Here is a 1153433-nt window from a genome sequence, read left to right on the forward strand (position 1 = left end):
CAGGTTTGGGGAAGAACAGAAGCTCTGTGTCCAAACCTGAAAGTGTAGCTGCGGCAAATGTGTTTCTCAGAAAAGTTGCTTTGCTACTGTCACCGTTGGTCTTGTTCTCATTGCCGGTCATTAATTGTTCTGAAAAGCAGGTGGCTTCATCCTGAGGTAGACAATCAAATCTGTTTGGATACTTAAAAGGTGTGAAGAAGACCTCTTGCTTAGTCCGCTTGCTGAGAGGAGCTGAGCCTTCCTCCTCAAACCGATAGGCTCTTTTGATCGCCATAACTAAAAATCAATACTCTTAACTCTTTTTTTTGTCAGCTTCAAGGCCATTTGTAGGTTGCCCAGACAGCACACCTATTTTGGCTAGTGATCCACTCAGTTCTCAGAGATTTGTGACAGAAACTAGGCCTTAGCATCAAAACATTCACCCTAGTAAGATAAAAGTTTGCCTCCTACCATAAGCAAAACACATTTAAAACTTCTGCAGTAAACACACTCAAAGTTCTGTAATAAATCACTCAAGATAAGAGGCCAATAACTGATCTTGTAAAATAAACAAAGACAGAGCCCGCCAACCATCTACCTCAGCCCCATAGCAGAGTCGTTGTCTTGTTCTCATTAACAGCCAATGAGTTGCTCAACATATGTCTAGGCTATAGCACTTATCACTGGGGTGAGGTGTGTGTGACATGACTCAACTCTCCTCCAAGATACAGCCTTGAACGTGGAAAGCAAGCATGTGAGCCTAGGTTTTTTTCCACACAAAGATGGGCTTGTCTCTTTCCATGTTGTTGTTGTGACTGACAGCACCACCACATGACAGCTTTCCTTCTTCGTTTTCCTGTCCCAGCCCCCCATCTTTGTGCTACGGGGGGGGGGGCTTTCCAGTAAGTGACATATTGTTATAGAAATAATGTCAAAACAATCTCCAAATTCCAAGCTTTTTAAAATTTAGTCTCTAGCTCCTTTTGTTGTGGAGATAAAGGGGAAAGGCACATCTCCACAATGAAAGAGTCTAGAGACCCAGTTTTCTTAGTCTGCTGATTGTGAGAACTAGGCCATTATCAGTATACCATCACTGATTCTTGCAATTATCCAACTATGTTCCCATATGGAAATGGGAGAGGGAGAAGAAACAAATAGGAAGAGCAAATGGAATCAGGGTTGCCAAGAGTTTCCCTATTGGAATCCATGTGGGTGTCTTTGACAAAACATTCAGTTGGGATTGAACATGGTGCTAAGCCCACAGGAGAAAAAAAGGAGAATGTCCATTTGCAATATGTTTTAATGAATGAAACTGAGGATTTATACTCAGCAGAGTAAAGTAGAAAGTTTGCCTTAATACACAGACATTGGTGCAGGAACTAGATACAAGGGCAAACAAAGCATTGAACAAGGGTGAGGAAGGAGTTTTCTCTGGTTCAGCTTGGAATGCTTGCAGGAATTAGGGAGAAACCATCTATTTCTGTTTCTGCAGGACTGTTAAAAAGAAAGGAACAGTCATCCTTTTATACTGGTCATACCTTTTCCTGATATTAGGCATCACATTATATATGTGGATCAATTTGAACAGGATGGGGGGGGGGACTGTGGCTCAGTGGTAGAACATTGGCTTGGTGTGTAAAGTCCCAGGTTCAATCCCCAGCATTTCTGGTTAAAGCAATCGGATAAGAAGTGAGGTAAAAGGCCTTGCCCTGAGACCCTGGAAACCTGCTGCCCGTCTGAGTAGACAATGCTGGTCCTAATTGACCTGGGATATGCAGATGATACCACTCTAATGGCAGAAAGTGAAGAGGAACTAAAGAGCCTGTTGATGCGGGTGAAGGAGGAGAGTGCAAAAGTTGGCTTGAAACTCAACATCAAGAAAACAAAGATCATGGCATCCGGCCCTCTCAATTCATGGCAAATAGATGGGGAAGAAATGGAGATAGTGAGAGATTTTATTTTCCTCGGCTCCAAGATCACTGCAGATGGGGACTGCAGCAAAGAAATTAAAAGACGCTTGCTCCTGGGGAGGAAAGCTATGGCAAATCTGGACAGCATCCTAAAAAGCAGAGACATCACCCTGCCAACAAAAGTGCGTTTAGTCAAGGCTATGGTATTCTCAGTTGCAATGTATGGCTGCGAAAGTTGGACCATAAGGAAGGCCGAGCGTCAAAGAATTGAGGCTTTTGAACTCTGGTGCTGGAGAAGACTCTTGCGAGTCCCTTGGACTGCAAGGCGAACAAACTGGTCAGTCCTAGAGGAGATCAACCCTGACTGCTCTTTAGAAGGCCAGATCCTGAAGATGAAACTCAAATACTTTGGCCACCTCATGAGAAGGAAGGACTCCCTGGAGAAGAGCCTAATGCTGGGAGCGATCGAGGGCAAAAGAAGAAGGGGACGACAGAGAATGAGGTGGCTGGATGGAGTCACTGAAGCAGTAGGTGCAAACTTAAATGGACTCCGGGGAATGGTAGAGGACAGGAAGGCCTGGAGGATCGTTGTCCATGGGGTCGCAATGGGTCGGACACGACTTCGCACATAACAACAACAAATTGACCTGGGTCAATATAAGGCCACGTCTTGTGTAATCTGGACAGAGAGGATGTCCCTGCCACACTAGTTGCTGCAGGGAACTATCCAGGGTGCTGCTGCAGAGTTGCCTGAAGTCCAAAAGAACCTCCTAAAGCACCTCAACTGCATTTTAAACATTATTTTCTATGTATGTGCAATTTCATCTTCTATCTAAACCATCCTCTTGGGGGGGACTTGCATCTGGAGTATATTTCTCTGTGTGTATGAAAGGCTCTGGCTTATGGCAACTGGAGAGCCAGCTTGATGTAGGGGCTAAAAGTGGCAGCCTCTTATCTGGAGAACTGTGTCTGATGCCACAATTCTCCACATACAGCCAGCTGGGTGATCTTGAGCCAGTCACAGTTCAACTCCACCCACCTCACAGGGTGTCTGTTGTGGGGAGAGGAAGGCAAGACAATTGTAAGCCATTTTGAGACTTCTTCACATAGTAAAAAGCAGAGTACAAAAACTGTTCTTCTTCTTCAACTGTTCTCCTTCTCCCTCTCCTCCTCTTCCTTTTCCACCTTCATCTGCTTCTTCTATGAACTGATTACTTTGACCTGGATAACTCAGGCTACTACCCAGGTGACAACCTTTCTCTGCTTTCTTCCCCTCAAAGTACAACTGGTAGAGATAGCTTACCCCAAGAGGAACTTTGAGATTCTTCCTACTTCAATCCAGCTCTCTCAAGTGTCTCTTCCATTTTTACCAAATTTCCCATGCCCCCATAACTCTTTCTGAGCTAGACTACGGCACAGCATTCTATATATGTCTCATTGGTAGATCCCTGTCTAGAAACTGAGTAAAAGTGCAAGTGGCAAAGGAATGCAGAGCCTTCTTCTCCCAAACCACTACAAGAAGATTAAGCCCTGCAATACCATTCAGGACCTTTCCTTTCTCTGTCAATGGTGCACATGAGACAAGCCTCCCTTGATATCTTAGTTAGATTTCTGGGAGACTCATCACCTTTGAAGGTGGTGAAAGGTGCCACTTAGCCAAGTGCCACAACAGCCAAGTTATGGAGTTTTGAAGGATAGACATGTTTGAGGTGGTTTGCCCTTGCCTCTCTCTGCATAGTGACCCTGGACTTCCTTGGTGGCCTCCCATCCATGTTCTCACCAGGGCTTACCCTGCTTAGCTTCCACAATTCAACAAGATTGCGCTAAACTGGACCATCCAGGTTAGAGCCTTCCCAACCTCAGAAGTCCACAAATTATTAAGTCCATCAATTAAAGCTCTTTGATACGTTACTTCAGAATATGAACATATACCTGTCCAAATAGCCCCCATGTGGTTAACTGGGCAATAAATACTCCAGAAAGTTAGACAAGTGACAGGGAATTCTTTTTACAATTTTGGGGGGTAATTTTATTGGGGATTTTACGTATCTATATTTTGTAACATGAGCCTTTTGGGAGTGGCGGGCTAGAAATCTAATTATTAATAATAACGATAATGTTTATTATTATTATTATTATTATTATTATTATTATTATTATTATTATTATTATTATTATTATTCCAGTTAAGACTGTCTTCCACCCTAATCAATTTTTTTGAGTATGCCCCAAGATGGAAACGAAGGCAGCATAATATAGCACGTACCCATCAGATCTCAGAAGATAAGGAGACTCAGAACTTGGAGATCCCCAAGGAAGACTCTACAGAGGAAGGCAATGGCCAACCACCTCTGCTTCTCATTTGCTTTGCAAGCTCTTGATGGTAATACGCACATACATACACATCAGGAAGCAAGGTTCAATTGGATGTTATGGAGAGGGGACTTGACACATTTTGGTGGGCAGTTGTATGTTTAGCATAGCTTCTGTTTTGGACCAGCAATGTGAACAAAGGATGACCTGACTAGGAAGCAATTTTTAGAGGTGCTGCTCAGAGGTAAATCCCATTGTACTTGATGGGGCTTTCTTCAAGGAAAGTGTTCTTAGGATGACATCCTGAGTTGCTCTCTTAAAATATTAGATCGCTAGCTGAAGTAAGAGCCTCTTGTGGTGCAGAGTGGTAAGGCAGCAGACATGCAGTCTGAAATCTCTGCCCATGAGGCTGGGAGTTCAATCCCAGCAGCCGGCTCAGGGTTGACTCAGCCTTCCATCCTTCCGAGGTCAGTAAAATGAGTACCCAGCTTGCTTGCTGGGGGGTAAATGGTAATGACTGGGGAAGGCACTGGCAAACCACTCCGTATTGAGTCTGCCATGAAAATGCTAGAGGGCGTCACCCCAAGGGTCAGACGTGACTTGGTGCTTGCACAGGGGATACCTTTACCTTTAGCTGAAGTAGAAGGCATGATTTCTGCAGCACATCTATTTGAGGGGGGGGGGGAATCCTGACCCCAGTGCTCTGCTTCTAATCTCCAGCAGTTTTAATGACAAAATGAAAGCAAATTGGACAAATTTGGGGAAAGCAACCAGAGATGCCTGCTTTGATGTCTCTAAGGCAGTGCCAAAAGGAAAAAAAAACCCTAAATACCCCTGCTTTTAATATACATCAAAGTAGATCAATCATGCATATAAAATCAGGCCTGTAGAGTTTGTGATCTACTAAGCTGATAGAAATGTTGAAGGATTTCCACAGGATTTGTTTACAAGAGACTTGGGCTAAAATCCCAATTAAACCAGATGGCTTTGAAACTTTTAATCTATGAGCGTTTTAGCATGATCTACTAAGCAAAACACAGCCCACCAGCAAAGGGTTTGGCAGAAAACAGATAAAGCTCCTACTACCTGCTCGACTCAAAGCATAAGCAAGTTATTTTGTTTGCTTTCATTTGTGTTTCATTTGCGGTTCTGGTTTGGTTTCATTTGTGCGTGTATTTCATTTCAGTAGTTATTACTCAGGAGAGAAGGCAGCAGGCTATAACCCAATCTTATCAGATCTCAGAAGCTAAGCAGGGTCGGATAGCCATGTGACAGAAAGGCTGATTCTGTGAATTTAGGCAGATTATGAGTAGGTGGGCAGAAGCGACTGTGTCGGTGCTTGGCTCATGTGGCCCTTTCTCATATGTCCCGGGAAATGGCGATTGCCACTTTGGGATTGGGAAGCAAATTTCTCCCAGGCCAGATTGGCCATGGATTCTGGTTGGAGAGGACATAATCTGGGCATAGAACTGGGGTCACTTTGGGTGGGCAGGTAGTTGTGAATTTCCTGCATTCTGCAGGGGGTTGCACTAGATGACCCTGGAGGTTCCTTCCAACTCTATAATTCTACTAGAAATATAGCCCATTGCAGTTTGAAATGCAATGGGCGCTAGCAGTGAGAGTGGGTATGGGGGGGGACCTACCTTCAGTCTTTTGGTGGGTCTTTCGGCGGCGGCGAGCGGCTGGCGAGCGACTGCATGTGTCGCAGGAGTCCTGGGGTTGCGGTGGCGGCGTCCTGACGGGGAGCGGCTGGCGAGCGGCTGCTTATCTTGTTGGAGTTCTGGAGTTGCGGCCTCTCGGTCGCCCATGGGTATTGTGCGCCGGCGGAGGCCCCTCTCGGCGCGCCGTGGGTGGAGGAGGAGGAGCGTGACCGAGGAGGGCGGGCAGCAGGGAGGAGATGCGGCCCCGTAGAGGCGGCTGCTGGCCAGGCCGTTCCCCGAGGCTTTTTGTGGCTTTTGTTCGTCTGTTGGCTGGCTTGGGGGATGGCGCTGCTGGTGCTGCTGCTGCTGCTTGGGCTTGGGGGTCCGGCTGCGGGAAGGCAGCTCGGACTTCGTCGCGGGCGGCCTCTCTGCGCGCTGCGGATGGAGGTGGAGGTCCGTGGCCGAGGAGGCCGGGCAGCACAGAGGAGACACCAGCCAGGCCCTTCCCCAGACACTGGCCAGCCCCTTCCCCGAGGCTTTTCCGTGGAGTTTTTTTGGCCGTAGGCTGCCTTGTGGGATGCGGCGGTGTGTCCTTCGGCGGCGGGGACTCCCTGCTCGGCGGCTTGATGCAGCGAGAGGTGCTTTGCGCCTCTCGCCGCGTCAAGCCGCCGGGCAGGGAGTCTCCGGCAGCCGCGCTCCGCGCGACTGCTGGGGGCTCCCTTGAGCGGAGGCAGGCGGCCCAGAGCGATGTCTTCTCGGCGGTGGCCATCTTCTTGTTGTGGCGGGGGCTCCCTCAGGCGGCGGCCTGATGCGGCGAGAGGTGCTTTGTGCCTCTCGCCGCATCAGGCCGGGAGCAACTGCGAGCCGCGCTGTGCGCGGCTCGCAGTTGCTGGGGCTGGGAATCAGAGGGACCAATCGGCAGGCGCAAAGCGCCTGCCGATTGGTCCCTCTGATTGTCTGTCATGAGGAAGGGTCCAATCCGGACCCTTCCTCATCCCGGACACGTCCCGCCCCAGAACCCCTTACTGTTTTATTTAGTCCGTGGCGTCCGCAGCGCCACGGGCGGTGTACAGATGATCCCGGTACTTGGATGGGAAACTACCAACAAAGGCTGTGCAGGAGAAGGCAATCGCCAACCACCTCTGCTTCTCACTTGCCTTGAAAGACCCTTGCTGGGGTGACCATAAGTCAGTTGTAGCTTGACAGCACTTAAGTAATACAGTGTTATCTCACATCTTCATTTGCATTGTTTTTGTTGCTACCTAGGAATTGCTAAGGTCACAGTCCAAGCAGGTGGAAATAGTCTTCAGGCAACCATCAAGAGACTGGGAATCTTCCTCTCTAGCACCTCCCTCATGACCTCTGGTGTTTCCTGGTGCCTAGGGGAATGAAGTCACAGCCATCATGTTCTGCGTAAACAAATGAAAGGGACAGAATTGTTTCCCTCCGGTTTCATAATAAATGCATATCCCTACTTGGTACTGCAATGGACAGGGAGTCTCAAGATACGTGCATTGTTTTTGCCTTGGTGGGTGACACAAATTGTGCAGGCTGATACAGATTCAAGTGAATGGTGGTTTTGTTTTTAAAAGTACTTTTGAGCAATTAACCTATCAAGGACAATATATGGAATGTTGCAGGCTTCTCCAGTGGCACTTAAATTTATTGGGAGCATCTAGTTTAGGGAGACTGACGTTTTGATAGTCACACCGAAAGGGCATTTCTTGTCTCAACCTTTGGCTTTGCTCTGCGTGGGCTAACACTGTTGAAAGATTTATCCTTTGGTTTGGCTCAGTCTCTCTGTTGCAGACAGGGCACTGCAGAATGGTTGGGGAAAGGCTGGATGTGCAGTAGGAAGTATAACCCCTGTACAAATAAGGGGGAGATAATCTATGACAGGGGTAGTCAACCTGTGGTCCTCCATATGTCCATGAACTACAATTCCCATGAGCCCCTGCCAGCGTTTGGTGGCAGGGGTTCATGGGAATTGTAGTCCATGGGCATCTGGAGGACCACAGGTTGACTACCCCTGATCTATGAGACACAATGAACCCAAGAAATGTAAATGCTTGTCTACTTATACAGTAGAGTCCTGTGGTGGTAGAGTGGACTGAACCCTTCCAGAATGGCACTGCCTTCCTAGGCAGATGGCTTCAGGTCTGGAGCCATCTTGGTTCATAAAAGATGGGCAAAATTCGGATGCCATAACATCTTAAAGATTCATAGGATGTTGAGGGTATAACCCAGGCTTTCTCAGCCAAGGTTTCATGAAACATTCAGGTTTCTCGATGGCCCTGGAAGGGTTTCCTGAATGGGTAGGAGTTAATTAGAGGGGAAAAAACAAAGGGGTGCATCAGCAGGGAACCGTCTAGCCAACCAGCTCATCATACGAATTTGTTTTGAACGTGTAGGGAGATTATTGTTCTCCTCCGGACCCTGCCCCTTCATTCCAGTCCTGTGCTGTTTTGCAGGTAGATTTTGGGAGCAGTCATGAGCTGTAGAAGGTCAGGGTGAAATTTGCATGCAGAAGGATAAGAATGGCCATTCTCCATTGGATTGGTCCGGTAACAGTTTAAAAAGTTGAAATAGCAATACTTGAAAGGATGCCCTATTCCCCTTTTGTTCACTACCCATCTTTGATCTTTTAAAATATTCAGGACTCCTACGCAAAGTCCTCTGGATTGTCTCAGATTTCTGGATAATTGCCTTTTCAAGCCAGGACACTCAGGGATGTCTATCTGAAACCTAGAATATGTCATCTTGGCAGGTTTGGGAAGGATGGAAACGTAATGTTCATTGCCAAGTTGAATTGGGTGCTTAGCAGCCAAAAGGCTTGTAGGGGAGAAGCATCCCCTAGAGTTCACCATCTTATGTTCCATAGCTAGAGTACACTTCATTCCATTCTTTTTATATCAGCTTGGAATGTGCAGTCCAACATTCACTGATCATAAACAACACTCTGCTTTGCAATGTGGTGAATGCACCGGGTCCAAACAAAACTATTGCCAACCTTCATCAACAGCCAGATGCCTTCTGGGACAGCTGTCACTCTGATGCCTGGTTGTCTGACTTCCTTGCCCATAGCAAGAGGGGCAATAAGAGAAGCAAGTGACTAAAGAGATATTCTGAGTTGTCCAACAATTACCCCATTGGCCTAACACACTGGACTGTCCTGACTGGCATTTCTGTGCATAGTATTAGGCCCTTTGGCCAATGATTGCACTGATTTTGGTAGTGCTTTCTGATTCTGGATGGACGTTCTTTTACCTCTACGCATGTCAGACAACCCGAAGAAAGATTTTTTTCTTGTATCTATTGGAAATAAAGATGGGGAGCATAGAAACAAAAGCTCAGATGCTTCAGCAAGTATTAGAAGCAGTAACATGGGGGTGCCAGTCCCCAGGTGGGACCTGGGGATCCCCCAGTTTGACAAGTGATCTCCAGGCAATGGAGTTCAGTTCCCTTGGAGAAAATGGCTGCTTTGTAAGGTGGACTCCATAGCTTTATACTCCATTGTGGTCCCTCCCCACCAGTTTACATGGAAAGAATGCAGTATGTACTGAGCATACCAATCCTTAGAAAGGTAAGGATAGAAGCAGCGCTTAGCTCCTCTAACCTACATCCCCTCTATTTGTTTCAAGAAAGGACCCATTGCTCCCCTGCTTGAGGATCCCGTGAGCAGAGAAAAAGCTCATTCCCTCAACAACTCTTGTGTTCACTGTAAAACAGGAAATGTTAATGGTCAGGGATAAGCAGATGCTTTCTCTCATTGGCCAAAAGTTTAGGAGGGAGGAGACTATCTGAGAATAGTGTCTCATCTGGATGTGGAGAGGGGAGCTATATCCAGAAATATGTTTTCCACGGAAGCCAGTGGTGTTGCCGAACATGTTGGGCTTTCCGTTGTGAAAGAATCCAACTTCATTTTTTTGTGCAACATCTAACCCTACTCCAAATGCAAAGGTTTGTGTCACACCACCTCATGTCCATATGCTCATTTCCAGTCCGCTCCTTTTCTCACCTGAAAGGATGTTGCATGTTGATGTCTTAAATATCACTTAAGGCAGAATGGGGAGATACTCAGAAGAAGCACACACTGGTGCTGTGAAAATGTTTCATAACTAAATAAATAACAATAGCGTGTTCATGCTCGAGTACAAACTGTGGATAGAAACACGTTTACGTGGACCGTGTGCATGCATAACGTGTTCTGGTGGAGAACCCACTCTCTTTCTCCAATTCTGAGAACATTCAGTGCACTTCAGTTCCTTCCTTCAAATAAGAGCCAAGAGAGCATTTATTCCACCCACTCCATTTAGCAATGATGTCATCTGTAACAACTTTGCCACACATCCATTAGTTGCCAAGAGTTGAGTGAAGATCAAGGGGTGCCAGAGCTGGTCCCCTGAACAGACAGCATCATATGGTGCCAAATGGAAGCTGATCTAACTTTTCATTTTGACAGTTTAGGTAAACAAAACAAGGCTTGAAACCCTGTGATGTATTAGAACTTTTCCTTTGCTGCATTGGCGGACACACCCACACGCACACAAGAAGGACTGCACTAGTGAAATTTTCCAACAAAGATACGGTGACTGGAAACACAAATAAATTCGGTTGAATTCGACGCAGACAGCTCAACTTTTCTGAGTAGCCGTCATCCAGTTTTCACAACTCTTACAGATGTTATGCATCCAGATCCCACAGATAGCTTTGAATCTCCCAAGTATCTTCCATCCGTAATTTCTAGAATGGACAGGATTATATCGTATACAGGGGTAGTCAAACTGTGGTCCTCCAGATATCCACATCTGTGGCCCTCTGTGGCACATCTGAGGACATCTGTGGATATCTGTGGCCCTCCAGATGTCCACATCTGGAGGGCCGCAGTTTGACTACCTCTGAGTTAAACTGACACTGTTCTTTAAACATTTGCCTTTGACAGTATAGCTGCCATTGTTCCAGAAAAAGCACAAAAAAACCTTCATGTCATGTTTACCAGAGAATGTACAAATATCAAAGATGTTCTGCTCCCAAAGTGAAAATTGCAATTTTGCTCTAGCAATGTAAGTATCAAGCTGGAGATGCAGTGTTTTTTCATTATTTATAGAAAATTCTGAACAAAGCATCATGTATGCAAAATTCTGAACAAAACATGTAATGGCTTAATTTCACACATGGGTGCACAGTTAAACCAAATGTCCTGCGACGCCTGTTTGAATGGGGGAACATGATGCGCAATTAAGACAACTTTGAATATGGTGGGAAATAATGTCCTCTTGTGCAATGTATTGCTAAAAGGCTTCAGTTGTGCACCATGAAGAACCTAGTTCAAATCTCACCTTGTCCCGAGTGCCTTAGTTGGCCATGAAATTTTAATACAATCATAGATTTGGAAGACTGCTGGACATGCAGTCCAGCCCCTGCTCAATGCAGGCTCAGCCTAAAGCATCCATGTAGTATCTGTCCAGCCACTGCTTGAGTACTTCTAGTGAGGGGGAGCTCACCACCTCCTTAGGCAGCCTGTCCCACTGCAGAAGTACTCTGTGAAAAAAAATTTCTGATAACTAGCCAGTATCAATTTAAATGTAGTTTAAACTCATTACTGCAGGTCCTATCCTCTGCTGTCAACATGAACTTTTCCCTGCCCTCCTCCAAGTGACAACCTTTCAGATACTTCAGGAGAGCAAGCATGTCCCCTCTCAACCTCCTCTTCTTCAGGCTGAACATTCCCAAGTCCCTCAGCCTTTCCTCATAGGGCTTGGTCCTCAGCCCAGCACAAAATGGAGTTTATAATCCCCCTGCTGCACTCCACCACCAGCATATACTTTCTCTTTCAGTCACAAACAAAAATAAACAGAAGCCACACTCTAACAAGTCACAATAACACCCACTCCCCCACAAATACTGTCCTCACTCTCACACAGCAGCCTAAGTTTGAAGAGGCAAAAAAGAGAAAGGAAAACCTCACACTTTACCAGCAACCCCCCATGTGCTCCTCCCCTTCTCCACAGCTGCAATATTTGATCAGCTTGGCCTGAAATTGTAGCCTCACTTCTCTTGCATCCTCACTTCTTCATCTATAATGATGATTTTATCTGTTCAGTTGTGTCCGACCCTCAGAGATTCTATAGGAAAGCTTCCGCCACACGTCTCTGTCAATGACCTCTTCTTTCAGTTGGTTCATGGTCATCCCTGTGTCGGCTTTGATCGTGTCGAGCCAGCAGATCCTTTGGCAACCACATTTTATTTTGCTGCTGACCATGCCGAGCATTAATGATTTCTCCAATGAGTTTGATCGCATGTCATCTATAATAGCATCTAATAATCCTCTTTTACCTTACAGTTATTCTATGAAGTACTGAGGAAGCGTCAAAGAGGCATTGAACACTCTTGCAGTGAATCCTAAGGAGAGTTACGCTCTTCTACATTCCAAGTGGGTAGCCATGTTCTACTCTTCTACATTCATTGTCTTCAAGGGACTTAGATGGGCTTCGCTCTGCTTAGGAGTCCATTGCTGAATTGTTCCATAAATACCATTCTTATGTACAGCAGTATGTGATTTGTATTGTTTAAAGATACTACTTCTCTGTAGTTACTTAGTGGTAGCTTATTCTGTACAGCACTTCAGCCAGGTAAAATTTGTAAACAGATATTAAGTGGAAGAAAATTCAAAATAAAATACGATATGAACATTTCGCTGTATGCTAGGGCATTACAGCAGAAAATAGGTTTCACAGTTTTAAAATTGTATAGCTAGAAAATAGGTTAAAACAAGCTTCCTCAACCAGGGTTTTGTGAAATCCTGGGGTTTCTTGATTGTCCTGGAAGGGTTTCCTGAATGGGTGGGAATAAATTAATTTTTAAGATTTTTTTTTAATTACTTCAACATTTATTGAGTGATATGACCATATTTGGTCATGTCAACCTGCCCCCTCCCAAAATGGCCAATGATGGGCCTGGAGGGGGTGGGGAGGGGAAGGGCCCTGGGTAGGTGGGTACACAGCTATGTTTTCCAACAATATTCTTCATCATTGTGCCACTTCTGGGGTTTCCCAAAGCCTGAAGAATGTTTCTCAATAGTAAAAAGGTTGAGAAGGGCTTGGTTATAACAATGTTAAAATTAAACAATATGTACACAATTTTTAAAATGCTCTTGTAAGTCACCTTTTATAGCTTCTTAACTGAGCATTTTGAACATTATATAATTGAGCACAATATTTGGCGACTTGTGTAACAGTTGAGGCTTTACCTTTCTGTAGGAGAAGTTAAAATTTTTTCCTCTTCTCTACTACTGACAGTGTTTTCAAGTAAAGGTAGAATTTGCCTAGTTCTGGCAGCTATATAGAGGGGGCACCTTAGGATTATATGTGCAAGGAACTCTACCTCTCCAGAGTTGCAAGGGCATTAGCACCTATCTAAAATTTCTCCAACCTTTTAAAACTAGGCTTTACACCTCAGCTCTGTTTAACTCTAGTGAAAACTGTGTACTGAAGAAAAAGACATCTCCAGGCAATTCAAAGAAGTCAGCATGAATATATCCCAGAATATTACCTTTCCTGTTTGTTTATTTCATTTATACCCTACTCTTGCCCCCAAGAGGGAGCCCAAGTGGCTTACAACATTCTCCTCTTCTCCATTTTACCCCCACAACAAATCTGTGAGAATAAAGTTACTGTGTGTATGTTACAGACCCAAGATTATTCTTCCTGCTCTCTGTAATGATCATTCCGCTGCTTTTAAGTTTCAGTCTTCAAGCAAATTCTAGAAAATCAGTACCATCACCTCTGCAAATGCATAAAAAAAAAGTTTAAGGCCCCTTATTATGTAGCACTAATGATAATTTATTTCTAAGATCTCCAAGTAGTGATTAATTACTTGGAGGCAAAGCTGCTTCTTTTTAATAAGCTTCTTTAAATGACCTTCTGCTGATCGACTTAATTTAAGCTCTGGCAACAAGGATTTCCACTCAAGAACTGAGTTGTTATGACTACTGATGAACCATAGCAAGGGGAACATTCTCTCGCACGGTTAAATGACCCTTCACCCTCGATGGCCCACAGGGTGTCAGAACGCTCACACAACTGTTATGCCCCCTGACAACACATTCAATATTCCTCTCCCAGTTGCTGCCACCTGCAGTTCGGGCAGTAGCTGTTTTGTATCAGATTGTTTTGGTTGATTGTTGCTTGGAAGATGGCAGGTTTCAAACAAATTAACATCACCACTTCATCTTGTCTGTTGCAAGGTGAACAGGAAGGAGTGTTCAAGGTGCCCACAACATATTGCACAATGTATGATAGTTCAAGGACTTACAATGGTTAGAGTGGCGCGAAAAGGCTGTGGAGACCCAAGTTGGAATCCCTGCTCAGTCAGGAAGCTTGCTGGAAGATCTTGAGTCAGTCATATACAGTTGTTGTGAGGATAAAATTGGTGGGGGAAGAATTATGCATATAGATTATCCCTACTGTTATGATGGTCAGTTCTTAGTCTGACGAAGAGTGCTTGCATTCGAAAGCTCACGCCTTGAATAACTCTTTGTTGGTCTTAAAGGTGCTACAGGACTCTGATTTTATTATGCATATAGCTCAGAGCTCCTCGAGAAAGAAGAGTGGAGTACGAATAAGACAGAGACAGATAGCTAGGGGAGAGTTATATCTGGCCATAGTCAAAGGACCTTTCTTCCAACCTAAGTGCCTTCCTCCAATGGAGAAAGAGTCATTTAAGTTTCTGGAAGTCTCCCTACGCTGGAGGAAGGCTTCAAAATTTGCTTTGTGGGGTGGAGTGATCTTCTTCATCCGAGTTTTCATACTGGTTTCATAAGCACTTCACTTGTTGATTAGTTTCCAGATTCAATCCAATGTGCTGGTTCTTACCTATAAAGTCACATGGCCTGAGACCTTCATCTCTATGGCCCATCTCGTACAAAATGGTCCAATGAGATTCCTCTGCCCAGAGGATCAAGTGTTGCTAAAATTTCACTTGGTTGTCAAATTAGATCTATATTGGCTAGGCATACATATTTTGTGTGGTGAACCCTATGTTCACAGACCACCTGACATGTCAGAAAAACTTCTACCTGATGATTTCTCCAGGGCAATTGAAGACTCTTATTTCAGTGTGTGTTTTGCTGATGGGTTATGTCCCAGAGAGCTTATAAGAATTCTGGGCTTGGTCTGACATTAATATTTGAACTGTGCTGTTATATTCTGTTTGCAGCTGGGTGTTTTTCACTGAATTTTTATACAACATGGTAAGCCACCTTGAGAAAAGGGGTGTGTTTAAAATGTCATAAATTAGAAAGCAAATGTGCATGTTCATTGCTCAATAATTGCAGCATAAGGTGATTTGAGAATCAGCCATAATTCATAATATACAGCAGGATTTTCATTTTATCCACCTTCTGTGTGATAAATTTCAATACAGCTTGTTTGTACATTCATTTGAGAGTCACTGAATGTAGACAAAAGACCAACGTGTGTGCATGGCTCAACGTGCCCAAAGCACAATGGCACTTTATGACATGTGTTGATTGATTTGGTGGTGCAGTGGTATCCATAAGCCAGTGCTGTGTACTGATTAGAGCAGGGGTAGTCAAACTGCGGCCCTCCAGATGTCCATGGACTACAATTCCCAGAAGCCCCTGCCAGCATTCGCTGGCAGGGGCTCCTTGGAATTGTAGTCCATGGACATCTGGAGGGCCGCAGTTTGACTACCCCTGGATTAGAGCATCAAACAAGTATGAGGGCAAGTCAACAAATGTAACTTTTAGGGTCCCACGCTTGGGTTTATTCCAAACAAAACATGTTTAAACAGGGCTCTGTGATCAGTAGATAGCTGATCTCTTCTTAATACACTTGTCTTAGTCTCATGAGGGTGCCTTGAATAAAAATTGGAAACTGCATTGGTAAGAAAAAGGCCAGAAAAGTTGTGCCAAGGAATTGTTTCCATCTCGTGCTCATTTTTTCAAGGGTAGCAAGGGCAGTACTATGATAATTTCATTGGGAAACCTTACCGCTATCCACTCTACAGCCCTGATCCTGCCCTTTCAGACTTCCTTTTGTTCCCCAACCTTGAAGAACATCTAAAAGGAACACGATTAGAGTCCCTCAAGGGTGCCCAAACTGCCATTTTGATGTGCTATAAATCAAAGGTCACATAATTCTTTGGGTGAAAGGTTAGAGAGATGGAAACACCACCCTCAGAAGTGTATAGATCTAGATGGAGAAACAATAGGTTCACTTTTTGATATTTTTCTATGATTTCGTACCAATAGTTTTTGGCTTACCTTCATATCTCAGAGACCCAAGTTGGAATGTCCACTTTGTCATGGAAGGTTGATAGGTGATCTTGGACCAGTCATTCTGTCAGCCTAACCTTCCTCACAGGGTTGTTGTAGGGATAATATAGAGAACAGGAGGAGGGCTTAAGTTGCTTAGCATTCCCATTGAGGAGAAAGGTGTGGTGTACTTAATAACAACAATAACAATACCCTGCTGAGCAGGGACCAAGAGGAAGGGGCCCTCGTGACATTGGGAGTGGTTTCTACTTTGCATTGGTGAACATAGTGCATGGGACAACTTAGAGGCTGTTTTACATTAAAGTGGGTTTTGAATCACCACTAACACCCTGCAAGGCTAGTTCTGTGGTTGCCAGTCATTCATTAGTCATACAATTGCACATTACCACCCAAGACATCTGTCTGTATCACCAGTAAGGTTGTGGGTCTCCCTCCTTCAGTTACCCACTCATCAGTGGTGCCTGCTTGCTGCCTTCCTTCCTACCTCACCTGCCACCAAGGAGGAACCAGGGGTCAGTGGTAGAGCATCTGCTCTACATGCAGAAGGTTGAAAGTTCAGCCTCTGGCATCTCCAGCTAAAAGGACCAGGAAACAGAGGGTGCAAAAGAAAAAAATCTCTTTACCTGGGACCCTGGAGAGCTTCTGCCAGACTGATTAAACAGTAGTGACCCATAGTGTTCATATGCTTCCTAATGGGGATTTGGGGAGGAGTTAGCCTGAAAAGTAAATGGATAATCTGTTCCACTTAATATTTCTGGTAAGGCCTTGAAGGAGGAACATGGCTTAAGTGCCACTCAGTGCTTAACACCCACTCACTTAACACCCACCCCTGAGTGCCTCCTCCTCCAACCGGCTGGTCTGCCTGTCCAATTGCCTTCCGTCCCCCACCCCTGACTACCCCCTCCTCCTTCCACTTCCCTCCAAGGATCAGAGGCTTCAGATCCTGCTGCATGAGAGCTTCCCCTGCTGGTGAGTTCCCAGCCTTTCCAGACCCTGGGGGGGGGGGGGGAGGGAGAGGTCATCCACAGAGTTCTTCCACTCAACCCCACCATCTAGTGCCCATTGTATACCCTAGTCTGATGTCAGCATGGATTTGTTTCCATCAGGTCCTGTCAGACCAACCTGGTTTCCTTTTTTGACCAAGTAACAGGTTTGCTGGATTGTGGAAATTCGGTTGATGTCATTTACTTGGATTTTAGTAAAGCTTTCGATAAGGTTCCCCATGATGTTCTGATGGATAAATTGAAGGACTGCAATCTGGATTTTCAGATAGTTAGGTGGATAGGGAATTGGTTAGAGAACCGCACTCAAAGAGTTGTTGTCAGTGGTGTTTCATCAGACTGGAGGGAGGTGAATAGCGGGGTACCTCAGGGCTCGGTGCTCAGTCCGGTACTTTTTAACATATTTATTAATGATCTAGATGAGGGGGTGGAGGGACTACTCATCATGTTTGCAGATGACACCAAATTAGGAGGACTGGCAAATACTCCGGAAGATAGAGACAGAGTTCAACGAGATCTGAACACAATGAAAAAATGGGCAAATGAGAACAAGATGCAATTTAATAAAGATAAGTGTAAAGTTCTGCATCTGGGTCAGAAAAATTAAAAGCATGCCTACTGGATGGGGGATACGCTTCTAGGTAACACTGTATGTGAACGAGACCTTGGGGTACTTGTGGATTGTAAACTAAACATGAGCAGGCAGTGTGATGCAGCAGTAAAAAAGGCAAATGCCATTTTGGGCTGTATCAACAGAGGCATCACATCAAAATCACAAGATGTCATAGTCCCATTGTATACAGCACTGGTCAGACCACACCTGGAGTACTGTGTGCGGTTCTGGAGGACTCACTTCAAGAAGGACGTAGATAAAATTGAAAGGGTACAGAGGAGAGCGACGAGGATGATCTGGGGCCAAGGGACCAAGCCCTATGAAGATAGGTTGAGGGACTTGGGAATGTTCAGCCTGGAGAAAAGGAGGTTGAGAGGGGACATGATAGCCCTCTTTAAGTATTTGAAAGGTTGTCATTTGGAGGAGGGCAGGATGCTGTTCCCATTGGCTGCAGAGGAAAGGACATGCAGTAATGGGTTTAAACTACAAGTACAACGATATAGGCTAGATATCAGGAAAAAAAATTCACAGTCAGAGTAGTTCAGCAGTGGAATAGGCTGCCTAAGGAGCTGGTGAGCTCCCCTTCACTGGCAGTCTTCAAGCAAAGGTTGGATACACACTTTTCTTGGATGCTTTAGGATGCTTAGGGCTGATCCTGCGTTGAGCAGTGGGTTGGACTAGATGGCCTGTATGGCCCCTTCCAACTCTATGATCCTTAATTCTGTGGCTAGCAAAATACCAAGAGAACAAGATTGATCCTATAGAAAACATATGGGCTGTTCATTATTCCAATTCTAATCCCCCCCCCCATACACACAGACCTTTCTTGGTATCATCTGAATTTGAGACATTATTCCTTTTGCTGGCCTTTTTATTACTTCCCATGACTAACTAAGCAGCCTGCAGTTGTTGGGTGCATGTTTGTAAGTTCAATTTATTCCCATCTAATGCAGATAGAATTTTAATAGGGCTAATCCATGAATATATTTATATTCTCGTCACTTTTGTGCTTTATGAATAGCTGTAGGGAAATGATGTTGCGTTGTAATTATTTTCCCATAGGACAAGTGGAGGAAAGGGGTAAATTGAAAGGGATAATGCCTTGGGAACACAGCTCCAATAAGCAACCCATTTTTCAAAAAAAAAAATTAAGGTGGAAATTATTAGCTCCAGGGTCGAGAGGGAAAGTTGTGCTCTAGCACAGGAGAAGAGGGAATTCAGAAATTTGGGATCAATGTAGGAACTATTCACCAAAGTGGAAAAGGAGCAGCAGAGGCCCAGGGGAGAAGGTTGGGAAGAGGCCACTGATTGCTGAGTACAACTGGGCTGACTTTGTCTCATCCTCTCCTTGAAGATATTTTTTTTCCTATCCAGCCTTATGAGGACTCAAAACAGCTTACAGTTTTCTCCTGTTCTCTATTGCATCTTTGCAACAACCCTCTAAGGTAGGTCAAACTGATTGGGAGTGACTAGCCTAAGATCAGCTAGAAAACTTCTATGGCACAGTAGAGACACAAACTTGGGTCTCCCAAATCCTGGTAGGGCCTTCTGCTATGCCACAATGGGGTTGATTCTGCACGGGTTGGAAAGGCCGGGGCAGTATTAGAATGGACGTGGGGCTAATCCCCATGTCCACATGATATTGTTGCCATTCCAGCCCTCTCCAGGGCCTGCGGTGGATCAGGCCCTCATTTGCCCAAGGCCAAGGGAACATGGGAGATTCGCATGCAATCCCACCTTACTGCAAATTTTTTAAAAACCGGGACTCCCACATGGCGGAATCTCTCCACCATAGCTGTGTCCCCCAGGGGGACACATTTTAGAGGGGCACTGGGTGCCCCCTACAGGAATACATTTCAGCACGCCGGGGACACATTTTGGTGCTGGAGCAGGTCTGGCACTGAAATGTGTCTTCTGTGGGGACACAGAAAACTTCAGAGCATGCAGCTTCAGAGCATGTGGCCCTGCTAGTGCAGAGTTGACCTGGGTCTTACTTACCAAGCCCAGGTGTAGCCAGATGGGTGTGAGTCCTTGGGCAAAAGCCAAAGGGCTTGTGGCTCTGGATTTTAGTCTATGGCTCACAGTCTGGGGCCTATGTGGGGTAAAGTAGTAAATGAAGAGCATCCACAGGTGTGTTTGTTTCCTTTTATTTAAATTATATGGGTGGTAAGTAGGGAAACCCGTCCCCAAGTGGGACCTGGGGATCCCCCGGAAATACAGGTCATCTCCAGACTAAAGCAATCAGCTCCCCTGGAGAAAATGGCTTTGTACAAGTTACCTCCCCACCCAAAATCCTCCCCACTCCTAGCTTCACCCCTAAAGTCTCCAGAGTTGGTAACTCAGCTGGGAAGTGTCCTCAAGTCATAGCTGAATTACAGGGCCTCCATAGCATATTCAGAGGTAGTTTGCCATTGGCTGCCTCTGTGTCTTGGCCCTGGTATTCTTTGGAGGTCTCCCATCCAAATACTAGCTAAGGGTGACCCTGATAAGTTCAGGCTAGTTCAGGCTAGTCTGGGTTATTCAGGCCAGGGTGATTTAAATTATAGAGTTTTGGGAATTTCTGGAACGGCTTCTGGTCTCTTTTTTTGAGAAAAGAAACACAGAAGTGTCCAAATGACCAGATAATTAGGCTGGGAGTTCGATCCCAACAGCCGGCTCAAGGTTGACTCAGCCTCCCATCCTTCCGAGGTCGGTAAAATAAGTACCCAGCTTGCCGGGGGGTAAAACAGTAATGACTGGGGAAGGGAATGGCAAACCGCCCCATATTGAGTCTGCCAAGAAAACGCTAGAGGGCGTCACTCCAAGGGTCAGACATGACTCGGTGCTTACACAGGGGATACCTTTACCATTATTATTATTATTATTATTATTATTATTATTATTACCAGCATGGCAAGAACAGCAGCTCAACTCCCCCCCCTCCCTTTATCCCAAAATAACCATAATAATGGCCATTATTTAAAGATCTGCCCACATTTTGCCTATCCAGTTTTGGGAAGGAGAACTCCAATTCTGGAATTCTAAGTTGCCTTTCTGAATGTTTTTGGTGTGATGTGCCATTTTTAGGTTTGTTTTGATTTTGGCAAGCATCAAAGGTGAAATGTCATGCATGTTCTGCTGTCCAATGCTAAACAGTGCTGTTTGTTGTATCTCTTGAATAGTCTCAGACTCTGAATACTGTTGTCATAAGTACAAGGGCTGTGTATTTGGAAAGTTCACTAACCGAAAGCTGAGCAGAGCAGCCAGTTCATTAACCTAGCTAATCCAAATGAAATTTCCTCCACGTTTTAGGTGTAAACCAGTTGGCTCAGTTCCAACCATTATTATTATTATCATTTGTATTCAAATGACCCTATGAATTGTCTTTTCTCCCAGCAGTACTACTGGCTTTGACTTGCAGTTTTGATTTCCTTGTGCTGTTTTCAAGCATTTCTTTCCCAGGGGCAAAATTTTTGGTCTTTCTAAGGAAAAGAGGTAACATGACTTTAAATTCTGCAGCAACCCTGGTGACATGATTGGGTAGTGCAAATACAGACACATAGATTTGATCTTTCTGCACGGATGGGGCCAATTTAATAAGGCATTTGCCTGCCTGATGAATTCAAGATGTTTCAAGAAAGCATCTTGAAATCAGGAAAGTGACAAAACAATACATGTTTTGTGATGTCTATGATTAACATGCAGTTTACAAGTGTTGGGGGAGGGGAACAGCAGGCTCTTTTTAATTTTTAACGCCTTGGAGCATGCAAAATTGCTAGTGCTTATATAATTACATATTCTAATAGAATAAACGTTTTCACATCTCTGCAGTTAACGTTGTGGTTAGCATAACTCCCTGACTGAACTCCCACAGTTCCGCAGGGCCTGCAAAAGGGAACTCCTCCCCCAATTCGTCATTTTTCTTCTCTTTTTGGCACTCTCTCTCAGGCATGTCACAAAATAACAAGCATGATCTGTAATCCTTGTTCAGGAATCGCAGTATGTGCTCAAGGACACCCTGTTTCCTTTTGGTGTCTTTTCTGGATCTTAGTTCCTTAGTTTGGGGCATAAAGGTCATAGGATCTTGAATGGAACAAAATCTGGTTCACTACCAACTCAGCAAAATGCTGAGCTCTTTCCACTCATGTGCATCACAACTGTGTCCCTTGAGGCTTGGTCATGGACACAGATTTTCTGATATGTCTGGGTTTGGCCTTTTTTAGGAATTGGAACCACACAATATCTCTTCTTGTGGCTTTCCTCTACTACCTTGAAGTAAGAGGTACTTCTGAAGAGCCTGGAGAGTATCATCTTTACATCCATAAGGAACAGCCATTCAGAAGGAAGTTGGCTGGGACCTCTCAACATCCTGTGGAATCTCTCCATGTTTGTGATTGGCCCTGCCCCTAGGATGGCCATTTTGTTGTCCCATCATCCAGTTTAAAATGCTATGACTCCCACCCCATGCATCCATTTTAATATGACCTCCAGTTCCTATTCTGAATATTTGCAAAGTGGTTGCAGGCTCAACAAAGTTGGGGACCCTGCTACAGCTGATCTTGTCTGCTCATTAAATAATGTTCATAGTTAGATCCAAGTGGCATATTTTGGAGGGATGTGTGAACTGTTGATTGCCACATATAATTAATTACAACATGAGACTCAAAATACATGTAATAGTGAAGGACCAAGAGTTGTTTTTTATACCCTGCTTTTCACTACCCAAAGGAGTCTCAAAACAGCTTACAGTCACCTTCCCTTCCTCTCCCCACAATAGACACCCTGTGAGGTAGGTGGGGCTGAGAGAGTGCTCTGAGAGAACTGTAACTGGCCCAAGGTCACTCAGCTGGCTTCATGAGGAGGAGGAGCACCTTAAATACTAACAGGTTTATGAGGGTATGCCCTTCCAAGTGTCAAAGCTCCCTTCATTCCTGCTAGTATCTGACCTAGTATCTAGTATTGACCCTCAAAAGCATATGCCCTGGAAATCTTCCTGGTCTTTAAAGTGCTACTGTGCTTAAATCTTGATTTATATAAGGAGGGGGAGGGTAGTCAACCTGTGGTCCTCCAGATGTTCATGGCCTACAATTCCCTCATGGGAATTGTAGGCCATGAACATCTGGAGGACCACAGGTTGACTACCCCTGCATGATCTCAAGAGTTTGTACTATATGATGTTCATGTGAGCATCTTAGTTATCATATTACATCTGGCAAGAGATGTTTGGAGGTGGTTCGCCATTGCCTGCCCCCACATCATGATATTCCTTAGAAGTGCTAGCCAGGGCTGACCCTGCTTAGCATCTGGGATCTGACAGAATCAGGCTGGCCTCAGCTATCCAGGATGGCTATGAGCCTCTGAAGCGAAAGAACCCCAGTGGAAAATAAAAACATCCTGGTTTATGAAGAAAGCCTGACAAAGCTATACCCTGAAAACAAGTAGAAACATAATGGTGATGTTTGGGTATTTAGAATGAATCCCCTCTTTGCCCTTTTTAGTTAGCTGCATGAGCACTTATGCTGCCAGTTAATGTCTGTAGGGTTGGAAATCCAGAACACATGTAGGATGGGAGCAGCCTCTAGCATCACAGCTCATTGCTGAAGGAGTGGAGGAATGGGGAAGTATTTGAAAGTGTTGTAATCTGCAAGATCTGCTGTATGCATAATTGAGCAGAATATGAGGGGTGTCCTGCAGAGGGCATTGGAGTACATGTATATTTATCATACATATAGTAGGAACTTCCTGATGATTTTCGAATTATCTCCTTCAGTGTCCTGATTGGCTTAACAGGAGACTTCCTGCTTTTTGAGCCCACTTCCTCCCTGCTTGCCTACAGAACAGCAGCTTAACAACAGAAGAATGACTGCAGACAATAGCTTGAACTGTTAGTTAGATTTCTCTCATTCTATATGTAGTTGTTTATTTTCTGAATAAAAACCATTTTATTCTTTAAGCATCTAGTGCTCATCTCTCTCTTGCTCTCTCTTCATATTCATACTCTGCTAACAGAAAGAAACTAAATAATTAAGCACTCTCAAGCTGCAGCTGGCTTACAGCAACCCTTCATGGGGTTTTCAAGGCAGAGGTGAGCTGTTTTCCCATTGAGCAGAGGTGGTTTACCATTGCTTGCTTTTGCATAGCAGCCCTGGTTTTCTTTGGTAGTCCCCCTTCGAAGTACTGACCATGGTCAATTCTGCTTAGCAGCCAACCCCTGACAAGCCTACTCTATGCTATTTAAGTTGCTACTTGAATGTAGTTTGCGAAAGAAAAGCAAATCCAAAGGCTCACGGAAATACCTGACTCAGGGGAGGGGTAGAACCTGCATCTACGGCTTTGAAGGACACCCATTTAAAGACTAGTACTCCCTACTCCTTGTTTGGTGTGGTTTCATGAGCAAAGTGTTAGACTTCAATGATATAGACCAGGGTGGCCAAAGTGTGGCTTTCCATATGTTCATGGACTACAATTCCTATGATCCCCTGCCAACACATGCTGGCAAGGGCTCATGAGAATTGCAGTCCATGGACATCTGGAGAGCCACAGTTAGGCTACCTCTGGACCCAGGCTCAAATTCCTATTCAGGTCGTGGAACTCACTGGGTGACCTCGGGCCAATTACTCTTTCTCAGTCTATTATATCTGAAGGGGGTGATTGGTAAAGATAAAGATGGAAGAGGAGGAGCATATGAGCTGCCCTGATCTCCTTGGGAAAAGGGGAATGGGGGGGGGGATTACTGCATATACTCATGGTTGGACTGTTGTTGCCCCTTCGAAAACCTCAACTTCCTGAATTGTCTCATCCGCACTGGAACATCCAGTTGCCCAGGAGTCCTACAGTGCCACAATAATGTGATAACCAGTAGTCTGCAGGTGCCATCAATATGTTGTAAATAAACACAGTATAAAAATACCATAAGAGCCTCTTGTGGCGCAGAGTGGTAAGGCAGCAGACATGCTCTGCCCATGAGCCTGGGAGTTCAATCCCAGCAGCCATCTTAAGGTTGACTCAGCCTTCCATCCTTCCGAGGTCGGTAAAATGAGTACCCAGCTTGCTGGGGGGTAAACGGTAATGACTGGGGAAGGCACTGGCAAACCACCCCGTATTGAGTCTGCCATGAAAACGCTGGAGGGCGTCACCCCAAGGGTCAGACATGCTTGCACAAGGGATACCTTTACCTTTACCTTTAAAAATACCATATGCCTCCAGGGGGAGAAGTCTTGAGCCTCCACAAACTGACCTTGATATGGCTTCTCCCTGGTACCACTCAGTGAAGTCAGAGCCTAAAGTGATCATTTAAAACCATGGCTTAATTTTTCTAAGAAACACTTAAAGGCAAAGCTGGAGTCACTCAGCATGCAAGCTCCCAGGGACCGCAGAGGATCCACGCTTGATGAAGAAAAGTGGAGCGCGCCACTGCCCAAATTAGCCAAGGATGTCTCCGCGCACAGCTGCCGTCACTGCACGGCTTCTGCAGCCAAATCTTTGTGACAACCAATAGAGTAGCCGTCAAGCTTTAACAACAAGAAAAAAAGTCTCCAGTGAGCAGTTTATACCCTTATCATTATGTAAACACAGTGCTTGGCTGAGATGCTAGCTCTCGGGAAATGCATTTGGAACGGAGCAGATCAGCATCGGCCTACATGTGAAAAAGAAAGAAACAAAAACCACACACAGATCTAAACTGTTTGCCTTCTGGATGCATTCAGAAAGCAGCTGCGTCTTCTGCATGGCACAAAGTCTATCATATCCATACAACAGTGCCAAGAAATGCTTGAGTTCACTGATGTGTGATTGTGGTGGAGGGGAGAGATGTTTCCCATGCGCCTGTAACACGCTATGAAAATGGAAACTCCCACTGACTCACTCGAATTTCAGTGGGATTAATCTCAGCCAAATTGTTCTCCTGAAGCTCCATTTTCTTATAAAAGGCACATGTGGATCCCACAGCTCATCATAAAAGAAATGTTTTCATCAGTCAATAAGATTACTTCTCTTCTTCTTGTATCATAAGATTGGTTGGTAACATATGCAGACATTTTGTCTCCTCTTTGCCTGTTACTGTGCCACTATTGCTGTGCTAAACTGCAGTACCTAGAAATAAGAGCTATGGTACATCATCAAAAGCATGCATAGTTCAGGGGATTGAGCTGCATTTCTCAAACCTTTGATATCAGGAGCATTATAGGGCAGGGTTTGGATTCCAGTGACAGTTAACCTTATCTATTGTACTTGAGAAATGCATTGTCAGGGCTCAGAGCCCCCACCCTGGGTCAGGCATAACATAATCACATGTCAATTGTGTGTTCTCAATTCCTGTGCAGAACCGGATTAGGGACATGGTACTTGTGGAGAAGGGGTTCAGCTTTCCCCCCTATACCTGAACCTGAAACAACTCCGGGGGCACTATTGGCCCTGTTGGAGAAACCCATAGGTAACTCAGGGAACATGGATTTACCCCCAAAATAAAATATGATTCCACAAGCATAGCTCACAGTAAATGCAGTAGATGATTAAAGGAGGAGGAACTAGATCAAAGGGGTTACATTCCATCATGTTTGAATCAGATTCATATATCTGTTCCAGTATATGTTTATGTGGCAGGGAAATGCAATCAGACAGTTTTAAAAACATATATCTCAAGGAGCCAATTCATGAGTTTGTATGAAGTACATGAAGCCAGGTTAATCTTATAGAGCCAATAAAAGATTGCATAGCTTAATCTGGAGAGCCACAATTTACTTAACATTTCTGTTCTGCTTGTCTGTAGCCATTTTCATCCCCAAATTTCCGTGTTCTGAACAGTAAAGTTATGTTTATATTGTGTTCTACGCAGTAAACACCAAAAGAGGGAACAATATAACCCACCTTGTCTATACAAATTATGAACCTTAGAGGTTGAGCAGCAGAATATACTAAATGTTAAAATACAAATACTTATTACTATTCATGTACATATTTATACACAGTACTGATATGGATACATGCCTACTCTTCTGAAGTTGAACAGATAGAAGATGGATTCAAGTGGGTAGCCATGTTGGTCTGAAGCAGCACAACAAAACAAAATCAGAGTCCAGTATCACCTTTAAGACCAACAAAGTTTTATTCAAGGCATGAGCTGAGTGCTTGCACTTGAAAGCCTTGAATAAATCTTTGTTGGGATACAAGATGGATTCCTTCAGCGACTTCTAGAATTACCAAACTGCATTTCCTACCTTACCATATACTCTGGAGTAAACCAACAGGTACTGGAAACCAGAGCTTGGTGTATCACTATCAAGTTCTGGCTAAGGATCCATTTCCAAGTAGGGGATTTAACCCTTATAAAATATTTACATGAAGATCCCTGTTGGACTCCCCAATATGAATGATCAACCAAGATCAGAGAGAACGTTGCCCAGATTGGCTTTGATTTAGATGTCTTGCTTCCTCTAGGTGAGAGTTATTTCTTAAAAACAATCCAAGGCTTAATGATCATGAGTTTCAGCGTAAATTTCTGTTATTTCCACCAATTGGCTCACCTCAATATCTTGGAAATCCACTTCATTTCCACTTGAACTATCTAGACTCAGGAAAACATTCATGCAAGCAAGAACCAACTCCTTGCCCTTAGTGATCTTATAGCACTGATTCGAGAGGATACTTTATCAAGAAAGGTTATGAAAGTGTGTAGCAGATTGTCCTGTCTCCCTATCTAACATACTTTGCCACCTTTATAATAATTTATGGGAACACCTCATAGAAGCTATAATTCCAACACCTTGTCCAAATAATCAGAAACTGATTTATAAATTGCCAGCTGATCAAGATTCCAAGTTACAGAAAAGGTGGCAACCTTCTTGCAGGGTAGTATCTAAACAATGGAATTTTAGTTTGAAAAAGGACAATTATACTGACACGTGCTGGGATTGTTCATAATATTGGGGCTGTATTCATCATTATTTTAAAAACTGAACTATGCCAATATTGTTATTCTGTCAAAAAAAAGATTTAAAAAAATTAAAAACATCATTATTAATCATACACTATTGCAGAGATCCAACATATATTTACAGATGGATAAAGTGCTTTGTATTTGATAACTTTATACATGGGTCAGTGTGTACTGGATGTCTCCATGGCTAGGAGTGAATATGGGTGATGCCAGGAAAGAAGTCCGCATTAAGCCAAGATGTCTGCATTTATACAACCAAAGATGATGATGATGACTTAAATTTATTTCCTGCCACTCCCAAAACCAGCTCATGGTGGGGTACAGGTTTTCTATACTTAAGACTAAATGGGGTCAATAAAATACCTTCAGATGCTAGTTTTAGAATCTGGTGTACTGGAACTTATCGAACCATAATTCAGCCAGTTACAATAGCCATAGTTCATGTCATGGTCTCACCTTATATCAGGACAGAGCCAAAGTGTGAAACAACCCTTGGCTACCCTTTCTAGTCAGTTGAAGGTCATGTAGACTCAACCATCTATTTGAGAGTACAGCTAAACCAAATTATACTCTTCTTATTTCCTCCAATGGACTTAGAAATTGCATTGATAGGCAGAGAGACAACGATGTCTGTTCAGTGCTTTGGTCACTATAAACTGTCATGTAATCTTAGGTATTATTTGTCATGACAGCATGGAATGGGGAAGCTTAGCAGGAGGTAGGGGAAGACCACTGTCTAGACTGGCTCTGTAAAAGGTTCCCCTTTGTTTTCATAAGGGATATACTTTTGCATGGGCACACACACACACAGGAAAAATAGTCTGTTCTCTCTCTCCCCCACCCCCAGGCAATTGCCACAGGCCCCTAGGGAAACTGCTTTCACACTTGAAAGGCCATGGCTGAGAATTGCTCATTGAGGCAATACCTCTTGATTTCCACCAGCACTCCCATCTAGTTAAACGAACAAATGTTCTTAAGTGAATGTTTGCAAAATCATGGCTGGAATGAGTTTGCCTTTTCAATTTATATGTTTAAGTTCTTTCTTTCAGGGCTGGGGGGGGAAGGGGGAGCAGGCTTCATCAGAGGCTAACCAACACAAGCCACCTGTTTTCTCACCAATCTGCAGCTTTTGATTCAGTGGAAAGGATTAACCATCATGTAGAAGCCTGAAGCTAAAGGACTGAATGGTTAATTCTAAATAATATGTGAAATACAGCCTGCCTCCACAGAAGCTTCCACACTCCCCCCTCCAAGAGATTCTCAGGCCACTATGCTATGCAATTTCTTTTAAATACAACAATCATAGATTGTGGAATACTTTATACCTAGTAGACAAATAGCCCACTTGGTCCCTTGGGTCTCCTTCTCCTACTCTCAAAACCTTCCTGGGAGAAATGGGGGCTGGGGCTACTTACTAGCCATAGGGCTTTTCAGAGAGGCTGGTACCTCTTCCACCTGGCAAGCAGCAAGAGGAAGAGGACAGATAAGTCCCATGATTGGCCCTCATTCTCTCCCTAGTGGTGGCACACCCCAGGGAGAGCCAATCATGCAGGGAGCAAGTTGTCTCCATGCAATTTGGATTGATTGGCCTTCATTGGGAAATTGCTCTGTTCCTATTTGTGCCACAACGAGGGAGGGCCAATAAGATAGGGAATGAATTGTCTACAGCAGTGGTCCTCAACCCCCGGTCCGGGGACCGGTACCGGTTCATGGATCAGTCGGCACAGGGCCGCAGTTCCTCCTCATCCTCCTCCCCAGCTGCTGCCTCGGGGGCTGCCCTGCCACTCTGTCGCTGGCTCACCATTGGTGCTCTCCAGTGGCTGCCATGGCTGGGGCTTCCTCTTGGCATGGCACTGCACAGCTGCTGCTGGCAGCGCCCCCCAGCGGGTGGTAGGAAGTCAGGGGCACCGGCAGGAAAGCAAGTGCAGCAGGGGCTCAAGTGGCAATGACGACATCCCTCGGCAAAAGACTACCCCCCCCCCAGGCCTCAGTAAAATTGTCAAGCATTGACTGGTCCCCAGTGATAAAAAGGTTGGGAACCACTGGTCTACAGTGTAGCAATCTCCCAATGAGGGACAATCAATTCAAATTGTGTGTGGACTCTACACACAATTTGAATTGATTGTCCCTCATTGGGAGATTGCTTTCTCCCTATTGGTGGCACACCCTCAGGGAGGGCCAATCAGGTGGGGAATGAGTTGTCAACTTTAGCTTTATGTGTTTAGTGATAGTGACAATAGGAGAACACCAAGACAGTGCATGGCTGCTGCACAGAGGCTGCCAATGGCAAACCACCTCTGAATGGCTCTTGCCTTGAAAATCCTACAGAGGCATCATAAATTGGCTGTGACTTGATGACATTTTCCATCACCTCAAGTTTGCCATCTGTCAGTGGGGAAGCAAGGAGAGAGTAACATCTGTGGCTTTTAAACACAAACCTTTCAAGCTTGGCATAGAGTCCATAGTCTGTGTATATTCACAGGGGGATATTTTGAGGGACTGCTTGGGGAGAGTTGCCCTTAATTTTAACAAGATTTAACCTGTCATAAAAACAGAGAAGTGGAAGGAAAAACCAAGAAGCAAGTGCAATAAAATACACTGAAACATGATAGACAACTGACAAATCACACAAATCAGGAAATGGAGTTGGGAAATGAAAAAAAATCATTTAGTTTCTAATGGAAGGAGGCATGTTAAGACAGATGTGTCCACCCACAGCTAGTCTCAGCAGTACCCACGCATGGATGTGTTTGCTATGTCCTCAGAGAAAAACAGAGAGAGAGAGAAGAGTGCAAAGGAAGAACTGCTGTTGTAGTTTTGGAATGTGGGGGTTGAACTTTTAAACAGGGGTTTGAGTAGAGGGCACATGGGGAGATGCAGAATGGGAGTTTTGAGGCTCAGTCAAGAGGGAAGAGATGGATTGTTGAGGCCAGGATCAAACTAGGTCAAACAGGTTGTTGGCAGCATAAAAGGAAAAGGGGTTAGGCTCTTGGAGTACAAAGATAAGGATGACAAAGTTCAGAAATATGGAAGAACTACGCTGAGATCAAAAGGAGGTGGGTGAGGGCAAGGGAGAAGGGCAGAATTATGCTTGTTACCTGTACTCAAGAGATGTGGAGGGAAAGTCCTGAACTTCTCATGGTAGAGGAGCAGCTTGGATAGGGCCTGAACTTGCTGAACTTTATCTCATGTACCAATAATGGGGAAACAATCTAAAAGAAAACCGATTGAGCATAACATTCCTTTTATACATAACAATCTCTACCCTTTTCTGATAGTGGCAGGAACCAGAGTTTAAGGGTACTGGAGTGACTCCAAGGAGGCTGCTAACGGGACAGGTCTGCTTGCTAGACTTGGTCTGCCTAATCATCAGGTCTGTATCACAGAAGAAGAAGAGGTGGTTTTTATACCCCACTTTTCACAGCCTGAAGGAGTCTCAAAGCGGCTGACAATTGCCTTCCCTTCCTCTCCCCACAACAGACACCCTGGGAGGTAGGTGAGGCTGAGAGAGCCCTGACAGGACCGCTCTGTCTTAAAAGGCATCATTGAGGAGAATGATGGGCAAGGCTGATTACGTGGCCAGCCCTATTCCTTCACTTTGGCTTGGTGTGGGGAGATACCACGAGGTCACAAGACAATCCCTTGATTAAGTAGTTTGCCCATTTATCATGGAGACCCAGCTGTCTCGTTGAGAAGTGACATTTTATTTCACTTGATTCCCACTATGATTCTCTAACATGATCCAAGATGGAATCTCCCAGGACTTCTGGCCAAGTGTAAAGAGAAGGGAAGCTATTAGTTCCGTATTTCTTTGTAGGGGGTTTCAGCAATAACACATGAATCGAGCTGGCCTCAAAAAACAAATAGCACGGCTGCAGTTCTGCTGTTCTGCTGTTCTGCTGTAAACCGAGATTAAAATAGCAGCTGCAACTATCATTAGCTGCAGAATGAAAATGTCATTATTTAATACAAGCCTTTCTTGAAGCCATTTTTTTAAACCCAAATCTTTACAGCACTGAAAGGCAAAAATATGGTGAAACATAAAAGTGTTACAATATAGCATAGTCTGAAGGCATAAAGGATGATTAATGATTAAGATTCATGTTCAAATATTGCATTTCTATCCATATTGATTTTTCTTCTTTTCAACCTTTGTGGAAATATCTTTCTTTTCCTCCTGCAGAAGCAATTTAAATGCCTGTCCAATATCTTATCAATTCACTTTTGCGTATCAAGAAAAAAAAAATACTTCTCATCCAGATGATATCTTCAGCATCTGTACTTAATTTCTTTTTTAAAATGTCAGGGTGACGCAGCAGCACTATAAGAGAGACCAATTTTCCAGTTAACATTCTCTGCAAAGCAAAGTACAACTAGTACTACAAACAAATGCAAATTTTTCTCAGTCCTTCCTGTAGGAAATGTCTGCATTTGAACAATGTATTATGGTATGCAGCTGATATGCGGCAAGCTAGCTCATGCTGGTGGGAGAAACACTGAATATAAAACCATGTTTAATAAGCATGATAAGTAATTTTTTTAATTGGGCAGATGCTAGTAAGGCAGTGTGTTCTCATTAATGTCTTTGATTCCAACATGTTAGCAATTGTTACTTCCCATTTGCCTGTGCTGCATTTACTCTGATACAAATATGGCAATGTTCAAGATAAATAATTTGCACATCTGAGAGCAGATCATAAGCCAGAAAGCCACAGTCCAAATTTCTGGAGCGCCTTGATTGATGATTCACATGAAAATGGCATTTTCTGTGTTCACTGTTGTTTTGATTCATCAGAAAAAGAATTATTCATTCGCATTAGGAAAACATGACAGAGAATAACTGGCTTTTATTTATTTTTTTAGCTGAAGATCTGGAAATGGCATGTCAACTAAAGAGACATTGTGCAAAAAATCATGTTCTACAAAATAATTGCAGGTATGGTATAATGCTATCTAAGGATCAAAGCATTAGCATTAGCTGGTTCAGGTGTCGTATCTAACAGGAAGCGCGGCAATTGACATAGCATTCAATTAAAGGCGTATTTTTAATGCGTGCTTCGGAAAAGCCAGCTTTCATCCTGTATCCTGGGGCACTTTTTAACCATTCTTCTGAGCTGAAGTGCAAACACGCTGCTTTAAAATTCAAGAGGAAGGCCTTGATTCAGCACAGCACTCAAACACTGTGCTGCTAACATTCCATAGAACTTATAAGTCTGGCTTATAATTGCACTGAATGGAATAGAGGCGGAATGGCAGCTTTGATTTCATTATTGACTCCAAGGCTTATGATGGGGATCCCTAGAAAACAGGGGGGGAGCATCCTTCTGAATAATGGATGACATGGATTCAACAAATTGTTTTGTGAGTACATAGGATCATATGCATTGAGGCAATCCTGCAAGTACTGGATGCAAACAATTAAAGGCCTTACAATATCCTTTGCTTGGTGTGCCCAATCTTGCTGTACTGGTTAAGAGCAGTGGTCGCTAATCTAGAGAACCAAGTTTGGTTCCCCACTCCTCCAGATGCAGCCAGCTGTGTGATCTGGGGACAGTCACAGTTCTCTCAGAGCTCTCTCAGCTTCACCTATCACACAGGGTGTCTATTGTGGGGAGGGGAAGGGAAGGCAATTGTAAGCTGCTTTGAAACTCCTTCAGGTAGTAAAAAGCAGGGTACAAAAAAAACAGCTCTTCTTCTTCTCTCTCCATATCTGATTCGATTTTGAGAAGCTCCTGGAAGCTGGCTGTTCACCTTGATAATATATTCTTTACCTCATATTGCTTATGGTGGTTCCCCCCTCCCACACTGTTTCTGAGATTTGCCTCTTGATAAACATAGGGCAGTTACATGCTTAGGCTTATGTTCAAACTTTTTTTTTCAATAGTGTTAAAGGAAATGAGGCAATCAGCTGTCTTACTGCTGCAGGATGAAGAGTGAATAGAGTAATAATGGTTATTGGGTCAACTGCAGGTTCCAAAAGGCACAAAAGACAGGCAGTGAGGTGTAGCAGGAGGAAAAATACGGAAAGAAATAGAATGCAGCAGCCTCTCCTGGCCCTAGCCCTGTGCTTTATTTTTTAGACCACTTCCACCCCCCCCCCCCCGAGGATCCTAGGAAAGGAGGGGGAAAGCTCATTCATATATCAACCAACACCTCTCTCTATCTTCTCTGTGAGTGGCTTATTCACCTTTGGAACTGCCTAGAATTAGGGATGGAGGCTCCCTTGAGTAGGGAATTATACTTCTGATGTTTGCATGTTCCATTTGTGTTCCAAAATGCATAACCCATCCAGCTATATGGGTTTCTTGGGACCCTACTACTCAGCTTAGCTAAGTGCGGAGCTCTCTTCCAACTCAAGGAGTCTTCCACCAGACTAAGAGCCTTTTCCACTGGAAGACTGATGGAGAAAGATCTTGCACTGATCCCCTGTACTGGAGAAAGATCTTGCACTGATCGGAACAGAGTGCTGGCATCCAGCCCATGGAAATAATACAATAGACTTCCTAATACAATTGGCTGTAATTTCAGGGTCAAAGAACCTCTCTCAAGTTTGTAAAACCACCTCGGGACCAAATCTGACTAGGAGTTTTGTTTGTTGTTGGAAGGGGGTGGTTGCACATCCCTAGTGGGAAGATGCAGGTCAGCAGCGCCAGTTAAACATGGACTAAGGCAGGGGTAGTCAATCTATGGTCCTCCAGATGTCCATGGACTACAATTCCCATGAGCCCCTGCCAGCAAACATTGGAAGAGGCTCCTGGGAATTGTAGTCCATGAATATCTGGAGGACCACAGGTTGACTACCCCTGGACTAAGTGAGTCCTGGTGAGGGGAACTATAACTCTTCAAAGCTCATATCCCCAAAATCTTATTGGGCTTTAAGGCATCTCTGGACTGGAATCTAGCTTTCTACCACAGAGCAACATGGCTGCACTTCATAAGGCATCCCATTGAGTTGCACAGAGTAGGGATCCATTGAGCTCTGAGGATGGGAATGTCAACTTTCAAGAGCTCATGACCTGAACATCTTGTTGGTCTCCAAGGGTGCTCCTGGATGTGAATCCAGTTCAGATTAATTCAGATTTATTTGTAATACAGTTCCAATCCAGCTGTAAAACCTGAACAGCTTTTAAAATTATAACCTAATAAAATGCTTAACAGCAAATAAATGCTTGTAAATTGAACGATTAAAGAAGAATTAAACTAAAAACATATCAGGGTTAGTAGTGTATCTAAGGCATGACAGATTTCCAGTAACATGCTTTTGGCATAATTTGCATGTTATGGCACAGGATTTGGCTGTTTGGAAGCCTCAATGTTTCCTCTGGAAAGGAGGCTCTAAATTTTTCCTTCCTCAGAGTCCCTGGGAATCTAGAGCAAGAGGGGGGCGATGATCTTATTGCAAACTCCCACATACAGTGAATATCTGAAAAGGATATGCCCAATGGATTCCAGTTCCCCGCCTCCACATATAGAGATTCTCTCTTTGGGGATCTTTTTATAGCGCCCCTCAAGCAATGCAGTTGTGAATCTTTCTAATGCAGACCAACATGGCTGCCCTCTGCAACTATTTTTAGGGAAGGTGCCACAGTCAGCCACATGGAGAGGAATCTGTCAGCCTCTGACAAAGGCAGCTTTGACTCTCAAAATCTCATACTCGGAACATCTTGTAGGTCTCTGAGGTCCCATTAGATTAAAATCTAAGTGAAACATTGAGCGTGTGCCTCTGCTTGATTACAGCACAGAATGTCTTGGGATTTTTCATAGGGCCTTGCTGGAATTGTTTCCTATAAGTTTATTTTTGAAATTATATATATTTTTTATTATAAGCCTCTATCAAGGCCAGGCAGTTTGCAATCCAGTTAATAAAGCATCTGTTCAGACTTTGCAGCCTTTCTTTTAAAGAGTATCCCATGTGGCTAAACTAGCAACGGCTTCTTTCCCCACGTTCTCCTTTGTTTCTCAAACATGAATTGGTCTTGATCTTTATTCTGTTAAAGCAGTTACTGACCCTGTTATTATAAAGTGTCCTAGACCAAAAGACCTCCTGTATCTTTAATACTCCAGAAGTAGCAGGAATCTCAATTGGTACAGGTTTCCTTTGCCCCTGAAAACCTGCATGCACCAAAATTTCTACACTCAGCTATTACTTTATAAAACGCATGAGATGCCTCTCCAGAGATCCACTCAAGGTGGCTTAAAACTAAAACCATCAAACAAAGCCAGTGAAAAAAACTATGAGAAGCAAAGCCATTAGATCTAACCACTAAAAAACCACACGAATACATGAACCTGCCTTATGCTGAATTAGATCATAGGTCCATGACAGTCAATACTGCTTACAGACTGGAAGTGGCTCTTCAGGGTTTCAGGCAGAAGTCTTTCACATCTCCTGTTACCAGATTATTTACCTGGAGATGCCAGGGTTTGAACATGAGACCTGCATGCCATGCAGATGCTCTATCAAACCACAGCCTCTCCCCAGCTGAAGCCCATGTACAATAGCAAAATATGCACATTGAACAATGTAAATGATGCAGATAAGATGATCCTCAGGCCAGAGTCTGATCACTACCTGTTGCATTTTCACATTTAAAAACAAACGGGAGACACAACTAACAAGGAATATGGCGATCAGCAGAACACGTGTTACGATGGGGGGATAACACAGTATTATTTTTCAGCAGAATCATAAGTGCACTTCTTTTTAAAGAAATGGAAAGTGAAGTGATTGGAGAGGTTATTGAACTATCAAAAGCGATGGTATTTATCCAGGGTGCTGAATCAGGGACAATTTCAGTTACTTCAGACAATCAGTACTTAAACTGTTGGGGCAGTATATTTGCCTTTGGAAAGCGAAAGATGCATGAAGGGAAACTTTTGGATTCACATTCAAAATAATTGGCAAGCTGTGCAGAATTGGAGCTGGGGATGTCACTGTGAATCAGACCTCATTGTAGTAATGCTGCTGAAAATTACCGAGCTATTTAACAAATCAGAATCCTTGGTAGATTGTTGCAAATTATCCATTCCTTTTATGCAATTGCCAGGGGCTTGACCCCCAATTTACAGAAAGAGGAAAATAGTTTTTGTGGGTCTGCTGTTCCTTTCCACCATGCAGGGTAGGCCAGAAGGAGGGAGCAGAGAATGAACAGGCAAGGGAAAAGACTGGACAGGAGAGCATCAGAAGCCCCCTCCAGTGCTGAGCCAGAATAAAGGAGGAGACAGGCAAGAATTTGCTTCTTATGTGGAAATGAAGACGTGACATCAAGTCCAATACAGCTGTTTGTTTCCCACTGAGCTCCAATATTCACCTGCCAGTCTCCTGAATCAAATTCTTCCATGGATTTTTAAGTTCCAAATTACCAGGTTATTTATAGAGGAGAACCAGTGCATTAGAAATGTCCTTTGTTGTCCCAATATTTATTCCTAAGTTCATCTCTGAATTAAAGCAAATATGTGAAGTTGCCTCCACAGGTGAACTCAGCCTCACCCTCATTTTCATTGCCTCCCAAAATATGGATTCTCATTGTGATCAGCAGTTTTCAACTTTTAATCTCCCTTGTCTAAAGGACAACCTGGTCAGCCAAATCTAACTAATTCGTTTTCAGTAAAGATTGAAACATCATCATCGATGCTTTAATGATAGCTTTTCCTGAGACCTTCGGACTGTAAGTACATAGTTGGGGGCCAAGGTTTGCTGAGCTTGCTTGGTTTTCTAGTTCTGACTAATCTCTTCATTTTGACAGAATATGCAGATAAAGACACTACTATTTCTTATTTTGAGGCAACATTTTGCTATATAGTCTTCAGGGTGTCAAGATCCCTGACTGGCTGAGGCAAGTATATCTGGTCTACAGAATTCATCTTCCAAATCATGTAATTATGAAAATTTGGTGTCATCGTGGGCCCAATGGACCATGATCTAAATCACATAAATACCACAATCTATAATTCAAGCCCATTGGGAAGTGGTTCTATGTAGCAAGCTGATGGAGTGGAGCAGATCCTGGAGGGTTCCTCTAAAACAGCTCCTGCTTGTAGTTGCAGTTTGGCATAGCAAGGATGAGATACATTCTATCACTTAATTTCAGGTAGGGAAGGTCTGTTAGTCTGTGAGGCTACCAGAAGCCCGTGAAAATGTATCAGAAGTCAAAGCTTCACTTATGTATCTGACAATATGAATTTTGAGTCATACATCTACTAGGAAAACTGTATTGGTCCAGGAGGTACTGGACTCAAATCAACCATTCCTATGCTTAATTCTTGCAGCAGCTGTTTCCTGCAAAGGATTTGCCACCTAGAAAGACAATGTACAATAGCTTTACAGGAGGCATCTCAGAATCAGGCTTCGGGCTTGGAGGCAGAAGAATAATTGGAGAAAGGCCAGCGATGCCAGGACTACAGAAATGGTCCTTCTTCTTTTGCATAAGCAGATGGGATGAATAAAGCTGCAGGCTGACAAATAATTCAGTCCCAGAGGCTGTTCTAAGCCTTCTGTTTCTGGTGGCAGTTTTTGGGTTAGCAAAAGAGAGAACTTTTTCACTTGACAATTACCTTGCAATACACATTACCAAGGAATATTAGTAATATTAGTAAGTGAAAGCAAAGGGTGCATCTAGGTTCGAAATACTATTTACTGTAAACCCATCCTATGCTTGTGGATGAAATATGCATCGTTCAAAGTACCAAAAGATACCAACATATCTGTAAAAATAGATTCTGGGAGATTTGGCAGCTTTGTGAGTCTCTGTGGACACACATTATACTTGAATGCTCACAGATTGTTCCGAGCAGAAATTGAAAAATAATGACGGAACGTTTTTCAGTTTGTGAGAAGTGGAGATTGTATTGCTACGGTGCAGTTAAATGACATCACCATTCTTAGCTGGAATATTACATACCACCCAGGATGCTGAAATCAATAACTGATTGCCATCCAAAACAACTGTGTTTCAGTTCTTGGTTAACTGCAGGTGTGGAGGTTCTGTAGTCATGATGTATTGATATGATTAATGTTGGATTGAGCAGAACATCTGAGTTGATCGTCAAACTCCATTCACAATTTTAGAGCTAGTCTGGTCACATTTCTGTTGTGATTACACAGAGCCCTTATTGGTTGCTCATTGGCCCACATTAGGAACACAGTCCTAAACAGAGGTGGACATTTCCAGGTGCTTTGAGATCAATAGGTTTGGGAGGGTATAACTCTGTTAGTACTTGAAATGGCTGGCACAACACCATGAACTATCAGACAACCATGTTCATTTCAGCCACAACGTGTTAAATCTCTCAAGAAATGTCCAAAGGTATTCACAGGGAGGACTCACTTTGTCCATTTATTCCATAGTCCCTTTTATTCTGTAGGCCGGTAAATTACAAGGTATCTAAGCATAAATAAATGTTAACTGGGAACATCATCTGCTTGAATGAACTTTCCTCTCATTATGAGGAACAAAGCCAATCAGTAACTGCAGTGTTAGTATTATGCAACTGAGCTTTGTGCTGTACTTTTTTTTTTTTTGAAATGCACATGTTAAAAATCTTCAACGTAGAAAAAATGGTTTGTTCTGCATTTTGTTGGTTAAATCAGCTGTTCCAAAGATTTCTTTGTAAAAAGCGTCATAGACGAAATGATACATAAGGAAAGTGATCCTTATCAGGTCAACTCAGAATCCAACTAGTCTATTCAATGCGGCTTACTCCCAGGAAAGTGTTTTTAGGATTGCGTCCTAACACCTGGCTATAAATTGTTTAGGATGACTAAGTTCTAAGTTAGCAGATTTATACCAGTATTTTCCCACCTTTTGATTGTGGAAGAACCCCTGAAATATTTTTCAGGCTTCAAGAAATCCCAAAAGTGGTGACATGCCACTTCAGAGAAGTGGGCACAGAAATAAGATGCAGGAGCCAGCCAATCTATCAATCAGTCATTTACCACTTCCATTGTGGAGAAAGAGACCAGGTCTTTCTGGGCTGCAGGGGAAGTGGGCTCTAGTGACCTTCCAAACTTCTGGGAAAGGCTGGTTAATCCATGGGGACCTCTCACATAATCCAAGGGTTCCCCATAATCTTGATTGAGAATCTCTGAGTTACCCTGTAATATCCCTGAGTTATGCTGGCGGCATACTCAAGCAACCCTTATGCCAGTGCAGATCTTTGGCAGTGCTGGGGGGCATGACATGGACAATAGCCCATTCAGCCTCCCTTTAAAGCTGCCCTCAATGCTGGTATGCCAGCAAAAACCATGATGCAGCCCATGGAGAGAGATACAATGGGATAAAGAAAGTGCCCCCCTTCCCTCTGTATTGCCAGATTTGGATGAGTCTGCAGCCAATCAAATCCTCCTCAAGAGCCATTCATACTGCCCATAGACCACCTGTCACCATAGAAACTCCAGGCCAGACACTCAGAGCTCAGATGCTAGGGCAAGTTGATGGGAGCCCCGTCACTCTATACACATTGAGAGCCAAACTAAGCATTGCATTGAACTGGCATCCACTATGAGGACTTGCAGTTAGGCAGCCACTGCAAGAGGTTTCCAGAAGTGGGAAAATCTGTGCCTACAAGTCTACAAGTGAGGATTAGGAGGATTTCTGCCCCAGAATGGAGAGAAGGGATACCTTGACCAAAGATTGCAGTCCCCAAGAATTCTATCCCAGTTGGGGGGAGGAGTTACACTCATGAGTGAGCCAATAGGGAAGGGCAGTCTATAAGAATAAAGTTATTACTATTTATTATTATAAATCTTTCCCAGTGAAATCAATGTAAACAACAATCAGATTAAAGAATCCAACTTAAAAAAAATAACTTGAGAATCAGCTCTATTTTGGGGGGTACAAGATTGGGTGGTCTTTGTAAGCTAGTCCCATGACCCCATCTGCTTTGTAGCTGCATTTCCTCATTTTTTAGATATAAAAGGCTAAAGCATGCTGTTGACTCATAACCAATCACCGTCTTCAAGGCAAGAGGTGATTTGCCATTGCCTTCCTGTGTACAGCAACCCCCTTCTTCCTTGGAGGTCTGATCTCTGGAGGTCTTCCTTGGAGGTATCAATCCTGCTTAGCTTCCAATTCCTGAAGAGATCTGACTAGTCTCAGCCATTAGGGCTCCTACCAGTTTGGATATTCTGCTGCGAAATTACCTGGTTATCCTCCAGTAGAACTATGCGCAATCGAACACATGCATGCACATCTCAGATAGATTGACAGATGGATACCACCTCCTGTGACAGTGGTAGATGCTGCTCTCACTTTAGCCAGCAGCCCTTGGATCTTCCCAGCACTTGGATTTGGGAGCCCAAAGAGTCCTGAGTGGGCATCTCGCTAGTCTGAAAGAAAAAGAAAGCAGCTTGCAGCAGCCAGGTAACTACAGGACAGAATCCACACATCACCTGTAGGTCAACCTTGGCAGCTTACTGACAGGGCTTCAGTGATAGCGTGAGCATCTTGGAGCAATGGGGGCATCCAGCCGAGAGCCGCTCCGCACCCCCCGCAGGGCTGACATCTGGCACAAATGTCTTGCTTGCCTTTGGGGCAGTTTGGCTGCATATGCATCTTAATTCAGTTTGTGCTCTTAAAATGTCCTCAATTATGTCAAATTGAGCCTTGTAAAAACAGTGGGGGATTAATGAGATTGTGGAAATAAGACTGACATTATTATCTTCCATGCATTAAAATGGAAACATGGGGGCTTAGATTTTTGTTGTTGTTGTGGGTTTTGCTATTACAGCCTCTAGGTTTACCTTCTAACATATATATATATGCTGTTACTTTGAGTGCTTAGCATACTTTTCAAAATCTGCATGAAGGGTCCAATTGCTAAGGGAGGGAAAGTGGTCAAAATCCACTGAGTATTACATGAGCTAGTTGATGTGCTTAACATTTTGCAATTAAGATGCTAGATACCTAAAAACGCCTAGAATAAATGCACCTGTATAAATGAGTAATCTGTGCTCTGTAGAAAGCTGTGCATAAGATGCACCCCAATTATGCCTGCCGAAAGAGGTCATTTATTCAGTGTATTTTTATCATGCCTTTTCTCTTGGGATGGTATTCATCAGTCTCTCCTTACAACAACCTTGTGAGGTGGGTTAAGATCAGCAAAAATGACCACTCTATGCCTGGTCACCCAGCCAGCTTTGATGCCAGAGTGGGGATTTGAACCTGGATCTCCCAACATCTGGGTTTCCATCACCCTAACAACCATGCCATACCTGTTTTACATAAATTCTTTTGATTGGCACGGTTTTGCACTAGACAGACAGAGAATATGGTCAAAGACCAGCAAATCATAAGGTCCAACAATCAAAGATTTAAAGTACAGTGTTAGAAAAATATAACTCTTTTTATTATAAGAACCATATAATTATTAGGGAAGTTTAAAGTTATATAATTTTTATCCTAGCCCTGGATTCCTTATCAGTAGGCGGGCTTTACAAGCTATAGCCAGAAACTTTGCTACTGCTACTGCAAATTGCAGGTTTTCAGTCTTGCACTAATAGGGAATGATAAAATATAATACTGAGCTTCTGGGTACTTCTCCCAGTCTCTGCACAAGTGCACAGCAAATACCATTTGAGACAGATCTTCAATTGTAGACACAGTGGTGGAGGAGAGAGAAGAACAGGGGAAATGCGACATTCACCTTAAAGGTGCTCGTCCTGTTTCGTGAGATAACTGGTTATCAATGAAGGCTATGAGGACATATTTATGCTATGGCAGGGATGAGCAGACTCTCCCTCGCTTCTGCCCAGCTGGTATCGATTGGATGCTTATGCTCATTAAATGGCTGAGAGATGCCGCTACAGTCACTTGTCAGCACTTGCTTTACAGCCCTAGAGGAAAGGTAGCTCTAGCTATGTCTCTTCATAAGCTTTCTTCCCTGATTAAAATATCCTGTGCATGATGTACAACTTTTAGAATGGGCGTCCTGCTTTCCATTTCTTCTCAGCCTCATTGTTGGATGCAGTGGTACCTCCTAAACATCAGACAATGGAGAGAAATGCATTTTAATCCAATACTCCTGCTGACATTCGAAGTATCTAGTGGCATTAGGCCCCACAGGTCAATTGTGCACAGGGTGAAGGACTAAGTCTTTTTGTCAAACTGGGTGAAAACAGGCCAGATGAAGTATTAGGCATTTCTTCTGACTGACCTATGTTACAACCAGCATCCAGATCACTGTGTTTTTGTGATATTTTATCAGCAAAAAGCATTGTAAAAGTATCAGAACTAAATGTCTGTTCCTGAAATAATAAAGGCTCAGATTTAGGAGTAAGCAGATGCTGAGTTACCTAAAACAACTGGGATAGTTGTGAACTAGTTGATGCAACAGTAGTAAAGTAACAGTTCTTTGTGGATGCCTCCATCACTTCATAGTTCTTAGCATGATCTGTCAGAATCAGTTTTCCACCAGCAGTGTTCAAGACATCTTCCAGCTTTCTTGAGGTATCTAATTAGCTTTAGTGCATGATCCATCTGTTCTCCAGTAACCGTGTTCAAGACATCTCCCAGTTTTGTTGAGGAACCAAGCTACATGCTAAACCTCTGGATCAATGAAGGGTAACCTTGTCAATAGCTTCAAGGAGCTTCATGTTCCAAGTTCCCACTGCAACCTCAGCATAAAACTTTTTTCAGAATCCTAGAATTGCCCAGAATATATTAGAATCTGGAAGATTCCATGTGCCTTTGTGGGAGGCCCATTTTACCAGGCAACCTTTCCTGCTGGGACTTGAGGCTGCATTCCCCCCTTTCCTTAAATAGATAATGGTTCAGACTGAATCTCCTGAAGGCTCAGTGCAAGGATTAAGGTCATGGCGCTACCTCTTTCTAGTGTTGGGCCTGTCACAGTTTGAGAGAGGTCCAAGATAGAGAAGCTATAAAATCCTCAGCCAGTTCTGGCGAAGTATCCTTGGCATGATCAATCTGTTTCCAGCACCACACTCAAGAGCACCTCTGCCAACGCAGACATGATGTCCACTGGGGAAATTGGTGGCTGGTAAATGAACAGTGGCCTATTCCACACATGTTGGATAATAAACTTTAGAAATTGATTTTCCTGTTTTGCACAGGATATTCCAAATGAAAAAGTAAATTGAAAGTGCCCTGTTCAATGTGTCCAAAATGGGTCAGTATGACTAAACTGTTCCTCAGTGCAAGGAGCATACAGCCAAATTCACACTGGGAAGTCAATAGAAGTTGAGGAACTCACAGAGGATGATAGCCCCCTTTCCTCCCCTGGTGAGAAGAAAAGGAACATGCAGGGAGAGGCAGTCATTTAAGTGTGAGGGCTCCTGGCGGTAAAGGTAAGCTCCAAGACCTTCAGATGGACTCCTAGAAATTAATCAACATCCATAGAAGAAAATTCAGAATATGATTGACACTATCCCATTAGCTAACTCCAGATAACAGATGAGCTGCCACTTTTTGCATCCGCTGAAGCTTCTGAATCATCTTCAATGGCAGTCCCATGTAGACCGTGTTATAGTAATGTAGCCTTGGGGTTACTGAAGCATGGATCAGCATAGCCAGATCAAATATTTGCAAACAGTGAGCCAGCTTCCTAACTAGATGTAGCTGGAATGGGGGGGGGGGGTGATGAGGCTTTTTGTGGTGGTGGTGGTGGTGGTGGTGGTGGTGTTGCTGGCATGGACATTTTTCTTCCAGATCAGGATCCAGCAAGATTCCAAAGTTCTTACCAGGGCATTTCATATATTATAACTTTTTTTTTGCTAAATTGAGAGGCTATATGTTAACCTGCATAACTGCAGGTGAATTCTCCAAGCTGTCTCTCCTCTACTACTCTGTACAAGCACTTCCATATGCATAGGGATTGAGAAGACTTGATTCATGTTTGCACATCTATTCCCATCAAAGAGGTCTGTGTTGTGCCTCCTACAAAGCTCACACTGTGCAATGCTGTTTCAGAACTGAAGGAGTGCTCAGTATTAGAAAAGGTAAATCTAGCCGAAGTCTCTTCTAGTTCTACAACGATGTGCAGCTGAAGGAGAAAGAGGTAGATGAAAAGACAGGCATGCTGAATTACAATGAGAAATATACAGCGGCTTCATTTCATCTCACTTAGAAACTCAGAACAATATTGCCAAACAGATTCCTATGCAATTTCTCAAGAGGCAGCTGGCTGTGTGACCAGGGCAACAAGGACCCAAACCCTAAGGGCTAGTTCACACTTGTATGCATGTCATTTGTCCCGACGACACATGATTCAGCAGTGAATATGCAGGTCTTCCCCTCACATAGTGTGTGACAGGACACCATGGTCCAAAGGCACGTGACAGCTTTGATGGGTGAAATGAAGCAGCTTTGGGCCTCTGGGGAGCTTTATGAAAAGGAGCTGTGAGCTGTTTGGAGGAAGAACAGCATAACAGACATCTTTTAAAATAGGTGATATTAAAAGATTATCATGGCTTAGCAGTAGGGCATATGCTTTGCTTGCAGGAAATCCCAGTTCCAGCATCTCCTGCATGGAGATCACCAATCTCAATGTCAGGTGAAAGGCCTCATTCTGAAACTCTTGAAAGCTCCTGCCAGTCAGAGAGGACAGTACTAACCTTGATAAAGCAAAGGTGACTTGCTGTAAGGTGTGCATGGCATGTGTGCAAAATATATTTTTAGGAAGAGATCATAGATCATAGCACATGCAGAAGGTCTCAGCTGCAATCCCTGGCACCTCAGACTAAATGAATCATGACTCAAGACTATAGAGAGCTGTGGTCAATCACAGTAGACAATACTAACTTTGGAAGAATAATGGTCTGACTCATCATAAAGCTGCTTTGTGTTTGATCATGTGATGAACAATTGCATCATGGAATCATCGTTTTATCATCCACATATGGATGCCCACCATTAATCAGATCTTAAGCATGGGTTTAATTTTCAGCCTAAATTCTTACTTCATTTGTGCCCTTCCAACTAGAAGGTCTGGATTTTGGTACCTTGCTTTTCACTACCTGAAAGAGTCTCAAAATGGCTTACAAACACCTTTCCTTTTCTCTCCCTGTGAAGTAGGTGGGGCTGAGAGAGCTCTGACAGAACTGCTCGGTGTGATCAGCTGGCTGCATGTGGAGAAGTGGGGGATCAAACGTGGTTCTCCTAATCAGAGGCTGCTGCTCTTAACCACAACATGGATATGCTTACACATCAATGTGATGTGTGAAGGGCATTTCTTTCAAGAGACACACACATGAAGATGCAACCCAAAAGAACACTGAATTTGAGAGGGTGAAAAGTAGCATGGCCTGATAATCACTTTTTTATAATAACATGGCCTGTCGTCTTGTCTCATATGGTTATGGCAATAAAACAGAGGGAGGAAGAAATAATATAGAATCCTGGAATGGGGGGGGCAGGTATAAATATCAAAAATAAACAATTTTGGCCAGACCTCCCCCCCCCCACAGGTGGTGAGATTAAACAAAAAACAGGCTAGTAGTGATAGTGAGGTGCTGGCCCAAGCACCACCAGCAGAGGACAATGTGGGGAAGGAGCCTGACACAACTCTGAACCAGGCTGGGCAGACAAGCTAAGCCTGATGTCAAGGTGGAGACTGGAAAATGACCCAGAGTCATTCCCAACCGACTCATGGGGAGCCCTCAAGACGGTTTCAAGGCCAGAGAATTTCAGAGGCGATGTGCCATAGTCTGCCTTCACAGCAGCCCTGGGCTTTTGGGGTGGCCTCCCCTCCAAGCCCAAGGCCCAGCCTGCCGAGCTTCTGAAGAGACGTCCACCCAGGGCCCATTAGGCACAAGTTGAATAATGCATTTTCGCCACTCGATTTTCCTGCGTGGCACAGGAATGTCTACTTCGAAAGTGCACTGAAAGTGCATTATCCGACGCGTGCCTCGCCTGAGGGGGAAGCGCGCGCCAAAGAGGGCTCCCGCAGAGCTCGCGCCGAAGGAAAACAGACCGAGGGGGAGCGACCACATGGCCCCTGCTGGCCGTGGCCGCGCGCCTCCTTAGCTCGCCGAGTCCGCCTCCTCCCGGCCTCCGGCTGTCCCTCCGTCAGTCAGGCTAAGCCGCTGCCGGCGCAGCAGGGACCAGCCAGGGGAGTGCTAACAGTTGGGCGCTCTTTCGCCGCCGCCGCCGCCGCCGCCTCAGGCAGCAGCAGGAGCCTGGAGCGCAGCGGCCCCTTCCCGCCTCCGGCGCTTTCCCGCCTTCCTAACTCCCTCCCGGCCAGGAGGCGCGCAGGTGGCGGCGGCTGAGGGGCAGCGGGACGAGCAGGAGAGCACGGGTCTGCCCTCACCCGCCGGCCGGCCATGACTCCCTGCTGGGCGCTGCGCTTCTTGCTGCTGCTGCTGCTGCTGCCGGGCGCCTGGGCCCTGGCGGAGGCGGCGCCGCTGTGCTCCTCGTCGCCGCCCGGCGTGGAGTCGGTGCAGGGGCTGGCCCGGCGCGCCTCGGTGGTGCTCGAAGGCAAGGTGCTGCCTCACAGCGTGGCCGAGCCGGCGGCAGCGGCAGCGCCAGGAGGAGGAGGAGGGGAAGGAGCGACGTCGCCGCCGCCGCCGGAGCAACCCTCCGCCGCCGCCGCCGCCGCCGCCGACTCCTCCTTCTCAGGGAGCAGCCTCTCGCCGGCCGCCCGAGCCCCGAGCCCGCTCCCCCGCCTCGCCCGCCCGGCGCCCGCCCCCTCTTCCTCCTCCCCCTCCGCGGCCGCTTCGGCGCCGCCGCCGTCTTCGGAGGCTCGGGTGCGCGTGCACCAGGTGTGGCCGAGGAAAAGCGGCGGGCTGCGGAAGGACGCGTTGCTCCGGGTGCTGCTGGCCGCCGACCCGGGCACCGCCTGCGGGAGCCGCGTGAAGGAGGGCAGCCGCTACATCTTCTTCCTGGAGCCCGCCGGCATGAGCAACGCCAGCAGCAGCAGCAGTGGCGGTGGAGGCTCGCCTTCGCTCCTACCGCCGCTCTTCCAGGCGTCTTCGGCGCCCCTGGAGACGGGCAAGGAGCTCCAGCAGGAGGTCGGCCGGACGCTGTGCGCCAGGGGATGTGGTAAGTGCGGCCGCCGCCGGCGGGACCTCGGGAGGGGGGGGGGGAGGCGGGCTCCTCTCCTCGAGGCGGCGCGGGACTTCCTCGCCCGCCCGCGTGGGGCTCTCGGGCCGCTGCCCGGCGCCGATCGCGCGCGCGCGCTGCTTTTGACGCAGGTGCCTTCAGGGGAACGCCGGCGGAGGGTGGAAACTTCGGCCAAGCGCTCGCCCGCCCGCCCGCCAGCAACAAGCAGGCGGCGGCTTTGGGGCGAGGTGCGCGAGGGGGTGTGTTTGGGGAAGAGGGAGGGGGTCTTCTGGCGTGCATGTGCTGGGGGCGGGAGGCGACCCGATTCCCTCCTGCCCGCTCCGGGGAGCGGGGGAGGGGGTGGCGGGGGGGGGCGAGTGCATCCCTAGTCTGCAAGGAGGCTGTCAGGAGGGCAGGGAGTGCCGGCGGGGCTGTTTGGGAGCTTTCTGGAGTCCCCTTGAGTCAAAGGCCTTAGCTGCTGAGCAGAAAGGAGGCGTTGGGTGGAAATAGTTTCTGGGGCTTCGTAAAGGCGGCGTGGCCGGGGTTGGCAACTTCAGCGCAGCTTGTTTCGATCCCGGCTTCCCTGGAGAGGGATGAAAGAGGCTTCCTTGTGTTACCTCGAAGACGCTGCCCTTGGCTCGCGGGGGTGCTTTCCTTGTCTGGTCTTTGGCATCAGGCAGTGTTTGGGTATTCCGCTCAGCGGCGGGTCCAAGAAGGCCCGGCCGGTTTTCATCTGCTCAAGGCGCGTCCGTCCTTCCACGCTTCCGATCCCGCCACATTTGCTTTCAGCTGCCGGAAGCATCCCTGCTCCCCAGCGCCTGCAGTTTGGGCGACTGGGAAGATAGCAGTCCTTTAGATGCGGCTTCACACTCTCCCTCCCCTCTTCTATATGCGTTAGTCTCCTTGCAAGTCACTGTGAGATGCTGGGCTTCACTGGATAGTCCGCGAACCCAACGCCCTGCCATGTTGTATGACACCAGGAATCCACAGCCCGTCAATCAGAGAGCGTGAGATGATAATAGTGTTTGGAGGGGAAACGGAATAGTTGCGAGAAGCTGGGCTGGTTGCCGAAATGGTGCCTACCCAGTAACATCCAGGAATCTTCCCATTCTTTTCCTTTGCTGTTCTTTAGCCCTAAGTCAAATCAATGTGCTTTGACTTGACTTTTTCTTTCTATCTAATTTTTGATGGTTGTTTCGGCCCCCTTAGGGCCGCCCTTTGTCAAATGGCTCCAAAATGACTGCAGGAGAGGGAGCTGTCCACACTCGGTGGTGCTGATGTTGAATGAATGACGTCGGGATTCCCCTGGACTGGCTGATAGATGTCAGTGTGAAACTAGGGAATTACTCTGCGGGGACCTAACATATTGGCTGATATAAACGCTGACATCTCTACAGCAGGGTGTTTCCCCCCCTTCTCCTGGTGGTGCAGTGAGAAAAGAGCATGCCTTTTCAATCCTCTGTAGACCTCTAGTATGATTAAGCCAGATAGAAGAGTGGTTTTTGCCTTAGTTACAAAACAGAACTGAGCACTGACGTATAACAGTGTGGAATGGACGCAGGAAAAGAACTGTGGTACTGTCCGAGATCCTTTTAAAAACTGACATTGGTAAACATTATCATAGGTTTCATAAGAGCATTGATGCCCGTAAAGCTTTAGATTTTAGTGTCAATTGCCTTCATATGTTCTGGGACCTATTGTAATGTACAAAGCATCTCGAAACATGTATTGAACACAGTTTTGCCTCTTCACTTAATAGAGAAAAATATTTTAGCTGAGACATGTTCTGTATATAGACACAACATCCACACATCATGGGGAGATCAAACACAAATCCTTTATTTCATATTCAGATCGTGTTGGGTCAGGATTGAAAACTGCTACCTTTCTGATACTTTATGGAAAAGCCACTGTGAAATCCACAAAATAATTATTATCAAGGAACTAGAGTTATTCAGATAGATGTTGACTTTGATATATATAAATTTAAAACCCTGCATACTTAAATAGTTGTAGAGTGCTGGTGGAAGAGGGAGAGAACACACACAAAACAAAGGAGATTAGCAGAGTTGTTGGTTTATCCTCCCTGCTGTGTACCTGGGATACATTTACTGTATTATTGAATTATTATTATTTTTCAACCTGAAAACTGGAACTGTAAATATGTCTGGTTCTTCTTCTTGCTGAATCTGAACCTTCAGGATTTGTTGTTGTGGTATTTACTCTACTGTATCTACTGTGGTGGAAATCATGGAATATGAATAATCCTACAATTTGCAGACTGCAAAACACAATAAGCCTTCAACATATTGAGTTTCCTTGTTCCCAGGATTGAAAAGGAAAGGGAATTGTATGTTTGCTGTATTTTTGCTGTATATTTGCAATATTTATTAGTTATCTGGTCACTCTTACATAGAGAGAATTGACGGCTGGGTTTCAAAGTGCAGGTCCTGTCTTAGAATATGATTCTGCTCCGTTTAGTCAATAATACATTCGATGGTACTCATTGTTTTGTGTCTAGCAGTAGGCAAGGAAAGTCTTCTCAGCATCCGGCAATCTCTTTGACGTCCATAAAAGCCAAACATACTAAACTCAAAAAGCATCAGACATTGCAGTGTCAGGGCCCAAACATTATTTATGTAAATTGATGGGGGGAAATGATTTGTTTTAACAGTGCTTAGTAAATGGCATAGACTGTTAAAGACTATACTTGGGGGTGGGGAATTAAGTTATCTGGCTCCAGTTACTCTAGGCTAAACCCATTGATTTGAATGAATTGAAAGACTAGACACATCTCATAAACTGTTATCTTACTTGAAGTGAAATTCCAGCAGAGTTGGTTCTTGGCACATCAGTGCATCACTGAAGCTTCAGTGCAATAAGCCATAACAATGTGATTAATCCTTATGCAAAAGCAGTTCCATTGACATCAAGGGCAATACTTATACACAAGTATGTACTAGAGTAGGGTAAAACTTATTCTATCAGTCTAATGATGGGGGACTATGACTCCCAAGACATAATCTTGTAGCTTTTTGCCTTGCATTTCTCAAATAATCGCAGTGCTAACAGAAGCATACTCATGAGTAATCATTTCAAAAATGCAAGGCAAAACATTTCTGTGCTGTTGCTGCTCATAGAAGCATACTCATGAGTAGAGTCAACAGTACACAACTTGTTCTGATTCTTGGATAATGGGAGAAATGATGACTCCAGCACTGCCTGTGAGGGCAGAGTTTCAACTACCATGCTTTCTCTGAGTAGTATATGCTTTATGATATCTAGCATCAACCTGAACAGAGATCTTTGACATGTAAGAGCCGTTATTTAGAAGAAGGGGGCAGTCTCTGGAATGCTGGAATTCTGCATTTTACTACTTCAAACCACAGGAGATATGTGTCTATCATATCACTAAATGCTCCTCCTTATAAGAATTTCCCCCCCTAGTTGCGTGTGGAAGAACCAATGCTAAACCCTTTTCTTTCTACAATGCAAGGATATATATGAGGAAGCTTTCAAGAGGGAAAATTATCTACTATCCGCAGTCTGAAGTCTATAAACACTTAATTCCACATCTCGTAGAATACTGATCATGGCCATATACTGCTGACATAAATTCCCCCTGATAATGTATTTCATTGGGATGGTGTAGGCATTGGTGCTTCTTGGGTAATTCCTGTGGCTTTCTTGTATTCCATTACTCTACATATAATTCCAGTACCATCTACTTGTGGGATGGGACAATGGCCCATCTGGGCCAGAATCATTATGATTGTATACTAAATGAGTTAAGATACATCTGTGTTCCCCCTCCCCCCAGAATACATCTAAAGACCTGCCAAAATTAAACTTAGAATCTTCTGTTTGTACCATACAGCTTGCTCTTTTTTCCTTTACATAGGGTTTGACATACTAAAGATGATTTTCAGTATACTATTTCTATGATGCATGAGCATCGTTTGTGTTCAGATAGATCAGGTCTTTATACAGCTGTTCTCTCATGCCTGCTGAATTGCTGTATTTGAAGTATCTGATAATTTGTGTACTCAATGGCATTTAATGCGTGTTGACCATATGCATCCATTTACACTGCATGTTCCCTTGAAGGATTTTTTTCTGTCCAGCATTAGACAGATTTCTTATTAAGCGTTACCAAATGGGGAAGCTTTCAAAGTAGCAATCACTTAGTCCCAGTATTGTATATAAGAATGCATTAGCATAATTTGACAAAGTAACATGTTTGTGTATATTAACCAGTATTTATGTTCAGACTTATAGATCAAGTTAGCTGAAATCCATCAGGTAAATGAGATACCTTAACAATGCAGAGCTACCCCCATTAAAACTCATTGGCCTAAATGGAACGAGAAAGGCATAACTCTGTTTAGGATTGTACTGCAATTTAATAATAACTTCATTTGTTCTTATGTTGTCTGGTATCCCGTGTCTCTCAAAATAGTTATTCTGTACCCACCCACCCCCCTTCCAAAATCAGTTGTCTCATCTAGTAGAGTAAATCTGAAATATTTTGTCTCATCTAGTAGAGTAAGTCTGGGAATATTTTCTTAAATACAATCAATTTAGAAATTCAGTTCAAATGCTGAGTGAAAAATAGCTGGCTTCCTATTTACTCACACTGGGGAGTGTATTTTTATCACTCTATATTAGGTTAGAAAGACAGAGTACTAATGGATTCAAATGGGTAGCCATGTTGGTCTGAAGCAGCAGAACAAAGTTTGAGTCCAATGGTACTTTTAAGACCAACTAAGTTTTACTCAAGGTGTAAGCTTTTGTCAGATAATGAAATGGGAGTTACAAGATACAGTGGGTCATGGATTAGTACGTAGCATAATGAAGTTTACTAGATACAAAGATCTTACAGAAATAACAAGCTAAATTGATCAGGTCATCCCCACTCTGGGTGGGGAAACACCATAAAGGAAATTAAAATGTCAAGATTAATGGACAGATGCATCACAACTGTGGAACCTGAGAGTAATTGAAAAAGATCAAAGTGACATACATACCTCATATCCACATGGGTGTTAGATACAGTTCCTCAGAGGTTTGTGCTTCTAAAAAACAAAACACTCAAAATAATACACTGTAAATAGACCTGGCCTATATCTGTTTATAATCCCTAGCCCACAGGAAGTTTGCCTGGCCTTTTCAGTCCTGGCCCCAACCTGGTGGAATGAGCTCCCGGAAGAGCTGAGGGGCCTGTTGGAACTTTTACAGTTTTGCAAGGCGTGTGAGATAGAGCTCTTCCACCAGACATTTGCTGGAATAGCTGGAACATCAGGCTAACTCCCCATTAACACACATACCCGGAGGCACAGGTTGGGGGGTTTGCTGAGCTGAGGGATACAGGGAGGAGGGAAGTTATAGTATATTTTTGCTGCCGGCGGGATTGTAAGGTTGGGATTAATGTGGATTTTATTGTGGGGGTTTTATCTTGTAACCCGCCACAATCCAGCCAGTCTTGGAGTGGTAGGCAATAAATTAATTTAATAAATATATGATGATGATGATGATGATGATAATGATAGTTTCTGACCCTCCCCAAGTAAATAAGAATGCAATTAACCTGCTTTTAAAATATATTATCTCTGGGCTCCCAAGCTTTAATCACTAGATTAATCAACTAAACTTTAAGTTGATAAATCAGTGGGGACCATGCTGAGTCATTAAGGGTAGGTTTAAATTGATGGGGACATTTTTTTTTACCATGTTATGATTCTACTGTGCTACTGTAAAAGGGAATAAATCAGGAAAATATAATGAATTGTGTTTGTAATAATTAGTAAAAAATGCGGTTCATTAGACTATTGTGTACTTGAAAAATAAAATCACCTATAATGCATTTGTGGTAACTTGCAGATTAATTTAGAATCACAGAATCATAGAGATGGAAGGGACCATCCAGGCCATCTATTCCAATCCCCTGTTAATGCAGGTTCAGATAAATATCTGTCCATCTGCTGCTTGAAGACTGCCAGAGAGTGAAGCTCACCACCTCCTTAGGCAGTCGATTCCACTGCAGTTAAATGGCAGATAACAGTTAAATGGCATATCTGCCCTGAGGCTTTATGCTGTGCTGAGTCTGTTGAGTTGACTTTGAATTTTTTTTTGGGGGGGGGGTTAGTTTTGGAAATTATTATCTTTTAAATATGTTTTTTTTACTGTTTTTACCTTGTTGTAAACCTCCGTGAGGCATCTGGCCTGAGAGCAGCAGTGGCAGCAAATGAATGAATGAATAGTACTCAATCAACGAAGACAGTTGTAGTTATACATCAAGTTCTCATTTTACTGAATCTGCTTCAGTAAAGGCATGTTGTATGTTGGTAGTTTGTGCTTTGAACTGGGAAGTCTTGCACACTGCCAACATGTGGGAAATGTCCCCTTAAAAGCAAGATACCTTTTATTTCATCTGAGACACCTTCACACTTGTTCAGTAGGAATCATAGAAGCAGCAGGTTAGCAGTATCACGGACTTCAGAATCAAGCTATATAATCAGCAGTTCATAAGACATCACTATTGCAAGGTTGTTCTATGGCAGACTACAAGGCGTAGCATTTGAATGATCCTCACCTTTAAAACCCCCAAACCTAGTGCTCACATTAACAGAATTAGCATGTTACAGAGAATGTTCTAGCTAGTAGCCTCACAGGATTTATCTATTGCAGGGCTGTATCACTTGTGAGGTACAATAGACCAGCAACGGATATACCACACAATGTGCACTTTGTCTCTTATTGTGTTGTGGACTGTGGATCTGAAAATGCCGTGGGAGGACATACTGATCCTCGAAATAAACACCATATGGCTATACTCTGGGTAGCAGCATTGTGAGATTGCACAAGGTATGTGTCCTGAAGTCACTTTTTAAGAATGTAAATTCAACTTCTGATTAAATGAGTGGATTTCCATGACTAATGCACGTTGCATGTGCATCAATCTATGAAATCAACCCATTTTTTTTCAGTTGGTCTAATTTTCTGGATAGAATCAGATAAAGGTTGCATTTTTGTGTGTGTGCCATGATTGTAGAGAAAATATGGTTAGTGTTTCTGTGACTTTAATGAGCAATGTTAATAGGGTTCTTCCATTAGTAGAAGTTTCCAAAAGTAGTAGCTGGTTATATCATACAAACAGTGCTTATTAATAAAAATATCTGCTTTATTTGATGCTGTCACTATTCATTATATGTCCAAAATGGGGCCATTAGAAAGGGACTTTGGGGTAAATCCATTGTTTGTGTAAAGATTTGCTATTTAGTTCCTGTTGAAAAGGTGCACGTAGGACTTTCTGATAATAGGTGGAATTATTTCCTTAAGTTTGTGGATGTTTATTCTGTGCCTTCTGACAGATATGTCATATTTTATTATTGTGTAATGAACTGGAACTGCACTGCCACATTCCTACTTGTGCCAAGGTTATTTCCAAAAAGGCAACAAAAGTCTAAATTGCATTGTACTATGATGATTTTTATCTCAGCGAAAAGGGAATCACTGTCAACAAAAGCAACTCTTAAAACACCACAAATGTAGTTAGAACACGTTGATCTCCCACTTTTGGAATTGGAATCAGTAAGTAATTTGGTGAAGTCAGCCGTGAAGGGCTGTTGTTACACTATTTAAGCAGCTGAGCTGCATCTGTGTGCTCATAAGTGCACCTAATGCACTTCCTCTACTTCCTCTTTCTTCAGGAAGAGCAGTTCAGTGTGTGTCTTCTGAAGCAAGGAGCACCATCCTCCATTAAGGGTCTCTGCTGATATGTAGGCATGTAGTCTGCTTGAGCCAGCAGTGGGGGCTTGCAATGTGTTTTCTTTGTAACTATATTTTAAGATTTTGTACTCTGCTTCAGTAGGAGACTGAAGCAGATGAATAAATCTGTCTGTAAATAATCTTTCCCAGTAAAGATGTATTCTCTCTTTTAAAACTCAAAACGCTGTGAGTCTGGATCTGTGCCTCATCCACAAAGGTAATTAATAACTGCATACTTTCAAAATGCTGTTACTCTGCAGCTCTAATTTTCTGGAGGGACCTAGGACTGAGTCTAGTCCAAAAGTCCCAACATCCGCCTTCTTAATGCTTAATTTATCACTCTGAGTGGCTTGGACCAGTATGCAAACCTCACTGTTTACTACTTGTGGCCTTGCTAAATAACAGACGTCCACTTAGCTGATGGGATTTTATCCTTACAAACTTTGAGATGATGGTCTGGTACTTGAGACTGATTTTAGAACAGGACATTGGTTTGTTGCTGAGGATGAGATGCACTTAACATCAAAAATTATGTACAAAGAAAAGCTTAACAGCCTCTTATAGGGAGAAAACAACACAGCCCACCAAGACTAAAATCCTGCTCAAGCAACTTATAACTATTAAAACTAAACAATCAATTTTTTTCCGAATAAAACAAGCAAAAGCAAATGTAGTGATAGTGCACTAGAATAGAAACTAGTGCTATTCATTAGCATTGCACCGAGGGAAAGTTTCTAAGGAGGAATAAAGGGGAAAATGCAGAGATGAAGTCTCTTTCAGCTTCCAATAGCAGAAACAAAATAAATTGTCTTTCACCTGTGTGTCATTTTGAAACAACAAATGTTACGGAAATTTACATATAGAACACTCTATGCATTCAGTGCGCTTTTAAAGATCAAATTCTCACAGATGTGGTGATGCTTATATAAGTGCCATCCACTGGCAGCCAAGTTATGGTGACAGTAGCAAGGGGCTTTCAAGGTTGGTGGGAAGCACAGGTGGTTTGCCCTTGCTTTTCTTTGAAGAGCCTCCCTAGGTGGTCCACCCACCCGAGGTCCAGTGCTGCTGACAATGGGCTATGCTGTGTCACCTTCCCTTCCCGGATGTGTCAGTGAATCCCTTTTATGTACTGTGAATGCCCTGAATTCTGAACACTGCATTATGCCATCTGTTGGACAGCCAGGTTCTATGGTGCCTTCCTGAGAAGAGCTTCTCTGAGGCAGGGGTCCACACGAACAAAATTCCACGAGTTTCAGGAACCTGCAACCTATGTGTAGACATAAATTATTCAGACTGTTTATTGATGGGGAGAGGTATGGTTTTGAGGCTATTGTGCTCTCTGTCAGTTTAACCTAGCTCATGGAGTTGCTTTGAGGATAAAAGGAAGGGAAGGGAAAGCATGCCCACTGCCACGAGCTCCTTGAAAGAAGGGAATAGAAACGTGAGATTTCCTAAGCCCTAGTCCAGCTATTTGCCCATTCTGGCACACTAAGTGTTAGCAGGGGTGTGGGATGGCATAGTGTAGCCCAATTTATCAGATCTCAGAAGGTAAGCAGGTCCAGTACTTGGATGGGAGACCACTAATGAGGACTTGGCAGAAGAAGACAGTAGCAAACCACAGCTGCTTAATCACCTGCCTTGAATACCTTATGGCAGCCTTTTTCAATCTTCTGACCATGGCGGAGCTGCTGAAATATTGCTCAGGGTTTGAAGAGCCACGGAACCATGCTGGAAGTGTAGCTGAGTCCATTTAGGCAGGATGTAGGGGAAAGGCCTGAGAGCTCTCACTGAGCCCTGGTGGCCCTGTGGGTTAGCCATAAATCAGCTGTGATATGATGGCACTTCACAAACACACACAAAAACAGCTGTTATCAGTCCTTGGGACAATTTTGCTCAATTGCTTTTCAAAGCCTTTAAAATTTGTTATTTAAACAACACAAAGCCCGGCTGGAGCTAGGGAGGTTGACGCTGCAAACAATCCAGCATTCTACCTGGGAACTCGCTTGCTCAAAAAAGACAGCTGAATGAAACAGCTGCAGTCTGCTGCCACAGCCCTGATGCAGCACTGGTTGCTGGAGACACTGTGGAGTAAAGGAAAGTATTCGTTTATTGTTACAGCAAATTCTGAGGATGTTTCATATTCATGTGCCTTGCCATCTTCTTCATAATCACCGTGTAGATTTTCAGTAGCTCAAACACAGCTGCTGTGGCTGGGATGCCAGTCTGAAGTGCAGGTGCCGAGTAAATCCTGCTCCTTTACATTACTATCTTGGCTGGAATAGATCCTTATACCCAGCAGAAATTATAACGAGGAACTGAAATTTCATAGTTATCTCTTCCAGTTTTCGATTTCTGGCATAAGTTTTCTTGCAAATTCTCAGAATTCTTTGTCTTCAAGTCCCACAGCTATTTGAACAAAGCCTTTGTTGAAAGGGTTTGCACTCTGAAACCAAGCCATCTCTATCACATTTTAAAATGACTGTTACATAATATATGCTTATAGCAATTGTGTATTGAAATTGCATTCTATGGGAATGGTTAATGGAAAATGGCTGAAATGAAATCCCTCCAAGATGGAGGTCCTGTGGCTGGGAAGAATTGAGATGCTACCTGGATGGTCATTTCCAAGACTCAATGGTGTCTAGCTCACTGCTGTAGACTCTGTGAAAAATCTTGGGCTATGATAGGATTCTGTACTGTCAAACCTTGCCACACTGATCCATGCAACAGTCACCTCTAGATTGGGCTACTGCAATTCTCTTTACACTGAGCTACCCTTGAGAATGCTTCAGAATGGAACATCATGGTCAACTCATATAACCCCAGTTTTGGAACAACTGCACTAGCTACCAATTAGCTTCTGGATCCAATCAAAGGTATTAGTGTAATCTTTTAGCACCCTTTATGAATATTTGGCAAGCCACAGTTTGGCTACCCCTGCTTTATGGTCTGGGCCCCTCATGCCTATAGGATTGCCTTTCCCCCTCTCCCCCTTGTTTCGTCTTCTCAGGGCCTCTTGCAGGTGCTCAGCCCAAGGATGGTTGGCCAACTGTTACCAGAGGGAGGGCTTTTTCACTTGTGACCCCTTCCCTGTGGAATGTACTTTCAGATAATACCCATCTTTTGCAGGGCTTGCAAGGCTGAATTGTTGAGGTTGGCCTTTGGAGGTTCAACAGATGTTTTGGGGCTGGTTTGATAGGGGCATGGTGCTAAGTTATAATTATATTTTATATTACTATATGAATATGATATGATTTTGTTAGTTTCATTCATTCATTCATTCATTCATTCATATACCACCCTCCCTTGTGGCTCAGGGTGGTTTACAATGGAACTTTAATGAAAAACAGAACATTTTAAATAAATGTATTGGTTTGAATATATATAACATTTTTAAACAATAGGAACTTATGTCAAATAGAAATGGTTTACAGAAAAATCAACATTCACAGATAGGACAGTTTACTCCATTTTTCTGCACTGTGGTTTCTGTTCTTTCCTGTGAGTGCAGATTGATGATGGGAGGGGCCTCTGTCTCGACCAAAAGCCTGGTGGAAGAGTTCTTGTTTGCAGGCCCTGCAAAATTGTTTTAGCTTCAGTGGGGCCTTGATGTTGCAAGAGATGTTGACTAAGTGTCTAAGAATCATCACCCTTTGGGTGAGTGATTACTAAAAAACTGAATAGATAAAAATAAACAAATTCCTTCCTGGAATCAACATGTGGCTAAATAAGGTCAGGGATTTCACTGTTATGGCCGTACTAACTAATCTTGTAAATAGAAGGCCATTGGAAGAATTTAATGAAACTGGAATTTTGTCTTAGAATTTGTTGATAAGTATCATTTGAATATGTCCTATTATAGTGATTGTGATAACATAATAGATGTGTATATTTCTAATAGAGGAAGATGCTGTGGAGTGATACTTAATGTATTCTTTTTTTCCTATTAAACTTAAAATAAAAATCTGTTCCACATAATATATTTCTGGTAAGGGCTTAGAGGAGGAGCATGGCTTAAGTGCCACTCAGTGCTTAACACCCAATCAGGGTGGCTGTCCTGCCCCTGAGTACCTCCTCCTCCAACCAGTTTGCCTGTCTGTCCAGCGGCCAGCCAATCGCCTTCTGTCCCCCACCCTGACCATGCCCTCCTCCTTCCACTTCCCTCTGAGGCTCGGAAGCTGCAGATCCCTGCCATGTGAGAGCTGCCCCTGCCAGTGAGTTCCATAATGGCTGCCTGCAGCCTTTCCAGGTCCTGGGGGGAGGGGAGGCCATTTGCAGAGTTGTTCCACCCCTCCCTCCCAATCTAGTGCCCATTGTATTCCTGAATGCAATGGGCTTGACCCCTAGTTAGTAAATAAATCCCATCTACTTTTAACTCTGCCCATGTATGTACCGTTTGCCATACTTCTCTATGGCAAATATTGATTTGGTTATAACTGGCCTGCTTTTAAATGGTTGGGACCTGTCATATATTTGTTTTCCGGGGAGCTCTAGGTGATTTCCTCCCTCTCCATTTTACTTTTGGAACACCCCGTGAGGTTGGTTCTGTTGGGAGTGGCAGAACCATCCTATGAGCTTCATGTCTGAGCAGGGATTCGAACCTGCCTTTTCCCAATGTGACACTCTAACTGTTTCAACTCACTGGCCTTCTAGAGTCTGTAATGTCTTTTATCATTTTGTGTGAGGGTGCATTTCACTGCAGAGTGGAAGAGGAGAATTAGAATCATAACAAGGCCACAGAAACATAATAACCATCTGTAATTGACCATTTCTAAACATTCTGCCTTTTTCCTGTGCTGTATTGTTGAGATGATTGCTTACAGAACATAAGCGGGAGCTAGACAACAGGCAGTTGGATGGGAGAAGAGCATTCGAACCAACTTAAGATCTGAGAAAGCAATCAGCATAAATGATGAGTTTTTTGTAAGAGGGCTTTCTTGTTTAAAATTGAGTTCATATGCTTACTATAAAACGTGTGGAGTTCTTTCTTGACTTCCACGGCTGACATAAGCTGAGTTTTGTTAAGGAATCTAGCTTCACAGCACTGAGAACTGTCAGCTGCATTTACTAGCAAAGCACAATGTCTGGGAGAGCTTGCTTTGTATATTGCATTACAGTGTAGTTTACATCACCTGCCTCCTGCCCTTTTGCCAAAAAAATAAAACGTGAGCGGGGGTGTGAGCCCGAAACCTAGAACTGTGTCCTGATCAAACACATCAGTTTTCATTCCGGAAGCTTTCAAGTCCATTTTGTATTACAGTATTGTCTTACCCCTTTGAAAATGAGTGTCAGGGTTGAAGTCTGGGATGCAGACTTGAAAAGCCAAGTTGCATCTTGAATAGTGCATCCCATTTCATTCTTTTACCATTGTGTTCAAGGGAGGTAAACTGCTTATGAGAGCAACTGAGATTTATATTGCCATACTTCTGATACATGCTGGACATCTAGAGGTATGCCAGCTCAGTGTCCAACTGATGCCATACTGGGGTAAATATGGCGCTGGCAAAGCAGTGTTAAATCAGCTCATTCAGGCAGAGGTTGATGGCCAGAAATGGATACTACCTGGGGTCTACCCAGAGAAGAGCAGCGTTTATTTAGTATTCTAAGTCATGTCAGCCAATGCTGGCATCAACTTATATTGGCATAAGTATAAATGATCCTATTGAATTCCATGGGAGAGGGAAAATGTCCTGCCTGCCTACGTCCTGCCAGGCTTACCCTGCAACGGTGCATTTTAAGATACCAGCTAAATCTGCAGTTCCAAGTTCTATCTACACCCTTGTCAACAAGCCCATATTTTAGATTACGGGGTATGTAGCATAGAGCCACTTCTCCTTGGCTTCGTCTTGTATAAAAGCATACACGCAGCAGGGGGAACTTTAGACACTTGCTTGTGAGGACTCTAGAGAAAGAACCCTTTGCATAAACAGCCAAAGGGTAAGAACAAACATTGTTACAGCATATTGCTAACCGTTCTGTTCAACACTCTTTACAGACAGAGGGTTAAGAACAAACATTGCTACAGCAGGTTGCTAACACTACTCTATTCAGAAGCCTTTACAAGTGCTTCACCTCAGGATGCGAACGCCTACTTGTACCTTCCTTCTGCAACTGGGGATGCTAGGAAAATTCATTCTGTTCAGGTAAACAATGCCAAGGGTCTCCTCTTTCAAACTTGGACTGCTGCACATGTACTTTTCCATGCAACATATATGGCGCTGTGTACTGGTACAACAATATCTTCTTTCTCAGTGAAAGATAATAGTGTCTTCCATGTGACAGGCACAGGATAAGTATCCACAGTACAATAATGGGGGCCTCCTTGGTAATAGGCTGGCAGAACGTATGCTTAATGTTGGTGCAATGGCATATTTGTGTAATTCTGCATTCAAGTTGGGGAAATGGTAGACAAATATTGTGGAATTCCAAACAGTACAACTATACTTTGCCTTGAAAGAATGGGGTTCCCATGGAGCAAACCATGCAGAAGCGTCACAATTCCCCTGCAGCTCTTTACAAGGGATGGGGAAGTTTGCTCTGTTCCCACAAAGCTAAATCATATCATTTGGGAAACTCCAAAGGAGGGATATAAGACAGGAACTGAAAGAGTGGTTAGATTGTTCCGCACTCTCAGATCTGTAACTCATGCTGTATGCTGAGTGCTTAAGCCCACATAGCATTTGCTTGTCCTTCTAAATATTATTAATTACTTCTGTCTTTTTTAGCTTCCTCCAGCAGGTAGAGGCCAGGATGGACTGCATTCATAGTGCAATGCCAGCCATCTCCTGAATTTGTAACAAAACCTATGGTGACCAGTGTGCATCTAGTTTCTCCTCTGTGTCATTGCCAGTTTCCTTGTTGTAGCCTGGCTCCTGCATCCATGTGAACTGCTTAGCAGGTGGTTATTTGACCAGCACAGATGTATCTGTCATGGGAATGAAACAATAGTGACAGCTCTACATCCCCCTTGCCCAGCAAGCTCTTAATGGTCACTTGTATGTTCTCTTGTTGCTGTCTTAGTGTTTCTGTTCCTCTGCAGCTCGGAATGAGCCGCTCCTTGGGGCATTATTTCCCTCTTCTGTGACCTGAACATTTGAGTGAGAGTGGCCATTGCAGGCTATTCTACCATGCGGACTCTAAAGATATTTGGATGATAAGAGTTGGTGTTGCCATGCTTCCTTGTATCTCAATCTGTTTTGAACAGCCTTTTTACCTTGTGACCATGGTGGAACCCCTGAAATATTTTGAGGAACCCCCAAAGTGGTGACATGTCCCTTCAGACAATTGGGTGCAGAAGTAATATTATTATTATTATTATTATTATCTTTCGATTTATTGCCCGCCACTCCCTTACGGCTCGTGGCGGGTTACAACATTTTAAAACCCCCAATAAAATCCATTAAAAACCCTCAGCAACAATTACAATAAAACATTATCGGTTAGCAAGCTAACCTGGCAAGATAGGCTAATCAACCTCCCCCTCCTACTACAAGCAGGTGGAGAGGGGATACTGATGGTACTAATCCCCAATCTCAATCCCAGGTCCTGGGTCCCGGGTCCCTGGGGGGGGGCATAGATGTTAGCCTCGTCCTCAACCGTAAACCTGGCGGAAGAGCTCCGTCTTGCAGGCCCTGCGGAATGATGGAAGATCTTGCAGGGCCCGCAGCTCTCCCGGGAGCTCATTCCACCAGGTAGGGGCCAGGACCGAAAAGGCCCTGGCCCTGGTCGAGGCCAGGCGTGCTTCCCTGGGGCCGGGAATGACCAGCAGATTTTCTCCCGCAGAACGTAAGGCTCTGCGGGGGGCATAGGGTGATAGGCGGTCCCTCAGGTATGTGGGTCCCAACTTGCGTAAAGCCTTGAAGGTTAAAACCAAAACCTTGAACCGGATCCGGGCAGCAATTGGCAACCAGTGCAGCTGCCTCAGCACTGGCTGAATGTGAGCCCTCCAAGGTGTACCAGTGAGGACCCTGGCAGCTGCGTTTTGCACTAGCTGGAGTTTCCGGACCAAGGACAAGGGAAGGCCCGCGTAGAGCGAGTTACAGAAATCTATTCTGGAGGTGACCGTTGCATGGATCACTGTGGCTAGGTGTTCGGGGGACAGGTAGGGTGCTAGTAGTCGGGCCTGGCGAAGCTGGAAAAATGCCTGGCCCGCTACTCTTTTGACCTGCGCCTCCAAGGTCAGGGAGGCGTCAATGATCACACCCAAATTCCTGGCCTGGGACGCGATGGTAAGGTGCGTCCCTCCCAGGGTGGGTAAACGCGCTTCCTGTTCCCGACCCCTACGTCCCAACCACAGGACCTCCGTCTTGGAGGGGTTGAGTTTCAGGCGACTCTGCTCGAACCATTCTGTCACCGCTTCCAAACATCTGGCAAATGGTTCCGGGGGAGAGTCCGGGCAGCCGTCCATGAGGAGATAGAGCTGGGTGTCATCAGCGTACTGGTGGCAACCCAGCCCAAAACTCCGCACCAGCTGGGCCAGAGGGCGCATAAAGACGTTGAACAATGTGGGAGAGAGGACTGCGCCCTGTGGGACTCCACAAGGAAGTCTGTAGGGGCACGAGAGCTCATCTCCCACTGCTACCCTCTGGGTCCGGTCCTGGAGAAAGGAGCGTATCCAGCGTAAAGCTGTGCCCCGTATCCCCGTTTCGGCGAGGCGGTGGACCAGTAGTTCGTGGTCCACGGTGTCAAAAGCGGCCGACAGGTCCAGAAGAACCAGCACTGCCGACCCGCCTCTATCCAGCTGGCGACGGAGGTCATCCAACAGGGCGACCAACACCGTCTCCACCCCGTGGCCAGGTCGGAAGCCAGACTGATATGGATCGAGTGCCGAAGTTTCTTCCAAGAATGCCAGGAGCTGGTCTGCCACGGCCCTTTCAACCACCTTGCCCAGGAATGCCAAATGCGACACCGGGCGGTAGCTGTCTGGGTCCCGTGGGTCCAGCGTGGATCTTTTCAGGAGAGGGTGAACCACTGCCCCCTTCAGCTGCCCAGGGAACTCCCCGGAATCCAGGGAGAGATTGATGATATCCCTGAGCTGGCCTCCTATCCTCTGGCCACCTCCCTTGAGGAGCCAGGATGGACAGGGATCAAGGGGGCAAGTGGTCGCCCTAACCGAACCTAGCAACTTGTCCACTTCGGGTAAAGAGAGCCGTCTGAAGCCATCGAACGTCACCTCCAAAGGCGGCCAACGGGTCTCCAGTTCATTTACTGTATTAACTGTGGCGGGAAGAGCGCGGCGGAGTAACGAGACTTTGTCCGCAAAATGGCTCGCTAAAGCCTCGCAGCCTAGTTCCAATTTACTACTATTTTGGCGCCCCTCAAGGGCGGTAAGAGTTCTAACTGTCCTAAATAGTTGGGCCGGGCGAGAGCTTGCGCACGCGATTTCCGCGGCAAAATACTCCCGTTTTGCCACTTTCACCGCCATCTCATACGCCCTCATAAGCGTGCGATGAGATGTTCTCGTAGCTTCGTCGCGAGTCTTCCGCCACACTCGCTCCAGTCGTCTCACTTCCCTTTTCCTCTCCCGGAGCTCCCTGGTATACCAGGGAGCCCGTTTGAGTCGAGGGCAGAGAGGACGTTTAGGGGCGATCTCATCTATAGCAGCCGATAGGCGTGACTGCCAGTCCGCCACCAAGGCCGCTAGTGAGTCGCCAGGAGGCATCGGGTCCCGCAGAGCATTCCGGAATCCAATTGGATCCATGAGTCTCCGCGGGCGGGCTAAAATACGCCCGCCGCCCAACTGGGGAGGGGGTGGCATCTTGAGCCGGGCCCGCAGGGCGTAGTGGTCTGACCACGGCACAGCTAATGCTGTATCCAGCTCCACTTCTATCCCAGCGCCGAAAATCAAGTCGAGTGTGTGGCCGGCGTGATGGGTGGGCCCAGCAACAAATTGCGAGAGTCCTAGTGTCGCCATGGATGACACCAAGTCTCCGCCATGGACTGGAGAGGGCGCGTCCGCGTGAACGTTGAAGTCACCCAGGATCAGAAGCCTGGGGTACTGCAACGCCCAGGCGGCCGCCGCCTCCAGCAGGCGGGGCAGGACATCTGGCGGCGCGTTGGGCGGACGGTATACCAACCAGATAGCCACACTCTCGACCGAGTCCCAACCAATACCGACACACTCCACCCCCTCGATTTCCGGCGCCGGGAGAGCCCTGTGGGTGAGGACCTCCCGGACCACAATAGCCACCCCCCCTCCCCTCTTGTGGGTCCGAGATTGGTGAAGGACCGAGTAACCTGGTGGGGCCAGTTCTTTCAAGGCCGCTGTCTCGCCTTCCCTCACCCAGGTCTCGGTCATATGTGGGAGCCAGCCTGTCCGCCCGCCCGCCCGCCCATCCATCCATCCATCCATCCATCCATCCATCCATCACTTTTTCCATTGTGGAGAAAGAGAGTAGGCCTCTCAGGGGAAGTGGTTTCCAGTGATTTCATTGGAACCCTGGTTGGAAATCCCTGGTTTAGAAGGATTGCATTTGCAGAAGGGGATTTTCCGGAGCTGGGCATCCACACTTGTGCACTTACCAGTGGAGAAGGGGACTGGATGGCCACTGGAGGAAGAAGGGGCAGTGAAACTCCAGGGAACGGGCTGTATGCCAACCTTGCCTGGCCATCCCTTAGTTGGGGAAGAAGGAAGGCAGGCATACCCCTCCTCTTGTGAGCTGTGGCAGAGTGCATCAGAAGCCAATGATGGTGGAGGGAGAAAGGAAGCAGCAAACAGGAGCACCAACAGTGGCTGGCGTGCCAGTAGGGAAGGGAGGCCAGAAGCCCCACCCCAAGGATAAGGCAGGAGGGTTGGGCCAGAGAGAATGTGCCTCATTGGGTGTGAGGGATGCCAATTACATGAATCTTGCTGGCAGAGCCCAGTGGCAACTCAGCCTAAAGGGTGTGGGTGTGAGCAGTGTCATTATGGAAAGTTGCTATCCTTCAAAGCTGGGTCTCTCTGGCATTCCTTTTCTTTGCTGAGAGAGCATAGGATACCACCTAGCTATGCTGGTGTCACACAAGCATTGGGGATACATAAATCATTCCCTGGGGTTTAAGAATGGGCTGTTACACAGTGTGACCATTCCAAAACCAGATGAGTTAGACCAGTGGTTCTCAACCTTCCTAATGCCCGCGACCCTTTAATACAGTTCCTCATGTTGTGGTGACCCCCAACCATTAAATTATGCAAGTGTTCTTTCAGAGAAATTAAACGAAAACCGACCAATGGTGTGAAGATCCAGTGTTCATGATTGTATATAAATTGTTTTTTTCCGGGGTTTCTCAGTTGAGTTCTACCTGTTGTTCCACCATGCCGATCTCACTCTTTTCTGCTGCTCCAGACAGATGAAAGCTCCATCTCGATCTACCCCGCAAAGCTGGTGTGTGGATGGTGCCCCCACTGGCCAAGCTGCTTGCTCTGTCGTGACCCCTGTGAAAGGGTAATCTAACCCCTAAAAGGGTCCCGACCCCCAGGTTGAGAATCACTGAGTTAGACTGAGAGGTCACTTTTCTTAGCTGAATACTGTATGGTTCTTTTTATTCTGGCATTTATTCCATGAATGGCCCAGGCTAGCTTGATCTCATCAGATCCCAGAAGCTAAGCAGGGTAATCCCTGGTTAGTATTTGAATGGGAGACAATCAAGGAATTCCAGTAGAGCTCTGCAAAGGAGGAGAATGGCAAACCACCTCTGCTTCTCACTCGCCTTGAAAACCCCTTGCTGGGATTGCTGTAAATTGGCTGCAGTTAGATGGCACTTCACCCCCCCCCCCACTCTTATGCCAGACTCCTCCTGGTGAAAAGAAACACAGTATTAGTCTTTTTAATCCTTTGGGAATGTTTATTTATTTACAGCATTTGTGGTATTGCAGGAGAAAAGCAGGGTGGCTGTCAAGATTCCTGTCAAGTCGCCATAGTGAGGATGAAAGGAATGGGGTGGGACAGCATCAACCATGAGTGGGGTGTGGATGGAACATCTAGCCACCATCCCTATATGCCTCCACCTTGCTTGCTACTAGAGTTGAGTGCTTTGGTGCGGTTTGGCCGCCTTGGTGATCACCAAAGCCCGAGGTGGTGCGTAGGAGGCTAGTGGGGGGAGGGGTGAGAATTTTAGCTGTCATGTTAGTAGATTGATGTTTTAATAGGAATTTTAATGGGGTTAGTTGTTGTGACCCACCTCGAGCCTGTCGGGAGAGGCGGGAAATAAATCTAAAAAAAAAATAATAACAGTGCCGTGGCACAGAGAGGAGGGGCGGTTGTGGTGCACCAGCCGATGGCCCTCCTCTCCACGCCGCAGCGCTGGCCACCTCGGGCTTCAGTGATCACCAAGGTGGCTGAACCACACCGAAGCATTCAACCCTACTTACTACTGTTCGCAAAGCGGGTATGGCTGCCCCTTCCCATAAGGAATCAACCTATGTGTCCCGTGTCCTGGCTAGCTGATTATAACCTGCATTCGTTGAGGTCAGACAACATATGTTTATTATCTGGACTACAGAACGAAGTTTGAGTCCAGTGGCACCTTTAAGACCAACAAAGTTTTATTCAAGGTGTGGGCTTTCATGTGCATGCACACGTCTTCAGACAGTGAAATGGGAAACACTAGACTATATATAAGGTGAGCACATTATCAGTAAATTAAACTTCATTCTGCTACTTCAGACCAACAGGGCTACCCATCTGAATTTAACTGGACTATAGTTCTTTTGTCCCTTCTCCTGACAGATGCTGAAAGTACATGCTACAGTAGTAATGATGTATAACTATAGTATAAACCCAAATGGGATATAACCTCGAAATGCAACATTTCCAGATCATATTCAGTTTGAGTTCCACATAACTCTTGTGAGATGAAGGAAAGAAGAGTCCCAGTTTAGTGTCAGAATTGTTTGTAGCTGAAGCCAAATGTCACAAAATAATGTCTCCCTAATCTGGCCCAGAGCCAGGTTTTGTCTCAATGAAACATTGATTCTCATTAGTTGGGGTTGGGAATTTCATGCAGGATTTATTCTACTAGATTACTCAAAAATTATCATGGCTGATTTTATTTCCAGTATTTTTTCAATTCTTATTTTGGTACTATGAATTCTATAAATGTCCTGTGAATGAAATGAAGGTGGAAGTTCTCTAGATCTTTATCAAAAACCAGTAGGCTATATGAAAGTCTCTTGGGTGCCACGTGCTCTCTGCTTGCATATTCTGTCCACCCAAGACAACAAAAAGGGTAAAAAAGGGTTAAATTTGTTTAATTGGACTTGACTTGTAAAGTGCACTTAACACCAGATCAAGCCAGTGCAGTTTTGATCCTATTATTCCTTTTTTTTGTGTGTGTGTGTGTGTGTGTGTATGGGGGGGGGGTGAATTTTAAGCTCCCATAGATTGTCCCATATATTAGACTTGTGAATTTCATTTTATTCTTCTATAAAATCCCATCGGGATGCTAAAATGAGATGTCATCCATAGTAAATTTATGTATTTATTATTTCTACTTATAGCTGAATGTCTCCACATTTAGTTTCTAGAGTGGATAACAATAAATTAAAATGAGAAGAACATCAATTAAAGAGCTGCATCCAACTGCTGTACGAAACCCAACAATAAAATCATCAACAATAATAAAATACTGTATACCCATCAGGAAACAAAAAAACCTAGAAGGCCAGGGAGACAAATCAGTGCTTTTCTTCTTTCCTTCTTAAAGGGCTAAGGGCAGAGACCTTGGAGGTTCTCGTGAGGGGACTGGAATTGCAGAAATAATGGACTGTGGAATTCACTGTAGGGCATCACAGTTCTTGGGAGGGAAGGAGAATCCTATGAAAACATTCAAACCTTTCAGGTCCAGGCCACTTAAGGTTTTTTAAGCTCAGAACTAGTTGCTGAATTTTACTTGGAAACTGGCTGTAAGTCATTGATCTGCGGATTTTGTAGTTTTCTCCCTGAGGAAGACCAGACAATAATTGAGCCATTGTTTTCCAGATCTTCAGTGGTAAACCCAGACAAAGCAAAACCCTAATATATGTGAGGTCTTTTTTCTGCAGGCAACGTCACAGCTAGTAAGCCAGCTGAGGCAGGTATGTTGGATCTAGCAAGAACAAAGTTGGGCCTAGGAGCATTCCCAAGATGCAAGTTGTCTGTCCAGGACAGGTGAGTCTTCAGTGACATGGATCCTCTGGCCTGCACAGACCTGAAATGGAGCACTGCCTTTGTCTTCTTTCTACCAAAAAAGTCAGGGTATTTCTTTTCAGAACACCGCGCATTCTGAAAGAACACAGCCTCTTTTTCTATTGATTGTGAGGAAACATGGATGTGAAAAAAATCCTTTTCACAATTTTTAAATTATGTACTCCACATATTTTGGGCTATTTGCTATCTGTCATTTTTGGCTCCAGGCCATCTTTATAGAAGCACAAATACATGTAATCACAGTACTTATGACATTACTGCTTTGTTACACTTCCTCCCTTTGTTGCAAGAATAAACAGGAGCCTTGTGGGGTCCTAAAAACTAACCGAATGTTCATTCCAACATAGGAATTTGTGGAGTAGGATCCACTTCTTCATATGCACTGATCTTCACTGTGCATTCGTTTTATGGAATAGGTAGAAGGTAAAATGTAGTTAATCCCTGAACTGAGTAGGAGTCGAAGGTTTTTGCGAGCTAGTTAACACCTGAACCCCCATTCTTGTCATCTTCACTGTCAAAATGCAGACTGTAAGCTGGAGGAGGGATTTCAAATGCCCGGGGGGGGGGGGGGCGTGGCTAATATTAAATATCCATCTAGCTATGAAAATGATGGTGTAATCGTTTTCTTGGTTAAATCAAAGCTGCCTGGAGAAAGCAATGCTGTTTGAAAGCAAAAGTGGTTTTAAAGTGAGGGCAGGGAAAGATAAAGGGCAGAATCCAGTCCCTCAAGGACCATTTATACACTGGAGGTTTCATGCCGGGCTGCAGGCTGGGGTTTTAGTTGTGGCAGGTTGCCCACCTCTTCCTGCACCCACACGGGGGAGCATTTAGCCCAGAGTGCCTCATCCGCCCCCGATTTGTGCTCCTACATGGGAGCTGGAGCAGTGAAGTTCCCAGTGCGTAAACGGTCATGGTGATTTCCCCTTTTTCCTCCTTTCAAGAGAAATCTCCTCTAGGCACACATTGGTTGCAGAGAGCATACAGTTCTGCAATATGGACACAGCCACATTTAAGCCCCACTGAACACAGGATGAAATATGTCTGTGTTTAGTTTCAGTGTGACAGCTTCACAGTCGTACTGCTGTCCACGTTCTTTCGAAAGGCAAAATGACCATTGGTTTTCACCAGCCAGAAGGGTCTGTATACTTAGCCATACAAGCTTAATGGTAATTGATATCATACTGATTAACATTATGTTAATCATTTTTAGCAAATGTCAGGTTGTAATAGTATTCTACCATTACTAATTAATTGCTGTTTATTTATTTAGTCTGCTATATTTATCCTCTGCCTTGCTCACTGAGACTATGCAGTCCACATGAAAGTACATTTAATAAGCAGTGTACTAAGACTGGGTCTACAGAAATCCAAACATGCACTGCAATATTAGACATCGTACAGAATGGGAATCGTGGTAGATCAGTAGAAAATAATGTAGTGACTCGAGAATAACATGTACAGCAAATGACTAATACATCCTATACACAGTGGTTTGGTCCACAGTTCTTTTTGCTTTATAGAGCACCTTCCTGAACACATTACATACAATGCATTATGTATGTAATCCAAGTTGTGCTAATACAGTCCACCATGCAAATGAAGGGTTGTAAAATAACCAGTCAGAGACGCTAGTTAAGGAAACCTTATGGACCAATGAACTGTGCCCATTAAGGACTAATCAGGCCCTTTGGCAGGCAAACCAAACTGTATATAACTTCGTGGTTTCCCCTTCTTCCTTGTTTGGTGTTTGGTTGGTATTCAGATTCAATTCAAGAGCTGTTGTTTCGAAGAACATCCAGTCTACGTCTACAGAAACCACAGACTTTACAGTATGACAATCTTACCTTTATAGTAATAACCTTCTGAACAATTCTGTTTGCATAGTTCATGAAATGACAGAGTGGGAGCCTTCCTGACCTCCTTAAGCAGGCCATCAAACAAGGTCATTGGGGGTCATTGCAGTGAATGCATGTGTATGAACTATTCTTGATCTTGCCACCCTAGATAGGGTGGCACCCACAAAAAGTCCAGAACAGATGGGCAGAGCTGCCATGGTGGAGCATAGAAGTTAAGGCAGTCCTACAGATACAAGTGTTCATGGATGGGCATTTCTATTGCTTTAATAAATGTGATCATTTTTTTAAAGTGGGGGGAGTAGGTTGGATACACACTGTTCTTGGATGCTTTAGGATGCTTTGGGCTGATCCTGCGTTGAGCAGGGGGTTGGACTAGATGGCCTGCATGGCCCCTTCCAACTCTATGATTCTATGAGTAGACAGACTTTGATAAAATATATTCAGAGGATAGAGTAGGATGCACTAGAACCCTCTCCCCCTCCCAGCTGTAAACAGAACAGTTTTAAAGGTTAGTGAAAGTCATCAGTTACTTACCCTGCTACCTTTCCTCCAGTGAGGTTGTGAAATCTTTTGTCTGCAGCCTCCTTTTATTATCAGCTCCAATAAAAGACACAGGCAACAATGACAGGTCAAAAAGGGAGTTTTTTTCTTTTCTTTTGTCAGCAGCATAGAATGGTTCTGACAAAGTTAGTGAATCAGTGGAGGTGACACACAGGGTTCTCTCAACTTGATTGATATTTTCCGAAAGAATGATTAAATAGGAAGAGGGGTGCCTTGTCAAATACTGAAGAGCTTTCCGGCTACAGGTATTTGATTATCACACTGATAGATGAATGCTTTGAAAGACCTTACCTGGTTGTCATATTTAAGGGCACCTCAGTCTTATCAAAATTGCTAACCCTGTTTTCCTGCTTCATTTTACCCAACTCCCTCTAGATGCAAAAAAAGTAGAAATAGTTTTAAAACAATGTAGGCAACTGTGATGTAGGTTTGTAAAAACGGAGGCTGTAGAAGCCTTCTCAGGGATTACAATGCATCAGCTGAATTTCTGTCAGGGAGAAATGGAAGTTTCTTAAGCTGGTGCTAACTTTAAAAATCCAAAGAGTGTGCATTAGAATGGCATTTTGATGGGTTAGGTTCAAATTCCAGCACACTGTTCTGAAAACTTATAATTAAAAAAAATTGTGTGTAGTATATTATAGCAAATGTCAGAAATTAGAATCATAGAGTTGGAAGGGGCCATACAGGCCATCTAGTCCAACCCCCTGCTCAACGCAGGATCAGCCCAAAGCATCCTAAAGCATCCAAGAAAAGTGTGTATCCAACCTTTGCTTGAAGACTGCCAGTGAGGGTGAGTTCACCACCTCCTTAGGCAGCCTATTCCACTGCTGAACTACTCTGACTGTGAAAATTTTTCCCTGATATCTAGCCTATATCGTTGTACTTGTAGTTTAAACCCATTACTGCGTGTCCTTTCCTCTGGCTCGCTGTTTGCAAATATTTGATCTGGCTATGCTGATCCATGCTTCAGTAACCCCAAGGCTACATTACTATAACACGGTCTACAGGGGATTGCCCTTGAAGATGATTCAGAAGCTTCAGCAGATGCAAAAAGTGGCAGCTCATCTGTTATCTGGAGTTAGCTAATGGGATAGTGTCAATCATATTCTGAATTCTCTTCTATGGATGTTGATTCATAGAATCATAGAATCATAGAGTTCGAAGGGGCCATACAGGCCATCTAGTCCAACCCCCTGCTCAACGCAGGATTAGCCCTAAGCATCCTAAAGCATCCAAGAACAGTGTGTATCCAACCTTTGCTTGAAGACTTCCAGTGAGGGGGCACTCACCACCTCCTTAGGCAGCCTATTCCACTGCTGAACTACTCTGACTGTGAAAAGCTTTTTCCTGATATCTAGCCTATATCGTTGTACTTGAAGTTTAAACCCATTACTGCGTGTCCTTTCCTCTGCAGCCAGCAGAAACAGCATCCTGCCCTCCTCCAAGTGACAACCTTTCAAATACTTAGAGGGCTATCATGTCCCCTCTCAACCTCCTTTTCTCCAGGCTGAACATTCCCAAGTCCCTCAACCTATCTTCATAGGGCTTGGTCCCTTGGCCCCAGATCATCTTCATCGCTCTCCTCTGTACCCTTTCAATTTTATCTACGTCCTTCTTGAAGTGAGGCCTCCAGAACTGCACACAGTACTCCAGGGTGTAAACTGCACGGAGCTTTTATTCCAACCCCAGGTCGATTCAGTCCCTGCCCTCTACACAGAATGCAATTTCTGTTTGGATTTGGGGCAATTTAAATTTTCCTTCTGCAGCAAGAAGGATTGATCCGGAGTGACCTTACCTTTATTGTGGGATATCTCAGACTGCTGCTAATCCTGAATATATTCAGAAAATCGCATTGTTTTGAATCTGGGCTCTCCTCTGTGGTAGAGGACCCGTGATTGGCTACAGGTGGTCATGTGACAAGCCTGCCTCAAAGGAGAAGCCCCTAATTTCTCTCAATTTCTGTCTGCCTTGGATTTTTTTGTGTCTTCTTCGTCCCCCCCCCCCTTCAAGAAAAGAAAGGATTTTTTCCCTCCCTCCTCTGATTTCTTGGATCCTCCCCCCCTTCAAGAAAACAAAGAAAGAGTCTCCATTTGCCTCCCCCCCCTCTTCTGAGCCTCCCTAACCACGTGCAGAAGACTTTCCTGTCTCAATGGGGAGGGGGCGGAAGAGGAAGACCCGAGTTCAAAGCGATCTGAATTCAACAGGATTGACAGTAGAATAAAAAAAGTAAGTGCAGACTCTGCCCAGGTGTAGTCTGACCAGTGCCGTATACAATGGGACTATGACATCTTGTGATTTTGATGTGATGCCCCTGTTGATACAGCCCAAAATGGCATTTGCCTTTTTTACCGCTGCATCACACTGCCTGCTCATGTTTAGTTTACAATCCACAAGTACCCCAAGGTCTCATTCTCATACAGTGTTACCTAGAAGCGTATCCCCCATCCAGTAGGCATGCTTTTCATTTTTCTGACCCAGATGCAGAACTTCATCTTTATTAAATTGCATCTTGTTCTCATTTGAGCCTCCGGGGAGGGCGGTATAGAAGTATGATAAATAATAATAAATAATAATAATAATTTGCCCATTTTTCCATTGTGTTCAGATCTCGTTGAACTCTGTGTCTATCTTCTGGAGTATTTGCCAGTCCTCCCAATTTGGTGTCATCTGCAAACTTGATAAGTAGTCCTTCCCTCCCAATTTGGTGTCATCTGCAAACTTGATGAGTAGTCCTTCCACCCCCTCATCTAGATCATTAATAAATATGTTAAAAAGTACCGGACCGAGCCCCGAGCCCTGAGGTACCCCGCTACTCACCTCCTTCCTGTCTGATGAAACACCATTGACAACAACTCTTTGAGTGCGGTTCTCTATCCAATTCCCTATCCACCTGACTATCTGAAAATCCAGCCTCTCAATTTATCCATCAGAACATCATGGGGAATTAGATGAATGTTGATAGGTACCAGTAGGAAATATGTAGTATTCCTGATGAGCCTGTTCAGATCTTATGACCTAAAAGTTCCCCTGGTCTCTGACATTTGCCGTAATATATATGTGCAGAAAAGAGAAAGAGATTCTCATTCTGCACACATTGCATAATGTACTTTCTATGTGCTTTTGCAGATGGATTTTCCTGTTCAAAACAGGAAAATCTACTTCTGAAGTACATTGAAAGTGTATTATCGAATATGTATGGAATTACTCAGAGAGAGAGAGAGAGAGAGAGAGAGAGAGAGAGAGAGAGAGAGAGAGAGAGAGAGAGGTCGTTGTCTATATTCTGCTGAAGGGCAGTGCAACAGCCCAATCAATCTGCCCTGTTGAGTCAATCAGAAGCCTGTGGCCTAGCTGTAAAGGGCTGTCAGGTTGCAGTCAATTTATGGGGTTTTCAAGTAAGAGATGAAGATAGGTGATTTGCAATTGCCTACCTTTGAATAGCAACCCTGGACTTCTTTGGTGGTCACCCACCCAAGTACTAACCAGGGCCAATCCTGCATATCTGCTGAGATCTGAGGAAATGGGCTAGCCTGGGCCATCTGTAGCTATGGCTTATTTAAGTCAGCAAATGTAGCACATGAACTTTCATAATTTTTCCTAAAGAAGTCAGGTCTTTGGCAGTAGGCTTGCAAACCCTTCTGTGACATCACAGCAGGCAGGCACAGCAGGCCCCACCTACGTGAGAAATAATTGTGAAAGGTAATATTGGCCACTGTGAGACCAGGCCAGACAATGGTATAAAAGAAAGCAGGGTGGGCATAAGGAAGTGAAGGATCATCAGGATGGAAGTTCACCAGCACACATAGAGTTTGTGGTCCAATGAAATCCTAAGGCTGACAGGAGCCACACAGAACTCTCTTCCCTGCCTTCCCTGCCATTGGCTTGGCTCTTCTTCGTGTTCTTTTTATATCAGTCCAGCTATCTCCTTTGCACCTTTGCTTTTATATAAGCTGCAAAAGGACTTCTATCAAGGCTGCCGGGAGACATGAAATCCCTCTTTATTGCATTGGGTATGTTTTCAGAATTGCAGCCCCTGCACAGCATTACCCTGCCTTGTGCGTCAAAAGGGTGTCTTTTCTAAGGTTCTTTTAATGCACCACATCTCCAGCATGCAGGCACATCTGGTCTCCTAGTGCTGTTAGCAGCCAGAATTCCTTTTTTCAGTCTGCAGACTTAAACAGCATAGAATACTGAGAATACACAAGAGAGTTACCAGCTTGTGAAAAGCTGTATGATTCTCCGAGGCTCTCCTCTTCGTCTTCCTGTCTTTCATTCTCTTGGTTATCTCAATATTTGTATTACTAATGCAGAATAACCCCTCCTGACTGCTGTGGGGAAGGTATTGATCTGAGAAATCCCTTTGAAGTGGCAGAGTAATCTATTTAACTTTCAGACATAGCTCAGGAAGATTGAAAAATGTCTCTTGATCATTCTTGGAGATGTGTTCACCTTTATTCTCTCTTAATTAGAACCTCCCAGTTTTCTGTATGATCTTGGAGGAATTAGGGTATAGTCAGGATTTCAGTTGGGGTATTGAATTAAGCATTTCTTCATGTGCTTATATATATATATATATATATATATATATATATATATATATATATATATATATATATATATATATATATATATATATATATATATATATATATATATATATATATATATATATATATATATATATATATATATATATATATATATATATATATATATATATATATATATATATATATATATATATATATATATATATATATATATAAAGAGACATTGTCCCAGAATATATTTTTGGGATCATCTTTTATACAGGCACAAATCCAGACAGAGCAAGAAGAGCATCATTAATTCTTATGTGGAAATGTTTTAGCTTAATTCTAATTCCGTACTGAGCTGTAAAATATGCAACTGTAAAGCACAAACTGGTTGTTTCAGGTGTTGGATCCTTTGTGTGGTTATAGTAAATTCATACAATTTGTGATTGATCAAGGTGAGTGTAGCCCATTGTGTATTTTGGCCTTATGCTGCAATGTTACCCAGAGGTAAGTCCCATTTATGTTCATTTGAATTTCCTTCTAAGTAAACATGGTTCTGACTCACCATGAGTCTGAAATGACTTGATGGAACCTAACAACAACAAAAACATAGTTATATCAATTTTTGCAAGTGTTTATCTGTAAAATGGGAGCAATATGGTGGGCTCACAGGGATGTTACCAACATGAAGTCAATAGTGGCTGCAAAGCATTTTGTAAATTAAAAAATTGTTATATAAGACTTTATTATTCATCTTCATGGCTTCTGTGCAGTCCCACATGGGACTGCAATTCTGCAGACCTGCCACGAAGAAGAGATAGTGAGACTTCTGGATTGTTTATTTATTGTATTTATTTACCACCCTCCCTGAAGTCTCAGGGCAGTATACATGAAACAGGAAACGATGCAGGCAACTCCATTTATAGTAATAACAAGGTGATAACAACAAGAACATTAAAGAACGGGGGGTGTGGCTAAAGATGTCGTCCTGAGAGGGTGGCAGGGCATCTGCTCTGCTATCTCTGAAGCCTGACAGGGGTCAATTGTGCAAGCAATTGGCAGAAAAGAGGAGGGGTACGCAAACCCCACCTCACCTTTCTACCCAGGAAGTTCTTGGGGCCGTCTCCAATCCTTTAGGGAGTATATCTCCCTGGATTATAGGCTGTCAGCGTTCCAGGTCCAGAGGACGACTGCCATTTTCTACCTCGGACTTTCCTTTCTTTCTTTAGTCTTAAAGTATCTGCTTCAACCCTACATGATGATTTACCACAAATGAACGCTTTGAACTGAGGGGAGGACATCGGCTGAGTTCCAAAACATCATTTACTGCAAGTATCTCTCGTTTTTTTTTCTTCGTCTTTCTTCCTGCATCAAAGCCCTTTGTTCCCCCCCTCCTCTTACTCTGCTCTGCCTGAAGCCACCTCGTTAAGAGGCAGGCTAATTCTCCTAACTAAGCAGAAGAAGGACTCAAATCAACTCGAATTAATTGGCAAAAGCTCTTATTGTAATTGTTTTGGTTTTCGAAGATAAGAAGATAAGAGCTGTGAATGGGAAAATCTCACGAGAACTCTGTGCCTTAACTGACTTTAATACGTCACATGCCTGTGCCGGAACATTAGAGGATAAAACAGAGGACCTCTACTGGCCACTTGTAAAATTGTTTGAGGCCGGGTTTTTTTAAAGTCAAAATCATGTCTATGTTAAAAAGATTGGCTCATCTAATAGAGATACAAACCCAAGATTACAAAGTATTCTTAGATGGATTGATCAAAAATATCTCCAAGGAGATTCAAGATGGTAAGGAAGAAGTCCTCAATAGGAATGATGGATTAATAACAGTGACTGATGACAGCTTTAAACAAGGTGGAAAACCAACAGCAGAAGAGAAATCTGAAATTCATATCTTCAAGGAGATCCAAGATGCCAAGGAAGACGTCTTTAACAGGAATAATGGATCAATAACAGTGGCTGATGACAGCTTTAAACAAGGTGGAAAACCAACAGTAGAAGAGAAATCTGAAATTCTGGAGACGGAAAATGGGATGCTGGAGTTCTGCAGCCCAGATAAGGACACCCTTTTTAAAAAGACATACAGCCATCTCAAAGCAACAGTGTACAAAAATCAATCAAAAGAAATATGGATCTGCAGTGAAAGTAACCGATTTAAAGGATCTCTCTGGGGAAAAAATTGTATTGATACTGGAGTCCAGGAGGTGCAACGGCCTCAAGATTTATCGATGCATACTCTGCGGGAAAGAGTACAACTGCACTTTCTACGCCAAAGGCCTATGGGACAGAATATAATTTTACGGGAACGACAAGATGTAGCAAGCCTCGAGATGAGACCCCCTTAAGAAGACCGAAAGCTCATATTGTTTTATGTTTAATGTTATACTGTATTCTATATTTCCATTTTTATGAAAAAGGGGAAGCAGTGTCTCTTTCTCTCTTGTTTTTTTTGTCTCTTTTCTTTTGTAGGCATATAGGTAATATAATCATTAGTGCTGAAAATGTAAAATGGGGTTCTCCCCCCTTATTTTTTCTTTCTTCTATTAGTGTATTGTCCTAGGACTAAAGCCTACACTGACTTGTAGAAAATGTTTAATGTTAAGCTTTCAACTTAAATCTGAAAATATATCTGTTAGGATGGTTCTTAGAATGGGTCAAGCATAAATTGTTTTGTAGATATATCAGAACCAAGGATAAGGAGAAGCTATAGAAGACTGAAAGCTTATATTGTTTTATGTTTAATGTTAAGCATTTAATCTAAACCTGGAAATCTTATTATTCTCTGTATTAACAACATATACTGTATTCTACATTGCTACTTTTATGAAAAAGGGGAAGCAGTGCCTTTTTTCTCTCTTGTTTCTTTTTCTTAGTAGGCATATAGGTAATATAATCGTTAGCGTTGGAAATATAAAATGGGGCTTTCCCCCCTTATTATTTTTTTTTATTATTGGTGTATTGTTATAGGGCCAAAGCCCATATTGATCTGTAGAAAATGCAAAGCTCTCAACTTATACCTGTCAGGATGGCTCTTAGAATGGGTCAAGTATAAATGGTTTGTAGATGTATCTGTATTAAGGATAAGGAGAAATTATGAAATCCTTTTGTAATTTTTTTTCTTTGTACATCTTTAAGGCAAAGCCCTACTTTCCTCTCCCTTCATCAGGGTATTGATACAGGGCCAAAACTCATACTGTGCTATAAGAAATGTTTAATGTTAAGCATCTAACTCAAACCTAGAAATATCTGCTAGGATAGCTCTTAGATTGTATCAAGCAGTTAATGTGAGGTCTACGATCTCTCAAGTAAGTTGACTAATAATAACTTTTCTTTTGTATATCTAAACAGGCCTTTTTTTTTTTTTTAATGTAGTGGAAATGTGGACGGCTCTTAGACTCATGGCTCTTAGAGTTTTGGGCAAAAGTTTATATCACTGTGGAGTCAATGTGGGGTCGTATATTCTCAAATGATGATTATATTTCTATCTTTATGAAAATAAAAAAAAATCATTATACAAAAAAAAAAAAAAAAAAGAACATTAAAGAACGGTGGAAACTGCAAAGAACATCAGCTCAACTCATACTGAGGCCCAGTGGGTTGAGCAGATTAGCGTTGAGTCCCGTGGTACCTGATCTAGCACTTGGGTTCCAGTGCAACTCCCAGACTGGCATCATTCTGATTATGACCGTTTATGCACTGGAGGTTTCATGCCGGGCTGCAGGCTGGAGTTCTAGTCATAGCAGGTTGCCCCACCACTTCCTGCACCCACATGGGAAAGCATTTGGCCTGGTGCATGTCCAACCCATCGCAACCCCATGGACAATGATCCTCCAGGACATCCTGTCCTCTACCATTCCCCAGAGTCCATTTAAGTTTGCACCGACTGCTTCAGTGACTCCATCCAGCCGCCTCATTCTCTGTCGTCCCCTTCTTCTTTTGCTCTCAATCGCTCTCAGCATTAGGCTCTTCTCCAGGGAGTCCTTCCTTCTCATGAGGTGGCCAAAGTATAACACACAATCACACACAATCACAAATGGTCCCTGCATACTATGTACCTAGGTCCTATTTTCAGTCTCTGGGATTATCCCAACATAGATTTATTTGCATCCCAACTCAAATATCAAAGGTTTTGCTCCTGAGGAACCAAAGATGCGACATCTATGGGGGATGCTTCCAATTCCAAAATTGCAGTCCCCACATGAGCCTGCACAGAAGACCACTGGATGAACAAATGTTACAAGTAAGTGCAACCTTGTTTTTCTTATAATAGTTTTTCCCTGACCTGGCAAGTCCAGGCTAGCTCAGTCTCATCAGATCCTGGAAGCTAAGCAGGGTCAGTCCTGGGTGGGTGACCACCCTGGAAGTCTAGGGTTGCTATGCAGAGGTAGGCAATGGCAAAACATTTCTTTAAAAAAAATCTGTTGCCTTGACAACCCTAAGGGGTCGACATAAGTCAGCCATGACTCGACAGCACAGAAAACCATAAACAAATAAGAGTTTTAAATACCAGTCATTTTGACTGGTATTGGCTGTCTATGGAATGAAACAGGGATCTGTAATGCTTATTTAAGTTATAATTTTCTGTACATGGCTGCAGCTTTTGACTTCTCTGAGCTTTAGCTTCTATTAAACAGAGCTTCTAAACCAATTGCTGATTTTGTAGAATTGAAATATTTAAGAAATTCTTTGATGTGCATTTGAAGGGAAGGAAGGTATTCCGCAGAGATAATTATTTGCACACATTGGAAACACCAGTACTATAACTGTTAACATGGTATTTCAGCACCAAGTATATATTATTGGTATATTATTATTGTACATAAATTAAGATGGCAAATGCTGAACACAGAATGATCTCCACCGAAGGCTTTTTTAAAAAGTAAATAGTTATGATCAGTCAGACTGAAATTTTTAAATATTTTTAACAGAAAGGAAGTTCCAGTCAACAGTGGGAATTTCTTCTGAATAAATATATTTGGGATTGATTTATGAATAATTATCATTGATCAGTATCCATTGCAGTCCTTGTCCTATTTGTTGTGTGTGAAGGGAGATGTGAGCTTACTGAAACGTAGGTAATGTCTCTGGGTACCTTCAGTATTTGCCCATGAACTTCGCTGTCAGTTCTTGTGAACACCTCACAGACAGATGACTTGGACTGTATAGGCGCAAGCAGTAGACAGCATAATTTGTCTGTTGTCAGTCATTTAAGGATGAATCTGGGGACTGAACTGTAAGTCATTCTGTGCAAACAATTTAGTTGTTGGGCTGGGTGAAAGTAGCCATAAGCTGATCCTAGCACAAGCCATTACTGCTCAGGTGTGAGGCTGCCTAATCCAATGTAATGCTCAAGAGAAACCTTGCCTGGCATATCAAGGTGATCCAGTGAGGAGATTGCCCTTGCGTGTAATAGAGGGAGTCGAAGAAAGGTTTGACTAGAAATCAAAGTTTCTGTGTGGAAGTAGTTAAAATGTGTCCTGGTTTTAATATATTGGTAATTGACAGTATGAGACAAGAGGAAAAACGAAAACTGTGATCACATTTGCACTAGTTGGGAAAACTATGGTTTCACTTATGCAGAACAATATGTGGCTTGCAGTTCCTATATATGTATTGGAAACAGCTAGGTGTTTTTTTTTTTTCCATGCCCAGTTTTGAAAGCCAGGCCTATGGTGCTCTTGATTCGATTCTAGCAGAGTGGTACAAATGCTGCCCTCCAAACTTCTTGTGAGCCTCACAGCCCTCACTGTCCCAAGGAATCATTTTTGAAAGTAGGGATGCTTGAACACTTGCTGGTTTGACTTGAATTTTGTTCACCAATGGATTTTTCATCAAACAACTCAACTGTGCACAAAAAGTTTGGACCTGTTTTGGTTACTTCATACATATTGAAAAAAACATGTGCAACCAACAGGATTTCTCTCTCTCTCTCTCTCTCTCTCTCTCTCTCTCTCTCTCTCTCTCTCTCTCTCTCTCACACACACACACACACACACACACACACACACACACACTCTTTCTCAATCTGATGGGATTTGAGATGACGATATATGAATGCATTTTTTAAAAATATAAAACCATACTTGGAAGAAACATTAAACAAGGAGCTGCAAGGAGTTACTTTCTGGAACCAAATGTTGTTTTTTAAAGTCCCTTAGTGTCACTCAGAGAAGTTCAATGCACCATTTTGCTGAATGGGGACCAAAAGAACAAGCAAGGGAAATAAAAAGAATACGCTTTTACAACACCTTATGTTTCTCTGTTAGTAATCTGAGACTGGCAACATTGTAGTGTGGCAAAATTGTATTGCAAAATTTGCCATAAAAACTGCTGTTACAGCATATACTACAAAGAGCCATAAAAAGGATGAAATTCAGCACCAGGGGTGTATTCTCAGCCAAATACAGTTTATTAAATATGGCATGTGTAACTCTGCTTTAACTTCATGGCACAGCCCTGTGAGCTGCAATTGCTGATGTAATCCAGTATAAGGGCTAGATGACAATGGTTTTGCCATCACAGGATTTATCTGCACTTGGTTACTGCTAAGTCTGCAGGATCAGTAGACACAGGCCACAAAGTTCTTTGAAACAATCAGCTCTTAATTCAATCCGATACCAATTCCAAGCACCGAACAGGGAACACAGGAGCAACACGAACTTATATACATTTTAGCTTGTCTGCCAAAGAACCTGATTGGCCCTTAATGGCAGCAGTTCATTGGTCCCATTTCAGAGTCTCTAAACAGATATTGATTGGTTGGCACTTGTCTAGCTTTCAGGCTTTCATTTGCATACTGTCTCATGCAACAGAATTTCTACAGACGTAATAGTTACTCCATTGGAGAAGCACTGGTTTGACTGTGGTATTAATCAACGATGGCTCATCAATAGAGCTGTCTCTTGAAGATTGATTCCTCTAATAGTGAATATGCATATGGGACTGGTTAATGCATGATTACTGAATGTTTGTCAGATTGTGAATTTGTTACATTGGGGAAAGTACCATTTATTTATTTAGTGAAATATTTATACCTTGCTTTCCCCTTGCGGTTCAAGGCAGCTTAAAAAAAAAACACTATGTAAGAAACAGTACTGCCCTATTAATGCTACTCTCCAAGAAAATGCCTTCAGATTAAACCATGTTAAAACCCTAATAAACAAATTAATCTTTAAGACACCTCCTAAAGACTGGGTCCCTAAAAGTGGCATCCTTCTCACCTGTTCAGGGGTTGTATTCCACAAGATGGGAGCTATTAAATCCATGGTTCATTAACACTCAGCTCCAACAACCAAACAACTTTACTGGAACCAGAAATACTGAGCACCAACAATCATAACTGTGGAAGTTGTACACATTTGTGGCTCCCACCAAGATGTGGTTTGGCCATTAGAGGCCTGTGATTGGTCCTTAAGTCTCTTCACTGATCAGCTGTGCCTAGAAACCGGCAAATGCCTAACCACAGTTTGAGCTCTCAGGCTCAGCTTTCAAGCTCTTAGTCTCTAAATGTTCACAGACACAACAGGAGACACTATAAAAATGGAATGGACTCTAGTACATGGCCAATATTCTGAGTTTGGTGTGGGGGCAACTACAAGGTGGCAACCAGCACACCTTAGTTAGTCTATGGAACTATATGGGAAAAGATGGTTCAGTGTGGGTTAATATGGAAGTTTTCTGTGTCAGACCATCTGGAAAGGGATTTGGCTTCCTGCTTCTTCTTTTCCATCATGCCTTCTTGGCTGACTTCAGGTAGGCCTGGAGTAGGACTTCCCCAGACTCCCACCAATGTATCCCAGCCCCTTTTAGTGACTGGCCTCCCAACCAATGGGCTGCTGTCCCTCTACCCTCCCCAACCTGCTGTCTCTCCTCCAAGTCTTTAACAGCCCCTCCTAGCCCCTCCTCCTCAGGGCTAAGACTCAGCCCATATTTTCATGGATTGGTTTCAGCCTGCTGGGCTTCCTTCCTGCTCCATGGAGTGTCCGGAGGTTGCTCTTCCTGCTCCTTATCTACCATTATTGTCCAGTCCAGCCATGCTTGGCTGGCCTTGCCTCACCTTTCCTCCCCTGATGTTGGCCAGAGATGGTCACTGAAAGCTCCTTTGTCTCAGGTGGGGCTAGCCAGTGGTGGGGGCTGAAGGAAGCTGCCTTGTACCACCATGGCAAACTTACTGGGCTTCTTAGAAGGAGGTTAGTGCAGGGGGAACTCTGTCTCTGGACACTGTAGTGACTTGCTTACGCATGCAGCCATGACATGATTACTATTATTTATTATTATTATTTATTACATTTCTTACTTGCCTCTCCCTGAAGGCTTGAGGTGAGTTACAATATTAAATACCCCAATAAAAACCCTATGCATATTACAAACACAATACAAATTACAAAACACAAAGATCATACAACCTAAACTATACTAGAGGGGAGGGAGAAAGAGGGCGCTGTTGGCATTTGCTACTGCTACTTGTAGAAGGGGGGGCCCTGCTCTCCCTTGACACCCAGCCTCAACCATAGATCTGGCAGAAGAACTCCATTTTACAAGCCCTGTGAAAAGATGAGAGCTCCTCCGGGAGCTCATTCCACCAGGTTGGGGCCAGGACCAAAAAGGCCCTGGCCCTGGCCCTGGTTGAGGCCAGGCATACCTCCCTGGGACCAGGAACATTATGTATAATGCACATACATGTGTTATGCACATGCATTTGAACTAGCATTAGTAAAACTTGAATATTAACCAGAGACCCTTTGTAATTGCATTACTCACTTATTTTGATAAGCAAAGCTATATCACACTGTTCATTTTATTGCCTTTTTGTGGTGGGAGTTAATTTTGTAGCTTTCCATTTCTTTGGTAATAATGTTTGTACAAAAACATTAGAGATTTCTTTAGGGACCTCTGTCTGAATATCACAGACAGAATGTTGTCTGTGGGAAGCAGTGGGGAATTAGGTCTGGGCCTATCTTGTTCGTGATATTTTTTAATGGATTATTTTAATCAAGAACCATATCTCAAGTACACAGATGTGATTAGCAGGTCTACTGATGTGCTTGTGAAGATGTTTAACATATGCTGTGGCTTTTACCCATAGCTACCTTCTCCCTTCCCCCTTTGTACATATCAAGACCAGCAGTAACATGGCAAGCAATACATTTTTCTCCTAAATATGTAGTTGCTCAGGAACAAATTAGGGGCTTTGTAGGGTCAAGTGAAGGTCCCATTGCCTCCTTTAGGACAGACCAAAGGAAGTACTTCTTCACACAATATGTAATTAATGTATGGAACTCACTGGCACAAGGTGTTGAGATGACCAGTAGAGAATTATTTCATGGGTAGGTCAGTAGCCATTAACAGTGATAGCTACAATGGAGCCTCAGGTCTCAGAGATGGAGTGCTTCTGTGTTCTCGTTTTTGGGGAGGAGCTAAGTTGCTTTCATCCTGGGAGGCTGGAACTGTTGTTCTCATGCCCTTTACAATGGGTTTTCTGGGAGCTCTGTTTGGCAATACTAGAATACAGGATGTCTAAATAGGATATGTTTTAAATAAGGGCTATTCTCAGTCTTTGTCATGGGTCCTTCCATATAGTACTGATTCCATATGTTTAGGGGAGCCAGGAGATTTGGCAGCCAAAATGTCCAGCTCTTTAGCATTATCCAGGGTGCACCATGAGGAGGCATGGCTTCCCTGCATGTCTGAAGGCAAGATGCTCTTCTTTATGTATGTAGAAAGATCACTGAAAACAGATAGTTGTCCATCCACAAAGTCATGGCTGATGCGGGCCTATCCACCCTAAAGTCCTGACACTGAGAGCCAGCTTGGTGTAGTGGTTAGGAGCGCAGACTTCTAATCTGGTGAGCCAGATTTGATTCCGTGTTCCCCCACATGCAGCCAGCTAGCTGACCTTGGGCTCGCCACAGCACTGATAAAGCTGTTCTTGACCGAGCAGTAACATCAGAGCTCTCTCAGCCTCACCTACCTCACAGGGTGTCTGTTGTGGGAAGAGGAAAGGGAAGGTGATTGTAAGCCACTTTGAGACTCCTTCAAGAAGAGAAAAGCACCATATAGGAACCAACTACTTCTACTACTACTTGGCAATAAGATCTACCCAAATCCTGCAATCACAACATTTCAAAAATAGGCAATAATTGGTGGCAAACTTGGATAAATCAGTTCCAACCGAAATCCATGACCTGAAACATCAGTGTGAGATCTGCAGGATTTGACTTGCCATGTAAAGTATGGAAGGTGGCTAATAGAATACCAACAGGAAGTTGTTGAGACCTATTATTTAATTGGAGCAAAATGCCAGGTTCTGGGATTATGGTACAGTCCATCAAACTATTTTCCATCTGTCATGGGAATGTGAGCATTGTGCTTTCCAGGGAGATGTAACATAGCTCTTTATACTCTCCCCACCTGCAACTGAATGATTGAAAACTTAGATATTAATATTTATGGGGATTGTCCAATCGACATAATCATTGCACCTACATGGCTATGTATTTTATATTATTATATACATGCTTCCTCTATGTAACCATGGCATACAATAAATATACAGATAAATAGTATATGATACTATTGAATTTCCTTCTGTTATGCACAAATATAACTATAAAGCATATTTGTACATTCCTAAAACTGGGGTAGGGGTGGGGTTTTGTACACTCCTATGAGACAAGGAGGGAAGAAGTGGGAAGTAGTGGAAAGACCTAGTCATTTTATTTATTTACTTCATTAATAACCACCTTTTCTCACTGAGACAGAAGACAAATTATCAGACAATATAATTAAACAAAGCTTGCAGACTAGGCTTGCAGAACTGGAAAACAGTGCAAGCAAACAGACAACCACACCCTCCTTCCCTGGCTCATGCAAGATATACCATAACGCCAAAAGTGATTTCAATCATGAAGAGTCACTGAAATCGAAATGCAAAGTGGAGCAATCCCTACCTTCATTGAACAGCACGTGAGGATGGAATAGGCATCAACTGTTTTTCTCTATGTCTGTCCAATTTCGTGAAGAAACTGGACAGGGAGCATTGCTTCAGTACACTGGTACATTTCTCAGATCTATTAATTTGCCACTAATAAACCATTCTGATTTTGTGTACAAAAGGGTTAACTGATCTGGGCCAAATGTTCATGTTTGTTTGCCCTCTGATTCTATGATAATTCTTCACATACATACATCAATAGAGGTAACAAAAAAAGTCCAAATTACAGGAAACATCTTTGAGGTTGGCATACAGGTAATTATTTGCTGCATGTTTTGCAATTACAGGGTACTCAACCATTAAAATGCCAACCAAATCTTTTATTAAACAGGTTTTGTTTTTTGCAAAAAGGCTTTTTAGAAAAGCGGTCGACATGTTTGTTTAGCTGGAAGAGAAGCTTTTAAAATGTAAGCTCTGTTGAAAAGCTGAATGTGAGCATCAACAATAATTAACCATGTCCCAGTTTCATTAATTAAGGGAAAAGGAACTGCAGGGGAACTAAATGAAGGTTTTCACAGGGTCTTACATACTTATGAATATATTAAACTCTCTTTTGCGGAGTCAGATTCTTGGGCCATGCAGTTTGATATCCCTGTTCTGTCCAGTGGTAGCTTTCCAGTGCTTTGAATTGAGTGCTTTCCTGGCCTTGGGATTTTGGGAGGCATGGAGTGAGAAGGGATTGAACCTAATGGGGAACTGTAGAGCCTTATCTCCTATAATTGTTGCTTGACAAATGAAGTAATGATATTCCTTATGAAGTAATGATATTCCTTATTTCAAACATTCTTTTGTATCTATGTCAGGAGTATACCATTGCAAGATCAATCAATTCTTCCCGTGGTGAAATCTCTTGCACAGTTCTAATATCCTTCTCCATATTGTTTTCTCTTTGGGTCATTTTCCAGTAAGTCTTCTCAGTAGTGGTCCTTAGATCTTGGGAATGGCTGCCCTTAAATATTTATTTCAGCCACAAGACCCAGGCCTTCTGGACATTTTTTTTTGTTTGAAAGATCTTTTAAGAGGATTATTTCAAGTTACAGGAGTGTTTTCATAGTACAGCTTTAGGGAATCATTAGACTGAGTTTTATATTTTAAATGTTATGAAATATGTTTTTGTGTGTGATTTATTTTTTTAAAATGTAGTCTGCCTGTAGAGAATGTGAGATTTGGCAATATAGAAATAAAGTAGAAATGTGTTGGTTTAGATTTGGGTTCTTTTTTTTCCCCCTTACTTCTAGCAATTTCCAGGAGATGATATATCAAACCTAGGAATGAGAGCTGCCCATGCTGCTGGGAAGCTGCTGGCAGAGAATATTTAAATTTATGCCCTCGGAGTTTGGCGCTAGGCAGCACACAGTTTAGTAACTCATGTCCTTCTAGTGCTATTAATTGAAAGTTTGCATATACCAATGAAGATATCACAACACAATTTGAGTCCAATGGCACCTTTAAGACCAACAAAGATTTATTCCAGGTGTAAGCTTTCGTGTGCATGCACACTTCCTCAGACAGTGAAATAGGAATCATCACAGTGCAGATATTAGGACAAAGTAAATGAGTAGCAAATTAGTAAACTGCATCACAACATCCAAAATATGTACTTTATGCTACTCATTTACTCCTCTCCTTATATCTGTTCTCTTATGATCCCTGTTCCATGGTGCATGCACACAAAACATCATGCCTTGAATAAATCTTTGTTGGTCTTAAAGGTGCTATTGGACTAAAATTTTGTTGTGTTACTTCAGACCAACACGGCTAACCCCCTTAAATCTATGAGGATGTCATTACATATTACATGTGAATCCATGTACCGAAGCCTCCATGGAAAGTTTTAGGGAAAAAGTTGCTCTTTGGAGGGGGGGGGGAGGAGGTGAGTGAGCAGAGGAAATAGAAGGGAGGGGAGAGGTAACTTGATATTTCTTCAGTACCAGCCTTCCCTTTTGGAATATCTCCTACAAACTTCCAGATATAAATATCTATACATTTTTTAACACTTCTTATTTTCAAGAAACTCAGGGCAGAATATTCTGTCCAGTTCTTACATGCATATTTTGTCTTCACAACAGCCTGATGAGACAGGTTAAGCTGGAAAGAGTAATCAGCCCAAGGTAAAAATTCAGGGCCTGGGTGAGCCAAAAATCAGTAAGAAGCATGGCAAAATTTACCATGAAAGCATTTTTTTTTAATTTTTGAACTCTGGCCAGATTATGCTCCTTTACCAGAAGACTCTTTTTGTCACAATTCATACTGAATCAATCAATCATCTTGATGTTATTCATCAGAAAGTTGAGGCCTAGAAAAAGGTAGAATACTGAAAAAACACTTTGAAAATGGTACCATATGACCCTACTGCAGATCTGATGAGTTATAGGAATTTTGGAGGGAGCAAGCTCAATGAGGACAATTTATCTGCCAATGATCATCCATCAACCTGAATTCACATATAAAATCTTATCCATCAAATTTACACGGAACAGCTGACTGACTGTTGAGGTTCTGTTACATACATTCACATATAACGTGAAGTTCGGTCTTTAAGCAGCCTGAAATATTGGCATAAATTAAGATTTAAATCAGATGATTAAACTAAAGTTGATGTCTAGTGGAGATTCAGCCACAAATTTTTAACAAAGATATATGGCACCAAATAAAATATCCAACGCATATATCTGTCGTATCAACCAAACAAATAGAGGCATGCCTCTTGGAAGGCACCCAGCTTGGTGTAGTGGTTAAGAGGGGCTGCTTCTAATCTGGTGAGCCGGGTTTGATTCTGTGCTGCTCTACACATAGCCATCTGGGTGACCTTGGGCTCGCCACAGCACTCCTAGAGCTGTTTTGACTGAGCATATCAGGGCTCTCTCAGCCTCACCTACCTCACAGGGTGTCTGTTGTGGGGAGAGGAAAGGCAAGGTATGCTGGTTTGAGACTCCTGGTAAAGAAAAGAAGCATAAAAAAAACTGCTGCTGCTGCTCTTTCTCCTTCTCCTCCTCCCTTGGTTTGGGGAAGGCTATGATATTGCTCATTTCCTTATCTTTCATTTGATTGACATTCAGATAAGGTAAATCAGAGGCTGGGTGTAGCTTCATGCATGAACAGAACCTTCCTTTTCTCATTCTATCCTATATTATCCAGATGCTGAAACCTTCAGCAGTTCAGAAAAATTTCCACCATTGTGTTGAACTGGTTAGCACAGGGGTAGTCAAACTGCGGCCCTCCAGATGTCCATGGACTACAATTCCCAAGAGCCCCTGCCAGCGAATTGTAGTCCATGGACATCTGGAGGGCCGCAGTTTGACTACCCCTGGCAGAACTAGAGCTGCCCACTAAGCTGGTGGCAATGTTTGATGAGAGACCAGCCATAACTTTCCTGCTTTAGGCAATTTGAAAAACATCCCAACAGCTTCTTTTCCAATGGGGAAATTCTAGGTTATTATGAAACAGATGGTGCTCCATGTTAGCTTGGCCCATTCTCTGTGCCTGGTGTAGCAAAAAGGCTGATTAATCAGATACATTATATTAACTATATTCAGTTAGTTAGTCCCCGATCTGATCAATTATGTAGTTTTTCACTCATTTGTTTATGGAAATATTTATTGTATTATTTTGGGGATGATAATACTGGAGTTTGGGGGGAGGGCTGGTTAATCATAGGTTACAACACTAAACATTAATCTGTCTCTGTAAAAAAGGAAAAGATGTCTGTTATTGACTTTAATTTCCCCTGAACCATTAAACTTCAATAGATGTTTAAGAGCATTTTTGTATGAACAACATCTGAGAGTTTTCCTTCTTAGGTTCTTTCTATGCTTCTATGTTTCTAGACACTGTCCTTTCTATGAACAGAAATTTCATTTTCTAATTAAAAAAAACACTTTCCTAAGTATTGTCTTCTGCCTCTTAATGTATTTTTTCTGCTAGTGGCCCTTGAGTTCAGTTCCAATTGCCTTGCCCAACCTCCCATAGTTCTACCGGTTATGGTGAAAAGCCATCGGGAAATCCAGCTAACTCATCCTGGGGATAAAAGAGAAGTTTAGGTTAAAAAGTTCATAAGAAACATTTAAAAGAATTGACTGATACAAGTAAAGGAAAGATGAAACAGAATGCTGCTTGGTCAAATAATCCAGTGACCACGTAGCTTGCAGCTATCCATAGTTTTATTACGAGTAAGGGCGAATGTTGAATAAATTCTTCACAATGTGCTTGAAAAGCTGCCTGGTTTGGGCTCCTTGTTTCCATTGAAGAATTTGCTTAAGCTTGCCGTCTGACAAAGCTATTGATAGGGCATTACATTTTGCTAGAGTAAAACCCACCAATATGTCTACAGAAAGCTGACTGTTTAGGCACATGATATCATAGGATGTAATTTCGTGTTCCAGACCAGAGAGGAACTTTAAATTGTACTCAATTATGGTACTCAGCTGCACAGTATTGTTAGTACAATGCAACACTTCTCATCATGAATTCTTTAATATAATATTGCTTATTGTTATTAGGATTAGTGAATTGCTCAATAGATTTGGTATTCTTTGCAAAAGAGCAATGTACAGAATTGTAATTATATTGGCAAGACAACCAGGCCTCTTAAATTAAGACTCTCTGAACATAAAAGCAACACAAGCCATAAAATAACTTGTGCTCCTCTGATAAAACATTTCTTAGAACACAATCATAAACCCACAAACCTTTTGTTATATTTATATTTAAATTGGACAGACAGGATGATAGAATTCTGTTGGTGGAAAAAGGCTAGATGGGTTCTGAAACTGAAAACTTGGTACCCTAATGGGTAAAATGAGAACATCTCTTGGCAGACAGTCATGTAGTTACGAGCCAGGATTTGTCTGGACAGCTCATTCTGTTTCTAGTGTTGTATGGAAAGGAACTGAAAAAGTATCAAAGAGACTGGTATGGTTTTCTAACACCTATTTAACCAATACTCTAAATATTATAATTTAATTTATAAGCTGCCCCTCCTTGCATATAATATATGTTAATACTGGCTTATTTTTGTATATTGTCTTGTATTTTGGCAATTTTTAAAATACGATGTATATATTATATTTTATGTTTTATATTGTTTCAATAAGTTACCACTGACAAAGCTGAACGCGAAACTCATAGGGGTTATTAAACCATTAAATATCCTTTTTTCTTTTGCAGTATTTGTTTCTTTCCCTTCACTTTAGCACTGACTACATTAGAACTGGTATTTTCTAAAATCATCCTTGTGAAAAAATTCTGACCTTCTACACAGCTTAGCTGCTATTAGTGGTACGAAGAACAACTTAGATTAGTCCTAAAAAGAAGGCGTGTTTTTAATGTGAAAGTGTCTTATATGGTATCCATAGAGGGAAATGCAATGGAAATACATTATGGATGTTCCACATGCTGGGGGTGGCTTCAACTGTTCAGCTGTGGAGCAGGTGATGGATGTTGCTACCTTTTGTGGTCTGTGATTGAGGAAAGTGGGTCATACCTTTCCTTTGCTACCTTTTGTGGTCCGTGATTGAAGAAAGTGGGTCATAGCTGGATGGGGAGAAGAGACTCTCCACCCACCCCACTGGGCTCTCCCCAGCCACAGCTGAGTGCCAAAAGGGAAGCAGTCCTTGCCCATTTTCTTGCCAGCCTCTCCGCTGCTCCCTCAGCCACCCCAGAGCCCTCTGCCCTCCCCACCTTGTCCCTTGATCCTCCCTTCCTCTTCTACCCGTACCTGCAGCCCCTCATATGTAGTAATAACTATAGAATGGCACCAGTCAAACAATCTGTTTCCCTGAAGCTTCCAACTAATACAGATGAGGTCAAGAAACAACCAGCTGCCAGCTCACAATCCCCAGAAGAATGTTTGCAGTCCATGGTGTAATTTGTGGTAAGTTGAAGGGTGCAGAACGCCTTCAGCCTGGAAAGTTGAAAGAGCAGTGTGTGGGGGAAACTGTGACAAAATATTCTGTCTTCGAAATAAATGCTTTTTAAGATAAAGCATCACTCCTTCATAATGTGTAGCATGATGACTTCTACATAAAACAATCTACAGCATTCAATGATTAACATTCACTGTAGATATGTCACACACCATCCCTCCCAGAGGAGGAGGAGGTCAAGGATGGACACTTCCCCCACCCACCCACCCACCAACCCACCCATCCATAGAACCACCATTCAGAATGTCTACCTTCCTGACAACCTTAAGGAACTGGGTGGACCTGCCTGGGGCTATGTGACAGCTCTGGAGAAGCTGAGGTGTCTTGGGGAGGCGGAGGGATGCTCCATTATCCTTTCCCTTATTCCACCCCCCCCATCCAAGAGTTATTGGTATGCTCCGTTCCTCCTCCTTCCCCTTCCCCAAGTGTAAGGAGGGGATTGAGTCAAGGCTGCTTACTCTGTCAAACTTCAAAAACTCTGGAGTTTTAACGTTTAATGTTTTCACATACATCTTCCTTGACTATCTGGTTCTCACAACTTTTTATGAATAATATATGTAATTTTGATTTCCACATGACGTTTTGTAAAACGGAAGCAGTGGTGCAGCAAGAGAGGGTAGAAGACTTCATTTGGGGTGTGTCAGAATACACATGCTGGTCATGCTGTACTATGCTAAGGAAATAATTTGGTCAAGCAATCTGCTGAACAATTTGATAAAAATGTCCATTAAAAAAAAACTGCTTCCTTTTTGTCACTGGGTATGAGTAGAACTGGTGCTCAAGCATCTCTAGTTTTAAGACCTGTGATCAAAATAATTCAGATTTAACTTGGAGTTAGGTAATCAAGACCAACTGTTTTTGTGTTGAATTTTATATCCAAAAGTATGGCTTGTAGAAAGGCAAAAACATGATTTGGGAAAGTTTTTTACACTAAAAAAATAAGAATTCTTTTATTTAGAGCAGGGGTAGTCAAACTGCGGCCCTCCAGATGTCCATGGACTACAATTCCCAGGAGCCCCTGCCAGCGAATGCCCGCAGTTTGGGGGCCGCAGTTTGACTACCCCTGATTTAGAGCCTCCAAAAACTACTCTCATAAGGTAACATGGGAGTAGGATTTTACATTTAATTCCAAATAGAGAGTTGTATATTGATCTCAATTCTGTGTTTGAATTAGGTCATTACTAATCCCTGAGGCACATGTCTGTCTTTCTAGCAATTCGTATTTATGCACATTTTGTTCCTCTGTTTCTTCCCCTCCATTCAGTTAGGGGGTTTTCAGTTTATCTGATTAGCCTGGTTTGTCCATCACGAGTTCATAGCTACAAAATTTAACGTTACAAAAGAAGGAACCCTTTTTTAAAAACAGAAACAAAACCTTCCCCATAAAGAAACAAAAACTAAACACAGCAGTGAAAAACCCAAAGAGATAGAGTTGGGAAGAAGAGAATGGCTGGACAGGAACAAAACAACAGAAATGAGAGTACAACAGGCAAGTTAAAATAATACTTGTTGGGAAGTAAGTCCCGTTGAGCTCATTGCGAGTTCATTCTGGTTATGCATGTGCAGAACTGCATGGTGGCAATTCAGATGCTTAACTGAATTGGGCTGGAAAGCAGGATAGCAATCAGGCACCTCTGAACAAGAAAGCAAAACAATTGAAAGACAAACTGCAACCCAGCAGCAAGTAATCAACCAGCTCACCTGCCCCTCTTTGCAGCAGTAGCATCAACGATCAGGGTGTATTATGCATCAGGGAAAACTCGCAAAAAGACCACCAAAAACAATGTCTTATTTCTCGATTCTTAACATGGCACCATTTTTGCAGCACAGAATCCATCATATTATTTTCAGTTTTGCATTGCAAACACTGCCCACTGTTCCAGCAGCATTTTATCAGCGAGGCTTCTGAAACTTGCTTTGCACTGACTTTTCGTGTGTAACAGCATTGAGGGCATTCTTTTTTTGATGCCTAACTGTTAGCGTGATTTTGGTCTCCTCTCCTTCCATTTTCTGCTCACAGTTCCTCTTATACCAATGGGAGCTCGAGTGCCTGCTGCTGATATTCTGCCTTTGTCAGCAATCACATGCACATGCCAATTGCCCTGGCAACCCAGCCAAATGTATTACTAGGTAAATTAGCAGAAATTACCCTTCCACAGCCTTCTGCGAATGCCCCTGAGACTACAAAGCTCTACCTGTGATTAGTGACCGTGGGTGAGTGGGGGGCTTGAGGTGCCTGCTGCTGGTTTCTTTTTCCTCAGTGTCAGCAATCAGGTGAACATGCAATTTGATTCAGTCTCCCATTGCCCATAGTAGCCCGAGGACAACCTGGGTATTCTGCATGGTTTTTTCTTAGGAAGGGCCTTTGCCTTAACTGCATGTGTGTCAGGAACCAACTGGTTGAACCTTAGCAAACTTACTCCACAGACATAACTCTCGGGCTTCCAGAGAAAGTCTTTATTTGGAGAAGTCAGCAAAGTAAAGTCTATATGCAGCAGAGACACCATGGTGGGGGTGGCCAAACCTATATGCCTGGACCGTGGGAAACGGGGCAAGGCAAGAGACAAGCCTAGGTAGGAAGTGGGCATTCACACAGGAAAGCAGGAACAGAGTGTCCTCTGATATGGAGCGGTGTTAGAGCAATTTCCCCGCCTGTTGTTTTGAGTTCCGAGAGGAACAGCCTCGAAGAAAGATAGCAAGGCACCGTGGACTTGGGATGAATCCTTTGAAATGCAAGCAGGGGCAAAGGGAGGGGTGGCGCTCCTGATCTCAGCTGAGATGCCAGAACCAAACGGGAGTTCCGGGAAACTCTAGGGGGAGAATAAGAACACATGTGCGTAAATTGGAGCAGGAACCAAGGGTTCATGACAGTGTGGCTCTCTGGTAGCCAATTTAGAGCGATTTCCCCCAGAAATCAGTCCTTCATAGCTTGATTTCCTCAGACCAAGGCTCTCTGTCTTAAAGATACTGGCTACAATTAAAATGCTACTTGTGGACAGTATTCGTTGGAATGTGAATGACGTTGCCTAGCAATGGAATCCCCACCTCAGACTCTCATCCCCTTAACGTAGGAACTTTTTGAGGTGCATAATCACTGTGGGGGGAAACAATGCAATATCACAGCTGATGCATAAATGGGAATGTTTTTAAAATATTTTTAAAAAGAGGTAGCAATTTAACAATTTAAAAGAGGTGGCAAACTGACTGCATTGAAAACTGATACATGCATGATAGGCCCAGGGTTCTCAGTGCGACAAAAAGCTTCTTCAGTTGCTTGTGTGGGCTAGAACGTCTTGTTTGGAGCCCTCAGTCATCCAATCAGATGATTAAGGGACAACTGCTAATTTGCATGAGAGCATTCCTTAGAAACAGAGAACATTCCTGGAGACAAAGGTGCTCTAAGCCAGGGGTAGTCAACCTGTGGTCCTCCAGATGTTCATGGACTACAATTCCCATGAGACCCTACCAGCATTTGCTGGCAGAGGCTCATGGGAATTGTAGTCCATGGACATCTGGAGGACCACAGGTTGACTACCCCTCCTCTAAGCCATCCATAGAACTTTAGGTTCCATCTTGGAATGCTACACATATGTCTAGGAGGGAACCACAGATTTCACAGTTTGGAAATATTTGGGCATTTTTTGGGGGTGCAGTTGGAGCCTGAGGAAGATGGGGTTGGGGGGGAGTGGCCATTTTCTCCAGGTAATCTGATCTCTGGCACCTGGAGATCAGTTGTGAAAACAGAAGATCTCTAGCCATTACCTAGAGGTGGCAGCCCCACTCAGGGGAGTGACCTTTATAAATTCGGTCATAACTATAAAGAAAACACATTAACTGAAAAGTAGGAGACTGGGTGAGAAAAGGTAGGTGTGGTTACCTGGAAAGCTGTCCACCAGATTACAGGCAAGAAGGGGATGTCTGCGGTTTCTGTCCAGCCAAGTTAGATAGTGTAGGAGAGAAGAAGCATTTTTAGTTTGTCAGGCTGGCTCCAGTGCCACAGAGTTCCCTCTATATTATCCCTCATCCACATTTGCAGTCCAACTGCTAGAGTCTGTCTTAAAAGTGTCTATGGGGATCAGGTGCTTGGAACCTTGCACTCTTTATTCTTATTTATATTCTAGTATGTTCAAATTATGCATGGCTCTCTGTGAAGTGTGAACTTGTCAGTTTGGCTGTGATTCAGGCTTCCCTGTGGGTTTCCCTGGGGCGAACTAGAGAGTATGAAGAAGAAGAAGTGTTGGTTTTTATACTCTACTTTTCACTGCCCAAAGGAGCCTCAAATGGCTTACCATCTCCTTCCCTTCCTCTTCCCAGGTACGTGGGGCTGAGAGACCTCTGAGGGAACTGTTACTAACCCAAAGTCACTGGCTGCATGTGGAGGAGGAGTGGGGAATGAAACACCAAACTGGCTCCCAAAGCTAAAGATTTTCTTAATGACTGCAGATTGCTTCCTTAGTGGAAGATGGCCCTGGTCAGGGTAGGAAGACTTAAGCCCCTCCCCCTCTGCCCTGCCCTAGTTGAAGGGAGGCAGCAGAAGACTGTCTATGTGAAAAGAAAACACAAGTTTAAATTATGGAAGAGGTGAAAAGAAAAGCAGACAAATACTGTCTGAAGCTGATTAAAACAGATTAGGGCCACAGGATCTCTTTCTTTCTGTGATTCAGTGTGGGATAGCAGATCTGCTGTGTTGTAGGAGTGCCTCTTTGACTGTTTCTGCATTTCAAATAATACCTTGTTTTAGCTTAGCTTTGGCTATCCTTTGGATACTTTGAGTTGACTCTAGGCTTTCTGTGTTTGGGCTTTCCTCCCTTCATTTCCCAGGCTGAAATTCATAATATGGTTTCTGCATCTGAGTCAGATGGAGGCAGGTTCCCATCATGCTTTGCTCCCTTTCCCGTCTCCAAATCTTTTTGAAAAATGGTGTCTGCTTGCACCTAATTCTGCCATTCTGTGCCCTCAGTCACCTCCCATCTCCCCCCAGGAAGTGATTAAAGAAAACCCATAGTTTATCACATTACAATGCTGCTGCAGCATAACCACTATTTCTTTACAGTTGGAAACAGCATTGTAATGTGATGACCCCCTTTAAAAAAAAGAAAAACGAAGTCAAATGTTTTGGGAGGGAGGGGAAGAAGGGCGGGGGAGGGAGAATGGCGACAAGAAAGAGGCTGTGCACAAATGACTCAAAATGGCAGCTGTGGGGAAAAAACCTGAATGCAAACATTTCCCAATTTGGCAGCTGTGAATTAGATTCCACCTTGAAAAACAAACTCGCTTTAAATTGGAATTTCCTTGCTGTGGGGTAAGTGAGAGGGCAATTCAAGTCTAGAGCTGGAAAGTTGGGTTTTAATGCAGAAACAGACAAAGGACAAATCCGAATGGAATCACTAATGCGGAAATGGCCTTTGTGTCCGTCTTTGTTCTGCTTATACAATTGTAGACATAGCGAATGCTACAAAAATGCCAGAAACTAACCAGATAAGCTCTACCCCTCAAGCTTCTCAGTTTAGGGAAGCAGGATGCAGTTAACAGTATAATTTGATAACAGTGGTCATTGTTTTCTGACATTGATGTCTTGATTGTTGCTTTCTCATGTATTGGCACATTGTTCAGAATGCTTGTTGAAATCTATTCTCCTACAGCATGTAAATGCAGCCTATCTATATGAATATTATTGAATGATGTTTGGTACAGCTGAGAGCCTATGGGTGTCAACGTGTAATGGAACGTGTCATGGGAGATTGTGTGGAGCAGAAAGACTGGATGGAGAAAAATATTTGCTAATTTAATGACCTTACCACAACATATGCTACTATGTTATAAAAACAAGTGCATGCTCAGAGTGAAATTATTTGAATCACATCTGGTGCCACCCTAAGAATGTTTTTCTGGGGTCTAAGCACAACTGAGTAGACTTCAATAGGATTACACTATTTTGGATACAAATGTTTATCACTTAACTTTACTGGAGGAGTGCCTAGTTTTGCATTCAGTTAGCATTCTAGCACAGGGTGATGGTCCCTGTGGTCCCCCAACTGCTTGGAAGGCATTTTTCCAAGACCCCATAAGTGAGAGTCATAGCAGTCGGTACAAGATCACACAGTTTACACAACTTGTTCTACTTAAACAATGTCACAATGAAAGCCAGCTCCAGGGCAACATGCTGCAAAAGCATTAAATGAAAGGATCCAGAAATGGAAGAGATACAGATTTTGCTTTTGGCAATAGCTAAAGCCACTATTTGAGTGGGCCAGACAGCTGCCAACACCAGATGATCCCAATTGCTACCCAGTTGTTTTCATCTGCACTTCTGGTATCACATTGAGCCGGGTTCTGTTCTGATTGCCAAGCCCATCGAGTTGGTTTCACCATAAATATGCAAGAAAAAAATATTCAGGTAGGTGCCGTCAATGGCAAATTTCGGCCTCTTGCTGGAAATTTAGTCTGTGTCATTCCGGTAGTTTTCTTATCTCTGTGGCTTGCACTAACAAGGAGCTTGTGGTGACTTTGTGCCCCTTGTCCTTTATTCATTTCCTTTGCTCAAGAAGGACATTGATTTCCTAAATCCTTTATTATCCCCCCTTACTGCCTGCTTCTTGATTTCGACTCTGATCACAACAATTTGTGCTGCATCAGAGGTCGGAGGGTTCATGTTGATCCCAGAAGGAACTTTGTATTCAGTGCAAATCGTTTATCCAAGAAGAAATATGTGCACTGTAATTTTGGATCAGATAGTGATGTTGCTGCCGCCGCCTTTTGAACAATCTGAAGTTTCTGAACTGTCCAAGAGCAGCCTCCGTAGAACACATTGTAGTAGTCTAGCTTAAATATGACTGGAACATGGATAACTGTGGCTAAGTCACAAAAATGGCTCTAGACTGACTGGGTCTGTGTGTGAAGTTTGGCTGTGCTTGGTTAAGCTGCAAAAAGTACTGCAGTGAGAGGGGAAAAAAGGAGAACCTGATATTTCATTTCAGCTCTGTCCTAAACTATATACCTATTCCCATTAGGCTATATACCTATTCCCATTACCTTTACTATTAATTCCCCAATGTTTCCATCTTGTCTGGATTTAATTTGCTCACCAAATCCAGCCCTTTATTGACTCCAGTCATTCATTCAGAGTCATCTTGGAGTGGTGGTTAAGAATGGTGGCTTCTAATCTGGCCAACCAGGTTTGATTCCCCAACTCTTGTCCCAAAGGCAGATTAGACATTGGCTGGTAGTAGCTTAGTTCTCTAAGGAGAAATATCAACAACCTCAGATATGCAGATGATACCACTCTAATGGCAGAAAGTGAAGAGGAACTAAAGAGCCTGTTGATGCGGGTGAAGGAGGAGAGTGCAAAAGTTGGCTTGAAACTCAACATCAAGAAAACAAAGATCATGGCATCCGGCCCTCTCAATTCCTGGCGAATAGATGGGGAAGAAATGGAGATAGTGACAGATTTTATTTTCCTGGGCTCCAAGATCACTGCAGATGGGGACTGCAGCAAAGAAATTAAAAGACGCTTGCTCCTGGGGAGGAAAGCTATGGCAAATCTAGACAGCATCCTAAAAAGCAGAGACATCACCCTGCCAACAAAAGTGCGTTTAGTCAAGGCTATGGTATTTCCAGTTGCAATGTATGGCTGCGAAAGTTGGACCATAAGGAAGGCCGAGCGTCAAAGAATTGAGGCTTTTGAACTCTGGTGCTGGAGAAGACTCTTGCAAGTCCCTTGGACTGCAAGGCGAACAAACCGGTCAGTCCTAGAGGAGATAAACCCTGACTGCTCTTTAGAAGGCCAGATCCTGAAGATGAAACTCAAATACTTTGGCCACCTCATGAGAAGGAAGGACTCCCTGGAGAAGAGCCTAATGCTGGGAGCGATCGAGGGCAAAAGAAGAAGGGGACGACAGAGAATGAGGTGGCTGGATGGAGTCACTGAAGCAGTAGGTGCAAACTTAAATGGACTCCGGGGAATGGTAGAGGACAGGAAGGCCTGGAGGATCATTGTCCATGGGGTCGCGATGGGTCGGACACGACTTCGCACATAACAACAATAACAACAACAGCTTAGTTCTCTGGTCATGGTGGGAAGGGCCAGCAAGTCACAGCTGAATTATTGCAACTGTTTCAAGGCAACAGACATTCGGATATGGTTTGTCACTGACTGCCTCCATGTCTTGACCCTGGTATTCTTTGGAAGTACTAGCTAAGGCTGTCAGTGTTTAACTTCCAAGATCTGATGAGACCCACTTAAAAAAAAAACACCTTACAATGCCCTTCTTTTAATTCTGTAGGTGTAGTGATTAAGAGTGAGCTGGGGTCGATTCCCTGATCCTCCACATGCAGCCAGTTGGGAAACCTTGGGCTTATCACAGTCCTGATAGTGCTGTTCTCACACAGCAGTGCTGTCAGGGCTCTCTCAGCCTCACCTACCTCACAGGGTGTCTGTTGTGGGGAGAGGAAGGGGGGCGATTGTAAGCCACTTTGACGCCCTTTTGGGTAGTGAAAAGCAGGTTATAAAAACCACTCTTATTTTTCTTCTTCTCTGACTGAAGCATTGATTATCTGCTCCTTGACCTTGGATTTGTCCTCCTCTAACAGTTTTCTCAGCTAAGGCTGGCAAGAGTCAAGTAAATAAGTGGTAGGTCTCATGTCTTCCATATTCCCTTCAGTAGCCATATGAACATTACAAGCACATTGCTCATGTCTAAATCACTTGTAAATAAAGCAGAGTCTGGATTAATCTTATCTGCAAAGTTCTTTACAAATTGGTCTTGTCAAATTGTTGAGGGATCCACTAATCTCTCCAGGGGGTGTAGAAATTTATCAGACTCGGTAGTGGTAGAAAAGGATAGTTCATTGCTATCACCACCAGAGAGAGGGCTCTAAAATGGGCTCTAACTCATGTTTTATTGGAACAATCCTTCTTCTGCCATTGTTCTGCCTTCTGTCATCTCCATCTCCTCAGAGGAGCTGAATGGGTTGGTAAGGTTTGCGAGCAAAGGTGTGTATTGCCTAATGACCCATTCCACACATCAGCCGGGGCTTTGGTAGAATTGCCAGCTGTATCAGTAAGGAAACACCCTCAGAGCTATCATGAAACTATTTTTACCACTCATTTCACAAAGGCACAGCTACCAATCAGTTTTTGTTAATAACACATTCCTGTGGAATCTAAGCACCATCAAGAAGTTAGCTTAGAAAACTTTCTTTTACCTCTTGCCAAGATCACCATTCTGTCCTGCACAGAGCACCAAGTTGAAGATATGACTCACTACCTATAGAAAGCATGATGTTAACCGAAGACCGTCCTGTGAGTGAGCTATTCCAGATAATGTGGTCTCAGCATCTTCTAGAGCAGTGTTCCCCAACCCCTGGGCTGCTGCCCGGTACCAGACCATGGAGCCCTCGGTACTGGGCTGCAGTGAGGGGGAGGGAGGCACAGGTGTGGCATTCCCCCCGCGATGTAGCACTCCCTGCGCCGGGAGCAATTGGCTGCTTCTGCGGCCAAATTGCTCAAGCCTAGCCACGCTGCAGGGGAGGGAGGCGCAGGCGCAAATGCGCAGGTGCAGCAGCTCTACGGCTGCGCGTTTGTGCCTGCCAGCAAGCGCTGCTCTCTCTCTCTCCCCATCCCTGTTCCCGGGCCTCCCACCCCCCCCCCCCTCCGTCCCCGGCCTGAAAAAGGTTGGGGACCACTGTAGAGCATGTCTTCCAGAACTTCAAACCCTAGGGATCTCCAACTCCAATGCAAGACCAGCTCTTCCAACTGAGGCGGGAAGACTGATAGGTATTATAGTGGTCTGTACACCTACAGAAACCTTAATTTGTTCTGTGAGCCCATATGAGTAGATACTTTTGAAATTTTGGAACACTTAGACAAAGGATATATAAACCTAAAGCACGAACCATTGATAAATTCACTGATGCATTCCTTGGAGTACAGTTTTGTGCTGCTTCAGCAAGCCCTGAGTGTGCCACTGAAAAACACTAGAGTTGAAACAGACAACAGTTCTTAACAGAGATGATAGTAGACGGACAGAAGCATCATTTCCTTAGGTGTACATGCATTCATTTCTTTTATCTTACTGATCAAGCAGGTTAGCATGTTTTTTGACGTTATCAGTCGTCATAACAGAGATTAGGATTTGATGTTTCTGCATCTTGTTTTTTGTATTTACCACAGAATGGAAATGTTCATTGTACATGTTTTCAATTACGTTTAGTGAATTTCCACAATTTCATCTGGAATTGGGACATGTACAGTTTGCTCGTGCTGCAACTTTCCTTCTCTTTTGTTTGTTCTTGTGATTTTTTTTCTTTCCTTCCTGGTAAGATTCCTATCTCCATCTGTTTCATATTCCCTTATCATCTAAGCAGCGTTTAATGGTGGTGGTGGGGGGGAGAATCTTTGTTTTGGTTTATACACAGAAAAGGATGAAGAAACAAAGATTACTTTTGAAAAAAAAATTAACATTGAACTGTGGTCGAGTTTCATCCCCTTCCAGAAAGCATATATGTGCAAGACGGGAAAAAGGGAACAGCAATTCTGCAAGCCCAAATACTTGGCAATAATTTTCTTAAGATCACAGCTGGTTTGCAGATTATTAACCAAAATTACCTAAATTTGCCTGTTTGTATATACTGAAATTAATACACAGTGGGTTCCCCTTCTTAAATTTTTGGGGCCACCAGTCCCTTAAATATCAAAGTAACATTTTTATTGTTTAAAGTACATTAGAAAAGTTTGAGCTAATAATTAACAAAAGACCATGAAACAAATAATAGGACAGAGTGCACTGAAAGAAAGGAAGGCGAGACAGATATTTATCTATACACTAGGGGCCAAGCCTGTTGCATTAAGGAATACAATGGGCACTAGATTGGGAGGGAGGGGTGTAGTGGAAGAACTCTGTGGACAGCCTCCGACTCTCCCCAGGACCTGGAAAGGCTGCAGGCAGCTGTTATGGAACTCACTGGCAGGGGCAGCTCTTACGCAACAGGGATCTGCAGCCTCCGAGCCTCAGAGGGAAGTGGAAGGAGGAGGGCGTGGCCAGGGGTGAGGGACAGAAGGTTATTGGCTGGCCACTGGACAGACAGGCATGTAGGTTGGAGGAGGAGGAGGCATTCGGGCAGGATAGCTGCCCTGAGTGGTTGTTAAACACTGAGTGGCGCTTAAGCTATGAGACATGCTCCTCCTCCGAGGCCTTACAAGAAATATTAAGTGGAACAGATTAGTGCAAGCTATGAATGAGAGGCTAGTTCTACACTTATAAAGGAAAAGAAAGCATGGGTTCCTGTGATTTCCTTTGCCACAGCGCATTGGCAAATTTGGAGCAGTACTGTGAAATCACTGCCATCTCTTCACCAAAACAGTCCTACCAGATCGTCTCTTTGTAAAGGCAGCGTAAGTTGCTGTGTGCGGTTTGTTGCATTTTGCTGGCTTGGTCAGAGATGCTGCTAAAAGTTTAAGCCTTATTTCTGCTAGGGGAAAAAAAGAGATAATGCCTGTCAACTTTCTTATCCATTCTGAAATCATTAGTGTTGACTAGTGTAAATTGTTCAGAGAGCTGTTGCAGCTCCCCCACCAATTTGGAATGCAATGCTTTGGCATTCCTTTCCAATTACACAATTGTTTGGCTGGAAAAACCTAAAATAGCCCGACATATCTATCTATAGCAATTAAAATAATGAACAAAGACGTCCTGCTTACCTTATTGCAGATGCATCCTGAATCGAATGAGGGCAATTGCAGCAGGAGGGAAAAGCCATCAGGGAGGCATATTTTGCTTAAAGGCTGAATGCATTTCAATTTTAACTTTAATAAGGTAATATCAGTATATCTGGGCATACAAAGAAATGGCACTCAGTCAAAATATATCTTCAAGTATGAAGCACAGGGAAAATTGTTCTTAAAATACATGCCTCTGAAAGAGCCAGTGGCAGCTTAGGGACCTGCTATTCACCCTCATCATTTATCCTCATTTATTGGGATTGTCAAATCCTTCTAGGAGGTGCATGCTTCTTGGTCTGACTGCTTTATTGCTGTACGTGTCACTCAGCATTTATATAACCAAACTAATTTCCAAACGCTGCGAATTCTTCCTTCAGTTTTCTGGGTCTTGTGCTCATTGACACTCTAGGCCACTTGTTCTCTTTTAACAGTTAAAAATAAAATGGAAACAAACAAACTGAAGGCTGTGCATTTCCAAAGAGAAGCCAGCAGCCTTATGTTTATAGCAGAAACCGTGATTCGAACTCGCTATGCTGTAGGGGCATAAAGGCACCTTGTAAATCGGACGGTAGTAGTACACAGCCTGACATGTGCGTCTGTGTGTAAAGTGCCAAGCTGCAGCTAATTTACAGGGATGCCGACTGGGAGCTTTCTAGGACATTGTTAGAGACAGAGTTAGAGAAAGCCACTGGTTTCCTCTGCAGAGGCTTCCTTGGTGCTCTCCCTCTGTCCCTTTTTAGCTTTTGAGATTTGATGAGATCACACTATACCCTGGTGCCTTCTCGCCCACATACTCTTACACAGAAATATTTAATTTTAGAAGTTTGTTCTTATATGCTGCTTTTCTCTACTCAAAGAAGTGGCTTATATTTGCCTTCCCTTTCCTCTCCCCATAAAAGACACCCTGTGAGGGAGGTGAGGCTGAGAGAGCCCTGATATTACTGAAGAAAAAGAAGAGTCGGTTCTTATATGCTGCTTTTCTCTACCCGAAGGAGGCTCAAAGCGGCTTACAGTTGCCTTCCCTTTCCTCTCCCCACAACAGACACCCTGTGAGGTGGGTGAGGCTGAGAGAGCCCTGATATCACTGCTCAATCAGAAAAGCTTTATCAGTGCTCTGGTGAGCCCAAGGTCACCCAGCTGGCTGCATGTGGCGGAGTGCAGAATCAAACCCAAATTGCCAGATTAGAAGTCCACATTCCTAACCACTACACCAAGCTGGCTCTCTCTTTGGTTTTGTTTCAGTAGCCAAAGAAAGCAATACATAACGATTTTACAAAACTGCTGCATTTTGTACCAGGGCCATACCTACTCCCATTTCATGCACATCTTATTACAGACTTGATCTCAGCCAAAGGCTGAGAAGTGATATACATCTTATTTTGATTGGGGCTGGGGTTGCCAACCTGCATTCCAGAAATGCAACTGATTTCCTGAGTACAAAGATGGGTTCCCTTGGAGAAATGGCTCCTTTGGATTGGATGACATTATACCCTGTTGAGGTCCCTCCCATTCCCAAATGCTGTCAACCTCCGGCCACACTCTCCAAATCTCCAGGAACTTCCCAACCCAGAGATGGCAACATCACTCAGATAGAACCGTTCCTTCATTATCAAATCTTCTGCCACACATGAGGCACAATAGAAGTGGCAGTCCATGACTGATTATGCACGACAGTGGCTGCACCGGGCTGCTGCTGGGTCCTTGTGGTGGGTCCCTGCAACAGCCCAAGAATGCACAGAGGATGAAATTCCCCAGTGTGCTGCTTGAAGAGCCCAGTGTGCTGTGTGGTGGCAGAAGGGAGTGAGGGGCATGGGGGCCCTACCGCATGCTGGCGGGAGAGTGGTATGCCGCTCTCCCACCAGCGTGGGGGTGGGAGAATGCCCCATCCAGCTCCATGGCTCTGCAAACCTGACAGGGGCATTTGGTGTCCTCTCCGTTATGCACAGGGCTGGCCTGGCAGGGCCGCGGATGGTGCCCGCAGCAGCAAACAAAATCGGTCCATGTGAAGCCCATTAATAAGCATATTTTACTGTTAAGGCAGGCATTTTTGAAGTCACAAAAGGCCCCTGTCCCCACCACCCAAGGCCTGGAGCTCACTTGGGTGGGTGCTAGGCCACAGAAGACCCCTATTTGGGACTACACAAGGACTGTATATGTTTGATGGGAGTTTTGTTCTTCCCACTTTGCATGTGGTCTTTTTTCTGTTTGCAGCCAATCCCCACTCTGCTTTACATCTGCAGACCACCTCACTGGCTGTGTTACTTACATTGCTGCAAGTAAAACGTTACTTACATGGTTCCATGTGCATTCCCTGTGGAGCCAATAGCAGATCCATAGGGTGGTTTGAAGCCATGAAAACAGTGTGTGTGAGGGAAGGCCGAAGCAACTTCTCCCTATGTGCTGTGGAGGTAAACATAAAAGAGCTGGTGCGCATCTGGAAGGTGCAATACAAAGTTCTTGTTCCCCAGCAAACCTGAAAGAGTTGGAAGTAGATGGAGCCTGAAATGGCAAATAACCAAATATTCCCTTTATTTCTCACAATTCTTTGTTTTTGGTATTGCTGATACAGTGTGGTGGTATCAAATGAGATAGAAATATCTTACATGCTGCAAGAGTATTTTAAGAATCATCCATTTGGGTGGCTCCTACAGGTGATTTATAATAAAACTATATGTAGCAAATCCCGGTAGTTAGAGAATTTGCTTCTTATTTGTTGCACAGGTTTCAAAGATGTGAGCTTAAGACTCCTACTGTAGCAGAAGACATCCTGGTTTGGGCCTCCAGTTCCCCATCACTGCTGGACAAACCAGAATGAGAAAAATGGGAAGGGGATCTTTGGTGTTCTGCAGCTTGGTATAATGGTTAAGAATGGAAGCCTCTAATCTGGAGAGCCAGATTTGATCTCCTACTCCTCTACATGCAGCCAGCTAGGTGACTTTGGGCCAGTCTCAGTTCCCTCAAGAACTCTCGCAGCCCCACCTACCTCACAGGGTGTATGTGGTGAGGATAGGAAGGGTAGGCCATTATAAGCTGCTTTGAGATTCCTTTGGGTAGTGAAAAGTGGGAGTACCAAAAAACAGCTCCTCTCTCTCTCTCTCAATGTCATTTCCCATGAGAACCTAGAAGCATATCAGCGTAAAGTTCAGGATTCACCCAAACTCTTATGGTTTTAAATTCCCCTATGATATTATAGACTTTGTTCGAAGGCTGTGGCTCAGACCAGCCTAGTATTCAGCAGGTCCTAGGTTCAATCCCCACCATCTCCAGTTAAAAGGATCAGGTAGGTGATATGAAAGACTTCTACCCCCAGAGAGCTGTGGCCGTCCTCAGTAGACAATTTTGAACTTGATGCACCAATGGCAGACAAATTCCTATATGTCAGTTCTGATTAAGTATAATGCAACATGTATTTATATGTTCATAGTTGTCCCACTGAGGTACCAACTGCGGCTGGCAAACCTATTCAAAGACCATAAATTGACAGTTGGACGATATCCATCCTTCCAGTGACTGGGGCCTCTTGATTTGAAAATTAATGGATCAATCCTTCAATCGAGAGTTTTCTGTTTAAGTTCTCGAGCTATCTGCAATCGTTGTCAAGGCTTAAGTTCATTCATTGAACTTTAATCATCTCTCTTTAGAAGCAGATATATATTATGTGCTTTTTTCACATGTGATTCCTCTACTGAGTAGTCAAGTGTTTCCCTGTCAAATTGGGCTTATTATTCTTGTATTAATTCCAATTACAAATTGAGGGTAATTCTACTGAAAATACTGAAGTTCCAGCGATGCTAATCAAATAATAATAAGCCATCATCATTCAAAAAAGGGCATTGCAGAACCAAGTCTGCTCTACCGTATCCACTGTTTTCCAGGAAGAGAACAATGGCTAGGGTATAAAATTAATGACTAGTAAATTTAAAACAAATCTCATGAAATACTGCATCATAAACCAACTTGTAAATCTGAGAAATTTATTACAGTAGGAGCATAAAGTCAAACTCCCTGTCTTAAACTAGTGTGAAGAAAGAGACAAGAAAATTTTATGGCTACAAGTAATATATTAATTGTCTAACTGAAATCTAATATTTTGTTCGGGGATTTTAAAGGAGAAGACTGGGAAAGGATTCTGCAGATACATTATATTTTTAGGTGTGCACATAATGTAGCTTTAAGTTTATATCTACAAATGTAATATATGAAATAGTCTTTATGTTACAGTCTATCTCATGGAAGGAGAGGAAGACTTCATATCTAGTGGTACAGTCCTATGCGGATTTCCTCAAGTCTAAGCTAGGTTCAGTCTGCATAGGATTGCATTTTAAACATCCATCATTTTTAGGACTTCTAGTTTTCACAGGAAACACACGGTAATTGAGATGAATATATTCTCCTTTGAAAATAATTTCTCAGAGCTAATTTTAGCCCAGTTTATGCTAGCACTGCTGGCATAATGCACTGCTGTGGACAAAATGCACTGCTGTGGACAAAAAAGTTAGCCTAGAATATGCTTTTAGTTGTTCTTTCATCATGCAATAGTTGCTGCTTGCCCAAGTTTCCAGGACCACCACAGAGCAACACAAATGATAAAAAGATGCTACATCTTTGGACACCTCTTTCCCTGTTTTCCACTGCTGCCACTCACTTGAAACTTCTTAAATCATTTTACTAATTTGTTTAGAAAATATCCAAGTACTCCAGGTTCTTGTTCGAGTAGGCACACAAGAGAAAAAGAGAGAGAATAAAATAATAAAACAGCAGCATTAAAAAATCCCAGATAAACCACAGTGCGGTTGTATTTTTTCCTCAGCTGGAGTTCATCCGCATGACAACTTGATACGATGGTCTTTATGAGGTGAAGGGGATGCATAAGGCATGAAGGTGATCTTGTCTGCTTTGATACATCCTACATTCAGTCCCTTGGACTGCAAGGCAAACAAACCCGTCAGTCCTAGAGGAGATCAGCCCTGACTGTTCCTTAGAAGGCCAGATCCTGAAGATGAAACTCAAATACTTTGGCCACCTCATGAGAAGGAAGGACTCCCTGGAGAAGAGCCTAATGCTGGGAGCGATCGAGGGCAAAAGAAGAAGGGGATGACAGAGAATGAGGTGGCTGGATGGAGTCACTGAAGCAGTTGGTGCAAACTTAAATGGACTCTGTTGAATGGTAGAGGATCATTGGCCATGGGGTCGCGATGGTTGGACACGACTTTGCACCTAACAACAACACATTCAGTATCCTCTACGAAAATGTGTTCCCAAACAGGAAAGGACAAGGAATATCACAGATGCTCTACCACTGGGCTGCAACTTAGTAACAGAGCATCTGCTTTGCCTTTCAGAAGGTGCTAAATTCAGTCCCCAGCCTCTCCAGGATCTGGTAGCAGGCGATGGGAAAGAGCTCTCCCTGGGATGCTGGAGAGTCACTTCCAGCCAGAGAAGATAATACTGACCTAGATAGATCGAGGGTCTGACTCCATATAAGACAGCTTGGGCGGTTTCTAATTGAGAAGAGTGATTCACTGTAAGCCCTATCAGAAGATACCTACAGTGTTAAGCTTCTTAGGCTTAGGAGCCGCCAGTGGCTGCAGAAGTGCAGATTCTAAACTGTGAGTCTGGAATTTTATGCTTGGTAACATCGTCACTGAAGCGGTCTAAAAGATGGCCCTTGTCAGGGCTCATGGCCATTAGCCACAAGCTGCTGCAGATTGGTTGTGAGCTCAGAATTTGTGCTTCGTGTGTCAGCACAGGGAGCAGCCTCAGAGACAGTGTTTGTTGGCTCCTCACTGAGATAAATACTAGGCAGTAAAGAAGCAGAGTGCAAAAGATAAAGCTGTGCAGCAAGCCTCCTCAGGCTCCTCCAAGACCAGCAAAATGTACATCCAAAACGAAACCATCTGCTCCAGTGCCTTCTACATTAACGTCATCCTGAAAGCTTCTTATGTGAGCGTAACTGATTATTTTTGACCCCCTTACCTATGTAGGCATAGTGCTTGCATCCAAATTGTCTCTGTTTTTGTCTGCATAAATCCTACCAGTTCACAAAAATCCTCTTCAATGGATTAACTGGTTAATTTGAAACGACATGATTTCAAATGTATGTTTAAAGCAGATCCTAAAGGATGCCCCCTTCCTGGGAGTGGATTCCATTTTGCTCTTGGTGGCTCACTGAGGAGATTAATCTTTTTTTCTCCTTTAAGGTGACCTTGACTGTAATAAGGTGACCTTATATTACAGATAACAAGCTCTGTGGAAACGGAAGCCCGTTTTTCCTAAGAGAAATCCCACATAACTGGGAAATCCTGTAGGCTGATACACTGATAAAAATGAATAATCCTTTGTGGAATTCATATGCAAACACTTCTAAATACTACACATTACGGGGAATATAATAAGAGTACAACATGTGAACTTAGAATAAAACACACCAGTGAACTGAATATGGCATGCTTTTAAGATGCTGCTTTACCAGAGACAGCCAGTGGATAGTGAAAGAACTACAGCCGTAACACAGAGTTCCAGGTAGGGAATGAAACCTGATTGACTCATTGAAAGCAGCAGTAGATGTTATGGCTGACGTAGCCACCAAACTTTCCCATGTGGGCTATGAAGTTCCCCAGATAGTTAATTATTTTGAAGTTTCAATATTTTAACCTTTGTATACATCTTAAAGTTTTTTCCTGCCCTGAACGCTGGAAGGGCAGAATATAAATAAAACATCTATGATGATGATGCCATCTCAAGGCAGATTTATCTTCTGAAAGAGCACAGGATACTGACCGATGCCATCCTGGTATCATATAAGTAGTTCACCAGCACATATACCCTTTTAAATAATCATTTTTAATGGTTTGGTTTCCCACAAGGGTTATGCATTTGAAAGATGGACTTACAATGGCTAATAGTGGGGGTATAATTCCTCCATTGTGCTAGATGCTCATGGGCAGGCCAGTGTCAGCTGCAACATCACATGACTGCCAATGTGGCATATACTACTGGCAGGGCCTTATGGGAATTGTAGTTCATGGATATGGTGACCTCAACAAGAAATTTCCATGGGGTCACACAGCCTTTTGAAAATAATACAACCTTTCCCCCATAGAGGTATGTGGTTCCTTGTAGAGAGTGGATTGAAATGCTTGCAAATGCCTCTGAAGGAATGAATAAATTAATTTCTGCTGGAGTAATGTTGTCATAGCAGAGGTGGGAGGGTCTGAACTGAACAAGGGGCACCTCAAGCTCCCATTGGTGGGCAAGGGACCAGAGGCTGTCTGTTTCCCCCATTGGTGTACGGTGGCACAGGGGAGGAGATAAAAAATACACTAGTGTTTATTCATGCAAAAAACAGGTGTTTTCATGACCATTGTAAAAGAGGTAGTTTAAAATACTGCAATGAAAAGACGCAGTGGCTGCTATGAGGGGGGAATGCCATGCATAATAAAAAATACTGCGGTGGCTTTTCCATGGCGAAACCAGCTCCACATGCAGAAATTTAAAAAAAAAGTCTTTTGGGCAGTCTTTTTGTGAGGTTTCCTGCCATGCATAATACACCCAGAATCTGGTCCTCAGAATGGAGATTTAAATCTCTGCAGTTCAAAACGTTAAGCGCTGGAACAATAACCGTAATAAAGTCTGTCTCTCTCAAGTTTTTCAGGAATGACATAGCAATGAACAAGCAGCCATTTATATGTATAGCTCTCGTCTTTATTATATGTGACAAAGAAAATCTTCTAGTTTGCTCAGAGCCTGTTTAATCCCATAACATTAAAAAAAGAACAGAGCAAAGTTGTTTCTGATCTTGTAGATATATGCTGGCACTATAATTTTGACTGGGTCTCTTTCAAACATATGCCAAGGGAGAGTTTTTAAAGGCAGCCAAATAGATTGTAAGAATAAATGCCATTTTCAAGACAGCAACAATGCGAATCTTACGTTATTGTTTTCGGTGGGAGGGGGGAGGTTACCTGGAAAAAAACAGCTTTGCTAATTATCTAGTCAGTGTTATGAGTGATGTATTTATAGTAGTGTCAGTATAGAGACTAGAATGGAAATGTAAAAGAAAGCTGTGAAGTTTATGTATAAAAAGGCACCACGTCTATATTTGATTATAATGGACTGTAGAAAGAAACCACGATTGGAATTTGATCTGCAACCTGTCACCCTGCAGCTAACTGGTTTTGTATTGCTGTGCATATTTTTTTCGTTACACCTCTCAGCACTTCCAATCAATATTGAATAAAAGAGAAGAAACTAATCTTTGGTTCTTTTTCATTTTCCCTAAGACTGACTATTTCTACATGAACTGGAACAAAGCTTTGGAATATTGGAAGATAGCATCCTTAGAGCATTTCTTTGAAAATAGAATTTTTGAGGCATTTTTACCTGAGGCAGAAAAATGTAATGGAAATACTCTTTCAGGTACATAAAGTGTTCAAAGTTCGTTATTATTGCACGTTTCTAACAAAAAAGCGACGGCATGAGTTTGGCACTGGGAACTTCACTGCCCCAGGTCCCATGCAGGAGCACAAATCAGAGGAAGATGAGGCGCACCGGGACAAATGCTCCTCAGTGTGGCTGCAGGAAGAGGTGGGGCAACCTGCCATGACTAAAACTCCAGCCTGCAGCCCGGCATGAAACCTCCAGTGCGTAAATGGTCCAAGAGAGGAAGCAGAAGCTTCTGTTGATCACTGAAAAGGCTATTTTAGGAGCCTCACCGGGACCAAAGCAATGCAGGACAGCGACTGCCTTAAGTAAGGGGATCAGGTGAGGTTGGGCACAAAAGTCCACAGGAATTGTAAGGTGTACCAATTAGGCAAAGGTGGAAGAATGACATTCCTAAGACTATAGCTATTCCAAAAGGATTCTTCATTTCAGGTGCCCTTTGAGTCCCATGATTCTGAGAGACGTTCAGATAATGTGCTTTTTGCTCCATTCCCCAAATTATCTGTAAAATATAAGTGAACAAAGGACAGTCCAAGAACAAAATCCAGAAATGAGATCTCATGATTCGTCTATACTCACTACCAAGAAAGGGGAAGGAACACATAAGCTATGGGCTTACAATTGCCTCAAACAGACCTTCAAGAATGATATAGCAAGTGAACAAGCCAGAGCAAAGCAACAGAATAACTAACATGTAAAGTCCTGTAATGTCGGAAGTTCTGCTGTTTTTATGCGCTCACACTCTAGAATTACAGTGATCTGAATAATTTTCGTGGAGCCTGGAAATCCTCTAGAATTACAACTGATTTCCATACTAGAGCCAGCATGGTGTAGTGGTTAAGAGCAGCAGTCTCTAATCTGGAGAACTACCCACTCCTCCACATGAAGCCTGCTGACTGAACTTGGGCCAGTCACAATTCTCTCAGAACTCACAAGGTGCCTATTGTGGGGAGAGGAAGGGAAGGAGATCGTAAGCCACTTTGAGACTCTTTCAGGTAGAGAAAAGCGGGGTATAAAATGCAACTCCTCTTCTTTTTCCTCAACAGAGACTAGTTCTTCTGAATAAAATGGCTACTTTGGAGGGTGGACTCTGTGGCATTATAGCTTGAGATCCCTCCCTAAACCCTAGGCTTGTACCCCCAAATCACTAGGAATTTCCCACCTCGGAATTTGCGATCTTAATGTCTCAGAAGGTCTGCCACGCTCATTAACAAAAAAAAAACAAGTCATAGAAATGATTCCAGATTTGCATTGTGTAAATAAAACCATGTAACTTCTTTTGTTCAAAAAGGGAATTTAGAATATAGATTTCTTAACGATATGCTAGACGAAGGAAAGTTATCCAAAGATATTTTAAGAGAAACAGCAAAAATCAAAGCCGCTTGTGCTGTTGGGAAGGAAAAATCAGGCCCGGATAATGGGTACAAATTATATCATTTTCCCCTTTCCACAGAGCTTAGAATAGTGTACATATGGCTCCCAGATGCTTCCATCGCTAGACAGGATCATAGTGAGACATGCCACCCCCTGCATCTCTTTAGCTTTAGCAACTGAATAGTATCCTATGCCACCAGATCATTTGCAGTACCTAACTAGGAAAAGGGTATTAATGTGTCTGATGCTGTATGAGGGTGAGGGAAGAGATAGTGAAACAGATTCCATTGGTAAATCCTTAAATGGAATTCATAGGGGTTAGAGCTGGGACTTCAAGAGGAAGATAGCTGATGAGGACAGGGGACAGTGGTTTGTTGAAAGGAAAACTGGGGGGGGGGGAATCTTAGGAATATTACTTAAGGGAGGTTGAATTTCAGCCCACCGAGAAGCACTTATGCACATATTGAGAGAATTAGGTTCATTATCTATTGCATTTTGTGCAGAATTAAAACCATGGATTGTAAGATAGGAAAACGTCAACGTTATATTATTTAGAGTTCCTTCTCCCCACCCGCATTGGGAGAACAGTTGTCTGTGGTTGCATAGTTAATTGTTATCTCTTGGGGAGGGGTGGTTGATAATCCTCACTTTTTAAATCTAATTATTTCTGCAAATCTAGGTGTCCTGCCAGGTTTGTAGAAATGTGTATTTTATGTATACACTAGGGGCATAGCCCGTTGCATTCAGGAATGCAACGGATGCTAGATTGTGGGGATGGGAGAAGGTAGTGGAGAGGTGTTCTGTGTGCAAGGGCATGTGGGTGGAGGGGCCTGTACTGTGGATTGTTGTGGAGTGGGATGGTGGGGAGGGCTGCTGCGCCCCCCCCCCCAGGGTAGTTGCACAGGCTGGGGCAGGGTTCGGCAGGGTGGGGCAGAGAGCAGGCTGCAGCTAGCGGGGGTTGTTGTGGGAGGGCACTAGCTGGGTCGCGGGCCAAGCTGGTGAGCATGGCTGGAGGGACTGTGGCCAGGCTGGAGGAGCATGCCCATTGGGGATGGAGGTCCCCCCTCCCCAGGACCTTGAGAGATGGCTGGTAGCGCAGCAAGGTTGGCCATGTCCCGTCCCTGAGATCACGGCTGGCTAGCTCTGCCATCTAGGGGCCAAGCGCCCTCTCAGGGAGCCCCAACCTCCAGGGGCTGCAGCCCTCCCGGGCAGGAAACTCACATACAGTTGCAGTTCTCATGGGGCAGGGACCTGGAGCCTCAGAGGGAAGTACAAGGAGGCAGTGGTCAGGAGTGAGGGATAAAATGTGATTGGCTGCCCGTTGGATGGACAGGCAATCCAGTTGGAGGAGGGGGCATACAGGGGCAGGACAGCCACCCTGAGTGGCATTTAAGCAATGAGACCAAACTTCTTCCACCACTCCTTACCAGAAATATTAGTGGTACAGATGGCTACGACCTACAGATTTAAGTATCCATAGACGGGACTTTACTGACTGATACTTCCTGGCTAGATTTTTCAGCAGTTTTGTGTTTGTGTGTGTGTGTGAGTGAATAGGCATGTGATAACTTGACAGCAGGCCCATTTGATGCCATGACTGAGTCAAAGCTTTCCATACCTTTTTGAAATCATTGAAACTAGTTCATACAATACATATATTTCCATACAAACAACAACCCTAACATTGCAATCCTAAGTGTCCATTGAGGTAGACTTTCTGCTTAGAATTGCCCTGTAAATGTTTGTAATTCTGAACTCATGCATTTCATGTATTGCATGGAAGCAAACCCGGGAGCTAAGCCAACTATAGTTAGCTAGTAGATTTATTGACTGCTTTTCTCCCTAATGGGGCCCAGAGCTTTATAACAAATAGACATGGAATCAAATACTAAAATTTAAATATACCCCAGAACAGGATTGACAAAGTCAAGCTGTGTCTTGGAGCCTGTCTGGAATCTGATAGGCCAGTTGTCCAAAAGTCAAGGGCTAGGATTCAAGTGTCCTTTAGCTCTCTTGCCCCTCAGAGTATGCCCAAGGACTTGCCTCTCCTGACCATGTGCAAGATATATACTTGAGTCAAGAGGAGTGTACTAAAAGCTCAGCTAAGATGTATCAACTGGCACCAATATTTACCCACCAATATTTACATACACAATAGCAGGGGTAGTCAAACTGTGGCCCTCCAGATGTCCATGAACCACAATTCCATGAGCCCCTGCCAGCGTTTGGGAATTGTAGTCCATGGACATCTGGAGGGCCGCAGTTTGACTACCCCTGCACAATAGTTTTGCTGGTCATTTGTGTAGGTTTCAATACTGTGATCATGGTTTTCATTCTTATTTTATTTATTTATTTATCATACTTATATACCGCCCTCCCCGGAGGCTCAGGGCAGTTTACATCATAACAAGGAACAATACATAAAACGGTCTATATTCTGCTTTTACCACAATCATGGCTATAACTGTGGCTTCCCCCACCTCCTGTTCCCTGTTTCTAATCATTTTGAATTGGCTGCTTGAAAAGGCAAATTCTGTTTATCTCTGATTTAGATTGCATTTAGGCAGCTAAGCCACTACTGTGAAATAGGATTAGTTGCACTTTTCCCATTGTGGGTTCTCTTATTGCGAATTAATATTAGGTGAAATGATTATTTTAATAGGCAAATGAACCTTCTACCAATGATTTCCTTGAATCCATGCGACTGGAGTCACTATTAAAGCTTTTTTCCCATTTGAGCAAAACACACATACAGACACACACACATGAACACATTCTGCAGGTGCTACACTGTGAGTTTGTATTGACTAAACTGTATAATTGTGTCTGGGACTGCAGTTCAGGATTCAATATTTGTACATATCAGTATAGCTTCCCTTACAACTGGCAATCCATCTCTTAAAGATGAAAGAGGATAGCAGTATTGATCTCATTTACTGAAAAATGAACTCACATCAGTGGATCATGTACCTGCCTAAGGTCCTGAGATGCTCAAGAGAAAGGTGGGCATATAAATGTTTGAAATAAATATACAAAACTTTTTGTTCTAACCATTTGCGACAGTGGTAATTTTTTATTATATTTATTTGGATAGCCATCTTTTAAATAAATAATTTATTTTTTAATAAACATTAGAAAAGGAAACAGAAAAACAGAAATAAGAAAGGAGTGCAGTAATAATTCAATTTTCAGTTTCCCCACTGAGCTAATCCTTACCACAGGTCCTCCTAATTTTTCGGAAAGGGCCATCTGCTTGACGCTGTCTGGTACAGGAACCCACGGTCTGGCCTGGGTTTCTGCCGCTTCAGTGGGCCAACCCAGATGCGCCCAGCAAAGCTGGGCGCGTCAGGATTGGGCTGGCCCCTACAGCACCCACCTCTGCATGCCACAGGTGCCAGACGGTTCCTGGATGGCGAAGGTGGCACTTCCACGGCTCACGCCCTTCCTCCACGCTAGACCCGGCCACCATGGCCGCCACTCCATCCGCTCACCAGAAGCCTGCCCGCCAGCGAGGCGCTTGCCCGGCCTCACCACCAGAGACTTGCTGGCCGCCGTGGCTGCGCCGCCAAGCCAAGCGCCCGGCCAACCTGCGCGGCCGTCGCTTCTGAGCCCACGCCTCCCATCCAGCTGCCCAGCAGCACTCAGCCCGCCCCATGTGGCACAGTCGCCCTGTGCAGCCACTTCCCAGTGGCCACCGACACTGTGCGTTGGCCCAGCAAACATCACGGATGTCCCACTACTGCTGCAACGCCCCGGATGCCACCATTGACTTGGGTACATCACCCCCCCCCCATGCTCCCACTGATTGCTAGGGACTGCTAGCGCCCAATGTATACAATGGGCTTTTTGGCTAGTATATATATATTATAAATCTACTTATCCATATATTCCATATAGAAATGCCAATAACCTTGAAATTCTTCCGGCGGTCTTCTATTTAGTAAACTCATCAGGTTCGCCAATTTACAGAGTTCTTCCAGCTTGTCAAGCCAGTTTATCATCTTGGATAATTCCATGTGCCTCCAATTGGAAAGCCATCTTTGATAGCCATCTTTGATTTGGATAGCCATCTGAGATGTAGTGTGGTGTAGTAGTTAAAGAGCAGTGGACTCTAATCTGGAAGAACCTGGTTTGATTCCCCACTCCTCCACAAGCAGCCACCTGGAAGATCTTGGGCTAATTACAGTTCTCTTAGAGCTTTTCTCACAAACCAGTGAGCTCTCCCACCTCGCATACCTCACAGGGTGCCTGTTGAGGGGAGAGGAAGGGGCAATGGTCTTTGTAAGCTGTTTGCAACTTGTTTGCGTAGTGAAAAGCAGGTTAGGAAAACAGCTCTTCTTCTTGTTTCCTGGAAAGCAAAAAATACAGAGAGTTTCTTTAAATGTTAGTTAAAGCTATGTAAAGCTACAGAACTATAAGGATATAAATTTTGCTTTTGAACATTCAGCTCAGTCTTCATAACAGCAGGCTACTCAAGCAAGATATGGTATGTGAACAAAATAGCCTGTACGGCTTTGGTGAAATATTAATATCACGATTTCCATTTGACAGTGCAGCGCAGTGATCACTGTTAAAATTGCCAGGGTTGCTCCCTGATATTCCTTGTGATTCAGAAATATACGAGGCTGAACAAGATATTGGATTTTGCAGTTCTGCTCATCTTCAGGATCTGTGATATCAGAATACCTAGGCTACTTGTACACAGTGAGGATTTTCTGTGTAGTTCTCACTGCAACAGTGAATCCAGCAGAGCAAACACAAGGTAGTGTCCTACCTCAGCCCCCCACGATTGCCATTCCCACCCCACATCATCAGAGGGCTTTTCCTGGCTTAAAAAAAAAATTAGCAAGTGCTAGATTGGTAGAGCAAAAGAACATTATAGCACTCTATTGTCATGATCTGTTTACTCCTCTGCTTTCCATCTCTAGGTATTTTCCATCTCTAGGTATTTTCCATCTCTCGGGATTTTCATTACAGAGATATAAGGAGAAAGCTCCACCACTAATACCTCTACAATACCTCTCTTAAAAAAAAAAAGAATGATGGGAATTTCATGGAGCTAATAGACCATGACACTATATTGCTATAACATGACTGCGCTGTAACAAACCAGCATTGCTACTTTTTAATAAAGCTTTCTGGGGGCACAAAGATGGTGGCCATAGGGGAGTGATGCAAGGGCACCAATATGGGTGGGGTCTTAAAAATTGCGTCAAAACATGGAAAACTTGAACATGGATACTTAAGGGATGATGTCACATGGATACCCCAAAATGCCCTGTTTGAATGCAAAGAATTCCTCACATCTGTGTGAAAGGAATCATAAAAGACCACAGGGTACATTTCAGAAGGGTAGCAATCTCATAGTGCAATCCTAAATAGAGTTATACCCTTCTAATCTCAGTGAATGCAATGGACTTAAAGCCATTTGTTTAGGGTTGCATGGTTTGTCTATTCCATTCCAAATAACAGTGTTGTGGTACCTTAAAGACCGAGACATTTATTGAGGCTGAGCCTGCTTTTTCAGATATATGAAGCTGATGCATTTACCAAAGCAGGCTGTGACACATGAAAACGTACGCTGAAAAACATTTATTAGTCTTTAAGATGCCCCAAGACTCTTTGTGATTGTAACATTCATATTATTGCTAATGTATATAGCATTGGAGAGAGAGGGATGTAAAGCCTTTTTAGCCCACTGTTAAATAACCCACAATTGCTAACGGGACATAAAGCCATTAAGATATTCCACATATTTAGTCTGGCCTGTACCCTGAACTCTGTCTGTCTGCGACTGTCCCATGACAAGAAAATTATAGGGTTTGTGAAGCATTCTGATAGTCAAATGTCTCAATCTTGTTACCTTTGGTTAATTTACCTGCCACTGTTCATTGAATTATGTCACAGCAGTTTCCATCCATCTTCCCTTTTGTAATTGCTATGAATTAAATATTTTAAAATGCTTTATGGAAATCAACTGTGAAAAGAATGCCTGGGGTTTTTACCGGTAGGGTCCCCCTTCCCCCACAGTTAATATAAATGAATAACTAAGGCCCAGTCTGCACAAACAGCTACTAACACAAATCCTTTTTCAGAAAATATATCCACTTGTACGGGGAAACTGACAACCACTTGATTCTGGGCCATGAACTACCCATGGACCTTCTTATCTGTGCTGTCACCATCGGCAACACATATTTTGTATGTGTCTACAGCTTTGCTGTATGTAAACTGACCACAGGATTTTTCAGGGTTCTGGTATGCATGTAAGCAACAAGCAGAATACATACCCTGTTCAGGCCAACATTGTGCCTGCACATAAGGGGAGCATTACAGGTAGTGCATGTTCCCAATGCACATGGATGTGACCTGTGAAAAGGGCTATGCTGCTCTTGGAATGTAACTTATGGAATGCATCTTCATGTGGAGGACTACATCACTGAGGAACGAATCCTAAAGCCATTCCAGATCAGCTGAATCAACCCTGGCCGATCAATAGGGTGACAAATGTCACAACCAGATTGTCCTCACATTCCAGAAATTGCTTAGCACAGCAATTAAATCACTACGCAAGTGTAATTCAAAAGTATGAATGGCTAGATAATTATTGATCTAGTATGTTCACTGGCAGAGGTGAGATTTCAAGGAGAGATTTCCTTGTTCACAGCTCTGCCCTGCTAGCACTAGATTTTATAGGCATAAAATGCACCTCTTTGAAATGAGATCAAATTCCTAGCCCTGAGAGGAAGCAAAATATGTTTCCTTTCCTTGCTAACATATAAATTATCATCCATCACTCTCTATCAAGTGCACTTTAACACTGGTAAGAAACTTGGCAGCACAGAAACCCATGAAAACACCTTTGATAATTTACTTTGCATAGAGTGTGATATCCCTAAAAACCTGAAGTGCTGCAAAGGCAGTTTCTATACTAAGATGGTTGTCTGAGATAGAGGCTTCTGCCATCTCAAGAACTGTGGAGGACAATACAAGAGTTGCATATTTCTAGAGTTGGTAATGTTGGCAAAATAACACCAACTGGCTATCCCCACATAGGCTTTCAAGGGGTTGTGGCAGCTTCATCAACTCTCCCCTTCCAAGAACACAAAAGCTCATTATGACCGTTTATGCACTGGAGGTTTCATGCTGGGCTGCAGGCTGGAATTTTACTCATGGCAGGTTGCCCCACCTCTTCCTGCACCCACATGGGGGAGCATTTGGCCTGGTGCACCTCATCAGCCCCCGATCTGTGCTCCTGACAGGGGGGTGGGGCAGTGAAGTTCCCAGTGCATAAACGGTCTATGTGGCACAGTGGTATCAAACAAGTGTTTATCTCCAAACAACTCAGAGAATGGTCACAGTGGTAAATTAAGGAAATGAGCCATTCATTTGCACCAGTAAGGGACCCAGGTTGAAGAGGGACCACAGTTGGGCACCACAGTTGAAGAGGGATGTAGACAAACTGGAGCATGTCCAAAGGAGAGCAACAAAGATGGTGAGGGGTTCGGAGACCAAGACGTATGAGGAAATGTTGGGGGAGCTTGGTCTGTTTAGCCTGGAGAGGAGGCGACTGAGAGGGGATCTGATAACCATCTTAAAGTATTTAAAAGGGTGCCATATGGAGGATGGAGCAGAGTTGTTCTCTCTGACTACAAGAAACACTTATAAACAGCCATTTTCATCATGGAACAATATTTGGCTTGGAACAACCGAATATTTGGAGACTGGACCCAGTTCCCACAGCATAAATTTACTGGTTGACTGTGCCCACAATGGTAGTCATTTGGCGATAGCTTTCACTCAATGTTCTAAGAATTCCAAGTCTCAGTAGGGTTGGGGACCCTTGTTTGCATAATAAGAGGACTATAAGAGGCTTGGATCCAGTGACATGCAAATTAAATTGGAAACCTGTTTAGCTCTGTTCCACTTGAACATGATATTGTGCAATACTTGTACTGTCCTTCCTATATCTCACAGGGCCCAGAAATTATTCACTTAATCTTGCACAAGCAAAGCAGTTTGGGATGCTCTATATTTAACTTTGTGCGGAAGGTGCTACTTTTCTCATCCCATTTTATGTATACCATTGTGCAGTGTGCTTCTTTGGAGTAAGAAAAAAACAAAGCAAAACCGTTTGTTCTCATTATGACAAGTCAAAATGTGATCAGGCAGCTTCATCTAGGGAAAAAAAACATTTGCAGAAGCTTATGAGAAATAAATTCAAAATGAAATACATTTCAGGGAGATATTTGCTTTACTTTACTTTAGATGGACATCTAATTTAATACATTAATATTCTGTAAGATAATTTAAAAAGAAATTAATTCCAGTGTCTGTTTAGAAGGTAATTTATTTTCAGACTAGAAACAAAGCCCATTTATAAAAATGGGCCAGAGGGAGAGGTTTGGGGAGGTTGCGCGGTGGCGCTTGGGCAGCGTGGGTGGAGGGCGGAGTGTGGAAATGGGCCAGTGTGGCATCAGGCAGTGGGAGTCGACCGGGTGGTCGGGGTTGGGGTTGGGGGGGAGGGGGAGGGGGAGGGGCAGGAGAGCGACGCATGTCCGGAAGTCTGGACATGTGTGGTCTGGCTGTGTTGGGTGGGCGGGGATAGGGTGGGGGAACGGAGCAACGCATGCGCGGGACAGCGCACATGCGTGGATCAGTCTGTTGGTGTTGTCCCAGCCGCGTGGGTGGCGCGGCCTGGGAGCGGCGTCCGAACGGTTCGGAGTCGGCGTGGGAGAAGGCAGCTGGCGGCAACGCGGCAAGTAGGGGCATGTCAGAGGGTGGGTGGGTGGGTTGGGGGAAAAGGTTCGTGTGGGGGGTGTAGGGTGTTGTTTGGGAAGCGCGGCAGAGTTGGGGCGGCTTGTTGGGGGGTGGGTGTTGGCGCGGGCAGCGACGGAGGCGGTGTGGGGCGTGGGGATGGGGCTGAATGGGGAGGGTGGTAAGCGTAGGGGTGTAGCGGCGTTGGGTGGCTTGCCTGGGTCGGTGGGGGCAGTGGTGGGGTTCCGGAGGCCGGCGGCATCGGGACGTTCATCGGGGAAAGGGCGAGCGGGAGCCGTGGGCTTGCTGCGCACGTTTGGGCTGAAGTTGGGAGGGTGTGCGGCTGGAAAGGAACAGGGCTGCCACGTCTTCACCATTGCCTGCTTGGGGCAGGAGTGACAGTCAGAGGGGTGAATCAGGAACCGCTTCGCGGCTCCTGATTCGCCCTGCCGAGTTTTTATCACGGACAGTGCCCACCCTAACTCCTCCCAACTTGCCCTTAGGCTTTTATTTTAACCGTGGAGCGGTTTACAGATTTCCTTCTTTTCAAGCTTCTCCCTTCAGTTTGTCCTTTCTTCGCTTTCTCTCCTTTTGAGTAACTGTTAGCAAGTTGAATTTGGATCTGGGAGGTCCAGATAAGAATTTCCACTCCACCATGTAAGTGACTTTGGGCCAGTCATTGTCTCTCAGACTAACTTACATCAGAGGGTTCTTGTGAGGGTAAAATGGTGAAGGGAAGAAAGCTATTTTGGATCCCCATTGGGGACAAAATCAGGATATAAAAGTTTTAATTAATAATGGAACATAAAACTAGGTGTAATGTTCTTATAATGGTAACGCTTAAAATCTTTTGCTCTGTTTGATGACCTCATTGAAGAATGCGTATCCCAAGCGCATTGTAAAAAGTTCTTTTTCTTTTTCTCTTGGGTCTTTACTAACAGGAGCATGAGTAAATGCTGTACCCTTCAAAATGTGTAGGCTGATGGACACAGTTAATTGCCATTTACTTTAGCCTGTAAAGTATTAGCTGCCTTTATTTTACTGATACGTTTAAACAAAATCAACTGCAAAGTACATATTATCACAGTAAGGTATATTGTCAAGGTAATTAACTTTCACCATTTAATATTATAGTTTAAAGTTTTCATAAGGAGTAATATGTTTTCCACGTCGGCCAGTGATTGAATGCTAGCCCTTTCCCTTGCATTGAGAGGGCAACAGTCATTGGTAATGTCATATTAGCTTCAAAGAAAAGCCTTCCCACATCTCAGAAAAGTTGTACAACATTCTGTTAAGAGTAGATGGGAAACCAGAACCTTCTGAACACTTTGGTTGGACAGGTTTCCCTTCCCTTCCCACCCCCCCTGCCCCCCATCCACCAGTGGGGGACAAAGGGTAGTGTTGTTAAATTCAGGTTGGGAAACTCTATAGTCTGGCAATGAGCTGTAATTCAGGGGGATCCCTAGGTCCCACCTGGTGAGGGGCTTCCCTACTGGCACTCTACACCAGTGTTTCCCAGCTTGTGTGTCCTGAACTGAAAGTCAGCTGCAAACTTTAGCAACTTGATTGGTTAGTGTGCGCTTTGTTATTTTGAAGGGGGCCATCATACCAAGTAAATTTGGACTTGTAAGCTTTGTTTGCACACTTTAAGATAAATATCATAGGTGTACCTATTAAAATCATAATGTGCATGAAGCTGTTGCAAATAGATCATCAAAGCCGATACAGGGATGACCATGAACCAACTAAAAGAAGCAGTCGTTGACAGAGATGTAAGGAGAAAACTTTCCTATAGAATCACCGAAGGTCGGACACGGCTGTATGGATAACATCATCATCAGTGTGAGCATGTGCGGTGCTCAAAACACGCATTGAGAGCTGGGAAAGTTGTGATTTTCAAACACGGTGAAAATTACAACATCACTGTGGTGGAGGGGGTCCCAGGAGCTGGACGATCAAGGTGGTGATGTTAAAACATGTGGAATGATCTGCCCAATACTCCCCCTAGCCAGTCTATTATAACATTACAATATATTTCCTCCATGGATTTGTTTACGAGACAAATAGATTGCCTACTGCACTGATAATCCTTGTTACAAAGGCTCTTGTCAAGCCAGCTACATTCATAACACTCAAGAGGAGCACATTGGTGGGCATACAACATAATTTCAAGCCAAGTGACATGCTTCTAAACTCATGGGAGTCGCTGGGCTTAGAAGGATGTGACTCTGCTTAGGATGGCATGGTTAAAGCATCAGCACCTCTCCTTCCCAGCAAATAGCCATTGTGACAGAACAAGGCCCTGAGGTTTAGCAGAGCACATCTTTGGCTTAAGACATGTAATGGCTTTCCTTTTCCAAGGTTTGGCAGCACCATCCCTACTGACAGTCCTTTGCAGTTTAACATGAAACTCTTATCGCAAGCATCAAAGCCTTTGCCCTTGTGTCTGAAATGGATGACCAAACCAAAGCATTAGCAATAGGTCAAGAAGCTGCTGTCTATTTGTCTTCATCCAGCATCCCTATTAATTGCAAAAGCAGTCCTCTTCATCATTGCTACCCGCAATATAACGTATGTTATTTTGGAGGCTCAGACGTGGAACAACAAGGATTTAAAAATGGATAGGCTGTAATAATGTATGTTGTTGCACACATACACACACACCGCCAAATTTTATTTTTGTTTCTTTCCGTTTTCCCTTGATTTTTAGTTTTGTTGCCTTCTAGGCAGTTTCTTCCCCTGTCTGTCTCTGACTTACCCCAGGCATAATTTCGTTACTGACTGAAAGCTTTGTGAGAGGGAAGTTTCCCTCTTTGCCATAGTTCTATAAATATTAATTGTGTGCAGTTGTACCACAGTGTGTGCCGAGACATTAAAGTGGTTTACACTGTGCATTTTTATAATTTTGCCCAGAACAAGAGCATTGGAAAGGAAATAAACAGCCATGGGGGTTTCAAGCATAATGGTTCAGTGATAACACTGAAGAGCGGAGAATAAATTTCATAAGCCACCGGCTCTGGAACTGGGGAGCTTTCTCTCTTGATGGAGAAATTGCATTGCAGCCTTGGTTGGTTGCAATTATTGGGTTGCTGCAAAGAAATGTGACAGATCTATTCTGCTCTCTGCATTTCATAGTTCCTTGGTGTCCACTTTTTACAAATCTTTTATCTGTGTCTGTATTCCTACCCACTTAGGGCACCCCATTGTGCATCTCTTTCTATGCATTGAACCTGCTGCCCATGAAAATTTGGGCCATGGTGAAATCCTCCTTAAGTGAGCCACACGCAGCTATATCACCGGCGTCTAGTTTTAAGCTCTGAGTAAAAATATTTCCCCCCTAGGACTCAGTTGGGATTGTTTTATCGAATTATTATTCTTACTTGTGTTTTCTTGCCCTCCCCCCACCACTGCCACTTTTTTTGCAGCTTGATTTTAAAAATGGTTGTGTGATGATAATATTTTGGTTTTAAAACCATATTAGTGTCTCTTGTCGGTTAATAGTTGGAATTTGGAATTTGTGGCTAAGAGAGAAGGATGTATATTCCAAAAATAAATAAATAAACCGTGCTGGGCTTTAAGGAGCAGCGCGATTCTTTATTGATCAGAGAAGACTCAGTAATTCAGATAGGATGCTCATTGGGCATCCCATAAACATGGGATTCTTAAGGCTTGGGAGGTGGTGGCCCTGCCCAGGGCCCACCCCCAAAAGAACAAGTTGGTATAGCAAAGGGCCTGCAGAAGTGTATCATCTTTGGGGAATATGTGTGTGAATCCAACCATCTGTGGACTTTGCAGAATGGGACTATCTTGCTGCCCCCTCCTTCTGCAGTTTACTGAATTTCTCCAGAAATGTGTCCAGGGTGGGGGCTGGTGGACCCTCAGAAATAGCATGGGGGGGGGAAGCTGAGGCCTGCAGTCTACCTGCTCAACAAACATTCTGGCAGAGACACTGTATTGCTTGTTACAGGGTCTCCATTCTTCATATATGGAACAAAAGCAAACGTTTGCCAGTACCATATAAATGCACCTATGTGTTGCAAAAGTGTTAAGAGACAGAAGACCAAAACAACTTGTCTAGTATTACTAGGGGCCAAGCCTGTTTCATTCAGGAATGCAATGGGTGCTGGATTAGGGGAGTGGGGTGGAAGAACTCTGCGGACGGCCTCCCCTTCCCCCCAGGACCTGGAAAGGCTGCAGGCAGCACACCGGTAGGGGCAGCTCTCATGCAGCAGGGATCTGCAGCCTCCAAGCCTCAGAAGAAAGAGGAAGGAGGAGGGGGTGGTCAGGTGGGGGGACAGAAGGCAATTGGTTGGCTGCTGGACAGACAGGCAAGCTGGTTGGAGGAGGAGGCCCTCAGGGGTAGGACAGCTGCCCTGAGTGGGTGTTAAGTGCTGTGGCACTTAAGCCATGAGACACGCTCCTCCTCCAAGGCCTTACCAGAAATATTAAGTGGAACAGATACTCATGACTGGGTTGGGTTCAAGTGATGCAGAAATTCTGGATCAAGGAATTTCTATCCACTTCCAAAATGGAAGTACTCCACAATTATATAAAGCAAAAAAAAATACATTCTTGCATGTATTATATATTCTAGCACATAGTATAATATAACATAGACTATATTCTTGCACATATTATGATATAGAATTGCATCATGTTTTGCTCGCTAGTCTTGTGTGGCACCCTGCCAGAAGTTTAGCAAATCCTTTCCTCCGTCTGGTTTACCAGGACATTTATTGAGACTTTGATAGGATTCTGTACATGGTAGGTGAACTGTAGTTAATGCAGATTCAAGTGCAGGGGTAGTCAAACTGCGGCCCTCCAGATGTCCATGGACTACAATTCCCAGGAGCCCCTGCCAGCATTCGCTGGCAGGGGCTCCTAGGAACTGTAGTCCATGGACATCTGGAGGGCCGCAGTTTGACTATCCCTGTTCAAGTGGGTAGCCATGTTGGTCTGAAGCAGCACAACAAAACAAAATCAGAGTCCAGTGGCACCTTTAAGACCAACAAAGCTTTTGAGTGCAAGCACTCTTCTGCAAACTGTGAACCGACCATCGTGAAAGTGGGAATGTAAGTGGGAATATATAGCTAATGCAGTGGTTCAAAAGTAATGTGAATTTGTTTTAACAAACCGTAACATCTGAGTACAGAAGCAAAGTTTTATATATTATTTACTTGTGCTACTCTCATAAAGCTTAATAAAAAATGGATGTTAAAAAAAACGCAACCCAGAATAAAATAAATGAGTGTTTACTATACTCAGGTCACATGATGCTCTTGTTTCTTAAAGGATGGATTGGGCCTTTCTAGTAACACTGCATCAATTATTCAAGAAGTAAGTCATACATTTTTAAGGCAGCTTCAGCTAAGATTCATTTCCGACAAGTGTGCTTGTCAGAAACTGTCACGGCAGCGAATACAGGGAGAGGTGGTCTCACAGCTATGAGGGTCCAAGGCCACTAAGGCATTGGCTGTAGAATAGACCATAACTTTAACCGAACCCAGTAATAGATGGGTGGCCAGTGGAGTGACTTGATAATAGCTGAGCTTGTGCATTCTGCACCCACTGGAGTTTCTGAACTGATTTTGAGGGAGGACCAATATGCAGTGCATTACAGTAGTCTAGTCTGGATGACCCCGTGGCATTGATCCAGGTATTCAGATCAGCCATATTAAACTAAGGAACCATCTTGTTGGACAGGCTAAGTTGGGAGAAAGTCTTTTTATTTGCCTTGTGGATCAAGGCAGCTTACAATAATAGTTTAAAACATTTTTAAAAATTAAAATCAAAATAAAATAGCAAACTTCCCAGCAGCTTATTTTCACTGCAGTGAACTTTTTTTTTGGGGGGGGGGGGAGAGAGAGAGAGAGAGAGAGATTTTTAGGGCGTCATCCCAAGGGTCAGACATGATGCGGTGCTTGCACAGGAGATACCTTTACCTTTTTTACAGCAGCCTGCCAGGTGCTTTACAGCAGGGGTAGTCAACTTGTGGTCCTCCAGATGTTCATGGACTACAATTCCCATGAGCCAGTGTTTGCTGGCAGGGGTTCATGGGAATTGTAGTCCACAAACATCTGGAGGACCACAGGTTGAATACCCCTGCTCTACAGCCTTCTTCTGTTTGTATTTTCAAGTAGTACATGACCAGGGGATAGCTTTCAGCTTTAGTGGATCAAAAGTTGTGGAAGCTGGACGTATTGGAAGAGTTTAAATATGCAAAGAATCCGAGCGCCGGCTGCTTAAAGAATAAAGAGCTTTATTAAGAAGAGAAACTACTTCTGTTTACAAAGACCTAAGAGTCTAACTAACTAACCGTGTTCTTTGGAGGGAAGCAGGCGGGTTGCATACTCAAAGAGAAAAATAAGAGGTTTTTTATACCCTGCTTTTCACTTTCTGAAGGAATGCCTCAAAGTGATTTACAATTGTCTTCCCTTCCTTTCCCCACAACAGACACCCTTTAAGGTAGGTGGGTCAGAGAGAGCTCTGAGAGAACTGTGGATGGCCCAAGGTCACCCAGCTGGCTGAATCAAACCCAGTTCTCCAGATTAGAGATTGCCACTCTAAACCATTAAACCATGCTGCAGGGAGCAGCAACTGAGCCAATCAGGACATAAGAGAATAATATTTAAAAGTTTAAGGAAGTTCCTAATCTCCTCTCCCATAGGTTATTCTTCTAATGCTTTTAAATCATGCACACTATAGAGCTTGCGTATTCCAACAGGATGTGTGTAAATAAAGATGCCTGGAGACATCTTGTGGATTCTATTCTAGCTTAAGTTTCCAGCAGATCTCTCTTCTTTGGGGCTCTTATCAGAGTTCTCCAGCCTGTGTTCTTGGAGATGCCGTCAACTGCAGCATAGGCAGTTCCTTGGGACTATTCCACTTCTGCAGGCACCTGAAGGCGTTACAGATGAGGCCTCCTGCCCCCGCCCCCTGGGAGTAATTGCGAACCGACTTCCTAACCGTCCTAGCACGGCCAGATGGAATTGCAGCGTGATGTTCGTGCTGCAGTGGAGAAGTGAGTTGGCAGCCCAATGTGATCCTGTTGAGACTTGTACAGCTGCCGTCTGCATTTAGAAGCAAACTGTATCGGCTCAGGGTAAGTCCTTCTGTCAGTGAGGGACACTGACGAACTGCCCACTTCATGCTGCGATAAATCAACAGCAGCAGGAAGTGCCACTGCATAGATGTGTTATAACATTCTTGATTCTGTAACAAGGCAAGGATATGACAAAAATGGATTTTTATTGGTGCCGAGAGTTTAAATCCACATTTTAATGTGCAGGTACTACTGTAATAATTCCATTTTGACACAAAGAAGAAGAGTTGGTTTTATACCCCGCTTTTTACTACTCAAAAGCATCTCAAAGCGGCTTACATTCGCCTTCCCTTCCTTTCCCCAACAGACACCCTGTGAGGTAGGTGAGGCTGAGAGAGCTCTGAGAGAACTGCTCTGTGAGAACCATGACTAGCCCAAGGTCACCCAACTGGCTGCATGTGGAGCAGTGGGGAATCAAGCCCAGTTCTCCAGTTTAGAGGCTGCTGTTCTTAACTAGTACAGCAATATGGTCCTTGTTTTTTGCTTTTCTTTTATTCCTCTCTGTCTTTTTCTTTAAAGGACTAATAACAAATGAATAAGTAACCCAGCATAAACCTATCTCCATAGATCTCTCTCCTAAATTACTTTTCCCAGTTGGAGAATAGGGGAGAGGGGATTCGAATCAATAAATGACAGACCCTTGTGGCTTGGCAAGCAAATATGAAATTGCTCCCAAAGGGGGGGGGGTGGAAGCATTCAAGGTGTTATGGTTTTCAAGGTAACAAACATTTATCATAAACCCAACAACTTTACAACTAGCAGTAAAGCTGAATCATAATGGCTGTGAACAGGGCGACATTTGGAGAAACAGGATCTTCAGTGCCCTTCAGAAAGGGCACTCAGAACAGAGGTAATTCCTAGCAAACATCTCACAGTAATGATAGGGAAAGTGAAAGCCCCAAACGGTAACTTCACAAAGGGGAGGGTGCTTCTTCCTTGTAAGCTCTTCAGTTGCCTTAGCCTCTGTCCCTACTCTGGATGCCTCCCTTCTCTGAGAAATTAGGAGTTCCTTCAGTTCAGCTCTAGGCTTTCTTTCTCTCGTGCTGCAGTCCAGTCTGACATGGAAGAACGTTTAAAAAATATCTAACATTTGACAAATCCTTCCTTTATAATATCTAAAAGGGAAAATCTAACATATGTTTCCCCCCTGGTTCGGTTGGGGTTGCCAGCTCCAGGTTGAGAAATACCTGATTATTTTTGAGTGGCAGCTAAGGAGAGTGGTGCTTGGGGAGGGGAGAGACTTCAATGGGGTATAATGCCCCGTTGAGTCCAGCTTCCAAAGTGGCCCTTTTCTTCAACTGAATTGATCTCTGTTTCCTGGAGGTTGGTTGTAATCCCATGAGATTTCCAGCCACCACCTGAAGGTTGGTAACCAAAGGTTTAGCCCCTCCTATACCGGTAAAGAAATTAGCAGTTTCCTTAAGACGATTATAGACCTTCTCTCTCCTGCTACAGGCCAGACTGATTGAGGGGGTGGGACTCTTGCTGTGGGTCATAGAGGAACACCTTAACTAATTGCCAGTGCCCCTGTAACTTTTTGCTCCCTAGCCCCAAGCAGAATTAAAATAATATGTTAAAGAGAAAATGAGTTATACATGCATAGTCTTAGGTTAACAAAAACACACGAAGTTACAAAGGCTTCCCTCGCTTCACACAGCCCTGATCAATATTGAGCCTCACATAGCCTCATTTATTGCTTAAGGTTGAATGGAGATCTGTGTCTTTTATAGTCTGGCTCACTATCTGTACAGTCCTTAGCAGAGTTACACCCTTCTAAGCCCATTGACCCATTATGCATGGAGTGGAATGCCCTGGCTGGTGGCGACAGGGCTGCGGGGCTAATCTCCGATTATGCCTGACGTCGCCACGATCCTGGGCGCCTCCCAGCCCTGGCCCAACTCAGGCCCTCAGATGGCCCGAGATCCTGCGGGTGCCTTCGGGGGTTAGATCGGGCCAGTGCTTTGCATAATTCTCCCCTGACCTACGGTGTCCCAGCAAGCACACCGCACACCCCTGTTAGCTCCACGGAGCCACGGAGCTAGCCGGGGCATTCCCCCACCCCCATCTTGGTGGGAGAGTGGCATGCCACTCCCCGCGATCATGCAGTGGGGGCCCTATGCCTCTGCTCCTCCCCCGTTGCCACTGCCACCAGGCAGCGCACCAGGCTTTCCAGCCCTGGTGTAGTGCACTTGTGCACGCTAAAACCAGAGTAGTCCATGTATGCCAGGGGATTCCATTTGGAGTGGTGGGGCATTCCACCCAGGTGTCAGGACCCGGCAGCAGCCCAGTGTGGCTGCTGCTGTGCATAATGGGCCATTGACTTCTGTTGACTTAGAAAGCTGTAACTCTTCTCAGTACTGCTCCATTAATTACTTCCACAGAAAGGCCAAAATCCAAATAACAAACTCAAAAATTCAGTATGCCCCACAGAACTTCCCTCTTGTGTTTCCAACAGCTCTTCACACTATATGCTAAAATACATTTTGAGGTAGGAATGTGTAAAAAGCCCCCCCTAAGTTAGTGGTTTAACAATGCTATTTTCTGAAGCTGCCCAAAATCCCAGAACTATTTGTTGGGGCAAACTGGTGCACCAACGACAGAACCACAAGCTCTTCTGAGTGTAAAAATCCTCGGTGGATTACGTCCTATGAGGATGAATAATTTTGTCTTTGCATTTGATGTGATCAGAGATGCAACAGAATTCTAGTGCAGAGTTATACCCTTTGAAGCCATGGACTTAAATGAACTTTAAAAGAATTTCACTGTGTTTAAGATCACAAAGCCACATGCCTTCCAGGGAGGTTGTCCATTGTGCCTCTGTATAAGGCAAGATTCCGAGCTGGATTATTTGCTTTCAGATAGTAGATATAATCAGGACAGGGCCTCATACAGAATCACAGGGTAATTTTCACTCTTCTGTACTTTAAACCTCTTTTAGAAGTTGGAATAAAATGTGCCTTCAGTTTGGATTCAAGGCGGGGGGTGGGGGGTGGGAATGGTTGCTTCAATAATCAGAAGTTTGGGGAGAACCAGAATAAAATAACAAAGAAGAAGAGATGGAAGAATGTCACGCCGTTTGTGATGGAGCTTGCATTTAATGCTTCACCAGCTAGCACTGATTAAGCTACCTGCTGGAGACTCTATCAAACTTCATATTGTCTTAAAAACTGCACCATCAGGCAGCTGAATTAGATCTGACAGCCTTTTAACAGTGTGACATTCTAGCAACAGATTGTCAACGTATTTTCTGTCTTTTATTTTGTTTTGTTTTTTTGTAATAGCATCCCAAAGCCAACAGTTGTGTTTGACGCAATGAACATAAAACAAATGTCTCTCTTCACCACCCCCTTTTTACTTTAGTGCCATGGAAATTTGGCAGAGCTCACCTATGCTAGTTTAATACTCAATCATATGAGGATGTAGAAAGGCTGCAGATAGCTGCAATCATGTTAAATATTGCAATCTGCTTGGAACAATAACTGTTACCCTACATTTAGCAGGGATTTGGTTGGACATAGTGTTGATATTTATACAATACTGAATTGTTGGTTAAGTGCAACCCTATGCTTGTTGAAGAAGGTTCAATTATTATTGAAGGAGCCTTTCTTCAACCATGCATTAATTCAATAGCTTATACAATGTGGCCTTCTGCAGAGTTGCCACGCCTTGCCTAAAGGGGTAGAGGTGGAGACAAGGTGAGGACATGTGACTGTAAATGATAATGGGTAGCTCTAGGAGTCACCAGAAACTCTATAGCAAGTTTTCTGAACCAGGGTTTCATGACATCATTGGAAGGGTTTCCTAAATGGTGGAAGTGAATTCTCTCTCTCTCTTTCTAATTTGTTAAACTTTTATTAGGTGATAAGACCATATATGGTCATGTTAACCTTCCCTCTATCTCAAAATGATGGATCTGGAGGGAGTGGGAAGGGAGAGGCCCTGGGTGGGAGTGTACACAGCTATGCTTCCCGACCATATTCTGCATGATCGCCCCACTTCCGGGGTTTCTCGAAGCCTGCAGAATTTTTCAGGGGTTTCTCAGGGGTAAAAAAGTTGAGAAAGGCTGATCTATAGTAAAACTTTATAGTCAAACCATAGTATTTTCAGCAATTCTTGGAGCTACTCTATATCACTTCTGGGTTTTACCCAGAAGCGATGTAATAACATCAGCAGCATCACTTTCTGAATTTGTTTATTCTCTTCACATTGCTCATAGCAGTGTTGGATAATAGGGCTTCCCATAAAGAAGCTTCTCAGCATAGTGGAAAATCTGGCAAGCCTAACCTTTTGAAACTTTATCTATCTCTTGAAAAAGCCTTGAGGCATACAGGCATGGTGCACACCGCCTACCAGGAGTTTGATTGACCTCATGTTCTTGAACAATTCCAGAGTCTGCAAAAATAATGGCAGATTGAAATGCAGGGCTGGTAGGCTCACATGTTTATTTAAAACATAGCTCTGCCAGCTTTCCACCCAAACAGGGTCCCCAAGGCTACAAATTTTAAACAAACCTGCTCTGAGTATGTTTGTGTACCATCAAGTCACAGCTGAAGGGTTGTCAAACTAGATATGTTCAAAGCTGGTTTGCCTGTGCATAGTGGCCTTTGGCTTGCTTGGTGGATCTCCCTCCCAAGTACAGACCAATGATGACCCTGCTTTGTTTGCAGGATCTGATGAGATCAAATGAGCCTGGCCTAGTTTGCAGGATCTGATGAGATCAGGTGAGCCTGGCCTAGTTTGCAGGATCTGATGAGCCTGTTCAAGCTTTTATTATTTTATGAATGCTCAGTAGTAGAGTGCCTGCTACTAAGACATAGGTCATGTACCTCAAGCAAACCTTGTGCTAAGTAATTCAAGGAGAGAATCTAAATCTCTTATAGAATTTTCACCCTTCTTTAGCCACCGGATTTTATGTAAGTAGAATTTAAAGCAAATCAAAAGGGTCTTCAGTGTATTTAAGGCAATTTTAAAAAGAAAATTGAAAGGATTCTGATTTTGAAAGCCACTGATCCTGTAAGCAATACAATAAAATCAACTACTGTTTTTACAAACTAGGATCAATGTGTCCCATATTGCACTGTCAAATTAGACTGGGAATGTTTTACATCATTTAGCAGTGTTGTATATTACTATGCAACACAGCAAAATATCATCAGGTGCCTGAATTTAGAGGTTTTCAGTTCTGTTTTTGCTAATTGGCAATATAAGGGTTGCTTAGCTGCATTATTTCCCCTATCTGACAAGTGATCTTTACTAACAAGCAGAGGAGTCTACAATTCTAGAATAATTATCCCTCCTACTCCCATCAGGCTTGTTTCAATCACTGTAATAATATCTGGTCCAGGTCCATATCGCTTCGTGGTATCCAGAGCTTAAATTTGAGTGCACAAAAGCTGTGCTCTTAATTGTATTGCTTTCCTTTCTTATTACTTACTTTCCCCCTTTTTGGAAATGTTTCTTCTTGCCTAGGATTTGGGATTGAATGGATGGCTGTCAGCACAATGCTAGAAAAAGCTGGAGGCAGGAGGAAAAGGGGAAAACTCAACAAGAGATGGATTGACACAATAAAGGAAGTCATGACCATCAGTTTGCAAGACCCTAGCCAAGCTGCTAATGGTAGGGTGTTCTGGGGGTCTTTAATTTATAGGGCCACAGGACGAAGTTGGAAGCAACTTTATGACACAAAAACATACATGGTGACATCTTAAGCACACTTACATCATACTTAACCTATTGGCTTTAATGGCTTTAGAAAGGTGTAAGTCTGCATTGGATTGCACTATATTTGTTGTTGTTGTTGTGTCCGATCCATTGCAACCCCATGGACAATGATCCTCCAGGCCTTCCTGTCTTTTACCATTCCCCAAAGTCTATTTGGAGAGAGCCAGTTTGGTGTAGTGGTTAGGAGTGCAGACTTCTAATCTGGCATGCCAGGTTTGATTCTGTGCTCCCCCACATGCAGCCAGCTGGGTGAACTTGGGCTCGCCACGGCACTGATAAAACTGTTCTGACCGGGCAGTGATATCAGGGCTCTCTCAGCTTCACCCACCCCACAGGGGAGAGGAATGGGAAGGCGACTGTAAGCCACTTTGAGCCTCCTTCGGGTAGGGAAAAGCAGCATATAAGAACCAACTCTTCTTCTTCTTCTTCTTCTTCTTCTTCTTCTTCTTCTTCTTCTTCTTCTTCTTCTTCTTCTTCTTCTTCTTCTTCTTCTTCTATTTAAGTTCACACCAACTGCTTCAGTTACTCCATCCAGCTACCTCATTCTCTGTTGTCCCCTTCTTCTTTTGCTCTCAATCGCTCCCAGCATTAGGCTCTTCTCCAGGGAGTCATGAGGTGGCCAAAGTATTTCAGTTTCATCTTCAGGATCTGGCCTTCTAAGGAGCAGTCAGGGCTGATCTCCTCTAGGACTGACCGGTTTGTTCATCTTGCAGTCCAAGGGACTCGCAAGAGTCTTCTCCAGCACCAGAGTTCAAAAGCCTCAATTTTTTGACGCTCGGCCTTCCTTATGGTCCAACTTCACAGCCATACATTGCAACTGGGAAGACCATTGCCTTAACTAGATGCATTTTTGTTGGCAGGGTGATGTCTCTGCATTTTAGGATGCTGTCTAGATTTGCCATAGATTTCCTCCCCAGGAGCAAGCATCTTTTAATTTCTTTGCTGCAGTCCCCATCTGCAGTGATCTTGGAGCCCAGGAAAATTTTATTTATTTATTTATTTATTTATTTATTTATTTATTTATTTATTTATTTATTTATTTATTTATTTATTTATTTATTTATTTATTTATTTATTTATTTATTTATTTATTTATTTATTTATTTATTTATTTATTTATCATACTTCTATACCGCCCTCCCCAGAGGCTCAGGGCGGTTTACATTATAACAGAGAACCATACATAAAACAGTATGTATGTTTTATATATAAAAAAAATATATATAAAATATATATATATAAAATATATATAAAATATATAAATTATATATATATATATATATAATCAGATATAAAATCTGTCACTACCTCTATTTGCCAGGAACTGAGAGGGCCAGATGCCATAATCTTCGTTTTCTTGATGTTGAGTTTCAAGCCAACTTTTGCACTCTCCTCCTTCACTCGCATCAAGAGGCTCTAGTTCCTCTTCACTTTCTGCCATTAGAGTGATATCATCTGCATATCTGAGGTTGTTGATATTTCTCCCTGCAATCTTGATCCCAATTTGTGACTCATCTAACCCCACCTTTCTAATGACATGCTCTGCCTTGCCAAACTCCTTTCTCAATTTTGAACCAGTCACTGATTCCATGCCCGGTTCTCACTGTTGCTTCTTGACCTGCATATAGGTTTCACAAGAGACAGATAAGATGCTCTGGTATTCCCATCTCTTTAAGAACTTGCCACAAATTGTTGTGCTCCACACAATCAAAGGCTTTAGCATAGTCAATGAAGCAGAAGTAGATGTCTTTCTGGAACTCCCTAGCTTTCTCCATGATCCAGCATATGTTGGCAATTTGATCTCTAGTTCCTCTGCCTCTTTGAAATCCTACCTGTACTTCTGGATGTTCTTCGTCCACATATTGCTGGAGCCTAGCTTGTAGGATTTTGAGCATAACTTTGCTAGCATGAGAAATGGGTGCAATGGTGTGGTAGTTTGAACATTCTTTGGCATTGCCCTTTTTTTGGGATTGGAATGTAAACTGACCTTTTCCAATCCTGTGGCGACTGTTGAGTTTTCCAAATTTGCTGGCATATTGAATGTAGCACTTTTATTGCATCGTCTTTTAAGATTTTGAGTTGCACTATATAGCATCCCTAAAGATTGCTCTCATAGATGTCAAGAGTTTCTTATGCACTTCCTTGCACTTCTTCCTTGTACACAGTCTACCTAATTGATGTGCATGTTGAGACTAAGGCTACCCGCCAGTGAGGAAGAATGGCCTTGTACGTTTTCTCAAGATGATGTCACTAGAGCAATGCATTTCAGTAGCAGAGCCATGTTTTATTAGGCATGTGTCAGCTTGGGTATTAATCTCCTTAGCACCCCTGAACACATGCTAGGAGTTAGTGATGCTTATGTCCATTTCCTTGGAACTTTCAGAGCTTGTTTCCTTGGGACCTTTAGAGTCAGTCATAAGCCCGATTCACCGAGTTGAAAGGGACGCTCTGCTGTATGATGTGCCATAAAGGCATACGAATATAGTGACCTTTCATTAAATCAGCCCCCTTAAGCATGAAGCCCCCATTCTTACCGGTTCCAAATGAATATTTTTTAGATGGAATAACACCAAATAGAGCAGGAGTAAACATTATAAGGCAAGGGTAATCCCTTCTTCCATGACATCAAAAGAAAATAATTAACAAGAAGACAATCTTTATGACCACATTTCCATACATATATCCACAGTCTGGTCGGCATCTCTCTAGCAATTCATAACATTGGTTATAATAATTAGTCTCCCAGCCACAGTAGATAATTTTGGTTTGTCACATTCATTACCGCGTGCTATGCACAAATCACTTTCCCCAAGAATATTTGTGGGGGAAATGCTTTGTGTGATTCCTAACACAGAACAAATGGTTTTATAGACTGTAGAGAATTTGTTACAGTCATTTCAGACTGTAATGCGTTAAGCAAGTGGATCAAAAATCACCTGGCACAGCTAGAGACGCTTTTAAATAATAATAATAAAAAACTCTTAAAAGGTCTCCTGTGCTAAAACAATTCAGGCACTTAGTAAGTTTGGCAAAATAAATAGCTTAGTGATCTGCTTCTGCCTCAGTTTGTTCGAATGCAGGAAGTGGGAGAAAGGCTGCATCACACTGGGAAAGGTAGTTATCATTCATGATTAGTGTTATTTTAAGCTTGGGATACAGGTTACATGCATCCATTTATTTGTGGGCAGTTAAGAAATTTAGGGGTATGGAAATACATTTGAGCTAGGGCGTCTGTGCAATCAGCTATCCTACCATGTATTTTAGTACACGTTGTAAGGTACAGTCTTTATGGGCTAGTATGATCATGAGTTTCTTGTGCACTTGGCTCAGGAATTCATTCCCAATAGTTAAAGTGACACTGTTCCAGTTTATGCTTGTGAAAGTTTACTGTATTAAGACATATATATGTGGTTAAATAAACATTTCCATGCATTTATATCTCTGTCTGAATAGTGAACTCTGTTTCAGATTTCAGCTCTTTACTAGAAATAAACAAGCTGACAGGCAAAAGTCACGGTCCAAGGTGGAAGGTCAGATAGAATTCAAGGTCAGGCACTCTGGTGGGTTAGTATTTAGGCAGTTCAGGAGCACTGGCAAAAAGGGGGTTCATGAGTAACATTGTGAAGGTATAGGCAGCCAGCCTCTCAATCCTCATCTTGTTATGACTCACAGCCTGATGCAGTCAGCAGCCATCTTGCTAATGTGGCATGGTGCCTTTTAGACTGACTCTCTCTTCAGACACATAGCCTTGCTAGTTAATTGGCTCTGGTAAGCCAGGTGTGCTGACAAGGTGTGCTGGGAGCTGCAGCTGGAGATTGGGCAGAGGAATGAGGGGTTTCTGCAACTACTTTGGAGTCTACCTTGGTGTGTCTGCAGCTCTGTTTCCTCTTGCTGGTCAGAGCTTACTGACTTTTGAACATCTGGCTGAGCTAAGCTCTCATCCAACTGAGGCTCAAGCTGGAGCTCTTGGCTAGACTCTTCCTCTGAGAAGATCTCACTAGCAGGACCTGGCCTCACACCACTGTCCAGTCAAAAGCAGTGAGTTATGCTCTTCTGAGTCCATTGATCTCAATGGTCTCAGAAGTGGGGTAGCTCTATTAGCAGCAGTTCTAAAGGGTCCTACATGTACAGTGATTTTAAAGGTAGATGGGAGAAGAAGCAGCTGAGGATCACAACATTTCCCAGGATCATTGAGAAGCAGTAGGGGTAAAGAGGGAAATCAGTTAGGTATACTTTAAATAACAAAGAAAGTAGACTACAAAGGTAGCTTTGGAATTTAGCTGAAACTTTCTTGTGTCTCAATTTTTCCTGAAGTCCTTATACAGTATGACTGTGGGATGACTCATATTGTCTCAGCACCCCACCTTCCACTGTGTCTTGTCATTCAAGACTCATGGATAGGGCTGTGTTTTCAGGCATGTGTTGGTACTTCAGGGAATCACCCATGCTGTCACAGGCTAGTATGGGCTGCACCCAGGAATCCTGGCGTATTATTGCTCCTTCCATTGGAATGATATCAGTATCCCTATATTGACAAAGGAAGAATGTCATTCGACTCTTCCGGACTCCCAGGTTGCATTGCGATAGATGCGCCCAACAAAAGTGACTTTGTTTTTCAAAGCCCTCTTCAGATACAGTGGTAGTGTGCCCTGGCACGCATTTTCAGAATCAAAGTCTTCATTTAAAAATATATCCTTTGCACTAGACGATTCAACTTGTCTTTTCCAGTTTATCAGTTTGCGAGTGATCTGTTTCAAAAGGAGCACATTCTCTGAGGCAGGGTGAGGGTTCAAAACATTTTTGTGGATTGCTCATCTATTCGGTACATATGCTTTTATTTTCACAAAATGGGGAAATGGCACTCCCCCAGGGTCGTTGTTTAAATTAAGAAAATGGCATGGGGAAGAAGGGTCAAAGGCCTCACAGTTTGAACTGGGCTTCAGCATGCATGGTAAGGAAGTTTTAAAAAATCTTGGGAGCTGCATACACTGAACTCCTAAGATAACAGCTAGGTAAGAGGGAGTAATACTCTTAAAGAAGGCAGTGTATGTGGCAAGATTTCATTATTTGTCCTATGCACACATATGTCACTTATTGGATAAATGTATACTTGTGTACTACATTAAACCATCAAAAGACTGCTGTGCAGAAGTGGATTACTTGTCTATCTAGGCCTATGTCTTCTCAATAGCAGAATATCTGTAGAAGCTTATAGGGACTCTATGAAGCTGCATCCACTAGGATCTTCCTGGTTAATACCCATTGATGGACTTTCCTTTCATGTGTATATTTTATTCTTCATCAGCTTCACTTTGAGATGAGTGATTAAAGTTATAAGGATTTTGTAAGGTTTGACTTTCTCTGTAAAAGCAAGCATTTGAAAGGTGTGAAAAGCCCTCTAAAATGTTCTGCTTTTCCTATCTTTACATTTCTTAGTGGTTGTGAAAATATAATGGACCCATGTGGCTTATCTGATCTAAAAATATGATGAGATCATTCAGTGCATTTCCCACGATATTCAGTGCATTCCCCTTGGATATGTAGGACAGGTGGTACAATGGAAGTCTCATTGGCTGCTAACACTTCCACTCTTGATACAGTGCCAAAACTCACGAGGTATAATGGTTAGAGGATTCAGCCAGAAAACTCATTGGACCAGTTGTGAAGTCTCATCTTAACATGCTTCACAGAGTTCTTGCAATATGAGACTGTGACAACATCCAGTCTCAGGAAATAGGGACTTAAATTTTATACCATAAGAACTTAATTTTTCCATTCCATACCTTTATAATGGAGGCTATGGGGACCACTTAGTCTTCTGGTCCTCAATTAGGGCAGTGCTTGGATTCTATGTGTCCCCCAGCATTTGCTTGGCCTGTTATGAGGGGGTTATAGGCTTAAAGAACCACAGAATGAGCTTCATGAAGACAAGTAAGAGACAGGTTTATTTCTGTAGTATGTGTGCATGCTTGTGCCTATTTAGCCATGCATGGTTCCCTCGATGCAATAAACTTTCACAAGTAGAAACTGGAACAGTGTTGCTTTAATTACTGGGAGAGTATTTCCCCTAGCCTTTCAGAATAATGGTAACTCAATAACTGGCGAGCTGGGACATGAGAGAACCTAGCAGGGCAAAGCAGGTTTCTTTTCTGACTGAGTCAGGTGTATAACATGAAGCAGAGAGGATTTAATCATGTGACTGTTTGTGACAGGAACAGCACCCAAACCATTCCTGTCTTCAAAAACATTTGAAGTCCTAATGGACTCCCTACCTGACACATTGGCAGCACTGTGCTGGGCTGCTGCCAGGTGTTTGGGCCAGGGCAGGTTGGCCTGCTTCTTCCTGGGTCCAGTTAGGGGAGCATTTCCCCTCCTGCACTTGGTCTGTACCAGACTTGCGCCTCTGGATGAGGCAACTGGGACGATGAGATTCTGCTGCACTGGGGGGTGGCCTATTACTTCGTTTGAAAAATGTGGTATTGCATAACAAAGCAATTGTTCTGCAAACAAACAAAAAATGTCCCAGGTGACACCGTAGTCACAGCCGTGGGTGGGAGGAGTTGGACCAGGACGCCCCGACTCTTCCCTTCCTGATGGCTCAGGCTCAACATAGGACCCTTCGGTGCCCAGGGCAAAAAGGGGAACGAGGATACATCCTTGTTCCTTTGCCGCAGGGTAAATGAAGGCCTGAGGTGGGCCAGGCCTGGAATAGTCCCAGCTGGGCCATGACATCATGTGTTACTGGGAATTTGCCCTGCCACCTGACGAGTGGTTGATCGGGACAAATTCTTGGTGTGGAAAAGGTACCTGACCGGCAGACCTCCTAACCCTCCTCCTATCAAAATAACAACAAACCACCAATTCTGTCAGTTGGCCAGGTGTTAAACTGCCACATTTCTCTCCCCCTCCCCTTTCAACATTCTGATGAACAATTTGAAAGTGATTTGATGAGGCTCCTGGGTGGCAGAACTTGAAACCAACCATCATAGAAATATCCTATGCTCTTTGGGAAAAGTGTGATGTAATGTCACAGACAGGTACTTATGCCTGATCGGCAATAGTCATCTATATTAGGCATTACTCCAGCTAGCCAACTATGTGTGACTAGATCATGAGAGGGAACATCATCTCAGTTTTCTCAGCAATGGGGACACATTCCCTCTTCTCCCCAACATTTCACTTGCAGATGCATTTCTTCTTCTCCCCAACGTATTTTGCAGTATTGCAGTTTCCCACATAGGATGTGAAACATCAAAGTAAAAGGGAAGGGAATATTTGTTATCTATGCTCTGCATGTCAGCATCACACTTGCCCTGAATTTGAGATTAAAAATTGCTTATTTGCCACTATGAATTAAAGCAGCAAGTTTCTAAGCACTTATGACAGTCCATGGTGCTGACAAGGGCTCATGGTAATTGTAGTCCATGGACATATGGAGAGCCACAGTTTGGCCATCCCTGTCATAAAGTCATAAGACCAAGAAAAAAAAGTAGGGAAAGATGTAAAATCATCTGGTGATCTCTTGAGCGCCCGCTCTGCGAGCACATAGAAACAGGCCAGTCAACAGTTAGACAAGGTCCAACAATAATCAATGATGAAGCCACTCAACATTTTGAAAGGGAATGATGTACTAGAATGCCAACTAATTTCTGAACTAACATGCAAATTAAACACTTGGGGAAATTTATACACATCTGCTTTTGCAGATTGGTGTCTCAAACACATGACATTGCAATTCGGTAAGGCATAAATAACTGCGGAAACGTGGAAGATTTCAGACTTCCCTACTTTACAAAAACATCTGCTTAAAAATGACTTCTGCCCTCAAGTGAGCCATGAAGTACCAAATGTTCCTCTCTCTCTCTCTCTCTCTCTCTCTCTCTCTCTCTCTCTCTCTCTCTCTCTCTCTCTCTCTCTCTCTCTCTCTCTCTCTCTCTCTCTCTCTCTCTCTCTCTCTCTCTCTCTCTCTCTATATATATATATATATATATATATATATATATATATATATATATATATATATATATATATATATATATATATATATATATATATATATATATATATATATATATATATATATATATATATATATATATCTTAGTTTAAATCTGTTTGCAAAAAAATCTCTATTAAAATTAAATCTCTATTAAAATCTCTATTAAAATTAAATCTCTATTAAAATGTTATCCACTTTAGTGAGGAAAGAACTGCCAACCAGCCAGGCTATTTTTGTGAGTTCTTGAAGAAATTGATCCTTTGTTCCTGGAGACCATGACTGTAAAAGTAAGAGGAGTGCATGGTTGTGACCCTGGTAGTGCAACTAAAATAAGGAGGGCCTCTGGCAGAGTGATACTTGGTATCAAGTATCTACTTGCTATGCAGAAGGTCCCCAGTTCAATCCCTAGTGTATCAAGTTAAAAGGATCAGGTGATAGGTGGCATAAAAGACCTCAGCCTGATGTCATAGAATCATAGAGTGGGAAGGGGGCTCTTGGGTCATCTAGTGCAACCTCCTGCACAGTGCAGGACACTCACAAACTTGTCGCTCATCCAATGGAACCTGCCACCCCCCTGAACCTTCACAAAATCAGTCTCTCTGCCAGATGGCTATCCAGCCTCTGTTTAAAAATTTCCAAAAATGGAGAACTCACCACCTCCTGAGGAAGCCTGTTCCACTAAGAAACTACTTTAATTGTCAGAACTTCTTTTGGATGTTTCGATGGAATTTCTTTTGAATTAATCTCATCCCATTGGAACTGGTCGATCCCTTTGGGGAAAGAGAGAACTCTGCTCCATCCTCTATATGTTGTTGTTGTTGTTATCCATTCAGTCGTGTCTGACCCCCGGCGATTCTATAGGAAAGTCCCCACCATACATCTCTGTCAATGACCGCCTCTTTTAGGTGGTTCATGGTCATCCCTGTATCGGCTTTGATTGTGTTGAGCCAGCGGATCCTTTGGCAACCACATTTCCTTTTGCCGCTGAGCATGAATGATTTTCTAGTGAGTTTGATCCCATGATGTGTCCAAAGTAAGTGAGTTTTAGCTGTAATATCTTGCCTTCTAACGACATAGTTGGTTTGCTCCTCTCTAAAACTATCTTGTTGGCTGTCCATGGTTTACCATTCACAGCATTCGTCTCCAACACCATAATTTGAAAGCATCTGTTCTCCTTCTGTCTTCTTTCTTCAGGGTCCAGCTTTCACATCCATAGCTTGTTAATCCTCTATATGGCAGTCTTTTAAATACTTGAAGATGGTTATCTTCTCCTCTCAGTCATCTCTTCTCCAGGCTAAATAGACCAAGGTCCCCCAACCTTTCTTCATACATCTTGGTCTCCAAACCCCTCAGCATCTTTGTTGCCCTTCTCTGGACATAATCCAATTTGTCTACATCCCCCTTCAGCTGGGGTGCCCAAAACTGAACACAGTAGTCCAAGTGAGACTGAACCAGAGCAGAGTAAAGTGGTACCTGGAGAGTTATGGCCAGTCCAAATAGGCAGTACTATGATAGACCAAGGGTTTGATTCAGCATAAAGGAAGCTACATGTGTCCAAGAAGAGAACAGCTGATGCCAGAATAATGGTGCAGTCTTATGCAGAATTACTCCAGCCTTAAACCCTTTGAAACAATGCATAGAATTGCACTGTGAATGTGCTGTTGTCATCAAAGCTGTGGGTGTCTCTGTGTTTAAGCTTGTGAAGAGCTAAAGGTAGAGGCTGTCCTGCAAAACCCTGCTCTTACCTCTGTCTACTCATTCTGGCCATTGGGGAAAAGTAGGTCTGTGTACAGTAGTGGAAAGCTTTTTGAAGTGAGAAATAGCTGATTTGAGATGTGTAATTGAAAATTGTGAAGTTGTAGGAGTTGCCAGAATTGAGAACTGACAAGTAAATCGCAGTGCAATTCCTATGCAGCAGTCTAAATGTACTGTTTTAGACTGGAATAACTCTGCACAGGATTACACTGTCAGTTTCTTGAGCCCTAATCTTTCTTTCAGGTGAACAGGTAACTCACTATGTGATAGACAAATGGAACATGGATCTTTCACTCAGGATTCTCAAAGGAGAGGCTGCAGCTTCCATACTGCAGCTTCCATAGCCTCTTGATTCAGACATGTTGTTTGTTTTCTTCCAAGCAGGGCTTCATATTATTTAAGAACAGCAGTGTATGCCAGTCAATCAGTATATTTGCATGTAGCTATAGGCCCTTGCAAAATAGATAAAAAAAATTAAAACATTTTGAATATAATACAAATTACATTAACCGATCAAGTTAAAATTCTGTATATACTCGCATATAAGCCGAGGCACCTAAATGCTGGAAAACCTTATTGACTCACATATAAGCCAAGCTGGTGTTTGGATAGTGGCTTTCCCCCCTTCCCTGCCCCTTTGGGCAGGATCTTTCTTTTTCCTTTTCTTCCCACCCCCCTCCTCCCTCTTCTCCCTCCTCCTCCCTCTTTCTCTTTGACTCCTCCTGCCTTTTTATATGCAATCCTTCTTCTTATCCCATTCCCTTCTTCTTAGCCGCGTGTTCTGTTTCCTCCACTTTCCATTCCTTCCTCTAGGGGCGTTTCCTCCTTCTGCTCTATGCTCTTCCTCTGAGACAGAGGCTTCAGAGCTTCCTGCAGCAGCAGCATGTGCTAGCCTCGTGCTAGCCTTGTGCTAGCCTCGTTAAGGCAGTGAGGGGGAGAGGCAGAGATTGCTCTTCCCTCCCCTTCCACTGTCCCTCCCGGGCTTGCTGCGTCTCTTCCTGCCACTGCTTCTTCAGTTCAGTATACTTGTCTTCCACCCTCACCCTCAGTCTGGCAGCTTTTTTTAAAAACCCACTTATAAGCCGAGGGAGACTTTTTCAGCTTTAAAAAAGGGCTGAAAAACTTGGATTATATGCGAGTATATATGGTATTTCCAGATTTCATACATCATCCCACAAAATTAGGTATTTGCTCTCTTTAGAACCTCTTTAGCCCTTATTTTCTTGGCCACAATGGGACACAGTTATGTTATACCACTGTTTCTCAGGTTTTAGAGAACTGGGGCAGGAACTTTTTTTTCCGGATCAAAATTGCAAAAGATACGTCAAAAACTGTTGCTACAAATTCATAGAAACATTTATTAAACAAAAATATCAAAATGACATATCCTCCATCTTCTAGAGCTATACATTTCTGGAGGTGGTGTTTCCTAACTCTTCCTTGAAGAGTTTTATACTCTTTGAGTTACACTACATCAAAATGGTAGTTTTGGTATCCTCAAGGGACTCAAATTGTGTTTCTTTTAGGTGTTCTTTGAGTTTTGGGAATGAAAAGAAGTCTGAAGGGACAATCAAGACTGTAGTATTGATGGAGTAAGTTTTCCCAGTGACATTCTTTCAGTACAGCCCTTGCTACCCTCAAAGAATTCTCAACCCTCCTGCCATTGCGGTGGCAGGGATGGTGGGGGTCAAGGCAGTGGTAGGGGTCATGGCGGCAGGAGGGTTGAGAATCACTGCTCTAGATACAAGAATGATACCTGTCCATCATTCTGCATGCTGATATACACTCTTTTTGGAGAATCTTTTAATTGTAAGAGATTAATCCAACGACCTATTATATCTATAAGTCCATAGTTCTGGCTAAATTCATTATATGGAATGGAGGAATGCTTTAAAATGAATTACTACCAGTACAAAGTGGAAACCAATAAAAGGACTTGGGAAATGGCTTTTCAGAAGACACTGAGAGTTGTTCGTTGTTTTTATTGTATATATTTCTCATGTGTACTTTGATGCTTACCATGACTTAGCAGGACATTAATGAATGCTTTTCTTTGGAAGTGTCACTAGTAATAGGTATTTACCCTGTTGGAGCTTGGATTGGAACTGTTGAGCATGTATACAACTTCAAATGTTTAATGTTACAGTTTATCATTCACATATTTCATATTTCCTACAGGAGACGCTGCCTTATCAGTACTGTATCTTCAGTGATACAATTGTGAGTACTTATAGGGCATATGAGCAATGGTCACAGCAGGTTGTTCATCCACGGTATGAGTCTATCAGTGAAGTGAATGCAGGATCCGCTGTCAGTCTAGGCTTGTCCCTTATGACTCAGGAGTGATGCTCGCATTTTATTATTTCTGGCATGTATATTATCTCATTACCTTCACCATATCGCAAAAAATAACATTTAATGAACTCCGGAAGTTTTAAATGTACCCCAATACATTATGTGGGCTGTGGTGAAAAAACTACCCCAGTGGCAATATGCATGGATTTCAGGAACTGTTTTTCTTTTATTGGGGTACTTTTCCGTTTACAGAAGGCAAAATGTAAGTAGTAACTGGCTAAACTTTGGAGACATTCTTTATTTCTGTACATGTGACAATGTCCGAGAAGGAAAGAAGTTCTAGAGCTACTTTTCTGTACATTTTGTCAAAAACAGGACAACTGGTATATGGAAATACCCCACAATTGTTTTTTTTTTAAAGACAGTTGGGCTGGGGGACCTGAGTTGGCAATAACAGAGGCATGGGTTAACTGATGCTGCTCACAGCTGGCTTTCCTTCATGCCAGCTGAAACTCTCCAAATATGCTGCAGAATGGTTTTGTCAGAGAAGCAAGAGACAGAAAGGGAAGATTAGGACTGAAAGCAGGGAGAGCTCCTGCAAAGTAGCAGCCTCTTTTTACAGATGTTGTTTCTGCCTTCTCCATTAAATTCATTAGCCCAGAAAGCCTCCAGAAAAACACAAGGGTGTATGTAGAAAAGAGCAAGAATCCAATACCATCTTAAAAGACTAACACAATTTGCGGCAGGGCTTTCATGAGTCACTGCTCACTTCTTCAGAGGGAATATTATGCCACAATCCAGTTTGCAGCAAACTTTGTTGCATGGCTACAGACTGCCTCCACACATACCTGAGTGATATCCATTTTTTAAAAAAACAAGCAGGAATGGGATTCACACAGAACAAGGTCCACAGAGCAAAACCCAGAGCATTTTGAGCCACAGAATACTGATCCGGTTGATAATTCTGAAAGGGAGAGCACATTTATTTATTAGTATTTATCATATGGCAGAGTTATACACAGGAAGCTTATGATAATATAAAACACGTAACCATGGACACCACGGAGAACACAGACACATATATATCCACAGTTGCATATTATTAGCGGGTATTGTACCACAATAAGATTGCCTTATGGCAAAGCTGGTCTTCTAAAGAAGATTGATGGAAAAGCATTTAAAAGCAGGAACATTATTTCATTACCATTGCACATCTGTTGTTATTGTGTGATGATTTGAGCTTAACAAACAAGAGATTAGAAATGTTGAGGTTTTTTCCCCCTCCATTTGTTGGTAGAGTTTCAAGTAGCTGTTGGGGTTTTATTTTGATTTCCTGAAGCTTGCTGTGTGTTTCACTATTTTTTGTTTGTATTGAGTATTGCTATGTTTTTTCAGTCAAGATATGGGAGTATTTTTACAGGTCTTGGTAGCCAGCCAGAACCTGTGATAGACTCCAGCTTTGCCCCCACCATCCCTTCAGGAAGGGTTGCTTGTATCAGCCCTGTCTGCCCTCATCTTCAGAAGCCTTCAGAGAAAAAAGAGTTTCAACTCCAAAGCCTAATAAAATATCAGAGAGTGCTCTGTTCTCTCAAATTAGGCTCAAGAGAAACTCAAGAAATGAGCCTTTTGTATCCCTTTGCTTACTTCTACAGTCCAGGCATAATTTTTTTTTATTTGCATCTTTTGTAATCCAGCACCCCAGTTTTGTCTCTGGATGCAGGAATTTTAAGAAAATAGAATGGTATTCAGAAAGACATTTCTGTGGGGGAGTTTCTTATCTCTTCAGATAGTTTCTCTATTTCCTTGAAACAGAAGCAGTAAAAAAATAATACTTCTCTCAGTACCATGGACAGAGGCAGACTCACAACCATCCCCTGGTGCCGTGAGTTAAACAATGTTGTTCCAAGACTCTTGCAGTTAATTGCACATTATAAGTAAGGCTAAGGATAGAGTATTCATATTCGGGAAAGTATTTTCACTCCTCATCACTCACACATTGAAAGAGGAATTGCCCTGAGACGTCATAGTGAGAGTGGCATATAAATTGGATGAATAAAAATAAAATAAATAAAACTAGAAGACTTTGAGGACTGGGATTTTGTATTTTATTGGTCTATGACCGTGAAATATATTATATATGTATGTATGAGGACTGGGTAGTGGATACTGAAGTTCTTCACCAATTGTGTGTCTGTGTTCTAACATGTGTTTTAATGAATTTAGAAAGACATCTTAAGTGCCATATATCAGTGGTCCCCAACCTTTTTTCGGCTGGGGACCGGCAAGGCAACTGCCCCACCTGCGCAGCTCGCATTTGCGGCCGCGGCTGGGCCGCGCATGCGCACATGCGCTCTGCACGGCCGAAATTGCGCATGCGTGGCACTTTCGCGCATGCGCGATTTCAGCCGCGCAGTGCGCATGCGTGCGTGGCCCGGCCGCGCATGCGCAATGCACGACGCACCCTGATTCCCCCCCACAGTAAGAAGCTTCCCAGGCCGCAAGCTTGCGGTCTGGGAAGTTTTTTACTGCGGGGGTGCGGGGAGAGGGAACCGCGGCCCGGCGCCCTGGCCTTGGCGGCCCGGCACCGGGCCACGGACCGCAGGTTGGAGACCACTGCCATATATGGTAGAACAATCTTCCAAAGGCAAAAACACTTTAAAATAAACCAGTGGAATGGCAACCCTGAATTGTAATTAAAAACTTCAACTTAAGAATCACTGAATGGCATACTCATGTCTTCTGATTTTCTCTTCTCAAGGAGCAATTGAGCAACACTCTAAACAAAAATGTAAAAGGCTGGAAGATGCTGTACCTAATGCCTCTCTCTTGAACAATGATACTTTAGATCACATAGGTTGCATGCTCTCTGATGTTTGTTTTGTTTAACAGCACCCCTCAGGTGTACTCAAAGTTACATCTGGGCTATGGCCAAGGAAGTGTGCATGCACATGAAAGCTCACACCTTGAATCTTAAAGGTGCCTTTGTTCTCAAATTTTATCCCGGCTATATGTTACTCTCACTACGTAAGTACAACTCAGATCTATCTGTTAAGAATTCTGATTGATTCCCCTCTTGTATGTAGAGAAAGCCAGAGGGAAATCAGATACATGCAGGGATAAACACCGGCTGCCTTTCTTTTTGGCTTTTATGGCTAATTGTCATGCCTCCTCCTTCTAGCTCCAAGATCCATGAAAGGAAAGGAGATATGTGAAGGAACAAAGCCAGCCAGCAGCTTCCCTTCTTCTGATTCCAATCTCCTCTGGATATCTTTTCTTATTGGCAAGGGAGCAATCAGAATTCTCAAGGGACAGAGCTAGAATGTGGAGAATATAATGTGTAGATTAATTCTTACATAGCTCATTTGTATTGCTGAAGCTAAGGAGATTATATGAACTATGTTCTGAGTGGTATGGGCGAAGATCAGTATCTGTGTATGATAAATGGAGTAAACAGAATTTATTTTAGCTGAGATTTGAGCTATGAGCTAGGTTAGCCTGAGGAACAGTGCAACCCCATGTTTGAAGCCTGATAAGTGCTGCTTAGAGTACCCAAACCCAACCATTCTTGCCATTACTATGCATTGGCATTTATCTAGGTGCATGCCTCTTCCCTGCCCAGTAATTCTGTGATATGCCCCATGCTCAACAAATGGATGCTGGTCTAATTGCAGATATCAGTCTTTCTTTGTAGCTCACATTTCCCCAGGATCAACATAATACCCACAGCCTTCTAATATGATAGGTAGTTATGGCCTTTTAAGAGGCAATTGAGTGTTTAAGAGTTTACTTAGAATAATACTTCTGGAATATTCAAAGTACACAGTTGATTAATTGCTGTTGTGGTTTCAATTTGCCTGGCATACCAAATTTTAATGGCAGGTTGATGGCAAGTGTGTAAGTTATGGTTCATTTTGAGCAGCTGTAGTTTGATTTTTATCACTGGTTTATTTCCCCTAAAAACCTACTAACTCAATTGCTTTATTCTAGAGGGGGAAAGAATCTTGCACGCATGATCTTGGAGGGCTAAGATCTTTATATTAAATAGATTTGATTTTCCAGTTCAAGCCACTTGTGTCCATTGATGCCTTACAGTTTTAGAACATTAGATGATCTTCAAGGAAGAATATTACAAAAAATGATATAGACTCTTGTGGAAATAAATGTTTAGTTCAATGCAATTCAAATAATAACGTTCTTTATATAGGCTCCTTATATCTAGGTTTATAAGGTTATGAGGTATAGGATGCATTTATTAGAGAAATGTGCAATATTCGACTTGCTGTTGAGTCCCGCCTGACAGGCTGCTGCTGGAGTATTAACCCAATCATCTTCTCCAACTACCTGAAATTCCTCCTGTCTAGTTATCTTCATACCATGTAGACATAGAAATGGGCCCTATGCATCAGCAGTTCAAGGTAATGCCAAAGTGGATTCTTCCTACTCGCCACTTTTTCCAGGAGCCATCCATGACCTTTGAGGGTTAAAGACTCACATGGATGGGTAGCCCAAATGCAGGCACTTGCATTGCCTCTTCTGACCTGCATTGAAAAGGTTGGTGCAAGAAGTCTGCTGACATAACTGGCAGGGAAGGGTATTTTGCTCAGTTTCCCCTTTTCAGTGCTTCCTACCATGCTGGCATGCCTTCCAACCCATGTGGGTTCTCTAGCCCTTTTTGAGGTTCACTTTGTTTGTTGGAGGAAGAGGAAGGTGTTGCTAGTTCTGCATAGGGTCCAACTCATGTTAAGATACTTGCAACACAATCCTATGCGTGCTGATTGAGAAATAAGTTCTGCTGTGTTTGGGGGGGGAGTTCAAGTGAGTGGAAATACACACATATTTTGAAGGCATCAAATAAGATATAAGAATCTTCCAGTTTGTTATTCTAGTCTATGACTGTCCCTAAAGGAACGAACTCCAGCCAAAGTCAATCAAAGTTCATCTTGTTTATCAGCCATTCAAATGCATGTCTAAATATAGCTGAGATCTGATTCCATCTCCCAAATTTATGTTCATTTGTCTTCTTGAAATGCATCAAGAATTATGTTTTATAAACCACAAATAAGAAAATCTCAAGTGATTAACTGCATAAAAATTCAAATGCATCCAGATTATGCAGTTCCTCTTAAATTGCTTTTAGGAGCTAAATTACTTCTAGAAATAAAATTCCTCCAGTAGCCTGACATAACCACATTCACACAAACCTAATGACACAAAATTTAGGAAGTGAGATTTCATGGCCTGATCTAGATGGCCCTATTGCTCTTGCGCCCATAAAAAAGTAATGGTTGTTTTTAACTAGATTATAAGATCTCTTCAGTAGACTGCAGGAATTATAAATCATAGATTAATAGGATGAATTTTAGAAAATCATAGGACACAAAGTCAAAAGGGTTCAGTGAAATTCAATTAACTTTAAGCTGGAATGCACTTGCAGTATTCTCTCCCCCCCCCCCCCCGGCCAAAGGACCAAAGAATTATAGCAACCACTGTAGAATCACATGTAATAATATGGTTCAGTCATGATGTCCACTGAGTGTCTTTGGTCTGATGCAGTTTAGTTGTTTGTGGGGGTTAGATGAAGAATTCTCCCCCAGAAGCAGAAGACATCTTGGGTGTTTTCATCCCTTGGTTCAGGGAGGCAGGCTCACTTTTTTTCCTCTTCCTGTTTTCTGCCTAATTTCTCATGTCCGCTTAAACAACACCCACCAAGTAATTACATACAACCAATTAAACAACAATTAAACCCTAACTCCCAACATTATTTCAGAATTTGTGCATAAAATTACTCAACCCTTGAGTGGCAGTGTCATTTGCAGCCTAATGTTCTTTAAAACAGGGGTATTTGCTGGCAGGGGCTCATGGGAATTGTAGTCCATGGACATCTGGAGGACTACAGGTTGACTACCTCTGCTTTAAAAAGCTCACCCCCAGCAGAAACCCAGTAACTGTCCTCTTTACAAACCCTGAGAAAAATTCCAGAGTGACATCATAGCTATGGCTATGGAACTGGGTTCTAATGTTCATTTTCACTAATTGGGGATACTGAAAAATGATATTTAAAGTTATAAAGTTCACCTTATATATGATGACTGTGGGAAGGAACAAATTTGTAATTTGTTTGGTCCTGGCCCCGACCTGGTGGAATGAGCTCCCGGGCAAGCTGCAAGCCTTGCAGGAATCCTTGGTGTTCTGCAGGGCCTGCAAAATGGAGCTCTTCTGCCAGGTCTACGGTTGAGGCTGGGAGCAGTGAGGAAGATCATTCCCCCCCCCCCCCGGTGCCAAGCTTCAACTGGCATTATGCTGACCCTCCTTCCACCTTCTCCTTGAGGTAAGAGGGGTGGTGGGTATTTTTCCATGTTGCCTGTGTTATTTGTGTTTTTTGGAGGTGGAAAAGGGGTGTGTGTGTGCTCAGACTTCCTTCTCCCAATCATACAAGAGTCTGAGCTCTCTGTTTTAAAGCCAACCATTAGCACAAAATATATTTTTGGGCTCCAGAGACCATGTTCAGTTTCTTAGAAATCCACACAGACAGGAATAAACTGCAAAAGAGCATGAATTCCAAAGGGGGGGGGTACTGTATAATACTGGCATTTCTCCATAGCAACACAACAATGTTCATTTTGATTAAAAATTCATCTGTGTTGTGGCATTACCGAATAGCAACATGAAAGTGCCTTAAAAAAAAAAATTAATTTCGGAGCTGAGAAAGTTTCAGTCCAGGAGAGAACTGCTGTGCTATGATTAGTGGCTTGCTATGATTGACAAGCCAAGTTGTGAAGGGTGAAGTTCATTTTGCTTTCCCTTGCAGCCCTGTCAGGAGACAAAAAGCTGCAATGGGGCAGAGGGAAAACGCAGGAGGGGCATCCTGTGAAAAGGACTGCAAACATTATTGTTGTTGTTGTTGTTGTTGTTGTTGTTGTTGTTGTTGTTAGATTTATTTCCCGCCACTCCCTGGGTAGGCTCATGGTGGGTAACAGTTTTCTTAAAAATCCCAATTAAAACCCCATTAAAAGACATTAAAGGTAAAGGTAAAGGTATCCCCTGTGCAAGCATGGCAGACTCAATACGGGGTGGTTTGCCAGTGCCTTCCCCAGTCATTACCGTTTACCCCCCAGCATGCTGGGTACTCATTTTACCGACCTCGGAAGGATGGAAGGCTGAGTCAACCTTGAGCCGGCTGCTGGGATTGAACTCCCAGCCTTATGGGCAAAGCTTTCAGACGGCTGCCTTACCACTCTGCGCCACAAGAGGCTCATGTAAAAGACATTAAAAGACTTTAAAAGACATTAAAAGACATTAAAAATCAAATTAGATTTACCATCCCATGTTTGCAAGCAGGAAGCCACTCACGTTTTGCCCCTCTGGGTGGAAATGGTCAGTGTTTCTGTATGCCTTCAGAGAAAGTGTCTGATATATTACAACTTGTTTTATCTACTGTTACTGGAAATCTTCCCATTTGGGGCTTTGCTGGCTGTGAGCCAGTGAATCGGATTCCTGGAATCCAAATAATTCATGTATTTCTTCTCAAAAAGCTGTTACAGAACATAGGGTCGTCACCAGCTTAGAAGTGATATGTTTGCAGTGGATTGGTGTGTGCTGGGAAGGACAAATGGAAATACCAATCCTACAGTTTGACTTTTGCTGTATAAGTGGCTGGAATGGATGAGAGATCAGAGCACCCCTTGCATATTTTTCAGGGCAGGAGTTTTCCTTATCCACATTGCTATGAAATATGAATATCCAGGATTTCATGGTCTGATCTAGATGGCCCAGTCTTGTCACATCCCATAAGCTAAGTAGGTTCAGTCCTAGTTGGTCCTTGGATGGGAGACCACCAAGGAAGTCCAGGGTTGTTATCCAGAAGCAGGCAGTGACAAAATACCACTGTTCATCTCTTGCTTTGAAAACCCTACAAAGTCACTGTAAGTCAGCTGTGACTTGATAGCATTTCCAACCACTAGGTTTTGAACCCTTAGAAAATGCCATGTGCTACTGAGCAGTATAGTCATGGGAACCCTGGTCTCTGCCAACATCTACCCTGTGGATAAATCTATTCTACATATTATACTTCTGTTAAGAGCTTGGAGGAGGAGCATGTCTTATGGCTTAAGCGCCAACACCCACTCAAGGCAGCTGTCCCGCCCCTCCTCCAACTGGCTTGCCTGTCTGTCCAGCAGCCAGCCAATCGCCTTCTGCCTCCCACCCCTAACCACACCCTCCTCCTTCCACTTCCCTCCGAGGCTCAGAGGCTGAAGATCCCTGCCCCTGCTGGTGAATTCACTAATAGCTGCCTGCAGCCTTTCCAGGTCCTGGGGAAAGGGGGAGGTCATCTGCAGAGTTCTTCCACCCCACCCCAATCTAGCACCTGTTGTATTCCTGAATGCAATGGGCTTGGCCCCTGGTTACATGCCTAGCCTGCCACCAGTTCTCTTCTTTCCAAACAGAAAATCTGGGTCAAATTGGAACCTGACTCCATGAGGTATAGCTGTTTGTGTGTGTGTGTGTGTGTGAGAGAGAGAGAGAGAGAGAGAGAGAGAGAGAGAATTGCAGAAAGCAGTATGCGAACTGCCTGGCTGCCATGTTTGTCATAATTGTCCAGATTCAGTCTTCTGCCCCCATTCCTCCCCCCCCCAACACTTACAATAAGTGCGGTAGGTTAAGACTGCAAGCTATACTTTTTCTGTTTCTGGTAGGTGTGATAAATTTACAAAATGATCTTTGGGAAAGAATGAGGAACTCTGCTAATGAAAAGAAAAAAATCTGCCCACATAAATAATATTTTCTACTGTCATTGTTTCAGTTTTGTCATCTTCCTTTGTGTTTGTTTGTCTGTATTATTCTGGCAGCATAGTAATAACTAACCTATGAGGTTCAGAGGTGAAATAATAAATGGTTGACCCAGGGCAGACAAATAATATAGTCAAGTGTGGGGATTTCAGGTATCCTTTTTCCTAAACTCCCATGTCCTGTGATTGGTTGTGGAAGGTGATGAACAATTAAGTCAATTGTTACTAATTGTGTGCATGAAAGACACATCACAGTTGTTGATAATGGCATGCATTATGTTGTACACTAATGATTCGAATCCATTCTTTTGGATAATAATACAAAATGTAATGTGCAAAAATGATTTGAAGTCACATGAAAAAAACCTCTTGCTGGTTTTTAGACATTAATGCTATGAAAATGTGATGCAGACATGTTAGAAGGTAGGAATGTCTGTGACAATGAAAGAGCAGATTTATAACTCCCTTGCTTCTTGCTTTGAAACACTACAAAGATATGTTCTTAAATACTTTGAACAAGGATGGGTTATTTAAATGGTGCTTAAGAAAGATGCATCACATTTGTCTGCAGTGAGGGTACATATGTGTGTTTGATTTAAGGCACGTAAAATCTCTTTATACAGCTATCGCTGTATAAACATAAAAGGCTAAGGCCTAAGTGGACGGAGATTGGGTGGGGCTGGTCTAGGTGAGGGCCCAGTCGGAAGGCACTTCGCGCCTTCCGATTGGGCCCTCACCAGGACAGACCAGAGTTCCAGCCAGTTGGGCGGCGCGAAGCCAAAGTTCTGCCAGAGCCCGCCCACCCAGGAGCAATCTGGAGACATTGCTGCCAGTCTGCCCCTGACCACCACATGGAGAGGAGGGCAGTAGGGCTGCCAAGGAGGATGAGAATGGAGGTTTGGACAGGCTGTGACAACCCTTTTCACCCCAAGGCTGTCCTAACTTTTGTGTCCAACTGTAACGTCCTTCACTTTGCCTCAGAACCCTGACAGAGCTGCCAGGAGGCAGTGCTCACCCTCCTTCCCCTTCCCTTCAGGCCTGCTATGATGGAGCCTCTGACAGCCCCTGACTGAGGGGAGTGAGGCATTTCCAAGGGCAATGCAGGAGAGTCTGAGGGCATGGGTGTGGGCCTTCCTTTTGAGCGGGGGGGGGGAACTTTCCCCTTCTGCCAAACAGTTGGCTGACAGGGAGGCCACAGAAAAGCCCCTTCTCACTTAAAATACTACTCTGGCTGGGGGTTAGACACAGCCAAGCCATGTGTATTTCTTCTTTGCAACTCCCTGCAAGGTCAAGAATGCTGTGCACATAGAGACTTCCTCTTAGGGTTGCCAGCTTCCATGTGAGGCTCTCTACCCCACCTCCCTCAAGGGGAGTCTGCTATGGGGAGAGGAAGGGAAGATGGTTGGAAAATGCTTTGAGGCCTTCTGGGTCACTGCGGCCCATTCCCAGTTCTTTCAGACCTCTCACAGCCCCACATCCCTCACAGGTTGTCTATTGTGGGAAGATGAAGGGAAAGCTGTTTGTATACCGCTTTGAGACTCCTTTGGGCAGTAAACAACAAGGTACAAAAATCCAATTATTCTTCTAAGGAGCAACCATGAAAGAAGCATGTGGGCACATAACATTTTATCAACAGTGACAAAATTGGAGACAGAAGGAACAGGGTGGACACCTGTGTACTGTGACTACTCCATGTGCATTAGGGCAGGGGGACATTTCGGTGTCTGTAGCCTAATTCACACAAGAAGGGAAATGACGCAGAACTGGGAGGAATTGTTTGCCATGCAATCTCTCCCTAAGAAGAGTCTCCAGTCTGGTTTTACCTTCACATATCTGAAGACATGGCTGTGGAAAGCTCATCTGTAACCACTATGCCACAATTCCCAAAGGTCAGTCCTCTCCCACACTCAACGAACATTCCAAACCACAGGTCCTTTACACCAATATCTCCACACCCATGCCCTCATTTGCCACCACGCTACCACAACCTCCCACACAACACACACATTCAACCCCATGCCCTTACAGACTGGACAACTCCTCCCCTTCCTCTTCCCACTGCCAAGCTCTACCGCCCGTTGTATTCTTGGATACAATGGGCTTTACCCCTAGTCACACCATAAAATTCTTCATTTACACCTATTGCTTTCTGTACTTAGTGAACATTAAAAGAAAAATATGTTCCCTGAGGTATCTGTTGCTCTTTTGCTATACTAAGAGCAGTACGTTGCCGATACAATAGCCAGAAACAAAATCTTTCTAAATATAGGATGGCCCCAAAGCTATATTTCTTGATGAACCCCTCATCATTTAGCATTGAATGAAGGCATTCTTTTGCAAAAGAGAGCGCATATACTGTTCCTATTTTTTTTATAGAGACTATACTAATTACAGTACAGGTCAGAATAAAGAATGGTGTGCTGTTGGTTAATTAGAACGTTAAAGCTTTGCAGCAAGAGAAGCCAAATGTATTTTTAATGTTATAGTTCAGGAGAAATTGAGATAATTTTAAAAAGCTAAGTGTATTTAAAGGACCATTTCTGCACTACAAAAAGGAGGTTATAATGTTTTCAATTTGTTATCCAGCTGGGTTAAAGATAAAGTCATCAGAAAGAGGTAACAGATAAAATACTAATATATGGAAGGGCAGAAGGCGTCATTATAGCAATACAAGTTTGAATGGATTGGCACATGTCTTACTGCTGGATTGAGATGTGCTGTGATTCTTCACACAGAAAGGGAGCAAAAAGAACAGACATTCCAATGACCACTTGGTCCATGACCATGCCTTGGCTTCTCAGACTGGCAGTGGCTTGCCTAGGTTTGAAGCAGGGTTTTTTTTACATCTACTGTTTCCTGATCCTTTTAAATGGACTTGCCAGGGATTTAATTTTCCAACCCTTATTGTTAAAGAAAGGCATTAAATTATGCAAAAAGATGTGCAGCCCTGGCATGTGCATTTTCTATAATAATTTGAGCTTGCTGCAGATTTAAATCTTACTTCTTACTGAATTCAGAGTGTTTTAGGTTAGGTACTGCACTTTTAAATTTATTTATGTATTTATTTTTGGTGTTCTGCACATTTGGCCCTACTCACGCTGGAGAGTGCTGAAGCCCACTTATTTATTTAATTACTTTTTAGGTCACCCCTTGCTGCATGGCAGGCTCAGGGCAGTTTACATCAAAGATTTAATACACAGTTAAACATAAAACATAAAAATACAGTTTAAAACAATTCAGATAACTAATTATACTAATAAGGGTAGCAACTTCCTTAAATAAGTTAGTCGGGCTGTTAAGTTTTTAAAGATCTAATATTTCTCCTGATGGGAAGGGGAGAAATATTTCGGCCTGGTGGAAGAGCACTGTTTATATATGCTGTGTATAAACTGTGTGTGTGTGTGTGTATACACACATACACACACATGCAAGCAGCAGAAAATCACTAAAGCTGGCACAAAAAGAGACCATGCCAAAACCACAGAATCACTGTCTATGCCTGTGACCATAACCTTACCTTGCAGACATTGCATGATCAAATGTTAGGTGTAGTATTACTCTACACGTTTCTATTCTTGGACTTTTTTGGAGACCACAGTTTTCTTGTAGGGTGACCAGGCAGTTCCCCAGAAATGTATGTAGCTAGGTCCTTTTAATTTTGCCTGGTCTTTCAGATGTGAAAATCTTATTTGAATAAATTCCTTTTGAATAAATTGTGTGATCAAATCACAGAATATATTATAAATTAGATAAAGGGAGTATAGTGTACATCCCCACAATGACGTTAGGGCAAAACTCCGGGCATTTCTGCACCCATTAAATGTAGTGTAATGTTTGCCAAAAGAAGTTGCCATATTCTGGCCCCTCCATATGACATCCCTCCATATGACATCACCCAACATCTAGTGTCTGGCATTAACCTGCTGGCTACATTTTAAATTTTAAAGCGCTAGTTGGGGAATCGCATAAAGTAGATTCCCCAACCAATTTAGTGCTAGCGAAGTGAGAGCAACCATCAGAGGGAAGGTATGGAGGCTTCAACGCGCAAAATGCACCTGCCTCATCCCACCCTCGCACTTGCCTCCCTCTCCCTTCCTCCCAGGGACATGAATTTCTTTCTTTCCTGGAGCAACAAATAGGAGGACAAGCGTGCAGGTGATGCCAGAAATAAAATAATGTTTTTTTTTTGCAAAGTTGTAACACCAAGTGTGCCTCTCTAAAGTTTTCTCCCCCCTCCCAAAAAAATCAAGAATGAGATTAATTTTTAAAGTATCAGAGGACTCAGGATCCCACAAGGGATGGCGTTCAAAAAGCACTATGCATCTATGATTCTATGCATAGGCATTTCAACGGAGAAGTACGATTAAAAAAAAATTAGCGGGCATCGCGAGACATTTCGAATATGAAGAAAGGTTGCCTGGATTGATTGACATGCAGAAGTGTGATGTGTATAAGTCGCGTTGCTCTGTTTCCACCATTTCCAGCAGCAGATGTGGAGAGTGAGATGCACAAAAGGTTGGCAGACAAAGGCGAGACAGCAGAAAAGGTGAGGAGGGTCTGGGAAGGGCGATAAAATTTAGTGCTTTGCCATTGAGCTGGCATAACTCTATTTTTACTGATATGTGGAAATTGCCTTCATTTTCTGTCAACCAAATGTTGTTTAAAGTTGTATAATTCCCCTGTTGTAATTATTCTTGTCTTCTTGATGTTCAACCTTAATCCTACTTTGGCACTTTCAGCTTTAACCTTCAGCAGTAGTAAAGGTATCCCCTGTGCATGCACCGAGTCATGTCTGACCCTTGGGGTGACGCCCTCTAGGGTTTTCATGGCAGACTCAATACGGGGTGGTTTGCCAGTGCCTTCCCCAGTCATTACCATTTACCCCCCAGCAAGCTGGGTACTCATTTTACCAACCTCAGAAGGATGGAAGGCTGAGTCAACCTTGAGCCGGCTGCTGGGATTGAGCTCCCAGCCTCATGGGCAGAGCTTTCAGACGGCTGCCTTACCACTCTGCGCCACAAGAGGCTCTTAGCAGTAGTAGTTGGTCACTATTTTCACTGTTTTCTGTCAGTAATCTGATCTCATCTACATATCTCAATCTACTAATGTTCCTTCTACCAATTTTCACTCCATCTTCATCACTTGGTTACTGATTTTAGCAGTAAAATGATTTAGCTGAAGGACCATAATGCCCAGTCCGTGAATTATGTCCTGCTTCTCAAATTCTGTTCTCTTTACCCTCACTGGCAGTGACTGGAGACCATGACTAGAGATGAGACTTTTTCAGTGGTGGCACCTCAGCATTTCAATGCCCTTTTTGAAGCCTGCCTTGCTGTCTTTTACAGCTAGACTAAAAAAGTTTCAACTAAGTGTTTTAGTAAATTTTGTTTATTTTGAGTTTTTTTAATGGCCTGCTTCTAGCCTGGGGATATTTTTTTAAAGATATCTCTAGTCTTTTTAGTGTTTACCTTACACTGTCTAAATATTTCTGGCTTGTTTTAAATGGCCTTTTAAATTCTGTAGTTGATGTTTTTATGATTACATGGTGCTGCTTTTCCTTGTGAACCACTTTGAGCAGGTCTCTGGAGAGGCAGCATATAAATTCTCCAAACAAAGAAATGTCTTTCCCATAGATATTAGGTTTTCTAGTGTTTCACGGAAGAAACCCTGAAAAACAAAAACAACAAAAAAAGAGAAAGAGTAGGCCCAAGTCAAATCAAATTAATAAAGCTTGTTACAATTGTACTGTTGAGAATTATAAATAGCCAAAAAGCATGTTTTCTTGGGGGAATAACAGATTTATTAGCGATTTGTACAATTCACTGTTCAAAAAACCTAAATTCAGTTGCTTTCCTTTTCTGTCTATAAAGACACTGCTGATCTAGTTTATTCATTTCTCTTGTCTACTCAATGGATTGCTGAGATGCGTCCTAACTGGTTGTTAAAGAGTGGAATCCTCAACCCCATGGGTTCCCAGAGCAAGAAAATGATCCTTGTAATATATATATATATATACATACATATACATATATATACAAATTAATTTATTTAAATAATATTTCAGAAATAGATTCTTTAGTCAACATACAACTCTAAAATCATACTGCAAGGAAAACAAGAAAATCTCTTAACTATCTAACACATTTGAAACCTGCATCAGATGGCACTCAGCATATCAGACCTTTAGTTCAGTCAAATCCAAGCTTTTTCCAGGTTCTGAGCCCAATTCTATCTTTTTGCCCAACTGGCCTCAGATGATGATAACAATCCAATCAGGATGTTTTCTTGCTGGAACATTCTGGAAAATTAACTCATCACTCCTGATTTTCATTCTCCCATTATGTAGACTGCAGGTTTTCCGGAAGAACCAATTACCCCATTCCTAACTCTGGCCTTGAAAATGATAAGAGCCAAGTAGGCAGAGAGGCCCAATTAATGACACCTTCAAGATGGAATGAACAAGTTACTATACACATTAACTCTTGGGAGGAATCAGGAGTGCCTCGCCTCATACCAGTTGTTCACACAGTTGCACAAATTCTACGTGAGATGTGCAACCTCTGTGAACAGCTTCATTCATGGTACAGAAGCCAGTTTTGTCCTCAGCTTGAATGATAATGTGGATTGAACTATTTTAAGAACTAGCCTGACATATTCCATTAATTTGGAGGTGCTTTTTTGGTTGGTGAGTGATTTTTGTGACAACACAATAGCAGCAGAAGAAGAAAAGATTGGAATGGATTAGATTATGCCATGGTGAAAGGTTATACACATAAATAGGGTAGTTTTTTAAAAAAAATGAAAATGATGCCGTTTCTCACATAGAATTACTGTGATTTTAGCTTCAAATATCTAAAATGGAGGGAAGCAAATGATGTTATAGTATTGGCAGCTTTTGTTTTACAAGTATGCCCTTGTCTCTTTCTAATTTGCATCTGAAATCAACATCTGAAATCTGAACATTTCAACACTTGAATTATCTTTTAAGCCACAGTAATTGTAGTGACTATTCCTAAAGGATGCTGGAAATTGTGGAAATGCTGGAAATTGTGGAAATGCTGGAAATTGTGGTTTAGTAACAACTAATCCCAGTGTCATTTTTAATTAGGCATGGTAGTTAATTTGGCTTATATTGCATATACTGTATATACTCACATATAAGCTGACCCGCATATAAGCCGAGGCGCTAAATTTTACCACAAAATCTGGGCAAACTTATTGACTCGCATTTAAGCAGAGGGTGGGAAATGCAGCAGGCTACTGGTAAATTTACAAGGTGGCCTAAGTGCTCAATCCATGCTCAATCATCACAGGCTTTCCCATCCAGCCTCCCTCCCAACAAATACAGAAAAGTCAAGAGGATAAATAGCTGTGGGGGGGATGGAGAGAGGGGGCCGCAGCGGGCCGGGGACCGGTGGTTGGGGACCACTGATTTATGTGACTCAGAATGTCTACTTCTGAGTTATATGTCATGTTATATGGGATTAACATTTTTGGCTCTAAGTGGAAAAGTATGGACATTAGCAGGATCCATTCTAGGAAAGAAATTATCTCATGTTGATAGTCCACTGCATAGCCAATACTATATGGTAATCTTCTGTTTCAGTGCTCCAACATTGGCAGGGGTGGTCTTAGACACAGATCATTTAGGGCAGATTGCCCCTTCCCCTCAGGTGCTTGGAGCTCTCGAACTGTCTCTGGAACTGTATAGGGTTGTTACATGCTGCCATTCCCTGTGTTTCTTTCCCCCCTCTGAAATGTTTATGTGGGAGTCTACTTAAGTTTCTAACGTAACTTTAGTGACAAGGTGACAAATCAGCCTTGACACAGACATCAGGAAAATTACCACAGGAGCTTATAGAAAGAGAAAGAAAACTGCAACGTAAAAGATTCAATTTTCTGGCTCCTGAAGGATCTTGGTAGGTTGAAACCAATCTATTTTTCTTGAATTGTGTGTATTCCCAAAGCCTGCCAGATACTGGAATGAACAAGCAAGCAAGAGGCCGCCCCCTGAGATAAGTTCTTAATACGGAAGGGAGGAATACGCCAGCAGTAAATACTGAAGAAAATAGAAGTTGATACTTCAGCTGTGACGCACGCACACGTGTGTGTTTGCCTCTTAGATACATGCACCAACAAGAGTACTGTGCAAAGAAAGATTTACTTGCATATGCTTAGTTAGCAAATTCTAAGAGCCAGTTTGGTGTAGTGGTTAGGAGTGCGGACTTCTAATCTGGCATGCCGGGTTCGATTCTGCACTCCCCCACATGCAGCCAGCTGGGTGGCCTTGGGCTCGCCACGGCACTGATAAAACTGTTCTGACCGAGGAGTGATATCAGGGCTCTCTCAGCCTCACCTACCCCACAGGGTGACTGTTGTGGGGAGAGGACAGGGAAGGCGACTGTAAGCCGCTTTGAGCCTCCTTCGGGTAGGGAAAAGCGGCATATAAGAACCAACTCTTCTTCTTCTTCTTAAGCACATTAGTGGCTAAAAATCGGAACGACACAAAATGTTATTTTTTTCTGGCCTCTGCATCAGTTTTGAGTTAAAGTAACTGACTAATAGAACTGAGTTTTAAAATAACAACAATAATGTCCGCTAGCTCAGTCTCTCAATCAATTGACCAAAGATGTGCTTACCCAGCTCTTGTTCTGTGCCAACCCCTTGCTCCTCTTCTGCTAACTGCCCTGCAATCTGGATATGAGAAGTTGATGTAGGGAGAATATTGGGAGTACAGTTTGGCTGTTCTGAATCTTTGAGGGAGGGCAGTTGCTCCTGCTCACTTCAGGCAAACTAGTGAATAGCATATTACATGAGTGCATTAAGGCAGTGGTCCCCAACCTTTTTTACGCTGGGGACCGGCAGGGCAACTGCCCCGCCCGCGCATCGTGCATGTGCGGCCGAAATTGTGCGCGCGCGGCAAAGTGCCGCGCACGCACGATTTCGGCTGCACATGGCGCATGTGCGCATACGCGGCCTGGCCGTGCATGCGCAATGCGTGGGCGGCCCTGATTCCCTCTCCCCCCTCCCACAGTAAGAAGCTTCCCGGGCCGCAAGCTTGCGGCCTGGAAAGTTTTTTACTGCGGGGGGGGGCGGGGAGAGGGAACCGCGGCCCAGCACCATAGCCTTCGCGGCCCGCAGGTTGGGGACCACTGCATTAAGGTGTCTTCACTAAAGTCCGCTGTTGAAATTTTTAAATCATTACTAGCGGTGCAATTCTGTATAGCTACGCCAGTCCATTAACTTTGGACTTAGACTGGAGGAACTCAGCAAAGGATCACACTGATAACCTGAAAATGAATCTGTGGATCTGTTTAACCTATTTGTGGGAACTCGTTTATTATTTTTAAATGTTAGGATAAGGAGACATGAAATGAGGCCATGCATATCACAGCATCCCTTCATGTAATATTCATATCAGAATACCACAACAATACCCAGCTTCCAGCTATTATACCTCCAATTTCTCACGATTACAATTGATCTCCGTATGACCCAAATCAGTTTCCCTAGAAAATATGCCTGCTTTGTAGATTGGATTCTGTAGCATTATATCCTGATGAAGCCCCTCCTGAAATCCTGCCCTCTCCAGGCCCCACCCCAAAATATGCAGGCATTTTCCAATTCAGAGCTGGCAGCCCAATAAAAGGTACCAATATAAAACCATAGAGATCACACATGCAACATAAAAAAAAATATTAGCAGTTTTCATCATACTTCACAGAAGGAATAACCATTAAAAAAAGACATGAAGAAGGTTGGCTTTTTGCACCTGTTTCAACTGTTCCTTTCAGTGCCATTAATTATTTCCTGAAATATTCTTTCTCAAGGGTGAATATGTACAATCTCGCCACTGAGTATAATCAATTTAGAATGGAAACCTTATCAATAATTAATCTTTTTGTCTATTGCCATGTAGAAGTGACCCACTTTCACAACTTGTGCTGTCTTAAAGGCTCAGAGTATTTCTCCATTGATATTTCAACTTATGACCTGATTTTCTATGATGTGGTCCTCAAAGCAGTTCACAAATATTGAATAAAAGTGCGTGAAAATCATTTCTCTCTGCCCATCCAGACTAGTAGAAGTTACATCAGACAATGGACTTTGTGTAAACCTCCTTGTGTCTCCGTGAATCCTTTTTGATTATTTGTTGCGTAAATTACTCCATGGCATCTTTTGTGGTTCTTCTCATCCCCTTCTTCTCGCTTTCCTTGGGTATTTCAGGACAGATTGAAGGAACAAACTCTGACAACCTTGACTGTTTCAAAGGCAGTACTCTCTCTCTCTCTCTCTCTCTCTCTCTCTCTCTCTCTCTCTCTTTCTCTCTTTCTCTCATATTTCTGTCTAGATTGAGACAAGAATCCATAATAAGGGAATTTGACTGGTGTGGCTGTGGAGCAAATAAGGGGTCTCTGCCCTTTTCTCTTCTCTAGAGCAGCGGTCCGCAACCTTTTTCAGGTTGCGGCCTGTTGCCAAGGGGTGGGGGTGATCCGCCCCCCCATGCTTCTGCGGCAGGCCCGCGCAAATGTGCATGCTTGGACCCGCCGCGCATGCACGGACCTGTGTTTGCGCCCGGGGGGGGGCTGCCGTGCATGTGTGTTTGCACTCTCGCTGGGGGCTGCGCTTTCCTCTCTCCTCTCTACCGCAGCAAGAAGCTTGCCAGGCTACAAGCTAATTGGCTGCTTTGGCGGCTGATTTGCTCGCAGCCTAGCAAGCTTCTCGCTGCGGGGGAGTAGGGAGAGGGAGTCGCGGTCCACTGCCGAAGCTCTTGCGGCCTGACACCAGGCCGCAGACCGGGGGTTGGGGACCACTGCTCTAGAGTATCTGAAATAAGAATTAACAGATCACCAAATTAGTCCTGTACCATTTGATATGGTGAATCAGCTTTATTAAATTCTTATGAATACATCTTATAACTATGTCTGTTACTGGGATGTTTACCTGGGCCTAGTCTGCACACAATGGATAATGCACTTTCAATGCACTTTTGAAGTAGATTTTCTTGTTCCGCATAGGAAAATCCAGCTGCCAAAGCATATTGAAAGTGCATTATCCCGTGTGTGCAGACTAGGCCCTGGATCACTATAATGGAATTTCAGTCAAACCTTGAATCTAGTCTAACTCCTTCTGCTTGCAGGTCTAATAATGACCAAATCCAAGTTTCTATGATGATAATAACCAATTCCCCTCCCCCATCACCTCAGGGAGCCATGGCATCGTCAAATTGTTTCTGCTGGTTTTATTTGCCAAAGAAATGTAATAATCTAATTTTCTAGAGCACCCAATTTATTTTTCAATTTTCTCACTCTGTCTTCACCTTGCTTATCTGATATCTCAGTCTTTTTATCAGTATGGCTTTCTGACCTGCTGATTTCAGATTAAAATGCTTTTTAGCCCTTTTAGTATAAATGTAGATGTGACATCTTTGCCTTTCTTTGTTTTTGTTTTGAGTCAGACTTCTAATCAAAATGAACAGCTATTTTACTGGAAAAAATGAGCTGGGATTTCATTTAAGCATCCATATTTCTCCCTACCATTAGTAGATTTAAATGCAGTTAAACAAAACAATCTAACACAATTCATAATGCAATCTATCAATCATCTACAACACTTGAATTACTGTTCAGTCAACACAAAAGTTGCCAATTAATTCAGATCATGCTTAATTACTCAGATTTAACAAACACAGCAATTGTCAATTTATGCATAATTCCAAAAAACATATTTTATACGCAGAAAAATAGCTACAGAGAAAGATATTCTATTGCTACTAATCCATGGCTGAAAAGCAGCCAAACCAAATGAACCAGTTTGGTGTGGTGGTTAGGAGTGCGGACTTCTAATCTGGCGAGCCAGGTTTGATTCTACACTCCCCTATATACAGCCAGATGGGTGACCTTGGGCTCGCCATGGCGCTGATAAAACTGTTCTGACTGAGAAGTGATATCAGGGCTCTCTCAGCCTCACCCACCTCACAGGATATCTGTGGTGGGGGGAGGAAAGGCGAATGTTAGCTGCTTCAGGTAGAGAAAAAGTGGTATATAAGAGCCAAATCTTCTTCTTCTTCTTCTTCTTCTTCTTCTTCTTCTTCTTCTTCTTCTTCTTCTTCTTCTTCTTCTTCTTCTTCTTCTTCTTCTTCTAAAACCCAGTGTTGCAATATATCCCTGCCAGGACCATGCTTTAGTGTGCTGCTGCTGCCTCTCTGCCCTTCCTCAGTTTTGGGTAAGTGAGGGGCATTTCCTAACAACCCGGTCATTCTAAATGTGGCTATTAGCTGAAAAACAGAAGGTTTGTTGTCAAGAGCAAAGGCAAGATAATCCCTAATATAGTTACGGAATGGAGACTTAGGTATATCCCTCAAAGGAAACCCATGGCTTTTCTTTCTTTGTTTTCTCCTCGATTAACTTAAGGGGCTTCCCTTGTCTTTACTGCAGTGGATAGGAGGTCGATGGGCTATTATTGCTATTATTGCTTGCAGAATTCAACTAGGATTAGACTAGGAGACAAAGCACTCAAGAGCCTTTTATTGTCTTTCAGGAAAGATGTGGAAAAACTCAGTGAGACACTTTTGGAAGGGTCAATATATGTTACATGACAGTGTATCCAACCCTTTAAAAAAACATTCCAGTGTGCAAATTCTACTATGCTGTGACAATAGCTCAAGATAACTAGTCCTCATTGTGGCTTGGCCATTTTGGTAGTTAGAAAAATGTATGTGGGGGTGGGGAGGGGAAATCCAGCTGAATTAATGTTCAAAAATTACCTGTAAGGTATTTTGGGGGTATTTTTTCAGCTTGGATTAGCTGAATGTACACCTGTAATACAAAGTTAAATAAAATATCTTTTTTGTCTGCATCCCCCCCCCCCCCCCGGCCAGTGGCGTCTTGAAGACCATACTTTGTTTGGCTGCTTCAGACCAACATGTCTACCCACCTGAATCTATTTTCTGGCCATTATTATTGCTTTGTTTCATGCTTATTACTGAAAATAATTTTGTTGTAGAGAGGAGGGACCCTTACTTGAATAGCCCGGCCTGGCCTGATAGTTACGGACCTCAGAAGCTAATGATGGCCAATGCCAAGGTTGGCATTGGCCAACCACCTCCAAATATCTCTTGCCTTGAAAGCCATATTAGGTTGTCATAAGTGAACTGTAACTTGATAGCCACAAAGAGAAAGGAAGGGGGTGTTTAAAAATTATCCACCATAGGTTCCAAATTGGCTATGTATGCCATTGGGTAGCAATTCTTTCCTAGGTCTTGGATGGTGAGTAGAATCAAAATAGCCATTATTATTTTTTTAATTGCAAGATGGTTTTTGTTTTCCTTGAGAGTTCCCAATGAAGGAAGACATCAGAAGGAGCCCAACAGGCCATGAATCCCACAGACTGACATGGTTTGGATTGGGGCAGGCAATCCTTGGCATATGTGATCATATGTGATCATCAGATCATTTTGCTTGGCACCTCAGACTAAATATCTGTTGAAGGAGCTGAAAAGGTAAATCCCTGAGATGCTGGCAGAACCTATGAAGATTGGCTTATTCCACGTATGTCTAGCCAAGAACAGCCTGTATCTTCTCTCACCCCTATTACGTTTTTTTGACACAGCAGAGTCTTCACAAGTAGACATTGCATTTGTCAGTACTTCATCCAAAATGGTTGCCTAACCCTTATTTAGGGAAACTACAAAAACCTGACTTCCTGAAAATGTACTTGTTGCAAAAGTCCACTGCATGCCTTCAGACATATCAATCAGCTGGGACCCTAATACACTCTAGAGCAGTGGTCCCCAACCTTTTTATCACCGGGGACCGGTCAATGCTTGACAATTTTACTGAGGCCCGGGGGGGGGGGTAGCAATTGGAGCCCCTGCTCCACTTGCTTTCCCACCGGTGCCCCTGACTTCCCGCTGACCACTGAGGGGCGCTGCCAGCAGCAGCTGTGCAGTGCCATGCCGAGGAGGGAGCCCCAGCCATAGCATCCGCTCGAGAGCACCAAAGGTGAGCCAGCGGCAGAGTGGCAGGGCAGCCCCCGAGATAGCAGCCAGGGTGGAGGACGAAGAGGAGCCACGGCCCAGTACCGACTGATCCACGAACCGGTCCTGGTCTCTGGAGCGGGGGTTGGGGACCGCTGCTCTAGAGTATTTGAAACAGTTTTTCTTCACATATTTGTTCATCCCATGTAGAAAGATTACAAGTAATGTTAATATAGAATTGTAAATTTTCACTGTTGTCTGTTAATGACAGTTAAGCAAAAATACTGGTTATGTAGGTTTGCTTTTAAATATGACATATTTTGCTTTTCAACAAGAGGTTCATTTGTCATCTATTTTGCTTGGTGCTATGCAACTGAACTGCAAATTCTTGGCCTTTGTTATTAGAATGATAACGAATGTGAGAGTAGAGAGTAAAATTGATGTATGTATATATTAGATGGCATATAAATCTTAAAACTGTGCATCTGGCATGTCTACCATGATGGATATCATCTTGTACTGGATTAGGAGAATCATTGTTATTTATTTCTGCTGTCCAGATTCTGTGATTTTTGTCTCCATTTCTTATTTAATGCTATTTATAGGCCAAGGGATCACAATTACACCACATTTGTCTATTTTTTCCATACAAACCATCTGGATCTTTTAAGACCCAATTAGTTTTTTCTCTTTTGAGGAGTTTTCTGTATGAATAGCTTGCCTTGGTACATATCAGTATGGAAGGGTGTCTGGCAACATCCACTTGATAAAGAGTAGTATGTGATGAAAAGCTCCATAAATTCATGCTTCACACTTAGATAAAATTGATGTTTGTATTGTTTTGGCAAGTGCACAAGGAAAGATAAGCTCATCAAGCCATGTGCTATCATTCCTGAATCAAGAGCTTATCTAATGAACATACAGCCTAAGACCTCTTTCCTAGATGGGTGTTTTGATGATCTATTCACAGTAGTGTTTCCCACAGACCAAGTTGTGAAGAGGAGAATTATTTATCACTTCCTACAGTTATCCCATTTGGTCATGAAAATTCCAGTCTACCATTAATTACCTAATCCTGGACAAGATTTCTGGTTTGCACCACTGGATGGATACCTGATTGCATGAAATATCTGCACCATCAGCATGTACCTCAGTTGATGCCAAGGGGTCTTAGGGTAGCAGAGGGAGGAAATTGGGAATAACTTGCTAGCAGGAGCTGATTAAGAGCTGGTCTGAGTTGGTTCAGAGTGGTTTGTTAAACTATACTCTAAGGTAGTACAGTGATCACTTCAAGTATTCTGAGAAAATTTTGCCATACATGTCAAGGTTGGGTATTTAGAATGAGTGAAAGACTACCATGGGTATTTCCTAAAGAGCAGGTCATACCCTGGACATGCATTGGATGTGACATTTTGCACTGACCTGGATACAAATGGTACAGTTATTGAGGATGCTGAGAGGACCTCATTTGTCATGGTTGGACTCATTTTCTTCTGAAGACATAGATACCTGACATTCTTTGCTCTTTTGATCTAGTGCTCCATTTTGAGGGATATTAAGCATTGGTAAGGTCTTACTATCCAGAAAGTTAGCAGAGTGCCTTAGTATGGCAAGTAGTACAGCCTGGGGCAGAGTTCATGCAGTCAGAAAACAACAAAGAAAGAAAGACTTTCACCAATGCGATACTTAACTAATATAAGAACTATTTATTAGAGAACATAACTCTGCATACTTAGAGGTGAAGATAAGTTTCCTATTCTAATCTAACTAGCTGGATGGAGAGAGATGTTTGAGGCATCTCCCATCAGGCTGCAGGTTTGAGAGATGGAGGAGAAGAGGGAGGAAGAGACTGGGGAAACAGGAAATTACCCCCTAGGGACAGGTCAGTGAGATCAAAGGTGAGCGGTCAGTGTCTGTATCGATCTCACTATGGTGAAGAGAATTCCTGTTTACAGCCTCACAATTCAGGAGACATAGCAGAGAGCTGTTTCTAACACATTTAGGAGGGTTCACTGAAGAGACTTACCATACAATTCTAACTAGAACTATAGCCTTCTAAGTCCATTGAATTATTATTATTATTTTCATTCATTCATTCATTCATTCATTCATTCATTCATTCATTCATTCATTCATTCATTCATTCATATTTCTTCCCTGCCACTCTCCAAATGCTGGTTCATGGTGGGTTACAATACAAAAAGTTCCATAACAATAAATAAAATAAAAACCCATTAAAACCACACAAAAATACACAACCCCCCCCCCCCCAATATGGTGGGAAAATAGTCCTACTCCCCACGGAATGCCTGCCACCCAGGCAGCAGGGGGCGGTGTCATGAAAATCATCACCCAAGATAGTCAAGGGTGGTATACATCTCAGTGTGTGTGGGGGCAACTAGATCCTCCTCCTACACTGGCCTCAGCCATAAACCTGGTGGAAGAGCTCTGTCTTACAGGTCCTGCAGAAAGCTGACAAATCCTGCAGGGCCCATAGCTCTCCCGGGAGCTCATTCCACCAGGTAGGGGCCAGGACTGAAAAGACCCTGGTCGAGGCCAGTGGGTTTGAAAAAGAATAAGTATGTTTAGGATTGCAATGTTATGGAACTATGTCTTTCAAAAATCCATTATAAATAAGGTAAGTTCAGATTTCTAATGCCTGATTTGGCAAAATTGTATCACTGCTTATGTGGTTGATTTAAAGGAATAGAGAAAATTATATGAATGAAAGCTTTGGCAAAAATAAGGTGTGCACAATGATCTTTAGTTTGAAAATCCAATGATATACTGATGTATCAATAACAGAAATGCCATGAAATATTTTAGTTAGGGCCAGGTAATTCAGAATTGTAAAATTCAGGGAGAAATTTGGAGAGGAGCAATCCATACTTTGGACTGGTGAATCAAATTGCCATAATTCATAGGATTGATTTGGCTTGCGGGTAACCACTTGGTTGTCTGCCAACAGCTGTAGTTAAGGGATACTTTTATAGCTATATATTGTATAAGCGAATAATAAATGCAACCAGTATCACAGGAAGGCTTATTGGATTAATCAGGGTACCTTATTTGCTCTGTAAAAAAACCCTCAGTTTTACAGACTGGTTCTTCTACATTCTCATCTGTAAACTGCTGGAAGTGGTATAAATAAACGGTTAAGGCCTAAGGGCGGGGCCAGTCTGGGATGGAGGCCAAGGGGGATTGGCCCCTCACCTGGACTGACAAGAATTCCAGCCAGTCAGGTGAGTGGCCAGTCGGAAGGCGCGAAGTGCCTTCCGATTGGCCCAATACCCAAATGCCTGGAGTTTGCTGTAGGCCAGGGACTCGCTAGGTAGCTGGCCGGGAGAGGCTTCCCTGCGGGCCTCGGAGCAGGCCTGCCACATCCCCGACGAGGCGGGCCTGCTCCAAGGCCCGCAGGAAAACTGGGGAATCGGCGGGGAGGGGGGCGGCCGGAGGAGGCTTCCATGTGGGCCTTGGAGCAGGCCTGTCGTGTCGCCGATGTGGGGAGGGGGACTCAGCAGGGAGGGGGGGGCGGGTGGCCGGGGGGGGTCCCGTGCGGGGGGTGAGGCGGCTGCTACCGCAGGCTACCCCTTTCAAAGCCCGCTCTTATCAGTGGGCTTTGAAGCCTAGTAGATGAATAATAAACAAAGTATCTGCAGGACTGAAGGTGCTCATTTTTTTTTAAAAAATCTACAATGCCATTACTCTTTTGTTGGGAATCCTACTTTAAAAAGATATCTTGCAGATTTCAATTTGTAAGGGCCTGGCTGACGTTTAACAGAAGGTAAATAAAGGGTTAAATGGGCCTTAGGGCACGTACAACAAGTGAGGTAGGAACCACCGCTTCAGTTTTGGCTCAATCAGAAATGAGCTTGCTTATAAAATCACCAGCCCACTATGCACCACAGGAGTAGCAATTCTCAGCCCTGTTCCACCACAAACTGGAAAACCTTGTCCTCTGCTAAGACTCATGCCTTACAGGGTGGTGCCCCTGGAAGCGGAAACCTTTCCAAACCTTCTCCTAAGCCACTTTGCCCATCTGAGCTATTCCCTTTACTTTTTGAGACATGAGGTCAGTCTCTATCTCACAGGACCAGTCCTCGAAGTTGGTGTTTGCATCAAAGCCACTGCTGTTTGGGTGTGCCATGAACATTGCAAAGCAGTTATTGACAGTCTGGGAGATTTTTGGGACATGCTCTGACATTATACAGTTGGAGGGCACCCGCCGGCATGCATCGGTTGTGCCTGTGTGATGACAGACGTGCACTTATGAGTGTGACTGAACTTGACATCGTTATATTAAAGGGTCAAAGTAATTGCCTCACAGAGCTAAGGTCACAACACAGCCAAATAGTGGTGGGCATAATGCCTTCCTTTCATGCTCTGCTGGGCTCAGTAATTCCCTGAGGTTGAGGATTCCGATTGCATTTCCAGATGGTCTGCTTTGGTCCGAAGGCCAGGCATGATGTGTCCAGCGGCGTCATTCATGCTGGCAAAGAGCAATGCACAGAGGTCGTGGATAGCACATATATTGCTGATTGGATGCCAGCTGCTGTGTTTTTTGATGGCTCTCGGGGCAGGAGATACATGCTTGTTCGTTTCCTATAGGCAATGCGGTCGTTAGCCAAACCGGTCCTCAGATTTTCATTGTTCCGATCCCTTCATTCTGGCATATGTCGTGGTGTGGGAAAGAAGTGTTAAGTCACTAAAATGTGAGGAAAGTATCAGCAAAACATCACTTGGTTTCTTGATCGAGCAAGGATACTTGTAATTATTTGATTTGCCTTTGGGGCATACTTTCCTATTCTGTTGTAGTGATGAAAGCAGACTAACTACAAGCATAACGTTTGGAATTCTGGATATTTTACATACACTTTTGTTACATATTCTAACAGAGGCATCAGTCAGTGGGCTATAAGAATCTTATGCAGCATTCCATTTGTTTTAGAGGACTTTGGATTGGTGTTTCTCAAATAGCAGCTCCCCTATGTATCATAACATTAGCTGCCAACTGGCTAAAGAAAAAAAAATAACTTGGTCTTGTTTCTTCTGTTTTTCACAACAGCTTGATATATAGGAATTAGCAGGTGAATAATTTTCATGCCATGTGTATAGTTTATTAATTATGTATTTATTATCCTGAGTTCCTCTAAGGAGTTCAGGATGGTGCACATTCTTCCTTTTTCCCCTTCGCAGTAACCATATGGGTTAGGATAAATTGAGACATTATATTCGTAAAGCATTAAATACATTTCTGTTATATTTGTAAAGCATTACATAAATAAATGATGTACTAATCATGAATATATAAATATCAGTGTAAGAATGCAGACCTAATTTTTAAAAATGTCACAACTGCTTATCAGAAACATGCATACAGATGCATTTCCAATATAATGTGAAACCACGTCTTATCTTAACCAAGGTTAGTTCATGAAACCAGGATTCAGCTCACAGACAATTTCTGAAATCCTGTTTTGTCTCAACCAAATGCTGGTTTCATTTCATTCTGTCGGTAGCCTGGTAAGGTATTGCCAATGAATGTCAGGGTTAAACAAGGAAACTCTGCATTTTGACATTGTTAAAACTAAAGGAATGAAAACAGTTACACAAGGCCTGAAAAAGGGAGGCCCTCCGCCAGAATTTTGTTGAGGTCAGCCAAAACTAAACAGCATCTAGTGGGCCCCAAATCTCCCTTCCGAACCCATATCACTGATCTGACCAGCTGTAGGTCTGTTAGAATGGTAGTTTTCACCCTACTATGGCAATATCAGAAGTAGAGTTGGAAAATCCGTGGAGACTTTGAGGGTGGACTTTGGAGGCTCCACCCTCCAATGCAGCCATTTTCTCCAGGGGAACTGATCTCTTTAGTCGAAGATAACTTATAATTCCTGGGGATTCTCAGGTCCTGAATTCAGATATTCAAAATCCACCCAAAAGATCAAGAATTTGTAATTTGGAATCTCTTGAGCTTTATCAAAAGATCTTCGAAAGTATAGGGCCAGGGGTGTTCTTCCATTTCCAGTAATCTTATACTTAAACATATAGTCCTCTATTAGTCATTTTATCAGACACAGTCTTTGTAGTGATTGAACTATTGATTTTATGTATGTCTTTTTTGCAAGACCTTCTTCTTCTTGGGTTGTACACATGCTTAGGCTTATGTGCCTATAAAACATAAAACCTTCACATTCTCTTCAAAGGAAATTAGTTAAACAACCAAGTATCACCTTACCTATTTTGTCCCTCTTGCTTTCTGGGAGAGCAATAATGTTTTAAGCAGCTGTAGAAACTATCACCGCTAATAAAGTGGTTTTATATAATGGGTCTTAGGGGGCAGATTTTACCGTACATCGAAAACAGTACTTTTTTTTTTTACCATAATGATTACAATCAAGCTGAAGAGACAGAGGGTGGCATAAAACAACAGGACAAAGATCACAACAAAGGGAACAAAAATAATCTCATAACGAGTAACAAGATATTACTTTTCTTTTCCATTTTATTTAATTGTTTGCAGATTAAATGCTCTCCAGGGACGCAGTTTAAAAACGGAGCTTGAAGGCAAGCTTTTCCTTCAGACTATTTGTGACTCAGGGGAAGTGACTGGAATTTATAATTGGAATGCAAGAAAGGAAACTGTCCCTTGGTGGCTCAATCTGGATGTAGAGGAAATATTTTTGGTTTCCTTACCATTCTGAGTTGAAAGTCACAGAATTTTTAAATGCTTGAGGAGCATTGCTATAATAATAAATGAAAATAACTGGCAGGTTGTTAGGGGAAGGAAGGTCGAGGTATAAAAAGCTGAATGTTGATTTCGTTGGGAGTAGTATGCAGTGCCTAATTCAGGAACAATTTTTAATTAAGGATTAAACATTACAGGTGCAATATCTAGTAATGGTAACATCTAGTAATTTTTTTTTCAAAATTCTTTGCCAAGAAAACCTGTGATTGACACCCTTTTCTCTGACCACTGGAAATACTGCTCTCAGCTTATGAGATTTCACTAGGCTTTGCTGTTTTGAAAAATATAAGTTATCACATTTATTATTCTTTGTGGCAAGTTGGCTTGGGATGAGCTTGTAGCATTAGCCTAACAGCTGAAAAAGGAAGTTCTAGATTCATGTTACCGAGATGGCTATATATATTTAGACTTTATTTGTTGGCATGAAAGTTTGTATATCATGCCTCAATAGGCTTGTGTCACAGAAAATCTTGCACAGTTTTATTAATAGTAGAATCATATTTTTTGCTGCAGCAGAGATTGTTTGAACAGTATCATATACTACATCCACTTTGGACTCTTTCACTGAAGACAGTTACATTTCTGATGATATTACCCAGTATTATGATATCATAATGTTACTCCATGTATCTGATTTTTAACATGGCCCTGTCTGTGGATGCCTAAATTTATGAACTGGAGCCATGTAAAGAGAAGTGTGCTTCTTCTACAAACTTGGGGGATCCTTCACAGATGTGTATAAACAATGATGTAGTGGACCAGCTAAGATTGTAACATTCATGATCTGAATCTCAGTTCTGCCCTAAATTCTTTTGGTTACCTTAGCAAAGCGACCCTTACTCCCCATTTACAGTATGCTGATGAGCAATACCTACCTTGGCAAGCTGTTTTAAGGATCAATTAATGTTGTATGTAAAACTGTGGAAGACTCAACAATTGTACTATGATACCAAATACTAGTTATTGGATTTATTTCTGAAAGTACCCTTAGATTGATTTAGTTGTTTTAAGAATTTCTGATCATTACCTAGGACATCTCTTTGCTTTGTTGTTCCGATAGCTACTGAAATCACCAGTCTGTGATGTTTCCTATTATGGGAATGAATGTTGCATCCCTTTGGGGTATAGCATGTTGTAGCATTAAAAAAAACCCAACAAATTCTCTTGTGGTTCAGTCTCCATGTCCCTGCAATCTCTGTGCAGTCCAGCAGTTTCTTGTCCTTTCCTTCCGTCTTTTTACCAGATTCACACAGAACATTATATTTGTGATTTTAACATAATCTGTGTTGAATAAATCATCAGAAGGGGGCAATGCCAGTGGCAAGTAATCTGAGTGTTTAGCACAAATTGCAAACATTAATGTTTTGTCTAATGTATAGAAAATAACTCTTAAACACCTTTCAGTTTTTCTTTCTAGAAAGTATTAGAATAAACACCATCTGGATGCTGATCAGCCTCTGGGAGCTACTTATCCTGGATGGATTTATTCTAAACTCTTCTGGCAGTGCAGTGTTACAGACAGACAAGCTGCATGTATAACAGAGACCATTTCTGCATGGAGAGATAAAACGCAAGTTGCTTCCTGTTTGCAAACGTGGGGTGGTATATATCGCATTTGCAGCCCTCCTCATGGGAGACCCCTCCCATGTTTTCTCTCTGTTCCATTGTGTAGCTTTCTGACAAAGCCACAAAGGAAAACAAGCCGAACTTCTGCCTCCACTCCTTGGCTTGTCAATCACAGCCAGCTAGCAATCACAGCACAGCTGTTCTCTCCTGGAGTGAAACTCCCCCCCCCCCAGCCCCCAAATTATTTTTTTAAAGGCACTTCTATGTTGCTATGCAGTAATGCCACAGCACAAATGCGTTTTAAATAGAAATTAACACTGCCCCATTGCTATGGAGAAATGCCAGAATGATGCAGCATTCCCCCATCCCTATTTTGGAATTCATGTTCGTTTGGAGTTTATTTGGTGGATTTCTGAGACACTGAACATGGTCCCTGGAGCCCAAAAAGACATTTTGTGCTAATGGTTGGCTTTAAAACAAGGTGCTTAGATCCCTGTATGATCAGGAGAAGGCAGCCTGATCACCTGCCCCTCTTTCCCAGCTCATCCCCCACCTACAGAAAACAGAAAAGTGGTTGTGTTTTGCCTGTCTGATGCCAAAAAGAGTGTGGACACCTTAAAGAAGATTTTATTTCACCTCTGACAATGTAGGTTTGTAGTCACACTGCAACATTGATTGTACCATTAAAAAAAATTACTCGGAGCAGGAAATGGAGAGGGGCGAGCAGGTGCAAGGGTGGGACTAAGCTGCCGAGACTATCATGCATTTCCCCCTCCACTCAGTCTTATCCATGGTTGCTTACAGGTTGCTCACCAATGGGATGTGCAATTTAGGGTGGTAAATGCAGGTGATGTCCACACCCGTTAAAATTGTGAAATTCTTACCTTTCATTGTTATTATATTCCGGCCCCTCCATATGACATTGCCAACATACAGTGTCTGGGCAGTAAATGGCAGTAACTAGCATTTCCAAGTGCTAGTTGATGAATCTAAAAAAGTGGATTCACCAACCTATGTAGTGCTACCTAATGAGGAGCAACCAGCAGCCTACCAACCAAAGAAAGGTATGGAGCCAAAGAATCACTATCTACACCTCCAATGCCCTATCCTTTCACCCACCTCCCTCTCCCTTTTCCCGTGGATGGGTGTTTTTTTTTTTTTTTAAGAGAACCACCTGGAGCAACAAATAGGCATAAAAGTGTGCAGGCAAAGCCAAAAATTATTTTTCCTAAAAGTTGTCACACAAAGCATTCCTCTCTAAAGTTCTCCTCCCAAAAACAGGAACGAGATTTTTTTTTAAGTATCAAGACTTGTTATTCCATAAGGGGTGACAATGGAGAAGTATTTAATTAATTATTTTTAATTAGTGGGCCCTTTAAAATGGTGAGAAAGGGGATTGGTTCCCTGGCTTGATTGACAGGTGAAAGAGAGTCATGTGTAAAGTGCGTTGCTCTCTTCTGCCATTTCAAGCGGGCATATGGAGGGTGAGAAGCGTGAAAGGGTGGCAGAGGAGAGCGAGACAGGAAAAAGGTGAGGAGGGGACAGGAGGCACAATTATATTTAACCATTTGGGTAATATAACGCTATTTTAACAGATGTGTGGAAATCACCTCAGTTTTGGCAATTCCCATTATCGTGAGTTAAAAATCGCCAAATCGTGACCTGGCTACTGGACAGCCTCGGGATTCAAAAATCAAATCCTCATTCCTATTCTTTTCTTCTATTATTGAAACAAATTAGTTGACCATTAAAGAATTTTATCACACTGGAATTTTGATCTCTTTTTCTTCCACGCTGCATTCAAGGCCATTGATTTCTAGTATCCAGTTTCTTATGTTTGGCTTCAGATATCAGGCATCTAATACCAATAATGGCTGTTGGCTAAAGTATTGAGATATCAGCTCACTCCACATCTTGCCAAGTTAGGATAACTTCATCATAAAATCCAAATGAACTGTCCATTTACTACGACTATCTTAAATGTTTAGATACCCGTTTTATCAGTTTAAACGATCAGCATTGTAATAGCCAATGTGGTATAGTGGTTAAGATGGCAGACTGTAATCTGAAGAGCTGGGCTTGATTCCCCACTCCTCCACATGAAACCTACTGGGTGACCTTGAGCCAGTCACAGCTCTTTCAGAACTTTATCAGGCCCACTTATCTCATAAGGTGCCTGTTGTGGGGAGAGGAAGGGAAGGTGATTATATGCTTTGACGTCCTTTGGGCTAGAGAAAAGCAGGGTATAAAAAACAACTCTTCTTCTAATATTGGTATCGAGCTGGGAATCATGTGCATATGGGAGATAAGTAAAGCAAAGAAACCAGACCAGGTGTTCAAAATTTTTTCAGTCTTAAGCATTTGGAGACTCATAAAAATGTTCTCTCTGTGTGTGCATACATCAGCTATCAGTAATAATACTTAGCATTGAGATAGGATATTCATCATGCCGGTAATCCATATACCAGTACTAAAATAGGCCTGTGTTATCTGACCCATATCACAATGAAGAAAAGAGACCCAGAGAGCAGATGATTTTCCTAAAGCCACCTAGTGAGCCCATAACAGAATCCTCCTCATTTCTTTAGCATCTATGCTATGCTAGCTCGCAGAAGTAGGTTAATATTATCGGATAAATGTTAAAGCTTAAAAACAGTTTATAAGTACATTTGGAGTATGCAAGCAAATGGTCAGAAGCATTAGGCTTGATAGTATTGCTTAGAAACCATGGCATAGCATCTAGACAAACATTTCTGCAGGAGCAAGGATTTCTGCTCATGGAGTATCATTCCACCTTACCCTCTCTTGTGTCAGCTTGAGATCCCTCCTGAAATCTTGTTCCTGGGATCCCCAAGAACAATTGGGGGGGGGGCATTTGAGGCTTCCCTACCCACAGGAGTAAGGGAAATCATGCTCCATGAGTCGAAATCCTTGTACCCACAGAAACTTCTAGTCTAGATCCAAGTCCACTGTGTATATTGATTTAGAGTAATTAGATGTAATGGGAACAGACTGATGCATAAAGGAACATGGAAAGACATAAACCAGTCATAATTATTAGGGCTGGTTCCAGCATCTCATGGTCTTTTATCCTGAGACAGGTATAGAAATTTAACTAAATAAAATAAAATAAATAGCTTTACATGTAAGAACAAGGGTGGAATGTATGAACTGTTCTCGTTGAAAAGTATTGTACTTGGGGTGTTATAAAACTCCTGAATTCTCCATAAAATATCTTTCAAGAAAACTTGTCAGTAACAATGAGTTTCATCTTGCCAAAAAAAATTCTTGCATGCAAGGAGGGTGCATTTTTTGCCGATCTCCCTCTCCTTGTGAAGCCCTTCAATTCCTCCTTCCCCTCCTCCATTTTGGCATCTCCCCCATCCTCCAGGAGCAGTATTTCACTAGGTAGTTTGGACTTCACTGGGAGTAGCGGGGTGAGGAAGTTGCTCTTCCATGCACAGAAGTACTTTTCTGTATGGAAATTTCAGGTGGAATCCAACCCAATTGTTATGTCTGTGGATTCAGTAGACAAAGACGCAGATATCTTCAAATAATCAGCTCTTGATTAACTCCAACAGCAACAAGAAACACTGAACAGCAAACACTAGAAACATTGAACTTATGTATATTTTAGGCAGCCCGCCAAGTAACCTTAACAGAGCCCCCAATTGGTCCATTCATTGTGAGAATCTTTTGGCTATAAACAATTGGCTTCTTTACAATCCTTCATTTGTATATCACTTTAGCAAGTGTCAGTGCCTGCATACACAACACCAATGGCCCGTTCCAGCATCGCCCATTCTTCCAGTTTTAGGAAGGGGGGGGGGTGGAAATCCAGTTTATGTTGTGGTCATTGTCATGTACTTGGCAGCCTTTGATAAACCAGAGTGCCTGCTTAGATTTCAGCTGCCTGGACTACAATCCTAAAACAGAGCCACATGAAGCCATCCTAGAACCATCTGGGAAATCCCTTTTCGAGATACCTTATGCTGCCAGGTTGCACACGAGGTCAGTGACCTTCTACTAAATTGGATTATGGATAATTAAATGGCAAATAATTTGTATGCTCCTGGAGGGCCCTTCTCAAACACACTGAAAAAACAATGGTTTGGGAGAGCTTAATATTATTGGGCACAAGAGGGAAAGGAATTAGAAACATTTTAGGGGGATATTAAAAAGGCTTTTACATCCATTCCTGTCATTTATCATCTCTCTTGAGCTTTGACAAGCTGCCAGGTTAGCATGTGGTCACTGTTGTTTTGTTTTTAACATAATTTGCTTCATTGCATTATCTTTTAAAAATTAGATTCTTATAGGCCTCCTTAGAGTGCAACCCATTTAAGTGTCTTTTCTGGGGCTCAGTAAGAAAAGGTGATATTAAGGGGAATGGATAATCAGCGTAATTATCCTAAATATAGAGAAACAACTTGGGCAAGTGACGATCTTTTGCTCTCCTTCCTCCACTAGTGCAGTTCTGTTATTTATCCATCCTCATTAGAAAACATAGTCATGCCTGCAACAGAAGTTGGCCTTTATTTTATTCTTTTCTGTTTAGCATCTTTTCAAGATATGCAGATAGTGGCAAAGAGAAGCTCTTGTTTAATAAAATGCTTTTCCTTACATATTTTATTACCAAAGCTGTGATGCTCATAAAGGAAAGAAGGTACTTAGCTTTTCAGAAACTCTGAATCCAGATATATGGTGCACATAGCACCTCTCAGAAAATCAGCCATTGCACTGGCTAGTTGTTTACACTGAAGTGTTGAAGTAGTTGTTTGAGTAATCTAGAAAGATAATCTCAGAGGGGCAGCTGTATGAGCGTGGGGTGGGGGTGGAAAATCACAGCCACCTTATGGCAACCTTATAGGATCTTCTTCATGGCAATGGACATCCAGAGCTTGCTTGCCACTGCCTGTCTCTGCACTGCAACCCTTCTAACTTCTGATATCTGACAAGACCAGATTAGCTTGGGCCATCCAGGTCAAGACTAGCTGTATTCATTTCTTGTAACAAAATTAAACAGAGCTCCAGTGACGTTCATAAGTCACAGTTCACTTCTTCAGATGCGACCGGAAGTGTGGTCTGACTTCCTAAAGTGTATTCTGGAATAAATATTCAAGGTGCCACTGGACTAATTTTATTTTCGTTCATTATGACTCTGCTAGACCCCCAATTCAGTATTTATATTAAGTTATATCTCAGTTTTCTGTTTGCTTGTGTTTAAAAGGTGGCTAAGAAAGAGATTCTGATATGGATCCTATCACCACCATACCACTTCACTGAGCAAAGCTTAGAGATGCTGGCAACCTACATCTTTGGAAATTTTTAAACAGAGGCTGGATAGCCATCTGATGGAGAGGCTGATTCTGAGAAGGTTCAAGGGGGTGGCAGGTTACAGTGGATGAGCGATAGGGATGTGAGTTTCCACTCTGTTATTATATGATTCTAGGTGGAACCTGGGGATTCCCTGGAATTACAGTTCTTCTCCAGACTACAAAGATTAGTTCCCCTGGAGAAAACAGATGCTTTGGAAGATGAGCTCCATGGCATAGTACCCCACTAAGGCCTCTGTCCTTCCCAGGTTCTATCCCCAAATCTCCAGGAGTGTCCCAACCTGGAGCTGGCAACCTTACTTGCCATGGCCACCAGTGGCCAAGGAGGACCTGACAACTCTAGCAAAGTTTGAAATCTTCTTCCAACATAAGAAGTCTTCCTAAGGTAGAAGAACCACTTGCAGGCAGGAATCGCAGGCTAGAGAAAAGTTCCTTACACTAAGGTTGGATCCGCAGCAACAGATCCAAGTAGATAAAAGAAAAGTCTGTTTTTAATTACCCCCTTTCTACTTTAAAGCGGCTCAAAGAGGCTTACAATTGCCTTGCCTTCCTCTCCCCACAACAGGCACCTTGTGAGGTAGGTGAGGCTGAGAGAGTTCTGAGAGAACTGTGACTGGCCCAAGGTCACCCAGCTAGGTTCATGTGGAGGAGTGGGGTATCCAACCTGGTTCAGATTAGAGTCTTTAATTCTTAACCACTGCATTGTGCTGGCTGCGTGAAAGGGTCATGCTCTTTCTCCCAGCCTCAGCAGCAGAATGAAGGAAGGAAGAGTAGTGCCTGGGCCAGACAGACCAATGGAAGGAGTTTCACTCCTTCTCCTTCTGCTTGGTGGCAAAATATCCTTGGTCTCCCCCCTTTTCTTCTGCAGGATAGCTACAGATAGGAGTCCACAAAGAGACAGGCCGTTTGAGAGTTACACCAGATTCAGGCAGGCTGACAGAAGGGGCTTTTGGCTTTCTTCCCCTTGGCTGGATGTTTCAGATTGTGTTCAGAAACATGGTAAATTTGGATGTGGTGAAGAATAGTAGGAAAACACTGGGAGAGGAGTGGGAAATAACCCAAGCATGATTATGTGACTCCATCTGATGATACCTGCATAACTGTTCCTGAATATACACATCAGAAATTCTGCAGAGTGGTGCTATATAGATATACGTCATTTTTTCCACCCTACAAACCTAAGGGAACCCCAGGATTTCAGGAAAATCCAAAATATTTTCCTTAAGATAGAAGCTAGAGGAAGACTGTCTGCAATTGCATGGATATCATCATGTGTAAAATTGTAAATGGCTTCAGCTGGAGTCATCTTAGACAACAGTGCCCTGGGCTAGGGGAGCAACCACCCATGTGCCTCTCCAATGAAGGGCAGAAAGAGCAATAAAGAATGCTCCTGCCATAGCCACTTGCATCTTCCCCATCTGTAGCTCAGGCAGCCACCACAGACTGCTTGTTGCCTCTGCATATGAGACTTGGGTAGCTGGTTTCCCCTGAGGGCTCCGACCTGCTTCATACAGGGTGAGAGATAGATACCCTTTGCTTGGCCCTACCTGGGGTTACCCTGTGCAGCTGGCAATGATCATATAATCATAGAGTTGGAAGGGGCCATACAGGCCATCTAGTCCAACCCCCTGCTCAATGCAGGATCAGCCCAAAGCATCCAAGAAAAGTGTGTATCCAACCTTTGCTTGAAGACTGCCAGTGAGCGGGAGTTCACCACCCCCTTAGGCAGCCTATTCCATTGCTGAGCTACTCTGACTGTGAAATTTCCCCCCCTGATATCTAGCCTATATCGTTGTATTCCGGGGCCTCATACTGTACTTTTTCCCAGGGCCCCAGAATTAGAAAGGCAACCCCTAGGCCTCAACTGAAGATGACCTGAAATCTGTTCAAATGGGAAAGAAGAGCCCACAGTAGCGGAAGCTCCATCACTACTTCATACTGCTTTCTGCCATGTATGGTTGAGCCCTTTAAGTAAGGTGACCAGATTTCAACATTGGGAAAGCGGGACACCATTGACTGGGGGGGGGGTCTTGATTAAAAATGTGGTCTATATGGAGCAACAAAAAAATTCATAGAACACATAGAACACAAAAATAGTATTGCAAAAATAGTACAATTTGCCAGGTGCCCCCTGATGTCCCTCCGGAAGTGGGGCAATCTGGTCACCTTACTTTAAGAAGGCAACTGGAGGACAGAGAATTCCTGGTTCTAGGGATGCCAACCTCCAGAATTACCACTCACTTCCAGACTACAGAGAGCAATTCCCCTGGAGAACATTTACTGCTTTGGAAGGTGGGCTGGATGGCATTGCACTCCACTGAGGTCCCTGAGACTCCATCACCAAATCTCTAGGTGTTTCCCAACCTGGATCTGGCTCCATACACCCCCATCCCCTGCTGGCAACCCTACTGGGTTCCCTTTGTTGGTGGGACCAAGAAGCTGCTTCCTTGCACAGCCCTGCTCTGTGTAAATTCTGCGGGAGAATGGCAAATGAGCCTTTTTATTTGTATTTATCCTCCTGCCTGTCAATTTCCTTGTGTGTCTCCTTGTTCTTGCGTTATGAGGAAAATATAACTTAAGGTTTCCCTGGTTGATATTTTTACATTGTCCATATGGTTTATAAAATGCATACTCTGCCACATATATATATATAAATTACAGCAGTACAACAGCAGTTATAGGTGAACTGGGGATGAGAAGGATTATTATTCAGAGTAAATGGGAACATCGTAAACAGACCTGGGCCTCACAAGCATTTTCTTTGTGCTTTTTCCATGCCTTTTGGTGGCTGGGTAGTTTGCGGTGGAGGGGGGGGGGGGAGGTTGTTTTGGGTTGCCGGGAAGTAGAATAAGCACAAGATAATCAGTTATATATTAACAGAAAGGAAAATGAAAGGCATTTGTATGGCGATCCATATGCCAGAGAAGGAAATAAGCATGTAAGAAAGTGTGACAGAGTTTTTACTTTTGCTGCTATTTATTTGCTTTAGGAACAGTAGGATCCGAGTTGACATTTCCTAAAAGGTCTCTTTGTACGTACCGAGAAAGTGTCAAAAGACATTTCCAGCAAACAAGACACTTCCTACAGGCTTGGTCATTTAGAACCCATTAGGTTTGGCCATTGCTATTAAGAAAAGGATACCCAAAAGAGACGCATCAGTGGAGGACCAATAATCACGCTGCAGGAGCTGAGGTGGCCGTTAGACCTTTTTGTGGTGAGTTCTTTCTGCTGAAGGATGGATAGCTGACCTATAAGAACATGGCAGCCGTTGAATTGCAGTATATTAAATTGCTTAGCGGACTATATTTAGCGAACTGGAGCCATTTAAATTCTGGGAGTAAGTGAAAAGGGTATTTGTGAGAGCAATGCAAAAGGCTATACCTGAATTCTGAAGTAACTTGTAAGGGCCTGAAGTAAGGGGGGGAGAAGGGAAAATACTGTATTTAGGTAAGAATAATGAGGTATGCACCATCAACACCCATGTACCAGCTTAGTGTAAAGGTTAGGAGGAGCAGCCGGGTTTGATTCCCCGTGCCTCCACCTGCAGCCAGCTGGGGGACCTTGCACTAGTCACAGTCCTGTTAGAGCTGTTGTCACAGAGCAGTTCTGTCAGAGCTCCCTTAGCACCACCTAGTAGTCACAAGGTATCTGTTGCAGGGACAGGAAGGTGATTGATCACTTCTCAGCCTTTGGCTGAGAATAAGTGAGTAATAAGATGTGTATGAAATGGGAGTAGGTATGGCCCTGGTACAAAATGCAGCAGTTTTGTAAAATCGTTATGTATTGCTTTCTTTGGCTACTGAAACAAAACCAACAGCTAAAGAGAGAGCCAGTTTGGTGTAGTGGTTAGGAGTGAGGACTTCTAATCTGGAGAGCCGAGTTTGATTCCACGCTCCCCCACATGCAGCCAGCTGGGTGACCTTGGGCTCGCCACAGCACTGATAAAGCTGTTCTGACCGAGCAGTAATATCAGGGCTCTCTCAGCCTCACCCACCTCACAGGGTGTGTGTTGTGGGGAGAGGAAAGGGAAGGCGACTGTAAGCTACTTTGAGCCTCCTTCAGGTAGAGAAATGTACATATAAGAACCAACTCTCCTTCTCCTTCTCCTTCTCCTTCTCCTTCTCCTTCTCCTTCTCCTTCTCCTTCTCCTTCTCCTTCTCCTTCTCCTTCTCCTTCTCCTTCTCCTTCCTTCTCCTTCTTCTTCTTCTTCTTCTGCTGCTGCTGCTGCTGCTGCTGCTCCAGTCCCTCCCCTCCTCAGACCTTCCCTTTCCCAGGCAAAAAACACAATATCCATGTATTTCCTAACCCAGCGCTGGCAACCCTAGTCATTCATGTTTCTCATGTTTTCTGCAGAGAATATCAACACACCGATTGCCACAAAGAGTTCGAAGCAGGCCTCGTCTCTGCAAGGATATCCCATCTTTTGAATGACATGATTGGTCTTTGCTACGCTGCCAGCACTAAGTGGAGCAAGCTCTGACCTCTCCCCTCCTTCCCCTTCTGTCTTTTCCTGAAGAACTGCTCTGTAATGCTACAGCACACTTTGGCAGGGAAACAGGAAAAGGCTTGAGAAGGCTAAAAGGGGTGGTGCTCCTGTGTGGCAGCAAGCTGTCCCGTGCCACTTTGAATGTGCAACTGAGCTCTGACTGCTTGCCCCCATAGTGCTGGTGGGTAGAATAGCCAAACAATCAATGCACCCACAACCAGCCTGAGGATCCTGCTTTAAAACAGGGGAGAATAGATTTTTGTGTCTGTGGATTAAAGGAGAAGCGCTGGGAACAGCACGAGTTATACCTGGAAAGAACACAATGCCATATGGTGAGCTCCCCCTCATTGGCAGTCTTCAAACAGTGGCTGGACAGGTACTTATCCTGGATGCTTTAGGCTGAGCCTGCATTGAGCAGGGGGTTGGACCAGATGGCCTCTGTGGCCCCTTCCAAATCTATGGTTTTATTATATGATTCTGTTTTGGACTTCCTCTGAAATCCAGGGGCTTCCTATATTCCCTGCAGTGAAAATCTCTCTCTGTGGAAGCAGCCATACAGAGCAACACAACTCAGGCCTCTGTGTTTTCAGGGAGATCACAAGGGGGGGGGGAGATGCTCTGTTATTTGCCTGTTTCTTACCCTTGGCAGAAAACAGGCCATGTCTGGGATTGGGGTGTCTGGCAGGTGCTCCTCTATATGGGGTACACCATCTTGCCATGCAACCCATTAACTCATGTCCTTGCACAGTGCTTCGGACAGCAGGTGCAGGTGCCAGCAATCCATCAGCACCAGCACAAGATAGGTGAGGGCAATTCGGGTGGTACCATCATGTGCCTCAATTGGGGCTTGTGGCAAAGCTCCCCCCTTCAGGACAACATCCATTGCTGAAACTGGCATGGACTCCTGGCCAGTTGCCATGGCTGAAAGTATCTCTGTTGTACTCTGTTGTCTGCAGGTGGAGGTAAAACAGGGAGACTTGTGGGTGTGGCAAGTCCTCCCCCCCCCCCTCTGCTCAGTCTGCTCTTCCAGCCCTCCTCTTGCACTGGAGCATGGCACCCTTCCAAGCTCCACCTGCAATGCCATCCCACTAAGATGCATGCCATTACGGGGATCCTCAGTCATCTCCCCTGTGGCCGATGGAGTCCTGACACCTCACCATGGTTTGCCGTTCAAGAGAGTCTGTGTTGTGCCACAACAGTGTCTCTGTTTGGTTTGGCAGGAGTTCCACACCTCACTGTCCGACTCCCTTCCCAGCCCATCTGCGACTCCCCCTTAAGGCTTCCCAAGGACATGTCTAAGAGGGAGGGCTCTCGAGTTCCTTGGGTGACTGTGAATGGTTGCACTGGTTCCATTGGTCATAGTCACCTGCTAAACATGGTTCCCTCCCTAACTTTGCAGGCTTCTGTGGAGAAGGACCAGAGCATAGAGAATAAGGCTAGATCTGGGAAACCCAGGTTCTGTTCCCCACTTGTACCATGGAAGCCAGGCAGGTGGTCTTGGGCTATCCACCTGGTACACTCTCGGTCTAATGCACTTCACAGGGTTGTTGGGAGCATAAAACAGAGGAGAAGGGAATGATGTAAGCCACTTTGGGGGAAATAAAATTTGGGGATCAAGGTTAGGTTGAAAAGCTTCTCATTTTATGTAACTACCATGTTTGAATTCTATGACTGACATTTTTTTATTATTCTACCACGGATTTCATACTCCCTGCTTATAAAAGTAATTTTATGAATTTTTGACATTATTGTATGTAACAAAGCGGGTGGGAGCGGGACTCGAGTAGCATGATGAAATATTTTTGCAGTAATGAAACATCTGTCTTACTTTGGGGAAACATCTGTCTTAGCCCAATTCTAGGCCTTTCTGAGGAAATCCTCCCTCTTCCACCTCATTGACTGTTGCTTGAGGGGTGAACACAGTGAAGTACTGTCATGCATTTTTGGATAGCCAGATGTTGCCATGAAGAAGGAGAGAACAAAGATGGGGCTACTATTTCTGACAAAGCCCCAATATCAGGGATAGTCAAACTGCAGCCCTGCAGATGTCCATGGACTACAGTTCCCGTGAGTTTGCTGGCAGGGGGCTCATGGAAATTGTAGTCCATGGACATCTGGAGGGCCACAGTTTGACTACCCCTGTCCTAGATCCTCAACAATGCTGAGCTCCAGTTTTAGCTTCAGTATGTGTGTGTGTGTGTACATACATACATACATACATACATACATACATACATACATACATACATACATACACAAATAGATGCTCTAACTGGCACCCTTAAGAAGATGCATACACTGCATAAGAGCTAAAGTCCATTAAAATCAGAGTTGGTTGATTGTTGTTGTAAAGGATTGTAAATTACTCCATAGGGATCAGTACTGGGACAAGTACTAGTTAATTTGTCAATAAATCGATCGGAATTGGGGAAGAGCAGCAAAAATGTCTCCATTTGCAGATACCCCCCAGTTATTCAGAATGCTCAGAAGCAAAGTGGATTACGAAAAATGTCAGACTGATTGCTGCAAATTGGCCAAGTAGTTGACACTGAGTTTCAACGTAAGTTTATGCACATAACTTTAAATGTAAACTGGTGCGGGTGTGAACTGGCAGTGATTGACCAGACATGAGATCTTAGAAAGCTTAACTGAGGATTTGGCGGCAGTTAAAAATCTGTGCTACAAATGATTGGCAAGAGGACCAAAACACAAAGGCTAACAATGCCCTTGTTTAGTTCTTTATGTGTCCACTTTTGGAACATTATGTGCAGCTCTTACCATTGTATGTGAAAAAAGGATACTGTAGCTCTAGAAAAGAGCAACCAAGCTGATTAAAGTGTTGTCACATCTTCCCAAGCATGAACGGCTAACGTCCCATCAGCAGAATGGTACGTTCTGGCTTCTCTCCCCTCTCACAGTCACCCAGTGATTGGCACCAAATGCTTCAGAATGGGAGACCAGATGAACAGTGTTGGGGGATGGGGACGGAGGGGCAGTCTGCAGCAGTAATGTGGAATCAGTGGAAATTGCCAGTTTAGACTGGAGATAGCCCAAGGGGTTTGTGGCATTGTTGAGAGAAAAGGCAATGGAGTGGCTGCATGATAAGAGCTTTATAAAAAAAACTAATGGGGTGGAGAATGTGGACAGGGAGAAAAAGTCCTCCCTATCCCATAATAATAAAATTTGCAAGTTGATGAGAAATAAAATGGGGATTGACAATAGAAAACTCTTCTATACTCAACAAGTGATTAAATTGTAGAATTTGCTGCTGGTGGTCAATAGTGATGACTATAAGCATAGTAGACTTTAAGAGGGAATTAGATTTGTGGGTAGGTTCAACCATAACTATTGGCCATAGTGACTGAGAGGTACCTCCAAGCACAGAGGCTTTAACCCTCTGAATGCCAGTGCAGAGGATACAACATCAGAGGGAGCTTTTTGCCACTTTGTCCTGCTTGTTGTCCTAGATAATTGCTGTGTGAAACAAGATGCTTGAACATCTTGGTCAATACATTGTTCAACATCTTGCTCAACATCTTGTTCTTATGGGCACGTTTCTGTTCTTTAGAAGTCTGGTTTGTTTGAAAAGCAAAGAAGTGGGGTCCCAAATAGTTTTCTATCCAAATCAATTTTCATTTTGTAATTTTGACATAGAAGTAGATAATTCATTATTCATTCTGTGTACTCCACTGGTCTCTAGTGTCTAAAATCAAGCTACAGGGAGAGGAAGAGGAAGAAGAGTTGGTTCTTATATGCTGCATTTCTCTACCTGAAGGAGTCTCAAATTGGCTTACATTCACCTTCCCTTTCGTCTCCCCACAACAGATACCCTGTGAGGGAGGTGAGGCTGAGAGAGCCCTGATATTATTGCCCAGCCACAACAGCTTTATCAGTGCTGTGGCGAGCCCAAGGTCACCCAGCTGGCTGCATGTGGGGGAGTGCAGAATCAAATTCGGCTCGCCAGATTAGAAATCTGCACTCCTAACCACTACACCAAGCTGGCTCTCTTGGCTCACAGTATATCTGACAAATGGGGAACAGGCCCCTATTTGTCATGGAACATCCTGTTTTGGAATGAATGTTTGTTTACTTAATTCAAAAATACCCCTCCACTCTTTCAATGGGGACCCAAAGAAACTTACATTGTTCTATCTGCCATTTTATCTTCACAATAATCCCATTAAACTTGAGAAGGGTAGCTGAGCTGGTCTGCAATAGAAGGGCTAGTTTGGGGGCCAGTGGGGCCTTTAGAACTCTTGAAGTGAAAGCCATGGAAATAGCTCTCTCTCAAACTTCTTTGGTCAATGGGGCATTCAAGAGGGTCTCTCCCTATTGTTAGAAGTACCTTTTTTGTAGTGATATGGGGGTGGAGAGAACGGATTGCGGTCTCCTCTTCTCTCATCCAAGGTTTGTATTTAAGCCACAGGTATTGCTAGAAGAAACAGATGGGACCAAAGTGTGCACAGACCTGGAATAAATCCTTATTGATTACAGAGGAGCTTTAACACACACTCACATGTACTCCCAACAGCCAGCCAGGTGGTGACACCAAATACTGATAAATCAGGACAAACCTTTCAGAGCAGTTTTCTGATTTTCTTTCAGGCTGGCACAGATTTTATAGTCTTTTCCTTTAGAGCCCATCCCCAGGGTGATTTTCCCTACATGGCAGGCCCAAGTCCCTTATTGTTACATTCCTGCCCTTACCTTCCTGTCCACAGAGCATTCTTCCCTTTTCTTACTTCACTGTTTTTCTCTGAGACCATCTGGACCCTTTCAGTTCAGTGGCACTGAGCCAAAACAGACCCCCATTCTGGATCTGGTATGATTTTTCCCCATCTTTTTTCTATCCTATCCTTCACTGTCATTTCCCCTAATTTTTCTGAAAGGCATAGTTCAATGATTACAAATTTCTCTTTTTTAACAGGCTGGCAGCTGTCTGTCAACCTGTGGTTAGCTCATATCTGACATTCCTCTAGGCATGAAAACTTGCTTTCATTGTACAAACATTAAAAGTTTTTCTACCTTTTAGAAACATATGTTCTGTCTGGTTTGCTAAATATACCTGACTTTCCCTTTTCCTGGACATTTTGGTGTGGCTAAACTGGCACTGATCTTGACATGGCTCAGCCATGTTAGTTAAAAACTCTAGCCAAGTGTCAACAGAAAGAGTCTGGGTACTGGGAAGAGTGTACCAGCCTTCTGGAAACCAAAAAAGTCAGGGAATATTCAAAGAAAGTGTGCTAGTTTGGGAAAACACTGAAACAAAAGCCTCTTGACAAAGATTTTAAGTAATTGTGAATAGCTTAAGAAACTTTCATAAGCCCTAACTATAAGAACTAACGTGGACATTGAGGTAGACAGGGCTTTGAGTAGTTGAGTGCTTTGGTGAACAAAATGCATTGGATTATAAGAGTCCTCAAAAATCCATTTACCAAAGATTTTCAAGGATCTTCTTCTGATTTGACCAAGGCCTGTTCACCTTCAGTGCTCCTGCTTCAGATATCTCATTCAGAGTGTTCTCTGATAATGGCTGGATCTCTTTTCTTTTCTGAACAAAAGTACTATTTTTTAAAGCTGACATCATATATCAGCTTTCCGCACTTTTGGGATTTATAAGTTCTCTCTTTTATTATTTAAAAAGTAACAACCTTCAAAAACCATTTTGTTCAGAGAATGTTTGGATCTGAAGTAAGCCACTTATTAACTTTAGATAGATAGTAGGCCCAATAGTTCTCAATATTTTATTAATTCATTCCCCCCAAGCATCTCCAGATGGAGAAATAAACAACAGTTATATGTAATAAATTGCACCATATTTCTGATGGTCCAGGGCCGTACAATCTGGCAATAATTAACCATGTACGTCTGCTGCACTATGAAGCACATGATGTTCTAGTCTGTGTATGTTGTAGCCTTGATCATGTGGACTTTGATATGTGCTCAGTTAGAGGCTTCCATGTACCAATCTCCCCAGTCATTTATAGAGATCTTTTGGGGAGAGGGAGGTATCCACATGCAAAGCTCAGATCTTGGAAACTAAGCAGGTTGGCCTTGGCTAGTTTTTGGAAGGAGAGCTCTAAGGAATGCCAGGGTTGTAACATGGAAGCAGGAAATGGCCAACCACCTCTGCATTTCTTTTACTTTGGAAACCCCAAAGGTTGCCATAAGTCAGCTGAGATTCAACAGCACTTTCCACCACCAACATCACACCCACAAGCATACACCGGGATTTCATATATGGTATTCATCCCCATCTGTGGTGGCCAAGTCAGGAATCCTCCCATTGAAGAGAAATATGTGTTGCAGTCAAAGGTCTAGGATAGTGGTCCCAACAGGCACCATAATCTCCAATGACACTTTTCCTGGTGCCTGCTTTGTAGAAAGTAGGTGGAGCAAGATGGGGTAGTTGCTCTGCTGGGCTTCCTATTGGAAATCTGACCATCTGGGCAGATTGTTTTAAACAGCTGCTTCAGCGGTAGCTGCCACTACAGCACACAAAGATCTTCATTGCACTGGAGAGGGTGTATGCAAGACGATATCCTCAAACACGACATTCATTTTAAAAGGCTTCTTATTGCACAGAATTTATGCCTGAAATGTTGAAGAGTTAGTACTTTATTATCAGATTTATAATCCATCTCTCCTGCATTTGACTCAGTGGCATCCATATGGAAAGTGGCTGCTTTGAAGTGTGGACTCCCATAGCATTATCCAACACTGAGGTCCCTCCCCAACCCAAATCCTGGCCACTCCCAGTTTCACCCCCAAAGTGGCCAGGTATTTCCCAACTCAGAGCTGGCAAGTCTAGATATGCATGAGGTTTATATGACCTGCCTCATAGAACTTGTTAGAAGACTTTTTTGCTCCTAAAGAGGAGTGCTTTGTGGGGGTATCGTAAAAGGGCAACCAGCTAACTCCACAGAACTTTTAAAAGTTTTAACTTTTAAAAAAATGCTAGTTGTTTTAATGTTGAATGTGTTACAATGAGTTAATTTTGTTGCTGCTACCTTGAATCCCAGTATTGTTGGTAGAAAAGTTGAGCCTATGAATGTTTAACTCAATAAATTGAGTTCTTTACAGCCCGAGAAAGGCAACAAAAGCTGGGCTTGTTGTATTGAGCTGCTGTCACCCTGCTGTATGTGGCTGGCGAATAATAGGACACAAGCTGTGCAGACCAACTCTTCCCGAACAACTTATCTCATGCTTTGTTAACCCAAAGGCTGATCAGGAACGGAGAAAGCCTTCCATTTTTATTCTCAAATAGTTTATGCCAGACTCTGGTTGTGAGCAGTTGCAAGAAGAGAAAAAAGAAAGAAATGTACCTGAAACATAGTGAGAAAGAGAAGTTGGCCTTTGATTCAGTCCACAGAAAAGCCAATGGAGTTGAAGTGCATGTAGGTGAAGTTGCTTATTAAGGTTCCTTGTTCCACTTAACAGTGTGAAAGCAAATGGACTTTGCATTAGACCTTCAACACAGTGTTTGCAGGAGAGGGGGGTGGGAAAAGAATGAATTGAAATTCACTGAGGAGAGGGAAATGAACCCACAGGAGGCAGTTTTAAAATATACACTGATGCCTATTGCCCAGAAACAACAAGTGGTCTATCTTTCTAGCAGTAGGTACTGAGCCAAATTCTCCTCTCATTTACTCCCCTGTAGCTTCATTAAGACAGATGGGTGCAGAAGCGGACAGAACCAGACTTCTTAAGGAAGCATTTTTTAAAAATCCCCAGTATTCTATGGTAATGAAATTCGAGTAGAGTCTGCTGTGTTTCTTTTTACAGTTTGTTGTGCGCTTTGCAATGTGGCCGAGAGTCAAGTTGCTTTTATGAGTTGACTCCAGTGATCCATTTTCCTCAGCAGAGTCGCATCTGTGCGTAGGTGGGCTGTAGGAAGTGCTGGTGGTTGCTGCAGTTTTGGAAAAGGTGATACGGTCCATGCAAGTAGTGCTTCAAATAGTTGTCACACACTAATGGGTGATATAGGATTGCCACTCTCCCAGTGGCACCTGGAGATCTCACATTATTAAAATTGAACTCAAGATGGCCAAAATCAGGTCCCCAAGGGAAAATGGCTGATTTGGAAGGTGGACTTTATGGCATTATACCATGCTGTGGTCCTTCCCCTTCCCCAGGCTCCCCCACTAGGGCTGCCAGCTCTGTATTGGGAAATATGTGGAGATTTGGGGGGTGGAACTTTGTGAGGGGAGGGACTTCATAGAGTCCACCCTCCAAAGCAGCCATTTAATCCAGGGGAACTGATTTTGGTAACCTGGAGATCAATTGTAACAGTGAACACTGGGAACCCTATCCACTCCACAATCAATCTCAAGTTATTTCCCAACCTAGAGTGGCAACCCTGCAGTGAGATGAGGATCAGTGGCTGAGAGCCACTGATTAACCAAAGGTGGGCAAGACCAGTCAAATCAGGTTAAGATCAGGGAAACACTGGATTCTGCCTCCAACCTGTGTAGGGTGTGAGGCCATGACTCAGTGGAAGAGTTCCTAGTTTATGTGTCCAGGATTCCTAGTTCAGTTCCTGCCATGTCTAATTAGAAGGAAGAAAGTCATGACCCCTGATATGTGCCTGTGAAGACTCCAAAGCTGACTGAGAGCTCTTTGTAGAGATGAGTAAAAAGTAGCTTTATTGGGAGTCTTGGGGAGCATCTACAGCTGTGTTCCCCAACTATCGGGCCGTGGCCCGGTACCAGCCGTGGAGGCCTTGGTACAGGCCCACAGCGGGAGTGGTGGTGGAGGGAGGCATAGGCGCCAGCACACCAGCAGGTACACCTCCCTCCCCCCACGGTGTGCGCTCGGTGCTCCAGGAGCGATCGCCTCCCGGTGCAGCAAGTGCTGTGGGGGGCAGACGCTGGCGCCTCCCCCTTGCAGCGCGGCACTCGCTGCGCCGGGAGGCAGCCAATCACTCCCGTCACAGTGAGTACTGCGCTGTGGAGGGGAGGGAGGTGTGCCTGCTGGTTTGCTGGTGCCGGCATGCCGGCGCCTCCCTTTCCCCCCCGGTCCCCGTGCCTCCCTTTGGAATCCTGACCCAGATAGACTGAGGTCCTTTTTGAGAATGACAGATTTAAATTCATAGAAGGCAGCTCCATTATTGTCAATGAAGCACAGTTCTTAAATGGAACCTTCTTGCTCAGTTGCTGGATGGTCATGACAAAAGAATATTTTGGGTCTCAGGTCCCTCTTGGCCACTGGCAGGGAGGTGAGAGGCTAGGGTTTCCAGTTCCAAACTGGGGGAACTCCTGGAGATTTTAAGATGGAGCCTGGGTAGGACAGGGTATAATGTCCACTCTCCAAAGCATCCACTTTCTCTAGAGGAATTGATCCCTGTAGTCTAGAGATGAGTTATAATTCTGGCCACCTGGAGGCTGACATCCCTATTTCGACTCCATGCTTGTAGTCCTCCTGGCCTGGGTTTATCTGGTTGGCCACAGTAGGAAGTATGTTGGGTTAGGTGAACTACCAGGCTAATCCAGAGCTCTTAAATTCTGTTATGTTGTTAGGCCTTTAGTATGCTTTGACACTCATCTGTGTTTAATGTCCAGTGTCCCTCCATTGCCCCTGATCACCTCTATTTGGTTTGAAAGTCCTTTTTGAGCGTCTGAATCTCAGAACTGGAATAAAATTGCATGAAGTAATGTAGTGAAAGGTCTTTTATTCTGACTGTACAATAGTTTATTTCTGTCCACCCTTGTTACATAGAGCGTGTTCCACCCTAGATACCATTTTTGTCATTACCGCTTTTATTGTTTTGCATCCCTCTTTGACTTCATCTTCTTTTTAGCACAAAGGCATGCCTGATACATAAGGTAATGTGTCAATAGGATCTTAGGGTGTTTGGTTTTTATTCATTTCGCTGTTTGATAAATCTCCACGGGGGGGGGGGGGATTGCACACAGTGCAGTTGGCAGGGGAACTCGAACACATTGCCTTGGATATCATGGGAATTTGCCCTGCTTGGCCTCCACGGTAACTAGAGATCATGGAGTTCTATTGCTTGGTGGTGTCAAGATTCAGACTGTGATGAGATGGGTGAAAGACCAAAGCAGGAAAAAGTATAAACCTTTCCCCCATTGTGCAGCAGAATGACAAGAAAGCATCCTCCTGAGTTTAAAATGAAGGTCTCCAACTGGTCTCTTTCCTCTACAAGTAAACAAACTGCTCATCTATCACCAAAGTAACTAAGAGGAAGTGTAGCTTAGCTGGGTACTGTTCATTTGGAGACAGGCAAGTCAGACAGAAAAGAAAGTGTTTGAATTAGCTACTCTCAGTGGGGACCATATGACCCCCCAAGGGGTCCCTGGCACATTTGAAAGGGGCCACAGACTGACAAATCTGAGAAGGGGAGCCCAAAGGGTTTATGGGGGGCCCTAGTAACTGAACCGATGAAACACTGTTTTTATCATGGATTCAGGTGGGTAGCTATGTTGGTCTGAAGTGGCAGAACAAAATTTGAGTCCAATGGCATCTTTAAAACCAACACAGTTTTGTTCAAGGTGTGAGATTTCATGTGCATGCACACTTCCTCCGACAATGAAACAGGAATCATCTGATGTCATAAATGACAAAAAGGAGAAGAGAATTTGAGTTCAATGGCATCTTTAAGACCTACAAAGTTTTATTCAAGGTGTGATTACTCTGTTGATCCCTATATCATTGAGGAAGTGTGCATGCACACGAAAGCTCATTGCACAGCCGGGAGCCCTAAAACCTGAGAAGACCTCTTGAAAGGACTGTGGTCAAAAAAAGGTTGAGAGCTGATTTAAGCTATGCTTATAATTATACTTAGTACTTATACAGCATCAAAGCTCTGCACACACATTGTCTCATTAATAACCCTGTAAGGTAGGAAACTCCTGGATAGCCAAGCTAGCCTGGAGGTATTCTGCATGGAGCCAAATAAAACAGTTTAAAAAACAACCAGTTTAGACCGCTTAATTATATTACAATCATTGTTCTGCATTGAATAATCTGTTGAAAAACTACGTTGCAATGCTCTCTGCATGAAACAGTTCATAGCCCTGCCCCCTGTAGTTTTGCCAACTCCGTTTTGTTCTCTAATGCAGTCACTAATCTGCATAACTAAAGATCTTCTCTGCATGGCTAATGGATCCTCTCAGGAAGGCAGGAGAGAAATGAATCGGTGTTTTAACATCTTTCAGAAACAACGCTTAATAGACACTTAAAGCACCAAAGAGGCAGTTCACCATGCAGAGCAAAATCAGTTTTGTGGAGTAAATTAACTTCTGTGCAGAGATCAGAAAACCAACGGCGTATTTAGTGAGTTTTCATCAGCTTATCCATCATGCAGAAGAGGCCCTGATCTTGACAGATCTCAGAAGCGAAGCAGGGTCAACATTGACTTGTATTTGGATAGGAGACCTCCTATGGAATGGCAGGGTTATGACCCAGAAACTGGCAATGACAAACCACTGCTATAAGTCAGCTGTGACTTGGGGCAAAAAGAAAAAAATAGGAAAGGATATGGAATCGTTTAGCATAGATCAGCCTCCTCAGATCTTGGAAGCTTAGCAGGGTTAATACTAGGATAGGAGACCACCAAAGAAAACTCTGCAGAGGAAGGCAATGGCAAAACACCTTGCCTTCTCACTTACTTTGCAAATCCCTTGCTGAGGGGTCGCCATAATCCAACCGCAACTTGATAGCACCTACAAACATAAGGTAGGAAAGTATAAAGTAGAGTTGGTGGTAGAGGAGCAAGACAGACCTGATATACCCTTCTTTCCACCTAATATGCTAGTGACCATGGTGAGACTTGAAACAGGGCTGTTTGCATCTGACGTGTGCAGTGCTGTCCAAAGCAGCGTGGGTGTAACTCTGCTTAGGATGGCACCATTAATCATTTGGGCACTCTGCTGTGACTGTCCTTCTGGCTCCTTTGCAATTTTCTTCTGCTCACCAAGCAGGGTCGATTCTACACATGTTGGATACTGCACTTTCACTGCAGTTTAGAAGTAGATTATCCTGTTCTGCACAGGACAATTCAGCAGCAAAAGCACACTGAAAGTTAATTATCCAACATGTGCAGAATCAGCCCAGGTTTAGCACTGTGCTTGCATCTGACTCTGGTGAAACTGATGGAAAGTAAGGTGCAGGAGGCAAAGACACAGCTGAATTATGCCTTTGACTTTCATTCTTCAAACACTGAGTTGGGTCCAGAGATGCATGAGCAGAAAGGCAAATATACTTAGTACAAGGAGTTGTGCAGTGGCTGAAGCCACATATAATGTTGTGGCATAATTGTAAATGAGATAACAGTATGCTTTGGGGGTAGTGGAATGTATAACAGGTGGTACACATGATTTCCTGTCATTTGGTTTTGAAGAGGTACTTCGTGCTATGCCCCATGCATGAAGAAAAGTTAGCGGGTATAGAATTGCTTTCCCTTAGCACACAGAGAGAAGCACTTTCTATCTATGCAATGACTGTTGTGCAAGTGGAAATCTTTCATGGGATGGGATCCATTACTTAAAGGAAAGACCCACCTGAGTTGGTTTGGAGAGCCATCCTTTAAGCTTTCAACTTCAAGGGGTGATGTCAGTATGGTGGCTCATAAATCAAAAGAATTAGCAGTAGTTGCATCTGAGAAATCTCCCTGCCAAACAATATGGATCCTTTTTCTTTTCTTTTTTCTTGCCTTTTTTAGTGTGCATACTTGTCTTTGCCGTATGACCTGTGACTTACCACCAAAGGTTATGGTGACTGCATTGCAGAAGAGCAGGAATGGGTGAAGCTCAAATTCAAACAAAATTGCAGAGAGCTTCAGGACATGTTTTGATACAAAGAGAAAAGTGCCCTTCAGAGACAGCTCTTAATCCATCAGCATAAAAGAAGCTTCACTTTTTTTTCTAACACCCCACCATCACCACACATTAACCTTGTTATTGACAACGAGGAAAAACTCGCTGGAAAAGCAAAAAAAGTGGACTAAACACACTGCATGTATTTAAAAGCATGAACTTGGCTGTGCCACAGAGCCAGGTTTAGGATACAGACAATATACAGGATATGACACAAGGCACATCATTCATCTCAAGACTTCATTTTTCAAAAAGTATCCAGTCCTTATGGATATAGAAATATTCCTATATGTGTTAGTGTCCTATAATTTTTTTTGAACTGGGAAGGAGCTATGGCTCAGTGGTAGAGCATCTACTTGGCATGCAGAAAGTCCCAAGTTCAATGCCCGGCATCTCCAGTTGAAAGGACCAGGTAGTAAGGAGTAGGATCTGTTTTTTGGTTTTTTTTGTACTATGCTTTTTACTATCTAAAGAAGTCTCAAATTGGCTTACAGTCTTCTTCCCCTTCTCTCCCTACAGTAGGCACCTTGTGAGGTAGGTGAAGAAGAAGAGTTGGTTTATATATGCTGCTATTCTCTACCAGATGGTGTCTCAAAGTGGCTTACCACCACCTTCCCTTTCCCCTCTCCACAACAGGCACCCTGTGAGGTAGGTGAATCTGAGAGAGAGACCTGGGCTAGTTCTGCACTTACATTTTTTCCCCATTGTCAATCCTGCTGAGATCAGATCAATCTGAACCCAGTTTGTTCTGCCTTCATTTTTTCTGAATTGAAACAAATGTTGCCTTCTACACTAAATTGTGTGGCTGCTTTCTCCTTCCTGCTTGATTGGGGAAGCTAAGAAGGGGGAGGGGAGCAGTGGTTGTGAAGCTCCAGCTGGTACTGAAGGAACACGAGAGTGGAGAAGGGTTTATTTCCTGCTGTTTGTCTCCTCTACAGCCAAAGCAAGGGGAGGGGGGAATGGAGCATGAGGCTGCTCGATTTTTTTTTTCCTGAGTGAGCGGTGGAGACAATCTGAAAGGCAAATCCTGGCACATAAAAGTATGGCTTAGAGTGCCATCATTTTATAAATGAGGGCAAAAATAAGTCTTGCGAGATAATGGCAAGAGGGAACCACAGTTTTTCCTATAGTCTTTGAAGCTGGAGAGACTCCCCTTCTTCCTCCTAGTCCTACTCTTTTCCTTCCACCCCTAAATTACACATGATGTAGTAAAGGTATCTGCTATCATTTCTAGCTGCCCCCAGCTAGTGGCAGTGCCAGTGTGACAGATGACCCGAAAGACAGCTGCTGCATTGGTGGAGGAGGGAGGAGTGGAATCTCTGCCAAGTAGCCTGAGATCTATATTTCTGACATGTGGCATTCTGGGAACATTCCAAAGCATTACTGAGGTGCTGGTAGGGAGCTTCTCTTCTTTATCCACTTGGCTCCCTGATTGGCTGGCTAGCCAGCTGCATTTCCACCTTCCTGCTTCAACCTCAAGCAGGCCAGAGCTCCCTGCAATGGCTGCAGCAAAATAAGTACAGTATTGGGGGCAAGATAAGGAAGAGCAGGATAACGAAGAGGGGGATCTCGTCACTTACATTCTGTCATAGGGAATGAAAATGTATGCAGTCTGGGGGAGGGCACACATGTAATAAGGAATTACAAAGACAAATACAATGCAAACAAACAAGCTACTGCACATAATTACTTCAGAGTAGTCATTGATAAATATTAATGGAGTGCTGTCTATAGATCTCTTCCCAAGAGGCTCTGTGTTTTTAACAGCAGCACATGCTGAACAAAGAAGATCTAAAGGAGAAGCAGGGAGTTGTAGAAGGTTCCAGATAAGGTGGAGTAAAAAAGAAGGGAAGGGAAACCAAGAAACCATGTATATTCACATCACCAGAAGACGTGTGTGTAGAAATGTTTGTTAAAACACACCAGTTTAGATTCAGTGGAAGAGGAAATGGAAGCAGTTGGCATTGAGGATTCCCCCCCCCCTTCCTTCTTCAGGCAGTCTGCCCTAAAACCCTCTCAGAGTATCTGGAGAATCTTCTCAGCAAAATGCACCACATTTTCAAGTGCTGCAGCAACAAGGGAGGGAGAGGGGGAGAGAAAATCCTCTCCTGCTACAGTTTTGCAAAAGGGAAGGTGATCGTAAGCCGTTTTGAGACTCCTCTGGGTAGTGAAAAGTAGGGTATAAAAACTAACTGCTCTTCTTTACTGTATGTATTTGATTTATTGGAGCACTGCTGAGTTACTTAAGGAAAAAAAGCAGAAAGTTATCAAAGAGGTTGAAACATACTGGGTAATTTGAAGGTGGGCACTGCCACTTGCAATTTACAAGGTGAGCTGACAACTGATTTTTCTTTTTTGTCCAAGATGCATTTTGCAACTTGTAGAACAGTTTCTAGTTATCAGTGGGCTAAAAGGAAGACCAGGCATTTTCTGGGAGTTGGGAAGAATTCTGCTGATTGTCCCTCATGTATGAAACAATGTAAATGTAAGAAAAAGCAAAATAGAGCTTGGTCAGCAAGAGATTTTCAATTGCTCCTCTAGTAATCAAGGTTTTACTGTCAGAGTACCTTCCTGCTTATCTCAGATGCTGGAAAGTTTGTGCTTGTTCAGCAGATTAAAGATAAGTCGGACTGTGCGCACGCAAACGTCCTCTGAGAATCCTTGTTAAACATGCACACAAGAAACCTTTCCAACAGTTTAAGCTTTCATTTCATTTCAAAACGAAAAATATACAGAATGTTAAAACTCAAACAACAAAAATATAGATATGGCAGGGAGCTCTAAATAGAATGGGCTCCATCCTCAGCATTTAACCCAGGCCAAAGGTCTTCTGGAAAAGAAGTTCTCAGTCCAGATTGGAATTCCTATCGAGATAACACACTTCTTGGAGTAAGAGATTCCATAAACTAAGTGCAGCAGCCAAAAAGCCACCCAGCCTTCCAGCCAAAAGTTGAAGATTGTACCCTCAAGAGGGCACTGTGCATAATTTTGGTCCTAGGCCAGGCCTTCTCAATCAGAGTTTCATGGACCCTTGGTATTTCTTGATGGCCCTCGAAGGGTTTCCTGTATGGATGGGAGTTAATTAATTTTGTATATATATATTTTAAATTTATTAAATATTTCTTAGGTGATATGACCATATATGGTCATGTCGAACTGCCCTCCCCCTCTCAAAATAGCCCATGATGAGCCTGGAGGGGATGGGAAAGGAAGGGGCCTTGAGTGGGTGTGTACACAGCTCTGCTTCCCAACCATATTCTGCATGATTGCACCATTTCTGGGGTTTCCCAAAGCCTGAAGAATGTTTCAGGGGTTTCTCAGCAGTAAAAAAAGTTGAGAAAGGCTGTCCTGGGCTCTTAAGAGCATTAAATGCACCCTCAGGCATGAGAGGGGAAAATGCTCTCATGTCATATACTGCCTTTAAGTTGCATTACGCAGTCAAAAAGCTTTTAAAATATACTGGTATAAATGTAAAACACCACTAAAACATCACAGCCAATAAATGGATCGTTGCCCAGCAATAACAGCATAAAATATAATTTCTCTGAAAACATCCTGTCTTGGTAAGGAAAACTGCCAGTGAAGATGCTTTCTGGATCTTCTCCAGCAATCTAGTCTGTAAAATTAGAGCTATAACAGGAAAAAAAATGGTGAGGCTTTAGTGTGGAGCTGCATAGTTGAAGAATTGAGAGCTTTGTGAAGCCCCCAAAGCAAAAAGGAGAAGTCATTTGAATCCTAGGCTGTGCATGGTTTTAAAAGTAAGAGCCAGCACTTTAATTAAACTTTGAAGCAAATAGGCAGTCTGTTTGAAGCTGCATGAAACAGGTGCATGCTGACTTAATGGGTTAATGGCTTTTGATCAGTTGATGCTGGCACAAAGGCCCTTTCTGCACTCACAGCTTACTTTCAATTATCAGAGAAGTTGCATTGGTATTCCTTTAATTCAAATCCTCTGCCTGTGTGCTCCAATGTTTTTTTTTTAAATCCTATTTTCTCTTGGGAATCACAGAGTATGTGTTCTGTACCCCAATGAGAAAGAGCAAATACTGAAGCAGCACTGTTTTTTTCTTCTTCTTCTTCTTCTTTGTGCAGTGTGGTTGGTCTCTCCTTATTGGCCAATTCCAGGCACGGTGTGCTTTCGAAATTATAAAGAGAGATTCTTTCAACTGCATTTACAGTCAGGTAGCCATCTCGTTGAACGTTTATTGCTTCTCACCCCTTCATTACTGCATGACATTTAAAGTTTTTTCTTTTCATACAAGCTCAGGTGAAGTCTATCAACCTAGCACTGCATTGTTAATGTATCCCACAAAAAATAGCATAGGAGAGAGCCGCCAGCCTTATGTTGATGATGTTGGGGCCAGGTGCTTTGCCAAGGAGGTGAAGCAGAGATCTGTGTTGTCAGCCCCTACAGACCAAAGCTCCCCCAACCTATCCTCATATGTCTTGGTCTCCAAACCCCTCACCATCTTTGTTGCTATCCGCTGGACATGCTCCAGTTTGTCTACATCCCTCTTCAACTGGGGTGCCCAAAACTGAACACAGTACTCCAAGTGAGGCCAAACCAAAGCAGAGTAAAGTGTTACCATCACCTCCCGTGATCTGGACATGATACTGTTTGATACAGCCCCAAATCCCATTTGCCTTTTTAGCCACCGAGTCACACTGCTGACTTATGTTCAATATATGTTCTACTAAGTCTCCTTGACCTTTTCGCACATGCTACTGCCAAGACAAGTCTTCCCCATCCTATATTGATGTATTTGATTTTTCCTACCTAAATGCAGAACTTTACATTTTTCCCTATTGAATTTCATTTTATTCAGATTAGCCCAATTCTCAAGCCTATCCTTAACACGCCCGTGGCGCCACAAAGCACCTCTCACTGCGTCAGGCCCCCGACAAAGGGGCCTGACGCGCGACCGCTGGGGGCTCCCTGGTCTAGCGCCCGCTGTATTTAGCTTACAGCAGGCTTGATTACTAGTCAAGGAATAAAGAGTATACAATTCAGAAGGGGCAAGTGAGGGGTGATGTCAAAATACCTTTGAAAGATTGCATTTGGTAGCAAACTTGTTACTGATAATACAACAAAGAGAGATCAGCGAGTTTTGTGTTCAAAATCACTGCTGCTTTTATTCTCTGATCTGCTTTTATGCAATTGTACTGCGCTGCATTTTATATTGATTTAAAATTATGTATATATGATTTCCCTGCCAACAAAAGTGCGTTTAGTCAAGACTATGGTATTCCCAGTTGCAATGTATGGCTGCGAAAGTTGGACCATAAGGAAGGCCGAGCGTCAAAGAATTGAGGCTTTTGAACTCTGGTGCTGGAGAAGACTCTTGCAAGTCCCTTGGACTGCAAGGCGAACAAACCGGTCAGTCCTAGAGGAGATCAGCCCTGACTGCTCTTTAGAAGGCCAGATCCTGAAGATGAAACTCAAATACTTTAGCCACCTCATGAGAAGGAAGGACTCCCTGGAGAAGAGCCTAATGCTGGGAGTGATCGAGGGCAAAAGAAGAAGGGGACGACAGAGAATGAGGTGGATGGATGGAGTCACTGAAGCAGTAGGTGCAAACTTAAATGGACTCCGGGGAATGGTAGAGGACAGGAAGGCCTGGAGGATCATTGTCCATGGGGTTGCGATGGGTCGGACACGACTTCGCACATAGCAACAACAAATATATGATTTCATCACACAGGTAATCTCTGCATAACAAGAAAATGGGATTCTCTGTAGGCAGAAGCATCTGCATTCACACAGTACAGCTGAAGTGCGCTTTCCCCGAATCTTGTTCTTGAGGACAGGGGACTCTCTGGAGCAGGTTTTCTGGGGACATTTCAGGCTGCAGCAGTGGAAGAGGGGAAGCAAGAAAGTTGTGCTCCATGATCCCATATCCCTCTGCCTGCAGAAATACTCTGGGAGTCTGAAGCCATAATAAATAAATAGATTGCTCTTAAAAATAATAATGCTGCTCTCACTGTAGCACTGTGGACTGAACGGCAAAACTGCACATTATATCTTTTTCTGTGGTTATATTGTCCAGGGTTTATTTTTCAAAATAATGGATCATGGCAGTGGGGACTGCAATTTAAAGGGACAGACTGGCATGGAAAGAAAGAGGCAATTTAATTCTTTTGTCTTGTGTCTTTTTCTTGCTGAAAATCACCTACCCCAAATAACTTGCATCCTGCCAGGGGAAAATGTATGGTTGCAGTAACCCACAATGGCACGGTAGTTTTCTAGCTCTCATTATTTCCAGCCTTAGAAACATAATCCTCCTGATGTCTAAAAGCCAAAGAGAAAAAACAGAGCTGATATTGGGGGAGGGGGGAGTTTTAGAGAATGTTGCTTGAGATTTTGGCATAAGAGTAATGGGCAATGATGTCCATAGAGGAAATAAAATTATGCAACTAATCTCAGGTTACTAAGAGTAAATGTGGTAGAGCAGGGCTTCCCAATCCTTATACCCCTGCAAGAACCTTTGGAGTTATAACACATAAGTGCAAATCCCCACAACAGTGTTGTTAAAGAATAGAACAATGAAAAACTTTCTTCACAAAATTTTGCCGATACAAATTTCACGCCCACTTACCCCACATTTTCGGAATCCTCCTTTACAGTGTGATCCTTCCCCCTCAACTCTTAGCTCACAGCTTTCTGGTGAGGGATTCCTAAATTCAAATTTGGTTTCCCATCACATCACCATTTATCTGTCATCATTGATATGTGTTCACCCCTTGTACTGGCTCATGACTTTAAATCCATCATGAATTTGGCCAATTTATGCCCTTCCCCATGAATTCAGATCTGGAGGTGGCACCTCCCCTGAACATTTCTTGGACCTTTTTATCAAGCTTGGTTTGAGATTCAGGCCATTTAAAGCCTCTGTTTCATTCCCCCCCCCCCTTTCCAAATGGAGGGAAACAAAACGGAGGTTTTAAATGGCTGCCATTTGGAAGTGAGGGAAGCAAAACAGCCCAGCCATTTGAACCTCACACTGTGACTGGTCTGCTTTTCAGCTGTGAGGCTTAAATGGCTGGCAGCTACTTAAAAACTTATTGTTGTTGTTTTTGCTTCCCCCTCTAATTAGAGGGAGTGAAGTGGAGGTTTTAAATGGCTGGCAACCATTTCAGCCTCACAGGGGACAGGCATGTACACCCTGTGAGGCTGAAATAGCCACATCAGGGATGCTGAAATGGCTGGGAGCTATTTCAGCACTCTGTTTTGCTTCCCCCTGCTTCTAAGTGAGGAAAAGTTAAATGAACTGGCCTAAATCCAGCTGGTTCATTTCAGGGCTTCAGGAGGGGGTTTCAATTTGGAGAACACCAGAATCCCTATTCAAGACATTCAAGGAGCCGAGCAGCACAGTTTAACAGACATACCGTAGAAGAGAAAAAATATTGGTGACGGAGCTATAATTTTGCAGCAAGAAATGTTAACACAGGCACAGGTTATGCCCCACCATATTGAAGCCATGCCATCTAAGCCCATCATAGCAGATAAGCAACTTTCTGAGCCAGCAGTAGCAGCTGAAAGAGGGAGTTATACCTACTGCCCACCTGCGAGCACTCCTGAGAACAAACACAGTCAGATAGGAACAACACCAAAGGCACCTTGGTACATTGCTGCATAGAGTTTCCAACCTCCTGGCACCATGTGATCTCCCACTCTTACAACCTGTCTCCAACCAATGAAGATGAATTCCTCTGGCAAAAATAGATGCTTTGGAGGTTGTGGCCTTGTACCCTCTCCTTCTCAAATCCTCCCCTCCTCAATCGTCAACCTAAAATCTCCAGGTATTTAGCAACCCAGAGCTGGAAAAACCCAGAGCGGGTTGCATGCCCGGCATCTGAGGTCCTGAGTATTTTGCAGTTTTAGGCAAGCAGCAAAACCAGGAAGTTCGTTGAGCCTCTGTGGGCTGCCCTGTATGGCTGTGGCATTGCTTGGTTGGGCTTGCAGTAGCTTAAAGGTTGATTGCCCGTTACTATATTTACATTTACATTTACATTTACATTTACATTTACATTTACATTTACATTTACATTTACATTTACATTTACATTTACATTTACATTTACATTTACATTACAGTATTTGCTGGCGTATAAGACTACTTTCCCCCCCTGAAAAACATGCCTCCAAGTGGGGGGATCGTCCTGTACACCGGGTGCACTTCAGTTGGGATAGACATAGCTGCCCATAGTGGTCCATATGTAATGTAATGTAACAAACTCTATATTTTGAGTGGAAATTTTGGGGGGGTCGTCTTATACGCCGGCAAATACGGTATATTATTATAATATTATATATTTATAATATTAAAAGTTATGACTTAAGTCATAACTAACTCACGGTGACCCTTCATGGATTTTTCAAGGTAGTTTGACATTGCCTTCCTCTTTATAGAGAATCTGGTCTTGGTTGTCTCTCATCCAAAAACTAACCCAGGCCCAGTCTTCATAGCTTCTGAGATCTGATGATATCAGATTAGCCTGAGCTGTGTAGGCTGATATATACAACAAGTGGACTGTTTCAACCTGTTCCAGTGGTTGCAGTTCTGTAGGCACTTTGGTTCCCTGCTGTCCAGTGTGAGGTTGTCCCGTCTAGGCCTACTGAACTCAATAGGATGGATCCAGTTGATGGAAAGGAAGTGGATTCTAATTCCTACCACTGCAGATCTCCAAAGGACCCCTAGTGCTACTCCTGGAGTCTACCAGGAGTAGCATTTGGGTGGGGTGTGTGTTTTGGGCCGCAGGGGTAGGGATGTAGATAAATTTGGGCCTTGCTGATAGGAATTCCATTATCAGTCATTTTCAGCAGAATCCAAAGCAATGGTTTAAATCTGGAATAACTCTACATAGGAATGAAGAAAAGCAGTGTGGTGTAGCAGTTAAAGAACAGTGGTCTCTAATCTGGAGAACCAGGTTTGATCCTCCACTTTCTCCACACGAAGCCTGCCTGGGTGATCTTGAGACAGTCATGGAACTCCCTCTGGCCCACCTTCCCCCAAGGTGCCTGTTGTGGGGAAAGGAAAGGAAGGTGATTGTAATCTGTTTTGAGAGGGGTATAAAAGCCAGCTCTTTTTCTAAATCACATAGACTTCGGTGGGAAGGAAGCTGTGTTTAAAATTGTATTTTGTGATGAACATACAAGATCCTCAACAAAGCCAACATTGTTATTGTGTTCTGTAAACATTGTATTTCTCCACAATTCTTTATACTACAAGGAATGCTAATGATCTCAACAAATGTCGGAAGACTCAGGGTCTTCTGTATTTGTTACTAGGGAAATAAACCTCCTACCAGATGCTATGCAACATTATGCAATATTTCACCTTGTGCACTGAACAGCTGCTATAGACTCAGTAATCAGCAGGGCTTTGAGGGGGGGGGGAAGCTGTTTTTCAGAGACTTAACAATGACCACAAAACTGCAAGCTTAAATTAATATTAGCACATCTCAAGGAAACAGACTTTTGTCATCTGCAGTTCAATTACTTTCTTTTCACCACAAATGCTATGTAGATCTATTGGGTAAGTCTGCTAAATAATGGATGAAGAATGAGCACCCTTGGAGCTCTTCCCTGTGTTCCAAAGGGAAATCACCTGCACTAAGCTTTATTATTCTTGTGATTTATATAGATAAGGAAATATCTTTACATCGGACTGACAGATGAGAGACAGCAAAGTCTCCCGACAGCAGAAGCAATATTAATGTCATTCCTCTGAAGGAAACCAATGAAGAATTATAGCTAGGGAGCTGGTATGTTTTAAAATACCGAAGTGATGATTTGTAAGCCGCCTTTCTCATGGAAAATCAAGGTGGATTACACAATATAAAACAAAGCAATCAAATAGCATGTGGCATCCAATAAACAGTGCTGTAGAATTAGACTCACAAAAATTGGGAACAATGCAAAAAAAAGAAAAGAACTGGACATGGGATGGCACAATACATAAAGGAAAGGAATCACAAAAGTAGAAAGTAATTAAGTCATAGCAAGACAATAGTTACTTATTCCTTGATAGTTACTTATTTTTATTTGAGAGTTGGGGTACAGGCCTCAACTCCTCCCTGCCTCCCGATGAAATATGTAAACAATAATTGTGGTTTACTTTACGACAGAGAATGAGGTGGCTGGATGGAGTCACTGAAGCAGTCGGTGCAAACTTAAATGGACTCCGGGGAATGGTAGAAGACAGGAAGGCCTGGAGGATCATTGTCCATGAGGTCGCAATGGGTCGGACACAACTTCGCACCTAACAAAAACAGCAGTTTTCAGAACTACTTTGTAAAACACAGTACAGTTATTTGAGGACTTTTATGTTATACTAGGGACAAAGACCAGTGCATTCAGGAATACAATGGGTACTAATTGGAGGGGGGGGGGTGGAAGAACTCTGCAGATGGCTTCTCCCTAGCCCCAGGACCTGGAAAGGCTGCAGGCTGCAGGGAACTCACCAGCATGGGCAGCTCTGTTGCGGCAGGGATCTGCAGCCTCCAAGTATCGGAGGGAAGTAGTAGTAGGAGGGGGTGGTCAGGGGTAAGGAATGGAAGGTGATTGGCTGGCTGCTGGACAGACAGGCAAGCAGGTTGGAGGAGGAGGCACTCAGGTGTGGGACAGCTGCCCTGACTGGGTGTTAAATGCTGAGTGGCACTTAAGCCATGAGACCAGCTCCTCCTCCAAGGCCTTACCGGCAATATATAGTGGAACAGATTATGTATTGGTGCTTACAGCTAGCCATTCTATAAAACAGGGGTTACCAATCTTGTTGGAGCTTTGGGGAATAAGGAGAGGTTGCCACCACAAAATGGCTCCCCAGGCCTCCATGTTCTGCAGGTCCAATGAAGTGAAGAATTGGCTCTTTGCTCTAGGAAGTGGTGCTTTTCCCAAGAAGCCAGTGGGTACAAGGAAACCCAACTTGATAAGTACCACCATCTGTGAGACTGAGGTTCACATCCCCACTCTGCCATGGAAGCTTGCTGGGTGATCTTAGCTTAGTGTACCTCTCAGGGATGTTACTGTAATAGTAAGATTGAAGAAGGCAGAATGATGATGCTATCAGCTTTAGGGAGAAAAGCAGGGTATAAATAGCTAATTAAATAAGATGCATGAATAGGGAAGAAACAGCACCCATTAGATGGCATATCATGGGCACCTAATGGCATAATCCTAAACAGAGTTACACCCTTGTAATCCCAGTGACTTCAATAAGTTCATTTTGGATTCAGGTACACAGCCATATTGGTCTGAAGTAGCAGAACAAAATTTGAGTTCTGCAGCACCTTTAAGACCAACAAAATTAACTGAAAAGATTGATTCTAGCAAGATATTATGCTGCATATTTGCGGGATATAAACATGATGCAGTTTACTAATTTCTGCTAATTAACTCTTTCCTTACATGTGTCCTGTGATGATTCCTATTTCATTGTCTGAGGAAGACTGAATGCACACGAAAACTCATGCTTAGAATAAAACTTTGTTGGTCTTAAAGTGCCACTGGACTCAAATTTTGTTCATTTGGAATTATGATAGTTCTCTTTAGGATGTCACTGAGAGCATTGCACTGGGAGTCTAGTATATGACATCTCAGCTCTATTTCTAATTTCCTTTTTTGTGCCCACCCTTTTTGGGCTGTGAAGCACCCAATATTGCTAGAACCATGCATCGAGACCCCAAGCGATTTAAAACATGTTAGTTATGCATTGCTCGCGAAGCAGCATTGACAGCACGCCAGTTTGATCTCATCACGTTAAAAACAAGCATTACTTGTGTTGACAGTCTGGCTGTGTGAGCGGCATCAATAAACGATGGCGCTTCAGACATGTTGACACAGCTTCCCGAGCCGCGTTAAGAGAGAGTACCGCTTCGCCTGCTGAGCAATGCCACCAGTCATACAATGCAGCAAGCGTGCGGGCATGACAGCCATGATCGCTGGCAGCTGGCTAGGAATAAAGGTAGGCAGGATGGCTTTCCTCCCAAGGCTGCCCTGTTTTGTCATCGCCACATGCTTTTGAGGAACGCGAGCTTCAGGACCGACTCCCTGCTGCCTTCTTATTCAATATGTTGGAAGGGAGAAGAGAGAGTTTTGCACACCATGCGGTGTGGAGCACGGGCTGATGGCATTAGCGGTATCTGCTACAGCCCTGACAGAGAGGGTTTGAATGAGCATACTCCATGCATGCTTAGTCTGCGTTCCGGTCTCCAGTCTGTTGCTGTCTTAGCTGCATATTTAAGTAATTACTACCATTTGGGGCTCAGTGTTTTATTTATTTAGGCAATCAAAAAGATTTCTACCCAGCCTGTCAGCTGTAGGTTTCCAAGGCAGTTTCCAGATAAAATGCATAAGAATCGCAGTTTAATAAATCCATGAAATATTAAAAGGGAAAGAAAATCAATACAGAATATATATGAACAACAGTAAATGCTAGCTCATAGAAGCAGAACATAATAAAGCAAAGATCTGGGTAAATGAGAACAGTGTTAACTTCACAACTGAATTGGAAATGTTCAGGTGACAAGTCAACAGCTGCCGGGTGAGGGCTTTTCCACAGATGGGGTGGCAGGGAAAGGCTGTTTCTTGGGTGGCCTCCAAGGTGGTGTAGTGGTTAAGAGTGGTGTATTCTGGAAAACCGGGTTTGATTCCCCACTCCTCCACATGTTGCCAGCTTGTGCCAGTCACAGTTCTCTTGGAGCCAGCTTGGTGTAGTGGTTAAGAATGGCAGCTTCTTGTCTAGTGAGCCAAATTTGATTCCCCACTCCTCCACATACAGCCACCTAGGTGATCATGGGCTTGTCGCAGCTCTGATAGTGCTATTCCCACAGAGCAGTAATATCAGGGCTCTCTCAGCCTCTCACCTACCTCACATGGTGTCTGTTGTGGGGAGAGGAAGGGAAGGTGATTTTAAGCCGCTCTGAGACTCCTTTGGGTAGTGAAAAGTTGGGATATAAGAAACAACTCTTCTTTTGTTCTTGCAGACCAGTTTTCTCAGAGCTCTCTCAGCCTCACCTACTTCACAGAGTGTCCATTTTAGGGAAAGGAAGGGAAAGGTGTTGGTAAGCTGCTTTGGGACTCTTTTGGGTTGTGAAAAGCAGTTGTGCTTTTGCACAGTTTGTGCACAGTTGGGCTGTGAAAAGCTTTTCATCATTATCCTCATCATCTGAATATAAGAAGAGCCCTGCTGGATCACAACTACATCCCTTTCAATGGAGGTCCAGATCATGATCATTGCCCACCTGGCATTTTTCCATTGGTGAGGCATGACAATTTGCACCCTTATTCTCAGCAGCAAACCTGGCCAGGGAGATCCATGCAATGGTCACCTCTAGATTAGACTTCTGCAACTTACTCTGTATAGGGCTTCCATTGAGACTGCTCCAGAAGCTCCAACTCTTTTTAAATTGTGGTAGCTAGGGTCCTCATGGGGACCCAGTGGAGAACACATATAAGACCAGCACTCTCTCCAATGCATTGGTTCCAGATTGGAGACCAGATCGAGTTCAAGGTTTTGTATTAACCTTTAAAGCCCTAAACAGTGAGGGACCAGCATATCTGTGGGACCACCTCTTCCATCACGCTCCCTCAAAGAGCATTGAGTTGCCAAAACATGCTTAGGATCCCTCGCCCAAACGAGGTGAGGCTGGCCTTTCTGGCCTTGGCCCTGACCTGGCAGAATGCTCTGCCAAAGGGAACCGGGGACATGCAGGACCTTAATCAGTTCCACAGGGCCCGGAAGACAGAGCTGTTCCACTAGGCCTATGGTTGAGGCCAGACCAAAAAAAAAAAGATCATATGAAACACCAGATACAACAAGAAGAGCTCGCCTCATTGCCAAAAAATATAAGGAAGACCAGTTCCTCAAGAAAGAGCTGGAATTCTCTAAATTTTATCAAAACGAGCCTGCATGTAACTACAAAAAATAATAGTAATATTTCTATTGGTTTTTAGAATTTATTGTTTTAAAATATTGTAACCTACCCTGAGCAACCAGGGCTGAATCTGCACTTACTTTGTTTATTCCATTGTCAATCCTGTTGAATTCAGATCGATTTGAACTTGGGTCTTCCCCCCCCCCATTGAAACAGAAAACTGTTCTGCACATGCTTAGGGAGGTTCAGAAGGGGAGGGGGGAGGCAAACACAGCCTCTTTCTTTGTTTTCTTGAAAGGGTGGGGGGAGGATTGGAGGAGCCAAGCACAGCCAAGCCTCTTTCTTTCTTTTCTTGAAGTGTGTGAGTGTGTGGGGGATAGGTTTCAAGACAGCAGAGAAGGGAGAAAAAAAATCCAAGATGCAAATCTCTACGCTTCTGCTGAGAAATTAGGGGCTTCCCCTTTAAAGCAAGCTTGTCACCTGGGCAGCCTTGGCCAATCAGGGCTTCTCTACCTTGGAGCTCATTGTTTCTCAATCCGATTCTTAAAATATTGAGGGTTAAAAGCAGGATAAAGGTAGGCTCACTCCAGATCAATCCTGTTTGTTGCAGAGGGAAATTTTAAATCAGACAAAATCAAAATGGGCATCGCATTCAGTGGAGATGGGAGGGACTGAATCGACTTGGGATTGGAATAAAAGCTCTGCGCAGCTTACACCCAGGGGAGGTGTAGAATAAGAATAAAGATTAGTAGTAGTAGTAGTATAACATACTGTGGTCAAATAGTTGTCCTGGAGGTCTAGTGTGTAGGGCGGAGAGGCCAAGGCTTTTCCAGGATGTAGCCTGCATTGCTGGTATTCAGGGGCTCACTGCCTCCGAGGCTTCCCTCAGTCACTTTATCTAGTAGACCACTGATCCACGAATCTGTCTTGTGTGCTTTTTAAAGCCATACTGGTGGTCATCATTATATACAAAGGCAGTGAATTCAGTACCTCAGTTTTGGCAGTGTGGGAACCTAAATTAGGTTATCCAGAAACATCCTCAGCCTAATTTTGCTTATTTAGTGAATCATCCATAGACACCTATTATCATGAAGGGATTTCTAATCAATTTTGAAAAAGAAAAGGCAAATTGACGACCAGTCTTAAGCTTGGATCCTATACTTCCTTTCCATTAGCATAGCTCTTTGTTTATGGTGGAATGCATTCCTCTTGAATGAAAGAAGCTACTCTTGAGTGAGCAGAAGAGCCTAGCTTCAGTGGAATGTGCTTCAAAGCAGAGGAGTGCCTCTGTCATGGAGGACAGTGGGGTGGTCTACACGGTCCTTCTTCTGGATCCTGGTGTTGATTCATTAGGTATCAAATGTATGAGTTTTGCCATTGTTCCATATTCCATCAGTTTATTTACCCAGTCCATATTATCCATATTTTTCCATCTTGATGCATAACGGATCCTAGCAGCTGTTGCCATGTATTTAACAAGCTCATTGTACACTTTAATATTATTTGGTACCATATTTAATAACAAACATTTTGGATCCAGTGCAAATTTAACTTTCAATATATTGTGCATGTTATCAGGGTTCATAATCCAATATTTCCCCATCACAGATGATTGAACGATGCATTCACATTCTGACACTTCCAACATATACCAGTATAACTCCTAGTAAATTATACCAATTTTCTGTTAACATTTGAACAGAAGACATCATAGTTCCTGTACCAGAACTTTGCCTGTCACCATTAGTACCTGCATTTTGTCAGGATTACAATTAGGTGCATTTATTGGCTTGCACATAAGTGTTTCTAGTGAAATCACTGTCAGTGGTTTTGTTCAGAAGACTTACAGATGAAAACTCTAATGCTCAGCATTGTATCCCTAGAGACTTTGGTCCTTAAAAGTCTGTGCTTTTATAGTCAGTTGACATCACTAGGGATTTGCACCAAAAGACATATCTGATGCCTGGAAGTGAAGGAAGGGTGAGTTGGGGGAACTTGACTAATTTCTTCTTTGGCACGGATTAAAGGAAAATTTGTGCTTTCGTGATGGAAGATTTCCTTGCTGTTTGAAGCCTTATTCAAACAGCCCTTGGCCTTACTTCTTGCAGCTTTAATCATACATGGGGGAAAAATAGTTTCTGAAATCTAAAAATATTGGATTAACTGTTGGTTTGTTTTTAGCATGCTGTGAAAAAAAATGTATACACAGACATTAACACTGCCAAGGAATTGCATAAATGGCTGTATATTGAAAGATGAAGGGTGTTATGCTCAGTATTGTATGGCTTGATGCGGCATGCAACTGGGAAAATGGTGGTGGTTTCATTCAATGAAGAAACATGATTAACAACAATGAAATCCATACTGCATAGTGAGCTTGTTCTTTTATATGCTTCTAATAACCCATCAGCTTAAACAGGCTTGAACCAAGGAACAGGGCTGAATGAAGCTCTGAATTAGGAGGTTGGAGCCAGGCTGAATTTTGTGCTAACAGAAGGCACACCAAATCCCCCTTCCTTCTGTGGCACTCTGGTTTGTTTATCTATTAGAAGAAGAAGAGTTAGCTCTTATATGCCGCTTTTCTCTACCTGAAGGAGTCTCAAAGCAGCTTACATTCGCCTTCCCTTTCCTCTCCCCACAACAGACACCCTGTGAGGTGGGTGAGGTTGAGAGAGCCCTGATATTACTGAGGAAGAAGAAGAGTTGGTTCTTATATGCCGCTTTTCTCTACCAGAAGGAGTCTCAAAGCACCTTCCCTTTCTTCTCCCCACAACAGACACCCGGTGAGGCAGGTGGAGCTGATATTTCTCATATGGTACAACCAAACATGGTGTAATTGTGGTTGGTCCTAATTTTTTAAGAGGCTGTTGCATTGCTTTCGACTATTGTTGTTCTCCCCCCCCCCAAAAAAAACATTCCAAATCTGCTTTGAATTTCTAGTCTAAGTGAAATTTGATGGCAGCTATAAATGTTTTCCATGCTTGAACAAGAGGATACTTGAACATATGTCAACAGTGAAGGAATGTCTTATTTATATCTGGAGATATTAAATTTCCAGTGGAGAATCAATGGAGGAAGATACTTCCAATCGTTTATTTATCCTTCTGACTTGTTATCTTTCAGCAGCGCCCTGTGATGTGATCAGTTTCCAGAGTTAACTAGCTATACTTGTTCACTCTAATATTAAATAAGAATCCACGGCAGGGAAATAACAATTTCCGTAGCTGTCGGATATAGTGGTTCTAAAAAACTCTGTGGTTCATAGTGAGGATGGGCATCTTTCCCCACCACCACCCCCAAGACTAGATTCAGATACCAGAGTGATTTCAACTTCCTCTCTCACTATCTCTACTTCATTTCTATCAAGATATAATGTTAACTCCCACACAGACCAAGTCCTATTTGTAAAGGAACTACATCTGTATCCAATGCTTATAAAAGAAAGAGAGGTGTTTAAAAATAAAACTTGTTTGTGTTGTTTAAACATGGGAGCCCAAAATTGGCTTTTCCAGTAGCCTGGTGTCCTGGGTCAGCCAGGTCTCTTTAATGTTGAGAAGTCCTCAGATGAGGAAGGGGCCAGCGTGGCCAGGTCCAAGGCAGCAGGACCAAGAGGAGGGGGAGGAGAAGGTGCAAGCATTCACAGAAAAGCCTGTGGACAATTCAAAAGCCTGAAATTAAGCTGTGAAACAACTGATTTTGTACAAAGAAAAGTGATTCCTTTGTATCAATAAAATCTTTACTTTGTTTGTAAAAACACCCCAGTGCCATTCTGACAAGAGGTTTTCAAATAAAGTTGGTTATATCCCTTCCCAGAAACTCCCAGGACTGGGTAAAGCCAACGAGATCAAACAGTGACTTTGTGGGACAGTGAGCTTCATTTTGGAGAGAAATTTTTCCTCACAATGGGGAAAGGTGTAGAGAGGTCTCTGTCATACTTCAGTCTAGAGGGCTACCCAGGAAGAATTCAGAATTATCTAACTACTCAGGAAGAATTCAGTTTGTGGAGTAAAATGTAGTTCTAGCCCCTGGATTGCTGTCTAAATAATTAAGCAGCTCCCAAGAATATGAAATTTAGTCATCCCATGTTTAAACCAGGATTGTAGAGGAAAATCTGTGAGTATGGAAATCCTAACGGGGTAATGACAGAAAGTGTGTGTGGGAGGGGGGGATTAACTCTCAGAAGGCCCATTATATAAAGCTTTCTGAGTTGGGAACCGTACAGTGGTGTTCCCAAAAGCAGATGAGCAATTCTGCTCATATCATTTGCTCCGTTGCTCTCATGAATGCTTGGGTAGTGCTCTGAATACTTTATCACTCTCAATGACTCTGTGCAGTAAATGTTGTTAAGTGCAGAGGCATTCCTCTAAAATTCAGCCTGAGAAAACAAGTCAGCAGTTGCCAGAGCTGTCATTCTAAGTTATTAGGGCAAGCCGGAGGGGGTGGGGGGAATCCTAAGAGTAAACTATGAAACTGCTGCACAGCACTGAATCCAACTTGACAGGGAATACTGTCATCCATTCTCTATCATGTTCCAAGACAGCAAATAGAAGTTCTACAAGCTTTGAGTGGCTGGGTGTCCTTTGAGGAGATAAACATTGTCAGGGGAGAGAGTTGTAACCCTTTGTGAAGTGCTCCCACATTTCAGAGGGCGTGCAGACTGTTTTCCTAAGCATTTCTTGGGGAAAAAACATCCATGGTTCATTCTAAAAGCCTGTAAATGTGCACAACTGAATGTCATGGTTAAAGTGTCAAGCTAGGATCTGGGAGAACAGAGATATTCCTGGGCTCAGTGTGTGATTTCTGACTGAGTTAGAGGCTTGTATCCCACAAGACTTGCTCATGGAATTGATGTCTTTCTTCCTCCTCATGCTGCAGTCAGCTGAGGCCCTCGAAATATTGTTCCTCCGAGGCAAAGTGGAGATCAGCAGTGGGAAAGGAGAACTGCCAGAAATCTCCATTCCCTCTTCCAAAGACAGAAGTGACTTTAAGTCTTTGAGCTTTTGTGGTTGGGTACAGATCAGCTGCTTGGATCCAGCAGGAAAAAAGAATGGGGAGAAAAAGAAATACAACTGTTTGGTCACGAGCACTTAAGAAGAGGCAACAAATGGATCCATGTACAAGTGGACATATAAACAGAGTCCTCACAGTTCCATGTACTTGCCCATCTTGTGCAATACCTAGTGCCTATGTATGTCATCTTATATCTCCCCATCTCCCCATGTATATTACAGTGTACCCAAAATTAGTTGCATAGGATCTTGTCCAAGCAGGGAACTGTAAGTTTAACAGTTCATCTGACTGCTGTGATTTTTCCCCGTGTGTTTCTGCTTTTGTCAAAGATCTAGTGCAAGTCAAATTTTGCATGGGATCCGGTCCTGTACATGGAGCACTTTTTTGTACATGCTATAATACGATATATCTAAAATACCATATAAAAGCTTAATGCACCCTTACAAATAATTAGTCAAGAAGAGCTCATATTTGCATCAGCTAGCCTGCCTGTGTATGTATGTAAGTGCAGCTAACATGGCAAGCCTATTGGGTTTTCATGGGAAGTGATTAAGCAGAGGTGGTTCACCATTGACTTCTTCTGCAGGGTCTGCCTTGGTGGTCTCCCATCCAAGTATAAGGTGACTAGATTATCCCACTTTTGGAGGGGCATCTGGGGGTATCTGGAAAATTATACTTATGTTGAAATTTTAAAAAAACATATTACAATACTATTTTTGCGTTCTATGCGTTCTATTAAACTTTTTGTTGTTCCATATAGACCAAATTTTTAATCAAGAACCCCTCTGGTCAATGGTGTCCCGCTTTACCAATGTTGAAATCTGGTCACCTTATCTAAGTACCAACCCTACAATCATAGAATCATAGAATAATAGAATAATTGGTTGGAAGGGACCTCATGGGTCATCTAGTCCAACCCCCTGCACTATGCAGGACACTCACATCCCAATTGCTCATCTACTATAACCTGCCACCCCTTTGCCTTCACAGAATCAGCCATCAGATGGCTATCTAGCCTCTGTTTAAAAGTTTCCAAAGATGGAGAACCCACCACCTCCCGAGGAAGCCTGTTCCACTGAGAAACCACTCTAACTGTCAGGAACTTCTTCCGGATGTTTAGATGGAATTTCTTTTGAATTAATTTCATCCTATTTGTTTTGTCACCTGCCACTCTCCTCTGTGTCCACACACATTTTTAGCAACTTAATCTATAAAGCATTATAACACGAAGAAATAATATGAACAGTTTAACAGTTAACTTCTTAACAACTGAGGCAAAATTTCACTCAGATACCAGCACACACTGCTGGATTCTTAATATCGACCCAGCAGCTTCTTCCAAGAAAACATATTCAGGATTATCTGAAAATGTTGGGGGAAGATTCTACACTCCTCCCTTACCCGAAATCTGCACATTCTGGAATACGTTTGGAATGCTTTACAGTTAATCCGGACTGCCTGCTCTGATGTTTCAGCTTTGCAGATATAACTGCTGTTGAATGATTCTCCACCACCGTTGCATAACCACGTGTTCAGAAATAAGGATCAAAAGGAGCAAGCACTCCTCCTACAAGGAAATGTGGGCAATTTTAAGGCCTATATAATCAGCTGTCTATCATCTTTGTAATGATGGCAATTGTAACCAAGAAATTTCAGCAGATAAATACACATGGAAAGGCCCTCTGTGGAATGCAGAATGCCAGATTGTTACCACTTGCTGCAACCGTTTTGTGACTTGAGGATTCAGACCATGTCCAGTGGTCTCAGACTTCTAGAAATGACTCATTTTGTCTGAGGTAAACCATCTGTGCATGGTTGTTGCAGCAGTCTGTGCCCCAAACAGGCAGGGCAGAGCTGAGATTAAGTAACTGAATTTGGCAGCCAGAGGAAGACAGTCACATCATCAAACCCTGCCTGGGGGTGAGAACAAGCCAGAAGGCAATTGCGACTGAGAATGACCTCCAGGACCCTTTTGGTTGGGTGAAAAGGTAGAAGGAATGAGCAAGCCATGGGAGGGGATTGGAAGGGTGCCCATTAAAGGCAGATGGGGGATGGAGTATCCTTGCTCAGGTAGCATCTGAGCACTGAGGACATGCAAAGGTAGAGGAACAGGGTGATGAAACCCCATCGCCTCTCCAGTCTGAGGCTTTGCAGGTCCTCCACTGCAGGGAAGGTCATGGCAGAGCAAGGATGAAGCAGCTTTGTGTCATAAACATCCTAGATCCTGGCCTGACTAGTCTCCTCAAAAGGGAGGGTGAGACAAAACTGAGAGGGTGCAGAGGAGAGCAATGAGACCAAGCCCTGTGAGACTAAGGGACTTAGGAATGTTCAGCCTGGAGAAAAGGAGGTTGAGAGGGGACACAATTGCTGTCTTTAAGTATTTGAAAGGTTGTCACTTGGAGGAGGGCAGGGAGAGGTTCTCGCTGGCAGCAGAGGGCAGGACCTGCAGTAATGGATTTAAACTCAACGTGTAGAATGGTAGCAGCTAGATATCAGGGGAAAATTTTTCACAGTCAGAATAGTTCAGCAGTGGATTTGGCTGCCTAAGGAAGTTGTGAGCTCCCATTCGCTGGCAGTATCTGAATAGCAGCTGGCCAGATACTTATCCTTGGTGCTTTAGGCTGATCCTGCATTGAGCAAGGGGTCGGACTTAATGGCCTTTATGGGCCCTTCCAACTCTATGGTTCTATGACAGAATTGGCAAGCATGAAGGGACAGTGACTGCCAGAAACTCCACAGTCTTTTTTAAAGATGCTAAGGAAGGCTGTCACATTTCTTTGCCATCAGTGCATTCTTGGCCAATTTAATTGAATACCTATGAGTTCCAATGTTTTGGAAGAATGAAAAAAAAAATCCTCCCTATCCACTGTCCCTGCACTATGCTTGCTTTCATAAATCTTTGGCATGTCCCCGGTGGTAGTCTTTTCCCCCCCCCTTTTAAAAATTGAAAGTCCCCCAATGCCTTAGTGTTTCTTCACAGGGAATGTGTTCTATTTGATAATTTTGGCTGTTCTTTCCTGTACTGTTTACAACTTTTGAGAAGGGGCAATGAGACCTATACTTAGTATTCAAAATGCCGCCACATCGTAGATTATAGTAGAACATCATAATACTGGCTGTTTTATTTTCAGAATAAACCCTGGCATAGAACTCACATTTTTCATTTCTGCTACATACTGAATTGGCATTTTATGTGAGCTATCTAAGATTTCTTTCCTGGTGAGTCACAGCTGGTTCAGACCCCTTCAGTGTGCACATAAACATACCAATTTCTGCCCAAATGCACCTGAATTTATATACTTGCATAGAATCTCACTTGCCACACTGTTGTCCACTCACCAATTCAGAGATTGTCTGAGCTGATTTTTACCATCCTGAATAGTTTAATACTTCCACGGTTAAGTAAAATGAATGAAATTCACTCAGTGTCTCAGAAATCTTCATGTTTTAGCCTGAAGAGCCAGATTGGTGTAGTGGTTAAGAGTGGTGGCCTCTAATTTGGAGAGTCAGGTTTGATTCTCCACTTCTCCAAATGCAGCCAGCTGGGTGACCTTGCACTAGTCACAGTCCTGTCAGAGCTGTCCTCACTGAGCAGTTTCTCTGAGAGTTCTCTCAGCCCCACCTACCTCACAGGTTGTCTGTTGTGGGGAGAAGAAGGGAAGGCGATTGTAAGCCACTTTGAGATTCCTTTGGGCAGTGAAGAGACAAGAACCAACCCTTCTTCAATCTTTTTTTTTTAATTGTCAGCTATTGGCCCAACTGCACTAGTTAACTGATTCTGATATATTTAGAGACATTATTGTCTTAATATATTTATCAACATGCTTCTCACTGTTTTGTTTTGCTTGTCTTATTTTCAACAGACATTGGTTTTGACAAAATAAAATCAGAATCCAATAGCACCTTTAAGACCAACAAAGATTTATGCAACTCTTCCTCAGACTATGAACTGTATACTTTTACTTATATATTCCCACTGTCATGATAGTCCGTTCATGGTCTTAAAGGTGCTTCTGGATTCTGATTTTATTGTGCTACCTCAGACCAACACGGCTACTCATTTGAATCTATGGTTTTGAAAAAGTTCATGTTCCTGTTTTCATTTTGACAAGGCTTCTCCTTTTTTACAGGAATTTGTCTATGGCTCTCTTTACCCTGCTGATCTTCTTCAGTTTGAATAATACTTTTATGAATCAGATAGATATGTTTTATCAGAGCTTCAATAACTGCAGGTTTAAATAACTTTGCAGCATTCTCGAGAGGTTGGATTTTTAATTTTACTCTATTTCAACGGCTTATAGACTAACCCTTATTTTCAGTAGTTTCTTCTTCTGAAATCAACTAGGGAAGTGTCGGGACTTTTAAGGCAACTTTGTCTTAGGATATAGTTTTGTCCAGCCAGGCCCTAGTCTTATATGTATAGGACTGCCAGCCTCTAAGTGGGGCCTGGGGATCCTCTGAAATTACAGCTCATCTCCAGAGTTTCCCTGGAGAAAATGGTTACTTTGGAGGGGGGAATCTTTTTGATTGTACCCTACTGAGGTCCCTGTCCTCTCCGGGCTCCATCCCAAAATCTCTAAGAGTTTTTCAACCTGGATGTGGCAACCCTACACCCCATCTCCATCACCCACCAATGGCAAGAGGGGACTGGCAGAAAGTGGCTTGGGAATTTTGGATGAAGGCAGAATCATGCACACAATTTTAAGCACCTTGGAAGACAGGTGAGATTACAATAAAGTAGGTAGATCCATCTTAGAAGTTTCACATAAACGATTTGAACTATTCTGTCAGAAAAAGAGACACGAGGTTGCGAAACACTAGACTGAAACAATAGAAGGCGTTTATCGTGAAATAATAGATTGGCTCTTATTGAGATCCCTGAGTTTCTTACTGATTTGTATTCAGATTCCACACTGAAGCTCTCCCGCCCCCCCCCTCCCCAGCTATAATTGTGCACATTGTGCACATTCTTATTCTTCCTGAGGGTTTTATGGCCTGTGTATTTCCCCTCTTCCACCATCTCATCTTTGCTTTTGCTTTTTTATCTTCAATGGAGTGACCTCATAGACTATGGTGTCATTAATCAAGCAAATGCTACTGAAACACAGCATCTCTGTAGCCTATTGCATCTTTATCAAGTGTGCTACCTGAGATGATGGAAGAAGATAACATTTTTTGCTGTAGACCATGAAACTGTGGTTTTATTTCTAGGAAGGAGGGACTGCTCTGGCATAAATAGCTTCCATTATCTAGGCACAGAGGAAAGGCATTCCTCTACTGTACATGTTCAGAAGATACAATTACTGCTGAATATCTTTGGTAGGAATGTGCATAAGCAGCTTTGTGCTATTATCATTGTGATCTCTGTGCAGACATCTGCATTCCCCACAATTACAAAGATGAGATTGTTTTTTAAAAAAATGTTAAGTGGTCAGGAACAACTTCATTTTGGGTGGCTGATCTGCTTTTGATTTTGGACGGTAGTTTTTAGAAGATGCTATGCTTGTTTTTACTGCTGCTTTCTTTTTTATGTTTTCAGTGCGTTTATCTACCTTTATTCCACATTGTAATTGTGATAAATGTATGATGTAATTGTAGTTTTATTACTGTAATATAAGTTGGTTTAAATTTTTTATGTAAACATAAATTATATATGAACAGAGGGAGGAAGAGAGAGAAGCAAGTTACAACTTCTATATTAAATGAACAACAGCAAACAAAAATTGCATTGGTGGTGAAAACCTGTTTTCAGATTCCATGTTTTTAGAAGATGTCATTGCCTGAATTTTGCCTCCTATGCACATACGCATCAATGTTGGTATCTCAGGGAGGTGGGTTCACGCATGCATGCATGTCATTTTATTCAACTCTTGATAACTAGCAGATAAATATGTTGACTGACTTCATGGAATTTTATTTATTTATTCATTAAGATGAGGGGATTGCAAGTGGTTTGTATCATTCTTCCCTCCTCCATCTGATTGTTAGAGCAACAACTCAGTGAGGTAGGTAAGGCTAGGTTAGGTTAAGAGAAAGTGACTGGTGCAAAGTCATGCAGAAAATTGCCCGGGGAGAGTGCAGATTAGAAGCACCTCTTCTCTCTACCTGTTCCTCCTTTCCTCCCAGGTTGGTCTCTCTGGCCATTTGCCATCATTGAGTGGCTACCCAGGCAGTGTGTAGTTCTGGAACATGGCCACTGCCACCACCTTGAAGCAGCACTGCAAATACAGTGGAGATGTGGAAAGCACAGAGGAAGAGCCAAAGGAGGAGCCACTCCGCAGCTGGCTTGGAGTGAAGGATATTCCACCAATAGGAAAAAGGCAATGTGGTTTCATCAGCAGTTGTTGGGAAAATCCCTTGAACTGTTTTTTTCCTATTGGTCGAATATCCCCCAATCACCTTCAGTTTTAAGAAGTGTCTGCCACCATGGTACACATTTTATTATATGGAAATATAGTATAATCTGAAAATATGTGCAACAGAAGCTCAGTGGCACAGATCCAGACACCAAGTTCCTCCAGTGGAATGACATTTCCAATCGGTGGAAGAAGGGATGGTAATTTCAGCATTGCAATCTCCCATTTTGCCCCTATTCTGTTCCTGAGAATCAGCTGATTTCCTTAAACATCATTTCAGAAGGTTTCACAGGCTGCAGCAGGACAGGAAAGCGAAAAAGTCCCAGTTTTCAAAGTCTTCCAAGTGATTGGATCACCCACAGGGCTACTGGTTCTGCCTAACTTTAGTAACATCTTTGGATTACTTTACGCGTATACATGCTCATCACCTGATGACTGTAACATTAAGTGATAACTTGTTCATATCTGCACTGTATCATTTCAAATGCAATTTCAGCTACCATGGTGTAGTAGTTAAAGTACTGGAATGGGATCTGGGAAACCCAGGTTCTCCTTTCTCCCTTCCTTGGGGAGGCGAGGGGGAAAGGTGACTGACTGGCTGAGGTGATTGGTACACGCTATGCTTTGCCACACAAGAGGTTTTCAAAAACATTACAGATACCCTAGAAATGTCTTTTGTCTGTCTTTCTGTACTGTCCCTCTCCCCACAAGCCTGGTGGCCCTTCTGGCGGTTTCCATCTCTGCCTTGTATTCTGTTTCCCTTTTCCTGTTTGCTTGACAGACCCAAACGTGACCCCCTATTGGCCAGTCATGTAGGAAAAAAGTCTTCACCATTGGATGAGTAAAAGGTGTGGCTGGGGACTCCTAGATCCCACCTGGAGGCTGGCCCCCTAAACCTCAGTGGGGTGCAATGCCCCCTCCAAAGCAGCCATTTTTGCTAGGGAAGCTGATCTTCATAGTGCTTAGAAAAGCTGTGATTTTGGGAAATCTCCATGCATCACCTGGAGGTTGCCAATCCCAGGGTTGGAAATATACCTTGAGATTTGGCAGTGTGACCTCAAAAGGGCACACTGCATCAGAGATTACTTCCAAAGCAGCCATAAGTCTGGAGCTGAGCAATAGTGACAAAGGGTGGCCTGTGGGCAGAGTGGCTCAGCTGTGCCTCATATGGCTGATAGGCCAGCCCTCTACACCAGGGGTAGTCAAACTGTGGCCCTTCAGATGTCCATGGACTACAATTCCCAGGAGCCCCTGCCAGCATTTGCTGGCAGGGCCTCTTGGGAATTGTAGTCCATGGACATTTGGAGGGCCGCAGTTTGACTACCCCTGCTCTACACCAACCACTCCCTACAGCCCATTGCATTTCATACACCACCAAACCACTAGCTAGCACCCATTGCATTTCAGCATGTAATGGGCTTTACTACTAGTACTAGTAATAAAACCTGGGGTTGTTTTTTTTTTTTTTGCGGGGGAGAATACAACAGACTTTAGAAAAGGCTGGAGAGTTTGCAACAGGCTGTAGTAAAAGGGGGGTAGCAGGCTTACTGGCTCACTCTCCCCAGGCAGCCTCCAGCCTCTCCCCCCTACATGCCCAAGCAACCTTGAGCCTCAACCTCGGATCCCAGTAAGCAGTTGATCCTGAGGCTCAGCTGTTTAACAGGGTCTTTAACTGCTTCCTCCAAAGACCTGAGGCGACCTCATGACCTAGCGCAACTGCTGCTACCCAAAGCAGTGCTTCTTGGCCAGGGGACCATACAGGTATGGGAGGAGCAGGTGTGAAGTATGGCATCCTTCAACATATTGATGTCACGCAGACCCTGTTCCTGTTCCTGGCAGCTGCTGCTTTAAGAGGTGGCAACATGGCTTGCCTCTTATATAGTAGAGAATGAGCCACTCCATCTAGTTTAAATGAAGTATAGGATTATGCTGCAAGTTACTGGAGAGAATGACAAGTCATTGTTGTTTTACAGGAATAAAAAAGTGGCATTATATAAATAAAGAGGGAGGTGTGATACCGTGACAAGGACTGTAGCATCTAATTAAGGACAAGCTTTCATTGTTTCAGTGATGAAGCCACATCCATCTTGTGGGCATAAAAATTCACATCCTTGTTTGTCATTATGATATATTTCCATATATGAGCACATAAATACTGAAGGTATACAAGAAGGTGTCCTAGAGTGTATCTGGCATCCATCCCAGCATAAACTTCTGATTTAAAATACTAGGGACATAAAGAAGAAGAAGAAGAGTTGGTTCTTATATGCCGCTTTTCCCTACCCGAAGGAGGCTCAAAGCAGCCTTCCCATTCCTCTCCCCACAACAGACACCCTGTGGGGTGGGTGAGGCTGAGAGAGCCCTGATATCACTGCCCGGTCAGAGCAGTTTTATCAGTGCCGTGGCGAGCCCAAGGTCACCCAGCTGGTTGCATGTGGGGGAGCGCAGAATCAAACCTGGCATGCCAGATTAGAAGTCTGCACTCCTAACCACTACACTAAACTGGCTCTCAGGGGATGTCAGAACAGAATACTCTTGTTCCTAGACTTGTAGCTGGAATGGTTAGAGTCAACTAAATGATATCGCTAAAAGTAAAATGCTTATTAAGACCTTAAGTCTTAAGGATTGTTTTTAATTGGCTAGTGTGGGTTTTGAATGCATTGCAGACTATTGGTTTTTGGTACTCAACAGAGCTGTATTAACACTTGGGCATGCTGGGCAGTTGCCTGGGCTCCCCACAAGCATAGGGGCCCATGCTAATCTATGCTTGTATTGATAGTTTGTGATATGTTGAATAGACAACCTATTTATTTATATATAATAAATAATAAAGTAATTTATAAAGCGATTCTCTGCAAAGACATTTTGCAAATGTTTGTTTGGAACACTTGCTTAATAGCAAATAAGTCATAGTAATTTCATACTGTGTCTTCTCTGCCTGTATGATTTACCAGTTGAGTGCCATTTATTTGTTGAAATTTTTGTTTCACAAGTTCAGAGCTCATGGCACAGTGTCCAAACAGTTGTGTTGATCAATCTTTTTTAAACATTGATTCTGTTGGAGGTACTGATAAATGTGTTTAATTTTATTGATCATTTATATTTTTATTCCTGTGAGTGGTTGTGTAGGTTGGGTCCCAGTGCTCTGCTTTGCCCAGGGGCCTGTGATGTTGTTAAGATGTCCCTGGTAATATGAGGCAAGTAGCTCTTCCACAAGAGATTTCCCTCTCCTTTTTCAACTGTCCCCCACCCAGTATTTTCAAAAATTGTGGTCAGCTGTGCCATGAAAAGGCCAAAATACAATCCTCTCCCCCAATGCTCTGTGAGAGTCTCAATCATCACATCTTTGTAGAGTTTCTGTTTCCTTTTAGAGAACTGGATTTCTCTAATCCTAGCCTGTGAATTGGCAAGAACCTAGAGATTTTTTTTTTGCTAAGCCCTATTAAGATTTCTTGAAATGTGGAGAGAGGAGCAGGACATATGTAGGAGAGGATCCAGGTAGTATGGTTCACCCCAGATGTCCATGCATAGATTCAGCCTTCTGCATCAATTCTGCATGCCTTCTGGCTCATATAACTACCTAGTGTATAGACAGATCATGTACATATTTATTGGCAGTGTATGTAGTTCTATATACTATGTGAAATCAACACATGTATGGGGTCTACAGTCCTATTCTCCCCCTCCCTGAGTTGATTGTCTCCTTTTTACAAGTGGGGGCTCCATTTGGATTTGTGGGAGGCATCTCATTTTCCCCTTCCCCCCACAATTTCTTCTTTTCCTCTTTCTGGCAACCCCCATCCTCACTTCCCTGCTTCCTTATCTCCTTTTCACCCACCTACCATTCAACCTAACTGTTATCTGCCCTTCATTTTCTGCTATATGTTATACCCCAACGAACTTCACAATAGGGACCCAAAGCAATTCACATCATTCTCCTCTCCTCTATTTTATCATCATAAAAACACTTTGAAGTAGGTCAAGATGGTATTGTGTAATTTGCTCTTGGTCACCCAGTAAGCTTCTAGGCAGAGTGAAGATTTGTACCTGGGACACCCAGTCATTAATCTGAAACTCTAACTGCTATACTCCACTGGCTTTTGTGAGGTGGCCAGTCACTCTGAGGTTCCTGCTGACCGTAACCCTGATAAGACCCCCTTCAAAGGTCAAAACAGCACTGGAAATGGCTGGAGGAAGTTTTAATGTTTGCTTTTATTACTTTTATTTTGTAAGCCACCTTGGGCAGGTTCATGGAGAAATGGCATAAAAATGGTATAAATAAAGCAAATGAAGGCCATCTCCCAAGAGGTGGACTTTAAACATTGGGGGAGGGCTCAAATAACACCCCGAAACTTTTTTAAAAACCAGCATGATGCCCCTCCTAAAGGTAAAGGTATCCCCTGTGCAGGTACCGGGTCATGTCTGACCCTTGGGTTGACACCCTCTAGTGTTTTCATGGCAGACTCAATATGGGATGATTTGCCATTCCCTTCCCCAAATGAGTACCCCCCAGCAAATTGGGTACTCATTTTACCGACCTCGGGAGGATGGAAGGCTGAGTCAACCTTGAGCCGGCTGCTGGGATTGAACTCCCAACCTCATGGTCAGAGCTTCAGACAGCATGTCAGCTGCCTTACCGCCCTGCAGCACAAGAGGCTTTTGATGCCCCTCCTAGAGGAGCTTATTACACAGGTTCTGAACGGTAATGGAAAACCTTCTGCAGCTGAGCATGTGTCATTGAAAGAAGGTATTGCAATAAATGCTCTGACCTGGATAGCTAGTCTGATCTTGCCAGATCTCAGAAGCTAAGCAGGGTCACCTCTGTCTAGTATTGGCATGGGAGACCTCCAAGGAATACCAGTGTGATGATGAGTGGGTCCACAATGGCTAAGCGCCCCAGAACATCTCTAGCCTTGAAAACCCTACAGGGACTTGGCAGAAAAAGAGAAAAAATGCAATCGAGGTTCCAGCAAAGCCGAGTGTGGTGGTTTACATGAGGAGAGGAACTTGTCTTTGCATCACAGACGTTCCGTTGGAGTGATATCAGTTTGTAAGGAGGTTGAAGAGTAAAAATCAGAAGGCCTGTGACTGTGTGCTCTTAATTTGTGCAGTCAATGGTTGTTTAGGAAAGATCAGATGTTGAAAGAAGGAGTTTGGTGGATGGGAAGGCCTTGGAGTTCATGGGTGGAAGGGGAAAGTACTGACCATTGCACATAGGAGGAATGCCCTACTGAGGGATGATTGCCTTGCAGTTATTATTGCAGTTTGGCCATAATGGGGAAATCCTGCTCTTCCTTTGGGTCTTTAGCATGATGGTGTTCATTCAATGTGAGTCTGGCTGAAGTTTATATTCTTTGCTTTGTTGTGTCTTTATGCACAGTATATTTGTTGTAATTTATTTTTAAAAATCTTTGTGCATGACACTTTTAATGGAAGAATAGGATATAGATATACTTTTAATAAAAACACACATAAATGAAATTCCATTCTCCTCAATGGAAGGAAATGGGAACTTTGGGGGAAGCTGGATATAGGAGACTTAGAGTTGTCCCTGATAAATTGCTGAACAAATTATTCAGGAATGAAAATATGCAAGAGTGATTAGTGTAATATAACGAAGGTGATAACTGATAAATTGATCCCTTGGGATAGTTAATGGAGGACATAAAGGGCAAGGTTGTTCCACTGCTGAGAAGGAGATTGTTCTAAAAAAAAATCCTGAAAAATAATTGCTCAGCTGTCATTCTGCAAAATATTTAATGTAAATGACCACTGGAGAGATTAGAAGATCTGGTACTGAACTACTGTAGATGTGCCTGTAATTATAGGGTCTGAAAAACTGAAAACCCATTGGGAAAAGACTTAATAGGTTAAATCACAGGGAAAAAAAATAGATGGAGGTTATTCAACAGTATGTACTTAGGCTAATAAATTGATGTTGTTTTGAATACAACTGTATCTACTGCAGGAACTTAAGAGCAGGAACCCAATTATTTCATTTGCAAGCAGAAGGGAATATTACCTTTCCATTAATGTATTCATAACCCTAAAATGTCTGCCTATAGTCCCCAATCCACCAGAACAAATCATTCCAATGTAATTTGCAATCTGTATTTATCATGGGATCTATCCCCAAAACATTTCCAAGGAGCAAAGCATGCATATTGTAAACTTAATGGCTGATCGCAAACAATGCATTTTCTGCAGTGATTCAGAGCTCTCCTGCATGTAGTTATAGCTAATATTAAAATAGTTCTTACCATTACTCAGTGGAATAAGAAAACATCAACTGTTCTGTGTTGTGAAAGCCTCTTGAAAATATGAGGAGCACTAAAAGATCTAGCCAGGATATTTGAAGAAGGGGGGACATCAAAAGAAGAGTCAGGACTCTGTTTCAGATTTTGATGAGGATGAGAGAGAGGCAAGATTCATAGTGAGGATCAAAGGTCTACTGTTAGATGTTTTAAAGATTTGATTGCAAAAAAAAAGAAGTAGAAGAGAGGATTTAATGCTGCAGAAGAGTTTATAGCCTTGAGCCCCTATCCTACTCTCCTCTCCTTATATCAGGCTTTCTCAACTTGGGTTTCATGAAACAGGGGTTTCTAGAATGGATGGGAGTTAATTAATTTTAATTTTTTTTAAATTTATTAAACATTTATCAGGTGATATGGCCATATATAGAGCCTCTTGTGGCACAGACTGGTATGCGGCAGAAATGCTGTCTGCCCATGAGGCTGGGAGTTCGATCCCAGCAGCCAGCTCAAGGTTGACTCAGCCTTCCATCCTTCTGAGGTCGGTAAAATGAGTACCCAGCTTGCTGGGTGGTAAACGGTAATGACTGGGGAAGGCACTGGCAAACCACCCCATATTGAGTCTGCCATGAAAATGCTAGAGGGCTTCACCTCAAGGGTCAGACATGCCCCAGTGCTTGCACAGGGGATACCTTTACCTTATGGCCATATATAGTCATGTTGACCTCCCCCACAGTGGCCAGTGATGAGCCTGGAGGAGGTGGGAAGGGAAGCGGCTCTCTATGAACATGTACACAGCTATGCTTCCCAACCATATTCTACATGATCATGCCACTTCTGGGGTTTCTTGAATGTTTCAGGGATTTCTCAACTTTAAGAAATTTTGCAGTAACATTTCTTACTTATATGCAGTAACATTTCAAGTGCTGGAGTGTGGTGGAGAAAGATGAGGAGTCTGGTCTGGTGAGGTTACATGAAGAATGCATTTTTACAGGCTGCTAAGTGATATGGTTACAGTTAGGAAGGGCTGGTATTTAAGAGTGGAGCATTTGCTTCACATACTGAAGGACCTCGTTTCAGTCTTCGGCATCTGCATTTATGGTATGTTTAAGACCTCTGTTGGAGCTTCTGCCAATTAGAGGAAACAATAGTGACCTCAGGAGTCCTTTTCAGATGTTACTGTTACACTAAACAGAAGTCTACCAACCATGTTTCCCAATATGTGTGGCTATCATGTTGTGTGACCTGGGGCCACGTGCATATTTGCTGGGCACATAGAGCATTGGTTCACCGGAATGAGCACCCATTGGTCAGTTCACATTTATGGAGGACGTATTAAGAACTTGCATTGCCCCTGTTTATACAACACCATGCATATTGGCAGAATCATGAGTAGTATACACTTGCATTACTCATGGTATAGGCTCCTGGTATGTGCAATTCTAATGCTTAAAATGGTCTAGATAAAGCAGATTCAGATAGTTGTCTTTGACATAATTGCTTTCCTTCCCTGCTTTTTCTCCTTAGGTTTCAGATTTAATAAATAAATACTATGTCTTTTGAAGGATTAAGTTACAATTTTGTTTTTCGTAAAGAAATGTGTTTGAAGATGTATTTATTTACGCCGTTTAGCAGCTCACCTCATTCTTGTCTCCTCCTTTATCCTCCTAGCAGCCTCATGAGTTGGGTTAGGCTAATCGTTTGTGACTGATTCAGGATCACCTAGCAATCTTCCACAGCAGACTGTGGATCTGAACCTGGGCCTCTCATTTCCTAGTCCAGCCACTTTTCCTTTGCCAAGGAAGTTTAACCTGATACTTAATGTTTGTTTATACCTTGTGCGATATCCGCAATGGCTCTGTGGCACAAAGGTAGCTATGGAGTTGAAAGGCAGTCAATGCTCCAGGGCATGGCAGGGCATCTCACAAGAAGACAGTAGCAGCCTTATGCATACCAGCTGCAGTGGGAAAGGCAAGGAAGGAGTTAAGGGAGCAACAAGTCTCTGAGAGGAAAGAGGTACTGCTGGGATTGACCGGTATGGACAGAGCTCCAGGAATAAAAAGGGCAGTGTCAGAAGAACTGGGGAAGGTCAGGAATGTTAGCTGGCTGACCAAAAATGAGGAGGTGCAAAGGAGGAGGAAACCTAAAAGAGGGGCTGGAGTCCAGGGCAGGATAAGGCTTCCCGACCAGGACAGGCCTGGTAGAATTGCTGGAAGATACAGCTCATCCTCTTGTAGTTTGAAGGACAGAAATGGATGGGTAAAAGGTACTATTTTGTATTTTTAATGCCTCTTCTTGATCAGAGATTAATCTTCCTAAGGAATTATCATATGGGGCAGTGTAGGTGGATGTCCTGTCTCTTTTCCAGCATAAAAAGGATCACCTTGTGGGCATAGTATGTGCTAGAATAAAAAGCAGACTGCATGCTAACAAATCAGAACAAATGTGTTCTGTTAAACAGAGACCGTGTTCTTGGAAGAGGCTGTATTCTTGGTGAGGGAGTGATCTACCATTTGGGCTATTCCCTTAGTAGAAATTGTCTTACTTACAGACTGTTCTGACTCAAAATTGGAACAACAATGACATTTGAATTCCTGCCAAAATAACTCTTGTTGCTTTCTAGCAGTCTCTCTTTCTCTCTCTCTGCTTCAATGGAAGTCCACTTAAATTTCAGCCCCATTCATATAATCCCCCCCCTTCATATAAATGTCAGTTTTGCAAGCTTCCAATCTGGTTGAGAATCTCAACAGCCTTAGCCTTAAAAACTAACTGAGAAGGAAAGGTGATCTTCCCCTTTCGTTTTTCTTCCAAGTATTTCATTATTTTTGCTGTGAGTCTCGTTAGCAAAGATCCAGAAAAGCTATTGAGCACTGAAACTGAAGCTTACAGGGCTTTGGACGTTTTTTGACTGACATTCCCCACAATACTTTACAGAGCTGGTGGTCTATCTATATATATATATATAAATGTTTGATAAGAGTATAAGGAATCAACCACTGAAGAAAAATTGTGAAAATGGAGTATACCTAGAAACTGTTTTAGTTGGTCCTTAAAAATTATCAATATATAAAATGTATTGTACCAATTGCCTTGGAAAGGTTCTGCTTTTCTCTGTTTAGGTTTTGCTAGGTAAACAGACACTTCTTCCACTAGCTATTTGGAGGCCAGTCTGGATATTCTTCTCCTTATCTCAAACTGTGCTGTAAATCAGGCCTGGCCAAAGGATGACCCACCCAGTAGGACACAACTCAGCACCCATGTCTCTTGACCTCTGCAAAGCTTGATAACCCTTTTGTTTTTGCGGGACTTGGCAAACAGCAAAACCAAAACATTTAATCCATCCCTGGTTGGCCACCCTGTATGCTTGGTGGCCTGCATTTGGTTTGGATGGTCACAGGACTTGGGGACCTGTTGTAAATCTTGTATTCTTCCTCATTATGAGGACAGGAGATAAATCAACTGCAGTGCCATAAATGTGATGGGTAACATAAGCAAAAGAGGACAGCTCCTAGTTCCAAGAACAAATAAAAGTAAGAAAAGAGAGCGGGAAGGAATGGGAGGGGCAAATACAGCATGGGATGAATGTAACAGAGTGTAGTTGCCCATACAGGCAGTCTGATCCTATGCATGTTTACTTAGAAGTAAATCAGGAGACTCAGTGATAAAGATACAGAGAATTGCAGCCTGAAGCTTTGCTTCGTCTGGGAAGGAGGTTGGAAGGGTTAAGCCAAAAGGCAGTGGACTTTCTTGTTTCTCACTTGACCTTGCTGACAAGTTTAGACAGATGAATTGCAGCCCTACAATGCCTGAAAACATAGTTACCAGCTTTATGTGTGCTCTGCAAAAGTCACTGGGTGCCCCATGGAAAATGCCTTTGCTAAACTCTTGTGGGAATAATTAATTTGCACATTTGGTCTACAACAATAAAGCATTTCCTGAAGTGCCATTGTAAACTTTTACTGAATTGCCTGCTCTCTGCCTGTCTTGTAATCCATCCTTTTATTATACAATTAACACACTTAAAAATCCATTTCCCTGTAATTTTATTACAATAACCCTTTGCCTAAGGATTCACCACTTCTATTTAAGGAAGCTTATATGGCTCATGTTTATTCAAGAACTTGCTACATGTGCTAGCTTGCTGGGATCTGAGTCACTTCTGTATACTATGGGTTAGCATGTATGTTGAGACTTCACATGTAATCGACCCATAACCAGAACAGCCTAGTTTGGTCTTTCAGAAGAAGAAAGTCAAGTTGCATTCAACCCATGGCAAACTCACCATGGGACATTCCAGAAAAGACAGAGACAGTGGTGGTTTGCTAGTTCTGATGAGCTGGGACAGGCCTGGTAGGCTGATAGTGGATGGAGAATAAACTGGAAAAGTTAATTGCAAATGAGGAATTTTCCAAGGAGACTCACTATCACCAGTGCTCCTTGTCATTACCCCAATACCATCATTCTTCACAGCACAGGCCTAGGATACCAGCTTTCCATGGCAGGGCCAAAGATTTCACACTTATTGTATATGGATGACTTGAAAATGTATGGGAAGTCATCATGAGATATTGATTCTTTACTAAATGCAGTTCAAATATTCAGCAAAGATATAGCAATGGAATTGGTCCTTGACAAATGTGTAGCATTAGCATTGCAGAGGAAAGATAGTCGAACAAGAAGAAATGAAGATGGCAAACAGTGACATCAAAATACTGGGCTTTGAAGTAAACTACAAATATCTTGGAATTTTGGAAGTTGACCACATCAAACATAACATTGTTAAGAAAAATACAATTAAGTATTACCAAAGATTTAAAAAGATATTGTGAGAAAAATTAAACAGAGGCAAGATAGCAGCAGGAAAAGAGGAAGATCCAACACGAGATGGATTGAATAAAGGAAGTCACAGTTTGTAAGATACAAAAATGGCTGACAACGATAGGACATTTTGGAGAATGTTAATTCATAAGGTTGCCATATGTTGGGAGCAACTTGTTGGCACTTTACACACACACACACACACACACACACAATGCAAGCAACATGTGGGCAGTCCCAGTTCTAAAATACATGGCTGGCATTATTTATTGGAAATAAACCAAATGAGAAGCGATAAATCTTAAAACTCACAAGATAATTGTGGTGTATCACACTACATTAGGGGTAGTCAACCTGTGGTCTTCCAGATGTTCATGGACTACAATTCCCATAAGTCCCTGCAATTTTGCTGGCAGGGGGCTCATGGGAATTGTAGTCCATGAACATCTGGAGGACCACAGGTTGACTACCCCTGCACTACATCATAGAAGTGATGTTGATCATCTTTACTTACCAAGGAAATTATGTGGAAGAGATCTCCTGAATGTTAAGCAAGCAGTTGAAAAAGAAAAACAAGCACTGAATTACTACAACTAGAAAAGAGACGCTTGTAGTTGAAGTGTATAATGCAGAGTTATTTAAAGTTACATAAACCAAAAAAGATTGCAATCAAAACTCACTTTGATAACTGGAAGGAAAAGTACTTATTTAGACAATATTTTAAAGACGTAGAGAATAAAGTGGACACTTGAAGAAAGAGATGGAAGGATTTTGTCTGCCTGCACAAGAGCAGGAACTTGAAATGAATAACGTGACAGCCAAGATTCAGAAGACCAGTGGTAATAGGAATTGTTGACTTTGCAAAACAAAGGATGAAACAGTTGATCACATGCTCAGTGCCTGTAGAACCATTGCTCAAATTGTCTATCATGATAGCGTTGCAGCTACGTCACACTGGAATCTTTGCAAGAAGTATGACTTACCATCAGCCAGAAATTCATGGGAGTACAAACCACACCAGCTGGGAATGCTGAAACAAAGATTCCTTGAGACTTCTGATTGAAAACAGATTCCAATTGCAAAAGATAAACACCTGGAGCATATCACCCCTGATATGATAATTGTAGGGAGGAAATGGGAAATAGGGATTTGCATCACTGACACTCTCATCCCAGAAGAGAGCAAAATAGAAAAGAAAGAACAGGAGAAATTAAGGAAATAGAATTATGAATAGAGTTAGATCACCTCTAGGAGAAGGAGGTTACCATTGTGCCAATGGTCACTGGAGACTGTGGAGCAGTGTTGAGAAGTCTTAAGAAGCACCTGGACATTCTGGGCACTGAAGCTGAGCTCCAGAAGTCAGTGTTGCTTGGAATAGCAAGAATCCTGTGAAAATATATTCTGTAATTCCCAAGAATCTGGCTACATCTCAAATTGTAGACCATCTACCAGTCAAATATTTAATTATGACTAATGATGATGATGATAATAATAATAATAATTATTATTATTATTTCTGAAAGCAGACAGGACAGAGGCTTCTATCTGTTTAGAATATTTCTGTGCTGCCTCTTCAGGGTCTTACTTGAGGCAACTTGCAATTACGTATCTATTTTTTTTTTTACACTATGCTTTTAGGTTAAGGTTCAATTCTAAGCAAAGTTTTGTCACCTAGTAAAAATGCTTAATTAGCTTAGAAGGATCCCAAGCATTGAAGTCAAAGGCCTTAGAAAGGTGTGACTCCGTGACCGTTTCCGCACTGGGAACTTGGCTGCCCCAGCTCCCATGTGGGAACACAAATCTGGGGCAAATGAGGTGCACCGGGCCAAATGGTCCCCTGTGCGGGAACAGGAAGAGACAGGGCAACCTACCCCAACTCAAACTACACCCTGCAGCCCAGCATGAAGCCTTTGGTATGGAAACGGTCTGCTATTTATTTTTGGGATTGTACTAATAATAGAATTATAATTATGCTAATTTATGAACCTGGACAAAAGCTTTGGGGAAACTGTTTTAGCTAATTAAGACATTGAGAAGATCTTTATACACAGTAAAAATTGCTGGATTTTATACTGAAATAATAGATTTTCACTGTAGCTGTTAGATCAGGTTCCCCAGTGTATTTTCTTTTAAGCTGTTTTTCCTCCTTGTAGAATATCATGCTTTCTGACCAGAGGAGTGCTCTGATTCCCAGAAAGACTGGGGGAAAGACATAAAAATCCAGTTTCCTGAAAAGTGAAAGGAATTTTGATTCCCTCCCCCATAATTCCCATATGCCGGCAAAAGAATAGTACTTCTTGTCTTCTCATGTATGCTTCTTCAGCAACACCATAATGAGGGGGAAATGTAATTTAAAGCAGTGATCCCCAACCCCCGGTCCAGTGACCGATATCGGTCCATCAGTCAGTACCAGGCCACATCAGTCAGTCAGTACCGGGCTGCGGCTCTATCTAAGAAGTTAGGTGCTTCAGCCCACCAACGTCAACCCAACTTTGCAGAAGTCCAGGTCACAAAGCTCCCCTTCTCCATTCCTGCTCTGACTAGCACTCCCTCATCTCATGTCCAGGAGCGCCTTATTCCAGGGGCAGCCCACACAACTCCATTGCAACGAGGTTCCTGCCCACTGCCTTCAGCAATCATGGTGAAAAGAAACAGAGGCTAGCTTGCTCCCCCATCCTTCTTGTCCATTTGTCCAATCAGAGGAGCCGTAGTGGCCACCAGCTAAGCCTGCCCCTTCAGCTCCATCCAATGACGGGTCCTCTAGTACAGTGGTCCCTAACCTTTTTATCACCGGGGACCACTGAACGCTTGGGACCACTCAATGCCTTTTACTGAGGCCCGGTGGGGGGGGGGGTAGTTTACTCCTCTACTCTCAACCACTGCCCTAGCTCTCTCTTATCGCTATGGTAATGTTTAAACATCCCTTCAAAATAAGATACAGACACGCCACAACAATGAACATAAGGAACATTTTATTTTCACTCATGAAAATATTCACTATTTTAACTCATGACAATGACAAATCAATGGGAACCCTGAGCTTGTTTCTCTGCAACGAGATAGTCCCATCTGGGAGTGATGGGAGACAATGACACCCGAAGTGTGTTGTAAAGGGCCAGGGAGGATAAAGTAAAGGGCCGGGGGGGGGAGGCGTCCTTCGGGCCCCACCTCCAATTAGTCGAAGGACCACATGTGGTCCGCGGTCCACAGGTTGGGGATCGCTACTCTAGTAGACTACCCCCCCCGGGCCTCAGTAAAATTGTCAAGCGTTGACAGGTCCCTGGTGATAAAAAGTTTGGGGATTTGGATTACTAATATCATTTTTAAACCTGAACCTGAGCTCAGACCATAAAGTCTAGGCCCTGATTAATAGTTCTGCTCTGCAGTGTTCAAGGCAGTGGTTTGTTGGATATTAAGCATTTCCTTCTCTGTGTACTTTTGGTCACTAAGCATGAAGGTTATTCCCCGACATCTTGTGCCGTAAGCACATTAATTTCTAGAACTGTAGATTCTTACTGCTCTGTCAGCTTTTCAGCAGTGAAATTAGGTGTTAAAAATGCAGTTGTAGTAGAGGTCATTTCATGTTGAGAAAAGAGTTGTCATTTCTCCTCAGTGAAAAGGTGTCAAGGGAAAGGAGGTGTTTGACATGGCACTGCTTGATAATGTCTTTTAAAAATTCCAGTCCAACAAACCCCATTGGGTTCTGAGGCAGTTTCGTAATCTATGCCCCTCGAGATCCAGGCATTCTTGTAGAGAGAAGCCCTGTACATGGAAAAGATGAAGGGTTTTGCTGATACTGGGATTGTTAAAATAAATACAAAAACCCAAGCTTAGCTGTCCGTTTCCTTTTTTAGACAACTGTGCTATTTTCAAGTCAATTCTAATCAATATGGATTATAAAATTTATCAAGTTTGTTCATCTTATTTAGAATTAATGCTGTGGTTGGGCATTCTGGACTTCTGACAAGGAAGTCAGAAGAGGAATCGAGAGCATTTGACAGTTTAACATGGCCTTTTGTATTGAATGTTCTACAAAAATATGGGCTGTGTTCCTGAATTCTGGAACAGGATGCATGTAATATACTAGAAACAACAAGCAAATATTTTAATTAACAGGAAATTAACCGAAACAATTTCATTTGAAAAAGGAACTCATCAGGGATGTCCCTTTTCCTCTATTTTATTAATATATAATATAAAATATCAATAGAAAGTAGCTATAGCTATAAAGATCAGACAAGACAACCAAATTAAATGAATAAAAATGAGTAATGGATGGTGATGTCTGTCCTTCTGAGGCCTGAGGCCTACTGCTGGCAATGGCAGTTCCTGTTGTTCTCTGCAAAACAAAATTGTTGCCTAATAAAACTGGAAAATCTAGTTCCCCCCAAAGTCTCACTGTCTACTTTTCTGTAAACCCTTTGTATGCGAACTCCCAAGCTAACTCCTCTTGAAATTCTGGGCTACTCATGGAAAATACTGATGTTTATTTATCAGGCCAGGCTTGAGCAAAGTCACTTCAGCCCCTATGTCTCTCCAGCCAGTGGCTTGTTCACAATTTACAAGATCTAAATATTCCTTTTTTAGGTCTTCCTACACTTTCCAGACTTGCAGAACCCTTGCTGGTCTGTCTGTCTGTTTGTGCCCAAAAATAAAAATGCTGGTACGGGCTGGCCAGAGCCTACAGCCCAGGTAGAACATACCTGTGTCCCTCCACCCCAACCTCAGCCTGTGAGCCTATGTCATTGGCTCTACTATCCAGTTTATCTGTCTGTCTGTGCCAAAAAATAAAAACAGTTGCTGGTAAGGGCTGGCCAGAGCCCACAGCCCAGGTGGGACATACCTGTGCCACTCCACCCCAACCTCAGCCTCCAAGTCTCTTCCATTGTCATTACTATAACTGCTCATCGCTATACTATAAAGATCAGCTCTGCAGGCAAAAATTGCTGCTCAGGAGGATGGACTCAGGCATTGTATCATTCTGAGGCCCCACCCCCAAACCTCAAGAAATATTTCCATCCCAGGAATAGCCAACCTCCAGGTGGGGCCTGGGGATCTCCTGGAATTACAGCTCATCTCCAGACTATAAAGATAAGCTCTCCAGGCAGAAATGGCTGCTTTGGAGAGCAGACAGGGTTGTTGTGCAAAATAAACATTTGAGGCCTCCCACACAGGTTGTTGTGGAGATAAAACACTCGAGGCCTACTGCACATGGTTCTTGTGCAGATGAAACAGGAGGCAAAAGAACCCCTGCAACAGCATCCTGTTTCATCAGCAACCTTGCACAGTGAAAGCCCTACATGGCCCCTCCTACTTCCTTAAAAGGGAAGGATGTTGGACACCATGTGGGCAGACACTTGGATTAGCTGCTCTTCATATACAGAAAAGCAATTTGACAGACATGTTATTCCATTGTGACCATCGGGAAGATGTTCTTCTATCAATCAACCCAGGCTTTGCTTTGGCATTCAGGCACCTCCCCCCCCCCCCCCCCCGGCATTTGACCATAGAAGATATGAGGAATCACGCTTCTGTGATTTTTAAGCCAAGATTGTGTACTTCATTTCTCTTATCTGCCTGCTTCTTGCCAAGTTGTTGTCACTGTGATTTTCCTGCAGGGTGATACAGTACTACTCATTTCCATTTGCCACCAAGTTTCTACAGTCAGCAAGGGATGCTGTGAGGAATACTGTGAAAGCCCAGTGTCAGTTTGACATTTTTTTTTTGCAGATCAATGTAAACCCCTTTTGTCAGATCATTGCTAGTCTTCTCACGTACACAGGCATGCTTTCCGTGTCCTGTCCAGAAGGCTGAGTCATGGGATCTGCATCGCTGGAGCTGCTGAATCCCACGGTCCGCTTGTAGCCACCTCTGTCATGATTTTACTTGACAAATAATATGTATACGGCTGCTTTTCAGGACCAGAAAGCTTGAGTTTTGATCCAAAAATGGTCTCTGGTCTGTATTTACTGCAATTCCCCCCCCCCCAAGATGGAAACAGATATTAGGAAGAAAGAAGGAACCCCCAAGAGATGGTAAGAAATTGTGCAGCCTAGGGCTATTGAGGAAACACAAATGGATCTAGAAAGGAGCCATGTAGAGGCATGCAGGCACACCAGGCCAAGGAGACCCAGGTTCAGATCTCCACTCGACCATGGAAACATACTCGGTGACCCTGGGCAAGTCAAAGTGAGGGAAAAATGGAAGAGGAGGAAATGTAAGCTGGGTTGGGTTACCATTAGGGAAAAAACAGGGTTTAAATATCTAAATCCGCGTTTCTCAACATTTTTACCATTGAGAACCTCCTGAAACAATCCTCAGGCTTCGAGAAACCTCTAAAGTGTCACAATCATGCAGAATATGGTTGGGAAGCATAGCTGTGTACACCTCCTCCTGGGGCCCCTCCCCTTCCCACCCCCTCCAGGCCCATCGGCCATTGGGAGAGGTTAACATGAGCATATATGGTCATATCACCCCACAAATGTTTAATAAAAATTTAAAAACATATACAAAATTAACTGAATTCCTGAATTCAAATTTGGTTTCCCACCATGCTGCCATTTAGTTTCATTTGTGTTGCATGTTCACCTTGCCTACCACATTCCCAACCACCCCTCAGGTTGTCCCCTGAGCAATCTACATTGAAGGCTGGTTGAATGGTGTTGTCCACAATAACCCCAAGTTCCCACTGCCTGTCCCATTTATTACACATTGGCCAGTTGTGGTTCTGAATGATCCACCAAGCCCAACTTGGCCCACCAGCCGTGTGTCATGGAACACTATCAATTTCCTGTTTTAGCTGCTTATCAGGAACTGCAGGAAAACAATGGTAGGGTTCAAGCATCATGATAAATGGCTGGTGTACTGCACTTAACATGGAAGTCCATTTTATGCAGGTCTGGTCTAAATGGAAGGAGGGGTTTCCTACTGATTCAAACCAATTGTTTCTTATTTGTGCATGACATTTATGTTGCATTGATGAAGATCATAGTTCTGTAGCTGACTTTAATGCCAGTGATCTAGGCTTGCTCCGGACATGCTGAAAAGGAGCAATAATACAGCTGTTGGTGCTGATTTACTGTTGTCACCTTGAGACACCTAATTATTCTGCAGGATGGACTCATTAATGTACTTTGTCCTGACATGTCATTTGTTGCTCCACAGAGGTAGATAGCTAATCTTGCAGATCCCCCCCCCCTTTCCCTGTAGAGTTTCCTCTACTGGTTTACTCCAGTCCAACATAACCAAGCATATATTTTGGTCAGCAGGTGGCACTAGAAGAAAAGAAAGTTTATAAAGAGGGATGGTCTTGGGAAACCCATTGTGGTTTTGTTGTTGGTTTCTTTTTTGTTGAAATTCTTGAGGTAGGCTGTGACGTTTTTTTCCTAAAAGAACCAGAGGATTATATATGGGGGGGGCAGGAAACATCAAGGCAATGATTGAGCAACCATGTGATCAACATGGGTCAAGTTTCCAACGAAGACGTACATCGTGGTTTTGGATTAAACCATGTGAAGCTTTTGCAGCTTGCTGTGACTTGATCAAAGCACAAAAACCTGCATTCATTGTGTGACGAAGATGCTTATTTAAGCCTAAAATAAAGAACAAAATGTTATGGATGACTGCAAAGGCACGTTAACATGGAATCTAAGAAAACAGCTGTGTAATAATCACATCCTTGTCACCCTCTTTCCATCCATAATAGCTTCCTCACCCTTATCTTTAAGGTATCCCAAAGGCACCATATCTTCACAGTGGGGTGAGCAGAAGGATAATGAGGGCTGTTTAACATGAAATGAAAGCCATTATATCTGTAAATAAATTGTCATAGTTTGGTGGACATGAAGTATTTGTAGGAATTTGGAATTTCCTGGGTAGTTTTGTCTAACATATAGGCAGCCAGTAGTTAGTAGTTAATTTTAGTTCTTAAGGAGCTTGATTGCCCTTTCCGTCTGATTACTATTGTGAGGTACTAATTACCAATACTGATAACACTCATAAAGTATCTCCCAGATGCCTCATGGCAAAATGTAATCATTCAAGCGATTAGGTGAATTATTTCACATGCTCCCGCTTTGGTTTGATGGAAGTTTTTCTTTTTTCTTTTTGTCTTCTCCAACTCTTTCCCGTACATATGCGAAAGCCTGTGACCAATCTTTAGTGTTGCTAGGAGACAGAACCCAAAGGAAAAAGGGATGGGGCAGGGAGTCCTCACCCCTGTGGCATCACATATTACAATGAGTACTGTTCTGAATGCCATTGTGAGTGACTCCTTTCCTTCAGCTCCATTGTGTGTTAAAATAGCTTGTTTTTCTTCTGTAGTGATGTTGTACGTGGCATAGGATGAGACTGCTTAGCCCAGCCTTTCTCAACTTTTTTACCTTTATTTCACCCCTGAAACATTTTTCAGGTTTTGGGAAGCCCCGGAAGTGGAGTGATCATGCAGATTATGGTTGGGAAGCATAGCTTTGTACACACTCACCCATGGCCTCTCCCCTTCCCACTCCCTCCAGGCCCATCAGAGCCAGCTTGGTGTAGTGGTTAGGAGTGCGGACTTCTGATCTGGCGAGCCAGGTCTGATTCTGCACTCCCCCACATGCAACCAGCTGGGTGACCTTGGGCTTGCAACAACATTGATAAAGCTGTTCTAGCAGTAATATCAGGGCTCTCTCAGCTTCACCTCCCTCACAGGGTGTCTGTTGTGGGGAGAGGAAAGGGAAGGCAACTGTAAGCCGCTTTGAGACTCCTTTGGGTAGAGAAAGGAGAGAAGGAACTCTGTGTCTTCCATAAAGATAACTGAAGGGACAGAAAGGAGATAGGACAGCATTCCTTCAGCCCACTTGTTACAAGTGAGAATCCCCTAAAAGGAGGTGACAGTCTAGCAGGAAGAGGAAAACCACCCAGCAAGATGACCTCTTATACTCCAGGAGAGAAGGACCCTTCTAAGTATGTATTCAGTGGTCATTCTCAGCCTCAGTTCTGATCATTGCACATGGGCAGCTGAATCAGGCTGTTTTCTTCAAGTATTTTTTTTCCTCCTCTGCCTAATGTTTTCATTATAAAACAGAATTATTTTAAGGCTGCAAATTGATGTTTTTCAGTTTTTAAGGAATATGAAGTTCCCCGCCAGAAGAAGCAAACAGACCCTTTCTGAGCACCCCATCATTTCCTCTGTGCTTTATCGTTCCAAACTTGCCATGGATGTTTCCCAGCAGGGCTTTTATTTGCGTTTGCTTTTCACAAGGGATTGCTTGCTAACACTTGCCTAAAAAATATTGGATGGAAAAATATTACAAATAACAGTCTTTATTTCCTCAAAGCAGAATAAAAATACATCTTCGGTCTTCTAGACTCCAACACAGTTGCAGCATTTCAGGGCTTTTCCTCCCTGCTGTTCTCTCTTTGAACTTTTTCACGAAATTACTATTTTCAGATCTCTGGAGAAAAGATCTGGCGAGCTAGGCTGACATCTCTTGGCAAGGGCTGTCTTCAGAAGCGTGTACCTGTCAAAATATGTGATGAATTCAAATGGCCTCAATGGAAGGAAGTGTCATTCATTTGTCATCATGACAAATGATATCTCTGTGCATAATGAATGAAAACTTTACCCCAAGAATCAAGAAAGTTCCCTTTAAAATGAAGTTGGACCGCCACTGGTATTTTTACCCACACACTGGCCCTTCAGGATGGGATACACCCTTGTCTCCTCCTTCATTCTACCACTCTCCTCCTGTTCTTAGCTTTATTTTGTTCTTTTCTTCCCCTAAGTTGTTTTCTTTCCTCCTATTAAAGTGTACAACTGGTCTTGTGAAAGCTATGTTTCCTTACTCAGTGTAGTTCACAGGAAACATAGAAATAAATTTAAAATGCCATTTTAAAACTCCAGTTGGATTTGAGGCCTCCTTGTCAGATTAAGACAGATTAAGAGCCTCTTGTGGCGCAGAGTGGTAAGGCAGCGACATGCTGTCTGAAGCTGTCTGCCCATGAGGTTGGGAGTTCGATCCCAGCAGCCAGCTCAAGGTTGACTCAGCCTTCCATCTTTCCGAGGTCGGTAAAATGAGTACCCAGCTTGTAAACGGTAATGACTGGGGAAGATACTGGCAAACCACCCCGTATTGAGTCTGCCATGAAAACGCTAGAGGGCATCACCCCAAGAGTCAGACATGACCCAGTGCTTGCACAGGGGATACCTTTACCTTTACTGTCAGATTAAAATCCTTGATTTCACAGAAGGAAACTCCTTTATCTAGTCTCTCCTGCCACCCCTCAACACTGATGAAGATAAAATCATTCTTCCATCAACTATTGGTTTGGAATGGCTGTATGACAAGCCACAGCAATTTAGAGGAATTTGGCTATGGTATTTGCTTACCTCTCAGAAGCCATGTCACCCTTGCAGGGGTTGACACATAGAGGGCAAACCCTCAAGAGGGATAATCAACTCATTTCTGTACTTTGAATGGATAAAGCAATCAAGTAGGAAATGATCTATAGCAGTGGTCCCTGACCTTTTTATCACCTGGGACCACTCAACGCTTGACAATTTTACTGAGGCCCGGGGGGAGGGGAGTAGTTTACTCCTCTACTCTCAACCACTGCCCTAATGCTCTCTGATCGCTATGGTAATGTTTAAACATCCCTTCAAAATAAGATACAGACACGCCTCAACAATTAACATAAGGAGCATTTTATTTTCATGGAAATTTTAATTCATGACAATGACAAATCAATGGGAACTCTGAGCTTGTTTCTCTGCAATGGGAGTGATGGGAGACAATGACACTCGAAGTGTGTTGTAAAGGGCCGGGGGGAATGAAGTAAAGGGCCAGGGGGGGGGAGAAGGCATCCTTTGGGGCCCACCTCCAATTAGTCGAAGGACCACACTTGGTCCGTGGCCCACAGGTTGGGGATCCCTAATCTATAGTCTCTATTGACCCACTGCCACACAGGCATAACCTTTCTAAGTATGGTTGCTTTTCATAGTGCCCCCTGGTAACCACTGGGGGCAGTAAAATATAGAGGTCCAAGGGTAAAAGCTCCTCTATATTTTGGAACAGTTAGATTTTTCATGTAATCTGGCATCCTTTTGGGAGGTGGAATTCCAACCACAGCTAAGGAACATGTGTGCCTGGACCTCGGAGTGATACTTAAATAGTCAAGTTTCTCAATGCGTCTTTTCATTGTGTAGAATAGTTCTTTGATGTCCCAGTAATAGATAATATCTTGAGATAATGTAATTTGGAGTCCAGCAATTTGTCCCAGATTTATTCCCCTTTAAGACTAACAAAGCTAGGAGGTCAGAATATATACAGCACCCGAACCCCTCTGGCTTCTGAATAATTATTCTCAAGCCTGAGGGAGGTTCTTAGAATTATGTTTGCCAACCAAATGCGTCACTTGGCTTTAAAATGGCCTTTTGCAGATTCCATAAGCACCTATGTTATTGGGAGGAGGCTTGTTTCATTTCAGCCAAACTTTAAAATACTCCTGGGCCTAACTTTTGGAAATCAGGGTTTCAGAGATAATGAAAAAGCTGATCTTCAGGAAATGCAATTGAGGGGCGTGTGTGTGTGTGTGTGCCCCGGCGCTAAACTATTTGCAAGAGTTTGAGTGGTGGCAGCAGATTGCACAAGTAAAAAGGGTCAAGAGTTTACACCAAGAATGGAATTGCAGCCGTGAACTTATATCATCCTTCCTTCCCGCTAAACCATTTTTCAGCAATTCACTGAAGAATTCCAGGAATACGATACAGCTTCACTACCAAGTGTCAGCATTTCGTACTCTCTATCAGCAGCTGTGGCCATTATACAGTTAAATGTAACCATAAGTAGAACTCATTGAGTATTACCATTTCCTATGTTTGATTGAGTTACTCAACCCGAGAAAAAGGTGTGTCTAGCTGTGTGGCAAGGGACAATTGATTTAAACAACTGGTTCTTTACCTTTGAGCCCATACTTGGCTATTTTTAGTGTGTATTTATACTATGTTTAAAACAGACCACATGTATTCTGTTGCTGAGTTCTTTTGGAAAACATAAGATCATGGCCTCCAAAACTTTTTGTTTTCTATTCTATTCTATTCTATTCTATTCTATTCTATTCTATTCTATTCTAACTTGCCAAGCCCACAGAAAGGCCATTTTGCACTGGGTTTCTTTGAGTCAGGGCAGCTAGAGAAATGTTTGTTTTCTTTGTAGCGTAGTTAATATTTGTTAAGATATTTATACGGTGTGTTTCAAGGTTTTCTTTTTCTTGCTTTGCCCATCCCACAAAGCCAGAAAACACTGGTGACCCCTTGATTGAAGATTCTTTCATCCTTGTTCAACTACTGCCCATTTCATTTTTTCCTGCACATTTCTTTGATTGCCTCAATCTTCGGTAATTTGAACTGGCTTCTCCTGCCCTCTTGCAGTCAATGTTCTCTTTAAGCACTTCCATTATTTTGCTCATTCCTATATACCTTCTTTTTTGCATTTGCCTCTCATTCACTTTGCTTACCTGCCTTCATCACCATTTACGTTTTCCATCTTTATCTCCCAGCTGCATGTATTTTCCTTAGCCATCCTTTTGAATCAGAATGCCCCTTTCCTTGCATCGTTTCTGTTTCCAAAAAGCCTTTCAGGAACCATATTTCTTCTCAGTACTTTGGTTGCCAACTTCTAGGTGGGGGCCTGAGCTGTGACAAGTTTATGAAATATTTAATTTGATGTTTATACTACCACACAGCATTTCTCTGGTTCTCACCTAGGACCTGGGATCCGTGCACCACGATGGAATCCAAAGCCAGAGGATCTCCCTCCCTCCCAGGTAGCCCTTTTTTCCAGGGGAATGATCTGGAAATGACCTGCTATTCCAGTAAATCTCCACAGCCCAGCTGGAGATTGGCATCCTGCAACCTCTCTGGGGCACAGTGCCACAAAGTCTCTCCCTCTCCCTTTCATCTCCAGAAGCCTGGAGATGAGTCATTATTGCAGAGTCCCCCCTCCAAAACAGCCATTTCCCCCTGGGGAGCTGATCTCTGTAATCTGCAAATGACCTCCAATTCCAGGACATACCTCGAGGTTGGAGACCCCTAGGTCAGGAATGTTCTGTGAGGTTGGAGGGCCTTAAGAGTCCAGGAGTGAGCAGGAGCTTTTGCCATATACCCAGCCTCCAGTAAGGCTGCAGTGTATATGTGCATCATAGCACCATTGTTTTCCTTGGGCCTTGCCTCCAGTTACTAAACATTATAATGTTGAAGCTGCTTGCAGCCAACTTACTCCCTACCTGATTTGCCCTTCCTGGAGCTGTGTTGCCTATAAGGAGAGAGCACTTGGCCGATGAGGGCAAATCAATTCAAATTGCATTTTGCCAATGAAGGCCAATCAGTTCAAACTGCACTCTGTCAATGAGGGCCAATCAGTTCAAATTGCATGCAGACAACTGATTCCGTATCTGATCAGCCCTCCCTGGGGGTGAGCTACCAATAGGGAGCGAGCACTCTGTCAATGAGGGCCAATCAGTTCAAATTGCACTCTGCTGCTGAGGGACAAGCAGTTCAAATTGCATGCAGACAACTGACTCCCTACCTGATTGGTCCTTCATGGGGGTATGCCATCAATAAGGAGAGAGCACTCTTCCAGTGAGAGCCAATCATGAGGCTTATCTGTGCTCTTCTTGCTACTTGCTGGGTGGAAGAGGCCCTAGCCAACATGTAAGGCACTGCTGCTGGTAAGGTGTTCCATCCTCAGCCTCCTCCCACTCTCTATTTCCCTTGTCTCTTCTGTGTTGGTTTCAGGTTTCAACTCTCAGCTAGAAGGAAGCACAGATCAACTGCCAGGGAGGTAGAGAGAATCATTATTTCAAAAATAAAATGTCACGGGGCACACAGAATGTAATGGATATCTTAACTCAGTCCAGTGAGTCAAGGGTTCCTTCAGCAGAAGGAGCTGGTCACAGCTTTTATCTACCCAGCCCTCCCAACATCAAGTTTACAGGCTGTAAGTAGCCTCTCAGTCCTCACTCTATGATGACTCACCATCTTCTGCAGTCAGCAGCTGTCTTGCTAGCATTGTGTGATGCCTTTTAGACTGGGGTTCTCTTCCATCACATAGGTGCAGTTCCTTAATTGGCTCACAAGAGCCAGGTTTGTTGACCAAGCAGGGAGCTGCAGCTGGAGGCTGGTCAGAGGAAGGAGGAGCTCCTGCAACAACTTTGGAATCTAAACTCTGGTTTCTCTGCAGCCCCATTCCCTCTTGCTGGTTTTCCCCAAGCAGTTTGGCCTTTGGGAGCTGTGATTAAGAGGCAGCCTATCCACCCCCTGTGGCTTTCCCCACCAAACTTTGGCTATGGGAGATGAGGGGGAGGGAAAGCCCCCCCATGGCCTTTCCTGGCTGGCCCAGCCTTTGGGAGATGTGCAGTGAGTGGGAAGGAGGCAGCCCATCCCTTATGGCCTTCCCCATCCAGACTGACCTCTGGGAGAAGTGGAGGAAGGAGGCAGCCCCCTTATGTCCTTCCCTGGCTGGCCCAGGCTTTAAGAAATGGGGAGGGTTAGGGTTAGGAGGGCCAGTGCCCCTCCAAAGCAGCTGTTTTCTCCTGGACAATTGATGCTTTCCTTCCCTCCTCCCTTCCCTCTTCTTTCTCTGTCTCCTTTTCTCTCTTTCATCCTGTCTTTCTCCCTTTCATCTTCCTGAAGGTTTCCAGGCCCCCATCTAGATGTTGGCAACCCAGCTCAGTACTGAGGAAAGAGTTGCTTGGGATTGGGCTGGTGCTGTGTAGCATTTCCCTCCTCCCCACACACATGAAGAGAACACAGAAGACAAAAGGATTCCTTCCTTCTCAAATTGCAAACCTTATTAACCATATAATAACCTCTTCATGTGGGAAATACCTGAGTGTCTCCCTCCTTGGATTGCTCTGAGAAGCCATTGGCCAGGTCCAAATTTAAAGGAAAAGAATCCCATGATGGTCAGTGAACAAGTCAAAAAAGGCTTACACCATCCTCCTGCAACAGCTGCTTTGGTTTGTGCTCTAGCTACTTCTCTTTAAGGCAATGGCTATTTGTGCAACTTGATGTAGTGGTTAAGAGAAGCGGCTTCTACTGTGGCAAGCTTGATTGGATTCCCTGCTCCTCCATAGGTTACAGGTGGAAGTTCTAATCTGATTGGGCAGCCAGTGGGTGGATAGCCAATCAGAGGTGTACAGGCACTAATTATGGACTTGATTGGCCCATAACCCTTAACACCAACTCCTCCTGGGACCCCTTACCCCTTTTATTTAGACGCTCATGGTTACAGATAATGATAATGATGACATCGCTGATGCTTGTAAAAGAAATCACAAGGGTCATCATAGCCAGTCAGCTCTAATGGCAACATGGACAAGCCATTTAGGCCGAAGAAGAGAAATGGTGCTGAGAGGAAGCAGCAACAGTGGAATAAAGGGGTTACCAAACTGTATGGGAACAATGTTCCTACTCAGTTTGGTAAGTGGGGTATAGTTTTTGTTTGGCAAACTTTTTTAGCTGCAGTGTATTTTATACTTTTAAAGTAATGATCAAAATCCTGCTGGGCAACTCACATTTGACCTTTTCTTCTTCTTTTTTTTTTTTAGGTAAGAATGTATTTGTATCTGACAAAAGCCCCTAAGGCTGATACTTTAGAATTAATAGACCAATTACAAAGTTGCATCCTTTTGTCATAGTGACATTTAGGTTTAAGTGAGTAGACGTGTTGATTTGAAGCAGCAGAACAAATTTAGAGTCCACTGGCACACTTCCTCAGATACAATATGTTGTATCATATTGTACCGGAGGAAGCGTGCATGCACACAAAAGCTCATCGCTTGAATAAAAAATTGTAGGTTTTAAAGGTGCCACTGGACTCTAAGTTTATTCTGGTATTTAGGGATCTTAAAAACATAGCGCTTTTGGACTGTTCAAAGTGCCACATTTTATTATCTCTGTAATTTTGCAAGATGGGCTCATATGAACTTGGTATTATAGATGAAGTGGGGTGAGACGCAGTTTGTAGCTTACGCACTTTGCCACTCGGGTTCTTTAAATGGTTGTTGAGCGGTCAAATAAAATGTAGCTTTTCACTAAAACTCAGCTGCCGTACCGGTTAGCTGGAATTTGCCGGAGTAGTGTCATTAATAAAAAGAGGGATACAAGCAGAGTTATCTGCAGAAAAATTACAGACAAATCAGCCTGACTTCTGGGCACAATAAAAGTGGTGAAAAACATTAAAGCTTACTTTATCAATGGGAGGAATCAGCATAGAGTACAACTGGTGTGCAGAATGTGGTTGCCCAGGTCCTCACCAAGACCTCAGGGAGAGCACACCAGCTGCACAGGCTGCAGATCAAGTTCCGCATCAGGTTTAAGGTGTTGGTTTTAACTTTTAAGGGTGTACACCAGGGGTAGTCGACCTGTGGCAGGGGCTCATGGGAATTGTAGTCCATGGACATCTGGAGGACCACAGGCTGACTAACCCTGGCTTACACAATGGTCTGGGATTTGAGGGACTGCCTCTCTGAATATGCCCTCCCAAAGAGCTCTTTGCTCAGCTAACTCCAACTTGCTGGTGATGTCCGGTCCCAGAGAGGCACACTTGGCCTTGAGCAGATCCAGGGTCTTTTCAGCCCTTGCTCCAGTCTGATGGAATGAGCTGCTGGCTGAAACATGGGCTCTTATGGAACTTCCTAAGTTCTGAAGGGCCTGCAAGACAGCACTCTTCTACCAGAGGTGTAGTGGTAGAGACTGTACTCTAATGTTACTAAGAAATGTCCGCACAGAGGCATTTCCTGTTTTGAAATCCATGCTCTGCTAACGTGCGGTTGCTCGTTTCCAGACAGGAATATTTTCCCGTGTTTGACAACTACCTTGTCCTGGGTTTTTGCTTCCTGACAAGTCAGGTGGCTGAGTGGAAGTCAGGACAATCCGCTTCCCCCCCCCTCCCAGTTTGGCTTGTCAGTCACTGTGATGGGGCGTTAGCCACCAATCACCTTTTAGCACCTTGCCAATTCCATATGACAAAAATTATTTTGAAATGCTAGTTCAAGTGTTCTCAACCAGGGTTTCGTTAAACCCTGGGGTTTCTTATAAGGGTTTCCCAAATGGGTAGGAGTTAATTATTTTAAATATATTTTTTAAATTTGTCAAACATTTATTGAGTGATATGACCATATATGGTCATGTTGACCCACCCCTCTTCCCAAAGCAGCCAATGAAGGACCTGGAGGGGGTGGGAAGGGGATGGACCCCGGGTGAGCGTGCATACAGCTATGCTTCCCAACCATACTCTATACCAGGGGTAGTCAAACTGCGGCCCTCCAGATGTCCATGGACTACAATTCCCAGGAGCCCCTGCCAGCATTCGCTGGCAGGGGGTCCTGGGAATTGTAGTCCACGGACATCTGGAGGGCCACAGTTTGATTACCCCTGCTCTATACAATTGTGCCACTTCTGAGATTTCATGATACCTGAAGAATGTTTCATCAGTGAAAAAGTTGATAAAGGCTCTGCTAAGTCTTTTACTGGTTCTGAAAGGCATGATATCGCTGCAGCATGATGTCATTAGCTACAGCATGATAAACACTGTAATATTACATGCCAATATTATCTTAAATGTCAAGGTATAATAGCAGGCATCCGTTTGTAACAGGCTGCCTTGTTTACTCCCTCCCCAGCCACGCATGCATGCTCCTTCCCTTGTCAAACATTTCTCCGATGCATCTCTTTCCTGACAGCTAAGCGATAAAGTTGTAATAAACTCAAATTATGTACGTAAGTAATGGGCCTTCTTTACAGACTCACTACGGTAGGTGTCAAGTGCTGCGGTAGTTTTGATTTAGCAGGCTATTAATGGCTGCATGTGGCATGACATAATCAAAACATTAGAGCACCGTTGGGCTCGCGGAAGGCTGCTTGGCAAAAGGCATCGTTATGTGTGTGGAAGTCTGTGTGGTAGAAAGGAATGTTGCAGGACGCAGATGATGGAGACACACTGTGGCAGCTCATCGCTTGATTTGCAAACGCCATTGCTTCCTTCTGCATAAAACATGAGACTGCCTAGAAAGGATCTGGTGGGCATTATAGAAATCAGCACGCCATACTTGCTGAGGAGGAAGTTAACCCATTTACAAAGACGCATTAGCGAACAAGAAGGCTCATGGGAGTGGGACTAGTTCTTGGCAGCAATAGAATCATGCTTAAATGATTGCCTATCAGAGAGAGAGTCCTGTAGCATTTTAGTGCATACAGCAGCACAGTTGGGGATATTTTACATGGCAGTTTAAATAGAATATTCTCCAGCCTGGGAGCTTTAGGCAGAAAGTAGCAATTGCATGTGTTTCTACAGTCCTTTTTCTCAGTTGTATTTGCCATCACTGTTTTCCCTATGTTTTGGTGTCACCTCACCTCCTTCCTCCATATATTCCTTTTTCCATTCCAGCTTTTGTCTCATCCACGTAGGGAAGACTTTCTCAACTTTTTTACCATTGAGAAAGCCCTGAAACGTTCTTTAGGATTTGAGAAACCCCAGAAGTAGAGCAATCGTGCAGAATATGGCTGGGAAGCAGAGCTGTGTACACACCCACCTGGGGCCCCTCCCATCCCCACTCCCTCCACACCCATCATTGGCCATATAGTGAGGGGGTCAACATGACCATATATGGTTATATCACCCAATTAAAAATATATATATTCAGAATTAATTAACTCCCACCCATTCAGAAAATCCTTCCAGGGCCACCAAGAAACCCCAGGCTATCAAAAAATCTCTCGTTGAGAAGGTCTGTCCTAGGGAGACACATATGAATGATATGATGTCACAATGCTTATCAGCCTATCAGATTTAACTAGGTGATAACGTCACATAGGAAGCTGAGTGTGGTCAGATGAGTAATAGAACTGAATAAGGGGATATTTTCTCAGAGTACTGAAAAACAGTTGAAAAGAAGTTACACTTTTGAACTATCCTGAGTCTTGAGGGGGGGATTGTTTCAGCTCATTGTTGAATTTTAGTTTGAACAGATATCCTAAAGAGGAAAAGTTCATTGTCATAAGAGTTATAATGTTTCATAAAGACACTTATGAGCCTTTCAGAGTCCATGGGAGAGAACCTGTCTGGTGTGAGAATCATGACCAAGCCTGTGCATACCATCATAGTCCTACATTATATGTTCTCTTCCCTGTTCCTGCTGTGGATCAGTACATACAAGACCCAGCTTCCTCCTATCCCACAAACTGATACTTGGAACTGAAATTGATTGGGGGAAGAAACTATTTAGCCCATTGTAGAATACCATAGCATGCTACTCCAGGACCATCCATGGAGTAGAAGACTTGGAATGTCTTCACTAGAAAATTATTCCAAAAATCCAAAATAATCCAAGGATCCAATTCGAAGCCCAGAAATTTTACAAAGCAACTAGAAACAGAGTGAGTGCAGATTCTGGAAGCTATGAGTGATACTGGCCAGGATCAGAGTGCAATTAACATAAATAAAGGTAAGTGAAGATAGTTAGGGAAGAAATATGAAGGAGCAAGTCAGGTGAAAGGAGCATGAAAGGATTATGGATTAGTTTGTCAAATGTTTAGAAAAGAAAGTGGAAAGTAGGAAGATTCAGGGCTGTATGTGTTATGTCAGAGTGTCCATGTTCATTTGGAAAAGTTGCAGCCTCAACTTGAAGACTGACAATGTTAAATATAAATTTACACATGCATTCCTAACTTTTCAAGCAAAACTGAAGATTAGTAGCTGCATTTAGCATCCATTGGTTGGCAGAAGAGTGGGCTGTAAACAAAATGTATTTCATTAATCTGGTTTGTTCATTATTGCATGTTGCAAAAGACTAGTTTTCATGGGAAGAAATGAAGTAAGAAAGAAAAGATAAAACACAGTTAGTGAGAGTTGATCAGCAAGAGCTGGGCTGAGAAACTGTAGAAACAGTTATAGGAAATTTAGTAACCTGTTGTGTAATATAATTGCAGTTCATGTATGGTCAAAGAAAGCTGGAATAGCATGACAGATGTTTTGCAGAGAATTAAGCAATTCCCCTTTCCATATTTCTCAAAATAAACTGTGGCTTGTAACTGCCATATCTGCTGAAGTGACTAACAAGAAATTTCAGTGGCATGACCTTTGTAGGAACACCAAAGGATGATCTTTCTTAATTGGCTGCTCAGAGTTCGTCCTCCTAAGTAGCTGTTCTAATTACTACTTGAATTGCTGGTATCAGTCAAAGGGAATTCCAGCAGGGTACTTTTCTACACATCTTTTCCAGGGAAGATGGCATCACATTTCTCTAAAAATTATTTGTTTTTGTAGAAACCTCTGTGACAGTTGCAGTCTCTAGGAAGCAAGGGCAGCTTATGAATCATCCACAATTATTTCTGATTTATTTTTGCTTTCAAGAGAAAAGTTAGGAACGTTTTTGCACCTGGCTGTGGACAAACAATGACAAAGAAATATAAGGTCATTCCTGCAAATTTAACATCCTTTTTCCATTAAAAAAATATGTATGACTGCTATGCTATCATGTTTAAACCCACATTCCAGCTCTGCTCATCCCATATTTTGTACCTGGAATGTTTCCCTTTTAGAAGCTTAATTTCTTCTCAGTGAGGTACTCAGCCCACTTTCCATGGAGAAATCCTGCACATTGGGCAAGATGGTTTTATTTGAGCAGGCATTTGCACCTTGATTTCTGACAAAAAGTTGCCCTGCAAGATTTATATTTTTCTTTGGCTGGTGCTTGATGTTTCATCCTCTTCTTTTAACCTCATTGTAGTGTTGATCTTTGATGCAAGCCTATGTATGTTTCCTGGTGCCCACAGTTGCTTCTTTCCTGAAGCACCTCCTACCCAAAGCGGAGAACACATTCGAACAGGAGACTCCAGAAGGCATCATCTTTTGGTTTTTCAGGAATTAAGTCAATTTTGAAATAGATGCCCCCCCCCTGTCATCGGAGGACACTTGGGTTGGGAATGGGAACTCAGTGGCAGCTGATTCATGACCAATCTTGCCTGTCATGGCGGCCATTTTAGACTGATGCCACTACCTTTCTTCAGAACTCCAAAAGTGATCACCAGATGAGCATGATTCAAAGACATATGAAGAATATCCAACGTGGGCATTGGAGGTGTGTATTTAGCATAGTTAGATATTCCGGATATTTTTCAAATAATCTTCTCCAGTTCTTGGCTCATTTGGAGACTTTCTGCCCCTTTGAGTATGCTTCCTCCCTGCTTACCTCCAGAACAGACAGAATGAATGCAGAACAGAACAGTTACACAGTTAGAAGTCTTCTCTCCTCTCTTTCTCTACAAAGTTGCTTCTCTTCTAAATACAATTTATTGTATCATTCAAAGTATCCTGGTGTTTCGATCCTCTTTGCATATTTAAACTCTGTCAACAATATGCAAGCTCCTGAATAAAGTGGTTCATGATGTTTACCAACTAGAGAAAAAAACCCCAGGTGGAAATAGCCAAGGTTATGAGACTTCTAACCTATTTCAGGACCAGTATGCAGCGATTTCTAATAACATATTTTATTATTTTTATTGCTATGAATATGACAGCCTTTAAAAAGTGTTTAAATTTATTTTTAAATATCATGACAGTTCATAGTTGTTGCAGCATGGTTTTCATGCAGAAAAGCAACAGCTCTATAAAATATGTTCAGTGTGTGCATCAAACAGGTGTTTTTACTTGTGGCGGATGACAAACTTTGCCAAAGCCTTTAAAATACTTTAAAGAAACTCCTAGTACATTTCACACAAAATGTCGTGAGTGAGCCTCCTATGGGAATTTCTACAGCTCAGTAAGTCCCCCCCTTTTTTTTCACCCCTTCAAAACCTTTCCTGCGTGTGTTCTTGTTTGCCTTAAAAAAAAAAAAAACACCCTGAAAAGTGTACTCTCTCTTATTTTCTCCCAGTTAGCTTTAGGATGAAACATCTATCTTAAGCAACAGTATACAACTGCAAATAAAAACTTATAGCAGCAAACTAAAATTGGATAAATAATATATTTTGTACGGCACATGTGCTGACAGGTGAGCTATAATATACCTCAAAGAGTTATGTTTGCAGTGGTTTATCCAGCAAAACAAAATTGTAGGCAGGAGAAACTCTTACCTGCAGTATAATGTAGGTCCATTGTTTTGGTATAGCATACATGAGATTTTTTTATTAGATCTAAATGTATCTAGATATACTAATAGCAAAGTTGGCCAAATCTTTGGATACTCATATCAACTGACTGGAGCTGTGAACAAGCAAGACAGATACTTCTGCAAACCTTAGAATGGTCCCAGTTTACAGAAAAATGAAATCTAAAAAAACCACAAATATGTCTAGGATTTTAAAAAGTTTCAAAATGGTAAAAAGAGTGCCTGTGGTTTTAAAAAACTGATTCCCTGACTGGCTGTTGCTTGGCAACCATTCTAGGCTTCAGTTTCTGTGAATAAAAGGCAGGGGGGGCAGGTCACTTTCCAGACCTATTTTAGCCTTCGAGGGAGAAGCACCGGTACAGCTGTTCTCACAGAGCTCTCCCAGTCCCACCTACCTCACAGAGTGTCTGTTGAGGGGAGAGGAAAGGGAAGGTGATTTTCTTGACAGATTCAATACAGAGTGGTTTGCCATTCCCTTCCCCAGTCATTACCATTTTACCCCCCAGCAAGCTGGGTACTCATTTTACTGACCTCGGAAGGATGGAAGGCTGAGTCAACCTTGAGCCGGCTGCTGGGATTGAACTCCCAGCCTCATGACCAGAGCTTCAGACAGCATGCCTGCTGCCTTACCACCCTGCACCACAAGAGGCTCATTTGCTTCTATATGTTGTTGTTAGGTGCGAAGTCATGTCTGACCCATCACGACCCCATGGACAATGATCCTCCAGGCCTTTCTGTCCTCTACCATTCCCCGGAGTCCATTTAAGTTTGCACCTACTGCTTCAGTGACTCCATCCAGCCTCCTCATTCTCTGTCGTCCCCTTCTTCTTTTGCCCTCATGCTTTCATATATCCATCCATTTAAAAAGATATGTGCTTCCTCAGTGGCCCCTAGCGGAGCATCCAGCACTCTCGTATTTTTATCTTCAATTATCTCTATGAGCTAGGTTTAGCAGAATGTATACCTCAAAGCAGAGTGGGTCTGTGATCCTTGGGTCTTAGTAGAATCCTTTAAGTGCTGCTCTGCAGTGATTAAGGTATTAGCATGAGAGCATTTATTTGTTTACTTCGCTTATCCCCTGCCTTTCTTCCGACTGGGGACCCAAAGCAGCCAACATAATTATTCTCTTTTGTCCTCACAACCACCCTGTGAAGTAGGTTACACTGAGAGCGAGTGACTGGCCCACGGTCGCCCGGCAAGTTTCCATGACAGTGTGGGGATTTGAACCTGGGTCTTCAAGATCCTAGTCTCACCCTCTCACCACTGTACCACATTAACTCAGTGTGCTGATCCTTTCGTTTTTGAAACATATGTTCTTGAGACTAGTTTGGCCTGCTAGACAGAAACCACACAAGGTTTGGTCAGCCTTAAGAATTGTTTTTAAATATACATTAATAACCTGGAAAATTGTGCGGACATTGCAAAATGTGCATATTATATAAAGTTAGCTCAGGTGAAAACATCCAGTGAAGAATTATAAAAAGGGTCTTATAAAACTGGGTAGCCAGATTTTTGGTCAAGTTGCTTGCAATGGTATCATGAAGCTTACTGAAATTTATGTGGCATATACCCCAGAAAGCCCTGTGATATATTTAATAACATAAATTTAGCAACATAAATCTTGGGAAAACTCATTATTAGAAGAGAGAGGTTGGCGGCAGATGCCCATTTTAACAAGATGTTATAACCGTGTTATAAATTGTGCGGAAATTGCTTCTCAAACTGCTGACCACTTTTCCTCCAGCCATGGATGACAGTCTGCCTAATTCTTCACACAGCCCCAAGGAAGAAGGGGCCTTTTAAAAAGTTAACCAGAAGAAAGTTCATTGCACACTTGATAGGCCACTCTTTGTAGCCAGTAGCCTGTATTTGTCTTGAGGTGTTCAAATTCATGCACAACTTGTATGCCAATAAATAGCATGAACATGTTTTGGACATATGCACACTGTGTTTCTGTAACATCTCAATGCAAATTTGGAAAAGCACAGGGAAAAGCAGTTTTTAAAAATTATTTCATTGATATTGTGCTTTTCTCCCCAATGGGAACCTTAACTGACTTATATCACTCTCTTCTTCTCCACTCTGTTCTCACAACAACCCTGTCAGGTAAGATAGGCTAAGAGTCTGATTGAAGGTCACTCAGTAAGTTGCATGGTAGAGTAGAGATTTGAACCTCGATCTCCTAGATCAGGGGTAGTCAAACTGCGGCCCTCCAGATGCCCATGGACTACAGTTCCCATGAGCCCCTGCCAGGGCTCTTGGGAATTGTAGTCCATGGACATCTGGAGGGCCACAGTTTGACTACCCCTGGTCTAGAGCAGCAGCCCCTGCCTCCATGGACATCTGGAGGGCCACAGTTTGACTACCCCTGGTCTAGAGCAGCAGCCCCTGCCTCCATGGACATCTGGAGGGCCGCAGTTTGACTACCCCTGTCCTAGATCCTAATCCAATGTTCTAACCACCACATCACATCACACTGCTTCATGCATGTTATGAGAAAGAAGCCTGCTGAGCTGCTTTGGCTATTAGAAAGAAGACAGGGAATATGATTAAAGAGGATCTGTTGCTCAGTGCAAAGTAGGTAAAGAACCTACTTTGGATGCAGAAGACCTCAGGTTCAATTGCCAACATCTCCACTTAAAAGCATCAGGTAAGAGGTAATGTGAAAAACCTCTGCCTGACACCCTGGAGGAGCACTGCCTGTCAGAGTAGCATTGCACACATACTGGATAATGCACTTTCAGTGTGCAATTTTTGCGCAATGTACAAAACAGGAATATCTACTAAAGTGCATCGAAAGTGCATTTTCCAATGTGGGTGGAATGAGCAGGCCAAGGTTTCAAAGTCAGCTTCATGTGTTTTCTCTCTGGGTGCATATGTCTCTTTTCTACCGGGAAGAACATATATATCTGCTTCTTAGGGAGATGTGTGTATATTCAGGGAGAGAATGCCTGGGCAAGAAAAAGTTCTATTAAAGTTGGGGGGAAATCCCTAATCTGGAAAAAAAATTATTTCTCACACTACAAGAACAAGCACTGGAAACGTTCACAGTTTGGTGGATGAGTACCCTTTGTGCAAGCACAGCCTGTATTAATGGTCTATCTTCTTTGCCTGCAAAAATTGGGAGCATTTGTGAAAGGTATAGATTCTTGCCCAAATGGCTGCATGCATAGTGAAAAAAAACCAACAACAATGGTGATCTTTGAGACCTTCTAAATATGGAAGTGTATCCTGCCTTTGCATCTGTTATCTCCATTCTCATGTCCCTATGCCTTCAGATCTGTCATCGGGATGTTCAGTATTAGCACAATTTTCGTAAGAAAGATGACACTTCACCATAAGCAAAGTTATTTTGCATTATAGATTTCTGGGTTGCCTGAAAGTTTAAACTGTTCACAGTCTTGTTGTTTTTTAAAAACACTGAATACTAATAGCTTATTGATTGCGTGAAAATTTAGTTGGCAAAGAAAATGCTTAGCAATGGGGGCCAGGATAAGTTCATCTTCATATAAAAAAGGACAAAGTATTCAACTTTAGTATAATTCAGAGTGGGCAGCAATCAATGGCTAGTCTCCTGCCATTACTCTCAGTAAAGGTTGGAGATTTCCATCAACAAAATATAAGCAGTTGCCTAGTGATAATGATATTGCAGGTTTTGGCGTCTGCATATAAAACATCACATATCATCCCCCAGCCTGACTTTCAGCACCTTTAGTTAGAACTGGCCCACAGATTTCAGTGGGACGTTCTTGCAAGTAAGGACTACTTGACAACATGATAGTTTTTCTATGTTCTCATATTTCGATGAGCTATGGATCTCTTGGGAACCTGTGAGCTCTCTTGTTCCGCATATGTGTGTGCGCATATGTGTGTATGTCTCACCAAACGACAACCAACCATGGTGGCCCCAGGATCATGGGGTGTTCAAGGCAAGTATGATGGACAGGTTAGGTTCTGTCTCTCCCTAAGAGCAGCCAAAGGGAGCTGATGGAATGCTGATGAGCCAGGCTGTGACAGGCGATCCCTCAAATATGTGAGTTCCAGACTGCGAGGGGCCTTAAAGGTCAGAACAAGAACGTTGAACCTGATCCAAGGTGCAACCAGCAACCAGTGTGGCTGCCTTAGCTGAGAACAGTTTAAAACAGACAGGAGAACTGGAGGGGAGGAAGTTGGCTAGGAAGTTTGGAAAGTAAGTGAAGATTTCTATTCAGGGCAACGAAAGGGGATAGATCTCATAGACAGAGAAAAAATTCAGTCAAACAGGGGGTTAGCTCTGAAGGGTACAGAAATCCCTTGTCTATTGTTATTAGACACGTTAAGAGCCAGTTAAGAACTGAAGATGATTTCTTGTGTTTCAAGAGAAGGGGTTTGGGTACTGGAAAGAGTATACCACCCTTTTGGAAACCAAAAGGAGAATACTGAAAGGAATTCTAATCTTTGGGAAACACTGTAACAAAAGCCTCTCAACATAAAGATTTTAAGAAGTTGTAAAACTCTCATTAGCCTGAAATATAAGAACTAAAATCTCTGCGTGTGCTGATTTTACCTCAGAGATTATCTATATTGAGTTATTTCAGGAATTTTACCCCGATTTCACTTGACCTTTCCTCTCTGTGTTGAATAAAATATTTTGTTGATTTAAAATATAAAAACTTCTCTCAAGCTGTTGTATAAATTAAAAGGGACACCCATCCCTTCCCTAAAGTTCCTGGGCTGAAGAAACAGCCAAAGTATTATTCTGTGACAAGGTGGGGCAGCCAGAATTTTTTTCATAAAAGATGAGAACAGATAACGAGGGCAACTCAGCCACAGAAGGGAAAGAAAAATGGAGGGAAAATCTTGCCTCCAAGGGAGAGAAGTGAATGGGGGCTGTCATAGTGACCATTGAATCTAGGCATAATGTGGATGATTTTGATAGCTGCAGGAAGTCTGATTTCATTTCCCAGTAACCACAGTATAATTTTGCGTTTCTTTTAAAATCAGGTTTGGAGTTGCTTGCCAATTACATTTGAGATCGGTTGTGTTCAACCACCTGTGGTATAATTATTGGATACTTTGATGACTAATAGGCAGAGCAATAAGCTCAAACTTTAGAATCATAGATTCGGAAGGGACCTCATGGGTCATCTAGTCCAGCCCCCTGTACTATGCAGGACACTCACAACCCTATCGCTCATCCACTGTAACCTGCCACCCCGTTGAGCTTCACAGAATCAGCCTCTCCGCCAGATGGCTATCCAGCCTCTGTTTAAAAATTTCCAAAGATGGAGAACCCACCACCTCCCGAGGAAGCCTGTTCCACTAATGTTCAAGTAACTTTATGCCTTCACTAGTTGAGTAAACCATTTAGAGCCGCTCCCAGTTATTGTTCTTCTGTCGGTGCTTGTTGTTGTTGCAAGATCAGTTTTATGCATGCAGGCATGTGAGGTGTGTAAGCTCCTTCGACAGGCAGCATAAGAGAGGCTTATGCAGATATGATCAAAGTGCCCCTGCGACTCAGTTATAAGAAACTTTTTATCTGTGTATTTCAAAGGCATCTTTCCTGCAAGCATGGTAAGCTCCTTTGTAAAGTGCTCAAGACTCAATGGATATACAAATTTTATGTTACAGTCACGGTTTGTATGTATGTCCTCAGTCATGTCAATCAGTTGAAAGATACTCTCCTAGCAGGGGTTTAGGAGATTCCATATAGTTTTTTTTTTTTTTTTTAAAAGGCTTCATAGCATCCTGGTGTTTTGTAAACACAGCAGGCTCCTGCAAAAAGTTCCTTGTGTTTATACGGCAACACTTGCCTACACCCAGCTTCATAAATCCTGATCAATGTAAATAGTGAAAATTCCTTGATTGTACTATCCACAAAACTGCTCACTGGCTAACAACTGTATTGTGTAGCTCTGTTCAACTTACAGTGGGAAAGTTACATTGAGGTGTATGAGCGGGCTGATATCTTGCAGGAGCCAAAACAGCAATTCTTTTACAGCAGATATATCTGTTCAGTATTGCAGAAAGCAAGAGTTTCTGGCTCTCATTAGAGCCCCCTTTTGGCCAGTACGCTCCTACCTTAAAAATCATGGTTGCTTAGGAAAAGGTATGTTTCAAAGGTCTCTCAGCTGGCATGTGAGAAAGCTTACAGTCGCCTTCCCTTTCCTCTCCCCACAACAGACACCCTGCGAGGTGGGTGAGGCTGAGAGAGCCCTGATATCACTGCTCTTCGTCTTTAACAGCATGAGTACGTAGGTGCTATCGCAAACCAGGCAGTGCCTTGCAGAGCCGCAGATGTAATACTTTACAAGATAATGAATTCTTCTTCACAGCATGTGAATGCACTGTTGCAGTTTAAACACCACATCACATCGTCGCGAACACTTTTCAGCAGAAGGAATTCACATGTGAGTCTTGAAGTGCGAAAAAGGATGCACAGGCCATAAGCTAATTAGAACAAGGCGAGGCATACAAGGGGATGATACTGACATGCACGATGTTCCGATCAATTGGGTTGATTGACACATTACGACCTACGGAGGCTGCGTCTGGTTTTTTTTTTCATTTGGCTTCCAGCCAGGTGTGAGATGCAGGTTCCCCTCACTTGCTATGCAAGAAAGGCCTGATTAGGATTAAAAGCATAGGGCAAAGGAAGAAGGGACTTCAGTCTCTCCGCCTCCCTCCCTGCATTGTTTTCCTGAACTTAGAGGGTGGCCCTGTTTGCCCATTGGGGAAGCTCATGTGGACCCCACAGTTCCACAGTGGCAATCATGGTAGACTGGTCGGTTTATTGTTTCTTATTTTTTCCCTTTTGGTAAAAAAAGTACGCTTTCTTCCCCGACCTAGAGCATAGCATCTCCGCTGTTCAACATGCCACTTTGTTCCTTCCTTGTTGCCTCCGAACAGCTAAAACAGACAGCAGCAAGAGAGATTAGTGCCTCTCTGAACTCTAATTGCTGCTTTATGACTAGAGTGTCGGAGGCAAAATTAATACACTTGACTACGTCTGTTCCTTTCACTTCCATCATGACAGTGGAATTATGATTTCTCACTGACATCCTGCACCAACCGTGGGGAAAGGCATAAAAAAATTAAAATCAGAGGACAGAGCCGGTTCTGTGGTTATTGATTATGCCGTATTGTGTTTACGTTTTGGTCTACCCTCCGGAAAATGGAATCATCTATATGACGTTAATAGCCATTTCCCCCACATTCGGTTGTTATCACACTGCATCAGAACACAGCAAGCAGACAGCTGGCCGGCTGGAGGGAAAAGGCAGAAAGAATCGGAAAGATGATGAGTTCTCGGTGCACCCCCTCCCTTTCCTCCCCAGCATACCACAAAGCCAGCCTCTGGGCTGGAAGCAAAAGCATTAGAAATGCATTGCTTCCACCCTCAGAAACCCAGGGCAGCCTCTTTAGATGACTTATTTATTAGCTGCTTCTATTTATACCTGGAAGAGTCAGGGTGTGATAGAGAGCAGGGTGAGCGGAGGTTGGGGTCTCCCTTTCCCTCCCCCCACACTCCAGAGAGTCCGGTCTTTGCAGCATAAATGTGCTGTTTAGGGGGACACCAGAGGACATAGATGGTGAATAGGGAAAAGGCAGAGAATAGGGATGGGGAGGCTGCAGAGGCCGAAGCAAGGGAATGGGAGGGAAAGATCCAGAGACCCTTCCCCCTCCCCAATCCCCTTCCCTGTCCTTGGGCTAGTCACATTTCTCTCAGAGATCTCCCAGCCCCACCTACCTCACAGGGTGTTTGTTGTGTGGAGAGGAAGGGAAAGGTGTTTGTAAGCCACTTTGGGTAGTGAAAAGTAGGGTATAATAAACCAGTTCTAGTTATTATGAAGCCAGTCATCAAATACCTAACCAAAAACGTCCTTTCTGTGGTCGTGTGACAAAGCCAGGGTCACAGAGGGGTGTAACAACAGGAACAAGAAAATCAATAGTTGGCGCTGGCACTTGGGCCATGTACATTCCCATATTTGCTTGCTGGTGTGGATGCAGCTGTGCAACACCAAAGCCTAAACTGCTCCTTTAAAAGCTTTAGCTTGTGCGCAGTCGTGTTTGCATCCATTTGTTTATGTCCGCGCATGTCTGAATCAGTGGTTCCTTTCAGCACTTGTTCTGAGTCATCCTCTGCTGCAGCTGGTTTGCGAAACCATTCAAGGCATCATCATTAATCTTTAGAGGTGAATGCTAAATCGAGAGCTGTTTCTTCAGGACCCAGGGGTACAAAAAGGCCTCATGCAGAAACTTGCTGTATTATTTCTGCTGCAGCGAGAGAGAAGAAAACGAAAGGGGAGCATGTTGAAGTTAAATCGTTACTAGAAAGAGCTCAGGCCAACCTTTTATCCTAATACTGGTTTAGTGACATCTCACACTGCCAGACCTTTGTCAGTTTTTGACTGCATTTCTGGTTTCCAAGAAATCCCAGTAATAGTAATGCTGTGATTTAGCTTAACGCACCATCAGGATATTTAAGTGATGTGCAACTTTCTGATGAGTCCTTAGGAATAAATGACAACCAATGGTACAAGGCTTAATACTTGGGGGAAAGTATCTGCTGTGTTTGTGGATGACCAAGCTTGAGGTCCGAGGCAGGATCCAAGCAGATGTGTAACCAACCAATGCATCACTAGATCCTGTCTGCCGGATCCAATCTGTTTGAACCTGAAACTGAGCAATAGCACACACTAGTGGGAAGATCCATTGTCTGCCCTGCCTATATATGTTAGTTTTTTTTTGTTTTTTTTTGGGGGGGGGGGTTCGATTCAGTTTGTTTTTGAACCAACATGCTAAGGTCCTATTAAACAGCTGATTGAACCCCTAGCTTTCTTTGATCCCAAGGAATTTTTAAAAATTATTTATTATTGGATTTCTATCCCGCCACTCTCCAAGAACTCATGGTGGGTTACAATACATAAAACCAATAAAACCCCGTTAACTATAAACCCCCATAACAATGCACAAACAAGATTAGTGGCATAAATCTATCCCCCCCCTCAATCCCACAGCAAGCCAATTTTGACATGACTGACATCCATTTGTGCGTTTCAGTCAGGCAATTGATTGCAGAGCAGTGTGTAGATGATCTTGGTGAAGGGTGTTTGCAAGCAAGCTTCCCTGAGAAAATTATTTAGTCATAGAATCATAGAATCATAGATTCATAGAGTTGGAAGGGACTTCATGGGTCATCTAGTCCAACCCCCTGTACTATGCAGGACACTCACATCCCTATCGCTCATCCACTGTAACCCTTTGCCTTCACAGAATCAGCCTCTCTGTCAGATGGCTCTCCAGCCTCTGTTTAAAAATCTCCAAAGATGGAGAACCCACCATATCCGAGGAAGCCTGTTCCACTGAGAAACCGCTCTAACTGTCAGGAACTTCTCCCAGATGTTTAGATGGAGTTTCTTTTGAATTAATTTCATCCCATTCATCATATGGCATGTGTGTAATGTAGCCATGAGATTCAAGGATTGCCTGGAAGGTGGGCAAGGAGCATTCAGAGGTGGCTTGCTGCTTCCTGCCTCTTAGTCATGACCTCTAGTGTTCCTTGGAGAAACTATTACCTGCATGCTTGGAGGTCTTCTATCCAAATACTAGCCAGGGTCGGTCCCACTTAGCTTCTGAATTTGGACATCAAAGTAATGAGGGGTCTGGCCACTAATATCACCAGACTGGAACTGATTTGCAGATTGTGTGTTACCTAACCGTCCTCGATAAATTTTAGCAATCCAGGATTTAGGAGACAATTGGCATAAAAGTCATGTGTCGTATAATGGACTGGAATGGATAACTTATGGATTTTTCAAGCCCTTTGATGTAGGTGGGGTGTAGTGGTTAAGAGCAGCAGTTTCTAATATGGCGAGCTGGGTTTGATTCCCCGCTCCTCCACATGCAGCCAATCACAGCCCTGCTGGAAGCTGTTCTCACAGAGCAGTCCCTCAGGGCTCACTCAGTATCACCTACCTCACAGGGCTCCTGTTGTGGGGAGAGGAAAGGAACGTGATTGTAAGCTACTTTGAGACTCCTTTGAGCAGTGAAAAGCGGGGTATAAAAACCAGCTCTTCTTTTGCTGCTGCTGCTTTTATGATGAAAAAAATATTGTCAAGAATTCTGGCAAATCATTTTGTGCTCAATGCATTTAGAGCAAGGGGCTCCATGAGTATTTAATATTAATGCACTCATTTAACAGAGGAAGTGTTCATTTTTCTGTGTTACTGGTGGTATTTCTTCTGCACGGTATCATACCATTTGTGCATGAATTTATTTCAGACAATGTCATTCTAATTAGAATAATAAGCCCAGGTTAATATTTGTCTCCATCATCGTTTTAATGCTCAAAACTAATTTTATCCCTGCCGTAACTCGTGGGATGACAGGGATGCCTTTTAATATTCCTATCAATTATTTGTTAAAGTGCTGCTTAGAGGCCCCAAGTGACAGCTTGGTGATTAGCTCTGCCCTGCATACACGGCATCAGAACACACACTGACTCTGAGTAGACCGCGAGGCTGTTACTTAGACCAGGGGTAGTCAACCTGTGGTCTTCCAGATGTCCATGGACTACAATTCCCATGAGCCCCTGCCAGCAAATGCTGGCAGGGGCTCATGGGAATTGTAGTCCATGAACATCTGGAGGACCACAGGTTGACTACCCCTGACTTAGACCGCCTAAAGAGAAGATAGCCATGATCCTCGCCATAACTTGAAATTCACAATGGTTGCCAACTGCTTGATTAATTTTACTAGTTCTGTCATCTGCCTTTTAAATGCATTTGTCAATTCATTTGAAATACATCTGCATATCAACAAAGCCACAATGCAGAAGTCTTTTTTTCCAGACAGTGAACTAAATTAACATTTGAATCAGCAAAAATCTGCCATTTGTTATTCAGAAGGGGAAGACAGCTTTTGAAGATTTAAGTCTTCCATTTCCTGTGGTGGTAACACAGCAGAACTAAAATAACCTCAAGAAGTAAGCAAGTCACCTTAGCTCTCTGACCCACCTATTGTGAAATTAGTTCCTGCCAGTTAATCAACTGAAGGCTAAGTTCTTCAGTCTGTTGATCAAACCTTGCAGCCCTACGCAAAAGTCTTTGCGGGGCATGTTCACAGAGTTCACACACATGCACTTTGCCAGAAGAGCGATGCACCAAGCATTTGAAGTAGAAAACTTGGGTTGCTGCCAGTTGTTGAGCAAAATTACTGTGCCTCAGAGAAGCTGCTGTATCGTCTTGAACTACCTTTTTGCAAGGCAACATTGAGTTACTTTAATAACTAATACTGGGGAGCCATTCGCACAGGCTGTTGGCCCTCCGCCCTCATTAAGAGTTGTTGATCAGGACGTCTTCCAAAGTATGATGAACTTGGCAGTTTTCACTGGGCGTTGGACACTGTAACCTTGCAAACAAGTCAACACAAGCTCTACAGCCCAGATATCATTGGACTAACAACATACTGACCATAAATACCTACATCAGTCTATATTTTAAAGGACAAAAAGAAAAAAGAACGAACCTTTTTCCTCCATCCCCATTTGGAGGCAGTTTTTATTTCCCACAGGTGAACAGGTAAGCCGTTGCTCACAAGCTGGCAGTGCACCAAGGTGCTTTTTGACCTCCGTGGCTCACTGCCTGACTCCCGACTAGACCAAGCTTCTGTGCTCTTAAATGATTGCATCAAGGGGAGAAAGAACATCGGCAGCCCCACCAATTCCTGACGCTGCAGCATCTGCCAGTATTCTCCCTGCCAAGCAACTGTTAAAACGCATGGAAGCCCTGACCTGTATTGAATTTGGCAAATCCTGCTTCACTGCCTCATTGTTCCCATTACGAACTGTGTGAGCTTGAAAATAATAGCCTTCTGTCTTCCCCCCCCCCTTTTGTGACCTGTGTATTTGTTTTTTACCAGACAAGGCATCTCTTATTTTTGTTGACTGAGTAAACAGGCTCATTCTTTCCCTAAGCAATTCTCAAGCTCCTCATTTCCCCTTATTATTGGTAATAATAACAACCGTAATGCACAGTCCAGTCATGCATAAGCATTTTTAGCTCGTTTTCATATAAGTGAGAAAGATTTTAGTGTGGGCTTAATTCGTCCAATGAAATCAGTAGGGCTTACGAGTGCTTTAAGGCAGTTCACGTTACCTCATTGAACAGATATGTACTCATGAAGCAGCCTTATACTGAAGCAGATCACTGGTCCATCAAGGCCAGTTCTGTCTACTCAGATTGGCCTTGGCTTTCCAGGGTCTCAAGCTGAGGTCTTTCACATCTCCTATTTTCTGTTCCTTTAACTGGAGATGCCAGGGATTGAACTTGGGACATTCTGCATGCCAACCTGATGCTCTACCACTTAATAGAAGGAGGAGGGTGGGGATGAGCACTTGCAGGGGCTCCCTCCCTACCCCACCTCCACCCCCACCAGTCCACAATCCCAGGCCCTCCATCCTACCTCCCAGCTCCCGCTTACTGGGCTGGCACTTCTTCCATATGGAAGAAGTTGAAGGAGGATGCAGCCAGGGGGCGGATCATCCTTCCTGATTGGTCGTTTGTGGGATAGATGGCCATTCAGGAATGGGACAGCCAGAACATCTGATTGGTGGTTAGGCGGTGAGTCCCAACTCCTCCCAGGGCCCTCTTCCCCTTTTATTTAGAGGTTCAAATGGTTAGAACTTTATACCTTGACAGAAATCTCACTAAGGTGTCACTATTATATGAGGATAGAGATTAATATTTAGATCTAACATCCCATGCTGGGCTTTTGTGGTGCTTTTATTGTGCATGCTTTTGCTTTTTGACTTACTTCCCCTCCCTCTGGCAAGGTTTCCACCAGTGACAGATTGTGCCTCTTCACTGGTTTCCCAGACCCACCTATTAAAATTTGCCCTTCCTTTACAATACAGTAATTCCCTGGTCTCAGAATTGTTCTCAGTTCACTCTGCTAGATAGGATGTCAAGCGAGATGGAGAACAAAGGTTCTGTGACTTCACAATTCTGTCTCTTGGTTAAATTGGCTTGCTTAAGTGCAGCTGGACCATGTGGAGTACCTGGTCATGTTTATCTTTCTCTTGACATTTTTAGCAGGAAAGCAGCCTTGGAGCAGGAATGTGCCATCTTTCCCTCTCCTGGCATTTTTTCCCTACCAAAATTGCCCCTCCAGGATTATTTCTTACCTCCAGGAATTTATTCTCTTCCATATGAAGAAAAAAGTATTGCATGGGCAGTTTTTGAGAAAGCAAATGGAAAGAATTAAAGCAGAACGTCTCACTCTTGCTAATTCCTTAAGGGCTTTTTAAAAAAGGGAACAAGGGAAAAGATACATGCCGTTGCGCTATGTCAAGTTTAGGCCTCAGAACAATCACCAGTCGTTTGGCCTTGGATCTTCCACTGTGCCAGCTAGTTAAGCTTTTTCCTGGCTCATCAGGATGGTGACAGATGTCAACCAGTCATACACTTCCAACACGGCCCAAGCAACTAAATTGTTTATTGACTACTTGACATATATGTATAAAACAAGTTTCATTTTGCAGCAGCGAGATTTTGGGTTGCTGCCACATTTTAACAGTGGCAGAATCTGGTTTCAAGTCGGCAGTTCCATCAAACTGGAATATTTGTTTCAAAAGCACAGGTGACCATACCCAAATGCTTCATGTCCAGCCAGGAATGTTATGATTTCAATAAGTATTCTGTATTTGCACCATATTCTCATGACAGTTTTGTAAACCACTTCACAAATTTATGTCCAGTTCTGTTTTTCAGGCAAAGAAGATGCCTTTAAAACTGCTTTCCATTTCATTTCTGTTCCACTCCAGGGTACAGTACAACTCCAAGTGAAATACATATGTGAGAAAAACTAAGGTTGCACAATATTGCACAAAACTTTTAATAAACAGGTAGTTAAAAGATTGCACCATCCACTATATATTGGAACTGTTTTTCCCCTTTTACATGTGTAGTAGAGATATATGGTCCCTCACTCCCAAATCACTAAGTTCTCTATCTGTCAGTTATAAATGCTTCTGTTGTGGATCAGCCAGCTCCAGCAGAGCCCTGTGATGCAGAGGACTCCTCTGAGGAAAAGGCAGCCAGCTGACCTGATCACAGCCAGTGATGGAGACACTGCAGGAGGAGGCAGTCTCTGAGAAGCCAGACATAAATCCATAGCCAAGTACCTGTACAATGGCACGTCACCCTGAGTTGGCAACAGAGAGGCATCTGCCAGTCAGTTCACCTCCCCTGTCACCAGAGCCTTAGGAACAGCATGGAAGGAAGATGAGGGAACTGCAAGCTCATTTGTCAGCATAACACCAGCTCCACAGCAAATATAAGGATGAGTCTTTGCAGGAGCAGGGCTGAAGTGACTAGCAGGCTTATGGCATAATCTGTATTTGCTACTAGTAAAGTGGCTGTGTAAAAGCAACTTGTCTGTTTGCCACTGACATTTCCTTGTATCTCACCCTAGCCTGTATCTTAAGACACGTCCACATACTGATAAACTCTAATATTGAGAAACTACCTCTGTCTATCTGCAATCAGGACAACCTCATTTAAATCCACAGTAGGGACTTAGAGTGGCTTACATTGTTCTATTTGCCTCCATTTCATACTCACAACAACCCTGTGAGGTAGGTTAGGTGGAGAATGTGTGACTACCCCAAGGTCATCCAATAATAATAATGGTGATGGCCAAAATCACCCAATAATAATAACAGTGATAACCACAGGTCTAGCCAGCTTTAAAAGTAGATTAGACATATTCATAGAGGATGGGTTTATCATTGGCTACTAGACACTACGGGTGGCCTAAAAAAAAATGCAGTGTTTGCAAAAATCCTGCGTCCAAACTGAATTATGCAAGGGGTTGGACTAGATGACCCTGGAGATCCCTTCCAACTCTATAATTCTATGAAAGGTGCAAGCAGATGCCATTTGAGGCTTGGGCCCAAGCTATCTGAGCTCTGCAGGTACTAATCTGCTGGTGATTCCTGGCCCTAAGGAAGTATGCCTGGCCTCAACAGGGCTTTTTCAGTCCTCTCCCCAGCCTGATGGAATGAGCTCCCAGGAGAACTGAGGGCCCTGATGGAGCTATCCCAGTTCCGCAGGGCCTTTAAAATGGAGCTCTTCCACCAAGTCCTTGAGGCCAGAGCTAAAATCCTTAGGCATTTTACATCTTTGCATCCCACCCCTCGGTTAGTCTGCTCAGGAGGGTATTTTTTGGCTGCCGTTCTTGGAGGGTTAGTTTGCGGAGTCTTACTGGGGTTTTATTAATCCACGAAGTGTTATTACTGTAAGCCGCCACGAGTCTCTGGAGAAGTGGTGGGACATAAATCCAAAAATAAATCAATAAAAATTGCTGCAAGAAGCAGAAAACTGCTCTTTAGAAACACGAAAGGTAAAAACTGGGACTTAATTTGGACATCATTAACAGTTCTCAATGCCTGATTGTGAATATACTCCCTCCGCTTTTATGAAGTGCGCTAAAACTGAAGAGAGGCATTTTCAATCTAATTCTAATTTGTCCAAACATGTTTGCCCTCATTTTCTGAGCTTTGTGCAGAGAGGGTGTGGCTCAGTGGAAGAGATTCTGCCTTGCATGCAGAAGGTTCCAGGTTCTATCCCCAGCATCTCCAGTTAAAAAGGACTAGGCAGTAGGTGATGGGGAAAATCTCTACCTGAATTCCTAAAGAGCTGCAAGCAGTCTGAGCAGATAATACTGACCTTGATGGTAAGGCAGCTTTGTGTGTGTTCGTGGGCATTTCTGTCAAAGTAATTGGGATTTTTAACCAGGATTAGCCAATGGTTAAGAATCTCTATTAGTAGGTTATAAATGAATCGTAGCTAATGAAGGCACCTACCTTTTGATGTCCTGACTATTCAGTTGTCTTATCAGGGGAGAGAGTAGTGTGCAGGTATGACAGCTGTCCACCATGAACAAAGTAGGAGGTTACATCTGAAGAAGTGTGCATGCACACAAAAGCTTGTGCCTTGAATGAAATTTTGTAGGTCTTTAAAATGCTGTGGACTCTAATGAGTGTTGTTCATGACATCTGAGTTGCACCTGAGATTCTCATAAAGCTGAGTTCTTGTGTATGACGGCGTTCTTCACATGGCAGTGAATGGAGCCTGAACTGAATTTTAAAAGCCCTTAAAACATACTAGGGCTTCCTGAAAATAGATCATGTTTCCAAAATCATTTTTACGTGCCTGGAAGGGGAACGATTTCTTTTCTTTGACATGGCAGGAGATATTATTGTGACTGATGGTGGAGTCTAAGCTGCCACTGTATAACTTATAGCTTATAGTTTTATCAGCGGATTTGTACTTTGTCTTGTTACAGAATGAGCCGGGGTTTTTTTCCAAATGATTTTGTTCTTCTCTGTCATCTCCTGCTTGCAAACTTTACATATATGCCCAGAGAAGTAGGGAATAGGCTATAGTTCATAGGTAGAGCATCTGCTTTGCAAACAAAATGGCCCAGATTCAATCCACAGGCAACAGATGATGTAAAAAAAAAAAACTTCTGCCTGATACCCTGGAGAGCAACTGCCAATCAGAAGAGATGATAGTGACTTTGATCAAGCAGAGGTCTGATTCAGCACATGGAAGCATCATGTGCTCAAAGAGAATATGCAATTAAATCTGAGATTTAGGATTGTTGCCTATGAAGTTCATATTGCATTTATGGGCCACTTTTGCTAACTAAATTATAAACCTGCTGATTCCAGGGCAAACAGGAAGGCACATTTGAAGTCTTTTTTTGGTGAACAATATGTTTGAAAAACAATGGAAGCCACTCTTTCATAGACAACTGCTCTTGATAGGCAGTCTGAGCAGGACTACACATGATATAAATGTGTTTTTATGTTATATATAGGAGAAAAATGGCTCCCCCTGTTGATTGTTTCCTTTATGGTATTTCTTCGCTAATGAGCAGATCAGCATATCTTGAGTTCTTGAGCTCATATATTTCGGCATTATTCTAATTTAAAAGACAAACAACCTGACGGATGAAGAAATAAATGCATCCTGCAAACCTGAAGAAGCTGAGAGGATTAATTCCAGCAAGGTGTCAGATGGTGGTTTGATTACGTGTCAAAAATAGAGCAGGAATCAGAAAGTACTGTGTTCACTTTCATCATCCTGTTTAAAAGGGCGGGGAAGGGAAAAAAGCAAAAGTTTTGCCTGGCGCTGATGCTTTTTGAGTTGGCTATTGAATTTTCAGCAGGCGAAGAAGATATGGAGAAGTTCATTTATCAGGAAAGGGCAGGGTTAGGAAATCAAGCGCATGGGCTTATTTCCAAGTAAAGGATTATAGGAAGATAGAATAATTTACTCAACCTGGGATAGGTGCATAACGTCCTTTCCTGATAAATTCAGCCCACCGATCATGGGGTTGTTCTGCATGCTCAGTTTTTCACAGATTGTCATGGTAGTCAAGCTGTGAAACTGAATTCTATGTTTGCATCTCACACCATTTTTTTCCCTCTGGATTTTATTTCCTGAATTCTGCTCCTATAAAAAAGAATCATGCTTTTCCTAAGTGGAGTGGAAATGTTACTCATGAGATGGTAGTGGGTGGTAGCAAAAGGTTTTGCGTTTTTGCAAGGGCTCTTTTGCAGTTGCACAGCAAGGTCAGCTTTCTGCCCTCCCTTGCCAATTCATGCAGTTTTCTGTTTGTGTATGCCCGGTAGTGCTAATGTGCTGAGCAGAGCACAGCTGCACTCTGACACAAAATTTAAAAGTTCACTGATTGGCCCCTTTAGCTGTAAGCCTCTCTTTGAAAACAGGTTTTCCATTTCTCTGGGAGATTCTCTCGTTCTCCATTAAAGAATCGCAGCATGTCAATTGCATTTCTTCCTCCAAATGGATCCCGGGATATCCTCTGTTCAGTGATCTGCAGAAAAGCCATGTGTCTCAAGTGTCATTTGGATGTAGGTGTCCAGAAACTGCCAAAATGCCCCCTCCAAAAAAAAACTTTGAGATGCCGTTTGCTGTAGGAAAAGGAAAATGTGAGGCAAGAGGGTTTTTAAAAAAAAAATCCCCACCCCGTCACATGAAATTAAACTGTGCAGAACAACTGTCTGATAGAACAATGCTCTGGAAATCCCCAGTGCCCAATAGGTAATGAAAAGAGATACAGTGATATTCATGCATTTCCTTAGCATACTATTGCTAGTTTAACTACATTGCATTTTTTAAATGGGAAGTAAAATGTGAGGGGAAAGCAGGGGAAAGCTTGAGGGAGAGTACTCCATGACAGTCCATACAGTTCAGAGAAATTTATGTACCTAGTGACACAAACAGGGAAATTACTCATATTAAGGGTTTTTCCCCCTTTTGGTTCTCATTAATTTGCTTTGTTTTCCCCTATGAAACACCTGGAGAGCACATAGTATAGGAACAAAAATAGTTTATTGGATCTTCTCCATCATCCTACACTCATTGCACCATTGGAGGTGGTTAATCTTCAGCATTTTAATGCTAACGTTTAATTCAGCAAATTGTCACTAGTGCTTCCATTAAAAAGTGGTGGCCAGCAAAAGGTAGGGAAGGTGAAAAAGGAAAGGAAAGGGCATGCATAAAGGAATAAGTCTAGGTGCAGAGAGGGGGAAAGTGGATGGAACATTTTTCACGTGGAGTGAAAGATGACAGCTTGGGGAAAAAAAACATTGTCATAAAAGCACTCCCAGAAACTTCAGAGAAAAGGTGAGGAGATATCGAAGCAAGCACCAAATAGAAGAAAGCACAGGCAAAATAAAAAAATCAAGGCATTTGGTGATATGTAATGATGAAAACCAGTGGTGCAGAAAAGCTCATCTATTGTGCCCTGTTAGATCCTTGTCACAAGCAATCAGTAAAAATAGGATGCTCATGGAGTCTGCTGCATTTGGCCATTGGGTTCTGTTGATCATGGTGGGTCACTAGTAATGTAGTCCTTGATTAAAGGACGTGTAGCATGAGGATCTGAGCTCCTCCTTTTGCATACATCAGCAAATTTTGCTGAAGCTTTGGGATGCTTTAGGATGCTAATCGCTTTAGGATGCTTTGGGCTGATCCTGCGTTGAGCAGGGGGTTGGACTAGATGGCCTGCATGGACCCTTCCAACTCTATGATTGTGTGATTCTGTGAAATCAAATATAATACAAAGGAAAAAAAACCCTGGCTATCCAATTAGAAAGATTAACTTGAGTTTTCAACTGCAAGAGGTGATTTAGACTTTGCACCTGGGTGGAGGCAGTTGGCTTTTCCTCTTCCATGCAGAATAATTCTCTTGCTCCCTCTTAGGAACTGGGGATGCTACACAAGGAGGTGGGATCAGATACTGCCTCCTCCGTCTTAAGGTCGCACCAGAGCCATGCATGTTTTGAGCTCTCCTGGACTGTGCTCTGCTGTATTCAGACTCACCTTGGCCTCTTATGCTGCTCCTGAGGGTCTGCTGACACCCAGGAAAGATCCTGTGTGTGAAAGATCCTGGGCTGTGACAGGAGAGGGAAGTGAGGAAGTTCCATTCTGCAAATTCCACAGGCGCAAGTTTTGAAGTGAACAGTTGCTCTGCCCATTTTCTGGATTGCTGGACATGCCATGCCTGATACTTTTTGGCATTGTTTCTAGTTTTTGTACTCCTGGCCCCAGTGTATTGCAGATTCTTTCTCTCAGGCTATTTGATTTCATGATGTTCCTTGGTCCTGACCTGAATGGCCTAGGCTTGCCTGATCTCATCAGTCTTCGGAAGCTAAGCAGGGTTGACCCTGGTTGATGCTTAGATGGGAGACCACCAAGGATGCCCAGAGTTCCTACAAAGAGATGGCAATGGAAACCCACATCCGACTGTCTCTGGCCTTGAAATCCCTGTGTGGCCGCTATAAACCGGTTGTGGCTGAAATCACTTTCTACCACCACAAATCTGCCTTGAGCCTCAGTGAGGAAGAAGAGCAATTTAAGTGGCAAGAAGTGGGGAAATCCATAACCCTCCTGCAGAACTGGAAGGGTCTTTCACTCATGCATCAGGATCTTTCTATTCAAGCCAAAAGCCAACATCTAATGTAGGTACTTTTGAGCTAATTTTAAACCTGCTTCACTGTCAGTTGGCTTGTAGTGATTATGTATTTCCAGTCTGCCTTGGGTTATTTCTGTTTGGGTAGTAATACTTCATATTTATATAGTGTTTTGAATGAAATACCTTATAAACATTGTGTTGTATTCAAGCCCCAGAGCCCTGTTGTAGTTATTCTATATTCCAGTATAAGGGCAGATAGAGACTAAGAGCAGATGGCTTAAAGCCAACTGGTAAGGCCAATGAAGAGGCAAAATTGGGATGATGAACTTGATCTAAGCTCTCTAGAGCAGGAGTAGTCAAACTGTGGCCCTCCAGATGTTCATGGATTACAATTCCCATGAGCCCCTGCCAGCATTTGCTGGCAGGGGCTCATAGAAATTGTAGTCCATGGACATCTGGAGGGCCACATGGACATCTGGAGGGCCACATCTGGAGGGCCGCAGTTTGACTACCCTTGCTCTAGACTTTCAGCCTAGCAACTAGCAACCTCTCTCCTCTTCCCTCACTAATTTTATCAGTGGGAGAGGGAAAGGGGGGGATAACAGCATTGATTATGATACTCTAGGAATTTCTTCCAATCTCTATAGTTGTCAATAGAGATTGGGGAAATTTGTAGATCATCATCTAGAAGTGACTTCATGTCAAGAGATACCAGTTCCGAGTTAGGACTACCCAGGTACAATCCCAAAAATGTCCTGGTATTTGCTGGAGTGGAGATGGCCACCCTAGCTCAGCCTCATAGAGCTTGCCCACTTGCTTTGCAGTTTGTTAGTATCCTTCCTAGCAATCACGACGGTAGCATTGTTGCTATTATTATTATTATCATTATTATTATTATCATTTACCTGTTTTTTCTCTACATACTCAGGACAGGTTACATCAAACAACATATCACGATAAAAATATTAAAAAATACAAAAATATAGTGTAGAGTAGATGATTAAAATTATAACAGCTACAATAGTTCTGCCCTTCAGTGCCTATTTCTTCTCTTTCAGCAGTAGGAGGGGAAAAGAGCACAGAGAGTTTAGCAGCCCCAGAGTGTGTTAGCTCCAGCTTCTGTTAAAAATAACTAAAACTGGGCTTTTTTGTATAAAGTATTATATTGTGCTGCATCACAAGCTTTTAATAAAATTCTTCAGAAGCCTCAACCACTAGCTTCCAGCTTTGATCTGCCCCCCCCCATAGCAGCAGCAGCAGCAGAACAGTAGATGAGTGCTTATCTGTCATTCAGATTCCCATGCACAGAATATACATGAAAACTGGTGTTAAGTGCGTTGGCTAAAGGTGTTGAGCTGGAAAACGTGTGAGCAGAAGAGTCAAAGTGGTTTGATTATGCTCTTAAGCACAAAGACATTAAGCAGCCTTGAGCAAGAGTCACTGTTCTCTTGGCTTCAGAGAGCTGCCCACCCACGCAGCCACCCACACTCCTGGTGCGATATGGCTGCAGTGATACTGGCTGTTATGTTACGAGTCTATTATAAGAACTGCTGTGCAATGCTGTGGATCAACACTGATGCAAGGAAAATTATCGATTGATTAAGACATTTATACCCTGCCTTTCTCTGTAGAGCCAGGGGGTCTTACAAGTACAAACAGTTTGCAAACAGAACTGTAATGTAAAATAACCTCGATAGTCTATGTACTGTATAAATGCTATGTTTTACTAAGAAGTTCATTAAAATGTAAATAATGCATATACGATGCAATCCTGAGAGCCCATTTCTGGGAGTAATCCCAGCTGAATAGAAGGAAATATGGATCTGAGTAGACTTGTCTGTTAGACAGTAAATTGTTAGTGCTTTAACCCTGTCTGAGAACCTTGAGTGACGGGATTCAAATGGCATTCTGCACTTAAGAGTGTTAGTTAGGAGTGGCAGCTAAGAATGATAGTTGAGCATGAAGGAGAGTTAAGCAGAGTGGGAAGATCAAGAAGAATCCTGCATTAGGAAAGTGGGGAAAATGGCCCTTTCTTAAGGGAAATAGTTCCTAGTAAAGGGGTCTGATTCCAATCAGGCCTAAGGGACAGGCCTGTAAAAGGAGTGTTTGTGATCCCTATCAAGTGGTTAAGCAGGGATATTGGAACTTCTGTGAATTTCCTGCCTTCACCAGTTTATGTATCTTTGAGACAGGGAAGCTTGTAGAATCATAGAATCACAGAATCATAGAATCATAGAGTTGGAAGGGACCTCATGGGTCAAACCTCATTGTGCTTATTTATTTAAGCAGAGACTGCTAAGAAAACTCTCTCCTCAATTTTAAAGACCTGTCTGTATAACTAAACAGTTACACCAGAATCTATAAACAGCTACTTGTTGTGACAAACTATCTATTGATTATATTTATACAAAATCACCTAATTCCCATTGCCAGTTAACTTTCAAAGTTCTAAACCTGATTCCATCCTGACCATTTCTCCTCAAAAGGGAAATGAAGTGGTTAATTTGAATTACTATTAGACTGTTGTGTGCTAATATCAAAAAAAGACAAATGAAGGGTTTTAGTCAGTTCCCTTAGCTGGGTCAACTTCATCTTTATACATTTAAACAACTGGGTGGAAAAGTCAGAGGAAAAAAAGGGGGGGCTGCACAGTCATGGAAAAGAACAAAGGAACCAGAAGGGGTATCATTGTAACCTTTTTAAAGTTGTCTCCCTGTTTTAGACATTCCAACTCTAGGAATCTGGATTATTTTACTCTGCTCTAGAATCTGGATTATTCATACCACCGTCACCTTCACGCTCATTTTTTAAAAGGGTATGAAGGAACAGAAGTTCAGAAATGAACACATTTTGACCAAAAAGCAGTGACTCACTTGAATCCTACTCTTGGTTTTAAAAACTCAAAGGGTGTTACATGGCACTGATTCTCAGAGGCCTTCCATCTCCACATCTTCTGGGTCCGAAGTGACCTGTTTAGTCTGAACAGAATGTCACCACCAGGTGTTATCAGATCACTCAATGACCTCAAGAAATTCTAGTGAGACTTCCAGCTCATGCATACAGTCATAGAACTCACAGGATAAAAGTTTTATTTAGTTTCTAAAGGACGCAGAGGCTAGGGATTATTGTAAAATCCCAGTATAAGAACTTTCTATAGCTTTAGTCTATCAAATGGAATCTCATTCCAAGAGACTTCTTATCAGAAGTCCAGCAACATTTGAACCTGAGACCTGACTTAGATAAAGCTCTCTAAAGTATCAAACTTTAATCCCCAAGCTCCAAAGGGGATACTTTTGTGGCTTCTTTAAGGCCCAGAAAAGCAATCCCGTTACTTAAAATGTCAACTTTAGCTGCCTGGATCCAGATCCTTGGCCCTTGCAGAACTATCTCTGTGTACTCTGTCCAGAAGTGTGCACTCTTTGAGTTCTGAAAATAGTCCTAGGGTGAAGTTTTGTGCTCCGAGAAGCAACCCATGCACTCACAGAACCACCTCTAGGTGCCTGGAACCTGTCTATGAGCCCACAATTGTACTTATGTTTTATTTCTTTAAATGTTTATGCCCTGCCTTTCCTTGTTGTTGAAGTCAGCTTGCAATAATAGTTGAAAAAACATTTCCCGTTAAAACCAGAATAAAATAACAAACCCAACATTTCCCTCTGCCTCCCTCCCCTGTTAAAAGATAGCTGCCATTCAAGCCCTCTCAGAAGTCCTAGCAAACAAACAAGCCTTGCAGTGCCTCCTGAAGAACTCCAGGAGGAGGCTCCCCTCACCCGTGAGCCCATTCCACAAAGCCAGAGCCACAATGGAAAAGGCCCAGGCTTCAGTTGATGACCAATGGGCCACTCTTTATGGTGGGATAACCGACATATTGCTGCCTGAAGATCATAGTTGGCTCACAGGGACATACAGAAAGACACATGATACATTTCTGGGCTCAGACAAGCCATCTTAATACCTAGAGAATACTTAAGATAAGGCAAGATGAACTAGTAATCCAGCTCTGCACCTATCCAACTCTGCACATGTTTTCGGTCATTTAAAAAGCAAGCTTAAACATTTACGATAAAGTATTTTGCCTGAAAGATTACACAAACCTTGCTTTGCTATCTGCTGGACCTAAATGAAATGTAAACTAGCCACTCAGGAAACATGCATAATACAAAATGCCACTAACTACCCTTAAACACAATTGAGATGTAAAAAGAAAAGATGCAAAATGTATATTTGCACAAAACAGACACGGTTTGTTGTATGTGCAGCACCCAAGGACCATGGCATGTCAAATGCCTCTCTGGCAAGTACAGAATACAAAGAAACACTCAGTTCATCTGCTTCTGAAATATGTCAGGAAGGAAGTACAGCATGCAAGATTAGACAGGCTTATTGTACATTGTTAAGTGACCTTTTTCAAACTAAAATCCCACTCCGAGGTATTTCGTGTCCAATCATGCACTTGGCTTGGCATTCAAATGAAAGGAGAGAGCCAGCTTGGCATTGCTAGTAACTCTCCCCCCCCCCCCCACGCATGAAATGTAATCTATCCACATGCATGGTATGCCTACTTGCCTTTCAGATTTTGACAAAAATTACTGACCGGTAAATAAACACATTGATAGTTCAGGTCATTTTGTTTATGGCATACAGAATTAAAAGAGTGTAAAGGAGAATGCCATTGTTTTGGTGTCAAAAAAGAAGAGATGTGACCTCTACTTTAACCCTTTATTTAGTTAATAGATGAGAATGCTTCCCAGATGGGCAGTCTTCTGCAGGCTGGGACCTGAGCCCTGCTTCCTAGATGAGTCTGTGAATGGCAGGAAAGAAAGCACTTCTCATCTGGAATAGAACTCACCAGGAGAGATTGGTATGACTTTTGCAGCTGAGAGCCTGTTGATGCGGGTGAAGGAGGAGAGTGCAAAATTGGCTTGAAACTCAACATCAAGAAAACAAAGATCATGGCATCCAGCCCTCTCAATTCCTGGCAAATGGATGGGGAAGAAATTGAGGTAGTGACAGATTTTCTTTTCCTGGGCTCCAAGATCACTGCAGATGGGGACTGCAGCAAAGAAATTAAAAGACGCTTGCTCCTGGGGAGGACAGCTATGGCAACTCTAGACAGCATCCTAAAAAGCAGAGACATCACCCTGCCAACATAAGTGCATCTAGTCAAGGCTATGGTATTCCCCATTGCAATGTATTGCTGTGAAAGTTGGTCCATAAGGAAGGCCAAGCGTCAAAGAATTGAGGCTTTTGAACTCTGGTGCTGGAGAAGACTCTTGCGAGTCCCTTGGACTGCAAGGTGAACAAACCGGTCAGTCCTAGAGGAGATCAGCCCTGACTGCTCCTTAGAAGGCCAGATCCTGAAGATGAAACTCAAATACTTTGGCCACCTCATGAGAAGGAAGGACTCCCTGGAGAAGAGCCTAATGCTGGGAGCGATTGAGGGCAAAAGAAGAAGGGGACGACAGAGAATGAGGTGGCTAGATGGAGTCACTGAAGCAGTAGGTGCAAACTTAAATGGACTCCGGGGAATGGTAGAGGACAGGAAAGCCTGGAGGATCATTGTCCATGAGGTCGCGATGGGTCGGACACAACTTCGCACCTAACAACAACAAGTGGGGGAACAGGAACAGGATGCTCCATGATCCCTAGAAGCTGCCTGATGCTGAAAAAGAAAGCCCTTGATCTAACAGGGATGGCCAAAGTATGGCTCTCCATATGTCCATGAACTACAATTACCATGAACCCTCTCCTCCACATGCAGCCAGCTGAATGACCTTGGACCGATCACAGTTCTCTTAGAGCTGTTCTCACAAATCAGTTCTCTTAGAGTTTTCTCAGCCCCATATACCTCAGAGGATGTCATAGAATCATAGAATCATAGAATCATAGAGTTGGAAGGGGCCATACAGGCCATTCAGTCCAACCCCCTGCTCTATGCAGGATCAGCCCTAAGCATCCCAAAGCATCCAAGAAAAGTGTGTATCCAACCTTTGCTTGAAGACTGCCAGTGAGGGGGAGCTCACCACCTCCTTAGGTGGTGTCTGGTGAGGGAAGATGAAAGGAAAGCTGTTTGTAAGCCTCTTCGGGACTCCTTTGACCAGTGAAAAGTGGGGTATAAAAAAAAAACAGCTTGTCTTTGTCTTCACAGTGGGGGCATGATGGGTGCTGATGGGTGTACCATTAGCCTGAAGGTGTAAGTTGTTTCCAAAGCTGAAGCATAGCACTAAAGTGTACTGTGGCATTACCAGTGATATTGTGATGCGGAAGTGCTGCTCTGTACAGCTTCAGCATCTGTAATGTCCATGGCAGGAACCCAAAGACAGCCATGATTTTTCATTTTAAACAAACTAGTCCTGGGCCCATTCCACCCATGTCGGATAATGCACTTTCAATGTGCTTTTGCAGTGGGATTTCTCTGTGCAGAACAGGAAAATCCACTTCTAAACTGCATTGAAAGTGCGTGGTCTGATGTGTGGACCCATCGTCGTGCCTCTGCAATAGGCTAGTTCGCCCCTTCGTCACGTCAAGGAATGCGTTGTTGTCTAATGTGTGTGGAATGTTTATAGTGGATTGTTTATTTGCAAAATGCCTTAGGTATTTTAGAAGAAATGTCATCAGTGCTGTCTTTATTTTGAAAGAAATAGAAACATATATTTCTATATACATATACAGAGAGAGAGAGAGAGAGAGAGAGAGAGAATATGGTGGACCTGTTTAAGGCTTCACGTATGTGGGGCATTTGAATACATGGTAAGCAAGAGCATATTACCATAGATTTGGAAGGGGCTGTAAAGTCCATCTAGTCCAACCCCCTGCTCAGTGCAGGATTAGCCTCAAGCATCCAGGATAAGGATGTGTCCAGCTGCTGCTTAAAGACTATCGGTAAGGAAGAGCTCACCACCTCCTTAGGCAGCCGATTCCGCATATAGTACTTCAGTTGCAAATTGGCCCCTGAGAAGTAAGTCTTACTGATTTTAATGGGGCTTATTTCCAAGGGGCTTGAGTTGACAGGCTTAATCCAAGGCTGCTAAATATCCTTCAGTGAGGAATGAAAAATTCATCTATCCTAACAAACAGTTGACAACTCATTATCTCTTCCCCCACCCCTTGCGATAAAACAACATGACATTAAGCTTTTCTTTGTGTGCCTATTTGTACTTTTTTTTTTTTAAGTGTCAGTGCTTTTAAAGTTCAGTCATCTGACTGTCTGGGTCTCTTGTGCTTTAGAACCGTCCCTAGAGAGGTAATTCAAAATATGTGAAAATTGCTAAGGCGGTGGATAAAAGCTAGTGGTTGCAGTCATACTTTTTGTTTTGTTACTGTAATGTCTCAGCCAACTTACAGCAATTCTTTTAAGTTTTCATGGGAACAGACGTTCAGAGGTGGTTTGCCATTGCATGTCTTTGCATAGCTGCCTTGGACTTCGCATCCAAAACCTAACCAGGGCCAACTTTGCTTAGCTTCTGATATCTGATGAGATCAGGGTAGCCTGGGCTCTCCAAGTCAAGACACAACCATACTTACATGGAAATAGCTCCTACGGAAACAAGAGTTGACAAGTCTCAGGTTGCCTTGCAAAAGGACTAACCGAGTACTTCAAAATGAAGCCAAGTTAGTTTACAGAAGGATTTCGAATGTATTGCAAATAGAGGCATCCTCAAAGCACTATAAAGCAATAGTCAAAACTGTGCCAGCAATGTAGTTTGTATCCTTGGAGCATCTAACTCAGCCTTCCTCAACTTTTTTTACCATTGAGGAACCCCTGAAATATTCTCCAGGCTTTGAGAAACCCCAGAAGTGATGCGATTGTGCAGAATATGGTTGGGAAGCAGAGCTGTGGACACCCCCACCCAGGGCCTCTCCCCTTCCCACCCCCTCCAGGCCCATCATCAACCATTTTGGCCAATCTTTTAGCATTTCTCATTAATGAGAGGCAGTAAGTGATATGAAGGACCTCTGTTCGAGACCCAGAGGAACTGTTGTCAGTCTGAGTAGGTACTACTGATCTTCATGGACTGATCGGCTGATTTAGTATAAAGCAGATGCCTGTTTTCATGTGATCAGGCTCCCTCGAACATAAGGTGTGTTCTTGATTGGATCCTCTCAACATTTACATTTGTCTCAAACCCCATGCCAAGCTCCTCTGCCCCTTTACAGTAAGTAGTCTCTTGTGCCACAGGTCATGCCTCAGTAATGCGTAACAAATAACATGGCTTGTTTTTATAAGCCACTTGTGCCCTTATGCAATCTAGGAACTAGATTGCCATTCTTGCCATGCCGTTCTTGCCATGCCGGTAATATTGGCAATGTTATTATTGTTTTTATGGGGTTTTAACGGGGATTGTGATATTGTTACCCGCCACGAGCCACAAGGGAGTGGCGGGATATAAATATAATAATAATAATAATAAAAAATCTTCCCCATTACCAGAGAAGAAGCAGGTATACAGTTAGGTCATTCAGTTTAGCTACATCAAGCAGGAATCCCTTATCCTTAAATTTGTTGCACATTCAACTTGGTGGTTCTCAAATTTTAGCAGCCCAAGGACCCTCATTTTGAATTTTTTTAAAAAGCGAAAACCCCGAGTCTCTAAATGCCAGTGAATATTCAAGGAGGAAAAAAAACCCTGTGTTCATTTAAATCCTTCTGTTGAAACAAAAATTATAAACAGGGATTATTTGGGACAGCTTAGTCTTATTCGTAATTCTTCTTAATACTAAAGTATAGAAAATGTTTAGCTACTGTTTGTGTACTGGACCCAACCTCTGTGCAAATTAAGCAAAGTAGCACTATCTTTTTGTTTTGTATGTATTTTAACACTAGTTTTAATTGTTTTAGTCATGACTTGAGGGAGGTTACTGGTTTGAAAATATGATTTTATTGTGTATGTTTTAACTTGATAGCTGTCTTGTAAAGGCCGAAAGGTGAGATATAAATTCTGTAAAATAAACAAAGAGTTGGCCAAACACCTGACTCAGCTCCTTATAGAAGTGATACAGAGGCAGCAAGAGATGCAGATGAGTTCAAACAGAGCTTAGCAATGTTGCAGATGGCCAAGAGGCTGGGGGCACCAGAGCTGCTGGAACGGGAGGCAACCCTGATTGGCCTTCCTGGTTCATCCTGACCCCAGATGATGACTTAGAAGCCTTTCTTGAAACATTTGAGTGAACCGCTGAGGCAGCTCAGTGGCCACATCCACAGTGGTCTTTTATTCTGGGTCCTTACTTAACTGGGAGAGAGGAGTTTGCTGGACGGCAGAAGTCAGTCCAATCCCAGAGGTACCTGAAGGACCCGACAGTGGGGAACAGTAGCGATGAGAAGGCAGTGTCATCATGCAACTGGAAATGTTCAAATTACTTTGGCTGCATTCGAATGGCTTGGCAAACAACTGGTCCCATGATCAAGGCCAGTCAGCAAAACAGTGGGTGACGGAGAACCCAGGTTATTCATGTAGCCATCGGACAGTGTACTGCCCATTCTTTCCCTCCTCTGTCCCCATATCTAAACCGATATTCTAAATATCCTTTGGTATTATACTTGTTAAATCATCAATTTAAAACTTTTAGTACTATACCATTTCTACAACCTGATTTTGGAACACCAAACACCTTGGTCTCTGCTTTACAATAATGCTCACACTGAGGTCTCAGTCCCGCTGTTCTGCTAAACCTCAGCATATCCTGGACAGACATTGGTAGGAGTTCCGTTTTGTTTTTTAAACTTTTGGTCTTCAGTTCACTCATTCTTCATTCCAAGCCTGCTTTAATGGAGTGGGAAAAGATCCAGACACCCTTCTATAAAAGATGTGCATATATGTCTGTGTGTTTTAGAAAAAGAAAAGTTTTATTTCCTCTGTGGAGATGTTCATTTGTTATTAAATTTCCTTTGAAAAGCAACAGGAATGCATGTTGTCATCCAGAGACAAGGAATAAATAACCCATGAAGGGGTGGATTGTTACTAATTCCAAATTTCCTCCCAACTTTACTGAAGTGAGGGCTACAATATCTATAAATGCATAGAACCAGATGTTAGTAACTTGCAGGGGAGAGAAAATGAAATACTTCTTTACTCAGTGAGTAATTAAATTGTGGGATTTTCTGCCAGTGGGTGAGTGATGGCCATGAGCATGCCATAAATGTTTTTAAATGGAGTTAGAGTGATGGAGCTACTGCCAATGGCTACTATGATGAGTAAAGGGAAACTCCATATTTAGAGGCAGCCAATCTCAGAAGTCCAAAGCTAGGAGGAAGCATCAGTGGAGGTCCTTGTCCTCTGTGCCAGATTTCTTGGCTCTCCGAGGCAATTGGTTTGCCACTGTTTGAAACAGAATCCAGGTTTGATCTAGCAGGATTGTTTTTATGGTCAGGTGTAACTTTCTAACAGAAGTTGCCCTGTTCTCTGCCATAAATGGCAATCATTCAGACCAGGATCTGACTAGCCCCCTCATATGTTCAACAACTCCATGTAATGTTCTCAGTGCTGGGCTCCACCACTGCAGATTGGGCGTCAAATATATGAATGATCCCTCCAATCCTGTGGAATAGTAATATTTTAAGGAGAATAGGGTAGGACTCCACATTTATGTGCTAGTTATGTATGTACAGTTAGGTGATTTCTTTTTTTAAGAGGGAGCATTCAAATATTAGACCCCCTAACTTGCAAGCCACAGTGGCCTCGTATATCATAGGGCTCCTTGTTAGTGAGTTTTGCAGGTCTGGAATTATGCCACTGTTACTTAGTACCAGAACAAAATGGCTGTCATTGGTATGGAGTCAATTGCAATATGGCCGCCATGGAGGATCGCCGCCCACTAAACATTGGGAGGTTCCAAACTTATTATCATTCTAAGGCAGAGAGAGCTATTTCTGCCCCTGCACCAAGAGATGCCAGCCTTCAGGTGGGACCTGGGAATCCCCCCAAATTATTGCTCATATCCAGACAACAGAGACCAGTTTCCCTGGAGAAAATGGCCACTTAGAAGGTGGTTTGTATTGTATTATACTCTATTGAAGTCCCTCCCCTCCCCAATGCCCACCCCCAAAGTCTCCAAGTTTTTCACAACCCAGAACTAGCAACCCCAATAAATTCTGAGGTCTTCTGAAGGACTTCCTGATCCCAGGTGTTGGTGGTGGTATCACCTGATTGGTTTCACTTTCGCAGAAAGAAGCTGCCAAGGCCAGAAGCATAAGAAAGTCTGTGTCTACACTTAAGCCAAAAGTACATTGTTATGATGCCTTCGCCCAGAATTATCTCAGTACTTTGACAGTCTGTCAGTTAATAGGTATACATCTTAATCTACATGTTTCTTTTCTGACTCAAAGCCTTTAGGCTTTTTATCCTGAAGTCTCAAGAAGAAAAAGTGTCAGAAAACAAATCCATGGGTGCCTGATCACCCAGGGACACCACAATGGAAATTACCGAAGTTGCAATAGATGAACTGCATTGTACTATTTATCCTATAACTTGGCTCATATGAGATGTGGAGGGAAAGAGGTAAACCACTTTCCCCAAAATAACAGGGAGTTGGATGTACTAATGGTAACTCTATTTTTTTTCATTTTCCATTGTTGTGAACTGCTGTGAGTGGCTAGCAGGGGGGGTGGCATATCTATTTCACATAATATATTTCTGGTAAGGGCTTGGAGGAGGATCGTGTCTCATGGCTTAAGTGCCAATCAGTGTGGCTGTCCCACCCCTGAGTGCCTCCTCCCCCAACCGGCTTGCCTGTCTGTCCAGCAGCCAGCCAATTGCCTTCTGTCCCCCCCCCCCTGACCACCTCCTCCTCCTTCCACTTCGGCTGCAGATCCCTGCCCTGTGAGAGCTGCCCCTGCTCGTGAGTTCCCTAACAGCTGCCTGCAGCCTTTCCAGGACCTGGGGGGAGGGGGAGGCCATCCGCAGAGTTCTTCCACTCCACCCCCCTAATCTAGCGCCCATTGTATTCCTGAATGCAACCGGCTTGGCCCCCAGTAAATATAATAAAATAAGTAAATAAATAAAACAGTCAGTTCACTTCTTGGCCGTGTAGCAAAACTTTTCTTGGAAAACAAAACAGAGAAAAAAAGGCAAACCTCAACACGGCATTATACTGGAAGATTTATTCTTGCAGAGTAAAAAATCATTAAGAGCCCCATGTGTTTCAATTAAAATCTTCTTTGGGGGAAATGGGATTTATTATTCTTCACCTACAAAGAAGATCCTTTAGGAACATTTCTTTGAAACAACTTCTCTCTACTTACTCAAATTTGCAGTCACATTTATTTATTTACTCCCCTGTTTATAGATGTGGTGTTACCTACATAGCATTCAGACTAATTTCTGCCAGTTCCCAGTAAAAACATGGAATTTAAAGAAAAACTCATCGAACAATAAGATTAATAAGAGGTACAGAATCAAATTCTTGGCCTGTGGAAGTCACTACTGTCTACTCAGACTGGCCGTGGCCTTCCAGGGTGTCAGGTAGTCTTCTTTTACATAATCTACTGCCAGATTCCTTTTAACTAGAAATGCTTGGGATTGAACCTGGGACTTCTTGCACACACCAAGCAGATACTCCACCTCTGAGCCACAGCCCCTCCATTTCTCACCAGCTCACTAAAACCGCCACCACTACCGCTGCAGTGCTTTTAGCTAACTTTTAAAATAATAATAGGTATATTGCTATACCGTAATGCTGTTAGAATCATAGATCTGGAAGGGCCCATAAAGGCTATCTAGTCCAACCCCTGCTCAATGCAGGATCTGCCTCAAGCATCCAGGATAGGTGTCTGTCCAGACCCTGCTTAAAGACCACCAGTGAGGGGGAGCTCACCACCTCCTAAGCCAGTTGATTCCACTGTTGAACTGCTCTGTGAAAATATCCCCCCTGATATCTAGCCAGTACTGTTCTACACATAGTTTAAACCCATTACTGCGGGTCCTATTCTCTGCTGCCAACAGGAACCTCTCCCTGCCCTCCTCCAAGTGACAACCTTTCAAATACTTAAAGTCAGCAATAGGGCTATATACATAGCTATAAAGAGAGCCTCTTGTGGCGCAGAGTGGTAAGGCAGCAACATGCTGTCTGAATCTGTCTGCCCATGAGGTTGGGAGTTCGATCCCAGCAGCCGGCTCAAGGTGGAATCAGCCTTCCATCCTTCCGAGGTCAGTAAAATGCGTACCCAGCTTGCTGGGGGGTAAAACGGTAATGACTGGGGAAGGGAATGGCAAACCACCCTGTATTGAGTCTGCCATGAAAACGCTAGAGGGCGTCACTCCAAGGGTCAGACATGACTCGGTGCTTGCACAGGGGATACCTTTACCTTTTTACATAGCTATAAATCTACCAACAATAACAAAAAGTAATGAAAAATGGCCAGTGTAAAGGGTGGAGGGCAAATGAAAAAGTGGAAGTGTCTGGTGTAGCGCAAAAGAACCGTGACAGAATTGGTGGAGAAGACCTGGAAAGTTGGCCATTGCACAATGATGTGAGAAAGCCACAACAGAACTGAACAAACCCTCTGCTACTATTTGTGGATTCAATAGAGAGTTGGGATATCCCTAGACCAGGGGTGGGCAAACTGTGGCCCTCCAGATGTCCATGGACTACAATTCCCATGAGCCTCTACCAGCAAATGCTGGCAGGAGCTCATGGGAATTGTAGTCCATGGACATCTGGAGAGCCATAGTTTACCCACCCATGCCCTAATAGTCTATTTTTGTACCAACGTTATCGTCACCTCTTGTGCTAAAGTTTCACAGCGCTTTCTTGTTGGAAAGGATTGTTTCCCGGTACTCCTTTGCAACATCGTTTGCTGCACTCATTAAGGCTAGCAAAGAGGAAGCCAAGTTGTAAATTATTTATGTGAGCCCAATAATAAGAGCTGCCAAGCCTGGAAAACAAGAGAGAGAGAGAGAGAGAGAGAGAGAGAGAGAGAGAGAATGTTTTAAGATGGCTTTTCTAGAAGTGTAAAACAGATTTTTATATTAATATAAATGAGGAAAACAAAGACTCCTCATTTTAATGCAACCTGTTTAATTCTGGGACGTTGAATACTTTAGGTCCAGTCCCCCCCTCAAAAAAACAACATTAACCCAGAAATGAACTTTTGTGCATTCGGAAGTACAGGAATGGTCACACATAGAACTGATAATTTGCATTCATGGCCAATTTATTGTCTCAGGAGGCACCAATGATATCAGTCGTGCAGGAAACGTGGGCACACGGTGGATGAAGCCAAACTTTGTACTGCAAGAGGAAGAATGATGCAGGCTGTCTTCTGGATCTTTGAAGGAAATTATCACTCCTGGAGGAATTGATTAGAAATTGATTAGAAATGAGTGTTGCATCTTTTCTGTGCAAGTCCATATGGGGTCTCTCTTGCATACTTGTGACTCATGATTAATGTATAATTCCAAAATAGCTGCATCAGCCCACCTGCGGTAGAGTTAAAGAGTGGTGAAGGGGCTTGATGCACATACAAACGATTTGTGCTTGGACTCTGTGATACCAAAACACACAAATTTGACATAATGGTATTTAATATGCTTATGTTCATTTGCACCTAGTATATTTGATATGTTTTGCAGATGCAAGATTCTCAACACCTCAATTCTACCAGTAACAGAATAGTAATTGAAAGACCTCCAGCAAATCCACATGCTAAGATCTGTGAGAGCAAACTATCAGGAGTAGGGGGAAGAAAGCAAAAATGTGTCATTAAGCAGACTACTTCTTTTCCAAGCTTTTGCTTCTTAGATCCAAGACATAACAAGAGGAGGGAGGGAGGCATTACAAGGGAAATGAAAGAATGAAAGAGCATGAGCAATAAACATAAGCAGGGAAATTAAGAGAATGGCGGGGGGAAAGTGATTGCAATTCAAATAAGATGAAACGCTTTAATGTGGCAAACAGAATGCTTTAAAAGCGCAAGCTGATTTTCCTTTGCCATCAGACTTCCTAAAAATAACCCATGGCGGCGTATCTTTTTGTTCCATCTTGTTAAGAGGCTGATGTCAGGATACCTGCTTATGTCAGTGGCTCTGTGCCTTCCATTTGAGCAGGTGGGCGTTTTGCTCCACATGACAACATCGGCTGTTATCAGCGCTAAACAGAACGGAAGGCCTTGCAGGGAAAGGTGGCTGGGCGGGGCAAGGACGGGGGGGGGGGGGGGAAGAGGGCGATGAGAAGCAGGCAGTCACTTATCTGATCCAGCAGGGCAAAGGCTTGGCTTTTAGAGCACAAAACAGGGATGCGTGTGCAAGCATTCCTTTCAAGTTGAGCCCCCTTACAACCAGAGTCCAAAAAGAAAATAAGTCCATGACTATCTTATAAACGAGGTCCCTTTCTACATTAGGGAGCAGTTTCTGTGATTTTGGCTAGTGTGCCAATAAAAGAAGGTCTCCTTATTGCCTGCTTTCATGTAACATGAATGGGTTATTTCTTCAGCTGAGGGCAGGTAACAATTCCCAGCATTAGGCTCTTGTCCAGGGAGTCCTTCCTTCTTTGGCCACCTCATGAGAAGGAAGGATTCCCTGGAGAAGAGCCTAATGCTGGGAGTGATTGAGGGCAAAAGAAGAAGGGGACGACAGAGAATGAGGTGGCTGGATGGAACACTGAAGCAGTTGGTGCGAACTTAAAAAGACTCTGGGGAACGGTAGAGGACAGGAAGGCCTGGAGGATCATTGTCCGTGGGGTCGCGAGGGGTCGGATATGACTTCGCACCTAACAACAACAATTCCAGGTGGCATCCACACCTCTGTTTGCAAAGAGGGTTGCTTCCACAGAGGAGTTTTGCTCTGCCTTGGGTAGTGCTCTTTTAAGGAGCATCATCATCCATCCAACCTACACTGTCAAGCCATCCAATTTGGCTGCGATCCCAAACCTGATTTGATCCGGTCTTTTTGGAAACATTGCAGTCACAGCACCTACATATCATATGGACAGGAAAGCACTAATTTCTGTGGGACATACACACATCAGGGCCATTTCCCTTCCTTCTGGCTCCTTCACAATCCCTGTTCCCCCACTCTTGATACCAGAGGGCTGTTTTTTTTAAAATCACAATAGTGTTTTAATGCTGCAACAAAAGTGCAGGAAAGTCCTCTGGGGGCATGGAAGGGGTGTGACTCTGGTGTGGACAGGGAAAGTTGAGATAAGGAAAGTGCCAAGAAAAATGCTGTTGTGAATGCCCCAGCATTCATTCGGACAGTGAGAGCTGCATGGACAATAGTGTTTAAAATAGGCAGAAGCTAGAGTAGGTCTAAGAGCCTCTTGTGGCGCAGAGTGGTAAAGCAGCAGACATGCAGTCTGAAAGCTCTTCCCATGAGGCTGGGAGTTCGATCCCAGCAGCCGGCTCAGGGTTGACTCAGCCTTCCATCCTTCCGAGGTCGGTAAAATGAGTACCCAGCTTGCTGGGGGGTAAACGCTAATGACTGGGGAAGGCACTGGCAAACCACCCTGTATTGAGTCTGCCATGAAAACGCTGGAGGGCATCACCCCAAGGGTCAGACATGACTCGGTGCTTGCACAGGGGATACCTTTACCTTTACCATTACAGTTGTGGGTAAAGCATCTTTTCTTAAAACAGTAAAGCTCTCTCAAGGTCTGGATTTTCTAGGTTTTTTTAGATAAGACATTGGAATAAGCCTATTAAGATTATACTGGCCAAATTACTGGCTCTTAACCCCATTTAGATTGTGTTGCCTTTCAATATCGAAGATTCTTTATTTAACAAAGACCTTGAATTGGTTATATTTCATGCTTGTCAGAAATTGATGAGAAAAACCATAATGGCCCAATTTATTCTTTCCCAATCTCGCCCATCGGGGCACATGGGAAACCTTCAAAATTGAGCCAAACAGATCCTTGGGGCAGATGTCCAGTTTCGATCAATGGGATATAGCAGCAATCTAAAAACGTGCTTCCACAGTAACTATTTCTGTTTTCATGCCCATAGCCACATTTCCATAACATTCCTACTTATCCTTAGGATGATCAGATTTGGTACTCTTTTTAACGGGGCTCCAGTAATTTATTAAAGAAGCTCTGCATTCGCTTTTCTTTTTTTAAGGATAAAGATGTCTCCTTAATTTAGATTGAACAAAAGTGCTTGTCTCTATCACAGAATGCAGCCAAGCCTAATTAACAAGTGCAGGCAAAACAAATTGAACTTCTTTTTGAAGAAGACTCAAAGCATGATATTTATTCTTCTTTAAGGATGCCGCTTTCATGTATCCAAAGAGAAATAATTGCTGGTGAGGGTAAAAATTGTTTATCCCCCCATGTAGATATTTAGCTATTTTTAAAGTTACTGATTTCTATGTGAAAAGAAGAATAAAGTTCTGGTGGTTTATCTTTCTGTCTTTTCATCCTGTGCACCAATAGAGATGCTTCAAGTCTCTTCCACGCCAGGTAAACGGAACACACTGAGGAGCACACGTCGTAGAAAGATACGTGTTCTATTAAGGATCTGGTTCCTAAGCTCCTTACTATGGGGAGGGGGTCAGTTTTTTTTTTTTTTTTTAAGTTTGGCTAAGACCCAGTCCTCTGTTAGATACCAGCTGGCAAGCCACAGCCTGAGGAAATGCCAAGACTGACCTTCCAGCAATAATGCAGCGGCATGTTTAAAATACATGCTAAAATCGGAGTTTAGGCAAAGCACTGTGAAACATATTTTCAGAAATCAAGGCCAGAGACTTCTTAGGACAGGCAACTAGGCAGAGCTGGGTCCAGAGAACAGCAAGAAAAGGGGCAGAGAACCCAACACCAACAGAAAGTAGCACAAGCAGGAAGCAGCTGGTTTCTTTCTCCCCCCCCCCCCCTTTATCAGAAGGTATTGTTTGAGAACCCAGTGAGTCTCCATCCCTGGTAGTTGTCAGCAACCAGGAAGGAAACCAACAGCCAAATCTCATGCAAGTATGTGCACAGCACCCCCACCCCACAGCCCAGTGCAGGAAACTTCAAGGTTAGAGCCTGGACTAGTCATGTCATGACCCAATCCTACCTTCCAATATTGTTGTGTGCTGTGTGTGTGAAGTACTGTTAAGTTGCAGTTGACTGATGGTGACCCCAGCAAGGGACTTCATGGCAAGTGAGGAGTGGGGGTGCTTGGCCATTGCATTCTTCTGCAAAATCTTTCTTGGTTATTTCCTTTCCAAGTACCAACCCTGCTTAGCTTTGGAGATCTGATGAAATCGGGTTGTCATGCTGCCACCTGCATTGTCTACATCTTATGCATATTGGAATGGGAGTCCTGAAATGCTATTTGGTAAATTGCTGCTTTAGTCTGTAGAGGCCCTTCATAGTCTGGGACCCACATATCTGAGGGACTATCTGTCTCCCTATGCCCCCTGCAGGGCCTTATGCTCTTCGAGGTCTGATTTGTTGGTTGTTCCTGGCCCTAGAAAAGCTCGCTTGACCAGGGCCAGGGCCTTTTTGGTCCTGGCCCCCATCTGGTGGGATGAGCTTCTGGGAGAGCTGTGGCCCCAACAGGAGCTTTCTGCGTTCTGCAGGGCCTGCAAGACGGAGCTCTTCTGCCAGGTTTATGGTTGAGGCCATGGTTCGAGAGGAAGATCTGGTGCCTTCCCCCCACCAGAGTTAAAGGCAGCAGTATGCTGGGGTCACCTATTTGCATCAGGTTATGGCTCCCTCTCACTACCCCCCTTTTTTGGGATGTTCATGGGGAGGGGGGCGATGGTTGTTTTATACCACCATGTTTCTCATGTACTGTTTTAATTTTTTAATGGGGTTTTCTTGGAGGTTTTAATGGACTGTTGTAACCTGTCACGAGTTGGTTCCAGAAATGGTGGGGAATAATAATAATAATAACAACAATAATAACAATGACAATAATAATAATAATAACAATGACAATAATAATAATAATAACAATGACAATAATAATAATAATAATGATAATAATAATAATAATAATAATAATAATAATAATAATAATAATAATAATAATAATAATAATAATAATAATACAGACCAACTAAGAGAGCTTCAGGAGCCTCTTGTGGCGCAGAGTGGTAAGGCAGCAGACATGCAGTCTGAAGCTCTGCCCATGAGGCTGGGAGTTCAATCCCAGCAACCAGCTCAAGGTTGACTCAGCCTTCCATCCTTCCGAGGTCAGTAAAATGAGTACCCAGTTTGCTGGGGGGTAAAACGGTAATGACTGAGGAAGACACTAGCAAACCATCCCATACTGAATCTGCCATGAAAACTCTAGAGGGCATCACCCCAGGGTTCAGACATGATCCGGTGCTTGCACAGGGGATACCTTTACTTTTAAGAAAGCTTCAGGGTTTCTGTGGTGTGAAGCAAGTAAGGGTCAATGGTGAGACTTATCCTAATGAGCTTCCATATATTGTGGGCTCTGGCTTCAAAACCCTCTTCAGCTACAGAAAAGAATAAGAGTAACAACTTCAGTTTCTGCATTAGGCAGGCAGTATTTAGCTTTTGGACTGGAAAAAAGATTTCCTCTGAGTCCCAGTCCCAGAAGGCAACACTGAGGGAAGGCCTTAGTCACTATGCTCTGTTGTTGGCCTTCTGGAGTCCCTGGCTGGCCAACGTGTGAGGCAGGATGCTGGACTAGATGAACCATTGGCCTGATCCAGCAGGGCTCTTCTTCTGTTCTTATGCTTTCCCCCCTGTTCAACGATCATTTTATGCTTCTTGCAATTCAGGTTCCTATACCACCAACTCAGAACCTTGACTTCAGGGACATAGGTAGGTGCCATTTGTACAATCATACCTTTGGTCCATTTCTTACTGTATTGTCTTCTGAACCTAGACACCTTGGAATCTGTAATATTCATTTAATGTGAAAAGCCAGTGAAATCTGATCTATGCCTTTCTTTCTAACATTGTTTGGAACTCCCATATTCAGAAAATCATCTTCACACTGCTACAGTGCTTATTTGATTGTTTTTCTTTTAGTTATTGTAGCTCTGTGTTTATGGAAGGAAGGTGGCATGGTATAGCCTGATTTCATCAAATCTTGGAAGCTAAGCAGGGTCCATACTTGGATAGGAGATGACCAAGTAGATCTTTGCAGAGGACAGCAAGTGTCAGACCACCTCTTCTTCTCACTTGCCATGAAAACTCCTTGCTGGGGACACCATAAGTTGGTTGCACCTTTCAGTGAAGTTCTGTTTTTTCCCCAGTGACAGATAACAAACCTATACTTTGTTTACAGTCATTTAGATCGGAACGTCTAGTGACAGATAATTCTAAAGGGCTGCTGTAGAATGCTTTGGAAGCCTGTAGGATCATTTGAGTGGATGTCAGTATAAAGAGAGCCTTAGGGGCCTGGTGTTTCAGTCTGTTGTGTTTGCTTGTGCTGTCTAGAAGTTCCTCTGGGCAAAATAAGCCTCTTCCATGGCATAAGGATCCACTCCTATCCAAGAATCAGGCATCAGCTTTACATCAGTTCTTTCATGTTTCTGCAGTTAGTTATGATTCTGATTAAGTTTTGTCCGTGCATCATTACATCGTGAATGTGTCTCCTTACAAAACAGTCCAGTGACTTGCTCCAAGCAAATCTGGAAAGGCAACCAGTTAACACAAATGACAAGTGGTAATAAATAATGCACATTTCTTCATGTGACTAATGGTTGGAGAGGAAGAGAAAGATAGGGGCTGAGAGGGAAAAGGTTAGCAGGGATGGAGGAAAGGATCCAAGGGCATTGTGGGCAGAGTTCTGAATATTTCAATCGTTTTTTTTGTTTGTTTTTTTGTGACAAGGCTATCCAAATTCTGAGATCACAAGAAGTGAAACTCTGTGGCTTATATAAATTATGCAGGGTTGCATAACCTCTCTTATTCTGTACACATTTGTTCTGCATAATTTTCTCTCTCTCATTATTTTGCATAATTTCGGTTTTGCTATGTGTACGGGGGCACAAAGAGTCATGCAAGATGCTGAAGAACAATGATAGAAATTCAACTTCTCATCTTAGATTCTAGGCATTGGCTATACTGATTTGAACATGATCAAAATGGCTAGTGCCCTGACCTGACAGCCCAGGCCAGCCCAATCCAATCAGATCTCAGAAGCTAAGCAGGGCTGACCCTGGCTAGTATTTGGATGAGAGTCCTCCAAGAATTTCCTTCCCTGGCTGCCGGATAATCCTCAGATCTCCTGGCTATATGACACACAGTATGCAGTTATTATCATCATCATTAGAAGAAGAAGAAGAAGTAGAGTTGGTTCTTATATGCTGCTTTTCTCTACCCAAAGGAGTCTCAAAGCGGCTTACAGTCGCCTTCCCTTTCCTCTCCCCACAACAGACACCCTGTGAGGGAGGTGGGGCTGAGAGAGCCCTGATATCACTGCTCGGTCAGAACAGTTTTATCAGCACCATGGTGAGCCCAAGGTCACCCAGCTGGCTGCATGTGGGGGAGGGCAGAATCGAATCCGGCATGCCAGATTAAAAGTCCGCACTCCTAACCACTACACCAAACTGAAATTATTATTTCAATTTATTGTCCACCTCTCCCCAAAGTCTTGAGGTGGGTTACAACCCCCAATAAAACCCCTAAAACATACATAAGATCAGAATAAATCATCCCTAGAGATTTGCTTTAAACCACTGAAGGCCATTCAAGTGTGTTTACTACCCATTTTTCTCTACCAGGGAAAATGTGTTTAGGGTGATCCATCAAATTTATTGTACTTGCATGAAGATTGCAAAGATGTGCAATACATCTATCAATTGTTGGTTTTGTCATCACCAGTTGACATGCGTTTTTAACCAATCTGATGATATTGTCCACATGCTATGGATGTTTGAAATAACATGTGAGAAATTGAGATAAGAATGTAGAAGTATCTTGAATTTTTGACAAGATGCATTGTCAGACAATGTATCCATCCAACAGGAGTGTTTACTGTCAAAAGTTCATACCCCAGAAAACTTGCTGGGCCTGTAAGATGCTACTGGACTCAGATCTAGTCATTGTCAGACATGATTTGCAGCCTTTTGCTAGTAGTCTTCTCAAAGCAACAGAAATATAAATCTTGGACCCATCTACCACGTCTCTGTAATGGTGGCTGGCCATGTTTCACCACTGCTGCTGAGTCTCCCAGTGACACAATGACAGTGATTCTGGGGCACGGCACTTGGTTGATGGACTGATTAGATGGATCACATTAAAGATGCCATTTGATCAATTTAGATTTTTTTGGAGGTAATTTTTTCTTTCTTTCTTGTAAGCACTAACAAATCCATTTAAGTGCCATTCCTTTTTCTACAGTCTCGTTCCTCCTCTCTCACACTTTTAAGGAAAATGACAATGCTTTAGAGGCCTGCTTTTGGTTCTTCTCCCCACAAGTCCAGCATCTGCACATCACATACCATGACAGATGGATAAATGACAACAAGAAAGCTTGAAGCAAGCCTGCCTATGAAGCAGGCTTTCTCAGCCAGGGTTCTGTGATATCCTGGGGTTACATGATGGCCCTAGAAGAGTTTCTCAAATGGATGGGAGTGAATTAATTTTTATATATTTAAAAAAATTTTTAAACATTTATTGGGTGATAGATAGATATAGATATAGATATAGATATAGATATAGATAGCTAGATAGCTAGATAGCTAGATAGCTAGATAGCTAGATAGCTAGATAGATACACACACACACACATATATGTGCTTCCCAACCATATTCTGCACAATGGTACCACTTCTGGGGTTTCTCGAAGCCTGGAGAATGTTTCAGGGGTTTCTCAATGGTAAAAAAAGTTGAAAATGGCTGCTATAAGGTGTTCCTGAAAGGTGATTGGTCAGTGTAGAGCACTGTTTGTATGCAGCTTTTGCCCACATGTTCCTAAAATTAGCTCTTACATTAATATCTTTCTTAAAAGAGCTTGACTTTATGCACCACTGCCAAGCCAGTGGGTGTGAAACGCAGCATGACGCAGTAGAGACAATTTCCCATATCTTATTACACCGTGCTTTGCATGAGGAAGAGAGAAAACGATTAATTATGCCTCTCCTCATGCGCTTTAATCCTCTAAAAAGTTTCCTGAATCATGCAGAGGATTTATTGCTGAAATATTCACTGGACGATAGGTGTAATATGATTTTGTGCGCAGTATCAAAGTATTGTTACATAGTGACTTGCAAATGGAAAACTTTGTTAAACAACCTGGTTAGTAGCTAATGACGTAGCAGTTCTCATAGCCATGATATAATTTTTATACTTATGTTATGCTGGGTATTTTATATCTGTTCTTATAATTATCATGTAATTCTTTTATATATGTTGCTGGGTATTTCGTATTCCTTGTAATTTTGAATGGCCGATCTTGTTTGAATTAAGGTAACATTTGCATGGAATTAATTTTGAGTAGGAATGGTGTCATTCTCAACTGCTAATCAGATTTTTAATTTGCCCATTTTTATCATGATGTGTTGGATATTTTACTGGTCATTGACCGTATCAATAAATTGATTGCCAATTGTATGTATTTAGACATGTATTCCTTGCCTAAATCCCATTGAAAGCTGTGGATCTGAATGAAGCATTTAAGTGCTCTACACCCCATTGGTTTTAAAGTAGGATTCCCACCCTGGATTGGGAAATTCCTGGACATCTGGGGGCAGAACCTGAGGAGGGCAGATTGAGGAGGAGAAGGAGCTCAGCTGCCACAGAGTCCTCCCTCCGAGGAACTGAACTGTGTACTCTCAACATCATCCAGAACTCCAGCCTGAAAGTTGGCAACCATATCTTACAGGCAGTAACATCTCGGTCATGCCCATGTTTTCTTGGCTGTTAATCCCACAATGTTCCATATTGCCAAGTAAGTCTTGGATGCTTTAGTATGCTTAGGGCTGATCCTGCGTTGAGCAGGGGGTTGGACTAGATGGCCTGTATGGCCCCTTCCAACTCTATGATTCTATGATTCTAAGTCAACTTGGCGCTGCAGCATTTATTGTAGGCTAGTCACTATTTTAACCAATTGCATCCGTTGGGTTGGATCCTGTGAACTGAATGGAATGAGTTCCTAGAATGGATCTCTTCCCCCTTTGATTGGCAGCTTCTGTTTTCAGCATAGGGGTGACTTCAGCTAATTTTCTCTTGCGAGCCAGTGTGGTGCGGTAGTTAAGAGCAGCGGACTCTAATATGGAGAAACGGGTTTGATTCCCCACTCCTCCACATGAAGTGGCATTTTGCCCATGGCCGTTCCCTCAGAACACTTTCAGCCGCATCTGCCTCACCAGTTACCTGTTGTGGGGAGAGGAAGGGAAACACAATTGTAAGCCCCTTTGAGACTCCTTAAGGTAGAGAAAAGCAGGGTATAAAAACCTAATCTTCTAAATTGCATCCATAAAGTAGATGGAATGAGTTCACAGAATGGATCTGCTTTCATCTGCAGCTTCTGTCTGCTGGGAAAGGGCAGTTCCTTTGAACTTTCCTTTAAGCCTCAGCATCTTGTGCAGCAGCACCCACTTCTGTTTTCAGGGGACTACAACTCTGGAGGGCAGGGGAGAGGGGGCGCAAAGGGAGGTGGGAAAAGGGAGAGCTCCATTACAAGAACTCCTCTGTTCATGCTTCATAGGATCCTTCCGATGGTGTTTGCTTCAACACGGGCAGGTAGCAGTTTAGCACTAGATCATTTCATTGGATTCCGAATTGGAACATCGTAAAACGGCATACACAGTTACCCACATCAGTTTTTAGCTTCTACATTCAAGGCTGCTGCGCAGGCTTGCAACTGATAGTATGCAAATCTGAGCAAGCGCTGTACACTTGAGGCGTAATATTTCCTTGCCTTTACAAGTTTGTTACAGCTCAAAATGAATTTCAGTTATAAATCATTCACAGGCCCTTCCAAAAGGCCAAACAAACAAGGTTGTATTGTTAATGTTCAGTTCACCCTAACTTGATCTCCATCTAAAGTGGACCTGCTGCCTGGTCTTACATTCAGAAAAAAGCTCAATGGAATTGAGATTTCAGTAAGAGTTGGAACCTTAACCTTACAATGTTTTAGATTCAAGTGGGTAGCCGTGTTGGTCTGAAGTAGCAGGACAAAGTTTGAGTCCCATGGCACCTTTGAGACCGACAAAGTTTTATTCAAGGTTATGTGTGCGTGCACACACGATGAAATTGGACTTCCCGTTCCAAATCTATAGCTAGAAGGTGAGCATTAAAATCACTCGACTTCCAAGACGAAGATGCCGTTAAGATGCCTCTATGTTTGAGAGGAGGTGAATGGAGCACAATGGCAGGATCTCAGTTAATTACTCTCAGCATCCCACAATTAAAGCTGCATCTGGCATTAATCTCCATTGTGGATGTATTTATGGTAACTTTATACCCTAAGCTTGTTATTCCTATTTGGTCCTTGCATCAGTTGAACATCTTCACTAAGCTGTATGCTGATTTATTGCTCACCCTTTAACTATGTACATTTGGACTGGTAATTCCCGTTTCATTGAGCCTGCGGAAATGTGCAGGCTCATAAAAGTTTATACCTTGAATAAAACTTTGTTGGTCTTAAAGGTGCCATTGGACTCAAAATTTGATCTTACATTATTTTGATAGACATTCTACATGGGGAGTGTACAGGGTGACCCTGGGCCAGTCAAGAGCCAGTTTCGTGTAGTAGTTAGGAGTGCGGACTTCTAATCTGGCACACCGGGTTTGATTCTGCACTCCCCCACATGCAGCCAGCTGGGTCACCTTGGAACTGATAAAACTGTTCTGACTGAGCAGTGATATCAGGGCTCTCTTAGCCTCACCCACCTCACAGGGTGTCTGTTGTGGGGAGAGGAAAGGGAAGGCGACTGTAAGCCGCTTTGAGCTTCCTTCGGGTAGAGAAAAGTAGCATATAAAAATCAACTTTTCTTCTTCTTCTTCTTCTTCTTCTTCTTCTTCTTCTTCTTCTTCTTCTTCTTCTTCTTCTTCTTCTTCTTCTTCTTCTTCTTCTTCTTCTTCTTGTCTCAATCTAGCCTACATCACAGGGTGGGGAGGATTCTATCTACTGGCTGATGCTACACGCATCCAGAGCTATTGCAAATTCCACAACAGATCAAAGTTGCGTGACTATAGCAATTATGAGAAACCAATGGCCTTATATATAAGAAATTATTTTCCTAACCCAGCCTTTTTAAACCTTTTGACTGTGCATGAGCCCTTGAAATTAAGTTTCAGGCTACAAGGACCTGAAAGTGATGTCATCTGGCCACACCTCTTTGCCACACCCCCGGAAATGACATGCCACCAGAAGGGATATCACCACCTGCAGCCTTTGCTCTCCTTTCACTCCCTCCCCCCACCTTTACTACTACTATGGTGGCTCCACCTCATGTAGGTTGGAAAGGGAAGGAGCTAAGCTAGCCTAGATGCTCCCAAACCATACCACAACCCTTCTGATTTTCACATCCACAGCCTACCCACTGAGCCCTCTGGGCTGTGGCAGCCAGTTCCTTAGTTTGTGGTCAAGGGCATTATGATAGGAAGAGAAAAACTGCAGACCTCCTCCTGAGTTCTCGTGGATTCCCAGAGTTCCCTGTACCCCTGGTTGGGATTCTCTAGCCTAACCACATAGCAGAAGAGAAAACAAAACCTGGTTGGGAAAGATATATAATGCGGTCTGAATGCATGTCACGTATATTCCATGTATCCCACAAGGAAGGAATTCCTTTTTCTTTGGTATCCCTTATGGAGATTTCTAACTCAACTTTATTCCAGCCCTCCAGTGCTTGCCGTGTGGCACCTTTGTGGCCCATTTTCATTTGCTCTGGAGAGTCATTTGCATCCATCTGAATAATGGAGCATAATCCCAGCTGTTTCTCCAAACTGATCACCTCAGAGTCAGCACAGCATGTCAAAGACCACAACTGGAAAGGAGTTTTTCAATGAGGGGGGAAAAAAATAACTTGCCCAGTCCTTAACGGATGAATTGATTCCTGGCAACAGCTGCCAGGAAGCTATTAGGAAGCGGAGTTAATCATTCTCGATTGTTATTGTCAGTCAGTTCCCATATTCACGACACCGAACAATATCAATACTGCAGACAGTAGGTTTATTTATAGCCCTATCCACTGACATTATAATAAGTGCTGCAAAGGGATTTCCCCCAGGACATCACTCTGGAGCTCTAGGCAAAGTCCCAGTGACTTAAGGATGTGGCAGAGCCCTCTTAGGAGCATGCCAAGGCTGCAGGTGAGATTGTTGCATCTCTGGAGGCTCCCCATCACTGGCAGCACCATAAATTGCTTCTGGCAACTCCTGCCTAACTTAATGAAATGAATGTTGTTTACACAATGAATGTTGTACATGTTCCCTAAGAGCAAAAATGTCTTGGCTGCAGCTTTGTTTGTTTGTTTTTCTAATTCTGGCAACCAGTCCCAAAAGGTGGAATTCTCACCATGTCCGTGACATTCTACATGGTCAGAAATATTATGCAGGGCACCAGGGATCAATTCAGGGATTTTACTAGTAGGGACAAAGCTTTCTTGCACTGCCCTCCACTCTGGTGGCTTGTCACCAGAAGGAGCTGTCAGTCTGCTCTCTGTATGCTCCAATACCACCTCTGCAGATGATCGGAGGATTATATTGGAGCTAATAATTCAGAGGACAGAGGGAAGGCAGCATGGGTACAGCCCAGGGGTGGCTCTCCAGATGTGTGACTCTAGATGTCCATGGACTACTATTCCCTTGAGCCCCTGCTTGGACATGCTGGCAGAGGCTCATGGGAATTGTAGTCCATTGACATCTGGAGAGCCACAGCTTGGTCACCCCTAGGCCCATTTGGTCATATTTTGGAAGCTTCGTTGGGTTGGTACTTGGATGGAAGTCAGAAAGAAAGGAAACGGAAAACCACTTCTGCTTCTCACTTGCCTTGCAAGTTCCCAGTGCTGGGCTCACCATAAGTCAGTTGTGCCTTGATGGCACTTATGTACATGTGTTTTTCAGTGACTCACAAATTCAGAACAAAGGACCCTTCCCCCCCCCCATAGATGAATAGGGACATCTTTTCTCACTACAGATGCTAATGTCCTGCCCCTAAACATTTCTCCTTGACTCTAATCAAGCTGATTACATTTTCATTGTACTTTTGCATCCTAACTCGCTCCCATCTTCTGACTGGCATATAAGGGTCCAGAGATCTCCAATGCTACTTGTACTTCTAAAAGGAAGCCTTAACTCTTGTAAGCTTATTCCCTGGGACTCTTGTTGGCCCTTAAAGTGTTACTGGACTCAAGTCTCCCTGGTTTAGAGAAGTCCCCCTACAGCAACCTTTTGAGAAATTATTGGAATCAGTATATTATTAAGGACAAAGTGGTATGCATGATTCTTCCATTTCCTATTGCATTCCTCACAATAACCTTGTGAAGTAAGTCAGGCTGCAAGATAGACACTGGCCCAAGGTCACCTAGTGTGTTTCAAGGTTGTTTGGGGATCGGATATAGGGTTGCCAGCCTCCAGGTGGGACCTGGGGATCCCCTGGGATTACAGCTCACCCCAAGACTACAGAGATTAACTTCCCTGGAGAAAATGGCTGCTTCGGAGGGCGGACTCTACGACATTGTATCCCACTGAGGTCCCTATCTTCCCCAGGTCCCATCCACAAATCTCTAGGAGTTTCCCAATCTGGATCTGACAACCCTACCCCCTCCATCCCACCCCCCGAGGCCTGCAGGGACCTGGCAACCCTAATTTGAACCCATATCTTCTAGTCCAACACTGTAACTACTATACCAAAGCCCCTATCTTAACGCATTTTGAAATTACAGTGTGTCTTACTGGGAGTGCAGTGAGCGTTTCTTTCTGCAGTTATGCTGTAAGTGAAGTGTTTTGTTTTGGCTTTTTGCTTTCCTACCATTTGTCCTCTGTGCTGTTTACCATAATCCATCACCGCTCTGCATGCGAGATGAGATCAGTAGCCCCCAGGCTCCCCTTAACACCACATCTTTTTATCCAGCAAAATATTGAATAGACTTTATTGGGCTCCTTAGGTTGGTCTGGCAAACCACAGTCAACATTTACAGCACAGAAAACAATGTAAAAGTAAAGACGGGGTCAGCACAAAAGAACTCAGCCCAGTCCCCTTTCACTGTGTAGTCAGAGTTAGCTTTGTTTCCCTCCTCCGGCTTCCCTTCGTGCGAAGGTCAGACAAACACATCATTTAATTATCCTTACATTAGTAAGACCATGTTGAGTTAATGTTTCAGTCCCAAAGGTTTCCCAACATGGGATTGTGAGCCAAAAAGGAACAAAAGTTATGAGGTTTAAAAGAAATTTAAAAGACGGTGGGTAAGGTCAGCTTGGCACACAAAGGTCATCTCGGCAAGCAAAAGCCTCCTGGTTTCAATCCTCATAGCTCAGAAAGTTAAAAGAGGGGGTCCCCACATACATGTCAGTTCAGTTCAGGAAGAGTGTGAATGCATAAGATTAGTTGGGGATGCCAGCCTCCAGATGGGACATGGGGATCCCCTGGAATTAAAGTTCATCTCCAGACTACAGAGATTAGTTTCCCTGGGGAAAATGGCTGCTTTGGAGGGTGGACTTTATGGCATTGTACCCCACGATGTCCCTGTCTTCCTCAGGCTCCATCCTCAAATCTCCAGGAATTCCCCAACCTGGATCTGGCCATCCTAAACCTCTGCCTCCCTTCCTCATCTTGAATAGAAGGTTTGGAATGTCTGAAACAACCTGAAGTGTTATTTATTGAAATCATACCCCGTGCCTAATTCTAGGCACCAAAACATCCTCATTTTGAAGGATCACAGAGCTTGGGAAGAGGTCCTGGCAATTCACCAGCAGTCCAAACAGGCAGTATCTGGCTAGATGGGCCAGATGTTGTGTTTCCCTTCTGAAGAGAGTTAGGGCAGGGGTAGTCAACCTGTGGTCCTCCAGATGTCCATGGACTACAATTCCTAGTAGGAACAAAGTAGGAATGGTAGGAATGGTAGTAGGAATGGTAGTCCATGGACATCTGGAGGACCACAGGTTGACTACCCCGTGAATTATTGCACAAGCTCTTTTTGTTTTCAGATCTAGCTGTAGCTGCTCTTGCCAGCAGTTGAGAGGAAGACCATGATGACGGAGCCACCATTAAAAAAAAAGAAAGAACCCATGCAGTGATTCCCTTATTCTGAGGGTCGGTGGTTTTACAAAGATTGGGGCAGTGTTCTTTTCTAGCATTCTCCCACCGAAACAAGGGTTGAGCCTGGGGGCTTTTACATGCAAAATATTCATCTTGGCCCTTACTCCAAATAGATTCATGCATCATTTTGCTTATGGTGTAGGAACTTCACTGTTCATTAAAAGTTTGAACTATCTAGTATTTACTTTCTGAGAAGAAATATGCTACTCAGCCTGCTCAGCAGCTCAAACCCTGTACCTTCTCCTTCCTACCTCCAAGACTTTAGACAGGGTGCAGTTACCCAGTGGCACAGAAAAAAAAAACCCTCTGTACAAGCTCAGAGATACCCTCTTAATAATTATATAATGTGTTGCAATGATGCACCCTGATTTTGAAGTAGATGTTCTGTAGATACAAATTTGTACCAACGCATTTAATATCACATTTAAACAAGCTTAGTTGTTTAGATTAATGGACAATACTTAAAGTCAAGCAGAACTCTATGAGCAGCTTGTATATAAAGGTGTCTTATGGAATACTGGATCTCCAGAATAATATTAGCAGCCCATTTTTTACAATTTTGTATGATAAATATTGTTTTCCTTGTGGCCCAAAATGCATTGCAACGGGGCTGTCTTTCAAAATAAATCTTCCTGTACCTTCTGTAATTTGTCACTCTTAACTGTTCTAGGTTGTTAAACTTCTATTACTGCCCAGCTCAATAAACTAGTGGCAAGGCCAACCGGGAAGAGCTGTATATATCAGGAGCATGCACTAGAGTAACACTGCCCTATACTTCGGACAGCCCATTAAATGGTTGCAGAAAGATGGGCCACTGCCACTTTCCTCTGCAGTGAGCTTTCTGTGAAGCTTTTGTAATGTTAAATGTGATGGACTTTGGCTCGGATTGTGCCTCTAGGCACTGATAAAGCTGTTCTCACCGAGCAGTGATATCAGGGCTCTCTCAGCCTCACCCACCCCACAGGGAGTCTGTTGTGGGGAGAGGAAGGGAAGGTGAATGTAAGATGCTTTGAGCCTCCTTCGGGTAGAGAAAAGCAACATATAAGAACCAACTCTTCTTCTTCTTCTTCTTCTTCTTCTTCTTCTTCTTCTTCTTCTTCTTCTTCTTCTTCTTCTTTGGCATACAAACCTCAGTGCCTATGGATTTCTGCATGAGACTCACATCTTTACTCAAGGACAGAGTTGGGACCCAGTTGAACCTTTGACTTCCAGGGTCTCTGAAAGGCTCAGTCTCCTGAATAAAGATTATGCAGCCACGTACTTGCATAAGAGCAGCATGCCAGGGTGAGAATGACTCCTCGGGGCATCTGTTCAGTTATTTTTCTCTTTGGTGTAGAAATCCTCCTTGGATCAGTTTGCAGAGGCAGCAGGTTTGGGCTTCTATTTTGGAAAACAGAAAGGGGGGGAGGAGAGGTCTGTTTTTGTAGATGGAAATCTCTAGGGCACCCTGGGATGATTTCTTTGCTAGCTTTCAGAAGGCTGAATGGCCCTAATCTATCAGTGTTTAAAATCTCTGCTCTGGATGTCATTTAAAATATTTAGACGCTTCATGGATTGGCTGTGGACCCATTTATCCTTGAAATGCGGCATGGGATTCAAGTTTTGATACGGGACAAGAATGATGTGACATTTGTTATCTTTAAATACATATTTGTGGGTGTGTAGATTACATGCATGTGGTGTGCTACACTTCAGCGGTAGATCTTATATTAAATGTATATTCCTATAAGTTCATACATCAGGATCCAATCTCTTTCTGTATACTAGCGTACCTTTCTAAAGATTGGTCTCTTTATATCTACTGTGCGACAGTCTTGGGCTTTCACCCTATGCCCCCCGCAGCTTCCTGGTGATTTTGGGCCCCGTGGAAGTTCAGTTGGCCTTGACCAGGGCCAAGGCTTTTTTGGTCCTGGCCCGGACCTGGTGGAATGAGCTCCCAGATGAACTGAGGCCCCTGTGGGAGCATTGGACGTTCCAGAGGGCCTGTAAGATGGAGCTCTTCCGCCTGGTCTATGGCTGAGGCCAGCCCAGGAAGATTTGATACCTTCCTGAATGAGAGAAGAATGCAGTGTGAGATTGGATGCCCCACTAGCCGGCCATCGCTGAGCTCAGGGCTCCACCTGTGACCAGTTTTAAGCCTTTATTTAGCGCCACGGGATTGATTTGTTGCCACCATAGGGTTTTTTAATGGGTGTTTTAATGGGTTAATACTGTATTTTATTGGGGGTTTAGTGTGACCTGCCATGAGCCAGTTTACTGAGAGCAGCGGGATATAAATCACAACATAAATAAATACATAAAACTTCAATAATTTCTGTGCAGTGCAAGTGTAGTGCAGTGGTTTGGAGGCTGAACTAGTGTCTGGGCATGCCTAGTTCACATTCCTGTTCTGCTATGGGGGTGTTGGCAGAGTTTAAATATGCAAAGAGGATAGCAGAATCAGGGGGCTTAAAAGAATAAAACAGTTGTATTTAGAAGAGAAATAAGTTTGTAGAGAGAGAGAGAGAGAGAGAGAGAGAGAGAGAGAGATTGAGTGAGATGGCATGAATGCAAAACAACTACCTAACTGTTGTTTTGCATTCATGCCGTCTGTTGTGGAGGCAAACAGGGAGGAAGTATACTCCAAGAAGCTGAGTCAACTGAGTCCATCAGGACATTAGAGAACAATATGTGAAAAACATCAGGATGTTCCTATTCTAACTATGCTAAATACACAGTTCCTCCAATGCCCCCTGTAGGTCATTCTTCATATGCTTTTAAATCATGCACAGAACAGATCTTGCATATTTCAACCGGAGGCATGCTGGGCAATCTTGGGCCAATCACATGCTCTCTCAGCCTAATCTCCCTTATAGCACTGGAGTGAAGCTAAACCAGAGAAGGGAACAATGTAAGCAAGTTTGGTTCTCTTTGGGGGGAAAGGCAAGGTGCAAATGAAGTAAATAAACAATCTGATGTGGGTATGTACAGTTGTCATCTTTAAAAAAAAAATTGACCCTACTTCTGTACCCATGACAATTAAGGAGATTACTGTTTCCAACATCACTTGACTAACGCAGCCGGGAAGAAAAAGATTACCTGCTGAATTGCTGTGTTTTAGGCTTCGTTTTCAAGGGCAAATAATCCGGGGCTGTTTATTTTGCCTGGCTGGTTTTTGATAGGATAAAAGTGGGAATTTACACCAAACCATGCACTCTCCTGTGACCAATTCAGGAGGGAGCAATTGTTTCAGCAGCCCGCTGAAAACATATTGTGAGCCAGAGGGCTCCTGTGTTTTCCATGTAATTGACATTGGCCTCTCATTCAGAGCAAAGTGGTGGCATGCCAAAGCAGTCTGCCAGGTAGAGATGCCGTGCTTATTTTGTGATTTAGAATTGCTGGCCTCTCCTCGGATATGGGCAAGATCCAAATATGTGCCTTTCGATGCTGTCCGTTTCAACTGGAGGAAGCTTACACGCGTGCTTAAAACTTCCCTGCTGAAACCAATAGAATGTAAAGGTGCTTAACAGTGTCCGTATACACCTGGTATTTCCGAGTGTTCATTACTAAGACGGTGTGCCCAGGAGTCTCCTGCTTTTGGATGTAGACTAAGTGACCTCGTGCCAACCTCATCAGCACAAAGTTTAGGGAAAATGTGCTTCTCTGCATATGTGTGCCTGCACACAATGACAGCCCATCTATCATCATAATAGGTACCCATTTATTTCTGAGCACCTGATTTTCCCCTTCTTTGAGACTGACAGAAATGCAACGGCAGCTCTTAGAACTGGGGCCAGGAGAGCATTAAATGGAGAAGAGTTTCCTTTGCAGCAATTGGACGTGAATTGCATCTTCGCATTCGGCATCAACCCTAGCCTAAGTTTTCGGTTTTATCAGGCTGGAGTCATAAGGCACTGCAAACTTGTACAGTGATGGTTCATAGGGCTTGGCCCAATTTATCTCTTGCTGCTGACATTTAAAACTGCTGCTTGAATTATAAGCAGGCACTATTTACAAAGCAGTGTACGGTCTTAATCTTGCCGCTATTCCAGATTTATTGTTGTCATTTCTTTCACAACTGCATCGATTTAGTACATTTAAATTCCACCCCTTCCTCTAAGAGCTTGGGGCAGTCATAGTAGGATTGGATCTTGCCTAAAAATTTCACACACACTAAGGGAAGCAATGTCCACCTCCTGTGGCAGTCCTCTACTCCCCCTGTCCGGCTCCCTCTGTTTGGATTTGTTAGGCAGGATCCAACCTTCTGAACACAGGACCCAACTCTCAGGCTTGCTGATCAACACTTTGGGCTGTAGAAAGAGGGGGGAGGTTGCACTCCTCAGACAAGAAGTCCTGTTTTCCATGGAAATGTTAGGTAACATCCAAGCCAGGTTCCTTTCTTCCTCCATTTTACCCTCATATCCTCCTTGCAATGTAGGTTCAGCTCATAGTGAATGACAGGTCCAAGGACATCCAACAAGCCTGGGGAGTTTAACTCAGGCCATAGCCCAGCCACTTCATGGCAATGAGTGCGCCATCATGGGCAATGTGGACAAGCCACAAAATTAATAAGCACTTGTCACCCATTCCAGTATCAAAGAAATGTGCATGTACACAGGCATACAAAACAAGGAAATCATATAAGCTGAAGTTGCTCAAGATAACTAACACATCTCCCCCCTGACATACATGTACACACACCAAAATGAATGAAAACAGTCTTGTTTCTGACCTTCCTTAATGCCCAGTGGAGCAGACAAAATACTGATGGGGAAAAAGCCAGGAGAGGAATAACTTGGTGTATAATATTCACAACACCCAAGTGCAGAATTTTTAACTCAATATATCCTTTGCCAGGGACTTCTGAACTGTATACCAAAATAAGGTTCACTTTTGATGTGTGGCATGCACCTTCAGAGATTCCATATATTGGGGATATTGACGCAGAAGGTCACTTGCTGGTTAAATTGAATTCCATTTGGAACCACCTGCAATAAACTCATGATGTAGCTATGCCCTTCAGTTGAAGATAGCCTGAAAGAAATTGGGTGAACTCAGATTACCATTTGCTAAGTGGTAATTTTCTGTGATATGCAGGCAAACTGGCTGACCCATGTCACATGCATATGTAGCAAAACAGGAATGGGTTCTCAGTGATATGACCCTATATGGCTACAGTGAACAATTAACAGAATCACAGATATACTTCATGGGTTTGGAGGGAGAATGGCAGTCAGTTGGCCAAGACCCACATATTAGACCCTTCTCAGATGGTTGTCTAATATGCTCAGGCATGCCACATCCTCACCTCTGGATGTAGTACAATCTGAACCATCCTGCCAAGAAGCAAGGGAAATTTTTTCACAGGTAAAATCTTCAGTTGATTGTGTCTACCCTGAGTGAGATAGAAATGTGTTATAATTTTTCCCCCAAGAACTCATTTTGTAATTTTATTGGTTTATTTACCAGATTTCTGAACCGCCTCTTAAGCACCGAAGCAGGCTAAAAATGCAAGAGTATTTCTGAGGTTATCTTACTAAAACAGCGCATGCCGTCTCAGCGGAAATGTGCCGTCCTCTGGAACCAAATGCATTTGCAAGACACAAGAAAATGTCGACATATCATTCTTGAATAAAAACAGAAGTTATTTACATTGCTGTTTAAGAAACAATCGCACCCTCCTTAGCTAATTGACGCCAACAGTGATGTAACTCTGCTTACGATTGCACTGTTAGTGAAAGGAAATGCAACTCTTTGATTTTTCTGTTTGTAGAAATATGGGATCCGGGGTATGATCATGAAGTTTTGCAGCTCACAGGCAAACTGGGACCTGAAAATAAGGGACCTGAAAATAGCTGTTTTATTGCAAAGGAACTTCAAGAAGAGGCTAGAAATGGAGGTTGCAGAAATGCAAGTTATTACAACACTCAAAACTATGACATACCCCGGACTCAACAAGGACATAGGTTTTTATCTCACTATACATGCTCACCTTGTTTAACTCCTGTATCCACATTCTTCACAATTTATTTTATTTGGGACAATATGACTGTAAGGTGATGGTAGTGATATGTAATGGGATTTTGAGTTTAACTCCCTGTTCTTGTGATGAGATTGCTGCCAGCACAGCAATTCACTTTCAGGAATGTTTCACACCTGTATGGAGACAGATAGGGCCAGCAGCAAATGGTGGGGTGGGAGCTGTTGATCACTGACATTGAGAGTTTTATTTCTCTTAAGTTTTGGTGAACTACAACTGAATTCGAGAGGACTGATTGGCTGTTATGGCAAAGAATTAGTACATTATACAGTGTCAACACAACCAACTGGCTGCTTTTGAATAAATCTATGGTATTAAGTAGTGGGTACAAATAAGGTACGGAGTCACTCATGGAGTAAAGCCACAACTCTTAATTTAGATCACACCAGAGAACTGGAAACCAGCCTACCACCCGAACTTATATACAGTCCAGGGTTCCCACCAAAGCCTTTGCTTGGTTCCATGTGATACCCCAGGTTTAAACTCATTGGACCAGTTCAACGATCCAGTGGCAGGACAGATCCTATGTGTTAACTAATGGCATAAAATGTCCCCACTGTTTGAATCACAGTTCCCACTCTGCGGGTTCACTTCACAGCGTATCCAACATATGGTATGTCTACAGCTTTGAATGCTCTAAGTTAAAGATGACTCTTTACAGAATTATAGAACTGGTCATCAAAATGATTGTGTAGTTGAAGCACTTGGCGAATGGGGAAGTACTAAAGTGTTTGTGTGACTTTATAGTATGGGGGAGGAAAAAACAATGACAAAGGAGAAAGATGATCGAAATGTATAAACAATTCTGCCTTTTGGGGAGACTGTGCATAGAATCTTTGTCTACCTCTTTCATCATCTTAGTGGTCATGATCACAGAAGAAAATTGATGGCCGGTAGATTTAGGGCTGGCTTCTTTACATAAGAATAATGAAAATACAGAATTCACTACCACAAGATATGGTGGTGGGCAGCACTTTACATGGTTGCAAAAGGGGATTATGTGGAAACTGGTTCTAGCTGCCAAATTCAGTCCAGGTGGACCACTGTAGCTGAGTATGTTGTTGGACTGAGTATAAAAAGATTAGAATTATTCATGAAGAATACATTTACCAATTGACCCTTCATGTTCAGAGGAAGTTTCCTTCTCAATTTTGATGACAGGATGACAGACCACAGAGGAAGGCGGTTGCTGCCTTCATATCTTCAGTTCACTGCTTGTCCTTGGTTATATTTTTAGATGATAATCTCAGTTAATCTGTAAACTATTCTAGTTTGGCCCAGAGACAGGTTAGCAAAGAATCCGTCAAGGACCAGCGAGCACTAGTCATTCCATGATCCTCAGTCGAATTCAGAGGGCAAATTTAAAGTCTTGCTAATGATACAAGCCAATAAGTATTACAGCGAATAAAATATGACAAACGAGGCCCTCTCATAAGGTAGAGTGAGGCTGCCTATCTTAAACAGATCCGGGGGGAAATACTGGGGGTACATCATTGACCAACATTGCATAGTCAATGGGTGTTTTTATCATTCTGTTTCACCACCCTCCGAGTCCCCATTTAGATCTTCTCTCTCAAAAACTGGCTCTGTGGCAAAGTGGCAAGACACGCAGATCTGTATGTGACATCTCATGTTGTGACTCCAGCACTCTGGTGTGTGGATGAGTTGTCAAAGCAGAGCTCAATGTTGAAAGAGTCACATTACTGAAGTGTCTTGGAATGTGTTCAAGTGAAAATTATCTAAATATCCCTTTTCCGATCTTTTCTCTCTTTCCTCTCCCTTCTTCCCCTCTCCTTTCCCACTTACTGTCAGGAAGGGCCACTTCTGAAGGGCCAAGTCAACCAAGCCTGGTATCAGCGGAGGTCAATGGCAGCAGCCCCTACAACAGTGAGTAGATTTTGGTGCGTTGGTGGGTGGGGTGAGGGTGCCAATTGGAATGTTGAATTCCTGATGTGTGTCATGATAACTCGTGCTGGGGAACAAGAGGATGCATCTTCCATCTCTACCAGGCCAAGACAAGGCTGTCATGATGGGGGCTCACGATTTTCCGGGTGTTTTTCAGCTCTCACAGCTGAAATAGATCCATCTGTTTGTTCCGGTGTTGTTCATAAAGACAGAGCAGAGGCATAAGCTGATGCAGGAAAACAGAGGCTCCGAGCCAGCCGTACTGTTAGTGGATCATCAGCTAAATGAGCCCCATCCTTGGCAATGTGCTAATGGGTCCCTGCCAATCTCAGTTGAATGGTGAGTGGGAGCCCTGATTTATGATGCTGTGTACACTTCTCCTGCTCTCCTCTTTGAACGATCCTGCCTTCTGCACAGTGCGCCATCGGTCCTCAGAAAAATCTAAGTGGTCTGTGCCATCATAAGGAAATGTGAAAATCAACTCCAGTAGTCATTTTGGCCAAATTTGACTTGGTTTTACTGATAACAAAAGATCCCAGTCTGCTTACCGGATCTGGAACAGGAGGGAGGCGAAAAAATTCTCACTAGCTCTTCCAGATCTCTTCCACAGAAAATCCAGTTTTTCTCTGATTCGGAGGAAAATAGGCTATGATCATCAATGTGAATGCTTTCTTCTTGCCATGAGATTCTGAAGTCTTCAGCTTCATCCATTGCAGCTCAGGGAAAGATGGAATTGAGTGGCTAGGTTGATAGAGAACCGAATAATAGGGAACATGAACAGCTGTGGAGTAGGATGTATGTTTTATGTGAGAGGCAGTAGGGATGTGAATGATCTGGGAAAATTACCTACATGATCCTGTTCTCTTAGAGTCATAGAATCATAGAGTGAAATGTGCCAGTTAGACTGTTAGGATATTCTATGAGGAGGGAGGGAAATGCCCAGACCACACTGGCGTATTAGCAAACCCCAGTTCACTAGCTGGATGTAAATTAATTTTGTTTTGTGGATGTTGTGTTAGAGGATCCAGCAGAACTCAACCTTCCATCTTTTTTTTTTGATGCTAAAATTACAGAGGGATAGGAAATTGCTTAAATTTTAGGTTGAAATGGCTGCCAGCAATTTCAGTAGTTGGCTTCATTTACCCCTGCTTGGAAGTGGGGGAGGGGGAACCAGTGAAATGGGAGCCAGCCATTTAAACCTAAAAGCTTGGCAGGTCCACACAACACCTGTTAAGTGTAAATGCCTGCAAGTCATTAAACCTGTCTCCCCCCCCCCCACTTTAAAGTGGGGTAAAGGTAAAAGGATAAATTAAATGGCTGCAGGACACTTAACCTTTCCCACGTGACACCCCCAGAGATAATCCTGTGCTATTACTTAATCAACATTATGAACCTGGAATATAGAAGATCTTTTACCTTCCTCTGGCATTATGCTCTAATTTCAGTTTATCTGGTGTGATCTGAGAGGAAAATATAGCAGGCTACTAACTGCAGACCATGAATTTATATGAAAAGAGAGCCAAATAGAGACTTTAGAGCTCGTCTTGTGCGGGTGTAATTTATATAGCCAAATGCAAAGAGGGGTATTAGTAACAATGCTTTCTAAGAGTCCTTGTGGCTTGAGGAAACAACACGTTCAACTTTTACTATAAGATATGAATAAATACCTTATACGTTAAATACTGCTAGATTTGCCTGGCTAGCTCCTGTAATCAGGAAGAAATGGGTTATTAATTTGCAAGCGCTGAAACAAGAAATGTCTGTAACAACTAAAAATAGATCCTGCTACCAATTTTATTGTCTTTAGCCTATGATAGGTAAAATTGAAAGATGTTATTTTATAAAAAAAACTTCTTTTAGTAATTCTTATTAATACTATATAAATGTTATATTTCTTGGTGATATGATTAGATCAGGTATAGTCAAACTGCGGCCCTCCAGATGTTCATGGACTACAATTCCCATGAGCCCCTGCCAGCGTCCATGGACATATGGAGGCCTGCAATTTTACTACCCCTGGATTAGATTGTTCCCATGTGTAAATTTTATCTGCTTCTTATCCGTATTAAGTCTGTTCTGTACTATGACTATTGGTCTATGACCACTAATAAAGAATTTTTTTAAAAACCTTTCCCAGGTGACACCCCCCTTTCTCCTAGTCATGGGATACCACAATTGGGAGAAAAAGGGGGGTCTGAAGTGGCAGGCTGAAAGAAATTCCAGCTTAATTTGGTTTGGAGGTCAGGGGCTGCTCCAAACCCTGAATTGAACTGGCATTTTTAAGGTTTGTGCCCATCCCTAATCTCTGTAGTTTGAAGATCAGTTGTAATTCCAGAAGAATTTAAGTGACAGTGAAAATTACTTCTCAGGTATCTCAAGTATCTTTTGACTGTCATGGCTGTCCTCCAAAAAACCCTAAGAAATATAGTTTTGTGAGCATGATGGAGGATTCTCTGTTGGACCCATTATGCACGGGGGTTTTAGCGCACATTCGGGGTGGAATGACGGCGACTAAAATCACTGATAATGCACGGAGCCGGCTGCAACCGGCCGCAGCTTCGGTGCATGCCGCCGAAAAAGCCGCGTCAGTGAAACACGGAAGAAAGCGCAGCTTCCGGGTGACCGGGGCGCAACCAGAAGCGGCGCCCGGATCAACGCGTGCATAATCGGTTACTCTGGGTTTTGCTGCCGTCGCGCCCCGCCCCGTACATAACCGGTATGCATCGCATCTTCCCCCTCCGCGTTTTCCATGTGACCCGAAATCGCCGTTTCGGCGGCCGTGCATAATGGGCCTTGGAGATCAGTAACTTCCCCTCCCCATCCTTTTAGAACTATAGTTCCTTTATGCCAATAAAGGTACTCTGAATCTGAATCTGAACTACAGTTCCCAGAATTCTATAGGAAGAAGGAACCAGTTGATGTCTGGGTTGTCCATACGAGCTTGGAAAGCTAAAATTATGTTTCCCTCTGCATCAGGGTCTTTTTTCCTTCTCTGACCTCATGATGTATACAAAAATATGTTCATAGGTCCTAGGAAATTAAAATATTGGGGAAAGACAGGCTATTATAAAACATTTCCGCCAGAGAGCTGAGTTATCGTCGCTGCAGCCTTGGCCAGGAAAAATAGAGAGAGCTATCCTCATTATCCTCTTTGTACTAAGAACAGCAGTCATTTATCAGTGTAGTAGATTATCTGTATCGAATAGGTAAGGTAAGTTTAACTGCCATTAAAATGAGAGTTAAATCCAGAGCTATTAACTTTAATAGCTTATGGAATAATAAGTTAGGCCTTTGCAAAATATCAGAGGATGAGTTGTTACAGAACGGATGAAGGTGTATGCAAGGCAGAGAGGAGAAATAGGTTGCTTTAAAAGAAAATGTTTTCGGCGCTGCTTTCCCCTTGCTGGCGGTAGAGTGCTACATCGAAGACAGAACAAATCCTCACTGTTGCAAAAGTGTAAATGATCTCTATAATCAAACTCAGTTAAAATAACTGTAACACCTAAGTACAATATTCATATGTCCACCCTGGGGTTGCCAGCCCTGGGTTAGGAATTACCTGGAGATTTGGGGAGGTAGAGCTGGGGGAGGTTTAGGGAGGGGGGGACCATCACAGCAGGTTCTGGTGCCATACAGTTCGCCCTCCACAACTGCTGTTTTCTTTAGGGGAACTGATCTTGTTTGTCTGGAGATTGGCAGGTACCATCGGAAGGGGACAACCCTAAACTTATCCTGGTTGCTTTAGGCTGATCCTGCACTGAGCAGGGAGTTCGACTGGATGGCCTGTATGGCCCCATCCAACTCTGTGATTCTGTACCCCGCCACACATGAATGTGACATACCAAAGAATGTAATGATTTAAACCGAATGTCTTTCGCTGTACCCACATGGTTTTTTCCACTCCTTGGTTGCCAGGATCTGTCCAACCCTCCCTCCTCCCCCCCCCCCCAGCCACCAGGGTGGTAGGGTTGCCAAATTCAGACTGGGAAACTCTTGGAGATTTGGGGGATGGAGCCTGAGAGGACAGATACCTCAGCTTCAAGGGGAAACGGAATACTAGCTGCTGGCAGAACGTCCATTTCAAAACTCTTCCAGCAGCCATTCGAAGGGGAATAAGAGCTTAGGCCTTCCTTCTTCAAAATGTCTCTTTTAGGCGTTTACCAGTTTTAAAAAATACTACTCAACCAAGCCTCAGTTGTTGATGTGGGGTGCCAGGATATGGCAGGGGAAATTTGCTGTCAGGTCAGCACTTCTCCTCTAACATGATGAGTGGGAGGGGGGGGTGAGGTCCCACCAAGGGCACAGCATCCCTGTCCCCAGCCACCACCATTCGTGCCACCAGTCAGCTGGTCAGCCAGGAGGGATAGTGGGGGAAAGACCTAGCTCAGTATGGCAGTGATGTTTCTAGCAAAGCAGTACACACTGGAAGTGACATCATTACATCGCTGCCACACAGGATGCTCTTATATTTGGGCAAAAACAGTATGGTCAAAACAGCTTCTACCCTACAAGGTTTGCCAAAATACTTCAGTGTCCAGTGTCACTGCCAAGTCGATGATGCCAGTTCAACTGTGTGCTGAATGTGATGTTGCCTCATCACAGGTGAGGTTGCTGCGATACCAGACTAGACCTTCCCCCAACGGACAATCAGTCCCTCTCACCCCTGCTGAGGGAACCCGACAGCCATAGGAAGGGGGAAGGGTGGTAGAAGTAGCAAGATGGGGGCATGCAAATGCAATTGATGTATGTCTCAATCCCAGTCACTTACAGGAGTATGCACAAGAAGAAGAAAAAATCAGTTTTTTCAGGTTTGGGTCAATTTGACCCGAATGAATTTGGTATATGCTAAATCACCCCAATACCAGGATTGGTATAGGGATTTGGATTCGGCAAGATTCGGGATTCCCTCATCGATTCGGTACAGGCACCACATTCACAGCATAACCCTTAAGCTTCAAAAAGATTGAACTAGGGGGGCCAATCCTATGGGTATCCAAAGAAGGTTACACCCTCCTCCATTGTTTCTGAAGAGGGAAAATAGCTAGGCAGCAGAACTAGCCCAGCAGAACATCCCAGAGAATCTGCAATGAAAGTGGTGGGGGGGGCACTTTTGAAAGGCCAGCCTAGCAGCAGAACCAGTGCCACAGTGGCATGCCAATCCAACAGGACCAAGTTCAATCAGAGAATCTTTGAAGTAGAAACTGAGGGGGAGAGGGCATTTCTGCAAGGACAGCAGAACCACTGCAGTCAATGAATTTACTAGTGCCCGCTGTCCAGCAGCAAAGCCCAGTGCCCCCCACTCCAACTAGTGCCCAGCAGCAGAGCCCAGTGCCCCATTGTGGCAAAAACTAGCTCAACAGAACAGAATCACAAACCTAGGGAGAATTGCACTCGTTATGCTGTCCTTGCACACCCATCCTCCCCCTTGCTGGGATTGTGATTCTGTGCTGTCGCTCTGTTGAGCTGGCATTTGCCACAAGGAGGCATTGGGCTTTGCTGCTGGGCACTAGCAGGTGGACTCTGAGTTTTGCTGCTGAGCGCTGTTAGGGTGGCACGAGGTTCTTTTGCTGGGCTCTAGTACATTGCACTGGCTCTGCTGTCCCTGCAATGAAACAGCTACTTTGAGGTCACCCACTGAATGTCCTAGAAGGGTGAAGTGTTCTCCTACAGGTTTCTCAGTCCGGGGTCCTGACTTCCCCAGAGACACAGGAAGGACCAACCAGGAAACCAAGACAAAAGCCAGGTAAGGGGAATGACCCCAGAAGACACTCCCCTCAGCCCCAAATAGGGTTGCGTGCTCCGGCCAAAGCGCACAATTCTAGTCCCAAGATGGCCACATGAAGGCTCAGACAGGCAGGGAACAGCCACTGCCACACAATTGCCCAGGCCCAACAAGTGCACATAAGGTGAAGCCATTTCCTAACCTCCTGGGCCTGGAACAATGGCCTCCAAGCCACAGCCTTCCCACAGCCATGGGAGATTCACTTGAGGTAAACTCAACACTGTATTTTGCTTCAGCAAAGCTAAGAAGAACTCTAATGCTCATGCTTCTATCAATATTGTAGTCTGTAAGAGTCCTTATTGTTTTCCACAAGAGTCCTTATTGTTTTCACTGTGGCAGGCTGACCTAGGTGCCCTCTTAGAACCCTCAAGTGAGAAACCAGTTGGCCAATTTCAGCTTCATTTAGGTATGTGTGCGTGGGAGGGAGAAACCTCCCTGGAAATTCCATTAGCTCACAATGTATTGTATATCCACACAGTTGCATGTCTCCTAAGATTACATTCAACCTTTCTATCTGTTGACCTATCATGGTACCCCATTACCAGTTCTCTGATTATATGGATGTTGCGATAAGAGAAAGAATAATGCTATACAAAGACAAATGTGGAGAAAGGGTTCCTGTTGTTACCTTCTCTTCTTTTGTTCCCAGTTTTGCAGTGGTCAGTGGAAAGACTATCTCTTTCTTTTGTCACATCTTTTATTCTTAACCTCCATCGTGTGTACTGGTTTAACCTGAACTCTTTCTCAGTCTCTCTGTGGTCACTTTTCTCAGCCACATCTCTTCTGTGCCAATTTCAGTTCCAGCCCATGCTCTCTTTTATATTCCCTAAATATAAAGTGCCTTCATATTTGCACACTTAAAAACAAAATGTGAATCATGTGTGTGGTTCTTTCAAGTGGTTCCAAGTGGTTACAAACAGAATCTGTACTACTATGATAATCCCATGGAAAGGAAAAGGAATATGTGACTGTGCCATAATGATGCTAAAGAGTCCCATAATGATGCTAAAGAGTCCCACCCTCCTGTCCCTTCCTTGGTAATACACACTGGCTTGAATCATCTGGACCAGTTAGTTTTGCAGTAGCCTTTGCTGTAGGGCTTCTACTTCTGGCATTTCTGAAGTCTGGATTACTCATAATAAATCTTCATAGAACTAATGTTTTCTTCTCTGTGAGGCTGTGTTATTCAAACTTGATGTGCTCGAGAAGTGGGCTAATCTGAATAAAATGAAATTCGATAGGGACAAATGTAAAGTCCTGCATTTAGGTAGGAAAAACCATGTACACCAATATAGGATGGGGGAGACTAGTCTTGGCAGTAGCATGTGCAGAAAGGATCTAGGAGTCTTAGTAGACCATAAATTGAACGTGAGTCAGCAGTGTGACTTGGTGGCTAAAAAGGCAAATGGGATTTTGGGCTGTATCAAACGGAATATCATGTCCAGATCAAGGGAGGTGATGGTACCGCTTTACTCTGCTCTGGTTCAGACTTACTTGGAGTACTGTGTTCAGTTTTGGGCACCCCAGTTGAAGAGGGATGTAGACAAACTGGAGCATGTCTAGAGGAGGGCAACAAAGATGGTGAGGGGTTTGGAGACCAAGACCTATGAGGAATTTGGGGGAGATTGGTCTGTTTAGTCTGGAGAGGAGAAGATTGAGAGGGGATCTGATAACTATCTTCAAGTATTTAAAAGGCTGCCAATTATAGAGGATGGAGCAGAGTTGTTCTCTCTTGCCGGAGGGCCGGACTAGAACCAAAGGGATAAAATTAATTCAAAAGAAATTCCATGTAAACATCTGGAACAAGTTCCTGACAGAGCGGTTTCTCAGTGGAACAGGCTTCCTCGGGAGGTGGTGGGTTCTCCATCTTTGGAAATTTTTAAACAGAGGCTGGATGGCCATCTGATGGAGAGGCTGATTCTGTGAAGGTGGAAAAGTGATGGGTTGTGAGTGTCCTGCATAGTGCAGGGGGTTTGACTAGATGACCCATGAGGTCCCTTCCAACTCTATTATTCTATGATTCTATGATTCTATAATTCTATGCTCTATTGGAACTTCGGAATATAAGTTCTAGGAGGTAAAAATTATATTACAAATTCCAAGCCGTGATTTAGTGGTTAGAATGTCAAAGTGCAGCTGTATTCCAACATCCTGAACAAATTCTGGCTTAGAATCCAAGTTTATAGACAAGATCTATTTTTTTTGAAGGACACAGATTCTGACTTGACAGCAAATTATTGCTAGATTTAAGCCTTCTGGAACCAAGAAGTCTTCAGTCTTGGCTCTGTGCACGAGAAGGGGAGAGGTGCTATAAACCAGGATTATTCAAACTAAAGTTCATAGTGTCTGAATACCTCTTAGGACTGAATCATAGAATCATAGAGTTGGAAGGGGCCATACAGGCCATCTAGTCCAACCTACTGCTCAACGCAGGATCAGCCCTAAGCATCCTGAAGCTTCCAAGAAAAGTGTGTATCCAACCTTTGCTTGAAGACTGCCAGTGAGGGGGAGCTTACCACCTCCTTAGGCAGCCTATTCCACCACTGAACTACTCTGACTGTGAAAATTCTTTTCCTGATATCTAGCCTATATCGTTGTACTTGTAGTTTAAACCCAGTTTAAACCCATTACTACGTGTCCTTTCCTCTGCAGCCAAAGGGAACAACATCCTGCCCTCCTCCAAATGACAACCTTTCAAATACTTAAAGAGGGCTATCATGTCCCCTCTCAACCTCCTTTTCTCCAGGCTGAACATTCCCAAGTCCCTCAACCTATCTTCATAGGGCTTGGTCCCTTGGCCCCAGATCATCCTCGTCGCTCTCCTCTGTACCCTTTCAATTTTATCTACGTCCTTCTTGAAGTGAGGCCTCCAGAACTACAGTACTCCAGGTGTGATCTGACCAGTGCCGTATACATAGGACTATGACATCTTGTGATTTTGATGTGATGCCCCTATTGATACAGCCGAAAATGGCATTCGCCTTTTTTACCGCTGCATCACACTGCCTGCTCATGTTTAGTTTACAATCCACAAGTACCCCAAGGTCTCGTTCACACACAGTGTTACCTAGAAGCGCATCCCCCATCCAGTAGGTATGCTTTTCATTTTTCTGACCCAGATGCAGAACCAAGTTCAGAGACTGGAGAGAACCAAGTTCAGATTACAATTTGGGTACTGAGCTCATTGCCTGACTTTGGGCAATCACCATTTTTCAGCCTATGAGATTTTTAAAAAAATCAAATAAATGAATCTGATCAATTTTTAAGTAAACCATTCATGCCACCAAGAGAATATGTAATAAGAACTATTAGAATCTCTAGTTGAAGACAGACCTTGCTGACAAAATTATCTTTGAAGAAAAGACACACAACAAAAAAAGCTGAAGAAGCTTTTGCAAAGTCAGTTTCTTTTATTAAAAATCAAAATACAAAAGCTTCTCGCTCATCTTCTGTAATAAAGTTTGCCCCGAATAGAGAGCATCTGATTTAATTTAGTCGTCTTCTCCACTGGCCTTAATTGAGCCTCATCACATTACCTAATAACTTTTAATTAATTAAAATTATGTTGACATTCCACTGAGTTGCAATGCTTTATCAGCAGTTTTTAGCAGAAAACAGGTTTCCTGGCACTTAAATAGTGACTCCAACGTTCTCAGGTTCACTCAGTTGGGAACAATTTGATTCAATTAAACATTCATGAGATATTAGCGCTGAGAAATTGAAATGTGCTGTCTTCCTGCAGCTCTTACAATAAGTAAACATGTTGTCTTCAGTGGAAAAGCTTTGCATTAAAGTTTTGGGAGGCTCAAGTGTATCTTTCTTAGCTTCAGAATTTCTAGAGCATCTTTCCTGGGGTTCTGTATTAATCCAACACAGAATACAAGGTGCATACAAAAATTCACTCTTTACTGTTGGTGTCAGTAACTATCAAGACATACAGAAGTTCCCCTGTTCAATACCTGGCATTTACAGTTAAATGCTCCTGAGTAACACATATTGGGAAAGGCTTTGAGGCTCTGGAGGGCTCCACCAGTAACAGGTTTTTCCATGCCAGGTTTTTGCTCCCAGCTTGACTTCTTGACTACATCAGGTTTTCTTTTCCTTTACAGGCAATATCATTTGCCTAGTGGTACTCCCCCACTTCAAGTTTTTCTTACCTCCGGAGTAGCATGTGCCGCCGGAGCCCCTGCTCCACTTGCTTTCCTGCTGGCACCCCTGACTTCCCGCTGCCCACTGGGGGGTGCTGACAGTAGCTGCTGCGCAGTGCCAGGCCGAGGGGGAGCCCCAGCCATGGCAGCCGCTGGAGAGCACCAAAGGTGAGCCGGTGGCAGAGTGGCAGAGCAGCCCCCGAGGCAGCAGCCGGGGAGGAGGACGAGGAGGAGCTGCGGCCTGGTACCGACTGGTCAACGGACCAGTACCGGTCTCTGGCCTGAACTAAAAAACATAGAGGAAACTTGGGGGGGGGGGCAGACTATAGTTTCTGGTGGATAATTGTGATGGCCTGCAGGCCATTAAGTTCAGTCACACCTTTCTTTATTTACTTTTAGATATTTACCCTGCCATTCCCCTTAGGGTTCAAGGTGGCTTACAGAATAAAAATTTTAAATTCACCAGAAAAATAAAATACACAAGAATACCTTAAAGACCCAACAAGATTTCCAGGGTATAAGCTTTTGAGGATCAAAACTCCCTTTGACAAATTTGACATTAAACATCACAACATTGAAAAGCCACTGGGAGAGCATCTTAATCTTCCAGGACCTGCCTTCGATGACCTAAGTGTGACTGCCCTCAAACAGAGAAGCTTAGAGATCGCAGCACACGTTTGCTGACTTCAGTCGCAAATTCAGAACAATGTACCCTGCAGGGATACACACAGACCTCTGCATATATGGGGGCAGGCATGAATAGGGAAACAGGATTTTTATCTCACTAGAAATGCTAATCTTCTGCCCCTAAGCATTTCTTCCCAGCTCTAATCAAGCTGATGACATTTTGCATTGTACGTTAGCATCCTGACTCCCTTCTTTTTAACACCCTTCCACCTTCCTTCTGGGATATGTGGGCTCAGAGATTTCCTTTCCTGTGTGTATTTGATAGTGGCAGCTTTCACCCTTGAAATTTTATCCCCGGAAAATCTTGTTGGTCTTTTAAGGTGCTACTGGACTTGAATCTGCCAAATATAAGGGAGCAGAAGGCAACTATGAACTGCATCAAAAGCCTAGTGTGGAAAAACACACAGTAGAGTAGATCGTACCAAGTTAAATAGGCCAGATTTTTAGATTCAGCAATGATAAAGAGCCCTGATCCAGGATGACCAAGGATAGACCAATCTCAGAAGCTAAGCAGAATTGGACCTGCTTAGTTTTTGGATAGGAAACCACCAAGGAAGTCCAAGATTGCACACCGAAGCAAGCAATGGTGAATCACCTCTGGACGTTTCTTGCCTTGAAAACACTTTGTAGTCATGGTGTGTTGGCTGCAGTCTACACCAGGGGTAGTCAACCTGTGGTCCTCCAGATGTTCATGGACTACAATCCCCATGAGCCCCTGCCAGCATTTGCTGTCAGGGGCTCATGGGAACTGTAGTCCATGGACATCTGGAGGACCACAGGTTGACTACCCCTGGTCTACACCATCATTGCAATGAAGAAGTGGAAGTTTCCTCTTGGACATATAGCTGGGGGCTGGAGAATGTTTATTAAGCTTCTGTTTTAAAGTCTTCCACTGAAAAACTCTAATCTTGCCGGATATTGGGACTATATTTGTCTGCATCTGTGGCATTATCAACTCTCATGAGTATTCGGGATTTTTACTGTTGTATTGAGCAACTTCAGCACCCGACCTGGGTGGCCCAGGCTAGCTCAATCTCATAAATTCTCAGAAGTATTTGACAGGGACACTACCAAGGGAGTCAAGGTTCGCTATGCAGAGATGGACAATGGTAACCACTTCTGAAAGTCTCTTGCCTTGAAAACCTCACAACAGGTGACTGTAAGTGACTGGACAGGACCTTGCACCACCATTGAGGAACAGGTTCTGGTAGGCACAAAATGTGTACACTATTTTAACAGCCAGAGTTTTAGACAGCTCTTTATACAACTTTTTAGGTACAAAAAATCAGTGTCCTTGAGTGGACTAGAAGATATGCTCTAAAACCAAGAACTAGACATCTTGGCTTGGTGGGAACGTAATAGCAATGGCCATGACCTGGGGATGTGCACATTTCTTTAAGCAAAATGTAACCAGCATTCATCCATCGGAAGCATTGGCTGTCATTCAGTGTGTGCTCCATCAGCACATGAATCATGGTTCTCTCAGCTTCTCCTCAAATACTCAACAGTAGTTTAAAAAAATCTTTGATGGGCAGGTGCCAGAAATTCTAACTGATGCATCCTGCTGATATACAACCCCAGGGAGTCTAGAACACACTTAAATTATTCAAATCAATGAGTGTAAGCATGCTTTACTATATGTGAAACCATGAACTAGTGTTTTTATTATCTCTAGAACTGTACATGACAGGCAGACTGAAGTCAGAGCAACCTTTTAACCATGGAGGAGCCCTTGATATAATTTTTCAGGCTTCAAGGAGCCCTAAAAGTGGTGTCATCTGGCTATGCCTCCCTGCCAGGCCCCCTGGAAGTGCCATGTCACTAGAAGTGACATCCCCATCCATGTTAATAGGCAAGCTTCAGGAGGACCGAGGGCAGAGAGACAGGAGGTATAGTAGGAATAGGCATGCAGGCTCCACACCCTCCCAGGTGTAAAAACCATGAGATAATTCACTCACGCTTGAGGGGGGAGCAATGGAAGCAGCTGGCTTCCTAGCTTATGGCCGAGTCCATGCAGGGGTTGTCAACCTGTGGTCCTCCAGATGTTCATGGACTACAATTCCCATGAGCCCCTGCCAGCGTTTGCTGGCAGGGGCTCATGGGAATTGTAGTCCATGGACAACTGGAGGACCACAGGTTGACTACCCCTGCATTAAAGCATGAGGGGAAAGGCTGTGGACAGCCTCCGAGGCTCACATGAACCCTAGGGGGTCCACAGACCCCCAGTTGGAAATCTTTGGGTCAGAGCAACATATTTGACCCTGCATGTCTGCTTTTTATTGTAGCCAAGCCCTCCCTTCTACCTAAGTAAATGATAGGAGATTGTTTTCTGAATTGTCAGTGTGTTTGCTCTTCTTTAGTATTGCATTAGTTAACACATGGGGATTGAGAGAGGCTGTAAAGTCAGTGGTGGAGCCTGCAGTCATAAATACATAAGACCATTATTGGCATTGAAGGTCTCCGGTTCAATCCCTCACGTCTCCAGTAAACAGGACTGGTGATGCCAAAAATGTGAAGGATTGGATAGTCCCTGCCAGTTACACTAAACCTGGCACCAGGCTGCGGCTCCCTCTCCCCCCCCCCCCCCCCCGCAGTAAGAAACTTCCCAGGCCACAAGCATATTGCCTGCAAAAGCGGCCAATTAGCTTGCGGCCCAGCAAGCTTCTTTTTTTGGGGGGGGGAGAGGGAAGCAGGGCCGTGCATGCGCATTGAGCATTTGTGGCCACGCATGCACGGCATGTGCAGCTGGGCGATCGCCCTCCCCACCGCCGCCGGTCCACTGCCTTAAAAAGGTTGCGGATCACTGCACTAAACCATGGGTGTTCATTGTGGTATCCATGGGCACCGTGACATTTGCCCACTCCTTTTTTGATGCCTACCAATTGTTTTTGGAAAGTGGGTGGGACCAAGGGGGGCTTTTGCCCTCCTGGGCTTCTGACTGGCAACTAGAGATCTGACTGGCTGAGCAGATTTTTGTTTTAATTGCTTTCAGAATCTGCTGCCACCACAACATGGAGAACTTCACTGGGTGACAGAAGATAAGCTATATGTATGCAAGGATTTACTTTTAAACATTTTAAAACATTTTAAAAGGACACCTGATAAGCTTGGTGCAGTGGTTAAGAGCAGCAGCTTCTAATCTGGAGAGGAGGGTTTGATTCCCCGCTCTTCCACATGCAGCCAGCTGGGTGATCTTGGACTAGTCACAGCCCTGTTAGAGGTTTTTTCACAGAGCAGTCCTGTCAGAGCTTTCTCACCCTCACCTACCTCACAGGTTGTCTGTTGTGGGGAGAGGAAAGAAAGAAATAAGTACCTATTAATCATGCAATTTTATATATTTTTAATTTTTGTTTTGGTTCCCAGTGTTTTTTGCTATCTGTTTTATCTGGCCGTAGTGCTGTATTAAAAAAATTTGATTTGATTTGAGGTGGATATAAGCCACTTTGAGACTCCTTTGGACAGCGAAAAGCAGGGTAAAAAAAACACAACTCTTCTTCAAAAGCACAGCTTTGGTCTGAAATGGTGAAATTTTACTTTTGTTGGTGTTGTTAGGTGCGAATTCGTGTCCGACCCATCGCAACCCCATGGACCATGATCCTCCAGGCCTTCCTGTCCTCTACCATTCCCCGGAGTCCATTTAAATTCACACCAACTGCTTCAGTGATTCCATCCAGCCACCTCATTCTCTGTCATCCCCTTTTTCTTTTGCCCTCAATCGCTCCCATTATTAGGCTCTTCTCCAGGGAGTCCTTCCTTCTCATGAGGTGGCCAAAGTATTTGAGTTCCATCTTCAGGATCTGGCCTTCTAAGGAGCAGTCAGGGCTGATCTCCTCTAGGACTGACCGGTTTGTTCGCCTTGCAGTCCAAGGGACTCACAAGAGTCTTCACCAGCACCAAAGTTAAAAAGCCTCAATTCTTTGATGCTCAGCCTTCCTTATGGTCCAACTTTCACAGCCGTACATTGCAACTGGGAATACCATAGCCTTTACTAGATGCACTTTTGTTGGCAGGGTGATGTCTCTGCTTTTTAGGATGCTGTCTAGATTTGCCATAGCTTTCCTCTCCAGGAGCAAACGTCTTTTAATTTCTTTGCTGCGTCCCCATCTACAGTGATCTTGGAGCCCAGGAAAATAAAATCTGTCACTACCTCCATTTCTTCCCCATCTATTTGCCAAGAACTGAGAGGGCCGGATACCATGATCTTAGTTTTCTTGATATTGAGTTTCAAGCCAACTTTTGCACTCTCCTCCTTCACCTGCATCAAGAGGCTCTTTAGTTCCTCTTCGCTTTCTGCCATTAGAGTGGTATCATCTGCATATCTGAGGTTGTTTATATTTCTCCCTGCAATCTTGATCCCAATTTGTGACTCATCTAACCCCGCCTTTCTCATGATGTGCTCTGCATACAAGTTAAATAGGCAAGGTGACAGTATACAGACTTGCCGAACTCCTTTCTCAGTTTTGAACCAATCAGTGATTCCATGCCCGGTTCTCACTGTTGCTTCTTGACCTGCATATAGGTTTCTCTAGAGACAGATAAGATGCTCTGGTATTCCCATCTCTTTAAGAACTTGCCACAATTTGTTGTGTGCCACACAATCAAAGGCTTTAGCATAGTCAATGAAGCAGAAGTAGATGTTCTTCTGGAACTCCCTAGCTTTCTCCATGATTGAGCATATGTTGGCAATTGGATCTCTAGTTCCTCTGCCTCTTCGAAATCCTGCCTGTACTTCTGGAAGTTTTCGGTCCACATATTGCTGGAACCTAGCCTGTAGGATTTTGAGCATAACTTTGCTAGCATGAGAAATGAGTGCAATGGTGTGGTAGTTTTGACATTCTTTGGCGTTGCCCTTTTTTGGAATTGGAATGTAAACTGACCTTTTCCAATCCTGTGGCCACTGTTGAGTTTCCCAAATTTGCTGGCATACTGAATGTAGCACTCTCTTCCTTGCCTTTTCTTGTTGCCTTCCTCTCCTGTGGAAGTAATTTTTTGGTTTACTTCTTTAAATCTTTTATACTCTGCCTTTCTCTCCAGTGGAACTTAAACAATTTACTTCATTCTCCTCCATTTTTATCCTCACAACAAAACTGTGAGGTAATTTAGACTGAGAGCATGTGACTGGCCCAAGCTTCTATGGCAGGAATGGAGTTTCAAACCTGGGTCTCCCAGATACTAGTCCAACACTCTTAACCGCATTCCAATGTTGGCAGCTTTTAGAGTCCCCTCCACATGACGTTGCATGCATCCTGAGGCTGTCCAATAGCTGGGTTGAGCTCTGGCCATTTTTAAATTGTGACTGGGGGAATTGCCAAAACTGGATTCACCACCCTAAATTGTGCGTACGATCATTGAGCAACCAGTGGTAAGTCCATAGGGCAGGGGAAAGGTGTGATAGTCTTTTCAGCATTGTCCCGCCCTCGTACCTGCCCTCCCCTCTCCATTTCCTGCTTTGAGTCTCCCATGAGGAGGGCTGCAAACATAAGGCTTACCATCCCGTGTTTGCAAGCAGGAGGCTACTCACGTTTTTGCCCTCCATGCAGAAATGGTATCAGTGTCACATCTAGCTTAATCCTAAGGGATTTTGTTTGTTTGGTTGCAGTAGGAATATGAATGTTTCCTTGCAACGTTACTTTAAAACATAAGAAAAATCGTGTTAATGTGCAGTTATTGTGGCACTGCAACAACCACTCTCAACACTGGCAAAAGTGGTTGTGGTTTTTGTGGTTTTTTAAACTGTGACCTGGATGGTGACTTTCTGGTTTGGCTTGTACTGCTTGGCTTTCTTGTAGGATTATTTGAGGGATTTATGGGATTGTTTATGGGGCTATTTATCAGTAAATGTATAACATGAAGTATGTAAAGGTCACAGTGTGATCTGTCTCAATAGCAAACACTGACAGAGAATCTACATTCCCATCAAAACCTGAAAGATGTTCTCTTAGTCACATGGGAATGGGTTGTGATTCGCTGGTGTGAGTTACACTGCATATTGCTTCACAGCTCCCAGAAGTGAGCCTGGCATAAAAAATTCATCCTTCTGGGACTAAGTTTTAGTGTTGCCTTTCCAAAACCTCTTATTATGGAGACCCAATATTTATTCACTATGGAGACCCACTTTTTAAAAGTGGCTTGGTTTTGAGTTGTTTACTGGGATTTTTTTTAAAAAGAAAAACATCCACCTGTTATTCGTTGGTTATGGTTGTAGCCATTGGCTTTGAAAAAAATTGATAAATTCAGGAGCTAAATGAGAGGTGCTGGGGTTCCAGTTTCCCCATGAACCATTTTGTGCTGTCTCACATAGAATCAGTGCCCCCTACCACAAGGGTGTGTAGAGAATTGTTGGTGTTTCTAAGTATGAGTTATCTTTAGGTATCTAAAGGATAGATTCAAATGAGCAGCCGTGTTGGTCTGAAGTAGCACAATAAAATCAGAGTCCAGTAGCACCTTTAAGACCAACAAAGATTTATTCAAGGCGTGAATAACAAAGGGTCTGACTCGAAAGCTCGCGCCTTGAATAACTCTTTGTTGGTCTTAAAGGTGCTACTGGACTCTGATTTTATTTAGGTATCTAAAGACACTCTTTGTTTTGGTGTGCTATCACTGAGTGGGGAAGGGAGGGTGTAAAAACTGCAGCCTCATCAACTGCAAAAAAGTCACCAGTTGCTACTGTTGCCAGCATTCTGCTGCAATAAGAAACACAACATGTCTCTTTCACTTAAGTAAATAAAAGGAAATTAAGGGCTTGCAGGATATATATATATATATATATATATATATATATATATATATATATATATATATATATATATATATATATATATATATATATATATATATATATATATATATATATATATATATATATATATATATATATATATATATATATATATATATATATATAGTTTGAGTGAGAGTCTATCATATGGAATGACACCCTTTACTTCTTTTAACAAGATTGATATGGCTTTGTTTTTAGTCCCAGTGACAGATAGCTAAATCATTGATTAGCCTCTGATTCTTATTGTAATTCTGTCAGAGAACCAGGATGGAATGTGACTTGTCCGTCTCAGTGTGTAGCTATGGTAACAACATCCTGAAGGGTGCTTGCCAAAAGGTGGATTGGAGGGCAAAAAAAAAAAACTTGACAATGCACTGAAATTGAGGGACACTCTGGAGGTTTACCCACACTGTTCTGCAAAGCACGTTGCATGTACATTTTTCCTCTGCACAATCTATGTGCTGGGCTCGCAGTGCACTCTAGCCCACCTTGCTGGGAGGACACATTTCGGAAATATAAGCATACAGTCGTGTTCCCTAAAAGCTGGGCTAAGTCTGCGATGGAATTCTGTGGTCATGCAGGGAAGAAAATGTTGGATCTGTTTCTGGATAAAGCATTTACCTTCCTCAGACTCTCAGTATTTTGTTTTTTTTTAATAGCAATTTTTTATTTTGTTTAACACAAGATAGAAGGATACAAATACAGTAAAACAAATCAAGTTGCTATAATTTGAAAATAAGGGCCCCATTGTTCTCGGAAAACATCTTCTGTTTTTCCATTAACTATCAGTGTTAATTTTGCCATTTCTCAGACTCTCAGCCTTGAATCTTACAAGAACAAATTCTTGGCCAGTCTTTTCAGGCTATGAAAATATGTTCCTAAATGTATAGTTTACCACTAATGGCGATTCAGACGCTGGCCAATCGTTCCCCACACCACAGAACTTGCAGGACTTACCCTGGACATTCTGCCTGAAATAAAAATGGCATTTTGCCTAAAATCAAAATAAGGCCACTAATTGCTCAATAATGTGATTTCCTTGTATTAATGAGAAAATAATTGAATAATAACCAGGCAGTAAAAAAGGATAACACTGAAGGACTGATCTTGGCAGATTATGTTTGCACAGGGCATACTTGTGCTTCGGTTTGAAGGCTGTGGGGATACAGGACTCCTCATCTCATTAAATTATAACAGATGAACCAGGGAACTGTGCTTCCTTCTCAGACGCCAAACAAGCTAACAACACTCCCTTTTACCACATCAGAACAGAACCTTTAACCTAACCCTAACCCCTTTCTTATCTTGAATCCCAAGGCAGGAGTCCGCATCTCTTGGTCACCCTTACTAGCTTGCATTTACTCTTCACCCTCTCCTGATTCATAGATTCTGGCACAGATCTGTTAAATAATTCTTATGTCCTGGAAAGCCCCATTTAATTAGGGTCTCCCTCCTGGCATCACTTGTGGGGGAAGCCACCTGTTACTCCCTTCCATAACACTCTGTCAACAGCTGCAGGGTCCAGATTCCTCGTCACGATTTATGTCAAGGAGAAAGCTACTACTATGATCTGTGTGAATTTTTTTTTTAACTTACTGCCAGTATTAAGTTACGGACTATGCCAGGTGCAGAGCAATGGAGACTCTGATTTTACTTCCCCCCCATCTTTTGTTCCACAGCAGCTGTAAGCCCTGAACGAATGGCTTGTTCCTGCCACCTTCCAAAGCAGTGGGGGGCAGTGTTGGCTTGTAATACGAAAAACGATGTGCGAACATTTTCAGTGGCAGAATTTCAGCAATTTGTAACGTTTGCTCTAGCGTCGCACCCATCCTTTCCCAACCTTTTGGCCATGGAGGAACCCCTGGAATATTTTTCAGGCTTTGAGGAACCCCAGGAGTGGTGACATGTCCCTTGAGGGACGTTGGTGTGGAGAAAGAGACTAGCCCTGTGGGGCAATAGGAGAAGTGGGCTCCAGTGATGTCAAGTGGTGTCAGTGGCCCCTGGGGAGCTCTCATGTAACCCCAGGGTTCACTGGAACCCTGGTTGGGAATCCCTGGTTGTACCATTAGGAATTCATAATACTGTAACATAAAGATGCACAGAGAGCTTGGCCAGGTGAATCCTGAGATAGACACAACAGTGTTGTTGTGTCCTAGAAGGCTCAGTATTTTACCTTATATTTCGATATCTGAGCATTTATTGTACGGGTCTAAATGACTGTAAATAACAAAAGTAGAGTCCAATCGCACCTTTAAGACCAACAAAGATTGAGTCAAGTCGTGAGCTTTCGAGTGCAAGCACGTGCCTTGAATAAATCTTTGTTGGTCTTAAAGCTGCGATTGGACTCCATTTTTATTGTGCTATTTCAGACCAACACGGCAACCCACTTGAATCTGACTGTAAATAGTTGTTGTTGTTGGGTCCTGGGAATATAGTATTTGCCATGGTGGCTATGGAAGAACTGCCAGTTTGCTTCCTGAAGAACTGTGCAGTGTGGATACCAGCCTACTTGGTGCATACCTGATGTCAGTTTGGATATGGGAATTTGATAGTTTTAAGGTGGGGAAGGGAAGCTATTTACAATGCAACACATGATTTTCATGCCAAAGTTCCTACATTCAATACCTGGCATCTCTGGTCAAGGGATCTCAGGTAGAAGATGCTGGAAAAGAGCTTTTTGTGCCTGAGACTCTGCCTGAGACTCTAGAGAAGCATTGCAGTTGGAGAAGATATTACTGAGAAAGACTGACCAAGCCCTGGCCTGGATGGCTTAGGCTAACCCAGTCCCACCAGATCTTGGAAGCTAAGCAGTGTTGGTTGTAGTTAGTATCTTTAAGAGGAGGCACAGGGCTGCTCCACAGAGGGAGGCAGTGGCCAACCATCTCTGTTCATCTCTTGCCATGAAAACCCTACAGAAGCCTTTCTCAACCTTTTTACCATTGAGAAACCCCTAAAACATTCATCAGGCTTTGAGAAATCCCAGAAATGATGGCACCAGGCAACACCTCCCTGCCAGTCTCCTGGAAGTCACATGTCACCAGGTGACATCACCCAGACACGCCCACTGGATGTGACATCACACTCTGTCACACGCCCCCATCCCTCCAACACCAGAAACAGCCCAGCAGCCTACTCCTGCCGGGCTAGAGACATGGCTGGGCTAGAAACATGGCATCCGCTACTCCGTCATCCCCTGCCACTCCTCCCCCCCCCTGCAGTTCAGTTAAAATAACAGCACTTGCCTTTCTGGACTCCAGTTGCTACCATGTGTGACAAGCCTCAGCCAACAAGGATTTTGATGACCAGGGCCCTTCCCCCTTTCCACCCCTCCAGGCCCATAACTCACCATTTTGGGAAGGGGGGTTGACATTAAATATAGTCATATCACCCAATATTTAAAATTAATTAACTCCCACCTAATTGGCGAAGCCATGGAGAAACCCTTGTTGAGAAAGACTGCCCTACAGGGTCGCCATAATTCAGATGTAATTTGATGGCATTTTCCCACTGACCAATGGTTGGATTTATTGTAGTGGCTTTGTATGTCTTATTGCAGGCCCCCACACCCCTTCTGGTCTTTTAGCTGTGCGTCTCATGCCAGTCTGGCATGTAGAAATTAATCAAAGGAAGCTTTTCCTCAGCATCCAGGTAAAAGGCATGCAAAAAAAAAAAGAAAGCTTCCATTTCTAACTTACCTCCATGCCAGGAAGAGATTCACTGAGTATTTCCCCCCCTGTTAACAGGATAGGAACAAAGAGACAGTCAATAAAGGGGGCCGTTCTATATGTGCCAGCCAAGCAACAGCAAGTTCCTGGTGAATTACTGTGACACCATGACATGTTTACAAGCACTTCAGCAAGGAAAATAAGTGTGCTGTTGAAAGTTTAGCCGCTCCGCAATTTACAGCCATTCAGTGGCAATTGAGATTCTTTTGACCGAGCTGTGAGCAGACAGATGTAGCTGTCCAAAAGAAAACAGCAGGAGAGGTGGAAAAAGAGTCCCCCTCCATCATTTCCAAAACCAGAACAGGGTTGCGGATTTGTGAATGGGGACATGATCATTTCGTAAAGGCATAGTCACCCTTAAACCCCAATCTGTCTTGAAATTACATTGGGATTGCAGTTCTGACATTTGTTAATTGCAGCACATTTCCTTGTATGTTAAACACAAAGAGACCGAAATTGATTTTTTAGCAGAAGAATATCTTGCTGCTGATATGGTTAGCCTTCACTTTCAAACTACACTATCATTCCTAATATTCTCCTTCCTTTAAAAATTTGGATATACATTTATTAATGTGGGTCCTGTATTTTAACTGTCTCCAATTCAGTTGCCCTTCCCAGTGCTCTTTACGCGGTTAATTTCTTTGTTATTATTGTTATTACTATCAATTGCTCGTCTGTGGGAATTGAACTCTTCGCTTCTGGCAGGTATAGGAAGGGCACAAAAAGCAGAAACATTCCCCACATCTCTTCTTAAGCGGATTGTGAGGTTTGCAGCCAGCGTTGCCTATTGTGAGAGAATCTGTGTTGTGACAAAGTCAATTCCGCTCGTGTTTTGTTATTTCTGTGGTTGCAGTCATGCACAGATCATTCGAAGGAAAGCAAAGTTAATTTCTTGGGTTACAAAGAGAGCAACTCGGCGCCGTTCTCGTTTCCCTGACAACACTTGCTGTGCTGTGTTCCACACTGTCCTAATATTTTGGATGGTATAGGTGCAGGGAGATGAAAAGCATGCAAGCGGATGATTTCAGCAGCATTGTGTGTTGAGGGGGAGCGATTTTCTTGTGCTGTCGGGAACACAGCTTCACCTTTTCATAGAAGCCAAAAGAAACTGAGGGGTGTGTGTGTGGAGGGGTGGTGGTAGGCAGAATAAAAAGTAAGCAAGCCTTGGTGATCAGAGATTTCCAAAAATATCCCTCCCGCCAATCAGCCTGCCGATGCATGGCTATTTCTCAGAAGACCATCTGCTGTAGTGTTTCCCTGGAAAATCCCAGCACAACCCCTCCCTCTGTCTTTGCCAGCCTTCCCTTGTTGTCCACGACTGCCCTCCTATGCACAGACGGTGTAAGTTGAAAGAGAGAATTTCCTGATGATGTCAGTGCTGGTCGCTGGCAGGGAATCCCTGAGCCGAAAAATCAGCTTTGAGAAAAGCCAGTCTCTCCCAAAGAAGGAGGGAAGCCTCCGGCCATGCGGAATTATTAAGGCGCCAGAGATGGGGTATTGCTACATCCCTGACAGCATAATTCTTAATGGAGTCTTCTGAAAATTGTTCTGTTCTGCTTCCCCCGCACGCACACACACACACACACACACGCACGCACCAACCACCAAATCCTGATGTATTTTTCTGTAAAAGATTGTCAGCCAGCCATGGCATCTCTGCAGCAGATTCTCATAATCCACATGCTATTAGAGAATCAAAGCGGGTATAATAGAAAAGGAAGATCTCCTCGGCCCTCAGATAACAGGCCTACGCCCCTCTATCAATCTAACTGAGATTTCCCCCCCCCCCCAGCTTTGTTCCAAAAAAAATAGTGGCCTGATCCAAGAGGAAGGAGGAACTGAGTGTGCCTTGGCAGAGATGTGATCTTTTTCTCTATTGTTAAACTGCATTTGTAGGTAAATTTCTTTTCCTTTGTAGGAAAGCGTACATTGTGGCATTTTCCACTCCTGAATGGAAGAAGTCTAAAGGATGTGTACACGTGTTAGAGAGAGAGAGAGAGAGAGAGAGAGAGAGAGAGAGAGAGAGCACTTATGTGAATTCATGTGATGGTCTCTAAGGTGTAGCCAGACTTGGAAATCTGTTCTGCAGCAGACCAAGAAAGCTACCCACTGAAGCTGAGTTTATGAAACGACAAGGCTGACCACGTCCGTGTGTCTCACAGAACTCTGTAATAGTCAGATAGACCTATGCTGGTGTCTTCACAGTAAAGACAGTATTCAGAAACCTCCCCCTGGCAAAGCAAGGCACCTTCTACTGCTCCTTAGTTAGCAGAGGAGAATAATTGAAATGAGAACATAAAGAACTTGTCTGTACAGGCCAGCAGGCAGGCAGGATCTATGTTCTAAAAATTTATGTGTCGGATACCCAACAGAGCGTATGTGAGAAAAGGGGGGAAGAACACCTCTCCTAATATAATAAATAGATCAATAAGCTTTGTTGTTGTTTGTCTAAGGCTCATTTTACTTACAAATGAATGCCTGGACCCACAGCCCGGTTTGCATTCCATCTAGTTATTGTCCTGGCAGACCTCCACCACAATGGGGGGAGGGATTAATCTGGTGTGAGATGCTTTTTGAACCATAGAGATGCCTGAGGAAAAGTGCTTAACCTTAGAGGGGCATCAGGGCTAATTCCACAACAGAAGGCAGTGCTGCTGGAGCCGGGAAAAAGGCACAAGATCCAAGCCGCAGTAAAAGCTGCAACAAAGGAGGCAGGATTTTTTTTTAATGCAGCAGTTTCTCTTTCTCTTTCCAAGTTTGCCCTGGCACAGAACTGAGATTAAAGATTGGTGGCCCCCAGTCGAGTGATGTGGATTCTTATAACATGAGGAATAATTTCAAGACAACATCCAAAGGCTTTGCTGGACCAGGGTTCCCAAACAGGGTCTCTTGGTTTCCCTTGCTATTGGTATTCAGAGGAAGAACTCTGTCGTTTTTGTCTGATGTGTCACTTTCAAATATTGCACAATATGGTTTGGAAGGTAATCCTTGATTCTAGCATTTTAGGGAGCAAGAACATGTCACTGCATGGCAACTAAACAGCAGCCTTTGAATGTAAGATTCATACTCTCTGGTGTGTGTGTGTGTGTTTGTGTGTGTGTGGGGAGAGAGAGAGAGAGAGAGAGATCAGGCAGGTCACCAGGAGTTCAGAAAGTCCCCTCACTTGCAGAAAGTTCAGCATTGGGAGGGAAAAATGAATAACAGAAGGAAAGGTCCTTCAAGTAATCAATTTTCTGCTGATTAGCCCAGAACTTTACTACATGGGCTGAGGCCCAGAAATTATAAAATATGGTGATCAGGCAGTTTCTTTGCACCCTTATCTCAGTTAGCGCTGATGTTTCCATTGTTGTTCTTAGAGCGCTTTTCACTGTAGAATGTGTATCTGTTCCAATTTAGTACATTCACAGATTTAATATTGTTGTTGGCAGCTGTGAAGATTCTGACATCAGCCCTTTATCTTATCTGCATAAGTAATGTGTAGAAGATGAAGTGTCACCAGAACCTATGGTTGTCAGAAGTAGCTTTTGGTGTGCAATCAACAATAATCAAATATTTTTTTTGTGTGCTCTCGCTCCCTCTTTATGAACAAGCTACAACACAGCTCTTGAATAAGCTCTTTTGAAATTCCACAAGGAAATTTTTACTGCAAACATCCCTTTGCTAGTCTACCAAATTTCATTTGCGCACAAGCTGTACATATGGATTCATTCAGCCACTTGAGCATAAAATACAAATGTGGAGTGAGCATATGCCCACACAAAGGGAACTATTAATTACTCAGTGCCACTTCTGGGGGGGGGGGGGAAGAGGAACAGATTGATCTACTGGTTAAGGATTTAATGTTCTCTTCTGGAGCTATGGTGCCAAGAATATTCAATGATCTTTTGACAACTGTATTATATTTTTTCCCCAGACCAAGTCATGGATTTTGATAGCATATAGATTGGCCAACGTAACATCTGTCCAGTTTCATACATACTCCTCACATGAAATTGCTTTATGTTGAATTAGCTCATCCAGGTCAGAATTGTCAACTCAGATGGGCAGCAGCTCTTGGGGTCACAGGTAGAGCTCTTTCACATCATCTATCAGCTGATACTTCCCAAAGGAGATGCCAGGGATTGAACCTGGGACCTTCTGCATGCAAAGCAGGGGCTTTTCTACTGAGCCACAGAACCTTCTATCATTCACTGATATTTTTCAAGTTACTCCTGTTACCAGATTGTTGTTGCCCCTGTTTTTCTTCATATTTAGTGTTGCTGCTTCAGAGCTTCTTGTGTTTCTTATTTGAGTCAAGGTTGCTCTGTACTGCATATTTGGATTGAGTCTGTAGGTGCACCGAAAACTATATCCTACAGGCTCAGCTGTCTAGGTACACACGTATGCAACCTCTAATCCAGGGGTAGTCAAACTGCGGCCCTCCAGATGTCCATGCGAATGCTGGCAGGGGCTCCTGGGAATTGTAGTCCATGGACATCTGGAGGGCTGCAGTTTGACTACCCCTGCTCTAATCAATGAGGGGATGTAGCCAACTGCTAAGCAAACCCAAGTAGAGAATTCTCTTAACCCAGAATTGTTGAACTCATTTGCTGCAAGGGCTAGATCTGACATAAACATCAGTTTGTCAGGCTGGGCTATGTGTGCCATCAAACGTAACACCTGGTACTAGAGATACAAACTTTATAAATTAGGCAGGAAAACCAAATAAACAACACAATTTTTCACTTGTGAAAGCAATTGATGGGCAAGGCAGTCCCTCAGATGCATCATACAAAAGCAGGTATTGAGTATCTTAACACATAGCCATAAAACAGACCTCGGATTAGAATCAGACTGCAGAATAGCGGAAACAGATTTTTAAAGAAACAAACTTAATCAGCACCTTCTCTTAATAAAACTGCAAGCTCGATATAAGCCAATACCAGTCAGCATCCCATCTCAGGATGCACAGAACAGATGCCATGTGGCGCACAAAGTTCTGGAAGGATGGAGCAGAACTTTCCCTGCTCAGATTCAAGTGGATAGCCATGTTGGTCTGAAGTAGCACAATAAAATCAGAGTCCAGTGGCACCTTTAAGACCAACAAAGATTTATTCAGGGCGTGAGCTTTCGAGTGCAAGCACTCTTCCTCAGACTATGAATTCCTTGCATGACAATGGGAATATATAGCACAAATTAATTCTGTTACATTAGTAAGCTGTGCCACACGTAACAGAATTAATTTTTGCTATGTATTCCCACTATCATGTAAGGAATTCATAGTCTGAGGAAGAGTGCTTGCACTCGAAAGAAGAAGAAGAGTTGGATCTTATATGCCACTTTTCTCTACCTGAAGGAGGCTCAAAGCGGCTTACACTCACCTTCCTTTTCCTCATGCCCTGAATACATTTTTGTTGGTCTTAAAGGTGCCACTGGACTCTTATTTTATTGTTCCCCCTGCCTAGTTAGGCTTCAATTGCAGGGCTTTATGCTATGATCTTCCCTGGCTTTAAAAAGAATTAGAGGGGTATTAAGGAGAGAAAGAGGTTTCAGAAGAAACCTCAGCAACCAAACTTTCTCTTCTGAGTAAAGTCTTCCCAAGTCAAACACCACCCAGTACTCATATTTCTGTAGCTTACAGTATACTTACACATGCTCCTGTGTGTGTGTGTGTGTTTTCACAGGGAAGCAAGAGAAAAACAAAAAGTGTGGTGAACCTCAGGTGGGCTTGTCCTACAACATCTGGTTTGGTATGGTGACTTACAAGTGGCACAGGCCATGATAGGCCCTCGTAAGACATTTCGACATCCTTTAAGCCCATGATTTTATTCCGAAGTAAACTAAAATGTGGTGTGCGTGAGAATGAGACGGCAGAACACTGATGCGGTTGAGTGGGCCGTACAACTTCACAGACTGCAGGGGGAGGACCACCTTGCGGAACGGTAAAGGTGGGATCCACCAATCTAGAGTGGCACAGTGCCTTTTGCCATGTCAGAGCACTAGCACCTCATTTCCCCCACATTCTTCTGCCTGTGTGAACCCGTCCTAGGATTCATAGAATCATAGAACAGAATCATAGAATCATAGAGTTGGAAGGGGCCATATAGGCCATCTGGTCCAACCCCCTGCTCAACGCAGGATCAGCCCTAAGCATCCTAAAGCATCCAAGAAAAGTGTGTATCCAACCTTTGCTTGAAGACTGCCAGTGAGGGGGAGCTCACCACCCCCTTAGGCAGCCTACTCCACTGCTGATGGAAACAGTTAACCTGACTTGTGTGAGAAGATGTGTTGAAGTTCCAACCCATCACAACACTGCCACTCATTATTACTGAGACTCCACCCTAAAGAATAGCAGCAAACTGATATTCCCCTTCCTTTAAGAGCTCAGGCCCTCCTAAGAATTGCCATGGAAGCAGCTCCCCGAGAAGAAGCCCTGGAAGCAGGTTTTCCTCTGTCCTTTGGAATGCCTTTCCCCGCTCCTCCAGGCTGTTATTTTCTTAATCTCCACGTCAATACCCATTTGGATCACTGAAATCTTGACTCATTAACATTCCTCCTCTCTCAGAATGACTCAGGCTAAATACACTGGAAACCGTACATGCCAGGGCCCTGTCTTTTGCAGTGCTTTGTTCCAGCTCCATATTGTGTGCTCAGGAATGGCATGCCAACCCACACATTCCTTAGGAGTAAAAATTTAATTTGGTTGTCTCGTTAGGTGTTTCGACAAATGAGTTTTGTAGTGTCATAGGTCACTGCCAAAGTGGGACCTGGGACTGACTCGCAGTGTGTGTCAGAGTGACATAATAGCACGATTTGCACTATCAAATACAAAAGACATGAAAAGATTTTTTAAAAACCTTAGCAAATGCATCACATGTCATTTTCAAATTGCCTTTTGGTTTCTTTCTGTCGTCAGAGACTGGCTATCATCCCAAGACGTTTTATAGCTTTTGGTGCAATAAATGAATAACTTTGTGCATTGAACTCGACAGCTCCTGGATGTCCAAGAGAACGGTCAGCAATCAATGACCCACAAATTAAGATCCAGCCCTTTGAAAAAGGCCCTCTGATTCCTCTGGCTCCCCAAATCAGGAAATGACACAGACTGGCTTTGACAAAGTAAGCTTCATAAAGAGACCACACAACATGGTGATTTCATCAGTAGGGAGGGAAATAATTTTTTATGATTTAATATAAAAAATACTGAACCGTCATGCAAGCCATCTATCAGATGCAGCCATCTATAGACTGGTGCTGTCAGTGGTCAGATGCTGTGGCTGGATGATGCTGTCAAATGGTGACAACTACTGGATGCCAGCTGGAGGAGGAGGAGGAGCTCTTGAATCATGATCAATTTATGGCAATCTGAGGACCATGGGATGTTCTAGGTAAGCAATGAGCAGTAATGGCTTGGCATTGCCTTCCTCTGCATAGCTACTCCAGTGTTCTTTGGCTCTTCTGTAAAGCACACTCACTGTGGAAGTGGGTAAATGGTCTGCCCTGAGGCCAGAGAGATGCAGCCAGAAGGAGATCTTCAAAACCTTCTGTAATGCACAGAACACCAAGGTGAGGAACAACTTAGACTCAACAATGGCTGGAGTCCTAACTCCCAACCACCCGGTTCCAGCTAGTAAATTCCAGAAGACACACCCATTCATGTGAAGAGATGGAGTTCCATTGAGGGCCTAAGGAGCCCTTCAAGAGATGGGCTCCATATAGTACAATCCTGGTTTTCCTTAATGGTCTCCCATCCAAGTACTAACTGTGTCTCCCAAGCCTTGTTGAGGTTGAGTGAAATTGATCTATTTAGCTGCTCATGTCAGCCCTTAGATCAGGGGTAGTCAAACTGCGGCCCTCCAGATGTCCATGGACTACAATTCCCATGAGCGAATGCTGGCAGGGGCTCCTGGGAATTGTAGTCCATGGACATCTGGAGGACCACAGTTTGACTACCCCTGCCTTAGATGCTGGCAAATGTGGACAGAAGGGGCTGTGCTTCAGTGGTAGAGCAACTGCTGGGCATGCAGGAAGACCTAGGTTCAGTCCTCAGTACCAGTTAAAGGAATCAGGAAGTAGGTGATGTGAAAGATCTCAACTTGCGACTTTTGAGAGCCAGGACAAGCCAATACTGGCCTTGATAGACCAATGGTGTAGCTTGGTGTAGTGGTTAGGAGCACCGACTTCTAATCTGATGAGCAGGGTTTGGTTCCCCGCTTCTCCTCCACATGGAGCCAACTGGGGGACCTTGGGCTCGCCACAGCACTGATAAAGCTGTTCTGACTGAGCAGTGATATCAGGGCTCTCTCAGCCTCACCCACCTCACAGGGTGTCTGTTGTGGGGAGAGGAAAGGGAAGGCAAATGTTAGCTGCTTTGAGACTCCTGGTAGAGAAAATTGGCATATAAGAACCAGCTCTTCTGCTTAGCATGTAGAAGGTCCCTCACTCAGTCCTTGGCGTCTCTAGTGAATTGGATCAGGTAGAAAGTGTTGTGAAATGCCTCTACCTCAATCCCTGGAGCGCTGCTGTCAGTTAACAGAGATCTTGACAGTCGGATTCAATAGGAAGCCATGTTACGTGTCCCTGTTCATGCCAGCCATCAGCTACTGGCAACTGTCAGTTGCCACAACGGCCCATTGGATGCCAGATACCGAATGTCAAATATTTGCTGATCATTCACCCACCTGGAAAAGAATTGCCACCAGAATTCTTTGAAGGTGATTTTGTGGAGCGTATTTGTTTTAGCTCCAGTGGAGTGTCACAGAGGAAGCCAGGAAGATGAACCCACAAGTTTTAAGGCTAAAATTCTGCCCCATCCATAGTCATGGTTTAGCCTTCTGGAAATCTGTGCCAACTGACCCTGGCACCAGACACCATCCTGTACTAAACCAATTATTGTGTTCCTTTTTTCCCTGGGTCTTGGCTGTAAGTTAGTTCCTGAACTTCAGAGGGAATTGCTAACTGCAGAGCATGTTACAACAGTCATTTGGGCTCAATTTCCAGTTCTCTGCCCTGACTTGATATAATAAGTGATGCTGGACTTCATTGTAATGGATTGAGTCTCTCTACTAAGGTGTGTCTCCCTTGTCTGCCTGAACTTGCTAAAGGGAAGTCTATGCTACTTACAACTCCAAGACTACCTCTGCATGCTCGTTTTGCCTTAAAGGGAGCGGTAGGCTGAGAGGGGGTGGGAAGCATACTTATGAAGCATGGGCTAGCAAATATCTTTACAAGGTAGCAGCTGCTATTCTGTGTTCCATTCCTAAAATCAGATATTGATCAGAAGGCCAGGCATTGTGTCTTGGAGGAGAGTGATTGCAACAGCAGCCTCTGCCAACTATGTATCGGCTGAGCTAATTACTGTAATTGTGCTTCACATGGTAACCAATGTGCAGACAGGTATTCAAGAGTATGACTCCTTGCTGCTCATTATTCTTGGATTGCTTTAAACTGGTGGTTTAAGTGTATCCACTTTGGATTAAATAGTGGTGTGAACGAGATCAGGTTTAAATCCCAATCCCGGCCCTTGGGTACTCGCCGTCTCGAATAGGACAGTTTAGGTGAAGGAAAACTCAGGTAAGACCAGTACCTAGGAAGCACATGCAGCTACGGATGCAAAGAAGAGATGGATTTCCCACTGGTAGAATAGTCACACACACACACACAATACATTTATTGGCATAAAGCAGATTAGCAAAATAAACAGAGATAGTCAAGATACATCCATCAGTTTATGTTTAAAAACTGAAGACAAAAATTCAGCCATAATGAAAGTGGCATTGGCGTCCTTATCACTCAATAAAAATTGGCAGATTAGGTCTTTTGAGTAGTTTCTCCATTTCGATATAAAAGGTATAATATGCCTTCGCTGGACAATAAACAAGGGACAATCCAGTAAGATATGTTGGTAGAATAATATTTCTGAGATCAGAAGGTTAAAGTCCAAAGGGGACTCTGTCAGTGAGACAGGAACGTCTTAGCAGAAAAGGGATCTACTGATCCAATTAATTAATTAATTAATTCAAAAGAAATTCCGTCTAAATTTCCGGAAGAAGTTCCTGAGAGTTAGAGCGGTTTCTCAGTGGAACAGGCTTCCTTGGGAGGTGGTGGTTTCTCCATCTTTGGAAATTTTTAAACAGAGGCTGGATATTCACCTGGCAGACAGGCTGATTCTGTGAATGTTCAAGGGGGTGGCAGGTTACAGTGGATGAGCAACAGGGTTGTGAGTGTCCTGCATAGTGCAGGGGGTTGGACTAGATGACCCATTAGGTCCCTTCCAACTCTATGATTCTATGATATACTCTGTGGTATTATGTTGTGGAATTGTAGCTCAGAGAGTGGAATCATAGCTCAGCCTGAATGTTCTTCATGAGCAGCCTGTCACTTACCTGCTTGACACAAAGAAAGGTGCTATGGCTCAGGGGTTTGCCTGCAGAAGTGCTCTCAGTTCAACCCCCAGTTAAAAGGACCAATGGTAGGTGGCATGAAGGAAAGATGGGCTCATGAAGCAGCCTTAGACTGAATCAGAACGGCAGTCTATCAAGATTGTCATTATCTATTCAAACTGGCAGCAGCTCTCCAGGGTCTTAGACTGGGGTCTTTCACATTCCTTGATCCCTACAGCCAGTGTGGTGTAGTGGTTAGGAGTGCTGACTTCAAATCTGGCGAGCCGGGCTTGATTCCCCGCTCCTCCTCCACATGCAGCCAGCTGGGTGATCTTGGCCTCATCACAGGCCTGATAGTGCTGTTCTCACAGAGCAATCCTGTCACAGCTCTCTCAGCCCCACCTCCCTCACAGGGTGTCTGTGGTGGGGAGAGGAAAGGTGATTGTGAGCTGCTTTGAGAATCCTTCTGGTAGATAAAAGCGGCATATAAGAACCAACTCTTCTTTTTCTTCTTCTTAACTGGAGATGCAAGGGATTGAACCTGGGACCTTCTGTCTACCAAGCAGATAGCCCACCACTGAGCCACAGCTCCTTACCAGAGGCCTTGAGCTATGAGCATTCAGAGCTGCTGCCAGACTGAGAAGACAATGCTGTTCTCGAATGAATAATGTGCTGAATGAGTTGAAGGCAAGGACTTGTGTTCAAATCACTATTCCCACTTACCAAACACGGGATATCTGTTCAGTATGTCTGTGTGTGGAGGTACAAGGTCAGGTCAAGAACACAGTGGTTATAGCCTGATTTTCTTCTGGGGACGTATATATTGTAGATGTAGACATTTCTTATGTCTGGGCTATGTTGCGTGAACCATTATGATTGTCACACGAGGAAAAAATCCTCACGGAAATGAATCTTTGCTTCCAAGACTGATAAGAGCAAACCACATGTTACATTTAGCTCCATGATCATTTCTCCCTATGCAGTTTTTTCTGTTCTTTTGCAAATGCAGCCAACAGACCTGCTTTGAGAGCCAGCGTGGCGTAGTGGTTAAGAGCGGCAGTCTCTAATCCGGAGACCCGGGTTTGATTCCCCACTCCTCTATATGCAGCCAGCTGGGTGACCTTGGGACAGTCACAGTTCTCTCAGGGCTTGCTCAGCCTCACCTACTCACAGGCTGTCTGCTGTTCGGGAGAGAAAGGGAGTGATCGTAAGCCGCTTTGAAACTCCTTCAGGCAGTGAAAACCAGGGTACCAACCAGCTGATAAAGATCAGAGGGGAGAACAACTCAGGTAGATGTGGTATTTTTAACCTTTTCGCCCCTGCTACATTCCTTATGCACAGCACCACTCCTGATCTGTTTTTAACCTCTCTGGCTGCCCTGTGTCATTTTCCCTCTTGATAAAGGAGCTCCACTGACTGCAATATGGGAAGCTGGGGGGAGTCTTAAAAATGATTGCAAAATGAAACAATGTGTATCTCCCTCCTAAATTATTATAAAACTGTAAGTTGCTTGAGCCCCCAACAAGCATTTATTCCAACAGGCTTCAGTGTATGAGAAGCAGAGAGGTAGTTTGCCGTAACAGGCTACAGTATCAAGGAGCTATAGTATCTTCCACTAATGCCTGCCATTAATTTGCAGGAGCAGTTGCACAAAAATGCTTTTTAATGTGGCTGAATGTGGTTGTATCCAATGTTACTGAGTTTGGTCTGTTTAGCCTTGAGAGGAGGCGACTGAGAGGGGATCTGATAACCATCTTCAAGTATTTAAAAGGGTGCCATATAGAGGATGGAGCACAGTTGTTCTCTCTTGCCCCGGAGGGATGGACCAGAACCAATGGGATGAAATTGATTCAAAAGAAATTCCGTCTCAACATCCGGAAGGTTCCTGACAGAGAGCGGTTTCTCAGTGGAACAGGCTTCCTCGGGAGGTGGTGGGTTCTCCATCTTTGGAAATTTTTAAACAGAGGCTGGATATCCACCTGGCAGAGAGGCTGATTCTGTGAAGGCTTAAGGGGATGGCAGGTTACAGTGGATGAGCGATAGAGTTGTGAGTGTCCTGCATAGTGCAGAGGGTTGGACTAGATGACCCATGAGGTCCCTTCCAACTCTATGATTCTATGATTCTAGTGTTGTATTTTTTACTCCATAGAGAGAGAAACCTTTCGACCTCTGTTTGTTAGCTAGGGCATCCTTGCACCCTGTCCACTGCAGAAGACTCTGGAGTGTCTGAGTCTAGTCTTGATTCCAAGCTGATTGAAAGAGCAACAGGGGTATGTGAACCCTCTTCCTCTGTTTCAGCAGACAAACAGTCTTTTGGGAATTTAATCTGCCAGTACTGATCTTCTCACAGAGAGCCTTAAAGGTGATTTTTACAGCAGTGAATCCCAGTATGGTACCCACAAGTGTCAGAGTGCCAACTGATGCTTACAAGCAGGATGTAGAAATATATCAATACTATCAAAGCTGCAAGCCTTAAAACAGAGGTAGTCAAACTGCAGCAGTCCAGATGTCCATGGACTACAATTCCCATGAGCCCCTGCCAGCATTTGCTGGCAGGGGCTCTTGGGAATTGTAGTCCATGGACGTCTGGAGGGCCGCAGTTTGACTACCCCTGCCTTCAAACTTCAAGATCAATGTTGAAAGTTCCAAACACATTTTAACACTAATTAGACGTTTTAAAATGCCATCCCGAATCAATAAGTCTTCACGTTCCTTCGTAGGGCCTACAAGAACAACACATTTTGGGGGATGAATGTTCCAGGGTTCCTCACTAAGCAAACATTTAAAGGTCCTGGTTCCCTCAAGAACCCGGCTATTTCAAATGATTATTCCAGATATTATGGATCCAAGCCAATTTAGGGCTTTAAAGGTAAAGAGCAGCACTTTGTGTTAGACTTTAAAACAAATGAGAACAAACTCGTCATTCTCAACCATGAAACCTGGAATGCAATTCATTTAACTTATTTAAATTATGTTGAACTCCATAATTATGATTATTCTGTTTTGGAATTCTTCAGCCTTTGAGCTCACCGTTCAGACACAAACAAATGTGTATGCATTGAACCCAATTTAATTAAATTTAATGTTTTTATTACAGCAGATGAAATAGTTATGGCCAGTTACTCACCATGAGTAGGGATTTAAGAGTAGAACAATAGACCCTCTTACTCAACATAAATTGCACAACCACTGTAACATTTGTAGAGCACAGAAGTCAAGCAGACTACTTAATTGCTTCTGAAATTTCTATCCATAACTGTGGATGACCAGTTTTATTGGCATAAGACAGTAGTGGGACGTAATATAGTCTGGTGGCAGGCATGTTTTGCTGTGTAGTCACAATTCTACAGTCCTTCACATCTTTTGAAAAAGCTAAAGTCTTTTCAAGTTACACCATAGCCAAATTTCAACCAAGCCAAGACCTACCAGGGCTAGAATGGCATGGCTCACTTCTGGAATATGTGAAACAGCAAACAGAGACATGTTGTTGAAGAGTGGGACCATTAAAAGGAAAATATCATAATTACTAAACATGCCAATTCCATATCAGAAGAAGGGACCTTTGACTATCAAAAGCTTATTCTCTCCCCCCCCCCTCCGTCCCAATCTTACTGTTCTCTAAGGCAGAGGTAGTCAACCTGTGATCCTGCGTTTGCTGGCAGGGGCTCATGGGAATTGTAGTCCATGAACATCTGACTCAAGCTTAGCTGTTCTAGTGCAGACTAGAATCCTCCTAAATCCTATGTCCAGTTTTTCCATCGTGATGTGCATTTCCCACACCAGCTGTGATGAGGTGGCAAGGAAATGCATATCCCTGTGACATCAGAATACAAGGTAAATACAATAGATATTGAGGTTGGAAGGAGAAATAATGGCAAAGAGCAACCATGCTCAGTGGCAACTCTGTGTTCTTTGAACAGTATTACTTTTCATATACCTGCTGCAGCTACGCCTGATGGCAAGATTGGGACCGATTCCACAAAACTTACACTGCTGCTTGCAAACGCATCGTTGTAAGCCGTGCTTTTGCAAGCTTCCTCAGCCAGGGACCTCATTGTGGTAGCATTCCATGGATTCCACCCTCCTAAGCATCCATTTTCTCCAAGAGAACTGATATCTCTTGTCTATAAATGAGGTGTCATTCTGGGGGTTTCCCAGGTGCCACCTGCAGGCTGGAAACCCTAATTAATTTGAAGTCCCTCCACATTTACGGTGTTAAATCTGCCTTTGTGTAATACTGAACACTCAGAACACTTTTCTGTGTTGTCTATTGTAGCATATGATTCAGTCATTGCACATGAGTTCCAAGAGACATTTAACTGAGGCATGGACTGGGGTTGAACCAAGCCTGGTTTTTCTCTTCATGGAAGGGCATTCAGTTGAACTGGCCCAGTTTAGCCAAGCTCCAAATAGGTTTTCTCCCACTGTGCAGTGCCACTTTCCTGGCATCTCTAGGCCAATAAAGAATAATTAAAACACCATCTTTAAAAAAAAAGAAAGAAAAGCTTGTAGGGGCAGTTCTTTGCAGTAGTGATTTGGCCCTGAAGAAAGGCCCGGGACGTTGCTCCTCTTCCATATGGACTCAGAATTCTTATTAGTGACAATGGCTATTTGTCAGTAGATGAGCAGAAAGCAGCCAAGTTAAGAATATTTTATGAGGCAGCAGGGAAATAAGTTTTGTAAAGAACAAACACCAAGTTCCATTTGGCTGCAGGCCTCTTTATTAACAGTAACTGTAGAGCAGGTGATTTGGAATATCGGAATAAGGAATGGCAATACATAACTAAGGTGCTTCTAGAACTCTAAACTAGGGTTCTGCTGATTCTTAGTGGACCAGGCACCCCTGCAGGCTGCTAGCAGGGAGATTGAGGAGAGAAACACTGAGACCATTTCTGCATTAGGAGACGCACCTCATTTTAGCCTTACTTTAGACTTCGATTGGATGATGCGAGATGGCACTCCGCTTTCTGCATTTGAGTTTTCCTCCTCTGTTTTTCCAGGCTGTAATTCACCATATGTTTTCCACATTTCAGTCAGAAGGAGGCAGCCTCCCATAATGCTTTGTTCTCTTCCCCATTCCAAAAGGGTGTTGTCGTTTTTCAAAATGGTGTCTGCTTGCACCTTTCTTTTAATTGTGACCCTTTATTCTCATGTGGAAATTAAGGAAAAATGATTTTCCCTGAATTTGTTACAGAGTCAAATGGTTATTCACCCAAGCTAGGTCTAATCTGTAGGCACCATTAGGCAGTGTGAAAGTCCATAGGATTTTTGCAGAGTAGACTGGTTCCATCCATGCAGAATTCAATATGTGGATGTTGTTGACGCATGCATATGCGTGGTGGAAAATACTGTCAAGTCCCAGCTGACTTATGGCAACCCTGTAAGATTTTCAAGGCAAGAGACTAATTGGATGATTTGCAATTCCCTACCTCTGTATAGCAGCTTTGGTAGACTTTGTAAGATTTGAAGTGGCTTCATATTGATAATGTGTTGCTGGGGATTGCCTGCATCCATATAGAAGAATGTTCAGGTGAAGGTTCTGTTCAAGCAACCGCCTGTGGATGGAAATCTCCATTTGTGGATGGTAATCTCCACCTAAGCTGCTTGTGTGAGCCTAAATGTGTATTTGTATGTACATTTCCATATGCATGGTAATGTTCACCTTAGCTCAAGTGCAGTGACTGGATGTTATCTTTGATCTGGAAAGGTATATGTATACCTTTCTGGGAACAATTGAGTGTTATAATGTGTATGTCTAGAACAGCCATTCTCAACCTTTTTTTTTTTGGCCATGTCCCTTTCAGGAGATTTCTCAGGTTCTAGGGCCCCCTTCAGTAGGCTGGCTGCTTGTGCAATGAGCTAGGCTTAAAAAAGAGTGAACTAAATCTACTTGACATAGCTTGTCTTTCTTTCTGTAGGTAGGTAGGTATATGGTAGGTAGGTAGGTAGGTAGGTAGGTAGGTAGATAGATAGATAGATAGATAGATAGATAGATAGATAGATAGATAGATAGATAGATAGATAGATAGATAGATAGATAGATAGATAGATAGATAGATAGATAGATAGATAGATAGATAATTCAACCAAGAGAAGCATGTACGTTCATTTTTTTTCTTGAATGCATTAATTTCAGCATGCACAAAGGAATGGATTACATGATTTCTTTTCCTTTTCTTTTATTTCCCTTGTCAAAGGTCAAACTTTCTAGCAATTAATAACGTCATACATAACAAAATGGGTATTCCGTTGGCTCAGTTCCCAGGGTTCCCATAAACTCTTTGGACTCCCCCACTCACATTTTTCCAACTGTGGCCCCATTCAAAAGTGAAAGAAGCCCCCAGGGAGCCATATGGTCCCTGTTGAAAATGGCTGGTCTAGAGCATAAGCTTCAGAATCCATGCCTATTGGATTCTTCTTCATATACTATAACAGTGGCCCCCATCATGACACTGAGGGGAAACATGGTGTTACTTTCCTGTAAACTCCCCTCCCCCCTTTGTTTCCCCCATAGCAAACAGCTGGTCCTTGCTTTCCTCTGTCTCATGGGAGCAGAGGATACTTTAGAGCAGGGGTAGTCAACCTGTGGTCCTCCAAACGCTAGCAGGGGCTCATGGGAATTGTAGTCCATGAACATCTGGAGGACCACAGGTTGACTACCCGTGCTTTAAAGGGACCCAGGAGGCATCACTTGTGTGTCTACAGGGAACTCCCATTTGAAGCCAGCTGCTTTAATTTTGGCTTGGAACCTCCTACCATTTCCTGAAAATTCAGTGTGTGTTGTTGTTCTTTAATTGGATGGTTCCCCTGTGGCAGCCATCATGCTGTGCAACTCATTGACCGTTCTCAAAATTCCAAGAGTGCCTAGAAGTTCAACAGAGTTGGGGCTGCTGTGTAGCTGTTCTGAATGCATTATGAGACTCGTGTTAGTTGTTTTACAGAGGGCTTTCTGACATGTACACTTTCTCACTGCAAGGTAATTTCCTGTTCACATTTATAATAAACTGCCCATCAAGAGGTATGATTGTATTAATTCTGTACGTTTTACATTCCGGTAATCTGGAAAATGCGTTCAGCTAAACCACAGAATTACCAGCTGACCTTGGATAAATTCCTCTGTTCCCTTACCTGCAAAATGTGGAATAAAAATTATCCAGTGTTGATTTCCATGTTTTCTTGGCCCTGAACCCAAGAGACAGGATAGACAATTAAACAACTAAACTTGCCACATGCTGATGTTCCTAAACACAATTTTAAATTTGTAAAGGTCACGGAAAGCCAACATGCAAATCCTATAGATTGCTAACAAGATCCCCAGTGCAGAGGAGGCCTGTCATGTGGCTTCACTGGAGTGCCTTGAAAAACCAGCTTCTTAATAATAGAAGTTAATTATGAATTTGCTTCTTTTCAGTTTCCACTGAATTCATTTGGAATATTATAACATGCACAGCTGTGTTATTTCCTGCATCTTGCTGTAGTTCTGGAAGCATTGGCTCACAGGGTTCTTGAAATTTGGCTACTTAGCCCTCCATTTAGAAAGGGTTCAGGTACACATGAACAGATGCATGAAGATGCCTTATACTAAATTAGACCACTGGACTATCTTGCCTATTCTGACTGGTCAGGCACTCAAGGGTCTTTGGTGGAATTCTTTCACATCATCAGCAACCTGATTCTTTGACCAGGAGATGCTTGGAATTGAACCTGGGACTTCCCTCATGCCAAGCAGATGCCCTGCCGCTGAGCCAGAGCCCCTTCCCCAATCCTAAAGCAACTGTACCCAAAAGCGCATAGAAAAGTCATAGCTTGGTGTAGCAGATAGGAGGGCTCACTTGGTGTAGTGGTTAGGAGTGTGGAATTCTAATCTGGTGAGCTGGGTTTGATTCCCCGCTTCCCCGCATGCAGCCGGCTGGGTGACCTTGGGCTCACCACATCACCAATAAAGGGATATCAGGGCTCTCTCAGCCGCACCCACCTCACAGGGTGTCTGTTGTGGGGAGAGGAAAGGGAAGGTGACTGTAAGCCGCTTTGAGACTCCTTTGGGTAGAGAAAAATCAACATAGTATTGGAAATGACCTCATTTACCTGCGGGACATGGAATATTGCTAGGGTGTCCTCACCCACCCAGACTTTTTAGCCTGCCACCTTGGGGACCCTCAGTTCGGTAAAAAGGCAGCAGACAACAAGATTGGACGTGTTTAGGGTGGTATGGCCATAGGCAAAAAGGCAGCATAGATTCACTTTTGATAAATACATACAGAACACAAAATATCTATAGAACATGAAGCTGTCTTATACTGAATTAGGTCATGGGTCCATGCAGGGGTAGTCAACCTGTGGTCCTCCAGATGTCCATGGACTACAATTCCCATGAGCCCCTGCCAGCATTTGCTGGCAGGGGCCCATGGGAATTGTAGTCCATGAACATTTGGAGGACCACAGGTTGACTACCCCTGCATTAAGGTCTGTGTTTTCTCCGCAGACTGGCAGCTGCTCTCTGGCGTGTCAGAAAAAGAAGAGTTGATTTTTATACCCTGCTTTTCGCTTCCTGAAGGAGTCTCAAAGCATCCTACAATCACCTTCCCTCCCTCTCCCCACAACAGATACCCTGTGAGGGAGGTGAGGCTGAGAGAGTTCGGTGAGAACAGCTTCTAACAGGACTGCAACTGGCCCAAGGTCACCCAGCTGCTGTATGTGGAGGAGTGGGGAATCAAACCAAGATTGCCAGATTAGAAACAGCTGCTCTTAACCACTGCACCAAACTGACTCTTGTCAGATGGAGGTCTTTTACATCAGCTCCTACTTGGAAATGCCATGGAGTAGAGCTGGGACCTTCTGCATGCCAAGCAGATGCTCTTCCACAGAGCAACAGCCTCTCCCCCAAAACACATGAGAGTTAACTGTCTGATGAATGTATTTGTAAGATACAAGCATTAAACATACCCATCATATTAAACTAGGGAGACTGCCAGACATTTACTCTATTTCAGCCGCTTTCTGCACACACACAAAAGATTCCTTCACAGCCCACAAGGTGTCACTGTGCAAAAAAGTAAAACTTCAAAAGAAGCAAAAACATCATAATAAATATTTTCTTGTCATTTTTTTTTGTCCTCCTCACCCCGCAAGAGAGCCCTAGAGATTTTAACACCATAGTCAGGGGAAGAGGAAGGGAGAGTCAGATGCGAAGTAATCTGGAAATCAGGCATACTGGATTAAGGCAGACATTGCCTGTTCTTGACATTTAATTGTGTTTAGTTTGCATATACAGATAATTGCATATATTTAGTGTTAAAAGCCTAAGAGAAAATATTATAATAAGGAGTATTTCAGGATTCTGTTATTCCTTTTCTGGGGTGGGGATTTGTGGGTAAGAACATGAGACTTGCTGTGAATTGGGTTTGATAGGAACAACATAACATTGATTCATTTAAAACATAATAGTTTAATTGTGTTGTAAGCAAGAAGTTGTCAGAGAAACGCATACAACTACAAGGAGCAATTAACCACATATGCTGTAATTAGAACAAGCAGAATTTTGTACCACATATTTTTAATGCATCTGTTACATAAAGTGCGTCATATGTTCTCTGATTATTTAAAATATATATTATTTCCCAGCCACAATCAAAGCTAGCTTGGTGTAGTAGTTAGGAGTGTGGGCTTCTAATCTGGCGAGCCAGGTTTGATTCCCCGCTCCTCCACGTGCAGACAGCTGTGTGACCTTGGGCTCACCACAACACTGAGAAAGCTGTTCTGACCAAGCAGTAATATCAGGGCTCTCTCAGCCTCACCCACCTCACAGGGTGTCTGTTGTGGGGGAGAGGAAAGGGAAGGCAAATGTAAACCACTTTGAGCCTCCTTTGGGTAGAGAAAAGTAGCATATAATAACCAACTCTTCTTCTTCAAAGCATGTGTGCATATTATATAAACCTAGACTAGTTAGCAAGCCTTGCGTTAAATAATACAATTCTATACAAAAGAGCATAACTCGAGTCCAGTAGCACCTTCCTTGACATTAGGTCAAAGTATGAATGGAGAGGCATCTTTCCCCATCAGAAGGTAGGAGGGGTATTGCAAAGAAGGAAGTTATGGTGCAGAGGTACGATGTGAAATGAATACAGAAGAGAACCACGCTATATGGTGGAGGTGTCTTAAAGACTACTTATGCTCTGACATAAACTTAAATCCCAGTTATGAAAGTTCTGGGCTGGACCCACACGGGAGATTCAAAATGGCTCCCTCCAGGAAACAGATTACTGATCAAAGCCGTGAATGGGCCTGCCTTGTACCTAATTCACACAAGAGAGAAAGCAACAGAGAACAGCTATTGTTGTGGCTGATGGTGTTATGAGAGGGCACAGGGGATTGCTCTACTTTCCGTGTTTCCTTGAGGACCTCCAAGAATGCCTGCTGGAGGCTGCACGAACTTGCATTCCCCATTTCATTTTGACCCCATTCTGCCAGGCCCTGTTGATAAAACAAACATGAGCTCCTCCAGCTGAAGTTCCTTTTTCTGTTACGTTCCAGAGTTACTTTTACGATCCATTGATTTGCTAGCAAGGCTCTCATGAGTGGATGGGGTCCCCTGGCCCATATACTTCTCGGGGACAGCCTTGCCTGAGTTTTGTTGCCCCATGAAATGAATGAGAAGCCTCATCTACTCAGGAGCTCCCTGTAGGTGGTCAAAGCACTTGTGGAACTTGGGCCTCAGGAAACTGAGCTTTTGGCTGTTTGTTGGCATCATCGTGACAGACCATATTTGCTTTGTTTATTAAGAGAGAGAGAGACACACACACACACATCTACAACAGGCTTTATTACCTGGATGACATGCATATAATCAGTAGCAGTTTAAGGATTTGTGGGGCCCCAGCAGAGTACAATTGTGGTGGGGGCAGCCAGACTGGGGGTGCAAGGGCCTCCCACAGTCAAAACAGATGTAGCATCATAGAATCATAGAATTGGAAGGGGCCATACAGGCCATCTAGTCCAACCCCCTACTCAACCCCCAAGTGTCATTCCAAGTGTCCTTAAGGAGGGAAGAGGGGGGAGGAGAGAGGCTAGGGCCATGGGGGGGAAGGCACTATGTGGGGCCCCTGGAAATGCGGAGCCCAGAACACATGCTACATGAATAAACCAGTCCTGCATATCATTCCTCAGTCCACCTCCCTCCAGAAACCCAATTTCTCTATAGCTGTATCAACCCACAGGGAGCCACAGTACTACAGCAGTTAAGAGTATTGAACTATGACCTAGGAGACTCAGGTTCAAATCCTCACTCTGCCAAAGAAGCTGTCGGGGTGACCTTGAGTCACCCTCAGCTGAAACTACCTCATAGGGTTGTTATTGTGAGGATAAACTGGAGAAGGAGAGAATGGTGCTGTAAGCTACTTCAGGTTCCCCATTGGGGAGGAAAGTGCAATATAATTATCTAAATCAAAGAAGAAAAGAAGAGTTGTTTATCAGGCTATGACGAGCCCAGGATCACCCAGCTGGCTTCATGTGGAGGAGCGAGAAATGAAGCCTGGCTCTTCAAATTAGAGGCCGCCACTCTTAACCACTACACCAACCTGGCTCTAGACCAGGGGTAGTCAACCTATGGTCCTCCAGATGTCCATGGACTACAATTCCCATGAATCCCTGCAGGGGCTCATGGGAATTGTAGTCCATGAACATGTGGAGGACCACAGGTTGACTACCCCTACTCCAGACAACCCCAGCAAATAGGAGTTACCTTTTAACCTCTGTTGACAGCTGCTACACCCTAGAAAGGTAGGGGCTCCCCATCACCCTTGGCTTCTCCAGCTGCTTTTCATGCCCCCTTCATGGTAGAGGTGGAAAGTGCCCAAGTGACCTGATAGGGCTTTCAAGGCAAGAGATGTTCAGAGGTCATCTACCATTGCCTGCCTCTGCATAACAACTCTGGAGTTTCTTGGGGGTCAGCCAACCCTGCTTAGCTTTCAAGGTCTGAATAAGGTCAGATAACTCGGCCTTCCTGGTCAAGGCAATTTCCCCCATCATGGTGCCTTTTATTTTTTGCTTCTTCCCTAAGTGTTCGACCCTCCCTGATTTCCTTTTTATCCTCTGGTGCATCCATTGTGGCCATGGTATGTTGGGATTTTTTGGGGAGTGGGGTCTACATGCTTGGCATTTGTTCAAGCCCTTTCCAGTTGCTTCTTCACACCCCACTTCCCCTGTCTCTGTAACCCATGTGGAAGGAGCACTGTGGTGGTATCACTAGAAAAAGGTGAAGAAAAGAAGGGGCAAAAGCTGAGACTTATCTGACATCTTGAGGGGAGCAACTGCTACAAACCCCGGGCGATTCTAAATTCGCCCTGCGCCCTTCACGCAGAGTTCCTAATTGTGAAATTATGTGGCTTAGTCATTTTTGCTGATTAATAATTCCTGCTACTGAACACAAGTGCTCGTTTCATAACTTAGGAGGCTGTTCTCAGTCTGCCATTTTAATCTCTGCCTGCCAGAAGAAATAAATATTGCAGAGGAAGAAAATTATATAGCCGTGTCAAAACTAAAAAAGAAATCATAAAGCAGAAACTATTGTAAGCCCCAGTGCAACAATACTCTTACTGGATCAGGGCCTAGATGTGTTTTGGCAGAAGGGGCAATATAATTCTTGATTAAATTACTTAAGTGCTATTGTCAGGAAAAGCTCGGGCTGTGTTTGAAAAGCAAATTCTGCCCTTCTTTTGAGTGCAGAAGTTTTATAAGGGATATGGTGCTTGGCTGTTCTGAATTAGACTCTGAAGCCAAATATAAAAGATTCGAATATCAGTATAGGAAGCAAAGTGATATTTAGCTGGCAGAAATCCAGCCCGTTTATTTGAATCACTAACCAAAAAGGGAACAGTAACTCAAACATTACAACATTGCAACTCAATCAGGTAGGAGGACAAGTGGGAAGGAAAACGTGCCTTGCACGTGGGAACCTTGCAAGGGAGAAATAGCAGTCTCTGCCCAGTCTGCAAGACGAAGAAATCAGTAATAGATGCAGAATATGATTTATTTGCTAAGCAGGTGGGAAACCCAGCACATTTTGAGCTATGGTGAGGACTTCAGTGAGGAAAGAAAGTGCTGGCAAGCCCTAGCAAGGAGCTTTCAAGGCCAGTGAGAAGCAGAGGAGGTTTGCCCTTGCCTTCTTCTGAAGAGCCTTCCTAGGTGGTCTCCCATCCAAGTACTAAGCAGAGCTGACCCTGCTTAACTTCTGAGATCTGATGAGATCTGACAAGGCTTCGCTTCTTGAGGCAAAATAGACTTACACCCCCCAAAAAATGGCATAGACAATCTACAGAAAACCAGTTACATCCACTGTCAGGTTTTCAGCATGCCTCACTGCTGACCAGCATGAGTTAATATAAACAATCAGTGCCCATACAAATTGTCCATGCACAGTAGGATTGCCAGCATCCAGGTGAAGCCAAAAGAGCTCCCAGTATCGCAGTTCATCTCCAGGCCATCTCCAGATTAGTTCCCCTAGGAGGAGTGTGGACCAGGGGTAGTCAACCTGTGGTCCTCCAGATGTTCATGGACTACAATTCCCATAAGCCCCTGCCAGCGTTTGCAACCCCCTGGCATTTTCACCTCTGAGGTCCTGCCCCTCCCCAAACACCACTTTCCTCCAAGATCTCCGGATATTTCCCCTGCCCAGATCTAACAACCCCAATGTACAGGCTTAGCCATTTGCTCAGAGTTCCCAGGGATATAGCCAGAGTTTATGAATTTGTTCACAATCAGGCTACTGGACATAGGTTGGTCAGGGCAAGAGCTTCTATCACAATCCTGCCCCCTTCACACACATGCATGCCTTCACTCATTCACACTAGGTGTGCTAAAAGACGATATTCTGTAATTATGTGGGTCCTCTCGGAAGAGTTCAGTTCAGTGCAGGAGACTGAAGCCGGTCCCCTCTAGCGGTTATGAGTCTTCCTTTCTATTATCATCCATCATCATCCATAATTATGAAAGTAATTATCAAAAGTGACTAATTATCTTGTGTGCCTAAAGCGAGGTGCTTAGGAAGGGGATCTGATTTTGAAGAGTGAGAATAAATACGTTTTCTAAAAGTTAACTGATTGACTGGAAAGATTCTAAGCCAGAGACTCAAAAATTGGGGGGTGGGGGGGGTACCATTGTTTACTAAGGAGAACAAAAATACTGGTTTGGCATTCACTTGTACCTCCGAAAGAAACTCACTCTGCGGAATCAGCAGGTGAAAACATTAGCAGTACATAAACATTACCTCCTAATAATGTGCCTTTACAGATGATACATCCATGCAAACAGAGAGTCCCGTATCCACGCATATTGGGAGCATGAGCTGCCAGAGATGCTCCCAATATGCTCACTGTTTCTTATGAAGAGAATAACATGCTCTGTATAGCTATGGCACATGAAACCCTGATAAATCTGGTTTGTCAATCCCTGTGTACCAAAGCTGTACACACATGCAAAACATGTGCATTATCTCTGTTTACACAACAGGGCAATGGCAAATATCAGGTAGGCTCTTGGTCCATGTGGATATGACCTCTGGGAAGGCCTAATGCCTGAAGAACAGGCTGTTGTTAAAATTACAGGAGGTCCTTAAAAATGAAGGTACTGTAACCGCTAAGCACTTTTTACATGACGCATATTTTAAAATACTCCCAGAAGCATCTTTTCAGTGTTTTCAGAAACTCCTTTCCTTTTGGTGTTAGTAATCTGGTGTTATGGTGTTGTTGATCTGTCTGTGATCAGACAGAGGGCATCCTAGCTTAAATCTTGCCTCATCCACTTAGCCAGTACCTTTCTGTCCCTTCCTTCATCCAAGGAGGTCAGGGCAGTATATTTCATTCTCTCTTCCTTTGTCCACCCCACAACCCTATGAGATAAGTTAGGCAGAGTGGGTGATCGATCAATGGTCGCCCAGTTTGTGTCATGGTGATGAAGATATCCAGTCCTCAGTGTACCACACCATGCCCTATTCTAACCATAAGCTGACTGACTATAGCCCTTTTCACAATATATGACTTCAGTGTACCAACCACATGTAAAGGGAGGGTGCATCACCCGCAATATCAGGGTGGCCTTTCACAGGGAGCTTACCCAATGTGGTCTTAGAATGGTACTGTGCTGTTAAGTGAACATTTGACAAAGGGCTGAAAACAAAAGGCAGGAGGGACAGCAGAAACAGGGCTACTAATAATAGGTGCTCTATGTTTTGGGTGCTGTAAAGAAGATTGATTTTTCAGTGCTGTCATTTGCAGCTGTTCACCCACATTTTCTACACAGAGAAAGAGACGCTTGTCATTCTGCCTTAAATTCCTTGTTTGCGCCTTCTTTGACTTCCTAAAGCTATCCAGGTTTCCTGGGAAAGCATTCAGTTTTTCAGTTCACCTGCATTAAGTATGACCCAAAACAGGAGGAACTCTGTTGTCAAACAAAGATCACTTCTTGAGGACCCTGCCTGGATAAGCCCGAAAAAACTCAAATCAATACTGGTTCAGGGTTTGTTCCAGCTTATCTGAGCCGAATCACAATCCTCATTAGTTTAAATGGATCAGCTGTTTAGTGGGAACTTCTCTCTAGCAGACCCAGTCTGAGGCTGCAGAGAGATGTTTATTGGGCTCTAAAGGAGCCAAATTGATTTGGATAATTCCAGTCACTGAAAACTCAAATCACTGAACTGAATCAGTGATTCGGTTGATTGAGGTATACCTGATTCAATTCAGGCTGACTCAGCCCAAATTTATATAGTTTTGATTTTGTGTTTATGTGCACATCCCTAGGCCTTCCCATTAGCAATAACTGGAGAAGGGCTGTGTGTATGTTGGGGGGGGGGGGGAGGACACATCCCTGTCATTTGGATTTAGTTCATGGTGGTGTCATGTAGTCTGAGCTGATTGGCTGTTTGCCACCCTGATGGTATAATCCAGGGGTAGTCAAACTGCGGCCCTCCAGATGTCCATGGACTACAATTCCCAGAAGCCCCTGCCAGCGAATGCTGGGAATTGTAGTCCATGGACTTCTGGAGGGCCGCAGTTTGACTACCCCTGGTATAATCCCTTGACTGCAAGAGGAACACTTTAAAAAAGAGAGAGACACCAAAGCATCTTCTGAGTGAAACCTGTAAATACAATGCAACAAAGCAAGAACAAATAGTATTTTCAAGTGCTTTTCAGAGCACTCTAACCCATCAAAACTCCCCCCCCCCCAATGATACTTGTTCACTGAATTTCTGCTTGCTTTGTCACATATAACTCCAGCACTAGACAGCCAGAGCTAGAGTTACCAACCAGCCTGGAGCAAAAGGTCCTGTCCATTTAATAGAGGCTTAATGGATAGTTATTTACTGGGTGATGTTATGCCAATGCCATGCCATGCCACGCCACGTTCCAGCTGCCCATGTTCACACATGAAGCCTCAATTGCCATTTAGCAACGATAGCCTATTTGTGATGTGGTGTAGTGTTTAAGAGTGGCAGACACTGATCTGGAGAACAGAGTTTGATTCCCCACTCCTCTACATGCAGCCAACTGGGGGACCTTAGTCTAGTCACAGTTTTCTTAGAGTTGTTCTTGCAGAGCAGTTCTCTTAGAGCTCTCTCAGCCCTCACCTCACAGGGTGTCTGTTGTGAGAAGAGGAAGGCAATAAAAATTAGGATATAAATAAACAGCTCATCTCCCTCTTCTTTCGAAGTGCATGAACACAAAAGGAGAATGGAACTTTGCTGGCAAGCACTTCCTAATTTATGCATGTTCATTAAAGTGCCCAAAATAGAGATGGGCAATTGTCCATCTGTATGGCTCTTTCCATGCAGGGAACTACAGTGCTTTCCCCCCAGAAATCCCAACTGTGTGAAAAGGGAGCCAAATCTTCAAAGTATAGTTGGGGAGGGAAACATTGGTACCAAGTGAATCTCAAAGGGGAGGTGCCACCACTGAAAAAGCCCTGTTTCTATTGGCTGCTTGCCTCATCTCTGAAGCAGAGGCACAGAGAGCAGGGCTTGAGAGGCTGATCTCAATGATGTGCTGGATAGTATGGCCCTATCAACTATTGCTATGGGTATGAGGCTTCAAGTAAGACCCGAGAATCCCCCAGAATTGCAGCTGATCTGCAAACTACAGTGATCAGTTTCCCTAGAGAAAATGGTTGGCTCTATGGTATGGTACCCCATTGAGATTCGTGTCCGAAGAAGAAAAAGAAGAGTTGGTTCTTATATGCCGCTTTTCTCTACCCGCAGGAGGCTCAAAGCGGCTTACAATCACCTTCCCTTACCTCTCCCCACAACAGACACCCTGTGAGGTGGGTGAGGCTGAGAGAGCCCTGATATTACTGCTCGGTCAGAACAGCTTTATCAGTGCTGTGGTGAGCCCAAGGTCACCCAGCTGGCTGCATGTGAGGGAGTGAAGAATTGAACCTGGCATGCTAGATTAGAAGTCCGTACCCCTTACCACTACACCAAACTAGGCCCCATCCCCAAATCTCCATGAGTTTCCCAACTTGGATCCAGTGACCCAATGGCCCCTATATCCCACTGATGGTGGGGAGACCTGGCAACACTAACTAGCCCCCAAGCATTTTCAGTTTGTGCTCCCCTCTTCTGGAACAACCTCCTGGAGAAGGTAAACAAAGCTTTCTTCTTGATGGCCTTCCAACAAGGCTGTATACCAAACTGTTTTAAGAGTGTTTTAGGGAAGGCAACTTGACTTTTGTCCTTTGTGTTTAAATGCATTCAGGTTTATAGCTGCTGGCTATAATTTGTCTTTTCATTGTACGGACAGAACTCAACAGTAGCCCTTGAAACGAATAACAAAGTAAGGAGTGCCTCTGAGTATGTATCAACGACATGATATCTCCTTCTGAGGTACGGGAAATTAAGAGAAGGTTTCCAGTCAGAAGGTTCTAGGAAATAATAACCTGCTGTTCAAATCTATCAGAATGATGTGAGCTGCTTACATCCTAAGATCTTCACTCTCTAGTACTGGAGGGTGTGTGTGTGTTTTTAAAGAAAAGAGATGTGACCCCTACACCAATTCTTTACATTCCTTAGGAAGATTAAGGGCCAGGTTATACAATCGGCAGTACAACAAGGTGTAGCTTTTCCTGGAATGTCCCACTTTAAACAAATAGTGTGAGGTGTGTATATTTTAAGTGTTTCTTCCCCTTCTCCCCCACCCACCAGAAAAAGAGGTATATAACCATAGAAAAGCTATAGAGGAACATTCGTCAAGCAGCAGACCTAGGCGTTCTTTAGCAAAACACAGGAGTCCCATTTCAGTGTTTATCTCCACTGCACAAAACACAGATGGGGAATTTGCAGAGGAGAAGCAGGCAAGAGAGAGTGCTGTGGGCAGATGCCATAGCTCAGTAGTAGATAATGTCCCAGGTTCAATCCCTGGTGCCCCCAGTTAAAGAACAGGCCAGTAGGTGATGTGGAAGACCTCTACTTCACACCCAGGAATGCCACTGTCAGGGGTTTTCCGGATTTGTTATTTCCTCACTTGAGTGCCCGTATTGCTCATAAATAAGCCGGCGATACAGCAGTGACTTATTAAAGGGTCCACTAGAGGGAGCAAAACACATGCAGAAAAGCAAATAAATAAATAAATAATCCATGAGTAGACAATATGGACCAAAGGCATAATTCAGTATATGGCAGCTTCATGGGTTTACATGAACATAAAGTTGTATTATAGAGAGGCAGCATCACTCTTTCTCTGCCTGCCACACTTTGACTGCATCTCCCCTTTCCTTTTCTCCACTCATTTGGGAAATCCAGCGAGATTGGAAGGAATGCAGGAGGTAGAATCACAGAGTTGGAAGGGGCCTCCTGGGTCATCGAGTCCAGTCCCCTGCAGAATGCAGGAAATTCACAACTACCTGCCCACCCGCTGTGACTCCAGTTACAAGCCCAGATGATGCCCCCCAACAAAAAAAAAAAGCCCAGAATCCCTGGCCAGATTGGCCTGGAAGAAATTTGCCTCCTGATCCCAAAGTGGTGACTGGCATTTCCCTGGGTGTGCAAAAAAGGGCCACAAGAGCCAAGCACAGAAAAAGTCCCTTCTGCCCACCCTCTTACAATCTTCCTAAGTTCACAGAAGAAGGTGTAAGAAGGCTTTGGTTTCCTTCCTTCAGCTTCACATGCCACCCTCCCCTTCCCCACCCTGCTCTGCTCACTGCAGTCATTCCTAGTCTTGGGCTAGCTGCTAACATCTTTCGTTCCACTCTGCATGTGCCATTCAGGGCAAGTTGTATACCTCTGTGTGCTGCTTGCTCCCTTTTTTGCTGTTGTAGCTGCACTTTGTGCACGAGCCTCAGATAAAATTAATGGGCTGCCCTGCCTTGGCCAGCCAGGTGCCTAGCAAGTGTGCCACTCCTATTGTGCCATCAGTCAACATGGTACAGTTATGTAAGTGCCCAAATGGAGCAACTGCTATGCTGAGTATCTACCGCCTCGGGCCAACAATTTGTGACTCCCATTTGTGTGTCACAGCAGAACGATCAACCACAGCCCCACCCTTTGAGGTACTCATGTATTTCCAAGAACAATAGAAACATGTATACACATTCACCACAAACTGGTATATAGATGTCATCATGATCCTTAGGTGAAGACCCAGCCTACACTGCAACTACTGTATACCTGTCATTGCATCCACCCACCCAGGATCCCATAATAGTAACTTCCAAGGGGGTGCCAATTCTGGAAAACCAAGGAGCAAATGCAAGATAAGCTAAGCAGTGGAACAGGCTGCCTAAGGAGGTGGTGAGCTCCCCCTCACTGGCAGTCTTCAAGCAAAGGTTGGATACACACTTTTCTTGGATGCTTTAGGATGCTTAGGGCTGATCCTGCGTTGAGCAGGGGGTTGGACCAGATGGCCTGTATGGCCCCTTCCAACTCTATGATTCTATGATTCTACGATTCTAAATCATCACTAAGACTGAAAAGAAAGCTAAATCTTTATTCCCTATCCTAAACTCATTCCTAAATACCTCTGATACAATTCTTCTGTAAATTGTCCCACACTTTATCTCAAGGTACTGTCCACATACTACACACACATTTTACAGCCTGTAAAGAAATGCAGTCACTCATCTGCTATTCTGAGAAGATTCCACACTATAAAACATGGAGCTGGAATAGGAGATTTCATTTTGCAAAACCCTTCATCTCTATGACAAAGGATGCTTCCGCTCCTTCTCCTAAAGTTGCCAGATCCAGTCTGAGAAATGCCTGAAAATTGGGGGTGGAGCATGGGGAGGATAGTTTAGGAAGGGGAGGGACTTGTGTGGTTTATAAGGCCATGGAATCCACATTCCAAAGCAGCAATATTCTCTAGGGGAACTGATCTCTAGGGTATCTTCAGCCAACACCTGGAGGTTGGCAACCCTATCCTCTACCCCTCCCCCCCCCAAAAAAAAACAACCACTTGATCATTCCCAGTAGGGCTTATAGACAGGGTTTAAAAAGTTGGCCACTTTTTAAGATAGGGTTGTTGTTGCTGTGCATTTTATTTGCAGTTACTTCCTTCAGGGCAGGTATCACAGGTTTTTATAGCGGAAATACTTGCATTGGTGACTTCTCTCCATTCCTCTTGATAAAGCCTTTGACAAGGCACTTCACTCCTCCTGAAGTGTGACCTTTCCCTGCAAGGAAAACTGAAATAGACCAACCATTTACTTACTTATGATTTATTAAAATACTAGCAAGAAAGCCCATTGCAACCAGGAATGCAATGGGCGCTAGGACCCAGGGGACACCAGGAGGTGCTTTTTTTTTCTGCTGCGTGGAGCTGTGAAAGACTCCTACAGGGTTTTTTTTTTCTGCTGCTTGGAGCTGGGAAAGGCTCCTACAGGGTTTTGTTTTCTGCTGCGTGGAGCTGTGAAAGGCTCCTACAGGGTTTTTTTTTTCTGCTGCTTGGAGCTGGGAAAGGCTCCTACAGGGTTTTGTTTTCTGCTGCTTGGATCTGCGAAAGGCTCCTACAGGGTTTTTTTTTCTGCTGCTTGGAGCTGTGAAAGGCTCCTGCAGGGTTTTTTTTTTCTGCTAGCTCTTGTGGGCGTGCCGGCTTGGAGCTCCTACAGGGGTTTTTTTTCCTGCTGCTTGGAGCTGGGAAAGGCTCCTTCAGGGTTTTGTTTTCTGCTGCTTGGATCTGCGAAAGGCTCCTACAGGGTTTTTTTTTCTGCTGCTTGGATCTGCGAAAGGCTCCTACAGGGTTTCTTTTTCTGCTGCTTGGAGCTGGGAAAGGCTCCTTCAGGGTTTTGTTTTCTGCTGCGTGGATCTGCGAAAGGCTCCTACAGGGTTAATTTTTTTCTGCTGCCTCTCGTCGGCGCGGCGGCTTGGAGCTCCTACAGGGTTTTTTTTTTTCTGCTGCCTCTCGTCGCGCTAGCGGCGAAAGGCTCCTCCGGGGGTGTTTCTTTTTTTTCTGCAGCTTCTCGGCGGCTGGAGTCTTGTGTTGTGTTTGCGGCGGGGGCTTCCTTGGGGCCGGCCTGACGCGGTGAGAGACGCTTCGCGCCTCTCACCACGTCAGGCCGGGAGCAACTGCGAGCCGCGCTGAGCGCGGCTCGCAGTTGCTGGGGCTGGGAATCGGAGGGACCAATCGGCAGGCGCTTCGCGCCTGCCGTTTGGTCCCTCCGGTTGTCTGTCATGAGGAAGGGTCCAATCCGGACCCTTCCTCATCCCGGACACATCCCGCCCCAGAACCCCTTACTGTTTTATTTAGTCCGTGGCGCCCGCGGCGCCACGGGCGGTGTACAGATTTGTATCCACCGTTCCTTTTGGCTCATGTTTCAAGCCTTCCTTCAGTCTAAGGGGCCTTCTTCTGATTTGCATGACTCCTCCATTTGAGAAAAGACACTTAAATTTGACCAAGCCAGCCCACTGTAAGCAGGACTTGTTTTATTTCTGTACTCTGGTCTACTCGACGAGACCCTCTTCATCTCCTACCACCTTGCAAATAAATATATTCCAGAGCTTAGTGTTTAATTTAAAACTACTGCATATGTTCTTTAAATTTTCAGTTTTATGTAGCTTCTTGCTTCACCAGATAATTTAAAGAAATACCAATTTTCCATATTATACCTCACACTATGCTTCATTTTGTCGTCTCTTTTGATTATTCATTAAAGTTCCTGTTTTAATTTCTCATGATTCTCATCGGCCTTAACCTCACAGTATATACATTTTCCCTCATAAAATAGTTAAAACTCAAATATATTCGGCACCATTTAATATTTTGCAAATAGCGGTGAAAGTAAAAAAGTCCAGTGACTTTTTCCCTCCAAATAATGTGTTGGCATTTTCATGTTTTCATGTTTTTCCATATTAGTCAAAATGCATGTGCCTTCAGCTCAGAGATTTAGCGTCTAGAGACTTAAAAAAGAGGCTGAGATGTGAATAATTAGGATGCGCATCTGTGCATGCTAACAAAGCAACCCCAAAAGCTGTGGTTCCCAGAGGGTGCAGCTGCAAAGAGGTGGATGGGGGAAGGTTTAACTTGCTGTTTAATTTGCAGTGGGAGGGAGGAGAAGGGATGTGTGGATGCATGTCAATTGGCTCAAGCAGTTGACTTGGTGCTTGGGGGGGGGGGGGAGGGTTGTGTGGGGAAGCTGTCAGATAGAAGCTGCAATTCTTCCAAGCTGGGCTTTTAAGATTGGAACACAATGCAAAAAAGTTTGTTTTGTTTATAATGTGAATCTTCCAAGGAACAAGGAAGTTTAATGCAAATGCACCTTCTCCAAAAATATTACTGGCTGTATTTTATGCCTTATACCTATTTTGTAATGTGCCAATCCATATGTGGGATGCTGAGGGATAAGCCAGAGTTCTGGACTGAATATTTCTGCTGAATGCTTTTGCACATGCTTCGTCAGATCCTGCACTTCCTCCCTCCTCCCATCCCCTGCATGTTTCTTCCCAGAATTCTGCAGAAAGCGAGACAAGCTTCTTTCGTGACAGAGAAGCTGTTCTCTAGTCTCCAAGCCCATATGTTATTTTTAATTTTTAATTAATAGATCTTGTTGTGCTTGCATAGAAGAGGGGGTAGAGCAAAGGGGGAAGGGATGAAGGAAAAGAAATGCAATGAAAGAGGATGGTGAATCTTTTCCATTTTTCACAGTGGCTGATAACAGAGAGTCCACTAGAACTTGGCAATAAGGCAGCTTTGCAGCTGCTCTACTCAATTTTTAAAATAGTTTGGTCAATTTCAGGTTTTTTAACAAACCTTGCCTGCTTTCCTTTGTGTTCCCTTTCATTCAAGGAACGGATTCATGAGGATTTAAATAAAAAGCACTTAGTTGATGCTAGTGTGCATTCCAATAGGGTGGTGGTTTTAAAAACCCTTTGGACACTACCTTCCACAAGTGACATTCCTACCCTGCAGAAAAACTGCAGTTTTTGGTTGTAGCTGCAGAATGACTACACCGAAGAAAACATAATGGTGTGTATAGCCGGCATAAAATGCAAAGTCAAGATTGAGTGCTTGAATCTTCTACAGTAAGCTGTGAGTGTGTAATAGGCCAGAGACTGAGAACCTTTGAATGACAGGCTGTTCAAACAGAATTCTCTGGGGAAGATCTGTTAAGAAATGACAGTTGAAGAACAATTAAGCACCGAATGTGGTCTGGGAAGGAGGCAAAAGGAATGAGAGGACCAAAGAGGATCCCCATTCAAGCTGAAAAGGGAAATTGTTTCTAGTCAAAAGAAGTAATTCCTGCCCAGTGAAAAGAGAGGAGTTATCCTGAGTTATTTCCCAGCTGAGGACTGGCAACCCTAGATGGATTAGATGGCTTATACGTTCACTCCTACCTCTCGGACTATATGTTAGAATGTAGTTAGAGGTTGAGTTGTATATTAATACAGAATTTCAGTTCTCACTTCCTCAACATCATAAGGCCAAGAAACATCCAATGAAATTTGTTCTGTGCTGATACCTTTCAGTCTATTCAGTCACCACTTGGCAACCTTTCAGCTTCCCAGCCATCATTTGGTATTACTTTGAGTGCTGCTTTGCTCTTCCTCTTCCAATTTGTGACCCATCAACACAGTTTACCAGCTTGAACAACACCTTGCCTAGCGCTTACCTGGCAGCAATACTCAGGAAGTGGCCTGGCATCCCCGGCTGGTGGGAGGTATGCCGTTCAGTGGGTCATAAGGTTTGCCGTCCTGCCATGAACAAGTTTTCCAACAAGTCAGAACATATTGGGGCACAATGTACTTCCTGAGGCAATTGAATGTGGATAAATATTGATGGGCAAGGTCTGTTGATAGTTATGGCCGAGAGAACTGAGCTGTCATTAAAGCTCTTTAGGATTTACTAGCAGAGCGTCTTTGATTCTAGAGAGAGAGAATGAACTTTGTTGTATAATCTTTAGGGGGTGGGGGTTTGACTTACACCCTTTCTTTAAAATATTCACTTTTTAAGCAACTGGGATTTTAACAAATACAGAGAGAAAATGCCAGTGCTGTTCTAGTTCTGTCCAGACAAGTAGAAAAGGAGAGGCGTGTTGAACTTCCTGATGGGCTTGCCCACCCTTTCCCTGTTCAATGTACTCATTTGACTTCTGAAGACAATATTGTCAAAAGGCTGCAAAGCTATGCCAAGATAGGTGGGCCCATTGTGGCAGCTGCCCATTGTGGCATAGCTTCAGGATGAGTCACGCTACTCATGAATGAGCGTCAAAGATGGGAGGGAAAAGGGCACGGGGCTCGTTGGTGGTGCTTGCGACTGTGAAGATATTTCATGAATGATTTCTGGAAAAAACATCCCATTGTTTTGGCATGTTCAAAGAAAAAGGGACTTTCTGGGATCAGATATTTAATTCAAATGCCTCATCTTTTACTAGTTGCCAACATGTATGTTTCTGAGCCAGCTGCTCCTCAGCCTACCAAGTGGTGAATATGAAGGTTGTCAGGCAACTAATAACATTCTTCGGCCCTCTTTTTTAAAAACAAAATGCCATATTATTGACAACAAGAAAATAACAAAAACTAAAAGAAGAAACTTTTTTGAAGGAGAAAAATAGAAGGAATATAAAGAACTTATCACTTACTCTAAAATTACAAGCTACTACATTTTTCTATTTTCTAGTATATTTCTCTAAATCATAATATCCATCTACTATCTTAAAAAAATATTTCCTGCTTATAGTTTTTGTTAGATTTTATCTTTGTCATTATGTTGGACCCTCACATACCTCCCTACTCTCCAAAATCAAATGTTGTTTCCTCACAGACGGAGAAGCCTTTGTAGCATGGTTTCTTAATCCTTATCTATCATTCAATATTTGTGAAACAGCCCTGGGGGTGGAGAGTGTCCTGGCTATCCAAGTTGGAATAGAGCCAATCCGGGTGCGGCCAGGTGGCCGCACCCAGATTGGCCCTGCACCTACAGCTCCCGCCCTCCCTCCTTGGACGCTAGCCACTTTGCTCTCAGATGCTGCAGGAGGCAACATATGAGAGAGAGACACAGAGGCACAGAGAGGCCTGCCAAACCGCAAACCAGCCCTGATTACGTGCTAAGGCTCCTGCTGCGAGAGAGAGCACCAGCCCAACGAGCCCTCATTCCCTGCTACAAAAGCCCTGATTACTTCCTCTGGCTCCTTCTGAGATAGAGAGAGAGAGAGAGAGAGAGAGAGAGAGAGAGAGATTTGCGCCTGCTGGTGTCCTCTGGGTCCTAGCACCCATTGCATTCCTGGTTGCAGTGGACTTTCTTGCTAGTTATAAAATAAGGCTGACTGCCTCACCCTGTCACTGGCAACTTCTTGGCTTTACTCAGCCCTGGAATTTTTGGGAAATTGTCTTAGCCCAGTTTTCTTAAACCCTTTGTCAGAATGTCTCTGGGACATTGGAAAATGACCTACATAGTGACACTCTGGGAATTTCCCCGTATCTCTTTAGTCTTTATCATAGAGAATAGGGGGAAATCCTACACTGGCACCTGGATGTGACATCACATCCCTCCCCAAACTCCACCTTCCCCAGGCACCATGCTCAGAATCTGGTCTCATTTGCCAAGGTAGTGTTGGCAATCCTAAATGAACTACAATTCATACTAGCTAGTGCTCTGGTCACATGACAAACCTCAGTTTCTACTTTCCTTAAGATTCAATGAATAGGAAATGGTCTTCAATACCAGACTGTTAAAATATATATATTCTAGACAAATTTAACTGAGAGGCCACATAATCTGAAACTTATTGGAATCTAAGGTGTTTTTACAAAGCAGCCTGTGATGAAGCACTAAAAGTAGGGGTGGGTGTATAGGTCTACAGTTCCATGCAGATCCGCATGGGTTCCACCATTCCATGCAATCACAGAGTGCGATCACTGGGCAGAAAAGGGATCCTGCAAACTATCTCCATTTCTTCCCCATCTATTTGCCAGGAATTGAGAGGGCCGGATGCCATGATCTTTGTTTTCTTGATGTTGAGTTTCAAGCCAACTTTTGCACTCTCCTCCTTCACCCACATCAAGAGACTCTTTAGTTCCTCTTCGCTATGACAGGCCATCATCTGGTTGTGATTCTCCCCGCATCATAGGGTTAATCCTTCCCTGCCCACTAATTCTTTCTTGTACATGCCCCCATTTTTTGTCTTTTTCTTTCAGTAGCAGAGATCCAACAAGCTGGTCTTGGAAAGATAAATCTATAAGTCATTTACATGGGACAATCAATCGACCCAGGAAGAATTAAGCAGCTGCTCCTCTCATTTCCCCTGCAAATACCTTCTCCCTGTTCAGCTAATGAAGTTTAGAAACAAGGTCACACTATAGGCCTCCCCTGAACCATGAATTTGTTGAATTTTCCATCTTGCCCTTAAGTACAACATGCTGTTAATGCTGAGGACTGCGCTAGAGGAATCCTCCCCCCTCCCCCACAGCCAATATTGCAGAAACTCCATGTTTTGTTTTTTGGAATTTAGCTCTATCATTCCTGTCTGGTACAAATCTTGAGGGGTTTGATCCTCTGCCTTTTCTTCGAAGACTTGAACTTCATCCCCGTTTCTCCCATATACGACCGGGGACACCAGCCCTTCTCTGCTGTCCCTTCTCGTTGCAGGCCTCTTTCCCACCACCTTGCTTGCCATTGTTTAGTCTGTGCAATGTGATGTGGTTTCCTACTAAAGGACTAAACTGGCACCCCTCCAGCAATTAGTTCTGTGCTGTCATATATTGGAAATGCCCACCCACCCCTCCCTACTGTAGAAATGTGTTAAGCTGTGCCTTAGCCCCCAATTCTTTTAAAGTGGCAGAGAATCCCCCCCAGTGCAGCCGGATCCTCCTGCATCTGCTCCTAATCCCTGGGATAGGACAGTTTGTTTCAAGGACTTGCAGACGCCCAGAGAGTAACCTTAAGAGTAAAGCTCTGTCACTTCCTTTCCTTGTCGGCAACAGCTGCTGCTGCCCTTCACTTGAAAGGACATTCTTCAACCCTCAGCCACTGCCTGGAGCAATGGGAAATTTGGGAGTAATCCTTTGTAATGTATTTTTTTAATTATTTGTTAAGTGGCTAAATAAGTAGGCATGGGGCAACAGCCAATAACCATTGGGGCACATGATCTGAAGTCTGAAAGAAGTTTAAAAGGCAGGCAACATTTCAAATTCAGAAAAATCCCTAAGATTAAAAAAAAATAAAGAAAAGAATTAACACTGGGGAAAAAGTGATTAAAAGTACAACCCGAGAGGGAGGATCAGAATGCAAGCTAAGCTGCAAAATAAATTAATTGTGGAGTAGCATTATATGTTTTTCTGATCTGTAATATTTTTTTGCAGTAGGGAAGTGGAGTAGTAGTCTGAATTTTCAACTAATAATGCATTCCATCGTTACAATGCAGCCAAAGATAAACAATATGTTCGGCAGTGTGGCTTCTGAGATTTCAAATAATTTAAATTCAATATTTGGTTCATCTTCTGTTATGAAATTAAGGGGGAATGATTAGGAGGCATGTAAACTTTTCTTTTCTCATTCGTTTTGGGTACAGTATGAGCCCTCCATCAGTCCATTCATTTTATTTACGTTGGTTTCAATGGGGAAAGCATTTCCAGCTGTAATTCCTGGTTTGCTGTCCAGGGGGAGCTACATTCTCCTTCACCCTGCCAAATTGCAGTCCGATAGGAGAAAAGTCCTTATTTTGTAGCCCGTTTAAAATTCTGCCTTGCAGAGCAGACACAGGCAGGCATTTGGTAACCCAAGAAAGGCAGGTCATAAAAGTATGGGGTGTGGCAGACTTTTATCTACCGGGAGTCTCAAAGCCTCCTGTTTCTTCTCCCCACAGCAGACACCCTGTGAGGGAGGTGAGGCTGAGAGAGCTCTGACACAGAACTGCTTGGTCAGAAGAACAGCTTCATCAGTGCTGTGGCGAGCCCAAGGTCACCCAGCTGGCCGCATGTGAGGGAGCGGGGAATCAAACCCTGCTCACCACATTAGAAGCCGCCGCTTTTAACCACTACACCAAGCTGCCTCCCAGGGCAACCCAGGGCAATGATCCCAGTAACATATGCATGGACACATGAAAAAATACCAAGTACAAACTTCAAACCCAGTCTAAAGAGGGATTCTGCGTAGGTGCAGGGACATATTCCCTGGCTGAAAGAGTCTGGACGAGGGGACACAGTGAGCCAATTGCCAAGGGAGGAGACTTATTGTGTTGGGGCAGATTGGTCCCCCAGCACCAGGCTTTCTCGACTTTTTTACCATTTTACCATTTCTTACCATTGCAGACTTCAAGAAACCCAGAAGTGGTACAATCAAGCAAAATATGGTTGGGAAGCATAGCTGTGGACACACCTACCCAGAGACCCTCCCCTTCCCACCCCTGCCAGGCCTATGGGGAGGGGGGGGAGGTTGGCATGATCAACCCTTCCAGGGCCATGAAGAAGCCCCAGGTTTTCACAAAACCCTGGTTGAGAAAGCCTGCCCTTTTAGAGGCTGGAACCAGGCGCTCATCAGACATTAGTCTTCACTTGCCAATGCTTTGAAGGAAAAGAAGATTTTTGTACCCCACTTTTCTCTGTCTTAGACTGTTTATGCACTGGGAACTTCACTGCCCCAGCTCCCATGCAGGAGCACTAATTGGGGGCAGATGAGTTACACCAGGCCACAAGCTCCCCTGTGTGGATGCAGGAAGAAGTGAGCCAACCTGCCACGACTAAAACTCCAGCCTGCAGTCCGGCATGAAACCTCCAGTGCATAAATGGTCTTATAGAGACCCAAAGTGGTACCTTGTGAAGTCAGTGGGACTGAGAGAGCTCTGCGAGAACTGTGACTGGCCCAAGGTCACCAAGCAGGCTTCATGTGGAGAAGGAATGGAGAATCAAGCCTGGTTCTCCAGATCACCACACCATGCTGGCATCATGTGACTGGTCCAGCCAGAGGTGGGAGCCACATTGCCAGGCGCATACATCTTCAGCCAGGATAAGGTGATATATAAAGAGAAGGAAATCAGACAGACAAGAGAAGGAAGCAGAGCCAAAGGCCCCAGGGGGGAGTGGAGACAGGAAACTAGGATGTATAAAAGGAAGAGTGGGCAGCCTGAGATGGGGGAGGGGAGGGGAAGAATTGTTTGGAAGAGAAAGAGGAAAGAGTAAGAAAAGCTGGTCATTTAGAAGGAAAGGAGCAAATTTGGTAGAAAGAGCATAAGGGGAGCTGGAGGAGGAAGAAAGATGCCAGTGCCTTGAAGTGCTCAGGTGAGGCTGTATCTCTACACCTGCAGTAAACCTTTTGGCTAAGGGAACAGTTCCCTGCCATCCTCCATTCACCTGAGAAGGAGTGGGGGAGGTTTTCAACGTGCCTGTCCCCCTCAACCCCATGACCTCCTGATTCACCTTTTTCCTCCCTTCCGGGGTCTCATTGTTTCCCACTCCCTCGGCCACCTCCAGCGACATACAAACATACAAAGCAAGTGTTAAGAAGTTACAACAAAAAATTCCCAAGGTTTCCAGAGCTAAACTGTTGTTGTTTTTAAGAATCAGTGGCATTACGCTATCACCCATCAGTCAAATGGGGCCCTGTTTACGTCATTGGTTAATACCCATGTACGTGTGTCCCTTGTGATTCAGAGTTCAGTAGTGGAGCCTGCGTAGCAATTTTGAAGGCTTCCAGTTGAGGTCAGCAGGGCTAGAAAAGAATGTGGAGAGCAGCTGCCCCATCAAAGTAGATATAATCTGACTCAGTAACAGAAGCCAGCTCCCCATCCCACCCCCAAGCCGTTCACCTCTCTTCTTCTCAGTTTGGTCTAGATCAGGGTTGGCCAAACTGTGGCTTTCCAGATGTCCATAGGCCACAATTCCCATGAGCCCCTGCAAGCACATGGGAGTTGTAGGTCATGAACATCTGGAGAGCCATAGCATGTGCTGGCAGGGACTCATGGGAACTGTAGTCCATAGACATTGGGAGAGCTTCAGTTTAACCAACCCTGATCTAGATGCTAAGAAGGGAGCCAAGGGCCTACTTTTGGGGAGAACATAGAAGGTCCATTTTTCTCAACCTTTTCTTCCAGGTCATGCTTGGGGCATTATAGCTGAGTGAGATTTCAAGCTGAGTCTTCCTAAGTCTGAGCTTAGCACTGTGTCTCCTGTGCCACAATGGCTCTCAAGATCCTTTATATATAGCAGGACACATAAAGTGAACATATACAGCGGTGGGGGGAGTCAAGATCATGTCTACTGACTCTGGGCCACTACCTGTGTTGACTAAATTGCAGGTCAGAACAGAGCCTAGCTAGGTGCATGCCTAGGTCACCCAAAACCCCTGCTTTTTAGATTATTATTTTTATTTGGAACATTTCTTCCAAGGAGTTCAGGGCAGGGTCCATCATTCTTCTTCCATTCTGTACTCACAACCCCTTATGAGGTCGTTTGGGCTAAGAGAGAGTGACTGGCCCAGGATCACCCAGTCTGCTTCAATGTCAAGGCAGGGATTCCAAACCTGGGTCTTTGAGCCCCGAGTCTGACAGCCTAACCCAGTTTTTTGACCATGGTTTTGAGGAACCCTGGAAGAGGTGGCATGCCCCAGCAGAGAAATCGGCATGGAAGTAAGATGCAGGAGCCAGCCAATCAATCAACTGATCATTTACCATTTCCATTGTGGAGAAAGAGCCTCTACAGCAACAGGGGGGAGTGGGCTCCATTGATGCCTGGTGATGTCAAGCAGCCATCTGAACTTCTAGGAAAGACTCTGTAACCCCTGGGGAGTTCTCGTATAACCCCAGGGTTCCCTGAAACCATTGTTGGGAATCTCTGCCATCACCAGTAAAATACACTCATAGTCTTTCCCACAATTCCTACTTGCATTAAGAAGCTTCCATAGGCATATAGTTCCACATGCACTGTCTCTGTTCTAAGTTCCAGTTGAGCATGTCTTGGTGAAGACAGAAGTGCCCTCATATTATCCCAGTTCCTCCCACCAACACACATTTAGTCTCCATACTCTCTTCTCTGAAAAAAAAAATAGCTGCCTCAATGGCCCAGCATATCCCGGCCTTGTCATATCTTGGAAGCTAAGCAGGGCCAGCTATGTTTAGTACTTGGAGAGGAGGTCACCAAGGAAGACCAGGGTTGTTATGCAGAGGAGGTCAATGGCAAACTACTTCTGCTCATCTCTTGCACTGAAAACTCCATTGGGGTAGCTGTGAGTTGGTTGCAATTTGAGGGCACATTATTATTAAGAGAACAGTAGAAATATGAGCCAAATATGAGCAGCAGAAGAGGTGAAAAAGGGGAAGAAGGAGGGAGGGGCATGGAGGAGGTAAAAGTGGCAGCAGTAGAATGGTACTAAGAAGACATAAATGGGCACATGCATTCCAGGGATTTATTGGCCTCTCTGCTTTGAGAATACATGGCTCTCTCTAGCTGCTGGATTCCTTTGGGCATTTGAGACCTTACCAAGTTTTTTTTCCCCCCAAACGGTTCACTGCTGTCTTAGCTGAATAGCACTTTTTTGGGTAAACGTTGCCAGACATAAGATTCAAAATAAGTGGAATAAAACTTATTACGTCAAGTGAGCTGAAGTAGGTCTGTCTTGTCATGAAGAAACACTGTGGAGAAAATCAATATAAAATGATGTGTAATGTCACTTTTATAGAACTCAGCCATGAAATCTGAACAAGTCGCCCATTCTTGGGCATAAGTTATGGACTGCACGTTCTGTTGTCTGCCGTTATTTTATTTTGGGAAGCAAATTGTTTTGGCCAAAGCAGCACATATGTAATGTAATGCATTTAAGGGGGGGGGGTTCAAGATAAAGGCCCTCCCAGATGCTCTGTTCCCCCATCATAAGTTTTTCACGAATGTTATCATTGAAGCCTGTTCTCAACCCATTCAGATTTTAGAATGGTGAATTAACCAGAGAAATCAGTAAAAGCTGCTATGCTGAAGTTCTATTTGGCTAGCCACTGGATGGGTATAATGGAGCCATTGTGGTCAAATCTTTCCATGCATCTACTTTAATTGTGTTTCATCCAGACCATATCTGTTCTTATATATATTAGAAATGCCTAACTGCTTAGGGAAATGAGGTAATGGAAGCCCAGTGCAGAAGGTCAGAAGAGAGGTAATCCAGAGAGTACGAAAACTTCCTTAGAGACCACTCTGTGCATCTGTTAAGGATGTATACAGGTTTGTTCATCCACAAGAGGTTTCTTCCCTTCCTTTTGATGAACTAGGGACATTCAGGATATGTTTGCACCAGCTGTTTATCATGAAATATATCCCAGGATGTAACATCAGCTGCTGAGGTCATTTTTCTGAGGGAAGGGGTGTCTCTTGTTAAGGCTTCACTTCCGGGGTTTTACTGTTGTACATTTCAGTATCTCCATAATAAGGTTGCCTCTAGAAGATCAACTATCTTTCTCCTCATAATATTTTAGGATTTCTGGGCACTAAGCAGATTCTTTGAGGACCACTGACCTGTTATGACCTCACAGTTCACTCAGCAAACCAAACTTAGTCCATCAGCCTTAGGATCAAAACTTAGTGGCTGGTGGCCAGTCTAGTATGGTGGGTTACAAGTTGTGCATATCTGCTTTAAGGCCTGTACTAGCCTTAGTAAATTTATCTGTTGGTAGATATGCCAGCCTGCTTTTTCAATTTGTGTTTCCATGGAATATCAGGGGCCATTCCGCGTGCAAAAATTTACCCGTACAGCCTCCAAATGTCGGCAGCATATTCGTGCCCTCATCCTCATGAAGTCACCTCATCCAGAGGCTGGCCAACAGCTGGCTCATGATATCACCTTTTTAAACATGCGATTCTGGGAATTGAGAAAAGTGGATTCACAACTCTAAGGGCCATTCCGCACCGGGATCCATGTTGCAAATTTTTTGCGGGATGAAAAATCGCCATTTTAAATAGTGGAATTCGTCGTTATGCATACCTGCCTTTGTAGTGGAATCCAGTTGCATTTCTATCGTTTCCCACAGGGTTCCGGTCTCAGCAAAAATCGCTAGCCAGGAAGCGCTATTGCCGAGCTCGTCCCGCCCCTGGCCGTCAAGCAGCCAATGGGCACCCGTTATCATGCTCCCAAACAGCCCCTTTCCCTTAAAGGAAGGTTTAAAAAAAAAAACACCAGTTGCAACGAAGGGCAGCATGGAGGCTGTAGGAGTGGTGGCAGCGCCCCGCTAAAGAGGTGCTCGGGGAGGGAAGGAGTGCTGGGCGATTGTGGCATGGAATGGAATGCCTGAGCAGCACACAGGTGGACCAGCAGAGTGAGAGCGAGGGGGGAGAGAGGAGAAGAAAGGACCGGGCTCTGAGCACTGAAGAGGAAGGGAAGGAGGCAGTTAGTTAAAAACACTAAAGAGAGATTTAACTATGTTTGAATTGATGGGGAAGGTGATCTGCCTCCCTCGCCATGCTTTCTGCTGGCCGGCTGTGTTTTTTTTTTGGGGGGGGGGCATTAACTAACATGGCAATGCATTTACTTAGGACTGAATATGCATCGCTATGTATAAGTTTCAATTTAAGAAAAAATTTAAGAAAAAGGGGGCTAGACCAACAAACCTCCAATTGGTTGGCCCTATTGATTGACAGGCCAAAGAACGAAGAGTGAAAAAGCACATCGCGCTCTCTTTTGGTTTTGCACAGCATGTGAGAAGGGGAAAACACGAGATGAGGCGGCAGGAAGGCTTTAAAGCCACGCTGTTGCAGTTAGGAGGCATCTCCTTTGTTTGAATTCTGTGCGGAAATGCCCCCAGATGTTCCCAGTTTAGTGCAAACAATGTGATTTGCATTAAAGGTGGTAAATGTTTTACAAATATATTTTTAAGTGCGTAAAGGGGAAACCCAGCCAGAAATGACTGGATGCTATTACAAGACTTGTGAATAATTTGATTCCACTTTAGCAACAGTGTAACAGAGAGCCAGTTTGGTGTAGTGATTAGGAGTGCAGACTTCTAATCTGGCATGCCAGGTTCGATTCTGCACTCCCCCACATGCAACCAGCTGGGTGACCTTGGGCTCGCCACGGCACTAATAAAACTGTTCTGACCGAGCAGTGATATCAGGGTTCTCTCAGCCTCACCCACCCCACAGGGTGTCTGTTGTGGGGAGAGGAATGGGAAGGCGACTGTAAGCCGCTTTGAGCCTCCTTCGGGTAGGGAAAAGTGGCATATAAGAACCAACTCTTGTTCTTCTTCTTCTAATAAAATAAGAGCGTGTGTCCCATATACATTCAATATTTGCCAGTCAGAATTTGGGCCATGTTGAACTTCTGTGTCACAGCACTGTTTCTATGTGGGTGACGCATCTGTGTATTTCAGCGGCTGGTTAGGTACATCAGGGAACTCTAACCCAGCCAGGATTCACAGGCCTATGACCACAGTGTTATCTTATCCATAGGATAACTGGGTGTGTGCATTTGATTCACCTGAACTGAAACAAATACCAAATAAATCCCATATCTGTGTTTTTTAATATTTTCTAAGCCAAATACAAATGAGAGAATCTGTTTTGGCTACCAGCATAGATGACCTAAATAAAAACAAGTTTTTTCAGCTTTTGTTTTGGGATATTCAGCTGTCCTGATCAGTTGGGGAACTGATCAGCTGTACTGATCAGCTTTCGTGGCCCCAGCTGATCCTATGAGGTCTGCATGCTGTGGCGAGAGAGAGCTCCACCCACCCGACAGGCAGATCCTAGGGAATTAAACCCAAATTGCTCACAGCCATTTTAGCCTACCAGCTGTACATTTCTGCCTTCTCCATTTTATCATCACAACAATTCTGTAAGGCAGGTCAGTGGGCCAAGGCCATTCAGCAAGCCTCCATGACAGAGTAGAGTTTCATGTACATGGCCGCAATTCTTGTGAACATGTTTTCAAGGGCCACTCTCACCTGAGCTCTGTCAAGGAGCAGCAGGCATACCTGAGGATAACCCAAGTTAGTTGTTACTTCCCTCCTCAGAACAAGTGGACCAATCAGTGCAAAGCAGTCTGAAACTGCCCTTAATAGTAAAATATGATCTCACTTTGTATTAGTGAAATTCTAAATGCTTCGAAGCAAAAGTACCAGGTCTAGATAAATAGCAGATCACATGGTAAAACAGCTTTCTGGATGCTACCACATCAGACTGTGCAGGAGGACACATACTCAAACATCCACTCATGGTGAAAATACCCTTGTATATAAATTAGTAGCACAGGGAGTGGTGAAGGCTAAAACTCTTCTCTCTGACTTGCCAGTTTTCCATGTGTGTGGATTTCTAGGGGGAACTATTCATTCATGTGCTTCTTCTTCCCTCAATATCATGATGGTACAGCCCAGGAAAGGAATTCTGCATAAGCAACCAGACCAAATCTGAATTATGTATTCTTGTTTTCAAAAAATGCTTGTGAAAAACTGAAGGAGTAAATGGTAAATTACCAAGAACTGTTACTGTGAGCACACAAAATAATTCTGGATTTGAAAAATGACATTTATTTTGGAAGCATGCAAATGATCACAGAGTATTAAGCATTCAAATGTTCAGGGACATTAAGTGTTCTTTGTTTCAGGTAGATATCAACATTGGTCTGTCGTAGGTGTGCAATATTCGAATCCAGTAGCGACAAAAAGATTTCGAACGAAAGAAGCCTTGATTCCTGGAAGTTTATACTCTGAATTCTGTGGGTCTTTCAGGTATCCTTGGCCCTGAATCTTCATCTTTTAAGTCTTGTTCATAATTCATTTATTCAGTTGCTCTCTCCCCTCTCTCTCTCTCTCTCTCTTTATATAACTGCAGCCAAAACTTATTGTTGCTGCTGTTATGACATCCATTTGAACTAGACAAGTTAATGCCATGAATCCTAGACACAGAACTGATTTTTCAGGTCCTTGGTGTTCCCCAAAAAAGAAAGAAAAGCTGGTCTGGGGCTATTTTGGATTGACCATAAATAAATTTTTGAGTTCCTTTTGTTTTTCCTCCTTACAGACAGGAGGCGTGAACAGTAGGAAGGGGTGGGGGGTGGGGCAGGAAGAGTGCAAATACCCATTACAAAATTGCAGGTTGTTCTGCACTTGAGAGCAATGTTTGAACCTGACAATCTCCAAGCTGTCTGTCACTACTCTCTTAGAAATTCTTGTAAAACTGCAGTTTTATTAGGTTATGGAAAGCATTTTGAGCTCTTTCAAAGATCTATTCGGTTTTAGCGATGAATTTACTGCATCAAACAAAAACTGTTCTGTCCAGTAGCACCTTTAAGACCAACAAAGATTGTTCTGGTGGCATTTGGCATGTGCAGCCAGGTGCCAATGCTGTACTGATCTATTGCAGCAGAAGTGTGAATTTTCCAAGAACTCTTAGGAAAGGTTCCATCAAAGTCCAACTCTGTCCTTCCCCCAAACAAGGAGTCACATGACTAGTAAGTAGTGTCTGTGTGTGTGTGGGGTGGGGATCGCCACCATTTTGAAAGACATTTCGGACAATCAAGGGTTCAAACATTCCATTGGGTAAACAATTGTGGGATTTATGCCTCTAAGCATTTCTCCCCTGCTTTAAGTTAATTGCATTTCACATTGTACCTCTACATCCTGACTTCTTTCTTTGCACCATCACTGGGATATAAGCACAAATGGATCTTCATTCCTACTGGTATCTGATGAAGGGAGCTTTGACTCTTGAAAGGTCACCCCCGGGGAGGAGGGGCAAAACATTCTTGTTGGTCTCTAAAGAGCTACTGGATGGGAATCTCGCCGTTCAACATGACTACCCTCTGAAACTCATTGTGGGATTAATCACTGTGTGAGGTTGTGTATAGGCCGAGGATGTAGCATATGTGATGACACACTGCAAAGCTTTTAAGAAACTGTAAGAAGTATCATATTAATATGTCATCAGACATCTGGTTATGATGGAGGTGGTTGTTGAGTGCTCTACCACATTAGAAAATACTTGGATATTTTGGGAGTGGAATATATGTTTGGATTCCTTACTGTTTACTCAGGTTGGGTTTTTGTTTGGTGTAGTGGTTAGGAGCCAGTTTGGTGTACTGGTTAGGAGTGTGGGCTTCCAATCTGGCAAGCCGAGTTCAATTCTGTACTCCCTCACATGCAGCTAGCTGGGTGACCTTGGGTTCACCACAGCACTGATAAAACTATAAGAACCAATTCTTCTTCTTCTTCCTTTTTTGTTTTTCACCATAGAACAGGATTCGGAATAATGGTTGAGATCATGTCATGCAAGAAGTCAGAGGGGGTGATTTTTTTTTGGGGGGGGGGAATCTGTGGCTATAGTAGTGATTATGAATCAGGGGCTCTTTATGAGAAAACCTCTAACATCACCTATGAAGGATTTATTTGCAGATTGTTAAAAAGACATGCAAGACTCAAGTTTTATTAGGCATAATGGTTTATTTTGGGCAACCACCAGACAGTTAGGCGACACCATTTTTGCATATGTAAGTAAAATGTTTTATTAAAAGGTTTTGGCTTCTGCTGCTATATAAGCATATATAGTCACAGGCTGCCCTCTTTTGAGACCGCACAGGACAGACCACAATTACCTTCCTTTTCTGTCTATTCTTTAAAAGGCCTTTTCAATCGGTTTGCAAGATTACCCACTTCTACCCTGATTGAAAACTGTGTTGTAGACAAAGGTCTATCTCATTCCACAAGATGTAATAATAGTGAATCGGACATTTAAAAGAAGCCATTGGTGATACCAGTAGAATATGTGACTAACCAATGAAACTGCTGCCTTGTCACCAAGCCCTGCTCACTCAACTGCCCCAGGCCCCAAATAGGCTGGGTCTGGATCAGGTGAAATTCTGGGAGATCTCTAGGCCAGGGGTAGTCAACCTGTGGTCCTCCAGATGTCCATGGACTACAATTCCTATGAGCTCTTGCCAGCAAACACTGGCAGGGGCTCATGGGAATTGTAGTCCATGAACATCTGGAGGACCACAGGTTGACTACCCCTGCCATAGTCCACACTCCTCCTAGGGGAACTAATCTTCTTGGTTGCCTGGAGATGAACTGCGATAGTGGGAGCTCTTTTGGATGCTGGATGCTGGCAATCCTACTGTGCATGGACAATTTGTATGGGCACTGACTGTTTATATTAACTCATACTGGTCAGCAATGAGGCATGCTGAAAACTTGACTGTGGATGTAACTGGTTTTCTGTAGATTGTCTATGCCATTTTGGGGGGATGTAGAATCATAGAATCATAGAATCATAGAGTTGGAAGGGGCCATACAGGCCATCTAGTCCAACCCCCTGCTCAACGCAGGATCAGCCCTAAGCATCCTAAAGCAGGATCCTAAAGTATCCTAAAGTGTAAGTCTATTTTGCCTCAAGAAGGGAAGCCTTGTCAGATCTCATCAGATCTCGGAAGTTAAGCAGGGTCAGCTCTGCTTAGTACTTGGATGGGAGACCACCTAGGAAGGCTCTTCAGAAGAAGGCAAGGGCAAACCTCCTCTGCTGGCAAATGCTGGCAGGGGTTCCTGGGAATTGTAGTCCATGAACATCTGGAGGACCACAGGTTGAATACCCCTGCTCTCGGCCAAAACTGGCCGTTGGTAAGCCTCATCAGATCTCAGAACTGCAGTAGCTAAACTGGCTGAAGTCCCAAGCAAAAGAGGAAGCAAGAAAGGAAACGAAAGAGAAACAAGAGAGATGGATGGAAAGGTGGGAATTTTGGAGAGTGTACCCGGGTGGTGCTGCACGGACAGGCTTTAAAGGCAGGCTAGGTGAGGAAACCAGCTGGACTCCACTGACTCACCGCCGAGGACCTCAGAACAGTTGTGGTTTGTGTAGGTCATTTGTGCATCTGTCCACACGCCGTGTAAACCCAGCCCATGATGTTGTGCAGACACTGCCATGCACATGTGAGGCCTCCCAGCTCAACACAACTTTAGGAACGATTTAACAGTTCGATCCTGGTGCTGGGTTTCATCATAAATCCTCAAAAGGCCCATAAAAGAGCACAGTATTATGAACCGGGGGGTGGGGGTGGGGCAGCAATGTGAAAATAGCTGCAGGATAAAGTCAAGTCATGTCGTTGTAGGCAAGGCAACGTGTCGGGAAAAGACAGAAAGGAGCAGAATCCATAATGAACACTTCTGGCAGTGGTGCTATCCTAAGGAGAGTCGCCTTGCTATCGAAATGTGCCGAGCTGCTTCAAGAGACCCGGCAAGAGTTTATTTGCAGTGATTACTTTAAGCATCTCCTTCAACTGGGGAGGGTATTATGGAGCATCATGTTGCATAACATCGCGGCTGAAGTGCCAGACATACCGGGACCAGCACTGTGTTCTCGTCTCAAGGCCTTTCCCCACCCCTTCCCCTTTTTAAAGAAAAAGTCTACATTTCTCACATTGTTTTTCACAAATCAATGTAGGTGTAATTTTTCTCATGAGCACATTACATATTTGCCAAAACTATTTTTATGTGGCTCTTGGGCGCTTATGTTGCCTGTAAGTTACATGCGGAGCAAGAGAATGATTGTGCTTCACTTGGAAGGGTTTTCAGCAAGACCTGTGCCTGGAAGAGCAATTACGCAGCACGAAACGATAACTTTCTCAGAGGCATGCGGCAGTAATAGGAACTCTTAAGGGCAGCACTTTATACTCCTGCTGCTCAGTGCTCAGCCTCATGGGCAGCAACTTGTGCGCATTTTGAAATTCAATATCACGAAAGGAGCGAGGGTGTCTTCCGAACCGTTTTTGTTTTGCTTTGCTTTTGAGTTTCTGCTTCTGGAGGACTCCTGTGGCCCAGGTGCCTGATCGTTTCAGAGAGTAGATACCTTTCCCACAATGCTTCGGGGACCTCTCCTCTGCGAGGTTTGTTGAAATAAAATGTTGGATATGACAAGTACAGGTTGTGACCGCCGTGTGCTTTGAAAACCCAGGTGGAGTTCCAGAGTCTCATGTTTACGTTCCTTATAACTCACTTTAGGCTGCAGGCCTGTCCAGACTTTCTTAGTTCCATGGACTGACTTCAAAACAAATGTCTGTAGGACCAGGCTGCTTGCAACGAATTTGCCATGTGCCATGAACACCATCACAACAATCATGGCTAAATATTTTGTGGGGATTTCTGCCATAGCTTTCAACGTCCAGGGTTAAGTATGCATGCATGGGGCTTTTTATCCACTCCCAGCCCAAATAAATCCCTCCCGTCTGCATTGAATTCATTTTCCATTTTGATTTGGGGCTCTTTACATTTTCCCTCTGTAATATGCATGATTGGTCCGCTGTGAGTGGATATAAGCTGTGATATTTGAAAAACCACCACCAGAATAAGATTTCTGCTTTTTGTGAATTAACTTACTGCTCCGTGCCTGCAACACTGACATAGCAAAGCAATCTTCACCGATTGGCCTGGGCGTCAGTTCAAAGACTTCCTTGTTCTGGATTGCAAGGCTTCCCTCCCTGTTTTAAAGTGACTGCGCTTCAGAAACCCACACCTGTCAGCAGAGATTTGCCTCATTCTCTGAGACTCTGCTTCTGGCTTGGGAGTCAAAAGAGAAGAAATAAAGCACTAGTACTGGTTGGACTTCACCTGAACCCAACCCCCCCCCCCAGTTCAGGAAAGGTAGTTCAGCTTTGTGACCACTGCTCCCCTCCCCCCTCTGTGCTTCCCCAAACAAATGCAGAAGGCTTTCTGTTTCAATCCGTGTGGGGGAGGGGTGAGGATGGAGAAAGACCGTGGTTCAAATCGAATTGAATTCAGCAGGATTGACAATGGGACAAAGTATAGAATCAGTCCAGGTTTCTTAAAGGACAACTTAGTGCATTATTAAAGAAGATAAATGCAGTTTGTCTGAACAGAAGCTTTTCATCATGCTTTTGAAGGCATTGGTGCTAGCAGATACATGAGCACAGTTAAACTGAAGAGTGAATTTGAGAGATTCTTGGAGGATAGAAACAGCACGGAGTACTTGAATTGTGACCAAAGGGAGCCTGTCTGTTTAGAGACAGCAGACGTCTGAATACTAAGGTTAGGAGGTAACTTCAGCAGAAGTCCTTGGCCTCTGTGCCCTGTTTCTTTGACCTTCAATGGCAAATAGTTGACCACTGCGTTAAACGGGATGCTGGACTGAATGGTCTACTGGCATGATCCACCAGGACTCTTCTTTCATCCTGCAACATCTAAGTTAAAATACTCCATAGAAGTAAAAATACTCTGTATCATGAAGTCCTCAATGGGCAGGATGCACAGTCTGCAGGGGTAAGAGAACTACCTTTGGAGTGAAGTGCAGAACACATCTTGCCCGTAGGCCATTATGTTTTCCTGAGGGGTAGCCAGCAATGAACAGACAAGAGAGGTGGTTACTAGTGGAGGGAAACAAATCTGATAAGATTCAGACAAAACCTCATTTTGAAGCATGCCCTTTGGTCGTAATGACAGCAAAGAAACAACACTTTGCAATCACATTTGCATCTGAGGAGATCTTCTGGGTGGTCATAGGCCTGTAGGGATCTGCCCTGCAGGAAAAGATGGACTACTAGGTGGCCCTCGGTGACTGATTTGCAGATAAAATCTGTTACATCAATTCCAACATAGACTCTGTTTTGGCAGTGATAAGGTCAGAAGGTGCCAGGATGCTAACTTTTCCAATTCTTTGGGATACTTTTCAGTTTATTCAGTCTGATGATGTGGACAGGATCCTTGGAAGTTTGAATCCTATCACCTGCTTGAATGATCCTTACACTTTCTGGTTACTTAAACCTGCCAAAGGGGTGGGTAGACTGACCACTTCTGAAAGGTAGTTAATGCTTCCTTAAGAAATGGGATGGCCAACACAGCCCTGAATCAGGCAGTGGTGTTTTCACTTCTGAAGAAGCCAACCCTGAACTCAGAGATCTCAATTACTAATGAACAGTCTCAAATGTTCTATTCTTGAGTAAAGTGATTGAACAGGTGGGGGCTGGACAAGTCCAAACTTCCCTGGATAAGACATCCTTTCCAGTTCATCACTTGCCTCTAATTCTCACAGCATCAACCCTGTGAGTATCCTGCATAGTGCAGGGGGTTGGACTAGATGACCCAGAGGTCCCTTCCATGATTCTATGATTCTAAGTAGTCTAACTTTGGTGTCAGATCCCTGTCAACGGGCTCAATGAACACACTTGGCATTAGCAGCAGAAGCAGTTTATTGAGGTGGTGATGCAAAGCTCATAATTATTCTTTCTGAAACTAAATTGATAAGCAATACAATGAACAATATAACACCAGAAGTCCTAGCCCCAAGGCACCCAGGATAACACTCCATAATCGGTCAGTGACAATACAGTGAGAATGGTTGATACATCATTGATACCTGGCAAAGGACCATGGGAGGAGGCTGACAAATAGGTCCTACTGGGGGAAAGGGACTGGCTCAAGGTCACCCGTTGAGCTTCCATGGGAGATGGGCATTAAAAGCCTTGTAGTCTGACCCTCGGAGCTCTGTATGACCCTGCCTAGGGGGTAACCGATTGCATAGTCAGATCGACTGCATAGTCAGGCGACCGATTGCATAGTCAGATCCTAGTTCTTTCTCCTTTCCTTCTCTGCATGTTGTAGCCAGCAAACACATTTTAAGAAGCACTAAAGCCTTGCCCCATTTTATCAAACACAAACAATTTTTGTGTAACTTCCATTACCTGATTTGAAACTCTTTCTAATACATCCAAAGCAGTGAGTGTGTATCTTCATGGCTTCAAGGGCTGATTAGATCCACGGCTATTGTAAAACTAAATAAAACTTCAGTAGGAAGTGACTCTTTCCAAAATTTCTGCCCTTGGGGGATATATAATGTACTGTGATTAGTCATTCGGTGATGACTAAGTTTGATAGAGATCTTCGCCAGCGACAGGCAAGCAAGCAGTCATCTCTTGCTCAGGGACGAGCCCCTCCTAAATGTTGCATGCGTTTACATTTACCTGTACTTTAGCCCTAATTTTTTAGAGTGGTCCTAATGAGCAAGAGCATGACTCAGGCCATTGTATGTTTTCAGAATCCCACAAATGATGCCTCTTCTCATTAGCCTTTGTTACTCATCAGCGACATTAAAATTGTGTCACAGTTTTCCTAGTTCATTACAACTGACGAGAAAAGGAGTCCAGGTGAGCCATACGGATCCACTTCCCTTTCCAAGAAACAAAAGAAATTTTGGTTTACTCTTCTCTGAAATGGTTATTATACTAAATGTGGCACCTGACTGACTGGCTGCATATGGCCCCTGTGGGGCACCCCTGAGACTATGAATAGAGTCAAACTTACTCTGCCACAAACACAGGTATTGGCTAGCTGTCCAATATCCCTTTTCAAGGTGGATCCTTGAACAAAGGAGTTACCTGTCTGAGGAAGGTAGAGTCTGCCAGCCTGAGCAGTACAGAATGGTTTTGATTTCAGAGAAATACCTCTGAGGAATGTCATCCAAAAAGTTAAAAAAAATAAAACCGGCAATTTTTTTTTTAGGAGGATTCACTGTCCCCTAATTCACTCATTCCTGTAAAGCAGGGATCTGTAACAAGCAGGTCATGAGTTACCAGCACCTCACCAGCTTATGCAGGGGGATAGGTGTGTTCCTTGGCAGAACAAGAACAGATTGTGAAAAGGTATGCTCCAGTTTATTGGTGGGTAGCAATAGAAGAGAAGAGAAAGAGCTGGGGGTGGGGGTTTGTACCCGGCTTTTCACTCCTGAAGGAGTCTCAAAGCAGCTCATAATCACCTTCCCTTCCTCTCCCCACAATAGACACCCTGTGAGGTAGGTGAGGCTGGGAGTACTCTGAGAGACCTGCTCGACAATAACAGCCCTAAGAGAACTGTGACTGGCTCAAGGCCTCCTAGCTGGCTACAGGGGGAGGAGTTGGGAATCAGTTCTGTTTCTCCAGATTAGAGGTCGCTGCTCCTAACCACTACATCAAACTGGCCCCATCTGAATCCAATGGGTTTAATTCTGGGTTTAAGCTTTTGTGTGCATGCACACCTCTTCAGATCTGGAAAAGTGAGCATGCACATGAACCCAGAATTAAACTTTGTGGGTCTCAAAGGTGCCACTGAGTGCAAACTTTGTTCCAGACTACTGGTGTTGTTCTTGTTGCTGCCGCCGTTGTTATTACCTTCACTTACATCCCACATTTCTCACTTCCTCAAGGCAGATTTTGAAAGATGACAATTTAATCAGAAAACAAAGATTTCTGATAAGCTATGCAGTAAGACTAGGATTACAAAACTAGCAAACAATGCAATTAAAAAAAAGGCATGACATATCTTAAGGAAGGATGTGGAATTCCAAAGGTAGAGAACACTGCAGTTTCGAAAAAGGAGTTGATACAAGCAATGCAAAGCATTTATTTCATAGGATTTTCCTCTGTGCTGCAGGATTCATTTGTGTTTATCATCCTACTCCATATTCTAGGTCAGTGACAAATGCTGGCAGGGGCTCCTGGGAATTGTAGTTCACGGACATCTGGAGGGCCGCAGTTTGACTACCCCTGGAATAGAGTCATAGAATTGGAAGGGAGCATACAAGCCTAGATGGCCAGGCTTTCTCCACCAGGGTTTCATGAAACCCTGGGCTTTCTTGACAGCCCTGGGTTTCCTGAATGGGTGGGAGTTAATTAATTGTTCGTATATTTTTAAAATTTGTTAAACATTTATTGGGTGATATGACCATATATGGCCATGTTGACCCACCTTCCCCTCCCAAAATGGCCAGTGATGGGCCTAGAGGGGTGGGAAGGGGAGGCACCCTGGGTGGACATTTACATGGCTTTAGTTCCCAACCATATCCTGCACTATCCTGCCACTTCTAGGGTTTCTTGAAGCCTGAAGAATGTTTCAGGGGGTTCTCACCGGTAAAAAAGTTGAGAAAGTCTGATCTAGTCCAACCTCCTGCTCAGTGCAGGATCAGGCTAAAGCATCTATGATAAGTATCCGTCCATCTGCTGCTTGAAGACCGCCAGTGAGGGGAAGCTCACCACCTCCTTAGGCAGCCTCTTCCCCCAATGAACTACTCTGACTGTGAATTTTTACCCCCTGATAACTAGCTGGTATCGTTCTTATTGCTTATATATATAGCTTTCATTGAATATAAGATTAGCAACCCCTTTGGCCATGAATATGCCCTAACTGGTTCACATATTACGGCCTCCATGTGGAAGCCATGTAGAAGACAGCCCCCCACACATAATTAACTGTTTGTGGGCAGCTTCTTAGCAGAACGTGGATGGGGTTTTTCTCCATCCCACATGTTCCATGCAAGAACAACAACAAAAATGGTTTGGGGGTAGGAATTGGTAGTCTCTGTACACATTCATGTGGAAGCCTCACCACACGTGACGATTTCCAAATTCAGCGCACTAAAATGACCTCCCTGCGACAGCAGCCACAATGCCGCAGGGCAAAATGTTTGATTAAAAACATAATAGAACAATGTTGAAGGGGGAGGGGGAGGCGAACACTTATGAGAAGTTTAATGATTACCACCTGGACGATTCTACGTCTGCAGGTGTTTGTTTCTGGATTTAGCTTTCCGAAGCAGACAAAGACATTGAACATTGCACTTGCATCTTCAGCTGGTGTGAATCAACACACTTTCTGTTGACTTCAAAGGTGGAACACTTCAGCTGAACCTCTGTTGACTTAACCCAGTGCAAGAATTGGCTCCAATCCGCAGCTTTGATTGCTCAAGTGTCTTCTCCAGCAAGGACTGAATCATGTCTCAGTTCTACTGGGGGTGGGGTGGAAGTATTATGGCAGCTCAGAAGGTCAGCCTTGTTACAACAGTCTTGGAGGGGCTCCCAAAATGTTTTCAATGCATTTCAAGAAAATAAATATGCTTCACCTGACTTTTCAGACCATGAGCTCATCCAGGCAACGAGCTTGTTTCCTCTTCGTAAGGATTACAAATGTCAGAAAACAGATTGTTTTAAAAAGGAAAGAAATCAAAGAAACCACTTGGCTTTTAAAAAATTTGATTCCTGAAGTATCTTCTCTGGCAGGGTTTGAAACATGCATTATTCTAGCTGGAAAGAGCATCGATTCCAGGCTGATACTGATAGCGTGTATGTGCTGAAATAACGTATCAAAAACGTATCCTGTTCCCTACTTAGAACGCAACTGAATGTCTCCATTTCTGGTGCCAAGCAAAGTTAAGGTGGCCAGCTCTAGGTTGGACAATACCTGGAGACTTTGGGGGTGGAGTCAGGAATGGGTGGGATTCCTGATAGGAAGGAATCTCAATGAAGTATAATGTTATGAAGTCCACCCCCCAAAGCAGCCACTTTCTCTGGGGGAACTGATCTCTGTCACCTGGAGATGAGCTATAAAACTAAAGGGATCCCCAAGTCCCACCTGGAGACTGGCATCCCTAAGCAAAATGACTTTCATTTGTTCATCTCTTTGGCTTGCTGTGTTGGCTTCTGGCATTGGTAGCTTTTGAGGCGCTAGGGTGGGGTCAGGGCAGTCCTCCCTTTTCTCCCCCGTCCTTGACAATAAAAGAATTCCATCACTGCTAATTATTAAAAGGGCAAAATGGATTTGCTTGTTACTGTGCTTTATATTGTTTTGATACCTGTTATAGAATTTGGTATTTTGGTTTCCTACCCCAGGAAACCGATGGTTGAGGGGAGAGATATATAAATAATATATTTAAGACATATAAACTAACAGGGTAATTCTTGGACTGTAGGCTTCTAGTGTGATTTCAGATCTCTTTGGTGTTTCAAAATGCTACTGCTCTGCTGTGAAGCATCTTCCTTCCTTGCAGGTAGTCTCGGGAATTGCTGTGGAATTAGTATAAACATAATAGCGCATTCTGTGGGAATATCTCAGCAGCGTATTAATTTTGTCTGCATTGGATATCAATAACAAGCCGCAATATTTAGTGGCCTTTTATTGGTATTTGGATATTTCTGTTGTTAGAATTTTGTCTTTTAATAGCAGAGGGCAGTCATCCACATAGCAGATTAAGTGCTTGAAAAATTAAGCTAATGTTTTGCTAGAAGTAGCAAAAAAAAAAAAAAGTAGGCTCTTTCTAAGTATAGCTTGAATGAATTGTGTTCCCCGGGGGGAGGGGGGGGGGAATTGCACAGACATATACATCAGCACCAGCTTTTAGAAAACTAAATGCCCCTTAAAGTACATATATGGGGAAAGGAACTGATACTTGACCTATTTGATAGCACATCCAAATAAAGTAATAAAGTAATTCAATCACGTCTATAGATAGCACAGTTCTACATAAAGGTACATTTTAAATCGGCACACCTAAATCACGGCCATAATGTTCAATTATATTCTCATTTGTTTTCACATATACTTGGGTTAGGCTGCCACTTGGCTACCTATTATTTGATGTTGGCTAAATCACATTAAGGAGCCTCTTGTGGTGCAGAGTGGTAAGGTAGCAGACATGCTGTCTGAAGCTCTGCCCATGAGGCTGGGAGTTCGATCCCAGCAGCCAGCTCAAGGTTGACTCAGCCTTCCATCCTTCTGAGGTCGGAAAAACGAGTACCCAGCTTGCTGGGGGGTAAACGGTAATGACTGGGGAAGGCACTGGCAAACCACCCCGTATTGAGTCTGCCATGAAAACGCTAGAGGGCGTCACCCCAAGGGTCAGACATGACCTGGTGCTTGCATAGGGGATACCTTTACCTTTAAATCACATTAAATATGTCACCAGTTCGAGAATTGGGGTAGCCTGTTAGTAGCAACCATATTTTATGGCATCAAAACGTATTCTGGTCGCAGTGGCAGGACCTTTGCAAGGGATGGGACATTAATTTCTCTCCAAGCTATGCCCACTGCCCTGCGATTTGGACAATTCTCATGTATCCCAAGATTCCAGTGTCTATGTATATGTGGAAGCCTGTAAGTTGAGGATCTCACCTATTACATCTTAGCATGGCCATTATATGGTATAGGTGAGTAATGGAAGAAGTTTATTTTGAAGTTAATTCCAGTTTTGCTAATAATAATATGGTTGCTAATAACCCACAATGTCTTAGCAGGATAAATTAATATTTTCATTGTCTGACACTGATCCATGCATTTCCAACAGATAAGCTCTTTAGCCCATTTGGTGTAGTGGTTAGGACTTCTAATCTGCCATCCCAGGATTGATTCTGCATTCCCCCACATGCAACCAGCTGGGTGACCTTGGGCTGGCCACAGCACTGATAAAACTGTTCTGACCAAGCAGTGATATCAGGGCTCTCTCAGCCTCACTCACCCCACAGGGTGTCTGTTGTGGGAAGAGGAAAGGGAAGGCGATTGTAAGCCGCTTTGAGCCTCCTTTGGGTAGAGAAAAGCAGCATATAAGAACCAACTCTTCTTCTTCTTCTTCTTCTTCTGCCCTTGCAGCCAGGTAAATTAGAGCTATAATAACCATGGAAAAATGGTACCTTGAGACTTTTAAACCCAAAATATTGTACCTAAGTTGCTAACAGAATTTTATCTGTTATTATCTTTTTAGCTGAATTATATGTGAGTGTCACAATAAAATCAGAGTCGAGTAGCACCTTTAAGACCAACAAAGATTTATTCAGGGTGTGAGCTTTCGAGTGCAAGCACCCTTCGTCTCCTTACATGACAGGAAATATGTAGCAAAAATCAATTCTGTTACATCAGTAGACTGTGTCACAGCCAGATATAGCCAATGATAATCCTTTATCAAAACAGCCAATCAATCTTCTGAATTCAGTGTAGTTTACAAAAACACAAGGAGAGATCAAACTGCCTGTTATATCAAAGGATATAACAGGCAGATTGATCTCTCCTTGTGGCATAGGGTTTGCCCTGTTTGCCCTATGTAGAGAACAGAGGGGTATTGTTGGCACTTGATGGCATATACTAAGTTGGAAGATGAGCAGGTGTATAGGCCTTTGATGGTATAGGTGATGTTGCTTGGTCCTGTAATTGGGTCACTGGAATGTATATGGCTACAAAGTTAGCATCTAGGTTTGTTGCAAGCTCTAGAACCAGTGTCTATGTACACATGAGATGCTGCATTGTAATGGGTGAGGAGTTATTTGAGATTGGAAGGCTGTCTGTGTGAAAGAAAAGGTTTACCCCCCCCCCAATACTTGGGAAAGAGAACTGTCATTATCCAGTCAAGATTGTAAGTCACTGATGATGTGTTGTACTGTCTTGAGCTGAGAGCTATGTGTAACCGCTAGTTGTGTTCTGTTGTTTTCTCTTTTGGGTCTGTCTTCTAACAGGTTTTCTCTTGGTATCCTTCTGGCTTTGTTAATCTGTTCCCTGACCTCACTGGCTGGGTACTTTAGTTCCAAAAAGGTTTGTTGTAGATCATTTAGGTGGGAATCTCTGTCCGTGGGATTGGAGCAGATGCGATTGTAACGTAGGGCCTGGCTGTATACAATGGATTGTTTAGTATGTTTAGGACGGTAACTGGAGGCATGCAGGTATGTTTGTTGGACAGTAGGCTTTTGGTATAACGTAGTTTATTTTTACAGTAGTATCCAGAAAATGTATTTCTTGCGTAGATTGGTCCATTGTCAGGTTGATAGTGGGTTGAAAGTCGTTGTATGCCTGGTGGAAAGTATCCAGGGCTTCTTTACCATATGTCCAGACAATAAAAATACCATCAATGAATCGCAGGTACACGAGACGTGTGAGTGAGTGAGTGAGTATTCAGGAAACGTTGCTCCAGGTCTGCCATGAAGATGTTCGCATATTGAGGCGCCACGTGGGTGCCCATGGCTGTATCATAGATCTGAAGGAACAAGTCATCACCAAATCTGAAGTGCTTATGGGTGAGAACAAATTGGCACAGTTTGGTGGCTGGGTCACCTATGGTGTTGTTAGAAATTGTTTTCCGAATGGCTTGTAATCCATCTTTGTGTGGGATGTTGGTATATAGGGACTCCACATCCATGGTGGCTAAAATGGCATTCTCTGGAAGGTTGTTCAAAGATTATAGTGTATATTTGTTTGTGTCTTTATTGCACTGTGAAGGTCTTTGGCCAATACAATAAAATCTATCTTCTTATATGCTAATCAGTGAAGGATAGTGTATCTGCAGTTCTGATGGGTTTTGAAAGCAGCCGTGCTGGTGGAACTCATGCCCCTGTCCTCCACTCTGCTGCACTTGTCCGTGGAGAATCAGGAGAAAAATGGCGGAGGGGGTGGGGAGAGCACTGGGTGATGCAGTGACTTTGCTTATGAGTGATGGCCTAGAAGTGATGTCATCACATTGAGTTGCTGTCTAGGAACTCCCCCAATAGCTGTACTGTTTTTCCATAGAGACCGAATGATTCCTAGAGCATTGCTCAATGCAGTGATGAGAAGACTATGCTACATGCTGCTCCCCCCCTCCATGTCCCACCACCCAGAGCTCCCAAGATTGCCAGGCATGGGCCTGGCAATCCTATTTGAACTACAGCAGCCAACATTTTCTATTGGCACTGCTCCTGTGCTTGTAGCAGCTATCTGGCTGCATAAAAACTAACCAAGCTGGCATTTGTCCATCACTTCTGAGTTCTCAGCACTTTGTAGTCATCTTTTAAAGTTGGCTTTTAAAGAGGCTGAAGGTGCAAGGATCTCCTTTGACTGATGCGATGCTAAAAAAGAAAAGTCTTGACCAGTTGGCTGTAAATTTCCTTCCTTGTACTTGCTACGCTGATGCAAATGATTTCCTGTCCTTCCAGGCAATCCTCAGCTACAACCTTTACTAGCAGCATGTACAATTGTAAAAGATTTCCTGTCCGTTTGAGCAGTAGCTCCAGTGGACAGTTTGTCAATGAGGAATCCGGAAACAGCCATTTAAGGCAATAATTTCTTGGGTATCCTGAGAAGCTTGACTTGCCTGGCAAGGGTTCTCTTCTTGGCTAAACAAACAGCATATAGATCACTTTACATACCCATTTGTGTTCACTGTGGCCTCACTGCCAGAGCTGCTTCAATCTACCCTCCTACCTTATCTTCCATCTTAGAAGTATTCTTTCTCAATTTTCAGAAATATAATATACATTGACAGGCTTTTAAAAAGCGTATAGGCTAACCGTGTTATGAACTTCCTAAGAAACTCATTCTGGCATCTTGTGTTTATTTTGAAGTCATTTTCGTTGGATTCTTGTTTGTTAAAATTCTCTGGAACTTGTTTCCCATTAAGTAGAGTATCCTCATGCCCTTGATGGCACAAAGCCCTTTGTAAGGAACTCTGAACTCATTTTGCTTGCAGACTAGTATGTGTTATTACTAGCAAATAGGCAAAGGAATCTCACGCTGGAAATAGAAACCTGGGTTGGATGGCTACTGAAAGCATGTGCTGCTCTAACCAATGAGTTGCACCTTTTAACATCTTCTTAGCTTCTGGTCTGGGGTTTGTTTCATTGTCTCTTTGTGCTGCTGTTATAGTCTCTTTATGCTGCTTGCCTTTCCTGCCTTGTTTCATTTTATACATTGACTAGGTTTAAGGCCCGCTGTAACCCAAATACAGCAGGCGCTAGCGGGCAGGCGGCTGAGTGCAGGAGAGCCCCCCGGCCCCCTCCCCTGGGCTGGGCCCATATAGAGAGGGAAACACATGGTAGTCTTGACTTTGTCCCACCCTTGCACCTGCCCTCCCCTCTCCATTTCCTGCTCTGAATAATTTTTTTTGTATGGTGTTGCAGGGCGACCACAAAACTACATTGTCAAAGATTAAATAAAATCTTCATTAAAGTGTCCACGGTCTTTTTGGGATCAGGCAGGCAAAACACAGCCCCTTTTCTGTTTTCTGCAGGTGGGGAATAAGCTGGGAAAGGGGTGGGGGGTCATCAAGCATCCTTCTCTTTATCATACAGGGGTTTGAGCATCTCATTTTAAAGCCAATCATTAACACAAAATGTCTTTTTTGGGCACTGGGGACTATGTACAGCTTTCTCACAACTTTCTACATATCCATAGACTTCAGTTACCATGAGTCCCTTCCAGCATGACCATGCTGCAATCCAAAATGGAGACTGTGGCAGGGGCTTATGATGATTGTTGTCCATGGATATTAGGAGAGTTACAATTTGGCCACCCCTGCTCTAGCCTAACCTTGGAATTGAACTTGCATAAATCAAGCTATTTGCCTTTATTAATCATCCATCCTATTAGCAGATAGATTTATGCGATCTGAAGAGAAACCAGAGTATGTCCTATTAGCAGATAGTTGAGTTCAACCTTTCACATTCTTGCGCTGTCAACACACAATGCAGGTTGTGGGAAAGCAGAAAAGGAGCCGGCGTTTCCCTCCTCGATTGATTATCCTCCTACAGATGTTTATGATTTAGTATTTAGTAGTGAATTTGGTCTATCTGCTAAATTGTTATTAGTGTTAGAATACAACATGCTAAACAGCCTGTTAAACACATACCAACATCACAGTTATCAAAGGCCTAAACATTTTTTTAAAAAATTCCCCAGTTAGCCTAAGCAAAGTAAAAGGCCAACTGAGTCAAAAGCATTTTTCTTTCTCCAAGGCTGTCTCGGGACAGTTGTGAAAGTTGACCTTTGTGTGCCTGGTGGGATGAAGCAGCTGTTGATTTAGCGCCCCACAGTATGCACTTTGACACTTGTCCTGCTAATATGAGACCCCCTGGGAAATGCTCTAGGAATCAGAAGGAGGACAACATGGCAGGCACAACCCATTGGGTCATTTTCCTGCTCAAGCCCCAGTGGAAGATGTGCAACAGCATGTGTTTGGATTTGGTTATGTTTGGGAGGGGGAGGGTCGGGAGGAGATGGGATTGTTTGGTTTTGGAAAAGCATGTTCCTGGCCAGTTCTTACTCATTGCAACGAGACTGGTGTAGGGAAACTGCCCAGGGGCTTGTGCTAAGGCCAGTCCAGCCATACAGGCCGACTAAGTAGGCTTCCAATGCAAGAATCTGCACGTGAACCAAGAAATCATTGCAGAACCCTCAGTGGCATGGCAGGAGGCTCTCCAGGCTCCACCTGTGTGGGGTCACAAAAACAAATGGAACCTTTTTTAGATGATCCTGGCCTATGTCCAGCACTTGGGTTGCTTGCATCTGTAACCAGTGGCCCTTGACGTTAAAGCTTAACCAAAATAAGAAATCTGGCACCTGATATTTTCTGCTACCCTGTGATGTACCTCATGAGGCTGTTTTTCAAAGATGAGCTTTTGATGACAAAATGTCCAAACTTATAATCGAGTGCTGTACAGAAATGGTAGAAAATGCAATTCTTCCATTAGATCAGCCTTTCTCCACTTTTTACCATTTACAAATCCATTTTAAAATCCCTACCTTCCTTTCTGTGATATGGGGAGGGGAGCAAAGCAAGAAGCAGATCACCAAGGGTCTGATCATGCCTGGAATGGATGTTCCAGATCTTTTTAACTGTGAGCGAAAAAACAGAACGATTCCTTTTCTTTAATTAAATAATGATGAGCACCAACATCCATTATTCCTAATGCTCACAAAAAGAAAATTAAACTGCTGCCATTTGAATGAAACTTTAAGCTCATTACCTTGAATGGAGAAGTTCTTTTTATTTTACACTGGAGCTCCCATAATAGGTTTGCCATCTTTCTTTTTCTATACCTTAAACAATTAGATGGCAGGCAGGTTCACAGTAGTTGTGGCTTTTCTAGCAGAGAAATGCTCTAGAAATAAATAAGTTGGATATTTAATCCACTTTTCTCCCCAGTAGCTGTCCTAATGGCCCAGCTGACCCCAGGCTCATCAGAGCTTAGGAACTGAGCAAGGTTGGCCATGCCAATACTTGGATGAGAGACCACCAAGAAGACTGGGGTTGCTGTGCAGAGGAAGGCAACCTCCAAACCTCTCTCACCAGGACAGGTCACCATGAGTCAATTAGGACTCAGTGGCATCTTCTTCTTTCTCCTTGACATGATCTTCTCTCCCTTCTGCTTCTCTCCTTCTCTCTGTCTCCAACATCAGTCTCCCCTCTTCCATAGGGAGTTATACTAACTGAAATAAGGAGAGGGACATATAGAATGTTATTTATTAATTTATGTTTATATTTATTAACTGCCACTCCCGGACCCTGCTGGCTCATGGCGGTTCACAATAAAATTTAAAACTCACATAAAATACATAACAAAACTTTAAAACCATACTGTCAGCAAAAACCACTCTATGAACCTCCCCCCTCCCACCCATCCAGACCCTATAATAGCAGCCATCAGCATACCCACACCCCGGGGGGATCTTCTGGTGATGTCTGGCCCATGGGGGCCTATACCAGGAGGGACCCACTCTTCCTAGACTGGACTCAACTAAATTCCTGGTGGAAGAGCTCCATCTTACAGGCCCTGCGGAGTGATAGCTCTAAATTCTTGGAGAGTCTGATTAATGGGTGGATTTTTATGCAGGGAGGCCAGCAGACTCTGAGATTATTTCTAGGCCTTAACCATAGGCCTGGCTGAGCAGCTGTATCTTACAGGCCTTGTGGAACTGATTAGGGTCGCACAGGGCCCTGGTCTCATTAGACAGACTGTTCCACCAGGGTAGGACCAAGGCTGAAAAGACCCTGGCCTTGGTTGAGGCCAGGCTTACTTCTTTGGGGCCAGGGACCCTGAGCTAATTCTGATCACTAGATCTTAGAGCTCTTTGGGGGACATAGTGGAAGGGAGAGTCCCACAGATATGAAGGTCCCAGACCATTTAGGGCTTTAACACCAAAACTTTGAACCTGATCTAGAGCCAGTGCAACTGGAGGCACAGGTCAAATATGTGCTTTCCATGGGGTCTCAGTAAGGCCCCTAACAGCTGCATTTCTGGACCAGTTGAAGTTTCCAGAACAGTTAAGGGCAGCCCTGCATAGAGCAAGTTACAGTAGTCCAGTCTGGCGGTGACCATTGCATGGATCACGGTAGCCTGGTTTGATGCCAACAGGTAGGGTACAAGTCAGGTTACAGGAGGAGTATTTGAAAAATATCAGGAGTTCCTATCTAAATATGTTAACTGTGTTAACTATGCAACTCCTCTGGTGCCCCCTGTAGGATATTCTTCTTATGCTGTTGAATCATGCACACTACAGATTTTGTATATTCCAACAATATAACCCTACCTTTCTACACAGTGGGGACTCAAAGTGGTTTACATCCTCCTCCTCCTCTCCTCCATTTTATCCTCACAACAACCCTGGAAGGGAGGTTAGGCTGATGTGGATTTGAACCTGTGTCTCCCATATCCTAGCCTAGCCCCGTAGCCCACTGCACTACACCACACTGACTTTCTCTGAATGCTGGTGATCTCATAGTCTTGTTCTATGATTTTGTTGTTCTGTTGTTTATCCTTTTTTCGAGCCACCTTGAGTAGGGTCCCTGGAAAGGAAGCCTTTACATTTTCTAAATAAATAGACCCTAAATAAATAAATACATTTTAAAATCTAAGCAGCAGACTTCACCGTGGAAATATGCCTTCACATGAACAGACTGTACATCGCATTAGTCGGACAAAACCTCATTGCTTACGGTATCTGGAATGCTACAGGATTTTCAGTCACCAGGTATGTTTTTCATTTGCTTTGATTTTTGTTACATAATGGGGGGAGCAGAGCTGAAAGAACAAGCAAACGACTCAAGGAAATGTTTTGTTCTTAGATAAACATGGGCATGAGATACACTAAAAAGACTTCTTCTTTCATCTTGTCCTCCCCTGAAGGGTGTGCATGTATTTAATGTTCTGATTAGAACTGGGCTCTACTTGTCTCAGATAACAGAGGAGAACCATTTAATCCTTAAAAGCTTTACACATGTATCTAATTAAAGACACTTTTTTCAACTCGCTTCTAGTTGCTTATTCTTACGCAACTGGCATCCAAATCTCCAAATCTCTGCCTTAAAACAAAGTTCTATTACTTTGGGCATAAATCTTCAGCAGGATGGTTATGAGTACTTTACAATAAATTCTGGGCACTTTGCAAATGTAGATGTTTACCTTTGACTTGTGACCTGCTTTCCTCCCCATCTGCATCATTTGCTGGTAAATGATAGCATTTACCATCACCAATTTGGGAAATGTCCAACACAAGACATGTGACACAGGACTAGTCCATCAAGTGTTTTATCCCATCCTTTCACCAAAGAGATCGGGGGGTGGTCTATGTGATTGTGCCTCCCTCCCTCATTTTATTCCAGAACAACCCAGTGCAGAGGTTTGGCTGAGAGAGTGTCGGGTGCGAGTTCACACTGGAAACTTCCCATCAGTGTGGGGATCTGAATCCAGGACCCTATCAGATCCCACTTTGACATTCTGACTATTAGCACCACCATGGTTAATCAGGTTCCACTCCCGAGAGACCAGGTTTTACGTTCACCTGTTGTAAATGCTGGACTCCCCTTGCGTTTATATGGTATTTTTTGATTGCTCTGAGCTTGTCATCTCTCCGGCAGCAAACATTGGCAGGGGAAAACACACGTCTGAGATGTCAGGGGCTTAACTGGGGCCATCTAGTCAAATTTGGAGCCTTCAAGCCAGAGCTTTCCTGGTTCCCAAAACTCAAAGCCTTAGTCATTGTAGTCCTCCCCCCTACCACCACCATCGCCACAATCCCTCAATTTCGTTTCAGCATTACCACCATGGTATTTTCGACAGCTGCTTGGAAAAGATAGCAATTCCGTCAGGCTCCTCAGTGCTGCCCATAATCTGTCCCTCAGTTTGATAGGAAGAAACAGGCTGGACGGTTCTGCATCCTTGATAAAGATCGTCTGCAGTTTCCTGTGCTGGGGATGAAAAGTTGAGCAAACTGAAAGGTCATCTGCGTTTATGTTAACAATAAGGAGGTTGCACTATGTTTTGTAACAAAGTTGGGTCATTATTTATCCACTTATCCTTTCTCTCTTTCTTTTTTCTTTGCTTTGCGCTGGATGGGTTTGCTTATCGTGATATTTCCAACTGTAAACAGCCCAAGAGAAGGAGCTGGACTTCCCTAAATAGAGTGTTAGCTCACTTTTTATCATCAGCACAATAGAGAGCTGCCCATCTGTTGCTCTTTAACATCTGGACCTGCAGATGCTCCCTCTTTACCGTCATTAATTATTGCAAGGAAATTACTACAGTATGTTTACCATCTATGCACCCCTCTTGCCTCTTCATCTTGCACTGTCTTGCATTTGATTTAAAGGCTGCATTTTTAGGAGGAGTTCAAGAAACCAATGACATAGTCGTTCGTCAGTATAATGGATTCTTGGAGATATGTTCCATGGACACTGACACATAATTAGTACTCGGTTTATTGGTACCTGTGCAGAGTCCTCCGTTGCTGAAGAAACAGTTTTATCCAATGTGAACATCTTCAAGCTATCAACAAGAGCAAATGAGAAACAAGCTCATTTTAGATGAAACGTGCACATGTAGCAGAATCTGGACAACAGCACATATTGGGTGTGTGTTATACCCACACCATGTCCCTGATATGCTCAGCTGTCCTGTTGTCTTGGCAAAGTTCATATTCTGTTGTGGTAGTTGTAAACCAGAACCTTGGAAGATCCAGTTCTTGATTTGCACATGTGTGTATGTGTTTATCTAACAAGACAACTGCTTATATTGGGAGGATCTATGCACAGTTTACAGCTTTCAGATACAAGTTGACATGACATCTGAAAAGGCCTGTGGCTGAAAATATATTTGAGCTGGTGCTAATGTCACTGAACATTTATTTGTTTAGGAAAGAACAAAAATTTGGTGGGTTTGGAGTACAGGGCTAGTTTCTAATCTAGGAAATATTTAAGAATATTTACTTTTTTACTTCATTTATCCCCTACTTGTCTCCCCACTGGGGTCCCAATGTAGCTTATATCATTTCCCCCTTCTCCATTTTATCCTCACAACAACCCTGTGAGGCAGAGAGGGCTGAGAGAGCATTACTGGGTGTTTCCATGACAGAGATGGGACTCAAACTCAAGTTTCCCATATCCCATATCCAGCACTCTGTCTGCTACACACCACAGCAGTGTAGCCTGCTGGATCAGACCAAAGTTCCATCTTTTGAAGCACTGGTCTGGTTGAACCATGACTATTCAGCAGCTTGCAGTACCATGTTGACCCTATCTTTTTCCTGTGCACTTAATATCAGTTCATGTGAAGCTGTCCTATACTGATCTGATCCATCAGGGTTGATATAGTCTATTCAGGCTGGGAGCAGCTCTCCAGGCTCTCAGTCTTTTCACATCATCTGCCATCCCATCCTTTTAGCTGGAGATGTCAAAGACTGAACCTGGGGGAGGTCTGAATACCAAGCAGATGCCATGCCACTGAGTCACAGCCAGTGTGGTGTGGTGGATAAGAGCAACAGCTTCTAATCTGGCAAGTTTGGTTTGATTCCCCGCTCCTTCACATGAAGCCAGCTGGTGGACCTTGGGCTCGTCACAGTCCTTGGGCTCGTCACAGTTGTCACAGTCCTGTTAGAGCTGTTCTCACAGAGCTGTCAGAGCTCTCTCAGCCTCACCTACCTCACAAGGTGTCTGTTGTGGGGAGAGGAAGGGGAGGTGATTGTAAGCCACTCTGAGACTCCTTCGGACAGTGAAAAGCAGGGTATAAAAACCAGCTCTTCTTCTTCTGCATCAAAGTCCATATTCTCCATGCATTTGTCTAAAATACTTTCATATGCTTTCTGATGGTAGTCATATCCTTCTGCTGTCCTTACAGGGACCTTCAAAAGTAACTACCGTTTTCTTATAGACATATAAACAAAAAACACAACAGAACAAAACCATCTGATGACACATAGGGAAATTAACCATCATAATACGTTATTGTTCTGACCAATAAAGAAAGACAAAAATGGCAAAATAATATATAAGACGAACCAGAAACCAAAGCAAAAGCAAAAGGAACTAAGGGAGTGGGGAGCTTTCATCCATGCTGGCATTCTTTCTGTATAGAATTATTTAACCCCAAACAATATTATGTACATCACCTTAAGCCAATATAAAAAACAACAACAACAACAACAACAAAAGGCTTCCATCCAATTAAAGGAGATTCTTAAATGAGATATATTTGGGAAATTCCATCAGATACTTTATAAACCAGTCCAAATTATTACAAAGTTATTCTCCTTTTTTATTCCCTTGAATTAATCTAATTTCATTAGTGATCTTCTCAAGCTTTTATTGTTGCACGCCGCCTGTCTAAGGAGATCCCTATAGCATTTTTCCAGCATCGGGTTATGATGTTTTCATAGGCAACCTCTCTTTCCTCTGATGCATGAAGCAAATACTAAAATGTGAACTCTCTCATACACACAAGTACCTGTCCAATGCGTGTGAGAGCCGAGACAAGATTAAAAGATAAAGGGGCAGGTGCTGAAATACACAAGTCCGTCAGCGGAAGCTTAGCAAGATTCAATCAGAATAAGGCTGTAAATAGGGTTGTGTGCTCCTATTTAAAGATGAACTTGCAAAGTGTGTCCTTACAATGATGAAAGCATCTGCTGAAGTAAAGAGACTGGCTGTGAGGGAATGGCCTCAGGTAATCTTCATCGGTTTTAATTCCGGATTACAGGTGCACTTCGAAGTAAACTGTACCCTCAAGTTACAACCAACCCATGGCGACTGCATGAATTCATGAGGTCTTGAAGACATGAGAAGAGCAGAGGTCATCTGCCGTGGTCCTCCTCTGATAGCAGCCCCTATTTTCCTTGGTGGTCTCCCTTCCAAATACCAACCGTGGTTAGCTCTGAGAAGATCAGGCTGATCTGCTTTTGGGGCAGATAATGGGCTTTTAGGGCTGCTAGCAGGCATGCCAAGAGGGCTGTAGCTGCACAACAACTAGTGCCCCCAGAAAATCCTCCAGGGCCTGCAATCAAGCATAGTCAGGGGCCCTCCTCCTGCACCCCCAGATGTTGTCGGTATGTAACACAGAGGGCAATCCTAAACAGGCCTACCCAGAAGTAAGTTCCATTTTATTCCAAGAAAGCTGTTTTTAGGATTGCAACCATAGCCTACTTAAATATCTGGAATAACTGGGCATCATTCCTATGTGGCAGGGATCCCAAACCAGGCGTCCATAGATCCCTGAGGAGCTCCAAAGGGGGTTCGCAGCCTTTCCCCTCTTGCCTAAATGGCCACAAGCTAGGACTGGCTGCTTCCACCCAGAGGGCTGCAGTTGTAAAAATCAAGGAAGGGGAGAATCGTGGCATGGTATAGGCGTCCAGGCTGTCTTCTCAGCTCCTGCCCTTATTTCCAGCTTACGTGAGACAAAGCCTCACTTACCAAGGGCAATATAAACCAAAGCTGGGACACTGGGGGACCTCATCCTAGAGGGATTGTTGGGAATTGGCCCCTTGGCCACCCTTCTCTGTACCCCAGCCTTGAATGGATGAAGCATGTTCTGATGTACGCTGAAAGGTTTTTCTGCAAGGTGGTTTTTCCATCCGTTTTGGCCCATACTGTTTCAGGTTATCCCCTGATTTCTGCAGACATTTTTGTTCCTCTAGTTTTCCCTTCAGGTTTTTTATTCTTTGAAGATGACTTTTACCCTGATGTTTTTCTGGAAGTTCATTCTGAGCTGGCCTTTTCTTCATGTGTAATGTTTCTGTCATTTTTCTTTGTCCCACCCACCCACACCCCCTCCCTTGCCTCAAGCCCACTATTTGATGACTGTACTGTCCTGACCTAATGACTTCCTCACCTCCTCCCCACCCTGAAGACCAGTGTTTTCTTTCCTTTATTTTTAAATCACTGAAATATCAACCTATCTCCTGGAATTGTAGCAGTAGGCTTAGGAAGTTCTCTGAATTCTCAGCTTTCCTTGAAAAGGGCATATCACCATGAGGGAGGGGAATAGAGCCTTACACTTTTTCCTAAAAGAAAGCTGGTAATTAAAAGGCCTTCCTAAATCTATTGTTCCTAGAGGAGATCAGCCCTGACTGCTGTTTAGAAAGCCAGATCCTGAAGATGAAACTCAAATACTTTGGCCACATCACGAGAAGGAAGGACTCCCTGGAGAAGAGCCTAATGCTGGGAGCGATCGAGGGCAAAAGAAGAAGGGGACGACAGATAATGAGGTGGCTGGATGGAGTCACTGAAGCAGTCGGTGCGAGCTTAAATGGACTCCAGGGAATGGTCGAGGACAGGAAGGCCTGGAGGATCATTGTCGCGATGGGTCGGACATGACTTTGCAACTAACAACAACCAAAGATGCATCAATATTTTAGTGCCTTTTTAAAGAGGGGGGATTCTTTGACACCACCTTCCTTTAAAAATCCTCAGTACCGAAGGCATATGTTGCAGAAAAGAAACTGACTCCACACCTGTGAAAATGTCCAGAGATAACAGACATGTGGAAGAACCGTATCCAAATTTTTCTGGTGCTTATAGACTGACTGCCAAGAAAATCAGGCGTAAGTCATAACTGGTAGCTAATAAAGGGAGTTTTGCCTTTTGAAAGTATGCATCCCAAAAAGCTTGCCAGTCTATAAGGTGCTACTGGAATCAAATCTAGGAGCAAGTCGAGTGTACAGAAAGGCCTATGGGCCGAAAAGAATAATTGTTCTGAAGAATAATTAACTAGTTTAAAACAAAATCCAGCAGTTGTGCTGTTTCTTCTTCAGTAAGGTGACCAGATTGTCCCACGTTTGGAGGGACATCTGGGGGCACCTGGCAAATTGTACTTATGTTGGAATTAAAAATATATATATTAAAATACTACTTTTGCGTTCTATGCATTCTATGAAACTTTTTGTTGCTCCATATAGGCCAAATTTTTAATCAAGAACCCCCCTGGTCAATGATGTCCCACTTTACCAATGTTAAAATCTGGTCACCTTATTCTTCAGGCACAAGAAGAAACTGCTTGTGCAGACTGTGTCCTGGCCAAGCCAGGTAATACTGTTGTTGTATTTTTTTACAGGCTTAAAATAAAGCAGATTTTTGGGGACATGTGGAAAGAACAGATGGTTGATGGTCTGTGCACAAACAGAGGACATAATGTGGAAACATTAAAAAAATGGCAAGCCCACCAGTTGAATGCTGAAATGATGTGGCAATAGCCAGGATTGTTGTTGTGAGGATAAAACAGATGAGAGGAGAATGCTTCATACCACTCTAACCTTGGGAAAAGGGCAGGATAAAATGTATTTGATAACAATCACTAAAAGTCCTGTCTTTACATTCAGATAAGAACATAAGATGATGTTAGCAGCGTGTTAACTGTATGTTTAATACCACTATTTACAAGGGTGGGTTGTGATAATAGCGAAAAGAGGTGGCCTGATGCGCTTTCCTCCCCCTCCTCAGTGTGAATGTGCATCTGTTTGTGTTTACGCACTGAGAGTCGTAATTCCCATTTTATGTGGTGAAGTTTAATCTCACTAACCTGAAAACTCCCCGTTTATATGACTACAGCCACTATTTACATAAAGTGCAGACAGCAACAACTGCTTGCGTAAATTGTTGTCTGCTACGTAGCCAATGTCATCAGATCCATTTGCGTAAATTGCTTCAGGCGGAACGCACAATATGGCTCTGCTTCTTGGGAACCCATATCCGTCAGAGGATATTCCTTCGCATGCAAATCCTATGCAGATTTCAGGACAAAGTCTAGAGGCTGTTGGCTCAGCTGCGGAACCTCGAATGCTAATTGAACATGTTGAATGCAGCTTGCTTGTGTGGTTCTCTTCTGCTTCGGGGCATACAACGCGCACAGGGATCCCCTCCAGTGCTCCAAATCGTTCATTTCATTCTTTCTTTGGGAGTCTTGCTTGCTTCTCCAGGTTTATTATTACTGAAGTAGAGAAAACATAGGACATCCATCCATCCACCCAACCACCCAACCACTCACCCATCCATTTATTTATTCTTTGATTTATATACCATCGCTCTCAAAGACTCGCGGCAGTTTACAATAAAATAGTAAAAAGACAGAACCCTTAAAATCCCCAACACATTAAAACACACTAAACAATGGCTATTAATTGGAGTTGAATCCCCATCTCCTCCTGCCCTGTCCAGCTAGCAGTGCGGAGCTCTAGCCTTAGGAGCGGGGGTCCTAATCTCACCTGCTCTAGGGGATCCCCCTGATGGTAATTCTAGGATCTCAACCTGGCCTCAACCATACGCCTAAAATCACCAATTATGCACACTGCAGGCGACAACCGGGCGCAGAGTCAACATATGCCGCTGAAAAATCCGCGTTAGCGAGATGCGGAAGAAAGTGGAGCTTCCCAGGACCAGGGCGCAACCAGAAGCAGCTCCGGAGTAGCTGCGTGCATAATCGGATACTCTGGGTTTTGCCGCCGTTGCGTTCTGTCTTGTGCATAAGGGGTTTGCTTCGCTTCTTCCTCCACATTCTCCATGCCGCCATTTCAGCGGCCGTGCATAATAGGCCTATGACATGTTCATCCTCTTCCTGGTATGAACCTTCCTGCAGCCAATAGAAATCTGGTACTTTTGGGGAGGGGGATTGGTATTGTCCATGAGTATAGAAAAGTTGCCAAGAGAGAGTGCACCAGACTTCATCTCTGCTGTACTACAAGGAATTTATAAGATTATCTAATTTCAAGAGGCATTCTGCTGAAGTACTTGGAAGGGCTGATCTCCTATTGTTGAAATGGTTGCATTCATTATGATTGCTACTATTTAGTTTTTAAACTTTTTGTAGAAGCTGCCTGGAGCTCAAGCACAGTCGAGACAGTTCTTTAAAACTAAATTAATAGGTAGCTGTTCCACTGAATTCCTTGATGAGTGTTTGCTTAGAGTATTTGAGTTGAGATTGGGAAATTCCTTCTTCATTTTGGGATTTACGTGGTTTGTTCCATTCTTACGTCTCTCTATGAATTTGTTACTCCATCCTTCCTCCTAGACGTTCAGAGTGGGATATGTGTTTCTTCTTAAACTTCCATTACATCCCCTCAGGTCAGGCTGAGAGAGACTGATTGGCACAAGGTGACTTATCAGGTTTCCCTACCCAAGCGAGGATTTGAATCCAACAGTGTGATTCTATGCCGAATGGCTCCAATGGAAGTTATCTGAAATCAGCTTGTCTGAAATGGGTAAATGGGCATGGAATTGCACTGTAAGACGGTCATCCTCAGAACACTTACTTGGTATGAGCCCTATGGAATAAAATGGAACTTAGTTCTGAGTAAATATGCAGAAGATCCCACCATTAGTCTCCCAAGACCCAGACCAACATCCTAATAACTATCCCCAACTAGCTAGCCCATCATGAACGAGATAGCCCAATCTCATCAGATCTTGGAAGCTAAGTAGGGTTGGCCCTGGTTAGTTCCTGAAAAGAGACCACCAAGGACTATCAGGGCTGCCACACAGAGGCAGGTAATAGCAAAGCACCTCTGTCTCTTGCCTTGAAAACTCTACGGAGTAAATATAACTGAGCTCTGACTTGATGCCAAAACAAACGGTTATCCCACATTCTGGCCTCTTATCTGTTGCTGATGTCTTGCGCAGTGAACTTGTTATCTTTAAAGTGTCCAGCCTTTCCTTACCAGCTTGGTGTAGTGGTTAGCCGTGTGGACCTCTAATCTGGCAAGCCAGGTTTGATTCCGCACTCCCCTACATGCAACCAGCTGGGTGACCTTGGGCTCTCCACAGCACTGATTAAGCTGTTCTGACTGAGAACAGAGAGAATAATATCAGGGCTCTCTCAGCCTCACCTCCCTCACAGGGTGTCTGTCGTGGAGAGAGGAAAGGGAAGGCGACTATAAGCCGCTTTGAGGCTCCTTCGGGTAGAGAAAAGCGGCATACAACAACCAACTCTTCTGCTTCTGCTTCTGCTTCCTCTTCTTCTTCTTTCTATCAGTCCTTTATATCATTCAGCTGTTCATTCATACTTCAGTTTGGTGTAGTGGTTAGAGTGCGGACTTCTGATCTGGCATGCCAGATTTGATTCTGCACTCCCCCACATGCAGCCAGCTGGGTGACCTTGGGCTCGCCACGGCACTGATAAAACTGTTCTGATCGAGCAATGATATCAGCGCTCTCTCAGCCTCACCCACCCCACAGGGCGTCTGTTGTGGGGAGAGGAATGGGAAGGCGACTGTAAGCCGCTTTGAGCCTCCTTCGGGTAGGGAAAAGCGGCATATAAGAACCAACTCTTCTTCTTCTTCTTCTCCTCCTTTGGAGTTGTCATAATTTTAATATATTCTTAGAGTTAATCTACAAATTACCAGTTTCTTAGCACTATAAGGTATAATGGAATTTCTATGAATTATGAATTGAATCACAACAATAACTTTTAACCTTGGGTACCATTTAAATGCTTTTCAGTTTTGGTTTCTTATGCTCAGGGTCTGGTCGCCTCTCAAATATGATGATGTCATTATTTTATTGGTTTCTTTTTCACTGGCCCTTTCTGGATTCAGTTAGCATTTTATTACTTAATTTGTATGTTCTTCTTTTTGGCTCTATCTAATCTTTCTACTCTGCTTTCATTTTATTGTAATGCTTACTTTGTAATGCTTCTTCCAGTTTTTTCTTTCTCTTTTTTAAAAACCTCAACTTTCTTCTTTCCCAATTTATTTGAGTGCTTTTTCCTTAGCTCCTCAGACAAGGTTTGCCAGCTCTGAGTCGGGAAGTAGCTGGACATCCTGGGGATGGAGTCTGGGAAGGGGAGAGGAGGGACTTCAATGAGATATAATGCCACATAGTTCACCTTTGAAAATGGCCATTTTATCCCATGGAAATAATCTCTATGGCTTGGAGATCATTTGTAATCCCAGGAAATCCCCGGCCACCATCTGGAAGTTGGCAACTCTAACTGCTCCCCATACATTAAATTTACCTATATAGAACATTATGATGCCACCTTTCCAGAGGCTCACGTATGTCTCACAATTCTATAAGGAGACATTTAAAAACAACATAAAATCATTAATAACAAACAAGCTATTAAAATACCTTTAAAAGCAAGAGCATAAAAACAGTCTAAAACACTAGCCTAAAAACAATATTAAAAAGTCTTCATAGATGACCTCCTGAGATCCAGTCCATCATGCCGTCATTTTTTAAAGCCTCTCCCCTCCCCCTCTTCCAAATTCCCTTTGGTAGTTTCCTAATCCCATTGTAAGTGAATCCTCTGCCACTGTTTCATCTTTCTTGTTATAATTACTTCTTTTCAGTTTGCATTAATTTGCATCGAAATCCATCCTCTGGAATACTGCACCAAGGAGACATGGGCCCAGATCCACGCTCAGCTTGTACTTACTGATTTTACTTCATTTTTATCCCACCTTTCTCCCCAATGGATATCCAAAGCAACCTACATTGTCCCCGTTAGGGTGAGAGAAATTGACTTATCCAAGGTCACCCAAGAGAGTAAAGATCTGAATCTGGCTCACCCAGATGTTAGTCCCAACACTTTGTTCGTTGTACCACACAATCATTGTGAGATCTAAAACAGTCATGGCTCTTCAACCCACACAGATTTGTTGCGAGAATAAAATGGAGAATGGGTAGTTTCCATGTAAACGTTTGGCCAGGAACATTTGTTGTTTAATTATCTTCAGTTCCTAGTTACTACAAATACTTCCCACTTCTCTGGAAGTTCATGCCCAGTGGAATAGACTGCCTAAGAAGGTGGGGAGCTCCCCCTCACTGGTGGTCTTCAAGTAGTGGCTGGACAGATACTTATAATGGATAATTTAGGCTGGTCCTGAACTGAACAGACAGTTGGACTAGATGGCCTGTAGTGCCTCTTCCAACTCTGTGATTCTATATACTCCTTGTTTCTCTGAATGTAATGACATTCCAGGTACAACACTTATCTGGGTCAATTCTATTTGGACTGAAGACTTTCAATGCTATAGTATAACCCAGGTGGGGGCAAACAGACTCTTCTACGAGTCTTCTTACTCTTCATTACATGTATTTATTGACTTCATTTAAATGAGGACCCAAAGGGGCCTACAGTATTCTGCCTTCCTCTCTGTTGTCTTCTCAATTACCCTAGGTGTTAAACTTCTCAAAAGCATGGGCTGTGGCTTGAGCTAATCATGCTAAATGTAATCCACCTTTTATGTGTTTTTTTTTATAGCCTCATTTAAAATTAAAATAACAAAAAGTCCCCATGGCTTCTTAAATGCTAACATATGAATTGTGGAAACAATTTTTGTGGGCTTTAGCCTACTTTGTCAGACATGTGCTCTAATGGACACATGTTCTCAGTTTTCCCGTACAATTTGGGTTTTTTAAAAGTGAGGTGGATGAACATCATCAATATATCCAAATCTGTGGATATTTAAATCCAGAAACTGGAGCCATGAACAGACAAGACAGACTTTTTTACAGTCCTGGGAAAAGCACCAGGTTAGCAAAAAACCCTGAAATCTAAGAACAAATCCATTGGGGACTAACTCTCCCCCTCCCAATAATAGAAGCACAGCTTATAGCTTTGAAAAGAAAATGCCCACTGTGGCCTTTGCTAAGCATCCCATAACAGTTTAGCCTTCGAGGGAGGAATCATTGGGGCAGGAACCACAAGGGAAGAGGCTCGAGGGGGTCTCATGGAAGAGGAAATAATCAGGGAGGGAAAATGAGATGGACCCCAGAAGCCCTTTTAGGTCCCCTAACTTGCAGTAAATAATGGTTAGTGCTGGCCACATTCATACTCCATTGGGTGTTGTGTTATTGTTACACTACAGCAATCATTTGCAACAGGGTAATCTTGTCCATAGAGGAAATTCCAGTTGCAAAGGGTTACCTTTGTACAGTGATGGCCTGGTAAAATGGGTGTTTACCAAATGACACAGGACTTGTTGTAGAGATAGGAGACAACCGGAGCACTCTGTGTTCTGTCCAAGTTGCCCCTTTTGAACCTGCAAAATATGTTGTCTAACGGCAGGAAAATATGTGTCAGACAGACACACACAAATGTGCCTGTTGTGGGAGTGCCCTTGTAAAGTTGGCATTTTGGAAAAAGTTGATAATAGGCCAAAAGAGGCAGCAAAGATACCATAACAGCCCGGGCATTCCTGGGGTGTTCGTGGACCGAGGAAAACAGACACTTTCAAAAACAAGAATGCATGGAAAATTCGAGCTGCCCTGCTAATTTGAGTGATGGAGTAGGAGGGAGGAAATGGGAAGTGACTTCCCTGCAGCTTGCACTTTGTTAATCTTGCCGGTTGCTGGGCAAAGTGATAAGTGACGCTTATGGGTCCCTGTTCCTCCACTCTCTGTTGCCCTTTGCAGCCACAATCTGACTGTCCATGAACGGCGTCACCGCAGCGTGTAAACACCGTGTTTGAAATTGGAAAGGTATTTCAATAAATTTTTTTTTTTGCAAAGTTTTGGGCCAAAATACATATGGTGTTAAGAGCCTCTTGTGGTGCAGAGTGGTAAGGCAGCAGTCATGCAGTCTGAAAGCTCTGCCCATGAGGCTGGGAGTTCAATCCCAGCAGCCGGCTCAAGGTTGACTCAGCCTTCCATCCTTCCGAGGTCGGTAAAATGAGTACCCAGCTTGCTGGGGGGTAAACGGTCATGACTGGGGAAGGCACTGGCAAACCACCCTGTATTGAGTCTGCCATGAAAACGCTAGAGGGCGTCACCCCAAGGGTCAGACATGACCCGGTGCTTGCCCAGGGGATACCTTTACCTTTACGTATGGTATTACAGGAAATATTTAAAATGTGATACCCAATGAAGCCTGAATCTATGTAGCTAAGTTTTCATCCAAGGGCTTTACCAAGTTCTTCTAGAAGCCTCTTCTTCCATGCAACTACGGTGGCACAGTTGGTGTGGGCGAAGCACTGGAAGGTGACTGAGACCCCAACTATTTCTACATGGCTAGACAAATTAGCGGACTTAGCAAAAATGGCAAGACTCACTAACATGGTTAATAAGAAACCACCGGAAGAATATGACGAACAGTGGAGCAATTACCTGGACTTTCTTAATAAAGACAGCAGTAACTGCTAGGGTAGGGTTAATATGCAATGGGAACTGATTACATTTTTCCTGAGATAATATCAGACTATACTAAATATGTATTAATAATTACTTACTAGCTAGTCGCTTTTTTATTTTTTACATTTCTGTAAACGCTTTATATAACAATAAATAATAAACCTTAAAAATAAATAAATAAATATTTTTTGCAATCCACAGCTGCTAGGGCTGCGTTTGGAGAAAGTTTTTTTGGGGTACGGACCTACTTGACCAGTGTTCCCAGCACTGTTACATCACTTCTTGGCATGAAATGGCAGTGATGTCAGAGTTTCAAGATAACACTCTAGCATTCGCCCCAAACACTGTGGTCTATCCCAGTGTGTTGACATCACTTCCCGGGACAGCCAGCTTGGTATAGTGGAGAGACCCAACTTTGGATGTGTTTGTATGTTGATCTTGGATCATAATAAAGCAATGGAATTGAATGCTAGAAGACAGAACCAGCTTGGTGTACTAGTTAAAAGCAGCACCTTCTAATTTGGAGAGCCAGGTTTGATTCGCCGCTCCAGCACGTGCAGCCAGCTGGGTGACCTTAACCCAGTCACAGCACTAATAGTGCTGTTCTCACATAGCAGACTCTCTCAGAGCTCCCAGGTGGGCGTGTCCACAGCTGTGCTTCCCAACCATATTCTGCATGGTCACGCCTCTTCTGAGGTTTCTCAAAGCCTGAAGAATGTTTCAGTGGTTTCTTAAAAAATTGAAAAAGGCTGCATTATGCTATTATGCATCACCTTGGACACATAACGAAAAGGCAACCACAACGCCTCTGTCTGTTCCCATGCTAGGTCAGATATCAATCTCAGCCAGTTCTGTTAGGTTAACTCCCAGGTAACTGGGCATAAGCTTGCTGCTCAAGAATTTTAGAAATGAAAATGCTTATCATAAAATGTAATTTACTTTGTTAGTTAATTACTTCATTTCTTCCCAGCGGGGCCCAAAGCAGTCTGCATTGTTTTATTCTCCTCTGTTTTCTCCTCATCACCTGCGAGGTACGTTAGATTGAGGCCAACCAACAAGCTTCTGTGGCAAAGTGGGGATTCAAACCTGGGTTTCCTAAATCTAACCACTGCACCAAAGTATGTACCTAGGAGGCCCAGGTGATAGATGGTGGGTGGACATTCATACACAGCTTGTCACTTCTTTTTCGGTGCTCCCATCATCTTCTTGCCATGAGTAACCGCATTCGTCCTCATGCAGTAGCACCTTAAACACTGACAGCATTTTATTTCGGCATGAAGTTTCACAGGTTGCAGCTCACTCCTAAGACATGCTTGAAGGGAAACAAGTGCTCCAGAAAGTGAGGCGATGGGTCCCGTCTAAAACACCATGCCTTCTTTTGTGAACTGATAAAACGTCTTCTACACAGAAGCCCTCCCAAGGCTGTGTGGGTAAAGAAAGCATGACCCAGGCTCAAGCTCAGTGTAAACTGGCTATTTGTCAGGGCACAAGAGGGACATGCTGAGGGGTTTCTATATAAACTGACTTGGCTGGAGTCAGTAAACATCGCTGCATTGTCCCGAATCATCAACAAGAGTGTAACGAATTCAAGTTTAGCTTTAGGCCTGTCTGTTTATCGTTATGTTTTAAACTGTTTATAAGAAGGCAAGCACACGGCGAGTCCCCTGGGGAGGTGGATAGAGCCATATGGGGTTTCTTTCTGGGGGGAAAGTTCGGAGGCACATGTGACCTCTTGCTTCTGCACCCATTTTTCATTTTGAAATGCATCTGACCATGATGTTAAGTTGCAGGGTCCGTGATACTGCAAGCCACCCAAGTGCATGAAGAGCCGCTGGGCAGAAAGGGCCATCCTAGGCAGAGTTATACCCTTCTGCACCGATGGACTTCAATGGGCTAAGAAAGGTGTAATTCTGTTTAGGATTGCACTGAGATGGGCCCAAAGCTTAAACTTGCATTTGTTCCAAGAGCCTGGTGGATTATTTGCCAGGATGCAGAAATGTTTACCAACTCCAGCTGAGTCAGTTTACGTAGGAAACCCACACACACATACCTCTTGTGCCCTGACAAATGGCCAGTTTACATAGCAAATGAACACAGATAATGCTTGCTTATCCCACACAACGGTGTGCATGTGAAGCTCTAACTGTTTGCAGGGGGAATCGTCCTGTTGGGAATTGGACCCGTCGCTCTACCTGTTGGGTCCCTGTTCTTCATGAAAAATTAAAATAGTCTTGAGTTGCAAACAGTTAAATAACGTGGGGCACAGTAAGGAAGTCATTGATGGAGGACTACTCTTTCTTATTTTAATGTACTTCAGGGTTTTTGTCTCTTGAGGATAACATCTGTATATCTTGTTTTAGGGAGGCGATAAAACATGGCCAGTCCGTGTCCTGAAAACAAAAAACCTAACTGGAATTAGCTAGGACCTGAAAGGTTGGGTGTCTGTGCAAACTGGACAACAGATTACAAAAATATCTAAGCATTTATTGTGCGTAGCTTTTTAAAAAATCCTTTAAGATTAAAAACACACACAAAGCCCATAGGCCATTATTGAAAAATTATCATATAAGCTGTACAGTCCTAGGTCTTAGTCCTGATACCTTTTGACCCTCACTGGGTCTTCCTCAGAGGTCTAATTTTGACACACATGCATCGATAAAATATAAAATGCATAAAGCAGCCAGTAAAATAAAGAACTTTTATTTAGGGTGACAAAATCAATTGGATCAGATGGAACATGTCTATTTATCAGATAATAATCCCCTTTCTTTCAGGCTGCCAAGAAATTCTGATGTGTGCTCATGAAATCAGGGCATGTACAGAGGCAGGTGAGGTCCTGACCTGAATAGCCCAGGCTAGCCTGAGTTCCTCAGATCTCAAAAGCTATGCAGGGCTGGCCCCAGCTAGCATTTGAATGGGAGACCTCCAAGGGATACCAGGGCTGTAACGCAGAGAAAGGCAGCAGCAAACCACCTCTGAACATCCCTTGCCTTGAAAACTGCTTGAAGGGTCACCCTAAGTCAGCTGTGACTTGGTGGCACCGCAAAAAAGTCTAGGATTAGTTGTTCTTGTCTGCAATAATTCATACTGTGTTGGGTGCTTCATTTTCTTCTCCTTGAGTTGTTAACTCATTTATATTCAGTGGTGAGCAGAGCAACAGAGAAAGAGAGAATTCCGCACCACCTGGTGGAGTTACGAATGTAAATGCAAACAGATTCCATAGGAAACTGCCAGAAGTGTTCAGCATCAGTCTTAACAGCCTATGCCTTGCCATTCCACCATAAAAAAACAACTGAAGGATTGGTTGAGGATGTTCGAGAGAAGCAGGGAAGACAGGAAGCCGGGCCATAGGCTAAGAGAGTGGCAAGCAAGGGAATATAATCTTGATATGGGCTTGGGGGGAAATCCAACAGGCATGACGGTGAAAACGTAAAAGTCAGTCAGGTAAGAAACAATGCTAAAGGCCCAGTCCTGAAACAGAAGCATTTTTGGTTCTGCTTAGTCAGGGAATATCAGTGAGCTGTTTACATAAGTGGGTTCATTTTGGAATATCAGAGGATATCATAGCCCTGGGAAACATCCATTCTGAGGCCCTGAATAACTCTCCACAAGGGACAGTAGAGGCTCTAGAGCAGGGGTAGTCAACCTGTGGTCCTCCAGATGTCCATGGACTACAATTCCCATGAGCCCCTGCCAGCAAACACTGTAGTTCATGAACATCTGGAGGACCACAGGTTGACTACCCCTGCTCTAGAGGTTCCAGCTTCTAACCACGATGGGACTTTTTAACCCATCAGGCTTTCCCATCCATTACAAACAGCCAGGTGTTTCCCCTTCCCCCCCATGCTGTTTTCAGACCACATCAAAGTTGGTTTAGAGGGAAATCGCAGGGGAAACTTCATGAAAAACCAGGAGACCAACCACCAGGAAATGAGGGGGGAACTCAGTAAAGTTTAGACACTGATCTAAATTGAAAGCCCACTATAGAAATGACCGCTACTGTGGGTGTGTTTTGGAATGCTTCCTGATCCTGCACTTCCTGTGTGACACAGGAAGGGCATATCAGAATGCACGATGTTCTCTGTAGGAAAGAAAGCTGTGCTTTGAAAAAAGGCTCTGCTGGCTATAATATGTCCTTCACTGGTCACTAGGATTGCCACTTGCCCAAAGGTTCTTTGCAAGGAAAATGAGATGTCCTGAGATTTATTATTGTAAAAGAAATATGCTGCATCGTCCGATCCTGTTATTTTTAGCATTAGCCATATCACCGTGGACAGCACAATGCAACTCAGTTTTTGGAACCATATTTTAAGGGCCTCACAGCAGTTCAAAAGAGCACCAAATCACTGTTTAAAATCTATTTTAAACACAAAAAGACATCTCTGGCAGTCGAACAATCCAGAGGAAGAGAAACAACATATAGCTAAACATTTCAAAACTTCTCAAAATATGAATGGATTAAATGAAACAGATGTGGGGAGAGAAGAGGTCGTCTGGCTCTCTGGAGACCCTGTTTTGGATCACTTGTAGCCCGGATTCCTTATATGACCTTGGATAAAGACCAGAGTTCTGACATAACCTTCTGCCATTTTCATTTCCATAGAAGTGGCCATTGTTGCATGCTTGAAATGTACTTTGCAAGAGCTCCGTCAGATGGACGCGGTCCCTAAGAGCAAGGTTGCAACAGCATCTTGTTGGTGGTAAACTACTTAGGATGAAGAAGCACTTTGAAGGCTGTTGATCACAACTGTTTACCTTGTGGCTTCTAGAGACTCAAAGACTTAGAACAGAACTGCAAAGCCAAAGGTCCCCAGCCTCTTTCCGCCAGGAGCCATGTGTCAATCTCAGACAACCTATTTAATCCGCACAGCTGTTGGCAACTGGAGCCTACCCATCCCCGCTGCCTGGATGTTCTGTCTGGAACATCCTCTGTTTTATTCCACCCTCCTGTATTATGCCTTCTGTAAATAATCTTCCAAGTTAGGGAACAACAAAGAAAGGACACTCCAAGAAGGTATGCTAGAGAAAAGAGTCAAAGATGCATTTGAAAAGGGAAAATGATGGCAGGGGCTCATGGGAATTGTAGTTCATGGACATCTGGAGGGCCACAGTTTGACTACCCCTGATTTAAACAGTAAGAGATAGTGTTCTGCCTCCCCGCCCCCAATGTAGCCACTGGGGCTATGAATATGAGATAGATGCAGTCTATTCCCCACCACTCAGATGTTCAGGGGGTATTGTGCAATCCCTTAAAGGGACTGCATAAGACAGACCAACAAGCCTCCTTGTTCACAAACAGACTTCCTGTTTTGGTTTCTGGTTCAGCCATATTTTTCCAGTTCATGCCCATCCCTATTAATGATGCTCACTTTTTCCAAAACTATTTTTTTGACATGTTGGGGGGGAAACATAAATACAAGGCTCCCCCCCCCCAAGGAAGTAGCAATAACTTGGTTGTGATGATTTTTCAAAGAAAAACAAAGCAAAGATAAAGAGTAACTTATTTATTTTTAAAATGTTTTTACTCTGTTTTTACTTTTATTTTTTAATACACAAAAGACAAAGGCCAGAACAAGAAAGCACAACAAAAAGTAATTTAATAACATTATATCCAATTTTGGATAAGATTTTGAAAAATTGGCAATTAAAATTTAATCAGTGTAGTTTTAACACTAAAACTCTTAAGAATGGCAAAATTTTGACTCTATTCGAGAAGGAAGGTGGGGCATCCCAAATATCTCTCTTTACTATGATTCAAGTCTATTGAGACATTTAACCCCTTGTTTTTCCTTTTCTAAGGAAACTGGCTAGAGTTAAAGAGAGTCAGTGTTAAGGAGATGGAGGGAATTTAAATTTTCATATGGTAATGCTTTTTGTAAAAAAATAAAGTTTAATTCACAGTCAGCAGTCCATGGCCCTGTTTTGGTATGGAGGAAATGGGAAAAGCGATTTCTCCACTGACCCTGATTCTGTATCACCCCAAAAATTGTTTCAGTTCAGAATTATGGTTCATAGTATAGAGACCCCATTCTTAATCAAATAACTTTAATAGATATAAATATACAATAGTCAATTCTGGACCAAATGAAGGGTTCTGGAAGGGACAAAAATGGTTCTTAAAATGTCAGATTTTTAGTTTTCTCAAAAAGAAAGAAATCATATATATGATTGGTCGGTAAAATGAGTACCCAGCTTGCTGGGGAGTTAAAACGGTAATGACTGGGGAAGGCACTGGCAAGGCCACCCTGTATTGAGTCTGCCATGAAAACACTGGAGGGCATCACCCCAAGGGTCAGACATGACCTGGTGCTTGCACAGGGGATACCTTTACATCCAATGATGCTATACATAGGTATACCACACCCCATGTGAGGAACTTCTTAGGTTTATGTGTGCTTTATTAGTCTCAAAACTTTATTTCTGCATTATGCACTTATTTATTAAGGAATCTCGAACAAGATTGCCAGGTAGTTATCCAGGCCCCTTTGTAGTGGTCATATTTTGCCAGAACTCAAAGATTATCAATGGCTAGTGGCTTGTTTCTGGGCACAATTCAAATTGCTGGTATTCATCTATAAATTTATCTGATAGACAGCCTTCTCATATGTGAACCAATCTTTTGATATCCCCAGTTTTGCTGGTGCCTGGGACAGAAAGGGCTTGCTCTGTGGTTCTGCTCCAACTTGAGGAATAGTCATCTTGTAGGTTGATAGATGAATTCTGCCCTCTTTATTCAAGTTGAACATAGTATTCGTGATGCATTCTTGCTTGTTGTATATGGTCATGCAGCTGGAATTTGGGGGGTTGCCTGATGGGCACTTGTTTCTTTTATTGTAATGGCTTTATCGTTCCTTTTATAATGTTGTTTTTTTGTTTGCTTTTTATGGATTTATAACCTAAAACTATATTGAGGGATTTTTTTTAAGGAAATTGTTATCAATCTAACAATGTCCATAATGGCTTTTGGAAATGGTGATTGTAACCTTCCAGAAGCAAGTATGGACAATGATCAAAGACGTTGCAGGATATGATTTTGCTATGGAATCTAAATCACTTTCGGTTGGATTTATATTGAGGAACTGATGATGCAGTATTAGTCATTGTCTTGATCATTACTGCAAGGATATCACAAAAGCATGGAGATTGAAGAATCCTCCCTTCATAAGTAACTGCAAACAAAGATGGTGACTCTTCTAGATAGCTTGACTTACTACAAAGGAGAAACAGAATAACCTTGGTCAAAACCACATTTCATTCTTTAAAAGCTAGCTTTTGTTTATTGAACAATGGAATCAAAACTTTTTTGACTATGAGCTACAATATGTGATGTTTGACTTTATGTGATAACTAGCTTCAAAGCCCATTTGTAAGAACGGGCTTTGAAAGGCCCTTTACCTCGGCCGCACTTCTGAATGTCTTGTGAAGGGACCTCAGCCAAAGAAGCCTCGCGCTCGCTTATTTGTTGCTTTCGGCGGTTTACGGGGGGGAAATGGCAATCCTGTCTCCGCAAGCTCGGGGGCGGGAGCTAGGGAGGGACATTCTTTCTACCACTATTTTGAGAACGCACTTGTCTTTCAATGATGTGTTGCGGATTGTGCTCAAAAGTCAAGCGCTTCTTTTGGGGGGAATCCACTTTTTACAATTCTCCCCGAAGTGCTATAAAATTCCGAATGTTGGTGGAATTTGACTGGAGTTTGGCGGTTTGTTGGCGACGTCATGCGGAACGCTAAAATTATAGTGTTTACAAACTGTACAACTTCAGCTACAGTTAAGTTGTGCGGAATGGACCCCAGATTCTATGATTCTGTGACCCAATAGCTATGGAATGGTACAGCATAGATCAATCTCATCAGATCTCAGAAGCTAAGCAGGGTCATTACTTGGATGGGAGACCACCAAGGAAGGCTTTGCAGAGTCCACCAATGGCAATGCCACCTCTGCTTAATCACTTGCCTTGAAAACTTTGTGGGGTCGCCATAACTCTGTGGGATCCATGAAGTGGTCACTTTCAGATTAGACTTCTGTAACTCACTCTACATGGATCTGCCCTTGCCTTTGATCCGGAAATTACAGCTGGTGCAAAATGTGGCTGCGAGGGTCCTCACCAGGTCATCTTGGAGGGCCCATATTCAGCTAAGTACTTAGATAAGTACTTACAGCAGGCTTTCTCAGCCTTGGTTTCATTAAAGAAGGCGATTGTAAGCTGCTTTGGGACTCCTTTGGGTAGTGAAAAGCAGGGTATGAAAAGCCATCTCCGCACTTCAAAAGCCACAGAATCCTCCCTTTCTCCAGGCCAAAGTCTTCACAGTCACTGAGCTGTCTCCCCCTTTCTGGTTGCCCTCAAGTTCTGGTGGCTCATGTACAGACTGGGCCAAACAATGCCACTCGCTCTACATGGGCCTGCCCTTGACTCTGATCCAGAAGTTACAGCTGGTACAAAATGCAACTGCCAGGGTCCTCACTAGGACACCCTGGAGGGGCCCATATTCAACTGGTGCTTTGCCACCTACAGTGGTTATCAGTCTGTTTCCGGGTCAAGTTCAAGGTACTTAACCTTTAAGGCCATATGTAGCCTGGGTCCTACCTACCTGCAGGACCGCTTGGTTGCTTATGCCCCCACAGAGCTCTTCACTCTGTGGGTATGAATTTACTGGTAGTCCCGGGCCCCCAGACGTTCACCTGGCCTCGACCCAGGCCAGGGCCTTTTCATCTTGGCCTCAACCTGGTGGAATGAGCTCCTGGAAGAACTAAGGGCCCTGACAGAACTCTCTGGGTTCTGGAGGGCCTGTAAGATGGAGATCTTCTGCCGGGCATTTGGTTGAGGTTGGGATGGGGAATCGGAGTTGCCATGTGCGGATCCCACCCTCCCAGCTCCCAGCATTTTTGGATACCAGCATAGGCCTATGGGCTACCCGACAAGGCTGAGCATTAAGGGGGTTTCAAGAAGGCCAGAGACTCAGATGATGACACCATCTGTCTGTTTGTTTTAGGGGCGTTTATATTGTAATTTTACTGTTATATTGTAAACTGCCATGAGATGGTCATCCCATGAGTGGTGGTATATAATTTAAAATATAAATAAATAAGTTGGCTGTGACTTGACAGCACCACACACACACACACACACACACACACACAATCCTACAATGCAAGATGCATGCAACAAAGTTGGACTTCCAGACTGAAGACAGTGCCAACTTGAACATTTTGAAATATACAGCCAATATGGGCCAATTATATTACTATCTTAATGGGTTTTGCTATTCAAATAATAACAAAAAGTATGCTTGAGCTGCTTTGCAATTCAATTGTGAGTGGCAATTAATCATCAATTGACAAACTCAACTCATGGGATTAGATTTTGCCTCTTTAGCCAGAACAAAGTTCAAATTAATTAGCCACGGTAGATGAACTATATGTGTTTCAGACAAATGGCATTCCCAGGGCCATTTCCCACGGCTTAAAAATAGCACAATGGTTGCTAATTGAAAACGCTACTAATTTGGCATTACCCACGACGTCGTAGACAATCTGCAACACTCCTGAAACCGATCAGCAATAAGCGCTTCGTTTTAGCGCTTTCAGGGAAATCCAGAAAAGTGGATTCACCCTCCGGATAGCGATACACTCCTGCAACCAATCTGCAACACTAGCGCTAAAGACCTGTGCGTTACCATTGTTGCTGGTTCTTCAAAGCCCCTCCCCCTGGCTCTCTTCTCCAAACTTCCGGCGAAGCGATCGCCATTTTTTTTTCTCGGAGCGAGCGGGGATAAACGCACCGGCGAGCCTCTTTCTGTTTAGAGGCTTCCCTGGCTTCATTCCTTCACCTTTAGTCACTAAGCACAAACCACTTAAAAGCCCGTTTGCTGGAATAAAGTCCCTTTATTTTTTACACATAAATTCAGCCGAAAATCGAGCCCGTGAGAAGGGGGGGGGGGAATTTTTTTTTATCACTCGAGCCAGCGTGCAAACGATCATACAATCAAACGACAGCTCACATTAGGCAGCTGGATGGGTCTCTCCGTAGCAAAGAATCTACACAGATTCGTTGCTATGGGTCTGTTTTTTTTTTTAAACCTTTCTTAAAGGGAAAGGAGCTGTTTGGGAGCATGCTAACGGCTGCCCATTGGCTGCTTGACGGCCAGGGGCGGGACGAGCTTGGCAATAGCGCTTCCTTTCTAGCGATTTCTGCCGAGACCGGAAGCCTGTGGGAAACGCTAAAAAACGCAACTGATTCCACTACAAAGCCAGGTGTGCAAAACGACGAATTCCACTATTTTAAATGGCGATTTTTCATTCCGCAAACAATTTGCAACAAAGATCCCCGTGCGAAAAGGCCCCCACACTTGCTTTCTGTATTTCAAAGCCTCTGTGTCCATCCACATAGAAATATAACCAAACATTCTTCAGGTGTTCTTGGGTATTATCAGTCCTTACGTAGCAATCCTCTTCTTGAGTATGTCTGGCTGGCAGAATGGATTTTGTGTAAATCCCCAATTAGGGTTGCCAGTATCCAGGAGAGGCCTTGAGATCTCTCAGAATTATAGCTGGTTTCCAGATTACAGAGATCAGCTCCCCAGGTGAAAATGGTTACTTTGGAGGGTAGACTCTATGGCTGGGGTCCTTTACTTCCCCAAACGGAACCATCCCTGGGCCCACCGTTAGACTTTCAGGCATTTCCAAACCATGAGTTGACAATCCTACAATTGGGGACTATATTATGCAAGTGGGGTAAATTCAGGCTGAGTTAGGGGCAAAAGAGGATAACCATGAGCATGCACATATTTTTAATTCTCACAATGGGAGATTTGGTGAAAGAAACTAAAGAATAAAATAATCTTCTGGCCTTAAGAATGTGGATCAAGAACAAGCTTATAGATTGTACCCAAAGGGTGCTTGTAAATGGTTTGTCATCTTTTTGGAGAGGATTGATGAGTGGAGTGCTTCAGGGATCTGTTCTGGACCCTGTGTTGGTCAACATATTCATAAATGATTTGGATAAAGGAATAGAGGGGTTGCTGATTAAATTTGCAAATGATACTAAAATGGGAGGAGTAGCAAACAAACCAGAAGACAGAATAAGGATACAAGATGCTAAAAAGGCAAATGGAATTTGGGGAAGTATTAAAAGAAGTATAGTGTCCAGATCATGCAAGGTGATGTTACCACTATACTCCACTGTGGTTGGACCTCACTTGGAGTACCACGTTCAGTTTTGGGAACCACAACTGAAGAAAGATGTAGAGATATAGGAGCATGTCCAGAGGAGGCCTATGAAGATGGTGAGGAGTTTGGAGACCTAGTCATATGAGGAAAGATAGAGGGAGCTTGATCTGTTCAGCCTGGAGAGAAGACGACTAAGATGTGATAAGATAACAATATTCAAATTCCTGAAGGGTTGTCATATAGAAGATGGATCAGATTGATTTTCTGTTCAACCCCAGAGAGTAGGACCAGAACCAATGGGTTTAAATTAATTCAAAATAAATTTTGGCTAAACAGCCAGAAGTTCCTGACAGAGCAGTTTCTCAGAAGGTGATGGGTTCTCCTTGTTTGGAAGTTTTTAAGCAGAGGTTATTCATCTGACAGAAATGCTGATTTTATGAGCTTAGGAAGAATGTCAGCGGGTGGGCAGGAAGGGATGTGCCAGTGTTTGTCTCTTGTGGCCCTTCTTTGCATACCCAGAGAATTGCTAATTGCTGTTGTGGGTAGGTAAATTCCTTCCAGGTGTTCTAGAAATTTTTGGTGGGGGGAATCACTTGGGCATGAAATTGGGGTCACCATGGGTGGGCAGGTCATTGTGAGTTCCTGCACTGTGCGTGTTCCCCAACCCCCCTGGCTCGGTACCGGGCCACGGCGGACAGGAAGGAGGTACGGGCACCAGTGCACCAGTGGGCACATCTCCTTCTTCCCCCCCAGTTCCCGGGCCTCCCTCCCCTCCCCCAGTCCCCGGCTTGAAATTGCTGGGGACCACTGGGGACTAGATCACCCTTGAGGTCCCTTCCAACTCTATAATTTTATTATTATATTATTCTAAACGATGATTGTACATAGGAAAAAAGAAATGATAAAGTCTAAAATGTATGGATAGCATAAACTTGTTTATAGTAGACCACTGGCAGGCACTTATTCAAAATATTTGTAACTTGCCATTTCATGACACCAACAGTAAATGTATACATAATTATAAAATGCAGTGAAAAATGGATTGAGTTAGAGCATTGTTACTTACCAGCTGCCTGAGACATTCATTAGATAATACTACTGGAGACTCATTAAAATAATGCCACTTGTTGTTTTACAAAAATAAGGGAATGGAGGAATTTTCTGTACCATGTCTGGCAGGTTATTCTAATGTACAAGTGTAGCCACTGACAGTGACCATAGACAGGCTGTGGGTGAACAAACTTCCCAAATACAGGGGGCTATCAGAAGTGACATGCCTAATTTATTTGTTTATTATTTGATTTGATTTGTATACCACCCCTCTCGGACTAGCCATCTTGGGGTGATAAACATTAATAAAATACTAACGTTTCAGTTAAAAACATATGTAGTACATCCTTAATACTATTTCACTCCCTTATATATTTGGGAAACAGCCTCCTGGGAGGAGACTGTCCCTGTCCGTCCAGGTCCACCCTGATTGGCCCTCCACCTCCAGCTCCCACCCTCCCCCCTTGCCTGCTAGAAGCCTTGTGGCTGCAGCCTCCATTGTTGCCCACGAGGAGAGAGGCAGCGACAGGGCTTTGCGGCCCACAGGTATATGACTGCTGGCAGGGAGTGGGGGGGGGAGTTTGGAGCCTCCCTGTAGGCCGTGGGGGGGGGCTTTCCACTCCCCCACTTTGTGGGCAAAAGGGATCCGCAGCTACCCTCTCACGCCCTCCTGCCGCCCCTTTCAAAGCCCAGTTTTATAGTGGGCTTTGATACTAGTCATTATATAATTAAAGTTAACATTGAGATTAAAAGAGCTGGCTGCTGTCAGGCGGTTGTTGTTATGCTATAAGCAACTAAGTTGGAAGGAGTCCAGAGGAGGGGAAGAACGGATGGGGGGGAGGGGCGCCTGGTTAATGCATGATGTAATTTCAGGTTTTTGGTTGGGCTCAACCATCTGCCATGTGGAAGAGCTCCATCTTACAGGCCCCATGGACCTGAGACATCGTGTGGGAAAAGGTAGTTTATCTGTTATTTGGTCCTCGGTCGTGAAAGATTAAACCGCATCAAAAGACAGATCCTCATCTCATGACTCGGCCAGGCATTCTCAGGCTAACCCAATTTGTAGTGCTGTTGTGAGGATACCACATACCGTTCACACTAGGGCTGCCAATCTTCAAATGGCAGCTGGAGATCTCCTACTATTACATGACAGATCACTTCACCTGGATAAAGTGGCTGATTTGGAAGGCTTCTAATGGCACTATACCCCATTGAAGTCCCTCCTCTCCCCAAACCCCAGCCTCCTCAAGCTCCACCCAGAAAATCTCCAGGTATGTCCCCCAACATGGAGCTGGGGATAATCGAAATATATGTGACCCCTAAGCTCCTTGAAAGAAGGGCCAGAATTAAAATATGGTCATTATAACAATAGGCTTTGTTTCAGATGAGAACTGAGAACTGAGTTCTGGTGAGAACTCAGTTTTGGCTTCAAGGAAGATCTTGGCTTGGAGGGGAGGTCTGGGGGAAGAAAGGGTATCCACACAGAAGAGCTTGTGGGAGGAGACTCCAGGGGACTTGGGATGCCAAAGGAGACTGTGCAGAATTCTTAAGCCTTTTAATGAGCTGTGGAAAGTTTGAACTGAAGAGCTAGGACATGCCTAGATGACTCATGTGTGTGATTCGAAACAGGCCTGGACAGACCTGTGGCACATCACCCACATTTCCCATACACCACATATATAAATCCCTAAAATAATTGGCAGCCATAGCAAATAACTGTGCTTACTTTTCACAGGGTGAGCAAAAAGGTTACTATGATTGGAATGAGCAAACCGAATAAGTGACCTGTGTTCATGATATCTGACAGTATCTTTAAAATAACAGCTTCCGTATAAAGAAATAGGTTTTAAAACTTTGTTCTAAATGTCATAAATGCATACATTTGATCGCTGCACAATAAGCACTCATTTCTTTTGTAGTCAGTCTCACTCTTGTATACCTGGCCATTCAGCAGATGTGGGAAATATTGTATGATTTGGTGCATTGGACTGGTCTAAAAGTGGACCATTATATTTCATAAGCCACCTCGAGCAGCTGTCCAAAGAGGGAGAATATGCTTCTTTCTAACAAATGAAATACTATCTGTAGGTGATAGCAAAGTTCAGTTTTACTACAGCCTGGTCCATGAAGAACAAGATCATCTGCTGGACTGGAGAACTTGCAAGTACAGTTAAGTAATAATAAATAAACAGTTCCTTCCACTAGACTCTTGCAACTAGCATATGGTTCCAAACAATGCCTCAGCAAATGCTTGGAGATTATATGGGCAGTCCCCGGGGGGAGCAGAGTTTGGGAAGGATGTGATGTCACTTCAGGGCAATTCTCTGGATTGACTGCCTTCCCTAGTCTCTGTGGTCTTTACCATAGAGAATTGGGGAAACTCCTAGAATGTCACTATGCGGAAGCTATTTTTTTTCCTCCTGCTCCTTAGTTCCTCAAGGGTGGTCACCTGGGGCTGGGGGCTGGGGGCAGGTAATTCCCAGCCCTGGCTCAATAAATGGGAGGTATAAACCACCACAGCTAACATAGGCCCCATTGCTGGGTCACAGCTGCCTATATAGTGTGGAATACATGAGTGGCAGCAGCATCTTTGATGTCACTACCCACCTGTTTGGGGCCCTCCTGCCTCCTTCTAAGAAGCAAAGTCCGAACAGATCTGTTGGTTTGCGTGTGCAAGAAGCCACGGCAGCAGCACTTGCACTCTGACTTGTGACTCTTACAGGAAAATGAGGTCGATACTCCTCAGGGAAATGACTTTCATTATTATTCCCCTAATTATATTTTGGACCCATGCTGCTTTATTGTTCAAAGCCTCCCTTTAGCTTTGGCATGGTTGATGCATGGCAACTGAAGTTGCAAACCTCACTAGTCACCTAGGTCAGCTGGTAGCCCCTCTGTAGGAGGGAAATGGAGCTGTTTGTTTGTTTGTTTATATATTTTTCATTGTATATATCACTGTTCCCCAACTGGTCTCGCGGTGGTTCACACAATAAAACATTGAAATACAACAAAACCCAATGAAACTACCCAATTAAACAATTCAACAACAAAGGCAGCCGTGGTCGCATCCTCTTTACCCAAACCTATCCCACCTCGTTCAGCCAGAGGCCACGTCCTCTTCCAGTGAGGGTGGGAGCCCTTCTGATGGACCTTGGGGGATCCTTAGTTGGAATGTCGAGACTCTGCCCTGGCCTCGACCATAAGCCTGGCAGAAGAGCTCCGTCTTGCAGGCCCTGCGGAAAGCTGACAACTCCAGCAGGGCCCTCAGCTCTTCCAGGAGCTCATTCCACCAGGTTGGGGCCAGGCAAACATCCCCAGGGGCTTGGGACAAGCAGTAAATTCATACCCACAGAGCGAAGAGCTCTGCGGGGGGCATAAGCAACCAAGCGGTCCCGCAGGTACATAGGACCCAGGTCACGTATGGCCTTAAAGTTTAATACCAGTACCTTGAACTTGACCCAAAAACAGACTGGTAACCAGTGCAGGTGGTGAAACACCGGCTGAATATGGGCCCTGCAAGGTATTCTAGTGAGGACCCTGGCAGCTGCATTTTGTACCAGCTGTAACTTCCGGATCAGAATCGACGGCAGGCCCGCGTAGAGCGAGTGGGATTGGTTGGCCCAGTCTGTACATGAGCCACCAGAACATGAGGGCAACCAGAAAGGGGGAGACAGCGCAGTGACTGTGAAGACTTTGGCCTGGAGAAAGGGAGGATTCTGTGGCTTTTGAAGAGCAGAGATGGCTTTTCATACCCTGCTTTTCACTACCCAAAGGAAGCAGCTTACAATCGTCTTCTTTAATGAAACCCTGGCTGAGAAAGCCGGCTCTAAGTACTTATCTATTAGTATTATGCCTTTTGGGTTCAAGCTGCTACTCTCCCAGATTTCATACCCCAATTAAGCACGTTCCTATAGACACTGAACGTTTAAAACCGATGGGGTGTTCTAAACGCAGCATGTGCCTCATTCTTTGGCTGACCAGACAACCCATTAAATTAATTGTTGCTTCAAAGGTGCTGATGATGATCCATAGTTGGGCACCATCATTAATGATCTCTGTCTACCCAATTTAGGAAGGGATCAAGGATTCTTAGCAGTTTATAAACATATCACTCAGCAGAAAAAAAGCAATGCAGACCTCAGTGTTTTTCATTTTGTGCTTTAAGTAGGCTTTTTAAAGGGAAATACTTCTTTGTGGCCTTTATTAAATAATGAAGTCTACTGAAAGAACAGTTAATTCCATTTTTACATGATTAAATGGAATGGGCACAGGGGAGCACATGTGGATGTCTGTGCATCTAGAATAAGTAGACCAGGGGTAGTCAAACTGCGGCCCTCCAGATGTCCATGTACTACAATTCCCAAGGGCCCCTGCCAGCGTTCGCCACAGTTTGACTACCCCTGAAGTAGACCAAGAGCCAGTGAATGCAGAAGAAATATACTGTGCAGACAGTGGACAGTCTGCTTGTATACATAGCGCCTGAGTGAGTAGTGTAAAACGGCAGGGGAAATTGCTCATAAAGGAGTTGTGGAATTGTGCAAGATTTCCTATCCATGGAGGAAAACACTCATTGAAAGAAAATGGATTAATCATACTTTTATATCAACAGGTTGACAATATTCTAAAACATTTTTTTAAGCTCACAGACGTTGAAAACTCAACGTTTGTTACCGCTCTCTCTTTGTGTCTCTCTCTGTGTGTCTCTCTCTTCCTCTTTGCCAGCTTTATTCCCTCCCAAAAAAGCCAAATGCTTCTGTGAGATCTTCAGGTTCTTATTTTCAAAGGAAATGTATGTACAACTTCCAGGGCATACTCTATATATCCCCCAGAAGCTGTACATTGTGACTCTTGTGGTCATGGATACCTCTCTGAAATTACGCTTGTGTCAGAAATTTTAATACCCCACTTTTCTCCAGAATAGACAACATATAGACCATGAATCCTCAACCTTTTTAAGCCTGTAGGTGCCTTTGGTATCTTGATACAGGGTGGTGGGTGCAACCACAAAATGGCTACCACAGGAAGGAGAGCCATACCCACACCTAGAGAAAGTCCAAGTGCAGGGGAGAAGAAAATTCCACTGAGAATGAGAAATGAGAGGCTAGAACTAGTGGCAGCTGCCACTGGACCAATGATGATGTCATCTGCACAGCCAATCAGATCTCTAGTGGCCTATCAAAGTCTGTGCAGGCTCCACCCACTTTCTCAAAATACTTGGTGGGCATCAGAATTGGTGTCCATGAGTGCCACGGTGCCCATGAGCACCAGATTGGAGACCCCTGGCAGAGTCATATACATTGAAATAATTTTTTTTTATAAAACAAGCACCACGACCAAAGGCACCCTCATCTATAGCAGCTTGCCAAAGAAACTATGACCAATCATGGGATGAACTCCATGGCCAATCATTATCATTCCCATGCAACAAAAAGCCCTCTCAAAAAGAATTTCTTGGCAACTTCATGATCAACTTCATGATCAACAAAGACAACAGGCCTCATCTTCTGTGATAAGCTGTTTCAGAAGGATGGTAAATCAACTGGGAAGGTCTGCATCTGGACCAAGGATAATCTTAATGTGATGGGAAATGAGACACCTATGTCAATCATCTATTTATTTTGTAAAAGGTGTTGTGATAGGTGGACAAGGCAATCTCTGACTTGTTTAAAATGCCAAAAGCTAAACGTAACCCCCTTAAAAACACTTTTGGGGGATGTACTTTCTCCTAAGATATTTGGCAAATAAAGATTCTCACTACAGCCTAAAGGCATAGCAATATTAGAACAAGTCTTCCGCTAGCTCCAGACATAGGTTTAATACTTCTACAGCCTGTCTGCATTTTGCTGGAAAAGATAGAACTCCAGATGTTCTGTTCAGGAGTTCCTAACCTAGTTGAGCCTCTGGTGCTTCTGAAATTTTGAAAACTGATTTTAAAAAATGGCAATCATGGGGAGTTGATCCAGTCACAAAACACTAGAAGGCTCCACAAAACATTGGACGGTATCTCCTGTGGTGGAGGTAACAGTTTCCAAATGGATACTCCCTGGAGATGCAAAGGTTCCTGGACTCTATCAAGCAGAACCTATTCCAGTGAAGTGTAAGAAAGCCAAGATTAGGCACTTGATTGGGGAAAGAAGCAGGTGGGGGACATGAAATACACTAGATGGTGCCATGATATTTTACAGGGAATATATTTGAAGTCACTGGCCCAGATGATCTCTTCCACTGGTTTCATGCATATGTTTCAGTAGCCTAATACAGTGGTCCCCAACCTTTTTATCACCGGGGACTGGTCAACACTTGACAATTTTACTGAGGACCGGGGAGGGGGTAGTCTTTTGTTGAGGGACGTCGCCACTGCCACCTGAGCCCCTGCTCCGCTTGCTTTCCCACTGGCACCCCTGACGTCCCGTTGCCCACTGGGGGGCGCTGCCAGCAGCAGCTGCGCTGTGCCATACCGAGGGGGAGCCCCAGCCGTGGCGGCCGCCGGAGAGCACCAAAGGTAAGCCGGCAGCAGGGTGGCAGGGCAGCCCCCGAGGCAGCAGCTGGGGAGGAGGATGAGGAGGAGCCGCAGCCTGGTACCAACTAATCTACCGGCCGGGACCGGTCCTCGGGCCGGGACCGGTCCTCGGACCGGGCGTTGGGGACCACTGCCCTAGTATACCAGATGTCAAGTAAAGTCCCCAACTTCACTGTCTGGAAAGAGCAAAATCAAAACCTCAAAGGTCCACCTTGGCCAGATGATATAGAAAGGTACCTAGCTGATGATATCAAAGGTTTCAGGGACGTCACCCTGTTGATTGGGTGGTGTATATGACAATAACTGTATCCACTGTTATAAATCTGAATAATTATGGTTTGTGATAAATACCTGCCTCATTATAAAATAATATGTGAGATGTAGCAGCTATGCAGTACTTTTCAACTTTTTGAGAGCTAATCCCAACATGCTTTTATGGTTTATTAATCGACCCATAAGATTCAAGACATGGTGCAGAAGTCATGATTGACAGGAACACAGAGAACAGTGTTCAGTGGTACTATTTTGGCAGCTGTTCAGCAACCCACAAAGCCTGGATCTAAAGCAGAAGGTTCTGCTGCTGGGGGTTAAGTACAGCTGGCAGATCAAAGCTGGAAAAATGCCGTTTTGGAGCTGAGGGACTTTTGGTGTGTTGTGAAACTGCTATTTTTTATATTGTCGAATTATGGTGTTTAAATTCCATAGAATTCTGCACCCAGTTTCATTCAGAATGAAATAGGCCAACCTGTGAAATCTGAAGACTGTTGATCTTGTGGACAGCTTTTCCAAAATATGTTGTGCTGTCTGCTTGTCTTCAGGGTGAAAAGTCAGCATGTTGATGTATTATGGAGTTCAGGAGTAATATGGGCAAACTGTGGCTGTTGCTGCTGACATAATTCAGTGTGCCATTAAGAGAAAATAGAAGGTATGAGAATTAGTCAGTGATTTTGCAGGTTTAAGATTAGCATTACCATAGTATACTGTCACAGAGGAATGCATGTCGAAGATAATTAAACTTTCTACAGATTCAAGTGGATAGCCATGTTGGTATGAAGTAGCACGACACAATGTGAGGCCAATGGAACCTTGAGTCTTAAAGGTGCTATTGGACTCAAATTTTGTTGTAAACTTTCTACAGTAAGACAACATAAAACCAAGATAATGTGATTAAGAAACAGTTCATATGCAACAGTAGCCATATAAGGCTCATTCTGCACATGTTGAATAATGCGCTTTCCGTGTGCTTTGCAGCTGGATTTTCCTGCATGAAACAGGAAAATCAACTTCTAAAGAGCCAGTTTGGTGTCGTGGCTAGGAGCACCAACTTCTGATCTGGCGAGCCAGGTTTGATTCCCTGTTCCTCCTCCACGTGCAGCCAGCTGGGTGACCTTGGGCTCGCCACAGCATTGATAAAGCTGTTCTGATTGAGCAGTGATATAAGCCTCACCTACCTCACAGGGTATCTGCTGTGGGGAGAGGAAAGGAAAGATGCTTTGAGACTCCTTCGGGTAGAGAAAAGCGGCATATAAGAACCAACTCTTCTTCTTCTTCTGAACTGCATTAGAAGTGCATTATCCAATGTGTGCAGAACATTAATATAACACTGGATTCCTATTCAGAGTTATTCCAGTCTAGGCCACTGAAAAGTATTCATTTAGAAAGGAGTAAATCTGCACAGGACTGCACTGTGAGAGAAACAACAGGGTTTTTTCATGGGAAAAACTGAAATCTGTTACTTGGCATAGGAACACTTGAATTAACTATAGAATTCCAGGAAGGAGGGTGTTTGTTGGTTGGGCTTTTGTTTTTTGGTTGGTTTTTGTTTTGTTTTGCATGAGCAAAGTGTTACCATATTGTATAGAATCCTATGGAGGCAGGGGTGCAACAGAATGCCAAATAGCCATGGGCAGAGTATCCTGCTAATTAAAATTTGCATTCATAGTGTGTGAACCAAGGCCTCAGTGGATACAGCCACAGACTCCTGGCAGGGTTTCTTGAGATTAGAGGCTGGGAGAAAAATTATTATGATCACAGGAATTCCTGTTGGGAACCTGTTGTATAAGATGACGGGAAGACAATGGAGTACATTCATTTGCACGACTGGACCACTATTGTTTAACCCAGTTAAATGGTAACCCTAATGTCAAAGGAGGACACACGGTTATTTAATTATGACCAGTACATCTTGTCAGTCCAGCGCAGTATTTGTTCTTTTAATACTCCTGGACAATTACCAAAGGATGTCTGTGGCTTCCAGATGGCATGAGAAAAAGGGTTGGATCTCATCAACAGTTTCCCTCAATCTCACCCAGTTCCTTTTTCTAGTGTTTTTTAACTTATACATCCCATAGTCATCAGTATAGGATGGTTTGGGGGTGGGGGGGTTGGTGGTGGTGGTCAGAGGAAACCCCTGCTTTTTCACTGAAAAAAAGCTGGTGGGATCCAACCCATAAATTGCACACTAGCTGTCTTGCACAGCATATAATAAATGTCCTAAGATCTACAAAAGTTCCTTCAAATCATATCTTAACTTTTCAAGATAAGGGAGAAGAACCGTGAAGCGATAGCCCCTCTGCTATCAAACTACGCTCTCAAATGGTTACACAGGATTGCCCCCAAACACCTTAAATGGGTTGTAAAAATCTACAGTGTTGATGTCGGATAGGATAGTACTCCCCCCCACCACCACCACCAGGACATCAGCGGCTATTTGAAGGAGATAATGGATTGGACAGCTGACTAAGCAGTCTGTTGACCTCTCCAGCAGCCCAATAGATTGATGGTCCTTTCCTTCTCTCCTGGGGAACTGAAGCATGCAAACCTATCTTTTGTTATTTTGGAAATACTGAGTTCTTCTGTAACACTTTACTGAGCAGGACTCTATAAGATAACCGGCGGAAGGAGGGGAAAGCACCACTACAATAGATGTACATCAAAGCAAACGAGAAATGAGGAGTTCATAAAAATGTGGAAGTGAATACAGTGGAGGATTGATGGTCACGGGAGCAGAAAACCAATTAAGTTAAATATTCAGCCAGTGGTGAATGTCCTCCTGACAGACAGGAGGGGAGAAAAGTGCTGGGGGATTCACTCTCTCATACATACTAAGTGCTTGCGTTGTAGAAACTTAATGAAACAGGCTATAAATCAGGTGTCATTTTAGTGAAAAGATTACTTTGAATTGTAACATGTCACATATTTACTTTCTCCTCTGGGAAGAGAGCAGTTGCAGGGGCCTTCCCCTTCAGGGAACTATCAAATGAGTCTCTGGCTCCTTTACTTGTAGACACATTCAGGCCAATGACTTCCACCTTTCCTGCAAGGGCAGGATGTATGAAAGCAAACTCCTAGCAGTTGCTCCTTGTAAAGAAGGGGATATTCAGAGCAGGGAAGTGGGAAGAGAGAAGCACTGATTCCTTCCTTATGGCCGATACTGCACGGGCGGAAAAAGGCCGAGAGGGCAGTCATATGGATAGGGGGGCTAATCTCCACTTCCACATGATGCAGCCTTCTGGGCCTGCCGCAGATCGGGCCCTCAGTTGGCCCGGGCTAAGGGAACACAGATTTTTCCATGTTCCCTTAGGGCCTATCCATCAGCAGGCCCGTGTGGACAGGGTGGCCCAGAAGGGGCAAGAAATGCCCCTGTCGGCTTCACGATGCTTTGCAATCCCGCTTTCCTGCAAAATAAACCCCCCACTGCTCCCCCATGTGGCGGAACTATTCTACCACTGATGTTTTTGCCGGGGGGACACATTTCAGTGCCAGAGACGATCCGGCACTGAAATGCGTCCCCTGTGGGGACACATCACATTGCAGAGTATACCACTCCACAGCAATGCACCAGCGGCAGCCTGGAGTGGCTCTGCTGGTGCGGAATTGGCCAATGCCTTCTTTCCCCTAAGAGGCTTTTCCCACACAGGCACAAGATAAACATGTCAAAAAACATTTTTCTGGAGGATGGTGAAAAAGCAGCTTCCTTTTCAGCAGGAAATCAGAGTGGAGGAGGGCTTAGCCTCCAGTGTGAGGGCCAGCATGATGTAGTGGCTAAGAGTGGAGGCCTCTGATCTGGAGAGCCAGGTTTAATTTCCCACTCTGCCACATACAGCCAACTGGGTGGCCTTGGGTCATCACAGGGCTGTTCTCACAGAGCAGTTCTTATAGAGCTTTCTCAGCCCCACCTACCTCTCAGGGTGTTTGTTCTGAGGAGAATGAGGGAAATGTGTTTGTAAACCGCTTTGCGACTCCTTGAGGGAGGGAAAAGCAGCGTATAAGAACCAACTCTTCTTCATCATCCTCCCTTTGGACGGCTTTTTCAATCGAAATTTTCTCCCCACCCTAGATTTCCCCTACAAGAACTGATTATTGGGATTTAGTCGAATGCATGGTCAGTTCCACTCTTATTCTTCTAGCCAAGGAGGTCAAGGACACAGGGGATGATTAACAAGGAACAATTGGGAGCTATTTTTTAACATTATTAAGTCAACCATTACTGCATTTGAAAGTTTTCATACATTGATGGTGAAAAGTGTCATTGAGGCACAGCCGACTTACGGTGACCCTGAGGGGTTTTCAAGGTGAGGCATTCGGAAGCAGCTTGCCATCTCCTGCCTTTGTGTCACAACCGTGCTATTCCTTGGTCTCACATCCAAACACTAGCCAGGGTCAACCCTTCTTATCTTCAAAGATCTGATGAGATCAGGCTAGCCTGGGCTTTCCAGGTCTGGGTTTTTTCATACATTAACCTACTTTTGTCATACTGGAACCACTTGTACTTGGGGTTGTTGCCTCACTATGATTATGCCCTCTTCCATGCTCAATCTACATTCCGTGCCCATTGTACATTCAAAATTCCACTCCTGGGCCTCCTTCCAATGTCATATCTTGGCCCATCAGTATAATAACATCAGCTACATAGTTTAGCCTTTCTCAACTTTTTTTCCCATTGAAAAAACCCTGAAACATTCTTCAGACCTTGAGAAAGCCCAGAAGTGGAGCTATCATGCAGAACACGGTTGGGAAGCATAACTGTGGACATGCCCACCCGGGTCCCTCCCCTCCCCTCCCCACCCCCTCCAGACCCATTATGTGACATTCTGGCAGGAGGGGTGGATCAACATGACTATGTATGGTCATGTTTAACAAATTTTTAAAATATATCAAAAATTAATTAACCCCCATTCATTCAGGAAACCCTTCGAGGGCCATCAAGAAACCCCAGGGTTTCGTGACAGCCTGGTTAAGAAAACCTGTAGCGAATCACCTTGAGATATGGGCTGTGGTAATACCAGCATTTTTTTAAGCTTTTAAAAATATATGTAAGGCTTGGGGGTTGGGACACTAATCTGTCAGGACTGGGGCACAAACAGAATATCAGTATTCAGAGACTGGGATTGGATTTCTTAGAAGAAGAAAAAGTAGAGTTGCTTCTTATACTCTGCTTTTCTGTACCCGAAGGAGTCTCAAAGCAGCTTCCATTCGCCTTCCCTTTCCTTTCCCCACAACAGACACCCTGTGAGGTAGATGAGGCTGAGAGAGCCCTGATATTACTGCTCGGTCAGAATAGCACTATCAGGGCTGTGACAAGCCCAAGGTCACCCAAATGGCTACATGTGGAGGAGCAGGGAGTCAAACCCGGCTCGTCAGATTAGAAGCTGCCGGTCTTAACCACTACACCAAGCCGGTTCATAAGAATAGCCAGAGTGGAGCACAAGAGAGGACTTGCTGTGCCCAAAACTTTCCCATATTCTTTGCCTTTCCACAATTCCTATGGTTAGCCTACGTTTTCTGGCTGCAGCTCTACATCTTTGCAGCTGGAAGATCAGTTCCTTTGACTCTTCCTGCTGCAAGATCTTCTCCCTCCCTGGTACTTCATTCCTCTACCCAGTGTCCAACAACCAAACCATGGACTCCCCACAAACATCCCTCCATTTGTGAACCTGTGGGCCTGAGGGAATAAGAACTGCCAGGAGTCTTAGGCTGAAACTGCAAGTCCAAGGTCCTAGAGCAAGCCAAGCAGTAAGATCCTTGTGGCAGTAGCCAGTGGGGCAGCAGGGGCACTCCCCTCAACAGCACCAGCACTGGGCATTGGCTCACCCATGGCCTTCTTCCGCAAGATGAAAGGAGGCATGGGTGAGCTGAGATCAACCACCATCACAGTGAAATGGTCCAAGCCCCTGAGGCCCCTGAAACACTGGCTGAGCTCTGCCTGTCCCTGGCTGCCAGAAACCCTCTAGGGTCCACCTGGAGGTTTCTCCTCAAGTCACATGAGCTGAACTTCGTTCAGCTCTTTTTGTACACGAACTATTTTTGTACGCAACGAACGCTGCAATCACAACAGCCTCAATGTCCTAGTGTGGAGTAGATGCTCTTAAAATCAGTTCCAACTCCAAAATTCTATGAGTCACAGGAGTATTAAAAATGAAACCTTTGGGGGAAAAGTTAAGTAATCAATAACACGCTCTGAAAATAGTTATTAGCCTTCCTGCGGTTGCTTCGCAATCTACTGAAAGGTAACAAAACTGTATGCGTAACCCTGTTTCTCCAGATTTCCTGTTCTGTGGTTCTTTTCTGGATGCAACGGGATTTGTAAAAAGTATCATAATATTTAGACGGACTCCCGATGACACAGCTGTTTCTCTTCAGCTCCTTCCCAGGCTTGTAATGTTTGCCCGTTGTGTGGCTCAAGATATTTATAATTTCTATATTTGATTTTTCCCCCCACTGGTGATGAAAATTATATCCAGGCCTCCCGTACTTATTCTGTCCTCAGCTGTTTAAGAAGTGGTAATGTGCTATTCCACAGTGATGAATTTTTGCAGCGGAGGAGGTAATCGGGAAATACAGAAATGGGATATATGCCCTGGGGTAGTGGTTAAGATTGGTTTCCCCTAAACTGGAGAGCTTGGGTTGATTCCCCACTCCTCCAGCTGGGTGGTCTTGGGAGCTGTTCTCACAGAGTAGTTCTGTCAGAGCTCTCTCGGCTCCACCTACCTCACAGAGTGTCTATTGTGGGGAGAGGAAGGGGAGGCGATTGGAAGCTGCTTTGAGATTCCTTTGAGTAGTAAAATGTGGGGTATAGCCCCCCCCCCCAGCTATTCTTCTTCAATGACATTCTACATCAGGGGTAGCATTTGCTGGCAGGGGTTCATGGGAATTGTAGTCCATGAACATCTGGAGGACCACAGGTTGACTATCCCTGTTCTACATTACACCCTTCTAAGTCCATCGAAGCCAATGGGTTTAGAGGGGTGTCGCTATTCTGAAGACAACACAGTTACTAGCCCTCTCTTTCTGTATTAATTTTTTAATCACCTTGGGAAAGGACCTGTCAGAACCTGAGACCCAGACACATCTCAACAGATATCTTAGGTGAGGGATTCAGCCTAGTTGCCCACACAGCACGCCAGCGAAGAGAAGAAACTACAGCATGACAAGTTCCACCTGGAACCTTGTGAACATCATTCAGTCAAGTCAGGTCATGTGATGGCCTTGATAGACCAATTGTCTGTCTTATTACAAAACAGCTTCATGTGTTCATTTAATAAGCCAGTGAGGTGATGTAGAATCCATGTCCATAGAACTTGGTGGCCTTGAGAGCTTTCTCCAGTGTATGCTGTACTGATTTCTGTGTTCATTTCTCATACAGACCTCTGCCTCCACTGCCTTTAGCTTTTGAAGAATGAGGATAGTTACAACTCTTTATGATGGCAACCTAAACACTGTGTCTTGTGGCCATGAGTGGCTTCTTACATTGCAGTAAGTGCTGAGAAGAGGATTTACCCTCCACAAGGGAGATGCCTAGACACTCTCCCTTTAGACCAGCCTTTCTCGGTTTTTTTACCATTGAGAAACCTCTGAAGCATTCTTCAGGCTTCGAGAAACCCCAGAAGTGGTGCAATCATGCAGAATATGGTTGGGAAGCATAGCTGTGGACACGCCCACCCAGGGCCCCTCCTCTTCCCAGCCCCTCCAGGCCCATCATTGGCCATTGGGGGGGTGACATGACCATATATGGTCATATCACCTGTTAAATGTTTAACAAATTTTTAAAAATATATTAAAAATTAATTAATTCCCATCCATTCAGGAAACCCTTCCAGGGCCATCAAGAAACCCCAGGGTTTTGTGAAAGCTTGTATTAGACTTTAGGCTCGAAGAATGAAATAAAATGCATTAATGACTCAGGATTAGCCTAGACGAAATTGTAGGATATCAGACTGTGGATCTCCTGCTGTCTTTTGTTTTTTTTACGCCTTCTCTGCCTGGCTGTTAACCACTTCCTGTAAAACATAGACCTGCCCTGAATAAAATCAAGGCTCCTTACAACTGTATGTTCTGTACAGGCAAGACCATACAGATGGAAAGGCAGCCCCAAACGGGAGAGAATGATCCACTGAACAGATGCAATTAGCAGGAATATATCTGGAAGATGAGCAATATGTTAGAAGAATGAGTTCATGGAAGGGCGAGGTGCTAGGCGGCTCCCGTGTACATGGGTTGGTGGTTATGTGTCTGTTGAATGTCTTCCTGCCCCAGGAAAGGCACTCCCCAAAAAGGGTGCTGGGCAAGATCATTCCCTTCTTCTTAGCATGGGCCCATGGCACCTCAGGGATGCCCACTTCACAGGAACCGGGGTTTTCCCAGAACTTCCCTGCCGCACCCCATGGAGGCAATTATGCATCCATCACCCCAGTGGAGCAGCTGCCAGTTTTATCAGCACGTCTCCAGCAAAACATTGCTACAACTCAGAGATCTGATGATGTGATGATGCCAAATAGTGAGGAAGTGTAGCAATCTCCCCCTTTGGAAGGAAAGAGTAGGTGGAAATATCTTAAAACAGCTGGTCCCTCGTTGAAGTCACCATATTATCCAAACTGTTTGCACAGTCAGGTTGTAAAGATAACAAAGTACAACTCGGTCATCCTCCGTGCACTCTTATGTATCATCTAACGCCCACAGGCTGCAGCTACTGGGGGTGTACAGTTGAACTTGGAGAATTGTGCTACAAGCCAAGCAACTGCCTGGAGTTGTAGCAGCTTTTTAATCAGTGCAATGATTTGGTCTCTGCGTAGCAGAAGTGTACAATTACATCAACATGTACTTATTCCTGGTTCCAAGGAAACCAGGGTTATATAAGAATTCTCCTTTACGGGGTTCTTTGGGTACACATCACATCCCTGTTGTTTAATTAGCCACTCTTTTGGAAATGGTTCACATTGAATGGTTCACATAACTGAAGCATCAAAACCAATGTTTGGGTTTTATTTTTTTTATTTATTTATGGTTACAAGCAGCATAGTGGAAGACTGTAAGTGACATTTATTTGGGGGTTAATCAGTTCTATGTAGACCAAAGATTTATTTTGCACAACTACAGAAACGGATGGTGCTCCTCTGATCCAGCAATAGTAGCAAGCTTTCATTACATATATCTTGTACTTTTATCCGTGCTTCTATCAAGGAATTAAGAGTCAAATCTAATTTGGCCATGAAGTTCACTAGGTGACCATGAGCAAGTGACTTTCTCTCAGCCAACCGAGGGTAAAATGGAGACAGAGCGAGCTGTGTATGACACTCTGATAAAAATGTCTACTAGCATAAATTCTGGCTTCTGCTCTTCCCTCAGCACCTCAATTTGGTGTATGTTCACTAGTCTATGAAAACCCTTAAAGTGCTTTTAGTCTGAAATGTATCCCATGAGAACCTTCTCAGTATAGTATAAAAATCAGAAGACATTTGAAAATCAAATATATCAAATATATACATTCTAGTCAGTACTTTCTCATTTGATAAACCATCAAAATAGGTTGGGGAGGGAGCCTAGTTATAGTAAAATTCTCTTTTTCCCTTTACATTTTATTTGTTGTTTTGCTTGAACATGAGCCTCCAAATTTTCCTCAGTAATTTCTTAAAGTGAAATTCAGGGGCAGTTTTAGTTTTGCAAAAGTGCAATCGCTTAAGCATCACTTATAAAAATTTATTTTTGTGAATTAATCGTATTTCTGCTGGGATTACTATCTATGATTCTGTTAACACACCACAATACACTTACTTCATTGTTAGGTGTATGAAAAGCCAGGTCTGAAAGAAATAAAGATAATCAGGCTGACAATTCATTTATGTCAGGATAGTGATTGGGTGATGGCAGCTGGAGAAGGCTCTCTAGCCCCCAGTACTTGTAACAGCTGTTGGAAGTGATAGCTGCTACAGGCCCTTGAGCCTTTTCACATCTGGCACCTTGTTAAAAGTTAACATGTGAATCAGACCCGGCTCTGTATAACATGTGAACAGCCTTTTCTCTTGCTGCCTTTTAATTCTCATTCTAGATTTTCCTGTAAATAATGGATTTACCTATAAGTAAGATTGAAATTCCCCCTTCAAGGATCGCTGCCTTGTTGTGGCAAGGGGGCTTGCGTAGTTCAGTGAAGCTATGAGCTATGCCGTGCAGGGCCACCCAAGACGGACAGGTCATAGCTGAGAGCTCTGACAAAAGGTGATCCACTGGAGAAGGAAATGGCAAACCACTCCAGTATCTTTGCCATGAAAACTCTATGGACAGTTCCAAAAGGCATAACGATATGACGCTGGAAGATGAGCCCCTCAGGTCGGAAGGTGTCCAATATGCTACTGGGGATGAGCAGACGGCTAGTACGAGTAGCGCCAGAATGAATGAAGCGGCTGGGCCAAAGCCGAAAGGACGCTCAGTTGTGGAAGTAACTGGTGGCGAAAAGACAGTCCGATGCTGTAAAGATTTTTATTCCATAGGAACCTGGAACGTCAGATCCATGAATCAAGGCAAGCTGGACGTGATTAAACAAGAAATGAGAAGACTGAACATCGACATTTTAGGAATCAGTGAACTAAAATGGACAGGAATGGGTGAATTTAATTCAGATGACCATCAGGTATACTACTGTGGACAAGAATCTCGCAGAAGAAATGGAGTAGCCTTCATAATCAATAAGAGAGTAGGAAAAGCAGTCTTGGGATACAATCCCCAAAATGACAGAATGATCTCAGTTCGAATCCAAGGTAAACCATTCAACATCACAGTGATCCAGGTCTACGCCCCAACCACTGCTGCTGAAGAGGATGAAGTTGACCAATTCTATGAAGCCCTACAACACCTTCTAGAAGCGACGCCAAAAAATGATGTGCTTATCATCATGGGGGATTGGAATGCTAAAGTAGGAAGCCAAAAGATAACCGGGATAACAGGCAAGTTTGGCCTTGGAGTACAAAATGAAGCAGGGCACAGGCTGGTAGAATTTTGTCAAGAGAATACAATGGTCATAGCAAACACTCTTTTCCAGCAACCCAAGAGACGACTCTACACATGGACATCACCAGACGGTCAACACAGAAATCAGATTGACTATGTGCTCTGCAGCCAAAGATGGAAAAGTTCTATCCAGTCAATAAAAACAAGACCAGGAGCTGATTGTGGTTCAGATCATGAGCTTCTTGTTGCAAAATTTAGGCTTAAATTGAAGAAAGTAGGGAAAAGCACTAGGCCACTCAGGTATGAACTAAATCATATCCCCGACGAATACACAGTGGAGGTGACAAATAGATTTAAGGAATTAGATCTGATAGACAGAGTGCCTGAAGAACTATGGACGGAGGTTCGCAACATTGTACAAGAGGTAGCAACTAAAACCATCCCAAAGAAAAAGAAATGCAAGAAATCAAAATGGCTGTCTGAGGAAGCTTTACAAATAGCTAAGGAGAGAAGGGAAGTGAAAGGCAAGGGAGAAAGAGAAAGATACACCCAATTGAATGCAGAATTCCAGAGAAAAGCTAGAAGAGATAAGAATGCCTTCTTAAATGAACAGTGCAAACAAATAGAAGAAAACAATAGAATGGGGAAGACCAGAGATCTTTTCAAGAAAATTGGAGATATGAAGAGAACGTTTCATGCAAAGATGGGTATGATAAGGGACCAAAATGGTAGGGACCTCACAGAAGCAGAAGAGATCAAACAAAGGTGGCAAAATTATACAGAAGAACTATACAAGAGCGAGCTTAACATCCCTGATGACCACAATGGGGTAGTTACTGACCTGGAGCCAGACATCCTGGAATGTGAAGTCAAATGGGCCTTAGGAAGTCTGAGCAACAATAAAGCTAGTGGTAGTGACAGCATTCCAGTTGAACTATTCAAAATCTTAAAGGACGATGCAGTAAAAGTGCTACACTCAATATGCCAGCAAATTTGGAAAACTCAACAATGGCCACAGGATTGGAAAAGGTCAGTTTACATTCCAATCCCAAAGAAGGGCAATGCCAAAGAATGTTCAAACTACCGCACCATTGCACTAATTTCTCATGCTAGCAAAGTTATGCTCAAAATCCTACAAGCTAGGCTCCAGCAATATGTGGACCGAGAACTTCCAGAAGTACAGGCAGGATTTCGAAGAGGCAAATTGCCAACATACGCTGGATCATGGAGAAAGCTAGGGAGTACCAGAAGAACGTCTACTTCTGCTTCATTGACTATGCTAAAGCCTTTGATTGTGTGGAGCACAACAAATTGTGGCAAGTTCTTAAAGAGATGGGAATACCAGAGCATCTTATTTGTCTCTTGAGAAATTTATATGCAGGTCAAGAAGCAACAGTGAGAACTGAACATGGAATCACTGACTGGTTCAAAATTGAGAAAGGAGTGCGGCAAGGCTGTATACTGTCGCCTTGCCTATTTAACTTGTATGCAGAGCACATCATGAGAAATGCAGGATTAGAGGAGTCACAAATTGGGATCAAGATTGCAGGGAGAAATATCAACAACCTCAGATATGCAGATGATACCACTCTAATGGCAGAAAGTGAAGAGGAACTAAAGAGCCTGTTGATGGGGGTGAAGGAGGAGAGTGCAAAAGTTGGCTTGAAACTCAACATCAAGAAAACAAAGATCATGGCATCCGGCCCTCTCAATTCCTGGCAAATAGAAGGGGAAGAAATGGAGATAGTGACAGATTTTATTTTCCTGGGCTCCAAGATCACTGCAGATGGGGACTGCAGCAAAGAAATTAAAAGACACTTGCTCCTGGGGAGGAAAGCTATGGCAAATCTAGACAGCATCCTAAAAAGCAGAGACATCACCCTGCCAACAAAAGTGCGTTTAGTCAAGGCTATGGTCTTCCCAGTTGCAATGTATGGCTGCGAAAGTTGGACCATAAGGAAGGCCGAGCGTCAAAGAATTGAGGCTTTTGAACTCTGGTGCTGGAGAAGACTCTTGCGAGTCCCTTGGACTGCAAGGCGAACAAACCGGTCAGTCCTTGAGGAGATCAGCCCTGACTGCTCTTTAGAAGGCCAGATCCTGAAGATGAAACTCAAATATTTTGGCCACCTCATGAGAAGGAAGGACTCCCTGGAGAAGAGCCTAATGCTGGGAGAGATCGAGGGCAAAAGAAGAAGGGGACGACAGAGAATGAGGTGGATGGATGGAGTCACTGAAGCAGTCGGTGCAGACTTAAATGGACTCCGGGGAATGGTAGAGGACAGGAAGGCCTGGAGGATCGTTGTCCATGGGGTCGCGATGGGTCGGACACGACTTCGCACATAACAACAACAACAAGATTGAAATTGGTAGACAAAATACACATTAGTTCAGTAATTCATTAACAAACGTGTGTAGCTCTGTTCAAAACTCCTTTCCTTGTTTACTCTTAAGGAGCATTCTGGCACAGAATAATTAATTCTTCAAGCAACATAACCCCCTCTAGCTCAACTTAGTTTTCTTATTATCATTCCTTTACTTAACTGTGTTCATTCAGTCCTTAGAGATAAGCCATACAAAGCTCACAACGGCAGGTCAGTGCAGATTTGTTTGTTTGGCCGGCGACCTAAGATAATGGGTAGAAATGTGTTATTAAAATAAAAGATACAAATTATTTCAAGATTGTTCTACCCAGTTTCCCAGTCTACTTTATTGTCCAATTTTTCACATTAACCTTTGTCACTTGTTAAAAAGAGCTGTCATCCTCAAAACTATTTCATTTTAAAATCTATAATTGGAAGGCAAGGTTGTCAGTCTCTAACTAATGTGAGGAAAAGTTCTTTTATTAAGCTGTAAATGTAACTGGCATAATGGCAAGGGGGCATAATGAAAAGGTGCGCTAATTGGCTGGGGAAGGCAGTTATTCCTATCAAGGTCCGAGGGTGTAGCTGCACAGCATGAATGACACAGGACCGCTGCCAGAAACAGCATCTTCATGTTCAGTCCCCACACACACTTCCACCCGCCACATCAACTGCCCATGCGTTTATGTTGCCGGGTGTGTTCGCCTGCTGTCACCCTTGGCAGCCAATGACAGCACTGGAAAACAACACACGTTGTGAAATCATGACATAGGATATGTGGGATAATGGGCTGGATCAAATCGAAATTACTGCTGGAGAAAAGGTGGAGAGAGGTCCCTCTGATCACTCAAAGAAGCTGTGTCAGGGATCACAGGACCTGCATGGATAAAACAGCATATCGGACAGGAGAACTGCTAGTAAGAGAGCCAGTTTGGTGTAGTGGTTAGGAGTGCGGACTTCTAATCTGGCATGCCAAGTTTATCTCTGCATAACGTGTGGACTGAGCCTTAAAATGTAGACTGCTAAACAAAAAAATCCCCTCTTGTGAGTACCTGAAATGTTTAAAGTTCTTTCTAGTCCAGGGATTTAGTCATTCACATAAGCAGAAGATATGTTATATCTAAATGAAGCCACCGAACAATCTCATTCTATAATACAGAACGCTGAATTTAATTTCACACTTCACAGAAGGTAAGCTTCTGTCCCTTTCATTCATGTTTCCTTTTTTAAAACATGGGTTTTGTTCAATCCATGGAATGGAATCATACAGTTCCACAAAGGAGCATGGTGCCATTTTGGATCATGGCACGATAAGCTATTCCTGCAACTTAAGGGAGCCAAAAATGGTTCCAGAAGAAGCCACGGAGAACTGTCTCCTCAGTCTGCCATCACTGTGCTGGGCACAGCCCATCCACAGACAGGTACAACACTGCGGATCCATGCTGTCGTGGCGGCTGGTCACGTTCCAAACACAACAGTCCCACATGTGGAGTCACCATGGCCTTTCAGTCTGCCTGCTGACAACACAATTTCAGAGCAAGGCCAAATCATCCTGAGATGTTGGGGCTCAGGACACTTCATTTTGCTCAGGCTGTGTCAGGGCTCCTCACACAGTATGGTCCTTTGGCGCTTGGTCCTTTGGAGTATGGTCCTTTCTCAGCATGAGCAGGGAGACAGGGTGGCTCATCAGACAGCCTAAGTCCAGGTTCCTCACTGCGTCCAAGACTTGTGCAATGGGCTGGCCATTCGTTCCAGTCCAGACAGAGACGTTCCCTCCCACTCTTCCCACTAGCAGGGTGTTTGCTGGGCAGGGCCCCAAAAACCAAGCCCACCCTCCCTCAAGAAAGGAAGGAAGGAAGGAAGGACGGAAGGGGGGAGAGAGAGAGAGAGAGAGAGAGAGAGAGAGAGAGAGAGAGAGACTGAAGGGTGGGGGTCAAAGTTCTGTAGGGCCTGTAAATGGTTGAGACCATGAGAGCTTAAAAGTTCCAGTTGGGCCTCCCTCTTTCCCCTTTCTCTCTCTCTTCCTCCCCCTTTCAGGTTAGACCATGCTCTCCTCCCCCCTTCAAGGGAATCACCATTGACTGATTAACCTAACGATGGATAGTGAATGGATAAGGGAATGGGTAGGAGGCAAGCATAAGGGATGCTTACAATTTTATGATGGTTTTGATTGTTGATGATGTTTTATGTTGACAACTGTCCCCAACCTGTTTGTGGGAAGGGGCAGTATATAAGTGAAATAATAATAGCAATGATAGTAATAGTTATAATAAATATCAGCACAAACACAGACACCCTTCCCTGGAACAGGAAGTTGTAGGTAGCAGGTTCGAGCTAAAGCCACCCCTTACCCTTGGGACCTGTTCTGCCAATGATAGCCACAGGTAGCCACTTGTAAACAAACATAAGGTAGGAAGGAAGATATAGACACATTCTGCATAAGCTTCCTCAGCAGATGGACCCATTGTGCGGGTGGCTCCTGGGCCCTGGACAGGGCAGGCATGTTGTGTGCCTTGCAGGCATGTTGTCTATCCATGGACAGAGAGTATGCCCAGGGAGATGCAGGGTCGGAAGGCTGTACCTGCCCTATAATCATGTTGTAATCATGTGGGCCCAGAACATGCAGCCACCTGCAATCATGTGAGTGGCTTCTGGGCTCCGGGCAGGGCAAGATGATTGAATGATCCTTCAGTCATTTTGTCTGCAGAGGGAGGGAGGACTTGGGAAGACACAGCCACCTGCAACTGTGCAGGTGGCTTGTGTGCCCTGGGGCAACGGGAAGGTTGGCTCTGCTGTGCAGCCATGTTGGTGGGCTCAAGGAATAAGCCTCCGACCTTGAATCCTAGGGCTGAGCAGAACACTGTAGTCAACTCGCTTATTGAGGAAGGGTGGGCCCAGCAAGTCAGCCATCTGCCATGTGGGTTGCTTCTGGGCTTGGGCAGGGCAGGAGGGTTGTCACTCCCTTCCCTGCCTTGCAATGCAATGCAATGAACTACAGCCATTTACAGTGCAAGTGCCCCCCTGTGTTTGTCTGGCCATTGGAGATTGGATGGGTCCAGCCAGAACATGTCCATTCACAACAGTGCTGGCAACAGTTTTCTCCCACACACATCTGGGCAAGAGCTAGTGTCCATTACAGAGAGGTCCACTGAAAGTTTGATCCCTCCCCTCGACTAGTTCAGATTGTCTATTCCGTAGTCCAGAATCCACATTGGAAAATATTTTCTCAGAAAATACTTTCCTGGGAGTGCATTCTTTAGCTGGCTAGAAAAAGAGGAGGAGGAGGAGTTGGTTTTTATACCTCCCTTTTTACTGCTCGAAGGAGTCTCAAAGCGTATTACTATTGCCTTCCCTTCCTTTCCCCACAACAGACACCCTGTGCGGTAGGTGAGGCTGGGAGAGCTCTGACAGGACTGCTGTATGAGAACAGAACTATCAGAGCTGTGATGGTCACCCCGCTGGCTGCATGTGGAGGAGCGAGAAATTAAACCTGGCTCAGCAGAATAGAAGCCACCACTCTTAACCATTACACCAAGCTTTGCTGTCTTGGACCTCCCAAGTTAGGGCATGTAGGGGTGCGTTCCACAGAGGTCCAATGTGAGTTTGATGCCTGTGGCTCACACAGAGTCTGTTCTGTACAGTGCATAATCTGTGCTTGACATCTCCACAAAAAGCATTTTCCTGAGGGCATATTGTTTGAAGGTCCATAACTTGGATTCCCCAAGTCCAATAGGCATGTAATTTGTAGGGCAGCATCCCTCGGAGGTCTGCCATGAATTTGATGCCTCTGACTTGCATAAAATTTGTTCTATGAATTTCAGAACCTGCCCCTGACATTTCCATGAAAAGCACTTGGCTGAGGGCACCTTGTTTGGGTGTTTGTAACTCAGAACCCCCAAATTCAATCTGTGCATAAGTTGAAGGGCATCCCAGGTCCAGTTCACACAGGATCCATTTATACACTCCAGAACCCATACTTTCCTCAGTGCATATTGTTTGGGGGAGGGGTCTGTAACGCAGACATCCCCCCCCCCCCCCAGTCAAATCTACACCAAACTTGGAGGGCAGGTAGAAAAAAGTCAGATGAGCTGCCCTGCAATTTTGGAGTTTCTAGGACCCGGGGGGAGGGGGCACGCCTCTGCATCCTAAACTAGTTTAGTTTGCCAGAGCAGATGGGTCCAGGACATGTCCCAAACCCGAACTTGAACCGGGTTATTTCCGTTTGTGTCCATCCCTTCTTATAATTGACAGTAGTCTTTCTTGAGTTAGGACTGCTTCTTGTTTACCTGAACTTTCCCCCTAAGGTTGTGAATCAGAGAGTGGAGTCATAGCACTGCTGGGTATATGAGGGAAAAGCTTGATGGAAGTGTCAGCTTAGGGCAAAGTTAACAGAGATCCTCAAAGGTTGGAAATTGAATGAGAGTAACACTGGGCATGTGAGGGGAAGAGATGGGGCAGAATCTGGAAGGTGATGGGAGGGCAACCAGACAGAGGCTTGCCCCTCAAAGCCAAAAGAAGCACAGGCAAAATCAGTATGTATAAGAGTAGGATTATTCTTTGAACAGCAATGCTCTTCTTCACCAAGGCAAACTGCTCAATATGGAAATGTAATTCAATGACACGTTAGATTTCTTAATCTTCTCAGGTTGACTCCAGAGTTAATGAATAATTCTACAACCACTTAGTAAGTGTGTTTGCAAGTTCCTTTCAGGTTTCCTAAGGTCAGAGGATCTGGCCTCTTCTCATTAGGTCAGCACATCTGATGTTTGAAATGTGTTGGCAAATTAGCAGTACTGTCTGTATGTCCGTCTAACTCAGGCTTTCTCAGCCAGGGTTTCCTGAAGCCCTGGGGTTTCTTGACGGCCCTGGAAGGGTTTCCTGAATGGGAGGGAGTTAATTAGTTTTCGATAGGGTTTAAAAATTTGTTAAATATTTATCGTGATATGACCATATATGGTCATGACAACCCACCCAATCCCTCTCAAAATGGCCAGTGATAGGCCTGGAGGGGGTGGAAGGGGAGGGGCCTCAGGTGGGCATGTGCACAGCCATGCTTCCCAGTCATATTCTGCACAATCATGCTACTTCTGGGGGGGGCGGGGTTTGAAGCCTGAAGAGTTTCAGGGGTTTCTGAATGGTTAAAAAGTTGAGAAAGGCTGTAGTAGAGTGAGACCAATATGCAAGACAGACTCAGGTAAAATTGCTAACCAACCAATGAAATTCCAGCTAGGCACGCTGCAGACTTTGATATGAACAAATCTGTTTAGCCAACTTGCTTGACTTCTGTTATCGGGTGCAAAGCCTGATCAAACAGCCATTTCCCCTGCCTAGTGGAATGAGCCCCCGGAAGAGCTGAGGGCCCTGCTGGAGCTTCTTCAATTCCACAAGGCCTGTAAGACAGAGCTCTTCCACCAGTCATTTTTTTTTGAACTAGGATTGGCTGCTGTGAAAAATCATTCATCCCACTGATGGCACGTACCTCTGTAACTTTTTAAAGTTTGAGCTGATGAATGCTATTGTGCCACAACTCCAGAAATATTACATAGTGGTAGAAACGTGCAATGGTGTTAGCTGTGGTCCCCAATCCCCGGTCCGTGGATCAGTCGGTACTGGGCCACAGCTCCTCCTTGTCCTTCTCCCCAGCTGCTGCCTCGGGGGCTGCCCTGCCACTCTGCGGCCGCCACGGCTGGGGCTCCCCCTCGGCGTGGCACTGCGCAGCTGCTGCTGTCAGCACCCCCAGCGGGCGGTGAGAAGTCAGTGGTGCCAGCGAGAAAGCAAGAGGAGCAGGGGCTCAGGCAGCGGCAGTGTCCCTCGGCAAAAGACTACCCCCTCCCTGGGCCTTAGTAAAATTGTCAAGCGTTGATCCCCGATGATAAAAAACTTGGGGACCACTGTGTTAGAGCACGTACTTCCATTTCTTTTAATGGTGACTATAGCAAGTGGTTCAGACAGAGGCCAGCAATGGGTACTCTGCTTCTCATCATGTTGAAGAAACCATGCATAATGAACACATCAGCACTACTTTGGACAGTTCTGAGCAGCTCGCTATCCCAGCCTTGCTTGGCTTTTTACCTTTGAGAAACCTGTGAAACATTCTTCGGGCTTCAGGATATCCCAGAAGTGGGGCAATAGTGCAGAATATAGATAGGAAGCATAGCCATGTAAACCCCGACCTACTTCCCTTCCCATCCCCTCTAGGCCCATTGGAAGGAAGCCATTTTGGAAGGGAGGTCAATATGACCTTATATGCTCACATCACCCAATAAATGTTTAACAAATTGAAAAAAAATATTTATTAAAAATTAGTGAGCTCCCACCCATTTGGGAAACCCTTCCAGGGCCCTCAGGAAACCCAGGGCTTATGAAACCCTAGTTGAGAAAGCCTGCTCTAATATTTGGTGCTTTTTTCTCCCGCCCACCACTCATATCATTCAGCAATTTCCATAATTTCCTTCTCCTTGCACGGTGCTGAAAACCACTGCATGATAACTGCTATTATACAATATTTGTGGAAAGAATGACAGATCCCCGTTGCTCTTCCTGCATCACAGCCCCTCTGCTATGAAAGCACAAGGAATCGTGAATGCTGAAGGAGATGCTCAAGGAGATCTATTGGGTGGAGTTTGATTCCCTTTTGGCATAACATAGTTGGCTGCCCTAGAACTGCATGGCCTTCAGCACCAGCAAATGAGCTCGGCAAGCATCCATCCTTCAACAAGAGCCCACAGGGTGATCTGCCGCTAAACAGCTGTACTTATAAATCTTCCACCTTCCTGAAGCGAGCATCTCCTTGATCCTGAGGCCGTGCACAGTCGACAGCCTCCCGCTGCCAAAGGAGTCTCCAGATTTGCAGACTGGGGCTCGTTAACTCACCACAAGCCCTTGGAAATAGCTGCAGCTCCAGGCCTGTACTGTTTATGGCTTCTCATTAGCAGTGGGGCTGGGTTCGGTTAACCCTATAGCCACTTGTTGCTAGTGATGAGTGACAGGATGAGCCTCCAACGTTAGACCCACACAATACCCCGTCTACATAGTTTGATTTTGTTCAGGAGTACTAAAAAAGAAGAAGAAGTAGAGCTGTTTCAAAATAACACAAGGTCCCCAAATACTATGCACAGCTAAGTTATTTCTATTGGGTTTGAAAGTTTCCATAGTTCTTGATACCAACTAGATTTTTTTTTAAATCACAAAAGGGGATTCCACGGGATACGATCTAATTATTTTAAAACCAGGTCTTTAGGTTTTAATTGGTTAGATAAGGTTATTTGTTTATTTAGGGTGTTTACAATCCACGAGAGGGAAGGAGGCGTGGCCTAGCCCGATATCGTTGGATCTTGGAAGCTGAGCAGGGTCAGTGTTTGGATGGGAAACCAATAAGGACATTTCTGCAGAGGAAGGCAATGGCAAGCCACCTTTGCTTCTCGCCTGTCTTAGAAGCCCCTTGCTCGAGTTGCCATAAATTATCTTCAACGTGACGGCATTTAGAGTCCACCATTCTCATAGAGACTCAAGAAGAAGACGAAGAGCTTGTTTTTGCCCCCCGCTTTTTACTACCCGAAGGAGTCTCAAAGCAGCTTACAACCATCTTCCTTTCCTTTTCCCACCACAGGCACCGTGTGAGGTAGGTGAGGCTGAGAGAGCTCTAAGAGAACTGCAGCTGGCTCATGGTCACCCAGCTGGCTGCACACGGAGGAGGAGTGGGGAGTCAAACACGGTTCTCCAGTCTAGAGACCACGGCTCTTTGACCACTACACCAAGCTGGCTTTCAAAGCAGATTATACAGTTTAAGTTGACACCAGTCCATATGAAGAGACATCTAATAAGCACAGTGTAGTTCGATGTCATCTATATTTGTTCGTTTATTACATTTGTACACTGCCCTCCCAAAGGCTCAGAGCAGTTCACATAGAATGTAAACAAGAACACATAAAAGCACCTTCTTGAACTATTCGGTTGTGGTATAGCCCTCTTACCTTTATAGAAAAGCTCTCCATTTGCAGAATGGCAGGAGAATGGGAGCTTTCTTGACGTCTTCAGGCAGGCCATTCCACAAGGTGGAGGCCAGAATGGAGAAAGCACATGTATAGAAGGTTACTATGTTGCCCATTTGTAAGATGGCACCTGCAGAAAGCTCTGAACAGATAAGCAGTACTGTTGTGACAGTGATGCAGATAGGAGGGTCCATGGCCATGCAGGGCTTTGTACATGATAGTCAGTACTTACCTTGAACTGAACCTGGTAGACATTGGGTACCCTGACCTAGATAGCTCAGGCTAGCCTGATCTTGTCAGATCTCGGAAGCTAAGTAAAGTCGGCACTGGTCAATATTGTAATGGGAGATCACCAAGGAATACCAGGTTTGCTACACAGAGGCAAGCAATGGCAAGCCACCTCTGAATGTTTCTTGCCTTGAACACCCCACCAGAGGTTGCCATAAGTCAGCTGCAACCTGTGGAAAAGGTGTATTGTGCATGCCTGTCTAGCTCCTGAATAATGAAGCCTTTAGGTCATTGATTGACCATTTTGAATTGTTGGTATGGCAAGGTAATTTCTGAGAGTATTTTGTTTCCACTATTTTAGTTTCAGAGGGAAGAAAATAGAAAATGGTATAAACAGATTTCCTCACCAGCAATACATGGATTTTCCCCTTTATTAACGTTACCTGACATGGAATTGATTTTTAAAAGTAGGTATTTCACACTAAAACATCTTGCCTGACAAAACTGAATAAAATTGAAATGGCAAACCTCCCCCCACCCCAACAACTAGCTTGTTACATTTTTGAAAAATATTGAAGTTATAAAATTGACATTTCCTGTACCTGATGTCTTCTGTCATTTATAATATTACAACCATAAGCTCTTCGATTGGACCAGCCTGGTATGAGCATAAAATGTGATCTCCACAGTCTGTAGATTATATATTTGTTTCCCCAGAGAAAATCTCAAGTCTTACCATTTGCTTTTGAAGTACTAAATTTACTGACGCACGTGCATCTCAGACATTTCACCACTGTGGATTTACCTCTAGGTGTAAATATTTAAGTTTGTTCCAGCCTCCGGGGGGACTACATAAACTCTACCTGAGTAAATTCTAACATAAAACGTAAGGCAAGGGGGGTGAGGAGTAAATCCCTTCGTGTAAAAATGGCTTTGTTTAGCTGAGCCATTGGGAAGCAGTAAATTTTCTTTGTACTGTTCATAGATTTATCATTTCAGTGTATCACTGCATCTTAATCTTTTGTTGTTCCATGTGTTCATGATTGGGTGCTCTAGATCTCCAACCTTTTTTAGGCCACAGTCCTTTTGAGAACTTTCTCAGGTCTCTGTCAGTCAAGGATACAACACCAATAAAAAATGTGCATTCATCCCCCCCCCCCCCCGGAATGCATTAATTCAAGCAAACACAAAGGAATAGATTACCTATTTTCTTTTATTTTTCCTTTGACCAAGGCCAAACTTTCTAGCAATTAATGGTGTTATATGTGGCAAAAAGAACATTCCATTGCTTCAGTTACCACAAGCCTTTTGGACTCCCCTTCTCACATTTTTAAGTCTGTGGCCCCCTACAGATGTGCCAGGGAGGGGCCATACCCCCCCTCCATTGAGAATATCTGCTCTAGATCCCTTTGCTGAAGAGTGAAATACAAGATATTAAATAAGTATGCCCTTATCTCTGGAATAAACTAAAAGATCCATCAGAAACGTGCTACCTAAGGCTTACTCATCTCTTTGGGTATTTTCATGATAGAACTTGAAGCTGGAAGAGATGCAGGGCTGCTGCCAAAAACAGCACCCTCTTGGCTCCTCCCCATCCCAAAATATCTGTTAAATGATACCATCTAACATGAAGTTTCCCATCCCTGTTTCACTTTACAGGCTGCTCCTTGCAGGGATGGGGAAGCTAAGAGCACAGTCAAGTCATAACACTTTGACTTACGAAAATTGTGTGCGGAGAGGAGGAGAAAGACACAAGAGACTTCTTGTTGTTGCAGGGACCACATGAACTACCTTATACTGAATCAGACCCTTAGTCCATCAAGGTGAGCAAATGCTATTGCTGGCAAGGGGTCAAGGCCGAGGCTCAGGCAAGGTTGCTCCCAGCTACCCACCAGGAAATTTCCTGATACATTAAGTGATCAGCCCATCTCTGGTCCTCTCTTACCTGTGGCTTCTTCACAAGTATATAAAGTGCTGTCAAGTCACAGCTGACTGATAGCAACATCATAGACCAGCCTTTCTCAACTTTTTACCATTGAGAAACCCCTGAAACATTCTTCAAGCTTCAAGAAACCCCAGAAGTGGTACGATGGTGCAGAATATAGTTGGGAAACATAGCTTCCCCACCTGGGTCCCTCCAGGTCAATCATTGATCATTTTGGGAGGGGGTGAGAAGGTCAACGTGACCATATATGGTCATATCACCCAATAAATGTTTAACAAATTTAAAATATATACTGAGAAATTAATTAACTCCTACCCATTCGGGAAACCCTTGCAAGGCCATCAAGAAACCCCAAGGTTTCCTGAAAGTCTGCTATAGACTTTCAAGGCAAAGAGCGTTCAAAGATTGTTTATTGGTACCTGCTCTGCATAGCATTTCTAAACTTCCTTGCTACCGTCTCATCCAAATGCTAACCAGGGCTGAGTCCGAATTCACATGTTTTTTTGGGGCTCAGTCCTGCTGATTTCTGTTCAAATCAGACTCGGATCTTGCCAGAGATCTACCACAATCATTTTCCCCCGACTGGAAAGAGCATTAATCCACCTGCTGTAATCTATATCCAAATAGACTCTTCTCCCCGGAAATGGGAAAAACCTGATTATTGAGACTTTTTTCTTCCCCCTCCCTTTGATTGGTCTGTTGATTGGTCTCTGCTGATTGGCTGGTTTCCAGCAGGGCCAGCCCCTTTAACTTCTGGTGGTTTCATTGCAGTGCTTCCCCCTTAAGTGAACTGATAAGCATTAATATCAGAAGTAAAGAAGAGCTGTAGTTCCTTCATGGGCTTCATGGGGGAAGTGAAGAGCAACGCTCCCCAGGGCTGGCCTCTTTCTGGTCTTTTTTTAAGAAGCGAAGGAGACGTTTTACACTGGGATTTCTTTGTTTAAAAAACAACTGTGTGGAGGTACTTTGTGCCTTCTCCCAATCTGCTGCATGTGTTTGAGGGGAGAATGCTTGCAAAAAGTCAGTGAATGTTATGAATAGGGCCACAGGCAGCCAGCTCCAATGCAGCCAAGATAGCTCAGTTAGTAAGCTATTTTCCTTGCAACCACAACATTATGAGTTCAAGGCTGATTGTGGGTCTTTTTTCCCCATGCAAGACTTTTATTTAATATTTTTTTTACCTTTGAAAATCACATGTTTTAAAAATAATGTATTTTTAAAATATGAGCTGTTCAAAAGCAAAATAAATAAATAAAAACTCCTGCATGGGGAAAAAAGACCTACAGCCAACCTTGAATTCATAAAGCTACGAATTCAGGACAAGTGCTTTATTCACTGAGCTATCTTGGCTTTGTTGGAATTTGCTACCTGTGGCCCTATTCAGAACATTCACTGATTTTTGCAAGCATTTCCCCCACCCAAACACATGGAGAGGCTTGGGAGACATCATGGCAGCTGAAGGCAACCATAGGTTCATCTGTAACTCGTCTTTAACTCCGTATCAAGTGTAGAAGGCTTTTGTTTATCTGAACCCAACCAGCTTTAAAAGCCCAGTGCAGATAAATCCCAGGGCTGACCCTGCATAACTACTGAGAGCTGATGAAAGTTTTGGCAGAGTTTGAATATGCAGAGAGAACTAGAAGAAGAAGAAGAAGAAGAAGAAGAAGAAGAAGAAGAAGAAGAAGAAGAAGAAGAAGAAGAAGAAGAAGAAGAGTTGGTTCTTATATGCCGCTTTTCCCTACCCGAAGGAGGCTCAAAGCGGCTTACAGTCGCCTTCCCATTCCTCTAAGTACCAGTCTCCTTAAAAAAATAAAATAATTTTATTTGGAAGAGAAACGACTTTGTATGAAAAGACTGAGAGACCTAACTAACTGTTCTAGCTGTTGTCTGCAGTTATTCTTCTGTTCAACAACTATCCTGGAGGCAAACAGGGAGGAAGTGAACTCAAAAAGCAAGGCGTCTCCTGTTGAGCCAATCAGGACCCAAGCTTCGTATAGTGATTGAGAATGGCAGTTTCTAATCTGGAGAGCCAGGTTTGGTTCCCTGCTCCTCCACATGCAGCCAGCTGGATGCTCTTGGGCTTGTCCCAGCCCTGTTCTGACCAAACAATCCTGTCAGAGCTCTCTCAGCCTCACCTACCTCACAGGGTATTTGTTATAAGGAGAAGAAGGGAAGGTGACTGGAAGCTGCTTTGAGACTCCTTAGAGTTGTGAAAAGCGGATTATAAAAACCAACTCTTCATCTTACTGGAAAAAATAATTTGAAATTCATCAGGAAGTTCCTATCCTATCTATGCTAAATAGACCTCTGTTGCCCCTACAGGCTGCCCTTTATATTCTGCTCAATTATGCACACTGCAGAAACCAGACTAGAGCAGGGCATCCAGGTTAGGGCACATTTGTGTGTGTGAACTGCTGTCAAAGCCAACTTTTGGAGACCCCATGGGGTTTTCAAGGCAAGTGATTAAACAGAGGTGGTTTGCCAGGGCCTTCCTCTGCAGAGTCTTTCTTGGTGGCCTCGATCCAAGTACCGACCTTGCTTACCTTCTGAGCTCAGATGTGACTGGGCTATATCACACTATTTCACATCCCATGGTGTCTTTCCCATGAAAAAAGATAAACCAAATAGCACCATACAGTATGAAATGTAGTAAAACAGAATGCAGTGGTACCAGAGAAGAATGAGTCAAAGCATTTCCCACCAATGTTACACAATGCTGCATCTCCGAGACACTGAGGTACGCCTTCTGTGCACTTCCCTTCATCTAGACAGGATTCACTTCCCTATTGTCATTCTCAGGGCTTTTCACTGAATCATGCCCATTTATGCTATCAGAACTCAGCGAACAGCCTAAATATCTCAAGGAAGGTGACAGGGAAAGTGGTAGTTGTATGAATTCTGAAGGATTCAAATATCGGTAGTCTGAACTCAGATTCAGAAAACCTTTATTGGCATAAAATTGGATGTGTGTAGACCACAAAAGGTAAAACTTCCACTCAGAGGCATATGAAAAACAATGAAAATGTCTTATAACACAACCAGTCTACATTAGGGAGAGGAGTGTCCTTGAAATAATCAGCAAAATGTTTGCAATGTCCACTATTGTTGAAAGCTCGTTCTCACTCGGCATCTTCTGATCTCTTTGTAAAAAGTAAAATAGTAGCTCTACTTGGGCTGCACAGTAATTCAGGAGCATCAGGATACACCATGATATATTCTCAAGTGCCCCATGAAAGCCATAGTCACTGGGGAGAATAAGAAATGGCTGTGTAAAAGAAACACCCACTATTGCTATTGCTCTCAGTGTGTTTTCAGGAACTACTGTTTCTCCAGGTATACAAGTAATGCAGCCGTAATTCCATCCTTCTAAGTCCCCTGAAGGATATAATACTGTTTGGCAGTGCTGGTCACAGAAGTCAACAAATGCAACCAGCAGTGGCCAGCAGAGACCCACAACGCTGTTCTTTCTACGGCTCTTCCACACTAAATCTTACCTGCATTTCATCTTCCTAACTGCATGGGTTCTTCTCCTCAGAATTGCAGAATTGAGCAGAATATAAAGTATCATTTGCAGAAAATAAAAATGAGATCAACAACCAGCCAGTGATACTGTGTATAATATGGGTGTGTGTGTGCGTGTGTGTGTGATGATATTAAGAAGCTGCACTGCAGCAAAATTTCAGTGTGGAAAAGCCCCTAGTGATCATTTGCTCCTGATTGCTCCGCATAAGGAAGCAAAGCCCTTTCCTTTCCTAAATTTTCCAGGCAACATATGAGAATTCAAGGAGAAATTCTCTCTTTGCAGTGAACCTGTTCTTCCTTCAAGTCCTCTGGCATAGCAGGGTTCAGTCTCTCTGAGGCTTTGGAGAGAGCCAGAAGCAGCCACAGAAATTGTTGCTCTTAACATATGATAATTTCTGACCTTTGGCAAGTTTGGTTTTTGTTCTATCTTGACTTGGGATGCAGTCCAGGCCGGTTGAAACCTGTGGGAGTTTTGCCAGCTTGGTGTAGTGGTTAAGAGTGGCGGCTTCTAATCTGGCAAGCTGGGTTCGATTCTGCACTCCCCCACATGCAGCCAGCTGGGCGACCTTGGGCTCGTCACAGCACTGATAGTGCTATTCTTAGTGAGCAGTCTTGTCAGAGCTCCCTCAGCCCCACCTACCTCACAGGGTGTCTGTTGTGGGGAGAGGAAGGGAAAGTGATTGTAAGCTGCTTTGAGATTCCTTTGGACAGTGAAAATCAGGGTATAAAAACCAACTCTTCTTCTTCTTTACTGAGACATGAATATTATCATTCAGGGATCAGGGATGGCCAAGGGTGATCTCCAAAATGCATGTGCCTCCCCACTGGTATTTTCTAATCCACACTTTCCCTCTCTATGCTTACGAATCTCCCTCTCTATGCTTAGGAATCTCTCACATCTTTTGCCTGAGCCTTTACCAGTCCTTGGGCACCCAGTCCATTACTGATATAGCCAAATGTAAATTACATTTGGCTTCCAACCCCAAGGTCCCCCTTTTCTCCAGGACATGAGACATTCCCTTAGATGTTTCTGCTTCATCCAGGGATGCCTGACCATATATGTGAGCTGGGGAGCCAACCTTTAAGGGTCATCAAATTAGATTTGATTTCTGTTTTTAAAAATATTAACATGAGATCTCTACATTTCTCATTTGTCCGATAGCTCTAGCATATCAGATTCTCTGGGCCTGACCTGAGCCTCATCACCAAGATGTCAAGCCTCAAGACCCCACATTTTAACAGCATACATTATTTTACTTGGGGTAAGCCAGAACTGTCCAGTAGTGTCTATTAAGACAGCAAGACACAGACACTCTGCTCCAACAACCAACAACATTACTAGAACTAGAGGAAAGTGAAGACAGATAGCCAGCACTGGGTAACTTACATACAAATTCACAAATCTTGCTAAGACGCGCAATTGGCCATTAACAGAGGCCTGTGATTGGACCTTAAGTCTGTTCACTCATTGGCTGCAAGCTAAGAACCAGCGAATCCTGGACACAAGTTTAGGATCTCCATCTCTGTTATCAAGCTCATGGCGTCTATATGTCCACAGACACAACAGTGTCATGGGTTGGGAAACCCCTCCCTCAACATGGCTTAGTGAGGCTGGCCTGTTATTATTGACCAGTCGTAGATAATAGCTGTCATATCACAGGATGAAGTGCCCTTCCCCAGCCACAGATCGAGAAGGGAGAAGTTGTCTTTTTAAATTTAACAAGGTTTTTTTTCCCTGCCTTTCTGCCCACATAGGGCCACTCACAAGGCTAACAAATTAAAACACATGAATTAAAACCTCATCCTAAAAGCCATTAAAGCCAACACCCAAATACATCATAAAATCTATTTTAAAGTAGAGCTCAAAATCAAAAGATAAATACAGCAGTAAAGCACTGAGGAAAGAGGAGGGGTCACTGAGCTCCACCCACCTCCTCTCTCCTAGCTCTGTTCCTTCCTGTGCTGGGAGCCAGAGCTGTGTGTTGTAACAGTTGGGCAGGTGCTGATGTCAAGCTACAGCATCGTCCCCGTGTTTTCCAAAGCAAAGCCAAAGGGGATTCCAAGATGCAGAGGTCATTCCAGTCCAAGGTTCAGGAGTTCAGAGATCAGGCAAGCACAGGTCCAATCCAGAAGGTCAAGGTTTCCAGGCAAAGGGGTGACATCTCAGTATATAGCTATGTGGTGTCTATGCCCCCCAGTGCCCCTTGTGATGTTTTATTGCTAAACACCAGCTGCTAACCTCATCCTGCTAGAGCTCATCTCCATCTTCAGCAGGCACGTGCTGTTTAGCCATAAAGCAAGCACTTATCCAATGGAATAGGTGAACCCGGAGGGCTGGAAGCAGACAGCTGGCTCTCATCAGCTGGATAGGGGCTGAAATTATTCTGGGCAAACGTTAAGCTGGCATGCTTGTACCCCCTTCTTTTGTGAGTTGGCCTCTGCCACCTCTGATCAGGCTATGCTGGCCCCTTCCTCCTCCTCCTCTGAGTCCTCACAGACTGCCTCGTGACATGTATCCTCCTCAGCCTTCTCCCATAGCCCTGTTAAAGGGCCTAGCAATGCCCAGTGCTCTCCTTCTACCCAGAGTTCCACGGGGTACAGACAAACCACTAGCAGCCTCACACTAATCTCTCCCCTTCAGCTCCCTTTCCCCTACTGAGGGCAAAGCTGCCAGGAACCTGATTGCCTGGTGGCCAGCTGCTGTGATCAGCTAAAAGGTATATCTGTGTGTGGCCTCACTGGGCTTGGTGGGCATTGAGCTTGGCGCCATGGAAAGAGGAAAGAGGACCCTGATAGCAGCCACTTGCTAAAAACGTTGGCCAGCCAGGGCCAGTTGATCTAATCCAAATGACAAGTCACAAGCAATAATTATTCCAGCCCCATGATATAGTTCATTGTTTTGGTTCAGCAATAGCTCTTAATATGATGTAGGCACATCAAAACATCAAAAGTGTTTTCAGCAGTCAATGCACCAAAAATAAAATTCTGAAGATTGAATATTCACAAGTAGCTGAAGAGAACATTTGAGTCGAATGTTTTACATTTCGGTGACATCCCGTTGCAAGCAGATCTATTAGCGTTTGATGTAAACCCCAGTTCCTAAATTCATATTAAGTTCTGAGATACTTCCAGCTAACTTGTATATCTTACACGGACATGTGCTTTCATTTGCCCAAGGAATAATGTGAAAAAATTAAGCTGCAATACTATTAAGAAAAATCTGACATTTATTACTTTTAAAGTGCACTTGATGATTTTCAAGAGCCTGGCTAACATTTCATTTTTAAATGTAGAAGCCAAGCAGAGCACCCCAAACAAGTTTTTAAAACCCTAATGAATTCATGACAAAATAAAATGTATAGCTCTAATTTAAAACCAAAAGCTCTCCTGAACGGCCAATTAAGTTTTTATCCCCTCTTTTTAACCCAGTGAGGCAGGTCAGTGACTTCTAGTGATTAACTGACATGGAGAGTAATCAAAAATCTTACTTCTATTTTGAATGTTTTACAGTCCAATTTAAGCCACTTGATAAAGATTAGAGATAGAGACAGTGCCACACATTATGGCCTCTGACAGCCCAGTTAGAATTGTTTTGCCAGTGCTCAGATTAATGGCCACATTCAGCAATCTTTGTCGTTAATAAAATATGCTCCCGGTTATAAATTAATGGCTGAATGGGGATAAAAATAGCCACTCATCTAGTTTTTTTTCCCCCTTTTCAATCTGGATTTCGAGACCAGCCTTTTAAGACTGCTTCCATTGCTAAGTGAGGTATAAACTTTTTTTAAAAAATGTATATCTGCTACTGAGAAAATAGTAGTGTATTTGGGAGTATGTATAAGGGGGGGGACCCTCTGTGCATCCATTACTATATTTAGGCCATTTCTATGGAGTCATTATTTGAGGCATGACATGACCAAGCTTTTATGAGTTTAATTTAACACATGAGTGGTTTCCTGGGTAAACTTTCACTTAAATCCCCATTTTACGGCATATAATAATATGATCTCCTCAGACAGCATATTTCCCATTACAAGGAAAGCTTGGGACCATTCTCATTTGCCCACATGCCTCAGATTCTGCATGAAACTTCTCCAGAAATCCAATTGCACTGTTAAAAAAGAACTCTTGAAATACAGTATTGAAACAAATTTGTGACCCTTGTGAAGAACCGTAGAGAAAATGTGCATTGGTGGGTTTTGCCCAGCATTTCTCTGATTACTGAACGACAAACTATCCATCCAGCATATTCCATGCATATTTTACTCTCATAACCACTAATACAATACATGAGTTGGCACCATCATGCCATCATTGGCTGGTAAGGATGAGGCAAGCAGAGAATTATGGCTTCACTGCTTGCATTGTTTGCTTCTTAATTAAATATATTATTGATTTTTTAGCCCACCGCTCCCTGAAGACTCGTGGCACGTTACACATAGGCAGGAAAAACCCCATAAAACCAGCCAAGCCTTTATAAACAGACATAAGATAGGTGACATAATCCCTCCTACCCAACTCCCAACCAACCGACCGCCTCAGGGTATGGAGTTTGCATGATGTTACAGCATAGCCCAAGGAGGGGCTAACCATGGCCTCAACCAAAGACCTGGCGGAGGAGCTCTGTTTTGCGGGTTCTGATGAACTTTGACAGCTCTGTTAAGGCTCTCAGCTATTCCAGGAGCTCGTTCCACCAGGTTGGGGCCAGGATCAAAAAGGCCCTGGCCCGGATCGAGGCTAGGCACACTTCCCTAGGGACACCTCTGACAGATTAGCACCCTCAGAGCAGAGAGCCCTGTGGGGGGCAGAAGGACATAAGGTACGTGTTACAGGAAAGAGAAAGAGAGAAGGAATACAGAGTAGAAGAAGAAGAAGAAGAGTTGGTTCTTATATGCCGCTTTTCCCTTCCCGAAGGAGGCTCAAAGCGGCTTACAGTCGCCTTCCCATTCCTCTCCCCCCCCCCCCAACACCACTTCACTCCTACCTTCAGTTTGTCATATGGATAGCATTGCCAACACCAGATAGCGCCTGGAGATCTTTCGCTATTGCAACTGATCTTCAGGAAACACAGATCATTTGCTGTTGTGCAAGGTGGACCCTATGGCATTATACCCCATTCAAGTCGAGTGGCGTGCAAAGAAGAAGAGATGGTTTTTATACTCTATTTTTCACTATCCAAAGGAGTCTCAAAGTGGTTTATAATCACCTTCCCTTTCCTCTCCCCGCAACAGGCACCCTGTCAGGTTGCTGGAGCTGAGAGAGCTCTGCAGAATTGATCTGAGAGAACTGTGACTGGCCCATGGACACCCAGCCGGATTCATTGGAGAATATGGAATCAAACCCTGTTCTCCAGAGTCTGCCACCCTTTGTTAATATTAACACTAGGAAATGTGCTAATACTTCCATTAGAGATCCCTTGACACCTCAAAAAGACTACATTTCCTTGGAGGAAAGAGTCCTGTTTTATCTCTGTGTTATCCCCGCAAGAAAATAAGAACAGCCTCCCTTTATTCCAAAGTCTACCTAGTTTAGCTTCATGTTTTATGCAGTATCCAACCAGCTGATTGGGAGAACTCCCCAAGCAGAGGGTGAGCTGTTGGAATACATATAGATAATTATGGTCAGGGAAGGACCTCAGCAGAGCATAACATCATAGAATCCACCCTCCAAAGCAGCCATTTGCTCCAGGAGAGCTGGTCTCCATAGTCTGGAGATCAGCTGGAATTCTGTGGAGTTCCAGGCCCCAGATGAAAGATGACAGACTGGCCAAGTTGAAGTATGAAGTAGAAGAGTAGTTTGGTGTAGTGGTTAGGAGTGCGGACTTCTAATCTAGCCAGCTGGGTTTGATTCTGCACTCCCCCATATGCAGCCAGCTGGGTGACCTTGGGCTCACTATGGTGCTGATAAAACTGTTCTGACCGAGCAGTAATCTCAGGGCTCTCTCAGCCTCACCCACCTCACAGGGTGTCTGTTGTGTAAAGAGGAAAGGGAAGGTGACTATAAGCCGCTTTGAGCCTCCTTTGGGTAGAGAAAAGCGGCATAAAGGAATCAACTGTTCTTCTCTTAATTTAGATCAGTACATAAAGCCAAAACATGAACCGGTTAAAAGACACTTTTTCACAGGCTCCCTCAGTGGCTTAGTAAAAATAATAAGTTTTACATGCAACATTGATGCCGATTCGCACAATGACTCAATCTATGTTGAAGCAGAATAATGTGAACAAGCAGAAAATTACTTGCAGAATAGATCTTTAATGGGGGATGGAGTGCTGATGGCTTAGTCTACAAATTTCATAAATCCTCCCTTTTAACAAACCCATGTTTTGGCTTTATGTACAGATCTGAATTAAAAACTACTCTTCAATTTCATACTTTATCATGGCCAGTCTGTCAGCTCCTTCACTTATTTGCCCTGCAGCTCCTGACAGATCACTTTTGTTTTGTATTCCCCACCTGGAAAATGGCAACCCTATAATACAGTTCTAATGTGTCCAGATCATTGGTTATTCAGGCCTTTCAAATGTTTTCCATGCTATACAGATAGTTGAAGCTACCTCTTTAAAGGCCCAGAACCTATTTCCAATAAATCTCTTTAATGATCAGAAATTTATCCTCAGCCTTTCACTGTGGTGTGCCAATTGCCTGCTTGTTAACACAACCCATGGTTCCTGATTTTAAGAGCCCGAGAGCTTAGAAATAATAAATATAAAAACTTTTCTCCCGCATTGTGACATTTTCCTGAACTTCAGCAGATCTGTTCCATAAAACCGGTGATAAATCAGATGGTGTTAGATCTGTATATATAAAAACATATATACAAACAGTTCCCGAATCTGCCACGGCTGGAGAAAAGACACTTTAAAAATGTTGTTCTTTGCCACAAGGGTTAGCACTGCTAAGGCACTGGTTTGCATCTGGCCCAATTCTCTGCCCCCTTAGACCACTGCCTGGACATCATATGGAATCCGAATCTGAAACTTCATAAATGTCAACAGAATAAAAGCCATTGTTAAAGTGATTCAGCTGAGTAGGTGTAAAACAGATCTTTATTAAGCTTGCAAATGTTTAGCTGCTGACAACACAGTGAGCCTACAGGGAGGGAAAAACTGTTTTGCAAAGAACCAGTCTTTGAAAACCATCAACATTTTCACTCGTCATGATTTAAATGAATGCTTCTTTTCACCTACAAAGTGCCCTTTTCCACCAGGTTGGGCTTGTGAGCCAACACACGTGGCAAGACTGGTTTTTCAGATTCTGATAAACTCCTAAAAATGCCAAATCCCATTAAGTATTGAGATCTGAGCCTCTAAATGGGCCCATGTGGAACTCAACTATGAAAGGATTTTGAGGGGAGATATTCACTGTGATTGCTCTGTCATCTGGTTGGAGGAGACCCTGGTTCAGATCTTACCTTCTGTGTGAATTGGTTCAGTGGCCTTAAACAAGCTATCTTTCTCTCAAGTGGCACGGAATCGTTTACAGCATGGAGGTTTACATAATATTCTGTTTTAAAGGGATGTTGTAAAGCAGGGGTAGTCAAACTGCGGCCCTCCAGATGTCCATGGACCACAATTCCCAGAAGCCCCTGCCAGCATGGAGGGCCGCAGTTTGACTACCCCTGTTGTAAAGCATGTGTGAGTAATATACATGAAGGACGCGCAGAAAGCAATAATCAACTAGAACAATGATTTCTCGTTGGTGTTTGAAATTCTCTGAAAAACTGTTTGTGAGGCAATTTCCTTATATAGTGTTTATGTAACCGTACCTCCTCCATCAGTTCTCTGAGCTTAAAGGTTCTTCTCCTGTAGCTCTCTTGTTTTTACAGCCTTTACACAGTTATGTGGTTTGTAACGCAATCCTAAACTGAGATGTGTCATTCTAATCCCACTGACATAAATGGATTTTAGAAGGGCATTGCTCTGCTTTGGATAGCATTGCTGGGATATAAATTGTATTCAACTCTCTGCCTTTTACAGATGCTAGGCTATTGATTTCACGCTGTTTCTCTAGGAAAGGTTGTTGTATTTTGCTGGTCCAAGCAGTAAAATCATGTTCCATAAGGTAAATTTTATTTTGGTCTGAAAAGTCTGTTCTCCAGATTCTACCAGCCTCTGCCACCCACCCACCCACAAGATTTCACCCTGGCTGTACTCTGACTCATCACTGACAGCCCTAATTCTCTCTGGTCCTAGGATATGGACCAGTATTTTTTAATGTCAAAAGTTGGCAGTCTCATGTACATCTAGTAAGACACTGCAGGGAAACAACTTCTAGAAACACGCACCAATACATGCATTAGTGGTTTTTAAAAAGATGTTATCTAAAATCGCTTCTGACATAGAGTTGCGTATGAATTTTATGTGCCCTAGTGCCCACTGCAAAAGTGAAGCGTGCAACTGATGCTGCAAAAAACAGAAAAAACAAAAACTACTATTTCATATCAGCATCATAGCTGACTCTGTCTTGCAGATCTGTAAAAGTCATAGGCAGACATTATAATGAGGTACCAAAAAATTCTAAGAGTTAATGGGGTCCTCTTAAGTTTGAGATAGCAATGGTCCCATTAGAATCATAGAATTATATATATACCCATTATATATACCTATCATATATACCTCTTTCCACCACCCAAAGGACTCTCAAAGCAGCTCACAATTGCCAGCCCTTCCTCTCCCAATGACACCCTTTGAAGTAGGTAGGGCTATTATTTATTTGTTTGTTTATTTGTTTGCTTGTTTATTTCCTGCCGCTATCGGTCAAGCCATCTCAAGACAGCTCTGAGAACCGTAGGCCGAAGTCACCCAGCTGGCTGCATGTGGAGAAGCAGGACATCAGACTCAGTTCTCCAGATTAGAGGCCACTGCTCTTAACCACTACACCCAGCTGGCTTACAATATAAGTTTTAAAAAATGTAAAAGTTTTTAAAATACCTTCTCCATCCCAAAACACGTTGCCACCAATAGCACATGGCAGTACCCAAACTATCAGGCTTAGAGTATGCATCACTGATGGCCCCGCTGACCATATTATGCCTGCTGTTTCCCTGCTGAGTTCTGGGGCAGACCTCTCCTTGCAGGAAGAAACGTATGGAAACCAAGAGCCATGCATAATTGTAACTAGAGATGTGTGTTTCAGATTGGTGCTGCTCCTCCTCTCTGTGCTGTGGTGCTGGCCTCCTATACGCCACCTCGGGCTTCGGTGATTGCTGAGGAGGCCGGGCCAAGCCGAAGCACACATCCCTAATTGTAATGTTTCTGTCCCTTGTCCACGTTATGCCCCCAAAGCCTTCCCTGTTTTTTGAAAGTGGTCAGACTAAGAGCTGGGAGACCATGGCCTTCATATTGCCACTCTTTGCTGGGTGACTTTGGGCCCGTCATTCTTCCTCAGCCTAACTTCCCTCACAGGAAGCTTGTTGTGATAACAGAACTGAGAAAGGAAGAATGTTGTAAGCCACGCTGAGTCCCCATTGAGGAGAAAGGAGAGCTAAAAATAGACTTTTAAAAATTAGGGTCAGCCAAGTCGGTGGAAGGGAAGGGGGCATGCAACAGCCTGATCTCATAATATCTCAGGAGCTACGCAGGTTGTGTTCTTGGATGGGAGACCACCAAGAAAGACTGTGCAGAGGAAGGCAATGGTAAACTATTTCTGCTTCTCATCTGACTTGAAACCCCCTTCCTGGGGTTGGTTGCAATTTGACAGCACACACACATAAGGTTCATGACCCTTTCGTTGTACTGTACTACACAGATTTCACTGTAAAGTGCCCTGAGCCACAAGACAGAGCAGTGTATATATATGGACAAACGGACAGACAGATCAGAAGTTGTGGACAATGGCACCTCAATGCATCTGAAAGTTTTCTGATACATCAGGAACATAAGCTAGATAAAAGATGTGAGCATGGGGACGGTCATATTGAGACTCCGAAACACATTGTTTTCCGGAGGGTTCGTTGAAGAAATATTTGGAACAGTTTTCTCTTATACATTTTATCTTTGCAGAGTCTAATTTAGAAATTAGGATTCGATATTAACATCACGTTATTAGTGGCAATTTTTTTGTTAGCAGTAATTCAGTGTAAATGGGGATAATTTATGGAGATATTTCAATGTTATGCTGCTTGGGGCCAGTTGGACATTAAAGCAGTATCATTTAAGTAAGTAAATAGTTTAAAACATTGCTGTACTCTGTGAAGGGCTTCTCTCTCCTTACTGTTTTTTTTAAGTTTTTTTTCTCTTTAACTGGACATCATACACAGATACTGAGCTGGTGACAAATTCTAGCTATAAAAATCCTCAGATCACATCTCTGCAAAGAACCTCCTTGGGGTTTGGTGCTTACTGAGCACTGACCCCTTAAGGAAAAGGTGAGGTACTGCATCCCAGGACGTCCTACTCAGGAAAGAAAATTGTTATGTTATGGATCTGTTTCCCATTCTGTAAATGATTTGGTATTTTGGCAGCTGAGAATAGGCTGTCGCAGCATTATGTCTGTCATGCCCTGTCAAAGCAGCGTGCATTGCAAAACGGAGCCTTATGTCGTAACGTGTGACTCCTTTAGAGTATGCAGCAATCTTGTTCCTAGTTCCTACTTTCGTGAAACACTGTATGTAATGTAAACAGGATTCACACAACTTCCAGTTTGATGAGCTTAGTTTTGATTGCTGCTTCCTTTTTCTTTTCTTGCATCATACCTGGCACATAGGTGAAATGCAGCAGTTTCTAAAAGAAAAGAGATGCAGTGGGGGGGGGGATTGTTGTTGCTGTTCATTGATTATTGATTGATGTCAAGGTGAAAGGGCAGGAAAGCTAATTCTGGGCTTTCAGTAACCAGAATTAGTTCACACAGACCTTTTAATGACCTGTGCAATGCCATGACATATAAATGGCTTCTAAATGCTAAACTTCCCCCCCCCCAATTATAAAGAGTTTGTAAGTAAATTGGATACTTTTAGTGGCCCTTTAAGGACACGTGGTATCCAGCCTTTAACGGGTAGCCTCCTTTACATTTTATTTATTATTTAGGTAGGTTTGTATTATTTAGATTAGATAGATTAGAAGATTAGATTAGATATATTAGAAAATGTCTACACTTCCTCTCCAGGGAACCTGGCCAAGTTGGCTTACAAACAAAACATAATAAAAACAAATCACAACATTGACTGAAACACAGCATTCAAAACACAGCCAGAACATAAAACTAAAAACATGAATCTGTCTTAAATGGACTTAAAACACTTTGCAGGCTAAAACAGGCTATAAAATATTTTTAGTAAAGGTAAAGGTATCCCCTGTGCAAGCACCGAGTCATGTCTGACCCTTGGGGTGACGCCCTCTAGCGTTTTCATGGCAGACTCAATACGGGGTGGTTTGCCAGTGCCTTCCCCAGTCATTACCGTTTACCCCCCAGCAAGCTGGGTACTCATTTTACCGACCTCGGAAGGATGGAAGGCTGAGTCAACCTTGAGCCGGCTGCTGGGATTGAACTCCCAACCTTATGGGCAGAAAGCTTCAGATAGCATATCGCTGCCTTACCACTCTGCGCCACAAGAGGCTCTTTAAAATATTTTTAAAACATCCCAAATTAAAAGCCTGGGCAAACCGAAACGCTTTGGCCCCCATGGCCCAGCAGGTTGCAGAGTAAATCCCAAGGCATTCCACAAGTTAAGGTACCACCACTGAAAATGTTCTACCTCTGGTGGCCACTTTCCTAACCTCTGAATGTGAGGATATGGGGCTTGTGAACTTTCCTAGAGGAAAGGACAATATGCGAAGAGGCAGTCATCTTCAAGGTATTGTGCAATCTTGCTCTTGAGATATCTCCTACTTTAAGATGTTTAAGTGATGGGTAACTGAGAGGAATGGTATATAAATCATGAAATAAATAAATAACAGCTGGTTTTTTATACCCTGCTTTTTACTACCTGGAGGAGTCCCAATGTGGCTTACAAACACCTTTTCCTTCATCTCCCCACAAGAGACACCCTGTGAGGTAGGTGGGGCTGAGAGACACTAGGCAGACCTGGCCATTCTGTGGTTCTTTTTAAAGCAGGGAGAAGACTTGACATCTTTGCATATTAGCAACAAGTTCTTAAAAAAAAAAAACAACTGCATATCAGTGGTCACTCTGGGGTTCACAACCTTACATGTAAGACTCCACAACCCACCTGAATCCATGAGTTGAAGATGTAATCAATCCATGTTTTTGTAAAATTGAATTAATTAATCCATGTTGTATCCTTAAAAATTGGTTCTTGCTCAATAACATGAGAAGTGCTTTTCTAGATTGAACCAAAGTCCACTAATCCAGCATCCTTTGCAAGAATCCCATAAAATTCTAGATGGTCCGTAAGAAATTTACCAATGCTCTACTGGCAGCCTGTTGTCTGCCTGCTGCCTACACCTCCCATGGCAAAACATTTCTATGTCAAGGAAGTGTTGTAGATATGTACTTGATTATGTGCTATCACTATGTCTGAGGTACAGAGAGGATTCAAAGAGGGTGAATATTGCCACAGTGGGCCTGGTAGACCTACTAGCTGTACTGCCTAGAACTGTATCAGGGGGCACTTTAGTTCAGAGGGAGGGCAAACACTTTATAGGTAGAAGGGTGCCACACTGAGTCCCTGACATCTTCAGAAAAAATGGTCTTCGGAAATGAGCTGGGGAAACCTGTGACCACCAAGCAGGCTTCCTCTACATGGGGGGGTTGTGAAACCCTGGGGTTTCTCGATGGCCCTGGAAGGGTTTTGTTGATTGGGTAGCTAGCTAGCTAGCTATCTACCTACCTACCTACCTATCATTATAATTTATCAGGTTATAGCTATGTCAACCCATCCACCTCCCAAATTGGCCAGTGATGGTCTAGGAAGGGGTGGAACGGGGAGAGGTCCTGGTCATACAAATCCTTGCTGGCTGAGGTTCATTAAACATGGTAGTAACTGTAGTCCAGAGAGATAAGTACTCTCATTTTAACTTGACTGCATGGGGACAATGAGGGACAATGAGGCAGCGAATGCCTACCTCGGCCCTGTTCTCGGCTCAGTTCTTGGGAGTAGGCCACTGGGCCATTTCTGGCATGGGCGGGGCCAGGGATGATGGAGCATGATGTCATACCCTGTGGGAGTGTCTGAGATATGTCACTCCCAGTGACATGTGATTTCTTGGGTTGTGGCAGGGAGGTGTGGCCTGTTGACATCACTTCTGGGGTTTCTCAAAACCTGAAGACCGTTTCAGGGTTTTTTAAAACAGTTGAGAAAAGCTGCCTTAGAGCCTTGTGTAATCAGTACAGGGAACTGAGCTGACCACTGAGGAATACAAGAGAAGGAGAATTTCTTTATTCTGCTTCCTTTTTACTCCTTCTTTCCCACATATCAAACAACACTTATTTCAGAAGGGATGCTTGACTCTTCCACTGCGAAAGGTAAGTTTAAAGCTTTAGGACTTTTAGTGTGGACATATGTAATCTGGAAATGTTTTTATGATGTTAAGTAATTATTATCTGAGATTGCACATTCTCTTATTTACTTTTTGATTACTGATTTGAAATGTTTTAAATCTTTTTATATTTTCCTTTTGTATTGGTAATGGCCTATGGCTACATGCAATAAAATCTGACTTGACTTTTAATGAGACTTTAAAACCAAAAGCTCCTGTATATGGGGAAGCTCCAACATACCAAGTTTTGTTTTGTTTGTTTGTTTGTTTAAATTAGATAGATACCAAGTTAAGTTTTGGAAACATTATTACTTCAGATTTTATTCCTCTATTTAGTCAAATTGTTTAGTGGTTTAATCAAGCAACCAGCATGTAGGTAAGCTGCAGTGTTTTTAAAACACTTTGCAGAGGTTGGAACATCATTATTTTATTATTATATTATATAAAACATTGATTATGCATTGCATCGAAAAGGTAAACACCACTGTAAACATGTAACAAAAATTAAACTGCTAACTTATCTTATACTATACTTCTGTCTACAGCAGCATGCTGTTAAAGGTGTCTTGGAAAATAACTGTTTGTTTATTTACTTCATTTATACCTCTCCTCTTCTTCATTTTATCCTCAAATCAACCCTGAATTAAATTAGGCCAAGGTCACCCAAAAAGCTTCCATGGCAGAGTGGGAATTCAACCTACACCTCTCAGATCTTATTATGGCACTCTAACCAATAAACAACCTGTGTTGAATGCAGCCCTTGTTCCCTGCCCATTGTGTGAAGATACCCTCCCTTTATCTTTGCCAACTAAGGTTGCCAGCTCTGGGTTAGGAAATACCTGGAGACTTTGGGGTAGAGCTGGGAGTGGGTAGGATTTTCATGTTTTTTTTTTAAAGATCTACCCTTTAGATCAATAAAATCAGAGTCCAGTAGCACCTTTAAGACAAAGATTTATTCAAGGTGTCCGCTGAGCAGACGCCTTGAATAAATCTTTGTTGGTCTTAAAGGTGCTACTGGACTCTGATTTTATTGTGCTACTTCAGACCAACACGGCTACTCATTTGAATCTACTCTTTAGATCAGCCATTCTCAACTTTATTGCCATTGAGAAACCCCTGCAATATTCTTCAGACTTCAAGAAACCCCAGAAGTGGCGCAATCATGCAGAATAGGGTTGGGAAGCAGAGCTGTGGACACGCCCACCTAGGGCCCCTCCTCTTCCCACCCCCTCCAGGCCCATCACTGGCTATTGGGGGGAGGCAAGTCAACATGACCATATGTGGTCATATCACCTGATAAATGTTTAACAAATTTTTAAAAATGCATTAAAAATGAATTAACTCCCACCCATTCAAGAAACCCTTCCAGGGCTGTCAAGAAACCCCAGGGTTTCGTTGAGAAAATCCTATTTTAGATACATTGGTTGAAGCACTCTGATAGAAAGTCAGATTCGGCGTCTTGATGAAGACGATACTTCTATGAGACTTCAGCATCAGTGCAGGAGAAAATCCACATTGGAACATGAACATGAACTGAATCTCATAAACTGAGATTTTGAAATCTGGGACTGTTTTGTTCCTATGATAGCAGGGAACCGGTAAAAAGGTTAGCTGTGTCTTTCCTTTTTTAAGACCCCTTAGAATTAATTAGATGAAGGCATGAAAGGGCTGGGGCTACACTTAATACACCCTCCTGCTAGAAAGTAGTCTGGCACAACCCCCCTCTTCAAAGTGCTGTTGATCTCTTTCACAGTGTCCTTAACTAAGGAGGAGGGAAACAAAAGCTCTTCAAATGGGGATGTTGAGGTCTTGGATGGGTTAAGAACTGCTAACGTGTGTTAATCTGTATTTGTAACACCAGGTTAGTGGCTGACCCTGCTTCCAAGTTGTGCCTCGATCAGGCCACTGAGGGCTATTGAGGCTGGTAAGGATTCACAAATCTGTCTAAAAATATCACTTCTACCCCTGTGGTCCTTGTATAATATATAGTTAATAAGCTTAATGCTTTAAAAAAAAAAGTTCTGTCTCGTTTTTCTCCTGAATAGGGGCCCAAAAGGGGGTTTCCACATTGTTCTCCCGTCTCCCACTTTATCCTCACAACAAAAACCTTGTGAGGTGCATTTGATAGATTGTACTAGGGTGGGCAGCTTCAAGGTGGGAAACACTGGGAGACTGGGGGAGGGGGGAAGGAGCCTGCAGAGGGCAAGAACCTCAGTGGGTTACAATGCCACATCTCTCTGTAGTCCAAGGATGATTCCAGGAGATTTCCCAGGCCTCTCTGGAGACTGATGCCCCAATTGCAACAGGCCCAGAGTCACCTGGCGAGTTTCCCATGGCAGAGCAGGAATTCAAACCTAGTTGTCCAGGTCCTAATCTAACAGTCTAACCACTACACCAAGCTTTCTCAACCAGGGTTTCGGGAAACCCTGGTGTTTCCTGATGGCCCTGGAAGGGTTTTCTGAATGGGGGAGTTAATTCATTTTTAATATGTTTTTTTAAATGTTAAACATTTATCAGGTGATATGAGCATATATGTTCTTGTCACACCCCCTCCCAAAGTGGCCAATGATGTGCCTAGAGAGGTTGAGAAGGGGAGGGGCCCTGGGTGGGCATGCACACAGCTATGCTTCCCAACCATATTTTGCATAATCGTTCCACTTCTGGGGCTTCTGAAACCCTGAAGAATATTTCAGGGGTTTCTCAATAGCAGAAAAAGGTCAGAAGGGTTGCACTAGTCATGGGACTCCCATGCTGGCTCATGAGAATTGTAGTCTTCTGTAGGGCCGCAGTTTGACTACCCCTGCACTAGACCATGCCAGCTCTCTGTTTGCAAAAGTTATTCTATAATGGGCAGTATACTAAACTCACTACGGGCCTCTTGTGGCGCAGAGTGGTAAGGCAGCAGACATCCAGTCTGAAAGCTCTGCCCATGAGGCTGGGAGTTCAATCCCAGCAGCCGGCTCAAGGTTGACTCAGCCTTCCATCCTTCCGAGGTTAGTGAAATGAGTACCCAGCTTGCTGGGGGGTAAATGGTAATGACTGGGGAAGGCACTGGCAAACCACCCCGTATTGAGTCTGCCAAGAAAACGCTAGAGGGCGTCACCCCAAGGGTCAGACATGACTCGGTGCTTGCACAGGGGCTACCTTTACCTTATGCTAAACTCAGGAGGGGACCATAAGATCTGATTTGGTTTCTCATACAGCCCAGTTCATAAGATGGGGGTTGGACTAGATGACCCATGAGGTCCTTTCCAACTCTATTATTCTATGATTCTATGTTTAGCGAGATTCAGTCTATTTTGGCTAGCAATAGCAGTTCACAAAACAAATATAGATGTACAATATGGCTGTGCATGATATGACTTGCTTCAGCAAGACCTTAGAACCCAAACCTGCTAATATTTAGGCATGACATACAAATAAATAATAATAATAATAATAAATTTCAGATATAAGGAAATGGTTGCCATTGTACAAAGCATTCAAACTTTCATCTGATCGCTTGTAAGCGCCCCATCTCATTTTTCTTGAATATTTCTGACTCCTCAGTTCTGCACACACCACCTTAATTTTGCAGTTCGCTGGACTTTTACATTAAGTCTGCAAATCTGAAATGTTTTTGACCTTGAAATGAATTTGATTGAAGTGGATGTAGGAGGGTAGAGCCATGATGCCGTGTAAGACTTCTTTGGAGCAGAAGGATAAAAGAGAAAGAGAAACGTAATCTGATGGGCAGCTCAAGACCTCAAGTAAATACAGAAGAAGCCAAACAGAAAAAATACTTCCAGTTTTAAAATAATTGTATTAATGCAGGATGGATGGCTGTCTAGGTGACTCATCAGTCAGTTTGCTGGTACCTTTTCTCTTCTTGGGGTCGGCAGAGAACAGGGGACACTGAAGGAGGGCCTGTAGCTCAGGGGCATACAGAAGGCCATCGATTCAGTCTCTGCCATCTCCATCTAAAATTATCCTAGACCGTACTAAGCATTGGTGGGCGAGCTCTGTATACAGTCATTTCAGGTGCTTATTCCTTTCAAAGTGCCATGAATGAGGGTCAGTGATGTGATCAGACTATGGAAGTTAAGAGGCGGAATTCACAAGGCAAGGACAGATGGTGGAGGGAAGGCAGGAAGAGAGATGGCAGTGTATTTAGGTAACATAATCATAGCTCTCCTATTGTTTTGGTAAGTGCTCAAGCGACTTTGGTCGTACAACAGTCCTTTAAAGTAGGACTGTACTGATACACTGGTGTGACAGGGGGAAGGAGAGCAAATAAGGCTAAGAGAGAATGGTTTGCAATAAGGCCACCTAGTGAATTCAAGGCTGAGCTGAAATTTGAAGCCGAGAATTTCTGCTTCACCGTTTGGTGTCTAAAGCACTCTCCAGTTTGCACCGAGGAATCTAATCTTGTTATCCTAATCCTGTTTATCCATTTGGGCCTTGCCCTAAATGGAAGCACCAACAGCTGACCTTTGAGAGACGAGGCCCTGGCCTGACTGCTTCCGAGCTACCCCGAAGCCACCTTTCTTCTTCCTGAGGCTACGGCATGCCCGTGCCTGGGCCGTGCCACTTCAGGCTGCCCAGAGGACTAACACAGCTGAGCCAGCTTTCTCTTAAGGTCTTGCATTGCAGTAGGCCTGCAAAGGATTCCGCCAGCAGAAAGGTGATGGTCTGAGGGGCTGGACTGAAACCTTTTTGTGTGCCGCTGAAATCTTATTTTTCTCTGTGGAGGGATCCTGCCGAGGCCGAGGCATGGAGCAACACCCGGCCAGGCTCAGTCCGTGCGCACGCATACCACCCCCAGGCAAGTGTGACCACCTCAGTGCAATCTCCTTTCCCGCTGCCTCAGGCCTGGCCGGCGCTCCAGCCCCTCACTGAAGCCGCCTCCCGCCCCCCTGGGGGATTCCCATGGGAAAGGAGCCCATGCAGAGGTGCCCGGTGCCTTCCGGGGTGGAGGGCTGGCTACCTCGCAGCTGCCCGGGGCCAGGTGTTGTCTTCCGCCCGCCAGCCCCCTCCTCTTTTCCCCGCGCTCGCTCGCCCGCCCCCCAACTTTTCCCAGGCGCGGCCGAGGCGACCCCTGTTGGGCTCGGGCGGCCTCCGCCTGCGGCCCGCCGCCGCTCCGCTTCGCCCGCCCACATTCCCACACCCCGGCGCCCCTGGGGGGCCGCCGAGGCTCCTCCCGTGTGTGCGAGCGCGAGTGCGTGTGTCTGTGCGTGCCTGGGGCGGGCAGAAAGGAATCCCCCCTCCCTTTCGCGGCACTCACTCCCCCCGGAGGAGGCAAGGGGGAGAAAAGCCTGGCAGGAACTCCCTGGCCCGACTCGGCTCGCTCGCTCCGGCTGCAGCAGGAGGGATGGGAGCCAGGGCACAGTGAGAGCCGCAGGCAGGCAGGCAGGCAGGCAGGCAGGCAGGCAGGCAGCTGTGCGGGGCCGAGAGGCGAGGAGCGGAGCCAGGCGAAACTTTGCTCCGCTCTCGCGCGCTCTCCTCGCTCGGCCGGCGGGAGGGGAAGTTTCCCCGGAGCCCGGAGAAGGGAAGCGACGGGAAGGTCCGCGCGGGGCGCAGCAGCGCTGGACATGAGCAAGCCGCGGCGCGCAGCGGCCAGAGAGCAGGGGGCAGCCGCCTCCGCCGCGTCGCCTCCGCAGGGTCCCGAGAAGAAGCGGCGAGGCAAGAAGGGCAAAGCGGGCGCCGGCAAGAAAGGCGCCGCCGCCGCCGCCGCCCGGGAGGAAGGCGGCCCAGGTAAGGGAGCCCGGACGGCGTCGCGCGGCCGTGAGACTTGGGGGGGGGGGGGGAAGAGAGGGCGCACAGGTGGCCGCCGGGCTGCCTCTCGGGCGGCGGGGCGTCGCTTCGTCACTTTTGCGGCTGCCTTTCCCAGTGCGCGGAAAGTGCCTTCTGCGCCGTGTGCGGGATGAGAGCGGCGCTTCGGGGCTTCCCAAGAGCCCGCTGCCCCCTGGCGAGCGCCTTCTGGCGGGCTCCTCCTCTCCAGGCGGCGAGCCCTCGCCGAGCAGCGCGGCCGGGTCGCCTCTCGAAGGCAGGTGGGCGAGAAGGGCCGCTGGTGCACCTGAGCGGGAATCCCGGCAAGCCGCGGGCAGGGCAGACAAACCTCCAGGGGCAAGCCCGAGACTCGCGTCTGCTCCCGCAACAGCTTTTGGCGCCCGCTGCTTCGGAGGCAGCCGGGTTCGTGCGCATCTCTCTAAACCAGGGGTAGTCAACCTGTGGCCCTCCAGATGTTCACGGACTACAATCCCCATGAGCCCCTGCCAGCGGTTGCTGGCAGGGGCTCATGGGGATTGTAGTCCGTGAACATCTGGAGGGCCACAGGTTGACTACCCCTGCCCTAAACGTCAAAACCCAATACCGAGCGATACTTTTGGTGAAGACCAACCAAAGTGACACAAGCTCTCCGGAACTCTTCATCTCGATGGGATATGTTTAAAAAATTAAAGGAGAGGGCATTTCCCTCCCCTTTCAAGGAACTTTCCTCTCCCCCACCCAACCCCAACCCTTTTTAACATCCAGCCTGATCAAGAGTTCTGGAGAAGCTCCAGGCTTGTATGTTGTGATTTGGATTGGTCTGAATAAATGGTATTACGTGACTTTTGTTTTTTTGGAATTTGCTCTGGGCAAACACTGCTGCCTCGTTTATTTTGCTCTGGAAATGGTCATTTGTATTTCCTATTTGCCAGTTGCTCTTTGCACTTTGGTTGCAAGATCAGTGCTGTCCTTGTAACGCCCCCCCTTCTCTATTAACCCTAATAATTTCACCTAGAGGGAGCAAGTCTAGACTTGTCCCTTTACATTTAATCCTGCAACCCTAGGCCCTTGTACAGAAGTTGCTTGCACCTGGTAGAAATGACTTTTTAGCACATGTGCTCAGGATCATGCTGCACAGGGATAAGTGGTAGAATCTGGCTCTTCTTGCTGGGGTTTGCTTTAGAAAGTGTTGGATGCTCTCATTTGCCCCCATGACAATCCAGTGAGGGAGAACAGTTTGAAAGGAGATGACTTGCCCATTCATAAGTAAGTTGGTACTTGAATCCCGAACATACTCATGACTAATCAAAGACTTACTACCACTATCCACTGACTACACCACACTAAGTTGGCTCCAACTCCCATGTACACTTTTATGTGCTTCTGTGTATTTTGATGAAATGCAGTGTTTGGGATCTGAGTATTGAAATAGACCAGGGGTAGGGAAGCTGCTCTGGATTCATTAATACAAGGATAAAAAAAAATAACTTGTGTGTAGTTTACATTGTACCAGCCTACACAGTTAAGTAGCGAAAGAAATGGATATTAACAGTCCTTGAAGTTTGGATTTAACAGCCATGGATAAAGATCTGACCAGATAAAGATTCTCAGACAAATACTACAGATAAGAGGTTTTCTTAGGCTTCAGTGTGTGGTGTAGGGCTTTTTCATGTCAATGACCATTTATGCACTGGAGGTTTCATGCTGGGCTGCAGGCTGGAGTTTTAGTCATGGCAGGTTGCCCCACCTCTTCCTGCACCCACACAGGGGAGAATTTGGCCCCGTGCGCCTCATCCATCCCAGATTTGTGCTCCTGCACGGGAGCAGTGAAGTTCCCAGTGCATAAACGGTCAATGTGATACTTTCTTTGCTTCTGGAATACCTATACATCAGGGCTCTATATTCTGTTAAGACTGACCTGTTGAGGTTTTCCTTTGGCATTCATGCTTAGAGTTCCTTCCTTATGAAAAAAGTAGCATATAACCCCTAGCAATTAATGAGGTATGAGGAATGCTACACCTGAGAAAGGTACTGTGCCCAGCTGTTTGTCTTCAGAAGGCCGGAAGAAGTCACTGTAAGGCCATCCCCATTTGCACTCAGGTATCCGTAAGGAACATTGCATCTGCTAGTGATAGGCATTTGGGTTTAACACCAGCTTCTTACTAGAGGAGTGAAAATGGTACTTGGATGGAACTCTTCTAGGTATCTTCTTAGCTTTATAGCACTGCAAACTCACATGCCAGTGTAAGCATTGCTAGTTTAAGCAGCCTGTGATCCTAATCCTAAAGAATACATATTTGCATGGGGATATAAATAACCCCTTCCAAATGAAATGGGCAGTCTTAATGCTGAAAAACACTTGCCAGTCAGTCCTTTTAATTTCAGCAGGAATTACTTTCAAGGAATTGTATTTCACATTGCGGCCCAATTCCCCCCCCCCCATGTAATTTCTAGTAAAGTGCAAAAATGGGGAATGTCTTTTTAATCAGGTTTACTTCTGTATAACCTTAAGCTTTGAAAAGATTGGTCTGCTGATAGAGGCCTCTAGAGTAGTGCAAAGATTGGGACTTCCACCAAAAAGGAACTCATTAAGTGGACGTAGAACCAAACTAAATATGAAAGCAGAAGATCAGAGCCCACTTAAAAATAAATACAAGTAGCCAGAGAGAGATCCCGGTTGAGCTACTGGGTGAGGATCTATCCTTTCCCAATTTTAAAGAAGAAGAAGAGTAGATTCTTATATACCGCTTTTCTCTATCCAAAGGAGTCTCAAAGTAGCTTCCAATCACCTTCCCTTTCCTCTCCCTGTGAGGTAGGTGAGGCTGAGAGACCTCTGATATTACTGCTTTGTCAGAACAGCTCTAACAGGGCTATGACTAGCCCAAGGTCACCCAGCTGGCTGCGGAATCAAACCCAGCTTGCCAGATTAGAAGTCTGCGCTCCTAACCACTGCACCAAGGCCCCTTCATGTTGTCCTTTGCCCATTACAGGGAAATATATAGGTACTGGAGCGAAAAAGAACAATTTTATGAAGAGAGCAGCTTTACACTGGGGAAATAGCATAGATAAAAGGTTTAACTCCCCCCGCCCTCCATCCCTAAGAACTGCACTACATCATTTCAGTAGCTCAATGTTAGCTTCCCCTTCAACTAATTGATGTGTGTGTTTTTTTTAAGTAGGAGATTCAATTACAGATGTCCGCTGGTTTGGTGCTGAATCCAGCTACAAACAAACCACTGTTTGATATCTGAATATGTCCCCCAGAGCCATGGCTAATCAACTGAGTAGTCCCCAGCCCCAAAGAATTGCCACTGGCCTCAACCAGGGTCAGGGCATTTTCTGCCCTGGCCCTCACCTGATAAAATGAGCCCCCAGAGAACATCAGGGCCCTGAAAGAGCTAGCACAGTTCTGCGGGGCCTGTGAGAGAGAGCTCTTCTGCCAGGCTTATGATCAAGGCCAGTACTCCTTGTTAAAACTAGAACATTAGGGGACTCCCCTGCTGGCTTAGGGTTTTCCTCCTACATCCTTCGTCTCATAGAACAGGCATAGTCAACCTGTGGTCCTCCAGATGTCCATGGACTACAATCCCCATGAGCCCCTGCCAGTGTTTGCTGGCAGGGGCTCATGGGAATTGTAGTCCATGGACATCTGGAGGACCACAGGTTGACAACCCCTGTCATAGAAGATCATCAGACAACCACTCAGCTACTAACTCCATATTGTTAAATTTTGGTAGCTTTTAACTCTGTAGATGTGTTTATGGTTTATTTTCCTGTACGCCACCCCAAGATGACTGGTTCAAGAAGGGCGGCCTATAAAAGTAAATATACATCAATAAACAAAGAGGAGGGGGATGCACAACACAATTATGCACAATAAAACAACTTGTGTTGTGCATTCCCTCTCCTCTTCTCCCCATGTGCAGAACCGTAGCTGAAGAGTGCCTGATTAGGAAACCTGCAGTCTAATCTTAGTTTATGGCTAAATGCCAAGCCTCGGTTTGGTCCCAGTTTATGGACATCTCCCCATGATTTGTCAAAGCTCTCAAATGCAGACATCATGTCAAATTGTGGTTAGATTGAAGACTCCCTAAACCAGTCTCTGCACAAGGAGGAAGAGGGAAGAGGCAGTGAGGAGGCCAAGGATTTCAATCTTGTTCACAAATAAACCGTGATTTGTTTGTGACATCTGAATACAAGTTCAGTTCCTCATCTACAATACAGGGGGAAATGTTTTGGTCTGCCCTGCAGGGCTCTTTTAACAAATACTAAGACTGCTTTGATCCCATGAAATTTGCTGCATATATGTTGTGTTATTAATACTGTTTTGCTACCTCGTATTCTTTGAAATCAGTAAAGCAGTTGCCATTTCTTTGGGTAAACGCTTAATTGCATGAGCTACAATGTTACATAGTTTCAAATTAGGAAGGCAGATGGGCATATTCGCTTTCCATTGGAGATTACTTTGGTTTTTAAAGTCTCAGTTGGTTTCAGTCAGTGTTCACCTGTTATCAGATAATGTACACTGGAAAATCTCTTATTTCCTTTTGCTTCAAAACCTCTGTGGTTGGTAACAAAGAATTCTGAACTGGTAGTCATCAGTGCTTTCTGAGTGGGTTAAGACAGTCCCGTGGAGAATAAACATTGTGTATAGATGCTATCCGAGTGTCCAGTTTTGATACCAGAAGTTATCAGCATAGGAAGACACTAGGGAACACTTTTTGATAGGATTTCGTGTACAGAGGAGGTTTAGAAGATAATGTTGTAAAACACTGCCCTCCCCTGTTGTTTTTACAAAACTGTATTGGTATAAATGCCAAAATCGTGAAAGTCAAGATGTCATCATGCTTAGCAATAGGGAAATCCATGGGGACAAGTGACGCTTGAGCCTGAAAACTGCATGCTTCTATAATCTCGCTTATTTTGGTGGAATTGTATATTCCTCCAATGGGTTGCAGTGGTGCCATCCTTCTTTCTCTAGAAGCTGGTTTGAGGTTTTAAATTCTCTTGGCTTTTTAAAAGTTGTTACAAGGCACCGGAGTTCAAATGTAAATGTATAGCAATAGGAACCCACTACATTTTTGCTGAGAGGCAATTAAGCAGTGGAAATAAAATCTCATGTGAAGTCAGATACGTTTTGCTTGAAACTAAGGAAGCAGGTTTGCAGTTTATGTTTTAGAAGACGCCAGACGATTAAAAAAAAGAACATCTGAAAATGGATTGGATGCTTAGTTAGGGTTGGGTAGGGTGAAGGGCAAAAAAGGACATCCCACAAGGAGACTAACTTTGAAAAAACTGCATTGCCAGAAAGCTTTAAAAATAAGAAAAATGGACTTTTGAGATTACCTGTACAGAAAAGATTTGCAATATAATCCTAAATAGAGTAACACCTGAGGTCAGTGAGATCAGAAGGGTGTAATCCAGTAGGATGATACTATTAGTAACATAGTGTTTCCATTCATAAAAATGAAGACTAAAACATCTGTTCTCTGCTAAAATCTGGACACAATATATAGAAATAAATCTTGATTTTCAGTGGGATTTCCTTTCAAACAATGGATTGGATCCCATGGATCCATTCTAATGGTGGCTACTTCCCCCATTACAGGAAGATCCACCAGATGAGAATCATGTGCATTAGGTAGGCACCTTGCACTGGTAGAATGCGTCTGCAGGGTCCAGTCACTTATTTGAAAGGAAATCTCACTGAAAAGAAGACTTATTTCAGCATGATTTTTAAGCATGATTTTATGTTAAAAACTGGCATGCAAAAGACAGATTTTTAAAAAGCTAATTTTGCAAAGGAGTTTGCTAATTTTGCAAAGGAGTCCAAGAGACCAAGCCCTATGAAGATAGGTTGAGGGACTTGGGAATGTTCAGCCTGGAGAAAAGGGGGTTGAGAGGGGACATGATAGCCCTCTTTAAGTATTTGAAAGGTTGTCACTTGGAGGAGGGCAGGATGCTGTTTCCATTGGCTGCAGAGGAAAGGACACGCAGTAATGGATTTAAACTACAAGTACAACGATATAGGCTAGATATCAGGAAAAAAGTTTTTCACAGTCAGAGTAGTTCAGCAGTGGAATAGGCTGCCTAAGGAGGTGGTGAGCTCCCCCTCACTGGCAGTCTTCAAGCAAAGGCTGGATACACACTTTTCTTGGATGCTTTAGGATGGTTAGGGCTGATCCTGCGTTGAGCAGGGGGTTGGACTAGATGGCCTGTATGGCCCCTTCCAACTCTATGATTCTATGAATGACTTGATAGCCGTGCTTCTCATTTCTTCACTAGCCATGGACACATGCGTCATCTAAGGAGGCTTAGCATTTTGAAGGCTGATCACTTGAACAGTATCACCAGTCATGATTTGAATTAACTTCCCAGTTATCTCTTTGTTCCATGAAAATAATGCTTCACTTTTTATTTAGATCTTGGGGGGGGGGGGTACGGAGGGCTCCAGCTAAAGGTGGTGTGTCATTATGTGTTGAGGAAGTACCTTGCAGGCATGCAGAGTTGTCAGATCTTGCCAGGACTTGATGTCAGGTGAGTGGTCAAGAGGCCTGCCAGCGAGGAAATGAACCAAAGAGTTTGTTTTTCTTTCTTTCTGTATAGTCTTTCTGTACATAATTATGGAGGGTCCAAAGGGTCAGTTTAATACACATGTATCAAAAAACCTAAACAAGGATCACACGAGTCCAGCAAGAAGTACTGATGAAAAAGGCTTGTTCCATGTTCATAAGAAGGATGCTTTTTCACCACCAAAGAGGCGTTGCAGTCTAAATGTGCATTCCTAATGCCAAAATAGAGTCCTCTCAGTTTTTTACAAAAGTGGCCAGGGGCTTTCAGAGAAAGACTAATCGACTTTCACCTCTTCTGAAGAGCAGGAGCTCATAGATTAGCAACTTCCCACAGTTATCCATCTCCTAGAACAGCCATTCTCAATGGGGCCGTATGGCCCCCTGGGGGACCCTGCCACATTTGAAAGGGGCCACAGACTGAAAACGGTGAGAAGGGGGGACCCATGGGGTGTATCGAGGGCCCTGGTAACCAAACTAGTATCACACATGATGTCATTAATTGCTAGAAAGTTCAACCTTTGTCAAGGGATAGAAAAAGACATCATTCTATCTGTTCCTTTGAGTGTGCTTGAAGTAATGCATTCAAGGGAAAAACGAATGCACATGCTTCTTTTGGTCAAATGTTCTAGAAGTCTCTCGCATATATATAAGGCAAGGTACATTGAATAGCATTCTTTCACTCTTAGCTTAGGCCTTTTATAGCCTAGCTCATAGCAAAAGCAGCCAGCCTACTGTAGGGGGCCCTGGAGCTTGCGAAGAGCTCCTAAAAGGCCCATGGCCAAAAAAGGGTTGGGAATGGCTGTTCTAGATCATTAGCTAGAAAATTCACCAGGCTAAAGTGGCTCTGCCTGGGAACTCTTAACTGGCTGAGTGGTACCAACAAATGTAATGCAGTGCAGAGACTAATGCAGTTCTTGTAGTTTTTTTAGGTATAACATTGAACTGGTTTTCACTCAGTTTTCTAATGCATGAAGATAGTGAGATGTCACTCTGCATGCACATACAATAATAACCAATGACAGTCTTATTAAATAATAATTATGATTTATTGTTAATAATAATAATAATAATAATTTATTGTTTGTATACCGCCCCTCCCCATGGATGGGCTCGGGGCGGTTCGCAGCATAAAGCAAGCGTCAATAAAAACATCATCATCATCCAAAGCCAATAAAACACTCCTAAAAACTAGGTTTCTTCTGATGTTATTCCATTTCCATGAGCAGCTGTATAAGTTTATCCAAGCCCCTTTGTTATATCAGTTCAGCTGATCTCCAGTTATTTTATTTCATTTATTGCTTGCCTTTCTCCCCAATGGGGACTTGAAGTGGCTTACCTCATTCTCCTCTCCTCCCTTTTATTCTCATGCCAAACCTGTACAGTAAGTTAGGCTGGGGGCAGTGTTCCCTCTAATTCTTTTCCCCTCCTGAGCAGAGCAGGTCGCATCCTGAGCAAAACAGAACCGTTGTAACCTTAAAATTGATACCTGGCCCCAAAGAAGCACATCAATGAGGGCCAGTGCTTTTTCCATCCTGGCCCCCACCTGGTGGAACAAGCTCCCTGAAGAGATCAGGGCCCTGCCTGAACTCCCACAATTCCTCAGGGCCTGCAAAAGGGAGCTCCTCCACCAGGCATTCGTCCGAGACTGACCACAGGTCCCCCTGTGACTTCCCCTCCATGGCCTGAACCAGTCTGACCTCTCTAAGGGCCATAGCTAAGTTCCTGGTATATTGTTGCTTAAGATCACTGAAATTATGTTATTTAGAACCACTGTTAGATTATTGTTGTTGTTGTATTTATTTATGTTATATATTCATTCCATGTACCCCCCATGATGTTGTAACTCGTCCTGAGCCATATGGAAGGGTGGTATAGAAATCGAATCAATCAATCAATAAAATGGACAGTGGGCAAAGCAAGGCCCTGTGCATCTTCAGATTGCTGCTGAGCTGGGTTTCCGGTGTTAATGAGCAGCTGCCTGTGCACACAGCTTTGAAGGAAACACTGGCTGAGAGGCCATGGTTCCCTAGCAAGCTTCTATGACAGACTGGGGATCTGAACTTGGGTCTCTTGGATCCTAGTCTGACACACTAACCATTTAAGTTATGAACTAATAAGGATGTTTTTCGCTGCATCCAACAACAATCCCTTCCAAACAAAGAGTGAGATCGATTTAGAATTTGAGTCAAGGTCTGCTGTGTTGTGGCCCTGTAGAATCGGGTACAGGCAATACAGACTTTAAAAAAAATTGAACTTGCCTTAAATTGACGTGGGAGGATGGAGAATTTAATGGGGAAAACCTGGCATGCCCTGCATTTTGGAAGGGGGTTGTCTTGGCACTCACCGAGGTGTAGAGGACCTCGGGGATCCACAAAGGTTTTAAACTCAGTGGGAGCCTCTGGGATGCTGAAGTGTGAAAAACGCTGGCATGGGTTCAAAGAAACTCTTATATGATGCTTACATGGCCAATTGCACTCGACTGCTTAAGCAGGGCCCCCCCCCCCCATCCCAATGCCTGTTTTAACTTTAAAAACACTTCTTTTTCTTTTGAGGGAAGAGGAAAGATTAGGTATATGTTGCTGTTAACCAAAACATCTGATATTCTAATGCACTGAAGAGGAAAATCAGATGGACCAAATATTGCATCCATTAGGCTTTGGCTGCACAGTACAAAGTGTGTGTTTGAAGTTGTGAACCGTCGCATCAGTCTGGCCATGTAGCGTGTTTGATAGAGTTTGCAATATGGAGAGCCCCTTTTAGGCGCGGACAGAGAATATTTTTCTTCCCTTCTACCCATTGTTCACAAATGCATGCACGGCATCATAGTTGAATGTTTCCAGCATTGTTGGAGTGGGAGAAGAAGAACTGTGGTGCCTTTAAACACACACACAATGCAAAACGCAGCCATATCTAGTTATGGTTCTTTCCTTTTTTCAATGTTATTATTACTTTGTGCATAGAGGAAGTTCTTAAAAACTGAAGCCATTGACTTCCGTTTTCCTCTCGTCGTTGTTCTGACTCTTGCCTGTCCCTGTCTCCCGAAAACAAAATGTAGTAGCATGGGAGGTTACACAATTTTTGTTCTGCCATAAGGGATGGATGTTATTAGTACTTAATCCTCATTTATGGATGTAGTCCTGCAGAATAACATATTCCATACATGATAGAACATTATGTAAAAGATGGGGAGGGGTACCGAATCAAACCATTATATCTGATTTAGAGGTAATACAAAGTCATAGTTTACAATTACATCTGAACTAGAGTTCACACAAACCAAACCTAGAAACTCTGTTATGCTGCTAATAGGAGAAAGACAAAGGGAATTGCAACACAGACCAAATTCTTCTTCAAGTATAACCAAACTGTGATTTAGCTAGGAGCAGGGCTGTTTTTGTGATGTACTCAGTACTAGCACCTATTTGAGGGGTTCTCCCAAGTCCTGAGGGACAATTGGTGGGAAATCTTTGTGTACTAGCTCCTTTAAGAACAACAACCAAATCCCTGGTCATTATTTGTTGTGTCATTTGTGCCATTGCGAGAATCCTTTCTAGATAAGGTCGCCAGCTCCAGGTTGGGAATTACCTGGAGGTTTTGGGGGTGCAGCCTGGGGAAGGATCTTGGCAGGGTATAATGCCAAAGAATCTGCCTGGAAGATGTAGTAAACAATAGCAGGATGTCTCCAGGTGCCACCTGGAGGTTGGCAATGCTGCTTCTAAACAATTCTCAGCAGAGCTACATCCTTTTAAACTCACTGGCTTCAATATAATGGTGAGATTCCACTTAGTATTGCCTGTTTTGAAATTCTGAAATTAGAAGAGAATAACTAGAAATCAGAAATATGCATGGGCCTCTCTCTCTCTCTTTCTCTCTCACACACACACACTCACACTCACACACACAGAATGTGGCTTTCTGAAAAGGTCCAAAGAGAACAGTCCCAGAGAGCAAAGTCTGTTTTGGCCTTTTTAGATGACCAAGTTCCCCTTGGCTCTCTCCACAGCTGACTGCCCAACTGGAGAAGTTAGTCATGGGAATCCATCCTTATAACTTCTATAAAAATTTAACGTATGAATCAAAGTTGATGGTTAATAAAATTATTTTGGTCCTCATTTAAGTTGTCTGGTCATTTATAGGAAAGCAACACAAGCAGCGAGCAGTTAAGCTTGGTTTCCATTGAGACCCGTGAAGCCTTTAGTACCTTTGTACTAAAATATATATGTTATGTTTGCAAAACCTTGTGCTTACATAACTGCAAATTCCTCAAGCAGAAGTGCCTGTTGTCATTAACAAGACTCTCTGTGCATTCAGTGTGGGATATGTCATCTTTCCAGCACCACATGGCAGGGCAGGTATTAGGGTTTTGGGGTACTGTGGCCTATTCATGTGGCTGGAGACTTCTGTTCCCTTCCCCTCCTAAGCTACTGAGTAGGGGAAATGGAAGGAGAATGTGGAAGCAATTTCCTTATCATTTCAGCACTTCAAATATGTACCTTGACAGCCCTTGAAGACAGGAGATGAAACCCTGTCTGTTTCCATGTTAGCCGCTACATTGCTGTAGACTCCATTTGTTCTGTTGACTAGCACTAAGAATTGACTTACAAACTGATTCCAAACATCTGGCAAACTTATCTGGGGGGAATTCGGGTGGTCATCCATGAGGAGATAGAGCTGGGTGTCATCTGTGTATTGGTGACAAGCCAGGCCATATAGCTCTGGACCAGCTGTGGCAGAAGGTGAATAAAGATGTTAAACAGTGTGGGGGAGAGGACCTCCCCTTGTGGGTCCCCACAAGGAGTCAATAGGGACGCAACAATTCCTCCCTGACTGCCACCCTCTGCGTCCGGTTCCCAAGGAAGGAACACAGCCATTGAAGGGCTGTCCCTCTAATTCCGGCCCTGGCAAGCTGGTGGGCCAGAAACTCATGCTTGTCCACGTCAAACACAGCCAACAGATTGAGCATCACAAGGATGGCCGAACCAACCCGATCCAGCTGGTGCCGGAGATCATCCACCAAGACCACCAACACCGTCTCCACCCCATGGCCAGGGCAGAAACCAGACTGGTATAAGTCGAGTGCCATACCAGTCTTCAAGGGGCTACTGGACTTGAATTTTGTTCAGGAGTGCCATGATTAGAGTACTCCGGGAGATCCAGATTCAAATCCCCACTTAGCCACAAAGCTCACGAGGGCTGAGTCCAAGCTCCTTAGCGAAAGGTTAGGCTGGAAATAGGGTAGGCTAGCCTGAAAGCTCTCTTTATCTGATTGTGTACTGAGATCATGTTCTCCAGGGCTTCTACATGCTTTTGTGTACAAGACAGATAACAAGAGGTCCAGTGTAATTAAATCTTAATGCTAATTGCTACAACATGGGGGAGGGGGGCTAATCAGAGGCATGGGGGTGCAAGCCTGAAGGAGAGAGCTGTCACTGTTTGCTTCCCGGTTAAAGCTGTTTTCACAGGGCTGGTAACTCATTTTTACTTCGCTGTTCTTACCCTAAGCACTGGATGCTAGCAAGCAGGACCAGCACAGTTCTTCTCAGACTATAGCAGAAACCCTTCATCCTCACAGCGTATGCAGCACTTGCTACGGGCCCCACAGTGCTGTATGGCAGGAGTAGTCAACCTGTGGTCCTCCAGATGTCCATGGACTACAATTCCCATGAGCCCCTGCCAGCGTTTGCTGGCAGGGCTCATGGGAATTGTAGTCCATGGACATCTGGAGGACCGCAGGTTGACTACCCCTGCTGTATGGTTATTTTTAGAAGCAAGAAGCAGAGTTTTCATACTCTGTTTTTTTACCAAAGTGGCTCCTAATCACCTTCCCTTCCTCCCCCCCCCACAAACAGTCACCCTGTGAGGTAGGTGGGGCTGAGAGAGCTGTAACAGAACTGCTTTTCAAAACAGCCCTAAGAGAACTGTGCAGTGCCCAAGGTCACCCAGCTGGCTGCATGTGGAGAAGTGGGGAAGCCAACCCTGTTCTCCAGATTAGAGGCCACCCCTCTTAACCACTACGCTTCGCTGGCTTGGGTTGTTTTTATGCTAAGGAGGTTTAAGTTCAGGGTAATACGACTAAGTATTTTCAGCAAAGTGAAGCTGTTAGTTGCTTCCAAAGTTTCAGCCACCCCTGGGAAGGATGCCTCGCCGTTACTTGTGCAGCACAAGCCATAGTACCAGTTGTGTTCTGCTCTGTTGTTGTTGTTAGGTGCGAAGTTGTGCTCGACTGCTTCAGTGACTCCATCCAGCCACCTCATTCTCTGTCGTCCCCTTCTTCTTTTGCCCTCGATCGCTTCCAGCATTAGGCTCTATTCCAGGGAGTCCTTCCTTCTCATGAGGTGGCCAAAGTATTTGAGTTTCATCTTCAGGATCTGGCCTTCTAAAGAGCAGTCAGGGTTGATCTCTAGGACTGACCGGTTTGTTCGCCTTGCAGTCCAAGGGACTCGCAAGAGTCTTCTCCAGCACCAGAGTTCAAAAGCCTCAATTCTTTGACTAAGGCCCCGCAAATCCTTAAACCTGACCTGGACTATGGGCTGATATAAAATAGCCTGACTTCGTAAGCTGATACGCATGTTCTTAGCGAGTTTTAGAAGTCAAAATGTATTAACTTTTTTTTTTTTACATTACCGATAGTGAATGGAAAAGCGTCCGTCTTTAGAACGCAGAAGTTTGGGGGCAGAGAGCAGGTCACCAAGGTTTCTTTGTTGCTAGCTTTTTGAATGTTCTTGAACAAATGGATTTGTTTGGCCTGTTCTCTAAATCTGGAACAATTGTGTCCTCATTCAGCAGGGCACATGAGGCACTTGTAAGTACAGGTGGTGGAAAAACTGAGCAGCTTTTCTTGTAGAAAGTGACTCTCTCCCAATGAGATCATCAGACCACTTTGCTTCCTGAGTTTGTAAATAAACCCCACAGTGTTACACCTAGGAAGGCCGTGGAGAGTCACAATAACCACAGCTCCAGACTCACTTTCTCTAGAGCAGTCCCGTTCAGAGCAATGAAAATATTAACCAGTCAGTGATTTGTGGATGCAGCCCAGCTTTATAGCCTTCTTTACACTTAAGCTTGTCTAGAGACTTTTCCAAATATTTTACGCAGAAGAAGAAGCCATTTGAAACAGTAACTACACTTCAGCATCCACATTGTGTAAGTAGAATGTAGTGCAATCTACTTACACCATAAATAGCATTTACTTGTATAGGTGTTTCTAATGAACAACAATTGATATGCTAAGCTGAGAAGAGCCAAAACAGGTGACAAAACAAGCTACAGGGACCGTGAGGTCTGTCCTTTCTCATTATTTTTTTTTCAGTGACATTAGAATCAGAATAGCGCAAAGCTGGAACAGACCACAGAGGGCCATGCAGTCCAGCCCCCCCCCCCTCCCCACACACACACCTTCTCAGGGACTTAAGAAACACACCCTCCTGACAGGTGCTCCTCTAATCTCCACCTACAAAACTTCCAAGGAAGGAGACTCCCCCACCCTCTGAGACAACATATGCCATCTGTAAACAGCCCTCACTGCCAGAAAAGGCTTTCTAATATTTAAGTGGAACCTCCTTTCCCGTAATTTGAACCCACTGCTCCTGGTCCTTGTCTCTAAAGCTGCAGTAAACAACATGTCTACCTTTTACGTAAATAAACACAGCTAATTGTGTCACCCCTTGTCCTTCTCTTCTCCATGTTACACATGCCCAACTCTCACAACCTCTCCTCGCAAGGCATGGATCCCAACCCCTCAACCATCCTGGTCACCCTTCTCTGAACATGTTCCAACTTGTCAATATCTTATTTGGACTTCAGCACCCAGAAGAGCGAATACAGTGCTGGGCAATTTTTCTCCTCACGGACCGGAAGCAGACCACAATGGTATACCTACTTGAAAAACTACAAAAGCAGAGTTTTCAAGTCACAAATGTTTTAAGGCTCTTTGTCAAAACCCTCTTACTGGGATCTAGGGCAGTGCAGTCCCAAGCAGAGTTATGCCCTTGTAATGAAGTCTTAATGAACTTAAGAGGAGTGTAACTTTTTAAAGGGTTGCTCTGTGCATCGGAGTGGAAATTCCAAGTAAACGAATTGGGATAACCGTGTTGCAGTCAGTGGCCTTTGATGGATATGCCTTTGCTTAGGATTGTGGTGCACAGCTTCACAACTAAGATGTTTTATTTAAAATTATTATGGTAAAGCCAGGGGTAGCCAAACTGTGCCTCTCCAGGTGTCCATGGACTACAATTGCTGGCCGGGGCTCATGGCATTTGTACTCCGTGGACATCTGGAGAGTCACAGTTTGGCCACCCCTGTAGCAAAGGTTTGAAGGAAGCACTTTAAAGGAGATTAAATGGCACCATAACCTTATCTGGCATAATAAGTGTAGGCTGTCAGACAAATGAAATGGAGCCATTTTGAACTGAGCAAGGGCTGACAAGGCAATGACTTCTTTCAGAAGTTAGATGCGGGCAAAGGGTTCTTTAACCCTCCGCTCCCAGTTTAAACAGAAACAGAGGTTCTTAATTTCACACATGTCAGCTGTTTACTGACTTGGCTTGTGCATGGGAACAAGCAGCTGAGATCTAGAGGGAAAGCCTCCAACAGGGCAGTGGAGTAGAGAGTAATAAAGGATTCCTTTGCCTGATTGTCAGCTTTAGCGACCATGGATGATGTGCATAATGGGAAAGAAAGGGACAGGATCAAGGGCCATGCTGCCTCTGTTCATGAGCCTGGATTATTCCTTTGGGAGAGTCCTGTCCCTGCCACAGGAGGTGGAAACAGCCACAAAATGATTGCACAGCTTCGTGCCAGTAACACGGTGAAAATCCTTGTGCTGTGGGGGCAGCTGCTGCCAGAGCAACATTCTAATGAAATCTGCACAGCCAATCCAGTAGTCAATCAGAAGTCAGTAAAGACATCTGTATCAAAATGCTCTTGCTCTTCATTGTACAGAAGTGCAAAGGCTGTGGTTACTCCTTTGAATGTGGCATGAGGGGATGACAAAAATGAAGAAGAGCTGGTTTTTATACCCCACTTTTCACTACCCAAAGGAGTCTGTAAGTGGCTTACAATTGTTGTTTCTTAATTTCCCCACAACTGGTACCCAGTGAGGTAAGTGGGGATGAGAGAGCTCTGAGAGAACTGCTCTGTGAGAACATCTCTAACAGGACTGTGACTGGCCCACGGTCACCCAGCTGGCTGCATGTGGAGGAGTGGGAAATCAAACCCAGCTCTCCAGATTAGAAGCCGCCGCTCTTAACCACTACGCCAAGTTGCCTTGGTGTAAGAAACTGAAGAGGCTGCCTTCTGTAAATCATATAGGCCTGGTCAGTTATAATGGAGCCATTGGGAAGCGGTTAATATATTTCATATAGATAGATTTTTTTTTTTTTTACTGATATAGGGCTAGCAACATGAGGCCTCTTCCAAAGAAGCAAGAGTCATCAAAACCAGGTTGCTAATGCAAGAGAATAGCCATACATCCTCCCCTGTTATAGGCCAACGGATGAGTGGAATGGGTTGACAATTATAAAAAGCAAGGTACCATAGATAAATTATTATATGATCATCTGGAAGTGCTTCCTAAAAAGGGCAAAGTAGTAGTAAGTTAACATCAGCCAGTTCAAAAGACGTAGGACAATCAAAGTAGTATGAGGCAGAGGAGGAAGGGGCATCCTATGTAATTATCTAATTATAAATAGATAAACATAATTTTATGATAATGTGTATGTTGAAATTGCCTATAATTGTGGCAAAGTATTGGTAAAGGTATCCCCTGTGCAAGCATCGAGTCATGTCTGACCCTTGGGGTGACGCCCTCTAGCGTTTTCATGGCAGACTCAATACGGGGTGGTTTGCCAGTGCCTTCCCCAGTCATTACCGTTTACCCCCCAGCAAGCTGAGTACTCAAAGTATAGCTGATGTATAAATCATTTACAACCACTATACTGTGGGTATCACACAGAAAGCTTACAGTGGACAGCTATATCAGGGGTGGCCAAACCGTGGCAGTAGGGGCTCATGGTAATTGTGGTCCATGGACAACTGGAGAGCCAGGATTTGGCCACCCCTGGGCTATATACAGGCATAGGGAAATGATCCAGAGGAACGAGACACAATTATCTCTGAGAAATTTAGGGCCTGCAAGCATTATGTAAGTAAGAAGCCCAGAACAATTGGTTGTCCCCTTGGTGTTAGCTCTGAGCATCACAGAGGTTGTGTTGACCAGAACAGAAAGTGAGAAAGTTGTACGGGCTAGATTAGAAATGACCTCCCCCAACCCACTTTATCATATTGATCGAGACTAGTGAATGGGCATTTACATAAGTTAGACAAGGGAAGATGCTGGGTGACATAGAGAAAACATGCTCTAACTTAGAGAGGAAGAGTGGGGAATTATCACAGATAACTGTGATCATATTTTTCAAATGAGATATAGCTAATGGTGAGGAGAATTAATCTCTTGAATGGAATCGACTTATCCCTGTTGTTGTTTTTCCCTAGTAAAAATGTTTGCATACTTGTAGGCATTCCTTTTCTATTTTGTTGGAAGGTGGAAAATAAAACCCTTTAACCTGGATGTAGCACATGAATGACTTCAAACATGTTATGACATTTTAAAAGAACAATTTGACAATTAATCTTTGTGAAAGTATTTGAGGGCAGTCCACTTTTGTGGACGAACCGGAGTCTCTGCTCAATCATCTTTTGCCTGGAAAGGACAAGAGCTGTTCTGCTATAGCCAGAGGAATGCAAATAAAGTCCTAAGGACATACCACTACTCCTGCAGCCCAGTTGTACAGTCAATAGTATCTGTGTACAGAAAGATAGTTCCTATGAAATAGGCGCAGAAACTATTCTGGACATTGTGCAAATATTGATAGGAGAGAAAGGTTAAGCATATTTTGTGTCTGGTGTAGGAAAAGTTGAGGTTTGTTAGCTATGCAAGGACTTTAAAACACTAATAACTAACAGAGTTTGCAGGCTAACGTCGTATGCATGATTTCCCCTTCTGGGGCCAATGAATAAGGAGGAAGAGATTCCTTATAAAAACTCAGAAGCATCTGATTTTCTTCTACAAGATGGCGGGGGCGGGGGAGGCTGACTTCTACAGATTTCCCCAGAGTTCTACACATGCCATTAAAGACCACTTTCCAAAAAAATTCCCCCCAAAAAAGAGTTAAATTTAAAGGGGTTAAAGACACCCCAGATCCTGAGTATTTGCGCAAGGGAGTGTCATAGAATCTCAGCTTCTTTTAAAAACTTGGCCCGATCCCAATTGGTATTTCTATGGCAAGGTGGTTACAAGAAGCGTTAGAACCCTGAGGTTGGAAATGGCAGGAATTCTTAGCAAATCATTGTATTGTTAGCATTCCAAAAGTAACAGGGCTGGATGCAGCCTTAAGAGTGCTGATAGTTTCTCATGTTCCGTTACGATACAAGAAAGTAAACTAAGTGTCAGTAGTTTATCTGGGTCATTCAGGCAGCAACTGCATGAGTGCCATGATATGTTTTCGCTTTTCCCTAAGGTATTTTCTACATTATTATGTTATATAAATAACACATAGGGAAAATCAGAAGCCTTGCTTTCTTAACTCTCTTTCTTCTGTTGCAGTCATATAAAACAGCACGGTTATTTAATCAGTTTATTCATCCTATGGAATATCCGGTGAAGGGAACTTCAGTTTAGCTTTCTCCGTATTTAGCTTTCATCCCAGTTTAAAACTGTTTTTGTTCTCCATGCTATTTTCTATTGAGATTCTTTCATTTGGTGCTTTCATAACTTCATTTTAATTCGACCCACCCGGAGAAAATAAAATTTCCATTAAACAAAAGAATTTACAGACCCAGGAATCTTTACTGTGCTACCCTGTTGGGACCAGGATGTTGTTGTTTTTTTTCTATTTGTAATTTTTTTTCCAAACAGAGACTCTTTTCTCATTGAACACAGCTGTGTGTGTGTATGCGTACACCCACTATCATAGATTGTTTGCATATTCAGCTTTCTGTGTGAATAGAGTGTGTGCAAGTCTCTATATCCTCATGAAATATTCTCCTACAACTTTAATCAAAGAGACGGCAGCAGAATAGGAATTCCATTTACACTTGATTAAAAACACAAACCTAAACATGAAATTATAAAATAAATAAATTGCCAGTGAAAAGTATTTTGGCACAGTCTTGTAAAAAGCTGCCACCTGGTCACTCTGTAACTGGTGACAATCCCCTTGAAGTGGGAAATAGGGGGTTCTCTTCCCCTTGTTATACAAAGGACTGACTCTAGTATAATTGAGCAGGTGGTCTAGTAAAATAGTTATTGGCTACTAATAAACTTCTGGAGGCTTATTTGTAAGGTTGCATTAGCATTTCAGTAGCAAAAAAATAATTGACCCCTATTACAATGAGTGTGCCTAGCTCCCAACAATATTCCAGGGTTATTGCTGGTTCCGAGGGGTTGGTCTTGGAGCATTCGGTGTCAAGAAAGCTGTTAGTGGGCAGATACAATGGTAAACATAGATTCAGATTGGTCACTATGATCGTCTGAGGCAACAAACAGAGTTTGATTCCAGGGGCACCTTTAAGACCAACAAAATTTAATTCTGGGTATAAAAGCTTTTGTGTTCTTTTCATTTCTTCAGGCATCTCTTCAAATACGTCTTTGAAGAAGTATGCATGCATACAAAAGCATATGCCCAAAATAAAATTTTGTTGGTCTTAAAGGTGCCACCAGGCTCAAACTTTGTTCAGTGGTAAACATGTTGAGCTTGAATTTTTGATGGAGGAGGAAAGGAGAATGAAGTCGGGGTGTAGGCAAATCACCAGGTTAAAATGAATCATGGACTGTTAAAAGGCTTTTCCCTGAAGACTCTGGGAAGCTGAAACAGGACTTTCTTGCAGTCTGCCAATTGCATAATCTTAACGTAGCTAATCCCCTGGCACATTTTTCTGACCACCAGAGGGTGCTCCAAGAGTAGCACATACCAAAATGCAAACTATGTGCAATAGTCCTTTTCCTCACATTGGACTGAAGCAGTTTTCCGCACTGCTTGCTACACATTTATTGGTGGTGGTGGGGCATTAATGCCTTGTAATCAGTTGCCACTCACTAGTTTATAAGAAGTCAGATGTAATTTTTATTCAAGATTAGTTTTCAGACCACCTTTCTTGCAGGCTCTGTCTCTTGCATTATGCGCTTCTCTAGTCCTTCATAGCTCACCTGCATTTACTCAAATCTCCATCTTGGAAGGGATTAGGAAATGCCTGCATAATTGCCCTTCTGTATACTGTGGGAAAAGACATGCTCTTTTTCTTGCAGCAATTATTACCTGCAAGGTAATTTAATTAGGTTTTAGAACGGTTACCTGCGGTTAGAACTGGATTGTGAAGTAGTCGCCCCCTCCCCCTGACTGGAATTGCAGAGCAAATTAACATGTATCCTTTTAACAGATCAAATGCAGGAGGGAAATGCTTTAAGTGACTCAGAGGCTAAAGCAAACCTTCTAAAGGTGGCTTGTTTGTTTGTTTAAATTAACCTAGGGTATCCTTGGGTAATTTTAACACTTGGTGCCTTGTCATGTAGAATGACTAAGGAACTCACTGCAGGACTGTCTTTATTCTTTAAAACCCGATGCCCTTTGGGATCGTTTGCTCATTACATGGGGAAGTGGCTAAGTAAACATTTTAAAGCAGGCAGTGTATACAACGGCAGGATTTCGGCCCTGATCACATTGCCAGGACATGCCAGGCCTTTCAGCTCACAGCTACAGCAAGGAAGCAGCTGCTTTCTCAAACAGATGTTCAGTTTTAGAGTTAGCCTTGCTAGGAAAAGGAGCGTTGTTTTATTAGCATTGCGTTGGTTTGGTGTTTTGTGAGTGCGTCAGAAAAGATGGTTAAAAATGGCAATTTATAAAAGCAGTCTTTAAAGCGTAGGGCAACGGAGTGGATCTGGGTTTACATGTTCTGTGCATGTAAACACATAAGCACAAGTGGAGTGGGACTCAGAATCTGGCCTATTTGTCTGATCTCATACAATGCGATTGTTGCAGAAGTTCAGTGAGAGGCCAAAGGGATGCACGTAACCATCTCCCCCCCCCCTTTCAAATCCATTTTCCAGATCTTTAGTAAATGAGTCATGTGGAGAAATGGTTCCTCATCTCATTTGTATAGTACAGATATCACCCTTGATAGGTGGTTGGTTCATAATTGCTAGAAAAGATTTCCAAGTCTTGTCCCTTGTGACTTGGACGGTTTCTTAGCTGATGCTGACCCTGGGATGGTGAACATTTGAACTACCCTGCAAACTGGACTCATGCCCGTTCTCACAGGTCAAAACCAGTTGTGAGAGGCAGGTTATCATCTTTGATGGCATAACACTAGACATCTTTCTGCTTGACCCCTGTTTTGTTTTTGTTTTGTTTTTAAAATCAGGACTGTGGTCATTACTCTGCATCCAGTTTCTGCCTTGAATCATTCAGTTTTGCAGGCTTGTTCCTGATTCTAGAACTGTATACCTCCATATCCAAGTTAGGAGTGTTTTCTACCAAGAGCACCCAGTAAAACTTTGTAGTCTTTTCTTAGAGATTTGGATCCAGCTTCATTAAGCTTCATGTTTCTGAAACATTTTCTGAATATTCTCTGAAACTTCAGGTGGCAATGAAACAGCCACCCAATTCTTGATAGCAGTAGATGGTTGTTTTACACCACAGTGATCTTTATGCATAGATTTTGGCTGGGACATCCATACAGCATACAGTAGGTTATACCTACTAACCTTCAGTTAGTAGGTATAAGTGCACAATTTAGAACTGGCTCGGGGAGCCCTCATCACTAGGGATGGACACAGGCCACATTTTTCAACAAAGGGAGCAGAAACCAGGGGGTTTCAAACTGAGAGCCAGTTTGGTGTAGTTATTAGGAGTGCGGACTTCTAATCTGTTGAGCCAGGTTTGATTCCCTGGTCCTCCTCCACATGCAGCCAGCTGGGTGACCTTGGGCTCCCCGCAGCACTGATAAAGCACTGACCACAGCACTGATAAAGACTGAGCAGAAATATCAGGGCTCTCTCAGCCCCACCTCCCTCACAGGGTGTCTGTTGTGGCGAGACGAAAGGGAAGGCGAATGTAAGCCGCTTTGAGACTCCTTCTGGTAGAGAAAAGCGGCATATAAGAACCAGCTCTTCTTCTTCAGTAATATCAGGGCTCTCTCAGCTTCACCTCCCTCACAGGGTGTCTGTTGTGGGGAGAGGAAAGGGAAGGCGATTGTAAGCTGCTTTGAGACTTCTTCGAATAGGGAAAAGTAGCATATAAGAACCAACTCTTCTTCTTTTGCTGTGCCTTTGGGCAGTGATCAGAAAGCAGGGGTTGAAATGGCTGTGAGGCACTTTGCTACCTGCTTTCTGCTCACTATGACTTTTCACAGCTATTTCTCAGGAAGAACAGGAAACAGAAGTTTAAATGGCTCAAAACCCTTTAAAACCCTGTTTTCTGCTCTTCACAAACTGCCACAAATTGCACCAAAATGTGTGCAAGTTCGTGGGAGCTCTTCAGTTCGCAGACATCACTTTGCAAACTGCGAACTAGGCAAAATTCGGGACGAACTTTCGTTTGTAAGCTGGTTCGTACCCATCCCTGCCCAGCACAGTGATCCGTGGCTGCCTGCTTCTTGTGCCTCTGCTTTCTTCCTTCACCTGACTGTACAAGCAGCCTCCCCCCAGAGGGAAGTAGTAGTAGCAGCCACCACTCAATTGCCCTTAACTCTCTGTTTGGTAGACGTTGCTCCTTGTAGCAGCCAGTCAGTTGAACAGTGAGCGGTGGTCCTCTCTTACAAAAAAGGAGCCACTACCACCAGCAGCTGTGATCATAATGTGTACAGTAAGAGGAGAAGGGGCTCAGGGCCGCAAGTGACACCACACAGGGAGAGTGGGCTGGCTGCAATCAGCACTCCTATAGAATAGCAGTCCCTCTCAAAACCAAGATGTCTTAGCAGCTGCCCAAAAGTGCAGCTCTTTATGGTGGCCCTATTGTCAGTGGCTTGTATCCAAACGAAATTTCTCAGTAGCAGAGTGGTATTTTCCTACTTCTCCCCTCTGACTGTGACCCACTTGGTCCTGCTGTGCATGAGGTCTTGGGCCTGGTGACTGCCCCCCTTCTCAAGGCATGGGGTTAGTTCAAGGGGTCTTCCCAGTCCTCTTCCATTGTGGCTCAGGGGAGCTCATCGGACTCAGCCCCTTAACATTTTTACCCTGAGGCCCAGACAGTAATCATTGGCAGGGGGAGTGAGTAGGGAAAGGGATTTGCCCCCCCCCCGCTCCAAGCAGCATGGGAGCATCTGCCCAGCACTGCATTGTTGGTTCTCCAGCCTGCCCATGTGGGTTTTCCTCTGCACCCCATCCTGCCCGTGGGACCTTGCAAGGAGGACATGGCAACTCTGACTTCATCAGCTGCTGTCATTTATATCCCAGGTACATGGCATTTAATTTTTGGTTGCACATGGCCTGGCCTGACAACATGTTTATGTCACATCTGGGCCTCATAACAAATGTGTTCGACACCACTGTTCTATATTTACTTGTGATGCATGATGAGGAACTCATCAGTAGAATAAGAAAGTGGAATTTGAGCAGTCATTGCTTCTCCTTAGTTACAGTACAGATTCCCCCTCCCCGCTATGATTGTTCTTTAAATGTATGGGCTTCCTTTGTGTCCCAACTCCATATCTCAAAGGTCAACACTGACAAGCAAATACCTCTGCATAAAAAACCTTCAGTTTATATTGGTGTTTAGAGATAGAGAAGATTAAATGGAAGAAAATCTGTAAGGTAAAGGTAAAGGTATCCCCTGTGCAAGCACCAGGTCATGTCTGACCCTTGGGGTGACGCCCTCTAGCGTTTTCATGGCAGACTCAATATGGGGTGGTTTGCCAGTGCCTTCCCCAGTCATTACCTGATTCAAATATTTTTATACAGAACAAAATCTAAATTGATTTGGGGAATTTCACTAATTGAATTGATGAGATTTGTATTTTGTATTGCACATCATGACACTAAGACAGGATTACCTTGTGGAAACAAGAAAGTAGCAGGCACAATTCATTTCGAAATAGATTATAAGGGAAGTTATTAATATAAATTTTTAACAAGTTCTGCATTTAAAACTTCTGAGTGTCAAAAAAATTGCTGTGTGTAGGTTGGTGTATTTGCAGGGCAGCCAGCCCAGCAAGAGCATCCAGTGGAGATTGCTGGCAGATTAGTTCCCAACTTATAACCAGAGTAACATCACTTCCATTGCAAACTTTGTCTGTATTAGTTTTATTTCTGCATTTTCAAATAAAAAATAAACTAGGAGGGGGGAAGTATGGCAGAACAATTTCAATTTCACATGTGGCAGAGCAGCAATGAACCTCCATGTGCCTTTCCGAAATTAAACTTATTAAACCTATAAAGCCACAGAACGTTTACTAGCATGCTAACCCATGCGTACATTTTTCATTTGTGGCCTGCAATAACCAACTTCATAAACTGTTTTTTACTCACTTCAGGCAAATTACTGTTACCAGTTTGGTGTGTCTTATAGTTTTCACTCCTTTTGTTTTCTCATGAATGTCTAGCAGTGTTAGGATTTTTTTGTCTTTCTCTTGGATGGGTTTTCAGAAGGACATTTATTGATTCCTCAGTTCCCTTTACTCCCCCCATGTCACTGTACGCAGGCCTACCCTTAACTCTGATCCGGAAACTGAAACTGATCCAGAATGCAGGGGCCAAGGTCCTCACAGCAATACCATGGAGGTCCCATATCCGACCCATACTGCAACAATTGTGCTGGCTATCAGTCGAATTCCTGATCAGACTTAAGGTCTTGGTTACTACCTTCAAGGCCATACGTGGTCTGGGCCCAGTGTACCCGAAGGACCGCCTCTCTGCCTACACCCCTCAAAGAGCTCTACACTCTGCACCTCCAACCAGCTGGAAATTCCTGGTCCCAAGGAAGTCCACTTGACCTCAACCAGGGCCAGAGCTTTTTCTGTCCTGGCTCCCATCTGGTGGAACAAGCTCCCAGAGAAGATCAGAGCCCTGATGGAGCTAAAACAGTTTCACAGGTCCTGCAACAGGGAGCTCCTCCACCAGGCATTTGGTTGAGGATGACCAAAACTAAATAACAGCTACTAGGCCCCAATCTTCCCTCCCTGAATCCATGTGATTGATCATACCAACCATGGATCTGTCAGATTGTTTATATGCTGAAGGTTTTCTCTGTTAATTGTTGTTATTATTGTTACCATTCATCATATCCATGGTTACTCTTAATATTTGTGATACGATCTGAGCCTTTTTGTTGTATATCTGAAATATCTTCTAGGGAGAGTCACTTTTTAAAGGCACTTTTGGCTCCTAGATAATTTTTGGAGAGTAGAGTAGTCCAAGAAAACAGAAGGTGGCTAACCTCCAACTCAAATCATGTTTTCCTTCTAGGGTTCAGGAAACATAAAGAGTGATGTCTAATTTCATTAAAAAATCAAAAGATCCTTCCAGATTACGTGTGGCATGTTCACAGAATAAGCTAATTTGAATTTTTTCTCAGGACCGTGGCATATAATTTCATTACCGCATAGAATTCTGTCACAAGGCATGTGCAAATGAAATGAAGCAAAGCCTGCTTTTAAATCCATATTTAATTTAATATTCCACTGAACCCCTGGCATTCAAATGTGCTAGGCTCCCGATGGAAATTCTGTGAAATTTGTCAACAGCTGAATCACATAGATGTGGAAAATGTTCTTGACAAAGAAAAATAAAATCAACCAAGGAAATTGATAGCATTACTAAATAATTTGTAAGTATGCTTTATTTGAAGAGAACGATGCCCTTCCTGGTGCTTTCTAGCACGGTAAAAAGTAACAAGAAAATAAATACAGCCCCAAACAGAGCAATGTCCTAATTCAAGAAATGGCTAGCTTCCTTTCCGTCCCCCTTTGAACTGCAATTGATTCATAGTTCCCTTGACAAATTAGATGTCAGGCATCATTAGAATTGCCTAGTTTCATGGCAAATTTGTGACTAATGATTCCCACTCTGAGTAGTGACTATTAGTTTCATGGGGAAAAAATGTGAAACAGGAGCAGTGCAACGCTTTAAAGTTGCTTGCTATTGTGTATGAGAGAGAGAATTTTGTGATGTGCTATGTATTAGAACCAATCTTCTTTGTTGGTGCTGGCTCTGTAAATTCAAGATAGATAAGATAAAGTATTAAAGCTGACAGTGGTAGTAAGACAAATAAAGCTACGGGTATTGTTATATTGATAAACAAAACTTACCTCTGTTAGCTAATTGTAGCACTAATAAGGCCACTTTTACTTCTGCTCCAAAAGTTTAGATTTCTCTTCCCGTCTTGCATAGGGCGACTTGGACCTGGCTCATACTAGTTTCATGAGAGCTGGGAAGTACCGACGGTTTACATGGAGTAAATTTACATGGAGTTATGGAGTTGGCTAGTTCTGCTAAATTAACTAACTATCTTGAAGAAAATTGGACCTCAGATTTTGACACCAAGTGGTTTATAGGCCTCCCCTCTGCTCACAGTCTTGCGGTGGCTTACACAATAAATTAAGATGAGTGCACTAGATTTAGGCTTTAAAATATACTTAAAACAATCTGTATACATCGCTCCTGTACTTCCTGTGTACCTAGGGATAAGATGGTTACAGTTAATCTATCCGCACAAAAAGGAGGATAGTAGAGGGTTTGGTTGGGAGCCTTATTTGATGGAAACAATAATTAAAAACCCATTAAAACCCACCCTTGATGGTGACAACCCCCTTTCCCCGTTCACAGACTTCACACAGTTGCCTCGGGAGGAGTACACCATGGACAGGCTAGCACTGGGAGGGACCCAGATCTTACCCACCCGGAGTTTTAAATCCTATTTATTAATGAGATATACTTAATTTTTTGTAAGCCTCTCTGAGCTTCTAGGGAGGGGTAGAGTATAAATCTTAAAATAATTAAAAATACATAAATGTTGCCATGAATGGCAAGCAAGGCATATGCACATTTATGTCATCTGGCTAATGCCAAATTTCTGGGATTGTTCTAGCAAGGATTTCTTATGGTTTCATCGAACGAAAGTCTATAGAATGAAAGTCCTTCCAGTGAGCCAGCAGCAGTATGAATAAGGGAGGTCGAGTGGGCTGAACTACCAGCCAAGGAATGTGCTGTTCAGCATAGGCATAACCTAAGTGTTCTAATTAGGGTGCCTGTTGAACATGTACATCTGGGCGACTTTCTCCTTTTGCCATCCTGGGAAAACAGAGAATTAAGGACAGCACAAATAAATCCATACTGAATGCAGGGTGTAATAGCACCATCATGGCAGCCACCAGAAAACTGGCTGGAACTGGTATAGGTCTGATGGGACAGTTAGAGGAAATGTCCTTTAAGTGAGACCCTTCCAACAATAAGAAAAAGAGCAAGTTTAGTTCTGATGCTGATGATTTGCTTTCAGAATGCATGACACTAGAGTGGAGCGGTGATCAATCTGATAGTGAGCGAGGATGATGGAAGAGAATCAGTAGGCATCAGTAGGCATCACATGGCATGGCTTCCGTAATCCTACTAGCAGCTGCAGTTTGGGTCAGAGTGCATTTGTTTTGTTTTACCCTATATAAACCTAGTTTTTCAGCACCTCTTAGCTCTGATCTTTTTTTCCCCTTTTGCTTGCACTTCTTCCTCTTCTTAATCACGTCTTACAAACTATTCTTTTGGTTTCCGTAGGTGAAAAGTGGGGTACAAAAACCAGCAGCTATTCATCCTCTTGACTTTTCTGTATTCATCCTCTTGACTTTTCTGTATTTGTTGGGGGCGGGGGGAGGCTGGATGGGAGAGCCTGTGATGATGGAACATTTTCCACCCTTGGCTTATATGCGAGTCAATAAGTTTGTCCAGATTTTGTGGTAAAATTGGGTGGTCTGAATACTTTTTACTATAGCATAAGATAATTCCAAAAGATCGGTGAATTGAATTTAACACCTCAAAACTGAGTCATGTAGCATCTCTCCATATATCCAATGTCTTAATCATTCTGTTGAGTAATGCAAGCTTTAGACTAGAATAAATCCGTTTTTTTTCAGAAAAAAAATATTCATATTGAGGGTGCTACGGGATGTGGCTGAAGCTTATTCTGGTCAGAATAGGGAAATATCTGGATATTTTGAGGGTGGCGTCTGAGAAGGGTGGGGTTTGGGGGGGGCTTCAGTACAGTGGAGTCCACTTTTCATAGTTGCCAAATTCTTCAGTTGAACTGATCTCTGTCACGTGGAGATCAGGTGTAATCCAGCCCAGGGCTAGATATACATGAAAAAAGGCCCTAGGCTATTCCACTTACGTGACCCTTTCACCTCCCATTTTTAAGTTTGTAAATTACATGAGAGATAATAAAATACATCATTACTGTGATATATATCAATATGTTAAATGAAACATGTTCTGATTGGTACTAACCTTTATAAAAATGTGGAATATAGGCCCCTCTTGATCTTGAGGCCCTAGACTGAAGCCTAGTTAGCCTATAGGAAAATCTGGCCCTGTCCAGGACAGAGTACTCCAGCCACCACTTGGAGGGTGGCAACCGTTAGTCAGTGAAAGGTTCAAGCACCAAAGCTGACATAGTATGAAGTCAGTATTTCTTTGAGTAACACCCTTCAAAAGTTATTTTTTGAAAAATTGGTATGCTGCAGTGGTAATTAATTGTACACAAAATTAATTTGAGACGTCTTGAAAAATAACACAAATCCCTGACCGTACCTCATGTAATATATTTAAAAGTTATGTTTGACCTGACAGAAATTGAGAGATGAGCATCTATGTGTGATTCAGCCTCTAAAAAGTGGCATGATTTTTCATGTGAGAAGAAAGAAAGAAAGAAAGAAAGAAAGAAAGAAAGAAAGAAAGAAAGAAAGAAAGAAAGAAAGAAAGAAAGAAAGAAAGAAAGAAAGAAAGAAAGAAAGAAAGAAAGAAAGAAAGAAAGAAAGGACAATTTTCGGCAGCACTGTCTTCGAAGACTGCTGCATACCACAAGAATTAATCTGTATTTCATAATGTTGGGGAGGAGACAAGTATGTCCCAACCACCAAGTACAAAGTTTACTTTTCTCCTTTTGTTTTGTGTTTAGGTTCTGAACTCATGGGAAGGAAGCTGTTTACTTTTGTCTATGTACAGTGTGCATTATCCTTTAGGTGCCTTTACAAATATCAAGTGAAGCAGGAAATGAAACCGCAAGCCAAGTTGTTCTTAAACTGGGGAGGGTGATAGGTTTGAAGTACATTATGGATCAGTTGATAGGGTAGGGATTGCTGGTTTGTGGAGGGGAACGTGGATGGCAAAATAGAATAATGACCCATGGCCAGTGGACATTAGTGACAAGTTGTTAATGAGGGTAGGCCGTATAGCTATCAAAGAGAAGCTGGAGGAGAGTGTGTATCTTACATGTTTGTATAGTTAACACAAGTACAAGGAGATGAATAATAGCTGTTGACCCTGCCTTGGCTTCTGTATATATTTGTCATACAATGGGCATGCCTTTAGGTTCGGTATAAGAGATCTGGGAACCTTTATTCCAGACTACCAATCGCTACCATACCACGTCAATTATAAGCACTTTAAATGCATGCACATTCTTTAAAATAGAAATGAAAAAAATGTGACGGAGAGTGCAGCAGGAAGAACCATTCTTTTTTTAAATTAACAAGGGTAAGTGATGTATGTTGGTATTTAATTTAATTTATTTACATTATTGATGATAGCCGGCCTTTCTCAGACTCGAGGCGGATTACATAGAGTGAGTCAATACAATAAACAGGATTGAACATTCGGTAAAGAGTCCAATATGCTTACGGTTGCAGAGCCAACGAGAAATCTAAAACCAGCAAAGCATTCGTATTAACATGACATATTAGTAGGTGTCATAGCCTAAGGCTACTCTCTCAAAGGGGACAAGACGACTGAGACATTCTTCATAGAGTTCAGAGTTGCTTGTTAGGTCCAAAAGGGTATATCTGGAGTGTCATGAAGATATTATTGCTGACTGGCTTGGTCAGTCTTAGGGAACGTCTAGACCAGTGGTCCGCAACCTTTTATAGGCTGCGGACCGGTGGCAGCAGGGAGGGCGATTGCCCGGCTGCGCATGCCGCGCATGCACCATGTGCAACTGAAAATGCGCATGCGCGGCACTCTCCAGAGGGCAGGAGCGGCCTTGGAAGACTGGCAGCCGCAGCGCCAGAGCAGCAAGCCCCAGCACTGAGGCCCACTGGTTGCTCTAGTGCTGCAGCCATTGCGAGGGTCTTCCGAAGCTGCCCCTGCTCTCCAGACTTGGAAGACTGGCAGCAGCGGCAGCAGCAGAGCAACAAGTGGGCCTCAGTGCTGGGCCTCGCTGCTTTGGTGCTGCTGCGGGCAATCTACTGGCACGCTCCTTAAGGCAGGACAATGGACACCGCATCCGTTATCATTTCCATTATAGGGACTGCACCAGTAGATGTTCCACATCAATAAATAAATCACAACCTTAAAATCTCAACATCTCAGTACCACCAAGCAGTTTTCCAATGCGACCTATCAGAGGACATTCTCCATTGGTGATTGTCTGTGGGAGGCCCATTTGATGTTATCAGGATCTCTGACCTCAATGAAACGCTTGGCGGAAGGGCTTTGTCTTGCAGGCCCTGTGGCTTCTGCAGTTCAGGATTTGTAATTAAAGCTCTAAGCAGAGGCATGCATGGTGGTGGTGAAATAGCACAACACTGGGAACACGAGGGCAAAGAGAAGGGCGTGATGAAAGATGTGTGCGGGAGAGTAGGAAGTGGGAAAGTAGCAGCCCTAGGGGGAGATGTCCATGCCGTTGGCAGCCTGTGTGGGGCAGATGGGGCTGAAATTGTATCAGGAGACCTTGTCTGTTCTCCCCCACAGCACTGAAGCCAAAATTCTTCTGCTGGACCTCATCATCAATTTACTTTGTCTGCATAGCCAAGAAGTCTGCACGGTGGCTATGGCAACGAGGACTCTCTTTGCTTGTTTCCTCCCAAAGCCAGTAGGAGCATGGCAGCTCTAAGGTCTGTCTGCCTGACTATGGGGGGGAGCAGCTGTGGAGCACAAGGAAGCTGCTTGACTGTAGTAATCGTGTTTGGCAGGTCAAGGGTGATCCTTGGCCTGCAGGGATTTGTACAATGCCGTGGGCTAGCAAAGTGGCGTTATAATAAACCCCAGATGTTTCCGCTGCTTTCAGTGTATATGTTCTCCTTAAGCCTTAAAATGAATCCTAGTAAAGGAGCAGTACAGGGTGGGGAGTGTATGTGTGTGGGGGGGAATGCTGTTAGGAATTGCTTTGCCGTGCTGTATGAATTCCCCATCAGCGCTAATGGTTGCCTGTTTAAACTAGAAATCTTCCAATGTGTACTTTAATGGAAACAGTTCTCCAGAATAAGCCGTTCAGTTGTGATTCCTTGTTAGCACTAGCATTGTTGAAAAACTGAAGAATTTGCAGATCAAGGTTTGTAATTAATGCTGTAGTATTAATAATACTTAGTAGTGGTCCATTTGAGGAAGTGCCACTCGGCACAACAAGAAACTAGTCATGTGATCCGGAGGGGGGGGAGGTATTTTTAACATTTGTTTAGAGCCCTCTGAAATCAGGATCCCTACACTGTATGGTGAATACATAGAAAGAGAAGTTTATTTTTCCCAAAGACTTACTTATTTGAGAAGCAACCGGCATTGTACTTAGATGTCTCAAACCTGGATAGCTCAAACTCTAGTTGATTGTAATATCTGGAGGCAAATGGTTCAGCAGACTAGGGTTTGTAGCTGGTTAGGAATGTCTGAACTCACAAACCGGAGTTCATTGAAAGGTGCTGCCTCTTGTGGTCACCTGGCCACAGAGATAGCAGCATTAGGAGATCAAGCTTGCTGGTGGGAGGCAGGAGAGAAGCATATAATACAGGGTTTGTTACACATCTGTAGAAAAACCAGCAATAGTTGCACAGCATAAGTTAATATTATGATACATGTAGGCATGTGTGTGAGAAACAGTGAAAGAGTGTTAAAGGGTAATAAATTCACCTCAAGTTATCTTATATGAACCTAAATGCACATAGAATATAATGAACATTTCATACTTATTTAGACAAGTGTTATTGATTGATTCACAAGTAGCCCTTCTATGCTATGCAGCCATTTTCTGTTCTTCCCATTGCTCACTGCATCTTCCTAAGACATCTATATCCAGAAAGATATTGGGTATGCTCCCCACAGTGGGTAGTGGGATCTTTCTCCAGATTGCCTCTACCCATTTCTTCCCTCTCCTTCCTTCCTCTAGAGCAGGGGTGGCTAAACTGTGGCTCTCCAGATGTCCATGGACTACAATTACCATGAGCCCCTGCCAGCATAGCCATTTGGCAGAGGCTTATGGTAATTGTAGTCCATGGACATCAGGAGAACCACATTTTGTCCACCTCTGCTCTAGAGCATGGCAAGCAGTGTTGATAAATGTTCCTATATGAAAAAGTGTGATGCAGAACTTGTTTTATCACTGCATGCCCATAATGTGAATGCCATCAGGTGTTTCAGGTTTTAATGTTTGGCATTCCCTAAGATTGTTAATCAGTGCTTCAAACTGAAATTTGAGCAGGCAGTGTGATGCAGCGGTAAAAAAGGTGAATGCCATTTTGGGCTGTATCAACAGGGGCATCACATCAAAATCACAAGATGTCATAGTCCCATTGTATACGGCACTGGTCAGACCACACCTGGAGTACTGTGTGCAGTTCTGGAGGCCTCACTTCAAGAAGGACATAGATAAAATTGAAAGGGTACAGAGGAGAGCGACAAAGATGATCTGGGGCCAAGGGACCAAGCCCTATGAAGATAGGTTGAGGGACTTGGGAATGTTTGGCCTGGAGAATAGGAGGTTGAAAGGGGACATGATAGCCCTCTTTAAGTATTTGAAAGGTTGTCACTTGGAGGAGGGCAGGATGCTTTTTCTGTTGGCTGCAATGGGTTTAAACTACAAGTACAGTAATATAGACTAGATATCAGGAAAAAAAATTCACAGTCAGAGTAGTTCAGCAATGGAATAGGCTGCCTAAGGAGGTGGTGAGTTCCCCCTCACTGGCAGTCTTCAAGCAAAGGTTGGATACACACTTTTCTTGGATGCTTTAGGATGCTCTGGGCTGATCCTGCATTGAGCAGAGGGTTGGACTAGATGGCCTGTGTGGCCCCTTCCAACTCCATGATTCTATGATTCTAAGTGGTATTAAGGACCTGTAGATATCTGGACTCTTTGGTCTACATCTGTGCATGGTTCATGACATATATTAATATTAATGTCTTGCCACCTCTACCCCACTGTATCACCTGACCACCTATTTCCTGGGCTCCGTTTTGAGCTTGTCAGTTGGCCCTTGGCAGCATAATATCCAAACTGACCTGTCCTTGTTCCCAACAACCACTCATGTGTTAAAAAGAAAAATTCTTGTTTAATCTCTGCATCTTTGCTGGGGTGCCATGTTTTGGAATGAATCTTTTGAAAGGTGCCAGATAGTTGCAAGACTTGTGCTGCTTGTGGATTAGAGCCAGTGATGTATGAGCAGGAAGGAAAATGGACTTGCACCGTGCTGCTTGCAGAGGCAGTAGCGCAAAGCTGCAGAGTCCCCTTATCATCTTTTAACGACATGGCAGCGTGCACATGGTGCCATGGAATGTACAACATATGGTTCTTCTCATTGCATTTAATTTGGCTGTGAAATTGAAAATTCAGCCCTGCATTTTGAGCAGAACCCAAGACAACTTATTCCTTGTGCCTCACATCAGTTGATAGTTATTTAAGGAAAAATCCAAAACGCCAAAGCAAACTGTTTTGTATTAATCTGCAAGACACTAGGATATATGTTTGAGATCTGGAGTATTGTGTAGAAATTATTAATGCAAAATTAGTTCTAGCTGATACGCTACTAAAACAGTGTTCCTTTTTTTATGCCCAGCTGGTGTAAAGGGAGGTTTTAAGATTCTTCATCCCCTTTATTATACTACAAAGAAATAAAAATACTGATGGAAAATGCGGGATCTAGAGGACCTGTTTCAAAACTAGGTTACTTACACAAACTCCAAGAGAGAGATACTTTTGTTAGTCTCCTAAAGAAAAATCTGACCAAGTGGAAAGTGGGATTTTGTATACCTCACGATCCTTATTACCTTCTCCATCTTTTGACTTTATTGTACGTCACCCACTTTTACTCATTATGTGGCTTCCTGTCAGATTTATCAGTAATATGCCAATATATGCCTTAAGATGAGCCTCTTGTGGCGCAGAATGGTAAGGCAGCAGACATGCAGTCTGAAGCTCTGTCCATGAGGCTGGGAGATCAATCCCAGCAGCCGGCTCAGGGTTGACTCAGCCTTCCATCGTTCCGAGGTCGGTAAAATGAGTACCCAGCTTGCTGGGGGGTAAACGGTAATGCCTGGGGAAGGCACTGGCAAACCACCCCGTATTGAGTCTGCCATGAAAACGCTGGAGGGCATCACCCCAAGGGTCAGACATGACTCGGTGCTTGCACAGGGGATACCTTTACCTTTATATGCCTTAAATCAGAGTTTCCCAATTTCAGCTATTAAAAAAAATATCTGGTTTTCGGGGGGGGGGGGCTGTTTGAAAAATTAGAAGGTTTAATGTGGAAATGCAGTGATCTATAGCTTTCCTGTTGATGGAGAACATCCCTGACAATAATCATCTTTAGGAGCCCCTATCTCACCGCTGTTTCTTGTAAATCCCATCCATTTCTTTCTTTGCCATGACAAACTGCAGGATTTCCCTTTCCATCTTTGGCCCTGCAAACCAGATTTCATACTGGTTTCCTTTATTCTTTATTGTCCTTGCACAGTACAGGACCACTGGGTATTCTGTAACACTGATAAGGGGAGGGGGAGGAACACTTTGTAAAGAAAGACATCTGCTTGGGCAGAACAATTCTCTCAATGTACTTTTGAATTTCTTACTGAAGCATTAAAGCTGAAATGTTATATTGTTTGGATTCAGTTTAATCCTGTCATTATTCTTTCCCCCCCCCCCTGCTGCTTTTATTATGTCCTCTTCAGGTTCCATAGAAAGCCAAATCCTGAGTAAGGGCTTGGTCGGTATATGGCAATAAATATTCCTTCCTTGTTTCATTTCCCTGGAACAACTAGTGTGACCTTTTTCTGTTTCTGCCTCTGGGTGAATTCATCATGCCACCAGCAGAGGGACTGAGGATGGAAGATATCAGCAGAGCTGATTATCTTTATTTCTTATCATCATCTTCATCTTCTGTCTCTGCCTTTTGTTTCCTAATCACTTTCTTTTTAACCATCTATATCAACCTTTCTCAACTTTTTTACCATTGAGAAACCCCTGAAACATTCTTCAGGCTTCAAGACACACAGGAAGGGGCACGATTGTGCAGAATAGGGCTCGGAAACATAGCTGGGTCCACGGCTGCTCTCCTTCCCACCCCCTCCAGGCCCATTCTTGGCCATTTTGGGAGGGGGAGGATTGACATGACCATATTTGGTCATATCACCTGATAAACATTTAACAAATTTGAAAATTCTTATACATTGTTGTTCCTCTATGTATTTGTGAAACGGCCTAGGGGGTGGGATGTGAATGGCTGTCCAAGTTGGGCCAATCAGGGTGCAGCCAGCTTTGCTCTGATTGGCCCTGCCCCTGCAGCGCCCGCACTCCGTCCCTGGACTCTAGCCTCTTTGCTCTCAGACACCACAGTGCCTAGAGCCAGCAGCAGATAAGGGAAAAGGGCCCTTGGCAAAGGATCATGATGGAGGGCTTGCTAACGAGGGCCTCTTGGCCTGCTAAGCACAGTGTGCTAACGAGGGCCTCTTGGCCTGCTAGTCTGGGCCTGCTGACGAGGGCCTCCCGGCCTGCTGACTGCCTGCTAAGAAGCTTTGTCCTGGCCCTGCTAATGAGCTGCCCAGCCCCTGCCCGCCCCACGATCTGGCTGTGAGCTGCCGCCCAAAGCCACCTTAAGCTCGGGTTATATATATAATCTATCTCCCCAGCTTGTTAGCATATTGGGAAGAAAAGCAAGCATTTTTTTAAGTCATTGTTTGCAAAAAGACCTCATTATATGATATCTGGAATGCACCATGAAGATTAGTAGTATAATTTCATGACTTGGTACATGCCTTTAAGTATTGGATTCCTTTAATTTTACAAACAGAAACCATAGCTCTGTGCAAAGCACAGGGATTTACGTCTACTTGATGACCGTATAAATTAAAGCTATAATTGTAGTTGTGATACTGTGGAAGACTAAGGCCTATTCTGCACACAATAGATAATGCTCTGCATAGGAAAATCCAGCTGCCAAAGCACACTGAAAGTGCATTATCCTACGTATGCAGAATGAGCCTAAGTTGCCTGGTCTTATCTCACTTATTTATTTATTTATTTATTATATTTATATACCGCCCTCCCGGGGGCTCAGGGCGGTTTACATAATAACATAAGAACAATACATGGAACAGAATAAATATATTCTTGCATCCTTGTTTTATGTTTTTTACATACGTCTGGGATTACAAGCATGTTGGAGGGCCAAAGTCCTGGGATCACTCCTGTAGTTTTCTAACAGTGAGATCAATACCCTTTTCTATAAAAAGACTCTTCTTCAAGTCTGTGCTTCATGGTCAGTGCAGGGGGCAGTGGGTAAAGCGCTAGGGGCAGCTTGCTCCCTCGTCCACCACCCCCAAAAGACCTGCAGAGGCCTCAGCAGGCTTTTAAGGTCAGGGGGTAGGTGCTGGGGGGCAGTCCCCCCCCACCTGCCTCTGTGTGAGTGGCCAAGGACTTTGATGAAGAGGCAGAACTGTGAAGAGATTATTAGGAGCGTTATGTCTGAGCCATTCCCCCACCACCACCCAAGGCTGATCCCCACCCCAGGCACTATGATTTCTTCCAGTTTCATTTAGCCCACAAGGTGGTCCCTACCTTAGAATCATCGAATCATAGAGTTGGATGGGGCGTCTGGTCCAACCCCTCGCGCAATGCAGGATCAGCCTAAAGCACCCTTGATAAGTATCTGTCCAGCCGCTGCTTAAGGATTATCAGCGAGGGAGAGATCCCCACCACCTTAGGCAGTTGATTCCACTGTCAAATTGCTCTGACCATGACATTTTTCCCCCTGATATCCCGGTATTGTTGTACACATAGTTTAAACCCATTACCCTTGATTAAGCTGATCTGGCCAGATGGATCCATGCTCTGTCTACCTCAAAGCTAGGCTGTTATAATGCACTCTACATAGGCTTGCCTGTAAATTTAATTCAGAAACTGCATGTAATACAGATCAGCACAGCCAGTTACTACTGGATGCTAGGCAGAACATGTGTGTTACACCCATTCTGTGGTCACTCCATTCTTTAGTGATCAGTTATCAGGTTCAGTTTCTGTTTATCACTGCCAAAGCTCTTAACAGCCTTGGATTAACGTATCTGCAGGACCATGTGACCAGCTATGCTCCACAGTGACCACTCTGCAATTGGGTAAGATCAGTAAGATCCATTCACTTGCATGGTGACCCTCACCTTGTGTAATGGCTGCTTGAGGAGCTTACAGAGGCCACCATACTGCAAAACAGGAGGGCATTTTTATGAAATGATGAGGACTGCTGAATAAAGGAGCAGCTAAGGAGGATGCGTCTTTAAGGAAAACTGGGCAGTAGTCCCATGCAATGTGCACTGTATGTATTGCCTTGTTTTGTGATGTTTTTGCCTTGATAATTCACTGTCTGCATTTCGGTATGTCATCCCTCAGATAGGTTTTTGTTTGCTTGCTTGTTTGAATTGTTTTCCAGTTCTATAATCCTAGCCCTGCTCCATTGTTGTTTGGATGTCTTTTGTTGTTTGAACAATTTTAAAAAATTGTAATCCTCCACATGTGAGAAAGGCCGCAGGCTATACATCAATAAATATTCATATTTGCATATTGAAAGGGAATAGTTGAAGGGCTAATGAGGCCATAGCTCAGTAGTCTGGCTTATGCTTCATATGGATAAGGCTTCTGGTTTAATCCCCACTGTCTCAAGCTGAAAGGATCTCTGGCAGGAGTGCCAGAAACCTGCCTGAGACTCTGAAGACATTCTGCTCCTGAGGGCCAGCAGTATTAGGCTTCCGTATAAGGCCTCAAAGGAGCCTCTTGTGGCACAGGGTGGTAAGGCAGCCAGCATGCTGTCTGAAGCTCTGACCATGAAGCTGGGAGTTCAATCCCAGCAGCCGGCTCAAAGGTTGACTCAGCCTTCCATTCTTCCGAGATCGGTAAAATGAGTACCCAGCTTGCTGGGGAGTAAAACGATAATGACTGGGGAAGGGAATAGCAAACCACCCTGTATTGAGTCTGCCAAGAAAATGCTAGAGGGCGTCACCCCAAGGGTCAGACATGACTCAGTGCTTACACAGGGGATACCTTTACCTTTTTAAGGTCTCAAAGTACCTGATAGGGTTCTTAGGTAGGGATATCCAATGATATCCAGACTACAACATCAGTTCCCCTGGAGCAGATGGATACCTTGGAGAGTGGACTCTATGGCATTGTACTCCACTGAGGTCCCTGTCATCCCTAGGCTCTACCCTCAATCACCAGGATTTTCCTGACCTGGATCTGGTACCCCAACCCCGCATCCCCGCCAGTGGCCAGGGGGGACCTGGGAACCTTATCCTAAGAAGTATCGTTGACTCCCCGTTCTCTGAGAGACTAAAAAGTTAGTTTCTGTTATCCTGGGACCAGTTCACGCCGTCAATTATTTGGGATAATAATTCTTGATTTTGTTGTGTCCCTTGAATTGGTATCATTTTCGGTTGAAAATTGATGTTAGCTGAGGATCAATAGTCTTTAGTAAGTTCAGAGCACTTTACTGACATCTGATGTTGAGAATGGGTGGTATTCAGGGGAGCAAAATAAATGCAGGGGGTGCCATTTGCTGATCCCTAGCACACTGTGGTTTACTGCTCCAGTAGACTAAATAAGATTGTGTTTTGAAACAGCTCTAGCAGCAGGTGTTAACCACCAGTTTGCGTAAGCCTTCGGGTTAGCAATGGGGCTCTTATTGATTTACTAATAAATGGTGTTCTGAAGATGGATAAATAGCGTTTCCAGTAATTGCTTCGGCTGCCTTTGAAAACATTCTTTTTTGAGCATGAGCTCCCAGTGATGTGTTACTGCAGCAGCAACATCCAGTTCTGAAGACAATGCATATTCCTGTAGAAAAACTTCTATACATATTCATCTTCAATACTTGTTGGGAATTAATGGAAAGTGTCTTTTCTCTGATCACTGTGAACTGTTCCACCAAAGGGCGGTAAACTGGGCCCAGAACCCAATTTGGCATCTTTCTAGCACATATTTCATGTAAGGTTTTTCTGCCGTGAATCTGTACTTGCTTAACTGACGTGGATTCCCAAACCAATTTAGCTAAAACGGCACAAAATCCTGTGTGAGTACTTTAAAATTGATTAAAAGTTGGCCTTTATCCATTTAACTTGAATCAGTGATCGAAATGTGAGTCGATATTTCTATTTTAATGTGATTTACGTGTCCTTACAGGGCTTTTTGCTGTTTCAGTTAAACTGGCAAAAAAAAACCCGTGTCAACACGGGCCGATTGCTTTTTCTAGAAGGTGCTTTGACATGTTTTTGTGGCCTACTAGAGACTGCTTGAGCTTCCTGAACCTGACAGCGTAACACAGAAAGGGCCTAGGTGGGGTTATGCTTCAGGACATCCATTTTGTGCCTGCAGCTTTTCCAACCGAACCACCGACACAAACAAACCTTTCAGCAAAAGAAATTTCAGTTTAGCATTTAACAGCCCAGTCGTAAAACAGAGAAGTAAAGTTGATTTGTTGTGAGAACTGAGAAAGCCTTGTGCCACTATTCCCTGTTTTGCCAATAATCTGAAGGGCCGGAAGCCATTGATTCTCCTCTGCGATCTTCTTGTCCACAATAAAACTTCTGTTTACTAAAATGCCAATGTTGACATGGATCTGGCACTGCTAATCAAAAATCCTGAGCATAGTTTGCATAGGGTAAATATGTGGCAGAAGCAGGGCTGGTTTATCTATGTAGCCGATGTAGCATGTGTTATGAGTCCCATAAAGTGCTTTTCCCCCCATGGGTCAGGGCCATAGCCACTCTCTTCCTCCCCCCTTCCCTCTTTAAGGGCACTCAGAGTGACCTCCCTTTCCTCTATGGGGGACCCCTCCACCTTTGGTCTGTACTCTACTAGGGCCCCATGAATCCTTAAACTGGTGCTACAGGCCCCGCAAATCTTTAAACTACTTCTGGACAGAAGCATCCCCAACAAGGTGAAAAAAACATAGTCATTTTATTGGATTTCATATCAGCTTCTCCAACACACACACAAGCATGTCACCAATCACAAAGCAGCATCCCCTTGACAGGCAGATAGAAACAGCCATTCATCTGGCTCAGACTGATGTGGCCACACCCTTCTGACATCATTCATTGAACAACAAAGGAACTGCAGGGAATGGGAACAGATTCTTATTACATTAAGTCTCACAGGCAACTGTATATCAATGCACATTTTTGAACTGCATAAGGAATACTGGAAATAAATGGAGTTTCCAGCTCTCTGGTTTCATCAGGCTCTGCAAATTGGAATCAAAGGCCACAAGAGCACAGACAGAGCTGTCCCTCGTATGTCCAGGACAGGGGAGAGAGAAGAGGAAGAGGAAGAAGAAAAAAGTCTTGATTGTTGAAGCTGTGTAAGGATGGAAGAGTTAAGCTCTCCCCCACACACAGACCCACAGGACTGCCAGGTACCCCAGATTAGCAGGAGTCCTCCTGCTGGCATCCCTCTTTCCTCACATTCATGCAGGGCCAGAATGGCTCAGAAGTGACGTCATCTGATCTGAGTGAAGCTGTAGCATTTGCCCTAAACTCTTCAGTTATAGGTGTGGGAAATTGCTAGAGCATCATCTCTATGCAGTGATGTCACTTCTGCCAGTAGCCACCTTCAGGTGACCTTGGTAGAAGTAGGGATCATGTATGATTGCTATTTTGATTTTAAAACTTCTGGGAAAATCTTAACATAAAACTCCCAGTGTCTTATCTGGCTAAACTACATGTCTAACTTTTTTTCCCTTCTTTTTTAAGAGCTCAGCAATTCATTGATCTTTGTCATTTTTGTTTGTTTCCCCCCCCCCCCCCGTCTTTGTGTGGTTGCCATGAAATATAAACTTTTAAAACTTTCTGGTTTTTTTTTTTAAACTGTTTTATATAATACCATGTTGGATGGTTTTCTCAAATTACTCTGTAACCTTTCCTACCACCTGTATTAGGTTCTTCTAAAGAAACCACTGGAGTTTATTGATCCTGTACTATGGATTTTTGTGGGTATATTTCATGTAATAGTTCACCTTGGGGAGAGTAAATCTGTCTAGGAAATCATACTGGAATGTGTTTGGAAATCAAACGCTCAGTTAGTGATATTCATTAAATATAACATAATTAAGTTTAAAGATTGTGAAGCCTGAATCTTGAGATGATGAAATAAATACAATGTATATCTTCGAATTATACAGGTATAAAATTATTTACTTCATCTATACCCCCATCTTTCACCTCTCCTCCGTTTTATCATCACAATTAATGCTTTTTTCACCATCCCAGAATGATTAAAGACCTCCCTTCTTTGATTTGCAGGATATTCTAAATGTAACATTTTGTTGTACAAAAATGCATATGTGAGAGTGCATTCATGGGGAATGACATGGCCCAGAGACTTCTCTTTCAAAAATCATAGAATCATAGAGTTGGAAGGGGCCATACAGGCCATCTAGTCCAACCCCCTGCTCAAATCAAACGCATTATGATCTCTGAGGAGGCACTCTGCTTCTGTCCAAAGTTTTTGAGTGGCGGGTGGGAACATTAGATCTAAGGAATGAGGAAATGAGCGAGTGGCATGCTTTCGATGGGTGAGGTACACTGTCCATGTGGCTCTAAGGAAACTCTACAGGAAGGGCATAAATGTGTGAAGCTGGCCTTAGGAGTTCTTAAGTCATGATGTGAGAATTTAAGTGAATTGGATAGTGAATGACAAAAAAATTAAAATTCAATTTGATATTTAGCTTCCCAGAATGTTCAGCTTTTGATACCTTTTGCTGCATTTTGTGGCACTTCCCTGAGCAGCAGTTTCAAATGTAAAAAGTATCCTTTGGGGCGGGCAACCCAAAATTAGTTGCCCCATCTTAATATGTTACAATAAGAACATTTATTTTTGCAGAAGCACATCTTGAGTTGTTGTTCAGTTTATTCTTCAGTTTATAAGCATGGACGGTACTGTGACGATCCCAACTGTATTGTTTCACCTGGATTTGTACAGATGTTTTTACCCCTTTCTTCAAGTAGTTTTTGCACACAAGATAGAGAGCAAAGTATTCAGGGGAGGTTCAGTCGCTCCCTTGAAAAGCACTGCAAAGAATTAACAGGAGAAAGATACAGAAAATGTATACTGAGAAAACTTATCATTTCCATAACAAAAATCCCTTGGTGTGTTCAAAGCTGCAAATATTTTATGCAACCTATGATATAATGAGTACTTAGCCTTTTGACCCTTAAATTAATTTTTAAATTGCCAAATTGGTTTTCATTTCTCAACCTTAATCCTGCTAATGTTAAAAATGAATGGTCTTGCAAATTCAGATTTAGACCCTGGGTAGGATTTAAGGTCTCCCTTTGATCAGGAGCAAATACAAGTGGGATGAAGCTGTGATGTTAGATAAGTGAAATGACTCCATTGTCTTTCCTCTGGGCAACGTTAAGGCCAAAAAGAAGCCGTTCCTAACACTTTGGATAAGGAGCATTTTCTCATTGGCTTCTAGAGGGTCTCTTGGTACCTGTCTGGGTACTTGTCCTGGCACCTTGAATAGCCCGGGCTAGCAAGTTTGTCAGGGTTTAGAACAGGGGTAGTCAAACTGTGGCCCTGCAGATGTCCATGGACTACAATTCCCATGAGTCCCTGCCAGCATTTGCTGGCAGGGGCTCATGGGAATTGTAGTCCACGTACATCTGTAGGGCCGCAGTTTGACCACCCCTGGTTTAGAAACTAATCTGGGTTGGCCGTGGTTAGTGTTTGAACGGGAAAGTACTTGGAAGGAAGCTTAGGGTGGCTAGTTAGAGGAGGGCAATGGCAAACCACCTTTGCTTATTGAAAACCCCATGTGGGGTTGCCATGTCTGCTGTGACTAATTATTACTAGAACATGGCCTGAGGCCTGCAGCCTTACCCCCCACCAAAGACTTCTGTAGAATAAGAGTATGCCATAGTTTGGATTACAGTGATTATTAAGAATGCATTCTGATTCGGAAAATGAGTGTTCCATACACATAGGCTGATTTAATTGTGGGCCTCCCTCTTTTTCTTAAAATGCCATAGCTTTTGTTGTACACTGTTGCTGAATAGCGCCTTTACTAGGCAAAGTACAGGACAGTTAAATATCCTAGAGACCTCATGAGTGAAATCAGCAAGAGTGGTGGGCAGTTGCTGAAGAAACAAGGACCCGGTAGTTCATGCTTTCAGAGTATTTATTCTGGCATGAACCGTATTGCCTTGAGTATTTGAGCCTTACAATTTAAGGAGCACGAAGAATTTAAGGAACACGAAGGTAGATGAACAAGGAACAATTCAGGTAAAGGTCATTTAAAAATATTACCCAGTGGTCCGGTAGAACTCCTTGAACGAAACTGCAGAGGTACAGTCTCCTGGGATTACATCTTGATTTGAAGATATGTTCCTGCATAAATGCTGTATATGATGTCAAGAAATGTAATATATATATGCAGCTCACAGTAGGAAATGAGTTGCATGCTTGGTTTGCATTTCTTAACATTTGGTAAATTGTTCATGTTTTAGATATGGATTTAGGAGACCGGCATCGGGTCCTTAGGTCTGCAAGTTTCGGGCCTCAAGAGTTTTTTTTTTAATCGATTTAGGTGAGCTGTAGTGCTTGCGCTATTTGCTTGAAGATTAAATACGACGTAAGGAACACAATTTATATCTGAAGCTGTTTGTGATTTGTGGTGGTGGTAGATAATAATATCTCTAAAAAGTCCAATAAAAGCAATTGTCTTACTTGCTTTTGATATCTCAGAGCATCAATAGAGAAACATGAGCTTTTGGCAGCTAAGTTGTTTGGTAGAAGTGTGCAAAAATAATGATATTTGGGTGTGGGGGGGTATGTTGATACCAGGAAATATTTCTATTTCCTAATATACCCTAATCCAGGGGTAGTCAACCTGTGGTCCTCCAGATGTTCATGGACTACAATTCCCATGGGCCCCTACCAGCAAATGCTGGCAGGGGCTCATGGGAGTTGTAGTCCATGGACATCTGGAGGACCACAGGTTGACTACCCCTGCTCTAATCCCAATGCTGGCTTGGTATGTGGAGTCAGTAAATAATTAGAACCACAGTTGTCAATGTTTCTATTGGGTATCATGGAGAATCAATCCAGGAGTATTTGGGGCTCAAGGGCCTCTTTTTTCAGGTAGAGGCACCATATTTGCAGCATAGAACTAGACCTTTTCTGACATAACTCTGCATAGAATTGCATTGTCAGTATCTAACACAGGAGTGGGCAAACTATGGTCTTCCAGATGTCCATGGACCAAAAGTCCCATGAGCCCCTGCCAGCATCTGGAGGGCCACAGTTTGCCCACCCCTGATCTAACACATGCTCCGGAAGAGACTTGGAGATGTTAGAAATCTGATTAACCTTTCTGCTTTCTCAGTTAACGCCACTCCACCTAGCTCGTAAGCCCAAATAACTCTTTTCAGTTATTATTGTATATACGTTTTTTGTCATCTCAAAACAGATTCAGAAAATACAGTTTTCAATTTACATAAATTGTCTACTTTTAAAATCGTTTGTTGAGGACTTGTGAATTATTGAGGACTTGTGTGCTAGTGGCTAGCTGCCACCTCTCAGCTAACCTACCTCACATGGTTATCATCAGAATAATATGCAGGGTGAGGTGTACACTGAATTCTTTGGAGGAAGGGTGATGTTTTTAAAAATTAGCCAAATAACAAGCTAACTATTATCCAAGCATTTTCTCATAGATTGTATTGCTGGATTCTAAACTTCCCTGAACATCTGCAGGCTATTACAGTTCCTTGGCTTCAAATATCTGGCCTGAAATGGCCTAATGTATTTAACACCTATTTGTTGTTGTTGGTTTGGAATAAAGATTTGTGTTTTTTCATTTTAGAAAAGTACCCTGACTAATTCAGTTTCAATTTCAGTTTTATTAAGGTTTAATAGCCCGTAAGCCATACACCGATAAATTCAAGAATAAAAAAAACCCCATAAAACAGAAGTTTGCTACATTGACAACACAATTTTGACATATTCTTCCATTATCGGGAAAGGATGAGTATTTTAAAATCCATTTTCTCAGAAATTTATCTCTTTCTGCTTCATATTTTGGACAAAAAAAAGAACATGGGATAATGAATCAAGTTCCACCATCTGGCGGTCACAGTAGCATTGGCTTGACTAATGTTATTTTAGTGCTACTGTTCTGCTGTCCATCATGTTTTTGCATAGCTAGTACGTGCTTACATAATGGCCAGCATATTTAAGACTTCCTAATATTTAACCTGGGAAGGGGTGGGGGGATGTAGGGGGAGGAATGACTGACAGAAGCTGATTTCGGATGTGATTATGATCTGATAATGCCAGGGACTCCCCCCCACCCCCACCCCCCACCTAGGTGGGAGAGTGGCATGCTGCTCCCCACCATTGTGTGGTAGGGCCCCCATTCCCCCCACCCCAATGCTGCTGCCCTCAGGCAGCGTGCCGGGCTTTCCAGCCCCAGCAGTTTTGCACGTGTGCTCGCACTATGCTGGGGCAGCTGTATACGCCGGGGGATTCCCTCCCCCCATGAGTACACAGGAAGCGCCAGGGCATGCTGCCCCAGCACAATGCCCAACAGTAGCCCGCCATGGCTGTTGCCCTGCATAATGGATCTATGACAGCTTTATAACATTTCCAGATTAATAAGATTCTTTTAAAATGCCAATTTAGATAGGTTTCATGGAGAGGTGGGCATAAACATTTTCTAAATAAATATATAATATAAAAATGGACAAAAATCTGGGGAAAATGTGAAACTACATCCATTAGCTGAAGGAGGTTTTAGATTTGTCTTCCTTCCCTCTTGTCCCCACTGCTTTCCAACTCCTTATGAAACTCAGGGGAATTTAAAAAACGATTGTTGACATGGCATGGGAATGACGTATCCAAAAGAAGGATTAGATTTGGAGAAATTGATCTACTCAGCAATAAATTTTTTTCAGTCCCCCCCCCCCAAAAGGCAACATTACATGTTTTTAGCTTTCTGCTGTCTGTGCATGTAATCTGTACCATAATTTCTTTCCACGGCCCTTCCTTTGAAGTGACTGGACTATTCTGGCAATGTATTAAAACCACCGCAGCAAAGTAAGTAGTGCAAGGTCAGTCAATGACTCAGGATGAGCAGGGAATAGAACAACAGTCTGCCAAGCTCCGTGCTGATTTCTGCAGGATCATTTCTCTTTTATTCCTTCCCGGGCAACTCTGGGCTGCTTGTATTCTTTTCGAAATTAATCATGCTAAAGGAGGGCCACCGAGGATCAAACAGAGGGGGAAGTAAGAAATCCCCAAGGTAGACTTGGATGTCTTTCTGTCTGCCGATTTTCATCTTAAAAGAGTCAGACTGTGTAATATTTCAGTGAATTTTCAGGCCATGGAATGCATATAAAGCATAGGCCAGTTCACCTTAATGGGATCACTGCTGCTTTGAGGATAACCCTTTAGAAGTTCTTGGCAAAAGCTTTCCTTGGTGTTTTCTTCATTTTCTTTCTATCTGCCATTGCTTGTGGGTGCTTTTCTGAAATCTCACATAAAAGTTATGGGCCAAACAGATCCAATGTATAGAAAACAATAGATCTTTTCAATTGTTATGTTTGGGAATGTTCAACTGCAGCTACCAGCAGCACATTAGGGATGCCGGTCCCTAGGTGGGACCTGGGGATCGCCCAGGATTACAGCTCATCTTCAGACTAAAGCAATCAGTTCCCCTGGAGAAAATGGCTGCATTTGGAGGGTTATATAACACTGAAGTCCCTCCCTGCCCCAAATCCTGCCCACTCCCAGCTCCACCCCTGAAGTCTCCAGGTATTTCCCAACTCAGATTTGGCAATCCTTGGGCACGTCCTATCAATGCTCCTCCCAATACACATAGTTTGTCATGACCCTCGGTTGCATACCGCACTGAGCCTCATGGGAGGGCGGTATAGAAATATAATACCTACCTACCTACCTACCTGTGAAGGCCCAAAGCAGGGTCTCTGCAGTGTGGACTCCAAAACTAGCTCTATTTGGAAGGGGAGCCTCCACAGGTACTTGCCATTACAGAGGAACATGGTTGAAGACACCTCATAGAGTTTTCCAGGAACAGATATACCCTCCTCCCCTGAGATCTGCATGCCAAAAGGCGTTCCCACAGAAAGGCTGTTTTATCTAAACTACACAGTGAAAACATTCTTCAAATGCCTTAACACCCAGACTGAACAGCCAGGCAATGTCATTTGCAGTCCTTACAACATAATTACCAATCGTAAAAGATAGCAGGTGAAATTTCAGAGGGCAGAGGGAACAAGGGAGTGGGGAAGGGAAAGTAGGTCCCATTGAAGGCCCCTTGGCTGAAGGCATGTGCCCGAGCTATGGGTACATGATATAGTTGCCATTTCATCTGAATAGGCACCCCATGTATCTTCCAGCTTCAGTATATGCTGTGCAAAATCCTGATATTTGAGGGTTCACATTGGTGTGTACCAGTGCTGGAAAATACACACAAAGCCTTATTCAGACAAAATGGCAACTGTGTATTTTTAGAGGATCTTAGGGTGCTCTCCTAGTACATGCAGTTGGATGCACCCAGATGGGACATCTGAAAAGGACTACAATGTCTCTAAATATGAGTTGCTATAGGGCAATAGCAGGAAGAAACATGGCGACCGTGCTCTGCTTGCAGGCCTTCTGAGATTAACTAGTTGGCCACTGAACAGTGGGCTAGGTGGACATTTGGTCAAATTCTTATCTGTAGGAATTCTTTCTCGGCGCGGTATTTACATTGTAAGCCAATTGGTTTGTCAACAACAGTTGCTTTAACAGCAGCTATTTTTCTAGAAGCCGAAGAAAGTGTTTCTGTTGGCAGCATTTTGCCTGGTGTTGGCCAGTTGTCATTTTAGTCCTTGGAAAATATCACCTATGTCATCAGACATTAATTGGCAGAAGAGAGAGTTTTAAGAACAGAAACAACCTTTGCTTCAGCTCTTCTAAGGAATATTGATAAAGCCTAGCATTTATATGTGTGGAATTGGAATAAAAATTACTGGAAATTATTTTTTTTATTTATTTATTTAGATTTATATACCGCCCTCCCCGAAAGCTCAGGGCGGTTTACATTAAAACTAGTCAACGATACATGAAACAGTCTTCGTTAAAACATACAGTAATTAATAACAGTGGTTGTAACCATATAACAGAATAATGTAACAGTATAACAATATAATAAAATAATATAACAATGGAACGGTGCAATACCACAACAGGTACAACAGGTACATTGTGTAATGTAATACCACAACATTGTACTTAAAAAAAAAGAAAACAGTTCAGTGTGTTGTAGTAATTGAGGTAACCTATTACCCTATTGAGGTAATTGAGGTAGTAGAGACTATGCTATGGGAAAACTGGGTTCAAATCCATGATGCATCTGGGGACCCTTCATCCATTAACTCCAGGGCCCATTCTGCACACATAGGATAATGCACTTTCAATGTGTTTTGGATTTTCTAGTGTAGAACAGGAAAATCTACTTCTAAAGTGCATTGAAAGTGTGCAGAATAGGGCCAGCTGAGCCTCGCCTACCTCACTGGAACGTTCTGAGACGAAAACAGGGATCAACACTGGATAAAATTATACTATATTGATAGATCAAGGCTTGCAAATATTACTGTTCTCAGTGTGCAATGCTAGGATGCAGTACTGGAACGCAAAACTTAGAGGTTGGGTTTTTTCCTTCATAAATAAATGAGCTGTTCAAGCAGCTTTCAGGGAGGGTTATCTAGCGTCTGCTAAGAACCAAGTTTGCTATATTATCATATCACAAAATATAAAGTAGTTTCAGTAGGAAATCAGCGGGGTCAAATAGATTAAAAGAAACAAGTCTGCTGTCAGTGAAAGTGGCAAAACAACTCTGAAGAAAAAAATTATGAGGATTTTGTGTTACTTGGGATGTTGCATGGGATGTTAGGGAAGCCAACCTCCTTACAGCTCATCCCCAGACTACAGAGATCAATTCCTCTGGATAAGATGGATGCTTTGGAGGGTGGCCTCTGTGTCATTGTACCCCACTGAGGTACCTGTCCTCACCAGGCTGCATCCCTAAATCTCCAGGAGTTCCCCAGCTTGGATCTGGCAAGCCTGTTATTAAATTTCTAAACCACCCTCCTGAGACCAGCTCAGGGCGGTGTACATACATAGATTATAAATAACAGCAACCACAACCATTAAAACTAACAATAAAACATGAATACAACCCAGCAATCGAAAACCTATTAACAGTTTAGCAGCATCTGATTAACAGCATTGATTGTCTTTCCATCCTGAAAACTGGTTACTGCTGGTGGAGCTTCCCAGGGTAGGTGTCTGTCGCGTATTTTGTAATTAAAAGTAGCTGAGTTAATATAAGTAATGAGACTAGGCATGGCAGTGTAAAAGTATAATAATAAAGTACCAGGGTAGGGGAACTGGGAAATAAAACAAGAAAATGCATACCTTCCTATAGCTCATGACGGAGCTCTTAACCCTAGCTTGTACATGGTGGAACTCCAAGATGGATCTCTGTGTGTGTGTGTGTGTGTGTGTGTGTGTGTGTGTGTGTGTGTGTGTGCCTAAAGCAGTTTAGAGCAGGGGTAGTCAACCTGCGGTCCTCCAGATGTTCGTGGACTACGATTACCATGAGCCCCTGCCAGCGTTTGCTGACAGGGGCTCATGGGAATTGTAGTCCATGAACATCTGGAGGACCGCAGGTTGACTACCTTTGGTTTAGAGAACAGAGGGAGGAAGGCGAATTCCTTCTCTTCCATTTACAGTTGCTTACGTGAGAACAAACATGTACACAGTGTCGTAAACACAACATACCGATAAATAAATCACATGACTGGCTTTGTCTGACCCACTAGCAACAGGTGTCAACAAACCGTTAACCCTTTTTCTGACTCTTGCTAAAAGACAAAGGCTAACAGTGTCTCTATGGGGGAGGGGTTGTCAGGGGGTCCCTTAGATGTATTATACCCTACCCTTCCATCCCCCTCTGTTGGCCTTAGGGGAACTGTCAACTAGAGTTAGGCATGAACCTGAAAATGGAAATTCGTTGGATTTGTGGGTGGTCACAGGTCAGGAGGAAGTCACAAACCCCAAATTTGCATGGACCTCCCCCTGTGTTGACGAACCTTTGGGTTTACTTGAGTTCATTAACTGTTTAGCTGTTTCCTGGGGTACTTTTCATGTGAAATTCACTGTGGAGGCCCCTGACTGTATTGCCTCATTGTGGACATGGTTTCTTGGTCTTGTCCAGTGTCCACCCTTCTCCTTTTTGGCCCTAGGAGGTGGTCATCCACCCATCTATCTTCCCATGTCATAGTTTTAGTGAGGAGCAAGGTTTCCTATGAACTTAATGGATGATGACTGAAATGGGAATCGGGAGCTCCCACGGGGGCCAAGTGTGACCATATGTGGGTCCACAAGCTTGGAGGGGCCTGAATGGGGCGTAGCCCCCAACACACCCCTACTCGCAACCCTCAGAACTAAGCTTAGACCTGGAAAAGCAGAAATAAATATGAAAAAGACACTGGTGAGTGAACCTACTCGGATAGTCATTATTATGACCCACAAGCTTTATAGAAGCAGAAAACAACAACCCCACTGCTATCAAATTAATTACATCCATAAAATCCCTGTGTACTTCATTCATCCTAGTGGATCTTGACAGTTTTAGGGATATAAAATGAGTAAATTATACACAGGACATTATCTCTGCCTGTATTTTCATTGCAGAGAACAGAAACCCATCTCCAGATGCAGTAGTTCTTTGATCAATCCCTGCCAATAAAATTTTGAGTTTTCTGCTCAGAGAACGGTCTTATCAACTGACACGGTTTATCAACAGCAAATGTGCCTGTACATATAATCTACCATGAAATAACACATGAACCAGTGACTCGAGCAAGTTTATCCAAGCAGGGACAAACTCTACAGTTATGCAGAACATTTTCAAATCCTGCAGAGTGAAACCACTCTTGTTTCTAAGTACGTGCTTCACTTAAAACCTCATCTTGGAGGAGCCTCGACTTCAAATTGGCTTGCATGTATATTTCCTGGTAATTTATGCTGTGGAGGGAATTAAATGGGATGCAGAAATTAATTTCATAATAATAATGAAATTGTTCTTTCCAGTATGTATTCAGAGGCCTTTTGGCTTTTAAGCACTTTGCAGGACTAATGTTTTTTTATGTGAGCCATCAGTGAAGCAAGCAACACTTGCCTTTACAAATGAGAAGTAAAGTTCAAAGAAAATTTAAGCTGATATGTATAGAGCCTCTTGTGGCGCAGAGTGGTAAGGCAGCAGAAATGCTGTCTGAAGCGATGTCCATGAGGTTGGGAGTTCGATCCCAGCAGCCGGCTCAAGGTTGACTCAGCCTTCCATCCTTCCGAGGTCAGTCAAATGAGTATCCAGCTTGCTGGGAGGTAAACGGTAATGACTGGGGAAGGCACTGGCAAACCATCCTGTATTGAGTCTGCCAAGAAAATGCGTCACCCCACGGGTCAGACATGACTCGGTGCTTGTACAGGGGATACCTTTACCTTTACGCTTTGTATCCGACTAGGGAAGGCTATAACATTTGCCTTCCCATACTTTATATTAGCGTTTAAGCAGCTGAAATACTTACAATGAGAAAGTGTACAGACTCAGAAATAGGGGGTTGCTGTTTTTAGCGTCTTTCCATTTTGAAGCCATACCCTAGTATCACACAAGCATCTCCTGCAAAGTAAGAATTGAGAAGCACAACATTCTTTCAGTATATGGATCAAAGGAAAGGTATAGGATATGATGTGGGTTTGGCCTTTGTGAGTATGCCCTGGACCACTGTGAATTAGTGACTCCTGAATTGATGCCTGTTTCTTCCACGTTGTCGTTGTCGCCCCCCTCCTTCCCTGTTATACTTTCAAACAGCAGAAGACTTTATATGGAACTTAGCATCTTCATGAATTCTAAATGCCCAAGATTGCCCTGATCAGAGTCACTTTTTGGCTGCATTTTCCCTTTTGAAGGACTGCTTAATCACCTGCACATTCTTTTTGTTCTTTAGCTGTGCCTCCTAAATTGAAGGAGATGAAAAGCCAGGAATCAACTGTGGGTCAGCCGCTAGTTCTCAGATGTGAAGCCAGTTCTGAGCACCCCTCTCTCAAATTCAAATGGTTAAAGAATGGCAAAGAATTAACAAAAAGAAACAGACCGGAACATATCAAGATCAAGAGCCCCAAAAAACAAAAGTAAGTACAAAGCAATGTGTCTGAAAGGTAGGCTGGGGAAGGGATGCGAAATTAATCACTAGGACACAAGCATCCCCTGTATTAATTACCTCCGCCTACCTAAGGACACATTGCGCTGCAAATATAATGAATGGATATAGGTTATCACTTCATTTTCACTTCAAGGTTTTGCAATGTCGCTGCTCTTGTGTCTTTCTTTATAATAATAAAGTAGAAGCTTCTATAACTCTTATATTTGCCTCATGAGATAAACTTTGTTTTGCTGCTTAGACATCGTAGAACTAATTCATTGAACATCATGGCAGGCTCCAGATTTCTTAAAACCAGTGAGGAGGGTTAGCAACCCTGTGGCTTTTGGGGGGAAATGCTGGTATGCTTTTTCTGTGGGCCTAGCACTTTTTTTGAGGGGGGGGGGAATCTTTCCAGTTAAATGCCAAAAACTTGAAGGATAAATTCTCCCCACTGCATTCTCTTCATCTGTCATTGCCTTAAAGGTAGTGACAAATGAGTTGGGAAGCAAATCTGTTGGCATTAAACTACAAACCTGGCCTGAGTGATTGTGACAAAATTATTTTTAAGGGTTTTGTAATGCAGGAAGAGCCAGCAGAGGCTTTTTCGCCCCCATCGTATTATCTTGTGAAGCCAAATTAGTTGAACTGTTCCAGGAAGGTAAGCAGGTTCTCTGGTGAATCCAGGTTGTTTTGAAATCCATATATAAAGAGAATTGTTTAATATTAAAGAAGAAAGATTGGCTCACCTTGTCCTTTCCATTCTTGAGACAATATTGTTCACTGAGGGCCATCAAGGATTTGTATAAATTTAGTTCATAACAGCTAAGTTAGGTTTGGGCATTTTCTACAGTCAGATGTGCATGCATAAAATTTTGGGATTACGTACTGCCTCCAGCATCTATTACCAAGAATTTTGTGCCTAATATCAAAGGCCTTAATATTCATTTTTTTAAAAACCAAATCATTTTCAAACCATGCTTGAGAGAACTCTGGGTTTCCCCAAAGCTTATCAGGTTCTTGTTTGAACCGATAAAAGAACTCAGGTAAAAGTTACTTGTGGAAAGAGTCACGGCCGCAGCGTCTGCCTTGCCGCCATCTTGAAAACTCACATACCAGGTTGTAAGATAGGGAAACAAGTGATATTAGGGAAGTTTCCCCGAAAGACAATTTACCCATCCTTGTGGGCCTATTTCTGCCGTGTTCAGCCTCAAGAGTTCCCTGGAGCACTCGAACACACACACCCTCCCCCAAAAGTATTTTCCTAAATAAACAAAAAGTACACTTTTTGAGCCCTCTGCAAGGAACTGAGTTTCCCCGCCAGATTTTCAGGGCTTCCTCGTCAGCCAAATTAGCGTGAGAATGCTTCACTGAAGGTAGAAACTTCGAAAGCCACAGTGCTAGGTCTTAACGTTAAGCCCAGGCCACTACAGCTGTCCAAAACAACACCTCCTTTAAAATATATAAATGCTGGTCCTGTAATGACTGGACTGGATTACTTTAGAATTCCACTAAATGCTTGGATTTCTCCTGAGCCTGTCAGCAGCAAAGCATAACAGAGTTGCTGGAAACAGTGGAAACGTCTCCTCGGGTCAGGTTTGAGCCAGAAGGGAAGAACAAGTAGGCTCCTTCTGATGTGGGCAGGGTGAAGTAACTGCAACTGACATTTTCCTGCTTTCAAGTGAGGCAGATTTCCTGGCTTCCCGCAGCATTCTCATTGATTACCAACTTTCTTCCCAGGTGCATTGTGAATTTACAGTTTTCCCCTTTAGCTCTGCATTGCGAAGTATTTATATTTTTAGAGATGGTTTTCCCTGTCAAGATCCAGGGCTCAGCTTCACAGTCTTACATCAGTGTGAAGGAGAGGAATAAGCTACTTGAATGCCACGGCAGAATGGCCTGATGCGAAGCTTTGCAATAATAAGGGGGGCAGTACCCCAAAATGACTGTGCGAAGGGGGGAAATTTGCTTTCACTTTTTAGGGTCCAGTTAGCACTTCTTATCAGGCCATGACAGCACAAGTTGCCCCCCCCCAAAGCCTTGGGTTTGATAACCTTGATCCAAGAGGAAAGCCAAAAGATATAAATAAATGAGTTATTTGCAAAATGAAAAAAATTTAAATCAGTGTTCGAAGCCCCTCAAAATCTTATTCTTTAGCTTTGTGATATGCTCTTGTCCTCTTCATCTCCCCCTCCCAAAGAGGAGGATTGTGGGTAAATTTCCCAATATAGTTAGAGTTTGGGGGCTTGTATTCGGGTGCTGTATTTCCTGGATGCCTGCTTTGGTGCTTTGCTGCTTTGGTGAGCACAGTAAAAAGCTGCCACTTTTAGCACTGAAAGATCATACACACAGCACGGATGGCAGAGAACAGGCAAAGATGCCATCAGAGATTTTCAGACAGTAGGTCATTTGCAGATTCATAGTCCAGGAAATGTCTCTAAAGCTGTGAGCAGATGAGGAGCCAGCATAGTTAAGAGTGGAGTCCCATTTTGGGACTCCTTCGGGTAGTGAAAAGCAGGGTATAAAAACCAACTCTTCTTTTCAAGGATTAGGTAGTAATAATTGTTGAACTACCCCTGCTAAGAGTCAAACCATGGAGGACAGCATTTGCTCCCCCTTAACTTACAACTCAAGAGCCTCTTGTGGCTCAGGGTGGTAAGGCGGCCGACATGCTGTCTGAAGCTCTGACCATGAGGCTGGGAGTTCGAACCCAGCAGCCGGCTCAAGGTTGACTCAGCCTTCCATCCTTCTGAGGTCGGTAAAATGAGTACCCAGCTTGCTGCGGGGTAAACGGTAATGACTGGGGAAGGGAATGGCAAGCCACCCTGTATTGAGTCTGCCAGGAAAACGCTAGAGGGCGTCACCCCAAGGGTCAGACATGACTCGGTGCTTGCACAGGGGATACCTTTACCTTTAACTTACAACTCATACCTATTACATACCTACTTTTATACCTATTCCATAATATTTTGCATTGGGCTGTGGGGAGGCATGCAGTACCGGGACCATGGCCATATTGGTACAGTTAGACTTCGACCAAGGGACACAGAGATTCTGTTCTCTGTTTACTGGGATGACTTCCACGAGTCAGATGCTCTCAGCCCAACCCAGATTGTGGGTATGACCCACACAGATAGAGTGCTGAGCTTTTTGGAGGCAAGAGATCTGTAGATATTGTGACAGGGATAGGCGTCACTCTTTTGTAGTATAATGATCTGAAATCTGACCAAGCCCTAGGATTCAAGACAACGGTTTTATAAAGACAAATATTTCCCCTCATATAGTTAATATCCCGGTCACTTTAGAGTCCTTGCTTCCCACAATTGCCTTTCTCTTTCTCTCTCCACAACAGGCACCTTGTGAGGTAGGCGGGGCTGAGAGAAAGGTGGCTAACCCAAGGTCTCCAAGCATACTTCATGTGGAGGAGTGGGGTATCAAACTTGCCTCTCCAGATTAGAGTCTGCTACTCTTAAGGGGTAGTCAATCTGTGGTCCTCCAGATGTCCATGGACTACAATTCCTATGAGCCCCTGCCATTGTGTGCTGGCAGGGGCTCATGGGAATTGTAGTCCATGAACATCTGAAGGACCACAGGTTGACTATTCCTGCATTAACCACTAGACTGCACTGACTCTGAACATGGAAGCAGATGTTGCTGGATGGGCATCGAGTGTTCCACTGTTCTTTCAGTCCTTTTCCTCAATCATCAAACATTCACACTGAGCCAGAGTGACTTTGGCAGCTGTTAGGCAACATGTGGGTTGCAAGCTAGAGTTGGAAGGATCAGTAGGTCACCATCAAGAAAGGAGAAGGAGGCCCTGAACTGTACCAAAGGATGATTATAAGCAAAAGATCTATAAATCTTCATGGTGATTATCTTAGAGAAACATGCAGAATTATGCTATTCAGTGCAGAATAGAGTTACCTGTTTGTAATCCTGAGAGTTTTACCTTTTGCAATGTAAGTTTTTATCTCTCTGAGCATTTAAAAGCAAACTCGGGAGCATGCAACTAATGCCTTCTGAAAGCCTCCCCTGCAAGAGAGTTACATATTCCATTGGGCTCTAAAAAATCTTTAATTTTTGCTCATGCTGAGTAATGCTTCTCTAGCTGGCTTCCCAAAATTACTCAGCAATTATGGTGTCCCTGGGCGCTTGTGTAGCTCAGGGTGGAATAAGGCAAAGAGAGCAACAAACAAGTGATCTGCAGCCAGCAAAGAAAGTTTCCCAGTTGCTCACAAAAGTGCACAAAACCAGGCGTTTTTAAAGAAGATGATCTATCACCCAGCCTGCTTTGGTCTATAGTGCAGAGGTAGTCAACCTGTGGTCCTCCAGATGTCCATAGACTACAATTCCCATGAGAAGTCCACACACACACAACGTATGATGCTACCCTGGTCTACCACCAGTTGTTTAGAACAAGAAGAGTTGTTTTTTATACCCAACTTTTCACTGCCCAAAGGAGTCTCAGAGTGGCTTACAATTGCCTTCCCTTCCTTCCTCCACAACAGACGCCATGTGAGGGAGGTGAGGCTGAGAGAGCTCTGACAGGACTGTGCTATCAGGGCTGTGACGAGCCCAAGGTCACCCAGCTGGCTACATGTAGAGGAGCAGGGTATCAAACCCGGCGCACCAGATTATAAGCCGCTGCTCTTAACAATGACACCACGCTGGTGTCAACGAAGTGGTGTATAAAAGTAACAAACTCTATGTAATTTTTTTAAGTCTTAAAACTGTTCATTCAGTGTTAATGGTTGCTGATTTCTCTGGATCTGGAGCAGATTGTACACGTACCTTTTTGCACAACCTCATGGGAGTTGTCGTTTTCCACCCATTGGAACCATTTAATTACCTGATCAGCCGCCTGTGACTCTGGGGAATGGCAGCTGCCAAAATGATGCATTTGCATGCCAAACATGTTTGCTATGAAGTTATCAGCATCTCAATATGGAACTTGTCTTCTAGCAGTCTCCTGTGGCCAGAAATAGATGGTGGGAAAATATCTACCCGGTACTGCTCAGATCACCTTCCCTAGACACACTGTAGGCTTGAGCAACCTAAATGACTGGATATCTTGTATTCATTTAATATTTTTATGGTGACATCAAATCACAATGTGCAGTTTCTTAGAAGAATCTAATTGCTGTTCAAATAGCCCGCCTGTTTAAAAGAATGGAAAATACACATATTTCTGCAACAGAGAAGTTCAGATAAATATATTTTTATTCATTCTTTTAAAACATCCATTTCCCCCCTTCTTTTAAAATGCCTAGTTATCAATGGAACGGTAATAACCAACCATTTATTGTACTGGTCCGCATTCCCCACGCACTGATGTTGCTTAATGAGCAAAGCACACATGCTCTTATTAATGCATGTGTTATAATGGTTTATCTCCCACTTTCCCTTAGGACATCCTCAGAACTTCGCATTTCTAAAGTATCAGTGGATGATGCTGGCGAATATACATGTAAAGCAAGCAACAGATTTGGGAACGACAGCACCAAAGCCCAGATTGTCATCACCCACGCCAATGGTAAGATATGGTTCGTTCCTTAACTGGAATTGCTTGCTGAAGTCGGAAGCATTCTTGCAGCGATTGCTGGAAACAATAACATGGGTACGCCTAAGTACGTTGTAATGAAAAAAGTGAGCTAACTGTGTTATAGTTTGGTGGGGTCCTTAACGTAGGTACAGTTTACAATTTACGTAAACCGAACATTTATTTTTGTCATGTCTCCCCAAAGAGACCTAAAGTGGCGTATCGAAAATTCCAAAATACCATTGCAGTAGCCAATTTAAGATAAAGACAGAAAGAAAACATAAACATATCCAAGGCTGCCTGATCTTGGTCCACCAAACTGCCTAATGTAGACCCTAGGCCACAGGCCGCTGGCTAAAAGACAGAAGACTTTTCCTGTGTGCCTTGGGCCATACCCAATTAAAGAAATTCAACCCAGAAGATATCCAGCTGCTGCTAAGAAGATATTCCCCACTTCCTCCCCTACCAGAGATGGTTTTAGACTAGGGGTTGGACTAGGGGTCATCAAACTGTGGCCCTCCAGATATCCATGGGCTACAATTCCCATGAGCCCCTACCAGCGTTTTCTGGCAGGGGCTCATGGGAATTGTAGTCCATGGACATCTGGAGGGCCGCAGTTTGACTACCCCTGTTCTAGACATTAAGACTAATCTGGTGATTCTTACGTTAAGAAGGTTCCCTCGGCCAGTGCCTCAGACCAGCTTAGAACTTAGTATTTAGTAGGGGTATATACTAATTTATCTGGTTCCACTGAGAAAAGAATGAATCTGTTAAAACACTTTATCACATTGATTTTTTCTTTTACGAATGAGTTCTACTAACTTCCAAGAGTGTCTACATGTCCGTGTATTTTCTCTCTTTCCCAAGTTGAAAGGGGGACAAATAGAGCTGGCATCATGGACCCAAATCTTCATATGCCTTCCTCGTCTCCAAACCAGCTGCTTGATCAGACACACAACCATCTTTCTGGTATCTCTCTCATTTCTGACCAGATTTTAAAAACTGACCGGATTGAACGATTCCCTTTCAATCTGTATGGATGCTTGCCCAGGCTATGTCCCTGATTAACTGAACAATCACTGTGTAGGTTATATGAAGGATATAGGTTGTTGTTGATTATATTATCTTGTAGCTTAGTTTTGCGACTGTGAGCATCAGATAACAGAACCAGGCAATGTATAAGCTAAACAGTTTCTATATCTAAACCTTCATTCTGTTTTGCTGATCTAAGAAGATATACTTATTTTTATTATATCAGTATGCCTAATCTTTTTTTGCAATTATGAGGACCTACTACTTGTACATATAGTCTCCTAGACATTCTGTAGATGAATTTGTACATGTTACTTTGAATGGCACTTTGTCTGAAATCCCAGCAGTAATGTTGGTATTCATAAGTGTTTCCAAGTCATGTAAAATGATTTTGTGTTTCAAATCCACTCACAGGCTAAGAAACATCCCAAATAGATGAGGAAAACAAGATCCTAGTATGCCAGCTATCGGTTTAATTCTGTGTACTCTTTTGCCAGGGCACAGCATAGAACGTAGCTGTGGGCCATTGTTGCAGATTTTCAATCCGATGGAAAATTAGGCCAGTCTAAACCCACTGAAATCAGCAGACTTAGAGTAGAGCAACTCTGCATTGGGTTTTACTGTAAATGTACTTAAATGGCTGCAGGTACCATTCAGATAGAAGGGAAGTAGTATCCCTGCGTGTTCATGTTATACGTAGATCTGAAATTCAGGCATGAAGAATACTTTGTCCCCCTTTCCTGGAATTCACTGAAGCCCCAAATGCATTATTCTTTCCAGCAGTGAAAAGCCATACCATGTATACACCTTAAATCATTTACAGCTGCCCTTCCATATCCCTGTGCTGAAACTTTAAACCATACGTTATTAGAGTGACAAGGCAAACCTGGCATTATCTGGAGATGTACTGCTGAAAAGAGAATAGTATTCAGGATGAAATGCAAGAAATGTGAAATACCTGGAAAATAAATATTTGTAAAAAACCTTTCACAGAAACTAGTGCTGTTATGGCATTAATTGTTATATTGGATTGCTGATTTACAAGTATCGAAATAATGGATTGTGCAGACTTTTCTTTTCACTTGTAAACTGAATCGGTTCCCATGCATAAAGGAGTTGTTTGCTCATAAATCTGCACAGTTTCACACTTGGAATAGCTTTACCAGTTCCTGGTGATGTCCCAGAGAGTCAAGGCTCAGCTAGACTCGATAGGTTCAAGTAATGACTCAGAGAAACAGCCACATGTTTGGGCATGAAGATACTCCTGTACTCTGTTCCAACATAAGGAATGGGGAAAGGATCATAGAATGCGTGTGGGATCTCATTCCAGTATCTAAAATGCACGCCTCAGAATTCCAGCAGGGTTACTGCTCTGTGGAAATGCCAAAACCTCTTTTTCCGTATTCTACCCTATTCACTCTCTCAGACATACCTGATAGAACTGGGTGGGGGAGGGGGGGTTGTGGTTTGGGAGTCCCATGCAGTTCTGCAGGTCTCATGCCAACATCCTTCATGGTTCCCTCAACACTTAAGCTCCTCTTCTCTTTTTTTTCCCCCTCATGACTGTACAGTAGCTGTTAGTTTTCACCTTTTTTCAGTTTTCCATTCCATTTCGTTTATTAGTGCTCATAGATCTATTGGCCATAAGCAAATAAAGAGAAGATACACGATGCATAATTATAAATACGGTATTTACATCATAGGCTATCATTATAAAATGCCATAAACAAAAACTTTTACTACTGCAAGAGTCATGTGAGGGTCAACATCAGCTAGCAACATTGCTACAATCTCCAGCTTGGAAACTGGAGTCTGTTTTTGAATATAAATTATAATCATAGAATCATAGAATCGTAGAGTTGGAAGGGGCCATACAGGCCATCTAGTCCGACCCCCTGCTCAACGCAGGATCAGCCCAAAGCATCCTAAAGCAACTTGTCTTGGGCAACACTATATGAAATTCAGTTTTTAAAAGTGCCAAATGGAATCTTATTTTTCCAGATTTACAATCACAAAGCCTCTCAGAACACAAAATCCCTGCAAACCTACCCAGTGGTTCTCCTAATGGCAACTAATTTAATCTTGCTATAGAAAATAGGATTTGGTACTTAGGTACGTTTAGAAGCTTCCAATAAGCAGGTAAGGTCTTTGGAACTGGGAGACCAGGGAAGACACCCTCTGAGCTTTATAACAAGTATTTATTTATTAGATTTATTCACTGCCCCTCCCATTTACAATAAAAGACTAAACCCCCATAAAAACAACTAAAGTCCTTGATGGTGAATAAAATATCTCTATCTATATCCCTACCCCTACCCTAGCTGCAGCCTATAAGGCCAGGGCACACTGGCTCCCCAATATCCAACGTCATCTTCCAGAGAGGTGCCTCTGACCAGTTGACAGGGCTCTACCGGGACCTATATATAGGGAGGGACCCAGTCTTCCTGGCCCGGCCTCAACCAAATGCCTGGCAGAAGAGCTCTATCTTAGAGGCCCTCAGCTCTTCTGGGAGCTCATTCCACCAGGTCAGGGTCAGGACTGAAAAAGCCCTGGCCCTGATGGAGGCCAAACATGCCTCCTGGGGCCAGGGATAACCAACAGACCCGCAGAACAAAGAGCCCTGTGGGGGGCATAAGCAGACAAGCAGTCCCTTAGATATGTAGGGCCCAGGCCGCAGATGGCCTTGAAAGTAAGAACCAAAACCTTGAATCTGATCTGGAAGCTAATTGGTAACCAGTGCAGTTGCCTCAGCATAGGCTGGGCATGGGCCCTTCAAGATTATCTCATGAGGACCCTAGCAGCCAAATAATAACATGTATTCACCTGATCAATTGAATAACATAAACCAAGATAACTAATGTAGTGGAGGACCTTTAGAAAACACTAAAACATTGGCCTTTCTAATAACTGACATCTAAAAACTCCTGGAAACAATAAAGTGCAAAAGCTTCCAATAAACAGCTTGAACAAGAGGAGACCAAGATATCAGCAAGGCATCAGCAGCAAAAACCAAATTTGAAACAGGTGTTTCAGATAAATGAGGGGGATGGAAGAATTCACCAGAGAGACAGCTTTTATTATCATTTCAACACAGGTTTAAAAGGAAAAGGGCCAAAGGGCAACCTTGTTGGACAGTTCCGTTAGCATAGTTTTTACCTTTCTACAGCCAAATGCAGCTTGCAATTGGCTGCGGAGCGAAAGGAAAAGTGCATGCAGTCTTGTCACACCTCGCCTCCCTTTTGACCGTCATGAGCCCAGGAGGAGATCATATTGATCAAGAATTACTAGTAGAGGTATCTATTGTTTGGTCCGCCCACTTCATTTGCCTTGTGCAGCCAAACACGTTCATTGCTGCTTGAGTGGCACAAGCAAAAGAAGAGAGCAGAATTCCGTGCAAGGCCTGCACCCTTTGTCCATTTTTATTTGCTAGCCATACAGGGAGAGGGAAGCTGCTCCCCTCCTCTTCTCCCTCCTCAGGTAAGAGACCCACAGTAGTTGTTCCTTGTGACAAAGGAGCTGCAGGTCTAGAAAGAGATGAAGCACTTTCCCACAGTATGATTCTGTGCATGTTTGCTTGGTGGTCAGTCACTTTTTTATTATACATTTTTATTTTTATATAGATATAGAAAGAAACAAGGAAAGAATATCTTTGGTTACAATATCACCAAAGGTGGTCAGTCACTTTTGATTTCAACACAGCTTTATTCATAATAAATAAATACGTATGAATAGGATTCCATCTTAAAGCTTGAACCTATGCATGTGTATTTAAGGATAAGCATGCATACATTTGAAGACCAGCTTTTGCATGCTTACTCAGATGTTATTCCCACTGTGCTCACTGCAACTTACTTCCAAGTAAATTTGCATAAGATTACAGCCTCAGGGTGCTTGCTGGGGGGAGGTGGTGCTGGGGAACTTGAAGGGAACTTGGTGGTGAAGTTCAGGGCATTAGATCATAGAAAGTTTATTGACCCCCTACTGTCTGTTCATATTATGTGTGCAAAAGTCATCAAATTACTTCTACAGAAACATACAAGCAGGAGATGGCTCTTCTGTTTCCTAGCAATATGTAACAAAAAGATTGGCTTGAATTTGGGAAATTACCATTAAAATAATTTAGCCATAGAAAGCAGTACAGCTGTTGAGATTGAGACTGCCTGTTGGCTGTGGGATTGGCTTGATTATGTCATAGAAGTTGTGTAAACCCAGAGATGTTTTGGCTACTTTTATTAACACAGTTAAATAAGAAGAATATTTAATTCACCAAATCAGAAAATGAGCACGAAAAACTAGGAAGCTTCAAATTTATGAAAGACTATAATATTTAAAAGCTCAAGGAATTCAGATGGCTTATTAATTGGAAAGGATGTAAATTTTTGTAGAAATATCTCATTTTTTCTGCAAACTATGCAAAACTATGAATTATTCAAGAGGACTTTCTGCACAGGTAATAGGATTGCACTACACAAAATGCTTCATAAACGTATCTGGATAAATGATTAAAGCAGCCTTTCTCAACTTTTTTTCCGTTGAGAAACCCCTGAAATATTTTTCAGGCTTTGAGAAACTCCATAAGTGTAGCTATCATGCAGAATATGGTTGGGAAGCATAGCTGTGTACATGCCCACCTGAAGCCCCTCCCCTTTCCACCCCCTCCAGGGTCATCATTGCCCATTTTGGGAGGGAGGAGCAGGTTGACATGACCATATATGGTCATATCACCCAATAAACACATTTTTAAGATATATTAAAAAGGAATTATTTCCCACTCTTTCGGGGAACTCTTCCAGGGCCATCAAGAAACCCCAAGGTTTCATGAAACCCTGTTTGAGAAATCCTGGATTAGAGACTATTTTCTGTGCTTCTGTGTATAGTTTAGTGTACATAAGTGTACTCTTATATCATTTTTGCACTGTGGAAGTCATGCTATACTTCAGTTCTTTCTGTTGATTCCAGACATCTAAAATCCTACAGGAATGGTTATTGAATGTGCCATTTTGCTGATTGTATGGACTCATTGTGTAATCTGCTTTGAATCCCTGTAAGAAAGGTGAATCATTAATAACACAAATAAATATATTAAGAAATACAATTTTTAGCCAACTCTAAAACATCATAGAATTGTTTTATGAAAAGTTACATATATCAAACCAACTAATAGATATTCATTTTTGGCATGAGATTTGATTAATGTTGAAGCTGCATTCTCTGTTAATAAAGTTGTTTACATCTTAAACCCCCCTCCCGAAAAAATTAATTATTTCAGATTTTATTAGTCAAGACAGGATAGGTTTCCTAAGATGTAGGGAAATACATAATATATTTTGTTTTTAAATATGGAACAAAATAGTTTAATGTTTCTGCATTCCAAGAATGCATTTGAGTGGGTAGAGTAGAGGTGTCTATAATGCATTTTAGAGAAATTTAATTTGGGAGGACAGTTTAAGGATTGTGTATCACTGAGGTCTAATGATTTCTCAATTTGTCTTGTTAATGACAATTAAATATTTGAGAAATTTAATTTATTCAGAGATAACCAGCAATATTGTCTTCTTTCATCTGATATTTAAAACATCAATTGAATCTCTAGCAATAGCAATAAGGAATAATAGCCCCAGATTTGTGGTTAATTTGGAAGATTATGTATTTAAGATTTCAGTTTGATGCATCTAATAAAATACATTAAAAATTTCTCTAATTCTTAAATCTTTTTGGCAAAATTTCTGTTACTTGTTTCATATATTTTTTTCTCTGCTCTTACAGACATTTGTTGCATTTTGTTTACGATACTACCCCATTTCAAATTCCATTTGTTCCTAAAGTTATTTTGTTATGTGATGTAAAAATGTAATTGACAATACAGATGGAATTGATTGTTTGCTGATTGAACCTTGATGAATGCAGTGTATTGAAAGAAACTGATTTCGCAAATTTCTAAAATGACTCTTCTAACTAAATTAACATATTTTAATAGACTTCGGAGATTGAAGGATGCAGTCTATTTATTCAGTATTACATTTAACAATAGCATTCTATCTTATCTTAATGTATTATGAGCTTCCTTTTGTATCTACTGTTGTTATTGTTTTTGTAAAGTCTTTATTTTTTCCAGTTAAAGAAGCAAAAGAATCCCACACAGATTTTGTTGGTTTATATTAGCAATTGTAGACTGCAGGTAGCTCAGATATAGCTGTCCACTTCAGCCTTTTCTACTTTCAGAAGTGTCAGAATAACTGGGAAATAATCTAGTAGACATTGCAAGATAAGTCTGTATTATTCCATGAATCCTCTTGTCTAAATGGGAAAACAGTTTGATCACAAGCAGCAGAAAAATCAGTTGATCTGTAACATGTTGTTAATCGGTCCATTAAAAACAAAGTCGCCATAAGTGCGTATCAGAAAAGAAGCCCTGTTTTTGCCTCTGGATGAATTATATGGCCATAAACTACTTCAGTCTTCTCCTGTTTAATACCTCAAGTGAGTAGGAGTAGTCTCTTGATAATGTGAAGATGGGAATAGCTTGATATTGTGAATGGATTGAACTAGTTATATCACATTGAAGGAGAAATTCCTCAGGAATAGTTCCAGCCAGAATTGACAGCCTCACCTAGTGAAATAGATTCCAGTGGGTACCTGTGTTGGTCTGAAGGAGCACAGCAAAATTTGAGTCCAATAGCACCTTTAAGGCCAACAATAATAAACCTTTGTTTGTCTCAAAGGTGCTGTTGGACTCAAATTTTGTTGTTCACCTAGGCAAGTAGTTGATAAAGAGTCCAGTAGCTATTGTAGTGATAGAATTCACAGTTTAGAGACATCCCCATGCATTTAACAATGCAAGAAATTAGCTATTACTCAGTCTCTAGACAAATTTGATTTTTTATATTTGTGCTTTTTTGTGCTAATTGTGCCATCTGCTTAAAAGTAATGTTTTGAAAGCATATAAATTTCATTCACCAGCTTGGCGTTGCCTGTCCAGTTTCTAGAGCAGGGGTAGTCAAACTGCAGCGAATGCTGGCAGGGGCTCACGGACATCTGGAGGGCTGCAGTTTGATTACCCCTGTTCTAGAGGATGCAGTTTGTTACACAAAGGTCTTGTCCTCTAGACATGAAAAGCTGAGAATATTCAGTGCTGCTTGTTCTTTGGTTCAGAAACGAGAGGGGAAGTCTTCCTACAGGGCTTTTATCCTGAGAAGATAGGTGTGAATTATTCATTGGCCGTGTTTTGACATGCATTTGAAGGGGGGGTTGGTTTTTTTTCTGTTTTGCTATTCACTGCTCTTTCTGTACCAGTTATATGTGTTTTCTTGTTTGCTATTTTCACTTTCTTTGTTAGCGCTAGCAACCCTTATCTTGGTTTTCCTAGCAGTTACATTCTTCTTTTAGGAGACTTCCTTACATCTAGTGGGGAATTTTGTAGTATGGTTGCTTTACTGGATGTGGAGGGGAAAAACAAGATTTTTCATCTAGGTCACCTTGAAAATAAATACTATAATAATTTAAAATCCAATCAAAGCAGTACTTAGAAATAGTTAAGTCTATGTTCATTTGGCATTCATAGTTGGTGATGTTTTCCCTGTTCTTAAAATTGCATGAGCTTTCCCTGAATGCTTGTTATAACAAATTTTATTTTGCCATTCAGCCCTCCCTAGGAGAGTGTAATTGAGGTCAGGACAGTTGTGTGAAGTTCTTTGGGAGAGTGAAAGTGTGATATAAATAGCAAACACTGGGATTTAGGTACATTATGATAATTGCTTTTTGCAAACTAATTTGTCACTCTTTTCCTCTATGAAAGATCCTTGCACCTTTGTGGTATACAGGCTTTGTAATACTTTGTCACATTCAGGACAGAGACTGACCCTTTTACTCTACCCTCTTCCTGGGGTCTCTGAGAACCCTACAATCAATACAAGTGTGGCATGCAGAGTAGAGCCTAGTGCTTTTACTGTACTTGGGGCCTCCAGGATGTACAAATACAATCACAATCAAGCCAAGAGATAAGGTCAACAAACCATTCCAGAGACAGGGAGCTGATGGTTGAGTCCAAAGGTTGGGGGAACAGGAGGTTTTGGAGTCCAGGGTCTAAAGCATGGAAGCTGGGACAGGAGTCAGGGTCTGAGTTTCTAACTGGAAAAGAAAGCACAGGTTAAACAGGATTGGGTACAAGGCAGGGTTGCTGAGTGGGTCAGCGCATGGAGGTATGGTGAGCAAGGTTGCTTCCACATTGAGCCACTGCCCTATTGACTCACCTCCCAAAGCCCATGTGTTGATGCTTCTTACTGCTGTTTCCATTGTCCTCCAGGTGCAAGCCTGTCACTCTTGCTCCTGTAACAGCTCTGCTCCAGGAATTAGCACTGATTGGTGTTGTGTAGTTATATGGGCATCTCGGTGTTCCCCTCAGGCATCATGTGCGCTCTCCGTCTTCTACACCAGCCTCCCTCAACTTGCTTAACATTGAGAAACCCCAGAAACATTCTTCAGGCTTTGAGAAACCCCAGAAGTGGTGCCATCATTTAGAATTTGGTTGGGAAGCATAGCTGTGTACATGTCCACCTGGGGCCCCTCCCCTTCCAGGCCCATCATTGGCCATTGGGGGAGGGGCAGGTTGACATGACCAAGTATGGTCATATAACCCAATAAATGTTAAACTAATTTATAAAATATATTTAAAAATTAATCTACCACCCATTTGGGAAACCCTTCCGGGATCATGAAGAAACCCCAGGGTTTTGAGAAAGCCTGCTTGAGTGGCACAAGCAAAAGAAGAGAGCAGAGTTCCATGCAAGTCCTGCACCATTTGTCCATTTTTATTTGCTAGCCATACAGGGAGAGGGGAGCTGCTCCCCCCTCTTCTCCCTCTTCAGGTATGAGACCCACAGTAGTTGTTCTTTGTGACAAAAGAGCTGTAGGTCTACAAAGAGATGAAACAGAGAGATGAAACACTGAACTCCCTTGGTTCAGGAGAAAGCAGCAGTGTCTGATGCTCTGATCTCTGTCCCATTTCTTTCATCTCCTGCCAGAATAAGCAGACTGGCAGGGAAGTACTCTTGCTTCCTGATGCATCTCTCACTCTGTTTCTAGACCCAGCTGCTCAAGTGGGTATTCTACCAGGGTAAAGCCTGATTCTTCCATTTCCTCATCCTAAGAGAAGGAGTCAGCTGACTGGCCCATGACTTATTTCAAAGACCTTATTAAATACTAATGAAGGGCACTGATAACATTTGGTGTAAACTAAGAACAACATTTTCAGGTACATGTGCCAGACATAATAAATCAGTATCTATATTTAGGCCTGTTTATAAGGTATCTCGTTTCCTGAAATTCTGAGCCTTTGTAATTCCCACTGTCCTCAACTTGTTGACTTTTGGCACAAAGTTTACTTAGAAATATATTATTCTCCTTCCTTGCATTTATTTTTCTTCTTTCTGTGTTTGGTGTAAGAAGGAATAGGATGACATGGCTACTGCCCCAATGTGTAAATCTATATATGTATGTCTTTTTTTCCCCAATAGAGCTATGCCGGATTCTGCCAGATGTTTGCTGTTTTACCCATTCCATTTTTTTAAAAAAAGAAAAGAGGTTTTCATCACTCAAGAAGGTTTAGAGATCAGATGCAGTTTTTTCAATGTTGGGAAAGATATTATAAGTCTGATTACTGGCAAGGATAAATTAACATTATGACTCTGGAAACAGAATTTAAATTCTTTGCCATCCCCCCCCCCCCCATTTCAAAATACAAGGTAAATGTTAACAAATAGATGTACTGCTTGTACAAAATTGTGGTGCCCAGCAGGAAATTATCATGGGAAATACAAAACATCATTTAGGTTTCAAATTATATAGCAAGCTCTCAATGACTATTATCTGTTTGTGTTTATTTAATTATTTTTATCAGGCAAAATGCTGCTTCCTGGGAAGGTTATCATATTTAAAAATATAAAAATTCCAGCAAAAAAATCTCAGATTCATAGAAATATTCCAACAGCAGAAGATAAAAACCAAATGAAGCAGAGAACATAATACCAAAAGTTCAGCATTATCTAAAAGTAGTAAGAACACAACATAATTGGCAAGCGGGAGGAAATGGTAAACTAGAAGTCCTAAGAGCTTTCATCACTCAAGCTCTTTGATAGGATGCTGTGTGAGCAAAGAACTTTTCAGTTTATTAACTAGTGAGGTCAGTGCATGAGAACAAAGGATTATTATATATTAAAAAGCAGCTAGTGACTGAATCAGAGGATTTCTTGGGCTACAGAGAATTGGGTTCCAGTCATAGCTGACTTGTGGCAACCCCATCAGATTTTCAAAGCAAGAGATACCCCTTCATAGCAACACTGGGCTTCTTGGGTTGTTTTCCATCCAAGTAATAACCAGAGTCCACCCTGCATAGCTTCCAAGATCTGGTAAGATCAGGCTAACCCGAGCCATCCAGGTCAGGGAAGATAGCGGTGCATCCTTCCGACAGGGGGGGGGGCATGCTATTTGCTGTTACACACCTTACCTCTTGAACAGATAGCAAAAATCCTCAGGTGGTGACATCAGAGGAAGACAGCCTTTCAGAAACCGTAAAGGCATGAATAATTGTATCCAAATCCTTCCTCTCTAAGGGTCGCCTTTGGTGAGCCAACCCAAATGGGTTAAAGATGCTCCATTTATAGAATGGAATCATAGCATTGGAAGGGGCCATCTAGTCCAACCCCTGCTCAGTGCAGGATCAGCCTAAAGCATCCAGGATAAGGATCTGACCAACTGCTGCTTGAAGACTGCCAGTCTTCAGTATTCTAGCAGAGATCTGTGTTTGCATCTGTGAGTCTAGATCTCACTATTTTTATCTCCATTGTGTGTTCTTTTTTATTATTTATTTAATTAATTCATTACCTTTATATACCACCCTCGCCTGAGGCTCAGGGCGGTTTACACGGAACATGAAATAACTACCTGTATTTATTTTTTTAGGTTTTGTCCATAATTTGTTTCTGCATGTTTCTCTTTGGATTTGCCAGGAATTGCGTTATCATGTTGACTTTGTGATTTGGAAACATGCAGGCTCTTTGAATAATCAAAGGTGCTGTTATGGTAAAGCAGCTAACCCATTTAGACCCACTGAACTTGTTTCAAGACCTATTGTTGAGGTCAGTGACCTTGGCCATCATTTCATGCAGGAATTATTTAATGCTGCAAATTTAAGTCCTATGTCTCTTGATTTTTTTTTGTTGTTCTAAAAATGAGCAATCCCAACTATTATAAGTCAAGAATGATTGGGTTGATACTGAAAGACCCAAATGTAATATTACTAGATATGGTATGCCGTGCTAGCATGTGTTAAGTGATCTGACAGCTTTTCTCCCCCAAGATTAATATGATGATGTTGCTAAATAGTTCTAACCTTCCAAGCAGTCGTTACAGCAACCCCCAGTATTGATCATCCATCATCCAGTATGGACACATGTGTGGGTTTTTTTTAATGGTCATTTGAGGACTTGAACAGATCACAATTTGATCCAGGAGACATACCTGCTGAGTTTCCTGTGTGAGCACAGAACTTTTCGGTTTCTTAACTAGTGAGGTCAGTGCATGAGAACAAAGGATTATATTTAAGATTCAGCCAGTTACACAATCTTTCAGAGGATTTGTTGGGCTACAGGGACCATCTTTTTTTTTCTTTGAAGAAATTGAAGAAATAAAATCTTTAATCTGCTTTCCCATTTTCTTATGAATTTCCAATCAGCATTTTACCTGAAAAGGAGAAAGAGGCATGGGCAAATACTTTCTGTCTCCTGCATTGAACCTTGCAGTGGCTCTTCTAGAAGAATTATTTCATCACTTGGAAGAAGATAACAGGTCTCCAAGTCTGTGTTCCCTCAAGTTTGGGAATCTGTAGAAGGCAATTGTATCTCTTCCAGAATTCTTGTTGCCATCTGCCTTTGGCAAGTACCGGAGCAAGCGTTAACAATTCCTTAAGTTAACTTCTTCCTGTTTTCTGTTTATCTGGTTCCTGTTTTCCTTGGATGGAGCCAAAAATCTCAGCTTCACTGGAACAGGGCTCTTTTGTACCAGCTGTGCACTGATCTGATAATTCTATCTTATCATAATTCCTGGATATACATGACTGTTAACTTCCATGAGAGCACTTGGAATTCTGTGGTGTTGACAACATTAGCTCAGTAGCTTCACAGCAACCCATATGATAGATGATATTATCTTGGATAATGTTGCCCAGTGACTTTGTAGATGAGTTCTGAATTGAGGACTTCCATTCTGTCTTCATACTCTTCACCCCTATGCTACAAATTCTTAACCACTATGCTGCAACTATACCAGCATCGCTTGGGCCCATTATGCATGGCCACCGAAACGGTGATTTCGGGTCACATGGAAAATGCGGAAGGGGAAGACGCGAAGCACACCGGTTATGCACGGGAGGGGGCGTGACAGCGGCAAAACCCAGAGTAACCGATTATGCACGCGGCGATCCCAGCGCCACTTCTGGTTGCGCCACGGTCACCCGGGATTGGCAGATGGCTGCGCTTTCTTCCACGTTTCACTGACGCGGCTTTTTCGGCGGCATACACCGAAGCTGCAGCCGGTTGCAGCCGGCTCTGTGCGTTATCAGTGATTTTAGTCACCGCCATTCCACCCCGAATGTGCGTTATTCCCCCCGTGCATAATGGGACTTGGTGGTGTTCTGTTTGCCTCTTCCCCTGCCCCCGAATTGGCTTCCAGGCATTTTTAGATACCATTTTGTTCCAAAGTGATATCTGCATGCAAGATTTCCCCATCTGCATCTGATAAGCCCTGGGTTTAATGGAACTTCTGTTGCTTCTTTATTTATGGGGGAGAACCTATGGGATCACCCCAGTCCACTTTATACCATTTCCAGGTGGAATACTGTCCCTGGAGGAGGAGAGGAAGTATTGTTTTGGAATTGTCTAATTGACAACAGACCCCTCAGCTGAGATACTTCCTTTCCGCCCTGTTGTGATTTTTAAGAAAGGTTAATTGCTTGGGCTGCTCAGCAGCAGAACTAAGAAAATGACTGTATATCTGTAAAAAACTGCGAAAACTTCCCTTCTCTCCGGTACATTTCCATACATTCTGTGCATTGACATCACCTGGGCTTATTATTTTACACTACCCAAAGCAGTGTGAACGAAAACTGGATGTAAAGGAGGTGCAAAGGAGGTGAAAAACACTGAAGTGTCCCAAGGAAGGCTTAACGCTTACAGGAAAACTTTGCTACAAGGAAGAGATTTTTTGGGAGGTGGGGGGGATTTAATTTGCTGGAAAGATCAGAACATAAATAGTTGGTTATACGTTTGTCTAAAAAGCATTCTCTGTGGTGAGGAGGGAGTCATAATCTTTGTATTTTATGTCCACCGGCCTGCATCTTTTTCTAGCATAGATACTAGGGGTGTGCAAATTTTTTCTCAGTATTTTTCAGTTCAGGTCTAAACTCAGACCCCAGTACCCTAGAGCAGTGGTCCGCGACCTTCTTGAGGCTTCGGACTGGCGGCGGCGGGGAGGGTGATCGCCCAGCCACGCATGTGCGGCTGCAAACGGGCATGCACGGCCCTGCTTCCCTCCCCCCCCCCCACCCACAAAAGAAGCTTGCGGCCTGGGAAGTTTCTTTCTGAGAGCCAGTTTGGTGTAGTGATTAGGAGTGCGGACTTCTAATCTGGCGAGCTGGGTTCGATTCTGCACTCCCTCACTTGCAGCCAGCTGGGTGACCTTGGGCTCGCCACGACACTGATAAGGCTGTTCTGACCGAGCAGCGATATCAGGGCTCTCTCCGCCTCACCCACCTCACAGGGTGCTTGTTGTGGGGAGAGGAATGGGAAGGTGATTGTAAGCCGCTTTGAGCCTCCTTCGGGTAGGGAAAAGTGGCATATAAGAACCAACTCTTCTTCTTCTCTTACTGGGGGGGGCGGGGAGAGAAAGCCGCAGCCCAGTGCCAGGGCCTTTGCGGCCCGGCACCGGGCCGTGGCCCAGTGGTTGGGGACCACCACCCTAGAGTATTCAGATTTGGAATTTTTTGTAATTTTCTTTGGGTCCAATAGCTTGATTCTTAGGCTGGCTTCTTAAAAGGGGCTGCAGTAGAAGCCCAACAAACAGCTGAGAGGTAGGAGTAATCTGCTCTTGCCTCTCCCCTGTTTTTGCATTTACTGGTAATTCCTGAATATGGCCAGGATTTTCTCAGTATTGGGGGAGGCGAGAAAACCCAGATACACTTGGGGAGCCAAAATATACCTGGAATATTCCTTATCCGGGTATATTTTAGGCTCAGGTAGACCTGAATGCACACCCCTAGTAAATGCATATGTAGTGGTTGCAAGCAGCAAAAATTTCATCATACAAATTTATCACATTCGCCTGACACAAATTTAGATACAACTTGAGAATGGTAAACACCAGTTGCATGCCTGTCCTGGAGCTCTGGAAAGTATGCATTGGATAAAAATCAACATACATTCTGTGTGACAGAGACTCCCCATGAGATGGAATGGTAAAATCAATAGAAAAATTAAGAGCTTTGGAAGGCCAAAGAACCAGATTCCCATCTGCCAATCTGTCTTGTTCTATCCCCTCTCCAAGTGTTAGAGATTTCTTATTTCTGTTCTTCTTATTCTGTGTCCGAATGATCATGATACGCCCTGAAACAAGACTGTCCAGGTGTTTTCTGATCTTCCATATTGGAATGAGGATACTTGTGCCATTAGAGAGCAATGATCCACAATGCTGACATATGCACATCTTTGCACCCCAGAAAGAAAATTCAGAATGAAGTTCCATGGAGGAAAGTGAACTGAAAGAGTATACTTTGGCCCAGGCATAAGTAAATATTATTCTGTGAGGCAAACAATCCCAGCCTTCTCCTAAGAATGGAGTATTACTTACAGCAAAATGCTCTGCCAAGACACCCCATGTATTACACAGCATTGTGCATTCTGCTCATGGATTAACGTACTTTCATTCCTGAAAACAGACACTCGGAGCTGTTTTTTCTCCGACAGTTATTTCTGCTGAATCATTCATTGGAGCCCAGTTTGCCAGAGCACACAGCGTTTACTTGTGCGAAATGTAATATTTATCCTAGCCCAGATGTTACCAGATATTATTCTGTAAAGGGAATGATGGATCATAGAAAGAGGAACCTCAGAGCAGCTCACCCAAGGAGAACTGGTTCTTTCTTTCTTCCAACAACGGCCGTCAAGCATTTCACTTTTCCGACAAAAAGAGATTCTTCCAAATATTTGAGGCCAGTTCTAGCAATTATCCGTGTTGATTTATTTTCTAAGTTTGGGTCCTGCTTTTGGTTCCTTCCCCAACCCCTGTTTGCTGTACTTCCAAGTTTCTTCAGACAAGGTGTTTATTTTTTTGTACACCTGGCAATGCAGTAACAAATCATGGTATAAATGCTACTGATCCTTGTTTTGTTTTGCAGAACCCACCAACACAATACCTGTTTTGACCAAAGGAGCAAACACATCTTCACGTAAGTTAAATTAAATGGTTTGTGCCTCTTTGGCTAACTCTTCACACTCAGGTCTTCACTCCACCTTTCTCTACAATTTGCCTGTAGCTAGAGCTTCAGCATGCAGAAGATTTTTTTAAAAATAGCCATCTGATTTCCAGGAAATCTTCCTTTCATTTAAAGCAATAAATGAGCTCTCCCTGCAGTTTTAGAGACTCTTTGAACTTTCAGCATGGCCTTAAGAAATCCACTGCAAGAACTTGTCAGGAATGGTAGAGCTCAAGGGGATGCTATTTAAAAGTAGCAGCCGGCTGGCTGTCCATCCTATATTCCTCTTCTTTCATTATTGGCTGCTTGGCCCAGCATGTAGATGCCTCTGATTTCTTCTGCTGTTGCATGTGCCCTCTTATAGCATGGCAGATCTGGATTTCAGTGTTTTAATCTGGAAAATTAAAACACGCTTATATCATGATTGATGCTCTTTTGCTTTTCCTGTGTATGTTGGTTCTGGTTCCTTCATAAGGGTGCTGTGCATTTTTTTTTTAAAAGAGCATACCAAACCTCTTCTAGGTGTCTTCTTACAAGGCTTTTTCAAGATAGGGCTCTTCAAGTATTTGCAAGGAGGCTACATGTATGTTCTCTGTGAATTGCCCCTTACAAAGTCACAAAACGATCATCTGCCCTCATTCAGGTCTCACATTCTCTGACTGCATGCTGCTGCTTGGTTCTGTTCTTTTGTCGGCTTTGTAGCCATCGAGAGTCGATGGTGCATCACTAGCTCTTCTGGGTTTTGGAGACGTATACCAGAAGCTACTGGTGGAATGAAATTGCCTGCCTGTTTGAGCTAGATCATAAATGGAGCCTCAGTCTTTTGCTTTAAGGTGGTCTTCAGCCTACCAATAACATTTCTTGGCATGTTGTTTGATCTTGCATTTAGTTAAGATCTTCAACCTTCCTTTAAACTGGTCTTGCAACTATTGTGGGGAAGATTTTAAAAAATCGACAGCTTCAGAAACCTAGACAATTCTGATTTCTGTCTTGGTTCTCCTTATTTGTTAGTTTCCAGGTTTCTACATTCTCTTGACAATTAGCATGAATCACTCCCTGCTTCTCTCTTCCCGAGCCACTTCAAGCTGGATTTCTTTTCACGGAAAACTTATTTTGCCCGACCGCCAGTTTTCTACGGTAAACTCGCTTCCCTGCTCTGGATATTTCCTAATTTAGGCGCTTCTTATGGACGCTCAGTCTTTGTAGAGCCATCTGAACATAGCCTTTTTCTCGTGTAGCGTGGAGTCTTCCAGTCTAATTTATTATAAACAAGAAATGGAATTGTCTTTTTTCACCCCTAGCCTTCAACGTAATCCCTTTCACAATGGCTCATCCATTGTGCTGTTAGGAACAACTGAAAACATTTTCTCAAGCGCTGCCGGTTTTCCACCAACTTTAGTAGCACTTTACCCCACAAGGGATTGCCTGCTTTCTTGCTTTCCAGAGCTTATTCCTTTTCTTTCTTTTTTTTAAAATCATTTTTCCTCTCTTGGAAAGGCTAACTTCAGGCTAAAGCTTACAGCTTACCGATCCCCATTATTATCTTGCCTTCTGTATATTGCAGAGCCTATAGAGAAGATATCGGCCTCCACTGAAGGAACAAATACATCTTCCTGTAAGTACATAATGAGAAGTAGTCTAAGTGAATTAATGGCGTACATTCTTTACAGATCAGTCATATGCACAAACCCTATTATAATTGCCAGGGATACAACTTTATTTAATTAATTTTTTTTAAATTTCTTTCGCAAAGCTTAAGAGCCAAGTAGGCTTCCCAGAATCTAGCTTACAAGCATGCTTGTGAAAAGAAGAATCCTAGTCTGTCCCCTCCGTCTGTGTCACCGGGTCTCAACGTTCTGGTTATCAGTTATTGAATTGTTTCATGGCCTAAGGCCTCATATTTATCAAACTGCATCTCCAGATATACTCTCTGGCTCCAGTTACCGTACTCAGGCAGTCTTCTCCTAGCCTAGGACTGTGCATATGAGAACAGCTAGAATCTGGTCAACAGCAGATCTAGTCCCTTGGAGGGCCCTACCAGATTGCACCTCTTCTCACGACCTTCAAGAAGGCCAGTTTTCTTTCATAGGGCGTTTGGTGGAGGGTAAACTGTTTTGGCAGGTTCGGTAGCATTTTTAGTTTTGCACACTTTCTGTTTTGTCACTTGGATAGTGAGATTTGTGTTCTTGCAACTGGGTGTTGTGTTGTTAGCTGCCTTGAGTTTGAAGAGATAAATTAGGATAGGAATGGTTTAATGATATATCAGTAGGGATGAATGGAGTTGGCCTTTTGCTATGGCCAAACTCTGGAATGGATTGGAATGGCTTATGAGATTCACTCTGGAGCATCGCAAAAAGGTCTGTGTTTTCAGGTGGCGTTTTTACCCAACATTCATGGTGCTTGCATGCTGTGTCCCATGAGAAAAGCTCTCTAAGGCAATAAAAGCATAAATAATCTGTATTGTTAGACTATCAGGGTGTGAAGCTGCGGTAGGTCTTCCACCACTCCTTGTCTACTTTGATCTCCGTTTTATGTTTGAATTATCCTCCCGTGCAATGAGGGAAAGTGTTTTTAACACCTTCTCTCTTCATTGAATACGAGAATTAAAAAGAAGTAATTCAAAGTATCTTTTAATTACTTTGTTTCATAACTGGGAAAGTGGCTGCCATTAATCACTAACCTCAACAGTTTTATTTCCCCAATGTTTTTGTGAACTACAATTGAACCCAAAGGAGTGATTTGCTTTTCTAGCAAGGAATTACAATACTGCATATTTAGGATGTTGTGATGCTGTTTACTAATTTACTTTCTCCTTATATCTGTACTCTTATGATTCCTGTTCCATTGTCTGAGGAAGTGTGCATTCACACGAAAGCTCGTGCCTTGAATAAATCTTTGCTGGTCTTAAAGGTGCTATTGGACTTAAATGTTGTTGTCCTAATGAGAGAATGTCACTGGAATGTGATAGGGTGTAGCATCTCAAGCCTGAGAATTCTGATCTGGAAAGGAGGAAAAGAGTTTTTATCATTTCTTTCCATGCTTGAGGAGAGGGCTGCGGCTTGGTGGCTGAGCATCGGCTTGGTATGCAGAAACTCCCAGGTTCAATCCCAGCATCTTCTGTTAAAGAGATCAGGGAGGAGGTGATATGAAAGACCACTCACTCCCTGAGACCCTGGAGAGCTACTGCCAGTCTGAGTAGACAATACTGACTTTGATGGACCAATGGCCTAATTCAATCTAAGGCAGCTTCATGTGTATTCAAGCTGGATGCTGCCAGCATGCAAGGTAGGGTTTGAGGAAGGAGACAGAGAAGCAAAAGAATACTGCGCTAGAATATTCTGCATCTCTCTGTGGTAGAGCTGGAAAGCAACTGATGTTGGGCTCTCCCAAACCACCCCTGATTGAGAACAGAGTAAACCAAGAAGCAGTAGCTTGCAATCAGTATTTGGAAAAGGAGAGGTCATTCGGGATTCATTTCAGGATGCAGTGGGAGATGAGACAGAAACCATTCCCTCTGCAGAAACCATCAAATGGATGCAAGGCACTGAGACTACATGAGGATGAGTGAGCCAACTGAGGTGGAAAGGAAAAGATACAAATGAATGGAATCAATAGAGACAGTAGTCACATCCTACGGACAGCAAGAGACCTTAGACTAGAAGAAATCCTTATCCTGCCCCCTTCAGCAATTCCTTTACCAGTTGTCATTTTTAGCCAAGACTAGTGGCCAGACTAGATGTTGAAACTTTTGTTGATCCCATAAGAAAAGTGTGCGAAGGGGAAATAGTTTCTACCCATACAGTGAGGTGACAAGTAATTACATGACTTTGGAATTGGTCAGGTCTTGCTAATCTGAAAAACAAACCTAATGGAATATATCCGACCATATTCTTCCTCTTACAAAATGCCATTTCCTTTTGCAGGAGAGGAGGACAATGATTTCCCTTCCCTTCACAGACTCCCACTTTGTTCCCCATGAGAGTCTGCTGAACTTGGGGGACGGGGTAGTATACTAAAGGAAGAGGGAGAAGTGGGACGGTCCTCCTTTAAGAAGGCCACTGAAAGTGGGATCCATGCCAGAATTTGCCCAATGTCAGGAAACTCCAGTTAATACGTGTAAGTGGAGAGCAACCAAGGATTTGCCTTTGAAGTCAAATTAGACAAAAATAAGGGGAAACCTAGAGGCCCCTTGTTTTGAGGTTCTCACAGCTCATAGAAGGAAATGGGACCAGCGAGCTGACATTAGTGGCTCTATCATAGCACTTTCTTGGTTTTGTGCAGTGCTGGATTCACAGAGCATGAATTTGATTCGCTTCATCTGTATTTCTGGGGAGGATGTCACATGGACATGATCTGCTTTGGTTGTACAGCGTATTTTCATTTTTTAGGATGCCCACTCTTTTCCCTAAGGCAGAGTCCCTCAGGAGCTTGAATTCAAGCAAAACTAGTGAATCTCCTACTGCCTTTCCTGGATGTGCAAGCAGGGCTTCCATAAGTGCCTGTTGTGGTGTGACAACTGTGTTCTGGGCTGTTAGAACTGCAGCATGCTGAGACCTGCAAGGCTGCCTTGGAGGGCTTTTGACTCCTGTTGAGGCGACCTTGGGAAAAGTAGCCCACCTGGAGCATTCCACCATATTAACCTTGTGAACTGGGAATCCATCAACCCCTCCCAACCTTGATTGTACCTTTCTTTTAGCAGGGTAGCGTACAGACCATGTGCTCCAAACTAAATAGGCTGTCGAATTGATCCAGGGTGACAGCGTCAGTGTTTTGTAAAGCCTATTGTGAGAAGGTCCAGATGAACTATTTTTAGGTGCCCTTAAATCACACTCAGTACCTTGTGCAGAGGTAAAATGTTTAATTTACCTCAACAACTAAAACTTGATGGCAGTGGAACTGAGAAGAAAACGGCTAACTTCAACAAGACTTAAAAGTTCAGTTTATATGGTCCTTGTTGGTTTTAGACTGTTAGTTATAACTGTTGCCACAAGATTTTTTAAATAAAATTCACAGGAAATGTTTAAAACTTTTTCTTTCTTTTTCTTTTTTTCTTCTTTTTTGCAGTTAGGGAAATGTAAGAGTGAAGTGTAAATTAGTCTTTATCAGCTACATCATAAAGGGAGGATAAATTGACTAAATTCAAGCATCACCCTTCAAAAAAAGAAAGGTATCTACAGGACTGCACATGTTAGAACTGATGTGAGGTCAAAATGAGCTATGAGCAAAGTTGGAATGCTACCAATTTAAAATTGTTTGATACCCTACAAGGCTAAACAAGGTGAAATCCTTTGTATGCATAATTATCTAGATAGAAGTCTCATAGATTTCTGCATGGCTTTCTTCCGTCTAAGCATGGCTAGGAACAGTCTTTCTTCTTAAAAGGTTGTAAAAAAGAGAACATGCTGTTTGCTTTTTCACAGGATTTGTACAACTTGTACCAGCCATCATGTTGTCCAAATAACTTTTCCCCATTTATAAAAGATCAGAAGATTATTTTACCCTTATTTAGAATGGTTTGCATTAATTGTACCTGTTTGTTATCGGGCTCAAACTAACCTCTACAGGCATTTATGGCTCATGACACAAATTCCACCTCTGCCAGTATATGCCTACCCTCCAGCCAAGCTTTTCCCAGCAGCTACTCCTTGTTTATTTATGTATTTATACCCTGCCTTTGCCCCCAAGGGTACCCAGAATAGCTTGCATCATTCCCCCTCTCCTCCCTTTTATCCTCCCAACAAGCCTGTGCAGTGGGTTAGGCTGAGGGAGTGAAAGTGGCCCAAGACCATTATCAAGTTTCCATGGAAGAGTAGGGAGTTGATCCTGGGTTTCGCAGATCCTGCTTGCTGACCACTACATCAACACTTGTTCTTTCCTCATACATTGAGCTCAGTGATGATCTTTCCTGTATGAGCTCCAACATTATGAAATGGGTTGCCACTAGAGGCACTAGAGAGCCAGTATGGTGTAGTGGTTAATAGTGGCGGCTTCTAATCTGGTGAGCCGGGTTTGATTCCGTGCTCAACCACATGCATCCACTTGGGTTACCTTGGGCTCGCGACAGCCCTGATAGAGCTGTTCTGACCGAGCAGGTATATCAAAGCTCTCTCAACACCACCTACCTCACAGGGTGCCTATTGTGGAGAGAGGAAAGGAAGGCAATTATAAGCCGCTTTGAGACTCCTTCGGGCAATGAAAATCAGGGTATAAAAACCAACCCTTCTTCTATGTGCCCTCCCCTGACTACTTTCAGGAAGGGTAATAAGATGACTTTATTGCAAAGAACTTTCTTTTAACTGGTTGATATGCTTTTTTGGAGTATCTTTGGTTCTGATAGAGCATGTGCAGATTTGGGATTCAGTGGAGCACATGGCTCTATGCTAGCACATATGAAATCAACGTTAATTCATGCACCAATGGTAGAATTTAGTCCATTAGGTTAAAAAGATATTTTCTGATAGTTACAGTATTTTGGTAATGATAAAGAATTGGTATTATAGGAGTTTTTAGAATACCTCAATAATAGCCTTCAACATCATCAACACAAAACCAATATTGATGTACTTTGATAGGGTTCTTTTTAGCAAATGTGTTTTTTCTCCTTTTTGTTACACAGTCCGTGAGCAAGGGTTTTGTTTCTGATTTCAAGTTGTTTTATCTCAATAGGCCATTTGGAGCTGAAATGAGCCATTAAGGGAAGACTCTGCTATCTACTTTTCAAAGGAACAAATATTTTTGTTTGCTATTTTATTTTTCATTTTGTTTTTTAAAAGGAAGCAAAGGAAACTGTTCAGAAGCCAAAAGGGCTGTGCACAGTACTATGCTGTGGATGTCAAAGTTCTGTATTAGAGCCTTCAAAAGAGAGAATACGTGCAAGCAGAAACATGAACAGGATTAGTGTGGTTCCACCTGGGCAAGATCTTGTGTGCTTTCCTCTTTATATATTAATTAATATAGGCCTGATCTTGTGCAAGATTTATTTTGTAAATCTTTTTGTGTTTCTACTAGAGCAAGAGATCTAGTGCAAGTCGAAATTTTGCTCTGTATCCAACCTAGGGTTGCCATGTCCCCTCTGGCTAGCCAACAGTGAGAGTCCCCCCTGGCTGGTCACCAGTGAGAGATGGAGGGTAGAGTTGCTAGATCCAAATTGGGAAACTCCTCAAGATTTGAGGCTGAAGGCTGGGTAGGGCAGGAGTCTCTTTGGGGTACAGTGCTGTAGAGTTCACCCTCCAGAGCATTAGTTTTCTCTGGATGAAGTGATCTCTATAGTCTGGAGATGAGCTGTAATTTCGGGAGGATCTTCAAGTCCCACCTGGAGGTAGGCATACCTAATCCAACTCCATGAAACTCTGAGAATGAAGTAACTTTCTAAATATGCAGTTGCTTAAATTTGGAACACTGAGCACCTGTAAAAATAATTGGCATCCAGAATTCATGACTGGAATGTGTTATGGTTGCTATTGGGAAATCGGATCTGCAGTCCAATGAAGATATATACTTGGGATAAAGCTGATTGAGTATCACTGTATTTAAGAATGCTTCAGACATGGACATCATATGATGTAGAAGAACAACTTGTGAGATAAATGGATACGCATGTGTGTTACCTGGATATCTACTTGCCAATTCTTACCTTTTATATTTTACAGCATTGTGAGCTTAGAAACCAAATGAGGATGAGGCTTTGCATGTGTAGCGCTGGGCACCAGGTTGAATTGATTTTAAATCAAAATGATTCAAATAATCAAGAAGAAAGTCCAATTTAAATCATTGATCTAAATGAAGTTTCCAGTTTCCTAATTTATATAGTTCACAAACAAGCATGCCTACAGATGTAGGCATGTATCCTTTTTAGTACCCCAAACTTCCTTCCTTAGAAACAGCAGAACCTCTAACTCTTGAGGTGTCTGAAGCAAGTTTCTTCTTACACAAGTCTAGGGAAATCCTGTACTAGTTTTCCCTTTTATCCTTTGAGCAGGGATAATTCTTCTCTCCCTAGAAGATTTCTCCCCCTTCCTTTGGCCTGAATTGGGAATATCACACCTCTACCCAAATCCCTCTGCCAAATCTCTTTCCCAGTCCGCCTGTCTGTGGAGAACTAAGCTGAATCCATACTATTAGTCAAGAATGTTTTCTCTGACTAAATTATCAAAATTGTTTCTCAGCAAAGGTACAGACAGATCTTCTCTAATGCAGGTTCTGACAGAGTCTTAATTAACCACTTCCCTCAGCAATACAGCTCTAATATCACCTCTCTCACAGCTGTTGCTGGCCAGTCAGAGCACTTGGGGGAGCCTGCCTCAGTGAAGAATTTAACCCTTCACTTACTTGTTTTCTGTCACTTCAACACTTGGAGCCTGACTGCTAAAGTGATGTCTATGACAGTGGAGAACAATGTTCTAAGCAGCTTTATATCCCCATTGGGAAGGAAGCGGATATATAGATCACTTCTAACTAAAGACATACATTTTGATTCAACCCCTTTTTTATGAAATAGAAACAAATTTCTAGCTCTTATGGCTGCAGATATATATTTGAGCAGCCTCTGTTGAAATCTCTAAAGACGGAATGGCAGTAAAATTGACATTCTAATGAATGGTGTTGGAAAGTTCCTCAAATGTTGAAGTGTTTGGTCAGAAGGCTTCTGGTCAATAAGGCTCTTGGGATGGCAGTTATGGATTTGGCAGGTATGTGCTCTTTGACAAATGTACTACTGTAAGACATTTACTTATATATGTTTGGCACATTCCACCTGATTTTTAAAAAATGTAAAGACAAAATACAGTAATACAAAATATGTTCAATAGGTCATCTGTGAAGCAGCACTAATTCATACTGATCCTTCTTTTATTTATTGAGCTGTGCTGTCTACTCTGTCACAAAGGCCGGGGGTGGACAACATAAAAAAGATAATGATGCAGAGAAAAAGTATGTGAATTTTCATCTAGTTAAAACTACCTGTTCCTTTGCCCACTTAACTGAAGTTCTAACCAATTAAGCAGGTGTTACAAACATTTTGAAAGGTCTCCTCTCATGAGCATTTTCTAGTTTAAGTTGGTATTTCTTCTCATAGGAATATAGAGGCTTTTAAAAGAATTAGAATGATAGTTACTGTAAGAATTACGAAGCTACTCAGATATAAAAGAAATCTGAATTAACGTTTTATGCTATGGAAGACTGGAATCAAAACTAACTAATGAGTTTGATATGTCGATTCTTTGTACTTTTAGTCTTCTTTCCCCCTCCATGACATTCCTTGTTCTCTTTTCTTTTAATTGTATTAAAAATATTAATACACATGTTAGAAAAGGAATATAGATGTTGAGAGGCACAAAACTCTAGTAAATGTAGCACCTATTTGTGAAATATATCCACTTAAACTGCTGACTTAAAAAAAAAGAGTTTAAAAGAAGGAAAATTAGGGAGTCAGGGGTGGACTACAGTTACCATGAGTGCTTGCCAACATCATGCTCATGGTAATTGTAGTCCATGGACATCTGGAAGGACACAGTTAGGCCGCCCTGAATGTAAAGACTTTGACAGTAGGAGAAGTACAGAGAGAGAAAGAACTATCCAATGGCAATACAATAAAATAAAGAAAGTGTCCTTTTTACAGTTTTCCTTATCTGTTTATTCAGTAGGAATTCTTGTCAAAACGGCATCCAGGTAATTTCCGTTTTCAGTGAAATTCTTTCCTCAGTGACAAGTCCTCCGAGTCTTCAATATTTTTTATCAATTTACTAAGTATCAAGAATATAAACCTTATGTATAGTAATAATATAATACTGGCCACAGGTTCACATGGGTATGGGGATACTGGTCTGTATTGACACGTTCCCCTACTGAATAAACAGAAGGAAAACTGTAAAAAGGACACTTTCTTTATTTTGTTGTATTGCCATTGGATAGGTCTTTCTCTCTCTGTTAGGTTTAGTTATTAGACAGTCCTTCTTATATTATAGTAGGAGGAAGTACACACTGTCACTTTACAGCTCTTCTTCTTTCACTATTCTGTAGCCCAGATAAATGACTTACACTAGTACAATAGTCTTGATCTGGGCTATTGAGTTTCACAGAAAAGTCTTATAGGCATTATCTTTTTGATATAGAACAGCGGTCCGCAACCTTTTGGCTGCCGCGGACCGCTGCTCCGGAGTGGGGGGAGAGGGCGGCCCGGGGGCCCGCGCACACGTGGCAGCCCCAGCACAAACGCGCGTGCGTGGACTGCTGCGCACGCGCGTTTGAGCCCGGCAGTCCGCGCATGCACGTTTGCGCCGCAGCCATGCCGGCGGCCACGGCTCCCCCTCCCGGCCCCTCTGGGCTGCCAGCAAATCGGCCGCCAAAGCGGCCGATTAGCTTGCAGCTCGGCAAGCTTCTCTTCCCCCCCCCCCTAAACAAGAAGCTTGCCAGGCCGCGAGCTAATCGGCCGCTTTGGCGGCCGATTTGCTCGCGGCCTGGCGAGCTTCTCGCTTCGGGGGGGAGGGAAGAAGGAGCCGCGGTCCGGCACTGGGCCGTGGCCCACGGGTTGGGGACCACTGGTATAGAACAATTAATAGCATAGTCAGTTGTGTGGCTTTTCCAATGGACGATAAAGGCATAAAATGGCAGTGAGAAGCTTGAACAATATTTGAACTGGGAGAAACTAACTCTGCAGTCGTAAAGGAATAAGGGGGAGAATATACAATGAGTGAATGTAGCTGGTAAGATGGGATGGGTATTAATGGCTATTTGTTATCTGCATATTTTCTGGGCATAAAGAATAAATTTGTGCGACTGTCAGCTAAAATAAGCCAGACTGGCAGTAGAAGTTCAATAATTCTAACCTCTGTATACACATATATTGGGGGTTGAACTGCATTTCCAGAGATTTTCTTAGCATAAAGAATAGAGTACACATGCTGTTAATGTTTTATTATTATTTATTATTTATATGACATGATCCATGTTCATGGCACTTCGTAACAAAGCAAAGGGAATGTGTGGGCAGGGTGCGAGAGCTCCCTTCCCCAAGGAGGGTGCAGTCTGCAGGATATCAGTAGACGGGAGAAGCAAGGAGAAGAAGATTGCCGTGTCACTGTTAAAGAACTCTGTGGGCAAGGTGAAATAACACTGGCTTTCTGGACTAGTGGTTAGAGTAGTGGATTGTAATCTGGGTGGGAGGCCTGGGTTCGAATCCCCATTTTGCCATGTAGCCTGTGGTCCATGAGTGATTTTAGACAGTTCTTCTGCCTTAGATAAGCGACCTCACAGGGTTCTTTTGAAGGTAAAAATGAAGATGAGAGAATCATGTGTATTAATCTGAGGAACGGTGTGATAAAAATGTATTAGATAGATACAAAATGTGGGTTTTGAGGAGGGAGATGAGAAAACAATGACAACAAACCATCAAATACTACAAATCTGCCATTCAGCAACAGACTAATCCACAGGGGAGAAAAGGGTGACAGCAGGTAGTAAAAGGTCCTTCCTGGCAAGAATCTTTCCCCCAGGCATTTTTAAAGCTGGATTTAATGTTTGAAGGATCACCACTTTGGGGGATCCTCAAATGGGTGAGAAGGTGGCATGAAATGTTTTGAATAGCTACATTAAATAACTTTATACTGCTAGTGGCTTCCATTCATTGTTATTGAAATGATAAAACTATCTCGAGAAAAAATAAGATGGGAAGAGATGGGAAGCCCGTGCAGAATTTTAGGAAGATTGTTACTCCATCCTTTGAATTTCCTGATTGTAAAAGGGCAGAAAAGAGGTTTTTAACAGGGGTTATTTGTTTTATAACTCTGTCACTGTCATCTGAGAGCTACATTAGATTAGTACAGCCTTTCCCAACTGTTTTACCATTGAGAAACCTCTGAAACATTCTTCAGGCTTTGAGAAACCCCAAAAATGGCACAATCGTGCAGAATATGCTTGGGAAGAAGAGCATCCGGGGCCAATCCCCTTCCCACCCCCTCCAGGCCCATCATTGACATTTTGGAAGGGGTGGAGGGGTCAGTGTTACCATATATGGCCATATCACCAATAAATGTTTAACAACATTAAAATATATATTAAAATTAATTAACTCCCACCCATTCAGGAAATCTTTCCAGGGCCATAGAGAAGTTGCCACCAGAGTAATTGCAATGTACTGTTTGACCTTTCCAGCAGCAGCAGCAGCAGTTAGTAATAATAGTAGTAATAGTAATAGTAATAAATTTACGTTTAAAGCCTACTCTTCTTACAAACTCAGGGGGGATGACATCAATAAAACAACAATAATACATTATACAGCTGGAGTACATGTTCCTTTGGAGCAAATCACCCAATACATATCTCATACTTTCAAGGTTTTTAATATGCTAGGAAGCAAGTAGCTGGTTTCAGGTGGCTTCCTTAACTAGATGCAGATGAGAATTATTGCATCCCCAGTGCCTTTCATTTTTAAAACCTTAGGAATTGTGGAACAGATGACAGGTTGTTTTTTTATTTCATAATTCATAGTTCTGATGCTCATGAGATTGTCATCTATGCAAATCAGAGGAAATTACTGTATTTTTCATGACAAGAACACCCCATCTTTCTCACTTGTATCATTCTTTTCCTCCATATCTCAGTCTTTGGCATAGTTTGCTAGTCCATAATGGTGTTGCCTCCTCAGTCTGTTAAAAATGCATGATAAGCAAGCACACCAAGCTCATTTAGATTGTCGGGAAGTAAGTTGTGGCCTTGGAGTCATTGTGATTTATGGATTATGGATATTTGGGAGATGTCAGTGTTTCTCTTCAATGAATACATACATATATAAATACTTGCATGTTTCTTCTTTTCAAGATTCTTTTTCTCCCTGCCGGTTTGCCTGTTTTGTTTTTTTTGTTTTGCTTTGGAAGTTTTGGGACAGGGTATGTTCTCAAATTTGGCCAGAGTAAGCCTTCCTAATTCATGAAACACATTATTAGAACCTATTTGGACCTAGCTACAATTCAACACTTGAAACCATCTGTGATGAGGATGGGAAATTCTTAAAAAATAGTCCAGATATATCAGAATGGCACTTGCCACCTTATCCCATATGGTATGTTTTATTACAACTTTGGATTGATCATTCAAGGGAGAACAGTGGAGGGGGGGGGGAATTCCAACCAAAACATACCCAAAGCCAGGTAACAAGAAGACAGAGGGGATATTTGAATGTTTTCTAGCCTTTCAGACATCCTGGCTCACCTTTTGAAAAGGGCAGCTTTCAAGTTTCTGGTGTTTTGAAACCTGTGGGATGGGATTTGATATTTGTATTCTTTAGAAAAATGTTTATGTCTCTTTTCCAGGGAACCTGCCTAAGGTAGCTTACAAATAAGTCAAGAACCCAAAGGTAGAGCAGGAAATATATATTAATATATAAATATTAATTATTAAATGCACATTAAGATTAAAACCAGCATTAAAACATAAGACACAATCTCTGCAATACTGCACATACAGTCTCAGTGGCTGCACATGGTATGACCGTGGACCGAATGCAGTTCAACCCAAATAAATTACATGCACACATATAATACTATAGTATTACAGTGATACCTGGTTGGTGGCATAAGAATCACAAAATGTGATGTTCCCAACAATATCCTTATCCATTTTTGTTCCTCTCTATATTTGTGAAACAGCCTGGGGGGTGGAACATGTCCAGTTGTCCACGTTGGAATAGGGCCAATCACGGTGCAGGGACCCTGATTGGCCCTGCCCCTGCAGTTCCCGCCCTCCGTCCCTGGACTCTAGCCTCTTTGCTCTGACATGCCTCAGTGCCTGGAGCCAGCAGCAGGTAAGAGGAGAGGGCCCTGAGCAAAGGGCTGGGTGGTGGAGGGCCTGCTAACTAAGGCCTCCTGGCCTGCTGACTGTCTGCTAAGGAGCTCTGTCCCAGCCCTGCGAACAAGCTGCCCAGCCCCCACCTGCCCCACTTGATCCAGCTGCGAGCTGTGGCCTAAAGCCACCTTAAGCTGCCTGGCCAGGGGCCAGGGGAGGGGACCCTTTCAAGGCCCATTCTTAGGAATGGGCTTTGAAGCTAGTAAAAGAATAATTTCAGATATGTAGCTCACAATCAAAAATCATAGTCAAGAACCAAAAGAAAGTGAAAATATAGAACACCAAATCTGTTAATTAAAATCAAACATGTTAAGAGAACAGCCCCTTAATTAAAAGCCTGGACAATGTTTTGGCCTTGCCCAGCCTTTCTCAGTTTTTTTTACCATTGAGAAACCCCTGAAACAGGCTTTGAGAAACCCCAGAAGCGGCATGATCATGATTGGGAAGCAGAGCTCTTTACAAGTCCACATGGGGGCCCTCCCCTTCCCACCCCCTCCAGGCCCATCATTGGCCATTCTGGGAGGGAGGGGTCAGGTTGACATGACCATATATGGTCATATCATGAATAAATGTTTAACAGATTTAAATTATATATATAAAATTTACTTCCACCCATTCAGGAAACCTTTCCAGGGCTGTCAAGAAACCCCATGGTTTCACAAAAGCATTGTTGAGGAAGTATGGCTTAGCCTCTAAAAGAGAGTCATAGAGGTGCCAGACAAGCTCGGGGGAAGGGTACTCTGTAGGCAAGATGTCACTGCTGAAAAAGCCCTCTCTGTGGTCACCACCATATTCCCCTCCGAATCCTGTGGCCCAGCAAGCAGGGCTTGTGAGGCAGATCTTAACTGGGAGGAGGAGGAGGCTCTTCATGTACCACGGTCCCAGCCCATTTCAGGTTTAAAGGTACAAAACAGCCAGTGCAGATCTTTCAGCACAGCAATGGCATGATCTTTGTATCCCACCCATGACTATCACATTTTGGACCAAATGAAGTCAGCCCGTACAATAATCTTAACCTGCATGTAAACAGAGCATCCTTGTGGCAGATATACATTTATCTGGCCTTGTGGGAGGGTATTGCAACTGGAGGAAATGAAGTTGTCATGTAATTTCTACATTACTGACAAACGTATTTACTTTAAATATTTATCTCTCACCTTATCTCTTCAGACCTGTTAGTGACAGGTCTTTATTGTGACTGGTTTTTATTGGTGGTGGTATTCCAAGGGTAAATATTAGCCAGGGAATAAACGCTTGATATCAGTACCTAAAACTGCCGATTCACGTCCTTGAACATCCCACAATGTAGAACTGTGCAGGAATTCAGTTTCCAGGTGCTTCATTTGTTGCTAGGAAGAAACAGATGATCATAAAATGGCAGGTGTTTGTAACTCTCCAGTATAGGCCTGTTTGGCCGTTCAGCCTGTTTTGTGCTGAATCTAATTATATCTGAAATATACCCGGCATTCTAAATTTCAAACCGTAGACTAGGGGCTGCCCCAGCATGCCCTATGCTAGGGATAGTCAACCTGTGGTCCTCCAGATGTCCATGGACTACAATTCCCATGAGCCCCTGCCACTGTTTGCTGGCAGGGGCTCATGGGAATTGTAGTCCATGGACATCTGGAGGACCACAGGTTGACTACCCCTTCCCTATGCCATCCCCCCCCCCGTTCACTTCACTTCCCTTTTCACTTTTTATACTAAATATTCTGATGAACAGTCATGAGTAACTTGAAAGCTTGCTATGTGGTGAGATTTTGGCTAGTCCTAAGAAGAAGGTATTGCATGACTAGTTTTTGTTTTTCTTCTGTGGACCAACATGTGTACCTATAACTTTGTCAGCAGCTAAGCTGCAGACTGCAGATTCAGTGACCAAAACAGACATCCGTGTCACACAGACTAATCACACCATCGCTCATCTTTCCGGCAACAGAAGGAAGTTAAATTGACAATCTGTCTAGGCAGTCTGCATTGGCATAGTGGAGATATTTCTAACATGGGGAAAAAAATCAGATTTTTGAGAACCAGATTAAAAAGCATAATTTCTAGCAGTCTGAAATGACACGGTATATAATCACCAGCCAATATCTCACGTGAAAGGGCAAGAATCCCTCAAAATCAATATGTGTAGGGATTAAAGGAAGACCTTATAGGTTATCATCCGGGATGGGGTAGGGGAATTTTATTTAGAATCTGTCCAAATGTTGTCCTAAAGTATATCAAACGTATTTTTGAACTATGTTTGTCTGTTTAATAGATATTGCCTTTCCCTCTGCTATTCGAGGACTTAATCGTCATCACATTGTATTTATCTTCCATCAGATATCCCAGCGTTCTTGCTGACCAAGTTTAAAAATTGCAAATGCATCACATTTTTGGTCTAGACTGTCACAAGGAGGTGTTTTGTGTCCCTCCTCCCGTGCCCTTATTTGTATTGATTTGTCAGGATATTGGTCCTTCCCTTCCACATGAAATACCTGTGAGCTAATATACTGTATCATTTTATTCGGTGAACCATTCTCTGGTTTGCATATTTCTTTTTTCCACCAAGCCAATTGTGTGCAGATTATGAATTCAAGTTAACTGTTTATTTGGGTATTAATCAGTGGTGCACACAGCAATGGAGGTATCGACTCGGCTCCTGTCTAGCAATCTTCCATGGGAAATAAGACCCATTCTGTTTTCACCCATCATTTGGAAGGTATGACAATTCTGTCTCCTCTCAAGGACAGAGTTGCAAGACATGATTTTATTCTCTGGGTGAGTGTGTGCTTGTTAGGTGACATTATCATCTGTGGTTACACACGAGTAAAAGGGCACACAGTGCTGTCTGCGAAATTTGACAGAACAAAGCTTGTATTCTCATTTAACTATTTTCCTGCTCAGGTTCTCTGCTCAAAGGGGGGGGGGGGGAGACTCAAGAGGAAAGAAGAGAAAAGCCTTTTCAGCTTGGCAGATTTCTGCCAATGACAAGAGACGGTTGAAGAATAGGTGGGCTGGTAAAATTAGTGGCTAATTTCCTTGAACTTCCTTATAAAGCTACAGCTTGATTGTAGTAAATGAAATGGGAAATAGGCACAGCGTAAAGGACATGTCAGCTCCCCCACCCTGAGTTTTCGTGCCTTATCTGGTATATTAGTGAAGTTCTGATGGATTGCTTGGGTTTATACCAGGGCTATGGAGCAACTTTTTAGTACAAGGAAAAAACTGTTCCACAGATATACATCGATACTCCTAGGGCTTTCCCACATATCAAATTGTTACAGGTGACATGTTTTCTCTTTAACGACATCTAAATTGTAACTGAACAGACCTGTGTGGAAGCGTTCAGAGGAAAGTCAGATGCAAATTCTGTTTGAAAGGGGTAAATTTGGATGTTCCATTTTGGCCAGGAGCACTCTTGGGAAGTTTAGGACTGAAAAGTGAATCATTTAATTCATGTGTTGTCTTGCAACAGATCTGTCTTTTGTGTTCTCTTTACGCTACCTGGGGATCTATGGAAATGACATGAAGATACCTGCCTTTCAGGAATTAGGGGAAAGAAATATTACAAAGATCTTCCCAAAGAATTACTCATTATGAATATATGTACTCATGAATACGTCGGAGTGCTCTGTTGAGGCTTGTCTTGGCTGGATTGCCGATCCCTTGGGCTGAGAACTTGGGGGCAGAGTCTGGAAACTTGGGGATGCCACCATTAAACCAGAGGACAGGGTCTGTTAGCATCTGATGGTTCTTCTTTCGATGCAATCTCAACTATCTTGTTGCTGGTCTCCAGAGCCCTTTCCCCTGTACCATTTCAGAATATATTTTATCATGCCTCTCTTGGTGCCCACATTCTTAACTCCTTATGCCAGGATAACATTTTGTTACACTAAAAAAAGCCCTCCTCGGCTTATACGTGGGTATATATGGTGATTGAACTAAAAGCCTACTCCAGCTAGATAGTAGTTGTATTGCCTTTTGCAAATGTGTACTGCAAGCTGATCTTGCTCTGGCAGCTTGTAGGACATCAACAGTTTGACTGAGGGACTCTGATCTTTTTTTTCTATTTTTATCGCAATACTGGATGGGAGAGGGTGTGATGATAGAGCATTTCCCGCCCTCGGCTTATATGCGAGTCAATAAGTTTGCCCAGATTTTATGGTAAAATTAGGTGCCTCGGCTTATATGCAAGTATATACGGTATATACAATCATGAACAATGGATCTTCATGCCATTAGTCAGTTTTGGTTTAATTTCTGTGAAAGAACACTTGCATAATAATTTTATGGTTGGGGGTCATCACAACATGAGGAACTGTATTAAAGGGTTGTGGCATTAGGAAGGTTGAGAACCACTGGTCTAAACTTTTTGGTATTATTGGTATACACAGATATCTTATGTGTGACAAATAGATGTTCTTTTATGGTTTTAAAACATTTGAGCTCTTATAATAAACTGTTTATATTTTCCTAAAATTGATTTTATCCCTAATCTTTTTGGTTCTCGACTGCATTGTCCAAATCTGACCCCAATACAGAGATTTACCAAATCATATGCCTATCGTGGCACAGGGTGGTAAGGCAGCCAACATGCTGTCTGAAGCTCTGACCATGAGGCTGGGAGTTCGATCCCAGCAGCTGGCTCAAGGTTGATTCAACCTTCCATCCTTCCGAAGTCGGTAAAATGAGTACCCAGCTTGCTGGGGGGTAAAACGGTAATGACTGGGGAAGGGAATGGCAAACCACCCTGTATTGAGTCTGCCAAGAAAACGCTAGAGGGCATCACCCCAAGGGTCAGACATGCTTGCACAGGGGATACCTTTACCTTTTATGCCTGTCAAAAGACATGACTGGGAACCAACACAGTGGGGTTCCTGCAGTGCATTATCTATGGCTTCTGTGTGCCTCATGGTTGTGTAAATAGGCCCATATGGAGTGCTTAATTACTTGCATTTTCCTATTAAGTCCCCATTTAACTCTAATTCCACTAAATATATGGTATCTGTTATTTATCAGCTAAGTCTGTAGAAATAATTTTGTTTACTACCCAGTATGTTCTGACTTAGGTCTCAGTTCTGGGTATAAAATAGGCACATTTAACTGACAATTTAGGTCAGAGTTTATAGAATTTTTATTCTGGGTATAAGCATTCATGCACATGCCTTCAGATATGTGTGTGTGCGCACGGAAGCTCAAGACCAGAATAAAACTTCATTGGTTTTAAAGGTGCCACTGGACTCAAATTTTGTTCTGCTTCTTCAGATCAAAATGGCTCCCCCCCGAATCTACCTTTATATAAAGAGTTGGTGTAACTGAAGATATATTTACTTTACACATGTTCTGTGAATATGGCATCCATTTAATAATGAATTAGGCTCTTTGGATTTTTATGAGATGAGCAGAAGGATTTTCTGATCATTTTAATTACTAAGACAAATACAATCAACATTTTAATGACATCCATCTATTTTGTTTAGTTTTTTTTCTCATAGCAATGTCATAGAATGACCATATTTCTTAAATTGTATAGCTTCTTGGCCCCACTGTTTCTTATCTTTTTTTTCCCTGCAACTATATTTGAATGTATAGTAATATATATTTGCATGTGTTAGAACAATATGAATATTCCAAGTAATCAGTTCAGAACAGAGTTTTTATTCGAGGAAGAGCCAGCTTGGTGTAGTGGTTAGGAGTGAGGACTTTTAATCTGGCAAGCCGGGTCTGATTCCCTGCTCCCCTACATGCAGCCAGCTGGGTGACCTTGGGCTTGCTACAGCACTGGTAGAGCAGTTCTGACTGAGCAGTAATATCAGGACTCTCTCAGCCTCACCTCCCTCACAGGGTGTCTGTTGTGGGGAGAGGAAAGGGAAGGCGACTGTAAGCCGCTTTGAGACTCCTTCGGGTAGAGAAAAGCGGCATGTAAGAACCAACTCTTCTTTTAATTCTTCTTCTAGTCCACAAACACATATGCCACCATAAATCTGTAAAGTACTACTTTGCTACCCTTCTGCAATTAAGTGTGAGTTCTTGGCAGAGTTGAAATGAGTGAATTTACATCTATAATAAAACAAATTAAGGGGTTATTCTTGGCTTTCTTGTTGCATGGAATATATTTCCTTTGTTAGCAAACAGCCTGTTCCCTAATAGGATTAATGCAAACAATTGTCTCAATCAGGCTAGTGCTCTCTCTCTCTCTCTCTCTCTCTCTCTCTCTCTCTCTCTCTCTCTCTCTCTCTCTCTCTCTCTCTCTTGTAAAAGGGCTTTTGTAGGAAAAGTATATGTCAGCTGTCAGACTGTAGCTACAGAGGTTGCTGGTAATCAATGGCCACATGGGACACACGGAGCCGTCATCCGAGTGGAAGGCTGCACATCTTCCTGCCGTGGTCTCAGATTCACATGGGCAACAGGAAAAAGAGCTACTTATTAAGTCTGTGGAAATGCCACCAGCCATTATGGTACACCGCTAATAACTGCCTGTATAAAAAGTGCAAGATAAAAGAAGAACCTGAGAACTAAGCCTGTTTGCTTCCTTGGAAACTACTTCTAGTCTAAGCCCACTCGACCTTTTTTTTGTAAATTGCTGCAGTGTAAAAGGGTTTTCCTTTTAGCTAAGAGGATTGAATCGTATTCAGTTGATTAACGTTAATGCATTGGCATTAAAAAGTTTTTGGGATGCCCTGTAAGATTTCTCCAACTATTTTATTATTTTATTATTTGTTTGTTTGTTTACTTATTCATTCACTCATTTATTTATTTGTTTGTTTATATTTTTTACCGCTCTTCCGTATGTCTGCAGTCTTTCAGAGCTGTGGCATCCCTTCCTGAGGGTACCATGTATGATCATGGAAAAATTCTCTATGCCTAGGACAGCCTTTCTCATCTTATTACCATTGAGAAACCTCTAAAACAGGGGTAGTCAAACTGCGGCCCTCCAGATGTCCATGGACTACAATTCCCAGGAGTCCCTGCCAGCGAATGCTGGCAGGGGCTCCTGGGAATTGTAGTCCATGGACATCTGGAAGGCCGCAGTTTGACTACCCCTGCTCTAAAACATCCTCCAGACTTTGAGAAACCCCAGAATTGGCATGATCCTGCAGAATATGGTTGCGAAGCTGAGCTGTGCATATGCCCACCTGAGTTCCCTCCCCTTCCCACTCCTTCCATTGTGGGGGGAGAGTCAACATCACCATGCCTGGTCATATCTCTCGATAAATGTTTAACTATTTTTAAACTATATTTAAAAATCAATGAATTCCCAGCCATTCAGGAAACCCTTCCAGGGCTGTTAAGAAACCCCGGAGTTTCACGAAACCCTGGTTGAGAAATCCCGCCTTAAGATATAGTGTGTGGGCTTTCTCCACTGAAAAAAAGGCTGAAATATGGGATATATGTCAAGGCCAGCATGGGAAACATGTGCCTGCAGTGAAATGTCTTTTGTTGGCATGCCAGGGAATGACCATGGCCAACCTTTCTACCTGCCATAGGTAGTTCTTTCTTGAAAAAGCAAGAGATAACATATAGCGAGAGATCCTTGCTTTTACTCATTCTCACGCAGGCCCCAAATTACCACGTGCCTTCTGGAAATTGCTGAATAAATACCCTTGCACTTAATCACATTATTAGATCAAAGGAAATGTGCAAGCCTATTACAATCAGTTAATTGCTACAGGAATAATTTGAGATTGCCTACTGGGCTCTCTTGGAGCCCTGCCTGTTAGCCCCGCAGAATGGGCTTTTTCAAATATTATTTGTTATTACTTAGCTATTCTATTTGGCAAGGCTTTGGGTCTAGCTCATCACCCTAATGCAACAGCCTAAGCTCACCTTTGCCAATAACAATAACTTACCATTTCAGTGGAAAGCGGTTTATGCAGGCTTTCTAACCCCTGCCTCCACATAAAGAATGTATTGAGCTTCCTGTACTGGTAGGTGCTGGTAGGTGCATTGGGGGTGGGGGTCAGAGAAGGGACTATAGTGGAAACAGCTGCAAGTCATTATTACCCCTGATTAGACCCTAGGTGCAGGTTTTGAATTAGCCTGTGTCTCCCCCTATAACTGCGGTATAATATCGGTGCTTGTTAAACAGGATTAGTTAAAAGATGATTTCCCCCCCCCCTCCTCCCCTGTGTTCATTAAAGGTGGTGGTTGTTGTTTTTTTTTTCTCCTTGGCACTGAACTTCTGAAGGGCACTCTGGCCCAGCAGCACGTTGCCCTAAAATAACCTGGTGGGGTTTCTATTTCTGTTTTGCTGATACACAGCGCAGTGTAATTTGAAGCTTATTGTAGCAAACGGGGGAGGAAAAAGGCCGTTGAGTTTTCCTCTCAACTCACAGATTTGCGTTTAATCACAGCTAGTTTGGAATTGTTTGCAGCATTCATAACATCAAATGCAGCTTAGGAGAGAACTGTTCCCCATATGGAGTGACCTAGCCCTCCATGTTTTACCTCTTTTTCCCCGCTGAACACCCTTTTCTTGCAAGCATGAGCAATGTCCCAGTGACTAATAGGAACATCCTGCCCTACTCTGAAAACTACCCTGTGCCTGGTCACGTAGAAGGGGACATGAAGATGCCTTTTGTCCAGAAGAGCCAGCTTTGACATCTACCTGTCTGGGTAGAGGCTGAAAACCCAGTTTTGGATTTCACTTGGAGGGAAATAGATATGCCTACCATGAATACAAGAGGTGTAACAGAGCTGGCTAGCAGAATCAGTTTTTCAGGGTCAGGGACGTGGCTGCTCATTTGGGAAGCTAATGTAGGTGCTTGCTTGCTGCCAGATAAACTGTGACATTTGTAAGGTTAGGCGTTAGAAATCTCTAGTGCAACGTATCAGAGACTGAAGTCCGTAAGGGAACTTCTGGGTATATACGAGCAAGGACAGCAGGTAAGCTCATGTTACATTTATCTAGTTAGCATGGAAATGGATTCCTCTCAGTTTGCTAGGAATGAGAGCAGGGACTCTCCACAGGCAGGAAATGGAATTGGTTTTCCCCTCAAAGTGGCTGCCAACTCTGGGCAGAAAACATGCTGATTAGAGGCTGAGAACCAGTTGCTCAGATCTCAGGATGCTTTATTGGCTGATGGGTACCAAAGAGTACAACTCCTAATACCTTCATTATACTTATTTTGAGTTGTCTGTTCACTTGTTAGTCACCTGTTTCTGTGGTTGTGCCATGCTACCTGTTTGCTTGTTCCCCACCTTGACATGTTAGTATGCTTTTATTGCCCAGTATTTTTCCACAGACCAGAGGCCTTTTTTTCCCCAGAATATATTTTATTGCTCTGACTTTGCATATGCATAGGGTAGGAATGCTATGTGATGCCCAGGTTCTAGTGCATGGTCCCTTGCCTGCGAAACTTTCATGCCTGGTATTTTGTTCAGCATGTCTGTTTTCACATTGGGGGAAGGGGTCTCAGGAAAAACAAAAGTTATCCTTTTAAACTTGCCCTTCAGCTCTGGCAAGGAAGCACCTTATGCTCTGTTCACTACTTTCTTCAATAAAGAGATTTATTTTAACAGCAAGTCTGCTTACTGAGAGTTCAGCAGAGGCCTGAGACCAGTATAAAATTGAAGTGGTTTTTGCCCTGTTTTCCAGTGCAGAGGATTTTACCATGAGGCACACAGATTCCTTTCTACATTCATGTGACAGCAAATGATAATTTTAAATGGAATTTTGGACGTTCAGGCTTTGTCTGACATGTTTTCCACTATTTCTGTGAGCAGCATAGGTTCCTTCCCGTTTACTGGCTCCTGCCTAGAAGTTATTAATTTCATTTCTGTTTCTGGTGCAGAGTTTCTTCCAATCAAAGGGTGAGAGTGACTAGAATCTAAATTGCAGCCAAACTTAATTAGCTAATGAAATAGGGCTGTCCAGCATGGGCTGGTGAGGGGGAAGGAAATGACATCATGGTCCATGAAATGTTTAAAAACAGAACTGAATTCCATAGATTACAAAATCTGAGAATCTTCTATAGTATTGTTCTACATTTCAGCCAAAGGGAGAAGTTCCCCTATTGTATATTGCCAAGGCTGAATGAATGAATGCTACAAAGCTGTCAAGGTTTTGGTCTCTCTGCATTCATGACACAACAAATTGAAGTAGTATGTTGCTCTGTTCCCATAAAGAACATTCTTTATTCCAAAAAGTGAGCTTTAAGGCCATTCAATAGTAAGGGAGGCAAAAGATGCAATGTATAACAGATTTTACTTCTATTACCAATATTCTCTGGAAGTTATTTATTTATTTGCTTCATGTAGAGTCCACCTTTCTCACCGAGACTAAAGGGGGATTAAAGAATTTAACAGTGCAATAAAAGCAGTGCAATACATTTAACCAACAACACAATAAAACTGCACTAAATAATTAGAGAAATGGTGCAACGGTTTCAAATAGACAATGAAGATATCAAAGAAAACTGCTCAGAAATTTTGCAGACAATAATGATGGTCCTTTTCCCTTTATAAGAATGCCAAAACACTTGAATTGTCGAAACACAGGCTGAGCAAGATGGGGTTAGAATTGACTATAGAGGATGTCCACTGCTGCCTGTTGTTATTGTTGTATTGTTTTACTGTCTAATAGGATAAATTATGGGTTTTTATTGTATTTTAATGTTTTATCGTGTAAACTGCCGCAAGAGCTATCGGGGAGCGGCGGTATATAAATTTAAAAATAAACAAACAAACAAACAGACCAAGCTGCCTCAACCTTTCCTCATACAAATTGGTTTCCAAACCCCTCACCATCTTTGTAGCCCTCCTCGGGACATGGTCCAGTTTCTCTATGTCTTTCTTCAGTTGTGCCCAAAATTGAACACAGTACTCCAAGTGAGGTCTTACCAGAGCGTAGTAAAGTGATAACATTGCCTCATGAGATCTGGACAACATACTTCTTTTAATACAGTTTTTAATACTGTGAGGGGTTTTTTTGGGGGGACATCATCTGGGCATGAGATTAGGGTCACTGTGGATGGGCAGGTAGTTGTGAGTTTCCTGCATCGTGCAGGGGGTTGGACTAGATGACCCTGGAGGTCCCTTCCAACTCTATGATTCTAAGAATTTAGATGTGGAGAAAATGTGGCGGACAGCATTTCTGAATGAAGTTTCAAAGAAAATATATATAGCTGTGCATCAAAATGACATGGCTTTAAAAGGAAAAAAACTCAAGGAAGTGATTCTCTCTTTTAGTTATTTGAATGCGTTTCAGTGGAATGCTGGAAATGGTGATACAGGCATTTTCTTGGTCATGTGGCTGAAATGAGAAATGATGCTATGATTGCCGTAAGCAAGGCATGAAGATGTCTCAGCATTCTTGGGTGTTTAGTGGTATGCTCTCGCCATGCTGATTCTAAGCAGAGGCATCTGACTACACAGAGGTGCACATGCATTCAAACACACACACCTCTGCATACATGTACGGCTGAAGCCGCACCAGACAGTATAACTAACAGCACATCTGTCTTTTTTAAAGCTACATTTTACAAACTGCATGATGAAGCACGGAATGCAGAACAGCTGGATTAGGTGGAAGTAGCTGACACATTAGCTTAATGGCTTTATGGTTAATGAGTTTAAAAGACAGAGACTGGAGGAATAGATGTGATATATGTGCCTAATTACAGAATGCTACTAAAATTGAAAACATAATGAAGCCTTTCTTGCAAGGTAGTGCAAATTATTAAAAAGCTACTACTAGACTCTTGGAAGTATTTAGTATCATCAATTAGATCTAGATTCAAACTAACTCTTAAGCATTTGATTATATTTCCGTACTTAGGGTGCAATCTAGAGCCATTAAAATAATGGGAGTTTTGCCACTCACATCAGTGGGACGTGGCTTGAATTTAAGAATTGGGATAATTTTAAACTATAAAAGCTTGGGGCCAGCCACTTTCTCTGCCGTTTCTGCATGTGAAGTCTTTGGAATCCTAGAAGAACAGAGATTTCTGCCCTTTCTGAGATATATTGCTAGAGCTTCTAGTTTTTCTTGCATTTAATCTGGCAATTAATATAAAGAAAAAACAGGTACTGGATTTCCACTAGTTTTTGGCACTTTTTCCAGTTAAATCTTACGGTTCTGCTAAAATGAAAACCTAAGAGAGCAATCGTAAGCAGATCTACTCGGAATCCTACTCAGGTATATTCAATGGGGCTTACTCCCAGGAAAGTCTTCTTTGGATGGCAGTTAGTTTTTCATTAACTGGTTTAGACATCACACCATCCCTGCAATTCTCAGAACAGTCTCCTGGGACTAAGTCCTGTTGAATAGACCTAGGTAGGATTCTAAATAGACCTTCTTAAGATTGCTCTCCAGATCATTGTTTGGCTCTAATTGAATGAGCACAGGCTTACTCCTCATCCTTCCTTTACCACATGCAGATAAGTAAATAGTTACTTCTTGATTTGGGGCAAAGTACAGGATTCTGTGAAATCTAAGATAACGATGGTTGGTGCTTACCCTTTAAGCCAGAATGGCAAATGGTGATTTTGTTTCCCCATATGCAAGGCAAACACAAACTGTATTTCTTTGTTACAAACAAGTAATTAATTAGTGGTATGTGAGGAAAGAGCCTAACAGTGCATTCGTAAGCACAGTTACAGCCTTCTAAGGCCATACAGTAGCAGACTTCTAAGAGGGGTGCCCACCTCCAGCATGGGGTAGCCAATGCAGTATAGTAGCTACGAGCAGTAGACTCTAATCTGGAGAACTGGATTGGATTCCCCATTCCTCCACATGAATCCTACTGAGTGACCTTGGGCCAGTTACAGTAGAACTCCCTCAAGCCCCTCCTACTTAACCTCGTGATTGCTTTGGGGAAAGGAAGGTGGTTGTAAGCGTATTGGAGACTCCTTAAGGTAGAGAAAAGCAGGATATAAAAATCAACTTCTCCTCTTCCTCCTCCTCCAGGTGGGGCTTGGAGATCTCCCAGAATTGCCATTGATATCTCAAAAACGCACATCAATTTCTGTAGAAAAATTGCTGTGATACAGGGTGGACTCTATGGTGTGATAACCTGCCAAGGTCCCTGCTCTCCCCAGACTCTACCTTACCTAGGCTCTTCTCCCAAGTCTCCAGGGTTTTCCCAACCCCAGAGCTGGGAACCTTGCTTATAGAGGTGTAAGATTTAAGATTGAACTGTAGGAGTCATTCTAGGTACTTAGCACCCACTAAACTAAACCATTGTTTGGAATGTACTCGTAACAGAAACCTTATCATATTTACATTTATTTCATGAGCTCATATTTGTTTGTGTTTTAGCGATTTCATCAGTATCTGCCTCTGACCCTAAGGGGCTTGCAACCCAAGTACTAGATTGAGATGAGGAACCAAAGTTCTCTTGGTGCACTGTGAGCATGTTTAATTGCCTTGTTGTTGTTGTTTTTTAAAGAAACCCAAACCTTGCAACTCCTTATTTTTTATGACCTTTGTTTTTTTCAAGAGAACCAATTTACGTAAATATTAAACCATCTTCTATAAAATTCATGCAATGTGTGTTGCTAGGAACAGCATCCCTTGACCCCACCCGTTTTACCCACCCACTGTATAAAATCCTATGTGGGTAACCAAAAAAGGGTCAAGTAGACACCATGACTCCTACAGGCACCACACTGGAGGCCCCTGATCTAACGTCATGTGTGGTACAGCAGCATTTGTCTCCTCAGATTTTGCCGCTCCCCAGAATTTGCTGGGTTGCTGAGGAATACTGTTAAGGAAAAAAACTAGATTTTATTTAAGGAGATGTAGCTAGACATTTAAAATTTGACAGCCTTAGTGGTGAGAATAAGACTAATTGTGTTAATTTTAAAACCAAAGCAGGTTTAAGTCTGGGTGGCCAACTGAGATTAATGTTCCTCTCAAGAGGGTGCTTTTTAAAAAATGCTTTTGTTTAGAAAGATGGTGTGTGCACGAAGAACAGTCCTCTTCAACAGAAAACGGCTGTCTCTAATGAGGGTCATAGGCAGCCTCCATAAAGCCCTTTATCAGCCTTCCAACTGATTGATAACAAATCACTTTTCTGCTCAAGTCTTGGCAACAGCTTACATTTAAACTGGGGGAAATCTTGACTAAATCCCGGTGTTTTTATGTTAGCTTAAAACAAAATGAATCTTTAAAATGTCTAGGTTTAAACCTGGGCTTTTAAAAATAATCCAGGTCACCAATATTATGCATTGTGGTGACAGCAACAGGATGCATGTTTCCATTTTCTTTACCATAAAGCAGCCTTTCTTGACTTTTTTACCTTTCAGAAACACCTGAAACATTCTTCAGGCTTTGAGAAACCCCAGAAGTGGTGGAATTGTGCAGAATATGATTGGGAAGCATTGCTGTGTACACCCACCCTGGCCCCTCCCCTTCCCATCCCCTCCAGGCCCATCATTGGCCACTTTGGGAAGGGGTGTGAGTTGCCATGACCATACATGGTCATATTATTCAATAAATGTTTAACAAATTTTAAAAATGTATCAAAAATTAACTCTCACCCATACTCTCAACCTTTCCAGGATCACCAAGAACCCCCATGATTTCACGAAACTCTTGTTGAGAAAGCAGGCCAAAGAAACTGATAATAAGTTGAATCAGAGACATACAATGCAGTGCAGCTCTTGAAATGAAATACTTGCCTGCTTGGGGTCTTTATTGAGTAGCAATACTCTCCAGACAAGCAAGCACATCCAATGCTTTGGGTTTCCTTATAATTAAAAAAAATTATTCCTAAACATTCGCAACCCTAAAAATCAAATTATAACTCCTTCTTATTATATACGTACATATATACATATATGCAATCACATGGATTTATTAACCCTATTTGATAATGATTGCTGGCTGCACTGAATGTCAGTGTTGTGAATTAGTGGCAGTTTTACCGTGTACAACTCAAGGACAGAGTTGTGCTTTAAGCTGAATCCGTGGGTCTGAGGCTGCAGTCAATCACAGTCTCTGGGAGTAGTTTCTGCTTTATGTCGCTAGCAAGATGGCCTCTGCCTTGCTCTATTCCGTTCCATTCCGTTCAATACCAGATTGATGTTAGCAAAGCCAAAGCAAGTCAGAACAAAATCAGCTCAAATGATCTATAACACCGCAGGGACTGAGATGGGGAAATACACAGAGGTAGTGTTGTTTTTTAAGGCAGCTCTGAGGGATGGACGGGATAAGCCCATTTTCCCATAAGAATTACCTTGAGGAGGCTTTTGTAAACTGAAAGAGTTTATTCTTTCCCCCTTAGCTAGTTGATATTGTACAAATGGTTAACACCTATGGACGGATGGGCTTGAAAATATTTTGTGGATTTATTATTTTAAAAGGCTGGCATAGATCCTGTCCAGATGCAGACAATATTCCTAAATAGGTAGAAACTGAATACATTTCCCTGTTGACTGCAATTTGAATTGCAAGCTCAGCTATAGAACAATGCCAGGAGAGTAGCCAGGATTGTGCGCCAGAGCAAAACAGCCCCCCCAAAGAGCTGGGGCATTTTAGAGATTACCAGATTGGCAAGCTTCTCTAAGATCCATACATATTGCAATATGTATGAATAGGGTTGCAAACCAGCAACCAAGCTAAGAGTATTAGGCTACCACCTGAAGGTACAATCTCAGCTAGATGTTCTCTTGCAGCTTTGCAGAAAGTAGGCATGGGATACAGGCATGGCTTCTAGGATAGAATCTTGTCTCACCGACCCTGTAATCCATGCTCCCCGCTATCTTAAAATAGGCAGGGGCAACTGTGGTGATTCAGAGGGAAGGACTCTCTGGGTCTCCTCAGATGTGCTAGTTTCTCTTCAGTTAGCAAACTTGAACAGGAAAAAAAATAATCCAATAGTCACCGTGTGTAGGATCTCATTCTAGGTGTGACTCATGCAATCAGATCGTCAAGGCCTGGAGGCATCAGCCCCTATTCAAACTGATTGCTAACAGGACTGGTTATTCTAGGGCAGAGGTGGTCAAACAATGGCTCTCCAGATGTCCATGAAATACAATGGGCTCAAGGTAATTGTAGCCCATGGACATCTGGAGAGCCACCGTTTGGCTACCCCCGTTCTAGGGCATGTCTGCCATATTTTCAAGAGATTCTTGAGAGAAATGAATGGAAAACCCATGATTTCATCATAACCAACAGGTAGGGCAGATTAGTACAGTGGGTGGAAGGGCTGTGACTCAATGGCAGACCATCTACTTTGCATGCCGAGAGTCCCAGGTGCAGTCTCCCACCTCTTCAGTTAACGCCATCAGCCTGAAATCTCAGCCTGAGGTGCCAACCAGTCTGAGTAGACAATACTGATGGACCAACAGTCTGATACAATGTCATGTGTGTTCCTGTGCGGATTGCATCCACTGGCCCCACCCATGCTGTAGTCCTGGAAATATTCATGCAAATGATTGCCACTGGGTTCAAAGGCTCAGTCTTGAGTAGCGCTTGACTCTGAATTCCTGTTAGGCCTGGTGGAGAGCTGCCATGACTGAAGATCCGATCTAAGTTTGGCAGTCTGTTTAAACTTTGTTTGGATGAGCATGTTAAAAAAGACTTTGCTGAGGCAACACAGTGGTTCTTTGTAGCATATTAATGACTAGGGGCAAAGCCCATTGTACTCAGGAATACAACAGGCGCTAGCCACACAAACACGCACACAAATGCTGTATGAAGGTAAGGAGAGGGCACCAGACTCACAGACACACACAGGCACCAGATGGGATGGCCAAAGCACACAAACACATACTCTATGATGGAAGGGAGAAGGCACCAGAGGAAACAACAGACGCTTCCACAGGTGCACTGTGAAACGATAAAATCTGATATCTACTGCATAATGTTGAACGTTTTGAACATTTGTGTTAAAAAATAAAGTTTATAGCCCTTGGCTTAGTTAGTATACTGTCTGCTGGTGTCTGTATGTACCAGAAAGTGGCTGAAGCAACATCCAGTAGCAAGGTTAAGAATGTAAGTAGAGCCCTACTGGATCTGACCAATAGTCCATCTAGTTCAGCATCCAGTATCCTTTATCACCCAATGGCCAACCAGTTCCCCTGGATAGCCAACAACACGGCATAGAAGCCAGGGCCTTCCCCTGTTGTTGCCTCCTGGCTCTGGGATTCAGAATTTGTGCCACTGACTATTGGTGGTCCCCCTCAGTCACCATGCCTGGTAGCTGCTGATGGCTTATCCTCCATGAATCTCTCTAACCCCTTTTTTAAAGCTATCAATACCTCCTCTGTAAGTGAATTCAATGGCTCAGCAGTAGAGGTTGTAGGATTCATGCCTAGATGGTTTCATATTTCTCTTCCCTAGCCACTGTGACCATTCAGTTCATGCTAACAGCCAATTAACCTTCCTTTTTATATTCACCACACCCTCCGTTTTCTTCTTTCTCCTCTGTTATGGCTTTCTGTGCCTTCAGGTTCCAATTTCTCAGGACAGAGGGCAGGACTAAAACATAAGCAAATGCTATATATCTAAGCTAATTCGCTTAATGTATTCTGTGTGAAGAATACGAGCGCCATTTTGACTTTTACAGCATCTAGTTGTTATGAGGTTCCACTTCAGAATTCAGGGCTGGATGTTTGTCTACTGAATTCTCAGTTCTCTAAGAGTAGGGGGATGGAGAAAGGCTCCATAGCTCTTGGCTGCCCAAAATCTGAGGAAGGCACAATGCAGCAGATGCTTTGGCAGGAGAAGGGTCCCTGAAATGGGGGCTGTGTTCAATGTCAGATGGGAAGCATCCTGCAGCAAACATGACCTTCGGTGTCATCTCCTGCATACGCCTGTTTTTCTATCACAAATCATCTTGCAGGGCTCTGAGGGAGCTGAAGCCTGACCTTTATCATGCTCCCGCTTGAAAATAACGACGTGAAAACACTACAGTTAGAACTGTGAACTTTTCAGAAGATAAGTGTAATTATTTCTGCTGCAATTATAACTTGCGACCAGATCCGGAGATTAGATTTTCCGGCACTTGTCCCAGACGTTACCCTTTTAAATGGGGAAAGAAGTAGTGATGGGTCCCCTGCTCACTGCCTCCGTATTGTTTGCTCTCCCTTCCTTGCTGTTCAGTGCTTCTGGGCCAGTTCAGTTCAGGCATTTTAGCGGGCTGCTCATCACCTCCAGGCATGGAGGGCAGATGGTTCGGGGGCCGCCACCTTTTCTGTTTGATGTAAAAGGGAGGTGGGGGACTCAGGAAGGAGATGCAAGGGATTGGGGGACCTGCATGCACAAATACCGTGTGGCAGCCTTTCTCAACTTTTTTACCTTTGAGTAATCCCTAAAATGTTCCTCAGGTGTCAAGAACCCCCAGACATGGCACAGTCAGGCAGAATGCGGTTGGGAAGCATAACTGTGTACATGCTCCTTCCCACTCCTACCAACCCATCATTAGACATTCGGGGAGTGTCAATATGGTCAAATACTTTCAAATACTTTGGCCACCTCATGAGAAGGAAGGACTCCCTGGAGAAGAGCCTAATGTTGGGAGCGATCGAGGGCAAAAGAAGAAGGGGACGACAGAGAATGAGGTGGATTGATGGAGTCACTGAAGCAGTCGGTGCAAGCTTAAATGGACTCTGGGAAATGGTAGAGGACAGGAAGGCCTGGAGGACCATTGTCCATGGGATCGCGATGGGTCGGACACGACTTTGCAACTGACAACAACATGGTCACATAACTTGATAAATGTTTTACACATTTTTAAAATATATAAAAAATTAGCTTAACTCCCACCCATTCGGGAAACCCTTCCAGGCCCTTCAAGAAACTCCAGGGTTTCACAAAACACTGGTTAAGAAAGCCTGCCATGGGGGATGGGTCTTTGCAATAAGGAGGGGAATGAGACTGAGTGGGAAAGCTGATGGGTTCCAACCTGGGGAAAAATCAGCTGCAGAGGGAGTGGGTGGGAGGGTTCTCCTATTTCAGATGGAGATTTAAAAGGTAGTGTACTTGGAAGGGAGGGGGAGTTGACAGCCAGCTTGGTGTATTGGTTGAGAGTGGCAGCCTCTCATCTGGAGAACCAGCTGTGATTCCCCACTCCTTCACATGCAGCCAGCTGGGTGACTTTGACCCAATCACATTTCTGTCAGAGCTCTCTCAGCCTCACCTACCTCACAAGGTGTCAGTTGTGAGGAGAGGAAGGGAACGTGATTGTAAGCCACTTTGAGACTCCTCCGGTTAGTAAAAAGTGGTGTACAATAAAGTAACATTCCTTATTATTAATATTATTATATTCTAAAGACATTTAAAAACCATGTAAAGTTATCTTATGTAGACCCTTTTGACTCCATTTCTACCGCAAGGGTTTTTGGAATCCCCTTGTATAAGAGCCTCTTGTGGCGCAGAGCGTTACGCCAGCAGACATGCTCTGCCCATGAGTCTGGGAGTTCAATCCCAGCAGCCGGCTCAAGGTCGACTCAGCCTTCCGTCCTTCCGAGGTCGGTAAAATGAGGACCCAGCTTGCTTGCTGGGGGGTAAACTATAATGACTGGGGAAGGCACTGGCAAACCACCCCGTATTGAGTCTGCCAAGGAAACACTAGAGGGCGTCATCCCAAGGGTCAGACATGACCCGGTGCTTGCACAGGGGATACCTTTACCTTGACCTTTAACTTTTGCATGATTTTCCTTCCTGCCACTTTAGTCATTAGGCGCATTTTGTGTGGAGCAGAAGGGATTTCATTGCCTGGTATTGTGAGAGGCTGCCATCGGAGTGAATGGATTATCGGAATTAACCAGATTCCTCCCCAGCGTCTCTTGATTGAAGCTTGTAGGCTCAGCGGTGCCCAAGAAGGGGAAGCCGTGCTCAGTCTCAAGGAGCTGTTGATTAAGGGTTCCAGCCTAACATTTGCAGGGCTACATATTGACACATTGGACAGCAGAAATCTCCAAAGGAGCTCCCGCTGTGCCAATAAATCTGCTTTATGCAAATGTTACTTACATTTCCCCAACCAGGCTCTGGCTTTCCTTTTGTGCAATGCGTATCCAAAACCGAGCAATAAAAAAGAAAAAGGAGGGGGGGACGCTGCAATTGAATTTTTCACTGAAGGCAAAGAACAGAAGTGCTCTGAAAGCAAGGGAAGATATGGAGTTCAGGCTCCTGGTGCTTCTTTTTATCCCCATCTTGAGCGAAGATAGAATGCTATCGTCGGATTCGGAAAACCTTTATTGGCATGAACAATGCTGTAGTCAAATTCAGGGCTGCCACTGTGGTTTGCTCAAGGAAGGGTTAAAGAAATGGGGGGGGGGGGGTTTGAGGTGGATTCATTGTAAGGATCCAAAGTCTGCTCAGATACAGTCCACCTGAAATTGAAACAGGGCAGTGCAGTTTGAAGGGGTTTGGGCGTGGGATTTTTATACCTTTCGAGTTAATAGCTGGAGATATGGGGGGCCCTGAGGAATAATTGCATGGGTGAAATGTCACAAAAGCTGCAGGCTGAAAATGGTGCCCTGGTCAGATTCGGTTTTGTTATTAGACTCGTTGCCTGGGCAGTAAGTGGCAGCATATGAAGCCATGGATAATGAAGTCCGCTGTCCGAAACGGAGGCAGAGGATGATGGGTTTTCTCGTGTTTCGTCATGAAATATCCCACGGCGTTAAAGGTTTTGGCCAGCGCAATTATTCTAAGTTCATTTTCTGATCGACTCCACACATGGTCATCATAGAAGGACCAGGGCTGCCAGGGCTGCCTCCTCACCCCCTCAAAAAAAAAAAAAAAACCCAGCAAGGGGGCCCATCACCCCAACGTCACTACGCTTACCACTTTGCACAGAACTCAAGATAATGAAAAACGGAATGGGGGGGGGGGGGGAGGACGCTGGATGCATTTGCCCTGCCTTTTCCAGAGCCTGTTTAGTATAGTGGTAAAAAGTGGCAGCTTCTAATCTGGAGAACCACGTTTGATTCCCCGCTCCTCCACCTGCACCTGGCTGGGTGACCTTGGGCCAGTCACAGTCCTGTTAGAGCTGTTCTCACGGAGCATTTTTTCTTACCTGTCTGTTGTGGGGAGAGGAAGGGAAGACGATCATAAGCTGCTTTGAGACTCCTTCAGGTAATGAAAAGCAGGGTATAAAAACCAACTCCTCTTCTTCCATGGTGCCTTGAACAACCCCAGAAACCCTAAGGCAGCACTGTCCAAGGTGCAGGAAGTATGCATGCCAATGGGCTTGCAGCTTAGCTGTTTATAATGTGTAGCTTCCTTTACTGCTTAAGAAATTAGGTTTCTGAATATCAGCACACATTGTTCTATTGCTTATTCTTTGACTCTTAAACTTTAAATGCTGCCGTTTGAAATACAGTCTAGAAAGCATTACTCAGTCTGCACTAGGAAATCAACCATGAGTTTTATTTGTAAATCTATATAACAGGTAGCATGGGGTGTTTTGCTGAAATGCGTACTCCATCAATAAAACCAAAAAGGGTTTTGGCACTCTAAAGAGGAACAGATTTATTATGGTGTAAGCGTTTGTGGACAAGGTATACTTCATCAGATGCGTGAAATTATGTCCTCCGTTGGCAGGTATACATGCATAGGCATAGAGACAGAAAAGTGTAAACGATGGGCTCAAAGGCTGTGAGTGAATGAATGAATTTATTCTCTTGCAGCCCAAGACCAGTCATGGAAGGACCCTACCAAATATTATATACTGCATAAAATATTGCCTGAAAGAGGAAAACTCCAATCTTCATTAAAATATATAAAATATGTTATTATTCTCTAGGTATGGGCAGTGTAACTATATTTTAGAAACTCTTTCCCAGGCTTCACAGCTAGGCAGCCAAAATTAGCCACTTTGAATATAATCTCTGGATTCTTATCCTCTGGTATTCTAACTAGATGAAGGACTCAAAGGGTATATGCATTCACATACGTGCAGGCGCATGCAGGCACACCAAAAGTAAAAGCAATATCATCATAGTGAAGTTTTAGAAATGCCGTTTCTGAAAACCATAGCTTGCTCAGAAGGGCATTTTATCTGAAACGCAAGTTTGTCCAAAGTTGGACCTTTGTTAAACAAAACAAAACAACCCTCCTTACACTGCAGTTCTGATGCATGCATATTTCTAGGACGGCAGGGAGGCAAACTCGATCTGTAGGTAGCAGGCAGGCAGAAACTCAAGCTGAAAGGCCTGCGTCCCTTGGGAGGGATCGGATATCCGACAGCCTTCGCTTCAGGTCCAGCCCATCAGGCTGCCACCTACAACCTTCCCCGCCCTCGTCCTCATTGCAGCTTTGTTAGATTGCTCTGATCGATTGGCATCCTTTCATGACCACACAGTGGGAGAAAGAGAATGAGAGAGAGAGAGAGAGAGAGAGAGAAACTGGCTCCTCCATGCCTCTGTTTGATTTTATAGTCTCTATCTCCCTAATTGGATAATCTAGGAAGTCGCTGGCAGTCCAGTGTCGCTGGGTGTGCTGATTTCACTCAGACCAGCCCTGCAGAGGGGTGGGGTGGGGTGGGGTGGGGTGGAGGATGGGAGAGAGAGAGAGAGAGAGAAAGGAGAGGAGGGAATCTGTTCACCAGAAGAGCTGAGGGAAGGAAGGCAGGCAGGCAGGCAGGCGCTAAAGTACTGACGAGGGACCATGAAACAGGAGACAGCGAGAACTGAGAGGAGAGAGTTGCCGTTCCCTTTCTCTCAGATCTCCCGGTAGTGATGCTGGTTGCAGGGATGCTCCGAGCACAGGCACCTGCTGCTCTGTAATGATTCAGCCTCTTTCTGCCGGCGCTCGTGCACAACAGGATGCTGTTGCTACTGTCCCTGCTGCTGCTGCTGCTGCTGCTCCTGCCGCCGCTGCCGCCGCCGCTGCTCCCCTCCTCACTGGTTTTCCTTTTGCTCCTACTGCATGACGGCGGCTTCCTCCTCCGCCTGAGCAGCCACCAGACTCAGAAGCTCAAGGTGAGAAGCCAGCCCTTCCCTCTGGGCTGCTGGTCCACTTAAAGCAATTTCGTCCAAGGCTGCAGCGTTTATTTCCGTGGCCCATCCTTTCGGCTCCCTGAAGATTCTGAGCGGCTTGAGAAGCCCTGGATTATAAACAAAAAATTATTTAAAAGTGAAGCCGGAAAGAAGCTGAATCATTCCGAGATGCTTCGTGTCTCCTGTTAAATTGTTTGAGGGGATGTTTTCCTCTTCCCTTCCTTCCTTCCTTCCTTCCTTCATTTGGATCAGACTCTTCAACTCTTTTTCTGATTCTTGTACTCTGATGCTGTAAGATTTCTGTGGATCTGTTTCCTCTGCCCTGGCTGGCTGGCTGGTTTGCTTGGCAAAAGGATGGGCCAGGGTCCAGTTTAAGGCCTTCTAAAGAAGCGCTCCATTGAGGTATAAATATATATGATTCACTATGTCGGAAGCCACTCTGGAGGCTTTCCCCAGTCCCTCGATGCAGCTGAGCCCCACTGCCTCGCTCGAGGGGCTCCCTGCTGAGGAAGATGTGCCAGAGACTCCAAGAGGGGAGGCAGGGGGGGCGCAAGGGATCTCAGGCCTGGCTGCCGCTTGCTGCGTCTGCCTGGAAGCAGAACAACTGAAAAGCTGCCTGAACTCTGAGAAAATCTGCATCGCCCCCATTTTGGCTTGCCTGATCAGCCTGTGCCTCTGTATTGCCGGCCTCAAGTGGGTCTTTGTGGACAAGATTTTCGAGTACGACTCTCCCACCCACCTCGGCCCCGACAGGATCGGACAGGACCCCGTCACCCCCTCGGACCCGACAGCGCTGTCCGCCTGGGTGCCGTCCGTGGTGCATACTTCGTACTTCCCAGCACCTACCAGTGAAGTTGAAGCAGAGGTGACAGGGCAGGTGGAGGGGTTCCCAGTTCCCTCCGAGGCAGCTCCTCCATCCTCGCCACACAACAGTGTTTTAGGGTCTAACTTCCTGCCCTCCTTGGCCCCCTCCTTACCTCCCCTCAGCCTGGACCCGGAGTTGAAAAGAGGAACCACAGCTTCTCTGGCTGAAGAAACAGAAACTAACATCCAAACAGCTTCGCCAAAACTTGGTAAGTATAAGTCCGTAACCCTTCATCCCGCCCAAGACTTCAGTCTTTATTACCAGTTATTATGGTACCATAATCCATGTTAAGGGCAGTGTGAGTTGCATGGGGATGAGGCCATTCATAATTTTTACTGATAGTTGAAGATAGCTGTTTCATCTCTGGCTGATGACTCTGTCCCCTTATCCCAGCTCAGAAAAATAAACTTGGAGAGGGGGGTGCAAGATGCTTAGTATTACAGCAATAATAAGATGGTTGCTAGATGTTCCACATGCAATTAAACCCAAACAATTCATTTTAGGAACAAATTTTCTGCAACGTTGCATTGGTTCCCTTTTAGTTTCCCATTCCCTTGCCCAGCCTGTACCTGATTTCTGCCTCCCAACTTGGATTGGTCTAGATTCCTGACAAACCACCACAAACCCACCCACCCCTCTCTTAAGTTATTGCCATGTTGCAGTAATTTGGCTATAATTCTAAATGCTTGCCTTTCTTTGCTTGGTTACTGTAGTCGAATCTGTGATGGTAAAAGTTGCCTTATTAAGTTCACTCCAAGTCTGTTCTTATGCAGCATTTAGAACTAAAATGGGGCAAAAGCGTATCATGGATCAGCAATGTTAATTCCTTTATGAAATATATATGATGACAAGAGAGCTGCAAGTCATATGCAGAGGGCATTTCCCACAAAATGAACTAACTACAGACAAGTTCAATCTCTCTGGGATCAGGAGTCATTTTTACTTGGAGAATGTGGCTTCTGTATCGGTTCTGTAATAACTTAATCTCTGGACACACTGGAGGGATACCAAACTTTAGATTTACAGACTGCTCTACCCCAAGAGCTCAGAGCTGGGAACAAAAAACAGTCCAGCTAAAAATGAAAATATTCAGCTAATTAACTCAAATTATCTCCACCGTTCACTGACTTAAACCTGGATCCCACAAAGACAGCCCGGCATGGCAGCTTTAGTCTTTGATGACAGAGCCCACATTTCCTTTTTAACCTCTCAAACAAGGAATCCTACAAAATATTACCATCTCATCAGCTTTAACTAAACAACTTCAGGCATAAGAAAGACCTAACAAAATGTTTGAGAGAACATTCTGAAAAATTGTCAGCATTTTTTAAAAGCTTGTGTCAAAACTAGGCAGCTCTGATTGACAGTCTAAGAGCTGCTCTGATATAGGCAAAGGGGGCGTGTTTGGGAGACAAACCCATAATTTGCAACAGAGATCTGCAGTGGCCAAAGCCAGCCACTTCCTCGATTTGTTTACTTGAGTTGTAACAAGACTGCTGTGTTCTCCCCTTTCCCCCCCTCCCCATCGCCCAGTGGACAAAATATGGCAGAGGACTTATTTCTGCAGCATTCTGTATTTGATCTTATTTAATATATATATGTGGAGTAGATCAGCGTCAAATGGAGCAAGATCTGCCTCCTCGTTTGTTACTGGGTTTTAGCAGGCAGGTCACTTGCAGAAGGGTTCTGCAGCCTGAGGTAAGTCCCACTTTGCTCCGTGGGTCTTCCTGCCGAATCAGCATCTTTCAGATGCAGTCCCAATGTGCCAGCAGACTATGGCTTGTGTAGAGAAGCAACCTCCCCCCCCCCCTGCCAACAGTGCAGCTACACCCACTTTCCACCAAGTCACTGAGGCAGCTGTGGATCTAACCCAGTTTTCTAATAGCTTCAGTATGAGTCATACTCCCAGGTGATTGGAAAGGAATCTTGCAATTCTTCAGGTTCTCATTTGCCTTTGGAATACATGGTGAAATGTTGAGTTGTGAGCAGTGTGCCTGGGGTTAATACTCTTGTCAAGTAAAGGACTGATTGTTGGGTGAGCTGTCCTTTGATAGCTCGATTGCTGCGGTGAAGATCAGGACATTGCCACTGACTTACTGATACCGCCCTTATTAGTCCTACACAGGTGATCGTAACTATGATTTCTTTTTCCTTCTAAAAGCAATTGGTAAAAGAGTTTCTTCCTCTTCCTCCTTCTCCTCCTCGTCTTTTTTGGACGTGGTATCTGCAGCATTTTTTTTAATGTGTTCTCTACCCTCCTGCAGCTGGCAAACTGAATAACTGCAGACGGTCCTTTCTCTTGGGGGATGACATGGCAAAGTAAGAGCTGTACAAAAGCTCTTGAGGTTCTTGAAGACAGCCTTCCTTTGATCCTTTAAAATGGCCACAGACGAGAACCGGCTCATAGGTCGACCACCTGTGCGACCCACCCGGTGGGGTTGTAAAAAGGAAAAGAGAATGGCCCTTAGGAAGCTAGCAGCAAAATTTTAAGGATCTGCGTTCTGTCCAGTTCATGCTCAGGGAAATAAGGCGGGGGAGGATCAGCAAATTTAGTTTTTTGTATAGCCCAAGACTGGAACTTTAAAAAGCTCACACACCTGGATTGCATACAGGGGAGAAGGCTTTATCAGTGATTTTGTTTTCATTCAGCCCTTTGAACCTAAGCCACTAGCAGCCTAACTAAGGCAAGTTTTCAAGCTTTGAGCAGCTATAGAATCAGCAGGGGGATTCTGCACACCAGCTGCCAAAAAGTTCCAAACAGCAAAAGGACAAGTTTGCTAGTGCAGCGTCCTGCTTTATCTTGTGCATGACAATATTGATGAATCGGAATAATCCTACTTGTGTGTATTACCTAAAGTCAGTACATATATTATTCGGAAGAGGTTGAGCCTTCAGACCAGGGGTAGTCAAACTGCGGCCCTCCAGATGTCCATGGACTGCAATTCCCATGAGCCCCTGCCAGCATTCGCTGGCAGGGGCTCGTGGGAATTGTAGTCCATGGACGTCTGGAGGGCCGCAGTTTGACTTCCCCTGCTTCAGACTAGCGTTTCTTCAGAGCTGGGTATGCACTGTCCTAGTTCCTAGCCTGAGAGTGTCATGTCATTTCTGAACAGGACTTTTCCCCTTGGTTTCAGAATCCCATTTTCCTTCTCTGCTTTCTATCTAGCTCAGCACATTCTGTTCGGGACTATATCCTTCAAGGTCATAGTCTGACAAGGGCTAATTGATTCTTCACTGTGCTGGAGTCTGGGAGAGAGGCAATCCTGGTAATTGTCCCTTCTGTGTTGCTCTGAAGAACTTGCCTGCCTTTTAAGCACCGTATATTTTGTACTTTATCAATATAGAAATAGTCCCTTCTCCTTCCACATGTCTGGCCATTTAAAATTAAATGTCACCTTTCTGCAACAGCAAAACAATACAGCATTTTATGCATTCGTCCACATGACATATTTGTAATAGATTTCAGAATTTCATGCATGTTTGTGTATCTATATATGAATGATCTATATTATATTTTACCCTAACATATCATTTTTCTTCAGAGATGCACCAGCCTTATGAATGCTAATCATATTGGGGTGAAAAAGTGCTTTTCATACAAACCTGCAGCAGCGCTTCAATTACTGTAATAGTTATGTTCACAATGCTGCTGTGGTTTCTGTAATCACTGCTATTTTGTGTTTAACTATACCGTATCTTAAACATATTCCCTGCTTTTTCCTCTCTGTTGGAGGCAGGAAGATGTTCCTGCATTATTATATTTGTAGCAGAGATATTGATTGCTGGATTCTGATGTTCCAGAAATCTGGTGGTGGCTTCCCCTGCCAGGATTGTGATGGCTCTTTGTTTCCTTGTGTGCTATGAGTCCACAACAGGCTCTTCCAGAATGCGTTTCTCTCATTTTTAGCAAGGAATGGGTAATGCAAAACCATAAGTAATTAGATGCTCATGCTCCTGAATCAGGAAGGGCATAGACCAGCCTTTCTCAACTCTTTTACCATTGAGAAATCCATTAAACATTCTTCAGCCTTCGAAAAAACCTAGAAGTGGTGTGACCATGTAGAATATGGGGAGCCTAGCTGGGAAGAAGAGTTGGTTCTTATATGCCGCTTTTCTCTACCCAAAAGAGTCTCAAAGCGGCTTACAGTCACCTTCCCTTTCCTCTCCCCACAACAGACACCCTGTGAGGGAGGTGAGGCCGAGAGAGCCCTGATATTACTGCTCGGTAAGACCACCTGTGCGAAGAGCTTTATCAGGGCTGTGGCGAGCCCAAGGTCACCCAGCTGGCTGCATGGGGAGGACCAGGGAATCAAGCCCAGCTCGCCAAATTAGAAGTCGGCACTCTTAACCACTACACCAAGTTGGTATACGCCTTCCCGAGGCCCCTCTCCTTCTCATCCCATCGTCAGCCATTTTGGGAGGGGGGGCAGGTCAAGATGATAATATATGGTCATATCACTTGGTAAATGTTTAACAAATTTAAAAAATATATTTAAAAATTAATTAACTCCCATCCATTCAGGAAACACTTCCAGGGCTGTCAAGAAACCCCAGGGCTTCACAAAACCCTGGTTGAGAAAGCTTTGCATAGATGTTCCTCAAAATCAGCAGGAAATGGATTTCTACAGATCCCTTGGTACATGATCAGCAGAAGATGTTGCAATACCTTCTGAGTGATGGTCTCAGTTCTGTTGAACTGATGGCTATGAAAGTCTTGAGCAAACTTAAGCTCATGTGACTTTAGGAAGTAATTTCTGGGATATCAAGTTTTTAGGCACATGCAAAAGTTTCAAATAAACCCCAAGATCTGTTCTCTGGACTCAGTTCCCTGGACTCAGTTCCCTGCAAAGAATTTTCCCATTTAGTTTATAGAATTTGAAAAAATCATTTATTTACAGTCTTTACAGTTTACCTTTCCCACTAAGAGTCGAGGCATATTCCATATATTACAAAAGAACATAAGAACCCTGCTGGCCAAGCCAGTGATCCAACTAGTCCAGCTTCCTGTCTCACACATTGGCCAGCCAGTTCCTCTGGATAGCCAACAATAGGGCATAGAGGCCAAGGCCTTTCCCTGATGTTGCATCCTGTCTCTGGGATTCAGAGGCCTAGTGCCTCTGAATTTGCAGATTCCACTCATTCACCATGGCTAGTAGCTGCTTATAGACTTTCCCCCCAGCAATCTATCTAGTCTCCCTTTAAAGCTGTTTATTCTTGTGGCCATCACTACATCCTCTGGCAGCAATACTGCTTTAATCACTCTCCGTGTAAAGTAGTATTTCCTTTTGTCAGTCCCAAACCTACCAGTCATTGGTTTCTTTGGATGCACTCAAGTATTTTGGCAGGAAAAGAAAAAAAAATTCCTTTGTCAACTGTCTCCAACTCATGTATAACTTCATAAACCTCTAGCATGTTCCCCCTTAGTCATCTCTTGTCTAAACTGAAAAGCCTCAGACTCTTCAGACTTTCCTAATAGGGGAGGTACTCCAACCTCCTAATCACTTTACTTGCCCTCCTCTGCACTTTTTCCAGCTCTGCAATGTCCTTTTGGAGATATGGGGACCAGAAATGCACACAGCTGATGTTGTGCCATAGATCTATATCTATATAGATATATATACATACACATATGCACACAGGGGGCTCCTAAGGGCTCTAGTTTGGTGTTGGTTCCCTGGCCTCGACCAAAGGCTTGGTCTTAATCCCTAACATGGAGTTTATTTTTTCACCGCTGCCGCACACTGGGTTGCCACTTTTATTGTGCTATCCACTACAGCCTCAAGATCTTACTCCTTCTCGGTCTCAGCAAGTTCAAGCCCCCATCAGTCTATGCTTGAAGTTGGGATTTTTTGTCATGCAGATCCCCCCTACTGTTTTAACCCTTCTTTGTCCTTGAATGCAACCTTTCTGGCTTTTAAATAGTTCTGTTCAAGCCAGCCTGGAGAACTTGGGACCTGTTAATGGGGAAAGCCCCTCCCCCCCCACACACACACCCCGTACAATGCACATCTTCTTACACTTGTCAACTTCATTGAACTTTTATTTGCCACACCTCCAATACTGATGGTTGTGGGAGCCCACTGCTTACTTCCCTCCATTGTGAGAACTGCCCATTGATTCCTACTCTTTGTTTTCTGTCATTTAACTAGTTTTTAATCTATAAGAGAACCTGTCTTCTTGTCCCATGCCTGCTAAGTTTACTCAGGAGGCTTGGCAAAGTACAGAGTGTAAGTCAATGCAGCCATCTTCTTCATTGATTTTATAATTTGACGTTATCATCTGTACTTTATTGTGCTTTTACTAACCATGGCAATGTTTATGTGTTAGCAATGTTTATATGTAAGGCAGAAATATACTTCTGGGCAAAATCACTGCTATTTCAGCATTTTTTCTTAGAAGAGATTCTTATATGCTAGACTTCAAAGAATTGCATCAAAGATTCTTATTCACCGTGGGGAGGACAGATTTAGGTTATGAGTTTATACTTCATATATAAGTGTTTTCCTCACCAGTTATATGTTAGATTCAAATGGGTAGCCGTGTTGGTCTGAAGTAGCACAATGAAGTCAGAGTCCAGTAGCACCTTGAAGACCAACAAAGATTTATTCAGGGCGTGAGCTTTCGAGTGCAAGCACTCTTCCTCAGACTATGAACTCCTTACATGACAGTGGGAATATATAAAGGTAATGGTAAATGTATCCCCTGTGCATGTCTGACCCTTGGGGTGACGCCCTCTAGCATTTTCATGGCAGACTCAATATGGGGTGGTTTGCCAGTGCCTTCCCCAGTCATTACCGTTTACCTCCCAGCAAGCTGGGTACTTATTTTACCAACCTCGGAAGGATGGAAGGCTGAGTCAACCTTAAGCCGGCTGCTGGGATCGAACTCCCAGCCTCATGGGCAGAGCTTTCAGACTGCATGTCAGCTGCCTTACCACTGTGCGCCACAAGAGGCTCATTGGGAATATATAGCACATATCAATTCTGTTACATCAGTAGACTCTGCCATACAACCAAGTACAGCCAATGATGGACTCTGATTTTCTTGTGTTATATGTTAGTTAACCCAGTAGATGTAGAACTACAACATAGTCATTGTAAAAAAATGTCCCGGATCCTGATTTTTGCCAAAGAACAGTCGTGTGCTACAGTGCTTGTTTTGCATTTGTTCTGTGTGTCTAGATGAACAAAAAAAAAAAAAAAACGGTGAGTTTTTCATTTTTAAAAACTGCTCATTATGCCACTTTTTAAAGCTTTCTTTAAAGTTTCCATCTGATATTCTTGGTACCCCTTTTAACCAATCCCTCCTGTCTTCTTTGTCTCATCTTTTGCTATCTCCCCTTGATCCTTGGGAGGTCCGTAAGAACAACTCCCTTGGTGTGGCGTAATAGAGCTTCCTCTGATAACAAGGTCGTCTTCACACGCTGGATCAGAGTGCATCGTTTCTGGAACGTGCCTTCCTCAGCCCTCCCGACCCAACACTACTTGGGGGCCACTAATTAGTCGCATTCCTCACCCTTGCCTTGCCTTTCTCGAGCAACAGAGGTGACTTGAGGGAATTATTCGTGAACCAGATCAGCGGCAAAAAAATTCATGAGTGCTATTAGAGTCTCGGGTTATGAACAAATGTCCCTCTGTCAGTCTCCTCATTAGGAAAATATCCCCCCCCCCCGTGAGCTGGAGATCCCCCCTCCCTTTTTAGAAGTTTGTTTTGCATTCAGAATCTCGTCTGGATTTTTTACTAATTGCTTTGCCTTCTGCAAAAAATATTACTGTGGCAGCTCCTCCCCCTTCCTCCCACTTAATTCAGCAAAGGTTCAGCCTTCCTCCAGCTCAAGGGACCTTTGCCCAGTTAAAGTGGTCTTTCCATTGGGGGAACTTTAGTGGAAGGCTTAGTTGGAGGGAGACTCCTTGGAACATGGTTGGATCCCCCCCTCTCTCACACACACACGTAAACACACACAAACACACACTGTTTTAAATCACCTTTGTCCTCAAATGCTACCTTTCTCACTTTTAAATAGCTCTGTTCAAGTCAGCATGCACAACTTGAGACCTTCTAAATGAGAAAAAGCCCCCCTGGACCATACAGTGCCAATATGCCATCCTTATACACACATACACACACACACACCAGATCCACCCAGTTCCCCTTTCTGAGCACTCTCTCACTCCTCCCATCTCAGCCCCCCCTCCCAGCATGTTTGTCTTCCAACATCTTACCACATGACAAAACAGCTCTCTGCCATTCTTACTATTTAAAGAACATGTCATCCAGCCCACCTTTTCAGGAGCCCCCTGCTTAATTCTCCCCCCCCCCGGCTGCAAATGGGAAATGGTCTACTCCACACACTGTTCTCTTCTGTGTCAGCATACTGCACTTTACCTGCCTATGACCCCCCTTTACCTGCCTATGACCTCCACGGTCACAACAGCACTGCTGTCTTAAATGTAATGAATATGCCAGGGGTGCCAAGTGCCAGCCTCCAGATAGGACCTGGAGATATCCTGCAATTACAGCTGGATTTCAAGCAATAGAGATCACTTCCCCTGGAGAAAATGATCACTTAGAAGGGGGACTCCGTGGCATTATACCTTACTGAAGTCCCTCCCCTCCCCAAGCCCTGCCTCCTTCAGGCTCCACCCCCAAATGCTCAAGGTTTTTCCCAGCCCAGAGCCGGCAACCCTTATATAAGCTGATGCTGGAGCCTACAAACAGCAACCATAGACAGCTGGCTCACAGACAGCCGGTATGGCTTCAAGGATGAAAGAATGGGGGGGGGGGGGTGATGTGGTCTGCTGGAGTAGCTGTTAATTTGCAACAGTTGACCACATAAATTAATTGCAGGCCTAGAATGTGATGCAATAAAAGAAAATAATGTCCAGTTGCCAAAAATTGGCAATCCTAGGGCTTAGAAGAGGCAGGGTCTGTGATGTTCAAAGATGCAATTTAGGCATAAACTCACATCTCAGACAAGCTAGATTGAAACTCAAAACAGGAAAACAATTAAATGTCATGAAGTATCACAAGCCTCAGTTGTGCTTGTGATGAGAACAAACCAAAGTCTTTGGGCTCACACATTCTCTCTTCCCTGCCATCTTGTAGAATCCTAGAGTTGGAAGGGGCCATACAGGCCATCAGTCCATTCCCCTGCTCACTATAGGATCAACCTAAGGCAACCCTGATAAGTATCTGTCCAGACATGGCTTAAAGACCACCGGTGACGGGGAGTTCACCACCTCCTTAGGCAGCCTGTTCTTTTCATATGATACTAAAATTGTAAATCAGGAAGCCTGGGGATGGGGGGTGGGGGGTCGGGTGTCTATCCAGACTGGTTTGTTTTTTAAAAAATCAGGTTTGCTTCTTGCTTTTAAACTAGAAATCTAAACCATGGGTTAATTCTGGGGTGTATATGTGACTCCTGACAACTTTAAATTAAATAATCACAATTATTTGGAAATAATCTATTCCTTTTCTGTGTTGTAAGTATCTTAAATTGCTTATATCAGAAGTAGTATTTTAGGCCATCCTCTTGATTAGCAGTTGCTGGCATAATTTTTAATGAAGAAGTGATAGCTTTGTGCTGCCCACACCCCCATATGATATGTTATTAAGTGCACCATCATATCCCCAAATTATTCTGCCACTTAGCTGATTTGTGGAGAAATGACCTCTCAGTCATCTTCTTCATGGTTTTGGTGGTGCTATATTTGTCCTTTGTGCATTGCAGATATGAGCTGAGCCATTCTCCTTCAGTTTGCAATGCAGTCCCCTCATTAATCTCTTGGAGCAGAAAAGGCTCCGAGTCTCCCCAAGTAACTGGGGGTGGGAAGGCACAATGTTTGCTTTCTTTTTGCAAGAGAATACAGTTTTGCAAGGGGATACAGTTGCAGCATATCTGTGCGTTTGTTCCACAGCAGGCAACTGGAAAGGTATAAATGGAACCTTTTATGTTTTGATCATTCGCAGTCTTGCTAATGGAAATGCGATAGATTTTGCTGCAGAAACCTAACTCTGAATCAATATTGATGCAGTGAAGCAGCTTGTTCAGCAATGAAGAATGTCTCTATATATTACAGAAGGAGGCTCTGGTCAGCTCGAGGCAACAAGGTGCAGCCAAGTCCAAAGAAGCAGGCCCCGGCTTCCTCCGCAGGAATTGTCTCACGATCAGTGAGACTTAGCAGGTGGTAGGGAGCCGTGCTGGTGATGTCACCAGAGGTGCAGTGACATCACTTCAGGCAGGACCCAGAAGTGATACCACGGCATTGCTGGTGAGGCTCTGATATTCACCCCAAACTCTATGGCTTAATCTTAGAGTTTTGGACAAATGCTAGTGCATCACCCCGCATCAGGCAATGCTACCATCACCACCCAGTCTCCCCAGCTAATTTCCCACTGCTGAGTGGCAGCAGGCAGCACTAGAAGGGAGTGGGAGGGCTCCCACCAAAGAAGGAAGCTGACCTCCCTTAAAGTAGAAGTGATGCATAGAAAAAAAAAAGTTCCATTCATCATTGAAGCAGTTGCCTTTTTAGGAAAGTTATTAAGAAGAAGAGGTGGGTTTTTTGAATACCTCACTTTTCCCTACTTGAAAGTATCCCAAGGTGGCTTCCAATTGCCTTCCCTCCCTCTCCATCACCCTGTAAGGTAGGTGGGGCTAATAGAGCTCTTTAAAAACTACATCATGCTGACTCCAGTGGGGGGTATCCAACTACCCTCAAAAGTCTTCCTCCTGCCTATGAAGCCTTCCTACCACTTGTGGCTCTTCCTCCAATGGAAGAGCCTCTTAGGTTGGAGGAAGGCTTCACAATGGAGCCAAAACGAAAGGTGGAGTATAAATACTTTAATGTGTAAATCCATAAATAAATAAACTGTGTGCAGCGGAGTAGTGTCGATGTGTCACAGAGACTGGAGAAAGGACTTGGTGAAGTGGTTAAGAGTGACGGGGCCTCTGGATCTGGAGAACTGGGTTTGATTCCCCACCCCTCCTCCACATGTAGCCAGCTGAGTGACCAGTAGTCAGAATTCTCTTAGAGCCATCCTCTTAGCGTTCTCTCAGCCCCACCTTCATCACAGGGTGACTGTTGTGTGGAGAGGAAGGGAAGGCGATGGTGGATTGCTTTGGGACGCTTTCAGGTAGTGAAAAGCAGAGTATAAGAATGAACCATTTATAATAGACCATATAAAAATGTACTATTTGGCAGGGTTGTGAAATTAATAGTGATACCTTGTTTTTTTTACAACAAAGTTGTCAAAGAACTGAAGAGAAAGGGAGAAAGAGCTGCAGCCTGCCGGTCCTGATGATACTTTAGCAGGCATATTTTAGGTTTTGTTATCTGAGCAGTAGGCAAAATGAAAGCAAATAGAAAACAAATGTTGAAGTATGCAGAAGAATGTGTGTTGCTGGGACTGTGTGTCACATTGAACATTATAATATATTAATATGAACAAAAGTATTGATACTGGATTAATTCCATCTTCTGCACCTACGTTTTCTCATAATTTTTAGATTTATGCTAACACAAAATCATGGTGGCTAGTTACACATATTTATTGCATACCCTACAAAACCGTTTAGACAGTATAGACTTCTATTGGCTTAGCTAAATGAACAGAAAGTCACTTTATGGAGGCCTGGTTTCCAAGGGGAGGAATAAATTGTGTGTGATGGAAGCTAAGCTTGATTGCTTGGCTAAAGAGCGTTAAAAAACGGAAGGGGGGTTTATTTTATTCAGTCAAGTAGGATGAGTTCAAGCTGAGAAGCTATTTCTAGGTGGCATGTAAAACTGTCAGATTTTCTGCAATCGCAGGCATCTTTCTAGCAACAGCAACCAAGCTGTAATAAATGGATCATAGTTGGCTGTTGATTAACATGTGATGCTTATGTTGACGTGAACTCTTTCACAGAGTGGCAACTCAAGATGATGGTACTTACAAACCATTAGGATATACTAATGAATGCACACAAGCAATGATGGGAAGGCACAACTGTAGCATATAAGGCAGGCATGCTCAACCGGGGTTTCGTGAAATCCTGGGGCTTCTTGATGGCCATGGAAGGATTTCCTGGATCAGTGGTAGTTGATTAATTTTAATATACATATACACATATACATACACACACACATTATTATATATATAATTGCTAAACATTTATTGGTGGTATGATCTTATATGGTCATGTCAACCTCCCCCGCTCCTTCCAAAATGACCAATGATGGGTCTGGGGAGGGTGGGAAGGGGAGGGGCCCCGAATGGGCATGTACACATCTATGGTTCCCAACCACAATCATGCCACTTCTGGGGTTTCTTTTATTTTTATATATTAAAGCCTGAATAAGGTTTCAGGGGGTTTCTCAAGAGTGAAAAAGTTGCGGGTGGTCAATGATGTCCCAAAAGAACAGGGTTTAGTACTTGGAAGAACTTAATCATCATTGTGTCTGTAAGAGGTTTTTGGAGTCATAATGAATTTTGCCCTGATTTTACACGACTGTTTTCTGTAGTTGGGTTTGTGCCAAAGGCAAACATACCATTCAAGGTAAATCTGCACTTTGATTGGATACCAGAGCAAGAATGTGACAGTATAATTCTTCTGCTGTTATCTCTGCTAGGAACTATGGGTTTCTTCTTCCTTCATGCAGAATCACTTGTGAAAAATCCACATTAACTTATGATCAAATGAGCACATGAGAAAGGACTCCCTCTTTCATGTCAGTTTGGTGTAGTGGTTAAGAGTGGCGGCTGTTTTCACACAGCATTCCTGTCAGGGCTCTCTCAGCCTCACCTCCCTCACAGGTGTCTGTTTTGGGGAGAGGAAAGGGAAGGCGAATGTAAGCCACTTTGAGAATCCTTCTGTTAGAGAAATGTGGCATATAAAAAACAACCTTCTTCTTCTTTAAATGCTGTATCCTTCTGTATTCTCAGTGTCTCCTTTAGTATGCTTCAGCATTGCTTTAGTGTACCACAGGCTCTCAAATCAGTTTCATCGTTAATAGGGGTTTTTTGCAAGATATCAATAACAATATTCCCAATTTGTAGCTCCGTCAGCCGTGTAATTGTAGTGATGCATGGCTGTAGGTGTAATCCATTAGGTGTTAAGAAAGACAGTATTTCAGGATAAAAGACGCAATCAATATGTTAGTGCACAGAGTCTATTTTTCAATGCTAGTTAACTAGAAGATATGTAAAGATCCCTTTGCATTAATAGGACGCGATAGAATAATACACAGTATTGCTAGTCATTTTCAACATTAAAAGGCCCAAGGGTAAATATGGATGGTAACCTTTTTGTTGGGCTTGGAGTCAGATAAACTAGTATCAAGCTTGCTTTAAGGAGAAAATCAGATAGCTTCAGAGCAGTTTGCTATCATTGAAACATGTCATACACAGGATTGTAAGAATGAGAACCCTGTGGATATTCTTCAACCCCATCCAATGTAGTGCCCATTGTATTCCTGAATGCAACAGGCATTCCCAGGAACAATGGAGAGGGAGGCAGGTGTGAGGGCGGGATGATGCAGATGACTGTAGTGCGGTTGAGCCTCCATACTGCCCTTCTGCTGGTTTCCTGCTGTTTGTCCGCCGGTGGATCGCGCTTTTATCTCATGGAGCATTTCATTGCTGATCTACAAGTACTCCTGCAAAATAACTTTCAAAGGGAGAATCCAGTGTGAAATTACTGACCTGGGGAATTTCTGGACATTAGTAAAAATAGCATTACGCCCGCGGAATGGCAGAGCGCGAAATTATATTGCGCCTCCTAGGTCCTCCTCACCTGTTTGCTGTCTCACCTTTGTCTGCCGTCTTTTCGCGTGTCTCACCCTCCTCATCTGCTGTTGTAAAAGGCAGAAGATAGCATCTTATACGCATCCTGCTTTGGCCTGTCAATCAGTTCAGGCAACCAATCCCCTTCCTCCGTATTTTGACAGTTTAAAGGCCCCATGATGCCCGCTGATTTGTTTTTAATCCATACTTATCGGTTGCAATGCCTATCTATGGAATCATAGATGCATAGTGTTTTTTGAATGCCATCCCTTATGAGATCACGAGTCCTTTGATAAATGAATATCATTCCTGATTTGGGAGGAAGAAAACTTTCAAGAGGCACACTTTGTGACACAACACTGAATAAAATATTCTTTTATTTCTGGCATCGCATGTCCACCTATCCATTGCTCCATTTTTTAAAAGAAAAATTCCCATTCCCAGGAACAATGGAGGTGTGAGGCAGGTGTGAGGGCGGGATGATGCAGATGACTGTAGTGCGTTTGAGCCTCCATACTGCCCTTCTGCTGGTTGTCTGCCAGTGGATCATGCTTTTTAGTGTGGTGAATCCCTTTTAGCAATTCCCAAAATCATGCTTTAAAATGGAGGATGTAGCGAGCAGTCATCTGATCAGACGCTAGATGTGGCAGATATCATATGGAGGGGCCGGAATATTCAGCTTCCATTTGGCAGGCATGACGCTATTTTTAACAGGTGCGGAAAAGCCCCTGGAATTCATTAAGAAGTTCAACATTAACCACCCCTCCTCTTTCTGGAAGATAGAATGTTTTTTCGCTCTTTATGTCTTCATGGAAATTTATATCTTCCATATATTCTCCTTACAAATGTAATATGATCTGCTGTTCATGTTTCGTTCCTCCTTTGCCTGTCCATCAGAAGTTGGGAATGATTCTCACACATGCTGAGTGACATCTGAGCTAAAGTCATTGACTTTAGGGATGTAAATGTAATCCACCTGAAGCTAAGGAAGAATGTAATGGAGGCTAAGATGTTTGACAGGCCCTCTTCACCTGCAGTGGTATATTGCTACGATGTAAAAATATGCAAACACATCAAGTTATACCCTTCCAAGTCAGTTGAAGTCATTGGCTCAGAAAGGTGTAATTCTGCTGGATGGCATTGGGAGTGCAGTCATATCTTTTGATGGGTGCAGGAATGTATTAGACTTTGTTCAATGGACAGCAGGGCTGAATTGGTTATGAGTAGGATTGCAATACTGTCTCTTTTTCCCCATTGGAAATAACAACATTTTGCTCAGTTCAGAAAACGTGCTAATAAAACATCCTTCCCCTTAACATCCCTGCCTCATTCTCTCCTCGAGCATCCTACAGGCTGTCATTTGGACTTTGTTAATTGAAAAATCAATTCAGATACTCACAGATTAGTGTTCAGTGAACATATATGAAACATCACAGACCGTCTTGGAAAAACCTCATTGTGCAGGGACTTTGTATGGGAAGAGGGGTGACTCCTGAAAGGAACAACCAATTCACAGGTCAGCCTTTCCCCCAGGGTGGAGTCCTGGTATTCCATCTGAGGATCCCCCCCAAGGTACAATCAAATATGGTGCCTCATTCCCAATGGGAGAAAACTTGGCCTCCGGCTGAACGGGAACGGAGGGGATCAGGGAAATTAGAAGGGTTAATATGCGATCACCTGCCGCCTATTTGTTCTAAGGGATGGTTTTATGGGTTTTATTGTATTTTAATGTTTTTATTGTTGTGAACCACTGTGAGACCATTGGAAGAGCGGCAGTATGAAATAAATTAAAAAAATAAATAAATTTCAGTTTCCAAAGGAAAATGCCATTGTAATGAAGCTAGTGATTGTTCTTTGCTTGCAAACAAATAAGTGGAGGATAACAGTGCATGCATATAAAAGCACAGAAGTGGTTCAGTTACTCAGCAGACTTGTCTGCATTGCACGGCTTGATCTGGGCTTCCGCGCATCCAGTGGCGCTAGGCAAACGTGACTCAGAATCTTTCGCATCAGACATATGCTGTTTGACATTCTCTGAGCCGGCAGAGCTGGCTGTCTGCTCCTAAGTACAGTTGGCTTTTTGAATTATGCATCAGGCTGCAATATGGGGGGGACAGCACTTCATAGCTCCTGCTTGGGGGGTGATGATGGGAAGGAGGGGGAAGGTCTGTGATATACTGCCACTTTTCTTTTCTTTTTTTATGTGCTCACTGAGTTAAAAGCAACCCTTGAATTGTGTCACTTTCTCTCCTGGTCCTGACTATTTAATCATCTGAGAGAATACCAGTCTGAGTTTTGCGGGAAGATTTATGATGCCCCTAACTGTCAGCAAAGTGCTCTCTTCAGCCGAGCAATGGGAAGTAGCCCAGTTTAGAACATTAATGGGCTGGTGGGGTGGGGGGAATAGCGTGGGTGATGGAAATGTCACTGCAGTTAGCCCTTTGGGCTGCATGCTAAACGGTGCTGAAATCCTGGAGGGATTGCTCTCTCTGCTTTTTTTCTGGAGACGTCTGGGAGGTTGCTAACTACACACCACCGCAATGCATAATGATAGAGAGGCTTTTATTTATTCTTGCTTTGAAACCAGTGGGGAAGATATTAAGGTTGCTGCCTGCGTTTTGCAGAAGAAAAGATTTCTACGTGGTGCATGTGGAGGGGGAATTTTCCGTTATTATTAAGTTGCAAAGATTTATAGCTGGAGACGGTTTTCCGTGCAGGCCAGAAAGCACCTCCAAACACCAAAGTCTGCAAAGTCAGTGCAAACAGCATAAGTGACGCAAATCTGGGTGACCCAAATCTTGTCTAGCATCGTCATGGTGTTTTAGTAGTGTGTATTCCCCTTCCACTGCAAAATAGGGTAATAGTGGGGTGAGAAACATAGTTTCAGGAGCAGACTTCCTTTCAGGGTATCTCCTTCCCCTTCTCTCAGCCCTTCTCAGCCAGGAGCCAGTGGAAACTTCACTGCAGATGTAGAATCATAGAATCATAGAGTTGGAAGGGACCTCTTGGGTCATCTAGTCCAACCCCCTGCACTATGCAGGACACTCACAACCCTGTCGCTCATCCACTGTAACCTGCCACTCCCTTAAGCCTTCACAGAATCAGCCTCTCCATCAGATGGCTATCCAGCCTCTGTTTAAAAATTTCCAAAGATGGAGAACCCACCACCTCCTGAGGAAGCCTGTTCCACTGAGAAACTGCTCTAACTGTCAGGAATAAGTCCCATTTACAATTCCATGGTGACTGGCATTAAGCAGCTCCCTATCACCACATTTTGTTCATTGAATAAGATGGCTTGATGTGTCCATGTGTAAGGGATTAGGAGTTCTGGTGGACTTTAAGTTATATACGAGGCAGCAGTGCGATATGGCAGCTAAGAAGGCTAATGCAATATTAGGCCGAAATGCTAGAAGCGTAGGATCTAAAGCAGCCATTTTCAAACATGGAACTGTGGAGGATTCTCTGAAATAATTTTTCAGACTTCCCAGGCTGAGGAGGACTGGGGGTGGGGGGAGATAGGAGACATGTAGGCTCTGTCTTCTCCCAGGCACTGAAACCAGGAGAGAATTCACTCACTCTCAGGAAGAGCGGCCAATTCCCTAGCTTGTGACTGAGTCCATTAAGGCAGGAGGGGAAGACTACAGTTCCTCCCTCCAAAGCTTCCATGGACTCCGGGGGGGTCTGCAGACTCCTAGTTGGGAATCCTTGATCGAGAGCAAGGGAAGTTATAATACTACCACTGTATTCCACATTGGTTAGGCCTCATTTGGAATACTGTGTCCATTCTGGGTGCCACAGTTCAAGAAGGATATTGACAAGTTGGTATGTGTTCAGGGAAAGGCGACTAGGATGGCTGAGGGGTTGGAGTCGATGCCTTACAAGGATAGCTTGAAAGAGTTGGGTATGTGTACCTTGGAGAGAAGGAGCGCAAGGGGTGATCGGATAGCTGTGTTTAACTACATGAAAGATAGACATGTTCATGAGGGGGCCATCTTCTTTACTGCAGCTTTAGAGACAAGGACTAGGAGCAGTGGGTTCAAATTATGGGAAAGGAAGTTTCACTTAAATATTCAAAAGCTTTTTCTAATGGTGAGGGCCATTTGTAGATGGAATATACTGCCTCAGAGGACGGTAGAGTCTCCTTCGTTGGACGTTTTTAGGAGATTGGATGACCACCTCTCAGGAGTGTTTTTTTTAAGTTCCCAAGAAGGTAGGGTGCTGGACTGGATGGCCCTTTGTGGTTTCTCCCAGCTTTGTGTGATTCTGAATCTGACAGGTCCACTTGATCCGTGATTGAAGACCAAGATTGGTTTTCCCATCATTTTGTTTTTTTGGTTGATCTGGATGGTCAAGGCATAACCATGTTGATGGTCTATAGGAGCATCCCCCTACAATTTGAGAATATGCCAGATTACAGGAATTCTTTAGAACAGGGGTAGTCAACCTGTGGTCCTCCAGATGTCCATGGACTACAATTCCCATGAGCCCCTGCCAGCAAATGCTGGCAGGGGCTCATGGGAAATGTAGTCCATGAACATCTGGAGGACCACAGGTTGACTACCCCTGCTTTAGAAGATTAGGGACCTCTTGCACATGAATAAATGTCTGGGCCTTAATTGTACATTGTACAATTAGCACATGAGCAAGCTTCTCCACCACTTCCAGGAGTTCAAATCTAAGAGTGTGTGATCCATCCCAAATTGCAGCAGCTGGGTTAGATGTCTATAGATTTAAAAGTGTATCTTTTACAACTAGCCAAAATTAAAACGATCAAACTTTCCTTGACCTACTGAAGAGTTTACTCAGTGCTCAGAACCTGTGGTTCAGGAAGGCAGCTCTGCACCTGATATGTAACTGAATCGCTTAAATGAGTTGTTGATATACATTTGTAGATGAAAATTTGCTAATGAAGTTGCACATTGAGATGAAACTTGGAAGGGCAGGGAAGAGAGAAGAAATCCAGCTGGTGCCAAATTGTATGCAACTCCACTCTTTATTTCCATTTACGCAATTGCAGAGGTTCACAGATTTTTGAAAAAGCATTTATTATGACAGGCAGCCCAGTTAAACTGTATAAAACAAATGGAAAGCAAAATAAGACCTGGACATTTGCTGTTAGGTGGTATTTGATGGCTACCTTGTCTGTATTTGCATGCAATATATTTGCTAAACACATTCCCTGGGAGAGGATATGGGCCTTGTTGAATTCCTGCTGTAGTTTTACACAACTAGGGGTACTATTACACAGCTGCAATTTTAATATAATCCCCAAATTGACCAAGTGTTTAGAGTCCATAGTTTTACATATGTCAAAAGCATAAAGTTAGCCTAGAGCTGAGACGCAAGTTTGTTTACTTTTTGTAAAACTTTTGCCTAGTTTCAATAATTAAAAAGATATCGTACAAATTATTCTTATATGATGACATACAAACCCACTGGATTATTTTTAAAACATCCTGTGTGTCTAGAAATAATTTTAATTAGTTCCTCTCTGGGACTTGATTATGGATCTCAATTTTGTGCAATTAACTTACACTGCATGGAGTTCAGTGTTAAATGACCTTGCTTCACTTTCTTCATTAGGCCCTGTTACAGTCAGTGGTCCAGCATTCATCAGACTGGGTGGGGGAACTACGCACTTAACCAGCATTTATTGAAAATGTTTCTTTTTCCCATGACCTGTTAAAAAAAAAACAGGCACATTATCAATCTGTCCTGATGAAAGGCTGAAGACTCTAGGGTGATGGCTGCAGGCATAGACAATTTTTAAAAGGCAGCTTTAAAAGGCAGAGTCATGGAGGATAGATCATTCAGTGGCTATTAGCCATGGTGAGTAGCAAACCTTCATATTCAGAGGCAGTAAGCCTCTGAATAGGAATAGCAGGAAGCAATGTCAGAAGAAGACCTTTGGCCTCTATCCCTGTTGTTTGGTGTCCAGAGGAACTGGCTGGCCATTGTGTGAGACAGGAAGCTGGACCAGATGGACCACTGGCCTGATCCAACAGGGCTGTTCTTAAGTCTTAGGCTAGGTGTGTAGCCGGATTGACCTTTAAACTAAGTACATTATCATTCTGGGTCTGTGATAAAGTTCTTTGCATGCTCCACCATATGCAAAGTAGGCCTTGAGCCCAAAACACAGTGGTTGCAATATTGACCACATGACAGGAATTAGAAATCAATGCAAGGTTACATTGTCTGACCTGTATCAAATTTGTGAACGTTTACTGGGGAGAACAAAGGTATCTGCCTTTTCAGCAAGAGTGGCCAAACTGGGTCTCCAGAGGTCCATGAACTACAACTCCCATGAACCCCTGCCAACTGGCAGGAGTTGTAATCCATGGACCTGTGGAAAACCACAGTTTGGCCACCCCTGCTTCACACATTGGCCTTGTCAGTGGAGTAAAAACACAATGTGAGTTGGGGGTCAGTCTTCCTCCATTGTTTTTTTGCTGCTAGGTGAGACAGTGGTTCTGTTCAGCTGCTATCCCTGTGCTAGATTGTTCCTGAGAAAAAGTTGGCCCTTGGGTCTGTGCAGGCTCCCACAATCCTGAGGGAAGACATAGACAATATTTCAACCTTCCAAAGGAATCCCCAGATCCCCATACCAGAGGGATGTTTTGTCTACTTGTTCCATTCACTCTGTACTGAAGGGAGTGAGAATATGAATGTGCGATCTTGAGACTGATCTTTCTGGGGACAGGGAAGAAAATCCTGTCTCTGTAAGTCTCAATGCAGTCCCTACACTTCTTAGGAAAGAAAAAAAGGGCACTGGCAGCTGGGAAGATCTGTTGGAATGTAGCTGTCTCCTTGAAACGAAGGCCCGGACAGACAAAGGGGATGTTTCCCCACTGGAGAATTCTTTTAGCTCTGCCCTTGAGTTTTGTTGTCTTTGCCCTCTTCCATTTTTAAGAACTCAGCTGCACCGCAAGCAGCAAGCACGGTTCCTTCTGCAGCAAAAGTCAAGGAGGGAAATCTAGAAATAGTCTTTTCTCCTTCTGCCAGCTTTCCTCTTAATCAAAACCCTGGATGCCGTTGCATCCCATTTCATTATTTCTGCTGCCATGAGCAAAATCTGTTGCAAACACTTGCCTCAGCTGGAAATTCAGGACTGATTTGATTAGAACTGTCCTCTGACTCAGTGCTGAGTTGAAATGCGCATGGAGCACTTTGGCTAGCCTGCCGCAGAGGCAATAAAGCCACTGCGACTTTCCTGATACGGTTTCCACAAAACAGAAAAGAGGTAAGCGGTGGGAGGTGTTTTCTACATTGGGAGAAGCATGTGTGGTTTTCCTACTGGTGCTGTGGCTGCCAGTACGGTACAGCCACATGGCACGTACTGATCCCTACTCCATCCATTCCCTGGTTTCCCAGCATCACCAAGGCTTCTTGGATGGGGTTTTAAAACCATCAGTTGAATATCATTACATTGTCATAATGTTGTATCAGTCTGTGTGTCAGATTCTCTGAATACCCAGCTTTCCTATTCAAAAAGTGAGAGCCTAGCCCCTTTCCTTGCAGAGATATGAAGGTAAAGGCATATCTCTGCGATGAAAGAGGCTAGAAAAGGCTTTCTCAACCAGGTTTTTGTGAAACCCTGGGTTTTCTTGTCAACCCTGGAAAGATTTCCTGAATGAGTGGGCATTAATTTTTATATGTATTTTAAAATGTGTTAAACATTTATCATGTGATATGACCATATATGGTCATGTCAACACATCCACTGCCTCCCAAAGTGGCCAGGCCGGGAGGGCCCTGAGGGGGCGTGTCCACAGCTATGCTTCCCAATGATATTCTGCATGATTTGACCACCTCTGGGGTTTCTTGAAGCCTGAAGAATGTTTCATGGGTTTCCCAATTGTAAAAAAGAAAGGCTAGGCTAGATTTTTTTAATGAAATCTTGGAATTTACAAGATCTGTTACATGGATTGTTACAATGTTATTATAATAATATAACAGTACTCAGTTAGAGGTTTAAAAGGCCCGCTGGCGATAGTGGGGCAGGTCTGTTGTGGGAACAGTGGTGGGGAAAGAGCTGCTATGTGGGCAAGACCCTGAGAGTCCAAACTCACACACACACACACCTTGTAAGCATCCAGTCGTTTCTGAAGTTTTCCCCAAAATGTTGCAGCAGAACAGGTCTGGCAAAGATTTGGAGAAAAGCCGTGGAAAGCCTGGGAGATGCATGGATGAACCACAGTGATGTGAGGAATCAGGAAGAAAGGCTGCTTGCTGAGAGCATTGAACCCAGGGCCAATATGCTGTGCGGAAAAGGTCAACGTTGCCTCAGAGCTGTGGGAACATAGTTTGTTAGGGATTAGGGGATCTGAGCCCTCCATGTTCTTGCACGGAATGCGCCACAGCCCAGGATGCCTTTCAAAAATGTGAACGAAAAAAGAGATCGGATACAATAAGAGAGCCAGTTGGGTGAGTGGTGTGAGTGGAGGATAGAGGGTAATTGGGCAGGGGAGACCAGTTGGATGCACGGATGGGTGACAAGGGATGGGGAGGCAGAGAAGAAGGGGGTCTGGCCTTGGGAGCAGGGGAAATGGAGACAGAGTGGAGGGGAATAAGCTTGGTGTAGTGATTAAGAGTGGCAGCCCTAATTTGGAGAACCAGGTTTGAGTCCTCATTCCTCCGTATGCAGCCCACTGGGTGACCTTTACCCAGTCACAATATTCTCAAAACTGTCTCAGCCCCACCTACCTCACAGGGAGAGGAAGGGAAGGCGATTGCAAGCCACTTTAAGTCTGTTTCGGGTAGTGAAAAGGGGGGTATAAAAACCTTCTTCTTCTTCTAAGTGGGAACTGTGTGTAGGTAGGTGGGTGATATACCCCTTCCTCTTCCTGTGTCTCCCTTTTCTTTTGAGCAAGAGGAATTGTGGATATTTTCCATGTTCATATATGGAGTAAGGGAAAGAGGGAGACTCAAAATGCAATTGAATGATCAGGTAGCAAGTGCAGGTAAGCCAAGGCTGGGTCAGGCTGTGTGCAGGACCTGGGACAGCTCCCAGTGCAAACTTCCAGGGGAAAAGGCTCTCCCCCTTCACCAGAGATCTAAGAACATAAATAGCACAGCAGGCCTCCTGAGTGCTAGAGAATTACATCTTAGATGCAAGAGACAGAAAATTTACGGACACGGAGCCCGTGACCACTGGGAAGCCTTCCATGCAAGCACACTGTATTTTATCATGGGAGCTGAAAAGTAGTGGCAGGAGAGATGATAGACCAGTGAATTCTGGTCCCCTTTTTTTGGATGAGTTTGAAGCCTTTATCAGAGCCAAAGTTGGGCTTCAAATCATCTCCCTCTGCAGAGTGCCGTTTACTTTATTGGACTTACAGCCTGGTTGGGGGTACGGGTCACAGTCTGCCTTTAACATGCTCCATTAAGCCACAGAATAATTATCAAGTATGGCAGAATGTTGATGTATCCCACACCTTGGGTAGCCGTGTTGGTCTGAAGCATGAGAACAAAGTTTTAGTCCAGTGGCACCTTAAAGACCAACGAAGCTTTGTTCTGGGTATAAACTTTTGTGTGTATGCACACTTCTTCAGGTACATGGAAACAGAAGCCACCAATCATTACATGTAGGTAGCAAGTGAGGAGGATGGTGCCTGGAATGTCCAGTTACACCTACAATTGGATTGGATTAAGGCAAGTGGTAAAACCCATGAATAGCAGCAGATTAATTTACAGCATAATAAAAGAGTTTATAAATTGATGCACAAACTGAATAATAAGAAACAGGTACCTCTGTTAAACCCTGGAGGCTCCATTGCTCTGATTATTGTAATAACTTGTAACCCAGCAATTCTATTCTGTTCCTGAAATCCTTTTGCAGTAAAACAGCTACTTTGAGGTCCCCAGCTGAGTATCCTGGGAGGTTGAAATGTTCTTCTATAGGGTTTGTTCGTTTTTTTAATTGTTTCACCAAATGTTAAACCGACATAATTTCATGTTGAAATCTGGAAGAGCTTCTAGATGTGGAAGTTAAAGAGTTGTACTTCTGGCAGTATCCTAGAATACTTGTAGAGAGTTGTCGTATTTCGCTTCCTAGCATATATGTCTACAGTTTTTCCTCAAATGGAATGGGTAAGCTCAAAATTATTCAGTAAAAAGTGTCCTAAGTTAATCGTTTTAAGTGTTTTCTAATTGCATTCTTGGAATGGAAATGGAAGTTATATTTTAAATCCTGACATTCCCGCCTCACATACAAAACAAATATCACAAATATCTTCTCCCCACTCTGCCTAGTTTTCCTCTTTCCTGCCGCAGTCCTCCAGTTCTCCTTCATGCTCCAGGGAGTCCCCTATCACCCAGTCGCCAGTCTTGGGAGGAGGGGCTTCCTTAACATGCCCCTGTTCCTAATCTGGGCATTTGGCCAAGTGGCTAAGGCAGAAGATGAGTCGAGACAAGACAGAGATGCTGGACAGGAAAGCTGATAGTTTAGACGAAACCACTAATTTTGAGTGGAGCGGAATGAAGCTTTACAAGTCAGAATAAGAGTTTAGGAGTCCATCTGGATCCAGTTTGTCTGTCTGCAAACCAAGTTTGTCCAGTGATCTGAAGGGCTTTTATCACCTCCATTTGGTTTTCCAACTCTCTGCTTTGTTCGATTCAGCCAGCCAGCCAAGCTAATTCATGCTTTTGTAACCTCAATTTTAGATTACTGTGACATGTTTTTTGGTCTGATCTCAAGGACAATTTGGAAACTGCAGCTGGCTTAGAATGGAGCAGCCTGGATTTTGCCAAGAGCTAATTGGCAAGAATGTCCCTTTCCTGTTTTAAGACAGTTCTACTGGCTACCATTCTGTTTTCAGGTTCAATTCAAGATGATGTGCATAACCTCTAAAGCCCTTTATGGCCCAGGATGCGCACATCTGAAAGACCATCTCTCTCCATATATTCTCCTGCAATCATTGCATTTATCAGCCTGACTCCTTCTCACTGGGCTCTGACTCAGGACTGCCTGTCTGGCATTCATCCAAACCTGCACCTGTCGAGTGGCAGCTCTCACTTTGCAAAAAGGGGTCCCGGAGACAAATGTTTCAGGCATTCTACAAGGCAGCCTTATTCCCCAGATTGTTTTAAGGGGCTCCAATGGAATTTTTGTGCCTTGATTTGATCTTTGCTCTGGTTCTTAATGAAATATTGTAAGCCATTGAGAGATGTCACATTCCCTAGCTACTTATTCCCTTGGTGGCTACCATGCCATGGTAAGTTGGCCACACATGCATTAGGCATGTATAGCAAGGGTATTGTGGAGTACTGCAAACATCTGTGCCAGTGCATGCATTTTAAGCATGATTGCAAGGTTTTGCAAAATCAGCATGTCCCATCCTAAGCTTTTTTTGATTGTATAGCTATTATTCTTGCCTCACTCTGGAATAACCACCTCGATAATCTAGATGTCGCTATACTGCCAAGTGCATCTCTAGTGTTTGCCACACTAGATATAACATTATCCAAATAGGCTGTCTCCAAATTAGTTGGGAAAATTGGGGGAGGGGGGACAGAGTGAGAGGCGGGTAACTGGGATTGTCCACCTAAGCCTACCATGGTTTTTCCCTTTCAGATAACTCTCAAACCAGACAGGTGTTCAACAGGAAAGGCTTTTATGAAAAAGAGAACAAAACAGAACTGTGTATACACATACTGAAACACACAGAAGAACAGTATACACACAGAAGGGGAGAGATTCTTAATGAAGGGCAATAATGGCCCATCTTGAAGGGGTTCACAGAAGCAGAATCCAAGAGCATAATGGCCCAGCATTGTGAGAAGTGAAAGAGTAGACCTACAGGGAAGTGGGGGGTGCAGAGGATCCATAAACATGCACACACATGGTCTTGAAGGGGTTTTGGGAAGCAGCAAGTCAAAAAGAGGATTAGCCAGCATTTCCAAAAGCGAAACAGGAAGGCCCACATGCAAGTATCCAAGAACATACACACACACTGGTAGATCACCAGGGTGGTCCAATTATATAGCCAAATGTACTCTTAGATACGGAGGACTTGCTTGCCAGAAAACAATGACTCAAGGGCTTTACTGGAGGTAGAAAAACTGCTGTGAGAGACTTGATGGCTGGACAAGCACTGGATGGGAAGAGCAATTAGGAAGGTGAAGAGACTTAAGTGTTGACTAATTGCCGCTTGGTCAAGAGGTAATGGGTGGGGGGAAGTGAGGCTGGGTTGTTGGTGGGATTATGCTGAATGGGTCAATAAGTCCTGGCCAGCCCATTTCCAGAAGTCAGGCTTTTCTCCAGGGCAAGGAGGGGGCATTAGCCAGGCAACCAGCCTGACTTGCATTTTTTTAAAAATCCCCTGGATGATACTTGGCCGGCACCTGCCTTGGTAGACTTCTGACCCTGCACCTCAAATATTGGGGGATAGTAAGAGGTCTCTCTGCTAGCAATTATGCAGCTGAATTTCAGTGGCACTGAGCCTTTCAGTATGGCTGCAGTCTCTGGGTAATGCCCTCACCTGGATGGGCCGGTCTACCTTGAAGTCATCTGATCCCGAATGCTAATCAGGGTCAGCCCTAGTTCGTACTTGGGTGAGAGACCAGGGAGAAAGTCTAGGGTAGCTCTGCAGAGGCGGGCAGTGGCAAACTCTGTGGAAACTGTGGAACAAAATAGTCCTTAACGTTGGCTGGATCGTGGCTGCCATTGTTAATTTTGCAGCACTTCTCTCCCTTTAACATTAGCCTGGGGAGATTAGTCGGATACCTTGTTAGGCTGGGATCATACAGGAAGGAATACATCATCCGATAGCTTTTTAAAAATAATGATTTCCCCCCCCCTCCCTTGAGGGTTATTACTAGCAGTACGTATTCACAAGTTAATGCCCAGCTAATGTAACCATGGTAGTACCATCAGGATTAAAAGCCATTAACAGGCCCTTTGGAACACCCAAAAGGGCTTCTTGCTGCTTGTAATACAAGGAGGATGTTTCCTGGGACGAGCACCAAGCTTAAAACTCCTGGATTGTATATGGTAAGGCAGGGGTAGTCGACCTGTGGTCCTCCAGATGTTCATGAACTACAATTCCCATGAGCCCCTGCCAGCAAACGCTGGCAGGGGCTCATGGGAATTGTAATTCATGAACATCTGGAGGACCACAGGTTGACTACCCCTGTAAATTGCCTGCTGACAGAATTTTGCAGATTACAATAGGTGGGTCTGTAAAGAAACTGTTAGAAACAGCATGAACTGCCATAAACGCTGTAAGAGCCAGCTGAATTGCAAGCACAGTCTAAAATATATGGGAGTACAGAAAAATTTATCTTCTGGCTTTCCAGCAGACTGTAATTGACTATTGCTTTTAAGAGTTCCTGTGGACACTGTGGTACCCAGGAAATATATTGTTTTGTCTCTTGCATGCCTTATATCATGCTTCAGTTATCTGATACTTACTTGGTGTTACTGTGTAGCAGAGATTCTTTATCAAGTATCAGGGGACATAAATAAAGGCCGTCTTTCATTTACACATCTGAAGAAAAAGAGTTTTAAAAAACCCATGTGCTCTAACAAAGTCGGAAAAGTTTGTTTTTTATTGAATTTAATTCAGCAATACACTCAGGAAAAAGAGAAATGGTATATTCATAGTAAAATTGAACATGTAAAATATAAAATACATTGCGGAATTACCCCACATTCTGCCGTCTCCTATAACAGGGGTAGTCAACCTATGGTTCTCCAGGTGTTCATGGACTACAACTCCCATGAGCCCCTGCTGGCAGGGGCTCATGGGAGTTGTAGTCATGAACATCTGGAGAACCACAGGTTGACTACCCCTATCCTATAAGACAGCCCCACCATCACAAATTAATCAATCCATTCTTCCTATCACACTCGACAACAAAAAAATCAACCCTGTGCACATCTTTATCATTTTGATAAGCGGTTAATTTCACTAGAATATAAATCTCTTTTATTTTCAACAGCCACTCCAGAATCTTGGGGGGGGGGGGGGTTCAATGTCAGAAGAGTTTTACTGCTGTAAAAAAAAAAAAACAGTGTTGGCCAACCATAATCCCTGATTTAGGTTAGAAGATGAGAGAAGGCAACTCTAATCTCTCAAAGTATTATGGGTCCTAAGAACCTAAGCTCACTTGTTAAGATTTAAGCCTTGTTGTATTCTATGGGACTTTTCCCGAGTTACAAAGATTTTTGGACCAGGGCGTAAACATGCATCTTTCCCTGAAAAAAGGTCCACATTCCAGCTTCCCTTTTGTATATTATCCAAACGCATGGGAAAGGGTGCATGTTATTACAATAGAATTTGTATACCCTTGAGGATCTGCTAAAATGTCACTTCCAGTGGGTTAGACTAAAACCTGACTAAACTGGGTTTGATTCAGACTAATTTTTCCACTAAGAGAAGGGGAGGGGTAATTTCGATCACTTCCCTCTTCCTGCTGCAGTCCCTGTTCTGCCCCTCATTGTGGTCCTGAGATGTCCCCTGATTCCCCCACACACATAACAGCATTTGGGAGAATTAGTTGTGCCACAGTGGGAGCTGGGAGGCAAACATTTTCTGTTCCTCTGACAAAAGTACCTTGCATAAAAAGAAACTTTAATCTGAATCCAACCTATCACAATCTCTCTGTCTCTCTGCCTAGGATGAGTGAGGCTGTAATTCTGCATAGCTTTGCCTAGTGCGATTCAATATCAGCTGCGTTAGGTCTTTGCTCTGCTTTGGTTTTGGCTTGGCATTTGACTCTCTGTAAATGGGCCCTTGATTTATTCTGCACCCCTCGCACTATACTAATGAATATTGACCAGCCATCCTCTCAGATGGTAATTAAGATTGCTCTTCCTGGGAAATATCTATTTTGTAATAAAGAGGGCAAAAAAAATCACTTTTAACAGCTGGATCCAGCCAGTGGTCTTAAAAATATTTTATAACCTATTACTACAGTTTTCTAGCATTCCGACTCATTAAGCGATAGAGGAGAGAAAGATCATAAAACTACAGCAGCTTTTGCCCCTAGCCTGTAGTTATTTATTACACATCCATGCTGTAGCCCAGTATCAAAATTCATGCTTCAATAGGGTTTCACTGAAAATTATGATAATAACTGAAGTGTGTCATAAAACTACAAAAACAGTATCCATCCGTTTTCATTTTATATTAATGGGACACCCTCGTTAAGACAACAAATTACAGACCATTGGCCATATTGTGTGATCTCTGAACATCCCTTTCTCTTTAAAACAGCCTTTCTCAGCTTGAGAAACCCCTGAAACACTCTTTAGGGTTCGAGAAACCCCAGAAGTGGCATGATCATTGCGAATATGGTTGGGAAACATAGCTGTGTACATGCCAACATGAGGCCCCTCCCTGTCCCACCCCCTCTAAGCCCATCATTGGCCATTTGGGGGGGGGGTGATTCCACATGACCATATATGGTCATATCACCTGATAACTGTTTAACCAATGACAAAAATAGATTACAGATTAATTAACTCCCACCCATTCAGGAAACCCTTCCAGGACTTTCCCAAACTCCTGGTTGAGAAAGCTTGCTTTAAACTATACATGTATACATATCCTTCTTTCTGTCGATCTATGTCGGCTTAATTCAAAAAGAATTAGCAACCTCAAAATTGCAATATTATGTAGAAGAAGAAGAAGAAGAGTTGGTTCTTATATGCCGCTTTCCCCTACCCGAAGGAGGCTCATGTATCATTTGGCTTGTTCTTAAATCTATTATCACTTTAGGTTGGGAAATGACACCTTCATGACCTGAGAACTCACCACTTTCTGATGATAGCTTTGGTGGCAAACACTAATGTGGCCACATTTTACCATGTTAGGTCTGGGAATACACCTGTTAGTCACAGCAAGAATATAGAATAGAAAAACTGACTCTGGGGGGTCCCTTAACATCGCTTTATCTCGGCATCAGCCAAATGAGATAAATTCATATCTTATTTAGTTGCTTTAAAATGACATTCCAGTGGAGGATCCTCAGTTTCATGAAAATACAAGCATACATCTCCTGTTCTGTGATAAGAAGAATCAACTCCTTGGAGGTATACAGGCGCAACAAAATGTGACCAAACCGGACTCAGAAAAATGATTGAAACTATTGCAATAAATAGAAAACCTGCATTCCCACACTGGGAATGTCGTGCCAAGATACATAAAGAACAATGTGTTACAACTGAAGGACAAGACTGTAAAGGGAAAAATCATGAACCTCCCCCTACCTTCCCCTTTCTGTACCCGATATTCTATCCCTTTCTTTTTCTCTACTTTCCTTCTATATAAAGATAAATAAAACAAATATTATTTTTAAAAGAAAGAAAGAAAACCTGCATTTATGCAGTGTACTCTATGCTTCCTCCTTGAAAAACCAACCCCTTTGTTTAGAACCGGCCAACCCCTAACCCTACTCCCTTCCCCGACATAGCTATCTGGCTGCACCCGGATGGATTGATGGAAGTAGTAAAATAAGTACCAGCTCGCTGCTGGCACAAAGACAACAGTGGAAGGTAGATGTTACCAGCCTGGCCTCAACCAAATGCTTGACCAAAGAGCTCCATCTTGCAGGGCCCTCACCTCCTCTTGGAGCTCTCTCCACCAGGCAGGGGCCTGGGCCGAAAAGGAAAACCTCATGGGGGGGGGGGCAGGGACCTACAATCTGTTTGTACTCGCAGAGTGTAAAACCCTGCGGGGGGGCATAGGGGGTTAAATGGTCCCTGGGCTGGGGATATTAACTCTAAGTCCCCAAAAAATTCTGCCGTGGGAGGGGGATGACCGATAATGCAGTTTCGCACTAGATTTAGCTCGGTCCTCACATTACCGAACTTTGTTGTGATGTTGTGATAAAGATTGTACGTTGACACATTTCTCTGATGCAACCATCATGCTCTGTTTTAAGAGCTTACTTGCTGCTGACCTAAGTGTTTAGAATTGGTGTGGGAAGCACGCAAAATATATATAACTGTTATGAAAGGGAAATTGGGTGGCTGAACAAATTGGCTGGAGCCTGCTCTGAAATCACGAATGATCATCATCACTGTCACTTTTTCAGAAGGCTTGCGGAAAATATGCCTTAGTAAGAGGGTTTCCTGTCTCAAGGGAGGGGACTGAATTAGGAAGTCCTTGGGGTCCTTTCTAGTCTTGATTTGGCAGGTCTCCTTGGTTTAATTTCACTAAATGCAAGATATGGGCCAGGCTGGTTCTCATGTCAATTAGCGAGTAGCATATAATGGATGGTATTGTTAACAAAGCATGTTAAGGTTACAAACACCACTGCTTTCCTTAGAAAAATGCAGTCTTTCCATCCATCCCAAGTTAGTAATACAGTTCCTTCCAAATAATCAGATTTCCCAATAGTCATCATCCCTGACTTTTCCGAATTCAGCTTGAGCTTGTTCCTTCTTTGTCGTTTGTTCATAGAATCTAGATTAGGCTTCCTCAACAAGGGGTTCCTTAAACTCTGGGGTTTCTCGATGACCCTGGAAGGGTTTCCTGAATGAGTGGGAGTTAATTAATTTTTAATATATTTCAATAACTTCTGAAACATTTATTGCCTGATATGACCATATATAGCCATATTGATCTGCCCTCCCCCAAATGGCTGATGGTAGCTATGCTTCCCAACCTTCCCAACTATGCTTCCCAATTCTGCATGAACATACCACTTCTAGGGCCTCTCGAAGCCTAAAGAATATTTCAAGGGTTTCTCAACAGTAAAGAAGTTGAGAAAGGCTGGTCTAGGCAATGGCCCAGGATATAGTTACTTCTATAGCACTAGTTTGGTGTAGTGGTTAGGAATGCGGACTTCTAATCTGGCATGCCAGGTTTGATTCTGCGCTCCCCCACATGCAACCAGCTGGGTGACCTTGGGCTCACCACAGCACTGACCAAGCAGTGTTCTGACCGGGCAGTGATATCAGGGCTCTCTCAGCCTCACCCACCCCATAGGGTGTCTGTTGTGGGGAGAGGAATGGGAAGGCGTCTGTAAGCCGCTTTGAGCCTCCTTCGGGTAGGGAAAAGCGGCATATAAGAACCAACTCTTCTTCTTCTTCTTCTTCTTCTTCTTCTTCTTCTTCTAGTTAATGAAATGCAGAGGTGGGTTTCATCAATATACTGATAACACCAATTCCATAACTAAAGATGGTATTTCGTAGTAGTCTTAATGAAAAAAAGTATTCTGTAGCATTCCATATGTCAATTAGAAGGGGGTTAGATAGATTAATGGAGGATGTCTATCAATCGCTACTAGCCATGGTGACTGAGGGGAACCACCACATTCAGAGGCACTAAACCTCTGAATCCCAGAGCTAGGAAGCAACTTTGGGGGAAGGCCTCCATCTCTATGCCCTGTTGTTGGAAGTACTGGCCACTCTGTGAGATAGCACGCTGGACGTGATGGACCATTGGTCTGATCCAACAGGATTCTTGTTATATTCTTTATTCCCAAACAACTGCTTCAGTAGAAACCTGGTTTTTAAAGTTCTTTCCATTTCAACTTCTCCCATGAAGACACATTTCTCTAAACATCTTTTAAAAATAAAGCATCCCACAATTAGAGACCCACTAATGCCCTACTGTATTCCTTATGACTTTATGCCTGCATGTCCCCTTTTTTAAAATTAATATTCTTATTTGGTTTGAATTAGCATCTTCATAGCTTGGGCCAAGACTAGGGGAGGCGCAGGGCTGAACTATATGACTTTTGAGTCTCCCTCCATCCCGCACTGAAGCAGTCAAGTGCCCAAGGCCACTACTTGTTTGTGTCTGGGTGTTTAGCGCCGTCTACTTACTTTCAACATATGGCAACCCTATGAATTAATAACTTCCAAAATGCTAGACTTGCTGAGGTCATGCAAATTGAGGTCTTTGTCCCGACCTCAACCAGATGCCTGGTGGAAGAGCTCCATCTTACAGGCCCTGCAGATCTGTGATACCACAAAAAGTTGGAGAAGGGTCATAGAACGGATATCTGTTTGTGCCTGGACTTGCTCAGGCGGCCTTCTGTGAGAACAGCACACCTTGTGTGGGAGAGAGAAAGATGGAGCAAGACACTATGCCCTACTTTTTTGGCTCACAACGTTTTGGGTGTGGGGCTCACAGACGGGGAAATGCTGCCCTTCCCTTGGGGCCTCTGCAGCTGTTGCTCCAGCAGGATATAATTCTGCATCTATGTTTGCATCTGTCGGGAAAAACTTACGATGACCGCCAGTTGTAAGAGAGGCTCCGTTAGAGATCATGAGCATTGTTCTCTAAAAATAAGCATGGTATTGACTATCAGTTTCTAAAATACCAACAATGCAAGAAACTTATTGCATTCTCTATAAGCTTGCCTAAATGCTTTACTCAGTTTTAGATCAATATAGTCTTATGGTGACAACAGCCAATTCGTATGTGCTTTTATTTAGGACCTTCTCAATAACTCGGGGAAATTTTTAAATTTCAGTCAATGATTTCAGTTGGGCTTGGGTTTGAATGAGGTATTACAATTTGCCCTGTGCAACATTATGAACAGATTGGGGCTGGAAGGTACCTGACCCTCCCAAGCATATCCAGTCCTTCCAGAGAAAAATGGCAGCTGTGGCCAAAGGTGTACTGCTAGAGACAGCGTGGTGCAGTGGTTAAGAGGGGAGACTTCTAATCTGGAGAGCCAGGTTTGAGTCCCCACTCCTCCACATGCAGCCAGCTGGGTGATCTGGGGCCAATCATTCAGAGCTCTCTCAGCCCCACCTACCTCCCCAGGTGCCTGTTGTGGGGAGAGGAAGGGTCGATGACTGTAAGCTACTTTGAGATTCCTTTGGGGAGTGAAAAACAGGGTAAAAAACAACTCCCTCTTCTAAATGTGCTGACCCCTGCTCAACTTAACACAGTTGCATGTAGAAGGTGGATTTGTCTACACCTTTAAAGAGGGGCACCCAAGGACACCTACAAAATCTATTTTTGACATTATCAGTTCACACAGAGAGAGAATCGTGTTGCATATGTCCTTAAATGACATCTGTAATACTGCAGCGCTGGCTATCAGGAAAGAGGCTGTGCCCTAACTACCAAAGCATACATCTTGGTGGTAACAATGACGGATGGTGAAGAGATAATGCCCTTCAGAAAGGAGGCAGCAGCTTAATTTATCACGCCCCAGAGCAGCCTCCTCCTTTTTCCAGCTAAGCCGTCAGTCCTCCTTAAATTGAGTTCCTGGTTCTGCAGATGTGCTGCATCGCAGTAGTTCAGTAACACATGCAGCGGTGGTTGGCTCCGTGTTCACAAACCAGCAAGCAGCAGCTGTGAGCCAAAGCAAGCGGGCATTTGAGCATAATTGATTGAAATGCAAACAGAACCCCTCCCCAGATGCAAGTGGCTATGGTTGGTCTCAATGTGTTACAGATTATTCTACTCCAGGCTGGATGAGGGGACATCAGAGCAAGCTGTCACTGGCACACAATTGAGAGCCAATTTAAAACATCTGAGGAACCTACAGTTTCTGCCCACTTCAGAGTCCTTGGTCAGGGAGTCTTCTCCCCCAGATCAGGAGACAAACTTTAATCTTATTTTTTAAAAAGCATGTACCTTTCTTTGCCCAACTCACTGCTGTTTCTTATTAGCATCCAATTTAGACCTGATTTAAACATGATCGAGGTGAAAGTTTCTCCACGGTGACTTTGGAGAGATTCACCATCTCATCAAGGCTCTCTTTAAGCCCCACGTCTAATAGCCAATGATGGAGCTCTCTTTCATAAATCTGTCTCACTCTAAACCCACATGCTTGTGCCATCGCTACAGCTACTGAAAGTGAACCCTACAACTTAATTACTCATTGAGTAAAGAAGTATATTCTTCTGTCTGTCCTGAATCAGTTTCCCACTGGATGCTCCTGAGTGCTAATGCTATGGGAGAGAGAGAGGGTAGTGCTACTGCTAAACAGCCAACACACAGGGGGCTTCCTCTCCTATAGAATGGGAAGACAATTTTGTAACATACATTGCCCCTAACATGCTTCTGTAGAACAGCCTTTCTCGGGTTTTTTAAACCATTGAGAAACCCCCAAAACATTCTTCAGGCTTCAAGATTAAGGTGACCAGATTTTAACATTGGTAAAGCGGGACACCATTGACCGGGGGGGGGGGGGCATTCTTGATTAAAAATTTGGTCTACATGGAGCAACAAAATTTTTCATAGAACGCATGGAATGCAAAAATAGTATTGTAATATATATTTTTAAATTTCAACATAAGTACAATTTGCCAGGTACCCCCAGATGTCCCTCCAAAAGTGGGACAATCTGGTCACCTTATTCAAGATACCCCAGAAGTGGTGCAATTGTACAGAATATGATTGGGAAGCATTCGTGGTTTGGGCCCTGCTTATCTGTGGGACTGCTTATCTGCTTATGCCCCCCACAGAGCACTTTGTTCTGCAGGTACGAATCTGATGGTTGTCCCAGGTCCCCGAGATATTCACCTGGCCTTGACCAGGGCCAGGGCTTTTTTGGCCCTGGCACCAACCTGGTGGAATGAGCTCCCAGAAGAGCTGAGGGCCCTGCCAGAGTTGCCAGCTTTCCACAGGGCCTGCAAGACGGAGCTCTTCTGCCAGGTATATGGCTGAGGCCAGGGTGGTGTCTCGGTGTTACCAGTGGGGGACCCATTGGTGTTTGTTAGATCATCGTTCTCACTCCCAATGAGAGCTCATTTGACCACGAGCTGAACAGGGGTTGGGAGTTTAGAACTCTGATTTTATCACCATCTTTAAATGTATAATGTTAATGTATTAAGAGGTTTTTAAGGGTTGTAGAGAGCCAGCTTGGTGTAGTGGTTAGGAGTGCGGACTTCTAATCTGGCGAGCCGGGTTTGAATCTGCGCTCCCCCATATACAACCAGCTGGGTGACCTTGGGCTCGCCACGGCACTGATAAAACTGCTCTGACCAAGCAGGAATATCAGGGCTCTCTCAGCCTCACCCAGCTCACAGGGTGTCCTTTGTGGGGAGAGGAAAGGGAAGGCAACTGTAAGCCGCTTTGAGACTCCTTCGGGTAGAGAAAAGCAGCATATAAGAACCAACTCTTCTTCTACTACTACTAGTATATTGTTTTGTTGTATACTGCTGCGAGACTGAGAGCGGTGGTATATAAATTTAAAAGTAAGTAAGTAAATAATCAATCAGTAAATAAATAAATAGCCCACTTAGGGCCTGTACCCTACCCACCCACTCCAGGCCCATCATTGACCTGGGGGGGGGGAGGGTGGATCAAGATCACCATATATGGTCATATCACCCGATAAATGTTTAACAGGACTTTAAATATATATTAAAAATGAACTCCCACCTATTCAGGAAACTCTTCCAGTGCCGTCAAGAAACCCCAGGGTTTCACAGAACCCTGGTTGAGAAAGCCTGCCATAGAGGAAGAAATTACACTCTCCACTGATGTTCACAACATGGGAGACCAATGATTCCAAACTGGGGGAAGGCATAGAGACCCTCTTGATGCTGCTTTGATTGTCACTCGGTCTATGAAGTAGAAGTTTAGGGAGAAACTGATTTGCAGCCCAGCATGAATGAAGAAACATTTCATTAATATTTATAGAACCTAGTGAGTCGAGAGCAGCTTAGTCATGAATGAAATAATGTTGTAGCATCCCGTTAGCAGTGCCATCATGGTCTTGTATCGGTGTGCATCCCAATCCTCTCTTATTATGCTGCTTGGCCTTTCTGTATAATGAAAATGGATCTACTGCCAAAGGATCTCTTACTTGAGGCTTGACAGTTGTTATGAGAATAACCCTTTCCCTGCTACACTTGCAAAAAACAGTGGCTACCTTTGACCACTGGGAACTTCACTGCCCCAACTCCCGTGCAGGAGCAAAAATTGGGGGCAGATGAGGTACACGGGGCCAAATGCTCCCCCATGTGGGTGCAGGAAGAGGTGGGGCAACCAGCCATGACTAAAACTCGAACCTGCAGCCCAGCATGAAAACTCCAGTGCATAAACGCTCCTGGTGGTGCATGCATTGTTAGTTTATTTTAGATAGCTCATACTTTGTACAATCTCAGAGTACTAAAGAGTCACAAACAAGGATTGTGGCTAAGCAGGCAACCCTAAGCAAGAATAACTCAGAATGCTATGCATGTCTGCTCCATGGGTCTTAACTCTCAGGAAAATGTTTTTTTTAGGATTACACAGTTAGTCTTCCTTGCTAGATGAGGCTGCTGTATTTTCCGGTGACTCTTCAAATACATGAATGAAGAACCAGTCCTTCCCTCATAACTAAGAGAACTTTTCTGGAACCTTTCACTGAGCACAACTAATTGTATATTTGTGTTTATGACTTCATTCATTTCAAAAATGTGTATGTGAAATGGGAATGGCCAGATTTAGGATTATTGCTTGCTAATTTCAAGCACCTTCCTTAAAATAATTAATTTCTGCAAGTTATGCTCTTTAAAACTGTGCCAGGTTCACAGTGGTAGTATCTCTCAGGGGATTTATTTCAAGATCATAGGAGCATGATGTGCCAGTGCTCTCAAACAATCCACATTGAGCCAGAAGAGGTGAGGTGTGACATATGCAAACTGACTAGGTGGGGTTTGGAGCAGAAATTTTCCTGTATTTTTTAATTATTTTTTTCAAATGGAAGCTGTCCTGTCACAAACTTAAAAAACTATTTTTCTCAGTTTCACAGGGACATAACCTCTGCTCCCAAGGGATACTTGCTAAGGTATTCCCAAGGAATGCTCTGCTTTGGGGAGGACATATAAATCTAATATATCAGAAGCTGAAATGCCATGAATAATGGAATTGAAACCAGCATCATATAAAGCCAGCAGAGTGGCAAAATATAGAACCATTTCAACCCCCCAAAAAAAGCCAAACAAAACTACCTTCCACACTGTTCTAACTGTAAAATAGAGAAAGTGGCACTCACTTCATTTGACATCCCAGTCTACAAGAAGTTGTTCCTGGACAGAATCTTCTGGCCATTTTAACTACTTGATCAACTTGCAAATAGAATTCCATGTTGTTAACATAAAAACAATAAAGACAAAAAACATAAAGACGAATCATCGCCACAGAGTTCAATTTTGCAATGAGATTCTACCTCCAGCTATTGGATCTTTTTTTAAAAACTAGGAGGTAGTTGAGAAAATGTGCATGGGGGAGAAAAAACAAGGGCATACACATGAGAGAAGAGGGGGGGAAGTGCTTTCACAATACAATCTGACAGGTATAGTATAGCTCCTATCGCTTGTGGCCAAGAATAGCCTCTCATTTGTGTGTACATAATGGATCTTCGGGCTGGCTTGCAATGAGATTTCGTATGAGTTTTACAAAAAGCCTGGATTTCCCCAAGGGACGAAGAACAGCTTGCTTGCGTAAAGCAGTTAGATGCTCCCCTTGAATTCCCACCTGGCTTCCTTCTCTGCCTGCCTTCCCTCTACAACTTTTAACACGCGTCTGCTTAATTGCACACGGGGAGAAAAAATCTGATTCTGTTCCTTGGGGTTTTATGTGGAAACCTGTCTGGCAAGCGTCGTAGAGTCTTGGTGTCCACCCCTTAAATGTCACACTAAACTTTTTAACATTGGTTAAGAGCCAGAGCTTTTATCAAGGTCTTCTACCTAGCTGGCATACATCAAAGCTGCCTTGTCAGGAGACAGCCAGGGATCCGGCTGTCGGAGTCTGCTGCTGACTCACTGCTTGCCGCCACAGCAGCAGGAATGGATGAACCCCTGACGGGAAGCCTTCGTGACATCCCATCTACTTTCTACAATAAATTCCAGAATGAAAGCAAAGGCAGAATGAAAGCAAGGACAAGGGGCGGGGGGGGGGGGGAACTAGTCTGTCTGCTTGCCTCAACGATCTCTGAATACATCCTGGGAACAGCATTGCATGTTTGACTCCCAGCTACTCTTCTTTTAGGGCTTTTAACAGAAGGAATCTCACTTCTCTCTCCAAAGAGCGAGATGTTTCGCGATAAAGAGCGTTTCAGTTTGTTTTCATTGACTCCTTTTTCAAGTTGGCCTTTGCGAATCCTGGAAAAATTCCAAATTCCGCTCTGGAATTCTTCCTTATTGCATATTTTGGGTGACGTCCTCCGTGTTATAATTTTAAGACTTTAGACTGTGTCCCTGTGAGAATGCAGAAGAATGCTTTATCATTATAAACCATCTCTAGGTTTTCTTGGGGCACTGTTGTTGCACTGTTATCTTCATAGTTCTCACCGGAAAGTACCCCAAACCCATTAGTGCTATGTGGGTGCCTTGCAGGTGCTTGTTTCAGCTGACAGGAAAGAAATCAGAAGAACTTTGAGATACAAGTCGCAAACCGTATTCTTTTTTCAGTTTTAGAACCATGACAAGCTTCAGTTTTGCTAATTTTTTTTTTAATACCATGGGGAGAAGGAATTGTGACAGTTCCGTTGTACCTCCGTTTGAACGAGAGATTTTTGCTCAAGAAATTGCCTAGAGAAATACAAGAGAAGTACGTTTTTATTATTTTTACTGTGCAATCCTAAACAGTTATGCCCTTTTCAGTTGACCGGCTTCAGTGGACGTTGGTGGGTGTCGTTCTTTGCATTGCTAGACCTTGATAATGAAGAAGTGCTAATATTGATTCTGCTCTTGTCAAGTCGCATTAGTTGTGAGCACTTTCTCTCAGAACTAGAAACATAATTTAGCTTGTGGAGAATAGGCAGCTCCTTTGAAAACAACAACAACAGATGAGTCAAAGCTGGGGCTTTTGGTTTATGTGCTCTGGGCTGCAGAACTGCAACAAATATAGATCTTTGTAGGAATAGGATAAAGCAGGGGTAGTCAACCAGTGGTCCTCCAGATGTTCATGGACTACAATTCCCATGAGCCCCTGCCAGCAAACGCTGGCAGGGGCTCATGGGAATTGTAGTCCATGAACATCTGGAGGACCACAGGTTGACTACCCCTGGGATAAAGGAAAGAAAACTACCAGCATAGTTTTACTATGCTGGTATTGTTGTCTGCAAAGTATAGAGCAGTGGCTGTTAAGAGTATATGTACAGAACCAAGACAACAGCCGTAGGAAAGAAGGGTCCTACTATCTTTGTAGGTCTCAGGAGTAAATGTTAATTTGGGGAAGGGAAATATTTATGGGAAAGTAGTTGGAAATTTTAAAGGTGAGTGCATTATAGGGAGTGAAACAGAGGAAATGGGTTGTGTCACTTAGCAGCTGTAGCATTACGCTGACTAAGAGCAATTAAATATTAACTACAGTGGGGGGCATATTTGTGCCCTGTAATCCCACAGAAGGCACACCGCTGCAGCACTTGTGCCTTAATAAACTCTTCACTGAGAAGAAGATGCCATGTAAAGCTGTAGATGTCATTGCCAACTACGATCTCTCTCCCGGCATTTGGAAGGCGTAATGGTAATATGTATGGCTTTATTTATTTCGGGTATGTTCCTTCACTCCTTTCTTCATTCGTTTGTGAACTGAAATCAGTTTACAGTACAATACACACATATGGCAGAAAACGAAACTATATAAGCCTGCGCTAACATCAATTGTACCATCAGCAAACTAATTTTAGGTGCTGATATTAACCTTTAAGGCCATAGGCATATCTTGGGGACTGCCTGCCTGAGTACGTCCCCCAAAGGGCTCTACACTCAGCCAGTGCCAACAGGCTGGTGATCCCCAGCGCCAAAGAAGTGCATCTGGCCAGGGCCTTTTTGGCCCTGGCTCCAGCTTGGTGGAATGAGCTCTGGAAAGCCCTGTCGAAGGTCCAGCAGTTCTGCAGGGCCTGCGAAATCAAGCTCATCCACCAAGCCAAATGGAGCTCATCCACCAAGCCAGCGCAACTACTACTGAGGCCAGCCCAATTACTAAGAGCATTGCACAAATATACATCTCATGAGCTCTCCCTACTCACTCCCCTGCCTTCTGTTACAGCCCTGGAAATTGCTCCATAGACCAACTGGGTGAACTTACACTTGTGGTCATTGGGAGTCAGATTTCATTCTCCAGTCTTTGGATTGGATGCTAGTCAAACAATAGCATGAAAATATCCAGCAGATATGCCATGAAAGGAAGATGTTCAGCAGATTCCAGAGCCTTGCTAGAATAACAAGCTGAGTTTATCAAGGTATTGCTAATTTACTCTCTCCTTATATATGGGGATGTCCATTTCATTGTATCTGAAGAAGTTTGTACTTCACTGAAAGCCCACATTCTGAATAAAACTTTTTTAGTCTTAAAGGTGCCCTTGAACTCAAACGTTGTTCTTTTAGTATAGAGCAGGGGTAGTCAACCTGTGGTCCTCCAGATGTTCATTTGCTGGCAGGGGCTCATGGGGATTGTAGTCCATGAACATCTGGGGGACCACAGGTTGACTACCCCTGGTATAGAAGACTTTGGAAGTCAAAGGGAATCCCCCAGCGAGTGCTGAACTGCCCAGAGACTCGGAGGAAATACAGGCTGAAGAAAAGTGCTAACAATTCTCCAGTGAAATAGCAGCCACCGCATTACTCCATCCATCACTGAGGGCATCGGGCTGCCTAACTGTAGCAAAGCTCATTTGCATTAGTGATAACAAATCCCGCCTAAACAAACATGATCACATTCTTGCCATTTAAGCAGAAGGGAAAGACCTAACATAAAAGAACTTTCCAAATAGCGGTGCTATACTTGTAATTGTGCTTGCAATGTAATGTTATAGCCAAGTGTAATTGAGACAGATGTTGCAGGTCAATCATACAGCCCACCATTCCTGAAGCCCCCCTCCCTCCCCCCCCCATGTGAGCACACATTTGGAACAAATTAACTTCCGACCTCCAGAGCAAGGACGTTGTTGATGAGCAGCTGGGAAGACAGAACAGTCAAGTTCAGGGGACACACACACACACTTCCCATTCCTTCCTCCTCCCCTCCTCTCGTTTTTGCTGATCATTTTATTAACGGGCAGAGACATGCAAGCATTTCCACTTCCACCTTCCGGTCCCTGTCCATTCGGTTTGCTTCCATCTTCCGACTACCCTGCCAACTCACAAGCTGGAGCCTTCTTCTGGGACACATCTCCGTAGATTAGCGTAAAAAGAACAGCATGCCATAACGTTTTCTTGGCCAATGCGTGGAATTTCCCAGGCAGTGGTAAAAAGGACAAATGTGTTTGAAGCCCGTGTGGTCCGCTTGTTTATGCCTCAGCGAATGATCTAGTCTAACCTGTCTACATCCGTCAGGTTTCTGCCATAGAGATTTCAGCCCCTGCATGCCTGGAATTGTATTTTGAGCAGGAAACGTGCTATACACATCAGATTACCTGACCCAGGGAGAATACAAGGAGAACAGCATGCCTAGTTGGGACCAAAGAAGGCTAGAATGCACAGGATACATGAAACAACATTTCAGGGTACTTAAAGTCCGTGGCCCTGTTGGATAATGTGGCTGTCAACAGAGAGGCCACTAACTGGAAACCTTAGTGATGGGAAGAGCTTTGTTTACACCACATTTCTGTCGCCAGCAAGTCGGTAAATGCAGGAGAAGCTGTTCTGTTCCGATGCACCCCTTAAACATTAGGTTGAGGCTTTAAAGGGAAGAATGTTAGCTGCAAATGAAGCCATTTTGGTGACAGCAGGGAGGGAGGGAAGTTAGGTGGTGAGGAGAAGCCCATCTGGAAATGAGAATGAAACAGGTGTTTGGCTGATCAACTGTAGAACTCTTTCTCCCTGGAAACATGTTGAAGCCTGACATAAAGAGTTCCCTTTGGACTGGATCCTGGAGGCTTCAATTGGGTGTGAGGGTTTAGCACACACAAAAAACAATGTTGTTCGTCATCGATCTTCTGTGCAGCCCCACATGGGGACAGAGCATGAGCAAGCCTGCCATCAGAGCGGTTTTCATAGCCTAAAGATTCTAGGGAGGGCTGTGTGCCAGAACCAAAGCCTTTGTTCCCACCCAGGGACTATGTGCTCCCACGCGGCAGCGCCCTAACCCCCAGTTCCTCTTTTGCTGCCAAAGGGGTTGATTGTGCATGTGTGTTCCTCTCGCTTGGTTGGTGATCAAAAGTGGTTGGTGAGAAATCCCTCGCTCTTTTTCTTCTGTTATGGCTCAGAAAGCTTTACTTTTAAAATGTACCAGGTAAACAACCCTGTTTTCTTGCTTGGATATCTGTAAACCGTTCCCGTGGGAGCAGTAAAAATAAAAGGGTAAGACCTATGTGGGAGGAGAAATTCTAGTTTTATATATTTCTGTTGTATTGTCACCTAGGGGTGGGCATGGACCAGGGCTTGAGGTGTTCTTGAACTGGACAAAAATCAGTGAAAGGCTCTGGGGAGGCGCCTCCCCCGAATCTTGGTTCAGGGAGCACAAACCAGGACAATTTCATGGCATTTTTTTATTCATGTCCCGGTTTGTGCCCATCCTTATTCTCCCCCTATAACCATGGGATGAGATGTGCTAAAACTAAATACTGTACTTTAGGGTCCTCGGTGAAAAATATATCAACTTCATAGTTAAAGATCTGAGAAGGAGGAAAAGGAGAGAAAAATGATAATCAACCTTGACATTTTGTGTACCTGCAGAGGAGGGGAGGAGGGAGAATCTCTGATATAGTCAAGGAAATGCGACTGCCATATCTGGACAGGGTGCAACTACTAGTAACACATTCAGCCAGGAACCTGGGTGTGCTCTTTGACGCCCCCCTCTCCATGGAGGAAAAGGTGACAAGAGTAGCACAGCTAGCATTCTTCCACCCATGCCAAACTAAACTACTAGCACCCTACCTGGCTCCAGTACATCTAGCCAGAGTGATCCAAGCAACAGTCACCTCTAGGCTAGATTTCTACAAATTGGTCTACACAGGCCTACCTTATCTCTGATCCAGAGGCTACAACTGGTGCAGAACACAGCAGCCAGGGTTCTCACAGGAACACTTTGGAGGGCCCACATCCAGCCTGTGCTCCAACAGCTGCAGTGGTTACCAGCTGAATACCAGATCAAGCTTAAGGTTCTAGTAATCACTTTCAAGACCATACACGGTATGGGCCCTGAGTACCTGAAGGACCTCTTCTCCACCTGCACCCCCCAAAGAGCGAACACCAATAAGCTGGTGATCCCCGGCCACAGGGCGGCCCATCCAGCCTTGATCAGAGCCAGGGCTTTCTCTGTCCTGGGCCCCACTTGGTAGAATGAGCTCCCAGAAGAGATCAGGGCCCTGCCAGACCTAAAACAGTTCCACAGGGCCAGCAAAATGGAGCTTTGCCACCAAGCCTTCGGTCAAGGCTAATGAAACAGCCACCAATGAAAGCCCAGAGGCCCCTCCCACCACCAACTGCGCCCAGCAGGACTCAGGACCCAATCGAAAAACACTCCTAGAAGAACTGGAGTACAGGTGTACAGTTAATAAATTACTCCATTGCAGAGTTGTAAATTTTTAAAAGTTCTACAGTTTAAAACGTTATATGTTCCACTATTAGAAATGTTACAAGTTCATGACGCTTTCTTTGAATTGTACCACAAATCTTTCATTGCAGACCATCCTGAGCAGCAAGTTATTAATATATTAGGTCAAGTATGACTGCTGGCCTCCTTAAATATGTTGATAAGTATATGTAATGCAATTTTTAAATCTGTTTTCAAATATGCCTGAAGGAGTGCCTTTTTTATTTAATTTTTTAATCTCTCTGTTTCTTCCATGCAAGGCCTGCAGACTCATCCACTTTCTGACTTCTAGTAATAGCAGAAAGCTGCCTTGTCATTCCTGAAACATCATAGCTTATGGTCTGAAAACTGTCTCTGACTTCCTGGCCTTCTGACACCCCAGTCTTAAATACAACATAAGCCTTGAGTCCCAGATGTCTTCCAGAAAAGGATACTGCAGCCAAAATAAGCAAGATGGTATCTTAAATACACACAGGGACCTTGGTGTTACATAAAACATCTGTACAGCCAATCTTGTAGCAGAATAAGAAAAACGTGAACACCAACTAAATCCTGGTGGTCACTTTTTTATTCTTTTCTTTTGTGATGATGTTTTTCTCATCCCATATTTTTGTAAACTGGGACATTCTCATTGTCATCATGGAGACCAGCCTGTTCATAGGAGAATGCAAATAACTGCTTTCTCTTTGTAGGTGGTGTAATATAAATCAGCCTCAGTTTTGCCCATGAGCTTGAACTCATGCAAATATTGCACAGGTTCCCAGTTCTGGTCCTACCACGCCTTTGCATTCTAGCAGGAGCAAAAAGGGGGATGGGAATGGACATAACAGGATGCCATGACATGGCTTCTGGTTATAGCAAGAAATGATGTCACAATGCTTTATGTATTCCCTGAGTGTTGGTGGTTTTTACAATAGAGATCAGGGCCTTCCTAGAGTGCCATGATGTCACTTTTGGGTACAAACAGAAGCCATATTGCAGTATTGCTTCTTCCCCACCCTGGTGTGCTTCTACTGGAGTTAAGTGGCTGACTGGCAACCCTACATCTGCCCCAAAACTGGTTCTTTCAGTTCAGACTTAAAGTATCTGAAATGTCCTTGCAGTTATCTATTTTGCAAGTATAGTGTTCTCCCACTGAATAACAGCCATCGCCTTTAGAATCAGTGTTACCGAAAGAAATCATGCTATACTATCTAAATCCCTTTTTAAACATGTTAGCCATCATTTGCTGCTGTTAAGGCTGCCAATATTCAGATGAAGAAGAAGAAGAAGAAGAGTTGGTTCTTATATGCTGCTTTTCTCTACCCGAAGGAGTCTCAAAGCGGCTTACATTCGCCTTCCCTTTCCTCTCCCCACAACATACACCCTGTGAGGGAGGTGAGGCTGATAGAGCCCTAATATCACTGCTTTATCAGTGCTGTGGCAAGCCCAAGGTCACCCAGCTGGCTTCATGTGGGGGAGCGCAGAATCGCACGCGGCATGCCACATTAGAAGTCCATACTCCTAATCACTACACCAAACTGGCTCTGGAAACCTTCCAGAATTACATCTGATTTCCAGATTTCTCTTGGAGAAAGCAGCTGCTTGGGACAGTGGACTCTATAGAATTGTTTCCCAATGAGATCCCTTCCTTCCTTAAACCCTCCCCTCCCCAAGATTTAACGCTTCTTCACAAATGTCCACATCTGGAGTTGGCATCCCCAGCTGTTATTCCTCACTCATAGTCTCTGTCTATGATGCATGTACCTACCAATGCATGCTGCCTTCACAAGTTTCACAGTGTTGTGATGGGGCTCAGAGAGATCCAGATTGGGAGCCAAATCTGTAGTGTGCAGTTAAGTAAACATGGACAGTTATTAGATGGTGATTAAGTACTTACACCATGATGCTTAATAATAATGTCTTTTCATTTGCATCCTGCCCTTCCCATGTTGGCTCCATGCAGGTGACAACAAGCTTAAAAACAATTATAAAATGAACGTTAAAACATTATAGCATTTTTAAAACCTCCTCTGGATAATTTAGACCAGTGGTCCCCAACCTTTATTAGGCTGGGGACCGGCAGGGCATTGGGCCGCGCCCGCGAGGACCGCGCCCACGCTTCTGCCCGCGCCCGGCCGCGCCCGCGAGCCGCGCCCGCGGCCCGGCCCTGATTCCCTCTTCCCGCCCTCCCGCAGTAAGTAGCTTCCCGGGCCACAAGCTTGCGGCCTGGGAAGTTTTTTACTGCGGGGGGGGGGGCGGGGAGAGGGAGCTGCGGCCCGGCGCCATGGCCTTCGCGGCCCGGCGCCGGGCCGCGGCCCGCAGGTTGGGGACCACTGATTTAGACCCTTCTGAGGGTTGGTCAGAGTTTGGAGGGATTTTATTGATGAATGGAGGGAGGCCAGTCTCTTATGATGTTATTTTCTAGCCTCAACCATAAGCCTGGCAGAAAAACTCCATTTCGCAGGCCCTCCGGAATTGTTTAAAATTTTCATTAGGTAGAGCTTTCCACCAGGCTGGGTCCAAGCCAGAAAAGCCCAGACCTTGGTCAAGGCCAGTTTTATCTCTTTGAGGCCGGGGACCCTGAACAGATTTTGGTTGCTTGATCTTTACAATCTTTAGGGGGAATAGGGGAAGAGGCAGTGCCATAGATAAAGGTCCCAGATTGCATGAGGCTTTAAAACTAAGAATCAAAACCTTTAACCTGACCCAGTCTCTAATCTGGAGCCAGTGCAACCAGGTGCAATATATGCTCTCCACTGGGTTCTTGTAAGGACCCAGTCTGGAGCGGGACATTTCTGGAGTACCTTCAAGGGCAGTATAAATGAGTTACTGAATTGTTCCCAAATATAGAAACCAACACTCTACATTTCAAGAATTAGACTACTATATTAAATTTGTTATGCGTTGCATGTGTAGGCCCCATCCTTCCTCCGACAGGCTCAGAGTGGCACATCAGTCTCTTAACAGCATTGAGACCAGTAGATCCGTCTGAGAAATGGCCCAAGGTCATCTGTTGGACTTCACAGCTAAATAGAATCATAGAATCATAGAGTTGGAAGGGGCCATACAGGCCATCTAGTCCAACCCCCTGCTCAATGCAGGATCAGCCCTAAGCATCCTAAAGCATCCAAGAAAAGTGTGTACCCAACCTTTGCTTGGAGACTGCCAGTGAGGGGGAGCTCACCACCTCCTTAGGCAGCCTATTCCACTGCTGAACTACTCTGACTGTGAAAATCTTTTTCCTGATATCTAGCCTATATCGTTGTACTTGTAGTTTAAACCCATTGCTGTGTGTCCTCTCCTCTGCAGCCAACGGAAACAGCATCCTGCCCTCCTCCAAGTGACAACTTTTCAAATACTTAAAGAGGGCTAATGTCCCCTCTCAACCTCCTTTTCTCCAGGCTGAACATGGGGATTTGATCCTCTGTTTCTGTTCTTTATTTTCTTTTCTAGTGCAGATTTTCATAGACAGTTCTCCTGTTTGGGTGGTGGATCAAATAGTAAAGAGGCTTGGTACCTTGATTCTAGAATGCATTTTATATTCAGGCCGTTCCAAGGTCTTCGGCATCTTGACTTGTCCCTTGTTGAGCCACAGCCTGTAACAGTAGACTTCGCTGAGCTAGTGGTTCTGATTCAGCATATATCTCCTCCACTTCTTTTAAAGAGATTGAGCCATCACTCACTGTCAGAGTGTAGGTGCTTTGTAAGCAGAATAGTCCAGGTTTGATTGCTGGTATCTCCAGGTAAAGCATTGGGTTTAGGACTAGGAGGGGTCCCTCTCTGAGACTGCAGGGAGCCACTCTGGGGACAATGGCTAGATGGCTCAATGGTCTAACCTGAAGTAAAGCACCTTTGTATGATTATACCACTGTGCTGGTACATGTTTCTAGATGAGAGATGACAAAATCACTACAATGAATTCATCATTATTGCAATTCCTCGTGCCCGACCTGCCTGGAATGGGGCAAAACTAAACATATAGAATGGAACATTCTATTCTACAATGATCTGCCTCTTTGTTGGAGGCCTCTTAAGAAAGCTGTTCCTTAAGCATCTGGATTCTTGCATGCTGGGTAATAGATCAAAAGTGAGTCAACTTGACTCAGGTGCTTGGGAAAATCAGTTTGCCCTATAGCGTGCTATTTGTTTCTGTGTGGGATACCCAGCGGTGCTTCATTTTACAAGCACATTCCAAACGAATTTGCCCCTTTAGGTGGCAAATCAAGTCTTGAGGCCAGTACTGAGGAGAAAAGGGAATGATAGCAGAACAGATAATTCCGTGAGTGCCTCCTAGGAGAATTAGTCACTATCGTCACTTACAAAAACTTCACAAAGAAGAGTTCAAAGAGAAAACGGGAAACCCACCGGCTACAGCTGAGATGGCTGTCTGAGGAAAAATTAAAGCCGTGTTTCACTCTTGACAAGGCTTTTGATTTAGCTTTAATTATATTTTAATGGAAAGAATAAATGATGGGTTAGCCTGTAGTAAAGCAGTCATCTGAATACTTTAGTTAGTGAATTAATATTGTGTGGCGAGTTTAGATTTGAATCTGGTGACCGTTTTCACTTTTCAGATGACCAATTAACTTTTTCTTTCTTTCCCCTTTAAGCTGACTTTGTTTTTGTTGTTCCTTTTGTTTTTTTTACCCATTAGGTGATTTGCTTATTAGAGATTACAAATTATTGAATAATGGGCAGTTAAAATAGGAAGAAAAATAAGAGTCATTCCAATGACTTGCTACAATAGCTGTGTTGCTGCCTCTTTAACTTGGACAATGAATCTGTCAAGTGTATACAGCGTTAAATAGCTCACATCTCTCTCCTCTTCCAATTCAATGAACATCTAAATGACGTTCTTGCAATGAAAAAAGAACTCATGCTCAGCTTGTAGATTTCTTTCGATGGTAATGCACTTGTCATACAAGCCTTAACCTTTCTGTCAGGTCGATGTTGTGTGTGATGCAGTCTAATCCCATGCATGTTTACTCAAAAGTAAATCCTGCCTGTTAAGACTTAAATCCAGATATATGACTGCAGCTCCAGTATATCTTCCCTTGATTCTTTTCTCTGTTGCAAAGCATATAATATTTGCAGATATGCGTAACATACGGCTCCTGAACAGGGAAACTGTGATGATTTTAAGGCATCGTAGGCCCATCTGTGAAATTAGTTTAGAGCTAGGAAATGTCAGGCGTGTAGCCGAATCAGATTTCCTCTGTATTTTCACTGGGACCAACGTTCATTGGGTTGCAGTATCTCAGATCTCTAAGTCCAGGCAGGCTAATTTACTTATTATGTAAACTCTACACTAATTGTTCAACTCAAACTCATCAATTATGCCTTTTCTTCCAGTTGGGGAGGGGGGGTGTTGGCTTGTTGTCCTGGTAAGTATCACAAGACAGCATGATGAAAATAAAAATGAGGAACACTCCTTTCACTGGGGCAAGAGGATATTTTATGACTGGAATGAACATTAAATGTTGGGCCTGGATTATTTTTTTTTAATTATACTTTACTCTCTACTCCGAGTGGTGAGAAGAACCTTCAAGGGCAAGAGCACCTGAGAGTCAGCGAAGGGGCCATTGCTGCCGCGGGGAACACTGAAAAGGACATTGAGACTACAAGTCCCAGCCTCCCTAGCAGCAGCCTTGAAGCAGCAGCAGAGAGGGGAGGGGCAAAGAAAAGTGCTCCATTAGATGGAGCAGAGCTTATCTGCTCTGCCTCTTCTCCCCTTCAGCGTCGAAGTGAACAGTGCTTCGCCTTGAAAACCCTATGGGGTCGCCATAAGTCAGCTGTGACTTGCCCCCTTCCCAGCCTTGATATGTGGCATTTTGTACAGACAGCTCTCCCATATCTCAGTGTTGGGTTTCCAGAGGACACAGCGGACTGCTATTGAGATTTAAAAGGGAGATCTTAAGCAGATTTTCTACTCTGGCCCTTATGGCACCCCTATTGGTTTGAAATTTTGGATGAAAACCCACATCTGTGGTCCATATGATCAAACATTTGGGTTTCCAAAGAACTGGTTCAGTGATTGTTTTAAGGCCCTTTCCAGGTGGGTAAACATATTGCAAGACAGTCTTCCCCGACCCCCAAAAACGTAGAATTATAAGAATGACTTGCTAATGAGCAAGTCAGTATGGAGTTTGTAGACTCCTACAGCTGTTGTTTTGGCAGGCAATTCACTCAGGGGCTCAGATAGAAAAGCCTGGAATTTGAGGCTGGAAGCTGGCCTAGTGAACTACTATTTGGTTGTGTTTGTACTTGGGCCTCAGAGCCATCGTCCGGCACAGAAGGAATGGGGATACAATAAATTTCCCCTGCAATTGACAGGCAATATGAATCCTCTGAATTGGCCAGGCCTTCCACCTTCGCTACATTTTAAGCTCTTCTTTGTATACAGCTATTGACCTCAAAAATCCAAAGCTGGAAGAATTACTTTCCAGCAGCTGTCACATAACTAGACATTCAGGAACATATTCATGCTGTCTTACAGAGAAATTTCCTTAAAATAAATGCATGTCTTTATACCATCTTCACATCTGTTGGCTTATTATACGTACATTCTATCTTTCTCAGTTAAACAAGCTTACTGGATGAGGATGGGCATTGTATCCTAACTGATTTCAAATCCAGAGGGAAGGGGTGGTAGGACATCTTTCCATTAGGAAGTGACAGAGAAGAATTTTCCAACCTGGAAAGATTATACAGAAGATTCAGAATATATAATTAATAAATACTTGATTTGCTGATATGATCCAGAATATTAACCGAATGTTAACAATCAGTATCCCTTTTTAGGACTATCAACAAACTCCTTAGCCCTTATAAAAACTAATATAAATTGTGGAGAGCTATTTTGCTTTGGGCATCAGTAGAGTTTTCTGCTCTAGGTTGGGAAATACCTGGAAACTTTGAGTGTGCAGCCAGGAATGGGCAAAATTTAGCCATTTTCCCCAGGGGAACTGATCATTGGCCTGAAGATGAGGTATAATTCCACGGGATCCCCAGGTCTCACCTGGGGACTAGCATCCCTAAAACAGGGAAGGAAGATTTAAAATCTAGATCGTCCTTCCCTTTGCTAAACAGTGTCATAGCAGTGTTCAGGTGTCTTACCAAAATCAGTCCTCCTTCAAAGAGAAAATAAAACAAAAATACATAAATGACATGACATAGCGCAATGTGAGGAAGACCCATAGGTTTGCTATCCACAATGATAGGGGAATAGTTTTGTTCACTGTTAGTAAAGAATGCACCAAAATTTGCTTCCATGATCATTATACTTATTATTATATAGCATATTTCATAAGCTAGGGAGTCAGATGGGCTTCCTGGGAAGTATTGCTAGTGGCTATGAAAACTATGAACACAAATGCTCTGGAAACACAGTTTTGTTCCTCTGATCTCTACACTTTTTTTGTTCTCAAGGTGGTAAAGAAAAATTTCAGCCGTTTTCTTCTTTTGCATTGTCCGTGCATTAAAAGCATTGCGTGAGTTTTGATTTTTAACTAAATCTCAGCCGTTCTGTGGCTGGGTGTGACGGAAGCTGTCGTACCACTCTACTCTTGCCTTAATTAAGTAGTCATTAAAAATGAAACACTTTTCCTTCCTCCTGTTCCGATGGTGACAGTGATAGAGGGCCCCAGCATGCCCATGATAGTTCAGAAATTGAATCATTAAATTAGAACAGTTGTAAAGACCCCGGTCCTGATTAGTTAAACAGCTTGCTTTGCTTGGTGATTAATGCGGCTGCAAGAATCAAATCTGCTCCTTCTCTGAAAGACAAAGCATTATCTATTATCTATACAGCACTAAGGCGTGTAACCTGACGAATGTGGAAGTCTGGTGACAGAAAATATACTAAGAAGGAACGGCTGCTGTTTGTAGGTTCGCGCTGTTTTATGTCCTTCTTTGCAGAAGAATGTGCATGAAGCCACCACATAGCGATGGGTGATACTGTGACAATTGAAATATGGCTGGATGAGGTCTATGCAGCAAGTCAGAAAGTCCAGAGCAGCTTACAGATGATTTCCAGATAGTCTCCCATTCAAGGAGCTTACAGGGCCTCAGTTGCTTGACCTCGGAAGCTGACCTGCATCTTGTGCCTTCAAGTCTTGGCTAACCAACAGCTCGTCCATATACATTCAGAGAAAGGCAGATGGAAAAGGGCACTGGCAGCTGTAGTTTGGGCCTATGCCGTCCCCAGGATATGAAAGTGCTCACTGTTGTGCTCAAAGGATCCCCGTAAAACGCCACTAAGCTTATTTTTCCCCCCAGTTAAGCTCATGTTTCCTGCCTGTGATAACTTAAAGCCTTCTCTTAATGCTGCATAAACTGTGGCTTGAATCTACTGGTAATTTTCGAAGTCAGAAGGTATTTCTATCTCCTGAATGAGGCTGCCTCATACACACAAGCACACGCATGTTAATGGTGTATGGGAGACCCAGCAGTGGCAGCATGAGGGGAGGAATTGCTCCCACCCCCCAGTCTGTGGAAATCGATAATAGGATACATAGAACTTTGAAAATATAGTTCAGAAGAGCAATTTCTCAACTGAGTCCTTGTTTAGGGTGTTTTTGTTGCTCTTATATTTCATTTTTGTACATATATAAAAAATGATTGACTACTGCCAGTTACTCCTATGGTCTCCCTTTTGATTGCCAAGGTATGCAGGCTGTGAACAATGAACATATTACATGGGTGAGTTTTGTTATTGCAGTTTGAAGTCCAGTGAGTTACTGGTCGACAAGAAATGCTTCACTAGTCGTGTTTTGCCCTTCTTAAAACTTAACAGAAGTTTTAAGTGCAACTGCCTGATATTGGACGACACAAACATTTAGTTTCAGCCATGCAGATCATACAGGAACTCCCATGGGGGAGTAAGGATTTTTGTTGCTTCCCTACCAAGGGCATCCTCGGGGTTTGACAACACCATGTGTTGTTCCTGGGTCAATCTTCGGGTCCGCCCTAAGTGCTGTGAAACAGGCAGATGCTGCAAATTTCCAGGTGAAACTTGATTTGCAGGAGCAGAGGGGGCTAACTTGGATTGGGACCTTGGCATGTGGAGAAAGGCGGGGGAGTTAAGCCTTCCCCCCTGCCCTGTTTTTCTGACTTGAAATGGTCCCAAGGAGCCACTGATGCTTCGCCAGGGAAACTCATGTGGAGCCGGTTGTTAAACAGGCAGTCCTCAACAGAGCAAACTAGCTCCCCAGGATCATTCCAGGTAGGGTGAATGATGCAGTGGGAAAGGCTTAACCTGCCTTGCATTAAGCTGGGGTCCTGATCTGAAACAGACACCAATATTGTTCACGTTTCCACCTATGAACTCCCAGAACATGGCTGCTTTGCAGGAGTCTGGGTAGACCTGGGAACACGGTGTCCCATAGCTAGGACCTCAGTGGTACATCTGCGCAGTGTGTGAAATAGAAGTTTAGAAATGATCTTGACACTGTTCTCCAGGTTCCAATACCTTTGGAGCTTCAATATCTCTCCCTCTATCATAAGCATGTTCAGAGAAGGGCAACTGGGATGGTTGAGGGGTTGGGATCCATGCCTTACAGGGAGAGGTTGCGAGAGTTGGGTATGTGTAACATGGAGAAAAGAAGAAGGGGATGACAGAGAATGAGGTGGCTGGATGGAGTCTCTGAAGCACTCCGGGGAATGGTAGAGGACAGGAAGGCCTGGAGGATCAATGTCCATGGGGTCGCGATGGGTCGGACAGGACTACTTCTCACCTAACAACAACAAGCATGGGAAAGAGAAGGACAAGGGGTGACATGATAGCTGTGTTTATATATGTGAAAGTTAGACATGTTATTTACTGCAGCTTTAGAGGCAAGGACCAGGAGCAGTGGGTTCAAATTCTGGGAAAGGAGGTTCCACTTAAATATTAGAAAGCCTTTTCTGATGGTGAGGGCTGTTTGTAGATGGCATATGCTGCCTCGGAGGGTGGTGGAGTCTCCTTCCTTGGAAGTTTTTAGGTGGAGACTGGATGAGCACTTATCAGGAGTGTGTGATTTTTAAGTCCCCAAGAAGGGGGGGGGTCTGGATGAGCTTTTGTGGTTTCTTCCAGCTCTGTGTGATTGTGATTCTGCATGCCTTAAAGTAGCGATCCCCAACCTGTGGGCTGCAGACCACATGTGGTCCGTCGACTAATTGGAGGTGGGCCCCGAAGGACGCCTCCCCCCCCCCCGGCCCTTTACAACACACTTCGGGTGTCATTGTCTCCCATCACTCCCAGATGGGACTATCTCGTTGCAGAGAAACAAGCTCAGGGTTCCCATTGATTTGTCATTTTCATGAGTTAAAATTTCCATGAAAATAAAATGTTCCTTATGTTCATTGTTGTGGCATGTCTGTATCTTATTTTGAAGGGATGTTTAAACATTACCATAGCGATCAGAGAGCATTAGGGCAGTGGTTGAGAGTAGAGGAGTAAACTACCCCCCCCCACCAGGCCTCAGTAAAATTGTCAAGTGTTGACTGGTCCCCGGTGATAAAAAGGTTGGGGACCACTGCCTTAAAGCTGTGTCTTAAAGGCAAACCCACTGAAAGTTACTTCACAGTTTCCTGTATCAGCCTAAATGGTGTCTGCCACAGATTATTTTAGCTCTGTTAAAATAGCCATATATTTACAAGAAATCTCAAAGCTCTGATTGGCTTGCCAAGGGCTTGTTTTTTGTTTTTAAGAATTAAATGAATCTTCCGTACCTGGTGTTCCCATATTCCCAACCTCGCTGTCTGCCGTTGATACTGAACAGCATAGCCATCTGCTAATAAAACCTGCAGAGAGGAAAACGGCCATACCGGAACCTTTCCCTTATGAAATGAGGATATCAGGAAGGTGGACATGATAAATCAGAAAATCAATGATGGGAAAAGGAAATTGGAGCGTCTTCCTTTACTTAGCATATTCCCTTATGATTCACAACATGAAACCGTTTGCTAGAATACTGTCATGCTAATGACAGATTTGCTATAGCATGTACATTTTGCAGCCATCCTTATTCCTGATAATGTGTCAATAACAAAATGGTATTTAAAAAGGTGATGCTCTTGTGTCTTAGACCATCTGCAGAACTGACTAAGATAATACAATACCACTGGGGTGTCTATCATGCAAAATGTGGAGTGGAAGAACGGAAACTGACTCCCATCCCCTCCCCCCCAAAATATGATACTTTACTCCACATTATGCATTTCAAAGATGATGACTTGCTGACTTTCATCTTTTCATTTTCTCTCCCTTTTTTAGTTGAAATATTGGATCAAAGGCATTTTAAAGTCATTTCTTCACTGAAAGTTAAACTTTATCTGAATCTAGGTCGTTTAAAGTTTTGCTGTCTGTTGAGTGAATATTTTTGCATGGATTTGTTAAGAGTAGAAAGAGAATACAGTTTTTGCTTGCTGCATATGAAGAATTTGGTGAATAATGCATAATATAAAACCAGAGAAAGGACAGAGACTTGGTTGGTTATTAAAGCAAGAAAATGTGAGGGTGGGGAGAAATTTTCACAAGGTTTTATGCGATTCCATCTGTTATTCGTGGTTTTGATTGATAACCAAGTATTGCAAAGATTTGTACCCCTTACGGGATTATACATAGGTTTTGCACTTTAAAAAACGACTTTCTTCAACTTACACATAGAAAGTATTCACATAAGCACTTTACCATGGGTTTACCACTGGGAGTACAATGGAGCATATGCAATGATAATCCGGTTTCAGATCTGTTTTTGTTACATGAGAGGAGCTTGTACAAATTCTGAGGATACTGGGGGAACCTGCAGTGAAGGAATACAGCCAATGATTCCCAGAGTGTGCTTTAAAACTACACATGAACCTAGTTTCATGAGAATCTACTCGCTGAGGGGGTTGGGAATAGAAAAGAAAAAGAAATGAGGTCACTAAGGAAAAGAAAATTGGAACTAGGTACTCTGTTTTCCCTGTTTTTGACTTGTCTGTGTTTATATGGATCTGCTAGTGCCACAGACTAGTCAGTATATGTTTTATTGTTTAGACCTGAAAGTGTCTTCTGGCTTGTACAGATACACAATTACTGCAATCACAGAATACTGGCGTACAAATCCTTAAATTTACCAACTGAGTTAATTCAGTTTGAGGGGAGAAACAGTTTACAGTATGATGCTTTAAATTTTAAAAAGAATGGAATTGCGTATCCTTCTCACGGTGTTATATTCCTAGCAGATGACTTTTATGTTTGAACAGATTTTTAAAGGACAAGCATCCCATAGATGTCCCATTTGAGCATTTTGATGGTCAAAGGCAGTGGTCCCCAACCCCCGGTCTGAAGACCGGTACCGGTCCGTAGATCAGTCGGTACCGGGCTGCGGCTCCTCCTCGTACTCCTCCCCAGCTGCTGCCTCGGGGGCTGCCCTGCCACTCTGCCGCCAGCTCACCTTTGGTGCTCTCCAGCAGCCACCATGCCTGGGGCTCCCCCTCGATGTGGCACTGTGCAGCAGCTGCTGGCAGCACCCCCCAGCGGGCGGCGGGAAGTCAGGGACGCCGGCGGGAAAGCAAGTGGAGCAGGGGCTCAGGCTGCGGCAACATCCCTCAGCAAAAGACTACACCCCCCCCCCCCGGGCCTCAGTAAAATTGTCAAGTGTTGACCCGGTTATAAAACGGTTGGGGACCACTGGTCAAAGGTACTTGGAGCTAAAGATAACCCATAGAGGACAAAAAAAGATATTTAATGATTTTTCAATATTTATGTACACATTCAATATTTATGTAGACATTATACATCTCTTCTACCCCTTCTAAAATCAAGCGTCTGATTTGTTAACCTGCAAGCTTAAGGAACGATTGCTGCTCCTTTGAAAATGGGCTGTTTTTCAGCACAGTATTTCAGAACGGAAGTGGAGGCTTAATTTGAGGCACTACAGTGTGTAGATCTGTTTGCTACTTACTGGATCTGACAAATTCCTCACTGATCACTAAATCTGGGTGGAGTTGTGTACATATTGGATTCTGCATGTGAAGTTTTTTTGTCCAACGTGTGGAATTGAAGCAGGGCCTGGAAGTAGAATACATAGACAGGTATTTATAGATGACAAAAAGAATAGAATTCTCATTAACATTGCTTTGGAAGAATGTAGCTCTGCTTAGGGTGGCAATGTATAAAAACATCGCCGCCGCTGGTTTGGATGGGGTTTTAGGATGTTTTATTGTATTAGGGGGTTTTATGGGGGTTTAATGATATGTGACCTGCCACGAGCCTCGTGGGAGTGACAGGATATAAGTCGAATGAATGAATGAATGAATGAATGAATGAATGAATGAATGAATGAATGAATGAATGAATGAATAAATAAATAAATAAATAAATAAATAAATAAATAAATGTGTCCCCGAAATTACCTCTATGTGTAAACTCATGAGATGTCAACAGTAGTCCAAGTGTCCCTAGCCGTACTTTATTTACTGTATGAAACTTATTAACATTTTTATAATCCATGTTTAAATACTAAGCAGTTTCCTGTTTTTCATGTAAAAGCTGGGAAGAACTACAGGTTTTCAACCTCTTGGTATGCTTAGCTTGTTTTGGCACTTGAGACTGGGTTGTAGTCCTGCATCTTGGATCTGTGTACATACCTCCACATGATGTTCATCAGAAGATTTGTTCCTTATAGGACTGTGTTCTCCTTAGCTGAGCTAGTTGAACAGGTTCTGTGACCCCTTTCTAATAGTAATACTAGTAATAATAATTTTATTTATAGGCTGCCCTTCCCCAAGGGCTCAGGGTGTATAACAACCTTTTTAAAAACAAAAGAACAATATTATAATTCTTTATATTTAAAACATCATGGGATCCCTTAAAATAGTTCTAACCGCTTCTGTGCTTGTAGTAGGGGGTTGATATAGATCAGATATTAAGGCTCAGAAAGATCCTGGCTAAGGGTGGCTAGGATTTCAGCACTCTTTTTAGGCCTGTCTTACAGGCCCTGTAGAACTATCCAAGGTCCCGCAAGGCCCTGATTTTGCCTGGGCAAGAGTTCCACCAGTCCAGGGCCAGAGCTGAAAACACCCTGGCCCTAGTTGAGGCCAATTTGATATCTTTGGGGCCAGGGATCTTGAGCAGGTTTTGCTCTCTAGGTCTTAAGTTCTTTTCTTGGGGGGGGGGGGTTAATATATTTTTCTGTTCAGGTGACCTCCCTGGATATTACTTATATGTTACCATGCCCCTCTCTTTCTCGCACAAGAAGTCTAAGGATTGTCAGAGGAGGGAACCAGCTGAAATCTCCATTCATAGTACCATGACCTGTGAGCTTTTGTGAGCACCTAGTATTGAAACATTTTGTGTTTAGGCAAACATAAACATGCTTCAATAGGGAACACCAGAGAAGAGTATTGATTTCTTTGTAATACTGATTTAACAAAGATTTCAGTGAGCCGCCTGAAATTGTAATCGCGGGAGGAGGACGGTCTTTGTCAAAAATTTCAAAGTGCTTCAAAAGTCACATATTGACACTAAGCCCTATGAATCCACTAGGACTTCCAGAAGTCCTGATGTGCTTCTTACTACTGTAGTCTGTTCATTAATTTTGGAAGAGTGTTTCCTGGTCACAGAATATGTAAAAATGATGGAAAGTAATGAATACTATCCTGTTCTGCCTCATTTGTGAAATGTATGAGCTATTCATTTCAGACCACTCTCTTGTAGAAAGGCATAAATCAAGAACAGTTCCACTCAAGTCTGTGGAATTGCTCTCAATTTAAACTTGGTGTTGGGCAGAAATGTGACTCTTTTAGCTTAAGAAGGAGATCTATAAAATTATGAAGGGTGGGGGAAAGAGTTGATAAAGAGATTTCTCCTTCTTTTTATAACCCTAAAAGTCTGCTTGCCCAATTAAATTGATTGGCAGAAGGTTCAGAAAGATGGAAGGAGATAATGCCTGCACACAGAACATAATTAACTTGTGGAATTTGGTATCACCAGACATGGCAGTGCCCTCAAGACAGAGTCATTAAAAAGGATTAAATATTTATGTAGGCTAGGTCTATCACAAATAACAAGAGCTGCCCCTATTGTGGCTAGCTAAATCTGTACAATAGAGCCAACTGTAATTATAACCAAATCTGTACATTAGAGTTGACTATAATTGCTTCATAGGGTTCTGCTAATCCTGGAGACCTCCAAAGTTTGCATAAAATCTTTTGGATAAAACCTTCCAAAATATATTACCATATCTGCCCATGATATTGCAAAAACAACCCACTGGCTTTAGGCAGCATTTTGGGTTTGTTGTTAGGTGCGAAGTCATGTCCGACCCATCGCGACCCCATGGACAATGATCCTCCAGGCCTTCCTGTCCTCTACCATTCCCCGGAGTCCATTTAAGTTTGCACCTACTGCTTCAGTGACTCCCTCCAGCCACCTCATTCTCTGTCATCCCCTTCTTCTTTTGCCCTCAATCACTCCCAGCATTAGGCTCTTCTCCAGGGAGTCCTTCCTTCTCATGAGGTGGCCAAAATATTTCAGTTTCATCTTCAGGATCTGGCCTTCTACGAAGCAGTCCGGGCTGATCTCCTCTAGGACTGACCAGTTAGTTCGCCTTGCATTCCAAGGGACTCGCAAGAGTCTTCTCCAGCACCAGAGTTCAAAAGCCTAAATTCTTTGACGTTCAGCCTTCCTTATGGTCCAACTTTCACAGCCATACGTTGGGAAGACCGTAACCTTGACTAGACGCACTTTCATTGGCAGGGTAATGTCTCTGCTTTTTAGGATGCTGTCTAGATTTGCCATAGCATTTTGGGTAGCCACCCCAAAATGGAATGTGAAAACTGACAGAGACAAGGCAAAAGAACATAAGGACATAAAAGAAGCCATGTGGGATCAGACCAGTGGCCCATCCAGTCCGTGTCACACAGTGGCCAAAACCCAGGTGGTATTGGGAGGTCCACCAGCAGGGCTAAAAAGGTATCCCCTATGCAAGCACCAAGTCATGTCTGACCCCCTGTAGCGTTTTCTTGGCAGACTCAATACGGGGTGGTTTGCCAGTGCCTTCCCCAGTCATTACCGTTTACCCCCCAGCAAGCTGGGTACTCATTTTACCGAGCTCAGAAGGATGGAAGGCTGAGTCAACCTTGAGCCGGCTGCTGGGATCGAACTCCCAGCCTCATGGTCAGAGCTTTCAGACTGCATGACTGCTGCCTTACCACTCTGTGCCACAAGAGGCTCTTACCAGCAGGGCTAGATTACCAGAAGTCCTCCACGGTTGCTCTCCCAAGCCCCAAGAATAAAGAAAATCACTTCCCCAGATGTAGTGTTGTGGCGAATAGCCATTGATGGACCTCTGCTCCAGATATTTTATCTAATCCCCTCTTGAAAAGTCAAGTTCACAGCTTGAAAGCTCTGCTTGATTCTGCAGATGGCTAAGAAAACCAAGTGGTTGCTGTGGCTCAGTGTACATTTAACCTAATATCTTTAATAGTATGCATTTGACCAACTCTGGTTAATGCATCAACCGCATCCATTCCTGGGTCAGCCAGATCCAGCCACCATCATCCATGCCTTAGTAACATCTAGAATGGACTGTTCCAATGTGCTCTACTCCGGAAAGTCTTTGATGAGTGTTTGAAAACTGCAGCTGGTGCAGAACACGGGCTAGACTGCTGATTGGGACCACGGAATGAGAGCATATGTCCCCAATACTACAGCTATCACACTGGCTACCAATCCTCTCCTGAGCCCAATTCATGTTGTTGGTTTTGTCCTTTAAAGCCCTACATGGCTTGGGAACATGTCTCTGAAGGACTATCTTATCCCATGCATTCTTGCCCAGGAATTAAGATGGCGGGAAGATGCCCTACTGACTGTCCCATCAATTAAAGATTCTTGTTTGGTGGATACATGAAAGAGGGCCTTTTGTGTGGTAGCCCTACATTTACTGAACCACCTCACCAGTAATTAGGCACAGAAAGCCCTCTGCAAAAGCTGATCTCAGTAGCCCCACATTTTTAAACTAGGATTGGTAATAAATCAGTTCTATAACTGAGTGGAACAGAAATACTGCATGTTAAAAGTACTGTAAATTATTATAATAATAAAAATGTACAGACTGATATTGAACAATACTATACAGCAGTTTCAGGCCTATAATGGAAATATCAAATATTCTTAATTTAAAAAAAAATCAAGGTTATTGTTCAGTGTAATTTTTTGCTTTGTATTTTAATTAAATACTTCAGTAAAATTGCATTCTAAGCAGAAAATAGTATATTTTCAGGAGGGATTCATGCGAGCTGACATAATATTGCATTATATTTCTTTTATTTATTACGCTTCCTGGTTTGCCTGCATAGCCCTCCCAAGGTCACCGAGCACTTTACTTAATTACTTTTTATTGATTTCCTGATATTTCAATTCTGCTTGGGCTGCCCCTTTTTAAGAAACAAAAGATGCTAAGTTAAAAATGTAAATTGCGCTTTTGAAGATACAGTTTTCCATCAGTATATTTGTCACGTATACATGAACTTGCCTGCTTTCAGTGAAAAATATTTGTTTCATTTCATATCACTGGTCCATTTTTTCTATCCTCATTTCTTTTTCCTCAATATCAGTGGAAAGGTTCTCCCTTTTTTTTTTTGCGGGGGGAGCTTCATTTCTAAATGATTTTCAGAAGCAGAAAAAATAATCTATAGAATCAGATAATGTTGTTGGATATTAAGCAAATATCTTTTATAGCATGCATCACTATTCCAGTTTTGTTATGATAAAAGTCACTCCAACACCAGTAAACAGTTTAATCATAGCTGCCATCCACTGGTTTAGGTCATTATTTTTTTCATGTGATCTGAATATTTTAAGCCTTAAAGCAACCATGATTAAATAATCTTTCCACTGCAGCTGTAAGGCTTGATACACCATTAAATAAAACCCTAAAATTAATTGTATTGCTGCACTTAGTTCACTGCAACTAATATATTCTAGTTTTATATTTTAGGCCAATACGTCAGCACATTTGTGTAAGGTCAGGGTGCCGGTATGAGGAATTCAGTGATTTGTGGCTTCTCTCAGTGTTTTTCACACACTGTAAAGCATATTAGTATTAGAGGGAGACCCAGGTTCAAATCCCTCCTCTGCCACATAAACTCACAGTATTGTTGTTGCACAAATTAAAAGAATAGGGGAGCAATACTGTGTAGGCCACTCTGAGCTCTCCTTGAAGAGAAAAGTGAGGCATATATCTAAATAAATGAACGATAAAATACTGTTCTACTGTGAATGTAAGATATTATGGAGACTGTAGATAAAGGTTACGCTATCATTTGTACTTTTATGCCTGATGGGTAAATTTTGACCATCAAAACTTTGTCATCAGGAATGCAGAATAGAATTCTTCCCATAACCTACAGACAAATGTCAGCACCTGAGTTGACCTTATCATGAAGATGTTGTGCCCTTCTCAGCCGCAATAAAGATGTACGTGATTGATTTAGATTTCTAGATCTCAGCGAGGCTTGGAAAAGACCTGGTTAGCTCAAAGAAGCCTCTGTTCATTTGTATTTTTGTCATTCCTTAGTCAAATTTAGTCATTTCTTGATTGAACTTGAAAGACTGCCTCATGCTTTTAGGCATAAAGGATGCAATCCCTTTCCTGGGAGAAGCACATTTTAGTACAGCAGGACTGGTGTTTAAGTAAGCACAGACAGAATTGGGTTGAGATTTACCGTGGAAGTCACATGAACCACCTTGAATGCTACGGAGGTTGCTCTTGAGTTTTTTGCTCAGTGAAAAAAATCTGGATGAGATTTTAAGCTGCAGCTTTTTGAAAGACGTACGGAGGAACTGGTTGGTTGGTTGGTTGGTTGGTTGGTTGGTTGGTTGGTTGGTTGGTTGGTTGGTTGGTTGGTTGGAAGGAAGGAAGGAAGGAAGGAAGGAAGGAAGGAAGGAAGGAAGGAAGGAAGGAAGGAAGGAAGGAAGGAAGGAAGGAAGGAAGGAAGGCTGCAATAAATTCACTTGCCTTTCTGTCAGGCAAGAACATACATTGAATTCTAATGATAATTTATGGGTCATCTCTGTGTTTCCTAATTTCAGTACTCAGTGGATTGCGGGTAAGGGATGCCTAGGGGAAGGCAGCATGGTATAGCCCAATCTCATCAGGGTTGGTACTGCAAAGGCAAACCACCTCTGTTTCTTTCTTGCCTTGAGAGTCCCTTGCTGGGGTCTCTGCAGGTTGTTTGTAATCTGATGGTGTTTTCCATGTGCAAAGGGTATTTTGGAGTTGGCTGTGATCAAGAGTCCATAAAGATTCCAGTTTTGCTCATCATTTTGCAGTCTCAGTTGAACTTCTGTCTGGCATTGTAGTGCATGACATGGCTTTCAATGGCATGGAGTAATCACAGTCCTGTCTCATTCTCCCTGCCTAACTTACCTCACCAGGGTGCTGGGAGTACAAAATGAAGCAGCAGAAAACAACGTTGGCCATCTTGGGTGCCCACTGGGGAAGAAGGATAGGTAGAAATGAAGTATCTAAAATAAGTTTATTAATTTTTCTACAGCAGGAACATATTTGGCAGTGATTTAGTGGGAAATATGGTTGCCCACCTTGGCTGGGGTACAGCTTGATATCTCATCCTCGGTGAGGACCTTGGACATGATTTTGGATGCCTCACTGTCTATAGAGACCCAGGTCACAGGAGTAGACCACATGGCATTTTTCCATCTCCACCAGGCGAGGCTACTAGTGCCCTACCTGCCCCCAGACTGCTTGGCTACTGTGATCCATGTGACAGTCACCTCTAGATTGGACCTTTGTAACTTGCTCTATGCTGGTCTGCCCTTGTCCTTGACCCGGAAACTCTAGCTGGTACAAAATGCAGTTGCTAGGGTCCTCAGAAAAGCACCTTGGAGAACTCTTATCCAGCCAGTGCTGAGGCAGTTGCTGTGGTTGCTACTTCTAGCCTGGATCAAGTTCAAGGTTTTGGTTTTAACCTTCAAGGCCATCTGTAACTTGGGCCCTGCCTGAGGGACTGCTTACCTGCTTATGCCCCCCACAGAGTACTTCACTCTGTAGGCACAAACCTCTTAGAGGTCCCTGGCCCTAAGGAAGTGCCCCTGGCCTTGACCAGGGCCAGGGCCTTCTTGGTCCTAGACCCAACCTGGTGAAATGAGTGCCCGGGACAGCTGAGGGCCCTGACGGAGCTATCACAGTTCCACAGAGCCTGCAAAATGGAGCTCTTCCGCCAGGTCTTTGGTTGAGGCCACTGCTAGTGCAAGGAATATCATGGCCCCTCCTCGGGCTCAGTTGTATTACATCTCTGGTCAAGGGTTGCCAGCCTCTCACAGTAGTGACCTCCCAGCAATACTCCTTACTGACCTTGAAATTTGTGGGATAGCATGCCTCCCCTACCCATGTCTCTACCCCCACAAGCTCCTACAGGTTTCCAGGCACAGACTGACAATCGTACTCTGGTCTCACCTAGTCTAACCACTGTATCACACCTACTTTTAAATACAATCAAGTCTCCACATAGAGATCAAGGACCTGAGCAGCGATTAGTGAGAGAGGCACCACCACAGTGAGGAATGTCCACAACAGGAGAGGGTATTCTTGAATGGTGACAATGAATTTTGTTCAAACTTCTTGGATTAGTAGCATAGACCGTTTATGTACTGGGAACTTCACTGCCCCAGCTCCCGTGTGGAGTACAAATTGTAGGTAGATGAGGCACATCGGGCCAAATGCTCCCCCATATGGGTGCAAGGTGAGGTGGGACAATCTGCCACTACTAAAACTCTAGCTTGCAGCCTGGCATGAAACCTCCAGTGCATAAATGGTCATAGAGGGAAGGGGGGGGGCTTGGAATGATGTGTGTTGGGTATTCTACCCACCAGAGGTTGGGGGGTAGGGGTTTGATAGCTGGACCTCAAGGTGTTCATTGCAGAATCAAAAGTGATCACATCGCTCTGGTCTTGCAGCTTCCACAAACCGCTCTGAATTGTATTCACTTTGTATGTATACATTATTCATAGTAGTAACTAAATCTGTATGTGGGGGAGGCTTGCTTTGATTTTACACTTTGGTTTCACGTAATAACTGTTGTTTTCTTTTGGTAAGTTTGGCTTGTTTTTGACGACCTCTATCTTGCCCGGTAGATCTTTAGAATTCTCACTTGTCTTCTAGCATGGGAGTCAACAAGGAAAGCATCCAAATCTGTGTAGTAATTATTGCATACGAGACAATTTCAGCACTTGGGCTGAGTCCAACGCTATTCTTGTGTGGTGCTAAAATAGAGGAGTCTCTTCCTGGCTTTGAGCATCATTTGTTCTTTATTAAATTGCCCGCTCAAACTCAGGATATAATATTATCTGGCTAGAAATATCATTTGGCGAAATTCCATAGGCATTTTTGCAGGGGAATTCGGTTGCCAGATTATCTTCAGAAAGTGTTGACAAGCTGATTGCCTAAAATTGCATGCAGTGGAAATAATAAGTGATGATATTTGTTAATTTTCCATAGCATTTAATATAAACAAGATACAGTAAGTGAGAGTCCTTAAGGACTTGACACAATCATTCCCAGGACTCAGCTTGTACCCATTTTGTCTCGACTCCATAGAAAAAAGGGGGTATATGCCTCCACTTTATACCATTTGCTCTCACAAACTCTGTTTTATACAGCTATGTACACATACTTGTCAGCTTATCTCCAGTTTGGTGTAGTGGTTAGGAGTGCAGACTTCTAATCTGGCGAGCGGGGTTTGATTCTGCATTCCCCCACATGCAGCCAGATGGGTGACGTTGGGCTCGCCAGGGCTCTGATAAAGCAGTGATATCAGGGCTCTCTCAGCCTCACCCACCTCACAGGATATCCTTTGTGGGGAGAGGAAAGGGAAGGCGACTGTAAGCCACTTTGAGCCTCCTTCGGGTAGAGAAAAGCGGAATATAAGAACCAACTCTTCTTCTTCTTCAACCAGCGGAATTGCCTGTCCAATCAATACAACAAGCTGTAACAAACCAGTATACTTATTTTACTTGTGGAATCTACACCAGCATGGTGTAGTGGTTAACAGTGGCGGCTTCTAATCTGGTGAGCTGACTTTGATTCCCTGCTCCTCCACATGCAGTTTGCTGGGTGATCTTGGGCTCATCACAGCCCTGATAGTGCTATTCTGACTGAGCAGTAATATCAGGGTTATCTCTCTGCCTCACCTACTCACAGAGTGTCTGTTGTGGGGATAGGAAGGGAAGGTGATTGGAAGCCGCTTTGAGGCTCCTCCGGGCAGTGAAAAGTGGGGTATATAAACCAACTCTTCCTCTATATTAACAATGATCAAGCTAAGACACTGACGACCCCCACCTCCTTCCACTTCCCTCCGAAGCTCAGAGGCTGCAGATCCCTACCGCATGAGAGCTGCCCCTGCCAGTGAGTTCCCTGCAGCGTGCAGCCTTTCCAGGTCCTAGGGGGAGGGAGAGGCCATCTGCAGAGTTCTTCCACCCCACCCCAAGCTAGCGCCCAAGCTTTGCCCCTAGTCCGTACATAAAACCATATTTAGAAGGTCTACACAGTGAACGTCTGGTTCAAGCTAGTATGACGATAATACAGCAAAGTAAATAAAAATTGATATGAACAAGGATACAATGAAAATAGACAAACCAGCATAAATACCTATAGTAAGACTGCTCTGCTTATCAAGTTTACAGTCTGCCTGTGTATTAAACCTCCTTTGGTGACTTTCCGCTGCTGCCAGAGCACAGACAGCCGTAATGTTACCTTATTACTATTTATAAATATTTGTTCTCAGTTTTGCTGATCTGAGCAGCAGCTAGCTCATCCCATCAGTTGCTGAGACAGAACCGTTGTCAGAAATAAAGCAACGAATCCCATAAAGAGTGATATCTTGAATCTGGCCCCTCTGCAGATACAGTGGCAGAGGTTAAAGGGAGTATTATGGAAATTTCTGTGAACAACGTTTATTAAATCCTAAGTAAAGTAAAAGCTTTTCTCAGGGGAAATTTACGAAGGTTCGATAAATAAAATTCATACCCATGATTAAACTTTATCACAGAATACCAAAGAGCCATCTTGGAAATATATATGGATGACAGATTGCGTTGAATAAAATCTTCATGGTCTCTATTTTTAAATTATCCTTTGGCAATAGAGCACTTCATTCTACACAGACAAAAATGGCCTATACCAGAAATATTTCTTGAGACTTCAATTAACTTTTGGATTTATTCGGGACAATTAATTTAAAGTTGTTGAAGTCAACGTGTCTTGGGTAACCTGTCCTCGGACAAAAACTGACGTTCAATCCAATCACAGTATAAAAGATGGCAATTTTGAATAAAAAGAGAGACTTGGCGTCAAGGGTTAGTAATGGAAATCCTTGAGCAGCATCTAATGTACTCCTGTAGATTTTCTCTCTGCCATCATATTAGCATCTTCTGCCCAAAAAAATAGCACTCCATTTATGAGCTGTAATATTCCCATTTATCTTAAGGCCATGTTCCTATTCCTAACAGAACCATCAGCCAAAAAAAAAAAAAAAAGACGCAACATCAAGCAGAAATATTTCTATTTTAATACCATAGCTCCAAGCTTTATATCTTCCTTACAAAAGAAAAATTTCCAGAATAACAAATCATGCCAGTGCATATCTACATAGATTACCTAACATAATTCTTTTTTGTTTACTTTCAGTAAATCAAGGGAAGGCAGATGTACAGATAATTTCAGGAAGGGGGCTTATGACTTCACTAGCCAAGATGCAGTTAAATAACTTATTTTACTAAATACAATTTTAACAACCTTATCAGTGCATTCCATGAATATTAACTAATAACAGAAATGTAGCATTTAGTCTCTGCCTAACAAATTGTCATATCTGTGAGATCTTTCCCCCCCCTGAAATGAGATTCCTGCTAAGAAAGATAGAGATGAATGAGAGCCAAGAATTCAAAGTTCTTTGAACTCTGTCTTTTGACTGAAGGATAGTTAGTTTTTGTGCATTTTAAAGAATCACAAACTTTCTTTTTCCAGATATAATGGTTGAAAACAAAAGTTCGGCTTTGTTTATTTCAGTTCTATGTAATGAGAGAATCAGCATGGAAATGAAATATCTGGTTTAAGGGAGAAAAGGACTATTATTTTCTGTCCATATGAGACAAACGACCAATTCAGAAGACCATTGGAAAAGGTAATAACTCCGGAGGGCAACAGGGCTGCAGCAAAAATAGGAGTTTTATAGCATACTTGGGAAAAGTAACATGTTTTTATCAAAGTCATAAGCACTGGTGCAGTACACTTCATTAGATGTTTCTATTGGGTCCTATCTAGGAAAATAGTCATAGAGACCACATGGATGTGCATGCATACATGAAGTTGTGATGGGAAAAGTTGATAGACAGTGAGGTCAAAGGGTAAGGTATAGGAAGTACACAGTGTAAGTCAATGCAACGGTTTCATGTTGAAGTCTCCTGTAGAAGTTGGGATGGGAGAAGTTTTACATCCTTAGGATCCTTTAGTGAAGTGGTGAAATAAAGGCACCTATATGATGATGATTATGCCAATATTATCTTGATTTCTAACTGGCTGATTTTTTTGTCTTTTATTGGCACTTTCATTAAATTTAGATATTACATGTTCAACAACATATGGAGCTGTACATTGTCGTCATCTATTGTTCTAAAACATCACTCACTAATTTATTGTGTTTTATTATTGATTTTACCATAGGATGCCACAAAGGAAATCCATAATGGGTTGATTTGGCAAAATAGACATTTGGATATAAAGGCATATTGTGTTTGTGATAACAGCTATTTTACAACACTAAGCTATCATGTAATAGTTGCCATTATTGTGCAAGAAACATGATCTTGTAGTTTCCTTTTGACAAATAAACAGTGGTCCAGAGTTCAGGGCAGCTCACAAACCAAACCCAAACCAAGCCTATCTATCGCTTTATTCACAGTCATCAATCAATAAAGAACAGAAACAACACATAAGACATAATAGCAATAATTACAATCCAGGTATATCAATTAAATACAAAGTTAAGGCTACTAACCTAAGTAAAATAATTGCAATGAACAATCTTCAAAACTACCAGTGTAGATAGAATGACTATATATTGTCAACCCAATTCTTCCTAACTCTGGAGACTAGTCAAGCAAATCTCACCACTTTATTTGTTCTATCATTGTTTGAGTCCAATAGTAATAGTTGCAGGTGTTGATTTTTCAGGCAGCGTGGGCATTCTATAAGCATTGGCTCCAATACTCCTGCACGAATGTGATTGTATAATTTGCACTCAAATAAGATGTGCTCAGTTGTCTCAACGTGACCCTCATTGCAAATGCAAAGGCATTCCTTGACTTGGGAGTCTTGTTAAATTTCCCACTCAAAAGATGCAGAGGGTAGGGCATTATAGCAAAGGAAGGTGAAGGATCTCCTAATTGATAGATCTTTCCTAAAGAGAGGATCCTGGATTTTATTACGGTCATGTTGCCTCTGTATTTCAATCACCCTTGTCTTAATAAGATATGTAGCCATAACCATAGACCATAGTAGCACAGCTTTTTTGTGACTGCCATTTGCCAAGGTGCAACAAGAGAGCCTGTCCCAATTATAATTGAAAGACCCTGCTGTTGAAAAAGCAGTGTTAACCAGAATATAAAATTAGTACTGTACTGGACATTAACCATTTCCGTCTCAATCTTAACTCTGCTGCATTAGAAATATTGTTTCGTACTGGCAATCTTGACCTCAGAAATTTGGATTGAACCTAGGTCTGAACCAAGCCAGAAATGCCCCAAACTGAGTCATGGCTGGGAGGAAGGGAGGGAACAGGGGGAGTAAAACGGCAGGCTCGCAGCCATTTCAACCTTACAATTGATGGGCAGATCCTGTTAGGTTTAAATGGCTGGCACCCATTTCAATGGACAGTCTTGCTTCCCCCTCCTCCACTTCAAAGCAGGGGGAAGCAAATTTATTTACTTATTTTATTTTATTTATTTGGATTTTTATAACGCCCATCCTTTACAGCTCTGGGCAGTTTACATGGAACATTATGAAATTTTTACATGGAACATCATTATTATTATTATTATTATTATTATTATTATTATTATTATTATTATTATTATTATTATTATTATTATTATTATTATTATTATTATTATATTTAGATTTGTTACTCGCCTCTCCCCGGAGGCTTGAGGCAAGTTACAGCATAAAACCCCAAATTATAATAATTTAATCTATAACATACAGTTTCAATACATCATAACAAGGTAAAGGTAAAGGTATCCCCTGTGCAAGCACCGAGTCATGTCTGACCCTTGGGGTGACGGCCTCCAGCGTTTTCATGGCAGACTCAATACGGGGTGGTTTGCCAGTTCCTTCCCCAGTCATTACCAATTACCCCCCAGCAGCAAGCTGGGTACTCATTTTACCGACCTCGGAAGGATGGAAGGCTGAGTCAACCTTGAGCCGGCTGCTGGGATTGAACTCCCAGCTTCATGGTCAAAGCTTTCAGACGGCTGCCTTACCACTCTGCGCCAATCAAGTAACAATTTATAACACAAGATAAATAACAACAACACTGGGGAGATCAAATTTGTTCAGTCATGGAAGGGCGTCTGAGGGGGGCCCAGCAGATGTTCTCAGTTGGTCCAATGAAATGGCTTGCAGCCATTTAAACCTAGCAGCCAGGTGGGTCCATCCTCAAGGGTTCCAAACAGGTTCACATACATGCTGATCTTGGCTTCTGAACTGGTTCATGGCTATCCCTACTCAGTGCCTTTTTGAGAAAACTGTCCTCGTGCAAACTGCCATGAGCTATATTGAATAAGGAAGGATACAGATTTTAAATAAAATCATATACCAAGCAGTAGATTTTGAACCATGGACTCCTTTAATCCCTTCTGTGACCCATTGTCTACCTTCAGCATAATGCCAAACTCTGCATAAGATTCTTGCATACACACAAAAGTTTATAGCTTGAATAAAAATGCATTGGTCTTAAAGCTGCCACTGGACTCCAAGTTCATTCTGCTGCTTCAGACCAACAGGGCGACCCATCTGAATCTATGGTTCTTATTTTTGCTTGTTGATGAGGAGTCAGTCAGTGGAACATAAGAGGTCCCATTAGGGTATGGAAGTTCATGCATAACTTTAACTTGTTGTTCATGTTTATATGTACATGTACATTGGTTGTAGGGAAATGGTGCTCTGTAGCTACAAGGGAAGCCCCAATCATTTTGTTTTGTAGCTATGTTGAGATTTGGAGGAGAAGAGAAGAAGAAGAGTTGGTTCTTATATGCCGCTTTTCCCTACCCGAAGGAGTCTCAAAGCAGCTTACAATGGCCTTCCCTTTCCTCTCCCCACAACAGACATCCCTGTGAGGTGGGTGAGGCTGAGAGAGCCCTGATATCATTGCTCATTCAGAACAGTTTTATCAGTGCCGTGGCTAGCCCAAGGTCACCCAGCTGGCTGTGGGAGAGTGCAGAATCGAACCCGGCTCACCAGATTAGAAGTCCAAAAGCATTACACCAAACTGATAATGGCAATGAAAAGTGTATATTTCCCAGAGAGAGAGAGAGAGAGAGAGAGAGAACTTGCATTTTTTTTAAAGGTGGGAGCCTTGAGTAGAGTTTGCTGTATACCACATATCCTTGCAGAAATTCTGATGCGCTGTTTTAAAAATTAGTTGCTCACAGGGAAACCGGAGGGTGAGGCTCAAAGTAGAAACAGCATGTCAGAACTTGTAGTTTTTCTTGTCAGAAAATCTTGAACTCCTATCATTTTCCTTCAGAGAGACTACACAAGAAACTAGGACAAACGCATGAGGCCATTATTTTCTTTTCGTTTCTATTCAGTTGCATTTCTTTTAAATTGTCCCCTGGTATAATAAGGACAACCCCTCCCCCTTCCCCCCAAGACTAGTAGGAGTTCTCCAGCAATTTGAATAGTATCTGGCAAATGCATTCCACCATTGTAATACATTCTATAAAAGCATATGCACCTGGAACCATTCCTTCTTCTCTCTTGTGTATGACATCTGCTAAGAGATCTTTCCAAATACTTCTCAGATATCATATTGGTTGAACAAATAGTTGATAGATGGCCCCATCCTGAACACTGTAGTTAATGGGCATAGAAGGGGGTAATTCTGCACTGAGAGCCTTTTGTTGCTCTTGAAGCAAAGTTTTTCATGTAATGAATTACAGTAGAAATTATTTAGGTGGCTAGGCATGTCGGTCTAAAGCAATACAAAGTTTGAGGCTGGTAGCACCTTTAAGACCCACAAAGTTTAATTCTGGGCATAAGTGACCGGGCAATTATAGCTGATTAAAGCAGTTGGTAAGACCTGTGAATAGCAGCTAATCTATATATGTCCCCTGGAGAATGCTTCAGTTGGCTACAGCTAACTGGCTTGTGATCCCGAACCCCAGACAAGTACGGCTGGCCTCAACCAGGGCCACCCTGCCTGTGTGGAACGAGCTCCTGGAGAACATTAGGGCCCTGACAGAACTTGCACAGTTCCGCTGGGCCTGAAAGAGAGAGCTCTTCTGCCAGGCTTACAGTCAAAGCCAGCACACATAAGTGAAAAAATTGGCACCATATGGACCTCCCCTGCCAGCATGCCATTTCCCACTGGTCCCTTTCTTGACAGTGACCTACCAGGTAATTAGCTCTGTATAAATTATTAGCTCTGTATACCAGGTAATTAGCTCTGTGAGCTGCCAGTTTAACTGCTGAATATATTGGAATATTTTATAAAAATGTAAATTATTTATTGTTTGTTTTTATACTATATTGTTATTGTCATGATGTACACCACCCCAAGATGGCAGGACCAAGAGGGGCGGGCTAGAAATGTAGTGACAGACAGACAGTTAATAAAAGAGTCAACAGTTGTGAGAACTAAGTCTGAGTCCCATGGCTCCTTCAAGACCCACAAAGTTCAGTTATGGGTATGTGAAGATTAAGAGACTTAGCATGTGTAGTGAGATCTGAACCTGATATCCCTGTTAAGCCCTGGGGGTTCCACTGTCCTGAACGTTGTAATAACTTGTAATTCAGCAATCTCCTGTTCCCATCTGTTTCTGACATTCCTTTGCAGTAAACAGCAATGTTGAGGTCCCCCACTGAGTGGCCTGGGAAGTTGAAATGTTATCCTCAGGTTTTTTTATTCTTGATGTCAGTTTTGTGTTAATTTACCTTTTGGCATGGGGTTTGACCTGTTTGCCGTATGTAAACTGAAGGTCCTGGTTGGCATTTATTGGTATATATACTGTTAGAACATGAAGAAGAAGAGTTGGCTTTTATACTGTGCTTTTGACTGTCCAAAGGAATCTCAAAGCAGCTTACAATCGCCTTCCCTTTCTCTCCCCACAACAGACACCCTGTGAGGTAGGTGAGGTTGAAAGAGCTCTGACAGGACTGCTCAGTCAGAACAGCACTCTCAGGGCTGTGACGATCCCAAGGTCACCCAGCTGGCTGCATGTGGAGGAGCAGGGAATCAAGCCTGGCTCACCAGATTAGAAGCTACTGCTCTTAACCACCACACCATGCTGGCAATTGAATAAGCCTGAGATGTCATAGTTAATGTTGTTAAGTTCAGTGAGTATGTTATCTCAGTGTATGTGGTAGGGTTTATTGCAAGCCCTGGTATCAGCATCCATGTTCAAATTAGATGTTATAGTATTGTGGACGTGGCTGGCTATGTGCAAGGAGAAGTTTGTCCCCCAGTATATGAGAAAGAGAACTGTCTTTATGCAGTGAAGCAGGTAGGTTGGTGATCCCTGGACCACAAGAGATGTACCTGGCCTTGACTAAGGCCAGGGCCTTTTTGGTCCTGGCCCCAGCCTGGTGAAATGAGCTCCTGGGAAAGCTGATGGCCCTGTCGGAAGTTTTGCAGTTCTGCAGGGCCTGTAAGACAGAGGTCTTCTGCCAGGTCTTTGGTTGATGCCATGGCAACTTAGGGCCCCTCCCCGAATTTGCTTGAAATAACTAGCTGATCATGCGTTGAACTGTTTTGAGCTGAGAGCTTATGTGACCACTAGTGTCTTTCTGGGTACCATTCTGGCTTTGTAATTCTGCAATGAATTACAATAGAAATGATGCCATAATGATGCTAGTCTACATGTCAAATGTAGACTAATGTGTGCTTCTAGCAACTATATATAAATCAAGCTTGAAATGATTCTGAAGAAACTGGGATTGGGTAGTTCTGTTCACATTACTTGGCAGTGGTCCCCAACCTTTTTATCACCAGGGACCAGTCAACACTTGGCAATTTTACTGAGGCCCGGGGGTGAAGTTTTTTGCCAAGGGATGCCGCCACCTGAGCCCCTGCTCCGCTTGCTTTCCCGCTGGCACCCCTGACTTCCCGCTGCCCACTGCGCAGTGCCATGCCAAGGGGGAGCTCCAGCCATGGCCGGCCGCCAGAGAGCACCAAAGGTGAGCCGGCAGCAGAGTGGCAGGGCAGCCTCCGAGGCAGCAGCCGGGGAGGAGGACGAATGATCCACGAAACAGTACCAGTCTCCGGACGGGGAGTTGGGGACAGCTGTTCTAAGGGACAGTTTCCCAAAGTGAGGTATATCCTTTTTTCTCACTATGTTGCTGTCTTTACAAACACAACAATTGGAACTGTTCCATCTGCCTTTGCTCATTTGGCTGGTTATGACTTTTTGGCCTCAGTCCTGGATCCAATGAACAAAGTAGATTTTTGAAATTCTAAAATGTGTGCCATTTTGAAGCGCAACTTGCATAATGTCCTGGGAACTGTGCAGTCAAAGTGAAAACATGCACTAATGAATGCTCTACATTCTGAAGCCACCGTGTCCAAAATTCTCTAGCCTAATGTGGGCATTTACTGCCTTGAGTATCTTTTTTCATTCTCAATATCTTGTTTCAGCTGTCACATTCTTTCTTGCCTTCCTGCAGGGCTGAAATTGCCACCAATCTCCTAAGAAAGAGCTATTGCTATTCCATCTTTTCTTTGCAAATACAGTTCGCTATTTCAGGTAGAACTGAACATATAATAATGTCAGTAAGGAATCAGCCCTATTTTCATTTATTAGAGAATGATGTGAAATCTGCAGCGTTGGTTCTTTTTACCTGAACGAAGTGATCCGTGTCTGGTTTCTGGAGAGAAAATATTTCTCCTGCACTCATTACCTGTTTTTTTTCTCTTTTTTCATTAGTTTTGTTTAACCTTCCGGTAGTGGAAGAATAAGGCCTTCTTAGACTTGGGATAATTCCCCCACCCTTTCCTTGTACACTTTCCCAACTTAAAGCCATTCTACAAAGTCTAGATTCCCAAATTGGGAAATTCCTGGAGATTGGAATCTGGGAAGGGTGAAATTTGAGGAGGGAGCTCAGCAGCAAGAACAAGATACCAGAGTTACGATTGCCAACTCTGGGTTGGGAAATATGGGGTGGTTTTGGGGGTGGAGCCTGAGGACCTCAGTGAGGTATAATGCCTCCCTCCAAAGCTGCCATTTTCTCCAAGGGATCTCATTTCTACCATCTGGAGATCAGCTGTCGTTCCAGAGAATTCCAGGCCCCACCTGGAAGCTACACGAACAAAAACAGTCCAGTACAAAAGTTACACTAACAATGAAAAAACTGGAACACAACACTAGAATTTCTTCATATCCCTTTTTATTGCTGCTGTTATTGTCATTTAATTTCATTTATTGACTGCCACTTCCGGCCAGCCGGCTCGAGGCGGTTCACAACAATTGATAAAAATACAAAATCATTTTAGTAAAAAGGCTTTAGCCAAAATCCACAGCCTTCCACATTTTTTGTTTAACATTTATGGAAACATTTCTCGTTTGTTTTTGCACGAGGACTGTAGTGCCTTTTGACGATTATAAAAGGTCACTGAAGAATTTGTTTTCTGAAAGCGTTTTTAGAACCGAGGAACACTCTGGCAGTGTTACTAACATTAAAGGACATTAAGGAAATCTTACTGGTGCAGCATTGTGTCCCAGTTCTTTTCCCACCTGGAAGTGGCATCCCTAGCAGGCTCCACCATCCTTCCTCTGGAGATGACGCTACTCCATGAGCAGATACACCCAGCAAGATCTTTGGGTTCATCCCATTGTGTTGCACCTGAAAGAAAATGTGCATTGCAGTGCTGTGGAGGCACAGTGATTTCATGAAGGCTAGTGTGTCCCTGCTCCAGTGCAGATCCAGCAACCAGGATCGTATGCTGCAGTCACACTGCTGTAGTCCTGATATTGCAAGCAGTGAAAATCATTAAGATCGGGATGGTAGAACCGTTGAGGAAGGTAAATGCATTTTTATGTCACATCATTTGCACGCAGCTGTGTCTTTATTAAGAAAATGTGCGTTTTTGAGCTCATCACGACTCCCTGCAGCCACTTCCTGGCACTTGCATCTGTGAAGTGCGTGGATAGATTAGTACAGTGAAACTCTCTGGCTCAGGAACCGCCAACTGTGGTTCTTCCGAGCCCTGTTGCCCAATATGGTTCCTGCCCATGTATCAGGAAAGCGAGCCACTTTCCCTTTATGGCTTGTGCTTGACAGGGAGTCCCCACCTTGAAACAGCCATTGCCAGCAGAACAGGTAAGCTGCAAGGCTTCCTGGCATATGGGCCTTATGCCAGTGATGGAAGCACGTGTGGCTGATGGGGTTGGTGGCAGGTCGTTGCAGATTAGCTGTTGTTCTTTATATTGCAACATATTTAAACTATGCAGCGCATCTGTTTTTTGCAGTGTTTTCTAGTCAGGTAGGTTTACATTCAAAGTCAAAAATACCATGAACAACTGAATCCTATGAATTTTATTGGGGGGTGGGGGTTCACTAATGGGCTTATTACTGAAGGAGAAGGAAGAGTTGGTTTTTATGCCCTGCTTTTCACTGCCCGAAGGAGTCTCAAAGCGGATTACAATCGCCTTCCCTTCCTCTCCCCACAACAGACACCCTGCGAGGCTGGTGGGTCTGAGAGAGCTCTGACAAGATTGCTCGGTCGGAACAGGACTATCGGGGCAGTGATGAACCCAGTGTCACCCAGGTGGCTGCATGTGGAGGAGTGGGGAATCAGACCGGACTCACCAGATTAGAAGCTGCCACTCTTAACCACTACACCACGTTGGCTCTCTTGTTTATAGCTGCCAGGCAACTATTGGAGACAATTTTATTACAGTGACAAGATTTTCTTAAAGCCAGACCTTAATGTGGGGGGATTAGGGGGGGGGGGATATTCCTGCTGGGATTTCTAAATTATTACAATAATGTTGCTGTTTCTCTGTTAGTATGTGGAATTTGACCGTCATACTTGCATGTTTTTTAGTGTGCTGTAAGTCACCCTGATAGCTCAAACCCAAAAATATTGATACTGTGCGTAATGTAAAGATTACTTCCTAGAGCCATCATTCTAAAAAAATTTTTTACTTGGAAGTAAGCCTCATGTATAGCAACCATGTATAGCAGAGGTAGTCAACTTGTGGTCCTCCAGATGTTCATGGACTACAATTCCCATGTGCCTATGCCACCGTTTGCTGGCAGGGGCTCATGGGAATTGTAGTCCACAAACATCTGGAGGACCACAGGTTGACTACCCCTGGTGTATAGGATTTGGCTGCACGGCTCGTCAGAAACAAATAAACTCCTTGTTCCGTGTCTCAAAACCTATCCCAGGCTTCTCTTGTGCTCTACAGCAAATTAAAGCACATTATTAACCCCTCCCCCACCCCCTTCCTTGCTTGCAGCTTTCGGTAGAGGGGACTGTATTCCCATATAGTTTGAAATTTGGTACAAGCATTACTCAAACTTCCTGTAAAAACAGCCCCAGCCCGACTATCTCTTCCCATCTTGAAAGTCAACACAACCGGAATGTTTCTGGACATGCTGCCTGCACCATAAATTACTCTTTCTGGCCTCCTCTGCAAGCTCAGATACTACGCAGAGCTCGCCTCAGCACTGCTGCCAAGTGGGTCAGTCTGTCAGTCTTTCAGGGAGCGAGCAATCTGGCACACAGAACTGGAGCATTTGTTTTTCTATTTCCTCCCTCCCTCCCCCCAATTTGGACTCTGAAGGGAAATCAGTCCTGACTTGGAGTCATGTTGTGCAGCGAAACACATTAAATTGTTTCAACAAGAGTTTACGTACCCTCATTCTTTCCTGAAGTGTCTATCTCCCGGTCCCAGTGGTTTCCTGTTTTCTTTAAGAATTGGACGTGCTCTTTAAAGAGCGTTTAGTAGTGAGCAGGATTGCAAAGTTATGGAAATTCTGTGAATCCAAAGCTCCTGTGCTTTTGCGATTAAGGAACAGATTTCCTGCCTGAGCCTGAATACCTGGACCAAGATGTCACTAACTATGCTATACTATTTGAGACATATCAAGGTCCATTGCAGTTCTCTCATTAGCTCACTAATTCATACATATCTTAAGTCAGTTTCTTGATTCATGTGATTGGGAAAGAAACCTTTTCATTTAAAAAATCTTTCGACATCAAAAAAGCTGTCTTGCGACCCCAATGACGCATTCCTTAAGACAGGAGATAATAGGCCCTGAGTGTGTTTGGGGGTGGGGGGGGGGGTGTTGTTCCAGCAATTGCAAAAAGGCAGCCCAAGGAATCTGCCCGGCAACCGCTGATGAAACCGGACTGCCATTTTCCTGTTGGTGGAATATCCGCCACGCTGAGAGAAGACTATACGGCTGTGCCGCTATCCCCAGGTAGCCCCTTCACTGGAGGGAGCACCAAGCGAGGCAGGCAGCAGCAGTGATGTCCCAGTTGGGCCATGGGGAGCTGCTCTGGAAACAAGCCACAGGCAGCTGGGCCCCTCAGCAAAACTCCAGCAGTGACAACAGCACAGGGGCCTGCCTTGTTCTCTGCCACCCTCAGACAGGTTACTCACAGGTTTTGCCATTCATTGAACTGTGCATGTGTGTGTGCGCGCATGCATGGGCATTCATGGATGGATGCATCCCCGTCCCCCTACTTCACACCCTCATAACAAGGCACTTACCACTGTCAAGGAAAGGTGTCCTCCCCCTCCCATTGTAAGCTTCCTGAATTCCTCTCCCCTCCTCCCAAGGAAGAGTGTAGACGTAATAAAAAGGGAGAGAGAGAGAGTAGATAAAACTGTACAATGCATTTGTCGTCCCCCCCCCCTCCCAAGCTGCCATGTTCTTCAGAGGAACTGATTTCTGGATAGGCCTTGGACATATCCATGTCAAGAAGCCAAGCCAGGGCTTCAGAGGCCCAGGGGCATGGACTCCCCCCCCCCCCCCGACCAAGCCTCAGCCAGTGTGGGGGCAGCCCCAACTGCCTCCTCTTGTGCCCACTGGTCTCCCCGTGGGGGACACTGCCTCAGTTTTCTAGAGCCTGTTGTCACAACAGGCCTTATTACCAGTATGAATAATAAACATGAACACATACAGTTTTCATCAATACAATTTTAAAATCTGTATAAAGAAAGTCTGGTACCCAAGAGAGCTGAAGACCAACATGCTATGCCACAAACTGCATTTAAAATTCATTTCCATTTCAGAAACTGTTTACCATGTAATACAGTGAGAGCCATAATATAAGAACCAAGATTCCCTTCTGTGCAAAGAATTAGTTGCATTGTTCCTTGACATTAAATGAGCAGTACTTTTTTGAAAACAATCTGTTACACACTGTCTGATTTGAATAAGCAAGTGGCTTGCAAAGTAGATTTTGATGTTAGAAGCTGGAGAAATAGGAGCTAAATATGTGCAATCTATTTCTGTTAATTATTATGATCGCCTGATGTAAGTTCATTACAGCAAGCTTGATATTTCTAGAGGCCCTTGCATCATTCCAGTCTATTATGGTAAAGTTGTATTTAACCAATTCCAGGATTCTAATCACCTCTACAGGATTTTGTTGTATATACTTGTCAAAGAGCATTGTTTGCAGTGGTCTTAAGTAAATGAATTTAATTTATTAAGTAAATCAACTGACCTGCTGGATTAGTGGAAAGGATTCTGCACCCTCTTCCCCACACTGGTCAACCAGATACCCTGAATAGCTCTTCAGATTGGACATGGAGGCCAGACGTTCCCCAATCACCCCCCCAGCCTGTTAACTTGGAAGATCTGTCATGGCAGCTGTCTGTCATGACTAATATTCAGCAATGGACCTATCCTCCATTATTCGGTATAATCTGTTTTGAAGCCATCTAAGATAACCATCACCACTACATCTCGTGGCTGAGAATTCTATAAGTTAATATGAAGAAGTATTTTGTTTAGCCTGTCCAAAATATATTGCCCAATGACATTAGGTGCCCCAGAACTAAGATGGTAGATAGAAAAATCTATACTTTTCTCCATGCCATGCGTTATTATATGAATTTCTATCATTTCTGTCTTTTTAAAGGGAAAATTCAACAACCCAAAGCACTTTAGCCTTTCTCTGTAGTGGAGATGTTAAACATTTGAATTGCCCTTTTCTAGCTCCATTACATCAGTTTTGAGATATGAAAACAGTTCTAGATTCTAGATGCAACTGCATCATTGATCTACACAAGGAAATTATAATACTGGCTGTTTTATTGTGAGGCATTTTCCCAATAATCCGCACCATAGAAATTGCCCTTTTTTTTTTTTTAAGTGCTGGCATACACTGAATCTGTCAGGATCTCTTTCCCAGACATTCACCACCAGTTCCTCATAAACAGAAGATGTACGTGTGAAGTTGTGGGCTTGGGGGGAGGCCTTTACCCTTGGTGTACACCACATATATTGAGCCTCGTTTGCCATATTGTTGCTCACTCACCCAGTATGGATTGCTTTTTACAATTTGTCTTGGTTTCTCCATTCCAGTGTCATCTACAAACATGGCTACTTCATCTCTCACCCCTGAGTACAGACACTTTATAGAGGAAAAGTTAAATATTGCAGAGCATAATAAAGAAGAGGAGAAGAAGAGTTGGTTCTTATATGCCACTTTTCTCTACCTGAAGGAGGCTCAAAGCGGCTTACATTCGCCTTCCCTTTCCTCTCCCCACAACAGACACCCTGTAAGGGAGGTGAGGCTGAGACTGCTAGGTCAGAACAGCTTTATCAGTGCCATGGTGAACCCAAGATCACCCAGCTGGCTGCATGTGGGGGAGCGCAGAATCGAACCCAGCATGCCAGATTAGAAGTCCGCACTCCTAACCACTACACCAAACTGGCTCCCTAAAGATCTTTAGGGGACACCACTACTTACTCTTCACCATTGTGAGAAGTTCCATTTACTCCAGTCTGATGTAGTGAGCACCAGCATGGTGTAGTGGTTAAAAGTGGCGGACTTTAATCTGGAGATTGGAGTTTGATTCCCCTCTCCTCCACATGCAGCCAGCTGGGTGACGTTGGGCTAGCCACAGTTCTCTTAGGGATGTTCTTGCAGCAGTACTCTCAGCTCCACCTACCCCATAGGCTGTTTGTTGTGGGGACGGAAACTGCTTTGGGACTCCTTCAGGTAGTAAAAAGTGGGGTATAAAAAACAGCTCTTCTTCATGTAGGGAGAGGTGTTAGCAAGCCCTCGTTGAAAAGCAGAGTATAAAAAACTAGCTCTTGTTCTTCCTTCTTTCTGATTCCCGTTGTTGAACCAGGTAATAATAAACAAGTTGGCCTGTCTTCTTATCCTAGGGATTTGGAAAAGTCCACAATGACTAACTATTTAGATAATCAGTTAATTGATGTGATGCTAATTAATTTTGCTCAGTAGATTGCAGTTAATGGCACACGCTGGATTATGGCCTGGCTCTTACCTTCTTAACTGTGCTCATGCAGATGTCTGTTTCACCAGCATCTAAAGGAAAGGAAAAGGCGGATGAGAATTAACCCTTTCAATCCATGAGAGAAGTTCGGTGACTCCCTCACGAGTTCTGGAATGTGACGTTTTAAAAGAGCCTCCATAAAAGCCCCGTTCCAAGGAATCTTCCATTCTAGAATATGGCCATTCCAAACTTTTAAAGATTTACTGTTTCAAAACACCCCTATTCAGCAGCAAAGTATATATTAGAGGCATATCGTCCTTTCACACGATTGCTTATTTAAAAGTTTTTTTTTCAGTCTTTAGTTTTAGATTGTTTTATGTGTACTTTCTATATGGTACTATTTGTTATTGTGCAGTTGATCGTGTAAATCTCAGTATCAGATATAATAGAAAGGTAGGACATAAAACTTCCTAATAAATACGTATTTGGAAATCACAAACACCAGTTCTAGTTCATTAAATTCTTGTTATACTGGGCACACACACACACACACACACACACACTCTTTTAATTTCCTTTTGGTTCTCAACATTCAGATGTGTCATGGAGATATTAATTTTACACTACTGGCATCCTTTTTATATTTGAAACAAGAAATTTTTACAATCATGACTTCTAGGAGCTGTTAAGAATAGACTTTGGACCACTGAGATTGTGGACATCACACAATGGACTTCATTTGAAACTAGATTATGTGGGGGGATCTGAAATGGTTAGGCCCAAACCCGCTATGCTTTCAGCAAGATCACCCTTTGTCTTGCCAAAGCACACTATGCATTAAATTGTTCCAGGCAATTCTGTTCTGAATTCTGCTGAAGCATATCTGTTGTGTGCCTGATGCAAACTTGTAACACTGCCCCCCTTGCACACATGCGTGTATGCACACGCAGAGTCCTATCCCATACGTAAAAATTCACAAGTCGTGAAATTTTTAAAAGCTCTATTTCTGTAGTAATATGAATGAGTGGTCTTGCAAACTGGGGTGGGGATTTACAAAGAGCCAGCTTGGTGTAGTGGTTAGGAGTGCGGACTTGTAATCTGGCGAGCCAGGTTTGAATCTGCGCTCCCCCACATGCAACCAGCTGGGTGACCTTGGGCTCACCACAGCACTGAGAAAACTGTTCTGACTGAGCAGTAATATGAGGGCTCTCTCAGCCTCACCCACCTCACAGGATGTCTGTTGTGGGGAGAGGAAACGGAAGGCAATTGGAAGACACTTTGAGACTCCTTCGGGTAGAGAAAAGCGGCATATGAGAACCGACTCTTCTTCTTCAGTAATATCAGGGCTCTCTCAGCCTCACCTCCCTCACAGGGTGTCTGTTGTGGGGAGAGGAAAGGGAAGGCGACTGTAAGCCGCTTTGAGACTCCTTCGGGTAGAGAAAAGCGGCATTTGTTTTCAAACAATCTACATGTGAATGGCTCTGCCAGTTTTTGAAATGTGGCTTGCCAAGAATTACATCTGTGGAGCCCACCCATGATAGATGGATTCCACCATAGAAGTCCTGCCAAAAGATATCCTGAAGTGGGGAAGAATCCTGCCTCCTAAATCCATCCTACAATAGAATTTAATGTGTGTAAAGGGTTATATGGGAATACATAATATCATGAATACGGACCACATTCTTATTCTTACTGCCTTCCTTTACTTGCTCCTGAATCTCTTGAAAGTGGAATGAGTTACGGCTACGAATCTGCTGACAACATCGAGGGCAGCAGTCGTTCACAGAAACCTGTGATGTAGTGAGCTCTTTCTTCCTTCAGCCGTCTCTTTTTCACAAAAGGAGACAAGGATGTCTACTTAAAATTCAGCAACGGAGTCTTGTTCATGACCCGTAAGTGCTAAGGCTGGCACTTTATTTTCCCTTCATTGAACAATGACATTGTACCTGTCACCCTGTGTGTCTGATAGTCTATCTGCTTGAAGTTACACCTGGCATCAGAGAAACTCTATTAAAGTACATACAAGTATCTCTCGTTTTTCAGTTCAGCAATCGAAACTAGCCAAGGGAACCCTGGGACTCTTTAGAAGATTTCTCTCTTTCAAGTGGAAGGCTGTGCAAAAGATACTGAATAAGAAGTTGTAAGCTCTAGTGATCAATTTTTTATCATTACTAAGAGAGAGACATTGAATGTACTGTGAATTTCCATGTCTGTGGACAAGGGAAATTCAATCACGTTCAAGGTAAGCTAAAAATAACCCTGGTTTTTTGCAAACGACAATTGATAAGAAATTATTCAATTTCGTATTTCTACCAAAGGGCTCATTTTTTAAAAAAAATCTAGAAAATAAAGAGACATTCTGTGGCAAGTGATTTTTTTGTGTGTTTTTGGTGAGAGTCAGCTTGGTGTACTGGTTAAGAGCAGCAGCTTCTAATCTGGTGAGCCAGGTTTGATTCCTCACTCTTCTACATGCAGCCAGCTGGGTGACCTTAGGCTAGTCACAGCCCTGATAAGTTCTGTTTTCACAGAGCGGTCACTCTCAGAGCTCTCTCAGCCTCTCCTACCTTCACAAGGTATCTGTTGTGGGGAGAGGAAGGGAAGGCAATTGTAAGCTGCTTTGAGACTCTTTGGGCAGTGAAAAGCGGGATATAAAAACCAATTCTTCTTCTTCTTCATATATAACTCGATGACTCCAACCAGCTTTCTAAAAAACATAGAGGCTTTCAGCACTACTAAAGTAGATATATTCAACAAAAGTAGATTGTTGTACATGACACATGATTGCGATTCTGGAGAATGTTTTGCCTATTGTTTGTTTCTCATTCTCTGGGACAAATCCAGAATCCTACCCACTCACTGCTGGAGCTTACACTCAGGATGTTCAGACTTGCCATTGGGGAGTCTTCAGGCTGGATGTTGCTATCTGGATATGTAAGCCCTAGAAATTTGGATGCCTCAAGAAAGGGGAGGGCTGCTTTTCCTCCAGTTTTTCTCACAGGAAAAATAGGCATTTTATTGAAATATATGCAATATTTACTGAATGTTCCTAGACAGCATTGTATCTTGTTAAGTATTGTCAGTGTACATAAAAGAGTTTACGGTCATTGTATTTAGGACTGCACGGAATGGTGTTGTGGTTAAGAGCAGCTGACTCTAATCTGGAGAACCAGTTATGATTTCCCAGTACTCCACAGGCTACCAACTGGGTGATCTTGAGCTAGTTACAGTTCTCTTAGGGCTGATTGCACAGAGTAGTTCTGTTAGAGCTCAGCCCCATGTACCTCAAATGGTGTCTGTTGTGGGGAGAGGAAGGGAAAGGTAAGCTGCTTTGGTACTCCTTCTCTCTGTGATGAAATAGGTTTTCTTTTTGCTGCATTGTACAGATTCAGGACAGTAGCCCTTGACAAATGCGTGTCTATAATCAAGCACAGCAGCACTAGCTTAGATTTAGAAAGAGATGCCAATACCAGCAACATTTTGTTTCATATTGTTTTACAGGTATTTATTTGGAGCCCAAATAATTAATGAGACCAAGACAATTAATATTAGGGATCATGAATAAAAATAAAAAATACAGAGATGCTAATGCAGTAATACTTTCACATCGGTACAGTTTCATTCATTTAGGAATTAAACTCGCCAGGGATGTAGCAAAACTGGCGCAGATTATTTGATATCAACCATTGCAAAAGAAGATTAGATTTGTCAGTATGGCCAATATTTGCTCTCCTTCTGCAGGCTGTTTAAGACTTTTCAGCTGGGCAGAAAGCCTCAGGGTGGGAGTTTCCAAGGTATTCGCAAACCGTTTTGTCTTTGGATGGCTCTGTTTCATTCTTTTACTGATAGGCACAATACTGTCATGTTGTCTGCTCAAAGGAACAGCCTAAAATGCCTGTATTACTTGAGATGTAACCCTGTCTGTTAAGAAGTTTACTGTGACACTGCCACCACCAAGGGCAGATCAATACTCCAAACCCAAACCAGTTGGATACCACCTTTCGACTAATAAGGATTCTCCAAAGAGAAGCAGTTTGACGTGGGTTTCTGCTCCAGAAACCTAGCCTTCTTCGCCAACCTGCAGTCCCCCAAGGCAGGGGACTATTAAATTAGCTTGTCTATAGTCCAGGTTTACCCACAGAGCTCCGTTTGTAGTAGCTGTGAGCTAATTGTTACTTTGAAGCTCCGTGGTTTTTACCTCACAGCTTCTGGGAGGGAAAGTGCACAGCAAAATGGCGGCAGCCATTACGGACAGCTTTAGGCCTGACTCTTCTACAGCCATCCTTGTAATTCAGTTTAAAGCATTCCATTAGCCTTTGTGGCAGTAATAAGCTTTGTCTGCGGGAGCTCAAGCAGATAATATTGCTTTTCTTTTCAAATTAATGCATCGCTTTCTGAACTACAGGGTGTCTCCAGAGTAATCGCTTGCTTTCAGGCGAAAGCGTTTTAGGAGGGTGAAGTGGGAGGGGTGGGGGACAGGATTCAGATGTGATTCTTGAGTGGCATACGATTCCCCCGCCAGCTCCCCAGAGCGCAAATGCAATAAATATTTTGACATGCTTACACTCCTTACAAGTCTGAGGATTATTAAGTCTGTCTAGGATTGTTCTTTTTTAAAAAAAAGAATGATGGTAATAATAAATTATTTGCAACAAGAATGTTTCAACCACATCTCTAGCACATTTGGAAACTAAGATCTGAAAGATCTTAAATTAAGGCTTGGAAGATCAAGCTGAGGTAGTAGAGAAGACGGCTTGTAGCTTGACCATCCAAAGTACCTAACCGTAAAGTTTTACAGATCTTTAACATTTTGATAAGTAGCTTGTCAGGTAAGAGTGCACACTACGAGACAACAGATTACGCCCTGGGAGTTTCAAGTGGTCAGAATTTCTACAGGTAATCCTCTTCCCTTACAAAGCTTGGAAGAGAAAGTCCTGGAATTTGCCACCAAAGCAATTTTCAGCTAAGGTTAGCAAAAGGTACAAGGTAATGTATTCCCCACCACATTTGTCTTTGTCCGCACGTGATAGATAATGCACTTTTAATGCACTTTAAAAGTAGACTTTTCTGTTTATTCCAGGAAAATCCAGCTGCAAAAATACAGTACAAGTGTATTATCCAACACGCGCAGAATGGGCTGAGACAGCTAGGAGAACATCTAAAGGTCACCTTATGTAGCTAAACATTTTGAGGCATAGTTATATTACTAGTTGTAGAAACACAAAGCAATATATTTGTCTGGTTCTTTCATATCAGTATGTCCACTGCAGCCTTCCTAGCTTCTATTTTCTTTTACCCTTCCATCTGTAGAGTGAGTCTCTCTCTGAGATCAGAGCAGCTGAACCAGGGGTAGGCAGTGTGACACGCTGTTACTATCAACCGAGGGGACCCACGTGGCATCCTTTGATTTGGGGGGGGGGGGGGACCTAGGGGTTTTTTAAACTATAAACCTCAATTACCAGGGATTCTAAAGGTAGCAAGGCTTTGAGTTCACTGTTGTGGTGCACAAGTAGAGTGTGGTTTTGTGTTGTGTAAGTAGACTACAGAGATCACTGAAGCAGGAATTATATATTAACAATTTTATTTATTTACAAGCCAATTTCATGGAACAGGTGAGCAGCATAGGCCTCCAGATAGACAAAAGAGAAATCTGACTGAGGCACATCACGTTAGAGCAGAGATTCCCAACCAGGGGTCCATGGGAGTTCTGAAGGGGGTCTGTAGTAGCTCTGAAGTGGCATGGGATGGGGTAGAGGGTCAAGGCTGTCTTCTCAGCTCCTTCTGTTCTTTCCAGTCTACATGAGGCAGAGGGGAGGGAGCAGAAGAAGGGCTAAGGGTGTGGGTAGTGATGTCACTTCCAGGGCATGGCTGAGGGTAGGGCTCCCACTGGCCAGCTGACGTCACTTCCGGGCCTTGAAATCTGAAAAATTATTTCAGGGGCTCCTCCATGGTCAAAAGGTTGGGGAAAAGCTGGTTTAGAGAGCAGTTTCAACTTTCTTTAAATCTTCCAAGCCTAAGCAGGCTTTTACCAGGTACACACCCCCACAGGATTCCTGCCCTTCCCCAAGAGTGAGACTAGATGGCACAAAGTCTGCTCGTTGCCAGAAACAGGCCTAACAATTGCCCTAATTCTCTGTCAGAAGTCGAGCCAAAGCACTCGGCCACACGGCCAAGCAGAGCCACCCTTCCCTCTGTCTGCTCTTTTCCTGAGCCAGATCTGAGCTGTCCCTGAGGCAGAACTGAACTCGGCTCCTGCTGTGTTTCCCTCTCATATTCCGCCCCACTTTGAAAGGTGATTGGATGCTGAAGCAGCACTCCCATAGGCTACAGTAAGTGGTGTTTTCCCCTTCGGGGGCGGAACAGCCTTCTGTCCATCACAGCCATCTCTGTAACACGAGGACATAGGAGACTCATTCACCACTCCGCAAGAATTCCTTGTAATATAGATTGCTTATGCAAGTAATGTCCGTGGTATCAAATAACATGACGCACTGCAGCCTTGGATTCAGCCCAGAATCACTGTTTGTAGTCATCTGTACCCAGCCAGTACCCCCAGGAAAGAGTAATGTGTTCTACAGTTGTGTTCTGCAGTTGTTCACTTTAGGATACCGACAGTTAAATTAGCCAAGCTAGCTCCTCTTGTTCTGGGATTCAGTGAATATTGTGACTCTTTTTTGCTATAAAGTTTTTGAAGGTCTGCGGCTTCACATTAGACTGCTGTAGGCTGGCTGCATCTGCAAACACTTGATGGAGAACAGTTTCAGCTGCTTCTAAAGTGAGAGCCACACTAATGTATTCTCCCCACGGGATGAGATTTGCAGGAAATGTACTCCTGGAAATTTGCATGGCACCATCCCTTCCCCTGCGTATAATTGTGGTGCTCCAGTTTTACCACCCACTGGTCATGAGTCAAGCTCATAACAAGTCTTGAACAAGTAATCGAAGGGATGTGAGGCCACAATTCTCAACCACAGGAAGAAATTGCAAGGAGATTGGCTGCCTCTGTCAAGAAAAGCTCCTTATACCAGTAGGATCACGACTGGGGGCCAAAGTACATATAACGATGGCAATTTCATTGGTATATTTAAAGCCTGAACTCCCCTGATTGTGCAGAAGGGGAGGGGATCTGAGTTAACAGAAAAAGAAGTACATGGTGCAGGAAATACTGATTTATTTCCAAGTGGCTTCTTTCCCCAAGTACTCCTCCCCTCCCCTCGCGTGATCTGAGCAGTTTTCAGTTGAGAGAAAAGTGTTTTGGTGATAGGGAAATTTAATGCCCACACAACTGTTTGTAGGACAATTCTGTCTCGGCCCCCAATTCTATGTGATTGTGCCAATTGCTTGTTTAAGTGAGTGGAACTGCCTTAGCCACATTTACCGCTGTTGTCTTTGTCGAACAAATACTTGACTGCCTGCACCCCATCTGCCACTGTATAAGAACCACTTCTGACACCGCAGTAGAGTGGAATAGCAGAAATGCATGAGATGGAATAATAGGGCACTTCTCAGAATACTGTGAACACTCCCCCCACCACCACCACCTTTTTATAAATCAAGAAGCTCAATTGTTTACTTCAGCAGGAGTTCAGAGAAAGGAAAATACTGAAATATCTGTTCAGTGCTTTGCGAAACGGAAGCATGCCTCCATACTTACATTCCTCCTCCTCCGCTGTCTTTGTATCTTCCAGCCACATCGACATCTACTACTGGGACCAGCCATCTCACAAAATGTGATGTGAATAAGAAAGGCTTCTGCGTGAATGGCGGCGAGTGCTTCATGGTCAAAGACCTCCCAAACCCACCCAGATATTTATGCAGGTAAGAAGCCCTTTTTCGTTGCTTCAGTGGAGCGTCTGCGTTCCTTGCTGTTGATGACCAAGTAAATCATTTCTCATTAATAATAAAGAACCGATGTCACAAAAGATTACCTTCTTTCACCTGCAAGGCTATCACAGTGTGAGTAGCCCTGAGCTCTCTTTTCTCAATGGTTTCCTACTTAGATTTGTTTTTACTCCCTGTGACACAAAGGAGGCTTGAAATCGATTATTAGGAATGTCACCTGTATAATAGGTGCTGAATGCAATTATGGCTAAAAGGCAGTAACCAATTAAAAAGGCAGGGAGTCCAACAGACAAAGCTAGCATTTTGACAGCGCACAGCAGTTGGTGTTTAAGCCAATAGCACTAGGTCCGATTTTACCAGGGCTTTCTCCATGGTAAAAAAGTTGATAAAGGCTGACTTAAATCAAACCATCAATTTCTACATGTTTAACTTTAGTAGGCCTGGACTTGGACAGTCCAGGCTACCCTGATCTTAGAATCATAGAATCACAGAATCATGGAGTTGGAAGGGGCCATACAGGCCATCTAGTCCAACCCCCTGCTCAACGCAGGATCAGCCCAAAGCATCCTAAAGCATCCAAGAAAAGTGTGTATCCAACCTTTGCTTGAAGACTGCCAGTGTCATGTAGCAGGGCTGCATTTAATGTAGAGCCAGGTCTGCAACTATGGGTCACTCCTATGTTAGCAAATGCCTTCTTTGTCTGCAAAGATTAGAATAAATTAGTTTACATTGTTTTTTGTTTAACCATCAAACATTAGAACTGTGCATCATTTTATAAGACTTTGTAACCTGCCACGAGCTGACTCAGACATGGCGGGGGGGAATAATAATAATAATAATAATAATAATAATAATAATAATAATAATAATAATAATAATAGTTTTGACACCTATTTGTGAGTATGAAAATAAGATGCTGGTCTAGATAGACATTTTGATCTAACCATCCGTTCTTGTGCTAACAATCCTTTCAGATCCATGTTAGTATGATTGGCTTTATGTAACAAAAACAGCAGCATCCAAAACTGTGTTTCAGGAACTTTGGAAAGGAAGGCAGACGTTGGTGAGGTTGAGAGATCTGTGAGAGAACTGGGACTAGCCCAAAGTCACCCAGCTGGCTGCATGTGGAGGAATGGGGAATCAAACCCAGTTCTCCAGGTTAGAGGCTGCCACTCTTAACCATTAAACTATGCTGCTTATTGGCAGTTTCACTAAGCCACATCTTCTCAGTGTTACACCAGTTCAACAATAAATTACTCCAGGGCCCTATGAGCCATCTTCAGAGGATGAAGGAAGAAAAAGTAAGACGAGCTTACTGTGGAAGGGGGACCACGCCAGTAGATGTTCCACCTCAAAAAAGTCTGTTGATAAATGCATGGGGACAGAAATAATTTGAGACAAACCTGTAGTTAACATGGTGGCCATAAAATCCTTACTTGTTGCTGGATAAGAGGCTAAAGGCTCCTTAGGTTTTTAGCACTACCCCAAGAGCACCTCTGTTAGGTTAGTTAGTTAGTTTATAGTTCAGTAAAGAGGACTCCTAGTGTGCAGTGGATCACATGCCAGCATAATCCATCCTCTCTGACTGAAGTCACTCCTTAGTATTAAATATAATCACTTGGAGTTCGGGGTCTGCTGGATACAGTGACTAAATGTTTTCTGTTCATATTCATTCCCTTTTTGCTATTGTTCCCAAAAGGGATAATTATCCTGAAATTTTGAGAGTACTGTTTTGGGCAACCATTTCAAGTAATATGTAAGAGTCAGGAATATAAGTTATTGGTAGACCTGGCTTCCATATAACACCCATCAAAAAAACTGTGGTAAACATGGGCATAAAGTGCATACAGTGCATAAAGCTTGATCTATCACTGGTAGGCAAAATCACAAAACTCCGGTTTGGACATACCATGCAATCCAACTCAATGGCGAAATCAATTATGCTAGGATGGGTCAGTGCAAAAAGAAAACTAGGCCAACAAAGAACACGGTGGTTAGACATGATCAGAATTACACAACTAAAAGCGGTGCAAGATCAGAAATCATAGCAGCAGTTGTGCCATAGGATTGCCAAGAGTTGGACTCAACTGAATGGCTAATGTCATCATCATCATCAAACACTGGCCCATTCCCCAAACATTGGACAACACACTTTCAATGTGCTTTTGCAATTGGATTTTCCTGTTGGAATACTGGGCACCATGTTTAAGAGACTCCAACACTTGCCAGTAACACATAACAGAACAAAATGTTATTAAAGAGGCAAGGAAGACAGAATACCTTTATTAGCATCATTCCATTTTTTAAATATTAACAAATACAGCCTCGATATTATGAACAATCCCAGCACATGTCAGTATAATTGTACTTTTCCGAACTAAGTTTCCATTGTTTAGATATGGCCACCAAAAAGGTTGCTAGCTTTTCTGTAACCTTGGAGTCTCAATCAGCCAGTAATCTATAGATCAATTTCTGATCATTTGGCAAGGTGTTGGGACTATAGGTTCTATAACAGGGGTAGTCAAACTGCGGCCCTGCAGATGTCCATGGACTACAATTCCCAGGAGCCCCTGCCAGCGAATGCTGGCAGGGGCTCCTGGGAATTGTAGTCCATGGACATCTGCAGGGCCGCAGTTTGACTACCCCTGTTCTATAAGATGATTATGTTATCTGTTCAGTCGTGTCCGACCCTCGGTGATTCTATAGGAAAGCTTCCGCCAAGCGTCTTTGTTAATGACCGCTTCTTTTAGTTGGTTCATGGTCATCCCTGTATTGGCTTTGATCGTGTTGAGCCAGCGGATCCTTTGGCGACCACGTTTCCTTTCGCCGCTGACCATGCTGAGCATTAATGATTTTTCTATAAGGTTCTATAAGGTGTTGTCATAAATTATTGTAAAGGTGGCAATCAAAAAGTATGTGTGACAGGGAGTCTGGACAACCCGCTCCACATCTACACAGCCTTTCTTGATAAGCGGGCAAGGCAATCCTGAAATCCCTTTTCTGGGAGTAAGCCCCGTTGAGAATTGCTTTCAGGCTAACTTAATCGTACACTCTAGGCTTTACCCTCTTGTCTCCCCTGGAAGACCTCTTGGCCAAGCTACCCTTTGATCTTTGCACCAGGAATTTTTCTCACTCCAGCCATGGAAGGTAGGTCAGCTGGAAACAAGAAATGACAAATGTTATAAAACATTTATTGGTAAATACTATGTCAGTGAACCAGTAGTCAGTTATAACCAATAAAATTCCAGAGCCATGGATAGGAGCCAATAGGTTCTTGATTCACAGGGTTCAGAGGAATCCCATGAAGCTTGAAAGCAGGAAACAGTAACAAACATTACAAAAAAATTACCAGCCCTGGGAATTCTCTCATCTTGTAGGTCAACTAAGAGTCTTTATGGTTTCCAGGTCAAGCAAAAGTGAGGATAATTCAATTAAATTAAAGCAATAAACACTGTGATTTTAAACAAATGAGCATTGCCCCGAATGGTTCTAATCCAGAAATGTTTACACCAAATGAGTAGGAAAATTCCAAAAGAAAATCCCTGACTCTACAGTTCTGTTGATTGCACTTTTCATGCCTTTCCAGATGTGGAAATTATTTGCAGGAATCCTCCGATAAAATGATAGACATGCCCATAAAATATTTAGAACCCATCAAGATGTCAACATTTGCTCAAATTCAGAGCCTTGTTTAATATATACATGAATTGTAATCATTGGGACTAAGAACCATCCAAAACCAATTTAGGCCCTGCGCTCTGAAATCACACTTTTTGTTGTGGCCAGAAGGTCAGTGCATTCTTGACATCGATGATGTAGACCTTAGATCAGGGGTAGTCAAAATGCGGCCCTCCAGATGTCCATGGACTACAATTCCCAAGAGCCCCTGACAGCATTCGCTGGCAGGGGCTCCTAGGAATTGTAGTACATGGACATCTGGAGGGCCGCAGTTTGACTACCCCTGCCTTAGATTGTTATCTCAGTTTTAATCAATAGGTGTCACCATTTCACGGCCACTTTTGCTGCCACAAGCAAAATATAGCATGTCAGTGGAACCAGCCAAGTCTTTTGAATAGTGTGCAATTTACATACATTCAGAAATAGTGCAAACCTATCGCTATTGGAGGCAAAATTCCTATTGATTATAAATGACTGTTTTCAACCTCACCCTCTTCCCTTTGCCTGCATCAATAATAATGCCATCCAGATCCCACAGTCTGAAAGTATCACCACTTGAACACACCTGTGTTTTTATTTAGTCTGTTTCTTTCATGTTTCCATTACTTTGAAATTTCATCTTGCTAATTTTTGTCCTGTTTGTGAAGATGTGTCTTTCACATCTACAATTATTGCTGTCCATGGTTACACATCTAATAGGAATGCAAAAACTCGTGATATAATAAACATTATCCTGCCCGTTCCTTTCTAAGTATGATAGAAATACAAATTATCTAAAGAGGCCATTGACAAAATTTAATGGAAAGTAATCTGATTATACCTTACATGCTGGAAGTGGTGGTTGTCAATTGGTGTGTGGGGGTTTTTTCTCTAGTATGTACCAAACTAACACTTATTGTTGATTTCAGAGTTTCAAATAATATCAGTAAATGCATGACAAAAAGTTGAACTATGACAATTTGTGGCATTTTCATGAACTTCATAAAGCAGGGTTGAACCAGCAAAGATTGTGGTATAGTAAATATATTGAAGATGACACCTCAAGAAAAGCTCAAACCATAATACTTAAAGTGGACAAGATTAGTGGTGCAAAATCTTGAGCAAAACTGAGCCAAACTAGTCCATCTTTGGTTAACATTATAAACCGACCCAGCAGATCAGAGAACACTTAGGGTTTCAGAGTTTTGATTCCGCCCTGGATATCCTGGTTTTGCAAAAAAGAGAAACAAACAAACAAAACACCACCCTATATTTGTTACCTGCTTTTTCTCTACAGACTCAGGGCAGGGTTCATGAAGTAACATATGACAAGATACTTCAGTTAAAATGTATGAATGTGTCTCCATTAACTGCCACAACCGTTAATGGAGATGCCTTTTTGGTAAAGATATGTTGTACAATTCTTTTGACTTCATAGTACAATTTCTCCCAAAAGATGAACTTGGGGGGACCCTTGTTTTTGGATTAGTCGCCTATTCACATTTTTCTGTCTTCTCCATTTGGATAAGAGCCAGAACAACACTTCTTGGAGCATAAGCATTCGGAATTTTTCTTCTCCTTAATGCTATAACTAACACAAGTGCTTGCAACTAGTGATGTTAGGAAATGTGTGGCCAGTTGGTGTTGCCAAACTTTAATTAATTAATTAATTTACTTAGATTTTTATACCTCCGATCCCGGTAATCCTGGCTCTCGGCCACGCACAACATAGTGTATTACAACTCTTAAAGTTAAAATTGATTAAAACAATTTAAATTCAATTTAAACAGGTAAAATAACAGTAGATGACTTCAGGTCGGCCACCACCCGTATCGGTGGTAAATGGTGACATGTGGGTTGCGTGGTGCCTGATACAAGTTAGATGTTCATTTTCATCGGCCTCAACAGAAAGCCTGGCAGATGCTAAGAAATATATGATCAGTAGGTGGATCCAGAGGTCGGACAAGTTTTTGCTGTGGGAGTTCCTGGCAGTTTCTCGAGATAATGCTTATTATTGAACCCACAGCAAAACTACTGAATGAGAATGTTTATAGCTAAGATGGCAACAGTAATCACAGTACAAATTCAAAATAACCATGAGCTCAACATGCAAAGTATCTTTGTCTCATCTTCATTCCTAAAGAGAGTTTTGCCCTTCTTAATTCATTGAGGTCAATGGATTTAGAAGAGTATATCTCCATTCAGAATTGCACTGCTTGTCTGGGTTTGGAAAGAGAGGAAAGCATTCAAAATGAGAATATTATCAGTTGCTGTGGTATTCTTTGGAATTCATGAAAAGGCAAAGGGAACAGAAGTCCAAGATGGCGGCACCGGTTTCATTGTTGGTATGGCATAAGGAGCTTATTAACATTCAAACTCAAATGGAATAGAAAAGGCAGTTCTATCGTAGTTTGACCTCCAAATATACATTCATTGTTTCTTTACTTTGTTTGTTTGTTTTATTTACTTGCTTTAAGACATCAGATTATTGCTTTTTGATAAAGTTTCTGCCTTGGATCCACAATATGTCTGTTGTCAGTTGTTTAAAAACTGATATGAAATATGACCTTGTAAGGTAAACTCAGATGAATTGACATAAAAGAATTGAATCATATTTCGATTGACTGTGCAGTGTAAATTACTGCAGAAATCAAGGTTATGAATTTGTTCTCTGGCCCTCACAACAAAGAGAAAATGTGCCTTGGTAGGTGGGCTGTGAATAATTGAACATATTCTTAACTACATGGGTTTTTCTTTAATGACACTGATTTTCTGTAATAAAAATTCAGTAAGTAGAATATCTCTGGGAAAGGGATTTGTTATTTTTTGTCTACTTTCATTCATGTTTTTTTTTCTTTCCCAGAGGTCTCATAGAGGAGATTCATGTTCCATAGAACATGATTCTTGTTCCATAGAAGAGTAATATCTTTTTTCACTGGTTCTGCTGTTTTGCTATTGCTGATCACATTTTTGCCCTTTAGGTGTGTGAGTGGATTCTCTGGAGCAAGATGTACTGAAGTTCTGCCCATGAAAAGCCAAAACCCAGGAAGTATGTTTTAAAATAATCCAAAGTCTGCTTTCTCCCTCAGCTACAACAATCAAAATGAGTGTTCCTTGGTGATTTCACCCATCAGTTCGGACTGGATTCTTTTCATTGTAACTTTGACTCGGTGTTGTGAGCTTGAATCCATACGATACGTCGCTATGTCACTGCAATTCCATTTTCCCCCTTAAAAATAGCCAGTTTTCTTGCACAGCTGACTCTTTGCCCTCAATTTTTACCCAGAAAGTATCATCAAAATATTAATATCGTCAGCTTGGAGTACTGCACTTCTTGTATTTCCGGAGGTGCATTCCCAATTTTCTCCGTTCTGGCACCTGTAAAATCATCCTCTTTCTCAACACCTTGAACATAGTTGGCAATGCAAAACTGAGATTCGGTTCCTGAAGGCGAACTCACCAAGTCCAGGCCGCTCACACTAAAGGAGCCTCTTTCTTAGCGTGTATTCACTTCTTCTCTTTTTCTCTGTTTTCTCCACCTTTTTGTTTTTGTCTTTTGCTCTCAGGTGCCCCAATGAATTTACTGGTGATCGCTGTCAAAACTACGTAATGGCCAGCTTCTACAGTACGTCCACTTCTTTCTGTCTCTGCCTGAATAGGCGCATGCTCAGTTGGGGCTGCTTTCTTGCTACTGCACCTTTCCTTCAGATTTTTATCTGTGACTAAATATATTCCACGAACCTTCATGCCGATCGCCATGGCCGGCTTGCATGGGAATGATAACAAGCTCTTTGCTTAGTCAGACGGCAAGGTTAGGAAAGGTGTGATGTTCATTCCAGTTCCACACGTACCTGTTTGCCCAGGTCCCACAAGCTTTCCAACAACGAAGCCGCCTGAATGAGATTTTGAAAGGTGGCTTTCTTTGGCAAACCGTGACTCATCCAACAACCCAGATTGGGATGCATGCATGATGAAAGCAGCCCTCTCAGTTTTAGGGGGATGACACAATTTAGCCCAAAGAGCAGTTGCTCCCTGCTTTGTATATACTTCAAAATCCAGAATGTATACAATTGGTATAGCTGAGTCATGACCTTGGGAGGCCTAGGCTAGCCCAATCACATCAGACAGTGGAAGCCAAGCAGGGTCAGGTCCGGTTAGTCCTTGGATATTAAGTCTAGGGCCTATTCTGCACACAATAGATAATGTGCTTTCAATGCACTTTAGAAGTAGATTTTCCTGTTCTGCACAGGAATACCCAGCTGCCAAAGCACACTGAAAGTGCATTATTCTATGTGTATGGAATGGGCCTAGGGTTACTAGGCAGAGGCAGACAAAGGAAAACCACCTCTCTCTTGTGCCTTGAAAACCCTAAGCAGTTGCAGATTGATGGCCATTTTCACACACATAAAATTGTGCCCCAGTTATTAGGCTACTTCCCTTTACCCATGTTAGCATCAAAACTGGGAACTTTTAAATAAAACCTATTTTAAGTGCTTCAAATGGGCTTTGGAAATGTCCAGGGAGATTTTTGGCATTTTTTTCCCTTTGAACCGTAGTCTCACCCATACACACAAACACAAACAATGCCCTAAATTGACTTCCCTTTGAACATCCCTTCAATTTCAAAAGGAGTGTACCCTATGGTAAGAAAGCATAATATCAAAGCCTCCTTGGCTGGGATTTATCAGTAATATTCTGATAATCTTTAAACTGCTCCTGCGGAGTGGTAGTAATAAAAGTGTAAGGGCAATGTGGGAGGAGAAAGGGTGGGCCCTGTCTGGGATAAAAACTCAGAGGGCCCAATCAGGAGCTGAGTGTCAATCCAGGGCCAAGCAGCCAATTGGCCGCTTGGCCCGACCTCGCCTGGGCCGGGTGGGGAGTCACCACTCCGAAGAAGAAGCCTTCTCCGACAGTAAGTCCGCCAGCCGGCTTCCCCTTGGTCAATGACGCGGCAGCCCTGCTCCTTTCCTGCCCCAGGTCCCTTCACGCTGCGGGGGGGGGCGCGGTAGGCGGGGGCCTTCTCCTGGGCCCGGCTGAAGGCCCCTGATTGCGGCTGGGTGGCTGGCTCGCAGAGCCACCGATCGTGCTCCCGCACGCCTGGGAACGGCTTTAGCCTGGGGGGGGAGAGGAGATAGTTCCGGGGGGGACCCTTTCCAGCCACCCTGCCACTGCTGCCAGGGCGGCTGGGGACGGCTAGCGCCCGCTGTATTCTTTTTACAGCGGGCTTCATTACTAGTTAGTAATATTTTATTGCTGATCCAAAGAAGACTTGCATGTTATATGTCTGCCTGTGTCCATCCATTTAGGTGCACAGGCCGGTCAGGTAATGGTTACATATTTGTGTAACACCTGCCTTTCTCACCAAGACTCAAGACGATTAAAAAGTACAAAAACCGGGCAGTTGAGCTCCATAAAACATCCAGTATCCAACGCAACAGGGCTAGCATTTCATTACAAACTTAGAAAACCATGCAATCAAAAGACGCGCATAAGAGATGGCATACCCTAAACAATGCAGAGCATGGATTTCAAGAGAAGAAGGCAAAGTATTAAGAGCAAGATAATGCCTACAATCAGCTTCCAACACTGTTCCCATTATTAAAGTGCCCTCTGAACCATTCCATTAGACTGCAACCCTTGTAAAAAAAATGCCCTCCTGAACTTTTCTGTTTTATAGATTGTGGGAACTCAGTAGAGGTTTTCCATATTTCCTTGCTTAATTGATAACATGACGAGTAGGGTATACGGCAGTTCTTGATGGTTCCTTCCATCACTGTGAAAGATTTCAGCCACTTCATGCTAGCTCAATTTAATGGCCATTAGGATGTAATGGTCATTGGACAGTTTGGAGCCCTAATAGACATATCAGTCATCTCCCACATCTATGAACTACAAATGTACATGTATAATTTATAGTAACCATCCAAACAGTTGCCTCCATAAATCCCCCGTTCTTTTTTCAGGATGGGGGAGGGTAAGGAGCTAGGCTCTACCATACCTAAATGTTCTGATTTTTGCTAGTTTGGTTTAGTTTTTTAACCAAGATTTCTTGGGTGGTCAAAAATTTATGCTGTTTAAGCAGGCAGTTGTCCTGATCTGAATAGTTATTCAGAAGTCTGTGTACACTGCAGCTATGCCATAGGTTTAGAGCATCTATTCATTTCTAAAACATGCATATTTCTGGTAAGGCCGTGGAGGAAGAGCGTGTCTCATGGCTTAAGTGCCATTCAGCGCTTAACACCCACTCAGGGTGGCTATCCCGCCCCTGAGTGCAGCCTCCTCCAACTGGCTTGCCTGTCTGTCCAACAGCCAGCCAATCTCTTTCCGTCACCCACCCGGACCACCCCCTCCTCCTTCCACTTCCCTCTGAGGCTCGGAGGCTGCAGATCCCTGCTGCGTAAGAGCTGCCCCTGCCAGTAAATTCCATAACAGCTTCCTGCAGCCTTTCCAGGTACTGGGGGGAGGGGGTGGCCGTCCACAGAGTTCTTCCACTCCACCCCCCCCCCAAGTTAGTGCCCTTTGTATTCCTGAATGAAATGGGCTTGGCCCCTATATGGCCCCAAATAATGAAACACACAAGAATAAATTTAATTTGAGTACATGTATAAGAGGAATATTTTAGAAAGTGCCTGAGTATGAAGCCTTCTGAAATCAAAAGTATTTTGTTGTGAATTATCAGTCTTAGTGGTATGTGATTTTTCTAGAGTTAGAATGAGTGATGCATGTTTCCCTTGCATGTTTTATGTTAAGGGTCACCCCCAGAATAGATTTATATTTAAACCCCAAGTCTCCAAGTAAATTATTTCGAATAGAAGCTATCTAAAGTGAATGACTTTTGCTAGGATTAAATTACTTCTAGGCTGCAGTCCACCTTATCAGCAAACTGGCATCAACACAGTAATATATGTGCATGTGCATGCAACTAGCTCTGTGAAGACTTAACCAAGCTTTCTATGCAACTAATATGCATTGTTTGTAGCGTTCATGTAAGCATGTAATACTGGCTCATTAGGGGGACAAAAATATCTTGATGGATTTGGGGTTTTTTTTTAACCCTTCAAATGTTACTGATTGTAATGAGAAGGGACAGCACACTTCATGCTCAGCAATGTATGCATAAGATTTGGACCTGTGGGAAGCTGAGGTTTATAGACCTTTTTACTCCGGGGTTTCCAAGTGCATATAAACTGATGAGAACAGTAAAATGAATACTGGTCTGCTTTAAATAGAGAGGCCCTTTAAAAATAATAATAATAAGGGACTGAGAGAGCAGAGACCTGTAACTTCCTCCCAGAGGTAAACCAAGTTCCTTTGGGATAAGGGAAATAAATGATAGAATGTAATGTAGGCAGATGTTATTATAATGACAACATCTGTTTAACTGGCAGAGTGTGTACATGCATACATTGGTACACACGTATATTCACACACCCCAAACGCTATATCAGGTTGTACAGACATAATTCTGCAGAATACATATAGATGGTCATCACTGGTAGGGTTCCCCAGCTGTGGGAACTGGTGCCATTTCAGTCCACAAAAAGGTGGATCGGCATCCCTGATTAGCTCCAGAAATATCGTCAGGCCATGAATATTGCCTGTTCCGGCATTTTCCTTTCTGTCCCCAGGTAACATTAAATGAGGCCAGTTCTCCTCTGCCTTTCATTTAATAATGGAAAGGCAGAGAAATGAGTGGTATCACCTGTGATTTTAAGTAGCATTGCAGTGGTCTGAAATGTGATAATACTCTCGTATGCTGCAATTATTTGGCACAATTCTGAAGCCAAATAATTCCTACCCTTTGGCAAGCAGCTTTCCATAGGCCTGTTTTCTGGCTTCCCTCAGAGATGGCAATTAATTCGTGATGCTTCCTTCCCTCTGTATGCTTCTAAATGAGAGAAGAAGGGCGAGTACTGTGTTTCTATGGTAGACCACGTTCTCGGCTCACAGACGGTGCTGGTTCACTCAGTTAAAAGATCTTGGATAGCAGGCATTGGGAAAGATTCTTTTCTGCCTGAGGCCCAGGGGAGACACTGCCTGTCAGAGTAAGCAATACTGAACTAGATGGACCAATAGCCTGCCTCTATACAAGGCAGTGGATTTGTTCAGGAAATCCCTAGATAGCACAGAAGAGATGTCACTTCAGCCACATCCAATGTGAATTGCTAAACTTATTTCTGAACTGCTTGGGAACTAAAAAAGACTCACCCGAGTGAGGATTCCCATACCGTAATGTCGTTCTGCATGTAACAGCCTACAGAAAGCACAAAAACACGAAAGGAAATTGCAGTCTTGCTGAAATCAGTATTTTCCAGTTCCACTCACTGTCATCCGGGAAGAGAGGCAAAATGTAGGATATTGATGTTTTTGTATCCATATCTTGGTATATTAAGTGGGTGTTACAGCTTCAGTTTCAATAAACAGCCTGTCACCATAATATGTCAGCTGTATCTTTAAGGCTTACCATGTGTTGCCACATTCCACGTGTTCTAGAGCAGGGGTAGTCAAACTGCGGCCCTCCAGATGTCCATGGACTACAATTCCCAGGAGCCCCCTGCCAGCATTCGCTGGCAGGGGGCTCCTGGGAATTGTAGTCCATGGACATCTGGAGGGCCGCAGTTTGACTACCCCTGTTCTAGAGGAAATACAGTTTCATGAATGGTTTGATGAGCCCGCCACAGCTTACATGAGCTTTGCCACATTAACCCCGTGCCATTTGTCCTGTCTCAGTGTGCAGGTACCAAAGGAGTATAATATACATGTGTAATTTGTGTTGTTGTTTCCGGTACAGTGTATTGCTCTTTTCTGAAACTATTTTCCTTTTTCTTTCTTTTTTATGTCAACTTTCTGCATTGGCAGAGCATCTTGGGATTGAATTTATGGGTATGAATCGATCATTCCTTTTAGCTTTCAGATTTTAGACCCTGAGAGATTAAAAGCCTTTTCTTTATCCCCCCCTTCTTCAATTCCTAACCAGCTTCCTTATGCTTTAGAAGGGATCATACAGCTATAACAGTCCTTGTTAGTTTCTATCTGTTCTTAAATCGGCATATATAAATTGCTGTGGATTGTGTCTGAAACTGTTCCAAAATATTGGAAATTAACTTTTTTTCTGTTAGATTGCTTGGCATGTTTTTTAATGTTTGCTTTTGCTACAGTCTGGTGTTGCTGCTGGATTTTGGAAGTACCTACCTAATTTCCCTTAATGGTGTTGGCTGATAGGCTCTACTTTTTTCATTTTCTAAGACTTTCTACAGAAGGGTAGGATTGCAGAGCCCTCTTTAAGTTCATAAGGAACTGAGTAACCTGATCCCTGAGCCATTCTGCCATCACAAGTTCGATTAAATGACTGTTTTAGCAGAGTGGGTTTCGAGATTGCAGTCTTTTCCTCCCATTGGATCTGACTGCTGCCAGGCAGGATTGAAGAAAGCAAGGTGAGGCCCCAGGAAAGTGAGGCAGGTCCATGGGAAGGGCCCAGGAAAAACTACAGCCAAGCTCCTTTTAGCACAGACCAACGGCCTAACCTAGCCTTTTTCAGCCTTTTGACTGTGAAGGAACTAAAATATCTTCAGGCTTTGAAGAACCCCAGAAGTGGTGGCATGCCCCTTCAGAGAAGAGGGTAAGGAAGTAAGATGCAGAAGCCAGACTATCAACTAATCATTTACTGTTTCCATTGTGGAGAAAGAGACTAGGTCAATAGAGCAACAGGGGAAGTGGGCTCCAGTGATGTCTACTAATGTCAAAGGCCATCCAAACTAACGGGAAAGGCCACATAACTCCTGGGGAGTTCTTGCATAACCCCAGGGTTCCCCGGAACCCTGGTTGGGAATCCCTGGCCTAATCCAATGAGGATTTTAATGTACCTGGCCCCATCACTTGCCATGGTCAAGCCTATCCCTATCCAAGAGGCACTTTATAGCAGGGGTAGTCAACCTGTGGTCCTCCAGATGTTTATGGACTACAAGCAAACACTGGCAGGGGCTCATGGGAATTGTAGTTCATGAACATCTGGAGGACCACAGGTTGACTACCCCTGCTTTATAGGACATGTTCATTACTTTTTAGTTCCCTGTTTTAGTAATGGTGCACACATAGAATCACCACCTGATATTCTAAAGGTTCCAGTTCAGGATCTCCTATGCTAAAAAAAACAACATAAGAGTTTCTGTTCTCTGTGCTAGTTAGGACTGATCCTGAAATTACATGTGACTGGGCAATGTACCACGTGTGTCTGCAGAGTCTGAAATACTGTGACTTAGATCCTTTGTTCTGGGTGTTCAGAAGTACAGATGATTCTTGCGCGTGCATGTAACTTTGGAATCATGCAAGACAGTCTCATGGTTATAAAAGGAATATGAGCAGCTCAGTTTACATGCACCAAATAGTTGTTTACTTTGAGAGGCATTAAATAATTTCCCCACTTTTCACCTTAATAAATTCTGCAAAGCAGCCTTATAACTTTCTGACATTTCTACCTTGGGTGTAGAATGCCAGACCAGTGCTGACTCCTTTGCTGTGATGGAGTTAACATGGCATACCTTCCTCCTCCAAGACAATTTCATACTAGACCTGTATAATCCTCTTGCTCAGTGCTACCAGTATGCTATCGAGATATCCTTCAAGTTTTCCTGCATAGCAGTAAGTCCAATTTAGCATATGTTGCTCGGAGACCTCTGATTCTAAAGTCCCCAAAGCCCCCTTTTTTCATTTAAAACACCATGACTACTCAGTATTGCTTCAATAAAATGTTGTCATTCAAAAACCATTTTGGCATATTCTTAGATGAATCCATTCAATTTGACATAGCTAGTCCTTGATATTCAGGCTTCAAAGTCACCTTAATTGTTTGACTGTCTGGCTATAAGCTAGCAGGAACATCTAGGGCACAGCAGCCTTTGTGAAAACAGCAACCAGATAGGCAGCGAGCCTCCTACCTACGCAAAACCAATGTGACTTCAGAGCATGCTGGCCATGGGCATCAAGAGAATCTGGGAAGCCAAGAAGGCATGAGATGAAGGATCGGGATGTAGGATTTGATAGGAGGAAATGTCGAAGATACTCACTGCCTGCTGTACTGCCAGACCTCTGTGGACCAGCATAGTTGAGGCCACAGCAGATAGTGGAGCTTGTGACATGCTTGGCTTTGCAGCCCTTCTAGCAGTGCTGTGAGCCAATAATGGGCTAAGGCTGCATAATATTTTCATGCTCAAAATATGTTTGAGATGAAAAATTAACTTTTCAAAGAATACAAAAAGCTTCTCCCTTAAAATCTTCTTTAATAATGCCTTGCACATTTTTTTTTAGTATTTGTTGCCTTTTGGGTGTCATTTTTAGAGCTTTTTTTATCTTCACTGGGGGATTCCATCCAATCACAGCCAACACCAACAATGTGACAGTGCCACAGAGCTAATCAGGTCTGTCTACCTAGTGATATCGCTGAAGGTGTCTCAGCGCCTTGATTAGGAACGGGTACAGACAACTGATTTATTTGTTCACTTAATTTATATCCCACTTTTCTCTCCAGTGGGGACTCAAAGAAGTTCAGAACACTCTCTCCTTCTCCGTTTTATCCTTACCACAACCCTGAGAGTCTGTGACTGGCTCAAAGTCAGCCAGCAAGCTTCCATTGACAGTGGGGATTCAACCAGGGTCTTCTAGATCCTAGTTTGAAACTCTAACTTTTACACAACTCCTAGCTCTCAGGGAGTTGATGTTCCTTGTCTTGCTTTAGTATGCCGTCAGCTTCTTTGCACAGCAGCTCGGTGCAGTACGTCTGTAGTGAGACACAATTGCAGCAGAATATGGACAGGAATGCAGGGGATTGATGCAATGTCTAAGGAAGAACGTTTGCATCCTTTGGCATTCAGATATGGATTTTGTCTATCTGCATGGCATCATTTTCAGTAGGGTGTATATTTGGATGCACATCCATATTCTGCTGCAGGAAATCAATAAAGTGATTGGATCCAAGCCCGGAGGTGGGAGGAGAGAAAAGCTGGCTTGTCCTAGCATGGATGACATGTTTCTTCTTTCATTTGCAGCCTTTGGCAAAAGGAATAGAAAAATAATGGAAAGGCAGGACTTTTAGCAGAGAGCTTTTGCTCTGGTGAAAAGCGCCCCCTTTTTCAGCTAAGCACTACCCGTGTCATAAAAAGAAACTAGGTCAAAAGATGAGCCAGTCCCATTAAGGATTCTGAAAACGAAGACAAAACCACAGCAGCAAGGAGCAGAATGCAGAGAAGTGCTTCAGTGACACAGCCCTTTATACCAGTCCCTGGCTCTTTCATAACTATAAGTATTTCAGAAAAAGAAGAGGGGTTTTTTATACCCTGCTTTTCACTACCCGAAGGAGTCTCAAAGCGCATTACAGTCACCTTCCCTTCCTCTCCCCACAACAGGCACCCTGTGAGGTGGGTGGGGCTGAGAGAGCTCTGACAGGACTGCTCGTTCAGAACAGCTCTAACAAGACTAGCTCAACATCACCCAGCTGGCTGCAGTTTGGAGGAGCAGAGAATCCAGCCGGCTCTCCAGATTAGAGGATGCCTATCTTAACCACCACACCAAACTGGCTCTCCCTAGCTTCACTGGCAGATTTACAGTATATTTCATATCACAGGTTTGAAAACCACACATAGTGAGAGACTGACACAAATTAGGCAGAAACTTGCAATTACAGCAGCAGAAAGTTTTGATGCCACCGTTTCCTTTACTGTTTTGCTGCAAAAGCGGAGCTGCATGGGGTTGCCAGCTGAAACAGTATCCTGTTTCATACCCCTTTCAACACTAGCATGCAGGGATGCTTACAACTTGATAATCCTTATCACGAGATGAGTCCTCCTAAAATGTCGCTAATTGAAGGAGGGAAAGCACTTCTCATAGATGATGTCGTTTTTTGATGGCATTTCCGCAGCTGGCATTACTTAATCAGTCTCCCAAATGGGGACCCAAATCAGCTCGCATCGTTCCTCTCTCCTCTGTTTAATCCTCACAACAACCCTGTGAGGTAGGCTGGGCTGCAAACAGTTGCCTGGCCCAAGGCCACCCAGCAAACCTCCGTAGTAGAGTAGGGATTTGAATCTGGTTGTCCCCGATTTCAGTCCAAGCCCTCCTCCACACTTGGCTGTCTCGCTCTCTCACGTGTATCCCATTCTGAGTTCATTGTGGGCAAGAAGGGAGGAGAGAACATTTATTTTTTGCAAGTTGATGACTGATAACCCTTTCTGAACTGTACTAATTCCTCTTTACTGGATTGCATTTAGCATGACTTTCTACCTCTTGTTGAATTGTGACGTTATAGTATTTCAGCTGCTTGGCTTACCCAATCAGTGCTTTCAGGTGAGCATAGGCTAGGGGTTATGCTGTATGTGAAATCCCTTCAAATTCTGCTTCAACCTTGTTTTCAAGCATTGCTCTTCACTCTTCCCCCGTTATCAAGCATGCTGTGCCAGGCTTGTAGTTGACTTCTCCACTTTTAACCTTCCTTCAGCTTCCCTTTCTGCCATGTTTGTGTTTGTTTCCTCCTTTTGGTTTCCCATTCTTTGGTTCTTCATTTGTATAATCAGTTTGACATTCCAGGTTGTTGGTTGTGTTTCTCGCAAAACTGACCCTTCCTTCCCTCTGTTTAATAATCCAGCCTATTAATTTTTTGGTTGAATATGTTCAGAAAACTGTTAATAGATGTGTGTGTTTTTTTTAAAATTGGGCTTGGTTTGCAGAAAGCACTCTTTCTTTTCAAACAGTACCATGCATTGTACCGTAGAGAGGAACAGTTTTAAGCTTTGGTGTCTGTTCATTCCTCGTGTCAGGCTGCTCTTTTAGAGCAAAGAGCTGAAGGGCAAGCAAGGCCTTTACATGCCTGTGAGTTATATCACTCCCGATTGAGATTTGTAAACGGGAAAATCTACATTGGCAAGGACAGTCAGAATCAAAGATGATGGTGCAGAGAGGGTATTGTTACCGTTCCCCAGCTGTCATTTCCCATTCATCCAAGCACTGTTCTAGATGCCCACCCCTTCAAGAGCCAAGGATAATTTGGACCTTTCTGCATGGCAGGGCAGCCATTGGTGAGGGGTAATTTAGAGCAGAGAAAAAGGGGTGGGAAGCAGTAAGAACCACCTGCCCACACCCCTTCTTCACTCTCTGACACCCAGACAAAAGGGTCAGGACAGAAAATGCAAATACATGTATCTGTGCATAATATCTAATTTTGCCCTTAAAAGTTATGCACATGATTTTCATGTAGCTTTTCAGTTCACCGTTCCTTCTGTACAGTAGCAGAGGTAACTGTAGTCTTCAGAGCAGGGGTAATCAAACTGCGGCCCTCCAGATGTCCATGGACTACAATTCCCATGAGCCCCTGCCAGCAAATGCTGGCTGGGGCTCATGGGAATTGTAGTCCATGGACATCTGGAGGGCCGCAGTTTGACTACCCCTGCTTCAGAGGATAACCTAACTGTGGGCCCTAAAAGCAGTTCTCATTGACTACATATACCCTGTTTTGATTAAATCATTTCAGCTGATTTAAAGACTCACCTCTAAGGTATCTTAGCCCATCTCTGAAAGGTCAGGAGAATTTAAAGGTTGATAGCTCATGTTTTTCCCAAGCTACTTGTTACATTTTCTCTAAGGACATTCTCCAGCTGGTTGGAAAGATGCGTTCTGGAGTTTTGGCACTTTCCAGGTATACATGGGTCCAATTTGAATTGGGTCTGCTGTGCATGAGAAATGAGACTCACACACCATTTTCCTGACTAGAAATTGCTCCACAAAGCCTCTATTTGCTGCACTGGAGAAACATAACATGTAGTCTTTCAGAACATGTGGCATTCCTCCCCAGGACCCTTTTGAGATCAAGAAAATAACACAGAGTCCAAGAAGGTCTGAGCTTCCAGCAAAATTAAAATTAAGTTGCCAGGAAATGGACTCTTCCATTAAATGTTTTTGAAATTGTTTTTTTAATCTCTAACACAAATCAGAGGCCACTTGGGAAAGCCCTGAGGCTCTAAGCACTGGGCAGGGGAATTAAGTCCCTACATTCAGTTCTGTGTTCTGGACGCTTTTTCTCAGACACCTGAGAGAACTGGGCAGAAATAGTCACCTGGAAAGATGTCTGAGAAAAGTGGAGTTGACAAAACCAACTCTCTCTCTCTCTCTCTCCCCCCCCCCAAAAAAAAAACAACACTTTTGCTAAAGGCTGTGTGGGTGCCAAGTCCCGTGTTCCGGGAAAGTACCTCAAAAGGGAAGCAGAACTTCTTCCAGAAACAGTCAGCACTCTGTGACAGTTCCTTCCTTTGTGTATCGATAACATCCCCCAGCCTATCAGCACACATTGCCAATCACAAGTCATTGCCCGGGGTGATGTCATCGGAGTAGATGCTGGGTCAATGTCTAAGCAAATATTGACACTCCGCGGAACAATGGTGACCGTGGAGGTGAGGAATTTGGGACCGAACAGAAGCTCGTGTCAGATTTTGACACTGAAGGAAGAGAGCACGCCAAAAGCAATCCCAGCCGGTCTTGTCTTATCTGCAAACTTAGAACGAGCACCATATCAGGACACTGCCAAACACAATCCCTCTCCAAGTGCAAAAGTAATAGGTTTTTTTTAATCCTGTCCTATCCTTGGCAGCCTCATTTCCAAGAAAGTTGGAGGTAATTTCTTTCTCCCTTTCTTTAAAATTGTAATGTTTATTTTTTTTTAAACTCTCTGTTGCTTCCTCTCACCTTGGTTAGTCCAAATTTTCCATTGGCTTGGTGTGACGGCTGCTCAGCTTTACATTAAAATTTAAATATCCTTTTTTTAACCACAAAAGTAAAAAAAAACCCTTTGGTTTTGGCTCACACTGGCCGCGTGAGCCGAGTGGTTTGGTTAGTATCAAGATGATTCGGATCGCAACGTTTCCCTGGTACGGGGCACGGACGGTGCTTTGCCGAGTGTGACAGACAATGGAATGCAGGACCCTTCCAACCCAAACATTGCTTGCTCTAAGAATTAATTTATAATGATAAAATATCTGTAAGTGAGGTCACAGCTGTGGAACAGATTTTCCTCAAGCAACTTCCTTTTTTGCTTTTTCTTTTCTTTTTTTTTCGCTGCGATTATGGAATATGAGTAATCATGTTTTGTCTAGGGTACAATGCATTGTTGCTCCATTGTGGCTGTTGAGCTTGGGGGGGGGAGGGGTTTGCATGGAAGGAATCGAGTTTAACAGACGGGAGAACCAGTCCTTGATCAACTGTCGCTTTTACTGACGGTGCTATTGCGAGCCAAGCCCAATGAGTGCAGTTGTAAAGATTTCTCATGTAAAGAGCATTGTGATCTAAGGAAAGTTTGGAAAAACCATTGTGTATGTACAATTACAAAGGGGGGGGAAGGAGGTGGGGTGGGAGATTGTATTTTGCAAAAGGGCAGGGGACTATTTCTGTATTCATCTTTGTGATATCAATTTACTTCATTTTATAAAAAGAAAATTAGCCAGCCATTTTTTATGAGCTTATGTTAGAATTCTAGACTAAACAAGATAACTGAATTATATACATATGTATTTTAAAGACCTTACATTCATCCCTCACGGGCATTGCATTCAGATCTTAATTTCTGAATGTATTATTCTGCATGGGAACTTGGCCTTTTATTTCATTTCATTCTGTGACACTCTGGAGTAGAGGGGATGTAGCCTGGCGTTTGGTTGTTCTTTGCTTAGCTATCTAGTATGCACCTGTAACCCCTGTTATCCTTTCTGTCGCTTTCTAGAAGCTGAGGAACTCTACCAGAAAAGGGTGTTGACTATAACCGGCATCTGCATTGCTCTCCTTGTGGTCGGCATCATGTGTGTGGTGGCCTACTGCAAAACCAAGTAAACTTTCCTTTTCCTTTCTCTTGCCATAGTTCTCCCTGAGTGGGTCAGGGCTCTGTCCAAATAAAAATAAATGTTTGCACAACAATCGGCAGCTAAACGTCTACAGCGCCATCCTAGGCAGAGTTATGTCCTAAGTCCAGTGAAAGCAGTCAATAAACTGTTTTTACACGGAAAGTAGCAAGTAAGCATAGGAATCGGTGCAGGCCCAATACACAGTTTAATGCGGGAACCTCCTAACAGGAGAGAAGTCCCGGTAAATTATCCTTGTTTCAGTATACTTCATCAGTGTATAACATAACTATCAATGGGTGAAATGAGATACAGAGGCAAATGCTCTGTGTTCTCTCCATCTCCAGGAACTTGCAGTGGCAATAGCTCATGTGTTTGCACAACAATAGGCAGCTAATATCTACAGCGCCATCCTAAGCAGAGTCATATCCTAAGTCCTGTAAACCAGTGGGCATGGAAGGACATAATTTTGCTAAGGACGACACTGTTAAGAATTTGCCTGTAAATGCACAGTGCAGCCATAGTTGTTTATATGATTAAACAAACCTTTCTGCATCTGTGATTCTTCCGATCTGTGGCCCATTCAGGCCATCGCCAAGGGGTCCCAGTTGAAATGCTTCCAAATTTGAACTCCTGCGTTTTCAGATTTCTAATTGTGCCCCAGAACACACTGAGCAATGTCTCTGTTGGAATCAGTGGACGTAGAAGGGCGTAACTCTAGCTTAGGAAGGGCATGGTTAGAGAATCGTCTAAAGTAGGTTCACTCAGAATCCTACTCCAGTATGTTAAAGTGGTGCATAGTCTCAGGAAAGTGCTACTAGGATTGCATTGAAATTGTAGTTGAGTGTGAAACAGCAAGAAATGTTCTGCCTTCTAAAATCCCTTTAAATGCCTTTTAACTTCAGCTGTCTGGCAGTCCTGAACATTCTGGAATATTTTTGAGATTTTTCAGGCTTGGCCATTTCAGATAGCTGAAATTCAATCCGATCAGCTTCAGACCAACATGGCTGAGCACCTGAATTTACTGTACAAATTTATGGGTGTTTTATAAACTGAGTTGTAAAATACACAGGGGTTTGCTTGTAACCTTGTCTGTATGTGTTGTAGTTAGATTCCAAGCTACTGTCCACAACTGTAGTAGTTTTTACTTTCATTACATTAACGATTGAAAGTCACCTCAGTTCTTCACAGCAAAATGGTTCGTGTTTGTGGACTAGAATAAATAGCAAATTATCGCATTACACTCCTGATCGCTAATTAGCCCATTTGTTCTTCTTTATATTGTGGGTTGTCCCACTCACAAGAAGTATTTTTCCACCCTCGTCCTCTCTGCATACCATGTTCAGCCATTTAAATACCCCCACTGGCTGTATCCAGACAGGGCAACAGGTCTAGTAGCTAGCAGACATTTCCAGGAAGGAGTGTTTTTGCCATTTTGTGCAAATGAGACACAGCAGCGGGGATGCAGCCGGAAAATTTAGACTGCGTATACGATTAGCCGACCCTTAAACATTTGTGGCTGACATGCTCTTAATCAAGGGGATGCTGGATTTTAAAAAACACACACCAACAACTAAGATGCTAGGCTGCAGCAAAACCACTCCGTATAAGGTATGAGATCATATCCCCTGTGTTGGCTGCATTGTTGCATAGCAAGGGCTAACAGCAAGTCCGTGCTTTCACTGCAGCCACCTCTTTTAACTCTGCTGGATTTGCAATTGATGCAGTCTCTCTTCTTCTTCATCCTTGAGTGAGCGTGTCAAGGGCTAGTGAGTGACTCAGCAATCTCCATGACGGAAGAACTTAGAACAGACAATCACTGCTGCATCTTTATGAACACTAAGTTCTTATCTTGGAATTATAAGGATTAGCCCCCCCCCCTTTCTTTTTTTTAAATTTCCCATGTGATCTTTTTAAAGACAGCTTTTTATTTTTTTCTCCTGCAGTTCTGCAGGCAAAGGTAGACTGCAGAGCGGATCTCACTGGGCTTTATGCACAGCAGGAAACATCACAAAAAGTCTTGGAAATAATACTTTTTAAATTCTGCACGTGGCACCATTTTCACCATGGAAAACCTACTGTAGCATTTTTTATTATGCATTGTTCTCCCCCCTCATAGTGGCAAGTGTGCTTTTTCCACTGGTTTCTGCACACTATTCCATGTAAATTTATGCAGTGTTCCATGCAAACCACCCAGAGCTGTAAAGAATGGGCGGGATAAAAATCCAAATAAATATTTGAAACTAACTTTACTACAACTTTTCTTTTACAATGGTGCCAAAGATGCCTGTTTTTGCATGCGTAAGCGTAGCATGTTTTTGGACTCCTCCCCTGTGCCACCAACCACCAATGGGTGAACAGACAGCCCCTCATCCCTCATCCACCAATGGGAGCTTGAGGCGCCCCTTGTTTAGTGCAGACCCTGCTATCTCTGCTGTTACAACATTACACCAGCAGAAATTAATTTATTCATTCCCTCTGAGCCCTTTCAATCCACTCTTTATGAGGAACAGCATACCTCTGAGGGGGAAATATTATCGTGTTGGCATTCAAAAGGCTGTGTGCCTCCCATGGAAATTTCTTGTTGAGGTCTCCATGTCCATGAACTACAATTCCCATGAGCCCCTGCCAGCAGCATGTGCCAGAGGGGCAGTCAGGTGACATTGTAGCTCACCATGGCCTGCCAGTGAGCATCTAACAGAATGTAGAAAGTGCCCCCCCTTAAGGATTTGCGATCAAAAGTTTCTCAAATGCATAACCGTGTGCAGAAAAAGCAGCGCAATATCAAAACATAGGCCTAAATGCGACCATTTTAAAAAATGATGACTTAAAAGGGTCAGCGTGCTGAATTTGGTGAAAACCTGTATCTGCATAATAGCTCAATATACTAGAATCAGCATAGTTCCACGCCTATAAAGTAAGGTGACCAGACTTTAACATTGGTAAAGCGGGACACCATTGATCGGGGGGGGGGGGGGTTCTTGATTAAAAATTTGGTCTATATGGAGCAACAAAAAGTTTCATAGAACGCATAGAACGCAAAAAAATAGTATTGTAATATATATATTTTTAATTTCAACATGAGTACAATTTGCCAGGTACCCCCAGCTGTCCCTCCAAAAGTGGGACAATCTGGTCACCTTACTATAAAGTTAACTCCTAACTGCACAAGTAAACACAATAGCCAGGGTTTTTCAGACAATTGATGAATTACAGTGATTTCTGAGTAAGTCCTTTCCTGATAAATCATCCATTTATTTGAAGTCTTCTGTTTCTCAATTGTGGGGAATTAGTTCTTTACAAGAAGCAGGATATGACTCAATGAAAGGATTCTGAAAGCGTGGCTGTTTGGATTTTGAGAGTTAGCATCCTTTGTTCCCCCCCCTTTTGAATGGTTGTTAATTTTGCAAAGCAGGGCATCTCTTCCAGGGTCTCTTCTTTTTACAAACGTACTTCTCCTGAGCCTTGCCGAATAAAACACAATCGTGAACTGTGCCGGTCCCAAGAGCTCCTGTTGTGTGTCTGATGGATTTATACCCATAGTGGGAATGTGCTGGTCAGCAGAGGTTACAGTAGGAAACTGTTTTCTTCATTTGGCTGTTAAAGCAGTTCTGTATTTCAACTTCAGGAAGCAGCGGAAAAAGTTGCACGATCGCCTTCGACAGGGCCTTCGGTCGGAAAGGAATCATCGGGTCAACATGGCAAACGGGCCTCACCATCCTCACCCACCGCCAGAAAATGTACAGCTGGTCAACGTAAGTGCGGTATTAAAATCAGAGGACCATACACACTGTTCCTTTGGAGCCATTTCCTGTATGGTTCTAAGTGGAGGTTGATACTTCTCTGTAGTCAATGGATTTGAAGGATGTAATTTGGCTTACTGTTGATCATCTAACGGTTGAAAATATACAGCCAGAGTTTCCTATAACATTCAAACAGAGTGATTGAAAAGATAGGGGGGAAATAGTCTAATTTATTGTCATTCTGAACAATCCGAATGTACAGTTTTTCCATTTGTGACGGAGTCTCTGACTGAAATGAAAAACTTAGAATCCTAGTTGGCTGTTTTTTTTCTCTTATCTGAACACAAGGAAGTGAAAATTTCCCAGCACAGTAATGTGAGGAAACCTGTCTGTACAGATTGTCTACAAAAACAATCCCATATTTACTTACGTATTGTTTATAAGCTTCATACCCTGTGTATCTGCTCACAAAGCACTAAGGATGGATTACAGTATGTAAGTAGCATCGTGTTAAAAACAAAAAATAAAACTAATTAAACCATATAATAATAAAGAATAAAACAATAAAGGACAAATAAATGAATAACATCAACTTTCAAAAGTTCATAACCCCAAAATGCTGTTTGTGTTCAAGATCCAAAACAAAAAGGAGAAAATATCCTGACCCAAACCTATTTATTTATTTATTTATTTATTTATTTATCATACTTATATACCGCCCTCCCCGGAGGCTCAGGGCGGTTTACATCATAACAGAGAACAATACATAAAACATAGAACAATACATAAAAACCTAGAAAGGTCAAAGGTCCTACTGGATTGGAAAGAGATGCGGCCTCTAATCTGGAGAGCCAGGTTTGACTACCCACTCCTCCACATACAGCCAGCTGGGGGATCTTGGGCTGGTCGCACTCCTTTTAGAGCTTTTTTCATAGAGCAGTTCTCTCAAATCTCTCTCAACCCCACCTGCCACATAGGGTGTCTGTTGTGGGGAGAGGAAGGGAAGGCGATTGTAAGCTCCTTTGGGTAGTGAAAAGCAGGGTATAAAAAAACAACTCTTCTTCCTTGACTGATTGCCAGTAGGAAATCACACAAAAGCATCACATAGGGTCCCGATAAATAAAATTAATGGACTAAAAGCCAACAGAAAAAAGATTTCAAAATCATAAAATAGATCACCTTTGAGGAAATCATTTCACACCCACCCCCCAAAAGCTCTCCAGAAAAGCATTGTCTCGAGGAATCCCCAAAACACCATCAGTGAGAACTCCCATCCAGCCTGGCTGGGAGAAGGGCATAGCAGAAGCCAGTCCCCGTATGCCAACCAGCCCCACCACCTGAAAGGTTGGCACACAAGGAAGCCTAGCCCCAGGAGAAATGTTTTTATACCCAGCTTTTCACTGCCTGAAGCAGTCTCACAGTGGCTTACAATGGCCTTTCCTTCCTCTCCCCACAACAGACAGTGAGAGAGACTGCTCAGTGAGAACTGCTCTATCAGGACAGTGACTGGCCCAAGGTCACCCAGCTGGCCACATGTGGAAGAGTGGGGAATCAAACCCAGCTCACCAGATTAGAAGCCGCTGCTCTTAACCACTACGCCAAGAACTGAAGTAATGGGCATGAATGAATTCTATAACGCCCCATCCTATAATTTCAGGATGGTTAACAACAATATAAAACCGTATGCATAATAAAATAATACAATTTTACAATTAAAAACCCATCTCTTAGTTTTGAATTTCCTACAGAGTCTCTTCGAGTTTTGAGGGGTCTCCACTGGTGGTTGTTTCATGCAGTGCGGCCAATATATCTTGGTATTATTGCCTGGCTTCGTCCCTGGGCCTGGGAGAGCAGCTCGGTTTCGCAGGCCCTCCGGAATTGTGCGAGATCCTAAAGGATCCTAATATCCTCAGGTAGAGTGCTTTACCAGGCTGGGGCCAAGGCTGACAAGGCCCTGCCCCTAGTCAAGACCAGTTCATATCCCTGGGGCCGGGGACCCTGAGCAGATGTAGAGGGGAGGGGGTTATAAGGGAGAAGGTGGTCCCAAAGGTACAGGGGTCCCAGACCGTTTAGGGCCTTGAGCATCAAGGTCAAAACCTTGAATTTGATCCAGTATCCAATCTGGAGCCAGTGCAGCTGGGGGATCCCTGGGGTAATGTGTGCTCTCCATGGGGCTTTGGTTAGGAGCCGAACTGCTGCTTTCTTGATGACTTCTCCCAGCAGCTTCATGTAAATGTTCAAGAGGAGAAACAAGAGAACCCCCTAGGCTAAAGACCGAACGGCAGAGCTAGCACCACTTTCAGAGTCACATAAAACCAGAGCTTCAGCAAAACAACCTGCCCACCCACCCACCTCCTGGAACTCTTCCCAGCCAATCATCTGAGAAGAATACCACAGTCAGTGGTATTGAGAGTCACCAGGTGGTGCAAAAACACTAACAGGGACATGGTCCACCTGCCAGCTGGGTGGGATGCCAAGGTTGGGTGACCAAAGTGACCAGTACATACTGAATGACCAAGGCTGCTTCCTCCCCACAACCAAGACAAAAGTTGGATTAGAAATTATCTAGGTGATCCATTTCACCCAGAAATCCTTGTTGCCTCTCTCTCAAGCACCTTGGCAAGGAAGGATACATTTGATACCGGGCATAAATAAAGTTATGGGGCTCTCATACTGATGATTGTTTCCTTCAAGGGAAGTGTAAAGAACTTTTTCCTGGTCCAGTGTTAACAGTAAGTCCTTCCCTGGGAGCTTTTAAGTGCCACAAAGGGCCTGGACAGATTACAAGTTGTGGGATATGCATCCTCATGGTCTCTGCCCATATACTCAGGCAAACAAGCTGAAAAGCATCCACCGAAATGTGTGCCCACAGGAACAGGCAAGTAGAAGCTCCAGGGAGATTTACAGAATGTGATGTCTGAGTCAGATTAAACACAAGCAACTTTCATCCAGAAAGTATGTTACAAAATTACCACTGCATGCTATCCAGGATGAGATCCTTTTGGGTTCCAGTATGTAAAAGGATGCGGACCCTTCAGCATGGCATTGCTGGATATAATGGTGGTAGAAAAGGAAGGTTTCTTCACCAAAGGCTGAGGCTCATGTCTGGTTGGACACAGTGTGAATCTTCCTCCCCCATTGCTGTAGCTATACAGCTTCTGCTGTTTCACTGAAACCTCAGAGACGGTTTCAGGGTCTTCCAAGGGTACTTCAGAGCAATCGTGAATGGTGTGAAGCAGCTGTCTCTTCCACAGCTTTAACCAAAGCTTCCGCAGGACTGCTAGTTGTATTCAGGAAATTATTTGGATTTACCATTCCCCAGGGCTGATAAATCTGTAATGCTCATCTCTCCTTGCAGAAGTTCTGGGGACCCAGAAATTTAAACCTGGCTAGATGGTGACTTATCCATAGCAACAGAGTTAATAAAAACTCCTCCACTTTCAAGCCACTTCTGTCCTTTCCTAAACAGAAAGTCAAGTTGAGCATATGTCCCCCTCTATGCGTCGAGCCAGGTATTAAGTGGGAAAATCTCAGGTTGTCAAGGCAGCAGGGAAATCCAGAGCTGCCTTGGTTAAAGAAGATGTTGTAATCTGGCAGGAAATTCAACTTGTTCAGAGAAGCTGATTAGCAGCAGGATGGATATTGCAGCAGCATGATTCCCATGTGGTCCCTGAAGCTCAACATCAGCAACATGCATTTGAACCCAGCAATCCCTATGATAGTTTACCTGGAAATTGAGATTAAATCCTTCTAAACAATTGTGATTTTCCCCTCCCCATTGTCAGGTCTCTGTTGAATTCCCAATAAGCAGACTTATTGTGGAAGAAAATCTCTTTATTGAAGAAGGCAGTGAACAGAGTGCAACGTGCTTCCTTGCTAGAACTGAAAAGCAAAGCTAGCAAAGCAAGAGTATATGTTTTCACTAATTCCCATTCTCAAATTTAAAAAATAGGTGCACTGGATGAGTTGCCAGACATGAACAGTGTTTCCCATGCAAAAGCATGTGCAGCTACTTAGAGGCATTCCCAAGAGATAACATCAGGCTAGCAAGGTCAAAGCAATAAAATACTCCCAGAAGATATGAGAGTGTCCTCAGGCCTCTAAGCTGTGGGAAAATAATACAGGGCATAAACAGGTCAAGGAAACATCCCATGCTGAGAACATGAAAATAGGTCAACAGGTAACCAGTGAACAGGGTACTGACACCCGTCCTCTAGAAGTAACCTGGGGCTGTACCTCTGCATGTGTATGAATACATTTATGTGCATATGAATATATATCGTGCCCAGACTGCCTCATCCGAAATTGGGGCAGAGGCCTTTGGGAGTGGAATTCACATTTTTGTGAAATTCAATCCCAACCAAGCCCTAGCAGAGCATCTCTTTATTTGCTTTGAAGATGCCTGTTTCAGAAAGCCATCAGGGTAGGTAGAAAGTAAGATGGTTCCCCTGCATGCTCTTGTTTGGTGATTCTATGGTGTTGATTTTAGCTGATTTGCATCTAATTTGATTTTATTATTCTTTGTGGACTCCAGTATATGTCCTGTTTATAGGATTCTAGTTTGTAAGCAGTCTCGAGGGCCCAAGCTAGCACCATAGGACAGAACATAAATACAATACAATTCAGGGGTAGTCAACCTGTGGTCCTCCAGATGTCCATGGACTACAATTCCCATGAGCCCCTGCCAGCATTTGCTGGCAGGGGCTCCTGGGAATTGTAGTCCATGGACATCTGGAGGACCACAGGTTGACTACCCCTGCAATACATCATGTAGTGTTGGATCTGGTCCTTCCATGAACACGAGTCTGCAGAAAGGATTTTTGCTGCTTCCCTTTGTTTCCTGAAGCAACTCCAGAGGGTCTGAAGACCCTCAGGGGAGAGGACCAGGGGCGAGGAGAGCTACAACAAGACAAGAAAGTGAACCAGGATCCTCACCACCCTTTTGCTCCATTTTCAGAACTGGAACTTGCTCCAGTTATCATTCCATACACATTGGATAATGCACTTTCAATGTGCTTTTGCAGCTGTACAGAATAGGAAAATCTGCTTTTAAAGTGCATTATCCAACATGTGCAGAAGCGACCCTAGTTACATCCCTTACCTGCTATGGTGCTCCTGGTAATGGTTAGAGGCCCTCAGGAAGGGTTTTTGGGAGGGCTGTGGTGTAGCTCACAGGTCATTGGTTGGTCATCCCAGATCCAAGGATGGGGAAATGTCCATGATGGATAAATGTTACAGAGAAAAAGATATCAGCCAGCTTTTGTGAGAGAACAACAATTATGTGTGTATGTGCACTTTAGCTAAATGTTAGCTACTTCAATGACATATGGGAAACCCTAAGGAACTTTGCAGTGAATACTTTTGCCCTGGCTTACAGAAGAGGCAGGATTTTACCTGTTCTTAAGAGCCTGTTCTGTGTTTTCAGACAGTTAGACATTTTCCCTATTACATCATTCCCTGCGAGAGCCAATTTGTAGTCAAGCAAGGCCTGTGATGTAGCCACCAAATAGTCAAACCTTTCCCCCTTGCCAATTTTGTTTTTTAATAGCAGAAAAGAATCGACCAGAATTCAGACTCCATTGTTTCTCTGATGGCCAAAACTAAACTTTGGGGGAAATTAGTTTGCTAAAAGGATAGAAAAAACTTGCTTTCTGCCTGATTTATTACTCAAAGAAGGGTTGTGGGGTTTTGTTTAGTTTTGTAATGGGCAGGTAGCATTCAGAACTTTGGCACACACCTCCTGCCTTTAATTTGAATTGGTACAGTGCAGAATTCTACTAATTCTTTCTGGGACATGTATAGGGAAAGATCTAAAGCAGATTGTGACACAGAGAGGTGTAACAGCAGAGACTTTTCTACAGAGCAGCGGTGATCCAAGGGCCACTGGCCAGATCACACTAAAGCAAACTAATCACAAGACCATTTAGGTCTTGTGCATAATAAGTGGTGCTCAGTGAAACCAGCTGTGTTTATCTGGAATTCCTTCTCAAACGACATGAAATTTTCTCTCATCTTAGCATTAAGAATAATTACATGGTAGCTGCAAATGTGTAGCCGTGTTGGTCTGAAGTAGCACAATAAAATCAGAGTCCGGTGGCACCTTTAAGACCGACAAAGATTTATTCAGGGCGTGAGCTTTCGAGTGCAAGCACTCTTCCTCAGATTATGAATTCCTTACATGACAGTGGGAATATATAGCAAAAATTAATTCTGTTACATTAGTGAACTGTGTCATAACATCCAAATACAGCCAATTATAATCCTTTGCCAAAACAGCCAATCAGTCCCCTGGTATTCAGTTGTAGTTCACAAAAACATAGGAGAAATAAAACTGCCCGTGTCAGTGATCAAAGGCTCTCATTTCACCGTATGCTGCTTGCCGCATCTGTCTAGTAAATATGGTGCTTTACGCACGGAATTGTTCACTGCATCTTTTCATATGCGTACGGAGAAAGTTGTGCGCAGGCCGGACTTGAAAGCACACAGACGTGTACTTTGAAGTGTAGACATGTGTATTCTGTCTCTGTTTTGTTTAGCAATATGTATCTAAGAACGTAATATCCAGCGAGCATGCTGTCGAGAGGGAAACGGAGACCTCCTTTTCCACCAGCCACTACACCTCAACGACTCACCACTCCACAACGGTCACTCAGACACCCAGCCACAGGTAGGAAGCTGAAATAGAACCAGCAGCCTGGCTGCCTTGTTCAGGTATCGGGTATGCCGTTTCATGTTATTTGTTGCTTATGATGTAGCCGTTACCCGTTGTTGTGTGCCAAAAGAAATATCATACTCTGGCTCTGTGGCATGTTGTAGATTTTGTTCCTGGGAAAGTGCAGCTCTTCCTCCAGAACAGAATTTGCCTTGGAGGCCGGCGCAACATGAAATGAGGCACCCAACTGGATATCCAAATGGTGTGAATGCGGGTGAATGATCTAGCTCCTTCCCCTGTAGAGGATCAGTGTCCTCATAGTGAACCCATGGAGCATTTGTCTAGCTTTTAATGAAGAAGTGAATACTAGCAAGATTGTAGACATCTACCACTCCTGTTGCATACCTTTTTTAAATTGAGTTTTTCGGGGGGGGGGGGTCTAGTCCCCTTTTTCTGTCCTGGAGTATTCAGTTATCACCTTCCTCCCGGCAGATAACCCTGCTGTGCTTGTCCCTCCTCTCATATATACGTAACTGCATATCACACCATTGTTAGAAGGAGGATCTGCAGCACAGAGTTTAAAATGCAGCCAGGCCAGTGTCCTAAGCCAATGTACATATATTTAATTGCATAGTTGGCTTAGCTCACATACATTGTTGTTAGTATTAGAATATGAAGTACCACCTGTCTTGACTCAGAGCAGTTTACAGGTATATAAAAAGAACCTGTAACATCCCATTAGTGGTAGCACAAGAAGAAAATCCATACAGACATGGTGGTCATGGAACAAATCCAGCTGCTCCCAGCCATTCCCCTTCCTGATATGGGGACTTCACTGTTTTCTACAGTTGATCTACTCGCAAGTCCTGAGAAGGTCTCCTTCAGAGTTTATAAGGTTGAACTGGCTCATGGCTTTTGACTCCACCAGACTCTAAAGCAGATTTTCTCAAACAGAGTTTCACAAAGCCCTGGAGTTTTTTCATGGGTTTCCCAAATGAGTGGGAATTAATTGATTTTTATATATTGTTTAAACTTATTAACCATTTATTGAGTGATATGATCATAGATGGTTGTCCACCCCACTCCCCAAATGGTCAGTAATGGGCCTGGAGGGGTTGGGAAGAGGGGTCCCAGATGGGCATATACACAGCTATGCTTCCCAGCCGAATTCCGCACGATCACGCCATTTCTGGGGTATCTGAAAGACTGAAGAATGTTTCAGGGCTTTCTCAACTGTAAAAAAAAGTTGAGAAAGGCTGCTCTGACCTTCTCCAAGTACTTTGAAGAAACTGGAGGGCAAACACTCATTCCTGTTGCTTTGTTTTCCTTAACACAGAGCAGTACCCACCATGCTTGTTCCGTGCCCTTTTACATAGCAGTGAAACTTTGAAACTGACATCAGTGCCTGTTAGAACATTTCCTGTGCACCCCGTTTTGGACGCATAATGGTTCATTTTTAAAGAAGTATCTCCTCAGTCACTCCAGCAAGAGGAGGCACCAATGAAGACCTCATGCCCTGTGAATCCACCGTATATATTGCCCAGATAGTTGAAAACATCTCTTGGTTTTCCGTTTCTCCAATTTTAAAATGCTCTCTTTGTTTTTCCTCCCAACGGCTCTTCATCAGTTGGAGCAACGGCAGGACCGACAGCATCATCTCCGAAAGCCACTCCGTGCTTGTGAGTTCCTCGGTGGAGAACAGCCGGCATACAAGCCCGACAGGCCCCCGAGGGCGCCTCAATGGCATCGGGGGGCCACGAGAATGCAACAGTTTCCTACGGCATGCACGAGAGACCCCCGATTCCTATCGAGATTCACCTCACAGTGAAAGGTACCCCTCATAAGCTAACCTTCGCACTGCCGGGGGGGGAAGGTGCAGGCGCTGGCACACCGGCGGGCGCAAACATGCAGGTGCGGCAGCTGCACATTTGCGCCCATTGGCGCCCGCACCTCCCTCTCCCCCCACCCCCGGTCCCCGGCCTGAAAAAGGTTGGGGACCACTGGTCTGGAACGCTTCTTGACAATATTAAGGGCTGTTTCCCTAGCAACCTTTGGTGGGGGAGTAGACTTTATTGCTTGAATGGAGAATTCCGATAGATTTTTGTTTGGAAAACTATTAGATCCAGTCTTTCCAGTTTGATAGATCATCAAAAGATTCCATAGTAAATGCAAATAGACTAGAATTGGCTAATTCTCTTGACCATCTTGGGGGATGATTTGTTGACAAAGCCCTCTGCTGCCTGGGTGGAAGGCATTCCGTTGGGTGTAGGATTATTTCTCCACCATATTGGGGGCTTTCTCTGTGTTATTCTGTGTGGTTTTAATGGAGGTTTTTCAGGGGGTTATTGGTGTGGGATTTTTTGTAGTGTAACCCGCCACGAGTCCATGCGCTAAGAGTGGCAGGTAAGAAATATAGTAAATAATTATAATTATAATTATAATTGGCTATATAATAAATTACCATTCCGGAGCAGACCCACAGGGGAATTTGAATACAGTGTTATTGATTATTTTATTGTTACAACAAACTTTCTTCCATGGGTTAACCGTATGAGGGTATGTGATTTTGTTGGTATTGCTCTCTATTTGACATTACCAACTACTCAGATTTCTGTTCTGAAAAATAATCCACTGGTTCAAAGTTTAAGATTTACTCGAGTCCATTGGAACCCAAAGATAATAAGATTTATCTTGAATAAAAGACCCCTGAAGTTGCAGCTCTGAGGAAATTGCTCATATTTCATACAAATGTCAACCCTGCTCATTAAATGTTATCTTATCTCTCCAAAACCCACTTTATTTGTAGCCTTCCTTTGAAGGACATCCTTGGGTGAAACTTTCTGATTATTTCAAGTGGGCCTGGTTTGATAAGTAACAACTATTTTATTTTTATAGCCCGCTTTCCCCAGTTGGCTTAGGGCAGGTAACAACAGGCATGTACATGCAACAATAAAGTTACATTGATAACAGTTAGTAACAAGTAAACTTTTCAAATTAAATTATATCATTAACTTATTAGACCACCTCTAATAAGTTAGAGGTGGGCCTTTTGAAAGGGGTAACTTTATTTCTGCTGGGTGGTTAGTTTGAGGAGGGAGGCCAGTGTTGTCTCAGTGTTAATTTCCTGGCCTCCATGATAAGCCTGGTGGAACAGCTCTGTCTTGCAGGCCCTCCAGAACTGTTGATGGTCATAGAGGGCCATGATCTCATCTGGGAGAGCTAGGTTTGAGCCAGGATTGAAAAGGCCCTGGCTCTGATTGAGGCCAATTTTATTTCTTTTGGGCTGGGGGTCCTGAACAAGAGGACACTAGATCTTAGTGCTCTTTGAGGGGGTATAGCAGAACAGGCAATCCCATAAATACAAGTGTCCCACACCATTATGGGCTTTGAAGGTTAGCACCAAAACTTTGAAACTGATCCAGTCTTCGATCTGGAGCCAGTGCAGCTCAGGGAGCACTGTTGTGACGTGAGATCTCCACTGAGTCCCGGTAAGGACTTGTGCTGCTGAATTCTGGGTTAGCTGGAGTTTCCGGATCAGCTTCAAGGGCAACCTTGTATAGAGCAAGTTGAGCCTGTTATTTAAGATAATCAGTTAAATGGGCAGAAAACAGAGCAAAACAATAACAGTACAAATGGTCACAGAACATGTTGACTTTCCACTTCCTTACCTCCTTAGCTGCTAAAGATACCATGCTGTGTTGCTCGTGTGGCTTTGCGAGCTGAATTTGGTCAGCCACATTGGACGCTACAGCACGGATACTTGCATTTAATCTGTGCTTAAAGTTACTTTTCCGTGTCAACAGCTATCTGGTCTTATTGAAGAAGGATTCCTATATCTCATTGTGGTTTAGGATCATGGACAAGAAATTGCTGGCTATTGGCTTTACCATTGACTCTATCAAGGAATTGGAGCTCGCTTGATCAGCAGTTACAATTTTAAAACATCTAAGGCAGATTGGTTACAGTAATTCTTTGTGCTTAATGAGTTTGCTCTTCACTGGGGTTTTTTTATACTTTCCCTAATTCTCTTCCCTCCTGTGCTTATCATCTGACTTCCCCCAAGCAGAGTCTGCACTTACTTTGTTTGTTCCATTGTCAATCCTGTTGAATTCAGATCACTTTGAACTCGGGTCTTCCTCTCCCCCCTCCTCCCCATTGAAACAGGAAAGTCTTCTGCATGTGGCTAGGGAGGCTCAGAAGGTGGGGGGGAGGCAAATGGAAACTCTTTCTTTGTTTTCTTGAAGGGTGGGGGGAGAGGAGCCAGGCAGGGAGCCTCTTTTCTTGGAGGGGAGGGGGAGAGGATCGAAAAAGTCAGAGGAGGGAGGAAAAATCCAGGACCGACAGAAGTTGAGAGAAATTAGGGGCTTCTCCTTTAAGGCAAGCGTGTCACATGACCAGGTGTAGCCTATCAGAGGTTCTCTACCACGGAGCTTTCTTTCCCTATCTGGATATTGAGGATTAACAGCACTCTGAGATATTGCACAATAAAGGTAGGGTCACTCCGGATCAATCCTTCTTGCTGCAGAAGGAAAATTTAAATCACCCAAAATCCAAACAGAAATCGCATTCTGTGTAGAGGGCAGGGACCAAATCGATCTGGGGTTGGAATAAAAGCTCCATGCAGTTTACACCTTAGTCTACTTAGGGCTTTCACTCTTGCTAGAAAGAATGCCCATTCAGTGGTGGTTATAAGAGGCCACTTTGGCATCTTCTCCACTCTGATAGTCTTTGCTCTTGCTCTTTGGCAAAATAAATTCATATCTTATTTGAACACCCTCTATATTCTAATCTACCATTTTATTCTACCATGGCCAGTAAATTCCAATTCTTTGACTCCAAGCAGGCTGACCCCCTTCCTACTCTCAGATCAATAGATGCTGCATAATAAAAATATTTCTTTGGGGAAATAGAGTTTATAAATTAAATTTCAGACTGTTATACTGCCAGAGGCATTGAGAGCTTTTCTTGGACAAAGGAAAGGGGTGCTCTTAGACTGAATTTGTGTCATTTAGAGCAGGGGTAGTCAACCTGTGGTCCTCCAGATGTTCATGGACTACAATTCCCATTAGCCCCTGCCAGCAAATGCTGGCAGGGGCTCATGGGAATTGTAGTTCATGAACATCTGGAGGACCACAGGTTGACTACCCCTGATTTAGAGGCTCAGGGAAAGCATTCTTTCTTCAACGTGGCCAGGGATCCTAAAGCAGACTCCTCTCATAATGGAGTCATGTGGCTTTCTGATTGATCATCCAAAGATATGCGTGCATCAGCATCCCTGAACCCTGTGGGATGAAGGGGGTTGGGGAGGTTGGCAGTAAACTCTCACAACCTTCAACCATCTCCAGCATTCAGGGCAGAGTTTGCTCTGCAAACCAGGGCCTAGTCTGCACACATAGGATAATGCACTTTCAATGTGCTTTGGCAGCTGGATTTTCCAGTGCAGAACAGGAAAATCTACTTCTAAAGTGCATTGAAAGTGCATTATCTATTGTGTGCAGACTAGGCCCTGGATTCATTTATGTTTTCTGCGTTTATTTACAGTACAGCCGGTCCCAGTTTACCAGTTCAGCTGTAATGACATACTAAAATTTGCCACAGAATAAGCAATAGCTAATTATCTTACTCCGTATGAGAGTAGAATGGGCGGTAGAATTTGCAGTGGAGAATCTCTTATACCAATGAATAAGCAAGTTTCCTCTAACAGTTACAAAGTTCTGATCTCTTTAACAATTCTTCCCCTGCATCCTGATTCCACTAGTGTGTAAAAAAGACAGGGACTCTTTCATATGTTTATCCTGCATGCAGAAAGTTCCAGGTTTAATTCCTCATACTGCTATTTAAAAAATGAGGGAAAATCTGTTTTCCTAAATAATCAGAACTTTTTCAGTTTTTGCCTCAGGCACTAGATCTGCACAGGCAAAGTCTGAAGAGAAAGACTGATGGAGCAGGGGAAAGAAGTCCATAATAATAATAATAATAATAACAAAAACAACAACAAGAACAACTAGTAATCAAGCCCGCTGCAACTAATAAGCGGGTGCTAGGTTAGGAAGCCCCCAGCAGTCGCGCTCCGCGCGGCTGCCAGGGGCTCCCTTGGTCAGCGGCCTGACGCGTCGGGAGGTGCTTCGCGCCTCCCGACGTATCAGGCCACCAGCAAGGGAGCAACTGCAAGCCGCGCAGAGCGCGGCTCGCAGTTGCTTCCTTGTCTGAAGGGCGGGAATTTGAAATCTACTATTTATGTGCCCTTTTTATCCAGTATTGCTTAAGAAATGGAGGATTATTGTTAGGTTGTTCATCAGAAACCAAGGAGAAAAGAAACTGGTTTTCTTACAAACTGACCCCTTTTTTTGTTGTTTCTTTTGTTTTGTTCCTCTCATCTGGACTTCTTTAGGTATGTATCTGCCATGACCACACCAGCTCGCATGTCACCTGTAGATTTCCACACTCCGAGTTCTCCAAAGTCACCTGCCTCAGAAATGTCTCCACAGGTCTCCAGCTTAACAATGTCTGTCCCTTCCGTGGCAGTCAGCCCGTTTATAGAAGAGGAGAGGCCTCTCCTTCTTGTGACACCGCCCCGGTTGCGTGAAAAATACGAGCACCACATACAGCAGATCAACTCTTCTTACCACCACAATCCCGCCCACGAAAGCAACAGCCTCCCGCCCAGTCCTCTGAGGATAGTGGAGGACGAGGAATACGAAACCACGCAGGAATACGAACCCTCGCAGGAGCCCCAAAAGAAACTCGTCAACAGTCGGAGGGCAAAAAGAACAAAGCCCAATGGCCACATTTCTAACAGATTGGAGATGGACACCGACACAAGCTGCGAGAACAGTAGCTCAGAGAGTGAAGCAGAGGACGAAAGGATAGGAGAAGACACACCTTTTCTGAGCGTACTGAACCCCGCAGTTGCCGACCTAGAATCAGCTACCGCATACCGACTGGCGGAAACCAGGACTAACCAAACCAGCCGGTTCTCGACGCAAGAAGAATTGCAAGCAAGATTGTCCAGTGTAATAGCTAACCAAGACCCCATCGCTGTATAAAAAAAGAAAAAAAAACATTTTAAACAAACAAAAAGAAACCCACATAGATTCACATGTAAAACTTTATTTTATATAATGAAGTACTCCACCTTTAAATTAAAACAATTTATTTTATTTTAGCAGTTCCGCTACTAGGATTAAAAAAAAAACCCACAGGAAAAAAAAACTTTTATAAATTAAATATATAATGTATATACAAAAGTGTTATGTGCCATATGTAGCAATTTTTTTACAGTATTTCAAAAACGAGAACGATATCAATGGTGCCTTTATGTTACGTTATGTTGAGAGCAAGTTTTGTAAAAAGTGATTGCTGTTCCACAGTATTGCGCAGAGGTGTCCAACATTCTGGGCTGTTTCCCCGCCACAGACCCCTCCCTCCCCACAGCCCCTCCCCAGCTCTTTTATTCCTTGATGCAATGCATTAATGGTGACTGGCTGTACAATGGGCAGCTGCAACAGTCCCTGTGTTTGCTTCTTGTAGCCCCCAGTCAAAACACATTACCTACCTGAAGAACAAAACCACCCTTTTTCTTCTCAAAGGTGTTTTTTTGTTGCTGTTGTTGTTGCTGTCACATAATCTGGAGTTTGTCCCTTCTCTGACCCAAAGGAGCCCTGCTTGGGGAGACTTGACAAAATGGTGACTCCCAACATGACGCCATTATTTACAACGGGACAAGAGGGGTGAATGGAGGCCTAAAACTACATTAACTCCTTCACAGAATTTTATGTTCCTCGTAATCAGACAAGAAATTCTATAGGAACAGTCTTTCCTTGACTTTTTTTTTCCTTTTCTCCCTGAAGGTTTGGTTTTTGTAGCTCTGTTTCTTAGAAACAAGCTAAGGAGCTCCTGGTCTGTCAAATCCAAGTAGACCCAATGCCCTACAGTGGGGGTCGTCAACCTGTGGTCCTCCAGATGTCCATGGACTACAATTCTCATGAGCCCCTGCCAGCGTTTGCTGGCAGGGGCTCATGGGAATTGCAGTCCATGGACATCTGGAGGACCACAGGTTGACAACCCCTGCCCTACAGGAAGGTCTCCCATGTGTGAGCGATTGGCAAGGGGAAAGATCAGCAGCGATCCAACAGGCTTCTTGCACACCTTGCATTAATTTCCAATGTGGTTTGTGTGTGAGAATCTCCCACTGAATTATGTCCGCCTTGTCTGTTCATTTTAGTTTCTGGGTCTCGGCAAAACAGTGAACAGGTTTGTTGTTTGTTTGTTTTACAACGCTGATAAAAATGTCATCATTTTGGCCTGTGTTTTCTAATAGTTAAATCACTTTTTGCTTCCAAACAAAAAACTAACAGAGCAGCAACAAACAGCTGCTTTAACTTACAGGAGGTTTAATGGTGTGATCCGGCCAAGTTAACTAAGGTTCAAAAAAAAAAATATAATGATCTTGTTCTTCCTCCAAGGAGATCAAGGCAGCAATGACATACTTTACAAAAGAGCACTTTAAAGTCCTCTGGATGGGAGAGTTGGGGGTTTAGTGCTTCGGTCTGGCCAGATTATGCCTAAAATTCCTGATACCAATACAGCTTCTACATTAAATGGAAACCAAAAAAAAGGGCTAAAATAAGCTCTGTGTGAAAGGCTGAGCATTTAGCTCCCAGAGGGTGATTGAGACTGCTTTTTATTTAAATAGGTTGTATGTTTTGTTACTGTAAACAAATATATTCTATCTGTTGGGCTCCTAATCATGCATGGGTTTTGTTACAGATATGCATGTGGCCCCCAATTAAACTAAAACGCCCTCCTTCCAAGAAGCAAGTTAGGGAACCCAGTCATATATAAACACAGGAGGGGATCTGCTTTGAGCTGCAGAGCAAAAGTAGTGCACTGTTGAAGGAAGTGGAACTGTCCCCCTGAGGGATGCCAGGCCCCCCACCTCCGGGCCACCAGCAGGGTGTGGTGGGACCCCCTGGCCACTGTTCATCCCCTAATCACCCTACCACCACCAAGTGCTTTTTTTCTAGTAGAGCTCACCTCTGGTATCAGACCTCAGTGGAGGAGGAAACCACAAGTAAGAGGAGCATTAGGCTCCTCCCATCCATTCATAAGCTCCTCGATCTTAACAGTAAGACCAGCCATACACTGCGTTCTGTGTCACTGGAATTGATTTGGGCTTAAATAAAGACATCTGCCATCTAGCCTGGCTTTCAGGCCCCAGTAGCAAGATTATTGCGGCTTCTTGTTCATGAGCCAGTAACTATGCACCTTGGACCAGAGTTGAGATCAGATTTAGGAACTTGGCTTATTAATTTTGTTTAACTACAACATTTGCAGTGCAGATGTGGGCTGTACATTTTTATGAATGAAAAATCAGACTGGGTGTGCTGAGGTGACTTAGGAACTTAGGAAAACACACAGAAGCCTCCAGTTCTAGGCTAGGAGGTTGTACTTTGTGAACACCGATGTCTAGCAACACGAGAACTTGGGATTCCCAACCACCCTAAACTGGGAGGTATAACGAAACTGTGGTTTCAGATTTGCAAAACTAATCTTGTTTCCTAAATGGATTTGGGCGGTGGGCGTACTTGTGCGGAAGTTGGCACCTGATTGGTAAATGTTGAGAAGGCTGCATTGCCGAGTAACTAATGCATTTGCTCCCCTGTTATGTAATTCGCGTGAGTACAAGTCTGAAGTTTTCATGACACCATATTGAATTCAAGCGCATGCTTAAAACCTCGCTGAGTATTGGCTGCTGGTTCTGAACCTAAGAACAGAATGTTTCTTCTAGTATACATTTATCCGTATCCTGGGATTAAACGGAACTGTCCTCCTTGGCTGGTGAAAATCTGATTTCTAAAGGCAGAACAGAGCTCCGGTACCCCTACCCTTCCCTTTATCCTAAGCTTATCCATATGTGGACTTTGAAATCTATATTTCGTAGGAACTATTTGGCAAATGCAATGAGAAAGTGAGAGGGGGAGGAACAGGAGCGTTTTCTTCCTTCTCCGCGGCGTGGATACTCCAGGGTTCTGTGATCCTTCTCTCTCCTTGGAAATGCATTTCTTTCTTGACCCTCCCTTCCTTTTACTGGCCTTCAAGGAAACAAAGTGATCCCACTATGCTGTACATCAATAAGCCACACTAATATCTGTTCAAGAGATAGGTATCATCCAAACTGGCGCTAGAGAACATTCATTCCACCTCACTGAGCAGGGAGAATTTTCACAAGTAATCATGCAAAACCAGTCCTCTGGAGGGAAATTTGGATTTGGGCACAGTCTGCAGTTTAAAAAACCATACGAGTGACTGCAAACGTATACTACTAGGCTAAACCAATATTCCAGTAGACTTCAACATTCTCCATCCATTCCTCTTCTTCCTCCTCCTCCTCCCATTTATGTGTTACATTTTTGCATGCCCAGGCATGGAAGTTACTGGAAACCATTTTACTTCTACGTCACTACTTTTTAAATTTACTCTTCCAAAATTAGGGTGTGCCCATATAGGGCATTCTCATGTGCCCTCTTCCGTGCTAGAGTGTGCAACCACAAGGGCAGGAAGCAGTGCCCCTGCAACAGCAGTAAAACATGGAGCCATGCTCTGGACATTTGTCCAACGCCTTCTGTGGCTGGGCTATTGCAGCACGGGAACCAAATGTGCTAAATCACGATGCCCAGACTTGGAAGGAGGTGAAGAACAAACAAACAAACCCTTTGGTAGGTTTATGCTGTCTCTTATTGGCAGCCACTTTCCCCCCTAATGTGTGTTGTTATTCAGAGAGCTTTTCGATGGCACCCTTGCATTGAGCACCTTTCCATGGCAAGCGAATCCCCGACAGAAACAGCTGAAGTGCTCATTAAAAAGATGAAGTGAGAAAAAAAACACATTAAAGTCCTTTTTATCACTAGACTGGAATCCTATGCGAAGGCCGGCTCTGTTTAAATTGTGATCGGTAATGGAACTGAAAGGGGTGACGTTTGGGGTGGCAGCTTGCTGTGACTCATCGGAGGAGGAAGGCATTCCCATGCACCTAAAAAGGGAATTATTTCTCACACACTGGGGCAATTAAACTTCTGAAGCCGACATTTTATCAATATAAAAAAGGGGGAGCGGATAGCTTGATACAGCTCATTACAGCTTTTCATAGACTATTTTAGCATGCCACATTCTATAATAGCGTGTGAATGCCAGCTCAGTGCGGAAATTTACATACATCACAATATTATATGCAAGTGCACATGTTTTCGTTTTTCTCAACACTCTCTTTGAATCGGTATCTACATCAACCGATCTGCGGGGGCCATTTCCTCATTTTCATGCACTGAATCGATCATTTCTGTAGTTAACAATGCTGCCTACAACTTGTTCAAGGCCACTTCACTGTAGATGTTGCCCGCTGCTGTACTGGAGGGAAGTGATCTGGTCAAAAGGAGCTTACAAATGAGTGGAGATCAGGTCCCCCTTTGACCACCAAAGAGAAAGGATGTTCTGGAGATCATGGGACCTCTGTAAACAGAAGCCCTGTGGGCTAAGGGTTCTAGTACAGAGGAGAATGGTTTAAAAACACTGGCTGAATCCACCCCAAATTGTTCTGAGGGCACTGAAGATCCAGTGGCTAAAATGGGAATAATGCCCATACATCTTGAATGAGGTTAAAAATCTCATTTTATTGGGGGGGGGGGGGGGTTTGACCATAATTAGCCAGTAAGGGAGAAAACACATTGATAACCCTGAAAAATACCTGTAAAAAGCCTACAGAGGTACAGATGTCTCCCCCTGTATCTCTAAAGCTCTTCTAAAAATGCTCAATGCAGCATCGCACCTTAGTAAAACAGGTTGCTTAGTCATTACAACGTGTCCTTCCTTATACCATTGCTGCAGATGGTTGGTGGACCTTGCCCAACTTGTCTTGCTTTCCATCAAGTCTGTAATCCAAAACACATATGGTCACAATAGAGAATCTAAGAACCGCAGTAGTTCAGAATCTGTAGCCACTTCCAAAAAATCTGGTGTAAAATACTGCTTCTTAATAGGTATTCCTGTGACCACACATGGCTAAAACCATTCTCTTGGAATAGCACATAGGGATAGTATAAAGGGAACAGCCTCTGACAGCAGGGAACCAGAGGGTGCTCGCTGTGCCATTCTGAAACCTAATAGTGGTAAGTTGGTTTGGGAAGTTGGGGAACCAGTAGCCTAAGAGCACTGGGCTGGAATTCGTAAACTGGTTTAAGTTGACATTAAGCTCTGTTAGTCTGACTTGAAATTTGCAACCATCTTGAGTTCAGGCGATAGAAAGAATGATTTTGCAAAGCAGCCTTTGGCCTTTATATGCAAGATATGAATATATGATTGGATCTTAGGGACCAAAGTCCTGTTGAATATTATGGGGGACAAAATATTTTAAGTCTGACTATATAAACAGAGGTGTAATTATGCCCATTCAGCTCGGTCTCCAATAATGGTCACATCTATGTGCTTGACAAAGTGTGTATCCCATTCCGCACACGTTAGATAATGTGTTTTCAGTGCACTCTAGAAACAGATTTTCCTGTTCTGCATAGGAAATTCCAGTTGCAAAAGCACACTGAAAGTGCATTATCCAATGTGTGCAGAATTATGAGGATGCTAAAAGTGTGAACTCTTAGGGTTAGGCCCATGCCGTCCAGCAAATGACTTAGAAGGGTGTAGCTCTGCCTAGAATGGCTCTGTAAATTTCTCCTCACCTGAATACTCCCAGCTTGTTTATTTGCAGTTGAAAGTATTGTACTAAGAGTCTGGTATTGACTGATAGCAACATTAAATCTGTGTCACTCATTTGATGGCTCATTAAACTACCACTCAGCTAATGACAGATGAGCGGATGTCTCAGCTTGCTGACAGGCACAGCTGTTTTAAGGCAGAGCCATAGTTCAGAACGAGAAACTCTTAAGGTGATTGTCTAAGTGTTTCCTCCCATAAAACCAAATTCTGCAGGAGATGCTGCTCTTGCTGTCATGAAAAGCTAAAGACTCTCAATAGGCTGATTCCGCACAGGCGGAAAAGGCCACGGCAGTGTCTGTATGGACCTGGGGTTAATCCCCCTGTTCATATGACATTGCCACCAGGCTGCCACCCTCCCGGGCCTGGCACATATTGGGACCCAGAAGCCTGCACTAAGGGAACACAGATTCTTCTGTGTTCCCTTTCGGCACTGCAGGAGCCAATGGGGCCTGTCTCACAGCAGGCCCATCTGGACGGGAAGAGACGGGTTTCCAGAGGCCTGCAGGGGTTAAAAACTGCCCTGAACAGCTTTGCAGCATTTCACGGTGCAACAGGGCAGACCAGAACAGTTTTGTGGAACACAATCCCACCTTCCAGCAAAATATAAAAATCCCAGCACCCTCCCCCCACACATGGAGGACCTTGCTGTCGCCACTGTGTTTTCTGGGGGGACACATTTTGGCGTTGGATCTTCTCCAGTGACAAAATGTGTCTCCCATGGGAATACAGAACACTGTGAAGCATGCAGCTTCACAGCAGCGCACCAGCAGCAACCCAGAGTGGTGCTGCTGGTGTGGAATCGACCAATAGGCAGCTTGAAGAGGAGGGGCAGCCTATTCTGCTCCTTCCTCATAGGTTTGTGAAGTGAAGGTGCCATTTCCCCCTTTCCTATTTAGTTTTGTTGAAATTTGCACATGGAAGTACAACAGGCCCAGCTCTGCCACTGCTGTGATGCACCAGAGTTCTTTGTGCAAGTAAAGTTTCACCGGCTGATGACCTGGCTGCATCTTTCCCCTTATGTATCCTGGCACCTGTCTTACTAGTATTAATTCCTGTTGGGGAACATTGAGACTGCATTGGCCGTCGTTCCTTAAATTCTTTGTCCTGAAACCCCAGTGTGTCCCTGTATTCTTCCCTCTTTATTCAGCTAAAGAATGTGATATTGAACATTCAACATGCTTAATGGATGACGTCATAAAAGTGCACACTCCCTTCTGCCCCTCCCCCCAAAAAACTAAGCAAAATCCGCTTTAATTCTGTCTGACTTGCCACCAATTGGCAGCATAACAACCATATATGAAATGCTGCAGTGAAATGCAGACAAGGAACTGGACACGTATCATTCTAAGTGTATTTTTTCCCTTCTTTCTTTTTCTTTTTGTAAATACATCTTGTACATATTTGGATGTTTCCCCACAACCATTTATTGTCTTTATGAGTTACATATCCATTATCACTCTGTAAATAATGTGCTTCTTATTTATATGTAGACATCTAACAGTGAGAGAAAGAGAGAGAGAGACAGAAAGTCCTTATATTATTTTAAGATATATGTCAAAATGTTTGGCTATACCATTTTCCCATTTAAAACTATAATGTATCTTTTTTTTTCTTATTCTAAAATATATATATATATATATATAATTTATTGGTCTGCAGAGAATGTATCTGTGATGGGAAATGTACAAAGGGTGTGCAGTGGAAGGCCATGAGGTACCAATTAACTAAAGAACCTATAATCCCAAATACCAAGCAATAAGCAATTGTTGGTTTATTTAAGGTTTTGTTGTTCACTTTCAGTAATAGAGGTGTTGGAATAAATTGCTACTGTGTAGTATCCAATTGCCCTCTCATTTGACCCTCTCTCTCCCCCTGTCCTGGTGCCCATGTCCAAATATAACGGCACAATCCAATTGTTGTCTGTGTTCAGACATTTGTTTGGTAAATGTTCGGTCCTATGTTGTCAGCCCCCCCCCCTTCCCAGTTTTCTCTGTTCTTATTTCTGGAGTGGAGTTGATCATCCAGTCTGCTAATCGTTGCCTGTCTTCTTTAGAAATCACATGTCTAATTGCTGCTAAGCAGTTCGGCATTAACCAGGGTTCAATAAAAAAAATAATTGACAATTTACTGGTGACATGTCTCACATGTCCTTCATGTGGCTAATGGAAAGTGAAGCGGCGAAATAGTGCACCAAATATTGGGTAGGGGGTGGGAGATCAGTTGAGATGTGACAAAATTATTAAGTTTATTTATTTATTAATTTTATATACCGCCCCTACCCACAAAAGGACGTGGGGCAATTCACAGCATTAAAAACAAACATCAATAACGCATTAGTAAATAAGAACAGTTGGTTTTTATACCCTGCTTTTCACTACCTGAAGGAGTCTCAAAGCGGCTCTCCTCCTTTCCTCTCCCCAAAACAGACATCCTCTGAGGTAGGTGAGGCTGAGAGAGCTCGGACAGGACTGCTCTGTGAGAACAGCACTATCAGGGCTGTGATGAGCCCATGGTCACCCAGCTGGCTGCATGTGGAGGAGCACGGAATTGAACCTGGCTGGCCAGATTAGAAACCACCGCTCTTAACTACTCCATCATGCCAGCTGTGTTATAAAACCATAAGCAGTACCAATACTCACCATCTTAGTATCCCCCAACAAACACAGAAAATGTATGTGGAGGGAGAGTTCTCAACCTTTTGTATCTGATGTCCCAACAATCATTCTCTCAAATGACCTCGTTTCCCCCTGCCCCATGATAGGAACAGAAAGCCCGCTTTTCTGGAGGAGAACATAGCAAAACTTCTGCTACTATATGTATCATTTGCAAGAAGTCTGAAGGACACAGAGTGGCAGAAGCACAATGGAGAAGCCCTGGCAGATTAGTTGTCAGGAAGTGGCATATCAAAAACTCTGTTGGGCAGGGGAATTTGGGCTTAGGAGAAACACCAAGGGCCATTCCGCACGAGTTCAAAGTAGCAGAAGGCTTACAAATGGTAAACACTACTAATTTGCCATTCCACATGACGTCGCACACAATCTGCAACAGTCCTGCAATACTAGTGCTAAAATCGCTTCGTTGTAGCGTTTTCCGGTGAATCCAGAAAAGTGGATTCACCCTCAGAAAATCGCTACACTCCTGCCAACAACCTGCAACACTTGCGAAAAAGTCCTGTACGTTCTCAATGTAGTGGCTGCAATAAAGTCCCTCCCCCTGGCTCTCTCCTCCGAACTTCCGACTAAGCGATCACCATTATTTTTTCCTCGGAGCGAGCGGGGAAAGCAACAAACCAGCGAGGCTTCATTCACCCAGCGAGGCTTCTCCAGCTACAGTCCCTCCACAGAAGTGCTTTAAAGCTCCCCTAAATCCCCAAGCACAGCACAGCCCCCTGTTTGCAAGTTCCCTTTATTTTCGGCTGAAAATCGCACCCATGCAGGGGGGGGGGATTTTTTTTCCACTCGGGGGAGCGTGGTAACAATGACTCACCAGCTCACACGCCAGCTAGATGGGTCTCTACGTTAGGAAGAATCAAGGCATATTCGATGCAACATGTGTGTGGATTTTTTTTTAAACCTGTGCTTAAAGGGGAAAGGGGCTTTTCGGGAGCATGATAACAACCGCCCATTGGCTGTTCGTTGGATTGACAGCCAGGGGCTGGAACAAGCACAGAAAAAATTGCTTCCTTCCTAGCGATTTTTGCAAGACCGGAAACCTGTGGGGAACGGATGAAACGCTACTGGATTCCACTACAAATGCAGGTATGCGGAACACCGAGATTCCACTATTTAAAATAGTGTTTCCGTTTTGTGAAACCAATTGGCAACATTGGTCCTTGTGCGGAAAGGCCCCAAGTGTCCAAGACTATTACCAGCAGGGATAATCTGTAGTAAATAGGTATGGCCTCCAGGGGATGGAACATACCATTTGCAGATAGCTACAGGAAATGAGGGAGAGCAAATTCTTAGTAACTGCTGTTTAAAAAAACACCCCTCTTGAACTACTTCTGAGTTTGGTTGAGTAGCACTGGACTATATTGCACATCTGCTCATACGGTTAGATTCATTCTGCACATTTCTCAAGGGAGTTGCCACTGAGTGTTCCCAAGGGGGAGCTGCCGCCCCTCTTGGTTTTCTAACAAACGCACCTGTGGGCTACACCTCTACTCAAACACCTGCTTGTCATAGTCACACTTCCTATGTTTTAAAGGTTGCAGCTGACAGAAATACAGTGTGAAGCAACCCATTAGCCAGTGATTCTCCTTAGAGAAGGAAAAAGCTCATCTCCCAGAAGAAATATACAATATTGTGAAGTCATCATGCTGAAATGGCACCATGGTGACAAGGTCTCTTGGCAGGCTAGGAAGACATCCTTGCCCGGCATATTTCCAAGGAATGTCCACAAACCACAGGGCTATCTGGAAACAGCTGGGTCACACTGTTCATCTGAAGCAGCAGAACAAAGGTGGAGTCCAGGGGAACCTTTAAGGCAAACCAAGTTAAATTCAAGGCACGAGCTTTTGTACGTGGGCACACTCCATCAGCTGCAAAGAGACACTGGGATGGGAAACAGGCAAATAGAGGGACTCCCCCAGCAAAGAGAGGGACCCCAGACCAAATGGAAGAAGAACTGGGTTTTTGTACCTGTCTTTTTACTATCTGGAGGAGTCTCAAAGCGGTTTACAATCAGCTACCCTTCCTCTCCTCACAATAGGCATAGTGTGGGGTAGGTGGGGCTGAGAGAGCTCTGAAAGAACTGTGACTGGCCCAAGGTCACCCAGCTGGCTGCATGTGGAGGAGGAGTGACACCTCACTGAAAACGGATATTACCTGGATTCCGTTTTGACAGAAGTCCTACAGAATAAACAGATAAAGGTAAAGGTAAAGGTATCCCCTGTGCAAGCACCAAGTCATGTCTGACCCTTGGGGTGACGCCCTCTAGCGTTTTCATGGCAGACAATACGGGGTGGTTTGCCAGTGCCTTCCCCAGTCATTACCGTTTACCCCCCAGCAAGCAAGCTGGGTACTCATTTTACCGACCTCGGAAGGATGGAAGGCTGAGTCAACCTTGAGCCGGCTGCTGGGATTGAACTCCCAGCCTCATGGGCAAAGTTTTCAGACGGCTGCCTTACCACTCTGCGCTACAAGAGGCTCATAAACAGATAAAGAAAACTACAAAAAAGGACACTTTTCTTTCTTTTATGAATATATTTATTGTATTGCCATTGGATAGGTCTGTTTCTCTCTGAGAGAAAACTTCACCTGGACAGAGTGAGGATTTGAACCAGACCATGGCCAGGAAGACGCTGGGCATAGGGCTAGCTGGAATTACTGTGAATCATGTTTGAGTCATGTTTTTGATTGTCGCGTAACCAGGTCCTGAAGGATGGCCTGCTGTCTCACCTCATTTTACCAGGCTCCGAGGCCTTCTCTGCAGCTGTTCAGGGCTTAGAGTTACAAACCGGAACGGATACAAAAGGATCTATAAATGTCAGCCACAGATCTTGCCTCCTTACTTTACTAGAGCATGTCCCTTATCTTGCAAGAACACAAAATGTTCATCAGCATCCCTAATTGTGCTGATACAAAGGCTAATAATTCCTATGCAAATGACAAGCTGGCTAATTACCAGATGCTGGTGGCTCTTGGACAAATTTGTCTTCCCACCCCAGGAGGGGGAGGGCAAGACATTATGAATTGGCTTCGAATCTGTGTTAAGGGAAACCAGTTGAAAGCGAATGGGGGAGTGAGCGTGGTGTGGTGGTCTCAAAAGAGCCTCTGAGGGCTCCAGGTTCAAGTCCCTGCTCTGCCATGGGAGCTTGCTGGGTGACCTTGGGCCGGTTGTGCACTCTCAACCTAACTCGCCTCACCTCAAAGGCCAGTTGAGAGGATAGGATGTGGAGGAAAACCATGCCCAGTACCCTGAGTTCTCTGGTAGAAGAATGGGCTGCCAGTCCCCAGGCAGCACCTGGAAATTTCCAGGATTTACAACTATCTGCAGGTGACAAAGATCAGACTGCAGAACTCCAGAGTACAGAGGTCACTTCCCCTAGAGGAAGAAATGGCTGTTTTGCAAGGGGACTCTTTGTCATTATACCTGCTTAAATCCCTCCCCAAGTCCCCCTTTCCTCAGATTCTGCCCCAAATCCCCTGGAATTTTCCAACTCGGAACTGGTACGGAAGAGGGAAGAAAATATACTAGGTCATTCATGGGGTGGGCTTAGCAGATGGAGAACTGTAGGTCTTTGCAGAATTACTATCTTTCTCTCCCTGCTTTTCCCTGGCTGGCCTTCTGTGCCTTTAAGTTCAGAGAAAAGCAGATCTGTGGCAGGTGAAGCTCACTCTTCCACCCAATAAGGTGGCCTCAATCTTACAAAAAGCCCCCAGGCCTGCTGGAGGCAAACGCTCGAGAGAGCTGGAGTTGAAACGTAGTTCCCTGGAGGGGAGGTTTTGCTAGTGTTGAGAAAGCAGCTGTAGGTTTTGAAAAATTGCAGAGATGGCCTTTCTAGGAGCCTGGGCAGATGCTGTTGAGGGCATAAAAGGGGTTGGAAGAAGGTCTATTACTCTCCTCTGCTAGAAACAAAACAAAAAACAAAAATGGAGTGTGGCACCAAGTAAACCCAAATTTTTAAAGGACATTGTATGTTATGTAAAGGGCTGCCAAACTCCAGGTGGTGACTGCAGGTCTGCTATTACAACCGATCCCCAGGCAATAGAGAATATTTCACCTGGAGAAAGTGGTTGCTTTGGAAGCAACTGTATCCTGCAGAGCTCCCTCCGTTCCTGAGCCCTACCCCACTCAGGGTCCACCTGCAAAATCTCTAAAGTATTTCCAACTTGGAGCTGACAGGCCTAGTAATGCATCCTGCTCTTGTTAACCTTGAATGCTGGAAGTCTTTTGTCTGCTCCCGCTGGCTTTAGAGATCTCTGCAGGTCCTGGCCGCCTATTCCAAGTGCCTTTCTTAAGGCATCAGGGCTAGGACCTTCTTAAAAACAAAGCTAAGTCAAGCTGGGGCTCTCAGGCCAGTGTGTTCAGACTCTAGCTTTTGAGATTATGCCACCGTGGTGTAGTGGTTCAAAGTAGCATCCTCTAATCTGGAGAACCAGAGGGGGAGCAACGAAGACGGTGAGGGGTTTGGAGACCAAGACATATGAGGAAAAGTTGAGGGTCTGTTTAGCCTGGAATGAAGACCACTAAAAGGTGATTTGATAGCCATCTTCAAGTAACTGAAGGGATGGAGCAGAATTGTTTTAGAGCAGTTCCTCAATGGAACAGGCTTTCTTGGGAGGTGGTGGGCTCCCCTTCTTTGGAAGCTTTTAAGCAGAGGCTAGGTAGTCATCTGACAGAAAGGCTGATTTTATGACCTTAGGCAGAGTATGAGTGGGTGGGCAGAAGGGGCTATCTGCTTGGCTCTTGTGGCCTTTTTTTTTTTTTTGCATGCCCAGGGAAATGCCTATCACCACTTTGGGGTTAGGAGGTGAATTCCTTCCAGGCCAGACTGGCCATGGATTCTGTGTGTGTATATGTGTGTGTGTTTTGGGGGGAACATTGTCTGGGCATGGAATTAGGGTCACGGTGGGTGGGCAGGTAGTTGTGAGTTTCCTGCATTCTTCAGGGGATTAGACTCAGTGACCCTGGAGTTCCCTTCCAACTTCATGATTCTATTAATGGGGTTTGATTCCCCACTCATCCACATACAGCCAGCTTGGGTGACCATGGGCCAGTCACAGTTCTCTTAGGACTGGTTCTTTTTCTCAGAGTTTTCTTAGCGCCACCTACCTCGCAGGGTGTCTGTTGTAGAGGAAGGAAGGGTATGTAATTTTATACCATTCTGAGACTCATGTGGGTAGTGAAAAGAAAGATTTAAAAAGCCCAGCTCTTCTTCTCTTCAGATATTGGCAGGGTCCCCACTGTGGATTCTTTTTTCCTCTTTTGTTTGTCAACATCTGCAAGCAGTTGGTGTCAATTAACTTCGTTTGTAGCTGTGGCTCAGCATCCTCTGGTGACGCAGCACAAAGATCAGCTAAAATAATTGCTTTCTTAAATCCCAGGAAGGAGGACTTCCTGCCATTGCTCTGCAAATCGCGTCATGTTTGAGTCCCATGTCTGTTTGGCACAGTTATCATTTTTCGCTAAATATTTTATCGCTCATAAGCCGGGATGTGTCTACTCAGATAAGAATGATCTAGGAGAGAGCCAGAGTTCGTCTTGTGTGTCAGGGACTCACAAAAGCTCCAACTCCACCACAGTTTTTGTTAGTCTACTGGATGCTACTGGACACTTGCTCTCTGGTGCTACAGGCAGACTCTCATGTCTACCGATCTTGAAGAAAAATCTAAATGACAAAAACCAAAATAACAAAAATTCTGCAACAAAAAAAGCAGGTGGAAAGTGCCTTCAAGTCACAGCTGACTTATGGGGATCTTTGTGGGGTTTTCAGGGCAAGAGATGTTCAGAGTTAGTCTGCCACTGCCTTCCTCTGCCTTCCTCTGCATAGCAGCCCTGGCATGGCTTGGAAGTCTCCCATTCAAATACTAGCCAGGATTACCCTGGGCTATCTAAGTCAGGATTATGAACATTATGATACAATCTGTATACATTTTAGTGATTAGGTACTTTGCACTTTTATTTTACACTATTTATACTGTGATTTAGCTGTTCGGCAACGTTTGGTGTGTGCTAGTCATACGGTCTGGAACGGTACAACCTTTCTTCTAAGCAATATGTATTTAGCCGTGTTCATATAAATATTGTAGCCTCTAGAGCAGCCTTTTGCAACCTTTGACCATGTCAGGCTTTGGGGCACACCAGAAGTGATGTCAGCTGGTCATGTCCCTCTGCCACACCCCCAGGAAGTACACATCACTGGAAGTGACATCACTGAGACACATCTGACCTGCATTGCTAGGGTTGTCATCTTCTTGGTAGGGCCTGGCAATCCCAAAGAACTACAAACGGGTCCACAACCAAAATCCTGCATAGTAGAAAAAGAAAGCCATTTAGATTGGAGATTCACACACATACACATGCACACAAATCCTGGTGAACTCTAAACCCCTTTTTACAAAAAAGCTCTCACTTGTTCATAGTGTATATGGTGTCACTCATAAAATAAAATGCTTGTTAAATGAGAATTTAGTTTCACTTTTGTATGTGGAATTCTGTATTATTTACTTCTGCTGCCCTCCCCCACCCCCAGAGCTTGCGAGCTAGAAAGAAAAATATTGTAGAACTTTTTTTAATCGCTAGGTTTTGATGTCGTGCATTTGCTTGTGCATTAGCATGAGAGAGATAAAATGTGGGCCAGCTCTACTCTGGATGGGTCCCCTTTTCACATGGCTCCATGATTCCCAAACACCTTACTTCAGTGGTCCCCATCAGTCGGTACCCGGGTCGCAGCTCCTCCTCGTCCTCCTCCCCGGCTACTGCCTCGGGGGCTGCCCTGCCACTCTGCTGCCAGCTCACCTTTGGTGCTCTCTAGTGGCTGCCATGGCTGGGGCTCCCCCTCGGTGTGGCACTGCACAGCTGCTGCTGGCAGCATCCCCCAGCGGGTGGCAGGAAGTCAGGGGCGCCAGTGGGAAAGTAAGTGGAGCAGGGGCTCAGGCGGTGACGTCCCTCAGCAAAAGACTACCCCCCCCCCTGGGCCTCAGTGAAATTTTCAAGCATTGACCGGTCCCCGGTGATAAAAAGGTTGGGGACCACTGCCTTACTTGACTTCCGAAATACGGACTGAGTTCATCATCATTGTAACATAGTTGGGAACGGAGCTATTGTCCAAAACAGTTGTGTGCTTTCAATCAAATCGGGTACTGGGAGTCCAGAAAACACTCATCCTTTCCAAGCGGTGGCTAATGGTTCCCAAGCACACAATGTTCGTAACACCCTTTTACAGGCAGCAGATGCACAGCTGAGAGAATTGTGTGAAAGAGCTGGAATGAAAAACTATTTCTCCCCCCAAAAAAACTCCAAACAGCTCCTGCAAGGCTCACTGTCTGTCCGTGACATTTTTGCAAATGGCTCGTATTAATCCCTTCTGTGAGAGCCAAGAATCAGCTTCTAAATCTAATAGGCTCCATTTAGTATCCCTGCATGTGGCTATTTCTTTTTTCTTTTCCATTCCTTTTCCTTTTTTTTTTCATGATGGTGTAACCTTTAGTGACAGTAGAAAGCTCCTTCCTTTGCTGGATTGAAAAGACGACATTATGTGATTATCCTACAGGCGGGCACAATGGATTATTCCTGCTCCCACCTTTTATCCAAAGCTGTTTAATCTAATGGGATGAACATTCCCCTCCCTATAATTTTCATCATGTGCAGAACACTGAGAGGCCCCCATGCTAGGATTTGCAAAGAGATGCAAGGAGCCTGTAATCTTAAAGCACACTTCTGAAAATGCTTCTGGCCAGGGAGGTTTGGGTATACAACTGATGTGCAATTTTGTGTTGTGATGCTCTCCTACTGCAGCCCTCAGGCACCTCAACGAGACAGCATGATGTGTATCAAAGGCTTGGGGATAAATGCAGCAAGAGCAACATGGAGGCTTGGCCTTTCTCTACACTCCGATCAAGGCCACCATCTAAAGTTAGGAGAGCCAACTCTGCCCCAGGGACTGGTCTGAAATCAGACTGAAAAGGGTCTCAAGGAGTTGAGTTACCCAAGAAGGCTTGGGTTGGCTCACTACTGCTTTCTCAGTCATTTTGTCCAGAAAGTGTAGATTAGAGAGCAGGGGGTGAATCTGCATTGAGCTTTTATTCCAATCCTAGGTCGATTCAATCCCTGCCGCCTAAATTGAATGCAATTTCGATTTTGATTTTGAGGGATTTAAATTTTTCATCTGCAACAAGCATTATTGATCCGGAGTGACTCTACCTTCCCCCCCGCAATATCCCAGAGTGGATATAACCCTCGATATTTGAACCTCTCTCAGCAGAGGCCCTAACTTATCTCGGCATTTTCCTCCTCGATTTATTCCCCCTCCTTTGCTGTCTCCAATACTCTCCCCCACTGCCCCTTTCAAGAAAAGAAAGAAAGAGGCTCCTGCTGTGCTTGGCTCCCCCCCTCTGAGATTCCCTAATTATGTGCAGAACACTTTCTGTTTCAATGGGGGGGGAGTGGAAGACCCAAGTTCAAATCTATCTGAATTCAGCAGAATCCACAACAGAATAATAAAAGTAAGTGCAGAATCAGCCCAGGTGATAATTGGCCAGCTGCGTAGTGGTTAAGAACAGGATCTCTAATATGGAGGACCAGGTTTGATTTCCTCCTCCTCCTCCTCCACAGGCAGCCAGCTGGGTGATCTTGGGCCATTCACAGTTCTCTCAGAGCTCTCCCCGCCTCACCTACATCAGAGGGTGTCTGTTGTGTGGAGAGAAAGAAAGAGTAGGCAATTATCAGCCGCTTAGAGACACCTTTGAGTAGTGAAAGGCAGGGTATAAAAAACAACTCTTCATCATCATTATCATTTTTTTGTAGGGCTGGGGGGGGGTTCATCCCAAGTGCAGGAGAGGTCATTAAAGGGGCAGCATTTGTCAACAGCTCTGAGGAGCTTCATAGCCCTCATGTCCATTGTTGCCTCAACAGAACACATCTTTGGAATCCTAAAATCCCCCAGAGCATTTTGGAATGCAGTAGTATATTTGTTGCATATAGCCAAAGACCAATACAAAATGAGAATTAATCAATAAAAATAGAAGAGTAAAACAGAATATTTCTCAGCATAATATATAAAATCAGCAGAACAAAACAGAATGAGTCACAGCAAGATATACAAGATCGACATTTCAGAATAGTGGCTCTCATTAAAAGTACTTTCGCTCAGATCTTCCGGGGAGCCAGAGCAAAAACTGCCATCCTATGCAAGTCAATATCTGATAACAGATAGGTTAATTTGTCGGAGCCAGAGAGAAAATATGCACTGGGCAAAGAATTTGTCTCTAGTTCTAAGTACAAGGGACAAGCCAGAAGATACTGGGCGAGAGCTTCCAAAACTGAATTCTCCATAGGATTCATGACCCTCCATGGGAGGGCCATTTTAACTGGGAGCCCTTTCATGCAAGTTGCGGGACCCACGTTGCCATGACTTTAAGTAGATAGGCTATGTTCAAGGCCAATTCCCAAACCTTCTCTCAAAGGCTCAAACTGGTCCCAAACTAGTTTAGCTTTCAAGGTTGCCAAGTTAAGGATCCTGGGAATGATTCTGTGTCAATATAGGAAGAACTCTCAGCTGCTGTGGCAAGAACAAAGAACCTTGTGACCTCTTGAGGATAAAGACATTCATAGTGTAGTTGACAATTTGAAGCTTTTGTCTGACTCGGTCCATTTCAAACAAGATCAAAAAGCTTCCGTGCCAAACAACTGAGTTACACTGAAAGGAGGCATCTTCCCTGCCTCCCCTTTCCTATATCACCAAGGTTTGCCTATAGGCCTGGGGGAAATATACCCTGTCTCTTTAGTAGAGGATTGATGAGCATGCATCAATTGGACCTTCTGGACATTGTGCCTTTAAGGGCAATGCTAGATATTATTTGTTGTGCCAGTGGACATTCTAAATCTGAGAGATCAGAGCAAAGGCTGGGATTCTGAACTCTTGCTAGGGATCTGCTGGTTGCCGGGTTCTAACCAATCAGCAAACAAATGTATGTACCTATCACAAGCCTCTGTTGAGGACCAATCACTTTGTCTTGACAGAAGACTCAAGCATGTATATAAGTTCCCCGTTGTGCTTGTCTGTGTTTAGTGTTTTCTGATTCCAGTAAAGTGTTGGTCGTTTTGGAGCTGAAGCGCCCATGTCTTTACTGAACCTACAGATAATAATAATTTTAATAATATTAGAATTTTATACCCCACTTTTCACTACTCAAAGGAGTTTCAAAGTGGCTTATAAACACCTTTCCCTTCCTCTCCCCACAACAGATACCCTGTGAGGGAGATGGGACTGAGAGGGTTCTAAGAGAACAGTGCTGCAAGAACAGCTCTAAGAGAACTGCGAGTAGCCCAAGGTCACCCAGCTGGCTGCAGAGGGAAGTGTGGAGAATTAAAGGGACAGGACATTGTTCTCCAGGCCATTTGACAACCCTAGTTCTTGTGAGACTTGCTGCTACTTTTAGAGTCTAACCCCCCCCCCCCAATTCACAAATGCTTTCTGCCCACACAGCAAGAGGCAATGATTTATGCATAGGGTTGATACCTTTTGAACTCTCCCCACAACCGTCCCTTTAGCAGCAGGCAGATCTGCCACAATTAGCAAAGAATAATGATGAGTTCCATATGGAAATCTCCCCCCGCTGATTTCTCCTCCCGAACGGCACAAGAAGAGGCTTGTAGTTTTCAGGCCTAGAGGTAACCCCCCCCCCTTCGGCCTGGTTATTAAGCATGATATGATCCATTTCGAGGTGTCTGGTAGACTGCAGGGCTCCTGGCTGATTACTAGTTAAGCATCTGAAAACCCTGCTGTGCTATTATGTGCAATGCAAACTTGCTAAAACTATCTCTTTTGCACAGTTATTTAAAGAGAAAGGTTCCGAAGTGGGCAGGAGGTGGGTCACTCTGTGTCTAGAAGGTGTTGTTCAATTGAGGATGGTGTTTGGTCCAGCAGTAGAGCATCTGCTTTGCTGGCAAAAGGTCCCTGATTCAGGCTTCCAGTTAAAAGGATCTGGTTGTCAGCACCGTGGGGAAGCAGGGGACTCCCTCCTGCAGCTGGCATTTCCCATCTCTGCTCTGAACAGCAGTGGGAGAATAAATAAAATTAATTGGCATCAGGCAACAGCATGACCACTTCTGGGAAAACGTATCTTCTCTCTGTTGGACTAGGGATCCTAACAAGCAATTCCTTAGAGATTTGGGGGGTGCTGCCTGGGGAGGATGGAGTTTGGACCTGTGATGTCAGAGATGTCACTTCCAGGTGGTGGCTCTATGAATCCCCCCAAATCTCTAGACCACAGAGACTATGGAAAATTCCTAGAGTGTCACTGTGGGGGACATTTTTTCTCCCTCCTCAATTTCTTAAGGGCAAGAAAATAGGGTTTGAGGTGGGGCATTCACAGCCAGTCCTGGACAACTACACATTTGCCTACACATTTAAGAGAAGAGATTGTAGCTCAGTCAAACAAATAAATCCAAGTAAATAAAATAATATACTTTGAACAGAGAAAGGCAAAATTTCAATCCCTCTCCAGCTAAAAGGATTTAGCAGGAACTGGCATGAAAGATGTTGACCTGAAACAAATCCATGGCAGTCAGAATAGATGGAGAAGCAGCATCATGTGTAGGCCTACCAGTTGTTCACCTGTGGCTGTGATTCTGTGAAGTCTCAAGGGGGTGGCAGGTTACAGTGGATGAGTGATAGGGATTTGAGTGTCCTGCATAGTGCAGGGGGTTGGACTAGATGACCCATTAGGTCCCTTAAAAATCTATGATTCGTTGATTCTATGAACCCTGCCACCCATTCACTCCACCCCCACATTCAATCAATAGGACAGCAAGAGAAGAATGAGGGGAGAGGTTTGCAGATGTCATGAAGTCAGTTCTGCGTGAGCACCATTCACTATCTGTGATGCTGTAGAATTTCCCCAAATCTCTATTGTCTTCACCATGGAGACTGGGTGAATTCCAAGAACATCACTTCCCAAGATCCAAAACTTCCCAAACTCTGCTACCACAACCCTCCCCAGAGTTACCAGTGCAAGGCTACCCATAGCATCTATGTTCTCCTCTGGCACCAAGCATTCCAGCTCCCCCTTTTCACCTTGGACACTTCTAGCACTTGCATATAAACATCTTTAATTTCCCAGACATGTTAGGCCTACCACCTTTCTCCTAAGAAAGGTGGAGCTTCTGATTGATTTCCTAAAATGGATGCGTGGCTGAGGCCTCAAGTACTGTGATCCAACTAAAGCAGAGTGATGAATACCCTTGCTGTGCTAGTGCAGCTTCCAAATATTACCTCAGACAGAGAGACTTTGACTCAAATCCCCTCTTAGCTAAGAGACTTCAGGATTACCTTGGGTCTGGCACAAACCCTTCATCTAACCCAGTGGTTCTCAACCTTCCTAATGCTGCGACTCTTTAATACAATTCCTCATGTTGTGGTGACCCCTAACCATAAAATTCTGCAAGTGTGCTTTCACAGAAATTAAACCAAAACTGACCAATGGCGTGAAGATCCATTGTTCATGATTGTATATAAATTGGTTATAAATTGTATATAAATTGCCTTCAGGAGGAGCGGCAACAGCAGCTGCATCCCTGCCCCCCGGCCAAGCTGGTCGCCCTGCTGCGACCCCTGTGAAAGGGTCATTCGACCCCCAAAGGGGTCCCAACCCCCAGGTTGAGAACCACTGATCTAACCTGAAGGAGAGTTTTCAGGATAAAATATCAGGACAGATTGGACGTGTATGGCACCCTGAACTCAGGCTTCTAAGCACAGTGGTGCAAAAAGGGGGCTGAGCCCCATCAATCATTTGTCATGCCCTTCCAATCAACACAAGTCTTTCACGGTTAAATTCTCTGTGCAAAAAAGTGAAGGAGCTGAGGTAAAAAGATGTGAACCCAGTCATAAATCTCCCAAAGGTGAATTCTCCAGGCAGTTGGCTAGAACATAATTAGAAGTTAGCAGAGCTGAAGAGTCCTGGTTTTAAAAGCCTATGAGGAGGGGAATGACGTACGTGCACGAGTACGTATATGTGTGCGCTGAAAGAGCTCTGACAGAACAGCTCGAACAGAACTGTGACTGGTCCAAGGTCATCCAGATGGCTGCATGTGGAGGAGGAGTGGGGAATCAAACTCAGTTCTCCAGATCGGAGGCCTTGCTCTTCACCATGGCACCAGGCTGGCTCTTAAAGTGTCAATAAATAATAAAGAAAAGAAATGCTGGTGGGCTGAGCTCCACTGTACTCATTTGACCCCACACCAAAAAATTTCTGCCTGAACTTCTTGCAAGGGTAGAATAGAAAACAAACCATTCCATTATTACTTAACTATCCAGCGAGGAGTTATCTGCAGATATTCACTTCAGATTCAAACTCCATGCTCATTCCCTAAGAATGCAGATCTGACAGAGGGATTTCATGGAATGGAATTTGCTTCATAGATAAAGCACATGCAAACAACAAGCCCTGAGTCAGAGGACATTTCCTCCGATAACAGGCAGTCAATGTAGAGGGGAAATATATTATTTTCTTTTGAAATCGTTGACCTCGGACAAAGGAGTGGAAAATTTATAAACTCTAGATGGACCTGCATGAAAAAAGGCACTGCAAGTGAATGGCGGCCTGAAGATCCGTGCGCTTAAAGATCTGCTGGATTTGGATGGAGTATCTTTGAAGTAAACAGACCTCTGTGCTTCCTTTCAAGGGTGTCACACCAAGCTAGCCCATTCTTAGCAAGCGTTCAGCGAGAGTGGCCAGCTCCAGATTGGGAAATGCCTGGAGACTTTGGGGGAAGTATTAAGCCTGCAGGTTCAGTGATCACAGACTCCAATTCTTCAGAACAGCTATTTTTATTTAGCAGCTCCAGCAACAGACTACAACTACTGAACAGAGAAAAACAGGCAAACTGATGCACTTTTATACCTTTCAGGCAGCCAGCTGCTGCCTCTGATTGGCTCTAATCAGAGCAATCCAATTGGCCCTAGCAGAACAATCCGAGCAATCCATTTGGCCCTAGCAGAGCAATCCGAGCAATCCAATTGGCCCTCATTTGCATCAGTGTCCAAATGCCCACAGACATAACAGGAAGAGCTGGGAGTTGGCAGATATTTGAGGCTGGGAGGGGCCTCGGTGGAATATAATGTTATGGAGTCCATCCTCCAAAGCAGCCATCTTCTCCAGGGAAACTGATCTCTTTAGTCTGGAGATGACCTGTAATTCCAGGGAATCTCCAAATGACACCTGGGGACTGGCATCCCTACGTACTGCGGATCAATAACATTCAAGACCAGGATGTATTTTATTGCATTCCGAAGTGGTGCAAGGCATTTTCCAGCTGATCACATGATGTACGATTGGGCTGGCAGCATGAGATCCAGAAGGATCTTTGGTGATTATTGAAAGATTCGGACAAAACTAGGCAATGTAGGGTCATTGATGAGTTTGCTGCACTAGTGGGTGACTTGGATTCTGATCCTGCCTGTGAGGATGCATTCCTGCTCGGGGTGCCAGCCTCCAGGTGGGACCTGGGGACACCCTGGAACTGCAGCGCTTCTCCAGACTACAAAGATCAGTTGCCCTGGAAAACATGGCTGCTCTGGAGCCAGCATCCTCTCTCTGCCGCAAGGATTGTATCACTCCCGTTGTTTCTCATCACTGTATCCCTTCCACTGTATCCCCTCCCAGGAAGCCACCCCAAGCCCATACTGGAAACTCCCAACATCCTTCAGCAAGATGACCAATGATCCCCACCACTGCCAAGTCACTGCTGATCACCCACACATAGTCTGGGACTCAGATGTGAGGAAGAAGGAGGAGGAGGAGGAAGAAGAAGAGGAGCTGGGTGTTTTATACCCTGGTTTTAACAACCCAAAGGAGCCCCAGAGGGGCTTGCAAACACCTTTCCCTTCCTCTCCCCACAACAGATACCCTGTGAAGTAGGTGGGCCTCAGAGAACTCTGACAGGACTGCTCTGTTGAGAACAGCTCTGAGAGAACCATGACTGGCTCAAGGTCACCCAGCCGGCTTAATGTAAAGGAGTGGGGAATCAAAGATTAGAGGCAGACGCTTTTAACTGCTACAATACTCTGGCTGTTCAGGTGAGTAGGGAGGGTGATCAGCTGTAGGACAGCAGGAGGACCAATCACACTACAGCTAACCCCCCCCCCTTCCTCCAAACCCTGTGTTGCCTAATTCTGGGTCCCCATCCTTGAGTTTTGGCCCAGGGCCACAGAATCACTAAGAGCACCGCTGATCCCTCAGGCTCAATTCAAGGCGCTCTGGATGCCTTGCATCAGGTACCTTCCTTCTCAGAGGAGAGGCCAGTAGGGACAGTGACTTGATCCACGATATTAAAGACTTCACATACGGAGCTCTCCCAAAGAATGCAATGGCTGTCAGCTTGGTGTAGTGGTTAAGAGCACCAACCTCTAATTGGGAGAACCGGGTTCGATTCCCCACTCCTCCACATGCAGCCAGCTGGGTGACCTTGGACTAGTCACAGTTCTCTCAGAGCTCTCTCAGCCTGACCTACGTCACAGGATGTATGTTGTGAGGAGAGGAAAGGTAGGCAATTGTGAGCTGCCTTGAGACACTTTAATAGTAAAAAGCAGGTTACAAAATAACCAGCTCTTCTTCTGCCAAATAAAGACTTCCCCAATTTTTTTCCCTACCATTTCTCTGCCTTCTGTTACTACTGCTGTATCCTGGTGTTTTAAATGAGGCAGGGTTTCTTTATGGCATTTTTATAACGTGAGTCGCCTGGAATGCTGATCCCCCCCCCCTTGTAGCAAGGCAACCCAATTAATCTCAATAATAATTCTAATAACGCACCTTTTAGGCACCAGATGCATACTCAACGTGCCAAAGGGACACAGGCTGGGACTGCTAGGAAATCCTCCATCGGCATCCGTGAGGGTTTGATTTCCAGGCACCGATACAGCACCAAAATGGGAGAGAGCTGTGATTGCTGCTCAATTCCCACACTCCAGAGGAGCTTAGTAAAATCAAATGCAGCATTGCTTGAAGGTCGCTTGTATAATTGGGAACAGTCCCCCCTCCCCCAAAGAAAACCCCCACACATTTGGAAGGGTTAATCTGATGACAGGTAAAGAGATTATTAATTGCATCAGTTTAAGAGGGGAGCCAGTCTAGGGAGGTGCTCTTTGCCAGTACACCTGTGGGCCTCTCCCCCGCTCCCCTCGGTACCCCTCCACACCTGCTATTGTTTGACATCTCCCAAGGAAGGCCCAGCAGTTCTGCCAAGCTGTGTCCTTCTTTCTGTTAAGGGGATTAATATCCGCTCCGGAGTTAGGATGAGATCATCCACGAGGTTAGGGTTTCGAAGCTTTTGTTTGAGGAGGGTTTTGTTATTACTGTGTTTTAAAGAAAAAGCAACTTAACGCAGCAGCACCACCCCCCACCTGCTGTCCAAGTAATAGATTAGTCTAATAAGACTGTGCGACATTAGAATGGAAGCAAAGAGCAGATCCCAAATCCACAAGGAAAACAACTGGAGCCCATAAGATTTGTGTATGTGTGAGACAGAGAGAGACAGAGGGGGGGGGTATCATTTATTTATTTAATTCAGGAGTTCCCCCCTCCCCAAGCAGGATTTGAAACTGAAATTAATACTGATGATGTTAAATCTTTATATTGAGGTAGGTTGACTGTGGATCTTGTTATATTTTTGTTTATAATTTATTTTAAAGTGACAGGGTGTGATTAATTGAGAGCCGGTTTGGTGTAGTGGTTAGGAGTGCGGACTTCTAATCTGGCATGCTAGGTTCGATTCTGCGCTCCCCCACATGCAGCCAGCTGGGTGACCTTGGGCTTGCCACGGCACTGATAAAGCTGTTCTGACCAGGCAGTGATATCAGGGCTCTCTCAGCCTCACCTACCTCACAGGGTGTCTGTTGTGGGGAGATGAATGGGAAGGCGACTGTAAGCCGCTTTGAGCCTCCTTCGGGTAGGGAAAAGTGGCATATAAGAACCAACTCTTCTTCTTCTTCTAACTGGCTACAGATGAAAGTGTCATTTTGTTACTTTACACAATGTTGTTGCTTTATTATAGACTATAATTGCAACCACTGAAGAAGTAACAGAAAGCGTGATTGAATACCTGGGACCCCGTTCTGGTTGCAAAAACATTTAAATAACCTAGGACTGCATTTAATAAATTGCAAGAAGAAGATACCACTTTTTGCTATTGGTTTTGTTTGCTTTCGGGTATATTTCCGCGAGAAACAAATGCTGTCAGGGTCTCATGGGAATTGTAGTCCATGGACATCTGGAGGGCCGCAGTTTGACTACCCCTGATGTAGGGCCATGTTGTTTTCCTTCCTCTGTGTCGCAACCCAGGAATTCCTTGAAGGCCTCCCATACAAAGACACCCCTAACAGGCAGGAGAAAAGGTACTGGATTCTGTATCCAGCCACAATGGGAATGATTTCATGGTATCCATGTGGCATGAAGTGCGATCCCAAGCATATCTACTCACAAGTAGATCTGTAAGCCGGCATAGCATTGCCGCAATCGTCTCCTTACAAAGGAACCGACTGCATTTGAGAGTGCTTTTCTTTTTACTGACTGCTGATTTAGGAGGCATTAATCTAGAAGCAAGTTTGCCTCTAACACAAACTGACAAATGCCCTCCTCCCTCTGCCGTTGATGAATTTCACCGGTGCTTAATGTGGAGACTGGGTGCTGTTCAGCACTCATCCCTTCTAACGGCTCCACCGTCCTTTTTCTGGCTGGGGATTCATCAGTCATTTGCAAGCAGATGGCCTCTAGAACACCCCAGAGCCAAATCTTGTCATCCGCCGGCCTGTTATTTTCCCATCTAGCTGGGGTGGCTGGCTGGAAGATGCCGGTGACAGATGACCAGGCTGGAAATCCCCACCTTCCCTCAGCAATAACCAAGCGACAGGGCTCAACTTTCCTTGGCCTCTGCAGGACAGTTTAAATGTGATTCTGGCATTTGTGGGAGGATGACATTATTGGAAGCATAATCGGGGGGCTGAGTTTTTTTTTCTAGAATTATAGAATCATAGAATAATAGAGTTGGAAGGGAACTCATGGGTCATCTAGTCCAACCCCCTGCACTATGCAGGACACTCACAATCCTATCGCTCATCCACTGTAACCTGCCCCCCCTTATGCCTTCACAGAATCAGCCTCTCTGTCAGATGGCTATCCAGCCTCTGTTAAAAAATTTCCAAAGATGGAAAACCCACCACCTCCTGAGGAAGCCTGTTTCACTGAGAAACCGCTCTAACTTTCAGGAACTTCTTCCTGATGTTTAGATGAAATTTCTTTTGAATTAATTTCATCCCATTGGTTCTGGTCTGTCCATCTGGGGCAAGAGAGAACAACTCTGCTCCATCCTCTATATGGCACCCTTTTAAATACTTGAAAATGGTTATCCCCCTCTTAATCATCTCCTCTCCAGGCTAAACAGACCAAGCTCCCCCAACCTTTCTTCATACGACTTGGTCTCCAAACCCCTCATCATCTTTGTTGCCCTCCTCTGGACATGCTCCAGTTTGTCTACATCTCTCTTCATCTGTTGTGCCCAAAACTGAACACAGTACTCCAAGTGAGTCCGAAACAGAGCAGAGTAAAGCGGTACCATCACCTCCCTTGATCTGGACACGATACTCCATTTGATACAGCCCAAAATCCCATTTGCCTTTTTAGCCACCGAGTCACACTGTTGACTCACGTTCAATGTATGGTCTACTAAGACTCCTAGATCCTTTTCACACTTGCTACTGCCAAGACAAGTCTCCCTCATCCTATATTGGTGTTGATGGTTTCTCCTACCTGAATGCAGAACTTTACATTTGTCCCTATTGAACTTTATTTTATTCAGTTTAGCCCACTTCTCGAGCCACATCTGACCCATGCTCCTCTGTTACTGTGGGTTTATGGGATCACATCTGACCCCTTGGGACCTGTCCATGACTTTGGGGGAGGGTGGACTGAAAACCGCAAACAAACTTATATATATTCCTAAAAGATGCTCAGATCTACACGTGAATCCTGTAACTTTTCAGAATTGTGTCCTTTTGGAAGAAGCAGATTATATTCATGAAAGCCAGTGTTGGAATACATTGTTGTTATTCTTTAAGGCGCCCCTAGACTCTTGTTTTGTTTTGATTTTAGCCAGTAATAATTCATGATCTGAACCGCAATCAGCACCTGGGTATGTTTTGACAGCAAGGACCATCATTGGCTGCATAAGATACTGTTGATTTGGTCCCTGTGTAATCCATTGGGTGATGACGCAGTGTATAGGCGATGTTTAGCTTACCTTTTAACATTAGAGCAAAATAGCCTTAGAGAACCTTATGCTTGCTAGGTGTTCTGCATTGCCGTTACCAAAACATTCCTTTCTCTGAGAGATTCTGACCGTGTTGATCCAGACAGCTTGAAACCATAGGCCAGCGATAGCGAACCTTTTAGAGACAGAGAGTCCAAACTGCAACTCAAAACCCGTTTATTTATCGCAAACTGCCAACACAGCAATTTAACAAGAATATCGAGGCTTTAGTTTAGAAAAGACAACTCACGCATTAACATCTTTTGTCTTAAAAGAAAAACACAATAACAGAGCTTTCAATGATACAAACAACTTTTTATTGAAAGGTAAAAGTTTGCATTTGGCATGCTTTTGAACCATTAATGTGATTTTTGCCACCAGCCTGGGGCAGAGATGCACTTTCAGGATAGGAGAGACCTCAGCTAGGTATAATCTATAGAGCAGGGGTGGCCATGCCGTGACTTTCCAGATGTCCATGGACTACAATTGCCATCATCCCCCGCTAGCCCTGTGCTGGTAGAGGCTCATGGTAATTGTACTCCATGGACATCTGGAAAGCCACAATTTGGCCACCCTACCCTAAGGGTTGCAGCCCCTACTTAACAGAAGAAGCATTGGTCAACTCCAAGCTTGTCCAACAGGCCTTGTAGCAAAGTTTTGTGCTCCCACCTGTAAAATCCACAGTTTTATAGTAGGGTGATTGTGTATATTTGTATATTGTTTTAGTTCATGGATAGGGGGTTGTTCCTTTTTCCCTTCTTGCTTTTGTTCTATCTATATTTACCTGTGTTTTTTACTGTTTTTTACTACAACCATTTGAATAAATAAACAGAAACAGATTGGTGAAGCTTATGCTGAATCAAGTGCTCATGATGCAAAACTGAGGGCCATTCCGCACGACTTCAATGTTGCGAAAGGCTTCCAAATTGTAAATGCTACTAATTTGCAGTTATGCACAACGTTGCACACTCCTGAAACAGTCCCGCAAAAAGCGATTTGTTGTAGCGCTTAAAGGGAAATCCAGAAAAGTGGATTCACCCTCTGAAAAGCACTACACTCTTCCAAACAATCTGCAACAGTAGCGAAAAAGACCTGTGCGTTCCCATTGTTGCGGTTCCAGCCCAGTCCCTCCCCCTGGCTCTCTCCTCCAAACTTCCGGCATTTTTTTTTCTCGGAGCGAGCAGAAAGCAACGAACCGGAGAGCCTTCATTCACCCAGGGAGGCTTCTCCAGCTACAGTCCCTCCACAGAACTGCTTTAAAGCTTCCCTAAGTCACCAAGCACAACACAGCCCCGTTTGCAAGTTCCCTTTATTTTCGGCCGAAAATCACGCCCGTGCACGGGGGGGGGATTTTTCTTTTCACTCGGGGGAATGTGGCAACGATGAATCACCAGCTCACACGCCAGCTGCCAGCTAAATGGAACGCATATTCATTGCAACGTGTGTGTGTTTTTTTTAACTTTTCTTAAAGGGAAAGGGTTTTTCGGGAGCATGATAACGGCCACCCATTGGCTGTTTGTTTGATTGAGGGCCAGGGGCGAAACAAAGCACAGAAAAAATCGCTTCCTTTCTAGCGATTTTTGGCGAGACCGGAAACCTGTGGGAAACAATTGAAACGCTACTGGCTTCCACTACAAAGGCAGGTATGCGTAACTCAGAATTGCACTATTAAAAATAGCGTTTCTGCTATCAGGAACCAATTGGCAACATTGGTCCTTGTGCGGAATGGCCCTGATTTTCATGACAAAATTATGCCAGACCCAAAGTTGCCAGGAATGTCTCTCTCTGCTTGCATGCTAACTTTTGCATTAAAGTCACCCATTAGGTAAATGACATCCTCCTTGGACACTTTATTTTATTTTATTTTATTTTATTTTATTTTATTTTATTTTATTTTATTTTATTTTATTTTATTTTATTTTATTTTATTTTATTTTATTTTATTTTATTTTATTTTATTTTTTATTGCATTTATATACTGCCCTCCCTTGGTGGCTCAGGGCATTCGCTGGCAGGGGCTCATGGGAATTGTAGTCCATGGACATCTGGAGGGCCGCAGTTTGACTACCCCTGATGTATAGTAAAACCAAAGGGGGGGGGAGTGTACTTCTGGAAAGCCTCAGTGGGAGGGGACATTTAGTGCACAAAATTCTACTGCTTACAAACCCGGCCCATAAAACATTTACAGGCTTTGCAGCCACAATGGGCAGGAAGGATGCTAACCTGACACCACACCAAGATTTACGACACGCTCAGCCCCGCTCAGATGGAAGACTTCTCTAGTGGCTTTTTCCAATTTTGAAGCCCAAAGTGTGCCGCATGCTCTGGCACCCATATAATTTATAGCTTGGTGTTATATAGACTTCCCTTCGTGGGTCCGAAAGCTATGCATGGGCTATCACCGGGAGACCTTTCAAGACGGCAGAGGTTAGCGCTGCTGGCTTTGAAAATGCAACTGCATTTCTGACACTCTAATTGCTAAGGGTACAGAATGGCAAGTCACAGGTTTTTTTAATTCCATCTACGAAGCTGGGGCTTTTCAATCTCCATGCTTCCAAAGGATTGTCAGCTGTAATTCAAATACAAGGCTGAGTAGAAGAGAGACTGAGGGAAATGGGTAATATAACAATTCCGGAAGGTACAATGGTACAGCCAGGGCAATCATGGTAGGTAATAGAACTTCCATGTGCAGAGGCAGCATATTGGGAAGTGTATCATGATGTTTTTATCTGATTATACTCTGATTCAGGGCCATTCCACACTCGTTCAAAATTGCACAATGGTTGCAAATTGAAATCGCTACTGTTTTGCTGTTATGCACAATGTCGTTGACAATCTGCAACACTCCTGAAACCGATCCGCAAAAAGCGCTTTGTTGTAGCGCTTTCAGGGAAATCCCAAAAAGTGGATTCACCCTCCAGAAAGTGCTACACACTTGCAACCAATCTGCAACACTAGCAGGAAAGTTCTGTGCGTTACCATTGTTGCGGTTTCTGCAAAGTCCCTCCCCCTAGCTCTCTCCTCTGATCTTCCGGCGAAGCGATCACCATTTTTTTTTCTCGGAGCGAGAGGAGATCAACGCACCGGCGAGCCTTTGTTTACCCAGTGAGGCTTCCCTGGCTGCAGTCCCACCCCAGAGCTGTTTTAAGTCACAAAGCACCAAGCAACACACAGCCCCGTTTGCTGGTTTATTTTCCCTTTATTTTTCACTCTATTTTCGGCCAAAAATCGTGCCCGTGGGGGGGGGGGTTCACTCGGGGGGAGCGTGGCAACGATGAAACGGCAGCTCAAACACCACCTGCTAGCTAGATAGGTCTCTCCGTTGCAACGAATCAACTCAGATTCGTTGCAACGTGTGTTTTTTTTAAACCTTCCTTAAAGGGAAAGGGGCTTTTTGGGAGCATGATAACAGCCGCCCATTGACTGTTTGACGGCCAGGAGCGGGACAAAGTTTGGCAATATCGCTTCCTGGCTAGCAATTTTTGCCGAGACCGGAAACCTGTGGGAAACGATAGAAATGCAACTGGATTCCACTACAAAGGCAGGTATGCATAACGACGAATTCCACTATTTAAAATGGCGTTTTTTCATTCCGCAACCAATTTGCTACATAGATCCTGGTGCGGAATGGCCCTTAGTAATCCAGTTTTGTTGCATGTCGTATGCCCAGATTTATTGCTTGGGTTACCAATTCCATGTTGGGAAATTCCCAGAAATGGGAGCTTTCTTTCTGCAATTTCCCTTTTGTTCCTTTGTTTTCAGGTTAATTAATTACATCCTGTTCTCTCCAAGTTTGAAGTTCTCTCCCTACACTCATGAATCAAAGGTTAATTATCAGTTTTTGTTCTCTTGGGGAGGACAAGGATGCTTTTAAGTGTGGCTCTTAAGTATAGCCAGCCAAAGTCACTGCTCATATTTCTAAAAATTTTTATTATTTATGACTGTAATAGTGTTGTTGGGGAGCAATAATAATAAAATAAGGATGGTGCCTTTGGTGAACTCCAGAGTGCAGATCAAGTACTTAAAAATTCATCCTCCCTACATGAGATGATTATTGAGAGTTGTTTCCTGAATGAGAAGAGGCTCAGGCAGCCTACGGGGGACAAGGAATGAGCAAGGAAGGATGGACAATTCAAAGAAACAGGAGTTGGATATAGAGCAGACAGGATTTCAGTTATCCAAAATGGCCAAACCTGAAAAATCCTGAAAATGTTTGAGATTTTTCAGGACAGTTAGTCAGTTGAAGTAAAATGGCTCCCAGGTGAACTCTCAACTTGGAGATGGCATTTAAAGGGAATGCAAGCCCTTTAAATGCCTTTGGAGTTCATTCCAAGCCAAAGAGAAGACATTTAAAGGGACTGCAATCCCTTTAAACATGATCTTCCCCTCTATGGAAATAATGGAAGATGGGGGCACCTTCTTTGGGGTCCCATAGAATTGGACCCCCAGGTCCAATGTTTTTGAAATATGGGCGGCTTTTTTTAGGAGAGGCACTAGCAGCTATGCTGCAAATGTGGTGCCTCTACGTCAAAAAACCTGCCCCTCTCAGAGCTCTAGATATCCTTGGATCAATTATCTATTATACCCTATGGGGACCACTGACTACTCAAAAGAGCCGAAAGAATTCAGAATTCCTGAATATTTACCAGATCTGAATACTATCTAGTTTTGGGATTCAGAACTGTCAATAAATACTAATATTTTTTTGGTTGCAGTATATCCAAACACCAAAAATGCCATTGTTGAGGGTGGTGGTGTTTGCACACCCCTATCCTGCACTATGAATCCCCATGGTAGCTTGCCAGGTTGCCAGAGGATGGAGCTCTTGGTATGCTCTCTGCCACAGTTTAGCCCCACCTTGGTTCGTCTTAAAGATGCCACTGGACTGCCGACTTTGTTCCTTTCATTCTGGGTATAAGCTTTCATGTGCAGCGTGGTGTAGTGGTTCAGAGCAGCTGACTCCAACCAGGTTTGATTCCCCACTCCTCTATATGCAGCCACCACAGTGACCATGGGCTACTCACAGCTCTCTCTGAGCTGTTCTTGCAAAGCAGTTCTCTTAGAGCTCTTTCAGCTCCACCTACCTGACAGGGTGTTTGTTGGATCTCCTTCAGGTAGTGAAAAGCAGAGTATTAAAAAAAGAGCTCTTCTCTTCTTCTTAAAAGTGCCACTGGACTCAAACTTTGTTCTGTAAACAATGTTGTTAAGGTACCCCTGAATTTGTTATTTTACAACCGAAAGACTCACTTGTCTCTAGATGCTGAGGAAGCACTTCTACAATGGCTTGGAACAGTAATACAACTTCACTGCATGTGTTGCTGTGGTGTTTTGGTGAACTACATTCTAAAAGCCCATTACTTCTGCAGGCCTGTCCACGTAGCACTGAGAGCCATCTAGTGGGTAAATAATATATAGCAAATAATTTTGGTTTTGTCTTGCTCCAGATAAATGCTTCCCATTAATCTCCCCCTTTTAGACTGCTTCCAAGTTGCTTCTGTTTGGGAATTTGGAACATGCTAGAGAGGGTTTATGTTCTGCTACATCTTAAAGCCAAAACACCTAAAAGGAAAATAAATGTATATCTTTTCCTTACTGGTTTCAGTGCAGTTTAAATTCTCTCTCTCTCTCTCTCTCTCTCTCTCTCTCTCTCTCTCTCTCTCTCTCTCTCTCTCTCTTTTAAGTAATACATGCTTTGATTTTTCTATAGCCAATGTCTATCACTTTTGGCAAAAGTAACTGTTGAATGTGGAATTGAGGAGCTACTTCTCTGGCCAGGAAACAAATGGTTTGGGATTTGCATCATGCGTTATCCAGACAGTTCTCTGATGATGCTTTGCAAGCCGTCATTGAAGAGTGCTTGCCACGGATTCCGCATAACTCTGAAGCAAAACTGTACGTGGCTGATTAACTCTGGGAAGAGTGGCTGATTAATTCTGAAGGGAGACTCCAGGGAGAGGGCAAGTATCAAGCAGAAGACGCTCCAAACACAATCTTCTGGCAGTAGTGGCTCCCTCTCCTCCACCTGGATTATTATAGGACACCAGAGCAGTTGGGAATGCCTCTGCTTATCAGATGCTTCTCCTCCCTCCTCTTCTGGACTTAGAATGGGTCCTACTCCCCATCCAACATCTGATCAATGCCAACTGAAAAAAGGTCTCTGAAGAGGCAATGTAAATTTTCAAATAAATAAATACAGGCCATCGAAAATTAGAGCCTCCCGTTCAGATGGCTTGCCAGCCTCTGCTAGAAGACCTCTTGTCAGAGAGGACCCACAAGGAACTGACTCTGTTCTCAAACTGTTTCTGCTGTTATGAATGTTCTCCTGATGTCCAATGTGCAAAATGGTCGTGTAAAGAAACGTTACCAGAGCGTGGGGACGCTGGGGGGCTTCTACGTGGTTGCTGCCCTGTTTAAAGAGGGTCATCACTTCCTCCATGTCTTGTGTTGGCATGCAAGTAGAGCGTGCACCAAGGTCAGGGGTCACTGGGCCACTAAAATTGGAGGCGGAAAGTGCCATCAAGTCACAGCCAGTTCATGGCAACCCCAGAGGGTCTTCAAGGCAAGAGATGGATACAGATAAACACAATTGCCGTTGCCTGCCTCTCTGTAGCATCCCAGCACTACCTTGCTGGTCTCCCATCCAAGAACTTGAAAGGCCGTCCCTGCTTAGCTTCCAAGGTCTGACAAGATCAGGGTAGCCTGGACTGTCCAAGTCCAGGCCTATTAAAGTTAAACATGTAGAAATTGATGGCATGTAGAAACATGTAGAAATTAAATCAAGTCAGCCTTTATCAACTGTTTTACCATGGAGAAAGCCCTGAAACATTCTTCAGGCTTCAAGAAACCCCAGAAGTGGTGTGACCATGTAGAACATGGTTCAGAAGCATAGCTGTACACAGTTAGGGCTGAATTCCCACATCCAACTTCCACAGGAGAACAAATGTGAAGGGCTCCAGGTGAGCAGGAACAACACTAATGAAGAGTCTGTAATTCTCTGGGCTCAAGACGATCCCCTGAGGTGAAAACACATCCTTTGCCTCAGGCCTTTTGGATAACGTGGTCTGAAGCTGAGGGAGCAAGCGTGTGCCCTTCTTCCCCTGCTTCTTCCCCCTCATTCCATGTGACAGAATAAAACAAATGTCCCTTTCTTCTTTTCATCCATTCGAGGAAGGGGGGGGGAAGAGGCCTGCAGTCTGGAAAGCCTTGTGGAGGAAACATAATCTATACACAAGCTGCACACAACAAGATGGCTGGGCAAAACAAATTTTTGCCTGGAGCAGCAAACGAGCTTCCGTCCTGTGATCTGAAGCCCAAAGACCAGACTCCAATTTCTCTCTCTCTCTCAGCCCGCCTGGTCCCCGCTGCATGCGCGGCTCGTGGCCTGCAAGCCGAGAGGATAAATGGGCCTTTCTTGAGCCAGGTAGGCACTGTTTGTACCTTGCGCACGCACATCCTTCTCAAAGGAATATTGTTACCAGAGGCTCTCTGTGCCTCGGAGATTGCAGGGAGAAATGTACAGCATGGTAACCGGCCTCTCCTCGCTGTTCCGTTCCAGATGGCACAGCCTCCGGGAGGGAGTTCGGACTCAGCAGATCTTGTTCACGAGTCCCGGCGAGCTTCAATTTCAGTTCCAGCCGATGGCTAATTTTATTGGGTCGCTGATGCAGGCTATTGATTTCAAGGCGGATTTAAAAGTCTCACAAAGCCGCCGGGAAACAGCAGCGTGTATTTAAATCCCATATGTTGATTAAAGCTGTCAAGGGTCACAGGCACAATTATACATGCAAAGTTAAACGTGTTCTGTCCCCAGGTTCTCAAAGGCTGTGATTAGTGAGTGGCCCTGGCTAAAATCAGAGGGCAACAAGAAAGGGAGGGGGTTGATTTTGCTGCTGATTTAAGACACTTAATGGCAGGGGGGTTATCTCAGGAGTGCCTTTTGCCCGTGTCCAAAGGTACTTGGACTAAGCAGTAATCCAGTGAGTAAGAACCAGGGCTTATACGCTGGGAGGGGAAGGGTGGGGAGAGAAGAGTGACGTGGGTCTCAACTTTGTGAAGTGGTTAAGAGCCTCAGCCTTTAATCTGGAAAATCAGGTTTGATTCCGCACTCCTCCACATGCAGCCAGCTTGGCGACCTTGGGCTAGTCACAGTCTTATTAGTGCTGCTCTCACTGAGCAGTTCTCTCAGAGCTCTCTTAGCCCCACCTACCTCATAGGGTGTATGTTGAGGGGAGAGGAAGAGAAGGAGATTATCAGCAGCTTTGAGATTCCTTTGGATAAATAACACCCCAAATTTCTTCTTCAGGTACTTTTGCTCTACGCAGAGCCCCTCTAGATGGAGGCCAGGCTATGTACTTAGCCTACAGTTGCCAACCACCAGGTCGAACCTGAAGATCTCCCACTATTACAACTGTTGTTCACATGACTAAGATCGGTTCCCCCTGGAGAAAAGGATTGCTTTGGAGGGAGGGCTCTATGGTATTATACCAGGGGTAGTCAAACTGCGGTCTTCCAGATGTCCATGGAATGCTGGCAGGGGCTCATGGGAATTGTAGGACATCGGGAGGGCCGCAGTTTGACTACCCCTGTATTATACCCTGCTGGGGTAAGGCTCCACCCCCAAAATCCACAGGTATTTCCCAACACAGAGCTGATAACCCTAAGAAGAGTTGGGTTTTATGCTCTGCTTTTCATTACCCAAAAGGGTCTCAAAATGGCTTACGATTGCCTTTCCTTCCTCTCCCTACAACAAACCCACAGCCTCAGGGCTTTGCCTGCCCCCAAAGGTACAACTTTCTGTACAGGAGCCGTTTGCAGAGCAAGTGAAGAGCTTGGGAGTGCTCGTGGCCTCAGCCTTGTTGTTGCAGTGGCCAAAAAAACTTTCTATATTGTCAGCATCCAGTTCCCCAACTCCTCCCTTTCCAGGAGTCAATTGACTGGGCCGTGTTAGTCTATGCTTTTATGACCTCACGGTTGGACTCCTGTAGCTCGCTGCAGTGTGATCTGCTCTTGAGAACAGCCTAGAAATTGCACCTGGCTCAGAATGTAGCCCCTCAATGGGAATATCTCCTGCCTGGCTGCCGACAGCGACTCTGGCTCCCTAACCGGTTATGATGTTGGTCCATAGTCAGCGGAGGATCCTCAGGATGTGTCTGATCAGAGATGGACGGAATCCTGACAAACAGCCGTGGCAGATGATCTATGATAGCACCTGTGAGTTCCCCAAAATCCCTCCAGCCAAAATCTCATCAACACATTTGAGGCTGGTATTGAATCTGTTCTCTGTCCCCAAACTGTAGCTTTTTTAGTCCCCCAGTAGCCTACTCAAAATAGGCCCTGTTGACCTCCTACTAATTCGCAGAGAAAAACACTAGTGACAGCAAAATATTCAGGAAGAATTACTTTATTGTGTATTAAAATTGTCTCGAAATCCCTGTTGTATCCTATGGTGAACTTTCTCCACTTTCTTTTGTATTAACCACTCTCTTTTAAAATGCCTTAGAAAAATGAAATCGTTTCTGTATGATTTTGTTGCTCTACATGGTTCTATAAAATACCAGTTTGGCATATAAAGCTTTGATAGAAATCTGATACATTTTTTAATATATTGAAAAACACAACCATCTAAAGAGAGAACACAGGTATCAGAATTCTATTTGGTTTTCTCCAGGGAAAATCATAAGGTTATGCTTTGTGCCTCGAAATTCTCATAAAAGTCTACTCTAAAAATTTTATTAGGACAATTGTATAAAACCACTCAGTTAAAAACTAATATTACTCAGATTTGATACCATAATTTTGCTTAACATCACAATCTTTTTTTGGGATACAGTACATTTTAAAGGGTACATAAATCTCAAGCAATATATATCAGTTTAAAGCATGTGATAGCCTTTTCAGACATTTTAATTTGTTCTTCTACTTGAAGAGATACAGAGTTTTGTTTTATTTGTACAGTTCATGTATTCAGAATGTCCCAGGTATTTGTGCAAAAAAATCAGTATGCATTACCAATAACTCCTCTTGATTCGGGTTAGTCATATTGTCACATGGGTCAGTGTGGAGTAGTGGTTAAGAGCAGCAGGATTTTCCACTCCTCCACATGCAACCAGCTGGGTGACCTTGGGCCAGTCACAGTTCTCTCAGAGCTCTCTCAGCCCCACCTCCCTCACAAGGTGCCTGTTGTGGGAAGAGGAAGGTGATTATAAGCCATTTTGAGATTCTTTAAGGTAAATGAAAGCAGGGTACTGAAAACGAACTCTTCTAATATGAGCTATTAGTATTCAATACCTTGCTTTCATTCTACCACAATCAGTGATCAGTAGACCTAGAATCATAGTATCACAGAGCTGGAAGGGACCTCCAGGGTCATCTAGTCCAACCCCCTGCACAATGCAGGAAATATCTGCCCCATAGTCACCCCAGTTTCCTGCACAAGTGATCCCTGGCAGTCAAATGAGACATTCAAAACTCTTATTGTCCCTTAATGCGGAAATGACTACTTTTCTCCATAACTAAAACTGAATTAGCCCTGACATGGATAGCCTAGGATAGCCCAACCTTGTCAGATCCCAGAAGCTAGGTAAGGTCAATCCTGGCTGGTATTTGGACAGGAGACCTCCAGAGAATATCAGAGACACGGCATGGAGGCAGGCAATGGCAATCTAGCTCAGAATGCCTCTTGCCTCGAAACTGAATATCTTTAATTTCTACGAATTATTCCCATTTTCCAGCAGGCTTTTGATCTATCTCCGAACCACCACTTCTCACCTGTCTCAATAGCCTCTTACTGGGGTGACTAAGTCAGCTCACACACATTCTGCTACCTGAGTAGACTAGGCCTGTATTCCAGTCTATAGCTTTCAATGCGACTTAGGTAATTACTTTTTCTGGATGTGTTTTTAAGCTCCCCCCACCCCAGCCTTGCAACTAATTGCTTAATTCCATTTAGTCCTTCTTCTTTAAACAATTTTTAAGTGTATCTTTTAAAAACCTGCCAGCCTTCACATTTATAAAATGGCCATTTTCTGGAACTGTAAGTTATAGCTCTGTGCTGGTTTTATATCCCTGGGGCCACCGTTTCAATGCCTTGAGTTGTTAAGCCAGATAAGAACATAAGAGGCAGGATCAGATGAGTAGTTCATCTAGACCTGTACTATAATTCACACCTGCTGCCCTGGAAGTGGGGGTGGGCAGGTCTCCCACTATAGTGGGTGGACTCCCAGTCTGGTCCCCAAATTCCCCACATTGCTCAACAGGTTGGCAAGGATAGGGGGGAGGGCTCGTTAGCATCACACAATCACGCAATGCCGCTGCCAGCCCGCAACGGGAAGTGATGTTATCACACTGGTATGGCACTCAAAAGTTCATCCAAAATGGTTTAAGCCTGGAGCAGGCTTTCTCAACCAGGATATAGCCAATGATGATTTGCATATTGATATGACGTAGTGACAAAGCCAAAGCAGCAAGAAAGGAAATCTAGAGTTCAAAGATCCTATCTACCTAAAGTTGCTAGCCTGACAGGAAAGGTAATGTTCAGGAGTCACTCTAGTGAAATCGTGACACCGCTAGTGACAGAAATATCGCTTTCAGTGTGATCTATTAAGTGAAGTCATTGCACAAGAGCAACCATAGAGTTATGTGTGAATGCCAGAGCATCACCTCTAGGGGGTGATATCACTTCCAAGTTGCTCTGAAAGTGATGTCATCATCTTACCATCACCAGAGATTTTCCTCCCTCGTGTCCCCCTGGTGGCCCAGCAGTGAAAGAGGTTCTGCTGGTGGGAGGTCTCCTTCTAATGAAATCCAAAAGACCTATCGGTTCTGTATCCACCATGTCACATTCTCCTGCCAATTTATTGCTTTATTTAATTTCTCCCCAGCCTTTCCCAGCAATGGGGACCCCAAGCGGCTTACATCATATTCCTCTCTTCCTTTTTACCATCACATCATCCTTCAAAAAGTACCCAGTTAGCACCTTGAACGGTAGAATTTGGAGAACAAGAAGGAACATTTTCATACACGAATGCTTACCGTTGTGGTTTAGGTGACCTTCCATGATCGGGGTGCTTTACAGTGGAAGCAAAACTGGAGTCAGGTTCCTGCCCCATTGGACTTTACATCCCGAAGCATCCATCTTTCTCTTTGATGGCTTTCTTCCAGATTCTGTTCTCCTGAAATTTCCCACGTGATTCGAACAGATTTACTGTAGGGTAGAAAAACAGCTGTGATGAAGGCCAAACAAATTAAGGGAACAGCCCCCAGCTCACTTACCAGGGAGTAAATCCGGTTCAGCTCCAGAGGATTTGCTTCCAAGATAACACACTTAGGGCTGCAAATCCCTCAAGAAACCTCCCAGGCATCGATGTTGTCTTGTTCTTAGGGTGTAAAGAAGTACATGTTATCTGCTATCATTCCTGGCGGTGCATGTACACATGACCAAGATCAGTTCCCAGATTCATTCATGTATTCTGCATGCTTCCACTTTTCAGTCTGGGGGGGTTCTTGAAGAGCACCAGTGGTCTGGAGATGGAGGAGGGGAGGGCGAGTTTCCATACTTTGTCAGAATTCCAGTAATATGTCGAGCCGTTGACCCCTGCGTGACTTAGCTTTATCCCAGAAGGATAATGTTTGGCAGTCAGCTACTGCTGGGCGGAAAGCTTTTAACAGTTGGCAGAAGAAGCACCATCCATCTTTCTGCCTTGAGTAGTTTCAATCTTGCTGCCTCATGGAGAGATTTGGAGCTCTCCCCGCTGCAGAGAGGAAGCGATGCTGATGTTCAGATATATATCTTACCCTCCACCCAAAGGCACTTCTGCTGCTTCTCCCAGACATCCGACACCGAATTAATAAAACCGTTTACCAAGATATTAGCCTGCATGGTCAGAGAGATGTATGTTGGCGAGAATGTGGCCAGGCTGTTCCATTTTGACCCAAACCCACCCCAAGTGAGTTACGAAGCCTTTCTTCTGCCCCTTCTAACTCTTAGGAAATACTGCTTTAGGTTTCAAATCCTGTTTTTAGAAAAATCTGCCTGACCTAGATAGCCCAACTCTGAATGTCTCTTGCTTGAAAACTTCACAGAATCGCCATAAATCAGCTGTGGTTTGAGAGAAAATAAATAAATATTTCTTAAATGCCAATCCTAATCTGAGCAGTGACCAACACAAATCTGTAAGAGATCTTTGACAAGGTGGTAAGGTGTCTCTACAAGGAATACTGAGAACCTGGATGAGGTAAAAATGGAAATACGGTGTTCTGAGGAGGAAAAAATGTAATTACAATGTTCTGAGGGGAATACTACAATGATGTGCAGTGTATAGTGTGGTTTTTATTAAGTCCCAAAGGCCACGCAGAAGCAGAATAAAACATTTTTATAAAATTGGCAATCTATGTGAAGTCTTGGCATACATCATTCCATTTAAAATAATAGTTTTAGGGTTAGAATTTAAGTGGATTATACATAGGACAGTCTAATTAGAAAGGACAATAGAGTGACACCCTTCTAAATCATTTTAAGCCAGCGGGTTTAGGGGTCTAACTCAGTTTAGGACTGCACTGTTCAAATACCAAATTCTACACAAAGAGTATATGAGGCGGGAGAATGTTCTGGACCATACCAGAGAAAGATGGTTGGAACATTTCTAATTCTAAATTACAATCTTAACCACAGTCCAATATATGCCTTCATAATTTGAAATTGTCACGTTGAAGAGCGCTAACCTAGACTTCTCCCTAAATGATTAGCTTTTTGCGTTTAAGGGATTTTCTTTACCTTGCTGAGTAAATTGTACAGTCCAGAAACAGTTTTACCTCGTATCTCCTATTTCGTAGCGCAGGCTTCTGTCAGGACATGAGAAGATATTCAGAAGCTGCTCTAAGAGGGACAATCGCTGCCTGAAATATACAACCTCCTCGTGGGTGGTAATGAATTTCAGAATAACAAAGGGGAGGAAAATTGTCCTATTTCCCTAGTATAAACATGAGTCATTGTAAATCCAGGTGACAACTGCCTTTTTATATCCCTCACAGCAACATCCATCAGTGGCTTTTTAAACTATGCTCAGCAAAAAGATATGTTGTGCAGCCAGAATCTATTAATTCTTCTCATCAATTTTCCTGAAGCTCCTAACTATAGCATGGTAGAAAATTACTCTCTGAAACAATTAATTCTCACATCGCAGCTGAATTGGAACCTTGTGATTTAGTGCTCTCTTGTTCTTCCATTATGGGCTTCAAAGGTAAGGGGGAGAGGGGAGGAAATGCTGTTCTGGAAACATAACCATTCCACCAAAGGACTACCCAAAGGTCAATGTCCATTTTTATCGAGCTTTTATCACAACTGTGAAAGTATCTGTTACCGAAGAGGCAATTCCTTAAAAATTATTTCAGTGTCTTTTATTGACCAGCCATCTGGAGAGACTGAAGATCACAGAAAGTCAGCAGTTCTATTTTAAATAAGGGAACGGTTATGCGTGGAACATAAAACCAGTCATCTCCAATGATGCATCAGCTTGCTTTAATCTGCTGCTCCTCAGCTTGTGAACTTGTGGAAGCCCTCAGTTTCAAGCAAACCTATGGAATGAGCTCCCCGAAGAGATCAGGGCCCTGCCAGAACTTCCACAATTCCGCAGGGCCTGCAAGAGGGAGCTCTTCCACCAGGCATTTGCTTGAGGCTGACTGACCCATAAGAGCTAAAGGGAGTGGTCTCCCAGGCTGAGAGGTCAAACCTACCAAGGGAGTGTCAAAGTTATTGTTGAAATACTGTTCTAGTTGTTCTAGTTGGTATGTTATTGTTATTGTTATACTGATATTGATAGCGTTCTATGTATATGTTCCAAAATGTTTTATGTAAACCGCCCAGAGCCATAGGGAAGGGCGGTATAAAAACATGAATGAATGAATGAATGAATGAATGAATGAATGAATGAATGAATGAATGAATGAATGAATGAATGAATGAATGAATGAGAATGTGACTTCAGTGGACTTAGAAGGGCGTAGTTTTGCTTAAGACTGCACTGTTCTGATCCATCTGCAAGGTAGATGCCCCCCCCCCCATGGCTTGCATGGTTCAGAAGCTAAGTGGGGTTATTATTTGATTGGTACTTGGATGGGAGACCACCAAGGAAGTCCAGAGGCAGGCAACGGCAAGCTACCTCTGAACATCTCTTGCCTTGAAAGCCCTGAGGGGTTGCCATACATACACCACCACCATGATTTCCCTGCCTCAGGCAAAACAATACAGAGCTGTGGAAATACATTGGGGGAATGTGACTTGCTCGAGGAAAGGGCATCTGGCTCACTGACCCTTGAGCACAGTCCTTAGAGACTGTATTTATCCACTACGAAGACAAGAAGACAGAGATCCTGGACTTTTCAGTAGTTATTTCAGAAATTTCAGCTTGTCGGGTGGGAAAGAGGCATCCATTGAAATTCTGTCTCCTTCACATCCAGGAAAAGCACTCAAGTCCTTCCACTGCTTTGCATCAGCCACAGTTGCCCCTTTTCTTTCTTCCAGAGCGCCATTAAAGCTGTTGGCAGAGTTTCAATGTGCAGAGAGAGCGGGTGACTTCAAGAATAAAATTGATTTTATTCAGAAGAGAAACAGCCATGTGTCGAAAGAGGAGAGAAAAGACCTGCTAGCTGTTGTCTGCAGTCATTCTTCTGTTCAACTGCTGTTCTGTTGGCAAGCAGGGAGGAAGTGTGCTCAAAAAGCAGGACATTTCCTGTTGAGCCAATTAGAACACTGGAGGAGATCATTTGAAAATCATCAGGAAGTTCTTGCCCTATCTATGCTACATATGCATCTCCTCCAATGCCTCCTGCAGGACATCCTCCATATCCTGCTCAATTATGCACACTGCAAATCTTGCATATTCCAACTGAACATGGGTGAGCAAACTTTTATAATTAAATAGCCCAACTTAGTCAAAATTCAGAGCAAGAGATGAACAGAAATGGTGGGAAGACCAGCTGGCAGGCCAGAACGGGTGATTTAAACCTCCCTCCTGCTGTAGCTCACCGAATCCCCATTTGTTACTGGCGTGGCAGGGGACCCTCGGGAAAAGCCTAGGGGGCAGAATGAAAGGCAGGATTGGCAGAAATTACTGTTGTCCACCATAAACAGAAATGGTTTTCTGAAGGAGGAATGGCATGATTGGTATACATTAGACTTGCCAGGTCCACCAGGCTACTGCTGGGGGGCATACCAATGTGTACACAGGAAGTTTGTCAGACACAGCCTGGCAACCAGCAAGACACCAAAAGGACAAGAACTTGGGGTAAAACCATAGAGTATCTGATAGTTCCTAGAGGGGAGTGACACCACTTCCAGGTTTTTGCCGGAAGTGACATCATTCCATTGCCAATGTCCATTTTATTTACATTAGTTTTCTCCAGCCAGCCAAAGTGGCAGCAGGGAGAAATAGCGAACCAGGTGTGAATAATGCCCTGCCCCTCACAGGAGCTAAGCAGACCTAATGCACAGCCCTAGAAATGTCCACCTATCATGGTATCAATCACGAGGCAGCATCTACAGTACAATTTGATTTATCTGTATCAACTGGGCTTACATCCAAAGCAGGAGAAAAGTCATAATATTGCTAAATGGAGGGCTATTTATACATGGAATGATCCAGCAAGCGTAAGCATTTAGAGCTCTCATTTAATTTAGTGGGGAAACTATGCAAGAATCTAAATTGCTATCAATATGATGGAAAAGTGCTCGGTTGCAGGTGGATTAGGCATGTGGTGTTTTGTCAATAAGCAGGAGATTTGTGCCAAGGTTATTAGTGATTTCCTAGCCTGGGTTTCCTTGGAAGCTTATAAAGGTGCCTTCTGTAAGAGAGTAAGGGCAGTTTAGCATCCTATGTCAATAGCTTTCCCATTGCTACACATCTTCCCCTGCCATATGTGTTGGCAGAGTTGGAATTTGCAAAGGAAAGGAGCACCAGGCTGCTTAAGGAATAAAATAGCTTTATTATGAAGGGAAATAATTTTGGACAGAAAGAAGACAGGATGATTTTGATAGGCTCGAGAAGTGGGCTAAACTGAATACAATGACATTCAATAGGGACAAATGTGAAGTTCTGCATTTGGGTAGGAAAAACCATAGACACCAATATAGGATGGGGGAGACTTGACTTGGCAGTAGTATGCGAAAAAGTATCTAGGAGACTTAGTAGACTATACAATGAACATGAGTCAGCAGTGTGACTCAGTGGCTAAAAAGGCAAATGGGATTTTGGGCTGTATCAAACGGAGTATCGTGTCCAGATCACGGGAGGTGATGGCACCACTTTATTGTGCTCTGGTTAGGATTCACTTGGAGTACTGTGTACAGTTTGGGGCACCCCAGTTGAAGAGGGATGTAGACAAACTGGAGCATGTCCAGAGGAGGGCAACAAAGATGGTGAGGGGTTTGGAGACCAAGACGTATGAAGAAAGGTTGGGGGAGCTTGGTCTGTTTAGTCTGGAGAGGAGACAACTAAGAGGGGATCTGATAACCGTCTTCCAGTATTTAAAAGGCTGCCATGTAGAGGATGGAGCACAGTTGTTCTGTCTTGCCCTGGACGGATGGACCAGAACCGATAGGATGAAATTAATTCAAAAGAAATTCCGTCTAAACATCCGGAAGAAGTTCCTGACAGTTAGAGCGGTTTCTCAGTGGAACAGGCTTCCTCGGGAGGTGGTGGGTTCTCCATCTTTGGAGATTTTTAAACAGAGGCTGGATAGCCATCTGACGGAGAGGCTGATTCTGTGAAGGCAAAGGGGTAGCAGGTTACAGTGGATGAGCGATTGGGATGTGAGTTCCTGCACAGTGCAGGGGGTTGGACTCGATGACCCAGGAGGTCCCTTTTAACTTATGATTCTAAGATAGGAGACCTGCCTATCTAACTGTTATCAGCAGTCATTCTGTCTGTTGGTTCTGGTGGCCAGCCAGGAAGAAGTATCTTCAGGGAGCAGGAAGTCTCCCATTGAACCTATCAGGACATGGGATGAAATAATTTGAAAAATAACAGGAATTCCCTGATCTAATTATGTTAAATCCACATCTCCTCCAATTCCCCCTGCAGGAGACTCTTTATATTCTGCTCATTATGCACACTGCAGATCTTGCATATTCTAAGTACCCTGAATACTGACTGAGGCTTTGAATAAGCCTACTAAGGAAACAGCTCTCTGAAACATGCAGGGGAAATCCAGGACAGTTTTCCAGTGATCTGCTTATTTGTGCTCTAGGACAGGGGTAGTCAACCTGTGGTCCTCCAGATGTTCATGGACTACAATTCCCATGAGCCCCCCCCCCCCAATTATGTGTTTCGTTGACTACCCTTGCTCTAGGAGGCACTTTTTGCTGATATGCTTAAAAAAATACCATAATCTGAAGATACTAGATCCAAATATTCTGTTTACCAAACTGGATCCAAATAGTATGCATATCAAATTAAAACAAATTCAAATAGCTGGACTCAGTCAGGCCAAAATGAGAAAATTCAGAAAATTCAGATTCCTAGATAGACTTGTGGCAAGAGGTGATTTGGGCCCTACAGGCTTCCATTGCTCGACTGGAAGGAATGAAATTAGTCCTTTATTTCTCATTTGTTTTACCTGGTCAAAAGCAAAGAAGAGGAGTTGTCTCTGGATATAAGACAGGGATGCAAGGGGGGGTGAGACACCTAATCCCCCCCCCAATTACGTGTTTCATTTATACTCTTCCTTTCACCACAACGGAGACTCAAAGCAGCTTATGGCTTTCTCATTTCCTACATTTATTCTCAAAACCAACCTGTTAGGTGGGCTGAGAATATGTGACTGGCCCAGAGCCTTCCAAGACGTTTCCATGGAAGAGTGGGGGATTTGAATCTGGGTCTCCCAGCTCCTACTCTGACATGCTAACCACTGACTAGATCACAATGAGCACAATAAAATAAATATATTCTGCCCTCTCACAGGAGCCAGTGGTTTCAAAGGTGTCTGCTGCAGCCTGATTGGATAGCTCACTGCAGGATCCACAAGGGATCCAGTCGGTTTGAATTAATTGGAAGCCTGCATCCTTTGAAATCCCCTTTGTTTGGTTATGTGCATATTGGGTTTTTTTTTCCTGGGGTTTAAGTACAGTTTTGTACCATGAACAGATCACAATAAAGAGCTGAAAGATTCATAGAATCAGAGGATCACAGAGTTGGAAGGGACCCCTGAATCATCTAGTCCAACCCCCTGCACTATGCAGGACACTCACAACCCTAACACTCACCCACTGTAACCTGCCGCCCCCTTGAGCCTTCACAGAATCAGCCTCTCCATCAGATGGCTATCCAGCCTCTGTTTAAAAATTTCCAAAGATGGAGAACCCATCACCTCCCGAGGAAGCCTGTTCCACTGAGAACTTTCAGTGCTTCCGCGTTCCTTGACAAGTAGCAATTTCAAGTCTTTCCTATTTTCTGCCAGTAATGGAATGTCATCTGCATATCTCAAACTGTTAATGTTCCTTCCAAGAATTTTCACTCCACTTTCACATAAAATTAATCCAGCTTTCCTTTTGATATGTTCTGCATATAGATTGAACAGAGATATAAAATACATAAATTAAAGTAAAGTAACCAAAAATCAGAGTAACTCATTACAATGGTTTAAATTAATTTGATCTGTCTTCTCAGGATCTCATCATACAGACATATATTAGAAACTTGTATTGCCTGGTAGACAATCATCTGTCTTACCCCCTGTCCATATTATAGTATCCGAATGGCAGCTCTGATCATGGATGAGTCCTTTGTTCTACTTCAATTGCCAGATCTGTGAAATGACCTGTGGGGGTGGGTGGATATTTGTATCAGCCCGCTTTTGCCTTTTCCAGGAACCAGATAGCTCAGAAATGTTGCCACTGTTGACAACACAAATGCTGATTCTAATACTAAGCGAATTCTGGCACAAACCGTGTTCCAGAATTATAACACCACTGGACAGCTCCCCATCAGTGAGGTTTATGACCCATAATTTCCTGTTACACGGTATAACACGGTCTCTCGTGCAACTGCTGAATAAATTGAGGGAAGCATCATACACTTGCCTTTACAGATTCTGTTGGATAAACCTTATAGAAACAGGGGATAACATCTGTAATTAATATGTGTGTATTTAACTATTTACCTCCTTTCTCCTCTGTTGTGGGGAGAGGAAGGGAAGGCGATAGTAAGCTGCTTTGAGGGTCCTTCAGGCAGTGAAAAGCAGGGTACAAAAACAACACTTCTTATTATTCAATGGCACTTACAATATTCTCCCGGCCTCAATTTTATGTTCACAATGACCCTGTGTGGTATAGATTCAAATGGGTAGCCGTGTTGGTCTGAAGTAGCACAATAAAATCAGAGTCCAGTAGCACCTTTGAGGAAGAGTACTTGCACTCAAAAGCTCACGCCCTGAATAAATCTTTGTTGGTCTTAAAGGTGCCACTGGACCCTGTGTGGTATATTTAGCTAAGAGTGTGTGACCAGCACAAGGGCTGCACAGGATGGAGAGAGTTGACAAAGAAAGTTTTTTTATCCCTCTTCCCAAATACTAGAACCCAATCGCATCCAATGTAGTGGATGGGCAGTAGACGAAAGGAAGTACTTATTGATACAGAGAGAGTTACACTGGTAACTTCCAGTCAACCTCTGAATCCCTGATCCAATTATGTGTTATTGTTGTCCCTGTAGAACAGGAGTGGCCAAACTGTGGCTCTCCAAATGTCCATGGAATACAGTTGCCAGGAGCCCTTGCTAACATGGCCAATTGACAGTGGCTTATGGTAACTGTAGTCCGTGGGCAGCTGGAGAATCCCCACTTACGCACAATGTTGGCGCTGGCCCGGCCCCCTCCTGGCCCTGGCCCGCTTTAAGGCCTCTGGTTGACCACAGCAAGGGATCTGTGATTTTCCAGCATTCCCCTTGTTGCTGTGGCTGCCATCAGCAGCCAGGCTGGACCACAACCATGCACAAGGAAGAGTTGTGCTATGGTGACCAGAAGGCTCTGTCGCTAAAAACATGCCCCCTGCCGTGATGCAGAAAGCAGTGGACCAGCTCTGCTGCTGAAATGCATCCCCCGTGGGCACAAAAGAAACAGCTGAGCATCCTGCTCCACCACAATGAATCAGCAGCGGCCCAGCATGGCGCATTCCCATGCATAATCAGTCACAAAGGAATCAGTTGGCCACTGAGTGAGACAACATGCTGGACTAGATGGACCACTGGTCTGATCCAGCAGGGCTCTTCTTTGATTCATATGTTCTTGTGTCCTTATTCTTTTTATCCTAAGAGTGCCTTATGGGTACCATCTCAGACTTCCTTACAAAAGCCCTGTAAGTTTGGCCAATGCTGTTATTGCCATATTACCAACCGAAGATGAAAGTTGTGCGAGAATACTCACAGAGGCTGGATCCAGACATCGTACGATTTTGTACTGTTGCCTCCTGTGCTTTCTTGTCCAGGCACGAAAATTCAGGAGACGAATAATTACAAAAGTGGGAGACCTTGTGATGTGGGGATTATACCTGAGATTCTATAATTCTATGATTCTGTGGCAGAGATGATAGTTGAACTAGGGAACCTTCAGCATCACAATACAGTAATTTTGGTTTAATTTGAAACAGTCCTCATTGATAGACTCTGTTTCTACTGCGAATCTGGCCATTGTTTCAGTCATTGTGTTGCTTTTTTGTCTTTTTTAAAATTCGGGCCAGGGCTGCTTCCATACCTCCGTGCCAGGAAAAACTTTCCCTGTTGAATGTCTCTGTAAGCATAGAAACAGGGACCGTTTGCTCTAGATTAGCGAGCAGAGGCTGGTTTGTTTGCAGCTTACAAATCAAGACCTGCTTCAAACTAGAAAGGAATCTTGGCTTTTTTCAGTTCAGGGCAAGTTTGGAGAAAACTGCAAATGTATATTCTTTCATCCCATTCAGTTTAGAGCCCACAACAGCTTGTTTGCCTGTCTGTTTACCGTTACTAGGTATTGTGCTGCTGATGTCAGACTCTTTCCCGTGGATCTTTTCCCAGTTGCTGCTTCCTTCTCCATCTATCAATTATTCCCTTGGCTGGCTCTATGATTTCAGGCAAATAATTATTGTATTGTTTTTTTTCAATGACGTGTGCCATCTGCAAGCCTAAAACACTCCAGTAAAAGTGAAATCCCCAGATCTTGGTGATAACTTTTTCATCATTTGCTCCCACTCTGATTTTTGTTATTTTTTATTTTATTTTATTGTAACTATGGCTATAGAATCCAGTTCTGCTTTCACCCCCACCAGCTTAAATTCAAGTCAGGTTTTCCAAACCATTCTTTGGCATACACTTTCAACACCTTTCTCCGAGTAACGTAGAAATGCATGTTGACTTCTTTATAACAGAGACGTTATGAACAACAGATGTCCTAAATCGGCATGCTAAAAAAGGCTACTCAGATGTTTTGATCAGCTACCTGAGGCACAGGGTTTATTTCTGGGAAAAAAGCAATGGTCCACTTCCACTGCCATCCTGAACAGTTGCAGCTTTCTGTAGGGTTGCCATATTTTGGAAAGCAAAAGAAGAGGACTATTTCCCAACTGACTACTTCAAGCAAGTGACCACTATGACAAATCTCATTTTGAATACCCCTGCTATTTAACCTGAGAGCATCGCTACTAACTAGGAATATTCCTAACCATCCAACCCAGAAAAGAGAACTTTTCCATCAGTTTTTTTTAAATAAAAGCCCAAAGGCATTACAAAAAAGGACAATTGGTAACACTAATTTTCTGAGTCTGCAAAAATCAATGGCCTCAGGAGGGTGTGATTGTGTAGGACTGAACGTTTTGCTATAGTTTGGCATGTGGATCACAGTGGGGAGGGCAGCCACCTAACATCATCCCCTAGCCAATTTGGTGTAGTGGTTAGGAGTGCCGACTTCTAATTTGGCGAGCTGGGCTTGATTCCCCGGTCCTCCCCATGCAACCAGCTGGGTGACCTTGGGCTCGCCACAGCCCTGATAAAGCTCTTCTTACAGAGCAGTAATATCAGGGCTCTCTCAGCCTCACCTCCCTCACAGGGTGTCTGTTGTGGGGAGAGGAAAGGGGAGGCGATTGGAAGCCACTTTGAGACTCCTTCAGGTAGAAAAAAGCGGCATATAAGAATCAACTGTTCTTCTCCTCCTAATTGTCCACTTTCCCATCTTTTTTCCTGTCCTTTGCTGCCATCTCTTTGGGACGGTTTCCAGAGAAAGCCTGCTTGCATGCCATGTGGACAGGAAGGTGTGCATTTCTTGGCAGGCCCTGCCAGCATCAGCTCCATTCCCCATCTCTTGGCTCACAAAATTGCCATTTCCCCTGAGCTACTAACCGGCTTTAATTGTCATGTCACAATTCATCCAAACTCCCAGCCAACAATCCAAAGGAAACAGTTTTTTTTTTTTATATCTTGATCCTAGCACTCAGAGCTGGGCAGGCATCTTCTTTGCAACTGTAAAAGAGCTCAATTCCTTGTGAAATCCTCTTTGCCCATCATTCTGCTTCCTGGGAAATAGTGACACTTGCCAGCCATCAGGGAATCCCAGTACTTCCTTATTACCTCTGCAAGGATGAGGTTGTCATGAGCTGGATGGCCCGGGCTAGGCAGATCTTGTCAGAAATGAAGCAAGATCGGCCCTGTTTAGTGCTTGGATGAGAGACCAGAAGGGAAGTCAAGAGTTGCTTTGCAGAGCAGGCAAAGGCAAACTAGCTCTGGACATCTCTTGCCTTGAAAAACTTATGGTTGCAATTTGATGGTTCTTTCTACCCCACTAAGGATGATCTGTGCTCATAAGTGGGGAATGGGTAGAAATCGTCTTTTGCCGGAACTTCCTTTTCCAGCAAACACAGATGTGCCCAAGAAGTAGCAGCTGAAACCTTCAGTGTATTTTAAAGACCCTTTTGCAGAATGCCGTCTTCCCCTGCACACAGTTTGGGACTCCCTATAACAAGGCATTCTTGAAAACTTGCCATTGGATTACTTTGTCTTTCATTCTCTAGGGTAGTTTATAAAGTATTCATCTCCCAGTTTTGCATCTGCTTGTCAACATAGCTGGTCTTTGAGGGAGTTTCCAAAGAACAGACAAGATCTGCCTGAATGAGCTTGAAATCAAAGGCCACGAACCAGCCTGGTTGAAAGAGTTTGAAATTCAGCGCATTTTGGTGGGAAAGATCTGAATTCAAGCAGCAGTTTCACAGAACTCAGGCTGGATCCTGAAACATTTGAGTTTCTACCCAAGACTCTTTTTCAGACATTGCAAAAATTCCAAACAGGAACCTCACATCCATGTTTAGACCATCCAGCTTGGGGGTGTGGTTAAGAGCAGCAGTTTCTAAGCTGGTTTGCCAGGATGGATTCCCCACTCCTCCACTTGCAGCCAGCCCGGCCAGTCACAGTTCTCTCAGAGCTGTTCTCACAGAGCAGTTCTTGCAGGGCTTTCTCAGCTTCACTTATCTCACAGGGTGTGTGTTGTGGGGAGAGGAAAGGGAAAGCCACTTTGAGACTCCTTTGGGTAGAGAAAAGCAGGGTATAAAAATCAGCTCTTCTGCTGCTGCTGTTACATGGATCTGCCATGTTGTTTGAAGAGTGGCAATGTGAACAATTTGCATTCGAATGCAGCTTTCAGACACGCAAACTGACTTCTGGCTGTTTCACCATTCTGGGTTGTGTTGGTCAAGGCTGTCCAAGCATGGCAAGATCATGCAAATAAAGTTTTAGTCCAATGGCACCTTCAAGGCATAAGCTTTCCTGTGCACAGCACATCTCATCACACAATGAAATGGGAGTTAGGAGGCCACAGATAGAAGTACAGAGTGGAACATGGAATAGTAGACAGTATAACGAAGATGTTTAACAGATACAAGGGCCTTGCCGGAATAACAACCTACGTTTATAAGGTTGCCATATGCCTGAGTTCAACTCTAGCCGGAAAACATAGATTATGAAAAGTGTCATGATTATAAATTTCGATGTTTTTCTCCTAGACCTGATAAACTTAGCTTGTTGCTTCTGTAAGACCCTTGTATCTGAAAATCATCTTCATTATGCTGTCCACTAATCAATGACCCACTCCAGGGTTGGTTTATCCATGTAGCACATGAAGCACATGCTACAGGGCCCATGTTTCCAGTGGCCTCACACGGTGCCTCCCCCCCCCAATGGAGGGAGGGCCTCCCTCCTTCCCCCTTTGCCTTCAACCTTCTATGGCACAAGGCTGTTGGAACTGCAGCATCAAGGCACCCGAGCAGAAATGAAGGGGGCTGCATAAGTGCAAGAGACACTGTGTGAACTAATCATGCTTCCACATGCACACACTCTCTGCGCTGCAGCAGGGAGGAGAAGAAGCCCATTTCGTCCTCCTTCGTCTGAGCCTGGTCCCTTTTGTGCCCTCTGCCACCTCTCCACCACTGCTTCTCCTTCCTCCATGCCCTGCGGACATCTTGCCTCCACTGCCTCCCCCTCCTGCACAACAGAAGAAGAAGAAGAAGAAGAAGAAGAAGAAGAAGAAGAAGAAGAAGAAGAAGAAGAAGAAGAGCTGGTTCTTATATGCCGCTTTTTCCTACCCGAAGGAGGCTCAAAGCGGCTTACAGTCACCTTCCCTTTCCTCTCCCCACAACAGACACCCTGTGCGGTGGGTGAGGCTGAGAGAGCCCTGATATCGCTGCTCGGTCAGAACAATTTTATCAGTGCCGTGGCGAGCCCAAGGTCACCCAGCTGGTTGCATGTGGGGGAGTGCAGAATCGAACCTGGCATGCCAGATCAGAAGTTCGCACTCCTAACCACTACACCAAACTGGCACATGACTGAGGCAAAAAAGAGGCAGTTTCAGACCAACACCCACAAGAATCTAAATCAGGGGTAGTCAAACTGCGGCCCTCCAGATGTCCATGGACTACAATTCCCAGAATTTGCTGGCAGGGGCTCATGGGGATTGTAGTCCATAGACATCTGGAGGGCCGCAGTTTGATTGCCCCTGTTCTAAATCATGCAAATGTTACGATACCGACACAACGCTTCTTAGGAGTAGCACAGGTAAAGCATACTCCTAATACCAGTGGTTGTCAGGCTGCTGGAATAGGACACCGGAAAAGAGCTTGTAATGAATTCGCATCACTCAGTTTTGACTTGGGAATAAACTACCAGAAGAATTCCATGTGCGTACTGCGTGTGTGCGAATACCCATGCGTCCTGACAACAGAAATATAATATCACAGAATATAAGAAAGCGATGGGGCGCATACTGGGGAACAATTGTTTATGGCACAACATGGACAACCCTGGGAAGCAACTGGCTGCCGTAATTTTCATGCTGGTGTCGAGTGGGATGGATATGAAGCAGAATCACTGAGCAATTAATACCATACAATGCAGCCACCTCCTCCCTGATCCCTTGAGAAACGGCAATTTGAAGAAAGGAAATAATCGGCCACCTCTCACCTCAACACGTCTGATTCTCAAGTTTCCAGGGTGATGACAAAGGTCGTGGCCTCCACTCCCCTCCATAGGAACGGCCCCAAATAAACACAAGGAGACATAGAGACAGAGCACTTTGAAGGCCTGCGCTGTGCTTCGCTTGCTGCTTTCAGAAGGCCAAGCAGCTTGCACAGGAGTAGGCTGGGTGGCTGTTCCTGATCCATTGGCAACCCTAGGAGGACCAGCCAGGTCTGCCTTCACATTTCGCTTCAGGCAAAATTTGTTGGGAACTCTAGTCCCAAATATCATCAACTTTATAAAAAGAGGCGTTACTTTTTATCCCCTGCTTTTCACTACCCAAAGGAGTCTCAAAGCAACTTACAAACACCTTTCCGTTCCTCTCCCCATAACAGACACTCTCTGAGGTAGATGGGGCTAAGAGAGCTCTAGGAGGACTGTTCTAACAAGATTGTGAATGGCAAGGTCACCCAGCTGGCTGCGTGTGGAGGAGCAGGAAATCAAACCCAGCTGTTCCCGTATTAGAGACCACCACTCTTGACCACTACATTAATCTAGCTCTGGAATCCAACCCCATAAGGCTAACTATGATCTCATGAGATTTCAGTTGCCGTTTTTTAAAGTTGTGGCGTGTGTGCCTGTCTTTGATTTTCCATTGGAAAGGTACGAACTTTTATCATCATGACCTTTATGTTGTCACCACAGCAAAATTTAGTCTAGTGAGGAAATAAGAACAATCCAGCTAAAGTGGGGAAGGGAAAAGCAAGCTGGATTTTGGCAGCAGCTATAATAAAGGCAGTTGTAACCGAACCTTTACAAGGAAGGAGAGCTGGGTTTTATCCCCCGCTTTTCTCTACCCGGAGGAGTCTCCAAGCGGCCTACAATCGCCTTTCCCTTCCTCTCCCCACAACAGACACCCTGTGAGGGAGGTGAGGCTGAGAGAGCCCTGATATTACTGAAGAAGAAGTAGAGTTAGTTCTTATATGCCGCTTTTCTCTACCCTGAGGAGTCTCCAAGCGGCCTACAATCGCCTTTCCCTTCCTCTCCCCACAACAGACACCCTGTGAGGTGAGTGGGGCCGAGACAGTCCTGAGAGAGCCATGACTGACCCAAGGTCACCCAGCAGGCCTCATGTGGAGGAGGAATGGGGAATCCAACCCAGTTCCCCAGATTAGAGCCTACCATTCTTTACAACTACACAGCAGTGAAACCAAGGCATGCAAATGACAAAATGACACAGAGGTGTTTGTAAGGGGAGGACAGAAGAGCTGAGAACACAGGAGCTTCCTGTGGGCTTGACACTGGTGCAGCTTTTTAAGTGGATGAATCAAAAGCAATCCTGCCTACCTCTATTTTTTTTTACAAATCTGACATCCCAGGAAAAATACAAAAGTTTGGAGGAAATTTCAAGGGGAACTGCAGCATCTCAGTTATTTGGCACCTCCTTCCAGCTTTTCTTGAAGGCCTCTCCTTTTGAATTTGGAGTGGTTTTTCTGCAAGCCCAGAGATCTCCTCCCCCCCCCCCCCCGGTTTGTAGGATCATGTCTCTTTTCTGTATCAGGCTATGCTGGGCAATTTAAAAACAAAATCACAGTGGGGCCACATTCAGAATTCAATAGATGGTTGGAGACGAGCCAGATAGAAACAAATTGGGCTGCCACCGTCCTGTGCAGCTTGTGTCTTTTATAACAGTAATAAGGGAAGACGTTTCATCAATCCTCAGCGCCGTAAAGCTCCTCTATCTCCTTTGTTTCCAGCGTGACTGTTGATTTAGCTAATATCCCCATCCTGAATTACGGTTGCGGCCTTTGATGTCGAAATCCTGGTCTCGTGTCTTCGGTTAATCAGTTAATGCTGTATTCTGTAGGCTACGGAGGTCTTTGGACTCCAAGCAATATGCAACGAAATGTACAAATCATGTCATTTCACAAATCAGTACAGGCTCTACTACAGGTCATTGGGAGAGAAATGTCTGGAATCCGATAGATTGAAGTATAGAATTGCTTTGCAGGACATGACTGGGTAAAAATCTAGACCTTTCTTCTAGGTGGGCACACAGTATGGCCACTGTAGATCTGAACAAAGTATTCTTGAATGTTCTGGAGACTGGGATTTTTTAATTATTATTATCATCAATATATAAGCTTACGTCTGCCTTATACTGCAATCTTACACCAAACGTACATCTGTAATGGTTAGGGTGTTAGGATAGAATAGGAGAGAGCCAGGTTTGAATTCCCACCTAGCCAGGGAAGGTCACTGGGTGACCTTGGCTCTCACTCAGCCTAACGTATCTCACACTGTTGTTGGGAGTGGGGATTCAAACTGTGACAAGGCCAAGGTCACCCAGCTGGCTACATGTGGAGGAGCGGGGAATCAAAGCCAGCTCTCCAGATTGGATGCTGCCATTCTTTAACCACTACACCATGCTTAAGACCAACAAAGCTTAATTCTGGGTAAAAGCTTTCTGATGAAGTGCGCATGCACATGAAACCTCATGCTCAGAATTAAACTTTATTGATTAAAGTTGCTATTGGATTCGAGCTTTGTTCTGTTGTTTCAGACCAGCACAGCTACCCATCTGAATCTGTCTTGTCTGCCAATAGTTCAGTTTGTCCAGACTGGATAATTCCTAGCTGAGGGACTAGCTCATCACAGGATGTGGGCCTCATTTTTATGCCTAGCTTGTTTGTCCACCCCCTGTTGGGAAGGATTGCTGGACAAAATCTGTCCTTGGTCAGACCCATCACAGCCATTGATAGTTTCAGGGCTGCTGCTGCAGGAAAGCAGCAGATTCTCAGAAGCTTGACATTACTGCAAATCTGGCTGTTTGAAGCAGACCTACTTTAAAGGTAAAGGTATCCCCTGTGTAAGCACCGAGTCATGTCTGACCCTTGGGGTGACGCCCTCTAGAGTTTTCATGGCAGACTCAATACGGGGTGGTTTGCCAGTGCCTTCCCCTGTCATTACCATTTTACCCCCCAGCAAGCTGGGTACTCATTTTACCGACCTCAGAAGGATGGAAGGCTGAGTCAACCCTGAGCCGGCTGCTGGGATCGAACTCCCAGCCTCATGGGCAGAGCTTTCAGACTGCATGTCTGCTGCCTTACCACTCTGCGCCACAAGAGGCTCTTAGACCTACTCTAGCTTCTGCCTATTTTAAACACTGCTATCATCTTGATGGACCGAGGAAAGGCGGAAGACATCAGGTAGACATTTTAAAGGTGTTCAGAACTCCCTGATGAAAATTAAAAGGTTCTCATGTCCATAAGAGCTCCATCACCAGCTGCCTTTACAGTCTGGGGAGACTGCACTTCCAGTCCCTATATTGCCCCTTACCAACTCTGTACTCATATTCTTGGGCAAGCCTCATAAGGTCTACTGTTTTATTTGTGCTATGTGGTTTCATCTAGGTCTTCTTGTTGTTTGTATTCTTTTCGTGTACAGTTGGAAGGTTGCACCTGAGGCCTCCTGCATGCCGGGGAGATGCTCTTCCAGTGAGTCATGGCCTCTCCTCTGCACAAAACAACTGAAATGGCTTACATTCAGCTTCTATTTTATCACTTCCCTAAAATCCAGTGGTCTTGAGCCTGATCTTCTTCTGCCTTTCTTGAAACAGGTCCACTTATACCTAACCCTCCCTGGCTCGACTGGGGAGAAATCATTTCAGTGACGGAGCATCTGCTCGGCGTGCAGAAGGTCCCGAGTTCGGTCATTCTCAACTGCATTAAAAGAGCTCAAGCCGTGACTGCTGGGGGTGACGTTTCCCCACTAAGACCCTAGAAAGGCACCACCAATCAGAGTAGACATCACGGAGCTAGAGCAGGGGTAGTCAACCTGTGGTCCTCCAGATGTTCATGGACTACAATTCCCATGAGCCCCTGCCAGCGTTTGCTGGCAGGGGCTCATGGGAATTGTAGTCCATGAACATCTGGAGGACCACAGGTTGACTACCCCTGAGCTAGAGGAGCCAATGGCCTGAGCCAGTATAAGGCTGCTTCGTAAGCCCAGGTTTTACCCAACCGTCCTTCACAAATTGCCTCTGTAAACTCTTTCTCCAAAAAAAAGAAAAATGAAGCTGCAGGCTCCATCCATCGTTGACTCCGTTTCCTGACACTCTGGTGCTTCAGCAGCTTCTTGCCACGTCATTCAGGCTGTGCGTCCCTCCCGTCCTCCCCGCCTCCGCTCACCGCAAGCACTTTTCAATCCATGCATGCCATTAAGTGCTGTCAGAAATAGAACAAGCCAGGCAGAGCGCTCTCTGCTGCTCACACTGCCGCAAGGTCAAGGGAGAAGGTCAAGAGATTTCTCTCGTCCTCTGAGAGGAAAGGAAGGAGGCCCGGGGAAGCTCTGCAGCAGAACAGCAGCCGTGTAGCTAGAGCCACACGCCAAGGATCCCTACACACTGCGGCCAGCTTGGTGTAGTGCCTAAGAGCGGTGGCCTCTCATCTGGGGAGCCGGGCTTGATTCCCCACTCCTCCACTGCAGCCAGCTGGGGGACCTTGGGCTAGTCACAGTCCTGTCAGAACTCTTCTCACAGAGCAGTCTCAGCCTCACCGACCTCACAGGGTGTCTGTTGTGGGGAGAGGAAGGGAAGGCGATTGTCAGCCACTTTGAGACTCCTTCCGATGGTGAAAAGCAGGATATAAGAACCAACTCTGAAACCACAAACATATTGTGGCATGTGCTTGTGTGGCCTAGAGCTTATTCTGTCAGCTGCATCCTTTATTTATTTGTTTGTTTGTTTTATATCTCACCACTCCCATAAGATGGATTGTGCTGGGTTACAATCATAAATATAAATTAAAATTCCCTTAAAACGATAATAAAAACCCTATAAAAATCCACACACAATCCCGGTAGCAAAAGTTCCCGATATAATAGACCCTATGATGGCACAGCGCCTTCGGGGCAATTCCAGGAGTGCCTAATGACCAATGGTACCAAAGAATGGTTGGGGTCAGTGATCAGATTCTCCAAGCATGCCATTTTGCTATGGGAAAGCCTTGGATTAGGCTCATGGTCTTGGTGCAATGGAGGGTAACTCTTCCCCTTCCCTGCACCATTACCCTAACACGGGGGTAGTCAAACTGCGGCCCTCCAGATGTCCATGGACTACAATTCCCAGGAGCCCCTGCCAGCGAATGCTGGCAGGGGCTCCTGGGAATTGTAGTCCATGGACACCTGGAGGGCCGCAGTTTGACTACCCCTGCCCTAACAGGAAACAACTCCTCTAGGTTGTCTTAAAAAGTGTGGAGAGCCACACATAACATGGGCACTTCGTTTTTCTCCCTACTGGGACATACATAGAATCACAGAATCATAGAGTTGGAAGGGGCTATACAGGCCATCTAGTCCAACCCCCTGCTCTACGCAGGATCAGCCCAAAGCATCCTAAAGCATCCAAGAAAAGTGTGTATCCAACCTTTGCTTGAAGACTGCCAGTGAGGGGGAGTTCACCACCTCCTTAGGTAGCCTATTCCACTGCTGAACTACTCTGACTGTGAATTTTTTTTTCCTGATATCTAGCCTATATCGTTGTACTTGTAGTTTAAACCCACTACAGCATTGTTGGGGGAGTAGATTTGCCAGCCTCCATGTGGGTCCTGTGCTGGCATTCAGAACCTTCCTCTCATTGGCGTGCAGTTTGTAGATGGAAAACCATAAGCACCCTTCCAGTACGCTGCTGGCTGAAAATGACACAGAGATAGGAGACAGCCAGGTCATAAGTGCAAATACACTGTCTGGCCCAACAGGACACAGACATGGATGCCAGCCAGAGACACACCCACAGGGACAATGCCTCTTGGAGGACTGCTGGTGACATGGAGTGAGCAATTCTTCCAGAGCCTCGGGGGTCATTTATCTCAGACCCCCAGCAATGGTAATTGGTGCCAGTCTGCCAGCCATCTTTTCTCACGCTGCCACCAGTTTTCAAGAGGAAACCCTGAATGATGAGCTATCACCCACTGTATTCCCCTGCAGCACTGGCTTGTACCACCATGGGGACCAATCAGTTTGATTCGTTCTGGGGCCATTGTCACTTCCTAGTCTGCTGCTATCTCTGTGGGTCAAAGATCAGTGAATTCTACAAGGTGGACACTGTCTCCCATCCTCCCACCTGGCAGCTCTAAGTTAAACCTAACTATTTGGGCAGACAAGGCCGGCAGGCAGATAGACAGACATATGGATAGATGGATGGATGGATGTCCATTGTGGGCAAATCTGCACTATTAAATCTGTCTGAAATTGGCTCCAATAACCTTGTCTGTGACATAGATTGCCCCAGGCTGCAAATTCTCAAGCGCTCAGAAATCCCATTGATTTCGGTGGGTGAGTCCAGGGCTTCCTTAAATCCCTCGCTTTGAAATCAACAGGATTTAGAAGTGGTTAACTTGGTTGCATAGGGCTCGGATTAAATTAATCCTGTTTGGAACTGGAGAGTCATTTCCCACATCAGTTACACCCACCCCCGATGTGTAATTTTCTAATATAGTTTCATTTCGAGTGTCTCTTTAAAATTATTAGCCTGCGGTGCTAAATTATGAATGCCATTAGTTAATATTCATCCCCTCCGTATGGTGCTTCTTGAAAATGCCTTCCATAAACCAGCCTATAATTTTGTCAATATAAATATCATTGTACTCTGTGGGTAGCAATTAACCTTTCCCCCGAAAGGTCATTGATCACATTAGGTTGCCTGCCGAACAAAACGTCTAGAGCCTGCTGTTTTCAAATAATTCCTAACTTAAACAGCGACAGTGATCTTCAATACACCATAATCACTGGGAACAATCTACAGAAGTTCAGTGTGCTCACATCTCATTGATTTCACCATCAAGTATAGCAGTTCTATTGACTCCATGGAGCATGGACACATTTAACTATCTCTGCTGTGTTTGGGCCACATATATCTTACCGTAGGCCATTTTAATGTAACAAGAGTGGGAGCTGGATGCCTTGCAAAGGAAGAAAACTCTTATTTCTCCTATACCACCCTCTCCACTCCAGTGCCCCATACCTTCCCCACCCTTCCTTGCAATCTTCTGCTGATTTTCACTGCTTGTCCTTCTTCTAATCTGGTGGCTGCTGGGTAACTTAACTTACAATTTTCACTCTTAGGTGCAATCAAATCCCATGGGTTTTGGTTCAGAGTGAATTCACATAAGATGCAACACTTTACTTACCTTCTTTTCCTAACCACACTATTTCAAAATTATAATGTCTTGGTGTAGTGGTTAGGATTGCGGACTTCTAATCTGAGCCACCTTGGTGTAGTGAGGAGTGTGGACTTCTAATCTGGGGAGCTGGGTTTGATTCCCCGCTCCCCCACATACAACCAGCTGGATGACCTTGGGCTTGCCACGGCACTGATAAAACTGTTCCGACTGAGCAGTAATATCAGGGCTCCCTCAGCCTCACCTCCCACACAGCGTGTCTGTTGTAGGGAGAGGAAAGTTGATTGTATATCTCTTTGAGATTCCTTCGGGGAGACAAAAGCAACATATAAGAACCAACTCGTCTTCTTTGGAGTGGGTTCTGTGTTCCTTTTGACATCTTAATCTGTAAAATACTACAATTATTAGAGAGATGGAAAGAGAGAGAATCCAGGAAATCATGAATGGGGGGTCTTTTGCCTGATTACTATGAAATGATCTAGAAAGGGGAATCAATACATAGCTCATAAGTGAACTACCCTAACAACTTTTGATCTGCTGTTCAGCGACAGTTTTGAAGGCTCACCTAGGAGTTGTGCAGAACCCACACGGTTGGAAATGAAAATATAAAGTATTAGCCAGAAACTTCCATTTTAACTTACACATATAGTTGAGTATGTTCTTATGGAGACTTTCTGGATTTCTGTTGTCTGAAAACTTCCTTCCATTGTCTGATTCATACCACGCTGTTTCACATTTCACTGACTCAGTTTTGCATGCTTAAACATTGTTTGGATCTGAAGTGCTTTCTCCTTGGGACATTCCTGATTTCTGAAGATGCACGTGCTGATGACCCACAGTTTAGAGCTGTGGCAAAGCATGAGATCATTGTTTTCCTTGCAGTAAATAGAGGGGGCAAAGAGAGAATATTTGTTTCAGCTGTGCAAGCATGGAATGAAATGCTCAAGCTATCAGGGAGGAAAGGGCAGAGGAAACGGCAGAAGAATTGTGCCTGCAGTTGGGAGCCCTCCTCCCTTGCTTTGCACAATGAAACAAGAGCTTTTATCAAGGTTAGTGGGATTTCCCAAAGAAGGATCAATGCTTCTTCCTTGACTGCTTGCAGAATTAGTCGTCAATCAAACGTCAGCTACGGTTTCTTCAGTTTGCAACATTTTGATTGCAGTGCAAGTCTTTGCAGATGTGTTATTTTGCTGGGTAGGGTTTTGTTGTTTTTTTTTGACAATCTTAGCCAAAGCCACGTTCTCAAAGGTCGCCATAAAATCCTGGCGGACTGAAAGTACTCTCGGGTCATATCTGCACTGAAGACATTTTATTGATTGAGCATTTGTTCCCCATTTTCAGGGGAGATTGGGAATTCTAGCGCTGCAAGAAAGGCTAGGGGGTCTCTAATAGAGCATTTTGGCAACTCATGTAACTACAATTCCCGGGATTCTTTGGAGAAAGTTATCACAAAGTAGTATAAACCCAATATGTTAGTGCAGCTGTCACATGACTGTCTTATGTTCGTTATTTGCTTTGAACCCCTTCAAATGGATGGGGGGGGACCTTGTAAATACTATTGCTAAATCAAGTTAGGAAGCATTCCAACTGCTTTTCCAGATGTCATTTCTTCCGTCCAAGTGCAGTTTTATTACTTGTGCTTTACTAAGAGTGCAATCTTCTACAGAGTTATTCCATGGGCTTAGACTGGAGTCACTCCATGTGGTTGCACTATAAAGCGCTTTTCCCAGGTGCAGGTGAAAGATGCTGTACAGCATCATTGTTCATGCTAAGCGGGTCTGGACAATGCCTGGATGACAGATCTCTTCAGAACCCAATTACACCATAAATGTTGTCCCTAATCAAGACATAAAGTGGCTTCCACCGGGACAGGGACCCGCCACAAGATGTTAAGAGGTTCTAAGCTATGAGTCCTCCTGTGATGGAAGCAGCTGTTTCCAAATGGGAGCTTCCAGGAGACATAACAGTAATGTTTCTTGAGCTCTTCCAGAGCACTTCTGCCTCCAGTGAAGGGGAGAAAAGCCATGACTGGTTCTTCAGTTTGAGGAACAGGGAAAAAGACATTTGTCAACTCACTGGTGGGTACCACATTGAGTATCATTGACTTATGGTAGGAAGGCCAAACTGTGGCTTTCCAGACTTCCATGGACTACAATTCCCACAAGTCCCTGCCAACACTGGAATTGTAGTCCATGGGCATCTAGAGTGCCACAGTTTGGCCACCCCTGGCTTATGGAGACTAATGACCACCCTTAAGAGCGGTGCAGAAGAAGGAAAATTTTGCAGGCATAGCTTATCATGAAGGAAAGAGAAAAGGTGAATCTACTGAAATCGCTTTTCTTTGTAACAAGCAGCCTTATGTGCACATCTAACAGTTTTTAAAACTGTTATTGTTGTGTGTGCTTGCTCATTTAGTCAAAATGGGAATTTTTGTCTCCCCTCTCGAATCTCTAGGAAGCAAATCCCTGGAAAGGAGATGGTGGTTGAGGCATCTTGACATCAGTGAGTCTGCATATAAATACACACTCGGTGACATAAAATGTGTTCTGCTTAGTTCCTCCTCTTTCTAACTACATCCATTCTTATTATGGACATCGTTGAATGTGCTGGAACTGCGGCTAAAGTCACATGGTGGGATTAAGCACTTAAGAACTACTCTTATTTCTCTTTTAAAATGCCATCTACCTACTAACCAGCCTGCTTCAGAAACCACTGCAGAACTAGTGATTGAAAAGGAAGTATAATGTTCAGCAGGCTGGGGAAAAAAACCCTTCAGCAATGAGGGGGAGGGCTTGCACTGCAATCCTTGGTGCAAAATGTTACAAGTACACACAGTGCCATTACTCTGTTTTTAGCTGTGAAATATCAGGGGGCGGATATACCCCATTCATTGTTGCTCTCAAACATTGGTACATAATATCATCCCATTGCTGAGGGCGTTTTGCACAGCATCAGTTTTATTACCAAAAAGAAAGGAATCTGTTTTTAGGTAGGCTGCTTATATTGACCTGGAATGACTCTTCTCAAAGTTCTGCCTTGCTTTTAAAGTCACTCCAGAACAGCCTTTCTCAACTTTTTTACCATTGAGAAACCCCTGAAACCTTCTTCAAGTTTTGAGAAATCCAGAAGTGGCATGATCATGCGTAATATGGGTGGGAAGCACAGCTGTGTATGTGCCCATGTGAGGCCCCTCCTCCTCTCTCCCCTCCAGGCCCATCATCGGCCACTTTGGGAGGAGTGGTTAGGTTGACACGACATGACATGTTCATATCATCTGTTAAATTTTTAACACATTAAAATATATAAAATTTAATTATCTCCCGTCCATTCACAGAACCCCAGAGTTTCACAAAACCTGTAGCTTAGAGCTGTCTCGAATCTTGAACTCTTGTCAGGGATCTGCCAGCTCCCAGGTTCTGCCCAATCAGCAAACAAATTTATGGACTTATCACAGACTCCCGTTAAGGGCCAATTCTGTGTCTTCGTGAGAGTCTCAAGCATGTATATAAGTTCCCCAGTTGTACTTGTCTGTGTTCAGTGTTTTCTGGTTCCAGTAAAGTATTGGTTGTTTGGAGCTGGTGTCTGTTTTTTCCCTGAACCCACAGATTTAGCAGACACCATCTGCAGAGCATGTCTGCATTTTTTTTCGTTAAGCACACAAGGTCACTAGCTTTTCTAGAACTGTAAGTAGACTGAGGTATGTATCCACGTTGTTCGTATACCTAGGCCATGTTTTAGTTGTGACCTGAGCTTTCTCACCCATATGGGCGAAAGAAATAAAATGTGCAAAATTTCAGGGATTAGAACATGAGCACTGATTCCCCTTTCTGCATTTATAATTTCTATGAGCATTTTTGGCACCTGTGGGGAGGCAGGAGGCCATGTGTAGGTAAGAGAACGATCTGCCAGCGGAGACTTTATTTTAATTTCATTAAAAGCTTTGTCTAAAGTTCCCATTAATCTCTCGGTAATTCTTTCACATTAATCTTCCCCACCGCAGAGCAGATGCAGTTCTGGGCCCCGCCCCGTCCTTAAATGCAGGGAAATGAAGATTGTATCTCCTTCCCAAAGAACAGACAGTAGAAGACAGGCTAACCTGAGCTGCATTTTGCAGAATGTCAGCTTCCTAGCAGAGAATCCATAAATCTGAAAGAACTGACAGACCTGCAAGCATGGGAAGAAATGCCGCTGAGCTCAAATGCTAACAGAGGAGCATAGCAAAAGCCCACACGGATCCAGTGGAAGCTCCACAGCCTTGTAGCTGCCCAGTGACTAAAGTACAACTAGTTTGCATGGAAACCAGAATGATCATCATTAACTAGCATGATGACAACTCGTATGTGTCTCTCTTTGCACTCTCCATAAAGGTAAAGGTAAAGGTAAAGGTAAAGGTAAAGGTAAAGGTATCCCCTGTGCAAGCACCGAGTCATGTCTGACCCTTGGGGTGACGCCCTCTAGCGTTTTCATGGCAGACTCAATACGGGGTGGTTTGCCAGTGCCTTCCCCAGTCATTACCGTTTACCCCCCAGCAAGCTGAGTACTCATTTTACCGACCTCGGAAGGATGGAAGGCTGAGTCAACCTTGAGCCGGCTGCTGGGATTGAACTCCCAGCCTTATGGGCAAAGCTTTCAGACGGCTGCCTTACCACTCTGCGCCACAAGAGGCTCTTACACTCTCCATACATATCCCCAAAGTAACCTTGCCTGCAAAGATCAGGCTGTCAAAAACCGGGGTGGGGGGAGTCCCTTTTTTTCCCTGCAAACGTGTCCCCAGATGCAGCACTATACGTTGCCCGTGTGCTAAATCCATGGGTGACTCCACTAGATGAAAGACTCTGTCCCTGTAATGATGGGGAGAGAGTCAATTGAACATGTGCTCCTAAGGTGCCCTACTTTTAACTCAGTAAGAAATAAATTTATTCTCCCATTACTTAGGACAGGGGTAGTCAGCCTGTGGACCTCCAGATGTCCATGGACTACAATTCCCATGAGCCCCTGCCAGCAAAAGCTGGCAGGGGCTCATGGGAATTGTAGTCCACGAACATCTGGAGGACCACAGGTTGACTACCACTGACTTAGGGTGCTCTCAAGTTAGATCCCTTCTGTGGAATGGAAAGGCCCATATTATTAGACAGGTTGCCAAATTTTGGCCTCATATGAATAGTTACAAAGGAAAGACAGCTAACGCTTCATTAACGGTACTTTGGAGGAATTTTAGTATGCAATTTTTAAACGTATGGATTTTTAACTAATTTATACCCTCTTTTCTATTCTTAGGAAAAGTAATGTTTCTTTCATAGCACTTATTGACCTCTGTTTTATCTGGCCGCAGTGCTGTATCAAATAAAATAATTGAACCCCCCCCTCCAGATTGCACCTCCTCCAGAGTATAGTCAGAGGAATAAGTCAGAGGAATAAGAACAACGCCGTAGAGGTGAGGTAACTGGGGCATTCAGGTTTATTGTGTTATGGCTTTTACTGTTTTATCAGAGTTTATGGAGAATTTCTAAATGTTGAACTCCGCCCTGAGCCTATTAAGGAGGGATGGTTTATAAATCGAATTGATAAATAAAGTGAGCAAGTGGGTGGGGGGGGGGTAAGGAGGAGATATGCATGCCTGCCTTCAAATGGGACTTGGGGATCCTCCAGAATTACAGCTCATTTCCCGACGGCAGAGATCAGTTCCCTTTTAGAAAACGGATGCTTGAGGGTTCACTCCATGGCGTCCCTCACTGAGGTCCTTGTCCTCCCCAGACTCTCCCCCCAAATCTCCAGTAGTCTCCCAACCTGGATCTGGCAACCCTACTTCCCGCTAGTGACTGGGGGATGGGGACCTGGCAACCTGGCAGTGGGGGAGAAGACCGCAGGTGGGCAGGGAGACCCCAGGTGGGCAAGCATAGGAAGGGAGTGGGGGCACTGGGCTCTCTCTGCCCAAAAGCCCCCTGCAACCTGGAACTGGCCCTAATCCATATCCATACCAAAGTGTCTCCAAAGACCAAAGAAGCCATTTGGGGCTAGGCGAAAGAGAGGCGTTTTCCCTCCCTCTGTTTCTTCCTCCAGCCTCTGATAAACCTAAGTGCTGCTCATTAATTTTCCATGCCCTTGGAGAGCTTTTGGGCCTTCTCCATCATTTGCTTCTAACTCCTTGCATGGAGATTTCCACTGGGCTTAGGCACCGCGCCGCATTGTCAGAAGGTTATTATTTATTGAAACTAGTAAAAGCTGCAGGACTTACTCCGCTAGCCTGTAGGATCCGTCTCTGGTTTTCGCACAAGCCGTACCAGTCTACACAAGTATAGAATCCCCAGCCTTCTGCCCTGGATTCGGTGGTGGAGATACCAGCATTGCCACAAATGGCTAATGGATTATCAGACGGAGTCCCGCTTACTAAGAGGAGGGGAAACCCTAGCGGATTGGCCAAGCCAAGTGAGCCATGACTTTTCCCCTAGGTTTTTATGCTACTAATTCCTCTTTAAAGTCCATGGACCAGGAGACGATATTTTGCTTATATCAGCACCGATAGCTGGTGGCGACAAGCAGCTGGACATGTTCCCACTGCTCAGGTGGGGTGACAAGTGGAATCCAGCCAGCTTGGTTGTCGTGGTTAGGAGTGCTGACTTCTAATCTGGCAAGCTGGGTTTGATTCCCCCCTCCTCCTCCACATGCAGCCAGCTGGGTGACCTTGGGCTCAGCACAGCACTGATAAAGCTGTTCTGACCGACCAGGAATATCAGGGCTCTCTCGGCCTCACCTCCCTCACAGGGTGTCTGTTGTGGGGAGAGGAAAGGGAAGGTGACTGTAAGCCGCTTTGAGACTCCTTTGGGTAGAGAAAAGCGGCATATAAGAAACAACTCTTCTTCTTCAAAGTCTGAGTTTCTGACCAACTAGAAGCAAAGCAGTGTGAGTGTGTTCGGGTTGTCAAACGTCAGGTAGACAGAAGGGGGGAAATCCATTCTGTAAAGACAATGCAATAGGAATTTGTACAATAAAGGGAAAAGCTTTATCCAGTGCCTCAAAAGCACAAACAAAACATAATAACGTGACAAAGAAATTAAGAAGCTACAGGACTGCCACTGGAAACTCCAAATCCAAACGAGGGACTGGTAAATCCTGCATTTCGCTCCTGAAGGTGTCCTTGGTGGACCCCAATGAAAACTTGACGGCACAAGTTCCAAGAGGCCTCTAGATAATATTCACGGTCTAATGAGTTTCTTCGTACTTTAACTGCAGAGTAACAAGTCCTAAGCATATAAAAGACTGTAAGAACAGCAATCAATTCCTCTCCAGAGCTAGCTTGGTCTCATAGTTAGGAGTGGCAGGGTCTCTAAATCTGGAGAATCGGGTTTGATTCCCCACTCCTCCACCTCCACCTGCAGCCAGCTGCATGACCTTGGGCTAGTCACAGTTCTCTCAGAGCTCTCTCAGCCTTACCTACCTCCCAGGGTGTCTCTGAGGGTGTTGTCAGCCACTGAGACTCCTTCGTGTAATAAAAAGTGGGGTCTTCTTCTCTTCCTTGGAAAGTGTATTATTCTGTGGCATTGCACATGCTGAAGACCCTCCACTCCCAAACCTTGCATTTGCTAAGCTCCCCCACCCAAATCTCCCGGCATCACCAAACCCAGAGTTAACGACCCTAGAGAGTGTGTTTGAGTGGTATGCAAGGGAAAGATCATTAATGCACCCTTAAAGGCTAGGGACTTTCCTGTTTCCTTGCAGCCACATTTATCTCAATAACAAGGTCCTGTGTAATCAATATAACAATAAGACTGCAGTATTTTCCCCGTATCATGAACGAGGCGACCAGTCAAGGAAATGTGAGTGGCAACACCATATTAAAAGCTATAGCTAGAGGTGCTGTTGTTGGATGCACAGTCCATCCTCTACCACAACATTCAGTGGGATTTGGGGTTTGAGTGTTTTCTGGAGTTGTTCCACCTTGCAGGGATAGCCTGCAGCGGGTAGTCGCACCAATCAATACTGCAGCCCAAGGAGAGCTTGTTTACAATCACTCTGTTGTGGTGAGAAGAGCAGTCCTCACTCGGAGGAGGAAGAGAGTTGGTTTTATATGCCACTTTTCTCTACCAGAAGGAATCTCAAAGCGGCTTACAATCACCTTCCCTTCCCTCTCCCCACAACAGACACCCTGTGAGGTAGATAAGGCTGAAAGAGCTCTGATATTACTGGTTGGTCAGAACAGCTGTAACAGGGCTGTGACTAGCCCAAGGTCAAACAGCTGGCTGCATGTGGAAGAGCGGGGAATCAAACCAGCTCGCCAGATTAGAAGCCACCTTTCTTATAATCACTATATTACCCTGGCTCTCAGGAAAGGGAAGAATTGTACCCTGAGATTCCCCCTGACCTTGCCTGTCTCTCAGAAACGTGCCGCTCCTGCCAAATTTGACTTAAAAAAAAAAAAGCATTTAGGTTTTATTAGAGAGAGAGAGAGAGAACAAAAAACACGCAGGTTGAATTCTCCGTTTTTCAAGGAGAAGCAGACCTCCTCTTGGTTTCCAGCATTCCAGCCAATAGATGTTATTAAAATTTTATTATAAGATAAATGGCTAACTTTAGTTTAAACTCAAGGTATTGCTTACCGCTGGGTTTTCACTGTTCCATGTAGATGTCTCTTTAACCCTCTGAACTCCTAGCCCTGAGAGAAGAAAGCAATTCGTTTTCTGGTCCAGCATCATGAACTCTGGTCCTGTTCCTTCCTTGCTGTGTCTCATTGGGAGGTTGGGTCAAACACTACACTCAGAGGTAACATGACCCCATAATAAGAAAACAGGCAACTTCCGGCATGATTTCTTGATTTCTCTGTGGACACCTTCACAAGGGACTACTTATTTCACTCACTGGTTCAGGCATTCCCATGGCAAAGTCTTAGGGTTGCCAGCTCCAGGTTGGGAAATACCTGGAGATTTGAGGGGTGGCGTTTGGGGAGGAGAGGAACTTCATTTTTCCCCCCAGTGGAACTGATCTCTGTCACCTGGAGATCAACGGGAACCTCAGGAGTTCTCCAGTCACCAACCATGGGTTGGCAATCCTCCCTCAAGAATAGCTTTATGCTTTTTCCCCCCTATATTGGAACAGTTGTCTTCTATTTTCTGCTGACCAGTTTTCCTTTCTGCCTCGGGCACCCTCTCAAAATACCTCTAATACTAGTTTTCCTTCAAATGTCTCCCAAGAGGCTGTCATTTCCTTGAAGGCTTTAATTCTTTAGGCTTTGCCCTGTAAATGAAATTAAGTTCATATAAAGGCATTCTCTCCATTTCATGGCTCCATCTTTCCTCCTTTCTAAGGGGTCTAGGGCTACCTCCCCCCAGGTGGAGCTGGAGAGCTCCTGGAATCACAACTATTCTCCAAACTATGGAAGTCCAGCTGTAGTCCCAGGAGAGCTCCAGCCACCACCTGGAGGCTGGCAACCTTAGCTTTTGGCATTATCCACTGCCAGGGTCCCCTCACTCTCCATCCTCCTTTCGCTCCACTCCACTCCACCTTCACCTTCCCCCACACCCTTTCCAGGGTCCCTCTCCAAATCTCCAAGAATTTGCCAGTTCTGAGCTGGCATCCCTGAGGGTGACTGAGAAAGAATTTTCGGATCAGTGGCACCGATAGGAAGGGTTTGAGGATGGGGGGGAGGGCATGCCAGCAATGAGTGGTGTGGGCTCAGGGCACTCTCCGGGTGGCTTTACTTCCAGTCCCTGTGGAAAGGGCTACCGTTCCTCGCCTACTGCTGGAAGAAGAATGATACCTGACTTGAAGCTTCAATGTATGCAGCCCCTCACTTGCTGGCACCGATAGAAAATGATCTCATTGCTGCTTTCGAGCAACCCACTCCTAAATTCAAAAGCAATCTCGTTTTATGATCCTCTGGTGCCAGGCCTCTTTGTCATGTCAGCCTGCGTCTCTGCCCTGGGTTGTTACTTTGATGGATTTTTAATACTTAGCATTTTTGCTTCTTGTTCACCAGCATTACAGTCCCTATGTTGCCCGCACCTTATAAAGAAGCTACTTAGTCAAGCTGGCTTCCCTTCCCCGCCCCAATTCAGGAAATGCTACCTGTTGTTTCCTTGCATCTTAAGTTCCAAGGCTTCTGCTATCCAAGAAGCCTTTGATGCTGCAGGTACGTTCCCTGAATTCTGGACGCATCATGTGTGAGTGTGCGTGTGCATGCGCGAAAACAGACATGAGGGAAACATGTCTGTTTTAATATGATTGCTGTTCTGCAAAACAATAAAATCCTTCACATTCTTTAAGGTAGGGTCACTTGGCCTGTTTCCAAATGAGGGCATGAAAAATGTTCCTGCCACAACAGCAGAAGCAAGCAGTACCTGGGGATGATGGAGTTTGTGGAGAGACATAATATTACTTCTGTGTGATGCTCTAGGAATTTCCCCTAGTCTCTGTGGTCAAGATCAAAGAGACTGGGGGAAATTCCTAGAACACCTCTCACTATGAATGCCATTTTTTCCCTTCCCATTCCTCAATTATTTGAGGGAGGGAGGGAGACAGGAACTGGGAGCAGGAAATTCCCTACCAGGCCTGGGCAACTGGGAAACCTCACTGAAGAAAGGTACTGATGCAACAGAGATTTTACCAGGAACGTCTGGGCCAGAACCCATCCTCGCTTTTCCTGCCAAGTCATGCTGTAATGCTACTGTGTAGCTCAATAAGCCTCTTAAAGGGTTAAAGGAGAAGGGAATGGCACCCCTAAGGCCTTTTGAAAGTGGAGCTTAGCTCTGCCGACTCCAGCTTGAGACAAACTGTGGAAATTTGGAGATGGCACCTGGGAAGGGGAGGGAACTCCGTGGGGCACAATGCCATACAGCTCACCTTCCAAACCAGCCATTTTCTCCGGGGAGACTGATCTCTGTTATCTGGAGATCAGTCGTAATTCCTGGAGATCTCCAGGCCCCACCTGGACGTTGGCAACCCTATCTGGCCCAGTAAGGGAGTGTCCGGCCAGATGCTTCTTCAGCCCACAGCTGCTCTGCAGTTTCCCCTTTGAAGTGGAGAGAAAGAGTAGGGGGAAATAGCAGGAGTTGGGCCTGTGTGGGGCTCAACATCATCCAATTTCTCCCTTGTGTTACAGGAGTGAACCAATGCCCATATGGGGTGGGGGGAGAGACCCATGTGGAAGCAGCTTTGGAAGCTACCAAGAAATTCTTTCCTGTGACAACAGTTACCTGTGATGGCTCCCAAATCTATTCCCCCCCCCCCAAAAAAAAACAACTAGGGCTAGAGGGAGTTGAGGATAAATCTGACTCTTGCTAAAATAAAGTTCTGCACTTGAAATTTTACATTATCCAGTCTCACTACTTCCTCAGGCCGTCTCACAGGAGAAAGAAATCTGGCTGTTGATGCGATAAAAAGTCTCAGGCTTTCCCCCCCCCCTTCCCCAGCATTGTTAACTGACTAGATGTGTTTTACTTTGTTAGGTTGGGGTCCCTGAGCCAATGAGAAGCCGCCACAGAGCCATCCTGCCTGGCCTGGTGCCCACACTAATCCTCAGAACGCTCTATTATCTTGCTTCTCCATTACCACTTTCAAACACCACGCTCAGATACTCCGGACAGAATGAAAATGTTTTTCATAATTGGACTTGGCTTTAATAAGAACTATTAGGTTACGTGATCTTTGAGAACTCAGTTTGTCCCTGGATCCTTACTGCAATCGCTCTTCAGCTGGTAGAGTTTCCCAAGCACCCCTCTGTCCTGCCCGCTTCTCTGTCCCTGCATCTTTTGGCAAGCTCCGAGTCCTCTTTAAATTGCGGCGTCATCCGAGCTTTGTTTCTAACATTGCAGCAAATCAATTGAGTGCCGCTGCGTGTGCCGCTGCCCTTTCATGTCACAGCCCAGAGGTTAATGCTGCTGTTCCTAGCCTAGCCTGTCACGTTATTGGGCCTCTCTTTTTGGCAACTGCTGCTATTTTGGGACACCCGGCTCATAATACTAAAGATCGTGCTCTGTTGTTAAATTACAGTGCTAGAATCAGGTGGGTCGCCGTGTCGGTCTGAAGCAACAGAACAAATTTGGAGTCCAGGGGCATCTCTAAGACCAAGAAAGTTTTATCCAAGGTGTAAGCCAGCCTTTCTCAACCAAGGTTTCATGAAACCCTGGGGTTTCTTGGTGGCCCTGGAAGGGTTTCCCGAATGGGCGGGAGTTAATTTTAAATATGTATTTTAATGTGTTAAACATTTATTGGGTGATATGACCATATAAGGTCATGTCACACACACCCCTTCCCAAGATGGCCAATGATGGGCCTGGAGGAGGTGAGAAGGGGAGGAGCCCCAGGTGGGCTTGCCCACAGCTCTGCTTCCCAACCCTATTCTGCACGATTGCTTCACTTCTGGGGTTTCTCGAAGACTGAAGAATGTTTCAGGGGGCTCTCAATGGTAAAAAAGCTGAGAAAGGCTGGTGTAAGTTTTCATGGGCATGCACAGTTCTGCAGATACAATGAAATGGAAATTAGCAGGTAGAGGGTGAGCAGGAAATTAGCGGACAGCATAATGAAGATGAGCCCGAGAACGTGCTCAGAAAACTCAATGACACTAATAATGTCAGAGACCCAGCTAAAAGGATTGCAACATATGGAGGGAGGTCTTACAGAGCAGCAGGCAGCTGCTGACCCAGGATTGTAGAATGCAGTTCTTTCCAGTGGTTTCGGTTTTGATATGCCTGCCTCACCTACCGAGCATGTTGGATTATATTGGAGGTTGCAGAGTGCTCAGGGCACACAATGCAGCCGAGTCTATCTGGTTTATGTGTGCCGACAAGGAACAAAATTACAAATGGAGCCTCTATCTTTGCAAATGAATAAGAGTCCTTTATTGTAAGGAACTCCATTCTAGACAGGATACAGTAGAGAGAGGATTCTAATCTAGTCTAACTAGCTAGGATGGCTAGAGATAGAGGAAAGCACCTGGTAGTAAGGGCAGGGGCTGGGGAGGGGGAAATGATCAGAAGGGACATGATGCCCTAAAAACCACCCTCCAAAACTGCTGCTTCCTCCAAGGGAACTGATCTTTTGCTTTGGAGACCAGTTTTTAATTCTGGGCGGTCTCCAACCCCCACCTGGAGGCTGGCAACCTGATGATCCAGTTAAAGGTTCAGTGTATATAGACCCCAGTCTCCTTGTATGTGTTGGAGTATGTAAAATCTGTAGTGTGCCTGACTTATCAGAATATGAAGAGTGTCCTGTAGGGGTCATCAGAGGAGATGTGTATTTAGCATAGTTACACTAGGAGCTTCCTGATACTTTTTCAAATAATCTCCTCCAGCATCCTGATTGGCTACATTGGAGACTTGCTGCTCCTTTGAAGACACTTCCTCCCTGATTGCCTCCACAACAGACTGAATTAAGACAACACAACAGTTGAACTTAGACTTTTTTTGCAATCTACTTCCTGGGCGATTTATTTACTGCACTCCGTACCATGCTTCTATGACTGGGCAAAACTCTGCTACATTCCCCATGGAACTGAGCATGCCCCAATTAGCTGCTGACTCATCTTCCCATGCTAGAGTTACACGCCTGGAGCCCTCTTTATAAGAAGAAAGAAAGGCGTGAACCATTTGTGGCAAGGGGTCAGCGGCTAGACTGGGTCATTCTCCACCCTCACTGAACACCTGAGCTTACCCAATCACGGTATTTGTGTATTAAAGCCATCGTGTTTTGCTTGAGGGACCACTGTGGTCCAGGAACACTAGATGGAATGAAGAAAGGACTTTTGGAGCCGTGGTGACTGTGCCTTGCCCACTCTGCTCCTCTCTTGCTGAGCAATCGGATTTTTTTTTCCTGTGGATGCTTGCTGTAGATCCTGCAAGAGCCTCTATTCTCCCCCCACCCTCCCGCCAATTATCTGGCCGGGTTTGCAGATAAAGACGCAACCAATCTTTTTTACGTTGGCAGTGGAAGGTACATATCTTTATTGTGTGTTTAAATTTTAATAAGGAGAGAAATTTGGAAGGCAACTTTAGTGTAAAAAAAAGGGGGGGAATGTCCCCTTGGGGCTGGCTGGGGGCTGTTTAATCTACTTAATAGTATGGGGCTATTTTCATGTCACACCACAGATGTGTCATTGGATAACGATAATGAAAAAGACGGCAATCTGTATTTGGAAATAACATTATAGCAAGTTTGGTCTGGAAGCCAGACTCAACTCATGTTAAATTTATATGGCGGAGAGTCAGAGACCGACTCAATTAGCGGTTTCTTTTTTCTTTCCCCCTCTCCGTTGTGTTTGCATCGTCTCAGGGCTTGAACGGAAGGACCCACGGACTGATCATGCTAATGCAAAATGCAATTTTCATCTTTGTTCAGCTTCACATGATGGGGATATTCGGTTAATACAGCACAGGTGGCCCAATAGGAGAAGCATGATATTGCATGCAGTAAAATACCTCTCCCAAGAAGAATATTGCTGAAGTGAGACTCATGTTTATTCAAGGAGATTCAGTTCATGTCTTGCAGTCAAAAGGAGAGGCTTTCCCTGTCAAAAGTGACCAGCTGATCCGGCATCAAGCATATGGAAGAAGGAGGGTATAGTAAAAAGACATGAAGAGTCACATAGAGCAGCGGTCCCCAACCCCCGGTCCGGGGACAGGTACCGGTCCCTGGATCAGTCGGTACCGGGCCACAGCTCCTCCTCGTCCTCCTCCCTGGCTGCTGCCTCGGGGGCTGCCCTGCCACTCTGCCACCCACTCATCTTTGGTGCTCTTTGGCAGCCGCCATGGCTGGGGCTCCCACTCGGTGTGGCACTGTGCAGCTGCTACTGGCAGCGCCCCCCAGTGGGCGGCGGGAAGTCAGGGGTGCCGGCGGGAAAGCAAGAGGAGAAGGGGCTCAGGCGGCGGCAACATCCCTCGGCAAAAGACTACCCCCCCCCCAGGGCCTCAGTAAAATTGTCAAGCATTGACCGGTCCCCGGTGATAAAAAGGTTGGGGACCACTGAGCACTCTTGCAGGACACTCACGCCTTCCACATCATCCTGCGTCCCGCCCGGATCCTTTAAAGTCCTGCTTCCCACGGCGCCATGGCCCAGCCGGAGCCCCCTCCCTGCCTCCCTCCCTCCCTCCCTCCCTCCCTCCCTGCCCTCTGGCCAGCAGGATGGCCAGCAGCGGCACTCTGCCCTGGCTGGTCCTGTGCTAGCCTGCACAGACATGCCAGGCAGAGGCCCACCCTCGGCCCCCACCTGACCTACGCCAACCGCGCAGGCGGGGAACCGACGGGCCCACACTCGGGAGGCAACAGTGAGCCCAGTCGGAGGGAGGGAGGGGGGGCTGCACGTCCTACCTTACCTCCCTCCAACTCTGGTCACCTTAATTTAGAATGATGTAGCGCCTTCCCCATTTCCGGGCCGGCTGAGTCACTCACTCCAACATAGAGAAGTTTTGCCCCATCGCTTTTGGGGCTATTCTTTACTGTTGTTTTACACCCCTTTTTCCAGTTGCACATAGTCACCCCATTATTTAACACACCGCACTTTCCCAATTGGTAGGAATGTCCAGGGGCAGCTCTTTATGGGGTCAGTTTCCTTGTAAAGACAACGCTCCCAAGGCCTGTAGTGTAGGATTGCCAGGCCCATCATGGAAACTGGTAAGGTAAGAATGGGGATTTACCTGAAGAAAGAGAAAGGCCCAGGCCTTTAGTTGGCATTGCATGGGAAGTGGCATCAGGACATCTGCAAAGTCCAGGTGATGCACTGGCATTTGGGCAAAGGCTCTATGGTAAAACTGATTTCTACCATAGAGATTTGCCCAAATACCAGAATGTCACCTGGACATCTCTGATGTGGTGATGTCACTTCCTGTGGGACACCAATGAGAGGCCTAGACCTTTCTCTTTCTCCCAGTAAGTCCCTCTGCCAGCCAGCTGATTGTGTGCTGGGGGCAGGACCTGGTGGTGAGGGACCCCCACTTCCACCAGAGAATCTCGCAATCCTACTGTAGTATTTTGTGTACTGAACAGCTATTTTTGTTGGTACAGGCAGAACAGGTAGGAAATTACACAGGCAATGCTAGTTCCTTAAAAAAAAAAAAACCCTCAATGCGTAAAAGCAGTAGCAGACCCATGGTTGTTTCTGGAAGTCAACTATCAAAACCCATCTTCATTTAAAACTGGATAATTTTATTCCCTCCTTCTCCCATCCAGGGGAACTGTGATGTGTCATGCATTCCAGTGGCTTTAAAGTCATCACTAGACATAAAAAGCCATTAAGCAAATGCTTCATCTCTTAAAGCTACAACCGGATCATTCTAAACAGCTGAGGTACGCATCTTTTCTGAGTTAAAAACAGCCCATTTTGCTCCTCCATCATGCAGAGAGACAACGAGCAACCTCCTCTGTAGGTCAGCACTTTGAGCTCTCAATATTGTTTATTTAATTTATTGACGTATTTCTCATGGCACACGTTTTGGAAGTTCTTAGCGTACAGAGAAGGTCATGTTGCATGTCCTAATGCAAAGTTTAACAGCATCTGAAATGGAAACCTTTCTCCCTTTCCCTTGCACATGCCAGGGTATTATGTCTTCCGATGTTTTATTTGAAACTGTGGAATGCCATCCTGATGACAGGTTTATGCTCCTTTCCTTTCCCCATTCCTTCTGCCAGTCCTCCGGCCTTTTGACTGCCTAAGAGGCATAAAACCTGAAACTGAGGCGAAACGCCACCATCAGGATTCCGATGCCCATAATCCTCCATTTTCAAGGTCTTCATGTGTCTCCGTCTGTTAGAAGTCAGCATCGGTCCACACAGAAGTATCACCTGTAGAGATTGGGGGCCTGTGTGGGTTCCAGCCCTCGGCTGGAGTGGCTTTAAGCTCCTTGGAGCCCTGCCAGTTTGCCTCATCCATGAAACTGACAGCGTCCTCTACAGCACACATGGGCAAAGCCCTTGTAAAACTTTATAGACCCAACTAGCATGATGAGAGGACGAGCTTAAACTAAACAATCCATGACTGATCCAGCCATTGAAGAAGATTCCACAGCTTCCTTCCAACATTAGAGGATAAATATAGTGATCAGTTACAAAACATTACCCTAAGGCTTATTTATTTATTTCTTGTGTGTCCTGTAGCCTGGAGATCTGATGCTTGTCTGGCAGCCAGGCCAGGGACGCTCACCAGAGGTTGCCACGTTCTGCCTCCTGCATTGCCCTGAGCCTTATAGGGAGGGGCGGTTTATAAATCCTATAACAACAACACTAATGTCACGACCCCTAGCAATAGGAGCATTCTACAACCTTATCTGGTTGACTAAGGTCCTTCTTTGATTATCCGTGGGAAAATTGTTTTACGCGCCCAACTATTTTTATGGGAACTCATTTCCATTCTTGCCTCTCTGAAGAGGTGTCCTGCTTTACATGGCCCAGGGCTCAGGAGAGGAGCATCTGCTTGGCATGCAGAAGGCCCCAGGTTCAATCCCCAGCGACCCCAGTTAAAACTATCAAGTGGCAAGTGGCGGGAAATACCTGTAGCTGAGATCCTGAGCCACTGCTGGGGGTGAGCTTGGACAGTGTTAACCTTGATGGACCCATGGTCTCACTCAGTGTATAGTAGCTTTCCGTGTTCCAGTGGGACCGAGGGAAACAACACAAATTGCTTTGGGTCCCCAGTGGTGGGAAAGGCAGCGTATAAATGAACTAAACAAACAAACAAATAAGGCGGTGTGTCCAAGTAGAAGAATTTGAGACTGTACAGTGGGATTCCCCAAAGAGCTCCTTGCATCTGGCAATTAGCACATCAGAAGTTCTGCACTAAGCCAGTTATTCTCAGATTGGAGTCTGATCCCTGGAGCACAGCAAGAGCATCCAAGAAGGTCCTCATGTTTCTGGAATGGGGTAGATTCTCTGCCTCAGGGGAAGGGGATGGGATTATCTTCTCCCTCTTTCAGCGTTCTGGAGTTTATACAACTGTCACCACCTGCAATTCCACATTTTTCAAATCTCTGTTGTTTCACCTACCTCTACCTCGGCCCCAATGCTCCATTGTTGAGAAATTGAGAAGTAGAAGGGGAAAAGTTGGGAAACTACATCTATAATGACGCTCTGGGAACTCTCCTATGTCTCTGTGATCCATACCATAGAGATCAGAGGAAATTAGGAAATGCTTCCTGGAAGTGATGTCACTTCTCTAAACTCCACCCTCCCAGGCACTGGTTGCCCTCAGAATCTCCAGGTATGTGTCCAACCCTAAATCTATCCATTGTTTAATTTTGTTGCATTTTGATCTGGGCATTTGGAAGCCTGTAAATTGGACTGTGATGCTTTTTGTCTTTGCAACCTGGTTGCAAGGCTCCTTAAGTCTGAGATCAGATGAGATATAACTGCTTTAAATAAATGCATAAATGTACATGGGACCAGGCTGTACCAACATTGCCATGAAACAGTTTTAAAGAACGGTGTCCCATCTGCAGACCCTCTCCTCTGGCCATGCAAAAGGTGCTGTATCGATAGCTCAGGAAATCTAAGCCAGCTATTTATTCACGGAGAAGATAGAAGTGGCCCACACAAACCATGCCAGCTTTCTTACCCCTCTTGTGATTCTCCGTGAAAGACTTCCTTGACAAGGAGAGAAGGAATTCCAGTCTAAAGTATCTCAGGGGTCTGTGACCTTCCTTCTAAAGTTGCACACAAGCAGAACCAATAACCCACTGTCCTGGTTGCTCTAGAATATTCCGTTGTCATTTAGCAAGGGTGTTTGATCAAGGGTAAGGAAAGTCAAATTTTGCACACATTGTTTTATACGGAGATTTCTTTAGCACACAGGGCTGTATTTGAGTCCTCTGTGAGAGGGAAGGATTTGATATTAGTCCACCAATGCTACTGACAGTCCTTAAAACCATCCTGACCAATCAAAAGTCTTCTGGCTTGGCCTAACGTCAGGTGTCATGTCCGACACTATAGTGACATCTGGTGGCCCAAGTGCAGCCTGCAGCCTCTGTGTGGTTTTTAAAGGGAAAGTGAGAAGAGACAGAAAGAAAAGGAGCAATGGCAATTTCATTTCAATATTGATCCGAAAGTTGCAGCTGGAAATGTTATGGGCTGGAGTAGAATCATCAAAGCGATGTCTGGAAATTTCAAAGGTTGGTTTTCATACCTGGGTTGCTTACAACAGAGACTGCTGCTCTGGTTGTGTTTGCCAGTCCTCCGGTGGAGTTTGTTTATATTACAATGTCACCTGAAGACCAGTGCTGAGTTCCATGTAGAGAAAAGTGGGGTATAAAAACCAAGTCTTGTTCTTTCTTGGATGTTTGCAAAGGGATAGCTATGTTAGACTATTGTAGCAAAATAAAACAAAATTCCAGTGGCACCTTTAAAGACCAACCAAATATACATTTATCAGCTTTTCTGAGTCACAGTGAGTCACTGTGACCCACCAAATTTCATGGAGGTGCTGCTGGACTTTGGGTTCAGCTACCTTTCCTAGGCCCAAAGTTCCTTGTGTCCCATGCTGGGTCACTCTGCCATATAACTGTGAAAACTCATAATCAGGGCTCAGAGAGGGTGGCTAGGCTGCTCTGCCTCCATAAACCTTTGGGTGTTTCCCAAAGGCAATTTGGGAGCAAAGAATGTCCTCCCCAATAGTTTCTGATATTTTGCCATGTTTTGCATTTCTGTTGTGAGACTCCTGGACTCCCACCCCAACTCTATGGATTTGCATCCCTACCCGACCTTCAGACTCTGCTTACCCAGTCCCTTTTGTGATGCTGGCCTTGGTCCCAGCAGCCCCTTAATAGAGATGATGGAATTGATTAGAGGCATTCACTCCAGCAGGCCTCCTCCACAGGAGCCATTTCATTGCAAAGGACATCTGTCAGTGTCAAAACTTGTTCTGGTTTGGGGACGGCAAGTTCTTGGCTGCTTGTGCAAGTCCCTGCAGTTTGGGATGGGTTGCTTCTGAAGAAAGCAAAGGGGCAGGGAAGGAAGGAAGGAAGGAAGGAAGGAAGGAAGGAAGGAAGGAAGGAGGGAGGGAGGGAGGGAGGAAGGAAGGAAGGAAGGAAGGAAGGAAGGAAGGAAGGAAGGAAGGAAGGAAGGAAGGAAGGAACATGCAGTTAAATATTTATTTGGAGCAATCATTCTTCCTCAGGGACATCATTGGCCCAAATGATGGATCACTGTGGTTTCATCCTGGCTCATAGATGAAATACGTGCAAATGTATCTATCCTGCATGGAACTGCAAAACCTGTCTCCTCACCCCCACCCCAAGATCTGGAGAGGGCTGGGAGGGGGGAAGATTAAGGTGACCAGATTGTCCCACTTTTGGAGGGACATCTGGGGGTACCTGGCAAATTGTACTTATGTTGAAATTAAAAATATATCTATTACAATACTATTTTTGTGTTCTATGCATTCCATGAAACTTTTTGTTGCTCCATATAGACCAAATTTTTAATCAAGAACCCTCCCGGTCAATGGTGTCCCGCTTTACCAATGTTAAAATCTGGTCACCTTAGGGAAGATGCTACTCCTTGTTTCAGAAATCTTTTTAAAAATACATTTTTTTAAACTAAAAGTAACAGCAGGATAAAGAAGAAAAAGAAATGTTTATTTGTGCCCTGTGTTTTACTACCCAAAGGAGTCTCAAATCAGCTTACAATTGCCTTGCCTTCCCTTCTCTGTGAGGTAGGTGGGGCTGAGAGAGCTCTGAGAGGACTGTGACTGGCCCAAAGTCACCCAGCTGACTGCATATGGAGGAGCAGAGAATCAAACCCAGTTCTCCAGATTAGTGGCCACCGTTCTTAACCACTACACCATGCTGGCTCTATAAAAAAAAAGCGAATACACTCCGAGAAGAGTAGGAAGAAATGCCACTTTTTATACCTTTGAAACTATTGCCTAGTGTCCATCAGAGCTGGATCAAATCTAATTCAAACTGCTCAACCCAAAATAAAATATTTCTTAAATCATGCACCTATTTGCCAGGTCTTTCTTTCTTTCTTTCTTTCTTTCTTTCTTTCTTTCTTTCTTTCTTTCTTTCTTTCTTTCTTCCTTCCTTCCTTCCTTCCTTCCTTCCTTCCTTCCTTCCTTCCTTCCTTCCTTCCTTCCTTCCTTCCTTCCTTGAAAATCCTTCACAATTTAGTGTCTTGGTAGCCATGTATGGGGAACTGTGTTAAGAAAATAGACCCTCTAGGGGGGGGACTAACTGGCCAGATGTCTGTTCATATTCCTACTTCTTTGCTGGGCTCTCCTTCTGTTTCCTACCCCACCCCTCTGGCTTCTGCAACGTCCTATCAGTTTTCCTAATGGTAAACATGTCACAAAAATCTCCACTTCAAGGGAATTCAATTTTTCATGGGCCGTGAATTATTAATACCCTAATGTATTCTGCTAGTGGTTGTTTGTATTTTTGGTTCTTTGCTCTCTTCCCTTCCGCCTCCCCCTAGCACAATCCTCCCCCTACCACGCACCCCGGTTGCCATTTCGACTGAGCCAGCAAAACCAAGGTCTTGTTTCTTTTGTCTTGAAGTGCCCATTCGAGTTCACCGCAAGGATTGTGTTGCAACAAGGCCTCTTTACACAGCTCTTTTACTGCCAGGAGACAGATCAATACCGCTTAAGACGTCTTTCAAGAAAGATCTCATTTTGCTTTGCTGTTTACAAATGACACGGGTGCAGAACGGAAGAAAAATTCAGATGATCTCATGCAGGTCCATTGGACCGGAGTTCAGACTGAGCCATGCAGCTCAGCCCTGTGAGCATGTCTTTGCCTACAAACAAAATCCCAAGTGCCCATTTGGAATTATAAAACTGTAAGATTTGCCTTGCTGATTTGTTTATTTTATTTTTATTAATAAATTTATACCCTGCTTCTCCCAACAAGTCAGCTTGGGGTGGCTGACAGAGGCACAATAGCCCAATACAATAAAACAATACAATCAATACCTTTCCTAGGCCTAATCAATAAACCCCCCCATAAGGACAATCAACCCCCCAAACAATAGCAAGATGGCGGGCCTGCCACCCATATCCCGCCAATAATGTCATATGATGTAACGATTGGCAGTCAGATATGCTAGCCAACCACAGGACAAAGGCCCACCTATTCTAGCATTTCAATTCCGGGAACACCAGAGCTCCACCAATCCATAAAGGGAATGAAAACAGATAGGGGCAGTCGAACAGCTTTGGGGGGCTAATGTGCCAAACAGCCTGGCTGTCCCCCATACCTGGCATCAGGGAGGTGACCTTAGCCTCACTGGACAGTTGACAATGCAGTGCCTGTTCTCACCATCTGTGGGGAGAGGGAGAGGGCAGGGCAGGCCATGCCTGTGCCACAGAGCATGAAGACGACATGTGCTAGCCACCAGGAGAGAGGAGATCAGGTGGAATTGGCATCCTCCCATCTCTTCTGCATCTCGATGGTGCAGGGGAAACTTGGGTATCCTTTGGAATTACAGCTCATTTCAAGACTACAGAGATCAGTTCCTAGGGATGCCAGACCCCCGTGAGTACAGGGATACCCTGTTCCTAGACCCCACCTCTCTGCTGTCAATCAGCTGGCCAGAGGTGGGAGGAGACTTACCGCAAAAAGGAGGAATACACAATGTTTTTAGCACCATGCCCATGTGACTTCAGTATGGCCCAGAAAAGATGTAAGGATGCCAGGGTGATTTGAGCAAGAACTCTATGGTAGAAGCTAATTCTACCAAAGAGGGTTTGTCCACAAAATAGTCCATATCCTCAATGCCTCCAATGTGCCTATGTCATTTCTGTATCAGATGGGAAGTCATATGTGCACATAGCTGAAACTTTGGATGAAACTCCCTGGTAAACCCCCAGCTCCGTCCTCCACTGGCTGCTGGGAGGGACCTGGAAACCCTATCAGTCCCCCTGGAGAAGATGGCTGCTTTGGAGAGTGGACTCTATGGCATTGTACCCCACTGTTCCACCCGGGCTCCATCCCCAAATTTTCTGATCTTTCAGGAGACAAGACAACTGAGACAGTCTTCATAGGAAAGAGTTCAGGGTTGTTTATTGTGAACAAGAGGATACACCTGGAAGCATCATGAACAATCCTATTGCTTAAGAACAATTGGTTTCTCCAGTCCTTCCCCCACCAACACCCCTTCTTCTCACCATAAGCTATTCCCACAGCAGAAAGGCTTTTATCTTCAAAGGACAGTTAGAACAACGCAAAATCTACGTTTTTGCACCTAATGGCCAAAAGGCAGAACTACTCGCAAGAGTCGTAACATTCAAAACAGGAGATAGCCGTGTGAAGGATACTTTCTGCTGCCTGGGAACAGACTACTGTTTGTGTGTGCGTGTGTGTGTGTGCATGTGCGCGTGCGCGTCCATGTGCACGTGCGCTGAGAACCAGAAAGGGAAATGGGGGAGGGAAACAGGGAAACAGGAGTAGAGCTAGGTGGCTCCTGGGACTTTGGTTTGCTTTTCTTCAGAACCATGTCATGTATTGTGGGGCTACATGACAATGAGTAAGTGGGCCAAGGTTGCCGGCCTCCCCACCCCTTGCTCACTTGGCTGCTAAAAAGAATTTGCTAAGCAAAGATTGAAGGGAAGACTACAGATAGTGGTCAGGAGGCAGTTTTCTCCAGCTGTAGCTCAAGACAGAAGGCATCCACCCCCCACCCACAATCCACCCCCTGCAAAAAGGAGTTGTGAATCAGGCTAAGGTGGGAGAATGGGATGAAAGGGAGCTACTAGGGTTACCAGGCTTGGCTAGAGTGTGTAGCTCAGGTTTTAAAAGGAGAAGGAAAACGGTGAGAAGAGAGAAGAGCTCAGGAGACATGCCAAGGGGCATTGGTGGAATGAATTTAACTGCTGAAGACAACCCAGAGGTGCTTTGTCAGGAGGACTGCAGGGAAGGAATGTTGTAAACTCGGCTATAGACTGAAGGCAGGAAAAGGCTCATTGGACAGTGAGGGCAGAAAAAGGAACATGGGTCAGTGAGGGTGGAGAAGGGAGCAGTGGGCAGAACGGGTAAAATAAAGAGCATGGACAGTCAGGACACAGTTAGGAGCAATGGGCAGTGAAGGCAGAGAAAGGAGCAGTGGGCAGCAAGAACAAAATAAAGAGCATGGGGCAGTGAGGGCAGGAAAAGAGCTATCATTGCAGGTTTTCTTCCTGTGAGAGCAGCCCTAAGAGAACTATGACTAACCCAAGGTCCCAGGTGGCTGCATGTGGAGGGGGAGCGGGAAATCAGACCCGGCTCTCCAGATTAGAGTCTGCCGCTCTTAACCACTATACGACACTGCTTAACTGAACTAGACAGTATGGCCATATCAGCCTAGGATCTGAGGGATCCCCATTAAAATTCCCACTATGCCATGAAAGCTGCATGACCTTAGGCCAGTGATATTCTCTCAGCCTAACCTGCCTTACAGGGTGGTTCTAAAACAGAAAAGTGGAAGATATTGTCAGATTTGCATTCATACCTGGAACGAAAGTAAAGGGCAAATATTTAAATAACTGCACATCCAAAGACTGTGGGTGAAGGGGATTAAATGCCTTTTAAACAGCATGTGTGAATTTTCCATCTGGGGGGCAGGAGGGGTGAGTGTGGGCTCCACATGTACTAGGACTGCTACCGGGTCCTCCTGTACATATAACGGCAAATAACTTCCAGCCGTCAGAAACTGCAGAGCACCACTCTGCGTTTAAAGGTTTTATTACAACTCCAATAAGTTTGTTTCCCCTCCAAAGAATTGTACTCCAAGGCGTTCCAGCCTCCTCAAAAGATGCAGCTCAGCCTCTCCCTGAGACTGGATTCGAAATGGCTAAACATGGCCTTTGCCGGCATGAGTTTCAGAGAAAGGTCAAAGCGTCACCTCCCTTTTGTGCACACAAGTTGAAGCTCAGAAAGGATTCTGGTAAGGAAAGGGAGGCCTGTTGTTACATGCCAAAGCATTGCTATGGGAGATGAACTAAATCAGGCTTTCTCAACCAGGGTTTTGTGAAACCCTGGGGTTTTTTGATGGCTCTGGAAGGGGTTCCTGGATGGGTGGGAGTTAATATTTGATATGTTTTTTTTAATTTGTTAAACTTTTATTGGGTGACATGATCATATGTGGTAATGTCAACCCACCAACCCATCCCAAAATGGCCAATGATTAGCCTGGAGGGGGTGGGAAGGGGGGGGCAGGTGTGTCCTCAGCTATGCTTCCTAATTATATTCTGCATAATTGCACCACTTCTGGGGTTTCCCAAAGCCTGAGGAATGTTTCAGGGGGTTCCCAACAGTAAAAAGATAGATGGTTTAAATCAGGGGTAGTCAAACTGCGGCCTTCCAGATGTCCATGGACTACAATTCCCAGGAGCCCCCTGCCAGCATTTGCTGGCAGGGGGCTCCTGGGAATTGTAGTCCATGGTCATCTGGAGGGCCGCAGTTTGACTACCCCTGGTTTAAATAATAGCTTCAAAAATTCGAGGATGTAAAACCCTCTAAGGGGGAGGGGGGCAGTGTCTATAACCCACAAAGATTCTTGTGCATGCAGATAGTATTTCTACATAGGAAGAGGACAAATTCCCTGCCCTCCCATTTTGTCTGTGTTCTCCCATGATGGATAAGCTGGTTCTCACCAAATCTCAGGATCAACTTTTGGGGACAGGAATGTAAGTGGCCAGTGTTAGAGAGAGCCTGGGGTGTGGAAGAGATCCATGAAAATGCTACTCCATTCTTTATCGATAAAATCCATTCACTGGTTTCTTCACAGATCTGTAAGAATTGCTCGTTGCTTTTATAGCAGAAAGGTTATCAATGTGTTCTATAAACAAACCATGAACTCTCCATTCTTTTTCAGACTCTTTATTGCATTTTAAAGTTTGCATATTCAGATGTTACAGATCAACGGAACATCCAATAACACTGAAAAGTTCCCCCTAACATGATTACTTTCTAACATAATGCAAACTGTTAGTGGCTTATGGACACCCCCCACCCCCCAGACATCATGGAGGCTGAAAGAGTAGTGCAATCACAAGAAGAACTAGCACTAATAATCATTGCAATCATGATTAAGGTGGCAAGTACAATTTATGGTGGCAACGAACCTTCAGAACTCAATGTTCTTAGGTTGCAACTGAGAACTCACTTAATCAGTATGCCAAATTGTAAGGATTCTGGTTTATAGCTTGATCTTATGCAACATCAGATGCTCACTGATTTCAGTGGGGTTAGATGCTCTTGAGTCTGCAGTTGATCAGGAACTCACTGGCCGACACAGACGGGTAACCCTCTACACCAGGACTTCCAAACCAGGGCTTCCTGGAGGCCTGAGGTTCCCCAAGAGCTCCCCAGTGGATCACCGGCCTTTCCCCTATATCTTGCCTTAATGGTCTCAGTCACCCGAGTTTTGGTCAGCCCAGTTTCGGGGTTCTTTGAAGCCTGAAAAATATTTCAGGGACTCCTCTTATGGTCAAAAAGTTGAAAAAGGCTGCCCTACACAAACCAAACCTTCCCCCCATACATACAGAGGCTGGACAGGAATACTTCCAACTGGGATGCCGGCCTGCTACTTGTAGCTGCCACCTCCTTGATTAAAGTTAAGATCTCTTGCTAAGGGGGACACCCCTTATAGACTTAAAAGGACTGGGCCTTATCGTATGACTTTCAAGGCAGAGGTGGCTTACCATAGCCTGCCTTTCTGTAGTAACCCTGGATTTTCTTGGTGGTCTCTCATCCAAGCACTAACCAGAGCCTACCCTGCTTAGCTTCTGAGATCTGACAAGATAAACCTAGCTTGGGTCATCCAGTTCAGGGATCTTACCTACTCCTCAAGTTCAAGTCAACCCTGCTTAGCTTCTGAAATTTGACAAGATCAAGCCAACCTGGGCCAACAAGGTCAGGGATTTTGCCTACTACCCGTGCCTACGTCAACACTGCTTAGCTTCCAAGATCTGACAAGATCAAGCTAGCCTGGGCCAACCAGGTCAGGAATCTTGCCTACTATCCATGCATATGTCAACACTGCTTAGTTTCCAAGATCTCATGAGATCAAGTTAACCTGGGCTCAACTACTACCCAAACGTTTAAAAACTGAATGGGAATGGAACCTGGGACCTTCTATGTGCTATGCAGATGCTCTACCACAGAGCCACAGCCCCTTCCCTGCCATGTTTCCTCTAATGCAGAGCTTGTATATCAGCAAGATAAACACATCAGCCATGTCCTGTAGCCTGCTTTGTGCTGGCCACCCTCTGTTCTTACGATTTCTGAAGGCTCTTTGACACTGCCCAAGGCACATGGAGTTGTGTTTAACTTCACAGGTCACAAATGATGAGGGCTTGTACTAATGGGAGAAACAGCGCTGAATCCTAGAAGACTCAGTTTGGTTAAGAGAGGGAGTCACCCCCCCCCCCAAAAAAAATGGGGCATATTTTGCCATTCCATTTTTAAACTGCAGACACTGGGTGAATCTTAACTAACCTTCCCCTCCCCTTACTTTAAATCTGTCTCTGGGCTTCAGCACATGGGTGCCAAGTGCTAATGCATTTTATATTTCTTGCTCAGCATTGGGAAACCTGAGCCTGCCAAGTTTCGAGTAAAACTGCTGATGCCAAGGGGACTGCTGACGTGCAAACATGCTGAGCAACAGAAGCCCTCCAAAGATATCCACCTGTCGGGGGCGGGGTGTTTTGGCACAGAGGTCAGCCCCGTGCCGCTATAATCACAGAAGCTGGTCAGCGCAGGGACGGACACCGTACCAAAGACCTTGTGCGCTTCCGAGCAACAAGCTGTCTAAGCAAGCGCTGACTCCCAAGGCCTTGAAATTGCAAAAACCTGGCTTGCCAGTGGTCTTCATGCAGGTGCAGAAGTGGGGCCTTGTTCCATCAGACATCTAATTATATAAGGGAAGAGGTGCCTGCTTATTTTCCTGGATATCCTTCTGTACTTTTAAAAACTGGCGGCTTGCTGCAATTCAAAGGGGCAGAACAATCCCACTCTTTTGGGTTTTTTACTTTTTTGCAATCTGCATACTGTGCAGATTCCAGCCTGGACACATGGGTGCAGGAAGTTTTCCTGCCTGCGCTGCTTCTCGTTGTAAGCCAAGGCCCAGCTACATCTAGCTGTAATGTGTGTTTTCCAACCAAGACTCTCTGAATTTGGGCAGCGGAGGATTTTGCTGCAATTTGGGTGCAATGGATGGAAGATATCTGCCCTCTGTTGGCTAGAAGTATGTATACCCCTGGCCAGAAGCCTTATACTACCTGCCAATCAAAGTGGACTATATTCCTTCCTGTATCCGGACGGAACTCTGCAGCTTAAACAAGTCCTGTCCTGAGAATCTCCTGACATCTCTATTTTGACCCCAATCACTGTACATGTTGATCCCACCCTTCCAACAGGGGCGGTGTGCATTCTTCCTTTTATCCCCACAATGGCATCCCTGGGAGACAGGTTAGGATGCAAGAAGAGCAACTGGCTCAAGGTCACTCAATGAACATCCTCGCCATGGGTGGATTTGGCTCATTTCCAGGCAACAGAGATCAGTTCCCCTGGAGAATATGGCTGTTTTGGAGGATGGACTGCATAGTATTATACTTCACTGAGGTTTGTCCCTGCCCCAAATCTCATCCACTCCCAGCTTCACCCCCAAAATCTCCAGGTTTGCCCCAACCTGGAGCTGGCAACCCTGAGTCCCATGCTGCTTAGATAACCTCCACAAAACAGTGCATGTCACAGCTGACTTACAGAGACCCCAGCAAGGGGCTTTCAAGACAAGTGAGAAGCAGAGATTGTTTGCCACTGCCTTCCTTTGCAGTGTGTTGAATCATAGAGTTGGAAGGGACCATGGTGTCCCTTAGTGGTCTCCCTTCCAGGTCCTGACTCTGCTTAGCTTCCAAGATCAGATGAGATCACGCTGTACTGTACTTCCGCCCTGAACTCAGTATCCAGGTCAGGAGAAAGACATGGCTCTTCCTTGCCATGTGGTTCTCCTTCGCAGATGTCACCAGGACTTTCAGCTCTATTGGTCAGCCCTTGCATGCTGGTCACACCAAAGGCCTCAGATGCAGCCTTTCCTTGGAGACCCCCTCATCATGTACCTTTCCCAGGGTGATTGCAGCTGTCCTTTGCCAGACCAGATTCAGGTAGAGTCCTGCCCCCTGAGGTTTAACTTCCCAGCATATTTGCCATGTCAGTTCATGTGCAAGGTCCTTCGCTTGGGTGGTTCATAAGCACATCGTTTAGCTGAACCCTGTGGCAGATGTCTTTATATCAGGACCGCCTCGGAAGCCATCTCCAAAACGGAAGCAGCCACAATGCAAAAGACAAAGGGTAGACTTTACTTAATTGTGGTGTATGTGCTCCAGTGTTCATAATTTACACTAGTATTAATATAGAAACATCTCAGACCCAATTGGGTCGTTTCTATTCCGGATTAGCATCCACTGAATACCACAGTTTCTTCTAGTACGTTCTGCTGCTAAAACCACTTCTCGGCTTATTACAGCCTTTTATAGGCAACGACTCGCCCTACGAGCTCACTTGCAGGCTAGTTCCCCTCCCTAGCTGGAGTCCAAGGACCTTCAAGTCATTCCCTGAATACGAGAGTCCAAAATTCCTGCGTTGTGAAATTTCGGTTCCTTTCGACCAGCCGCCTCAGAGCCTTCGCTTCTCTCTTGGACTGCTCAAAACTCGGTATCCACATGTCTCGTAGAGCCGTTCTGTGAGTGTTTGAAGATGAAAAAACAAACACCTCAGGTCTGGGACAGCTCAGGTGATTGGATTCCGCATTCCATCTTCTTGGCAACATTCCCTGGTGGAAAAGACAGAGAAATGCTATGTAAATTTTATTAAACAGCACGTAGGACAGATGATATGGGGACTGAAAAGCTACCACTTCCACACAGTGATCTCTTAGCTTCTCAAGGCCCGGACCCAGTTTGGACATTGGCCCAGGTGAGAGAACCGGATACATCTCAGTTTATCATTGCCAAACAGGTGGACTTCATCAGTAATCAGGATGGGAGGCCACTAGTCGTCCACTAAAAGTAGAGATGCAGTATATAAACATATTTAAAATGTTTGCTTTTTTAATGTGTTTTCTCTCTTTGTTATCCCCTTTGCTCCAAGAAAGTAAAAAAGGGGGGATTCTATCATCAATGCAACACATTTTTCCTAGCAATAGCTCTGACTTGGATCAAACTTTATTTCAATTTAATAAATGATTGTTGTTGTTGTTGTTATTGTTCTTGCTGCCCTCTCTTCTGGTAGGCTCAGGGTTTGGTGACTACAGTATAAAAGATCCAACATATACAATTTATATAGTTAAACAATTAATATATAATTTAGGATTTAAAAACATTAAAAGCCATGTCCTAAAAAAAACAGTATTGAGAGGGGCTAGTTTAATGGGCAGAGTAATGTTTCTTGAGTGGGGTTCTTTGGCAGGGGGGGCAGCAGTTTTTTCAATGGTTGTTTCCAGGCCTCAAACACAGGCCTGGTGGAATGCTGTGTCTTGCAAAACTAGATTTTTTTGGGAGGCGAGGGGGACTGTAACTCTTTCTGAAGGTTCACTCTCCTCTCCAATATTTCCAAGATAAAAATGTTCAAAAGTGTTCACGGAATTGTCTTGTTTGCAACTTCAAAGGCCTGAAGTGCAAGTTCAAAGATATGGGGGTACCAAACATCAGCAGCCGCTGCACTGCCCATCTTATACGTATCTCAGTGGCACATGTGAAACAAGCAAATGCTTTCAGTTCCACAGGTCCTTCTGATTACAGGTGGGCTTACACAACAGAGAACAGCTTAGACAGAAATCTTACCTGAAGATCTTAATTCCACGCCACATGATAGACATATTCCTAGACTTGGTTCCTAGACCACACAGTCTCTGAAATTGTAAGACTTGGAGTCATAAAGGAAAAGGTACTAAGCTCCAAATCTAGGACCTTCTGGAGTTTGAATCCAGCCACCCAACAGAGGTCCCCGCAGAAATGACAGAACGGTCTGCAGCCATTTGACAGCACTGCAATATGAGACTTGAAACACAAGTCCAGGGCTTTAAAACTCTCTGCAACCTCAAGGCCTGTGGGAAGACATCAGGACTGAGGGCCTAATTTGGGGGCCTGGGTCTTTCATGAGCACTGTTTGAAGTTTCCTGTTGTGAATTGATGTGAAGCCAGATTCCGATCTGAGCAGGACAACACTTATGCCTTTCTCCCCCTATGCTGGCTTCCTTAAGCCAAAACAACTCCAGACACTGCTATTTGCCCCACTGGGTAACCTTCACACCCTCCATCAGTACACGTGGAGCCCCTATGGGACATACGGTTCCCCCTAGGCTGTTCCGGGTTGCAAAAAACGACACAGGGGGAACGCTGTAGCTCTTCTTCATGCACCACGGTCCCAATCTGAATTGGGCCCCACAGAACTAGGGTTTGAGTTCCTGGTGGGACATTCACAAATGTACACAGATCACACAAACCTGGAGAAAGACATAAGGCGTAGTTGGACCCTACCTACATCAGTTAAAATCTGATAGCAAATCAGCATCTTCCTTTGTGGGAGCGCTCCTGGGTCCTGCAGAGCCCAAGTCTGACTGTACCTAAAAACTGTATTCTGGATTTGTGGCTGGGAACCTGCTCCCAACAATATGGCAGTTCTCAGGAACTTGGGTACCTGACAGGTCTGATTTAAGTTCCCTGTGTGTCCACAGCCTGGCTGGAATCCAGAAGACCAATTTATAAATTACCTTTGCTTCTCTCCTGAGGTTTTCCCACACTTTCGTACACACCATGCACTCAAAAGCATCGATGTAATTGTCCTTCGTGATATCCTGCACTCCCCAGGTACGTTCTCTCATGGCGGCGAGAAGCCGTTCGTTGGAGATATGGCCTTTTAATTTCCACTCAAGGTAGGCCTCGTACTCCTTGTCGTCTGCATCCAAAGCCTTGATGTGCAGTGCCAGCTCCTTGGGGTGTGAAAAACCTGCGACGAGGATAGCACTTTTATTGCTGGGAAGCCAGTCTGTGACGCTGGGAGAGCCATAATAAACAGGGACCACCCCCAGCTTCAGCGGTCTCCAGAGTTTCTCGGTGATATAATCCTCACAAACAGCGTTCTCAAAAGCCAAGACAAATTTGTACTGAGCGAGTATCTTGTAGAAGCTATCGCTGTCCATGAACGCCGGGTTTTTGAGAGGCTCCGGAAGATCTCTGTTATGCAAACAGGCTCCGTAAGAGTCCACCTCAATGTGGGCCATCAGTTCCCTCACGTAGCTGTCCCTGTCAGAGGGGGGGTCACAGTCGGACTGCACGTAGACAAGGGGAGCAAGTCTCTTCCTCAGGCTGTTCTTCTCTTGCAAAGGGGTCATGTACCTCAGTGACTTTAAGGCTTCGATACTCTCAAGGTACTGAGTTGTGAGGGGTAAGTGTGAGTGGCGGCTGAACGTTGCTGTGTAGTTGAACAAGGTGATTGCTGGACTCTGGAAGAGTTTATAGTTATTTTTGGGGGACTCCTCGTGGAAAAGGGCCCAGTCGTGGTGGTCTTTGCGAGGAAGAGGTAAGGCGTCAATATTAAAGTCTGTACCTAGAATTAAAAAAACAAACAAACAAAGAGCATTTCTCTTGACAATTATTTTGAGTTTTTAATTTTGTTTTCGTCGTCAAGTCGCAGCTAACTTATGGTGACCCTTGGTGGGGTTTTCAAGGCAAGAGGTGTTTAGAAGAAAAGTTGGCTTTTATATGCCGCTTTTATCTCCCAGGAGTCTCAAAGTGGCTTATAACAGAATCATAGTTGGAATGCAGGAAATCACAACTACCTCCCCCCCCCAGTGACCCCAATTTCATGTCTAAATGATCCCCCCCCCACCAAAAATTGCCTTTCCTTTCCTCTCCCCACAACAAATACCCAGTGTAGTAGGAGAGGCTGAGAGAGCCCTGATATCACTGCTCAGGCAGAACAGCTATATCAGGGCTGTGACAAGCCCAAGGTCATCCAGATGGCTGCATGTGGGAGAGGACTGAGGAATCAAATCCCGCTCGCCAGATTAGAAGTCTAATTTCTCATTTGAGGCTTTATTAAAATTTTAGAAACATGTATTATTAAAAACAATTTTATAAACACAGAAGGATTACAGGAGCTCAAATGTTTAAAAAACATTAAAGAATATCGTTGGTACACATAAAACATCTAAGTTGAGTACACCAATAATGCCAACGGCAATGGAGGGGGGAAAAAACCCGTTGAAACTATTTAACATTTGTCTATTATATCTGTGTGCATCTGTACAATTGACCTCTGATGAGGATCTATTACAGGGGTAGTCAAACTGCGGCCCTCCAAATGTCCATGGACTACAATTCCCATGAGCAGGGGCTCATGGTAACTGTAGTCCATGGACATCTGGAGGGCCGCAGTTTGACTACCCCTGATCTATTAGATTGAAACACATTAGGTTAAAGTCAACTGTTTTTTTTTACATTATTGGTGTACTCAGATGTTTTATGTGTGCCAACTAGATATTTCTTTATGGTTTATAAATATTTGAGCACCTATAATAATCTGTTTATATTTTTCTAAAATTGATTATACCCCTAACCTTTTTGGTTCTCGCCTGTGTTTCAGGTTGGCTTTTTGTTTCCCTTTATGTCACTTGTTATTAAAAAACAAACAAACCAGGAGCTATTCCTGCTGAGAAAGGAAAACAGAAAACCTCAGTAAACTATGAGAAAAAAATGAAGAACGTTCAGAGAGAAACATTCTACAGACCTATACTCTCAAGGTGAAAAATATGACAGATTCACAATGCTGTATCCCATCAATCTAAGTCAATAGGATGGGTAGTCTTTATGGATACAAGAGTGGTCAGAATATGCTCCGGACCAGAAAAAGATGGAGAGGAGAGGTCTATTAAAGGCACAATAAAATTTCAATTATGGGCACTTTTCAAAATTTAAGACAGGAAATCTGTCATGTGGCAGTGAGAGAACAGAATAACAGGCTACCCTAAGGTGCTGGCAGTGGAAAGTCCTGACTTACAGCAACCCCTAGTGCGGTTTTCAAGGCGAGAGCCAATCAGAGATGGCTTGCCACTGCCTGCTTCCACGTCATGACCCCGGCATTCCTTGGAGGTGTCCCACCCAAATACTAGCCAGGGCCCACCCTGCTTAGCTTCTGAGATCTGAAGAGACTGGGTTAGCCTGGGCTATCCAGGTTGAGGCATCCTAAGGTAAGCATGGACCAAAAAAAACCCCCTTTGGTTGTCCTCTAGTTACCTGCTAAGGTTCTTTTTTAATGTAGTAGCCAGTCCCACTGATACAGAAAGTAATTTTAAATGACAGTCAAAAGCGTCAAGAGACTGGAAGCCAAGAGCCTAGGAAAGGAAGCCTAAAACCATCTGCTGTGTTCCAGAAAGCCTCTTGCCAGGTTCAAGTGCCACACTCATCATGGAGGCCTTCTTAGAACAAGGCAGAAATGATTCAGGAAAGTGCATGTGGAGCGTCCCCCTTTATAGAAGCGCATCTATTTGTTTATGGACAAATATTGTATGATTTATTTCAGGGGGGAAATAACCCAGCCCTAAACATTTCATGTAGAACTATGTGGTGGTGTAAAGTGCCTTCAAGTTGCAGCTAACAGTTGTAAAGTGCCTTCAAGTTGCAGCTAACAGGCCAGCAGGGCTGGCCAAACTATGGCTCATGGGAATTGTAGTCCATGGACATCTGGAAAGCCACAGTTTGGCCACCCCTGCAGGTGTTTTCAAGACATTTTCAGAACTGGTTTTTCACTGCCTGCTTCTGAACACAAACCTAGGAATTCCTTGGTGTTCTCCCATCCAGTTACTAAGCAGAGCCAGTGCTGCTTAGCTTCTGAGAGCTGATCAAGGCTATCCTGGGTTCCGGGTCAGGGCTATGCAGAAGTATAGGCCACTGAAATTTTAAAGACTTAAGGCAGCACAATCCACCTGGAGATTTTTGCAAGCATGTGGCGAGATTTCATCAGTTGAATCAAGACTACTTTTTAAATTCTGCAGGAGCGGTGTTTAAAAACCACCATACAATTTGGCATAAGAGGCTCTTGAATGCAGAGTGTCTGGGTATTTAAAATCAAGGAGTCTCAGAAGGCCACTGTCTTGGCCAAATGTGATATGAAAGTTGATCTTGTCAAAATAACTGGGACATTAAAACCCTGAGCGAAGGTATTTAACATTAGGCTGTATAGCAGTTCCAATGGAGGCTGCCATCCAAGGCATACTTATTCAGTAAATTAGCTTTCTTATTGTCTAAAAAACCATGTCAACTTTTATAAAGATAGATTCAAGTGGGAAGCTGTGTTGGTCTGAAGTGGCACAACAAAATTTGAGTGCGATGACACCTTTCAGACCTACAAAGATTTATTCAAGGCATTAGCTTGCAATGAAGAGGCAATTGTAAGGAATATAGATATAACAGTTGAATGTTAGCATATGTAGTGAGATAAGAAACCAATATCCCTGTTGAGTCCTGGGGATTCCATTGTCATTTGGGACAATGGGACTGTAATGTGATGTAAGTATGTATGTAATGTAATTTAGAATCTAACTCTCTGCAGACAGGAGAACAAGCACAGTAGGGCTTGTCACTTGTGGGGATGCTTCCATGCTTGGGTGGAGACAGATGGGACTAGCAACAAGTCTCTTAATTACTTCTTTCCACAACTGGGAAAGCACCTGCCACTAATCACTACCTTAACATTTTTATATCCCCATTTTTTTTAATGACAACTGAACCTAAAGGACAGATTTTGTTATTCTCGAAAGGAACTAGTCAGTCATGCTGCATATTTGGTATAATGCTGTTTACTAATTTACTACTAATTTACTCTCTCCTTATATCTGTACTCTTATGATTTTTGTTCCATTGTCTGAGGAAGCATGCATGGACATGAAAGCTCACACCTTGAATAAATCTTTGATGGTCTTAAAGGTGCCAATGGACTCAAATTTAGTCAAGTCAACTTTTGATTACTTTCCTATTCTCCATTCATTCATCCACTGAGGCTGCTAACTCTTCAAGATCTTCCGCAGGTGAGGGCATTTATCCCCATGTTGTGAAATGCTTTGTCTTCCAATTCAAGGGTAGCAAGCCATGACAACTGTCAACTCTTCTTCCACTGACTGATTTAGCAGTTTCTTGTAACTACGTGACAATTATTTCCATGAGGCTATCATACTTTGGTCACATCCTGAGAAGAAAAGAGCAGCTGAGAAATGCAATAATGCTAGAAAAAGCTGAGGGCAGCAGGAAAAGAGGAAGATCCAACATGAGACGGACTGACTCAGCCAAGGAAGTCATGGTCCTGTCTGTAAGACCTGAGCAAGGCTATTAATGGCAGGATGTTTTGCATGCCAGTATTCATAGGGTCACCATAAACTGAAAGCGATCTGGCAAAATTTAAAACACATACACACATCTCAAAAATCAAAGCAAACTGATTCCTTACCGTAGAAGAGAAACGCTTTTGTCATAGGATTGTCCTGATAAGTCCTGTTGATAGTAAAGAAGCAGGCATCCTGGCCACACTGACCAAGCCGCCCAGTCTCTCCCGTCAGCGGAGACCACCAAACCAAGACAGGATGGTTGTCTTTATCCACGATTGTCCTTATGGAGCTGGAAAATTCTGGTTTCTTGGCCAATACGCGTGCATCTTTCTGGTGCTCTTCCTCCTTGAATACACCTTTCTGTGAAGCCGAGCTTTTCATTTCCATCCTTTCAGACTTTCCAAGTTCTACAACCACCTTTTGTAAATGGAGAGAAATCCAGATTATCCCATGCAATGATAGCAAGATTCACAGTCAGTTTGGAGAACAATCAGTCAGATGTCATTGGTCAGTTAGTTGCTTTCCTAATGCCCATCTGGACACTACTGATGGTTGCCTGGATCTATATGTACTTCAGATAATGCCTGATGGGACTCCCATTTTGGAATGACTCATTGCAAAGGACTTCTGAAATCTGTACCTGTTCCCTGTTCCCTGTAAACCGTCCTGAGCCTTCGGGAAAGGGTGGTATATAAATATAAATAAATAAATAATTAAACAAACAAACAAACAAATAATATCTTTAGGAATGCTGCCAGGACAGGAGAAAGAAATCCACCTAAATAAACTTGGGACTTCCTACTTTGTATGCTTTTTGCCACTTTTAAAATGTTTTTCTTCTAAAATTAGGCAAGCCACAACCCTTGTTGGTGGAATAATACAAGCTGTGAGGACAGCTTCATACGTGTCAAGTGCTGAAATAACAGCAACAGTGAGTGAAGGGTTAAAAATCCTCACTAGGCAGACAGAGCCAGAGCCACAGGCTGCTCTGAGCTCTCTGACTGGCCAGCAACAGTTAAGTGAAAGTTGATATTCTAGCTGTGTGCTGGAAGGGAGGAATTCTGAGTCTATTTCTGGTTCTGACAGAACCTTAGCTGATCACCTACTTGGAAGAGAAATTCTAGCGAGAAGCCTGAATTTACTACTGGCAGCTAATCCTCACAGTATCTGGACAACTAGAGCAGTTATTTGGCAGTGAGGATTTGGGCACTGAGGTGTTAATTCCCATATTAGGCCTTCTAAGAATGAGAAGGAGGATCCCTATCTAGTTAGTAAGGGGAATCGGGTGTGTTTACTTCCACAGATTCCTGTGTGCTCCAGTTACCCCAGTAGGCAGTAGGATACTGGTTCATCTCAGAAGAGAGAAAGTGATGGTACAAGCTAAGAGTGCTCACTTTCTAGGAACCAGGGGAGTTCAGGGGAATTCAAAAAAATTTTTTTTAATGTGTTTTGGGATAAAACTCAGTAACACACGTTCTCAGGTTGAAAGAATTCTTAACATCTGAAAAAAAGCCGATTAACATCTAAGAAAAGCCTGTAAAATAACAAATTTGTATAAAGAAACTTGATTCTTTATTCCAACTACCCTTTCCCTCTTTGTGGAATAAAATTCTTAGTTGGTTTATTGGTAAAAATTCTTGTGCCATTCAGACAAAGGGTTTTAGGGAAAGAAGGCTCTTCATCTTCCCCAAAAATTTCTAGGGCTGAGAAAAGCCCAAAAGAGCTTCATTTTTATAACAAAGAAAGCAACACTACTAGGCTAACCCTGTCTCTGTGGGAACAACATTTCATTTGGGAAGGAAAATTCACCTGAGAGTGGGGAAGCGTTAGAGACAACTGTCATACAAGCCTATCTGTCTTATATTTCAGCCCAGTAATGCAAATAAAATATACTGAACAATGAAGGAAGTACAATGAAGAAAGAGTCAGTTTGGTGTACTGGTTAAAGAGCGGCAAACTCTTATCTGGAGAACCCAGTTTGATTCTCCACTTCTCCATGTGCAACCAGCTGGGTGACAACCTTGGGCCTGGCAAGGTTTTCTCAGAGCTCTCTCATCCTCACCTACCTCAGAGGGTGCCTGTTGTGAGGACAGGAAGGATAGGAAATGGTAAGCTGCTTTGAGACTCCTTTAGGCTGCGAAAAGAGAGGTATAGAAACCAACTCCTTCATATGTGTCAAGTGTTAACATGAAACACACTCATTTTCTTTGCAACGCAATCCAATTATTGGCTTCCCCTCCTCTTACCTACATAATTTCTCCAGCCTATTTCCCTGGGGTTTCAGTTCAAAAAGGACTTCTGAAAAGTCTCAGCACACTAGAACAAATCATATCAGGAAAGTGTACTGGGGGGGGGGGTTGAACCTTTGGACTTTGAGGAACAACAGGATGTGGGGCCGGAGGTTATAAAGAATCTGCAAGTCCCTTGTGCTACGACAATTCATTAAACTTGGCCTGAATATTTTCCATATACTAAATGCAGTACTTAAACTGATTAATCAGTAACGTTTAGAAACCAATGGGTTGTGACCTCCAACTACAATTTTGTTCTACTAGACTCAATGGGACTCCTGTGGGGATAAATTATTTCAGGATTTCATTGTTCTCACATGATTACAGTCAAGTTAGTTGGATGACTGTTCACCGTTAATCAGGCTTTGGGTTGCCAACTTATTAACCAGCTGCTGTAATTGTGCACACATGACCAAAATGAACCTTTCTGCAGCATTATCCCACCTAACATATACGCAGCATGATGAACATGTAGCAGTAGTTATAGTAAAGCTCTAAGAAACATCAAAATCCCAAAAGCTTGGTATAGTGATTAAGAATGGCAGCTTCTAATCTGGTGAGCCGGGTTTGATTCCCTGCTCCACCACATGCAGCCAGTTCGGTGATCTTGGATTCCTCACAGTTCCGTTAGAGCTGTTCTAACAGAGCAGTTCTGAGAGCTCTCTCAGCCCCACTTCCCTTACAGGGTTTCTGTTGTGTGGTGAGGAAGGGAAGGCGATTGTACGGCACTGAGACTCCTTCAGGTAATGAAATGTGTGGTATAACGACCAACTCTTCTTCTTCTTCTAATTTGACTCTTCTATTTCATGTATCTGATGTAACTTTGTGTCATTAATTAATGCGTTTATCCAATTACCTTATTATGGGTTGAATTCAACCAGTTTTTCTACTAATCTGAACAGAAGGAGGAATCCTCTTATTCTGCGAATTATGGGATATCCATGAACAAAACCCATGTGAGACCAGGTCTATACTAGGGGAAACAGGTGAGGTTGAAAGAAGAAGCTGGCTGGAACTATCCTTATATCTGTACTTTCCTGCTGCCCCAACTATTTAGATATGGATTTGCACAAAGTCCTTTTCAAACACTGCATTCATGTGTACTCATGATGCTGCTGATATGTGCCATCTACATGTTGCCTGAACAGTACAATGAGTGTGTTTTGCATGCATTGGTTTTTTTGAGTTGTGGCTAAAGCATATCCAAGCTGTGTGGACATGTAAAATACACATGGATGTCAAATACTCACATCAACAGTGTATATTAGGAACATCACCAGTGTTACATGCTTCCCATACATGTGGCTGCTAAAGTCCTGATATATGTGGAAGTTGCTAACATTAAAATTTGGCCAGCATTATATCTAAACCTTTTTTAAAAATGAACTTGTTTTGTCTAGCTTCTGAAGTGCAGTTTATAAACTCATTTCGACCATGACTCTCTATCTCCCATTTGAATTGAATCCTCTTTTACTGCCCAGTGTAAATGTGTTTACTCAGATGGTCCCATTATCTTTAATGAAGAGCCAATGCTAGTGGGAGCTCAACAATATTATATAAAAACTCATCCTATCATTTTCACCCTATAAAGGTGAAGATTATATTTAAATTATCCTATCATTTTCACCCCATAAATGGTATAATTTATGCACAATAAACTGAAGTCATTAAGAGATTCTCACTGATCAGATTATCTTTCCCCACCAGATCTGCTCATCATTTACCAAGAGCAGCTAAACTGGGACAAAACAATTCACAATCATGTAAACGCCACTGTTTTACACATTCCGATAAAAATATTTATATATTTATACTCCATTCGTCTCCTTAAAGTAGTTTACACCGTTTTCCCTTCCTCTGTTTCATTTTACAGCAACAACCTTGTGAGGTAGGTTACTGAGTGAGTGAGTGTCCCAAAATCACCCAGCAAGCTTTCAAAGTAGAGTGTGGATTCAAATCTGGGTTTCCCAGATCCTGATCTGACCCTGTGACTACTACCCCATCACTAGCTACCATTAGCATCTGTCCTCTTTCCAATAAAAATTTGCCATGGAAGATCAGTGCAACGAGAATAAAAATTTGAGAGCTTAGGGTGGTGACCTCGTAGAGAAAGAAGGAAGATGGGCAAATGGAAAAGAAGCAGGTAAAGGAGGAGGAGAAAGAGGGTGAGTGAAACTCTTTTTCTTCTGTTCTGAAGATATCCGGACGTTGCCAGTGTCTACATCAGCCTTTTTCAACCTTTTGAACATGGAGGTACCACTGAAATATTTTTCAGGCTTCTAAGGATCAGGAAGTGATGTCAGCTGGCCACGCCTCTCTTCCATGCCCCCTGGAAGTGAGAGGAGCTTTGGCTGGCAAAGGTTAAATGGCCAGGGCCTGTCCCCTTCCCACCCTTCCTAGCCCATCACTGGCCACTTTGAGAGGAGAGGTCAACATGACCTAATAACGATAGACATTTTTTAAAATGTTCCCTTCCTCTTCATTTGGACATGGAAATGGCAGGCACAGAATGGGAGGGTTATCCCCAGCGGTCTACACCCATTTCACCCTGACTTGCATGACCCAGGTTTGCCCGATCTTTCCAAATTTTGGATAAGCACGCTCTAGTTGGTGCAGGGATGGGAGACCACCCAGGAAGTCCAGGGTTGCTATGCAGAGACAGGCGTTGGCAAAACACCTTTGGTCGTCTCTTGCCTTGAAAGCCCTACCAGGGTCGCCATAAGTTGGCTGTGACTTGGCAACCCCTTCCACCACCAGCAGGTTGTCCGCTTAACCTACGGCCACCACCAACCACTACATACAGCGACTGTATTCTTCCCTTCTAACACTTTCCAGTTTGCTGTCCTAATGATCTGTGATACCTGGAGAGTGACGAGTAGGAAAAAGAACGCCATCACGCAGAAACAGGATGCCCAAAATCTCTTCTTCCTGATTGCATTCATTCCTTAATGTTCAGGCACGAAGGGTCTGCCTTAATGGTCCAGGGTTACTTTGCGTGCTCCATCCCAGGAAGAGGTCCAGCTGAAGACTGCCTTTCAGGTATGGTGTGTCACTCTGGCCACCAATGGCATAGATCTGACGCCATCGAGGACAGAGAACCAAATCTGAGGGCAGAGTGGACTTCTGATCTTCAATCAACAGCAAAACAGATTCTTGGGCCCAGGAATTTTTGGAGCGAACACATCCGTCTGCTAAATCAAAACACATAATTCTGAGTTAGATTTTTGAGACTGTAGTCCTACATGGGCACATGTCAACCAAAGTAGTCTAGCACGTCTGTGTTGTGTGGTGCTTTTTGAGAGTAAAAACAATATGGAATTTTAGTTTGCAAAGCCTGAGAATCTCCGTTTTCTTTGTGTTCATAAAGAAAGCAAATTTCTAGCCTGCTAGGATAAGCTTGAGAGAGTCATACCTGACAAAATCTTGTAAATTAAAGATGGTAGTCTGATGGGGAACCTAGTTGCGTTTGTTCCTCTCAATTCATCCGTCCAAGATAAAAGTAGAGTAAGTAAGCAATGTATGTACATTCCCTAAATTTACATAAACTATGAAACTCAGAATCCAGCTTTTCGGGGCTCAAAATGTGGTGCAAATACCGCTGAGTCTATCAAAATCTGCACCTCCAGTCTGACCGGCAGCAGCTGCATGGCAGGTATCTTTCCTATCACCCAATCTTTGTAGAGATGCCACAGATTGAACAGGGGACCTTCCTCACGCAAAGCAGCTTCTCTACTTCTGAGGTCTCTGAGGTCTCTCAAGCCAGGACTGCTGCCCTCCTTTCAGTAGTTCAGACTTCTCTTGAAAGGAACTGATGTTCGTCTAGATGAAAACTAGGGCTGTCTGCTCTGGGTCAGGGAATACCTGGAAAGTTGGGGTGGTGGAGCTGGAAGTGGGAGGAATTTGGGGCAGGGAGTCTAATGCTGTGGCGTCTCCCCTCCAAAGCTGTCCTCTTCTCTCTTTCGTCTGGAGATGCTCTAACTCACGGGGATGCCACCTGGGGACTGGCACCCCTAAGACTAACAGGGTTCCCCATTTAACCCAGCCGTGGAGCGGGGGAAGCCGTTCCCGTAAGCGTCCCCGCCACCTTCTTTTCCAGAGGGGCTGCTCTGTCAACCAACATGGACGGGAGCAAACTTTTCCTCCAGAGTTGCCCCCTTCGAAGGCGCGGGAAGCCCGTGGTCTGGACAGGGGCCACTCGGCGCAGGAGGGTGCTGCCCAGCCCGCCCAGACCTCGGCCATGCCCCGCTCGAAGCTTTTCCTCTCCCGCCGGGGAAGGCTGGTTCGAGACGGGTCCGGCTTCCCAAGCTCCGGCGGCGCTTTTCTCCCGGGCTGCAGACAGGGGCGAGCGGGGAGGTGTTTGTTTACTTGGCGCCACAAACAGCCCCGGAGGGCCGAGAGAAGGAGAGATGCAAGCGCCGGTGGAAAGAGCGGCTCACTGAGTTGCATTTCACACACGCACACGCCGCACCCTCTTCGCTTTGCACGCACACAAGCACACACAGCGGCTCTTTGCCTGCAACGGCGGCTGCCTTTTCGAAAGCGACACATAACTTCAGAGTATGGCGAACAAACAAGCCCGGGCAAGGATGCCGCAGTTGCAGGCGGCTCCGGCCGTCTTTCGAGGTTTTGCAGCCTCCCAGCCGGAGATCCCGCGCACAATGGGGGGGGGGGGGGTTGCAAAAAGCACCCCCCAAGGTACTCACCGCCCCCGGAGGACTGCTCGGCTCGCTTGTTTTGTTGCTAGGCTCTTGATACTTTCAGTTTGTGCCTTTGGCCCCGCCGGATTTGCTCGGGTGGCGGAAAACCAGGACCGGATCAGAGAGCTGCCCGGGTCAAGCCTTCCATCTGGGAGCGGCGAGTGATGTTGATCCATCCTCCGGGATTTCAAATGTCCCGTTTGGGGAAAGCGGCGCAGAGGCCGGGAGTAGGAGTTTTTTTCTCTCCCCTGTCTTTTTCCAGATTTATTTATTTATTCATTCGTTTATTTGTTTGTTTATTTAAAAGTTCGGTTCATTACGTTAATAGGTCCGTCAATGTTTTGAAACCGTGGCTTCCTGGAAGTCCCGAACGAGGAGATCTCAGCGCCCCCCGAACCGCCCCCACCCCCGTTATAATTTAAATAAATTGAAGAGTCTCTAGAATTATTTCTGGCATCTCATTTTAAGAGTGCATTAAAGCCGCTGGTCTGTAGCCAGGCGGGATTACTGCTGCATTATGCTAAGGAGAATTGCCAATTTGGGAAGGACTCCATCAGTACGACAGAGAGATCGATACATACATGCATGCATGCATGCATGCATACATACATACATACATACATACATACATACATACATACATACATACATACATACATACATACATACATACATACATACATACATACATACGAGGGTGGGGACACGAATTTGCAAGGTCTGTCCGGATTTAACTAAGATTAACTGCAAATTTCATGTAATAATGATGTTGAGCATCTCTTCATTTAAAATGTTTTTTACCCCGCCTACCCAAAGTCCAAGGCAAGTTTATATTTAAAATACTAGGAAACAGTAACGCAACATATAAAATACATGATTAAAAAAAAAACTCAACGAAGTTCAGCAACCAGAAAAAAAAAAACACTAGAAGCGGTGTGTACAGGCACAGTGGTGTGGTAATGTGGCTAGGATTTGGGAGTTTGTGTTCAAATCCCCACTTTAGCTCAAAGTCACTGAACTTACCAATTTCTCTGTTTCTGTATTTAAAACATGTTTATGCTTCCTTTCCATAGAACTGCTTGAGGGGAAATCCAATGGAATGCAGGCTACAGTTTGGCCACCAGGTGGCACTGTGTTCTGTTGGCAATGCCCGGATTTTGTTCCCTGCTCTTAAAATGCATAGGAGCGGATTCAATGCTGCTCTCAGCTATGGCAGTTCAAGTTTAGCCAGTTTTTAGTAATTCAGCCCTATTCGAGAGATGAGCAGCACATGCAGGGCACTGTAATGAGGGCCTTCTTGACAGAAGAGATTCTGTACTTTCAAGTTGCTGCAAAAAAAAAAAGGACAGAAAGAATTCTTCACACATGTTACTTGTGGTTATTTTTATTGTTGTTGTGATTATTGATATTATTCCATCCTTTTTCTCACTAAAAGGTGGCTTTGAATATGGTTCTTTGATATCTCCATGTCTGAGGTAAAAGTATGGAGCTATTTCAGAACCAGTGTTTAAAATCTAAACTGAAACAGCTATTCTTTATATTTTATATTTTACGGGGTTTTTTTTTAATATACAGCCCATCCCGCAAAGAGCTCACATGCTGCAGTACATGGTTCTCCCCTCTCCATTTTATTCACAGGACAACCCTGTAAGGAAGGTGAGATCAACAATAGTCCAATAACCTTCACAGAATCAGCCTCTCTGTCAGATGAACTGCACAGCTAGATAAAATCAGAGTCCAGTAGCACCTTTAAGACCAACAAAGATTTATTCAAGGCATGAGCTTTCAAGTGCAAGGACTCTTTGTCAGACTAAGAACTGACCATCATAACAGTAGGAATATATAAGCAAAAGTTAATCCTGTTACATTAGTAAACTGTGTCACAGCACCCAAACACAGCCACATGATAACTCCCTGCCAAACCAGCTACTGGACTCTGATTTTATTGTGCTACTTCAAACCAGCATGACTACTTATTTGAATCTATCTGCATGGCTAGAGTGGCAGTTTGAACCCTGTTCTATGCCAGCATGCCAATCATACCCACTTTAAAAAGCACAAAATCATAGAATAGAGTTGGAAGGGACATCGTGGATCATCTAGTCCAACCCCCTGCACTATGTAGGACACTCACAACCCTATCGCTCATCCACTGTAACCTGCCACCCCCATGAACCTTCACAGAATCAGCCTCTGTCAGATGGCTATCCAGCCTCTGTTTTAAAATGTTATCTTTCTAATCTGTCCATCCATCTATCCCTCTGTCTGTCTATTGATCACTGAATAAACATGCGCCTTCAATATTGGAGAAGGACTTTAGACGTTTCAAAAAAGAGAGAGAGAGATTTAGGCTGTGTTGGTCACAGAAAATAAATGAGAAGCCAGTTGTTGTTTATAATTCAGAAATAATATGTTAGAAACTAAACATACTTCCTCTTCTTCATACACATAACGCTGACCAATTGGCAGAGTTTAAAGCAAGGCTTGACTTCCTTACATGACTTGTCAGCAAAGCAGAAAACAGAAGTAATTGGGATGACAGAAGGAATGGTGAAAAGAGAAGGGCGTACTCAGCCGTTGAAATATAAAAGGTTGCTCCTTTGGGTTGATCCTTCAAAGGAGGGGCATATGTTAGGACAGGTGAGCCACCGAGTATGGATTTGGCTCTCCTCTAAGTGCTAAGTGCCTGCTCTGCGCTTTTCTCACCCCACAACTGCCTTGCTGCTTGATCTAAGTCTGCATAGCACGGAGCTATAAGATGGAGTGTCATGCTGCACACCCTAAGAACTGTGTTTTAAGATGTCCTGACTGAGGTTCTTATAGAGTAGGGAGCATGATTAGGTACTGAGGATGGGGGCTTGGCCACCTTTGGGGAGGGAGGTGATTGACCGATCCTGTAGCTGGCATCCTGATCTCCTCCAACCCTAACTAGCGAGGCTGCAGTGTCAGAGGCCCATTATGCGCGGCCGCCGAAACGGCGATTTCGGGTCACATGGAAAACGTGGAGGGGGAAGACGCGACGCACACCGGTTATGCACGGGGCGGGGCACAGCGGCGGCAAAACCCAGAGTAACCGATTATGCACGCGGCGATCCGGGCGCCGCTTCTGGTTGCGCCCCGGTCACCCGGAAGCTGCGCTTTCTTCCGTGTTTCACTGACATGGCTTTTTCGGCTGCATGTACCGAAGCTGCGGCCGGTTGCAGTCGGCTCCGTGCGTTATTGGTGATTTTAGTCGCCGCCATTCCACCCCGAATGTGTGTTATTTCCCCCGTGCATAATGGGTCAGAGGGACGACTTGGGCTTTCAGGTCAATTGGTGCCTGTGGGTCACACAATGTTTTTTGTTGGCATAACTCTGACTGGGGACATTCCCATGCTGAAAAGGCTCACAGAGCCAATTAGCTCTGGCCATGCCCTCCAAACAACCCACAACCACACCGGTAGAGGAGCCTACATCTCAATTGCACCAACGGGTGGCTACTATAGCCCTCCACTAGCACCCAAGAGCAACGGAGCAGCACTGGGGGCCTGTGCAATTATAACTGGCCCTTATGCTGGTGTTTCTTGGACACATTACTGACACAAAGGTCAGTTGGCCAACTGAGTGCTTTCAGTCCCTGTCCCCATCCCCCCCTCCCTGATTGCGCTGTGAAATTAGTTCACCAAAGAATATACATGTCTGTTCTATCTCAATGTTTACATTGATTGCATGAGTATGGCCTCATTTGTAAAGTTTCTAAGATCCACAACAGGGACCGTGAGTCTCTTTAGAACACTATTGAGAATACTACTTCTTGAGCAAAAGCTGCCCAAAAAGTCAGCCATGGTAGGTATTCGAAAACACACAATCTGGGCTAACTCTAGCTAACGGCATGAACATCCGGTTCGAAACTAACATGTTCAGAGAGTTGCCTTGTTAGTCTAACGTAGCACAATTAAACAGAGTTCAGTGGTTCCTCAAAGATTAACCGTATTTATTCCAGCATGAGCTTTCCTGAGTTAGAGCCGATGTATTCAGAGGCTCCTGAAGAAATGAGCTCTGCCCCACAAAAATTCATGCTGGATTAAATGTGGAATAAAGTTGGGGTTCAGTGGCACTTTTAAGATAAGTGGAAATTAACTTCAAGAAGATGCTGGCCTCCATGCTTAACCCATCCGGCCAAATAATCTGCCCAGCTCCCCCGCCCCTGTCATCAGTCAGATTAAAACTGTAAAGAGGAGGTGATGTTAAACTAGACTTTAAAGCCTAAAATATGTATATATTTTATATAAAACATTGCTTTATCAACTGTTTTGTTACCCATCCTGAGATGACCACATCTAACCATATCAACAACATCTAGGTAGAGGGTGATCAGATAATTAGCATATAGCATAATGACGTTTAACAGATTCAAGTACCAAACAGGAACAGCAAACCGTTATATGGTTACGATTTGTTTGGGTTTAATTCAGTGGGGAAACATAGTGATGGAAATAAATATATCAAGATTGAAGAGTGGTGGGCAGATGTATCCTTAATTTTGGAATGCCGAGAGTAATTAATGGAGACCCCGCCATTACTGATCTCTCTCTACCTATATGTATGGACTGGTAATTTCCTTGTATCGAAAGAAGTATGCTTGCAAACAAACACTTATACCTGGAATCTTGCCACTGGACTCCCAACTTTGTTCTGCTGCTTCAGACCAACACAGCTACCCACCTGAATATACCTGGATTGAATGTGGAACAAATTTTGATCCCAGTGACATCTTTGAAATATAAACTTTCATGTGCAACCACATTTCGTCAGGTATCTTGCACACAAAAGCTCATGCCTTGAATAAAACTGGGTTTGCCTTAAAGTATACCCCTGGATTCTTTGTTCTGCTGCTTCAGACAAACATGGCTCACTCCCTGAATCTACCTGGATTAAAGGTGGGACAAATTTGGAGCCCAAATTGGAGCTCAGACTATACTGACCGTACCAAATTGCATTGGGGTTTTTAATGGTTTTTATATTTTTATTATTGTAAACCGCCACGAGCCGCGCTGCAATAAATAAATAAATGGCACCTTTAAGACCACAAAGTTTTATTCATTAAATTAAAAGCAGTCGCTTTTTTACGACGCCACTGAACTATTGTTAAAAGACAGTCTTGACCTCCAACAGGACGCCGCTCTGCCCCCGCGTCTCTATCGTGAAGCCTCCTCTCTAATGCGCCCGCATTGAGCAAGAACAAGAAGAAACGGCCACCAAGTCCTCCGCTCCGATGAAGGAAGAGTCTCTCTTTTCCCTCTCTATCGTCAAGGCCGCTCTACCCATACCCCTCCCCCTTTCCGGCGTGGCACGTCTCGGTTTCCGCCGCGGAGGCGCTCTGGGCGTCCGCCTCGCCTCTATGATGTGTGCGTCGGGAGAGTCCTTCCCCCCCTAGCGTCGTCCCAGGGCGGCCTCTGGCGCCGCCTTCCTTCCGGGATGGGAGGCAGGCCGTGGCGATGATGGCGGACGAGGCCGGGATGGCGGATCCGGAGCCCTGCGCTCCTCACCTGGAGACAGCCGCCGAGGCCGCCGGGGACAGCGAGCTGGAGTTGGGCTTCCCGCCGGAGCCCAGCGGCTACGTACTGTACAGGTAGGGAGAGCTGCCGCCTGGCCCGTCTTAGAGGGAACGGCGGCTCTCTAGATGTCCGTGGACTACAATGACCATGAGCCCCTGCCAACATGATGCTGGCAGAGACTCATGGGAATTGTAGTCCACGGACATCTGGAGAGCCACAGTATGGCCAAGCACTGGTGTATTCTGCTGTATTTGATGCAGGGTGTTTTGGCTCCGGAAAGGTTGTGCCCTGAGAATCCTGTGGTCTCTACAGTGTTACTGGACTCCAGCCTACCTGTTCTAGTGCAGACCAACACAGATTCCCTCCGGTGTTAGTATTATACATCAGTGTTGGGATTTTGCCCTGATGCTCTTCTTTGGATGAAGTAGGAATGGTAAACATGGCTTGTTCATGCTGGAGCCCCACCAGTTTCCCTCCCATGTCATCGTGGTTGGGTTGTAGGGTTGCCAGCTCTGGGTTGGGAAATACCTGAAGATTTTGAGAGTGGAACCTGAAGAGGGTGGTTTTTAGGGAGGGAAGGGTCTTCAGTGGGGGGTTTGTCACAGAGTCCGCCTTCCAAAGTGGTCATTTTCTCCAGCTGGATTGATTTATGTTGCCTGGGGATTAGTTGTCATAGATGGGGATCTCCAGCCACCACCTGAAAGTTGGCAACCTTGTTGGGTTGCTTATGCATGTTGATGGAATGGAGGTAGATCTGAGTGAACCTGAAGTGCATGTTTTTGCATCTGAATGGGTCAGCAGTGTCCCCCCCCCCCAATAACTGAGGGCTAGTGCGATGGCAGGAATTGCCATGGTCCCAAGCAGCTGTATGCTTTGGGGTCTCATGAGACTCTCTTTATACAGCTGTAAGTACCCGTGGACATTGCCTGCCGCTTAGGGGGTCTTGTGTGACACTGAACCTGGCTGTTGGTGAAAACCTTTGAAATGCATGCTGCTTTGAGGCTTCTCAGTTTTTCATGCCCTTTTTTGTTGTGGATTATATCTTTGCAGGGACAGAAAGGAATGGGCTGACATCGAGCCAGTGCCTCAAGATGATGGGCCAAACCCAGTGGTTCAGATTATATATAGTGAGAAATGTAAGCTGCTGAGGACCACTTCAATCAACTAGTGAGATGCCCAACAAGTAGGAACGGATATGAAAAGTGGCCGTAGACAAAGGCTGTGGCGAATTGGGTGGGCTCTGATTGTTTCCAGGAGTTCTTTTACAGCAGTGGGGTGGTGGTGGAATCTTATTATAGGGCTCTCTCACCTACATGCATAACCACAGTAGATATTCCTCTCAAAAGAAGAAAATAATTGGGAGTGTTGTAAGAGTCTGGAAGTGGAGCTGACATAAAACAGAGGAGGGTGATGTCTCAGGGCTTGGAAGAGGACCATATTTGCTCTTAGCCAAAAGGTGTGGTGATGAAAGATTGTTTACCTTTTCACCACTTATTTAAAAAAGAGTGGCAAGGCGTCAGGTATGGAAAATTAAAATAGTCTGTGGGTGCTTGAGGTCAGAGGTGTCTGCACCCACGTTCTCAACAGAAAGACCTGACAACTCGGAGGATGTCACACTGATGTGTGATGTTGTGGGAGCAAGCCAGCAGCAGCCACACCGAGCCCCAGGTGTCTCATATGCAGGGGGAAACAATAAAGGGGGAGGCCCCTCTTGAAGCTTCCCTGCCAAGCACTTTTCTTGACGTTGGTGCTTCCTCCAGTGCCCACCATGCTTTCCAGAGTCTTCTTGCCCTAAAGGGAACTGTCAGAATGTGGTTCAACAGAAGGAGAGACAGGAAGGAGGCAAAGAGAGGAAGAAGTATGAACATGTGTGGTTGCACATATGTAGGCTTCACTTCAGCTGGGGATGGAGAACTAAAAGGCCAGTCGGTAGGCATAGCCAGAAAGTTGAGCTTTATTTTTATTTTTACTTTAAAAACTTTTTTCTTGCTTTTCTCCTTGATCGGGACCCAAAGTGACTTTGCATTGTTTTCCTCCACCTCTAAAGCCTTTGGGGATAAATTAGGCTGAGATAGTGGCACAGGCCCAGGGTCACCTGACAAGCTTCCGTGGCTGAGCAGGAATTAAACTCACTCCCAGTTCTCACTCACTCTAACCACTCTGCCGTGTCAGCCTCTCCAGTCTTCAGGGAGGGGCTTGAACATCTGAAGCTGCTTTATGCTGAGTCAGACGGTCTCTCTCAGGCCATTATCGTCTGCTCTGACTGCCAGTGGTTCTCTTAAGTAGAGATTTTTCAGCATCTCCTATGACCTGATCCTTTTAACTAGAAATGTCAGGGATCAAATCTGGCATCTCCTGCACAAGAAGCAGAAGTTCTACCACAGAGAATACAGCAGCAAACAGAGCCAAAAAGAGGTGATGGGGTGTCAAGAGAAGGCAAGGAAGTTGTTGGTGTTAGAGGTGGAAGAGTCCGAGGAAAGAGGAGAGGGGTTCTACGAGGGATGTCCCAGGGCCCAAGGCAGAAGAGTCGTGAAGGACTTTGGCTATAGTGCTTTGTGTTGAATTGTCAGGGTCGGGGGGGGGGACTAAGGGAGGCCAAAGAGCTATGGGCCTGACCCCCTTTATCTCTGTCCAGTTAGAGACGTGTACGACTACTTCCGAGCCGTCCTGCAGCACGACGAAAGGAGCGAAAGAGCTTTCAAGCTGACGGGGGATGCCATTGAGCTCAATGCTGCAAATTACACTGTATGGTAGGCAGCGATGTTTATCTTTTAATGCTTTTTATTGCTTTTGTGATAACTGTAGCTTTCTGGAACTGTTGAGGAATTGTTTAAAAGAATCAGGAACTCCTCAGAACAACGACTCTTGCTGGGGAGTGAGGTGGGCACTCATAGATATTATCCTGAGGTTATTAAGGAAAATTGAGATTTTCCATTTTTGCCTTGACTTCGGTAGCATTGGGAGATCCCTTAAGGTGGAACCGGGTTCTTAAGAGTCTCTTTGTTTTGTACAAGGAAACAGGTAAATAATGACATTATACTCAAAGAGGTAAGGCTAGGTGTAAGAGAGCAGAACTTTCTCTTGCTAAGTTCACACTGTATGTGTGAGTCGTGGGCACCATGAAACATGCCGTGGGATTAATCTTGGATGAAAAACCACAGTGTGTTTGATGCATCACTGTCTTTGACAAAGGTCTGGTACATGAGCTATACTCATGTCTGGAGGTGGCTACTGGGAACCACATAAGGTGTGCCGTTGAAGAGTTGTGCTTTTGGCAGGTTTGGTTCAAGGCACAGTTCAAAGCATTGGGCCCACCTTCCCCCCCCCTTTTTTTTGCCATTGAGTCACAGCAGATGTGGCACCCAAATACTAACCACAGCCAACCCTGCTTATCTTCCGAGATCTGCCCTGATCTCCCCTAGAAGAGCTGGCGTTTTTTACCCCACTTTTCACTTCCCAAAGGAGTCCCCGAGCAGCTTCCAAACACTTTTCTAGGATCTTTTAGGATCCATTCCATTCATAAGCATTGGACTTGTTTCTAAAATTTTGCCCCTATAATGTATGACTCACTCGTAGTAATTGGTTGTATTATTCTCTACCAGTATTTGTGGAGAAGAACCATGGCCCAAGTTTAGATTGGCTTGTAATTTCTTTTTTTTTGGCAGGCATTTCCGTAGGATTCTTCTGCAGTCCTTGAAGAAAGATCTGTATGAGGAACTCAGTTACATCACAGCTATCATTGAAGATCAGCCAAAGAATTATCAAGTCTGGTAAAGCTTGATTCTGTTGCTCAGCACCAATTATTTTCCTGGCCGATGAACGCCCTCCTGCTCGTTCATCTCTGAACTAGGGAGGCCACGTGATTACATACAGTGTATGTATGCAATACACACATACATACAGATCCCTGCTCAGGAGTTCAACCAGGCCCAGGTGACATGAATGTTTCAGAAGAATGCAAGTGGCTTGTTGATTTGCCATCATGCATGATTTGCCATCATGCACCTGTTACATTTTGCAAGGGGTCATGAGTGGGAAACCAGAAGCCTTTAAATGGACAGCAACATAGATGTGGGCCCATGAAACCTGCCATACAGGAACCGTTATAATGGAGCATTAGTAAGTGCATTAAGAATACCAAGATCCAGTGCACCAAAATGTCCTTGGCCCAATGCTATTGCATCCCTATTGCATCTCATTGAGGCAGGAAGTTAATAATAACATATGGAAAAGGTGTGGTTCACACATACATGTTCACTGCGTGCTATGATGACTACATGTAAGGGTTAGGGGGACCAGAAAGAAAATTGTGTGTTTCCCAAATAATTTGGAAGCTCTCGCGTTTTCTTATTTTCTTCTTGCTGGACATATTTTGTTTTAAGTTGTTTTTTTGATATTGTCCCACTCAGATCCCTTATAACATAATGAACTCACTTAGGTGTATAATTTTATCTCAGAGATTCGATCCTGAGAGGTTAACCTTACGAACCAGAACTTTATTAAACTCCTCAGTGTTTTTAAATAAATAAAGATTCAGAATAATAATCAAGTGTCGTACAGGCTTTGTTATTTACAATGTACATCACATCAAAATGATTTCCTCCAACTGCTGGAGTGCTAGGTTTTAAAGAGTGAGATGTACTTTATTACTGTGGGAAAACTTCAAAGCCTTGAAGTAATCCCTTGTGGTAGAACTAAGTCTGGAACACTTTTTCCCCCTCAGATATATAAAATTTCCCTCTGGGCTAGAGAAAGGTCCTTCATCGAAACAATTTCTCCATCTAAGCTCATGCTCCTTTAGCACCTGGGCTAGGAATTCTTCTTTCCTCAGAAGACTGTTCCCCTCTAGCCACCAAAGTTTGGTCCTTTCCTAAAAATCCTCACCAACTTGCCCTTGATTGTTCTCATGAACTCTTTAGCATCAGGCGTGGCTACTAGTGCCCTATCTGTCCTCGTATCACCTGGCCACGGTGATCCATGCAATGGTCACCACCAGGATTCAGTTCTGCCACTTGCTCTACATGGGCCTTCCCTTGTCCCTGATCCGGAAATTGCAGTTGGTACAGAATGCAGCTGCTAGGGTCCTCACAGGAACATCTTGGAGGGACATCCCTCCACCAGAACATCCAGCCAGTGCTGAGGCAGCTGCATTGGTTGCTGGTTGCGGCCTGGATCAGGTTCAAGGTTCTGATATTGACCTTTAAGGCCATTCGCTGTCTGTGCCCACCTACTTCCCTATGCCCCCTTCAGGGCTCTTTGTTCTATGGGTGCAAACTTGGTGATCCCTGGCATGTGGGAGGTACACTTGGCCTTGACCTGGTGGAATGAGCTCCTTAGAGAGCTGAGGGCCCTTCTGGAGCTTTCACAGTTCTGCAAGGCCTGCAAGATGGAGTTCTCCCGCCAGGTCATTGGCTGAGGCTAAGGCAGTTAGATCTAGGGCCCTCCCAAAACAGCAAGAACAACAGCCTACTCCCTTGCCATCTATTCCCCCGAGATACGAGGTGCCAGAAGTCCATGGGGGGGGGGGGTTTGCTGCTGGTGTAAGATAATTTCTGTTTTATTTTAGGGAGGGTTACTTTGGGGTTTTTGTGATGTTCCCCACCACAAGCCAGCTTGCCTGGGACTGGCAGGCTATACATTTTAATAATAATAATAATATAATGTAATGTAATAATAGAATGCCCCCTCCAATTCTATTCTGTTTTTATTGATCCTTTTCTTTAGCACCCTCTTTTGCGAGTGTTCAACCCCACCCCTTCTTAGGCTTTCCCTCAAGTACACAGATACACAGACCCTGCCAGAAATTAACCCTTTAAAAGGCAGCTTGAACGTCCTTGGCTTTCTTTTGCCATTTCTACTTGGTTGTGCCACACTTCCGTGTTGGCAGTGGCATCAGATGATGGCCTGAACGAGTGAACACAGCTGAACTGCAGCAGAGGGAACTGCCGTATGGTTTGGTATCAACTCAATGGATTCAACTTGTACGATGTACAATTGCAAGCCAGCCTGGTGGCCTCATTCCCTCAGTCAAGTGTCATCCCGTTGTATTTTTCCCCCCTGGGGAATACCACCCAACATGGCGCTTTAACAAACCAACCCCCCCCAAAACCCCCAACCTTAGCAGTAGAACTCACTGGATGGGTGCTGTTTGACATACACTGTGGTTTCTCGGTTGACAGGCACCACAGACGGGTGTTGGTGGAATGGCTGAAGGATTCGTCCCGGGAGCTTGAATTCATTGCGGACATTCTTAACCAGGATGCCAAGAACTACCACGCTTGGCAACACAGGCAGTGGGTCATTCAGGTATTTTTTTGTTCTTGCGGTTACTAAAGAAGCGTCCACCTTATCCTTAGATGGGTATCCACAGGGGGATGGTCTTATGTATTGCAAGAGATCGCAATATGCAAGTTCTCCTTCGTGGACGTGACTCTCTTTCATTGAAGGTCAGCACACCAGCGGACAGATCCCATTCCCAAACCTTGCTCTCCATACCTGCAGAAATAAATCGGGTGACAGCCAGAGCCAAGGCTGTTATCAGGAGTGGCTTCTCTCTGTGGGGTTGTCCTCCTCTCTGCCTGCTGAGACAGAAAAGCGATACATTTCTACCCCATTACAGTGTTGTTTGCACTTGACTGCAGGAATGAACCTGGATTCTGGTTTCATTCTTGATCGCATTGCCTCATTTTTTGAAAAACAAATCATAAGTAAACTCAAATTATCCCCTCACAAGACACGGACTCCTAGATTCTGCATGTGAGATCCTGTTCCGTGCACATCAGTAAGCGTACTGTTACTTCTCTGGTTTGCATTTCCAAATTATAAAGGCTGACTTGTCTGTCCACAACGTAGTTTTACTCATCTAGAAACCTTTGCTGATTTCGCCCCTCGGTCTAGAGCTGCTTCCCCAAGAGATAATTGAAGCCATTTTCTTTGGCAGACTTCCTCTGTAGAACCCCCACCCCCCTTACTTTTTTTTTTCCTCAGGAATTTAAACTGTGGGATGATGAGCTGAAGTACGTTGAAAAGCTTCTGAAAGAGGACGTCCGCAACAACTCAGTCTGGAACCAAAGATATTTTGTCATTTCCAACACGACTGGATACGATGACCCTGCTGTCCTAGAGAGAGAAGTCCAGTAAGTAGAAATCTTTCCAGCTTCCTTTCAACCCAAGTTGAGGAAGGGAACACGTTGAGGATCTTCTGGCCACTGGTACATCAAGAATACACTGCTGTATTGCTTTCTTTTCGCTCTGAGTATCCTAAACGTTTCTTTGTTAGAGGTATGTTTTCTTCCCCTGCTCAGGCAAAACACAAATGTATATGACTGGAATGGAGGTATTCTCTTTGCCTGTTCCCCCTTGTCTCAAACTCAGCTAACCTTCCTTTGATGTTTTTTTTGGTCCCAGATTTTAGATTGTAAACCCCCTCAGGGTGGAGACATACTATACAGCACGAGATAGTGCAGGAAAATGCATAAAAGTTGATTCCGCTGGGGTGGGGGGGATGCTTTTCGAGCATCCCATGTGGGCATTTGGCGTCTTGAGAACATTTTTTTTGTTAGCTGCTATCTGAGGGTCTGTGTGCTGTTCCAGTCTAGGAAACAGTTCTTTTTCTCCTCATAAAAAGAACCTTTGTCCACTATAAACAAAAGAAATAGGGGACGTGAAGTCCTTTTCCCAGAAGGTGAGCCCTGCCTTTCCCTCTTGGAAGTCACCACTTCAGCACATATTTTAACACAGCTTTGTTTCTACTCTTCCCTTTGTCGAATGCTTTTATTTCCTCTCCTTTTCAGGTATACCCTGGAAATGATCAAGATGGTTCCTCACAACGAGAGTGCTTGGAATTATTTGAAAGGGTGAGACTCTGAGGCTTGTCGGCAGTGGAGAGTTAGTGCCGCCAGCACAACCAGCAAGCAAAGAGCAGGGTGTGATATTTGGCACAAAGCTGCAATGCTCTAGGGCTGTACATCACAGCAGGGAAGTCCCCAAATGTATCAGGTTGAATCAGTAAAACACTGTAGGAAGCGTATTGCAAGAAGGCTGTCATTTCACAAGTGATTCCTGAATGAGAATGTCTTTGAGTTCTGTAGGATGAATCCTGATGGTATGCTTTGCTAACAAATGATTAATAGCTGGCAGTTTATCGTTTATCTGAGATTTCTGAAGATCTCTGACTTCTATAGGAACAGGTGTAAGGTGTAGGGGTGTTGTGGGGTAGGCTGTGACCTTTGCACCCAAATACACAGCAGTGTCTTCTTGCATCAGGGTTCTGCAGGATCGTGGTTTATCGAAATACCCCGGTCTCCTGAAACAGCTGTTGGACTTGCAGCCGAGCCACAGCTCCCCCTACCTGATTGCCTTCCTGGTGGACATATATGAAGACATGCTAGATAACCAGTGTGAAAACAAGGAAGAAACACTCAACAAAGCATTAGAGGTAAGTGTAAAGCCTTTTTTTTTTTTTTTTTAAGCCCCACGCTTTGTTTAGCTGGCCTGCTGCCGTTTGTAGCCTGCGTGGCAACTGGCAGCAGAAGAAACCTCTCTCTTCCTGTAAACTTTGGTTGTGGAAATGGAGAAAGCAGGCAGTCTGCTGTTGAATGTTCAGCGGTGCAAACAGTTGCACCAGCTTTGAACTCATTGCGACAGATTCAAGGGAAGGCGATTTTTAAAATTGTCTCGCATAGTCTGAACATTTGCACAATAGTCAGTAAATAAAAATTAAGGAAGCTGATTCTGTGCAATAGAGTAGAAACTGGGAGTTGTCATTCTCATGGCTTTTTCAGTGGTGGCACCTCATCTGTGGAATACTTTTTCCCTTGATGCTCATCTAGACCAGGGGTAGTCAACCTGTGGTCCTCCAGATGTCCATGGACTACATGCTGGCAGGGGCTCATTGGAACTGTAGTCCATGGACATCTGGAGGACCACAGGTTGACTACTCCTGATCTAGACCGTTTATGCACTGGGAACTTCACTGCCCCCCCCCCTGTCAGGAGCACAGAATGGGGGCAGATGAAGTGCACCAGGCCAAATGCTCCCCTATGTGGGTGCAGGAAGAGGTGGGGCAACCTGCCGTGACTAAAACTCCAGCCTGCAGCCTGGCATAGAATCATGGAATCATACAGTTGGAAGGGGCCATACAGGCCATCTAGTCCAACCCCCTGCTCAACGCAGGATCAGCCCAAAGCATCCAAGAAAAATGTTTATCCAACCTTTGCTTGAAGACTGCCAGTGAGAGGGAGCTCACCACCTCCTTAGGCAGCCTATTCCGCTGCTGAACTCCTTAGGCAGCCTATTCCACTCCCCCCGGGCATGAAACCTTCAGTGCGTAAATGGTCCTAGAGCTTATTGTACTCTCTTTTATTTTTATTTTATTATTATCACCATCATTATTATTATAGGATCTGTATACCACCCTCTCACATGGCTCGGGCCAAACCATTTCTTTTCTTACCCAGACTTTTAATACATCTTTTTACATTGTTTTGTTAGTCTGCTTTTGGCATAAGTATTCAGAGATTCATTTTAAGCTGCTTAGTGTTTTATGTTATTTTTATATGGTGTGACTTTTTAATAGTTCATTATAGTGTTGTTTTTTTTCCTTGTTATGTGTTCCTTCACCAGCCACATCAGGCAGATTTTCTGGAAAGGCAGCTTAGAAAACTTCTAAATAATTTCCCTCGGTTACTTAGTTATCCAGCTTCTGGTGTTTCCTTGAAATGCGGATGTTTTGCTCATAATTTCCTCTGCGCTGTTTATCAAATGGTTCAAGTTCCACGTTGGTCTCAATTAAAATATGTTTGTGATTTTGGGGGCGCTTAATTTGAGGTGGCGAACATTTTCTGTTTGCCTCGCAACGTTCTGTTCTATGCAGACGCTGCATCTGATCTGTCTTCATGTCCAATATTAATGGCTTTCAGCCAAAACCGTCTCTTTCATAACATGTGGGTGGCAAAATGTGCAAAGGTGCTACCTAACGCTCACTGCTTAGATTTGTCACTGTGTTTGCTGCTTCTGTTGTTTTGGCAACAAAAATGTCCAGTTTAGAGCCTTGGCTATAAATTGTAGTCCATCAAGCATCACTTAGACAGGAAGGGTTGGGATATGGTGTGTATTTATTAGTGCCCCTTAAAAGGCCAGGCTTATGCTTCTTAAGCCTATCTGGAGAACTTACTTTTAGTGCTTATGGTTTGTTCATTCCCCTCGCTAGGCCAAATCCCAAGGGCCAGATTGAACTGCTTAATGCTCAAAGAAGGGGAGAACCCCTGTTCAAAGGAGGGAAACTCTTTATGTGTTAACAAACTCCTGTAATGTTTTATTTAGCACTCCGAAGATTGCCACTGAAGAATGAATACATTACTTTGCTTCTCTTGAAACTGCACCGGCCTCCATTTTTATGTGCCTAATTAATTTGTACCCCCGCCCTTCTCCCTTATGGGGCCCCAAGGTGGCTAATTTCCCTCTCATTCATTTCATGCTCACAACAACCCTGCAAGGTCGGTCAGGTTGAGCGTGCGTGTGACGGGCTCAGTCGAACACCCATAGAAAATGGGGATTCAAACCAAGTTTTCCCAGTTCCTTAAAAAAAGTTGAATGTCTGTATTGGCCATTGGGGGGTGGATCAGCATGACCCTATATGGTCATATTACCAGATAAATGTTTAAGACAGTTTAAAACTATGTTAAAAATTAATTAGCTCTCACCCATTTGGGAAATCCTTCCAGGGCCATCGATTGCAGCAGCATTTCTGAGGTTACGGGATATGCTTTCTCCAGTGAAACCTGCAGAGGACTCCACTTAAAATTGTGCAGATTGCATCCCTAAAAAATGTGGCTGAGACATTTGTACATCCCGTCTGTACCCCCTGCCTTTCCTCTCCATTGTTTCTCTTTCCATCATTATTCAGATTGCAGGCTCACGAAACCTGCTCATTTTGCTTCATGGAAGCCCCATGTTAAATTGGCAGCTGACACACAGCACGAGGCTTAATTACAGTATCTGTGGCCGGTGTGACTGAAAGCAGGTTGCTGCACTAATACGATTAATTCTGTCCAGCCAGAATCAGAAACCATGGTTCAAATTTGGATCATTAGCCACGGTTCGTCTTAATTATGGCGTGAATGATAGAGTCCTGGTTTATTCTCCCCCCCCTCCCCCTGGGCTCTCGGGCAACCAGCATTCACGGAGGCAAACAAGGATCTGAGAGAGTGGTTTAAACCTAGCTGTCAGCACAAGATGTTGCCAGAAGTAGCAGAAGGGGGCCATTTCTCTTCCTTCCTGTCACTCACTGCAGCCAGCTGAGTCACATGGCTGCTAGTCTACGTGGGTTCTGTGGCTCTAGGAATCACTTTCTCCAAGGACTTACCAAGGTTCAGGGAAGCACAGGAAAGATTTCGATCTCTTGCGCCTGTGGATCACCGTTTCCAACCTTGTCATCTGTCAGTCGGATCCCGTTTTCAGAAACGTAACAGTCATTAGACTAAACCAGGGGTAGTCAAACTGCGGCTCTCCAGATGTCCATGGACTACAATTCCCACAAGCCCCTGCCAGCATTTGCTGGCAGGGGCTCGTGGGAATTGTAGTCCATGGACATCTGGAGGGCCGCAGTTTGACTACCCCTGGACTAAACCATGGTTTTGCATTGGGTCTGAGCTGAGTTAACGAATAAATAATAGGACTATGCCAATCTATTTCTTTTTTAACCTTGGATATTTTTGTCATTGTTCCCCGCCCACCCACCCCCTTTCTTCAGTTGTGCGAAATCCTGGCTAAAGAAAAAGACATCATACGGAAGCAATACTGGAAATACATAGGAAGATCCCTGAAGAGTAAACACAGCCCCAGTGAGGAACAGGACGTGCCGATCGAGACTGCAGAGCAGTGAGGGGCAGGAGTGGGCCTGTTTAGCCCTGTGGTGTATTAAGCTATGAGAGTGGGGAGAGCTAGGCAGGTGACTTTAACCGACGTCGACTACCCTCTTCCTGAATACGGTGTAGCTATTCATTACCGCAGAGGTATTGCTTCTAACCACACCGAGAGCCCAAAGCATTTGGCCTAACAAGCTGACCCCTGGTACCTGCTGCTATACACACAGGCTGTGCGGTGGCCCAAAGCACTGTGTGTGTGTTTGTTTGTTTCAAACTTGGTAATGACTTGAATTGTACCAAATAAACAAATGGTTTCTGAACAGTATATATGAAGAATGCTATTAAAGCTAATTTTATTCCCTAACTCTGCTCCCTTCACGCGGTGGCCCCTGTTCTCATCAGAGCAGGTAAGAAACCAAATGGATTTGAGTCGGATCGCGGCGATCTTCGTGTGCAGCGGCTCTGCCGGGGTCACTTAATTTGAAGTTGCTGCAAGGAGAGAATGCGGTGGCCTGTTAGAACAGCTATGCAGCACTGACTGTGTTATTATTATACCCGACTAATGCCATCAGTAATTTGTAATAAAAGTATACACACTTGTACCAAGGATCAAATGTGCATCTCGTGTTTCAGCTTCTTTGAAGCATCTCACGGTAATGGCTCTGCCTCGGTGCCTTGGCATATAAACGACCCCATGTTAAATTCCTGACATTTTCAGTTAAAGCTTCTCTGATGGAAGGTATTGGGAAGCCACCGTTCTCTGCCTGAAGCTCTGACGAGCTGCTGCCAACAAGAGCTGGCAATACTGAGCTAGCTGTGCCAGTGGTCTGATTCAATATAAGCCAGAGTCACATGTTTATGTCACTCAGGGTTGTGAACACATAAGGCTCAGGGCTACACCAGGGTTTTTTAGAGGCTCCCTTGGCATCTCTGCTATAAACTATATATCATGTTAGAACATCTGAAGGACTAGGACGCAAAAGGCCATGTATTTATCTGTTCCACTTAATATTTCTGTTAAGGGCTTGGAAGAGGACCGTGTCTCATGGCTTAAGTGCCACTCAGCACTTAACACCCACTGAGGGCAGCTGTCCCACCCCTGAGTGCCTCCTTCTCCAACCGGCTTGCCTGTCTATCCAGCAGCCACCCCTGACCACCCCCTCCTTCCACTTTCCTCTGAGGCTCAGAAGCTGCAGATCCCTGCTGTGTGAGAGCTACCTCTACCAGTGAGTTCCGTAATAGCTGCCTGCAGCCTTCCCAGGTCCTGAGGGGAGGGGGAGGCTGTCTGCAAAGTTCTTTCCCCCCACCCCAATCTAGTGCTCATATTCCTGAATGCAACAGGTATGGCCCCTAGTTTATATTTACATTTATCCCCCCCCCCTCTCTCCAAGGACTCAGAGCATATTACAACAATAAGTAAAATGGACATCTCTAAAATTACAATACAAAAATAGATGTTTAAATAAATTAGTTTTTTAAAATGTTAAAAGCACAAGAACCAGAAACGAGATTGCCCAACCCTCTGCATCATGAGGGGGGTCATACAATATAACCCTTTGTTTGGAATTTAGTTTGGTTCTGACAGGGAGGCCAGCAGGCTTTGTTGCCATTTCAGGCCACAACCGTCGGCCTGGCAGGAGAGTTCCGTCTTGTGAGCCCTGTGGGACTGTTTGAGGCGGAAGCAACCATGGGTGAGTCTTGGTCCCTGTTTTCAGAGCTGGCTGTCTAATGCCTGGAAATCTTTGTTCCCCAGGTCATTCAAACACAGCGGGAGAAATATGTGCAAAAAATTGTATCTCATTCAATTCTGCAAATGTTCTAAAACTGAGTTTGCCAGAGGTGCAGCGATATTCTTTTTTCCAGTGTGGGCATCTATTTGAAGCAGAAGTGGTGATTCACACATGCATATGAGCCATCATCGATTATACACCATCAAGATGATGTTTGCATTGCATCACGACATAGTGCACATCGGTAACGTTGCGTTGCATATTCAGTTGTCAGGTCTCGCAAAAGAACTGGGGCGATATACATGCTTATGTAAAGTGGGTCTCACATTTGATACCTGTTTTCTCAGAGGAGTTGCAGCCGTCTGGTGTTGCTTTAATGTACACCTGCTTTGAAACATTCACACTCTGGTAGCCAGGGAGATCGCTCACAGTTCTCCACAGGAAACAACAAAATCGTTTAGATCTGCTTGGAGAGGAAGGAGGCACAGCGAGCACATAAAACTTCATGGAAATTCTGAACTTGGTCACTCAGAAATGCCTTTGCTTGAGAACCAAAGTGAGATTCTTGCTTTGAATCCAAACGGAATCCATCCATGAGAAAATAGGTAATTTATCATCTCTCATGCTTCACCTCGCATCCCCTCTCCATCACTGCTTCAAAGCCTGGGTTGCTCCCCATAACTGCATGGAGACACAGGGCCCCAGTTGTACTAAACACAAACAAAACGTGAATCTGTCAAGAACCCTGCTCTAAGCTGCCATTCAAAGTGGAAGTCACTCTCTGGAACGAACCCTGAAACATCCAGAGTGCTCAGTAAAGACCCGAATGGTTGTGACTAAGCATACGTCTTAAATAACCTGAGCTCTGTTAAAGTGGCCAGCCTCTCCTGTCTGTAATCAGAATAGTAACATCGATGTAACTTACTTGGTTGTATGAAGCATTGCAGTATGAAGCGTTTGCCATGTACTGAAGAGCTATGTCAACGTCGAGCATCATTCGTTTCCCCCTTCTATGAGAACCTTGGCTCACTACAGAGCCTGCAATTGGGGTCAAGAAGAACTGGTTCATTCCCACATTACTTTGAAAAACTTTATCTCCCTCCTGGGCCAAAACCAGCCTGACTTATACTTGAGGCAGCATGTGGCCGTTTTCTTCTCAATAAAGGCACCAGGCGTCAGATCCCTGTCAACTTTCTCAATTAACTTACTGGGCAGTTCACTGAGGTCGCGATATGAAGCTCATTATTATTCTTGCTGAAACTAATTTGATAGGCAATACACTGATCAATATAAGCCCAAAATTCCACGCCCAACCTACAACAGGTGAGGTTCCCCACTCCCGGGAAAAGGTAGGCTCCCACCCACCCCCCATTCATAAAGAACGATACACATTCAAAATAGTAATACAAAAAAATACAAAAATATCTTTTTACTGTCATTGTAATCTTCCCTGAGTCCCACAGGTGATGATGGATAATAAATACAGCAGCAGCAGCAACAATATAAACTACAATATAGACATAAAAACATTTATTTACAAAGTTACCTTACATTGTGTATGAACAGTATAAGCCACTTGCTGCTGAGTAACTCCTACGGAAATCTTACTTTTTTGCATGTGAATGTAGCAGCGTGAATGTTCTATGGCTTTTGTAACATTGCTGCCAGTGAACAATAATCTCATTAAATGACTGAATGCACAAAGTATTGGATGCAGTCTTGAGAGGTTTAGCTGTTTCATTGACATTCTGTTCTGGTCTGGATGGAATCAAATAAGAAAAAATGAAAGAGGAATGAAATGCTGGAATAGGAAACTCCTGCATTATTTAAGAGCCAAAAATATCTGAATAGTTTAATATATATTTGATGGCAGTAATTGCTGCTGAACTTTATTTCTGATTTTATGGGAGTAAAATCAATAGCAGCATCCTGAATCACCATATATTAAAATAGCGCCTTAAACATATGCCATCCCTATACTGAGAAAATAGTTCAACGTATCTGCAATTATGTTCCATTTTGTAGTTGGTTGTACAGAATCTGGTGTTCTGTTGTGTCTTATTAGTTTTGCTTAGTACATAAGCATTTCAATAGAATATTGTTAGTTATTAATCCAGTCTTGTGATCGAGTTAATTGTATGAATTAAAAGTAAAAAATCTTACTTGCACCATTTTAATTATTTGCTATTTTTCATATTATATTGTAAACTTTACAGGTATATCACTTCATATTATCAATGGTTCTGAAGCCACATAACTGCCCTTAATAAACATGGCAACCACTTTCAAATAGGTAGGATTTCCACTAGTAAAGATGGCTACCATTTTTGTTGTTTTTCAATAGCATTGAAGCCAAAGTGCCCTTTGAGAAGATGGCTGCCTTGAGAAGATGGCTGCCTTGTGGTTAGGAAACTCTATGGTTAGGAAACCTAACCTCTATGGTTAGGAAACTCAGCCAAAAACCATTGGAGAGAAAACAACAGGCACTTTTGAAGAAGAAGGAAGAAACTGAAAAGGATATCTGAAAGAAATGCAAGAAAAATTTCATAGCTCAGTTAGATGTGATATAGGGGAACATGAAATACAGAAAGTAGGCAGAAGTAAGAGGAAATTGACAATATAGAAGAAAGTAGCAAGAATCAAGAAGAAACCCGAGACTGGTATAGTAATAGATTTGGAAAAGGATAGTAAGAATGGAAACATGATACTGGGGCAGTTCAAAGAGCAATTCTAGGCAAGTCTATTCAAAATTCTACTTGGGTCTATTGAGGCTTACTCGTGGAAAAGCGTTTTTAGAATTATAGTACTAGTCGATTTTGCCACTGTTTTAATTCTCCCATCCTAAACATGCTTTAAGTAGATGCAAATCCCATTGAATAGGATTGGAATTGCCCAGAAATAAACAAGGAATGAACAGAAATAAATATTATTTTGTTACAGTTGCCTTTTCCAAACTTGGTGGTCAAGAAAAAGTAATGTGATTTTATGAAAGCATGATTTAGGAATTAATCTTTCCATTCTCAGTGAAGCATGTTTTTAAATAGGAATTGTTAAATCGTGTTTTCAATGGAATTGCCAATTTTGGTTTAGTAAATTCCGGGAAATTTGGGGGTGGAGCCTGGGGGAGGGAGGAGCTTCAGCAAGGTATACTAGCATACAGCTGACCTTCAATGCCATTTTCTTCAGGGGAACTGTTCTCTGTCACTTGGAGATCAGTCATAGTTCTGGCAAATCTACAGGCACCACCTTGACAACCTCATTGATTACAAAGGGATCCATTAATATGAAATCATGGTAGAAGAATATATCAGATTGTTTTGCAAGATTGGGTAATATTGCTAAACACATATTTCTGAAGTTGAACAATAAACATTTGGTTAATATGGCTCCAGCAAACTGTGTTCATAATTTTTTGGAATAGTGGGTTATTAATTTATAAATAATTCTGGTCACATTCACTAGAATTTCCAAAGAAAGAAAAAAGTAATATTAACCATTTTTTTGTGGGATTAGTAGCTAATTTAGTCTTTCCCTGAAAATTTGCAAAACATAATAGATATTTGCTGGGACATTTTAAGTAGGGCAAATAACTAAGGAAAAATGTGTTATTTTATCAAGCACCACCAACAAGAAAAAGTCACAGATACATTTATTTATTTTGAACTATTTAGCAACTCCAAAGAAAGAAAGAAAGAAAGAAAGAAAGAAAGAAAGAAAGAAAGAAAGAAAGAAAGAAAGAAAGAAAGAAAGAAAGAAAGAAAGAAAGAATTTTATTACAACATTCACATAAAGTAGATAAACTAAAACAATTTCAGCGGTAAAGCAACAGGCAACATCCCAACTGTTAATCCTGTACAAAGGTCTTTTATTATTCATTATTCAATATGTTGCCCACCACTCACACAGAATGACTTGTGGAAGGTAGCATCAATACCCCAAAATAAAATCCCCATACAAATCATAAAACCAGATAACACCCCTGCCCGGCTCTACAGGCATCTTAACTAATGCGGAAGAGCTCCATTTTACAGGCCCTGTAGAACCAAGAAAGTTCCATCAAGGCCCTCAGCTCTCCCGGGAGCTCATTACATTCAGGTCAGCGCCAGGACTGAAAAGGCCCTGGCACTGGTCGAAGCCAGGCAAACCTCCCTTGGGCCAGAACCTCCAACAGATTTTTACCCACAGAGCAAGGGGCAAAAGGAAATAGGCAGTTCCTCAAATATGTGGGGCCCAGACCACAGATGGCCCTAAAGGTTAACACCAGAACCTTGAACTTTATCTGGGCTGCAACTGGTAACTAGTGCAGCTGCCTCAGCCCAAGCTGCCTCCAAGGCATTCCTGTGAGGACCCCAACTAGAGAAGGTGGGTCTAGGATAGTGTCATATTTCTTGAAGGAGAGGAAGAGTTGGTTCTTATATGCTGCTTTTCTCTACTCGAAGGAGGCTGAAAGCAGCTTACAGTTGCCTTCCCTTTCATCTCCCCACAACAGACACCCTATGAAGGGAGTGGGGGTGAGAGAGCCCTGATATCACTGCTCGGTCAGAACAGCTTTCTCAGTGCTGTAGTGAGCCCAAGGTCACCCAGCTGGTTGCATGTGGCGGAGTGCAGAATCGAACCCGGCGTGCCAGATTAGAAGTCCACATTCCTAACCACTACACCAAGCTGGCACCAAACTAGTGAAAAATGTAGCTTTCTCAAGTTTAGAATGAGCACTTTCCTGCCAACTGAAGTATTGTATAAAACTGGGAGGTAAACTGTAAATCCATGATAGTATAACTGAAATTTTCAATCAATTCTTGTGTAAAACAATCTCCAGGCACAAAAGAAGCTGCAGATTTACACATTTACCAACAGTTTGTTTTCTAGGATTTGTCTGTACTGTTAAAATCAATATAAGGAATCAGCTTCCTTCCCCCACACAAAAAATAGGTAATAATGTTCCTGTAGGTTACTGTTTCCTAAATAGCCTGTGTTCAATGCAGCTCTCAGACGCAAGAGTAAAAATTGAGGTTGCTATGGTAGTATAATACCTATAGTGCATTAATTGCGCTTCAAATGAATTTTCTGGAGTGAAACTTGGTGACTCAGGTCACAGTCATGAGCATTCCAATATACTACAGTTATATTTTAGTTCCTCCGTTTATAGTATTGACCTATTGCATAGTTAAGGCACTATTATAGCAATTCCAACTTTTGAATGCTAGTTGTGGCAACCCTTATCTTGCATTATCCATGAGTCAGATAAGTAATCAATGGGCTTAGGATCCATACCCCTTATGCTATCAAGTTAACAGTGAAGGGAGACGAGGCGTTCTACAGGATGTACGTTTTGGTCCAGGGGACTCAAAATAATTTACTTTTGAGTCCCAAGCTTCCTAATTTGCATGTCTTGAGTTGCAAATAATACTTTGGAAGTCTGTTAATATCAAAAGGTTGCCAAATATAACAACAACAAAAGATAAATATAATTTATTCTCATTTGATGCAAACATGGAGTTACAATATATGCATTAAAATTGCTTTTAAAAAGCCGTCCATAAAATCCAACTCTGTTGTTGGCCACCCTGCGTGGGAGATGGAAGTTCAAGGAAGTTTTCCAGCTGCAGCTGCCTGGATGGGACAGGGGAAGTCCTCTTCTTCTCCTCAATTCTTCCCTTTTTGCACTTCTTGGTAGAGCCTCACAATATTGTGGTACAATCCAATCGTGCTCCCACATGCAGGGCAGGACTGGTTTACCAGTTCTGGAGTCATTCTACAGCAAAATGGGATCGTCTGGCCAGGACACTGCTATACAGTTTGCTTAAAGAAATCACACTGTGGGGGAAAGCCGTCCCAGTGATGAAATACTGGGGACGCCCCCTCCCCAGCTGCACTCTCCCCTTCCAAGGAAGAAATAGGATTTGAAAGAAGGTTTGTTAAGGCAGAAACCCTCTAACGCCTGAAGCGGGGTTTCCACACCAGGCAAAGTAAGCAGAGACCAGAAACCAAATCTGAGAGGAGACCCCCAGTGGCCTGATCCTTCTCTTGCTGCCCCTCAATGTTTACTCGGGAGTAAATTCGAACGGGCCTCTCTTTCCTCACGGCGCTGCAGTTTATAATCAGTTTTATAATCCAGGCGCCGAAGGACGGGAGGGTCAGCCGCTCGGGGAGCCGGCCCTTGAGCTCCCGCCTGAGAGGGCGAACAAGGGGGTCCCGTCAGGCGCTGAGGGAGGGAAGGAGGGAGCGAAGCCAACATCCGGCCGGCCGCCTGCCTGCCTCCCTCTGGCCGCGTCTTCGCTCTCCTCAGCGCCGCCGGCTCTTTCCTTTCTCTCCGTCCCGCTGCGCGATTTCCTCTTCCTCTCGGCGGGCGGGGGGAGAGAAAGGCAGGCTGGGCTGCGCTAGTGAGGCGGCGGCGGCGGCGGCGGAGAAGGAGGAGGAGGAGGAGGAGGAGACGGCCGTGGCGGCGCTGTTACCGCCGAGCGTGCGGGGAGGGAGGGAGGAAGGAGAAGCAGGGACCAGAGCGGCCGGCAAGACCCGCCGTCGCCGCTACTGCTGCTGTTGCTGCTGCCGTCGTCGTCGTCGTCGAGGCGAGGGGCGGCGCTAGGGGCTGGCGGGGGCCTGAGCCAGCTTACAGAGTCACCGTGTCACGGCGGCGGCACCCGCCCGCCCGCTGCCGCCCGGGAAGGAGGGGAAACCGCCGCCGCCGCCGCCGCCTCTTTCCCGGAGAGGCCTCGCTCCCGCCGCCGCCTCCTCCTCCTCCTCCTCGGCCGGAATCGCGTCCCCTCCCTTCGCGCGCGCCCCGGGCGGAGCGAATCCTGCCGAGCGAATCTTGCCCGAGGGAGGCAGGCAGGCAGGCAGGCAAGGCGGGCGGGAGGGGGGACTGGCCCAGCCTAGGCCAGGCCGGGCCCAGGCTGCGGAGCCGGCGCCGAGCAGCCACGACCGGGGGGTGGGAGGGAGGGGAGGGAGGGAGTGGGGAACTGGAGCCCGAGACGGGCCTGGGCTGGGCCGCGCCGGGCCGCCGCCGCCGCCTTCTCCTCTGAACTAGGATGTCCCGACATGAAGGTGAGTGTGAGGCCGGGCCTGGGCCGTGCGAGCCGGGGAGGGGAGGGAAGGGAAGGGAGTGGAGGAAGGAAGGAAGGAAGGAAGGTGGATCATCATGGCGCCACCGACTCTGCTCCGCGAGTCAGAAGCCGGGAGCCCGGCCCGGGGCAGGGGGCGAAGCGAGCCGGCGGCGGGAGGCGGGCCGGGCCCTGCTTTGCATTGTCATGGGGCCTGTGTCCGTTACGGCTCCTCCTCGGCCCGGACCGCGCCAGGGGCTCCGGCGCGGCCTACAGAACCGGGCCCAGGCCGCTGTGGGCGCCTCAGCCGCCGGGCCTGGCCGGGGCCCCGCCCTAGGTTGGAGGGGGGGGGGAGTGGTGGCCGTGGGGCGAGCTCCCCCGATCCGGGCGGCGGGGCGGCTGTGGCGAGGGAGGGCGGGAGGAAGGGGCCGATGGGGGCGAGCGAGGCCAGGCCAGGCCCGCCGGCAGACGCGGGGAGCAGAGCGGGTTCGAGGAGTGGCCTGCGCCCCGGGCAGAGGGGCGGGTGGCTGCGGGGCACGTGGGAATGGCGTGCATCGGCTGGAGAGTTAACGGCCCCGGGAGTTGGGGAGCGAGAGGCCGGTGTGGGAAGCAATGGTCGAAACGGCCCCAGGGAGGGATCTGTCCGGGGGAGAAAAGAGATCCCTGGGGGAGAAAAGAGATCCCGGGGAAGGGGGTGGCTGCAGACGGACCTGGTGTCTGTCGCCTGAGGGAAAATGGTCGCACGCTGTGGGTTGAGTGGGCATCGCAGCGCGGGCCGGAGAGCGATTTGGCAGCGGAGCCAGCGAAGGGGTAGACCTGGCAGAGCTGGCAGACCGGGAAGGCTCACGGAGGCCGTCTGCGGACGTGTTGATGTGGCAAGGAAAAGGTGGATGGAGAGTGGCGCTGAGGAAAGCGTGAGGCCCTCAAGCTTCTCTCGTGAGGAAGTCGGTTTGGAAGGAGAAGTTGAAACTGAGCACTTTGGGCTTGGCGGGAGGCTCAGCATATGCTCTGGAAGTGCATGCTTATGGACGGTAGGGCACAACAGACAGTTATGGCTGGAGGAGAACACCTTCAGATAGGGAAAGGTGAAATGTGTAAGGGTCTAATGGTGTGTACACAGTGTTCTTGTACCATGTACAGAGTTGATTGGGTGGGGCTTTGCAGAGGTTTATTGGAAACTGCAGTTGTGATCTAGCCTGGCCTAGGAACAAGGTAGTAATCTCTATGTGCCAGTAGTTGGCTATTGTGTATTTGAGGGGCATGTGGAATACTAAATTCTCTGCGGTATTGACTTCTTGATAACGCTGTCTTTTCTGACTATAATATGCCACGCCGTCTTCTGCCTTTTGCTTGGTCACGTTTACGATAATACGGAAGGTAAAGTGAGCGATAGTTCAGATTTCCTTACATAATGTTTATCGCTGTAATTGAAATAAATGGTTGTTCAAGAAAGAGGTAGGAACTGAAAAGGTCAAAACATGTGCACGATATGATAAAATTATACATATGAGCACAAAGAATGTGGTTTGTGATGTTTGATAGTCTAGCAAAGAAATGATATACAGATGTTCTCTGAAATAAACAATACTTTTAAAACAAGCTATATAGATGAAACAAAAAGGGAAAGAAAAAGTAATAGCTAGTGGATCAGAAATTTTGCTGTGGCACTAAAGGCAGATGTTATAGTGATACCGAGGAATAAAGAGTCCAACACAACCAAAACTTTTGTTGACACGTATGTTACTCCAATATGTGTTCTCTCACCTTATTTCACATGAGAAAAGGACTTCCTACTTTTTACAGTTCCATGCCCTTGTGGAATTCTCTCTGACAAGATGCATTAATAACTATAGATGTCTCTGAATAAGTAGTGGATGAATTTCTGAAGAATAAGTTTGTTAATGCTTGTTATTAACCATGATAGATAAATGGAGCCAACAGTGAGGGGCTGTTGCTCTCGGGGGCTGCCTGGAAGTTTCTAGTCAGTTAGGATTGGGATGCTGAACTAGAGGTACCCATGGTCTGATCCACTAGACATCTTATATTCAAAGTGAACAATAAGTTGCTTTATATGTTGTTTTCAGGATGAATGCTACTCAGATTGTTGTTTAAGGCCTGCAATCAAATTGTATGCAGGCTTAAAGTACTCTAGCAAAATAAAAGATCTGTTATAGTTGCACTGATTAAAATTATAAAGGAGAGATGCCAAGTGCTTCTGAGGTTTTATATGTATCATGTATATGCCAGTTCTTCAGAATTTGAGAGCTTTCTCTAAATGACTAACAGCTGTTTTTTTTTAAAGAAAGCATTTGCCCCCAAGGTTCTGCAAACCCACTATCAGATGGGTTCACAACGTGAACTCATTCTTGTTAGTTCCTTTTGTTTTCCTGCAGCCTGATTGAATGTATATTTACTTAAGGGTAAGTCCCACAGATTTTAGTGAGCCTTTTTCACAGGTCAGTTCATGGAAGTGCACCCAATTGATTTATACGTATAGAATGGAAATATCTAGTGGCTCGGGAGCCACATATGCCTCTTTGCCGTGCTATCTGTGGCTCTTCTGCGCACTGCTTCACAACATGGCACATGCCCTATGCTCAGGAAAGGGGGAAAGGCTGTTGCCTAGTAGGAGTTATGGTTGACAGATGGTTCCCACCTTGAAACAGCCATCGCCAGATAAATGGGCAAGCTGCAAGCCTCCCTAAAGTGCAGGACTCATGCCAGTGCTGGAAGAAAGTATGGCTCTTCTAGTTAATGGTAAGAGAAATTATGGCTCTTTCATAAGCCACAGAGGGAGCACCACTGGTATGGAAGATATTTCCTGCAGTGTGATTTCAGTGATAAAAAGAAGCTTTTTATTTTTATTTTTTTGAATTTATAACCCGCCCTCTCCGCCAAAAGCGGACTCAAGGCAGCAGACATCATACATATTGTAATACAGTTAAAACATTAAAACCATGTTAAAATTTATAAAACTTTAAAAATCTAAAACCAGAAGTCTAAAGCCAGAACTCTAAGACCCTGGGTGGGGTGCAATGTAGGAGGGATGCCAAATTAGATGTTAGCTACTTTACTGGCCGTGACTGTAAGCCTGGTAGAAAAGCTCTGTTTTATAGGCCCTGCAAATCTTGATGAGCTCTGACAGGGCTCTGATGTTTTTGAGCTCATTCTACCAGGCAGTAGCCAGGCCAGCCAGATTTCTTTGGGTCTAGAAACCACTAACCTGCTCGTATTGGCTGAGTGTAAAGCTCTTCTGGGGACAGATTCGGAGAGGTGGTCCCTTATGCAGGGCCCAGACTGCATATGGCCTTAAAGGTCAAGACCAGCATCTTAAACTTGACCCAGAATAAATCGGTAACCAGTGCATTTGCTGGAGAACAGGCTGGATATGAGCTCTCCATGGGTTCCTGGTCAGGACCCAGGCTGCCACATTTTGTACCAATTTCAGGTTCCAGATCAGAAATAAGGGAAGACCTGCAAAGACAAAGTTACAGAGGTCCAGTTTGGAGGGGACCATTGCATGAATCACTGTGGCAAATTTTTCTGGGGCCAGATAGGGCGCTAGTAGTTTGGCTTTGCATAGATGAAAGAAAGCCGGCTGCTCTACTTTCATGGGCTGGACTTGCATAGTTAAGGAGAGGTCCAAGGTCATTCCCAACTTCCTAACAGACTGTGCAGCAGAAAGCTGCACCCTGTTAAGACTGGGAAGGTGCACTTCCTTGTTGGGCCCTTTCCTTCCCAGCCACAGGACCTTCATCTTCGAAAGGTTCAACTTCAGGTGACTTCGCGTGAACCATTCCATTGCAGCCTTTAGACACCTGGCCAATAACTTGGGGTAATAGTCGATCAGACGCTCATCAAAAGGTACAACTAGGTGTCATCTGCATATTAGGGACAACCAAGCCCATATTAGAGGGCACATAAAAAATGTTAAATTGTGTTGGAGAGAGGATTGCCCACAGCACAACCCCACATTGGAGGTGTCAGTGGTGGGATTGTTTTAATTAACAGTGACTACTATCTGTGATGCTGACAGAAAACCTGCAAACAAACAAACCAACAAAAAAAGCATGGTTCTGTAGACATCTGTGGATAATGGACATTCTTCTAAGGTACATAATGTTTGGTATTTGAGTATTCAGTGTGGAATGTCCCTGAACAGACTTTAAGAAAAGGGGCATTGTAGGTAGTACTTCAAGGAATGCTAAAAGCATTAGAAGCATATGCAGTTATTTATTTCCCCAGCCTTCTTGCACATTAGGGAATCTACATCAACTGTCAAAGCTTACAGTTCAGAGTAGCTCAGATCAGTTGGAGCAAGTACTCTCAGTTGCTTTATGTATGGGTGTTTTTGAACTACTCATTTTGGCATATCCCACCATTAATGGAGTAGTGAGCTTGGTAGAAATCTCTCTGCAAAGGCTGGATGATTTCTTTTAAGCAGATATGTGGAGATGTACCGAAAGAACCAAGAATGAATAAGAATGTTGGGGACTGGAAGCTGTTGGGTCCTACTGTACAGGGGTAAGGTGTGTGTGATTAGAAGGAAAAGCCTTGAGATTCCCCAAAGGAACAAAGACTAGAGCTCTAAGAAGCTGACCCAAGGTAGTTTATAACAGTTGATATTGTGCTGGTGATTGCTGTGACATGCTGTCAGTTTATGGTGTCATGGTGTTTAGGTTCTTGGTGGTGCTTGGCAAAAGGAGCCATCAGTTCTGTAACTAGTTACATTGAAACGTCATCCTTTTTGAGTAAAGCTGCTTGATGGGCACATATTCAACATCTGCATCATTTGGCATCTTTGTGGTTGGTGAGCTGCCTCTTTGGGGTAGGGCAGCTAAGGAGTTTTGGTCCGTGCCATGGGCTTGTAGAGGCAACTCACTGGGGAAGATGGTAGCCGTGAAGGAGAGTCTTATTGCCATATACCTGAGGTGCATATGAGTCACTCCGGTTGAGGTTTTTGTTCTGTAAGAGTGCTAGCATTGCTGGTTGTTTTGGCTAGAAACTACACTAGTCCCTTAACTTTTCCTTCACAATGCTAGTCCGAATCTAGCCTAGCACTTGTATAAAATGCAGAAGCCCAGAAATCAGAATTCAACTATATATGGAACAATCACACTCCCATGTCTTATTTGGCTACACGTAATGTTGAAGTGGGTTCAAACTTGGCATGCACATTGACACAGGTTGAACTGCCACTGTTAAGAATCACTTTGCTGGATCAGGTTAAGGACCCCAGTATTCCCTTTGCCAACAGCAGTAAGTGATGGGATAACGAGCATTTGGGGTTCTATTTCCATCTGAATACGGAGGCTCAGTTTTAGCTTTTTAGAGTTTAATATTCATGTGCCTTTATTCCATGGGTTTCTTAAACTCTCTTTTCAACATGTCAAAGCTAATGACCATCAAATCTAGTGGCAATGAATTCCATAAGGTATGTCCGGTATGTAATACTTTCTCTTGTTTACTGGCGGCCAGTTTCATTGACACTGCATTGTAGTATGAAACAGAGAGATGACTTGATCCAGTCAACTATGTGATCATGCACAAACTAAGCTGAGTCTCCCCCGTACCCATTGCCTTGGTGTGCCAGGCTGCTACAGGAAACTGGGAGCTTTTGTGTGGCTCCTGCATCGTTGTCCGGCCTTCTTCCCTCCACTTGGTTTAGAAATGTGGTTTGTCTACCTTGACCAAGAAGACAAGAGACAGATATACAGGGATATGGAAAGTATACATAGGTCTCATATCCCCCATCGTGGCCTGGTGTGCTTCTAAATGCCTTGCAGGAGGGAGTGCCAGGCTATATTATGTTGTCTGGAAAAAAACTATTTTTTAGAACCTGCACATACAGTGGACTGGATCAGGCATAACTGTCGCCATATAGCATGGCGACACTTGCTTAAATTGACTCATCATTTCAGATAAAAAAAACTTGAACTGCAATTGCAGTTTGATACTGTCCTTGAAAAGAGTGAAATTTGGGGCATATATGTGCTCAAACAAATCACTTTATCCGAGGACCCAAGGATAACTTCCATTTAATTGCCGTGGGTCAGATTTCAAACCGATGAACATATTGAAAGAAGCCACATCTCATTTGTATGGTTTTATGTAACCAGCTATACAAATGTCATAAATTATAAAAACACACACTTTATCCTTGAGTAGGGTTGGGAGTTTTCCCCCAAGAGTAGAACAGTAACAGGCATTGGACTGTTTATCTTTTAACTGTTGGTAAGAGTTACTGTCAACAGTGATATTAACTACTGTTAAAAGTAACCAGGTCTCGTTCATAACAGATAGATTCTGAGAGTAGTTACACTGAATCAGACCAGTGGTCCATCTAGTCCAGCATGCTGCTTTACAACATGTCAAAGGAGAGTCTACATGCAAGACTCACATCTGGCAGTCAGACATTCTGTATCTGAACCAAGAGAGCCTGTTGGTCTGTTGGCTAATAGACAACAAGACAACTACACTCCATATATTTGATCATACTCCCAGCCATTTAAATTCAGCCTCTGGCCCCTGCCATGTTTTGTAGTACTTACTTTCTGTCTTGAATTTACTTCCAGTCAGCTTCATAGGGAGACTGAGTTCCTTGCATAACTGTTACCTTGAGCCATCTTTTTGCACAATCTGAAGGCTGCATATGATTTAGTTATGTTTCATAGGGTCGTCGTTCTATCCTGTGATAATTTGGATTGTTGCTTTCTTTACTTTTGCCCTTCCCTCTGTTATTTTGAGATACAGTGACTAGAGGTCCACACAGTATTCCAAGAGTAGCTGTACCAGGGAGTTGCTTAAGGGTGTTATTATATTAGTAATTTTGTTCTTTCCTGGCAAAATGTAACATGGTATTGGCTGGGTTTTAGCCTTTCTGCACACTTTTAACAACCTATCCACCACAGTTCCAGTCCCCCCTTTATTTTATCTGTCATCACCAGTTCAGACCTCATCAGTATATGACATTAAGACGTCTTTCTTTCCCAAATGTGCATCACTTTGCACTTACACATTGGATTTCTGCCATGTTGTCCATCCACCCAGTCTGAAGGGGTTACTTTGGAGTTTGTCACAATCCCCATGCATTATCACCGTCACTTTGTTGTCATTTGCAGACCTCAGTGCCTCCATGCTCACCCCCATCCCAGTCACTGAATAAGCCTTTGGGGTGTCCTCTGCTGACTTCCTTCTATAAACCACTTTGAATAACTGTATAGAAAAAAAGTTCACTGGGCTCAATCAGATTACTGTTTCCCACTAAACTGGATCCAGTGGCTTATTTTACCAAGTGTCTCTCTTGTCAGAAGTCCTGATGGGAGACAGTCACTGGATCCAACCTGCTTTTCTGGAGTCTGAAGTTATTTTATATTGAAAACTGAAGATGTTACACTCATTGATTCACTACTCTAGTCAGTAATATGCTACTTGATGCACTGGCAATGAAGAAAAAAACACGGGACTGAAGTGTTTGAACAAATGATCTTTTGATTCTTGACCAGCTATTTTTCTTCTCCATTAGGATTTGAGTTTATTTTTCCCCATGTGAAATTTGCATTTTCAGATATCTGTTAGAAGCTTCACAGTGTTGTTCTAAGGTAGAGATTTAAGCAAGTTGTACTGATAATGCCATATATGCTGTTCAATAATAGTGAGTTGAGCACTTGCTAGGGACAGGTTTAGGCTGACTGTTTTTAAAACTTTACCTTCTGTTTCAAGTAACATTGAAGTTAAAAGCTGTTCAAGTGTGGGCCTGTAAAGATTTATAGGGATCTTTTCTTTCCCATCTCTGTTAATAATCTGGCTCTACCTTTCCTCCTCACCCGTTGTTTTCCTGAGCGTCCACTCTTCTCCTGCAATTCACCTCCTTTACTTTACAACTTTCTCCATCATGACCTTGTATGTCAAAATGAAAAGTGCTCATAAGATTGAGCATTGGAATTTGATAATATTCCTTATTTTTTTCCGTGCTGCTTGAAAAGAGTTTTGGTGACTATATTTGCGAATTAATTTTTTGACCAGATGTTTTTTTGTAGCTGGCAAGACTTTTTTTAAAATGTGAAAACATCTTATTCAGCAGCTATAGAGAAAATCTATAAGATATGCAATGGAAATCTGGTATGGACGCTGACTGGGAAAATTTAAAAGACAGAGACACGTGTTGTAAAAATCCAAACAACTGGGGACGAGGTTTGTGCTTCACTAGTGAGCCATACTCTGTATAGTAGGCCACAGGCGGTAGGCGTAACTCTCCAGCGTTGCAACGCGATATTTCTGGTTCTTTTTTTGACAATTTAAAAACTTTAAAACCCAACAGTTTTGCCTTGTCGAAATCTTTAATTTAAAATAACTAATCTGACTTTTTTGCAGATTTTTTTAAATGAAAATTCAAAAATTAGTTTTAATGCTTGATGTTTTCACATAAACTTTACGCGACAATCTGATTCTCACAACTATTTTCATGTGTTCTTATGATCTCTTCTAACGCATGAAGGAACAGTTTGCTACATATGGCATTTCTGATGCCCTCCAATAGTATATCTATCAGTGGCTGAAATAATGTAGCATTTCCTAAAGATTTCCTAAAGATTAAGTGCTGTACATGTGCAAATATTGGTGGGTTCTTGATTTTGTGTTTAATGTGGCCTGAGGGCACTGTTTACAGATGTGAAGTAGGCCCATGTCAGAATATACTGAAAGAATGCCTTGCTGAATTAGGCTTAGGTTCATCTAGTAAAAATGTTATTGCGAACACTGCCCCTACCAGATGCTTTTGAAAAGTCTCCAAGTGTAACACTCCCAAGCCACCTTTGTTGATTTTTCCAGCATCGGATAATGGAATGGTGGCTAAGTACATAATTCAGCAGCCTTCCTGAGACCAAACAGAGCCTGAATGAGAGACCTCGTGGGAACCCTATGTATGTCTTTGTCGGTTCTGCAGTGGAAGAAAGACGGTCTATAAATGGGGATACATTACTTCTGAGCATTCAAGTTCCATTAGGTACCACAGCTCACAGGGCTGTCTTGCATGAATTTGTCTAATTGTTTTAAGGAGAGTGCAAGAGGGTACCACTACACTTTATGCCAGTGAATCCCCCATTGTGTGGTGAATCCATTTTGGATTCACCAGTATTCTGTGCAGTAGTGGTTAGTACCAAGTGATGGAGAGGAGATGTAAGCCAGTGGAAGCTGATTACGTAGGTGTCGAAATAGTAGCTTGTCCTTCCTCAAAGGGTCCTTGCTTTATGTATTTCATTTCTGCCCCATGTGACCTTTCCACTAAAACTTCTGATAGACAGATGTTTCCAGAATCTTAATTGTAGTGAGGGCAAGTGCAAGAAAACAATTTGGAGATCTAGGGCCCAGACGTGTGCAAGAAAACAATTTGGAGATCTAGGGCCCAGACTCTGTGAATTTCTGCCAAAGCTAACAGTGTGTAGTCATAGAGTGCTAGGGTAGCAAGGCACTAAAGTATATGTGTGTTTAGGACTTTGTGGCTCAGTTTGTAGTCCATGGTTTCCTTTAACCAGCTTTATGAACTAGATACTTCAGAATGGAAAGGGCATGCTGACAACAAAAGGTAAATTGAATTTGGCTTTTGTGAGACAAGGCAGTTTGGAGGCAGTTAATTGTGCAAGGATATCATTTCTTTTTCTTTTGTTTTTTTGACCATGGATCTTCTGCCAGTTTCATTGGTTGGCACAGAATTCTGCTATGGCTTATTGGAGAAGGCAAGCAGGTTGTTGTTACTGCTATTGGAGCGATTTCTCTCGCTGCAACAGAGTAAAAGAAGCTCAAAACTGGTTAGCCTTTCTTGCTAAGGAAAGCCATTCAGCTGCTGGGTAATTTTATCCTCTGCCCTCTTTCTGTACGTTTTGTAATTTTGCAGTGCTTCTGTTTGAGATGAGCTTAACCATATATGTAAACAGGATTGGAAAACCAGCACACCATAGTTTCATAAGTATACTTCCAAAGCTCGCCTTCGCTGGCTGCTATGGGTGGGAACAGTTGCTTCGGCGGCCAAATTGCACAACCCTAGTTATAGACATATATACCTGCTGCTGAATCTGGATGGTGGGTATACCTAAGCTGTCTTGGTGAGGTGTTACTGTTGCAATGATTTGTGGTCAGTCTTCATAAAATGAATAATTAAGGAATAGGTTTCTCACTGGGCCCTTACCCAGTAAAGGTTAATACACTGATTATTTAGGGGCAAAGGCTAGTGTGAGCCAAGGAAGTTCCAGTTCAGATTTTCTTTTAGCTGCAGACTCACTAGTTTTGGCAATCCATTGTTACTCCTTTGAACCATGGTTATTTTGTCATGCCCTTGCCAAATAGGAGTTTTTCTTTATTCAGACATACCTGAACTTATTTTTAGTTCACATGAATTTGTGTAGTTCTCACCCTGCCTTCCTAGCAGATTTGTACATAACTTACCAGTTAGCTGCTTTCCTTTCATTTGAATTCAGCTGTCACTGTGTAAAGAATATTTTTTTCCTTTTTAGAAGCTTCTCTTACAGTATAGGATACTGGCACTAGAATTCTTTTGATCGTTTTTCTCTTCCCGAGATGGAATTGCTCCAAATCATTTGCATGACTCCAATCAGCTTGCAGGCATTTTACTTTTAACTTATTTTAAATGCCATGTTAATAAACGAAAGGACTTCTAAAAGCTGAGTCATGTTTTCATGGTTATGTGCGGAGTGCAGAATTCCAGGTACTTGGCAGCTTGGGCAGTTGCAGATTTGAAACTGGCACCTAGAAATTTGAAGTTGTAAGTTTTCATGTGCTCCTGTACAGAACTGGCCCTTGGACATGGACACTGGTGCCTAGCAATTGTGGAGATATATTTCCCGCCTTGGTTGTTTGTTTATATCAAGGTGTTGAATTGAATTTCTTTAGTGTCGCTGAGCAACTTGTTTTCATTTTGTTTGATTGCTGCTGTGCTTCCTTTAGGAACCAAGGCTACATTCTTCTGTTTGCTGGGTTTGAATGACACAAAAAGTCCCCAAACTAGTTTTGTTCATTTTCATTTTCTTTGCTATAATAATAAGAACTTTATACATACGGTCACAGACCAGGATATAAAAATTAGACATTTTCTTTGTTAAAATTTGGGGCAAGGAGAGCTCTTTAATCTCCTTTCCATTGTTAACTTTACCCCTCTGTTCTTTTTTTCATGACAATGAAGTCTCTTGCTAGCATCAAGCGATCCTTTGAGTCTCTATGCAGGGTTCATTTCTACCTGACTTTTACTCTTCCTTCTTTTTTTACCTACAATTCTCTCACCTTCTGCGTATAGGTTTTCTATATCACGGTGGATCAATGCAGATGTAACATTGTGGATCTCATAAGTACCAGAGACTGTGGGATTGCTCTCTGTTTTACGTCAGTACAGATATTAACCATGGTTAAGGTTAAACAGGATTTCAGTTTTGCATCAGCTAAGATGCCTTTGTGAGGCTTACAAAGGAGAGGGAGTTTGTGCCTTAGAAAAAAGACGTACAGGAGGGTATATGCAATCCCAGTATTTTAACTCAAGATAGCCATTTTTATCCCTGCAGCTGGTCGGCTGAGTGCCTTAAAACGTTGTTGTTGTTGCTGCTGCTGTAGTCTGCCATCAGAGATAGGAGGGAAAAATCCCTGAATTGACAGTTGTCTCATCCTTTGGGTGAATGGACAGGCTTGGTGTCCTTAAATGCAAGTATTTAAACCAGTTGGATTTTAAAGCTGTATTGAACCTCTGACTTAGTGTTACATCCAAACATAATTGTATGCATTAACAAGTATCTGTTAGGCTTCACTCTGTGGAAAGTGCTGTCCTTTGGTTTACTTTGCAGTATGACCGAGGTCTTGTGCCTGACCAATAAAACAGGGAGCTTGAACTTTGCAAAAGGGGCTGTCAATTGTTTACTGGAGAGTGCAGTTTAATCTTCAAAACAACATGGGAAATAAATACATATGAAGAAAGTAAAGGAATGGGTACTCTGATTTGTCAGGGCAGCTTTTTTTTCTGGCCTTGATTTTACTTGTCATCCCTCTCTTTTTTCTTAACTTCAGTTTTCTGTGAAATTGTACACACCACAAGAAGGTTCTGAAACTACTAAGTTGAAATGAAGATCCGGTTGCTCATCTGATTTCCCCCTTCTCCTCAGAACCCCTCCCTCCAGTTGTCAGACAGTTCACTTGGACTTTTCATATGTCAGGAAATGCTGTCCTTCTGAAGGATGTACCCCAATTAGAAATGCTTTTTGTTTTGAGACTGAAAAGCCTAATGGGGCCATAGTTGATGTCTGTGCGTTGGCCATATTTATTTACTGTTGAATTCATCTTTGTATTGGAGGTCACCTACACATTATGCACGTGAAGGAGTTCATTTGTCCAGACCTGTCAACTTGTCTTTAGCTGCTTATGGTGGAAAGTGCAGTGTGCCTGTGCTTTGTCTTTTAAATGCTTGATTAAAAAGTGAGGAATCTTACATGCCAGTAAGAGTTTGGCTTTGAAAATGGCGGAAAGAAAATCCTTTGTGTAGAAACAGACAATGACTGAAATGGAATACTTGCATGAGTGAAAGGGTAGGCTCGCCTTTACTTCCATAGATGTGGTGAAAGTTAGTAGGGAGAGGTTTTTCCTGTATAATCCGATATTTAATAGGAAGCCGTGGAGCTAAATGGCTACTTCTGTGTACTAATGTGAAAATTCCATGACTCATGTGGTAAAACTAAGATTGTAGGAGATAGTTGGAATACAATGACTGTAAACAGTGGGTGGGTGGTATGGTGCTGGGCTTGATTGACAAGAGAAATTATTGATGTGCCTAAATGTAGGGTGGCTCGAATGGGTAGATCTATGTACTTTTTTGAGGAAATAGAACTTCTGATTTAATGCAAAGTACGTTTGAGCTCTATGTGTTAGGGAAAATGACATTTTCGATTCCTATAAGTCTCATGAAAGCTCACTGGGTGCAGTGATATTTTGCGTGGGTGAGTTGTATGCCGCTTGCTCTTGGGGAATTCTACCCTCAATTAGTGAAGAGTGTTTTAGAATTGTTTCACAGGGATTGTTGCATTATCAAACGAATTGTTTTAATTTGTTTTTCATATCCTGTGTTGAAATTTTGTAAGAATTCTAAACTTTTTCCATGATAAGATGTCCAGTCAAGTCCTCTATATCTTTTCATTAAGAATATCATGGAACTAAGTCATTGGGGTACCTGCTGTGTTTTGTTTCCTTCTTTGTTTTACTGGGAAAGTACAAAGAAAAAAGCATTGGTGATCTAATTTGCTGATTATTCCTCCCAGCTCTTAGGCTCAGGGAGGAAAGCAAAGGCAAGCTCCAGATTAGAGTGGTGGCCCTTTTAAGCATGTTTGCATAGTGTATCTTGCGGGGCACTCAAGCTATAGATAGGAGAGAGAGAGCAGTGATGGCCTCTCTGACCATGGAGGCTTCAACCTCCACAGAAGCCAGGGAGCCATCAGATTGGGCAGGCACGGCTTCAGTTGGGCTGCCTTAGGCCCAATTGTCCAAGCAACTCTCTGTATCAGAGCCCTCTCAAAGTCCCACTTATAAAACACAACATCAGCAGCTCAGGCCTGCTGCAGTTGCCAGATTTTGAGCAGTAACCATTTTGATAGGTGGTCTTATGTACATGGAGAACTAGCTATAGCCTCCACAAGTCAAATAAGCCCAGAACTGGGGAGACAGCCACTTCATTTCAACCAAAGTAGGCTGGTTCATTAGGCTGGTAATGTAAATGCTCTTCATATTTCTCAGACAAACAATGAGGGTGGAAATTGAAAAACCTATTTTTTTTTTTTTTGCCAACAGACCTTTATCTAGCTGCCTTTCCTCTCCCTCAAGGCATTAATTAGAATGGCAGGTTAACTTTTTTGAGTCGAGGGACTGCTGGTTGGCCAACTGAAGCAGCATGGAAGAGAGGAAGAAATAGACCTCTGAGATATACTCCCCCCCCCCTCAGAGAGTGATGCTAATAGCAGGGAGAATTTCTCTCACATGAGGAAGGTGGAGAGGAGATAGAGATCTCTGGGCCGTCCATCAGATTTCTCAGGTCCAGAGATTTCAATATCGGGAACAAGATCTGTTAGTTTTGCTTTAACTTAAGAATGGTTTTTGTTAAGCAGTTTGTCTTATTCTGTCTCTGGCTGGGCCTTCTTTTAGTTTAGTCTCTCAGTCAGTTTGTTTATCCACTGACCATCCTATAGGAACCCTGCAGAGTCAAAATTGAAAGACATTGCAAAGCAGAAACTTGCCACTAGAGGCTGCTTGTATGCATTACGACAAAGAATATTAGGACCTACTGTCAAAGACACTGGCGGCTGTGGATCTTAAAGAGAGGTGGATGGTTCACAGTGGAATTACAACAGAAAAAAAAGAAACCTATCCCAGGGCTAAATTACTGTAATTTATAATTTGTACAATTTAACAAATAAATGTACAGTTTTACAATCGTTTTCAATTTTTAATACCAAATAAAGAACCAACCATAACAGTTTCTAGATAAGTGTTGTTTTCATTTGCTTTTTGTCAGTGGATGTGTCTTAGGTTCAAAAAGTACAATTAGTACAAATATCATGTGCAAGTAAATCTTATATCATAATACAAGATGAAATATTACAACTACACATACCTCCTATAACAATTGCTATAAGAACTTTCCACTGTGAAAGAATATTTCTACCAAGTAACCTTCAAAAATCACAACAGTACATTAATCATCTTTTACATTACCATTCAAGTTAACTATTAATGCAACAATATTAAAACTTAATATTACCTTGTTATGCTTATCTAATAATACAAATAGGCAATTATAGGAAGTATGTGTATTTATAATATTCATTTGTTAAATTGTACAAATTGTACATTACAGTAATTTAGCCCTGGGATAGGTTTCTTTTTTTCTATTGATCTTAAAAAGACAGCAGGAGTAGATCAGGCACCAAACATGGACCCAGGGGAAATAAAGAGTTCTTTCCCATGTTAAGTTTAAATCAGGTTTTTCCTTGTCCTGTGTTTCTGAATAGCAGATGAGAGAAGAAAGGCTGATCTAGACTGTCTGATGTGTCCTTCCCCCATCTTCAGACAATAACCCTGGAGACTGTAATGCTATAACAGTGCATCAGCCAGGGGACTTGTAAAAAAGTCCCCTTTTGTTACCCGCCACGAGCCTGTAGGGAGTGGCGGGAAATAAATTGAATAATAATAATAATAATAATAATAATAATAAAACTCATCAGCATAGGATAGTAATGCTTATAGGTTTAAAATGAAACATGTGAATTGGCTGTAGGCCATGGGCTTTGCCCTTTCTCAACCTTTTTACCTATGAGAAACCCCTGGAACATTATTCAGGCTTTGAGAACCCCCAGAAGTGGTGCAATTGTGCACAATATGGTTGGGAAGCATAGTTGTATATGTGCTACTCCCCTTTCCACCCCCTCCAAGCCCATCATTAGCCATGGGGAGGGGGCAGCAGCTCAATATGAGCATATATGGTCATGTTAACCAATACATGTTTAACATTTTTTTTAATATATAAAAAATTAATTCCCACCCATTGAGGAAACCCTTCCAGGGCCATCAAGAAAACTCAAGGTTTTATAAAATCCTGGTTGAATAAGCCTGGCCTAGATAAAAGGGAAGACTTTGATTAAAAAGAAAAACATGAATTCACAGCGACAGCTATTAGAGCATCCACCACTGCTTCTATCGGGTCCAGGGCAGCCACAGTCTGGACTTGCTAATTCCAGATAACTACCGTCATCTTATTGAGGGCCCCAACAGTCCTCTTAAAGCCACATCTTTTTCAGCAAATGCAACTTTGGACTCCTTGATGTTTCATCTACAGCCATGGCTTCTGCGGCAATAGTCAGAGTACTACATACACATTCCAAGAGGGCAGATTGTTTGGAGATGCATGCAACAAGATGTTAGTTAAGACTAGGAACAAGGAGAGGAGGAAGCTCTCCTTAGAAATTTAAGATGTATGGATTGAAGGCACTTTGGAAATTATTCCTTGAGTGTCTAACACATGTTCCTTAGATTTAAACAAAAGGGTAGCCGGAACCAGCAGAGGCAACTGTTCATAAGAGGAGCATTACCTAAGATGGCAAAGCCATTTCAGTCTGACTCTCGGCAATCCTGTGGCTCAACTGTCGCCACAATTGCCAACCTTGCACTACTTTCTTTTGGTTCTGTAATGTTCTGGCCAGTGTCCATTTTGTTCATTGGTGTTCTTGGTCAGCCTCGTTTCCTTTATCCACTGACCAATCTTCCCAATCTTCTATCCTTCTCTAAGGTCTGAACAGCTAGCACTACCAGCGGTAGCTGGAGTCTGCCCATGTGCATTCTTTCTTTGCTTGGGGTGCCCAATGATGGGGCTCTGAAAGTCAGCCATTACTAGAGTTATCTTCACTACATTTCCAACACACAATGCAGTAGAGTTTTCTTTTGCGCTTGGATAGTTTGTCTCAAAATTAAGTTTATCTGAATTAAAATTTAATTCTCTTACCACGGGAAGGGGAGGGGGGGATAAAGTGGTGCCTGGCTCAGTGCCAGTGGTGGTGTATTGCAGCCAGCGAGAAGCATGGGTATGGCTGCAGCCAGCATCACAGAATAAAGTGGGGCACTGCTAAATCTGTGTTTCTCTTCACATTACACTCAGGTCACACGGCTCTCATTGCCAGATGCACCACTGTTGGGCTGCTTGGATGCTGCCATATTTATGCTTCTTCCACATAGAAGAGCACAGCAGTGCAGGGTCTTGCCCTGCTGGGCCTTGGTGCAGCACAGTTGAAAAGGGCAGAGCATATTGGCTGTACATCTCATTACTAGTAAGATTGTACCTGGGTTGCAGGATAAAGATGACACCAAATTGGGAGGACTGGCAAATACTCCGGAAGATAGAGACAGAGTTCAACGAGATCTGAACACAATGGAAAAATGGGCAAATGAGAACAAGATGCAATTTAATAAAGATAAGTGTAAAGTTCTGCATCTGGGTCAGAAAAATGAAAAGCATGCCTACTGGATGGGGGATACACTTCTAGGTAACACTGTGTGTGAACGAGACCTTGGGGTACTTGTGGATTGTAAACTAAACATGAGCAGGCAGTGTGATGCAGCGGTAAAAAAGGCAAATGCCATTTTGGGCTGTATCAACAGAGGCATCACATCAAAATCACAAGATGTCATAGTCCCATTGTATACGGCACTGGTCAGACCACACTTGGAGTACTGTGTGCAGTTCTGGAGGCCTCACTTCAAGAAGGATGTAGATAAAATTGAAAGGGTACAGAGGAGAGCGACGAAGATGATCTGGGGCCAAGTGACCAAGCCCTATGAAGATATGTTGAGGGACTTGGGAATGTTCAGCTTGGAGAAAAGGAGGTTGAGAGGGGACATGATAGCCCTCTTTAAGTATTTGAAAGGTTGTCACTTGGAGGAGGGCAGGATGCTGTTTCTGTTGGCCGCAAAGGAGAGGACACGCAGTAATGGGTTTAAACTTCAAGTACAACGATATAGGCTAGATATCAGGAAAAGGTTTTTCACAGTCAGAGTAGTTCAGCAGTGGAATAGGCTGCCTAAGGAGGTGGTGAGCTCCCCCTCACTGGCAGTCTTCAAGCAAAGGTTGGATACACACTTTTCTTGGATGCTTTAGGATGCTTAGGGCTAATCCTGCGTTGAGCAGGGGGTTGGACTAGATGGCCTGTATGGCCCCTTCCAACTCTATGATTCTATGATTCTATGATAAAGCTGAGTGCTGCTGTGTGCTTCCTCCCTGGCCATACTGCATCTAGGCCAGCAAAGAGGAACAGTTGCATGCACATGCCTGTCTTTGCTCCAGCCTAGCACTGTGGTATAAATGCTGTCTCACCAGCCTATTGGAGTTCTTTGAGAAAGTGAACAAGCATGTAGACAACAGTGACCCAATAGACATTATATATCTGCACTTTCAAAAGGTTTTTGTATTTTATCAAGGACTCCTGAATAAAATTAGCAGTCATGGGTAAGAGGATGGATTCTCTTATAGATTAAAATTGATTAATTTATAGAGAGCAAAGAATAGGAATCAACGGACAGATTTCACAATGGAAGGGAGTAAGCAGTGGGGTCCCTCAAGGATTGGTATTGGGGCTGATACTGCTTATCAATGATCTGGCCAAGTTTGCAGAGGACACCAAATTATTCAGGAGGTGAAAACCAGAGCTGATTGGAAAAGCTTCAAGAAGCCCCCCCCCCCCAACTGAGTGGTGACAATGTGTCAAATGAAGTTCAATCAAGTTAAGTGTTAGGTGATGCACATTCGGACAAAAAATTCCAGCTTCAAGTGTAGGCTAATTGGGTCTCAAATTGCGAAGGCTGAGAAGAAAAAGATCTAGAAGTTGCAGTGGATGGATCAATGAAAGCAGTAATCCAGTGTGCTGCACTGGCAAAAAAGGAAAACTCTGTTAGGGATTATTAGAAAAGGGACTGAGAATAAAATGGCCAATATTGTAATGCCCCCAGTAGAGATCTGGGGTACAGCCTCATTTGGTAGACTGTTCTGGTCTGTACAGTTCTGGTCACTGTATCTCCCAAAGCAGTGGTCCCCAACCCGGGGGCTGCGGCTCGGTGCCGGGCCGCGAAGGCCATGGTGCCGGGCTGCGGCTCCCTCTCCCCCCCCCGCAGTAAAAAACTTCCCAGGCTGCAAGCTTGCGGCCCGGGAAGCTTCTTACTGCAGGAGGGGGGGAGAGGGAATCAGGGCCGTGCCCATGCATTGCACATGCGCGGCCAGGCCGTGCATGCGCCATGCACAGCCGAAATCGCGCATGAACAAAAGTGCCATGCATGCGTGACGGCAGTTGCCCTGCCGGTCCCCAGCCTCAAAAAGGTTGGGGACCACTGTCCCAAAGGACATTGCAGAGCTGGAATAAGTGCAGAGGAGGGCAACCAAGGTGATTAGCGGGAGCAACTTCCCTATGAGGAAAGGCTGTAGAGTCTGGGATGTCTACCTTATTTCTCCCCCCCCCCCATCTTTACCATACTGAAAAGAGACAACTCAGGGGGAACATGACAGAGGTTTATAGAATTATGCATGGGGTGGAGAGAGTTGGTAAAGAGAAGTTTTTCTCCCTCCTGAAATACTTGAGAGCATCCAATGAAGCTGGTTATAGTAAATATTTGCAGTACAGTTTTAGCATGGTTTTGTTTTATTTATTGTATCCAATATGTTTTATACCTTTGATGATGTAATCTGCCCCGAGACTACTGGAGACGGACAGCCTAAAAATTTCATAAATAAAGTGGAATTTGCTGCCAGAGGATGAGTGATGGCCACTGGAATAATCAGCTTTAAAAGGGGGTTAAATTCATGGAGAATATTTGTCTGATTCTGCAGGGCCGGGCTGTTTGCAAGTTCTTCTCTTTTACCTGGATACCAGTTGCAATGCCAAGGCATCTCCAGCCACTATTAGGAGATGGTCAACCCCCTACCAACCCTGATAGCCACCTTTTCAGAATTGCAGCGTGTGTTTCATGTCGGCGACATTAATGTTGTGTTTTTGTTAGTAGCTGCATCTCAAAATCAGATCTGAATAGCATTTTTTTTCCTGCCTGTAAAATCTGAAAAACTGGCTGCCCATTTCCCCCCCATCCCTGCCCTTTCTGGTACTTTCCAGTTTTCTGTGACTTATGAAGAGTGTTGATATGCGGCTAGTTCCACACAAAACCTTTTACTGCTGATGCACTAGAATTTTCTTTCATCCCCTATTAAGTAAATTGGCATCTGTTTTATATTGTTGTTTCTATGGCATATCGGCAAGCTTTCAGTCTGTGGTAGTGATCAGTGATGTGCCTTCTTGAATTAATCATAAAAGCAAACATTTCAAGGCACAGTAACGGGTACTTAGAAGGGAGACAGTAAACCTTCACTTTTATAGATGCTTCTCTTGGATTTTTTTATTAATGGCTTTTATTGTAAATGTTCATACAACATAAAAGAGGGATACAATTTAGCATAGTATCCATCTGCTGCTAATTAGACAATTTGGGCAGCTAAATTAATTTTTCCCATATAATGGACCTCACTACAGTTTATACATTTCAGACCAAATTCAGATATACCAATTGGATTGCAGCTTCCCTTGTCTTCTGTACCTAATATTATTTGCTAATTTAGAAGACCTGTTACAGACAATCATCTATTAATCCAGTGGGCAATTGAGAGTAATTCATTAGGGTTTTGTTTCTTAACATTTAAAATTCTCACTGTTATTAACAAATTAAGAATCATCTAATTCTCATTCTTTCCAAAACCATTTAAGTAACCCACTCTGATTGGTGTGCCCATTGGAATGCTCTAATTTCTGTAATCTAAAAATGCCTGGCATTTGTTTTCAGATATTATTTTGAGCATGAATGCAGATGTGGTAATCTAGTTATGTACAAAATGAAACTGTTAAAAGAAACATACTAAAACAGATAAGAGAATGACAACTGAATTTAAGGGAATTATGGCAGAATTTATGACATACTATTTTCAATTATACCACCTAAGCTGCATCTCCAAACGCTATTAATAAATTATTAAGATTGCCATTTCACAAGCTACTGATAAAATTTCAGGGTTAGTATTAATTAAAACTTTTAACCTACTTTCCCCCTTCTCAAGAGAACCCAAGGGGGTTGGCCAGTTTGTCACATAATTGCGACAATCCCTGAGGTGCATTGGTCCTACTCATGAGGATTCTTAAGGATCAATACCGTTGACCTGAGCCTGGAAACAAATACCCCGACACTGAACAAGTTAGAATAATCTAGTATCAACCCTTGCAGTCCTGATGGGGGCTAAGCTTGGCCTTCCATGAGTCAAAGCTCATGCCCACTTAGCCATTCTGAAAACTTGGAAGAGAAACACCAAAGATTTAAGCTCTTACTAAGCATAGACAAGACTCAGTATCATGTTTTTAGCTCCATCCTTTCCTTCTATGCTATATCAGATGATCTGCACGTATCAGCCAGTGCTTCTGATGTACATGAGTGGGTATACAAAGGCCTATCTATCTATCTGCCTATCCATCAAGTATCAAAGTTACAGCACTATAGGCAAAGCCAGATTTCTTTGTTCTAGGACATCCATCCTAAATGAAATTGACAGACGGCATAGCCAGGGCCTTTATGGCCTCATAGAATTCCATAGAGTTTATTGACGTATTAAAGAAATCTGACATAAGTAATAACAATCTAGGTTTCCATGTTTTTCTTCATCATACATGAAATTTAATTGTGAAAGCTGGAAGGTGCCCCTTTTTATGTTGTGTTCTATGGCTTTATCAAATTAGGACCTGAATTGCATCAATCCTTACTAAGAGATTAATAGTGCAGTCTTATGCAGAGCTACTATAGTCTAAGTCTATTGATTTCACTGGAAGTATAGGACTGCACTGAAAATGTAGAATTGTAAATATATTTCTTCAGATCAGGTGGGTTATATTAAAAGGGATAATAGTTAATTTGATTGAAGGGGGGGGAAAAGGGACCAAAGAATCCTAAACCTCAGTTTTGGTCCTCTTTGACAGAAAGTTTTTGACAAGAGTTGAAAGCACCTCCTTCGCTGCTTTCTAGGCAAATGCATTTAGAGAATGTGTTTTGAGAAATGAAGCTTAAAACCCTAGGCATGCTCCTATACTGGACTGTTTATAAACAGATTTCTTTTTAATTTCAAAGTTTGAGCTACCATGGTAGTACTGAGCTACCATTGCAGATTGCTCTTGATGTCCTTACTTGTGGTCTTAGCCAGTGTAGTATTCTCTGGTCATAACGGTTTAAGGTTTTGTATGAATATGGTTTACTGTTGACACAATCCTTACATTGTAAAACCATGCCAGTCTTTGGACATAATTAGAAATAGTACCCCGACACTGAACAAGTTAGTGCTGGTGTTGGAGAAGACTCTTGAGAGTCCCTTGGACTGCAAAGCGAACAAACCGGTCAGTCCTAGAGGAGATCAGCCCTGACTGCTCCTTAGAAGGACAGATCCTGAAGATGAAACTCAAATACTTTGGCCACCTCATGAGAAGGAAGGACTCCCTGGAGAAGAGCCTAATGCTGGGAGCGATTGAGGGCAAAAGAAGAAGGGGGCGACAGAGAATGAGGTGGCTGGATGGAGTCACTGAAGCAGTCGGTGGGAACTAAAATGGACTTCGAGGAATGGTAGAGGACAGGAAGGCCTGGAGGATCATTGTCCATGGGGTCGCGATGGGTTGGACACAACTTAACACCTAACAGTAACAACAACAGAAATAGTAATTGGCAGTGGGGGGTGGGGGTCATGCATGTGGCTGGAGGGGGATTTCATCTCTCCCTGCTAGCTGTCCCCCCTAACCTATCCCTGCTTTTTTTTCTTCCCTCCCTCCTGCAGATTTTTTTCTTTCTGATTCTTTTCTTCCTTCTATCCACCTTTCTAGCATAATGATGCAAGGCACTACCCAAACTGCCATTCCAGTATGAGAGATGAAGTGTTATCTGACTTCAGTGTTAAAGGGCTCTCAGGACATTAAATATCTAACATCCTAGAAAGGATTACAGCGTTGACTCCGCAGTGGGGGTTAAAATATTGGGAATCTAAGGAAAGGAAGAAGTTAAATTTATATTTTAAGAGTGTTGAAAGCCATTATGAGGACTTATGATTAAATAGCAGGATAGGTTATATACAGAATCAGTGTGGCATGGTGGTTAGTGTTGGACAAGGATCTGGAAGGCCCAAGATTGAATCCCAAGTCTGTCGCAGAAGCTTGCTGTGCAACCTTGATTCAGTCCATAATGATACAAATGTTAAGATGGTGTATCTGAAATTGAAAAAATTGAGTGCCAAGCGAATAGCCTTTATTTCCAGGAGGCTGTGGCAGGAGAAGGGTCCCTGACTGGGACAAAACCACCTTGACATGTTTGATGGATCAGTGAGGTTCCCCCTTCCCCGTTTCTATCAGGCTGGCTTTGATAGTGCTCTGGACATCAGTAGGGACTTTGACAATTTGTCTCAAAAAGGTGGATTTCTCTTGTCCACTCTAAGAAGTCTTTTATATATTAGGTCTTAAGTTTGCTTCATTGCAGTTTGTTTTTGGTGAGGGGTGTCAATTGAAATAAATGCAAGTGTGCCCTCGCCCATGGCACAGTGTTGATGGTGATGAGTATCACTGATACCTGGCAAATGACCATACAAAATGACAGTGGCAAGAGGTTGACAGATAGATCCTAACAAATGGTAGAAATCAAGAAGCTCTGTAGCTGAGCTAAGAGCACAGGTTGGCCAAGTGCATTAACTGGGCCTACTTTCCCCCTTGGATAATCCCCGGTCCCTTCTTGGTGAGAGTAAGAGCATGCCTTAGGTACAATCTATGACCACCCCAAAGTAAGGGTATCCTCAATTTTTCAGGTGAAAACTGAATTTCTTTTTCTTTCTTTCTTATATTTATATACTGCCCTCCCCTTGCGGCTCAAGGTGGTTTACAGAAAACACGAAAAGGTACAATATAAATTCAGTAATACAGACGGTAGTAGTGGTGATAGGAGCAGTAACAGTAACAACCAACAGTAACAATAACAGCAGTAATGATTGAATGTCAACCCCATATCAACTGTAACCCCATAGATAGGCCAATGCATTGACCCTTGATGCATTTAATGGGCATCACTGAACGGGAAGAGGGGTTCTGGGGGCCCAGTAGATGTTGCTAGTTTCATGTATGTATCCTATATCATCATCATCTTTAAACCGCCCGTGGCGCCGCGGGCGCCACGGACTAAATAAAAGGGTAAGGGGTTCTAGGGCGGGATGTGTCCGTGATGAGGAAGGGTCCGGATTGGAACCTTCCTCCTGACAGACAATCGGAGGGATCAATTGGCAGGCGCGCAGCGCCTGCCGATTGGTCCCTCCGATTCCCATCCCCAGCAACTGCGAGCCGCGCACAGCGCGGCTCGCAGTTGCTGGGGCTGGCCTGGAGCGTCAGAGGCGCAAAGCGCCTCCGACATGCCAGGACAGCCGCAAGGGAGCCCCCGGCAGCCTGCGCCACCACCCGCCGCCACAAGATGCCCCGCGCCTCGCTGCAGCCGCCGCCCGCCCCGTCTGCACGGAGCCGGGACAGCCAGCCTGAGCACCGTGGGGCAGCGGCGACGCCGCCCACCTGACACCACAAGCTGCCGAAGTCGTGCGAGAGGAGCCATGCCGCCTGCGAACGCTCAGCTCACCCCGTCCCACCGAGCTGCAAGTGGCAGCCTCGACATCGCGCTGGAGCGGCGCCTCCGCCCACCCTGCCCACCCGACGTCCGAAGCTGCCCCAGCCGCGCCGGGGGAGCTGCGCTGAGCGGCTCAACACTCCACCAACCAGCTCTCTCCTGCCCTCCAGCCCGGCTGCCTGTGCTTCCTGCGGCTGGCGGGGGCTCCCTGCCCGGTGCCCTGAGGCGGCAAGAGACGCTGCTTCCCGGGGGGGGGGAGAGTCCTGGGGATAGCTTCCCCATGCTCCCACAGCACACCCGCCCCCTCCTTAGGTGTGCTCCGTGCCGAGGGAGGGCCCTTTTCACGCCCGTTTATTTCCCTGCTTCACAGGCAGGGGAGGTGCGCAGCGACAGAAAGCACGTGGCCCCACGCCTGCCGAGGATGGCCTGTCAGACCCAGGAGACGGGGGGGGGGGGATACTCTCTTGGAAAGCCATGCCCAGCCCCTGCTGTCCGACTTCCCAGACAGGCAGGGCTGCTAGAATCCCCCCCCCCTCGAGGCAGAGATGCGTGCCCAGAGATCCACAGCATGACACACTCACCCTGCTTCAGAGGCACAAGGCTGAGCTGCACGCAGAAAGCGAGAGAGCAGGACATATTTACACCAACTGCAGAACTCGCGGGGCTTTAAGACCCAGGGGACACTTACTGGTGGGGGCAGGAGAAAGAGAGGGCTGCCGGGAGACAGGGATTTTCACCCAGCTACATAGGCACAGCTCACTTCAACAGAGAGAGAAAGACACAAACCTCACACAGGACAAGACAGGTACGCAGACAGACCACCAGGCATGGGAGGAGAAATTTGCTTTCACTTTGCTCAAAGACAAGCAGCCTACGGAGAGGGCAAGTCATGCAGAGAAGACAGGCTTGGAGATGGCGAGCCACGCCTTCTCCTGCCACTAGGAACTGCCTGCGGGGGCTACCCTCCCTCCAACAAATGCCAACCCTCACCCCTGCTCGAAGAAAACATGCCACCTCCTCTCCAACTCTCCCTGCCCCTGCTTGGGTCACTGGGGGTGGGGGGCATTGCTCTCTCTCTCTCTCCCTCTCTCTCTCTCCATTTCTCTCTTTCCATGTCATTCTCTCCCTGCCTTTCTCCTCCTCTCTTTCTCCCCATATTTCACTCTCTCTCCTGTCTTCCTCCTTTTTCCTCCCATTCTTGCTTCCTTTTTATCTTAACTACTTTCCTTTCTCTCACTCATTTCTCTGACCTCCCCCAATGCTAGCGCCCGTTGTATTTCGGACTACAACGGGCTATTAATCTAGTCAATATATAAAAGATGACTTTGGGAGAATGCTGTTCTGTCCAAAACCTTTATTTGTGGCAACATCAGCATTTGATGATGTTGCGTATTTAGTGGATGGTACTTAATTGAAGGTGAAGAGCCATTGCTTAAGCTGATTAATGTGCCAGTTTAAAGGACATAGACCAATAAATAAGGTGTTTTGCCCTTTCATTGTCTGTGGCTTGAGCCTCTTGGAACGTGGCTATATTTGCCCAGCAGTTCATGATTGAGGTGGAGAAACTAAGATAGAAAGGCAGGCCCTTCTTGGATGAGGGAATGCTGAAGAGGCTTACACAAGTGGTAAGGGATAAAATTATTTTAGATACTGATCCAAATCTAAATAGCTGTAGTATAACCTTTGCTATCATTTTTGGTTGAAAGCTACACCTTAGTTTCACTACCACTTCTAGAGGTGCATTTTCACACGTCCTCCAGTGCAAAAAATTTCCATAATTGTTCAGGCAAGGAACAATTTGTTTCAAGTGGAGTCCTGTTGAATTGTGGAGCGATGCTTCTCAAAAGTAGATAGCACAGTTCTGAGGAATTCTAGCAAGTGCAGTTGCTTTGTTTATACAGTAAGGGACATATTGATGCGAACTCCAATATATTTTCACCAATTAAATGTCTGTTGAGTACACACTTGATTCTAATAGATTCTTTACAGTAGTTTTGGCATTTCAGTTACTGAAGGACTTGCAACTGAGGCTTGGAACAGATAAGACGTCACAGGACAGAACATGCTCTCAAACACAAAAAGCACCATAAGTCATATTCTTACACTCCCACCAAATAAACCAAAATTCATTCCACTCAAGTGCAGAATTTCTGTACACAGAAAGTGCTTGAAGCACTTTGTTACCTTTGAAACTTGCAACTACCAGACAAGGTAGGTCAGTATTTTTATCCCCGTACTGCAGACTTGAGAACTGAGAAACAGAGGCCTGCCTAAAGCCAGTCGCTGATTTTGCGGCAGAAGTAAACTTCGAATGGAGACTTCCTGGCTCACAGCTTTGCCACAGGGCTGCTCGGGTTCTCATAAGCTTTTGCCCGCTCAGCAGCAAATCATTAAACCAAAACAGCCTTTTGGTGTTTTTCTCAGGCTCAAACATGAAGTGGCAGGCTTTGTTGTTTAAGCAAAGTTGATGAGGGTTTGATTTTAAGAATGGAGCACCACAGCTACCTCCACTCATATATGAACTCCTATTCACCCCCCAGCCATATTCCAATACCAGAAGTAGACCTTGTGCGGGGGGGGGGGGGGAGGTACCATGGGCAGCGTGTTTTGGATTTTCCGGAGGATACCAAAATGTCAGCTTTTTAAAAAATGGATGCATGAAAGTTACAAAGACACCAGAAAGTCTTAGGAAAGCAGTGTGTTAATCACTTAAAATTAGGATGAGCCATTTTTATCTCTAGACTTCTACCCTCCAGTGGCATAGTGCTCAGTGATTCTGTCCTATTTCTATTGGTGATCTAAATAATCCACTGGTGGAGTAAAAAGGGCCAAGGGGGTGAGGGAGACAAACTGAAATTCAAGGGCATCTGGTCACATTGCAGCCGTAGAAATATGTTCCAAGGAGCTCACTGGAAAGGCAAGGGAACTAGTTTTGCTGTCATTGGCTGATAAGCAGCATTCAGGCATTGCCTGCCATTAAGATGAAGGAACATTAGTTGAAAGCGTGGGCATGGCTCTGGTTTGGAGTCCAGTTATTATGAAGCTGTCACTGATGCACATTCACATTCCGCTTATCAATAATGGACAAGGTCTGGCAGTGTTGGGGACGGGGGGATTGTCCTCATTAATGTTGCTTAGCCAGGTAATTTGAAAGAAGACAATACATGATGCTTTCCCAAGATAAGCTCCGCATCAGGAAAGCGGTTCTGTCGTTCTTTCAGCCTTAGTGCTCCACCCCTGTGTAGTATCTGACTAATAATACCACACTGCTCGATGGGAGTTCTTTCAAATGATTGTTATTGAAGGAATATATCTGAAACATCATAAACATGCTTGGTATTCTTACCACGACTGAAAATTGGTCTACTTTCCGGCCCCACTGCTGTCTCCTCCGCATCCTTTTAAAGGTGACCTCCCCCTATCCCCCTGTCTTACAGTGTTTGCTTCTGAGTTGTGAACAAATGGGACTGATGCCATCACTTACAGTTTGGGCTTCAGTGAATGAAGAAGTCATCAGTCTTCATAAATGCATCAGGTACCAAAGCAATGAAGTGGTGCCAAAACCTGCTGTTTTAGAGACAGCCCACACAAACGGTTGCATCACAAAGCTTCTTTAAAGTCCCGATTCCCATGACTCAGATTAGTGGAACTGTGATGCTACAGAATTCTAAAAATGCTCCAACAGATTCCAGGCCTACTTATGGCACGGCCCCAATTGTCACAAATTTGTCTAATTCTGGATTAAGCTGGTGAGTGAAAGTGGTTGGGTTCAGTGGTACCAACGTCAAAAAATGCACATTGGACGATGACCTGAACAGAACAAGATCCTTCAGTTCACTGTCCTTCTCTGCAGCATCACTTGCAATACTTGTCAGTTCCATATCAGATTGGCGATTACAGAATCCCTTCCACCATGTCAGAAGAGTCATATAAATTATTTTAGCTTTGGTTTGGTTTGAGCTGTGAAGCCAATGAGAGGAATTCATACCTTGATTTAAAAAAAAAGCAAACATGTAATTCTGTCTTTATTCTCATCCCAGTTACAGATCAATTATTTTATTTTTTTATTTATTATTTTATTTTCTTGGATTTTTATATCGCCCTCCCATACGGCCCAGGGCGGCTTACATAGGAACATTGTGGGATACATAGAACATTACACATTAATAACAGTAACAACAATATATTCCAACAGTAAATATAATTTTAACAGGTTACCAATAATCAACTCATGAAATCTACATGTATACTTACACGTTTCCTAGCAATAATCACCTATAATCAGCTAATAATCAGATTGGCTCCAACCAGCTTTTTCACTCTACCTGGTTTAATTCTTTTCCTTATTACATGTCTACAAAGCTCTGATAGTCCTCCACAGTTTTGTGAGTGGGCAGAGTTGATCCAGTCCTCTTTTCTTCACCAGCAGAAAAGCTGGTTGATCCAGCACAGAATTATGACTTTGAAACTTCCAAGCTTACCTAATACAGTGTTGGCAATGAGAGACATCCTTTGTTTTAGTTTTACAGCACAATGCCTCTTTCGAAAGGGAAATACATTTCCACATAAAACACAAAGCACTGGAAAATGTTCTGCCCTGCATTTTTGGTTGGCCTTGTGTTGGTGAGAAGAAGCATCAGTTCTGAAATCTTAGTTGTGTTTCAGGTGCCTTCAGTGGGTGAAACAACTGTGATGTATACTAGTTGATTGAAATGGCTTCCTTTTTATTCTAAGTGGTGGTGGTGATGATTGTTAAGCATGGGAGTCAGCAGTTATGTGAAGATTTATCCTTGTCCTGAGAAATTTGACATGCTTTGGATTGGGTGCTTTAGTAGTGCTTTAGAGCAGGGGTAGTCAACTTGTGGTCCTCCAGATGTGCATGGACTACAATCCCCATGAGCCCCTACCAGCAAATGCTGACAGAGATTCATGGGAATTGTAGTCAATGTACATCTGGAGGACCACAGGTTGACTACCCCTGCTTTAGAGCTCACTTAGAGAAATAGTAATAATGGTTTTAAATTTAACATTACATTTGTTACGGATGTAACATGTTTCATTTTAATCAATGCATTTTCCAACTGGAGGTAAATCTGTGTTATAGGACAGGAACCTCATTCCCTTGCCTACTTGCTGTGGCTCTGACTTGAATCTTCTACTGACTTTATCTGAACAACTTTAGCTCTCTCTTGGTGGCTATGATCAACACCTCCTTATGGCTGCCATGTTTCTACCTTCCATTTTGGGTTGGTGTGGCAGTCTGAATGCTATCCTAGCTTTCTTGGGGAGGGTGTGTGTGACATGTACACAGATATTGCTGTTTATTTATTTATTTTAGAAAATTAAGATGCTGTTTCTCAGAGGATGCTGTTTCTCACATTAAGATGCTGTTTCTCACAGTCAGAGTAGTTCAGCAGTGGAATAGGCTGCCTAAGGAGGTGGTGAGCTCCCCCTCACTGGCAGTCTTCAAGCAAAGGTTGGATACACACTTTTCTTGGATGCTTTAGGATGCTAGGACTAATCCTGCGTTGAGCAGGGGGTTGGACTAGATGGCCTGTATGGCCCCTTCCAAATCTATGATTCTATGATTCTAGGATCTGCTCAATGCAGATGGTATGGGGCACAGATTAGCTTTTTGGTTAAACTAAGATTTTTCTGTGACTTGACTCTGCTAGCTGGTGTTACCCTGCCAGCTTTGGCTGTTTTGGTGCCTTCTAATGGGGATTACATGAGCCTCTTGTGGCGCAGAGTGGTAAGGCAGCCATCTGAAAGCTTTGCCCATGAGGCTGGGAGTTCAATCCCAGCAGCCGGCTCAAGGTTGACTCAGCCTTCCATCCTTCCGAGGTCGGTAAAATGAGTACCCAGCTTGCTGGGGGGTAAACGGTAATGACTGGGGAAGGCACTGGCAAACCACCCTGTATTGAGTCTGCCATGAAAACGCTAGAGGGTGTCACCCCAAGGGTCAGACATGACCCGGTGCTTGCACCGGGGATGCCTTTACCTTTTTAATGGGGATTACAATACTCTATGGTAACTCTGGCATTGAGTGTCAACCCTTGACTTTTAGATAAACTTACTTAAAGGTGATGATTTATATGGGAGGGAGGCTCGGGAGGACCATAGGAAGGAGTGGTTCCGGTCAACCTCAACCAAATACCTGATGGAAAAGCTCCCTTATGCAGGGCCTGCGGAATTGCTATAGTTCCATTAGGGCCCTGATCTCCTCTGGGAGATCATTCCACCAGATGGGGGGCAGAACAGAGAAAGCTCTGGCCCTGGTTAAAGTCAAGTGAGTTTTCCTTGGGGTCAGGGATCGATAGGCTTTTGGAGGTAGCAGAGCGTAAAGCTCTTTGAGGGTTGTAGGCAGAAAAGTGGTCACTCTCAGGTACATTGGGTCAAAACCGCTAATAGCCTTAAAGGTGATTACCAGAACCTTAAGTCTGATCCGGAATTGGTTTGGTAGCCAGCACAGACCTCCATGGTATTGCTGTGAGGATCCTGGACCAGCTGTATCCAGATCAAGGTTAAGGGCAGGCCTGCATAGAGCGAGTTGCAGAATTCTAGAGGTGACAGTCGTGTGGACCACTATGGCTAGGTGTTTCAGGGCCAAATATGGCACTAATAGTTTGGCTTGGTGAAGATGGCAGAATGTCAGCTGCACTACTCTAATGACCTGAGCCTCCATTGAGAGAGAGGCATTGAGAATCACACCCAGATTCTTGACAGAGTGAGCTACTGATAGCTGTCCAGGTTGGGTAGATGTACTTCCTCACTTGGACACTTCCTGCCCAGCCATAGGATCTCTGTCTTTGAAAGATTGAGTTTCAGACAATTCTGCTTGAGCCACCTTGTCACTGCTTCCAGGCAGCTGGCTAATGCTTCTGGGGGAGAATCAGAGCAGCTGTCCATCAGGAGGAAGAGCTGGGTGTCATCACCTTCCCTTTCCTCTCCCCGCAACAAACACCCTGTGAGGTAGGAGAGGCTGAGAGGACCCTGATATTACTGCTCAGTCAGAACAGCTCTATCAGTGGTGTGACGAGCCCAAGGTCACCCAACTGGCTGCATGTGGAGGAGCGGGGAATCAAACTCAGCTTGCCAGATTAGAAGCCACCACTCCTAACCAATACACCATGCTGGTTTGGTGCAAGTGTCTATGAACTGAATTTTTTTTTTCAGCTTGTGGTTAAGCGCAATCCTCTCCTTTATTCTGTAGGCACCTTCAGATAACATATGTTCGATCTTGTTGTGCTTGAGATGAGACTGGCAAAATCTACATTTAAAGAGTATGCTGGCTATTAAATAAATCAGTTCCCAAGGAAAGTTTTGTACTCATATCTTTACAAATCAGGATTTGAAGATTTTAATTCCCAGTATTGCAATGAATGAAACTTGAGGGCAAGATTTACAGGAATGATGCACTCCCCCCCCCCCCCGGTCGGTACTGTGGAACAGTGGATTTTTCTTGCTCCATATCTCTGGTTGTGACACTAACATTGGAATAACGCTGGTTAGATTGATTTGAGAGTTACTGTGGCACTGATGACCTCTGCCTCCAGAGCGGAGAAAGCTTTTGAATGTATTCCAGACTTAAAGGCATGATCTTAATGGGACAAACACAGTCTTTAACACATGCTCTTCATCCGCATAGGTCTTATTGGAGTTTGCCATCTTCTTGTTGATGCATGGCTGTAATCTTTTGAGTTTCTGTGACTAAGTGTATGTGACGTGCCCATGAGCAGTTACTTTTCAGAGGATGCTTTTTTTTGTACATTGGTGTGAATACCAGTGTAGAACCCACATGTTTATTTTATTTAAAACATTTATATGCTGCTTTATCATCCAAATTGGGGCCCATGGCTCCTAGCAAGTTCATTAGAGTGGAATGGGGGCGAAAAAACATTTAATGTTGAGGTACAGCATGTGACTTTGCACTCTGGACATACAATTTCTCATACGAACTAGACATTTTATTCGTGTACTTCATTTGAATGTAGGAATACCCTCCATGGATAGATCCTGAAATAGTGAAATGCGTCAACTTTAGCCATTGTTGCACAATAGCTTGTAATCAAACACTTGTGGATTTCAATATTTTGAGGCAAATAGGCTAAAACTACTTTAAAGAGTTAAGCATCTGGGTGCTGTTAAGCATATACTTATTTGCAGAAGGATAGTACTGTTTTGGGAACTGAAGAATAAAATATTGGTTGAGCAAGTGAAATAGGATGTTTTCTTAGATTAATTTTAGCTGCTCTATTCAAGCTTATTTATTATTTATACCCCCATCCTTTTCCCAACAGAGAGTCAAGGTGACATGGTAAGCACAAAGCAATAACATTGCAGAAAATGTCACTTTAAAAACTGTAGATATTACCAAGAGGAAAAGCTACTAATTAAATGTGTTATAATTTGGCATTAATAATTTTTTGTGGGTTTTTCTTTGCAGGTGTCAGCTGCGATGCATGTTTAAAAGGAAATTTTCGAGGTCGCAGATACAAGTGTTTAATTTGCTACGATTACGATCTGTGTGCATCTTGTTATGAAAGTGGTGCAACAACGACAAGGCATACAACTGACCATCCAATGCAGTGCATATTAACGAGGGTAGATTTTGGTGAGTCTTCTATTTATTTGTCTTTTTAATTCTGTTGGGGCAAATCATGTTCGTGCAGAATGTAACCTGAGAATTCTACCGTCTTCCTTTGTGGTGGAGCATGTAAAAGGTTTTCTGATCCTGCCCCCCTTTTTAAGCAAATACTTTTTATTTGTATAGAGCTCATTTATCATTTTGCACCAGAAAGTTTTGTTGTATGAGACAAAAAGAAACGTGCACAAAGTTCTTGTCATTGCTTGTTTGTATGTAAACCTAACCAGTGATTGGTAATGGATGAATTCATTTCTTAGTGTGTTGTTTTCTATAATGGCTCCAGTATTGAGTAGAATCATAGAATCATAGAGTTGGAAGGGACCTCCGGGGCCATCTAGTCCAACCCCTGCACTATGCAGGACTTCACAACTATCTGCCTACCCACAGTGACCCCAATTTCATGCCCAAGTGATTCCCCCCCCTCTCAAAATCTCCAGAATCCAGCTTGGCCTAGAGGGATTAAAAAAGAAAAAAAATCAGTTCTGGAGCCATATGTAAATAAGACATTTTTCTGTGAACCCAAGAAAATACACAGGAAAAAAATCTTTTTGAAAGTTTTTTTTAAAGCTTAACTCCGCCCCCTCCCCAAAAAACCCAGAGAATCAAAGCCTGCCCTGCACATACCTTGTATTAGGCTTGTGCGCTTCAGCCGCTTTGGTGGCCATTCAAGCCTGAAGCGGCCAGCGTTATGGGGAGGAAGAGCGGTGCCGGAGACAGCACACCAGTTGGCGCATGCACGCAGGAGCAGAGCTCTGCACCTGCATGCAAGCACTGGGTTGTGCGCCGCCGTCAGCCCCACTCCTCCCCCCTGCACTGCAGCGCTGGCCACCTCGAGCTTAAATGGCCGCCAAAGTGGCCGAAGCGCGCCAAAGCGCTCAAGCCTACCTTGTAGCTTCAACAAAGTAATGCTGGCTGAGAAAGGAGATTAGATGCTGATTAGAAGAAGAAATGCTGATTATGAAAGAGATAGGTATATATGAGATTGGAGCGGCAGTGAGAGAGGGGGGAATGAGAGTGAGTACAGTGGCAGGGCTTCAGACTTCGAGCCCCCAGTCAACTGGGCTTCAGTGAGCAGGGAAGGTTGAAGCAGAAACTTCTTTCCAAAGTTCTTTCTTGAAGAGTTTGATATTGCAGCTGCCACCCACCTGTTGTTATGTGGGGGAGGGGGGCTGGGAGAGGCAGGCTTTCTTACCTCCTCCCCAGCTTTTCAGTGGTGGTGGTGGCAGCAGCAAGAGGCTTTAAGAAGAAAGCACAGGAGATATAACTGTCCACTTCAGCCTTCCTGCCTCTCTCCTCAGCTGCCCAGCTGATTTGGCATGTGGCTGGTTGGAGGGTTGAGGAAAGAGAGACCCGGATGAGGAATGCAGGGGGCAGGGGAGATTGGGGGACAGAGGTGATCTCCATCCCTCGCAAATTTGGTGAATGACTTACTTATATAAAACAGTTTTGTTTAATAGCAATGATTTAGAAACTATCGCCATTAAAATAAAAATCCCTGAAGTCTGAAAAATAATTCTGGTTCCTAACATTTTGGCCTGGTCCCTAAAGCCAAAGAAGGTTTGTCCCATCAAACTAGTAATTTTTTGTGTTTTTAAAAAAAGTATCAGGAGGCCTTTTAAGGCACCACTTTCACACTGTCCACTATGGTGTGCAATAATTTGCTTTAGCACACTCATTTTGTTAAACCTCTTCCATGTTCTGCTGCCAGTCCTGGGTTCATTTCACATGTGTCTGCTGTCTCCTCGGGGCATAGTTAACTAGGTATTTCATGATCTCTATACATCATACTGATGCACTTTGTGCATATGTGAGGCCTCGATGGGGAAAAATATGTAGGCATGACTCCTGCCCCCCCCCCCCCACTGCCCCATATAAAGCTTGGGCTGCCCATGCCCAGATTGTTATTCTTTCCTGATCAACTATTTTCATCTGCTGCACGTGGTGGCATCAACTGGGGAGTCTTCTTTCTGAGTCTTTGTTTTGCCTTCTGTTTTTTAAAAAACAGTAGTTTATAGTGCATATGCCTATTGAACATATTTATAGCACACGCAGTCTTCTTTGCAGTGTGCTGTGGCTCTTAGGTGCCTATGGCGAGGGAGGGCGGTATAGAAATGTAATAAATAAATAAATATGGCAAAGAATACTCAGGCTCTTTCAACCAGGGTTTCGTGAAACCCTGAGATTTTTTGACAGGATGGGATTTAATTAATTTTTAATAATTTTTTTAAAAAATGGGTTAATGACTTATTGGGTGATATGCCCCTATATGGTCGTGTTGACTTGTTTCCCCACCCTACCAAATAAAATGGCCAGTGATGGGCCTGGAGTGATTGGGAAGGGGATGGGCCCTGGGTGGGCATGGACACAGCTCTGCTTCCCAGTCGTATTCTGCAGAATCTCAGCACCTCTGGGGTTTCTCAAAGCCTGAAGAATGATTCAAGGATTTCTCAACAGTAAAAAAGTCGAGAGAGACTGCTTTAGATGTTGCTGGCAATGCTGAGGGCAAGCTTTCTCCTTCAGGTGGGCATGATCACAGTCTCCGCTGCTCAAGGGCAGACTAAAGACACCTGTTCTTGGGGAGAAAGTGCAGTCTGATTTGTTCTGAGCCTTCTGGAGAAACTGAGCTAACAATGTAACCTTATGTGGCATTGCAGGATGGTGAGTTACTCGTGTCGCCTTTTCCTGCCATGTTCTAGTTGCTCATTTTTATGAGCAAGTAGACCTTTTCTAAAAGCACCGTCCGTTGCAAAGGGTTTCCTAGCAGCCTGCAGAGTAGCACCAGGATTCCTTTCTGTTCTCCCTGGATGAACTGTCAATGTGAAAGCATACATTTACTCTTGATTTTCCTGATGTAAATCACAACATGAGTTTTGTAGGTGAGCTTGATCTAAATGTCTCAGACTTGCAAATAGTCATGTCCAATTGCCTCTGATGGCCAGGACGTCTTCCTGGTGGCCAAGCTTAGCTAGCTTGTACTGATCAGAAAAGACTTTCTGTGAAGCTTTTTGTATGCCTTAATGGAGCGATGTATGGATGAACAGGCTAGTAAAATACCTTCGGGGCAATAACTTTTGCAGACTTGGCTGGGAAATGGTTATGCAGAAAGGGGTGCGTTTTTTTAGCCTCCCAAGGACTGTCAAGTTTCTACGTTTAGCAATATTTTGGGCTGACCCTCATTCATAGTACAGATCTTCAGGGCATGACCTGGGGGTGTTTTTGTGTTGTATGCACGTGGCAGTAGGCTTCTTTGTTCATTTAATGTGTTCAGTGAAATATGAAGATAATGCAGCAGTAGCTGCTCTTTTTCAGAGATGGTTTATGGAGGTATAATGGGGGGGGGGGGCTAAAGGGCTTTTTCCTTGCATTCATATGCCACGAGCAAAGTCTGTGCACATTTGGCTTCCAAGGCAAAGCCCATCATAGCAATTGACAGAGCTGCCCTGTTTTAATGAGGAGTGGTCCTTGATCATCCGTGAGACGAAAGCAGAGGTGATAATGCAAGACTTTCCCAGTGCAGGTGCGATCAAAAAACCTTCCCTGGTGACTGTGTCTCGGTAGAGGTGGCAGCTCTTGGCCCTTACTCCTTGGTTTGATTTAATGGGGCAGATCTTCTCACTAAGGGCATTTCTACTTCCTCTTCCTTGAAGCAGGTGGCACAAAAATTCCCGTATGGGCAAAACCTATTTCAGCCTTTCGCTGAAGTGGAAGAGCTTAAATACTAGAAGCTGCCTGATGGATGGGTTCAAGCAGAACTTTCGGGGGCAAACAGTAGTGTGGCATCTATTAGCAATCTTTCTGTCTCCTGGTCCGAGGGTGAACTCATGCATTAATCTCACGACCACAGAATTTCCCTGTTCAGGCAAAGTTAGACTTGGTTTTTGACTTAACAGCACTTGGAGATTTTGCCTTGGAGGCGCTTTCAAATGAGAAATCCCAACCCCACCTTCTTGGCTATTTTGAGAAGGTTCTGCTTAGTGTGCACGTGCATGTCTGCATTGGCTCACAGCCTTCAACTGATAAGAGAGTGAAGCAGATTTCAAGTAAAGTTGTTGAATTACTTTAATTTATACGTTAAATGTTCACTGAAATCTGTGTCCCAATAAGTGGCCTTGCTGTAGTGCCTAATTCAAAGTCTGAAAACTGCAGCTGCATCCTTTAAAAGACCCGGTCCATCAAGTGGGAACAGAAAGATTTCAGACAAATTACAAACTTCTGAAATGATTACTGATGGTTAAACTGAATCCAAACAGTAATGGGCAACCTTATAACCCTGACCAAAATTTATTGAGAACCCCAATGCAGTCTCAATCTTCCACTCTTTCCTATAGAAGGTGTTGTGTTTTTTTTTGGGTTTTTTTGCATGTGTGAGAATTGTGTTCATTGAACATAGTGAGGATTTTTAGACTTCCTAAGAATGCTCTTGGGTTGAGCTTGTGATGGAGACTTCTTAGCTCCCTGTCATGGATGCCAGCATCTGGTGCCCTTGTTATAAACAGCACCGCTGCTACTTATGTGGCCTCATCAAAAGCTGCTTAAGTGCTACAGTCTTACTGAGCAACAAGCACATTCCTTTAAGCACTGTCCTAGTTCTGATAACTGGGCCTAAGCAGTTTGGGTTTTCTGAGGAGGCTTCAGTTGAAGAGAGGCACTATGTTTGAACTTTTCTCATCCTGTAAGCCCAGCAGCATATAAAGAAAAGGAATTGTGGCTCTCTTTGCCCATCATTTCTGCTTTGTGCATTTGGACCTGCTGCCACTACGCGGGAGTTTATGGTTCTCAGGCTTCAAGGGGCTCTTAGAACATTCTGCAAAGTTTTGAAGATTGCGCTCCTGGATGCTGCAGATGTAATGCTCTCTCCTAAATTCCATTTTCTAGTTGGGAACCAGCCTTACAGCAACTGCTGTCTTCTCCACTATGTGCCCCTCCGTCCCCCAGTGTTCTTATTCCAAAGTTGCTTGTGATTAATGCTGGTGATCACCAATGGTGAACTGCGCTTGTGGGAAAGGGTCTGATTTGCTGCAGGAAGCAAGCCTGCGTTCTTAGGACTGGCCCACTCAGGTATATGGAGACTCCGCTTGACCTTCTTTGGGCTCAGACTACCAAGTGCTGTTAGTTCACAGTGAACATTCACATCATGGGGTTTGTGCAGAAGTATTTTGAGCTTCATCTGGCACATTTTGCCCCCCTTTGAGTGATAGGCTTTGATTACAGATGGCAGCCCCCACAGTGATATGAATCCAGCGATCTGCTACCACTTCAGAGTTTGTTGAGAGAAAGATAGATGATGATTTATAAAGTGCCTTTTAATTATTGCCTAAACTGGTCGGCCTTGAAGAAACTGTATGCAAAGCCCTTAATATACTGGCATTTTGAAGCATTTCATCGTTAGGATGACTATTTGTAGGATACATGTTCAGGGCTTAAATGCTGCTAGGCTACTTGATGGCTTCCTAAATGTTAACCTCCTCCTCCCTGCGTAATGTATAAGATTGGCAAGGAGGGGTGACTTTGTAATTAAGTAGTATCACAAAACTCTAGCCATGTGAATTCAGAAGTTAAATTGTATATTGTAAATTGTCAGCGTGCCTTCAGTAGATGATAAAATGTTTAATGCTAAGAATGTATATGTTTGGTTTGATTGTCTTAGTTAAAAGATCTTCAGAGTTTGTGTTTCCCCCTACCTTATGATGATGATGATGATGATAATGTTGGCCATTCAGTCATGTCTGACTCTTGTCGATCCTATGGCTCAGTTGTCTCCGCATCTTCCAATCTTGCACCGCTTCTTTTAGTTGTGTAATGCTGTGGCCCGTGTCCTTCATGAGCCCAAATATTTTTGTTTTTCCAGATTTGTACTATGGTGGAGAAGCTTTCTCTGTAGAGCAGCCACAGTCTTTTACTTGTCCTTATTGTGGAAAAATGGGTTATACGGAAACGTCTCTTCAAGAACATGTTACTTCAGAACATGCAGAAACATCGACAGAAGTGGTAAGCTTGAACGATTTCTGAATGACCCCCCAGATGCAAAATCTTCAATTCTATCCACCATATTAGAATGAGAATTTTAACTCCATTCATAAATAAGAAATATTCCCCGCTCCTCGGGATCTGCAACTTCTGCATTTGTGTTTCATCAACCATCCTATTTAGTTTGCCCCACCCCTGCCCAGGCCTTTTCTCCATGACAGGGTCAAGCTGTTTACAAGTTGCGAAGAAAGTGTGGTTAAAATCCTGTCATTTTTTTATCCCCAGATGTCCCCGTATTTTGATACATCACGATGAAAACCGTAATGTCTCTTAATTTTTGCATAGCATTTGAAGTTATGTTCAGAGCACTTTACATTTCTTATCTTAATAGGCCCTGCAGCAGCCCTGTAGGGTAGGCCAGCTGAGACTGAGCGAACTGTGGTCTGCCTGAAGCCACACGTAGAATTCAGGCAGCCTGGCTCATACCTCAGTTCCTCACTGAGCCCCCTACCAGCTGTTGAGAAAACAGCACCTTTGATTTGTGGGTTGCTGAAGGGCACTCTGGGGGATGCCCTGACTCTCTAGTTTTACTTTGTTTAGTTTACTGTAGCTCAGTGGAAAGGGAATAAACCTGTAAGCAGATCTCTTGGTGCAGTTTTTAAATCATTTGCTGCTACAACTGATGACCAAGACTGCCATCCAGTTGAAGAATACTTTGTTGTCCAGCTGCAGCTAAATGTATATTTATTATCAAAAACCTTCATATCTATGCCCCCCCCCCCCCCGGGGACTCGGGTTCTGGACCCGAAGCAAAACATCATCAGGACCTCCTCTCCACCCGATGGTAGTGGGAGGGAGGGGGGGGGAAGTTGAGCTGCCGTTCTTGCCATGCCCGACAATATTGGCATTGTTTTTATGGGGTTTTAATGGGGATATGTGATATTGTTACCTGCCACAAGCCGCAAGGGAGTGGCGGGATATAAATCTAATAATAATAATAATAATAATAATAATAATAATAATAATTTTAAAAGTACCTTGACGAGGAAATGGTGGAAATGCAAGTTTAAAGCCACGATCCATTAGTTAGACAGAGACATTAATATTTTCTCTCCTCCCCCCACCCAGTATTATGGAACACGCTAGAAAGGCATTTTATATATTGCTGATTTGTGTGTGTGGGAATGTTATCCTACAATGAATGGTGCCAAAAAACCAACCTGCCTTTTTAGTACTATTTTTAGCTGAGCAATTTTTTTGAGTAAAATTCCAGGACAGAAACTTTATACATAGCAATACAAATTAACAAAATGGGTCTATATAAGTCTTGCACTTCTGATTCTAATACTTAATGAACAGGACCCAATTTTGAACACACTGTTTTGTTTATATCAATTCCACATTAATCAGATTTGCTAATGTAACTGTTTCTTCTATTTGTCAAATTATTTACGATTTATCATCAAAGGAGGTCCCCTTTTCTGCCTTGCTGCTGTTTAGATTCTTGCAGCAAGACAAAACATCTGTTGTAAATGTGATCCTCAATATTTCAGTTGAGTGTCTTGGACCTAAACACAAAATAACATGGCAACAAGACTGTCAGGAAGCATCTGTAAATGTACTCTCTTATTTACTCTTCTGAAAGGTCATACCCTGGAATCAATCATGCATGATACGTTATAGATGTTATCCGATAGCTGTTCATTTTTTTTAAATTACAATTATTCTTGAACATGCTGGGAAAGCCGTTCTGTAGGCATTACTTTCTTTTATTTATGGGGCCAGTTAGATTGTTAAATTGATCAGTACTGGAATGTAAGTTCTGATTGATTCCACTGGGTGGCAGTAATGTTACGTAGATGTCAATCACTAGTCCGGCCTGGGTTTTCTTGTGATTATGCTGCCTGCATCCTGGTGTCCCAGCTTATACTATCTGTGGGCGGTTTACCCTGAAGGCCTACCAAGAGAGAGCTTCTAGATTAAAAGCTTTCCTATGGGAACAAGCGATTGGGGCCCTGGGGAAAGATCAGCCTGTTTGGAGGGTCAAAGAACTAGAGGCTACGAACTGAACTTCCTCAGGTGGGTCAGCACACTCAGGAACCCTGTAAGAACCAGACATCTCCTCAGCACCAAAATCAGTTCCAGTACTGAGGAGTTTGTTGAAGTTTCTGTCTAAGAAATCTTAAGTTCAGATCTAAGGAATTTTACCAAGCTGTCTTCACCTTTGAAGATTTCAGTTCCTAAAGCGTAGGCCCCATACCCTACTGCTGACTCCGGGGTCTGGTCTTGGATCCTCGGACAATGATTAAGTTATTGAGGTTCAGTTACCATCTCTGGTTCTGCGCCAACCTTTGCTGAACAAGGAAAGGATGTTGGAGACTTCTGACATTTGGGTTTCACCCATGCCTTTTTAATGGAGCCTACCACAAGAACCATGGTTCCCTACCCCATAATGCTTTCACCCTTGTACTGGCCAGGCACCTTACCCTGGGATCAGAAGTCTTCCTTCTACCAACCTGTACCTCTGGTCACGGTTCCGAGACAGGTTTCAAAATTCCCACACAATCATTTTCCCTACCAGGATGGTGTTGATAGCCGCTTTCAACCAAACTGTGTGAAAAGTTTTTGAAGGGTCTGGCTCTTTCAACGATTCCTCAGTGGAGGCTTTCCCTGCTTCTTTCCTGTTTAACATATAAACCATCTGAACCCATAGCTACGTGTGACCTCTCTTTGCTGTCATTTAAAATTCAGTTCCTGTTAGCCGTCATACCAGCTTACTGGGTGGGTGAGTTGAGGGCCCTCAGTTGTTCCCTGCCCTTTACTAAATTTTATGCACATAAAGCGGAGCTACATACCAAGCGGAGTTTCCTGCCTAAGGCGGCCTCCGCTTTCTGTATTTCCTAAGATACTGTTCTTCCAGTGATTCCCCCCCCCTCCACCCCCTCTGGCCCAGTGGAACAGAAACTGCACACTCCAGATGTGAGAAGGGCTCTCTTGTTTTGTTTGGATCTCACAAAGGATCTCAACCTACTTGTATGCATTGCTGGACTACATAATGGATGAGTGCCCTCTTCCAGTCAAGGCACATTCCACTAGATCTCAGGCATATTCTGCTGCTTTCCCAGGAGAGGTTTTCCTGCTGAATATCTGCAAAGTGGCAGTGTGGTCTTCTGTGCTGACGTTTGTCGAGCATTATACCATCGACATTTACTCCAGGAGAGATGTGGCTGTGGGGAAAGTGGTACTGTGATCATTGTTTCACTGAGTATCCCACACCAATCTCCTGTGCTAAGTCAACTTGCTACTCTCCCATGTGGGACTGCACAGAAGACGCAAAGACTAAAAATGGCTGCAGTTACCGGGAGCTGATATTTGTCGAGCAGTCTTCTGTGCAGGCACACAACCTTCCCTTCTTTCCCTGCTGCGGGATCCTCTACCTGTGATCCATATCCACGGGAGTGAAGGGGGGACTGAGGGAAAGAGGGCTTTCCCTGTTTCCGCCACATGCTTGTTTGGGTGGGAAATGCTGGCTGTTGTCGGAAGGGAAGGTGAGCACTCCAGAGCTAGAAATCTGCAGAGTTCTGTGCGTGTGCACAGAAGACCACTCAACAAGTAACGGTTACATGTAGGTGCAACCGTGTTTTTATGTTTGCACTCTAGAAATATATAAGGACTTTAAGTAAGTTTTTCATCTTGAAGATGAAGAAACCCCTAACTTTCCAGCAGCAAAGGCCCTGGGGCAGAAGAATTTTTCTTCCTGGGGGGGAGAAATTGCAATAATAATCACAACCAGTTATGTCCTATCTATAATAAAGGTAAAGGTATCCCCTGTGCAAGCACTGGGTCATGTCTGACCCTTGGGGTGACGCCCTCTAGCGTTTTCATGGCAGACTCAATACGGGGTGGTTTGCCAGTGCCTTCCCCAGTCATTACCGTTTACCCCCCAGCAAGCTGGGTACTCATTTTACCGACCTCGGAACGATGGAAGGCTGAGTCAATCTTGAGCCGGCTGCTGGGATTGAACTCCCAGCCTCACGGGCAGAGCTTTCAGACTGCATGTCTGCTGCCTTACCACTCTGCGCCACAAGAAGCTCTCCTATGTATAATACTGAACCTCAAAAGACACATTTTAAGAAATATTAGTTCATTCATTTTCATACAAAAGCAGATTTCTGTACAATATGGGTATGGATTCATGGAGTCTTGTTTTAAGAGGTTACACTCAAATATAGATTTATATATTTAAAAAATGTTTTCTAGTGCCTAGTCTCAAACTAGAATTTAACTATTCAGATACACGTGCAACCTTGGCTTGTTTGGGAGAGAAATGGTACTTTGTTGGGAATTTTCTCACCCTCTTTGTCAGAATAAGGGCAGCAATAGCTTTTTCATACACTGGGCATTTCACTCCATTGTTGAGGTTATGCAACTCACTCAAATTCCAGAGAGGTCATCGAAGAAGGAACTTAGTTGTGTGGAGCAAAGGAGGGAGATGTAACCAGCTTTTCCCATAGCAAGGTTACTTCATTTCCTGATATGCTAGGGGAGACAGGATAGTGTTGTGCCTAACCCTGGAACAAGAAAGCTTATAGCCAAAGGACAACCAGGTTTAATTTTCATCCGAGAGAGTCCAACCGATTGATCACAAACTGGATTGGTGTGGTCCAGTACTGATGAAGTGTTTTTTAAAGCATTAACTTCCTTAGTACAACCAGTTTGCACATGGAATTCCAGAACACATATAGTTCATTCTATGACTTCCCAAACAGCAGTGTGGCGAGCATCTTGTTGTCTGGTTACGGGGAAAGCCCTGGCCGATTCGGAACTATCTCGGAACCACGGAGTTATAGCTTGTATTCCTTCACAGTCAGAAAGGGCTTCAGAGCCACGTTTCTTAAACGTGTTTGTTCAGTCTGGCTTTATTCCACAGTTGATGATGTATTGCCTATTGCCTTTGCATTTCTCTGGTGGCAGATAGGGAACTTGTCCTTGGCACAAGCACACTTAAATTACCACTAGAATGAACTATACATTTCTAGGAAGGAATATACTGGCAGTTTGGAGTGCTTGATTCCGAGAGTCGCATCTGCTTGAAAAAGGAGGCGGTTTCATAAGCCCCGTAATGCCCCCTCCATATTTGACCCCCACTGAGGTGGTTTATTGGTGTGTATGAGGCTCGGTTCTAAGAGGCCTCTTCTTGATCACATCACAATTTCTTGGTTGCCTGTGTCAACCCTGTTGTGGTGCTAGACTACGCCACCAGCTTGATTCCATCTTTCCCATGGGGAAGGGGGAAATGAGGTGCCTCTCACAAGCCCTTTCAAGTGTGCTGTTTATAGACAACTCATGATAGAAGTTGCCAAAAGTCCCCCATTAGTGTTCCTCCCATATCTAATCCTTGTTCAGGTGTTCTTTTTCCCTGGCTAGTCTTTTAAAAAAATAATGTAACAACCTGGAACCTGGAGTTGCTAGGACACAACGCTATTTTCCCCAAACTGATTGGAGACAAAAGCCTAGCTGTTTTGTTCTCTAGTATGAAGTTTTCTATCAACCCCGTTCCCCTATTCTAGACTCAAACAGAGCTTCTAACTTTGTCGTTTCAGATTTGTCCAATATGTGCAGCATTACCAGGAGGAGATCCCAATCATGTCACGGATGACTTTGCAGCTCATCTTACACTGGAACATAGAGCTCCTAGAGATTTAATATCCTTTGTCCAGGACAAGAAGAAACAGCAAGATTGTTGTGGCTTTATATATTAATAGCTACCTAGAGATTGATTTTGAAATGGGTGGTTCTCCTGGCTGGTTAGTGCCGAGTTATTTTGGTGTGACGGGTTAGACATGCCAAAAGAATTGTGTTTGGACGCTTCCTGATTGCATCAGCAGTGGCTAACAAAAATGGGTACATCTGATTTTACTTCCTTTATAGACAAGGAGTCATTCGGACAGAATGGTCTGTCATTGTCCATCTAAACCCCAGGGGTCAGAGACTTTTTATAATTAAAGAACCAAACTGCTTCACAATTCGGAACAAGAGATAAGAAAGCCCATTTGTGTAACTGAAAATATATGGTTTAGCATTACCGATAACCAGTATGTTGATAATCATAACTTTTCTGCAAACCAAATACTGGTTGTGAGTCTGCTGTTAGGAGGTTGCCTGCATGAGGTCGCACAATAATATAGACAGGAGCAATCCCCATGTTCAGTTCATTTGCCCACGGTAGACTGTGTTCATGCACCCCAGTGTTATCTGGATTGGGTGATATCAGCAGTACCATAATAAGGGCAATGACAGCCATGGACATCTCTTGCATTATTGGTGGTACAAAAAGAGGATGAAAGAAGGGCATGAGCTGAACCTTTGCCTACTGATTTTATGATGTGCACACCTGGTTTTTAAGCCCCAGAATTCTCTCTTGTAGAACTTTGAATTAAATGATAACGCTGCAAAGTTTAATTATTTTTGCCACGATCCTAATGCTCCATTCTTCTGGTAAAGGTTCTCTTTGTCAGTAATTCCACAGCGTGTCTTTTTTTTGTTTGCCTTAACTCATCGGTTACGATGAATCCAGCGGTGTTCGGCATGTACGTAGAATGTTTCACCCAGGCCGGGGTTTGGGTGGCCCTCGCGCACGTAGATCAAACATGCACTTTACTAGCAGTTCCACTGGTGGGTTTTCATCTTCACAGAGTTCGTATTCTCCAAGCAATAGGGAAGCCATGGATCCTATAGCTGGTGAGTTGAAGGAATATTTATAGAAGTGCCCAAGCTTTGCTATCTGGCATTCATGGGAAACAGGGGGTTGCTTTGCGCCATGTTGTGAGGGTCCCTTCCCTCCTTATCCTGACTGCTTCCTCCTTGGCCTCATTCAAGTGGCTCATTGGCTCATCTCCCCCCCCCTCATATCCTGTTCACCTTCCTCTGCATGTTCACTTCGAGCAACCACTGATTCTTGCTGTCCATTTTCCCCACCCATCCTACCAATCAACCTGATTAACTGAGTTCTTCAGGTATTAAAAGGCCCAGATAACAAAGCTTCTACCCATGTTCCATTGTGTTTCTGAGTCTGTGTGTGTTCGTTGGGTACTAAAAGCAGGAGTGTTTCTGATGCACTGTTATCAACACCTAAATTTCAGTGGAGCTCAGTTTAAATATGCATGTACGTTCATATTTTTACTTGTCAAAAGCGTTACCGTTTGCATTTGAGGAGTGGCTGCCTTGAAGGACAGTTCTGTAGCCATTTCAAAAGCCTCACCATCTCAACAGAGGCCAAATATACCCACAAAGGCCCCAGCATTTTCCCCTTGTTTGTTTCAGCCTCTGAGGTGTTCTAGCTCTGGCTGTAGATTAGGTTGAACACTATAAGAGCTACGCCTTGTTCTTGTTGCATAATCGTGGTAAATTACAAATGTATGAGACGGTATTCAGGAAGCAATTGGCTGTGATAATCAGAGGGGAAGCATCAGCATTCTGTCAAATGGTTCCATTATTACTGTGAAAACGTCCTTGTTTTTCCTGTTCGCAGAGCTTTTATCTCAGTTGTCCGGTGTGAGGCGCTCTGCAGGGGGACAGCTCAATTCCTCTGGCCCTTCTGCCTCGCAGTTACAGCAGCTGCAGATGCAATTGCAGCTAGAACGGCAGCACGCACAGGCGGCACGGCAACAACTGGAGACTGCACGGAACGCGACGAGGCGCACCAACACTAGCAGCGTCACCACCACTATAACACAATCGACAGCAACAACCAACACATCCAACACAGAAAACAGTCAACAGGCTATCCAGAATTCTCAGTTCCTCCTTACAAGGTAACTCATTCTTGGGGGACCGGCACTGTTACTGACCTTCTAGGCCTGTGGCCTTCACTTTGCAGCTTGCATAATTCCCTTCAACAAAAAGAGTCACGTTTTACTTCCAACCCTGGCATGAAGCCTGCCACCTCCTGGAGGTGCTCAGCTTACCCATTCTTCCAGCAGCCTCTCTTTCAAGGGGGGGGACCACCTGCCAACCCTAAGCCCCATGGGTAGAGGCCTGGCCCACTTTCCTGAAACATGTTGCCCGTGCCCCATCGAGGAACTGTACCTATGTCAAAGAGCCCCGTGTGAGTCCCGTTGTCATTGTTTGGGTACACGGGCAACATCCTTACTCTGTTCCCATCTTAGTAGAAACAGACTTTTTCAGGCAGCCTTTTTCAACCTTTTGACCATGGACTTGTTGGCTTGGCTCAAAGAGAGGCGAATGAAACCAGAGTCCCAGTGAGCAATCAGTTATGCCACTTCCTCTAGCTTGGCCAGCTTTCCACATACTGAGAGAGGCCAGTGTTCCTCGTCTCTGTTGAGCTGTGATTAATTGTGCCTGCAAAATTAATTGTTAACGCCTGAAAAAAGCAGCTCATGTGGACCCAAAACTAACAGCATTTATTTCACCTCAACAGTTATCTGTACCCAGAGTCTTTATAAATAGTAGGGCAACACTACATGAGATGATCACTTCCATCCACGTAGCCTCTCTGATAGCTTGTGTTTGTAGCAGTTAAAAACTTCAGATAACTTCAGAGGAATCCAGGGCAGTCTACCAAAAAAAGATGGGGATATGAAACAAAGGACCCATTAAAGATGAGAAATAACAGATATCAGTCCCACGAATCTCCATTTGTTAATGTTTTTTTGGTCCTAGAACTCTCAATTTATTGCTATTTTTTAAATGATTGACAGAAAAGGGATGCCACCATGACTTAAGAAACACTTAAATGATTTAGAGAAGCGTCTTTTTGTAAAAAGGCCTCATAACACCGATCAGTCAATCACTGCTTATAGGAATAAATGGAAAACTGGTCTGCAGGAACATTACTTCTAGAAATTATACCCCCACCCCACCCCAATTGTCAGTAATAGTTTTCCCCCTCTTAAAGGTAAGAGAGCTCTGCTTCAGTTTGCTTTACTTGAAATATTTGCATACTTTCCTTTTCCTCTAACTTCCCAAAGAGATAGTTTACCTTGCCTCTTTTGAAGTTTTTCTGTCCGCATGAACAATTAAGGGCGGCAAGTCGTTCGGTAATTGTAACTTCATACTGATGGTTTCAGGCAACGTGAAAGGTGGAAGCCACCCACATATTACGTAGCCTGAAGTCTCTCCTGTCAATGTGCATGTCTGCAGAAGTTGTGTGGCACTGGCCACTGAGTGGGTGGCATGGAAGACACACTGAAGCATGAGGGTGATGAGATGGGGGACCGTTGTTTGCTGGTGCATCTGTCTGCTGTCCCTCAGGCTTGGATGTTTGTGCCTTCTTGCGCTTAGCAGAGACTAAGGCAGCCTTTTTCAACCTTTTGACCATGGAGTAACCCCTGAATTATTTTTCGGGCTTCAAGGAACCCTGGAGATGCCAACATGCCCCTTAAGTGAAAGTTGCAGGAGCCAATCAATCAATCATTTACTGTTTCCATTGTGCTCTACTAGGCCTGTAGAGCAGTTTTTCTCAACTTTTTTACTGTTGAGAAACCCCTGAAACATCCTTCAGGCTTTGAGAAGCCCCAGAAGTGGCATGGTTGTGCGGAATATGGTTGGGAAGCAGAGCTGTGTACTTGCCCACCCAGGGCCCTTCCCACCCTCTCCAGGCCCATCATTGGGGTTTTTTTTTGGGGGGGGGGTCAACATGACCATATTTGGTCATATCACCCAATAAATGCTTAACAAATTTAAAAATATATATATATTAAAGGGCCATCAAGAAGCCCCAGGGTTTCACAAACCACTGGTTGAAAAAGCCTGCTGTCGAGCAACAGGGAAAGCGGGCTCCAGCAGCATCTAGTGATGCCAGCGGCCACCTGAACTTCTGAGAAAGACGACACAATCCTTGGGGCACTCTCATGTAACCCCAGGGCTTCCCGGAACCCTGGTTGGGAATCCCTAGGATAAGAGGATGAGCACCAGTACTTGAGAAGTGGAGGTGGCAGGAATTCTCAAACTACATTTTAAGATTTCTGCACTTCCAGACGTACCTTGGGGGGGGTTACGTCTCGATCGTTTGAACGAGGCCCATCGGTGAATGAGCTCGTGGAGCAGAGTTTTCAGCAGCTGATCCTCTCGCCTCTCCCTCTCCCTCTACAGGTTGAACGATCCCAAGATGTCGGAAGCTGAGCGTCAGTCAATGGAGAGCGAGCGGGCTGACCGCAGCCTGTTTGTCCAAGAGCTTCTGCTGTCCACTTTGATGCGGGAAGAAAGCTCCTCCTCTGATGAGGACGAGCGCGGGGAGGTGGCCGATTTTGGTGCTATGGGCTGTGTAGATATTATGCCTTTAGATGTTGCTTTAGAAAATCTAAATTTAAAAGAGAGTAATAACGGAAACGAGCCTCCTCCACCTCCTCTTTGATGACGTCCCACTCCGCAGACAATGTCCTCTGTGCTGTATTTGCCAATGAAAGTGGACGACAACTATCTTGGGTTTGTTTTGGTGATTGTAATTTCAGGTCTGTCACTCTTGTTACATTGTGTACATTCAAAGGAAGAGAGAGAGAGAGAGAGAGAAAAAAAAGATATATATGATAATCATTTCCACTTAAAATAATTTTTACTTCTAGCAGGTAAATGTAGGTTGCAGTGCAGAGGGGAGGACCCCTCTGTGCCCTGTACTTTTGACATGCAAAAAAAAAAAAAGGCTCTCCTAATACTCCACATTCAAACTGAAGAGGAAAAAAAAATGAAATCTCTAATGAAGCTGCTGTGTGTATTTATGAATATTAATGAATAAAAACTGCTTGGATGGTTTACCTTTACTGCATGAGGTTTTTTGCAGCGTGCATGAGTTTTAGTGACCTTGTCATTTAAAACGAGAATTTAAATACAAGGAGTAAAACTATTTAAAAACAAACAAACACTTCCCTTCTCCTCCTCCCCCCTGAAAAAAAAGCTTCCCCATTATTCAAAGGTTACAACACCAAGTTAGTACTCGCTTAGCAGAGCGTGGCCATGGAGTAGCTTTTGAATAATGTCTGCCGGAACCCGCCGTTCTGTACGTGCCGCGTCAGCACGTCGCCCAAGCTCTGCAGTGGGACAGCTTTGTCGTTTTCCAGGGTGTGGCATTCTGCTCGGTGTGACCCTTGCGTTGCTCTCTTTATGGCCATCACAACATCCATGTGGAGTTTCAGCCTGCTGTATTTGCATCTCTCGGGGGGGGGGGGCACAAAAGTAAGGCCACTGCCAAAACCTTCGGGCAAGAGGGGGGCTTTTGTGTGCCCTTTAATCAGAAAATAATTGTTCAACTTTGTTTAAGGTTTTTTTTTTTCCTCCTTTTTTCGTGGTTGTTAAGCAAAAAAAAAAAAATTCAAGCTGTTAAACATGTTTTTATTCAGGTGTAGATGATTCATTTATCCATTGTCTTAAAACGAAAAAAGAAAACGAAAGTTTAACCTGAATTATGTTGTCTTAGTTTTAAAGCCTTCTTCACCGTCTCAATCTTATGTTTTTGAGTTATTTATGTATTTGCTTCCTAGTTTGCCGAGACTTGTCAGTATCCGGAGAGCTTGAGGGAGGGCGACTTCCCAAACTTTTGTCAATATATTACAACTGCATTCTTAATGCTAACTCTAGCACCTTTTTATTTATTATTTCTTCTTGATTTTTTTTTTCTGGCATAAAGTTTAAAAAAGAAAAAAAAGCCTTTTTATGGAATCATGCCACCTACATGCCTATATTATTAATCCTGTATGTATAAAAATGTACAGTGTTTTTGTGCATAGACTTTCATAATTGCCCCAAGGCAAGGACAAGTAGGGGGTCTTGGTTTTTTGGGGGAGGGGGTGGGAGGGGGATGTAAAGTTAGACTATAAAGACAAAATTGCACACAGCTTCTGAGAAATTTAAACTAGGCTTAGACCATAATCATGTTTCTCTCTGGTACTCCCACTCTTCTCCTCACCCCTCTTTCTCCTCCGTGCCCTCCCATCTCCACCACATTGCAAGCATCTTAGAATAAAGTTACAGACTTGAACGGCGGGCGGGGTTTTGACCGAACTCTTACGTGGATGCTTATCTAAAAATGGCAACAACCCCACTCTGCCCAGGTTTTCATTTCGGAACGACCAGTTATTTCTATATCAAATGCAGTCCTAGACTTGTTTCCTTTTTAGTCTCTGCAACAGAATGTTCTAAGGGGGAGGGAGGGGATTTTACACCAGCCCTCTGGTTACTTTGGGAGTTTAACCCGGTAGGGGAATTTTTTTTATTGTTGAGAATTTTCAAAAACCAGTTTTCAAGCTGTAGTCTTTTCAAACACATCTGCACATTACAATAAGACACACAGTTCAATAAAGCATTTTCAAGACTGTTGTTCAGTTGATCCTTTCTTTGGTGTTGGCGTGCGATCTGGACAAATTGACTCCAGGCATTCTCTCCCAGTGATATTTTTACAGAGACTTCGCGCTGGAGAAGTTCTCGGCGGGTTACACCGAAGCCCTGTTGTACATTTTTGTATTTTAAAAAACGGGCACCCATTTTTTGTGGAAACCAGGGCTTCAGGACCAACCGCTGCGTTTAGGCCAGTTGCTAAGACTGATGCAGGCGGAGGATGTTGTTCTTGAGTTAAGCCATAAGGAAGGGCAGACCAGCTGCTTGGGGTGTAAGGCTCCCTGGCAAGTGTTGCAATTGTGTGTTACGTGGTAGCTGTCAACAGCTGTCCCTCTGCAATCACTGGAGGGCAGAGTTTGATATAGAACAACTCTGTCGTAAACCCTCTGTTTGCTCTTGAAGCTCACTCAGAAATGAAATACAGGGTGAAAGTGTTTAGGGAGGGATTTTATGAGTAGAAGTTGCGTTTTCCCTTAATGGAACTGGGAACTAAGTTTCATCTTCCCTTAATGCATGCTATTGAATTTGCATCCTGCCCCTCACTTGCATCTCAGGGCAGTTAACAATAATTGGTAAAATGTAATATAAATAATACTGGCTAAAAATGATTATCGCTAAAATAAACACCTATCCAGTAACCAAATAAAACCGTTCCCAGCCCTGTTTATCCCAAATGTAAGTTCAGAGCTACCTTCTGGGATTGGTCAGGAATAAAACTGCCCAAGCATTGTGGCCCCCCTGCTTGCCCACCCTCCACTGAAGCATTTTTGCTGATGGATTTCCCCCCACAAAACATGATTTGCTTGCTTGGGGGGGGGGCAAGAAAGATGCTTCTTACCATGAAGACTACAGGCCCACCCATCCCCAATATTATGACCCCCATGGTGAAATGAATGGTCAGTGTGGCAGATAAAAGGCTGAAAAGGCCAGCCCATGGGTTTTTGTCTGTTGCCATAGATGACCTTGGGAAACAGGTTTGTATTGGCAGATGCAGGCCAAGTGTATTCAGGGCCAGCTGACTTAAGGTCTTCAAAGGTCCAAAGCAGCACTTTGAATTTCAGCACAGGAACCAACAGACCTAGGGGAGTGGATGCAACCCTGTCTCTGTCTCTCTTGTGGCCACTGCATTTTGTACCAGCTGAAGCTTCTGAAACGGCAAAGGCGTCCCATGTTGAGTGTGTTGCCATAATCTAGGCTGGATGTTTTGTGAAGTCAGAAATTGCTACCACTGGCAAACCAGCCCTGAGCTTCAAAACTCATGTTGCTTTCGTCACTGGCAGCCTTCAGGATTCCTGTTTAGTGCATGGGCAAGGAAATCCAATGGAAATAATTTTAAAAAATCACTGGTTTTCAAGAAAATGCCATCAAAATGGCAAGTAGACTGGAACTCAAGAATGGGTCAAGTTTAGTTAACGTTCATACGCATTGGCAGGGAACAATTTGAGGACTCGAGTGGGACTGAAGGACTGCCTAGTCCAGGGGTTGTCAAACTGCGGCCCTCCAGATGTCCATGGACTACAATTCCCACGAGCCCCCTGCTGGCAGGGGGCTCGTGGGAACTGTAGTCCATGGACATCTGGAGGGCCGCAGTTTGACTACCCCTGGCCTAGTCTCTCAGGAACCTTCTGAGAGCCAGCACAGTGTAGTGGTAAAAGAGCGGCAGCCTCCAATCTGGAGCACCAGGTTTGGTCTCCCACTCTTGCATGGAGCCAGCTGGGTGACCCTGGGCTAGCCCAGTTCTCTTACAGCTTCTCTCACAGAGCAGTTCTCTTAGTGTTCTCTCAGACCCACCTAGTTCACCGGGTGGCTGTTGTGGGGAGAGGAAGGGAAAGGAGTTTGCAAGCCGTTTTAGGACTCCTCAGGGTAGTGAAAAACAAAATAAAAACCCATCTCTTCTAACATATCATTTTCAGAGGCTGCATTCTGGGGGCACCACCTGCAACAGTCAGGCAGGGAACAACCCAAGAGAGGGTCGAGGCACCAACATTTTCCATCGCACTCCCCTGAGCGACTTGTCTCTTCCGGCTAGTGAAATTTTTTTTAGCTGTCATCCTCTCAGTGACCTTTCCTCCCTGCCTCATGTTTTAATGGCTGTTCTCCTTCCATGGGGCTGAAGTCATTCAGAATGGTGAGGTCACACCTCTGCTCGCTCAATACAAATATCTGACCCAAGTCAACTCCAGTTAGCCATCCCAGGAGTGATGTTTAGAATGGCCCACTATCTACATCAAAAACCCATACTGCCTCCATGCAGATTGAGGGCAATTTCAGGCACAAGCCATACTCAGGCTGCAGGGGCTGGTGATTCGCCCACAAATAAAGAATTGCTATCATTGTTCTGTAGGGCATTTTGGAAGAAACAGACAAGCTGGAATCGGCTGCCTAAGGAGCTCCCCCTCACTAGTGGTCTTTAAGCAGTGGCTGGATAGATACTTATCCTGAATGCTTTAGGCTGATCCTGCACTGAGCAGAGAGTTGGACTAGATGGCCTGCATGGCCCCTTCCAGCTATGATTCTATGACATCCCCAACAATGACAAAACATCACTATGGGGAGATGAACTGATATTGCAAGATGTTTGTGCAGCTTAACTAACCTGCAAAACTGGTTTGCCCAGAGACTAGAGAAAGACAACAAACTACTGTGTATATGCTCTGAGGAACAATAGCTCTAATTATCCTTCACCTTCCTGTGAAAAGGAAAAGCTCATTTTTAAAGTTGGACGAGTGAACTCTTCAAATGACTGAACCACCACAAATGTCATTTGCAATTATCGTTGAGGGTTGCTTCATGCATCACTGCAGAAGACATGCTTTCAGCCTCTTCACCTCTGCAGAGCATTCATATCCCTACAGGGGAAAGCCCTGGCCAACAGCAGGTTCTGGATGTGTATTTCTTGCATGCCCTGACCTGGACAGCCCAGGCTAGTCCAATCACAACGTATCTGAGAAGCGAAGCTGGGTGGGCCTTGGTTGGTACTTGGGTAGGGGACTACGAAGGTTGTTACAAAGATGGTGGTAAGCCACCTCCGAACATCTCTTCCCTTGAAAATCCTACGGGGATTGCCATGAATCAGCAGGGCCTTGATGGCACTTTCAACTACGTTTCTTGCTAGCCTTCAGGCACACAAATGCCCTTTCAGCAGCAGAGACAAAAACAGGCACACCCCAGTGTTTTCTTTCAAAGGTTCAGAATTTCTGTTCCCATGAAGACAAAAAAAAAATAGGAACCTTCTGAATAAGGGGTCACCCGAGGTGATTTTGAGTCACCACGCAGAATGGGTTTCATGTCCAGCTTGTTTGTATTCATCCATCTCCTTCCAGAACACCCCTTTAATGTTGACAAGAAGATGCCTCATGGTGAGGCTACTTGGAGTAGCAATGGATCTTCAGGGTCTCAGGGAAAGGTATTTATAGGAACTGTAATCAAAGTTAGCACAATTAGCCAAAAAGAAGAACAAAGCCTGTTGAGGGGAAATCAGCATGGCTTCTGAAAAGGAAGTTCTAGCCTCACCAACCTTTTGCTTGGAGAAAGTGAACAAGCATGTAGGCAACAGTGACCCAGTGGACATTATATTTTCAGAAGGTTTTGACAAGTTGCGTCAACAAAGACTCTTGAGGAACTCTAGATAAGAGTTTTCTTATGGATTAAAATGACAGAAAGCAAAAAGTAGGAATAAACAGACATGTTCACGATTGAGAGAAGCAAGCAGCCTAGTCTCACAAGGATGAGTATTAGGCTTGGTACTATTTGTTAATGATGTAGTGGTAATTTGTGGATAACACAAAACTATTCAAGATGGTGAAAACCAAGGATGACTGCAAAGAGCTCCAAGAATATTCATAAATTGTATGAGTGGGTAACCATGCAGCAGATTGGAAACAGCTTGGTGTAGTGGTTAGGAGCACAGACTTCTAATCTGACGAGCAGGATTTGATTTCCTGCTCCTCCACATGAAGCCATCTGGGTGACTTTGGGCTTTTCACAGCACTGATAAAGCTGTTCTGACCGAACAGTAATATCAGGGCTTTCTCAGCTTCACCCTCACAGGGTGTCTCTGTTGTGGGGAAGACCGTTGCACGCTGCTTTGAGACTCCTGGTAGAGAAAAGTGGCATATAAGAACCAACATCCTCCTTCAGACGAAGCTCAATGCTGTAAATTTAAGGCATTCCACCCTTTATAGGTTAATAGGTTCTGAAGGTGCTGAGACTGCGAGGGAAAAAAGATTTTGTGGTTGTAGAGGACAAACCAATGAAAACATCAACTCAGTGTGCTGCAGCAGCAAAAAAAGGCAAACAATATGTTGGGGATTATTAGGAAAGAGACTGAAAACAAAACAGTTGCTATTGTAATGCTGTTGTAGCATAATAAGCAATGCCACATGCAACTGGATGTGGTGTGATTTGCAATCCCACCTGTAGTTCTGGCCACTGTATCTCCAAAAGGACATTGCAGAAATGGAAAAAGTACAGCAGAGGGCAGCCAAGGTGATTAGGGGGCTGAAGCACCTTCCCTATAAGGAAAGGCTGAAGAGTCTTGGGCTATTCAGCTCAGAAGACAGATGACAGAGGGGGGAATGGATAGAAGTTTTTAAAAATTATGCACACAACAAAATGAGTGGACACATTTCTCCTTCTCCTCAAGAGAACCCAGCTCATGGGCAGTAGAGTCAAGGTAGACAAAAGGAAATACTTATTCAAGGAGTGATTAAAATGTGGAATTCCTTCCAAGAGGATGTAATGACGGCCACAGGCACACACAGCTTTAAACGGGATTAGACCGATTCATGGGGAATAGGCCTATCAGTGGCTATTAGTCACGGTGACTAACAGAACCTCTGCAGTCAGAGGAAGTAAACCCCTGAATACCAGTGCCAGGAGGCAACATCAGGGAAGGGCCTCAGTCCAAGAAACTGGTTGGTGACTGTGTGAGGCAGGATGCTGGACTAGATGCACCATGATGCTCTAGCACAGAGGTAGTCAACCTGTGGTCCTCCAGATGTCCATGGACTACAATTCCCATGAGCCCCTGCCAGCTGGCAGGGGCTCATGGGAATTGTAGTCCATGGACATCTGGAGGACCACAGGTTGACTACCCATGCTCTGGCAGGGCTCTTGTGTTCTTACACACCATGTACTACCTGACCATTTTAACTGGAGATGCTGAGGATTGAACCGGGGACCTTCTGCAGGCAAAGCAGGCACTCTACCACAGAGCCACAATGATGCCTCAGCAGAACATCTCCTTCAGCTGTGTTCTGAACACACAACATGACAGACATTATATAAGCCATCACGAACTTACTAGAAAGGAGACACACGAGAAGCTACGTAAATAAGAGAGCAACGCAGGTTTTATATAAGCCTTTATTTACAACTTGTTTAACAACTGTACATTGGGGGAGTTTTTTGTAGCCTTCGAAGCATTATCGTCTTTGAACTGAGAAAGAAAAATAGGATGGTTTGAACTCATCGTCATTATTACCTTGGTTTTCTATATACAGATATGTATATTAAAACTACTACCAGAGTATTCCGGCAGTTCCAGGATAAGGATTCATAGGCAAAAGAGAAGGGAGGGGAGGGAAAATGACATATGGGTGATTTTTAAGAATTCTTTTTTTTACAGAAATATATCACTGGCAATTTCACAAACAGTAATTTTGGTAACCGATCAACATCTACTTTAGGACAGTCAAACAAGTTGCTATTGCAAAAAATGGAGGGGGGGAGAAGAGAAGAAATGAAAGTTTCCTACATAACACAGTAACTGATATGTTGAAAACGTGCTTAGGATTTCAGAAAATTGCAGTTGCTTCATGTTACGGATGCCTAGAAATGAACCTTTTGAATAGCCAGCAACACCAACCTGCTAGAGGTTCCAAGCGTAATCTCACATTCCTCTACTCCACCTAGTGGTCTAAAATGGCTTAGCAAGCAAATGGGGAGGGCGGGGAAATTGAGGGGATATGAAAGGCCCTGGACCATATGAGGTCAGGACACACCTGTCAATATCAGGCACAAAGAAATAAAGAAAGAACCCCCCAGAACCACCACACCTGTCACACAAATCCCTGCAATGGGCTAGCGAAGGGGCAAAAATTATGAAGGAGGGCCAAAAGGGGGAGGGAGCATTAAAGTTCCGTCAGTAGAGGTAGCCTGAATAATAGAAACAGCAGTATCTGCCTCAAGAAGAGAGGGCTTGGCACTACCTGCCAAAGGACTAGGGAGACCCAGTGACAAACTCGTGAACGCTTCCCCACAAACGACAGATCCAACCACACCTACCCAATGTAATCCAGTGGCCTGAAATGAAGAACTACCCACTAGTGGCTCTTCTGTAACAATAGGAAGCATCTGGTTCTACCTTGTTGTCAGGGAGATCTCCCTTCTACTTCAATGGGCAAGGCCATGTAGCCCCCTTACCCTCCACCTCTGTCCTTCTTTATGGAGAGCCCAAGAGGTAGGAGACCAAATACCCAATCCTGGCCTTGCTCTCCTCCCTTCCAAGTGAACTACTGAGAACATAGAGGGGTGTCCGTGTGACTTCTGTCAACACATCTTGGAAATACAGGCCTAAGTTCCTCCAGAGTTCATCAACACTAGCCTAAAACTGGAAAGATGTCCAGCCTCCCCCTTTCAGGATTGCCCCGGCCTAGATAGCTTGGGATGGACCAGTCTAATGGCACCAAGTGGCAGCCAACTAATAGGGTTTTAAAGACAAGAGGCGTTCAGGGGTGGCTTTGGCTACACTTCCTGCCTCTGCGTCATGATCCCAGGCTTCCCTGGTTGGCTCCCATCCAAGCACTGACCAGGGCAACCCTGCTTAGCTTCCGAGGTCTGAGGAGATCAGGCTAGCCTAAAGGTTAGGGCACGGAACAGGGGCTCTAGTAGCATCCCCTCTGCTCTGAACCTCACCCATATCTCTAGGGTTGGGTGCTTGTAGAAAACAACAGGAACACCTTGCAGAAAACACCAGGAAGACTCTGCTCCCTCTTCCCTGCTCGGCGATAGAGGGTTAGGGACTGACGGTGTAGCTGGGATTCTGAGGAACAGTTCTGCGGATTCAGCCAAACCGTTTTTAGTGCAACTTCCTTCATTTTCAGCATGGAGACTATTCCTACGGTCGTGGAGTTGGGACCAACACCTGCAAACCTCAAATCCAGCCCCTTCAGCAGTTATCAGCTCCCCCCCCCCCCCCCCCGTTTCTAACAAAGAAGGAAAAGTTCTGCAGAAGATGTGGTGGCTCTAGCCATCAGACCTGAAGGTCATCCATTTAGGGAAATATGAAGGGGGAGGGGGACAGCCTTTTCACAGCAGCCTTTCCATACAAGTAGCTACCGGCCATCTTGGTGGGGCGGTAAACATAACGGTAACAATACAAACACGACCACAAGAACAACACTCCCTCAGGTTTTCTATCATATTGCCACGTTTCCTAAATCTGCCTCAATACAAATATGAACCTGCAGCAGCATAAGTAGACACTTAAAATAATAACTTTAAAAAAAATAAAGCAGCTTTAAAAACTTTTTTTTTCTCCCAAAGGCAGCACAGAAGCATTCTGAGTTATACTGTCGGCATATTTGTACATGAATAATAGCAATATTTCATAACGTAAAAGACATGTCAATGCAATCCTAAAGGCAGTTAACAGACAAAGAGATCATTGAGGTCAAATACAGACAAGCTCAAACAGCCCCCTAGAAAGGACATCTGGCACACTGTTCTGAAGTCTAAGAAGAATATGCTTATACTAGCAACTTCTGTTCTTAGTCCTTTCTGGAGCTGCTTGGATCACATCCTTGTGGAAGAAAGCAAAGGAAAAGGTAAAATCTTTGTTATAGATAATGAAGTGGGGGTGGGGGCAGGACCAAGGACTTATGACAGTAAGACAGGATGCAACATTAATAAATAACATATTGCATATATTTGGGGTGAAGACTTGGAATTTTAAATAGAAAACCTGGTAGGCAATACCACTTTCCATTTGTTTTTCCCAAGTTGGGGGTGGGGGTGGGGGGAGAGACGGACAGACCAGTTTTCAATTTTGCAAGAAATAAGGGGGAGAGATACATATAGGATTGAACACCATGGCTCCTTTAGTGCACTTTTAAAAATTGTAACAGTAAATAAAGGTGCGTTTTTATAAACACATTTAAGAGTTAAATGCTTACTAGCTTAGTAAACGGAAGATTTGCACGAGGCTTGCATGTTAATACTGTTAATAGTAAGAATCTGCTAGTTCGATAGGGAGGTTACAAATGAATGTATGATGAAGCTAAGGAACTTGTTAACCTTAGGCATTCGTTATTTCATTTCACAATTTTAGAATATCATTCCAGTGGCTCAGCAGATCTGAGGGACCGAGGGTTTCTGGAATACTGGGAGGGGAAACGGGAGAGAGGAAGGAAGAAGATTCTCTGCAAACACCATTTCTCTTTGCAAAGCAGGTAACTCTGAAAGTCCTAGAATGACAGGTCAAGGTTTTGGTTGTAAAGGCCAAGTTGGGGCACCGGGGAATATAAAAATCTCAAGTTGAACAGCCCTTGTTTTATGAACAGTGGGGAAGGTCAACCGCAACCCCACACATTGAAATTTGCGAAAGGGGTTGATAAGAGGCAGCAAATCTTTAATCGTTTAAAAAAATTTTAAATGCTGTTTCAAGAAAGGTGCCTCAAGCAATATCACACATCTTGCTCCGTTCATCACGTCCTACCATTACAACAGGCATTTTTGTAGGCGGGAGCTTGGTAGGGGCCACAGAGACATTTGGTGCAAGGGGAATTTTTCTGTACTAAGAGCGGAAAGCGCTTTTGCCCAGACAGTCCCCAAAGTTATTTTCCCTACCAAAGCGGCTGGCAGGCAGACCTAACGAGAAAAGCAAGGGCAGTGGGGCAAGAGGGGAAACTTCCCAGCCAGGCAGCACAGAAGGGCTTTTTTAGTGGCCACCAGCAACCTTTGCCAGGGGGATGCTAAAGCTGGTTCTTCCATACACCCCAATAGAAACACCAGACTCTGTATATCCCAAAGTCTTTCTGCATCTTGTGCCTGCATTTCTAACCAGTCCACCTGCCGGCAACAGAATTGCACTGAGTGTTGGAGGGAGGAGGGGTTCCCCACAGGTCTTCCCTCCCTTTGCATTTTTCCAGTGGCAGCTTCTGCTTATTTCCTTACAGATGTGCCTTCAAAGGAAACACCAGACTATTTGGGCAAGGGTTCTGTTGTCAATGGTAGCCGTGCAGTGCTACCCTCCCTTTTTGCTGCACATGAGCTGTATCGATAGATAGCCTGTTTGGTGTAGCGGACGCTAATCCGGAGAACCGGGTTTGATTCCCCACTCCTCCACAGGCTGGGTGACCTTGGGCCAGTCACAGTTCTCTCAGAGAGTTCTCTCAGAGCTCTCTCAGCCTCCCCTCCCTCACAGGGTGATTGTAAGCCGCTTTGGGAACTCCTTTGGGTAGCGGAAAGCAGGCTATAAAAACCAGCCCTTCTTCATATTGGCATAGTTCTACAAGAGGGGCTAGGCATGTGTGTGGGTAAGAAGTGATATATTGTCCCAGTGGAAAAAATGCTCTCTGCTCTAAGGTTCACCCCTATATATATAGATGCTGGGGGGATGCAAACTTTAAAAAAAAATAATTTTCCTGTCAGCCAACTGCAGATAAGGAGAGGAGTTCTCCCCTGGTCAATTACTTTCAAGTGGCCGGTACGGAATCTTCAGTCAGGTCAATGCCTCTTAGTAGGCAAAGAACAATGAAGTTGTTTCTATTGCAAACCACCACGGGACGGTGATTGCCATGAGGGGCAGTATATAAGCTTCCCGCACCACTTAATAGGGCCTCCTTTGAGGACTTCTCTGTGGCCAGAAATTGGCCACTGTTGGAAGCAGGACGCTGGACTACTTGGACCAACTGACTGATCCAGCAGGGCTGCTCTTAATGTTTTTATGGGGAAGGAGCAAAAATTATGTACAACTGCCCTTGGGAACATACAACTCCACATTAAATGTGGCATTTGTGTACATGCAGAGGACCTGGTTTCTCCAGTATCCTTCGGAGACAGCCTTTCCCTGATCACTGCTGCTATTCAATAATACTTTGCCCAATCTCCAAGTTATGGAATCACTGGCTGGTTCAGACCAGAGCCTAATTTCAGCCATCTTTTATCCAATGGTGATCAAGTTAACGAATTCTTCACTGAGTAAAGACCTTATCCTGTTGGTTGTGGGGAAGGGGGGAGATGCCTCAAATCTACCAGATGTCCTTATTAGGAGAAGACTATAAACAAGAAATAAATATCTATGGGCTTTATTGGAGTAAAATACAGTTGGCTATTTTTATAGTTTTTAAAACCAATCCCTTAAAGAAATTATAATAAATTAGGCTATGATAATCTGGAAAATCCAGAACATACATAGGGGAGTACACCTTGTATTAATATCAGTATTTAGCCAGGTTGCTTGTAGCACAGAAGAATCCAGAGGACAACTATGTACAAATGTGTAAAACCATAAGCTTTGACAACTGGAGAGCAACATTTTCACACAAGTCCAACATTATTCCAAGACCTTGCTTAAATGTGACTAGAAAAAACTGAGGGACTTTTATGTCCTTATATAGCATAAAACCTGCACCTTCTCTTCACCCATTTAAACTACATTAGAATACCCATTGTGTATTGTTATTTTACCAAAACTCTCTCTTTTATCAAATGAGTGAATTTTCTTGAAAAACCACATGGCCTTTTTTATCCAACCCAGACTCTCTCAACTACAAAATCTGCAAACAGCAGCAAGTCTCTGGCCCTGAGAAAACAAGGTGCACAAAATCCTACTGAATTAACAGCATTACATTTGTTAAGGCTAATGTCCCACTGAATCCAACAAGACTTAGTGCTTTCCTTTACAGGGTTCTTCTGAGCTACAGGAAAACATATTCAGTTGTCAAAGTATTGGAACAAAACTGATGCCGTTCTCGATTGAGAGGTTCTGATGTGTTCAAAATACAAGGACTCTGAAATCTGCTTGCTGGATCCACCTTGGTGCAAGCAAGAAACGTGCAAAAGTGGAGAAGTCCCTTTCACGATAGGTGGAAGGCAGAGAGGAATGGGAAACCAAGAAGTGCCATGGAAGGCAGAAGAACCCAAAGACCAATCAACAGAGGAGGGGGGCAAAATCAGCAAAGAACACCTGAAAGAAAACCGGAAGCTGGAGAAGAGGTCAGTCCACTTATAAAGGTTGCAGACAAGTTTCCTTCAGGCACGAAACTCAACGAGGTGTTATCAGGTTAGCATCCCAGACACAATCATTCTTTTCCTCTTGAATAGAAACACAGACACACTCACGTCCCTCCAGGTTTTTGACACCGTTTTGCATAGTGAAGCCTGCTAGTGGTTAAAAGTGAGACTAGTGGGCATCTGATATGACTAGACTTATGTCAGTCCTGAGAATGGCCAACTGAGGCATGGTTCAAGACAATCACGCCTCTGAACAGAATGTGTCATCAAGTACAAATGCAACCGGCACAGAAAATAAGACACCAAATCATTTTGCTTGTACCCAGAACATCACTTCTCTGTGCCCCCTGGTAAAGCAGGGGGGAAATGCTACTTCACCAAGTGAATCACTCTTTGAAAGAGATTTTATTTTTCTGCATACTAGGGGAGGAGGGGAGAACCCTGCTTTGCCTAATTTGAAAATACTATTACTGAGGGCTAATATCTACAGGTTTCATTTTAATAAAAAGTCATGTTGCTTTTTTTGTTAATAAAATGTACGGTGCACTCTTACAAAAAAAATGCGGAATAGTTAACCATTTTGAATTACAATTTTTTAAAAAACCCACTTCCAACTAAAAGGCATTTCTGCTTTTTTGTTGTTGTTGTTTTCAATAAAAGGCAAAAATTGTATTGGAATATGTAGCGTGTTTCATGTTGACCTTTTTAAAAGAAGGATGTAAAGCTAGAGAAATTCCTTGTCGGAAAACAAGCATACTAAAGTGATTATTAATACTAAAGACCTCCCAACTTATTCTCATTGTGAATCTATAGGAAAATGGCCCCATGTACTGAGCCATCTCAAATTTCATGAACATTCATCTGAAGGCAAAGGGAAGCTCTCAACATTTGGGACACTCAACGGGGACCAGAATCGAAATGGAAATGCTGTTCTTGTTTCATGATGGAGACCCTAACTTCACCCAGGTGCACATTAAAATTTGGCACAAAAAGGATCGTGAACACGCATGTTACAATCACCTTGCACCAGCACCATCGGCAAGGCAATTGAAGAACCTCATCCTCCTTCGTGGCCTATCAAAACAGAAGCTGTGCGATGGATGGCCATTTCAAGACAGTTTGCCAAAAAATCACCCAAAATACAATTTCAGTGCAGAAAGAGGTGACCACTTCTCCTCGTGATCACGGTTTTTCTAAATTTCCTTGTGATGCACCGTTCCTCGGTAGGATTCAGCCAAGCGCCAAACCAAACGCTACCACAGGCCCACATCCTGGGATTTCCAGACAGTTCCAGGAGCATATCAACAACCTCATGGATGGTCTTGTCCTCTACATGGTTAGTGCCATGTCTTAAAGTGTTGACCCGGACAGTAAAATGGAGAAATCATCGAACTGCTGAACTCTGGCGAGGTGGAGAGAGGATGTGAGCAGAGAAAGCCAAAAGAAAGCTAGTCCTCTTCATTAAAACTAAACCCAAGGGAAGGAGCAACGGCAGCATAAGGGAAAACTTATCAAACACCCTTCCCTCCCTGGTCAGGGAACTTTGCAGCCAAGGTCCAGCTGCTGGCCATCTCTAGACCATTGCAACACGTGCATTTCATAATTACTCTACAAAGCATTGTTGCTTATCCCATCGTATAATTTAAAAACGGACAGATTAGACTGGGATGAGGAGAGGGGAAAGGAGAAAATTCCCTTTTTACAATGGCAGCCTTGGAAAGGGCGACAACAGCTTTCTCCAACAGGAAACTCTCAAGTTTGCTACCTAGACATCAACAGTTTTGGGGGGGACAAAGATAAGGGGGAAGTTCCATACACAGGGAAAAGATCAATGGTTACACTCCACTAGGTGTCTTTGATGTTTTGGCACACTAAAAGGCAAAACAAAAAAGAGTGGAGGAAAATTAAAAACATGGAGGGTAGTAGCTGCTGTTGCTGCTGTTTTTTAAAAGCCTTCCTGAAAGTAATTAGTTGTAGGAGCAAGGTGTCTGTGGGGGAGAGACAGAGAGGATTCCTGGCTACGTTTCCTGAAACGCTGTCACTTGCAACAGAAGTCGGTCTTGATCCCAGGGTGGCTTCCTATTAAAAGGGCAAGGCTTTCCTCTACCTTGCTGTCGCCGGCTGGACGTGGCCTGGATAAGCTCTTCTTGTGCTGGTCGCTTGCCTTTGTCTAGCCAGGAAGGACTGTCCAGAGCCTGTACTAGCTAATCTGTCTTCTGCAGCTTTTTTATGAAGAGTCATCCCCTGTGGAGTGAAACAGACAAATGGGCATTTCGCTTCCTTCCCATCAGGCATATGGACCATCCCTTTCTGTCTCCCCCACCCCCCATTTATAAACCTGGAACGAGAGTGCAGACACTCCCCCTTTTGCCATATCTCTTATAATATTTAGCATCTGCAAAGCAAACTCCAAGCAGTCAAAACACTACAGATTAGAGTTGTGTGCTTCGGCGTCTGAAGCGGCGATTCCAGGCTGAAGCAGCCAGCACCGCGGTGCGGGGGAGGTGCTGATGGCGGTGCGCAACCTGACGCTTGCACGCAGGCGCAATGTGTGAGCCAACTGGCGCACTGGTGCCACACCCCCCCCCCCGCGGCACTGGCTGCTTCAGCCTGGAACGGTTGCTTCGTACGCCAAAGCACACAACCCTACTTCAGATCTTCTCTGTTTTGCAGTCACCCACAGTCGGTGGCAACTTTACAGGATGTAGCTAAATTACATCACAGGTGGAAAGGCTGAGAGAATGGCTTGCAGTAAAATCAAGCAAATAACATTGGGAAGGAGATCAGACGACAAGAGGTGCACAGCCATTTGGTTAGGTCAGCTCTCGTGACCTCTGAGAGTACCCTGTGGGATTAGTGGGCAGCTAACCAACAGGGGATCAAGATAACCAGGAAGCAATCTGAGGACAGGATTAGAGCAGCTACCCCCCAAAAAAACCCTAATTATTCCCCTCCTCAACTGATAAACATCTCTAGTAACAAAGGAAGGTGGGTAACCAAAGCCAACTCTAGAAGTTACCCTTGTTCAGAAAAGCACAGAACTTTTTTTGGAAACACCACAAACCCTAGCAGGATTTTGCTCTTCACTGTGAGCTACATTTTGAAGGCTCATGTTGGCTTCAGTCTATACTTACCATGTTGTACCAGGCACTGACAATGTATTTTTCTTCTGTTTCTCTTTGACTCTTTGTTTTTTCAAATTCTTTCTAAGGAGGAAAAGCATATCAAACGCTTCAGATTACTTGATATGCATTAAACAAAATCAGTTCATTATGCAGCCCTGCTGGTTAAGTGCTAACAATTTAACCACCCATCTTTTGCTCCTCTCTCCCCAGCGGATGACCTTCAGGCAGACCCTTCTCCTATCCAACTGTACTACTGAGGAAAGCTTATTTATTCATTGGTTTATTAAAATATTTATACCTCCCCTTTCCTTTGGGCTCAATTTTGAAGCCTTCCTCCAGTCTAAGAAGGCTTTCTCGAATTCCACTGGAAGATGGGTCACTCACAGAATGGCTGGACCCATCCTTTTATTTTTTTCTTGGGTGATGTTTATACCATACAAACTGTGGCCATTAAAAAAAGTAGTAACCGAGCCTACATCTGGCTGTTGAAGGAACATTATAGGATCGGTAGGTGTGTTATTAACTGCTTGACTGAATATATTGTATATAAACCCTGTCAATCAGTTTACTTAAAATATATTTAGATATTTAAAACATTTTATTTAAATATTTATATACCCTTTTTTGACATATACTCAGAGTGGTCTCCAGAGAGATATTACAGACATCAAAACTAACAACAATAGATTCAAACAATCAGCACAACCACGATTTCCAAAGGCCCTTTAAGAAAAATCTTGCCTTGCTCTTCCCTCCCCCTGAAGATCTTTGGAGAAGATGCTTCCTAGTTTTCTTGAAAGCCATCCCTAAAGGAGTGGGGCTTCCACTTGTAGAGCCATCACAGAAGAAACCCTCAAGGAGGACTTGGGAATGATGTTGACAGGGAACCTTATCTGAGCTTAGCGTATCCAAGCGGCTGCAAGATCAATTCCCCGCCTAATAAGGAGATGTCAGGTGCCAGTACTGGAGCCTGAATCAGTATGCCTGCCAAGTAGGGGTGTGCATTCAGCCAATTAAGTCAGATTTTTATTTATTTTTGCTATTTTTCTGGGATCCGAAATGAAAAAATACCAAAAATATTCAGAATATTTTGGACCACTGGATAAACAAAGTTAGGTCATTTAAAGGGACTTAAAGGTAAAGGTATCCCCTGTGCAATCACCGGGTCATGTCTGATCCTTGGGGTGACGCCCTCTAGCGTTTTCATTTTACCGACCTCGGAAGGATGGAAGGCTGAGTCAACCTTGAGCCGGCTGCTGGGATTGAACTCCCAGCCTCATGGGCAGACAGCTTCAGACAGCATGTTGCTGCCTTACTACTCTGCGCCACAAGAGGCTCTAAAGGGACTTAGATCCTTTTAAATGCCTTCTCCACACCGCCGTGAAGTCGTCACTTGGAGAGAAGACTGACTCCCGGGCATTTAATGGAATCTGTCCCTTTAAATGCATCAGACTCGGAGCTGAAAAATTCAACATTCCTGCATATTTACTGAATCCGGAAAGATTGTGAAATACTGATATTTTTCAGGTTCCACATACCCGAGTCCGGAAAATATGTTCAGTTTTTTAAACACCTCTATTGTCTAGTGGTACTTATGCTAGGAAGTCATACCGGAACAGGCTATAAAAACTGGAAGAGGAAACAGCAGCAGGTGCACTTCACTGAAGCTGCTGGAATAGGTTGCTGTAAGAAGCCTCCAGAAACAGAAAGGATGTGAAAATCTTTACATTGCAGTTTGTTTTATGCCCCACAATCATGGTATTTCTGTTACCACACTGCCTTTCCTCGTTGTGCATTCTTGGACCGACCAAACCTACTAGAATGAACCTGTGCCTCAGGCAAAAAAAGGGCCTCTGGCAGAACTCCACTGAAAAACCCCAAGTATGAATCAGAACCATTCTAACCACTCTGGGGGTTGAGACTGCATGCAGCACCCTCATGGGCTCATATCAGGAAAGGTGGTCTGGCAAGTAAGGAGATTCCCAGGCAGGTAAAGGTTAAAACTAGTCCTGTGAACTGAACATGGAAATGGGCTGGCAGCCAAGGCAGACGTTTCAAGATCTTACTAATATCGCTGAATGATGGGATTTTGACTATATTTTACTTTCCCTTAAGAATGCAGTATGGTTTGGACTCCCAGCTGGGACACCCACACATTCACCATGGTTAGAACTGTTTAAAACAGGGTTATTGCTCTAAGTGCTTCAGTTTAGGAGCCTACAATGGAGAATACTACTGTCAATAAAGTTACCTCTAAAGAATGGAACATCCTGTCACGTTCTTGCAGCTGATTTTTCAGAGCCTGGATCTCTGGCCCTGAGCCCTGGTTCTGCTTGGGGTCTAAGGTACGGATAACCTGTAAGGGGCAAGAAACATGGATATGGATCAGAGCACCACAAGCAGATACACACAGTCACAAAAACACATGGGAACCTTCAAAGTAAGAAACAACGAAGTCATTAGGAAGGGAACATGAGGTTATTAAAGCTCTTGTGACAAATGTCTACTTTTATAGGTCAACTGAAAGTTCCCCCACACCACCCTCTTTTGTTTATTTTTAAACAAACCTGTTTATTTTTTTATTTTATTTATTTATTTAGATTTCTATACTGCCCATTTCTTTGCAGCTCTGGGCGGTTTACATTGAACATTATATAATACAAATTACATGGAATTATATATAGTAATAACAGTATGTCAAGTCCTTTGTGTCTTAGCACAACACTAAAAGCTCTGAGTATGCTAGGTAAGTGCTAGAAAGGCTTCTCCTTCCTGCCAGGCCAACCCAAAGGTATAATAAAGCAGCCTACCCTCTTCTTCTGTCCAAAGGGGACGTATGCTTTCTTTGTCCAAGGTTACCTCCATTTGCACCAAGCGCCAGGCCCTGACATGACTAGATGTTATCCATGAGACTGGAAACCCTCTAACTATTTCACTTGTTTGTCAAGTACCCGCCCTCCCAGTCAATCCTGATTGCTAACTCTGATCAGCCACAAAACTTTAAATATCATTGGATTGTTCAAACAGCAAGCTGATTTGGAGTTTTGGTGTGCTAATTCATCATGACCTTGCTGGCTTCTGTTCTGGAGGAACAGGCAGCCAACCACAACTTCCTGTCATACCTTGACCAAATAACTGTTATTCAGAGTAAATATTTGTATTCTGTCTGGCCAAACCAGTCAAGCACCATTTAGTGGAAGTAGACTGTATTTTTACTAGGGATGAGCACAAACTGGCTGACGAACAAAAGCTGATCACAAATTTCGGCCAGTTCAAGGTTTGTAGACCAAAGTTAATGAACGTCCACAAATTGCACACTGCGTGCTCTCTTGTGCCGCCTGATTTAAAGAGGCTGCAGGAGGGAACCAAAGACTGCAGAGCTGGCAGGGAGAGCTCTCTCCACCAGCCCAGCTGTGGGCTCCCCAGTACAGAGAGTTCTCTCAGCTGGCTCAGTGGTCTTGGGCTCCTTCCTGTAGCCCCTTTAAACTGAGCTGCTCAAGGGAGCTGCAGCTGGGATAATGGCGTTTTCCTCACCAAGTCAGTAGTCTTGAGCTCCCTGTTGCAGTCCCTTTAAACTGAGCTGCACAAGGGAGCCCACAGCTCCGATGGTGGAGTTTCCCTTGCCAGTTCAGCAGTCTTAAGCTCCCTCCTGCAGTCTCTTTAAATTGGGCAGCACAAGGAAGTCCACAGCTCTCTCCACCATCCCAGCTGTGGGCTTCTTTGTGCAGCCCACTTTAAATAGACTACAGGAATAGTCTATTAGCATTTTCTTAGTTCGTCCCCATCCTTAATTTTTAATACTTTAAAAAAACATCCCACGTCTAAAAGTTCCGTGATTTGATTTTTTTATTATCATGAAACTTTGAGGAACACTTTGAATTAGTGCACCTTGAGATCTATCTAGATCAGGTTTCAGTTATATTATTAGGGGTTCTTTATAATACAGTAACTAGTAGGTGTCCTCCACAGTCTGGTGAACAGCTTAACTAGCAGGTTTTATAGGCTTTTGTCCCTTGACTTTACCAGGAACAGGGTTGGAGACAAAAGTCAGAGCTAGGAAAAACTTTGCATGTGCTCAGGGTCCTATTCCCTCGACCTATGTCATGGGGTGCTAGCTTAATTTCCCTAAAAGCATTAACAATAAAACACAAAAAGTAAGCCTTGCACCCATCTTCCTAGCTGGTATAGGTGTACACATATCAGAGAGGGAGGAAATGAAGGGACCCGAGTACATGAGAATGTGACCTTGAACAAAAAATTTAAAGGAAAGGAGTGCAAAGGAACTGCATGACCAGAGAAAGATACTTCTTTTTCCAGAACAGGCCAGCCAGATGCCTCCGAGAGGTCATAAAGGCCATAAGAAGGCCAGAAGTATCTTGCACTCAGAGGTACACGGCCTAGACAAGACAGAGCTTTTACTCCAGAGGAGTGCCAAGATGCTCAAGAGCACACCTTGGGTACACACCTCTCTCCCTGTGCCTATGTTTGATACCTTTGATGCCTCAACTGATAGACTCCACATTTATTTGAAATATTTTCCTGTGAATTGAAACCACTTGGCTCATCTAGTACAATATGGAGACGTACGGAACAGGCCAGGTTCATGTAAATGTGGGATCCCACAATTCAGATATTCACTTCCATATGTGGCAAAGAAGAAGGGGAAGAGGAGAAAGAAGAAGAAGAGTTGGGTCTTATGGCCTGCTTTTTACTACTTGAAGGAGTCTTAAAGAGGTTTACAATCACCTTCCCTTCCTCTCCCCACAACAGGCGCCTTGTGAGGTAGGTGAGGCTGAGAGAGCTCTGAGAGAACTGTGACTGGCCCAATATGCACATGGAGGATTGAGGAATCAAACCCAGTTCTGCAGATTAGAGTCCACCACTCTTCAACCATTATACTAAACTGAGTCTCAAAGAAATCATGTATAAAGAAACCATGTGAACTCAAGGCACCAGATATAAAGGTAACAGAGACAAATAAGCCCAATATGCAGCCAGAAACCAAAGCACAGCTTGGGGGGGGGGGAGATAATGTAAGTCTCCACAGGATGTTCCTATCATCTGGTCAATTTATAAGGCTATGGGAAGAGAACAAATTGCTACTCTTTAAGTGCCATAAAAACAGCACAAAATACTTACACTTTTGGCCTTTTCCAAGTACTTTTTGTACCGCTCTTCCATTTGCTTCATTTCTTCTTCTTTTTTCCGTAAAGCCTCTTGTAATTCTTCTATCTTCAGTGCTTTGTAAAGAGAAAAATTCCCCATTTCAGAATAATGAGGATCCTGAACTCCACAGCAGTATGAATAACTTGTTCGAATACACAAATTTACTCCTACTGTTAAGCACATAAGAAGAGATCTGCTGAATCAGACCAGTGGTCCATCTAGTATAGCGTTCTGTCCCACACACTAGTCAGTCAGTTCCTCTGGACAGCCAACAACAGGGTATAATAGCTGAGGCCATCCCCTGATGTAACCTCCTGGCTCTGGGATTCAGAGGCTTATTCCTCTGATTATGGAGGTTCTCCTCAGTCACCATGGCTAGTAGCCAATAGACACCTACCATTAATCTATCTAATCTCCTTTTAAAGCTTTTGTTTCTGGCAAGTAGGTGTGTTTTGCAAGGCAACCCCCCCCCCAAAAAAAAAAGAGCAGAACTCTGGCTTTTACACTTTTTCACACACAAACACCAACTCTCATAAATGGGAAGAAACACTGATGTCAGCAGCAATGTCTGAAGTGTGCTTTTGTTTGTTCTTCATGTCTCTAGCAATGGGACACAGTCAGTAGCACAAACCAAAGAGTAAAAGCCAAATATCTCTTGGCACTTGGACCTCAGCCTGCGACTAGTACCCTGTGACCTTTAGTAAGAAGGCTCAATGCAGATATGACTGGCTCGAGGTATAGGTTTATTTTTATTTGGTTTCGTTCTATTGCATTTTACTTTTTTCCCCTACTGTTGTAAGTTACTTTGGTTCCCTCTGGGGGAAAATATTACTTAGAAAACAAGCAGACCCTCTTGTTCACACCAGACTATACCCCTTATTTATAACCTGCCTCCTACAAAAATGGGCTTTCTCCTTCAAGCTCACTAGGGTGTATTAAGCACTGGTTGAAAACAAAACTTCACAAATACTCTGCATGTGGCACTGTTTAAGCCAGCCAAGCACCACTCTCATATTTTTGATTCTGCATGTTACTCACTCCTCATAGCAGCAAACATGCCTTTTCCAAGTTGTTTCCATGCAATATTGTAAACTTGCTTTGCTATGACTTTTCCTTTAAGACGATTCCAAGGATGCCTTTTTTGGCAAGTATAAATGTTACTGTGTTTTTTCCTCTCCTCCCCTTTGCTATCATGCACCAATGGCTGAACAGAAAGGCCATGAACTACAACTGCTGCTGACCAATAAGCTCCGTCAGAGGAAGTTCCTGTCCAACCTGAAGTTTTGTTGGCTGAAATATTTCAAATGCATAAACGTTGACTATGTTCTACTATGGTATGAAAGTAAAAAGCCCTGCAGTATCAGCACACATGCATAAACAGAAGTGTTTTAAAAAGGTTTAGGAGTCAGTGAGCTGCTTTCGGTGAAGATTGGTAAGTGCATAATACTCTTCGATCATGTGAACACAAACTTTTGGATGAATTTTAATCAAAGGAACTCTTTAGGAGCCAGGTGCAATCCAGCTTCATACAAATCAGCCGAAGCACTTGCACTGGTATCAGTATTTATCCTCAAGCTCATTAAAGCACAGTGACTGAAATATTAGTGCTGAGCAATTCTGTACAAATTTCCTACACCATAAACATAAAGCCAGGTTTGTGATCAGCTTAGCTTTAAAGCACACACAGACCTCGGAGTAAATGTTTGTAAAATCTTATATAAAAAGTAATTCCCAAACGTTTGAAATAGAAGACGACTCACAACTGTTGTTATAGCGGGGTTCTAGATCTTCAATGATGGCACGTTTCTTCTTTAGCTCATTATTAGCTTCATGCAGCTTTTCGCTATGGGAAAAATGTAAGAGAAAAAATCGGACTAAAGAAAGGACAAATATGGCCACAGAAAAGATCAGGCATCTCCATCGGTCTATAACATGTAAGCTGCAGGCTTGTGCGGCTACAGCTTGCCTTGAGGCAATGAGGCATCAGGCCCTGCAGTTTGCATGTTACAGATGGACAGAGGTGCACGATCTTTGCCACTTTCCCTTTTTGCCCTCTTATTCTCTATTTTGGTGAGATATGAGCACCACTAACATAGGAAAATATTTTAAGACATAGGATTATACATAGATATATAATTTCTGGTGCTGCCTGATGCCTAATTAAACTGATTAAACAACATGCTGCCAACACCTCCCGCAAAATAAACTTTGGTGATGTCCAGGGAATCTCTTAAGGCTTGCTTGGTGTTTACCCTATTCTCTTTGAGGTGCCCAGACAAGCTATTTCTCTCCCCCCCCCCCCCCCAGCTTTTAACTAACAGGGATGATCTTTAAAAATTGTTATCATGTCTAGCTTGAAGACTGTCATTTTCTTACCTGTTTTATGTGGCTTTCTATTTTATGATGGCTTATATTTTAAACAAATTAAACAAAAGCAATAAATTATATTCTGGCATGTTTTTATCGCCTGTGTGGTTTTATGGTATTTGTTTTACTGGTGAGCTACCTTAAAGCAGGCCTTTATAGAGAGACAGGCGATGTGGTTTCTAAATAAATAAATAAATTATGGAAATGGTTTAAAGCAGGGGTGGTCAAACTATGGCTCTCCAGATGTTCATGGACTACAATTGCTGGCAGAGGGCTGGCAGAGGGCTCATGGGAATTATAGTCCATGAATATCCGGAGAGCCTCAGTTTGGCCACCCTGTATCTCCATGTTCTATCATGCCTTCATATATTAAGCGGTTGTAGTGTTTATTGCTGTGCTTAAAATGCTTTTGTTTGTGTAAAAAAAAAAAACAGGAAGACAATCTTTTAAAAAAATTACTTACAGGTGTTCATCTAGTTTCTTCTTCAGAATGACAGACTGTAAAATAATTATTTAAAAAAAGAGTTAAGAGGAGGAATTCACCATAGGACAGAAAGGGCTGAAAGTCATACACAAATGCATGGAACAAAATCCCAGGAGTCACATTGGTTGGAGATGTGGAAGGGGGGCAAATCTGGGCTCTTAACTCCTTCCCTGCCCACTTGCTACTCTCTCTTTGCTGCTAGAGACGGGAGAGAAAGAAGTGTATTAAAAAGGACAGTTGGGAGAAGAGTTAAGCACCCCCAGACACATTACTATTTTGTTCCAAACAACCCCCCAACACCCCCCAACCCCTCTTTGCTCTAACAGAAGTGGCCATGGGGTTGGGCCTGCTTGCATTTTTTGTTCTATCCTTAATACGCATACCTCAAAAATGAATATTTTTGTTAAATTGTTGTACCGTTTCATACCACCCAAACACAGCATGATGCAGCTCTTAACATCTTTGAGAATTTGATTTCTATAATGTATATGGGTGTACTCAAAAGTCTGGTTGACACAGCAGCCTCGCACCCAAAGGCCCTACACCAAGGGTGGCCAAAGGCTCTCCAGATGCCCATGGACCACAATTACCATGAGCTCCTGCCAGCATGGGCTCATGGGAACTGTAGTCCATGAACATGTGGAGAGCCACAGTTTAGCCACCCTTGCTCTATGCGTTCCAAGCCATCTTGTTGCAACTGTTAACTCACCCTCCTGGTAACTGAATACCTGGCTAACTGGGCAAGGATTGAACAGCAGTGGTTCTCACTGCTGGGAGCCAAACCCACTGGAGGGAAGGCAAGGAGAGTGAGCATGACTAGTGGCTGCTCTAGATGCACAGCAACTTTGGCTCACGTTGGGCCTCAAATGAGAGCATGCTAAGTGAGCCATATCACAGAAGCGCTGGACTAAGTTATGTAGCGTGAAATGAAACTGCTGTGATGTAACAGTAATCTATTGGCAGCCCCATCAAATTTTCTGTCATCTGGATCTGGAAGCATCTCTTGGACAATTAAGCCCAGGGTGTCTGGATTGATGCCAACTTAGAAGGGCCATCCTTGGAGATACAAGGTGGCACATCTCATCCCACTCTCCCCAAATAGCATGCGAGGGAAGCGGGGGGGGGGGGGGGACTTGATCAGCCTTGCATTCCTGACTTCCTTCCCTGCTCTTCCATGTCCAGGGTTTTTATTCACTCTTACAAAGTTTTAAAAAACAAGCCGCTTGCCAAAACTCAGAGGAAATGGCTTGAAAGCCAAACACAAGACTTTAGTGGCAGATATATTGATTGCCACCAGAATATTATGACAGATGCCACCATACATGGGGATCTATAGAGGACCATAAGGAAAACAAAAAGGGTACCAAACCCAACCTGAGAAAACAAGTCAGGAACCCAAAGGCTAAGCAGAAAATATATATTAAAAGTAAAATACAAATGTTTATTACTGAGTGCCCATTAAGATGATTAAAAACAACATTAAAACATAAGACATGCAGTCTCAATGGTTGCACGCGTTCAAACAATAAAACGTGATGCTTTCTTTTGCACATTCAGGGTTGAACCTTGGCCTGGGTAGAATGGTGGATCTTAACTATGCTGATTTTTGGCTATGAGCTCCAAGTAGGGAAGTAGTATTGTATATTGATGGGTGCTTCACATTTTATGATTTTCAGACCACTGCCCAGGTCTCACTGTAACACTGTGCTGTTCTATGTGTGCATATAGTTGACTTGAACACTGACGAAGACCCGCTGGGTTGAAACGCATCCGGTCTATGGTCATACCATGTGCAATCACTAATATAAATGCAATATTGTTTTTGATCTTCTTAATGTCCAAAGGTCTTAGCCAGGGGAGGCAGGGGAGGGGAACAAGTGCCACAAAGCAAAACAAAGCACCAATCTGACCGGTATGGAAATTTGGGTGTTCCTAATTTATACTTGACAATGCCAGACCCAAATTCTTGGCATGCCTGTGTCGAGGCCCACAGCACACACTACGAAACTGCCTATGTGAAGTCACGTGTGGAAGCCCAATGGGCATTGCCTTCTGCAGGGCTGTGTGTCTGTGTATACACATGTGAAAGGGCCACACATGGGTGCCTGCAGCAGTCCTCCATAAGTGCTGTTTCTCACACTGCTACCTACACAAAGGTGGTGTGCTAATTCCTGCAAAAATGGCTCCATTTAAGAATGTTTATCTGTCTAGGAATGCAGACAAGACCTCGGTAGGAAGGCCAGAGTACAACTCCTGTCACAGGAAGAACTTGTGAACACACCCCTATACAGTAAAAACTAAACACGGAGTGGAGACCTCGGGTTGTTGAATAAAACTTTATAACTTTTTAAAAATAACTTTATAACTTTTTTAAAAAAACACTGTAGCATTCTGTTCCTATGGGCTGAAATCTGTAAAAAGTGACTTTTTGTTCATTTGCGGGTACATGAACCCAGAATCAGCCTAGGGGGCAGTCAAAACCGGTATTGCCTACGCAGACTGGCAGTGGCTCTCCAGGGTCTCAGGCAAAGAACTTTCGCATTGCCTTACAGCCAGATCCCTTCATTGGAGATGCTGGGGTTGAGCCTGGGACTTCCTGCCTGGGTACCAGAAGCTCTTCCACTGAGCCACATCCTCTCCCTTTTCATCAGTTTCATGCAAACCAGTTGCCTGAAGCATTGCCACAGTGGCGACAAAGAGGAAAATAATTTGGTGCCTGAGTGTTCAAACCACAGATGGGAAATGCATGTGTGAAACAACACGAACAAAAGCTAAAAACTTTTACAGCTTCTCTATACAAACGAGGAGCCCTGGGTTGGGGACGGACTGACTCAGAGCAGGGTGAAATAAATAGGAAGCCATACTCACAATAGCCTTGAGCAGAAACCCATGCCAAGAAACAGAGACAGACAGATTAGTACGAAGCAAAACGGCAGCCAGGAGAAGAAACTATTTTAGCATCCTCCTTCTGAAGAGGAAAACATTTAAAGCTAGGCGCTTGCAGAGCATGCACATTGATCTTCTCTTCCTGCGCTCTCTATGGTTTCCTCCCTCCACTCTCAACAGCTAGAGTGCCCTGAAAAGCTATCACAAACGCATTTCAGGTACATGAATGCATGTCCCCGCTCCAAGCAAAGGCTACTAGACATCTTCAGAAAAACAGAAAAGAAAGCGGGTGTGTGTATGAAAAAAAAGCGGCAAGCACGCAGATTTGACCACAGCATTCGAAGGAGGACGGCTACAATTATTGCAAAGCTGAACTGCAGCGGTTTTCCTGTGTGGACCAGGAGGTTTGGATCAGACTGGATGCAAAAGCTACTCAAGCTATTCAATGAGCTGCTGTACAACAGTGCATAAAGATGATATGGGGGGGGGGGGGAAGCCCAGAATGCAGCCACTATTATGCTATTCCCCAGTGCTGTGCTCCTGGCTTCCTTGATATTGAGTGGGAGCTCCAGAACGCTGCCCTGAGCAAAAGCTGGCTGTACAACATGCCCATCCAAAGCGATCCTTGAGTGTTAAGACGGAGTTTATGCACTTCATTTGGCACTTGGGGGATGGTGGTCCTGAAACTTTTTAGGAGAGAAGGGGAGAGCCTAGACTCGAACCTTTCCTCATCTCCTCCCCTGAAACAGGATGACTGAGGCTCTCTGAATCAATAGTATCTGTCCCCTGGGGGAATGGGGTGGGCAATTCCACACAGAGTTTGTAATCTGGGGATTATTGTAATCCTATTAGGTGGAGAGCCTCTGAAAGGATAGCAAAGTGGGAGAGTTCACAGGATTATATACAACAGGGGTAGTCAATAAGCTATCCAGAAGGCTGTTGTGCCTAATATTGAAGTATCTACAGCCACACTTGGCTTGAAGACAGGTGGTTTGCAGAATTACTGTGGTTGCTGCCTGGCTCTCCAGATGCATATGCCTTTTTGCACTTTCCTCCACCTCCCCTCAGCTCATTGGATGACTTAAGCCAGAGATTCTCAACCAGGGCTCCCTACAGTGCTCCCTACAGTGCTCCCTACAGTGCACAGCTCTCCGTGAGAGCTTCTCAGGAGCTCCCTGGCCTTTCCCGATATCCTGCCTTAATGATCTCGGCCACACTTCCAGCCAGGTTCTGGGGCTCCTTGAAGCCTGAAAAATATTTCAGGGGCTCCTCCACAGTCAAAAAGGCCAGCATGATTCCCTCCCATCTTCTTTCTGAGAAAGCTGGCCTGGTTTGCTCTAGGCCAGGGAGTCAGAAAAACACCTCCCTGGCCATATGTGTCTCTTCCCTACCTCCCTACTTCTCTCTCTTGCCCAGGCATGGAAACCAAGCAAAGACCAGAATGCAGCAGCAAGCTCACCACCTTCTTTGGTGTCTGCCCCACCATTCTTTTGAATAATAGGGGAATGGGATGGGGATGGACTTGCCAACAAACTGTTCCTAGAGTGGTGGGAATGCTTGACACTCTACCTCCATTCCAAGAGGATCAATGCTTTGAAAATTGAGGGGGGGGATTAATATGATTTCATCTTCATGAAGCTCAGCATGAATATGTAGTACAGCAAGGACTGGGAAAGTTGGCACTGGAAAATATAGCTCCATTGCAAATGCATGGCCCATGTTTAGTGTGTGTTTCCACTTACATCTTCAGCTTTTGAACCTTGCTCCTGTAAAGATTTTTGCAGCTCTTCAACTTGAGACTGTACTTCGAGCAGTCTCTGATTTACAAGCCTGGAAATAAGGAATAAAACGTTTTGTTTTCAGAAGGAATGACTGCTCTTACTTCTACGAGGCACTAGAAAAAGGGGGAGGAAAAAGCCTGCAACCAACATCCCTCTCTCCCAAACCACCCCCCGAAAACAGAACTTGAGGTGTGTGTTATGCAAACGCTAAATTATAATCCAATAAATTCTCATATCAATTAACGAATCTACTTTAATATGCCATAAGTGCAACAAAAAGCATATAACACTTTGATGTTGTTAAGATTCAGGTGGGTGGCCGTGTTGTCTGAAGCAGCAGAACAATGTTTTGAGTCCAGTGGCATCTTTAACATCAGCAAAGTTTTATTCACACAAACTTTGTCAGATACAATGAGACGGAAACTGCCACTCCATAGGTAGAGGGTGAGCAGTAAATTAGCATACAGCATAATGAAGGTTTTTAACAAATTCATGGACTGAAAAGGAATAGCAAGCTTTCTTTATGACCCATTATGCACGGGGGTTTTAGCGCACATTCGGGGTGGAATGGCGGCGACTAAAATCACGGATAACGCACGGAGCCGGCTGCAACCGGCTGCAGCTTCGGTGCATGCCGCCGAAAAAGCCGCGTCAGTGAAACGCGGAAGAAAGCGCAGCTTCCGGGTGAGCGGGGCACAACCAGAAGCGGCGCCCGGATCGGCGCGTGCATAATCAGTTACTCTGGGTTTTGCCGCCGTCGCGCCCCGCCCCGTGCATAACCGGTATGCGTCGCGTCTTCCCCCTCCGCGTTTTCCACGTGACCCGAAATCGCCGTTTCGGCGGCCGTGCATAATGGGCCTGAATGGTTACCATTTGTTTGGGTTTAATTCACAGAAGACCAAACATACCATATACCCAAGTATTGCCATATCAGTAATGGGAACTGTGCAGATGATTACTGGGCATGGGATTAACTATTTCAACTATTGTGTGCAGTAGTTTGTATATTTTAACACAGGAGTCGGATGTATCTTGGGAGGAGGGGGCAAGCATACTTCACCACTGATTAAGACAGCTTTGTCAAAACATGCTTGGTCTTTTATTTGTTGACTTAATTTATACCCCACCTTTCTTCCCAAGGGGACCCAAATTCATTTACACCATTCTTCCCTTCTCTGTTTTATCCTCACCCTGTCACTAGAAGCTTGCTGGGCGACCTTGGCCCAGCCATTGTCTCTCAGCCAATAGGCTGAGAGACAATGGCTGGGCCAAGATAGCCCAGCAAGCTTCTAGTGACTTGATCCAGGCTCTCTCTAGTATCCACTGTATAGGAAGAAGTGAACTCTCACATGAAAACTTGTACTGGAAAAAGCGTTGCTGTAGTCTTTAAGTGTTACTGGACTTCAGTTTTACTGTCACAGCATGGCCACAACAGAGTGTCTTCAAGTTTAAAGTTTTTAGAGCTAACTTGAAGAAAAAAGAGGGGTTACAGGCTATCTGCAGTCAACTTGTTCTTCGAGTGTGGGTACATTTCTGTGTATTTTTCATAGATGTTACACAATACAAACAAAAAAAGTTATGCCATGTGCCACACACACATGCCGGAGGTCACTGCCTCCTCTGCAAATACGTGCTCAACGTGCTGACACGCATGCCTTCTTCAGTGACCTCTGACTTCTCACCTGGAAGTTTAATGGCAGGCACCAAACTATATGCAACTCCCTCCCCCCTTCTCCCCCACAACAATTTGAACTGCAACATTTGCCCACAGACACCTTTTTTTTCTTATGGCATATGCAGCATCCTTGGCTCCATCAACATAAGATGTGGAAATCTGTAGCATTCGTCAAAAGATTAAAGCTGTTAGTTTTGGTTTATAAACCGAAGACTACATGCTTTGGGACAGGCCAACTGATAACAACAAGAACAAAATTCCCCAAGACGACTACGCTTAGAAGTGAAATTGCTCCTCCCTACCTGTTTTCCGTCTCCAGTTCGTTCTTCCGGAGATTGGCGCTATCCAGGAGACTTTGCAATGTGGCAATCTTTTCGTTGTCAGACCCTTCTTGTTTAAGCTTTAGCATTTTATTTTCAAGCTGAAGGTGAATGAGTTTTTCCCTTGGGAAAAGAGGAGAGCTTTTGAGAAAATAGTATCCATAGGTCTCCAAAAGGAGGCAAAAATAATTTCACTTAACTATGAAGGGAGTTTTCAAGCTGCTTCTCCAAATTTAATGAAGCAAAGAAAGAAGGGGGGAGGGATCGACTAAGCCAAGACACCAAACTGAGAATCAGAACAATGACTGCTATTAGAGGAAAGTTAATTCATTTATGTTCTTAAAATTATGCCCCATTTTACCAGCATCTGCAAAAGGATACCTACGGAACATCTTTTAAACATACACACACAGAAACAAAATGTATGAAGGAATAGTGTCCAAAGGTTGTACGGACTTAATGATCTATAGCACTATGACTCACTGGACCCACGACCACAAATGATGCAGGAAGGACCTTTCTAAACAGAATGATGTTGCAGGCCCTTCTAAATGTCACCTGGAGAAAGAGCTTTCTGCACATCTTCTGACAGGTTTAGAGCTTTAGAGAGTACAGGTTGCTTCTGTCACCCCAGTTCAAGGAACACATAAAAGGGACAGACGTGAAGATTTAAGCTGACACATACACCAGTGTGGGGGAAGATGGTCCTTCAGATGTGTAGTCTCCGGTTATGAAGCATTCTAAAGGTCAGAATCATCCCCTTTAACTGAACCCAGAAGCAGGCTGATAGCAACTGTCATTGCTTTAGTTCTTGTGCCCCATGCTCACAAGTCCTAATGCCCACAGGGAGAGCAAGTGGCAGCATTTGACTAAAGTTCCCAGACAGCCTTCAGGAACCGTGCATACCCAGACATTGCCAGCCCAACTAGACACAAAGAGGATTATGTGACTTACTTGATTTCAGGGATAACGATTTCCGCTGCTAAACTATCTGAAGACTCCTGACCTTCCAGTGGCAGCAATCCTGGGGTGGGTAGAGAGAAAAGAAAGGAACAAAAGAAACAATTGAAGAAGAGTTGGGTTTTAAGAGTGGGGATCTGGTTCTCTGGATTACAGTCTGCTGCTTTTAACTACGACACCATGCTGGCTCCCAACGGAACCACTGAAATGTGCTTTAGTAGCATAGTGCCATTTTAAAAAATGACATAGAAAGATTTTTTTGAAGGATCCGTACCCTTATAAGTATGAAGAGCTCCTAAGCTGTTGTGTTTGTCGTTTAAATTAACTGTTTACTACGACTACATGGCCGATGTTCAGAACAGGTATCACAACTCACTGGGTAGCATCCTGCAATCCATGAGTACATGGCCCGTGAGATTACCCCCACACACGCACACACACTGGAGCCACTTCTAATCTCAGGACTGGAAATGGCTCATGGGAGGAGAAGAGGGTGGAGAAGACTTCATACTTCAGAATCTCTCCCATTTGACTCAGTGCTGAGCATCTCCATGTAAGACGGGAAGAATGTAAAGACATTACGATCAGTGTTGTGACTAACTAAAACTTCTGATTGTGTAAGACAGGCTAAGAGTCAGGATGAGAACCAATGGAAAGAGTGGGAATGCAGGTTGAAGGGGGGGAGTGTACAAGGAGGGGTTGAAACCCAGAAGGGTCCAGGGATTCCAGCAATCTGGAGGCGGGGAAAGTATGGCAGTGGGAGAAGGCTGGACAAATGAAGGGGCTGGAGATACGGCTATGCTCGGACCCCTTCTAACCTTCACCCCATCCCATGAAACACAAGGGGAGAAGTTTAGGGAAATAACCTGATTCCGGCACTGATGTTGTGGAAAGCACAAAGTTGACCTGGCTTGCATGATGGAGACCTGGGTAAGAGAGGGCAAGACAGTCTCCCTAAAAGAACTAGCCCTGCTGGGATCAGTCCCAGACCTCAGGTGGCTGTACTGGGCCAGGTGTCTTTCTCCTACAGGATACTACCCGCAAGAAAGATCCCAGGTATTGAATGCATTGACTTGGGGTGGAATGCAGTCTAAAACTTGGCCATCTGGCTGGTGCACCACTCATCAAATAACCCAGTAGATGCCCTGTCAAATTTACTGGAGGCCAAACAAACTACTAAGGGAACACAGACCTAAAAGGTCCGTGTGAAGTCAGCTACCAAGCTAAATAATGTAGACCATATTGCAACAAGAATATATCAATGAACAAATACAACTAGTGCATAAACCGATACGAACCGTCAGCATAGGCTTTAACAAGCTAAGAAAAATGGACACAACAGTAATACAGTAATAAACAATCCAAAGGATATCTGAATGTTAACACAGTTTGCCAGCTAAATGCCCCACAAAGACAGCCTATCTTCTCATAAACAAAACAGTATCCAAGGAGAATTCATGCTCAGTGAGCATTTCATTACCGCCACCTCAGGATACTTCAAGTATTGCATATCTGTCTATGAATCAAAAAAGGCTTCTAATGTTGTGATACACCACTAATAAATCTTGAAGAACATGACTAGTTCGATGCCTCCCTGACAGCGGAGGTACAGATCACAAAGGCAGCTCGCCTGGCCTTTTTCCATCTTTGCCAGGTGAAGCTACTAGGATTCTACCTAACCTCAGAAAGCCTAGCCACAGTGATCCATGCAACAGTCACCTCTAGGTTAGATTACTGTAACTCGCTTTATGCAGGCCTAACCTTGGTCTTGACCTGGAAACTGCAACTGGTTCCAAATAAGGCAGTCCAGGTCCTCACTAGGAGACGGTGGAGGTCCCATATTCAACCTGTCTTCCAGCAGCTGCATTGGCTGCCAGTTGAATTCTGAGGGACCACATCTCTCAATATGCCCCCAGAAGAGCACTCATCTAGTGCCAACATGCTGCCAATCCCTGGTCCAAAAGAAGTGTGTCTGGCATTGACCAAAGCCAGGGCCTTTTCAGCCCTGGCCCCAGCCTAGTGGAACATGCTGCCAACAGAGACCTGGGCCCTGATGGAACTATTGCAGTTCCATAGGGCCTGTAAAACAGCAATGTTCTACAGGCATACAGTTGATGCCAGAGCACATAACAAAATCAACAGGTCTCCCCCCTCAGAACATACCTCCCAAAAAACACACCAGCATAACTGGCCAATGATACAGGTGAGGCATATGACTAACTGAGAAACCTGCAACACAATTAGGATGGTTTAAATGCCTGAAAAGCTTTAATATGTATAATTCTTATCAAATGGTTATGTCAATTTTAAACCGTCATGTTATAGATTGTGGGGAATTATTTTAGGACTACTGTTGAGTATACCATATGTGGATTTATAGTTGGATATGCTTTTTATGTTATATTTTACTGTGAACCGCCGCAAGCCAGCTTGCTGGGAGTGGTGGTATAAAATTCCAATGAATAAAACAAATAAATAAATACACTGCATACTGTCCTGAGCCTTATAGAGAGGACAATTAGTAAATCCAGTAAATAACAACAACAAACAACAACAATAACATTTAAGGAGGAAAAAGATTTGGCATGTTTTGGCTTTTTTGTTACCTGAAGTGGTAAGCTGTCCTTCCTGTGCTTGTACGCATCGAATCTCTTCGATTGTTTCTTTTAGGGAATCTCTCTCTGTCCTTAGCCGCTACAGAAGTGGAAAAGCACAAAAAATATTATATTCAAATTTTGCAAATTGGTTAATGAACTCTTTCTGCATCGCTCCTCCTTCATGGCATTTTAATTCCATATGTATCTAAAACAGTCCTTCCTACAAAGTGCTTCAAAACAGGCCAAGGGGGCATGATTAACCTGTCAGGGTAAGGTTCTGTCAATTGCCTATGAGTCTGCCTCAAGGCCACCACTGCCTAGCCCTCTGACATACCAAACCAATCCATAAGTAACAACATCAACACAGCTGTTTCCCTTAACTGGAGAATTGAACTTGCAACTCTAACCACCAGGAAGGGGGACAGACTGTGTGATACACTGAAGGACTGGCTCAATAGATTCCTAATGCCCATTCTGTGGGAACACAGCTCCTGCAGGGTTGCTTTGAAACAACAGGGAATTAAAGTACTGGTCCTACAGCAATGGCTGGACAAACGACAAGCTAAAGCTGGCCAACCCTGCATCTTCAGATCTTGAAACGTTTGCCCAGGGTTAAGGAACGTGTGACTACGTTTCACATAGAGACCAAGATCCAGGCAGTGTAATCATATGCAGAGTTATTCTAGTTGAAGCCTACTAAATTTCCTGGGCTTACACTAAAGGAACTCAACATGGGAATGTAGTGCCAGAGTTTGAGCCTAATGCTATACTGGAAACACTGTACTCTGTGGAACCATGTTTATAAAAACCATGGCAAAGCTGCAACCCAGAACAGCAGCTTAGTATCAAGTCATCTTCCCTGCCCTCAAACACAGCCAGTTCAATTTACTTCATATCCTAACTTTCATGTTATTTTTTAAACATTTATATCCCTGCCTTCTGCAAACTCAGATCAACATCTGTCACTGTGGTGTGTATCTCCCTGCCTGCCAACAATATAGAAAAGGGCATCAGAATAACATCAGGACAGGAGGCAAGATCAGTTGGTTCTCAACCTTCCTAATGCCGTGACCCTTTAATGCAGTTCCTCATGTTGTGGTGACCCCCAGCCAAAAAATTATGCAAGTGTTCCTTCACAGGAATTAAATCGACCAATGGCGTGAAGATCCATTGTTCGTGATTGTATATAAATTGACTTTTTCCCCAGGGTTTCTCAGTTCAGTTCTGCTCTGCCGCCACCTGGAGTGCCGGGTGGGAGACTGCGCTGTGCTGGAGGCACTGCTGGAGCAGCTGGTGGCCAAGTGTAGGCTACTGCAGGAGGAGTGGCAACAGTGGCAGCGCTCCCCCCCCCCCCCCGGCCAAGCTGCTCCCCCTGCTGCAACCCCAGTGAAAGGGTCGTTTGACCCCCAAATGGGGTCCCAACCCCCAGGTTGAGAACCACCAAGTTAGATATTTCTGAGGATAGAAAGTAAGGATCCAGCGTCAAGGTGGAACCTGGGGATCCCCTGGAATAATAGCTCATCTCCAGGTGACAGAGATCAGTTCCCATGGAGAAAACAGATGTTTTGGAGGGTAGGCTTTGGGGCATCATACCTCAGAGGTTGCTGAGATCCCTAGGTGGCTTCCCCAAATCTCCAGGAAGTTCCCAACCTGGATCTGGCAACCCTACCCCATCCCCAATCTCCCACCAGTGGCTAGGCAACCCTAACAGGGAGTGGAATTAGACACAGGGCTGCCATTTTCAGCAGAAGCTGTGTTTCAACACACAGTTCTGCCCCAAGAGTACCTAAATGTAAGATAGCTAGCCATTGTTTTAGAAATTTTCCCCACTAACGTATAACATTTTCAGGTCTAGAAACCGATCCAAACTATCAAATATGTGAACATTTGGCTCACCCAAACATGTAGGCTGGCAGAAAGGATGACAATGTGAAATAACAAAAACCTAAGACCCAATGCAGTATGTTCGAAGGCAATTTATTTCCAAGCAACAGGCAAAAGGTGAATGCAGACAGAAAAGGTAGTAAAAGCAAGTACAGGATGACAAGAACAGAAGAAAACATGGGAATGATGATAGAAAGACTTTGCTGGGGGAGCGGGAGAGATGCCTTAACAGGACAAGGAGAGTGAGAACTGGTTATCGAGAGCATAATGAGAGAAAGGCACACAAGATGGGGGTGGGAACAAAGAGAGCTGGCTGAAGTAGAAAAGTTTTTGCCAAAACAGGAGGGAGGAAATACACAGATAGGAGTAAGATGACAGCTGGTACTTGTAAAGAATATGAATTAGGAGCAAGACAGTAACCCAGTAAAGAGAACAAAGTACATCATCCTACCAAACCTGCTCTAGCTAATGCAACTTAGGGCCATACACTTACTTACTTGGTCTGGAGCAAAGGAAAAACAGGGCCTCTACTGACAATTGGCTGCAGCTGGGCCTAATTCCAATGCCACTATTCAGGGATTGTTTTCTATGCGCACTGGGCAAAGCACTATTATGAAACACTGACAGAACACATGACTAGTTATACGGCAGTAGTGTTTTCACAAGAAGAATTTGAACAGGAGAAAGACACAGCAAAGAGAGAGAGAGAGAGGGGGGGGGGATGGAGAAGACTATAGTAGTCTTGGTATGAAATTGTCTGAATGTGTGACAGAAGAAACAACTTCTTGATTAACTGGGCTGGCAAACAAGACAGAAGCATCAGAGACAGACATGGAAGAGGGTAAGAGCAAAAGGAAACAGATCTCCATCTTCACTCTGTGAAGCTTGGAACAGAAAACACAGCCAGAAGATGGTGTCCAACAAGCCACTTGTAAAAGGGAAGCCAAAAAGCCAGACACAAATAGTCAAATCTGGATATCAAGCATAAGGACACAAAAGAGGAGAAAACAAGGAGGACCAGGAAAAACAGACTGGGACCACTTAAAAACAGAAGACACTGGGAAAGAGACTGTGTCATGGAAGCCCAAGGGGGAAGCAGAGCAACAGTCAGCGGAAACAGTATGAATGAACGACAAAGATGGCAGAGCTCAAAAACGGTGCTTAGATTCACTCGAGCAGACCCAATACATTTCATAGACACCTTCTGTTAGGGATAAAGGGACAGGTTTTAATCTGCATTCATAAAGAAGAGCTGGTAACAAGTGCCTTAAGACAGAAGGCTTATTTCTATTAGAGAGTAAAAGGCTGCATTTACGATACATACATCTTTTTCTTTTTGTAGACTGTCTACTTTCTCTTTCAGCATCTTGAACTCAAACTCTAATTTGTCTGCCTTCTTGGATTCGTCAGACAATCTATTCTGGAGTTCAACTACCTGTAAGAGCAAGAAGGGAATCACCGGTCACCATTATTAGAATGGAAAAGCACAAAGCATCGTAAGAACTACTGGCAGGTGTCCCACCACTCTGCTCAAAATCTGGGTCCTACCTGCAGGCCAAGGAGCCTTCCTCCAGTTTAGGTGGCTCCTCCACCAGCAAGTAAACTGGAGAAAGGCTTAACATTTTGTGGAGCAGAACAGCAGTATGCATCCCATCGTCCCAGTATGGAAGACCTAAACACTCATCCATTGTACTGTCTAAACTGTACCAGGATAGTGTTATTTTTACAGGTGACAGGAGGTCTCAGAAACACAACTTTCTGTTTGTAAGAGAATAGCATCTGTGGTCGATGTGCCGTGAGCCACCTTGAGCTCCGTAAGGAAGAGAGCCAGCTTGGTGTAGTGGTTAGGAGTGGCGGCTTCTAACCTGGTGAGCCAAGTTTGATTACCCGCTTCTCCACATGCAGCCAGCTGGTTGACCTTGGGCTAGTCACAGCCCTGATAGTGCTGTTCTCACAGAGCAGTCCCTTTCAGAGACCTATCAGCCCTGCCTACCTCTGTTGTGGGAAGAAGAAAGGGAAGGCAATTGTAAGCCGCTTTGAGAGTCCTTCTTAAAGAGAAAAGTGGCATGTAAAAACCAACTCTTCTTCTTCTAATAAATATTTTAAATAAACAGTCTATATGGACTCAATGGTTACAAGCACTCAATATATTTTGTTTCCATTTTCAACAGATGGGATAACTATGCTGAGATAAAGGCAAATAAAGAGCACTTAACCTAATGATTTGCTGGAGAGAATACCAAAGGATGTGGATTTCGTGTTCGTTCTACACAGCCAACCTGTTAATGGGAAGTGAAATCTGTTTTCCTACAGTTATCCTAAGACTGCTGGGTGTAACATCACAGTTCGGGTGTAAGCCACATTACCCAGCACAGCGCACACACACAGAGTGCGCATGCAGGAGCTGTGTGGTTTACCGGAAGAGCCTCTGCTTTGCATATAGAAGGTTCCAGGTTCAATCCTTGCCATCTCCATTTAAAAAGGGAAGTATTGCCTTAGAACCTAGAGAGCTGCTGCCAGTTTGAGTAGACAACACTGACCTTGATGGACCGACAGTCTGATTCAGTATATGGCAGCTTCAGGCGCCTGCACATCTCAGTTAAGAGTTCTCAACTGTTGTTATTATTAGAATGTCCTTTTCTGATCTATTAATTTTTCAAAAAATATAGTAAAGATTGTTTACAGCTCTATTCAGCAAAAAAGGGGCAGGGGAATGCTCTTTCCTCAAATATGTGGAAGAAAGTCAGATGACTGACAATGGCAGAAAAAATATATAAAAATCATAAACTGGAAAAATTGTTTTGGAACATGGTCACTCTTTCTGGCTTGTTTTGGCAAAGAGGCAAATCAGTACTTAAAACTTCCCTTGTAACCTCCCTGTTTCAATATGTTTATAAAAATACACCCCCCCCCCAAATTCTGCCCAGTTATTCTGTTATTAACAGCTGCTCTGGTGGAGTAGTGCAAATCGGGTACATGGGACTATAAAGAGGTACAGATAAATATTAATAAGAACTGCCTGTTCAATAGAAACATGCAAAATCATATATTTCATTTATATATGTCAGCTTCCAACCATAACTGTTAAAACAGAGAAAAACAAATTAAAGCCTTCAGATCTTCTGTTCCAGAGGGCTTGTTAGACACATACCTCTCATGTAGTCAAATGTCTGTTCAGACTCATAAGGGAGACTAACTGTTAACCATCTTTCAAACTACAAAGGATGAGGGAAAGTGTAACTCATTCCCTCATTCAAAGGATGAGGGAAAGTGTAACTAGTTTAATCCTGCCATTCTTCCCAGCAGCATACCCACCAACCAACTGTGGTATGCTGGGAATGGGAATTGTGGCTCAGGGCCACTCCATAGGTTTCATGGTTGTGGGGGTGAGCCAGATCATCCCAGCTGAAGAGCATACATCTCTCTCTAAACACTACACCCAAGGGCTCTTTCAAGAAGAACTCTCTGGCCATCGTTTGGCTGGGAAAGAGAGGGAAAGGCAGATTCACTGGTGATGTGCAAGTGAGGAAATTTCAGTGAATGCAATTTCAGTGGATGCTCTCACCTGTCTCTTATACGTTTCCAGCTGGCTCCGGGCTGCGTTGGCTTTCCTCAGTTCCTCTTCCAAGCTTACGGTGTTTTGCATGTACATTGTGTTCTTCTCCTCCAAGAGTTTCACCTGTCGCCGAAGATCCCCAAGATCTTCCAATTTCTTTTTATAGGATTCCACCTGGCTTTCTAACTTGGCCACTTTGTCGGAGGAATGCCTGAGAGGGAGGGAGATTACAGAGCTTCAGAAATTGGAAACCCTCTTCAGAACTGCTCACGTATATACAAGTGTTCTAGTTTAATGCAAGTGCTAATAAGAATGTATGAGAAAATGGTGAGACCCATAAATGGAGGAGGTTAAGGAAGCCCACCACACTCTCTAAGACATCACACTGGAACTTGGTACCAGCTCCCTGCACAACAACCATTCCAGACAGGTTAAGTTAAAAGATTATAGAAAGCCCAAAAGTACCAAATGAGTTTTATGGCAGACCAGGGATCTGAACCTGGTATACCACACTGCTTCTCCTCATTGGTGTCCCTTCTGCAGTTGTTTTCTCTATTCTTTGCCAGTGTGAAAGCCAGTGTGACACAGTGGTTAAGAGTGGAATACTCTAATTTGGAGAATTAGAGGTTTGATTGTCCATTCTTCCACATGAGGAGCGACGAGCCATGCGGGAGCTTTCAGCTTTCCGCAGGCCCTGTAAGACAGAGCTCTTTCACCAGGTCTATGGTTGAGGCCAGTGCAGAGAGAAGATCTCTTGGGTCCCCCTCCCCCCAAAGGAAGGCACTCTACCACACTTTTGTTCAATAATGGTGGCCAGCAGTTTCTGCCCTATGCCCCAGTGGGGGTAGATGGGGGGTTGGTTTTTGCTGCCATGCTTGACATTGGAATTTGTATTTGTAAACTGTAATTTTAGTGGGGTTTTCAAGGGGATTATTGTATTTTTGACTTTCTATCTTGTAACCCGCCACGAGTCAGCAAAGTTGGGAGTGGCAGGAAATAAATAAATAAAATAAAGAAACAAATGAATGAATGAATAAATAAATAAAAGAAGCAAGCAAGCAAGCCTGCTGGGCCAGTCACAGATCTCTCAGAACCCTCTCAAAACAAAACCCAAAAGCCCACCTAAAAAGTACATGTTTTACAGTTTTTTCTAGAGCCTGAAAGAACAGAGACACATCTGACCTCCAAAGAAAGTTCATTTTGGAAGACCGGGATGACTACTGAAAATGCCAGTGAATGGACAGCAGTTGTACTGACTGCCCTAGGTGACAGGGTTGGACATGTTGCTCTGAGAAGTCTGTACCTTAGTACGTCCATCTCGTCCTTCAAAGACTGGGCTTCTTCTGCAAGATTTGTTAATTCTTCATTCTGTTGTCGTAACTCTACAATTTCCTTTTCTAACTCTTCACAACGAATTCGATAATCATCCTTTGCGGCTTCTAATCTGTAAGAGAACATTCGGGGGGGGGGGGAGACTGTAAAAGAACACCAACCAGCCAGTTTCTTTTTCATCTTTTACTACTCAGCTTCACATGCTGGAAGCTAAAAGTACGGGTAAGGCACAAATGACAAATCCTGACGTTCTCATTTAGGTATCCAAAAAGTAAAGTTTGTTGCTAATAGGGTTTTGTAAAAATAAAATACCTGAATGTTTCCTCTTGGAGCTGTTCTAACTGTGTCTGTAGCTGCAGGTGTCTACGTCCTGCTGGGCTATTGGGGTCTTCTATAGAATCTGACTGATTCAAGCGTTCCATCAAGATCTGATTCTCGGCAAGCAAACTACTCTTCTCCTCTTGCAGTGCAGCAACCTGTTACCAAAATTGCAAGGGCGAACAAAAATGTAGTATGGCTTTAAAAAAATCAAACACATCTAAACAGAGCTACTGTAGAGTATATGCTACAGGATTAAGTAGTTAACCACAACTCTCCCTCCCCCCCATGCCAACCTTGCCTTTAGAACAACTTCAGTTACAATGCGATGCACACTTTTTGGGGAGTGTTAAGATGAGCAGGACGTGCTTCAAAATATAAATTTACAGGGAAAGTCTGACAGAGTAATAGTGGCTATCCTACATCCACTGTGTTCTATTCCCTTCCTCTATCAAATTTGAAATATTGGGCTTACAGTACTGCTTTAATAAATATACTTCAAAAATTCCAAAGTGCTAGCATCTTATTAATAAAACAATCCATTAATGACTTCATGATTATTCTATGGCCCTTTAAAAACTCAAGTCAGGCATATAGAACTCTCTGGTTCCTCCATGATAGCAATTCAACAAACAGGACAGTCATGCAACTACATATGGGGGCAGAGGAAGGGGGAAGCCAAGCAATACTAGAGCAAGGTTTCCAGCACCTAGCTTGAGAAGTACTGCATGCTACTCACTAGTGTGTGCATTGCCTAGAACAGGGGTAGTCAACCTGTGGTCCTCCAGATATTCATGGACTACAATTCCCATGAGCCCCTGCCAGCAAATGCTGGCAGGGGCTCATGGGAATTGTAGTCCATGGACATCTGGACGACCACAGGTTGACTACCTCTGGCCTAGAATGCCCAGGAAGAAACCGCTAAGAGGTTTGTTCTAGGATTTTACAAAAAAAACCTCTACATTTCTTAGCTGATAGCAGCAATTTGATATCTAGAATAGAATGGAAATTGCTAGCATGCAGGTGGGGGGGGGGGGTATACTAAGAAGTAGCTTTCATTAAAGGAACGGTTGGCAAGCCTCTGCATTAGGTTATTTGTTATATGAACCCGAGAGAAAAGACTGAGTTCTATTTAGGTGTGATCACAGAGGAAAGCAAATGCAACTTTAATAAACACTCAAATAAACAGAATGTCTATAGTAATTTGGTATGTTTTAAGTGGCTAGTAAAGGGCAACCAGATTTAAACAACACTGTAAATCAAAAATTCCTGAAATCCCCCTTCTGAAGAAAGATCTCCAGAATGTGTTCTATAAGTCTCTTACTATCTGTAGTATCTATAAGTCTCTTACTATCTATAGTCTATTAAATACCGCTGCAAAGTAGGGCGATATATAAACTTATAGAAAATAATTAAATAAATAAAATTCACATTTTAACCTTAATTGGGAAATGGAGTGCTACCTGCATATCTAGTTCATGGCACCTCTGGGCAATTTCTTCTTTGGTTGCTAAGGCATCATTTAATTCTTCTGTAGTTTTCTTCAGCTGGGTTTTAGGGGGGGGAAAAACACCACAGTAACTTATTTCACTTATGAAAAACAACATGATGCAGTATTGCCTTATGGCTGTGGTCCAGAAGCAGTCATTCATGCATGAGTAAGGGAACTGTGCATTACAGCCAGTGTCTTCTTTGAAAACTTCTCCATAAAAACTCCAGCCCAAAGAGGCGGAGGCTAGGAGCATCAGGGCTAGCACAGAACTCTTCAAAAATGTGCAAGGGCATCATAATTCTTTCATTCAACTCTAAGTGACGACTCTGGATCACAGTGCACCTGTACCAAGTTGCTCAGTGACATATTATAAGAAAAACAGTTCTACCTCATAGTTTATATATAAACACAATGCCAATTAACGGCATTTTACATATAGGGAATAGACCAGGGTTTCCTAGCCACAGTACCGTGAAGGTCCCTCAATGGCATGGCGGTGTAGGGTTCTCCAAAATGTCAGCTGGGGAGAGCTCTCCCACCCTGCGCCTGCCGTTTCTGGATTTCAGCAAGGATGAAAGATTTTTTTTTAAAATTTAGATTCTACCCTTATTTGGGCAGGATGACCCACCCCTCAAAGTAGCCAATAGTGGGAAGGAGAAAGACCCAGCCATTTAAACCTTTGCCAGCCAAGACTTCTCTCATATAGAAAGAGGGGAGCATGGCCAGCTGACAACATTTCCTGGCACCACAAAGCCTGAAAAATATTTGAGCAGTATCTCTACAGTCCAAAGGTTGAAAGAGACTGCACAAGTTATACAGGCTGGGGAGAAGAAGAAAAACAATACTAGCAATGTTTCAAGTTTTTCAAAACCCACTTTTCTTTATAAACGCAAGGACTAAATGATGTCCATTTCATCTGTTTAGGCATATAACACGGAAGACTGGGAGACACAAGGAACAGACAGAGGTAAAACCTGTCTAACCTGTGGGTTCTACTCCTTCAAACAAAACCACTAGGGTAGGGATTATTTCTTGCAGTTTCAGAAGAGAAGATATAAAAAGCACTATTCTAGAAAGCCTATATCAAGCATTCGGTCCGTTTATGATGTATGCAATTTCTGAAGAAATTAAATTTCTCCTTTTGTGGTCCTTTCTGGTACCACCAAAAAGATTTGAAGACAAGATACTTTCAGCGAGTATCCAACAGAGTAACCACTGGCTTCGGGTTGGGGTTCCACCCTTTGCCAGAAAACAAACCTTTCCAATATTAGAGAAACTACAAAAATTCAACACTCAATTCAGGACATTTCAAGTTTGGCAACACTGACCATTTATGCACTGGGAACTTCACTGCCCCAGTTCCCATGCAGGAGACAAATCGGGGCGGATGAGGCGCACTGGGCCAAATGCTCCCCCATGTGGGTGTAGGAAGAGGTGGGGCAACCTGCCATGACTAAAACTTCAGCCTGCAGCCCGGCATGAAACCTCCAGTGCATAAATGGTCACTGTGAGACTGCTTTAAAAAAAAACACACACAGTACTGATAAAAAATGTGTGGTATTTATTGATGGTATATTTCTAACTGGAAAAATTCTGAATTCTTTCGATCATCCCAATAAGCATTCATAAAAATGTTGTTAAGGCAAGTTTCCTAACAGCCTCCCAAAAAATACAAATGTGTTATTTTTCTTCTTTTCTTTTTTAAAAAAGCAAAACCAAACAAAAACACAACAGAAGCACTGCAGCTCATTTACAATAGGCCAGGAAAACTGCACAGTGAGCTCCACTAATAAAAAGAAACATCTGGTATTAGATACCTGGCGATCAAGATCAACGTAAGCATCATTTCCAGCAGACACTGGAGATTCTTTACTCATCAACTGCAATTAGATTACACTGGATTAGAAAAAGCAAAAGATTTATTTGTATTCGTTTTAAGAAACAGGGCAGTTTAAAAACAAAAGGAAGCTTTGGGAATGTACAATAACCTTGGAATTAAACAATAAAGGAGCAGGCAACGTTTTCTGAGGGTAAGCGGAATGCCCTTTTCCCTCAATACAATACAACCTCTTAAGGATGTGTCTGCACCAACATACTTGTCACATATGTCACTTTTTAGCCCCCAGCAATTCCAAATCAATCTTTCTGCATTTTTCAGACAAAGGTGCTTCCTGTTCCCAGAACTGCACTCAATGTGCACAGGTGTAACATTTCAATGCTTGGTCCCACGCACAGAGGGAGAGTGCAAAACCATGGGATGGGAAGGGATGCGTCCTGCATCCCTCCCTCATGTGAATGCTAGCACCAGATTATGCTAAAAGCTGCTGATGAAGACACAGTGGCAAGAGTGTGCGGCATTAGATCGCCCTTAAGACTTTGCTACGTCAGGGCAGCTGAAGCAAAAATACAATTGGAAATGACAATTGAACCCAAAGGACTGATTTGTTATTCTAGCATGGAATTATCCGATCTTCATTATCATGCTGCATATTTGTGGATGTGTTTGTGATGCTGTTAGCTGATTTACTCTCTCCTTATATCTGTACTCTTATGATTCTTGTTCCTATGTCTGAGGAAGTACACGAAAGCTCAATCCATGAATAAAACTTTGCTGGTCTTAAAGGTGCCATTAGACACACATTTTTAATGTACCAAAGGCATGAAAATGTACCAAAGGCATGAAAAATATACCCTGTACAGCAGTCTTGTGTATTTTTTAATTAAGAGGATCACAGTTCATTAGACACAAGACTAATAAATTTGTTTTCATGTTTTGCAATATCCCAAATTGTTTTGTGAGAGTCCCACTAAGAAGGTGCATTACACCCAGATTTCTAGTTCAGGCACATTCCAATCATACTGACAGTGCTGTATGCGGGACTCTTCTACAAGCCTTTGAACAAAGGCTAAAAAAGGGAGGTGAACTCAAAAGGTGTTGAGAAACCTATTTATTTAGAATGTTCACAAATGTTATGCCGGCTGCATTTTATGTATGACTGTGTGAAAAGCACTATCGTTACTTTCTCCTTCAGAATGAATATCAGCATGCTGTTTTCCTGGCACTTTTTGTGGTTTGCATTCAGATTTTGAAATTGACCTTGCTTTCCCCCTTTCCACAAAGACACAAGCATTTTAAAAAAGTTTTCAAGATCCCAGGAAGTACTAATCCTTTTGAATCCTAGGGCCCAGAACTGGGTAAACCATGAATACAGTTTTGCAGGGTGCTGAGAAACAGCCTTACTATTCTGAGACAGGGCTGGATTATCACCACATATGGTTGGATCCAACAGTGATTTTTGCCTAATCCTTCCATGCACTGCAGATTCACTATCCATGAGGTATTGGGAGGGGGGGTTTCCCCTGTTCCCCACAAGTGGCATTTTGGGGAGCCTTAAAATGAAGTGGGGGAAGCAAGAAAGCCCCATTCTGTTGATTACAACCTCTGTTGAAACAGAGAAGTTCAAGTGCCTGAAGGGAACAGCAATGAAGAAAGCTGGCACTGGTAAGTAGGGCTCCAGATTACCCTCATTGTACTGCCTGTTACATTCTTCTCACGCCAGCTGAAAGCCTAACAGGGAAGTTTCTTGTTGAATCATGATTCAGATGTGATCTCTTCTAGGCTAAAAAGAGTTAGTTGCACAATACTGTGTTTCTTCGTGCCACGGGCTAGCAAGAAGCTGTAATGATTTGCTTCTACTTTAGTATTCTTCTTCCCCCATCTCTTCAATAGGATCCAAAGTCTACACCAATTATGCTTCTCAAAATGCTTTAAGGTCATGAAATGCTTAAAAACTTGTGGCACTCTGCAGCCAAAGTTTTGAGTTATGTTATGTATGCCGGAAAATATTTAAGCACATGTTGAACTTCAATTGAAGCTACAGAAATTGCCGCCCTGAGACGGCAATCGCTGAGAGGTGCAGTATAAAATCAAAGAAATTTTTTAAAGAAATAATACAAAAGTAATTAAGTTGCTGGGTCTGTACCTCGTTTCCGTACTTATTTGAGTAAAATAATAAATATGGAGACATTATTATGCTCATGTATAAGAAATCAGACAACCAACACCCAGTTTCACTTGACCTGAAAAGTGTTTTTCCAGAGTTGGACACTTTGACTTGACAACCAAAGATAATTATGAAAGCTTCCTAGTACTAAAGGAAATGAAGTTCATCAATTAAATCCTGTGCTACTAATTAAACTAGCAATTCTGAAGTACTGTGGGAGCCACAGGGAAAGGAAAGACAAAGGAAGGGAACCTAGGATCAGCATCCAGAAGTTTAATCCTTCTAGATTTAAAGAAAAGTGGAACGTCTGACTGAATTCTATAACCTACATTGGAAGAAATTTTATTTTCCCCTCAGAGGAAAGCAAAATTTCTGATTTTTAGAATCTCATCTCTTTTGAATTCTAAGCCAAAAGAAGTGTACCTGATGTAATAAACATTTTCTAGACCACAAAAAATCAAATTCCTTACCTCCTGAATGGCTGTCATCACTACATGTTGAACAGACTCCTCCATCATCATGATGGTCTGGATATATTCTGTTAAAAGGGCAATTGGACATGCAGTTGTTCATATTCAAGATGATCAAAAAAGGGAACATATAGTTTGGCCTTTACTGGCCACATCTTCTAAAACAGCTAATACAAAACAGAACTAATGCTGCGATTATCATTTTAGCTAAGCATTTCTGGGTCCATACAGAGGACACTTGGGGGGGAAAGGTGACATGGTATAGCTCAATGTCATCAGATCTCTAAACCTAAGCAGGATTGGTACCTGGAAGGGAGATCTCCAAGGAAGACCTTGCAGGAGAAGGCAATGGCAAACCACCTCTGGTTTTCATTTGCCTCGAAAGCCCCTTTCTGGGGTCACCATAAATCATCTGTACCATCATGGTGACTTGGCAGCTTATTAGGCCACATAGTCCACGGAAGACATGCACAAAATATGCCAATAGACGGATGAATCCAGACCCTGACTAAGCAAAAAAAGAAGTCTTGAGTGCCCAGTTTGGAGGATAGTGTTTAATCAAGTTTCACCCACCTTGTTTTTGTTCACAGTTTACAGCACATCCCAGAATGAGCTGAAGCATTCTTCCAAGCTCTGCAGCATCTGAATGCTCCCCAATCAAGTTAACATCAGGAAGAGTAAAATCGTTGATTTGCTGCCCCAAAATCTGTGCAGAGACCAAAATATAGTCATATAAAAAACGTACACCCATGACAAAATAGCATAAGCAGGGAACATCTCCAGTGCCTGACAGGTTACAAATCTTGGGTCCAAACTAAATGTTTAACAGCAGATTCATATTGCATACTGTTGTACTGCAACCTGGGCCCCCACACCCAGGACTTCAGGGGAGTATACAGTTGAGCCTTCAGCTAAAGATTTCAGAGGAAATTATTTGGGTAGTTCCATTTAAATGGAGTCTGCTGCTCCATTTAAGCACATGTTGAAACAGTGCTGCTCCATTTGGGATGGATATGCACAACTTACTCATCACATATAACATCCTGAAGGCAAAGAAACTTAACGTATCAAGTTGACTTGGCAGTCTGGAGCTTCTTACTTACGAAGCGTTCTATATTTATGGTAAACTTATTGCTCAGAGTCAGGACAAATTTAGAACACAGCTGGAAATTGTTGGTGTATCGTATTGAAAGGCATGTTTTTGTTCAATTAAGTTAACAGATTTTTTTTAAATAAAAAAAATAAAAATTCCTTGCAAGCTTAAATGGACTCCGGGGAATGGTAGAGGACAGGAAGGCCTGGAGGATCATTGTCCATGGGGTCGCGATGGGTCGGACACGACTTCGCACATAACAACAACAAAAATTCCAAGATATATCAATGCCTGGACTCAAATCATTCAACAGATGGTACATTAAAAGGAAAATAGATAAAGTCATTCAAGTTGTTATCAGTGGAAAAAACTTTCATTCTACAGAGTATATAAAAATCAAGATGCATATAATGTTAAATGTTGTTGTAAAGCTTGTAGTTACAATAATAATGCAAAAAACACTGTAGCTCCAATTCAGCATGGCATGCCCACAGATAAATGCCTACATGGCTGCCACTCCACATCTGCACGACATAACTAATCAAAGGCTTTGAGGAATCTATTACGCCCACCAATATAACTAGCTATTATGTGGAACTAGAACTAAAGTACAATATATGGCTTCTTTCAAGGAGCCATAATAAATAAGGAGAAACCATTACTAGTTGCACAAATGGTTGATAATAAATGACCATCCAAATATGAAAATCAACAGGAAATTAAAATGATATCTTGGTACATTAAGATTTGAAAATTTATTTCAAAAATACTAATATCCACACCCTCACACAAACACATCATTCATAAAGCATATATTCTGTATATTCCCTATGCCAAGTACTCAGATATGGTGAATATTGTTTTAGTTCAGGAATTTACAAACTGAAAAGGAAAAATACATTTTCAATTGTTGTTGTTGTTATGTGCGAAGTCGTGTCCGACCCATCGCGACCCCATGGACAATGATCCTCCAGGCCTTCCTGTCCTCTACCATTCCCCGGAGTCCATTTAATTTGCACCTACTGCTTCAGTGACTCCATACAGCCACCTCATTCTCTGTCGTCCCCTTCTTCTTTTGCCCTCGATCGCTCCCAGCATTAGGCTCTTCTCCAGGGAGTCCTTCCTTCTCATGAGGTGGCCAAAGTATTTGAGTTTCATCAATTTTCAATACAACACTGTTAACTAGAATAATTTTTAATGCTCAAAACTGAAATCAAATCTTTAAATGACATATCTAATACTACATTTAGAGGAGATTTTAAACCAGTTTATTGCACTAAGTACTGGACTTTTATAAGCCTAGTTATCCTTATATGCATCATGTTAGGTAAGCATTATATGTTAAATATCCGATACATGTTTTATTTAGTATTGCATGTTTTATTACGTATTGGTATAAATACTGTATTTTAATCTTGGTTTTAACAGATACATTAGATCATCTTATGCTGGTCTATGACCATAATAAATGCCTGTCTGTCTGATTCAGTTAAATGTATCCAATGTTAAATATTAAATGTTTCGGTTAAAGTATCCAATCATACCTATCAGCAAGTCTGAAGGCTTTATCCCATCCAACTGAAGTGGCTCTACCATAAGAGGAAGTCCTAACTTAAATTAGAGGAAGGGTTCTGACAATGTTGAGAGGAGGAGTTGGATACAAGCCAAGAAAGATGAAACATAATAAATTATAAGAAAAGCAGAACAAAATTAAACTATAATCTTGCAGAACTGGTAAAAAACCACTTACCTCATGATTGTAATCCAAAATTCCTTTTAAAATTTTCTTCAGATTGCTTACCTTTGTGAGGGGAGAAAGGAGGAACAAAAGATGCAATTCAGAAACTGAGATAAAAGCCACAATACAGCCCACACACCGAAATCTGCAAAAATATGCTTTTCGAAACAGAGGCCTTTGACTAAAACAATTATGTTTCCATAATGATCTCCAGATTCAATATTTCCATGGGAGCATGCCCAAGGAGGGGGAAAATGCACCAGAACACATAATCATAAAGAAGCATACTGACTACTGCTTGACTTCCGACCACATTCGAGATACTGCTCTTAATCGTAAAAACCCTTTGCAGGGTTTTTATTTATAAAGTACTGCAATACAACCTCCAGATTCAATGACCCTTATAAGATTAGCAGGTCCCCTGTTCTGTATGCCTGTGCTGACTGAATAGTAACAGAGGCCAGGGCATTCTCAATGGCAACTCCAATCACTCAATTTACTGGCCATTCAGCTCCACCCTTCCTGGCCTACTAGCATTTAGACATGGCTGATCTATTTCAACACGTAAGCATTTGGCTCCAAAGAGTTTTAGTTGTTCTGCTATTATTAATTTTACCTCTTCTGATGGACATTTTGACTCGATTTCAGTTAAAAAGCATACCAAACTGATTTTACTGTTAGTTGTTTTAGGGACCCATTAGGTTGAAAAGTAGAATAATTTGTATTAAATATATATTTCCCAATTAGCTTAGAGCCAGTGTCAGTTGGTTTTGTGTCTATTCTAACCTCTAAACAAAATATTTCTCTTTAATCTTCTCATTAGTCAATATAAAACAAATATTTATTATTTTTATTTGGGTAAGATCTTCTGGTCCATCAAAAGCATTCAGTGACATTTGCCAGATTTATGTTAAAAGCTTTGTATGTTGTACAAATAAGTACAGACTTTGAAGTAGAATTTGATCAAGCAAACATATGAAAAATTACTCCTCAGTGATCAGCACAGATAAGCGCCATAAAGATCATCAGATTATGAGGACACCAGCTCAGTGGCAAGTCATGATTTAGTAAGAGAATTAGGCAACTGATTATATTATAGATGTTTTTCACTTGAAGCATCACATAGCAGCATCTTACCTCAGAAAAGTACCAAACATGAACAATAACAGATTTTTGGCAAACTATTTTTAAAGTCAATGAGAAAACTAATACAGACTGATTTTCTTGCATAAGCAGAAAATCATAACAGGTCAGCCATACCTCCTGATAAAAGCAACATACTAAATGACTCAAAGTGCATAAGGAATCACTGGCAAAATCTCTTTTAATTGCCCTTTCTGGATGTATACTTTCAGTTGGCCCATTTTATCTTTATTTTTGAAATATTAAGCATTTCAACCTGTTTAATGCACTTCTTAAGTAGCTTGGTCTGCAATGTAGCATCTTGTCTGTTCTCTGTCACCTCTACAAAGGGGCCTTACTTAGCTGTTGAATAGTCCCAGAATACCAATCCACAGGCTACTTGACTGCTTATTTGGCATCATCACTCATGGCACCCCAAAAACAGGTAAAGGCTTCTTTTTTAACTTGCTTTATGATTGAACTCCCACTGATTTTTCATCTGTTTTGAGGTTTTTAATTTGCATGTCACTGAATTTTACTGTTTTAGCTACATAATATTTTTAGCTCAGTTTAGCCCACGGTAGTTAGAGCTGGAAAGCTATGCGGGGTTGGCCGTGATCCGTACCAGACCATAGTGGTTGCTGGGCAGAGTAAGGCAATGACAAACCACCTCTGCTTGTCTCTTATCTAGAACACCTTGCAGGTGTTATTTATTCATACAATGCTTTGAAAGCACTTCAAGGTGCATACATTTGTCAAATATAAAGTATCAAACTCATCCTTGCAAAACAAGCAAGTATGTGAGTAAAGAGTAATGTACCGGACACAAACTCTGGTTCTTGAGCCCCTTGTACAAACTGACAGATGTATATACCCTGAGTGGACTCACAAGACAAGATGTAGCCTAATTGTGACAACAACAACAAAAAGATGAGGCCACTGCCAAGCAAAACACCTTCCTAAGTCTTTATGAGAACATCACTCCAAAATTTTGTGCTAATGCTGTACTCTTTGGCAAGGGTCAGAAACTTATTTTCTTGATTCATACTATTCAAATATCTCCCTCTCAAGCTGTGTGTGTGTATGTATATACACACACACATATATATATATAGATTCTTTATAATTTAGCAGGACAGAGGCATTAGTTGTATGTAAAAAGCAGACCTCAAGAACTCAGTAAATCAACCATGAATCGTCGCAAGGCCAAATTACACACTGAGCCACACAAGAGTAATTCATCATGTTCTAAGTTCCCCTAGGGTAACAGTACCACTATGAAGCAATTAAGCAAAAGCTTTTGAGAATTTAAAATCAATAGTGCAAAATAACAAAGATAATGTGAGCAATTTTCAACGGCTTGATTTTTAATAGCCCAGGAGATTTGATGACAGAAGCTCCTAATGTTACCTCTGGGTCATCAGCAGGTTAGACTGAAAAAGACTCCAATGAAAGGCAATTTGGCCTTTGCCTTCTGCAGACATGCAATGCAAACATAAAGAGGATTAATTCACCCTTCTCTTGTCTCTGATGTAAACTCCTGGTTAGTAATTAGTTTAATGGGCAGGCCCAGGTTGAGATGCAGATAGAGACTGACAAATCAGAGCCGATCAATCTGCTAGCAAACCATGTTGCTATAACCAATACTCTCTCCATACACTATCTTGCCAGCCTGGAAGTGCATACTTGTTGTTGGGGTCCCCAGTTATTGACCTTTTCCGTACAGCTGTTTCTACATTAGTTATCATGAAACCAAAAAACCCTGAGAGCTTAGAATGGACCACTGAAATCAATAACTCCTATGCCACTTAACAGAGGGCCAAATTCTCAAGTTCATTATTTGTAGCAATCACTAATACAAATGCTATATTGAATACAAAACTTTCTGAAACTTGTAGACAGATGTGAATCACCACCATATATATATTTAACCTACATGTAGTTGATGCAAGGAAATCAAGAGGGTGGGACTTCAAGCCATTAATCAAGAGATTCTTACACTCGAATGAGTGAAAACGACAATAGTCATTTTTTAAAAAGCAGAAAGTCAGGCTACTAGTCTATAATTGGATAAAATTATTGATTTCTGAAATACCCTAAAACTCCAAAAGAATCACTTCACTGTCGAACAAATACTGTGTTTCTTCTACAACAAAATTTTCATGTGGTGTCAGAATTTCTCCCACCTAGAAAAGCCACCTCAATTTTATAGATAACCTTGTGAAATATGATCTGTGAGCAAGTCATGAGAAGCTACTATGGGGAGAAATTTAAGCCCTGTCTGAGGCTGTGTTGGCAGACGTTTGGAAGGCTAGGCAAACAGCTGGTTAAACTTCAACTGAATTACCATGTTGAGCTTTGATCACAATCCACACAACATGCAAAATCCAAACACTTCAGAGGACGGCAACTGAACTGAAGTATCTCAAGGATAAAAAAAAAAAGATTGACAAGAGAAGGTTATTTCACAAGAGCACCAACATCTACACTGGACACAATCCAGACATTAACCTGTGGAACCTCAACCACTTGAGTCTTGAATTCCTTCTTGCAACATATAGGCTAACAAAATAAATATAACAAAAATTACTGCCAAGTTAAATGAAAGTTTTCATTAAGCTGAGGTCGTTTAGTGCAGGGGTAATCAACCTGTGGGCCTCCAGATGTTCATGGACTACAATTCCCTGCATTTTCTGGCAGGGGCTCATGGGAATTGTAGTCCATGAACATCTGGAGGCCCACAGGTTGACTACCTCTGGTTTAGTGCACATACCAACACATATACCCTGGCCCATATCTTGAAGTAGAAACTCTTACTGTCCCCAGTACCAGTTTAATGAAATCTTAACATTTAGGAGGAGGGACAATCACTTTATCTGTTCCACTATATATTTCTGGTAATATGTCTCATGGCTTAAGCACTTCACCCACTCAGGGTGGCTGTCCTACCTGAGTGCCTCCTCCCCCAATCAGCTTGCCTGCCTGTCCAGCGGCTAGCCAATTGCCTTCCTTCCCTACCCCTGACACCCCCTTCTCCTTGCATTTCCCTCTGAGGCTGGGAGGCTGCGGATCCCTGCCGTTTGAGAGCTGCCCCTGCTAGCAAATTCCATAACAGCTTCCTGCAGCCTTTCCAGGTCCTGGGGGGGGGGAGGGGGAGGCTGTTTGCAGAGTTCTTCCACTACACCCCCCTAATCTAGCACCTGCTGTATTCCTGAATGCAACAGGCTTGGTCCCTAGTTAGAAAATAATACAGGTAAAATGAAGTGGCTCATATAGGAGGAAAGTTTTACATTTTGGCAACAATTTAGATTCACTATGAAACTAAACCACAGAAGAGCTAAATAGGGATCAATTTGTATATGATTAATTTGGCTAGAGTCTTTGGCTGGCATATTTCAGACATTGAGAATCCTACTCAGAGCAGTAAAGACTAGAACCACACATAAATAATGTCAATATTTTACAAACCAAAGTTATAAATTAAAATACCTTCAGTCTCCAGTTGTCTCCTACTTCTGTTTTTATTCTATTCAACCAGTTTTCATCAAAGTACACAGGGTCTCTAAATAGAAAATGCAGAATATACTTGTTAAAAATGTCTACCTAAAAACATACCTGTAGCTTCTAAATAATCACATATGGTTTCATTATAGTTCCTGCAAATAAAATAATAACAGGTTAATAATGAACTATATTTTATTTCTTTGTCAGGAATATGAATATGAACCATGCTTACCATCCTAAAACTGAATTTCTAGAAATGTAAAAGCTCATCTAAAGTGCCAAATTATTTCAGACCCTTCATGACAACAGCCTGTCTTCTCCTCCAACTCAACTTGAAACTGTTATACTGTATAATCAATTGGGGATATCAGGCATATCAGGAAAGTAGACATATGTTTTGCTATTATTCTCTGTTGTAACATCTTCAGTCCTCCCTCTCAAATAAACCTACTGTTGTAACATTAAGGTTAATACCCAAAGTACTAATTAGTTTCTCAAGCTAATTTTTTGAAGTTTATTGTTGGTTTGTTGATAAAATTATTAATGCCTCAATCATTATTCTAAATGACTGACCTTCAATTTTCTGCTTCATATTTCTGATGGGTCAATTTTGTAATTCAACAAACATTTTAGGGATTACGAAATTTATAGGGTTCAATCCCATACATGGAAATAAGTACCATTAATTTCAATGATACTTACTTCCAACATTCAGATTTGCACTTTGCCTTCACTGAATAAATGTTATATATTGCATTTCATTCATTCATTCATTCATATCACCCCCCCCCCAAAAAAAAAAAAACCTCTGGGAGCTATAAGCACCTAACTGGGAGAAAACTTTATTTTCACAGTTGAAAATGTTTTACTTTCAAAGTGGGTAACTACCACCAAGCCAAGAGCCTCTTGTGGCGAAGAGTGGTAAGGCAGCAGACATGCAGTCTGAAAGCTCTGCCCATGAGGCTGGGAGTTCAATCCCAGCAGCCAGCTCAAGGTTAACTCAGCCTTCCATCCTTCTGAGGTCGGTAAAATGAGTACCCAGCTTGCTGGGGGGTAAACGGTAATGACTGGGGAAGACACTGGCAAACCACCTCGTATTGAGTCTGCCATGAAAACGCTGGAGGGCGTCACCCCAAGGGTCAGACATGACTCAGTGCTTGCACAGGGGATACCTTTACCTTACCACCAAGCCTAAAGGGCTTTCTGAACAGTGAGGATATGGTTCCTAACTTGAAAGATGCAAAGTTACTCACTGTCAGTCACCAGTCCAGCCATTACAGTGCTTCTCAGAAATATGGAAAAGCACAGTGTAAGATAATGCCATTTATCCAGGACCAGCAAGATAACAGATGAGGTCTGGAGAAATGAGCCACTGGGAAATTGGGCCATGGTAATACCAAGGTTACTCACAATGTTCCACAACAACATTCAGGCCTGAGCCTACCTAACCAAGGAGCCAGCTTGTAAGCCATGTCCTTTACAGCAGCAGTCCCCAACCCCCAGGTCAGTGACCGGTACCGGTCCATGGTACCAGGCTGCGGCTCCTCCTCGTCCTCCTCCCCTGCTGCTGCCGCCTCGGGGGCTGCCCTGCCACTCTGCCGCTGGCTCATCTTTGGTGCTCTCCAGTGGCTGCCATGGCTGGAGACGGAGATTCCCCACAGAAAATACAGAAAGGAGAGTGGACTCTGTATTAAATCTCATTGAAGTCTCCAAGCCCCACCCTCCTCATGCTCTAATCCCAAAATCTCCAGGTATTTCTTAAACCAGAGCTGGCAAACTCTATTGCCTACATCTGACCTCTTGCAAGTAAGGAACAAGTTAGGATCTACCTCCTGGGTGGATCCTCCTCCCCCACCCCACTGCACTGAGAGACAACTTCTGGGAGATTCTTTTTCTCTTTCAATTGCTGACGTCTTTATGGACCATTACCAAGAAATCTAGCTTCTCTTTTTTATATTATATAAATTTTATCCGATCACGTTATTTACTGTTCTCCTTCTCACCTTGGCCTTGTTGCTATAGTTAACAAGAGTAGCGATTTATGCAGAAATGCAGGCAGCTTTTCTTTGTGGACAGATGGACATCGCAGGCAGAGAAGCACTTCTTAATTTATTCCTCTTGGCGTCCTAGCATGCCCTGCCAGGAACACTGTTCAGGAATTAGTGGCCTGACACCTACCTTCCTGCTGTTATGCTTTCTAAAATGTGTGCAACAGTTTGTGTTTTTTTGGGTTTGTTTGTTTTTTGAGATAAAATGGAAACCATACAGCTGATCAAGACGCATGGAATGTCCCCCCCCCCCACAGTCACCTTCCTCTGCTTCCATTTTTACACTGGACCTGCAACAATCTTTTCTGTAACACTTGAATTGAAGTACGAGAATAAATAGTTATCTGGATGCATTTTAGCTTACTAGTTTTGAAAATCACAATGGGGGGTAAACACTGTTTTCTGTTATAGGATTTATGGGAATGCAGAGCTCTGAATAAAGCCAGTTGCTATTTTGGACCCATTTTGCTGTGTGAGAATTCAAGACCAGTTTGTTAGCTCTCTTGCATCTAAGAAGATCTAATTAGAAGATCTATTAGAAGATCTAATCTCTGTGGCCATCAAGGAAGTTATTCAGAGACTAATACAACTTTCTCACTATCCATCAATTTCAAATCAATGAAAGTAATGTTTCAAGAGGTGGTTAAAAAAATAAAGCAACAAGATACGTCAATTGAACGGAAACAAAATAACTTTATACTCTAAAACTGTAGGGTTTTTAAAACTCCGATTGACCTCTCCGATTCCCGCCCTGCCGACAAGGGAGCAACTGTGAGCCGCGCGTAGCGCTGCGCGTGGCTGGCGGGGGCTCCCTTGCCTAGCGCCCGCTGTATTGTGATTACAGCGGGCTTGCTTACTAGTATAATAATCATTAACATTAAGGCACTAGGTTTCAGCCGTACCAAAGTCTAAGAATTAACTTGCAATTCTGTGGGAGAAATTAGGTCTTTGGAACTAACCGGATTAGCCCTATCAGATTAACTGATTAATATCTAGTCTCAATTTACATAGTGCCAGCCGCTATTTAAATCAACAGTATGGGCATTTCATAGGAATATAAAAAGAGATTTCATAAGCATTGTAGTACTCTCACTTATTCTTTCGCTATAATGGATGGGTGTGTAACTTTAAATCCTTAAATCCTTCACTTTGATGGATTCTCCCATGAGATAACAATTCTTATGACTTGGCAGACATGCTTGCATCATGCATACATCCATAGATATTAGTGTAAAGGGTGACGCTTGTAATACTGGCCTTACGAAATACTTTCTTATCCTGCAGAAGCTATACATGCTGCTCCTCAAACTCAAATACGATATTGAGACATGTATCTTTTCATTTTTTCTTTTGCCGCACTGACTCAACATATTTTGAAGCTGGCCTACAAATTCTGGAACATAACCCTTTGATCAGTTGACTATAAAACATTATTTAGGAATACAGAGGGTCTCCATAAGTTCCAGTACAGAGCTGGATTCCCAACAAGCAACATGATAATTGTATGGAAACGACCTGAGTAGGTAAGTTTGTACAACATCCAAGAGCTCCACAGATATCTTTACATAACTGTTTCAGTTAGAAAATGTAAAAAGACAGGCATTTAAAAGTTGGTCAATATACCCAAGATTAACAAAAATATTGTCCATCTACTGAACAATATCAGTGAACAATGCTATACCAACCACTATTTCATATGCCAGTCATGAAATGAAGCCACAGGTAGAGTCACATACATAAATAAGATGTATATACTGACGGCTGGTGGCTTTTCCCACTTGAGGCTCTGTAACAAACAGAACCTGCACATTCTCAATATAAATTATATTTATCACAGGGAACCCTGACCCTTTATCATTATCACATAATTCAAAGTTTGTGACTTGATCTGCACTAAACAGAAAGACCTTAATTCACGTTCTGCTCTGTAAACTAACTGAAAGATTTATCTTCTGAATTTGTCATAGCATTCAAAGTCATCAATGAGACAGTTTTTGAAGTACAGCTTGATTTTCAGTGCCAAATAAAAGGATGACTGAAACCGAAAACAGAAGAAGTAGTCTAATAACTAAACCCAAAATGATTTCATCACTTTAGAGCAGGCTTTCTCAACAGGGGTTTTGTGAAACCCTGGGGTTTCCTGACAGCCCCAGAAGAGTTTTGCCAATTGGGTGGCAGTTAATTATTATTATTTAATTATCAGGTGATATGATCATATATGGCAGTGGTCCCCAACCTGCGGGCCGCGGCCCGGTGCCGGGCCGCAAAGGCCATGGCACCGGGCCGCGGCTCCCTCGCCCCGCCCCGCCCCCGCAGTAAAAAACTTCCCAGGCCGCAAGCTTGCGGCCCGGGAAGCTTCTTACTGCGGGAGGCGGGGAGAGGGAATCAGGGCCGGGCCGCACCTGTGCGGGCCACGCCCGCTCGGCCCGATCCGCGGGCGCGGCCCATGGGCGCGGCCCGATCCGTGGGCGCGGCCCGGGCGCGGCCTGCGGGCGCGGCTCGGGTGCGGCCCGATCCGCGGGCGCGGCCCATGGGCGCGGCCCGATCCGTGGGCGCGGCCCGGGCGCGGCCCGCGGGCGCGGCTCGGTGCGGCCCGATCCGTGGGCGCGGCGTGGGCGCGGGCGCGGCCCGATCCGCGGGCGTGGCCCGCACGGGCGCGGTCCGCGGGGGCGCGGCCTGATGCCCTGCCGGTCCCCAGCCTCGGAAAGGTTGGGGACCACTGATATATGGTACTATCAACCCACTGATCCCTTCCCAAAATGTCCAATGGTGGTCCTGGAGAAGGTGGAAAGGGGGAGGGCTCTTGGTCATAAAAATCCTTGTTTGCCGGGGCTTGTTGCATGTTGTAGTGACTGGAGTACAGAGAGGAAAGTACTCTCATTTTAATTTAATTGCATTGGGGGTGATGGAGTGGCAGATGCCTGCCCCAACTCTATTCCTAGCCCAGCAGATTAGACAACTAGGCTGTTTCTGGCACTGGGGGAGTGGGGAATGGAGTGTGATGTCACAGTCAGTGGAAGTGTCTGGGTGATGTCACTTCTGGTGACATGTGACTTCAGGGGCAGAGCAGGGAGGTGTAGCCTGCTGACATCACTTTCGGGATTTCTTGAAGTCTAGAAAATGTTTCAGAGTTTATCAATGGTGAAATGATTGAGAAAGGCTGCTTTAGAGAAAGACTTTATCCTACTTTCATTTGTGATTAATCGAAGTAACATTCCAGTGTTTGCAAATAAACATTTTGTACTTGATGCAAGAATTATATACTACACAATTCTCAGCAAATTGAGGGAATGTGTAGAAAACCATTGGGTATAGGACTACCCCTATTTGTATGTACTGGCCTGTGGTCAGATTGACTGAGGAAGCTCTGTTATGGGAAACAGGGCCTGCCTACAAGTTGCAGCTGGGTTTATTAGTCAAATGGTTCTTTCTACTAGCAACATGAAAGCCCAACCCCACAATACTGCATGTAAGCATAAGATAATTGCTAGAGTACTCATACATTAATACATGGCAGGAAGAATCAGGAAAGCACATTAAAAATCACATAAAACAAAGTAAAACTCCTCCTGACTGGGTTAAAAGAAAGATGAGTGTATGGATGTTTCAAATCAATGAAATCTATAATCCTGCAGGAATTCTATTTAGTCAAGTCTAGGTTCATGAAAGATGCTAGACAACACTGCAGGAAACAGAGCCCTACTGTCTTACACATGCACACTACAAAAACAACAACACTCTCTCCAACACTGCCTTGATATAGCCATGATGCCGAGAGGCTGATGCAGAATATGGCGACAGGGTAATTTACATCTGCTACAATAAACAAAGTCACAACAAATGCAAAAGAACAGAAATATAGAGACTTTATTGGTCACATTAGCCATACGATTTACCCCACTACTGCAAGATTCACTGAACATGTAACCTATTTTTATTTGGTACTAGCAGCAATGGGCCATAGAAGAGAGGGAGGGCAGAAGGGCCCATACTCAGGAGGATGAGTGAGTTCACCAAGTGGGGTGACAGGCTCTGGAGGAGATGTCTACCCTCTGTCCTTGAGTCCTTGATCATGCAGACCAAGGAGGGTCACATAGTGAACTGGGATGGAGGGCCCCCACGAGATCTTCTCATTCTAGGAGGCTCGGGCACATGACGTAGCCACTGCATAGGAGCCCCCTCATACTTCGGCTTCGTAGCCCTGCTCCAGCAGAACAGGGAGGGTGAGGCAGCAAGTCAGAGCAGACAACTGGCAGGAGCTCTTCCCATGACAAGGAGGCAGGGCCGTTGCGCAGGAGCAATGACACTCGTTGCCTTCCACCCTTGTGCTTTTGATGTGGGAGACTCTTTTACTTATATATATTATTCTATAAAGTACCAATACATTGATGGGACTCTATCAATAAATAATAATAATAACAAAGAGATAACCAAACATTGCAACTTACAACTGAACAGTTTAATGTTAATAAACTAATAAACATGTCAAATCTTTCTTTATTTTAACCATCACGTTAAAGTTGGATACTGGGATATACTTTCGCTCAAATTACATATTTGTCCAGGAAAAAAGATACATGCAATTGCTTTGTGGATTTGAAAAAAGAAGTCCAACATTCCAACAAATATTTCTGTCAACAAATTCTACGTCAGCAGTAAAAGTGTTTAGGGCAACAGCACAATATAGCACGTCTACACCAACTGGATACCAAAAAATTAAATATCTGAATAGCTCACATCTACAGTGATTTTTAAAAATGTTTTCTTACATCTTTTGAAGTACTTGGGCCATCACCACTCCATTAGTTAAATCTTCTACAGTCTGGCAAGGTGCTTCAACATTGAAGGTCTGGATCTGAAAAAGAAGGAGTGGGAAGGGGGAGTCAATCAGTTTCTAGCTACCACTTTCTGCTTTGAGCACAGCAGGGAATCTCTGGGAGTGGAATAAAGCACTTGTCACCCATCTAAAATAGGAAAGATAAGTCTCTAAAGTAAATATTTAGCATGTCAATTAGCCAACAAAATCCTAAACAGAGAACAGGTGTAGCATAGCACCTATGAGTCTGCAACACTAAGGCTCTGCTTCAAATATCACCTCAGCCAGGAATTCAACAGATGGGGTCACTGCATACAGGGACTGATTTCTTCTCTTATACTGCTCTTAAAAGGATAGATTCAAATGGGTAGCCGAGTTGGTCTGAAGTAGCACAACAAAAATAGAGTCCAGTGGCATCTTTAAGACCGACAAAGATTTATTCAAAGCATGAGCTTTCAAGTGCAAGCACTCTTCCTCAGACTAAATGAACAACCATCATAACTATGGCGAGATAAGGCACAAGCAAATTATGGCAAATTAGTAAACTGTTTGACAATATCCAAATTAAGCCATATGATGCCATATGACAATTCTTTGCCAAAACAGCCAATCAGTCCTTTTGAGTTCAGCTGCAGTTCACAAAAACATTGGAAAAATAAAACTGTGCACATTAGTAATTAACGGCAAACACTTTCCCAATTGTTGCTATATAAATGGACATCTGTAAACCGCCCGTGGCGCCAAGGGCGCCACGGACTAAATAAAACAGTAAGGGGTTCTGGGGCGGGACGAGCCGGGATGAGGAAGGGTCCAGATTGGACCCTTCCTCATGACAGACAATCGGAGGGACCAATCGGCAGGCGCTTTGCGCCTGCCGATTGGTCCCTCCGATTCCCAGCCCCAGGAACTGCGAGCCGTGCCTGAGTCACGCCGCCGCCCAAGGGAGCGCCGCGCGACTGCCGGGGGCTCCCTAGCCGGCAGCCTGATGTCAGGCCACCAGCCGAAGGAGCCTCCGCCGAGGGAGCCGCCGCCTGAATCACGCCGCCGAGGGAGCCGCCGCGCCACCGAGAAGCCGCAGAAGAACAAAAAACCCCCAGGAGCAGCCTCTCGCTGCTTGAAGTCGCCACCCTGGGAGCCCCGGCAGCCGCGCACAGCGCGGCTGCTGGGGGCTCCCTGCCCTCATGGCCCCAGAACACAATGGAGCCGCCGGGAAAGCCGCAGAAGGACAAAAAAAAGCAAAGGACCCGCAGCAGCCCAGCGCACCACGCCTGGGACTCCCCGGCAAAAAACACGAGACGTCGAGAAGCCGCTGCCCGCCTCCTCTTTCAGGTAGCCTGTCCCTCGCTCTGTCCCTCGCCTGCCCCTCGCTCTGGTCCCCGCCTGCTAGCGCCCATTGTCTTCTTAATACAATGGGCTTTTTTACTAGTTATTATATAAATTATAAAGAGGGCCTGCAGAAACCCTAATTAGAAGGCATGTCCAACTAGTGTATCCTAACACTTTCAAGAAGATACTTGCATTCTAGGAAGTTAAATATCTAAACACTGCCCGCGGTGCCTGTGGCACTGCGGACTAAATAAAGTGGTAAGGGGTTCTGGGGCGGGATGTGTCCGGGATGAGGAAGGGTCCGGATTGGACCCTTCCTCTGGACAGACAATTGGAGGGACCAATCGGCAGGCGCTTCGCACCTGCCGATTGGTCCCTCTGATTCCCAGCTCCAGCAACTGCGAGCCGCGCTCTGCGCGGCTCGCAGTTGCTCCCGGCCTGACGTAGCGAGAGGCACTTTGCGCCTCTCGCCGCGTCAGGCTGGCGCCCGAGGGAGTCCCCGGCAGTCGCACGGAGCGCGGCTGCTGGGGGCTCCCTGCCCGGTGGCCTGACGTGGCGAGAGGTGCTTTGCGCCTCTCACCGCGTCAGGCCGCCGCCACATACCAACCCGCAAGACTGTAAGTATCTAGCGCCCGCTGTATTCGTCATACAGCGGGCTTTATTACTAGTTGATAATATTTCATTATCAAACAAGCAGTTCAGTGCGCCACCATAATGATTAACAAAATTCCAAAATCAGTGAATCAAAACTTACACTAGGATAAATCTGATCATCATTAAGGAGCCATTAAATTTCCATTTAATTTTGCTGCTACAAACTAACCTGGTTATCAAACTGGATACACTTCAATTTTTTAAAAAAAATCATAGCTTCACATATCTAATGAAGACATCACAGTACACTGCAATTAAACAAACCAATTAAGGAAGTGGCACGTTTGCTCAGGAGACTGGGATCAATCTGCCTGCACCAGGCTCAGAGGCCAAGGCTATATGGTCCTTTTATAAGCTAGGAAAACAAGCAAGCTTCACAGTCCTTGTGGATGCCCTTGTATTGCTGAGATAATTATGGTTTTCCATGATGCTCCTACCCAAAGCCTCAATATGTGCCAAAATACACAGCAAACAGTTGAAATCTCTACGAAAAGAAAGCAGTTTCTAGATGAAAGGGTGTAAAAATGTTTTACAACATGTAAATTATAAAAAGCTGAACTATATCTTAGCAAAACAGGAGTCCAATAGCACCTTTAAGACCAACAAAGATTTATTCAAAGCATGAGCTTTTGAGTGCATGAACTCTTCCTCAGACAATGGAACAGGGATCATGAAAGTACAGATATAAGGATAAAATAAAAGTGTGCAATATGATAATCCTTTACTAAAAAGGCTACTCAGTCTTTTGGGTTCAGTTGTAGTTCACAAAAAACATTAGAGAAACAAAAATGTCAAGGTGAATAATTATGGCAATTTCACAGTTGTGAAAAAATAATTAAAAGGATATATGTAGGTTTTTTATCTCACCACGTATGCTAACCTAATTCAGCTCTCATATCCACATTCCTTACAATCCATTCTTTTAATTTTATTTAGGATAATGTGAATGTAATCTGATACAAGTAGTATGTAATTCTAACTCTTTGGTTTCAGGACTAGTTAACTTGGGAGCATGGCTTGTCACTTGCGGGAATGCTTCCATACTTGGGTGGAGATGGATGGGACAAGCAACTAGTCTCTTGGTACCAAAAATTCCTTATCTTCATTTACCGTATTTGCCGGCGTATAAGACGACCCCCCAACATTTCCACTCAAAATATAGAGTTTGTTACATTACATTATAGTACCTGTCATTGTCACCATTGTACGGCCGCAACGCAACCGCAGTGCCTCCGGCCCGCCCCTGCATCTCGCCGTGACCGGCACTAGCGCACAAGTGTGCATGTACGAGCTCTGCGTAGACAAGGGGCGGGCCGGAGCGCTTCTGCTTCCCGCTGAGCAGAACAGGCCGGTCACGCCAAAAAGGCTGGCACCCCTGTCTCGTTGCTGATGCTCACCGCAGCCACGCTGATGACCCGCCGCTGCCACACTGGATACCGCGTGATACTGGATGGTACGTAGAATGAGGTGGGCGGGCATCGGGAGGCCACTATGGGCAGCTATGTCTATCCCAACTGAAGTGCACCCTGTGTATAGGATGACCCCCCCCACTTGGAGGCATGTTTTTCAGGGGGGGAAAGTAGTCTTATACGTCAGCAAATACTGTAAATTTAAGATCCTGTAGTCTTAGGGCAGAATTATAAATGTGAGGGAAACGTGCAAGCGTTGCCAAACAATGCAACCACGTATTTTCCCTGCTCCCCCATAACACGTTAAGGAGAATGCAACTTGTGCCTTGGGATTCATTGTCTCATCATGTGGCTGCAAAGGAGAGCAGAGCCAAAGATATTATGGCACCACAGAAGAGCTTCTGTTTTCAGTGGCAATTGTGCGTGTTTTTGTAACATTTAATTCTACCCTGGGTCTCCTCAAAATCAACAGGAAGCACCTGGAATATCTAAGGGATACCTACTTCCTGAGGAGAGAATGCCCGGGAACCGTGCCTCTGAAAATTCATAATACCCAACGTACTCTAGAGTTCGTATCAGACTATAAACTAAGTGGCTGCTTTGAGATTTGTTCAGAAACCAGCTAACTTCTTGCCTGGGAAACATAGATCCCTATACAGAAGAGAACAAGCATTTTTTAATCATTGGGGATTTAAAAAAAAAACGTAAAAATTGCCAAACCCAATTCTTCCACCCATCCTGTATAAAAATATTAAAAGCTATGCCCTATGAAACAGGAAATTCACGCCTTGGAAAACGAGCAAGAGGTCCAATGTTAATCTGCTACATACACCCAAGCATTACATATGGGATGAGTTTCAACTAAACAAGCCTGCTGATCTAATGACTAGAATGAATGTACCCCAACCAGTTCTCAAAACATTCATAAACGGGTTAGGACACTTGAAAGCACATGGAAAGTTCTACTGCATTTTAAGAACAAGTCTAACTAATTTTCTTGCCTAAACAATTAAAAATAGGTTTTGGTACTTTGGAAGAAGAATCACTCTTCACAATTTGTAACAGAGGAATTTTTAAAGCTTTCCCTGAAGCCCTGTTGCTGTCACTTCGAGCATTCTGGCCCGTGCATAATGGGTCAAAGAGATGATGGGGTAGCTGTTACTGTTCTAGAAAGAAATGCATTAAGACTGGCCAGAGGTTGACCAACAATACTGACTGCCTAACAAGGTCTAGAGGCCACAGGAGGAAAATTGCAAAGCCTAACATGTCTGGGGAATTATAGATGTTTATATGCAAAATGCTAGAAGTGTAAAGGTAAAATGGGGGAGCTGGAAAGCTTAATATCAGAGGAGAACACAGAAACTTGGCGGGATGAGGATAATCAGTGAGATAGTGATGACTGGATATATATTATATTGGAAGGATAGGGAGGGAAGAGTCAGAAGTGGAGTGCCTCTGTGCACCAGAGAGGGCATACGGTTCAGGAAAACTGAGAATGTAAAGAGAAATAGGTTTGCTTACAGAAAACCTATAGGTGGAAAAAGTGGGCCCAAAAGGAGGCTTAACCCATTGCGACTCCAAGGACAATGATCCTCCAGGCCTTCCTGTCCTCTACCATTTCCCGGAGTCTATTTAAGTAAAAAAAAGTCTTTACAGCATCGGACTGTCTTTTCGCCACCAGTTACCTCCACAACTGAGCGTCCTTTCGGCTTTGGCCCAGTCGCTTCATTCATTCTGGTGCTACTCATACTAGCCGTCTGATCAAATGCTAGAGGATGATTTTAAAAAGCAAAAGAATTAAGGAAAGCCACTAGATGAAATAACAGTGTGATAATAGGTGATTTAATCTACCCACACACTGATTGGATTAAAATGTGTTCCAATCAGAAGAAAGAGATCAGGTTTCTAGATAATTTCAATGACTGTGCCATGGAGCAGATGGTCACAGAACCTACCAGGGAGGAGGCAATCCTAAGTAATGCTCAAGACCTGGTGAGAGATGTAAACGTGATAGCATCAGGGGGGAACAGTGACCTTAATGAAATTACATCCAGCATTTATGTAAATAGGGAACTGCCCCCAAAGACCAAAGCAACATTTAACTTTAGAAGAGCTAACTGCTCATATGCAGGTGGTTTGTAAAGAAAAAACTTAAAGGAAAGGTGAGACTGGAAACTACTTAATCTTAAAACTTCAGCTTAGCTTGGAAATTACTTAAACTACTATACTGGAAGCTCAGACACAAGGTACGCCACAGGTTAAGAAATGTATAAATAAGTAATTTAAAAAGGCTTACTTGGTTAATGAACAAAGTAATGAAAGACATAACAGGTAAGAATTCCTTTATGTAAAGTAAATGAAAGGGAGTACAGGCTTTGGGATATAAAATGCATGCCGGTGATCAGACAGGCAAAAACAGACTATGAGGAACATAGTGCAAAGAACATGGCCAAGATTAAAACTTTCTTCAAATACAGTAAAAGCAGAAAACCAGCCCTTGGATCACCAAGAGGTAAAAGGATTACTAAAGGGTGATTGGGAAATGGCTGGCCAGCTGAATACATCTTTTGCCTCTGCCTTTACTAAAGAAGATGAGAGACACGTGCCCACGCCAGAACTACCGATTTCAGGAGAGGTGTCAAAAGACCTGAGTTGAGGTCATAACAAATTAAAAATTTACAAATCCCCAGGACCAGATAGCATATATCCAAGAGTTCTGAAAGAGTTCAAATGTGAACTTGTGGATCTCTTGATAAAAATATGCAATCTATCACTAACATTTGCCTCCATTCCTGAGGATTGGACGGTAACAGATGTAACCCCCTATTTAAAAAGAGCTCCAGAGGAGAAATTACAAGCCGGTCAGTCTAACATTGATACCAGCGGGATCCAGTATTAAAGATAGTAGTAGGCACATTGATGAACAAAAGCTGCTAAGGAATAACCAGCATGGAAAGAGTAAGGGAGGAGATGGTGAACAAACGTATGGGTAAGGATGACCTAGTATATGCTGTTTATCTAGATTTTCAGAAAGATTTTTATAAAGTTCTTCATAGAACACTTTTAAGTAAGCTCAGCAGTCATGGGATAAGAGAACAATTCTTCTTGTAAATTAAAAAACTGATTAACAGGAAACATAGTGAGTACAAATGGGCAGTTTTCACAATGGAAGGTGGTAAGCAGAGGGGTACTGCAGGATTTGGTACCAGGTGTGGTGCTTTTAGAGTTGAGAGTAAGCAGTGAAGTGGCTAAGTTTACAAGTAACACTAAGTTATTCAGGGTGGTGATTATCAGGAAGGACTATAAGGAGCTCTAGAGGGAGTTGTCAAAGTTGGGTGAGCAGGCATCAACATCGCAAATGAGGTTCAATGGGGACAACTGCCAAGTGATTCACTTTAGAGCCCAAAATCTGTTATGCTGATAGCATCCAAACTGATAGTGACTGATCAGGAACAAGATCTTTAGTCATAATAGACGATTAACTGAAGGCGTGCGATTGCAAAAAAAAAAAAAGGCGAGTGCTATGCTGGGGATTACAATGAAGGGGACTGAAAACAAGTCAGCCAATATCATAATGCTCCTGGAAAAATCTGTGGTGAGGCCTCATTTGAAATACTGTGTACAGTTCTGGTTTCCGCACCTCAAAAAAGGTATTATAGCATTGGGAAAAGTGCATAGAAAGGGCAACCAAAATGATGGAGTACCTTCTCTAACAAGAAAGATTAAGCTAGCTAGGGCTCTTTAGCTTGGAGAAATTACGAGAGGGTGGCATGACAGAGGTTTACAAAGGTATGCATTGGATTGAGACGGCAGAGAAGAGTTATTTTCTCCATTCCTCACTATACGAGACTCATGGGCACTCAACGAGTTTAATTAGCAGTAAGTTTACAACAGATACTTCTTCACCCAAAGAGTAATTAACATGTGGAATTCAATGCCACAAGAAGTGAACAGCTTCAAGAGGAGATTGGACAAATATATGGCGCAAAGGACCATCAGTGGCTGTTAGCCACAGCATATAGGTGGGACACTGGGGAAGTGCTGCTCTATATTCTTTGTTCTTGGGGGGCAACAGAGGGAGACCTTCTGGAGCAGGGGTAGTCAAACTGCGGCCCTCCAGATGTCCATGGACTACAATTACCATGAGCCCCTGCCAGGATTTGCTGGTAGGGGCTCATGGGAATTGTAGTCCATGGATATCTGGAGGGCCGCAGTTTGACTACCCCTGTTCTGGAGTTTTGGCCCTACTGAGGGACCTGCTGATGCCACTTGGGTTTTGGCCACCATGTGACAGAGTGCTGGATCCAACATTGCTTTTCTTATGTTCTTAATTCCTCCACGTAGGCAGACATATTGGGGTCTGACGTCCCCTTATGCCTACACAAAAGCTTTCTTTTCTCCAGATCATAAAAGACCTCCACAACCCCCATGATCCTCACAACTCAATTTTCGAAAGTGTTTTCTTTAATACCAAGAACTGTTGTTTTGTGTTTGTAGGAAATGCCTATGTCATTCAGAAGAAAGCTCCACTGTACATGAATATCGTCTGTCTCTGGAGGCCAGCCCATAATTCCAGCACAGGCACGTCATTAGAAGAAATATCTTCTGAACTGAATAGTACAAATTACGGAATAGGATTGGAGGTACCGGCTTCCTAGTTAAATAATTTTAGAAGAAATACTCTTTTCTTATGGATTGGAAATATATATATTAGCATATTAGTTATTAAAAGCCAGAAGAGTAAGTTGTTATGTATTTTAAATTCTTATTTATATATCCTGTTTAACTTTAATTCAAATATAAGTGTTATAAAATTGTTATTATAGCATGAGTTTCAAGTACAGAAATCTGGATATCCTTTTTGGTGGTTTCTCCTTAGAAGAAGTAGTCAATCCCGGGGGGGGGGGGTGCAACTAATCTAGATACACTGAATTTCCATGTTCCATACCCTTCACATACAGAAGAAAAGGCTCAGTCCATTCCTCCTCCATACCAGACATTCTTCTATTCTTTCAGTGGAAAAACCAGACATTCAGGGAGAACTGAAAAACACTCCTGTAAATGTTTTCTATTTTGGAATGAGTGGAATGCTTCTGAAGATAAGAGTTTATTTGTTCAGTATATGCAGCATGATGCTTTCTAGATAAGGCAATCTACAGCATTAAAGGATACTGTAGACATATAGAACACAATCTACAAATAATTGCCATCTTCTTAAGGGCCTTTTTTACTTGTGGATTTCTGCTTGTTCTTTTCTGATGAGCATTACAACTTATCTCTGTTTCTAGTGTATAAACTCCATTTTGGTCATAGAAAACTAAGGCATTTATAATAATAAAAACATTGAATAGCATGGTTCTATATGCCATCCGTGATACCCAGTGGCTTGGAAGCCATATGTGGCCCTCTGATGTGTCAACAATGGCTCTTCTTGATTACTGTTGGCCAATGTGGCACCTGCCCCTATTACAGGAAAGTAGACGAGGCCCATGCTTGAAAGGGCTTGTGGTTGCTAGCTTGTTCCTACCTTGAAACATCTACTACTAGAAGAATGGTGAAGCTGCAATTTTGCCTGGGATGCCAGGAATGGAAATACATAAATGTGCTCTCCTGGTTCTTGGTGAACCATGGAGTACCACTGTAATAAATTATAGATCATGTATTTTATTCTAAAGCAATACATTTATTTAGGTTTCCTAACAGAGTTGTATATATTTTAGTTTCCCTCTGAGCTGCACCCCCTCCCCCAGCAACTTCAACATGTCAGGAAATTTTACATGAACACTTTTGCATACTATTTCACTCCCAAACTATATTTTACTGGCTTTTCCTTTCTTTAGCTTTTGCCACTTAATTCTGGTGCCTAGGATAGCTAAACAGAAGGACTAGCAACGGGCCCAAGCAGCAGACAAGCAAATATAGTAGGAGATGTGGTACAAGCACATTCAGTTTCCACAGCCATTTCCTAACCACACCCCATTTTTGTGCTGACCTGTTTCCTGCTGCTAATTTCACTTTCCAACTTTCACCAGCAGCCAAAAATAGAAACTCCTATTAACCACCCAATCAATAACTTGCACTCTTCAACCAAACCTTTATGAACTTAAGGAAACCCAAACAGGCAACAGAAGATGATCTACTAAACAGACTGTTTCATGTATCGTTGACTAGTTTTAATGTAAACCGCCCTGAGCCTTCGGGGAGGGCGGTATATAAATCTAAATAAATAAATAAAAATAAAAAAATAAAATAAAAATAAATAAATTAGTTCAAGGCAATCTGTGGGATAATCCTATAAATTGCTGCGCTGCAAAATATATGTGTAGGAGAGAGTGTAATATTACACTCTGCAGTATTGCCTCACCTGCATCATAAACCATCCCAGCACACTGTATTAATGTCACGCAGGTGACAGCCACCATCAAGAGAAGAAACAAAGTGACAGCATGAAATGTTGTTACACTGCATGGAAATAGGCTTGGTGTGTGAGTGACACATGGAGCCAGGAATGTGAGAATGTAAGACATCCATTAATTACAATGAAAGTACAACTGAGATAGTGCAGTGGGACACTGTGCTGGGTAGATTACTAATATATCCACATAATGCAAACTGCTGCCTTCTCCATCATGTGTAAATGGATGCAGTGGGCAATACCACAGTATTTGTCCTACTTCACATTCCATACATATTAGATAATGCATTTTCAATGTGCTTTTGCAGCTGGATTTTCCTGTGTGAATTAGGAAAATCTCCTTCTAAAGTGCATTATCGAATGGGCGATGAATGAGACAGTAACATATGAAACTGTTCTATACCAAGGCAGACCACTGGTTTATCTGGCTCATCATTTTTTTATTCTGACCAGGACCTCATACCCAGAAATGTCTTCCCCTTTCTCCAGTTCCACTTCCCATTTTCCTTTAATTGGAGATGCCAAGGATTGAACCTGGAAACTTCTGCACTCAAAGGAGTTGCCTGGGATGCAACTTTATAATAGATCTACCACATCACACATTCATTTTATAGCAGTATAACAGAGTCCTGTTAACATTACTGACAGCATTCCAAAATGAGAAAGAGCCTAAACTATTTTAAGTTGCAATAGCATAAATAGGAAGCAATTATCCACATGTATTGCCTTACTGCACTAAATATATTGGCATTACAAAGAACAAAATTCTCAGGAAAGTGAGGACATTCACATTTGAAATCAACAGAGCTTCATTACTGTACAACAGTGGTCCCCAACCTTTTTATCACCAGGGACCGGTCAACGTTTGATCATTTTACTGAGGCCCGGGGGGTAGCCTTTTGCCGAGGGACATCACTGCCACTTGAGCCCCTGCTCTACTTGCTTTCCCGCCGGCACTCCTGACTTCCCGCCACCCGCTGGGGGGTGCTGCCAGCAGCAGCTGTGCAGTACCATGCTAAGGGGGAGCCCCAGCCACGGCGGCCGCCGGAGAGCACCAAAGGTGAGCCGGCAGCAGAGTGGCAGGGCAGCCCCTGAGGCAGCAGCTGGGGAGGAGGATGAGGAGGAGCTGCGGTCCGATACCAACTAATCCGCGGACCGGGACCGGTCCCCGGACCAGTGGTTGGGGACCACTGCTGTACAGTACACCTCTGACTAAATTTAAGTATGTAATTTAGTAAATTTTATAGTTAAACCTCAGGTAGTGCCATCCTAAGAACAAACTGACAACACGTTCTTAATTTAACTTTCAAGGCAAAACAGTGAACGAGTATGCAAACTGCAACTTCTTATGCAGGAACATTTAAATAGCTCAGTTGTAATCAACAGAATCAAATTGGCTCATACGTACCAGATTTTTGAGACTGAACTGATAAGGAATATCCTTACACCCCCAGGAACAACTTGACCCCTGACACATATTCTTGGAGAAGTTAACCTGCTTTCTACAATAGGAACATTATCTCTAGAAGGATCTCTAGAAGGATAATATTCTATAAGTTTTCCACAAAGTCATACAAAAGCCAGCAATACAAAAGCCAGACATGGACTTCCTGAATCACCATGTGTTTGGCTGGAGGTATATGCAAGGACTAATAACACTACAGCGGAAATTCCCAACCAGGATTCTGGGAAACCCTGGGGTTGTGCAGCTTTTCCCAGAAGTTTGGACAGCCAGTGACATCAGCAAACATCACTGGAGCCCACTTCCCTCATTGCTCAGGTCTAGTCTCTTTCCCCACAATGGAAACAGTAAATGGTCAATAATTCCTTCTGCAACCACTTTTCTGAAGGGTCATGTCACCACTTCTGGGGTTCCTCGAAGTCTGAAAAACATTTCAGTGGTTCCTCCATAGTCAAAAGGTTGCAAAAGGACGCATTACAGCTTGCTTTGTACATGAAGTGGGTTCGTTTTCTCTCTGCACGGCGTTGATGTATGCACCCCTTGTAAATAATATACATGAAGCCACCTTTTTAACAAGAGACATCCCTCTAGAAAGAAGCTTATAAAATAAAACCACCCCTAAAAAGATTTTAAAATGGAGTGTAAGAGAATCAAAGCAAGTTTACGTACACACAGCACATAAAGAGAAGTGATGGTATCTTTCTACCCGTTCATAAGTCGCTCAAAAACTACTTATTTTTGGATCACAGCTCACTCAAAGTTTGGGCACTCCTTATATGTGCTCTGCTCTCCACCCAAGCCAACAAAATCCTACATCATTTCTTGTGACAGATGTACTGAACAGTAAGGCTGGGTATAAATTATACCGCTGGAAACTACAACGGCCAAGTTTTGCACACATTAGTCCAAGCACTGAACATTTAAAAAGGGATGAGAGGCGTTTTTAAGAGAAACAGAATCCATGCTGCTGAATAAACTGGACACTGAGAGGCCAGTGAACAAAGCCTAGTGGCTGACATTAATGATGTCAACAGACAGACAGATGGAGAAGAAAACACCCACACCACCATCATTTCACAAATTACACAGCAGCAAACCCAAGCACACTCCCAACTGCACAGCATGTTGTGGAGATCAGAGTCGGACTAAGGGCCGGGAAGTCCTCAGTGCCCATGAAATTTACCAGATGACCTTGGGCCAGCCCCTCTCACTCAGCCCAATCTACCTCGCAGGGCCGTTGTGAGCGCGAATGCAGGGAGAGCCAACCACGTAGCCCACCCCACACCCCCTCCTTTGATAAGGGCAAGACAAAAATGCCACGAATCCAACGAAATGACCAAGGACACCCCCAAATCAGGGCTCGCTGACAAACATAGGAAACGCCTGTTTATATCACATGCCCAGGTAGAACCCCACCCTCCGAGGCTGCAACCCCAAATAATCTCGAAAAACGCTTCACAAACACGCACGGGGGGGTAGTGGGGGGGGGGCTCTTAAAGCACGCTGACCGAGGACAGGAAGCGAGGCCCACACCGCCGGGGAAGCCCCAAAACACCGAGGCAAGGAGCCCGGGCCAGCGAGGGGGAAGAAAGGAAAGGGAAGGGAAGGAGGCCGGCGGTCTCCACCCGTGCCTCCCTCACTCACCCAGGTGAGCAGGCTCTCCCCGAGCTCGGCCCGCTCCAGGCTCTCCACGTTAAACATGGTGCAGGCCGGGCTCTGTCTCTCGTCCCTTCGGGCGGCGGCGCGGCGGCCCCTGGGCCTGAGGTGGAGTCGGCCGGACACCCTTTCCCCGCTCGCGGCCGTCGCGGCCTCCTCCTCTTTCTTCTCCTTCCGTCAGCCAGGCCGGCAGAGCCGGGCCGGGCTGCTGGTGGCGCAGACACGTCACCGGGCCCGCCGGGATCCGCCCGCACCGGTAGGCAACGCGCAGGCGCCCGCCGGCCTCCGAGGCCCGCCTCGCTTAGTCAGGCCCGCCGAGGGGGAATGGGGCGGGGCGGCAGGCTGAGGCGGCGCGCGCGACGGGGCCTGGCCGGACGAGCCCGCCAAGAGCTGAGGTATGGAGGCGCGGGGTGAGTGGGTGGGAGGGTGAGTGAGTGGCGGCCGGCCTTCTCCCTTCCTTCCTTCCCTCCCTCCCTCCTTCCTTCCCCTTAATGGCCAGCCGCCCACTGCGCCCCCTCAGCGCCTTGCCCCGTTGGGGCGGCCGCCGCTTTCCCCTTCTCGCCACTGAGGAAACGCGCCGCCGTTTCAACGAGGCCCCCTCGCCGCGCTTCCTTCCCGCGGTCTTGCAGCGACTCCTCCGCGCTTGGCTCTCTCGCCTCCCCGCTTCGCCCCGTTCTCCTCGGGAGTCGCGGGCACTGGGCTCTAGGCCGAAAATGGGGGGACGCTTTGGGGTGCCTTTGCAGTCGGCTTCAGGAGCGCGGCCGTGTTGGTCTGAAGGAGCGGAGCACAATTGGGAGTCCGCTTGACATCTTTAAGACCAGCTAATTTAAGAGCAACTAATTTCTTTAAGACCAGACTAATCTGTAGTCTGAGGATTCCTGGTTCACTGAGGAAGTGGGCATGCCCAGGAAAGCTCACGCTGAGAATAAAACTTCGTGGGTCTTAAAGGTGCCATTGGACTCAAGTTTTGTTCTGTAGTCTATTAAAGGCTTTGGGATCCAATACAAGACCGTGGTCTGGAATTACCTTTTTTAAATTATATTTTTTTACTTCGTTTTTTTTCCTTGTTGAAACACCCAGCCCAATCATTGGGTTCTGAAGAACTGGAAAGTTTGCCGGCTGTTGGTGCAGTTCGGTGCAGGGTTAGACACTTCTAAATCCATCATACCCAGTGGGATTAGAAGGGTGTAAATGATGTTTAGGATTGCCCTGTGTTGATTTATTTTGGCTGGTCCTAATAAAAAGGTATTGCATTCTGTTGCGTCCAGCAAAGTTCAGTTTCTCAGCTCTAAGCTTTACTTTCTCCCAGTGTTGGCAGAACCCACAAACGTACTTCATCACTGGAGTAAATTCATTTGCACATGTAACTGTAAGAGGGTTGATGGAAAGGACTAGTTTCCCTTTGTAGGGAGAAAAAAAGATTACATGAAGGTGAATCCAGCCTGTACAGTTCTGATAGCTTAGAATTTGTGTGGCCTGTTCCCAGTGGATTGTGTCCTATCTGTTGCCTTTAATAGTTTTCTAGACTTTCCCTGGAGTAGGATCCTCACATCATGGAAATAGTTTGTTATTTATTGCAAGCACCTTAGAACACAGAGACTTGTATTCAGTTTATTTTTATTTGCTTATTTAGATGTTTAAACCCTGCTTTTCTCCCAAGTCTTGATCTGAAGTGGCTTACAACATCACTCCCTCATCTTCCATTTTATCCTCAAAAACTGTAGTATGTTAATCTAAGAGCCTGTGACTGTCCCAAAATCCTACAGTGAGTTTCCATGGCAGAATGGGGCCTTGAACCTGGGTTTCCCAGATCCTACTGTGACATTGACCCCTATTCTGACATTAATACCAAGATCTATGATACCCAGGCTTAAATTCCCACTCAGTCATGGACTTTTCTGGGTTACCTTGAACCAGTTGAACACTCAGCCTAACCTACTTCATAGGGTTGTTGTGAGGACAAAATAGGGAATATGAGAATATGCATGTGTAGTATTAAACATGCTAGCATATGTGTTCAAGAATCAGAACTTGGTGTACTGAGATTCCATTCACAGACCTTTTGACCCAGTTTATCAAGACACAGAATACATGGAACACACCACAGATTTTATTTAACTGCATAGTATCATATTTTAATTAAACCTCAGTTAAGCATGTGCAGTGTTGGTTGGTAATGACACCAAGTTAGATATGAAGAACATTTTAAAAATGTTGAAAAAGTTGCTTACAAATCCAGACATTGGCTAGCTTTTCAAAGTTTTTATCCTTATGAACCTGGGGAGGGGTAGTTCAGGATGTTTACTGAATTGCTTTTCTAAGCTTTCTTTATGGAGAAGAATGAGCAGAACTTGTGTATGTGTGATAAGTACTATCAAATCACTCCCAATTTATGGTGACCCTATGAATTAATGACCTTTAAAATGTACTATTGTAAGAACTGAGGGTTGTGGCTTCTCTGAGTGATTCAGTCCCTCTCATATTAGATCTTTTCCCACTGCCCTCAATTTTTCCTAGCATTTTTGTCTTTTCCAGTGACTATTCTCCTTCTCTCAAAGTGAGCAACGTAAGATAACCTCTGCTTCGTCATTTTAGCATGTAGGGTAGCCTTTCTGAACTTTGTTACCATTGAGAAACCCCTGAAACATTCTTCAGCGCCAACCCAGCACCCCACCCCTTCCCCCACCCCCTCCAAACCCTTTATTGGCCATTTTTGGAGAGGAGGGGTATAAGTCAACATGACCTTATATGGTCACATCACCCAATAGAGGTTTAACATATTTTAAAAATATATTAAATATTAGTAAACCCCCATCTAGTTGGAAAGCACTTCCATGACTGTCAAGAAACCCGAAGGTTTCATGAAATCCTGGTTGAGAAAGCCTGATCTATTGAGAGCTCAGGCTTGATTTGATCTAGAACCCACTTATTTAGTGATCCATGGTATCTATAAAACTTAAAATGAATGAACTTTCTTCCTGTCAAGTTGTCTTCATTGTCCAACTTTCACACCCATACATAGTAATGGAAAATGCTGTTATAGGGATGATTTTAATCTTAATTACCAGCATCACATTCTTACACTTAAGAATGTGTGGTTGTCTGAGATGAAAAAGAGAAATCAAATTGGGTTGCTACATTTTTTAACGAGGAGTAAGCATTACATGTTGAGTTTCAGAGGATGGGGATAGTTGCTGCTTTTTGCTCCCTCTTGATAAAAGTGGTGGATGAATTTCCTTACTCCTCCCTTGTTGAAATCAAATAGTTTTTGTGGGTGTCCTGTCAAAACAGTCACCATATATCATAATAGAAGCTTTTCAGAAGACTAGCAGTGAACAAGAAATAATTGTGTATGCAAACAGGTCATGCATCTTGTTGAAGTATTCATTTGTGATCTTCATAGGACTAGGACACACCTGTTACTATATAATCTGTTTAAGTTTATCAATTTGCAAGATGGTTTAGTGCTTAAGACAAACTGGCCAGTAGCCCATAAGTCATAATAAATTCCTTGGGTGCCACAGGATACGTTGAAAGTATTTTGCTACAACAGATTAACCACAGTGGCTTTTCTAGAAATGTGATGTAAACCTCGTGCATACAGAGTTGTATCCATTTTTAAACATCATTATTAATTGGCCTTTTTAAAAACCTTTTAATCATTAGCTCTGTTCATCTATTACGATGAATACAGATACAGCCTGCATGTATGTGTGTGTATATATTTATTAGAAAGAGCTACACATGTTCACTATACAAATGAAACTGGGGACCAATAAATATAGGAATTCAGTCACACATTCAGTTGTGTATGTGCTGAGTATAGCGTAAGAATTACATGTTAAATGCTGTTCTTCCTAGTAATGAATCTCTGTCATTCTATTTAACCAAGTGCTTTTTTCAGTGTCCAGAACTCACCTAGGAGATCATGAGGATACACCAGAACTAAGAGACCTCTTCTGTAAAGGGAAATGCAATAGAGTTGCCACCTTACGCAAATTTACATCCATCTAACCCCACTGAAGTGAATTATTTTAGAAGGGTGCAGTTCTGTTTAGGATTGCTTTGTTGGTCTTGTTTTCTTTACACCATCTGAATTACGTGACATGCAGTAAATCTTGATCAGAATCTTTCACTTTAAAAAACTAATTAGCAGGCTCCTGTAGCAGATTAAAAATCGGAGAAGTGGCACTGGAAAAGGGTTGCGTAATATTTTCGTCTTCTACTGTTTCCTGGTGTAGATCATACAGACACCTCAGCTGCAATTAGCTCTGCAAACTAATTATATCTAAAATTAGTGCTTTTCAACATAAGAGCTAAGATAATATGCTGTTTGTTTGTAATAATATCAGGCATGTAAAGAAAATATTTTCCCTAGAATACCCACGATGGTTGCCTTGAGTCTTTACATAAAGCCTCAAACAACGGATGCTGAACTATTTACAGCATAATGCATACATTACCTAAGAGTAATGTCAGTGCTGAAATACTGCCTCCACATCACAGCAGTAGCTTGGGTTTAGGTAAATAATATGAGTTTTTCAGTTCAAATTCTTATTTTTTCCATGCCAGAACAAGCCTTATTGACTTAGGACTGACATACCTAAAAAATTGTCTCTTCCCATATATCCCCCAAGTGGTAGTTGCAGTCTGTTGGTTGCTGCCTGCTTTAGGGTAGCTGCGTAGTATAGCACATTCCTTTTCTTTTGCAGTTCTTGGTTTATTTTATTTATTTATATTTATATTACTTGGACTTCTTACCTGCCACTATCGGCAAGCCGTCTTGTGGCGGGTTACAACAAATATAACCCCACCAATAAAATAAAATTCCAGGTTTAAAACCCATTGTAACCTGGCAGCGCACTAAAAAAGCCACCTCCACCCACTCAGTGATCACCCACCCAGCGCCTCAGGGGTGTGAGGAACCTGCTGTTCCAGTTAAAAATGAGGAAGAGGCCCTGATCTTCATTTCTCTGGCCTCAGCCTGGCGGAACAGCTCTGTCTGGTGGGCCCTGTGGAACTGAGAAAGTTCCTCCAGGGCCCTCAGCTCTTCTAGGCTGCTAGTCCTTGTAGGTCCGCAACCCTGGAAAAAAACTTCCCTGGGATCAGAAAGGCCTGCTGAAGATCGGGGAATGTGAAAAGAGCCTTCCATTGACCTCTCCCATCCAGGACCACTATAAGCTTTTGGGGGCTCTTACCCATTCATGTTGAAGAGAGTCTTGGGATGTTATCAGTATTGGAAGAAAAAATGTTTCCTCCCTTCATAATGAACTATGTGTTCTTTTAACCTTGTCAGATAGTTTTAGCTGTAAAGGGCAGACATTAGAAGCTTACAGCAGCATTTCACCAGACTTCAGCTTACAAGGATACTCTGGGGCATCCATGATACCATTGTAAGGATAGGTGAACCGTCCTCACCTGTTTGAATACAGAAAACAAAACCCACTCTGTTTACTTGGAATAGGAGCTAAGATTCTGCACCTCTTTTCCTCCTTTCAAGGGGCTAGAGAGCATGGAGTTTCTGCTGATTAGAGTTACGAGCTTCCAGACCACCTTAGGGCATTAGCTAGGAAATATGCTGACTGGCTGCGGTGAAGTGGGCAGAGTAGCTCAGCTCTAGGCTATCTAGTGAGGTGAGTTGGTACCAAGAACTTATAGTCTTAATGCAGTCATTATAGTTATTTTCAGCATACTATTTAACTGGTTTTCACTCTTCTAGTGGTTAGGAGTGCGGACTTCTAATCTGGCATGCCGGGTTCGATTCTGCACTCCTCCACATGCAGCCAGCTGCGTGACCTTGGACTCGCCACAGTACTGATAAAGCTGTTTTGACCGAGCAGTGATATCAGGGCTCTCTCAACCTCACCTCCCTCACAGGGTGTCTGTTGTGGGGAAAGGAAAGGGAAGGCAAATGTAAGCCGCTTTGAGCCTCCTTCGGGTAGAGAAAAGCGACATATAAGGACCAACTCTTCTTCTTCCTTACTGGTTGGCAGTAAGATCCAGTAGTGCTTTCTGTTTGATTGCCAGCAGTTCAGACTTTGTGTGATATTGTCTGTTTCACATTTCTATAAGCAGCTCAAAAAGTTTTACCAGAGCCCTTCCCACTCTTGTTTCACTAGCCCAGGATTTTGACAGCCCTGGAAGGGTTTCCTGAATGGATAGGAGTGGGTGATATGACCATATATAGTCATGTTGACCCCCCTCCCAAAATGGACAGTGATAGTCTAGCGGAGGAGAGGAGGGGAGGGGCCCCAGGTGGGCATGTCCACAGCTCTGCTTCCCAGCCATATTCTGCACAACCACGCCACTTCTGGGGTATCTTGGAGCCTGAAGAAAATTTCAGGGGTTTCTCAATGGTAATTGAGAAAGGCTGCACTAGCCTCTCTCTAGAAGTTATTGATGATAAGGAATGGTCTTTCCAGCTATGGTGCAAAGTTCCTTCCAGTCTAATTTCCTCCAATCCAACTCTCCTACAGAATGGAAAGGAAAAAGTTAAAGCACTCTTCCATTGTTGTACTGAGCAGATTTGGAACCAGAAGATCAGCTTCCTAGTGACCTAACTCTGAATTAATTGCTGTAGTGCTGAGGTTTGGGGCTAGATTAATATGAAGCTATTAATCTAGCCATGGAGATCAGGAGTCTGTTGCCATGCATTTCCCAGTTGTCTGTGTATTCTGACCGATTACTTGTAGGTCTTTGACACGTTCAGAGAGACTGAGACTCAGATCTAGAGAAGTTAATGTATGCCTTTAAATTATAATTGTTGCAATATAGACATCATCACATGCTAGAACTTGCCTGTCGTGCTTCAGTTCAATCTATGATTACAGTGTAGCTAAACTATATAAAATTAATTGCAAAAGGACACCATCAGTGGAATTCTAAACGGAGTTACGTTCTTGAAAAAAAAAACCTTGACTTAAGTGGCCTTAGGTGGGTGTTACTTTGCTAAGTATTGTAAATATATAACTTGCAACCTGTTCCATATTATGAATTTGTATCGAGCTAAACTGATGTTAGGTTTTTCATCCCGGTTTGCCTATTTAGTTTATCTAATTTCACTAAATTTGCATGTGTAATTTTTATTTGTTTTATTAAAGTATTTCTATTGTGCTTCTCCCAGCGTCAAAACAGATCACACTAGCAGATTTTAAAAATTCATATTTGCAAGCTTTTTGAAGAAAATTCTAGACTGATAGATTCCCACTAGCTGTTGCCCACTAGCTGTGAAGACAGTGTGCAACATAAGGGAATCTGTCAGCCTAGAAGCAGGGTTTTGTAAAAGACAAGGGTCAGAGAGTGCCACTATCACATATTGAGAAAAGACAATGCCATCTCCCCCCCCCCCCCCAACAGTTTAGTCTGACTTTTTGTATAGGCTTTTTCTACCATCGAATCACATCTATTGAAATTCAGGCTTTGGAGTAGAAGAATTTGTAGTCTGTACATAGTATTCTTTCTGTAAAATATCACTCTCTTTATATTACACCTTGAACAAGACACTCAGAGCTATTTCTTTCTCTCAGTTTCAGGGAAAGATGTTCCCATTGATCAACGATTCCAGTTCTTCCAAGGACTTGTTTCATTAAATGTCCATTCTCATCTGGAAATTGCTGTTAGTATTTGGGGTGAGTATCTGTGTCATTTGAAGAGAAATTGGAGGGAAGCCTCTTTCCAGCAAGGGGGAAAAAACCCTGCAACCTCCCCTGTTTGTTGGGGAACCTGGAGGTATCCTATGGCCAGATGGCAAAGTAAGGAGGTTCCTGTAAGTTGGAAAGAGTTTGTTCTTTTCGGCCATTGAAACTTTATTAGTAATTAATGTAAGTGTCTGTGGGTACATAGGCTAAGGAAAGTTCTTGTGAGCCAATAATCTTGTGGACTGATTTGTTAATTTGCCTATTAATTCAAATGTTTAGGTGCATGTAAAGATGTGCATATCAGTCTTTACTAAAACTTGGTCAGTGATTGAATGGAAGTGCATATGCATTTTTGTTGCCTTCTGTTTGCTTATCATTTAGGATTTTTGTATTAATGACACAAAATCCAGTAAGAATTCAGATTAAGGATCAATAAATAAGGAAGGTGGTTATAGAAAATGGGAACAAAGAAAAAAGTTCTTACATGATTGATCTTTGTTCCACCTGAAGAACAGAGAGTATAAATGTCTGTTACTTAATGTAAAAGAGGTATAAAGTAAATATGGTTACTGTGAGAGAAAATACTACAGATTATTGGCAAAAAATGTAACAGTCGTAATGAAATTAATGTAACTTGCCTTCAATTAGATGCAGTTAGAATTTTATTTTGGCTGGCCAGTCACAATTATTTCTTGTGTTCTAACCAACACTGAGACATTTTAATTATTTCTGAACCATGCCATGTGGCAGAATTCCAGTTTTGCCACATGATAAACATTTAACAAGGTCTTTACAGTCTCTCTCTTATTAGCTATCTGTTCAAAAGCCCAATGAGACAATACATCTACACTAACATGTTCTTTTGTGACCTTAATATTCAATGGTGCTTTTTAAAACAAATCTGAACTCACAAGAATAAAAGCCTCTGTTGTAACACCAGTGCATCTGTTCATGATACTTGTTTCTAAGTAAAGAAGAGGTAGGGAAAGTTCTGTTTTCTGAAGGCAAACCCAATTGCAATAATCCTGCTGATTATTTTTCCATATAATTACTTATTTTATTTTGCAAAACTTATACCCTTCTTTTACCAAAGTGGCTAACAAATTAAATCACATCTCAGAACCATTTAAACCAGCAAAAACCAAAGTCAGAGCTAAAAAACACATACAGAAACATAAAAGCAAAATATTAGGCAAGAAAGAAGAATTGCTGAGGGAATGCCAAACAAAAAAGTCTTCACTCGCTAACAGAAGGAAATAGAAGGAAACAGACAACTCTCCCTGAGTAGCGAGTTCCAGAGAAGGCATTTAACAGTCTCTGTTCATATAGCAAAAAGCAATGAGATAAAATTGCATTTTCCTTCTGCCTTGTTTCCTTATTTGTATAATTCACTAAAAGTTGTGACCCTCCTAAGTCTGGTGTAAAACTAACACTGTCAATGACATAACCATAATTAAGCAGTAGACAGTGAGCCACAGGATTTGCCCTCTTGCCAGGCCCTCCCCCTGTCCCTTTCCTTTTGGAGCATGAGTTCCCTCGCTGGGCCTATTGTTAGCCATAACTAGAGGTGATCAGAGTCAGAACTGTAGAATTGGAAGGAACCATGCAGGCTATCTAGTCCATCCTCCTGCTCAATGCAGAATCAGCCTAAACCATTCCTGACAAATATTTGCCCAGCTACTGCTTGAAGACTGCCAGTGAGGGGGTGCTTATCACCTCTCTAGGCAGCTGATTCCATTGCTCAATTAATTGTACAGTAAAAAAAATCCCTACTATCCAGCTGGTATCTTTCTACCTGTAATTTAAAACCATTATTCTGAGTCCTTTCTTCTCCTGCCAACAGGAACAGCTGCCCTCTTCTGACTAACAGTCTTTCAGATACTTAAAACAGAGTCATTCTATTCCGCCCCCCCCCCCCCGGTCTTCTCCAGACTGAACGTTCCCAAGTCCCTCAGCCTTCCCTCAGAGGGCTTGGTCTCCAAGCCCCTGATCATCTTCATTATTATCTTCTGTTCCTGCTCCATTCTGACCATTTTTTGTTGTTGAAGCGAGGCCTCTCAGGTTTAGATGTTATGACTCTATTTATACACCCTAAAATTGCATTAGCCTTTTTTGCTGCTGCATCACACTGATTGCTCCTATTCACCTTACAATCTACCCATGCAACAAGAAATTGTTAATACACAGTGCTATCTAGAAATGTGTCCTGCATCCAGTATGGACACTTGCCAATTTTTGTTACCCAGATGTAGGACTCTGTACTTACCCTTGTTGAATTGCATCTTATTCTCATCTGACCACTTTTCCAGTTTGTTTAGAATTTGCTGCATCCTTCCTCTATCTTCCGGAATGTTTACTGTGCTTCTCAATTTGGTGTCATCTGAAAATTTAATGAGTAGCCCCTCCACCTCCTCATCCAGATCATTTATAAAAATATTAAAAATATTGAAAAGTTCAGGGCTCAGAACCAAACCCTGTTGCACCCCACTGATTCCTCCCTCCAGTCAGATGACATACCATTTACAACTACTCTTTGAGGGCTGTTCTCCAGCCATTTGCCAGACAATTTAACTATCCTAGATTCCAGTCAAGAGTCCTCTAATTTACCCATCAGAAGGATGAGGAACCCAGTCAGAAATTTTACTGAAATCCAGGTAAACAACATTAATATTCTCACAATCCGGTAAACTTATCACTCAATCAAAGAAGGAAATTAGGACAGTCTGGTAGTTCAAATCCCAACTGTTCAAAATACATACCAAATGTAAAAGAGGTATTGAAAAATCCCAGCAAGCTAAAATAAAGTTTAGTGGACCTATCAACCTTCTTAAAAAGCCAGTCTTTTATGAGCATGGCTTTGATTCCATGTTTCTGAAAAGCAAACCCCATTGTCTTTGGACACGTCTAGATTATTACCATAAGGCTTTGAATTGGGTCCATATCCAAGGGAAAGGAAAGTTTGTAACTGTGGAACCCTGTTTAAAAGGCCTTTCTTCCTGCCTTTGCTGCTTGAAATTGTATACAGCAGAGAAGGAGAATGTCATACAAGCTACTTTGGGTCCCTACTGAGGAGACTAACGGTGTACAAATGAAGTAAATAAAAATGTATGATATTACAGAAATGATGCCTTCGTTCAGTTTTGACATTGCGGTAGTACAGGATATGAGGCGGACTATAGGCCGGGCCCTAAATGTTATCCATCAAAATCAACAGCTTTAATAATATTTATTTATTTTATTATATTTATATACCACCCTCCCCGAAGGCTCAGGGCGGTTTACAGGAAACAGGAAAAAGATCCAGATAACATATGGTAACAACAGGTGATAACAGCAGTAACATTATAGCAGCAGTAACCTTAACATAATAACAATAACAGAGAATGATGGAATTGCAAAAGAGCCTCAGCTCAACGCTTGCTGGGACCCAGTGGGTTAGGCAGATTAGTAGCAGTGTGCCAGCACCCTAGTCTGATCAGGATTAACTTCCCTATATTTATGTTTGCTTGGACAATTTAATAATGTAATTACTCATGACTCGGGCTTTTATCTACAAATGTAAAAATTATAAACTAATGCTGTTGTGAGGTGTGGATCAAACAGCAGCCTGAAAATGCCCCTTTCTTTCAAGGAATTCTTGGAAGTGTTAAAAGTGTGGCCTGTGAAGTGTTTGCTGTGGATCCAAAGAGGCTGTTGACATGGTGCTAAGTCTGTCAATTTCCAGCTGAGGTAAATAAAGGACATTCATGTTATCTCTGTCATTACACTAAACAAAGGAGCATGCGGGAGGGGAGGCTGAAGGTCCTTGTCACACACCACAATCCTAACCCAAATTGGGTTCAAAAGTGCTTGGAGAAATAAGTTCCCCCACAATCGCCCATGTGGCTATGGGAGAGGCAAGTTGGATTCATGGAGAAATATATGTTTTAATGCTTGACAAAGATGGAGAATGATATACCAGTTGTGACAAAGCTTCAGTTAGCTTGGTTGTGTACTTGCATTTTGGTAGAACATGCAATTTGATTAAATTTAATCTAATTTCAGCCTTGAAACAACTGAATTTGGTCTAACAGACTAAAATATCAACAAAGTGTATTTTACAAGTTCCAGAACACTAAGGCTTTAACGCAGTGGCATATAGCAGGGGTAGTCAACCTGTGGTCCTCCAGATGTTCATGGACTGCAATTCCCATGAGCGTTTGCTGGCAGGGGCCACCCCTGGCATATAGGATCCTCTCATATAACTCACATATGCCCTGATTTAATATGCCCGGTGGTACTGTTATCATTCTAATTGTTTTATTAGTACTTACATAATTTATCCTCACAATAATTACATGGGGCTGGTTGTATAGTGATTTCGCCAGTACAATTCCTAGGCCCAAGTACAGGGCTCTGCCTGCAGGGCTAAATGCTTTCAATTGGTTCCTTCTGAACAACCAGTATGAACCTTACCTTTTGTTCCATGTTGCTATGTGGGACAGTTGTGGGGTGGAGTTCCTTATATGTCACCTTGACTGAAAGACATGCACAGTTCAATCTTAAGGGGATCTATACCTTTTAAAGTCTTGGAAGGGTGTAACTCTGCACTTGCATAGTACCAAAACATATGGTGCAGTTTACCTTTAATGTGTGAAGCTTCCTTGGAAGCTATTTTTGTTGTTGTTTATCCTTTTACCTAAGTGCAAAGCTTCCTTGGAAGCTATCTTTTTGTTGTTGTTTTACTTATAGACAATGTATTTGGCATGCATTGTGAATTGGTAATCATGTCTTTCTTGGGTTCTAGCTCTGGAATGGCCTATCAAGAAGTAGAAGTCCAACTAGACAATGATTCAATGATAGAAGGAATAAGTGACCAGGTACTGCTGGCAGTTGTGCTTGGCTTCACATTCCTCATTGTACTGGCATACGTGCTTTTAAGGTGAGATTGTTGTAGGAATCTCTGGAAATATTTTTTTTACGTGTAAAATACGCACTTCTTAAAAACTGAACTGCTGTGTGTGCTTCAACGAACTGTTACGTTGACCACACATTCCAGAAGTGGTATCCAGAATAGATGTGTTTGAGAACCAAGATGGTGGTGTGGGTAGACTGACACTGGGGAGACTTTGATCCAAATGTTCTGTTGACTTCAAAAGTTAAGAAGAAGAAGAGTTGGTTCTTATATGCCGCTTTTCTCTACCCAAAGGAGTCTCCAAGTAGCTTACATTCACCTTCCCTTTCCTCTCCCCACAACAGACAGCCTGTGAGGGAGGTGAGGCTGAGAGAGCCCTGATATTCCTGCTCGGTCAGAACTGCTTTATCAATGCTATGGCGAGCCCAAGGTCACCCAGCTGGCTGCATGTGGGGAGAGTGCGGAATCAAACCCGGCTTGCCAGATTAGAAGTCTGCACTCATTAACACTACACCAATCTGGCTCTCTGTTGAGAAAGGCTGCTGAACCTACTCAACCATTATGGCCAACTTTGGAGGCCCTGCTTTTGAGTACCTCACCTGAGATCAGACAGGTGGCAACCCAGGAAAGGACCTTCTCAGTCATGGCACCAAAACTCTGTCAACTTCTGTTGTCTTCCATCAGCTAGTGAAGTTTTTTTTTCTTTTGTTGGCATACACTAAAAGATTCCTCCTTTACAAACAATGTTTTGTCATTATTTTAATTGTTTTTAAAGGTGGATATAAATGTTGACAATAAAATAAAATTTGTTAACATGGAGAACAAATGATGGAATTGTTACTGTCAATTTTACTCTTTGCTTCTTACTTCAGCTGTGACTATACATGAAAAAAACTTGTATTTATTTTTAAAGCCTATTTCCCCCCAAATTTATTTATATTAAGAGTATTTATGAAAGCATGCCCATTTGCTACCTGCCATTGGGGTGAAGTTTTTCTCTCTTTGCTTATGTCAAGTGACAAAGCCCTACATAAAACAAGATATTCACCCAGTTAACTGAAATGCTTTAGAACATTTATGGTGCAATCCTATTCAGAGTTACTCCAGTCTAAACCTACTGATTTTCATGATAAATATGACAGACCAGTACTCTTGAGCTCGAGTCTGTCTTTCTAAATATTTTATTGTTAATTGCAACTCCATATTTTCTTTTAACAGAAATGAACACCCAGCTATTCACCCAGAAAACCAAGAGCTAGTAAGAGCAGTTCGACAGCAGCTACAATCAGAACAGGTATAGTATTACTGCCTGTAATACTGGTATCTACTTTTCCTTAGATAAGTTGCATTTTGTGGTAATTGTATCTTAGAAATGTTTTGTGTAGCCAGAGATTGTTGGTAAATTTGAGCCTGCTGGTTTTTGTGCTCATTGGCTCTTCATACTATGACCAAATCTGGTTGTTACAAATTAATGTAAGAAAAGGAAAGTGCTGTCTCGTGGACGACTTGTAACATCTGAAGGTGATAATATATAATTATTATACATGGGCTTTAAAAAATGTAACCTCCTTCCTTGACTTAGCTCTGACTTCAATTTGGTCAGGTTCCATGGGGGAGGTTCTCTTGCTGTGAGTCTCATTGGGTTTGGTTTAAGTCCTATATATTCTGTTTGTTTTTATTTTTATGACTATATTCTTTATAACATATAAAATAGGCGGTAAAAAACAGTATACTTGTCTAGGTTGTGTCCTGTAATAACTCAGCTGATTGAAGAGGCTTCTGTTATTTATTTATTGGATTTATAGCCTGCTGCTCTCAGAAACCGGTTTGCAGCGGGTCACGCAAAACAATCCATACAATAAAACCCCATTAAAACTCCAAATTCTACAACAAAAACCTCAACAGATGGCATGTAGTGGAAGGCAGTGGCCAACCACCTCTGGTCATCTTTTACCTTGAATATGATGGATCTCTATGAGTTGGTTGCAACTTGACAGCATATTACTACTCCTGCTGCTTCTGCTATTGTTATTATATTGTTGTTGTTATTGGAGATAGGGAAGCTCTGGTAACATCATGGGGGGGAGTGGGAGGTCTCTAGTAGGAGAGGGGATTGATGAAAATTGCCTGCCCTTTCGCTTAGCAGATATTTCCCACACGATCCAGGCCATTTTTTTAAATCTTGCTAATAGATTGGAGCTTCCAAGAGGTGTAAGTCTATTATCTGTTTGAAGATCTGCTTTTCTCTTTTCTCCTAGCAGAATGGAGCTGGAGACAGGCAACACTTCTATACTGACATGTCCTGCCCTGTCTGTTTGCAACAGGCTACCTTTCCTATTGAGACAAACTGTGGACATTTGTTCTGCGGTAAGCAAGGAAAATGGAAATGTTTAACATCATTTCTTGCATTCCATCACACTGGCAAGGTGGACTGACACAGCAGTGTGTAGAGAGGGGGCAATTTTAAAAGGATGACTCAGTTTTATAGAAGCAGAGAATCCCACTTGGGTTCCTGATTTAATTCATCTTGCTCCTGGTAGTTTATACGGTTGATTTCTGGTAAGTATACCATGACTTTTAAACTTCAGTTTGCTCTCTACTATAACATTATTCTTAATGAAGATATTACGTTTTGTTTTTAATCCTTCCCTGCTTCTGTCCAGGATTTCCTGGAGTGTTCCTGGAATTACAACTGATTCCTAGTCTATATAGATTAATTCCCCTGGAGAAAACGGCAAAGGGTGAATTCTCTGGCATCTCTACCTCCCTCTCCAAATTCCACTCTGCCCAGGCACAACCCCCAAATCTCCAGGAATTGCCCACAATAGAAATGGCAACCGTACTTCTGTCTTTAATGTATTCTATATTATTTGTTCATGTCGAGGCTCACCCCAACCCTTACAGTGCCATTTTCATAGGAGATGTTATTTATTTATTTTATTTTATTTAGATTTCTATACTGCTCTGGGCGGTTTACATTAAAAGCTGTGGAATACTTACATGGAATATTATAATAATGCAATAAATAACAATCATAACATAACATGGTATAACATAATCATAACATAACATGAAAACCAGAGCAGTCTTTTTAGCGGTTAGGCAACATGGGCATTTAAATTCATTTCCATTTCAAAATTCATACCTGAACACTTCTTTCAGTGGTGTTTGTAAAGAGTTCCAAAGCCCCTGCTTTGTATTGATGGTTAAATGTGTTGTGATTTAGAGCCATTCCCTATGTTCCCTTGTCCTTGTATTGCTTCCAAGGAGCACTAAAACAAAAATTCACTATGTATATAAGGCCAATAATAGATTCATAGGTGCTAACAGTATAATGCAAATTTATATATCAAAATCAAATAACATTTTTAAAAACTTAGTATGTTGAATATGTATTGATGGTTTTGATATATAAATTTTCATTGATCTTGTTAACATCTATGAACATATTATTGACCTTATATATCTAGTGGGTTTTTGGTTTGATTTCTTTTAGATTTTCACTGTGTACTGTTACTGAGATAGTGTCCAAGGAGCACCAGACACTCTTTCCCTCCACAGTTAATATGATGTGGTGATAAAAATATTTCATTAGTCCTCTGCATAACATTGAGTTACCTAGCATCATAAGCCAAGTGGAGTTCATAAAAGCAGCTGTGAATGTAACCCACAAAATAGAATACAAATCAGTGATCTGACTGCTCAGAATAGCCAACCACCCTGTGAAAAGCTATAATTTTACACTTCCTTCTCCATTTGCCACTCAGTAAAATAATGACTTCTATTTACATGTTGTCTGTTTGAGAAGATAAAAAGGGGGAGGGGGGAGAGAGAATGAAGTACACCACCCTACATTCCTTGGAAGAAGAGTGAGTAGTAATGGCATAGGAGACAGAAAGAAGCAGCTAGTAATGGTGTTGTTTCTTTCATTTAGGTTCCTGCATTATTGCATACTGGCGGTGTGGCTCATGGCTGGGTGCGATACATTGCCCCATTTGCAGGCAGACGGTAATATGATGACATGCAAAATTCTGATATAGAATTCAAGTCAGGGTTCTATAAATATGTACTTGTGCTTTCCTTTGGCAATGTGTGAAGCATTTTATGATCAAACATAGAAATGAAAGCTTTTGTTGCTAATTTTTAATGTAATTTTAAAAATTACTTTTAATTTTTTACTTTTTACTTTTAAAAAATACTTTTAAAATTACTTTTTAAAAATACCTTGATGCATTGAAAGTATTCTGCTGGTTTATTTTAGGAATATACAAATTGGCAATAGCTGTTGTTTTAGAAGCTGGTACTGAAGGCTGTTTAATGTTAATCCCAAAGCAATAGCCATAGTAGGACATTCTAGCAAAATAAATTAAGGGTCCTGTGAGCACCTAAAAATACTAATGCTTTTATCGTGGCTTAAGTAGGGTCTAGTCCATAAAACTCAAGTTTGTCTTGTTGGGTTTGCAGCTCAGGCTACGTAAATCTATCAGATGAGCAAGGCAATCCACCTGTCAGCTTTTAGAAAGCGAAATAGACAATTGAAGTGGCTTGCAGCCATTTCAGCCTAACACAGATGGGTGTACCCATCAGCTGTTAGCTTTAAATTGCTGGCAGCCCTTTAAATCCTTTGTTTTGCCCTCCTCTCCAAACAGAAGGAAGTGAAATGGACCACTGAAATGACTACAAGCCATTTTGGGGGGAGCAAACCAGCGGGTTTAAATGGATGGCAGCCAGTTTAGCCTTAAAGCAGGGTTGGTGTGCCTGTCTACTGTAAGGCTGAAAAGATTGAAATACATTTCAGTAGTCCAGTTTGCTTCACTTTGGAAATGAAAGCTGATAGGCAGACCTGTCAAGCTTCTTAGGTTTAAATGGCAGGCAGACGTTTGAGTGATCTATTTATCTCCCTCCCTCTTGGAAGTAGAAGTGAGAAAAATAAAGCGCTGAAATGGCCATTTCAGCCATTTGTTTTGCTTCCTTCCATTTGAAAGGGAGAAGTCAAATGGATCAGCCCAAAGCAGGGAGTTTGTTTTGGGGCTTTTGATTCAGCTGGGTTCAGGAGCATCCTGAACTCCAAACTGAACTGGAATTTTCCAATTCGTGCTCATCCCTATGGGACACTGTTATTTGTTTTAAATCCATTTAAGGAAAATGCAATATGAATAGGCCCGAATTGCTGATAGTAAAACGTTTTCAGCACTTCCTTGCGCATTCTATATTCTTAACAATTTGTTTTTTTAAGCCATCTACCTGCAGTCATCCATATGAATGTTTATAGTAAGTTTAGCCTGTGGGCTAAATGTCCTGTTTTGTTGGCCCAGCAAATATACCTGTTTTGAAATTGATAAATTTCTCAGAGCCTCAGTATTATATATAATCACAGCAGTCACAAGGAATCCCATCTCAAAGTCTGGATTTTGTTCTCATTGAATTGATCCTTGGTGGCCATTTAAGAGTATCTGACTGTCTGTTATCTTTTTTTAAAGATTAAATGACTGATTTCTGTTTTCAGGTAACTTTATTTTTACCACTCTTCAGTGAGAGTGAGCAAGATGCTATACAAGTACTTCAGGATGTCAGTGATTACAACAGGAGATTTTCAGGACAGCCAAGATCGGTATGTGTGGGGATAAAGTCAGAAAGACAAAAAAGAATTGTTCTTATGTGATGAATCTTACATCTTTGGTATACAGTCAGGAAACAAACATGGGATTTTCTTGAATTCAGGCCTGTGAGAATTAATCTAGTCCAGTATTCCTTGATATTCTTGATATTTATTCTTGATATTTCTTGATATTTATTCTTGATATTTATTTGTTTCTTTGTTTGTTTGAACACACAGCTGTTTATACTCAGAAGTTCCACGGTACTGAGCCAACTTACTAGGAAGAAAGCTTAGGCAGTGCAATTAAGAGAATTAGCTATGATCCAAGATTCCTAATTTAGCTCTCCATTCAGCCATGTACTCAGTAGGGAGCCTTTGGCCAGCCAACCGCTGTTTCCTTGTTCTCCCAGCGGTAACAAGGTTATAATAATACTAACAAGCCTTTCATGGTTAAAGCTCTATAATAAATATTAACTTTTATGTTGACATAAAAGCCTACATATTAGCTTTTGTATTTTATGTCTACATATTAACTTTTATGTCGACAGACATACTTGTACTCTTGAAATATACCGTTTATTCATCCCTTGTTTTTGCCCAGCTTTGTGGTTCTGTTACTAAATCATTCAGTTTCAAGATATTATTTTTCTTCAGTTCTGATTCACAAGTGAAAGGGATTGAGGAAGAAGGCCATTGGCACACTGTGAATCGTAGGTAACCAAGAAGTTTGATAATATACCTGATGGCAGAATACTTAATAATGAGTTTACATATGTTGAAGTTGTCAAGATCCTTGGTTGCTTGATAGTTCTGGGCTGAAGTTCTTTCTCCACCTTTTTGTTTTGGTTGCACTGTGAATAGTAGTCATAACACTCATATTATTGAAATTTTCTGCTTGTGCATATGAGCTTGCAGTGTATGTGCTCATTAAAAGGCCCATTATTATTATTATTATTATTATTATTATTATTATTATTATTATTATTATTATTATTAGATTTATTTCCTGCGTCTCCCAACAGGCTCGAGGCGGGTCACAACAACTAACACCATTAAAATTCCCATTAAAACATCAAACTGCTAACATGACGGCTAAAAATCCCATCCCTCCCCCAATTATCAAAGAGGTTAGAAGTTATGTAGTGATGTTATATGCCAATGTACTGATTAGAAGATATGTGTTGACTTTGTACCTTTTCATTTTTTTAAGATTATGGAAAGGATTATGGATTTGCCCACATTGCTGCGTCATGCGTTCAGAGAAATGTTCTCTCTCGGAGGTCTCTTCTGGATGTTTCGTATCAGAATATTCCTCTGTCTGTTGGGAGCGTTGTTGTATCTCGCATCACCCCTGGATTTTCTGCCCGAAGCTCTATTTGGAATTCTGGGATTCTTAGATGATTTCTTTGTGGTCTTTCTGCTGCTTATATATATCTCCATCATGTATCGAGAGGTTGTAACGCAGAGGCTGAACAGATGAAGGCGCCGTGTCCGGACTAGCTTTCGGGAGGATTAAGGGGAATGCTTAACTTGAATGAACCACTGCCGAGTAAAACGTGCGGTAAAACATCCTAATGCATTTTCAGTTTCTGCTATTAATGGAGCTTCTAGCCAAACGTGCAAGCATGATGAATTGAAATCACTGTGATAGCAAACTGGAATTTTTTGTAAGTGTTCTGTGAAAGAGATTTATTCGAGATTACATATGTTTACAGTGGATTAGTAATGGCACAGTGTCCAAGGTGTCACCCATGCTAAAAGGGAATTTCTTTGGGGATACAGAGGCAGGAAACAAAAGTATTGAATTAGTGTACAGTTTTGTGTTCAGTTTACATTTTCAAAGACTGGAATGACTTACTGTGAACCTGGAGAGAAAGGGATATTGGGGAGGGGCAGATCACGGATCCTGAGACAGCCCGGAGGGAGCTGAGCCCAAGGGGCCCCCGTACAGCTGGTAGAGCTCAAGTGACAGAGGGTGTAAGCTCGCCCAGGCCACTGATGCCACGCTGTGGCCTGGTACGAGCCAAGCTGCACCTGCCGCTCTGCCCACCCCATGTGGCATAGTTGGCTCAGCATGCTGCTGGCTACTAGTGGCTTTCCAAGCAGCAGTTTACTAGTGCTTTCTTGGCAAGGTAAAAGCCCTGTCCATCCCCAATGGTTGCTTTAAAAAAAAGTTAAATAGTTTAACATCTCTGCCTATGCTCATATTGCACATAAGTCAGTAAAGACAGTATTGCTTCAGCTGCAACTAGGAGCAGTTAACATACATGTGGTTCCATCTGACCATCGTGCACTTTTCATTAAGGAGAGATTCCTTGAACACTCCTAGTTGGAGATGACTGGGGTTGTTAGTTTTTTTTTCAAAAACTGCATTGATTGTTTCAACCTGATATTGTGGATAAAAGAGAAAATTGCTTTCGTTTTGAGATAAGGCTCACATGGATATACATATATGGTGCAATATAAGACAGATCTTTCAAAGTTGGGTTTTTAGCTGGAATCCCCGGCTGTATGTGAAATACTAGATGAAATAATGCAACTATGGCTGATACAGCAGCTAGTGAAAGTTTTCTATTGAAGCTACTTGAAAGAACATTGAGGACCACAGGGACCTGGTTATTGGCTTGTATGCAACCATGCAACTGCAAAGCTTAAAGGCACAAGTTTTCTTAAGACAATGCTGTGGTTTCTGCCAGTTTCCTCCCCCTTCCCACTGAGCCTGCCCCCCACAATTCTGTTTCCTAGAGGTAAGCAAACTCCCAGGATTAGGGGTCAAAGTTGGGGTCTGCAGTGATTAAGAGAGAGAGGGAGGGATTGGTGGAAATCATTGTCCCCTCTTAAGAATACTGAACTGCCCTTAAACTTTGGGAATGCTTGGTCGAATACAAACTAATATGTGTACATTGTTCATTACAATCCAGTATATGTTTACTTAGAAGTACTTCCAGTAAACAGCCTACACACCTTTGAAACTAGTACCATGTACTTGGCCAAAATGCACAAGAGACCCTGTTTGAGTCGTTCATCCCAGATAGATGTTTAAATAGTTCTTGAGGGATAAAAGTGGAACAGATCAGGAAGGACTATTTACAGTGTTGTATTTGACCAAGCAGAAGGTGCTGTCAATAGCTTGTGACACCCCCCCCCCCAAGCATGTAAAGAAAATTACTATTAGTGCTTTGAGCAGCCCAAGAAGAAGAAAAAAATTGGGAGAGCATTTGGGGATAAAAAGATTAAAGATATGAGAGTGAGACGTAGAAAACATGTCCTGAAATGTACAGGTAAAGGTCCGGGATCTTTTCACATGGGGCACTGCACAAGTAATGTTTCTGACATGGATGAGATAGGATGTCGTTTTGTGGGCATTGCTTGACACTTGCCAAGCCCAAATCCTGTTCACAAGGGGACAAAGTATGAGAGCTTTACTGCTAGTTGAGGAGGCCCCTTAAATGAGATGGTTAGAGAAATAAGGAGCAGGCTGTGGGCCCCTGGGTACAAATTCCATGGCTCTTAAGAATAGCCCTGCTGGATCAGACCTGCAGTTCATCTAGTCCAGCATCTCATTTCACACAGTGGCCAATAAGTTCCCCGTGACAGCCAAAACAGAGGGGATAAAGGCTGAGATCTACCTCCCTGGCCTGACATTAAGAGGTTTGCTGCCTCCAATACGGAAGCTCCCTTCTGTCCCCAAGGCTAAGTAGGCATTGATGGACTCCTCTGTAATGAACCTATCAAGCCTCCTTTTAAATTTATCTTCCCTTGAGATTGTCACTACCTCCTGTATAGTTCCCAGTTTAACTACTTGTTGGATAAGAAGTATTTCCGTTTCTCTGTGTGCTAACAACTTCCGTGCCCCCTATACGGACACTGCCTTCTAACCAGGACTTGAGCTGAATCAGCTTCAAAACCATACCTCTAGCTCGGATCCTGTAACTTCTTTTTGTTTGTGCAGCTCTTCGTTCATGGCAGAAATGGCCCTCTGCAGAACGCTTCTCACACTGAGAACTTTTCTCGGTCCCTTAAACACTGGTTTTGTGTGAGCAGGCCGTGCCAGGGAACATGTGATCTGCAGTGGAGGGACCTGCCTGTGCAAGAACAAAGAGGAGCACAAGTAGAAAGATGATACAAGATTCAGGCCTTTGAATTGCTGTTCATCGTGGCAAAGGGAATGAGTGCCAGAGAAGGCGAATGTTTCAGAAACGGCCATGCAAGGTCTCACGGCTCATATCTGATCTCTGAACCGTGGTTAAAAGAAGCAGGAGTATGGTGTGCTCCCCTCCTAGTATTGCAGAAAAGACAAGAACATGTCCTTCAATTCGATTAAATAATTGCCAAACAGAACTCATAGCTCATGTATTAGCAGTACCCTTAAAAGCACATACTTTAATGAAAAGTACTTGAAAAAAGAATAATAAAGCCTCTTTGAACGGCTCTAGCCTGCGAGATTTTCTGAAATCCTTTGTAATTCATGCACCGTATCTCTGCATGGGGATCCTGCATGCTAGTTTGTATCTATGAACATATTTGAATGTGCACAATAAGTGCATTTGAAATATTTTTTTTACAACATGGTGTGTGTGTTTGCAGTGTCAGTTCCAGTGCGCATACAGAACCAATGTTCTCTTTGAAAACATGGAACAAATTTTATTCTCACATATGTTAACAACTTCTGTGGAGTTTAAATGGTTACAAATTTTCATAGCTGGGGTGATTTTGTAATATCTCAACCTGAAGCCTACAGGAAGTTGATTCTTTCCCATATTTAACGTAAAATCTTGAAAAGGGGAAGGAAAGAAGGCTGCTTTTAAAACAGAAGGCAATTTAAGTGCTTTAAAAAAAAAGTTTCTTTTAGTATCTCTGTTCACTTTCTCGTCATCCTTAATCTTTAGTAGTGTTTTGCTGGCTACTTCAGGTAGATAGCAGCATGGTGTCCCTAAGCGAGTTTTGCTTGATACTTGATCAACTGAAAACCTGACTTCAATATTCACAGGAGGAAAGGTATGAAGGCACCATGGCATGTTAAATCTAGGCCATGAACCATGGAAGTGTTTCCATAAAAGTTTGACTCGGTCTTTTGAGATTTCTCCAGAATCTTCTTGTTCATCTAAAGCTGGCTTTGCCAACCAGGATTTCATGAAACTCTGGGGTTTCTTGACAGCCCCGGAAGGGGTTCCCAGATGTGTGGGGGTTAATTCATTTTTAATATATATTTTTAATTTGTTAAAAACCCCTCCCAAAATGGCCCATGATGAGCCTGGAGGGGGGTGAGAGTCCCCAAGTGGGTGTGTGCAAAGCTATGCTTTCCAACCATATTCTGCACAATTGCATCACTCCTGGGGTTTCTCCAAGCCCAAAGAACATTTCAGGGGTTTTTCAGGAGTAAAAAAAAAAGCTGAGAGAGGCTTCTCTAAAGCACTGCAGAATTGTAGATGTCTGTGATGCCTTATCCGTGCTATGGCTGAATATGTAGGTTATATGAAATATAACTCTGGTTTGAGCAACACAGATTTTACCTTGTTACCTATAGGTCTTCAGTAGCCTTATTGACCCACTCAACTGCTCTCCCTTATGGTTTTTCGCAGTCCAGCCTTGCCTCACAGCAGCATGTCCTCCTGTATAATTACATATACTTTGGGATTTGGTCAGACTGGCTCCGTGTGTGTGTGGCCTTACTCTTGAGGACAAGGTTAAGTGGTTTACAATGGCGTCCAGTGCTGTAGCACCATTTGAGGCTATTGTTGCAAGAATTCTTGCATTTCATGGAAGAGGTATGAGTCTTCCCATGATTGGCCAGTTGAAAAATACTGCCATTATTCCCTTTTCCAGCTTTTGTCCTGTCCGCTCACTCATCCGGTCTGTCATCAGAGTCTTTTGCATGAACTTGCACCTGTGTCCCCATTCACCACTGGCAGGGTGCTAATTTTGTCTCATTTCTTTTTAGCTGTAATCAGTGCTTCATTGAATCTTATCTATGTCTCTTTTTTGTAAGAACTGGACAGATCAGCATTTTATATCCTAGTATGCAATTTTAATCTGGAAACTGTCACAAGAGCTTTCAGTTTTCTGCCTATTCTGAGATGAATGTTTGCTGCTTCTCACGTGAAACTATGAAAGAGAAGGGCTAAATCCAGGCTCCCATTCTGCAAGTCATCTGACTTATTCTAACACAGAAGGATATTCCCTACTTAAAAGCCCTGATGGGGCAGGGCATAGATGAGTTATTCTTATTTATTACTCTCATTTCACTGTGTTTCCACATTTCAGTATGCCCCAGAGCCTGGGTATCTCAGCGCTTGTATACCCATTTCATTCAGAACCTAAGAAAATATTACACTGTTTATGGGTCCACCCTGTCCACTGTCAAACAGAAGCATGCAGGAACTTGGAGTTTCCTGGTGAAACGTAGATTCTCAGATGCATGGGAATCCAATTTGGATCATTAACTATGGTACACAGAGAGAGGGGGCTCTCAGGGCAGACCTCTTTAGCCGTTTATCATGCAGTCGGACCCTCATTCCTCATAGCAATTTGATGAAAATCCATTAAATGGAGGGAAAGACTTCAGATCAGCCACAAGATAAAGGATTGCCATCCAGTTAGAGAGCTCTTCTGTTTTGAGATCTTCTCATGTAGAAGTATTCCTTAGTATTAACTAACTTGAACATTTGTTTCGGACAAATTGTGAAGTGAAAATCCTAAACTTTAAAAGCAGCTTAATAGAAAATAACTGGATTAGATTAATAATGGGTTTATTACAGCAGCCATTCTTTCTGGAAAGATGCTCTGTAAAATGGTTATCCGAGAAAAGACTGTCTCACACGAAATGTCTTAAAACAACCTGGAGACCACCTGAGGATCTCTGCTGCCTCCACCGATGGGTTGCCGATGTTATGCAGGAGTTGTTTAATGCAGAATTGTTTAACCATGTACTTTGGTAAGAGGGAAGTTGAATGTGCTCGCTGAAGCTGGTGTAAAATGACTTCCAGAAACTCATGGGAGTGTGGACTGCATGCTACTGCAAACCTTTTATACAAACGTATAAGCAAGCTCTTGTTTTTACTGGTAATAAATCATGTTTGAAATAAGAAATCATCACTGTGTGTTTATTTTTCACTCTGTGTAACGACCTTTCTTGAAGTATTATATTAGTACTAGCTACAAAGCCCATTCCTAAGAACGTGCCTTGAAAGGGCCCCCTCCCCTGGTCCCCGGCGAGGCAGCTTAAGGTGGCTTTGGGCTGCAGCTCATTGCCAGATCAAGTGGGGCGGGCAGGGGCTGGGCAGCTCATTAGCAGGGCCAGGACAGAGCTCCTTAGCAGGCAGTCAACAGGCCAAGAGGCCCTCGTAAGCAGGCCCAGCCCAGCAGGCCAAGAGGCCCTTGTTAGCAAGCCCTCCACCACCCTTGCCCAGGGCCCTCTCCCCTTACCTGCTGCTGGCTCCAGGCACTGAGGCATTTGAGAGCAAAGAGGTTAGAGTCCAGGGACGGAGGGCAGGAGCTGCAGGGGCAGGGCCAATCAGGGCAAAGCTGGCTGCACTCTGATTGGCCCTATTCTAACTTGGACAGCTGGACATATCCCACCCACTAGGCTGTTTCATAAATATATAGAGGAACAACAATGGATAAAGATTCTTTGAAACTTGGTTTCAAGAACCAGATTCGTCTTTCTTTTTCTTTCTCTTTCTTTTTCTTTTTCTTTCTCTCTCTCTCTCTCTCTCTTTTTCTCTTTCTCCCTTCCTTCCTTCATGTTGACATTCCCTAGTATCTTCTGAAAAGTTTGGAAAGGGGCTTATTTATGGTGATTGGGGTTTGCTTAGTCTCCTGAAGACATTATTTTATAGCTATATTTCAGCATTATGATATTTGGGATGTGTCTGCACTGCAGCCTTAATTGTATTGTGCTGAACCAAAAAAGAGCAGGGAACCAAAAGTACCCCTTAAAAGGAGCCCTTCTTTATTCCCCCTTTATCATGGGAAGCCATTTTTGCAGATTGTATGGCCTTGTACCACTGGTAAAGGTCAATATTTTTAGGCTGGGCTGACAAAGGTACATGGTACCAAGAGAGATGGTGTCAAGGTCTACCAAGGTTGCAATAAAAGCCTGGTCTTCCAGGACTACTGCATAAGTTCATTGTATTACATAATTGATTCTGCAGTTAAGAGTTATTGATTAGTTTTCTTTCCCTAACTCTGTCTCAACTCTAACACACTGATTCATTTATTTATCACAAAGAAAACAGTAGTGGGTTGACATGCCCAAGACTTTCTTAAGTTATTCAATTATAACTTTCCCATTTATCCTTTAAAAAAAATCCCCATGACAATTTATTTCCTGGCAATTTCGGCACTAAAGGGGAGGGGAGAAAGAATAGCTGACTGAAGAATCAAGATCTTTTCTTTGTTTGCCCTAAGACTAAGGAATGGATTACCAGGAGACACCTGACTTTCATGAACAAGGCCTGCGACTCAGCCCTTAAGTAGTTTATTGTTACTTATTATGTTTTCTTGGGGAAAATGGTGTTCATTATGCAGAATCAACCATTCACTCCAGCTGGAAATTTATCTGGGTTTTTGCATCTGGGTTTGGCTGCTTTACAAGTTGGATCGTTTAATTCATGTGGCTACTGAGTCATGCAAGACTAGTATCTTAGCAAAGTCTGAAGGGAACTTGTCATGGGATTTGAGAACAAAAATGCAATAATTGCTCGTGTATGCCCATAAAGAGATCAAGGTTCAAGTCCAGGAGCACCTTAAGACCAACTAAGGTTTCCACAGCACAATCTCTTGGAAGTCAAAGCTCCTCTGGTCAGATCTGATTCTTGAAAGCTCCTACCCAGGAAATCTTCCTAGTGCTCCTGGACTAGAAGCTTGCTCTACTGTGGGCTAACATGGCCACCCGCCTGAAACACAAAGAGGTCCAGTTCTCAAGATGGTACGAGAATTTGAGAAGGGAAGGGTTTTTAAAAATATTTTTCAATATGTGAATAAGACCAATTTTTACACCAGCTGTAATAATCCTTTCCCAGGCATAATCCAAAAGTACTTTCTGCATTAGCGACAGCATCTTGAAATGCCAATGCTGCACCATGTTCTTTTCTAAGATGCATAAACATCATTGTGATTCAAAGTCTGTAGAAACTGCATGTTTCTATTTATTATCAGTTCTTTATAACCATATTGCTCTGTGTCAGCAGTTCAACATTCACGATGGTAGGATCTTTTCAGGCACACAGTAAAATACTTCAGCAGCAACTGGTTACTGAGAACTGGTTCAGTGCAAGGGCTAGAGCGACTGGAGGCCCGGGTTCAAACCCCACTCTGCTATGGAAGTCTGCTTGTTGACCTTGGGCCAATCCTCTCTCAGCCTAACCCATTCATAGGATTCTGGTGAAGACAGAGTGGAGAAAGGGAAACCTGATCGTTGCTACTGAAGGATAGGTCCATGAAACTACTTCATATGGAATCAGACCTTGATCTATCAAGACCACTATTGGTAATTCTCCAGGGTCTCAGGCAGAGGTTTTTCACAGAGTGTACTATCTGGTCCTCTTTCACTAGAGAGTGAATCTAGGACTTAACTATCAACTATAACTAATTATTAAGGTACAAGAAAGATTTTTTAAAAAATTAGACAAGAAAAATTCCACCGAGGAGACAAAATCTCGGCACAGTTCCAGATTGTGGTTATCTTGTGGTTGATGAAGGGCTGAGTGAGACATAAGGCACATGAAGCTGCCTTATACTGAATCTGACCATCAAGGCCAGCATTGTCTACTCAGACTGGCAGCAGCTTTCCAATGTTTCATACTGAGGTCTTTCACATCACCTCCTACCTAATGCCATTAACTAGAGATGCCAGCCATCGAACCTTGGGCCTTCCGTATGCCAAGCAGACGGCCTTCCATTGAGCCACAGCCCCTCTCTGAGATGTCAAGACTTCTCCTCTGAGCATGAGTTGTCTGAGACTGAGGTCTTTCTGCTGAAAAGTTAGCTCTAGAAGTTTCCAAATGCCAATTTCTGTGCAGGCACAAGAAGCACCAGTGGGAAGCACAAAGGTCATGAAGAAGTTTAAAAGGAATTGACAAAAAAACCACTTGCCTCCTAAGCCATGAGGTTTACAGAACTCCTCTATTCCATCCATACCTCTCTAGCCGAACTACTTCATGCGGTAGTTTTGAGGGTGAGCGGGATAGCCTTGTGTGTCCGAACGGTTCTCTTTGGAAGATGCAACTGTGACACTTTCTAAATAACTCAATTGTGGCTGGGTGAACTGCGGAAAAGAAACTTGACAGAACTCCCAATTCATAACTTTTACCAGTCTAAATTTGTACTGCTGGCAGGCCCCCTTTAAACTGCCAAGAATGGAGAGGAAAACCATGAGTCATTGAAGCTGACTGGAACCCAAATCCTAGAAAGAAACATTTCCCCAAACTCTTCATTAAATAGAAACTACTTTTTTTAGGGCCTCAAAGGGTGGCAAGCTAGCTCCTAACTTTTTTCTTTTCTTTTTTTTTTTTAGCAACTCTTAATGATTATTTACAGCAGATTTCTTTTTATCTAAAAATGAAATGTTTGTGCCTTGTTTCATAAGGAGATGATCTGTTTTCGCATGGGGAACAGATGCTTAATTGGTGGCAAAGCCGGGAGAGGGAACAGCGCCGAATGCTAATGACATGGCTCATCGCTGGCAGGTGACAAATGAGTAGTAGTGGGTAGATCAGGTGTTACTAAGCGCTTGGCGCAAATACGTGGCACAGGGAGCAACGGCGCTCTGCTCAAAACATATGTTGAGCATCAGATAGCATATCTTATTTTTCCACTCTTCCCTACAAATGTAGGCTTGCAGTCAACAAATAGTTTATGCCAAGGAGCTGTGGGGAAGGGGAGCTAACCTGAGCTGCTCTTGCACCTTCATTTGCAGAACTCAGCGCTGCAGTAAAGGCTGTTGTCTAAAAGCTCCAGATTCAGCTAAAGAGAAAGGCCCAGCAACAGGGTTTGATCGAAAAGTTAGAAATCTTGCTGGTGCCTAGGCTTGCCAACAGGCCTGGAGAAAAATGCCCTGTCTCTTTTAATAGGGGCTTAACGAATGGATGGTCCAGGATAGCCCAAACTTGCCAGATCTCAGTAGCTAAGCAGGGTCAGCTGTGAGAAATACTTGGATGAGAGACTGCCAAGGAAATCCATAGATTCAAATGGGTAGTCGTGTTGGTCTGAAGTAGCACAATAAAACCAGAGTCCAGTAGCACTCTTCCTGCTTGCACTCGAAAGCTCACGCCTTGAATAAATCTTTGTTGGTCTTAAAGGTGCTACTGGACTCTGATCCATGATTGCTATAGGCAGATAATATCAACCTACCTTGAACAACATCCATCCATCAAGGCCCATACTGTCTACTCAGAGTGGCAATAGCTCTCCAGTGTTTCATACTGAGGACTTTCACATCACCTCCTACCTAATGTCTTTAAATATGCCAGTGATTGAATCTTGGGCCTTCTGTATGCCAGGCAGAGGGCCTTCCATTGAGCCACACCTCCATCTCTGAGATGGCAAGACTTTTCCCCTCCACATATGGGCAGTGACAACTCTATGAGGGGCAGTCAGAATTTGGCTGTGACTTTAGTGCTTTCCACCCCCACAAACCTCTGTTAAAATAGCAGAACTTCTCCACTGCCCCCCCCACACCCAGGTTTGTTCGTGTCCTTTCCTTTCATCATCAGAGAAATGATTTCAACAGGATTTGCAGCAAGGTGGGATAGGTCTGAGGTCAAATGGCAAATCCAAGAACAGAATACCTGACTGGGAAACAGGACCCTAAAGGTTGGAGGCCTGAACCATGGGAATGATAGAATCATATAAACATTCATTGTGCGCCACTTATAAAATCATGAAATTAAAAACATACAGAAAGCCCATAGACAGTTCTTAGAAAACCATAATATGCACTATACAAGAATGTTTTTTTAATCATCCCCATTGTTCAGCCAACAAGATAGTTTTAGAGAGGAGCAAACCATCTATGTCATTAGAAGGCAAGATATTACAGCTAAAGCTCACTTACTTTGGACACATCATGTGATCAAACTCACTAGAAAAATCATTAATGCTCGGCATGGTCAGTGGCAAAAGGAAACGTGGTGGCCAAAGGATCCACTGGCTCGACACGATCAAAGCCGATACAGGGATGACCACGAGCCAACTGAAAGAAGTGGTCATTGACAGAGATGAATGGAGAAAAATTTCCTATAGAATTGCCGAGGGTCGGACACGTCTGAACAGATAACATCATCATCATTGTTCAGGCATCCAACCTTTAGGGTCTTAACCGTTTTTTCAGCCAGGTTTTTTTGTTCTTGTCCTTTCAAGTTTTTTGAGGTTCTCTTTCACAAATGGCAGATACACCGTATTTTCAGCAGAGACGCTGTGAACTCAGCAAAAACAAAATGCGACTGACACTAAATGGTAACACCTTCACAATGCTTGCTTGCTGTTGAGCCAGATTTCATATGAATATCTCAGTGATTTGGGGGCCAAGTACTTCTACACAGTGGCTGTACAGTGGTTACTTACAGTGGACATTTCCTGTCAAATTTCATTCCAGAAGAGCCCTCTCTGTGCCTGCTGTTTCTGGCTCCAAGCCAAGAGGAAGAAAAAGTGTCTTAAAAGATTCTACCCTTATTTGGGCATGGTGACCCACCCCTGCTCAGTACCCAGGTAAAAGGATGAGGTAGCAAGCGATGCAAAAGGACTTCTATTTGAGACCCTGGAGGGAAGTCTGAACCGATGTGATCAGAGCACCTTTAAGACCAACAAAGATTTATTCAAAGTGTGAGCTTTCGAGTAAGCACCCTTCGTCTGACAAAGAGTGCTTGCACTCAAATGCTCACGCCTTGAATAAATCTGAATAAAGGTGCTACTGGACTCTGATTTTATTGTGCTATTTCAGACCTACATGGCTAGTCAAGTGAACCATTGTGGCGTAGCAGTGGACTAGGATGGACTATTAGGAGACGGGAAGGCCATTTAAACCTTTGCCAGTTAAGGCTCCTTTCACTTCCAGGGGGCGTGTGGCAGGAAGGCATGGCTAGCTGACATCCCTTCCTGGTACCACAAAGCCCAGAAAATATTTCAGCAGTACTCCCACATTCTATAGGTTGAAAAGGGACAATCACTACACCACACTCGCTTCTGGGGAGCCTGAGGTGCTAAATAACCTTGAATCGCTTGAACAGAATGTAACTCATCAATGCAACGGTGTGCAAAAGACCATTTTAGCATGTATTCACAAGCATAATAACTTTAATAAGTCAGGAAAGAATAATGGTTCTACTATTGTCTGAACTGCAGTTGAGAGGAGGCAGACCAGAACCACTTAGATGGGGCACCACTAGTCTGTATAGGTACCAGGACTACAACAGTAAAGGAATCATTCATCTTCTTGCTAACAAGCTCTAGAACTCAGAGCCGGGCCTCCCTTTGGTCCCAATCAAGAACCACCCATGTTTTCTATCCTGTTCTCCTTTATACTGCTGTGTTTTGCTTCCAATGCCTGGTAGGAGGGCATGTTTTGTATTCCTTGTTCAACAAACAGCAGCTGGCCCTCACTGACCAGTGGTTGCCAAGAGATACAAAACCCGGAGAGATGATTGTCTCTTCACATTGCATAATAGGGTAGCATGACTATGTCTGTATGATGCTGCTCTGTTCTGAGCAAGATTTGGAGCCCTTGTTGAAAGTCTGCGGGGGATTCATGGAGCCTGATGCAGCAAGGGATGTCTGTGTGCAGAAGCAGGCTTCAGTCCACCAACCTGTGAAAAGAGACCTGCATTTGGATGCGTATTTGCATCCCGACTCAGCTTTTCTCAAGCTTTTTACCATTGAGATACCCCTGAAAGTTTTCAGGCTTTGAGAAACCTCAGAAGCGAGGTCAGCAGGCCACACTTTCCTGCCATGCCCTTGGAAGTCACATGTCACCACTCCTACCAGATGTGACATCACCAGGCCACTCCCACAGCACAGGAAGTGACGACACAGAAATGCTTTCAGATTATTTATGAACAGAACCATACCTGCACTCTGGGCTGGCTACCAATTTGCTCTTCTTCACCAAAGGGAGCCTACGGTGGAAGCCTGCAGAAACAGGACCGGGGCAGGCATCGACTTATTGTATTGTATCTGCTATACCATTTATTATCTATAGTTACATTTCTAACTTGCTTTATCCATAATAAATAAGGACTACAGTCAGGGAGGAGGCAGTGGGGGGACTTGGAGAACTGATGCATCTAATCTCATCCCCTCCCACGAAAAGTAGTGTTTAATTTTTGACATGACTTTCCACTTAAAGAATAAAAGTCTGTTTTTAGAATGGAAAATGTTCAGGTTACAAATTCCTCTTCAATTAGTATGGCTTTGTGCATGACAATGTGCTTGCAAAAGAGACAAGGGTAGCATCAAGCAAGGATAGTCTTCGCAGCTGGGATGGGGAGTCTTTTCAAACTACAGCTACCCCCATGCAGAGCCACTGAGGTAAGGGGGGAGAGCAAAATTTCTCGGGTCCGAGTCATTCTGGAGGGCTTCATGCAGCATTCAGATTGCATCTTGATATAAAGGTAAAAGGTAAAGGTATCCCCTGTGCAAGCACCGGGTCATGTTTGACCCTTTGGGTGACGCCCTCTAGCGTTTTCATGGCAGACTCAATATGGGGTGGTTTGCCAGTGCCTTCCCCAGTCTTTACCGTTTACCCCCCAGCAAGCTGGGTACTCATTTTACTGACCTTGGAAGGATGGAAGGCTGAGTCAACCTTGAGCCGGCTGCTGGGATCGCACTCCCAGCCTCATGGGCAGAGCTTCAGACTTCATTTCTGCTGCCTTACCACTCTGCGCCACAAGAGGCTCTGCATCTTGATATAAAAAGGTAAAGGTATCCCCTGTGCAAGCACCGAGTCATGTCTGACCCTTGGGGTGACGCCCTCTAGCGTTTTCATGGCAGACTCAATACGGGGTGGTTTGCCAGTGCCTTCCCCAGTCATTACCGTTTACCCCCCAGCAAGCTGGGTACTCATTTTACCGACCTCGGAAGGATGGAAGGCTGAGTCGACCTTGAGCCGGCTGCTGGGATTGAACTCCCAGCCTTATGGGCAAAGCTTTCAGACGGCTGCCTTACCACTCTGCGCCACAAGAGGCGCATCTTGATATAGTTAGCTTCTAAAACAGTTCTACACAGCAGCCACTAGGGGTGCAGGGAAGACGGAGCACAGTAAACAGCAGCAGCTCTGCTCTCTTTCTGCGAAGTTTACTAGGAGGAGGCAAACACGGCTAAACCCACCAATCAAACCAGCACTGGAGCAAGGCAAGACCAGCCAGCATCAGGTGGAGCCTCCTAATTAAGCTGTTGTTCCCAGTAGTCTGCTTCCCTCTTCTTCTCCTTCCTTTCCCTCTTCCTTTCCTTGTTCTGCCTGCTCAACCAGATCTACACTGTTAGTGTGCTGTAGAAAATAAAACAACCTTTCCTCTTTTCTTAATTTCTCCTCCTCTTTTCACCTCCTTCAGTTTGCTCTCTTGCTTTCATGATATGCCTTTACTTTTCTTTCCTTGCTTCTTATCCCCCCCACCTTTATTTGTCAATCTTAATTTCAACCTAGGATGGCAATTTAAAACATTCTTAATTACGGGATAGCAGCAAACCCTTGTTAATACGATGCACAGAAGCAGAGTGTTAGTTTTGGTTAGTATTTCCCTAGTAAAAGACTGCTCCTCTCTTTTTCATACGCATAGGGGTAGGTAGCATGTTAGTTATTACACGTGAACAAAGTTTGAGTCCAGTGGCACCTTGAAGAACAATGAAATTTTATTCAAGCTGTAAATTTTGTTGTGTATGCACTTCTTCAGATACCTGAAGAAGTGTCTGAAGAAGCATTCATGCACATGAAAGCTTACACCTTGAATAAAACTTCGTTGTTTGTTCTGCTGCTTAAGACCAACATGGTGACCCATCTGAATCATCACTTATGTGGAACAGGTTAGAATCCCTGCCCCCCCCCCCGAATTAGATTCGATTATATTTTAAACACTGTTGGGGCAGTGGGTTGTTGTAATGGTAGGACATCTATTGTCCCTTTGTAAATGCTTCTCTGCTACTGTAGATATACTGCTTCCTGTTATACGACAAATAATCTTTTTAGGAAATACATTAGCAAAATCAATCCCAGTGATTTGGTATGTCTCCTCCAGCACTACTACATAATCATTTTGCCATTGTTTTTTGTGTGCTAGGAAAATGTAAAGGTACAAGGGTAATAGGTTTAGTACTGCATATTTACTAAATATTTATTGTGATAGTAATCTAAGCGACGTATGCCCAACTTCATCAGTTTATCCTATATGGGTACACATCATTATATAAAGTAATACAATGCAAAATTACATAATTCGATGTGGTTTGGATCAGACCCATAAGGAGAGACAGGTGTAATCTTTGCCAGAGGGCCCGTGGTGGCTCTCGGTTGCCCTGCCCCTTGCATGTTAGCTGGAGAGGGTCTGGCCCCATTTGGAATTCCTACAGCTCCACCTGGTGTGAAAGGCTACCTGTAACATTGTACATAACTTTAAAAATAACATTAAACAGCATAACAAAAACAATTAAGAAAATAAACAAAGGCAGCAAGCTATACTAAAACTAATACCTTTTTAAAAAGTAGTCAAACGCTTAGTGAAACAGAACGGGTTGGAACAATTGTTCAGAACCAGCAAGTGACTCGGCCTGGAGTTAGGAACAGTCATGTCAGAGTTCAAGGGGCCCCCACTGAAAATGCTCTGTTTATAAAAGATGAAAAACTTAGTGTCCCTCTGACTAAACTATTATTATATTATTTTATTCTGGTGGTAAGAGAATGGGTAGGGTAGAGGTGGTGGTTTTCCCTAAAGCAGTGTTCCCCAAGCCCTGGGCCGCGCCCCAGTACCAGGCCGTGGAGCCCTCAGTACCGGGCCACAGTGGGGGGGGGGAGGGAGGCGCGGGTGCCGGTAAGTGGATCCAGAAGTCCTTGGAGTCCCCCAAAACCCAGCAACTTGAGTGGCCGTGCCACAACCACTAGCATGCATTTAGCCTGCAAACAAACTGGCACTTAGCAACCATCCTAAATAATAGGTGCTTGGGTATGCTTACCACCTGGCTGCAACCAGGAGTTGAGCCGTCTCATCGGTTCACGTTTTCTGTCTTCAAAGAAAAGCCTGCATACAACGTGTTGCGATAATCATCAAGAAGCGCCTGGAGTCCGCAAGGTGGTCACCACAGCTTACAATAGGCAGCTAATCCTATGCAGGCTTCATGTGGTTTAAGTCCCCGAAAATGTTGGCAATCTGGTAATAATAAGATGGGAAAGGTGAATCAACTTGGAGATTAGTCACTGAATGAGTGGGCTTTAGAGAGGAGTCGAACAAGACTGAAAATGTAAACTAGCATGGCGTCCACCCACCATTCCATCGGCAACAAAAGAGGCTCTGTGTGTATGTGTGTTTGTGTGTGTGTTGAAAATCAGATAGCAATAGAGCAACTGGCTGCTTTTTTGCAGTTAGAGGTCAGTATTTTTTTTTTATTTGCTTGATGGAAGTGAATGTTCAAGGATGCTCAGATTTGTTCTTTGGGAAGGAGGACACTTATGTTTAAGGTAGAAAACTTCTCTGAAATGAAACTGAGCAAGGTTGGTTCACAGGCTGTGAAGGTGTATGACCGTCTGTCCAGCCTAAATATATAATAATACTGATCAGTGGCATAATTGAATCATAGAATAATAGAGTTGGAAGGGACCTCCTGGGTCATCTAGTCCAACCCCCTGCACTATGAAGGACATTCACAACCCTATTGCTCGTCCACTGTAACCTGCCACCCCCTTGAGCCTTCACAGAATCAGCCTTTCTACCAGATGGCTATCCAGCCTCTGTTTAAACACTTCCAAAGAAGGAGAATTCACCACCTCTCGAGGAAGCCTGTTCTACTGAGAAACCGCTCTGACTGTCAGGAACTTCTTCCGGATGTTTAGACGGAATTTCTTTTGAATTGATTTCATCCCATTGGGATGAAAGTTCTGGAAGATTCCCTTGGTATTGCAGTCATGCTCATTCAGAAAGTTCCTCCTCTCCTGTCTTCTTTGGCTGCCCCTTTTATAAAAGAAGAGAGTTTGTACTGCCTTACAAACCTACCCAACTACTATGGTCATTTTAGGAGGCCCTGCATTAACCCCTGCCTTCTGGGGTTCGGTGGGTGACAAACCAGGGAGAGACCCTTCTCTGTCATGGCTCCAAAATTCTGGAATTCTCTCCCCAGGAAGACTTGGGGGCTTTACGCACCGGGATCTTTGTTGCAAATTGGTCACTGAACGAAAAATCGCCATTTAAAATAGTGGAATTTGTCGTTATGCATACCTGCCTTTGTAGTGGAATCCAGTTGCGTTTTGTAGCGTTTCCCACAGCTTCCGGTCTCGGCAGAAAAGGAAGCGCTATTTCCAAGCTCGTCCCGCCCCTGGCCGTCAAGCAGCCAATGGGCAGCCGTTAGCATGCTCCCAAACAGCCCCTTTCCCTTTAAGAAAGGTTTTTTTTTAAAAAAACAGACCCATTGTAACGAATCTGTGTAGATTCGTTGCAACGGAGAGACCCATCCAGCTGCCTAATGTGAGCTGTCGTTTGATCGTATGATCGTTGCCACGCTGCCTCGAGTGATAAAAAAAAAATCCCCCCCCCCTCTCACGGGCCCGATTTTCGGCTGAATTAATGTGTAAAAAATAAAGGGACTTTATTTCAGCAAACGGGCTTTTATGTGGTTTGTGCTTAGTGACTAAAGGTGAAGGACTGAAGCCAGGGAAGCCTCTAAACAGAAAGAGGCTCGCTGGTGCGTTTATCCCCGCTCACTCGGAGAAAAAAAAATGGCGATCGCTTCGCCGGAAGTTTGGAGGACAGGCTCAGGAGGAGGGACTTTGAAGAAACCGCAACAATGTTAACGCACAGGTCTTTATCGCTAGTGTTGCAGATTGTTTGCAAGAGTGTAGCGCTTTCCGGAGGGTGAATCCACTTTTTGGGATTCCCCTGAAAGCGCTACAACGAAGCGCTTTTTGCTGATCGGTTTCAGGAGTGTTGCAGATTGTCTACGACGTCGTGCGTTATGGCAAATCAATAGCGTTTCCAATTGGCAACCATTGTGCGATTTTGAAGCCGTGCAAAAAGCCCCTTGATTGTCCCCTTCTGTTGTTGCCTTCCACCAGTGAGTAAAGATTTAGTTTTATCTGGCATTCCCTCAGCAATCCCTCCTTCCTGCTCTATTTTTTGATTAATGTTTTTGCTTTTTATGTTTTGTATGTGTATTATAGCTTGGTTATAGCTGTTTCAGTCAGGTGTTTTTGTTTGGTTTTAATGGGTTTTAAGACTTGTTTTAATTTTGTATGTTTTCAGTTAGTTAGCTGCCTTGGTGATGCCAGTGAAGGCAGAAAGGCAGGATATAAATGTAGTAAATAATTAAATAAACTAGCACAATACTGGGTCCACATTTTGTCCAAATTTCAGAAAACATGATACCCTCTTGAAGAAGATGGTGTTATCAGTGGAAAAACAGAGAGCCAGCATTAACCAATAGGCAGTTACTGCTGGATACCTGAGGTAGCAAAATCGGGATTTCCCCACCACACAGTTGTGAAGGTTGATGTCTTAAATGTCACGTGCTGTAAAGTTTAATTAATGTGGTCTCTACCCCAACCCTCCAACTGACAGGTTATCTGAAGCGGCTTCTGAATAAAATTAATTTATCACCCATGAGGAAAACAGGAAAGAACAGTTAACATTATTTACTCCCAGGGTTATGGGAATAAGTTGGTTCAGAAAAGAGGATATAAACCATTTACAGGTAAAACAGAGTTTTGCTGGGCCCATTCTTTCATAGAGTTACATACTTCAGGAAAATACAGAGCAGCCATGTTTGAATTCTTGAGGCTATAATCAGCCTTCCTTGAGGGAGCCAGCATGGTGTACTGGCAAGAGCTGCGGACTGGAGAACCCAGTTTGATTCCCCATTCCTCCACGTGAAGGAAGCACCTTAGAGACCTTGGGCCAGTCACAGTTCTGTCAGAACTCCCTCCACCCCCACAAGGTGACTGTTGTAGGGAGAGGGATGTGATTTTAAGTGGCTTTGAGACTCCATAGGGCAGAGAAAAGCAAGAGTATTAAAACCAGTTGTTCTTCTTCCTTCAGCTTCAGGATCCTCACAGAGTAAATCTGATTTCTTCTCAGAAAACATAAAACTTCCTGTGTCAGAAATTGGAACTTTTGAGACAACTATGGTCTCTTCCTCAAGTTAGCCTGCTTTCTGACTAAAGACAGGTTTTGAGTTTCCTGAGATAGGTTCTCTCCCAACTAACACCCCGGAGATGCAAACCCTATTTCCAACATTCAGTAGTTTAGCCTGCTTATACACAATGCAAACTCTGAAACAGCCTCCAGTCTTTCTCTCAAGGTTCAGACCCTCTCTGCCTTTGCTGACAGCATTTTCTCTCTCCCTCAAGCATTTTCTCTCTCCCTCACTTGTCCTATCTAGTTCCTCCAGCACTTCCAGGGATACTGATTGACTCCTAGATGTTCTGCTCTCACACCAAACAGGACTAAAAGGGACCGATTTATTTCAGAAAATCTCAGGACCCTCTGTCAGATAAAGAAATCAAGAACATCCTTTGGGTGGAACACAATGCTTCCTTTGCTCTGAGGGCAATATAGTAGGCTGGAGGCCATTGTGCCTCCATTTGACCAACTATAGCCCCTTTAATCTCGTTCCATACAGCTGAATGAAGTGAAAGTCCATTTGGTACTGGAAGAAAGGCTGCAGTCAACTGGAGGGGATGGCCAACATGTTTGTAGAGAGCAACAAGAGCTCTAGTCCAGAGGTAGTCAACCTGTGGTCCACCAGATGTCCATGGACTACAATTCCCATGAGCCCCTGCCAGCAAACACCATGGACATCTGGAGGACCACAGGTTGACTACCCCAGTCCTCCCAGAATGGAAGAAAGGGGTTGGGTTGGTGGATACTAGAAGGGAAAGAGCTGTGACTGAAACACAGGCCCACAGAAGATTATCTAGTAAGTCTGCATAGAAGAGACTTTAAAATGATGGTCAGAGGATTTTAGCAACAACCTACAGTCAAACCTTTTGCGAACTTCCCATGCTTATTGTGGTAGTCCTGTTTTACTACTAAACCATTTGGCAGTATATCTATCTGAGTGTGCCCACTCACTTTAACTACTAGTGGTGGCCACCGTTTTGGGGTCACTGTTTGGGAACGTTTTCTTACAAAGTATCCTTTTACGTTTCATTTCTGTTTATGTACACACTTGTACTACCATGAGGATTTAATTATCCTGACGAGTAAGACTAACTAGGTGTTAAACTGAGTTAAGGCACATCTCTGCTTCCCTCTTTCTCATGATACCTCACTGAACACAACAGGTGCTATAATATTGTCATGCTATGCCCTGCACTGCCCCACCAGCCAACGGCACAAGGTGAAACTGAGCACCACACAGCATGTATATGTCATGTCACATCCTGTGTTCAGCTAGATCAGAGTTCCCCAAGCTTGTTGAGCATATGAGCAATTCTGGAATTTTGAGTACATTTAGTGGGTGCCACCAGAAAATTATTGCCATGGGGAGGCAGGCAGCTGATAAATAGCAGCCATTGGAGCAGGAGCCAATCACAAAAATATTGAGCAGGTCCCAGACAAAGACAGAGGCAACTGTTTATGAACATGTGTTCACTGCAAACACCAAGGTGATGCCACTTGAGCTCTTCTGAAGTATTTCCTGTTTCTATTGCCCTTTCTCACTCTACCAACCATCTACATCCCATGTAGTTTCTAAGAGACACCCCTCCCCAACTTCAAAAATATTCCGTGGGGTAGCACAAAATGTTGCATCCAGAAGGAAAAGATGGCAAAGATGTCTTCTGCAAATTTGCTCCATTTGCAAACGCTGGCAGGGGCTCATGGGAATTGTAGTCCATGAACATCTGGAGGTCCACAGGTCGACTAGCCCTGCTTTAGACCAACCAAGGAAGTAAATCATGATGATCTTAATTGATTACGTTTAAACATATTTGCATATCTTCAATATTTATGCTTTACTGAGATACTGAAGGAAGCATTCAATATCTTTATTACATTGTAAGTTACCACTAATTTCCAGAAGAAAAATTTAAAAAAATATTATTTTCATTCGCTGTTACAGTTAACATACCGGAACAAAAACTCTGCCCTTTTGTCTTCACACCATGGATTAAAAAAAAATCCTACACAGATTTATATGACTCCCTGCTGATCAGATAACCCTTGTGTTGACGAATGTGCCAATTTCCCTTAATAAGGCTTTACATCTCTGCTTGGGATAAGTCCATTGTGGTTGTGTGAGTGAGCGGCTTCCTGTGGCGACTGAAGCTCTGAGCAGAAATCCATAATTTGGCATCAAGTATCAGCAGAATAAAAAAAATAAAGTTAGGAGGTTGGGTTTTTTTATATTTAAAAAATTGTGCCAAGCCATCTGTGGCTAATGTAAAAAAAGATGTAAATAGATGATGCATTGTATGCAGTATGCCATGTGAGCGCACCATCTGTCACAGGGAAAGTCAACACTCCTCAGTTGCAACTCTCAATACTTAAGAATGCTCCAAGGGTGCAGAGGCAAACATGGCACAAAACTTTGGGCTGCTGAACTCTCCTCCGACAGATAAGGGCCCTCTGTTATCTCAATTGAGGTATTGCTAAAGGCCTATGGGAAGAGCCATCTGGGGAAGACCGTTTTGAAGACATGAGGATGGCTGAGGGTGGAGTCGCACACAAACCCTCATCGTACCACATCTGCAATGCCAAGCGATGACTTGCAGGTATGAAACACGTACCACAGACAGAGTGGCATTTCCAACGAATGCATTCAGCCGCGAGTCATCCCTTAATGAGAAACTGAATCATGCATACGTGCGCATGAATCAGCCCTCGTGGACGTTGCAGGCCTGAAGCAGCAGAGCGGAAGGTAGAGATTCCACGTGAGCAGCCTTTTCTAGCCAGATGGGGGAAACTGTGCAAGGCAAATTTTTGCCAACCATGCCCCTTATTTAAGTGGAGCGCCTTTCTCAGTTTTTCTTTAGAAAAAAAACTTTGTGGCCTTAGCAGACATAATACTTCTTGTGCTTCAGAGAGAGAGAGAGAGAGAGAGAGAAAATTAATGTAGTATAGTGAACAGAATTGGACTTGGACTAGGATCTGGCACAGGAGCGGCCAAACTGTGGCTCTCTAGATGTCCAAGAACTACAATAACCATGATTCCCTGCCATGCTTGGGGGATCGTGGGTTTGAATCCCCACTCTGCCACAAAAGGTTGCTGGATGAACTTCTCAGTCTAACCTTCCTCATAGGGCAGGTGTGGCCAAACTGTGGCTATCCAGATGTTCATGAACTTTAATTCCCTGCCAGCAGGGGCTCATGGGAATTGTAGTCCATGGGCATTTGGAGAGCCACAATCTGGCCACCCCTGTATAGGGTCATTGTGAGAACAAAATGAAGAGAAGAGGGTGATATGGGATGCTTTGGGTCCCCATTGGGCAGAATGGCAGAGTAAATATGAACTAAATACAAATAAACAAGTTAGCCCAACTGACATTTACACTTCTTTGGGTGCATTTGCAATTTAAAAAAAAAATTCATTTCAGCTGTGTCTGTGACCAACATTTGGATTTGGTTATCAAAATTTGTGTTGCAGAATCAAAATTTGAGTGAAGAATTTATTTTATTTAGGAAATGTGTATGCCACCTCCCTGGATTCTTAGTCAAGGCAGTATAAAATAATAAAACATAATTTTTCCAGCAGGTTGAATGAATAAGTGAGATGTGTACATTTACCAAATGAGCGGTCAAGAAGAGAGTTTTTTGGTCATCTCTCATTCTCTGCTGCCACCGCACATCAGCTGTCATTATGCAGAACTGATCGGTTTCAGAAGTGGTCAGATAGGAAGGACTGATGTGTGCTATCAAATAGGTGCAGAATATTTCCAAATGTTGAGAACGTTCCTCATCTAATTACAGAGAGGGGATTTCTTGAGAGGTGCAGTAAAAAGGGGAAAGAGAAAAGGAGTAAATCTGAAAAAAAAAGTCCCATTTCTCAGAATGAGTTGTGCAGGGGATGGGGGGGGGGGGGAGATCAAAGAGGATTGTGTAGTCAAATCCAAAATGTAGAAATCTATCATTTAACAAGACAGATGGCTATTTATTGTATATGGTCAAAGGCCTTTACAAAGACTATCATTTAATTCCAGTTTCTAGGGTACAGTTCAGAGCTAAATGTTATATGGGACTAAGGCTGCCAGTACGCAGGGCCTGCAGATCTCCCCGAATTACAGCTGATCTCAACTAACAGAGATCAGTTCTCTTAGAGAAAATGGATGCTCTGGACAGTAGAATCTATGGCCTTATATATGTCTGAGATCCCTCTCTTCCCCAAACCACACCCTCCCCAGGCTCCCGCTTCAAATCTCCAGGAATTTCCCAGCCCAGAGCAACCCTATGAGAGACTGAGGGCTGACAACAAAAACAGCAGCCCCAGAGGGTCAGATCAGAACCAATGGGTTGAAATTAATTCAAAAGAATTTTCGACTAAACATCCGGAAGAAGTTCCTGACAGTTAGAGTGGCTCCTCAGTGGAACAGGCTTCCTCGGGAGATGGTGGGTTCTCCTTCTTTGGAAGTTTTTAAGCAGAGGCTAGTCATCTGACAGAAAGGCTGATTTTATTAACTTAGGCAGATTGTGAGTGGGTGGGCAGGAAGGAGGGGATGTGCTGTGTTTGTCTGTTGTGGCCCTTCCTTGCATACCCAGGGAACTGCTTATTGCCACTTTGGGATGGTAGGTGAATTTCCTCCAGGCCACGCTGGATTCTGGAGATTTTTGGTGGAGGGATCATTTGGGCATGAAACTGGGGTCACTGTAGGTGGGCAGGTAGTTGTGAGTTCCTGCATTGTGCAGGGGGTTGGACTAGATGACCCTGGAGGTCCCTTCCAGTTCTATGATTCTAAGCTAACTAGGGTTGGCCCTGGATACAGTTTAGATGGGAAACCACCAAATGGTTATGACAGAGCCAGGCAAATAGCAAGCCACCTCTGAAAGTTCTCTTGCCTTTAAAACCCTCCAGGGCTGCCGCAAGTCAGCTGGGACATGACAGCAACAGCAACCTGGGGCAGGTGGAAGAGTTCAGTGAGAAGTTATGAGGAAGCTGTTCCCAGAAGCAGTCACCCTCCCTTGAAACACTTAGCTCTGAACCCTGTTTCAATAGGTATGCTCTGTGGCAAGCCAGGGATAAAAATAACCAGTTGTGGGACAGCCCAAACCAGGAAGCAATGAAGGACAGGGCTGTTCTATTACTCACAGCATTTTTAGCCATGTTGATTTTCTTCTTCAGTGCCCAGAAGATCATAGCAAGCTGGACCCACTTCTGTCCTGAAAGAACCAGCTGAGAAATAATCTACCAGTCCGTAGATTATAAACTCCGGTGTTTTGGAGGAACAGAGGCAAGATGGTCTGAGAAGAAGGGGAAGTGTTTCTTTAGGCCCAAGTAGCCTTACAAGACTTTAATGAAGCTCTAACTTAAAAAAAAAAAAACCCAAAACCTGCTTGCATTGCTACTTTTAATTTCGTACTCTTAACACAGATCCTAAGAATCACTGTTTCCAGAGGCAAACTGGCAATGTAACTAGGGATGCCAGTCCCAAGGTGGGTTTTATGGCTCATCTCCAGGAGACAGAGATCAGTTCCTGAGGGAAAAAAATGGCTACTCTGGAGGGTAGACTCCATAGGATTAAATTCCACCGAGGTCCTTCCTTGTCCCAATTCCCGCCCCCTCCAATCTCCACTTATTTCTAAATCCAGAGCTGACCACCCTAAATGTGACAAAGTACCCATTAATTTCCAATAGATGGCCTCATATTATCCAAGCAGACATGTTTTACAGGCATGAATCCCAGAAAGACTCACCGTGTGAGAGGGTGGCTAGCAGACCAGTCGGAAAGGGCCCTGACAATTCAGAAGTGAACATTTGTGACCCTCGAGGCGACCAGTTGATACATGAAATGTCCATTCTTGTCAGGGCATGTCTACGAACCTGGATTCTGCAAACACCAATGGCATCATTGCAGGGGCTAGGACCCCATTTTAGGTTAATAAATGCCTGACAGGCCACCCCATTAAGGATTCCAAAGCTTGTAGGTAAATTACTTTTCCAGGACTGGGTTCCGTCTCTCTGCTTGGACAAGCAAACAAGCAGAGCTTTGTCTCTTTGCCAACTGCATCTCCACCCTGCACTGGCCACCCTTCAATTATCTGCCAAAGTACTTTGTAGATAAATATTTGTTCGGCTGTCTCAGACGCTACCTCATTCCTGTTTGTCCAGGTTCTTAATTCGGTACTTCGAATATTGTGTTCAGCCCATCAACACCCGGAGGTACTGAATTGCAAACCAAGTACTGAACAGTGCAAGCCTTCCTGCATGTGTGTGTGGGCATTACCACAATATTTTCTCTAATGCTATCTGCAGAGGTGGGAAGAGAAAGGACCCTGAAATACCCAGTTATTGGATTGTGGGTGAAGACTTAGGAACCCGAGGTATGCTATGGAGTGCCAAGATGGAATAAACATGAAATGACAGAAAGAGAAACACACATTTACAGTCCCTCCCCCCCCCCAATTCACAAACACTTCCCAATGGTTCTGTGTCAAATTTTACTCGCAGGAAAGCAGGCGCTATTTATAACACACCTGGGAGAGGGGAGTTCCCCAAACTTAACATTTGCCATTCATCTGAAATACACGAGGAAGGTAATGAAATAATTTTGTAGTCCCACCCTATAATTCTGATTCAAATTGATCTGGACAGCCTGCCAACCTTCTGTAGTCTTGAATTTGCAGCTCAGTACCCATTAGTACCACTTCAAGTTTAATAAGGAGCTGGTTTTCTGTACCCCTTTTTACTACTTAAGGTACTTTTACTATTTAAAGTGGTTTACAATCACCTACCCTTCCTGTTCCCACAACAGATACCTTGTGAGGTAGTTGAGACTGAGAGAGCTCTAAGAGGTTTGTCACTGGCCCAAGGTCATGTGGAGGAGGAGTGTGGAATCAAACCCGGTTCTCCAGATTAGAGGCTTCCACTCTTAACCATTAAATCAAGCTGGCTCTCAAGAAACAATATTCTTACTAAAATTGTATTTCTTTCCAACGGATATCTGACAGCAAGCACAAGCTAACCTGGACAGGTTCTACCTGCAAGTCTGGATGCTTCTGAATCTGGTGGCAAATCTTATTCATTGGAAGAACACAGTTTCTGAGGAAAACATAGCATGCATTCTGGAGGCCGTGGAAGGCAGGAGTGAAATACTACGGGGCACACATTGTATAGTGCTCTTCCTGGATGCTTTTACCTGGAGATACGGGGGATCAAACTTGGGAACTTCTGTAGGCAAAGCAGATACACCACCATAGAGTCATGGCCCTTCACACCTCCCATTTCCTCTCACAGGCAGAACTGTAACCTCCACATACAGGCACCTGGAAAGCTGGAAGGTGTTTATCCCACTCGCAAACAAAGCTTCTAAACCTGGACTTTATCACAGTTTAGACTCTCTGTGAGGAGCATGTCAACTCTAGTTCCCCATGATGTGAAATGGCAAACTGGAGCTTGGTCAAATAGTGAAGAGAAGGAAGCTGTGAAAGAAGTACACTAACACGGTTCATAAGCTGTGTTTGTGCTCACTCCTAACCATCTTCACTTTAATTTTGTGACACCTAAATGCAATGAATGACATTTTTATATAAAGGACAACAGACAGTCATGGTGTGTGTGTGTGTGTTTTGTAGAGCAAACATCCGTGCATTTGTTCTGGCGATTATGTACAAATAAAAGGGTGTAAAGTTTCACTTCTTCCCTGGGAATTAAAAGTAAGTAACACCAACAAGAGATGGTATGAATATAAAGCCATTTTAATGTTCTGATATTTATATCAAATACTCAGTCAAGTATTTATACATACAGTATTTTATAAACTTAGTTTTAACACAACATGTACAAAATTGCACATCGCAGATTACAAAGTCATAAATGTAATCTTTTTTTTTAATGTAAACAACTTCAGCACGAGAACAAATGTTCTACATTCCAGAATGTCTATACCTCCCACTTAAGAATGTTCACTGCAGTCTCCGTTGAAAAGGTCCTAGCTCCAAAGTGATAAAACCAGAGAATGTGCCCATCAGCCGCTACACACAGGGGCCTCCCCCATGAGATGCACACAAGGCCAGTCGCCTTTCGGTCCTAAGTGCTCATAAAGAGTTGGAAATCTGATCCTGTTCCCAATGTTAAGTCATTGACAAGTGGCCCACTGTCTGTAACAGCAGCAGGGCCAAAATTATCCCTAGATCCCCAAACTGCAGTCCTGTATAAAGTCACCCAACCTCTATACAGAAAGAAATTTAACAACAAAACAAAACTGACTGCCCTTTGGCAGTAGGAATCGGGAGCATCCTTGTAAACATGGATTTAAATAACAACACAGTTAAGAAGTATAGTGTTTACCTCTTCAGTCATACACGAATACAAAATCAAGATCAAGTTTTTTTTTAGAAAAACATTGAGACAAGTGGAAGAAATGCATTTTTTAAATCCTCAGTAATAATTACCTCAGCATCTTCTAGTTGTACAGCTTATGAACAGTGATGCTTAACCCTACCTCCTCCCATAAATATGTTCTTATTATGTATTTTATTATGTATCATTTTCTGACCACAGTCAAAATTCTTTCAAAGCATTCCTTTCCAAAGATGGAGGGGAGAGAGCTAGAAATAATGACCTAGATCTTTACTGCTAACTCTTATGTGTGATCCTAAGCATGCTCACCTTCAATGAAAACCAACGGAACTTAACTTAATCGTATTTTACAGTCTTTAGATTCCAATTGTATTTTACAGACTAATTTTTGGTTAAGTTACAAATTTTTCAACCTTAATGTTTGTGTGAACACAAAATAGTTATTTGCACTTGTTTGAACACACATATTTTTGTACTCATTACAAAATAGAAGGCGTCTTCAGGGTGCAACCTCTATTGTAGGCTTAGGAATTTAAACCAAAATGCCTTGGTTTTGGAGGAAATTTTCACTATGCAATAACTTGTTCTATAACAATATCTCTGGCCCAAAGAACATATGTTTGTTGTGATAGTTCCAACCTGCTCAGGAAAACACTTTTTCATGTATCTAGAACAGAAAGGATGGTCAGGTCAAACTGCAGTTCTCCAGATGGCCATGGACTACAATTACCATGAGTCCCTGCCAACTGCTTGAATACAAAATGGATGCACGTTACAGTTTTGAAAGAACAGGTAAATGTTTGCTTTCCAAAACAGAATAAAGGGTGCATCCCTGTGCCAACTCTTAAAAAATGCCCAACAGTTGAGTTAGCTTATGACTGTACTCAAACACCAATTGTTTTATGGACCCACAGAGGGACAACTACACAATCAGCCTGCCAACTAGCCACCATTTAATACTGTTGGGTCGGTTTTTATGAATGCAGACTTTTTTAGAACAATACTCAAAGGCACAAGATTCCACAATATTTAAGGAACAGTATCTCCACTGGAGTTCTGACGCGGAATGGTGTGTATGCTTGCTTAAAGACACTGGAGCAGTCCATTAAATTAGGTTTTGCTATACTAAATGCAGCAGCACCTGTATTTCATTTTAAAACTTCACTTCATTAGATTCCAGTATGGGGGTTACCATGGCTTTAAGTAAACACTGGCGGGGGAACCACCACTAGTTAAGCTGTAACAGGGAGGGACGATGTTTAAAGACAGCCAGCCAAGACTACATTTACAACCCTCCCCGCCCAAAGACACTCCAGGTTTATACTGCTGTAAACACATGCACACACCCTTTAGTTTCCAGACCAAAGCATACCTCCAGAAACCCTCAGCATTCCTAAGATGAGCACCTACATTTGCCAGCTGTCACAGTCATCCGGGAAAAAATATGCATGGGTGAACCGACCTCCAGGTCAGTTCTGCCTAATGTAGAAATTGAAAAATGCTCCGTGTTAAGAGTTGGACAGGAGCATAGTTTGGCTCATGAACTTTCATGCTTGAATTTATTTTTGTATGGGAAAACCCTTTGCACCTTTAGTACACGTTACCTTGACCTCAAAACCCAATGAAGTCTACCCAACAACACTTTATTTACAGTATTTTCAACCAGTACGATAAATGCTAGGATAGTCAACCCTAACCAGCGGTACATTCAGAGGTGATATTATTTGGAAGATCGAAGGAATGATTGTAGTCTGTACTAAACACAGAAGACCATTCAACGTTTCTTAAATAACTGCTCCTACATCCCCAAAACTGGGATTTCCTTTGCTGTGATCGTTTATAGGTGTCATTAATTTAGAGGCATTCTTTTCAGCATTTATGAAGCAGCGTTGAATTTTATACCCTGCTTTTCACTGCCCGAAGGAGTTTCAAAGCTGCTTACGATCGTCTTTCCCTTCCTCTTCCCACAACAGACACCCTGGGAGGCTGAGAGAGAGAGAGCTCTGAGAGAAATTACTATTAGAACAGCTCTAACAGGTCTGTGACTAGTCCAAGATCACTCAGCTGGCTGGCATACGGTAGAGTGGGGAATAACACATAGACCACACTGGACAGTCTAGCTTCAAGTTCGGGAGATTTCTAATCAGCTGCAATCTCATATGGAAGCACATTTTCCCCCACCCATGAGAATCTGCACTTCCCCTTTCAGAAGTTTCAACTCTCTTCTTCACACTGTGCTCCTTTGCACTGTCAGTTTCTAACTATGAAAATACAAAACAGGATTTTTAACCTCAGTGCAAAAGTACAGAATGTCATTCTGAAACGCCACTGAAAACGAACAAGAAAATCCCCATAGAAAAAGTGCATTGACAGCACTGGCCATTTAGGTAAAAGAGTGGGAGAGATTCTTGCAAAGAAAATGACAACAGAATCGCTCAACGTTATACATTACAACGGCTATATAAATCTGGGAACGTAACTATTTTTTTCCTGTGATGTCATGGTTAAGAGCTGCGGCTTCTAATCTGGCGACCCGGGTTTGATTCCCCACTCTTCCACATGCAACTAGCTGGGTGACCTTGGGCTCATCACAGTCTTGATAGTGCTGTTCTGACTGAGCAATCCTGTCCAAGCAATCCTCTCTCAGCCCCCACCTACCTCACAGGTCCCTGTTGTGGGGAGAGGAAGGCAAGGCAATTGTAAACCACTTTGTGTCTTCTTTGGGATGTCAAGAGCAGGTATAAAAACCAATTCTTCATTTAAATTTGAAGGGAGAACAGACAGCGGTGAATTCAAGGACATGACAAAAGACCAATTTTGTTTTCGGTGTTCCAAAGAATGGCCACAAGTCTTGGAGGAAGGAGACCTGGGATTTTCCTTTACAGGTTTATAGGCAACTCTGAGACAGCTGATCCCCCAATTTTTCTCACAGGGTGGCTGTCAAGATGAAATGGGATAGTCCAATTTATGCTTTCAAGCCTAGTTCTAGATGTGAAAAATAAAAGGGGCTTGCTCTGATTTTACGATATGACAACTATTTTGTTGTTCAAGGAGATTCCAGGGTTTACTTCTAGTGACTGAATGGGAACTCAATGGGAAATGTTTACCTCAATGGAACCACTACAGTGTAATTACACAGGTGAGTGGGGTTAATTTCCTACAAAAAAAGGCATCTCAGAACTTTCTAGGTGATGAGGTTTTCATATGGAGTGACACTCCAACTTTTAAGCCCTCCTGCACTGGTCTACCTATTCAGCAAAATAAAATATATGATTCTGACATAGTACTGAGGTAATTCTGAGCTGTATCATTTCAGAATTTGCAGGGAAGGTTCACAATATGTAATATTTCCAGGCAATTTTTTTGTTTAAAAAAATCAATAGCACAACTAGGAGGAAAGCTCTAGCCTAGTTCCTTTCATGCTATGCCAGTATTCCCACTTACAAAGAAAATAGCTGGATATCCTTCACCCACATCTGGAAGTGGTACGGTCTGAGAACCTGAGATGGTTGAGAAAACTGCTGCTTTATATATTAAAATGTATTTCAAGAACACACAGCAGGTGTTCAAAACCAGGGAAGGTCATTGAAGACAGCCCCTTGAAATACATTTATCTGCATAAGAACATTTGACATTCAGTGGATATGCATATTTTATGTATATCGGTGTTTCTCTAATACAATTGTGTTTGCTTAATATTGAGCTCTGAGGAAGACCTGTATAGGTCTAAACATGTAAATCTTTGGATGTTAGGACATAACTAGCATATATGTGTGATCTGTGTCACTCCGAGCTGTTTTTATACTTCTATATATTTGAGCTCCAGAAATAAAATGTAAATAAAATACATTTTTAATATATAAAGCAGCAGTTTTCTCAACCTTCTTGGGTTTTCAACTTCATTTCAGGTTGGGCTTTTCCTCCCCTTTTTGTTTTTTTTTGTTTGTCAGTGGTACAGTCTGTTCCACCATCTCAGCATTCTGCCATCTCATTCAGCTTTCTGTATGATTCAGGCCACATACTTGTAGCCTGAAGAGGCGTATTAGAAATTACAAACCGGCCTTCAATGCCCCGATCCTAGACCTGCCAAGACAAATTTTTGAAAATCTGAAGAAACCAGATACAATAGTGTTGCAGGAACATAAGTTAATGGGGCCAGCACGTAAGGACTTCACTGATGTTTACCCCATGTCACATAATTTCTATAGGATCTCTTCATGGATTGCTTCACGTAAATTAAAATTAAATGTGCACAACCATCAGGAGTCGTAGTTTAAACTTGTTCAACCATGCAAAGACACTGAATCCATGCTTCTCCACTACTATGAATTAACACATAATATTTTCTGCAGTGGCTACAGTCCAAAAAATCTCTTTGCACTGACCTACTACTTAATTAGCTGTGAACAGAAATGAACCACAATACTCAAGTAATCAGTGCAGAAAATGATATTTTACACAGCTCAGCAAGACTTTTGGCATCACTGGCGGGGGGACTAGTAAGATCAACTCATCCCTCTTCTTTAAGGAAAGGCAGTTTGGCAGAACTCCCAACAAGTGACCTTGCTATCTCAGTGATGTTTAACATCTGAAGAATATTGTTTCAATCTTGATTTTGTTAAGAAGAACACTGAAAGCATGGTTATGTCACGTAATTCTGTTTCACATTCACATCCTGTTCTTCCACCAAAACACTAAAAGACAGACATGAGATTTGCTTATTTTGTTTTAGCAAGAGCCTTGCGAGGTAGGCCAGGCTGGCACAGCTGAGTTGCATTATAAGTGGCCAGGGATTTGAACACAGGTTCCTGTCTCCAGCCCACGCCTAACAATTTATTCACCATGCTGTAGTTCCTGTAGTATATACTGGCTTCTATTTTAATTATAGATGGGTGTTATGACGGACTGTACTTTTAAGAAGCCTGGAAGTGCTGTTCAAACAGCTGAAGGATTGTGAAGGGTCAATTCTTCAGAAAGCTTTGAGTGACAGGCTGTTCCAAGATATCTGATTGGGCTGCATCAGATGAACAGAGAAACAGAGAAACAGAGAAAGACTTCTGCACTGGATGCTGAGGAGGATTCAGTCTGATTTAAGCCCTAGCTGAGATGAGTTGAGTACTGACAGTTTCAGAATTCAGCCCTGACTGAGAGCAGTTTAACAGACAGGAGAACCGGGGGAAAGTTGGCAAAGTAGTATGGGAACCAGGCAAAGATTTCCATTTGGGCCAAGGAAAGGTGAAAGATCTTCTACAGAGAGAAGAAAATTTCCTACCCTGTCAAACAGGAAGTTAGCTCTGAAGAGTGCAGAGATCCATGGTTTGGTGTGGTTAGAAAATGCCTTATCATTTATGAAGACAATGACTGGTGTTTCAAGAAAAAGGGTTTGGCTACTGGAAAGAGTGTACCAGCCTTCTGGAAACCAAAAGAATCACAGAATATTCAAAGAAAGTGTACTGGACTATTTGGAAAATAAAAATGGAGGGGAAAATCTTGCCTCTGAGGAAGGGAGGGGGGTATCATAGATGTGATTTAATGACAGATCATTATAAATAACCTGTACAATCATTAGTTGAATTCCTTACTTACAGGATTACTGTCTGTCCTGCCTTATTGAGTCACTGAGGCTGAAAAAATGGCAACAGTTATCTGCAAGAACACCCATCTGAAGCTAGCAGGGCTTTCTTCCACACAAACATGCACATGACTGGGCTGTAAGTTTTTTAACAGTCCAGAGCAAAAGTGATGAAAAAGGAAACTGTCATTAATGTATATTTCCTATCAGTAACACAGGCATTTGCATCCCATTTCAAGCTATCATTCTCAATTTACCTCAGTGCAAATTTCACTGCATCTATCAAACAATCACTCAGCAGGGACACAGTACATTTTCAGTTCCTGGTATACACAGAGACCATTTCAACTTGGCTGTGACTACTTATTATTCAGGCTGGTGCCTGAACAACCTTTTTTTTTAAGGGGCAAAAGCAGAAATGAGATTTCAGTTACTATTTAATGGAAAGCAGTCAAAAGACAGCAGTATGCTATCCAAACTAGTATCATCAACTTTACACTGAATCTTCGACTTTATAAATTTTTTGCCTCTTTGAATAAGATCTTATTTATATCCTGATCACAGAAAACAGGGAGATCTAGGTAAAGCCAGTACTTATAAGTTGCTGGAATGATGGGGAGGGGAGAGATGATCCATATTGTTAAATATCATTGTGGATCACTCTCCTTTAGCTTAATCACATGAAAGTGTTCTCAGAATTGTTGCTTATGTTAGTTGTGCATTGCTATTTTAACTTGCTTGTTTGATGCAGTAAAGGAATTCATGGCCTTCCAAACCTGAGCAAGGCTGTTAACAATAGGATGTTTTATCAGTCATTAATTCAGAGGGTCACCCTAAATCAACAGCAACTTAACAGCATCCATCACTTAAGACCCACTTCGCAAATTCTTTAGCTGATGAGTACTACAAAAATCTTCTAAAATGAAACATTTCCCCAGCCCTTCCTTCAACGTCTTCTGGCAAAACAAGGTCATATAATCTTGCAGCTGGATCCTCAAAGAGAACTCTGCTTTGCCAGTGAACATCTGAAGAGTTATTTCTGTACTGACACTATGGAGTCATATGACCAGACCTTTTTTAAATCTCCTTATTCTACGTTAAAAATAAAGACACATTGTATGTTTGCATCTCCATGCCAGGTTGAGAGTGTTTCACATTAGTAATGGACTTAGGGCTAGCGATCAAGTCACGTTTCTGAAAGATCTATGTTCTGGAATATTACTACCAATTGAACAAGTTTTGCCAATAACTGAGATTGATCTGCACAGAAATGACCATAAATTGGCAACCAACAATACCTACTCTAAACTTCACAGATCTGGACCCACAATCAATATCAGTCTAACAAATAATAGAATCAAATTTGCAGCAGAAAACAAGAAGTCACAAGAAAAGATTCTGTGTGCTTAACATAACCTTTCTCTTCAGGGAAAGGTTAGTAAAAGATATTCTGAGCATAACATAAAAAGCAAGCAAATGTTCCAAGAAAAGCCATGCGTTTCTTTAAAAATGGCAGAGTTGAGCACATATGTAACACCTCCCCAACTAGAACTGGAATTTAAATGTATTCAGTGCCAGCTGCTGCATCAAAGCTCCCCCTTAATAAGTCACTTCATATTCTTGGAAGCATGCTATTCAATCTTTACTGATCTGCCTTTGAATACTTTCACATGAAACGCCTAGCTCCATTATCACTCAAGCTAACAGTTCAGCATTGGTTAAAATGGGAAAGCACTTCCACAATTCAGTTGGCTACAGTTGCTTTTTAAATCCCTGTTCTAGGCCACTTTTTCAAATCTGAAGACCTGACTTCTTAAGAAAGTGAGCACTACTCCCTGCCACTAGTCTTAGGAAAGATTCCCAAGGCAAGCATTTAAAGAACAAGTCAATACCTGACCAAGGATGCCAGTGTTTTGTGAAAGCCAAAAAACGACCCCATCGATATGTTAAAAGAGGCATCTGGTAGGAGTTGTGACACATCATCACCCACTAAGTTAGCAACAAATTAGTCAGCCCTTCGAGTAAGACAGCCATGTGAATTGCTACCTGAGTTCATACTAGCTGTACAGGAAAACCAACAGACCTCTCTCTCTAACCAAGGGACGATTTAAAATTTCCCCAAGGGCATCCCCTTTCCACCGGTGCAGGAGGAACTCCATTCTGATTCAACAAAAGCAAGTCACCCAAGCCATTAAGGTCTCTAGAAACTATGGAATGTTTATCTGCTGATGTTCTAAAGCAGGTGAGTACCATTCAGTCTTGAACTTTACTTTGGGGAGTTTCCTTACGATTATCTATGCAACACTTAGATTAGAATAAAGAGAACCAAGGAGACAGATATAAAGTTACAGCAGCCATCCACACAAGACATGCAAAGCAAAATCAAGAGATGGGGAAAAGGGGAGACAAATGAGAAATGCGTTTCTTAAAAAGGGTATAATGAAGGAGTGCCTTATACCAAGGCAGAACATACATAGAAGGAAGGGACCCTGGAATGCAGATAGAGATTAATATCAGTACCTCTCCATTTAGAAAATAAGAAAGTTTTGTAGTTTTGGCAGAAATTAGATATGCAGCCTGTCAGCAGAGCAGCATTAAAACAGGCTTACAAAGACGTTGGCAGGATGGCTGGTAAATTTTTTTATATTATATTATTATAAACATGGGACAAATGAACCAGCTATGTCCAAGGTAGATTATGCTTGGAGAAACTGGGGTAAAGACCAATTCAAGTTAAAATTACTGGCAATGTTTTCCAACCTGTTCTACTTACAGGGGAACAACCGAGAATGCTGTGGACATTTCAAGGGGTACAATTTGCTTTTTGGCAAAGAACTATGCAGCACGCAGCTCCAGCAATCACAACAAACGCAATTGCAGACTCAGAGCTATTCTTCAGCGTTAGAGAAGTATAGAGGCAAGCTATTGTTCCTGTGCAATTCTGATATATTCTGAGAATGAAAAAAAAACACTCCCTTTTGATATTTAATAATTCTATAACAAGAAAAGATTGAGACGTTTTCAGCTTTGTTCAAAATATAGTCATTCCAATCAGCTATACAGCAAGATCTTACATCCTTTGGGGGTTTTGCTGAAAAGTTTCAAGCCCCACTGCCTGAATGTTTGTTTTTGGCTACATATAGAGCAGGAACTGGAAAGTGGCTGAAAGGAAGGCGGCAGAAAAAAGGATAAGGCATTACAGATGAATTAGATATACCTCTTCCCTTGATACAGTCTATAAAAGATAACTCTTTTAGCTGAAACTAGATTGTTTAATGTGTCACTTTTTCTGACACAAACTGAAGAAATAAAAGCTATGTGTTGGCCTTATTTCCCAAAATTAAAAGATGAATGAATGCAACAATTTACAGCTAAGGTGATATGTAACAGATAGTAATATTGATGAAGCAGTAATTAATAGAAGTTAACTGAAAGAATTCTTAGCAATTGTGTTTGAAAACATGCTGAGTCTCCTACAAACTTAGACACAGGATGTGATCATCCTAGTATATTTGTTTCAAGCTTGTTTACTAAACAGGATTGTCACAATACCTCCTTAGGAGGACAAACATGATTCTGCCTGTAAGGTCAACCAACTGCAGCTTGGGAAATTCTGGGAGATTTAGTGGCAGGTCCAGGGGAGAGGAATGATCAGGGATGTGATCCTATGGATTCTGCCCTCAAACCTGCAATTTCCTCCAGAAGAACTGCCTTCTGTAGTCTGGAAATCAACTATGATTCCAGGAGAATTTTAGGTCTCATCTGGAGGTTGGCAACCCTATTTTGCTGTCTAGTGCACCATATTCTAAATTATGAGACATCTTTCTAGGCAACTGTTATGTTGCAAGGATCCTTTTGTCTTTAAACTGAAAATCAGTAAAACTGTCCTTGTAGACTCCTCCAAGCTATCTCGCTTGAAAAGCAAACTCAAATTCATTCATGACACTCTTTGCCCACAAAACATACAAAACCTTCGATTTAAAATGTACTGGAGACAACAAGTTCTGTTCCCACTTCAAAATCCAGCTAATTTTTCCAATCATTAAAAAAAGCAATGCTCGAGAATTTTCTTTTTTACCCTCCCACTCTTAGAACTAGAAAATACCGTAAAATGAGACAGAGCAAGAAAATAGTTCATCTGGAAAAAATAATTGTCCACATTTCTATGAGTTATTCAAAACATAGTACAATGGAATTATATCTATATCATTTTTAAAAACCCAACCGGAGCCCTTTTCTGTAGATAGCACTAAAGTCACAGACAGAACCATTACAGTCGGAATGTACACAGTGAAGGATAAAGCACTAGCTATTTACTGTAGCCAAAATCATTTATTTTATGCATCTGCTATAAAAATAAATGCTGACATCCTAAAAAGTTTCAATAAATAAGCCTGCCAGTGCCCCAAGTCTACTCTGACACGAGAAATACGAAGCTCATAAATTTAGGAGAAAAGCCTATTTTTCTTAACACATACATTTAAAAATAAATATATCAGTTTTACCCGGCAAACTCTCTTCCATTGCATTAATCATTCATAATGAGAAAATACTCCCACATTTCTGAAATCCCCAGCTGCAACTTGAAAGTTTTTTTTTATACAGCAATACTTATCTTCAGACTTCTCTCTGTATGAAGATTTTTTAAAAACCCATTCTACCACACTTCAAATAGTATATACAAACTCTTCCTAAATATCTAGATTTTGGCTTTCTCAAGCTTTTAGCAACTTAATAGACATCTATAGGCAGGAAAAATAAAGCTGTGTCTCTGTAAACAAGGCTGAATTAGCCCTGTTATTAGCTACAGCCCTCTCAAATGCTTTGAGAAACATTTAACAAAAGCATCCACTGGCAAACTGTAGGAATTTTTCAAAAAATACTATATTGAAATGCCTCACAATTTCTGCAGTGTAAAATGCACCTTGCCAGACACACACAATCCTCTACCCTTTACTGAAAAGCAATAAATTAGCCTGCAGTCAAACCAATGGACTTTTAAAAGCAATACTTGCTCTGCAGAAAAGCTATTCAGGCTCTAATCACTGTCCTCCACAAAACAAAAGTTCAAAAACATCTAAAACCTAAAGTGTTTGGCAAAGATAACTCCTGCCCATAACATAAGCTCAGGTGGGCTCTTTGAAGAGATCTTTGGACTTCCAGCAACCACAGACAAAAGTGTCATAAATATTGGTATATTTTTTTATCTGTAGCTCTCTTCTTTTTGAGCACATGGAGTTGTGTGTGGGGGGGGGGGGGGGGAGAGAGCAAGCACATTTTCAAGTTCTGGATCCTTCTGAAAATCACTTGTTGAAGGATTTGGCCTCACGTTGCTGGTCCACCAGAACGGCATCAGCTGGTGCTGATCCAAATCACATCTTTCCCCTCTTAAGCTTTTGTTGGTTTCCGTATTTGTTCAGTGCTCCTGGAAACCCCACCCCCATCTGGTTATTTATCACTTGTCACTCTCATTATTTTGCATTTCTGGAGATGCTTAAAACAAAGATTCTCCCACCCACCCCAAAAAAGCTGACAAAGGTGCACTCTTCAGAACTTTCATTCCGGAAAAGCGTCTCCAAAGCTGAAACTGCTTCTGTTGTGGCTCTTGCTACCCCTGCTGGGTCCCTTGCTGGAGCATCCCTTCTCCCTTTCCCCTTTGCAACAGCCGCCCCTCTGGCTGTTGCATAGGTGCCCCCGGCACCAGATTAGAAGCCGGATCCTAGGAAGCAGGTATGCCTGGCTCAGGAGCCTCTTCTCCTAACCTTTCCAGGCGAATTTAAGGGCACCTTCCGGAATGACAGAGTAGGTTGCTGAGCTGGTCTCTATCAGGGCCCCTGACAAGGCTTGGATCAAAGGGCCACCCTCTGTGCCCCCTGCTGAGCAGGGTTGTTGTGAGCCTCTTCCGACAAGCTTCTGGGTATCTCCCCCTCTCTCTGCCCAGGGCTCAGTCGATTCAGCAGGCATTGGTCTCCCCCTCCGGGGGTCCTTCCCGCGCAGAGGGCTGCCCGGAGGCCCCCGGCGCCGCCTGCCCCGGGGCCCCCGCCGCCGCGTTGATGTGGCAGCCGCTGGAGAGGTGGCTCCGGACGCGGCCCTGCAGCTGGTTGACCTGGGCGCGCAGCAGGCTGGCGGTGGCGGCCAGCTCGGCGTTCTGGCCCTTGAGCGCCTTCACTTTCTCCTCCAGGCGGGCGATGCGCTCCAGCTTGCGCCGGCGGCACTTGGAAGCGGCGATGCGGTTGCGCAGCCTCTTGCGCTCGGCTTTCAGGCGCTCTTGGCTCTCGGCGTCCAGCGGGGACAGCGAGGACGGCGGCGGCGACTCGCCGGACGAAAGCGCGGGGGCAGGAGGAGGCGGCGGCGGCGGCGGCACCCCCACCCCCACCCCCACCCCCGGCGCCTCCGGGACCGTCTGCGGCTCCTCCAGAGCCCTGGGCGTCGAGCCGGGCGCGGGGAGGCGGGCGACGGCGGGCGCGGAGAAGAAGGTGCCGGCGGCCGCCGGGCTGGCCGGGTTGAAGGCGCCCAGGGCGGTGTAGACGGCCGGGGGCTCCTGCCTGGGCGGCGGGCAACAGGGACCCGGCGCGTGCGGGCTGGGCGAGAGCGGGGCCGGCGGGCCCCCCAGCAGCTGGTTCTGCTTGTGCAGGTCGGCCAGAGCCTTGACGAAGCCGTCGGCGAAGCCCTCCTGCTCCTGCGTCACCGCCTGCGGCTGGGCCGGCGGCTGCGAGGGCCGGTAGAGGAAGGGCCCGCCGCCGGCCGCCGCCACCGAGGGCCCGCCGACCGGGGGGCTGGGCGGACCGGCCAGGCCCGGGCTGGCCGCTTGGATGAGCAGCTGCTCCAGGTCGGCGGCGGCCGGCAGCTTCAGCAAAGGCTGCAAGCCGCCGGGGCCCACCTCCGGGCCGCCGCCGGCCGGCGTCTCCTGGATGAGGCGGTGCACGGCGTTCCCCCGAGGGCGCAGCGAGGAGAAGGGCCCCGCCGGAGGCAGCGCGGCGCCGGGGGAAGCCGCCCCGACCAAGTCCCGCGGTGGCGGCGGCGGCTTCTTTCCTCCGGCCAGGAGCAGCTTGTGCTGGTGCGCCCCGCTGTCCTCGGCCGCCTCCAGCCCCGGGGCTCCTCCGTTGCCGGGCCCGCCGCCGAAGCCCGGCAGTTGCACGAAGTCCGGGAGCAGCTCCAGCCCTTCCTCGGCGTAGAAAGGGGCCACCTCCATCTTCACGGCCACTCGGGCGCCCGTGCGCCCCCCGCCGCCGCCGCCGCCGCTCATGCTGGCTGGGAACAGCGGCCGGTCTGCGCTCGTCCCTCCGACGCGGCGAAAGCGGGACTTTGGGGCGCTCCCGGGGTGGGGGTGGCGGAGCAGCAGCAGCAGCCGGAGCCGCCGAAGCGAGCCGTTCCCCGGGCTGCAGTGCGGTCCTTGCTGCAAGGCGCGCTCTTCACGGGCGTCGCTTGCCCGTCTCCCGCCCCAGGGCGGCCGCCCGGGGCTCGGCGCTCTCGACTTGTGGCATTTGGGGGAAGAAAAGTCTGGTCCCTGCCAGCCAGAGGAACTGATGTCAAATCGCCTCGCCTTAGCAGTTCCTGCCGCTCCGCCCTTCCTGGCTGCGGCCACACTGCCCTCTAGGCTCCGGCACGGCGAGCGCCGCACAGCGGCCTCCTCCCCTCCCCTCCCCTCCCCTCCGCCGGCACAAGGCGAAGAGGAAACCCAACTGGGAAAGCGAAGACAAGGAAAAGCTCCCCCCTCCCCCTGCCCAAGTCCGCACTACGCGTGGTCTTAGGAGGGAATTCGGGGGATGGGTTTGCACCTAATTTTTAACTATCCCCGAAGACCAGCGGCTAAAACCCGTGTCCCGTTTTGCAACCACGAGGGGACACAAACGCTCCGTTGGGACCTTCGGGACGCAGCTCGCCGTGCGATGTTCCAGCAACGTTGGGAAAGTTTTGTTCGCCATCAGCGATAAACTGATTTTCTCATCTTTTTAAGGGCTGGGTAGAATTGCAGACCTTTCTCAGTTGGGACGGGAAGGGGTTTTCACTTTATCCACCTGTGCTTAACGTGGAGAAAGGGGCTGAGAACCGGGAAAATGATGGGGCCGGAAGGATTGCCCCATATTTAAGATCGTGTTGCCCCAAGGGTAAGATGCAGGACCTAAGCCACTTTCTCCAGAGTTTTTTTGTTGTTGTTACACTCCTAACTCTTGCCACTGTGACCACAAGTCGGATGCTTATACAGCCCTGCCAAGATTAACAGCCATCATTTCCAATGTTCATTGGCACATCAGTCTCGTTTGGTTCTGCAATTCAAGATGCTACAATTTGTAGAAGAAATATTTCCTTTTTATGAAGCTCTTTATAGTCCTACCATGATCGTCAATGGCAGACATTTACAGGTTCAAGTGACAGAGCCAGCACTTGTGCAGATCAGCAATAAATATATATATATATTTTCTCAGTGGACAGAATGTTGAACTAAGTTGGGAGTCCCGGGTTTGAACCCGCACTCTTGCATAGAAGCCTGCTGACCTTCGGCCACTTGACCGTTGTCAACCTATGCTACCTCACAAGTCTGTTGTGAGCGTAAAATGGAGAAGAGAACCATGTAAACTCTGCTGAATGCCAACTGGGGAGAAAGGCAGGACGTTTTATTCATTTTATTTATTATCTCTTATACTTGGGGCAGTTCACAACCATCTACAATTAAACCTACTTAAAACAGTTAAAAATCCATAATCACCCCCAGCTATGGGTCTTGGTTTCTACCTCCCCATCTCCTACTCGGGGGAGGGAGGTTATTTCAAGGAGGGCCCCATATGATGGTATCAGATTCAGTTGATCACTGGCCCCATCCAAAAGTGGTGGAAGAGCTCCATTTTGCAGGCCCTATGAAACTGCTCTTCTGAGAGCTCATTCTACCAAGTGAGGACCAGATCAAAAAAGTCCCTGGTTGAGGCCTGATGTACTTCTCCGGGGCTGGGGATCACCAACTGGTTTGTATTGGCGGAACAGAACACTCTTCGGGGGCACAGTCAGCTAGGTGGTCCCTCAGGTATGCCAGGCCCAGACCACATATAAGGTCAAAACAGAACCTTGAACTTGCTTAAGAATAGGCTGAATACAGGCCCTTCAGGCTGCCCTCGTGAGGACCCGAGATGCAACATTTTGGATCAGCTGTAGTTTCCAGGACAAGGACAGGGATAGGCCTGCGTAGAGTGAGTTACAGAAGTCTTAACATGGAGGTGACTGTTGCATGGATCACTGTGGCTAGGTGTTTTGGGGCTGAAACATCTGGGCTCCATGCAACTAGCAGCCTGGTTTTGTGAAGGTAGGAGCACCTAAGGCTGTGGATTTCATTGGATATGGAATGCTGTTTTGTTGTAGTGGTTTAGAACTACTTATTAACTCTGTAGCTCTTTTTAAACATCTTGTCACAGTGCCTTCAGAAGCAGAGTTACAACTTACAACCTTGTTAAGAGTTCATCACTCCATTTGTAGGTCAGCCCATGCTCTGCATGTAGTAGTTCAATATTAGGCATCTTTGTATGGCTGCACCTGCTGCTAAAAACACCTAGACTTAACAGGAACTTTGCTATTATATAGAACATTAGTACATCATTTGCCCCTATCATGTGGACTAAGAACATCCAAGAGAACATTTTCATCTGACCTACACACAGATTTTTTTTTTTAATGTAAGCAAATCATAGACTTCCCATAGGTCAGCTCTGAGTAGGATTGCCAAAACCTCCCTGGCCATTAGTGGGGGATGAATATAGGGTTGCCAGCTCTGGGTTGGAAAACTGCAGATTTAGGGACGGAGCCTGGTGAGGACAGGGACCTCAGTGGGTTACAATGACATAAAGCCCACCCTCCCTTAGCATCCATATTCTTCAGGGAAACTGATCTCTGTAGCCTGGAAATGATTGTAATTCCAGGGGATCCCCAGGTCCCTAGTCTGTGCCTCTGATGGTGTTCACAGGAGTCAATGGAGACATGCCTATGGTGATGTGGGACAACTAATGGCCCAGATGCTTATACATAAAGTGGAGACTCTATACTTTTTCACTGGCCCTACAGGGGCTGGGGCAAGTATAGCACAAAAAGGAGAGGTGTGGCACAAAAGCAGTAAGACAGGATGAGGAAGAGGGAAGGAGACGACAAAAGAAGGCAGAGAGGCTGAGTTATTACCAATATTAATCAATACTGAAACTTTGTAGAATGAAGAAGCCACCACTCTTGCCCAGCTTATCAAATGGTTTCTCTGTCTCATAAGCTTTGGAACAAAATATTTTGACATATTTCCATGCTTACAGCTGTAGCCTTCCAAGGAAGGACAGAGCTGACACAGGAACGTAGATGTAGGATTGTGTGGTAAAGTTTTCATACATGTGCTCCATGTTCCCAATTAGCAGCACTTTAATTCATTACACTTTTGGAAGATTCATATAAGCATGTGCAAAAAATAAAAGGGTATATATATGTTTGCAGTGATGTTGCTACTGTCAAGAGTTCCCCCCTTTTAAAATCCTGCTTATTTAAGGCACTTTTGGGCAAAGCCATGCTCTTTGTTATTTAACAGTTTCCAAACCAGAATGACCTTGACTAAGTGATTCATTCCTCTCCCCCTCCCTACCGGCTTTACGAAGAGCAGAATGTGCCTTTCATGGAGTTTTCATGGCACTGTGCCTTTCATGGCAGTGAAAAATGCCATGTCATTTCTTGGTTGGGAACAAGTAAGGCAATGAATTTCACCAGTCTTGGCTTTAACTACTAGGACAAGCTCATGGGATAAGTGTACCTTCTGCAGATAGTTGATGGTGGTGCTGGCAGAGCAATGAGGGGGATGTGACTGAAGGTTGATAGAGAAATCTCATTTGCTCTTTATTTCTTAGTGTGTGGGAGCAATATAATTACTTAACGTTAGGTGTATCTCCAGTGCAAACACTGGATCACACCCATTCTGCCAAATAATCTCTGTGACAAGGGACGGATCTGAACGACAGCCTGAACACCTAGGTACAGACAACTATACCCTCAGCTAAGGAATATTTACAACTCTTATCTTAGGGCATTTGAGAGTTATGGCGTTGAATTTTGAAAAGAGTTAATAGGCTTGGTGTTTTTTGTTATTGAAATACATTTGTAGTTTGATGAAGTGAGCTTTGGCTCTGGGTTGGAAAATACCTGGAGATTTTGAGGGTGAAGCCTGAAAAGGGCAGGGTTGGTGAGGAGAGGGACTTCTATGAGGTATAATGTCAAAGTGTCCTATTTCCAAAGTGGCATTTTCTCCAAGGGAATTTATCTCTGTTGTTTGGAGTTCTGTTGTAATCGCAGGGAATCTCTAGCTTCCAGCTGGAAGTTAAACAAGGGATGTACACAATGTATATAAGTCAGCCACAAAAACAAAATGCAACATAAACGTAACTACCACACAAGCGTATATTTAGTAAGGATATTAAAACATTTCTCAAACTGTACATAGCATGATTTCAAATGGACAATCGTCTATTAAGTGTTTCTGCTACATAACAATTAGGTGCTAAAACCATTGATAAAGAATGGCATCCAAAATATAAAAGTTCAAAGATGGACTCCCAGATAAAGGATATGTCGATATTCTTCTTCAGAAGAGTTGGTTTTTATACCCAGCTTTTCATGCCTGAAGGAGTCTCAAAGGGGCTTACAATCACCTTCCCTTTCACGTGTTTGTCACCAATTTTCTACAAAGCATTTTGAAGGCTAACAAGATTAATTAGCCTATGTAGATGTCCAACGTTTGAATCCCACTAAAGTGACAACGCTTTGCTTTGAAGAAAATTGACAACAAACTAAATATTATTGAAACAATCTTTATTTGGAAATTCATATTTTAACTTTGACATTTTGGAATGCCATTCTTTATCAACAGTTTCAGGACCTAATTGTTGTGGCAGAAACACTAATGTGATGATTATCCATTTGAAATCATTCTATGTATGGTTTGGGGGGATGTTTTAACAGCCTTACTAAATGTAGAACTGTGGTAGGTTTATGTCTTAGCTCCTAATGAATTGAATTTTGTTCCATTTTGTTGTTGTATCTGATCAACTGCAAGTTGGCCACCCTCTTCAGTTCACACATTTTCTCCCCCCCCCCCCTTAAAAGCTATTTATTTCTAAGGTCTGGTGATTTTCTTTAAAGTTCTCTGATATGCAGTAGAACATGTTATTCTTAAAATAAATGAAAAACTGCAGGCCAATTCAAGTAAGCCTCAATACATTCAGCGGGGTTTACTCCCAAGTAAATGTGACCAAGCATATACGAATCATACACTAAACTCCAGCTCAAAGCGATACAAATAAATCAACTTTTAACAATATCCGCATTCTGGGAGTAAAAACCGCTTAACTCAATGGGACGTAAAAAAGAGCACATTCCTAGGGCAAACTATGGACAAGTTAAGGAAGCAGTTCATTTTCTACTTCTATTCAAATTATGTGAATTTGAAACTTGTAGATGCGCAGGGGAAAACAAGCCTTCCGCCCCAACCCTTTGGAAAAGAGAAGGACGGTACTGCGCAAGCGCGCGCATGTACGTTTTCTATCTCGGGAGCCAAAACGGGCGGATTCAAAACACGAAACAGCTCCTTCCTATTGGCCAATCTAAGCAACGCTACGTCGCGCTCAAACGTCGCGGGTTGGGGTGTTGCCCGTCAACTAACAGGTGATGTGGAGCTCTCGCGAGAGTTGGCATGAAGCTGGCACCGCCATGTTGAAGTAGGGAGAGGCCACATCCAGTTTATGTCGTTCTTGCTTTTTATTTTTATTGTTTTTTAACAAGCGAAAAGAGTCGCGCAGGCTTCACTGTGGCGTTGGAAACTGCACAGCCTTTTAACGGGGTTTTCGGGCTCTTGAAAAATTACGGCGGTGGCGCAGAGGCGACGAGAGGATGGTGCAGTCCTGCTCTGCCTACCGTTGCCGGAATCGTTATGACAAAGAGAAGCCCATCTCCTTCCATAAGTGAGTAAGGGTAGACGGTGGTGAGGGAAGAAGCGGGATTGAGGGAGGGTGAGGGAAAGCGCGCCCCCGCTTCCCCTCGAGCGGTTGGGAAATGGAGGAGGCGCGCGCTCCCCCAGAAAGGGAAAGGTGGTGCGCGAGCGCGCACGCGCGCTACGCCTGTACGCTGAGGAAACGTTTTTAAAAAAGGATCGCGCGCGGCCTTAAGCAAGAGAAGGCGGGGCTAAATCGCGCGCGAGCCACTTGTTTTTTTTTGTTTTTTGTTTTGGGGGGGGGAGGTATGGGCGCACGTGCTCTAGTGTCTAACCGTCGCTCTTTGGCGCGCACAACTCCAGTCATTAGAGCTGCTTGAAAACCTGAGAGGGCTCGCGTGGCTATTTTATTATTAAGAGAAAAATAAAGAATGTGCTCAGCTTTTTAAAGCTCGCTTGCACAGCCCCGTTAATCAGTGGCAGCAACAAAACAGACTGGTTTGTGGAAACTTGAAAGGCTGACAGATTTATTGTGGTATCAACTTTCTCAGCTGTTTCATAAACATGACATTTTCAGCAAGAATAAACCCTTTTGTTTGTTAGAGGTGCCAAAAGTGTTGTTAACCCAATGAGTAGCGAACGTATTCTCTGTTAATAAGCCTTGCTCTCTGTGCTTCAGCTTTCTTTTCTCAGTAGCAAGGTTAGACTTCCCTTTTGTTCCTTTACTGCACAAGTACAACTACCTCTTGTTCTCTTTCGCTCAGCAACTCTGTATTTTTCCAGCCTGTTGGAAATAATCATGTTACTCTGTCCAAGACAAATAAACAAGGAACCCGGTAGAAACTGAAATACTAACACTCATATAAACGTTCGAAGTATTGTGTGCTTGAGTCCATTTCTTCATACGCCATGGTCAGTTTATGCTGGAATAAAATGTCCCTCTTTAAAGTGCCACAAGAATCATTTGTTGTTTCCCCCACCCATACACCTTTGTGCACAGAATTCCCTCAGCCCTTCCCAGATTCCCCTGTTCCGACACCACAAACCTTTCCTATGTATTTATTTAAATCTGAGGTTCCTTACATGTGGGTGCCTCAAAATCTTGGTGTTCACCAAGGGTTTTTAATATTTAGTATTGGATTGGTGTCTTACAAGGCTTCTCTTTGGCCACTCGATTAAAATAATGTTGTTTTAGCAGCAGCTGCCAACACCTTGATGCTTTTATTTTCATCCTCTAGCCCTCTGACAGCCATTTTGTGTCTGACTCCATGTACTGTGGCAGCTGTTTTGTGCTTGTGCCCACCACACGGTGTCAGTTCCAAAGATACCCATGGGCTTAATAAATAAGGTTAGGGGCCGCATATTTAGATTTTTGTAGCCTGTATAAAATATATTTTATTTATTTTATTATATTTATATACCGCCCTTCCCTGAGGATCAGGGTGGTTTACATGGAATTGAAGAAAAAAACAGTACAAATAACATGATAAATTGAACAATAGCAATACAGTCATAACAGGAGAACAGTAAAATAACAAACATGGTGAGAACATCCGTTGATGGCTCCATGGGATGGACATGTCATTGGTGGTTTTCATGGGAAGGGGGACTCAGGGGCCAATGGGAATTTAGGTCAACCTCAACCAAAAGCTTAGTGGAAGAGCTCCCTTTTGCAGGCCCTGCAGAACTGTTTAAGCTTTGCTAGGGCTCTGATCTCCGGGAGCTCGTTTCACCAGGTGGGGGCCAGGATGGAAAAAGCTCTGGCCCTGATTGAGCTTCTTCAAGTGAGCTTCCTTGGGGCTGGATCACTTGGGGCTAGGGATTACTAGGAAGTTGGTAGTAGCAGAGTGTAAGGCTCTTTGTAGGCAGAGAGGCAATCCCTTAGGTACACTGGGAGCAGACCACAGATGGCCTGGTGATTACCAGAACCTTAAGCCTGATCTGGAATTTGACTGGAAGCCAGTGCAGTTGTTGAAGGATGGGCCGAATGTGGGACCCTAATGGTGTTGCTGTGAAGACAGGAAGACCATACCCAGGTTTCTTGTGGAGTGAGCCATTGATAGCTGCACTTCATCCAAGTTGGGTAGGCACGCTTCCTCACTTGGGCTTTTGCTGCCCAGCCACAGGACCTCCGTCTTTGAAGGGCTGAGCTTCAGATGACTCTGCTTGAGCCATCTCATCACTGCTTCCAATTTACAATATGATTTTCTTTTGTGTTTTGTCTTCACAGTGAAGTAGGGTTTGTTGGCCTAAGAGTGTTGGACTGGCCCAAGGTGAACTTCTATTGTAGAGTGGGGATTTAGCTGTGCAGTGCCTACTATGGCAGTCCAATGAATATACCATTCTGACTCATCCTACCTTGCTCCCCATTGCTGGTAGTATTGAGTAGCACCATAGTTTAATTCTCCTCCATCTCTTCTGATTCCCCCCCCTCCCAAATTTTTGTTCTATATTTCCCTTCTTATGTCTACTTTTTTGCTGAGTCTGTTGGGAACTCTATACAACTCTCTCATCACCACCCCCTTGCAACCCAGCCACTGAGGAAATTCATTACACTAGAATGGAGGGTGGGCACCCTGCTGTATCTCTGAATCCAGGGACTCAAGGGGTGGGAAAATACCACAAATATCACACTGGTTGTATACCTTTTATTTCTTCAGCTACAGGTGCCAGATATACATTACCGTTTCTTGAAACATTAAGACAATTCCCTTCCCATTTTTAAAACTCAAAACATTTATGGCCTTTATAGCGATGCCTCCTGCTTGACATGGTTTCAATTTCTGTTTTTATGTCATATGTATTTTAACTGTTTTTGGGGTGCTGATTTTTATGGTTTTGAAATGTGATTTTAATGATTATGCTGTAAACTGTTAACTGCCTTGGATGCCCCTGTGAAGGCAGAGAAATGTTTTGTTAATAGATGTTTTGTTAATAATAATAAATAATTATATGGGGCTACAGTTGTCCTAAAAACAGTGTAATTTGATCGAGACTCCATGAATGGTTGAACAGGGGTTAAATACTTCATCTTATTCTTCCTTTCCATTTTTCAACCATATCTTCACTGAAGTGCAGAACCCTCTCTGAAAAAATATGGCAGCACTAAGAATCCCATGTTGTCTGTCATTTAGTGACCAGCACAATATTGTTTATAGTGGAACTTCTCAGTTGTGAATCTCCAATGTCAGTTGCCTGCTTTTGTCTGGCAAATGGGGGTGCTGTTTCTATCAGAAACCAGTTCTCCCTAACCTGAGGGTAAGTTTGAGACTAGACTTTCTCTTGCAACATGTTCCTTTCTAAGGAATGCCAAAACTATTCCAGAGTGTTGTATAGTTGTTCAAAGGGAACAAAGTCACCAGAATTTTATTCGAGATGTAAGCTTTTGTGTGCATAGCACACTTCCTCAGACATTGCTACTGCTTCAGACTACCATGGCTATGCACCTGAATCAAGCTACCATAGGGTTACCAGATGTCTTCTTTTTACAAGACATGATCTCTTTTTTGGCGGCGTCTATCCTGTTTAGGGCTCTTTTTTATAAAACAGTTTAAATAGTAAGGATATTTAAAATGAGATTGATCATACAAATTATTTACTTGAAGTAGTCAGGAAACCTGTCCTCTTTTTGCTTTTCAAAGACCTATTATGCACGAGCCGGAACAGCCGCACTGGCGGCTACAGGGCACTGGGGAAAATCCCCGATTATGCATGCCACCGCCAGCGCGGGTATAGCTCGGCCCAGGACCATGGAAGGCCTGCGTTATGGGAATACGGGAACTTCTGTGGTTCCCGGGATACCATGGGCGGGGGCTGGGGTGGGCCGCCGCTGTGTATAATTGACAGCGCTGGGCCTTTTGGACCCTGCAGGGACACCTCATGCACCTGCAAGCTCCGCAGAGCCGGCAGGTGCATCCCCCTGCCCCCACTGTGGTGGGACGGTGGCATGCTGCTCTCTGCCAGTGTGTATGGGGGGGCCCAGGCCCCTCCCCACTCCCCCCCAGCTGCTGCTGGGCAGCATCTCGGGCTTTCCGGCCTTGGCGCACAGTGTGTGTGCGCACGCTATGCCGGGGCATCCACATACGCCGGGAGGGCTCCGCCCCATTCGTACATGGGGAACAGCAAGGCATCCCGCTGCACAGTGGCTACCCAGCGTAGCGGCCGTCATGCATAATGGGTCAAAGTATGGTAACCCTAGCTACCAAATGTATAATAATGAAGACATCTATTTATTTAGCTTAGGTGTCCCCAACATTTGTGTTCAGATGCTCTGTGATATCCGTTGTTGTTGTTCGTTGCAAAGTCGTGTCCAACCATCGCGACCCCGTGGACAATGATCCTCCAGGCCTTCCTGTCCTCTACCATTCCCCGGAGTCCATTTAAGCTCACATGTGATATCCATTAAGAAAGCCAAATCAAAAATCCATTCAGGGTCAGAAAGTGCTTCTTGATTTTTTCCTTTCTCCTTAAGAAAGACATCAATTTCACGATGAAGACTTTAAAAATGTTTGAGGAGTTTGCCTATGCTAAGCCACATGAAGAGCCTCTTGTGGCGCACAGTGGTAAGGCAGCCGTCTGAAAGCTTTGCCCATGAGGCTGGGAGTTCAATTCCAGCAGCCGGGGATCAAGGTTGACTCAGCCTTCCATCCTTCTGAGGTCGGTAAAATGAGTACCCAGCTTGCTGGGGGGTAAACAGTAATGACTGGGGAAGGCACTGGCAAACCACCCCGTATTGAATCTGCCATGAAAACGCTGGAGAGCGTCACCCCAAGGGTCAGACATGACTTGGTGCTTGCACAGGGGATACCTTTACCTTAAGCCACATGACTTCTGCATAGTACAATATACCCCCATATTCCACATCTATCTCTGAGAGAAAATTTTGAAACTGATGATGAGCAAGGCCATGATGCCTGATGTAATTAATGCGGGATACAACAATATGCATCATGCTTTCCCACTGAGAAATCTTACTACACAAGGCTTGTTGATGGATGCAGTGAAATTGCATGGGAAGTGTACTGTTTAGTATCAATATCTCTTCATTGATTTTTGCAACTACACCAGTTTTACTTCCCATCATATTTCTTGCACTATCAGTTGTGATGCTTTTCAATTTATTCCAACTCAAACCAAGATTTTCTACTGATTTACCCGCCTTCAAGAATGTTTTCTGCAGTTGTAGTGCTTTTAAAACTCTGCAGTGCACACAGCTCTTCTGTAATTCTGAATCTACCCCCTGTTAAAAATTAGTAGTTGAGCAGTGTCTGTAATGTTATTGCTCTCAGTTAATGCCAAAGAAGAAAATCAAAACTTTTTGCCTTGACAATCAGTGACATATGCAGCTCTTCTCCTAGTTCTTCAACATGCCTCGTGATTGTAGATGCAGATAAACTAACACAAGATACCTCCTCTCTCCATCAGAGAACGGTATACCACTCTAAGCAATACATTTGATAGCCAAATGGCCAAATTAGTATTCTTTTGCTCAGCCCCAATGAATCACACTGAGAGAAACCCTTTTTTATATTTTTACTGCAGAAATATAGACACCCGGGGGGGGGGGGTGTCCCAAATCTGTGCAGAGAATAATAGGATTACATTGTGTTAAATACCCTTCCCTTGGAGGTGGGGAAAGATAATGCCTTTCAGGATGAACCAGTAGCCTGAGGTCTCTACACCAGCTCTTATACCAGCCTTCCAGGAAATGCTTTCCCCCCACAACCTCCAATTGTTTACATAAACATTAGTGATATACCCATTTCTGTAGCCTTGAGAAGGACTATCAATAGGCAACCTGTTTTATCCTTGTTTAAAAGAAAGAAGTAGTCTATTTGTCATTAAAGATATGGTGCTCAACTGTAATTTTTTGTTTCTTTGAAACAGAACTTCCTTTTTCAGACATCTTACAGGGTTTTTAGCAGAGCAAACAATTACAGCGTTTCAATGTTATCCTTGAATAAATACAAATATTAGTAGTATAATTTCAGGGGCCTAATTCCTCCATTTTCTATTAAATCCACTCCAATCTAGCTGCTGTTATCTGGGGATTTTCAATTCGACCATGGCAAAGAAGAGAAGAGATACCCCCCCCCCCCCATCCACTACAGTTCTCAGAAGCACTGGGCTAAATACACAGGCTAGGAACAGTTTTTTTTAAATGATTTGTGAATCTGGGTTACCAGATGGTAGAGATTTCCACACCTGGTGAAAATGGATGCTTTGCAGGCTGGACTCTATAGTATTATCCCCTGCCGAGTTTCTTCCCTTCTCTAACCCCATACTCCCTACAAATTCCGAACCTAGAATTGGCAGCATTAATGCAAATATATAGATCTGGGTTCTTGATTTCGTTAGTAGTCTTGAAATCCTCCCCTTTTGTAAATCCTTGAAGTTGCTAAAGGGTAGATTGATTTGTATCTTTCAAGCAACTGCTTCCAGTAGCTGAATATGTGTTTGCATGAAGACCTTAAGACACTAGGAAACCATGTCCTTTGTTAATAATGAGAATTAGAGCCTTTGTAGTTTATCAGCTGTATACAATGTTCTTATTAGCTGAAGTCTGCTACTTTGTAATTAATGCCTCATGGTTAAGTAAACATTTGTTAACTATTTAGAATATAAATAATTGTCCTTGATTTTACTGATCATAGCTGCTAGTCTAAGAGCAATTTCTTGGAAGTAAGCCCAAATGAATAAAATGGGATTTTCTTTTGAGACCTCTTTAGAATTGCTCCCATAATAAACATCTATTTGTAAATAGTAGGGCATGTACCTGGATGCATCAAATCTAGTTTGTTATATTCCAGCTATTTAAAATCAAAAGGCATCCCCACACAATTAATTCATACATCCATATTCCATGCCTACATGATATCTGTAAAATTTTCCTCTTTGGTCATTTAAATTAATGACCAGTGTGAGCCATTTTTAATGAGGAAAAAAGACTGCAGTTCAAAATGCCTTCCTTTGATCAAGTCCTCTTGTTTTTATCGCTTTACTTCAGTTGGTGTCTGAATAAAGTTATGACATGATTGATGTTTTTCTTTCCCTGTAAAAGCACTTACTGTTTCTTTCAAATAGAAATGGAAGAAGAATTGGGCCTAAGGGGGGGGGGGGGCGATATATAAATACAAATAAATAAATAAAATTGAATTGAAGTAAATTCAGATCTTTCAGCATGGGAAGCTTGTGGTCCTTCTGGATGCTAGACTGTAAAAGAAGGAATGATATATTTGCTGGATCCACAATGATCATTTCGGATTTCAGGATCACCGCCATTCAATCAAGTATGCTTAGAATTGTAGCCCTAGTGTTGCTTGTTTGTGCCTGAGTCATTTGGATTAAGATTAAAATATTTGTTAAATGGAGCATATGGTAACACACATCCCTGATGCCCAGTGAATACTGCATAATCAAAGTTTGACTAATCAGGATTCTTGTGTATTAATCTTAATTGTCCATCTAAAAATTCCACTAAGTTCAGCACCCCTATGGGAAAATGCTGAGTGTATGTGTGTCCAACAATGGGTTTTTTTCCAGCAATAAACTGACCCTTTGCACTCCACCACCCAGCCACCATACTGATGTACATTTCCCCTGGAGATTAATAAGGACGATAATATAAAAAGAGGTACTAAAGTTATATTTTATTTGTAGATTTCCTCTCACAAGACCTGATCTCTGCAAGAAATGGGAAGCTGCAGTTAGAAGAAAAAATTTCAAGCCAACAAAATATAGCAGCATTTGTTCAGAACACTTTACTCCAGATTGCTTCAAAAGGGAATGCAATAACAAGCTGCTGAAAGACAATGCTGTGCCAACGATATTTTGCCACACTGAACCAAATGTGAAGGTGAGCGGGTGGGTTTTTTTCCATATTAAATCTTCAGTTATTCAAAGATGTGCATGTTTATGTATAAGAGGCACACTTATTTCTAAGCGAAATGTTAGGAAGAAGAGCATTTCCCAGCACCATAAAGGAGGGAGGCTGGATTCTTAAATTCCCCGCTCTATTTACTAACCAGGAAGAATGAGAGAGATGTTGGATTCTTCTTTTCATTTAAACAGAAGAACTTTCTAGCTCCATCTATTTTTAGAATACATCACTCTTTGATTGTATCACCTTCTTTGCTGTTTCCCTAGTTGATCTATCCATCCATTTTGGGCTTTCTGAAATGTGCTAGGAACTTAATCTGTGTGGCTGGTACTTCAGAAAAACTGTTATTCCAGAGCCTTTAGCCACTCTCCCCTCTCTGGGCACGATCAACCATTCCCAGCATAGTCCTCTCTCAGATTCTGAAACTTAAAGGTGTGAGCTGTATCTTTGCTTCAGCCTAATATCCATTGTCTTTTCCCTACCATTGCAAGAATGCTAAAATTTAACAGTTAATATGATTGCAGCATTCCTTTGTTTTATCTACAGGCTGCTGGAAATATTCTGATGCTTGAATCTCCTATCCCACTTTTCTTCTTAGGGGTGGAATGGGCAGGATGATGGGGATGGGAAGGGAACCATAGCCTTAAATGGAGCTTCTGCTTGAAATGTTGAAAATTTACTTAGTGTTATGCATAACTTCATTCCCTGCCACCTACAGCAGTTGATTTACAGCTGCACTCATCACCCTGTGTCAGAATTCCAAAGATGCTCACAGACTTGAAAAGGTTTGGACATCTAATGTATACCAACTGCCTGATTGTTTGTTCTTGCCTGTAGTACATTCAAAAAGTAGAAGAGCCCCTTAGTTACAACAGTCAAACAACTCATTGCATTTTCTTACTCTCTTGAGAGGAGGAGGACATTTTGGTATTCCTCTTCCAATAATCCCTGGAGGCAGGAAAATTTTTGCACTTTCCATCTCGGGGATGAGAAGGAGTCCGTGCCCACTGATAAGTTCTCTGAAAGGAGGTGGCCAAGGAGGCAAAAACAACAGTTTTATTGAGATTTCAGAAATAACACGTCCTTTGAACAACTGCAGCTGCCACAGAGACAAAACACCAAGACTAAAAAGCCACCATGGAACATAGTCAGCCTAACTAAGGGCTGAGCTCCAACACCATCCTGTGTGGCAAGCCGAAGAAGAAGAGTCGGTTCTTATATGCTGCTTTGCTCTACCCGAAGGAGGCTCAAAGTGGCTTACAGTCGCCTTCCCTTTCCTCTCCCCACAACAGACACCCTGTGAGGTGGGTGAGGCTGAGAGAGCCCTGATATTCCTGCTTGGTCAGAACAGCTTTATCAGTGCCATGGCGAGTCCAAGGCCACCCAGCTGGTTGCATGTGGGGGAGCGCAGAATCGAACCTGGCTCGCCAGATTAGAAGTCCACACTCCTAACCACTACACCAAACTGGCTCTCAGCCAATACATGACACGCCTTCCCCCTAGCTGACAGTGTCCTGTTGATATTTTGATTGAACTCTCTTACGCTGTGAACAACCATGATTATACAATGGAGTTGAGATAACTTCTGTTGGGCCCTTTGATATTTCTGTTGCTTCTTGCTCCTTTTTGAATTTAGAGTCCATATCAGCACACCTTTGTTCCTGAGCAGAAGTCAACTCTGTGATCTCCACTACTGTGGCATTACTGGTACCTGCATCACTAATACTGGCAGAGAGAACATATGACCCAAACACGCACCGCCTCATTTGCTGTACATGGTATCAAAGCACACCACTGTCTGTTGTCTTTGTCTGATAGGCTAATGTCCCTGTTCCTTATGTCACAGTAGCAGGAATGAATCCATGCTGCACCAGAACTATAATGTCTGATACATGCAGGATCACTTGGAACAAATGTGCAGACAGACCTTTGATTCCATCCCTATCATTTGGTCGATCCTCAGTTAAATGGGTGTGCATACGATCTAGAAGAGTTGTCAGATGCCTGTTCATTAACAGTTCTGCAGGACTCCTTCTTGTGGTGTAATGAGTCAAAAAGAAACTTCCCAGGTGACTATCCCAGTCACCCTCAGTAATTTGTTTTAATGGATCTTTTCTGTCCTTATCATTCTCTCAACTTGCCTGTTAATTGCTGGATGATAGGGAGCTGAAGTAATGTGGTAGATTAAACCAGTGGTCTCCAACCCCCAGTCCGGGGACCAGTAGCGGTCCATAGATCAGTCGGTACCGGGCCGCGGCTCCTTCTCGCCCTCCTCCCTGGCAGCTGCCTTGGGGGCTGCCCTGCCACTTTGCCGCCGGCTCTCCTTTGGTGCTCTCCAGCGGCCGCCATGGCTGGGCCCCCCCCCTCAGTGTGGCACTGCGCAGCTGCTGCTGGCAGCGCACCTCAGTGAGCGGCGGGAAGTCAGGGGTGCCGGCGGGAAAGCAAGCGGAGCAGGGGCTCAGGCGGCGGTGGCGACGTCCCTCGACAAAAGAGTACCCCCCCCCCGGGCCTCAGTAAAATTGTCAAGCATTGACCGGTCCCCGGAGATAAAAAGGTTGGGGACCACTGGATTAAACCATTCGCAAGAAATATAAGAAACTCTTCTAATGTAAATGGAATACCATTATCAGAGAAAACAACATGTGGCAATTCATATGTTGCAAAAGTCAAGGCAATACTTTGAAAACATGGGATATTTGGAATATGAATCAATCACTATGAGGAAACTCTGGCCCTGAACTGGACCAGCCAAATCACCAGGAAGCCTTGGATGCCCTGGGGTATGTGGTGGAGCTGGTCTTGAGGCCTGAAATCTTCCACCTTACTATGCATCTGGGGCCACCACACATAACTGGATGCAAGAGCCTTCATTTGCACAATGCCAGGATGTCCATTGTGTAGTGCCTCCAACACCCAATGCCTCAAAGCTGTAAGAATAACAACTCTATTTCCCCAAAGGAGGGCAATCTTTATGCACTGATAATTCATGTTGTTTCATCACTAATGGTGCAGATTTCTCTTCAAGTTTCCACACTGGCCACCCTCTTCACACCCAATTGAGAACACGAGCAAGAACAGTGTCCATAGATGACATAGAAGTTGCAATAGCAGTTGCATGAAGGGGTGGTTAAGATAAGGACTCTAGCAACAGAACTTCCAAAGGAGGAGGAAGATCCACCTTAATCAATGGAAAGGGAAACGAACTCAACATATCAACATGGCCAATATCTTTTCCCAGTCTATGCAGTAAGGAATATATGCATTAAAAAAATTGCCCACTGAAACATAAATGGGGGACAATATCTATGATGGCTGCCGATTAAAGACAAACAATCCCAATAATGGTTTATGGATTGTAACTATGATGAATGGTATAATAACAGAATTTTTTCACACTTGACACAATTGCAAGGGCTTCCTTATCAATTTGGGCATAATTCCTTTGAGTTGGAGTCATTGTTCTGGAATGCAATCTGCAAATCAGTGACTCAGGACAGCTCCAGTACCATATGGGGAAGCATCACAATTAAGAATTAGAGGCTTTTGTTCATCATGACGGTCCAAAACACTGTCAGAAGGTAACAAACCTTTCATGTCACAAAAGCTCTATCATGCTGGAATGTCCAGTGCCATTTAGCCTGTTTATTCAGAAGGTGATGCAAAGGTTCTGATATTATCGCCTTGTGGTGCAAGAATGCATTATAGCAATTCAAAAGTCCCTAAAATGCTTGAAGTTACTGCTTAGTCTGTAGAACTGGAACATTATGGATAATCAGTGTTGGTATGGAAGGGAATAGTCTCTGGGCCTTTATATGGAGAAATCTGGCAGTATGTCTATGATGAAATATGGTTGAACTAGTAATCAAGCCCGCTGTAAGATAAATACAGCGGGCACTAGGTAAGGGAGGGGGCTCCCTTGGCCGGCGGCCTGACGCGGCGAGAGGCACTTTGCTCCCTTGCTCCCTTGTCGGCAGGGTGGGAATCGGCCGGGCCAATCGGCAGGCGCAAAGTGCAAAGCGCCTGCTGATTGGCCCGGCTGATGGTCTGTCCGGAAGAAGGGGCCAATCGGCATCCTTCCTCATCCCGGACAGAGCCTGCCCTAACTCCTCCCACTAAGCCATTACGGCTTTATTTAGTCCGTGGTGCCCGCGGCGCTGCGGGCTGTGTTAAGATAAGATATGAATAGCAATATACTCTGCTTTGCACAAAGTATGTAGTAGGATGACTCTGAGGTTTTCTGTCTTCTGTTTTCCTGGAAAGGGTATGTTTTTCTTTAGCCTTACAGATCCCCTCATTATGTCCCATCCACTTACAAAAATGACATTGTTGTACATCAGTACGTCCTTTACAATTGTTGTACCTCACAGATGGTAGTGAGATTGACCTCTGAATTCCTGCAACATTAGTTTTTATTGAAGGGCTGTTGTGTTACACCCTATGAATATCCATCACCTGTAAATCAGAAATTCTGGTTAAATGGATTTGAGACCAAGGCAGACTTTTGGCCAGCTGCACTTCCCTTGTGCTTAGTGCTGCAGGGGGTGGTATAGAAGCTTCATAATAATATATAATAAATAAATACATAAAGCTCCAGAGGCCAATGCTGCTTCTTGTTTATTTTGAAATGTAAGCTGTTTCTCTGCGAACAAGTGACTCTTTAAGGCTTCATCATGCAGACCACAAACCAAATAATCCCATAACATCTCCTCTAAATTTGAAAAATTGCGATGCTGTGCCAACTATCACAATTCAGCAATATAGGTAGTTACACTTTCTGTTGGACTCTGTGTTTGTAAAAAGCCTTTTGTTGTGTTATCTCAGAAGATTGTGGTATAAAGTGTTCTCCTCAAAAATTCAAATTGTCCCCATAAGATGTATCAGTGAGCTTAGCTGGTGCTAGAAGAGCCCGGGTTAAATCAAAAAGATATCTGTTCCACAGATGCTCGATATCTGATTTCTTTTCTGACTGCTGTTGTTAGCTGCTAATTAAAACTCCATTCTTGCTGCATAATTTTCCTACTTGCTATGACATGCAGAGTTAAATTCTTCCATATGTCCCTGTGTTGCCGTGCCCCAGATGTTTGCCAACTGACCTGAAGGTGTTCTGAAAGCAATTTCTACACAGTCCTGGCAATGGCTTCAGCTCAATTCTGCACCCTCTTTAATCCTCAATAAAAACAAACTTTCTGCATCCCATCCTCATTGCTAGTGATAATTTATCTGAAAGGAGGCAACCGAGGAGATAAAAACACCTTTTCTGAGGTATCAAAAGTAACACGTCCTTCAAATAACTGGAACTGCTAAGACCTTTAGTCGAAGACACTTCCAGTTTAGGGCCAGATATTTACAAAACTGATAATCTCACTTTTTGCAAGCCTGCATCTTAAAGGAATCCATATCCATCCCTTTCTCAACAACTTCTTTATAATGTCACCTTCACAAGAGCAGGCAAACAGGTCCCTTCCAGTGCCTTTCAGGACACCATCCAGTGCCTTTCCAGTCATGACTTCCTAATCAACATCCAGAAGAACCAACTAACATCTCCTCCTCAAGTCATCACACATTTGGGGTCAGTGATAGATTCAATCCAGAAAGAAAGTATTTCACTAGACAGAGCAGAGAAGATCGTTTAGACTGTGAAACAGGTTTGCTCTGTGAAATCAGTAGACTTCCAAGATCCTTGCATATCTACTACATTAAATTATTCCTGCTATCAAGACAGTCCTGTGGGCCTGGATATACACTCTTTGGTACTTTTCAGACGGAGGGTAGGCTCTCCCCCCCCCCCCCCCCCCCCCCGGAGATGGAAAGTGAAATCAATTTCCTGCCTCCAGAGATTGTGGGAAGAGGAACCCAAGAGTACCAGAGTGTCATCCTTGCCCTCAAGGAGAAGGAACCGTCACAGTAAATCCAATGTTTTGTTTTAGCTGTGTTCAGTAAAAGGTACTCCAGTCTTAGGGAATGTCTAAAGTTTCATCTTAAATAGTACAAGGATTGATAACACATCTAGAATTAAAAACTTCTTAAATAGAACACTGCATGACTTGTGCTCTAAAGAACAGCTGTAGCTCCAGCTGGGAGTAGTTAAACCCAATAAAATGAATCCTCTGAGTGGGGAATAATGTTTAATAAATATTAAAACAGCTTCATTAGGACTTCCTTCCAATTACGGTACCTGTGTTTAGGATATCAGCCTAACTGGGAAGGATTTATAACAACCATGGCTACAGGAAATAATCTGTTCTGGAGGTGTGAAAGATTTGGTGACAATCTGTCTCATTTGAAAAAAAAGCATACAACAGTTTCTTCTGTTTACTCGGCTGTAGTTTTTATATTTTGTTAAGAGATTTTTAAAAATGCTTTCTAAGAAGTGCCAAGGCTAGAGAAGTATTGGGCAACACTGTCTGATGCGAACGGGTTTCACAACAGTTTAGATGCCTTATAGATAAAGTCGGCTTTCATGCTACAACATAATCTCTCTGTTATTGAGCAAATACTTCATGGGAATGGCCACAGAAGGAATCTTTGTGTGTGGCCAGTTTCCCACACCCTGGCATTACCTTCCCTCAATCAATCGTGACTTTCTGTGGCATGCTCAAGTTAAGCAAAGAGTGTCTTAAAAACTGGCTATTACACATGTCAGAAACAAAAAAAAAAGAGTTAAATGTATATTCAAATATGCTTTGCTAAACTAACAAACTATTGCCACTGTTGCCTAGAAGCATGTCGAACTCTTTTCATAAAACAAAATTTAAATGTTTGTACTTTGCTTGTAATTTTTCAGACTGAAGGCACTCAAGAATCAGTTGAAGAACCATCTCCGCCTTCTCCTTCACCTCCACCACCCCTACAAACAGATCCAAGACTAGTAGATCCAAGCATTGGATTGTTAATGCCTCCACTTCACACCCCCAACAACATTGCTGTTTTTTGTGACCACAACTATACTGTAGAGGATACTGTGCACCAGAGAAAAAGGATTCAGCAGCTGGAAGAGCAGGTGGACAAATTGAGGAAGAAACTTAAGACTGCGCAACAGCGATGTAGGCGTCAGGAGAAACAGATTGAAAAACTGCGAGAGCTTGTTCAGTTTCAGAAGGAAAAAGACGTGCTGTCGGGCAAAGGGGGTTATGTGATTCTGCCCAATGACTACTTTGAAATTGTAGAAGTACCTGCCTAAGAAGTTTTATTATTTATGGGGCACTGCCAAGTTTAACCCCATCAAACTAACCCAGAAGTTGAGTTTAAAAATGCAATGCTTTTTAGTTCTGTGTATATTAAACTTCACCCCTCAAAAAAACAATAAAAAATTGCTTTATAATCATTCTTTTCCACTATGGATTTGGGGAGTTGTTAATGATGAAATGCTCAGTACTTAGTACAAAGGCAGTATTTCCACAAGTGGGAGCAATTGTCAAACCCTGGGGTTTCTTCACGGCCCTGGAAGGGTTTCCCAAATAGGGGAGGGGAGTTAATTTCTAATATATTTTTTAAAGTTGCTAAACATTTATTGTGTGATATGAGAGTACATGGTCATGTCAACCTCCCCCTCCCATAGCCAATGATGGGCCTGGAGAGGTTGGGAAGGGGAGGAGACCTAGGTGGGTGTGTACACAGCTATGTTTCCCAACCATATTCTACATGATCATGCCACTTCTGGGGTTTCTTGGAGACTGAAGAATGTTTCAGGGGTTTCTCAATGGTAGAAAAGTGGAGAAAGGCTGTCTTAGCCCCTCATCTGTATCCTCAAGTACCCTATAAGGACATTAAACCTGTCTGAGTGAAGTCATTCTCAGATCTTTGCCATAAAAAGAAATGGGACCAAAGTCTTTGGATTGTGCCACTCATGCATATGAAGTGTAATTGGTAAGTATTATTGTGATGTGTTTTCAGTATAGAATATTGTGTGGGATCCAATGGACTGTAAAAGGAGCTTCTCTAATCTCTCCCTGTCTTCTGCCACCTCCCATGTCACCCCAAAAGCTGCTTTTGAGAGTTAGGGGGCCACTGAGAGCAGGGTAGATTCCGTATGGAGAAAATCTACAGAAATTATCAACATCCACTTCACCCATACAAGATGAAGAATCCAACTTTCTCTGGATGTAGTATATAATAATATTTTCCATATGCCTGTCAAAATCTTGGCCATATAAACCTGGTAGCATATAAGACAGATATTCAACAAGGTGTTAAGATACGCCTAGGAAAAGCAAGTTCCACAACTGTGAGGCAGCTACTGAGAATACTCCGATGGCACTGGGGCATAGATGAAGCAAGAAAGAAGGCACTCCTGGCATTAAAGGTAGAACTGTAGGTAGCTTAAGCTGTTACTCTAGTAAAGGTAATGGAGCAATGTGCTGCCTGCAACTTGGTGATGGTGGTGGTGGAAAATGCCATCAAATTGCAACCCATTTATGATGAACCTGTAGGGTTTTCAGGGCAAGAGATGAACGGTCATTGTTTGCTGTTGCCTGTCTCTGTATGACAACCCTGGGCTTCCCTGGTGGTCTCCCATTCATGTGCTAATTACAGCTGATCCTGTTTATGTATCAGTATTGTCTGCAGCAGCCGGGAATTTCTGACAGCCACCAAAGGCAGACCCATGTAAAACATATTCTACCCTTGAGGTTACAAACCAAGCCCTATAAAGATAGGTTGAGGGACTTGGGAATGTTCAGCCTGGAGAAAAGGAGGTTGAAAGGGGACATGATAGTCCTCTTTAAGTATTTGAAAGGTTGTCACTTGGAGGAGGGCAGGATGCTGTTTCTGTTGGCTGCAGAGGAGAGGACACGCAGTAATGGGTTTAAACTACAAGTACAACGGTATAGGCTAAATATCAGGAAAAAAATTTTCACAGTCAGAGTAGTTCAGCAGTGGAATAGGCTGCCTAAGGAGGTGGTGAGCTCCCCCTCACTGGCAGTCTTCAAGCAAAGGTTGGATACACTCTTTTCTTGGATGCTTTGGGCTGATCCTGCGTTGAGCAGGGGGTTGGACTAGATGGCCTGTATGGCCCCTTCCAACTCTATGATTCTAAACAAGAGTTACTAGGTCCTAATTAATCATACAGAGTTACTCTGTGTTCTCGCAAGACCTTGGAAAGGCAGAGCTGATCATTGCTGCAGGCACAGGTCTAAATCTAGTTGCAGCAGCCCAGGCCTAAAAACTCAAAATGGGACCCACAGAAGGTAAACCTCTCATCTAATCATGGAACTAGTCATTGTATTGAGATTACCTAGATTCTGTTACAATCACCTATTTCACATTCCATATTAAACTGGGGTGCTAGATCAGCACCAGTACTGCAGGACCTGACTCAGATTTAAAAAGCAAAAGTAAAGCTGGCTATCATTGGCATTTTGCTGAGACCAAATCTGTTCAAATCTATATAAAAGAAAAAGATTAGGTGGGGGAACACAAGGGGAGGGCTGTGGCTCAGTGGAAGAGGCACTGCATGCACAAGATTCCATGTTCAGTCTTTGGCATCTCCAGTTAGAAGCAGCTGGCAAATGAGATGCCAACTTCAGTGGGAAATTTCTAGAGATTTGGAGGTGCACCATAGGGAAGGGAGGGATCTCAGTTGCAAGAGCCAGCTTGGTGTAGTGGTTCAGAGCGCCAACTTCTAATCTGGCGAGCCAGGTTTGATTCCCTGTTCCTCCACATGCAGCTAGCTGGGTGACCCTTGGGCTCGCCACAGTGCTGAGAAAGTTGTTCTGGCCAAGCAGGGCTCTTGAAGCCTCATCTCCCTCACAGGGTGTCTGTTGTAGGGAGAGGAAAGGGAAAGGTGATTGTAAGCCGCTTTGAGATTCTTGGTAGATAAAAGCGGCATATAAGAACCAACACTTCATCATCATACAATGCCATGGAATCCATCCTTCAAAATAGCCATTTTCTCCAGGGCAGCTGATCTCTAGTCCAGAGAGCATTCCTAATTCCAGGAAATCTCCAGCCTCCAGGAGGTTGGCAACTCTGGATGTAGGTGAAGTGAAAGGCCTAGTCCTGAGACCCCAGAGAGCTGCTACTAGTCATCAGTGTAGATAATACCTTGATGGACCTATGGTCTGATTTAGTATAAAGAAAAGTTCCATATGTGTTCCTGTGTACATAAAGCCTCATGGAGGTAACTCATCAGAGAAGTTTCTGGGTTATGGCAGGTGAGAGCCAACTTGGTGTTGTGGTTAAGAGTGGTGGCCTCTAATCTGGAGAACTGGGTTTGACTCCTCATTCCTTTCCCACATGCAGACAGTTGGGTGACCGTGGGCCAGTCACAGTCCTCTTAGAGCTGTCCTCGCCAAGCAGTTCTCTTAGTCCCACCGACCTCAGTCCCACCGACCTAACAGGGCGTCTGTTGTGGGGAAAGGAAGGTAAGATGATTGTAAACCGCTTTGAGACTCCTTTGGGTAGTCAAAAGTGGGGTACAAAAAAACAGCTCTGCTCTTCTTCAGGTAGCTAAGGATTCTACACAACCTCTTTCTCTGACTTTCCTGCCAGAGCCTATTGGAAACATGTAAAACAAAGGTGTCTTCAAAAGATTAGATTTGTGTGAAAATTGTATTAAACTCGTACTGGAAATAAAATTTTGGAGATGCAGAAGGCCTTGTTTGAAAATACTCCCTTTTTTTTAAGGCCTAGCCAAGAGCCTCGAAGGGGAAACATGAGACTAAAAGATCCCATTTTAAAGGACTGTAATTCTAGAGAGATTCTGGTGATAAAAAGACGGCCCCATATGCTCTCTCAGCTATCTAAATGAATCACTGATGATGTCATAATCTCCCCACTCCCCCAGTTGCCAGTTGATTCATGTAGACTTTCTTGGATAAGCTTTTCATCAGACAGCCTGGTTAAGGTAAAACCTACCTGTAATTTTAAATTATGATGCTGGATATGAAAACCTGTTATAAAAAGGCTCCTCCTTTTTATATCCAAACATCGTTCGGGGGTGGGGGTGGGGGTGTCATTGGACCCTTAAGAACAATGGAGCGTGTAAAGGGGGGATGTAGTAGGTCAGTGGAACTGCTGGAGTCATATCATCTCACTTGATTCCAGTGCTGTCCAGATTTTGGAACTGTTGTATATTATTAAAAAAATATGAGTACCCTCCAGTCTGAAGTCTATACACGCAAAGTGTCTCCCCAGAGCAGAGCAGCACCAATGAGAAAGAGACAGGAAGGGTGAAGGACCCTATTATATGGTGGGGGTTGTTGGTATGTCTCCCTACAGAAAAATTACAATTCAGCCAAGCTAAATATTTCTGCATATGGTAGCATTCATTCTGCCCAAAGGCCTTGCTCCTTCCCCCCTTCCAGGCTGTCTCTACCTCTCATGGCATGTCTGTGTGCAAAATATTTGATGTTTTCACATAATACATGATAATTTGATTCTCGCTACGTCTTTTTTTCTTCTATCATGGCTTGTGTTTTGGAAAGTTTTCAGCCAAAGCTGGATTCACAGGACACTAGCTGTCTGGCACACTGGACATCACCAAGACATACCACCAGCCCAACCTACAGAGCAGTTTTGCAGCTACTTGTTATAAAGTGTACTCTTAAATCCAGCAGAGACTGAATGCATAAATACATCCATAAATGCATCCAGGCATATAATGGCTTGAAAACAAAGATGCTAGCAGAGGCATAAGAGGAAGGGACAAGACCTGAACCAGCCTTTCTCAACTTTTTTCCATTGAGAAACCTCTGAAACATTCTTCAGGCTTTGAGAAATCTCAGAAATGGCGTGATTGTGCAGAGTTGTGTACATGCCCACCCAAGACCCCTTCCCACCCATCCCCAGGCCCATCATTGGCCATTTTGGGAGGGGGGCAGGTCAACTGATCATATATGGCCATATCACCCAATAAATGTTTTACAAATTCTAAAAATATACATAAAAATTAATTCCCGCCCATTCAGGACACCTTTCCAGGGCCATCAAGAGACCCAGGGTTTCACAAAATCCTGGTTGAGAAAGCCTGGCCTGTACCATTTCAAGCTGCAGGTGATGACTCATGTAATGTGCTTACATTCAAATAAATCTTCTGAATCAAAAGTAGGGATGTAAATTTCATCCCATAAAGTGGCCATTTAAACTATAAAACTGTTTAAATTATTTAAACGTTTAAATATTAACAAGTTGACAGTCTATCTAGGCCACTTACATATTAACAGCTCTATTGCTGATTTTTGCTAAGAAAAATCAGAATGAATATACTCTGGTGTCTGTCTTGTGTGTTCCCTTACATGCAATTTTATCTACTTCTGACTCCACTTCCTCCCACCGTATCACTCCATTTCAGTTTACAGCGTTCCTGAACATTGCCCTCAATAGGCCTTTCTGAAAACAATGAACAGTGAAGAGTTGTTTTTGAAGCAAGTAGGGTGTTGCACATGTTTGAGACCCACACGGATTGTATAAGGCAGCGGTCCGCAAGCTTTCGCTTGCTGCGGACCGCTGAGGCGTAGTTGGGGGAGAGGGTGGCTCGGGGGCCCGCGCATGCGCACGCGCGGCAGCCCCAGCGCAAACGCGCATGCGCGGACTGCCGCGCACGCACGTTTGCGCCCGGCAGGGGTGCAAACACGCGTGCGCCGCAGTCCGCGTTTGTGCCGCCGCCATGCCGGGGGCCGCGGCTCTCCCTCCCGGCCTTACAATACTACTTAGTATTTGCATACTGCTGGCAGGGCCTCATGGGAATTGTAGTCCATGAACATCTGGAAAGTCACAGTTTGGCCACCCGTGGCATAGCGCCTTCAGGGTTCAAAGCACTTCACACACGTCCTGTTGAATTCCTTTGAACAGCCTCATAATTAAGGTTGCCAATATCCAGGTGAACCCTGGAGACCTTCTAAAATGACAACTGATCTTCAGACAGCAGAGGTCAGTTCTCCTGGAGAAAACTGCCAGTTTGTAGGGTGAAATTTACCACACTGTGCTCCTTTGAGGTCCCTTCCCAGGCTCCCTATCCCAGATCTCCAGGAATTTCCCATACTGGAGTTGGTAACCACTGAGAGAGGCAGAGAAAAATTGGCATGATGCCTAAGACCGTCTCCTGGGTTCATGATACATACAAATAAGAAATCAATTGGCAACCTTCTATTTTGTTACAGAGCAACTTGCCTACAAAGGTATGCCAGTTCTCTAGTGTATTTAAAAAGTTACTATTATTAGCCATCTTATATTTCTTTTTCATTCCCTATTATAGTACCTGATCAGAATCAAACTAATGTGTGGTGGTCTATATTCAGTGGTGATTAAACAAAAGAGTTGGAGGCACTGCCTGCTGGGAAATGTAGTCATATAGGACAGGAAAGAGGAAGTAGAAGGTATGAGATTGCCCTGAGCTTAATCTATTTTATGGAGTAATGCAACAGTTGTGCCTGTTTAAGAACTACAGTAAGCTTATATAGGAGCTTAAAGGGTGCTTGATAATTTATAAATATGTAAACAAGTGTTCTTTAAAGAAATGAGTGAAATTTCTCTTTTGTTTTTTCTGACTCAAGCAGCTTGCAGAAAAAGTATAAAAGAAAAATCCACGAATGGCTTAGATCCCTTGTCATAAAAATATTAAAATGGTGAAAAAAGTACCAAATACGAGCAGTAAGGTAGACGAGTCTTTGGATCCGGGTACTTCAAGGGAATCTGTGGTCAACAAAGATGAAAAATATCCTTCCCCACAAAAAACAAATGCTTCTTCAGGAAGTAATGTGGAATCTCGTGGTGATATGCCAGTGCACCCAACTAAAGATAGTGGAATGACTTCCTCTTCTCCAGAAAGGAAACTTCAGACCCATGTCTCTTTCGATCATGACCAGAGGGATCCAAGTGGTCCTGGCGCTGCCCATAATTTGAGCCTGCCAATGCGGCCCCTGTCTCGGCGAAAGACCCGCCAGCAACTTCAAAAAGAAAAAGCATCAGCAACCAAAATCCAGTCAGCCTGGAGAGGTTGCCAAGTCAGAAGGGAAATGGACAAAATGACCGAAGCTGCCACCAAAATCCAAGCAACTTTCAGAGGGCATATGATACGCAAGGAATTGCCTCTGAGCCTGTGTAATCATGGCAGGAGCAAGTCCAAGAAGAAAGTCCAGGCCAGAAGAGAGAGTGGGTCTGTTCCGGGATTCCTAGGTTGTTCCCAGCAGGTGGGTTTGATAGGGACATACCCCAAAAGCAAGAGCATCTTGCCGTACAACGACAAAGGAAAAAACTGTCTGTCAGTAATTAGAGATTATGCCCTGTTGAGCCCTGAGCTGAACTTCTTGGAAATTGAGATGGGCTGCAGACCCAGCACGGAGATGTTCACGTGCTCTTCTTTGAATATCTTTGCTGCTGAAATCGAGTGGCAGGCATATCATAAGGCTGCCATCATAATTCAAGCAGCATGGAGGGGGTACAAAGTCAGAAAACTGATAAGGATTATTGTGGAAACAGAAAAAAGCCAGAGTAAGTCTTTCCGTTTTAACTACGTTTGTGAGGAAATCCTTAGGAAAGATACGGTATCGGGTCAGCCTTCCCAGTTCCGAGCTAGAAGACATGATACCGTTCTGCTGGGATTCGTACCACGTATTAAAAACATTAATATATCCACAGTGGTGAAAGGTATGCCAGCTTCCCAAAGGCCCAACATATCAGTACGAGTATTGAGCCCAAATTCCGTAATCCAAGGTTATCAGAAAGATATGGGCATGGGGGCCCAGGGACTGTACTCTGTCAAAAGTCCAGGCGCTCTAAAACCAGCTCAGGTCTATATTCATGTGGATATCAGGAAAGAGTTAAAGAAATTGTCATTAACGACAGAAAATAAGCAAAAGTCAGGAAAGAGTCAAAAGCCAGGGAAGAACCAAAAGCCAGGAAAGAATCAAAAGCCGGGAGTGGCTAAGGATGGGAAAAAATCGAAAGCTGTTCAATAAATGCCTCTCCGAGGAACTGTAGATAGATTCAGACAAAACATATCTACTTCTTGAGATGAGCCCTTGGTTTACAGATTTAGCCCGCCCCCCATTCTAGGACACCTAGAGCCAGTATGGCGTAGTGGTTAACAGCAGCAGACTCTAAGCTGGAGAACTGGGTTTGATTCCCCACTCCTCCACAGGAAACCTGTTGGGGGACCTTGGGCCGGTCACAGTTCACAGTTCTCTCAGAACTCTGTCAGACCCACCTACTTCACAGGGTGTCTGTTGTGGGGGTGAGGAAGGGAAGGTAATTGTAAGCCATTTTGAGACTCCTTTGGGTAGAGAAAAGTGAGGTATAAAAACCAACTCTTCCTCTTAATTTGTGGCCTCCCCACCTGAATCTCTACCACATCTTTCTGTGGCTATGAGTCTTATTGATGTAAGTTTAAAAACAAACATCCTGGTTCTTCAGAGGCAGCCAGGTGGGTCCGTTGCACCAAAATAAAGGAGTCTTGTGATAGTGTTACTTCAAGGTGCTCTCAAACCCCTCTTTGGATTTTTCTTAACTTTAAAAAAGTTAATCAAAGTAAAATGCATATAAAACCACTAATAAAGATCTCAGGGCAATAATAGTAGTAATAAATATTAAATGCTTAATGTCTTCAAGGTCTCTAGATATATCATCGTCTAGATACCTGTATGATTCTAAGCTCATCAATACAATCATTATCAATCAATCTGTAACATATAGAAATGAACAGCTATAACTTTTCCCTCCAGAAATCAAAAATGTCACCAGCAATCAGAAAAATAAGCCTGATTAGCTTATCCATCACTATGCCTTACTAATTCATCTATCCCTTAGCCTTAGATCAGTCTTTCTCAACATTTTTACCGTTGAGAAAACCCTGAAACATTCTTCAGGTTTCGAGAAACTCCAGAAGTGGTACCATCATATAGAGCAGGGGTAGCCAACCTGTGGTCCTCCAGATGTCCATGGACTACAATTCCCATGAGCCCCTGTCAGCATGGACATCTGGAGGACCACAGGTTGACTACCCCTGATATAGAGTATGGCTGGGGAGCATAGTTGTAAACACGCCCACCTAGGGTCCCTCCCCCTCCAGGCCCATCATTGGCCATTTTGGGAGGGGAGGCAGGTAGACATGACCATATATTGTCATATCATCTGATAAATGTTTAACACATTTTTAAAATATATTAAAATTAATTTCCACCTACTCAGGAAACGTTGCGAAAGCCTGCCTTAGAGGTGGCACTAATTCCAGGGGTGCCTTTTGTCACTCATAATGATTTTAAATTCCTGATAGTCATTTAAATATCTCATGTACCTTCTGGGACTGGTTCACACATGCACATTCATCAGTAAGGGTTCATTGCCATGAATGAGCCATGTGCAGATCATATAGCACAAGTGAAGCCAGCTCAACGACAACACTTTTGTATTTGAGACCTTTCTGGACAATACATTCCTCTGTGAATGATCAAGCGTTGAGCAATGAAGTCACAGAAAACCTCAGGGAGAGATGTACATTGGTGAACCAACAATCAAAGGACATAAGAGTTCTGGTATAATGTTATTTATTTACCATATTTATTTATTTATCATACTTATATACCGCCCTCCCTGGAGGCTCAGGAAAACATGGGAGGAAAACATGAAGTCAACTCCTATCCCTGTATATGATTAACTGGAATTGAAACACTGAGGTGCCTCCAGGTTATGAATAAGTATTCTGGCTTCTTTTTCTGACTATGCAAAAAGAACAAAATGAGCAGGTTAGATTTTAAGAAAAATTAAATATCAGAAAAAAAACATTTGTTTCTTAGAGGAATCTCATCTCTTATTTTGGGGAATCTGCAATTTAAATTCTTTTTCACAAATTGTGTAAGGCTGTTAAATATTCAGTGCAAATAAATGAGGAGATTTTCACACGTGAAGCAGAATCAAGTTTCCCCAGAAATCCATTTGAAAGGCCAAAAGAACTCTACCTTCCGCCACCTTCAACAGACTGGTGATCCCTGGCCCCAAAGAAGCGTGTCAGGCCTCAACCAGGGCCAGAACCTTCTCTGTCCTGGCCCCCACCTGGTGGAACAAGCTCCCTGAAGAGATCTGAGTCCTTCCTGAGCTCCCACAATTCCACAGAGCCTGTAAAAGGGAGCTCCTCGACCAGACATTTGGGTAAGGCTGACTGACTCAACAACATCCGCTGGTCCCCCAGACACCCCCTTTTACAGTCTGAACCCAAACTGACCTCCCAATGAGATCGTGTTTAGAAAGTTAAAGTTATTGTTGTAATGTGAATTATTATAATACTGTTGTTCAGTTTGTAACCTACTGTTATGGTGGCCACTGTCATGATTGCGACGTATAGCTCCACATCTTGTGTAAATTGTCCTGAGCCTTAGAGGAGGGCAGTATAGAAATAAAATAAAAAGATAGACAGACAGATTTGCAACTCCTATATTGACATGAAAAAAAATCTCCTGACAGTCTGACTCTCAGAGGGTATGTGAAAAATACCTGCTCTAGGGATACTTGGTCAGGGCCCCTTCCCTCCCTTGCAAACCACACATATATACACACACAGACTCCCTTCCCTTCCTCCTCACCTGTTGGTTTCCCGATCTCCTCCTTGGTTTCTCCCCCCTCTCTCAATTGCAAACTCACACACACAGACTCCCTTCCCCCCCATTTCCCCCCTTACCTGTTGGTTTCCCAACCTCCATACCTCCCTTGCAAACACACATACACAGAGTCCCTTCCCCTTCCCCCTTCCCATTTACCCTCAAGCTGTGAGACTCAGCAGCAGTGCAAGTGCTGGCTGGATCCCCAGGGGCAGGGGGGGGCACTAGCTGGTCCCCCAGCGTTGGCATGGTGGGGTGCTGCCTTGGCCTCCTCAGCTGCCTTGTACTCTTCTGGCGCGCTCCCTTGGGCCGGGACTACAGACGTCATGTCCGTATTCATATACGTTTGAGGAGGTGCGCCAGAAGATGTTCCACATCAACAATACATATAACCTCACAGTGTTTCTGCATTCCAGCTTATATTAAGAGCGCTCATATTGGGCCCAACTCTCCAGGAACACAACTAGGTTTAGCTTCTTGAGTGCGGTTGTTAGTTGGGCCTGAGAAAACGGGAGGGTTATTGAACGCCTGCCTGGTCATAAAACAAGGACGCTGCAAACTGACGGCTGCCTGGCCCATTCATTGGGTATGCAAGTCCGATATACAATTATATGTTTTATATGTACTGCGGATCTCACAAGCGGTTAGCTGTCAGTGGATTGACTGGATGCCTCTGTGGGTTCGTTATCAAAATTTTATGGACAGGGACTCAAAATATGTCATGTAAAAGAAAAATTCCAGGAAAAACACCAAGAGGGTTTCCTTGTACTTTTTGGGATCGCCTACCGGAGCTGCAATTTTATCTAAATTCCACTAGGTGTCTCCATTTTCATTTCTAGCAGCCCGTTGGGCTGCTGGTTTCAATTTGTGGCAGGAATCCCCTGGAGATCCCAAAACATGCCTCAAGGCTTACTTTAGGTTTTAAGGTGCAATTGGGCCCTGAGGTTTGTTTCTTGTCATTCTTCCATGGGAATTGCTGCAGCCGCAGTTTTTCTCTCAGTGACAAATTGGCCTGTCCTCTTCTACACAGTGCTTATATGTATAAGGACAAATCATGCCATCCCTTTTATCGAGATCCTGACCTGGGGATCTCAGAAGAAAAACTGAGTCACCTCTGGCTAGTATTTGGATGAGAGACCAGGGACACAACATGGGCCATGACCAGGGTCCATCTAATGTATTGACTGCTCCCAAATCATCTTGAATTTCTGGGAGAATCCAATGTGCACAATATATAACTGCTGCCGTTTTAACTTGTCATTGTTTATTTAATTAATTTTAAATTTAATTTTATTACTGTTATTGTATATTTTATACCTGTATACACCCTTGGGCCAGCTTGCTGGAAAGGTGGTCTAAAAACCTAATAAACATAAAATAAACAGGGTTATGATACAGAGGCAGGCAATGCAGGGGTCGTTTAAGGATTTGCAGGGCCCTTAGTACCAGATGCAATTAAGGATTTGTGGGGCCCTAGCACATTACAGGAGAGTGCAAAAGTTGGCTTGAAACTCAACATCAAGAAAACGAAGATCATGGCATCCAGCCCTCTCAATTCCTGGCAAATAGATGGGGAAGAAATGGAGGTAGTGACAGATTTTATTTTCCTGGGCTCCAAGATCCGAGTGTCCTTAAAGAGGGGAAAGGAGGGGAAAGAGAGGCTATGGCTCTGATCCATGGGGGGAGGCACCATGTGGGGCCTCTGGAAGGCCAGGGCCTGTAGCACATTCTACGTGTGCTACATGGATAGACAATGACAAACCACCCCAAAACCTCTCTTGCCCTGGTCACCGTAAGTCAGCATTCCTAGTTAAAAGGGATCAAATAGTAGGTGATACAAAAGACCTTTATCAGAGAACTTGGGGAGCTGATGCATGTCTGAGTCGACAACAGTGACCTTGCGGGAGCAGTGGTCTGATTCGGGATAAGGCAGCTTCATGTGTGTTCATGCGCAGCAAGCCTTCTACCCTCCACCAGGCCGAAGATACAGAAAACACTCTAAACAGAGGGGAAGAAAAGCAACATTTCCTTTCCCCATCCAGTCTTGGATGCTGGATGTTGGGTGCTTCACAGTGAGATTGTTGTATATGGTATATTACAGCACTTGCTTTCTGGGAAAAAGAAACCAACCATGCAGGCTCATCTCATTCAGTCCAGTAAGGTCTAAAGGTCATCCACGTACCAGACCAGAATGCTTTCAAGGTACATTACTCAGTTCCTGTGTGTGACAGCAAGTCAGGTCGTGGACCTGTGTCCTGACTCATGCCACATGTATCAAATTCAAATTCTATACCTTGATTGGCATATGTAGAAAAGAAACAATACAGTGTAATCCTTAAAAGAGAGTAAGCCATTGACATTCAGATTCAAGCAGCCAAGAAGAGCTGTGAATAGGGACAGATACAGAAACCTGGCAAGAATTTCGGTCATCTGTGGGTGGCAATCTTTGAGAAAGTGACTAGTTAATGTTTTGATGTTGTGAGAGCCATCAATTCTCATTAATGGCTTCAGGAGATGTTCTCTGGTGTTTATGTTGCTTGCAGTAGAAGAGAACATGCTCAATAGATTCCGGCTGTTTAGCTGAGCAGGTGCAGAGTGTCTCTGAGTGTGGGACTTCTAAAGAACGGCCTTTAGTTAATGCTGTTGGTAGTGAGTTTAAGTGTGCCATGTCACATGTATCATTTAGTTTGATTCTCAGTGCTTTGGTAGTCCATCAGCTGGCAGAGAGTGACCTGAAACTTCCCATGTTGTCTGTTCTATTCAACACAATTTCGATTTTATCCTCAAGAAACAAGTGGGCGCTAGAAAACACATTGCCAGGGCATCCCCAGATACCACAGTAGGGATCTCTGGTTAATCTCACAACGGATCTCATCATTTTTATTATAAAACAGCTGCATCTCAAACAGGTTCAGCTTTTACTGCTTGGAGAGGTGACAACAAAGAAGATGAACAACAGAGCATTAGTATTTCATGTGCAAGAGTGCATGTGCCCCAGAGTCAAGATATATCAGTCTACACTCAGCCTTTTATTGACTGAATATTAAGAGTGTCCTGCAGGGGTCATTGGAGGAGATGTGTATTTAGCATAGTTAGATTGAGAACTAAACTTTTTCAAATAATCTTCAGCATCCTGATTGGCTCCCTTGAGGACTCCCTGCTCCTTTGCCCATACTTCCTTCCTGCTTGCCTCCACAACAGACAGACTTCAGACAATAGTTAGACAGGTCTCCTTTCTCTCTCCTTTCTACACAAAGTTGTTTCTCTTTATAATAAAACTTTTTAAATCTGGTGCTCTGTTCTCTTGCAAGTTTAAACTCTGCCAACAGAAATATGGGGCAATGTCTGGAAAATTGGGACTGTTGGCATATAAGTCATACAATAACTGATACTTTTGGTTTTACACACATAAAATGCCATGGAGATATGAATGCATCCAGGGCATAATTGCTTATACAATCTTGTGGTGAGTAACGTGATAAGTGGTTTATTTATAATAACAATTAAAAATAACGATCCACTTAAAAGGCTTTGGGAACTTGCTCGTGGGTACTTGCGTACCCTTTAGGAATCAGTTAGCAATGCCAGGAAACATGAGATCATGTACTAATATGAGTAATTCAGACAGATCTTGAGGCTGGGAATGGGCCTACCAGTGGATCAGGGAACTGTCCAAAATTTAGTTTATGGTACTTGGGGGTGTTGGAGACGAATGCTGCGAATACCATGGACAGCCAAAGTTACCAAGAAGACAGTTTTAGAGAGGAGCAAACCAACTATGTCTTTAGAAGGGAAGATATTACGGCTAAAGCTCACTTCCTTTGGACACATCATGCGATCAAACTCGTTAGAAAAATCATTGATGCTCGGCATGGTCAGCAGCAAAAGGAAATATGGTCGGCAAAGGATCCGCTGGCTCAACACAATCAACACAATCAACGCTGACACAGGGATGACCATGAACCAACTAAAAGAAGCGGTCTTTGACAGAGACGCATAGTGGAAGCTTTCCTATAGAATCACTGAGGGTCAGACACAACTGAACGGATGACATCATCAACATTTGGGGGTGGGATTTTTGGTTGTCACTTCAGTTAGATTTTGGGGTTTTGGAAGCCATGCCCTTTGGGGAGGTGAGTGGGATAGAAAATACCTAAATACCCAAATAAATATAGAAAGCATATTTTCTGTCTAAATTATGGCTTAACGTTACCTTTCATGTTCTCAAAAGAAGTAGTTTGCCTACAGTACAAAAACCCATTGCCATCTTATGTGGGCTGAGATGATGCTTGAGCCTCTATAGCTCTCACCACAACATCCAGGCCTCAGATGCGAAAGCTGACGGATTGTGGATGTCGGGCCGACAGCAATCCCAAAAGATCCTGAGGAAAGCTTTGCCATCTGCTGCCCAGTGATGCTCGCTGAAAGATTACGAGCAGCTGGGTTAGGCTGGTGGTATTGCATCTGTCTTCAACATGAAGGAGGACCCCCCTGATGGAGAGCCTGGCTAAGCACCACAGGGTCTGAAGAGTCCAGAGTAGTTTCTGTCTTAGTCACATTTTTTCACATAAAAACTAGCAGAGATGAAGCTGTCTGTCTGCCCTACAGTCTTTGGACACTGCCACTGCTAAATTTACCCTGGCTTTCAGCTTCAGGCCCTCCTGCTTCAGATCTGTGGTGAGGAAGGATCAAGAATAATAGAATCCTAGAGTTGGAAAGGGCCATATAGGTTATCTAGCCCAACCCCCTGCTCAGTGCAGGATCAGCCTAGAGCATCCATGATAAGTATCTGTCCAGCAGCTGCTTAAAAACTGCCAGTCGGGGGGAATTCACCACCTCCTTAGGTAGTCAGTTTCACTGCTGAACAATTCTGTGAATCTCCCCACTACCGATATCTAGCTGGTACATGCAGTTTAAGCCTATTACAGCTTAATTACAGTTTACAGAGGTCCTATCCTCTGCTGCCAACAGGAACTGTTCTCTGCCCACTTCCAAGTGACAACCTTTCAGATACTTAAAGACAGCAATCATGTCCCCTGTCAACCTCCTCTTCTTGAGGCTGAACACTCCCCGGTTCCTCAGCCTTTCCTCAGAGGGCTTGGTCACTCTCTTCTGCACCCTCTCAGTTTTGTCCACATCATTGTTGAAGTGAGGCCTCCAGAAATGTGAGTAGGTATTCAATCTGTTCCATGTTCTGAGATTAGACATGCAGTGGACCTTCCATTATCCCTCTTGATTTGAACAATACAGTGGTTCCACAGCACTCCAGAACTCTTCATTCCATATCAGCAGAAGATCCAAGACAGCGGCATCCTGGTACACTCAAGGCTTTCTATGTTGTCATTTCCCCCTGTTTTTCCCCTTGATCTAACTTGTAATTATTTAAAAACTGAAAATTAACCAGGCCCAACAACTTGTGGGATGACGTGTAGGAAGGAAATATCCTAGCCATCAGAATTTTGTGCCACTGCATGGCCATGGAAAATGACATCTGTACTGGAGAGTGACAAGAGGCTCTGATCGAGTTGCTGAGGTTATGGCTGCAGAAAACTGAGGGGCTAGTGGAACCTACTACAAGGATGACCTCACTTGCTGGTGTTGGGTTCCACAAGCAACACAATAGGTGCTGTCCTGCACAGTACGGCATTTATGATCCTGCTACCTTCCAGCTCCCTCCAGGAAAAGTTGTGCCTCCCCCTGCCCCTTCATGAGTGCACAACTGTGAGTGCTGGCAAACACAAGTATGGTGGGTATTGACTTTGGTTGGCTACAAAACTAAGAGCAGTACTTCGGCCCTCTCCCCTGCCTCCTAAGGAAACAAGAGCTGAAGAATCACCATTGATTCATGAGTGCCGTTGAAATAACAGGGAGTAAATAGGCTGAAAATTAAGGGGCAAAAGGAAAATTCCAGGAAGACCTTTGCTGAAGGTAATGCTTCTAAAAAGACATAGAGTAGGATCGTGTCTTTGGAGGTTGGTCTTTATGGAGCAGATTGGTGACATACTTTGTGTATCCAACTGTAGAATGAGATCCTCGGCAGCACAAAAAGGTTAAAATATGCAACTATCCCTATATCATAAGTATATTTTAGTTTAAATGTAATGGGCATGGCTACCTAATAAGACAGAGAGCCAGCTTGGTGTAGTGGTTAGGAGTGCAGACTTCTAATCTGGCAAGTCACAGCACTGATAAATCTGTTCTGATTGAGCAGAAATATCAGGGCTCTCTCAGCCTCACCTCCTTCACGGGGTGTCTGTTGTAGGGACGGGGAAGGGAAGGTGAATGTAAGCCGCTTTGAGACTCCTTTGAGTAGAGAAAGCGGCATATAAGAACCAACTCTTCTTCTGCCTGCAAAGAAGCCTGTGAGATGTAGTTTGTTGAGATTGCTGCATATCCTTTGATAGATACCTCAAGGCACTAAACAAAACTACAACTCAAGTTCTTTTCTCCCAGCCCAGCTTTCACCTTGGAAAGGAAGCTGGATTGGGAATAACAGTGCTTGGAGAGAGGGGCAGTGGAGACAGATCCAGTCTCTTTACCACACTCCCTTTTTGATGTAAAAAGTAGAGCCTGTCACAGTTTCCGATATGTATAGCAACAATCATGTTTCATTTAAGTCCTGTATATGACCTTGATTTTGCACTGATTTGTGTTCAGTTGTCATTGTCTTTAGACGGTTAGGTGTTCTATTGTCAACACCTGGATCTAGCTCCTTTATATCTATCATCATATTTCTATACTGCCGCTCCCAGCACTGCTGGCTCATGGTGGTTTACAGCATATTATAAAACATTGCAGACATAACATAAAACATCCCCATCATAAAACAATCTCCTAAAAATCATTAACAATTAATACTTGCAATAAAATGCCTGTACCTATATTCTATATAAACTCCTCCCCCAACATTTCAAGTAGTTGGCATCAATATGGACATTGATGATTGACGATGGACAAACCAGGGGGCTGGTTACCTAGTGGCTCCAGATAGGTCTAATACCCAGTCCTGAGCCAGGAGGTTGGGGGGAGACCCGTTCTTATAACTTCGGGGCTTTAACCCAACCTCAATCAATATCTCACTTTTTAATGGCTTTAGAAAAGATGATTTCAAACATTTCTGAAGACCCACTGATTTTCTCTTGCTTTCCTATTTGACCATTCCCATAATGCACCTGCATAACTCAGGGCTGGGGTCCCTTCCTCAAACTTGCTGAGTCTGGGTGTACCTTTGCCATTTTGAGGACAGGTCGTGCTATGGCCAAATGGCTGGGGGAATTCCCACAAAATGTTAGGAGGTTTCAAGCTAAACATTTTCCTGTGATCAAGGCAGCTGTTTCCAAAGGGGTAAGCCATGGAGGCACACATTTGTTACCTCCAAGGCTCCCCTTGAGCACCTTCTACTCCAGTGAATCAAGGAAATGCCAGGATTGTTTCTTTGCTTTGAAGAAGAGATATTTTGGGTAAGGAGCAAGGTGGTATCTGGAAACATACTTGAGGGCATTGTGGTGCAAATGTACATCAAGAGAACTGTTTACAGCATTCATCAAAATTTCAAAATATTATCTTGGAAACAAAGCAAAACAAGCAACCCATGCTCATCTGCTTGTATACATTGACCTTTAGCCACCCTCTAGGGACAGAATTACAGTTCTAATAATAATCTACTCTCAGTCACTCCTTTAAATAAGCTGGTAAAATGTACATAATGGATCTGTACAACTTGGACTGAACCCTCATTCCTATTCTAAAGGGAAATTGCATAAATATGTGCAATAAAAGTTCATTCCAGGAAACATTTAAGGAAAAACAGGATGATCAAGGCTAGTATTGTTGGGCTCCCTACCGACGGGGGTGAAAGGAGAACGAGAAATAAGCTGTAAACAGATTTGTACAAGGCCAGAAACATAAGCATCTCCCTCCTTGAGAACAGCACAGAAGGTCATGTTTAGAACACAGGAATATTTTTAGCCATTGGCTGGAGATCCAAGGCAGACCCAACTTCTTCTTTTTTGCCATTAACATTTTTATTGAATTTCATCAAGAGATTAACATAAATATCTACAGGGTTATCGGAAGCAAGACAGCAGCGCTATTATCTCCTGAATTTGTCAACAACCCTTATTATAATTGATTGAAAGAGGCCAAAAAGGAAGTTTAACCCATGTGAAAAACAAAACAAAATTAAATGACAAAACAAGCAGGGACCCTTCCCCCCCCCCCCCGTCTCTCCCTGCTAACATCGAGTAGGTTGTGAACCAGCCAAAAAACAAATGCTCAGTTCCTGAACATTTTTAGACATCATTGCCAAATGTCATTGAATTTTTATACATTCTCTCCCCCGTCATACCTAACTTGATCTCTAATATATACACAGTCCAACATTCAACAGTAGGTGAAGGTTATGATTTCAAAAATCGCAGTACAAACCACTTGGCTGCCTGTGACACTCCAGTATACCTAGGGTTGCCAGCTGTAGGTTGGGAAATACCTGGAGACTTTGGGGGTGGAGCTGGGAATGGGTGGGATTTGAGGTGGGCAGGGATCTCAGTGGGGTATAATGTTATGGAGTCCACCCTCAAAGCAGCTATTTTCTCCAGGGGAACTGATCTCTTTAGTCTGGAGGTGACCTGTAATTCCATGGGATCCTCAGATCCTATCTGGGGATGGGCATCCCTAAATATACCCTTTGTAAGTGGCCAAATTAGTGAGATGAGTATCACATTTATGAAGACACCACTTTCAAAGATGTTTATTAGCATTTACAACCTATAAAAAGACATCACACAACTACTGCCTCAACGATTGCCAACATGGCACCAATCGGTACCTGGAAATTAGCTTCCTGGCATTCATTTACTTCTTTGAAAAGCTTGTCTTCCCAAAGCAAAGGTCTAATGCTTTGGAAGAGCCCACAAAGCATCACTTTTGTGTCTGCTGGCAATACCTATAGAAAAACAGCACTCCTGGGCAACCACTTTGTGTTGGTGCCTACTCTGTATTCTCAGATTTCCTAAAGAGTCCCCAGACATAACACTGTACTTCAAGCTCATATTCATATGATTCCTTCCTTCCTTCCTTCCTTCCTTCCTTCCTTCCTTCCTTCCTTCCTTCCTTCCTTCCTTCCTTCCTTCCTTCCTTCCTTCCTTCCTCCTTCCTTGGGAAGCTTTTATTACTAAGTTTTCCAAACTTCCATTCCAAGACTGTTTGTGATGGCTAGACGTTCTGGTATTGGGAGGGTCAAAAAAGAGTTGATAAGGTCCTCTTCAATAGAGTTTTCAAGGTGAAGATCTACAGAACCTGACAGTAGGCAGTCTGGTTGGCCAGGCCATCTAGAAGGGTCCTGTTGTGCTATTTAATGTTTCCTCAGGAAGATTTTCTGCAGGTATATTAGTTTTATAGCGAGGAGGACTTGAGAGCAGAGCAGATGTTACAGCGTTCACTTTTATTACTAAGATAATGTCAACTTTATTATGGAGCTCAGATTCTCGAGGCAGCAAAATAAGTCTTGTTGCTACCGGTTACTGTATACACTTGGGGGATCCTCAAGAAAGCAGAAATGGTCCAAGATTAACTGTGTGAGGGTAAATGGTTATAATCTGGTTGTCTGACCAAAGAAATGGCACCGTTGTGCTAACTGAAGAACAAAGGACTGAAAAAAAACTGTGATTATTGCCTTTGTACAACTAGAAGAGAATTCTCCATCTCCTGCTGAGAAACATTTAAAATCTCTGGGGTGCCAGCAGAGTTCTAACTTGGCCATACTTGTCTTGGGGATTCTTTGAATTCAAACAGCTTGGGCTTTTTATCAGTGTACCACACATACAACAAGGTGGGGTTTAGGACCCAGAGAGGATTTTTCTTGGCGTCCAGCCCGTGACATCTGACCGAAAAATCAATGAAGTGTACTTTAAGAAGCTTCACAGAGGCGCAGGATAAGACTCCAAAGCTGTTCTCTCTGCTCCCGTCTTATTAGCCTTCACGCTTCAGAATTATTGTGTCTCCGCTGCTTTCTTAGATGCCAGTTATTTGCCTAGGAAGAAGCAGCCAGTCCAGCTGTGGAGGCAGCCGTGGCGATGGAGGCGCCCCGTTTGATTATAGCGTCCCTTCTTCTTTGCTCGCACAGTTCAGGTAAGTGCAATTTATTGAAGTTAAAAATAAGTGCCCGGTTTTCATCAGCTTCGAGCAGCACAGAGAGGGCCTTGTGTGCTAAAATTAAACCCCGGGCTTTAAACATGTTTCAAATACTTTTAAAAAATATCATGCAAGAGAGGAGGAGAGGCATTCATCACACTGCATAGTCAATAATATGTTTCTGTGCCACTTTCGTCTTCTGATTGCTTTATCTTTGAAAAGGGGCGTTGAATAACGAAGCGACAGGATAAAGATCGTATTCTTTCTAAAAACCCCTTGTTTTCATTAATATTTATATAGTGCAGACAACGCGTTACAGAGCAACAAAATCAAGACAGGTCTCTGCCTCAAGGATCTTACACTCCATGTGTTGATGAGGGGGGAAAGGAAGAAAATGGCAGGAGAGGGGGGGTGAAAAGCAAAGATCACGAGGGATTTATACAAGCAAATGCAGCCACAGTGGTTACTGCAGCATTATCTTCCTGCTTCCCTTTCATATACTAAAATTTAGAGTGTGTGAAAAACAAAGTTTTATGGCTACAGCTTATGACAAGGTGATATATTAAACCTAGAGCATTACTTTCTTTTGGCAGGGATATTCTGTCTGTTCCTTTGAATGCTCATTCCTGTATACCACAAGAAGCACCTGGATTTCCTCAGCCTTCCAGTAGCCTTTCTATACACTTTTAATCCCTCAGTCTGTCTTCCTTCCCACAATGGAACTCCAATATCCTTTCCCAACAGTTTGGAAGAAGAACCTTCACCCCAATTTTTTTTCCTTCCTGAACTATAGGAAGTTCTGGAGTCAGTGTCGGTTTCCTTGTGGGAATAATATTTTGGAAACCTGTGAGGTTTCCCTTCTTTCTGTGATATCTGTTTATTTTGTGTAAGTTGTACCCCATCTTTTTTTTTTGGGGGGGGGTTGCTATCAAACTGCAGCCAACTTATGGTTTTCAAGGCAAGAGGTGTTCAGAGGTGGCTTGTTTTTGCCTGCCTTTGCATAGAGCAGGGGTAGTCAAACTGCGGCCCTCCAGATATCCATGGACTACAATTCCCAGGAGCCCCTGCCAGCGAACGGGCCGCAGTTTGACTACCCCTGGCATAGAGCCTCCAGTTGCCTCCCATCCAACCCAATACCCTAATTCGCTTCCAAGATCTGGACAGGATCAGGCTAGCTTGGGCCATCACGGTCACTGCACCCTATCACCGGGCTCTAACAATTATGTTCTTGGTGCGGATGACAGTATATACAATCATCAGTAAAGTATGACTCATTAGAATCCAAGAAACTCCCATTTTTTTCCAGGTACTGACTAAGCAGGTGGGAAGAAATCAGGCTGGCTCTCTTCCGACATACTCAGTTGGCAAAAGCAATTTTATTTAAGTTCTCCCCTACCCATCCCAACAACCTAGGCAACCAGGTGCAAAGGAGAAGATTTCTTGCTGCATGCCAGTAGCTTGGAAGAGGGAATTTTGCCATTGCAGTCTGCCAGGCTAGTGAAGCAAAAACTGCACCTGCCAACATTTTCGCTTTGACACAACTATTAGAACTCTGGGAGGGCTTTCCTCCTTTGTGCCTGATTGGCACTCAGACAGGTATGCTCCTGTGGTTTAGAGAAAATCTTGCATGATGGCCATAGGTTAATGGCCATAAAGGAATCATCACCCTCCATTAGGATATACAAGATATTGAAGAAAGGGATCTCTTGGGCTCTGTGCGCCGCAGTAGGAAGGAGGAAAATAATTGTACTGGTCTTAATGTAGTGACTGCAGAGAGCTGAAATGGCTACGCCCCACAGCCAGTTCACCCAATGTATTTTGCTCTCTACTTAAACAGGACCCTGGCAGAGTTGTGTGACATGGCTAGTTCCCGATACAGTCAGCAGCGATTCCCTCAGTTGCAGCCGTATAGTTTCCAGTTCGGAGGACAAAGTCTTTGGAAGCAGGAGGGTTTTTAAAAAATAAAATGCAGACTTTGTGACTTCTCTGCAGGACGTAAAATAGAGCTTAATTATTATTGGGGGTTTTGCTTTCCTGATGGGAAAAATCCACAGTAGGGAATCTTGTTGCTGAAGATTTTCATTTCTGCTGGCTGTCTTGATGTGTTAATTTCCTGTGCTTACATCTTTGTACAGAACCCATGGATCTGTTTGCCCAGCTTATTGGACAATATTTCATTAATGCAACTGTAGCTCAAAGAAATTTTTATTATTTTAAAAGACAATCTGTGCTCCCATTCTAATCCCTATTAATCCCCCCCGCCTCACACAGCTGTTACAGTTCTCATCCTAATCCAGTTCCAGGTCATAAAACTCTAGGAAGTATGTTGAGGTTAGGACTGAACTTTTATCATCCACTCACACAGTGCCAAGGTCACTACAGCCTGTGATCAAAATATGGAAGGATTGTATCTTCCACAAACAGGGATGCCAGTTCCCAAGTGAGAGCTGCGGATCCCTTGGAATTATAGCTCATCGCCAGCCTAAAGAGATCAGTTCCCCTGGAGAAAAATGGCTGCTTTGGTGGGTGGACTCCACTGAGGTCCCTCCCCACCTCAAACCCCGCCCACTCCCAGCTGTACCCCCAAATTCTCCAGATATTTCCCAACCTAGAGTGGCCAACCCTACACAAACACAACATTGTTCTTTTTGTCTCTGTACCTCCTTGGTGTTTCTGTCCCAAAATTGTACACAATCAGGGCCAAACCATATGAGATTTTCCCCATTACTATTGTCTAGCTCCCCAGACGTGGCTCGCAGTTGAGAGTCTCAATTTTAAAGCTTTCAGGTGCCCAATTTTAAAGCTTTCAGGTGCCCAATTTTAAAGCTTTCAGGTGCCCAATTTGGCATGGGACTGAAGCATGGGCTACCTGTACCATAATCCTCTTGCTTCCCTCCATGCTGTTTACCTAAGCTAAAACTGTCCCCATGCAGATTCATTTGCATAACTTTCAAAGTTTTGGCTTGGGCAAATGGCGTCTTCATTTCCCCATGCTGGGGTCCCCAGCCAAATCACGACCCCCACACAAATGTGATTCGTTGGGGGTAAGTGCAAAGACATGCACATTGTAGTAAAAAATCGTAACTATAAATATAGTTTAATGGGGATCTGAACAGACAGTAGTTGACCAGGAGAAAGATCTTGGAATTGTGGGAGATAAGTGACTAACAATGTTGACATTGTGTGTGACTACAATAAAAAAGGCGAATGCTATGCTGGGGGATTATTAGGAAGAAGATCAAAAACAAATCAGCCAGTATCATGATGCCCCTGTATAAATCTATGGTGTGGCCTCATTTGGAATATGGTGTACTGTTCTGGTCACCACACCTCAAAAAAAGATGTAACACTGAAAAAAATGCATAAAAGGACAACTAAGTTGATTACGGGGACAGAACGACTTCCCTATGAAGAGGTTAAGGTTCTTTAGCTTGGAGAAACAATAATTGAGGGCTGATATGATAGAGGCTTGCAAAATTATGCATGTTATAGAGAAGGCAGAGAAAGAAGTACTTTTTTCTCTCTCAATAAAAGAACTTGTGGGCACTCAATTGCATGAACGAGCAGTAATAGATAAAAGGAAGTACTTTTCTTACCACAGTGTAATTAACACATGGAATTCACTGTTCAAGACGTGGTGGTGACTACAGGCATAGACAGCTTCAAGAGGGGATTGGATAAACACTTGAAGAAAAAGTCCATGAGTGGCTATTAGCTGCCAGGTATAGATGGAACATTCTGTCTGACGCAGTGATGCAATATATTCTTGGTGCTTAGGGGACAACAGTGGGACGGCTTCTGGAGTTCTGGCCTTGCTGGTGGACCTCCTGAGGGCACCTGGGCTTTGGCCACTGTGTGAAACAGTATTGGACTGAATGGGCCATTGGCCTGATCCAACATGGCTTCTCTTATGTTCTTAACTAAATTGTATACAACAGACAGTCCCCTCGTGCTCCCAACGGAGTCATGCATGATTATACACTTCCTGTTGAAATCTGTGCTATGACACTTCTCCATAATTTGTTTAGTGCTACTTTTTACGGCCAAGAAATAGTGCTTTTCAAAGTTTTGATTTTATTATGCAGTCTCTTGGACAATACTTCTGTTATCTATTGGCACACACCCCTTTTCCGTTTTCGTTTTTTTTTTCCAGCTTTCACCGTGTTCAGCTCATTTGCTGAGAACGAAGATGCCCTCTTGCGGCACTTATTTCAAGGGTATCAGAAGTGGATCAGACCAGTAAAACATTCCAATGATACCATAAAAGTGTACTTTGGATTAAAGATATCACAACTAGTAGATGTGGTAGGTAATCCGTCCATCTCCTCTTTGGGGACCCAGTGATAAGAACGGACACCTAGACTTTCCTTGAGTGGTAACAGATAACTCTTCCCTTGTAATCTTTCTCTTGGGGCACCAGATAGGACCACAGTTGTTCACTTTTCACTGGGCCTCAGTTGTGTGCAAGATGAATGATGGTAAGAGTCTCTTCCAGGGTTGCCAATTTCCAGCTTGGAAATTCCTGCAGATTTGCGGGTGGCATTTGGGGAGGGGAGGGTGGAGTATATCAAACACACACACACCCCTTTCATATGTAACAGACATTGCATATATTTTGTATCCATACCCAGAGATCAACTGTATTAGCTGGAGATTTCCAAGTGCTACCTGAAGGTTGGCAACCCTAAGACTGGGGCACATGGGAACAGCCAGCAGCAATGATGTCCATTCCGCAGAAAATCTCCAGGGAATCTCTGCTAAAGCCATAGATTGTTTGGCGATTTTTAAAGAGGACTGACATCACTTCTGGGAAAAACCTGGAAGTGACATCACACTGTCAGCAAAGCAGCCCTTTTAAACATTTTCCTGCTATCATCACGGGGATGAACAGGAGACTGCCCCTTGCCCCTAAACAGCCACCCATCTTCATTAGCAGATAGTGAGGGTGGGTCACAAGCTTACTGCTTTTTGGGGAGCTAGAAAATATGTTTGAGAAGGAACACCATCCACCTGGGCCCTCCCTGTCACAAGATGCCCTCAGACCATAACCTAGTTCCAGGAGAACAGGAGCACTTTAAAACTGGGACTGTTGCTGCTGATATTCCGTTCGATCTGTTTTTAAAGTGAATTTTAATTTTTAATTTTAATGCATTGTTTCAACTTGATTACACAGGGTAGAGTAAAATGAAGTACACCGTCCTGAGCTGGCTTGCTGGGAGGGTGCTGTACAAATCAAATTAATCAATAAATAAAGGGGATCCCCCCCCCTGGGGAAGGACTAGCAACCCTAGAACCCAGTCTAAGCACAGATGTGGAGTGGTCAGAAGAGGTGATGAGGCAAGGGCGTGAGGCCAGACTGCAGGGGCAGCCAACCCTGGTGGTTCAGGTTGCCTGCCAACTGCAGGGACTGCTGCCGCACACATTTCTCTTCCTGCCTGAGCCTGAAGAATGTGCTGAATAGCACACGTGGGCCATGTGGCTCCCCACTCGAACCTCGCCCTGTCCCTGGCAGTCAAAGTGACTGGCAAAGTGGGACCAGCTGGAGTTCTTTCAGTCAGTGCAGCTATTAAAGGCTCAAGATCAGGAGGTTGCAGCTCAAGGGGGAAAGCCGCCTTGCCAATTGCTAGGCGACTCTCTCGTTTCCCCCCTCCCTTCCCGCTGTTAAGTATAAGTGTCCTGGCAGTCCAACATCTGTGCTGCTGAAGTCTTGCCTGGCCCCCTTTATTTATTTATTATTATTTCTCTCAGTGCATTTTAATCCTGCTCTTCCTCCTGGGAGATCAAGGGAGCATACTGTGTTGTGAGTGCCTCCGTTTTGTCCTGACGACTGCTACTACGTGTGGAGTGAGAAGCTTAAGGTTCAGGAGTTACGCTCAGCTTACACCTGGCCAGCGGTCTTGGTGATGGACGTCCACTCACCTGTTGCACTCGCCTGAACCACCACGGACTAGCGACGGTGCAGGAAAAGGCACCTGGTCAGCTGACATCGGTCCTTGATCTTGCTGAAGGAGCAGAACCAATGACAGATTGGTGGTCATTTGGCTCTCCTGCTAATCTGGCGAGATGGTCTTGATTTCCTGCTCCTCCATATGCAGCCAGCTGGGTGACCTTGGGCTTGTTACAGCCCTGATGGTGCTGTTCTCACAGAGCTGTTCTGTCAGAGCTCTCTCAGCCTCATCCACCTCACAGGGTGTCTGTCGTGGGGAGAGGAAGGGAAGGTGATGGCAAGTTGCTTTGAGACTCCTTCTGATAAAGAAAAATGTGGTATAAAAGCCAACTCTTCTCTTCTTGTTTCTGGCTGCCAGTGGCTCTCTATTGTCAGCATCCCAATGGGAACCTTCCCAGTATGTTAAGTAGCCAATCTGTCCCTGCTAACAACCCTCAGAGGTGCATTAGGCTGTGAGGGAATGAGCGGCCCAAAGTCACCCGCCAAACATTGGGGAAGAGTGGAAATTTGAACTTGGGTCTCCCAGCACAATCTGACACACTAAGCCAGGGGTAGTCAAACTGCGGCCCTCCAGATGTCCATGGACTACAATTCCCAGGAGCCCCTGCCAGCGAATGCTGGCAGGGGCTTCTGGGAATTGTAGTCCATGGACATCTGGAGGGCCGCAGTTTGACTACCCCTGCACTAAGCAGTACTGTCCTAGAAAATTGAACTCCTTGGTAAACTCTCTTTTACCACCGGCCAGGAATATTTTCTTCCCTTTAGCTGTTTAGGAGACATCAGTGAATTCTGCTTCCTTTCTTTCCCCTTTGACAGGATGAAAAGAACCAGTTAATGACAACCAACGTATGGCTGAAACAGGTAACACTGAATGGCAGATTGTGATGTAAAATTGTGGTGTGTTCTTTTAAAACCGTGTATTTCTTAGTTGCCAGGAGTCAGGATTTTTAAAAATGGCAGTATGTAAAAGTTAAGAAATGAAGGTTCTTGAATTTCAGACAGATTGTCCCCCATTGACCGCAGTGGGCATGAACTAACAACTCCAAGGCACTCTGGTCTAACTGGGTTGTTATGGGAAGGTAATGCTATAGGAGAGTATTAAATGCAGTACACTTGTTCTGCAATGGAAATGTCAGTGGGGAGAAAACAATTCTACGTTCAATACAGCGGTTCTTGGTTCCTTCAGAAGAACATCAGAAATGAGAAAAAGATTTCCCTAACAGCCTGTCCAATATATATATTTGGCTGCAATGCACAGCTTCAGGGGAATTTTTTGTGCGCTCCATGGCGCACATTTCAGTTCATGTAGGGTGATGAGGAGCCCAAATGGTGCAGTCAGTGCTCAAACTGTGCACTATAGAACATGTTCCAGAGTATTCTAGGGAGTTCCGCTTACAGGTAGGTTTCATAGTACCTGCAGAGGACAGTCAAATGTATCATATCTCCGCCTCATAGAAACCTCATCAGGGGAGGCTGAGTTGTACAGCAAAGCAATGCTATTCTCTTTTCCTGCTGTAGCTATCTGGACCTCGATTTACAGGCATGGCCTCACTTTTATTTTGATCACCTCCCGAAGCCAGCAGTGTGGGTTTCACTGAGCTGTGTGAATATGCCAGAGGCACATGGCATCTCATTCACATGACAGGAAGAGGAGGAACCAGAGCATAGGAAGCAGCTTGTACTTGCATCTATTAAAAAGGAATCTTCTTCATACCTTGATCTTTCAGTAGGCATGCAGAGAGGCAAGGAGGTATTGCACATATGCACTAGCTGCTGCTTCTTCCAAAAAACAGCAAACATTGGCTGTTCTAGTGCTTGAGTCCCTGCAGATGAGATTCTGTAACCTGTCTCAGCCCATGAGTTAAAGACCACTGTCCAATAGAAAGAAGCACTGAACCAAAAGCTGTGTTATGACCCAGTGATGAAACCCAGCAAGTGCATTATCCCATGTGTGCGGAATGGGCCCTCGACACCCAGATGTTTATAATGTGGTGTGGTCCAAATGGCCTACAAAGGTTATACTAGTTCCTTCAGCCCTATTTATAATTATGGGGAAAGCTGTGTTCTGTGCTCATAGTGGCAGTTGCATCTATCTATCTGTCTGTCTGTCTGTCTGTCTGTCTGTCTGTCTGTCTGTCTGTCTGTCTGTCTGTCTATCCATCTATCCATCCATCCATCCATCCATCTTCACATTTATATACTGCCCTCCCCGAAGGCTCTGAGTTTTTTTGCTTGAGGAAGACACTGGTAATAGAGACCACTGGAGTGTATTTATATTTTTTCCAGGGCCTATTCTGCACACAATAGATAATGCACTTTCAATGCACTTTAGAAATAGATTTGCCTGTTCTGGACCCATTATGCACGGGGGGAATAACGCACATTCGGGCTGGAATGGTGGTGACTAAAATCACCGATAACGCACGGAGGCGGCTGCAACCGGCCGCAGCTTTGGTGCATGCCGCCGAAAAAGCCGCGTCAGTGAAACGCGGAAGAAAGTGCAGCTTCCGGGTGACCGGGGCACAACCAGAAGCGGCGCCCGGATTGCCGCGTGCATAATTGGTTACTCTGGGTTTTGCCACTGTCGCGCCCCGCCCCATGCATAACCGGTGTGCGTTGCGTCTTCCCCCTCCGCGTTTTCCATGTGACCCGAAATCACCGTTTCGGTGGCTGTGCATAATGGGCCCTGCACAGGAAAATCCAGCTGCCAAAGCACATTGAAAGTGCATTATCCTATGTGTGTGGAATGGGCCCTGGACACCCAGATGTTTATAATGTGGCGTGATCCACATGGCCTACAAAGGTTATACTAGTTCCTTCAACCATATTTATAATTGCAGGGAAAGCTGTGTTCTGTGCTCATAGTAGTAGTTGCATGCACCAAAATAGGACATCCAGTCTTCTGACTTACAGTAATCTGGGCACCTTCTCCTATGACAGAGGATCAGGGTTGTAGCCCTGCAGTAAAGGATACTATAGAGAGCAATCTACCACCAGGGACCGTATTCCAGAGTTCTTCCCTTTATTTCCAGCATTCAGTTAGTCAATCTCTGTAATTTGATTCATGAATATACTAGCTTCAAAGCCAATTTTAAAAAATGGGCTTTGAAAGGGGAGAAGGGGTAAGGGGCACTGACGGAGAAGGGAGGGCCAACCCCCCCCCGCAGCGTACCTGAGTCCGACGTCCTAGGAGAGGACCCAGGCCACGGCGTCGAGCCGCCCCTGCGTCTGGGAAGGGCTGTCGCAGCAGCGAGAGGCCTCAGTGGGCCCAGGGGCTGCTGGGCACACTGGCGGAGAGCCACCACTGGGCCCGCGGAGGCCCCTCATTGCAGGGAGAGACCTTGGCATACCCAGGGGCAGCGGAGAGGCCCCCCCACCGGGCGCGCCGCTGAGCCCACCGAGGCCTCTCCCTGTGGCAAGAGGCCTCAGTGGGGCCATTGGTAGCGGTGAGGCCCCTGCCCGCCAGGCACACGGGTCTGCAAGGCTGAGCAAGCCCCAGAAAAGCTGGCGCTGCAGGCACCTTCTCCAGGGGCTGTGTCAATCTGGACCGGCCAGATTGACCCGCTCACCCGGACACCACCCGGACATTTCCCGGACAGGGTGGACCTCCGGGACACGGACATCTCCCGGACAGGGCCGCCTACATGGCTCTTTCAACTGTATAAGAGCCACTTATATGGCAAGGATAAGAAAAAAAAACACACAGAGATAGTTTTCTACATAGTTGCTTAGGTAGCATGTCAGTCCTTTTTCAGCCTTCCAGAGTCTTGGCCATTGAGTGGAAAAGAAAGATCGACAAGTCCCTGATGTTCCCACCTATGTTTACATTAAATTTGTATCATTTTAAATATAATTTTAAAGGATTTAACGGATTTTTATGAAATAAAACTACATTCCACTAAGATTGTTTTAAAAAAATAAATATTTAAGGACAAATTAGCCTTAAAGAGAAGCACTATATGAAGTAAATGAGCAATAGGAAAATGTCTAGATATGATTGCAACTCACTATCTAAAATGTTTGTCTCAACCTGACCGAAGAAGGAGTTGGCTGAATGACATTGCCAATCACCCTCGTGCCCTCCAAGAGAGGAATAATAGTCCTCAAGGGCTGCTAAAGTCTGCTTTGCCAAGATGGAGCGCATGACATATATCCTGCAGTACAAGCTGACTGGAGCTGCAGATGGTCAAATAAGGTGCTAAGAAACAACTCCAGAGAACAAGAGCCTTGTGGTATGCCAGCCTAGCAGTGGCTACTGATAGACATTTTGTGTAGGGGAGGAAGACATACTGGGGGAGAGACAATCATAATTGCTGTTATACTTTGGATTATATCTTTTTGTTCTGCAAAGTCCGGTACTCGTTGAGAGTGTTCCCATTGGATTGGATCCAACCAACTTTTCTTCTGGTGGAAAAGGATGGAGGGTCTCCTTTGACCCCGCCCTCCCCCCCCAAAAAAAGACTGCCCAATGTGTAAAGATAATTTGGGATGGGAATGCAGTAATATTTGACGGAGTGAAAAAAAAGCTGTCTGGATCCCATCCATGGAATAGTGATGCACCCAAAGACAAAGCAGAAGATGTATATCCAATAATGCGCTCAATTGCAAGTGTTTCGGACTGTGCCATAATGCAGCAGTTTTAATTTTCTACCCCATTTCACTGTATTCCTCCTCTGTCTTTCTTCTACTCCCTTGCCCCCTTTCTTCTTCTCTTAAACCAAAAGGAAGAAAACAATTGGGATGTTGTTGGGGCAATCCATTGTACAACAGGATGTCAAATGGCTGTTAACCTCACTCTGCCTGCTAAGGACTAGAGTTTGAGTTGGCTTGAGACAGTGGTTGTTTGAGACATCAGAACTATTGACGTTTGCAGCGATACTAGCTTAATTCCCTGGGGCAACCGCATGAAAATATTGCCTTTCTCCCAAACATCTGAAATGGCAGCTGTCTCTGCCTTGCATGAAGGTTGATCAAGCAGAGCTATGCTGAGATAAAAAAACAAATCGAAGGTCTGCCTTTTGGAATCAGAACTTCAGTGGTTAGCTGAGGCACAGGGAAGCAAACAGTTTGAAGAATACCAATGACAGCTGATGTAGTCAGCCACCCATACTTCTGGCTGATAGATCCTAACTGGAAAGGGATGAGAGGAGACTGTGTGTTCCTAGCATGGTGGCTTAGGAGAATCTTCATTCTGGAGGCCTCACTTCAAGAAGGACATAGATAAAATTGAAAGGGTACAGAGGAGAGTGACGAAGATGATCTGGGGCCAAGGGACCAAGCCCTATGAAGATAGGTTGAGGGACTTGGGAATGTTCAGCCTGGAGAAAAGGAGGTTGAGAGGGGACATGATAGCCCTCTTTAAGTATTTGAAAGGTTGTCACTTGGAGGAGGGCAGGATGTTGTTTCTGCTGGCTGCAGAGGAGAGGACACGCAGTAATGGGTTTAAACTTCAAGTACAATGATATAGGCTAGATATCAGGAAAAAAATTTTCACAGTCAGAGTAGTTCAGCAGTGGAATAGGCTGCCTAAGGAGGTGGTGAGCTCCCCCTCACTGGCAATCCTCAAGCAAAGGTTGGATACACACCTTTCTTGGATGCTTTAGGATGCTTAGGGCTGATCCTGCATTGAGCAGGGGGTTGGACTAGATGGCCTGTATGGCCCCTTCCAACTCTATGATTCTATGATTCTATGATGATCTGAAAAATGTTGTTCTGACCTGCAGGTCCTTGGATATAGAGAAACACAGCCAAATAATGTTAGGAACGGTGAAGAAACTGGCTTAGGAGAATTAATTGGGATAATTAAATGTGCATTGTTTGCTTGGGGGATGTAAATGATTGTCTAAAGTTTGAAAGAGGGAGAACCGATAGGGCTTTTTTTTGGAGTATATGTCACAGAGCAATTGAACCTTGGAAGAATGAAATGAAATTAAAAAGTTATATGTTATATGGAAATATGTTATAGAGCCCTGACATGGTCTTTAAAAGAAAAACTAAAAACACCAGGTGGGTATCAATTGGAGAAGTAGAAGGGGGAGGGATGTTTAAGTTGACCAGAACCCCCCCCCCCACCCCCGGCCAGGATTGCTCTTTTGCCTTTAACAACAGCTTGAAACTTTAAAAATCAGCACTGGGAAGTAGAGAAGGGGAGGAACAGAGGTGGGGGGTTGTGGGCAGTGGTGAGAGCAGTGTTGCTGCTGTGGTAGTGTGTGTGTGTGGGGGTGTTCACAGTCCTGTTTGGCAGCAGCCTTGCTTTTGAGTAAGCATGCTTGAATAGACTAGGGCCTAGTCTGCACACAAAGGATAATGCACTTTCAATGTGCTTTGGCAGCTGGATTTTCCAGTGCAGAACAGGAAAATCTACTTCTAAAGTGCATTGAAAGTGCATTATCTATTGTGTGCAGACTAGGCCTAGAGGGGTGAGTCTCTTTCCACGCATCCTGGCAGGCTGCTGGCTCCCATCACTCCGCATTGCTGAAGAAATAAAGAAGGAAAGACATGTTTGATTTACAGCAGTGGGTGCAACCCAAAAAAGGGACCAAAACACAACAGCCATGCACAAAGACGGGCAACTAAAAACACACACACACAGAGAAAATTCATATTTATATTTTAATCTTTTTGTTGTTGTTACAAACTCTTTGCTTCCCATAAATTGCAGCAGTGCCACTTGTGTTTTAGGTGATGTAAAGGACTTAAAGGAATATGATATGAGAACCTTAAATGGACAAGAAGGAACATCTGACATATTTTGAACAAAAAGAGGACTTATAAGAGCTGTAGATTTGAATTCTTGGCACAAGAAGCTAAACATTATTGCTGCTATCGATTTTAGTCAGCAAGCTCTTTCTTCCTCCTTCTCCATTCCCGCAGGGCAATCTGAAAACTTATAAATAATAAATATAAGTAGAGAAGTCTCTTTTTGAATGGTAAATGTGATGCCATCCTCAGGTACCTTGGCATAAACTCCACAGTATGGTGGAGGATTGCCAGCTGGGCAGAAAAGAAACAAAATCCAACCTTCTTTTCAGATTTTCACAGCGAGGTGAACAGAAGGAACCAGCATGTCAAAATCTAGACCAGTGGTACTCAACTATGCCAGACCCAGGACTTTATCTTTAATGGCCTGGTGGTAACATACATCTTTCTGAGCTGTAGCCACATGAAAGGAAGTCACATAACATCAGAGTGACAACAGGTAGAGGAGCCAGAGTTATGACCTCACCCGTACACATGGAAAATTGGAGGACTGATTAGCAGGGTGTGTGTGCAAGGGTGGCCTGATGAGAGAGACAAGGGAAGGAACCACTTTTGAGGAGTCTCTGAAGAATCCTTCTGTTGCTCCTCTTAGCATCCAGGCAAAGAGCATCCTTGCTCTCTATCCATCTGTACTAGCAGTAGGTCCTTCCAGTAATGGCAGAAAAGCATGATGTCTCCATATGGACTCATGACCAAAAGAATATCCTTACAGGCATGTTACAAGCCTGATGTTATCGTCAAAGGGGCTTCTGTATGGCTATGGCCCTGCTGGTTCTATGTGGTTCAGACATGTGCTTGATTGCAGTCCCAGGATTATGCGCTTCCTTGGGCTGGCCCTCTTTAAAGCTGATGGATGATCCAGGATGATTGTGTTCTTCTGCATGGGAATGGTTAACTCACTGGGGAAGTTTCCGAGGAACGCTGCTGAGGCTCTTTGTGATAACTGCAGGAATGGGTCGACAACAATTTGTGCTGGAATCCTGAGGACTATGGCGGCATCACTGCAATTCGGGTCCCATCTGAATCACTTTGGCTCCCAGATATTGTGTTGTTTGAAAAGTGAGTACAATGATAAGTACGCCAATGTATAGCATCAATGTATCATTAATGTATAGTTGTGCACGTGTTCATTTGTGGGTGCCTGAGCAGGGGGAAGAGGTGAATTCTTTATATATGACTTAATGAATATACATGGTATTTTGTAAAAAGAGGTCTCAGCCCCAGAAGGCTGCTGTCTACATTTTTACTGAGGAAGGGGAAGACAGAGATAGGGTTGTTGGGAAAGAACATGCACAAATGCAATGACAGGTACTGGGGCATTGTTTTGGAAATGGTTCCGCTGTGGCAGCATTCCCAGGGGGATGGATTTCGGAACAGGGCTGGTCCGTAGCCAGAATGTGCTCCTCGCGGGGATGCAGACAGCAGCACACCAGCTTATGCCACTTTACTGCATCCCCATGAATGGGACTGCCACTGCCGTTCATAATCAGTCTATGAGAGCCAGTTTGGTGTGGTGGTTAAGAGTGGCAGCCTATAAATTGGAGAACCAGGTTTGATTCCCCACTCCTCCACATGGAGCCAGGTGGGTGACCTTGGGCTTCTCATGGTTCTTTCAGGGCTCTCTTAGTGCCAGCTACCTCACAGGGGGTCTATTGTGGTGAAAGGAAGGGTAGGCAATTGGAAGCTGTTTTGAGACTCCTTCAGGTAGTAAAAGGTGGGGTATAAAAACCCAGCTCTTCTTTCAACACATTCCAAGAGGAGCTGCGGGACAATGAGGTGAAGGCAATGAGCTGCGGGACAATGAGGCAATGAAGACAATGTTTAGCACAGGTAAATTCAGAGATTTACTCTCCCTCCCTTCCATCACACGACTGTGATGCCATGCATCTTCTGCCATATGGGTTCTGTGGTCAGCTAAAAGGTAGTTCCTGGGATCTGGAAGGCTTGAAGCCCACTGCACCAGATGATTTGGCATCTAAATGTTGCCCATAAAACTCCCTGTGTCAGAGCAGAAGATCACCTTCCATGTGTATAAAATTGGGATCTTTTGAGTCCAGTGTATACCCAATCAGATTCAAGTCCAGTGGTATCCTAGTGACCAACAAGATTTGGGGGTGTAAGCTTTTGAAAGTCAAAGATCCCTCCTACTGCAGACCAATATGGCTAGCCTCTGAAATTAGCATAGGCAGTATACATATGGTGTATATATATATGTTGTTGGCAGGAGCTCATGGGAATTGTAGTCCCAGGACATCTGGAGAGCCACAGTTTGGCCACTCCTAATATACACAGTTCCCAGTTTGGCTTAGTAAGTCTTCCAAGGAAGAAAAGATGAAAGAGACAGATAATTAAAAAGTAAGAGTATTGACTCAACAAAGTTATGAAATAGCAAAAGGAAGCAAAATGGCTGCAGAACAAGACAGCCATGGCAACCAATTGTAGCAATTTCCTTCTGTCATTGTAATGAAAGCCATTCACTTTTGTACAGTCCTAATGTTCAGTGGTATTACTTCAAGTTAATGCCTAATTAAAGTCACTTTGGGCCCGATTTGTGTCCTCCCGTGGGGCTAGTCCGGAAAAACCAACTCAGAGCGAAGAGATAAATGCAGCAGTTGCTCAAAACGGATCCAAAAATGCAGAGGGATGAACAGGGAAGGATTTTCAGGATAGGAAGGCAGAAGGCCCAAGCCAGGTGAGGACACTGTGAGCGCAGACTGGCTGGCTGCAGGGCTGACTGGCCACGAATGGGAAGAGGAGAAGCTAAGGGAACAAAGATGTGGAGGAACAGTTTCAGGAGGGGAAGCAGAACGGGAGAAGGAAAAATCATACTCTGCCTTTTCTAGTAGAAAAGAGCAATACACCAGTAGCACCTTAAAGACAAACACCAATTGTGGCAAGGTTTGAGCTCCCTGATTCAGATACGGCTGCCTGCTTTGATTTGATCCAATGATTTCAGGGTCAGTAGCATTGGAAGAAGACTCAGGAACAGTCAACTAAAAAATGGAGGACTTGACAAGCCTTTTTTTACTTCCCTGGATTTACCTGGGCGTAGATAGGGGTTGCAGTGCTATTGGCTAGAACTGGTGCAGCACTAGCATGTACAATGGCATTGGGCCAAAATTCAAGACCTGGCTGCTCAATCATGACATTTGGGTTGTGCTACAATGGGTGGGGCTTTGGGCTCCAAGAACCCATTGATTAGAGCTGGGCGGGCGGTGTCATTGGATAATGAGTTGTCATTGGATAATTCAGATTTTCTATTGAATGGTGATATTATTAAGGAATATGTAGGTGATTCAGTGGGAAGGGGATATATGTCCACTATTTGCAATTGATTGTGTCAGCTTGGGTAGTAAGCATGAGTCAGACCTGGGCCCATTCCACTTTCAATGTGCTTTTGCAGCTGGGTTTTCTTGTGCGAAACAGGAAAATCTTCTAAAATGAATTGAAAGTGCATTATTCAATGCGTGCCAATGTGTTGGCAATGGTCAGGGGATGGCCTGATAGCTTTTTCTGGGTCCTCAGTTAGAAGAGTAGAAAAAAACGAGTAGATGTTTGTACTCTGCTTTTCTCCACCTTAAGGAGTCTCAAGGTGGCTTGCAATCACATCCCCTTCCTCTTCTCACAACTGGCATCTTGTGGGGTAGGTGGAGCTAAGAGAGTTTGCAGAGAACTGTGACTGGCCAAAGGTCACCCAGCAGGCTTCACATGGAGGAATAGGGAATCAAACCTGGCTCTCCAGATAAGAGTCTGCCACTCTTGTTCATGACACCACACTGACTCTACCTCTTAACCAACCGACTATGTTGGTTAGATTTCCAGAGAAGTCTACATTGTGAAGATTATTCTGAGATGGTTGGATATTGTCCTGCAAGGTCCCTGCTATAGGTCCCAAATCTAAATTGCTCTACTAAATACCAACATGGCTACTCTCTGAAATTGTTTAAGATAGATTGTAAGCATTCAAAGACTGCTGGGACTTGAGGTAATTGCCAGTTTTGTTTTTAGCAAGTGTCTCTCTACCATTACCAAAGAAGCAAAAAGAAAATCATGACAAAGGAAAAATAAATGGAAAAAACAGCCTGAAATACCATGCAAAAACCAATTCTTCCTTGTTCTTCTATCGTAGTGCTGATGGTCGGTTTGAAGGTTCATTGATGACTAAGGCAATTGTCAAATACAACGGGATCGTTGTCTGGACTCCTCCGGCCAGTTACAAAAGTTCCTGCACTATGGATGTGACCTTCTTCCCATTTGATAGGCAGAATTGCTCAATGAAATTTGGATCATGGACCTATGATGGCCGAATGGTTGACTTAATCCTGGTAGATGAAAATGTGGACCGGACAGATTTCTTCGACAATGGGGAATGGGAAATCCTAAACGCCAAGGGCATGAAGGGAGGCAGAAAAGACGGGTTGTATTCCTACCCTTTCATAACCTACTCCTTTGTTTTAAGACGGCTCCCGCTGTTTTACACTCTCTTCTTAATAGTCCCTTGTCTGGGTTTGTCGTTTTTAACCGTTCTTGTTTTTTACTTGCCTTCCGACGAGGGAGAAAAACTATCGCTATCGACCTCTGTTTTGGTCTCCCTGACCGTTTTTCTCCTAGTCATTGAAGAGATCATCCCCTCGTCCTCGAAAGTCATACCCCTGATTGGGGAGTACTTGCTGTTCATCATGATTTTCGTAACCCTGTCAATCATCGTGACCGTTTTCGTCATCAACGTGCACCATCGTTCCTCGGCCACCTACCACCCAATGGCTCCTTGGGTGAAAAGACTGTTCCTTCAGAAACTCCCCAGGCTCCTCTGCATGAAGGGGCACGTGGATCGCTATTCGTTCTCTGACCCCGAAGGAACCCTGAAACAGAAGCCAGCGAGGAAACACAAACACAAACAATTCAAAGATGGAGAAAAAATTGTGATTGCCTTCCTGGAAAAAGCTGCTGACTCCATTAAGTATATCTCCAGGCATGTTAAAAAGGAGCATTTCATTAGACAGGTATGTTAAATTAGTGGTGGGCTGGCTATGGTCTTGCCAAACAAAGAAAAGAGGTACCCACTCCAAAGAGCTGATGTCTCCAAAATATTGACATTATATTAAAGGTAAAGGTAAAGGTATCCCCTGTGCAAGCACTGAGTCATGTCTGACCCTTGGGGTGACGCCCTCCTTGGACAGAAGATTGCATGAGAAGTCCAGAGTTACTACAAAGAGACAGGCAATGATAATTTTTTTTGTTATTTATTTATTACATTTATATGCTGCCCTCCCCAGACGCTCAGGGCGGTTTTAACCACATTTGTTAATTTCTTTCCTAAAAAATGCTATGAGATAGCCATATGTTCTGCAACTTTGATGGTGCTCTCCACCACCAACACGTATTCAGAGGTTTTGAGTATGCCTTATGTAAGAACATAAACTGGGCCTTGCTACCACATCTTTTGCAAGAATATTAGCAGGTTCAAGATCAGACTATCTCAGCCAGGTTTTCATGAAAACCAGGGGTTTCTTGATAGTCACTGAAGGGTTTCCCAAATGGGTGGGAGTTAATTAATATATCTATATATAGTTAACATTTTATTGGGTGATATGACCATATATGGTCATGTAGATTCCCCCTTCCCCTCCCAAAGTGCCAAAATGGCCAATGATCGTCCTCGAGGGGGTAGGAAGGGGAGGGACCCTGGGTGGGCGTGGACGCAGCTATGCTACCCAACCATATTCTGTATGATTGTGCTTCTTTGGGGGTTTCTTGAAGCCTGGAGAATTTCAGGGGTTACTCAATGGTAAATAAATTGAGAAAGGATGTTCTAGATCAGTGGTCCCCAACCTTTTTGAGGCTGGGGACCGGCAGGGCAACTGCCCGCCTGCGCATGCCGTGCATGCGCGACCGCGCCACACATCTGCCATGCGTGGCCGAAATCGCGAAAGTGCCGTGCATGTGCGAAAGTGCCGTGCATGCGCGATTTCGGCCGCGCATGGTGCATGTGGGCATGCGCGACCCTGATTCCCTCTCCCCCCCTCCTGCAGTAAGAAGCTTCCCGGGCCGCAAGCTTACAACCTGGGAAGTTTTTTACTGCAGGGGTGGGGGGGTGGGGAGAGGGAGCCACGGCCCGCGGGTTGGGGACCACTGTTCTAGATGGCTTATAGGGTATAGATCACTCGCCTGGAGGTAGACTGTGTCTTATTCTCTGACCTCCTTTCTATTAAATCTTTTTTTTTTAAATTAAGCGATCGCACAATTTATTAAAGGCCAGCAAAGTTAATGTTAGACAAAACAATCCACTTCAAGCTAATCACTCAGGATAATTATTTGCTTGTCATGAAGCTCTGGTTACGCGACATGATTGACTTTCATGCCTCTTCATCTGCATGTCTGCGCTAAATGGGTGACCCAAACTGTCAACACCAGTTAACACTGCAAATGAGCAGATTAGAACCAATTAGTTCATGAGCACTGCCTAATATTTAAATACCCAAGTGACATTCAGTATCTTTCTCATGCAAGGACAGAAACTGTGGCTCAAGGTAGACATAACACGGAAGCCATGGTTTCTTTTAATTATGACTACTTTCTGAAACCGGGATTTGACTTGGGGATGATCCCTCAGGCCATGGTGGTCTTGAAAATTACTGGTTTCATCATCTTCACTCTGGCTGAGTTATCTCCGTAGTTAGACAGTGAGTGGGCTCTGAATCCCAGGTCTGCCATGGAAGCTATCTGGGTGATCTTGCACTCTCTGCCTAGTTTATCTGAAAGGGTTATTCTGCAGATAAAATGGAGCGAAGAATAATAGTAACCACTTTGTGTCCCTCTTGTGGAGAAAGTCAGGGTATGTATGCATGAATGAATGAATGAATGAATGAATGAATGAATGAATGAATGAATGAATGATAATAAATAGGGGTGGCACCAGGGAACAATCTAGGATGCTTGAATCCGTTCATCACCTGAAATGGTAGTTAAGATGAATTCTGGTTAATAAACCATATCAGGGTTTCAAATCAGCTTGATGAACCCTAATTAATTATAGTCACTGGAGTGACTGAGACCAGCACTGGGTGACTTGTGCCCATGCAGCATCCATGACCCACCCAGGCCCGGCTGCTAGTTAATGTTCTGCAGCAGCTTTCCCCAGACCACAAAAGCCAGAGAATGATGCCTTGAGAAGAATGATGGAATGATGCATTCAAGGGGAATGATGGGCTCCCACGGCAGAGAAAGGTGTGATATAAATGATGTAAATGAATAATAAATATGGCCGACGATGGGGAGGGCAGATAAAGGGCTGGTGGGTGGTGGTGGTGGAGGCCAGGAGATAGGGAAGGCTGTCAGGAGGAGGGGGAAAGGAGGCCTTGGCCCAGAAGCTGGCAACAATCAAATGGGCTGCCTAAGGAGGTGGTGAGCTCCCCCTCACTGGCAGTCTTCAAGCAAAGGTTGGATACACACTTTTCTTGGATGCTTTAGGACGCTTTAGGCTGATCCTGCATTGAACAGGGGGCTGGACTAGATGGCCTGGGTGGCTCCTTCCAACTCTATGATTCTATGATTCTATGAGCTATGATTTTCCTGGGTAGAAGCTGCTAGGGAGAGGGCAGGAGGGAAAGCTGAAGACAGAGCGGCAGATAAACGTAAGTTTCATGGTGGGCACGGAAGGAAAGGAGGAAGTAGGAAAAGGGGAGGGGCTATTGGGCTTTCGGTGGGGGGAGGAGAGAAAGAAGAAATAGTGAGGGGAGGGGAAAATGAAATGACACCTGCAAGATTTTAGGGGTCCCCGCTTGTGAATGTACATGTTTAATTATTACATTCTCAGTACAAATATGTCAGGTTCTATAAAACCAGAGTGAAACGTTTCTTGCTCTTTTCTTTTCTAGGTGGTGCAAGACTGGAAGTTTGTGGCCCAGGTCCTAGACCGGATCTTCTTGTGGCTGTTTTTGGTGGTGTCCGTGTTGGGTTCTGTTCTTATATTCACCCCAGCTTTAAAGACATGGTTGCAAAGTGGTTTGTAGAAGGAAGGCTGTGCTTTCTTATTTGAGAGTCCGCTGCAGGACACAAGCAGGAGTTTGTGACGGGTGGTTAAGCTGGCGTTTGTTGTGTGAAGAAGGCATAGAGGACGGGGGAAGTAACACGGTGGTTGGCAGCAACTGGTGTTCCTGATAAGAGTACCACGAATCAAATTCTCCCACAAATGAAGAAGTCCGCTTCTGTTATAGTTTAGGTGTTTTATCTGCTGCATCCTTTGCAATATGCCAAAAGGCAGCAAGCCTTTCTTAAGCACTTTTTGACGAGAAGGACTAGAGATACTAGGGAGGGGGAGTGACAATTCAACTAATTTGTCTGTGGTGTAGATAATGCCCCCTTTCAATGGTCCTCATCCTTTTTGAGCCTGTGGGCACCTTTGGAATTCTGTGTGGTGGGCGCAGCCAGGAAATGGTTGCCACAAAATGGCCGCTGCAGGAAGTGGAGCTAGCCTCAAAATGGCTGCAGCAGCTTCCCTTCATTCACACTGAGAAGATTCTTGGGCGGTTGTATCAGCTGCTGCCACAGCAATGCTTTTAAAAATCTCTACGACCCATCCGCTCTTCAACGGCCAATCAGAAGCCTGGCGAGGCAAAAGTCCCACCTGGCCCCGCCCACTTTCTCAAAACATTTAGTGGGAATCAGGAAAGGTGTCAGCGAGCACTACTGCACCTGCGGGTGCTACTTTGGGGCCCCTTGCCCTAGTTTGAGAACTAAACCCGGATGTAGTAGGGGGTGGGGGTAGGGTAGTTTGCAGAGAACTCTTCCTAATTCTGCCTCTGTTATTATTCTTAGTTGTGGCAGGATTTCATTGAGAATTTTTATCAGCTCGCTTCAAGGCAAAGTGTTCCAAACGGCCCCAAAAGTGGATGTTCTGCAGGGAAAACTTTGGGCCGGGAATATTTTAAAAACTTAAATATAGAGCTACTGCCCTTTGCTGTGTTCAAAAGAGGTATGCAATCCATAAAACGGACCTAAGATCTGGAGTGCAGTCCTAAGCCTCATCACTCTCTTCTCCTTCCAATAACTTCAGTGGCCCTGGAAGGGTCTTAACTCTCTTAGGACCATGCTGCAAGATGCCCAGGATAAGCTACAAAGGGTTGTGCTGGTGCTTCCTCTCCCCTGAAGCCCCTCCAGCAGCATGCCTTTGTTATGGGAATTGCATAGGCCAGCTGCTATGAGTCGCAAGGATCAGCCCCTGCAGAAAGAGCCATAACTTGCTGATGCTCTGTTCTCAGATGCTATGGCTGCTGCAGCCTGCTATGGTTAGGCTGTGCATTAGGGCTACCGTGCATCTTCTCTCAAAGGAGTTATAGCTCAACAGTGGCACACGTGTTGTCGATACATATGGTCATAAATTCAGTCCTTATCCACCAACACCTAACACCTTGGAGAGACATTTGGAACCAGAGAAAATGAGGCATGGTTTAATGAACCAAGCCATGGTATGGCAGGTCTTTTGCTCTTTGAAAAAGATCACAGAAACATAGAGTTGGAAGGGACCTTCAGGGTCATCTAGTCCAACTCCCTGCAGAATGCAGAAAATTCAGAACTACCTGCTCACCCACAGTGACCCCATTCTATGTCCAGATGATGCTCCCCTTAAAACCAGAACCCCTTGCCAGTCTGGCCCGGAAGAAATTCTCCTGATCCCAAAGTGGTGATCGGCATTTCCCAGGGCACAAGAGCCAAGCTCTGGCACCATCCCTTCTGCCCACCCACTTACCATCTGGCTAAGATGCCCTTTTACGAAGTACTAATATACCTCTTTTGTGATTCTTGGAAGTTCTTTCCGAATTTCACTGTCATCCCGGGGGGCTGGTATGGGATGGGAGTGAGGTGGAATCCACCTGTCATTAATTATAGCAAATAAACTTATTCTACCACATTTAGTATCAAGATTTCAGAAGTCCAACATAAATATTCCATTGGGTGCAAAATGTTTACAGAAAACGTGAGATCGTTGTGTGTCTTTTTTTTAAAGATGTTTAAAATATATCAAGAGACAGGGCACTGGAGGATAAGCTTTATTTTAAAAAAACAAGCACAGATATTTTATATTTTAATATACATTATAGTTCTATATCAAAGCTTAATGACTATGTTTATGGATGTACTGTGCAATAAAGATGTAAGAATATGATGAATGAGCGCATACCACACAAATATCCCTTTGATTCAGGCAATCTCGTTCTCGTTCCCATTTTGGAAAGCTGTCCTTGGTTTTTGCTTTGCTTTAGCAAAATTGGACCTAGTCTGCAAGGGCCTAGTCTGCATACAATAGATAATGCACTTTCAATGTGCTTTCGCGGCTGGATTTTCCTGTGCGGAACAGGAAAATCTACTTCTAAAGTGCATTGAAACTGCATTATCTCTTGCGTGCAGACTAGGCCCTGGTTGCAACTTTCGGCTGTTGGAAAACAGGTGGAACACTTGCTTCTATCTCACAATGAATGGCACTTGAGAGGTGTGAACAAAAAAAACCCTGTTCTCTACCGAATTCAGTGGGTGTCTGGGCTCCCTTCCTGCCATTTGACATTAATGCAAACATCACTGGCCTTCGAGTTCTTCCTGGATTTCCTACACAATAAGGATGCAATCCTCGTCTTACAATCCTAGACAAAATTACACTCTTCTAATCCCATGAATTTAGGACTGCACTGTTCATGTCCTTGTTCGGGAGTCCCAGTGAATCGAGGGGACTTCTTTCTGAGTAAACACGGTTAGATTTGCACCACATGGCTGTGACCAGATGGTAGGTTTTTCAGAATTGAAAATGCAGGAAGGACGTTGCTCAGGGTATGCACATTCCTTTTTGTTCCGTTTTGGGCCAGATAATATTGCAGGTTTATAGAGCACTAAGGTGTGTCTAGTCAAGGCTATGGTCTTCCCAGTTGCAATGTATGGCTGCGAAAGTTGGACCATAAGGAAGGCCGAGCGTCAAAGAATTGAGGCTTTTGAACTCTGGTGCTGGAGAAGACTCTTGCGAGTCCCTTGGACTGCAAGGCGAACAAACTGGTCAGTCCTAGAGGAGATCAGCCCTGACTGCTCTTTAGAAGGCCAGATCCTGAAGATGAAACTCAAATACTTTGGCCACCTCATGAGAAGGAAGGACTCCCTGGAGAAGAGCCTAATGCTGGGAGCGATTGAGGGCAAAAGAAGAAGGGGACGACAGAGAATGAGGTGGCTGGATGGAGACTGAAGCAGTCGGTGCGAACTTAAATGGACTCCAGGGAATGGTAAAGGACAGGAAGGCCTGGAGGATCATTGTCCATGGGGTCGCGATGGGTCGGGCACAACTTCGCAACTAACAACAACAACAACAGAGCATTTATTTATTGCATTTACACACAGCCTTCCCCTGTGGCTCAGGGCAGTTTACATGGAACCACTTAAAATAGTACCTGGAAAAACCAAAGTCTGGAACCTCCCATTGGACCTGCTGTCCTAAACTCTTGGCTGTGAGTGTGTGTTGCCCCAACTCCTTGCCATTCCATAGTCCTGCCCACATCAATAGGCAATAGCTCTTCCATGAGCCTTGGAAGAAGTGAGGCAGAATAACCTTGTAAGATTGATTTTGCACAATGTAGGGCAGGGGTAGTCAAACTGCGGCCCTCCAGATGTCCATGGACTACAATTCCCATGAGTCCCATGGACTACAATTGTCATGGGAATTGTAGTCCATGGACATCTGGAGGGCCGCAGTTTGACTACTCCTGATGTAGGGTATGTGTGGTCTAAAGGAGAGCATACACACTGGGGTATGTAATGATAGTAAGAAATATGATTTTTTATCTCTGTTTATTCCAGCCGAGTGGCCACATCCACTTGTGGCCCCCCTAAGCACAGGAAGTAGAAACATGGTGCAATACTTCAACTGTACTGTATGTGGGCATAACACTGCTTTGAATGTTATCAGACAATCGCATCATCCAATCATGGCAGAAGAGGACTGCGCATTGGTGTGAACATCATTAATAAAAAGCAATAAATAAACCACCCTAAGAGTCCGAATGTTGATTGTGCATTGGCCAAGAGTGAACGGCAAAATCTCTTAACCCTATAGGAAGAGGCTGTGAATTCTGTTAATTCCATGGGTTTTGGAAATGGAGAGGTAGAGTAACCAAAGCAAGCTGGGGGGGGGGGGGGGGAAGGGCAGGATGGAACATGAGGCGGCTTGTTTATTTTGATTTTCCTGAAAGAGCAAAGGGGGGGGAGAATGAGGGGGGAGAAAGACAATCTGAAAGACAAATCTCAGCACATAGAAGTGTGGGATTTTGGAACGCAGTCACTTTAAAATAGATCCAAAAATGAGGGCAAGAATAAGTCTTGTGAGGGAATGGCAACTGGGAACAAGGCAGTCTTTGAACTGACTCCCTGACCAATCAGCAGCAGATTGCTTCACAACATCAGAGTTGGAGGGGCCAGGGAGGAAGTTAATCCAGCAAAATGCAGAGATCTGCACTTAATACTGGGGCCCTTGGACTGGTTTTCTCAAATGTAGCAAGTTACATTCGCTCCTATTGCAGGGGAAAGGTATAGAGTCACCATGGATCAGTCATAGACATTGCAGAGGGAAAATTCAAAGTGCTAAATATCATATCAAATTGGAGATTGAATAAGATGTAGATGACTTTTTAAAATTTGGGGTCACTGGGGATAAAAAGCCCAGTGCAGATTCAGCCCTGATGACTGGCATTGTGCCAGCACTGCAACATCTGCACCAGAAGCAAGGTTGTTGCATTAGATGGTGTTCTGGGACAGGGGTAGTCAACCTGTGGTCCTCCAGATGTCCAAGGACTGTAATTCCCAAGAGGCCCCTTCCAGCAAATGCTGGCAGGGGCGCATGGGAATTGTAGTCCATGGACATCTGGAGGACCACAGGTTGACTAACCCTGCTCTAGGATTCACCTGAAATTTTGCAGTAAAAATCGTAGCATTTGGAGTGCACCCCCCTCCACTTAGGGCAGCCAGTGCTGCCTTGGCACATGCTGAGAGATTTTGAAGGGGGGGGGTTGCCTGTGGAGGGGGAGGATTGGGGAAGGATATGATGTCACTTCTCAGTGACACTCTAGGATCCTCCACAGTTTCTATGGTAAAGCCCATAGGGACATCAGGGAATTCCTAGAGCATCGTTACGAAGGTTGTTTTTTCTTCCTCGCCTCAATTTCATGACAATAAGAGATGGGGGCCAAGGGCAACAGTATGTTTGCGGATGGCAGGCCTACCTCTAGATCCATACAAATAATTGCAACATCTCTCAAATTGCTGAGCTGTATAGCTGTCAGCCATCACAGGCTGATAAACAAGACTCTTCAAGTACTCAGTTACAGAAGCTTAGCAAGGAGGCACTTGTACTTAGCTAAACAATGCCTGCAATAATACTGTAGTTTCCCATTTCTGCCATCATTTCTTTTCCTGCATTAAAATATAGGTTAGAAGAGAGGCTAAAAGATGGGTTCTCTGTAAAAATATTCTAAGTCTCATGACCGTAAAATGAGATTTAATAATTGCTTAATCAGCTGCAGCCTTTTTAATTAAAGTGCTGCTCACTGTGTGTGTGTGTGTGTATGTGTGTCCGTGCGCTCGCTCAAAATTCTTGTAAATTAACTGAGTATGATAAGGAATACTTTCCCAGCATGTTGCTGTTTCATAAAGATTGCTTTCACCTAATCTTACTAGATTTTTTTTTTGTTCTGGCTAATGAAGCGTTGGTTCCTTATGCCTATTTTGTTCTTGTTCTCTGTGTGTCTGTTGCAACCTAGAGCACCAAGGGTCTGATAACAGAATTCAGAGCTGTAAAGCAACCTGGGGACCCCGCGGAAGGGGCAATGCGCCCCCAAATGGGGACGCGACCCCAGGGTTCAGAACCACAGCTCTCCAGCAATCATGTCCCCTCTCAACCGCCTCTTATCCAGGCTCAGGTTTCCCGTCCTTCAGCCTTTCCTCATGGGGTTCGGTCCCCAGGCCCCAAATCACCCTTGTCGGTTTCCTGTGCATCCTCTCAACTTCATCCACAATGGTTAGTTGATCATCATTTTGTGTGCACTGAATGTGATTGGCTCATTCAATCACTCATTATGTAGGTAGATACAATAGAATTCTCTGTTCTTGCGGGGTGGTGCCCCTTGCAGCTCTGCAGGCCACTAGTACCCTCCTTCCCATCAGAGACACATCCAGAACAGTGACCCATACAGAAACAAAGTGGTGGGACAAGTTAGTGGCCCTTTTAAGACCAACAAAGTTTTATTCTGTGTATAATTCATGGAGATCTCAGCTCTAGGTTGGGAACCTTTGTGATGTAAAATAGCCCATTACACAGTCTCCCAGCCTCCTCCCCATAATTTATCCTTATTTTGGCCTCTTTCCTATAAGGTAGTTATTAATGTGACATGGGTTGTGGGCAGCAAAAGGGCAAAGTGTTCTGCTGCTACTACTCCGTGAGCATCTGCAGTAGCATTTAGCTGCAAAATTTGACAAGGGGCCGCCCTGATTGCTACCCTGGTGCAGAGTCCTGAGTTTAATGGGCCTTTAGGGCAGTCCAGGTTAACTGTTCTTACAATGTCACATCTCATTTTATTTTCATCCTTTGCTGTGCTGAAATCTTTCCAGCACTTCCTCCTCCTCCTCTCAGAATTGTGAACTGCATTTTCAAAGATGTTGTGACTTTATGGCCATGTTTCATGCTAGGTTTGGCTTCTTTTTATATTGTTCTTTCTGATGATGTACTGTTGGTTTTCTAGCTGCTGATTGGGGCTCTTTTTAATTGCCAGCTGCATTTGTTTCATTAGGGTTGGTGATTTAATTTTAAGCATTTTAAGAAGAGAGCTGCCTTGACCAATTATTTTGGAGGGGAGGCCTGTACATTTCCAAGATCAATCTTTCCCTCTTCATAGATGTTGAATTTAACCTCTGGACACATAATATGATTCTGCTAATGCCTCAAAGAAAAAAAATTACAAACCCATTTTGAATAATGGTAAGCACAAAGTTACTTTTTAAAAAAGAACTTTATTCTGTTAAGCTATGGAAAGTGTGACATACTGGAGAACAATACAAATATACTTATAAAACAAAATAATAATTGTGAATTTAGGAACTCATGAAGTTCAGAGTTGCCTTTAATGGCCACAGTCCGGCTCGCTGGCAGGTCTGGTTGAGCTGGTTTGCTTTAATTGGCCTTGAGTGTTCCTAACGCTGTGTTATATTGTGGCTTGTATGTGCTTGTGCTGGAGATGTTTCCCTAATGGAGAATCTATCTGCAAAGTGGGGGTGCAAAGTCAGTAAGGAGCAGCTTTGTAGCTGGCCAGGGAGAAATTATCAACACTTGGATGAAAAGAAAGCATTTGTGGGGACAGTTGGTGTCCTGATGCAGGAATCCTATATATTCTTCTTATAGATTTGTAAATAAATAGATATCACAGATATTGCCTACATCTCCAGTGACTGTACACTTTTTCACCACAAAGAAACATTCCTCTAGTTTTGCAACGATATTCAGCAAACATATATTCAGATCACTACTAAATTTAAATTCCTTCAAAAATCTGTCAAAATCTGCAGAGAACAAAATACATAGCAATTCAGAATGAAAGATCACAAATTATTTTTTGGAAATTGAGTTTATGAGGAAATTGAGTTTATGAGGAAATTAATACGCACATGAGAAAGTATTTAAGGAATGCACATAAACATTACTGCACTCTGTTTTGTGGCTGACAGGAAATTTCTCATTCATGTGTTTTGGAATGGACCGATGCATAACCACCTTGCAGTTTTTTCATTTTACTATCTAGAACTCCAATATATAAGGCCCAAATGAATCATGAATCTTCTGACTGCTTTCTATAGGCTGGTCAGTGACAGTTTTGAAATTCAGCTCAGAGCTTAGAACTACCACAGATGGAACGTAATAAAGATAGCACATCTCCAATGGATCCAAGCCATGGCAGCATTCAGAGGCATGCTGGGAGGTCTTCTGCTCATTTTTCACGGGCGCAGGCTGTCTTTTCTTGGACAATCTTCTCAGACCAGAACACACTTAGTTCTACAGCAATTTAAAAATACTCCCCTCCCCCATTCTATATGTAGCCACAGGAACTGCTTTTTGGAGAGAAAGTACACGTAGGAGGAGACAGGCTCTCTTTAACGCCTGTCATGTTCTCACCAGAAAAAGAGCAACAACAACAACAACAATAACAACAAAAGCCAACCTCAGTGGTTTAACCTCAATTGGAGGGGAAAAAGTGAGATCCTTAAATTTCTCTAGAGAGGATACATGTGGTATAGAGTAGTGATGTTGTGTATGCCGGGCAACAGAAATTTGGAACTTGGATCCTAGTGCTAGTATCAGGACTGTATTGGCTAGCTTGCAGGATCCCGTTTGCTATTGGTTGTTGTATTTATCCAATCAGGGGGCTCTGCTTAAAGCCAATCACAGGCTTTGGCAGGAACCGCAGCACTGTACATAGGTTCAAGTGGCAGGTCGATTCAGTCGTGTGCGCTCAGTAAAGAGCTGATATTTCGTCACACGAGCGTCTCCATGCCTTATAGAACCCACTATTTCAACAGAAACGGTTAAGGCCATTCTTCTCCTCAGCACCCTTCTCCCGACCAAAAAGCAGTTCCAACAGTGATGTCTTTTCAAATAATTCAGAAACTAAGCACTATGTGGAGGTTCCTCCCTCCTTTCTTCAAAGAAAAGTTTTGCTACTTGAGATCTCTGCATATTTCTAAGCCATTTCTTTACCAGCCCTCCTCAGTTGAGCAGGCAATGCGGCAAGGTTTCCCCGAAAACAGAAAGAATGAAACTGCTGGCTTGAATGCCCTGCGTGTGGGAGGAAGAAAATGCTGGTCTTATAGCCTGAGGTGAAGATGACATTCGATTACCTTGGAGATGGAAAATTAAATAAGAAGTTGAAAAAGCAGTGAGGATGCACAGGGAACCTGATGAGATCCAACAAAAGCACAACTCGAACCATCAGTGAGTTATGTGTCTGCTATTAATGGTTGCAGAAATAACCCTGCGGTCCCAAACACGCAGAGAATTATGAACACCCACAGGAATACTCTGTCGATCACCATGGCTACGTATTTCCAGTCATCTTCCACCTGCAATACACAAGAAGACACACAATATTTCGCCAGAAATGAGTGGGTTCAAATTTCCTTTATAGCAAAAGAAACTTATTTGTGCTGATTTACAAAACGGATCACCAGAACCTCTGAAGCTCTATTTACTAAACAGTTGACTTATCATGTGTGCCTCTGAGCCACTGTCTGGTAAAAGTCCACACAGATCTGGATTGCAACATCTTTGAGAGCCAGTGTGGTGTAGTGGTTAGGAGTGATGGCTTCTAATCTGGTGAGCTGGGTTTGATTCCCTGCTCTTCCACACGCAGCCAGCTGGGTGACCTTGGCCTAGTCACAGCCTTGATGGTACTGTTCTCACAGAGCAGTTCTATGAGGGCTGTCTCAGCCCCAGCTACCTCACAGGGTGTCTGTGGTGGGGAGAGGAAGGGAAGGCGATTGTACGCTGTTTTGAGACTCCTTGGAGAATGAAAAGTGGGGTTTAAAAATTCTTCAACTCTTCTTTTGGTACTTTTGCTCCAAACACTATTCCAATTTTTTAATAACATACAACTAATTGAATAACATGCAGCTATTATGACCAATATTTGAAAGCATATGGTTTCAGAGTATTTGAAGCTGAGCACATCCAAGACATAAGCTATGTTTTGTTAAAATTCCTGGTTAGCAATTCCTGGTTTAGCGTAGAAGAAGAAGAAGAGTTGGTTCTTATATGCCACTTTTCCCTACCCGAAGGAGGCTCAAAGCAGCTTACAGTCGCCTTCCCATTCCTCTCCCCACAACAGACACCCTGTGGGGTGGGTGAGGCTGAGAGAGCGCTGATATCACTGCTCGGTCAGAACAGTTTTATCAGTGCCGTGGCGAGCCCAAGATCACCCAGCTGGTTGCATGTGGGAGAGCGCAGAATCGAACCCGGCATGCCAGATCAGAAGTCTGCTAGTAGGGCTACTCTGACAAAGGGAATACTGAGTGGTGGAATAAAATCCTATGCCCCAGTTTCCAAAATGGCCACTACTAATAATTTATATTCACCCTTGGAGTTGGCAATTGGAGTAACAGCTAGTTGCTGACCCCGGGTACCAAAATGCCTGCCAATTTTCTGTCAGCATCCTTGCTCAGTAGCAGCCTCTCTTACTTCTTTCTTCCTATCATGTCCCTGGGACTTTCACAATACAGTCACTCATGCTTGACTGTATTTCAGTTTTCCTCTAGGAGGGAATGATGATTGTTGTGGTTCCCCTTTTTGGTAATAATAATCTTTTTAGGATGCTACGGGGAGCATTAGATGCTCTCCCGTTATTCCACTCTAGCAAAGAACCCAATTCTGCTAAGGAATCTTACTCTGCCGCTTGTTTAGTATAAATGTAACTGAGATCTGGCTCCAAACCTGCAACCTAGACCTGTATGTTTTCTTAGCTATTCCTTAAAGCAGCTTCTTCATTCTCTTGAATCAGCAAAGCTCCACAGAATGCAATGCAGGATCATTGATTTAACACTGTCCTGGGATCAGCCCCTCAATTTCTGCAGAATTCCAAGGCGTATACTTGGTTCCCTTACGCCAAAACCCACGATCCCTCTGAGCATTAAATATTTAAGCAGTTTTAAAAAGTCAAGCCATTAGCAAAATTGCTGACACACATTTTTAAAAGCCATCTTTCTTTTTGTTTACTTATAAACAGAGCTCCACAAAACAGCATTCAGTAGCATTTAACTAGCAATGTGCCCCAACAGATGGTAGGAATGTATGTTAGGTAGCTTTGCTGACCACTGGGTGGCCAGGAATGGATGTGCCAGTGTGAGTCTCTTGGAGACTTGGAGTCTCTTCCTTGCATAACCAGGGAATTGCTAATTACCACTGTGGGATAGTAGGTGAATTCCAGATTGGAGGGGGTTGGACTAGATGACCCTGGAGATCCCTTCCAACTCTATGATTCTATGATTCTATGACTGCTCCATTCTTGACCTTTTGCTTGATGTTGAGTGTGTTGGTTGCTGGGCAAACAAGCGGGGTTGAGGGGCAGGTACAATCTTTGCTGATGTCACAAAGGCATTAATTTATCCTTGTAGTGGGGAATAGGAATGGAAGGTCTCATAATCTGTATCATAAAGCCGGACAGGGATGAGTTGGGATTCATTGCATACTTTGATTGGCTGTCCGTCCAATGAATGGCCAATTAGGGAAGGCTTTCCTGCTCTTAGGCTGAATCTGCACTTACTTTGTTTATTCCATTGTGGATCCTGCTGAATCCAGATTGATTTGAACTCGGGTCTTCCTCCCCCCCTCCATTGAAACAGAAAACTCTTCCGCACATGGTTAGGGAAGCTCAGAAGGGGAGGGGGAAGCCAAGCGCAGCAGGAGCCTCTTTCTATCTTTTCTTGAATGAGGGGGGAGAGAGGATTGGAGGCAGCAGAGGAGGGAGAAAAAAACCAAGAGGCAAATCTCTACTGAGAGAAGTTTAGGCTTATGGAGCTTCTGCTGGGAAAAGTTAGGGCTTCCCCTTTAAGGCAAGTTAGGGCTTCCCCTTTAACGAAACCAGGAACTGATGCCCTGGCCAATCAGGGCTTCTCTACCACGGAGTTCAGGAACAAACTTGAAGCAGGCAGAGCTCTGCATGCTTTCTTAATCCGATTCTTCAAATATTGAGGGTTATATCCACTCTAGGATATTGCAGGATGAAGGTAGGGTCAGTCCAGATCAATCATGCTTGTTGGAGAGGGAAAATTTAAATCAGACAAAATCAAAATGGTAATCGCATTCAGTGGAGATGGCAGGGACTGAATCAACCTGGGATTGGAATAAAAGCTCCATGCAGACTACACCCTGGCCACATCCCCCTCCACTGCCAGCCTGCTCCATTCGACTGAGTGCGAGAGGTAAGGCAGCCAGTGAGAGCGAGCAGGGAGGAGTGGGGAGGGCCTTGGTCTGTAGCTGGGACCCGAGCCTGGGAGGGAAGGGAGGTGAGCCCTGGCCTCGCTGGTGGGGGGGGGGCAGGGAAGGCCTTGGCTCCTGCCAGCACTCCCCCCTGCCCCAAAAAGGACCGCTGTGGCCTCTCCAGGCCTTAATGGTCCTGCCCGGGGCGGGGGGAGCGAAGGCTAGCGCCTGTTGTATTTTGCTAGTTATATAATAAGATCCCATTGGTGATTTTATACCCACAGACAGCAAGGAATGGGCAAAAAAAAGTAGAACAGTAGGTAAGGTGATGCCCTTCCTGCAGTGCCCATTTTCCATTTGCAGGAATTTTAAAATATAAAACCACATCTAAAAATGCTGCCCTTCACTTGCACTCTGCAGTGCTACCATATGGGTTGTCCAATGACCAATTTTCCACAGGCACGATGAGTCCCTCCCTGCTGCCATCCTAGCGGTTTGCCAGAAGAGGTTTCCTATATATAGTGGAGGGAACAGGAGAGATGCAGGATTTTAACTGTTTAGTTCCTTTTAAAGCAAAGGGATTTGATGCCTTGAAAGGGAGTGCAGGCACCCTGTACGATGTCCCTGCTTGGTTATTGACTTCGTTTCAGAAAAGCAGCATCTGGTTTCTAATCCAAAGTATCTTCAGTAGCAAAGAGCCATAAGAGCAAGGCTAGAGTTATGACACACTAGGGTAGCGATCCCCAACTTGTGGGCTGCGATCCGGCAAGCGCACATGGGACTATCTTGTTGCAGAGAAACAAGCTCAGGGTTCCCATTGATTTCTCATTGTCATGAGTTAAAATTTCCATGAAAATAAAATGTTCCTTATGTTCGTTGTTGTGGCGTGTCTGTATCTTATTTTGAAGGGATGTTTAAACATTACCATAGCGACCAGAGTCGGAGAGCGTTCGGGCAGTGGGCCTCAGTAATATTGTCAAGCGTTGAGTGGTCCCCGGTGAAAAAAAGGTTGGGGACCACTGCACTAGGGGACAGCTAGATTTGGGTCCAATAGTACTGACACCAACAATATTCCCAGTGTATAAGCTTTCAACAATTAGAACTCTTTTGCTGTCTCTAAGTTGCGACGGGATTCAAATCTAGCTGTTCTAGTGCCGACCAAAATGGGTACCCTCTAAAACCATGAGAGCCAGGGTGGTATAGTGCTTAAGACCAGGAGCCTGGAGAGCTGGGTTTTATTCCCCGCTCCTCCTCCACATGCAGCCAGCTGGGTGATGTTGGACCAGTTACAATACTGCTAGAGTTATTTTCATAGAACAGTCCTGTCAGAGCTCTCTCAGCCTCACCTACCTCACAGGGTGTCTGTTGAGGGGATAGAAAGGGAAGGTGATTGGAAGCCTGCTGGGTGACCTAAGGCCAGTCACAGTTTTCTCAGAGCTCTCTCAGCCTTACCTAGCTCAGGGTTTCTGTGGTGGGATGAGGAAGGGTCGGGAATTGTAAACCATATTGAGACACATGAGGCCTGCTGGGTGACCTTGGGCCAGTCACAATTCTCTTAGAGCTCTTTCACCTTCACCTACCTCACAGGGAGTCTGTTGTGGGGAGAGTAAGGGAAGGTAATTTTCTTGGATGCTTTAGGATGCTTTGGGCTGATCCTGCGTTGAGCAGGGGGTTGGACTAGGTGGCCTGTATGGCCCCTTCCAACTCTATGATTCTATGATTCTAAGCCACTTTGAGACTCCTTAGGGCAGTGAAAAGTGGGGTATAAAAACCAACTCTTCTTCACTTTTGGGGAATCCTTACCCTGGTGCACATAGGGGAAAAGGATCCCCAACAAACTGCTAAGAAATGGAATGAGACATTGATCCACATTTATGCATAAGCCATTTTTTTTCTGGTATGGAAAATCACTGCAGGGATACTCACATAAATTCAGATTCTTGCTCCCTGAGGAGCACCCTTCAGTTCTGTTGAAAACGCAAAGCGCTTCCTTCCTTCAACAGCTCCCAGAGTAATTGCATTATTTACATTACAGCAGATGTTCAAAGATCCCACTGAGATTACTCTCCCCATGATGCCAAATTCTATATAAGCTCCAAGAAAGCAGAAAACATCGCAAGCTCCCAGTCCAAGCTCACAGGCAGATCGTGTGTGTGTGATGAAAATGAGCAATGAAAGTATCCAAGTCACCGATTTAACGGCACTGAGGCAAAATTAATTACAATGGACAATGTTACACATTGGATGTGTTTGGGTGTGGAAAAGCATCTGGCATGCTCCCTGAAAAGTTTCTGAATGCAAATTCAGTTCCTTCTAAACTCTGGTGCAACTATCCTGCAAAGCTCAAGGCAATGGCAGAAGGCGTCTCAAATGAGCTCTGAGTAGCAGCCTCTTGGACTGAAAAACGAAGAGTTAAGTGACACAGAGCATGCACAAGTTTTGTGAAACAGAACGTACTGTAGTGGTGAAAGACTTAGACTAGGACTGGGGAGATATAAGGTCAGCTCTTAGCTCAGCTTCAAAACATGTTGTGACTTGTGGTCGGACTTCCTCTATCAGCCTACAGCTAATTCACAAGGATATCATTTAGGAGGGAAGATCTCCTTCTTGAGCCCTGGGCCAATTCTGCACATGTTGGATAATGCACTTTAAATGTACTTTAAAAGCAGATTTTCCTGTTATGCACAGGAAAATTCAGCTGTAAAAGCACACTGAAAGTGCATTATTCAATGTGTGCAGAATGTTGCTGAGAGGAAACTGATGGTGACTAGTGACAGGCCTTTTTTGGTCTCACCTTTGGAATGCCCTCCCCTTTGAGATGTCTGCTTTCCTTTGAGTGCTAGGCAGAACTAGGGTTGCTAGCTCTGGGCTCGGAAATATCTGGAGATCTTGGGGGTAGAGGCTGAGGAGGGCAGGGTTTGGTGAAGGACCTCAGCGGGGCATAATGTCATAGAGTCCACCCACCAAAGCTGCCATTTTCTCCATTATGCTAATACCAGCCTCTCACTCTGGGACTTACAGGGAATTTGATCCATCTCACAGGGAAAGCTTGCAGCCCTCCTTTTGAAATAGGAGGCTTGTCTAAATTGCAGATACTGGAAGGTAAACGCCACCCCCTCCCTTCCCCTCCCCTTCTCTCCCCGAGTTTGCAATAACATTCATTAAAAAACCAAAAACCAAAGCTAGCTAGCCAGCAGCTTCTCAGAGAAGAGGCAAATCCAGAGGGAAACAAAGAGAAACAATACATATTGGGAGAAAAGTTTTGTAACCGGAAGCATTTGAACGGACTCCCTTACCAATTGGAGGCTTGGCAGCTTTTAGTTTGGGGAAACGCAAACAGCTGCACGTTTTAGGAATGCGATTTTTAATTTATCCAGGGTTAAAAGCACTCCAGGAAATAGCGAAGAAAAGGTAGGGTCACTCCGGATCAATAATTTCTGTTGCAGAGGGAATATTTAAATCGCCCCAATTCAAAACGGAAATTGCATTCCGTGTAGAAGGCAGGGACTGAATCGACCTGGAAGTGCAATAAAAGCTCCGTGCACCTTACACCCTAGAGAGAGGCCAATGGGCCACCACAGAGCCAGCCTGGTGTAGTGGCTAAGAGTGGCAGCTTCTAATCTGGTGAGCCTGGTGTGATTCTCCACTTCTCCATAGGAAGCCACTGGGTGACCTTGGGCTAGTCACAGTCCTGTCAGAACCGCTCTTGCAGAGCAATTTCTTGCAGAGCAAGCTCTCTCAGCTTCACCGACCTCCCAGGGTGTCTGTTGTGAGGAGAGGAAGGGAAGGTGATTGTGAGCTGCTTTGAGACTCCTTTAGGCAATGAAAAACGGTATAGAAATGAACTCTGCTTCTTTTTGCACCTTCAGCTTCCATTGCCTCATCTCTGTGTGCTGCCCCAGCTGCTGCTGCCACCTCTTCCTCCTTCTCCTCCTCCTCCTCCTCTCCTCCTCCTCCATGGTGTTTTGTTTGGAGCAGCCAGGGCAGGGTTGAGGGCTACTTAGCTGGGGAACCATACAGGTATGTGGGTGGGTGGGGGGAGATGGGTACGAGGCATGGTGTCCTCTGACGTGCTGCCTTGAGACTCCTTTCGGTAGAGAAAAGTGGCATATAAGAACCAACTCTTCTTCTTCTGACGTCACAAATAAAAGACATCAGCACATGGGAGTTCCTGCACCTCACATATACTCCTGACAGCCACTGCTTTAAGTGGTGAGTTGTCCCCAATACAGCCTGCCTTTTATAAACTCGCAGATGCCCTGGATTGATCTTCCTGGCATGTTTTCACTAATGTATTCTTAATTATTTATTTTACTGACTTGGCGGTTTTATTTTTATTGGCGTGACCTGTTCCTATCGATTTGTTTTTATTCCTTACTGGATGATGTTTGATTGTTTTCTTAGGGAGCTATCGGTGCCAGGTCTGGAGAGGCAGCCTGCACATTTCTGAAATAAGCCGCATGTTGCCTTGAGCTCCTTGGAGATAAAAACACCCATAATTAAAATATATTGGTGCCCCGCCTTATCTTACCCTCATTTTCCTATAGCTGCATCAGAACACAGAAGCTGCTGAATTTCATTTCATCATCTGGCATTCTCTGGGAAGTGCCTTCAACTCTTTTCTCACGATATCAACCATTTGAAAAGATTCCACACGCTGCGAGAGTTTAAGAATCCCTAACCTATCATCTTTCAAAACAATACAGAAACCCCTTAGGAATTCATAGCTACTAATGATGCGATTCTTCTGGGGGGAAAGAAACCTTGTGGATTAATCACTACAGCTACAGAATAAAGCAATAGCAAGAACTGAAGCTGGAAAATGTACATTGTCCACATGAAACCAGCTGGGTGACCTTGGTTCAGTCACAGTTCTCTCAGAACTCTCTTATCCCCACCTGCCTCATGAGGTGTCTGCCATGGAAAGAGGAAGAGAAGGTGACTGTGTGTTAGCCTCCTCTTTCAGGATGTACAGCGTTCAGGTGAAATGACTTTTGGAGAGGAGTGATAAGTGGAGTGCCTCAGGGATCTGTCCTGGGCCCTGTGTTATTCAACATAATTATAAATGATTTGGGTGAAGGAATGGAGGGGGTGCTGATTACATTTGCAGATGATACTAAACTGGGAAGGGTAGCAAACAGCAGCAGAAAGAATCAAAATACAGGATTGATTTTGACAGGGTGGAAAACCGGGCTAAGATGAATAAAACTCAATTTCAATAGTGATAAATGTGAAGTTTAGGTAGGAAAATCAAATGCATCATTATAGGATGGGGGAGACTTGACTTGGCAGTAGTACATGTGAAAAGGATCTGGGGGTCTTAGTAGGCCATACACTGAACCTGAGTCAGCAGTGTGACTTGGTAGCTAAAAAGGCAAATGGGATTTGGGGCTGTATCAAAGGGAGTATAGTGCCCAGATTGTGTGAGGTGATGTTACCACTTTGCTCTGCTCACTTAGATTGCTGTGTTCAGTTTTGGGTCCCACAACTGGAGAAGGATGTAGACAACTGGAACATATTCAGAGGAGGGCAATGAAGATGGTGAAGGGTTTGGAGACCAAGTTGCATGAGGAAAAGATGAGAGAGCTTGGACTGTTGGAGAGAAGATGACTAAGAGGTGATATGAAGCCCAGCTGGCTCCATGTGGATGATGTGCATTTTCCAGCTTCAGTTCTTTGCAAACATTCACTCTCAATGACCTGACCACAGGCACCAAAACTGAAAAATACACCTGTTCATACAAAATGGCAATCATCCATATGGACAGAATTATACCTAGCGTATCCCCTTGCCCCTTAAATGCAACTGGTTCACCAAAAACATACAGACTGAACAAGGCTCATAGGAGACTGCTGGTCCTCCCACCATGGCAATCCTAATGACTTTGTCAACAGCAGTGGTGGTCAGCCTTAAGCTGAATCAGCCTCCGGCAAGTCAATAGCCTGTGCCAATGCAGTCACAGGGACATTTGCACCTGCTAACTTTTATTCCAGCATTTACTGGGACGGAAACCTGGTAACCTTTTTGCACCAGACAAACCACCTCCTGTGGGGCTGAAAGGTCATTAACAGGTTTCTGTAGCAGTTCTCAGCAGTGCCTTATCACCAGCATTAAGGCATTTATGTGGTTTTAGCAGAGGTGGGCAAACTGTGGCTCTCCAGATGTCCATGGACTACAATTACCATGAGCCCCTGCTGGCAGGGGCTCATGGTAATTGTAGTCCATGGACATCTGGAGAGCCACAGTTTAGCCCACCCCTACTTGGGATATTTGGACTGTGAAGGCCTTTGGGGAAACAGATGTTGGCAAAATGGTTAAAAATTGCCCTGAGCCCAGGAGATAGGATAGGATATAACTAGCAGGATCTTGTAAACCTGTTGCCATTGCTGAGATTTTTCGGGGCGAAAGGTAAGGGGGCAGACTCCAAAGCAGCGTTTTCTTGGGAGCAAAACCTTCTGAATTCAACAGAATGGAGCCAGCATGATACAGCAGTTAAGAATGGTGGTTTCTAATCTGGAGAGCTGGGTTTGATTCCCCACTCTTCTTCCACATGCAGCCAGCTGGCTGACTTTGGGCCAGTCACAGTCCTGTTAGAGCTGTTCTGACCAAGCAGTCCTGCCAGAGCTCTCACAGGGGGTCTGTTGTAGGGAGAGGAACGGAAGGCATTTGTAAGCCGCTTTGAGACTCCTTCAGGCAGTGAAAAGTGGGATATAAAAACCAACTCTTCTTTTGAGAAAGCATACATGGCACTGACAAACCTTTGGCTGACAAACCGTAAGGGATCATTCCTACCTCTTTGGTCTCGTTCTGGCTCCTCATGTTTTCAGCAATTAACTGCACACTATTGATGACCTCTTTGACTTCCGGGGAGTATTCGACTTGCTCGGCTGCCCATTTCGCAGACTGGGGGCTGGCTTTCTTTTTCTTGCCCACGGCCGCTTCACCGGGCTTGTCGCAGTGACAGCACCTGTGTTCGTTGTAGACTTTCACTTCTCCAAATTCACCGGCCTTTGGCTTGCTGGGCTTGCTGGTGCCGCTGCCCTTTTTGTTTTTTTTGGTTCTGAGTTCGACGTGTTTCTGCAGAGGCCTCTTCATCATCAAAACCTTGGGAAGAAGACGCAGGAATACCGTTTTGACCCACGTGGGCATGGTGTGTGTGGTCGGCGTCCTGTAGTGGATGTTCAGCACAAACACGGTGACGACAATAGAGAGGGTCACAAAGATCATGGTGAACAGCAGGTATTCCCCCACCAGTGGGATTACTAAAGACGTAGAGGGGATTGTCTCCGTGATGACCAGCAGGAACACTGTCAAGGAAAGTAGGACAGAGATGCAGAGAGTCACTTTCTCTCCGCAGTCGGAAGGGAGGTAAAAGACCAGCACGGTCAAGAACGAAATAAACAGGCAAGGGATGATCAGATTGATGGTGTAAAACATGGGCAGCCTTCGGATATAAAAGGAGTAGGTGATATCCGTATAGATCTCCTCGCAGCAGTTGTACTTGATATCATGTTTGTAGCCCGAAGCGTCTATAATCTCCCATTCACTGTTCTCCCAGAAGTCATTCATGTCCACTTTGGAGCCAACGAGGAGAAGGTCGATTTTGGCTTTGTCGTAGGTCCAGGACCCAAATTTCAGAGAGCAGTTCTGGTGATCAAAGGGGAAGAAGGTGATATCCATGGGGCAGGAGCTCTTAAAGATGGCAGGAGGAGTCCAGGTGATTGTGCCATCGAATTTGAGGAGAGCTTTGGTTCTGCCTTCTACCTGAAAATCTCCGACAGCGCTGGAAATACAGACAGAGTACAGTTTAAATTTTGGCATGCAATGCTAAAGTATAAGCAATGTTTCTTTTTTTTAAAAAATAGCAGTGCCCAAAAGTTATCAGGAAAGAGAGTTTGTACTTGTTGTATAACACAATATCGGGTTTCCAGATTTTATCTGCTGGCACTCGGACAAACTCGATCCCATCGTATTCGGCTGGATTCCATCGCAGTTTATAGTCATTCCATATCTAAGGGAGAAAGAGGTCAAGCTTTTGGGTAGAATATACTGTTTCTGGCAGTTTCAGTTTCAGGCCCTGTGCAAATACAACCTCACCCACCACCCTGAACCTCTTGGGAATGCGTTCTTGTAAGGAGTGACTAACTGTGGGGCAGATCTCAAGTTGCAGGTTCCACCTGCTCCTCCTTGGTAGGTGCCACATGACTTTCCCAGGATGTCCTTGCGCTTCACTTGCCAGCCCTCACTTGAGGGAAAGGCTCACCCTTCCAGTTATTCTTCCTCTCCTGCCTCTTTGCCACTTCTCAGCTAGAGAATCTGGGAAGTGTGGAAGTTGTCTGCCGCCTTGCTATCCTTTTTTTGGTGGCAGCTGTATGTATAACAGAATGTTTAGGTAGGTCCTGAGCTCTTTAGAGACAGCTTGGTTAAGAGCGGTGGCTTCTAGTCTACAGAACCAGGTTTGATTCCCTACTCCTCCACATGCAGCCAACTGGGTTACTTTGGGCTAGTCACAGTCCTGATAGAGCTGTTCTTGCAGAACAGTTCTCTTAGAGCTCACCAGCCCCACCTACCTCACAGAGTGTCTGTTGTGGGGAGAGGAAGGGAAGGCAATTGGAAGCTACTTTGAGACTCCTCCAGGTAGTGAAAAGCAGGATATAAAAACCAGCTCCTCTTCTTCATATATAGGAAATAAACCCATAGTTATTGAAATTGGTGGTGTAAAACTTGCTCTTTGGGTATGTACAGAATCTCACATTTAATTGCCCTATCATGATGCCTAGGGAATTCCTAGTTTGTTTAATAAACACCCAATGAGTATGGATGTTGACAAGCATATGGCAGAAACAAGGGTGATCCTTTTTTCCATTTTGATTATGGCCATTGGGTGCCAGCATCATCTCTGGATGAATTATGGTCTTTTCCCCCACTGGTATCTCTTTTAGAACTTCAAAAATTGAGTTCAATAACACCTTTAAGACCACCAGAGATTTATTCAAGGCGTGAGGGCACACTTCCTCAGAAAAAATGGAACAAGGATCATAAGAGTAAGACACAAGGCAAAATTTGCTATTAATTACAGCCTTATATCTGTATTCTCATGATCCTTGTTCCATTTCGTCTGAGGAAGAGTGCTTGCACACGAAAGCTCACGCCTTGAATAAATCTTTGTTGGTCTTAAAGGTGCCACTGGACTCAATTTTTGTTGTGCTACTTCAGACTAACACGGCTACCCACTTGAATGTTTTAGAACTTGTTCCTGTTATTACATGTGCAAAAGCCCAGCATCACTACAAAATCCTCTGGCTCACTTACATGTCTCAGCCATAGATTGGTTTCCATAATCTGATTGACTTCATCCTGCAGCGGAGAGAAACAAATGTTTTACAGATACATTACAGGGTTAGTTCCACAGTTACCCTATACTCTACATGTAGCATAGAACCGGACTGTTTTTTATGCACTCTCCCAAATGCAGCTAGAATAGTAAAAGAATTAGGTTTAACCCGTACCATCAAAAGAGTTGATCAATTATGGGAGGGGGCCAGATGCGCTGGATCAGACACAGAATCTGGGCGTTGGAGTACAGTGCTGTGGGAAAGCCATGATGTTTACCCTTTCATTCTACTGATGTGCAATAATTAGTCAAATGTGCTGAAAAATTTGGTATGAATAAGTAACATACCAATGAATGAGACCCATTATAGCCAATCAATGCTTACTCTAATATAGTTCGTTTGCTTCTGAGTACCACATTTGGAAAATGGAACCAGATGCAAGGTGTGTGCAAATTCATAATGCAAGCCGGACATCTAACATATATACAATGCATGTGGGTACTTCCTGTTATATTATGCTGGGCAATGCACATTGTTTAAGTCTTGCCACAGCACCCAAGGAGAACATCACCAGGCTTTTTGGTGAAGCAATGGGAGAATCTTCAAGTGTGCAGCATATTACACGCATGCTGGAGTTTTTATATACATGCCGGATCAGGCTTATTAATACCTTGACCGTTTCCGCTAAAATGCAAGTGGCCTCCTGCTTGCAAACACATGATGGTAAGCCTTGTATTTGCAGCCCTCCTCATGGGAAGACCCCTCTTGCATTTTCCCTCTGCCCCCTCACGGCTTTTTGCCTCTTGACAAGGCTGCAAGAGAAAACAAGCCAAACTTCTCCCCCCGCTTCTTGGCTTGTCAATCACAGTTCTCTCATGGACTGGAATTTGCTCCCCTCCCTGAGCCCTGAAGTGAATTTTTTTTTAAGGCACTTCTGTGTTGCTATCAATAAACGCCAGAACAATATAGCATCCCCCCTCCCTTGTTGGGGATTTCTTTTTTACTTTATTTATGTCTGGGTGAATTCTTGAGAGGCTGCACATGGGAAACTGGAGCCCAAAAAATCATTTTGTGTAAATGGAAGGTTTTAAAACAAAGGTATGCCTTTGTTTTAAAGGAGAAATCTTCTTGATCATCCCCCCTTTCCCCTTTCATTCCCCAGCTCCAAAAAATACAAACCGGACTGGGTTTGCCTGCCTGATCCCAAACACACCGTAGACACTTTAAGGAAGATTTTATTTACCTTTGACAATGTAGCTTTGCGGCCACACTGCAACATGGACTGCGCCATTAAAAAAAAATTACTTGGAGAAGGGAATAGAGAGGAGAGGACGGGTGCAAGGGCAGAACAACGCTACAGAGACTATTGCACCTTTCCCCCTTCATATGGGCTTGCCCCTGGTTGCTCACTAGTTCCTCATCGATGGAATGCAAGATAAAAAGTGGCAAATAGGGTTGTGTGCAGTGGCGTCCGAATTGGCCATTCCAGGCCGATGCAGCCAGTGCTGTGAATGGGAGGGGAGGCGCGGGCGCCAGTACATAACTCGGTGCACGCATGCAGGTGCCAATTTGGACGCTGCCACACACAAAGTGGCAAATCCTCTTTTTGTGATTTTCCTCATCCCAAGGTAAATCTGGGCAAAACTCAAGCCAGCCCCTGGACAGCCTTAGGATGCAGGTGATGTCATGTGAAGGGAGCTCTGAAACCCGCCAGCAACCAGGGGCTATCCAGGGGCAGATGCCTTGTGCAGAAATGGCCCTTGATTTCTGATCCGGCTGGCACTTAAATATCTAAACAGAAAGATTTAGTTTAGCCTTACCACATTTGCAAGCTGTGTAATTGCTACTTCGAAATACACTGTAACTGGATCAGATACATTTTCCACTGGTCTGATATAGTGATTGTAGTGGGAGAAGAGTTTTTGAAACAGCTTCTCTTCAGATTTACATGATAAGCAATCTAGGAAGGAAAAATAAATATCCATAGAAATTAGTGACTTAAGATGGAGAGGGAAAGGGGAAAGGGTTAGTATTCAAATATTTATTCATCCCGCTTATAACAAAGGCATGCATAAGATATTATTTAAGAGCCTCTTGTGGCACAGAGTGGCAAGGCAGCAGACATGCAGTCTGAAGCTCTGCCCATGAGGCTGGGAGTGGAGAAGCCATGACCCAGGACTGATTGATCCATGGACCGGTCCCAGTCCCCAAACTGGGGGGGGGGGGGACCACTGTTGTATAGGGTTATTGCAAGGCACATGTGCCAGGGTTGCTGGCTCCAAATAGTTGGAGATTTTGAGGGTGGAGCCTGAGTAGGGCGGAGTTTGATGAGGGGAGGTACCTCCACTGTTTGAAATGCCATAGAGTCCACCTTCCAGAGTGGCTATTTCCTCCAGCTCCTGGTTAAGCTGGTCACTGTTGACTGGAGATTAGTGGCAATCCCAGATCTCTAGTCACCAGCTGGAGGCTGGCAATTCTACCAAGCGTAGAGAACTTAAGTCTGCAGGCTGGGGAAGATCCTGCTTCCCTCCTCAACCCTATGTTTCCTGTGCCCTTCGTAAAAGCCTGGCACTCTGAACATTTCTTTTTCATAGTTTCATGCAAACGGCCGATCCCTGAGCTGTTCATGTGAAGTTTGTGTGTGTATTGACAAGTTCTCACAGTGCTGGAGCACAAAAGGACTGTGGGATTTGCTCCTTGAGAAGAGTTGACTAGGAAAAACACTGGTCCGGCCTGCTTCTACGTGTCGACTTGCTGTATACCGGAAGCAGCATTTCATGATATGAAGGAAGAGAATTATGTTTGCAGACAGAATTGCCAGCTGTTCCACCCGCTCTACAGATTTCACAGAGACTTGATGTATAAAAGTTAGTAAGAAAAAAATTAATTATCTCCATGGGTGAAAACGTTCCCTAGAAGGTTGCACACGCAACTACTAGTTGCTAATCTCCAGGTGAGGCCTGCAGTTCTCCTGGAATTATAACTGATAGGGATGCTAGAATTCAGGTGGGACCAGAAGTTCCCCCAGAGCTATAGCTCATCTCCAGACTACAAAGATGAGTTTCCCTGGAGAAAATGGTTTTTGAGGTTGACTGTATGATATTTTATCCCGTGGAGGTCCCTGTCTTCCCCAGGTTCTGCCCCCCCCCAAAAAAAAAATTTCCAGCGCCAACCTGGAGTGGCAACCCTAACCCCAGCCCCTGCCAGCAGCCAGGGAGGATCTGGCAAAAGCCCAAAGGCATGGAGAACATGCCAGCTTTGGAGAGTGGACTCTATGGCATCGCATTCATGCTGAGCGCCATGTCCAGGTTCTTCTTCCAAATCTCCAGGGATTTCCCAGCCTGCAGTGAGCAATGGTATGTGGAAGTCAGAGGATTGTATCAGGTTGTTTCTTTTGATTAGCTGGCAGCTCTAGTCTGCAGATAAAGTCTTTGTGAAAGGACTCCAGGAACTGCAAAGAAAGTTAACAACCAACTGCTGGCCTAGGGGCTGTACTTCTGTAACCTCACACTTCCGTTCCTCCCCTTAACTTTCTCCTTTAAAGTGGGGAGGGTCAGGAACATGAAGGGGCCTCTGAAAAAAGCCTGGGAAATCCAACTTGGAAAATGCGAAGGAGTTGGCAAGTTTTGATTTTTTTCTTGGCCTGCTCCTCCAATTTTAACATCCGTCCATGAATTAAGAGCATAAAAGCCAGGCCAATACAACGATGGCAGTCACAGAGCTACCAGAATGGCAATTAGCTTCCTCTTAACTGAGCTACGAAGAAGAGGATCTTTTGCCCAGCAAATCTGGAGTGCTAAGAAGCTGATAAGCATTCTGGCAAGGGAGTTTATGACGGACTCTCTTTCCTCATTGAAGGTGGAAAGGAATCACAGATCGGGGGAAAAGAGCACTGACACAGCATTACACTCTGCAGGTTTGCTCAGAAGTCCCACAGAATTCGATAAGGTTCTTTGGCAGGCAAGACAGCCGTGGTCGGACAGGTGCAAAACTAGCTCCTTCCCACATAGAGGAAGAGACGTCAGTTTTAGGAAATAATAGTTTGCATTCAGTGTTTTGTTACAGGCTGTAATTTCTTGTAGATGGGGTGGCGGTGTGTGTCCCATTTAAATGGCAACAAAGACCCACAAGTATTTGCATGCCAAATAGTGTGTGGGGGGGGGGGGACCCTTCTCTCATAATACTTTTATGGCTGTTAAAGCAGCCTGCCTCGGTAGAATATGTAGGTCACCCAACCCAACATTCTGAACAATATATATATCTTTTTAAATCACAGAAGCGAGTCTCTTCTCTCAAGCGAGGCGCAGAGGGATTAAACAACAAGCGTAAGGCACGTCCACCCGGTACACACGAGAGAGAGGAACAGATAACTTACCTTGAAAGAGAAAGAGGAACACGTCTGCCCACAAATAGAAAGTGAAGGAAAGAGATGCCGGCCGTTTCTGCATTTTCTGACGAGGACGAGCGTTCGCTTCCAAGAGATGTGGTTTGTGGAGGTGGGGGGAAAAAAGAAACAGATGCATAAGTCCCTTAGATCTTCATTGCTGCAGTGAGGATATCAATTTGGCTTTCAGGACGGGCAGCGGTAGCCAAAGGATTTTTTTCCCTAAAAGAAAAAGAGAAAAGAATACCGTAACATCTTTAAGATGAAATCTTCCAGGGATGGTGGAGTTATACTGCCTACTGATTAAGAGAAGGCACAATTGGCTCATGTCAGGTGACTCATAGCATTTCACAAGTGTGTGTGTGTGTGTGTATGAATGAGGGAGTGAAAGGCTCTATAGCAGAGAAGCCATGTCGTGCCTGAGAACGCACACCCCTAGTATTGCCTCCGGTCTTGTCCAGTGCTGCAGTGCTCCCTTGGATTTACCTTTTAAACTCTTCAGGTTTAAAAAGAATCCCCCCCTCCCCTCCCCGCAGAGGTATTGCAGCCAGCCAGTGTGTTTACATTATTCCGCTTGGACAATGTGCTCTGCTCCTGTGCCTTTAACAGCAGGCTGACATGCCAAAAGAAAGCTTCCCCCAGCATGGCGGTAAAGCGACTGGGGAAAGTTACACCTGTTTAACTTCTCTGAAAACCACAAGAGTAGCACTCTAAGCCATCAGCGTCTCAGGCAGAGGACAGGTGGATTGCAGCTTGGTTTGATCACATGGATACCTTCTAACTAATCACCTGTAGAATCATCATTTAGCAGAGGGCAGGGAAAGGTTCCTGTTGGCAGCAGAGGATAGGACACACAGTAATGGGTTTAAGCTATAAGTACAACGATATCGGGTAGATATCAGGGGAAAAAATTCACAGAGTAGTTCAGCAGTGGAATCAGCTGCCTAAGAAAGTGGTGGGCTCCCTCTCACTGGTGGTCTTTGAGCAGTGGCTGGACAGGTACTTATCATGGATGCTTTAGGCCAGGGGTAGTCAAACTGCGGCCCCAGCAGGGGCTCCTGGGAATTGTAGTCCATGAACATCTGGAGGACCACAGGTTGACTACCCCTGCTTTAGGCTGATCCTGCAATGAACAGCGGGCTGGACTAGATGGCCAGTATGGCCCCTTCCAACTCTATAATTCTATGATTCTATCGATGACTTCTGCAAGAACTAGGTGAGGAGTGAGAGGGGGAGTCCTTGGTTCAACATTTCAATAAAGGATCTTAGGTACAAGGCATTCACTCTGGGCCAGATCATCCTGGCCAGATGGAGATCTCAAAATAGGATTCTCAGCGTGTTCTATAAATGCAGGTTATATAAATGCTGCGTATGGCTGTTGTTGCATGTGTGAATTGAGCCTTCACAGATCAGAGATTCTGAAGATTGCTACACATAACCTCAAACTTTTTTCATGAAAATAAGGAATCAGTTTACTTGGTCAGTTGCCCCCGCATATGGCATGTCCTGTCAAGATGCAACTGACTTACAGTGACCCCAACAAGAGACTTTCAGAGCAATTCAGAAGCAGAGGTGGCTTGCCTTCACCATCTTCTGCAGAACTTTTCTTGGTGGTCACCCATCCAAGTGCCAACCTTGATTAGCTTCTGGGATTTAATGAGACCAGACTGTCCCAGGCCACCTTTTCTTCCCAGTTACCACTTACCAAGGGCTGATTCAGATTCCTAGGGGACTTATTTGTTTTAGTACTTCTCTTCCCAATGAGGACATTCAACATCCTTCTCCTTTCTTTTCTTTTACAACAATCCTGTGAAATAGGTTAGGCCAGACTTTCTCAACCAGGGTTTTGTGAAATCCTGGAGTTTCTTTATGGTCCCAGAAGGGTTTCCCAAATAGGTGGGAGTGAATTGTTTTACATATTTTTAAAATGTGCTAAACATTTATTGAGTGATATGACCATATATTTTGATGTCAACCTGTCCCCACTCCCAAAATGGCCAATGATGTGAATGGAGGGGGTGGGAAGGGGAGGAACCCCAGGTGGGCATATAGACCAATTCATATTATGCATGATCACACCACTTCTGAGGTTTCTCAAAGGCTGAAGAATGCTTCAGAGGTTTCTCAGTGGTAAAATTGAGAAAGGCTGGGTTAAGATGAGAGAGTGTACCTAGCCCATTGGGCTTCCTAGGTGTAAACTGCACGGAGCTTTTATTCCAATCCCAGGTCGATTCAGTCCCTGCTGTCTACACAGAATGCGATTTCCGTTTTGATTTTGGCCGATTTAAATTTTCCTTCTGCAACAAGAAGGATTGATCCGGAGTGACCCTACCTTTATTGTGCGATATCTTAGAGTGCTTGTAATGCTCAATATTTTAAAAATCAAATTGAGAAAGCAGGCTGTTTTGAATCCGGGCTTTGCTCCGTTGTAGAGAACCTGATTGGCCAAAGCTGCTCATGTGACAAGCTTGCCTTAAAGGAGAAGCCCCTAATTTCTCTCAACTTCTGTTGGTCTTGGATTTTTTTGTCCCTCCTCTGCCTTCTTCGATCCTCTCTTCCCCCGCTCCAAGAAAAGAAAGAGGCTCCCTGCTTGGCTCCTCCCCCCCTTCAAGAAAAGAAAGAAATAGGCTTCCCTCCCTTCTGAACTACCCTAACCACGTGCAGAACACTTTTCTGTTTCAATAGGGAGGGGGGGGAGAAAAGAGGAAGACCCGAGTTCAAATCAGTCTGAATTCAACAGGATTGACAATGGAATAAACAAAGTAAGTGCAGACTCTGCCCTAGATCTTCATGTGGCACATTATAACATGAACATAGCCTCCAAGATCTGTCAAGCCTGGGCCAGCCTGGGCCACCTAAGTTAGAAACAGCTCCCAAACTGCTTAATGTGGTTACTAAGCTTCCCGTACTGGTACATGGCTTTGCATCTACTGTGCAGAAAATGTCTCTTTTTTAAACTTTGAAATAAACATATCATTTGACACGTAAATTCATCTAACAGAGCCTTCGACTCCACATTTTGCACTCCTGTCCCGTTGTATTTATGGCTGCTAATTTCATCTCTCTGCCTATGCTATGAGAGTCTAAATAAGCTGTGGAGAACAGCACAGGGACTGTGTGTGAGGTTGGGGATGTAGCATCTTCTATGGCTATTCTTGAGCGTTTTCAAAGAAGACATGAAATCTGCGATAGCCCCTGGAAGGAAGCACACAGCTGGTAGAATCTGGCCTGCACAATTATTATGACACTAATCCATAACAGGATAGACTGAAGCGGTACTCTGCTGGGCATTATGTAAGCCCAGAACAGCTGTGGCGACATCCTTTGAGTACGGAAAGTTAAGGAGAAAAAGGAAACCAAACCCAGAGTCAAATCCACTTGCACTAGGAATTGCAAAGTCTGGACAAATCCTTGCAGAAATAGCCAGTCTTGGCAATTTAACTGTACAATCCTGAGCAGAGTTATACCCTTCTAAGTCAAAGGTTTGGATCCTGCCTAAAAGTTGTATGGATGGAAAGGGGGGATGATCCCCCTCCCCGATTTCTTCTCTTCCATGGTCAATCCCTGACTCCCTCCAAAGCTGTTTTAGAGAGTCCCTGAGAGTCAGCTTGGTGTAGTAGTTTAGTGCAGTGGCTTCAATTCTGGGGAACTGCATTTGGTTCACCATTCATCTTCCACATGTAGCCAGCTGGGTGACCTTGGGCCAGTGGCAGTTCTCTTAGAGCTCTGTCAGCCCCACCTACCTTATAGGGTGACTGTTGTTGAAGGGGAACTGGTACTAAAGACTGCCCTGTGTCGGAATTTAACAACAGATTTTTATTATTTGATAATTTGGTCCTGTATATTTAATGTTGGCCACCTCATGAGAAGGAAGGACTCCCTGGAGAAGAGCCTAAGGGGACGACAGAGAATGAGGTGGATGGATGGAGTCACTGAAGCAGTAGGTGCAAACTTAAATGGACTCCGGGAGATGGTAGAGGACAGGAAGGTCTGGAGGATCATTGTCCATGGGGTCACAATGGGTTGGACACAATTTCACAACTAACAACAACTAGTGAATAGCAGGGTATAAAGAAACAGCTCTTCTTCTCTCTTTAGCCATATACTGGGAACAAATGTTAACAGCCATAAAAAAGGAATACGGAATATACAATTAAAATACAGTTGTAAAGGTTTCTCCAAAACATCATACCTGGCAACAGAGTTACCATCCCGTCCGGAGTAAAGGTACAATGACTAGAGTTGTTGCTAGTAGGGTTGCGAGCTGCAGATTTAGAACCACATGGAGATTTTACAATACAACCCAGTGATGTGTTTCCCGGTACTCATTTCCTCTGCCTGAAAGTATCTTTTCCCGAAGGCAAAAAGTCAGTCCTAGGCTTCCTCCACCCCACAGGAAGTGCTTGAGAAGAGCCCAAGAGGCATCATCCTCTCCATACCTATAAAAGCACCCATCATAGGAGGACATTCGGCACAGAAGTTCTCAACACGATGTGGCTGGCGTCAGCTCCCAGGCCTGCCACTTTGTTATAACTCCCGCTACCAGTTCTTAAAATCCCCAAACTACCCAAATCTTCAACAGGATTAGGGACTCCTGCTACAGATAAGGAGCTTCTTCTGAAGTCCTTCCTCCTCCAATGAAAGCCTGGATTGCCCCATTGCTTTGAAATCACTACATCTTTCATGGTAAAGTAAGTTGGGTCTATTCTGAGCTTCTATTATCCTAAGGGAGTTTATCTTATAGATGCTGTTCTAAAATTATTCTAAAAGTAAGTTCGTTCTTCATCTTTTGTATGCCTTTTTGCTTTGGTGAAAGATATTTTGAGTAAAAAAAAATCAAATAGAATCATAGAGTTGGAAGGGACCTCCAGGATAATCTAGTCCAACCCTCTGCACAATGTAGGAACTCACAACTACCTGCCCACCCACAGTGACCCCAATTTCATGCCCAAATGATCCCCAACACCACATATCTCCAGAATCCATCCTGGCCTGGAGGAAATTCATCTGCTATCCCACAGTGGTGATCAGCAATTCCCTGGGTATGCAAGGAAGGGCCACAAGAGACAAACGCTGATATATCCCCTCCTTCCTGCCCATCCAGTCACAATCTGCTGAAGTTCATAAAATCAGCATTTCTGTCAGATGACTATCTAACCTCTGCTTAAACACTTCCAAAGGAGGAGAACCCACCACCTCCTGGGGAAGTCAGTTCCACTGAGGAAGTGCTCTAACTGTCGGGAACTTCTTCCAGATGTTTAGCCGAAAATTCTTTTGAATTAATTTCAACCCATTGGTTCTGGTCCAACCCTCTGGGGCAACGGAAAACAACTCTGCTCCTTCTTCAATATGACAGCCCTTCAAGTATTTGAAGACGGTTATTATATCACTTTTAAGTCAGCTCTCCAGGCTAAACAGAGCAAGCTCCCTCAATCTTTTCTCATACAACTTGGCCTCCAAACCCCTCACCATCTTTGTCTTCCTCCTCTGGACACACTCCAGTTTCTCTACATCTTTCTTCAGTTGTACTGCCCAAAACTGAACACAGTACTCCAAGTGGGGTAAAGTTGTAACATCACCTCGCGTAATCTGGACACTACTTTTAAAATAGCCTAAAATCCCTGGTACTAGGAAATAAATTTCTAGGTGCCGCAGCAACTTTGTCGGGTCACTCTGCAATACAGAACGTTCTAAAAGCTTGATGCAACCCTATTGACTTCCTGAAGCAACTTTAATTGTGTAGCAGGATTTTATTAGTCTCTTATTGCTACTCTAGTGGCATGGAGGTCCACTGGGACCTATGGTAGTATTTAGTGCTGCATTATTTCCCAGGCCAGCGTCAACTGACCTTGGAGCACATGGTTTGACTATATCTGTCTTATTGCTAAGGCGATTGTAAGACACTTTGATACCGCTTTGGGCAGTGAAAAGCAGGGTATCAAAACCAACTCTTCTTCTATTGCTGGGCCAAGCCTTGCTCCCTCACTTTATCAGTGTGCTTGTAGCTAATGCGTGTTCTCTGAGCTGCAGTATGGCACCCTCCAACTGGCTAGACTTCCCTTCTAATGGAAAAAGGCAACATGAGAAAAGCTGAAGGTGGAGGTGCTAAAAGCAAGCACTATTCCAGAGTTAAGTTTTAAAATTATGAGGGTTGTTTGGTATGCATGGCTTTGGGATTCTTCCTTGAATTTAAAAAATGGAGATTATTTCAACAACAATGACAACAATCACAAAACTAACTCCCAAGAGGCCATAGATTCTATAGAAGACGTAATTACCCTCAAGGAAGACCAGAAGCTGGTTCTGACTCTGGAGATTAGTAATTTTTGCAGCCAGTTTATGCCTCTCACACTCTCTCAGTACATTTCCACACTTGGAAGCAACATCTCTGCTGGAGCATTTGACATTCTGAGCACTTCCCACCCATGAAATGTTCGACTTTGCAGGCTTAAGATATCTTCTAAACTTTGCTTGCTCAAATAAAGCGGGAGAAACACAAAAGGCTGTGATAAAGGAATTTTAGTTTGAAGTTTTAGATATTTTTGTTTAAAAGGAAAATTACCTTCATGGTGAGGCTTGGTAAGGGCAAGAGGCCCAGCACCTTCGCTCTTAGCTTAACACAGGAAAAACATCTCGATTGTCAAGTGGATGAGTGGTAGAGCCACTGAACCACAGCGCAAGATAACATCTAATTGAACCGAGAAGAACTCCTCAGACATCATACATAGGATCTGGCTGCTGGTCAAACAGATGGGAGATTCTTCTTTAAGAGGTGAACGCAGCCAGCTAGATGCAGCTATGAGCAGTGCATTATTTATTAGCCTTGCTTTGAAAGCATCAATAATGTAAACACGGTATATTGTTGCATATGATTTCAGGCAGCTCCTTTTACATCGGCGGCTACTCTAAGGACATTCATTTTATTTTAAACTCCACCCCCCTTCATTTTAAGGACAGAGGTATGGCGTTTAGCAATTGCACTGTTGCCCAGAAAACATGGAAGTTTTAAGTTAAGGTTCGTGCCTCAGCATGAAATTATATCATCAGTAGAGAGGCTGAACAGTCTTGCCAGGGTAGTAGAAAAGAGCCAGGGTCCGGCAGCCTCTTTAAAGTCTAACAAAATTTGTGGCAGGCTATGAGCTTTCATGAGTCACTGCTCACCTTCTTCAGAACCGAGTTCAAATCAATCTGAATTCAGCAGGATCCACAATGGAAAAAACAAAGGGCAGAATCAGCCCTAGTCCACAGGAGAGCCTGCCTTATTATAACAAAGCTGTTCCCTTAGCTCCTTCCATGGCATTTTATGTTTGGAAAAATATGTAAATAAATGTTCAAAATGATTCTTGTTGTGTATGCAGTAAAACGGAACCGTAGAGTGGAAACCACAATTCAAACAGCAGGGACATTTAAGCTATTTGGTTAGCACACCGGATCTGTCATGCCACTGGATATTTTGAATAGTCCAGTCAGTTTGAACCAGGAATCTTCCAGACTATTGTGACCCACCACGAGCCTACGGAGAGTGGCGGGAAATAAATCTAATTCATAATAATAATAATTACAATGAGCCAGTCATGGGCCCTGGTGGGAACCTGGGACTGTATATAAGTTCAAGGTGGTGGGCTATGATCCTCAGTTCAGTTGGTGCTATCAAAGACCTGATGTTTCATTCCACTATTCAATAATTTTTTTCCCACAGGAGAAAGAAACAGCTTTGACATCCCCTCACTTTCTGACATATAAAATGGAAGGGCTCCCCCCCTACAATAATGTTTTAACAAGCTATTATGTTGATTGATTGATTGATTGATTGCTAGATAATGACTTCATTGGACTTTAAATCCTTTAGCTCACTTTCAGTCTTTAAAATGCCCCCCCCCCAGCCCCTGGAAACAGATCACTGTGGTAATTAAATTGCTGTAATGTTTTTGGAGGTAATGAGAACAGAACATACCCTGAAGGACTCTTGAGAGAGTTTTAAAATGCAGTTTCAAGATAAGCTGATTCCACCCCTCTCTCCAATCTTAGAATCTGTGCAAACGTGTTAAAGCTTTAGGGGACCATAAATTTGCATTGACTTTCACCACCAAGTATTTAATAAGTTACATTAAACAGAATTAGATTCCTTTTCCTCCTGAGGAGACTGTTCACATTCAGTTTCACGGGAAATATCCCCTTTGTCATGTGGTGGTATAGGAAGAAATCTTGAGGGATTTTACCCTACTTTTTGAAACACATTTTTTGTGCAGTTTCCCTCAGGGCCAAACATTTCTACACATATCTTCTCATTCATGTCTGAAGCAGGGAGTGTGGTGGGGGATATATTTTAATGAAAACAGAGAAGGCAAGTGAGGAGAGCTTTAGTGAATCTCATGAATGTTTCTGGTCAACTGTACCTCAAAGAATGTATTGCAGAGCTGGAAAAAGTTCAGAAGACAGCAACAAAGATGACAAAGAAGCCCATTTCCTATGAGGAAAGGGTGAAGAGTTTGGAAAAAAGACTGTTGGTGGATTGGACATAATGGAGCAAGGTCCCCACCGATTTTGAGTTTACAACATCTTTGAAATTTGTATGCAGGGTGGCAGGTACAGCCATAAAATGGCTATTAGCCATGGTGACCAAAGGGAACCATCAAATAGCACTGATAGAGCTAGGAAACAATATTGGTGGGGAAGGCCTCAGCAACTTTGTCTTATATGCTTGCTATGGTTTCCAGACAATGCCTGACAACTTGGTGGGATGGTTGTACGTGGGAGAATTTTATTAAAAAGCAGCCTTCTGTACTTTCCAGAAGTGATAAAGGGAAGATCTAGGAATTGCCAGTGACTCTGTGGTAAAGTCATAGAGTTTCTGGTGATTCCTAGAGCTACTCCTGAAGTGGCAAAAGTGTGCTGTAGTAATTGAAGAAATTGTAAGGTAAAAGCATAGTTTTACCATAGTTCCCAGCGATTCTTAGAGCTACTTTTTTGTCACTTCTGATAAGAACTTCCAGTAAATATAACAAGGCTGCATTTTTTAAAAAATACATTGGCATTGGGCTAGGCAGCTGAATTGCTGGCTCTGCAGGGCAACCTGTTGGTTACTCTATGAAACTGAATGCTAGCCTAGTGGACCACTTTTCTGATAATCTGATCAAGAAAGACACATTTATTACATTATTAAGTCCAGAGGTCTTTTCTTTCTCGTTTCTTCCTTCTATTCTGCAGCTTCCAGCACTCTAGGATGACTCACTTCTGGTATGAGAGCTATACTGGAAGAAAAGTGCAAAAAGGAACAGAGTACAGTGAGATGAGGCAGGGGAAATGTCAGGTTTTACCTCCACTAGCTTGAGCACTCTGTTCTTGTTAAAAGTACTCCGCAACAAAAAAGGAGAAAAAATCTGAACCCAAGCAAGAGTCCAGGAACCAAAAAAGGTTACTGAAAAGGGGGAAATGTCCGTAGACCTAAGGGGGTGCACCATAAATTTACATTTGCTAAAATTTAATATAGTTATAAAAATACCACTATTTATTAATGCAATTTAAATTTAAAAAACACCCAAAGGCTCTGTGCATAATGTCAGATAAAATCTGATCCTATAAACATACTAATGTCTCAATTCCACTAACCAAATGCATTTTGGTATTGCTGCCTTTAAGTACAGCATACAAGAAATGTACACTAAGTTTTGTAATATATTAGCTTCTTAACGTAGACAGAACCTTAATAGACATGGACAATTGCCGCTGTGTTGGCTGTTATTCATATATGTAGATTAGTGGGTCAGATAAAATAAATGGAGGCCTCTAAATTCTCAAAATAGGCCCTGGTCAAGGCAAGCACAATCATGTCCAAACTTGCATTTTCAGCCTCCATGTCAGTGTTCTCCAATCAATTAGGGAGCCAAATACATGGAACCTTATTTGGAACCTTTCTAAGTCCTGGTCAGAAACTAGGGCTGGTTCTGCACTTACATTTCCCTCCCGTTGTCAATCAATCCGAACCCGGGTCTTCCACCTTTGTTTTTCCCTGAAACAGACGTTGCCTTCTAGACTAAATTGTATGGCTGCTCTCTCCTTCCCATTTGATTGGGGAAACTAAGAAGGGGTAGGAGAGCGGTGGTTCTGAAGTTCCAGCCAGCACTGAAGGAGTACAAGACTGGAGAGGGGTTTATTTCCTGCCATTTGTCTCCTCCACAGCCAAAGCAAGGGGGGGGGGATGGAGCATGAGGCTGCTTGTTTATTTTTCTTTCACTGAGAAAGCGGGGGGGGGGGACAATGGGGAAAGACAATCCAAAAGGCAAATCTCGGCACATAGAATTGTGGGCTTGGAGCACAGCCACTTTAGAAATAAGGGCAAAAATAAGTCTTGCAAAGGAATGGCAACCGGGAACCAGGCAGTCTTTGTATGCCCTGACTAATCAGCACCAGACTATCGTGTTACATCAGTGTTGGAAGTACAGAGGAGGGGGAGGAAGTTAATCCAGCAAAAAGCAGAGATCTACACTTAATACTGGGGCTTTTGGAGTGGTTTTCTCAAATGTAAAGAGTTATATCCGCTCCTGGATATTGCAAGGGAAAGGTAGCATCACTGCAGATCAGTCATAGACATTACAGAGGGAAAATGTATGTGCTAAATATCAAAATGGTAATTGAATAAGGTGTAGATGAGTTTTTTAAAATTCGGGGTAACCAGGGATAAAAAGCCTAGTGCCGAAGATGCCTAGGAGGGATTTTTAAGGGAGCCAGCTTGATGTAGTAATTAAGAGCTGCAAAAGTACACTGAAGGTGTATTATTGTGTGCGGAATGAGTCACAGGGTATAAAAACCGAATTGCATTATTCTGGTGCACTTGCAGATCAGGCCTCAACAGAAGCTGCTCATGAAGTCAAATGCAAGTAGTTCTGTAATGTTACTTTTGCTCAGTTTTGTTTATATTTATTATTTTAACCTTTTAATGTGCTTTTATGGAATGCTTCCTCGAGTGGGCCGAAGGTTAATAAATGTATTGTTGGGAAATTGTAAAGCAAAAAGGCCGTGTGTGCTTAAATTTTCAGCAGCATCCTAAGCAGACTTAGACCTCCAAACCCACTGACTTCAACTGACTGAGAACGGTGTGACTGTTTAGGATTGTGCTATGAATTTCCAAACTGCAATGGAAACTTCAAGGTTAATGCTGAGGTAAGGAAATCAGGATACATGCTTTACTGAATGCATGGCTTTCTGAACATCATACATTCAGACATTTCTGGGACAGCAAGCCCAAGCCTTCAGCCAAAACAACAACAACAAAATTAAGTAGAAACTCTGATGTTCATTAGAATTGGGAGGAAACCTTTTTACCTGCCTTGGATGAGATTAGGAGAGCATATGGCGGGAGGGGAAAGTCATATAGGAGCACTGCGGAGTATCTGGCAACAGAAGGAATGAGTTGGTAATCAACAGACCGGATGAGCTGGGAGTTCAAGCTCCAATGAATAGCGCTTGGAGTGATATTGGAGTGGAAATGCTTCTTCACGCAACAAGTAATTAAACTGTGGCATTCCCTGCCAGCAAAGGTAGTGATGGCCAGGAGCACAGCTAGCTTTAAAAGTGGGTCAGGTCAGGGGTCCCCAACATTTTCGAGCCTGCAGTAAAACCCTGAGTCCACTAGAGGGAGTTAAAAAGTTAGGGGTATTCCTTATAAGGAAGAAAGGGCATAAATTTCCCCAGAAGGATTGGAGGCCTGAAACTGCAGGGAGAAGCACTTTCCCCTCAGAAGCGGGCCTTTGTATAGAAACTATACCTATTAACATTTTAGGCAGGAAAAGTTATTTTAGGTAAGGAATTCTGCTGCCAACTGTATCCGGATGCCTTCCATCTGGAGAATGAAATGATGCCGTGAAGAACAGAAGATCTTCCAACACAGCACAGCTGCAAGTTGGTGCTTCTCCAAGGGACTGCCTAGTCAGAAGCTGAAAAAAAGACTGAGTCCTTGGTCTTCCCAAATGCAACAGACATGCATTGTTAACTCTTATTTGCTGTTGGATGTGTTTAATTATTGTTCCAAATATGATATCTGTTGAAGATGGGTTATAGTTATTTCCATAAATACCAGTGTCACAAGTTGGGATCACGCGGTCATAGATGTGAACTCTCTCCCCTTTTCAATAAAAATAAATTATTTTTGATATTGTTGTTTAAACGGAATAGGTTACACAGGCACATTTGGAATTCTCATTCCAATCCAATGGCATGGAGGGGGCAGTAACAAAATGGCTGCCTCAGATGGCAGAGCTGGCCTCAGAATGATGGCCTCATCTTCACTTCAGGAACACAGGGTAGATCAGGGGTAGTCAAACTGCGGCCCTCCAGATGTCCATGGACTACAATTCCCATGAGCCCCTGCCAGCGTTTGCTGGCAGGGGTTCATGGGAATTGTAGTCCATGGACATCTGGAGGGACACAGTTTGACTGTCCCTGGGGTAGATACTTGTGCTGTGCTGCCAAAGCAAAAATGAAACAGGAGAGTGAAGAGCCAGACACAAAGCAAGTATTAGGGCACTGGGACACCAGGATTGTGTATCAAATGTTACAATATAATAAACAGACGTCTGAGGAGTCTTCAAACTTCAATTGGTTCTTTAATGTCCAGAATATTAAACAGATCCCAGTGTATTTTGCCATGTGGCTTTTTCAAGGGACATCAATTCTTAGGAAATATATAAAGGTACAATCAGTGATTGTTAAAAAAATTAATAAATGCATAAAGATATAATTGACTACAGAATACAGGATGATCTTGATAGGCTCAAGAAGTGGGCTAAACTGAATAAAATGAAGTTCAATAGGGACACATGTAAAGTTCTGCATTTAGGTAGGAAAAACCAAATACACCAATATAAGATGGGGGAGACTTTTCTGGGCAGTAGCATGTGCGAAAAGGATCTAGGACATCGGTCCCCAAGCTTCTTGTAGTCGGGGACCGCCTCTGAGGGTGGGAGAGAGCCGGCGGCCCGGCCACAGCAGCTGCACGTAAACGCGCAGTGCAGTTGCCGCGCATGCGCGTTTTCGCCACTAGGTGGTGCTAACGCGCATGCGCAGAACAGCCGCATGTGCGCATTTTCGCCAGCTGGGGGCGCAAATACGCATGTGCGGCGGCTCCGTGCGTGCACGTTTGCGTCGCTGGCGTGCCAGCGGCCACGCCTGCCTCTTCCCCCCCTCTCGCTGTGGGGGGGGGAAGGCAGGCGCGGCCGCTGGCGGCCTGGTACCATGGCCTTAGCGGCCTGGTTCCGGGCTGCGGACCGGGGGTTGAAGACCCCTGATCTAGGAGTCTTAGTAGACCATACATTGAACATGAGTCAGCAGTGTGACTCAGTGGCTAAAAAGGAAAATGGGATTTGGGGCTGTATCAAACAGAGTATTGCGTCCAGATCACGGTAGGTGATGGTACTGCTTTACTCTGCTCTGGTTCAGACTCACTTGGAGCACTGTGTTCAGTTTTGGGCACCCCAGTTGAAGAGGGATGTTGAAAAACTGGAATGTGTCCAGAGGAGGGCAACAAAGATGGTGAGGGGTTTGGAGACCAAGACATATGAAGAAAGGTTGGGGGAGCTTGGTCTGTTTAGCTTAGAGAGGAGATGACTGAGAGGGGATCTGATAACCATCTTCAAGTATTTAAAAGGGTGCCATATGGAGGATGGAGCAGAATTGTTCTCTCTTGCCCCAGAGGGACAGACCAGAATGGATGGGATGAAATTAATTCAAAAGAAATTCCATCTAAACATCCGGAAGAAGTTCCTTACAGTTAGAGCGGTTTCTCAGTGGAACAGGCTTCCTCGGGAGGTGGTAGGTTCTCCATCTTTGGAAATTTTTAAACAGAGGCTGGATAGCCATCTGATGGAGAGGCTGATTCTGTGAAGGCAAAGGGGTGGCAGGTTACAGCAGATGAGTGATTGGGATGTGAGTGTCCTGCATAGTGCAGGAGGTCGGACTAGATGACCCATGAGGTCCCTTCCAACTCTGATTTTATGGTTCTATGATTCTATGATTCTATGACTAATGTCATGAATACATACTCAATATTTTCAACAGGAAACTTCAATTTAGAGAAACAATCTCTTAACAGAGAGTCTAAAACAAAAACAAAACATTAGAATTCTTATGGTAACATGAATATCCGCTTCCCAACCTGGTATATAAACTTGTATGTCATACAGTCAACCCAAGTTATAATAGAAAAACTTGAAACAGCTTCATTGAAGGCTCTGAGATCCATCTCTCTCCCTATAATATTACCTTAAAACATAACAGATTTTCCAATTGTGTTTCTATATGTTCAAAAGATTTGAAAAAGAAAGCTTTAAGAGACTAGATGTTAATCATTTACTGGAACAGGAGGAAACTCGTGCCATTTTTAAATTTGGTACTACGGAACCTAAGGGGTTGAACAACCTGTTGGATTTCCGCTGCTTTTTGTAATTGCTGACTCATCACTGCTTTACAGTATCTTACCGGTGTTGCTGGCTACACATGGTATTTAACATTCTTCCCTCCCTGATTCAGGTGCATCTGGGCGCCTTAAGCTAGGAGTAGCATTTGTTATAAGTCTTGTAAATTTCTATTATAACTTGGGTTTAAAAAGAGAGGAGGAAAATTAGGACTTTTTGGTACTTCTTGTTTAACTATGTTTAATAAATGTTACAGTGGTTGACTGTATGGTATTATATACTGGGTAGAGGTTCATATTCATGTTACTATAATAATTCTGCTTTTGTTTTAGACTCTCTGTTAAGAGATTGTTTCTCTAAATTGAAGTTTCCTGTTGAAAACATTGAGTATGTATTCATGACATTAGTCAATTGTATATTTGTTACACATTTATTATTTTGTAAACAATCACTAATTGTACCTTTGTATATTTTTTAAAGAATTGATGTCCCTTGAAAAAGCCACACAGCGAAATGTGTTGGGATCTGTTTAATATTCTGGACAGTATAGAACCAACTGAAGTTTGAAGACTCCTTAGAATTCTGTTTATTATACTGTAACATTTGATACCCCATAGTGGTATCCCAGTGCCCTAATACTTGCTTTGTACTGCCAAAGCAGCTTTTTAAAAATCTGCACAGCCACTCAGATCCCCAGTTATCAGAAGCCCTGCTGGGCGAAAGCTCCACCTGGCCCCACCCACTTCCCCAAAATATTTGGCAGATGCCAGAAAAGGTGTTGGCTGGAGACATGATGTCCACGGCACCACCCTGGGGACCCTTGAGTTAGACAGCTTAATGGGAAGAGAGAAAGGTCCATCAACAGACCAGAAACAGAGTGTTGTGTGTGTGCATACAAAGTGTCAAGTTGCCTTCCCTACAGCGGACCTACCATGGAACATCTTACCTTATAATCAAGCCTTCTGAACTCAGCCTAAGCTTGCCATCTTGCTATCTGGATATTTGGACATGAACCTTTAAATGTGTGACATACAGTAGCTTGAATGCTGCCCAGTGCCAGATGCTGCTATGGAGCACGCTCAGTTGTAGATGAGCATTTTGACATAAAATCTGCCAAACAGCTGTGGGGGGGGGGGGGGGGGGCGGCGGCGGCACCACATGGAGGGGGAGCATTTATTGACTTTGTGGCATCACTTCCAGATTTTACTCAGAAGTGACATCACAGTACTTTAGTCACCCTCTATTTACATCATTCATACACCACTTTTCGTCGCAACAGGAGAGCAAAACAGCTTTCACCATTCTCCCCTCCCCCTCCATTTTGTCCTCTCAACAACACTGTGAGGTAGCTTACACTGAGAATGTGTGACTGAAGCTTCACATTGAAAATGCAACGGTGTTGTGTCACCCAAAGAATGAGGAGTGTCCATTGATAAAACCAGGCTTTCTCAAGCAGGGTTTTGTGGGGTTTCTTGATGGCCCTGGAAAGGTTTCCATATGGGAGGGAGTTAATTAATTTTTAATATATTTTTAACATTTGTTAAACATTTATTAGGTGATATGACCATATATGGTCATGTTGATCCACCCACCCCTCTCAACATGGTCAGTGATGGGCCTGGAGAGGGTAGGAAGGGGAGGCACCCTATGTAAGTACGTACACAGCTCTGCTTCCCAACCATATTCTTCACGATTACACCACTTCTGGGGTTAATTGAAGCCTGAAGACTGTTTCAGGGGTTTCTTAATGGTAAAAAAATTGAGAAAGACTGGATAAAACAATGGTTATGGGTCGATTCTCACTGTGGACATTTTGCTATGATAGCAGAATGTCAGGCAGATCTGGGCTGGCCAGCCTAGAGGATATGGGAATGATTTACAAGCCATAATGGAAGCAGTTGTAACCTGGCTGAGGTTCATACTCTTGTTTTTGGCAGGTCCTCCAGCTTTTCTCTGGAATGATTGTAGTGGAAACGTTAGGAACACTTGCCAGTGCTCTAGGCTTTAGTTCCTCGATAAAACAGTTGCAGAGGATTTAAGAAGGCGAAAAGGAAGTGTGATCCTTCATGTCTGATGATACTTTTTGATTATAAGGCTGCATTTGCAGAAGGCTGATAGTGGAAAGAGAACTGTTTGCCACAAAGACTTCAGAAACAAAGCAACCTCACAGTTCAGAAAACAAATGGCCGGAAATAGCAAAATTCTTCTTGCTGTGTCTGCAATGGTGGTTATTAGTTATGACCTAGTGTCTCAGGGCAGAAAATGTAATTTTGTAAATAAGTGGTTGGCAGTACCGTTTTTGTTTTTCATGTCAACTATTTTTAGTAATAGCCTCAATATAGATAAAAAAGGGAAAAAATAGAAAGAACAGCATGGAGGAGGGGAAGAAAGAAAGTGAAAACACAAAGAACAGACCTAACAGCCTCATTACAGCAAATTATGAGTTTTTAGTCATCCATACTCTAGATCAGGTTTTCTCAGCTAGGGTTCATGAAACCCTAAGTCTTCTTGATGGCCATGGAAGGGTTTCTGGAATGGGTGGGAGTTAATTTTCTATATATTTTTTTAAAATGTTAAACATGTATATGGTAATATGACCATGTATGGTAATGTTGGCCCATATCCCCCCTTCCAAAATGGCCAATGATCGGCCTGGGCAGGTGTGGGGCAGGTAGGCGTGTACACGCTTAGCTTCCCAACCATATTCTTCATGATCACACCATTTCTGGGGGTTCTCAAGGCCTGAAGTATGTTTCAGGGGTTTCTCTATAGTAAAAAAAGCTGTAAAAGGCTACTCTCGATCATCATTTACTAATTCGGATTTATCATTTGAATCCATATAACTTTAAAATTATTACAGCAACAATTGTTTTTACTCTTTAAAGCCACAAGAAAACAGACCACTAGACAGAGAAACGTATGCTCTAAATTCTGATAGAGGAGGAAACAACTGAAGGAGAAAAAGGAATCGAGGAAAGGGGAAAAGCTAGGGTGTAACAAAAGAATTATAAAGAAGTGCATTAAATGTTCTTGAGCTTCATTTCAGAATATACTTGCCCGTAGTATGTTGGGAGAGAAGGGCCAATTGTCCGTCTGTCTTAAGGTTAACTGTGATCACATTTCCCTCAGTGTTTCTTTAAGGTGAGGACCACAAGGAGAGGGGATTTAACAAGTGTGATGCAGGGGTATTGCCCTAGAACGAAGAAGATTCAGGACCACCTCCCCACTCTGCTGTGGAAGCTCACTGGATGAACTTGAGCTGGCCAGTCACAGTCAATCTACCTCAGGCCTAGATATGGGAATAAACCCGAGGTGAGGGTTGTAAACAAAGGGAAGTAAATCCCTAAAATGGTGGGGGTGAACTCAGAGACACAATGACATCTAGTTGGGCTCTGAGACCCTGGAGAGCTGCAGTTGGCCAGAGTAGACAAGACTGATTTTGATAGACCAGTGGTTTGACTCCAGTGCAAGGCAGCTTCAGATGTTTTCCTGTGAATGTTCATTACCGAATTTTCTCTCTTTGTTGAAATCCCCTTGATAGGCTATGGGAGGCTGAGGAGGACTGATTTCCCAGAAGACATTCTACTGTTCAAACCCACATAACCCGAAGTTGTACAATGAGCCACTGAGCGGGTGAGTCTGCAGTGGGCTTTCAGTGGTGTGCTCCTCTGAACTTCACCTTTGGATTTAGCAGTATCACTGGAGGAGCTTTCAGCCTTCCTTGCTCTCTAGCCTGGGATTAAAATAGCAGAGCCATGAAGTCGCTGGGACGGAGATGACGGACAGCTTTGCAAATTGTTCCAAGTGAACCATAAAACTGTCATATAAATGAGACATGCTAGTTGTGATGGCCCCGTGGTTTCCAGAAAGCTTCCAGAAATAAAGCAGGCCTATAATGGAAGACTTGGGTAGGGTATTAAAAATTAATTAGGCCTTACACAAGACGAATATATTAAAAAAAAAAAAAGGATTAGCAACGCACAGTCGGCTTGCCGGAGCAGAGATCAAGCAAAAGGATTTTCTGTTTGTTATAATATTTGAACTTCGGCATCTGAGCTCATTATACTGGACTGAGAAAAGGGGAATGCATTAGGAAAAAATAAATTGACAGGAGAAACCATTTTTGTTCCCTTTGTCTTCCCTTCAATTTGGTTAAAAACAAAACCACCAAAAAAACAAAACCACAGGAGTGCAGGCAGGAGGAGAACTCCTCAATTATTCACAGAGTGGCTGACTGGAAGAGCTTTTGGACTGTTGCCTCGTGAGGTCATGCAATGGGAAGAAGCTTTCAAGAAGAGCTGCACGTTTGACTTGGCGTGGAAGTAAAACCAGTGGGGGTGGGGGGGGGAGAAGCACCATAATTAGACAGGACTGGGAGGAGGAGTTCTTTTCAAGAACTTCCTGTGTGCAAAAAAGAAAGGAGAGGAAAGGAAAAAAGGAAAAAGAAAAAATTCATAAGCAGAGGCATGCATGCCCCATAGAACACACCTTGTTTGCTACAGAAAGCGGAATCCTCTGATGGCTGTGCATTTTTTTGCAACTCTGGCTAATGTGCATGATTTTTATACAATGTATAGTGCTCCTGCTAGTTGTGGGGAGAATCATGTGAACCTGAACCTCACCTGGACATGGTATTTCAGCAGGAATGTCCCCATATCCTTATATTTAGAACCATAAGGCCTAGAAACTTGCTTTTCAACAAAAGGGCATTTGAGGCCCGGTAGATGATTTTGTACCCCAAATCCCGTGTAATTTCTGTTTTAACCAGAAGACTCTTTTTCTGGCTTCAGAGTTTAGCGATCTCACCCCGCTACACGATGTGCCCCATCAGTTATTTTTTTGAAATTCTCCACAGAATTCTCCACAGCCTTTTGATACCTAAGATTTAATTATATTTGTTTTCACTATATGTGCCTTAGCCTAGTTATGCACTGTCAGCTCTAGCCAGGTACTTGGCAATAGACCTGATCAACACTGTGGAGGGGATGGAGGGTACAAATTCTGCTTCCCTCGTCTCTCTTGAAGCTATCACTACTTTTTTGACTATTGGGCCTGGACATGCCCTCATCTTTAAAACCTTTGAATTTTTATTTCGGAGGTAATTTTTTTGTTCTGAATATTCAAATTGGGTAGTGTTTTTTTTTAAATACTGGTGAATGTTGAATATTTGTAGAATTACCGATCCTGAGCATGCTGGGTACTAGGGTTATGTGCTTTGGCGCGGTTCTGGCATCACCAAAGCCTGAGGCGACCAGTGCTGCGGCACAGAGAGGAGGGGCGGCGGTGGCAGCAGCACATCAGGTGGCAGCTGCATGCAGGTGCAGAGCCGCTGCCCCTCCTCTCCATGCCACAGCGCTGGCCTCCTACATGCCGCTTTGGACTTTGGTGATTGCCGAGGTGGCTGAACCGCACCAAAGTGCACAACTCTACTGGGTACCCTTCACAATTCTTCTAGCTAGCATTTTACCACCTTGCTGATTTTTCACAGTACCTTTTTTGTTGTGACTTTCTGCATTTCCTCTAACCCTCTCCTTCAGTTCAGCTGTCAGTTATACATAGGGACGAGAAAACATAGCACGTAATGTTATCAGGAGAGAAATCCAACAAGAAGCTAGTCTCCACTTACTGTTTTCACTGCCAACTGCACATTTACTTACTTACTTACTTATACTCCACCTTTCCTTGGAGGCACAACATCTGCTTTGGGCTCTCAGACTAAGCAATGAGATTGCTTGATAGGCCCTTCCTAGGGAAGCTACTGGATCACAGTGGCACTTCCACATGAAGTGAGGGCAAAAAGATCATTCATGGCACACCTCCCAGCTAAAGGGGTTTACGAGGAATGCCTTGTCCTTGCAGGACACAGCCAACTTGTTTTATTGTTAGTCAAGCAAGCCAAAATAATGGCAGGAAATGAAATATCTCAGACAGGAGCTGAATTTAGCATAGCATAGTAGTTATGGAAAACCAATTCCCTTTAAAGGGATTTTAAACTGCAGATTATTGCAAGCTTCTCCTGCTCTTTTAACAGATGTGAAAGAGCTAATAAAGCTATCATCAGAGCAAGAAAATGGAGATGGTTCTGCCACATGCTGTGGAAAGCCAATACTGATGTTATAAGGCAATCGCTTGCTAAGAACCCCAAGGTGAAGTCAGGAAAGCTAGAGAAGTTGTAGAAAGGAAGAAGTTACAAACAAGATGTTCTAATCCACAGAAAGGTCCAACATTGGGACAGGTAGATAGAGGAACATTGCTATGGAGACCATGGCCTTTTCTGCCCACCTTTCCCCACCCCCCTGGTGTATTTATACTACAGCTACAGCCCCAAAAATACAGTTTTCTTAATTTGGATGAGATGTGGGGAGGTAGGCATCCAAGATTTTAAAAAAGAAAATTGACACAATTGCCCTGTTGCAGCTGTGCGGTTCTATCAAATAAGCACCTTCCATTGAAATCCTTGTAGTTCAGTTCCTTGCATAAAAGGGAACACACACACAAGAATGCAGGCAAAGTTGCAAAACCAGTGTCCTTAAATTGACCAAGCTCTGTGCACGCACACATACACAGAGTCCCAGCAGATCCTGAGGGAAGAGTTCTCTCTGCAAGATCAGCTCCTGAGCAGTCTGTGCTGCACAGTGTGGTTTGAACTGGGCTGCCCAGCAACCCCCCTGTCAAATCTGTGGGGAGAGTGCTCCCCACAGAATTGGGTCCTTTGTGGACTTTGTTAGGCAGTCTGGTTTAAATTGGGCTGCCCAGCAGAGCTTGGAGGATAGGCTCTCAAACACACACAATCACCTCTGAAAATACTCCCACCTGTAGCTCATTCTTTCCCTATGACTAATTCTACCCCCAGTATCCAAGTTTAATGGTGAACTCATATCGATAAACTCATCCCGCTTTTTAAAAGCCCCACAATAATTTATATGATGGCACTAGATGCACCGAGGAAGGGGGGAAGGAGGCAGAAGCTCCAGATTGAGAGAAACAACCTCAATGTGGGTGGTGGAGGAGTGGCCTCTGATAGGCAGAAAAAGGATCGGGGGAATCCCTGGGAATCGTTATGCTTTTGTATTACTTTCAGCTTGTGGGCGAAGCAAGGGGGGAAACTGCCATAAAACCACTTTCAGAAAACCTGGCATAACAGCAACTAGAAAGAGAACTGAGTGTTGAAAGGAAGAAAATCAATGCAGAATCAAAAAGAAAACCTGAAAGATGTACACAGTGAATATAAGAGGAAATGCAGAATGAAAAAAAAAAAAACAATGGACATGCACAGTGAAAGTGCAGGAAAACACCTATGCATACAAGGCCCTTGTGTTCCTTTAGACCAAGAATGACAATGAAATAAATAAATAACTGGATGGTACGAAATCTGTGTATATGATGCAATATTTTCTGAACTCTTTTTTATTTTTAAAACTGTGATCTGCATGCTATTAAACATTTTTGGTACTTTGTGCAGCTTCTTTACAAGATAGTCCATACACGCTAGAGAAATGCTGCATAGGAGTAAAATCAATCTAGTGGGCAATTCCTGTCCCATATGGATATGCACATACTTAGGGAATCTGGGGTACAACCTGTACCAATGTGTACAGAGGTAAAGGGTAAACCTTAATTTACCCTGGAGCCTTTTAACAAAACAATAATGAAGGGGTTGCCTCAATAGAAATAAGCTGGAAAATCTCTCCATCGCAGATGCTACCAGTGGTAGCTGGTTATGTAAAGTTCTAGCAAAAGAGTGTGTTTTGATGGTCATATGAATAGAACACACGAGCGATGTGGGAGAGAAGAACTTCTCCAACTGCCTCCCACTTTCTGTCCTTTCCCATCATCTGGTTTCCCTTCCTTGGAATCCAGGCCTTACAAGGAAAAATTGAGAGAGTTGGGTATGTGTAGCTCGGAGAAGAGGAGGGGCAAGGGGTGATATTTATTTGTTTGCTGGATTTATATGACCACCTCTCCCGGCATAGCTGACTTGTGTGTGTGTGTGTGTGTGGGGGGGGGTTCCAACATTTAAAATCAATCAAATTCAGAATAAGGAAATAATAACAATAAACCAATACAATCAAAATAAAAACATAAGTCCATCCAGTTAACATCTGTTGTGGCTTCTGGCATTCTGCCCAGTAATCACTTGTCATGTTTGGGGGGGGGCAGTGGATGGGGCTCTGGTAGATGTTAAATCTTCGTAGACCCCAAACAAATGCCTGGTGGAAGAGCTCAGTTTTGCAGGGCCCGCAAGACGGAGCTCTGGCAGGGCCCTCAGCTGTTTTTACATTAAAGATACGCATGTTGAAGGGGCGGGGGGGGGGCAACTGGTCTACTGCAGGATTAGAGACAAGGACTAGGAATTCAGGAAAAGGAATACTCCACTTAAATATTTGAAAGCATTTTTCTAATATATTTACTTGACTCTGTGGTATAGATTTTTTGATGTATGCAGAGCACGCAAGCTCAGAATTAGAAAGAGGATTGTGAAATTGATTTTTAATATTTCTAATATATGAGAACGGAGGTTTCTCTTAAATATTAGAAAGCATTTTTTTATGGTGAGGTCTATTTAAAAATGGAATATGCTGCCTTGGAGGGTGGTGGAGTCTCCTTCATTGGAAGTTTTTTAGGGGGAGATTGGATGAGTATCTGTTAGGAGTGTGTGATTTTTAAGTCCCCGAGAAGGTAGAGGGTTGGACTGAACGGCCCCTTGTGGTCTTTTCCAGTGCTGTGTGATTCTGATTCAGTGTTTTCCCTCTCCAGCCTCCCCCTTGCATGCTTTGCTTTCCCTTCCATAGTCCCTATCCCCCCCTCCCCCAATTTTGAGTGTTACTCTTTCCAGAAGTTCCTTTCCCCTGTAGATCTGGCAGATTTACAGGGGGAAAAAATCCCTATCTTTAGGAGCCCCATGGTCTATGTTTTTTTATCTACTTGGTGTAGCCAAGCTCAGAATTAGAAATATGATTGTGGAATGATTTTAATACAACTTGAATTTGGATATGAAAATGTTGATATATTTTTTTAGGCCCATCTAGGGCCAGACATATTTGGACACTTTTCAGAGATGTGCTTCAGTACCTGAGAGAAGACACATTAAAAATGGCAAGAAAGGGATCACAGGAGAGTTGGGTATGAGCAGTAATCATGGGGTTTTGCTACTCTTTTTACATTATTCAGACATTATAAGCATTCTTGCTCTTGATTGGTGGAGAGGGATCGTGTTCAACATCAAAAGAATGAAAAAATCATTGATACTAACTGTGTCCGTGAAACAATAGGCATTATCCAATAGGAACCCATGATATTTACACACTAACTTTTGCAAATAGTAATATCATTTTCTCAATACCATAAAAGTGAGGGGGAACATTTTTTTGTAAGTATTTTGTAAGTAGAGGAAAAAAGTTTTGATCCCACATGCAACTAAATCATTACAATTATTGTGGGAAGAAAAATAAATCATACAGAATGGTCCTCAATTTTGGGGCATGATTTTTATGAGAAACATGAAGCATGTTTTAAATTAAGAGGTGCTGGGAATTCCCACAGGATATTGATAAAGAATGGCTGCTCTTTGGCAGAAGGAAATGAGAAAAATGTTGTTTAAAAAGACACAACAACATTTCCTTTTGCAGGTGAAATATGAGAGAGAGAAAAAAACAGCTCCCAACAGGATGCTTGAAATATAATAAAATTCTGAACCTCCGACTGTGTTCATAAATCAGGCTCCAGTATCTTTTCCCCTTGAATGTTAATCATACATAACTATTAGATCCATTTCTCTTCCCCCTGTCCTTCCTTGGAGGAGCTCAGGGTAAGCTAATGTGTTTTATTTTCACAACAATTTTATAAGATAGAGCAGGGAGCCAAAGGCCTTCCACAGTATTTCCTGACCCCAGGGGGTGGGGTGGGGGAATTCAAACCATCTCTCCACAATTGCACAGTCTGTTCAAACATCACGCTAATGTGATGGTACATTATCAAAGGAGGAGCATGCTTGTTCCTCCATGCATCTGAAGCCCCTTCCTTCTGTATATTTGACATCATCGTTTAATGAGCCTCCAGACATAGTTTATTTAAGTGACCAGAGGAAAAAAAAGTAAGGGCATTTCCGCACATTGAAAAAAATAGCGTCACACCAGCGAAATGGTGTAGCGCTAAAAATTATCGCGCCTTCCTCACTTTCTGGCGCTCTTGCTTTCGTCTGCTGCCTTCTTGCAATTCTTCCACTCCACAAGCGCTTCTTGAAATGGTGGAAGAGAGCAACGCACTTTACACATGACTTTCTTCCGCCTGTCAATCAAGCCAGGCAGCCAATCTTTCGCAATGTTTTAAAGGGCCTACGATGCCCGCTAATTTTTTTTTTAAGTAAAACATCTCAATTGAAATGCCTATGCATCTAATCATAGGTGCATTAGTGCTTTTTATAATGCCACCCATTATGGAATCATGAATCTGGAATCTTAAAAAAATTAATCTTGTTCCTGATTTTTTTTTGGTGGGGAGGACTTTAGAGAGGCATGCTTTGTGTGACAACTCTGGGGAAAAATTCTTTTTGCTTTGCCTGCATGATTGAATGCCTATCCATTGCTCCAGGCAGTTTGCTCTAAAAAACCCCAGAAATTATCCCTGGGAGAAGGGAGAGGGAGGCAGGTGCGACAGCGGGACATTGGAGGCGGAGATAGTGTGTCTTGGTCTCTTGTAGTTTGTGCTACATAGGCTGGGAAATCCACTTTACGTGATTCCCCATTACCACTTTAAAATGGCGGATGTTGAGGTTTCCTGGATGGACACAGGAGTTTGGTGACATCATGCAAAACGCTAAAAATACGGTGTCATAAGCATTTCACTGTATTTATATTAAATCAGAAGCTCTACCACTATATTTATCGGGTGTGGAATGGCCTTTAAAGATACTTAAAAATTAACAATTACAAGTTACAGATTTTAAATTTGTAATCAAACCTCTCTAGATTACTATTGGTGTATCTTCAGCTGTCTTGCCTGGGTGCTATAAATGTGAGTACAATATTTGGCAACCTGCATGACAATGGGGGTCTTTCCACACCATTGGAGGGATCTGACTTTCCCTCTGTCTGTGCTATCAGAGACATCCCTAAGTAGAGGGAAGATAAACCTGGTCCTTGCTGGTGTAAAAGATGGGCCCCTGAGGAGGACATGTTCGAAGGACTCTATCTAGGTCGGATTAACCTCAGTTGAATGCCTGGTGGAGGAGCTCCCTTTTGCAGGCCCTGGGGAATTCTGGGAGTCCAGGCAGGACCCTGATCTTTTCAGGGAGCTCATTCCACCAGGTGGGGGCCAGGACTGAGAAGGCTCTGGCCCTTGTTGAGGACCGACGTGCTTCTTTGGGGCCAAGGATCCGCAGCCAAAAATCAGGACAGAGCTACCTTGGAACCTTGGTTGACAGATCTGCAGAGATCCCTAACCTCAGTATTTTCATATTCTGGTTTTGCTTTATGTTCCCCTCAATTAGTACTCAAGTAAATCTCTGCCCTTACTGGTTCATGCCTTAGACCAGTGGTCCCCAACCTTTTTATCACCAGGGACTGGTCAACGCTTGACAATTTTACGGAGGCCCAGGGGAGGGGGTAGTCTTTTGCCAGTATGTCGCCGCTGCCTGAGCCCTTGCTCCGCTTGCTTTCCTGCCGGTGACCCTGACTTCCCGCCGCCTGCTGGGAGGTGCTGTCAGCAGCAGCTGTGCGGTGCCACGCCGAGGGGGAGCCCCAGCCATGGCGGTTGCCAGAGAGCACCAAAGGTGAGTCGGCAGCAGAGTGGCAGGGCAGCCCCCGAGGCAGCAGCCGGGAAGGAGAACGAGGAAGAGCCGCAGTCTGGTACCAACTGATCCACAGACCGGTCCCGGTCCCTGGACCGGGGGTTGGGGACCGTTGCCTTAGGCGATCTGTACCACTCTGTGGTGGTGATGAAAAGTGTCACCAAGTCTCATATAACGTGGCTCCCCTGTAGGGTTTCCATTGCCAGCCTATGTAGCACCCTGGATTTCCTTGGCGGTTACTCATCCAAGTTCTAACCAGGGCCAGCCCTCCTTAGTGTCTGAGATTAATGCACCTGGGCTAGCTTGGGCCACCCAGGTCAGGGAACACACTCCACAGGTGTGCAGAAAAAGGAGCAATGATTGAAAAATTACCTCTTCAGATAAAAGTTCCTCCAGTATGTCAAAAATCGGACTGTGTAGTTTGTCTTCTTTTGTAGCTCACCACTCTATGCTGGATTCAGTCCAATAAAAAAGCAAATCATGTAACATTGCACTTTTCTGGTTCATGCGAGAAAACAGCCACATGTACAGGGGAAGCCACAGTAACAGAGATGGTTTTAAACACATTTTAGAAGTGCTGTGGACCATTCATAGTGTCCAGATGCCACCTCCTGGACAAACATCACCATACACCTGGTGACAGCAGTTTTCTTTAATGCATTTTTTTAGCTATCGTTCTCAAAACAGAGGTCTGATGTGCTTCTCTGGGGCCAGGGATCCGCAGCCAAAATCTGGACAGAGCAACCTAAAAACCTTGGTTGACAGATTTGCAAAGATCCCTAACCTCAGTATTTTCATATTCTGGTTTTTCCAAAGAGGTTGGCTGTACTCAGTGGCTTGTGTGGCTGGGTGACCGTCAGCCAG

General features: G+C 43.7%; 12 protein-coding genes and 4 long non-coding RNA genes across 37 annotated transcripts; 9 read left to right on the forward strand and 7 right to left on the reverse strand.

The window, feature by feature from the left end:
• Nucleotides 1–46703: 46703 nt before the first annotated feature.
• On the forward strand, nucleotides 46704–727109 carry NRG1 (neuregulin 1). Of its 13 annotated transcripts, XR_013232658.1 has the most exons (15): nucleotides 46847–47660; nucleotides 318750–318824; nucleotides 536831–537014; nucleotides 542431–542555; nucleotides 559036–559086; nucleotides 560678–560728; nucleotides 686200–686329; nucleotides 693577–693635; nucleotides 698870–698893; nucleotides 706764–706866; nucleotides 710507–710633; nucleotides 717158–717287; nucleotides 718888–719104; nucleotides 723665–725187; nucleotides 725330–727109. XR_013232658.1 is itself a non-coding variant. In XM_077345430.1 (14 exons), the coding sequence occupies exons 1-14, from the start codon at nucleotides 46943–46945 to the stop codon at nucleotides 723857–723859; spliced, it is 2055 nt and encodes a 684-aa protein (XP_077201545.1). In that variant the 5' UTR covers nucleotides 46704–46942; the 3' UTR covers nucleotides 723860–724054. The 13 variants fall into 13 exon arrangements, 12 of the variants coding, with proteins under 12 accessions (XP_077201545.1, XP_077201539.1, XP_077201534.1 ...); XM_077345430.1 differs by lacking the exon at nucleotides 725330–727109 and having other exon boundaries at nucleotides 46704–47660; nucleotides 723799–724054; XM_077345418.1 differs by lacking the exon at nucleotides 725330–727109 and having other exon boundaries at nucleotides 46855–47660; nucleotides 717158–717288; nucleotides 718901–719104; nucleotides 723665–724495.
• Nucleotides 595431–595856, forward strand: LOC143841295 (uncharacterized). The gene has a single exon (XM_077345431.1). The coding sequence runs from the start codon at nucleotides 595657–595659 to the stop codon at nucleotides 595852–595854; it is 198 nt and encodes a 65-aa protein (XP_077201546.1). The 5' UTR covers nucleotides 595431–595656; the 3' UTR covers nucleotides 595855–595856.
• A 32291-nt stretch (nucleotides 727110–759400) lies between the features above and the next one.
• LOC143841859 (uncharacterized) lies at nucleotides 759401–807397 on the forward strand. Its single transcript, XR_013232904.1, has 3 exons — nucleotides 759401–759421; nucleotides 788084–788131; nucleotides 807097–807397. It is a non-coding gene; the product is annotated as an uncharacterized LOC143841859 (long non-coding RNA).
• A 3982-nt stretch (nucleotides 807398–811379) lies between these two features.
• Nucleotides 811380–829027, reverse strand: POFUT3 (protein O-fucosyltransferase 3). Of its 2 annotated transcripts, none has more exons than XM_077345432.1 (5): nucleotides 828888–829027; nucleotides 827046–827375; nucleotides 822016–822310; nucleotides 817286–818121; nucleotides 811380–815347 (listed from the first exon to the last, which is right to left on the reverse strand). In XM_077345432.1, the coding sequence occupies exons 2-5, from the start codon at nucleotides 827124–827126 to the stop codon at nucleotides 815123–815125; spliced, it is 1437 nt and encodes a 478-aa protein (XP_077201547.1). In that variant the 5' UTR covers nucleotides 827127–827375; nucleotides 828888–829027; the 3' UTR covers nucleotides 811380–815122. The 2 variants fall into 2 exon arrangements, with proteins under 2 accessions (XP_077201547.1, XP_077201548.1); XM_077345433.1 differs by having other exon boundaries at nucleotides 827046–827372; nucleotides 828888–828997.
• A 5262-nt stretch (nucleotides 829028–834289) lies between these two features.
• On the forward strand, nucleotides 834290–846899 carry FNTA (farnesyltransferase, CAAX box, subunit alpha). The gene is made up of 9 exons (XM_077345434.1): nucleotides 834290–834492; nucleotides 835469–835554; nucleotides 837054–837168; nucleotides 838084–838188; nucleotides 840598–840724; nucleotides 841406–841554; nucleotides 842212–842274; nucleotides 842684–842855; nucleotides 846171–846899. The coding sequence occupies exons 1-9, from the start codon at nucleotides 834359–834361 to the stop codon at nucleotides 846300–846302; spliced, it is 1083 nt and encodes a 360-aa protein (XP_077201549.1). The 5' UTR covers nucleotides 834290–834358; the 3' UTR covers nucleotides 846303–846899.
• Nucleotides 846900–848331: 1432 nt separating this feature from the next.
• LOC143841300 (uncharacterized) lies at nucleotides 848332–882889 on the reverse strand. Its single transcript, XR_013232659.1, has 3 exons — nucleotides 882774–882889; nucleotides 849567–849773; nucleotides 848332–848478 (listed from the first exon to the last, which is right to left on the reverse strand). It is a non-coding gene; the product is annotated as an uncharacterized LOC143841300 (long non-coding RNA).
• Nucleotides 854934–906233, forward strand: KCMF1 (potassium channel modulatory factor 1). Of its 2 annotated transcripts, none has more exons than XM_077345436.1 (7): nucleotides 854934–855056; nucleotides 887736–887903; nucleotides 893785–893924; nucleotides 899507–899608; nucleotides 900470–900644; nucleotides 901435–901717; nucleotides 904017–906233. In XM_077345436.1, the coding sequence occupies exons 1-7, from the start codon at nucleotides 855041–855043 to the stop codon at nucleotides 904276–904278; spliced, it is 1146 nt and encodes a 381-aa protein (XP_077201551.1). In that variant the 5' UTR covers nucleotides 854934–855040; the 3' UTR covers nucleotides 904279–906233. The 2 variants fall into 2 exon arrangements, with proteins under 2 accessions (XP_077201551.1, XP_077201550.1); XM_077345435.1 differs by lacking the exon at nucleotides 854934–855056 and adding an exon at nucleotides 855245–855389.
• LOC143841301 (uncharacterized) lies at nucleotides 902308–904046 on the reverse strand. The gene is made up of 2 exons (XR_013232660.1): nucleotides 903908–904046; nucleotides 902308–902480 (listed from the first exon to the last, which is right to left on the reverse strand). It is a non-coding gene; the product is annotated as an uncharacterized LOC143841301 (long non-coding RNA).
• A 5367-nt stretch (nucleotides 906234–911600) lies between the features above and the next one.
• On the reverse strand, nucleotides 911601–979374 carry HOOK3 (hook microtubule tethering protein 3). Of its 2 annotated transcripts, XM_077345439.1 has the most exons (22): nucleotides 979138–979374; nucleotides 966181–966266; nucleotides 959349–959421; nucleotides 954750–954800; nucleotides 952480–952612; nucleotides 951907–951974; nucleotides 949250–949312; nucleotides 947404–947487; nucleotides 945935–946098; nucleotides 945594–945734; nucleotides 944300–944501; nucleotides 942059–942169; nucleotides 938860–938947; nucleotides 936248–936317; nucleotides 935276–935416; nucleotides 933260–933347; nucleotides 928611–928645; nucleotides 927541–927623; nucleotides 925754–925854; nucleotides 922866–922970; nucleotides 920624–920695; nucleotides 911601–919733 (listed from the first exon to the last, which is right to left on the reverse strand). In XM_077345439.1, exons 1-22 carry the CDS (start codon nucleotides 979192–979194, stop codon nucleotides 919593–919595), a joined length of 2157 nt encoding a protein of 718 aa, XP_077201554.1. In that variant the 5' UTR covers nucleotides 979195–979374; the 3' UTR covers nucleotides 911601–919592. The 2 variants fall into 2 exon arrangements, with proteins under 2 accessions (XP_077201554.1, XP_077201555.1); XM_077345440.1 differs by lacking the exons at nucleotides 966181–966266; nucleotides 979138–979374 and adding an exon at nucleotides 957270–957333 and having other exon boundaries at nucleotides 959349–959406.
• Nucleotides 979039–1004368, forward strand: RNF170 (ring finger protein 170). 4 transcript variants are annotated; one of them, XM_077345442.1, is made up of 9 exons: nucleotides 979039–979141; nucleotides 986676–986777; nucleotides 990418–990515; nucleotides 991573–991707; nucleotides 992899–992974; nucleotides 993939–994047; nucleotides 995615–995688; nucleotides 997187–997291; nucleotides 998490–1004368. In XM_077345442.1, the coding sequence occupies exons 4-9, from the start codon at nucleotides 991580–991582 to the stop codon at nucleotides 998757–998759; spliced, it is 762 nt and encodes a 253-aa protein (XP_077201557.1). In that variant the 5' UTR covers nucleotides 979039–979141; nucleotides 986676–986777; nucleotides 990418–990515; nucleotides 991573–991579; the 3' UTR covers nucleotides 998760–1004368. The 4 variants fall into 4 exon arrangements, with proteins under 4 accessions (XP_077201557.1, XP_077201558.1, XP_077201556.1 ...); XM_077345443.1 differs by lacking the exon at nucleotides 979039–979141 and adding an exon at nucleotides 979281–979405; XM_077345441.1 differs by lacking the exon at nucleotides 979039–979141 and adding an exon at nucleotides 979401–979544.
• Nucleotides 1004369–1010638: 6270 nt separating this feature from the next.
• Nucleotides 1010639–1022806, reverse strand: LOC143841860 (uncharacterized). Its single transcript, XR_013232905.1, has 4 exons — nucleotides 1022711–1022806; nucleotides 1014437–1014630; nucleotides 1011343–1011403; nucleotides 1010639–1011081 (listed from the first exon to the last, which is right to left on the reverse strand). It is a non-coding gene; the product is annotated as an uncharacterized LOC143841860 (long non-coding RNA).
• A 2489-nt stretch (nucleotides 1022807–1025295) lies between these two features.
• Nucleotides 1025296–1039090, reverse strand: LOC143841304 (transcription factor Jun-like). The gene has a single exon (XM_077345445.1). The coding sequence runs from the start codon at nucleotides 1038736–1038738 to the stop codon at nucleotides 1037446–1037448; it is 1293 nt and encodes a 430-aa protein (XP_077201560.1). The 5' UTR covers nucleotides 1038739–1039090; the 3' UTR covers nucleotides 1025296–1037445.
• A 5020-nt stretch (nucleotides 1039091–1044110) lies between these two features.
• Nucleotides 1044111–1059632, forward strand: THAP1 (THAP domain containing 1). Its single transcript, XM_077345447.1, has 3 exons — nucleotides 1044111–1044460; nucleotides 1052089–1052284; nucleotides 1059093–1059632. Exons 1-3 carry the CDS (start codon nucleotides 1044390–1044392, stop codon nucleotides 1059486–1059488), a joined length of 663 nt encoding a protein of 220 aa, XP_077201562.1. The 5' UTR covers nucleotides 1044111–1044389; the 3' UTR covers nucleotides 1059489–1059632.
• A 3455-nt stretch (nucleotides 1059633–1063087) lies between these two features.
• On the forward strand, nucleotides 1063088–1067218 carry LOC143841861 (uncharacterized). 4 transcript variants are annotated; one of them, XM_077346440.1, is made up of 3 exons: nucleotides 1063088–1063151; nucleotides 1065501–1065621; nucleotides 1065799–1067218. In XM_077346440.1, the coding sequence occupies exon 3, from the start codon at nucleotides 1065868–1065870 to the stop codon at nucleotides 1067200–1067202; it is 1335 nt and encodes a 444-aa protein (XP_077202555.1). In that variant the 5' UTR covers nucleotides 1063088–1063151; nucleotides 1065501–1065621; nucleotides 1065799–1065867; the 3' UTR covers nucleotides 1067203–1067218. The 4 variants fall into 4 exon arrangements, with proteins under 4 accessions (XP_077202555.1, XP_077202554.1, XP_077202553.1 ...); XM_077346439.1 differs by having other exon boundaries at nucleotides 1065802–1067218; XM_077346438.1 differs by lacking the exon at nucleotides 1065501–1065621 and having other exon boundaries at nucleotides 1063097–1063151; nucleotides 1065802–1067218.
• Nucleotides 1067219–1079759: 12541 nt separating this feature from the next.
• Nucleotides 1079760–1104279, forward strand: CHRNB3 (cholinergic receptor nicotinic beta 3 subunit). Its single transcript, XM_077345450.1, has 6 exons — nucleotides 1079760–1079961; nucleotides 1084118–1084269; nucleotides 1086728–1086772; nucleotides 1093620–1093729; nucleotides 1096800–1097673; nucleotides 1100548–1104279. The coding sequence occupies exons 1-6, from the start codon at nucleotides 1079907–1079909 to the stop codon at nucleotides 1100680–1100682; spliced, it is 1371 nt and encodes a 456-aa protein (XP_077201565.1). The 5' UTR covers nucleotides 1079760–1079906; the 3' UTR covers nucleotides 1100683–1104279.
• A 3436-nt stretch (nucleotides 1104280–1107715) lies between these two features.
• CHRNA6 (cholinergic receptor nicotinic alpha 6 subunit) lies at nucleotides 1107716–1126818 on the reverse strand. Its single transcript, XM_077345448.1, has 6 exons — nucleotides 1126365–1126818; nucleotides 1123810–1123949; nucleotides 1121967–1122011; nucleotides 1120556–1120665; nucleotides 1119447–1120437; nucleotides 1107716–1109803 (listed from the first exon to the last, which is right to left on the reverse strand). Exons 1-6 carry the CDS (start codon nucleotides 1126510–1126512, stop codon nucleotides 1109681–1109683), a joined length of 1557 nt encoding a protein of 518 aa, XP_077201563.1. The 5' UTR covers nucleotides 1126513–1126818; the 3' UTR covers nucleotides 1107716–1109680.
• Nucleotides 1126819–1153433: the final 26615 nt, after the last annotated feature.

Source organism: Paroedura picta, chromosome 7 (assembly GCF_049243985.1).
Source record: "Paroedura picta isolate Pp20150507F chromosome 7, Ppicta_v3.0, whole genome shotgun sequence".
Classification (NCBI taxonomy): domain Eukaryota; kingdom Metazoa; phylum Chordata; class Lepidosauria; order Squamata; family Gekkonidae; genus Paroedura; species Paroedura picta.

Excerpts from the sequence above, each read along its gene's own strand:
- LOC143841861 (XM_077346440.1), top strand. The coding sequence starts at position 1,065,868 with ATGGTGAAAAAAGTACCAAATACGAGCAGTAAGGTAGACGAGTCTTTG.
- RNF170 (XM_077345442.1), top strand. The coding sequence starts at position 991,580 with ATGGCCTATCAAGAAGTAGAAGTCCAACTAGACAATGATTCAATGATA. Across the intron at positions 995,689-997,186 it reads GCCCCATTTGCAGGCAGACG|GTAACTTTATTTTTACCACT; the intron begins GTAATATGATGA and ends TTCTGTTTTCAG. Across the intron at positions 997,292-998,489 it reads TTTCAGGACAGCCAAGATCG|ATTATGGAAAGGATTATGGA; the intron begins GTATGTGTGGGG and ends CATTTTTTTAAG.
- THAP1 (XM_077345447.1), top strand. The coding sequence starts at position 1,044,390 with ATGGTGCAGTCCTGCTCTGCCTACCGTTGCCGGAATCGTTATGACAAA. Across the intron at positions 1,044,461-1,052,088 it reads AAGCCCATCTCCTTCCATAA|ATTTCCTCTCACAAGACCTG; the intron begins GTGAGTAAGGGT and ends TTTTATTTGTAG. Across the intron at positions 1,052,285-1,059,092 it reads ACACTGAACCAAATGTGAAG|ACTGAAGGCACTCAAGAATC; the intron begins GTGAGCGGGTGG and ends GTAATTTTTCAG.
- HOOK3 (XM_077345439.1), bottom strand. The coding sequence starts at position 979,194 with ATGTTTAACGTGGAGAGCCTGGAGCGGGCCGAGCTCGGGGAGAGCCTG. Across the intron at positions 938,948-942,058 it reads GTCTACAAAAAGAAAAAGAT|CGGCTAAGGACAGAGAGAGA; the intron begins GTATGTATCGTA and ends CCACTTCTGTAG. Across the intron at positions 927,624-928,610 it reads AAGAAACTAGATGAACACCT|CGAAAAGCTGCATGAAGCTA; the intron begins GTAAGTAATTTT and ends TTTTTCCCATAG.
- KCMF1 (XM_077345435.1), top strand. The coding sequence starts at position 855,260 with ATGGGGCCTGTGTCCGTTACGGCTCCTCCTCGGCCCGGACCGCGCCAG. Across the intron at positions 899,609-900,469 it reads ATAGAGCTCCTAGAGATTTA|GATGAATCCAGCGGTGTTCG; the intron begins ATATCCTTTGTC and ends CTCATCGGTTAC. Across the intron at positions 901,718-904,016 it reads TCTCAGTTCCTCCTTACAAG|GTTGAACGATCCCAAGATGT; the intron begins GTAACTCATTCT and ends CTCCCTCTACAG.
- LOC143841295 (XM_077345431.1), top strand. The coding sequence starts at position 595,657 with ATGCTGTTGCTACTGTCCCTGCTGCTGCTGCTGCTGCTGCTCCTGCCG.
- CHRNA6 (XM_077345448.1), bottom strand. The coding sequence starts at position 1,126,512 with ATGCATCTGTTTCTTTTTTCCCCCCACCTCCACAAACCACATCTCTTG. Across the intron at positions 1,122,012-1,123,809 it reads TTACACAGCTTGCAAATGTG|GATGAAGTCAATCAGATTAT; the intron begins GTAAGGCTAAAC and ends TCTCCGCTGCAG. Across the intron at positions 1,120,438-1,120,555 it reads GATATTGTGTTATACAACAA|CGCTGTCGGAGATTTTCAGG; the intron begins GTACAAACTCTC and ends CTGTATTTCCAG.
- CHRNB3 (XM_077345450.1), top strand. The coding sequence starts at position 1,079,907 with ATGGAGGCGCCCCGTTTGATTATAGCGTCCCTTCTTCTTTGCTCGCAC. Across the intron at positions 1,084,270-1,086,727 it reads TATCACAACTAGTAGATGTG|GATGAAAAGAACCAGTTAAT; the intron begins GTAGGTAATCCG and ends CCCCTTTGACAG. Across the intron at positions 1,097,674-1,100,547 it reads AGGAGCATTTCATTAGACAG|GTGGTGCAAGACTGGAAGTT; the intron begins GTATGTTAAATT and ends TTTCTTTTCTAG.
- POFUT3 (XM_077345432.1), bottom strand. The coding sequence starts at position 827,126 with ATGAATGCAATCAGGAAGAAGAGATTTTGGGCATCCTGTTTCTGCGTG. Across the intron at positions 822,311-827,045 it reads TCCTACTCGTCACTCTCCAG|GTGGTTGTAGAACTTGGAAA; the intron begins GTATCACAGATC and ends CATTTACAAAAG. Across the intron at positions 815,348-817,285 it reads ACCTCAGGAGAGAAGCAAAG|GGAATGTTGCCAAGAAGATG; the intron begins GTAATTTATAAA and ends CTTTTCCACCAG.
- FNTA (XM_077345434.1), top strand. The coding sequence starts at position 834,359 with ATGATGGCGGACGAGGCCGGGATGGCGGATCCGGAGCCCTGCGCTCCT. Across the intron at positions 837,169-838,083 it reads GCTGCAAATTACACTGTATG|GCATTTCCGTAGGATTCTTC; the intron begins GTAGGCAGCGAT and ends TTTTTTTGGCAG. Across the intron at positions 842,275-842,683 it reads GCTTGGAATTATTTGAAAGG|GGTTCTGCAGGATCGTGGTT; the intron begins GTGAGACTCTGA and ends TTCTTGCATCAG.
- NRG1 (XM_077345418.1), top strand. The coding sequence starts at position 46,943 with ATGACTCCCTGCTGGGCGCTGCGCTTCTTGCTGCTGCTGCTGCTGCTG. Across the intron at positions 542,556-559,035 it reads TGTCATCACCCACGCCAATG|AACCCACCAACACAATACCT; the intron begins GTAAGATATGGT and ends TTTGTTTTGCAG. Across the intron at positions 710,634-717,157 it reads AAAATGTACAGCTGGTCAAC|CAATATGTATCTAAGAACGT; the intron begins GTAAGTGCGGTA and ends TGTTTTGTTTAG.
- LOC143841304 (XM_077345445.1), bottom strand. The coding sequence starts at position 1,038,738 with ATGAGCGGCGGCGGCGGCGGCGGGGGGCGCACGGGCGCCCGAGTGGCC.